This window comes from Phyllostomus hastatus, unplaced genomic scaffold (assembly GCF_019186645.2).
Source record: "Phyllostomus hastatus isolate PE091 unplaced genomic scaffold, TTU_PhHast_1.1 phas_contig_62, whole genome shotgun sequence".
NCBI lineage: Eukaryota > Metazoa > Chordata > Mammalia > Chiroptera > Phyllostomidae > Phyllostomus > Phyllostomus hastatus.
The window spans coordinates 1896623-2878432 of record NW_025333921.1 but is presented as its reverse complement, the minus strand read 5'-3'; the positions used below and the strand labels follow the sequence as shown (position 1 = coordinate 2878432).

Genomic DNA, 981810 nt, shown 5'->3' with positions numbered 1-981810 from the left:
GGGGACAGAGAAGGCGAGTTAATCCACTCCTGCGGGGGAACCTTTGTACCACCAGAACATTTCCATAGCTGCTATTTTGTGTTGTGTGAAGATATTTTTAAAATATTGTTTCTAAAAATATTGTTCCAGAGAACTTAAGGCTGATGATTTGTTTGCCTTCTAAGAAGCTTTTAAATGCAACTTTACACTCCTACAGTTGCTTGAGATCACAAAATCATTAATCTCCTTTGATAGTAGGCTCACTTTCCAGTCCACCTATTTCTTTGTAAGTCTTGTTAGGATTGACATCAACAATAACAACACAGCCCAAGCAGAGGCTGGCCTGCCTGAGCCCTTGTGTATGAACTCCATCCTCACCAGGGCTTGAACTTGGACAGCCTTTACTTTGATCGCCGCACTCCACACTGAGGACAAGATAAAAAGAACCGTGTGAGTCCCTTAATTATCGCGTAATTGCCTCCCCAGATGAGAGAAGGGGTGCCATGTAGCACTTGAGAAAAATCCAGAAATCTCAAATCCCAGCTCTCACTTCAGCTAATGAAAGGAGAAGAAAACTACTGGTCGAGTAATTTTAAAACCTGATTTGGAGGCCGGGGAAGGATATTAAAGTTCCAAAAAGGAAAAAGCTTCCAATTCCAACAGTTATTTATATTTAGATAGCAGGTAAAGAAACGTTGGCAAATTCGAATTCCTCACGTAATACAAGGCATGAGCTTGGGCCTAGGCCTTGCAGCCGGTCGCACGGAATCAGAGTTGTCTTCGGCGCGTTCCCCTGCGCAGCGTCCCCTCCCCTCTCTCTAATGCATTAGCAATATCACGTTTGCCCTCACCCACCAGGCTTAAGGGGGGCCTTAGTTCTCGTCTCCCTCTCTTAACTCTGCAAAAACTTTTCCTGGGTTTGCGGGGACCAGAAGCCTCGGGCTTACGGTCTGAAGCCGTTTGGGGGACCCTCCTGAGAAACTAGAAAGGTGGGTCACGGGGAGCAGGTCTCGCCTCGCGGGCCTCTGCCGCGTTTTTCTGCCAGCTCTGGACAGTAACACACCCCGTGGGCATCTTCCGCGCGCTCAGCCGCCTCTGGGCGCCGGGAGCTGGCCCCGCGCGTTCGCGCTCGGGCGGGTTGGGGGCCGGGCGGTAGGTTGCCGGGGAAGGGGGTGGGGGCAGCGTAGGACCAGGAGCATCTCGAGGTGACAAGTGCAGTTAGTTCTTCACTGTTTGGGCATTTCCCCCTCCTGGAGAATAAATCTGTTCGGCCCAAGACCTAAAAGTCAACAAAGAAGGCCAGGCACCTCGGCACGGCTCCTGCGGCCCCAACGCCCTCGCAGCCGCGGCGGCTCCCGCTGCGTAATCCTTCGCTCGGAAACCCAGACACACAACCGCCGGGACGCCCGGGGCCGGGGCGCCAATCCTGGGGGCCAGAGGGAAACAGCGCAGGTACCGGGGGAGCGCTGGAGCCCTCCCCGGGCGCTCCGCCTTCCCGCGATCCCTCCCCATTTTCTCTCCGCGTGTTTCTAAATGTCTTCACCTCTGAAGCTCCTGCAGCCCAGGACCGGGGTGGGGATGCTGAACGCAGGCTGGGTCCACCCGACTCGCTTTTTTAAGAATTTCGTCCGAAGTGGGGGAGGGGTCTCCGGAGGAGGTGGGAGGGAGAGGAAAGGAAAAACTTGCAACACACCCAAGTGCAGAGCTCACGAGGCCCTCCGATCCTCTGACAACACCACGGAGCAAACACTTTTAGAAAAAAAGGAAAATGTTTGGGGAGTAAGTATAGGGCCGAGGAAGAAACTTCAAATGTTACTTTCACCTTGTTCCAGGCTTGAAATATGTTTTAAATTGATAAAATGAGAAGACACCTAAACATAGATGAGGAAGAAGAAAGGCTCACCAGTTCTACTTAGCAGAAACTACACAACTTAGCAGAGTTCCCCTGTAGAAAGCAGCTCAGTCTGGTTTTTACTTGATGGCTAATACAGTGTTTAAATCAGGGATGAAATTTAATTTACATTGTCTCTTTGTAATCCCCTCATAGAATAAACTGGTGGGAATTATTATGGGAGTAGGGATTAAACAAACAAAATCCTATTAAAGTTCTTCTGTTTTCATTTTCTGCAGGCTAGATAACCAACTGATTTCACTGAAATATAAAAAAAAACATTACTTTTCTTCAGGAGTCTAACAGAAACGAATGAGCTATAGCACAAAAGTATTCCTGGAGTGACAAAAATTTACTTCATTGTTTTGGTACTAAAAAAAATTGATCTCAATTCCACAAAAATACTCATTAAGTTTCTTTACAAAAAAAAAAACTTCTTCGATCAATACAAATGCCTTTTGATGCTGACCAAAGTAGGGAGACCTGTAGCCCAAATTAATTAACCTTTCCTCAAGATCAATTGGTTTTCTGTTGATTTAGAAGTATTATTGTAGAACATTTAGCTATAATGTATTTTAATGTGATATGTCAAGAAGAAAAACTTGTTAAAAGATAAAATTGCTTAAGTTACTACATATTTACTACATCTGTAAAAAATATTTTCAAAATTAACTTTTAATCGTTTATTTGAATTGTAGTAAAATGTTTTGCAACTAAATGGAGTTAAGATAAGGTTTAATTACTTCAAGATAATTATGTGCAAAAGGTGATTATTTGTAGGCTATCAGGTTAAATATGTGATTAAATTATGCTGAAATTTAGAAATAATATTTTCCCCAATAGGAAGACTCATTAGCACCAATAGAAACTCATCAGAGTAAGAATGTAATAAAGTGAAACAACTTATAAGATTCCTACTTAGAATCCATTTGAGGAGATACAAGGTTTTCTTAAAGTAGACATTGATGCAAATTTTATTGTCTACTGATGATCCTATTTGATGTATCCAAATAACATTTAATAATAGATTACCTTAAATATTGTTTTTCCCCCCTTACAGATAGTTAAGTTTGAGGCCATAATGGTTCCACTAGTTTTTCTGTTTTTGGTTCCCAACTGGAGCTTGGTTCATTGAACTTTGGACAGCGCAGACTGCAGCCCTCACCTTTCTTTCTTTCTTTTTTTTTTTTTTCTTTTATCCCTCCAGCTATCATTCTGGCAAGTAATAGGGGGTTGGAAAATACCCAGGCAGTTCAATTTTAACTTGAAAAACATTCATTTTCCTACTACAGAGAGATCTTAAATCTGACAAGGGGGAAATCCTCACTTGCTACCTTATATTTTCTAACTTCCTCATTTCTCCATTTATGTCAGCTGTGACTACACAGTGTAAAAGGAAAGCTCATGGTGAACCTGAGCTCACCTCTGCAGCCCTGGAAAAGCAAGGAGCATCCCTCCTTTGAAATGCCACTTCTTAATATTTGGGGGGTTCTCTATGTTCCAGTCAACTTAAGGTATAAAAGCAGAACATTCTCCCTCAATATCCCGGAAGGAAAGGGCTTAAATAGAATAAGCGCTTGAAGATCTAAGAAACCAGTTGGGATGCTGGTCAAGTCACATCAAGATCAAGTTCAGAACCTGGCCAGTGCCATGGCGGGCCTGACTCAGCTCTCTAAGTGTAAGGTTGCTTTGGGTTGACTTTCTAGTTCTCTCTTCAACTACTCTTCAACAGATTATACAACAGAGGCTTTTTAAAAAAAAAATCCTGAAACAAAGAAAAACAACCTGAAAATACCCCCCAAATCATTGTCTGGAATTAGGAAACAAAGCATTCAACTGCAAACCTTAGTTTTTTCCCCCTCTCCCATGAAATTGTAGTTACTCCTTTACTTGTCTAATCACGTCCCAGGTCATATCTATTTATCTCTCTCCCTCTTATCTGAGTTCTTTTAAAACACAAAGTACTTAATAAGAAGAATGTGAGGGGCTTTGTGGTGCTTTGTTTCGTTTACATATTTACTTTTAAGGACCTATCCATTTTGCACCAGGGAAGAAAGTGGTTCCTGCCGAGTGAAATACTGGAGAACTGATTTTCTTTGCGCGATTCAGGTGACTGGGACTTTTTTGTAATATTCTCCCCGTTCTGGGTCCCACCTGGGAGCCTTGGACTTCACTCCCATAGCCCAGCTACAAACGCTTAGCCCAACAGCTGCTCAGTCCCGAGAGCCAACTCCCTCAGTGCTCTGTGCCGCTTTTTCCGAGGTGGAGGCAGCCTCTCGAGCTCCGACAGCAACGAGCCCTGTTGCAACACAGGGCACGGTCCAGGTTCCCTCGCTTCTCTCACAACGCCTTCTGCTGACACGCTTCCTTTGTGTTATGCCTGGCTAATATATTAATGGGGCGGATAACCTGGATTCTTTGAGGAGGGATGGAGGGGGTTGGAGACAGGGGAGGGTGGGAAGGGAACCCAAGAGCTAGCTCTCTCTAGTCGCCGACCTTTGGGCCAAAAGAGTTCAGAGGGTGGGGGTGGGGAGCGCGGGATGAGAGTGGAGGTGAGGAAAGTTCATGTTGCAGGCCCTGAAAGCAAAGTTAAATGCCTGCAACAAGTTTTTAGAAAATGTGATCTGGTGTTAACATCCGGTCCTGGGTCCAGAACTGCGAGGTCGGCCGCCGCCCATGCTGGAGAAACTGCCCTGCTGGCTCTCTCTCTCCCTGCGGCCCCTGCCCTCGCCCGAGGGCCCAGCTGCACGGCGGTAAGGAGTCACAGGTGTCCCTCTCTGCCGTGCACCTTCTGAGACCCACCAAACTCTAGCTAAGCCAATCACCGTAGGTGCTGGGTCCCAGTGGTTAAAAACGAACTTCCAACCACCCCTACCTGATGTGCTCAACGAGACCCCTGCCTTCTCCACCCTCACATCCAAAGGACAGTCTGGCCACCCAGTCTGGGGCCTTAAACGATTAATCACAGATGCAACCCCTGCGCTACACCACGAAGTGGGCGCCAGGAACCGCGACCCCAGGGTAGAGGACTAGGGTTCCGGGAATGGCGTCTCCAGGTGAGAGCTTTTCTCCCGCCCCGGCCTCCGAGGCCGAGCGGAGGGCCGAGTCCCTCCTGGCCAGGTCCGCGGCCCCGCCCGCCAGAGGGTGCCCCGGAGGCCCGAGACGCATGCTGCCCGCGGGCCGCGCGGCCGGACTCGGCGCTCCTCGCGGAGGCAGTTCTCAGCCCATCAAAAGCCCGGGCTTTCCTCAGCCTTATGGGCCGTGAGGTGAACAACAATGCTCGGGCCCCTTCACTTCAAAAGCGGCGATCAGGGGAAAGGCTCCCCCACAGATTTTTTTTTCCCTCTTCAGCCTTTCATTCCAGTATTTTTTTTTTTTTTTAAGGCATCAGCAACTCAGGACCCGGGCGAGCCTAATGCCCTTTGATGGGGATTGAATTCATTATCTCCAATAACACAATTGTGCTTGGCCAACGAAAAGAGCAAAGCTGGGCTCTCTCCCGCCCGAGGGGCCCGGCCGGGCGGGGCTGGCAGGCGAGCGAGGCGAGCTCCTGGGACCTGCGCGGGGGCGCGGCCTCGGCCCGCCCGCCCGGGCTGGACTTCCCTGGGTCCGGGGGGCGCGGGCCCCGGTGGAGGCTACAGGGCGGGCAACGTCGCCCGCGGACGCAGCGCAGGGAGGGCTGGGCGACTCTGATTTGACTTATTCTTCCCGTCTCGCTTTGCAACCGTTCCCCAAGGACTGCCCCGAGGGCTGGCGTTTACTCTCCCCCGTGCCAGCATCCAGCTGCCGAGCCTTCCCAGGAGCCTGGGGCGCGCGGGCTGCAAAGGCCACCCCGCGCTGCCGGCTGGGCGCGGAGAGCTCTGCGCACGCCGCCGCGCCGCCCCACCCCTGCGCCCGGGGCTCGGAGCCAGCCTCACTCGCAACCCAGCGCTGATCAACGGGGCTTTAAGTCGTCCCTGCCCTGGAGCCCACTCTGCCCACTCTGATCAAGCCATCCCCACTAGCTTTGACGCCACCCATTGACTCTGGTAGCGGAACGGTGCTCCGGGATCCTGGGCCAGGACGGCCGGGGAGCCACGTCCGTCACGCGGACAAGGAATCAACGGTTCCCGCGCCCGCCCGGAGGGTAGGGCGGCCTCCTTCGCTTCCGGCTGGGTGGAGACCGCCGGCACCGCGACCTCCTCGAGAGCGCCTCCTCCGCAGGCCCACTGCCATCCTTGCCCTTTCTGCCACCTCCAGCCCACTGCTTCTCGGCTATCCTGAGTGCACAGAGGCTTCAGCCAGCACTATCACGTGCCTTCATCTTGGTGCGAGCGTGTGTGTGTGTGTGTGTGTGTGTGTGTGTGTGTGTGTGTGTGTGAGAGAGAGAGAGAGAGAGAGAGAGAGAGGGAGAGAGGGAGAGAGGGAGAGAAAGAGAGAGGGAGAGAGAGGGAGAGGAGAGTCTCTAGGAATCATGATCAAAGAACACTTCTCTATAGATAGTTTGGTGTCTAAAATATCGCAGTACAAGTTTGTCATTTTATTACTGGGCATACTTCCCAACCTTCCCTCCTCACCCATTACTGAAAACAGTATGTATTGCAACTTTATTTCAGTCAAATAAAGAAAAGTAATAAACAGAATTTAAAGTACTTTTTTCTTTCTTTTCTTTTTTTCTTTTTCTTTTTCTTTCTTTCTGCAAGAACACTTACAGAATGCTCAATGTTAGTAACCCTGGATTAGGATTTAGTCGTCCCTGCCAATTAATCAGGACTATCCCAACCTTCAAGTGATCTACTACTCTCCAGCTTTCTCTTTAGGGAATTAGAGCGGGCACAAGTACAGGAGAGGGGTGTGCGCGCCTATGCTTAGTCCACAAAAGCAACAAATTACAGGATCTGCTGATTTGGTGTAAACCAAGAAAAGTGTGTCAGACTTAAGACTTTCTGTTAGGCGTTTTCTCATCAGGAGCTATAAGAATTTAGTTATTTAATTCCCTTTAGCATCAGTAGATTTACAAATTAAAAAAAAATGCAAATTCAGCCCATGGAACTCTGACCAATCCCTTCAATTTTGGGGCCTAGGCACTTGGGGAAGGGAGAAGAGAAATGAATTCTGTTGTAAGAGAATTCTAAATAGGTAAGATTAAAGAGAATATTTCAGTTCTTTCTCCTTTCCTTTTGCTCCCCCCCTTTTTTTTAACTTAGACAAAAATAGCATCCTGAATATAACTTACATTAAAACATTATATGTTTACTTTTATGAGATCTTTATGGTTTTCATTTACACCCAAAAAGATGTAAAACCTTTACCTTGCAGATATTCTGACTCTCTAACAGAGAACTCTATAGGTAATGCTATTCTTACATGAGTTCTCAAACTCCAAATATTATATGTTATCAAAGAATAAGTGACTTCTGGACACTTGTACCACTTTTTATTATCTTACTAAAGAATAGGTGTAAATCTTGGTGACCAGTATGTTTACAGTGTGGTGTTACTTTGGTCACCTTTTATAAAATCTCTTGTGTAATATCAAGTGGAGTTTTAGTCTTTGTCCTCAATGTGACACAGTTCTACACCTGGGGGGCTGGGGGGCTGCTGGGCTTTCTTTGCCTTTTTGTTGTCATACATTTAGAAATACTGGGGAGGGAAAGGTGTTTACATGGGGAGAAGATGGCAATGGTTTATATTTTAAAGATTAACAATTTGAAGAGTAATACAACAGGCATGACCATAACTAAGTTCTAGGTAGGTATAGTTACTTGGGAATTAATTTGTATGATTATTGTGAAGACTTTAGAGTAACCACATTCTGGACTCAGTGTAAGAACAATTCCATGAATAACAATATGTTCAAAACAACCAACAAAAGGCTTTAATTCTGACATATAGCCACCAGACCACAGACCCATGGATAGTCCTGTGGTTTATCATACAAACAACTGTCTAGTGCTCGAGCACACACACAGGATTACATGACTTCTGATGAGCAGAACGGATGAGTTACTAAATACACGATACCACAATGTTCATGTAGATGTTTTTGGCCAAGAAACAAAATTTGGAGGGAAGAAAATCGAAAACATTCCAGTAGAAATGAGAATTCAATGTTATTAAAAGTAATACCCCTTAAGCCTTGAGGTTAACTGAATCATGGGACCATACATGCAATATGGTGATGGAAAAGATTTATTATGTTTTCTAGTCCACTCACCTGCAAGATTACTCCCCTTGGAGTTTTCTCAAGCCAGGTCCAGGATACATTTAAATGTCAAGAATTGAAGGACTCCCACTTCTTGAGTTTATCCATATAATGGAGAAGCACTACATTCACAGGACAAAATATTTTGCCAATGGAATATTTTCTCTGATATTTATGTAAAATCCACTTACATTTTAAGTATGCCTCTTTGAGGGTCCATTTTTATTAGGTCTCAACCCTGTTTCATACGTCTGAATGCCTGTCTCTCTATTTATTTAGCCAATCTATACACATTTACTTTCTTTAGTTCCCACATAAGACTGATCCGAATAAAGTGCCCCAGGTGGGAAAACACTTCTATCACTGACAAGCATTTGGCTTTATATATTTAACACTAAGAGGGAAAAATAAAGTTATAACCAACAGTTTCTTTGAATTACAACAACATTATAAATAAGAGGCTTGGTCTATTTGCGAAATGTTATCCAAGTGCCAGGTCAGGCAGCCTCCTCACCTTTTAAACATGACCATGGTAAGAAGTCCAAGAACTGTGGCTTCCTAAAATATGATGTCGTTATTATAAGAATGGAATCTAGAAAGCAACCTGGGGGTTGGTTCATTAAAAAAAAAAAACTGTTCCTCATACAGGAGAGAGTTTAGAGTATTTGGTAACTTGTGGCTCACAGATTTACATGTAGCCTGTCAGAAGTCTGCTATGTTGGAGTTTAATATAGTAAAGAGGCTAAGGAAATTCATCATAAAACTTTTAAAGAAAAGTTAAACTTTTAAATTTCAGTTCCATAGGTGCAGAAGCTGAGGCTCCACACCTGCATTATGATTTGGAGTCTCAGGCTCAAAGCTAGACTCTGGGCTCCTAAGAACTCGCACTTCTCTGTGCAGCAACACCTGGGCCGCACTGCACCAAGGAGCGACACTGCAGACTACACCCATCTCCACTGAGCCAGGCCGTTAGAGGGAATGCTGAACAATCTGACAGATAATTCACTTTGGAAGCACAATCATAGTAGGAGCAGGTTGTGAGTTAAATTGGGAGTACAAATGAGACATCCTCTCCACTGCATTCTACTCACCTATCCCATCCTATCAAACAGAACTGGGGACAGGGAAGAACGAAACTGTAATCAAAATGAAAGGTTGTAAGGCTTCTGGTGACTCAAACAGTAACATTCAGAGGTTGAGTAATAATATTATAATAGTCCATATAAATGCACTGAAAACAAAGTTGCAAAGATGTCAGCTTCTAAGCAGTTGGTGGCTGGGTTCGGAAACAGGCAAGTTCTACCCAATTCTTGTTTCCTATGGCATAGCAAGTGAAAATTCTGGGTTTTATTTAAATCTCTGCATGAGTAGAACTTTTAAAATGTTCAAAGAGTCTTCTTAAATAAACTGAGGTCTGCATTTTATAACATCTTTTAAAGTCTTAATGTTCAGTTACAATTGTTACCAGAAGTTACTGTTAGTGGAATAACCTGAGATTTTAACAAGCATAAATTACCTTTCATAAAGTAAAACATAGCCCTTTTTATTTTAGCCTTATCTTCAGCAACAGAAAGGGTGATGTAGTAGTCAGTGTTTAACCTGAAAAGTAAAAAGTGTATCACAAAAATCATTCTTGATTACACTAAATGCCCCTAAAAATGGATTTATTATGTTATCGTGAGGAGTAACAAATAACAACTATCATGCTGTGACTTTGTGGGTGTGTGTTTTTGACTCAGGGAATAAACGTGTTTTCAAAAGAAACAGCAAACCAGAGATGGGGGAATGCAAGGGATGAAAAGATGGGGGTGGGGAGGTACCATAGCAGAAAAAGCAGAAAGTATTGGGACTTATATAGATGTATGGACCGAGGGATTGAGGGAGTGAGATGGGATGGAGGCAATTACTGGCTCTAGAGAACTAGACAGAGTGTGCTGAGGAAGGGCCAGGCGTGAAAAGATTTGGTGTCGTCATAGCAACGCGCTCAGCCCTGCTCCCCCTGAAGCCCATTCAGCTCTGAGCTGCCAGAACACGTTTTTAATTAAAGCGTATAAAAGTTGTTTTGTAAGGACTTCTCCTCATCCGATAGATTTCAAAATGGTTAATCAGGCTTCATCTCCTTTTGATGCTCACAAGAGCATGGGCTGCTGCGTGCACAGAAGCTGCTGCTGGCCTGTGAGTAAGTTATCTCTCAATCACACCTAATGCCCGAGTGAGGGGCACCTAGTTGTTTAGATACACAGAAACCGGGACTTCACGTGGGAGGGGTAGGGCCATTTTTATGACTGTGAGTGGAAATGTTAATGTTAATTGTCTTTGCTCTAGAAACTACAGAATTCATCCTTCTGATGGCTATTTTCTCTGGTTGATATTCTATTTAGCTTTTAAAAATAGCAAGGTGTTTTCCTTTGGGAGACACAGTCCAAAAACCAAAATAAAAAGTTACAATTTATTTGTATCAAATAATATTTAATCTAGCATGAGTAGTATCCCAAGAAAAGGTTTTGTTTGTATCACTCATATAAAAAAGATGGCAACTCATTCTATATTTTCTGAGAATGAAAGGGTTCTTACTACTAAGTCCTCCTCCACAAATCCATGAAATACAGCAACAGTTGCAGTGTTTTCTTTTATAAAATGGATGACTTAATAGAAAACAGCATCTTTGTTGATTCACTAAACAATTTCTTAGCAAAAGACACACCTTCTCCAAGCTCTTTCATCTCCTTTTCTCCCAAACCTTGGCAGATGATCTTGCTTCTAATATCCCCGAAAAAGAGGGAAAAGAAAAGAGGAGGTTTCACCTGTCATCCATTCCCTCATCCACCCCACATTCCAACTCCACATTTCTCTCGGTGTCAATACCCCCTCTGCTGGGTTCAGGAGAACCACAGCTCCTGCTCCCTCTCCAGGACAAACATACCCACCCACCAAAGTTCTTGGTCCCAGACTTTTTTTTCTGTTTTCACTGCTTTACTAGTGTCTTTACTGTTTCTTATATCCACTGGCTCCTTCTTCTCAGCTTCAAACATATAATGGTAATCTCTATTTTAGGGGAAAACCCCTCCTTAAACGGGTTTCACAAAATCTTCTAGTTAACCTTCCCTTGCTCTCCTTTTCACTGCAAACTTTTCACATGAGCCATCTCCACCCACAGTCTCTACTTCTCCACAGCCTTGCAATCTGACCTGTGGCCCCTTAAACTTCTTTCTGGAAGATTATCAGTGATGCCTTGATTCAATGGTGTTTTTCCTCGGAGTCTCAAACAGTCTTAACATTTCTCAATATTCTTACCAATGTTGAACACTTTCCCACCAGAGACCCCTTGGCACACACCTATCATCATCCTCTACCTCCTCTGGACTATTCTATCTTTATAACTGTCTGCCCTGTCTATTCCAACCCCCACTATAGTTCCCCATGACTAAGTCCATGGCCTGAGAGAGAAAAACCAGTCCCTCGCACTTGGGAACTGGCTCCACACCTCTAGCAAGGCCATAGTGTTTTCAGGAGTTCATCTGGCCCTCATAGTTAGGCCTAGGTGTTCTGTCAAACGTAAACAATTTCACTGAACTCCAACAATAGATAAGGCCATTCCATAACCATAGAGAAATGAGACAAAAAGAAGACCACTTTGCCTAAGCACAAATAAAAACAAAGTCACTGCAAACCACAAAAATAGTAGTTAATCCTATTAGCAAATTAAAGCCGAGCTAATACTTGTAACTGTTGCTTCTTTACAAATTATAGCTTTAGCTGTGTTCTAGTCTTCCCTCCTAGATAAGATTACTTAAAATGCACAATCATAGAATTACCCTCACAGCATCCAGTTCAAAGCCTGACTGTCTTGAGCCCTCCCCCAAACCACTGGACACAGTTATAACACATAGTTATTTCAAGCCTGTGTTAGAGAAATTAGATTATTTATTATGGGAGAATGAGGGCCAGAAGGAAGAAGTTTGAGAGGATTACAGATTATAACACATTATAAAGACATTTGTAGCACAGTGCAGATAGAGTAGGGTACCTCAGGAAATAGTGAGCTTATCAACACTGAACATTCAAGTGTAGACTAGATGACCACTTAGATAAACATTTGTGTCCAGGTCATGCTTTATTTAAATAGTCAATATTCATTTGCCTCATCTTACACATTTACCTGTTTTTGGTGCTCTCATTCTTTCTCACATCACCTTGATTCCATCTGTGTCACTTTCCATTGGCCTAATCAACTCCCTTTAAGATTTCACTTAGTGGAGTTCTTTTTTGGTGATATTCTCTCTCTCTCTGGCATTCAATGTAGGTTCTTAAATTTTTTTACTTTCAGCACTTTAAAAATGCTATTTCATTGTATTCTTTTTTTCTTTGTGTTCTTTTTAAAAAGATTTTATTTATTTATTTTTAGAGAGAGAAGGGAGGGAGAAAGAGAGAGAGAGAAACATCAATGTGCGGTTGCTGGGGGCCATGGCCTGCATCCTAGACTTGTGCCCTGACTGGGAATCAAACCTGCGATGCTTTGGTTCGCAGCCTGCGCTCAATCCACTAAGCTATGGCAGCCAGGGCTTATTTCATTATATTCTGATTTTCTCTTTTTTCTGAGAAGTTTGACAGTATCATTGTCACTTTTGAAATTAATGTCATTTTATTCTTTTTCCTTTTTTTTAAGTCTCTGATAATTCTAATTATCTGATAAATCTAGGTTATCTTGAGGTCTGGTTCTATTGATGATATTAACTTTTCACATGGGTCTTTTTTCTTCCCTTTAAAAACTTAAATGCCAGATATTATGTATAAAAAAAACAGTAGAAACTGAGGTTCAACTCTTAGATTCACTCTCCTATGTATATTTTATGGTTTGGCATATATGTGAGTTCACATGATGATAGCATTTAATTTTCTGTAAATTTTGGTTGACTGGTCAGTAAAGATCACCAGTAAAGTATATGCTATACTTCTAGAAGAGTTGCATACCTTGGTACTATTTAATCTAGTGTGTTTATTTTACCTGAAGGGCAGAAGAACACAGATTAACACCATTATGAAGGGCAAACCTTCAACTCAGAATACGGATCAGTGTACTGGATTCCTACTGAAGTTTACACTGTTTGGGAATATAATCTGAATTTATATATGTTCAAAACTAACTCATGGAGGATGGATTAAAAGAAGGAAGTGACTAGACTTGAGTGACCCCTTTAAGAAGGAAGTTGGAGTATTGTCACCAGCTAAGTGAGGCAGTAATGGAGGTAAAGTAGAAGGATTTGATTAATCCTATAACTTGTGGTTTCTTTCAGTGGAATGGATAGAGTTGAAGACTAAGAGAATAAACAATGAAGCCAAATACCATTTATTTACTTTTAAATGTTATTTTAAGACAGTGAAGCTGAAGAACTGACAAATACTATTCTTGCAAATAATGGTAGGAGAGAAATGTATGGCAGGAAGGAGAAAAGATTTAGGTACTATCTTTGTCTTTTTGAAATTTCACTTGAGATTAATTTATTCATTAATATCATAAATACATTTGTTGAACAATTACTATATGTACACCATTCTTATAGACACTTACACAGCTATATTAGATAATTCTTATCTCAAAGAATGTATAGTCTGAACGGGGTGATGAGACAAAACAGTCATTCAACTGTAAGGGAAAAGGTAGAAAATGGCCATTTTAGTTGCCGGTGCATAGAAGGTGCTCAATAAAGTTTGTTGATGAATTAATAAATAAATGAATGAAGGGCACAGAAAGGCACATATAAATACCAAGAGTTAAGAAAAAAGTTGCATGTTGGAAGATCAGAAAAGGCTTTTATGTCAGAATATGACAACTGAGTAAGACCATAAATGTCAGCTACGTCTAGATACGAGATAGCAGGGCTGGGCAGTCCCAGGGGGAGGTTCCTGTCAGGAACTGGGAGCCGGGAGCTTCAGGGTGCCTGGAGGGAAAGGGAAAGCTGAGGCATGAAGAGGAGGCCTCGGGAAGACAAAGCTGGTAAAGTAGACTGGTGGAAAAACCCGGAGGGCCTTGCATGTTCTACAGAGTTTGGAGGTTATTCACTAGGTCACATTTCGCATTAGAGAGATAAGCTATGGATAAGAAAATATTTGAATCATTTGAGGATATATGGTTAGAGGTATAAAGGGAATTATGAAAAAGATGAAAGAAAGGAAGGAAAGAGAAAGCTTCCTTGGGACATACACTTGGCAACTGAGACTGTGGGGTTCCAGAACAGAAAGGAAAAAACAGAAGAATTCAGGATCAAAGATATTTATAATACAAAGTGTAGTTCTAACCCTCCTTCAAGTGCTAAGGCTCTTGCTGGAAGGAGTCATGTTATTGAACTTGCACAAGTGGAATGCAATTTCTTCACTAACACAGAAAAAAATCCATGGCTATCATTAGACTTAATTATGCTATGAAATGTGATATTCCTTATTAAATTTTTTTCTGAGGCAGCGAGTAAGAAGAGTTAGCAGAAAATTTCCTGGGGAAAGTAGTCTATATTCACTCTCTCCATTTTTCATTCACTTCTTAATTCCCTGCAATCTGGATTTTGTCTCTCATTACAGTAGGAACTACTTTCATTAAAGTCACCATGGACTCCTTAATTGCCGATCCCAATGGCACTTAGCTCAAACACCATCTCCTCTGGGTAGCCTTTCTTAATCTCAAAGAAAGGGCAAGATGCCCTTTCACCTGCTCTGCCAAAGCATTCTGAGCCTATTTCTATTACAGTACCCATCCTACTGTATTAAAATTATTTATGGTTACATTGTTCCCTCTGGACTGTGATTTTCATGAGGTCACTAACTGTATCTTATTCAACTTTGGGTCCTCAGCTCTTGGTATGGTGTTACTTGCATTACTGGCAAATGCAAACCATAAAACCCCCTCTATTATCTCTCTCAATTCTGTCATCTAGATACACTTTTAGAAAAATACTGAAGACTTCCAAATAAATCAGAATAGAAATATTTCCTCTGTTCACCACTTTCACCTTCACTTGCACTATAAATACTGTAAGTCATTTAATGATGAACATATTAATAAAGTTTAGATGTTTTACAACTGATTCTCTTGTCCTCTAACCCTCACACATGGCCACAGTCTGTTAGGCATACTTCTTGTGACTTTGTGGTATTGTGATTTCATTGGGCAAGGACTGTTTTGATTTAGCAACAATTTTTTTAAACATTGTGTTATTTTTAAATTTTTATTTTTTTTAGACTTTATTTATTTATTTTTAGAGAGGGAAGGGAAGGAAAAAGAGAGAGAGAGAGAAACATCAATGTGCAGTTGCTGGGGGCCATGGCCTGCAACCCAGGCATGTGCCCTGACTAGGAATTGAACCTGCGACACCTTGGTTTGCAGCTCAATCCACTGAGCTATGCCAGCCAAGGCAGCAACAAATTTTTAAGTGTCTCTTATGTTCATACGTTCTAGTTAGTGCTGGAGATTCAAAGATAAATGAGAATAAATATAAATATATACTTTACATGGAATTTACACTATAATTAATTTTAAACATTTTATATAACAGTTTGTCTAGTAATATTAGCTCAATAAAGATGCTCAGTAATAATCGTCAATAAAGATGCTTAGTATTTTATTACCCTGGTTGTTTTGCCACATCCTTACATCTTTAAAATTTAATATGTGAAGACCACTATTGTTTCCATTTTTATGCACACACCTACTCTCTTTTATCCAATTTTGCAAATGCTTTGGGAATTACCAGACTTCATATACGTGATAGTTTGGAATTACCTTTGATTCTTTCTCTCCCTTTTACTCCTTTATTTCAATTTTTGCCAAATTGTTTCTTTCCATCATCTACAAAGTTCACACTTTTCATTCTTCTCTTGGACAAGTGTTAAAACTTTGAAGACTTCCACATGGAGACTGGTTAGGGTGGGTGGGGCTGAGGAGGAGAACAGTGATACCCTGATTTGATGTTACTTGTGAAAAATGTCCTAAATGTATTGTTTATACATTTCATATTTCTAAAAATCACATTTATCAAACTAATTTCAATTTTATAGCTTAAATGAAATATGCTGTATGACAATGAAATATGTGACCAAAGGAATCTGTAAATGTTTTGCTCTATTTTTTTTTTGCTAGGAATTTTTCAAGTTAATAATGCTGAAGATAGTTATTTTGAATGTATTTTAAAATCATATTTACACATACTTTTTAGAGTAAATGAGTATCAAAGCTTATATTAAAATTTAGTTTGTGACTTTTCTTAATATAATCAACAAATGTAAAGTCAATAAAGAAAGCTCAATTGGAGAATTACAAACTTGTTAGTAGATGTTACAATATTAAAGAATATTTAGCATTCATATAAGCAGTATTTTTTAAAATGTCAACTTAAAAGTTGTTTTTGGAAATAGTTTTCTTGGTCCTTATAAACAACTGGTCTGTTATGATGAGGGTAGCAGCAATAGAAGTTTTGGTTTTGTTTTAAAAAAAATGTTGGGGCATCTATAGATTTAGATACATTCAAAACATTATAAGACTGCAACAGACTGAAGGAAAACAGGTTGAACACTGGTCTTTCAAACATACCTCATCATTGTTTCTAATGTAAACTCTTCTTCTAATTATTCTTCTAATAAAGTGTAAACTATGCATACATGACAATGTTTACTAGTAAGTGAATCTTAGAAAAGATTTTCAGGAAATACAATTTTTAGGAAATTAAATATTCTTTACAATGTACCATTTGTTAAAACAACAAAATGAGCACTAAGATTTATGAGCATAAATTGGCTCTACATTTACTTACTTTTAAAGGTATCAGAGTTAATATATTACACAAAACCACTTACCCTTAAAAGCAAAGCGTAATTGTTTGCCACAATTACTTTAATGCACTTCTCTTCTAAGATAAATTTTTAACTCAGGAAAGCAGGGTTTGGAATGGGAAGAGTTAAAAACCACGCAGCAACAGTAACCTCATTTAGATAAGGGGATGATGGGTGGAGCAAGGGAACAATACACCAAAGTGCTTTTCTTTCACAGATCTTGGTTCAAATTAAGGTTAAATTCCACAGGAGGATGTGTTTTCCCCATATGGAGTCTTAAAGGACATGCCTTTGTTTCCAGCTTCCCAGAGAAGATATATGTTAACACAAACAAAACATTTCATAATAAATTTAACTTTTATAGAGTGACTAATGCCCCGTGGAGATAAGGTAGACTTCCAGTCACCTGTGTTTAATCCAGGCTGAAGAAATTATGCCAAGGGCACACTGAGGAAACTTTATTCCTTTGGAGAGGATGGCAGTAACTTGGTAGGGACAAGAAAGGGTCCTGGTTTTAAAAGTCTCATTGGAAATGACTCTCCCTTCCTCACTGTGAACACAGTTTAGCGTTTATGTACTTTGGAAGGACAAAGAGGTGAGGTAAGCCTGCCAAAATTTGAACCTGTGTTTCTGGGAACCTGTTAGTAGGTCAACTGTTGCAAATGTATGAGAAACTGCTAAGGAGCGTGGGTACTAGAAATTTGGGAGTTGGACGACAATTAGCTTTATTACAGCCTGCATACTGTTTCTTCTTCTAGATCTTCAGTGAGGTAACATGATGTTTAAAATGCCACAGAGGATCACTATTATTCAATCAGATCTGGCTTTGGGGGAGGGGAGGGGTGGGAGAGGAAGAGCATTGAAAGAGACATATTTTCCACTAGAAATATTTACAAACTACAGACAGAAAAGGGATCTTTAACATTTTACCTGGAGTCTTGTTAACAATAATTTATTAATCTGCCTATTCCTTCTGAGAAAGAAAAATTATTTAAATAAATAGTGTTCCCCTCGCCTATTTCTTTCTTTTATCTTTATCAACTAGAGGCCTAATTCTTAATTCCTTATTCTTGCAAAATGTCCCTGAATTGGTGGCTGGGTAGCTCACCCACTGAACACACTCATCCATTTTCCATGTGCAAACTTGACTGACTTGAACTGAAGATGTAAATTTGGTTCTGTGGCATGTGAAGGAGTCCCTTTTTTATTTTTTTTTTATTTTTAAGTGTATTTTATTGATTATGCCATTACAGTTGTCCCATTTTTTCCTCCTTTGCTCCCCTCCACCCAGTACCCCCTCTCCCTCCAGCAATCTCCCCACTTAGTTCATGTCCATGGGTCATACATACATATAAGTTCTTTGGCTTCTTCATTTCCTATACTATTCTTTACCTCCCCCCGTCTATTTTGTACGTACCAATTATGCTTCTTATTCCCTGTAACTTTTCTTCCCATTCCCCTGCCCCCTCTCCCAGCTGGGAGTTCCTTTTTAAAGAGAGGGTGAAACAGAAACCTGTTTCTATCAATCATGTCAAACATATCTGACTATACAGAATATAAAGTTTAATTATTTATATTTATGAATTCATTCTGATGAAAGGAAGAAAATGGAAAATCTATTTACAATTTAAATAAAATAGAATAGTATTCATCCCTCCTCTTCCACTCACTAAAAAAGGAGACACTGATGTAGAAGAACTTGATTTTAAGTTTATGAGAGTTTCTGAAACATCTCTTTAGTTTATCAATCTGCAAGTCACTAATATTGATTCTAGACAAAACATCATGTATTCCAAGATACCCATTTCTTATGGTCTCAATTTCCTTATTGTGCTCTGAATTAAAAAAAAAAAACAAGAAAACTCTTTCCATCTTTTTATGTTAGTCAGTGACAAACAGAAGAAACTTTTCTGACCTTATACTGTTAGACAAGAGTAACGAGATTTCCCTTCTCAGGCTATGTGATACCAAATCCAAAATTCAGAAATCAATGAACTATTCTGAGAGGAACACCACAAGGGGGCAGGTGAATCCAGACCAGGCCCTAGGTGAGAGGGTCTCTGCACTGGGAATGCTGGCACAAGGAGGGGAAAGGGAAAACAAAAATAAGAAACAACTCTGAAGATAATATTTGTTCATGAACATAAGCATTAGATCTGGATAATCCAAGTGAAACTTTATTTAGAATATAATTAAAGACATTAATTACAATACACCAAGAAAGTAAATGAAAGAAATCAAACTAATGTAGTCACACATTGGAAGTGCTTACGATACGGCATCTACAAGGGTCAGCAGTATGGTTTTGAAAAGAAGGGAAAGACTTGCTGAGAAGAAATAAAAAACTAGAGAAACTAGAAACTAAAAACTAAAAACAGAGAAACTAGAATATGCTTTGAAAATAAATTATAAGTATTAAATAATTAAAAAGATATAGGAGAACATATTTTTGCCCTAAAGTGATCTTAATAACCAACAATTTCACAACAGGAGTATAAACTCTGAATAATAGAACTACAGCAACTTTTTTCCCCATACAAAAATTGAGACATTAACTTTAGGCCCTTCAGGAAAGATAAAAGCTACTGCTTAAAAAGGTTATTTAAAGGGTCTGCTCTGATTTTCATGAGAAATTAAACCTAACCTACCAATAGGAGGCAAAAATTGATATTAAAAACTACTTCTCCTAAACAAATATTTTACTACTGATATCAGACATCTCCTGTGAGATTACCAATGACAGTATCTTCAGTGACCAACATAGACCTACTTTTTGTGCAAAGGAGCCAGGATTCCTTCTATTTGGTAAAGCTGGAAATTAGCCCAGCAGCTCTTTTATGCCTCACTAAGGAAACACAGTTAATTATTTGATGTGGTAGATAGTATATTATTTTCTGTTTTACAGATTAATGAAATACTTAGACTATTATAGCACAATATATAGTATAATATAGTGTAGTATTATGTATGGTATAAAATATTGCAGTGTAATAAAATAGTATTACATAATATAGTATAATTAAGTATACAAGTTTTGTTTCTTACTGGTAGTTTTCATTTAGTTTCTAATAACAATTATGAACCTTGAACTTTTAAGTCTGCTCTCTTATTTATGATAAAATTAGCTTCTTATTTAGGGTCGTACAACAAGTTTCTACAGTAATGATGTAGAAGTCACTTCTGTTATAAATCTATTGCTTGATGAGGTCACCTCCTAATGCACTTTAGAACAAGGTAGTTTTTAGAACTTGAGGTGCCAAGTTGAGTGATCTTTCTGTTATGCCATGATATATTTTGGTTTCATAGTGCCACAGGCTGGGCACTAGCCGAACTATTAAGCCCTTTTTAAAGCAAATCTCTGGTCTCAAAGGTAAATGCCCATTCTTATGTCACCTTAACAGTCCATTTTTTCTCAGATTCACTCATTCTTCTTTTTGTATGTATATGTGTACATAAGTATATGCATACATCCATACTGTACACTCACACACAGGCACACACACAAATACATACTTGATGCAATCCCTCGATGGTGGTATCTTAGGTTATTCTTTCTCCTCTTTTTGGTCTGGGAATTTGCTTTCTCTTCCTTGTATTTTTTTACCCCAAGTAGTTTCATGGTCCTCATAGACTTTCTCACCAAAAGGACATGGAGGCAGCTTCTGCAATGTTTGAAATGATAATGCTTTGATTTTTCAATGTGAAAAGTAGGATGGCTTTTAAAAGTTGATCAGTCCAGGGTTATTTGCACATAGTAGACACTCAATAAATATTTGTTGATTTGATTTATTCTAGAATAAAGAACTGGTTAACAACTCTTTTTTTCTTCACTGATGTGCTATGGTTGAGCCTGTGTACAAATGCATTTATGGGTAAATATTAATGGTCATGGTCATTGAAAATGTTTTAGAGAAAAAAATCTAGATCTGTAGGCTATTAGGAATAGCAATGATTGGGAGTATGTTTAATAAAATACTCTAAGTAGCTATAAAACAGTAGATGACAGACACCATAAAATAGGGTCTAACTGAGGAACATGCTGATAAACTATTTGGAAACGAAGTGGTTACCCCCTAGATTTTGAATCAATCACAGGTTAAGGGCTTAAAATTTCTACTCCATATACTAAGGGAAAGGGCCTTCTCATTAAATAAATAAGGACAATACTTTGGTTATAAAATTTAGTGGAACATAGTTAAGCTACATAACATTCCTTTGGTATTTTCTCCCTTGTAATGGTCACAAGCGTGTTCCCATGCATGTTACTGACAATCAAGAGGCCTTAAACACACAGAATGAGAATTTCTTCCAAATTTCAAGTAACGTGTAACTTTTAAAGAGTTAAACTCTGTACTCCTATCATTCAAAACAGCATAATCGATTTATTTCCTTTTCTGGTCACTAACAGTAAAAACTGTTTCTGAGCTTGCAACATGTTAAATTTTGGCTCAAGGCAAATTTACAACAGCAAGGTCTATGATAAAATCTGTCAAAACATTAACCATGATGGCACAAATTTCAGCTCTTAAAAGAAATGAGGCAGCAGGAGCTTAGTAGATACACATTTGTACTTCTGGCTCTGAAATGCTTGCTTATGTCACATTATGAAAGTCATTTAATTCCTTTTTTCTCATTTTACCCAAATGTGAAAGTTCCATAAGGTGACTATGTGTTTTAATTAACTGGTTTCAAAAGGGTGAAAGATCCAGGATTGAAGATCTAAGTTAAAAATTACTAGCTAAGAGAACTTCAGTTGTTCAAGACAAAAGCTAAGCCTCTATAACATTTTCATTTCTTGTCTGATAAATTTCAAGAAAATTAAGTCATAACATAGGTAGTGCCTTAACCTTTTTGCTGCTTGAGGACAAAGGTGATTCATTTGGCCTGTACTAGTATTTGAGCACTATTCATTAAGATGATCTGAATTTCAACAGTTTTGGTAGTTTTGGTCTATTGTTGTTTGATGAGTAAAGAAACTATATTTCCTAGAAAACGACAAATACCATTATTGAAAGTGAATCACTCAGCTTTGGTTATAAAATTTGGCGCTTAATTGTAACCAAGCTAGTAAAGAGGTATATGCTAGAAACAATTTCAGAAAAGACATACTATCTTGAAAAACATAATTTGATTAGATACAGCCAGGACAGATTAATGAGAAGAAACTCTTCTTTAAGGAATTCAAAGGATGTGTGCATATGTTGATGTCATGGTCGTACAAGTAAAATGCAGTGAAATTCTATGCTTAAGTGTTTGAAAAAGCTTTCGGTATAACTAACATATTTATTGCAGAATAGTATGCATTTTTTTAAGCTTTAGGACTTTCATTCAACAAATAACATGATGAAAATTGTTGGAGACTAAAGTACAGATGAGATAAAATTAGTAACTAAATATTAATTTTGTGGCTTGGTGGGTAATGTTCACGGACAAATTATTTTTGCTCTCAAAGATCTTAAAATATTGTTCAGGTATTGAAAAATAACATGTCACCAGAAAGTAAAACCTAAACAAAGTTTATTATAGTAACTGGAATTCAGGAAACTTTAGCTAATTTTAGGAAATGAGGAATCACTAAATTATGATTTAAAGTGGATTGAAGCAATATTGGAGGGCATGCAGACATGCCCCCTTGGTTTACACATTGCTCACCTGATCCCTCTCTTTGCCTGAATTCTGACACACTTAGTTCCAGAAAGTCATTTGCTTATTACCATTGTTCAGTAAAGATTTACCTGGCCGATTTCGTGGTCTGGAGATTTTGTATAAACTTTCCAAGACAATGAAACCATGTCTTCACTTTTCATACAGTGAGATTTCAAACTTTGGACTGTATGGGACCAAAATTTAACAGTTACACAAGAAATTCTGATGAAAAACGCCAGACCTAGCCAAATCAAAACAAACACACAAACAAAAAAAACAACCCCAAACCCTCAAACATTTTACTTTAAATTGATTATGATTAAAAGTGAAAGTCTTCAGGGGAGTACAATGTTTTACCTGATAATGTGTTAGGTACTAGATGACATAATTGTGTATTTTGATACCACTGTTTTAGGAAAGGATACCCAACTCTTAATGTTTTAATATAGTACATATTTCTAGAAAGACAGATCACACAAATGTTTATAAAACAAAAATGTATTTAGAAAATTTAGTTTCCATTTTCAACGAGAATGGGTATTCGTCAAGTATGTATCAGTGAGAAGAAATATGAGCAGGCCTGACTCTCTGACCTCCAGAGGCTGCATTCTAGTGGGAGATGCGCGAATACTGAGAGGAGGAAACTGAACCACTGCTCGGACAGAGATACAGGGCGGAGAGGCGCGGAGAAGACAGATTAACTGTGCTTGGTGATGGGGTGGGGGTGGGGAATTAGGGAAAGCTTCATGCAGGGTGGGGCATATAAGTATTCTTGAAGAATGAATTGGATTTAAACCCGTGAAGGTGGATTTGACAGAGTAGAGGATTACATGTAGCAGATGAATTAAATAAAGAAAGTCCAGGGCAGGAACTGAAACGGAGGGTATATGCTTGGAGCATAGAGGGTCTAAGGCATTAGTAAGAGTGAAAGTCATTTGTATTAATATTCTTGCCATCCATCCGAAAACAAAATAATGTGTCAGAACTTCAATGCATGATTTGGGCAATTGGTTCTTCAAAAATAAAAGTCCAATATGGGCCCAGAAAATCATCCTGAAAGTCTAAAAAATAAAAGTGCACATACTTCATGCTTTGATTCCAGAGCTGATAAAGCCACTGTTTGTCTTACTGCAACTTAAAGACAATATCTGCAATATCTAAACTTTTAGTCCACAATATAGCTATATTTCTTGAAAAAGTTGTTGCAATTTTTATAAAAGCAGAAATAATATGATTATTTTGGTGAGTGAAGACTTAAAAGGAAACTTCTGATTTTAAAGCTTTTTCCTCACTTATATTTGACAAACAAAATTACATAGCCACATTCCTCGGTGTCACCTAAATAATAGTATACAACTACTCTTTACAATATCGCCACAGTTCTAGAAAATAAGTTGCAAAAAGCAAATCTAGTTTTGCAAAGTGATAAGACTATGATATAAGACATTGGTGATTGGTTTACACATTAAGTAAAGAGTAATTCTTCAAAGCAATAACCACTGAGACATTTTATGTCAAATTAGTATATCATTGTTAAAACCATATTTGAATTTTCTCCTCCAGAATTTTCTTCAGAACTGGTTTACAACTTGGAGAAGAAATTCATGCTCCTCTCTTTTAGTCACCTGGTTTTTGTTGCAAAACAATGTTTAGAAGCAAAATGAAGCTTAGGGACTTAAAGTTGAAACTTGCCTTTAGCAAGCCAATGTGCATAGTCCATATGGGTCTGAGAAATGTTCTTTGTGACAGTAGTTGGAGGCTCTCCCTGAGCAACCGAAGCTGTTGGCTTGGAAGGAAAGGGCCACATGACACAAAGTACACTTTTATGGGTGCATTTGGCAGCTCTCACCTTTTCAAAGATTATGCAATTCAGTTCCTCTATTTTAGGCAAAGTTCCTAGGTCTTAAGGCAAGCATGCATTCTGAAGTTTCTGTTACAATAGGTACAATGCATTTTCAGAGTCACTTCTTCATTTGAGCTTTCTTAGGTGCACTTTGATTTATTCCTTTTTCTTTGCACACAGTGTGAAGCCTACTTTTGGGGGAGCAGCTGGACTAGACAGGCAAGAGCATCTTACTTGCCTGAAGACATACAAAACATACGCTTTTAGCTATAAAACCAGAAATGCTGATTGCTGCCATTTTCTATGTCTTGCCTTACATGGAGCCAGTGTTAAAAGTTCGTTAGCTAGAGCTTAGCAAACACAATGGCTGAAGGAATGGAGTTACCACACAAGTGTTTAAATTCCACGACGGATCCCTAGCTACAACAGAGAAGAAAGCTCAAACAACAAAAACAGAGTTGCGAGGTCTGAACTTGTGTGTCACGGAAACCTCTTACTCATCACCAGGCAGCGCTGATGCAGGGCAACCAGGCCCTCCCCAGCAACATGGTGAATTGAGTAAGGATCCTGAACGTTTTGGCTGCAGATAAACCAAAGTGCCACATGGCTCATAACTCAAACATTTCATTTTGGGCAGCTGTTCGTCTTCTTGCCCAGGCTAATTTGGATTATTCAATCATAATTTTTTTCTCTAATGAAAAACTGCTCATAGTTACTAGTGGGGACAAAAAGCTGCAATTATGGATTTTGGAAGGCAAATTTATTATCTACTCATTTTCATCAGGTATATAAGAGATACTAAATTTGGAATTGAATTCAGAATGTTTTATTAGCAGTACAATTATATATCTGAGTGTATGAATTTAATAACTGTCAGCCCGGACTGCTGTTTCCTGCTGTGATGAACATGGAACTGGTCTCGGTAAGCACTAAAACTGCTGGGTAGAAAACGACAGACGTTTCAAATGCACCAGTATGTTGGCAAGTTGGCATCAAGAGGCCAAAAGCTAAGTAACACTGGGAGCCCTCTATGGTAAGTGAAGCACAGCAGGCAGCTTTTACCTTGAGAGCTTTTGCCTTTTGATAGGGGTGAGGATGAGCTTTGATATTCATAAACTTCTAGTTCCGCAGTGGGTAGGGATAGAGTCCAGGTCCGCCCAAGGAGAGAAATCTTGAACCTCAGGCTATAAACGAAAGATTATAAAAGTTCTCCTATGATTTTTTTAAGATTCCACATATGAGATCATACAGTATTTGTCTTTGTCTTATTTCAACTCAACTCAGCATAATGCCCTCAAGGTCCATCCATATTGTTGCAAGTGGCAGGATTTCCTTATTATTTTTTTTGTGGCTGAATTATATTAATCACAACTTCTTTATGCATTCTTCTGATGATGGACACTCAGGTTGTTTCCATGCCTTGGCTATCGTAACTAAGGCTGCACGAGTACGGGGGTACAGACTGTTTTTGTTTCATTTGGATATACACCCAGAAGTGACTTACTGGGTAATAAGTCAGTTCTATTTTGAATTTATTGAGAATCCTCTATACTGTTTTCAATAGTAACTGTAGCAGCTTACAATCCCACGAACAGTGCACAAGTATTTCCTTTTCTCCACATCCTCGCAGGCGTTTGTTTTCTCTCTTGTCTTTTTGATGATGTCCATCTTAGCAGGTGTGAGGTGATATCACATTGTGTTTTTTATTTGCATTTTCCTAATGACCAGTGAGGTTGAGGGTCTTTTCATGTGCTTGTTGCTCTTTCATATCTCTTCTTTGGAAAGAAAATCTATTCAAGTATTTTGCCTATTTTAAAATTAGAGTGTTATTTTTGCCATGGAATTTTATGAGTTCTTTATGTATTTTGGATATTAACCCCTTATCAGATATATATGGTTTGTAAATAGTTTGTTCCATTCTGTAGGTTGTCTCTGGCTGTACCGTTTTGATGTTGCCCACTTGTTTGTTTTTGATTTTGTTGCTTGTTCTTTTGCTGACGTGTAAACTGTCAGTGCCAACACTCATGCCAAGGAACTCTTTCCTTATGTTTACTTCTAGGAGTTTCATAATTTCATGTTTTATGTTTTAGTTTTTAATCTATTTTTGAGTTTATTTTTTTGAGTGATGTAAAATGGGGTCTAGTTTCATTTTTTTTACATTAATATCTAATTTTCCCAACCCCATATATTAAAGAGACTGCCTTTTCTCCATTGAGTATTCTTGTCAAATATTAGTTGACTATATATGATTAGGTTTATTTCTGATTTTTTTATTCTATTGTATTGATCTGTGTGTCTGTTTTCACATCAGTGCTATACTGCTTTTGTTATTAAGATTTATGGAATGGTTTAAAATCAGGCAGTGTGATGCCTCCAGCTTTGTTCTTTTCTAAGATTGTTTTGGCTATTTGAGGGTCTGTCATGGTGGTTCCACATAAATGGTAGCATTGCATTTCTCTGCTTCTGTAAAAAAAAATTACCATTGTAATCTTGATAGGGATTGCATCAAATCTGTAGGTGGTGTTTTGTAGTATAGACATTTTAACAATATTAATTTTTTTCCTTCCATGAACATGGATTCACTATGAATTTTATAAACATAAGCTAGCTTTCATGTGGGGTTTCAACCTGTTATCATTATTTAAGTGGCTCAATGGAATTCACAATAAGATTTTAAAGCCCTCCACAGTCTGTGTGTGTGCCCAGGTGACTAGCAGAAGCAAATGCAAAGTCTCTGTGGAGGAACCTACTTTATACCCAGGCCTGGAAAAGTCCCACTATGGATAATTCTAAGAAATATAAGCTCACACTCATGAATCACCAAACATCCATGGAAATCAAGCAACATATTTGTAGCTAGCAGAAATAATAGATAGCATAATTGGAGCAGTAAATACTTGAGAGATTAAAACAATCAGAAATGAAGTATAGAATAAGCATGTTTAGAAGGTATAAAAAATTTAAAAAGCAATTAAAAATGAGATGGGAACAAGAAACCATAAAAATTATCAAATAGATTTGGGAATGAACAGAATACAACCTCCAGAAATGAAAAGTGTAACAGAAATGTAAAACTCACTGGCATTCCGTTTCCAGACACAACAGAGTAGTTTGTGGCAGACCAATGCTCCTGCCAAGAACAACTAGCAAATCTGGACAAAATACAAAATGTATTTGTTTAAAAGTATTATAGAGGGGCTGAAACAAAGGCAACTGGAGGGACGGAGACTCCAGAGAACAGAGAGGTAAATTGATGATATGCAGCTGCTCGTCCCTGGAGGCATCTGCTGGTTCTGGGTGGAGGTGACAGAAGGATAATCTGGGCTCTGTCCTGGCAGAAGACTGTTGCTAGAAACAGAGAAACGAGCAGCGTTTTGGCAATCTTGCAGGGCTGAAGTGACAGACCTAGGGAACCAAAGGGTCTGAAACACATGTCTAGTTTCCCTTTCAAAACACTTGTCAAATTCTGTCTGTGGGAGGTTAAAAAAGCTGAGATGAGACTATCTAAAAGGGCCCCAGTGAAGATATCATTTTCACCTTTGAAAGCCCCATCGAGCTATGCAATGGGAAGACGGGTCAACCAGAGAAAACTGAGCCTTATTCAAAACGCAAGCCAGCATCAACTCAGCACAATAACTGACTGGATTAAGATGATTTGCTTCCACTCGATCTTCCCAACAGAGGAAAGGCTAAGCACTCTCTGGAGGAAGACAAAATCATCTGAAGGCTCAGGATGTGTTACATTCAATCAATGAATAAGAAGCATGCCAAGAGATAGGTCCATGCATCTAGAAATCAAGAAACAAAACAGACAGTAGAGAAGGACCCACAGGTGATTGTGATATTGGAGTTAGTAGACATAAGCTTTTAAATAACCAGTATGTTCAAGAAAACAGAGGCAAAGGGGGAGACAATATATTTAGAAAGATGAGAAATTCACCACAGAATTGGAATGTACCAAAAATATCAAGAGGAACTGTAGAATTTAAAAATATCAAATCTGAGCCCTCACTGGGGTGGCTTAGTTGGTTGAGCATTGCCCCATGAAGCAAAACCTCACTGGTTCTATTTCCATTCAAAACACATGCCTGGGTTGTGGGTCGGTCCCTGGTCAGGGAGCATACAAGAGGCAACCAACCGATGTTTCTCCCTCACATCAATGTTTCTCTCCCTCTTTTTCTCCCTCCCTTCTCCACTCTCTAAAATAAATAAAATCTTTAAAAATACCAAATCTGAAATTAAAAATTGAATAGATGGCTTTAACAGCAGAAGACAGAACTGGTGAAATGAAAGGCAGGTTACTTTGAAAATTCAAGACTAATGTACATAGAGTAAAAAAAGGACAACACAGAAGAAAGTGGAAAAGATATATAGGAGCAGGGTGAACAAATATACATAATTGGAGTCTCAAAAGGAGGGGAAAAGGACACTGATCAAGGATTTCCTAAAGCTGACAAAGGATATCAAGTCAGAGATATAACAAGGCCATAGGCCTTGAGTTCATAGAACTCAAGTGAGAAATAGGTAAAGAAGACCACATCTGTGCACATGACAGTACCAAACCCCACAGAAACAAAAAAAAAATCTAAAAAACAATCAGAGAAAACAGACTTGACTTCAGGAGAATATTAAGATTGAAGAGCTAGATGTCAAGAGGATGACATTTTAAAAGTTATAGGACAAATGGAAAAATCTTTAAAGCAGCCAGCGGCCTTATTCTATACAGAGAACAAAAGTAAGAATGACAGCAGAAATAAAGCAAGCCAGAAACAATCATGCAACATCTTGAAAATACTAGGGAAAAAAGTCAACCTAAATTTCTATATCCTGCAAAAAAATGTTTTTCACAAAATAAAGGGAGAGAGAGAATTTTCAGACATACAAAAGATAAAAGAATTCATCACCTAGCTCTGTATTAGTATAAATGATAAACACTTGAGGAATAAGCTAAATGATAACAGGTGGAAATTTGGATCTACAAAAAGAAGTGCACTGGAAATGGTAAATACGCAATAAATATAAAATAATGTGCTTATTTTTAAGTCTTAAAAATAATTGACTAAAGCAAAAACCTCATAACAATGTTATTATTGTGCACATATGTAGAAGTAAAATGTATGACAATAAGGTCACAAAGGCCATACATGGTGAAACCATTTTTATACAGTAATGACAATTACTGTATATTAACAGTATTTATTTAGATATTAACAGTTTACAGAACCTTTGCCCCAAAGACTGCCACTGCTGACCCCCACCCTGATCCTCTTTTAGCCATGTACCCTAGGCTTTAAATTCTAAGTTTACTGCAGGTGACATAGAGTGTTACATAGTCTATTTATCTTATCGTGATCAAATAATCAAACACAACAGAAGCAGTATTTTTATTTTATTAAGAAATTTTTTAAATCCTCACCTGAGGATATGTTTCATTGATTTTAGAGAGCAAGGAAGAGAGAGGAACGTTGATGAGAGAAACATTAATCATTGCGTCCCTTGTTTCTCTACTGGGGACTGAAGCCAAAACCTACGTATGTGCCCTGTCCAGGGATTGAACCCATGATTTTGGATGTATGGGATGACTCTGCAACCAACTGAGCCAGCTGGCCAGTGCCAGAAGCAGCGTTACTAGATTTCAGCTGTTGGTTCCACTTACACATTCTACAGTTACTAGAGGTGCTTTGTGGGAGACTTAAAATCAGTCTATTATTTTTAAATTAGAATTTGATCTCCCGTATTAGGTTTTTTTCTAACCATATTTACTAAAAACAATGTTTCTTTTTTATGGTATTTTTTTTCCATTAGCATTTATCCCCCTTATACTCCATCCTCCCAAGAATCACCACACTGTTGTCCTTGTCCATGAGTCTTTTCCTTTTTCCTCCATCCTTCCACTCCAACCCAGCCCACCCATAGCTGTCATCCTGTTCTCTATGAGTCTCTATTTTGCTTGTTAGTTCATCAGAGTCCACATTTGAGTGAAATCTTTTGTTATTTGTCTTTCTCTTACTGGCTTATTTCACTTAGCATAATGTTCTCTAGGTCCACCCATACTGTCACAAAGGGTAATTTTTTTCTTTTTTGTGGCTGAGTAGTATTCCGCTGTGTAAATGTCCCATAGTAGTTTTATCCACGCATCTCCTGATGGATGCTTGGGTTGCTTCCACATCTTGGCAATTGTAAGTAATGCTGCAATGAACACAGGGGTACTTATGTTCTTTAGAATTAGTGTTTTGGGTGTCTTTGGATATATTCCCAGAATGGGATCACTGGGTCAAAAGGCAGATTCATTTTTAATTTTTTGAGGTATCTCTCCACACTGTTTTCCACCATGGTTGTATCAGTCTGCATTCCCAACACAGTGCAAATGGGTTTCCCTTCACATCCTCACTAGCACTTGTTGCTGGTTGACTTATTGATGATAGCCATTCTGACAGATGTGAGATGATATCTCATTGTGGTTTTAATTTGCATTTCTGATGATTAGTGATGCTGAACATCATTTCATATGTCTATTGGCCATCAGTGTGTCCTCTTTGGAGAAATGTCTATTCAGGTCCTTTGCCCATGTTTTAACTGAATTGGTTTTTTGGTGTTGAGTTTTGTAAGTTCTTTATAAATTTTGGATATTAACCCTTTGCCAGATATATCAATGAATATGTTCTCCCATTCCATAGGTTGTCTTGTTTTGTTAATGGTTTTCATTGTTGTGCAAAAACTTATTAGTTTGATGTACTTCCAATTGTTTATTTTTTCTTTGGTTTCTCTTGCTTGAGGAGATATATCTGATAAAATATTGCTAAAAGCAATGTATGAGATTGTATTGCCTATGTTTTCTTTTAGAATTTTTATGGTTTGGGGTACAATGTTTAAGTCTTTGATCATGTTGAGTTTATTCTTTTGATGTGGTGTAAAAACAGGTGGTTTAGTTTCATTTTTCTGCATGTATCTGTCAAATTTTCCCAACATCATCTTTTAAGTAATCTTTAGCTCATTATATCTGCTTGCTTCCTCTGTCAGACAGTAATTGACTATAAAGGTGTTGATTTATTTCTGGGCTGTCTATTCTGTTCCATTAATCTTTGTGTGTTTTTATGCCAATACCATGCTGTTTTGATTACTATGGCCTTATAGTATAGTTTGATATTAGGTAGCATACTTCTTCCAACATTGTTCTTCTTTCTAAGGGATGCTATTGCTATGCAGGGCCATTTGTGGTTCCACATAAATTTTTGAAATATTTGTTCTAGTTCTGTGAAGTATATCATTGGAATCTTGATAGGAATTGCATTGAATCTATAGGTTGCTTTCAGTATCATAGACATTTTAATGATGTTAATTCTTCCTATCCATGAACACAGTATGTGCTTCCATTTATTTGTATCTTCTATTTCTTTATTCAGTGTCTTATAATTTTCTGAGTACAGGTCTTTTACATCCTTGGTTAGATTTTTCCTAGGTACTTTATCTTTCTTGAAGCAATCTTGAATGGGGTTGCTTTCTTAATTTCCCTTTCTGATAGTTCATATTTGGCATATAAAAATGCAACTCATTTCTGGATATTAATTTTGTATCGTGCCACTTTGCTGGATTCATTGATCAGTTCTAGTATTTTCTTGGTGGCATCTTTGAGATTCTATATGTACAGTATCATGTTATCTGCAAATAAAGACAGTTTTACATCTTCCTTTCCAATATGGATGCCTTTTATTTCTTCTTCTTGTCTGATTGCTGTGGCTAGGGCTTCCACTACTATGTTGAATAAGAGAGGAGAAAGTGGACATCCTTGTCTTTTTCCTGATCTTTTATTTTTTGAACAATGTTTCTCTTTAATTTTTTCTTGGTATTTATTTTATATCTACTTTAGAAAGGTTCCCAAGGTACCTAAAAATTTGTTCATATGACTTTTATTTTTATTAAACTCGTTAAGGAAGTCAGACACAGTTTCATAGTCAACTTAATCTGTTTCCTTGTTGTGCTATACTTTATAGTGCATATCCAGTACAGTGTCTCTAGGATTGTGCACTTACAAATTTGAATTAAGATCAATGTATAAGAATTGCACTGAAAAACATAGAATTTGCAATAGGGGTTTTATCTGAATAAAAAGTAAATATATATTTTAGATATTTGAGTTTGTGCACAAAATGCACTTTTGCTAATAATTACCTAGTCTGAGGCTGGTGGTTTCCAAAGTACTAGCATACTCTAAAACTATACTTAGAAAACAACACAAAAATACATATATTAGATTTCTGTAAATAAATATCAATAGTATACAATATTTTACTAATTCTCAAAAACACTGATCATTTTCAAATTCTACCTTGGAGTTCTACATTAAAAACTGTAACTTTAGCCCTGGCTGGCATAGCTCAGTGGATTGAGTGCGGGCTGCGAACCAAAGTGTTGCAGGTTTGATTCCCAGTCAGGGTACATACCTGGGTTGCAGGCCATGAACCCCAGCAACTGCACATTGATGTTTCTCTCTCTCTCTCTCTATCTCCCTCCCTTCCCTCTCTAAAAATAAATAAGTAAAATTTAAAAAAAAGTAAAAAACTATAACTTCAACCTTTATAAATTTAACTTAAGTACATAATACAAAAGAAAACCTTTCAGAAGGTTATTCTAGTAAAAGGATTACAAGTTTGGTAACTTGAGATGCTTTCTGGAATGTATGCTACCAGTTCAAATGTGCAAGCTCCAACTTCACAAATGTTTAAAATATGTTGAGTTTTTTAGACAGTGCCAAAATAAACCACATCTTTTCTAGAGATGACATATTTAGCTAAGCACAAGCAATATACATCTTTCATCCATTCCATATATTTGTTTAAAAACCTCAGAAACCACGTGTATTTCTAATAAAACATGACCAAAATACTAAAGTCACTGAAGCCTAACAGTTGACTTATAAATCAATTTTTAAAAAGGAAAATGTATTTTTCTGTGTGTGAGTGTATATACCTGTGTATAGATACATGCGTATGGACTATATCTATGTATATTGGTATATATTATACATGTATATAGATATGAAGATAGATTAATTGTAAATAATCAACACAATCCTGTCTTGTGAAAAATTTGGGTTCCACACAAACTCCATGTAAGAAGACAAAATGTGTATGCCATGGTTGTGTTTATCATTATGATGTGATTCATTAATCATGAGCATTTGAAAATAGAAACTTTATAATTATCTTTAAAAATACTACACAGAAAAATGCTTTTCTATTCAACTATATCCAATATACAAAAACTTAAAAAAAATTAATATTCTAACCTTTTTTGTGAAAAAAGAAACCAACCAAAATCTGTCACTATATGATCTATCTAATGATAAGATTCTTCAGATTATATGAATAAGGAAATATAGAAAGGATCTAGTTCCTCACTGCAAAAGGGAAAATATTTTACTAGGTCAAGTATTTTAAATAATTTTAACATGTGGCTCATTTATAGAAGCAGAATTAATTTTTCTCATGTGAAAATAATCGGCTATTGACTTCACTATAACTGCTTATATTTTGCTTATAATCAATATCCTTGCTTATAACTTGCCTATGACTGGATTTATCTCTAACATTTATTCTGGGAGGTAGAGTAACCCTTGAGGTTTAGATTTCCACTTGATAAAGCCACATTTTTAGGTTTTAGCATATGACCAAATTAAAATAGTGAAAAGCATCTCTAAGTTATTTTTTTATTAATGAGTTGTCACAATATTCCTAATGAGTGCACATTAAAAGAAAGCATGCTGCTTCTAGAACCTTGTAGAGAGGTAGCAATATAATGTGATGCTATTTATGTATACATGCATCTACATTATTGTATCTCATTGAAAGAAATGCATACAATCTTGATTTTTAGAGAACAATGTACACAAAAGAAATGGTGCAATAACAAAAGAAATGATAAGATTTAAAATCTTTATTAATTTATTTTTTCTTTTTAGGCTCTGGCCAAGTAGCTGAGTTGGTTAGAATATCCTCCCAGTACACCAAGGTTGCAGCTTTGATCTCCAGTCTGGGCACATAACAGTACCAATGAGGGCACAATTAAGTGGGACAACAAATCAATGTTTCTCTTTATCTTTGCCCCTTCCTCTTTCCTTCTAAATTCAGTAAATTAAAAAAAAGAAAAATATTTTGTAATACAAGTGTTTGAAGACCTATGGTTTGCATGGTGGTTTTGTCATAAGATCTCAATTGTAAGTCCTAGGCAGTCTTTGGCTAATTCCCAGCCTCTCTGGGTCTCTTTCCTCATCTGTAAAATGTATGTAATACTACTACTACTAAAATCATCATCATTATCATTATGTGGTTGATACATACAATTTATTACTATTATTATTATTACATGGTTGTTGATTGAATAAAAATTAGATTTGAAAAAACTTTGCAAATCAAGTGCTACACGTTTGTATTATCTTTTCTGCCTTTCTCCTGAACTACGTATTTTTACAAGAAATGAATTCTCATGTTACTGGAAGAATTAGACTTGATGTTTACAGCAAACTCAAAGAAACATCTCTGGGCATCTTCAAATCCTTCTGAAGTTGCTTTATTATTGAGTATGCAGAGAACTGATCCTCAGTGAACAAGGTTACTCCTTCATACAAAAAAAAGACAATCTGAAATGTTGGTTGACATTTTTTAAGTGTAAGAAATCAATTAATGATAACATTGGCTATAAAACTCAGCATTTGTAATTTTGTAGACAATTCATTTTCAAGTGCATGTGTGATATTTTGGGGTGATTATCTACACTGACAATAGTAGATATTAGAATTGTTTTGTAAATTTATAGTATCAAATTCTAGGAAAGTTCTGATATTGATTATAGCAATTGGTTGCTCTCATCTGATCATTTATAGAACAAAATGTTTGGAAATTGTAAAATATCTTTATGTTACAGTTTGTGCTTTATATACCCCCAAGCAAAATAACTCAAGAAAGATGTGTCTATTCTTCAGGACTAAACTGAAAATTCAAATTTTCTTGGGATTGATTTGAAGAAGACTCAGGAATGGACAATTTTGCAACAACTGTTTCTCTTTACTTACCTTTGCGATGTGAAAGGTGCTGTTCCTTCACATGTGGAACTGTTACATGTTTCACTTAGGGCCCAAGACAACTCCATGTACGAGCAAATTATTTAACATTTCTCTATTCATATAGTCACTGGCCTATGAGAAGCTGTAATTCTCTTTAGGACTGTAGAGTATATCCAGGTATCTTATTTTAACCCCGTTGTTCTTTATTTTCTAAGTCTCGTAGTTTAAAAATAATTAGAAGCAGGCAACGTGAGTAAATTCTAAGTTTAAATTCAATGGGATTACTCTAACTCTCAGTTAATTTAATGGATTTAAATAAGGGAGAAATTGATATTAGCATTATGGTTCTTTTGTCACTCTGTGATAAAGCACCTTACATTCTCCCACAGAGTAAAAAAAAATGAAATGGATAATCTCCAATGGTGTATGAAGGAATGGTGCATCTTGAAAATAGGCAATGCAAGATAATTTAATTCAATCTTAAAGATGAATTAAAGAATTGTATGGACTTAGGAGACTTCTGGCCAAGATGGAGGCATAGATAGATACACTGTGCGTCCTCGCACAACCAAAATAAGGACAACAACAATTTAGAAACAAAAAAAAACCCAGTACTGACAGAAAATTGAACTATATGGAAGTCCGACAACCAAGGAGTTAAAGTAGACACATTCATCCAGACTGGTAGGAGGGGCGGAGTTGGGGAGCCAGGATGGAAGGGCTCATGGCAGGGTGGCTGGAGGAGCCAGGCACACAAAGCAGCAGCTGGCGGACCCACTGAGGCAGCAGATTGTGGAACTGGGTGCAGCACACAAGGCAGCTGGTGGCCAGGCGGTCCCACATGCACGTGCAGATAAACCAGGTGAAACTGGGGAGCGAGACAGACCATGCAACCCAGGGTCCCAGCTCGGGGAAATAAAGCCTCAAACCACTGATTGAAAACACCTTCGGGGGTTGAGGTGCCGGGAGAAACTCTCAGCCTCACAAGAGAGTTCCTTGAAGAGACCAACAGGGTCCCAGGACATACGCAAACCCACCCACCCGGGAATCAGCACCAGAAGGGCCCAATTTGCTTGTGGGAAGTGGAGGAAGTGACTGAAATCCGGCAGAGAGCAGAGCAAGTGCCATTGTTCCCTCTCAGACCCCTGCCCCACATACAGAGTCACAACCCAGAGATGTGGGTTGACCCACCCTGGTGAACACCTAAGGCTCCGTTCTACCCCTCACTGTGCAACAGGGGCGTCAAGACAAAAAAAATTGCCCAAATGAAAGAACGGATCAAAGCTCAAAAAAACTACAACTAAGTGATGAAGAGATAGCCAGCCTATCAGACACACAGTTCAAAACACTGGTGACCAGGATGCTCACAGAATTGGTTGAATTTGGTCACAAATTAGATGAAAAAGTGAAGGCAATGCTAAGGGAAATAAAGGAAAAGGTACAGAGAACCAACAGTGATGGAAAGGAAACTGGGACTCAAATCAATGGAATGGACCAGAAGGAAGAAAGAAATATCCAACCAGAACAGAATGAAGAAATAAGAATTCAAACAAATGAGGATAGGCTTAGGAACCTCCAGGACATCTTTAAACATTCCAACATCCAAATTTATAGGGGTACCAGAAGGAGAAGAGGAAGAACAACAAGTGGAAAAGTTTCTTGAAAAAATAATAAAGGAGAACTTCCCCATTCTGGCAAAGGAAATAGACTTTCAGGAAGTCCAGGAAGCTCAGAGAGTCCCAGAGAAGTTAGACCCAAGGAGGAACACACCAAGGCATATCATAATTGCATTACCCAAGATTAAAATGAAGGAGAGAATCCTAGAAGCTGCAAGAGATAAGGAGGCAGTTACCTACAAATGAGTGCCCATAAGACTGTCAGCTGATTTCTCAAAAGAGACCTTACAGGCAAGAATGGGCTGGAAAGAAGTATTCCAAGTCATGAAAGGCAAGGACCTACATCCCAGATTGCTCTATCCAGAAAAGTTTTCATTTAGAATGGAAGGGCAGATAAAGTGCTTCCCAGATAAGGTCAAGTTAAAGGAGTTCATCATCACCAAGCCCTTATTTTATGAAATGTTAAAAGTACTTATCTAAGAAAAAGAAGATACAAAACATGTACAGTAAATGACAACAAACTCACAATTACCAACCACACCTAAAACAAAAACAAAAACAAACTAAACAAACAACTAGAACAGGAACAGAACCACAGAAATGGAGATCACATGGAGGGTTATGAACAGGGGAGTGGGAGGGGAAGAGAGGGGGAAAAGGTACAGAGAATAAGTAGCATAGATGGTAGGTAGAAAATAGACAGGGAGAGAGTAAGAATAGTATGGGAAAAGTAGAAGCCAAGAACTTACAAGTATGACACATGGACATTAAAAGAGAGGACTGTGGGTGGGAGGGGGTCTGCAGGGTAGAGAGGAGTGAAAGGGGGAAAATGGGACAACTATAATAGCATAATCAATAAAATACATTAAAAAATAAATAAAATTACTCATAATTTAAAAAAAAAAGAATTGTATGGACTTAGAACAATTTCCACTTGCTTATAAACTTTTTATGAATTCAATCTCTACTTGCGTTTTTCATTCAGTTCTAGACATACTGATTTTCTGTTGGCCTTTCATCTCTTCAATCTAAAAGAAAGAAGATACTTTTTCCTACAGCCATATAAACCTTAGTTTTATTAATAATTTCATATGGTCATAAGTGACTGCTTTGTTGTAACTATTTTAAGTTATCTCAAGTAAAAAAAGTAGGTAACCTGAACCAAGTTGTAGGTTTGCTTTTTTCCAAGACCACATGTTTTTACATTATAATTTCATTGTATATTACATATTGGATTCTCCTTCTCCACAACAAAAATTCAAATGGTAATCTAAATGAAAATAATAAACAAGAATACTTAACATGTTTGATGGCCTTTTGCATGCTGGCACAGACAGATTTTTAAGCCAAAAATGTCCCAGTCTATTAGACAGACTTGGCAACTTCTACAGCTTAAAGTTCAGTTAGTTACTCAGACCAAACATTAAAAAATGCTGACATGAATTTATAAGCACACATTAACAATATCTTTTTATTGAAAACAATCAGCAATATTTTTATTGAAAAGAAATCATGCCTTGGTTAATTTTAATGTACCAAACTCTAATCAAAAGAAATTACACATTTAATTCTTAGTATCTATATTTAATATTCTTTAATACTAACAAAGATTACATGCATGCATTGAAGGAAGACTATATATTCTTACGTCTCAGCTTCTCTCATTAGGTAAGAAATAAACTCTGTATTGAAAAAGTACCTGCTTTTGAAGTTTTGACCTAACACAGTGGATTAAGGTTTAGACAATATTTACTTTGCTGCATTTTGATTCAGAAAGGACCATATGTGAAGATACTATCCTGACCAACTTCATAAAGTTTCTGTAATAGTCTCTCAGTAAAAAGAGTTGTATTACATATAGGGAGATAGAAAATAATTACAAAATAAACTACAACTTTATAGCTACCCTTTGGTAAAAGTCTGTAGTTAATACATTTGGATAAATAACTCAAGTCAGCAACAAAGTGGTTAAACATTTGTGATTTGATTTTATCTCAGCTTGGAATGTGGTTGGAGTGTCCCACTTCTAACAACTGTTTGCTAAGTTAAGGCTTTAGTGTTTACACAGTGTTGAATGAAGCAGCCTGGTCACCAGATGTGATTGCTTCCCAGACTGTCGTTTTTTCAGTCAGATCACTGTCCTCACAGTCCCTGTTCCAACCTTTTTCCTCAGGACGTCCACCAGCCTTTCCAACCTAAGTTAGGGGCAGGGGGTGGGGAGGGTGGAAAGAGAAAAAATGAATATAGAAAGTGCACTTATTGTCAGGAATGTTTTGGCTGAAAAAGGACAGTACTTGCCTGTGACCAAGTAGTCCTGGTAGTCATGTTGAGAAACAAAGCATCGATGTAAGCACGACACTGGTGCAGGCTGCCAAATATTTGAGGTTAAAAAACAGCAACAACACAAACTTTAGCCCAGACTTTCAGATTATGTCAGCATTAGATGCTACATGCAAAATACTCATACTCATTTCAATACATTTACCAACGTGCATCACGGCTGTGAATCTGCCATTTCCTATGCACTGACAGGATGGCACGCTGGACGCAGAACAGCTTCAAACTGATTTTTGCCTAAGAGGCGCTCACTTCAGTACAGAAGTACTAGCAATCTTACGCCTGTTACTTAGCTAAAATAGTGACATGTGGCTATACTGCACAATTCTTATGCATTATATTTCTTTTTCATACAGTCACCTGATGAAAATAAAGCCAGGAATTAGGTGGCTGGGTGGGAAAAACTTCATTCCTCAGTGGCATGAAAATAATTTAAATATATGCAAATGATTTGACAGTAATAAAGCCAGACTTTCTGAAGCACATTTAAAAACTTTGTATTCCAGAGTAGTGTAAATAGGCTTTTTTAGTCAAAGATAAGTGATGTTTAGTTCATTAAAAGCTTACCAGTTATACTGAAAATAGAGTGAAAAGTTCCGAAGTCTATTCTGAAGTTTTTAGGCTACTTCATGGGAGGGAGATAACATTCATGTGGACCAATGAGAGTTCTGCTTGACAAAAGATGATGGAATCAGACCATTCATTTTTTTCTTTTACTTTCTTTACTGAAAGTATAAAACGTTAACTGAAAGTGTGCTTGGTGTTATGCACAGAGAAATCTTTATTGTAAGTGGAAAGCATGCCCAGCAGTTCGCATATACACAAGCTTCCGTCCTCAGAGACTGCTGAGAGACACCGTCTAGTCTGCCCCAGCCTGCCTCGTTTATATGGATCCATGCATGAGAGTCCTTTGCAAATAAACTTAGGACAGAGCTAGACACTAAAGGAATGAGGGCATTCTTAGTGTCATACACAGATTCAGATGACTCATCAGCTGCATCCGACACTGAAAACTCACGCCAGATTATTGGATGATTCTGCATATACAGAGTCCCGTTAGAAAACAGAAATATGAAGTGAAAGAATTTGGTACATTGAAAACCTTTGCTTTGAGAAATGTAGTAATGAGTGAAAAGCCACATCTATCCTATGTTACTACAAATTTCTCGAACGATGGCTATACATAAGCATTAGACATTCACCAAAGGACCTTTGGCCTAGTGGTGCAAATACTTGAACTAGAAGATTCATTGGACAATTCACTCTCTTCAGACAGCAGTTTGTGTAAGTTGGACTAGTGATAAAACTAGTGCTATCTTACACACTCTGAATATTATGATTCCTAGGATTACAGAATTCCTTTGATGTAGACAAAGTTTCACTACCTGGGATTGTGGATGGGGGAGGAAAAAGTCAGTATAAAATTTTTAAATGTATTGTTAAAAGATAATAAACTTGAATTAACAGTTGACAAATAGCTGCCTGCAGAAATCTGGAGAAGACATTAAGAGCATTTCTCTGCATGTATAATAAAAAGTCAGGAAATAATTTCTTTCAAGTTGGTTAAATATAAGCCTCCTCCACAAAATCATCTGCCCCATTAAAAATCCTCCTGATAATGTGTTATGAAAGTGAGCTCTATTCTGCATAACTGTTACTATCACTACAAATTCTGAGTCAATGGAATCCGACATTACTGAGATAAATCCGTGTGCTTCTTTTGGCTTCTCCTTTACAGGTAGGCTCTTCTTACTTTTGTTTCCTTTTTATACATTAGGACTTTTTTCCCATTTAGAACTAGTACATCTTGCTAAGGGAAGAGGTTAAGAGGAAATACTTAAATATCATGTTTTGCAATGTCTTTACTGTATTTCAACAATTACTAGATCAACCACATTCTCAGTTTATCCAGGTTGAATGATTTATGAAAATTTGATCTCAGAAATGAGAAAAATGTCAATTACTTAGTTTTGTAAAAGCTCACTGACTTCTGAAACACAATGAAGCACCTATTCCTTCCTGTAAGGAATGAAATACACCTGCCAAACGCCGACTGTGCCAACAGGAAGGTAGGTGTGTGTCTGTTGAAACACCTTGCAGGATTTGCCTGTAGGCTACTCTTTACTGTCCAAATCGATAATATTCTTTACAAAATTATGTCGCTTACTGAAATAGGCCCCAACAACTCTACATTTTACTCAACAATAGCTTCCCAAGGGCTTCATGACATAGAAAAAAGGTTAGAGCTAGGATTAGAATTTCTCCATCTTAAATATGAGGAAACTGAATTGTAGATAAGTAAACCCAATTACAAGGTTCTGTGGTAAAAGTGTCAAATCTGGGCCTGGCTTCCTTGTTCTTAGTTCAGAGCTACTTCCACTAGAGTCTGGGTTAATGGAGAACTAAATATTTCAGATTATGGGTTAATGGATTATTTGTCTGAATAGCTTCATTAAAATTTTCCTCAAGTTGTTACTTAAGTCAAATTGGGAGCATATTTGTTGGTGTATTTCTTCTGCTGTTTTAGTAACATATAGAAGAGTGAGTTGGTGACACTGCACATAATTAAGAATTAGTAGTTTCTATATAGTTTTGCTATAATTTCTATATAAACTTGAAAAACATAGTTACAGTTATGTTTTAGATCAAAATCCTATTTTTTGATTGACATTATTTTTGTATTTTCTATGTATCTATATAATAGGTATGTAGTACAATGAAATACACACAAGGTCTGCCCAGAAAGTATCCAGCCATGTTATATGAAAAATACAGACATTTGTTGAAGAAGATACAAGATACACAGGACAATGATGCCTCAGTCCCCTTCAAAGCATGCACCTTGAGACCTCACACAGTTCTCCCAGAGTCCTTCCCACTGTTCAAAACACTCCACCAAATCCTTTGTTGGAATTGCCAACAGGTCCCACATCATATTTTCCTGAATCTCATCCATGGTCTGTAATCCCTTCCCTTTCTTTTTTTTTAAGATTTTATTTTATTTTTAAACAGAGGGAAAGGGAGGTGGAAAGAGAAGGAGAGAAACATCAATGTGTGGTTGCCTCTTCCAGGCTCCCCACTGGGGATCTGGCCCACAACCCAGGCATGTGCCCTGACTGGGAATCCCACCAGTGACCCTTTGGTTTGCAGGGCAGTGCTCAATCCACTGAACCACACCAACCAGGGCTGTAATCTCTTCCCTTTCAAAGGTGACTTTAGTTTTGGGAAAAGCCAAAAGTCACAGGACGCCAAATCTGGGCTGCAGAGGGGTTGAGTCATCTGGGTGATTTGATGTTTCACCAAAAAATTCTGCATGAGAAGTGACACATGAGTGGGCTTGTTAGGGTGATGAAGCTGCCGATCACCAGTTGCCCATAGCTGTGGCCTTCTGAATCATCTGAATAGGTTCCATGGAGGAATGTCAAGCTTAAAGTAAAATCTGATGCAGATTGGTTGCTCTACTTACTCAGCCCTTTTGAATGCGGTGGCCACACAGTACACATGCTCACTCAGAGGTGTCTAACACCCCCACTGACTAGAGAGGGAAGTTGTCGCTGTTCACACATGTGCATTCCAGTGTACTCTCCTTGGCTGCCAGGTTACATCGATGTTGCTCAAACCATTCTTGTTATATTAATAATGGCTGGACTTATCTGGACAGACCTTACAGTTTTATTTTTTATTGTAATTATTTATTGAATTTATTAGGGTGACAATAGTTTACCAAACCATACAGTTTTAAGGGTACAAATCCGTAAAACACCATCTGCACGCTGCATCGTGTGCCCATCACCCAAAGGCAAATCTCTTTCCGTCCCTATTTATTTATCCTTTGCCCACCTCCACCCACCTCACCCCCTTTCCCTCTGGCTATCACCACACTGTTGTCTGTGTCTATAGAAATACATATTTTTTCATCAAGTAGATAAACCATAAGTTATTTACAATTTTCTTAATTGGTTTACTTTTTAATTTTCACTCTTAAAAATATTGTGATATACTTTAAAAGGCAGGAAAACTCAATGGATACATACTATGTGCCAGGAACTATGAGAAGTGACATATGCACATATGTAATTTTCATTACAACCCCATGACAAAACCAAAAGTAATTTGATCAGAGCTACACTGCTAGTGAGTTTCGATGCGATACTAGGTAGCTACAACAGCCTTCTCCACTGTGCTATACCATTTCCAAAAGTACTGAGACTTTTAAGCCTTAGTTTTACATTTTTGTGGGCTTGAATTACTCTTATTGACTTGATAATTTTGTTGCAAAGTGGCAGAAAGGAGTAAAAACAGAAGAAATTCCTCTTCATCAACTGGACTGTACTGAAGTAAAAATTCCATTTTTGAGAGTAAGTTTTGTACTTGTCAATGTGAAAGTAGCATTCTTCTTGGCCAAATTTCTCCAGAAATACCATTCCTATTATTTAGGCAATGAGGCTGCCCCATCAAATAGAGTTGGCTATAAATTTTTTTTTTTCATGGAGAAACAACCAGGGATATTCAAGAGAGATGGATAACAATCATCCTTAGCAGAAGAGACAGAAAAACCGTGACAAGTGCTACCTGTATAGTCTGCCATTAGTGTCAAAGACCTGCCCTCTTTCAACCATGGCAGCACCACGAGAAACCTTTAAATGTATTTCTTCTTGCACTATTATGGCTGTTCTTTCTCTGCTAATCTTTCTAATGTCAATTTACTTTATCAACTTTTCTTTACACTTTTCATGATTTCCTCAAGACATGTTATTCGCTCCCTTGATTCCACTTAAATGCTGATGACTTTCAGCCCTGGCTGGTGTGCTCAGTGGATTGAGTGCCAGCCTGTGAGCCAAAGGGTTGGTGGTTTGATTCCCAGTCAGGGCACATGCCTGAGTTGTGGGCCAGGTCCCCAGTAGAGGACATGTGAAAGGCAACCACACATTGATTTTCTCTCTCTCTCTTCCCATCTCTCAATAAATAAATAAATATAATCTTTAAAAAAATGCCAACGATTTGCAAATACAGATCTCCATCTCCAAACTCTCTCCTGAATCTGACTCATATATCCAACTGCCTTCAAGACATCTCCTCTTGCTTCTTCCAAAGGCATATGATTCTCAGCATATCTAAAACAAAACTTACCTTATCTCCTTCGAATGTTTCAGTATTTCTTACCAGGATTAATGTTGCCATTCATTAATTCACTCCACCATTAGGTTCAAAAAATTTAGAAAAACTAGATACATTTTTTTTCTCACTTAAGCTTGGACCTGTGAAAACTGTGATGAAACCACTAATGTAGACAGTGGGAAGCAAACAAAGGTTTTAACCTACCTAGTACCATTATTTTCATTTTAGAAAGACCATACTGGCAAGAATATAGGAATGGGATGAAGGCTGGTTAGCCTATAGGTGGGAAGTCCAGATAGTTTCTTATTAAAATAATCCTATTAAGCACAACAATGTGAATGTACTTAAAGCCACAAAACTGTACACTTAACATAGTTAAATGGTAAATTTTACATTTTGAATATAAACCACAATAAAAAAGTAATCCTAGTGAGACTTGAATCAGAGCTGCAGCAGTGCAGACAGAAAGGAGGAGATGAATTTGAAAGCTATCTAGAACAAGGAATCAAAAGGACTTAGACTTTTGAGGGTAGGCAGGAGTGAGATGGCATGGTCAAAAAAAGTGACTCCCAGGTGTCTGGTTTTGTTGACTAGACAGACACTGATATACAAGACAGTGGAGAGGAAAAGCAGCAGATTTTTGTTGGGGAGTATATGTGTGTGCAGGATGAACTCAGTTTGGTACACATAAATTTGAGATGTTGGTAGGATAGTAAGTGGGGATGTTAAGTAGACACTATATATAAGGGTACGTGCCAAAGAAAGAATTCTAGGTTTATGACACATGGAGTAGGAGGCGGAGAGCAGCAGGAATGAGGCTGGTGGGCCATGACCAACTAGGTCTCGTTCTAGGTTGCAACTGAAGCCATGGAAGTGGATGGAAATGTTTAGAGAGAGAAACATAAAAGGAGAAGTGAGGTGGAAAGACAACAGAACCAAAATGAATACAAATATTTAAAGGAAAGAGGTTGACAAAAGAATTTGAGAAAACAAGGAAATGAAAAATGGATGGAGAGTGGGTGCTGTAACAGAATCCAGAGAAGGGAATTTCAAGAAGGGATTGACTGACAGGGTCAAATACTTAAACCTGATCAAAGTGAAAAGTGCTCATTTGATTAAGAAATGACAACCCTTTTAGTGCAGTTTTAATGGCATGATGGAAGTAGAAGGAAGCCTGAATGGAATGTGAAAAAGTGGTGACCGACTATAGGCTGTTTTGTAATAGCTTGGTTAGAAAGTAAAGAGGGCTGCAGTTAGAGGGGGATGTTAGGCTGTAGGTGTTTTTAAAGAAACAGACAGCCAAGGAATATGTTTATGAACTATGGAAGGGAAAACTAGAGGAAGACACTACAGAATAAGAAATGAAGATGACACCGTTTGCAAGAGGGTCTCAGAGGATGGGGTTATAAGCATGCCTAGCAGAATAATCATTCGAAATCAGACTGGACAACTTTCCCTTGGAGACTACAGGGAAAGGAAGTGGAAAAAATATAACTGTAGATAATTTTGTGGGTGTAAAGGAAGTTAATTGACTGAGCTTATGCTTGTTAGATGCAGTTTGCTGCATGGATTTCTGCTGAAAGCAGAGGGTGGGAAAAAAAGGCTGGCAGAGAATGGTGACAATTTAATGGGACAAACAAGGGAGGTCACCTTGGGCATGTGAAAGGAAAGTTAGGTGGTAGTGATGACCCAGATGCAGCTCGAGACTACCAAATTTGTAGGAGACATTGACCATCATAGTAGTATGACTTTTTTCTTCCTTAGCTCTGTACTTTGGAGGTATATATGGTGAGAGCAAATTACAGAAAAAGAGGTTACATATAAGTATGACTTACTGAGCATGTGAGTCAAGAAAGACAAGGGTGTAAGAAGACTGTCTTGGGGAGAAGGAGATTAAATTTAGAATCCAGATTAGGTGGAGAAGAAGGCGAGTCTGCAAGGGGCTGTTAGTGCAGGAAAAAATGGAGGGAGCAAGAGACTAGATACAGTCTTATTTGTGCTGAAGCTGAGCAGCAAGAGAAGTTGGAAGGAGGCTGTGGTTATTGTCAAAGAAGCAACTTTGATCTTAGGATTTCAGATGTAGAAAAGTTCTGAGTGATGACAACAGCCACTGTAGCTGAAGTGGAGAAGAGGAAAAAATCATTAACCATAGGAGGCAAAAGAATAGGACAGATGATTGGCATTGATACTGGTATTCCTCAGCATGAATGCAGAAGTCAGGGAAGGGAGGGAGAGACAAGGGATCGGGTGCCTGAAACTCACAATAAAGGAATGGCACTGATCAGTAGAGAGCACTGAAGTGGAGAGACAGAGAGTGGTGAAGCTGCATGTTGTAATCTGATCATCAGTGGCACGGAAACAAGGCTTTCTGGACTGGGATGATACCTGGACAATATGGTGTGTTTGCAGAGCATTGCTTGCTGAAGTCGACGTCATACCTATCATGGTTCACTGCCCACAGCATTTACTCTCTTTTTAAATTAAAACTTAATGACTGTTTTATGTTTCAACAGTCAAGATATATTCACTAAAAAGTTTATGAGTTACTCTTTATCAAAACTAAATGATATATTAGAAAATAATACCAACCTAACAATACTATGATGGTATTGTGCATTTTGCCTTACCCCCCAAAATTTTTTTAAAAATTGAACAGGTTCACTATTAAATAAATAAGGATTAAAAATAGATCTCATTTAAACAATAGATCTCATTTTTGTAAAACTTTAAGCCTAAAACATTTTTTTGGTATTATTGTCAGCAAGTCAGTGTTAATAATAAATTGTGGTGGATTTGGACATGGGCACAATTTATCTATCTAGAATTGAACAGTATAATAATGATAGTTAAAATAAGATTTCAACTGTAATTATACTAGAGAAAATGAGGAAAACATTGATAATATCAGAGATGTTGGAAGCCAAAGTAATTATCACAAGATCAATTTACTGAAGGAAAAAGAGGATAAAGGACAATTATTTATTATATAAATTCATATGAAATATTTTGAAAAGGATGCCACAGAAATTTCATTATAAGTACATAATAAATAGGGATTGTAGATGAATACTTTTAAGATTTTTATTATAAAACAGATTATCAATGCAAATAGCTAGTGAAATTATTATTTACTTTTATTATTTATTTATATTTTGGGGAGTTTTTTTTAATTCCCACCCAAGGATGTATTTATTGAGTTTTTAGAAAGGAAGGGGTGAGGAAAGGGGGGTGGGAGAGGGCTGGAGAGAAAGAGAGAGAGAGAGAGAGAGAGAGAAGAGAGACAGAGAGCTCCCAAGAAACATCAATGTGAGAGAGAAACATTGATCAGTTGCCTCTAACACATGCTGACTGGGGAGCGAACCCACAACCTTTTGGTGTACGTATGATGCTCCAACCAACTGATCCACTTGGCCAGGGCATTGGGCATTATCTTAATAATAGATTTTTTAAGCCCTGACTGGTATGGCTCAGTGGATTGATTGCCGGCCTATGAACTGAATGCCGGTTTGATTCCTAGTCAGGGCATATGCCTGGGTTGTGGACCAGGTCCCCAGCAGGGGGTGCAACCAATCTATGTATCTCTCTCACACTGATGTTTCTCTCCCTCTTGGTCTCTCCCTTCCCCTCTCTTCAAAAATAAATAAAGTCTTTTTAAAAATAATAGATTTTTAAAATTGAATTTATTTGGATTATGTTAATAAAATTATGTTTCAAGTGTACAATTCTATAACATATCATGTGCATATTGTATTGTGTGTTCATCATCCGAAGTCTAGTGTCCTTCTGTCACCAAGTTTACCTGCCCCCATCTCCCTTTCTCTCTGGTAATCACTCTACTGTTATCTGTGTCTGTGAGTTTTTGTTGTTGTTGTTGTTTTTGCTTAATCCCTTCACCTATTTCACCCAGCCTTCTTCCCCTCTGACATCTGTCAGTCTGTTCTCTGTAGGACAATGTCTTTTTCAACAAAAGATTGAGTTAAAAATCTCAGCTTAGTTAAAATGTCACTGGTAAGATTTACATGGATATGCTCTAACAATCTGAATCAAGCATTCATCTCCCCGTTAATCCTCGTATCAAAATCTTTGAGATTAAAGACACTAAAGATTGTATGTATTATAAAAAGGCTCTTTAATTCTCTTTTAAAAATTCTTTTATTGATTTTAAAAAGAGAGAGGAAGGGGGGAGAGAGAGAGAAACATCAATTTGTTGTTCCACTAATTTATGCATTCATTGGTTGATTTTTGTATGTGTCCTGACCAGGGATCAAACTGACAACCTTGGTGTATTCGGATGATGCTCTAACCAACTGAGCTACCTGGCCAGGGTCTTTTATTATTTGTTTGATCCACTGCATTCAGGTCTCTCCAATATTTTAGAGACAGCCGTCATGAGATCTGAGAATTGCCGTCAGTACTGAAATATTGGTAAAGTTATAAACTATATAAGCTGAAGCAGAGTATATGCTTAGGTATAACTTTCAAATCAATACTGTGAATTAAGTTTACATAGTTTCCACAGCCTCTACCATTCCAAACACAAGATGATAGTCAGGCAGTGAAGCTTACAAAATCATTATAGTTCTTGAAGTGAATGTGGGCCACGTCTTTCCTACACTTCACGTGGAATGGTTTCCACAATGTTTGTTTTGTTTGGGCCTGTTACATGGCAGAACTGTGAAAGGAGAAAAGTTAGTCTTTATTTCTCATAAAACTATGCCTAAAATAACTTGTAATGATAATTATTAAAATGAAACCCCAAAAGCAATAAAGAACTCTAGAGGGAGAGAGAGAAACAAAAGCAAAAATCAAAAAAACAAAACCAATGCCAAGCAGAAATGTATCCAGTGGCACATCTCTGACTTCCCATCAAGAATCTCACCCCTTCACCTTCTCCTCCCATTGAACCTAAATACTATTCTTTAAAAACATGTTTCTTAAAAATAATTATGTGATTGAAAAAAGGCTACCAATTATATCTGTGTTTTATTATTACATAATGCTTTAACCCAAATTTATGAATCTCATGGAGGAATTTCAGGGATCAATTGGTAGGTATCAAAATAGATGTATTATGAGAATCACATTAGCTCTTAAGTGATACCATCTTTGGGTGTGACTACCATCTTTGTCCTACGTTCAAAATTGCTCCCATTTGTTGTCAACTGGGTGTACATTTATTTAAAAAAGAAGAAGAAAGAAAAACAAATGGGTACATGCAGGCCATGACATTTAATTTCAAACCAACATTACTAACCATTTACTACTTTAGTTTGTTGATTTCTACCATAACTTTCACATTAATAAAGCTAATTGAATCGTTTCCCTCAAATTATTTTGCTGTATAAAAAAGATATTTTCAGTCATTAGAATAAATGATGCAAAGAAATAATATAGATAGATTAATTTAGCTCCTCAGATATGCCATTATATCAAGGATTATCATTCATTCATTCAGAAATATTTTTGAGTGCTTATTCCACAAATGCCACATTCTGAACAGTTGTATTCTACAAAAGGTTAGGTGTGCCTACTGTAGATATGTCATATGAAGTCTTTTTACAAATACAAAATCTTCTGTAAAGATGAATGTATAAAAAATTCTCAGTTGTAGCAAGTTATAATATAGTAAACTCTAGGTTATACCTTTTGAAAATAGCTCTTAGGTTTTAAATATTGTGTACAAGAGGGTGTGTTACACAGGAAGATAATGAGAAAGTGAGAGTATGCTGTATTCAGACATCACCATGCCTGGGTCCTTTAATTTACCATGCTTGGTAACACCAAGAAACTGCTTGAAATTAAGCAAAAACCTGGGGTTTACTTCCCAGACTAAATAGAACATAGAAAAAGTTAATAGCTGTATATTCAACCATGCTTAGGTTAGAAATCTGACATTCCTAAGAGAGAAGATGTGACTATAGAAGCAGAGTCAGAGGGAGAGATTGGAAGAATGCCATTCTCTGGCTCTGAAGACAGAGAAAGGACCACAAGCCAAGGATGCAGGTGGTCTCCAGAAAGAGATTCTCCTGGACCTTCCAGAATGGATGCGGCCTGCCCATTCCTTGATGTGAGTTAGCCCAGTGAAAATGATTTTGGACCTCTGACCTCCAGAATTGTTGAGATAATACATTTATGTTGTTTTAAACCCCACTAAAAGAAATGTGATATTCCTTATTCAATGTCACTAATATCTAAGTTAGACAAGGTACTGAAAAGTTACCTATATTTTAAACAGGCTAACATTGCTCCCTTGTAGGTAACCTTGAAAAATTAGGCTCACCAATCAATCATGATTTCAGTTATTATCAATTTATATGATCAATAAAAATAAGAGGTAGACATGGAACAATCAAAATATGTAAAGTTTGGCATTTTTTACTTTTGTTTCACTCCATTTCAAACTTAGAATAAGGAGAAGGATTAAAACTATATTTCCTTCTTTATATATGTCCAAGTTTTAGAATTTTAAATTACTTTTGTATAATTTATCCAATTTATCCAAAGGGCTTAACTAAGACTTTGTTAGTTAATCAGGTGTCTAGACAGTGTGCTGGATCCCAGTCGGTCTATGGCAGCACCAGTGCAGTGGACCACGCCATCAGGAAAGTGCTGCAGGAGATAATGGAGGTACTTTGCGCATGCCCCTAACTCAGTATCGGAAAGTGGTTGAGATAGAAGGGTGAATTAAAATTGCGTCAATGTATCGGCCTCTTTCACTTTGTCTGTCAGAGGATATTTAATCCATGTAATAGTCCTAAGAAAACTCAACACCAGTAACAAGCCCCAAGGCTCTAGGAGGCCAGGGATAATGTGCATTTTGTTCATCATGTATTCTTGGTTACTAGCAGAACGGTCTCTACGAAATCAATGGGAAATTGTTTATTTATGAATAAATATCACACACATATATACTGAGAATTAGGACTAATTTCATTTATAGTTTCAATTCTAAAGTAATGCAATAAAATTTTGATGATGAATCCTAAAAGTAGGTTTCAAGAATAAAGAAAGAAAATTATTTCATGTAAAGATTTGAAGTAAATATTTCATTTGGTCAAGGGCCTTTGCAGTTCATTAAATGATGAAGAATTACTTGAAAAAAAGGGATTCCTTCCACTTCAAATGGAGGGAGTTTAGGGGCTTGTTGGAAAAGATGTTTAGTGCAATTTCACCCCAAGTGAGATCTAAATTAAGGTTACCCTTTTTGTATCAAGAGGAATTTAGTTAATGTGATAATAAATTACTAATTCTTAAAATCAGCATCTTTACCTCTTCTTCTAGATTTCCTAACTTACGAGGAAGAAAAATGAAGCATACAGAGGAATGAAATTGCCATAGATATGACTTACTTATGCATGTTCTATGGGAAAAGCATCAAAGTCAAAACCAAGTAGCCATAGGATAGAATATAGGAACAAATCTGATAACAAGGACAAGCAATTTAACTATTCCGTTCAAAACTCTTCTGATTTCTAAGAGCTGAAACAGGGTCTGCTAGTGGCATTTTGAAAAAGAATGTGGATCAGTGGGGTGGTTCCTCTTTTTATTTTTTTAATTATGGTTTTTGTGTTTTGCCTTGTCCCGCAGGTTAAAGGACGGTCCATATGAATCTCTGCATAAGTTACACCTGAAGCCACATAGAGGACCTTTATTTCTTTTAGCCTGAAATGGATTTTTATTTTGGTTATATCATTGTCCTATTTAAAATGTCATTTTCACCATTGTTAGAATCTTTTCTTAAAAATTAAGAGTGATGTAATTTCCTCCTTTTTATTGAATTTAATTGGGGTAACATTGGTTAATAAACTTAGATAGGTTTCAGGTATATGATTCTCTATATAATACATCATCTGTACACTGTACTGTGTGTTCCACAACCCAAGTCAAGTCTCCTCCCATCACCATTCATCCCCCTGTGTCCCTTCCTGCCCCACACCCTCCTTTTCGTCTGGTAATCACCTTCCTCTTGGCTGTGTCTATGAGGTTTTTTTTTCTTTGCTTAATCCCTTCTTAAATATTGTTTTGAAAACTACTGGATTATGTTGTTCTAAAAGTTTTTTTCCTTTGGGGAATTGATCTTTGTTTTCGAGATAAGGATATAGTAAACAGAAGTCTGGAGTTTAATCTCATTCATGGTGTTTTTAGACTGCTCTGCAGTCACTGCTTCTTTCTGGCAGTTTAAAATGAAATGTTATCAGACTTAAATGTTTTACATAAAGTCCTAAACTTTTTAATATGAATAAAAGAAGTGAATCATCCTAAAACATTAAAATTTAGCTAAGTAATATAATCATACTAGTCATAGAGAACATACATTATTCAATTAGAATTGCCATCATAACAACCTATAAAAGGTAAAGTGTTATAAAGGTCTATGTAAAAGAATGAAACATTTATATTTCATACATTTAAAAAATAGTATATATTCCAAGCATATACATGTTTTGTACTTTATAGATAAGGAATTCTGGATGCATAGAAAGACAAGTATTTCTGACTGAGTTTCATTTCTTTCTGATTTCTGATTTTTACTGCCACCTGTAAATGCAATTTCCATTCTTTAACATATATTCACTTCACAATTAATACTTTTCAAGCACCACAGAAAACTTGAAAATAAATCACATGCATCTTTCTTTTATGTGTTAAAGGGTTAGTATTAAGGATTAACAGGCTTTATTCTCAGCATCCAGATTCACTGGTATTAAGTTAGTGACATAAGAATATATTAACTCTTTGGAGCTGAAAGGACACTAGTAAATTGCCTTAGTGGAATGAATTACAGTGATCTTAAATGTGAATTATAGTTATCTTCAAATTTATTTACAGTGAGTAGTTTATTCACTGAGATGGATTTTTCATATGATTTCCTTTAGACTTACAGTGTTTGCACTGTTAACAATGTATATAGATTTTTATATTCTAGAACCTACCTCAAATTTGACAATAAAGATAATAAATAAGGCCATACATGCTTATAATGATTATGGTTTACAGAGTAATAGATAACATTTTGTAAGGGCCAATAAAAACTATTCCTTTATCTTAACTGGTAGAGCATTTTCACCTGGGTATGAAGAACAGTGCCTCAATCCTGCCTCCGGATAAAACAGATACAATTCTAAAGGTTTTTCAAATATTCTATAAAGCATGATACATGAGTGTTATAATTTATTGTTATTTTTCTTTAGATCAATTTAGGTTTGGGCAATGTAGTAGTGTTTACATCTTCTGGTATATGTTTTGTTATCAAAATTTTATAGAAATATGCACTTCATGTAGATAACCTAGATGATATTAATGAATAATTGCTGAAAATCTTTGCTGGTAGCCCATCCTCAACACGTGCCTTTTTAAACAAAATAATTATAAGAATTCTTTTTCTATGCTTTCACCTACAGATATCTGGACTTTCAGATTTCCACCTTCACAACTCCTCCCAATGATACCAACTCAGGCGCTGACCTGCTGTCTGCCCGGTAGAAGAGATAGACACTGTCCTTTGAAGAATGACACTTCAAACCACAGTCTTTGAATGGCTTGAGATACAGTTCCGAAGAATAATCTTTATCATTCAGAATAACTTTGGACATTCTGACTTTCAGCACTAAACTCTACAGAATGAATTTAACTATGTGGGAAACAGGATTATATAATCTAAATTGCTGTTGTTCCAAAGACACTCTCGTGGGTTTTCCTATTATTCCCAAAGAAGAAGCCTTAGAAGCCCATCCTTTTTTTTGCTCTTCAGTTTCTGGAAGCCAATTTTGATGAGTTTTATATCTACCATCACACAGTACTGTTCTCAAACTCAATATTTTTCTCATAAGTTTATAAGTTAGGGTTACACAAAAAGGAAATGAAATTCCTTCTTAGCACTGAACTAAAGACATTCTATTAATGGCACTGTTTTTCCTATCTCTTAGGCAGAAAAATCTGAAAACACTGAAGACTTCTTTACTCCTCACATCTCTCTAGCCACCAGATCATACTGTTTTCCTCTGCAGTGTTTCTGATCCGAATCCCTTCCTTCCCTCCTCATCGCTACCAGCTTACAGCAGCACAACAGTTGTCTATGCTGCTATACTATATTACTATGATGGTTTCTTAGCTATTACTCTATCCTCTAACACAAAACTGCTTCAAATAAGCCAAAATGCTAAGTGAGACTGGTTCCTAAAATGCTGTTTCCATCAAGTAACCTTTGCTGCTAACAAAGCTCTATAAAGGCTTCTTAGTCCCTGTCACATGAAATCTAAATGCCTCTGCATACTGTTGCATGCATTCAGTAATTAAGCCTAGCTTAGACCATCTGATGTCATCACAGGAAGCTGGGTTCTAGCCAGGCTTGACCTTTGTACTGTCTCCTCTCAGTACCTCTGCTTCCAACAAGCTGCTCTTTCCTTTTTACCCTCTCTTCTTTCCTCTTTGCTTATTTGTTTCCCACTCATTGTGCAGGGCCAAATTCAATTTCCCTGAGGCTTCCTTTTCTCTTGTGTTACCTGCACTGCACAATTAATAGATTATTCAGTACCATTCTGTTCTAGAAAATAATAATAAGGCAAAATCTATTCATATATTGCTAAGATTATACCAGCAGGATGTCAAATACTCTTTAACTCAATGATTCCACTTTCAGGAATTTCTGCCTTCCTAAATACTTAGCTACAGCTATGTACAAGGAAGTAGTATTTGGAAATAACTAAATACCAATGCTGTGGTGGGCAAGAGCCACACAGCACACCTTTTATTGATTCCACCAAATTTAACAAAGAGCTAAGCATATAACATTTTGTGTGAGTTGTCTTTATATCTTGTAATAACAGTAACAGAGACAAAAAACATAGTCCTAATTGGTTGCTTTCTTTCTCCCTGCACTGGTCCGTATTTCTCACGAAAAGTCCCTATCTTTCCAATTTTTAATTCTATATATTATGTAGTCAGGCTAACAAGAAACTTTTTGTTTGAGTGCTTACAATGAAATAGCTAGAAGAGAAGGTACTGCAAGCTGTAATGGAACAAGTTAAAAGCGTTCACTTATTCATATTGTTACCTTCTTGTAAAAAAAGTTTCCATAGGCAGTGTGCTTCTGATGCTCTGTACACACACCCACAGACAGAAGTCATTCATATTAATCTGTCAGAAGTGCTGGTCCACTATTTTGACATGCTTGTGAGAACAGAGGATGACTTATCCTCAAAGCAAGCTATTAACTCCTGTCTAAACTTTCTCTCTTACTCTGAACTATTATTACAGGGCAACTTTTTGATGGGGAGCACATTCTGCCTTCTCCAGCTTTACATCATTCTGCTCTATTATGTGACAGTGTCTTTGAAGGATATAAAAAAGCCATATTAAAAAGTATAGAAATTTTGAATAAAAATTCAGTCTGTATACCTTAAGAAGCACATCTAAATTAAATTCTAGCTATTGCTATATATGTCCTTATATATTCATTCAGCTTTTATAATTCAGGTAATTCTTACCATAGAAAGTATTTATGATAATGTGTTTTATAATTAGAGGGCAAGATAATATTACTATATATACTATAAAGAACCCAGCACCATATTTCCCTTTTTTCCATATACCTAATGAGATTTAATATCTGTAGTTTTTTCAATTGCGTCTCTATAAAGAGCCTAATTGTTTTTCTAATTAATAGGAACCTTTCGTAACTATGATAAATAATTTTTTAACTTAACAATTCCACTTCCAGGAATTTGTGTTCCCTGAAATAATTGCAGGTTTAGGCATATAGCTACCTGTAATTATGTTCCTTGCAGTTTTATTTTAAAACAAGTAACCAGTAACAATAATGAATTAAATAAATAACAGTACACCACACAATAGGTTTAAGTTCATTAAAATTATTTGGTAAGATATAATGTTTAATGACATGGAAAGTAATTCCCAATATCAAGTGAATCAGCTTATATTGTATGTACTATATAAAAATATTTTGTAAAAATACCAACTTAGCAATACTAAAATTTTTTTTAATTTTATTTATTTTATCTTTAGAGAGGGAGAGGGAGGGAGATGGAGAGGGAGAGAAACATCAATGTGTGGTTGCCTCTCACAACCCCCCTACTGGAGCTGGCCTGCAACCCAGGCATGTACCCGAGTGGGAATGGAACCAGCGACCCTTTGGTTCGCAAGCTGGTGGCTCTATCCACTGAGCCACACCAGCCAAGACTAAAAATTTTTTTAAAATTCATGCATATTGCTTTAGTAATTATATATATATATATATAGTATATATATATAACCTCCCACTGTGTTTTGATCCTGTTTGTTCTATCCTTACAGGATATTTGCAAGGATACACGCTGAAGAGTATTTTTAAAATATTTGGACTATCTAAAATATTATTTAATATTTACCTAAGTAAAGATGAGCAATGTACTTAACCACTAAAGTGAATAGTGACATTTGGAAGAAAAAATGCAACCTATCTATTCCCATTTTCACTTACTTTTTTGTTGAATTTTCCACAGGTGTGGGGACTCTAAAAGGCTCACAGAAAGCATGTGGCTTAAAAATTACATGTAGCTATAAAGTTTTTATATTTGGTACATGCCTTACACAGGCTTTACAATTTTATTTACTACCTAGAATTTTCCTAGAAAAATAAGTTAAGGGGACATATGGTACATGAGGATGAAAGAACTATTTCAGTGGTTTTTAACACCATGAATCAAGGCTGTACAATTTTGCTAATTAAGTATTTACAAATAAAAAAATTATTTGAACTGAAAGAGACATTTCCTTATATAGTCAAAGCTATCTCAGGTACTTTCCTTTAATCTCCCACACCCAGATGAGGCCAATCTGGCATAGGAGAGTTCAAACCTCTCACTGTGTTTTGATCCTGTTTGTTCTATCCTTGCAGGATATTTGCTTTGGAAGAGGAGATTTATGGCTGAAGAACTATGACTAAATTGCTTATTTGCTAAGATAAATCACCCTGAATTAGTATTAAGGTATAAAAACTATTATCCACTGAACTACTAATTAATAAAAACAACCTTTTGTTAAAAGAAAAAAGCACACAAAGACCAAGTTTATAAATAGTTCCCATACTTTTTCTAGGCACTTAATTATAAATAAAAACCTCTAGTAGGTAACTCAAGAGAAGTCAAACTGCTTTAGTTATATCACAGAGTACTCCAATTTAACAAATAAACCTGCCAAAGTAAAAGAAAAAACATTCTGTTAAAAAAAATAACATAAGCAAAGCTTTAAATAGGGAAAAATGTTCATAGTCCATATAATAAATAACTATTTTATTTACTACCCAGGGTTTATATTGATTAATCAACAAAATTAATAGTCTAGTACAAAAATGGGAAAAGGTCATGAATAGGCAGTTTACTGCAGATAAAAATACAAAAAAATTGCTTAACTTCATTCATAACTTAAGTTAAATAAGCATATTAAAATGAGATCATTTTTCATCTTTCAAATTGCAAGGTTAAAAATTTTAATAACCCTAAATAGTGGTGAAGTTGAGGGAAATCAGCATTCTCACAGATTATCACTTGTTCATTTAGCTTTTTTAAAAGAACAATTTGTCAATACTTGGAATTAAAAAGACACAAATGTTTTGAACTTTAAATTTTTCATTTCTAGGAATTTGTCCTACAGCTCCACTGAAAGAACTATACAGAAATATGTTTTAAAAAGGCTGTTCACTTGTACAATAGCAATGTTTGCAATAGCAAATTAAAAAAAAAAAACAAGTAAAGCAAACCAAATTCTTTTCTCACAGAATTTACATGCCAGTCTATAAAACATATAGATATAAGGTAATTTTTTAAGATTGATATTAAAATTTTACAATGTTTTGTACTGGCTGGAAATTAACAATTAATGCTTATATTTTTAAAAATCTGTAAGGAAATTCATAATATTTTAGAGATTGAAATTTCAGTGTTAATTTTTTTAGCACTATTAAGATACACATATTCACTGTTACCTTTCTTGGGCACATCAGTATAAATTTTTATTCATAAGAAAGCAAAATGTTTTGCTTAAAACAGATCAAATTCACAGAATTTTGAGGAAAGGTTTTAAGGAGAAAGTCAAAACAGCTCGCATTTGGTCTATAATGAGAACTTGATGCTATAAAATCATTTGTTTCTATAGCTTGTCCTCTCCTTTTGTGGGCCATCCCTCAAAAGATATCTGAAGGCTGTAATAAAAGGATACCTTTTCCAGAGAAAATCACAAATTCCTCTTTCTTTTTTTGAAAAAGATTTTATTTATTTATTGTTAGAGAGAGAGGAAGGGAAGGAGAAAGAGAGGGAGAGAAATATCAGTGTATGGTTGCTTCTCACATGCCCCACAGTGGGGACCTGGCCCAAAACCCAGGCATGTGCCCTGACTGGGAATCAAACTGGTAACCCTTTGGTTTGCAGGCTGGCACTCAATCCACTGAGCAACCTCAGCCATAGCACAAACTCCTTTTTCAAAAAACATCCTTTATGTAAGTGTGGCATTTGACTTTTTCTTTCCACTTAACCCATCTAGTAGGTGATTAAGCACCTCAGTAAACATAAAACTCATCTAACTTGAGATTATAGAAAAAAATCTTTAACAACAAAGGAATAAAGTTTTGGGAAATGTTGAAATACAAAAAGCTCCCAATGTGACAAAATGCTCATAATAAATTCAGCCCAGTCCACTAAGTTACATGATCTGCTAGTATAAAGCAGCATATATCATATATCCAACAGAGGCTTGACATAAATATTAGTTTGAAGAGACAACTATTCAAAAAAGTTACTAAAAATCCTACCTAAAATATTTATCACTTTTATGAAATTTCTGTTTCTAAAACTTAAATGTTTGATAATGCCAAAATCTCTTAGAAATACTATGGTAAAAACATCATTAGGAATATTCTCCTTTTTCCCATTGGTCCTCCCCACCACTGAAGAGTAGTTAGTATACCATCACAGAGGAATGAGACAAATCTTTCCCCTACAATTCAACGACTGATACTGTAGGCACAAAAATGATGTAGTCTTTATTGGGTACCCATTTGTTAATTTATCAGGTCCAAGTACCTTTTTTATGGGAAAAAAGGCCATCTCAAGAATCCTTTAATGTACAATTTCAAAATTCTGAGAGTTCTGAAAAATCAGAAATACTTTTACAAGTTTGCTACAAAGTCATGTAGCAGCAAAAATCTGATCTAGGATGACAATTCATATATTTCACTATAGATATATTCATGTGTTTGTTGTAAGGTGCTTTTCTATAACAACTGAAGGTAAAAATAAAGAGAATGTAAATCATAGCACCTTTATAAAATTTTTAAAATTTCTAAATTCGGAAACACGTATAGCTCCAAGGGCTTTAAATAAAGAGTGTGGAGTGCCCTCCGGGGTCCTGGTATCCGTTTCCTGCTTCAGCAGGGTTTGGACGGAACAGACTTAGGGATGTCCCTTACTTCCAACTACCCTCCATCCTCTTTTCTAGTCACTATCTTCGAAACCACCTCAGCCTCTGAGACCAGCTGGCATCTTTTTTCGACCTTAATTCTTCATTGCTGAACAACCATGAGCTCCCAAATTCGCTAGAATTATTCCACTGACGTGGAGGCTGCGGTCAACCACCTGGCCAACCTGCATCTGCGGGCCTCCTGCACCGACCACTCTCTGGGCTTCTCTTTCCACCAGACGATGTGGCTCTGCAGGGCATGGGCCACTTCTTCAGAGAGTTGGCCAAGGAGAAGTGTGAGGGCTCTGAGTGCCTCTTAAAGCTGCAAAACTAGCGTGGTGGCCGCATTCTCCTCCAGGATAGGGCAAAGCCTTCTCAAGATGAGTGGAATAAAACTCAGGATGCCATGGAAGCAGCCTTGGCTTTGGAGAAGACCCTGAACCAGGCCCTTTTGGATCTGCATGCCTTGGGTTCTACCTGCACAGACCCTCATCTCTGTGACTTCCTGGAGAACTATTTCCTGGATGAGGAGGTGAGGCTCCTAAAGAAGATGAGTGACCACCTGACTAACAACCACAGGCTGGGTGGCCCCCAGTCTGGGATGGGTGAGTATCTCTTTGAAAGGCTCACCCTCAAGCATGACTAGAAAGCCTCTGGAACCCAGAGGCCTTTGAGAACCCCCTCTGCATTTCCCTGGTGTCTGGCTTTTGCCTGAGCCTCACCCTGGAACCTTCTCCCATGCATTGGACCAAATGGAAACAAAGCTTTTTGCAGGAAAAAAAAAGTGAGAGAAAAAGAAAAGAGTATGTACTTGATTAGGTTCTGTTATTTCCTTAGTATTTGAATGTTGTTTATATGCTGTAGCATTTTGAACATTTTAAAATCATATTTTGGGGTGACCCTGAGTCTTTTATTTGTTTATATATTTTTATTGAATTTATTGAAGTTACACTGGTGAGTTAAATAGGTTTCAAGTGTACGGTTATGTAACACATCATCTGTATATTGTATTGTGTAGTCACCACCCATAGTCTAGTCTCCTTCCATCATCATTTATCCTCCCTTTCCTCTCTTCTACCTGTCCTCACTCCCTTCCCTCTGGTAATCACCATACTGATGTCTGCATCTGTGAGTTTTTCCCCCTCAATCCCTTCACCTATTTCACCCAGACCCCACCTCTAACAGCTGTCAGTCTGTTCTCTGTATCCATGCATCTGTTTCTATTATGTCTGTTAGTTTATTTTGTATATTAGATTCCACATATAAGTGAAATCATTTAGTATTTGTCTTTCTCTGTCTGGCTTATTTCATAATACCTTCCAGGTCCATCTATGCTGTTGCCAAAGTAAGATTTCCTTTTTTTTTACAACCATCTATTATTGAATTGTGTAAATATACTACAGCTTATTTTATCAAGATATTTTTTTATTTATTATTTTTAGACAGATGGGAAAGGAGGTAGAAACATCAGTTGCTTCCCTCACAGCCCCAACTGGGGACCTGGCCCGTAACCCAGGCATGTGCCCTGACTGGGAATCAAACCAGTGACCTTTTGATTTGCAGGCTGGCACTCAATCCACTCAGCCACAACAGCCAGGGTAGTACAGCTTTTTAATCCACTCATCTACTAATGGGCCCTTGGACAACTTCCAAATACTGGCTACTGTAAATAGCACTGCAATGAACACAGAGGTGCATATATTCTTTTGAAAAAGTGTTTGGGTTTCTTTGGATATATTCCCAGAAAAGGAATTGGTGGGTCATAAATCAGCTCCATTTTTAATTTTTTGAGGAAACTCCATACTGCTTTCCACAGTGGCTGCATCAATCTGCATTTTGCAAACAGTACACATGGGCTCCCTTTTCTCCACATTCTCACCAACACTTGATATTTGCTGATTTATTTATTTTTTATAAAGATTTTCATTTAATTATTTATTTTCAGAGAGGGGGGAAGAAGAAACACTGATGTGAGACAGAAACTTCAATTGGTTGCCTTTTGCAAGTGCCCTGACCCAGGACCTCACCTACAACCCAGGCATGTTCCCTGACCAGGAATTGGACTGGCAATCTTTTGCTTTGCTGGTTGACGCCCAACCAACTAAGCCACACTGTTCAAGGCTCTTTGCTGATTTATTGGTGATGGCCATTCTGATAGGTGTGAGGTGGTCTCTTATTGTGGTTTTAATTTGCATCTCTCAGATGATTAGTGATGTTGAGTATCTTTTCCTATGTTTATTGGTCACCTGTATGTTCTCTTTGGAGAAGTGTCTATTCTGGTCCCTTTCTAATTTTTTTATTTGGACTGTTTTTTTTTTTTTTTGATGTTGAGTTGTTTGAGTTCTTTATAAATTTTGGATATTAACCCCTTATTGGATGTATCATTGGTGAATATGTCCTTCCATTCAGTGGCTTCCCTTTTCATTTTGTTGATGGTTTCCTTTGCTGTGCAAAAGCTTTTTAGTCTGATGTACTTCCAATTATTTATTTGTTTCCCTTGCCTGAGATATCTATGAAAAAATACTGCTATGATAAATATCTGAAATTTTTATGATTTTAAGTCTTACATTTAAGTCTTTACCACATTTTCAGTTTACTCTTGTGTGTGGTGTAAGGAGATGGTCTAGTTTCATACATTTGCATATATCTTTCTAATTTTTGCAACACCATTTATTGAATAGACTTTAAAAAAAACATTAAGTATATTTTACTATGCTCTTACAGTTGTCCCATTTTTCCCCCTCTGCTTCCCCCATCTGGTAACTCCATTCCCTCCAGCAATCGTCTCCTTTAGCTCATGTCCATGGTTTGTACCTAAGTTTTTTGGCTTCTCCATTTCCTATACCATTTCCTTAACGCTCCCTGTCTATTATGTACCTACCATTTATGCTTCTTATTCCCTGTACCTTTTCCCCCATTCTCCCCTTTCCCTTCCCCACTGATAACCCTCCATGTGATCTCCATTTCTATGATTCTGTTCCTGTTCTAGTTGTTTGCGTAGTTTGTTTTTGTTTTGTTTTGTTTTAAGGTTCAGTTGTTGATAGCTGTGAGTTTATCATTTTACTGTTCATAGTTTTGATCTTCTTTTTCATAGATGAATCGTTTAACATCTCATATAATAAAGGCTTAGTGATGATGAACTCTTTTAATTTGACCTTATCTGGGAAGCACTTTATCTGTCCTCCCATTCTAAATGATAGCTTTGCTGGATAGAGTAATCTTGGTTGTAGGTCCTTGCTTTTCATCACTTTGAATACTTCTTGCCAGTCCTTTCTGGCCTGCAAGATTTCTTTTGAGAAATCAGCTGACAGTCTTATGGGAACTCCTTTGTAGGTAACTCTCTTCTGTTCTCTTGCTGCTTTTAAGATTTTCTCTTTATCTTTAACCTTTGGCATTTTAATTATGATGTGCTTTGGTGTGTGCTTTCTTGGGTCCAACATGTTTGGGACTCTTTGAGCTTTCTGGACTTGTATGTCTATTTCCTTTGCCAAACTGGGGAAGTTTTCTTTCATTATTTTTTCAAATAAATTTTCAATTTCTTGTTCTTCTTCTCCTTCTGGCACTCTTATGGTTTGGATGTTGGAACATTTAAAGTTGTCCCAATGGTTCTTAAGCCTCTCATTTTTTTAAAAAAAAATTCTTGTTTCTTCTTTCTGTTCCAGTTGAATGTTTATTTCTTCCTTTTGTTTCAAATCATTGATTTGAATCACAGCTTCCTCTCCTTCACTTTGTATAGGCTTCACTTCTTCCTTTATTTTGCAGCTGTAGTCAGCCATTTCTCTGAGCATCCTGATCACTAGTGTTTTGAATTCTGCATCTCATGGGTTGGCTATCTTTGTGTTATTTAGTTCTTTTTCTAGAGTTTTGACCTGTTCTTTCTTTTGGGCCATATTTCTTTGTCTCCTCTAATTGGTAGCCTCTTTGTTTCTGGGTATTAGGTAGAGCTGCTTTGACTCCCCATGCTGGTGCACCTGTTATGTTGTGAGTAGCAGAGACTTAGGTATTTGCCAGGGCGGGGCAACCCACTTTGCTGTGTTATAGCACTGTATGTGTGGGAGGGGTCAGAGAGGGAACAACACCGCTTGCTTGGATCTTGTCCCATTTTCAGTCACTTCCCCTAATTCTTGTAAGCATCTGGCACCCTTCTAGCTGCTGCTGTGAGGCTGATTCCCTGAGTGGGTGTGTTTGTATATGTTCTAGGGTCCTGAGTGCCCTTTAAATGGACTCTCCCAAGAGACCAGCAGTTTCTTCCACCTCTGCAACACTCACTGGTTTTTACAGCCAGAGGTTATAAGCCTTTATACTTGGTGCTGGAACCCTGGACTGCACTGTCTGGCTTGGGGCTGGGATTGCTCACGCCCCAGTTGTTCCTCCCCCCACCCTGGTTTTTATCCACCACACATGAATGTATGACCGCCCATTTCACCAGCTGTCACTGCCACTGCTACCTTGCTGCACATCCTCTCTGCCACAGCCACCGGTCCCGGCCCCTCCTACCCATCTGAATGAATGTTTCTTCTTTAACTCTTTGGTTGTTGGACTTCCATACTGTTCAATTTTCTGGCAGTTCTGGTTATTTTTTGTTTTTATATTGGTTGTTATCCTTCTTATTGTTGTGTGAGGAGGTGAAGTATGTGCTCCTATGGCCGGAAGTCTTGAATAGACTGTATTTTTTGGGAGGGGGGATAAAACCATTTTATTAACTGACCAATGCACTTTATTTTGTTTTCTGATTTAAGGTAAAACCATTAAACATGGTTCACAAGAAAATACAAGGAAAATACTACTTAAATACAATTACAAGTTTGAAACCTCACTAGTTGTTCACACAACAGTTACAAATTCATACAACTGTACAGTCTACTTAAGCAAAGTTTATTGTTAATAAGACCAATATCAAAGACCTAGACACTTGACTATTGTTCTTGTAGTGGCTCTAGTTTTGCAACAACATAAGAGTTAACTATTACCTTATGAATACACTTTATTTCAAAAACCACTTGTCTAGTAATGTGTATTGTTTCCTCATTATTCAGGAGTGGGTGCAGGCTCTTTGGGGAGCAAACACCTGTTCTATATGCCCCTCATGTCAAATCACATAAAATAACCATTGCCCCACCATGAACATGGATATTGGGAAGATAGTCCTATGATCTTCATGTATTTGGGTTTTTAGGCAGGCTGGCTGATTTTCCCCAAAGCTTCTTTGAATGTTCAAATTGTGTTCTAATCCTCACTTTAGAGAACTGTTAGTGAGGGTGTCCAAGTTCTGAAGGAGAACAAAAATGCCATCTAGAAACAACTAAGCCCAGCTTTGAGCTTTCCTTTTCTTCCTGGACAGCTCTCTTTAATGAACATTAAAGCCTCTGGGACATTGCAGATCTGCTTTAATTCAATTGAGAATAACCATGACTAAAAGTTGATCCTTTGTTCTTGGTGCTTGAAGGACTTTGCAAATTTTACATTTCTACCTATTTGGGAGAAGTACCCAAGTCTTAACCTGTCTTTCAGGAAAAACAAATTTAAATTCAGCCTGTAACCACAGATAGAAGGATAACAGTACTCACATTTGTATTACAGCACTGTAGCTCACTTTCTGGATTTACGACACACAATCATCATGCAGTCTAAATTAATTTTATCAGTATCACTAGTGATGTTAATTAAAAGAAATTTACAGCAAGTTCAAAACTTTTCTAAATATTGAAATCACATTTTACGACAGACGAATGTTACAAATGATTCTGCAGAATACAAAAATAGGTATGCTTCCACTGAATGCTTTAATCGTTTTTCCAAATATTCTCATCTTTTGGTTCTTTGTCATTGGAGTACACAGTAGGCTCCTCCCCTTCCTTTAGCAGTTTGCCCACATGATGATACTTGAAAGAGAACTGAGAGTCCCAGTCATTCAGGGTCTCCTGCTGGGCAGGAGTGAGGTCAGAAAGGTCATCATACTCGTCCTTCAGAGCTTCCTTATCCAGCCAAAATGTGGCGAGGCCCCTGGATGCATCTCTTCTGGCAAAGACCCTATACGGCCCCTCAGCCCATAGAACATGCCGCCTTTGGTCACGTCAAACACCTTGCGGTTGAAGGCCATGAGTATGTGCGGGTCCTGGATACCCTCGAAAGGTGGCAGCTCAGCAAGGTAAAGTTGGGCCACTTAAGGTGGGGCAGCAGGGGTGGCTTGTCATCCTCGCTGTAGCTGCTGGCTGCCAGCTAATCCCCTCGCACAATCTTGTAGATCAGGAAGATGCAAAGGCGGAGCAGCAGCAGGTTGAGCAACGACATGAAAATCTCATTCAGCAGCCTGCCCTCCAACTCACTTGGGTCTGCGCCCATCGCCACCACATCTCAGCTGCCAGGATCACTGAAGCAAAGATTGGGCTAGATTTGGGAAGGTTCTGGAACTTGCTGCTTTCTCCTCCCTTTCTGTGGGAGCTAGTCTAGACTGTCTTTACCTCACTGTATATTCTTGCCTCCTTTGTCAAATACCAATTGACTATGAAGGTGTGGGTTTATTTCTGAGCTATTTGTTCCATTGATCTATGTGACTGTTTATATGCTGGTACCATGCTGTATTAATTACTACACATTGTAGTATAGTTTGATATCAGGTAATATGATACCTCCAACTTTGTTCTTCTTTCTCAAGATTGCTAAAGCTATCTGGGGTCTTCTGTGGTTCCATATAAATTTTTGGATTATTTGTGCTAGGTCTGTGAAATACACCATTTGTATTTTGATAGGAATTGAATTGAATCCATAGACCTTCTTAGCAATACAGGGTTACCTCAAGAAGCAAGAAAAATCTCAATCTAATCTTACACCTAAAAGAACTAGGAAAAGAGCAACAAACAAATCCCAAAGTAAGTAAAAGGAAGGCAATAATAAGGATTAGAGTGGAAATATATGACAGACACTAAAAAACAAAACAAAGGAAAAAACAGTATATAAAAGATCAATGAAACCAAAAGCTGGTTCTTTGAAAACATAAACAATATTGGCAAACATATAACCAGACTTATGAAGAAAAAAAGAGGGAGGACCTGAATTATTAATTTTAGACCATTTTTTATGCCATTCTCTAACAGGCAGTCAAGATGTTTAGGAACACAACCTTCAAAAATTAACAGAACATACATGCTGTTCACAACTATGAAACTTCCCCTGACAGGCGAAAGTCTGAAATAGTTATCCTTCCTAAGTGCTGCCATGGTACCAAACACTTCCCCTGTATTAGCTGTCAATATTCCTTGCTGGAGTGTAATCTCAGTGATGGCAGGTGCTGCTTCTTTAGTTTTATTTACCAGAGTCTAACTCAATAACTGGTAATAGTCCATACTTGATTAAAATACTAATTCAATTGGAGAGACAGAGATAAGAATTTCAAAAAATTTCCTAATTACTTTTAAGTAATGTAAAGTATTTAGAAAAGGTCAGGCACTACTGTCATTCAACTTCCATCTTTTCACTATTTAAAGCTCTTTTTAGTTTTATTTTACCAGACTATTTTGACAGCTAACCATCCACTGACATTTCTACTGTGGTAATAATCATGTTTGTTATTATTTTAGCTTACTTTTGGTAACCTTTCTGGTTAATGATTACAATTATTTGTCCTTTTAAAACAACCTTCAGTGTTTAAATATTTATATTTGATAACATAATTTATTTGTTGAATTTCCATTGCTACTCAATTAAAAAAACACTATGCTCATTATTAATAGCATGAATTTCAGCAAAAGAGGACTTGATGTACCAATAAAATTGCTACACTTCAGAATATATTCAGATAATATTGATTGACTTTCCACATTCACCTTAAGTGAGCACTGCCTCTACTTCCCATCTCTCATTATCTTACTTTTGTCATTTTTACTGGTAGGACAAGTTTAAGTCTTGACTTAGATTCTCTGAATTCATCTTGATTCAAACGTGGTAAAAATGCAATTCCTCCTTCCTTGTTTTTTATACTAGCTAGAGGCACTTGGAATTTTACAATTCAAATTTCTAAGTAGAAAGCTGGCCAGAACTGAGAGCAACACAGACAGATCCTGCTAACTGCCCTGTTCATGATCATTGGTTTCTGAATATGCATGATTCTTGGTACTTAATTTTGGCTCAGGCTTTGGCTTCCTTAGAAGTTCTGACCTGCCACGACCTTTGGTTTCTTTAGACAGGATCTTGTAGATTTTCAGAGGATTGTGATGGTATCCTAAGGTCAGATTGTGGTTGTCCATTTTCCCACAATTGTCACTGCTCATGAAGCAATATAATTAACTGAAGGTCTTACAGACAACCAATTTTTAGCTTTCTAAGGCCTAATAAAAATAACAACTTTATAAAAACTTTGTGGGAGGCAGCTTCTAATTCTAACATGGCTCTCAATGATCTGTGCCTCCTGGTGTTCACACCATTGTGTAATCCCCTCCCTATTAGTGTGGGCTGGACCCAGTGACTTGCTTCTAATAAATAGAACATGGCAAAAGTGATAGGATATCACTTTTATGATTAGGTAACAGAAGGTTGTGATTCCCATTTGGCTAGCTTCCCCCCTCATCCCCTCTTGCTTATTATTTCCAGAAACCACACAGAAACAAAACCACAGGCGTTGATGCCTTGCATTTGAGAGGAACTGAGGGTTTAGTCTACTGGCCTGTAAGAACTGAATTCTGGCAACAACTTTGAGAGTTATCGAGAAAGTAGACCTCCCCATTCAGGCCTTGGAGATGACTGCATCCTTATGAGAGACCCAGAGCGAGAGGACCCAGCTAAGTTGCACTGAGTTTCCAGACCCACAGAAACTGTGAAATAATAATAGCTGTTTTAAACTGCTATTAATTATACATCAATTGATAACTAAGCCAATATAAACCTCAAAAACAAAACTTTTTTGTCCTAAAACAAAATATAACATAAAATTATGGTTTCAAATTATAAACTTGTCTGGTTAATATGAGTCCATTAGATCTTTGGATATGATAGGAGTTCATTATTAGCAGGGAATATATAGAGCAAAGAAGAGTCCTGGCATAAAACATTGACCCATATGTGTGAATTACAGATTTTAAAACAGAAACTGATTCTTGGCAAGATGGTTCAATGAAAACTTTAAGGTGAAAATTATCTATTCTATTGGAAGGAAAAATATAGCAGTTAAATAGTGTTATGTTATGCCTGGTATTTCAGATATCAAACATATTATGGAATGTTATCTGGCCTCTTCATATAGCCTAATGGTAAGGATATCATGTGGGGGAACTGCAGGTAATTCTCTTTCATTAGAATTTTTTATAATAAATATAAGATATAAATCCCAAATGTTTTCTTAAATGGACTTATAGACAATTCTGAAGAATTACTTCTTATAAGTAATATCTGAAATCTTCCCTCAGTTTCTCCAACGTGCCATGTTCTTTGCTTTGGCTTCCACATGCAAGGTTTCCCCCTGCTAACTCCTGTTTATGCTTCTTGTCCCAGCTTAGAAGAAAACGCCTTCCCCTAACACAAATCTAAATTAGATCTCCCTGTTTATTCCCTTTCAGCTCATAGGAATTTTTCCTTATTGAATTAAATGCAATTTGTAGTTAGTTACATACTTATTTGTATGAATATTTAATACTTGTCTCTCCAGAAAGTTTTGCTTCATGAAGTCAAGGAACAGTCTGATTTTGTTCATCAGTGCCTGACGTAGTGACTGCCTAACACGCAGTACATATTTTAAAAATATTTATTGAATAAAGACACAAATAAAATTGTTTAAGATCCTGCTTACTGCAATCATAATTGAAAAAACAGTGAAATCATGGCCTTTCATCTACTAGAAATTTTCTCTCATTTTTTAAATTTAAAATGAAAATCATTTCTTTTTGACATGGTTATCTGACATGGTTATTATAACTCATTTACTTCCTCAATCAATTCAACTGTAATTATTTGTACTTAGTTTTCACTTTATAATAACTATTATCACATCTACATCAATCCATTATAAATAGAAACAACTGCTTTCCAGAAGTCAAAAGGGCTATTTTTGAAAGTGATAAAATCTATCAGGAAAACAGTATTAAAGCTATGTCATCTCAAAAGAGTAGAGTCTAATTAAAGAATCAGACAGACAGAGGAGTTAGCTATTTAAGACTTGGGCAAATTTTGAGGGAGGAGAGTAGTAAAGGGTAAGGAGGGTCAAACATAATGGTGATGAATGAAGATCTGGCTTTGGGTGGTGGGCACACAATGCAATATACAGACAATATATTACAGGATTGTATACTTGAAACCTACATAATCTTATTAACCAATATCACCCTAATAAATTTAGTAAAAAGAAAATGATATGAACAATATGCCTGTGCAAAAAATTTAAAAAATAAGATTTGGTCAAATTCTATTAGTAATTAATATTACATTAGGCAGGAATTATTTTAAAATGAGCAGGAAGGCATGACTGCTAAGTAAATTCTTTGATGTATTAATTTTATTCACTTCTAAATACATTTATTTAATCAATGTAGAGTTTATTGTGTTTAAATTGTTGCTTAAATGCTACTTAAAAATTTTAGTGTATTTTTTGCTATCCATCATGATATGATACAGAAAAACATATGAAACCAATATAAAATTAAATTACTAAGAATACAAATTTTATTAACAGGTTCCAGCTTCACTCCCTAAACACGAAATATGATTATTACTCATATGTACTAATTTATTCAAAGATGCCACTAACATGGAGTCTGTGGCATGATTACTTAAATTGTGTTCCTAGGATATAAACATTTTTATTGTTCTATTATTCACTGGGTTTATTATTCACAATTTATGAGCAATACTACAATCAATTTATACAATACAGTAAATGATGCATTCTATGAAAATCAAATGTTTTCAGAGTCAGTATAATCACAACATATCTTTTTTGGACTTGTGTTCACATATAGTTTCCTAATAATCACTTCAGTTATTAGATATTTGTATATTAGAAAAGGTTTTATTAATTTATTAGTTATAGAACATACTAAGCATACTCAGTAAACAGGAAAAGCTAGCTCTGGAGCTGGTATATGATAGCAAGTTGTGGAATATTTCAGAGAAAAATTGGAGTGTTGGCACAGGAAAGATAAATGGAATGAACTGGACTAGCACAGACTTGATATGAAAAAATATGTACTTAGTATTTTAAAGGATACAGTCAATTGTTTTATAATACACTTAAATTTTTGTTCTGAAAAATATTCTGTTTTCTGAAGATACAAAAAGAAACCATTTATTCAATATGCTATAACATACATTTTCTAGCAAATGATTTATAATCCTAGCCGTGGAATTCCTGGGTCAAAAGGCAGATCCATTTTTAGTTTTCTGGGAAAATTCCATACTGTTTTCCATAGTGGTTGCACCAGTCTGCAATCCCACCAGCAGTGCACTAGGGTCCCCTTTTCTCCACAACCTCTCCAACACTTGTTGTTTGTTGCTTTGCTTATGATGGCCATTCTGCCCAGTGTGAAGTGGTATCTCATTGTGGTTTTAATTTGCATCTCTCTGATGGCTAGTAATGCGGAGCATCCTTTCATTTGTCTCTGAGCCATCTGTATGTCCTTCCTCGAAGAGGTGTCTGTTCAAATTCTTTGCCCATTTAAAAAATATATCTTAGAGGAAATGTTTTTTTAAACACTGTATGTGTTAAAATCTATAAAGCATCATTTTTTCATGTGTAATTTAAAAATTCACAGGAGATCATGTAGCCCACGCTGGTAGTATCTGTTCTGACTTCTATTTTTGAAGCCAGAGCATAAAATTAGTATTCATATTTTTTCCTTTATTTTACTTTAGTTTCTTTCTTTTTTTGAAAATATATTTTATTTTAAAAAGAAGAAAATTAACAGTGAGGGATTGAAATTTGTTTTTTTGTTTTTACTTGATGAAATCATTGGCCTTAAAGAAGACACTATATATTACTCATGGCAGATAATATACACATAGACAAATCAGGTTTTTATTTAAAGTTCTGGGTTCTAAATATGGTCTGGCTACTAACAGAAATGAAGATGGTTCAAAGAACTAAAATGGTCAGGAAAAGGTTAAAGGAAAAGGTTAAAGACTGAAGAAAAGGAGAGCTCTTTATTTGAAAATAGGGGGAAAAAGATAATAGGTAGAGATTAACTGAGAGGAATATTTCTTTTTTTTAAATTGTTGTTCATTTACAGTTGTCCCCATTTCCCCCCAGTAATGTCTCCTGCTCTACCTACCCCACCTCCCACATTCAATACCCCCTTGGTGCCTTCCCCCACTACTGTCTTTGTCCAGGGGTCCTTTATACATGTTCCTTGATGACCCTTCCCCTCCCCCCGCACCATTAGCTTTGGTTACTGTCAGTTTGTTCTTTATTTCCATGTCTTTAGCTCTATTGTGCTTGCTTGTTTGTTTTGTTGATTAGGTTCCACTTATAGGAGAGATCACACAGTATTTGTCTTTCACTGCCTGGCTTATTTCACTTAGCATAATGCTCTCCAGTTCCATCCATGCTGTCACAAAGGGTAGGAGCTCCTTCTATCTTTCTGCTGCATAGTACTGCACTGTGTAAATGTACCACAGTTTTTGATCTACTCATTTACTTTATTTCTTTATAAAGACTTTTAAAATGCACAAGTTTAAAGACTTCTAAGTGCATATGAATGAGCAAAGTGGAGGTTAAGTGAAGTTCAGTATGTTCATGATGTTATCTCTAAGTTGATTTATCATTCAGCTGAACATTGATGGTCAACATGTTGTTTTTAAACATAATTTTTTTTCTTTCTCAGTTGTAAGCTGTTTAATTTCCACCCTTATTGGACCACTGAATACTTAGAGGAAGTAGTAAGTATACTGATGTTGAAATACAAATTAATGAGGGGCATAAAAACATATCTATAAATTGACCTCAAGAATCTCTTCACCAGATCTCTAAATTGCATTCATTTGATCAAACTACTCAGATCACCAATTTAGTAGCTGTTACAAAAACAAACAAACAAAAACAAAACAAAGCAAAAACAAAGTTACTCTGCTCAGTATGGCTCAGTTGCTTGGGTGTTGTACCAGAAACTGAAGGGTTGAGGGTTGATTCCTTGTCAGGGGACAAGACTGGGTTGTGGGCTCTGTCCTCGGTAGGGCATGTGTGAAAGGCAACTGATCAATGTTTCTCTCCCTCTCTTTCTCCTTTCCTTATCTTCTCTCTAAATCCTCTTACCTTTTTCTCTAAAAGCAGTGAAAAAAAATGTCCTCGGGTGAGGATAAAAAAAAAAGTTAAATAGGGAAAACACTGGAATAGTAATAGTATGTGTGTGTTAAATTTAGTTTTACATATATTGAAGTAAAAACCAAAACACCCATAATATGCTATTTGTGGAAATATTCTACTAAATGGAGACTGAAAAACCACTATTATTTTATTTTAAAAGATGTTAAGAATTTCAAATATCATTTCACAAGCAGTTATTTAATGTCATAACAGGTTGTTAACTTTAATCTACTTTCTTATGTGTATTTAGTCCCTAAACCACACTTAATACATTGTAAAATTTAATAAATTATACTTTTTCTTTTTTTAAGATTTTATTTAATTATTTTTAGAGAGAGGGAAAGGAAGGAGAGAGGGAAAGAAACATGGATATTCAAGTGGAGCACCAATCAGTTCCCTCATGCATGCCCCCAAATGGGGACTGGGCCCACAAGCCAGGCTTGTGCCCTGGCCGGGAATTGAATGAGTGACCTTTCAGTTCACAGGACAGTGCTCAATCCACTGAGCCACACCAGCCAGGGCAAATTATGCTTTTTCTTACTACAACTGAAGGATAATACCATGTGATGTTACACATTATACATATTAACGATTGTATTTAAATAAAATTTATAAAACAATCGGCGCAAATTAACCACTTTATCTTATACCAATTTTAAAAATGCTTAAAATTCTATCTAGAGGAAGTGTCTTACAACTAGAGATTCAAGAGTCAAGAAAAGTTGGGAAATGTTGCTGTAACACTGCTGAGGTTCTTGATCATTTTAAACCCAGAAAAATTTCAATTAAGGATAAAGAAAGTGAGTCACTGATTTTTATGCTGCTGAGTGAAATGCAGCAAGCTGGAATAGCTGGTTAGTTTTATTAAGGTATCTTATTAAGATGGCTTACTAAGCTACTCACTGTTGTTTTCACAGGGCTTTAGGCTGATACTAAACTTTAAAATGTAGGATTCTTTCCTTCCTAACTTTCATAAAAGTTATATATAATTAGCACTGAATGAAATTTTCTAATGTCAACATTTCAAATTTTGATTAACAGGGAATACAAATCAACCTTATTCAAGATTAATTCAAATGACAGGCAACATCCTCTGGGAGACTAGCAGAGATAATATATCAATGCACCTTCAAACTTCAGACTAAGCCAGGGGCCTACAAAGTACAATAAAAGTAATATTCAACTTATTAAGCTAGCATTGTCACAGCAATTTTCTCTATCTGATTTATCTTTGATTCATAAAAACCATGTATTCTCAAATTCAAATCAACATTTAGGGTCTAGAATACAATTACAACCCCACTGTTGATAGATATGAGGACTGATCTATGCAGATGATGGAAATAAAGACAAGCAACAGTTGACAAAAGTGTAGGTAATGACCATGACATAAGAAACAGAAATTCGAGCAGTAGTAGGCTTTCTGGACAGTATGTAAGTAAAAACCTGGCCCAATGCTACAGGATGGAAAGAAACACATTTGTTCAAGTCCATAACATCACTATCATCTCCGAACATGAAACACCCCTCACTAGAAATCATACAAATGGGGTTACTTTTCATTGTTATTACTTTTTGAATAAGAGTAAACTAGGAGTGTTTTTTTCCCTCCATTAGTATATTTTAAATTTTTTACAGAGCATTAAGGGTTAGAACTACAGTGAGATGAATGAGGCACTAAATTTAGATGAAACATTTAAGGAGGTATTAAAAAACCCTCATTAATCAAGACAAATAATATTATAAGAAACAAAGTTAACACAAGAACTCTATGATAAACAAAATATTAAAATTTAAATAAAGGGTCAGTACCTAGTCTAATATTGATAAAGTCAGGCAAAAATTCTTTATATTGTAGTGAGGGGTTTTTCTTGCATTTTTAAATTTTATTTAATCTTTATTATATTTTTTCCATTACCATTTAGTCTCCTTACACCCTCCTTCCCATAGCATAGTGAGTTTCTGTAAAAGATGACTTTTGATAAAAGGCTGAATGGTTTAGGTCTATCTGCTATCATTTACATAAGTGCATATATTTGAGTAAGAAAAATTCCTAAAGTAAATTTAATAATAAATCCCTAAATATTGTTCAAAGGCACTTGACATCCTAAATCCCCATGTCTAAGCCCTCACTGATTTTTAAGCTTTAAATTTATTGGTATATGCTAAGTAAGTTTTCCCAAACTAGACTGACTGATTCTAGTGCCAAAGTAGCTTTTTTTAACTCATTATATGGCTGATGGATGGTAACTGTTTGAATTAGCTACATGATTACAAGGTGATTTTCTAATTCTATTATTCTAGCATCCATCTATCTATCTGTATTAACTGTCATTTTTCTGTACAAAAGGGATTCTTCCTTTCCATCCTCCATTTCTATTTATTTTAAAAGATTTTATTTACTTATTTTTAGAGAAAGTGGAAGGGAAGGAGAAAGAGAAGGAGAGAAATATCAATGTGTGGTTGCCCCTAGTGCACTCCCCACTGGGGACCTGGCCCACAATCCAGGCATGTCCCCTGACTGGGAATCAAACCAGCGACCCATTGGTTCACAGGCTGGCACGCAATCCACTGAACTACACGAGCCAGGGCTCTTTTTAGTATCCTTATAGAATCCAAGATATAACAATTAAATAGTCTATAATCAAATAATTTTTGATGCATAAATTGTCCCAAATTTGGTCAATGGAAACGTTTTTTTTTTAAAAATTAATATTGTTTATGCAGTTACAATTGTCCCAATTTTCCCCCCTTTGTCCCGCTCTGCTCAGCCCATCCCCCACTTCCATAGTCAATCCCCACACTGTTGCCCATGGATCCTTCTTAGATGTTCTTTGACTAATCTCTTCACTTTCTTTCAATCAGTCCCCACTTGGTCTTCCCCTCTTACTGCTGTCAGTCTGTTCCATCATTCTATGCCTCTAGTTCTATTTTGCTCATTAGTCTAATGTACAAAATAAACTAGTGAGCAATGGAACCCTTTAAAGCTGGTTCCCAATTCCTTTTGACATATCCCTATCAGTTCTTTGAGTACTTTCTTGCTTTCTGGCACAAAAAGATATTCTAGACTCTGCACTTTCTTTGCTACATGCCTGGAAGCTCTGGTACCCATTAATGGGCAGTGTATTTAAAAATGAAAATCTGGGTGTTAGGTGTGTCCATTTCTAAGGTCTTTTCAATGGATAGAGCTAAGAAAAAGTATATAGTTTTAAAATGATGAGTTCATATGGATAATTTCAATGCAAATTTAATGTTACAATTTCTTTTTCCTAATGCCATTTATTTTACAGTGAAAATCTTGTCTCCTAATATTATTTCTCTACTAAATTGCTTAGTCTAACAATGTACATAAAATAGTTTTGAAATCTTAATCACCAATAGTACAACTCAGCAAGATTTAAGATTTCTTTGCATTTTTTTCCTTAGAATATATGCCACTCAGGATATATAGTCAAAGTCTGCTGATCAAAAGATACTCGAATTATTTTCTCTTTATAAGTATCTTATCAATTTGATACACAGTTAAGTACATTAACTTTTATTTATATTCACTATCAGGGTTTATTTTTAATATTTTATTTAACTTTAATTTCTGAATATTTAAAACATGTACATGGTTCAAAAGTCAAAACTATACAAAACATTATAATCCGAAAAGTCGCACTGCTATCTTAAGCCTGCATCTGTTTCTCATCTACTTCCAAAGGTAACCATTTTTTATTTCTTTCTGGTTTATCCCTCCTGATCCTTTTAATTTTTGTTTCTCACATAAAAAGTAGCACATTATAACTACTAGATAGTTTCCAGTTAGCATAATATCCTAAAGATCATTTAATATCTGTTTACAGACATCTTTTTTTCTTTATATTTAAATTTACTGGGGTGACATTAGTTAAAATTATACGGGCTCCAAGAGGACGATTCTATGATACACTGCGTCATGTGCCCACCACCCAAAGTTGGATCTTCCGTCACCACGCATTTGACCACACTGACCCCTTCCTACTTTCCACCCCCTTCCCTCTGGTCACCACCGTACTGTTGCATGTTTGTGTGGACGACTGCTTCAGTCCCTTTTTTAATGGTTGTATTCCAGTATGTGAATGTGCCATGGTTATTCAACTACTCTCCTATTTATTTGGGTTGTGTCTATTTGCTATTATGTCTCTGAGACTAAAATATCATTTTTCTCATTTATTATTTCTGGTTCCAGTGAGGTAATAATAATTTTTTATTTAAATGTGGAACTAGAAAATACTCTTCAGCCAATGGCCTGCATTTATAGACCACATTACACTTTGCAGAGTACTTTCATGCATATGCATTCTATTTGATCCTCACAATCAGGTTTTGCAGTAGATAGGGCAAGAATATCAGCTCTACTTTCCAGATGAGGAAACTGAGAAGAAACACAGTTTAATGATGTGTACATACCCAGTGTATGACAGTCAAGAGTCCTGTTAGTTTACTGATATTTCTACTAGATACTAAGTTGCCTTTCTTTTAACCTTCAGTTCTAGCCTTTTAATTTATTATATATTAGTGTCACCAGATAAAAGCATTTGGAATACAGACTTACTCATTATGTTTGCTTCAAAAATAATAGAAATATAGTATTAATAAGTTATTTAAGTTTATATATTAAACTTATTTTGTATAATTAAGCTTAATTTTGGGGGGTTTAGCTCAAGAATTTTACAAACTAACCAAGTGCCAACCAAGTCTAATGATAAAATTTATTCTGGAAAAATACACCATATTTAAGTAAAGATTCAGTTATGTAAACATAACTAACAAGCTGAATACAGTGAAATACCTTTTAATGTGTAAACAATTATAATAAATTTCTAAAATCTTCGCAAATCAAATGTAAAGTAACAGCAATGTAATTTCAAGACTGCATTAAAGTTCAAAGACTTCCCTTGAAGTAACTGACATTCCTTTGCATTCTCTGGAGACATAGGGAAAAAGTTCTATTTCAAGTATTAACTATTTTGGCCTAAATTTTTAACTAGATTGATTCATCCTTGAGAATGGAAATAGTTATTTATCCTATCCAGTGAGTTTCAAGAAAATATTAAAGGATAACAACAAACACTATATATTGAAAGTACTTTTAAACCCTAATTCTGGTCTCTTTTTTTCACAATGTAAATTGTTTTTCCATGAAACACAATTTGTACCTTTGTTATTTATTTTTGAAGATAAATGTCATTTACTTTTTAAGTTGAAAAACAACAAAAAGGCTTTAGACCCACATGTTAAAAAGTACTCTTTTTTATCCTTTTCTCAGACATTGACCTGTATACTCATTTAAAAGTGAACACCACATCTTTACGTTATTAAATCTTTGTTTTGATCTATTAGTATTCACCAAAGTACCATTTTATAAAACCTCACAATGAATAGACAAGGCTGGAGGTGACCATCTGCAGCTTTAGAGTCTGCGTTTGAATTGATGAAAAGAGCTTTGTGTTTTCATTGCCAAGTTTGATTCTTCCAGTCATTAGGCATTCCCCTCAGATCCCATCAATGAAGCTGTACTCTCTTACACCCATGTGTTACATTCTCTTCTCCTCATGGTTTCCTTTGCCAGCTCTACTCAAGAATGACTATTGGGTCTTAGCCACATTCTTCTCACAGCTGTGTTAAAAAAGAGCATCAGAAAGTCTTCCTAAAACCCATATGTGTATCTGGTCAATTCTCTGTCTTAGGGTCACTCACATTGTGGTGTGATTATACAGAGATTCATTCTTGTTCTTGAACTGTGCTACCCCTATCATTCTGGGAAAGATTAGGCTCTCCAGTCAGTAGTAAAGAACTTCTTGGAAGACTAATGGGAAATACACATTGCTCAAAAGGCATACCAGTTTAATTCAAGGAAGATGTTTCAAAAATTTAAATATGTTTGTTATTTTTACCATTATGTAGCTTGTCAAATGGCATATGTTAACATAAAAACAACATATGCTTTCATATGCTTTGAGATACTGTTAAATGTGGCATAGGAAAAAGTCAAATAATGATAATGTTCCAAGAACTACCAGTTTGAATGGTATAGATGCTAAAGTAATAAAAAATTAAAATTAGTAAGTTTAGTAAGTTCTGAAATGTTGTTTACTATGTAATATTTGGAGTCTTATTTTTCACTTTTAGTATGCCTTTCTTCAGAAACACCTAAAGAATAATTTACAGAAGTGTAACTATTTTTTAAATTTACACTTACGTTAAGGACCAAAGGAAACAATTTTTTCTCTTGAGTTGTTCAAGAGTACAGGTGTAGGCAACAATAGATTTACAGTTGTAATACAATATAAATAAATAATATGATAATTAACAGTACAAGAAACTCTGTGCTCTGCATACTCACAACTGTAAATTGACTTTTACCCACTCCAGTATATAACAATAAAGGAAGAAAGAAAATGTATACACTACGTTGTTATAGAATGATTTTTCACTCTTAATGTAAATGATCAAGAATAAAAAAGAATAAAGTTTATGTATGGACTGGTTTTACTGTCAAAGTTATACTGAAATAAGCAAAAGATTCTTTTAGTCTGTATTTATCAAGGGCCAAATGTACACATGGGCAAATCCCTGACCAAGTGGAGAGAAATGAAGGTGGAATCTTAGAATCTAAGGGAAATTTGTATTTCTGTGGTACAATTTGCTCTGTGGTACAATTTAGCTTTTTTTACAATTATATTTTGAAAAAATAACAAAAACCTGTAACTACTAAGAAAGTGTCCACCAGATTTCAGATAAGTATACCAAGGACTTTAATATAAAAATATAGACACTTTCTACATTAACACACAGGGACATCATATATAATCTTCTGTGTTTAAGAATAGAGAAAGCAAAGCAGGAAGTTCTGAGTTCTCAGATATAATGAGGTTGAAAAACATCCAAGAAAAATGATGAAAACTTCTAAAGTTTCTCCAGTAGCTTCCTTTTCCCCTCTTACTACAACAGAAGTATCTTGCAGTACACTAGTGGTTAGTGCTATTGTTATCTGTCCTAGAAAGTTCAAATCATTTATATTTTATTTTTATCAATTTTACAACTATTTTCAGGTAAGATGGATGAGTTCTCTTATATTCACAGAAGTGTCCAGGAGTTATGTAGCCTGTCAAGGGTTAAACAGTAAGAAGGCTTTTAAGTGGAGCTAAGAACAGAATCAAGGAAAAGGATACTTTGTCAGATCCCATGGGCACTCTAAGAAAGGGACAAGTCATATATATGTGTGAAAATCACATCTCCATGGTATAAGAACTCCTATTGTACTTTTTCAGCCCACCAAGTTGCAGTTAAACATGTATATCATCACTAGATGGATCCTATAATTTCCCTAAAATAACAGAAACTCCATATCTGACTTTTAATTACTGGAACACTGGAGTTAATGAAAAACAATAACAATTCCTGTATTTTATTTAGTTTTAAACCTAAAATATGATTTCTCTACTATTTTAATTTTTTGCTCTGTTTCCCTTCTCTCCATAGTGCTCATTTGAAACACGTTTCATCTACACTTGAAGGCAGACATGGACACTAGCCCAAGTCCACGTCATCCATTCAGAATTCCCGACAAAGGAGATCAACTGTGAGACATGGTGTGGTAACTGAAATTTTAGCCCCCACTTTTATGCTGTTTATGATTGATTCCGTACAGTTAACTACAAAGGGGGACTTATAGGGAAAATGTTAATTCTTAGGTTTAGAGAATCCCTTTTTTTCTTCAGTTTGGACCCTTCACTTGCCACTGCAGTGGAATTTCTCAAATTCTGGTTTAGGCTCCAATTTTAATAATCCTACATTAATCCTTCCTTGGTGGAAAAGAATGAGCTAGATAATTAAAACTATGTTTCTTTTTCATGTCAAAGTTAGACATTTCCTGAAGCAGTATGTAAGCCAAAATTCTTTAGTTTTTATAAAGAAATAAATATAATCATATATTTATTTGATATAAATATAATCAAATAAATATAATCATATGCCCTGAAAGTACCCAGCCATGTATTATGAAAAGTAGAGACATTTACTGAAGATACAAGGTACAAGAAACATTGTATATAGGACAATGACACCTCAGTCCCCTTCAAAGTAAGCTCCTTGGGACCTCACCAATCACCATCAACTGCCCCATTATATTTTCCTGGATCTTATCCACGGCCTGAAATCGCTTCCCTTTCACAGGTGATTTTAGTTTTGGGAAAAGCCAGAAGTCACAGTGCCAAATCTGGGCTGTAGAAGGGTTGAGTCATCTGGGTGATTTGACATTTTGCCAAAAAACTCTGCATAAGATGTGATGCATGAGCAGGTGCATGTCATGATGAAGCTGCCAATCACCAGATGCCCATAGCTGTGGCCTTCTGAATCATCCGAATAGTTTCCGAGGAGGAATGTTCAAGCTTAACGCAAAATCTGATGCAGATTCGTTGCTCTACATGCTCGGTCATTTTGAATGTGAAGGCCACACAATACACACACTCACTCACTGGCATCTACTGCCCTCACTGACTAGCACAGTGAAATCATCACTGCTCACACATGATGTTCACACATCCAGCCCACTCTCCGTGGCTGCCAGGTTACATTGATGTTACACAAACTGTTCTTGTTATTTTAACAATGGCTGGACTTTTTCTGGACAGACCTTGTATATATACGAAACATGGTAGGTATCTCTATATAATAAAAGTAGTTCTACAGAAGCCTACTTTATATACTCAATGGATAAGAAAGGCGATCCACTACATAAATATGTAATGGAATTAAATTTTTAATAAAATACGTACTTATTTGGTGAAATACAAGACATATTTTCTCAAATATGTATTTAAAGACATGTATGATTTATAAATCTAGAATACTATATTCTTAAAAAGATATCATTGTTCAAGAATAAAAGTTAAATATGTTAGATGTACATCTTACAATGATTGTTTAGGAGTCATCTAAGTCTATCTTCCATACATAAATGACAATAAAGCTATGTTTAATTAGAGCTAGATTTAAAATGTCTCCTAAAGCTGATTGGGATGTTCAATTGTACATAAGTTACAAATCAATGAACTATTTGGCTTATTATTTGCTGAAGTATGTTTTATAAACATACAGAGCTTTTAAACTGCAAACACAATAATTTTTTTGAAGAGCAATTTAAGAAGAATTTTGAAATGGCCCATTTATTAGTAATACTAAAAACTCAAAGTCAACTTTCAACATTATAGTAAATATTGATTTAAACCTTGTGCTGATTTGAGAATTTATGAAACTTACTCTTTGATTCAATCAACAAGTATTTCCAAAATGTTCAGACATGTCTAATATTACTTTGCAACTTACAGTCCAACTAAGAATTTATAGGAAAAATATTACAGGTAAAGTTGGCAAGAACCAAGAGTAATTTTAATGAAAAGACAATGCAGTTATAAAAAAATTAACCGATAGCTTTCATATTAAACTATGTAAGAATATTTTAGCACACTTATTTTTCATTGTGGTTAAAATCACATTCTGAAACCAGCAACAAAATAAAAAAGTTTGGTGAAGGCTTTTGATGAAAATCATAGGCTTAAAAAATAGCCGGATTTTTTTTCTTTTTTTAAATCAAGAAACAGTGGAAATGCTCTGTTTCCCTTCCCTGCACCCAGAGCCATCTACCCTGTTTTATAATTCAACCTGCAAACAGATTAAGCAGCTGAGTTTGTGGAAAGTATGTTTGCTCTACGCTAGAAACCCTTGTGTGACACTATGGCAACTCCCCAGATACCTTGAAGAGAACTACAGACAGGTCTTACTCATCAGCAGGGACACCAGGCTGAACATTCACAATTTCTTTGTAACTTCAACTTCTACAGAGAAATCAGTATTTGGCCAAAGGAAGGAAAGACATATTGTCAGTTTTACAGGTTCTTCCTTTTGTTTTTTTTTTCTTTCATAACACTAAAAAAAATGCATATTTAAAATAAAATATTTTACATTAATCTTAGATATTTTAATTAAGCAATGAAAAATTACCAGAACACATACAAATTTTAAGTAATTAATTTTTAAAGGAAAATATTAAAAAAAAGAAAATTTAAAGAGTGAATACATTTTTTCTTGAAAATTTGTTCAAAAGTTTACAATTTTTTCCCACATATTTTTGTCTTATATATTCATTGTATAGTTATAATATATGAGGGAATTTGAATTGTATCAGCATAAATCTGGCCCACAATAAAGACGATATGTGATAAAAGATATTTTATTGTAAAACCCAGAGCTTTGACAGATATTTTGACCTTGTAAGCCTGACTGTAAATACTTTTAAGTAACTATGTGTCACTTAGGCATGTTAAGTATAGCAATACATATTTTAAAAATCCTTTGGAAAACTTTTGTTCTAGGTCGTAAGAAACCTATCTATAAATGGAAGGACTGATAGAAAATAAAGACAGTATAAAGAACCATAGAGCTTCAAATCTCCTGTGATAACAAGAACATCAATGAATGAATTGGTGTGTCAGTGTTCTCTTTAGTAAATGAGGATCACGAATGGTCCTTAGAAAAAGTACTAAGAGTTTTTCTTACAAAATTCCTGTGTTCTTAACCTGCTCTTTAGTTCATCTACCTTGACATAATTCTCCCAAACCGAGGGCATCCAGGGTCAGCAAAAGAGCAATCTAAAAGCTAAACCACAATGTGCTCTTCTTCTGTAAGCATACACATTTTTAAAGAGATGTACATAAGGAGAAAACCCCAAGGGGATGGATTTTTGCTGGTTTAACTATAGGCTTTATAACACCTGGGCTTTGTAACACCTGGCCCAAGAAGTTATTTTTGAATAATGAGATCTGGCATTCATTATATTTTACTCTGTAAGTGACTATCTGCCTATAAACATTGGTTGACTTATGGATGGTAATTGTGTGCAACTTTCCTTTCCAGAAATCTATAGGTTAAAAAATTTAAGAAATTGTTAACTCTGAATTAAAACAGAACATAATTTATTTTATCCTTACCCAAGGACATTTTTTCATTGCTTCTAGAGATAGAGGAAGGGGGAGAGAGACAGAGCGAAACATCAATGTAACAGAGAAACACTGATCAGTTGCCCCTCATAGGCTCCCCAACCAGGGATCGAGCCTGCAACCTTTTGGTGTATGGGACGATGCTCTGGCCAACTGAGCTACACTGGCCAGGGCTAAAGTAAAATAGAAATTTAAAATTCTACTATTATTAGAAATAGTACAAGGTCTCTCTCTCCACTGTTCACTAAAGACTTCAGGCCTTTTCAATGTAATTAAACTTGATGGAAGTTGGTGGTCAGAACATGAGTTAAAAGCTGATCACTAGGAGGTAAGATGTCCCAACTGTGAAGAGACTATAAAGAGAGGAGGTGCCAGTGAGAGGAGGTAGACCGCAGAGCCTGTCTCTATCCTCTACACTGCACTGAATCTCATAGGATGAACATGTTTCTCATGGTGGGGGAAAGGGCAAAAGGCTCCATCCAGACAGACCAACATGCATAAAGGCATTCCGTCTTGAAAAGGCAGAACCCTTCTGAAGCAGGAGAGAGTGCATTGTGGAGTAAAATGATGAGAAGGGACTATGTCACATGCATGGTTCTAAAAGCATTACAGGTGTTATCTCATCTAATTCACATAACATTATGAGGTAGGAATATTATTACCCAAATCAGAACAGTGTTTTGAAACAAAATGTCAAAATTCACATACCTATGCATTCTGAATCTGGAAGATGAGCTTTTAGACCACTATGTTATACTGCTGAAGATATGACCACCTTTATTTATTTTTTACTGTGATCATGTATTAATTTTATATTAAAAATATAAGTAGAAATGGGCCATTAAATTTGACAGTTAGGAAACTACTGGTGAACTTAAGAACAATTGTAGTACAGGAACTAGCCATAGTGTACTGAATAGTAGAGGAGTAAATGGGAACTAAAAAATTCAAGATAATGAATATAAATCAGTTATTCAAGAAATTTGGTTGTGACAGAAGGGAAATGTGGACTTTTAAAGTGTAAATTGTAATTATTACCTGGAATACTGGGATATTTACAAAGGAGCTTGAAAAATAATTGCTAATAACAGAAACTTAAGATTGGCTAGGGAATACTAATAACCTCTAACAAAGTCATATAAATTGGTTTCGTGGAAGGCTATCCTCTTAAATTCAATAAAATAGGCTGATGTTCACATGAACTGCAATGAAGATATACTGCCCAATTGAGGGTAATTAAAAATGAAACACAGTGGATTGAATGTGAAAATGGAAGCCTGATAATATTTCATCCAGGTTTATTGCTAGAAGTCGAAATAAAAGATTAAACATTTAAATTAAAATTTAACATTTAACTCTTGTAAATGACATAATTGTAAAACTCTGTCCCTGAATTGATACCATTCCATTAAAAAGTTTTGATCTGTGTGGTAAAATGTGCAGAATAAGGGCGTTCTACTGTGTTTTTCAAAAGGTTAAACTTATTCAATTTTAAGCATTATCTGAGATGATGTTATATCTACTTTTTGGAGTAAAAAAATTATTTCTTTTATAAAATGATAATGATAGTTGATAAGATCTAAAAATAAAAGGATTGTATGCTAATGTTTCCAAATATTTTTTTAGAAATCTAATTGCTCTCTAGGAAACATTTGTAAGCAATTTTAGCTATGTAGAGAAATTTTAAAATTATATATAAAGAATTAAATAAAATGTAAAAATAATTACACTTGAAATTTGTAATTATTTACAGACTTTAAGCAAACAGAGCTATATCAGATTCTGTGAAAAGTTATTGATGTATATTTTATAAGAAAACAAGATCTACCTATATACCTCGGAATTCTTAGAATATTAATGTACATTGTGAGTAACTGTTACAGTTTCTGATTGCATATAAACCTAATCTTTAAATCTGCAAAAAAGATAACACCATAAATCACAAGTTTCAAGGCACACTGATAGTACAGATTAATAAGCATAAATCCTAATCTGTCTTAAAATGCTCTAGACTACAGAGTTACCTGACCTGGGGCTATTATACAAAATATAATTTCAGGGATGTTGAGAAATAGATATAACTTATTTTCAAATAAAAAGTAATGAGAAATACGAAACTTTGAAGTCAGCACTACTTCTTCATACTGTGAAACTAAAAAAAAATTGTTTAGGAAACATGTATGTCTTAGAAACTGAAGGCGATTAGGTGTGTGAATGATGTAATGCTATACACAATACATTAAGAAGGGCTCAATTTCAATGACAAGTTCTATTACAAGCTGCCTTAGAAAATTCTGCTACAATGTTCAAGTCCCATAGATTAACAAGTGAATTCTTTGTCTGATAAATTACTTGTTAACATTTCGCTGGCTATCATAAGGACTGACTTATTATACAGCTTTATTTAAATTTTAATAAAAATGCAAATATCATTGAAAATAAACAAATAAAATTATGCACTGTGAAAAGCTGTATTGAATACTTCAGAACAATACATGACAATTACACTGTGCCACATTCTGTGTGCCTAGAGGTCTCAGATTACAAAACTACAGATGATCTGAATTCAAGCAGGATTATTGTGAAGCTAAAGAGTCAAGTTGGTAACTTCACTGCCTCTTCCCCTCACTAATAACTTTATTACCTATGAAATGATTTTAATAGTATGGCTTCCATGAACTAAGATCAGATATCAAATAAAAATGGTTTGCCTTGCACAGTAACCGTGATTCCAAAGTTAAATGGTTTTTGATCCCAAATACGGATATGACAGGCAGTCTAAACAAGTCCATTTGGCTCAATGAATTTTTATCTTAAACTATTAGTAGCAGGAGTAATAAATAACATATTATAGTTGCTAAAAGAAAGTGTTTTTGCTTTGTTTTATACTCTTGAAATAGTGCAAGATCATTTCACTCACTTCTGCACTCTGTCATTGGCCGCCTGGGAGGCCTCCACTGCGCGCCGGAGCTCTAATTCCATGTTTGCTCGATCTGCCAGAGCCTGCTGCAGTTGGGTAGCCAGTTCCTCGTTTTGTTGCTGAGTGATGGAAACAATGTTCTCTCTATTCTTTAAAGCTTCTTCATAGGTACTAAGGGTATGGTTAAACTGATCTTTCAGGTTTTCTTCTTGGGATAATGACTTGTGTAAACTGAGAAAATATAAGAATAAACAATTTAAACATAAATATGCAGGCTGAATGATCAATAAGCTGTTTAACAAAAATCTCCAGTTAGAAATATACATTTCTAAAAAATCAATAAAGATATACTTAGATGAATAAATGAAAATAATTTTTACATTGCAATATTATACATAATAATTATTCTACTTCTCTGCTTCTAGGCTGAAAGCTACCCAAATGATTATTTATGCTACCACGGCATACAAAAAGATACTGTAAGATGTTAATTGAATCATATCAGTGTAAATATTACATTCAATTTTCTTAAAAAAAGAAATGGCAGAATACTGGGAAAAAAGTATCTCTAGGTAAATAAAAATATAATAAGCTGACTGCAAAGAAAAGAGAGGTAAGAGAATTGGCATCATCAATTTAGGAGATCCAGGCTCTATTCACTTAGTGAGCATGAATGAGGTTTGTACAAATACCAATCAGCTGAATACAAAGCATTTTCTACTTGTCATAGTTGAGATATAAATGAAGTTAAAATCACTAGTCAGACTGCATAGAAATAATGTGTATTCAGGTATATTTTCTTTTGTTAATGAATCTTATGCCAAATACATCCATTCATTAAGTTATACAGAGAAATAGCATATAAATTAAGACTGAATGCAGAGGAAAATGCAGACAAATAGAATCCTAAAAAGCTAAAGGTCAAATCTTTGATATGTCATTACACCTACCACCTGAGATTATTTTGAAATGGCACCAAGCACCTCACACAATTAAATAAAGACATTTTGAAAATATAAATATTTAATAAGGGAAATTTAAAATCCACACAGGCGATGTTCTTTCTTATTAAATAAAATCATTTCAGTATATGCATACAAAAGAAATGTCAATGGGAGACAAAGTAAAACAACCTAACTATATAATGCAGATTGATAATGTGAAAGAAAGTAATATAATTCTTGAATCTGCAAAGAGGTAGTGAGGGACTTCAGCACTGGCCAAATAGTGAGTTTGATACTTTACTGAAAACTGTTCAAACTAAAGTGAGGATAAATTTCTTCACTTTGTTTAAGTAACCTATGGACCTCTGCAGTGTGCTCATTTGGAGAAGGCACCACACAGAGGTCAGAAGGGCTGTCAGAAGGAAATAGGCACAACAGTTAGCATTCCACAAGACATTTCAGGATTCGAATTAGTTCTTAAGAAGAGAGACTGCTGCCAAACTGTGGTCAATTGTCAGGAATTCTAAACAAATATCTGACAAGCTACAAACTGTGAAAAGTATTCACAAACTACATTATCTGTTTACTACATATAAATTAAAAATGATGTGCAATGTCACATTTGTAGAGCGTAAAAAACTATCTTTATAGTTTTCACTTACTTATCTCATTTCATTTCTTTTCAGTTCTTTCTATCAAACCATGAGTTCTGAAGACACCTGCCTCCTGTCCATTTTCCTATTCTATGTCCTTTCGAACTTTCTGCATCCTTCCTACTCCAACTTCAATTTCCTTCAGCCCACTCTCTTTGTCTATTTGAAAGACCCAAGAAAGAAAGAAGCTAAAAACAAACAAAACAAAAAACCTCTAGAAAGACAAGTCTGTTTATGATTTTTACCTTTAAAACATTATAACTCATCTTTAGTTGTTAATATTTTAAATTACAAAAAGTGTACAAATTTGAAGTATTCAGCTTGATAAAATGTAAAGAACAAAACACAGAATGGATCCACAAGAAGCCTCCCGGTGCTTCCCCTCCCCCAATGTAATCACCAGTCCATCCTTTATGAAGATCAGTATTGCCTGTTTCTGAACTTTTTGTCTGGCTTTTTTCTTAGTATAAGATTTATGAGATTCATCCTTTTGTTGCAGGTAGTTATTTTTAATCACAATGAAGTATTCTGTTATATAAATGTCACACAACTTATTTAACCATTTCACTATTGTTGCTATTAATATTCTTGTCCGTGTTTTCATGGACCTAAGTACTCATTTCCCCCCTGCTTTACTGAGATATAATTGATATTAAATGCTCATTTCTGGAAAAGAATTTATGTATAGAATGTATGTACATTTAGATTTAGTAGATGCTGCATACAGTTTCCCAAAGTGGTCATACCAATTCACACTCCTCTCAGCAACCTAGGGAGTGGTAGTTGCTCAGACACGTTCCCTCAGAGTGGGCATACCAGTCCTTTTAACTTCAGCCCCTGCATAGGAGTGTAGTGATACTTCATTCTCTTAAGGCTGTCTTTCAGTGAATTTAAGTTCTTATTTTTAATGAAGTCCCATTCATCATTGTTTCTTTAATGGCAGTACTTTTTGTGTCCTATTTTAAAAATCTTAGCCTACCTATTCCTTTATATTTTAATCTTCCATGCATGATCTCACTTTAAAAATATTCTTAATATGTTATTAATATTCTTAATAAGACTTTAAACATATTCTTAATTACAACTTTCATATGATCTCACTTAAAACTCACAGTGGGCTTAATTTGGGAATTCTGCATTTGTCTATGATATCTAAAATACTATTCAGTATATGCCAACCAATTAAATATTAAAAATCAATAATTAGGTTTTTAAAATCTCATCATTAAGATCATGCTATCCTTCCTGACTTAATTCCCTAATTGTTCATCATGTCCTAGTTTTCTATCATTTAATCTTATTTTGGGGGTAAATTTATACCTAATTTTGATTTTTCTCTCATATGAACCTGTGACTTTAATGCTCAAAAAGCTAATCCTTCAAAATGCCTTGGAAATCTTTGTTGTTTTTTTTTGAATCCTCACCTAAGAATATTTTTTACTGATTTTTAGAGAGAGAGGATGGGGGTGGGGGGAGAGAGAGAGAGAAACATCAATCAGTTGCCTCCTGCATGCACCTGACCGGGGATTGAACTCACAACACAGGCATGTGCCCTGACCACAGACGGAACCTGCAAACCTTTGGTGTAGGGGATGATGCTCCAACTAAGTTAGTCACTCAGCCAGGGTTGCCTTGGAAATCTTTAAATTTCCATCGAGACTTTCACAAATAGAAGCAGTAGCTGGAGTAATCTTTTAAAAGATAAATTAAATAATGCCACCTAAAATCTTGTAATAGCATGTTAATCAAGATTTGGGATAAATCTCTAAAAATCATATAACAAATTACATACTTTAAACTCACTAAACCTCACCAACCTGTGAGAAGTCTTGTCAATATTACTTTGTTTTTTTTTTTAACTGATGCAGAAATTGAAACATAGAGAGGTAAGTAATTTAATTAACCTCACATACCTAGCAGAGCCAGCACCTGAACCCACAGTCTTTCTCATTGGGAGGGAACCCTTGTCTCTTCTTAACGTGAGCTATAAAGCCCTATGTCATCTGTACCTCCTCACCTTTTAGCCAGACATTAAGTTTCTCAAGTGCATCAAGCTTTTTCCTGTTTGAGGTACTGGTTTGGAATGTCTTTCCCTCCTCTACCTGACAAACGAGGTCTCAGCACAAATACTGCTTTCTCAGATAAACCTTTTATGACTCTTCAATCTAAATTTGGATGTTCCGTCTTTGTAACTCTGTCCCATTAACCCTAACCTTCTCTCTCTTAGAACTTATAATAATTTGCCCTGGCTAGTGTGGCTCAGTTGGTCAGAGCGTCATCCTATACACAGGGGTGTCAAACTCATTTTCACTGGGGCAACAGCAACCTGTACACCAAAAGGTTGAGGGTTCAATCTCTAGTCAGAGCACATACCTCCCTCTCTTTCCTTCTTCCTCTTTCTAAAATCAATAAACATGATTTTTAAAAAAGAACTTATAATAATTTGTAGTTTTTTCAGTTTCAGCTTTTGATTTACTTCTCAATTCTAACATATTAATACTCATTTACATAGGGCAATTTTATTTTATGGAAATCACTTGTTCCTTAAGAACTTCAATAAATCAAAATGATTATAATTCTAAAGAAACTTTCTTACAGGAATAGGGTGAAGTACAGGACATACATTCCCAGAATACATAAATCTGTAATCACTGAAGCATATTTTTGTTTTAGTGTTGTTTTTGCTGCTCGGAGTTCCCTTCCCGAAATTGACAGCAGGGCCACATTGTTTAGCTTCTTTTCACAGAGTCATTTCACATTTAACTTCTTTTCAAAGTTCTTGATTTCAGGTACATTTTCAGCATGATAGCAGCATTCCAATTACTGGCACTAAAATGATGTTTGTATGGGGAAACATTTTAAGTTATAGTAAGAATCATGATAAAATAAAAACAGAAGAGCCATTAAACTACTCTCAAAATTTCCGAAGTGCCTAAAGAACCAATGGTGTGGCTCATAAATACTGATAGGATGGCAACAACCTGATTGTAATGAAGTTCATGAGGTAATATCATAAGTTTCAATTCACCCTTCTAGTTTTAAAATTATGTAATTCTTAATAAATATAAATTTTCTACTTTAGTATAGAAAGTAAGACTTTAAAAATATTCTTACTCAGGACTTTCACATTACCACAGTTCCGAGCCACATCAAACAAGCCCGCACATCCTCTCCTGTGCCGCTCCCCACACTGAGCCTAACAGCAGGCGAAGGGAGGAAGCACTCTTCAATGGGCATCGCATGAACAAGTGGCATGTGACAGAGTTCCTTTCCCAAGTGGACTCTGTCTATTCCCTCATGTCTGTGGTCCTGTTTCCCTGGTCCCTGGCTCTCTACACGGCCTCAGCTTAAAATACCTTGCAATTTTCAGGTTTATGACCCACTTTCAAGTTTTGCTTGCAGACATTTATTTATGTTCTCCTCAGCCTGTCTGCTAACCAGCTTGTTAAAATCTCTTAATTGTAATGTCACACATGAATTCAGCTTATTCTTACAACTAGTACTTGCCCATTTACACCAACTTTCTATGCTACTTTCCTGGCTTCCACTCTTGTCTCCATGATCAGGTATTACTTAAGTCCTTGTATGCAATCACCTTACTCACCATCCCGCAATAGCTACTTACTCTTCTGCTTTGGCTTCATTTATTTACAGTAATTGTTCAATCAAGAATGTGTCCATATACACTCTTTTTAAAAATTGAATATTTTCGGATAAAAAATGTAGTGGTAAAAAATGAGTGGTAAATGTAGTGGCACCACAGTACAGACCAGTGATTTTCAACCTGTTTCATCTCATGGCACACATAAACTTATTACTAAAATTCTGTGACACACCAAAAAATATTTTATATTTTTTGCTGATTTGACAAAAATGTATAATTTTAATTCTTTTACACTGAATGGCTACTGTTATGTTGGCTGTTGTCATTTTTTTTACTTGACAATGTGAGGAAAAAGAGGTCGGTGTCCCTGACTAATTAGTCAGGTATTACATGTTTTAAAAATTCTTGGGGCACACCAGTTGAACATCGCTGGTACAGATGAACAGTTCTACATTTGCAACATCTGGGGACATTTTTCAGTGTTACAAATGGAGGCAGGGATGCTGCTAGCATTCACTAGGTAGAGGCCAGAGATGTTTATAGACATCCAGCAATGCATAGGACAGACCCCCTCAACAAAGAATCCTCCAGTCTAATATGTCGAAAGTGCCAAGCCTGGTACAGATGAAATGATGTTGGGTTTGGACTTTGAAGAAGTAGATTTAAATTTCAGGTTTGTCATTCACTCTGTATGACCTCAAAAAAATACCCATTTGCCTATTAATTTTCTCAACTCTAAAACAGAAAAATCCCATGGAGTTAATATGAGAACACAATTAGCTAACCTATGTGAAATTAACTAGCATAATACCTGACAAAGAACAGGCATTTATACAGGCATGTATAATTTTTAAAAGAAATAACTGACTTTGTATAAACTCTTATACAATACTAGACATTTTATAAATACTTTTATAAAAAACAATTGCCTGTTTCTACAGGCTTTTTATGAATTGGGAGAGGTAAACTAGTTTTCCTAACCTTTATCACTTAACTGATAACATTCTTAAACCATTCAGGGGGGAAAACAGAGGCAGGTTGGGCTTGTTTTTACTGAATTAAAATAAATAAAGACAAAGCAAGTATGAAAGGCAGAAGTATGTGCTACCTTGCCCTAAGTACACATTTCCTGAGAGGACAGTGTCTTTTTTTATTTCCTGGTTTACTGTATCAATTAGTTTGATCTAACTTTCTGATGTATGTGATCTGCCTTCTCTTTGAAGAACTTCTTTTAACATATCTTGCGAGGCAGGTATACTGATGTCAAATTCCTTCAGTGTTTGCTAGAGAGAGTCTTTTTTTTTTAATTTTATTTTAATCATTGTTTAAATACAGTTTTCTCCTTTTTACTCCCAGTCCAGCCCCCCTCCCACCCCTCCCCACTTCCTTCCCATTACCACCCTCCTCCTAGTTTTTGACCATGTGTCCTTTAAGTTTGTTCCTGTGAACCCTTCCCAATGTCCCCTGAAATTCCCTCTACTCTCCTCTGTGGTCACTGTCAGCCTGTACTCTATTTCAATGTCTTTGGTTATATTTTGCTTGCTTCTTTGTTTTGTTGTTTAGGTTCCTGTTAAAGGTGAGATCATATGGTCTTTGTCTTTCACTGCCTGCCTTGTTTCGCTTAGCATAATGTTTTCCAGCTCCATCCATGCTGTTGCACAGGGTAGGAGCTCCTTCTTTCTTTCTGCTGCATTCCATTGGAATAGAATTCCATTGTGTAAATGTACCATAGTTTTTTGATCCATTCATTTACTGATGGGCATCTTGGTTGCTTCCAGCATCTAGCTATTGTAAATTGTGCTGCTATGAACATTGGGATGCACAGGTTCTTTTGGATTGGTGTTTCAGGGTGCTTAGGATATAGTCCCAGCAGTGGAATTGCAGGGTCAAAAGGCAGATCCATTTTTAGTTTTCTGAGGAAGTTCCATACTGTTTTCCATAGTGGTTGTACCAGTCTGCAGTCCCACCAACAGTGCATTAGGGACCCCTTTTCTCCACAACCTCTCCAACACTTGTTGTTTGTTGCTTTGTTTATGATAGCCATTCTGACTGGTGTGAAGTGGTATCTCACTGTGGTTTTCATTTGCATCTCTCTGATAGCTAGCAATATTGAACATCGTTTCATGTGTCTTTGGATTTTCTATATGTCCTCCTTGGAGAAGTGTCTGTTCAAGTCCTTTGCTCACTTTTTAATTGGATTGCTTGTCTTCTTCGAGTGCAGTCGTGTAAGTTCTTTATGTATTTTGGAGATTAAACCCTTGTCTGAGGTATCATTGGCAAATATGTTTTCCCATACAGTTGGTTCTCTTTTAATTTTGATACTGTTTTCTTTAGCTGTGCAGAAGCTTTTAATTTTGATGAGGTCCCATTTGTTTATTCTTTCCTTTATGTCCCTTGCTCTAGGGGACAAGTCAGTAAAAAGTTTCTTCGTGAAATATCTGAGATTTTCCTACCTATGTTCTCCTCTAGGACTTTAATGGTGTCACCTTTTATATTTAAGTCTTTTATCCACCTTGAATTTATTTTTGTATATGGTGTAAGTTGGTGTTCAAGTTTCATTTTTTTTGCATGTGGCTGTCCAGTTCTCCCAACACCATTTGTTGAAGAGGCTATTTTTACTCCATTTTATGTTGCTTCCTCCTTTGTCAAATATTAATTGACCATAGAGACTTGGGTTTATTTCTGGGCTCTCTGTTCTGTTCCATTGGTCTATGTGCCTGTTTTTATGCCAGTACCAGCCTGTTTTGATTACAGTGGCCTTGTAGTATAGTTTAGTGTCAGGTATTGTGATCCCTCCCACTTTACTCTTCTTTCTCAAAATTGCAGCAGCTATTTGGGGTCGTTTATAATTCCATATAAATTTTTGAAGTGTTTGTTCTATGTCTGTGAAATATGCCATTGGTACTTTAATAGGAATTGCATTGAATGTGTAAATTGCTTTGGGTAGTATGGACATTTTGATGATATTAATTCTTCCAACCCATGAACATGGTATATGTTTCCATTTGTTTGTGTCTTCCTTGATTTCTTTCTTCAGTGTTATGTAGTTTTCTGAATACAGGTCTTTTACCTCTTTGGTTAGGTTTATTCCTAGATATTTTATTTTTCTTTTTGCTATTTCAAATGGGATTTTTTCCTTGATCTCTGCTTCTGCTGTTCCATTGTCAGTGTACAGAAATGCCTTTGATTTCTGGATATTGACTTTGTATCCTGCTGTTTTGCCGAATTCATTTATTAGGTCAAGCAGTTTTTTGGTAGAGTCTATAGGATTTTCTATGTATACTATCATGTCATCTGCAAACAGTGACAGTTTTGTTTCCTCCTTTCTGATTTGGATGCCTTTTATTTCTTTTTCTTGTCTGATCGCTGTGGCTAAAACTTCCAGTACTATACGGAATAGAAGTGGGGAAAGTGGACAGCCTTGCCTTGTTCCTGATCTTAGTGGAGAAGATTTTAATTTTTGTCCATTGAGAATGATGTTGGCTGTAGGTCTCTCATATATGGCCTTTATTATGTTGAGGAATGCTCTCTCTATTCCCACTTTGCTGAGTGTTTTTATCATGAATGGGTGCTGTACCTTATCAAATGCTTTTTCTGCATCAATTGATATGATTATGTGGTTTTTGTCTTTGCTTTTGTTTATGTGATGTAGTACATTTACTGATTTGTGAATATTGAACCATCCTTGCATCCCTGGAATGAATCCCACTTGGTCATGGTGTATGATCTTTTTAATGTATTGTGGGATGTGGTTTGCCAGTATTTTGTTGAGGATTTTAGTGTCAATGTTCATCAGTGATATTGGCCTGAAGTTTTCTTTCTTTGTTGTGTCTTTATCTGGTTTTGGAATTAGGATGATGTTGGCCTCATAAAAAGAGTTTGGGAGACTCCCATCTTTTTGGTTTTTTTGGGAATAGTCTGTGAAGGATAGGGGTTAGCTCTTCCTTAAATGCTTTGTAGAATTCTCCTGTGAAACCATCTGGTCCAGGGCTTTTGTGTGTTGGGAGGTGTTTGATTACTGCTTCAATTTCTTTTTGTTGTTATTGGTCTGTTCAGGCTTTCTGCTTCTTTTTCATTGAGTTTTGGAAGATTATATTTTTCTAGAAAGTTGTCCACTTCACCTCGGTTTTCAAATTTCTTGGCATACAGTTCTTTGTAGTAATTTCTTACAATCCTTTGTATTTCTGTGGTATCTGTTGTAATCTCTCCTCTTTCATTTCTGATTGTGTTTATTTGGGTCTTCTCTCTTTTTTTCTTGATGAGTCTGCTTAAAGGCTTGTCGATTTTGTTTGTCTTTTCAAAGAACCAGCTCTTGGATTCACTGATCCTTAGAATTGTGCTTTTAGTCTCTATGTCATTTAATTCTGCTCTGATCTTGGGTATTTCCTTCCTTCTGCTTGCTCTGGGTTGTCTTTGTTGTTGTTCCTCGAGTTCTTGTAGACGTAGAGTTAGGTTGTTTGTTTGGAATGTTTCTAACTTTTTTAGGTGGGCCTGTCTCGCTATGAACTTCTGCTAGAGAGAGTCTTTACTTCTCCTTCACTTCTGAAGGATAAATTCATTGAATACAGAATTCTGGCTTGATGTCCCAAGTGTCAGCCTGACATGCAAAGTGCTCCAAAATTCTGTCTCCTTTTCTCTTCAGACTTCTTCCTACCTACTGTATGAAAACATTTTATTTTGGCCAAATGGAAATAAAAACTATTTGAAGATTCCCTCACACTTTTCCGTTTGGACTGTTGCTCACTGCTGTGTCCAAATGAGTGCTCTTCCCCACCCCTCCACATGTCACCACACAAGGCACAGTGAACTGCCACAGCCACCACGAAGTCACACTCTATGCCCTGACCAAAGAGACACCCCTACCTCTATGCTCCCATTCCCTTTCCTTATCCCTTAAAAATATATTAATCACTTATGCCATCTTTTATAGCTGTTGTATACGTGTCTAATCTTCCCTACTATAGTCTAATGCTGTTGAAGGAAGGGACCATGCTTTACTCTTCTTTGTTTCCTTCCAGGGCCTGACACAATGGTTTCTCTATAGGAGACTTATAAAAAGTATTTATTGATCTAGTTGAGCAAGTGGACTCTAGTATTCTAAAAGAATCACATCAATTTTATCTTTTCCATTTTTCCTTATCTTAATGTGCAGACCCATATGCCCCACTACTTTCCCTTACCCACCTTCCATTTCATTACACTTTGAAGAATATTTTTAAAATACACTTTTTGTACTCTCATTTGTTTATTTTCTTTTGTTTCCCTTGTCCGAGGAGATATATCAGAAAAAATATTGCAGAATACAGGTGGACCTCTGGTCAAGATGACGGCATAGGTAAACATGGCTCACCTCCTTGCACAGCCACATCAAAATCACAACTTAAATACAGAACAACCATCACTCAGAACCTTCAGAAATAAAATTGCATGGAAGTCTGACAACTATGCAATTGAAGAAACTACATCCATCCAGAATGGTAAGGCAGGGGGGACATGGAAAGAGCTGGTCCCACCTCCACATTTAGTGGATAAAAATTTGGGAGGGATATCTCAGGAGTGAGGAGTCCCAGCTCCACACCAGGCCTCCTAGCCCAGGGTTCCACTACTAGGAAGATAAGCCCCAATAATTTCTGGCTGTAAAAACCAGTGGGGATTGAGTCAGTGGAAGAAACTTCTGGACTCCCAAGCAGTTCCTGTTAAAGAACGCACACATGGACTTACTCAGACTTACTCCTTCTGAGCTACAGCACCAGGGTTGCAGCTTGAGAGGCATCAGCAGCATATGGGGAAGAACGGAAATGTCTGGTATCAAGGCGGGAGCTGGGGAAAAGCTTTCTTCCAGACAGAAATGCAGACAGAGGCCACTGTCCCTTTTCTGACCCATCGCCCCACAGAGCCACAGAGCTGGCAGGCAAGTGTCATATCTGAGACTCCATCAATTTGGCTCACACTATTTGCCTTGTAGTGGAGATCCCCTGAGACTCCCTCCCACCCAACTTAAGGGTCTACCCAAGGTATTACCTTCATATGGAAGGTATTTTCCATATGAATGGCTGATCCTGGCTTATGCTCTACAACTTCCTAAACCTGATCAAATAAGCAACAACAGGCCTTAGTAAGCCCTCAGCCCCTGTACCTCATGCTAAGTGACCCCAAGCCTGTCACTAGCAGGAACCAACCTAGATTCACAGCTTGGCATTGCCTGGAAATCTCCAAGTTCAGCACAAGTAGCAGCCATCTCAGATTGCTTTATAGCTCATGCATAGTGGCCCTGGACAAAACACAAGTGGAGGCCCACACCACTCAGGAAGCCCCAGAGCTGTGGATCAAGTGGACAGCTATAGACAACATCAGAACACCACCACCCTGCCCCTGCATAGTGATCCTACATGGAGGGCAGAGGTTGGTGGTCAGTGGTCACTGCCAGCCCTTGCTGCTGACTGACCTGGGTAAATCCCTCCCATTGACCTGCCAATAGCAATCAAGGCTCAACTACAAGAGGAAGGTATCCTCAGCTCACACAAAGAGCATACCTTAAGTACCCAGTTTGGGTGGTAGGGAAGGTTGTGCCACTGGAACCTACAGCATACCTACAACATTAGGCTACACTACCAAGACAGAGAGTCATAGCAGCAGCTCTACCTAATATAAACAAACACAGGGAGGCTGGCAAAGTGAGCAGATAAACAAACATGGCTGAAGCAAAAGGACAGATTAAAACTCCAAAAAATGGACTAAACGAAATGGCAATAAGTAATCTATTAGATGTAGGATTCAAAACACTGGTTATAAGGATGCTCAAGGAACTTAGTGAGGACCACAGCAGCATAAAAAAGATCCAGTCAGAAATGAAAGATACATGAATTGAAATAAAGAACAATTTACAGGGAGACAACAGTAAAGTGGATGAAGCGGATAATTGAATCAATGACTTGGAACACAAGGAAGCAAAAAACAACTATTCAGAATAACAAGAAGGAAAATGAATCCAAAAAAAGGTGAGAATGTGGGGAAAAGGGAACTTTCTTTCTTTCTTTTTTTTTTAAAGATTTTATTTATTTATTTTAAGAGAGGGAAGGGAGGGAGAAAGAGAGAGAGAGAGAAACATCAATGACCAGTTGCTGGGGGCCGTGGCCTGCAACCCAGGCATGTGCCCTGACTGGGAATCACGCCTGCGACACTTTGGTTCGCAGCCCGTGCTCCATCCACTGAGCTACTCCAGCCAGGGTGGGAAAAGGGAACTTTCCATGCACTGTTGATGGGAATGCAGATTGGTACAACCACTGTGGAAAACAGTATGGACTTTCCTCAAAAATTAAAAATGGAACTGTCTTATGACCCAGTGATTCCACTTCTGGGAATATATCCAAAGAAACCTGAAACACCAGCTTGAAAGATTATAAGCACCCCTATGTTCACTGCAGCACTATTTACAATAGCTAAGATCTGGAAGCAGTACAAGCACTCATCAGTAGATGAGTGAATAAGGTGTGGTACATCTACACAATGGAATACTACTCAGCCACAAAAAAGAATGAACATTTGCAACAGCATGGATGGCCCTAGAAGGTATTATGCCAAGTGAAATAAACCAGTAAGAGAAAGACAAATACTATATGATCACATGTATATGGAGTCTAACAAACAAAATAAACAAACATAATAGAAACAGACTCATAGAACAAGAGAACAGACAAAGGGGTGGGGATGCTGGGGGCTGGGTGAAATAGGTTGAGGGCATTAAGCAAAAACAAAACAAACAAACAAACAAACAAACAAACAAAAAACCCTCAGAGACACAGACCACAGTATGGTGCTTACCAGAGGGAAAGAGGGTGGAGGGCAAGAAGAAGAGGGTAAAGAGGATACAGAGTGATGGAAGGAGACGACGTTGGAATGTGAACACGAAATACAACATACAGATCATGTATTATAGAATTGCACACTTGAAACCTATATATAATTGTATTACCAATGTAACACCAATAAATTTAATAAAAATTGAAAATAAAATAAGCTTTTGTAATCCTTGTAGATCCTTGTAGACTCATATGAAGTTGCAAGAAATAATACAGAAAAGTCACTGGTGCCCTTTACCCATTTTCCTCCAATGCTTTTTCTAAAATTATAGTATAATAGCACCACCAAGATATGGACATTGATACAGTCAAGATATGAAAGTTCATCAGTGTTAAGATTCTGCATGTTTTCTGACTTCCCTACCATCCCTTCCCCTTGTTAAACCCTAACAACTACTAAAATGTTCCCCATTTTAAGAGTATTATAGAAATGAAAAGAATATTTTGGGGATACTCTTTTTTTACTCAGCATTATTTTCTGGGGATTCATCTTGGTTGTTACATGTATCAATTGCCCATGTTTTTTGAGAAAATGGCCCATTATTATTAAATCACCAGTTCTATGTGTGTAGGGTTGTTCATAGTAACCCCTTATTGTTTTTATGTCTGCGAAGTCTATAGTGATAGCCTCTTTTTCACCCTAATGTGGGTAATGTGTGTTTTCTTTGCTGTTATGTGCATTTTCTGCTATTATTTTCTTCCTTCTGCTTGCTTTGCATTTATTTTTCTGTTTTCTTTTTAGATACTTGATGTAGGACTTTAGATTGCTGATTTGACATATTTCTAATTTTCCTAATGTATGCATTTAGTGCTATCAACTTCCCTTTCATCATTGCCTTAGCTGTGCCCTGTGCATTTTGTCATATTGTATTCCTATTTTCATTCACTTCCATGTATTTTTTAAAAAATACCCTTGAGAATTCTTCTTTGACTAATGGATGATTTAGAAATGTGTTATTTAGTTTCCAAGTGTTTGGAGATTTACCTGTTATCTTTCTTTTCCTGGATTCTGTTCAGATTCTATTGTAGGCAGGATGATTTCAGTCCTTTTAAATTAATTGAGGTTTTGTACGACTCAGAAAATGATCTACCTTGGTATATGTTCTGTGGGCATTTAAAAAGAGTAAGTATTCTTCCTTAGCCTGTGACTATGCCACTCTAATCTCTTCACATAGCTTTCTCCTCTGTGCCTGTCTCTCGAAACTCCCTCTGCCTCTTTTTTATAAGCAGACATGTGACTGCATTTAGAACCTACCTTGAAAATCCAGAATAAGCTCCTGGTGTTAGACAGAATACGAGGTCTGCCTGGACACAGTCCAGCCATCATCAATATAACAAGAACAGTTTGCATGACATCAATGTAACCTAGCAGCCAAGGAGAGTGGACTGGAATGTGCGTGCATAGACAATGATGACTTCACTGTGCTAGTCAGTGGGGGTGGTAGATGCCATTGAGCATGTGTAGTCTGTGGCTGTAGTGTTCAAAATGGCTGAGCAAGTAGAGCAATGAATCTGCATCAAATTTTGTGTTAAGCTTGAACATTCACCTGCAGAAACTACTCTGATGATTCAGAAGGCTGCAGCTATGGGCAACTGGTGATTGGAGGCTTTAGCACAACAATGCACCATCACATCTCATGCAGAGTTTTTTTTGTGTGAAATGTCAAATCACCCAGGTGAATCAGCCCCCCTAGAGCCCAGATTTGGCATCCTATGACTTCTTGCTTTTCCCAAAACTAAAATCGCCTTGGAGAGGAAAGACATTTCAGCCCGTCGATGAGACCCAGGAAAATATGATGGGGCAGCTGATGGTGATCCCAACAAAGGACTTTGCAGAGTGGTTTGAACAGTGGAAGCAATGCTGGGAGAACTGTGTGAGGACCCAAGGTGTCTACTTTGAAGGGGACTGAGGTGTCATTGTCCTATGTACAATGTTTCTTGTATCTTCAATAAATGACTCTGTTTCATGTTACATGGCTGGATACCTTCTGGAGAGACCTTGTAGATAGCAAATCAAGGCAGATTGAGAAGGGAGACATGTCTCACCCATTAATTCAGCAGTCCTGAGCCCAGTTAAATAAGATTGCTAGGTGTTCCAGAAATCATAAGAAAAACCATGATAGCATAGCAGGAGGGGAGACTTTGAAATTCTGTGTGCATCATTTCCACTATCTGGGAAAGAAAGCCTTTGAAATTGTATCCTAATCTCAACGTCTGGAGAAGGGAGGAGGAAGGGGGATCTAGAGGCTGGCTACAAGCATAAAACCCCTAAAATCCAACAGCTGGGGGTACCTGGACTAGTGTGGTACCTGCTTGCAGCTTGGTGCCCAAGTGTACTTCATAAATAAACTTGCTATCTCATTTCTACTCTATGTTTTCTCTCATACCTGAACTCATCTCTCGTGAGTGAGACAACAACCGAGGAGGGGGAGCCCCCTAACTTGGGTCTCCCTGGTAACATTCCTCTCAAGTTCTTTAATCACATCCTTTGCCAAGTAAGGCAACACTCTAAGGTTCCAGTGATTTAATGTGGATATATGTAGGGGACCATTTATGGTCTACCATGATCTATAAAATTGATAAGCCTCTACCCAGGATAACAAAAAAAAAAAAAAAAAAGAGAGAGAGAGAGAGAGAGAGAGAGAGAGAAGACATAAATGACTAATATCTGAAATGAGAGGTCATCACTATGGATGCCAGGGACATTAAAAGGATAATAAAAGAATGTTATGAACAACTCTATGTCCACAAATTTAACCACTTAGATGAAATGGTCCAAATTCCTTGCAAGATATATAAACTATCAACACTTACACAAGGAAAAATAAATGATCAGAATAAGCTTTATCTATTAAAGAAATTGAATCAATAATATTCCAAAAAAAGTACAGGTCCAGATGGATTCATCAAACATTTAAGAAAGAAATGACACCAGTTCTCTACAAGCTCTTCCAGAAAGTAGAAGCAGAGACAACAGTTCCTAACTCAATCTATGAGGTAAGCACTACCCTAACACCAAAACCAGATGAAGACATTACAAGAAAGGAAAACTTATAGACAATATCTCTTGTGAATATAGATGTAAAAACCTCAACAAAATATTAGCTAATCAGGCCCAATTAACACAGATAACAGAATTATACACTATGACCAAGTGGGATTTATTCCAGGTATGCAAGGCTGGTACAAAATTTAAAATAAATTAATGTAATTAATAAAAAAAACAGCCTAATGGGGGAAAAATATTTGATTATATCAATAAGTATAGGAGAAGCACTTGACAAAATTCAACACCCATTCATGATTTTAAAAAAACAAACTCTCAGCAAACTAGAAATAAAGACAAAATTCCTCAGCTAGAATATTTACAAAAGACCTGAAGCTAATATCATACCTAATGGTGAGAACATAAATACTTTTCCCCAAAGATCAGGAAGTCTCCTCCCACAACCCTGACTCAACACCATACTATAACTCCAAGCTAATGCAATAAGACTAGAAAAGGAAATAAAAGGTATAAACTTAGGAAGGAAGAAATAAAACTTTCTTTGTTCACAGATGACATGATCATCTATGTAGATAATCTCAAAGACTCAAAAGAAACAAAACAACAATTCCTAAGACTAATAAGCGATGGTAGCAAGGTTGCAGAATACCAAGTTAATATAAAGTCTACTGCTTTTCCATGTAACAGCAGTGAACAATTGTAATTTAAAACTAAAACACAATACTACTTATGATCACCCCCAAAATGAAATATTTAGCTATAAATCTAACAAAAAATGTACAGAATCTGTATGAGGAAAACTGAGGAAAGAAATCAAAGACGACCTAAGTAAATGGAGAGATACTCCATGTGCATGGATATTGTTAAGATGTCAATTCTTCCCAACTTAATCAATGGAGTCAATGGAATTCCAATAAAAACCCCAGCAAATTATTTTTAGATATTGACAAACTGATTCTAAAGTTTATATCGAGAGGCAAAAGGTGCAGAACAGCCAGCTCAATAGAAGGAGAACAGTCAGAGGACTGACACCACCCAACTTTGAGACTTATTGTAAAGCTATAGAACTCAATGGGGAAAGAACAGACAAACAGATCAGCAGAAGAGAACAAAGAGCCCTGAAACAGATCCACACAACTATGGTCAGCTGACCTCTAACAAAGGAGCAAAGGCAATTCAATAAACAAGGGATAGCCTTTTTTTTCAACAAATGGTGCTGGAACAATTGGATATCCATAGGAGAAAAAAATAAATCTAGACAGAGAACTTACATCTTTAATAAGAAGTAACTAAAACAGGATTATAGGTTTAAAGAGTAAAATGCAACCGTATATAACTTTTAGAAGATAACATAGGAGAAAATTGAGGAGACCTTGTGTTTGTTAATGAGTTTTAAATGCAACACCCTACGCATGATCTATTAAACGTAATAAAATTTAAAAAAATTTATTTTCTGTTGTAAGACATACTGTTAAGAAAATGAAAATACAATTCACAGACTGAGAAAATCTTTTCAAAACACATACCTGATAAATGACAAGTATGCAAAAGATATAAAGAGCTTAAACTCAACAATAAGAAAACAAACCACTCAAAAAATGAACTAAAGATCTGAACAGACACCTCACCAAAGAAGAAATACAGATGGCAAATAAACATATCAGAAGATGCTCAACATCATATATCATCAAGAAACTGCAAATTAAAACAATGAGATATCACTATACAGCTATTAGAATGGCTAAATCTTCCAAAATTCTGGTCAAGATACAGAGCAACAGAAACTTTCATTTATTGGTGGTGGGAATGCAAAAGGGCACAATTTGAAAGACATTTTGGCAATTTCTTACAAAGCTAAAAATAATCTTGCAATATGTGCTCCTGAGTATTTACCCAATAGTGATGAAAACTTATGCACACACAAAACCCTGCGCATCAATATTTATAGCAGCTTTATTCATAATTTGCCCAAACTGGAAGCAACCAAGATGTCTTTAATAGGTAAATGTATGAATAAACTGGTACACCCATATATGGGAATATTATTTAGTGATAAAGAGTTATCAAGCCATGAAAATACATGGGGGGAACTTAAACCTGTATTACTTAGTGAAAGGCGCTAGTCTGGAAGGCTACATACCGTCTGGTTCCAAGTACAGGACATTGTGGAGAAGGCAAAGAGCTGCCAAGCATTCAGGGGAAGGGGGAGAAGGATAAAAAAGCAAAACACATACATTTTTTTAACTGATGTGAAACTATGTAATGGTGGATACATGATCTTTTGCACTTATTGTACAACAGAGTAAGTGAACCATAATGTAACCTATGGATTTCAGGTAATAATAATGTATCAATATGGTTTTATTATTTGTAACAATGTGCCATACCAATAAAATATTTTAATAATAGGGAAAATTGTGTGTAAGGGAGGAGGAAGTATATGAAAACTCTGTACTATCTTCTGAATTTCCCTATAAATCTAAACTGTTTTAATAAATAAAGCCTATTAATTATCTGCCCCCAACACACACACAGAGCAGGAGTGAAGATTACCTAACTGTAGGTTCAGCAGGAATGAAAGGTGACATGAGACACACGGCAATGAGGGCAAGCACGGCACTGTACCCGCAACGGTACAGTGTCAAATCAGGGCCAATCACACCTGAATTCATTATGTCTGTTATAATTTATCAGTGAAAAATTAAAGTACCTCTACAGGAGAGCTTATCTGGTGGGGTAAGCTGAATCTGTGATCAGGTATCACTATATTTATGTAGCCAGTAGACAACCTGTTAGAAACAGTGTAGAAGAAACCCAACCACAATATTGAAAGTTGGGTTCAATCACCTCTAGTGTAAGTGATATCCCCAAGCCGAGGCCTGGCTAAAGGCCAAATATCATAATTTGTCACCCTAATTCTGATACGATAGGGTACCCCATCTAAGAAGAGTCACAAAAGAAGAGTTTTGTCTGCATAAGGGTCAGTTCTAGACAAAAGGAATTTTGAGAAGCTCAGTACACACTTACAGTAGCTACAGTTTGCTCATCTACTAAACATTATGTCCTATACCATATACATACATAAAATGGTTACACTAAAAATAAACAAAGTGCAAATAACCAACTGTTCTTACATAGTGCAAACATTTTGAGTGAATGATCATAATGAACTTCCTTAAGAAGAATAAATCAAATTATATTAAATATATAGTTTTATTTCACATTATGTACAGTTTAGAATAAACACTGATAACTGATCTCAGATGTGAGATCTAACTAAATTCATTTTATGAGACCATTGTAAGTTCAGACTGTGTGATACATAGCTGTGCTGAAGAGCTAGTTGGTTATCTGAAGTACTGAATACAGGGGTCAGTCAGTACATGCACACTAGAAGCATGTGCTTTGTTTTACTTGGAACTGGATGGCTGTACTGTGATAAACTAAAGACCTGCTTTCCTTCCTCACATAAATGAAGGACTACGTACAACAGGCACTCTGCTGGAGCTAGAAATACAGTGGTGACTACATACACATTTCAAATTATTATAACTGCTATAAAGGAAGGGATGTGATATTTGAGTTAGATTTAAAGGTAAGGGTAGGTATAATTAGAAGAAGGGTAGAGAAAGAATTGAAGACATATGGAAGACATGTGCAAAGGCCTTATAATAAGAGAAAGGATAGCCAAGGAGGTAAATGAAGCCTAGTTATGCCAGCGGTGGTGTTCTGAGACCAGCCAAAGAGTGGTCGGGCTTAGATCCCAGAGGGACTTCTTGGAACCTAAGAAATGTTTTGGTGTTTGTCCTAAGGCAAATGAGAAGCTACTAAAGAATTTTAAAGAGAGGGTAACAAAACTTATCTTTTATTTTAGATTTTTTAAATACTTACTTGAGGATATGCTTATTGACTTTAGAGAGAAGGGACAGGAAGGGGGTGGGGGAGAGAAAGAAACATTGACTGGTTGCCTCTTATAAACATCCTGACCAGGGACTGAACCCACAACCTAGGCATGTGCCCTGACTAGGAATCAAACCTACATCCTTTCTGTTTTTTACAGAATGACGCTGTAACCAACTGAAACACACTGGCCAGAGCAAGATTTATCTTTTAAAAAACTGCTCTTGCTAGGGGGTGTTCTGTGTCTCTCTATCACTTGACAGGACAAACACCCTTCAACTAATAAAACTTACCTTGTTTCTTTTCTGGGTGTGATAGCTCCGCAGTTTCAAGAAAACATGAAAGTATACTGAGGTTCAAATCTAGGAAATAAAATAAAGTTCTAGAACTCACCTTTTAGTTACTTGTGCCATATATACTACTTATAAAGTTGTTTTTTGTTTGTTTTCTACCAGAGATTCTCATTCACTAAGTTTTAAAGATATTCCACTATGGTCTTAAAGAAGGGATTTCTGTTGGATTTAGTTGGAGTGTCCTCCTTTCTAATCAAATTGTGCTTGCCATCTTCACCTTTGTAATTTCTATTCAGGGCTCTCAAATTTGTTCTGTCGACAATCGCTCCAATGACTTGGCTGCCAAATATAAAAGACATTTTAATCTTTATCCTATTTGACCTATCTGAAGCCAGTTCTTCCTGGAAATGCTTTCTTTTTGTGCTTTCCATGAAAACACACTTTGGGCTTTCTGTTTTGTCAAAAGCATTCCTTTTTAAAAATATTTATTTATTTTTATTTTTAGAGAGAAGGGAAGGGAGGGAGAAAGAGAAGGAAAGAAACATTGGTGTGAGAGAAAAACATTGACTGGTTGCCTCTTGTACCTATGTCAACTGGGGACTGAACCTGCATCCAAGGCATGTGCCCTGAGTGGGATTCAAACCAGCGACCTTTTGCTTTGTGGAACGATGCCCAACTGAGCCACCCCATTCAAGGGTGAGAGTATTTCTTAATGCTTCTCAATTTTCTTTTGGGGCTTGTTTTCTTCTATTCCACCTTTAATTACTGGTGTATTTTCCTCTCTACCCACTCTCACTTGATTTCAAACCATTATCATGACTTCATTTAATCATGTATACAGCTAATGACTCCTAACTCTGAGGGATTTCTCTTCAGCTCAGTTTTCTATCATGAGCACCAGATATACATAACCATCTAGTAGACATCTCCACTTGACCATTCTGCCAGTATCTACAACTCAGTATGTCTAAAATTGAATTCACGGTCTTATTGTATTCTCCTCTCCAAATGAGCCCATTACTCTTCCTCCCTCTCACTGGGCACCACTATGTGTTCAAGCCCCAAACCTTTGCATCATCCTTGACATCTATTTCTCACCACACAACTGAATGAATCCTTTTGATTGAAACTTAAATCTCCCTTGTATCTTTTGTTTCTTTCCAGCCCCATTACCATTACATTAATTTAGAGTGCCTGCTACTATTTTCTTAAGTGGATTAAAGCAACAGTCTTTCCCTTGTTCTTTGTCTTTAGTGAATTTTCTACAGCACAAATAGTAATGCATCACTACCTGGAATAAAACTCTTCAATGACTGCTCACTGTTCCTTGGATAAAGTCCAAATTCCTTAGATGTCGTCTGCAGTGCTCTTCATGCTTCTCTTTCCAGCTCATTTCTCATTATTCACCTATTTACCTCTACACTTCAGCCAAGACGAACCACCAGGATGAACAACCCTAGAACACTGACCCTATCCACTTTTACTTAACTGGTTCCTACTCATCCTTCAGACCTCAGTGTGGATTTGAGTTTCTCTAGGAAATCTGACCTGCTGTCTGGATTAGGTGGTCCTCTCATGTGTTCCTAAACGATTCTAACCTTTTAGCTGGATAGATGCCAAACAACAGCTCTCCCCACTCCCCGCCAACCATTTGATACCTAGTGCTTAGAAAAGTATTTACTAAATATTTGTGGAATTGATTAATTCCTGGTTCCTTAGGCCTGCTTCATGTGGTTCTTAATTTTTTTATGTCTTAATGGCTATCTTTGTGACTGGTGTGAGCCTTACAGACAATATAAGCTATGGATGTCTAGTGCTGGTCTGTAGTTAAAATAAGGCTTACAGGTTAATTGCTTTGTAAACACTAAGAGTAATGAAAAGTCTAAGATTTCAAAAGGAAATAAAAGAAACAAAAGTAAGCATAAATAACTTCCATTAGTTACACTATTTTGGGGGGGGGGGGCGTTAAATCAATTCTCATTACCACAGCATCATTGTGCATTTCCGTCGTTTTTCTGGAATACTACAAACAAGTGCTACTGGAGGCCCCCTGGTGGCTGAGTGAACATCTGCTGGTAGTGACCCTTGAAATAATCTTTGAAAAGGGTCATTCATTCAATAAATATTTATGGAGCAACTATATATTTAAATGTATATATCTATATCTATATATCTATATCTATTTACCTACCCACCTACCTACCTACCTATATCTATATATATATATAGCTAAGTACATAGTAAGTGTGTGGGGATACAACAGTAACAAATGCAGATAAAAATGTCTGACCTTATAGGTTTTGCTCATTATTTTATCACAAGTGCTTGAAGGAATTCTTTACTAAATACTTATGAATTAGTCAATGTGTCTTAAGGCAGCTTCTAATAGGAATCATTCTGCACTTCCTTCTATCTTGATGGCCTTTCGTTCTAGATGTGGCACCACATGGCAAGTCCACAGAGAAGGGAGGAGGGCTGCGACAGGACTCTCCTTGAAGTAACCTCCACATCTCTCCTATTTTCCATATTTCTCTGATCTTAAAATCATTTTTAAACTATAATTTAGTATAATCATAGTAAACATTAGCTTGTAAAGTTTAAAGCAGGTCCCTTTCTAGTGAACAGTGTTGTAAGAAATTATCTTTCATCATTACTTGTTGATGATCCTAGCTATGGTAATTATACAGAAATGTTATCCACACATTCTAGGATAATCCCTTAATTTTAGCAAATTTCACACATGCTCTATACACCTTATTTAAGAAGAAATCAATTTGTTATATATATGTGTGTATTATATATATACACACACACACTTATTTTTAGCAGTTTCTCTGTACCATTTGTAAAAAATGAAGACTTGAATAAAATCAGCCTGAGCTCCTCTCAGACTGCTTTATCTACATGCTTTAGGGATTATAAAGATAAAAGTAAGGTTATTGTTTCTTTGAGAGCTAACTACTCAGTAAAGCATTCATTCAGGTTTCTTCAAAAGGCACTACTTGGTTTATCAGCAGTCTGATAACACTAAAACATGCCTTACATAACATTTATAGACATCAGAATTCTTTCAAAATATGTAGCTAATAATCAGGATGAATGTCATTTACTTTTGTTTTGGTCTCCAGGGAATGTTGTTTACTTTGCTTTAAAATTTATGTGAGTCATTTTGATTATATGCCTTTTTTAATTAGCTTGAAGGAAGCAATCACTGGGGAGAAAGCGGAAATCAATTCTGATCCGATATTGATAGCTACTGTGCTGTAAATTGTATGTCCTTTCTAATTAAATGTAAACATGTTCAGTTCTAAAGTCCAGCAGCAATGACAACAGTCGCTAGGAAAGATTGCTCAAGTACTGCTCAACTGATCTGCCTGGCCTTTATTTTTTTTCACAGTTGTGCCTGTGTAATCATTGCTGGGGTGTAACTGGCTTTTTCTAGGTCATCTTCAGAGAAAAGATTTGACAAGAATGTAGAGCTCTCTGTAATACCTCAAGTTACTTATTAACTATGTCCTTCTGATAGCTAATCAATGGCATTGCACAGAGTCAAATTTGTTGCACTAAACGGCCCCCCTGTCCGAAGCCAAGTCTTGGTAAATATTTAATGGCAGTAAAGGTGTTTTGCTAGTTATCAAACTGATATATAAAGGACTCTTAAAAGCGACTTTATCTTGCCTTTCCCTTCCATAAATATTCTGCTCAGCGATATTGTTTATAGGTATAAAGGTGTTTGGATTTCATTTTGTTGAGTATATTGCTCAGAAAAAGACTTAAAAAGAATAAATGTTTTTAAAATGCTCATTTTAATCAGTACTATGTCACTTAAAAATAAGAAAAACAAACCACCCCCAAACTTCTCTCTTTGGTGAAATGCCAACTCAAAGCATAAAACAGCCCAGGCCCTTTCTCCCTACTAAAGCCTGCACCAGACTTGTTTAGAACCCGCTGTGCAGCTGCTCTCATAAGGAAATGCTGCAACGTTTCTGTTGCCATATGGCTGCCACGTGCTCTGTAAAAATCAGAGACATTTGGATTTTTGTTCTTTATTCAACACAGTAAAGGTTGGGTTTTACATCTTTACTTTTTAAATTATCTGTTGAGTTTTAGGCTTCCTTGTTTACTTAATCTAACTCCTAACTAGGTGAAAAAAAAATGACAGCTTCATTTTTTAAATAAGAAATGGTTTCAGACTTAAGTTTTATGAGAATACTTGATAATTGCTTAGGATCTTTCTAAAAAGAAGGCTGATTTTTTTACATTTATACTTATTTCATGCTTTCAGATTTTAAAGAAAGTTAACACATTTTAAAAAATTCTGGCACATACCTTTGTCTAAAAATGTAATACTAAATTTAATAGTAAAAACTGACCTATGAAGAATGAATTTTAATAGACTAACTGTAGAAAGCCATAAATTATTTCCTAAGTATCAAATAAGAGCTGGTGACTCAAAGCATTCTGCTGTATTAATGATTCTTCAGGGTTCACCCGCCATCCAAAGGGTTACAATTTTAAAAAAGTATGAGAGTAAAAAGGTTAACGTTGTTTTCGGATGGGAAAATATTACAAATGTTCCCAATCTGAGGTGAAAACACTGGGTTTTGCAATGTTGGGATGATCTCTTTATTTTACTTTGTGGTGATCTGAAAGGAATGTTTAGGGTTTTATTTTTGTTTTGTTTTGTTTTGTTTTGTTTGCCTGACATGGCTGGTATATGGAAGAGAAAGAGTCTCCTGCTATCAATGGCATATGAACCTAATATTTAAGATATTACTGCTGATAGTCCAATTGCTCTGAAGGCAAGGTTTCCGAATTTTTCCTATATTCCTAATAATTAATAATATGATGTTGTATACTTGGAGAGAGCAAGGTACCACAATCTACTTTTAAAGGGAGTTTCACTTTATATATTGCTGACCTCAGTACGTCAAAGATTAGAAAGGTGGCATAGAATATGTTTTTAAATTAGTATTTCTGGTTTCATCTCTTAAAGACAAGTCTACATTAGTTTTGATCTCTGAAGTGTTATGTGATATGATGATATTTCACTACTCGAATTTTGGCCAGGAACCCAGGTCAGATCAGGACTAGGGTCAGGCCAACAGGTACGTGTCCGGGACCTCAATTTAAATGGTTACAAAACCCTCACTGGAATAAATTAAAATATGGTGCTAGTTAACTCATGTTGAACAGGTAACTGATTACTCATGTAAATAGAAAAAAAAATGAACATTGGATGTACTGCTGCTGAAATAGGTGAGTACCTAAATTGGAAAATGAAAATAATGTTTTCTGGTTCTGATACACAACCGCACATTATAATGTTTAATGACAAATCACATCCCCTACACTTCACCAGTCAGCTAATTTCTGGGACAAAATAATATATGGTGTGATACTATGGGTGATTTAGTTCTAAACCATTTACCACATTTCTTCAGAAACTGTCTGGTTTGGAAAATTTCCAAAGACAAGCAGAAGCTATGGGAATACACAATAGGGGACCATGAGGGAAGGTGTTCTTGAAACACATGATGTGTAAGCTGAGTCTTGAAAAACAAGTAGGAGTTGCTCAATCAAACAAGGATATGTAAAGGGTATTCCAGCTAACGAAGGTTATGTGTATCAGCATGATGGTATGAGAAAAAATTTGCAGAAAATATATAACTCATTATGCACTTACAAATATGCCTAGTCCCAACAGAAACCTTCATATCCGTGTAAACTGGGAGAGGGAGAAATTGTCTTAAGGGATAAGAGTAGTCTGCTACTTTCCACTACTTTCCAGTAATTTCTGAAACCAAGAATGAGAATGACTGGAGCTCTGATTGCTAGGAGGCCAATGTGTGGAAACTCTTGGGTCTCGTTGAGGACTTGCTCATTTTCACCAATATCATTCATTCATTCAACAAATATTTACCGAACACCTACTGTGTACTAGGCACTAGGGATAGAGCAATAAACAAAACAGACCATGATTTCCACTTTTCTGGAATTCTGAGAAGGAAGTGTATCCAGCTTTAGCAAAGACCCACCTGGCAAGTAAGGTCCTTTCTGGAGACCTCACCTACAGCCCTAGTCCAAGAGGCTCTAACCTCATACCTACTTCCCACTCTGCCTTCTACATCAAGACTCCCAGATACCAATTGGTTGGTTTTTATAACTTATGCTTTATTTCAAATTTTACATTTTTATGATAAGCCCTCTTTTTATATTTATATCTGTGAAATAAATTTATTGTGAACAAAGTACATATTGCTATAATGTTCCTTTTAATAATAAAGACCTATCAGAATATTGTGCAAATACCAAAAATAATATTAGTTACAATTTTTGAGAACTATTCAATTGTAAAAGCCATTCCTTGAAGGTAGCCTCTAAAGGGAATTTTCATACATCTATACTTATTTTCCAAAAGATGTGCTACTATTATGAAAAAAAATTAGGGTGAACTGAAATATTTTGATACTACAAAAAGTTCTGAAATCATAAATACTAGATTTTGTAATACTTCAATATCTCTATATTCTGCTAATCTCTGACTACAGGAGGTTTACTTTTGGGAGTGACAAATGCAACTACTAGATCTTTCTGAAGCAAGTAAATTATCAGTACAAACCAACCAATTGACAGCTAACAAACTAACAGCTAAATGATATAGCAAGGAAGTTTTCTATTTTTTTTTTGTCCTTAAAGGTGAGTATTTCCGTAGTTTGGGATTGGAATAGCAGATTTGGGTGAGATAACACTGCTCCTGAGCTTTCTGTAACAAAGAATATTAGGCTCCTTCCAATAAACAAGACTGTATTACCTTTAGCTGAAAAATTCACAGCTACAACATACATGTTTTTTTATTTAGTTAAGTTCCTACTATAGGTATGTATTGAAGTTATCCATAATACAAGTATAAATATGTTCTCAACTATACTTTGTTCTTTACTTGGAGAATATACAAATATCACTTAGCTATATTTATTTGGGTTGGGGAATATGCATCTGATTTTGCTCACTACTTAAGAAAATATCTGCTAATTCAAAGACAGATTCAACTAGGAAAAAATATAGAAGAACACTGATTTAGATGAGGAAAGAATTGAAAGCTGGTCTTCAGTTTATTTTATTCTGTTTATTCCTGCTATGGGTATGAATTCACAAATAAAAAGCTGCCAATATTAATATAATGTAGATTAAACCTATATTTTCATCTATATGACATTAATGAGACAGGGCTTCTGCAATGACATTGTCAGCATATACTATTTTTTTGTAATTTATTGAAGCACATTGCAAAACAGAATACAATGGCAAATGACTATTTATTTTAATGACAAAATGACATATGAATGAAATAAATCCAGTTTAGTAAACATTAATATTACAAATTTAAGCTATACGGAAATCATTGATATCACAATAAAGTAAATTTTAAAAATTAAAAACATTGTCATCATGAATAAGACAATTTCTAAAAGTACATGCATTTCAAAAATATCTGAGTGTCTATAATGTAGCAAACACACTACTAGCCCTAGTGTTATAAAATGAGTAAGAGCAGCCCTGCCCTTAAGAAATTCATAATGCAGTTGAGAACACTTATATGTAACATAGACAGGGAAAGGGTACATCTATATGTAACATAGACAGGGAAAGGGTACATCTAATTTGGCTGGTGAATGGGAAATGAGGGAAGCAGTAAGTTATTTAGAAGAGAACAATTCCTGAAAAAACCATGGGGCAGCATAAATAAAAGTATGGTGGCAAGAACAAGAATAGCAATGGTCAACTGTAAGCAGTCCAGTGTGGATGGAGCCTCAAGTAACTGGCAGGGAAAAGGCAAAAGATAAAGCTGAAGAGGCAGTCGTGGGGTAGATCATTAAAGAGTCTTAAAAACTAGGACATTATGTAGTGGAAATGGAGGACTATTACCAAAGGGCTTTGAGAAGGGAAATGGCAGTCAGGAGTGGGGAATGGATCTGAAGAGAACAAAGCTGTAGAGAAATTACTCGGGGGCTATTTTAGTAGTTCAAGTGAGATGTAACGAGGATCTGAATAGGGTATGAGTAGTCAGTATAGAAATGTGAACGCAGATTCAAGAAATATTTAAGAAATGAAGTAGATGGACTTTGTTGACTCAGGCATTCAGAAGGAAGAGACGCTTTTTAAATGAAGTTTGCTGCATTGGGTTTTAGATATTATTGGGGTACCCAAGAAATATCTGAAAATGTCCTGAAGATAATTTTCTTATAAAAACTGAAACTAAAGAGGAAGGTCTGGGCGATAGTTATAATAGAATCATAGTAATATGTTTTTCCCCTAGAAGAGAAATTGCCTTTTTTTCTGATATTCTAAATGAAATAAACATATTTATCATCTACCTCCCATATGCTCAGTATTGAGAAATGTAAGCATTACTTCCTAGTCAACACTTTGGCAATACTTTATTTCTCACATGGATATATCCATATAGCTGATTTTTCTACATAGCTCTCACCTCAAAACACAGAACTTTAATTATATATTTTCAAAAAAAATCTTAGGACACTATGTTTTATTACTTATCAGCAACAGGATCATGAGCAGTGATTAAGAGGTGAAAAAAACATGGGGTTTGTGGTCAAGGGACCTGGGCTCATCCATTTACTACCTGACTTTGGACAAATGACTTAACTGAATTTTAGATCCTGTAATTACAAGACAGATAATACTGCTTAGTTCACACAACTGTTAGAAGATCAACTTAGATTATGATTATGAAAGAACTCTGCCAAAAGTAAAGCTCTGTGTAAGTATTAGCTAACACCATCACTACACCTTCTGTGGGGGACTACCTGGACAGCATGGGAAGTGAGTGTTGGAAGATCCATATGAAAGCTGGCAAAAAACTAGTCTGAAAGAAGGCTGAACATGGGTAGAACTGGAAGCCTGCAATCCAGTAAAAGTAAGGGATCTGGAGTTAGGAGCATGTTCAGGTCAGAGAGCATGCAGAGTCATGAACAGACCAAGTAGGCAGAACACAAGGTTCCATGGATAGGCAGGTATTTTATACTGGGGCAACTGTATGACCTAGTATGGGAATGTCATAGCTAAACTGACCCAATGTGCAGATTCTGATAAATGGATATTAAAATTTTTTTTCTTTTTTCTGTATTTCTTTTTTTATTGTTGTTCAAGCACAGTTGTCTCCATTTTTCCCCTCATCACTGCTCCCTTCCCCAGTCATCCCCACCTCCCACCCTCGATCCTAACCCTCTTTGGTTTTGTCCATGTGTCCTTTATACAGTTACTGTCAGTTTGTTATTTATTTCAATGTCTCTGGTTATATTTTGCTTGCTTGTTTGCTTTGTTGATTAGGTTACACTTAAAGGTGAGATCATATGGTATTTGTCTTTCACTGCCTGCCTTATTTTACTTAGCATAATGCTTTCTAGTTCTATCCATGCTGTTACAAAGGGTAGGAATTCCTTCTTTCTCTCTGCTGCATAGAATTCCATTGTGTAAATGTACCATAGTTTTTTGATCCACTCAGTTACTGAGCACTCAGGTTGCTTCCAACACTTGGCTATTGTAAATTGTGCTGCTATGAACACTGGGGTGCATAGGTTCTTTTGAATTGGTGTTTCAGGATTCTTAGGGTATAACCCAGCAGTGGAATTGCCAGGTTAAAAGGCAGTTCGACTTTTAGTTTTCTAAGGAAATTCCATACTCTTTTCCACAGTGGCTGCACCAGTCTGCATTCCCACCAACAGTGCACTAGGGTTCCCTTTTCTCTACAACCTCACAGAATCTGTTTGTTGATTTGGTTATAATGGCCCTTCTGATCAGTGTATGAAAAAACCTCTCTTGATTATAACAGTTAAATACTATCTCTTAAAAAAGAACAGGATCCTTTAAATCACACATCATAAAAAAAGGGTATCCTAGCCTAAATGACAGACATTCAAATCTTAAATTTTGGGGACAGATAAAGAAAATAATATTAAGTACTGTGAGTTTTCACCAATAAATAATTCTGACCCAATAGCCTAGACAATTTCAGCAATTAAGAGATAACACTGCATGTACAAAGAACAATGAATTTGGTTCAGACACTTTGGTTCTAATTCTATCCTTGCCACTAATAAGCCATAGTACCTTGACTAATCCTGTTGAACTTCTCTAGGTCATATTTTAAGTCTGCAGATAATAATAAAAATGATACCTATGGTTTTATTGAGTGCTTTGGATGTTTCATGTACTCATTTAGGCACTGTATATGCATTATACACATTATGTAAATAACCCTGAAAGGCAGTTATCATTTCCATATTAAATGAGAAAATGGAGAATAAAGAGACTAGGTAATTTACCCAAGCAAGCAAATGGGAGAGCCAAGGGTTCCAATCATGATGCGCCTTCTTCCAAAGTTATGTTATGCTTGTTTACTGAACAAAATTAGCCTTAAGATTTCACAAGTTCAGTGTTTAATCAAATATAATGAGCACATGTTCTAAATTCTATTATGTAGCTATTGGAGCCTAAGAAAATCACTAATCCTTTCCCTGTTTCACTTTTTAAATAATTTTTACAAAGATAATAACCTATCCTATTAATAACCTCATAAGAGGTGGGAAATAAAAAGTGCTTACGAACTTGATATGGAAAACACAAAGATTGGGAATGATAACTGCCTATCACATGTCTAAGAAAGCTTTTGAAATTTCTTAAAATTAAGAAAAAATTCTCTTCCATAGGTAAATAAAATACACATGTTAACATAATTCATTTTTCAATCTGTTACTGCTGTTTCTTAATACCACTGCCTAGTTTCTAAAAGGCAACTCCTTAGAAGGCCATTTAACCAAAAATACCTAAGGAATAAAGCTTAAGGAAGAAAGAATGAACATCCTGCTACTTGACATTAATCACCTTAACTCAGAGTACCTAACAGACAGCTATGGCATTACTCCTAACTGGAAGACACTGAAATTAACACACACGGCTTTAAAGTTAATGGGAGTTGCACAACCAAAACAATGTATGTAATATGCCCTCAAGTTATTATTCATGGACATGCCATTCCTCTGTTTAATCAAGAGTTAAAGCATGTGCAGTAATTCCCTATTTTTACAATATTATTTCTGACAATAAAGATAACAACTACGAGAACAGTTTTTAGCTGGCTAAACCTGATGTACTGGTTTTGTTAATAAAAAATTCACGACAATTAATGAAATGGATCTATTAAGACAGTCCCCCAAAGTAGTACAACTGCCCCACCTATAAATGAACTTCTCATGACCTGTACTATCCAGAAAGAACTGTAGTAACTTGCTCTAAAAATTGTTACATACAAAAGCTTCGAACCAAATCAAAGCATTACTCAGAAGTGGGCAAGATACTTCAAGTGAGGAATGCTTGATATGGCCAGCTTTAATCAAGTTTTCATTTGCTGTTCATATTCATAAGACTATTTCTGAAATTCATGCTCTTCTCCCATATTAAATTTTAATAAATGCAAATCTACATTAAAATCATTTTAAGATATTAATAACTAACACTTGGCTGTGTTCCAGATTTCATACTTTGTTATTCCAACTGCACTGAAGAGAGAGACTGTTGAGTAGCCATATCTCTTTCTTTTCATCTCAAGTCCTCTGTGGTCAAGTGCTAGGCAAAGAGAATTCACAAAAGAGCTTCAAGGTTCATAATGATTCATTTGATATCCTTTGACAAATACAACTAAGCAGAACATTTATACATTTGGCCCCTTAAAAGTAGTCTTTTGCTTTAAGTGATTTTTAAAATTAGTAAAGTGTCAATTCTTTTTCTACTATATACATCTACCTCCTCCCTCTTTAAACAATCCTATCCACAACAATGTGAATGTAATTAATACCATTGAACTGCACACTTAAAAATGGTTAAAATGGTAAGTTTTGTTATATACATTTTACCACAATTTAAATAAACAAATGTGTGAACTTTTATGCAACTTGCCAATGAGAAAATATTTCCCAGAAAAGCTTCTCTTAGCCAATAGCTGTGGTAGAAATTTTGTATCTACAGACAAATTATTTTTATTCTTGGAAATGCAAAGTACTTAAAAGCAACAATGAGGAAGGATACTGCCTTTTAATATTTATATAAATATGTGTTTCAAGTCTACTGACCAACACAACCCCAAGACTTCAAAGTTGAAGAGATCTCTAAAATCATGCACCAGAAAGTTAAAGATTTAGAAAATATTAAAAAACTATGAAAGAATCAGCCCAAGAGGTACAACATCTGGCAATTAGGAAACCAGAGAGAGACATCAGAAAGAAAGACAACAGGAAGGGAATGAACTATCAAATAATCCTAAGGAGCATTTCTCAGAGATGAAAGACAAGAATCGTCAAATTGAAAGCACCTATAAGTACAGAACACAGTAAATGAAAGAAGACCCACTCTCTGACATCTCCTTATTAGATTTAAGAACACCAAGCTGAAAAATAACTTAGTATCTTCTAAGAGAAAAATCTACAAAGAAAGACTGATTTGAATCATTCTGGAATCAGTTAATAGAAGCAAAAAAAGAAAAGAGCAATAAAAAAACCCCTAAAAAATTTCATCACCACCAAACCAGTATTATATGAAATGTTAAAGGGCCTTCTTTAAGAAGAAGATCAAAACTACGAACAATAAATGGCTATAATTACATATCTGTCAATAATTGACTCTAAAAAAAATAGAATAAACAAGTAGAACAGAAATCATAGATAGAGAATTTTCTGATGGGAGGGGGGTCAGGGTGGTAGGGATAAAAGGTGAGGGGATTAAGAAGTACAAATAGGTAGTTACAGAATAGTCATGGGGATGTAAAGTACAGCAAATGGGATATAGTAGCCAAAGAACATACTGCATGACCCATGGACATGGACAACAGTGTGGGGATTGCCTGAGGGAGTGGGGGGCAAAGGGGAAAAATTGGGACAACTGTAATAGCATAATCAACAAAATGTAGTTTTAGAAAGTTTTGAAGAAATGTCATTTTTAAATTGGAATTCTATATCTAGAAAACTCTGCCATTTACCCTTTCTGAGGGAAGCAACTTGAACAGGAAAAACATCGTAGAAACAGTGACGCCAGCCCAGTGGAGCAGTAAAGAGAAATCCTGAGTGGCAGCCTAGACAGTGGCGACAGGTCTGGGTTACCGCAGGGAAATAGAGGCTCTGGTGAAAAAGGGAACTGCGTGAAGCAGGAAATAAGAGTGACAAGATAAAAAAGCTGAAATAATAAAGCACAAGATCCAAGAAAAAGAAAGGTAATTAGAAATTTCAGACAGGATAAAATAACTGTACAAAAAAAGTCATGGCTCAAATAAGAAACAAAATATGGCATTTGATGGAGAAAAAAAATCCTTTTGTCTCAATCCAAAGATCATTCTCTTTTGGCACAAGGGCTCACAAATTCAATCCAAAAGAAAGGAACTATAGGCCCTGGCTAGCGCAGCTCAGTGGATTGAGTGCGAGCTGCAACACAGGCATCACAGGCTCGATTCCCAGTCAGGGCACATGCCTAGGTTGCAGGCCACGGCCCCAGCAACTGCACATTGATGTCTCTCTCTCTCTGTCTCTGTCTCTCTGTCTCTGTCTCTCTCTCTCTCCTTCCCTTCCCTCTCTAAAAATAAATAAAATCTTAAAAAAAAGAAAGGAACTATAATTCCTGAATACTACATGGTCATCATGGTCAATGCTGTTGCTTTCTATTTTTCAAATAGAAAACTTTTAAATCTTAACAAAACTTGTACATAAAGTGGGAGAATTCATTACTAATTCCACTGAAGGGCAGGTAGAAAAAGTGAGAGAAAATAAAATTCAAATTTTCCACCATCATTCAACCTGTTGAATAGTTTTTTACAACAATAAGAGTTCTTTAAATGCCCATGTGTTTGCCATTTCAATACTTTCCAGAAGTCTACACTTTTTGATGTTTATATGATATACCTAATTATTTAAAATATATCTAAGTGTATATATGCCTTATCTGAGTAGTATGGTATGTCTTTGTACATTATCTTTGCCAAAGATATTTTTTCCAGTTTAAAAATTGATAATACCAATTGCAGAGTCCATTAACAAGGAGATTAAAAGAAAATGAAATAGAACTATAGATTCTTAGAAAATGACTTTGACATGGCAAAAATTTCAGCAACCTGTCTGATCAAGTACTCATGTGTGGAATGTGAAAAATACTCCTCAGGTGACAGAAGAAAGAATGTGATCTTGTTGTGATTCCCTTCTTTGTTGGCATAAGCCAACAGAAATTATTTTAAGGTGGTCTTTGAGAATGTCATATATGAGTTAGAAAATTTTGAAGAGTCGCATAAAAATAAATAACTAAAGAACTTAAACTTGAAGACATAAAGGAACATGTCCGTCATAGAACGTGAACACAGTATATATTCATTAATGAATATTGATTAATGCAAAAACTGACTGATCTTCATACACATGAAAGAGTAATGATTTTGAAATCTGAGTTCCTGTTGTTCTTCTAGTATAATACATAGTGTACAGGAAGATTTTTAGTTCTCTAAGATCCCTTTAGGAAGTTTTGTCCCCTTGCTTAACCCTACCCTACTGATTTTAAAAGGCAACAGCACAGTAAACAGTATTAACTTCCTTGTAAAGATTTTAAGACTACTGAATATGTAAGGAATAAAGTAAAATTACTGAAATTTTGAATACTGCTAATGAGTTTGCTAGTTGTTATTAACATACATTTATTTGCAAATCAAATAGTCATTTAAGAAAAAAATCAACAAATAAGAACTTTCCTATATATTAGAACTTATTTATAATAACATTAATCAAAACAAACAATTTTCTGCCAATGATTCAGCAGGCACTTTACAAATAAACTACTGCAATACAGAACTTAGACAAGTTTCAAATTCAGCAGCATATACATGGCACCCTGATTCACATTTTTGACTCAGAATGTGTTGCCTCCTGCAATATATCTCCAGTCCTGCATTAGCCCACACTGGTTATTGCTGCTATCACTATGGCAGAAATTGTCCTCCTTCAAAGCAAGCTGAGCAAGTATTTAAGAGCTAGAAAGACTACTGGAGGACTTCCAGCTAAGATGGAGGTATAGGAAAATATACTGTGCCTCCTTGCACAACCAAAAGGACAACAACTTTAACAAAAAACAACCAGAACTGCCAGAAAATCAAACTCTATGGAAGTCTGACAACCAAGGAGTTAAAGAAACATTCATCCAGACTGGTAGGAGGGGCAGAGATAGGCAGCCAGGGTGGAGAGGGTGAGAGGCAACGTGGCAGCTGGAGGACTGGGCAAAGTGGCAGCTGGCAGAGTGGGCAGCCCCACAACTGCATGCAGATAAACCTGGAGGAACAACTGGAGAGTGAGCAAACTGCCCAACCCAGAGGTTCAGCATTGGAAAATAAAGCCTCAAAACTTCACACTGAAAAACCCTGTGGGGGTTGAGGCAGAAGGAGAAACTTCCAGCCTCACAGGAGAGTTTGTTGGACAGACCCACAGAGTCCTAGAATGTACACAAGCCCACCCACCAAGGAATCAGTTCCAGAAGGGCCCAATTTGCTTGTGGGTAGTAGAGGAAGTGACTGAAAGCCACCCCCCTCCATCATAAGAGCTGGGCAAGGGGCACTGTTCCCTTTTGCACCCCTCCCCCACATATAGCACCACAGGGTAGCAACTGGGTTGCCCCACCCTGGTGAATATCTATGGCTCTGTCCCTTACTACATAACAAGTGCACCAAGATAAAAAAAAAAAAAAAGGCCCAAATGAAAGAACAGATCAAAGCCCCAGAAAACAACACAACCAAGTGACAAAGACATAGCCAACCTATCAGATGCATAGTTCAAAACAACGGTAATCAGGATGCTCACAGAAATTGTTGAGTATGGTCACAAAATAAAGGAAAAAGTGAAGGCTATCAAAAATGAAATAAAGGAAAATGTATAGGGAACCAACAGTGAAGGAAAAGAAACCAGGATTCAAATCAATGGTTTGGACCAGAAGGAAGAAATAATAATTCGACCAGAAGAGAATGAAGAAACAAGAACTCAAAAAAATGAGGAGAGGCTTAGGCACCTCTGGGACAATTTTAAACATTCCAATATCTGAATCATAGGGGTGCCAGAAGGAGAAAAGGAAGATCAAGAAATTGAAAACTTATTTGAAAAAATAAGGAAGGGGAATTTCCCTAATCTGGCAAAGGAAATAGACTTCCTGGAAGTCCAGGAAGCTCAGAGAGTCCCAAAGAAGTTGGACCCAAGGAAGCACAAACCAAGGCACATCATAATTAAATTACCCAAGATGAAAGATAAAGAGAGAATCTTAAAAGCAGCAAGAGAAAAGGAGACAGTTACCTACAAAGGAGTGCCCATAAGGCTATCAGCTGATTTCTCAAAAGAAATCTAACAGGCAAGAAGGGGCTGGAAAGAAGTATTCCAAGTCATGAAAGGCAAGGACCTATACCCAAGATTACTCTATCCAGCAAAGCGATCATATAGAATTCAAAGGCAGATAAAGTGCTTCCCAGATAAGGTCAAGTTAAAAGAGTTCATCATCACCAAGCCCTTCTTATATGAAATATTAAAGGGACTTATGTAAGAAAAAGATGATCAAACATATGAACAATAAAATGACAACAAATTCACAACTATCAACAACCAAACCTAAACAAACAAACAAAAGAACAAAAACAAACTAAGCAAACAACTAGAACAGGCACAGTATTACAGAAATGGAGATCACATAGAGCACAGGGGGCAAACACAAGGCCCATGGGCTGAATCTGGCCCTCTAACTTGTTTTATCTGGCCCAGTACCTTGTTTCTACCCAGCGACAGTGCTGAGCTCCTTGCCCCTAGTTAAGGAGTAGTTACATTTATATAGTCCTAAAATTACCTTCAGCCCTTTGAAGGCAACCATGACGCTGATGTGGCCCCCCAGTGAAAATGAGTCTGACACTCCCGACATTAGAGGGTTATCAGTGGGGAAGGAGAGAAATGGATGGGGGGAAAAGTACAGGGAATAAGTAACATATATGGTAGGTAGAAAATAGACAGGGGGAGGTTAAGAGTAGTATAAGAAATGGAGAAGCCAAAGAACTGATATGTATGACCCATGGACATGAACTAAGGGGGGCCGGAGAAATGTGGGTGGGATGGGGTGTGCAGGGTGAAGGGGAAGAAAGGGGGAAATGGGACAATGGTAATAGCTTAATCAATAAAATATATTAAAAAATAGAGACTATTGGATTTAATTCCTTCAACTGTTTCTTTTATAATTGGGATTTTCTTTCTGTTGCAGCAATTAAAGTAATAACATGAAACAGCTTTAAAGAGAAGCACTTTGTTTTCTGATAGTAAGGGTTTTTTGTTTTTAATTTAAGAGCATATCCAGTTTGCAGCCATGTGATGAAGGAAGTATTATATGATATAGCCTATTTCTTTAAGAATTGTTTTATAAAATCAACCAACAGGAGTCCTGAACTCTGCCCCCAATCTTGCTCTTCTGTGTCAGTGGTCAAGTCACCTTTCCTTTTTAGTTCATCTACCAACATTAATCACTGTCTACCCATGTACTGAAAACATAGGTACCAATATCCTTTCACTTCTTTGAGCAAAATAGTTGCATTATGTTTACATTATTAAAAAGGAGAACTTCCTAGAATTAAACATTCAGATAAATAAATATGTCCTGCTGACGCTAGCTGCCAGTGGGACTAGAATGCCAACAGCGCTGAATTAACCACAGGCACTGTGTATCACTGTTGTGCTTCTTGTTACTCAACATGTTCTTATTCTTGCCACTTCTAATACACGCAAATAGAACAACAAAAAAATTTGTAAAACTATTAAGTATTTCCGTGCTATGTGAGTGTATCTGGAAGCTATGACTGGAAGGCTACCCAGACTGACATAGTGAAATGAGGAAACTAGAATCTGTCTAATTAGGTCTATCTTATTGAAGCTAAAACATAAAGTTTGTATAGACTTCTAAAGGTGTGATAAGCATCTCTCACTGAGGTTAGAGACAGAAATCAGGAGAACTGCAGTCTAATCACATATTCATCATACAAATAATTATTTAGCATCTCCTATTATCTGGACAGTAAATTAGATACTAGAATAAAAATTCAAATAGGACAGAGTCTCCATTAAGGTAATTTTTGTGAATAATGTGAGATTAGGGTTAATGTTAATTTTAAAGATTTTAGTAATTTTTAGAGAGAGGGAAAGGGAGGAAGCAACATTGATGTGAGAGAGAAACATTGATTGGTTGCCTCTTGTACATGCACCGACCTGGGACTGAACCCAAAACCCAGGCTTCTGTGCTGACTAGGAATTGAACGAGAGACATTTTGGTTTGTGGCATGATGTCCATACAAGTGAACCACACCAATCAGGGCAATGTTAATTTTTTATATATAATTATCCATGTGTTCTATCACTATTTGTTGAATAGACTCCCCCCCACCGCTATGAACTGACCTTGTCTTCATTGTTCTAAATAAACAGACCATCCATCCAGTCTGGGACTCTATTTTATTGCAATGATCAATGTGGTCTTGTATCGTTTCACCATTATCAGCTCCTTGTTATCTGGAACTTTATAAAATATATTTTAAAATCAGCATAATTCCTTCAACTGTTTCTTTTACAAAATTCCTTTGGTGATTCTAAATCATTTGCATTTCCATATAAATTTTAGAATTAGCTTGCTAGTACCTATAATAAAGGGTGATATAATTTTTATTAGGCTAGTGTTAAATACACAGATCAATTTGGAGAGAATGAGTATCTTAGCAGTATTTAAGACTTAGAAAAGTCTTAACCATTTACGAACAACTGTGTTTTTCTATTTTCTTAGAGCTTCCATAATTACTGTTAATAACCTTTTGTAGTTTTCAGTGTAGTGTTAAATTCATCCTTAAATTTTTCATAACTTTGAATGTGACCGTAAAAGAAACTAAATTTTGAAATTTCATTTCCCAATTGTCCATTGCTCATAAATCAAAATGCAATTGATTTTTGTATGCTGACCTGAATTCACTTATTCTAGTATTTTTGGGGGACACATTTGAATGTATACAGTCATACTCTCTGTGAATAATGGCACCTTTATTCCTTTTCAACTTTTAATGATTACTTCCTACAGGAAGCCGAATTGAAGTGGTCAGTGGACATCCTGTTCTTGTCTTACATAGAAAGCACTGGTTCTTTATCATTAAATATGATAACTCTTAAATTTTCCCCTAGATGTTCTTTGTCACACAGATTGAGCAACTGAACTGAATTTTATCATGTTTTTTTTCTGTATCCACTGAGATAATCTTTTTCCTTTACATTGCTAAGATGAATCACATTGATTTTTAAATGTTAAACCAAAGCTGCATTGGCATAATGCACTATACCTTTTTATATGTTGTTGGATTTGATTTCCCAGTTTTTGTTGAGGATTTTTGAGTCTACGTTCATGAGAAACACTGACCTGTAGTTTTACGTCTTCACCTGGTTTATTTATTTATTCCTCACCCAAGGACATTTTTTCAGGAAGGGACAGAGAAAAACATTGCTGTGAAAGAGCAGCATTGGCTGGTTGCCTCCCGGACATGCCCAGATTGGGGGATCGTATATGTCAGCACTGGGATCCAGCATGCAACCAAGGTACATGCACTGATCAGGAATAGAACCCACAGACCTTCGGTTATGGGACAATGCTCCAACCAAACGAGCCACACCAGCCACGGTCTGCTTTTTATACTAGTATAATATTCATATCATCAACTGAATTGGGAAGTATTCCTATCGCCTTTAGTTTTTGAAAGAGTTAGTAGTAGGATTGTTATTATCTTTCTTAAATGGTTGACAAAATCCACCAGGAAGACACCTGGGCCTCAAGTTTTATTGTAGAATGTTTTCAATTACGAATCCCATCTCTTCAATAGGCACTGGGCTGTTCACAATTTCCATTTTTCCTTATGTTATTTATGAGTTTATTTTTAGACTCTCAATTTCATTTCATTTTTCTAGAGGTCTGTCCTTAGGCTAGTATCATACTCTTTTGATTAATGTAGCTTTGTAGTATTTTTAATTGAATTTATTGAGATGACATTGGTTAATAAAATTATATAGGCTTCAGTTTTACATTCCATAATACATATATTGCATTATGTGTTCATCACTTCAAGTTAAGTCTCCTTTCATCACCATTTATCTTTTTTTCACCCTCTTCTGCCTCTCCCCACACTCCTTTCTCTTTGGTAATCACCATAATATTGCCTCTGTCTATTAAGTTTTGAGATTAGGAATTGTCAGTGTACTTTGTTTTTTTTTTCAAGGTTATTTTTGCTGTGCAGGGTCCCCTGCCATTCCATACACAATTTCTACAAAGACATGAACTATGTTAAACTTAAAAATCAATTTGAAGAGTATTGCCATCTTAACAATGTAGTATTCTGACCCATGAATATGGGATGTTTTTCCATTTAAATCTTTAATTTTTAAAAGAATGTTTTATAGTTTTCAAAGGTAAATTTTTCACTTATTTAAAAATTTATTCCTAAGATTTTACTCTTTCTGATGCTATTGTAAATGTTGTTTACTTGAAATTATTTTTGGATTGCTCATTGCAAATGTATAAAAATACAATTGATTTTTGCATACTGATCTTTTATTCTGCAACCTTACCAAACTTACTAGTTCTAACAGGGTTTTAGTGGACTTGGGGGATTTCCTTTATAAATGATGATGTCATCTGTTACAGTTTTACTTCTTCTTTTCCAATATGGAAGCCTTTTACTTCATGTTCATGCCCAATTGCCCCTGCAATAACTCTAGTACAACGTTAAACAGAAATGGTGAAAGTGGACTCCTTGTCTTGTTTGTGATTGAAGGAATAAAACAACTGGCATTTTATTGTTAAATATTATGTTACTTATGGGTTTTCATAAATGCCCTTTCCCAGATTAAGAATATTCCCTCCTATTCCTAGTTAGTTGAGGTTTTATTTCTTCAAATCATGAAAGGTTGTTGGATATTGTCAAATGCTTTTCTGTATCTATTGAGATGATTATATGGGTTTTGATTTTTATTTATTTTACTTATGCATCATTTTGTTTAGTTTTATATTAATGTGTATGTGATATGCACATAAATATGACTGTTAATTTTATATGTCAACCTGGTTGGGCCACTGTGACCAGATATTTGGTCAAACATTATTTTAGATGTTTCTGTGAAGGTAGTTTCTGGATGAGATTAACATTTTTTTTTTGAGGCATAGGAATTGTTAACCAAAAAACATGGCATCTATGACAACATGTAAAGAAGGATGAGATGGTGAAGGTGGAAGTGGAAATCATTTTGTCAGTTCCTTTGTTGAGCTTCACATTCTGTAACCCAGATGACACCTTTAGGGAATTTTTTGGTAAAGGAGACCCATTTACATTTGATTACTACAAAGACCCATTTAAGGGCTTTTTGGGGAATCAGAAAGGCTCCCATGGAAGCAGGAGCCAGGACAGAGGGTCATTTTTCTCCACCTTTGGTGGATTTCTGTCATCTGGAGGCAAACTTTCTTCTTTTGACACAGGATTTACTTCCTTTGGTTCACTAGATCATGGTAGCCTCACTTCATTTTCTTCTAAGTCATTTGGTGGAAGTGGGATGGACAAATTCAAATCTACATTGACTTGTAAATCAGTTAATGGCAGAAAAATCAGTACAAGGAGATTGCAGTATGTCACAGAGTAGAAGTTGAAGATGTCCAAAATTCTTTATTAAAAAATAATTTCTCTATTGTATTTTTTATTACCATTTAGTGCTCTTATACTCTCCTCCCTCTCCACCACAATCACCACACTTGTCTGGGCCCATAAGTCCTTTTTACTCAATCTCTCTACCATCTACACTCCTCTGCCATCATCCTGCAGATGTCATCCTTCTATCAATGAATATGTCTTTCTTTTGCCTGTTTAGTCTGTTCATTAGATTCCACATATGAGTGAAATCATATTGTATTTGTCCTTTCCTGCCTGGTTTATTTCACTTAGCATAATGCTCTCCAGGTCCATCCATACTATTGCAAAGGATAAAACTTTCTTCTTTTTTATGGCCAGTATTATTCCATTGTGTGAATGTCTCATAATTGTTTTATCCACTCATCTACTGATGGATGGACACTTGAGCTACTTCCATATCTTGGTGATTGTAAATAATGCTGCAATGAACATAGGGGTTCTTACTTTCTTTTGAATTAGTGTTTTGGGTTCCTTCGGATATATTGCCAAAAGTGGGATTGCTGGGTCAAAAGGCAGATTCATTTTTAATTTTTTGAGGTACCTCCATACTGCTTTCCACAGTGGTTGCACCAATCTGCATTCCCACCAACAGTGCAAAAGGGTTCCACATCTCACCACCACTTGTTTGTTGACTTACTGATAACAGCCATTCTGATAAGTTGGAGATGGTATCTCATTGTGATTTTTATTTGCATTTCTCTGATGATTAGTGATATTGAGTATCTTTTCATATGTCTACTGGCCATCTGTATGGGAGAAATATCTATTCAGGTCCTTTGTCCATATTTTAATTGGATGGCTTTTTTTTTTGGTATTGAGTTTTGTAAGTTCCTTATAAAATTTGGATATTAACCCTTTATCAGATGTATCAGCAAATGTGTTCTCCCATTCTGTGGATTGTTTTTATTTTGTTGATGGTTTCCTTTGCTGTGAAAATACTTTTTAGTTTGATGTAGTCCCACTGGTTATTTTTTCTTTTGTTTCCCTTGCCTGGAAAGATATATCTGATAAAATATAGTGACAAGCTATGTCCGAGATATTGCTGCCTATGTTTCCTTCTACAATTTTTTTTATGGTTTTGGGTCTGACATGTAAGTCTTTAATCCATTTTGAACTTATTCTTTTGTGTGGTGTAAGGTGGTCTGTTTTTATTTTCCCAACACCATTTCTTGAATAAACTATCTTAAACACATTGTATGTGCTTGCTTCTTCTGTCCAATATTAATTGACTATAATGGTGTGGGTTTATTTCTGGTCTCTCTTTTCTGATCTATTGATCTATGTGTCTGTTTTTATGCCAGTACCAGGCTGTTTTGACTACTATTGCCTTATATATAGTTTGATATTAGGTAGCATATTTCCTCCAATTTATTCTTCTCAGGATCACTGTTGCTATGTGGGGTCTTTTGTGGCTCCATATACATTTTTGAAATATTTGTTCTAGTTCTGTGAAATGTCACTGGAATCTTGATAAGAATTGCATCGAATCTATAGATTGCTTTGGGTAGCATGGGCATTTTAATAATGTTACTTCTTCCTATCCATGAATATGGTATATGCTTCCACTTATTTCAATGTCTTATATTCCAATTACAGGTCTTTTACATCCTTGGTTAGATTTTTTGCAGGTGTTTTGTTCTGTTTGAAGCAACTGCAAATGGGACTTTTAAAAATTTCTCTTTCTGTCAGTTTGTTATTGGCATATACAAATACAACTGATTTCTGGGTATTAATTTTGTATCCCGCTGCTTTCTTGAGTTCATTTCTCAGTCCTAGTAGTTTCTTGATGAAATCTTTGGGATTCTGCATGTACCATATCATGTTGTCTAAATAAAGTTTTACTTCTTCCTTTCCAATTTGGATGCCTTGTACTTCTTCTTCTCTGAGTGCTGTGGCTAGAACTTCCAATAATATTTTGAATAAGAGAGGTAAAAGTGGACATCCTTTGTTGTCCTCCATCTGAAGGGGAATGCTTGTAGTTCTTGCCAATTGAGTGTGGTGCTGGCAGTGGGTTTGTCATAAATGACCTTTATTATGTTTCAGTATGTTCCCTCTATTCCCACTTTGCTGAGAGTTTTTATCATAAATCTATGCTGGATTTTGTCAAGTGGTTTTTTTTTTTTTTGCATCTATTGATATGATGATTGTGTGTATTTTAGTCTTCATTTTGTTTATGTGGTGAATCACATTTATTGACTTGTGAATGTTGTACCATCTTTGCATTACAGGAATACACCTCACTTGATCATGGTGTATGATCTTTTTGATACATTGCTGTATTCTGTTTGCTAATATTTTGATGACAACTTTAGCATCTATGTTCATCAGGGATATTGGCCTATAATTTTCATTTTTTTGTATTGTCTTCATCAGGATTTGGAATTAGGATATTACTGGCCTTGTAAAATGAGCTTGGGAGCTTTCCTTTCTCTTGACTTACTTTGAAATAGTTTGAGAAGGAGACATGTTCTTGTTATGTTTAGTAAAATTTGCCTGTGAAGCCATCTGGTCCAGGGCTTTGATTTGTTGACATTTTTTTTTTAATTACTGCTTCAGTTTCACTGGGTGGAATCTGTCTATTCAGATACTGTGATTTCTCGTTATTTAGTTTTGGAAGATTGTACATTTCTAGGAATTTATCCTTTTCATCCAGATTGTCCAATTTGTTAACATATGGTTGCTCATAATATCTTCTTAAAATCCTTTGTATTTCTTTGTTGTTGATTATCATTTGTCTGCTTTCACTTTTTATTCCATTTACTTGGTCCTCTCTTGTTTTTCTTGGTAAGTCTTGTTTATCTTTTGAAAGAACCAGCTCTTGGATTCATTGATATTTTGTACCATTTTTTTAAAGACTCATTTATTTCTGCTCTGATCTTATTTTTTCCTTCCTTCTTCTCAGTTTGAGCTTTGTTTGTTGTTCTTTTTCAAGTTCCTTTAAATGTTAAGCTAGATTGTTTATTTGAGCTTTTTCTTTCTTTCTTTTTTTTTTGAGATAGGCCTCAAATGCTAGGAATTTCCCTCTTAAGATTGCTTTTCGTGTGTCCCATGGATTTTGGATTGTTGTGCTCTCATTTTCATTTGTTTCACTGTATTTTTTTATTTCTTCCTTGACGTCATTGCTGACTCATTCATTGTTTAATAACATGTTATTTAACTTCCATATCTGTGTGTGTTTTTTAGTGTTCTTCTTGTGATTGATTTCTTGTTTCATCACTTTGTGGTCAGAGAAGATGCATGATATGATTTCAATCTTCTTAAATTTATTGAGACTTGTTTTGTGTCCCAACAGGTGGTCTATACTAGAAGACGTTCCACGTGCACTTGAAAAGTATGTATATTCTGCTGCATTGGGGTGAAATGCTCTGAAGATATCAACTAAACCCACTTGATCTAGTGTGTTTAAGGCTGCTGTCTCCTTGTTGATGTTCTGTCTGAAAGATCTATCCATTGAAGTCAATGGGGTGTTAAAATCTCTGACTATGACTGTATTTCTGTCGATCTCTCCCTTTATGTCCATCAAGATTTGCTTTATGTATTAGGTGCTCCTATGTTAGGTGTATAAACATTTGCTAGGATTATATCCTCTTGCTGGATTGTTCCCTTTATCATTATGTAGTGTCCTTCTTTGTCTCTTAGCCTTGGTTTTAAAGTCTATTTTGTCACATACAAGTATTGCTACCCCATCTTTTTTTACCATTTGCATGAAATTTCCATTCCTTGTTTTTCCATCCCTTGTTTTTAAGTCTGTGTGTATCTTTCAATCTGAGGCAGGTCTCTTGGAGGCAGCATATATATGGGTTTGTTTTCTTATCCATTCAGCTACTATCTGTCTTTTGGTTGGAGCATTTCAGCCATTTACATTTAAGGTGATTATTGATAACAAGCCCATTAACATTTGCTGCAGTACTGGTTTGGTGTTAACAAATTCCTTTAGCTTTTACTTGTCTGAAAAGCTCCTTACTTCTCCTTTCATTTTAAGTGGTAGCTTTGCTGGGTAAAGTAGCCTTGGTTGCAGGTCCTTGTTTTTTTATCACCTTGAATATTCACACCACTCCCTTCTGGCCTCAAATGTTCCTGTTGAAAAATCAGGTGACATTCTAATTGGTGCTCCCTAGTATGTAACTACCTGCCTTTCTCTTGGCAACTGTTAGGATTCTCTTAGTTTAAGTCTTATCATTTTAATTATGATGTGCCTCAGTGTAGGCCTCTTTGTACCCATCTTGTTTGGGATTCTCTGAGCTTCCTAGACTTGTGTCTTTTTTCTCCACCAGATTAGGGAAATTTTCAGTCAAATTTCTTTTTAGAGTTCTTATTTTCTCTGTATCTCATAGATACACACTGGAGTATTTATAGATGAAATAGTATGACATATGGATTTACTTAAAATACCAGAGCATGTACATATGTGCATGAGGGTGTGGACAGAACAAGACTGACCAGGAGTTAATGTTTTCAGGAGCAAGTGATAGGGACATGAGGAGTTCATTCTGTCTGCTTTTGTATACGCTCAAAATTTAAAAATTCATTTAAGCTTTTAAAATGCTTTAAGTTTTATATAAATTACAAAGTATATTTTTTAGTATATTGTTTTTAATGTTTTAAAGAAAAATTTCCAGATTCCCAAGGCTGTATGTCTCCAGGAAACACAGACTTAAAATTAAACACATGTCACCATTCAAATTCTTGCAACTTTCTTTCATCCCTATAATGTAACATGATATGCTCATTACAACTTCTTCATTTTTACTTACTTATACTGATCTTCTAGACTGGAATGCTCTTCTTTTGCCTCCTCTCTCTCTATCAGAATCCTATTTGTTCATATCTCAATTCCCAAGCATTTCATGCAACTCTGTCTATTTCAGTCTACAGCAATTTCTCCCTTTTGTGACTTTCCAATGTAATACCAAATTATTTTATTTAACAGCATATAATCTTAGTTTGCTCATGTTGAGTATATTTTTCTTTTTACTTAATTATAACTTATTTAAGTGTAGCAATTGCATCTTATTTTTTGTTACTCTGTTTTCCACAGGAGACTGCACAGTCTATAGTAAAAAGTATGCTCTTATTAAACTCGTATAGGACTGAAAATGGTTATTTGGTTAATGATTACTTGTAAGTATGGTTAATGTTACAGTAGTGATTGTGCTAGAGCACTGCTAAAACAACGATATCAATACTACAACACACAAGTAAAAATAATGAATGTGTGGATAAAATTACTTTCAGGCATAGTATTTACCTTTTGTAGTCTGATATATGATCTAATGCTGAAGCTTAAAGGTTTTAAAAGAAATTCAGAAGTAGTCTATTTATAAATCTAGACATTGACTGTGGTTGTAATCTGGATAGTTTGGCTGAACACAGACAAAGACTGTTGAACTCCGAAGCAGGTCAGATCCTATTATCTTTTTCACATGTGTTTCACCTGGTCTCTGAGGTGTGTTTTATGTGATAAACATATCAAGCATATCCAAATCAGGAAATAATGCTGAAGTACCAGTTTTGCCTCAGCAGTAATTCTGAGACAGGCAGGGCTTGGGGGAAGCTGTTTAGTAGATGGAGTAAAAGGTCCAAGTAGCAAATAGCTTAGGTAATATTTGTACTTCTACAACTGGCCCTGATGTGACCTAGGGCAAGTTAGTTCAAAGCTGTGTTTCAGTTTCCTCATCTGTAAAAAGGGATAATACCTTTCAAAGATGTTGAAGGGATTAAAGAAGGTTAAGGTATGTAGGGAAATCCACGATGCAAGATAGAAAAAATCAGAAACATTGTTTTAAATTTACATCCTTATTATTTTCCCTGGTAGATAGATTTTATACAAGAAAGCAGGAGAAATGGTGTATTTTGAATTTACACTCTATGTTTTTAAAAGGATATAAGAAAAGTAAAAATATTAATTTTCTAATTCTAAGGTCTCTGAACGTTAAAATGTTCCCATGTGACTAAACAACTCCGGAAAATAACTGGTTATACAAAAAGGGCCAACTGTAAGTTCAAGCACATCATTTTGACTAAATATTTTTCCAAGTAATGTAAAACAACAAAAAGATAAGCCCTCTAATTAGAGTGAAAATTTTTACTAATAAAAAATCAAATAATTCCATACTGCAATTACAATATTGTATTTTGAGCCAAAATGCTAAAAAATATTGGAATGTATTAATAGAATCTCAAAGAAAAGTGAATGACAACTCAGTATAAACTCTGCATAGCAATTATAATAACAAAACTTGACATTTATTAAATATCTAAGTCTGGATTTGTTTTTGACATGCATTATTTCATTTTTTTCTCAAAAAATAGTATGAGGCAGATATTACTACAGTTCTAATTTTACAGGTCAGGAAATTGAGGTTTAGAGAGGTGAATTACCAGAATCTTCACCATCTGTCTTTCCTGCAGTGTTAGTTCTGTATTAAAACACTATACTGTACCAAAAGAATGAATGCAACATAAAAATTTTACAACTAAAAATATAAATAAAGGCCTTATTAAATGACATTGAGAAATAAAGCTTTCTTTATGCAAATTATAATTTAAGTCTATTTTTGTCACCTGTTAATCATGTTACTGATTATAAACCAAAAAGAAATACCTATTAAAAATCAAATCAGGACACAAAAAACTACCTGACTTTTTGGTTCCATCTTAGTTTTCAGGTAAGAGTAGAATAAGTAGGTAAGTGGTTATTTCAATTCTGAATTATATGCAGCAAAACAAATATACAAAAAAACAAGTGAAAGCAAACCAAACAGAATCAGAAAATGTATACAGCTTAATTATGAGTCAACATTGTGTTTGACTTCTTAGAACTTCTTTTCTAAATTGATGTTTTAGAAAATTTTTTTTACAGTTCAAAACAGCAAACTGAGCTTGATAGATCAACTAAACTTTTCATGGATTAAAGTGAATTAAAATAGTTATCAGATCAATAACGTTTAATAAAACTAAGCTAACAAAAATCCCCAGGCTTTTAAATTTATTGATTGTTTTGTATAGAAACTGACTGTTTCTGATCTGATCAGAACTAATCATAAAGCCCTTATAAGCCCAAAGGGAACAAGACACACTGAACAACAACAGTTGAAACTTAACAGCTAAACAAAATAGTAAATTAAACCCTAATAAACTCAGAAGTTTCATAAGTATCTTGAAATAGTAAGAGGAACAAAATATTTTTATACTGACCTGAGCTCATAAAACACATTTTTGTTTGGAATTATGGGGAAACTTTTAATTAAACCTATTTTTGCCTTTGCAAACTTTTGGAACATCAATTTAAACTTCGGAGAATAACTACTTCATGATTTAGAGAGTGCAAACTCTAGCTATTTCACATATAACTGAGACTGAAATATTTACACTTTTAAATGTCTAACTGCAGGTAAACATTTATCCTTTTGGGAGAGGCCCAGGTGGAAGGGCCCCATGGCAAAATGACAATGTTAAGTCCGGGATATCTGACTGTACTGCCTGTGCTACCAAGTCTTAAAAATATTGCTGGATCATCATTGTGCTCAGTCAATATTTGCTAAGCTCTTTATGACAACAGTGGCATTAGAAAGTTTATAGAAATCAAGAGTAGCTGAAAGACCTCTGTTTACTATATCTTTTCTGTATTCTGTATATTAACATTGTTATGTATTGTTTTTACAATTAATCAAAACAAAGGTCTTCAATTATTAGCTATTATTTCCACTTGTCAAATATTTTATAGTTTAGATTCAATAAAATTTTAATGACTGTAATAACACATATATGTCTGGTATAGAAAGCAAAGAGAAAGATTTATAATTCAAATATGCTGAATAAATCTAGTTTACTGAGTGAAGTCTCTTGAAATATAAAGGAATTCTCTCCTTCTATCATCATTTCTGATAATAATGTTCACAGGATTAAAGTTTTTTTTTTTAAGATTTTATTTATTTATTTTTAGGGAGGGAAGGGAGGGAGAAAGAGAGAGAGAGAGAGAAACATCAATGTGTGGCTGCTGGGGGTCATGGCCTGCAACACAGGCATGTGCCCTGGCTGGGAATCGAACCTACGACACTGGATTAAAGTTCTTTAAAAGCCACTCTTTTCCTCCATAACCTATTTTGGGCCCCTGCTTCTACCAAGTACTAGAAGAATGTTAATGTTATAATACTTCTTTTAAAGTTGGAAGCATTTTTCTTAACAATTTATTTTTAAAAGTATTTGAATTTATAAAATGTAAAGTACTTTAAATATAGTGTAAAATATTTGGTAAACTTAAACATGTGGTTATCATTTATAGGTATTTAGCTCATAATGTAGGTGAATCTGCTTTGGATTGTTATTCCCTTATATATTTCGTCATTTTTGTAAATCACAACACTAATCTATTAGTGAAAATAATTTTGCTGTCATACATGCATACACACATATCTATTTTTCAGAGATGGTTATTTGTTTCTAGGCACAAAATTTAAGTTGTGAAGATTATTATGAATAAAGGCATTTTTAAAAATTATAAACTCATTTTTATATAAAAGTAACACATAAGATGTGCAAACTTTATTAGGGTATAAAGTGCAAGTTAAAATTTCCTCACCTCTCACTTACAACATATATAATAAATCTAACTGCTAGAGTCAGTCCCACTTCCCAGAAAACCTGCTGTTAAACTTCTGATGCATCACAATACTTAAGCATATATTAATTCAGAGAAATTCTATTGACCATTAAAGATGTGCCAAGCACCGATTCAGGTGTCAGATACAGTGGTAAAGAAGCAAAATCTGTGTCCTTCCAAGATTCAATTTCTAGAGGACAATCCACAAATATAGTACTGTGCTATATGGGTGTGTCTACTATGAAGAAAAATAAAGGAGGGCAACAAGTAGAGGGATGGAATGAATGGGTAGGCCGGTCAGGGACATTTAAGCAGAAGTTTGAACAAAGTGAAGGAGCAGACTTGTGCCCTCTGTGGGCACAGATCAAGTCTAGGCAGAGAAAAAAGAAGTCAAGTCCCTGAGATGAGAGCGCTCTTAGAATGTTTGAGATAATAACGGAGCTAATGAGGCTGGAGTGAAAGAATAGAGAAATGACATTAGAGAGGTATCCATCCAGGTGCCAAGGTGTATGCCAATTTTTACAAATACTTCCTTTACAAAGAAATAAGACCACAGCATACACCTGGGGTCCAAATTTATATGCCTATATGACAAAAGCACATGATTAAAATGCATGAGGTAGGCAGGATGGGAAATGTGGTGACAAGGAGAGAGGCATGCCCATTTTACACAAAGTAGCCTCTAATTATCCCTATTTTTTTAGCTTCAAAAATTGTTGAAATGCACAGATGTGATGGTTAACTTTATGTCTCAACTCATCTAGGCTGGGTACAAATATCTAGTACCCAGATATTTGTTCCAACAGCAGTCTAGGTGATGCTGTAAAGGTATTCTGCAGATATGGTTAAAGCAGAATACCTTTATGGAAAGCAGATTGTTCTCCACAATATGGGTGGGCTTCAGCCAATCTGCTGAAGGCTTTAACAGAGAGACTGAGATTCCCCAGAGACAGAAGGGATGCTGCATCTTGGGACTCTTGACTGCAATATCAACTCTTCCCTGGGTCTCCAGCCAGCTGGCTTGCCCTGCACATTTTGAACTTGCCAGCCTCCACAACTGCATGATAAATCCCCTCCCTGGATATACACAGCCTATTGTTTCTGTTTCTCTGAACCTTGACAAATGCATGTGCCATGCTATAATCCTAGGGGACCCATGTTGGCAGATATTCCAGTTTTTATTTTGATAATTAACAATATAGAAGATATAAAATATTCCAGTAGAAATAACCTTTGTACTAATTTAATTGTTGTCTTATATCTCAATAAATTAAAACTTTTAAAGTAATTTTATAAAAATACTATTAGTACTATACTTCTTTTTTTAGTGCTTTACAGTTTTCAAAAGCATATAGCCCTGGCTGGCGTAGCTCAGTGAATTGAGTGCGGGCTGGGAACCAAAGTGTCCCAGGTTCGATTCCCAGCCAGGGTACATGCCTGGGTTGCAGGCCATAACCCCCAGCAACTGCACATTGACGTTTCTCTCTCTCTCTCTCTCTCTATCTCCCTCCCTTCCCTCTCTAAAAAATAAATAAAATATTTAAAAAACAAAAGCATATAATTATATCATCTCGTTGATTTTCATAATATGCACGTCAGATATTATCTCCTTTAGAGGCAGAGAAACTGACATTTGGAAGTTAAGTAACTTATTAAATATCACATTCTATAAAGTCAAGAGGAGAAAGGAAAGAATCTCTAATAATTACATTTCAAACCAGTGGACTGATAAAAATAACTTGTGTTTTGTGTTTCAAACTTCATTTTAATTTTCTTTTTGTTTTGCATTTCAGAGCCACCAATCAATACATATGGTGACTTGAACAATGAAAGTGAAGCAAGCTATACATTAAAAAGGCCTGGGAAATAGAGACCTCTAAATGGTACAAGAAGACCATTCTTGATTCTAAACACACTAACCAAATTTAGTCTACCTCATATGAAAGTGTGACAAAATTTCACAAAAGATTAGAATTAGTAAAAGCCCCACATATCAAAGTTAAATAAAGTGAAACTTAGAAAGTTTGGAGCTTGCCTACATTTTTTATTTTTATTTTTAACACTGGTTTAGCAGTATGGAACCAGAATACAGCAACATGTGACATAATGTTTATGTCACAGGGTAGCTCGATTAGCACACATGATTAGAACATAGTATTAATGAGGTCAGGAGCCAGTGTTCAACTGCTCTTGATGAGGGATTTGCATTGAGAAAAACATTCTTCCAAGACTGGAGTTTGCGTGCTATCTTATCAGTGTGTAGTTCTGATTGAGAGAATTTATGGTTCAATGAGAAACTATTACTGCCATAAAAAACCCCAAGCAGATCCTAGTGACAGTAATATTTCTGATTGCTAAGAATTGTGTACTTCCAGGCAAAGAGTATATATAAAATGTCAAAAACTCACACTAAAGTTGTAAGAGAAGAATATAGAGAAGAATTAAGAATTTTGCTCTTTTTGAGTATATTTTACATGGCCTCTATCTTTATGACTTCTATGACTTTGAAATTTATATTATGAACCCACTAAGTAGGGTTCATGTTTAGTCTAGTTTTCACTATGTCAAACAAGTAAGTATTCTATTTACTTATTTAAAAAATACTAGTACATTCATAGACACTTCCTATCTTAAAATCTTGAGCATTCTATTCAATAATTTTGGTCAAAAATGAAATTTACCATGTTCTGAAAGGTATTATAACTTCCCATAGGCAATAACACGTAATAAAAATTTAAAACATAAACTGCTGTTATTAGAAGTATATTAAACCCTCATCTATTGGCAAACAACAGGATCTAATTCTTATATACACATTTGAATTTACACTCTTTAAGCAAAAAAAAAAAATATATAAGGAAGCTCTATTAAGTCAACCAACGTTGAAACTTAGGCACTCTCTGGATTGGAAATGAGTTTGTTATTATTATGCCTCCTGAACTTAGGAATGCAGCACTACAGGTTTACAACAACAGGAAAAAGTTATTACCAAATACAGATCTAACCCTTACCAGTTTAAGACTCTTCCCGGTTAAAACTGTTTAGATTTAGAGTAACAAAGCTGCTGCGAATGAATTCAGCATTCAGCACAGTAACAAGAAAGTACGAGTATTTTATTAGCACTTTTGTAATAAATTCATTTGTTTATTTTAAAAAGATTTTATTGATTTATTTTTAGAAAGAGGGGAGAGAGAGAGAAACATCAATATGTGGCTGCCTCTCGTGTGCCCCGGACTGGGAACCCGGCCCCCAACCCAGGCATGTGCCCCTACTGGGAACTGAAACAGCAACCCTTTGGTTTGCAGGCTGGCATTCAATCCACTGAGCCACACCAGCCGGGGCTAAATGAAATTTACTTTAAATTTTATATTGTCCTCTCCCACTACCCCTCTGTTTTATGTGAAAGAGCTGTCAGTTATCATGGTAAGTTTAGTATCTCTACCCATACACCTCACTTGCCCTGTCCCTAACTCCACCAAAGGAAACGAAGGCCAACATTTCCTTTTCTTAGTACCCAAAGTCTTCTACAACTCAAACTAACAGAAAAGAGAAACTCAGAAAAGTGTATTTCCATATTCCTTATTTCCATAAAGGGAAATGCAATGCTTAAGTAATAGTAGCTCTTAGTACAACCCAGCAAAAGAAAATAATTTTTGAAAAAATACATTTCAATATCACCAATTGGCATATTTTAATCTGCCCTTAAACTGTCTTCTGCTTTGGCTGTTGCAAAGTTGAGAGCCAGACTTATTCTTGAGGTTTATTCCTTTACTGTTTCATGATATACATGCCAGCTACATACTGACTTGCTCCAGGTCACTGGTGCCATCTATCTATAGGTAGGTAGGTAGGTCGGTAGTCATTGCTCAGATTGAGTGCTTCACCTCTTAAATAGCAATGTTCCACTTTTAGACTTTAACTTCCAATCCTTTCAGCTCTTAAATTTTCTTATTCCCCCTACATTTATTCTATAATCTCAAGATTTATGATTTCTTGATTCCTCCTTTTGCTCTCAGTATACATGTCTCTTCAATTTTATTTCCTGCCCTATTTAGCTTAAGACTATCATTCATCATTTCAACAACTTTCCTGCTAGTGTGCCCTCAGTGACTCTCTTCTCTATAGTATTTATCTTGCAAATTCATAATCCCGAAACATTTCCACCCTTTGCCCTCTGTGCTGCTATACAAGTTCAGTTGTATATGTTAACTTATACAACTGTACAAACTAGAACTCTTACAAATTTATGGCATCCACTTCCACCATCAGTCTTTGAGATTGCCTGACTTTGTTCTCCTTGTCTTTATTCAGTTCTTTCTTCCTATTACCTTTGGTAGCTAATCTTAGTTTTTCTTTTCAAAGCTTCCTGCCTCCTTACTTCAGAAGCCCACACTGACCCTTACTTCACTGAAAAAAAGAGAAACTATTAATTGTGAACTAAAATTTATTTACATTCACAACTATTCTCATCTCCTTCACTCCTGAGCACAAGGTGATCATCTTCCTGTTCAAGGCAAAGTGTTTTGTAGATTCTAAATTCTATCTCATCCTACTTCTTTAGAAACCTTGTTTCATAAAAACTCTATTGACTCCTTTCAATTAGTTATAAATGTGCTTGAGTACCTGATATTTTTCAAAAACAAATGACCAAAAATCCTTAACCTACCTTCCTTTCATCTCATTGTTCTTACTCATGTTTCTTCAAAAACCACTCAATGTCCAAAGTGTTATGCTTCTTTACCTCAAATCACCCTTCAATTCACAGAAAGGTGGCTTCTACATCTAATACTTCATTAAAACTACTGTTGTGGTGGTCATTAACTAGTTTCAAACAAAAAGAATACTTTTTTGTTATCTTACTTCACTGTTTAGCAATGTTTCTCTCTGTTTTGAAATCTCCTTCCTTGACTTCAGTGACATCGTTTTTGACTCTACTCCTACCTCACTTTGTTGTAAAAATAAATTTATCTTAACATTGGTTGAACACTAACAAGAAGACAAATATGGCTAAGATCTGTACTTAAACCAATTCTACTAGGTAGTACTATAATTCTCACTTTACAAAAAGGAGATGGTCTTAGGTCTGTTTATGCAAGGTCACAGAAGGCAGGGATGTCTGACAGCAAATCACAGTGGACTTACTACACTACCAGCAATTTTTTTAAATTCCTTTATTGTTGTTCAATTACAATTGTCTGCATTCTCTCCCCACCACTCCAACCGACCCCATCCAAACCCACCTTCCTCCCCTTGCTTCCACCCTTCCCCTTGGTTTTATCCATGTGTCTCTTATAGTAGCTTCTGAAAACCCCTGTCCCCACTGTCCTCCCTCCCACCCCGGCTATTGTTAGATTGTTCTTAATTTCAATGTCTCTGGTTGTATTTTGTTTGCTTTTTCTTTTGTTAATTATGTTCCAGTTAAAGGTGAGATCATATGGTATTTGTCCTTCATGGCCTGCCTTATTTCACTTAGCATAATGCTCTCCAGTACCATTCATGTTGTCCCAAAGGGTAGGAGCTCCTTCTTTCTCTCTGCTGCATAGAATTCCATTGTGTAAATGTACCATAGTTTTTGGATCACCCATTTACTGATGGGCACTTAGGTTGCTTCTAGCACTTGGCTATTGTAAATTGTGCTGCTATGAACATTGGGGTGCATAGGTTCTTTTGGATTGATGTTTCAGGGCTTTTAGGGTATAATCTCAGCAGTGGAATTACTGGGTCCAAAAGCAGTTCCATTTTCAGTTTTCAGAGGAAATTGCGTTTTCTATAGTGGCTGCACCAGTTTACATTCCCACCAACAGTGCCTAGGGTTCCCTTTACTCTGCATCCTCTCCAACATTTGTTTGTTGATTTGGTTATGATGGCCATTCTGACCAGCGTGAGGTGGTATCTCATTGTGGTTTTAATTTGCATCTCTCTGATGGCTAGTGATACTGAGCATCTTTTCATAATTCTCTGGGCCCTCACTAACAGCAACTTTTTAGAAAGCAACAGTGATAGGGGTACTTGCAAAGTATATTTTTGAGTCAGTGATTGTTAACTCTTTATTTAGAAGAGGTCATTTAACTCGATTAAATACACGTAGGTTAAAAGTCTTTGAAAACAACTATTAAAGTTTTATAATTTTCAAAATATTTCCATAATCTTTTGCAATTTATCAAATAGAAGGAGTGACAAGATTTGGCAACAAAGTTTCATTTTTTAAAAAAGTTCATGCAACCTGGCTGGCGTAGCTCAGTGGATTGAGCACGGGCTGCGAACCAAAGTGTCTCAGGTTCGATTCCCAGTCAGGGCACATGACTGGGTTGCAGGCCACGGCCCCCAGCAACCGCACATTGATGTTTCTCTCTCACTCTTTTTCTCCCTCCCTCCCTTCTCTCTCTAAAAATAAAAATAAAATCTTTAAAAAAAAGGTTCACGCAAGACTATCATATGCCTCTTGGAACCCTTGGACACGGTACCTTCATCAGCATGATACTCACCCGCTGTCCTATTTCACAAGGATGGCAGAAGAAGGTTCTGTAACCATTCTCCTTTTTACTAGGTGAAGCTACTATGTACCACACTGCAATATCTAAGGTATGCTCACAAATCACACAGTACTCACATATTTTTTTTAAATTAAGAAATTTAAAAAAAAAGAAATATAAGTTTTTTAAGAAATATAACTTTTATTTTCCACGTATTCCCCCAGGGACATATTACTTGTTTTATTTACACTTACATGATACTATGTTTTAGGCACTATTCAAAGCACTTAACAAATATAAAACCCTATTATAATAAAGGGTTTAATATATGCTTCTGTTCTACCAAAAGGATATCCTAATTTAATGAAGCTATCTGAAATGTGTATGTAAAGCAGTGGCCCTCATACTTGGGCCCACGTGGGAGTTTTAAAACACACTGGTAGCCAAATCCTATCTCAAGAGAGCTGCTCTAATAAGTTTGAGATGCGATAGGGATCAGGATTTTTAGAAGGTCCTCAGGTGATTCTAATGCCCAGGTACAGTTAAGAACTCACTGGTATAAAATATAGAAAACTATCATATTCACTCTACAGTTTTTAAAAAGGGTGAGTGGGTGGGATGTCTTCATCCACTATCAGGGTTCTGCTTACTTACTTGGCCACACGTAGACACTTACTCCAACTGCAAGCAATCAATTCCCCACCTACAGTCATCAACCAAGCATACTTGGTATCTGATAACTGTATTGGGTTCCTAAGGTTGCTGTAACGCAGTCCCACAACCTGGGGGGCTTAGAACTGAAATGTATTGCCTCATGGTTCTGGAAGCTAAAAATCCAGATGTCTGCTGGGCTATTTGGGAGAATCCTCCCACACCTCTTCTAGCTTTTGGTGTTTTCTGCCAATAATTCATGCTCCTTGGCCTGTAGCTGCAACACTCCAGGGACAAGGTTATTGTCTCCCTGTGTCTTCATCATTGTCTTCCCTCTATGCATGTGCCTCCGTGTCCAAATTTCCACTTTCATAATGGGTTGGAGCCCATGCTAATGACTTCATTTGATCACCCCTGTAAAGACCCTATTTACAGAAAAGGTCAAATTCGTAGGTACTAGAGGTTAGGACTTCCAACATGGCTTCTTTGAGGGCCACATTTCAATTCAAAACAGAAACTAATTACTGTCTAGGTCAATAACGCTGCTCTAAAGCGGGGGTTCTTAATTTGGACATGGGAAAAAACTTCATCTCCGTTTTTCATTAACTCCCATGTAAATACAGCATTTCCTACAGGTAAGAACATAGGCAACAAATTATGACAGTGATATTGGTGGTTGTGACGAGTTTGTACCCATAGGAGCTACTGGTATTTTCATGTCACATTTCAGTGTTGGAAGTTACCCCCCAAGTCCACTTACAGTCATCGCTGCTTTGAAATCACAGTTGTCCACAGACCTGCTTATTAGATCTGATTATTTAATGTATCAGTGATGCATATATATACTAATACACCATAAGGTAATTCTTTCAGAACTGTATTTCAGTAAAACTAATTTTGATTTATTCCATTTATGCACTTAACATTCGGAAAAGAAGGCCAAATTTCAAAAAAATATTTCAACAACTTAATATCCCCTGTTAGTGAATTCTTATATATCAGACTTTAAGGGTTTTATTGTTCTTATTGTTTTAAAATCTCAGTATCAAAGAATATACAGGTCTTTGTACATCATTTTGCAAATCTTTTCTTTAAAACTTTGATCTGCTGTGCAGATATATATTGTACACATAGCCCAATGCACAACCTTAGCTCTCTCTCTCATGCAACTCAAAACTGAAACAAAAGCATCACAAAACAGTATTGACCCTTACTACAGGAGACACAATCTTCCATTTTCAATTTTATTTCTTTCCATTAAAAACTGCCAGTGTGACCTACTGAATTAATTTCACAACTACTCTTTATTTAAATAAATCTTAAAAATCCTTTAGAAAGTTCTCATATTATATCATAATAGGTGAAAGGCTGTTATTACTGATATTCATGTACTATTTTGAAAATATGTCATCATTTTAGAGGTGGCATTTAAATGAGTCAATCATTCAACTGCTGACCAGGCTGCATTTGTATGTTTTATAAAGCTGATGGGAATCTAAACTCAAAACTTACCAAATGTAGGCAGGAAAAGAGGTAAAATAATAAACATTTTATGTCTGAATCATTTTAAAATTTCAAAAAGGTCTTAAGTGTGTGATGTTTAATTTCACTGAGGCATTTCCTCACTAACCACTGTAAAATTAGGCACAAGCATTTTTCAAACCAACATTTATTCATGCCCCAGCTAAAAAGAGTTTTTTACCTGTAGTAAACTCGAAGTGTCTGGATTTCTTCTTCTAGTTTTTTGTACTGCTGCACTGCAGTTTCTCTGGCTTCTTGCATGGCTAACAACCTTGCCTGCAAGCAATAAGAGTTTTAAGAAATTTAGTTATTAATTTGATATGTTAAAGTACAGTACTATTATATGAATAAGAGTCTTAAATTTCTGGTACTTTTAAGCCTTATCAGTATTTTTAGGAGTGTTTCATAATTTCCCACAAAATAATCCAATTATATCAATAACAGATATACTGGAGACTCGAACATATTTAATTTACCAACTTTGCTCATTACAAAACTTCAGCCTTATTCATCTCTATCATCAGATATATGCCCTCTGCAATGTTTAACTTTACACACAGAATTCAGAATGTGGAACAAAGGTTCAGAGCAATATCTCGAGTACAGATAAGCACACTGGGTGTTTCAGACACAAATTTAATGTGGCTCCACTGCTTGATCACACTAGATTTTCTTTTAACTTTATTAATAGTAAAACTCAGAAAATTCTAAATATGTTGTTAAGCCATCTTTGATATTTAACATGAAAAAAATACACAAGGGTGATTCTTACAGATATGATTTAACCTTTTCAGTTCCTTTTCTGCAGGAAAAAAATCTGTAAACAGAGAATGGGAGCAAGCTTGAATGTTAAAGATATTTTACTCAAGAAATACTATTGTTTTTCTCTGCCTATAACAGTCAAATTCTAAAGGCTCTGCAATCAGTTTTTCAATAGGGTTCAAACTAATAATTTTAAAAGAACTGCCACCTTCTAACCATTGTTCCCACTGGATTTCAGGTATGGCGGAAATGTTTTCAATGTACCTTTCAAAATATGGCACTGGACTCATGGACATGGACAACAGAGTGGTGGTGATTGCTTGTGGGGGGTAGTAAGTGGACTAAGTGGTAATGGAAAAACGTTAATAAAGATTCAATTAAAAAAAACAAATTATGGTACTGGTAAATTCAGGTTTCAGTTTTGTTTATTGAGAGTTTAATTTGCATGAAAATGTTATCTTTCATTTCAAATGGTATTTGATAACACAGAGCAAACTGTGATCATACACCTCACAAACTATGCTAATGTCAACAGAGGCAACAATTCACTAATTTTGCTAAACTCATGATTTCACTGGAATTATTTTCACGTGTAAGGATGAAATCATAAATTGTGAAATCCTGATCATAGTGTTGTAATACAAGAGAACAGTAGACAATGCTGCTTTTCCATTTTGATAATGGAGAATTATAAAAACATGCAGAAGTTTGGGTCTTTGTGTATAAATTTAGGCACTAAATTATTTGTTCTCTACCTGGGCTAGCAAATTCTAACAAAGAGATACCTTTAAATTACATTTAAGATGTTTCCATGCTTGCTTTAACATGCCACATTCTAGAATCAGAGATGAAACATTCTCGTGAATTAAAATAAAAATAAAAATAGGTGGCTGGTTCTTGATGCCAATAATTAACAACTTTGCCAGTTTTCAGTATACTACAAAATGTGATTGAAATAGTAACTTGGAAGACAGAGATACCCACTGTAACAGTGGCAAGTAAAAAAAGAATCGTACAAAAAAGGACAGATCACATTCATCTCACAAAATGTCAGATATCCTGTTGGATGTATGTATCAAATATTAGGTAACAGAGAATTTGGTAAATGTTACCTTAATTGATTATTCTGATTTTTTTTTAACCTGCTACTTCTAGGGAAAAAGAAAACAAAAATATAAACCCAGCAATGTTCTAGCAGGAAAATGCTATAATGAAGATTCTGCTTAAGAAATTTCTGCAGTAAAAAAGGGATCATGCAAACTTTATTTAAATTCTTGAGTTTTGGGTAATATTGAATAATTCACTTCCCACATTTAGTTGGTTAAGAAGATTTAGTGTTGCTTCACAGCATTCAACTTACTTTATCAATTCCAAACATCTAATCTGTGTAGGCTCTGGAGACTACTTTCAAAGCTATGATAAACTCTGACTTTATAACCTCCTTCCTCTATGAGGTATGTTCTTATCTGGCTAGCACATCTACATATTGTTTGGGAAACATCCTTACCTTATGCTACAGTGATCCTGTTCAGTCCTAGGGCTAGCACGACCTCAGGCAGATATGATCCAGATTGTTCTATACCACTAACCCCAAGAAGAAAACAATTCTGATGACATAATTTGTACACCTATGTCCCCAAATGCCAGACAAATCCAGATCCATTTTTGGACTTCCTGGGTATAGTAATTTTTTTTTTGGATTATGCCAGTTTGAGTTGGATTTATGTTATGTGTAATGTAGGAAACCATAATTATAAAAATCCCATAACTAATTTAAATATGCTGTTGCTACTGCATCTCCTAGTCTCATTATTAATAACATATAATTCCAACACATTACAAGTAAAAAATAAATTTTATGTCACAATCATTAAGAAATTAACAAACATTATTCCTGTTTTTCTGCCATATTTCCAATATTTTGGCAATTATTTTTATAAAAACTGCATGCATTCATTTGTTTATACTAACATAAAAATATAAAAGCATTTATTTTTTCTAAACCATGTGAAAATAAATGCAACAAAGGTAATATATTCTAGCTGGTTTTCTCACTTTATTTTTTATTGTTGACACTGTTGCAGGTGTTCCCATTCCCCCCACATTTGCTCATTCCCCAACTCACTCTTGCCCCACCCCTTCCCTCTGGCCATCATCCCATCATTGTCTGTGTCTAGGAGTCAAGCATCCACGTTCTTTGGCTAATCCCTTCACCTTCTTCCATCTAGTCTCTCCTCACTCCCCTCTGACAGCTGTCAGTCTGTTCCATATATTCAATGTCTCTGTTTCTATTTTGTTCATCAGTTTATTTTGTCCACTAGATTCCACCTATAAATGAAATTATATGGCATTTGTCTTTCTCTAACTGGCTTATTTCACTTAGCATAACAGGCTCCAGGTGCATCCATATTGTTGCAAAAGGTTAGATTTTCTTTTTTACAACTCCATAATATTCCATTGTGTAAATACAAAATAACAAAATTCTAAAATAATAAAAAATACAATGTAAATATTTCTACCTCCAACCCACAACGCTGCCAATCCTCTCCTGATACTACCAGTTACCTGTTTGTTGTATATCCTTCCAGAGACAGTGTGCACATATATGCATATTTGCAACTAAATATACAATATCTTTACAATATTGATGGGATTCTTTGCAGTTATACACCTTATTTTAAATTGAAAACATCCTCCACCTCAACCCACATATCACACTGAAACCACATTCCCTCCCTCCCCTCCCACTCCCTAAGTGAAAGACATGCATGAATTTAGGTTCAGCACTTTCACTACCTAGTTATATACTTATAGATAACATTTCTTATTGTTTACAAGTGTTTAAACGTATAAAAGATACTCTACATATTTCATAGACAACTGTTTTGGTATTATACTTCTATTATTCTTACTGACAAAATTACCCATTCTGATAATATTTACCTTTACACAAAATCTTTCCTTGTGCTCCACCACTACAGCCAATGCTCTCACGTGATATCCACCCCATTGACCACTTATATGATTTTTGTCCCTAAGTTTGCCTTTTCTATGATGTCATAAAATGGATTCATATAGTAGGTAGTCTTTTGAATTTGAGTTCTTTCACTTAGTTCAGTGCTTTTGAGATTCATTCACATTATCGCATGTATCAATCCATTCCTTTATATCACTGAATAGTGTTCCATTGTATGGATATACCATAACTGTATATCCATTCATTAGTTGATGGACATTTGGGTTGTTTCCAGTTTTGGGTAATTATTTAAAAAGCTCCTATAAACAATTGCATACAGGTAATTTTGTGGAAATATACCTTCATTTCTCTGAAATAAATGCCATTTATTTCAGGGGTCTAGTTACCATTTGTCACACCAAGGAGTGGAATTTCTTCAAGGAGCTGACCCTTATGATATGTTTTTATACACTGTATGTAAATATATATTTTTATAGTTATATACATTATTAAAAAGCTGACAAACTTGTCTTAACTTATGTAACCTTAAAGCATCTGTGTAAAATATTGTTGGTAAGTAACTGGTAAAATACTATTATCTGTATTCCCTTATATTACATTCCATGACCTATTTATCTTATAACTGGAAGTTTGGACCTTGTAATCCCCTTTACCCAGTCTGCCTACCTCTGAATCTCCTGACAACCATCTGTTCTCTGTATCTACAAGACTGGTTTCTTTTTTTTTTTTTCTTGTAGATTCCACACATAAGTGAAATCATATGGTATTTGTTAAGACTTGTTTTGTTTGTTCTTTATTTGTTCTGGCAGATTCCACATGTAAGTGAAATCATATGGTATTCTTCTTTCTCTTTCTTATTTCACTTAGCGTAATACTCTTAAGGTGCACCCATTTTGTTGTAAATGGCAAGACTTCATTAGTTTTTCATGGCTGAGTTAATACCTCACTGTTCATATATACCACATCTTTTTTCCCATTCATCTATCGATGCATACTTATGTTGCTTCTGTATCTTGGCTATTGTAAGTAATGCTGCAATGAACATAATAGTGCATATATATTTTTTAAATTAGTGTTTTCATTTTCTTTGGATATATATGTAGAGGTGGATCATATGGTAGTTGTTGTTTGCATATCTATTATCAACACTACATTTTTACTCCCTTCCACATTTTAGATGTCAAATTTTACATCTTCCTATCTTGTATATCCCTTAATTAATTATTGTAGCTATGGTTCATTTTACTATTTTTGTCTTTTGACCTTCATACTAGATTTATATGTGGTCGATCGACTACCTTTTCTATATACTTTCTTTTACATGGGAGAATTTCCTTTATATATTTCTAGTTATGACATTTAAAAAAAATCTCAATAAAGTCCATTTAACATTTCTTGTAAGGCCGGTTTAGGGGTGATGAACTCCTTTAGCTTTTGCTTGTCCAGGAAACTTCCTTATTCAATTCTGAATGATAACCTTGCCAGGTAGAATATTCTTAGTTAGAGGCTTATTTCCCTTCAGCATTCTGAATATATCATGCCAATCCCTTCTGGCTTGCATAATTTCTACTGAAAAAAAAAATGGTGGCAGTCTTTTGATGTTTCCCTTATATGTAACTATTTTCTTGGTGCTTTTAAGATTCTCTCTTTATAAAATTTCACTGTGACTTTAAATTATGTGTCGTGGTGTGGATCTCTTTGAGCTCATCTTGTTTGGGACTCTGTGCTCCCTCGACAAGGATATGTGTTTCCTTTCCCGGGATAAGTAAGTCTTTAGCCATTATTCTTCAAATAAGTTTTCTGCCCTTTTCTCTTTTTCTTCTCCTTCTGGGATTCCTATAATATGAATGTGTATAAGCTTCACGTCATCCCAGAGGCCCCTTAAAAAAACCCTCATCTTAAAATTTTTTTTTTCTTTTTGTTCTTTTGTTTGGGTAATTGCCACAACCATGTGATTCAGGTCACTGATTCAGTCTTCTGTATCCTCCAGTGTGCTGCTGATTCCCTCTTGTGTACTTTTCTATTCAGTTTATTTTTTATCTCTGCAAGTACTATTTGGTATTTTTATATTTTCTATTTCTTTAACGAAGTTCTCAATGTGTTCATCCATTCTTCCTCCTAGTTCAGTGAGTACATTTATGACCATTACTTTGAACTCTTTATCAGGTAAAATACCTCTGTTTCATTTTCATTGAGGTTTCTTTCTAGGATTTTACATTGTTCCTTCATTTGGAACATCTTTTCCTTTGTTTCCTAATTTTGTGTGGCTTTCTGTGTTTGTTTCTGTGCATTATGCTAAACAGCAATCTCTCATGTCTTGAAGAAATGGCTGTATGTACAAAAGATGAATGTTACCATTTAACCTTGCCCTAGATCTTGGCTGTCTCTCAAGCTCTTTCTCTGATTATTTCAGACCTGTTATGTCCAGAAATGCAGCCTCCCATGGCAGCCTGACCCCAGTACTCAGTGGGCATCCCATGTCCTCTTTGTGTGCCACTGGCTCTGGCAGGGTCCAGTGAGCTGTGCTGAAGGCCAGAGCTGCTTGCCAACCAAGTCTGTCAGGTTGTATGAATAATATGAGGTGTGGGTAGTGATGTTTGCCTGCCTCTGTTAGCAAGTTAAAATGGGGGTGTAAAGTTGTACCCATGTAAACAAGGTAAAGGGAGCTGGTAAAAATGGTGGCTGCTAGTGTACCATTCCTGGAGAGAACCCGAACAGATTTCTGCCTCCTGGCAGATGCTTCAAGCCTAACACAGGTGAATTCTTTCGCCTACAGTCCAGGCTCCCCTCAAACTGTGGCTTTCTGTGCTGTGTCCTAGAGCAAGTGGGTCTGTGCATGAGCCCTTTAAGAGTAGAATCTTTGTTCCCTACAGTCCTGTGTTTGTCCTGAGTGTGAGCGTGTTTTTCGAAACACCAAGTATCTTGGGGACTCATCTCTCCAGTGCAGGAGCTGAGGGTTAGTATACCTATGTGGGGTACAGAACCTCTGCTCCTTAAGAAGAAAATTTATTTATGTATATGTTTTTTTCTTTATGTTCTGAGGTCCCTGATGGTGGGCCACTCACTGTACCAGGGGAGGGGTTTTTGGCAAGAGTGTGTCTCTGCTAGTTCTCAAGTTCTTTTCACAGGAAATTCTTCTATATATAGTTGTGCATTGTTGTGCCTGTGGAAGGAAGTGATTTCAGGGTCTTTATAGGCAAATTTTGGTGGAGTAAGGCCCAGAGTATTTATGTTCTCACTGGTATTAAGGAGAGGTCCATAAGCAACACAGGTCAAACCTGACTCGGAGAAGCAGAATGGCTTCCCCATGATACCTTTTTACCTATCACTCAAGACTTCCCACATATAATTGCATTTTTTGTTCTTTATTCTAACTCTTCAGTCATGCTCAACTCCTGCCCAAGGTAAACATGCAAGAAACTTGTTGCTGTACTTCTGATAATTATGCACATCATTTATATTCAGTTTTGTTCCATATAATGTTATTGGCACGGCAGAGTCTTGTAACAGGGAGTCATGTGTGTATTTTGTCCTAGGAAGGAGGATGGCTGGGAGTCATGACTGCATTTAGTCTTACTTGGGTCTTTTGCTTCTCCAGGTCATGTTGAAACTGTGTTACTGGTGCACCTCTCCCTAACAGCAGTGAGAATATAAATATTCTGCTGCTTATTCCACCAAAAGTTGCCTATAAAAAATTTGTCTTAACTAAGATGTCCTTCTAAATTCAATAATTTTACTATTGTCACAAAAAATATTCCTAAACATATATAATTGTAATTATATGTTTAACACTCTCTAAAAAAACTTTATAAACTTATCAATAAATTTTACTGAATCTAAGATATTATAGATTTTCAAACACACTGTAATTTAATGCAGAAAAATTGAGCCAATTTTACTTCTAAGATATCATCCATTGTAACAAGCATATAGTAATGTTACAATGTGAAATATTATCCCAATATAGTTCCCTCCCCCAAAACAATAAAATTCTCTTGTGAGCAATACCAAAATATTTTCCCTCCAGTTAGTATGTGTTTAAAAATTTTCTCATCTCCTTACCCCACTCACATAAAATCCCCACCTTGCCTGACATTCCTAATCCTCTCTTTTGTTTTTTATATAAGGAAGATGCTGAAGTTTTGATTGCTGTCTCTAGTGGTGTACTCTACAACTTTATGTGTCTTCCAACTATCCTTCACAGTTGCTTCCTAACATGTAAGAGGTATTGGTTAATTATGCTTAGTGAAATAAGCCAGTCAGAGAAGAACAAGAACCATGATTTCAATCCTACATGGAATAAAATGAACAAACTGAACTCACAAGCAAAACAGAAACAGTCTCATGGAAAGCAGGCTGACAGCTTTGGGGGTGGGGGCTTGAGAGGTGGAGGGATTGAGAAAAAAGGAAAAGAACTCATGGACACAGACACAGTGTGGTGACTATAGGGAGAGGGAGGTGAGTGTAGGTGGAAGAGGGTATAGGGGGTTAAATAGTAATGGAATATTACAATAAAAATGAACTATTAAAAAATGAAAGGTATTGTTTAAAATGCCTGGAACAACTGAGCTAATTGCAGGTGAAATAATGAAATCAAATAATCATTTGATAAGTTATTGATAATAATAGAAGCTTACCGTATAATTGGTATATGTTTTATATCTTCAGTATCTCTCAGTATACCTTAAAATTTTTTTGGTAACATCTTTTTTCTTTCTGTTTCCATTGAGATATAATCAACATATAACACTCTATTAATTGAAAAGTATAGTGATTTAATTAATGTAAATATTGCAAAACAAGTACCACAATAAGTTTAGTTAATACTCATTGTTACGTAGTTAGAATTTTCTTCTTGTGATGTTAAGATTTACTCTCTTGGCAACTTTCAAATACATGATACTGTACTGTTCACTTCAGTTACCATGCTCTACATCACATTCCCAGAACTACTGAAGTTAAGTGACTGAAAAAAACGTTGGTTAACTGTGTTAGGTTAGTCATATAATTAAATGTTTGATTATTTCTAAATGATATATCTTAAACAATGCCATCTAAATAGGACAACCGTATACATTGCCACTGCATTAGAAATGAACTGTGGTGTTTCTTTAGAGTTTTTCCTAGTCATTTACCATGACAGGCAAAGAAAAGACTGCAGTATTCGTAACACTGACCACTATTTTGGATTTTGTGGAGAAACCACTTTTATCTTACTTTAAAATCTCGTTATGTTTGTCTTGAATGTGTTTTTAATGGTAATAGTTTTATATAGTTAAGCCTTCTTTGGTAACTTCAAGACCATTAATGGAACTCTGTTTTTATCAGAGAACAGAAGCATTTGATCTTATGTGTGATATCTGCTAAATAAAGAAACATACAGTACAAATTAAATCACAGAACCAAGTAATTTTAGACCTGAATAGGATCTTAGAGGTAATACAGTCCCCTACTTTAATAGATGAGAAAATTGTTGCTAATACAACATGTTTAGGGAAATATTTGGAAATCCCCCAAGGTTTCTCGGCTGGTTAAAATGGAAAGTAGGAACTAGAATACATGTATCCAAAAAACATTAATTATTCTACTATATGAGACTGCATTTCATATAGTATTATTTAATATGTATGTTAGTTCTTTTAACATAATTGTTTTACAGAGTAACTATATAGACTATATTATTAAACATGTCTATAACTTATCTAATTAGATATTTTCAAACAGTAGGACTAATTAGACAATTGTTCAAACAATATAACTCTTGCCTTCCTAGGATTTGTCTTTTTAGCTTCAGAAGCAGGTTAAGAACCTGGGAGAGAAACATAACTAAGTATCTTATGAAAGGCTATCTAAAAGTATTAAAAGCTAGTATCGGAGGAATAAAAATAACCACATTTCAATTACACCTCCCCTTCACAGAAAGACCTGGATTGCTTACCACAGTATATTACTAAAGTATATTATATTGGTCTTTAAAACTGACCCCTTAAGGGGTTGTTTTTTTTTTGTCCTCATCCCATGCCTCCCAGACAGAGATAATCACATTCCTGACTCAAAAGCAGTCATAGATGCACTGTCTAGTGATTTAATGACATGAGAAAGGAAACAGTTCAGAACAGAAGGAGAAATAAAATATTCATAGTGAGGTAAGAAAAGTAAGAAAACATTCTTACTGCTCATGATCCATGGGCAGTAAGCAGAATCTATGAAACAGAGCAAGGGAGAGGCGAGACAAGTATGGCAGAAAGAGTATAGTGCAATGATTAAAAGCAAACTTTGGTTTGACTACTAGAAAACTGAGGTTTGGGCTTCTAAAACTCAATTTTCTCATTTGTAATATAGAGATGATAATACCTATCTCACAAGATTATGAAGCAAAGATAAAATGAGATAATTTATAGGCACATCAAAGTGAACAAATACGTAAACTGTATAATAGACACAATTGAACCTTTCATGTTAAGTCATTGTGAAAACTGATGTCAGTAAGGAGTAATATTATACCAAGTAACACACGAGTAGGGCAGAAGGGATTAGGCTTAAAGTGCAAGCTAAAGCCACGTGGCAGTCTAGAGCAGGGTCATTAAGGGCCAGATAGTAAATAGTTTAGACTTGTGAACTACAGTCTCTGTTGCAACTATCAACTGTTGTAGATGAAGGCAACCATAGGAAACATGTAAATGAACAGGTATAGCTGTGTGCTAATAAAACATTATTTACAAAAACAGGCCGCTGGCCCAGAGGCCATAGTTTGCAGGATATGGATCTAGATTATCATAAACTACAGGTATGTATAAAGCCCAGAATATCTCTGTTGTCTTCACATGTTTTGATTAAGTTATCAGGTATCTAAAAAAGTAAAAAATGGAAATGCTGACTACATTTTCAATATACACATTCTGTCTAAAATTAACATGTTCTAATATGTTTTTTGTTTTTAACAAAACAAAATACCTGAAATTCACACTGTTCTAGAACAGTTTCTTCAGGACATTTAATCACTGAAAGGAAAAAGTTCATTGTGGTGGTGTGTGACCACATGCTGGCCTGGTAGCACTGCACTGTGACAGTAAATCATCTTGTCAGGGAGGCATGATTTCACCTATTATATACAAAGCAAAAAAAAATTTAAAACCTGTAGCTTTAAATTATTAATTTAGTTTTAGTTAATCTGATGTTAACGTTCTTTTTATTAGTATTTGTATGACATTTCTTCTATATATCCTTTTGATTTCAATCTTTTTATGCCTAAGTTTAGATATGATGATTAAAACTAGCCTATTGTATTTTTTTCCAGTCTAACACTTTTATAAAAAATTGAATCAATTGAGGTGATATCAGTTAATAAAACCATACAGGTTTCAAGTGTACAACTTAATAAAATATGATCTGCACTGTATCATGTGCTCACCACCCAAAGTCAAGTTTCCATCTAACACCTTTTATCCCCCATTGTCCATCTTCCACCTCCCCCCACCCTCCTTTCCCTCTGGCAACTACCTTACTGTTGTCTGTCTGGTTTATTTTGGCCTAATTCCTTAACCTTTTCCACCCAGTCCCCCAAACCTCTTCTGACAGCTGTCAGTCTGTTCTCTGTATCTATAAGTCTATTTTGTTAGTTTATTTTGTTCATTAGTTTCCGCATATAAGTGAAATCATACGGCATTTTGTCTTTTTCTGACTCCATTCTAACACTTTTTCTTTTAACTGGAGCTTTTGATACTTTCTCATTTAATGTAGTCACCAATAAATCTGGGATTATATATCTAATCTTATATGTTTTCTATTTATCCCACTAGTTACATTACTTTTGTCTTTTTAAATAACGTTTTATTGCTATCTTTTGGGTTATTTTATAGTCACCCCATTTCCCACTCTTCAATTGTTAATGTTAAACATTATATTCTTTTAGTGGTCATCTCAGAAATTATAACACATAAGACTAACATAAAAATCTAATATTAATACCTCTGGAAAATGAAGGGACCTTAAAAGCCTCTAATTATATTTACATCTTCCCTTACTTATTTGGTACTTTAAAACACGCAGTATTATTCACTTCATTGAGGTTTAAACTTCAAAGAAAATTATTAATATTATTTTGTTAAGATAATGTGCACAGAAGGACTTCCAGTCAAGATGAGGTACAAATAAACATGACTTGCCTCCTCACACAGCCATAGCAAAAATTACAATTAAATTACAAAACAACTATCACTCAGAATCATCAGCAAATTGAGCTGTATGGAACTCTAACAAGCAAGGATTTAAAGAAGTCTCATTCATCCAGATGGGAAGAAGGGGCAGAGATGCAGAGAGTGAGAACAGGTGGAACCACAGCCATGTCTAGTGGATAAAAGTTGGGAGGGATACCTCAGGAGTGAGAGAGCACAACCCCACACCAGACCACCCAGCCCAGAGTTCCAGCACCAGGAAGAAAAGTCCCCATATCTTCTGGCTGTAAAAACCAACAGGAGTTGGGGTGGCAGGATTCCCAGGCTTCTCCTCTTAAAAGGCTGAAATGGACTTAGGACTTATGCAGACTCACTCCCTCTAGGCTCCAGCACCCAGGCAGCAGCTGAAAAGGCACCAGTGGCATATAGGGAGAAATTTAAGTGTCTGGAATCAGGGCAGTACCAGGGGACAGCTTCCTTCTGGCCAAAACCCCAGAGATCCACGTGTCCAGAGCTCTCCAATACACAGAACGACAGAATGGAGACACCATATCTGAGATTCCATTAACCTGGTTTACACGGTTGCCTTGCCCTAGTGATTACTTAAAGCTCCAACCCATCCAATTTACGGATGCGCTTTTCTACAATAGGCCATGCTACTAAGACAGGGAATCAAACCAGCTCTACCTAATACATAGAAACAAACAGAGAGGCTGCCAAAATGGGGAGACAAAGAAATATGGCCCAAATGAAAGAACAGAACAAAACTCCAGAAAAACAAAACAAAATGGAGATAAGCAATCTACCAAATGCCAAGTTCAAAATACTGGTTATCAGGTTGTTCAAGGAACTCATTGGGAGACTTCTGGCCAAGATGGAGGCATAGTAAATACACTTTGCCTACTGGTACAACCAAAAGAACAACAAATTTAAAAACAAAAAATTACCAGAACTGCCAGAAAATCAAACTGTAGGGAAGCCCAACAACCAAGGAGTTAAAGAAGAAATATTACAGACTAGCAGGAGAGGTGGAGATGGGCAGCTGAGGTGGAGAGGACTCCCAGCAAGGTAGAGGGGGAAGGACCTGGGCAGGAGAGGATGCTGCTGGCAGGGCGGGCGATCCCATGTTTGTGTGTAGATGGACTGGAAGGAACAACTGGGGAGTGAGACAGACCACACAACTGAGAGTTCCAGTGCAGGGAAATAAAGCCTCAAAACCTCACACTGAAAAACCCTGTGGCAGTGGGAGAAACTCTTAGTTTCACAGGAGAGTTTGTTGGAGAGATCTGCGGGATCCTGGAATGTACACAAAACCACCCACCCGGGAATCAGCACAGGCAGAGCCCAATTTGCTTGTGGGTAGCAGAGGACATGACTGAAAGCCTGCAGAGAGCTGAGCAAGCGGCATTGTTCCCTCTCAGACCCCTACCCCATATACAACACCACAATGTAGTGACGTGGGTTGCCCTACCGTGGTGAATACATAAGGCTCCACCCCTTACTATGTAACAGCTGGGCCAAGACAAAAAAATATGTCCCAAATGAAAGAATAGATCAAAGCTCCAGAATAAATATGACTTAAGCGACCAAGAGATAGCCAACCTATCAGATGCACAGTTCAAAACACTGGTAATCAGAATGATCACAGAAATGTCTGAGTATGATTGCAAAATAGAGGAAAAAGTGAAGGCTATGAAAAGTGAAATAAAGGAAAATGTACAGAGGACCAACAGTGATGGGAAGGAAACCAGAACTCAGATTAATGGTGTGGACCAGAAGGAAGAAAGAAACATTCAACCAGAACAGAATGAAGAAACAAGAATTCAAAAACATGAGGAGAGGCTTAGGAACTTTCAGGACATCTCTAAACATTCCAACATCTGAATCATAGGGGTGCCAGAAGAAGAGGAAGAGCAATGGATTGAAAACTTATTTGAAAAAATAAAGAAGGAGGACTTCCCCTATCTGGCAAAGGAAATAAACTTCCAGGAAATCCAGGAAGCTCAGAGTCCCAAAGAAGTTGGACCCAAGGAGGAACACACCAACACACATCAAAATTATATTAGCCAAGATTAAAGAGAAGGAGAGAATCTTAAAAGCAGCAAGAGACATGGAGACAGTTGCCTACAAAGGAGTGCCCATAAGACTGTCACCTGATTTATTAAAAGAAACTATACAGGCAAAAAGGGGCTCGCAAGAAGTATTCAAAATGATGAAAAGCAAGGACCTACAACCCAGATTGCTCTATCCAGCAAAGCTATCATTTAGAACGGAAGGGCAGATAAACAGCTTCCCAGATAAAGTAAAGCTAAAAGAGTTCATCATACCAAGCCATATGATTTGAAATGTTAAAGAGACTTAAGAAAAAGATCAAAACTATGGACATTAAAATGGTAATAAATTCACAACTATCAACAATTCAATCTAAAAAGCAAACTAGGGAAACAAGCAGAACAGGAACATAATCTTAGATATGGAGATGATTTGGGGGGTTACCAGCTGGGAGAGGGAAGGGTGAGAATGGGGGAAAGATATCATGATTAAGAAGTACAAATAGGTAGGTACAGAATAAATGGAGATGTAAAGTATGGTACAGGAAATGGAGTAGCCAAATAATTTGTATGCATGACCCATGGACAGGAACAAAGTGTGGGAGGATTGCTGGAGGGAATAGGGTTACCACTTGGAAGGGAACAAAGGGAAAAAAATTGGGACAATGGTACTAGCATAATCAATAAAAATATTAAAAAAGACAATGTGCATGTATTATTTGTCACTTTAATGCTTCATTACTTCCACTTGGGAGCTTCCTGACAAAGTCATGTTTCTAATTTTATTATTTTATTTTTATTACTGATTTTTAGAGAACAGGGGAAGAGAGAGAAATGGTGATGTCAGAGAGAAGCATCTATCAGCTGCCTTCTGTACACACCTCAACCAAGAATTAAATCTGTAACCTAGGTATGTGTCCTGACCAGGAACTCAACCTAAAATCTTTCAGTGTACAGGATTTTGGTTCCAACCAACAGAGCCACCTGGCCAGGGCCATGTTCCTAATTTAAAAGTTTCTTTAATACAAACCTAAAGATGACTAATTCAATTTTTAGTTGTCTGAAAATGTGTTTATTTCACATTAATTCTTGGAGGTCCATACTGGGTATTTAATTCTAAATTGCCTGTTATTTCCTTTCAGCAAATTGAAAGTATTATTACAATGTGTTCTGATTTCCACTGCCTAAATGAATCCAAGCCTAATATTGCTCATTCAAAAGTAGTGTCTTTTTCTTTTAGCTTGCTACTTATTGATTTTCTCTTTGATATAGAATTTTTCTATTTCATCATGATGTGATTAGGTATGCATCTCTTTTTTATCCTGTGGATGAATATATTTAATCAGTTTCAAAAAATTGTCATTTTCTGTTCTAATAATGCTCTTTCCTTGGTTGTCTATATTCTCTCATTTTGGGTGTCCAGTTAAATGTTTGGGGTATCTTACTATCTTACTCTGAGTTTCTAACTTTGTTTCATCTGTTGGTGTACATTATGGGTAATTTTTCAGGTATATTCTGATACATGTCTTCCAGTTCACTAATTCTTTCTTCAGTTGTGTGTAATCTGATGTTTGACTTCTTCTAGAGAGTTTTACCTCAAAAAAGTTCTTTCACAAACTTGATGTGATTTTTTTTTAGATTTGTCTCCTGGAGTTTCCTAGAAAACACTATTGTTTACTCATGGTTGTAATTCATACTTTATTTATTCAAATATTTTTGAAGCATTTGATAATATCTGTTCTACATTCTTTAGAAAACTGTTGTTTGGTGTGTGCAGTCACATGTGCATGTGTGTCCCCCACTGGATTTGTTGTGTCTGTTGACTTTCACTCATGATGGGTTTCTTCCCTATGTACTTGATTGATCTTTGGTTTTGAATTCCTATTTTCCTGATTATCATCTGTGGGAATCCTGTTAGACTAAACTGAGGAAGACTTTTACTAAGAATGGTTTTTGTCTGTTTCCTCAGGGAACCAGGGGAGATGATTCCTAAATAAATTTCAAGAAGCCTGGACTAATGCTGATATTTCTGGCTGAGCTTCCTATCCTTGCTGGTAGTCCAAGGCTTAGGGTCCTAACTGAAGATCCAAGTACTTCTACAGATGCCTTTCCTTGGGGCAGCTACGGACCATCTGTCTGCTTACTATTGGAGAGGAGGTACCACTACCACTAATGGGAGGTTCAACTACCATTTTTTGAAGTAAAATCTTTGGAAGATTTCCTCTATTTTATTCTGAATCGAGTGATGCAAGAAATTTACACTTTGTACAGGACCTGGAAGATTATCAGTAGAAAAGTCCTTTCTCATCACACTGTGGGAAGGAGATGTCTATACTGAAATTTAACACATATTACCCCATGAAAAATAGACCAAACTGTCATTATAATTTAATATTTAGAATATTTACATTTGGTACATTAGTTGGGCTTATTTATTTTAATAATTTTCCTGAAGTTTTTTAAATAGATATAAGAAAAGTTTCAGATTGCCATTTGAAAGCCCTTCTCTGAAACAACCCACTATAGGGCTATCTGATCTAAAATCTAAATATATGAAAACCAAGTAAAAATTTGGTATTTATCACCCCAACAATATTTTTCTCTTTTAAAATTGTTTTATGGAAGCACTGAGATATAAAGATTGGCTACATAATAATTTTGATCAGATGGTTAAGAGCATCATGAGATAAACTTCCTTATTTCATCGCTTTTAAGGTCTGCATTCACTTGTGTGACATTAGCATTTCTTTTGCTTCGTGTCTTTAAACATCAGTCTCTCTTGTTCTCCACTAAACACTATCTAAATTAGGAATTAAAACTACTTTAAACAGTTTAATGGTCTTAATCACTACAACAGCGAGCACAATTGAGTGATAAACTGTGACATAAACTTGTTGTGTGTCTGATTTCCAATAACTGTCACATATTCTAATTTAACACAGAGGTTTTCATACAATCGTTTTTTTAAAAAGGGAAATTAATATAATATATATACCATAGGTTACTTGATAAATGCTGAAAAGTGGAACTTAAAACATTTCCCACAACTGCCTTTAACAGTGTGAAGTCATCAGGGGGGGAAAATGCACAGGGTGGAGGAACCATGTGTTAGGAATGATTTACTTAAATCTTCTCAGTTTTTCAGGTTATAAGTAAAAGTGTCAGGGCCAGAGTATGAACTCAGAACCCTTGACTACCAGTTCAGTAAATAATCTTGAATCTGCATTTACTGCTCTGCCAACTGCTTCTCCAAATTTAAATGTACCATTACATCCTAATGTTATGACTCCGGGAGTGATATCTACTTCACTCCAATTTCTAGCTCTTTTTCCATTCAGTGCCATTTACTTTCAAATCTTCTCTTTGTATTTTTAATTTTTATTATGTCATAAAATATTTGTATATTATTTAAATTTTAAGTCATATGTAATTTAACATATTTGTTTTGAATCATTGCTTGTGTATTAATTCAGACTTTGGAATCTTTATGTTTTATTGAATGAACCCTATTCTCAGGAAATACTACCATGACCTTAAGTCTGTTCCTAGTTGGATCCAATTAGATGTTTGCTTTCTGAGACTTCTTGACTTTATGCCTGAAATTGTTTCATACTGATATGTACAAAATCACTGATCACCTTACTGGTTTCACTAGTAACTTATCCATCATTTAATGGTATTTGCCTCTTTTAATATCTAGAAAACAAGTTGATCAAGTAGTATATATAGTCCCCAGAAAACACCTATGAAATGGTTGAGATTCTCTCTACCACGTCACTTTGTTCATAAGGTTATTTCCTAAGGAAAAAAATATATGCAAGAAAACAGTTAAAGCATCAGCTGGAAAGTAAGTTCCCCCAAAAGTCCATTCTCAAGGCACAATACATTCCTTCCCCTAAGCTTGCTTTCTTTGGTGCTACCTAAGAACATGAGCACACAGAGAAAATTAAATTCTTATTTAAACTCAAGAAGCAAACATTTCCCAAATTGACAATATTCCCCTCCTTTACACTCAAGTTGTAAACATTTCTCTACATGCCAGTGCCCTTCTATTTAGTTAGAATTTCAGTCAGCAGTATTTTGTTTATTTGTTCAGGATCATGTATGTTTTTTCACTACAGCTATAATACACTTCATCACCTGAACACCTGCTGAACAAAACTTGTCTTGCCAGCAAAAATTTAAAATTATGCAATCGACAATTCAGTCCATGGCAAGCACTTGGGTAGAATTTCTTCTATACCTTTCAACATACCTAACAACAATTAAAGAACTGCCTGCATAGACATACTGCCAACTGAAAAGTTAGTGAAGCGAATTTAATCAGGTAAACTTGACTAACAGTGTAGCTGAGGACTTTTTAGATACCCATGTTAAAATAAGGACAACAATGGTTTTGTATCCAATTAACCTTAACATTAATGTAAAATTTTAAAATTTTATGAATGTATTATTAACAAATGAAAAGAAAGCTTTCATTCATTATGAAGGTTTTATACATACATGCTATGAAGACAATGTAAAAGACTATGAAAAAGGCTATTGAAAAATTGGCCACGATAACTAGAAAACTGTATTCGTAAAGAAAGAAAACTTCTTAATAAGTTATATTTTACATGCATATTTTAAAGTAGGAGACAAGCAGAAATTTAAATACATAAAAATTAATATATAACTAGCAAACATTTATAATTATAAAGACATAAATATAAAGCTTTACAAGTAAGGCTATACAAAAGATATTTTAGTAAAATTGGCCATAATTAAATATGGTGCTGAAAGAATAAAAGAAATGTTAATTTACAAGTCTCTCATTTGTGAAACTGTGTTACTCAGGTTTCTAAGACTAAGCCAGTAAATTTCCTATTCACTTATTACAAAAATCAACAAGAAATAATTGAAGTTATTTGGATTAAAGGCAATTTTTTAATAAGAAAAAACACATTTTAAAGAAAAGCAGGCCAAGCAAAATTGAATAAATAAGCTCAAAATTTAAGTTGACATATTGGCATTAAAAAAAAAAACAAAGTTTTAAGAGGACAGTTTAGTTTTCAACCAAAGGAAGAGAAATTTTCTAAACCTGACTTCATTTCTGTTAACCAACATATATGTAGTAACTTAAACAGAAATACTGTATATGACTATGGAAATTACTTGAGAGTTGTGTCTAAGCATGTGAAAAGCATAAGAAAAGAGATTTCCCATTTCCTTTTGGATGCTGCAGACAACAGCAACCCAGCCTAGGGCACACTGCTGCGGATTTTAACTGTTGTATGGAACTACTCAAAATGCTTTTGATCCATTTTATCTTGCAAGTTAGCAAAGAAATGTTGCAATAAGAAGCACCAACAAAGATCTGAAACAGTTAAGCTCTGGATTACCATATTGTGTTCTCCTGCCATTCAATGCTCCATACAAAGGCAGTGGTGTTCAAAGTAAGGGAAAAAAAGTGGAGGGAGAAAGAAAAAAGAGAAACTGGTCTCAGAAAGCGCAAAGCACAAAGTAAATAATATTCTTCTACATCCCTTCTTTTTCACAGATTGGATGTTAAAAGAGTTGCAGCAATTAGGCTTTTGTTAATTACCAGCTGTTGAAACAGATGTGTTGACTATCCTTATTAGTCAACAGCTGGGTGAGAAGAACAATTGATGCTCCCTAAAACCAACAGCCAGCTGCTCTGCAGTAATTATCTCCAATTAATAATACAGGTGATAAAGGCAAAAGCTCCTATCCCTCTGTTTCAATAACTTTGGCAGTTTCAATAACTATGGCTTTATCATTACGCAGTAATGGAGAATACATTTATTACAACAAGGAAGGCTGTATATTAGAGTCGCATTAACTCTATGGTAGTTTCCATTATGCAATTTCTGGAGAAGGAATCAGACAAGTGCTAAAAGTAGAGGCAGACATTCTGTAGGCTTTTATTTATCATATTTCAAATATCACTGCCAACTTACTTCTCTAGTACTAACAATAATAGCTAAGCACTTAAGTTCTTTGAAAAAGAGAAGCATAACTAAACTCTGTTCTTTTTGATTTCCAGGTGTTTTCACTGATCATGTTTTATATTCAGTTCACTGAAGCAGTATATTTCCTCTTGGTATGCCTAAATATAAGTGTCTTGTTCCCTAGCTTACATTTCCTAGGTGAATGTACAAGCAATTTTACCAAGCCCAAAAAGAATTTATTTTATAGCAGTAAATATTACTTTATGTATACAAAGAGATCAGCAGAAAAAAAACAAACAAGCAAGAACAAAAACATATTTTATTTTGTAGGCACCATCATATATATAATATTCAAGTTCCTAAATATGATGATGCTAAACAAGAAATACAACAATAAAGCATACTGATTAAATACCATTCATTACATATTTAAAAGTCACTTTTCCTAAAACAGGGACATCTGTAATAACGTCAACAATAAAAATTTTTCAAAATCACTTTTCCTCTTTTCTATTGTCAAATGTTCATATTAAATTTCACTTAAGGAAATGTAAAACAAAGATTTAAACAAGCCAGGCATCTATCTATGTCTTACAAAAGAGGTGTCTATAAGAATTTACAACCATATCTCTTTACTAATTAGAGAACACTTAAAGACACTGCCTCGCTGAAAACAAGGATTAGAGCTGGATGAATACACGCTTTTCACAAACCTTCCTCATGTCTCTGTTGGGTCATCATGAGCAGCTTGTTCTTCTAGCATTAAAGAGAAAAAGCCTACCAATTACCAGTCCTGATGCCTCAGTTAAGCATGAAGACAATTAACGGGGACAGAAACTTCAAATAACAGGTAAATAAGTTGTTTCACCAAAAAAGTTTGCAATAAAAAAATAATGAACAAAGACTTTCTAAAGCAATATTATTTAGGTGGCCTTTTGGGCCCTATGGCTTTCCAAAAGGAAAACTCTTTGCCAGAAAACTGTCTTACCACATTCCATGTAATTATGGATCATAAAATAGGAATTTCAGCATTTCTATAATTACAAACAAGGGATAAGCACATAAATACAAAAGATTCTCCTTCTCAATAAAATCAACTTCCCATGAAAATTTGTAATATTTAAAATTCTATAATTTACAGGAAATCTCCTGAGATACAGATGCTAGCAAAATGAGTAAGTAGAATAACAAACTGTTCTTCATTAGGCCTCAGAATTTACTCTGTGATTTCTCAGTTCTAAGGAAAGACCAAATTTCTCAGCACAGTAGCAGTAAGAGCAAATACCTTCTACCCTGACCCTGGAGCAGCGCTCCATTCCTCTGCACTATGTAAGAGTATCAGAAAAGTACAACGAGACATAGTGGCTGATCCTCCTCCTCTCTTCTATGTGGAAATGAACAGGCTGTGCCTACCATCTTAAGAAGCCCACCAGATTTTACTAACCACGTGGGACAGCCATGGCTCCTCCTGCAGCCAGAATGCTGCCCTCTTATTACAGCCTAGGTGACCCAGAAAGAGGTGAAACCCATTTTGAGGCTGTAATTCCTAAGCTCATTGCTGCTTAAAAATAAGCCAAGAAATTTATATCCTCTCTCCTCCGCAAAAAAAAAAAAAAAAAAGAATGGCAATTTGTAGTTAACATTTGATTGCTGTATATAATTCCTCTGAATTCTGATATTTTTGAAATTTAAAAATACCCAGGCTTAACCCAGAATAATACTGAAGTATTCAGGATTGCTTTAACGGGGGATACTTGAGATATCTAATTTTCACACCGATTTCAATTTCAGAAATTTATTATATGATTAAATTACCTGGGACAAACACCTACAGTGTCTCATCTCTAACATATGTTCTCACTGGTCAGCATGCCTTTCCCACCTTGCTCACTGCTGACTTGTAAATTTCCTCCCCATTAAGATTACTCTTTTTTTTTTATGTTTCACCTTGCTTTGTGTAATATGTCTGTGTAGTATAGCATTAATCTAATTATAACCTGCATTTTTTGGTTCATTTACCTCTCCAATAGAGGGCAAATTTATTTTGCTTTCCATATTCCCAGAATATAGCATATATATGAGGGGGGACAAAAGAAGGCCAGAATTGTGTTCGGGAGGGCAGGCCCCTTGCAGTACAGGCTTCTCCTACTAGGTATGTCCTAGAAAACCATCTGTATCAGTGTACCAGCTGGTGTTATTGTGAGAAGCTGTGTTTGGCTTCAGCAGAATTTTTCTGAAGACTTTTTCAATGCATTTGCCCTGTTTATGATGAGTGATTTAAGAGCACACCTTCCTACACTGCTCTGAGTGTTTAGCACTTTTTGACCAAAAACGGTATGACCCCCAAGACCAAAACTCCCTATTTACCTATCTTGCCCAGAACAACTATTTCTTTGTTTTCGTAGATGAAAAAGTCCTCAAAGGGGAATGTATTGCTGATGTGGAAGAGGTGGAACAAAAAAAGGACAGAAGCACTAAAAGGCATCAAAATCAATAAGTTCAGAAACTGTTTTGAGGGCTTCCAGTCAAGATGGAGGTGAGGTAAACACAGCTCATCTCCTCGCACAACCACATCAAAGTTACAACTAAACTATGAAACCACTATCACTCAGAACTGTCAGAAATCAAGTTGAAAGGAACTCTAACAACTATAGAATTAAAGAAATCATATCCATCCAGAGTGGTAGGAGGGGTGGAGAAGCAGAGACATGGAATGGGCTAGTCCCACACCCATATGCCATAGATAAAAATTCAGGAGCAATACCATGGGAGCGAGGAGTCCCAGCCTCACACCAGGTCCACCAGCCCAGGGTTCCAGTGCCAGGAAGATAAGTCACCATAACTTCTGGCTGTAAAAACCAGCTGGGATTGAGTTTGTGGAAGAAACTTCTGGATTCTCAAGCAGTGCCTCTTAAAGGACCCATACACAGACTGACTCAGACTTAGTACCTCTGAGCTCCAGCTCCAGGACAGCAGCTGAAAAGACACTAGTGGCATACAGGAGGGAACTGAAGTGTCTGGCATCAAGGCAAGAGCTGTAGGACAACTTCCTGCCTGACAGAACAGTGGGCATAAAGCATTGTTCCTTTTCTGAACCTTTCCCCAATAAGCCACAGAGCCAGCAGAGAGGTTCCATACTGAAACTCCATCAACCTAGCTCATGCAAATTGCAGAGCACTGGGCACTCCTTGAGGCTTCACCTCACCGAAATCACTGGCCCACCCAAGCTGTTAACAGTGGCTTTTCTACATGAATGGCTTGTCTGGGCTCCTGCTTCACATATTCCTAAATCCTTTCCAATAAGGAAAACCGGCCTCAGTGAGCCCCTAGGCCCTGTACCTCTTGCTAGTGGCCCTAGGGCTGGCACTAGCAGCAGCCAGCCTAGGTTCATACCTTGGCTTAACCTGAGAACCTCCAGGCCCAGCAAGTAGCAGCCATCTTCAGACTGATTTGTACCTCAACCTGGGTGGACCGAGGCAAAATACAGGTGGGAGCTGACTTTACCCTGCAATACCTGGGAACCCCAGAGCCTGTGTACCCAGTGGACAGCTACAGACCATGTCAGAGGCACTATTACCCTGCCCCTGCACAACTGATCCTCCATGGAACATGGGGGTTTGTGGTCAGTGGTCAGAGCCAATCCTTGGAGCTGGCTGGTATGGGTAAGTCCCTCCCATTAACTTACAATCAAGGCCAGACTATAAGAGGTGGGTGTACTCAGTCCACATGGAGGGCACACCACCAGTAACCAGCTGGGGTGATATGGGAGGCTGTGACACTGGGCCCTACAGGACACCTACCACATTAGGCCACACTACCAAGACAGTTTCATAATAGCTCTACCTCATACATAGAAACAAACACTAGGAGGCTGCCAAAACAAGGAAACAAAGAAACATGGCCCAAAGGAAAGAACAGATTGGAACTCCAGAAAAAGAGCTAAATGTAATGGAGACATAAAGCAATTTATAAGATGCATAGTTCAAAACTCTGGTTATAAGGATGTCCAAGGAACTTAGTAAGCATAAAAAAGATTCAGTAAGAAATTAAGGACAGAATAAAAATGGAGTAAGACGGACTTCCGGCAAGATGGAGGCATAGGTGGACGCCTCGTACCTCCACACACAACCAAGATTAGAAAAACAACAATTTAGAGGAAGAATAACACCCAGAACGGACAGAGTTTATCTGAATGGAAGTTGGACAGCCAAGAAGTTGAAGTAGACCTGTTCATCCAGACCGGTAGGAGGGGCGGAGAGGAGGAGCGGGTGCGGGTCGCAGCGCGCAGAGATTGGGGAGAACGGGGTACATAAGGCAACCAAGCGCGCAAGGCATCTGGGGTGCACAAGATCGAAGCGGGTGGACCCTGAGTATGTGAGCAGCAGCTGGCAGACCCAGTGAGGCGGCAATTGTGGACCAGGGCAGAGCGCGCAACCCAGGATCCCAGAGAAAGGACTGAGGTCCCAGGAGAATGGAGCTACCGCCATTGTTCGCCCCCGCCCCCACAAACAACATCACAATCTAGCGACTGAGGTGCCCAGCCCTGGTGATCACCTAAGGCTCCACCCCTCACCGTAACAGGAGCGACCAGACCAAAAATAAATAAATAAATAAAAAGAGAGAGAGACATGTCTCAAACAGAAGAACAGATCAATGCCCCAGGACTCATCCTTGAGAGTGACCAAGAGATAGCTAATCTATCAGATGCACAGTTCAAAGCACTGGTGATCAGGAAGCTCACAGAATTGGATGATTCTGGGTGCAAATTAGATGAAAAATGCAGGTTACCATAAAAGAGATGAAGGAAGATGCTCGGAGAACTAATAGTGATGGGAAGGAAACTGGGACTCAAAACAAGAGTGGACCAGAAGGAAGAAAAAAACAACCAAACAGGAAAGAACGGAAAAATAAAAATTCAAAACAACGAGGAGAAGCTTAGGAACCTCCAGGGCATCTTTAAATGTTCCAACATCCGAATTATAGGGGTACCAGAAGGGGAAGAGGAAAAGCAACAGATAGAACACGATGAACAGATGAACAAATAATAAAGGAGAACTTCCCCATTCTGGCAAAGGAAATAGACTTCCAGGAAATCCAGGAAGCTCAGAGTGTCCCAAAGAAGGTGGACCCAAGAAGAAACACACCAAGGCACATCATAATTACATTAGCCAAGGTAAAAATGAAGGAGAGAATCCTAGAAGCAGCAAGAGATAAGGAGACAGTCACCTACCAAGGAGTTCCCATCAGACTGTCAGCTGATTTTTCAAAAGAGACCTTACAAGCAAGAAGGGGCTGGAAAGAAGTATTCCAAGTCATGAAAGACAAGGACCTATATCCCAGATTACTCTATCCAGCAAAGCTTTCATTTAGAATGGATGGGCAGATAAAGTGCTTCTCAGATAAGGTCAAGTTAAAGGAGTTCATCTTCACCAAGCCCTTAGTTTATGAAATGTTAAAGGGACTTATCTAAGAAAAGAAGATAAAAAAAAACATGTATAGTAAAAGGACAGCAAACTCACAATTATCAACAAACACAGCTAAGGAAAAATGAAAAGAAACTAAGCAAACAACTAGAACAGGAACAGATCCACAGAAATGGAGATCACATGGAGGGTTAGCAACAGGGGAGTGGGAGGAGGAGAGAGGGGGAAAAGGTACAGAGAATAAGTAGCATAGATTTTAGGTTGAAAATAGATAAGGGGAGGATAAGAATAGAATGGAAATGTAGAAGCTAAAGAACTTATAAGTATGACATATGGACATGACTAAAGGGGGGATATGGGTGGGAGAGGGTGTACAGGGTGTAGGGGAGTGAAGGGGGGAAATGGGACAACTGTAATAGCATAATCAATAAAGTATATTTAAAAAGAAATTAAGGATACACTAATTGAAATAAAACAGTTTACAGGGAATTAAGAGTAGAGTGGGTGAAGCTGAGAATCAAAACAATAATTCGGAACATAAGGAAGAAAAAATCAACCAATCTGAACAACAACAACAACAAAAAAATCCAAAACAATAAGGATAGTGTAAGGAGCCTCTGGGATAATATTTAAGTGTTCCAATATTGACATTCTATTGTTGCCAGAGGAGAAGAGAAAACACAAAAAAATGGGAAATCTATTTGAAAAAACAATGACACAAACTTCCCTAACTTGGTGAAGGAAATAGACACGTACGTCCAGGAAGCACAAAGAGAGTCCAAAAACATGGACGCAAAGAGGCCTACACCAAGACACATCATAATTAAAATGCCAAAGTTTAAAGATAAAGAGAGAATTTTAAAAGCAGCAAGAGAAGAGCAGTTAGTTACCTACGGGGAAGTTCACATAAGACTGTCAACTGATTTCTTTGAAGAAACTTTTCAGGCTAGGAGCGATTAGAGAGAAATAGTCAAAGTCATGAAAAGCAGACACAGGCAAGATTGTTCCACCCAGAAAAGCTATCATTTAGAATAGAAGGGCAGATAAAGAGGTTCCCAGTCAAAAAAAAAAAAAAGTAAAGGAGTTCATCATCACCAAACCATTATTATATAAAATGTTAAAAGGACTTATTTAAGGACAAGAAGATCACAACTATGAACAAAATGGCAAAAATGCATATCTATCAAGAATTGAAGATAAACAAAATTGACAAGGCTTTAACCAGATGCATCAAGAAAAAAAGAGAGATGACACAAATAAATAAAATCAGAAATGAAAAAGGCGAAATTACAACCAATTCCACATGAATAAAAGAATAAGAAATTACTACAAACAACTATATGCCAAAAAATTTGGAAACCTGGGTGAAATGGACAAATTACTAGAAACATATAATCCTCTAAAACTGAGTTGAGAAGAACCAGAAAGCATGAATAGACCAGTATCAGCTAGTGAAACTGAAGCAATAATCAAACAAGCTCCCAGCACACAAGACCTGGACTGGACAGTTTCAAAGGAGAATTTTACAAAATATCTAAGGAAGAGCTAACTTCTATCCTTCTCAAACTATTCCAAAAAATCCAAGAAGAGGGAAGACTCCCAAACTCTACTTATGAGGCTAGTATCATCTTAATTTCAACACCAGATAAAGATACAAGAAAGAAAGAAACCTACAGGCCAATCAATACCACTGATGAACATAGATGCTAAAATCCTCAAAAATATATTGGCAAATTGGATCCAGCAATACATTGAAAGATCATAAACCATGATCATCCAAGGGATGCAAGGATGGTACAATACATGCAAATCAATAAATGCAATATACCACATAAACAATGTGAAAGACAAAACCCACATGATAACATCAATAGATGCTGAAAAAGCATTTGATAAAGTACAGCACCCATTTATGATAAAAACACTCAGCAAAGGGGAAATAGAGGGATTACCTCAACATAATAAAGGCTATATGCGAGAAACAGCCAATATCATACTCACTAGGCAAAAACTAAAAACTTTCCCCCTAAGATCAGGAACAAGGCAAGGGTGTCCACTTTCACCACTCCTATTCAACATAGTCTAGGAAGTTCTAGCCACAGTGATCAGACAAGAAAACGAAATACAAGGCATCCAAATTGGCAATGAGGAAGTAAAGCTCTCAGTGTTTGCAGATGACATCATAGTGTACATAGAAAACCTACTGATTCCACCAGAAAACTACTGGACCTAATAAGTGAATTTGACAAAACAGCAGGATACAAAAACAACATTCAGAAATTAAAGGCATTTTGGCACACCAACAATGAAATATCAGAAACAAAAATTAAGGAAAAAAATCCCACTTGCTACACCAACAAGAAAAATAAAATACTGAGGAATAAACTTCACCAAGGAAGTAAAAGACCTGTTTTCAAAAAACTAAACTACACTGAAGAAAGAAATTGAGGAAAACAAAAAGAAATGGAAGCATACACAATGTTCATGGATTGGAAGAATTAACATCATTAAAATATCCACAGTACCCATACCCAAACCAATCTACAGATTCAATGCAGTCCCTATCAAAATACCCATGATGTTATTACACAGATATAGAACAAATATTTCAAAAATTCATATGGAACCATAAATGACCCCGAATAGCCTCAGCAATTTTGAGAGAGGAGAACAAAGTAGGAGGTATCACTATACCTGACATCAAACTATATTACAAATCCACTGTAATCAAAACAGTCTGGTATTGGCAATAGAACAGACATACAGACCAATTCAATGGAATAGAGAGCCCACAAATAAACCTATGTCAATATGATCAGTTAATATTTGACAAAGGGGGCAGGAACATAAAATGGAGCAAAAATAGCCTCTTCAATAAATGGTGTTGGAAGATCTGGGTAAGTACATGCAAAAAAAATGAAACTAGACCACCAACTTACACCATACACCAAAATAAACTCAAGATGGATAAAAGACTTAAATATAAGTTGTGATGACATAAAAGTCCTAGAGGAAAACATAGGGAAAAGTGGGAATAGAGGGAGCATTCCTCAACATAATAAAGGCCATATATGAGAGACCTACAGCCAACATCATACTCAATGGGCAAAAACTAAAATCTTTTCCACTAAGATCAGGAACAAGGCAAGGCTGTCCACTTTCACCACTTCTATTCAATATAGTACTGGAAGTTTTAGCCACAGCAATCAGACAAGAAAAAGAAATAACAGGCATCCAAATCAGAAAGGAGGAAACAAAACTGTCACTGTTTGCAGATGACATGATAGTTTACATAGAAAATCCTATAGATTCCACCAAAAAACTGCTTGACCTAATAAATGAATTTGGCAAAACAGCGGGATACAAAATCAATATCCGGAAATAAAGGCATTTCTGTACACCAACAATGAAACAGCAAAAGCAGAAATCAAGGAAAAAATCCCATTTGATATAGTAACAAGAAAAATAAAATACCTAAAAATAAACCTAACCAAAGAGGTAAAAGACCTGTATTCAGAAAACTACATAACACTAAGGAAAGAAATCAAGGAAGACACAAACAAATGGAAACATATACTGTGTTCATGGATTGGAAGAATATCATCAAAATGTCCATACTACCCAAAGCAGTTTACACATTCAATGCAATACCCATTAAAATACCAATGGCATATTTCACAGACATAGAACAAACACTTCAAAAATTTATATGGAACCATAAACAACCCCAAATAGCTGCTGCAATTCTGAGAAAGAAGAATAAAGTAGGAGGGATCAAAATACCTGACACTAAACTATACTACAAGGCCACTGTAATCAAAAAAGGCTGGTACTGGCATAAAAACAGGCACATGGACTAATGGAACAGAACAGAGAGCCCAGAAATAAACCCAAGTCTCTATGGTCAATTAATATTCGACAAAGGGGGCAGCAACATAAAATGGAGTAAAAATAGCCTCTTCAACAAATGGTGTTGGGAGAACTGGACAGCTATGTGCAGAAAAATGAAATTAGAGCACCAACTTATACCTTACACAAAAATAAATTCAAGGTGGATAAAGGACTTAAATATAAAACATGACACCATTAAAGTCCTAGAGGAGAATGTAGGTAGGAAAATCTCAGATATTTCATGCAGAAACTTTTTCCTGACTTGTCGCCTAGAGCAAGGGACATAAAGGAAAGGATAAACAAATGGAACCTCATCAAAATAAAAAGCTTGTGCACAGCTAAGAAAACAGTATCAAAATAAAAAGAGAATCAACTGTATGGGAAAACATATTTGCCAATGATAACTCAGACAAGGGTTTAATCTCCAAAATACATAAAGAACTTACACGACTGCACTCGAAGAAGACAAGCAATCCAATTAAAAAATGGGCAAAGGACTTGAACAGACACTTCTCCAAGGAGGACATACAGAAGATCCAAAGACACATGAAACTATGTTCAATATCGCTAGCTATCAGAGAGATGCAAATGAAAACCACAATGAGATACCACTTCACACCGGTCAGAATGGCCATCATAAACAAAGCAACAAACAACAAGTGTTGGAGAGGTTGTGGAGAAAAGGAGACCCTAGTGCACTGTTGGTGGGATTGCAGACTGGTACAACCACTATGGAAAGCAGTATGGAACTTCCTCAGAAAACTAAAAATGGATCTGCCTTTTGACCCAGCAATTCCACTGCTGGGACTCTATCCTAAGAATACTAAAACACCAATCCAAAAGAACCTTTGCACCCCGATGTTCATAGCAGCACAATTTACAATAGCTAGGTACTGGAAGCAACCTAGATGCCCATCAGTAAATGAATGGATCAAAAAACTATGGTACATTTACACAGTGGAATTCTATGCAGCAGAAAGAAAGAAGGAGTTCCTGCCCTTTGCAACAGCTTGGATGGAGCTGGAGAGCATTATGCTAAGCGAAATAAGCCAGGCAGTGAAAGACAAAGACCATATGATCTCACCTTTAACAGGAACCTAAACAATAAAACAAAGAAACAAGCAAAACATAACCAAAGACAATTAAATAGAGGACAGGCTGACAGTGAACAGAGGGGAGAGAAGAGAGAATTTCAGGGGAAAATGGGAAGGGTTTACAGGAACAAATTTAAAGGACACAGGGACAAAAACTAGGGGGGGGGGGTGGTAATGGCAGGGAAGTGGGGAGGGTTGGGCGGGTGGGCTGGATTGGGAGTAAAAGGGAGACAACTGTACCTGAACAATGAATTAAAAAAAAAAATCAGCTGAACTGAAGAGCATAAAAAAATTTTAAAAATGATTTAATGTAAAATGCAAACTAAGAAAATAAGAACAAACCCAGAATCATGGATCAGAGAGTATTTTGATAGTTGCCAGATGGAAGTTGGGTGTGGGGGAATGGGTGAAAAGGTGAGGGGGTTGAGAAGTACAAATTGGTAGTTACAGAATAGCCATGGGGTTGTTTAAAGTACAGTATAAGACATTGAGTAACCAAAGAACTTATACACATGACTCGTGACATGGACTAAGTACGGTATGGGGATTGCCTGAGGGAATGAGGGATGCGGGGTGAAGGGGAATAAAGAGGGAAAAATTGGGACAACTGTAATAGCATAATAAATAAAATATAATAGAAAACTGTTCTGAGCAGAAAAAACGTTTTGATAGCTTTACTACATAAAATTGAGAATACTTTGAAGGTGACACAAGTTTAAATATGTAAGAATACATCATTTTTTCTGAATATATTTTGGTTTCTTTGGGTCCCCCTCAAAAGTGCTCATGAAACATTTTCAATGAATAAATATAAATATTAAAAAATAACAAAGTATCGCCCTGGCTGGCGTAGCTCAGTGGATTGAGCGCGGGCTGGGAACCAAAGTGTCCTAGGTTCGATTCCCAGCCAGGGTACATTGCTGGGTTGCAGGCCATAACCCCCAGCAACCTTACATTGATCTCTCTCTCTCTCTCTCTTTCTCTCTCCCACTCCCTCCTTTCCCTCCCTAAAAATAAATAAATAAAAAAAAATATTTAAAAAAAAATAACAAAGTATCTTTGCCTAGTGATTGTTCAAAAGTAAACTTATAAAGATATATTTAGTCTAGGTTCACTTACCATGCATATCCTCATGAATAGGAAAATCTGTTGTCTTACCGAAAAAATCAATTTGTCTTTACTGAATCTCATATTGAAGATGCTAATTCCGTTTTACATCCCCCCCCCATAATTGATGTACATAATAAAGGAAAAACTTGACCAGCAAAAATAAGATGTTTTAAAAACCTCCTTATCCTCACCTACCACTTTTACAGCTTACTTGAAATAGTTACCCATGCCATATTTGGGATTATTCTTGTTCCAAGTAACACAGTTAAAGAATCCTTATCAATTTACCACAATTTAAAATTGTCACTGCTCTAAGACATACTGGCTTTCGCTAATTATTATACTGTATGTTGTCCTCCCTTTTGAGGCTTGTCATACTTTTCTTTTGGCTATCGTACTTTAAGTTATTCCCCAGAAATAATAAATAGGTACTTTCTTACTTTGCCGTACCTATTTTTTAAAAAAAATCTTTATTAAGTCCTCTTGTATAAGTGATATTTTGGCTAGTTATAGGATCCTTAAATCCTATAACTGCAAGTGAGAAATTTAATGGCAGTATGATGCTCTTTTCTTCATAATTTTATACTAGAAAGGTGTAACCTTTCTCTTCAGTATTAAAGTACAGGTTTTCCCAGATATGTCTATACATTTAACATGTGTATATAAACTGACATAAGTAAGTATGTGATTTAAAATTTTATTCTAGCCCTGGTCGGTGTGGCTCAGTTTGTTGGAGTGTTCGTCCTATAGACCAAAAAGGTTTGGTTTACTTACCTAGGTTTTAGGTTCAGTCTCTGGTCAGGGCACATGAGGGAGGCAACTCTTTGATGTTTCTCTCTCACATCATTGTTTATCTCCCTCCCTTCCCTTCTCCCAAAAATTAGTAAGTATGCATTTGGTGGAGATAAAAAAAATTATTCTACTCAGTTCTTCATATACTTTCAATTTGATACTGAGTTTTTCTTTACTTTGAGTGAGTATTCTATTATTTCTTTGAATATAGTCCCTCTTAATTTATTCTTTTCAGTTCTATGGTTACTTCTGTTTTTCAAATACTAGGTTTTCTTCATCTATTATTTCATCTAACCCATGTTTTTTTATGTTTCTTTTTCTGTCCTTTATTATCTTCTCTTGGATTATTCAAGTATCTTTTATTATACTAGCAACCATCTCTATTGTTTCCTAAATATACATTGTTTAGCATACTTATCTTAGAAGTTCTACCTTGTTTTCCTGATTTATAAATAACATATAAACTTCAGAAGGTGTTGTTAATTGTTATGAATAGGTTACATTAAGTTACTATGTTAATATTTGCCAATACATTTATGCATTCTGGTAGCTCTTCATTCCTTCCCACATTTCTGTTTTTTATCTTGTATTACTTTCTATCTGCCTGAAGAACTCTGTTTACTGTTTCTTCCAATGCACATGAGCAACTTCTTTCAGGTTTTGTTTGTCTGAAATATACTTATATTTCATTTTATACTTTGAAGTGTAGTAATCTGGATATGGAATTCTACATTGGCAATTTTTTCCAAAGCTTTAATGATGTCATTCTACTCTACTCTGGCTTCCTTTATATACATTGAGAAAGCACAGTCAAATCTTACTGTTGTTCTTTGACAACCTTTTTCCTTTGCTTGCTTTTAAGATTTTTCTCCTTATCTCTAAAGTTTACCACTTTACTATATTGTGAGTATGAGTGGTTTTCATTAATTTTCTTTATTGGAGTTCTTAGAACTTCATGAATTTGTGATTTAAAAGACTTCCATCAGTTTGGGAAGAATCTTGGCTTATTTTCTCTTCAACTTTTGCTTCTTTCCCATTGAATTCACTTCCTTCAGGGATTCTAACTACACGTACACTGGGCTGTTTAAGTCCTACCTGTCTCTTCAGCTATGTTTTATTCCCCCTAAATTCCTTTTTATGTTTTTGATTCAATTTTAAAATTTACTCTCAACCTGTTATCTTAGTTTACTAATCCTCTCTTTAATTATTTAACCCATGTAATAAGTTTGTAATTTCAGATATCTTGTTCTTTGGTTCCAGAACTTCTATTTGATTCTTTTATAGAGATTTCAATTTTCTGGTGAAATGCTTAATTTGATGATCCATTTTCTCCTTATTTTATTTTGAATATTTTAATCATAGCTATTACAAAGGCCTTGTCTATATAACTCCAACATTTGGATCAACTTGGAGTTTGTCTATATAATATGCATTTCTCTTAGTTTTGGTCATATGGTCTTAAATTTTTGTGTGTCTTGTAATTTTCAACTGTAAGTCAGCTATTGTGTGTAAAATAATGATAAAGATTCAAGGTATTATTTATTCTAAAGAGTGCAGCCCTATCTATACCTGGCAGATGGAAAAGGGAGCTGACCATTTAAACAAGAAATGTGCAGTGTAGATGCCAGTTTGTAGCCACTGTTCCATATAAAAGACTATAAAGTCTATCCTGCTTTTCAGAGACTTTGTTTGATTTTAATGTCCTGAAGGTATTAGTGCATGTATATTTGATGCCTTCTTCCCTCGACATCACCATCCAAAAGCAGCTATTTTTTATGTATCCAAACAGTGACCTTATATGAGTATAAAGCTGGAATTTTCAGATTTCTGCCTACAGATAATTATTAACAAATGCCTGCAGGTAAAAGTGGCTGCAGAAATCAGCTCTTCTTTTAGGTTTCTTGCTTTGACTATCTTGGCCACTCTAGTCTCATTTCTCCATAGGCCTCTGATGTTGTCAAACACATGATTTTTCTTTTGTTGTTATCAAGAGTACTGCTGGAGTATTGCAAACAACTGTTTCCCACTTAGAACCAGGAGCTACAGCCTTTGAGTTTTAAAAATGACATTTTTGTGTAAATAAAGAATTATTAAGAATAAAAAAACATCAGAAAATAGGACGTAGAATATATACCATAAAATCAGTGGGAAAAAAGAATAAAGAAAGACCTATATTATGAAAGTCAAGGAATACAATTCAAAACCACAGATACTATCTGTGCAGAACATGTGATTTAGAGACTATATATTTATCTACAAAAATATATCAATGTATGCACAAAAAACACATACCTGTTAAACTTGTGATTATCTTTGAGTTGAAAGTGGAATCTAAACTCAGTTTTACTATATGTCAGCACAAATATTTTTAGTCATGTATTATTACAATGGAAATAAGTTTTTGGTTTGTTTTACCAGCCTTCATTCTTTTACAGTTCTTCTGGTAAAATAATATTTCAAATTTCTCTTGGAAAATTATTTGCATTACTCAGTTATCCAGAGAAACACAACCAACAGGGTTCTGACTCCTAAATCCTATGATCTGCCATCTGCAAGTTGGACACCCAGGAAAGCTGAATGTGTGGTTCAGTCTGAGTCTGAAGACATGAGAACCAGGGAGTCAGTGTTATCCCCAGCCTGAGTCTGAAGGTCTAAAAAGTAAGGGAGCTGATAGTGTAAATCCCAGTCTAAGTGCAGGAGAAGACCAACATTCTAGCTCAAACAGTCAAATAGTGAAGGAAAAACTTCTTCCTCTGCCTTTTGTTCTCTTCAGGCCTTCAATGGATTGGATGATGCTCACCCACTATTGGGAGGCCAATCTGCTTTACTGAGTTCACTGGCTTATATATGTTAATCTCATTTGGAAACATTCTCACAGACACATCCAGAAATAACATTTAGCTAGCTATCTGGGTGCCTTGTTACTTAGCCAAATTGACACATAAAATTTAACCATAACACCATGCCACCCTGCTAACTCTAAGTCTGTCTAACTTTATGGACAGACCTAGACTGTCTCAAGGCAGTCACTGTATTTCTTTTTATTTAATTTTTATTGAGTTTATTGGAGTGACATTGGTTAATAAAATTATATAGGCTTCAAGTGTACTATTCTATAATATGTCATCTGTATGTTGTATTATTTGTTCAACACCCCAAGTCAAGTCTTTTTCCATCATCATTTATCCCTGATTTGCCCTCTTCTAACTGCCCTGACTTCCCTTTTCCTCTGGTAATCAGCATATTGTTGCCTGTGTCTCCGAGTTTTCCTTTTTTGCTTAGTCTCCTCACCTTTTGTACCTAGCCCTCTATCCCCTCCTGACAGCTGTCAGACTGTTCTCTATATTTACGAGTTTGTTTCTATTTTGTTTGTAGTTTATTTTGTTCACTGGAGTGAGTGAAAACACATGGTATTTTCTTTTTTCTGACTGGCTTGTTTCATTTAGCATAATACTCTCCAGGTCCTATGCTGTTACCAAAGGTAATTTCCTTCTTTTTTATGGTTGAGTAGTATTCCAGTGTGTAAAATGTACCACTGCTTTTTCATTTATGCATCTGCTGATGGACACTTGGGCTGCTTCCAAACCTTGGCTATTATAAATGCTGCTGCAATAAACATAGGGTGCATAATTCTTTCCAATTAGTTTTTCAGGTCTCTTCAGATATGTTCCCAGAGGTGGAAATGCTGGATGATAAGGCAGCTTTTAATTTTTAAAGGAACCTCTATATTGTTTTCTACAGTGGCTACACCAGTCTACATTTCCACCAAGGTTCATGAGGGTGCCCTTTTTTCCACATCCTCTCCAACACTTGTTATTTGTTGATTTATTGATGATAGCCATTCTGACAGGTATGAAGTAAAACCTCATGGTGGTTTTAATCTGCATTTCTATGATGATTAGTACATTGAGCATCTTTTTATATGTCTATTGGTCATCTGTATGTCCTCCTTGGAGAATGTTTATTCAAGTCCTTTACCCATTTTTAAACTGAATTGCTTGTTTTTTCAGTGTTGACTTGTGTAAGTTCTTTATAAATTTTGGTTATTAACCCTTATTAGATGTATCATTGGCAAACATGTTCTCCCGTTCAGTGGTTATCTCTTCATTTTGTTGATGGTTCCTTTGCTGTGCAGAAACTTTTTAGGATGGTGTAGTCCCATTGTTTATTTTTTCTTTTGTTTCCCTTGCCCAAGGAGATATATCAGAAAAAATACTGCTATGAGAAACACCCGAGATTTTACTGCCCATGTTTTCTTCTAGGATTTTCATAGTTTTGAGTCACATTTCAGTACTTAATCCATTTTGAGTCACTATATTGCATTCCCTTGGCCAAAGCAATTATTTCAGAGATAAGTGAATGAGCACATAACCTCAAAGAGTTTAATCCAATTTATCAAGACTCAACAACAGTATTTCAATTTTAGATAATTTGTTTTTTTTCTTCCAGACTTCAACTGGGAAACATGTAGGCTACTTCTACCTCCATATATCCTAAAAATTAAGCCAATACATAGAGGAAAACAAACAAAATCTAAAGAAAGAACAAACCTTTTTACGTCCTAAGCAAGGCCTTTTTAAAGTTAAAAAGAAATGAACTAGCACTACACACAACATGGATAAATCTCAAAATCATCATGCTGAAAAAAAGCCAGACACAAAAGAATATGTGTTATATGACTCCACTAATACAACATTTCACTATGTATTTATAGTGACAAAAAGCAGATCAGACCTTACCTGGTAGAGGGAAGAATAGTTGGAAAGCAGGACAAACAAACTTGTTGGGGTGGTTGAAATGCTCTACATCATTGTTATGGTGGACACATATCTGTCAAAATGAATTAAACTGTACACCTGCAATGAGTACAATGTATTGTATCTAAATTATACTGCAGTGAAGTTAACCGAAATGAAAGGTAACAAATGAACAAAAGTACTCTCGGGAAGTTATCCCTGTCCTTGACCTTTTAGTTACGTGAGTAATTTTCTTTTTTCTTTGGCAATTTTGGGTGTGGTTTTCTGATGCTTGAAACAAGCAAACCCTACATGACACAATTACATCAAGTTCACAGAACTTACTATGGTAATTAAATGCATTAATACTATTTTGAAAGACAGTCACAATAATGGTTGAATAAAAAGGCTTACAGATACTTAATGACTCAGCTTACTTTTAAACTAAATATGTGATTCTCCAATACTGCTCATTAATTCAAGTTTTATTTTTAATCTTTTCTAAGACAGTTAGACAGTGTTTCTTAAGCTATTACATTTTTTAGGAATTGTTACTTAATGATTTCCCTGGTCATTCACTTAGTCTTTTTTCTGTTCATGTTTACTTCTAATTGGACATGGAATAATATACAGGTGAGGCAAAATTAGGTTTACAGTTGTTTGTATGGAAAGTAATACAATAATTAATAAGTAATAATACAAGAATAAACTGTGTTTCATGTGCTCACAACTGTTTGCCTACTTTTGCCCACCCTGTATAGTTTTTTAAATAACATTATCATACATTTGCACAGTTATACGCCACATCTTTTACTTTCTCTCTTTTTGGTTCAATGTCTTAACTTCAATCTTAAGGCTTACCTAATTTTTAGAACACTTTTTGGATCTTAAAGTTTTACCATTTCCCTTTTGTAATTATATGGGAAAATATTAGTTTTAGAGAAATATGAATTTTAAATACCTAATAGTTCAAGATCCATAAAATCTTCCATATACGTATAGAGAACTATGGTCTTATAACTAGGGAAGTTGAAAGTGTGCTTGAGACACATACATAAACTTTTCATTACGGAATTGTGAGTCTTACATAACACAATAAAGTGACTACACATGAATTATGCTGAAACTCAGGTCATAGGTACAGACTACTCTCTAATCAAAATTGCCACCAGGACAAAACTGACACACCCAATAGAAATCCTGTATCGTATTTCATGATTTAAGTTAAGCAATTTGAGTTTCTGGAAACAAATATGCTAACAGAACTAAGAGAACATTTTCTCCTTTTTACTTCCTCATTTGTAGTCACAGAAAAGAATGAAAATGAGAGACTGTAAATAAAATTATTCTTTCTCTTAGTGGTTTCATCTGATCAAAATAATTCTTCTGATATATGTTAAACACAATATAATAATATTATAAATCACTGTTAAACCATTTAATTATTTGTCATATGACTTATGCCACTTAAAATCATTCTACTAATTTTCCTATGTTGAAAACACTTTTTTAATGCTTTCATATTCTAAAGACTCAATTATTAGTTATTTTTCTCAGGTTTTCATTATCTTTAAGGTGATACACATATATATATATTATCATATATAATTCCTGCAGGGTACTATACTGCTAAGTGTTAGCCACCCTGATGGATGCCAACAGCTTTTACATAATATTAGTCAAATTAATTTAAAATATAATATAGTAGGTATATTATAAATTGCTTCTGCCTAGAAAAATGAGATAATTATAGCTTGTATTTCAAATCTATTGAAGTGCTGGGTTTAAGACAGTGATGTCTGTGTAGCCATTACAGAATAAGAAGTACCATATACTACTAAAATAGTATTTATAATTTAACATGGGTAAAATCAATTATTGCTTTTTGTTCAGTACCTAATGCGGTAATTTGTACTAAGCAAGCACTTAATTATTTATTTGAATCAGTAGTTCTGTGATATACTGGAATAACTGACTGAAGAACTATCTAGAATTAACTAACTAGAATTAACATCTAAAGAAAGCAAGTCCTAGAACAGGAATTCTTAATCTGGGACACATGGATGGGCTTGGGGAGGCGGGAATAAACTCCTTGTAACTATATGTGAATTTCTGTGTATGTGTGTTGTGCAGGGAAGGAATTTCAAAATCTGTACTGGTTTCTCAAAAGGGTTTCAAAACAAAATGTTAAAAAGCAGTTACATGGAGAAAAAAAGAACTCCAATCTCTCATCAAAGGACAGAATTTCTCCTTTTATACATCAACTAGGCTTGAAATTAACTGTAATCTCATGGAAATGACCTGCTACTATAATCAAGAATTTGAATGTAAAAGAAACACATTACAGAACATAAGATATCTGCCTTCTTTCTCTATAATAAAGAATTAATAGGTCTGAAAACAAAAGTAAAATCAAAACAAATTTACAACCCACTAAATTTTATTAACCTAAAGCACCAAAGCTAGGAATATCTCAACTTTAAAAGTAATATGGTTTAATTAATATGTAGGTTTCATTTGACTATTATAAAATAAAAAGAAATGTAGAAAATAATCTTTAAAAAGCACATGTCTACAAATTGGAAACAATGACCACTAAGCAAACATACATAAAGAAGACATAAATTAGCCTAAAGGGAAAATTACATTTGTAGATTTATTAAAATGCTTTAAAAATCCCAATAGAGCAAAAAATATAAATATCAAAAGGATTGAGAAATTCTTATTATAGGATAACAAATTGACAAAATAATATAATAAATGTCAGGCCTGGTTCACTTCTCTCCAAAGAAGGCATTTAAATTTTCCCTTTCATTTTTTCCATCAATTCTTTAAATTATGAATGAAAATACATTTGTACAATAACATTTTCACCAGTTTTTTCTAGTTAGTGAACTAAAAGCAAAGCATATATATATGTATGTGTGTATGTATATATATATGGCTTTGTTATAATCCACAGATTACAAAAGTCGTGCATAACCTTATGTACACACGTAAGTCTATGAGGAGATAAAAGCTATAATACATGAGAAGTAAGTGCTTGCAACAGAAAACTGAAGTATAAAGTTTAGTTCTTTTTCTGTACTATAAAAAACCCAGCCATCATAAAAGCTTGTGCCATTCTTAGGCCACTTTCAGGCACAGTCTGAAAAGCTGGAAAGTAAACACAGGTGTTTTAAAACTGGAACTGCTGTCACGGACAACCACAAACACCCTTAACTCCGAGTGGCAACGCCTCTTTCCTGCCCTCTGTTTTTTAAAGCAATGCCCAAAAAGAAAATGTCAAATGTTTCACCTTTCAACACCTCAAAATAAGTAAGAGCTTAAAGTATTGTTTCGCTAATCTCTAGCAAATAGATAATTTTTTCACTACTTTTAAACGAGGCCAATTAAATATTAATTGCATAAAATAAAAAGTAGAATTTCTGAAAGGATTACCAATAGCCCCAAGCTTTCATCCCCATTCCACCATATGTTTAGGATTTTCTTTAATTTTTAAGAGCAAAATCTTTTGTTTAAATACATTTAGATGGTTTATTCTGTCATGGAACTTTTACAGAAAGTATCTGATCTGTTCCTGTATGTTTTAACACACAAACCAGAAATAAACAAGAATTTTAAAAAAGTAGTCAAGCACCTTTGGTTACCATACAAGGAAAGATTTAAAATTAGAAAAATTCAAAACTTGAAAATATGTAATTCTCTTTTAGAATACTGTGTCCTAATGGATACTTACATAGGTGTAGAAATTGTTTACAGATTTAAAAAAAGCAAAATAATTTCCAAACTGGTTTAGACATGGAACTCATATTCATAAATGTGAGATGAATTTTCTAATACTGAAATACCACTTAGTTTCTATTGTATATATTAGCCCCCCTCCAAGGATAACATTCATTAACAATTGATGAGCTACTACCTAACTAGTGAATATAAAAATGAAATGGAATGAATGGTTTATACTTTACCATAGTCATCAAGAAACAGGTGCTGTTCAGAGAACGGCCAAGTATCTCTCAGTTCCCAAATTAATTTTGGAGGTTGTTTTGATAGGTTTAGTCCTACCCTCAGAATTCCACATGCAATTCCTTTGTGCAGTTCACGTAAGAACTGCTCTATGAAATCGTATATGTGTATTTGATTATTTATAATAAAAAAGTTTCTCACTGTGTCAATTTTTTAATAAAATGATATTTGCCTTTCAAAATAAGAAAATAAAACAAGAATTAATCATCATAAATTAAAATTAAGAGTGAATTAACAATTCTATATTAATATCTACATTTTTTCAACATTTTCTCATATATTTTGTAACTCTCAAAACGTAAAGAACTAATATCAAAGCTATATGCTATTTGGCTAATCAGAGGCAATCAACTGTAAATGAGAGAAAAACAAATACATTTTCCCATCTTGTTCAGATCCACCCACGTATTGCTTCACCTCACATGTGAAGGACATCATACAGCGTTAAGAGACAAAATAATGTTAAGTTTTGACATAAACCAACAAAGTAAAGAAATTTAGAATTAAGTTTGACAGTTCTTTGCTGAGTCCCCTGTACTTTGGTATCACAACACACACAGTACCTACAGCCACAAAGGAGCAAGGAAAGGGCAGTGTGTCAGCCTTAGAAGTTCATTTCCTGGCTTTTGTTGGTTTATATTACAATCTAATATTACATAAACAATCCGTTTCTAGGCAATTCATTTTTTCCTCTAACATGATGAGCTGAGTTCATTTGGACGCTAAATATCTTTCAGCATATAACAATCCAGCTTAACAGCCACAGCAACAAAAGCCCATTAAAGGAATGTCATTTAAAAATTAAATTTACAAAAAATATAAGATTATACAACATTTGCTTAAATGGAAAGAACACTATTACATATATTTTACAACCTCTCAAAAAGTGAAGCTAATTAACATAACAGAATTTATTAAAAAATAAATGGTTTACCTTAGAATTTTTAGGTCTTATTAGTAATTCTTTCTTGGTCTAAAAGTAATGTGATTACCTGAAAACTTATGGATCTAGATAAAAATCAATATAAGTAACTATCAAAAGTTTGACTGAAAAAAGCTATTGAGGATATTAATAAATATTCTAAATTTTTGAAGGGGCAACCTACAGTTAAAAGCTGATGATGATATAATGCAGCAAAAATAGTGGACCAATGTATGTTCTGATCACTGCGATCATGACTTAATTTCACTATCTTTTATTCTAGTAAAAACAGTCATTCTAGTATTTAGAAGAATAATTTAGGTAATAATCTTCAATTTTAAAATTTGGCACTTTTAGAAAGATGGACAGAAATGCTCATATATTTTCAAAATAAAATGTACAAAAATGATTCTGGACTTAAAATAGCAAGTATCAAAAGGATGTAATGATTTAACTAAATGGTCCTAAACTAGAAATAATACTGGAAATGAGATACTGAATTACACTGGAAATGTTTTCATGGAATATATAAAACTATACAATATGATTTAGTGAAATTAAGTAGAAATACAAGATACATAAATATCATCCAGATACAATTATGGTTGTGCAAGATTCTAAGTTAATATTTTCTAAAGAAAGGGTTACAAGTTATTAAAACTCCTGAGGTAACTCTGAAAATGCTCAAAGTTTTTTCAAGACTTTGAAATATATTGTAAAATACATATATATAAATATATGAGAATAAAAAATCGGTGATATGCTTTATATATTGAACTTCAAATATTAAGCAATAAACTATAGAACGTTTTAAAATGTGTCTTTGAGTCACTAAGCAAGAGTGACTTTTCAAGATGCCTATTTTTGTTTCAGTTAAAATTAAAATCCATGCTGTCTAATCCTTGGAGTCAATTTGTAATTAAGGGGATTTGATGAGAGACCAGGCACTGAATTAATGATAAAATTTAATATCTGTTTTAATGCATCAACATAACAGAAAAACTAACCAACACTGAACAACACAATAAAGTCATTTTGGTGTAGAGGGCATAACATAGTTGTATTAATTTGTGAAAGTTTTTGTTTTAATAATAAATGTACATGCTAAAGTTCTGTAGATGCATTACTAAAAACGGTGTGTCCAAAAACATACTCATGTCAAAAATGTTAATAGAATATTCTTGGCACAGAAAACCATGTTGTTAAACGCAGTGACTTTTACTGAGAATGTTATGCAATCTCTAATGAAGGGCTTAACTGGTTTCCATGATCATGTCTCTACTCAGGAACATTTTTACTTAGTAGCCAAAGTAAATTAATTGAATTTAATAATCTAAAGTTCGATGTAAAAAATATATACATATTTTAGTTTAGAAATAACATATAAAATTTAAAAACCCATCAAATTAAATTTCATAGTAGTTTAAATAATGATCTGGATTTTGCACTATACTTTTCACAGTACAGTAATATTGTGAAATTCAGAAAAGAATTTAATATGTCACTCCAAATCACTATAACCTTGTATAAAATTTGGTTACTGTAAACACCAAAAATGAAAGAGAAAAATTTTATTTGGCCAGCATTCTCTCTGGCCTCATCCAGCTTACCCCCAAAATACCAAGAAATCAGTTTAAAAAGACATAAAACTGATAAATGACCAAAATACTGACGTCAACCCAACACAGAAATCAGTAGAAAATTTGCTAGAACTAAAGTTAAAAAGCACAATTGGTAAAATTATTTTCAGAACCAAAAAATCAATAAGCATAAAAGGTTAGGGAATTATTTTGTTCCCATTTTACTTCCGAACAACAAGTCTATGTCAGCAAGTTTTTGAATTTAGTGTAAGATACTCCAAAAAAGTTGGCTTTGGGTCAGGCTCAGATTTACTATTTTGAAAACATCTTTTGATGATTCCAATACATGCCTTTGTGAAGAACCAATAACCTATGCTCACTACCTAACAATCAAGAGGGACTTCATTCCTTTTAAAGGTATCAAGGGAATTATTTGCAATGATGTACCATGAATATCTGCTCTTTTATACCTTCTTGGTCACTATAATAATAAAAATGAACAGACCTGGAAATGAACAAATCAGGAAAAAAATGGGAAGAGACACTGAGGTGAGAACTGAAGGCAAGGGGAAAAGTGCTGCTGTTGATGTGAGCAGAAAAATGAAAGACCTGGAAGTCCTGGGAGCACTGAGGGTTTCTCAAATATTCCATTTCTTTTCATATCAGTGCTACTTTTGTTATTACAACAATTTCATTCTTCCCCCCAAATCCCTTTCCTGTCTGGCCACAGACAAGATGACTGAGGCCAAACTAAAGACAGGATGAGGAGGTCTTACACAGGGGTGGGCAAAAGTAAGTTTACCGTTGTTTGTATGGAAGACTATATAATACAAGAATAGATAATAATATAAGAATAACTCTGTGTTTTGTGTGCTCACAACTGTATACCTACTTTTGCCCATTCCTGTATGGGCAAAGGAAATAGGGCAAAAGGCATCTTAGTCAGAGATACCAGGTCCAAAGAGAAGGTGATACAAAGACTAGAAAAGGTTCCAGGATGTATCTAAAACCAGCTCACATAAAAATAAATCTGTCTGGTATGCTTAAAAGTCTGTCTTATACTGAAAATTTATGCCTTTACTCAAGTAATCATTTTGATTAATTGTTTGGCATATTACAAAATGTATGAGGCAGTAGGAAAGAAATGAAATGTGACTATATTTTTATTATTATATATCAAACTACTAATATCAAATTCCTAAAATAATGGTATGAAACTAAAAATTAGAAAAATATTAATAGCTAGTGTTAAGAGAAATTAAATGTAAGTATTTAGAAGCATTACATTGTGGTTTGCAATTGATAATCTCCACAAAAGTTTCCCACAGTAATTCAGTATTCCTTCCATTTAAGAAGTTATAGTTCAGTTGCTTCATTTGAATCTCATCAGTTTTTATTGCATCTTGATGGACTTGAACTTATACAAGCTCTGATGATTTGGTGCTTAATCTACAGAGCCACCCTTCAAAGTCATTGTTCATTTCAGCAAGCCTATAATAAATGCTGTCATAGCAATTCCGCACTTGGTATACAAAACTGTAAACCTTGTCTAGCTGAGAGTCTTGCTTATACAGAAAGACTCCCTCAAGAAGAAACTTACAGTACAGAAGACGAAATATGGCATGGTAACAGACTGCTGCTAGGAACCAGGGCAGAATCTCCATGTCCCACGCTCAGAATTTTGTGTTTTTTAAAACATCGGCCCCAACTTTTGCAAATGGCTCCTTCAATATTTCAGGTTGCACATGGCCTACAACAGCAGACTACCTGGCCCTGAGCCTAATGAGGATAGTTTTGCTCAGCATTCAAAGCTTACTAGCCCATAGCTTTTTCATTTCCCAATTCCAAATTATTAAACTTTTATCTGACTTACCAATCTCTTTGAACCAGGACAGAGAGGTTGTCACTATTAGCTTTGTGTTAGACAGGCATATATCAGCTTCTTTATAAAAAAAGAATGGTTGACTGAGGAAGATTTGACTTTTAGTAGTGGGCTCACAATGCAATATACAGATGATGTATCACAGAATTGTATACTTGAAACCTATATAATTTTATTAACCAATGTCCCCCCAATAAACAGTAAGAAAATTACCTATAATTCTATGATACCAAATCTGGAATCATAGGAAATCTGGTATGTGAGGGAATAGGGTACTTTCCTAACAAAATATATAGACCACCAAAATTAACTTAAGAAATAGAAAAACTAGATACACATATTGAAACAATTAAAAGGTACTTAAAACTTATATTACAAAAGAGGCACCAAGAATATATGATTTTAAAACTCGATTCTATTTAAAACTTAAAGTAAGATCATTCCAATTCAAACTCTTTAAGACCACAGTTAAAAGTAGAAATTTATGTCATTCATTAAGCTAGTAAGTAACATTAGCATCAAAACTGATAGTCAAAACAATCTTAAAAAAAAAGACTTCAAAGGTATTGATGTCACACTATTATAATGCTACAGTAATCAACAAAGTGTGGTACTGGCTTAAGGATATACATACTAGATCAATGGAATAGAACTGAGAGTCCAGAACTAAACTCTCATATTTATAGTCAGTTGGGCTTTTGAGAAGGGTATCAAGACAATTCAATGTGGAAAGAATAATCTTTTCAACAAATGATGCAGAGACAACTGTATTTAGCTATCTAAATGTAAAAGAAAGGTTTATCTGCCTTATATAATATCCCCAAATTAATGCAAAATTGGTCACCGATATAAATGTTAGAGCTAAAACTATAAAACTTCTAGAAGAAAACATTTATGTAAATCTTCCTAACTCTGAGTTAGGCAAAGCCTTCTTAGGTGAGAATCAAAAGCATATCATTAAAAGAACACCATTAAAAAAGTGAAGACAATCCACAGAATGGAAACATTATTTGCTAATCTTATACCTAAAAGGGACTTGTATCCAGAATACATAAAGTAATTTTCTAAGTCAACAATGAAAAGACAAATAACCCAATTGTTAAGTGGGCAAAAGATCCGAATAAACATTTCTCCAAAGAAATGTACAAATGGCCAATAAATGCATGAAAAGATGGTCAAGATTAGTTGTTAAGGCCCTAGCTGGTGCGGCTCAGTGGTTGAATGCCAGCTTGGGAACCAAAGGGTCCCCAGTTTGATTCCCAGTCAGGGCACATGCCTGGGTTGGGGGCCAGGTCCCAAGTAGGGGGCACATGAGAGGCAATCACACATTGATCTTGCTCTCCCACTCTTTCGCTCTCTCTCTTCCCCTCTCTCTAAAAGCAATAAATAAAATCTTAAAAAAAAAAAGATTAGTCACTAAGGAAATGCAAATCAAAACCTTAGTAAGACATCACCTCACACCCACTAGGATGGCTATATTAAAGACAACAGACAATATTGGTAAAAATGTCTAAAATTTTGACCTTTGCACATGGATGATGGGAATGTAAAATGGTGTAACTATTTTGAAAAACAGTATGGTAATTCCTTAAAATGTTAAACATAGAGTTACATTATGACCCAGCAATTCTATTCTTAGGTATATAAAACTAAGAGAAATGAAACCATATGTTCAGACAAAAAAATGGTACTTAAATATCCATAGCATTTTTCATAATAGCCAAAAAGTGGAAACAACCTAAATGTTCATCAGCAAATGAAATGATAAACAGAACACATGATATATATACACTGTATAGTATGCATCAAAAAAAGAATTAAGTACTGATACATGCTATAACATGAATGAACCTTGAAAATATTATACAGGGTCCAGCACGAATAATGTCCTTTTTTATTACAAAATCTTTTATTGCAAAATCATAAGCATGTAATTCTGTAACAAAACAATATCACACTCAAGCACACCATATGACATTTTAGGTGATGTGTTCAAATTAAAACTATAAATTACTACACCCATATTATACCCTATCAACCACACTGAAGCAGGTGTTACTTCTGGTGGACCCTGTATGCTAAGTGAAAGGAGCTAGTCATGAAGGACCATATGTTGTATGATTTCACTTATATGAATTATCCAGAAAAGGATAAGTAGATGAGTGGTTGAGATGAACAGAAGATATTTGGGGAAATGGCAGGTAATGTGTGTATTTCAGGTGAGTGTTAAAAATGTTCTAAAATTAGATTGTGGTGATGGTTGAAAACACTGTAAATATACTAAAATGGCACACTAAATAAGTCGATAATTATGGTATATAAAATATATATTAATAAAGCTGTAAAATACAAAAATTACTGAGGGGCAAAGGACCAAAAAAGTAAATAAAATAAAAAAATAGCAAACAAATAGCAAAATGAGGGAAAACATGAACAAATACTGTGAATATAAATAAATGTATTCACACTGTGAATATAAATAAATATATACCCTGGACAAATGAAAAACATTCAAACATGCTTAATTAAAGAAGTACAAAAAACAGACAAAAAGTCCTGATACAGTACAAAAAAACCTTCTAGGTCAATTTCACTTATATTGAAGAATGTGAATTTGGAGACAGACTGCCTCGGTTCAGATCTAAGATCCACCAGCCGCATCTGTCCATGCCATCAGTTACATTAGTTAACCCATGCTCCTCAGTTTCTCCACCAGCACAATTAGAAATAGTTGTACCTGGCTGGTACGGCCCAGTGGACTGAACACTGGCCTGAGAACGAAAGGAAGAGTTGTGCCACCTACCACATAAGGTCACTCTGAAATTTAAACACTTTAACATATGTAAAGCATCAGAACAGCACCTGGTACTCAGTGTTATCTGAAGGTAGACCATTATAAATTAATTAAAAAATTCAATGAAAGGAAAACAGTGACAAATCAAATCCAACCGTTTATTGAAGGAATTATTCAACATCGGAAACTCAATAAAATGTGTTACATCCATTAATAAACATTTAAAATAATTTCAGAAAGAACTACTTCCGAAATATGACAAAATATATATCACAGTCCAACAGCAGATATAATGCCCATGCCTAGGATGCAAACAGTTGGAACTCCTGTCACTGTATGTTACCAATAAGAAAAGCTGAATAAAGCACAAAGTTGTAACTTTCTCAAGCTCATTAGAGAGCAAAGCTTACAGGAAAACAAGTCAACATTTCAAGGATGGACAAGGCTCCAAGGAGAAATGGAGATTTGCATTTACTGGTAGGCTCTTTCCCACACAGCTCTACTAGGTGCTCATGGAAAATATCAAGGGCAGAGTAGGTGACTAGATAGCTTCCCTTGGTGATGTTCGCATGCAGGGTGTATGGGGGAGGGGACTGGCTGCTTCTAAGAAAGGAGCAAAATCCTCTGTCCTCCCCCAAACAGACCCTTCTGTCAATACAGCAAAATCCATGCATAACTGAAAAAAGGTCACCAAAACTGTCAGGGCACTGGGAAACCACACTGTTTTGGAACTGCAGAATAAAGAACAACCTCCATTCTGAGGTGAGAGGCAGACACAGACCTCAGTCCCTGATCCTGTGCCAATACTATTAGATAGCTTCTGTCACTGGGAAAGGGGCAAGGAACAAGTCCCATAGAACACCTACCACAGATACAAGTGAGAGTTTGGCTGTTACAGAACTCTGAGAAGACCCACCCCTGAAGGCCAAGCACGAAGAGACTGTCCTAAAATTAAAGCAGAGAACTCTTAGTCCTGCAACACCATACCACAACAAAACTCTCCTGCTGGAAAAAGGAAAAGAGTGTAGAATGAGCATCCTCTGAAGTTCAATCACACAGTCAAATGAAAATCAAGGGTAAAGCATGAACACTGAAAAAAACCCTTCAGCACCCAGGCTTCCATCCTGAACATAAGGTAACAGCAACTTATTATTAGAACAATTTGAGACCTATGATGCAGAGGCAATAACCAGAGCAACAACAAAACCCTTGGAACAACTCAATGCTTAAACAACTAGCCTAAAAGGAAAGCCATTGTTTTATTCACAATGTCCACCATTCAATAAAAAATTATGAGACACATGAAAAGCAAAAGCAAAACAAAACTGTCAAATGACAAAGCAATCACAAAATGAGATACAGAGATGATCCATATATTGGAACTATCAAACTCTTTAAATTATCAAGAAAAATATAATAGAAAGTCTCATGGTAAATGTCAAACTAATTGGTGCAATATAGAATCCCTTCCCACTAAAATTATGTAAAAGATAAGGATATTCACTATTACAATTCCTAGTCAAGGTTAATTAGGCAGGTGTAGGAACTGTGGGAGGAGAAAGGGGGATATTATTAGTTTTCTTTACATATCTTCACACTATTTTCACTGGCTAGGGTGGACATGTATAATTTTTTAATTAATAACTGCTTATTTTGAAATGATTCAAGGCCCACAAGAACTTGCAATAAGTATTCCTGTATGGCCTTCACTTAGCTTCTCCCAGTGATGACATCATATATGTGCCATACCATACTGTCAAAATCAGGAAACTGACATTGGTGTAATGTCAGATGTAGATCTTATTTTAATTCCATCTGTTTTAATATGCTCCATCCCTCCCACCCTCCCTTACTGGTATATAATTCTATGACATTTTAAAATTACAAAATCAGAATACAGAAGGGTTACTAAACTACAAAGAAACCTGCTACCTTTAATAGTCATACACTGTTCCTCACCCTAACTGCAAAAAAAAAACAAAACAATGATCTTCTCTCCATCCTAATAATTTTGCTACTTCGGTACTTCCATAAATTGAATCACATAGATAAAACCCTTTCAAATTGGCTTTTCTCATCCAGCATGGCGCCCTGGGGAAGCAAGCATCCAGGTTGTTGCATGTACCAATCAACTGTTCCTTTTTATTGTTAAGTAATAATTGTTGATTGTGTGGATGTTGATCCATCAACCCGCTGAATGATATCTGGCTTATTTCTAGTTGGGGCTATACAAATAAAAGCTCTTATGAATATTTCTGTATATTATTTTTATAGATATTTTCATTTTTTCAGGATAAGGCCCAGGAATGCAGTAGCTGGGTTGTATGGTAATTAATATATGTGTATAAAAAACTGGCAAACTGTTTTTGCACCAATTTCCACCAGCAGTGTATGAGAGACTCAGTTTCTCTACATCCCATCAACATTTGGTATTAAGAGTATTTTTTATTTAGCCATTCCAATAGTGTGATGTGGTAGCTCACTGTTGTTTTAATGAACATGTAAATTTTAGAAGAGAAATTTAATTTTAAAATGTTTTAAAAATAAGAAAATTAGAATGTAAGATTTCTGGGTCCTTTTGTTAAATATTCTGCTTTACTAATCTTGAAATTGAGTCTGAACTTACATTTTCATGGTGTTCATTCAAATACTCTGTTTCTGGAAATCTATCTGGAAAAAATAACATACAGTCTTTAAAAATTCAACTCATAAGTGTCCTTTCTCTGGAAACTATTAGAGAATATACTCTATCAAAATGAAAGAGCACATCAAGTAGAAGAAAAATAGGATCCAGGAAACAGGTGACTCAACGCAGGGAACTAAAAGAATGTACCAAATAACACTGAAGGCAGGTTCCAGGACTGGTATTGTCCTACAGAGTAATCTGTTCAGATGCTCAGAGAGAAAAAAGGGGGTAGTGTTTTTAGATCCCCTGGTATAACTGAATGTATTAACAAGAGATCTATATATCTAGTGGAAAGAATACAGATATACTAGTGATAGACACACAGTATACAAACTAAAAATCCAGACTGTAATTCTAAGGAAGACAAAGTACTGAAAAAAACTTTGTTTTTTTTAAGAACTGTAACAAGTCTGAGATTTATATCCTAACTGCAGGCTAACTTTGCCTGCCAGTTTTATGCACTTCGGCAGGAGATGCAAGAATTCTGGGTCACAGAGAACTTTTATTTATTCAGGCCCAGCACAGACAGCATAGGATTCATGTCTGTATAGGTTGTCTTCCTGCCCCAACTCCCATGGGGGCAGCAAGGAGGGACCCAGTGGACAATGCACACATGAAGAACAAACACCAAGCTTAGGAAGTCCAAGCTGTTATAACATGCTATAAGCAAACCTCCTGACTTCTGCTTCAGAGGGAGATAGTGTTTTTATTACACTGGATAATAAATGATACTCTTATCACTGGGGAGATATTGTTTTTTATTATACTGGACAGTAAATAATACTGTGCTTTAGAGAAAGACACTATCTGTATCTTCTCCTAAGCTGTCTGTTAAACAAATATCCCTTACAACATAGTTCAGAACAAAGAACATTAGAAATGCTAAATACACAGGGTGGGGCAAAAGTAGGTTTACAGTTATGAGTTCACAAAACACAGAGTTTACTCTTGTATTATTAATTATTGTACATATGAACAACTATAAACCTACCTTTGCCCCACTCCATATAGTATACGCAATATAGAAATACTAACAACCCATGGGAGAGCTGTCACCCAACATGGTTAATTTAGAGTCAAAATCATCATTAGGTTTTTTTAAATTAAAAAGAATACAACTTAAAATGCCTGAATACAAGCATGTCATTAGAGTATGTATATCCTTACATTTGCTTCAGTTTCAGCCTTCTCATTTTGAAGACATAAGATAATTTGACAAAGATGATGTAGTTTGTTAAAGGTACAGCAAGGACAAGAAAACCAGGGTCTGACACTTAAACCAATATTCCTTCTGCCACCACACCCAACAGAATGCAGGCATAATGTGTCATACTTTGTGAATAGTTTGTTCATACATTTTACCGACTGTAACAGTATCTCTGCTCTCATCTCATAAATGTGGGAACCAATACTCAGGGAAGTTAACTGACTTACCCAATACTCTACAACAGTAAGTGGTACATTCAAAATCCATTACTAGAGTTATCTACCAGAAAATCATCCAAAACTACACCTCACAGACAGAAGGGTGGCTTCCTCTGGGCCTATCAAAGGCAGTCCATTAACAGCTAACAAGGGAAAATGACTAACAACTAACCCAATATATTAGCTCATCATAAGAAATTATATTATTATTAACTATCAAGTACAAAGAGTGCTTGCTATTTACTCAGTCTCCTAAAAGTTTATCTTGCAGTGACCTCTAAACAGCAAAGAACAAAATAACAAATAAACATCTATTTTATTAATATTTTTAAGCTAACAGTAAAAAACTAAAATTCCTGATACTGTTCAATTCATGAGCAAAGAAAATTTAACAAAAAATAAAAATCTTTTCAGAGAGTTTTAGTTGGGCAATTAGTGACTATGAAGATGATATTATACCAGAATAATTCCATTACCTCCATGTCTTGAACTTAGTAGATATTCAATAAATATGTTGACTTCAGCTATGATAGCTAAAATTTATTTTTGATTTAAAAAACTTACTGATCATTTAATATCAGTTAAATAGTGGTCTAAACTGCAAGAGGATAGCAACATGAAAAGGTATTGATCCATTAAGCCCAATTTTTTGATTTAGGGAAGATGACATGTAAATTATCCATTAATATTACAGAAAAAATTAAATAAAAGCTGTAACAGAAGACTAGAAAAAAATTAAAGAACATGACACATTTAGTAAACTCTAAGTAGCGGGGGATGGTTGGGGTTTATCAACACTAAAGAGAGAGAAATGGTTCCAAAAAAAAAACAAAAGAAAGAAAGAAAAGAAAAATCAGGCTAAAACTAGCATAAAGTCCTAAATTTCATCCTTGGGAGGTTTAGATTACATTTCCTAGACAATAGAAAGCAACTGAAAAGTTTTATCTAACTTTACACAATATTTCACTCTTGCTCCTGACAGTTAATTCTTTTGTATGTCTAAAAAATTATTCCCCTTGTCAATTTCAGGGTACTTAAAATATTATTTCCTAAATTACTGTTGAGAAAGCAGTAATTTTAACTGCCATTCCTTCACAAATATATCTTTTCTAATCATTAAGAGTTTTTAAGAGTTTGCCTTTAAATCCAATGTTCTGCAATTTCTTTTAGGTTTGTCATACTTAGAATTCATTTCATATTCCTAGATCTGAGGTTTGTGTCATTTGAAAATTCTGGAAATATCTCAGTCCTTATTTCTTTGTATTGTGTCTTTTCACTGCTCCTTATATTAACTGCTCTAGAACTCTGAAAATATTTATTTTAGCTCTTTTCTCTCTACCTTTTGTGTCTTTTATAATCTCGTATTTTTTACTTCTTTGTCTCTCTGGCTTCCATTTTCATACTTCTTCAACTCTATCTTCCAGTTCACTAATAGTTTCTTAAACTGTCAAATCTGCTGTTCAACCTATTTGCTGTTTAATTTTAATTATTTTACTTTCATTTCCTATAAGTTTAACCTAGGGTTTTTTTCAAATTTACTTGATTGATTTTAGTCATTTTCCTTGCTTGCTTAAACACTTACGCTATATTCTGTGACTGATAAATAAAATATTGGAATTATTTGTTGAAGTATAGGATTCTGCTGCCTTATGTGTTTACTGACATTCATTAGAAGTGTCTTTTTCTCCTTCATGTTTTTTTTTTGATAGTTCAGGGTCTTTGAAACTTTATAAGAAATATTAAAGGCCTAACATAAAGGTAATTTCACTTGGTCTGTTGTCTATGGGATCCTCTGGAGTAAGACTACTTCAAATTAAATCCTCAGCTTTTAGATGACAAGACAACAAGAATTCAGGCAACCTGTGTAGTTCTAAGGCAGCCGTGGATGGTAAATTCTCAGTGCTACTCTTCTCCGGCTCTACAGTCAAGAAAGTCAAGTTACCTCACTGTCTTATTTTGTATCAAGGGCTTGACTCTTGTTCACCTGAACACTAACACTGTGAGCAGCTTCAGGAGAGCACACATCACTGCACTCTCCAGCTTACATAGGTTCCGGGGTCTAGTCCTTCTCTGTCTTCCCCTTGAAACCATTAAAATGGAAGCTCAGATTTACCCAGGTTTGACAAGAATGCACTCAAGGTAAAAGACTGCTTCAGGATATTGCTTATTTTCCATGTTTTTCCCCTCATTTCCATTTTGTTTTGGGCCTTTTCAAATTCCTTATTTTCCCACCTTCTCAGTAATGTTGTTTTAAAATGTTCTTAAAATATAGACTTTCCCGGTCAAGTGGAGGCACAGATAGATACATTTCGCCTCACTGCACAATCATCAGAAAGAACACAAGTAACTTAAAAATGAAAAATACTGAGGACTGCCAGAAAATCACCCAGAAAAATACCCAGAAATGTACAGAAGTCCAACCACCAAAAATTTCAAGAAGCTATATTCATCCAGATGGGTAGGAAGGGTGAAGACAGGGAATTGGGGCTGAGAGGACACAGTGTGGGGGAAGTGAGCCAGGATTGGTGAGGCTGTGGTGGCCTACAGAAGAGGCGGTCCCACATTTGTGTGTGGTGGATAGAAATCAGAGGGACACCTTGTGGGCAAGCAATCCCAGCCTCAGGCCAGACTGCACAGTCCACAGTTCCAGCACTGGGTAAAATAATGACTCGTAACTTCTCACTGTAAACCCAGGGTAGGTTGGGGTGGTAGAAGAAACTGCCAGTTTCTTAGGAGAGTCTAGAACTTAAGCAAACCCATCCATTCTGGGAACCACACAACCAGGGCAGTAGCTGGAAGGGCACCAGTTATATAAGGAAAGTAGGTGAAGTGACTGGAAAAGGGGTGAATGCAAGGTAAGCCCCCCAAAGTCAGTCAGCAGTAATACTGTCCCCTCTTTGACCTCTCCCCTACATATGGAGCCATGAAGTGTGAAGCAGATTGCATTGACCTGGCAAGGACCCAAGGCTTTGCACTATACAACTTAACAGGTACGCTAAGACAGGAAATCAGCAACTCTACCTAGTATACAGACACAGGGAAGCAGCCAAAATGTGGAGACAGACAAATATGGCTCAAATGAAGGAAAAGAACAGAACCAAAGAAAAAGTACTAAATGAATGGAGATAGCCAAACTATCAGATGCAGAGGTCAAAACACTGGTGATAGGATGCTCAGAGAACTCACTGAGTACAGCAAAGAATAAGGGAAGAAATGAAGGCTACACTAAGTAAAATAAAGAAACAACCACAGGGAACCAACAGCAATGGGAAAGAAACCAGGGTTCAAATCAACAATTTGAAACATAAGGAAATAATAAACAGTCAACGAGAACAGAAGAAAGGAACAAGACTTCAAAAAAAATAAGGAGATTAAGAAGACTCTGGGACATGTCCAAACATTCCAAAATCTGAAATCATAGGCCAGAAGGTAAAGAGAAAGAGCAAGAAACTGAAAATCAATTTGAAACAATAGTGAAAGAAAACTTAGCTAATTTGGTGAAAGAAATAGACACACAAGTCCAAGAAGCACAGAGTGTCCCAAACAAGGTGTACCCAAAGAGGACCACACCAAGACACAGTTAAAATGTCAAAGGTTAGGGACTTCCAGCCAAGATGGAGGCATAGGTAGACACACTGTGCCTTCTCGCACAACCAAGATAGAGACAACAACAATTTAAAAACAGAATAACAACCAAAACTGACAGAAAATTGATCTGAATGGAAGTCGGACAACCAAGAAAATAGACGTGTTCATCCAGACTGGTAGGAGGGGTGGAGTCGGGCAGCCAGGCACAGGTCGAGGCAGAGCAGACAGCAGAGAGCTTGGGACTGGGTGCATGAGGCATCCAGGGTGCATGAGATAGCACTGGGTGGACCCTGAGCACGCAGGCGGCAGCTGGCAGACCTTGGCCAAGGGGTGGCAACTGGCAGACTCAGCGAGGCAACGATTGTGAAGCAAGGCACTGAGAGCAATCCAGGATCACAATGCTGGGAAATAGAGCCTTGGGGCACTAATTGAGGACACCTGTGGGGTTTGAGGAGCAGGGAGGAACTCCCAGCCTCTCAGGAGAGGTCCTTGGAGGGTCCCACAGCATGCACAAGCCCACCCACACAGGAATTGGTACCAGAGGGGTCTATTTTGCTCTGAGGAAGCAGCAGAAGGGACTGAGGTCCCATGGAGAGTGGAGCAAGAGCCACTGGTCCCTCTCAGACCCTGACCCCACATACAACGTCACAACCCAGTGACTGGGGTGCCCTGCCCTGCTGAAGAGCTAGGGCTCTGCCCCTCATATGTAACAGACGCAACCAGACCAAAGTGCGGGGGAGAAGATTGCTCAAACAGAATTGAAAGCCCCAGAGCCAGTTTTTTTAAGTGACCGAGAGATAGCCAACCTATCAGATGCACAGTTCAAAGCACTGGTGATTAGGATGCTCACAGAATTGGTTGATTTTGGTCGCAAATTAGATGAAAAAATGAAGGCTACAATAAGTGAAATGAAGGAAAATGCACAGGAAACCAACAGTCATGGAATAAAAGCTGAGTCTCACATCAATGGAGTGGACCAGAAGGAAGAAAAAGACATACAACCAGGAAAGAATGAAAAAATAAGAATTCAAAAAAATGAGGAGAGCCTTAAGAACCTCCAGGACATCTTTAATCGATCCAACATCCAAATTATAGGGGTACTAGAAGGAGAAGAGGAAGAGCAACAGATTGAAAACTTATTTGAAAAAATAATAAAGGAGAACTTCCCCATTCTGGCAAAGGAAATAGACTTCTAGGAAGTCCAGGAAGCTCAGAGAGTCCCAAAGAAGTTGGACCCAAGAAAGAACACACCAAGGCACATCTTAATTACACTACCCAAGATTAAAATTAAGAAGAGAATCCTAGAAGCAGCAGAGAAAAGGAGACAGTAACCTACAAAGGAGTTCCCATCAGACTGTCAGCTGATTTCTCAAAAGAGACCTTACAGGCAAGAATGGGCTGGAAAGAAGTATTCCAAGTCATGAAAGCCAAGGACCTACATCCAAGATTGCTCTATCCAGCAAAGCTTTCATTTAGCATGGAAGGGCAGATAAAGTGCTTCTCAGATAAGGTCAAGTTAAAGGAGTTCATCATCACCAAGCCCTTATTTTATGAAATGTTAAAGGGACTTATCTAAGAAAAAGAAGATAAAAAAAAACATGTATAGTAAAAGGACAGCAAACTCACAATTATTAACAACCACACCTAAAACAAAAACAAAAAGAAACTTAGCAAACAACTAGAACAGGAACAGAACCACAGAAATGGAGATCGCATGGAGGGTTAGCAAAAGGGGAATGGGAGGAGGAAGGAGGGGGAAAAGGTATGGAGAATAAGTGGCATAGATGGTAGGTAGGAAATAGACAGGGAGGGAAAGAATAGTATGGAAATGTAGAAGCTAAAGAACTTATGACACATGGACATGAACTAAAGGGGGGGAATGTGAGTGGGAGAGGGTGTTCAGGGTGGAGGGGAATGAAGGGAGGAAATAGGACAACTATAATAGCATAATCAATAAAATATATTTTTAAAAACGCCAAAGGTTAAAGATAAAGAGAGAATCTTAAAAGCAGGAAAAGAAAAGGAGACAGTTACCTACAAAGGAGTTCCCATAAGACTATCACCTGATTTCTCAAAAGAAACTTTGCAGGCAAGAAGGAACTGGCAAGAAGTATTCAAAGTAATGAAAAGCAAGGACCTACAACTAAGACTACTCTATCCAGTGATGCTATCATTTAGAATTGAAGTGCAGATAAGATAAATTACTTCCCAGACAAGGTAAATCTAAAGGAGTTTATCATCACCAAGCCCTTATTATATGAAATGTTAAAGGAACTTATTTTAAAAAAGATAAAAATTATGAACATTAAAATGACAACAAACTCACAACGATCAAAAAATGAATCTGAAAAAACAAAAACAGAAACAAACTAAGCAAACAACAGGAACTGAATCATAGATATGGCGATCATTGGGAGGGTTATCAGCAGGGAAGGGGAAAAGGTACAAGGATTAAGAAGCGTAATTGGTAGGTACATAATAGACAGGGGGAGGTTAAGAACAGTATAGGAAATGGAGAAGCCAAAGAACTTATATGTATGACCCATGGACATAAACTAAGTTGGCGGAGTGCTAGAGCGAAGTGGGTACCTGACAGATATGGCAAAGGAAGAAAAACAGGGACAACTGTAATAGTATAATCAATACAATATACTTTAACAAATAAAATAAAATGTTCTTAAAATACAAATTTTTAACCATCCTTTTTCATTGTTTTTATCAGGAGAGTCATTCAGAATATCTCTATTTTCTTATGCTGTGGAAAATACAAGACTTACTAAAGGTTTTTCAGTAGAAAAGTGTTACCTGTGTTCTATGATGTTAGTTAATGGAAGTGTGATAACTGATTAAAAAGGTGAGAAACTGGGGACAAAGAAGTTAAGTTAAGAGGGCACCATTATTACATAGATAATGAACTTGATATAGGGTAGAGGTAGAATAATTAAGAGAAAAAGCAGGAAAGAAATTACTGTTGACAAAATTGGATGTAAAGTTACTTTGTGATGGGTGAGACCTTGAAAGGATATGAAGATTCTGTTAAATGTATTAGGTTCTGTCTAGAAGTATGGTAGTATCATTAATTAATAGATGTTAATTGATCAATTTAGAAGTATAGAAATAGAAAACTATTAAAAGTGATTTAAAATATAGGGCACTATTTCTGGAATACTATGCAGGAGAAAGAAACAAAGGAGCTCCCACCTTTTGCAACAGCATGGATGGAACTGGAGAGCATTATGCTAAGTGAAATAAGTCAGGCAGTGAAAGACAAATACCATATGATCTCACCTATAAGTGGAACCTAATCAAGAAAACAAACAAGCAAGCAAAATACAACCAGAGACACTGAAATAAAGAACAAACTGTCAGTAACCAGAGAAGAGGGGACAGAGAAACAACAGGGGAAGGGCCATCAAGGAACGTGTACACGGGACACATGGTCAAAGCCAAAGGGGGTAGGTATGAGGATCAGAGGTGGGGATGAGTGAGGCAGGGGGGTGTGGTGAGGTGAAAATGGAGACAACTGTACTTGAACAATAAAAATAAAATATAGGGTGCTATTTCTGTTACCAGGAAAAGAAATCAGGGTATAGGTGCTTTATGCTCTCAAAGTGATTCACTGGCTAAGGGGCTCAATGATGTTAAAGGCCAACTTCTCTTCATGGCTATAAACCAGCTCCTGCAGTTCCAGGCAATGAACTTATTGTTCCAGGTAAAAGGAAGAGAAGAATGGTGTCTGATGCATCTGTCAGGAAGACAAAAACTTTTTCAGCGACTCCAACTTCTCTTACCCCTACTGTAGAATTTCTCTTATGCCTCACTGGCAAAAAGAAAGACTGAGAAATTGTTTCACTTCAACAGTTTCTATAGTAAAGGCAAAGAAAAACATAATTGGGAATAAATTTTACAATATATAGTCAGTAGTGTTTGACTCAGGTCCCATCTCCTTTCTAAGAAGAGAATGCTTAGGGTCTCAAATCAGAAATTTGGTTTCAAACTTAAAGTTAAGGAGACATTGAGATATCCAAGTGGAAGGCATAAAGGCAGTCATTAGGACATATATGATAGGTGATATAGGAATGGATGAAATTAGAAGAGACAAGCCTACAACAACAATAACAACAAAACAAATACTGGCAAGAAAGGAGAACAAGAGAAACTCTTTCATTACTGATTGGAGTAAAAAAATGTTACAGGCACTTCGGAACACAGTTTGGCAATTTCTTACAAAAGTAAACATATTACATACAACCCAGAAATTGCAGTCCTTGGTATTTACCCAAATGAATTGAAAAACTTAAATCCACACAAAAACCTGCATGTGGACATTTATAGCAGCTTTATGAATAATTGTCAACATCTGGAAACAACCAAGATTTCCTTTAGTAGGTAAGTGGGTAAATAAACTGTGGTATATCCTGAAAATGGAATATTAAACACTAAAAGGAAATGACCTATGAAGCCATCAAACCCATGCATATGTCTAAGTGAAAGAAGCCAATCTGGAAAGGCTACACACTGGAAAGGCTGTATTAATTCCAACTCCATAATATTCTGCAAAAGGAAAACTATGGAGATGATCAAAAGATTAATGGTTGGCAGGTCTTGGGGATGGGAGGAATAAATAGGTAAAACAAAGAGTATTTTTGAAGCGACTCTTCTATATGATATTATAATGGTATACACATGTCATTTACATTTGTCAAAACCCACAGAATATATAACACCAAGAGTGAACCCTAATGTAAACTATGGATTTTGGATTACACTGATGTAGGTTCATGCATGGCAACCAATGTACCACTTTCTTGCTAGATGCTGGGGGCATGTGCAAGCAGGGGACAAAAGAATATGTCAGAACTCTGAACTTTGTGCTCAAGTTTGCTGTGAACCTGAAACTCCTCTAAATTATACAGATTTTTTTAAAAGACGGAAAAATAAGGAACTAATCACATAACCCAGGGGATCATTTCTTATACACAGAAGAAGAAACAGCTAAAGAATAGTGATCAAAGAAAAAATAATGAAGATATAGCAAGAGAGAACTATGGAGATGTATTTCAGAGGGTGAAGCCAAAAAGACTGAAATGTGTTCTAGTTAAATTGACTGGGATATTGAGTGGGACAAGGAATGATAACTTTCACAAGGTTAACAAACTCCATATGATAACTTTCATAATCACCTTATGAAAGGTGATTATGAAAGGTGATTATGAAATCACCTCATCATTACCTTTTATCATAAGGTAATGATAACTTTCACAATCATCAGAGGTCAGAAAGAATGGGTTCTAATGGAATTACAGTGGAGAAGTCCAAATGTAGGGAGTTTAAGAAAGATATGTGGTAACACAGGTAAATAAATAAAATAGTAAAGGAGGAAAGAAAGGCATTTATATAAAATTTTTTAAGTCTGATATCTGCATACTTATATCTACTCTAAATTTACTTTAAAATCAATAAATGTCCAATACTGTGTTGTTTGAGAAACCAATTTCTTAATTGGATAAATTTCATTTTAAACAAATAAATAAGCTGTTTTTTTCCTCACATAACTCTTCAACCTCTTATCCTGTGTGTACCACCAATTTTACTTGTTATTTGGTAAATAGTGTCCTGCTAGCAATATAGCTAGTATAAATTATTCCACCCTACTTCAAAAATAATGTATAAATGATCAACAAAAATCCAATTTCATGCTGTACCACAAAAAATTTAGAATGAAATCCTGGTTATTAGAATAAACATATTGTTATTCAAATAGCATAAGATTATTAAAAAGTATCTCCTATGACAATTGTGTAATTGCCATAATTATAAATTGGAAAGTTCTATGCAATATATGACCATTAACTTAGACATATCTCTAGAATTGTTTCCTTTAGGAATTTCAGTATAATAAAATGAAGTAAAATATGAATTTTTAGCTCTCACTCTATTAAAGTTTACCTTTATTAGTACAATTAATAATAATATAATTTATGATAAAATACTAGAAATATATTTGGCAGACTGAAAGCTCCTAGAGAAAGTGACTCTTCTTAAAAATTCTTCCTAAAGTTCATTTACTAAATATTACTAAATACTAACTAAATAAATACTACTGAAACATTAAACCAGGTAGCAAACAAAAGAAATGATACTTGTAAGTAGATTGTATAAGACAAGTATTACTGCTCAGAAAAGAGATGAACAATTAAATTAATCAAATAGGGTGGTAATAAACTTATTATTCTTAACTTATATGGAGACTTGAAGATACAAAATGCAATAATAAAGCTAATAAAGCATTAAGGAACAAAATATGAAAGAAATCTTTTAAATGACTTAGGATACAGTTGGTATGTTGTAAATGACCCAATTTTCATAATAAATTTAAGGTTTCACATGAGGAAATACAGCCTAAAATAAACTAAAAAATGTGTTAATACAAAAAAGACAATTTTAAAGGAGTTAAAATGAGTACGGGGCTTTAAAAATATTAAATTGATGCATTTTAAAAATTAATTCTTCCTCCCATCTGTATTTTACAAAAAAAAATGTAAGTTGGCAAACTAAACTTTTCATTTTAGGGTCTGTTTTAAATGGAAATAGCTATATCACATGGAACTAGAAGTCTGTCCTCTAAAGCTGACAATAGTTAACATACAACAGACATTGCCTTAAAGCAATGTCACTGTCAAGTATACGTTTAAAATTAGTATACTGAATTGTACTCATACAAGAATAAATTACTTGGGGTAATTAATTTAACAGTCACAGCAATCTACAAGTCCTTTCTTTCCCATTTATAGTTCTGGTCTATATAAATTTGAGAGAAAGTACATTAAACAATTACAGCAAAGCCCATCACTAACTGAAGCTAAATATATTTCATTTAAAAAATCTGATTTCATCCAAATCTCATACTTTTTGGACAGATTAAAAAAAAATTTTTCATATCAGAATGCCTACGTTTTCTCAATTTTGGTAGATGATACAAGCTTAGTGAATTACACTGCTAATGCCATAATATTCTGTAACCTGAAGCAAAATGTGAACTCAAGACAAAAAAGCACTATACAATCCTCCAGACAGCATATCATTTTTCTAACTGCACAATATCAAAAATGATGGATTTTTTTCTGTTTCTCATGAGCATGTTTTTGTTTTTATTTTTAACCCATTCATGAGAATGTCAGCACCTTGAGGGCAGGGACACCACTATGTCACAGGCACTTTGCTAGGATCTAGAGCAAAGACACAAGAGGAGAGTAGAAAGTCATAAGAATCTTGAGGAAAAAAATGTATAATAGAATCAAAATAATGTCCTTTTTCATGATTATTAAATCTATATTATAGTGAAATAGAATTTCTTGTCATGAAATGTATACTTCACTTGTTTCAAATTCTAGTAGAATATATTTTCTTTCCTTTTTTTTTCCTTTTGGTAATAATATCTTTAAGTACTATTTCAATTCCCAAATATATTCACATACCCTTCAAGGAGTGTCAGTTCTGTGGGTTTCTAATATTAAAAATCATTTAAAAAATAGAGTAGTAAGTATTGATGGAAAGAAAAGACTCATGATTTAATTTTTCTTTTAGTGTGGTCACTTTTTATTAAATACAGGAAGTAACAATATATTATGAAAATCAGAATAAACATGTACCAAAAGTTATTAATAGACCACCACTCAAATTTCAGGAAATTTGTTGTATTTCATGTACACATACACGAGATAAAATAATACCATAGCAGAAGGGTGCTGTATCTGTGTTTAAAGAAGGGGTTGTTGGCAAACACCACAGCTCACTTCTGCTGAAATGTACACAACTGATATATGCAGCACAGAAAGCTGGCACCAAGGGCTTACAACCTTAATTTGCCTGCAAGAAGGAACAGAGATTTACCTTCAGAGCACGTTCTTGATTGTTTTCAGCAGTCAGATGTCTCATGTTGTTTGCTGAAGTCTGGTTCTGCTCTTTCAAATGATGAAGCTCCTGCTCCAGCCGTTTGCACTGCCACAGGGGAAGAATCCCATTAAGTAAAGGAGTTGTAGCATTTTTTTCACCAAGCCACATGAATTAATGTAAATAATACCATTGTATTCTCTAAAAGACAAGGTATCTTTTTCAGCAAGAATAGTTAAGTTAAAAATAATGTTGGATATGAATAAAATTCATGTTTATAGTGCTCTGGTTATTCAACTGTAATTATTTGGTTTGTAAATATACATTAGAAAATAATGATCATTTTCATAAAATTAAGATCAAATCACATTTAATTTTTTTCACTGAACCAATGGTTGTCATTGTGCATCTACTGGCTGAATATAAGAATACTTGTAAAATCATATTGGATTCTAAATAAACCATAATATGACATTTGTTTTGAATTTTCATTAACTTCTAAAGATTAAAAGTATCATAAAATATTTATTAAGGGATTTTGTAGAAATATCTAAAGAAACAATTGTGCAGGGAAAAAAGGGACAGCCACAGTATGCTTTAAGACTTGGAAATAACTAAGAAAACAAGTGTTTTAAATTTCTATTTAGCTACATCTTATTTTGAAATAAATCAAGTGATAACAAATGTGAAATGACATTCTGACACACTGCGAATAAATAAGAATATAAGTGATGACATTATAAATAAAAGTATAAATGGGCTAATAGAAGTGCCTATGTTCAAAACAACATTGAAATATCATGCCATTTGTATATAAGATCTTAATATGATCATATCAAAGATTTTACACAAAATTGTACAGGATATAAGCTGTTATGCTGGAAATCAGGCCCACATGAACACAATAAAGAAATTGGCTAAAGAAACAAGTGCTAAATTCCATCTTTCAGGAAAAAGTTAAAGATCACTCTATATCTCTTTTTAAATTAGGATACTTAATTAACAACCAGTAAGTAACTATACATATTGCTTCAAGGTCTAAGCAGAACTACTTCTCAATTATTTTGGCTAGTTGCCATAATGAACTAAAAATCATTATTATGCTATAATCAAGATGCTGTCATAATCCAAACTGGCATTTCTTACTACTCTAACATTGACTCCTTCTGCCTCTAATCTCTGTAATATCCTGCAGTCTGTATCATCATTTCCTAACTTTGAGTAACATACAAATCCATTTCATAAAAAGGATATCAGGCTCTTGATAGTGACTTAATTATATGATGATGTTTATGTACAAATACAATGGGGTATATATACATGCCTCAGCATGTTAATACAATTATGAAACCAAAACACATTTACAAAAAAGTAAAATACTAATCACAAAATCAAAACTGTTAAAATTAGTATTAACTAACCGGACAGTTTTTGCTGAAACTGAGTTCTGCAAATATAATCTAAAGTGGCAGGTCCCTTCTATGGCCATGTCTATTCTACCTGTGTTGTGAGACACCTTAATTCACAGGTCATATTTTTAAAAATTACATGAGTGAAATCTTTGTGAATTGACATCATTTGGTTTTTATATGGAGGGGACACATGATTTACAAATTAAACTGTCCTTTTTTAGCTTTTAACAAAACATTTCATTGAAATGCAAAGAACAAGTGAGTTTAGCGAAGACACATCATGAGGCATGAAAACGAGTAAGACCCAGAAGTAAGTACCACAATCTAACAGAAATGTTCTCTACTAAAATTATCCTGTACATTTTCAATTTTAGTACAAAATAATTATGCACTAAGTATTAAAATGAAATGACTACATATAAACTATGAAGTTACAAAGGTGAGGTAGATAATGTTGGCTATGGGGGTAAAAGAATGTTTAATGGACCAGATTACATCCGAATTGGGCTTGTCTGAGAACATGATTTTAAAAGCTGAAAGAGAAAGGATACAGGAGAAAAGGAATGGAGGTGGAAATATCTGGGGAAAGTGAGAGAGCATCGTCACAAGTTGTCTGACCATCTAATTTTGTATTCCTAAGTAAATTAGAAATGACCCAGGAATAGAGACTTCTTTCCTATCTACAAGATATAAAAAAAGAATTCACTTGCTTGATCTTCAGAAATGTTTATTTTAATTTCTTCATGAGATTTAAATTTAACATTGACCTAGAAATCAAATTGTGGTGAGCCAACAATAACTCTGAACTGAATAAAAACATACATAATGCTCTTGTCAAATATACTTTTGGATTTAACTATATTTAAGATTTCTTTAGATTTATTTAAACCTATATTATTTCTTCATTTCATGTTCTTTCATTCCTTCTGAACAAATGGGTGGAGAGTGCTCCCAGGACAATTTTTAAAAATACTGCAAAAAAGAAGTAAGTACAGCTTAAGAGCAATAAAACTATTTTTGCACTGAGGGCATTTATTTCCCTGGTCATGCAGTGTAAGGGGGAAAGAAGACAAGGTCCAGGGACCAAAGTGGCAAGTGTTCCAAAAGGCTACACTTTCAGGTGTTTAACGATCACTCCTACCTTAATGAAGGAAAACACCAAGAAAGATATTAGATAAGATGTATGTCCCTAAATAAAGTAACATATAATGGTTTCAGATAATTCTCTTTTCAACTGACACATTAAAATAACATCATCATCATCCCTGTTCATATACTGCAAAATATTAAAGTTCTTAAGAGTTGCAATGAGTGAATTTGACCTAAGAGTTTTCTTATATATTTTATACTTAAAAAATTGTATTACTCAAATCGAACTTAAGTAAATGCTACCTGTATATTATTATAGTGTCCTTGAGAACTAGGATTCTCAACACAAGATACAAAAGACACAGATGAAAGATTAAAAGCTTAAGTGAAATTCTTTTAATTTAGAGTTTGAATTGGAAGTATCAGGATGAAGATACAAAGAGTTTTATCTTCTAGAAATGTGTGTGTGGTGTGTGTATGTATTTCCTAGTTTTGCCCATTGAAAAAGGTTAAAAACAATAGTAAAGCAATGGCAATGAACATCCCTAGTACCTATTGCTGGTTGCAAGTACTATTTCTGACTGCAAATAAAGGACTCCATGGATATGTGGCCTACTCCAGGTCTGGGACAAGAATTGCACAATATGATTCAGGAACATCAGAAAGGACTCAGGAGCCAACTTGAAAAGCTCCCCACTAGCTAATGATAAGACAATTTGAGCATCAATAAATACAGTAGTAACTACAATATATATGTATTGACACATACAATACAATGTGTTTAAATTACTGAATTTATAATGATAAAAACTTAAAAAATAGTTGTGATTATTGGGGGAATTGTCAATGTGAGTGAACTAAACATAGTAGGCCAAGAATTCATCTACTTTTTCTTATATAAACTTCACTACTATGTAATCAAACCATAGATAAGATGATGACTATAAAAATATTCAAGGTAATAAAGAAAGGGAGTGTTAGAATATCACAATTTTGAAATCAATATACTAACAGATCTAGACACTGAGACCTGCTAATAACATAGCTCTTTAACAACTTAACATGCGTTTCCAGATGAAACAACACAAAATTACTTATAATGTAGTCTTGCTAATAAAACTAAATCTGATCAAGCTTCTAGATTAAACTGTCATACTTGCAGGAGAAGAGAGAAATCAGGAACATATTTAATGACACTACAGAGATGCAACAAACTGGGAAACTCTGTAAGAAAACTGACTCATGGACCACAGTGTGGTGATCACTGGGGGAAGGGTGGGATGTAAGGGGCCTAAATGGCAATGGAAATAAACACAGTAAAGATTAAGTAAAAAAAAATTTTTTTAAGATTTTATTTATTTATTTTTAGAGAGGGAAGGGAGGGAGAAAGAGAGAGAGAGAGAGAGAAACATCAATGTGTGGCTGCTGGGGGTCATGGCCTTCCACCCAGGCATATGCCCTAACTGGGAATCGAACCTGCCATGCTTTGGTTTGCAGCCCGAGCTCAATCCACTGGGCTATAAAAAAATTTTTTTATTAAAAAAAGGAAATTAACTCATTTTGTTTAAAAAATACTTAGAAAAGAGATTGAAGGGGAGTCTATAAAGTGTTAATAGTTCAATTGTTTACGATGTATGATTCTTACTTAGATACTGATGTAAAACAAAGATGGAAAAGTTGCGACAGTTAAGAAATTGTTTGAACTTGAAAACCAATTAAATGTTTCACAATATTAAAAAGTTCTTGTTTATATTTTGGGGGATATAATGGGATTGTGGTTATATTTTAAACAATAGTTCCTACCTCTTAAAAATACACAATAAAAACTGGATATAAAAAGGATATTTTGTCTGGAATTTCCCACAAAATAATAGGAGTAAGTGAGTGGGGCAATATGGATTTTAAAAAGTTGGAAAGTTGCTGCAGGGTAAAAATATCATGGGTTTATGACTCTATGCTCTTTAAGGTCATAAAGAAAAGAAATATATTTGCCTCTGTAAACAAACAAAACTGATTCTACAATATGACTAACCTAGACATATAAAACACAAAAATCAATGGCAACTTTTATAAAATAAATTTGGCCCATAATTACTACAAAATCTGTTCTCACCAGTGATCTCCTTTTACTAGTCAATTTGCAAGAATTATATCAAGCAGGCAATACATTGTGATTGTTTTACTTCATATTGACTTTCTGAAAGATAACATGCTTTAAGTTTTCAATAAAAAGTTCTCTACTATTAAGACAATAGTTTTTAACAGCTGCTGTTTCTCCTCCTCTACAATCTGCTCTCTGTCACAAATCATTTTGACTATTACAATCAAACATCTTTTTTTTAAAACTATTACCTAATTTTTAAAAAGATTTTATTTATTTACTTTTAGAGAGAGAAGGGAGGGAGAAAGAGAGAGTGAGAGAAACATCAATGACCAGTTGCTGGGGGCCATGGCCTGCAATCCAGGCATGTACCCTGACTGGGAATCAAACCTGCGACACTTTGGTTCGCACCCCGCGCTACGCCAGCCAGGGGGACAATCAAACATCTTCCCACTTGGATGTCATAGAGCTCTTTCCTTTGCACACAAAAAATAATACCAGACTCTTCCAGTCAAAACAGAAATAAACTTTGGTGTTAATGTGAATTATGCACTTTGAACTACAGATGTTTGGAAGTACTTAAGATTATATAAGTAAGTTTTCATTTCACTTAGAAAAAGTTTTAAAAATTGCTTCATTTTAGATTTAAAAATAATAACTAGAGTACTCTTTTCACATTACAATAACTTAGAATAAAGGGTTTTCAAGTTCAAAAAGGTAACTTGTTTTTTCAAAGCCCTGGCAAAATATGAACAACTTGCTTTAAGTGAGTATTTATATTATACTCAAAGGCTTAAAAATACTGAAGGTTAAAAAAGAAAAACAGTAATTATGTGAATGAGTCTCTGAAACCACATAGGATGTCTGTGTGTATGAAACACAAATTATTCAGTAAACAGTCACTGAGCATCCATCCACCAGGCCATACACCAGCACCCACCAGGCAACATGCCAGGCAATAACATGTTTCTACATACTTATACATACATCTCTTAATTATATAAAACTTTCAAAAACACCACATAAGAGTAAATAACTAGGGATTTAATAACAAATGCAGTATTTTATCATCTTATTCAAAAAGATTAATGTAAAGAACCATTTTAAACCACAAAGCAAAAGGATGAGTAAACATGACAATTATTTAAAAAGGTATCAACATGTATATAGGTATTTATTTAGTATATTATGCTATTAAAGTGGCATTTTTATAATGCTGTTTAAAGTTATTATGTTAGCTGTATTCAAAAAAGCTATTCATTTGAAAAACTGTGATTTGAGTCTCTATTTCATAAAGGTTAACACACATATCATTAATGACAGTCAATCAACTCTTAATTAGTATGTGCCAGGCCTTGCTCTAAGCACTTTACATGCATTAAGTCAGCCAATCTTCATGTGGGTCCTATGAGTTAGAAATTATCCCATTTTACAGAAGGAAGCAGATGCACTGAGTATGACTCCTTCAAGTCATGCAACTAATAAGAAATAGGATTCAAATTCAGGCAGTATAATTTAGTTTATCAACAAAATATATAGTATACACACGTATGTATAATAGCAAAAGGAACAGAAACAGAACTACAGAGAAAGCTAATAATAAGGAACTTTAAAAAATCTGAACTTTGAGCAATTAGACATTCAAAGAATTTGTAAACAGTACATTAACCTGATATTAGGAAATAGTCAATACAGATCAAAATGAAATACTGACTAGCTAGTATATAGATTTATTACCTTTTACCTCAGTTCATTTATACCCAACAGAGTCTATGCTAAATTAATGAAAAACACATAGACAATTATTTCTTTCCTTTTAATTGCACATTCTAAGGCTCACGTAGTATTTAAAATCATAATGCTCTTGCCCTGGCTTGTGTGTATCAGTTGGTTGGAGTGTCATACCATGAACCAAGAGGTCACGGTTAGATTCCCAGTCAAGCACAAGCCTAGGCTGCGGGTTTGGTTCTCAGTCAGGGTGCATGCTAGAGGCAAACGATCCATGTTTCTCTCTCAAATCAATAAGTATGTCCTCAGGTGAGGATAAATTTTTTTTTAAATAAAATCATAATGCTCTTTTTAGGAATATAAAAGAAAAAGTAGCTATTCTTTTATCACACTGGAAATGCTTTCTTTTAAATGAAGGACTTACAAAAGCTACATGTATATGTATACATATATACATGTATATACTCAGAATAGTATATTAATATAAATCACATACAAAAAGACACTGTTTGTATAAAATTGAAATCATCAGGTCTTCACATGAAAATGCCAAAACCCAATTACTTCTCCTTTGTACAAACTGCAAACTCGAAGAAGATAGAGCCAAGTGTGTTTGTTCACTGCTAAATAGTGAACAAGGTACCTAAAATGTAAGTGATATTAAATATATATTTCTTTACTGTATTCTCTGCTTATAATGGCATTAAATCATCCTAAGCTCCCTCTTATCTTTATCCTGAAATCAAACCTAGTCCTATTCCTTCAAGGCACTTTATTCTTTATCTCCACTGTCGTATTTTTCATTTGGCCTCTAAGTTTCTCATTAACTGGGAAGTGTCATGCCCCCAGTCTCCAAACTATTCTCTATGGCAGTAGTCTCCAAAGCTGGCTGCAAATCAAAATTACCAGAGTAGTTAAAAAAAGAATCAAACTAAACTGTTATACACAAAATTTAACTCCAAATGGATCAAAGACCTAAATTTAAGGCCTGAAACAAAATATATAGGAAAAAACATTGATACTAAACTTGTGGACCTTCAGCTTTGATAGGATTTTATGAATTAGACCTCAAAGGCAAGGGAAGTAAAAGTAAAATTAAACGAATGGGACTAAATCAAACTAAAAAGCTTCTGCACAGCCAAAGAAACCATCAAAAATCAAAAAGGCAGCCAGTATGATTCCCAGTCAGGGCACATGCTTGGGTTGTGACAGAAACACTTAGAGAGGCAACTGATTGTGTTTCACATCGATGTTTCTCTCCCTCTTTTTGGCTCTCTTCCCACATCTCTAAAAATAAATAAATGAAATCTTAAAAAAAAAGGCAACCATCCGAATGGGAGAAGATATTTGCAAACAACATCTCTGTTAAGATGTTAATATCTAAAAGATATACGAAGAATTCATACAAATCAACAAAAAACAAACAAACCAATTTAAAAAATGGCCAGAGGACCTGAATATTTTTCCAAGAACACATACAAATGGCCAACAATGTATGAAAAAAAGCTCAACTTCACTAGCTATTAGAGAAATGTAAATCAAAGCTACAATGAGATACCTCCTCACACTTGTTAGAATGGCTAATAATCAACAAGTAATAACAAGTGTTGTAGAGGCCGTGGAGGAAAAAAAAACCCTTGCACACCACACTGGTGGGAAAGAAAATTGGTAAAACGACTATGGAAAACAGTATGGAGGTTTTTCATAAAATTAAGAATAGAGTCACCATGTGACCCAGCAGCTCCTCTTCTGGGTATCTACCCCAAAACCTGAAAACAACTTTTCAGAGAGATATATGCACACTATGTTCATTGCAGCATTAGCCTCCATGGCCAAGACACAGAAACCATTGAAATATCCATTGCCAAATGACTGGATAAAAACGATGTAGTACATATATACACAATGAATTACTACTCAGCCATAAGAAAAGGTGAATACTGCCATTTACTATAACATGACTGAATCTCGAGAATATGATGCTAAGCAAAATGAGTCAGAAAATGTCAAGAACCATATGATTTCACTCATATGTGGAATATAAAATTGAAGGAAACAGAGGAACAACAAATAAAAATTCAGAGACACAGACAAGAGTTATGGTGGTGGCCAGAGGGAAAGGAGAATGGGGGATGGGGAGTAAAGGGTAAAAGATTCAGATATATGGTGACAGAAGACCTGACTTTGGGTAGTGAACACACTATGCAATATATAGCTGATGTATCACAGAATTGTACACATGAAACCAATGCCACCACAATAAATTTAATAAAATTTTAAAAATTTACAATGTAATATACTAAATCCATTAGTTAAAAAAAAAAGAATCTGTGTGAGTGTGCATGCACATGGTTTGGGGTTGCATCTCAGAGCTAATTAATATTCCAAAGAGCACTGTCTAAAATACAACACTGATTGATTACACTAACTCCTACCTATCCTATCTTGATTTCCTTTATTGGCTTACACTGCTTGCAGAATTAAAAGCAAGTTTTGGAGAATAACAGTGACATTTCATAAACCGGTCAGACTTATTAAATATTTTCTCATTCCTCCCCAATTCCATGCACACATTGCTGTACTTCAGACATGCTAAATTATCCACAGTTACCAAATATGGATATTTCTTACAACCTTTTTTGTCTTTGTGCAAGTTTTTACACATATCTGATTTATCTACACAGCATCAGACCCTTTCTCACCGGAAGCCCTTCACAGAAATACCATGCCTTCCTTGCTTCTATGGGTGCACTGTCCTTCCTCCTACATATTCTCATGGAAATCGTTTGCCTGGCATTCTCCCTCACATCCACTTCTGATTCCAGTGCCAAATGAACTGGTTCTTCAAAATTATCTAATGCTGTTTATTAAAGAAATGATCTGAATTTGGTTTACAGAAATCTTGTTTTTTCCATATTCATTTCCTTCTAAAATTAAAAGCATATGCCATAAACAATATTTAGGCAATTATTAACTTATAAACATATGAGTATAAAACCGGGCAAAATTATATGAAAATAAAGAATTTCTAAAGTATAGAAATATGGAAAGTGAGTGTCATGTTTCCTAAGATAAAAAAATGTAAACAATTGCTATTTCATGATATGTCCTTTAACTGACTCCCAAATAAGAAGCGTAAGTCTAAACATCTAAAGCTTGGGATACAGCTGCAATGTACTAATACAGGTAGGGCCATAAGGAGGAAAGCAGTAAAACATCAAGATTCCACAGAGGGAATATAGGGCCTAAACCAGAAGACAGACTTGGAAGTAGAGAAAAAAAATTATCATGATAAATGATAAAAATTATCATGATAAGTTCGCCCATAAGGGGAACTTATTTACAAAACATACCTCATAGGTCAAACCATTGTTTTGTAGGGGTTTTATTTTACACAAAATTTATATAGAGTAGAATGCAGATTCTGGTTGTATAACTGATGGATTTCTGAAAACTTTACATATTTATGTGATCACCCTGTTCATGATATAGAATATTTCTGTCACACCAAAAGGTCTTGGGGCTCCCTCTTCTAGCGAATCTATACCCATATCCATCGGCTACCATTGTTCCACTTTGTAATATCATGGATAATTTCGCCTGCTCCTTAACTTTATAAAAACAAAGCCTTTAACTCTAATCTTTTGTGTGACTTCTTTCAATCAACATATATATTAAAGATTCATCAATGCTTCTGTGTGCATGAGGAATTCATTCTTTTCATGAAAAATATTACATTGTAGGAATGTAACATAATTTATTTGTTTTCCAGTTAATGAAGTGACATTTGAGTTGTTTTCAATACTTAGATATTATAATAACCTCCCATGGACATTCCTCTAAAAGTCTTACAGCATATATGTTTTGGTTTTCCTTGGATAAATACCTAGACATGGAGTTGCTAGGTCAGGGTAGATATTCTTCCACTGCATAACAAACTGCCGAACAGTTTTCAAAACTGGTTGTATGGCTACTGAAAAAACAAAAAAACACCCAACTGTATGGCTACTAAACTGAACACTGCTGAAAACATTTCCATTATTGTAGAATGTTCTATCAAACAGCACTGCATATGGGCCTTGTTCTGGGAGTAGGATGAAGGGTAGGATGATAAATCCAATGAATTAATTTAAATAGATTGTCAAGAAAATGGAGAGCCAAAAATAAAGGCTATGCAATCCCTTGATTTCAGTAGTATTTGCTGTCCTGAGAAGAGGCACACCTTCTACCACACCCACAGTTTTTCAGGATCTCAATCTGCTGGGGCAGCCTTCAGGTTTAATAAGAGAAACATGGCTATCTAAACACAAGGCTTTACATATCTAATGTATGACTTGTTAGTTATATTAATAATTATTAACTGTATGGATTCAAAATCATACTTAATACATTATAGCTAAATTAGAAATATGTTTGTATAGAATTCAATAATAGTTGGTTGGTAGTTTCCAGATGTTTAAGATGGTCATCTAAAATGTTAAATAGACTTGAGATAACAAATTCCAGTAGATTACAATTAAAAGTTCTAATTTGTTAATCACACTTCCTCTTCAATTTCAATAAAAGTTCCAGAATTGTTTTGAATTTTTTATATGAATTATATCAGAAAAGTATTGTATCTCTGCTATTTAATATGACCAAAAAGTAATTAAGATATATAAACATATATATATATTTTAAGATTTTATTTATTTTTAGAGAGGGAAGGGAGGGAGATAGAGAGAGAGAGAAACATCAATGTGCGGTTGCTGGGGGTCATGGCCTGCAACCCAGGCATGTACCCTGACTGGGAATTGAACCTGCGACACTTTGGTTTGCAGCCCGCACTCAATCCACTGAGCTACACCAGCCAGGGCTTGAACCTGTATTTTTAATTGAAGTAATGAAAGATAATTATAAAATTATCACATGAAAGAAATCTGATACAAGTTATTTTGTATAATCTCTTCACTGCTGCAAGGCATTTACTTCTAAGATGATGAACTTACTTCTCTGGCTAATGCCACTCCTAGGATGTGGTATTTTGATCCTTTCTGTACAGTTATAAACTTGTAATGGTGAACGCTGTAGTTAGCTGGTGGTCAGCAAAACAAAATTCAGTAAATAATACCATTGTAATGAGTTGGTTCTTAAGTAAACTTCAATAGATTTTCTCAAAATCCATAAACAAACAATGGTATAACCTAGATGTTAAGTTGGCAGTTATTGCACAAAAGGATAGAGATGCTTCTTGTATTATTGTAAAAAAACACAAAGCAGAGTTCAGGAAATGCTATTAGTACTCACTGGATGCTAGCCACAGTTTAATAGTTTATTAAGCTGTATTCCTGGAATCAAAGATGCCTCCCCTCTTGGTTTGCAAACTTTGTTTGCTATTATAAATGTTGTAATCTCAATAGAGCTGTCAATTACTTAAGTGCTCATTCTTAATTTTCTTGTTGTATAATAAGTATAGCCCAGACAATGTTAAATCCTAAAATAAGCCACTCCAATTTCTAAGATTACAACAGGGGAAAAACTAAAAAATTTTATGACAAATCAAAGTATCAACAAGTTAAATATTATATACAAGGCATCTTCTTTTGGAGATAAGACTCTAATTATCGTTGACTGTTATAAATATAACTAATGTTCCTCATCAAAAACAAGTAAATACTTGTGGACTGATTTGTTGACTATAGCACCAAAAGTTTTGGAAACTTTGATACAGTTCTCAGGACACTTCCTACCTAGTTTTTCAACAGGACAATCAATTATACTTTTTACATTTTTTATAAAAATGTCCCTGAAATTCTTTTATTGATGTTTATATGCAGGACCAGAAACACCATCCAAATCACTTAGAAGCAATTCATTGAAGAGCAATCTCAATGAAAAACAGTTTACATTATATTCAATTCCCCTAAAGTCAACTAAAACTCCAATTTTCTTTTGACTTAGCTGCTTCTCTCACCTACCTTCCTTGCACTTTTGTCACCTGTAGTCTTTGGAAGAACCTTTTCATTGCTAAGATACTTTCATATATTCTTAAGTGTAATACCCTTTATATATCAGCTTAATAAAAAAAAAAACTCATCTCACTTTCAGTGACACTTATCTCTGAAGAGGGTTATATATGAACCCTCTCAAGTAGTTCATATGTAACTCCTTCTTCACATGACGTTTCTTCAGAGGTAGGAATAAGGACTTCTGTTTTCCTGCTTCCCAGCTGTCATCTTCAGCCCACTAGTCCTTCATTAAACAACCCTTTCACTTTTAACTTTCTGTTACGCATTTAGAGTGTATGGTCCAGAGGCTACTACAGGTCTGAAAGTGATACCACAACGAAGCCGGTACTAAAATGAAGACGAGGCAATGAAACATTTAGAAGAATGTCACAGAGCAATTTTATGGCTGTTGAACCCAATAAAAACAACAACAAAAATGTATGCTTGAATATTGCATGTTTATATATATTTCCATTTCACTTTTTGGTAATTATTTTTGTATGTTATAAAAGCTGTGGTTCATAACACCCTGGAAAATATTTTGAAAGAACTGGTCTTTCATCTAGAGAGTCTGAGAAACACTGATTTGGATGAAATGCTACTTATCTGTGCCACTGTGATCTAACAACCAAGGTTCCTTTCCTACATTTTAAAAGAAAGTTTCTACCCTGGCTGGTGTGGCTCAGTGGATTGAGTGACATCTGTGAACCAAAGAATCACTAGTTGATTCCCAGTCAGGGCACATGCCTCGGTTGAGGGCCAGGTCCCCAGTAGGGGGCACATGAGAAGCAACCACACATTGGCGTTGCTCTCCCTCTCTTTCTCCTTCCCTTCCCCTCTCTCTAAAAATAAATTAAAATCTTAAAAAAAAAATAAAGTTTCTTGCCAACATTCCAGACAAAAAGCAAGACTTTTCCACAACTTCTTGAATCATTTATTCTAATAAAATCTACTGGCATCTTGTTCTTAGTTCTCTTTAATCCCTAATCCCTGAAGCCCTATTCTTGGATCACAACATTCTATTCTTCTACCATCTTACTGAATCTACTCTTTACTGTTCTTACTGAAATAAACACTTCCTCTTGATATGGATTTGCCTTCCCTGAATGCAATGCTTATGCAAAAACAACCATTCACAGACTTTATAGAACACCTGTACTATCATGAGATTCCACATAGCATTGCTTCATCAAGGAACTTACTTCATAGAAAACCAAGTGTGACAATGGGCCCATGCTCATGGAATTCAGTGATCTTTATCATGTTCCCCATTATCTTGATGTAGCTGGCTTGATAAGACATTGGAATGGATTTCTCAAGACTTGGTTATGGTACCAGTTAGGTGCCAATACCGTGCGAGGCTAGGTTAAGGTTCCACATGACAATGTATATGCTCTAAATCAGAGTATAATATGTGGTACTTTTTATGCACATAGAATTCACAGGTCCAGGAATCAAGGGATAGAAACATGATGGCTTCATTCACTATTACCCATAGTTATCCACTAAGAAAACTTTTGCTTTTCATTTCTACAAACAGGTCCTGCTGATCCAGTGATCCCAGTTCCAAAGAGAGAAAAACTTCCACCTGAGACATAAAAATTCTATTGAACTGGAAACTGAAACTGTCACCTGGCTGCTTAAGGCTCCTCATGCCTCTGAATCAATATGTAAGAAAGGTGGTTACTGAACTGGCTGAGGCAGCTGATGCTGACTACCAAGGAAATTAGGTTGCTACCATATAATGGGGTAAGAAGAAAATATATCTGGAATACCACAGATACATGAGATCTGAACTTGACAACAGCAGATGTGTAATAGAAAACAGAAAAAGAAAAGGAGTGATAAAAAGAGAGAAGCAAGAAGAAAAGAAAGGAAGAAAATACTCAAAGATGTTATTCAAGTTAAGCAAAGTAACACAAAATGAAAATTCATTCCAACATGAAGAAATAAAAAGCACCTAAAATGATACATGTATAGACAAACATATGAGTACATCTTACAATTTCTTTGAAAGACAATTTATTGTTTGAATAAAAATAAATATTAAAATACATATCAATATAGCTAAAGAATGAAGGAAAATGAAATTTGACTATTTTAACATTCTTACAATTTAAATCATATGGTATACTTCTTAATATTAAGAAGATTGTGAGAAATACCATTAACAGAAAAAATAAAATTGGGAGTTCTGACCAAGATGAAGACATAGGTGGAAACGCTTTGCTTCCTCAAACAACCAAAAGAAGGATAATGACCAATTTAAAAACAATGAACCACCAGAACTGCCAGAAAAGCAAATTGCATGGAACTCCAAAAGCCAAGGGGTTGAAGAAATATTCATCCAGACTGACAGGAGGGGTGGAGACATGCAGCTGGTTGATGCAGACATCAGCCCATAGTGTCTGTGTCATTATGGATGAAATGAGACATTCACACAGACTACCGAGTCCGGTGGAGAAAAGGGACAGAATGGCTTTTCTCTCGAGAGGAGCAAAAGCCATGGCCTCTGCCATGACAGGCTTTTATTGGGTTTCTCCACCCAATACATAATAGTCCTCATTTCAGGGTGGGAGTTTTAGTAAAAAAAGCAAGACTTATAGTGGCCTAGGTACACTGCAGGCCTGATTCCCCACAGGAGAACCATGGGCATGGGTCCTGTGCATCTCCGAGTGGGAGCTGGGCCCACACCACGCAGAACGGGCTCCTACAGCCGGTGGCAAGGTGGCGGACCACATTGGCAAGGCAGGGGCTGGTTGACTGGGAAACTGAAGACTCAAAACCTCTGACAATAAAATCCTGTGGGAGTTGCGAAAGCGGGAGGTACTCCCAGTCTCACAGGTGAGTCTGTTGGAGAGGTCCATGGGATCCTAGAATGTACAAACACCCACCCACCTGGGAATCAGCACCTGAAAGGGCACAATCCACTTGTGGGAAGTGAGGAAAGTGACAGAAATTGAGGCAAAAGCTGGGCAAGTGGAATTGTTCCCTCTCTGACCACTCCCCCACAGACAGCACCATAACGCAATAAAGAGGGTTACCGTGCCCTGGCAACTACCTAAAGTTCCACCCCCCCTACAACATAACAGGTGCATCGAGACAAAGAAATATGGCCCAAATGAAAGAACAGATCAAAGTTCCAGGAAAAGAGCTAAGCAATGAGCAGACTGACAACCTGTCTGATACAGAGTTCAAAATACTGGTAATTAGGATGCTCACAGTTTGACTGAGCTTGGTCACAAAATGAAGGAAGAAATGAAGGCTATACAAAGTAAAATAAAGGAAAATACACAGGGAACCAAAAGTGAAGGGAAGGAACCCGAGACTCAAATCAACAATGTGGAACAAGAGGAAAAAGTAAACATCCAACTGGAACAGAATGAAGAAACAAGAATTCAAAAAAATGAGGAGAGGCTTAGGAACCTCTGAGACAACTTTAAGCGTTCCAACATCCAAATCATAGGGGTGCCAGAAGGAGAAGAGGAAGAGCAAGAAATTGAAAACTTATTTGAAAACACAATGAAGGAGAACTTCCCCAATCTGGCAAAGGAAATAGACTTCCAGGAAGTCCAGGAAGCTCAGAGAGTCCAAAAGAAGTTGGACCCAAGGAAGCACACACCAAGGCACATCATAATCACATTACCCAAGATTAAAGATGAGGAGAGAATCTTAAAAGCATAAAGAGAAAAGGAGACAGTTGCCTACAAAGGAGTTCCCATAAAACTATCAGCTTTATTTCTCAAGAGAAACCTTGTAGGCAAGAAGGGGCTGGAAAGAAGTATTCCAAGTCATGAAAGGCAAGAACCAACATCCAAGACTACTCTATCCAGCAAGCTATCATTTAGAATAAAAGGGCAGATAAAGTGCTTCCCAGATAAATTTAGAGGAACTTGTATAAGAAATAGAAGATCAAAAACTATGAATAGTAAAATGACAACAAACTAATAATTATCAACAACTACACTTAAAAAAAACAGAAACAATAACTAAGAAAACAACTAGAACAGGAAGAAAATCAAAGAAATAGAGATCACATAGAGGGTTATCAGTGAGGAGAGGGCGGAGAAGGGGAGAATGGGGTAAAAGGTACAGGGAATAAGAAACATAATTGGTAGGCATAAAATAGACAGTGGGGAGGTTAAGAATAGAATAGGAAATAGAGAAGTCTAAAAACTTAAATGTACAACCCATGGACATGAACTAAGGTGGGGGAATACTGGAGGGTAGGGAGGACATGCTGGAGGAGGGGAAGAGGAGAAAAAATTGGGACAACTATTAATAGCATAGTCAATAAAATATACTTAAAAAACAGAATTGCTAAGAAATCGATTTCCCTTCACTTGAATGATCTAGAGATTCAATCATACCCCCACAGGCTTTTTAAGGAAATAAAAAATCTGATTTTAATATTCATAGGAAAATAAAAAGATCCTATAATAACTAAAACCTTAATAAAAAACAAGGTTGGATGACTGTCAATGCCTGACATCAAAATTCACAGCGATCAATGAAGTATAGCATTTGCATATGGATAAAGATTGCCACAATAAAATAGCATGTGTATAAATAGACACATACTTATATGGTGTAAAATAATGGCACCAAAGCCATTCAAAGGGGGAAAAAACACATTTTCAACAAATAGTGCTGGAACTGAATATTAACCCTGTTAAGAAAATGAACACCAATCTAGATCTTACCCCATATACAATAGTTAACACAAAGTAAATCACAGATTAAAAGTAAAATTAAAACAATAAAACTTGTAGAAAAATATAGGATAGTATTTCTGTGATGTTGGGGTGAGGAAAGATTTTTTTAGACAAAATACATTAAAAACTGATTTACTGGACTTCATCAAAATTGAAAACTTTTGTACATCAACATATAGAATTAAGAAAATAAATAAGAAAATGAGGAGAAAGTATTCTTAAATACATATACCCGACAAAAGACTTTAGAAGAGATCTCTTAAAAATCAGTAATAAGAGGTTAAATTACCCAATCAAAAGATAGGTAAAGTACCTGAACAGATGTTCAAAAAAGAAAATATATGAATGGCTAAGTACATAAAAATTCATTCAACATCTTTAGTCACTGAGAAATGCAAATTAAAACCACAGTAAGATACCACTACACACCTACTAAAATTGCTACAATTAAAAATACTAATGCCACCAATTATTGGTCAGTCTATGAAGCAATCAGAACTACCATAAATTTCTGATGAGAATGTAAAATGATACAGCAAATTCCAACAATTTGCTAATTTCTTTTAAAAATAAATACTTACCAACCTATGACCCAGCAATTCCACTCTTAGGTATTTAACCAAGAGAATGAAAATGCATTTCAACAAAAAGACAGAATTCTTATAGTAGTCTTAATCATAATAGACAAAAACTGGACAGCTCCAAATATCCATCATCAAGAAAAAAAATAATATTATACAATGAAATATGATTTAACAAAAAGAATAAACTGCTTATATAAAAACAATATGGATGAATATTAAAAATATTTTGCTGTCACAGTATGACTCCACTTCTATGAAGTTCTAGAATAAACAGAATAAATTTGTGAGTAAAAACATCAGAAAAGTTTTTTTGGTGTGACCAGGATAATTGGCATGGAAGGGAAACAAATGAGGAGCTTTCTGGGTTATGAAAGTGTTCTGTAACTTTATCAAGATGTGGTCACATGGGTACAGGTATTTGTCAAAACTCATCAAATTACTGATTTAATTTTTATGTATTTAATTTCTCTGTGTAAATGTTATCTGAGCCCTGGCTGGTATGGTTCAGTTGGTTGGAGCATCATCCCATAAACCAAAAGGTCGGAGGTTCAATTCCCAGCCAGAGCACAAGCCTGGGTTGCAGGTTTCGATCCCAGTCAGGGCACGTAAGAGAGGCAACAAATTGGATTGATGTTTTCTTCCCATATCAATGTTTCTTCACTCTCCCCCTCCCTTCCCCCTCTCAAAAAAAAAATTAATAAGCATGTTCTCGGGTGAGGATTAAAAAAATTATCTGAAATAAAAAATGTGAACAGATAAAAGGTAAACATATTAACAGTGAAAAACTCAATGTGTCATAATTATCACTAAACCAAAAACATACTCATGAAAATGTATAATACACCTATGATTTATAATTATATTTCTAGAAGATGTTTCCCCCAAAAATTACACTTTAAATATATAAAAAGACAACATTAATGATGAGTTAATACATAATTTTAGAATTTTTTCAAGGGATTATAATACTGAAACAGGCTACTAGTAACAATAAAACCCACCTTCCCCTGAATCTTTTCAAGGTATCAACATTAATATTTAAATTAATTCTAGGAAGCAGTTTGGGAATCTGATCTTTTGTGATCCCAGAGCTTAGTATTATGACAGATGAGTCAAGTAGCAATTAATCAAACAAACCTGCATGCAAATGTACAAGCATAGTCAGAGTCATTTTCAAAAGAGTAAAGGCCTTGGTATACTACTATGTGGAGAGTGTAAGTTTTATTTTAATGGTCCTGACACTTTGGACTAAAGATGAGTAATTTGCTGTGAATGATATAGCCATATCTTTACATTCCTCCTGCAATACTTGTGTAAACATGGCATATAATTTTATTAGCTACTTGGTTGCATATACTTGTATTTTTTAAAATAAAATTTAGCATAAATATAATCCAATACAATCTTAACTGGATAATTTCCTTATTAAATCAGAGAGGTACTAAAAAAAACCAACCCAGAGTAATTTGAATTTTTGTGCCCAAATAACAGTTTATACAATCAATTATCAAGTATTTTTCTAAGAATGCTACTATAAAATTTCAGCTCCCTATAAAAAGTCATATATGTAAAATAAAGATGCTTTCACAGTACAATTTTTCTAATTAGGTAATTTTAAAATATTTACTTATTCTAAAATGTTTATATTGTTTGATCCAGTTTTTCTGCTCTAGGACTTTTTCCTAAGGAGATAAACATGGATGTACATAAAAATTTAGCTATAAAATATTCACACTATCAAAAAAAAAGAAACAAAAATAAACATCCTCTCAAATGACATTTGAGCTCAACAAATCTTAATATATGCACAATATAAAATTATAAGAATATCTGACAAAATGGAAAATCAAAGTGAAAAATCAAGTTACCAAGTAGTAGATGTATATAATATACATTGAAAAAAAGACAATCTTTATACTAAGGAAATGAGTTTATGAGAAAAATTTCCCTTTTTCTTGTTTATCTGTACTTTCCAAAGTTATTTATAGTTTTACAAAGTTGTAAAAATTTTAATAAGAAAGTGAAAAGTTATTAGAATAGATCAATATCAACAATATATTTTAGCAAGATGGACTGGTTAAAAAAGAGGCATGCAGAGGCAAATAATTGCATGAAAGGAAAGCAAATTAACAAATTGACAAGGGAAAAATATTAATAAAAATTTTACAGTCACTATAATAAAGAATGTTAAACATGCTTCCTACTTTTCTTGAAAAATGAAACTCTAAATGTTATGATTTATTTTCTTTTCAGGTATAAGCTTTCTGTCAAACTTCTAATATGTGGTAGGCAATATGCAAATTATAAGGGATACAAAATGAAGGCCATATTAACAACAGAAAAGTTAAGAAACTAGGTTTTCTTCTCCTCTGCTAATATGGAAGTTTAATTTGGATGGTTACATCACTGGCCAAGATTTTGGGTTTGTTCCTCCAGTGGATTACACTCCCTAATCTCAATCTGCTTTTCCATAGTGACGTTTGGTCATACAGAATATCAAGTGAGAAATTCATAACCAGGTCAGAAATGTTCTAAAACAGACTTCTAGATCTCAAAATATGTCATTATATTTATCTTCCGAGACCTTAATTTCTATGCTTGGTACAATAAAGAAAAAAACATTTTCTAATCTCTAAATCAGTTATACCTTCTCTTCAGATGTGTTCTCTCTTAATACTTCTTGATCTCTCCTGCTGATATGTGATAAAATTTCTACCATTTTTTCCCTCCCATAAACCCAGATAAAAATTATACCAGAAAATCTGGAATATATTAATCCTATTAATTGTAATACCTTCAAAATTTTTCTTTCAAGTGTCTGTTTCTTTTGACTACAACTCAAAGCAGCACAATAAGACAAAGAATGCTAAAACATGAACTTACTAGCGTTTTATTGTCCTGGGTACTGCCTTCTGTTACACTACACTCTCCTCAGATCCTTCTGCATCACTCATGACTCCTCTTCCTCTTTACGCAAGAGAAAGTCCATTGCTCATCACTGTAATGACTCCCTAGCACTTCACCCACTAAAATGCCAACTCCAGTTAAAATTAAGTATATATGACTCCACACTATACTCCAGATCTGGATGTTGCTAGAAGAAATCATGCAACTTTCCTGACAGGTTTTACTCTAAATTCATTACCCTTATTCTCAAATAGGCATTCTGCTCTTCCTGAAATCCTATGTTTCTCCAGTTACATTCATTTATACATAATCGAAGATAATAATTTGAAATTATCTCCTTTTATATAAACCTTCACAACCATTCACTGACCCATCACACTGAGAATCTACATTAACCTAGCATTTTCATTGAGAGAAAAAGGACACCCTACCCCTTATATTTATCAGTTTGCCAGCATGCATCCATCCAAGTTCTCTGTATTTTTGTTGCAATGAAAGTAGTTTCCCTGATCTTGGCAAAAGACAACTCTTGCACTTATGTTCCAGATCCTACCCACTTTCAAACTCCTCTACACCAGAATTTTCCTACTGTATTTATCCTTTTTCTCCCTTAAAATTACCTTTTCTTCTATCTTGGTTCATTGTCTTCAATGTACCAAATACATGTTCTAGAATCTCCCATTAAAAAAAAAAAGAAAACTTCTATGATACCAAAGCCCCCTCTACATCTAATACCAAGAGCTCTATCTCCATTACAGGGAAACAAAGCTGAATACATGCATTGTCTTGTCTTTTTCACTTTTCGTTCTCTCTTCCAACTGCTCCCACGTGGCCTCTGTTCTGGACAAAACTCTTGTTAAGGCCCTCAACATCTTCCATTGATCAAATTAAAAATAACTACAGTCTTCCCTCAGTATCTGTAAGAGATTGTATCCCCATGGTACCGAAATCCTCAGATACTCAAGTTTCATATAAAATGGTGCAGTATTTGCATTAAATCTACACACCACCCTCCTGTATATTTTAAATGATCTCTAAATTACTGTACGATCTAATACAAGGTAAATGCTATGTAAATGTTATACTATATGCTATATGGTATAACAAAATAGTTGTTATACTATATTGTTTAGAGAATTTTTTAAGATTTTATTTATTTATGTTTAGAGAGGGAAGGGAGGGAGAAAGAGAGAGATACATCAATGTGCAGTTGCTGGGGGTCATGGCCTGAAACCCAGGCATGTACCCTGACTGGAAATCGAACCTGTGACACTTTGGTTCACAGCCCGCGCTCAATCCACTGAGCTACACCAGCCAGGGCTTGTTTAGAGAATTTAAAAAGTCTACCTCTTCAGTACAGACACACATGTCATAAGCCTAACTCCATAATATACACCAGCAACAATGTAACTTTTTTCAACTATTTTTCAATCTGCAGTTGGTTCAATCCACTGGTGAGGAACCATCAGATACAGATAGCTGACCGTGTTCCATCCTCATCTGGCTTGACCTCTTAACACCATTCAAGGAAAAGAATCATCTTCATCTCTTGCAAACACCTTCTTCTCTTGCCTTCAACCACACTGTCTTCAGTTTCCTTCTACCTCATTTGCCATCATTTCCAGTCTGCTAGGTGGGCCCAACTGCTAAATGTTGGCACATCACAGAACTTGGTCCTAGGCTCTTTTTTTTTCTCAATGATATTTCCTTATTTCATCTAATCCCAGAGCTTTAATTATTTATATGCTGATTAGCTGCAATAACCAAGTTCCTGCTCAATATTTCCATTTTAAATCTTAAGAATCATCTCAAATACACCACATCCAAGAGAGAACATAATTTCCCTCCCCAAATACGTTGATCTCCCCCCGAAAACTCGTCCATCACAATAAATGGAGCAAATATCTACATGGTGTTCAATCCCAAAATATAGGAGCCAGACTAAATTCTTCCCATTCCTTTATGCCCAAATCCAATCTGTCTTCATGACCTGTTCACTGTACTATTTAAATATTTCCCAAATCTGTCTACTTTTCTAAATCTCTGCTTGCTCCTCTGAGCCACTATGAGTTTTGTATTTCACTTGGACAATTGCAATAGCCTTTCTCCCTTAATACCTTCTGAATTAAGTTATAATTTGTACACCACTTCCTACCATGTCCTGTAAGAGACCTCACAGATTTGTCTGCTGCTTGTATCTTCTCCTTCATCACTTGCTATTATCTTTCTTGCTCACTACACTGCAATTACATATAAGCCTGGTACATTTATATCATTGCCTTAAACACAAGAAGCGTGTTTCCTCTCTCAGGGCACTGTTGATCTTTTCTACAGTTCTCTGTGTGGCTGGATTCTCCACTTTCAAGTCCAATTCAATCATCCACGTTGACAAAGAGGTCTGCCTTGATCACACTATTTAAAGTGACAACCCCATTATCGATTACAGTTACTCTCCTTTGTCTTTTAATTTTCATATCATTATCTTTATTCATTTGTTCACTATACAGTCATACCTCAGCACTCACAGGCTTCCAAATTTGTCAATCCCTGTACTCATACCATTTTGATGAGCAAAAAATGTTGCAGCACTTGGCACTTGCTTAGGACTTGGTGCATCTGCTAGAACTGGTATAAGTTATGACACTGCCCCACAAGAGAAAATGTTTCATCATTTGATACTCGTCAGATTCAGCACTCGTCAGGAGTCTGAGAATGAATTGACAACGAGTACCAAGGCATCACTGTATTTCCATATTAAAATGTAAGTTCCATAAGAGTAAGAACCTTCTATATTTGGATCATTGCCAAATTCCCAATGCAAGGCACATAACAGGTATCACATGAATGAATATTTCACTAACTTTAGTTCAGTGTATCTTAAAATAAGTCTAACATAGCTAAGCTCATCAGTTCATTAATTCAACAACAATACATTAAGTGCCTACACTGTCCTTAGCATTATCATAGACACAGGTAACAAAAAACAGTCCCTATCTTCATGCTGGTAGGGAAGGCAGGCATAAAATCAATTAGCATTAATGCAATGTGACAAGTACTGTAACAGGATACAACGTAAAATGTGAGTACCAAGAAGATATTTATTGGTATTGTTTCATGTGAGAGAACTTTATGCAACAGATGAGACTTGAAATAGTAGACAGACATATGAGCAACAAGTAAGGGAGGAAAACATCCTTGAAGGTAGAAAGAGTCAAAAAGCAACAGATCAATTGTACTTTCTGTGCATTGCTTGGCTATCTTCCTAGAATTTTCTTTGTTATATTACTACATTGCAGTCTTATTTTCCTCTTTTTGGTTTATTTTTCATATTTTTGGAGCTGGAGCTTAATGTTGGTATTGCTTGTAGGTTACAGAGAAGTAACATAGTGAAATATTTAGATGAATTTCTTTAATTTCCCTGATGATCACCCACTGGTCCTTCTATGTTTTTTGAATATGTCAACACTAGACCTGAATGATCTCAGGATGAGTTTTCATTATAGCATTTGACAAAAAAAAAAAATGATCAAAAAAGCTGTGCTAATTATATTTTGTTTAAAGAAGGCACTTAAATAATGTAGTAAAATTTCAGCAACAAAAAATAAATAAAAGTACAAGTTGATATAAAGTTTTGGTATTTGGAATGACTCACTTGCAAATATAGAAGTGAGTGAAGATTCTCTGCATGGTGTTCTGATAATAGAAATTTACAATCACTAATTCAGCTCTGATAGACCAATGAATGGAAACGAGCATGTAGAAGATAACAAACTAAAAGGAAACCCAGGACAAGGTTGAAGGATGCTGAGATGTTTAACCTGGGAAAGAGAAGCTAGTGCTAGTTTCTGCTCTTGCCTGCTTGTGCTCTGATCCTAAAAGTTGTTTTTTTTTTTTATCTTGTAAGCTCCTTTTCATGTAATTCTAGAATTAATCATGATCGAGCCTGGCAATACAGAGTCCCATCCTTATCAGTTAGTGGGGATGAAATTGGTTCAAGAGCCACAGACATATCACCCATTACACCTGGAGAAGATTCCAAACACCCATGTTCACATAGAATTTACCACTTTCTTCCTTCATTCCTGCTGTATTGCACGTCTTGCTTTAGTATTTCAAAAATAATTTACTAATCCCTTTGGCCCATTTGGCTAAAGTCCACATCCCAACCTGATTCTGTGCCTAATTTATTCAACTCTCAAAGGCTTGGCCCCTCACCTATGCACCAGATACCAGCTGGGGTCTAATTAATGAAAATTGCTCCAATATTATCCTATCAACTACAAAAATCAATAAAGTCAAAAGCTTTCTACTGTTAGGCCTTGCCTATCTACGCATACCCTTGCCAATCAAAAGTAACCTAATTTAGCCAGAACTCTTTAGGAATGGTGTGAGGGTTAATTTTATGCGAAAACTTGACTGGGCCACAGGATGCCCAGAGAGCTGACTAAACATTATTTCTGGATGTGTCTGTAATGTTGTTTCTGGATGATATTAACATTTGTAATAGTAGACTGAGTAAAATAGATTTCCCTCCCCAATGTGGGTGAGTCTCATGCAATCCACTAGAGGCCTGAATAAATGAAAGACTGAATAAGAAAGACTTTTTTCTCTCTGTGTGTTTAAACTGAAATGATGGATCTTCTCTTGCCTTCAGACTAAAACTAGAACTTACATCATCAGCTCTCCTGGTTCCCAGGCCTTCAGGCTCAGAATGGAAATACAGTATTGATCTTCCTGGGTATCCAGCTTGACCAACTGCAGTTTTGGATTTCTCAGTCTCCACAACCGCATGAACCAATTCCTTACAGAAAATCTCTATCTCCCATTGGTTCTGTTTTTCTGGATAACCCAGACTCATACAAATGGTTATCTGCATTACTGTAGCTCACAATAAGGTCAGCCCTAAAAGCTAATAAATTGTCAGTCCTGGTTAGTTCTATGCTTCTTCTATTGCATACTGATATCTGACCTGGATCCAACTGTGTCTCTAGAACTAGCCTCTAAGACTTAGAATATTATTAGTCACATAGATGCTTGAATATATTTGAATATAATTTAACAGTCAAATGCTGAGGCCAATAACAGTAACAATGGCTAGACATTAAGAAAAAATGAGTATTTGGCCAAACTGAAAAGTAATCATAGATAAAATTCCTCAACTTAGTGGTCAGCTTAACTAGAGAGCTTCTAGAGACCTATAAAACTTAACATCCAGAAAAATTAGTTTAAAAAAGGAAGTTTCTAAAATAGCTTAAAAAATAGTTTTTAAATTAGTTAAAAATAGGTATTTCTAAAATTTTAATAAAATATGCAAGCACTAATGGGCAAAAAAATGACAAAAAAGAACAAATATGAGATGTTAAAACAATTCCTTATCAAACAAATGCTAACTATAAAAATTTTAATTCACCTATGAAAAATTTTAAAACTTTAAATTCTGTTTGAAACAAAAAAGATACTGAAGAATATGAATAAATAAGAGCATAAGCATTCATCTGAAAAAGATAAGATTTTGACAGGGACAGATCAAGTAAATAAATGATTTTAACTTAATTTATAGAATAAAGTTAATAAATGTATCAAAATCAAGAAATAATCACAAAATTTGAAAACTTCCAATGATACATAGAAGAAAGAGACTAATAAATTTATCCTGGTACTACAAAGAAGACATAGTACAATTAGAAAACATCTGGCCCTGGCCAGGTGGCTCAGTTGGTTGGAGCAGCATCCCATACACCAGGTCAGGGAACCTGTTCAAGTCCAGGCCAGGGAACATATTTACGTTGCAGGTTAGATCACTGGTCAGGCACGTAAAGGAGGCAACCAATTGATGTTTCTCTCTCACATCTATGTGTCTTTCTCTCACTCTCTGTCAAATCAATAAATATCCTCAGTGGGGATTAAGACATAAATAAAAATATCTGATGCTTAATAATACTTTTAAAGTTAAAGTGAAAATTCTGATGACATTCTTTTCAAAAGCTCAAAATTTCAGTCTAATCATAAGGAAAACATCAGAGACAATCCACAAAATATTTGATAAGTATCTTTAAACTGCCAAAGTCATAGAAAAGAACTAGATGAGACTGGGGAGACATGACAACTAAACTCAATGTAGCTTCCTAAAGTGAATCTTGGAACAGAAGGACTTTAATGGAAAAGTGGTGAAAGCTGAATAATGTCTGGAATAAATAGTAATGTACTAATGGAGGTTTCTTAATGCTGACGAATGTCGCACACTGATGTGAAATGGCACAATCAGGGGATACTAAATCTGGGTGAAAGGTATACAGACACTGTGTATTCTGCTATCCTTGAAACATTTCTGCAACTCGAAAACTATCCAAAACAAAACATTTAAAAAATGTATGTAGGGCCAAGATGGAGGCATAGGTAGATACACTGTGCCTCCTTGCACAACCAAAATAAGAACAACAAAAATTTAGAAACCAAAAAAACCCCAGTACTGACAGAAAATTGAACCGTATGGAAGTCAGATAACTAAGGAGTTAAAAGTAGACATATTCATCCAGACCAGTAGGAGGGGTGGAGTGGTAGAGGCAAAAAAAAGCAAAAAGTGGTGGCTGGCGGACACCAAGCATGCAAGGCAGCAGCTGGCAACCTGGGCATGCAGGTGGCAGCTGGAGGACCCAGTGAGGTGGCAGATTGTGGAAGGGCAGACCAGGCAGTCCCACATTCACTTGAAGATAAAGCAGGCAAAACTGGGAAGCAAGACAGACCACGCAATCCAGGGTCCCAGCGCCAGGAAATAGAGCCCCAAAACACCGACTGAAAACACCTGTAGGGGATGAGGCACAGGGAGAGACTTCCAGCCTCACAAGAGAGTTCGCTGGAGAGACCCACAGGGTCCCAGGACATACACAAACCCACCCACATGGGAATCAGCACCAGAAAGGCCCAGTTTGCTTGACAGAATCGGGGGAAGGGACTGACATCCGGCAGAGAACTCAGCAAGCACCATTGTTCCCTCTCGACCCCTCCATCACATACAGCATCACAATCCAGCAGCTGGATTGCCCCGCCCTGGTGAACACCTAAGGCTCCACCCCTCACTATGTTAACAGGTGCGCCAAGACAAAAAAAATTGGCCCGAATGAATGAACAGATCAAAGCTCTAGAAAAAAATATAACTAAGCAATGAAGAGATAGGCAACCTATCAGATGCACAGTTCGACACATTGGTGATCAGGATGCTGACAGAATTGGTTGAATTTGGTCACAAATTAGATGAAAAAATGAAGGCTACACTAAGTGTAATGAAGGAAAATGCATAGAGAACCAACAGTGATGGGAAGGAAACTGGGACTCAAATCAATGGAGTGGACCAGAAAGAAGAAAGAAACATCCAATCAGAAAAGAATGAAGAAACAAGAATTCAAAGAAGTGAGGAGAGGCTTAGGAACCTCCAGGACATCTTTAAACATTCCAACATCTGAATTATAGGGGTACCAGAAGCAGAAGAGGAAGAGCAATAAGTGGAAAATTTATTTGAACAAATAGTAAAGGAGAACTTCCCCAATCTGCCAAAGGAAATAGACTTCCAGGAAGTCCAGGAAGCTCAGAGAGTCCCAAAAAAGTTGGACCCAAGGAGGAACACACCAAGGCACATCATAATTGCATTAGCCAAGATTAAAATGAAGGAGAGAATCCTAGAAGCAGCAAGAGATAAGGAGACAGTTACCTACAAAGGAGTGCCCATCAGACTGTCAGCTGATTTCTCAAAAGAGACCTTATAGGCAAGAAGGGGCTGGAAAGAAGTATTCTAAGTCATGAAAGGCAAGGACCTACATCCAAGGTTGCTCTATCCAGCAAAGCTTTCATTTAGAATGGAAGGGCAGATAAAGTGCTTCTCAGATAAGGTCAAGTTAATGGAGTTCATCATCACCAAGCCCTTGTTATATGAAATGTTAAAGGGACTTATCTAAGAAAAAGAAGATCAAAAATATGTACAGTAAAAGGACAGCAGGCTCACAACTATTACCAACCACACCTAAAACAAAAACAAACTAAGCAAACAACTAGAATAGGCACAGAATCACAGAAATGGAGATCACATGGAGGGTTATCAATAGGGGAGTGGGAGGGTGAGGGGGGGAAAAGGCACAGCAAATAAGAAGCATAGATGGTAGGTAGGAAATAGACAGGGGGAGGGTAGGAACAGTATGAGAAATGTAGAAGCTGAAGAACTTATAAGTATGACACATGGACATGAACTAAAGGGGGGGAATGTGGGTGAGAGAAGGTGTGCAGGGTGGAGGGGAGTGAAGGGGGGAAATGGGATAGCATAATTATAAAAATATATTAAAAAAATAAAAAATTTGTGTAAAAATTAGTTTCCATTAAGAACTATAAGACAATAATTAAAAAGTTTACAATGATTGTGACAAAAATTATAATGAATACTACTTGGGCCAGAGAGCTTGACAAATATATAAATTAAAATAACTAAAATAAATAAGAATTGCCTCTCCAATGAACATAATAAATATATATCCAGTGATAAATAATAACTTTATAAATAGGGACATGATGGTAAAATAACCAAGTATCAATTTCTTTATATTTTATACTATGAAAGGCAGTACACAAATAAAAGAGGAAGTAGAAATGAATAGCAAGCAATATTTAATTAGGTTCTATGTGTTTATTTTTAGTTAACTTAAAAAATAAATGATAGAAAATCAAATGTTTGACTTTATACTATAATTACTTCCAAGTACATAAAAATAGGTTTGGCTATCTCTTCAACAGCATATTGAATGACCCGATTAAATACACTTGGTAGAAAAACACAATGGTAAAAACAGTTGCCTGTCTTAAAAGTTTAAGGACTGTTTCCAATTCTAATCTGAAGATAAATGTCAGATCTTCACATCTAGATGGGATGAAATCATTTGTGGCAGAAGAATGCTCTAGCCAAGAACAAGAGAAGCCAGATGAATTAAACCATAATCTGAAGGCTGCTGCTGAGTGACTAATCTGTGGAGAGAGGCAATGTGAAGATCTGCAGTCACTCCCCAACCCCCAAGTTTTAAAAACTGAAGGCATGGGCAAGGACAGAGAAAGCAGGCTTTGACCACAGGGATGGCTATTGTTGGAGGATAGAGAAATTACCTGTTTTTGGCAGTTATACTGAAGTGAGAAAACTGGAGATTGGAGAACTGTTTCTGCCTTAAATCATTTGCTAAATCCCAAACCTGCATGGGGATTGAAGTTAAAAAAACGAACTCCTAAAACCTCTGAGAAGAATGATAGAGTCTTCCACAAATTTTCAATGCTGAGGAGACAAACAGTGAAATACAGGATCTGTCAGGAGTAGTGACTATGCAGCTCTCAGTTTGGGAAGGAAAAAGTGCTGGGTGAATCTCAAGAAGACCAAGACTTACTAAAACACCATGCTATTATCTGTGAAAGATATTAAAGAATTTTAGACTATGACAGAAATAAGCTAATAGGAAACATTTTATGAACCAGGAGAGAAAGGGTTAGCTGGTTAAGTGATAACCTTAAGCAGACAAGAACAGATGTGAACTAGTGTAGAAATAGAGGTTGTCTTAAACAGATGCACGCAGTAAAAAGAAAAAAAGAAACTAGAAAAGTCAAAGAGAACATATGAGTGCAAATGCAGGTAGGCTGGTGGGTGAAATGGTAGTGACATGCAGCTCTTTTCATTTGGAAGGAGATCGTAGATATCTGAAAAGAAAGGAAAAGAAATAAAATAGTCCTCTAGAGGGAAGAGTAAATGGACTAATGAAAAGCAAGAAGACTGTCAAATAACACCAAGGGTCTACTTGAAGACAGTGGTCATAAATGTAAGGTAAGTTCAGCTGGCAGACTTATGTAATATTGTCCTGCCATATAAATCTGTGAAGGTATAGAATAGGCAGAAAGTTACATTTATAAGGCTTAGATTTTGCTGGGTGAGTAAGACAAAGAAAGAGAGGGCCAAGAGGACTAAGGTCATTATACTCAAGTTGCTGATAATTATAGTGAGCCATAGCATTTGAGCTAGATGGTGAGGGTAGTGAGGACATAAGAGGTCTGAGGGATAGGAATAGGTGGGGTAAGAGCAATAGAAGTAGGTGCCAGTAAAGTTGAAAACTTGCTAGAGTCAGAGTTCTAGAGTAAGTGAGCTCAAAAAAATATTAAGTGGTGGTCAGAAAGTGGGATGCTTGAAACTGAGACTGGATATGGAAAAAACCATCTACACAGATATTTAAATCAGCAAGAATTATGACAGGAGTAGGGTGAAGAAAGAGACAGTGAAAGAGATCCTGAAATCTTTAAGAAATGAGGGAAGGGACATAGGAGTGTGTACGTGACTGCAATAGGAGTGTGCCTGGGTGGTACAGTCTGACGTCTGAGCTTCAAAGCTGGAGGTGGTTACAGAGGAAAATGAAACAATGACCTAAAAGCACTAATGAGGAACAAGCCTCTGCGTCCACTGGTGTAACTGCCATGTGTGGGAATACGATCACCACTGGGGATACGATCAGGACTGCCGTGGATGCCATATCCTCAGGGAGGTAGCCAGGTTTCAGTCAGAGCAGGAAGGTGTACTCAATGTTCAGGAAAGAATACACTAGTAATTTGATTCATTTATCAATATTTACTAAAAGGCACTGAATTAGTAATTGGGAATAAAAGAGTAATAAAGATATAATCTCAGCCTTCACAAAGCTGTAACTCGAGTAAGAAGTCTCATATATGAGTGATTACATTAAAGAATTATATTTTTATAACAAGCTGGCAGTTTATTAAGAAATGAGGATACATGTATTTTAAGAATGATATAACAAAATATGTGATTATTTTAATATATCATTGTGATATTAATTATATGGTAATAACTGATTTGAACTAAGCATACAATAGGAGAAAGTCATTTTTTAACGGTAAAGAAGGGGGAAACGGTTAAGTATATGCTTTTACAGATACATGCAGTTACCTGAGACAAAGCAGCATCCCGTTCTTCTATCACTGCATTCATTTCTTCTGCAGTTATTCTCTTTTTACATGCCTTGGTCTTGTAGATTCTATCCACAATTATAGCTCCATTCTTCTCAATAGCTATCCCTGTGTCTGCATTGTTTATTCTGTTCAGTAATTCCTGTAATGTCTACCAACACCATTATATGTTAGTCAGACATGAAGTTTTAATATATTTTATTTAATATAGGGTTTTAATTAATAGACACATGTGAATTGTAAATTGACTGAGTGAAGTTATTGAATTTTCATATTGCAGCAAAGATGTACATTATTAGTGTGTCAATTCTTCTTTTTCCCACATCTTAGTTCTTGAAACCCACTCAATTGAACTTAAGCCTCTAAGATATAAGACTGACATCAAGAAATCTCCTCAGAGAATGGCTTACCATGTCATTTTCTTCAAGGTTAATATTTTCTAGCCTAGAAAAAAGGGACACAGAAAGCCTGATCAGTAGCATTTCCTTAGTGCAGCAAAATGAGTTCGCTTTTTAAATCTTTAGAACCTCTAGTAATTTCATTCGACTAGTCTTTAGAGTCAACCATGACACTGAACATATTAAAGTGCCACCTGCTCGACTCCATCTTTCAATAATGCTCCGTATCTTCTGCACTGACTTCAGACTGTTAAGTTATTAATGTTTACTGCTATATATGACTACAAGGATCAATTGTTCATATGTGCTTAGATGAAGAAAGTTCCCCAGTGATGGAAGCACTCATTCTCATCATTATATTTATTCCTGGACTTTCCATTCTCACCAGAAACTGTATTCTCTCTGTTTTTCGGACATCATCACAAATAAAACAAGTCAAGTATTTTTATTACAAGTTTTAACTATGTTACCTCAAAAGCAATGACAAATAATTACTACTAAATTTGACCTGAAAATCTCCTGCGGCTACCTACTTAAAATAAATATACTATATAGAAAGACTGACCAAAACTGAACCACATTTTTAGAAGACTACTATTAGTTTCTCTTTTTAATTACATATATAGAATTATTCAATCAGGGATAAAAAAAGCAAATTAGACCCCCTCATAAAATTCACTTTGTTTTGTGAGTCACAGTGCTTATAGAAATGATTGTTCATGTTGGTAAATTGAAAAAATATAGTAAAAAGAAAAAAGAGTTTAAACAACATATCTTAGAAAATGTCTATAATATAATTTAGGCAACCATTAAATTAAATGGATAAATTAAATGAAAATCTGTAATGGGTATTAGTAAAATGCTGTAGATTTTAGAAAAATTCAGATACCCAAGTTCCTGCCTGTGCAAGACCCTGCCCACAACTTCTATGCTTCTATGATTTAACATTTACCACCAAAATATGGACACTAGGAAGAGATAATAGAAGACACTTAAAAATTTTGCTACAAAATTTTTCCAAACCCTACAGTTCAATAAAATAGCTACATTTATGGAAAGTATAAATTTTTGAACACTATAACTTAACAGAAAAGAAACATCAAAAAACTATTTCTATACATACTTAAGCTGTATAGGTTAACAGGAAGGTACAGTAATTTTAAATTTTATAAATTTATTCTGTCTCAAACTACTAGTGTCTGCTTGGATTCACATTTCAACAACGGCAAACAGTCTCATCTTTTCTCTTTTTTCTCTCAAAATAAATCAACAGTCTCCAAATACCCTGCTTCATAAAACCTGGTTCTGCAAGAACTGTGAAGATAATCACTTGTTTTTTACTCAATTAAAAAATGTAGTGGAAAAGTATAAGATAACAGAATTCTTACAGTTATGTATGATCATGTAAAAGTATTTGAAGAACAACAGTGGCATTTAACTATTAGTTACTGGTTGGCTAAATATGATTTTAAAGGGAACCATATGTGGTGAAGAATATGTACATTAATTTTTTTTTGAAATTAGACTAAGTATGGCAATTGCTACAGAAGACTCAAGTACTCAAACTTCACAATTAAATTATTAAACTTGATGATTTAAAATGTAAAAAGATACATTAAAATTGAACATTTAGATTGGTAGATTACTGGCAACTTTTGCCAAAAAATTTAGTTCTTGAGGTTTTAAATTTCCCTTTTCTGTTTTCAAAGCATTACATATGATCTGAAAGAAAAATAACAGTATAGGTAGGTTACCTAATATGTATATTCCAAATATCAACACAACAAAAAGTTTATGGAATTCCTATGTAATACTTATAAGTCTTTTTTTCAGGCACTACAATGTAAGAAATTACTTTACTAGAGGTGTTTTAATGTTTTAAATTAGCATCTTTCAACAGAATATGGTTAAGATAATTATATGTGGTATAATATCAAAATTACCTACTAACTAAAATTTTTAAAAATTAAAATGTTCTTATCAAAAGTTATAATAAATTCTTGGCACATGAATTTAGCATTCAGACTATAAATAATCTATGTGATTGCCCTTAAAAGTACATAATACATAGTGATTTATCATTTGCTGATGAATGAATTTGAATGTTTGGTAAGTATGCTAGGTCCAACATGCAGGGCATGAGTGACCTAAGTCAACCACTTAGCATTTGGATCTCAATTTTGCTTTACTCAATTATATTTTAAAATTGAAGTCAGTAGTAAATGATCATTTGGAGAAAAACAAAACTTTAGTAACAGTGAGAAAATGTTTAATTTGGGATTTAAAATTTACATAGGAGCAAAGTAACTTTCAATACCAACATAAATTTCGAAAGAGAAAAAGCCAACACTTGCATTTCTCCCTCTATATTCATTTAAAAGTCTCAGAAAATACATGCCACAGATATCAAGGATCAACTACATCATAATTTAGCTTTAACTAGGTTATACCAAGCAAGAATCAGCAAACTTTTTCTGTAAAGGGTCAGATAGCATTTTAGGCTTTGCCATATGTTCTCTGTCACAGCTACTAAGCTTTGCCTTTATAGCACAAAAACATCCATATGTAGTATGTACATGAATAGATGTGGTTGTTTTTCAATAAAACTTTATTTACAAAAACAGTGATAAGGCTGAATTTGCACCACAGGTCCTTACTTTGCTGATCCCCGATACATAGTATTGAAAAATGAGACCAGATTTTTGATGCAAATATACTGTAAATGCCAACTTAGCATATTTGACATATTTTTCTGAGCTGAACCATTCAATTCCTACTTAAAGATTAATCATCAAAAACAGTGGTTTTCAGAAAGTTAAATTCAGTCCTACAGTAAGTACATTACTTACTTTATCAATTAAAAGAAACACAAAAATTACATGAAAAATAGACCTTTACAAAAAAGACAATATAAAACATCAATACAAGGCATTCAATTTTCTATGTAAACTGATTTTTTTGGTTTAACATTTACTAGCAGCATGCACAACATATAAAGCTTTACTGGCTTAATAAAGACAAAATAATAGTGTTATAGGAAACATATCTCAGAAACTATAAATTATACATAATTAACATGAGGTTTACAATTATACACAAGAATCTCAACCTTTTGTAAACTCTCAATTATGCCTACAACAGTCTAACTAGACATAGTCATGATAATTAGTAAGAATTTTGCTGAGGTAAATATCCATGGGCTCAAGTTTCAATTGATTTCCTATACCATGCAAATTCTGACTGACATCCTTGCACTCTAAGTGAAAAGACCCATGCATGAAATGTCACATTTCTTGATTTATCCCTAAATCACTCAATATCATGTCTTTTATGTCTTTGCTTTCTGAACCTATAATCATTCACCTTGTTCAATGGTAAAAAGCTAAACTCTGACCTCACATGATAAAAAGAACTAGCGATCAGCTAATCAGAAAATTCTGAATTGCTTGTTTTCATTGTCTCAGTTGCATTTTTAAATGCTACTATCCTCAATAATATGTTAAAGAATATACCACCAACAATGAAGTGACTGAAAAAAAATACCATGATCTCAAAGTTGGAATATACATATGCAAACATGTATGTATTACTAGGTATATGTAAGTCATTTTAACTTCAATCCTTTTGGCTTTTTTCCCTGTTTTTAGATAAAAGTAAAAAAGAAAAAAGCACTGATGATTCAAGGGATAAGGGAAACAGAGAAGTGGCAGAGTAACAAAACAGACATTAAGTATAAAGATGCAAAGTTTATCAAAAACGGTGAAGAGAAAAAAGACAAGGAATCTGAAGACTGTAGGAAGCATAAACAGTGCATTAAAACAAAAAGAGATGTGAAATAATTTATATATAACTTCAACCTACACTCAATGCCTCCAAATGTGATTTCTGTCGGCAAAGCTCAGTTACAAATTGGTTCTGTATTAATAAGGATTTAGTTTAAATGAACTATGGAACGTTCAGAACCTAGAGACTTCATCTAAGTAGAAAGAAACCTCTACAGTGCCATTTAAAACTATGCTGGCATTAGTCTTTGTTGTTGCTTTTCTTCTTATTTACAGTTTTTCCTGACCCCACCACATGTGCCCCTAGGTTAGAATTCATTAAGAAATGACTATAAGCTGTTCCTAAGAACCAATGATGTTTCATATTAGTTAATGTAAGTATTTATGTAATTTTTTACTTCATGTCTACTTTCTCCCTAAACTGGGACTGTAACCCTGTGCTTTGAGCAGGTAGAACTGAACCTGACACACAGTATACACAGGGGTGGGCAAGTAGGTGCGCAGCTGTGAGTACAGGAAACACGGAGTTTCTTCTTGTATTATTATTTATAATTATTGTCATTACTTTCCTTATGAACAACTGAGGACTACTTTTGCCCCACCCTGTATTCTACATGTAAGTCCTTTATTAGATATGACAAATATTTTCTTACAATGTTTTTTTTTACTCTTTTAACAGTGTGTTTACTAGGACATATGTTTTACATTTTGACAAAAAAATTTTTTAAATAATGGATTGTACTTTTGGTATTGAATTTAAAATTCATCGCCATATGTAAGGTCACACAGATTTTTCCTACAGTGTTTTCTTCTAGAAGTTATAAATGTTATGTTTTACATTGAGGTCTGTGATTTATTTTGAGTTAATTTTTGGGTAAGATATATGGTATTTGCAGAGGATTTTTGCTTTTGTTTTTGTTTTTTACATATTCATTTATTTCAGCACCTTGTTGAAAAGGCTATCATTTCTTCATTAAACTTCCTTTGCGCCTTTGTTAAAAATCAGCTGACTGTATTTGTATGAGTTAATTTCTGGACTTTCTAGTCTGTTCCATACATCTGTATGTCTATCCCTTTGTGAATAGCACAGTCTTTTTTTTAATTTTTTTAATATATTTTATTGATTACGCTATTACAGTTGTCCCATTTCCCTCTTCACTCCCCTCCACCCTGCACACCCTCTATGACCCACATCCCCCCCTTTAGTCATGTCCATGTGTCATAAGTTTTTTACCTCCTACATTTCCCATACTATTCTTACCCTCCCCCTATCTATTTTCAAACTACAATCTATGCTACTTATTCTCTGTACCTTTTCCCCCCCTCTCCTCCTCCCACTCCCCTGTTGTTAAGCCTCCATGTCATCTCCATTTCTGTGGATCTATTCCTGTTCTAGTTGTTTGCTTAGTTTCTTTTGGTTTTGTTTTAGGTGTAGTTGTTAATAATTGTGAGTTTGCTGTCCTTTTACTATACATGTTTTTTTTATCTTCTTTTCTTAGATAAGTCCCTTTAACATTTCATAAAATAAGGGCTTGGTGATGATGAACTCCATTAACTTGACCTTATCTGAGAAGCACTTTATCTGTCCTTCCATTCTAAATGAAAGCTTTGCTGGATAGAGCAATCTTGGATGTAGGTCCTTGTCTTTCATGACTTGGAATATTTCTTTCCAGCCCCTTCTTGCCTGCAAGGTCTCTTTTGAGAAATCAGCTGACAGTCTGATGGGCACTCCTTTGTGGGTGACTGTCCCCTTATCTCTTGCTGCTTCTAGGATTCTCTCCTTCATTTTTACCTTGGCTAATGCAATTATGATGTGCCTAGGTATGTTTCTTCTTGGGTCCAACTTCTTTGGGACTCTCTGAGCTTCCTGGATTTCCTGGAAGTCTATTTCCTTTACCAGATTGGGGAAGTTCTCCTTTATTATTTATTCAAATATGTGTTCAATCTTTTGCTTTTCCTCTTCCCCTTCTGGTACCCTATAATTCGGATGTTGGAACGTTTAAAGATGTTCTGGAGGTTCCTACGTTTCTCCTCATTTTTTTGAATTCTTATTTCTCCATTCTTTCCTGTTTGGTTGTTTTTTTCTTCCTTCTGGTCCACTCTATTGTTTTGAGTCCCAGTTTCCTTCCCATCACTATTGGTTCTCCATGCATTTTCCTTAATCTCTTTTATGGTAACCTGCATTTTTTCATCTAATCTGCGCCCAAAATCAACCAATTCTGTGAGCTTCCTCATCACCAGTGTTTTGAACTGTGCATCTGATAGACTGGCTATCTCTTGGTCGCTTAAAATGATGAGTCCTGGGGCACTGATCTGTTCTTCTGTTTGAGACATATCTTTTTTCTTCTTTTTTTTTTGGTCTGGTCGCTCCTGTTACAGTGAGGGGTGGAGCCTTAGGTATTCACCAGGGCGGGGCACCCCAGTGGCTAGATTGTGACGTTGTATGTGGGGGCGGGGGCAAACAATGGCAGTGATTCCATTGTCCGTGGGACCTCAGTCCCTTCTCTGGGATCCTGGGTTGTGCACTCTGCCCCACTCCACAATCTCCGCCTCACTGAGTCTGCCAGCTGCCGCTTGCATACTCAGGGTCCACCCACTGTGATCTCGCACACCCCAGATGCCCTATGCCTCCCAGTTGCCTTATGTGCCCAACTCTCTCTGCTCTCCTCGCCCCGACTCATGCTGGCTGCTCCTCTCTGCCCCTCCTACTGGTCTGGATGAACGGGTCTACTTCAACTTCTTGGCTGTCCGACTTCCATTCAGATAAATTCTGTTAGTTCTGGGTGTTATTCTGCCTCTAAATTGTTGTTCTAATCTTGGTTGTGCATGGAGATACAGTGCATCCACCTATGCCTCCATCTTCGCTGGAAGTCCAAAGCCTGCCTGTTAAAAGAAGGCCTGGGCTAACTCTGATCTCTGAAACATGTTTCAAGTGCCTGTCTTGAAAGTCAAGCTGAACAATGTCTTCTTTGTCCTAGACTACAGTCTGTCCTCCCCTTGAAGTAATGGCATCCTTAGTTCAATGAGGGAGACTCCTGTGCAGTGCTCAGGCTCCGGAACCCATTCACATGGTCTTCTCTCACCCACCTCCAGCGCGGCCCAGGCAGTTCAGGGGGCTCCGGCGGGCTCGGTAGCAGGTGGGCCCTCTGAGAGCACTAAGCGGGTGGCGCCCGGTATCCCCGGCCCAGCCGGATGGTTTTCTGGCACAGGCGGCGGCCGCAGGGCGGTAATGTGCAGGCAGCGGGTTTGTGTGCGCTGGAGAGCCCTCGGTGCATGGGGTGAAGCGCTGCGAGCCCGGACAGCGGAGGATGCGTGGCTGCTAGGGCAGCCTCGCCTCTCTTCCCACGGTCGGCGGGTGCACGGGCGGGTCTCCGTGGCCTCCGGCTTCAGGACGACCTCTCCTCCTTTCCCCCAGCAGCCCCCTCCCCTCCCGCTCTGCTCCTGACAGGTGGCACAATCTGCCACCGCCGCGGCTGCTCGCAGCTCTTTGAATAGCACAGTCTTGACTACTGAATCTCTGAGTAAGTCTTTAAATTGAATAATGTCACTCCTCTAATTTTGCTCTTATTATAGAATTTTTTGGCTATTCTAGTACCTGCGCCTTTCCATACACCTTTTAGAATTTGTTTATATCTACAAAAATACCTGCTGCGGCCATGTGTTTTCAACATACTTTTCAAAGTAGATAGCTTTTTTCGTGTTTCAGTAACACTTCCATTATAACTTAGAACCCCTCTTTGGGGATTGTAAGTACTGTTCCCACTCAAGTTATCGATGGTCACACAGTACCATATTTTACATGTAATTTAAGACTATAAATCATGTCACCTAGATTAAGTGCCAATTTTATTCATGAAATTTGCTTCTCAATAGATTGTATTGCTTTTCAAAAATCAAATTCATCCAAAAAAAGATAACAAATCAATTTTTATGCACTATCACAACTCCTTGAGTTGCAGGTAACACTCACGATTTATACTTAAAAAAATCTCCAACTGGTTAACTACTTGTACAAAGAGCCAGATAATCAATTACACATAATGGGACTTGTCTATTTCAGATCTACACAGGCAACTCTAAGCATATCCAAAATGAAATTTATTAATTCATTCTTAAAACTCCTTAACCTCCTATCCTGACTGTGGCACATCCATCTGTATACATATTCAATACTTCTATCTCAGAACCCCGGTTAAAATGGTATCTTAGTTTTGTTCATTCTCTCTTTAATTGATATATATAAATTGAGCCTATCCATCTACTATAATATTTTTACCCTCTTGGTCAATCTACTTTAATTTGTACATATGTAAGTAAGTGGATGGTGCGGGGTGGGAGTCAGGTTTCTTACTGTTGAAAAGGAAAATTACGCATCAGAAAAAGGGGAAAGCTACAATGAACTATATTAGAATCAGAGACGTTAGTGTAAATTCAGGTTTAGATTAATAAAGATACAGATGGAGAGACACAAAATTACAGTTATATGTGTATACACCAGTTAGTATACATACATATATTTCCTAGCTCTTTCTTCTTATTGGATTTACAAGTAATCGCATCCAGCAACAATGAGCACACCTGGCATCCAGATCTTGGTTTCTAATACCATTTTCCAATAAAATGAATCAGTGCTCCTTAGAGCAATGGCTGACTCCAGGGATGGGGGTGGGGAGAAGCACATCTCTATAAATCCTTATAAAACATGAATCTGGAGCACCCTAAAGTGACAGTAAGAAAATGCTCAAAAATCAAAAGGATGTACCAATATAAGAATAATTAGATTCTCTAAAATAGAAAACCTAAATAAACAGAACAGAAAAATCCACAAATCTAAAATTCCCATGAAATAAATAAAAAATCAAATAGTTCTCAAAGAGGTATGTTGTGGCTCCAAAAATAATAATATAGAATAACACAAAAAAGATAACAAATCAATTTTTTAGGTACTATCACAACTCCTTGAGGTGCAGGTAATGCTCATGCTTAATCATCCTGATTAAGTTATTCTCTACTTCAAGAATAAAGACAGAAATACTCAGGTAGGTATCCAGGCAGAAAAAAACAAACCACCCTTGAGTAGAGAAAAAGAAATCTGACTGGCCACAGACTTATTTTCAGCCATTCTCAATGTAAGTAAGATTTTTACAATGCCTCCTTGCACAATCAAAAGAAGGACAACAACAGATTTAAAAACAAAGAACCAGAACTGATGGAAAGGTGAACTATATGGAAGTCCAACAACCAAGGAGTTAAAGAAGAAACAGTCACCCAGACTGATAGGAGGGGAGGAGACTGGCAGGCAGGCAGACAGTGGACTGGGTGATCCCACATTCGCATGCAGATAAACTGGGAGGAAAAACTGTGGAGCTAGACAGACCATATAACCCAGGGTTCCAACATGGGGAAATAAAGCCTCAAACCTCTGATTGAAAACTCCTGTGGCGGTTGAGGCAGCAGAGGGAGAAACTCCCAGCCTCTCAGGAGAGTTCATTGGAAAGACCAACAGAGTCCTAGAACATACAATTTCCTAGCTACCTAGGAATCAGCACCAGAAGGGCCCAATTTGCTTGTGGGAAGTGAGGGAAGTGACTGAAAACCGACAGAGAACTGAGAAAGTGCCATTGTTCCCTCTCTGACCCCTCCCCCACATACTGTGTCACAACCCAGCAACTGGGTTGCCCCACCCTGGTGAACACCTAAGGCTCTGTCCCTTGCTATGTAACAACTGGGCCAAGAAAAAAGAATGGCCCAAATGAAAGGACACAACAAAGGTCCAGAACAAATACAACTAAGCGAAGAAGAGATAGCCAACCAATCAGGTGCACAGTTCAAAATAATGGTAATCAGGATGCTCACAGAAATGGTTGAATATGGTTGCAAATTAGATGAAAAACTGAAGGCTATGCTAACTACCATAACGGAAAATGTACAGGAAACCAATAGTGATGGAAAGGAAGCCAGGACTCAAATCAATGGTGTGGACCAGAAGGAAGAAAGAAACACTCAACCAGAACAGAATGAAGAAACAAGAATTCAAAAAAATGAGGAGAGGCTTAGGAACCTCCAGGACATCTTTAAACATTCCAACATCTGAATTATAGGGGCTCCAGAAGGAGAAGAGGAAGAGCAACAAATTGAAAACTTATTTAAACAAATAATAAAGGAGACCTTCCCCATTCTGACAAAGGAAATAGACTTCCAGGAAGTTCAGTAAGCTCAGAAAGCCCCAAAGAAGTTGGACCCAAGGAGGAACACACCAAGGCACATCATAACTACATTAGCCAAGATTAAACATAGGAGAGAATCTTAAAAGCAGCAAGAGATAAGGAGACAGTTACCTATAAAGAAATTCCCATCAAACTGTCGGCTGATTTCTCAAGAGACCTTGTAGGCAAGAAGAGGCTAGAAAGAAGTATTCCAAGTTATGAAAAGCAAGGACCTACATCCAAGATTACTCTATTCAGCAAAGCTTTCATTTAGAATGGAAGGGCAGATAAAGTGCTTCTCAGATAAGGTCAAGTTAAAGGAGTTCATCATCACCCAGCCTTTATTATATGAATTTAAAGGGACTTATCTAAGAAAAAGAAGATAAAAAATATGAACAGTAAAGTGACAGCAAACTCACAATTATAAACAACCACACCTGAAACAAAAACAAAAACAAACTAAGCAAACAACTAGAACAGGCACAGAATCACAGAAATGGAGATCACTTGGAAGGTTATCAGCAGGTGAGGATAGAGGGGGAAAAGGTACAGAGAATAAGTAGCACAGATGGTAGGTAGACGATAGACAGAGGGAGGTTAAGAAAAGTACAGGAAATGTAAAAGCCAAAGAACTTATATGTATGACCCATGGACATGAACTAAAGGGGGGGAATGTGGGTGGGAGGGGGTGTGCAGGGTGGAAGGGAATAAAGGGGGGGAATGTGACAACTGTAATAGCATAATCAATAAAATATATTAAATAAAAAAAGAGTAAGATTTTTACGATGTTTAAATGAAAAATACTTAATCCAAGAATTTTATTTAAAACAAATTAGAACATAAAAATAACACACAGCCAGTCTGGAGCATGTTAAATCAGAGAATGTGAGCCTTGCTCAAAAAGCTGTCTGAAAATGAAATTCTGTTACCCAGGAATTCCTCACAATAAAAAACTCAAGCATAAAAATGCCATTTATGATATAAGTGCCTGTGTTGATTATTCGATCCTTTTAAAGATTACAATTAAAAAACAAGGGGGCACATTAGCTATAAAATCTAACACAACTTTTACAAATATTTTAGAAGTAGAATTTATAAAAAAAGAAAACAAGTTTAAAATTGCTTATTTATTTCATAACTGAGTCAAGTACTATTTAATTGAAATACTGCATGTTTCCAAAAATTAAAGAAAGTTGACAATTTCAACACCTTAATGTTTTTCATTATCTTTTCTTAAATGTAGATGGCTCTTTAGGGAATGAATATATTTTATTGAAAGAAAATATTGCATGAAGTTCAAAAATTTCTTCAGTTTCACTTCAATTAATTACTACTCCTGAATTCTTATATATTGATAGCACTTGCTACAAGCCAGGTACTTTTCAGTATTTAATCATTTAGTCCTCGTAACAACCACTATAAAACAGGCTCTATTTATCCATTCTGTAGACCAAAAAACTGAGTCCTAGAGACTGAGTAATTTGTCCATGGCTGTACAGCTAGGAAACAACAGAGCCAAGATTCAAAGACAGGTATCTAGATTTGGAAACTGTGCTCTTAACCTCTACACTATAATGTCTCTCAAATAAAACATGTAGAGAATGATTTGATTTTTACCAAATTACACATCCTTTCTATCATCAACTATCCATCCTTCCAAATAATAGTGTTTAAGTATACAAACAAAGAGAAATGTTTGGAACATTTCCCTATTAAGATAGTTATTTGGGAGACAGTAATGTAGATTTAGGTAGAATGTTTTGTTCCTTTATTTGTATCTTTTAATGGGTTTAATGCTTTTATCATAAGTCTGCATCAGTCTTCTGAAAAACTGTCATTCATCTAAGCAAAAAACAAATCACATTACCTAATCACAACTTGAATACTGTCGTGCTATTTAATAACTTGTTGTCTCCCTAAGAAGCCGTGTTTTAATTAGGACTTTACTTGATCCCTCAGCACAATGTTGAGAGAAAACACACCAAAGTACATTGATGGATCATAAAATACTGTATTGCTACATGTTATTTATCTTACAAGTAACATATTTCTAGATGCTGTTGGGCCTCTTTACCCAAAGTGGACCATTTAGAATAGCATCATTTCCATTATCTGGGAGCTTGAAAAGCAGAATATCAGGCTCCACTCCAGACCTATTGAATAAGAATCTGAATTTTAACAAGATTCCCCAAGTGAATGGAATGAACATTAAAAATGGTGACACACTTATTTTCAGGGTATCATTTCTCTAATTGTGATCTATTATTTACCTATATTAGAATCATTTGTGTTGCTTGTTAAACATGTAGATTCCCAGGCTCCATTCCATTTCAGTTGTCACTAAAATGTAAGAACCACAGCTAAAGAAGTAAAATGTAGTGAAGAATAGGAATGAACAGATTAAGCTGAGAGCAGTGAAAGAACCCAGATAGCTGAAATAAATCAAGAAAGTGATAATAACAAAGAGGGAAGAAAAGAGAAATTATGAAGGACAGTAGAGTGGGGACGCTGACAACAGCACTGTGAGGAAAAAAATAAGTTTCTTTTTCTATTTTTTGGCAAGGCTGGGTGTTGGGGTTGGGGGAAAGTGGTATCTGTTATTTCTGACATGCAAACTAGTATAGCATGCCAAAAGTTTTAGAAAGACTGTGGGAATATGGAATGTACCACTACAACATACAAGAAATAAGTAACATTTCTGAATATGTAACCACCATATAATGCATGCATTTTATAAATGCTTCTAATCTCATATATAGTTTTAAATGTGTACATACACTTTTAGAGACTCTTCCATATGCTTGGCTCGTGCAACTGCTTCATCTCTCTCTTCATTGGCTAATTGCAGTCGAGACATAATAGCTTCTTCACGTTCCCTTTGTGCAAAATACACCTCTTCAACCAGAGCTACCAAAATACATAATCCATAATTAATTAAATAAAGGAGAAATGCATACTTCTAGCAAAAATAAAAAGCAAAAATATTTTATTTTATTCATCTAAATTTCTATCAATTAACCACTTGAGAAAACATTATTTTAAATGCTACTGTAAAATTGAGATACCATTTAACACCCATACAATGAAAATTAAAAGGCCAAATAAATATTGTAAGGCTGTGAAATAAAGGATGCTCTCACATATACTACAGATAGGTGTATATACTTCTGCAACTATCAAGAAGAATTTGACAATGTTTATTACAATTGAAGATGTGCATAGCCTATACCTGGCAAATCTGCTCTTTGGTATGTAGCCTACAGAAATTCTTGCATACATGCACAATAAAACACATATACAAATGCTTATTGAAGTATTACATATAGCAAAAACTTAGAAATGACCCAAATATACCATAACTGGAAGAGTAAATAAATACCTTTATATTCAAAATGGGATGCTGTCCAGCATTTAACATTAATTAACTCTGGTCAAACCTCAAAAATGAAATTTTGGCAAAAATAGAAAGTTGCAAAGTAAGACAACTCTATGTATTATTTATAGATAGACACAATTAGCAAAAAAAAAATTTTAAAGCATGGAAATGATAAACACCCAAGTTAGGATGTCAGTTACCTCAGAAGGATGGTGGAAGGAGAAGAAGGGAAGAGGGGTCAGGGAAGAGGAAGCAGGGGAAGAGCTATTCTGCTTTTAACCCTGCTCATCGCCAGAGGCAACATTTATATGGATGCTCATACAAATGGCATCATCTAATTTGTGCAGTGCTATAGAAGATCTTTGATGTTATCTGAAATTATCATTTCTCAAGCATGATTTCTTACATAAATTATTTTCTCAAGCATGATTTCTTACATAAATTTCCTACCTGAAATCTTACATAATTTTTAAAATATCACTGCAAATACCTGGATTACTTGAACCAAGTTTTATTTATTCTGTCAAACCACAAAATAAACTTAGAAAAGATGTTTAAATGATCTTTGAGTCCATAAAATCTTCGGTCTACTAGGACCTGTTATAAATTAATACACAGTTGATCAAAACATTTATTTTGTATTAAATCATACACAGTAGAAAAAAAACAAACACTGAGAATAAGTCAATTATGGTCATGTCTCAGTATCCAATGGGGACAGGTACCAGGACTCCTATGGATACCAAAATCCTCAGATGCTCAATCCCTTATACAAAATGGCATAGTGTTTACATATAACCTATATCTGCATATAGCCCCCAGTACGGTATGCCTACACATTACTTCCTTTGCATGGATTTGGCATAGTGCATGGATTCAGCATAGTGCTCAATGTATGGCCAATTCAAGTTCTGCTTTTTGGAAATTTCTAGGGATTTACTTTATTTGAATATTTTTGATCTGTGGTCAGTAGAATGCAAATGCAAAACCTGTGGATACAGAGGGCCAACTGTATTGTCTTTTGCATAATAGAGTACAAAATGGAACATCAAGAAAAGCAAAAGCCAAAACCACTTCCAACACGCAGAGCCTAGGGGAAGAGAAATATTCTTTCATCCATTTATCCATCCATCAAATATTTATTAAAGTCCTGTGGCAATCATCCATTGAGTTGCAAGTAATATGAATACCTATTCATGGTCTAAACATCCCTCTCATCCTGGAGAGAACTATTACAGAGAGAGACAAGAGAAAGATGAGAAGAGACAAGAAGAGACGAGACGAGAAGAGAAAAACAGGCCAAAAATTAAGCAGGCACATACACAGGTAGATAGGTAGGTAGCTAGACAGACAGAAAGATATAAATAACAGATAGTAGTAAAGGCTTTGAAGGAAAGTAAGGATGTGTGAGAGAGTCTTTGCACCAATGGCGAACAGACTAAGTAGTTTGTTGGTTTTTTCAAAAAATTAAACATACACCTATGACCATTAGATTCAGCTATTTCATTCATAGGTATTTATCCAAGAGAAATTAAAGCATGTGTCCATACAAAGACTTAAACCCAAATATTCAAAACATTGTTATAATAGCCAATAACTAGAATAACTCAAATTTCTATCAACGGATGAATGCATAAACAAACTACATGACAAATTATGTTGAAACAACTGGATATCTACTTGCATAAAATCAAATGACTTTAACTGACAATCTGGAGAAGGTTAAGAGATTGTCATTATGAACCCAGCTTTTGGAAGAACCAGTACTTTTCAGCACAATTTTCATAGTTTTTTTTTTAAGGTAATATCATTTACTGCTCTGTGGTTTTCTGTGGCTATACTATTCTGTTACCACATATGAATTCATTACACTATTTTCAAGGAAACTTCTGCCCATAATGTAGTACACAATAACGAGCCTTATTTTCCCCTTCTAATTGTATACAATCTCCTTCCAGGTAGGATACTCATAAAAGCTTAGAAAAAATAACATGGTGTATTAAGAAAAATACAGACTTTGATTCAGATCTGATGTTTATCATATTAAACTTAGGCAGCTAGTTTTTCAATACAATGTATTTATTACATTATTTTAGTTGCAATTCAGGTGCAGAAAATACAGAATACCACCATTCATGGTTGTGAAGAAAAAGTTAAATGAGAAAATAAAGAAAGCTCTTGGCCAAATAAAATGAATCCTTAACAAACATCAGTTCCATACCATCACTACTGTCACCACTCTCAATCCACAGACTCACAGTGTGGCTTCCCTTCTAGACTTATGAAAAATGTGTTTTTGATTAATTTGGACCATTTATGTATGTAAAAATACCATTCAAAATTCCTCACTTTTTAGTCTTTTCCCCTAGCATGCAAAAAATTGTAAACAGCAATTCAAAGAAAAATCACTCAGAACCTATTCTACACTGCATACTGTATGTTATAATAGTTTATAAATAATACCATGATATGCTAAGACATTTTTAAATTTTTACATTTAAAACACTTCTAATTTGTAAATCAGATAGGATAGACAAAAGGATGCTAAATAGTGATCAAAGTACAGATTAACATGTACAGGGTCTGTCTAGAAAGTATCTAGCTGGGTGATATGAAAAATAGAGACATTTATGGAAGAATATACAAGATACAAGAAACACTGTACATAGGACAGTGATGCCTCAGTCTCCTTCAAAGTAGGCACCATGGGACCTCACACAGTTCTCCCATTTGCCTTCAGCTGCCCCATTGTATTTTCCTGAATTTCACCAACTGTCTGAAATCTCTTCTCTTTCAAAGGTGATTTTGGTTTTGAAAACAGTTGCAGGGCACCAAACCAGGCCACAGGGGGATTGAATCACCTGGGTGATTTGATGTTTGACCAAAAAAACTCTGCATGAGATGTGATGCATGAGTGGGCATATTGTGATGAAGCTACCAATCACCAGTTGCCCATAGCTGTGGCCTTCTGAAAACTCCGTGGAGGAATGTTCAAGCTTAACTCAAAATTTGATGCAGATTCATTGTTCTACTCATTCAGTCATTTTGAATGCAAGAGCCACACAGTACACAAGCTCACTCAATGGAGTCTACTGCCCCCACTGACTCATAGAATGAAGTTGTCATTGTTCACCCATGTGCATTCCAGTCCACTCTCCTGGGCTGCCAGGTTACGTCATCATGCAAACCATTCTCATTATATTAACAATATGGTTGGACTTTTTTCCAGACAGACCTTATATATGACATCATGCTGAAATATTCTGGCACATGGAAATCTTAAAATACTAATTGCTAAATCTCAAATGCTGATAGGCTTCCTATAACTTTTATAGAGTTTGATGAGATCTTTATGTGACATTTAATGCAAACTATGCTCCACTGTATATACAATAACATTTGATGGAAGCGGTAAGGCTAGCCGTATTAGTTATCTCTATGCTTATAGGTAAATGTTTTGCACCAAGGGCTTATTCCTGTATAATAAAAAAAAAATTATTTTTTCCTCTCTAATCTGTATCAACTCTAAAGATGTAAATAATGTATGTATTTAATAAAGAAGATAATCCTCTGAGTATTCTAAGGTTAAATTTTAAAATGCCATAAGACACATACATAAAATCAGATTAGACATTTCATAAATGCTAAATTTTTCCAAAATTAAGGTATTATTGAATGATAATTTTAACTCTTATTAGATTTTGTGTAATATTTGATCATGAAAGACATGATTCTTTCTAGAATTCAGTACTTTTAAAGGATCAATATGCAACTCTCAAACATTTTTAGTAAAGAAAACTTAATTGTAAACACTGAGCTTTTCCAAGGTGGATGACTATTACAAAGTTCACTAGAAAATCAATATAGCATTTTAGTTGGAATTTGCTCATTAAACACCCACAGCTCTACTGCAAATTATGATGGAATGAATAAAGCAAATACGCATGCTTCTTTCTTTTTATTAAATGTAAAATCTACTGTTAATTGCATCTCGTATGTCATACAAACTTTTGTCCTTAACTATTAAATAGAAGCTTTAACAAAAGTCATTAGAGATTCTCTTTCTTTGACTTGAATAAATTTCAATATTTGTTCAGTAAAGGTTCACAGCAGTTAAATTACATTAACAAATATTATTAGCTACTATGTAAGCCAACCAAGTAAAATACTTATATTGTAGGTAAAACAAATCATTGGGTGTTTACAATAATATTTGGATATCTCCATTTTTAAACATGGTTATCAAATACCCTATAATACTTAGTCAAATTCAAAAATGATTCAGAGAGGATCACCCCCTACCACCATCACCAAATACTCCAATTTGTTTAGTAAGCTAATTGTTTTCTAATATGGGCAAGAGTAAATATGAAGAAGCTGAACCATACTAAGTATGAGTTTATTGAGTCAAGACAGAGTACATATTTTCTTAGTAGAACCCAAGTCTATTGACAAACCCATATTGTACACTTCTCAAACTACTTTTAAAATACAGTAGAAGAGACTATATTGTACAACACTCTAGTTTAAACATTGGATCATGATTCTCTAAATAACATAATTTGGAGAATAGACATTTCCTGGGAAAAAGAATCTGTTAACATCCTCAAGATAGCTATGTAAATAGTAAAGGCTGAACATAAAGAAGGAAAGAAGAAATCATTAGGATTTGAATTTGAAACACATAAAATAATCACTGATTATAATTCATGTTCAAAAATTCTAAGAACAAATATAACATAGATAAGAGCTTTAAAAGACAGGTCTTTACTGTATGTAAAAGAATTTCACATTGTGGGGACTTCTGGCAAGATGGAGGCATAGGTGGACGTACTGTACCTCCACACACAACCAAGATTAGAACAACAACAATTTAGAGGCAGAATAACACCCAGACTGACAGAGAATTTATCTGAATGGAAGTCGGAAAGCCAAGAAGTTGAAGTAGACCCTTCATCCAGACCAGTAGGCAGGGCGGAGCCAGGCGGGCGCCGGTCGGCAGCAGCATGCGGGGAGAACTCGGGGCAAACTGGGTGTGAACTGTGTGTAGGCCATCCAGGGAACGCAAGATCACACTGGTGTGAGTGCACAAGCAGCGGCTGCCAGACCCAGTGAAGCAGCAATTGTGGACCAAGGCAGAGCGCGCAACCCAGGATCCCAGAGAAGGGACTGTGTTCCCAGGAGAATGGAACTACCGCCATTGTTCCCTCCCGCCCCCACACCGGTCTCCACATTCAATGTCACAATCTAGCGACTGGGGTACCCAGCCCAGGTAAACACCTAAGGCTCTGCCCTTCACCATAACAAGAGCGACCAGACCGGAAAAAAAAGAGAAAAAAAGGAGAGACAGGGAAAGACATGTTTCCAACAGAAGAACAGATCAGTCCCCCAGGACTCACCCTTTTGAGCGACCAAGAAATAGCCAATCTATCAGAGGCACAGTTCAAAACACTGGTGATCAGAAAGCTCACGGAATTGGTTGATTTTGGGTGCAAATTAGATGAAAAGATGCAGGTTACCATAAAAGAGATGAAGGAAGATATACGGAGGAGAGCCAATAGTGAAGGGAAGGAAACTGGGTCTCAAAACAATACAGTGAACCAGAAGGAAGCAAGAAACAACCAAGCAGAAAAGCATGAAGAAATAAGAATTCAAAAAAAATGAGAAGCCTAGGAACCTCAAGGACATCTTTTTTATTTTCTTTTAAAATTTTTTTTTATTTTAATCATTGTTCAAATACAGTTTTCTCCTTTTTACTCCCAATCCAGTCCCCCCTCCCAGCCCTCCCCACTTCCCTCCCATTACCACCCTCCCCTTAGTTTATGACCATGTGTCCTTTAAGTTTGTTCCTGTGAACCCTTCCCACTGTCCCCCTTAAATTCCCTCTACTCTCTTCTGTGGGCACTGTCAGCCTGGCCTCTATTTCAGTGTCTTTGGTTATATTTTGCTTGTTTCTTTGTTTTGTTATTTAGATTCCTGTTAAAGGTGAGATCATATGGTATTTGTCTTTCACTGCCTGGCTTGTTTCACTTAGCATAATGTTTTCCAGCAAGGACATCTTTAAATGTTCCAACATCCGAATTATAGGGGTACCAAAAGGAGAAGGGGAAAAGCAACAGATTGAGCACATATTTGAATAAATAATAAAGGATAACTTCCCCAATCTGGCAAAGGAAATAGTCTTCCAAGAAATCCAGGAAGCTCAGAGAGCCCCAAAGAAGCTGGATCCAAGAAGATACACACCAAGGCACATCATAATTACATTAGCCAAGGTAAAAATGAAGGAGAGAATCTTAGAAGCAGCAAGAGATAAGGGGACAGTTACCTACAAAGGAGTTCCCATCAGACGGTCAGCTGATTTCTCAAAAGAGACCTTGCAGGCAAGAAGGGGCTGGAAAGAAATATTCCAAGTCATGAAAGGCAAGGACCTACACCCCAGATTGCTCTATCCAGCAGAGCTCTCATTTAGAATGGAAGGGAAGATAAAGTGCTTCTCAGATAAGGTCAAGTTAATGGAGTTCATCACCACTAAGCCCTTATTTTATGAAATGTTAAAGGGACTTATCTAAGAAAAGAAGATAAAGAAAAAACATGTATAGTAAAAGGACAGCCAACTCACAATTATTAACAACCACACCTAAAACAAAACCAAAAGAAACTAAGCAAACAACTAGAACAGGAACAGAACCACAGAAGTGGAGGGCACATGGAGGGTTACCAACAGGGGAGTGGGAGGAGGAGAGAGGGGGAAAAGGTACAGAGAATAAGTAGCATAGAATGTAGACTGAAAATAGATAGAAGGAGGGTAAGAATAGTATGGGAAATGTAGAAGCTAAAGAACTTATAAGTATGACACATGGACATGAACTAAAGGAGGGGATATGGGTGGGAGAGGGTGTGCAGGATGGAGGGGAGTGAAGGGGGGAAAATGGGACAACTGTAATAGCATAATCAATAAAATATATTTAAAAAAAGAAAAAAAAAGAATTTCACATGGTCTGATTAGCTACTACTGCTACTTTAAATGATGTTAAATGCATTCCTTGAAAATATGATAGTGTTTTATGAAACCACCAAATATATATTCCAGAACCACAAACATTACCTGAGGTCTCTTAATTTACTTAAAAATTGTAACTTCTCTCTCTTTGTATAAGTTGATTAATGGAAATTTAAACACACATAGTAAATGTACCACACCAGTAGCAAATTAACCAACGTATTTCACATAGTTGATATTCCCATTTTTTTGTATTAAAATCCCAGGTTCATATTTTTACTTCAGAATTTCTTTTAAAAAAGAAATGATTATAATTTTCTAAAATTGGGTTTGAATGTTCAATATTTTATATGATTATTTGGTAAATAACCTTTTCTGATTAAAAAATAATTAGGTTCATTATAATACAAATACAGAGACAAAAATATTTTATATCTTTTCTAACATTCTGCATATATTTAAAATAGAAAGAACATGGTCCTATATTCTTCAAAAATATAAAAAATTTTATATTTTACATGGATTTTTATTATTTGGGCATATCATATTTGATTGAACTAAGATGCTTCTAATATAAGATCTTACACTGTTCCAAGTTATCCACTATGTAAACAACACTGTAATGAACATCTTGGTACACAAATCTTTATGCATGTACTTAGCTAATTACTTAGGAAAATTCCTAGAAGTACGACTACTACATTAAAAGTTGGCGTTTTAGCTCCTAGTATATGCTTTAAAATTTTCTTTGGTAAAGTTGCTATATATTTATAAGTCCTTACTTAATGTATTTGATAGATTCTGTGGCTTTAAGCAAGATGATGATTAAGGACACCAATTTTACCATAGGCTAACTGATATAAACAAGAGTTAAGTTCCTATGGCAGCTCATCAATGTTATACAAAATGTTATCGAGGACCTACTGTACTTACCAATGGTACAGGAACTGCTAAAGATTAATAAGAAAATTATACAAAATGTTTAAATAGAAAAGCTGTAAAACAGGAACTTTTTTGCAAAATCCCCAATTACTACACATGAGTATTTAGTACATATAACTCCAAGACTATATAAAAACACTTTCTAAAAATGTTATTTACATTCAAACATATATCTCATATGAGAACTACAATTTTTAGTGTGAAATAAGCTCTTCCCTAAAGTATTATAATTACTATCAATTATTTTATGCACTTTTGAAATACAATTTTAAGAAATATTTAAAATATTTTCTGCTCAGAGTATTTACTATAAATTTTAATAGATGCCAGTATGAAAATTCTGTGAAATATAACTGCTACCTAAACTTTTTAGAATTAATTACACATGTGGGAAAAGACTTAAGAGTCATTTTCTGAAAAGTTTTCTGTTATTTTTGTTTTAAATTTCTTAATTATTTTTGATACGTTCTAAAATGCTTAACATGCTAAATTTCATAGTATGCTATATATAACAAAATATTGCCAATTGGTAGATATTGTTATACATACTAGTTTCTCTGTTTCCTCAATGCTTCTTTTGTTTTCTCCAGAAAAAAAACATACTTTTCTAGGGAGGGAGGTTATAACATTTGCCATAATCTACCCTCAAGTATTATTTGACCTGGCACTCACTGTAATTAATCCTGATTCATGTCCTGGGATTCTGCAGCCAAAGATAGTAACATAATCAACCTCTACCTATAAATATTTCTAGCTACTGTATTTCTCAGAGATGGGCCCTTTTGTTTTTATCTGAAATGACTGGTCATATTCTTGAAATCCTTTTTCCTTCCAAAATAAAATGTGTAGCTATAGATATATATTTGATGCTCCATTATAACTTAATACTGTTAAGGCATTTAAGTATAAGATTAAAGGTTATCACCTTTTATTTATGCCTATCATATACACCGAAAAATGAAACTCCAATACGTGTTATTTCTTAGGAGCACATATTATGTTATTTTCTATTCTCCTGATATATACAACTAATTTGTTCTGTTCTTGATCATTAGGCCATCAACATCATCTGAGACATGGTATAGGTAACGAGTAATTTTTTTAGAAGAGAACAATGTAAACATTTTCTATTACATAACAATTTTTATTATTTCCATGTTAATTAGGGTGTCTTAATGTATTTGATATAATGGTCAGTTACATGTCTATACTTTTAACATTTACATGCTAGCCTGAAAAGAAAAAGTTAAGCCCTGTGTTTCAGGAATTCTATGTTCTCATGCCTTGGGCAACAGAATATAAACAAATTAACATTCTCTGTAATAAAAAGGGCTTGACAATGTTTTTTTATTTATAAAATACCACTCTAAATTTAAACATAAAGAAAAGATTTTATGTTTAAAAGAGAAAAACAGATTAAATGTTTGCAGAAACAATACAGTAAGCTAAGCAAATTATGTACCCACTGAATTATATGTAAAATGTAACTAAGATAGATAGATGGATAGATAGATTTATAAACATAAGACTTAGGAACTAAGGAGTTCTTTTGGCTAAAACCCAATATTGGCCTTATTTCAGTTTAATTGGAAGAGGATCTCAAATTCATCTTCTTCATGAGATATCAGGAACCTGGATTTATCTTTGTACCAAAGGTTAATAAGAAATGTGTCTGCAAAAGTCAAACAGCATTAAATACTAAAAACTGATTATTATTCTACAGGAGTTGTTCTGTCATTCATAATCTCTCCATGCTCCAACCTTCCACAGCTAATCTTTAATGGATGACATGCAAGAAAGAAAAATAACGTATAAAGCAGAGATTGTAATATGAGAAAAAAAAGAAAAAACACTTTCAAAGAAACATAAATGCTTTAAATATCACACACAAAAAATTATAAAAACTATTTAAGTACTTTTCTGTATAAAATTAAACATTATCTGTATATTGTCAATATAACAGAGGAATAAGAATTAAGCAATTTTTAAAAGTTATAACCACACTGCTGACCTAAGAGTAAATTAATGAGTGCAAATCAGGCCACACAATACTGTCTCACTATCAAACTCAACTTAGGTAAAACAAATTTTGAAGTGTTTGTGGTTTAATCATTTTATTCAGATAAGAAGAGATGCTTAAGACAAAGAGTCAATGTTTCTGATATGCTTGTCCAAAACATCCTCTAGTATTTGAAGGCCATATATGCTAAAACTTTTAAAATAATATTATTCAGATATAATGAGTCAAAACACAGTAAAAATGTAAACAGCTATTATGAGGTACATTTTTTCCAATGCTAACAAATAGGGAGTAAACTGTTCATTTTAGCTTTGTTAAGTAAAGATGACCTACTTTTTTTGTAGACATTGAAAACAATGTTCATATTTTCAAACTTTCTAAAAAAATTAAATATGAAAATTATAGAAAACTAAAAACTATAGAGAATAAAATAAAAAATACTTTAAAACTATTTTTAAACAGAAATGAATTCACTCTGAACAAGGAACATGTATAGAGGACACATGGACAAAGCCAAAGAGGGGTAGGACCAAGGGTGGGAGGTAGGGACAGCTGGGGAGTGAGTGATGGGGGGAAAATGGCAGCAACTGTACCTGAACAACAATAAAAAAAGAAAAAGAAATAAATTTTTAAAATAAAATAAAAAAATTTAAAAATAGCTTTGGGAAGTTATTTATATTGGGTTCACGTGCCCCTCTTAGATCAAGAAGTCTGGAAAAATAAGAAGATGACATCCTCATCTTATCATCATAATTACCACTCACCAAGTGCTTCAATGAGTGAAACACTTCATAAACATTACCTCACTTAAACATCACAGCAACCTATAAAGTAGGGCTTAGCAAAAGTTTAGTGAGGCTGCCACTTATACAAGAAACATGATAAAAATAACAGAACAAAGGTCTGAATTAGAAGTGTGAGCAGTTCATCACCACCATCTACTGCAATGGTATGTAAGTAAGAAGTGATTGCTCACAAAAAGAAATGTTTGAAATTACAAGTCTGTCCATCTGCTGATGTACTGTTAGTGCCTAACACAGCCCTTGTACATAATGGCCCATCAGTATTTCTAGTTTGAATTTTTAAAAAGTTAGCACAGTTCCTATACTTGCCTAAAAAAACAGTAACAATGATAGTGATGTCAATAGAAGAGGGGAAGGTAAAAAGGTCAAACATTTGAGATTTCAACATGATAAAGGATACAACTCAGTTTCAAACTCTCATGACATCACAGTAGAATGATAGAATTCACATCATGTAAAACCATCAGGGAAGCAAAGGAAATAGGACTCATGCTATTAAAAGAGTCTATGTAAAGTTTTATTGTAGGTATACCTAGATTAAAGCCCAAATTCCAGGTATCCCATTTCTTTTATGTCAGATTCACATGTAAGTAAAATGCCTTAGTGCTAATAAATACACACACACACACACACATACATATATATATCCACACACACATATATATATCAACAGTAATTTCCTCATCATCTAATCCTTTGTTTCTCATTTTTTCTATTTTTTAATAAACAGTGAACTGTGAATTTTAATTAAAAGCTAAACAAAACAAAAATCTTTTCAAGATTTCTGACATTATCAAAGGTTTAAGAATTTCATATAGAAAGAATAATCTAATATTAATGTTAGCTACAACTTACTGAGTACCATACCAGTTATATATTGGGAACTTAATATATTTTCTCTAGCCCTTAAAATAATCTGGTAAATTAGTTAATATTCACATTTTACATGAGAGAAAGTAAATCTGGAGAGGCTACTAAGTAACTCGCCCAAAATCAATCCCTAATAAGTAAAAGCTGAGATTTGAACTTGGGTCAATGTGATTCCAAGGCTTTTCATCTTTCCACTACTTCATTCTGTGTCACAAAGAACTGAGCACTTTTTGTTTTATGTGGTTTTGAAGACTCTCACACCAGATTCTTATTCTTATAAAATCAGCTGAGAACACAAGGTGGTTAACACATACATAAGATACATAATACAGACAAAGACACAAAACAAATAAGGGGCAAATCTGAAACACTAAAAAAATGGCACAGGTAAAATGATAAGATTTGATCACAACCATATAAATTTCATAAAATTTAACTTTATTTGGTTTTTCATATGTCAAATTTATCACAGGAATTATTTTAAGATTAGAAAGCAAGTATCTTTCTTTTAAAAAATCACATCTTTTAAAAGTAACATTTACTTTTTCTAAAATAAAATCTAACCCATGCTTACTGAAGAAAACCTGAAAAGGCAGAAAATTGTTAGTCGAAATATTAATACATCCATTAATACTACCAAAATTTGCCTCTTGGATTATAAAATATACATATATATGTTTATATATACTTTAAAAATTATATCATATGGCTGTGACCAGTATGGCTCAGTTGGCTGAATGTCAACCAGCAAAGTGAAAGGTCACCATTTCATTTCCGGTCAGGGCACATGCCTAGATTGCAGGGGTTTGAACCCCCATCAGGGCAGCTGACTGATGTTTCTCTCACATCAATGTTTCTCTTTCTGTTTTTCTCCCTCCCTTCCCCTGTCTCTACAGTAAATATATAAAACCTTTTTTAAAATCATAAGCACAGTTTTCCCTACTTCCTTCCCTTAACACTTTCATAAAGATTTTCTCATATCATCAAAAATTCTACAGAAATTATTTTATTGATTATGTTATTACAGTTGTCCCATTACCCCCCTTATTCCCCTCCACCATGCACTCTCCCTCCCACCCACATTCTCCAATTTAGTTCATGTACATAAGACATACTTATAAGTTCTTTGGCTTCTACATTTCCCATATTATTCATACCCTCCCCCTGTCTATTTTCTACCTACCATCTATGCTACTTATTCTCTGTACCTTTTCCCTCTCTCTCCTCCTCCCATTCCCGTGTTGCTAACCCTCCATGTAATCTCCATTTCTGTGGTCCTGTGCCTGTTCTAGTTGTTTGCATAGTTTGTTTTTGTTTCAGGTGTGGTTGTTAATAGTTGTGTCTGCTGTCCTTTTACTGTACATGTTTTTGATCTTCTTTTTCTTAAATAAGTCCCTTTAACATTTCATATAATAAGGGCTTGATGATGAACTCCTTTAACTTGACCTTATCTGAGAAGCACTTTATCTGCCCTTCCATTCTAAATGAAAGCTTTGCTGGATACAGTAATCTGGGATGTAAGTCCTTGCCTTTCATGACCTACATCCCAGATTACTTTCCAGCCCCTTCTTGCCTGCAAGGTCTCTTTTGAGAAATCAGCTGACAGTCTGATGGGAACTCCTTTGTAGGTAACTCTCTCCTTATCTCTTGCTGCTTCTAGGATTCTCTCCTTCATTTTAATCTTGGCTAATGCAATTATGATGTCCCTTAGTGTGTTCTTCCTTGGGTCCAACTTTTTTGGGACTCTCTCAGCTTCCTGGACTTCCTAGAAGTCTATTTCCTCTGCCAGATTGGGGAAGTTATCCTTTATTATCTGTTCAAAGAACTTTTCCACTTGTTGCTCTTCCTCTTCTCCTTCTGGTATTGTGACAGGACATAGCTGAGCAGTAGCTATTCTTAGGTAGGAACTGACCAGCAGTCGTTCCCAGGCAACAGCCATTTCCCAGATAAGCAGTTATCTCAAGCAGCTGCATTCCTTCCCCTCCTCCTTCTGCCTGTGTAACAAGCATATAAGGGAAACTCCAGCTTGAGCTCATTGCTCAGGATTTGGGATTTTTACCCCTCTGAGCCCGCTCACGTAATTAAGGATCATGCTCCGCCATCTCCCTCGCGTGTGAGTTATTTTCCGCAACAGTATCACTATTAATTCAGACGTTGGAATGTTTAAAGATGTCCTGGAGGTTCCTAAGCCTCTCCTCATTTTTTCGAATTCTTGTTTCTTCATTCTTTTCTTATTGGATGTTTCTTTCTTCCTTCTGGTCCACTCCATTGATTTGAGTCCCAGTTTCCTTCCCATCACTATTGGTTCCCTATACATTTTCCTTCATTTCACTTAGTGTAGCCTTCATTTTTTCATCTAATTTGCAACCAAAATCAACAAATTCTGTCAGCATCCTGATCACCAGTGCTTTGAACTGTGCATCTGATAGGTTGGCTATTGCCATTTTGTTTAGTTCCTTTTCTGGAATTTTGTTTATTCTTTCATTTGGGCCATATTTCTTTTTCTCATTTTAGCAGCCTTCCTGTGTTTGTTTTTGTGAATTAGGTAGAGTTGCTTTGACTGACTGTCTTAGGGGTGTGACCTATTGTAGAAAAGCATACCTGTCAGTTGTGTGGGGTGGAGCCTTAAGTGATTGCCAGGCCAGGGCCACCTGTATCACTGCTCCATGGCTTTGTGTTGAGGAAGGCTTGAGAGGGAACAACGATGCTGCTGGTCTCTTGAGTTTTGCCCAGGAGGAAGCTGTCTCCTGGCACTCGACCTAGTGCCAGTCACCTCAACTTCTCCTCATATGCCACTGTGCCCTTCCTGTTGTTGTACTGGTGCTGAATACCAGAGAGATTGAGTCTATTTAAGTTCTAAGTATGTTGTGGGCCCTTTGAGAGGAGTCTCTTAAGAATCCCACAGTTTCTTCTGCCACCCCAACCCCCAGTGATTTTTATAGCCAGAAATTTTGGGGACTTATCTTCTTGGAGATGGAACCCTGGGCTGAGTGATGTGGTCTGGGGCTGAGATCCCTTGCCCCTGAATTTTATCCACTGCATGTGGATGAGGCACTGTCTGTTCTGTGTCTCCATGCCACTCCACCTTCTGTGCCTCCCCTCATCTCCATACCTACTACACGTCTGGATGAATGTGGCTTCTTTAAATTCTTGATTGTTGGACTTCCATTTAGCTCAATTTTACAATGGTTCTGGATGATATCTGTAATCTAGTTGTAATTTTTACTTTAGTTGTGCAAGGAGGCAAGGTGTGTTTACCTACGCCTTCACTTGACCAGAAGTCCTCTATTTGCAATTTACAATGTGTAGTTCAGGATGTTTTTGCATGTATTTTTGTAAATGAAATATCTTAACTAGATATTTATATTCTGATTAAGTATAATACTTAAATATGTGTGCTTATTTTTAATATACTTTATCAAATACACCTTTTATTTCAAATATAAAAATGAGCAGTGATAGAAACAAACATCTATGCTTATGTGGATTATTGTTCTTTCACATGCCATTAAGTAAAACATATAATCACAGTCTTATAGTGTTTCTCTTTCTATTTAGAAACACATAGTTGTGTTCTAAATAGTTGTTCTAAGTGCTCACATAGTTGTTTTTGTTATGGTGTTTTGTTTTTTGACCTCAAAAACAAATCAGATAGTTTTGTTTTTAGTTGTTAGTTACCAGGTAGAAGATAAGCTATTTAAAACTGTATGTGTAATGAAAAAATATGAAAAAGTTCATGAATCTACCAAGGGTCAGTTAATAAATTTCTTGTAGTTTCAAACTACTGAATTTCTTAAGCAATTCAGATATCCTATTTTCACATATGACAATAATTCTCTCTAAACTCATAGTAAATATTTTACATTTTTTCAATTAAATAGAATTGAAATTTTAAGAAGGATACATTCTGAAAATTTATACTTCAAAAACTACGTGGTTGGCCATTTATTTTAACTAGGCTGCTTTATTCAAAAAACTACATAATACTTATTTTCATCAATTTAGGAGGCTATGAAAACTTACTAAATGTGGTTCTAACATTAACATGTACTAAAAAAAAATCCTTAATGATACATGTTTGAATAATAAGAATTATAAGGCAATCAAATTCTTTCCATTTTATGCATACATGATTCATATTTACTCAAAAGAAACCCTTAAATATATACCAATATATAAATATCTGAAGTATATGATTAGCTATGTTATACAAAAGTTTAAATAATAAGTAATATTTTTTAATGAGTTTTCCCCTCCAAGAGATAAATGAGCCATGCAGATATATTAATTCACGATTTTCAGTAAGTCGCAATCGCCTAAATCTTAGTAAATTACTTCTGCAACAAATATGCAAAGTTAAATTATGATGCAAACACCTTAAAACAAATGTACTTACAATAGAAAGAGTATATATATTTGATTATAAGAAGCCAGGAAACTTTTAAATTGTTCTAAATTTGTATGTGAATTATTCATTTTTATTATACTGTTAACTTTCCTTAAAATATATTACACTCATATTTCCCCACTTAAAAAGTCATGGCAGTTTAACATTAACAGAAAAGCAACCATCTGGTATTTAACTGGAATATTTATTTATGCTCATTTTGGCTATATTTTCACAGACATGTTAGTCCTGCTTTGTACAGCAATATTTTGATGACAGGCTTTATCTGCTAGTGTCTCTGACCTGAAATAACAATTCTTTCATATATGAAACAAAAGTTAAGTGGCTCACAGGGTATGAGTATAACTTCAAACCAATCACAAAATATAATTATTCCTTAAAATCATTGTAGTTGATAAAAAATGTTAAAATAAGTAATTTCTAAATACCTCTGGATGTTAATTGCTGCTATTCTATAAAACTTATTTTTCCTTGACACACTAGAAAAGTGTAAGGAAGAGAGTCACAGTAACATATATGTGTGTATATACGTGAGATCATAACTATTGAGAATTGTGTGATATCTGTAATATATCATACTAGAAGTGTTCTTCTTGCAAAGATCTGTAAGATAGACTCCAAAATGTATTTAAGGCAGTCATTTATAACATTAAACTTTGACAATCTTTCACTTTAATCTTCTTAGAGAAAACATTATCTCTATCATCATCCATATTGTCAGATAAAAATTCATTAATTTCACAAAACAGGTTTTAAATCAAATGTAGGTTTCCACTGGCAATGAATGTATGACTATCATCATACAAAGGAGAAGTATTTCCTCTCCACATGCTAAAACAGTAAGTGGTATTTGAACTGCTGGTTGAAAGGTAGAGGCACACTGGTAATCATTATTTTCCCTTGTTTGTTCAGGCCCTTCCAACAAAACAAACAACCTTTTTGTGATTGGATTGACATGGTGTTAACAATGCATTTAATGCCCAAATCAGTATGAATACAGGTAAAGCTCTCACTAATACCAGAGCCAGGATGTTAAAGCCACCTATTTTCTAAGCAGCCAAAAAAAAAAAAAAAAGACAGAGCTTCTCCTCCTTTGGCAAATAGCTAGTATGCTAAATATTTATCAAGCCACATAATATAATAACCTTGTGCACATTTCTTAAGGCCATATGTTAAAACTCATCTACCATACCAGCTGTCTTTTCAGCAATTTGAGCTTCTGTTGCTTTCTCTTGGAGTTCCACTTTAAGCTTTAGTCTTCTATGTTCTTTATCTTCTTTAGACAGTTTTTCTTGAAGCTTAAACACATTAAAAAAAAAAAACAGATTCTATCTCACAAATTTCTTGCACAAATACATAATTTCAGGAATTAAAAAAACCCACAATATGTAAAGTTTTAAGACATTTTAAAAAGTAATAATTACTTGTAAGGACATAGAAATTATAAAAACATTTTGATATACACTTTATGTGTGTGTGTAGACAAAATTTAAAGAGGGAACAACATAATGATTCAAAATAACTATGGCAAAAAGCTATCTGTCCGTTCCATTGTCTTAAAGCCAATGACTTGGGAGGGACCATTCTAACAAAATAATGGGCAGTACAGCTTTACAGCTTCTCTTAGTATTTCTAATATTTTGAAACAAAATTAATTAAGATAATAATCTCAGTATCTGAAACAAATCACCCTTTGAGAATACTATCCCATCATATTTCATTTAAATTGGCACTGGCACCTGACTCATAACTGGCACATAATAAATAACTGTTAAATGAAAGCACAGGAAATATCTCCAGTTCTCATACAGAATCCCTCCAAATGTTTTTTGTTTTTTTCTTTAATTCCTCCCTCAGTTTTTGTCATTTGTGTTGTTTTCTATCACATATGAGCAACATTTCCTAATATCATGCTTCAATTTGATTAGGTCAACAACTAGAGTATTAAAATCAGACTAGTATATAGAGGTTTAAAAGAGGAAGGCATACAAAACTGAGTATTATTTAATAACATTATATAATGCTCAAAGTAATGTAACTAGAAATAGTCAGAAAAGCTAAAATATGACAAAATGCAGCAGTATAAGGTAAATGAAAATATTGCCAAGCCTTGATACTTTAAAGTTTAATTACATAGATTATTCAGGCAAAATATAGTGCAAAAATATGAATGAAAAAAGGTAAGTGGTTAAGAAAGTAATATGAAACCAGTACATTAAATTTCTCTTTCTCCAAAATATTGAAATATAGTTTTACCACAGTAAAACCTGAACAAATCTTTTTTTTAATGCACCTACTTGAGGTACCATAGATTTAGAAAAAAGGAGGTGGCATCACAGGCCAGCAGAGGCAGGTAATCAAAGAAACTGCTTTTTATAGCCAATCTCTCAACTCACTCAGACCCCGATGGCATGATATGGCAACAATACAGACCTACTGTTAAAGGGTTAAAGTACACAAAACTGAATTGCAATGCCCAACACAGCAAATTTAGAAAGTCAACAGCTAAAACACACTGTACAATTATCAGATTTTCTAAACGATACCTTTTTATTGCTTGCTCTGAGAATGTCCAACTCTGTTTGAAGAAATGCTATAGACTTCTCTTTATTTAAGTCTGAAGTAACTTGATAAGGAATCATACGCTCATAATGCAAATCATTATTTGTACGTTCCATAATGCTGTAATAAAGAAAACAATTAAGCAAGATGAATATTATTTCTACTATACAGGATCCATACATTTTACCCTTCAAATGGGGGGAGACAAATTTAATTTTAACAATAAATATATAAAGTTACTTACTTTTAAATTTCTCTTGTGCAATAAGAAAATCTTACAGATAAAAAGAGTAAATGTATCAGTTTCATGGAGGTGCTACTTTATCAACTGAGAAAGGTAAATCTGTGGAGAACATTTAGTAACATCTGTAGAGACTCATGGTTCAGTTACTTGAAGAATTTAGGTATTAGGGTGTTGAATATTAATTCAATTTGTACTTTTAGTCAGGACTAGATACATTTCTCACTTCTCTGAAAGTGAGAACAGTTTCAATTTGCTTGACAGTATATTTTCATTATTAAATTTAAAACATTAAAAATAGAAACCTTTTCCTGTAACATTTAAGGGTAGGCCAAAAAATTTTTTTTTACATTTTGCATGCTATTTGAGAAGAGTATCAATTTATTAATAAGTAGTATAAGGCAAGAGAAGGGAGAAAACATGGGCTATTTTTGAAGGCATTATATTATATTATTAAGCATAGATACATCTTAGAGTCTCTAAGAAGAAATTAAGCAGTGACACCTGGGACAGTTGGCACAGCTCTACTCACCATGTGCACCTTCTCTTGCACTTGTATTAGACAGCTCATACTCTGGCTTCAGCCCAGTCTCAACTATTTTTCCTATGTGGTTATAAAATGTTTATCACCTTTTCATTCATCCCTACCCCTACTTTCCAAAAGTGTATTCTAATCTACACATCAGTAAGAATATAACTCACAGCTAAGCAGTAGGAACATATTAATATACCATATTTTAGGACTATAAGATGCACCGGACCATAACACACACCTAGGTTTTAGAGTAAGAAGATAGGAAAAAATTTTGAAGTAAAAAATGTAGTAAAATATTTAGGACTTCCAGCAAGATGGAGGCATAGGCGGATGTACCGTACCTCCACGCACAACCAAAATTAGAACAACAACTTAGAGGCAGAATAACACCCAGAACTGACAGAGAATTTATCTGAATGGAAGTTGGACAGCCAAGAAGTTGAAGTAGACCCGTTCATCCAGACCGGTAGGAGGGGCTGAGAGGAGGAGCCCGCGTGGGTCGAGGTGTGCAGAGATCGGGGAGAACTGGGTGCATAAGGCAACCAGGAGCATGTAAGCCTTCCGGGACGCAGTGGTGGACCCTAAGTACGCAAGCAGCGGCTGGCAGACCCAGTGAGGTGGCATTGTGGACCAGGGCAGAGCGCGCAACCCAGGATCCCAGAGAAGGGACTGAGATCGCAGGAGAACAGAACTGCCACCATTGTTCCCCCCTGCCCCTGCCCCCACATACAATGTCACAATGTAGCAACTGGGGTGCCCAGCCCAGGTGAACACCTAAGGCTCCGCCCCTCACCATAACAAGAGCGACCAGACCAAAAAAAAAAAGGGAGAGAGAGAGAGAGAGACATGTTTCCAACGGAAGAACAGATCAGTCCCCCAGGACTCATCCTTTTGAGCGATCAAGAAATAGCCAATCTATAAGATGCACAGTTCAAAACACTGGTGATCAGGAAGCTCAAGGAATTGGTTGATTCTGGTTGCAAAATACATGAAAAAATGCAGGTTACAATAAAAGAGATGAAGGAAGATGCTCAGAGAACCAATAGTGAAGGGAAGGAAACTGGGACTCAAAACAATAGAGTGGACCAGAAGGAAGCAAGAAACAACCAAGCAGGAAAGCATGAAGAAATAAGAATTCAAAAATAACGAGGAGAAGCTTAGGAACCTCCAGGACATCTTTAAACGTTCCAACATCCGAATTATAGGGGTTCCAGAAGGGGAAGGGGAAAAGCAACAGATTGAGCAGGTATTTGAACAAATAATAAAGGAGAACTTCCCCATTCTGGCAAAGGAAATAGTCTTCCAAGAAATCCAGAAAGCTCAGAGAGCCCCAGAGAAGTTGGACCCAAGAAGAAACACACCAAGGCACATTATAATTACATTAGCCAAGGTAAAAATGAAGGAGAGAATCCTAGAAGCAGCAAGAGATAAGGGGACAGTCACCTACAAAGGAGTTCCCATCAGACGGTCAGCTGATTTCTCAAAAGAGACCTTGCAGGCAAGAAGGGGCTGGAAAGAAATATTCCAAGTCATGAAAGGCAAGGACCTACATCCTAGATTGCTCTATCCAGCAGAGCTCTCATTTAGAATGGAAGGGCAGATAAAGTGCTTCTCAGATAAGGTCAAGTTAAAGGAGTTCATCATCACCAAGCCCTTATTTTATGAAATGTTAAAGGGACTTATCTAAGAAGATAAAAAAAAACATGTATAGTAAAAGGACAGCAAACTCACAATTATTAACAACCACACCTAAAGCAAAAGCAAAAGAAACTAAGCAAACAACTAGAACAGGAAAAGAACCACAGAAATGGAGATCACATGGAGGGTTAACAACAGGGGAGTGGGAGGAGGAGAGAGGGGGAAAAGGTACAGAGAATAAGTAGCATAGAATGTAGGTTGAAAATAGATAGGGGGAGGGTAAGAATAGTAAGGAAATGTATAAGCTAAAGAACTTATAAGTATGACACATGGACATGACTAAAGGGGGGGATATGGGTGGGAGAGGGTGTACAGGGTAGAGGGGCGTGAAGAAGGGGGAAAATGGGACAACTGTAATAGCATAATCAATAAAATACATTTTAAAAAATGTAATAAAATATTTAATAACCTGTGACCCGGCTCCACAGTGAGCCAGGTAAGCTACATTAGGACTATAAGATGCACCCCCCTTTTCCTCCCAAATTTGAGGGGAGGGGAGAGTGTGTCTTATAGTCTGAAAAATATGGTACCTACTGAATAATTTTTAAGTAATTAGAAATAGCTGTTCCTATGTAAAATTGTTAAAATATATTCTATACAATAAAATTTTGTCTGGACTGAAACTATAATTATATTAGTCACTAAAATTTTTCTAATTTAGTAGTATTTTCATAATACATGACTAAGGATCAAAGTACTTCAATGCCACAGGTAAAAGTCACAGATGTCACAAATATAAAATAATAAAGAAGGCAAATGGAAGTGTGCAAGGCCCTTCTAAAACTATTGAAATTCACTTAAATGAATTTCATCTGCTAAGCAAAACCACACCTTTGGGTTAATTTTGTTCTGGACCTACCAGGTTTGGGCTCTGATAAAAAAAAATCCCATTAATATAAATCCAACAGTTATTTCTAGACCCATAATGAAAGGTCACAGAAAATAATACTTAACTACAAAGAATAAAACCTCATGGCCTTTATTCAAATGCTCTTTCACTTAGCAATCTAGACCAGCGATTTTCAGCTGTTGTGCTACAAGAAGTTTTAAAATATGCAATACCTGATTACTTAGTCAGGGGCACTGGCATCTTTTCTCTTAGTTTGTCAAATAAATAATGATAAACAGCCAATATAACAATAGCTGTCTGGTGTGAATGAATAAAAATTATACCTATTTTTTGGGTCAGATTGGCAAAAAATATATATTTTTTCATGTGTCACAGAATTTTAATTAGTTTGTGTTCCACGAGATGAAAAAATTGAAAACTGCTGATCTAGACACATCATATTGATGGAATGGAAAACAGGAAAAACCTCTGGTAGATTCCCCCAATTCTAATATGTTAATGATGTGTCAAACTTAGCTCACACCAAAAACAAGGAAAGGAGAAGGAAAAGGAGGAAGGCAAAGGAGCCCTCCCAGTTCTTACACTCTAAATCTAAGGCCACTGGCACTCACTTGGATTTTTCAGTAGTGCAGGAAGATGTCTCATCACCTGGATTAGGAAAATTCCTTGATTTCTGCTCTGGCAGTTCTGTGTCCTCATATGCGGCTTCATTAACTAATTCATTGGATTTCTGATGCATGCTGCCCTTAGGACTCTCAGTCAGTTGCTCAGCTGGCTGTGTACTTTTATTTCTCCCTGCAGTCTCTTGTTCAATATAATTATGAGCTATTTAAAACAAAACAAAAAAAAACACATGATAAATAAAACACCAGAGCTACATATTGAATCATTCAAATGAATAATTTTTATGGAAATAAGTACTCACATAGCTTTAAACATGTACTTATTCGTTTTACTCCTACTGTAATTATGTAAGAATGTACAGTGAGGTTCTGCCATTAATTATTTCCATTCCCACAGTGAGTGAGCATTTAGGACTGTGGTGTAAACCTTGGCAGTAGGATGTAATAATTTGAGGAGTTTCTAGACACCCTACAGCCCAGTTCACACCTTATATTAATGAAAGTAAAATCTCTGGGAGTGGTCAGATGACTCCAGCATTCAATCAAACTTAAATAAACAACAACACTGATTTAGAGGTTTTATTTTCAGATTACTCTTTCCCCTAAATTTTGAAAACTAGGTTGCAATAAGTTAATGATTACAGTAAAGTGATGTTGTGCATGAAACTCTGATACCAGACTGCCTGGATCAGAATTCCAGCTTTGCCAAGTGCATAACTTTGGGCAACTAACTTAACCCATATAACACCTCAGGTCTTGTTTTTAAACGGGAATGTAACAACACTTCCCTCACTTACCTGTGAAGATTAACTGAGTTAATACATGCAAAATACTGATACTTGGCCTCATGTCTGGCACATTGACAGACAATACATGTTACCTATTATTTTTGTAATCATCATCATCATATTATAAAATGAATGTAAGAATTATTTTTTATTCCCATTTTACCAGATGTGTATTATACATTAGCAAATCTGTGTTTGCAATGTCTGGCTATCTCATAAAAGATATTTTAAGCTATAACTAGTAGATAATAGCTATTTCAAAAGAATACTGTATATCTGATTTTTTGGAAGAAAATGACACACGCACAGGTACACAAAACAAACTTTTCCCTGGTAAATGAGGTCAACAGGCACACATCCCCACTGTAACTATTTCCAGCAGAAACTTCAAAAAGTAAAACTGTAAAAAGCAGGTAATTCTCATCTGTTTATTGATGATGCCGTCTTTGACCTGCCAAACTTAAAATCCTCTTGAGGCAGAGAGAGTACTTTTCAAAATAAAAACAAAATGGGGAACTTGTAAATAAGGTAGCTCTCACAAAGTATTCTTTCTCTAAGAAGACATTTTTTTCTTGTACATATGCTGAAATTAGGTATAGCCAGTTAAAACTTCAAGTCCTGGATCTTACTGGTGGCTAAATCTAGATCAGAAACCATTTTTAGTAAATTACTCTTGATTTCACTTTATTTGAGGGAACAGACTGGAAGAATGTGCTATCATAATTATATAATTGTAAGATATCTATAAAATTTCAATATATTATATTATGATTTTTACGTTTCTGGATATTATATGCTGCTTCTTGACATTTCAAAATGCTTGCTTGGTTGCCTTTAGATGGTCATCATGCTACATTTCTGGAATACACTGGTATTGGTCGCATTCAACCCTCCAAATCTGAATGAGAGGATGTTACAAATGGATGCTAAAGAACACCACGATATCATGAACAAACCATGCTTTCCAACACTCACATAGAATTTATAAGTAACTCAAGTGAAATTATAACTAATTACTGAAAGCAATTATCAGATAACAAAAATTGTCTCCAGGGACATATCAAAAAGTAACTACTAGAACCTATACCATTCTCCAGTTTATGAGGTACAAACTCACGAAAAAGTAAAAGGATGGGCCAAATATAAATAACTCCCAGTTGCTTAGGCCAACACTAGACCAACTGCTTCAGAATCTTAAGGCATGACTCTTTGGCCTGTTTTTGAGACCAAAATTATCATTATCTACAAATTGTCCCATGTTTTTACTATATTTCTGGGTCTAGTTTAGCATCTTTCTCCTTTCAGTTTTTTATTCTTAATCTTCCAGTGTTTAGGTTACCCAATTGCTGATATCTATACTTGCCATTTGATGACTACACTTACGACTTTCTCTAACTTCAGCTTACCTAATGTCAAATTTTGTGATTTGTTGAGTTCTTGGTAAATCACTGCCTTTTCACCTCCAAACTCAGAGTAGAGGTGGGAGCTCCCCAGTAAGAGGACTCCTTGCTGACCCCTCCTGCACTATAGCAATTATAACCCTAATGACTTCAACAAGTCCTAACACACTTCTGGATTCCAGTAGTAAGGGTTTAATATTGTTACGAACACTGTACTGTGTGATTTGGCTCTAAAAATCTGAATGTTTCAACTCTTACTTTGTTTTTAGATTCCTAAATATAACTGTTCACCAGACATTTGGAACCTGCTCTGCCAATCAGACTGCCCATACTCTTCTACCAAGACCTTAATTATACTTTAGAGTAAAAAAGGCTGATTTATAAAATTTTCCTTTCTGTGTGCCTTTTTAAAAATTCTTTTCTTAAATATTTTATTTATTTATTTCTAGAGAGAGGGGGAGGGAGGGAGAAAGAGAAAGAAAGAGAGGGAGGGAGGGAAACATTAATGTGTGGTTGCCTCTCACCCCCCCGCCCCCAACTGGGAACCTGGCCTGTAAACCAGGCATGAGCCCTGACTGGGAATCAAACTGGCCACCTTTTGATTCACAGGCCGGTGCTCAATCCACTGAGCCACACCACTGGTGTAGCTGCCTGATTTTTGACCAACTGTTTAACAAACATATTGCTTAAATTCTCTGAATGCTCTCAATACTCTTCTACTATGCCATACTGCTTTATCCTACATCAGAATTCAACCATTTGTATAGAAAATTTCACCCCTCTACTTAGTTTATTCATTAATTTAGTAATTCATGGAAAATCTACAGTGTGATATGTGCTGTGATAAGAACTAGACAGACAAAGACAAGTAGGAACCAGACCCTCCCCATGAGGACTCTGTAGCCATTGAAGAAGGTAAACTAATCTAATGATTTCAAAAGAAGGTGATAAAGAAGGATTCTGCTAGGGCTATAGAGACAAAATACAAAATAAGCCACATATACTGATGCTCATCTGTAAACTCTGGGAAGATTTCACAAAGACATTGCTACAAAAAAAATGACAAGTTGGAAAAGTAGGAATATGCAAAGTTATGAACTGCCAAAGGATTTGAGTTAGGAGAAGTAAAGCAAAAGTTGACAGACTGTAAGCATAAGAAAAGAACAGGAAGAATAGGCACAGAGAAAAAAGAGTATCTTTATGAAAAACATTTTGTGTTAAAATGATAAGATGTTATAGTCAGGAAGTGAAAATTGCCAAAATGAGCTAAAATGAGCAACATGTAAAAACAAAGTCCAAGATGTAGTTCATCTGGGGATGAACTAATAAAATAGACTGATGGTGAAGATATGTGCAGAGAAGGAAATCAAGGATTCAAGATAATTAAAGCGTAAACTTTGAAGACACTAAAGTCATCAGAAAAATGGTAAGAACAGAGGAGAAATGAGAGCCAAATGCAAAAGGCTCCATGGACTGCATAAACATGCTAACAACCAGAGACAAGAAAGGTGACAAGAAATAATTGCAGATAATAGTAATTTCTTTTTTCCTTATTTTGAAATGATTTCAGCCTTACGCAAAGTTGTAAAAATAGTACAAAGAATCCCTATATACCCTTCACCCAGATTGTCCAAATGTTAACACTTTACTATATTTGCTTCATTACTCCTTCTCTCAGTACCTACCTAGTTATTTACATACCTACACATACACAGTTCTTCTAAAACATTTGAAAGTAAGTTGCAAGCATGATGCACTCTGACTTCTCAAATCACATTTGAAGATACTACTCTGTTCTATTGCATCTTGACAAATTGTCTTTACCTATTCCAAGCCCAACTTAAATTCAATTTCTGAGTTAGTACCTACTCCAACCAAGAGAAGAAAACAGCACTTTGTGACTCTAATTCAGTCTGCAATTATTTTTCCTGAACTTTCCAACCTAGGAGAAAGGTATTTATGAAGTTATATTGGGATGAAGCTATTAAAAACTAGTACTTGGACAACAATTTAAAAAATGTGAAAAAAAAAGAAGTAGAAAAAAGTTAATTGAAATTATTTTTAAAAACCTAGTTGAGCTGTTTGTTCGTCCATCATTTAAAAAAGAATTACATAATGACATATAAACATATAAGTAAAAAGATGCAACAAAAAGTGAAGTTATGAGTCTGTTTTACACATTAGTCAATTAGACAAATGTTTAAAAGAACACATTCACTTTTGATTAAAACTCTCATCAGTAGGCAGATGAAAGCTTAAAACTAAAACTATTCTATTGATTTCTCTCTTGTAAGTTTTAAAATGGAAACTCTATCACTTTCTTTAGTAATTTGCTTCTAATCAATGTCACTGTTAATTGTTTCATCATTAAGATTATTACTACTTAATTTCATTTCTCCATTTATTTAGAGAATAAATTAGCAATCTCTTCATAATTCATAAGTGTATGAGGTTTTTCTTTCCTAGAGTTAACAGTAAAATTTTTTATGACGACTACCAGTCCCTTTATTTATCTGCTTTTCTACAGGCACACTGTATTATTTGGACATAAGAATTTGACCACTTCAAACCAAATATATTCCCCAATTTTTGCTATTACTATGCTACCACTGCCATGTAAACTTATCCTGTGGCCATCTGAAAATGATGTTATAGAGAATACTGCTAGGTATTCCTCAATGGCACCTACAGCTACTGCTAGAGACAGTTTATTCATTTAGACAAAATGGGTGGATTTAGTGAAGATATTTTTTGGAATCGATACTTAACACATGTGCCTAGGTAGGCCACAACATATGCTTTGAAAACTGCGTATCTCTCTAGTGTCCTCCAAGCTGTTTCTAATGGGCCATTTTCATGATCTAACAAACTCTCTCTTTACTTCTGGAGGTATCAGTATTGCCAACTACCTTACAGCCTTGTTATTCAATTCTCAATTTCTTGGTCTAGAAAATTAGCAGTATTATACCTTTCCATATTTTAGGAACAAAAGCTTTAGGATCCCTTTTGAGTTCAATTCTCCAGACAATTATACATTAGTCAATGTATAATATACTCAGTTGAATTGACTGCTACCCAAGAAATCATGACTTGTGACCAAAAGTAACTGTTATTTCACAACTACTATACAGAAGTGAGGAGGTGGCTAGAATCAAATAGGGATTCTTAGAGGCTGGGAAATTCTATTCTGTCTGGCTTTGTAAATAGTTTGTGACAACTGGTATCTGTGTAAACGGATTTGATGGTCCCCTGACGGGGGGGTCAATGCTGTTTACAGAGCTGTTTCTTCAGAGTGGTTGAGCTAGAATTGTCTCTAGGGATCTTCTAGGGTTACTCAGAATAGCAAAGTCCCAGCTACCTGAGAGCTCACTTGTAAAAAGAGAAAGAGGAACAGAAGTACTATAGGCAAGGACATTTAAATAACTAGTCAAGTGCATTTAAATGAATAGATCTCTTGCTCCTTCAGATGCAGGTGCTATTCAGAGAAATTTGTATCTAAAATGAACCATAAAGGAGGCAATTTGTTAATGTGCTTTCTGACATTTGCTAACACAATTGATTAACACTTCCTTAAACTTTTTTTTGAAAGATTACAAATATAAAAAGAACGAAAACCCTGTTTATTGCTTCTTTCTTTTGTATATTGTCCATCACCAAATTATGTAAGAACATCAAAATTATATAAAATATTTTTACTAGTAAGTAGGTATAAATGTGATGCAATAGTGGGATTACTATAACAAATCCATATTTAAATAAAAGATGTCTTTTCCTCAATGGTTAAGATTTTTCTAAATGAATATTAGTTTCAACATAATCAGAGCAACAGTATCAGTTAGTGGCTCCTAATAACTTCTACCAATTCCTTAAATAAATGTAGGTTATCTATCAATATGTATGTGTGTACAGATACTGCTTATTTCTTCTACTAAATATCTAACTATTTGTTTCTTTTTTGTGGGAGGGAGGTTTTGCTTTACATATAGGCATATATGAGTTTTTTCCCCCAAAATATAAAAAAGACATCAGAAACTTCTGCCACATCACAGTGATCCTACCTAATATAGTGTGTACAAGAGAAAAGTTGAGAACTTCCAACTAGAACACTGGTGTATTTAGATCTTCCAAGCAGAACCACAGTGCATAGGCTCTGAAGATGGACTTCAGGGTTTTATTTGTTTGTTTGTTTGTTGGGGGGGGTATTTTTTATTCTTTATTTTAATTGTTGTTCAAGTACAGTTTTCTGCCCTTTATTCTGGCTCTACCACGTAGCTGTATGACTTTTAGAAAATTATTTAACCTCTCATCAACTTCCCCATCAATAAAAAGTATATAATATAGCAACCACTTCAAAAGGTTATGAGGATTATTTAAATCACATAATCTTAGAAAAGTGTCAGAACAGAATTCACACTCAATAAATGTTATTATTATCTGTGAAAATCTGTTTTGCTAAGAGGAAAATACTTATTAAAATATAGTAAGAGTATGTAATAAGATATAATAAGAAAAATTTCTTATTAAAACATCAGAAGACATGGACATGGAAAATGCTACCTCATTCAATGAGAGAAACATAATAAATAGAAACACTTAATAAGGTTAAAACCTGTAATTAATAAACAGTGGTTTAATAAAGTTTATATCTGATTATAAAACAAATAAATTACAGAAATAATAGGACTTCAAAACTTTAAAATCCTGAGATTACCAGAAGATCCTGAAAAAATATACAATCCCACTGATACAAAATTAATAGTATAATTCTGTAAATTCAGTCCCAAATCAGGCAAATACGAAATGCAAATAGCATGTTTCTGAGACACAATTTGAGCACTCACTCTACTGGCACATGATATTAGATATAATAAGAATCACAGCTAGTAGATCACAGTTGCTTACTATTCACAAATTTTAATTTAGGAATCATAGGAAATTAGGTAACTTTTGGATTCTTGACTTAAAAAATGCAAACTTATTATCTAGAAACTGTATACTCTGCATATTCTCTCAGGGGTTTAAAAAATATTTTTTTTGTTTTGAACAGCCATAAGAAAAAAAAGTTCATTTTCATTGGTGTACATACTCATTTCCAACATTTCAAGTGCTCAAAACTACATGGAGCCATTGGCTGCCATGCTGGAAAGCACAGCTGGATGTGGCTGTAAGATATTGAAATAAGGTTTTATAAAAGGTGTATAAAGCTGGAATACCATGAAACCTGTCAGTATCACAAAATCACTTGGACATGAGGGCAAGATATTTAAAATGAACTACATCTTTTACATTCTTATGCATGGTTGTATATCTAGATAAACATGTCAAAATGAGTGGTAATGAAGTCATTTAATCCTTTATTAAGATAATTCAATGACTCAGAATATCATGTTAAAAAATTCTCTACTGGTTAGTCATGGAAATTACTGAAATTTGGTTACTTGTTTCATTATAACAAGGCTACTTGAAGTGGTGTCATTGCACCAAATTTTTTAAAGTTTTTGTTTCAATGAATCTCAAATAGTTATGAACACATCAATATTCATTCATTTTATAGCAAAAAAGGTCAGATTTCTGTGTAAAAACTAAGTGCACTGTAATGTTTCAGCTTTTAAATTTTAACATCTTTCCTTCTAGGCCATGAACACAGTATAATAATGTAATCTCCTAAAGCTTAGGCTACCTAATTAACTTATTAACATATCACATAAAATAAAGCTTTGTAAAACTTTCATCACCCTATTCAAAATATAACAAATATTATTTAGGCTAAAATGATTGTGACAACTATCCTAAAACCTGAATACCTAACACAGTAATCTTTATTCTTGTTGTCCTCTAGTGATCTTAACTATTTGGCTACTTACTATATATTCCTAACCTTTTCAGCCTTTCTCAATTTTTCTTACTATAAGAATAATTTGTATAAAGCCATTAAAAATATAAATGAACTAGGTAAATCTTAAATTTCTACAACTTCAAGTAAAATAGGATTCATAATTATATAAGTTTTAAGTATGAACACATACCAACTGCTCATGTATTCAACAATTTCATAAATCATTTACAGAAGGCAATCTTTCCAGTAACAAGTAAAAAGAGAAAAAAACAGATTTTCTTTATATCTGCCTTTCATTTCTCTACAAGCACTTTTAGATTTGTAAAACAAAATAGAAGAATCACCAGGCAGACACTAAGGGGAAATCACTGAAACACAGTTAGTTCTAATGGATGAATGATTGTGTTTGGTCTTTTGAAACTTTGAAGTATAGGTAAGTCTTGATCACACAAATTAATAAATCCTAAAGCTGGAGTTAACAATAACCATTACACCCAAATTCTGCAGCTTAGCCCAGCCAATTTTTCAAAAGGTCAGGTTGTGAACTGGAGAAGATCAGGGAGGTCCACCGCATAGCTTTGTTGCCAGGCATCTCTCGTCTGGATTGTTGCAGGCATTTATTAGTATTCGTCAGCAGACTCAACAGAGCAAACAAGAAATTCAAGCACGAATAATAAAATGAAATGCTGCTATATAACCCTTTGTCATTCAGCAAATATGGGACTTTTTAGCTACATTGTTCCTAAACCTGGGTTACTACTTTAATTTTTCTCCACAGTGCTGCCTGAATGAGTATGCATGTGTGTTAAATGCAGAGCTCCCCTAACAACTGCAGGACTGCCATTTAATCTGTTGGTAGATGGACCATTTCCTGTGGGAACCCTAGCTATGATTTCCAGATCCACCAAATAAATCTCAGATTAAGATTCCAAATGAAACCTGCCTTTGGCAGATAAAAAAATGTCAAGATGGATATAAACAGTAAAATTATAAATTATCTAGGTGTTGCATGACAAACCAATGTTCAATTTTTTTTGTTGACATGCACCCAGATATCAAAACTATATGAGACATTCATCAAATGTCACACTTTTACAATATTGGAGGCATCATTAAAACTGTTTGACTAAGGACCTCAAAGTGTTTAAGCAGTAGCTCGAAAGTATATTTGTGCAAAGTAGAAGAATAAATTTACATATCAGCAGCAGCTCATAAGGGATGGGTAAATATTCTGTTTATCTCTCATTGTAATTCAGGTTACTTTAAATACAAGGTTTTAGGAAATCATTATACTTTATATGGCATCATTACATAACTTTCTATGCAAATGATGTGTGCTTTATTTGAATTCACTTCTTTTTCTGGAAAGAAAAAGCATAAAAGGTAAAATTCACATTTCATTAATCAACTCTGCCTACTCTAACAATGTTGTATTAGTCAATTACAATATAGCATCATTAGCTCCTTGTTAGTATTTTTAACTTTTTAAAAAAGCATTAAATTCCTGGGACAGAAAAACAGTTTGAGAAAAATGTCTATTTGTTTTCTTTAAAATAATGTGTTTATTTCAAATGACTCAGGAGAGGGGCAGAGACTTTAAAAAAAGAAAGGTAATAAAGGACCAATACAGAGCATCTCAGAGAGCAAATGGCCTATTAAAAATGCAGAGGAAGTCTCTGATTCTAGACTCTACTGCATTCTCAGGAGATCGAGGACTGCATTTTTTAATGAAAATTTTTGTTTTGTCTTTGCTCTTCTTACCTGGACTAATGCAGTCTTGTCCCCGCTTAAACTCTATACTAGTTGCTTATAAATACAGGCAATGAAGGTTTCTGAAAGGAAACAATTAGATTTGCTGAGCTGAAATCATTCGTTTTCTAACTTTCAACTCTTAAAAGCAATTGGGGAAACGACTTCACTGACTCCAAATTTTGCAACATATTTAAAATAAAAATACATTCGAATTGCAAATTCTTTACATTAATCTACAGAAAGAATACAGATATTTTACATTCCATACTCAAAAGTTAGAAGTTATACAAAAGCCTGAATCCATAAGGACTACATATTTGTTCTGTCTTTCCTATCACATTTCCCCCAATACCTGTGTTGTTCAAGCAAACTAATGCTGAATAAACCCTACCTATCCCAATTTGTAAGGAATCAACATTAACCTGAAAATCTTGAACACTGAGGGGAGGGGCATAAAAGATAGGATACTAATGAAGTAAATAAGGATATCTCATGCTTGACTTTGATTATATTTCTATACTAAAAATGTATAAAATTAACAAATATTACTATACCTTAGAGTATATCAATTACCACAGGTATAGCCAATGAAACTATTAAGAAGGAGAATTTTTAATTAAAAATATTAAATTTGCAAAAACTAACACTATTTCTACAAGTATAATTTTATCAATATCAACTGGTTATTTTGAACTTTTTACCCGCTAGCATCCTGAATTTAAAGTATCAAAAAGTTTCAATGTGTAAAGGCTAGAATCACTCAAAAAATAAAAATGAAAGTCAAAATAAAATTTCTAAAATGATTACTTTTTGCCATACATTGTCAGCACAGTTTTACCATTTGCTGAAAGATTATCACTTTTACCCAAAAGCTACAGATAAGAATATTTTTAATTCAATCATTTAGAATACAAAAGTCTATGAAACCAACTTCAAAATTTTGTAGTCTGAATTATTCCATTTCCTTTTCTATAAAACCCAAGAAAAAAATCAAAACACAAGACAAAGAAAAACTATCTAAAACTTTTCCCCAAAAGATGAAAATATTGTCCTACATGGTAAGTTTTTATTAACACACACACACACACACCCACATACATACTGGGAATATCTGGTAACTCCCCCTAAGTACTTTATTCAACTATTAAATTTATTTAAAAACTAAAGTAGTGAATAAATGCAGTAAATACAGTCACATCAGTCCTACCTACTCTACAGCTAGTCAACATGGACCATCTGTGTAAATGGCCATAAATTCGGTCTACATGTGTGTATCAATTCAGATCTGCAAATCAAGAAAATGCCGATGTACACTCAGGACTTTATAGTAACATAGTAACCATACTAAAATTGACATATATAGTCACTATGGAGAGCACAACACTCACCTCAAATAAACTGAAATTCTAATTTCTAGAAAACTGAAGATCCAATGTTATATCAACATTTGTATTGTAAACACATGTTCCATGAAGTTCTCTGGCACAAAGTTCTCAATCAGAAGGGAATGACGACTTTTATCAAAGAGCTCAGAAAGGATAAAGAATTTAAAACACAGCAAAAACTTTTGAGAAATCCATGTAGTATTTTTTCTATTTCAAAAAAATTCGTATTTTTGTGGCCACAAAAAAATTTGAAAGAGTTTGCATACTGAAAGTAAAGTTGGATTTCCATAAATCAAAGAAAAAGTCACAGGTTGTACAAGGAGAAGCTCATATCGATAGTATAGAAATAGGGGAGAAGTGGTTCTATTAAAAATGAGTTTGCCATTTTTCATTTTTCTTGTTCTCCTTAGCAATGATTATTTTTACAAAATAATAAAGCAAGAAAGGTAGAGTAAGAATTCTACATGAATATAGACTGACTTCATTTAAAACACTCTAAATTTAATGAAAAGAAATAAGGATTCCTATCATCTCACAAACATTTCCCCTACTAAGGATTTATGGGCAGGTTCGTCAAGTGCAGCGACGGCCCCACGGCAGTGGGGATGTGGAGTGGGGAGGCTGCATGTGAAGTTAAGGAGTTGGGTGTGTGACAGGTGGGAACTCTGTACTCTTCACTTAATTTTGCTGTGAACTTAAAACTGCTCTATAAATAAAGTCTATTTTAAAAACTGCCAAACATATAATTTTGGCATATATTTACAAATGTGATTTGTGTAAGAAATGACAAATCTCAAAATACAGTTCATAACAAACCTTACAGCCAGTTAGAAAACTAAGTTGCCCTTGCAAACATTTGTTTTTTCATTCCCCTTTCCTACTGAGGCCAAGAGTAGTATCAGAATCACTCATATCAAACTTAAAAATAAAGACACTTAGAATTCCATTTACTTTAATAAATTTATTTAAAGTAAGAGAATTTTTATAAATAAAACAATATAACCTAAAACATTCTTTTAAAAGTTGCCTTGGCCTTTCCTCTCGAAATGCATTGATCCTTGCTGGCCACCTGCTAGTAGTCCTAAAACCACTCTCTCAAATATTCCACATGAAATATTCAGTCATATATAAGAAGCTCCCAAGTACTTTATTAAGTTAGACACTATGGAGATGAATGGTAAATTTAATGAGACCCCTGAAAAGTTATTTTTTAACTCCTCTATGGCATATGGAAAATTTTTAAAATGCATCCTTAAATTCACTTGCCCAAAGGAAAAGGTCTGAAGATTTTTATTGCAGTTGGGATTTCAATACAAGTAAAATTAGATTTTGCCCTAAATAAATATTATTGATTTTATAGCCTATTGTATTAAATATAAATACACTATATATGAGCTATCCTACTTTGAAAAAAATCAAGTTTCTGATAATGGTCTGTGAGCATTATATTTGAAGAGAACAGACTTCTTACAAAACTAATAATAACTATTTCAAATACTGTTATTTATGTTTCCTAATACTTTTAAAACTTTTTTTATATACCTACTTTCACAATGGGATGAAATAACAATGACAAAACCCCCACCATTTATTTAGGCCCTGTAAAAAATGCCAACAATCTTTTCTTTTTCATCTGTAAAAACCATTATCAGTCCTGGCCGACATTTAAAAGCATGCTAGATGCTTTCCTACAGATGTCTTCTTTTATAAAATGCTTGCAAATCATGAAATAGTTTTAGATATAATTCAATTACAGAGCAACAGCTGGAGAGAAGGTAAAAAGAACACAGACTTTGAGAAGACAGAAAGATAAATGAAGCAGTGACAGGAGAGACTGACAGTGGCACACAAGTTGCAAATGCCAAGCAGAAACACACAGTATTCTGACTCAATGAGAAACTGATAAGGCACTTACCAAGTTACCTTTTGCTGCATTTTGGTTTTAGTTATTTATTCTGTATGGCAGAAAAACCATAAGAATTATGACTATAAAAGGTAATTCCTTTTATAACTAAAAGAACTAGCAATTCTAAAATAAAGAAGACATTTGCTTTTTACCTAAATTGAGCAAGGTAAGATTTTTTTGATATTTGCTAGCCTCCAATAAAACACATGTAAAGACTCAATGAATATAAGCAGTTCTAGAGGTAGTTTTTCATCTCAAATTACAAATGAGTATGATTTAGAATCATGCTTACTTTTTAAACTTAACAGAAAATAGTATTAAAATTATTATATTTAAATTGAGATAATACTTAAGTGAAAATAACTACTCTGTAACATAAAATACATATTAAATGTAAGTTACTAAAATAAAAAACCTAAAAATAACTTTGAAGAAATCATAATATTGAAAGGTTTTTGTCTAAAAACCTTTGTTCAAGCTGTACAATTCTTACCTTCAATTGGCAAGAAATATTTAAAGTAGAGCAGACAATTATTTAATTTGGGTAGGCATAGTAACCTTTTTTAACCTTTCTTAGGGAACACTGACCCCTAAAGGTTCTAAACTTAAATATGTTTTATAATATTCTATATTTAACTAGCACCCAGACCTCATATTTACCTATATTACTGTAGGTATGTATACTTATGGCATACACATTTCTTCATAAGTAATATGCAAGCTATCTGCAATGGATTGTTGTGTACTATAGAACACTCAACTATGTTTCTACTAATTTAAGAAAACACCCCCAGATTTAATATCAAAAACATGTACAAAGTTTTTATACTATTTTAATTAATTACTCATAAAAAATTTTTGACTTCCACACCTTTTTCTTATACAGTTAAATAAATAAGTAAAAGCTAAATAGGGCTAAACAACCAACCACATAACAAATCATTCTTTCTAAAGGCTGACTTTACATATATACTTTATGACCTCCCACTTTTTTTCTTAAAAAGCAGGAAAAAATAATCCTGAAAGAAAAAATTTTCACAAAAAGACAAAACAGCATTTACTTCTTAAGAAGCAGGAAGATGTTACTAATGCTCACTTGGCAACACACATTTATTCATTCACTCACATGCTGCTTCCATCAGCTGAAAATTTCCATCATTCAGGTTTGTTTGTTTAACCACTTAAAGAAACCTGCACGTGTTTTGTAGATGTCTTCACCCATCCAACCTACCCAGCTCATCTTTGCATTTTCCAAACTATCTTTAATGACAAAACCAAAGAAAAACATAAATCATCCTATCTGTTACCATTATATACCTCATCAATTCTTTGGTTTCCAATATTTCAGCAATGTTTTTACAGCAAAGCTAGGAAAAGAATAACCACTTTAGCACTTCTTATAATGAAATTTGTAAGATGGCACAAAAGCATATTCATGTAATATAAGTTTTTAATTTAGCTCAATTTTACAAAAATAAAATAACATTAAATGAAATAACAATGAGAGCAGACTTGAACATTTTGCATAAGAGCATCTTGAAGCAGTTGTGTTTTACGATAAACCCCATGACCCCTGACCTCAAGGAAATGACCATGTTAAACTTCACTAGTTTGAACACACGAGTTACCACTATACTCAAAAGATATTACATTTACCTGTTTAATTTTATTTCTTAATACTGTTTCATTACAGGCCCTTTGTAAAATATGTAATTGTCTTATTCCTATCTCAAATGTCAAAAATGCCTACAAAAATGAAAATTTTCCTAATGATGTTTTAGTCACATCTGCTGTGGACTGTTTGGTGCAAACTATGCAGCCATGTCTTTAGCCCTAAAACCATCCTTTTCCTAAGGGTCCTAGGGCTTCAGCACCTCCCTTCCTTTGCATCTTTCTGGCTTATTCTACATTTATGAGAAGAATTTCCTCCATAGCCTCTCTCCCCCTAGATATATTAAAAATAATTCCTTTGGCTTAAAGGTCTATTTGTCTATAATTTGCACAACATGACTTTTCACAGCAACATGACCTCCGAATAGGGAATGTAAGTAACAGGGACATCATTATTTACTTCCTCTTTTCTTATTTTGTACATAAATTGAGTAAAGTGCTTTGAGCTCTTCAAAAGAAGGCTGTTTGCTTGTTTACTTGCATGAATGAATAAAAAGAGCTATAACAAATTAGTTCCCAGCTTCACACCTTTGTACCCTTATCACAAACTTGAATATAAAGACAGTAGACCAAAATTAAGTGTCACGAAGTCCATTTACTAAGATTTAATTTTATATTAAAAACTTTTAACTACCTAACTTGATATTACCTTATACACAATTCAGTTATTGGGATTCTAATCTCCTAACAAGTAGCCTAAAATCACAAGAAAAGTTGCTAATGGTAGATATAAACTACAAGAAAATTTGTAACAGTATATAAATCAAAAACAAATGTAGAAATCAGAAAAAGGGATATTCAAATCCCCTAGAATGGCCTTTAACTTTCTGAAAAAGAACTGAAAATCAACTGTTACATTGATATGTGAAAAGAATCCCCGTTAGGAAAGGGGAGTCAAAACTGAGAGAGAGAGAGGTATGTGTAATGTGTTGGTAATAATCTTATTTTTTAAAATTCAAATAAGAGGAAATAAAAACAATGTACATAAGGTTTAAGCTTTGGAGTACATGTAACACTATATTCAGCATCCATTTTGCAAGGATTCCAGATTTGCAGCATTTTACTGTGAGAGACCTCAATTAAAAACCTAATATTTAAAAAACCTCTCTCAATGGCTCTATTTTGCTCTACAGACAGACAGAGGTGCCCTTTTTACCTCTTCTTCTCTCCCTCTCTTTTTCAGGCCATCTCCAGTCTGTCTTTCAGAATGAGTTTCTGTGCCTGACTGTTCCCTCCCTCTGCGCATACATGTGTGCATCTTTTTCTCTCTGTCTCGCCCCTTGTCTCTGTCTCTGTCTTGGAGTATCTTTCTCTTTCTTTGCCTGCACACCTCTGCCTGTCTCTGCTGCTCCCATTCTCTCTGGCCCCTCTGACTCCATCCTTCTGTGGCTGTTTCTTTCTGGGTGTGCACATGTCTCTACATGGGTCTATGCATCTGTATGTGTCTTGGTCTGTTTCTCTGTTTGTATGTGTATACGTTGGCCTCTCTCTGTGTAAATGTGTCTATCTTCTGTGTCTCTTGCCTCTGTGGATGTCTTTTCCTGAGTGCGTCTTTGTGTATACAGATGCCTCTCTCTCTCCTTCTTTCTCTCATTGTATGTCTCTGTCTCTATTGCCTCTTACTTTGGTTTCTCTGAGTCTGAATGTGTGTGTTTTTGTGAGTATATCCATACACACGTCTTTCTGTCTTCCTACTTGAGTGTAGTGTCTCCCTTGCAGTGTCTGCATCTCTGTGTAGTTCTCTGAGTGCACCTTACTTTACACATCTCTCCCCCAGTCAGTCTCAATCTCTACTACTGTGTGTGTCTGTATGTTTCTTTCTCTTTCCTTGTGTGTCTGTCTCCCTCTTTTTCTCTCAATATCTCTTCCTCTGTGTGTATCTCTTTGTGTCTCTTTTGCAGTATGTGGGTCTCTTCGTGTGTGCCTCTGTCTTTGTGTGGGTGCGTATGTGTTTGTCTGCCCCTGTCTAATATATTGGTTAGAACAAACATACTTCATTCAGTGCCTTGAACTAGCACAACACCTGGGGTTTGGTATTAATACCTTAAAAGTCCTTACCTTTTGACCAGTCCTCCATTTGTACTTCTGTTCTTGTTTGCTCTGGCAATGTCTCTGGGTTTTGCTCCAAGATTTGAAGCTAAAATAAAGCCAAGTCTAGATAAATAAACTTAAAACAATATATCAGAACACACCTAAGCCTTACCTTTATTTAACAGAGAATTTACAGGATAAATGGTTTTCTAAAACATTTAAAATGGGACAATTAACTGAGCATTTCAACAGGTAAAATTAAATCTTTTTTCTCAGAAAAGTTCTTTCCTTCACATTTATAGTGTAGTAGATGCAGTTCAGGTCAAGCTTCTACACATGTTTGCTCATTTGATTAGAGAACCATTTAATTTATTTAACTTAAGTCTTCTTCAATTATAACTTCAATAATATAACAAAAATAAAATTTCTAGTCTATTTGTCACACACTTCATACCAAAAATATCAAATTTATTTATTTAAATTTACAATGTACATTTTCATATAACATATGTTATACTCGTAAAAGTATAATGAAAGTATAATTGATACTGCTTTTCAATTTTTAAAAAAAAACATAAAGAGTATCATTAACTTCTGGAATTGTGAGCATTTCTCTCTTGCATTTGATTTCAAGATAAACATGACAAAAGCTATGCAAGTATTTTTTGTGCATGCTTTTAGGCAGAACGAAATTAGATTTACCTCACAGCTAGAACTCTGCATTCTTTAAAAAGTCCTCAAATAAAGCTGTAGTAAGCTTCTCCTTTTCCAATTTTCTCTAAATATGTTGATCTGGAGTTGGCAATCGTTTCTAAGTTCCTCATTTACTTTTGGATTAGCTGAAAATATAGGAAGTTATTAATATCAAAGAAATATGTTCGAGTCAATGAAGCCATTTCCCTACATATTGCCCAAAAAGGTTAATAATAATTGCAGTCTTTTAATAAGAGATTCATATAGCAAGACATGTAGAAAATACAGTCTTTAATAACCTCTGGAGTATTTTAAAACATGTCTTACAGGCCTTAATGTACTTAGTAATATACTATTTAAAACCATAATTTTATCCCTCTGTAATATACAGTCACTCTTCCTCATCATTTACCCAGCTAATGAATGCCAGCAATTAGTAAAATGTAATCCCATTGCACAATCATTTTAATGCTTTTAGCACTCAGAAAAGTAAACACCAAATTAATACTGCTCAAGCCATATCAGATCCTAGTTGGAAGCAAGCAATTATAGTTCAGCTCCTCAGGTGTAATTAAATGATTGGAATGATTTAGTTCCATAAATGCAAGTTAATTCATAAGCAAGCAACAAATATACTGGGAGTAATTACAAGAAACATTGACAGTCTAAGCAGGGCTAATTCTTTTCATGAAGCTGACATAGAAAAATGCTGCCCTCTGCTGGCCATATGAGTGAATATCTCAGAGCGGAAAACAAAATCATCCCCTTGCCCAAAACCTAATTTTTAAAAAGCCACTAGGAGAAATAATAATGGCCAATGTATCATTTTGATTTAACTCCTTATACAAAAAATTAATGTATCTATTATACTGTGATAATTTCTACACATCCTTATAATTAAAACTTTTTCCAATCAAACTCTAAATACGAACTGTAAAACATACCAGGGTATTCCTGTATAACTAATGAACCTAATCATTCATATGTAACATGACAGATTGCCAATGAAACTTCTAGTACCCATCTGGACTGCCAGGCCAATGCCTATATTTTCTTACTGGTGAACCCTAAGGGCACTGCTACAGAGAATAACCAAACTATGCTTTTATAAGTACTAAAATTCTCAAGAAAAATAATCTCTGAAAAGTATAAAACAAAATGTTCCTTATTGTGACTGTACATAATGATCTAAAATTATTTTTAATGAACTTCAGTAATAAAAAACTGTAACACTAGTATGATGTCATTATAAGCATATTTCAAACCATAAGGAAAAGCCATCCCCAACATTTTACTTTATTAGGCTAAAATAGAGAACAAATTCACTAGTATACTACTGAGATGGTTCTTAACTAAACTTACTAAACTTTAAGAAGCTCACTTATGATACGTTTAAGTTATGCTGTAACCAGTAAGTCTGAGTTAGTATTTGTAGTACTAACAACCAGAATCACCCCTTGACTTTCTGCAAAATTGAACATATTCTCAAATATTACTAATAACACAACAAATGCTTAATTCTCCAATTAATGCAAATAGTACTTGCAGAAGACAATGTTTCATATTACTAATATTTGGGGGGAGGGAGGGAACATTACTGCCCTTCTGATATGCTTTCTACTGCACTAAAATAACCATATTCTAAGTCACATCCTATGTAAATTATACAAATAAATCAAAATATTAAAAAATCCTCCCACTAAGTTTAAAATGTACAGCACACTTGCTTTGCCCTTGATGTCACAGTCTTATTTTTCAATTCATATCTTGTACACTGTAAGTTAATTGCTTTTGGAATGTACTTATTATTCATGTAAAAATTAATGTGCCAATGTGTTTAAATCCTATTAAATGACCATTCGTGCATCTTTCTTCTTTAAGTACCAATGAAATCTGTCAAAAGACATCAATGCAAAATGATCTTAAAGAAAGTTCTAATAGAGATTTTTTTGTGCTAACACAAGATTTTCATATTCACTAACTTAAATTCCATTAATTTTTTAAGCTACTTTTAATAAATTCACCCAGAAAAATTTTTAGGCTCTGTAGTCTGTCATTTGTGTTCCAGCTGACATTATGAATATTAATAACAGTGTTATCCTGATTAAATAGGCTTCATATGAAATCCCCGTGAATCCTATAGCTCAGACATCTCATTTTTCCAACTCTTTATGAATTTGGATTCTAACATTAAACTGGAAAAATCTTAAAAAACAGACTTAATGGCACATTTGCATATTGTCAAGCAAAAACTAGATGTTCTAATGAATCAAGTAATTACAACTTATGTATCTACATACTGTAAAAGGAATAGAAGATTTCTGTAAACATGCAACATATTTTACACTTCTATTCATTTTAGAACAAAGGATTGAGGCTAATAAAATACTTATTCATTTTGTTACACTCAAAGGTTTGATATCAATAACTTGTTTTAATAAAAAATTACATATCTGCATTTAAACTAGTGGGATGATTTGATAGTAAACATCGAATAAATTAAGCTTTCTTAATTAAAATGCTAACTTACTACAGCACAGACAAAATAAAAGTTAATTGCTTTACCATGATTAATGTACCAGGTTCAAGTAACAAAGTAAAATTGATTTGCAAGTAAAGTTTGTTTATAAGCTGTTGCAGAAAAAAAATTATCCATGTTAAAAAAGGAAAGAATATCTTTAACATAATAGACATATCATATTAGCATCTATTAAATTAAAATCTTCTCCATCACAGATTCCTGACCTCAACCCAAATCGTTTTTAATTCTCTAAGGAAGTGAGTCTTGTACGTAGGAAAAAAAGAAAAAATAATTATTAAGGAAACCGCATACTCCCTTCTCTGTGTAAGTACATGAGAATATGAATATATCTACCAAAATTTGGTCACTTCATCTTGTCAAAAAAATGTAGATTGACAAATTTTAAACAAAACTCTCTATACTCTCAACGTGACTTGACTCTCCCAGTTAACTTAGCAGTAAAACACGACATGAAACAAAATTTGTTCTTAGACCAAGTCTAAAATTTCAAATTTCCCTAAAAATGTATATGTGATTCCCGCCATTTAGCATTCAAAATAAAATGCCTTTTTGATAAGAGGCATTCAAAAATGGGATTTCATTCCCCAATGTAACAACATTCAGGATCTTTTAAAATTTATTTTAAGTATGAGATGCCATTCCTACCTCCTTCCACAAAGCCACATTATGGTGGCAAAGGTTTTTGGCTGACTCTGATTCACGGCATTTTCTTTTCCTAATGCCTCCTTAATTTAATCACACATTTGTGCAAATTGAATCCAATAGTGTCAAACTAAAAATCATTTATAATACTGCCTCATATCCAACCATAACTCTTAAAACTTCCAAATTTCTTATTTCCTAGATTGGGAAATGTTGATAATTTCTGCATGAATAATTTCTTTAATGAAATTATTTCATTAAAAGGCCAAAGGGGAGGCAAATATTTTATCACACAACATAAACCAATCTATAGATATGTTCTACTAATGGATTTTCATCTTAATAGACAAAAGTCTCTGAAACATTCACAATCCTTGGCACATTCTCTCCCCCAAAGAATCCTACTCACTGTGCCCCCATATCACAGCCCAAACTCCAGACAATCCCAGCTCCTTGGAGCCAGGGAAAGCAAGAAGAGGTGTAGAGAGAGAGGATAAGGGATAAGAGTGGCCCCACACCTCAACTCTCAATTTTAACTACATATACTATTTGATCCCTCAGTCCCACTATTAAAAATATTTAGAAAAGTATGCACAACATATTTAACACACAAAGATACGCATTAAAGCAGTATTTACCCTGCTCTAGTAATACTGAACATTTTTCTGTTCACTGAACTCACTAAGCATTTTTCTTGCCTTAGAACTTTTATACTTACTATTCCTTCTGCCCAAAATCATCTTTTCTAGATGTGTAAACTATTTTTCTCGTTTTAGGTCTTGCTCAAAAATGATCTCTTCAAAAATGTTTTGCCTGGCCATCCCATTAAAGTAGAAATTCCTTTCTCATCACATTATCTATGCTACTGCCTTCAGGAAACTAATTTTTTCCAAGTTTATTTCATTGTTTTTGATATATCTCAGCCAACCATGCACAAGCAATGTTACACGAAAGCAGGACCCTTGATCTTCTTCATCTGCATCCTTAGCAGAGTGTTTGGCCTACAACAAGTACTTAGTACGTATGTGCTGGACAGACAGTTACATGGACAGACAGATGACTAGGAACAAAAAACAGGCCTAACATAAATGTTCATCAATAGAAAACCAGTCAAATAAAATGTAAGAAATGCAAGAAATATACACTATGTGTGGAAGATTCTTTCAATAAGCATTTGTTAAGCACCAATATATTACTTGTCAGACACTATTATAGGAGCCTGAGAGAAAATGGTGAATAAGACAAATGAATTTCTTACCCAAAATACGTCTTTCAGCAAAACAATATAGGCAAATAATATGGATAAATTGGAAATGGAAAAAAGTAAAATTATACTTACATGTGCATACATGATTGAACAGTATTTTTACTGAGAACAATACTTTGGAAACTATTACCAGTGGTTACTATGAAGAAACAGCCTAAAACATGAGGTGGAGTGACAGAATGTGGAAACGAAACATCTCTATTTCAGCTTATATATATCATCATAATTTGACTTTTTTAAACCATGTATTGTTTTTAACTTAATAATTAAGTATTTATTAATAACTTTGGAATTGAGCAGGAAGCCAATTACATCTGAGAGATCCAAAATGAACAAAAGGAAGTAATCTATGACTCTCCTGAAACCCTGAAAAATTATTATTGTCTAACCTTTCATATTTATACTTTGTATGGCTGTTTCCTTGCTTACTTGCTTTAAGTACAGGGAAAAGTTCAAATTAAACTAATATATGGCAGGAATTTTTTGAAATAGAAGTTAAAAATGACTGAATTTCCTGAGAGCTAAGGAAATAGTTCTTAAAGAAATCACTTTTTTTGTTGTTCAATTGGGGATTATTTATAACAGTCTTAGTGTTCAGGATTCCAATGTTTAAAAGCTTCTAACATAGTAAGTTTTTCTGTGTTATGACACTAGTGCATGTTTGTCACAGAGAGTTCCCCTATGCTTTAGTAATCAAAAAATTACTATCAAAAAACGTTTTCCTTCCCCATCACTGAAGTTCAGAGGGACATCAAATTAAGAGGAAACAGTATTTAGTGTTTAAAATGCATGGCTTTTACAAAACAATATGCAATATACCCCTTGGAATACTGCAACAATTTTCAGTGCCAGTTACAAATGACACTTTGAGGATGAATATGGCATTGCACAGTCTACTGAGATATTTTTTTAAAGTAACACTTTAAAACTAGTATTATTTTCAAAGAGTTATTAGATACATGAGTTTCTAAAATGTCTTTAAATATTTTGCCCTAGGCCAAGCTAAACTAAATCACTTAATCTAGCACAGAACAAAATATAAAAACAAAGTCAGTTTATAGAATAGTTTCTCTAGGGAACAAACAGCCTGTTTTCTTAAGAGTCATGTGGGCGCCAAGTTCTGAAGCAACGACATACACTCCTTCCCCACAAAGGCTCGCATTGAAGTTCTCGGTAAATAAAAATAAAAAAGTATTAGAGAAAGCTAAGTGGGTATGTAATGACAACCTGTATGAGTGATAGTTTAAAATAAAATCAGACAACAGCAATCAGAAAATGTCAATCTCAAATAAGGTAAAAATCATATATGGTCTTAATACATCATACATCATATTGAACACTATCAGATTTTATCAACAAGCATATATCTGAACATTAATATATTCTAATAAAAAGTTATACTTTTCATTTTGAACATCTGATAGCAACTCACACATTACATAATTAATACAATATGTATACAATCTGCTAAGATTAAAGTATCTAACCTTTCCTGTGCATTTTACTTTTACATGTAATGATAAAACAACTTCTTGGTTGCAAAACATAATTACTAGAAACAAAATCTTTAAAGCAAGTAAAATAAATGTTAGGCTTACAGCTCTAATTTCTTACTCAACACAAAGAAAAGTCAGAGTCATCAGCCTCAGTTATCTGAGGAACTACAAAAGCTTGTAATTTCTTTCTTATTGAAAATTATTTATTTACTTATTTATTTTAGAGAAAGAGTAAGGGAGGGAGAGAAATATCCATCAGTTGCTTCTCACATGCACCTGACAAGGACTAAACCCACCACCCAAGCTTATGCCCTGACCGGGAATTGAACCAATGAGCCTCAGCTTGGTAGGACAATGCCCAACCAACTGAGTCACATGATGAGGGCAAAAGCTTCATGAATGTTTTCTATTTGAAAACAAGCTAAATGAAAACTATTTAATACTATGTTCCTAAAACACATATTCTTTAATTAAGGTAGAAAGGTACAGTATGAAAAGGAAAAATATTTGAAGCCAAAATATATAGAGAAATTTCCTTCAATAAACACTTTTATTCTTCTTGTATTTAAAATTATAATTTCAGAGCTTCTGGCCAAGATGGAGGTGTAGGTAGATACACTTTGCCTCTTCACACAACCAAAAGAAGGATAACAACCAACTTAAAAACAAAAAAACAACCAAAACTGCCAGATAATCTAACTGTATGTAAGCCTGACAAGCAAGGAATTAAAGAAACATTCATCCAGATTGGTGGGAGGAGCTGAGGGGCAGAGACGTGAAGCTGGAGGGCAAGGACACGTGACAAGGCCCCGGCTGGTAGACTGGGGCAGGTGAGGCGGTGGCTGGTAAACATGGGCGGTCCCACATTTATATGCGATAAGCTGGGAGGAATAGATGGGGAGTGAGAGAGACCCCAAAATCCAGAGTTCCAGCATGGAAAACCAAAGCTGCAAAATCTCTGGCTATAAAAATCTGTGGGGGTTTTGGTGGCAGGAGAAGCTCCCAGTCTCATGGGAGAGTCCGTTTCAGAGACCCACAAGATCCTAGAACATACACAACATGCCCACCTGGGAATCAGCACCTGAAAGGACACAATCTACTTGTGGGAAGCAGGGAAGCGACTGAGTGCTGAGCAAGAGCCAAAGAAGTCATATTGTTCCAGCTCTGACCCCTCCCCCGCACACAGCACCACAATGCAGCCACATGGGTTGCGCTGCCCTAGTGAATACCTAAGCCTCAGCCCCTTACAATGTACCAGGTGTGCTGGGACAAAGAAATGTGGTGCAAATGAAAGAACAGATCAAAACTCCAGAAAAAGAACTAAGCAACGAAGGGATAGCCAACCTATGAAATGCACAGTTCAAAACAGTGGCAATCAAGATGCTCACAGAAATGACTGAGTATGTTTGTAAAATAAAGGAAGAAGTGAAAGCTAGCAAAGTGAAATAAAGAAAAATATACAGGGAACCAACAAGGAAGGGAAGGAAACCGTATTCAAATCAACAATTTGGAACAGAAGGAATAGATAAACATTTCAACTGGAATACAATGAAGAAAAAAAATTCAAAAAAATGAATAGAGGCTTAGAAACCTCTGGGACAACTTTAAACATTCCAACATGTGAACCATAGAAGTGTCAGGAGAAGAGCAAGATCAAGAAATTGAAAACTTATTGAAAAAAATAATGAAGGAGAACTTCCCCAATCTGGCAAAGGAAATAGAAATCCAAGTGCAGGAAGCTCAGAGAGTCCCAAAGAAGTGGGACCCAACGAAGCACACACCAAGGCACATCATAATTACATCACCCAAGATTAAAGATAAGAGAATCTTAAAAGCATCAAGAGAAGAGAGTTGCCTGCAAAGGAGTTCCCATAAGACTATCAGCTGATTTCTCAAAAGAAACCTTACAGGCAACAAGGGCCTAGAAAGAAGTATTCAAAATCATGTCAGGCAAGGACTTAGATCCAAGATCACTCTATCCAGCAAAGCTTTCATTTAGAATGAAAAGGCAGATACAGTGCTTCCCAGATAAGGTCAAGTTAAAGGAGTTGATCATCACTAAGCTCTTATTATGTGAAATGTTAAAGGGACTTATCTAAGCAAAATGAGATTAAAACTATTAAGGGTAAAATGACAATAAACTCACATCTATCAACAACTATACCTAAAAAAATAACAGAGACAAAAACAAACACCTAGAACAAGAACAGAATCACAGAAATGTAGATCACATGGAGGGCTATGAGCGGGGAGGGTGAGGGGAAAGAATGAGGGGGAAAAAGGTACAAAGAATAAGAAGCATAATTAGTAGACATAAAATAGGGGGAAGTTAAGAATAGTATAGGAAACAGAGAACCCAAAGAACTTATATGTACGACTCATGGACATGAACTAAGGGGTAGGGGGAATGTTGGAGAGAGGGGTTGTGCAGGGTAAAAGGGAAGAAAGGGTAGAAAAAAATGAGACAACTGTAATAGTATAATCAATGAAATATACTTAAAAATAAATAAATAAAATTATAATTTCAACTATAAATTATATGTTAAGTACTGTATACTCCTTCTATTCATCACACTCTAGAGTTTCTCAGGACTTAGAAGTGTATAATCACTAAAAACCTATTTTATAAAACACATTTAAAAAATACCAAATGGTAAATCAACTGAATTAAAATATTACTTATAAGAGTAATATAATTGTGCAGTGTTCCAAAATATTAAGTAAATTAAGCAATGTGTGATGTTAATTTTTAAGACATATTTCAAAAAAATACTGATCTTTTATTTTAAAAGGTTAAAATTTTACTTCTTTCAGCACATCTCTAGGACATGATATATATAAAATAATTACAATTACTAGGAAATGGCTGTATGAATAAGTTGACATTTTACAATACTAATTATGTAAGAAAACCTTTTTTAAATTATAAAAAATGAAGAGAAACAAAAACAAAAAAATAAAGAGAAAGGGTCTTCATGAGCTTTATCCTGTCATAGATATTAAAAATATTACAAAGCAGCAATCAAACACAACAAACCTCCCAACAGAAGTGTTCGTAGCACTAACTACTAAACATTGTTCTGGGATGGGAGTGTGAGATGGAGAGCTGGGGGCGGGAGGAGAGCAGGATTCCCAGGGCAGGCAGAATATGAGGGTGTACATGAAATAAGATGAACTAACATGAACCCTGAAGGGTAATTGCTGAAGCTGGGTAATGAGTATACAGTGGCTTCTCTACTCTTCAATATTTGCAATTTTCCATAATAAGTAGTTTAAAAACATACTGTTAAAAAGGAGAATACACAGCATTATTTACCTTCTAGCAAAAGTCATCAAATAATCTTTTACAGAGCCAGCAACAAGACTTTCATTTTATATTAGAGTGTTATGAAAACATTATCAACCTCATGCATATATATAGACATACAGAATATATCATGCAACAAATATTGCATAACATCTTTCACAGAAATATATATAATACTCCTCATATAGATTCTATACTGCATGTCATCTAGAAAAAAGCCTATATATTTCATCTTAGCATGTAGGAACTGAAAAGAAAATATTATCAGCAAAGGGATATGTACTTTATTTATTAAAATGCTTTGGAATTATTCCCTGACCTTAAATTTAGCAACTTCCTGAAGCTAAGACCTTATGTTACCAATAACCTAGTGCATATGGCAAATAGGTTAGGTACACGTTGTCGCCTTTAGCAAACACTTTCCTCATCAAGCAACTTAGCACCATCTGCTACACCCTAAAATGACATCCTAGTTAGTTAATCCTACTGACTTGCAATATAAGTAATCATGTTTATCCTTTTTGGAGTCATAAATATATGAACCATTCTGTACGCTAAAAAATAAACACTGGTGAAAGCGATCAAGATCTAAATAAATGGAGAGGCATACCATGTTCATGAAGGAAGATTCAACATAGAAAAGATGTCCTAGTAATCAATATATTTAATGCAACACCAATTAAAACCACAATAGGATATTTTATAGATATAGACACAGAGTGATTCTAAAAATTAAATGAAAACTCAAAGGAACAAAAATTGCTAAGGCAATCTCTAAATGAAAGAACAAAACTGGGAAGAGCACACTAACCAACTTTAATATTTACTGTAAAGCAGCAATAATCACAACAGCATGGTAATGGCAAAAGATAAGACACCTAGGGCAAAGACACAAATGAGGGAGTCCAGAAATATACCGAAATAAATCTGGCCATTTGAACTCTACCAAAGGTGCAAAAATAATTCAGTGAAGACTATTGTTCCAACAAATAACTGTTGAAACATCTACATGTATAAAAAAAAATTAACCATGGACTAAACTTTACACTATAGGTAGGAGTAATAAAATGGGTCATAGATCTAAATGAAAGAAGAAAGTCTATAAAATTTTTAGAAGAAACAGATAAAATACTTTCTTCTATACCAGCAATGTTCAATTGGTACTTGAAATGAGATATAAATCTAACAAAATATGGACAAGATCTATATGAGGAAAACTATAAAACTCTGATAAAAATAAATCAAAGAGCTAAATAAATAGAAAGATACTACATATACATGTAAAGGAGGGGTGTCCAACCTTTTCGCATCTCTCTGCCATTCTAGAAGAAGAGTTGTCTTGGGCCACACATTAAATACATTGTGACACATAATCCCAAAAAATTTCATAATGTTTTAACAAAATTTATAGTTTTGTGTTGGGCTGCATTCACAGCCATATTGGACTACATGCGGCCCATAACACACCTTTAAAGGAAGATTCAATATTGCTAAGATATCAGTTCTTTTTCCAGTCAAGATGGAGGTATAGATACACACACTTCACCTCCTCATACAACCAGAGAAAGAATTACAACCACACCTCAAAAACAAATAACACCCAGAAACATCAGAAAATCAAGCTGTATGGAAGTCTGACATCCAAGAATTTAAAGAAGCCACCTTCATCCAGACAGGTAGGAGGGGTGGAGTTGCAGAAATGGGGCCGAGGTGGTATGGTGTGGAGAAGCAGCGGTGGCGGTGAAATGGATGGTCCCACATTCACATGTGGTGGATAAAAATCAGGAGAAATACTGTGACAGGACATAGCTGAACAGCAGCCATTCTCAGACAGCAGCCACTCCCAGATAAGCAGTTATCTCAAGGTCATACGCTAACCCCAGCTTTCTGCTTCTGTATGCCTGCTTTCAGCAGCTGCACTCCTTCCCCCTCCTCCTTCTGCCTTTGTAACAAGAATATAAGCAAACCCCAGCCTAAGCTTGGGGACCAGAATTTGAAGACAATCTCCTCTGGGTCTGCATGCATAAATAAAACTCCACTTCACAAACTCGACGCTGAGTCGCTTTTCTGTAACAATACCATGGGAGAGAGGAATACTATGGGAGCAAGCAATCCCAGCCTCAGGCCAAGCTGCACAGCCCAGGGTTCCAGCACCAGAAAGATAAATCCTCATTACCTCTGGCTGGAGAAATCACTGGGAGTAGGGATGGCAGAAGAAACTGCTGGATTTTCACCACTTAAAAGGCCCCCATGGACTTAAAACCTATGCAAACCTCAGGGTAGTAGCTGGAAGGGTGCCAATTGCATACAGGAAGAGGGTGAAATGACTGAAAATGAAGTGTCAGGTAAGCCTCCAGAAGCCAGGCAGCAGCACTGGCTCCTCTCAGAGACCCCCACATACACAACCACAAAGTGGTGAAGTGAGTTTCCCTGCCCTGGCAATTGCAAAGGCTCTGCCCCACACAATTTACAGGTGCCCTTGCTACACAGGCCATGATACTAAGACAGGGAGTAAAGTAGCCCTACCTAATACATAGAAACAAACACAGGGAGGCTGCTAAATTGAAATGGATGGTCCCACATTCACATGTGGTGGATAAAAATCAGGAGAAATACTGTGACAGGACATAGCTGAACAGCAGCCATTCTCAGACAGCAGCCACTCTCAGATAAGCAGTTATCTCAAGGTCATACGCTAACCCCCGCTTTCTGGGGCAAACGAATATGGCCCAAATGAAAGAACAGAACAAAACCCCAGAAAAAGAACTAAACAAAACAGAGATAGTCAACCTATCACATGCAAAGTTCAAAACACTGGTGATCAGGATGCTCAGAGAACTCACTGAGTATGGCAGAAAAATAAAGGAAGAAATGAAGGTTATACAAATTGAAGTAAAGAAAAATATACAGAGAATGAACAGTGAAGGGAAGGAAGACAGGATACAAATCAATGATTTGAAACAAAAGGAAGAAATAAACACTTGACCAGAAAAAAAGAAGAAACAAGAATTTTTTAAATTGAGGAAAGGCTTAATAACCTCTGGGACAACTTTAAACCTACCAATACCTGAATCATAGGGGTGCCAGAAGGAGAAGAGAAAGAGCAAGAAATTGAAAACTGATTTGAAAAATACTGAAAGAAAACTTCCCTAATTTGGTGAGTGAAATAGACATACAAGTACCTGAAGCACAGAGAGTTCCAAACAAGTTGGAGCCAAAGAAGACCACACCAAGACATATAATTAAAATGCCAGAGGTCAAAGATAAAGAGAGAATCTTAAAAGCAGTGAGAGAAGAGAGTTGCCTGCAAAGGAGTTCCCATGAGACTATCAGCTGATTTCTCAAAACAAACCTTACAGGCAAGAAGGGGCTGGAAAGAATTATTCTAAAGGATGAAAAGCAAGGACCTGCAACCTAGATTACTCCATCTAGCAAAGCAATCATTTAGAATGGAAGGGCAGATAAAGTGCTTCTTAGACAAGGTAAAGCTAAAAGGGTTCATCGTTACCAAACCATTATTACATGAAATGTTAAAGGGACTTACTTAAGAAAGAGAAGATCAAAACTATCAACACTAAAATGACAACAAACTCACAACTATCAACAACTGAATCCAAAAAACAAAAACAAACTAAACAAACAATCAGAGCAGGAACAGAATTATAGGTATGGATATCATTTAGGGGTTATCAGCTGGAAGGGGAAGAAGGAGCATGGGGGAAATGGTTCAGGGATTAAGAAGCATAGCTGGCAGGAATAAATTAGACAGGAAGGATATTAAGAATAGCATAGAAAAGGGAGAAGCCAAAGAACTTACACACAGGACCCATAGACACAAACTAAGGGCAGGGATTGCTGGAGGGAAGGAGGGTACCAGGTGGAGGGGTGCAAAGGGGGAAAATTGGGACAAGCATAATGAAGAAAATATAATTTAAGAAAAGATATCAATTCTTTCCAACTTGATCTACAGATTCAGTGCAATCCCAATCAAAATCCAAACAAGTTTTTTTTGTGTGACTACTGATAAACTCCTTTTAAGGTTAATATAGAAAGACAAAAGACCCAAAATAGACAACACAATGCTGAAAAACACAGTCACAGGGTTGACACTACCCAACTTCAAGACTTAGTATAAAGCCATTATAATCAAGACAATGTGGTACTAGCAAATGAACAAATAGGTCAAAGGAAGAGAGAGTCCACAAATAGACCCACACAGAGGCAAGTAATCTTTGACAGAGGAGCAAAGGCAATTCAATAGAAAAAGGATGATTTTTCAACACAGTGCTGGGACAACAGGGCCTCCACATGCTAAATAAATAAATAAATAAATCTAGGCAGAGGCTGCACACCTTTTACAAAAATTATGTCAAGATGGATCACAGACCTAAATGTAAAATACAAAGTGATAAAACCCCTAGAATATTTCACACACATGAAAATCTAACTAATCTTGGGTTTGTCATGACTTTTTAGATACATCAAAAGTACAACCCATGAAAAACAAATTGATAAAATTGACTTCATTTAATTTAAATCTTCTGCTCTGTGAAGGACACTGTTAAGAGAATGAAATAAGCCACAGACTGGGACAAATATTTGCAAAACACACCTCTGACACAGGACCGATACCCAAATTATACAGAGAACTCTTAAATCTCAACAACAAAAAAAGCAAATGACCCAATCTGAAGTGGGCAAGAGGTGTGACCATACACCTCACCAAGAAGATATAGAGAAGACAAGTATATAAAAAGGATGAACATTGTATGCCATTAGGTGACTGCAAATTAAAATAATAAGATATCACTACACACAATCAGAATGGCTAAAATCCAAAATACTAACAATACCAAATGCTAACAATGATATACAACAAGTACTCTTATTCACACTCTGGCTGGTATAGCTCAGTGGACTAAGAGCTGGCCTGAGAACCAAAAGGTTGACAGTTCAATTCCCAGTCAGGGCACGTGCCTAGGTTGCAGGCCAGGTCCCTGGTGGGGGGCATACGAGAGGCAACCACACACTGATGTTTCTCTCCCTTTCTCCCTCCCTTCTTCTCTCTCTAAAAATAAATAAAAATCTTAAAAAAAAACAACAACAAACCTCTTATTCACTACTGTTGCAAACGTAAATGGTATAGCCACTCTGAGAAACAGTTTGGAAGTTTCTTACAAAACTAAACTTACTTTTACCATACTATCCAGCACCATACTATCCAGCAACTGGACTCCTTGATATCCATCATACTCCTTGATATTTACCCAAATGAGTTGAAAACATATATCCACACAAACATGTATACACAACTATTAATAGTAGCTTTATGCATAATTATGGAAACTTCAAAACAACCAAGATGTCCTCCAATGGGTAAATGGATAACTAATTTGTGGTACATCCATACAATGGAATGTTACTTAGCAATAAAAAGAAATGCTGTATCTAGCTATGAAAGCTCATGGAAGGACCTTAAGTACATATTTCTAAGTGAAAGAAGACAATCTGAAAAAAGTACATACTGTAGAATTACAAACATATCATGTTTTGGAAAAGGCAGAACTATGGCAACAGTAAATAATCAGTGGTTGTCAGAGGTTGGGGGACGGAGTGGGAGGGTAGAGTGAAGGGATGAATACTGAGTACAGGGTCTTTTAAAGCTGTGAACCTATTCTGCACGATGCCATAATGGTGGATATACACCATTGCACATTTTCTAAAACCCACAGAATGCACAACACAGCGAGTGAACCCTAATGTAAAAATGGACTTTAGTTAATAATTTTGTATCAATATTGGCTCACCAACTGTAACAAGTATAAGACACACTAATGCAAGATGTTAGTAACAGGGGAAATTGAGGGTGGGAGGGTAAGAAGTTATATGAGAACTCTCTGTAACTTCCCATCAACTTTACTATAAACCTAAAACTTCTCAAAACCTTTAAAACATGGGTCAGATATCTAAATGAAAGCAACAAATCTACAATTTTTAAAGAAGAAAACATAAGAAAATCTTCATTAGGTAGAATTCTTAGGAATGACACCAAAAGAACCATCCATGAAGGAAAGAAATGATAAATTTCACTTTATCAAAACATAAAATTTCTGATCTGCCAAAGAGCTGCCAAGATTATTAAAAGACAAATTACAGGCTGAAAAAAATATGTACAAATTATGTTCTGACAAAGGACTTATATCCAGAATATATAAAGAACTATCAAAACTCTACAATAAAAAATATAATCAAAGGACTTGAAAAAACACTTGGCAAAGAGGTTTTAAAGATGGCACATGCAAGTATATTACACTCAACATAATCAGTTTAGAGAAATACTAATTAAAACTATGATGAAAGACTGAAGTAAAAAATACTGACAATATCTAGCGTGGATGAAGAACCACCACTGGTGCAAATGCAAAATAGTACAGACGATGTGGGAAATGATTTGGTAATTTTTTTACAAAGTTAAACATATACTTAGCATCTGATCTAGCAAGTACACTACTAGGTATTTACCCTAAAAATAACAACTCATGTCCTTACAAAAAAAAATCTGTAGTAAAAAACTCAAAACAACTCTTGTCCTTCAACATGTGAATGGATAAACAAACTATTGTCCATACATATAATGAATGACATACTGCACAGCAATAAAAGAACAAACTTGACCCATGCAACAACTTGGGTAAATGTCAAAGATGTTAAGCTGAATAAAAGAAGCTAGTTTCAAAAAGCTGTACACTTATTCCATTTATATAACCTCTTGGATTTACGCAACTATAGTCATGTACAACAAAGAGATTAGTCGCTTGTCAAGGACAGTGGGTGAAGGGATGTTGTGGCTCTAAAGGATAGCACCAGGGTATTTTCTGAGGTGATAAAATTGCTCTGTATTCTGACTGTCGTGATAGCTACATGACTCATTACAAGTGTTACAATTCATACGACTGTACACTGAAGTTCATAGCGGTATTATTCATAATAGGTAAAAGATGGAGACAATCCTATTGTCCATCAAGAGATGAATGGAAAAAGAAAATGTGGTGTGTCAAAGCAAGGGAATATTACTGAGTATTAAAAAGGAACAAACTTCTGATACACAGTACACAGAGAAGAACCTTGAAATTTTCAGGCCAAGTGAAACAAGCCAGACCAAAAAAAAAAAAAAAAAACACCCAAAACAAAAAACACAAATATTGTATGATTCCACTTTTATGAGATACCTAGAATAGTCAAATTCATAAAGAAGGTTAAACACTGTTACCAGCGACTGTGGAAGGAAGAAAAAGGACTTATTGTTTAATTGGTACAAAGTTTGTTTGACATGATGGAAGCATTAAAGAGATGGATAGTAGTAATTTAAGAGGATGCAGCTAGGGGGCCCCCAAAAGAAGGATTACTAATGGGGGGTCCAGAACTCAGGGTGTCCCGGAAATATTAAAAATATGGGATGTCCCCACCCCCACAAGTCTGAGCTGGAGGATGGGACTCATGGAGCAGGGCCATTGAGTTGTTTTGCATAGCAACAGTTTTGCAGATGACCTCTAGAACAGTCATTTAACACATCTGTAACCTTTAACTGGTTGCATAGATATGTTAAATAGCTGTGGCCATGCTTTGAGCCAGGGAGAAGGGAGTGTCTTCCACCCAAGATATAACTGCGTGGTTCCCCCTGGTTACAGAGTCTGCGCGAGAGCTTGGAGATGATTGGCTCCATGCCACTGGGCCACACCTGACCAGACTTACCATGGCAGCCCAGAAAAGCTGGAAAATACGGGAATGCTGGCAAGTGTAGCCGATTATGCGAGGAGTCGGAAATGGGACTGCAGAGGAAGATTAGCACTGGGATTTAAACCCATATGCGGCAGCCATTGAGGGGAGAACCACGAGCTTTTGACAGAGTGGGGACCCCCACAGCCTTGATGAAGGAGACCCCCACAGCTTTGGCAAAAGTGAGGACCCCATGGCTTTGGGGTGCTCCCTTTGACCACGAGGCTTAGGAAGAAGGAGAGGCTTTGCCTGGAATAAAAAGGAGAAAAGACTTTAACCAATGGGCCATGAGAAGGTGCCCACAACTTTGGATTAATTGGAGATCCTGAGAGCGACACAGCTGATGGTGCTGGGAACCAAGAGAGGCCTACCAGCTGAGTGTGGATTACTGGGAAGAACCAGGGGCTGCCTGAGCCATGGACTTCTATTTCTTTTCCTGAGATACGATACCCCAAACTGGGCAAAGGGGGGAAGGAAGGACTGTGTGTGTTTGTGGGTGTTTTAAGGGACTTTGGGATTTTGATGAAGACATTAAGTCATTACTCTTAAGTCTGTAAAACTTGAATAAATAATTCCTTTCCTTTTCACTAATCTCTAACGTGGAGAGCTATAATTCTTTGGTGAAGGGAAAGGTGAACCTAGTACAGGAGAATACCAGGAGGAGGGGTCAATTCGCTAACATTGTGGGACCCCCCCTGGCAGCCAATCAGGGGAAAGCCTGCCAAAACTAGCCAGCAAGGATCCACCCTATAAGAATAGAGTCCCTCCAGCCCATGAGGTCAATCTCTGCTTGGAGTTGGCCTGCTCCCATGTTCTCTGCTATAAGCCCTGGGTGTTTGGTTCAATTCTTTGTCTCGATCACCAAGAACCTGGTTACCTGTACCACCTGTGACAGTAATGATGCCGAACAACACGAATAGTTAATGCCATAAAATTGTATGCTTAAAATGGTAAAATTTTATGTTATATACACTTTACCACAAGAAAAAATTCATAGGAATATACAACAAATGAAAAAGAAGTCAATCTACATGACAGATAATTAAAATGTAATATTAAAAGTAAAAGCCTCCATAATGTAAAGCAGAAACTCATAACACTGAGAGGTGAAAATACATAAATCCACAATATGGAACAAGACAGAAAACTGAGAATATAAAAAATTTATACAATATCATTAACAAATTTGACCTAACAAATCTGAACATAAATTAATGCTCTACCCAACATCCAGAATACACATTCTTGTAAGTAAATGAATTATTATTAATACAACACTGGCTGTATTCTAGGACACAAATCAAATAAAATCAAATTCCTAATTGAAATTAGATAGGTCAAGATGGTGGCATAGGTAAATGTGGTACTTGCCTCCTCCCATAACCACATCAAAATTACAACTAAAATTTAGGACAACCATCACTTGGACATCATAAATCAAGCTGAATGGAAGCCTGACAACTATGAAATTGAGTTGAATGGGGGTCTGGCAACTAGGGAATTAAAGAAACCATATCTGTCCAGATGAGTAGGAGGGGTGTAGATGCAGAACACGCTGATCCCACACCCACATGAATAAAAATTTGGGAGGGACAGCTTGAGAGCAAGAGTCCCAGGCCCACACCAGGTTCCCCAGCCCAGGATTCCAGTGCCAGCAAGATAAGCCCCCACAAGTTCTAGCTGCAAAAACCAGTGGGGATTGAGTCAGAGGAAAACACTTCTGGAGTCCCAAGCAGTTCCTCTTAAAGAGCTGACACACAGACTCACTTACTCACACTCGCTGTCTCTGAGCTCTAGCACCAGGGAAGCAGCTTGAAAGGCACATGTGGTATACAGGGAGAAAATGAACTGCCTGGCATCAAATTGAGGAGAGGCCACTGTCCCTTTGCTAAACCCTTCCCCCACAGAGCCACTAAGCTGGTGTCATATCTGAGACTCCAATAATCGGGCTAACTCTGTTTGACTGTCTTGGTCCCAAGAGGCTCTGCCCCACCAACTTACAGGCCCACCTAAGCAGCTTTTCCATAAGCATGGCTGGTCTAGGCTCCTAAATCCTATCAAACAAGCAATAGCTGGCTTTGGTAAGCCCTAGCAACAGTCAGATTACATTTACAACTTGGCTTTGCCTCTGAATCTCCAACCCCCTCACCAGTAGCATACATCTCAGATTGCTTTACAGCTCAGGCCAGGTGGCCCCAGGCAAAACACAGGTGGGGGTTACTTGGCCTGCACCATCCGGGAAATCCCAGGGCCAGCACAACCACATCAAGCACCACCACTCTGCCCCTGTACAGCTAGCTGGTCCTCCATGGACAATGGAGGTTGGTGGTCAATGGTCACAGCCAATCCTTACAGCTGACTGGCCTTGGTAAATCCCCCCCATTGATCTGCCAACAGCAACCAAAACTTAACTACATAAGGAGGGTGTACTCATCCCACACAAAGGGTGCACCTTGAGTACCCAGCTTGAGTGACAGAGGAGACTGTGCCACTGGACCCTACAGGACACCTACTACATTAGGCCATACTACCAAGACATGGAACCAAAACAGCTCTACCTAATAAATAGAAACAAACACAGGGAGACTGCCAAAACAAGGAGACAAGGAAACACGGCTCAGATGAAAAAACAGATCAACACTCCAGAGAATGGCTAAACAAAATGGAGATAAGCAATCTATCAGATGCAGAGTTCAAAACCTTGGTTATGAGGATGCTCAAGGAACTTAGTGAGCACCTCAGCAGCATAAAAAAAAAAGACCCAAGGATACATTAATTGAAATAAAGAACAATTTACAGGGAAACAACAGTAGAGTAGGTGAAGCTAAGAATCAAATCAATGGTTTGGAACATAAGGAAGCAAAAAACAACCATGAAGAACAAAAAGAATAAAGAATCTACAAAAATGAGGACAGTGTTAGCAGCCTCTGGGACAACTTCAAGAGGTCTGACATTTGCATCTTACAGATGCCAGGAAGAGAAGAGAAAGAGCAAGAAACTGGAAAGCTATCTGAAAAAAACAGTGAAAGAAAACGTTCCTAATTTGGTGAAGGAAATAGAAGTGCAAGTCCAGGAAGCACAGAGAGTCCCAATTATGATGGATACAAAGAGGTCCACTCCAAGACACATCATAATTAAAAGGCCAAAAGTTAGAGAGTTTTAAAAGCTGCAAGAGAAAAGTAGTTAGTTAGCAGATGGTTGTCAGATGGGAGGGGAGAGGGTAAGAATGGGTGAAGAGTTTAGGGGATTATGTACAAATAGGTAGTTACAGAATAGCCATTCGGATGTAAAGTACAGTATAGGAAATGGAAAAGCCAAAGAACTTATACGCATGACCTATGGGCATGAACAATGGTGGGAGGGACTGCCTGAGGGAGTAGGGGGTACTGGGTGAAGTGGGACAAAGGAGGAAAATTCAGGACAACTCTAACAGCATAATCAGTAAAATATAATTTTTTAAAAATTACAACAAAACTGCAGAACAACCATCATTCAGGGTGCCTGAATTCTGGCAGAACGGGAGTCCTACACTTAGGAAATTGGAGAAGAAGGCACAGGGAGACTTGCAGGAGTGGAGATGCAGAATGGGCTGGTCCCATACCTGCATTTGGTCAGTAAAAGTTGGGAAGGATATTTTGGCTACAGAAATCCCTCCTGAGAAATAAGGGGTTCCAGCCTTATACCAGGCCCCCCAGCCCAGGGTTTCAGTGCCAAGGAGAGAAGTCTCCATTACTTCTGGGTGTAAAACCAACAGAGACTGAGGCTGAGCAAGACAGATGGCTTCTGGAGTCTCAGAGAGTTCCCCTTAAAGGACCTGGACACAGACTTAGTCGGACTCATGCCCTCTGAACTCTAGTACTTTCAGGAGCAGCTTTAAAGGCACCAGAGGCATATGGAGAGGATCCAAATGGTCGAGAATTAGGGCAAGAGATGGGTGGGGCACCTTTCTTCCAGACAGAAGTGCTGGCAGAGGCCACTCTTCTTTTCTTGAGCCCTCACCCCAACAGAGCCAGCAGGCAGGTGCCATAACTGAGACTCCATCAACCTGGTTCATATCATTTGCCTGCCCAGGTAATTCCCTGAGGCCCTGCCCCACCCAAATTTCCAGCCTACTCAAGTTGTTTTCAGTGGTTCTTCCATGTTTTTGGCCTGTCTTGGTTCATGCTTTAGATTTTCCTAAAATCTCTCAAACAATCAGCATCTGCCTCAGCAAGCCCCATACTTTTCTCACTAAGTGGCCCCAGTCCCAGCACTAGCAGCAGCAGGTCTTGGTTCACAGTTTGGACTCTCCGGGGCACTTCCAAGCCCAGTGCAAGTAGCAGCCATCTGCAGTTTGATTTGTAACTCATGCCTGGTGGCCTCAGACAGAACACAAGCAGCAGTGGCAGACCTTGGCCTGCACCTGATAGGAGGACCCAGAGCCAGTGCACTAAGTGGACAGCTTCAGACCATGTCAAAGCAAAATACTTAACCACCTCCACAGGAGACATACTCAAGGGATGACTCAGTGGACACCAGGGCCCAGCTGAAGTAAGTCCTGCTCTGTGAGGTGGGTCCCTGTATAGCTGATCCTCCATGGTAGCTGGGGGTCACAGCCAGTCCTTGGAAATGATCAGCCTGGGGTAAATCTCACCCACTGATGTGCCAATAGCAATCAAGGCTCGATTACAACAGGAGGGTGTACAGAGCCCAGTCGAGGGATGCATGTGGAGTACCCAGATTAGGTGATCAGGGAGGTTGGGTCATGAGACCCTACAGAACACCTACCGCATAATGCCACTCCAACATGCCTGTGAGACATACCAGCTCTACCAAATACATAGAAACAGACACAGAGAGGCAACCAAAATGAGGAGACAAAGAAACATATCCCAAATGAAAAAAACAAAACAAAACTCCAGAAAAGAACCACACAAAATGGAGATATGCAATCTACTAGATGCAGAATTCAAAACACCGGTAATAAGAATTCTCAATGAACTTAGGAGAGTAGATGAACTTAGTGAGAACTTCAACAAAGAGTTAGAAAACAAAGATAGAAATATAAAAACATAAAAAAGAAACAAATGACTACGCTAAATAAAATGAAGAGTATATTACAGGGAATCAACAGTAGAATGGATAAAGCCAAAAATCAAATCAGCAATTTGGAATACATGAAATGAAAAAACAAAAACAAATAAAAACACCCAATCAGAACAGCTAAAAAAAAATCTTAAAAAATGAGGATAGATTAAAGAGCCTCTGAGACAACTCCAAGCATACCAACATTCCATCATTGGGGAGCCAGAAGAAGAGGAAAAGCAACAAACTGAAAACCTACTTGAAAAAATAATAAAAGAAAACTTCCCTAATTTGGTGAAGAAAATAGGTAAGTCCAGAAAGAGAGTCCCAAACAAGATGAACCCAAATGAACCACACCAAGACACATTGTAATTAAAATGCAACAAGTTAAAGACATAGAGAGAATTTTAAAAGCAGAAAGAGAAAAGCAATTGCTCACCTACAAGGGAGCCTGCATAAAACTGTCAGCTGATTTCTCAACAGAAATTTTGCAGACTAGAAGTAACTGACATGAAATATTCAAAGTGATGAAAAGCAAGGACTTGAAAACAAGATTACTCTACCCAGCAAAGCTATCAATTAGAATCAGAGGACAGATAAAAAGCTTTTCAAGTAAGAAAAAGCAAAAGTAGTTCATCACCACCAAACCAGTATTATATGAAAGGTTAAAGGGTCTTTTTAAGAAAGAATAAAAAGGAAAAAAAGAACTAAAAATAGGAACAATAAAATGGCAAAAATATATATCCATCAATAATTGCATGTAAAAAGTGAAACAAACACATAAGCAGAAAAGAAAAGATTCATAGATACAGAGAACATTGTGATGGTTGCCGGGTAGGAGGGGGGTTAGGAGGATGGGTGAAAAATGTGAAGGGATTAAGAAGTACAAATTGGCTGTTACAGAACAGTCATGGAGATGTAAAGTACAGCATAGGAAATATAGTTCAAAAATATTCTAATAACTATGTATGGTGCCTTATGGGCATGAGATTTATTGGGATGATCACTTAATAAGTTATTTAATGTCTAATTACTGGGCTTTACACCTGAAACTAATATAACAATGCATGTCAACTGTAATTGAAAAATTAAAAGTGATTTAAAATTTAAAAATATTTAAAACTTGACAGAGCACCTTCTCTAACTACATTACATTCTAACTACATGTTAGAAATCAGTAACAAAAAGGAAACCCTCACATGTTCAGAAATTAAAATTCCCACATATTTAGAAATTAACAAAGCTACCATATGCTTAGAAATTAAGAAATAATCAATGAAAAAGCCATGACATTTGGACAATATTTTCAATTCTACAATAATAAATTCCACAAAGCAAAACCTGTAAGATGTAGCTGAAGTACTACTTGGGGGCAAATTCATTTCCTTAAGTACATTTAAACTCAAACTTTGGTTCTCAAAAGTCTCCCATCTTGAACAACTTAGTTCTTGACCAAACTGTTCATGGAAAAAAATGTGTCGGTTGTTGAACAAAACTTCAGTTCTTCATCTGACAACCCCTACATGCTGATACCTGTATAATTTGGTTTTCGAACAAATTACTTCTCATACAGCCTTCTGGAGTCAGAAGGCTGTTACAAAAGCAATTTGTTTGAAAACTGAATATCCTTTGTTTGTCACCTGAGGGACATGTGGCTCATCATACAGGTATCAGCATAAAAGGGTTGTCAGGTTGAGAATTGAAAACCAAAGTTTTGTTGAACAACCAAGACATTTTTTCTATGAACAACGTGGTCAGGAACCGAACTGTCTGAGAACCAAGATGTTTAAGTACTGAGATTTGACTGTATTATGAAAGGAGACTGAAAATTGATGAGCTAAGCATCCGACATAATAAACTGGAACTAAAGTAAGATAAATCCAAAGAAATTAGAGGGGGGGAAATTAAGAGCAAAAATCAATTAAATAGAAAATAAACATAGCATTGAGAGTATCAACAAAATCTAAAGTTGGTTCTCCAAAGAAATGGATAAACTGAAAACTGAAAAAACTGATTATGAAGAAAAGAGAGAGCAAAGAAACAATATCACAAACAATAATGAGAATATTATTAACCTCTCTGTAGCAACACATTTGAAAATTTAGATGTGATAGACAAATTCCTGGGGGAAAAAAACCACCAAAATTGACTTAGTAACTATAAAAAACTTGAATGATCCGACTTCTGACCAAGATGGAGGCATAGGTGGACGCCCCCGTACCTCCACGCACAACCAAGATTGGAAGAACAACAATTTAGAGGCAGAATAACACCCAGAACTGACAGAGAATTTATCTGAATGGAAGTCGTACAGCCAAGAAGTTGAAGTAGACCTGTTCATCCAGACCAGTAGGAGGGGCAGAGACAAGCAGCTGGGCATGGGTCCCAGCAAGGAGAGCAGAGAGAGTTGGGCGCATAAGGCAACGAGGGGGCGCGTAAGGCATCTGGGGCACGCAAGATCGCAGCAGGTGGACCCTGAGTACCCAAGTGGCAGCTGGCAGACCCAGTGAGGCAGCAATTGTGGAGCAGGGCACAGTGCGCAACCCAGGATCTCAGAGAAGGGACTGAGGTCCCACGGACAACAGAGCTACCGCCATTGTTCCCTCCCGACCCCACCTCCGCCCCACCCCCACATACAACGTCACAATCTAGCCACTGGGGTGTCCAGCCCTGATGAACACCTAAGGCTCCGCCCCTCACCAGAACAGGAGCGACCAGACCAAAAAAAAAAAAAAAGAGAGAGAGAGAGACATGTCTCAAACAAAAGAACAGATCAATGCCCCAGGACTCAATCATTTTAAGCAACCGAGAGATAGCCAATCTATCAGATGTACAGTTCAAAACATTGGTGATCAGGAACCTCACAGAATTGGTTGATTTGGGGCACAAATTAGATGAAAAAATGCAGGTTACCATAAAAGAAATGAAGGAAAATAAACAGAAAACCAATAGTGATGGGAAGGAAACTGGGACTCAAAACAATAGAGTGGACCAGAAGGAAGAAAAAAAACAACCAAACAGGAAAGAATGGAGAAATAAGAATTCAAAAAAACAAGGAGAAGCTTAAGAACCTCCAGGTCATCTTTAAACATTCCAACATCAGAATTATACAAGTACCAGAAGGGGAAGAGGAAAAGCAACAGATTGAACACGTATTTGAACAAATAATAAAGGAGAACTTCCCCATTCTGGCAAAGGAAATAGACTTCCAGGAAATCTAGGAAGCTCAGAGAGTCCCAAAGAAGTTGGACCCAAGAAGAAACACACCAAGGCACATCATAATTACATTAGCTAAGGTAAAAATGAAGGAGAGAATCCTAGAAGCAGCAAGAGATAAGGGGACAGTCACCTACCAAGGAGTTCCCATCAGACTGTCAGCTGATTTCTCAAAAGAGACCTTGCAGGCAAGAAGGGGCTGGAAAGAAGTATTCCAAGTCATGAAAGACAAAGACCTATATCCCAGATTACTCTATCCAGCAAAGCTTTCATTTAGAATGGAAGGGCAGATAAAGTGCTTCTCAGATAAGGTCAAGTTAAAGGAGTTCATCATCACCAAGCCCTTATTTTATGAAATGTTAAAGGGACTTATCTAAGAAAAGAAGATAAAAAAAAACATGTATAGTAAAAGGACAGCCAACTCACAATTATTAACAACCACACCTAAAGCAAAACCAAAAAAAAACTAAGCAAACAACTAGAATAGGAACAGATCCACAGAAATGGAGATCACATGGAGGGTTAACAACAGGGGAGTGGGAGGAGGAGAGACGGGGAAAAGGTATAGAGAATAAGTAGCATAGATTGTAGGTTGAAAATAGACGGGGGGGGTAAGAATAGCATGGGAAATGTAGAAGCTAAAGAACTTATAAATATGACACATGGACATGAACTAAAGGGGGGGGATGTGGGTGGGAGAGGGTATACAGGGTGGAGGGGAGTGAAGGGGGAAAATGGGACAACTGTAATAGCATAATCAATAAAATAAATTAAAAAAACTTGAATAATCCTAGAATTTTTAAAACAATCAGAAGAGATAAATATTCCTGGAAAGTAGCATATTCTAAAATTATTATTATTCTAATCTTATTTGGAATTACTTCAATCTTACTTAAAAATTTCTTTCAGAGAGTTGAAAATAATAGCAAAATCTGTATGAGAATAGCAAGAATACAAAACCCATATAAGAATACTTTAAGAAATAGGGGGGTTCCAGCCAAGATGGAGGTGTAGGTACAAACCCTTCACTTCCTGGCAGAACCAAAAGGAGAACAACCAATCTAAAATCAATAAACAACCAAAAGCACCAGAAAATCAAACTGCATGGAACTCTGACAACCAAGGAATTAAAGAACAAAATCAACCAGAACAACCAGACGGGTAACACAGTGGACCTTGCAGGCCGACTCAGAAAAACTCAGTGACCTGGCAGATGGTAAGGGTGGGGCTGGCTGCCGAGCTTCACAGGAGGTCTGACTTAAGGGAAAACTGAGGCTCAGAGCTGACTGTGAGCTACAGCTGGGGTTGCCCGGGTGGGAAATACTCCCAGTTTCACAAGAGAGTTCCTTGAAAAGTGCTCCAGAGAGGAAGCAGGCGAGCCACACAGTTCCCTCTCTGGCCCCTCCCCCACAGGCAGCACAGGAGAGTGTTGCCCTGCCCTGGTGAATACCTAGGGCTCCGCCCCCTCACACCTTATCAGGTGCGCCAAGACAAAGAAATATGGCCCAAATGAAAGAACGGAGCAAAGCCTCAAAAAGAGAACTAAGAGAGGAGGAGATCGCCAACCTACGTGATGGAGAATTTAAGGTCCTGGTAATCAAAATACTCACAGATCTGATTGAGCCTGGTCAAAAAATGAAAAAACAAATGAAGGATACCCAAAGTGAAATAAAGCAAAATATTCAGGGAACCAAAAGTGATAGGAAGGAAACCAGGACTCAAAGCAATGATTTGGAACAAAAGAAACAAACAAACATCCACACAGAAGAAAAGGAAGAAACAAGAATTCAAAAAAATGAAGAGAGACTTAGGAACCCCTGGGACAACTCGAAAAGTTCCAATATCCGATTTATAGGGGTGCCAGAAGGAGAAGAACAAGATCAAGAAGTTGAAAACTTATTTGACAAAATAATGAAGGAAACTTCCCCAATCTGGCAAAGGAAATAGACTTCCAGGAAGTACAGGAAGCTCAGAGAGTCCCAAAGAAGTTGAACCCAAAGAGGAGCACACCAAGGCACATCATCATTAAATTACCCAAAATTAAAGATAAAGAGAAAATCCTAAAAGAAGCAAGGGGAAAGGAGAGGGTTACCTACAAAACAGTGCCCATTAGACTATCAGCTGATTTCTCAAAAGAAACCTTGCAAGCAAGAAAGGGCTGGAAAGAAGTATTTCAAGTCATGAAAGGCGAGGACCTACATCCAAGATTACTCTATCAAGCAAAGCTTTCATTTAAAATAGAAGGGCAGATAAAGTGCTTCTCAGACCAAGCCATTATTATATGAAATGTTAAAGGGGCTTATCTAAGAAAAAGAAGATAAAAAGTATGAACAATAAAATAGCAACTCACAACTATCAACAAATAAACCTAAAAGAAAAGAAAAACAATGAAAACAAAAACTAAGCAAACAACCAGAACAGGAACAGAGTCAGAGAAATGGACATCACATGGAGGGATTTCAGTGGGGAGGTGGAAGGGAGGAATGGGGAGGGGGAAGTACAGGGAAGAAGTATAATTAGTAGGCATAAAATAGATGGGGAGAGATAAAAAACAGTATAGGAAACAGAGGACTCAAAGAACTTATATGTACAACTGGTGGATATGAACTAAGGGGGTGGAATGCTGGAGGGTTGGGGAGCAGGGTGGAGAGGGGAATTGAGAAAACTGTAATAGCATAATCAATAAAAAGGCTTTAAAATAATAGTACAAGAAATAAAAAGCAAATTTTATTAATAAACACATGTAAAATGCACTAAAAATATTAACAAACAGAAACCAGAAATAGAGGAAAAGCAATAACGTATTGTGACTAGGCTATGTTTATACCATTGCAGATTTATCCAGTATTTGAAAAGAAATTAATGCACTCATTACACTAACAATTCAGAAGAACATCAACAGACAGGCAAAAATCTATAGACAGGTCAAGCATCTGATAAAATTCCACATTTCTTAAAAAAACTACTTGTATTATTTAAAAATGCAGTAATTCCATAGTAGGTATCTTAAAACAAACCACCACCAAGAAAACTGCTCTAAAAATAGTAAAACATTAAAAACCATTCCCTTGATACAGGAACACATCAAGAATCTTGGCTGTTGACACTTCTTTCAACATTTATATTTAAGTCCTTGCCATTACAACAAAGAAAAATCCCTAGGGAAAAATACAACTTAATTAAGAGATAAGAAAGAAAACCTAAGTATATGGAGATATTTACCAGGATTATGGACTAGAAAACTCAAAATTACAAAGTGTCAGTCATATTCAAATTAAGTGCAGCCAAGCCAGTTAGGATTCAGGGGCAGAGTGGGTGGGTAAAGGAATCTATGAGGACCATGAAACATTACTGGAATAGATTAGAAGTATGATGCCAGTAAACTACAGTTTCTGTTACAGAACAAACAAGGGGGGACCTGGGACGATAAACTATTACTGAAAGAAGCCCCCGGGTCCATTATGTCCGCTGCCAGAGGAAAGACGTCTCTCAATGCCAGAGATTTGTGAAAAGGAAAGGAAATGTTTATTTAATGCTAAATGCTATACAAACTTAAAGTAGTGACCTAACGTCTTTACCAAAATCCCAAAGTCCCTTAAAACCCCACAAACAGACACAGTCCTTCCTTCCTTCCTTCCCCCTTTGCCCAGTCCAGAGTACTGTATCTCCTAAAGCTGCAGGGGTCCCCACTCTGGCAAAGGCACATGGTCCTCTCTCCCTGGGCCACGGGAGTCCCCACTCTGCCAAAGCCGCGTGGTTCTCCCTCTCAGGGCTGCGAGAGTCTCCACTCTGTCAAGGCTGTGTGGTTCTCTCCCTCAGGGCCGCGGGAGTCTTCACTCTGCTAAAGCTGTGTGGTTCTCTCCCTAATGGCTGCAGGAGTCTCCACTCTGGCAAAGGCACATGGTCCTCTCTGCACTTCCACAGCTGCATGGTTCTCCCTCTCAGGGCTGCACGTGGTTCTCCCTCTCTGGGCTGAGGGGAGAACCCCCACTCTGTCCAGGCCGCGTGGTTCTCTCCCTCAGGGCCATGGGAGTCTTCACTCTGCTAAAGCTGTGTGGTTCTCTCTCTCAAGGCTATGGGAGTCTCCACTCTGCCAGAGCTGTGTGGTTCTATCCACAACGGCTGCTGCATCTGAGTTTAAATCCCCGCGCCCATCTTCCTCTGCAGCCCCATTTCCGACTCCTCCCACACTCGGCTTCACATGCCAGAACTCATACTCTTCCAGCTTTACTGGGCTGCCATCATGAGTCTGGGCAGGTGTGGCCCCATGTCCTGGAGCCAATCTTCTCCAAGCTCCCACGCAGGCGCTGTAACTTGGGGGACCTGCCCCCAGTCACATCTTGGTGGGGAAGTTACTTCCATTCCCCTGGCTCAGAGCATGGCCACAGCTATTTAACATATCTAAGCAACCAGCCAAAGGCTATAGATATGTTAAATGATCACACCAGAGGTTAGCTGCAAGGCTGTTGCTATTCAAAACAACTCTCAATGGCCTTGCTCCATTTGTCCCTTCCCCCAACCCACACCTGGGGAATGGGTGTGAGGACATCCTAAAATCTTCTGGACACCTTAAGTTCTGGACCCCATTTCAAATGCCTATTTGGGGTCCCCCCTCTTGGCTGCACCCTGTAACATTTCCATATGTTACTTTACATACCTGAAAATTTAAAAACATTCCTCAGTAACATCTATGATACATGTAGTTAGTTGCACTTAATTAAAATTAAGAAAATAATACCTGGCACCTTCTGGGGACTTATCACCTAATTTTGAAACTCATAAACATGCTTACCAAGAAAATGTTGGTTCAGAAGTGAAAACAAGAGCTACAGAAAACTGAAAAAGGTTTTACAAACTTTTTCAGATATGTTTCCTTCAACTAGTGAAAGAAAATTAGTATTTTAATCTGTTTCTGTATAATACTTTTAAGATCATAAAATCTATTTCTTGCTACCCTCATTAAATAAATGTTTGACCAATATTTACAGGTTGAAAAGGCTACTCACTTATGCTATCTACACATACCTTCATGAGAGCACTTGTCACAGGGTATATAAATTATTTACTTTCCTGTCCCTCTCAATTAAGCAATCTGAATTGAAGAAGGCTTGTATTTCTCATTGTTTGACTCATAACACTTAAGAAATGTATTCTATATTAATAAAATCTCAGTTTAGTGATAAGGCTCTAAGAAATGTTAATTGACCAGGTGATAATTTGACAACTAAGAAGCAAAACTACTCAATTTATTTATTCAGCAAATATTTATTGTTCTAGGTCCTAAAGAACTAAATTAGATTCTAGAACTAAAACCTAGATCTTCTGATTCCTATGGCAGAGTTCTTTTCATAAGCATAGAAAAAAAACTTCCTTTTTTGAGAATGAAATCACTTCCATATGATTATAGCAGGGAAGGAGAAGCTCTTACTAAAGAACTGACTACTGAACCAAAAAAGACAATCCCTTACTAGTTTAAACTTTTTATTTAGATGTCCTCTAAATAATAATCAGTTAAAACAAGCATATAAAGCTATAGCAACATAGCAATATTGGGAGAAACAAATTTTAAAGTTACTAAGCACTTAAGTAAATTCTTTAACTTAAAAATAACTTTAATTCAGGACAGTTGGCATTTTCAAGTAATAATTTCCTAGACCATTTTTCTCAATTATAAACATCAAAACGTAAAACCTGTGCATCTGTAATCACACTGTTAAATAAAAGCACCTTTTATACAGAACTTACACAATTCCAAGCATTTTATGCCCCATCAACAAGTTTGAAATCTAGTTTATCTTTCTACAGCTTTCTCACACACACCTAATGTGTGAGAGTAATTTTTTTTAAGATTTTATTTATTTTTTAGAGAGGGAAGGGAGAGAGAGAGAGAGAGAGAGAGAGAGAGAGAGAGAGAGAGAGAGAGAGAGAGAAACATCAATGTGTGGTTGCTGGGGGTTATGGCCTGCAACCCAGGAATGTACCCTGGCTGGGAATTGAACCTGGGGACAGTAATTTTTTTTTAGCAATTCACCTTTTATTGAGTGTTGCAAAATATTCACCTAAGTTTTCATAGGGAGAATACTTTTTATATTTCCATTCGCTTATTAATATTTAATTAAATATTTGATTATCACAGATATAATTGATATAAACAACTTTTGGGACAAACACAAGTAACTATTGATAAGTACATAAATAAACTGAATCAGTAGGGGCAGAAGTATCTACCAGATAAATGCACTAATCTGAGTACTAAGCATACCATAGACATCCATCAGTATGTTTATACAAAGGGAATGAAGAACTCAAGTTATTCAAGTAAATCATTAAGTAGAAGATATTTAAGGTAATTAAAACTGTAGAGGGACTACTTAAAAATGTTTTTGGCCATTAGGGTACTGACAAAGTATAAGCATAGACCAAGAGAAACTTACCAACTCTATCAAGAAAAGAAACCACTGTATATATTCCCTACAGATGACTAGTAAACAACATAAGGGATAAAATTCTATTTTACTTAAAGTTATATAACAAATACACAAATCATTTAGTTGTATTAATATATGGGTTCCTTAAGTTTAATCTAATACACACATACCTTGGATATATATATATATATAGCAGGTTTGGTTCTAGACTACTGCAAAAAGGTAAGTCACATGAAGCTTTTGATTTCCCAGTGCATAAAAAAGTTATGTTTATACTATACTGTAGTCTATTAAGTATGCAATAACATTATATCTAAAAAAATGTATATACCTTAACTAAAAAATATTGTTGCTAAAAATGCTAACCATCATCTAAGTCTTGGCAAGTCATAATCTTTTTGATGGTGGAGGGTCTTATCTTCAATTTGTTAAAAAACAAAATATCTGCGAAGTAGAATAAGGAGAAGAGCAATAAAGGGAAAGTCACATGAAGTCACATGTTTTTGGCCATTGGGGTACTGACAAAGCATAAGGAGAGACCAAGAGAAATGCCTGTATCTCATCAGATAACTGTGCTGACCTTGTTTCCTATTAGAGCAATAACATTAGTAAATGCATAGCTCCATCTAGTGGGAAAATATACAAACCTGTCCAGAGCTTATGTTTCAGTCTTTGACTAATTTCACAGCAAACTAAACAAAACTGACTTTTAACAAGGCCAGCTTTTCACACCAAACAGGTAATTACAACATTTTTCCTAATCAACTTGCTAACAAACACTGTCCATTTGATTGGTGATATTTTTAAATGAGGATGTCTTCAACATCTTCTAACAAAATTTTTCATAGGAAAAAGAATGGTGGCTCTTTATTCTGCAAAGGAAACAGTATTCATGTTGTTCCTTTAAAGAGAATAATATACACAAAACTCACTCCACAGGGATACAAGTATGAAACAACAACCAACAAGCAAATGCTAATGTAAAACTGTCTTCAAAGTCCCTATGGTCATAATAAAAAACAGTTAGGGAGATACAGACAAAAACATAAGCAGAGTTTCTAAACATTTTGTTGACCTTTTCCCAATAATACAAAAAATAATGAAAAATTTTTTGTATTTCAAAAGTTTTTTGAAAAATATTAATGGTGTGAAAACTCAAAGAATATTAAAAGTTCCCTCTTCAATAAGTATTTTTAAATACCTAACTCTTAAAAAATGTAAAAACATTTTAATCACTGATATAACTAAACTTCAAATCAAAATATATTTTTGGATACAAAAGTATATAAATTTAACTTAATAAAAGCCCACTAAAATAAGGCACCAGAATGAAGAGTAACAATCAATGATAACATACAGATTTTTCCCTTTAATATTTTTATTTCCATATCTCTACATAAATTCAATATATAACGTAAGCATATTTCTCTTTATGTTAATTTAATTAAAATCAATGTTAATTTGTTCACTATTCTGCAACATCAATTCACATGAATAAGGCTATCATACATTAATATTTTAATAATATCTAAGGATTTAATACAGCTCTAATTCATATCTCTAGTGCCTGCTGAGCACAGTACTTAGTAAAAAAGTATATTTTTAAGTGAACACTTTCAACTTTCCTTTGGGGTGCTTATTTTATTAAATCAAATTGCCTTTCATTTTTCTTCCTTTTGGATGCCATGAGAAGCTAAAAATTTGAAACAATGTATTTGCTTTAATAAAGCAGTTTTTAAAAATTATTGCAGACTTTTTCCTGACCTGAGTGGGTAACAACAGTATCAATTATTGGAAGAAGGGGAATAAGCTTGTTAAAGTAAGAATAATATTCCACCAATTACCCAATAAAAGTCTTCTGCTATCCTTGGTAATTGTCAGATACTCAACGTTCCTGGTTTATCAAAATTACCATCTTATCTAGACCCTAGTAATTAATTGTTTATTCTGTTTATAGGAATAAGAAATAAAACTCTTTCCTTTTCAGATAAGACAAGGTTGTAATTTTTTCCTAAAGGAGTTTTGTTCAAAAATTAGGAAGTCCTCCAATTATTCAGAAATTAGGAAGCCTTAAGACAGTGAGTGAACTCAAAGATTGCTGGCCCTCTCCCCAAAAAAACAACTAGAAAAAAGAGAGGGCATCACAGACCCAAGGAACCAACCAAAAACCAAGAAATTCATGTAAGTGTTAGCTGTCTTGAAGGAAGCTTGTGGGAAAGGAGGACTACAACCTTGACTGAAGAGAAAACACTGGTGATGCTGTGAGATTAAGTTAGAGAAAAATTTGTGTAGCTCACATCTGCCATGTTGCCTTAGAACAATTTGTGTCTGTCCCACCAATATAACCCAATAACCCAAGCTGCAAGTGCAATGGGGTAATATTAAGGGAGAGCAAAAATCTTACTGGGGTAATGAAAACAGATGGGATCTGTCTTAGAATGTTTGGCTTCTATAACAAAAATACCATAGAGTGGGTGACTTATAAACAACAGATATTTCTTTATTAAAGATTGTATTTATTTTATTTTTAGACAGAGGGGAAGGGAAGGAGAGAGAGAAACATCAATGTGTGGTTCCCACTCATGCTCCCCCTACTGAGGACCTGGCCCACAACCCAGGCATGTGTCCTGACTGGGAATCAAACAGGTCACCCTGTGGTTCACAGGCCTGCATTCAATCCACTGAGACACATCAACCAGGGCAGACATTTTTTTTTTAAAGATTTTATTTATTTATTTTTAGAGAGGGAAGGAAGGGAGAAAGAGAGAGAGATAGAGAAACATCAATGTGCGGTTGCTGGGGGCCATGGCCTGCAACCCAGGCATGTGCCCCGACTGGGAATCGAACCTGAGACACTTTGGTTCGCAGCCCACGCTCAGTCCACTGAGCTACGCCAGCCAGGGCTCAGGGAAGACATTTACTTCTCATACTTCTGGAACCTGAAGTCTGAGGTCAGCACTGGCACAGTTTAGTTCTGGTAAGAGTCCCCTTCTGGGCTGCAGACGGCTCACTTCTCACATTATTCTCACATGGTAGAGAGTGGAGAAGGGAAGCACGCTCTCTTATGACTCTTAAAAGAGCACTAATTTAATTTCTAAGGGCTGTGCCCTCATGACCTTATGGAATTCTAGTTATCTCCCAAAGGTTCCACATCCTAATAGGGAGTTAGGTTTCAATGTATGAATGGTGAGGGGCAGAGCACAAACATTTAATTCCTTACAAGATCTAACCATCATTTATTTATTCTACCTTTACCCCTTCCAAACACCAGACTGACTGACCTATAACCATAGCAGTTAATGTTCCTGAATATACAAGAAAACTGCATTTCCTAGCTGTCTTTACATTTGGGTCATGTGACTGAGTTGTATTCAATAGCAAAAGTAGTGTGGGCGGAAGTGATACAAGTCCATTTCAAGATGCGCCTGCAGGGCATTCTATGATATCCTTTAACCTTTAGTCCTTTTCCCCTCCTGCAACAACCTTAAAAATCATACTTGAATTAGTGACCTCATAAGGTAGAAGGAGCTCTGATCTCTAAGCCAAATTCTGTATGGGTGAGAAATAAACCTGTGTGTTTTAAGTCACAACTTGGGGGTTATTGTTGCAATAATAACAGCCTTTCTGATCCTAGTACACAACTCAGAGGCTGCCGTCTTCCCTGTCCAATTCTAACCATAGGAGAGCATTGGTACAGTAACAACAAATGTGCAACAGTGATCTGGTGGTGCTTGAAATTCTCTAACTCCAAGCTCATCCCACCCTCCCATTTCCCTCTTCTAAAAATACACATCTATTCTCTCTCATTTTTCTCCTCTCCTCCTCTCTCTTTCCCACTCCCTCACTCACACTTCATTGCCAGATCTTAGAACTAGCTATTTCTCAAAAGTAACAGGAAACATTTTTCTATATAATTACTTTTCAATCTTTTGACAATTCATTTGGAAGATTTCAAAGGGCTTAAAATCATTACTTCCTTTAAAACAAATATGCTGGTTATACTCTAACTATAATCACTAGAAGTCAGAGCTGATCCAATGTTAAAGTCAAATGATACTTGAATTCTTGATTTTGCAGAGACTGCTAATGATAAAAAAAAATGGAGCTATAAATTCTAGACACTGCCCAAATGACCATATCCTATAAAAAATAGTCCAGCAAAAGTAGAAAGAAAGAAAAAAGCAAAAGTAGAAAGAAAGAAAAAAAGATCACCCCTTACACTCACTACCAAAACATAAACTATTCTTAAAGTCTTAGTATGGTGACTTGGTCATTTTTGTTTTACATATTTACATATGTGTACTCAATATCTACAAGTATGTGATTTTTGTCTGCAATATTATATCATAAATGTTTTTTTTCAAATCATTTTAATGGCTGTTCAGTATTTGATTGATGGCAATATCATAATATTCTGTTACCAACAGCACTAAAAGGAACACCTTTATGGCCATTTTTAAAAATACCATTAACATTTAATGTGGGAATGTTAAAAAGTAGTCTAAATATTTATCCACTAATAGGCAAATAATATGGTCCTTTGTTTTTCATAAAATACTTAAGAACATATTTTAGAAGACAATGATTTCAAAAAATCCTTTAGTGAAGAAAATAATTTCTGTAATATCTAAGATATATTTACATGTAGATCAAATATGAACTTTCAGGCCAAACAGTTAGTAATCATGTGACAAAGTATTTAAATGAAATTTTAAATCTAAGATGATTAACAACCAAAAACATAGGCATTTAAAGATGTAAACTTTGATTTTAATTTAAATGGAAATAAAATCAATCACCTGCATGAAATAAAGACAATAGAAATTAAGCCACTGAAATCTGAAGTTGCATTTCTTACCAATGAAGAATGATAAAGAAACTCAGTGAGTTTCTGTATAAGAACTGCCTAAGCTATAATTCACTTACCCAAATGAATTAGAATAATCTTGCCCACTGTGCCAGCTCATGCCACTGAATAAAATGTTCTACTTTGAGATATCATAAGCTCTATCACACAATACCTGCAGCTCCCAATCTGGTAATAAGTTATTTGACATAAATTAAGGAAATAGCTCAATTTACATTAAATTTAAAAGATAATAAAGGTATTAAAGTACTAATTAGCTTCAAGACATGCTGCTTTAAAAGTCTGTCATACTTCAGAAAGTATTTCACAAAAAGGAATTTAAACATTTAAAAAATGTTTAGGTTACATGTATATGGTTGAGACTTAATGCAAAACAGCATTTCAACACTCAAATACAAATAGTATCTATTAGAAATTACCATTAAAATTCCAACTGAGTAATAATGCAAAAAGTTTTCTCATTATGTGATGCACACTTTTATCATTGTATCCTAACATAAATTTACATGATCTTAGGAATAAGACATACTTCTTAAGATCAAAACATTATTTAAAATAAATAAATACACAAATAACAAAATACACACCATAGTTGAGGAAAAACTTTTTCTCAATCCTCTTAAAATCCCTGGCTGGAACTGAATATTAAACTAACAACACAGATTAACAGGACAAATGCATATAAATTTATTTAATTTAAGTTTTACATGACAAAAGAGCCTTCACAAGCAAATAACAACCCCAGAAATAGTTAAGCCTAAACCCTCTTATACTAGGTCTGATGAAAACTAGAAAACATGGTAGGACAAAGAGTATAGGTGCCAAGAGTAGTAAACTGGGGGAAACACAGCAAGGCCTGTCCCTTTGGATTCCTCCGAGTATCCTAATCCTTCTATCTTTGGAGATAAGGATGCTCCTTCCTTTTGGGTATATGGAGGACACCTCTCACAACAGGGTCATATGTGACCTTCTTCAGGGGAGAAGAGGGAGGTCAGAGAGTCCTTCTTGAATCTGCCATTTGCCAAATTTTTTCAGCTTAAAATGTTTACATATATATATTTTTTGAATTTCTATAAGCTTATTTCTCAATTATATTTTATTGACCATGCTATTACAGTTTCCCGATTCTTCCTCCTCTGCCCCCCTCCACCAAGCACCAGCTCCCTTGGGCACACCCACACCTTTGTTCATGTCCACGGGTCATGTATGTAAGTTCTCTGGCTACTCCACTTCCTATACCGTAACTTACATCCCCACAGCTATTCAGCAAACTACCAATTTGTATTTTTTAACTCCCTCACCTCTTCACTCATTCCCCACAACTCCATCTGGCGACCATCAAAACATTTTCTGTATCAATAATTCTGTCTCCATTCTTGTTTGCTTCCTTTGTTCTCCAGCTTCAATTGCTGATAGATATGTATTTATTGCCATTTTATTGTTAATAGTCTTGATGCTCCTCATTTTTCCCTTAAGTAAGTCCCCTTAACATTTTATATAATAATAGTTTGGTGATGATAAACTCACTTAGTCTTTTTCTTGTCTGGGAAGTTCTCCATCTGCCCTTCTATTCTAAATGGTATCTGCAATGGGCAGAGCAATCTTGGTTGTAGGTTCCTGCTCTTCATGACCTTGAATATTTCTTACCAATCCCTTCTAGCCTGAAAAGTTTCTTTTGAGGAATCAGCTAACAGTCTCATGGGAACTCTCCTATAGGTAATCAACTGCCTTTCTCTTGCTGCTTTTAAGATTCTTTCTTTATCTTTAACCTTTGGCATTTTCATTATGATGTGCCTTGGAATGGGCCTCTTTGCATCCACCCTGTCTGGGACTCTCTGTGATTCCTGGAATTACATGTCTATTTTATTCACCAAATTAAGGGAGTCCTCCTTCATTTTTTTTTAAATAGATTTCCAACTTCTTTTTCCCTCTCCTCTCCTTCTGGCACCCCCATGATGAGAATGTTGGAATGCCTGAAGTTGTCCCAGAGAACGATTACACTGTCTGCATTCTCCTGGATTCTTTTTCCTTCTTGTTGTTCTGATTGGTTGTCTTTTGCTTCCTTATGTTCCAAACCATTGGTTTGATTCTTGGCTTCATCCACTCTACTGTTGTATCCATATAAATTGTTCCTTATTCCAATCAATGTATCCTTCATTTGTGACAGGATGTTTTATGCTGTTGAGATCCTCACAAAGTTCCTTCAGCATCCTTATAAACAATGTTTTTAACTCTGTATCTGACAGATTGCTTATCTCAATTTTATTTAGTTCTTTCTCTGGAGTTTTGATCTGTTCCTTCATTTGGGCCACATTCCTTTGCCTCCTTGTTTTGACAGCAGCCTCTTTTGTTTATTTCTAAGTATCCGATAGAGGTGCTATGACTCCCTATCTTGGTAGCGTGGCCTAATATAGGTGTCGTGTAGGGTCCAGTGGCACAGCCTCCCCTATCACCTAAGCTGTACACTCAAGGTGTAACAGGGTGCAGCCAAGAGGGGGGCCCCAAATAAGGATTTGGAATGGGGTCCAGAACTCAAGGAGTCCAGGAAATATTAGAAAGATATAAAGGATGTCCTCGGCCCCCCTCCCCGCACACAAGTGTGAGTTGAGGGAAGGGACACATGAATCGGGGCCATTGAGAGCTGTTTTGTACACCAACAGCTTTGTAGCTAACCTCTGGTGTGGTCATTTAACATATTTATAACCTTTAACTGGTTGCATAGATATGTTAAATAGCTTTGGCCATGCTCTGAGCTAGGGGGATGGAAGGGACTTCCACCCAAGATGTAACTGGGGGGCAGGTCCCCCTGGTTACAGTGCCTGCATGACAGCTTGGAGATGACTGGCTCCACACCATGGGGCCACGCCTGCCCAGACTCACTATGGCAGCCCAGTAAAGCTGGAAGGATATGGGAGTGCTGGCAAGTGTAGCCAATGGTGGGAGGAGTCAGAAATGGGGCTGCAGAGGAAGATTGGTGCGGGGATTTAAACCCAGACATAGCAGCCATTAAGGGGAGAACCACACAGTCTTGGCAGAGTGAAGACCCCCTCACAGCTTTGCCAGGAAGAACCACATGGCTTGATCCTGGACAGTGACACAGCTGATGGTGCTGGGAGCCTGAATCTACTTCTTTTCCTGAGATATGATACCCCAAATTAGGGCAGAGGGAGAAGGAAGCACTGTGTGTGTCTGTGGGTATCCTAAAGGACTTTGATATTTTAATGAAAACATTAGGTCATACTTTAAGTCTATACAGCTTTAAATGAACATTTCCTTTCCTTTTCACAAATCTCTGGCATTGAAAGACATCTTTCCTATGGTAGTGGATAAGCAAACCTAGTGGGGGACCCTTTTGGTAATAGTTTGTTGTACCCCACTTGGCCCGTGTTCTGTAACAAAGGTATACCCTCCATGTAAACTAAGTACATCCTCCTCCTGTAGCAGAGCCTTGATTGCTGTTGGCAGGTCAATGGAAAGGATTTACCCAGGCCAGTCACCTGCTAGGACTGGCTGTGACCACTGACCACCAACCTCTGCCCTCTGTGGAGGATCAGCTATTTAGGGGCAGTGTGGTGGTGCTTCATTGCGGTCTGCAGCTGTCTACTAGGTGTGCAGGCCCTGGATTTCCTGGGTTGTGCAGGCCAAGATCATCCCTCACCTGTGTTCTGCCAGGGCCACACTGCACCAGCTATAAACCAATCAGGGATGGCTGCTACTTGCGCTGGGCTTACAGAACCCCAGGCGAAGTCAAGCTGTAAATCTAGGTTGGCTGCTGCCAGTGCCAGGCCTGTGGCCACTTAATAAGAACTGTGAAAGTGGCCTGGCTGGTGTGGCTCAGTGGACTTAGTGCTGTCCTGCAAGTCAAAGGGTCGCTGGTTTGACTCCTGGTCAGGGCACATGCCTAGGTTGTGGCCACATCCCTGGCTGGGGCATGAGAGAGACAACCAATTGATGTATTTCTCTCATTGCTATTTCTCACATTGCTATTCCCCTCCCTTTCCCTCTCTCTAAAAGCAAATAAATAAAACTTTATATTTAAAAAAAAGAGGTATAGAGGTTAAGGGCTTCTATACCTTGGCTGTTGCTTGTTTGATAGGATTTAGGAAGTTGTGAAGCATAAGCCAAGACTAGACATTAATGTGGAAAGGCCACTGTTAACAGCTTGGGTGGGCTGGTTAGTTGGGTGAAACAGAGACTCAGGGGATCTCCAGGGCAGGGCAAACAGTGTTAGCCAGGTCTAACAAATAGTGTTAGTTATAGTCTCAGATATGGCTCCTGCCCACTAGCTCTGTAGGGGGAGGGTTTAGAAAAGGAACAATGGCCTCTGCCCACTGGGAGACAGCGGTCACCCAGCTCCTGCCCTGATGCCAGATACTGCAGTCCTTCCCTGTATGTCACTGGTGCCTTTCAAGCTACTATCCTAGCACAGGAGCTCAGAGGAAGTGAATCTGAGTAAGTCTGTGTGTGGGTTCTTTAAGGGGAACTGCCTGGGACTCCAGAAGTTTCTTCCACTGACTCAATCCCTGCTGGGTTTTGCAGCCAGAAGTTATGGAGACTTATCCTCCTAGTACTGTAATCCTGGGATGGAGGGGCCTGGTGTGGGGCTGGGGCTCCTGGCTGCCGAAATATCCCTCCCAAATTTTTATCCACCACATGTGGATGTGGGACCAGCCCATTCCACATCCCTGCCCCTCCTACCAATCTGGATGGATGCGGTTTCTTTAATTCCATAGTTCTTGGACTTCCATTCAACTCAATTTCTGACTGTTCTACATGATGGTTGTTCTATATTTTACTTGCAATTTTGATGTGGTTGTGTGAGGAGGCAAGCCATGTTTACCTATGCCGCCATATTGACCGAAAGTCTCAGAAGTCTTTTTGTTAATATATGTTTTAATCTTCACCAGAGGATATTTTTTCATTTATTTTATGGAGAGGATGAGAAGGAAGGAGAGAAACAATAGGTTGCCTCCCATTTGTGCCCTGACCAGGGATCAAACTTACAATCTAGTTATGCACCCTGACCAGGGATCAGTCCCATAACCTTTCGGTGCACAGGACAACTCTCCAACAAACTAAGCCACCCAGCCAGGGTGTTCAGCTTAAAATATTAAGTATGCCAGTGCCATATTCAGTCCCTTTGTGTACATGTCTTAGAACATGTACACCTCTCCACACATAATGAAAATATCATACATATTACCCTCCCGAATTATATTTTATTTAGGATAATGGAGCACAGTAGGAAAAGAAAAGCATGCAAGTACTAATCAAAAGAAATGAGTGGCCATATTAATATTAAACAAAATAAAGCAAGAAATATTGCCAAGATTAAAGAAGTACATTAAGCAGTTTAATTCACTAACAAAACAAACAATCCTAAATACGTAAGTATTTACTAAGGGTGTCAAAATACGTAAGTTATAATGAAAAATCATCAGACAAATCCCTAATTATAGTTAGAAACTTCACCACACCTCTCTCAGCAATCAGGAGAATAAGTGTTCAGAAAATCAGTAAGGATATAGAAGACTCAGAATATCAATCAACTTGACCTAACTGACATTTATAGGAAACTCAATCCAACATGGCTGAATACAGAATCTTTTCAAGTGCACACGGCACATTTACCAGAAAAGAACCCATTCTAGTCTATAGAACAAACCTCAACACATTTACAAAAACTGCAATTTTACAAATTATGTTATCTTACTAGAAGAAAAATAAACTAGAAATCAATAAAAGTATCTAGAAAATCCTCAAACACTTCTAAATAACCCATGATTCAAAAAGAAAGAAGAAAGGGAAATTATAAGTATTTTAAATGATATAAAAATGGAAATAGATTACCAAAATGTATGGTATGTAGCCTGGGCAGTGCTTGGAGGGAAATTTATGGCACTAACACATATATGTAAAAAGGAGGAAGGCCTCTCAATATTTAAGCTTCCACTTTTTAAAAACTACATAATTAAGAGAAAATTAAACCCAAATCAGACAGAAGAAAGGAAATTAAAAGAAAGCAAAAATCCATGAAATTGAAAATATAAAATCAACATAGAAAAGATCAATGAAACCAAAAGCTGATTCTTTAAAATGAAATTGGTAAACCTCTTTCCAGATTGATCAAAATAGAGACATACAATGCAAATTATCAGGAAGAAGACAAGGACATTAAAATGATCCCACAGGTATTAAAAAGATAAAGAGGGAATATCACAAACAGCTTTACACCCATAAATTTTAAAAATTCCTTAGAAAACACAATCTACCAAAGCAAACTCAATTAAGAAGAGGTAACCAGAATAGTCCTGTATCTATTAAAGGAATTGAATTCACAGTTTCAAGAAAACTTCCAACAAAGAAAACTCCAGATCCAGATATTATAGTAATAAGATCTCTTAAATTGCTGTTATTTCCTGGAAACCTCCTTCCTTAAGAGGCTTCTCCGGAATCTGGACCATCTGTACTCTAGGCCTGGGACATCATTTCACTGTTCTCCTGGGTTGGATTTACTGTTTCCTATATTCCATATCTTCTCTTAATCTTTCTTTTGCTAGAGCATAACTTCTGAGGATCTCCTTGTATGGTAGTCTTTTTTCTACTCTCATACTTCAAAGGTTGTTGACTAGCCAAGAATTGGGGGGGTTGAAACTATTATCCTTCAAAACTTTGAAATCACTGCAACACTATGTTCTAGCAAATGATAATGCTGGTCAAGAAGACTAATGCTGGTACGTTCACTCAATTCTTTTTTCTTTTTAGGGAGCCCATTTTTGTTTTCTTTCTAAACCTTCAGTATTTTTTTTAATTCTTGGTGTTGTGAAGTTTTACAAACATGTGTCTATGGGTACTTTTAAAAAAAGTATTGAATACTGCAAGGACAGAAACATGAAATGTCATGCATCTGGTATTAAATGACGGTTGTTTTGATTGGGGTTATAGAATTTGGAGTAATGTTTTGCTGTCATCTCTTTATTTATGTCACATGAAAGAGTTTATAAAGAGCATATACTGTTTTTATAAAAAACTATGCCATTAAAAAATAAAAACAATGCCTACAATGTTTATTAAAGCTTTAAACATGCAAACTTTGATTCTATAATTCTATTAGAAATCTGCATTCTAGCAAGGGTGCAAACATAGACATACAAGAACATAAACTGCAGTGCTGTTCATAGTTTAAAAAATTAGAAATAGCATGAATAGCTACATATTAAGGTCTAGTTAAACAAATTATGCTATATAAACACTATAAACACTATGCATACATAAATTAACATAGAAATATGTATAAAATATTATAAAATGAAAAGGGGAAGTTATAAAATAATAAAACATAACTATCATTATACTAAGAAAGTAAAAAAGCAAAAAACTCCCAAAACTATGTATTTAGATACATATACACATGTAAGGAAATGTATAAAGAAAGGTCCGTAAAGATACATTTCAGGATGCAATAGTCTCTACAATAACCACTAAAAGAATGGTAAAGCATGCATAATTTCCAAAGTAACAAAGGATAAAAATAGAATAATACCAAATATGAAAGGATAAAGTGATCCAAATACTATATGCTCCAATTGTAAAACAAAGATGTCCCACTGGATTTTTAAAAATCCAATTCTATGTACACATTAACCAAAAGAAGGCTGACATAGCTGTATCAAAGTCAAAGAGAGGTCAGAGCTTAGAGAAGACTCAGGAAATCTGACAGGTAAATACAACATGGGATCCAGATTGGGTCCTAGAACAGAAAAAAGAACACTGACGAAAAAACCATTGATACCTGGATAAAGTGTATAATTTAGTGAATACTTATATCAATATTCATTTCTTGGTTTTGATCATTGTACTATGATTATATATTGCATTAACATTAGAAGTAGGGTGAAGGGTTTACAAAAACTTTCTGTACTATTTCTGCAACTTTTTGGTAAGTCTAAAATTATTTCGAAATAAAAAGTTTATTAAAAATTCATATTAAACTATAAAACAAAAAGCATTACCACAGGTAAAAATGGATACTTATTAATGGAAAAAAGGTTCAATTCATAGGGCAAAAAAACAATTATAAAATTGTATGCTTCTAATAACATGACTTCATAATAAATAAATAAAAAACAGAACTACAAGAAAGAACAAAATCCATAATTATACAGGGAGATTTAACACTCAGTAACTGTCAATCAGTTATACACATATAAATCCATAAGGAAGAGATTGTCACAAAGGCCCCCATTAAGCCTTTGACAGGCAGGTCTCTAAACAGGTCAGCTCATAACATGGTAGCTGGCTTCATCAAAGTGAGCAAGAAAATGCCAGCAAAAAGGAAGTTACAGACTTTTGTAACTTAATCTCAGTGACATTTACCATTTTTGCCATATTCTTTTTTCAACTTAATCTTTATTGTATTTTTTCCATTATACCCCTTAATACCACCCTCCCCCAGCAAACACCACACTGTTGTCCATGTCCATTTCCTTTTTGCTTAATCTCTCTACCCCTTAACTTCCCTCGCACCCCCATCATACAATTGTTTAGAAGTGAGTCTCTAGATTCAGTCTACCCTTAGGAAAAAGGATTATACAGGTGTCTGAATACCAGGGTTATTTTAGAAGGCAGCCTATCACAAGTAACATAATGGAAAAGGCAACTGGAATACAAGTTAGGCGAACTGGATTTTAGTAAATACAATCTCTCAAGGCTTCACTGTTTTCGCTAAAAAAAAAACAAAAAAACAAAAAAACAAAAAAAAAAACCTCAGGGTAGCCGAAATTACACCCACAGTCATTTAAATTCTACATTCTAAATTCTGTATCTTTAGGAAAGGATCACTATCAGATCCTTGGTCAAAATGTCTCATTTTACAAAAGAGAGCCAAGTTCCAGGAGAGGTTAACACAGACAGGTAATAAGCCATGCTTATTCTACTCTTTTGCCCAGTGCTCTTTCACTGTAGTATACACCTTTTCAATTAATGCCCTAAAAAAATCCTATCCTCTATTTAAGTTTCAAAATCCACTCAATTCAATTACTCTCAGGTAAATTACTCAATTACTCTCAGGTAAAGAGAGTAATACTGTACTAACAAGAGCAGCAGCAACAATTGACTAATACTGTGCGTTACTTCTTTTTCTCCCAGCAGCCCTAAAGCTATCTCTGTAGGTGGCATGTGAGATGAAAGTCAGCTGTCCTCTGCCCATCCCAGTCCCAGGTATCTGGACATTGCAGTATTAACATTCTTTGCTAAAAGTCAAGTATAAAAATCAACAGATAATAGAGCATAGCAGAGTCACCTTAAACAAAGTAAACCTAAATGTAATATCTAAAAATAGAAACTACAACCAGAAAACGCAAGTTTTGTCCCCACTTGAAACCTGAAAAATGGTGTCCAAGAGGCCAACAATGGCAATGCGATGCAGGCTATGTCCAGGGAGTAGGTACTCTAGGAAGCTAACAATAACAACTGCACTGCCAGATATATTCTTATTCATACAGAAGATATATTCTTAGTCATACAATCAGTGTACTACCATTAAACATTTGTACTACATAAATACCCTATTTGCTCCCATATGAGGTCAAAAGCCAAGGGGGGTGGGGGGAGAAAGGACTCACTTGTTAGAAAACTGCCTCCACAGCACATACCCTTTACAAGCCATAATAATTTGTAGTAACTCCAGCTCTGGCTCAAGAAGTGCAGTGAAAACATTGCATATAAGTACAATTGCTATATGTGGCATTATAAAGCAGAAAGGTATCTATACTAGTCAAATTGTGTGTGTGTGTGTGTGTGTGTATACACGTATATAAATGCCTATGCTCAGAATTTCTACTTAAGAACGGCTCAAGGATAGCAGTGGGTTGTTGGTGGTAGAAGCTGAGGCCTAATGGTTTATCCTAAATTTGTGTTTGCATAACAATCAAGATTGGAAAAATATTAATTATCTATATCAAAGAAAAATCACATTGATGGAGACTACCTGAAAACTTCTCATTACTTTAGCATATAAACATCTAAATACAAACCTAAATTCATTTCTATAAACCACCTAAAGTGTTACCTTAAAATGTTAACATAGGCTGAAATAGTATTAAAAGAAAGTTTTTGATACTTTCAAAAGACTTTTGATACTTTTGGTACTGAGTGAAAGGCATGGAGCCCAAAGCAAGAGAAGATGACCTGGACAGCCCAATGGGACACTTAAGGAAGAAGAAACCTCCATCCTGGGCAGGAATACCACAATTGAGTGTCATAGCCCAAGCCATTGGCTATTACTTCCCATATTATGAATATACACAATCAGAAGATATAAATTTCAATCAAGCCATACCAAGATAAAACAGTTCAAAAGACAACACCCACCTCAAAGTAGTGAAAAAAGTATTTTATGATTTTTTTATGCTTTATATTTTTGTGCAGGAATATCTGGACATTCACCCTTTCCCTAGGGTTTTATGCAATATCAAAGATGTTCATCTCCTTTCTTTTCCCTCTTCTTACCTCTCTTTTGAACAGTTAAGAGAAATCTCAAACAGGTCTCTAATTAGTCTTGAGGTAAAAGTGGTAAAAAGCAAAGAAGAGAAGTTTAAGGATTTAAAACGTAACTTCAAAATATTGCAGCACGCATTACTTAATACTATTATGTATTTATGCTTTTCCAATATAGCCCACCTCAGTTAATGATTTTACTACCAACAAAAAGATTAAAGGGTTATTTCTGAACTGTCATTTTTCCACATAGCAGGGGTTAGAAAGCTATGAAACAAGAAAGAAAGGAGGGAGGGAGGCAAGCAGACAAGCAAAAAAGAAAGGAAAGAAGGAAAGTAGGCCAAAAAGAAGGAAAGCAGGAAGAGAGGGAGGGAGCAAGGGAGAGGGAAGGGAAAAAGGAAGAAAGGGAGGGAGTGGAAAGAAAAGAAAGAGAAAAGAAAAGGAAGGAAAGGAGGGAGGGAGAGAAAGAGACAGAGAGAAAGAAAAGGAGGGAAGGAAGGAAAAAAATAGAGACTATATATGGTCTCCCAACCTAAAATACAGGCAGCCCTAACTTCACACAGTACTGCTTTAACAGAACCTCTGCACAGCAAGAACTGCCTCTATTACATAAAATTTGATGACCACTGCAATTACGGATATCCAAATGGCCAATAAACATGTAAAAAGGTGTTTAATATTATTAGTCATTAAGGAAATCAGGGAAAACCCACAATGTGATATCACTATATTACCCCCAAAATGGCTAAAATAAGTAAGATAATACTAAGTGCTGTAAGCATTTGGCTTTGGAAGCATTAAGGAAACCAGAATTCTCAAACTCTGCTGAAAGGAGTGCTAATTGACAACTAATTTGAAAAACTTTTTGGTAGTTATACCAGAAATACATACTGCATATTCTACAATGTAGCCATTTAACTAGTAGGTATATGGCCGACAGAAATGTATACATATGTTCACTAAAATACTTATAAAAATGTGCAAAGAAGCCCTATTGGTAACAGCTAAAAACTGGATGAAAGATCATACAGAATAAGAACAAACTACTGCTACATAACTTGTATAAATCTCACAAATACAATATGGGCAAAAGTGAAACATAAAAGTCTGATGATTACGTTTTTGTAAAGGTAATAAGATAAATTCATAGATGACATTAAAAATCAAGATAACGGTTATCTTTGGGAAAGGGGCACAAAGTCGGACGTCTAAGAGTCAAGTAATGCTCTTTCTTGATCTAGGTGCTGTATATCCGTTGTGAAAATTCAGTGAGTTGTACACTTATGATTCACGAATTTTTCTGCAGATCTGTTACCCTTCAAAAATGAACACATTAAAAGAATTCTATAAACTCTGCCTTTGAAGGTAAATTGTGTACATCTCCCATCCATTTTTCTGATTTGCCATCATAATCTCTCACCAATAAGATACCTTTAATTCCTGTTACCTAATACAGAAAGTCAGCTTTGTTTTAATTAACTGTCTTGGTATACTACTGCATAGGATACTCAAAAGAATATGTAGCTAGTTCCACATTAGTTCCCAAGGAGGAACTTTGAAAAACACAACACTGTGCGATGGTATGTTAAAATTATCTGGGGAAGAAAAGAAAACCTCCCTTGGTTTTGGGTTACCTTTGTCTACTAGTAATACAGTGATTTAATCTGCATAAAATGTTCAAAGGAACTTTTCAAAGAGCCTGTTCTTGTGGAAAGTTTTTCTTTCTACCATCCTAATGATGTTGTTATCTTATGTTTATCCAGTTCTTTCCATCCATGGAGCTTTAAGTACTTCACAAATACTGTTGGGTGGTGTCGCCTTCCAGTTAGAGAATTTGGGCCAACAGACATTGTAAACCTAAAGTGTTCAAACAATATCTTTCTGCAGCATGGCTCCACGTACCTTAAAGAAGCACTGCGTTCTTTGTCGAAAGTTACAAGTGTGAGAACTGAAGTACAAAACGATTTAATAACTCTCAAGGGCACAGAGTCAATCCTGGGTTGAACCAGAACATACGCTCCAACTCACCGCCGCTTAAGGGGAAAACAAACAAAAACCTACACCCTCGAATAAAATGCTCAGCTGCTCAACTCATAATGAGAAACTGGTAAAGATGCCGAAATCATACCCAGAAAAAGAACCTGTGTACTCTGACCTTCCAGAGAACCCCATCACTACCGGCCGTACCGGGCCAACTTTCACCTGTGCAGATTCCGCTCTGCGCCGTCACCTAGTCCAAGGAGGCTGCAGGCGGAGTTTCCAGGGCTATTCTCAGCCCACCTTTCCTCTCCGGTTCCCCAACACTCCCCAGCAAACCCGTTTACCTGAGATGCGCCCAGCACCGCCCCGGAGCTGACTCCGATCTAGCCTAGAGTTTCACCCGGCCGACACAAGCCCCCGCGTCAGCCAATCACCGCTCGCTGGGATCCTCCCGGCCCGGAGCTCACTCGCGCGAGGCGGTGCGCGCCCAAAAAACGACCGGGCGGGGCACGGAGGCCGAGGGAGCCGGCCGCACGCTGCGCGCGAGGGCCCACGGGGAATGGAGCCGGAACGAACGCGTTCCAAGCTGGGGGGCCGGCGGTGCGCACCGAGCATGCGCATGCCGCCCCCTTGGGGCCGCGAGGCGGGGTCTCTGGGCGAGGGAGCTAGCTTGGAGTCTTCAGGATTTGACAGAAGAAAGAAAGCGGTGTTAAGAGCCTTTTGCAGCTTCTCTAGCCGAATCCTACGCTTGTGGGGACCGAGACAACTGACGCAACCTGAGAGAGCAAAATATTATCTAGACAAAACCCCATCTGGTTAAAGGAGGAAAATTGAGTGGTTATAAAACGCGTCTGGTAGTTTAATCTTTAGTGTTGCCTAATCTCCACGGGAGCTGGCGGAACTGTGGTTTCCTGTTTTATTTGTGTGAAGTTTGAGGTGAGAAAGAGAGGAAGGGACGCCAGGGACGGGAGAGAGGGGCGTGTTGGGAATTGATGGTTGAATGAAAAGGGCAAAAGTTGGACTCCAGTTCGGTCAGCACAAGTGGTACCTAACTCCTGACCAAGGGAAGTTTCAACCAAAAGTTGGAAGTATAATCTTTTTGAGTTAAGTACTAGAAAGAGACCTGGTTGTTTGTTTTCAATATGTGCGTTCTTTAAGACAAAATGTTGAACCTTCCAGAATTAAACAAACAAAAAGTTTAATTTGTGTGCTTCTATGTTGAAACAAGGTATGACTGGCATAATTAATTAGCTATTGGTATGTAATTCAAGTGTGGTTCTTTCCCACAGACTAGTATTATTTTTATAAATGTCACGTTCATTCCTTCAGACACCAAATATTTATTGAGCACATACGATGTGCCGGGTTCTTTTCTGGGTGTTGGATAATAAGCAATATTAGCTTTTACAGTTTTTTTTTCATATTACAATAGGGGTAATATGAAGTGTTGGCAGTTTCCCAAGTTAGTAAAAGTTAATGAAAGGAACTTACACTTTAGTAAGTGTAAAAAAGGGAGTGAATAAATAAGACATGAAAAAATGGAGGTAAATTAGTTGGAACCAAATAGGATATAAAATTCAAAAACTCTTGTTAATGGAAATTGTTCTGAAGAGGTTTATTACATACTAAGCTTTGAAATGCATGTTTTTCTTTGATTCAGCCAAGGTTTGAAAAAGATATTTACAGACACAAGGTACCATAAAAATATATGTAACAAACAGAGGAGTGGTGTAGTTTGTGAGAGTAGGTGGGAAAAGCACTCCAGTCAGGAACAATGACTTATTGAAAAGGTTTAGGACCAACTAAAATTATGTGCAAAAGAAAGAGGGAAAGTTGCTTTTTCTAGCTAAGGAGTAACAAGAAATAAGATGGGAAGAGTGACCACAACATTAAGAAAATTCAAATAATGAATTAATAGGTTAAACTTAGAGAAAGTGGTTATACTATTTTTCTTTGGATAAATGTACATTATTAACCCTAGTTTTTAAAACTCATTATCTGTGTGCTGAAAGTCTTCAGGGTAAAGAGAAAATCCAAGTTTTCTTTTCTTCTGGTGATCTGTTTTTTCCTTCTTCCTCTTTTATTCAATGAATTCAGACATTCAGCCTTTTCTCTCTAGTGCTACCTCCAACTGAGATAACTTTTAATGCTGTTTTCCTGAACTTTTCAGATGACAATGGCTAATTTCTTCCCACCCCCCTTTCACTACCACCTTCACTCACATACTCATTTCTTATTTTCCATCCTGCTAACAGTTGCCAGTCTACAAGAAGTGAAAGAGACCAATTAACAGCTCTCTTTCCTCTTCTCAAGCTAATTACCAAAGATGTCTGTACTCTCAATCCTCCTACAAGTAGTCCTTTTGCAGAAATATGGATGAGGATGAGAAGGAAAAGAAAGTGAACCTGTCTTTCATTACAGGAATGAAAAGAAGGTCAGATGATGAATACTCAAAAGTTCATAAATATCATTAGCCTCTGAAAATGTGCCAAACACATCAGTCAATTCTAGAAATGAAGTAATGAATAAAAATGCACAGAAGTAGCTGAGTTTGTTGTATAGTAGTCAAGAGTTCTCTAGAGAAATGGAAACAACACTTAACACAAATACATACACATACACAAATACACAGAAATTTTTATGTAAGGGATGTCATTTTAATTTGCAGTTCCCTGATGACATGATGTTGAACATTTTTCTTACTTATTTAACATCTGTGTATCTTCATTGATGAGGTGTATGTTCAGATCTTTTGCCCATTTTTTATTGCTTGGCCCATAATTGCTTGTGTTCTTTCCAAGTTTTAAGATTTCTTTGCATACTTGGATTCATATCCTTTATTGGATATGAGTTTTGAAAACATTGTCTCCCAGTCTGTAGGTAGTCTTCTCACTTTCTTAATCATATTTAACAGAGCAGACAATTTTAATTTTAATGAAGTCTAACTTCCTAATTTATTCTTTCATGGATTGTACTTTTGATGTATTTAAAAAGAGATCACCAAACTCAGGATCACCTAGACTTTCCCCTTGTTATATTTTAGGAGATTAATCATAATCACTTTGGATTTCATATTTAGATCTATGATCCATTTTGAGTTAATATTTATGAAACATGTATAATACATTCTGTATCTAGATTTATTTTTTGCCTGTGGATATCCAGTTGTTCTAGCACCCTTCCATGAAAAGACTATCCTTTCTCCACTGAATTACTTTTGCTCCTTTGTTCAAGATCAAAGAGAGTCAAGACAAATAGAGTCAAGATCACTTGACTCTATTTGTGTGGGTCTATTTCTGGGTTCCTGTTCTGTTTAGTTGACCTGTTTATCTGTTGTTTTTTTTTCCACCAATACCACACTGTCATTATTATAGCTTTATAGTATTCTTAAAGCTGGGTGATCTTCTGACTTTGACACTTAAAGTGTCAATCTTCTGACTTTGTTTTTCTCCTTCAACATTGTGTTGGCTATTGCCTCTCCATATAAGCTTTAGGATCGGTTTATCACTAGCCACAGAAAAACTTGCTTGGGTTTTGATTGGGATTGCATTGAATCTACAGATAAAGTTTGAAAGAACTGATATCTTGGATACCATTTAGCTTTCTTTTACATTTGTTTGATCTTTGAACAACATGGGTTTAAACAGCATGGATATACTTACATGCAGATTTTTAAAATAAATATACAGTGGCCCTCTGTATTCTCAAGTTTTGTATCTATGGGTTCAACCAACTGCATATGCAGAGAGCCACCTTAAGTTATAGGCAGATTTTTGACTGTCAGTGGTTGGTGCCCCAACCTTCATGTTGTTCAAGGGTCTACTCTTCGTGTAATGCCTCTGTTTATTTACATCATCTTTGATAGTTTGCATCATAGTCTTGTAGTTGTCCACATATAGATCTTCATATTTAGTTAAGGTTTATACCTAAGTTTGGTTTTTAGTCTGATGTTAATGGTATTATGCTATTAATTTCAGATTCCAATTGTTCTTTGCTGGTAGTAGGAAAACAGTTAACTTTTGTATATTAACCTTGTCTCCTACAACTTTTATATAATGACTTATTAGTCCAATAAAGTTTTCTTTGTTGATGTTTTAAAAATAATTTTATGTAGACAATCATGTCTTCTGTGAACAAAGACAGTTTTATTTCTTCTCAATCTATATATGTTCATGATTCACTTTTGGTTGTCACATATGTAATTTTTTAGAAACAGAACTTAATTCTCTCCTGATCTCAACATGTATCTCTCTATCCTCCACCATTCCACTTCTGATGCACCTAATAACAGAGCTTCAAAACATACAAAGCGAAATGTGTTAGAACTGCAAAGAGAAATCCACAATATAAAATTATAGTCAGATTTCAAACTCATCTCTCAACAATTGAAGAAAAAGCAGACAGATATAAACAGTAAGGAGATAAAAGGTTTGAACAACTTTAATAACCTATTTACCTAATTGACATTTATAGAACATCACCTATCAACAGCAGAATACACATACATTTAGGTCTGCATGGAATATTTACCAGGACAGACCATAAAACAAATACAAATTCACTTAAAAGGATTCAAATCAGGCCCTGGCTGGCGTAGCTCAGTGGACTGAGCATGGGCTGTGAACCAAAGTGTCGCAGGTTCAATTCCTAGTCAGGGTACATACCTGGGTTGCAGGCCATGACCCCCAGCAACCTCACATTGATGTTTCTCTCTCTCTCTTTCTCCCTCCTTTCCCTCTCTAAAACTAAATAAATAAAATCTTAAAATAAAAAAGGATTCAAATCAGGAGTGACATCAGCAAGATGGTGGAATAGGAAGTTACAGACCCGCTTGCTCCCATAAAGACACAAATTTAAAAATACATGGACCATTTACATTTGTGTTTCTGCACTGAAGACAAGTGTGAAACCAACTGCATCAAAGCCCTGTAAGAAAATTCATAGCACTCACTTGCAAGTGGCTTGCCCCACAGCATGACATGTTGTGGGAAGAATCTTTCAACTCCCAACTTCTCCCTGGGGAGAGAAAGGAGTAGAATGTATGTCCCATGTTCTGATTTTTTAGGGCATTGCCTGAGGGAATGGTTTCTATTTTACCTGAATCTAAGCTCTGACAGGAAAGAGTGCTTAGTTTGGAAGTTGCTGAGAACAAAGGCAATCAATGTGCATCTGAGTCCACAGTACCACAGACTGGAGCTAGGTGCAAGTCAATTATCACAGTTTACTGCAGTGTCACAGAGGCCTACTTTTGCTCACCCCTGTATTAGAGATTACTGATGTAGGTGCGTGTGTATTTATAATTTTTTATATATTACTGGTGAATTGATCCTTTTATCATTATGTAATGCCCTTCTTTATCGTCACAGAGGCTGCAGTACAGCAGACAGATGCCAAGGGGAGACCCTAAGTACAAACTATGAAACCTGTTCAATTATTAGATTAAATGCACAAGCCCAAAGAGGTCATATCCCCAAATAAGGTTTAAAAGGCTTCCAGAACCTCTAGCCAGAATGGTTGGAGAAAGTCCTCTTTGTACAAAACCTGGGAGAGGTGGCCGATTTTTCAAATGCTGGAGTCCTAGCAAAAGACATTCAAAGAAACAAGGAAAATGGCCAATTGAAAAGAACAAATTAAGTTTCTTGCTACCTACCCAAAGAAACAGATATATAGATTATCAAAGAATTCAAAATAACCATAATATAGATTCTCAATGAATTAAAAAACAGCACCATTGACAATGAGCAAAAATGAATGATAACAGTGACAGAGAGAGAAACTACAAAGACCCACATAGGAATTCTGAAACTAAAGAATACAATAACTAAAAAAATTCACTAAAGGAATTCAGTATCAGACTTGACCAGCCAGAAGAAAGAATCAGCAAACTGCAAAATGGGACTGTCAAAATTTCCAAGGCAGAGGAACAAAAGGAAAAAGAATGGAGAAAAATTAAGAGAAACTAGAAGACTTATAAGACACCTCTTGTAGAACAACATATACATTTTGGGAATCCCAGAAGAGGAAGAAATAAAGAGGGACAGAGAATTTATTTGAAGAAAGAATGACCTCAAAGTCAAAACATTTCAGGAGAGAAATGGACAGATAAATTGAGGAGACTCAAATACTCCACCTAGAATAAATGTTGAGACCTATGCTGAGACACATAATACCAAACTACCAAAAACAAAGAAGAGAACCTTGAAAGCAGTAGGAAAAAGGCAAACTTGTCATGTACAAAGGAGCTTCTATGAGGTAATCAGGAGAGTTCTCAGTGAAACCTTGCTGGCTACAAGGGAGTGGAATAATGTATTCAAAATGCTAACGGAAAAGAAACTTAATACAAAATATTATATGCTGCAAAACTATCCTTCAATCATGGAGAAGAAATTGAGATGTTCCCAGAGGAAAGAAGTTGAAGTAGTACAGCACCACTATAAGAAATGCTGGTATTTCAGCCCTTCAAGTTGATGCAAGAGGATGTAAACAGCACCACAAAACCATGTGAAAATATGCACCTCCCTGGTAAAAGGAAAAGTTATAGACATACATAGAATCCTTAGTGTAGATATATAAATCACTTTTACATGTGGTATGAATTAAAAATAAAATGTAATTACAAATCTATGTTAATTAATATGCAACATAAAAATAAGCGATTTCTGTCATCAATAACATAAATGATGGGTCAGATATGTAATGGAGTAGAGTTTTTATATGTGATTGAATTAATGTTATCAGATTAAAATAGCTCATTATAATTCTAAGTTGGTGTATGTAATTGTAATGGTAACCACAAGGAAAACAACATAGAATATACACAATGGGAAATGAAAAAGGAATCAAAACCTATCACTACAAAAAATAAAATACAAAAAATTGTGATAATAAGGTAAAAGTGGGGAAAAATGCTAAAAGACATATAGAAAAGACTTAACAAAATTGCAATAGTAAGTCCTTTCCTGTCAGTGATTACTTTAAATGTAAATATTAAATGCTCCATTTAAAATACATTAATTGGCTGAATGGATGAGAAAACAAGATGCAACTATATGCTGCCTACAAGACACTTTAGATCTAAGGAAACACCTGATCTAAGTAAAAGGATGGGAAAAGATACTGCATGCAAACAAGAACCTAAAGAGATCAGAGTGGTCATACTATGTCAGAAACTGTCTCAGGGGATAAAGAAGGGCATTATATAATGATAAAAGGATCAATTCACCAGTAATATATAAAAAATTATAAATATACATTCACCTACATCAGTATTCTCTAATACAGGGGTGAACAAAAGTAGGTTTACAGTTGTGAGTATGAGAGGATGAATTGTAATAATCATAACCTACATGTCCTTTTTCACATGAACAACTGTAAATCTAATTTTGCCCACCCCTGTCTATGAAGTGAATATTGACATAACTAAAGGGAGAAATAAGCTGCAATACAATAAAAGCAGATTTCAACATTTAAGTTTCAATTGTGCCTATAAGAAGACAGGATCAGTAAAGAAACAGAAGATGTAACACTATAGATCACTTAGACCTAACAGACATAAATCCCATTTTACCTAACAGTAGCAGAATACATATTCTCAAGCACACATGGAATATGCTCTGAACATGTTAGGCCACAAAACTAGTATTAAAAATTTTAAGAAGATTGAATAATTCAAAGTATCTTCTCTGATCACAATTAAATAATGCTAGAAATAAATAGCAGAAGGAAACCAGAAAAATTCACAAATATATGGACATTAAACAATTTACTCTTAAACAATCAGTAGGTCAAAGAAGAAATCACAAAAGAATTTAGAAAATATCTGGAGACAAATGAAAATAAAAACACAACATATTAAAACTATGGGATGCATGAAGCAAAAGGAGTACCAAGAGGAAAGTTTATAGTGGTAAATTCATATATTAAAGATAAGGATCTCTAGTCAACAACCTAACTGTGCATCTCAAGGAACTAGGAAAAGTAATCCAAAGTTATAGGAAGAGAGTAAATAATAAAGATTAGAGCAGAGATAAATGAAATAGAGAATTGAAAAATCAATGAAACCAAAAGTTGATTTTTAACAAGATCAAAAAAGTTGATACACTTAGCTAGATTAAGAAGAGGGATGATTCTAATAGCTCAAATTAGAAATGAAAAAGTAGACATTGCCACTGACATCACAAATTAAAGAGGATCATAAGAGTCTACTGGGAACAGTTATACAAATTGAATAAACTAGAAGAAATTGGTGAATTCCTAGGAACATATAATCTACTAAGACTGAACCTGCTGAGAAGGTTCAATCCCTACTGAAGACTGAATCTACTAAGAAGAAATATTTTTAAAAATCTGAACAGACCTATAACTAGTAAGGAGATTGCTGCAGTAATCAGAAACCTAACAAAGAAATGTCTAGGACCAGATGGCTTCTCTTCATAATTCTACTAAACATTTAAAGAAGAGGAATTAACATTCATTTTTCTAAAACTCTATCAGAGAATTGAAGAATACTTCAAAACTCATTTGATAAAGCCAGCATACTCTGATACCAAAATCAGTCAAAGACACAGACAACTGCAGACTAATATCTCTGATGAATATTGATGAAAAATCCTGAACAAAATATTTGCAAGTTGAATTCAACAGCACATTAAAAGGATTTACTATGACCAAGTGGTATTTTTACTTGGAATGCAAGCATTGATATATAAAAATCATTCAATGTAACACACCACAATAACAAAATTAAGAACAAAAACCACATGACTATCCCAATTCATACAGAGAAAGCATTTGACAAAAGTTAATATTCTTTCATGATAAAAAAAGCAGACAACTAAGAAAAAAAAACTATCTTAACATCATAAAAAACATATGTGAAAAGGCCACAGCAAACATCATACTCTATAATGAAAGACTTAAAGCGTTTCTAAGATCAGAAAAAAGGCAAGGATGCCAATTTTTGCCATTATTATTCAACATTGTACTGAAAATTCTAGCCAGACCAATCAGACAAGAAAAACTAATAAAAGGCATAAGTTGGAAACAATCAAAATTATCCCTCTTTTCAGATGCATTATCTTATATGCATAAAATTTTAAAGATTCCCCAATAAAACTCTTACAACTTATAAACAATTTCAGCAAAGTTGAAGGATACAAACTCAACACACACAAATCAATTATGTTTCAATACACTAGTAATGACCAATCTGAAGAGAAAATTAAGAAAACAATCTCATTTACTATAGCATCAAAAAGAATAAAATACTTAGAAATAGACAACTGAGGAGGTAAAATACTTGTATGTTGAAAACTATAAAGCATTGCGCCCTGGCTGGCATAGCTCAGTGGATTGAGCGTGGGCTGCGAACCAAAGTGTCACAGGTTTGATTCCCAGTCAGGGTACATGCCTAGGTTGCAGGCCATGACCCCCAGCAACCACACATTGATGTTTCTCTCTCTCTCCCTCTCTCTCTCTCTCTCTCTCTCTCTCTCTCTCCCTCCCTTCCCTCTCTAAAAAATAAATAAATAAAATCTTTAAAAAAAACTATAAAGCATTGCGAAAATAAATAAAAAAGATACAAATAAATGGAAAGATATCTGTGCTTGTTAATCGGAAGACAATATTGTTAAAATGGTCCTACTACCCAATGCAACCTATAGATTCAATGCAATCCTTATTGAAATCCCAATCGCATTTTTTCGCAGATTAGAAAAACAAAATCCTAAAATGCTCATGGAAATACAAAAAAACCCAAAGAGCCAAAGCAGTCTTGAGAAATAAGAACAAAAAAGTCTCACACTTCCTGATTTCAAAACATGCTATAGAAACATGAATCAAGTAGTATTTTGCATGTCTCTTCAAATAGTCTTCCTTCTGTGAATGTCTGCATCTGTGTCCAGATTTCCCTCTTTTATAAGGATATATTCATATTGGATTAAGGTCACCCTAATGACCTCATTTTAGTTTGATTACTTGGTAAAGACCCTATTTCCAAATATGGGTATACTCTGAGGTTCTGGGGATTAGGATTTTGACACATCTTTTGGGGGAAACACAGTTCAACCCATAACAATACCTTGAGAAACATGAAAATAAAAAATACAACATTGATGCAGACCTTGGCTCCTGGGGTCTGAGGTGTTATGGATGAGACATAACGAATTCACATGGACAAATTCACTGAGTCTTGTGGAGGAAAAGGTATGGCACGGCTTCTCTCTCAGGAGGAGGAAAAAACCTCGATCCTTGCCTCGACAAGCTTTTATTGCTTTTCTGGGCACATTACATGATGGTCCTCATTTACTATGCACAGATTCCCTTTTTACAGAAAACAAAGGAGAGGATGCCACTAATCACATCACAGAAGAAGGATATTTGCAAATGCAAAGGGAAAAGTGGTTGAACTGGTTACACTTGTCCTTGGGAGGTTTAGCATGGATTTTAGGAAGTTACTTTAAAGATATGCAGTAAATGTTTGCTGCCTCAATTTAGGGTGAGGGAGTTTTAGCAAAAGCAAGTCTCATAGCAGTCTAGGTACAATACAAGTCTGATTCCGCATGGGAGAACCTATCCATGGACGTGGGTCCTGTGCATCTCTGAGTGGGAGCTGGGCCCACGCCATGCAGAATGGTCTCCTATATTTCCCCCCTTGTTTTTAGTTAGAATCACTATAGATCCCACAATGCTTGCTGCTTGCTGGACTCTCACACAACCCTGGGAAAATAATTTGCAAATGCATGAAAGTACACAGAGCATTATTATAATCAGTAAGCAACCAGGAGTTCTGAAGGCCCATGTTCTCAGATTAAGCCCATCAATCATTACTAGGCAGTAATGATCAAATAGATAACATTCAAAGAACTCTGAGGGCCTATTTTGAGTCAGGGTCAAATAGCTAAAGGGCCACAAAACTTTGGGGAAACAAACCCATTTCAGGCTTGGACCCTTATCATTGAAATTGAGGATATTAGTAAAGCAGGTTTCACAGGATTTTATGCATTCTTTCTCAGGCCTGATTGCCCTGGGGAAACTGCCTTTCCAGCACAGGGCTGCACCCACCTCCAGCATTGTTTCACGCTTAGGTGGAGCAAGGGAGTAAGGCAGCCAAGAGATTAGGAGACTTCTTGCAAACAGAAAGAGGACTCAGGCTATGTCAAAGCTGAGGGGCGAGCATCCATCACCCCCTTTTTCTGTAGCCCCCCAAGTCCTTCCCTGAGGCCCTCCTTATGATTGTGTCTGTCTTAAGTCATCCCTCCCTTGAGGAACCTTACCTGTCATTGGCTAACTGGTCATGCACTGGGGGCCAGGCAGGGTGAAGTAAAGTGGGCAGAGGCAGTGCTCCCACCAGGGAGATAAGCTTCGTCTCCTCAGTGACTTAGGGTCCCAAGTCTTTCACTCAGCCTTAGCCATGGGGAGGTTACAGTTTCTGAAACCAGGCAGGGCAGTTCCCAACATCTAATCTCCCCCTTTTTTTGTTTGTGAATGCAATTGTAGCTGTTAAGCCTGTGAAACCTACTATTTGCTTTTCCCAAATGCAATCTTAAGAAAACAACCTCCATATATATCATAAAGCACAAATAAGGATTAAGACAAGGAGGCATCCAAGGGCTGCCATGACCCAAACTCGTAAATTTAGTCCATTGAACCAGTTTTTAGGGTTTAGCCATTGTAGATTATTGTGGAGGGTCTGGAACATTTTTTGTTCAATGAGGCCTTTGCTTGAGCATTAAGAGCCTTGATGTTCCCCCATGTGGTGGGGACATACCTAAAGGGAACATTATGGGGCACTGGAACATTGTTGCCCTCTGCAGGAGGCACTTGAGCCTCAGCCCCTGTCATTGGGGCAGGCCCTATCCTCCTCTGTTGGCGGACCCAGGCCTGTGAGTGATGGACAGTGTGGGTGTCCACTTTCCTTCTGGTTGTTCAGGGTCTGCTGGGCCATCTGGCCTGCTAGGGCCCTACCAAGGGCCATCTCTCAGTGGATCTCTATATAAAACCTGAGGATAAGATGACTTTGGCTCTTTCTTCTGAAAATGTTTCTCAATTGGAGTACAAAGTAATTCACCACAAAAGTATGATGAGCCTGTTCTATAATTGCCTGACCGGTTGGATTGTAAGGTATTCCTGTTTTATGTTGGATATTCCAATGCTGAAGAAAAGCCTGAGTAGAATAGGCAAGGTATCCAATGCCATTATCAGTTTTTATTTGCTGAGGACATCCTAAATGACGAAAGGCCTCAAGCCAATGGGCTTGTATAGTTTTAGCAGATTCCCCTGTCAAGGCAGGTACATGTAGGGCACCAGAGTATATATCAATAGAAATATGAACATATTTGAATTTTCCAAAGGGAGCCTAATGAGTGACATCTGTTTCCCAAATTATTTGAGAACTTAATCCTCGAGGATTAACTCCTGTGGATGGGGGTGCCTTGCCAAAGGCTTGGCAATCAGGACATTCTTTAATAATTTGCTTAGCTTGGGAGCGAGGAACATTAAGTTGTTTTCAGAGTGCCTGGCTATTTTGATGAAAAAACTGATGAGAAGCTGCTGCTTCCTGGAATACAGTAAGGACACTGACTAAGGCATCTGCCTTATTGTTACCATCCACCAAAGGGCCAGCCTGAATGGGATTGAATACGAGTAATGAAGAGGGGGTGTTCTCGCTTGTCAAGGAGGGAGTGTAGGGTCAAAAATAGGTTAAGTAGATTGGGATCAATAGAAGTCTTAATTAATGCCTAATCTAGATACAGAATAGTATAAATAGTATATCCTGAGTCACAGACTATATTCAGAGGTTCTTGGGGCCATTGCCACAGGGTCATGATTGCAGCAAAAAGCTCAGCCCTTTGAGTAGAGAAATGTCCTGAAGATACAAAACTTCTGCATTTTTTGCCCCCTTGCCAGGCAATAGCAGCTTGTCTGGTTTTTCTGGACCCATCAAGAAACACAATTCTCGCCCCAGTTATTGGCATTGGGCTGGCTTTTTCTGCTAGCCTTATTTGAAGGAGTGGAATGTTTTGAAGCAATTTATCTGAGGGCAGGTTAATTTCTAGTCCTCCTACAAAGCTATGGCACATTGAAATTCTAAAGATTGAGCTGCCAATTGTTGTAAATAGACTTTAAGGGGACATGAATGAAGGCAGGATCATATCCAAATAACTGCTGTGCTCGCTCATGTCCTTTTATAATAAGATGGCACAACGCACTTATATAGGTTATAATAGTGCGTTGTGGTTGATGAGACAGAAAAAGCCACTCTATCATAGCTAAGTGAGGAGACAACTGTCCTGTAAGACCTGTTAGAGTGCCTAAGTTTGGGAAACAGAAAAGCCAGACAGGAAACTAAATTAATTCTAGTTAGTTGTTGCTGCTGAATATGTCGATTTATTATAGTTAATTCTTGTAGGTCCTCGGAGGACAGTTTTCTGGGGGAATTAAGATCCGGGTCCCCTTTAAGGGCATTAAATAAATCAGTTAATTGTTGGGTAGGTATTCCAAGGCTGGGTAGCAAGCAGTTGATTGCTTCCAGAAGTTGTTGGAGGTGATTAAGAGTTAAATCCTTGGGGGGATTAATTTGAAGGACTTGAGGCCGAATTGTCCTACTTAAAAAGAATATAGCCTAAATATTTCCAAGGTTCTGAATGCTGGATTTTTTCTGGAGCAATTACTAGCCCAGCAGAGGCTACAGAATTTTTAAGAAAGGAAACAGTTTTTGCTAAAGTATCTTGTAAAGGAGCTGTGATGAGGATGTCATCCATATAATGATAGATAATTGAATCAGGAAACTGATCTCTTACTGGCTGAATAGCTGTGTGAACAAAATGCTGGCAGATAACTGGGCTGTTAAGCATTCCCTGAGGCAAAATTCTCCATTGAAACCTCTGTAAAGGCTGAGAATTGTTGATGACTAGGAGGGAAAATGCAAAAAGCTCCAGATCCTTTTCTGCTAAAGGGATTGTAAAGAAATAATCCTTTAGGTCAATAACTAAAAGTAGTCAATCCGTTGGAATGCAAGCTGGATTGGGGACTCCCAGCTGCAGGGGGTCCATAGGTTGGAGGGATTCATTGATTTTTCTTAGATCATGAATAAGCCTCCTTTTGCCGGATTTCTTTGGTACAACAAAAATAGGCATATTCCAAGGGCTGTTAGAGGATTCAATACGGCCTTCTTCTAATTGTTGCTTAACTAAAAGGCAGGTCTGTTCAAGTCGCTCTGCCTGAAGTGGCCACTGATCAACCCATACTGGTGTATTGGAGAGCCAGGTAAGCAGTAGCAGAGTTGTAAGAGCAGTGGCCACTAGGGAAAATGCAGCAGAGAGATTTGCATCCCCCAATGACTGAGGAAATCATGGAGGGGCATAGGCAGGATATATGGCTGAATTCTCCCTACCTGTCCTTCTGGTCCATAATGTTTAAGAGACCATATACTGACTTGTGGTTGAGAAACTCCTCCAACACCTGTTACAGGCATTCTGCTGTCTGTTAGAGGCCATTCCCGAAGCCAAAATTGATTTGAGATAACAGAGAGGTCAGCTCCCTTATCTATGAGGCTGTGAAAGGTCTTATTCTTTATCTTTATTTGTAAGATTGGTTTATTTAATTTAATTGATTCTGTCTAAAAAACTGATTGATTGTCTGTACTACCAAAGACTCCCTTTTCCCTCACTGTATTCTGAGTCTTTGAGATTATGTAGGGGAGTAGGAGCAGCTGGGCAGTACGCATTTGGGCAGGAATAATATGATAACCAGAAGCTTTAAGCATGATTTTAATTTCCCCTTGATAGTCTGAGTCAATGACCCCTGGCTGAACAAAAATGCCTTTGGTAGTAATACCAGATATCCCTAAGATTAAGCCAACTGTTTCTGTGGGTAAATGTCCCCAGACACCAGTGGGAGCTATGGTTACTTGATCCTGTTCTTTTAAGATGATCTCGTTGGTGGTGACTAAGTCCAGCCCTGTGCTTCCATGGGCGGCTGCACGAAGGTCAGAAACTGTGCATTTCTCTGCATTCCCTGATATTGATTGTGATTCTGAAAGCTCCAATTGAGGTTGGGGGCACTGGAGCGGGCTCCCCCTAGAAGTTTCCCTGAATACGTTAGCCATTTTTGTCAAATTTAGAGTGGCATTCCTTTGCCCAATGTCTGCCCTTGCCACAGTGTGGACAATAGCACAGACAGTCCTTTAGGGGAAGTTTGTAATTACCCTTTCCTCTTTCCGTTGTGGACAAACAGTCCCTGCGTGGGTGACCAGGCTTTCCACAGTTGTAACATCTGGGATCTCCCTTAATTGCAGCAGCTAAGAGAGAAGCCTTATACTACTCTGTGCCAACATCTTGCCAAGCCTTGATAAACTCACTGATGTCTTTGGTGGTAGGTCGCAGGGGTCCTATGATGGTCCTGCAGTCTTTGTTAGCATTTTCATAAGCTAGCTGCCACAAAAGAGATTTGGCTGCTCTGTCATTATCTATTTGCCTTTCAATATGTTCTTGGAGGCGATCAATAAAGTCAATATATGCCTCTGAAGCACCCTGATGGTTATTGGTAAAGGAAGAAATTTCCCTGGCCTGAGAATCAGGCACAGCCTCCATGGCTCTGAGAGCAATTTGAGCACTTTGACTAAAACCATGAGGATCAAGCCTGGCTTGAGCTGTAGCGGTGGCAAAATCACCAGGCCCTAGCAGCATAGGGAAGGTGACACGATTATTCATTTATGCATTCTCGGCCACTTGGCGGCCACCTCACTGAGAGTACTCCAAATGCCAGACTGTAAACTGAGCTGGGGTTAAGACTGTCCTGGCTAGAGCAATCCAGTCACAAGGGGCCATTCTATAGCTGTCAGTAATGGCTTGAAATATCCCATTAGTATAAGGAGTCTGAAGCCCATTTTCTCTAATGCTGTTTTTTTAGATCCTTGTAAAGGGAAAAAGGAAGGGGCTCATGGACATTTATTTGACCCCTGACTATAATGGGGAAGGAAGGCTGAAAGGGCATCTAAATCTCCAGCCTCTGCCGCCTGCTGAAGGCACCGTCTTATGGCCCTCACAGGATAACTGTGTAAATTTTCTGGCTCTCTTGGTGGTGAGTCATCCTGCAAGGAGGAACTCTCCCAGGGTTGGAGTAAGGAGCAAAGGCTATGAAGTAGGTCCTCCAGTGGTGCTGTAGGCAGAAGCCTCATAGCTGGTTCTTCCACTACATCACATTCGACTTTCTCCTCTGAACTAGACTCTTTATCCTCTGTTTTGACTAATTCTGGTCTCCTAGCCCATATGGGCAGGAAAGCAGTCCTGACTAGCCTCCAGATTACTAAGTTTTCAGTTCCGATAGAAGCACCAACATCCTGTCAAGTTCTTAATCTATCACCTGCATCTTCCCAAATCTTTATATCTAAGGTTTCCTTGTCAGGAAAAGCAGGGTAGTATTCCTTTATAGTTTGTAAAAGCTGAATGAGATGCTGTTCCTTCACCTTGCAATCCACTCCCCTGAGGAGCTGCTATAACATCTGTGGATAAACTTTCTGCTCTTTAGATGAACCAGAGCCCATTTTTGCTATTAAAAGGCTCATTTTTACTTTCAATTGTTGTATTTTCAGATTCTGCCACCTGTCCTGAACCCTAACTAGTTAGCTATTGAGGGATATAATGTGCTGTTGGTGAAAGACAGTCAGGGAGAGGGCTACTGGACTTTCCAAGTACCCTCACACTGCTTATGGGTTTCGGGTTCTCCCCCAGTGTTTAGGACTGTGAGAGGGGCTCATAGCGCTAGGTGTCCAAACTTTATATGGTGCTTCCCAGATGAGCCAGAAGTTAGATTAAGCAGTGTTGGAGGTCCCTATTAAGGCCCCTGCATGTCTCGGGAATTGATCCCGGACACCCTTGCAAGGTTCCGACTCATATGGGAATACCTGATTTCTCGGGCCGAGGGCAAGAAGTGCCTTTTGTCTTCAGAACTTGGCAAATGTCAAAAGCTCTCACACAAAACCTGTGACTAACACTAAATTCTCCTGGAAAGCAATCTTTGGGGTTCCGCTCAAAATGGAAACACTCACTCACTATCTGCTTTTTCCTTATGCAGGTGGACAGAAGGAAAGGGCAAAATTGAAAGGACTATAAGAAGCAGCTTAAAAGAAAAAATTTGCTGAGATGCTTGTAAATTGTCCTGTAACTAGTTGATGTTTTTAAAGCCCATTAAAGGGAAAATCTTTGCTCTTTCTCCCAAGCTTAGACCTAGTTGGGGGTTGTGCCTCGGGGATGGGCTTGTAAGTGTTTTTACAGTGTGCCTCTCATTGTGTGGACTTTTGCTTGCTGCTCGCAGGAAACGTAGTGTTGTAACCCGGTCCACATCCCAGCTAATCCTGTCATGGGTGACTTCTAGGAGTGAGTGCCCTTGTGGCTTTTAACTGCTTGACCTGGACCCTCCAGATTGCAGCGAATACTTGGTAGAGAGAGCAAGGCTCCTAACTTACTAGAGAAGGTATAGTTGTAAAGTGGTCGCAAGAGAGGGTGACCTAAGAAGAAAACCCTTTTCCTCTGAAATCCAACACACCCTATGACCTAACAGAAAAGGACTCGATGTTGTCAGCCCTTACCTGGGCTGATGCATGTACTCCAACCAAGTTTTTGTGTTGTCCAACAATGGCTCATAGCTCTGGGTCCCTGTTCCTGGGTGCCAGCTGATGCAGACCCTGGCTCATGGGGTCCAAGGTGTTATGGATGAGACATAACAAATTCACATGGACAAATTCACTGAGTCTTGTGGAGGAAAAGGTATGGCACGGCTTCTCTCTCAGGAGGAGGAAAAAGCCTCGATCCTTGCCTCGACAAGCTTTTATTGCTTTTCTGGGCACATTACATGATGGTCCTCATTTACTATGCACAGATTCCCTTTTTACAGAAAACAAAGGAGAGGATGCCACTAATCACACCACAGAAGAAGGATATTTGCAAATGCAAAAGGAAAAGTGGTTGAACTGGTTACACTTGTCCTTGGGAGGTTTAGCATGGATTTTAGGAAGTTACTTTAAAGATATGCAGTAAATGTTTGCTGCCTCAATTTAGGGTGAGGGAGTTTTAGCAAAAGCAAGTCTCATAGCAGTCTAGGTACAATACAAGTCTGATTCCGCATGGGAGAACCTATCCATGGACGTGGGTCCTGTGCATCTCTGAGTGGGAGCTGGGCCCACACCATGCAGAACGGTCTCCAATACAACATACCAAAAGTTATATGCTGCAGCAACAGCAGTGCTAAATTGAAAATTTATAGCTGTAGGGGAACATATGAAATATTCAGAATAAGCAAATCAAATCAAATCATATTGCTAGAGGTTGGAAGAAAGGTAAATAAAGAGTGATTACTAAAAGGGTATGAACTGTTTTTCTGAGGTGACTGTGATCCAGTCATTGAATTAATGTTTATTATGTGCCTACTATGTTCAGGTAGTATTTCACTCAGTTCTGTGTGGATTTTGCATTCAAAAGGAGGAAAAGACTAAGAATAAACAATATGGACTATATCTAAGTGTTGAAAATTGTAATAAAGAGAAATCAAGCTACATAAAGAGTGAAGAGTTTGAGAAGTGCAATTTTAGACAGGTGGAACCTGCCTGTTAGAGTAATACGTGTTCAGATAGATGTCTGAAGGAAGTGAAGAAACAAGTCATGGAAATGTCTAGGAAAAGAACATTCCTGGAATGCAAAGATGGGAGTATGCTTGAGAGTGTTCAAAGGAAAGCCAAGAAAACTGGTGTAACAAGAGCAGGATGAAAGGAGTGTTAGAAAATAAGTGTGGGAGGTGGCCAGAAGCCAAATTCTGTAAGATCCTTTGGGCTATGGCTAGGACTTTGGATATCATTCTAAGAATGACAGGAAGCCACTAGATGTCTTAGCTCAGGTGAGAAATATCTGAAATATGCTTTAAAAGAATGAATCTGGGTGCTGTAACCACAATATTCCGTTCAATTTACAGAAAATGTCTCATACATCAATGTCTAGATTATGTTTCTTTTCTTGTGATTAGAACTTTTTCCTTTGTTTTTAGTGCTGACACTGTTACAGATGTCCCCATTTCCCCACCCACCTTTGCCCACCTCCACCCAGCCCCATCCCCTCTTTTCTCTGGCCATCACCACACTATAGTCTGTATCTATGCGTTTTGCATATATTTTCTAAGATCAGGAAATGTCTGGCTTTCCCACCCAACTCTTCTCCTAAGTAGCTTGGTAATTTAGGTAAGGGTCCCAATCTCATCTTATCTCAGTCTCCTCACCTGTCATATAAGGAACTGATTAAAGTCTCTTCCATGTCTGTCATTCTATGATTCTAGAAAGTTAAAATAGTCTTTTACTTAATCAAGGATTCTTAACTAAGGGCAATTTTTCCCCATAGGGGACATTTGGCAGTATCCAGAGAATTTTTTGTTTGTTACTGCTGGCAGCTAGTGGGTAGAGGCTATGGATGCTGCTAAATATCCTGCATTACAAAGGACAGTCTCTCACAACAAATTATCTGTCCCAAAATACCAATGTTGCTGTTGAGAAACTCTGAATTAATAAACAGAAAATTCACACCATTTATACTTATATAACTTATGACAGTGAAGTTAGTACTTTTCTAACTTCAGATATATGTATCTTGATCCTGATTGTCAATTAATTCATTGTTTATCAAAGTCAAGAATGCCACAAGCTTTTTACTCTGAATAATTTTACATCTTGTTTCTTTGCTCTATGGGTAAAAAAGACCACAATAACAACAGTTAGTGACTCAGAAGAAGGCCTCTTAAATAACACATACTTAGGTTCAAATAATACTTCAGTCAAATACTCAATGTGACTTCAGGTAAGTTACTTAACCTGTGTCAGAGTGTGTTCCTTTGTAAGATGAAGATAAGAATACCTATGTGACAGGGAATTTGTGAAATAGTTACAAAATGCTTAGCTAGTGTGTGCTATAAGGTAAGCATTCTATAACTATTATAATTATTACATTTGGCTATGTAGGCTGAATGTGTCCTGGAGGTTGAAGGTTGCTTTTTACTTTTCTAGAATTTTTTTTTTAGTTTCACTCCTCTATTACCTTTTTTATTTTTATTGGATTTATTGGGGTAACACTGGGTAACAAAATTATACAGGTTTCAAGTGTACAATTCTACGACATGTGACCTGTACACTGTATTGTGTATTCACCACCCCAAGACAAGTTTCCATCCCCTATTCTATCCTTTTTCTAAATCCTCACCTGAGGACATGTTCACTAATCTCAGAGAGAGAAGGGGAGAGAAATATGGATGACAGAGAGAAATATCAATTAGTTACTCCTCAGATGCATCCCAACCAAGGATCTGCAACCTAAGTATGTTCCCTAACTGGGAATCAAACCCACAACCTTTCAGTGCATGGGATGACACTCCAACAAACTGAGCCACCTGGCCAGGGCTCCTATTCTCTTTTAATTTGTTCTTTCTAATCTGCTGTGGACTAATGATGCAGACTTCATCCAGCGGGGTCTGTATGTTGTGGATGCAACAAACAAATTCACATGGACTACAGAAATTCTGTGGAGAAAAAGGGACAGCATGACCACTTTCTGAGTGAGAGAGCACCCGACCCTTGTCTGGACAGGCTTTTATTGCTTTCTAATAGCATACGTCAAAGAAGGTTCTCATTCATTATGCTCAAGCTTGCTTTAGGTGATTACCTTTTATAGATAACAAAGGAAAGGATGTTGCTGATTACTTCTTACAAATTAACAAAGAAAAAATGTTGCAAATGTAAGTGAACAATAAGAGTGATTGGTCTGGTTACACTCCGTCCTTAGGAGAATTAGCACAGACTTTAGGAAGTTACTTTAAAGATATGCAGTGGACATTTGCTGCTTCAATTCAGGGTGAGGAAGTTTTAGCAAAAGCAAGCCTCAAAGCAGCCTAGGTACAATGCAGACCTGGTTTCCAATGGGAAAGCCGACCTGTGGGCCTGGCTCCTGTGTGCTGTCTCAAGTCTGCTGGTTTTCTGCAGGGCTGGGCTATATTTGCCATTGCCAAGTGGATTGGTTCCCTATAGACCAATATATTAGATATCCACCCTACCAACCTTTTAAGAATTGTGTATAAAATTAGTTCTAAGCAAAGGCCTAGGAAGCTCCTAGGAGGAAACTGCATGGATTTATGCATGTTGATTACTCAGAGGCCATAACTCCTAGGTTCCCAGCTTATACCAAATAATAGAACTCTGTCATACAGGGGTGGGAAAAGGTAAGTTTACAGTTGTGAGTAGCAAAAACACAGTTTACTTTTGTATTATTATTAATTGTTGTATTATTTTCTATATGAACAACTGTAAACCTACTTTTGCCCACCCCTGCATAAATGACCTGTGTGTTTTTCCTAGCCTATCACAGTAAAACATTTTTAAAAGTTTTCCAAGTAATTATTTTGTTCACATGCCCAGTAAAGGCCCTTGGAATATAGAAATGTTCTGTTAAGTGATGGGATAATTGAATGAACCAGAAACTAATATCTGTTCTAAATAATAACATGATGCCTTGGTATTTGAAAGTTATAATCCACTGAGACCTTACAGCAGTGATGCTCAGAGCCACAGACTTTAAAATGCTTAAGAGTCTTTCACTTGCAAACAGGATTGTAAAAAATACTTCTAATGCCTTTACCTAAGAATAATATACACTGATAGATTTTTTGAAGGGTGCAAGAGTTATCATCTCTTCTACAGGATGGGCCAAAAGTAGACTTACAGTTGTAAACCTATTCCATGGATGGCCTCCAAGTATGCTGAATTCTGCATTTGTGTGCCTATATGTGTGCAGACAGTATGATTAGACACATAAAGAAAATCTCTTGGCCCACAACAGCTATGTATCTTTCAGTGAATGGTATTTCCAAAATGTGTTTCCATTCATAGTACATTGAGTACCATGGGATTATATTGCATTTTCTAGTTAGACACTGTGAAGGCAAACTTTAGACTTGAGAACAAAATCTTTCAACATGATTAGATATGGTAATTTTAAAATATTCCTAAATATATGTAGGAATATTTTAAAAGTTCATTCCTAAATATTTCCCCAACTGTGGCAGGCACTGCTGGTTATTTCTCAGTATATTTTCCCCTTCTTCCATAATTTTTTAAAACATATATTGCCACCTAGCAAAATACTACTTACCCCAACCTAGGTATAGCCCTCATGGCTAAGTTCTGACCAATGAGATTTGTGTAATTTTCAGGGTTTTCTTTATCATTCTTACCTTTCTTCCACTCTGCCGGATGGAGCCTTATTTCTGGCTTATAGGTGGGTTGTGTGAGGGGGAAATAAATGTCTATCTTGTGTAAGATATTATTATTTTGGTCTTGAACAACAGCTGATACAATGGCCCAACACAAAAACCTTATTCCAAAGAGACATTGAAGAAATTATCAGATATTTAAGTTCTGATGCGTGGGTCCCCGGCCAGCAGTGACCACGGAACGCTGCGGATGGCTCGCTGAAAAACACGCGAGAAAAAACATGCACAGAGACAGACTAGTTTCTGTGGGGAAGTAGGGACGAAATGGTCACCCCCCCTGGTGGGGAGCGCACCGATTTACCATCCATACCTGCTTTTATTGGGCTCATTTTGCATAATAATTCAGGTAAAGTACAGTACTCATTAAGCTGTAAGACTTTGAGGAACAAACTAACTTCCTCCTTGGACCCCTCTCATTCAACTGAGAACATTCTAAACAAAGAAGGTTTCACAGTAATTTACATTTTCTTTCTTAGGCCTGATCACCCAAGGAATCTGCCCTTTTCAGCACAGAGCTGCACCACCCTGTCATTGTTTCAGGCTTAGGTGGAGCAAGGGAACTAAGGCAACCAAGAGATAAGGAGATTTTTCTCCCAGACATGAGAACTCAGGCTATGTCAAAGCCGAGGAGTGAGGGTCCATCATCCCCTTTTGCTGCAGCCCCCCAAGTCCTTCTTTTGGGGGGCCTCCCAAAGTGATCGTGCCTGTCTTAGGTCGTTCCCCCCTTGGGGAATCTTACCCGTCTTTGGCTAACCGACCAAGCTTTTTGGGGTTCAGTTATGAATAAAGCAGCAGAAGCAGCATTCCTGCCAGGGAGATAAGCTTTTGTCTCCTTGCTGGCTTATGGTTCCAAGGGCGTTCCCTTAGCCTTAGCCTTAGCCTAGGCGGGGGTTTCAGCTTCTGATACCAGTCAGGGCGGTTCCCAACAAGTTCAGTAAATATTTTGAGGTTTCTGAAGGTTTAGTTTCCAGCCACTCTGTAAACTGATAAATCAATAATTTAACTATGTAGTTGTCAACCAAGATCAGGTAAATAAATCAATAATTTAAAAATACAAGCTTGATACTTCAACATTTTTTCTAATATCAGGATATTACATATTATATAAAATAATGAGTAATGTGATAGATTGAGTCTAGGGAAACTGAATTAGTAGGTGAAATTTTGTCACTTTCCCCCCAGTGCTAAACCTCCCAGCATTACAATATTGGCCATGGTCAAATTTGGTTACAAATGAGATATATCCCATAATCAGAGTTCCTAGCACATTGGGTATTTGTTGCCTCTGGATGGACACGGGCTGATTCTCAAGCTCCAGATGTTCTTATACTTAGGCTCTATCTCCTCAACTATTCTAGAGATGTAGGACTAGATGACTTGTGATATCAGGCCTTGCTTTTTTATGCAAATATATATATATCTGTTCTAGTCCAGAGATGTTAAAAAAGAGGTAGCAATTTTCTAACAGGGTATTTGGAAGGATGTCTGGGAGGCTTCTGAATGAATCCATAGAGGTCATGAGAGATTGAGGGTTTAGTGAGATCACAAACATGCATCCACCTCCTCAGGATAAGATTCAGAGATTAAGGTACATAATGTCAAAAGGCTGACTTTAAATCTTGACCTGGGAGTATTATTGTACTTCCTGAAATAACTTAGGGAAGGAAAAATTTTACTTACATGGCAAGATAGTGGGATCTTCTTCATTAGATTATATACTCCAAGAGGGATTTTAACTATCACATTGCCAGCACGTAGGAAAGTGCTGAAACTTAGTAAGCTCTCAATGAATGTACATAGATGTGGTTCAGAGTGTGTCTTGGGGTTTAACAGCTTGGATAATTTTTTTACCTTAAAAATTTCCTACTTATATATGAATAAAGTTAATTTGAAGAGGCACTTATTTTAGGTTTCTATGTAACAGAATGTATTTTGGCCTGTGGTTGATATTTAAATATACAATCCCATTGCTATTGGAAGAGAGAATTCTGGAATTGAATTCCAGCTATACTCTTAATTCATTGTGTGATCTTGGAAAACTCAGTTTCTTCATTGGAAAATGAGGGAAATGTTTTCTTTGAGTTCTGAGATTTTGATTTTAGTGCTTATATATAATAAGTTCTCAATATTTGTTGAGTGATGCTATATTGCACTCAAGACATATTTAATTAGTAAAAGATAGACATGTTGCTCAAAATCTTTCTGAAAATTATTTCTTGGTAAACATTTAATAAAAATGTAATCAAATATGAGAAACTACTTTTGCATATGTAATCACATAAGCAGCAAGTCTCCCCAATTTATCACTTTAAATCTGCCAGTTAGATATCATGATTAACAGCTTTTAATAGTTCAGCCTAAGAAGTAAAAACAATGTATGGATCAGTTTTTGTATTTTGTGTATTTAATTGAAAATAATATAAATTGAACCATATTATATTGCTGATATTCAATGATTTTGGTCTTTAGAAATGGCCATTTTAAGTTATTTTGAGGAAAAGCTGGCGGCAAATCAGCTGGGAGCTGAGCCCACTTACTTGTGTACCCAACTGGGAGACTTAGCTGGTCTTCTGAAAAACAAAGTGAACAGTTGACAGAATCTTAGCTAATATGAAGTATGAAAACCAAAGTGTGCAAATGATGCTTCGAAATGGGCAGTAAGGTTTTAAAGGCAGATGGGAAAGTCCCCAGGAATGGCAACACAGCTGCCATGGGGACATTACGGGGGAGCCGGGTTGCTGATAGGGCAGGGAAATGGCAGACCTGCTGCAGGTGAGACTTGAATGCATAAGGTTGTGGGGAGGTGGAGGGTGGGAGAAGAGGCAGCACACCCGTACATGGCAGGCCAAGCACCTAAGCTAGGGTGCCAGTTGCTGGCCAGAACAGTGCCAGAGAGTGGGAGGGATCCTGGCAGCACCTGGCACTGGGAGAAGAGGTGGGCCACGACTGGCCATGACTGAGATAGAGTCTTCACTTGGCAGAGTTGGAGTGTGTGGAAAGCCAGGCAGTGGCTCTGAGCAACAATGGTGCCCACAGAGACTTTTTTTCAAAAGTGGAACTAAGGCGCTGGGCAGGGAACTTGCACACACAGCTGCTCTGCCAACAAGGAGGGAGAATTGTGGGTGTGATTTGCCCCCACTCAGTGCACCTTGCAGATTGATCAGAAGGGTGCAAAGCAAGGTGGTATGTTGATGCCAGCCTGGTGCAACTGTGTAGAGTGGAGAGTGTGGGCCACAGGGTGCTGGGAGAACTGCTGGAAACTGAGCACCTGTGATTACTGTAGCTCAGACTGAGCCCCCTTCCTTGGGGGAACCACCAGAAAGGGAACTGAGCACAACCCACTACACTTACAGGAGCTGGGAAGATTTGCCAAACTGGCCACGCAGGCTTAACAATCTATATGGGGCCCTCCCCCACCTCCCCCCCCCCCCCCCAACCAGCCAAGAGTAAGACAGTAAGACCTGGAGCTGAGAAAACCAGACAGATCCAAGAAACAAGTCAGAAGGTAAACACCAACATCTGAGACAAATTTCACCTTGCTCTTCATCAGAGCTTGTGTATTTTTTATTTTTCTTTTTTTCATTTTTAGTTTGCCTTTTCTTGTTTCTCCCTTTCATATTGCATTTTAATTTTTCTTCTCTCACTTCACTCATATTCCAAGTAACTCATTACTCTAGGTCTTTTATTTTTCATTCTTTTTATTCAGACTATATATTTTTTTTATCATATTATTGTTATTCCAAATCCCACACAGCACCCTTCCCTGATCTTATTTCATTTCACCATCTTCCTGATCTTTATTACCAATGTTGTAAACTTTTATTTTCCCTCACACTATGCCACGTTCCTATCCCTTACTCTCACTATTTCTCTTCCAATAGTGCTTGTATAAGCACTATTTTCTTAAGTCAGCTCACATTCTTTTTCCCCTTACAAGAGTCTTATTTCCTTTCCACCTTTTATCAACAGTGGCTAGTTGGGCAAAATACCACAGTAATTGCTGTACTTCTCCAATGTAACTCCTATTTGTTCACTATTTGTTTGTATTTTAAATCTCAGAGAATCCTCTCCCCATCTTACTCCATTTTGCCTTCTCCCTGCCCCTGATCAGTTGAGTGAGGAATTTATTTCATTTTTCCCCCTTCTCTCAACCTGGGCTTAATTCCTTACTCTTATTAGTTTGCTTCCCTCATCCTCTCAAAATCCTTTTATGCTATAGACATCTCATATTCACTTTTTGATTTTATACAATATTCTTCCCATTCCACCTTTATTCAGCTGTCATTGCTATTGACCCTGCTGTGGTTTTTCTGCAACTGTGCTCCTGTTGGTCAAATACCTTGTCAGTTTTACCTCAAACCCCACAGTATACTCTTCTCTTTTCTTACCTCATTGTTCCCATCACCTTTTCATGTTTTACTTGTTTTAAATCTTGTTCTCTCCCTTTCTTTGCCTCAGCTCTATCCCTACTCTTAACAATTCTCCTACCTATTCCCCCTCAATAACATTTACCCATTTTTTAGTCATTTCATATTCCTTTTGTCATATCTTATAATATTTGTAATCTCTCTTCACCTTTAATTTTTTCTCAGTTGCAGGTGAGATTGCTTATGTGGCAAGGGGATCCTTTTTTTTTAAAGATTATATTTATTTATTTTTAGAGAGGGAAGGGAGGGAGATAGAGAGAGAGAGAGAAACATCAATGTGCGGTTGCTGGGGGTTATGGCCTGCAACCCAGGCATGTACCCTGGCTGGGAATCGAACCTGCAACACTTTGGTTCGCAGCCCACGCTCAATCCACTGAGCTATGCCAGCCAGGGCACAAGGGGATTCTTTTTGCTGGTATAGGTTTGGTTGCCTGGTAATACTGCTTTGTTAACCAACACCTGTACAACAGCATACAAGTCAAGGCAGGAGTTGTGACTACTAGTAAGCCTGCTAGAGAGGAGAACCAACCAACAAAGAAGCCACCAACAAGTAAAGCCCAAGTACAACAAAAGAACCCACACAAATGGAAGAAAGGGCAACCCAAAAGAACCCAGATGAGATCAGAGAGATCACACTGCTGAGTCCCACAGAACTCCTACCACAGAAGTCCACCCCATGAAGACAACTGGCAAAGCAGAGCATCATTCTAAGATGCAGAAACAAAAAAAAGTCACCTAAAATGGGGAGACAAAGAAAAAACCAGCAATCGAGAGGAATGGAAGAGTCCCCAATAAAAGAGGTAAATGAAATTGAGGCAAGCAATCCATCAGACACAGAATTCTAAGAAATGATTATAAGGATGCTCAAGGATCTCAGTGGCAACTATAAGAAACTGTATGAAAAAGGAAACAGAAGCTGTAAACAAGAACTAGGAAGAAATGAAGAATACAATATGTGGAATAAAAATTACACCAGAAGGAATTACAATCAGGCTGGATGAAGCAGAGGACCAAATCTGTGAGCCTGAAGACAAGGTAGAAAGAAATACCCATGTAGAGCAACAACATGAAAAGAGATCCAAAATGTGTGAGGATAGCTTAAGGGAACTTGAGGACAATATGAAATGTAACAACATTCAAATCATAGGAATACCACAAGGACAAGAAAAAGAGCAACAGATAAAAAACCTGTTTGGAAAAAATAATGTCAGAAAACTTTCCTAACTTGGAGAGGGGAAAAGCCATGCACGTTCAGGAAGCACAGACGGTCCCAATCAAGATGAACCCAAAGAGGTCCACTCCAAGACACACCATAATTAAAATGTCAAACTTTAAAGACAAAGAGAGAATCTTAAAAGCAGCAAGGGAGAAACAGACAGTAACAAACAAGGGAGCCCCAATACGGCTAGCAGCTGGTTTCTCAACAGAAACACTATAAGCCAGAAGGGAATGGCAAGAAATAGTAATGAGAAGTAACCAAGACTACTCTATTCAGCAAGGCTGTCATTTAACATGGAAGGTGTAATACAGAGTTTCCCAGACAAAAAGAAAGTTAAAAGAACACATCTCCACCAAACCAGCACTACAAGACATGCTAAGGGGACTGCTTTAAGAAGATGAAGGCATTCAGTGAGAGAGAGAGAGGACACAGGTACAACAGGAAAAAATGGCAATGGATAGTAGTAACCTATCCATTAGGTTGATAGAAGTAACCTATCAGTAGTAACCTTAAAGATAAATGGATTAAATGCTCCAATCAAAAGACATAGGGTAGGTGAAGGAATAAGGAAAGATGATCCGCATATATGCTGTTTACAAGAGATCCACCTCAGAATAAAAGACCTATACACACTTAAAGTGAAGGGTTGGAAAAAAATATTCCAAGCAAATGGACAGGGAAAAAAACCAGGGTAGCAATACTTACATCAGACAAAAGAGATTTCAAAACAAAGGCCATAAATGGAGACAAAGAAGGTCATTTCACAATTCCAAAGGGAAGAATTTATCAGGAAGCTATAAACATTGTAAACGTACATGTACCCAACACAGGAGCACCCAAATATATAAGGAAAATCTTGGAGGACTTCAAGAAAGATATAGAAAGCAACACAATTATAGTAGGGAATTTTAACACCCCATTGTCAACAATGGTCAGATCTTCCGAACAAAGAATCAACAAGGACATTGTGGCACTGAGCAACATGCTAGATCAAATGGGCTTAATTGATATATACAGAAGCTTTCACCCCAAAGAAGCAAAATATACATTCTTTTCAAAGGCACATGAAACACTTTCCAAGAGAGGCAACATGATAGGACATAAAACAAGTCTCAACAAATTCAAGAAAACTGAAATTATATCAAGCATTTTCTCAGATCACAACAGCTTGAAACTAGGAACGAACCTCAAGGAAAATACTCAAAAACAGTCAAATACATGGAGACTGAATAACATGTTATTAAACAATGAATGGGTAAACAGGAAGATCAAGCAAGAAATCAAAAAGTTTCTGTAAATAAATGAAAATGAACACACAACAATCCAAAACCTATGTGACACAGCAAAGGGAGTCCTGAGAGGGAAGTTCAGAGCAATATAGGCCTACCTGAAAAATACAGAAAAATTTCAAATAAACAATCTAACCCTACATCTCAAAAATTGGAGGAACAATAACAAACAAAACCCAGAGTAGAAGGAAGGAAATAATCAAGATCAGAGCAGAAATAAATGGCATGGAGACTAAAAGAACAATCCAAAGGATCAATGACTCCAGGAGCTGGTTCTTTGGAAGATAAACAAAATTGTCAAGCCTTTATCCAGACTCACCAAGAAAAAAAAAAAGAGATGATCCAAATAAATAAAATCAAACATGAAAGAGGCAAAGTTATAACCGATACCACAGAGATACAAAGGATCATAAGAAATTACTACAAACAACTATACGCTAAGAAATTTGAAAACCTGGGTGAAATGGACAAACTTCTGCAAACATATAATCTCTAAAACTGAGTCAAAAAGAAGCAGAACGCTTGAATAGACCAATATCAGCTAGTGACATTGAAGCAGTAATAATAATAAAAAAAAAACAAACCCCACAAAAACCCAAAACAACTCCTGGCACACAAAAGCCCTGGATTGGGCAGCTTCACAAGTGAATTTTATCAAACATTTAAGGAAGAACTAACTCCTATCCTTCTCAAACTACTCCAAAAATTTCAAGAAGAGGGAAGACTCCCAAACTCTTTTTACAAGGCCAGTAGCATCCTATTCCAAAACCAGGTAAAGACAAAATAAAGAAAGAAAACTACTGGACAATATTGCTGAGGAACATAGATGCTGAAATCCTCAACAAAATATTGGCAAATCGGATCCAGCAATACATTAAAAAGATTATACATCATGATCAAGTGGGACTCATGCCAGGGATGCAAGGATGGTACAATATTCACAAATCAATAATATCCCACATAAACAATATGAAAGACAAAAACTACATGATCATATCAGTAGACGCTGAAAAGGCATTTGATAAAGTATAGCACCCATTTATGATAAAAACACTCAGTAAAGTTAGAATAGAGGGAGTATACCTCAACATAATAAAGGCCATATATGAGAGACCTACAGCCAACATCATACTCAAAGGGCAAAAACTAAAAGCTTTCCCCGTAAGAACAGGCATAGGACAAGGGTTTCTACTTTCACCACTTCTATTAAACATAGTCTTGGAAGTTCTAGCCACAGTGATCAGACAAGAAAAAGAAATAAAGGCATCCAAATAGGAAAGGAGGAAGTAAAGCTGTCACTATTTGCAGATGACACAATAGTGTATATAGAAAACCCTATAGTCTCCACCAAAAAACTACTTGACCTACTAAGTGAATTTGGCAAAGCAGCAGGATACAAAGTCAACATTCAGAAATAGAAGGCATTTTTGTACACCAACAATGAAATATCAGAAACAGAAATTAGGAAAAAATTCCCATTTACTATAGCAACAAGAAAAATAAAATACTTAGGAATAAACTTAAGCATGTAGGTAAAAGACCTGTACTCAGATAACTATACAACACTGAAGAAAGAAACTGAGGAAGACACAAATAAATGGAAGCACGTAACATGTTCATGGATTAGAAGAATTAACATCATCAAAATGTCCATACTACCCAAAGCAATCTATAGAGTCAATGTAATCCCTATCAAAATACCAATGACATATTTCACAGATATAGAACAAACATTTCAAAAATTTATATAGAACCATAAATGACCCCAAATAGCCTCAGCAATTTTGAGAAAGAAGAACAAAGTAGGATGGATCACAATACTTGACATCAAACTATATGACAAGGCCACTGTAATCAATACAGCCTGGTACTGGCATAAGAACAGACACATACCTGACAGAACAAAATAGAGATCCCAGAAATAAACCCATGTCAATATGGTCAGTTAGTATTTGACAAGGGGGGCAGGAACATAAAATGAAGCAAAAAATATCCTCTTCAATAAATGGTATTGGGAGATCTGGAAAAGTACATGCAAAAAAAAAAAAAAACTAGATCACCAACTTACACCATACACCAAAATAAACTCAAGGTGGATAAAAGACTTAAATATAAGTTGTGATGCCATAAAAGTCCTAGAGGAAAACATAGGCAGGAAAATTTCAGATATCCCATGCAGCAATATTTTCACCGATACAATCCCTAGGGCAAGGGAAATAAATGAAAGAATAAACAAATGGGACTATATCAAATTAAAAAGCTTCTGCACAGCTAAAGAAAATATCAACAAAATGTGAAGGGAATCAATAGTGTGGGGAAACACATTTCCCAATGATACCTCAGACATGTGTTTGATCTCCAAAATATATAAAGAACTCACATGGCTCCACACCAGGTAGACAAACAATGCAATTAAAAAATGGGCAATGGACCTAAACAGACACTTCTCCATGGAGGACATACAGAGAGGGCTCATAGACACATGAAAAAAATGCTCAACATCACTAGCCATTAGAGAGATGCAAATTAAAACCACAATGAGATGCCACTTCTCAGAAGTCAGAATGGCCATCATTAATAAATCAATAAACAATAAGTGCTGGAGAGGTTGTAGAGAAAAAGGAAACCTAGTACACTGTTGGTGGGAATGCAGAATGGTGTAGCCACTGTGGAAAACAGCATGGAATTTCCTCAAAAACTAAAGATGGAACTGCCTTTCAATCCAGTGATCCCACTGCTGGGACTATAATCTAAGAATCCCGAAACACCAATTCAAAAGGATCTATGCACCCCAGTGTTCACAGTAGCATTATTTAAAACAGCCAAGTGCTGGAAACAGCCTAAGTGCCCATCAGTAAATGAGTGGATCAAAAAACTGGCACATTTACACAATGGAATATTATGTAGTAGAAAGAAGGCACTCTTACCTTTGGGACAGCATGGATGGAACTGGAGAGCCTTATACTAAGTGAAATAAGCCAAGATACTATATGGTGAAAGACAAATACCATATGATCTCACCTATAAGTAGAACCTAATCAACAGAACAAACAACTTAGCAAAATAGAACCAGAGACTTGGAGATTAAGAACAAACTGACAGTGACCAGAGGTGGAGGGAGGAAAAGGCAGGAAAGAAGGGGAGGGGCAATCAAAGGAACAGGAATAGAGGACTCACAGGCATGGAAAATGGCAGGGGGATTGACTATGGGAGTGGGGTTGGATAGGAGTAGGGGTGAGCAATAGGGAGAAAGGCAGGACAACTGTAACTGAACAACAATATTTAAAAAATTTCAATTTTATATGGTTCAAAACTAAATATATTTAGTACTATATTCCATGTTTAAAAAGTAATATAACAATAGGGGCACCAAAGTTTCTCATTTTCTCTTTCTTATATCATCTCCTGTTTGTTACAGGTATGGTATGTTTCTGAAATTTTATTTTTTTTTTCAATTTTATTTTCTACTATTTCAGTTGTACAGCTAAGTGGCTAGATAATCATATACTTGACATAGTATTCCATTTCATAGTTCTAGAACCCCAACTGGTACCATACAGTTATCACAATATTATTCACTATGTTTCCTGTAGTTTACTTATTTCCCCATAACTATTTTGTAATTACCAGCTTGTGCTTGTCCATCCCTTCACCTCTTTCGTCCAGTTTCCCAAACTTCTTCCCCTCTTGCGACCACCAGTTCTTTCTTTGTATGTGAGTCTGTTTCAATTTTGTTTATTTTGTTCTTTAGATTCCACTTATAAGTGAAATTATATGGTATTTGTCTTCTTCTGTCTTTTTTAACTGAGCATAATACCCTCTAGGTCCATTAAAATTTGAGACTGTTTTTCTCCTGCATAGCATTTGCAAGCTGTGGTTTAGATAGTATAAATTAGTTATTTTTCTTTTTTTCAACTATCCTAAAAGAACAGTATAAATAATTAAGCTTTTTATACAGAGAATACACTGGTAGTTCCTTACTGTTCCTTGATTATTTAGGTCAGTGGTTCATCAACAGTCACTGGAGAACTTCTTAAGATGCAGGTTTCTGAACCCTATATCCAGAGATTCTGGTTCAGTAACTCTGAGTGGGGTCATGAATTTGCATTTCTTACAAACTCCCATATCACTCTGATGCTGCTGGGTCCTAAGATCATACTTGGAGAACCACTAACCTCTGTGGTACAGAAGAGACCTACTTGTAATAAGGCCTCTTAAAAAAATTCAGTAAAATAAAACTCAAGTTGATGAGGTATTAGATAAATACCTCAGCCAAAACTATTTTTCCCTTAAGCCAAAACTATTTTTTATTATAGTACTACATTAGTTCTATTTTATGATAATTGTAAATTGGATTTGCTTTGAGTTAGTTTCTGCAGCCCACAACTTCAGTTGCAAGTAACTAAGGAATTTGTCCACCTGTCTCATCTTTAGAACTGCGCTGTGCTCTGGCTTGCCAGGAGGAGCAAGGGTCACCCCAGCTCTGCGGCTGGGACTCCAGGCCAGGGTCACTTCTTTACTTGCACTATCAGAGGCAGCACGTCCAGCTTGACAAACTCCAGGAGGCTCCTGATAGGGGAGCCTGTGGGCGCCAATCTAGGAGACCAAACCCCACCTGCTGCAATCCGCCAACCCAACCCCGTCCGCGAGTCTTTTCTCCTCCTGGGTACCCTCGTGGAGCCGCGGTAGCCACGCGGGCACCAGAAAGAGTCCCTGGACTAACTAGGCGAGCAAGTTTGGACTCGCGGGAGATCCCGCAGAAGTCTGCGCCCGGAACCGCCGCCTAGGAGCAGTCCCGGGATCACCGCCTCACAGAGAGCCACTCGGCCTAAGGACCAACCCAGCCGGGCTCTCCGGATCAGGAGAAGCTCCGCAGGCCCGCGAGCCCGTCCACTCAACTCGGCCCGGCCCGCTGTCGCCCTCGGGCTTTGCGAAGATGACGCCCAAGGCCGATGTCGGCTTCGTGAAGGAGGCTTCTCAGCAGATCGTAGCTGGTGGTTCCGCCGGTAAGTCTGCTCCGTTGGGGGCAGATGCTTTTCATCTTTGCTTGCAAACGTTTCTCAGGCAAGTTTCCCAACCGAAGTTTTGCCATCTTCCTCTAAATTCCGCGCCGCGAGAGCAGGACCTGAGCCAGCTGAACCGGAGCAAAGGAGGGCGGGAGCGGGCGGCGGGTGTCCTGCGGTCAAGGTGCCGAGGCGCTCCCGTCGGCCGCTCTCGGGTTCCCCTTCTCCTTGGTTCCTAGCCTGCGAAGCAAGGTAGGCAGCCCCAAGGCCTGCGACTTTGAGGAGGCCTTTTTGCCTGCTGGCTATTTTACTTGAAACCATCCAGCTTCTGCCAGACTTAGCTTTGCTCTCTGTTGTAGCCTCTTTCTTCTGAGTTAATTCAGATCTTGCATAACTCCTAACTCCCTCATTAAAATGTGTACCTCAGGACTCTACGGGTCTTCTTATTGCATACTGTGCTTGCTTGGGGCTATTTGTGCCCTAAATAGACATATAAAATTAAATGCTTCTGTTAACACATACAAACACCTTTGATAAAACGGGCTCACATTAATTTAGGGAGAGTTATAGTGTGGGGAAAAACATTAGAGAAAATCTGTGCTACTAATAATGGAAATAATTACTAAGTGTGGCTAGAGAAAGTTATTCGTGCGATTATGTTATGTGAACATACTTTAAAATATGTTATGAGATGACTGAAAAATTAATCTTACATACTGTGATGCATTCTTATTATAAACATAAATTATTATATAATTCACTTGTTACCATATAACATTTATATAAATGTAGATAGTCTCTTAATGAATTATATTATGGTAACTGTGATAAATTATATTAAGACACTGACTAGATATCTAGTGTTTAACTTCCACTAGTAAAATTTACTTTATTTTCAAACAAATTTGAACTTTTTATAAAAGGGACTACTACAAATTATGACCAGTTTTCATCATGTCATGAACTACTTACATCTCAGGGGTATAGCAAGCAGCCAGATGTATCACTTACAGTCTGTATACTTTCCCAAAGATGATATTTTATTAATATGGAAATCAAGGCATGAATTTATTATATGTAATTATGCTATGTCTGTCCATTGTTAAGATGTCAGTGGCTCCACTGTCTACTTTTCCATTTGTTTTCCTGTAGTGATGATGAATCTGCATCAATTTATTCACCATTTTGGTCAGATTCCACAATGGGGCACTGAGGGGAACTCAGGAAGTGAACTCTTGCCATGTCTTTCTTTTTCTCTTTGTCAAATGGTTAAGCATTCCCAAAGCAGCAAGGTGGTGGCTAAAAATGGGGCCACAAGTAATATTACTACAGGTGTTAGTATCGCTTTCATAAATTTGCCTGGTAAGGAATAAATATGCCCAAATGGATTCAGACAGTTAATTACTTACCCAGAAAACAAAAGCAAGTAATTATGGTGTCAGTTCCCTGTGTTCCTTGTTCTATAGGTAACACCAAACTGAGCAGACCAGATGGTAAGTGGTATGAGCAGTAGGTCCCTCTGCTATTGGTCTCTCAGAACCACAGCCAAGCAGTTTTACAGACTTCACTGAAGTCTGCAGCTTAACCCTAAGTAGGAGTGAGGTGGAAAATCTTGTGCTCAAGTGAAACTAGGCAGATTGATGAGAAATGGCCTTGTGGAAGCCTTCCACAAGATAATGGGAGAAACAGCCTCTCAGAAGCTCTTCAGCAGGCTGCTAATCTTCCCTTAGGCTAGAAGAAATCACAGGACATCTGCCAAGACTCAGGTCAGATTGTGGGTAAGCCTTGCCCAGGTGGTCTATGTGGAAATGTGCAAGGTCGTCAGGTGCCACACTGTGGATGGAGCTATTTCCTTATGTTCTTCTGGTGACTCCATCAGTCTTCCTTCTGCTGTTGTCTGCTCTGGAGTCCACATGGCAGGTGTTCCCCAATAGCTCCTGCACTTACATGCTTCTTGATTTCTGTTCTGTAGAGAGAGCAAGAGGAGACTGACATGCAATTTTTGGTTCTAGTGTAAAATCTGAAGAAAGACCCAAAATAACCCAGTACTGGTCAGGGACCCACCTCTTTACCAATTATAGCCAATGCCCATGTGGATGTTGGGGCAGGGGTGGGATGGAAACTCATGGGAGATTTTCCCCAGAGGAGCTACACACATCATGAGATGGGCAATAGGTGTCTCTTATAATTACATAAACCTATCTTTTATTGAAAGATGGTTTGTAATATTTATATTTAAAAAATCAAAGAGATTAATGCACTGACAGTTGCTTGGACAATATACATGTAAAGACCAACTTTGAGTTTATAGCTAACTATTATATTTAGATATTATAACCAATGGCAACTTTGTGTTGTATGATGAAAGCTGCACTCAAGACAAGTCAGTATGTACTGAAGTTTTACAGGCTTCTAGTCTGCATTTTCAGCTTCAAGTAGTAGCCATAAGATTCAGGTGAGAGAATAGAATCCAATGATGAGGGCTTCAGGAAGATCACTGAGGTCTAGCACTGTAGAGGGATTAAGGATGAAAGTGAGAAGAGGCCACTGGATTAGACCCTTGGTATCAGTGTGGTCCAGGGGTAAGCAGCAGGGGCATGGCAGCACCTGGAAGCTTGTTAAAAATGTAGGTCCTCAGGCCACATTCCAGACATACTGTATCAGAATCTGCATTTTAGGGAGGTCCCCAAGTCATTGGTTTGTACTTACAAGTTTTAGAGGTATTGCACTTGACCTCTGAGAAAAGAGAGCCCATAGAGTGGGAGCCCAATCAGAGGGTTGCAAGTTAAATTTCTTGGTTTTTATTGCTGACCATAGAGAGAATGAATTTTGTATGCTGTGTCATGTACCCTCAATTTAGCTTTCATATTTATTTTCTATCCCTTTCCTACACATTCCATTTGGTTTCTGCTAAATAAATCTGCTAACCATAGTTGAATGTTGCCTGTACCTTTCCACCTTTATTCCCAACACCTTTATCCCCAACAAGGGGATATCTTCCCCTTGTTTTTTCTACCTATTATAATCCTATCAATTTTCCAAGGCTTAGCTTGAAAACTATCTTCTCCATAAATGTTTCCCAGATGGTCTCTACAGCCCCATCCAGCTTTAGCATTCTCATTAACATGTGACTGGTACAAATAGTGAAAATGGCTAGCATTTATTGAGTCAACACTTAATGCCAGACCCAGTTCTAAGGTTTATGTGTATTAACATTTTCAATCCTTACCACAACTCCAGGATAAAGAAACTGGTGTACAGAGGGTCTAATTAACTTGCTTATGGTTGCACAAGCATGTAACCATTTCCACAAAAAATCAGGATAGGGAAGGGACTAGAAAAATATTATTCCTATTGACAGATATTTATTGGAGAGATCAAGTCAAGTATGCTATCCCTTATCATCTATGTCTTATTATTTTACATCCCTTAGGAGAACTTTTTATCTATAAATACAATCCTTATAGTGTTTCTGCTATAGTATCTTGCTCTTTTCAAATAGTTCTTTGTGTGTGGGCACCAATTAGCTTTTAGCCAAAAGAAAACCCTCAATCCACCCAGGGCCTCTATGTGCAGTTGGGCAGATAGTTGTCTGCAAAAGGACTCTGGTCACTGGAGCCATTGGGGACTGAAATCTAGCCCGTGCTCTGATCCATCATCTGTGTACTCCAGAGCTGAGATGCCTCCACCCAGGGGAGAATGGACACCTTTTTCTATTTCTCACAGAAGCACCAAATCGATTGGCAGCCAACCTGACAGCAACACTGACTGAGTTTCCCTAAACTTGCTAGTGCTCCTAAGGTCCCTGGGCTTCAACATCCCTAGATGCCACATCATTACACTGCACATTAGCAGAGCTCTAGAAGGTTTCTCTTTTATGCATATCTCTTCCTTGGAGCCAGGAGAATGGCTCCACCTGAGACCTGGTCATGCTCGCTAAAGACTAGTTTGGGCTTTTCATGTGTTTCCAAAGTTCATGGAATTCTTATCTAATGTCATGCAGGAACTTTTTAGGCCCACTCAGATGGTTTTCTCCTTCAGGTTCTCATAGGGCTTTGCACCCCAACTTCAGAATCTTCCAGGGTCTCTGATGAAGTCCTCTTGGACTCCTGAGAGACCCTGTTCTTACCAGGGGTTGTCAGGCTCCTTCCTGAAGGCATGCTTTGGCCCTGTTCACACTGAATCCCTTCCACAGTGGCATTTCTAGGATCCTTCTACTCTTGCCTCTCAGAATCTTATACTCATATTCCTCGAAGACTGTAAGTTCCACTCAATGTTTCCTAGAACTTTCCTCCTTCATTTATTGCTTATATGATCACCAGGCTGGCAGGATGCTGACTTACTTCTCCAGCTCTACACTAGTCCCTTTATCCTGTGGGCATACCTCCCGGGCATCTTCAGTCACTGCACAGAGAAGTTTTAGTCAAATTGTTCAAAGTATTATGGAAACAAGTTTCCCACTTTTGCATTAGACACAGTTTCAAGTCTTTGTATCTCATTAGTCACTTTCAAGGGGCCAAATGAGAAAGTGAAAGGAAAGACCTTTTAGGGGGAAGGGAAACCTGTATTCATGGACAGGCTCTGGGGAGATGAACTATTGAGAGTACAAGTGAAATGTCCGTTGCATTGTTGGGAGAGCGTTCCAGGCTTTTGATGTAAAAAGGTTACTAAAAAGATATGGGATAATTTTAAATCTCATGTTTTAAACCCCTGATCTTACAGATCTTCTTTTTCACAAGATTTATACCTATTATTGCCCTAGTTAAAATGCAGTTAAAAGAAATGCCTTAACAGGCAGTATGGTACTAGTAGTTCTCTGGATTTTAATTTGGACTAGGTAATAAAAGAGGTGATGCACCAGGGGGTAATCAAGGTTAAAATTTTGTTCAAGGAGAATTCTTTTTCAGAATGGGTGCCAAGGGGACACACATGTGATTTGGATAAATGGCACCTTTGGAAATTCAGGATTTGGGAAACTGCAATTGTTTGATAATAAATAGCAGGTTGGAGAAACAGGTGAGCCTTTATGACACATCAAAGGGAGGCTGGAACCCATTATCTGGGTAATTAGGGAGGAAAAATTCCCCTTATTTCTACCATATAGGAGGAAGCAACTCTACTAGTCAAATTAATTATAAAATACCTTTAAGGGATGTGTTTTAATTAAAATGTAGTCTTGTATCTCTGAGGGGAAAACCTAGATCTCAAAAACATGAATTTAAGAACAGTTAAAATACAAATTTCATAACCATATTTTAAAGAATTTCTCATTTTACTATCCTTAACTGAAAGACATTTAAAAAGTATAAGTATAGTATATGCATACATGATTCAGTTGACATAAAACAACTTCTACACAGCATTTGAGGAACACCTCATTAAAGCAGCCCTTTCTTACTTTCCACCCCCTGTAAACCCCTCCCCATTCTTCACTTTGACATCTCGGAGCAATAAGAACCTGGTGTTTTAGGTATACCACAGTAGGTGCTCAGGAAGGTTTCTTGACTATATTAATGAATAAATATCAGAAGCACAAGTCACAGAATATTATTCTTGGGGTTCTCATCATCAGACAACTGATACTTGAAATAATATGATATTTTCTTTCATTGTAATCTAAGTGAAAAAAATTACCTTCAGGTCTAAAATCTCTTCCATTTTCTGAAAGAGGCCCATGATAATTTTTAAAAATTTATGTATCATTTTTCATTCTAGGACCCCAAACTTAAAAGAGATGAACAAATCATTTCATCATTCTGATTAAAGTACTTGGTATCTTAAAATGGCAATAGTTGAAACCACATTAAGGGTCTTCTGCAAGATTATTTTTATATAGTTTATTGATTATGCTGTTACAGTTGTCCCATTTCCCCCCTTCACTCCCCTCCACCCTGTACACCCTCTCCCACCTACATTCCCCCCCTTTAGTTCATGTCCATGTGTCATATTTATAAGTTCTTTAGCTTCTACATTTCCCATGCTATTCTTACCTTCCCCTGTCTATTTTCTAGCTACCATCTATGCTACTTATTCTATGTATCTTTTCCCCCTCTCTCCTCCTCCCACTCCCCTGTTGCTAACCCTCCATGTAATCTCCATTTCTGTGGTTCTGTTCCTGTTCTAGTTGTTTGCTTAGTTTGTTTTTGTTTTCATTTTAGGTGTGGTTGTTAATAATTGTGAGTGTGCTGTCATTTTACTGTACATATTTTTTATCTTCTTTTTCTTAGGTAAGTCCCTTTAACATTTCATATAATAATGGCTTGGTGATGATGAACTCCTTTAACTTGACCTTATCTGAGAAGCACTTTCTCTGCCCTTCCATTCTTAATGAAAACTTTGTGGGATAGAACAACCTTGGATGTAGGTCCTTGCCTTTCATGACTTGGAATACTTCTTTCCAGCCCCTTCTTGCCTGTAAAGTCCCTTTTGAGAAATCAGCTGATAGTCTTACGGGAATGAAGGTAACTGTCTTATCTCTTGCTGCTTCCAGGATTTTAATCTTGGGTAATGTAATTATGGTATGCCTTGGTATGTTCCTCCTTGGGTCCAGCTTCTTTGGGACTCTGAGCTTCCTGGACTTCCTGGAAGTCTATTTCCTTTGCCAGATTGTGCAAGTTCTCCTTTATTATTTGTTCAAATATGTGTTCGATCTGTTGCTCTTCCTCTTCCCCTTCTGGTACCCCTATAATTCAGATGTTGAAATGTTTCAAGATGTTCTGGAGGTTTCTAAGCCTCTCCTCATTTTTTTGAATTCTTGTTCCTTCATTCTTTTCTGTTTGGTTGTTTCTTTCTTCCTTCAGGTCCACTCCATTGATTTGAGTCCCAGTTTCCTTCCCATCACTATTGGTTGGTTCCCTGTACATTTTCCTTTATTCCACTTAGCATAGCCTTCATTTGTTCATCTAATTTGCAACCAAATTCAACCAATTCTGTGAGCATCCTGATCATCAGTGCTTTAAACTGTGCATCTGATAGGTTGGCTATCTCTTCATCGCTTAGTTGTATTTTTTTTTCTGGAGCTTTGATTTGTTCTTTCCTTTGGGTAATTTTTTTTTTAATGTATTGAAAGCACCTGTTACATATGAGGAGCCGAGCCTTAGGTGTTAACCAGGGTGGGGCAACCCAGTTGCTGGATTGTGACACTGTATGTGGGGGAGGGGTCCAAGAGGGAACAATGGCGCTTGCTCTGCTCTCTGCTGGGTTTGCAAGCAAACTGGGCTCTTCTGGTGCCGATTTCTGGGTGGGTGGGTTTGTGTAGGTTCTAAGACCCTGTGGGTCTCTCCAGTGAACTCTCCTGTGAGGCTGGGAATCCCTCCTGACACCTCAACTCCCACAGGTGTTTTCAATTGGTGTTTTGAGGCTTTATTTCCCCAAGCTGGGACCCTGGGTTGCGAGGTCTGCCTTGCTCCTGTTTTGCCTGGTTTGTCTGCGTGTGAATGTGGGACCGCCAGGTCCACCAGCCGCCTTGTGGGCTGCAACCCGCTCCACAATCTGCAGCCTCGCTGGGTCTGCCAGCCACTGCTTTGCTATGAGTCCTCTCCTTCCGGCCACCCGACTCCAGTCCTCCTACTGGTCTGGATGAATATTTCTTCTTTAAGTCCTTGGTTGTTGGACTTCTATATAGTTCAATTTTCTGTCTGTTCTGGTTGTTTTTTTGTTTATAAATTTTTGTTGTCCTTATTTTGGTTGTGTGAGGAGGCACAGTGTGTCTACCTACACATCCATCTGAGCCAGAAGTCTGCAAGATTCTTAATTATTCTAGATTTTAACTGATTTTTCTTACCTATTGTCTTTTCCTTTTGCTTTAAATTATGTTTATGTAAATTATTTCCATACTTTGATGTGATCATGGTTTATGCTCATTGTGAATATTATGTTAAGTCTGTATCATTTATTCATTCATCTGTTCCTCATCTGAGGATATGTGTATAGATTTGAAAGAGAGAGAAAGGGAGGGAGGAAGAAGGAGGGGAGGGAGAGAATGAAAAAGAGAGAAATATTGATGTGAGAGAGAGACATTGATTGGTTGCCTCCTGTAGGCACCCTGACTGGATATTGAACCCATGACATTTTGGTGTACAGGACGATGCTCCAACCAACTGAGCCACTTGGCCAGGGCAGCTCTGTAGCATTTGACTGTCATTCATAGTCCTTGTATTAGTTTCCAAGGGCTGTTTGTTCCACAAACTGGGCAGCTTATAATGATAGAACTTGACTGTGTCAGAGTTCTGGAGATCACAAGTCTGAAATCAAGGTGTGGGCAGGGCTGGTTCCTTCTGGAGGCCCTGAGGGAGAATCTGTTCCAGCCTCTCTCCTTGCTTCTGGCAGTTGTCAACAATATTTGTTGATGTGTGCTCACTGTTGGGAACAAGGAAATTAAGAACTAAATTTAACCTTAATAGACAAGAACCACATTGTAGCTAAAAAGAAATGATAAAAGAGACAAAGTACAGTTAAAGCAAACATCCTGTGTCTAGCAGACGCTCTCCCCTGGGTAGGCTAGATAAGCAGTGCTTTGTAGTTTTTAATGAGAAAATAGAAAACTAGCTAGCTAGAGCCAGGAGATTACTAGGTCAATGAACAAACATCCTGCCTTCCCGCCTTATGAAAGAATGCTTGGTTTGAAATTCCCGCTGCAGTCTTTGTAAGCGAATTACTAACTGCCACGTCTGCTTCTGTATAACGCTTGCTTGCCCACCCATATATAAGAACGTAGTTGTAAGCGCTTGGCGCGGCTCTCATTTGTAGCTCCTTGTGGGCACTGTGTTGCTGGACACTTTAAGAGTTCGCCCCTGTGCAGGTTAAACTTGGCCAATAAAGTAACATCTTTGATACCCTGAAAGTCTCCGATATTTGTTCTCGAGTTTGCTGGATGCTACACTCACCAGCTGGCAGTGAACCAGGAACACTGTGGATGGCTCGTCGAAACACGAGAAAGACATACACAGAGACAAGCAGTTTCTGTGGGGAAGTAAAAACGGAATGGCCACTCTCTCTGGTGGGGAGAGCGCCATGGTCACTCTCTCTAGTGGAGAGCGTGCCGTATTCATTCCTAAGCAGATTTTTATTGAGAATACAGACTTAGTTTGTGGATTCACATTCTGGTGGAAAAGATCAAAAGAAGTAGGTGACTTACAAAGGTTCAGACAGAACCCCTGCTATGATTCTGGGCAGAGATTGGGGTTTTATCTAACAGGGCTCAAAGGGCAGTTTTGGTTTCCTGTCTGTGCCTTCAAATTCTAATCTAATAACGTCCTCCAGCAAACAGATCTCACAGTATCTTACATATTGTATGTCCCAGGCCTGATTGCCCCGGGGGTCTGCTGTTTCTGGTCTGGGCTGCACTGCCCCTGCTATTTCCTGCAGGCCTGAGTTAACAGAGAAGACAAAAGCAGCCAGGAGACTTGGATTTCTCACAAGGACTCAGGCTTTGACAAAGCCGAAGGGGCAGGGGATGATGCCATCACCTCTTCTTATCCACAGCCCCGACTGTCTTCCCTTAGGGCATTCCCACATGATCGCATCTGTCTTAGGTTCATTCTCTTTCCTAGAGAATTGTTACCCATCATTGACTGACGATCATGCAAAAGGGAAGACAGGCATTAGAATAGGCAGCGTTCATGCCAGAGAAATAAGTTTTGTCTCAGTGGCTCCTGGTCTGGAGGTCTTTCACTCAGCCTAAGTCACGGGGGGTTACAGCTTCCAGAGACCAGGCAGGGAAGTCCCCAACAACTTGTGTTCTTTGGCTGTTGTTACATGGCTTTCTCTCCCTATTTGTGTCTGTCTCTGTGCCCAAACTTTCCTCTTCTTAGGAGGATACTACTCATTGGATTAGAGCCCACTCTAATCCAGTATCACCTCATCTTAACCTGATTGCTTCTGTAAAGACACTATTTCCACATAAGGCCCCATTCTCAGATCCCAGAGGTTAGGACTTGAACATATATTTTGGGGGGACACAATTCAACCCACAACAGGCATTCAGTTGTATTTTTCTCTTCATATTGTATTTCTCAAATTCACGTCACATATCTCTAGATATGGCTTTGTATTTGTTTTCATTTCAATGTAAAACTTTTTTTTTAATATTTTATTTTTTATTTATTTATTTTTTAGAGAGGGAAGGGGGAGAGAGAGAGAGAGAAACATCAATGTGCGGTTGCTGGGGGCCGTGGCCTGCAACCCAGGAATGTACCCTGGCTGGGAATCGAACCTGGGACACTTTGGTTCCCAGCCCACGCTCAATCCACTGAGCTACGCCAGCCAGGTCAATGTAAAACTTTGTGAAAAGTTTCTCACTCAGTTTTCAACCTGCTATAATTGGCATATCTGATTTTACCTTTCTGCTGAAACTATTAACTACTGATTCTCATTCCTAATTTTACCAAATATTTCTTGAATTTTGCATCTCTGACCAATTTTTCTCTTTAAAGTTGTCTATGCTATTGATTTTTACACCTTTCTTCATATCTCATCACTTTAAAAAAATCTTCACTGAGGGTAGGCTTATTGTTTTAGAGAGAGACAGAGAGAGAAAAACATCAACTGGCTACCTCCCTTAGCCCCTTAACCAGGGATCAAATCCACAACCTAGCTATGTGCATACACTGGGAACAGAACCCTTAACCTTTTGGTGTATAGGATGGTGCTCCAACCAACTGAGGCCTCCAGCCAGGAGTCTCATCACTTTTTTATTATTCCTCTTTTTCCCTTTCCTTAAAAATTGACGTTCTGCTTCTGGTCAAGACGTCAGTATAGGTAAATGTAGTATTCAGAAACACAGCCACATCTAAATTACAACTAAGCCACAGAATAGCCATTCAGAAGTGCCTGAATTCTGGAGGAATGGAAGTCCTTTAACTAGAGAATTAAAGAACAAGCCACATCCAGAGTGGTAGGAGAGGTGAAGACCAGGGTCTGGCTGATCCCACATGTGCATGTGGTAGTTAAAAGTTGGGAGGGATATCTTGGCTGCAGAGGTTGCCTCTGAAGAGCAAGGGCCCCAGCCTCATCAGTACCTCCCCCTGCCCCAACCAGGATTCCAGTGTTGGGAAAAGAAGGCCCCATAACTTCTGGCTGTGAAAACCAGCCAGATTGTGGCTGAGACAGAGGGCTTCTGGAGTCCCAGGTGTTCCTTTTAAAGGGCCCACACATGGACTTACTTGGACTCACTCCCTTTGAGCTGCAGCACTGGAGCAGCATCTTGAAAGGAACCAGATATGTTTGGGTAGGAACTGAATTGTCTGGCTTTATGGTGAGGGCTAGAGGGGCAGCTTTCTCCCAGACAAGTGTGGACAGAGGCCATTGTTCCTTTTCTGAATTGTCCCTCTGCAGGTGCAGGCCAGGCCATATCTGAGTCTCCATCAACTTAATACTGTTAGCTCCCCTAGTGATTCTCTGAGACACAGTCCCACCTACCTTGCTGTCTACAAGAGACTCACTTCAGGTCAAAAACATACACAGACTAAAAATGAAAAGATAGAAAAAGATATTTCATGAAAATGGAAACAAACAGACAAAAATGCTGGGTAGAAATACTTTTATCAGACAAAGGCTATAACAATAAGCAAAGAAGGACCCAGAAATTCCACTTCTTGGTATTTATTTGAAGAAACCCAAAATACTAAATTGAAAAGACATACACATCCATATGTTCATTGCAGCATTATTTACAATAGCTAAGACATGGGAGCAACTTAATTGTCCATAAACAGATGAATGAATAAAGAAAAAGTGGGGCACATATACAGTGGAACATGATTCAGCCATTGAAAGAAGGAAATCTTGCCATCTAGAACAACATGGATTGTGCAGAGTAAACTAAGTCAGACAGAGAATGACAGATGCCATAAGATTTCACTTTAATGTGGAATCTAAAAACAAATGAACAAACAAAATAGAAACAGACTCATATACAGAGACCATTTTGATGGTTGCCACATAGGAGAGGGATGGGAGGATGGGTGGAAAAGGTAATGAAGTACAAATTGGCAGTTACAGAACAGTCACAGGGATGTGAAGTGCAGCATAGGGAATATAGTGTAACATTGTAATAACTATGTATGGTGTCAGATGGGTATTAGTTTTATTGAAGTGTAGACTTCTTAAGTTGTATAAGTGTCTAATCAGTGGCCTGTACACCTGAAGCTAACATAATACTGTACATAAACTGTAACTGAAAAATAAATTAAAAAAAATTACGTTCTGTGGGGTTCCAAAGCGTTCTGCCCCACACCCTGTTATCTCCCTGAACAAGCCCATCTGCTCTCTGGCTTCAGCATTATCCATTTGCAGATAACCCTCTGTGCCCTGCAGACAAGTTTCTAACTCACACAGTAATGTAATATGCAATCAAGAGTCACATGGACTCTAATAATTTTCAAAAATATTTCAGAGGTAAATTTTGAAACTGATATTAGACCCTCAAATACCATTTTGTCTTTTTATATAGTTGTACTCATCCTTATTTTGAGCTCAGCCTTTTTTATGCATTCTTTTTGTTATCTTAAGAAGTTACACATGAATTTCTTGGGGTGTTTTTTTGGGTTAGGTGGACCCTACATAATTATCTAGTCATTAATTTTTCTAAGACAAATGAGCAACTGTAAGATAAGTCTTAAGTACTGACATTTATTGAGTAATTACTATGGTCAGAGCACCTTACTTTGCTTAAATCATTGATATTAATGTGTAATTTCTTGAAGATGAGGAAACTGAAGCTCAGAAAAATTAAATAACTTGCTCAAGGCCAGTGACAGACCAGGGGCTCAAAACCTTTTCTTTGTTTTCAAAGCTTGTACTCCTATGCACTACCCTGTCCTGCCTCATAGTGTGCAGAAAGGGAAGTCAGGTTGGCAGCTACATACATATTATCACCTTCAGAAGGCCTCTTGTCTTTCTGGTTGGGTTAAGTATTGCAGGTACTCTGGAACTCGAGTATTAATGAAAAAATTGGGTCTGCCCTTAATGAAACAGGACCTTTCTTGTTTTAGCCAGAACTTTAAATGTCAGACATAGCACATGCATGAAATTCTCCACGTTACCCAGCAGGTGGTCTGTCAACATCGATGCAGTCCCCCTTTTCTGCCAGCTCCTACAGGCAATTGATTAGGAATGAACTGAGTCTCAGTCCTCAGGCAATTGGTAATTAAATCCTTATGTAACTAGGCAAGCCGTCAGAATGACTAACTGGAGTGAGAACAACTCCAAATCAGAGTGGACAAACCTGTCTGTGAAAAACAAGGGAATTTAACTGGCATAAAATAGGTGTCTTGAGCTTTTTTGTTTATATGAATCTTGTAGCTTTAGCTTAGATGCAAGGGTGAGCTTAATTGAATGTCTATGAAAGCTAGACTGGACTTTTGTGGGAGGGAGATATAACTTTGGAGAAAGAATAATAAAATATATATTTCAATAGAATTGAATGATACCTAAAATAGAATTGTGGCCAAAAGTTTTACAGAGAGAGATTGAGAGAGAGAAGAGTCATGTTATTACGCTAAATTTTTGAAAAGTTATCAATATTTGTAGGTCATCAAGTATACGAAAATCAGAGAAATATAATTATGGGAAACATTAGTTTTTATTATTGTTGCTGTGGCTGTTGTTATTATTGTCATTATTATTCTGGTGAATAATTATAAAGATAGATTAGAACACTTTGGTTTTTAAAAAAACTTATTTATTGATTTTTGGAGTGTGAAAGGTTGGGGGGGGAGCAAGGAAGGGAGGGACAGGGGAGAGAGAGAGAGAGAGAAATGAGAGGGGGGAGGAAACATTGATTTGTTGTTCAACTTACTTATGTATTCATTTGTTGATTCTTTTATGTGCCCTGACCAGGGATTGAACCTGCAACCCTGGAGAATTGGGATGGTGTTCTAACCAACTGAGTTACTTGGCCAGGGCCTAAATACATTTTGAAATAAATTACAGACACTTCTCCAGAGATTCAAGAATGAGCAGTGTTATTTTGTAGTTTTTTCCTAGGGCAGTACATTTGCTTGGCTAGTGTAAAAACTGAGTGATCACATCCAAATATAAGAACACCATTCAGTACTTGTGCATATCTATAGATGGCGCTGTCTTCCTATAATTTTGGTGATTTGCTAAAAAGCGAGAGAAAAGAAAAAGGCTTACTGTAGACGTAAGTACAAGTGTGTTAACCTTTAAATAGATTCCATCATTGTAAAACATTTGGAACAGGTGCCTTGCAAAATATAGAGGACTGTACTTTTGCAACTGACTTTTTTCATAATCATGATTCTTATTTATATATGGAAAATAGGTTTATGTATCTAAGTAAGAAAAATGGAAGAAACCATGTTGCTATAAAATTTATTTTCTTTGTGGTGGTCTTGTTTTTGTAATTAGAGCCCTGCATCAAACAAAAAATTTTGATAAGCTTAGCATAAGTGTCATATTAATTACTTGTAGGTCTTGGAGATCACCTTGTGAGATGAAACTCCTAGATAACATAATTTTGTCTCCATAAATTTTCAGTGTTGGAGTGTATGTTGCACTGATAGTAAATTATAAGCTTCTGTGAGAAGGATCTAGAGTGCCAAATGTATAGTTCTTTTTATATTTGTCTGAGGCAGCCACTCATAATGCTACTTCTCATATTAATCTAGTGGGCTTTAACATAAGAGTGAGTGAGATGTAAAGAATATATTTTTATTAAACAAAAGTTGCAAACAGTATTTATTAAAAAAGATTAATATAATACACACTGTATTTTGGAGTTAGTGGGAAATACCAGGTCTTTGCTCCCGTCAATGAACTTTTAACCACAAGATGGCAGTATAACTTTCCCATTTCTTAAAACAAAAAAACAGGTTATTAAAACAAATTACTTCTTTCTCTCTTAATGAGAAACCTCATTACAGCTATGAAATTTTAGGAAATTCATAAAGAAGATGAATGAAAGTATTTGACATAATAAATACTAAGACTTTTTAGAGAATTTGTTTCATTGAATAATTTTAGTTGCACTAAGAAAGCATTTATTTTGAAAGTAGGAATGTGATGATATCACAATTGAGAGACATATCAGCATCTTTTACAGAGGAATGTAGCCTCATGGTTTGCTGATTGAGCATCAAGAAATAAGACTTTTTAAGAACTGTTTCCTTCATGTTTACATGGCAATCTGCATTGGCTTATGACTTCTGTTCTTTGCAGCAGGAATATGCTGGAGATTGGGAGGTCAACAGGGAAGCAAAGAGGGGAAATAAAAGAAAGAAAAGTAGAGACCCTAGCACCTATGTTTTCTTCTTAAAGCAGTGGTAATAATGTCTGTGCTATCCTTGCTGGATTTATATATTCCATAGTTTAAAAATGTATTATTTGTTCATTCAATGGTGGATATTTAAATAGCCATTATTATGTATATTTATAATACTTTCATTGGTATGCTTACATACTAGGTGGTATTATGTTTCACTCTACCTGGATGCTTTTCACAATTTAAAAATTTGTTGTGATTGATTTAAAAGATTACACTGGATTTATTTCTTGTTTTTTAAATCTCGTGACATGAGTCCCTTTCAGTTGAAGACTAAGTCTTATTTATTTTTTACCTCCAGGCCTAGCACACAGTTTAGATTAAGTAGCCACTCACTAAATCTGTTTTTATTCAAATTGCATTTACCACAAAACAGTCCAATTCTATTGAGACCTATTTTGCTTATGTGCCATAAATGTGGAGGAGGTTGAGCATCTTATTTTGCTGATTGTGAAGGGAATGTTTCTTGTAGGAGTGATAATTCCAGAGTATCAGTGAAAATAAAACTATTATTTTTTGTTCTAAGGTGCATCTCAATGCAAATAGTACTGTACTGAACAAATGATTGGCTTTGTAGAATGGAATATAAGCATATAATCAATATGAGATGTACAGTTGCTGCTTGTGTACAGCCCTACACAGAAATATTTTACATTATAAACTCAAAAAGGAAGTCTATTACTTTCCATGATTTATGAAGTTAGAAATGGATGACAAGTGTTTTTGCGGGCAAGTTAAATTTTTTAAAAAAGATTCTTACCTTGTATAGAAAAAAACATATAAGACAAATATATAAGAAAAAAAAAAGAAATGCGGTTACCATGGGTATGGAGAAAGAGTATGGTTTCATGTAATGCTGTAAGTGTGTAAGTCATGTTCCAGAAATCTGTAGTTTTAGGTTAGTGATTTGCAATCAGGGTGCATTTCCCCCTAGGACAATGTTATGTAATTTGTGGGTGAGCCACAAAAATCTTATTTTTTAAACTTGTACTAAGTGTGAAATACCACTAATAGGAGCTCTGAAGCCCAGGGCATTTAAGACCCTTAAGCCCAGCTCTAGGGTACTGTGCCCTTCTGAGGTTTGCTTTCCTGGAGACGCCCAGGGCTGTAAGCAATAGGGAATTAGATGGAGCTGCTCATATAGGCAGATAGCCTGGTGTCTTTTCTTTGGCAATGAAATAGGAATGTGCCAGAAGCCAAGGGGAAAAGGGTGTAAGCAGGACCAGGAGGACCATTTGAATGGGGCCTCACATTCACAGAGGACATCATAAATTTTGACATTTCTTTCAAATAAAGCTAGACATAAACTCATTGCCTTTGTCATTGCAATTGTGTGTTAAAGGCATTAATGTGTAAAATGTAGCTATCAAAAATGAAGTACATTTTAATAAGTCTGTTAGTTCACATTTCTTTTTTGCATACTGAGAGTCTTAGTAAATAGAAGCATCTTAGGTCTCTTTCAGCCTCTGAGAGACTCTGGTCCTAAGGGACAAGGGTAAATGGATTCCAGAGGTTCTCACTCCATTTGTTCCTGGCACATACTTGTGCAATAAATAAATGGGTGGGTGGATGTGTGGGTGTACATATGTATGTTGAATAGTCAGACAGCAGAGGAGAAACAAAGGGGAAGTTCAACCCAAGAAAGTGTCATAAAGGAGGCTTCAAGGTTGGAGAAAATGGGTGTTGCAGTGGTCATTAGTATGTATAGGTTGTCATTGGAAAATGTCTGCTTCTTGGTTATGATTTGTGCAGTTTATATGAATTTAGGTATTCTTGCATTTGAATAAACATGAGGGAAGTCACACTTTTAATACATATATTTTATTAGCATTGTTTTTATATTGTATTAAGCTGTAACACTGATCTGTTTTTTAAATTTAAGAAAACATAATATTAATTATTAAATAAACTTGATATAGAATAGTGATAGATACTAAAACATGCTCTTCTTATTTCTACTGACAAACAATAAGTTCCCTGAGGTTACAAATCATGGTCTGTTTGATGCCCTTCTATATCCCTAGTGCCCAACACAATGCCTGGCACAGGGTAGGTACTCCAGAAACATTTATTGAATGAACAGATAGATGACTGAATGGATGTGCATTTTATTTTTGTTCTCAGTTTCAAATGCTAATTTTAAAAACTTTAAACATTCCATTAAGGTACTAGAGCACGTAGTGTGTCATAAGTGATCTGAAGGATTTGGTGCAGTTCCCCCCGCCCTCGTGCCTAATGCATGTCATCGCTGGTGAGGGGAATCATTGCTGCTCACCCGCCACCAAATTTGGACATTGGCCCAGAAACCACACACTGTCTCAGATGTGCTATTCCTTTTATTCCTGACAGCTGCACAGGGAAAGAAAGGAAGTCCAAAGGGTCTTAGTGTTCATGCTGTGATTGCTCTAAATAGGAGTCAATCTTGGAGGACTTTAATCCTCTGTACTTAAATTCCCATTGATTCTGCAAGCTTGCATAGTACATGTCTTCCTGGACCTTGACAATGCATGGATGTCGCCCTGTTTCTTCCCATACCTGGTTTCCTAGGAATGATAATAAGATGCATAGACTATCTGATTGTTAAGTTGCTTATTGTTTGGAGGTAGGTTTATTTTCTCAAGTTCAGAGGTCACTGTGTTAGTTGTATTTATTTAAGTCAATCTTTCTACTTGCCCCATACTCCCTCAGGAATAGTTGAGTCACTTCCACATGTGTTGCAGACACAGAGAGAAGCATGTAGTCACATGATGGTGTACTTCTTCAGTGGGGTCACAGCAACATAATCTTAATTTTCTCTTCTGGTTTATGAAATTCCTACTCTGGTGTCCCAAGGAGTTATTTAATTCATTCATGTGTGTGTGTATAGAAAAAAAACTATATGTGTGTATACATACAGGGTGGGCAAAAGTAAGTTTACTGATGGGAAAAAAGAACTCTGTGCCAAAGTGTGCTTGACTATAGCAAGTAGATGACAAGAATGTGTAGGTAATGAGGGCCAGCAATTTGAGCACTTACATGAATGGACCTAAGTGCACTGGGCTGTTGTGATGTTCTTTTAAGTTAATAAATCTATTGTAATAATCACAACCTGCATGTCTTTTTCCAACTGTAAACCTACTTTTGCCCACCCCTGCATATGTGGAAACATTGACCTTCCTCATTTTTGTTTTCAGATCTTTGTTTTGGAATTATATAGCTTTCCAAAAATAGTTGCCTAGGTGGCAAACTTTTGAGTACATTTATGGGAGCTAAGCTGTGAAATAGGTACAATGAGATCAACAAAAAAGAAAATAAGACACCCTATCAAGAGGCATCCATGCTTTAATAGTGTTACCTTGCAAAGGGAGTAGAGGTAATACAGGGAGAGGGTGTCCTGAGGGGATTCTGACGCTTTACCTGGCATAACATTCTGACTCTGACACCCACTAGGTGTATTACCTTGGGCAGGCAGTTTAACATTTCTGTGCCTCAGCCGTAAACTAGAGATACATTGCAATCTACTTGATAGGGTTGTTGGAAGGATCAGTTGGGTCGATAGACATAAAGTGTTTATAATTGTGCCCAGCACTCAGTAAGTGTTAGTTATTATGAACAGAGAGGGATAATATAGAAGTATTTAGGCATATTCCAAACATTTAAAAATATCTTCATAGATGAGTGATACATTATATGAACATATGCTAACTATAATTCTGTTCTACAATTTATAATATAAACTGTATATTTTGGTTGCCTTCTAGAAACCTAATCTTATTTTTGCTTAATTCTAATTTGGGGTGGTAGAGTTTTGTTTTGTTCTTAAACCTGGATATCATTAATATAATAGTTTTCACCAGATGTAGTGGTCTTTCCATTTCCAAAACAGAGTTATTAGGCTGCTTCTGGAAATTTCCTTTTCAGTATTCTGTAGAGGGTCTATAAGAGTGATTCTCAATTCACATGCCATGGGTCACCCTATCAAAATAACTTGGATCACTACCTTTACCCAAGACCTACTTTGTTTAAAAGAGAAAGACATTTATATTTTTGTAGGTATTTGATTATATTTGTCATTCATAGTAACTTTTGGGATCTTAAAATTGTGAAGTATTATTTGGAGCAGATTTTATCAAGTATTATTAACCAAGACATAATAAAGATCTTGTCCTTAATTTAGTTATTTCTGAATCCCACCCCAGCTATAAAGAGACCACCTAATTGACAACTGCTGATTTATAGTTTAACTAGGGTCTGTCAGCCATTTTCCCAGGATTTGAAGGCAAAATCATTACCCAAGTCTGTAATTAACTGTCTCTCCTTTCTCATTAGTTTCTGTATTTTTTTCTAACCCCTCAACCCCATGGTTCAGTGTTCTCACTCAGGGACTGCCCAGGGCTGTCCATTATGGTGTCCCATACTTTTCTGACTTGTCAATAGCTGCTTAATCAGGTTTTTTAAAACCCTGACTTTATTCTAGGAAAATGTTATTGTACTAGTAGCTAAATCAATAAATTTAACTAATTGTCCTTTATTCTGTGGGGTAGCCTCCTTTGGAGTGCCTTTTCCTACAAAAAGTTTAAGTTCTGATGAGCCAATCTGGAAACGGTTTTGAGACACCTACAAACTAAACTGGTCCTGTCTGCCTCATTGCCCCAGATGCCGGGGAAAGTGCAACAAGTGTCCTTGATGGAACCCGGAGCATCTGACCCTTGCTGCTAGTGCTTATAGAATTATCAGTCACATGCCTTCATGTCTTTTCATTCTGGTTTCTCCCAAACAAACAACACACACACACACACACACACACACACACACACACACACACAATCGCATGCACAAGCAAACAAACATGCACATCAAAATACTTCTAGCTGCACTTTAAGCTGCTGACCTATTATTTACATGCTGACATTATTATTATGTTATGGTGTATACAATTTGATTCTCAGAAATATTTTTTGAATTAGTTCTCCCCAATGTCCATGAATTCATTCAGAAAACATTTCTTAAGTGTCTTGTGATAACACATACATGTGGCTGGTCTGATTTTAACCATGAGGAATGTGTAGCATAGAAAGGGTGGTAACAGTTAACTGAGTCCATTTGCCAGGAGGCTGGTGCTCAATTCGCCAAGCTTCACTAAAATGTGATATTTTGCTTTTGTAAGCTGGTTAGAAACTTTGCATTAAAATACTGCCAAATTTTGTCCCTTTTTACCCAAACTTTTTTTTTAACTTGAAAAAGGAATTTCAGTGTGTAAAACTTTACATTATAAGGCCACCTGTAAACTTAAAACAGTCAAACTGTTTTTTCAGCTGCTGCATCTCTGTTTCTCAAGTGACTAATATTGACAGATAAAGATGGCTTTCCCCTGAGAAAGACTGTTTTGTTTGTGGTTATTCTGTCACTACCAGGAGGGACAGCTCCCCTGATCCAAAGGGAGTGCAGAGATGCAGTTTACAGGCAGAATCATAGGCTGACTAGCAACTAAGAAATAATAGTCAAATAATGATTTCATTGTTCTTTCCTGTGTCCATGACAACTGAGATGTATGCAGCTAGACCAGAACACTGCCTGAAAGTGTTCTTTACCTCAAATACTACTATTTTGAGAAAGTTTTCAATGAATTCTGACAATCAGGATAAGGAGAAAAATGGGCATTTCTAATATCTCATTAATTTTCATGTTTTTGTATCCCTGAAGGTAATTCTTCTGTCACTTGTATTCACTAGCACTCTGACTTGCCCTTAAACAAGAAGCTGGTTCATGGCAGAGCTCCCACTGTGATGCAGTCGGTGATGAAGAGTTCCCCCTGGGAGTGGGGGACAGAAATGCCCTTGAGTTGTCTCTCAGCCCCTGAATGGAGGTAGCGTCTTGGGAGAGTTCTTAATCTTTCTCATTGTCATGTGCTTATTCATAAAGCAGGAATTAGTATCAATCTTTCCCAGTAAGGTTGTTGTGAGTTAAATGACATATGGTACATAAAGGGCTTAGCCTGCTGCTGGGCACAAGTATGTACCCCATAAATGGGTGGTTTGTTGCTGTTCTTAGTAATCTTCCCTCCAAGACTGTCTACTTCCAAAGCAGTGGTTCTCAGCCATGACAGCACCTTAAAATGATCTGGGTAACTTTAAAAGATTCTGGTGTCAGGGCTACACCCCAGATCAATGAAATCAGCACCTTTGGGGAGGGGCCAGGACTTAGGATTTTAAAAATTGCTCCTGCTGATTCCAGTGTGCAGCCCAGTGGAATCAGGTTGAGAAACACTGTCCCTGAAGGTGGGGTGTGTATTATATGAAAGCACTCCAATGAAAATGTGCAAAAAACTTGCTGAAGTGGATAATTTGAGAAATAAAAGTCAGTATGATCTAGAAAAAAAGGAACAGTGACACTTACTACCTTGCATATATATCTTGTTATAGGTATTTTGAATAACTGGATAGGGGAAAGCTAAATTAGGTGATTTTTCAAGGGCCCACTTTTTATCAACATCATGTAGATTAGAGCAAATCCCCTAAGAAAGAAATGGAAAATTATTAAAAAATGTGGGAACCCAAATTTTGAATGTGAGAGTTATGCAAATGGAAACTATACTAAAGCCAAATTATTTTTATATTTTAGTTTGTTTTTTAAAAAATTGAATTAATTGACAGAATTAATAATAAAGATAAATCTGTTCTATTTAAACACAAAGATCATATAACTTCACACTTAGTAAATATCTGTGCTTATTTAAATTTTGGGGAAAATCACTGGCAACACAAGAATACATGCTTTTTATATTGCTTATGCTGAGTAGGTGTCTTTAGCCATTTAATATAGTACTAAGCTTTTTGGAATGGGAAGGCTAAGATCTGGGATAAACTCAGTTGTATTAATTATATAAAAACAATTAAATTTCTTTTTGGTAATCCAAAAAACATTAATTATTAAAATTTCTAGCTCTTATAAAGTTTAAAACAATGATGTCACAAGACTTAACATTTCCTAAGGGATATCTTAGCCCTCGTTTCTTTATTTTCCAAGTGGATTTATCTGTATTTCAACCTATCACATTATTCTGGTAAACAAGTTAATTCAATTTTAAGCTTCTTCAAAAGAATTTTAAAATAATTTCTTCAGCTCACATTTAGTGTCTGTTTCTCTGCATATACAATTTTAACCTAGATATACAAAGTGGGGCAAAAGTAGGTTTACAGTTGTTTGTATGGGAAATTATACAATAATTATTAACTAATACAATGATAAACTCTGTTTTGCGTACTTACAACTATAAGCCTACTTTTGCCCCACCCTGAATTGCTGCTAGTTACCATAATAATTACAATTGTTTACTACTATGAGTTTTCCAGATACTTTTGAATGTATATTGCTGTTTATTTCTCACAAAACCTCAGTAAGGGTAGATATCAAAAATTGTCCTCATTTTATAAGTGGGAAAACCAAGGTAGTTTATTAGTAGGCAGTTTCAACTGAACTAGGGCAAAAATTTTTGGTTGTTAGTCAGATGTTCCTTTCATTATCTCATTTATGCATTTACCGAGCATTACCAAGCTGCAGCTATGTGCCAGATGCAGTTCTAGGCAATGGTGATCCAAGATGAGTAAGACACACTTCTTGCCTTTAAGTAGTTCCATACACACGGCAGGGAAGTTTTTAGCCTGAATCTATTACCAAGGCAGAAAACACGACCCGAGATTGCCATGGCTCATGCTATCAACTCTTCCAAAACACAAGCAGGAAGAAGAAAAGAATTGAGGTAGTTCTGAAACCCATAACTACCACCTTCTGCAGTTATATTTTGTGACAACCTACTAGACTCAAGATCAGTCTAGACACTAATATCCTTTTCAGTTGGATTTTTTGGTGATTTCTGTCACATTAAGGAAAGCTATGCTTTTTTTAGGCTGTGTTATTCAGTGATGTTTTAATTGTTTTTCTCCAGCTTTTCAACTGCTAATGTTTGTTTACTTTTGGAAACTCATTTGAAGATTAAGCATTTAGTTTATTTTCAATGCTAATTTATCTCATATTAGCTATTTTTTTAAAAAGTAATTCTGTTGCTGAATTAAAATACTCTCACTAGACAAATGAAATTCTACAGTAAGTTGTAGAGTTTAAGTTTATCTTCAAAATACATTATTTTTTTTCTGATTGTACAGTCTAGGAGTGAAGTTATTGCCTTAACTATCTTTTGTAATTAGCCATACTTATTTTTTTTAAAGCTTGAAGCGGGAGTCAATTAAATGTATAGAACTATTTTAGTTCTTGTTGAGGATTCATATCTGCCCTAAAGGAAGGGAAGTTCAGAAGGATTATTATTAGTTTTTCAGTTACTGAGTAGAAACATTTCATGTCTTCAAAAATTTTCTTAAATATTTTGCAATTAAAAATATATTAAGAGATAAAGGAATAGGGTATAATGTTGAAAAGTTAAAATATAAGTATTGTAAGCAGCAAATAAATAAAATATCTTATTCTTATATGAAACTATTTTAACTTAATGTCAATAAAGTTTAAATTACTTCAGACTTTTCTTATTAGAATAAATGTTTCCTTTTAAAATGCATGATAATCATAATCAAGACAAAATTTGTCCTGTTATTTATTTTCAAAATGATTGTACATGTTTAGCAGACTTTTGATTTAAATCCCTAGTGATATATTGGAGACAGATGTTTAGATGACCTCATGTTTAAAGTAATGTTATATTTGGACACAAGATTAAATTTTCCTTAAAATCTTTCCTTATAAGTTAAACTGTGTAGTGGTATACAAAAACTAATCAATGATTTGCAGTGGATTAATGCAATTCCTGTATTTTAAAGAAAATTTTTCTATCTTTTATGGAATTCCACATAGTACAAAAGAGCTGATTATGAAACAGCTGTTTACAAATGAAAATATTGTTTTTGGCTGGCCAGCTAAATGAGAAACAGATTTGAAAAGTTCCATGAATTTGAATGCAAATGTACCATATCATTTATACCAAACCAGAGAACATTGGTAAAAGACTGCAACATGGTTTACCAAAAAAGTTCAGTTCAAGACTTTTCATAGGATATAATATAAATATTTAAAGTATTTTTTCAAAAACTAATTTTTCCTTATGAAAATCAATATAACTATAATATGCAGTTAGTATATAGGGAAGGCTTTTAAGAAGCTCATAAACAATATGTAACATTTCAATGAAGAGAAATTAGCAGCTAGAGCTATCAGAAATGTATAGGCAATTGAGTAGAGTGCAACAGATAAAAGATGAGAGATGTTGTTAAAAGAAAATAAATTAATATATGTGACAAATGTGTTTAAGGCAGAACTATGTAGTTATTAGCATATTGTCATTTTCAGCAGCAACTAGAATGTTATACTGAAAATCACATTGCTGTGGAAATTATAATTTTTAAAAACCTGGTACAATGAAAACCTTAACATTTTCTCTGAACTTTTAAAGTTACAAAGAATTATTTATTTTGAAAATTAATGTATGTAAAAATAGATAAGACTTAAAGTCCTTATAAATTTTGAATGCGACTTTATTGAATGCCAAAGTACATAATCTGATTGAGGTAGTTCATGACTTAAAACTTCTAGAACTATTGTTTGTTTCTTTTGTTTTTCTTTATTTCTTCTGTCTTTCTGCTTGTCTCAGTTTTCTGAAAGTGTGATTATGTTTCTATAGTAGCTTTTAAAAAATCACCTGGGGCCCTGGTTATTGTGGCTCAGAGGATTGAGTGTGGCCTGTAAAGTGTCGCCAGTTCTATTCCCAGTCAGGGCACAAGCCTAGGTTGCAGACCAGATCCCTAGTAGTGGGTGTTCAAGAGGCAATCACACATTGATGTTTCTCTCCCTCTCTTTCTCCCTACCTTCATCTGTCTAAAATAATAAATAAAATCTTTAAAAAAATCACCTGGGGAATAAATGCCTTTTGGGAGGTGGGATATTGTATTTGGTTCTGTTGTCATTATAACAAAATGACTGTTAACTCCCTAAGTGGTTGATAATCACTTAGGAGAAAAGCAAATAGAATATGTGCAAATATTTTAAGAAACAAATTTTAGGGTAAACTGAAGGCAAAAACAATCTAGGAATGCAAGCAACATAAGTAAAAACACTTAAAACTAGAATTCTATTTTTTTTATATTGGTGAATGTGTCCTTAATGGATGATACACTGTCAGCATACTTGAATTGTTTTCTACATAGTCTATTGAATGTCAGTAGTTAATGAATGTATATAAAATTAATTCACTGACAGACATGCCAAATGATAGCGGACTATACATTTTAAAGTGGTTGATGCCTTAAATAATGTATTTATGTTTTCTTAAGCATAAGAAAGCATTACAGTGGAATACTTTCCACTGTATGTTTATTTTTTTAACATAATATTTCAAGGTAAGATAAACTCAAAATTTGATAAGATGATTACAATTAATAGTTGAGGATGGGTCATCTTAAAGATAGTGACAAACAAAGCACATAATAAAATTACTACTAGAGCATAGTCAGGAGATTGGGAGATTGGAGTGTTTCCCTAGGTTATCGGAGATCTGTTTGTAAATTAGTTATAATAGAATTCAGTAACGGAGTTCTGTGCTAAGTATCATTCAAAGCCTTTGATTACATGTACCTCTTTCTACCTTCCATCCTGGACAACCAAGGAACTTTTAAGCTAAGGCAGATACTATTAATATAGGTATTCAAGATGGACTTAGTGCTGAACTATCACAACTATATAAATGATAGTAATTTTTATTATGCTTTACATTTATTAAGCACTTACTATGTGCCAGGCACTGTGATAAAGATGACAGCAGAACCAGGTTTTGTGGGGCCTGCCAAAAACTTCATTTCACAAATAAGGGAACAGGAAGAGTGGAGGGAAGTAGCTCTTGCTCATGTTGTACATGGCAGCACTGGAATCGACTCTCAGATAGTTTGGCTGCAGAGGCCTCCCTCGAAATCACAAAATTCTACAACTTTTCCAATTAAACTAACTTACTAAATTATGTGCAGAAAGTGTTAAATATACTGTTTGGGTCAGTGAAGAGGGTGCCATAGGATTCAAATTTAGAGAAGACTGGCAAGTGGGGTGGAAGAGATCCAACAAAAATGATGTTGAGCAAATTTGCTGTGACTTGTGGGAGACACATAGAATGTTAAACCTGATTCGTGTGAACTGTATTGTTTTACACTTGCTGATATATTCCTTATGGGAAAAAGACATAAGTCATTTTTTTTTCATCGTGGGCAGTGATGGAATCAACTATACTCACCAGTGCTATGATCAGTGTCCAGATCTATGTGTCTCTGACTGAGAACTGTGTTGCTTAGTGCCAAACAAGCTGTTGAACATGAAGCATCTTGTTTAGTATGCAGCAATGGGCTTGGTCTAACAGCACCGAAGGGACTTCATAGGAAGAAATGTCACCATAACAACATGTCTGACTCAATGACATGGCCTAGTGTTGCACTAAATAAATTCCCTTTTGTTGCTTCCTTCATAGTAACCCACCAAGATTCTGAGGTTAGTCTGTGTGACTCTGTTGAGGAGAGGGATGTTTAACTTCTTTACATTAAAAAAATTAAGTATGACATATATACATAAAAATACACAAATTTTAAGCAAAGAGCTTGATGAATTGTTTCAAGTTTATAAATTTGTGTAGCCATTGCTCCAGTCCAGAAGCAGAATATGACCAGCAATCCAAGAGCCCCGCCTTGCACCTCCCTCCTATCTCTCCCCCAACAGTTGGGCATTTACTTTGACTCTCTTTTTAGTGACTAGATCTCAAACTTCTTTTTTGAAGGGGTATATTTGCTTGCCCATTAGGGGAACACTTTTACAATCTGGCCAAAGCCAGCAGCTCCTTTTCTATGGTTATTTTCCCCATCTGTTTAGAATTCACATCCACATTGTATTCTTGCCTCATCTAATCAAGCAAGGGAATGTCTCAAGAGCATGTGCTCCATAAACTTCTTAATTTTCTGAAATAGTCACTGCCAGGGCCTTAGTGAGAAACCATCAAATCTTCTTTGGCTGTAAGTGTCTCTTGGGCCTCTGTTTCTCAAAAGAGCCATGCCATATGCACAGGCTTCTGTAAATTTTAATAAATGACTTCCTTTAATGTTTGCTAGGTCAGAGTTTCTACATATTTGTAGTTGTAGTAATATACTTTATTATTTTTTCTTAGATTTATGCTTTAAGCATCATAACATGTTGCATAAGCTCATAATAAATAGAAAAGTTAACAATTATCAAAGGATAGCCCCAGTTCTCGTGTTAATGCAGAGCAAGTATGTCTGGCTGCCATCTCAGGACCCATGTCATGACAGCTCTGGACTCACACAGGCCATTGCCTTCTTTTAGTGGGGACGGTCTGTTACAAAATGGGTCTGGAATGAATATTTGACAGAGGAAACAAGCACATACACGGGCTAAAGATAGTTTATTCAGCAAATGGTGTTGGGAAAATTAGACAGATATGTGCAGAAAAATGAAAGTAGACCACCTTATGCCACACACAAGAAAAAATTCAAAATGGGTTAAAGACTTAAATGTTAGATGTGGAACTATAAAAACCCTAAAAGAAAACATCAACAGTAAATTCTTGGATATTGCTCATAGAAATATTTTTTCTGATATATCTCCTCAGGCAAGGGAAACAAAAATATAAACAAATGGGATTACATCAAACTAAAAAGTTTTGCACAGCAAAGGAAACCATCAACAAAATAAAAAGAAAACTCACAGAATAGGAGAACATGTTTGCCAGTGATACATATGACAAAGGGTTAATATCTAAAACTTATAAAGAACTTATAAAACTCAACACCAAAAAAAAAAAAACAAACCCAAACAATCTAATTAAGAAATGGGCAAAGGACTTGAATAGAGGTCCTGAATAGTTCTTCATAGAGGACATACAGATGGCCAATAGACATATGAAAAGATGCTCAATGTCACTAATCATCAAAGAAATGCAAATTAAAATCACAACGAGGTCTCACCTCACACCTGTCAGAATGGCTATCATCAATAAATCAATAAACAGCAAGTGCTGGCGAGAATGTTTAGAAAGGGGAACCCTTTTACACTTTGTGGGAATGCAGATTGGTGCAGCCATTATGGAAACCAGTGTGGAGATACTTCAGAAAATTAAAAATGGAACTGTCTTATGACTTAGCGATCCCACTTCTGGGAATTTATTTGAAGAAAACCAAAACACTAATTCAAAAGAATATAAACACCCCTATGTTCATTGCAGCAATATTTACAATCTCCAAGATGTGGAAGCAGCCCATGTGTCCATTGGTAGGTGAGCAGATAAAACAACTGTGGGACATTTATACAATGGAATACTACTGGGTTATAAAAAGAAGAAAATTTTACCCTTTGTGACAGCATGGATGGACCTGGAGAACATTAAGCTAAGTGAAATAAGCCAGTCAGAGAAAGACAAATACATGTGCTTTCACTCAGGTAGAATCTAATGAACAAACTGAACTAAGAAGCAAAATAGAGACAGACTCATAGATAGAGAGTGGACTGACAGTTCAATGTGGGGAGTGTTGGGGAGTAGAGAGATGGAGAAAAAAAGAAAAGGGACTCATGGACATGGACAATAGTGTGGTGATTGTGGGGTTGGGGGTAGAGGTGGAAGAGGGTGAAAGGAGGGTAAAGCATAATGGAAAAAATACAATTAAAAATAAAAATTTTTGATAAATGCCAAAAATATTGGTCTTGAGAAACATTATTAAAATAATTTTCAAATCTGTTTTGAGACTCTAATTCAGTGAGAAATAAATATACATTACTTAACTATATTTATGAGAACTTTGAAACCCTATGATATAATTAGAAAGACTGAAAACCTATTTTGAGAGCTATAGGCACCCTAAGGAATATTGATTGTCTAGGTGAAATGTTTTGAACACTCACTCATTTAAAATATATTTAATACACTGTTTCTATCTCAATGACAGAATATGGGAATTGGGGAAATGCATAGCTTTCCTCTATTCAGGTCAATCCTTTTATGATCTTCAGGCCTTATTATGGTTTTTGAAAAGTTCAGGGTTGTTGCTGGTGTAAAATGTGCTTCTTAGTCACTTAGGAACAATCCTGACAGGAACACTGGGCAAGTCTGGGTCATTGCTGAGCGGGGAGCATCATGTTTTCCATTTTCTCACCCCGACTGGGTTCTAATCCAGACAAATGGAACTGCATAAGATAACCCTTGCCAACAAAAAGGTCAGGACAATGGCATTTCCAAACGAGATGCTGACCTGACGCTGTGCGTAATAAAGCACCAGTTGTTAGGTTTCTCTAGGTTGTCAATCCAAGAAAGTGAAATTTATGGGACTGTGGAGTATAGCTGTCATTATGTGAGTGTTATGAAGTCAGTGTTGGAAGAGAAGCCGGGAATTTCTTTAAACAGAAGCCGTGGTTGTAGTAGCGGTTCTCTACTCTCTGTCTCATCCTTCTAGACTGGCACTTTCCAGACCTCTCTGCAGTGATGGAAACGCTCTATATCTGTGTGTCTGCTATAGTAGTTATTAGCCACATGTGGTTACTGAACATTTAAAATGTAGTCATTAAGATTGAAGAAATTAATTTTTAATTTTATTTCATTATAATTAATTTAAATAGTGATATGTGGCTGCTAGCTACTGTATTAGACAGCACCATTTAGATTATGCATTTGTGAAAAGCAAGAAATAATGTTTAACATGTAGAATAATGGACTCCATTGGCTTGTAGGCTTACTTTGGACTGGGGAATATTTTTGTATTAATACATCAAAATAATATAATTTAATCTAATTCATGCTTCACTATAAGAGATTAAATTCTTGCTAAACAACATAAGTTTGGAGGACTTAAAACAACAGATGTTTATTGTTTCACTTCTGGAGGGCTGGAAGTCTAAAACCAATGTGTCAACGGGGCCGTCTGCTTCTGGATGCACTGAGGGAGAATCTGTTCCATGTTTCTCCTAGCTTCTTGTGGTTGCTGGTGATGCTAGGCACTTTTTGGCTTAAACAATATATTTTTAAACCATTGTAGTGTGGATATTTCTTAAAGAGGAATGCCTATTGACTTGAAAGTAAGGAGACATGGAACAGGCATTTCTGTTTTTATAGCAATGGTTGTATTTAGCACACACCAGACAAGAAAATCATCCTCCAACTATTAAATATAGATTGTAACATAACTTTTCTCTTGGTAAGCTTACTTGTTGAAGTCTTAGGTCTCTTATCTTAAAATTGCATTCTCATTGCTTTTTGGCTAATAGCAAAATATTTGTTTTTTCCTAGTCCTTAAAAAAATGATAACCTTTTTTCCTTACGACAACTTCATATGGCCCTTACTGAGTACCAGTCTAGCACTCCTTTACCAAAATAATTCCACAACTATTCAAAATTGGAATAAGAGATTGTGTTGGTTTTAGTGTACTTCAGGCTTCCTGACCATATTTTTAATTTTGAGTTTTCCATGTGCCAGTGTGTATTACTTCATATGAGACAACTGAATATAGCAGTCAGCTAGCAGGAGTCCCCAGTCCCTGGGCATGGATGGGTACCGATCCCTGGCCTGTTAGGAACCCACTGCACAGTAGGAGTGGGGAGCAGGGTTGGCAAGCGAAGCTTCCATTGCATTACCGCTGTGCTCCTCCTCCTGTCTCCCTCTCCCTGACCTATCTCCCCCGCCCCTGTCCTGGCTGTGGAAAAATTGTCTTCCATGAAACCAGTCCTTGGTGCAAAAAGGTGGGGGACAGCTGAGCTAGAGAACTTGTCTTTGTGCTCTTAAAACTTTACTTTGCCTTTGATTGAGGAAAATACTGGATTTTAGTTTTATACAAGTAAAATAAAACAATTTGAATCCCATTCTGACTCTGTGCCAACTATCAGTAATTGCCACATACTCTTTCAAGCCTTTGGAGGGGGGAGGGAAGGCAAGAAAATCACTGGAAGTCAAAGACAAGCATTCAGTTACAGAGGAGTAAGACTGAGAGGGTGCCAAAATGCTTTATGCAGCATTAAATTAAAGTTCAAGTCAAAGAAATTTGTTTTGGCTAAATGGCAGGTATCCATTGAGGTATGTCTCTGGAGCAGAAATTAATTGTGTTTGGAATGAGAGAGACATTCCCAGTTAGAATCCTAGTTCTGCCACTCATAGCTGTGTGTCCTCAGGCAAAATTTTTAAGCTCTTTGAGCCTCAGTTTCTTCATTTAGAAATGAGGGTAAAAATGCCCACTTTTGAGGGCGACTAGGATAATATTTGCAATGTGCTTTGGACTTGTTGGTATTCAGAAAAGAGTAGTTATATTTATTAGTCCTGCCTAACCTAAGGCTGTATGATTATAACAAGTGCTACTTCTATCACTGTCTTGCTTGTCTTTTTGTTTTACATTAGAACTCAGTGTTCGCAGAACCAAGCTGGGCAAGCAGTATCCCTTTAATATGAATGTCGTAGAGACATGTGTTTTAGTTGTTTCCACTAGACCCTGGCTACTTTCTTTCAAACCAGATCCAGTTCCATGGTCCTCTTCCCAAGCACAGGCCTGTAGCAGAAATGTAATTTATTAACTTCTAGCAGAACCTCTTTCTGGGAACTCCATTAAAGAAAAAAATAAAAGAACCATTGATTTTTAGGATTTTTTTTTAAATAAGGGAAACTAAAATGTCCTTGTAAGCTCCTTGAGGGCAGGGAGGTGATTAACACGTTCTGAATGTCCCTTTGTGCCCTGTATTTAGCAGCCACTTTGTATCTTGTTGAATTGCATCAGACTGACATGTTCCTGTGAGCTCTTTGCTGTAGTTGAACTGTACATGGAAATCAATGTGGTAACAAATAGCGTCTTATCTTTACATTGCATCATATTATTGTATAATTTTGCCAAAAGTATAAAATTATATACATGGACATTCTTCCTTGCTACAAATTCTTTTCAATGTCTCAGTAGCTTGTAATGTGAAATGTAGTTATAATGGTAATGTGGCATCACAAAGAGAGAATGAAGTATAAACACTGTATGTATAATTAAATTCTACATATGAGTTCCCTCCCTTAATTTCAGTATGTAATGACAAGAGCACTGATATCTGTCATTTTCCATTTCAGTGGCTTTGGTAAAGCACGGTGCTATCAAGCCTTGATGGGAAGTTTTACAATGATGTTCAGTCAATCCACTGTTAGCAAACTGCCACTTCTGTCACAGTCACTACAACTAATAACTCATTCTAGCTTTTATCGATGACAAAGCTATTGAACCCCTGATCATAGCATATACATAGCAGGGAAGAAAGCCATCAGCCAGGCCACAGTGGGGAATGCCCTGACTTGTGAGTAAAAAAAAAATATAGATAGTATATTTAACCTAAGTTGTGTATAGGATAAAAAGAGATGTGATGAAAGACCTTGGGACCATTTCTTTATATATTACCTATATTTTTGAAAATGATGTTATCATCTGTGAGACTACAGGTTGAGAAACATAATTGCTCCTAAAACATAGGACAAAGAGTATTTCTTTTAAATTGTTAGGTTCCTTGAGTTCATTTTGACACTTACTCAATACAGTGAGATCTTGCCGCAGATTTGGACACCCATTAAAGTAACTGACATACTGTGTATACTTGTGGGCTCCTTGCTGTGCTAGACCATAAAAACACAATGGGTAGTTAATGCACTCATAGAGTTGGAACCTTCTGAAGCACCAAAAGAAAGGGATTTATATATTTTTTTTAAGGATTAAAATTATTTTTATTTATTTATTTATTTTATTTTATTTTATTTTTTAATCTATTTTATTGATTATGCTATCACAGTTGTCCCATTTCCCCCCCTTCACTCCCCTCCACCCTATATACCTTCTCCCACCCATATCCCCCCTTTAGTCATGTCCACGTGACATACTTATAAGTTCTTTAGCTTCTACATTTCCCATACTTTCTTACCCTCCCCCTATCTATTTTCAAACTACAATCTATGCTACTTATTCTCTGTACCTTTTCCCCCTCTCTCCTCCTCCCACTCCTCTGTTGCTAACCCTCTATGTCATCTCCATTTCTGTGGTTCTGTTCCTGTTCTAGTTGTTTGCTTAGTTTCTTTTGGTTTTGCTTTAGGTGTGGTTGTTAATAATTGTGAGTTGGCTGTCCTTTTACTATACATGTTTTTTCTTTATCTTCTTTTCTTAGATAAGTCCCTTTAACATTTCATAAAATAAGGGCTTGGTGATGATGAACTCCTTTAACTTGACCTTATCTGAGAAGCACTTTATCTGTCCTTCCATTGTAAATGAAAGCTTTGCTGGATAGAGTAATCTGGGATATAGGTCTTTGTCTTTCATGACTTGGAATACTTCTTTCCAGCCCCTTCTTGCCTGTAAGGTCTCTTTTGAGAAATCAGCTGACAGTGTGATGGGAACTCCTTTGTAGGTTACTGTCCCCTCATCTCTTGCTGCTTCTATGATTCTCTCCTTCATTTTTACCTTAGCTAATGTAATTATGATGTGCCTTGGTGTGTTTCTTCTTGGGTCCAACTTCTTTGGGACTCTCTGAGCTTCCTGGATTTCCTGGACATCTATTTCCTTTGCCAGATTGGGGAAGTTCTCCTTTATTATTTGTTCAAATACATGTTCAATCTGTTGCTTTTCCTCTTCCCCTTCTGGTACCCCTATAATTCAGATGTTGGAATGTTTAAAGATGTTCTGGAGGTTCCTAAGCTTCTCCTCATTTTTTTGAATTCTTATTTCTCCATTCTTTCATGTTTGGTTGTTTTTTTCTTCCTTCTGATCCACTCTATTGTTTTGAGTCCCAGTTTCCTTCCCATCACTATTGGTTCTTCGTGCATCTTCCTTCATCTCTTTTATGGTAACCTGCATTTTTTCATCTAATCTGTGCCCAAAATCAACCAATTCTGTGAGCTTCCTGATCACCAGTGTTTTGAACTGTGCACCTGATGGATTGCCTATCTCTTGGTCGCTCAAAAGGATGAGTCCTGGGGCATTGATCTGTTCTTCTGTTTGAGACATGTCTCTCTCTCTTTCTCTCTTTTTTTTTTTTGGTCTGGTCACTCCTGTTACGGTGAGGGGTAGAGCCTTAGGTGTTCACCAGGGCTGGGCACCCCAGTGACTAGATTGTGACATTGTATGTGGGGGCGGGAGGGAACAATGGCAGCAGCTCCGTTCCCCTGGGACCTCAGTCCCCTCTCTGGGATCCTGGGCTGCGCTCCCTGCCCTGGTCCACAATCACCGCCTCACTGGGTCTGCCAGCTGCTGCCTGCGTACTCAGGGTCCACCCGTTGCGATCCTGTGCACCCCAGATGCCTTATTCACTCCTGGCTGCCCAGTACTCCCTGTTCTCCTCGTGCCACGCCCCGTGCCCACTCCTCCTCTCTGCCCCTCTTACCGGTCTGTATGAATGGGTCTACTTCAACTTCTTGGCTATCTGACTTCCATTCAGATAAATTCTCTGTTAGTTCTGGGTGTTATTCTGCTTCTAAATTGTTGTTGTTCCAATCTTGGTTGTGCGTGGAGGTACGGGGCGTCAACCTATGCCTCCATCTTGCCGGAAGTCCAGAAAGGGATTTCCAAACACTAGAATCCTCTACCAAAGACTGTCTACTGCTAATCATCCTTGTTCAAATAGAACAACAGTAATCATAACTCATAATGTAAATACAGGGTCTAGCAGAAGTAATGCCTACTTGAGTGTGGTGGGTAGAGTAATAATATAGGTGTAATAATTTATCATTTTAATTTGAACATTTCACCTAAAATGTCAGATGGTGTGCTTGAGTGTGATATTGTTATATTACAGAATTACATGCTTATGATTTTGTAATAAAACAGGGGCATTATTTGTGCCAGACAGTGTATGTATTAAGTGCTTGCCAAAAAGTGCTAGGTGTATAGATCTTCTGGAGCTAATTATTATATGTAAAGTCACAGTTAGCATTTGGATAAATGATTTTCTTCCTTTTAACCTAATTATAATTGTTCTTTTAAAAAAATTGCTATCCTACCATCAACTGGAATTCAGGAGTTACCCTCACTTATCCCTCCACCAAATAACACAATTAAAGAAAATCTAACCCAGTGTAAAAACAAAGAAGCTAGAGAATTACATGTTTAAATCCTTTTAATCTTGTTTCCTTTTGTCTTCTCTAGATTCATATTGAATTCCAAATCATAGAAGTTAGAGGTAGTATAGAACTTAGAAATCATCTAGTCTACCCACCTGGTTTTACAGTGGCCTAAGGAAATCAAATGATTTTCAGAAGGTCATACAGCTAGCTAGTAGCAGACCAGGGACTTTTAGATTATAGATTCTGGACCCTTGGAGAATCTTTCAATAATCGTTCACATTGACCTATCACCCCATTCTGTATGTAACTCTCCAACATTTATGCACTCACAACACTCTTATAAGTAGAGTCCCTCCATAGACAAATAAACTGTCTAATTCCCTAATTTTACAGGTGTGGAAATTGACACTCTAAGAAGTTGTTACTTGTCCAAGGTCACACAGCTTTTTAGTAGTATAACCAGGGCTGGAGCCTTGGAGACCTGACTATAGAGCTCTTTCTGTGGATGGTCATGTATCAAGATCCCATTCACAGTTTACCCTGTATTTGCATAATAGTAATATCTGTGTATAAAAAGACTCCAAAAGTGGTCTTATTAATATTTTCAATGCTGGAAATAAAGTTCTCCAGCTTAAGGAAGAAATCATTATAGCATAGCCATATACTCTGAAATAGATTATTAAAAAATATTTTATCTATTATTTATTTTTAGAGAAAGGGGAAAGGGGAGAAAGAGGGATACAAATATCAATTGATTGCCTCTTGCACGCCCCCAACCAGGGATCTGGCCCTCAACCCAGGCAAGTGCCCAAATTGGGAATCCAAATGGCAACCTTGGGTTGTGGGATGATACCTGACCCACTGAGCCACACCAGTCAGGGCAGGAATAGATTTTTATCTTTGCTACAGGTAATGATAATGCACTGGGAAAGCCTGCCTGGTGTTTATACTCTGTGGTATTAATCTCAGGTCTGTAGTCTTTACATTGACTCCTCTGGCCCTGGCCTGGTGACCCAGATAGTTGGAGCATCACCCCATATGCCAAAAGGTTGAGGGTTTGATCCCTGGTTGGGGCGCATATGGGAAGCAACCTACTGATGTTTCTCTCTCACATTGATGTTTCTCTCTCTCTCCCCCTTCCTCTCTCTTTAAAAAAATTAGTAAAAACATATCCTCAGGTGAGGATTAAAACAGAACTGAATCCTCTGTTTACAGAAATATTGATGTAAGTCCTTGGACAAAGATTATATGAAATGGAAAATTCTGTTACTATTCAAGGTCTTAAACCAGGGCCTCATGATGAAAAAATAAAATAAAAAGGAAGTACCTTAAAGAGAGTATTATTTTTCTTTATTTTAAAACCAATACAACTTAATTTGGGGAATTTGTTACAGGTAAAAAAGCATAATGAGGAAAATTGAAATCACTAAATAACTCTACCACCAGTGATAATCATATTTACTTTGATATACATTTTTCTAGTCTTTAGTTTGTATGTTTATAACTATATTTACAGGATTCTCATAATACAGTCTATAAAATTTCATGTTTTTAAGTAAGGGTATTTCTATCACTTCATGTTACAAGCCTGGATACTACTTTTTGATGAAGGTATTCCACGCTGTTTTTAATCAACCTCCTGTGTTGGATGTGTTGTTCTTTCCAGTTTTCACCACCTGCAACAACACATCATCACATCAAATGAGACCTGTTGTGAGTCTAGTAAGAGGGCGTGTCTAGTGGGATGGAGAACATTAGGTGGCGTGTTGTTTTGCAGCATTTTGGGGGGTTCTTTTAGTTTGAAAAATTACTCCATAATAAGGAAAATTGCATTGTTTACTTTATGTAAACCTAAACCTTTTTATCTCGTTGGTTATACATGCTTGTTTTTGTTTAGTTGTTGATGACTGAAGCTGAGGAATTGGAAGAACAGTTCGTCTAAAGCAGGCTCACCAAGCCTGGCTCTGTTTCAGCCTGACCTCTTATCCCCTCCTTCTCCTGTGACCCCCAGGTTAAATTAGTCCAAGGTGTCACTTAGGGCATTTTGCAGTAATTTTTGAAGTCTTTTCTTTTTCCAAATGCTGACATTTTAGATATTAAAATGTTTTAGAAAAGAACTGATTTCTATTTTTTACCATGATATTGAGTAAAGATCATGATACCATGATCTTCTCACTCATGATATTATATAAGTAATTTCCCATTATCTGTGAATATAGGCCCTAACTGTGTATAGGGCACATGATTCACTCCAATATTATTCTCTCAAGAAACAAGTGTCTATTCAATATTTGATTTTAAATACTGAAGATATAATAACATTGTTATCAGGTATGTGGACCTATATGCATAAGTATTCAAATTGATTTATAAAAAGTAATTTTTGAGCAATTTTGAGGTTAGTGATACTTTCACTTACATTATTTTGGGAAATAGGTTCTTGGTCATTGGGGGACAAGAAAGTCAGTCAAACACTCGGACCCCTGTTAGCAATCAGGTCAAGAAGGAGAGTGCAGCCCATTTTTGCTGAAGTTTTCCCTGAGAGACTCAAATAGAATTACATTTTCTTTTGTGTGGAATCTAAACTTTGTTTAGTATTCAGATGTTGTACTCGTTATTCTATATCATATTATTTCTTTACATGTCTCCATTCAAAACTTCTACATGAGCTACTCTGTGTATACAATGTGCAAGCGAGTCCCACCTGTGCAGATGTGCACCGTGTGTCTCCACATCCCCCAGAAAACAGTTAGTACCTCGACAGAGGCAACTGGTGTCTGGACATTTTTGTATGTCTTGCACTTAGCACAGAGCCTGGCTTGTGGTAGCTGTTCATTATGTACTAGCTTTTGAATAAAGAAAAAAAATGGGCTGCTGTCAAGTCACACTACTTTATGCTCCACAGACTATATTTTGGTAGTTGGTTTCTCCAACTTAAGAATTTAGTTACAAAAATTTACTTGCACAGTCACCATTAGATAGAGTCAGAACTAATTAAACAAGGTAAATCAGTTACCTTATTTAAAAAACAAGGTTTTTTAAATTAACAAGGTAATTAAAAAAACGAGTTGTTTTGGGGGATGGAAGGATCGGACAAAATAGAAAAAATTCATGGACATGGAAAACAGGGTGGTGATTGTTGGGGCAGGGGGTGGGTGCAGGTGGGAGAGGTATAATGGGAATAAATGGTAATGGAAAAATACAATAAAAAATAAACTGTTAAAATATTAAAAAAAATGAGTTGTTTTTGAAAAATAAAAACAGTTGTTTTTAACTGAATGCAGCCATTTTCCAAAATGTGTTCTTTGGAACGCTAGTCCTGCAAGATAACTCTTAGATAAAAAATGTTTCTGGTTAAATAAGTTTGGGAAACATGACAAGCTACACCCTCCTGTTGGAGATTAGCAATGTAAATTAGCATTTCTAACAAGTCTGAGAAATTGAGCAGTTACATGTTTTTTTTATTAACTTAAGAGTTTTCCAAATTTATATGACCACATCTACTTTTTAATTTTATATCAGTATGTCTGTCTGTCCTTCTATCTACCTGCTTATTTTTAAGAATAAGCAATATATTGTGAGAGTTAAAAGCTTGGGCTTTGGAACCCAGACATATCTGGGTGGAGTTCCAGCTCTGCCATTTACTTGTTGTATAACTTTTAACAAATAATTTCTTTAAGTTTTCATTTCCTCACCTATGAATTGATGTGATGATAATATCTACCTTAAATAATTATTGTGAGAATTAAATGACAATACATGAAAAGTGCATGCGTAATGCCTGGTACATGCTTCATGCTCAATTCAAGTTGGCTGTTATAAGTTTTGTTTGCTGTTTGCTATTTTCTAGGCCTTGGAAAACAGTGACTCACAGGAAGGTGTCTGAGGGGGTGCTGTGATGTTGGTTCAGTCTTATTCAGTTATTTCACTGATCATTAATGAATGACTTCTCAAGTCAGATGAGATTTCCTTCTGCTGTGCTTCTCTAGTGCTTTGTTATTTCATGTATTTGCTACTGTCCTCATATTGATTCTATCTGATAAATCTTTCTTTCCCACTTCTCATGGGAAGATTTTAAGGATATCGTTGAAATGAAAGATACATTTAAATGGATGACAAAGATGATAAAGGATCTTAGAAGCCATTTCTTATGGGGGGAAGTTTAGTCTGGAAAATAAAACATAATGAAGGATTATACCGTGAAAGTTAGATTAGACTTCTGCATAACTCTATAGTGCATAAATTGGATCTATGGGTTAAGAGTTACAAAGTGGTTTAACATAAGAAAGGGCTTATAAACAATAATAGAATCAACAAGGAAAAAAAGATTTATTCCTTATCAAAAGACATTCTCAGAAATGTCAGAAGGAGTTTGAAGACATAAGGTCAAGGCATCATCCTAGCTGTTCTAGAGATAATCAAAATGGTTAAGTCTCTTAAGAAAGAAAAAAATGTCCTCATAATAAGGAAACAAAAGTTCTCTTCAAAAGAGAAGAAATAGTGACTATGTGGGGTGATGGATGTTAACTAACTGCGGTCATCATTTCACGATATATATGCAGATACCAAATCAGTATGTTGTACCCCATAAGCAATACAAGGTTGCATGTGAACTATATCTCAATAAAACTAGGGGATGAAAAGAAATAAAAATGTAAGATGAAATGATGGGGGGGATAGAAAGAGAAAAATTGTCAGCAGAAATCTGAAGAGTTGAGTCCTGTGTCTGGGCATTAGGGGATACTCAATGAAGAACATGACTTCTGAGCTGGTTCTTAAAAGAGAGAAAGATTGGAGCATGAGATGAGATGGGGTTCGAGAAAGGGAGTTAGTTTCTGTAACATGAATTCCCCACTCCTGGTATGTAATGAAGTCAGCCCATTTTAATTTAAAATGGATTACATGTTGGTATCCATATTTATAAATTATGTGCCTTTCTTGCTCTGTTTATTTCTCCCTCTACTTGTTTGCATTTACAGGCAATTTTAATCCCACCCAATAGGTCAGCAAGATTAGGAACTTTAAATTAATTGAACTCATGTACATATACTTACCATGGGGTGAAAATCATGCCTCATCATATAATTAGCCAAAAGAAAGGAGCGAATAACCAAAGATATGATCACTCCAATAGGGTATCATGAAAACCAGGGCTACTCTTTTCAATAATTTTCATGAGCTGTATCTAGGAGCAAGTGTGGTCATTCAACTCTTTGCCCAGCGCAAGTGGTCTGGAGTTCTGAAAAAGTCTGAAAGTCATTGTGAAGGGTGCAGAGTCACCCTCAGTATGCCCTTTGGGCATTTCCTGAAGTTGCTGAAAGATTAAAAGACCTTGCCCATACTGCATTTTGCGAAGAAATGTTTATTTGGCCCTTTTATTAGTTTCAGACTGTCCTGTCCTCATTTAGCAAGTGACCTCAGATCTCTAACACCCACACAGCTCTTTCAATTTTCCCTTATAAGAGGAAATAATAGAAGGACGAGGCTGGCAGTGCTTAACCAGTTAGAACATTTTCACTTTTCAAGGTGCAGCATATTTTTTTCTACTGATTTATATATGGAGAAACTTCTGTATTGTGTTCTCTTATTACCGCTGGGCCTGCCAATGGGAATGCTGCCACTTTCCAGCACCAAGAACAGGGCACTAGATAAAAGTTCTAAATATTTTCCCTTGACTATTTTTTCCCTGCAATTGAGCCAACATGCATGGGAATGAAACTCGAGGAATGGTAGACACGGTAGTCTGCAGCATCTTTCTGTTTGAGGGACAACAAGGTGAGGTCCTCAGACCTGGTGCTCCTCGTGCTGCATCAGTAGCCTCACCTGTGTCCTCTGCATTGTGGAGTGTGGCCTCTGTGCTTGGTGTTCTTTGTTTTTACCTCTGAATAAAATCTGAGAGGACTTAAGATAGTCATTGCTTTCTCAGAGAACTAAAGGCTGGATTGATAAATATTAAGTCAGTCCCCTTTGGTCATTTAAAAACATGTCATTTTTACTTTTTGTAATACATTTTATAAGTTTCCAAGAGAAATTTGTTCAAATGACATTAAATGCATATAAAATATATGCTTCCCATTAAAACATCTAAAGCCCAAATGTTTAAAAAACACAGATTAAACTTGGAAGTGGTAGGTGAAGAGATAATTTGCTCCAGCAACTTTTACATAAAAATTCCTAGTTATTAAAGGAAGGGGAAACTTCTCTTAACTCTGATTTATTTCATGGTCAGTTTACTTAAAGAAAAACTTTCCAATGTTTTAAATTACTGAATTCAGAAGGTATAAAACATTATCACATTATTATCATTTGGGGTTCAAGTTTAATTTGGACATAATTTTGTCATTAAATTCTAATATAATTATTGTGGCTTATCATTTGATAAATTCACAGAAATATTCTATCTTGTTTTCTATTTCTGAAGTCTGAGCACTGCATGCATCTTCCATTGTTGCAGCACTGGTCCTTTATGACTACGTTGTAAGAGCGAGTACATTCTCTTTGTCCCCCTTGGGTCAGTGACCCTTCTTGAGTTTGAACCCCACCTTTAACAATGTGTATTGGTCAGGTCAACAGAGCTGCTCTGTCAATGAGTAACCCATCCAACACCTAACAAGAAGGTAATTTTCCTCATTCCTTCAAGGCTTCTCTCATAGGTCTCAATATACCAGAGGGAGAAAAGGTGTTTTGCTAATCAGGGTGAGATTGCAAATGGTGGAAGCGTGCCTCCCCCAGCCTCTGATTCCCTCAGGCTGATCAGAGTGTATTCTTTCCTCTTTGCTTTGGATATGAGAAATGGCTAGAGTAATAATCTATTCCAATTGGGGAAGGGGGATTCCAAGTTAGCATTTTTGGTTTTTTTTGAAAAATTTTTGTTTTTTGGAAAAAGATAAATTGCTCAGAAAGTTGGAGCTTTAACAAATCCAGTGCCTTAACATTTATTTCAGCTAAATATATTTTTAATATAGTCAATTGAGATTGTGTTTGCATTTCATACTGCAAAGGTTTTGCCCCTTAAGTCCTACTAATGGAATACCGAAATAATTCCCTGAGAAGCACTCTTCCTCTTAACATTCCCATGCTACTTCTCTCTACTTTCGCAGTTTGGTAGTGGCCCTTGTCTGCTACAGTGGTTTCCTCTTCTGCCAAATCGTAGCCTTAAGGAGAACCTAACACTAGGATAACCATGTAATTTGTCAAGATTGATAAAGTGAAATTTTTAATAATTATTCTGGGAGAATAGGCATCGGTGGCTGGCATGTCCAGGAATTTACTGTCACCCTAAAGCAGAACAATGCTCAGTGAGATCTACCAGGTCTGTCCAGAAGATATCTAGCCATGTAACATGAAAAATAGAGACATTTACTGAAGAGGATACAAGATACAAAAAACTACATAGGACAATGATGCCTCAGTCCCCTTTAAAGTAAGCACCTTGGAACCTCATACAGTTCTCTCAACTGCCATCAGCTGCCCCATCGTATTTTCCTGGATAGCATCAACTGCCTGAAATCTCTTCCCTTTCAAAGGTGATTTTAGTTTTGGGAAAAGCCAGAAGTCGCAGGGTGCCAAATCTGGACTATAGGGGCCTGAGTTACCTGGGTGATTTAATGTTTTGCCAAAAAAGTCTGCAGGAGACCTGATGCATAAACAGGCATGTTGTCATGATGACGCTGCCTATCACCATTACCCATAGCTGCAGCCTTCTGAATCATCTGAATAGTTTCCATGAAGGAATGTTCAAGCTTAATGCAAAATTTGATGCAGATTTGTTGCTCTACTCACTCAGTCATTTTGTATGTGATGGCCACACAATATACATGCTCACTTGATGGTGTCTACTGCCCCCACCGACAAGTACAGTGAAGTGGTCATTGTTCACACATGTACATTCCAGTCCACCCTCTTTGGTTGCCAGGTTACATTGATGTTGCACAAACCATTCTTGTTATATTAACAATGGTTGGACTTTTTCAGGCAGACCTCATATGTAGTTGATAATACATTAAAAATTCTCTTCTATTTGCATTTTAATAGAACTCAAAGCTTTAAGTTTTTAAAAAAGCATTACAATGTTGGATCATTGGGTATCAAATACTACATAAGGAAACCATCAGAGTCAGGGAATGAAGAGCTTTAACATACAGTTCAGTGAAGTACTCTGCCTAAATTTAAGGCTGACTTTTTTGACTACCTTAGTAGTTGTCTCAACTCTTAAATATCTTCAAAATGAGAAAAATAAATTGGACTGTTACCAATAATAAAATTGATAAGTTAGCTGTATGTATATTTTGCCTTTTTTTAGGAGGGGAATCCACAAAAAATTAGGCATTTTGTAGTTAAAATATTTGTTAATTTTATAGAGCATATATACTATCTTAGATTGGAACTTCCTTCCAAATGGACAAATATAAAAATTATGTGAATTGTATGTGTCCAGTAGCAACTTCTCTTTTGCTTTGTTATTCTATACTTTTATCCTGAGATTTTTTTTCTTTGTATTGCAGCATTTAAGAAGGAGATGGCAGTATTGAGCCTTGGCTCTGACTTGACACTTTGAAGGAGCTTAAAATTCTTCATAAAGAAGTATCACTTTATCTAAATTCAATTTCATCCCTTGGGATTTCACCATCATTCCCCTTTGTAATTTCATGTGGAGAATGAAAGAGTGCTCTAATATATGTTATATTAGATCTGTCATACAAAGATACTATTAAATTACTTATTCTCATTTCTGCACATCTAAGAAGCCGATTTACAGGACACATAGAAACAACCTCCTTCTAGAATAAAATGAGGCCCAACTCTAAAATGCAAAAGTATGTTTACAATGTGCCTGTTTTCCTAAGGCTTTGACAGGAAGAATTAACTTTACATTTCCAAAACGCAGAACACTTAACTGAGCTGCATCTTATGGTAAATAAACTGCTCTCTGGGAATAAATTTTTCACCATTTCTTTTTTTAGGGCAATAGGCTACTGCTAAGAGAATGACTTTTTCCAGGGCTGATACCCTGAAAAAAAGTTTAGATGATGAGAGGAATTATTTACTTAGTCTCCATTCACATCCACTGTTTTGCCTGCATTCCAAGTTTCAAAAGGGTGATTCATGAACCTTTTAGCTCCATGTTGAAAAATAAAATAAGTAACAGTGCCCTTTGTCAATATCAAAAGCAATTTAACAGTGCATTTTTTAAGGTTACAAACTATGAGAAAGATAGAATGCCATCACGTACAGCTGTAGTAAGTTGTTTTTAAAAGTATAAGCCAAGATTAGCAAACTAAGCTGCTCTGTCAAAAGATCTGAAGCGGCAGTGGGAATGGCACCCAATGCTATGAGTGATGTTTTGAAACAGTGTCCTTGCTTAAAATATGTAAAAGAAATATGTGTGATTATGTGGTTTTCTTTGAAATCTGGGCATTAAATCACATGCAAAAGATGTGTAATTGTTTAGCTTGATTATCATTGAGCGTGAGATTTTCTTTTGTACCTTAATTTTTATGTTTAAAATTGTTGAAATGTTATGTGACAAATAATTTATGGATTTAACTAAGCCAGCACGCCTATTTGGTTTCCATTATAAGTGAAGGACCCAACAACAACATCTTCATTTCATATTGTTCCGATAAATTTAATGACATTATTTCTTTTTTGAACCAAAAGGAAATTTCTTCTCAGCTGGATTCTTTCACTGTAGGTTTTAATCGCAAACTTTGAAAATGAGAACATAGCTATTATTTTTTATTAAAAGGATATGTTCTGGTTAGTTTGGAAAGGTCTGTCTAGTAAGGGCTTCCAACAGTGTGTCTAAGGACCTAAAAAATGTAATACTGAAGTTGGAGAATGTAACATAGGCCTTTAGTACCAGTGTGTCTTGTGTGTTATAAGATGAGCACAAAATAAACCTATAGTCATGGTAAGGCAGTTCCTACTACTCTTAAAGCTCTAATTAAGAATAGTCTACTTAGCCTTGGCTGGTGTGGTCAGTGGATTGAGCACCGGCTTGTGAACCAAAGAGTCACCGGTTTGATTCCCAATCAAAGCACATGCCTGGGTTGCAGGCCAGCTCTCCAGTAGGGGGCATGTGAGATACAACCACACATTGATATTTCTCTCCCTCTCTCCTTCCCTTCTCCTCTCTAAGAAATAAAAATCTTAAAAAGCATCACACTACTTAAAGATTAGCTATTCTGGCTACCACACCGATCTATATATTTAGTGCCAAGCTCATTCTGTGAGGTGAGTAGAAGAGGTTACATGCTGTCTGCTGTGACACTTGAAACAAGTGTCTTACATAAACATATGCTTACCTAATATTTGCTGGATGACGTAAGTTTTAAGACTATCCTTGCTCAATAATTTCAACTTGTTTTTAAAGAGCTTATCTTTTAAAAATCTTTTTCAACTTTCTTATCCTTTATGATGTAGAATTGTTCTTCTGGACAAGTTCTATTTTATATAAATAATCGAAATATGTTTTTATTACATGTATTTTTATATTTTAATTCTTTTAAAAAATACTCATCTGAGCATATGTGTATGATTTTAGAGAGTGAGAAAGGGAGAGAGAGCGAGAGAGAAACATTGATGTAAGAGAAATACTGATAGGTTGCCTCCCAAACACATCCCAAACCACCCTATCCGGGGCTTGAACTGCAGCCTAAGTGTGTGCCCTGACCAGGAATCGAACCTGCAACCATTTGGTGTAGGGGATGATACTCTAACCAACTGAGCCACCTGCTCAGGGTGCTTTATATATTTTAATTCTGAATGTACTTTTTAAGTAGAGGAAACATTTGAAATCTTTAAATATTTTAGTTGAAATGCTGAATAATTACAATGATAGTATCTGAAACACTCATTGGTTTTTAGCCTAATTAGAATGTGCTTTAGACTTGCTAGATATGAAATCTTATACTAGTATACAATGAAGCACTTTATTAGACTTGATGTTTTAGTCATGTTTTAGTTGTCTTACCAATATTTTAACCTCTTAAATATCTTGAGGCTGAATATAGTTACCAGAATTTCCTTAACTCTTTTGTCAGCAGCTTGAATAGGCACAATATTATAGTCAAATATAGTCTCCTAACCCTAAGTGGATTTCTAGGAGGAACAACTAATGTTAGGAAAATGATGTACACTTGAATTGTTAGTGTTTCTAAATGAAATAAATAAGCGCTGAGAAGAGCCTTTGAGTACTTTGGAATTATGCAATTGTGAATTAAAGAAATCAGTGAATTTTCTCCCTTTCCTACCAGTCCTTGCTGCGTCTTCCATGTAAGGGAAGGCCTTAGACACTCTTGCTAGTGATGTGTGATCCTTATGGAAAAACATTCCTCTTGATGTTTATTCATTCATTTGTTCATCAGACTCTTCTACAAACTAGTGATGCAGAGGAGAACTGAGAAGGGCCCTGTCCTGTTTTCAATACTTTGTAGCATCCATTCTTGGCCAGCTTCACTGGGGCCTTGGCAGTGCGGCCCCCCAGACCTGTACTTCATTATGGTGTGTAAAGAGCCACCTCTCTTAGCCAGGCCTGTCAGAATATGGCCCTAGGGAGAAGACGCCAAAGAGTCTAGGGCATTTAGTCTTAAAGAAACTCCCCTTGATTGAGTGGTCAGGGCGTACACATTAGCCAAAGACTTGATAATATACTGGTATCTGGCCATCCCACATTTGGGGCAGGATATTATTCTGGATAAGACAGCATTATTTTAATCTTTTTAGAGCCAGAACAATTGTTTTCTTTAGCTGAAGTGCCTATGGTATCTTGATATGTACCCAAAAGCACTCACATAATTTTACAAGAATACCATAGAAACTTGATTTCAATACAAAGGAGAAAGCATCAAAATTTACCTTTTCTGAAAAACAAAAATGAAAACAAACAACAACCCCTCCAATAAAATGACATTCTGTTTGTTAATCCCACACTTTCTCACAGCTCTTTCCTTCCATATGCTAATTAGAATGAAACTCTACGATATATTGATAATGTGAAATTAAACAGATTGTTTACTCACTCTTAAACATAGCATGTTTTATTAGAACAACCTCAGAGAACCATTAGAAAAATAATTTCAGTATTGCACAGCAACAAATAATAGTGTCTAGTAAAATTGGATTTTTTTTACCTTCAAAGTTTTTAATATACTTGGTCTATTTAGAAAACAAATGCAGTTAATTGTTTCCATCTCTTAAATATGTCTAGCAAGTTCAGTTTTTAGTTGCTGTACAAATAAATTGGCCCTAGTTGCGTTGCTTTCTTTCAAACATCATTTCAAATTAGGGCTTAATGTGGTTTGAACATTTTGCCAGAGTAGTCGTCCTACTTTTGTCTGAGGGTGGTTGATTACATCTATCTTTTCCAGCTTACAAATGCCAATATATTTAGAAGAATGCAAACCCAACCCTGAGACCATTTGTCATCACACGTTGATTGTAACTTTATGCTTTACTATGGTACATAGGAGGAAAAGCAAACAATTAAAAGTCTGAAGAAAAATGGAATGTCGAGACATGCTAAACATTTTTATTACATCACCATGTTTAACCTTTCTTTTCTCTACCACTTTTGATGCTTAATTACCTGGATTATTAAAATATATATAAATCTTTTTCATGTTGGACACATAAAATAGCTTTTAATATCTTGGCAGCAAATATACAAACCTGTACAAAATATAATGAATGTAAGAGAAAAGTTTAGTATTATTGGTTCAAAGCGTATGATTTAATAATTATATATGATATTCTCCAAATAACTAAAGAAAAGACTCTAAGAAAAGAGGCAATCTCGGTGGTAAAATATACTTGGTTTGTGCTGTATATATGAGTATACTGTATTCTGTGTGTGTATTTGCCCAGTTTGTATACACAATCTGTGTAATCTATTCCATTACTATTTTATTGTCATGAGGAATGGAATTAAAGAGTAAAGAGACCAGAAATAGTTAATTCTATACCAAATCTATCCCTCTAAACAAAATGGCAAGGTAGAGATGTTTGTGTGGAAGGAAAAGTAGGTGTATTTTTAAGCTCCATGTAACAGGAACTAGTAGATAGCCATAGCTAACATATGAGTACTGTGAATGATTTCAGCCTCCTGTTGAAATTTCTTTTGGCCTGTTGAAATCTGACCTATCTGAACTGCATGTGGGAGCCCTCAAAATCACCTTATGAAACTTTCCTAGTGTGACTTGACTCTCTGAGAACTGAGCTAGAGTAAGGCTCCCAGGGGACTTTAGCCCTTATAGCATCGAGGCAGAGGCACTTACTGGACGCTATCTCTTTTTATCTGTCCCTATATTTTTGTTTTCATTTTTAAATCATTAATAAGGTAGGAGGAACTTGAATTAGTTAGAGTATAATCTAAGCTGCAATAACAAAGAGACTCTAAAATATAGTGACTCAAACAAGAAAAAAGGTATATAGGAGTTTTTGTTCCATAAGGTCAAGGAATATAGGTTATTTTAATTTTTCCTGATTTTCCTAGAATATGATCCCCATATACATAGTAAAATTGGATCACCACCACTATGTCCTTGTCCCAGCCTGAAATGGTAGTGGGAGAGTCCTAGGGAGGGAGGAAAGGAATTTCCTTAATAAAGATGTGACCTGAAATTGCTTACATAATTTCCTGTCACATCCCACTGGCTGGAACTTGGTCATATGGCCATGACTAGCTGCAAAGGACTCTGGGGTGTATAGTAGGAGATGCATTTATGTGTCCAGCTAAAAGTTAGAGATGACAGTGGGTTTGTTCTATTAGCAAAAGGAAGGAAGAGGAGAATGAATATTGGAGGGCTATTACTGGTCTCTGCCAAAGCTGTTTCTGACAGTTGGGATCTTCTCTAATTCAGTGTTCTGATTTGCTTTATTTCCTCGCCCCTTTTCTTTTCCCCTGTCATTCTTACTCTTCTTGTTTATTTCTTTCACTCCCTCCCTTATTTCCTAGTATAGTAATGACAATGCTAATATTTAACCTAAATAGCTAGTGTTTACCAGTGCCCTGTTCCCTATGAAGGAGCCTGTATTATTTCTGTAGGCCTGAAAACTTTAGGCTAACTTTTTTATTTCATAGAATATATTACCCTTATCACCTTCAATTCTTTGTGGAAAAAGTGAAGTATAGGAAATGGAGGGGGCAGGGAGAGAGAGAGGGAAGAAAAAGGAGATAGATAAAAGGAAGAAAGAAGAGGAAGAGAAAGAGAAGAGGAAGAAAGAAAAAGAAAAAGAAAGAAAAGAAAGGAAATATAATGAGAATACCTGAGCTTTGTGAAGGCAGGGGTTTTTATCTGTTTTGTTTATGGATATATTTCCAACATATAGAATATTGCCCAGCTCATTTGTTGGTACTCAAATTATATTTGTTAAATAAATCAATAAACCAATTATTTTTAATCTCACTCTTTGTCCCCAAGTTTGTTTTAAACTTTCAGTTCATCAAACACGCCAGTTTTCCATTAGAAAAAACTTTATTGAATGATAAATAGTAGGAATTTGCTTTTTGCAAATTCAGCTTAGTATTGTCTCAAACTGCCTCTTAATAACAGACTTAATTTGTTTTAATTTGGGTTTCAGCTTTAAATAAAATTATAATTACTTGTTTCTCTAAGAAGTGTTGGAAATAGATTTATTACATACAAAAGTAAATGTATAGGAGGCAACCTATACTGTAAACATAATTTTTTTTCTGAGGAAAATGAATTGGTACAGCTAAGAATATGACATGCATTACAATAAAGGTATTCTTTTTTAATTGATCTATTATTTGACCACTTTGGCTCTTTAGTGTAGAAGTGAGTGACAGCATATGAAAAGGAGTTCTCTAACTCCTACTCCCAGTTGTGAGACTCTAGAACCCCTAAGAGATGTCCATCAATTCCTTTCCTTTCTATCTTAAGCTCTTTTCCAGAACCTCAGACAGCTCACTATCAGCCTTTAAAAACTAACAGCTGCTTTATTTATTTTCTTTCCCATCCACATGGAGTCACAGGAGGAACCTTAGAGATTCTGAAGCTTAGTGGTTTGCAGACTGAATGGGAGTGGTGGGTACACGTGAAGGTGATTGGTGAAGCTCAGGTTTCCTGTGCTCTTTTCAACCGGTGCAGGTTCACTCATCATTTTAACAGGTTGAGTTCACTAGTAAATTTGTTGGGAAAAAAAAGGTTCTTATTTTAACAAAAGTTAAGAAACCTCCCATTGAGCTCAACTTCCTTACTTTATAGATTAAAACACTGAGGAGTAATTTTTTCAAAGATTCCAAAGGCAGAGCCAGGTCCAGAATTTGTATCTCCTTACTTCTGGGCTGGATATCTTTCTGCAACGCTGTGCATGTACTGGCTCCAAAGCATCCTTGTATCAGTGACTTGCTGCTGTTCAAAAAATGAGCAGTTTTCTCTTTTGGAATTATATAGTGAGGCTTGGCATAAAATAGGAAACCAAGTTCTTCCAATAATCTCTTGAAAGCCAAGTAACATGTTGATAAGTGTTGGCTCAAACAAGCTATTTCTCCATTGTGCATGTTGTCAATTACCAATAACTAGTTTTTTGGGAATGAAATATTTTTATTGCCATGGATTTAACGGACACTGAATGAGCGCAATATGTTGGGGTCCATTATGCAAATGAATTATGGTGCTGGGGAGGTTGTGTGGGTGGAGCTGACCCTGGTTAAGTGCAGCAGTGGGCCTGGAGAGAGAGAAATGGGTTAGGAGTGACCCCATCACCCTCTCTTTTGCGCTTTTCAACCCAAGCAGGCCACGTCTTCCTTGTATCTGTATCATAACTTATGTCTGTACATGTTTTGGGTTTTGAGAAATAAAATATAAAGATTCCTTCATGCTTAGAAGAGCCTATATATGCCCTATTTCAAGAGGATGTGTTTAATACTCTAGAATCTGATGATAATCACCTGTTCTCTGTGAGGCTGTTAGGTAATTTGGTAAATGTGAAAGTTGCCTCCATGTTGCTATTTAGTATCTGATTTTGCACTTAATAATAAGCAAGTTCTCTAGGGACTAATTTTCTGGCTAACTAATGTCTTTGCAAACCAATGTAACCTCTTACCATAAAACATAGGTAATAGAAATTCATAGGAAATGAGCTTTTGGAGTCCCTAGAGTGTGGTTAGAAAGTCTGAAGTAGTGTTCACAAACTGTTGTTTTACATCAATTACACCATTTTTTCACAAGTATTGAAATGTTCTACATGTTACTTGGAAAGCACAGGTCAACCTAAAGTTAGAAGTTTTGGTTCTAGGAATACTATGAAGTTGTAAAAAATATTCCTAGAGTATTTTTAATATTATTGTAATCATTTACTTTCATGATATGAATTTAAGCCATTTTGGCTTTAGACATGCAATATTTTCACATTTCTGTGAGAAATCTAACTGGCAAGATATTATACATTAAATTTGCTTTTATTTTTTATAAAGACCCCAGATTATCAATAAAAAAGGACACATGGGCAAAGCCAAAGAGAGTGGGTTCAAGGGTGGGAGGTGGGAATGGGTGGGGCGGGGGGGCCGAGGCTAGGTGAAAATGGAGACAACTGTACTTGAACGACAATGAAAAAAATAATAAAAAGAGTCAACCATATGATAGTTTTGCAATGTGAGAAGTTGTGAAGGAATGAAGATAGAATCCCTACCATTATTTCCCTTTTTGAGAGATGCCTCAGGAACTATGACAAAACCCAGGTCTACAAAGACCAAATGGCTTGTTTGCTCTTGGGCAGGAAATTAGAAGTAGAGTGAAGGCTAGCATGTGGGTCTCCTGGCTGTAAGACATCATTTACTTTCATAACCACTCTTTATGATAGATAAAGATAAAAAGATTTTTCAAAAAGCCAAAATTGCCTTCATATATCTTGGCTTTCTATTTCACATTCTAATAACTAACAGATCAAATTTCACTGGAGCAAGAAATTAGGGAATGTCCCAAATCTGACATATATTTTTAGATACTAAATGGTTTCTCCTCTCTTCCCTCCTCCTCTCTCTCTCTCTCTTTCTCTTCCTCCCTCCCTCCTACTTCCCTCCCTCCCTCTTTCCCTTCCTCTATTTCTCCTCTTGTCCCTCCTTTTCTTTTTTCTTCCTTTGTTTCTTTCTATATATTTTTGATCAGAGATTTATTGCTAAACCAAAGCAGAGTTAGTTGTTAAGGTATTCACCCCCATCCAAAACAAGATAGAATAATCCACACCATCATATCTTTATCCTTATCCCAGTCTAAAGCATTTATTAAAGTCCTTTGTTCACATGATAGATTGTGATCTACAAAGCTGTGAACTTCATGGGGATTAGCTGATTGAAAGTCCTAAATTTATAGGTGAGGAAACTTTGACCCAAACTCTGCTTTGGTGAAGTAGGGCTAATGTAAGAAAATAATAAATGCAATGAATATATTTTGATTTCTTCTCTTATTTTTAATCAAGCAGTACATTTAGTGAGATGATAAATTAAAAAGGAGTAAATTAATTGATAGACTATGATCAAATGGTCAATATGTCAGAAATTAGGGTGTGAGGAGTGAATGGATGGAGATAGGGAACAAAAAGTTGAACACTGAGATTATAACACCTTTATTTTAGATATTCCGCCTTCTATTATTGTGAATTTGCAGATCAGAAAGTGAGAACACAAAGAGATTCACACAAACACACCCCCCCATGATGATAGAGCCTATACCTTTTAATCCCCTATATGAAGGTGATTTTCTAAATTTTGACTCATTGCTATAGCCAACAAGGTCTCAATACCCTTTTTTTTTGGTAAAATGAATATGTAACTTTTCTTTCTGATGCATTATGTAGCAGTACTAACTTTTCAAATTGTATTTTAAATAACAAAACAGTTTATTTTTTAATTCTGGTAATTTTTCTTGCTTATGTGAAAATAATGAGTCAACTGTAAAGTGGGTGTTATATAATAAAATTAGCAAAGCTTCCTTTTCAAGTTTCTTGATGTAGTTTTTGGTTTAGTAATAATGGGTAAGAGTGACTTAATAATTTGTTTGTTTGTACTCTATCCTGACACCAAGATTTCTATCACAAATGTTCATTTTGTAAGAATAAAAAAAAAGCATTATGTACTCATGGGCAATGAGTCTATTAACAGTTTTAAAGCATCTACCTTTGTACAGTGCACATGATAGGAACTCAGCAGTTATGGAAGTTCCTATACAGCAATCTGACATTCATAACACTTCAAAGTATCTTACCTTTATATTCTTCTCAATAATACTACAATAATATGATCTTGGGAAGCAGCAAGAGAACAAACATTAGCATTCCCAGTTTGCATTCAGAGAATTATGGATAACAAAGGATAAGTGGCTCTCCTATGATAGTGCAACAGAGCCTTTCTAATATGTCGACTTTGTAATTTACTGCCTGAACTTGGACACTACTGAGAATGACAAGAGCTACTATCAGTAATTATATTGGGACACTAGGGATGAAGTTGGACTGTCCCAGGGAAACTGAGACCCATTGTCACTTTACTAGGCTCCACAACTGATTCTCACATATTTTCATTTTTCTGTGGTTCTCAGACTTCACCTGTGCTGTATGCACAAGTATATGCAAATACATATAATTGTTATAGGAGATGGAATAGCTAGGTTTAAATTCTGGGGATGCCACATTAGCTGTGAGTTCTTGGGCACATCTCAAGCATCTTAACATCTTCCTGCTTCAATTTCTTTCTCACTGAAATGGGGATGATAATAGTATTACTTATAGGGAAGTTATAAGAATTGAATGAGTAAAATTCTTGAAAGAGTAGTGTCTACCACTTAGTAGGCACTATATGTGTTTGATAAATAAAAACATGAATATTGACCTTGGTAACTATTTTTTTTAATAAGAAAACTTAGGAGCTATTTAGCTAAGAACATTCATTTTATTTCCGGAGCATATTTCTGAATCAATTTTTGGAATATAGCCTACTTTGCAATTTGAATATCCCTACCTAAAATTACTCATGTCTGTGCTGATGCTGTTGGGTGACACTATCTGAATTAAAAAATGACTTAAAAATAAAAAAAAGAATTAATTTTTTTTGCCTGTAAAAAAATAAATACAAGTAAAGTAGAAAGGTACAATCTAAGATGGGGAACACAAAGAAAGGTATTTGTCCTTCGGTTTGCATCATGGTGATTCTGCCCTGAGAAAAATGACCCACACCTCCGGTCCCACTGGGACACCTATTGCTTGTTCTGTGTTTCAGATCAGTCACCTTGTTCCCTTTTAGCTCGTTTGGTTTGCACCTTTTCAGTCAGGCTACCTCTGCCTAAAGTCATGGGTGATTTGATGTCCAATACACTGAGATATTCATTATCTATTTTGTTTGGCACACAAATGAACCTAAATCTAACATTTTCCTTTATTTCAGAATTTGGCTTTACTCCCCATTATGTGGCTAAAATGGCACCCAGTTCTGAATTTTTAATTTGACTTCTTTTCTGTCCCCTGTCGTACAATACCAACCCTTCTCCATATTTCCCCAGCCTTCCTGGTGATAACAATGCCACATCTAGGGGAGGGAAAAGGGCAGGAAATCCTAGGGAACTTAGCAAAGTCCCAGAAGAAAGAACCACATGTGTAATGCATTTTCTTTAACACTTTTTAAACAAAGTAAATTTTCCAGTCTTAATGGCTGTAACTGATACATATAATAGTTATATTGTTTTCTAATAATTTAATAGTTAAACATTACTTTAAAAATGTGTCAATTATTTTTATGTCTGTTATTTCATTTTATACATTATAATACTGTGAAAGAGATATTCTCATTGTCCTCATTTTACAGATGAAGAAAAAATGAGAGAATCCACATGTCATTTAACACAGTCAATAAAATTAAAAACTGGTATTATTAATAATAAAGAAGAAACTAAAAATTAGCCATAATTTACTTTATTGCCCAAATATTACCACTATTAACATTTTAGTGCATTTTTAAATTTTGCTTTCTTTATACATATATGGGTGTTTATATAAACATATTTAAATGTATGACTTAACAAAACAATTTCTGTATTTTGCTTTTAAAAATTATCATTTTATTTTAATATCACTTAAAAATCTTTGCAAGTCATTTAAATTCCATTGCACAACTATAAAGTTTATTAAACCATTCTCCTATTATTGAACATTTACTTTAACAATTTTAATAATTAAAAATAACATTGTGATGAATGGCTTTGCATGTGAATAGTTTCCATTTACCTAGTTATTTCATTTTATTAGATATTGAAAGTTTTTAAGGAATAGTGTGATATCCTCACCCACTGGCATCTCCTGTGATAGATGACCTTCACTCGTAGCAGTGGCCAAGCTTTGGAGTATATTTTGCAGCCATCAGACAATTAATAATCTACTTGCAAAGGGAGTGAGTTTATGGCTTTGGCCTCATCAACATTTGTGTGTTCACACAGGGTCAGACAAGTAGATTTAGAAGAAACAAGAAAGGGAACATAAAAATTAAAATGTGGAGTTTAAGTAGTAGAAATTTTAGAGGTGGAAAAGAAGAGATATATCTGTGTAGGGAAAAAGTGAGAGAGTGTCTGGTCAATTAATAATTGTGCGTTGTATAAAATTTCTTGACATCCTAGACCTGTTTGTTCTGGGCATTTTAGATAGCATTAATTCATTACTTCACAATACACGATAATGACCTTTCATAGTATGTGAAACATACTAATCACACCAGATCATTTCACTAACTTTCTTGGTTTGTAATGGCTAGCTAATTGGTTAGCAGTAAAAGAGGAGCGAATGGGATGGGTGAGACAAGGAATGATAGTCTTAGCTATTGTTTATTGAACTCTGTGGTCCAGGCACTATTCTAATTCCACATGTAATGCTACAATATAAATTGTGTTCTGCAGCCACCGAATCATGTAGGTATTTTCCTCATTTGATTCAAGTGGAAACTGAGGTTAAGTAAATTTTCCAAATCAGGTGAGCTGACTCCATCATCCAGTCACTTGACTACTGTTTTACACTGTCCTGATGTACAGCTATGCTCTACTGATCTGTGCTAAAAAAGGGATATACAGAGAGTGGAGTGGACTGTCAACAGAGAGTGGAGAATTAGGTTCCAAACCTGAGTGGTGTGGAGTGGAGGAGGTGATCTATTGTTTTAAGTTGCCATATCTCCAACACCTAGAATGGATAATCAGTCTTAATTAGGAGATAGCCAATCTGACAGACATCTAGTAAATGTCTACTCTGGGTTGGGCTCTGGGAAGACAAAGATGAGCAAGCCATAATCCTGAACTCACATAGCTTGTAGTCTAAAATGAAAATGGAGATGGAAACTGTGATTATATTACATTATGCTATGACAAAGAAGGGAAAGAAGGGTATATAAGACAGAAAAGAAAAAGGAACCTTCAGAGAGGATGTGATATTTGAGCTGGGATGCGTAAAGTTTGCCAGGGAAACAAGGGTGAGAGGGTCTGCTAACAATGCTTCTAGCTAGGGATGTTGAAGCATCACCTGTTTTGTTTAAAAATTTAATTTAATTTAGGAAGAGTCCAGTGCTGTATTTGGTTAGTTTCACTTCAGTTCTTATCCAGTAGGCAGAGGGGTGTTTAATCCATGACCTGTGGGCCGCGTGCAGCCCAGGATGGCTATGAATGCAGCCCAACACAAAATTATAAATTTATGTAAAACCTTTTATTTGCTCATCAGATTTTGTTAGTGTTTGTGTATTTAATGTGTGGCCCAAGACCACTCTTTTTCTTCTGGTGTGGCCCAGACACTCTAAACAGTTGGATACCCCTGCGGGATTTTAGACAAATTACTTAATCTCTCAGAATTTTGGGTTCTGAATCTGGGAAAGTAAGGGGAAAATTATGTCTCCATTGAAGATTAAAGAAGTTAGTTACAAGTTCTTAGTAAAGAGCCTGCCATTGTTGATGCCCAGCAAATAGTAATTATTAACACCCCATTTGTATGACAAAAAGAACACATAAGGTGTCTTAGAACAAAGACTTTCTTACCTGGGGTGGAAAAAGCTGGGCAAGGTCTACCAACTAAGTGAGGAATAATAAAGAACTATCCTTCTGGAGTTCAAATTCCATGTATGACTGCTAAACTGAGAGCACTAAGAGTAAAAGGGCTTAAAAAGTCTCAGGAGGATTCTTGTGACAAAACATGACTGTTACAACAGAATATTTTGATGTGTTAAGTGTAAATTACTCAGAAGCATATGGATTAAATTTCCTTTCAGCAATGTCCAGGCTTAAATGTTAAGGGGAAAGAGACATGAGAACAGGGCCCTCCTGGGTTAGGAACTCTCTGATGTTCTCCCCAGGAGGCTTTTAGGCAGACTCACAGAGAAACGCCTGAGAGATGCTCCCTGGGGAAGGTAGGCAGGAGAAGGAGCAGGGGAAGAATGTCATACCCTTAGTCCTACCTTGGGGATGTCTAAATTATTACAATTCAATATGGGCTCAGCTCCAAAAGTTTAAGAAACATTTAATTAAAAAACATATAAGTTCTTTTCTTCCCCCAGTCATATTGAGAAATAATTGATACATGTCACTATAAGTTTACACACAGTCACACGCAGCATGATGGTTTGATTTACATATATTGTGAAATGATTACTATAATAGGTTTGGATAATATCCATCTTCTAATATAGATACAGTAAAAAGAAAAGAAATAAAAACCAGTTAAAGTTATGTTAGGAGGTTAGGTAATAGCCATTGACCCAGAAAATGGTAGATTATCTTTTCTTCATGTGAATGATAAAATTCAAAAGAACTCTTTCTTGTAAAAGAGATAATAGACTGAAAAACCAAACTTGTTTTGCAGCAAAAATAGACTTGAAAAGAAATCATGGTTGCAGCCTCTCATTTTATAGACAAGAGACTTGAGGCTCAGGGAGGTGAAATGACCTACCTAACGTTCCCCATGGAGTTTGTGACAGAGATGGGAATAGAAACTTAGGTCATCTAAGGAATTTCACACTCAAGGAAATTACTTGTCTTGGTCAAGGCCTTACCCTGAGCAAAGTGGGTACTCACAGGGTTTCTGTCAATGTCTTTCTGACTACAAAGGCCGAATACTTTCTATGACTCTACACTGGTGCTTTTCAATTAATTAAGCATTATCTTATTATAAAGATAGTTCATGTGAAATTATGACAGTATAAAAGGATATTAAATGAAAGCTAAGCGTCCCCCTTCCTTTCAACAATCCTATATCCCACCCCTACCCCCAAAAGCTCTATATTCCCATTCCCTGGAGGTAAATATTGTGAACATTTTTTTTTGGTATTTACTTTCAGAAATTGTGGGTTTATGTATATATTTTAAAAAGTTTATTTGTACTATTATGCCTCTCCCCCACCTCTCTGGTTACTGTCAGTTCTTTATTTCCATTTCTCTAGTTCTATTTTGCTCACTTGTTTGTTTTGTTGATTAGGTTCCACTTATAGTTAAGATCATATGGTGCAAAGAAAGGGTAGGGTCATCAAGGAACTTGTACAAAAGACACGTGGACAAAGACAGTGGTGGGGGGAGGATTGAATGTGAGAGGTGGGGGTGGATAGGGCAGGGGAAAGTAATGAGAGGAAAATGGGGACAACTGTAATTGAACAACAAAAAAATTAAAAGTTTTTATTTGGAAGAAAAGCTCAAATTTACAAAAAAGTTGCAAGAATTACAGAAAAAGCCTTTTACCCAGATTCATTGCTGTTGACATTTTGCCCTATTTGCTTTATCATTTGTTTTCTACGTCCATCCATCCTTCCATCCATCCATTGATATTGTTTTTTTTCCTGAACTGATTGGAAGTAAACTGCAAACAATGTGGCCTTTTATTTCTGTCTTATACTCTCTGGGCTGCTATAGCAAAATACCATAGATTGGGTGGCTTATAAACAACAGAAATTGATTTCATACAGTTCTGGAGGCTGGGAAATCCAAGGTCAAAGTACACACAGATCCAGTGTCTGGTGAGGATCTGCTTCCTGGTCCATAAATGGTCCTATTCCTTCTGACTGTGTCTTTAAGTGGTGGAAGGGGGAGGATGCTCTCTGGGATCTTTTCATGTAATGCCATTGATGAGAACTCCACATTGATAACCTAATCATCTCCCACAGGCAAACACCTTCAAACACCTTTATGTTGGGCATTATGATTTAACATATGATTTTGGTAGAGACATAATCATTTATTTATTTCCCTAAATATTTCATTTAATCTATAGTAATCCCTAAATATTTCCGTTGTTCTTATGAATAAGGATATTCATAAGCACCATACAATTATCAACTTCAATATAACTTCAATAACTTTGCAATTGATACAAAACTTTTATAAGGTTCGTCCGACAATGTACTTTTTGGTATTTTTTCCCCTTCGGTACCAGGTCTAGTATATGATCACATTTTGCACTTAGTTGTTATATCTCATTAGCCCCTGTTAATATGGAACAGTTTTTAAGCAGTGCTTTATTATTTATAACATTGGTGTTTTTGAAGAATTTAACTGACTTTCTTGTTTTGGGTTTATCTGATGTGTCTTTATGTATTCCTGGGTGGAATACTACATAAGTGACGTGTTCTTCCAGGAAATCACACCCAGAGGCACACATGTTCATATGTGCCTCATTTGTGATGCCAATTTTGAACACCGAGTCAAGGTGTTATTCATTGCTACCTTTTTTTTTTGTTATCCATTAACTATTTATTTTTTTCTTTATTATTATTATTATTATTATTATTATTATTATTATTAAATCATGGTTCAAATACAGTTTTCTCCTTTTTACTCCCAATCCCGTCCCCCCTCCCACCCTCCCCACTTCCCTCCCATTACCACCCTCCCCTTAGTCTATGACCATGTGTCCTTTAAGTTTGTTCCTGTGAACCCTTCCCACTGTCCCCTTAAATTCCCTCTTCTCTCCCCTCCGGTCACCATCAGCCTGTCCTCTATTTCAGTGTCTTTGGTTATATTTTGCTTGTTTCTTTGTTTTGTTATTTAGGTTCCTGTTAAAGGTGAGATCATATGGTATTTGTCTTTCCCTGACTGGCTTGTTTCACTTAGCATAATGTTTTCCAGCTCCATCCACGCTGTTGCAAAGGGTAGGAGCTCCTTCTTTTTGTTGCATAGAATTCCATTGTGTAAATGTACCATAGTTTTTTGATCCATTCATTTACTGATGGGCATCTTGGTTGCTTCCAGCATGTAGCTATTGTAAATTGTGCTGCTATGAACATTGGGATGCACAGGTTCTTTTGAATTGGTGTTTTAGTATTCTTAGGATAGAGTCCCAGCAGTGGAATTGCAGGGTCAAAAGGCAGATCCATTTTTAGTTTTCTGAGGAAGTTCCATACTGCTTTCCATAGTGGTTGTACCAGTCTGCAGTCCCACCAGCAGTGCACTAGGGTCCCCTTTTCTCCACAACCTCTCCAACACTTGTTGTTTGTTGCCTTGTTTATGATGGCCATTCTGTCTGGTGTGAAGTGGTATCTCATTGTGGTTTTAATTTGCATTTCTCTGATAGCTAGCGATATTGAACATCGTTTCATGTGTCTTTGGATTTTCTGTATATCCTCCTTGGAGAAGTGTCTGTTCAAGTCCTTTGCCCACTTTTTAATTGGATTCCTTGTCTTCTTAGAGTGCAGTCGTGTAAGTTCTCTATATATTTTGGAGATTAAACCCTTGTCTGAGGTGTCATTGGCAAATACGTTTTCCCATACAGTTAGTTCTCTTTTAATTTTGATACTGTTTTCTTTAGCTATGCAGAAGCTTTTAATTTTGATGAGGTCCCATTTGTTTATTCTTTCCTTTATGTCCTTTGCTCTAGAGGACACGTCAGTAAAAAAGTTTCTTCGTGAAATATGAGAGATTTTCCTACCTACGTTCTCCTCTAGGACTTTAATGCTGTCATGTTTTATATTTAAGTCTTTTATCCACCTTGAATTTATTTTTGTATGTGGTGTAAGTTGGTGCTCAAGTTTCATTTTTTTTGCACGTGGCTGTCCAGTTCTCCCAACACCATTTGTTGAAGAGGCAATTTTTACTCCATTTTATGTTGCTGCCTCCTTTGTCAAATATTAATTGACCATAGAGACTTGGGCTTATTTCTGGGCTCTCTGTTCTGTTCCATTGGTCTATGTGCCTGTTTTTATGCCAGTACCAGGCTGTTTTGATTACAGTAGCCTTGTAATATAGTTTAGTGTCAGGTATTATGATCCCTCCTACTTTACTCTTCCTTCTCAAAATTGCAGCAGCTATTCGGGGTCGTTTATAATTCCATATAAATTTTTTGAAGTGTTTGTTCTATGTCTGTGAAATATGCCATTGGTACTTTAATAGGAATTGCATTGAATGTGTAAATTGCTTTGGGTAGTATGGACATTTTGATGATACTAATTCTTCCAATCCATGAACATGGTATATGTTTCCATTTGTTTGTGTCTTCCTTGATTTCTTTCTTCAGTGTTGTGTAGTTTTCTGAATACAGGTCTTTTACCTCTTTGGTTAGGTTTATTCCTAGATATTTTATTTTTTCTTTTTTGCTATTTCAAATGGGATTTTTTTCCTTGATCTCTGCTTCTGCTGTTTCATTGTTGGTGTATAGAAATGCCTTTAATTTCTGGATATTGACTTTGTATCCCGCTGTTTTGCCAAATTCATTTATTAGGTCAAGCAGTTTTTTGGTAGAGTCTATAGGATTTTCTATGTATACTATCATGTCATCTGCAAACAGTGACAGTTTTGTTTCCTCCTTTCCGATTTGAATGCCTTTTATTTCTTTTTCTTGTCTGATTGCTGTGGCTAAAACTTCCAGTACTATATTGAATAGAAGTGGTGAAAGTGGACAGCCTTGTGTTGTTCCTGATCTTAATGGAAAAGATTTTAATTTTTGCCCATTGAGTATAATGTTGGCTGTAGGTTTCTCATATATGGCTTTTATTATGTTGAGGAATGCTCCCTCTATTCCCACTTTGCCGAGTGTTTTTATCATGAATGGGTGCTGTACCTTATCAAATGCTTTTTCTGCATCAATTGATATGATCATGTGGTTTTTGTCTTTGCTTTTGTTTATGTGATGTATTACATTTACTGACTTGCGAATATTGAACCATCCTTGCATCCCTGGAATGAATCCCACTTGGTCATGGTGTGTAATCTTTTTAATGTATTGTTGGATGCGGTTTGCCAGTATTTTGTTGCGGATTTTAGCGTCCATGTTCATCAGTGATATTGGCCTGAAGTTTTCTTTCTTTGTTGTGTCTTTATTTGGTTTTGGAATTAGGATGATGTTGGCCTCATAAAAAGAGTTTGGGAGACTCCCATCTTTTTGGATTTTTTGGAATAGTCTGTGAAGGATAGGGGTTAGCTCTTCCTTAAATGCTTTGTAGAATTCTCCTGTGAAACCATCTGGTCCCGGGCTTTTGTGTGTTGGGAGTTTTTTGATTACTGCTTCAATTTCTTTTGTTGTTATTGGTCTGTTCAGGCTTTCTGCTTCTTTTTCATTGAGTTTTGGAAGGTTGTATTTTTCTAGAAAGTTGTCCATTTCATCTAGGTTTTCAAATTTCTTGGCATACAGCTCTTTGTAGTAATTTCTTACAATCCTTTGTATTTCTGTGGTATCTGTTGTAATCTCTCCTCTTTCATTTCTGATTGTGTTTATTTGGGTCTTCTCTTTTTTCTTGATGAGTCTGCTTAAAGGCTTGTCGATTTTGTTTATCTTTTCAAAGAACCAGCTCTTGGATTCATTGATCCTTAGAATTGTGCTTTTAGTCTCTATGTCATTTAATTCTGCTCTGATCTTGGTTATTTCCTTCCTTCTGCTTGCTCTGGGCTGCATTTGTTGTTGTTCCTCAAGTTCTTGTAGACATAGGGTTAGGTTGTTTGTTTGGAATGTTTCTAACCTTTTTAGGTGGGCCTGTATCACTATGAACTTCCCTCTCAGGACTGCCTTGGCTGTGTCCCATAAGTTTTGGGTTGTTGTGAGTTCATTTTCATTTGTTTCCAGAAACCTTTTGATTTCTTCCCTAATATCATTCTTGACCCATTCATTGTTTAATAGCATGCTATTTAATCTCCATGATTTTGAGTGTTTTTAGTTTTTTTCCCTTCGGGTTGGTTTCTAGCTTCAGTCCCTTGTGGTCTGAGAAAATGCTTAGTATGATTTCAATTTTCTTGAAATTGTTGAGGCTTGTTTTGTGTCCTATCATGTGGTCTATCTTTGAGAATGTTCCGTGTACATTTGAAAAGAATGTATATTTAGCTTCTTTTGGATGGAGGGCTATGTATATATCAGTAAAGTCCATTTCATCAAGGGTATTGTTCAATACCACAATATCTTTGTTGATATTTTGTTTAGAAGATCTGTCCATTTTTGATAGTGGGGTGTTAAAATCTCCCACTATAATTGTGTTGCTGTCCATATCTTTCTTGAAGTCCTCTAAGATTTTCTTTATGTATTTGGGTGCTCCTATGTTGGGTGCATATATATTTACAATATTTATGTCTTCTTGGTGGATTCTTCCCTTGAGTATTATGAAGTGACCTTCTGGGTCTCTCTTTATGGACCTTTTTTGGAAGTCTATTTTGTCTGATATGAGTATTGCTACCCCAGCTTTTTTTTCCTGTCCATTTCCTTGGAAGATTTGTTTCCAGCCTTCACTTTCAGCCTGTGTAGGTCTTTTATCCTGAGGTGGGTCTCTTGTAGACAGCAGATATGTGGGTCATTTTTTCTTATCCAATCAGCTATTCTATGTCTTTTGATTGGAGCATTTAATCCATTTATGTTTAAGGTTATTATTGATAGGTACTTATTCATTGTCTTTTATGTACGTGTGTTCCTCTCTCTGTCTCTCTCTCTCTCTCTTTCTTCTCTCCTCCTTAAAGCAGTCCTTTTAGAATCTCTTGCAGAGTTGGTTTTGTCGAGGTGTATTCTTTTAGACTTCTTTTGTCTGGGAAGCTTCTTATTTGGCCTTCTATCTTGATCGAGAGCCTTGCTGGATATAGTAGCCTTGGTTGCAGACCTCTGGTTCTCATTACCTGGAGTATTTCTTGCCATTCTCTTCTGGCTTGAAGTGTTTCCATTGAGAAGTCAGCTGTTAGCCTTATTGGGGCTCCCTAGTATGTTACTTCCTTCTTCTCCCTTGCTGCCTTTAAGATTCTCTCTTTTTCTTGAAATTTTGTCATTTTAATTATGATGTGCCTTGGGGTGGGTCTCTTTGGGTTCCTCTTGATTGGGACTTTCTGTGTTTCCTGGATTTGTGTGACTTTTTCTCTCGTCAAATTAGGGAAGCTCTCCTTCATTACTTGTTCAACTAGGTTTTTGATCCCTTGCTCTTCTTCTTCTCCTTCTGGTATCCCTATTATACAGATATTATTATGTTTCATATTGTCTTGCATTTCTCTTAATCCCTCCTCATTCTTTCTGAGCCTCTTTTCCTTTTCTTGCTCTTTCTGGATGCTGTTTTCTACTTTGTCCTCCAGCTCACTAATCCGATCTTCTGCTTCATCAATCCTGCTTTTCATTCCTTCTACTGTGTTCTTCAGTTCAGAAATTGTATTCTTCATTTCCTCTTGACCTTTGTTGAGAGTTTCTATTTCCTTTTTCATGTTTATATAGTTTGCAGTGAGATTGATGTAGTTTCCCTCTAATTTCTGAAAGCTCATTGTGAGTTCATTGAACTTCCTGGTAATCATTGTTTTGAACTCACTATCTGATAGTTGAGTTACCTCTATTTCATTTAGCATTTTTCCTGCGGCTTCCTCATTTCCCTTCAGTTGGGGGTTGTTTCTTTGTTTTCTCATTGTTCGTGGGTTTCTTCTTTTTTCTTCTTGTTTGTTAATTTGATCTGTTCTAATTCCCTGTAATTATGGTGTGAACTTCTGTGGTAGAATATTTGTGTGTTTCAGTGGTACAATCTCCTTCGTGTATCCTGGTGTTCACAGCTTCCCCCTACTCTTTTTTGGGATCAGTTGGAGGAGTAAGGCAAAATGGTTTAAAACAGCAAGACAGTATACTATGATATTTACTTTAGCAGCCAGTAGAGAAGAGATGGGTTATCCTTTGGCTCCTTATAGTGTTAACCGTGATCCTCCACCCCACTATCCACGTTTTAGAAAGGATGGAAAGACTCTTATTGGGGCCGAGAGGATTGTTAGTTGGATCTAGAAAGCTGTGAGGCTGTGGGAGGTCAGCTTCTAAGGTAGGGTTGGACTAAAGATTAGTATATAGGAGTAGTGAGTACAAGAATAGAGACAACCCCCCACAATAGTATAGTTCAGAAAATTGCAAAGTGGGCTGAGATCAGGTAGGGGGCATTGAGAAGCATTTACAATTGTATAGACTAGGTCTTACTAGCAGTAATAGTAAAGTGACAGTCTTGTGGCAGAATCAATGAGGTCTAGATAACAAGAATAAAGAGTATAGAACCTTGAGAGGTGTATTAATGGAACACAGATGAAGGATAGTAACTTATCAACACCTTGTGACTGAGATACCAGGGGGAACCTATCAAATGACAGTATAACCATCCAAGCAAAGAAGATTATACAGAAAGAAAAAGAATACCAAAATATTATTAAAATAAAAAATGTCGGAAAAGTGAGAAAAAGATAATACAAATTTACAGTAACTTGCAAGATTAAAAAAAAAAGGAAAGAAAAGCAGAAGATGTGGTGCAGGAGAGATAAATTTGGAGTGGAAAGAATAATATTACGTTGAAAGGAAGAGAAACATAAGGGATTGCGAGATAAAAATAATAAGAATTGAAAAAAAAGTCACATAAAACACAAGGTAAAATCAATCAACCAACAACAGCCAGAGAAACCAAACAAAACAAAACAAAACAAAAAAGAACCAACCAAACAAACAAACAAAAACTTCTTGTTGGTTTCTAACTGGCCAGACCAGTTTTTCTGATCTTGCTAGCTTCAGCTGGCTGAGGGGCCTTTGAAATGCTTCTCTCTCACACAACCAGATCTCAGCAAGTCTGTCAGGTACCCTGGGCGCCCCCGCACACACTGGCAAGGGAGAGTCAGTCTTCCCAACGACGGTGCATGAGCCCAGCCGTTTCCAGCTCCATGTTCCTGCCGTACCACACTCCGACTGGATGTTGGCGCCTTTCCCGGCTCCCTCGCTCGGGCTGGCTGGAAATCTCTGAGCCACCACTGGAGTTACACACCCAGCACCACGTCCCTCCTGGGATCGCAGCGCGTGATTCTGGCCTCCCTATGGGGCGCGAGCCTAGCGCAGCCGGCTCATGCTCTCCACCGATCTTCACTTCCGCCGGGCTAGAGATGCCCCTGGTCCTGTCGGCTAGAGGCTCTCACTTCTCCTCGGTCTCTGGGCTGCTGTTCATATTCCCTGGGCGATTTTTTCTCAGTCCAACTGGCCAATCTGTTCCTTCTAGCAACCCATTCTCCCCTGGAGTTTCTCACCCCCGTATTTGGGGGAGGGAGGGAGCAGCGGCTTCCCTCTCCGGGGAGCCCTGGGGCAGAGCCCGGAGCACTGGCGGGCCTGGGGTCTGCACACCCCCAGACCCCGTGCTGATCCCTAGGCCCCTTTTGTCCTGTATCAGACTGCTTACCGTCTGGTTTTCCAGTGAGTGCAATAATTTCTGATGTCCTGCTTTCAAAAGTGATTCGGCAATCCAGCCCACTTGCTCTGTCTCTCCACCAATCCGTGAGTTTCCCCCTCTTCACAGAAGCCGAGAAAAACGCTGCCTAGAGTAAAGCCGCCATCTTCCCTCTCCTCATTGCTACCTTTTTAATTCATGTCCTTTCTGCAACGTTTTTAGTGAATATGATAGTTATTTCAATTCAACAATATCTTTGAAGACCTACATGCCATACACTATTGTGGACCCAGATATAGCAGTGATCAAAATGGGCAAAATGTATTTCAGTATGTAAAGCTATTTTTTTTTTTAAAAAAACTGGATACTAGTATTTTACTTTGTTGCATTTATATACCACTGATCCACTGATGACATTTAGCTTTTTTTTTTTCTTTTGCTATTACTCACCATGTTTGGATAAGCACCCTGCAATGTGAATGTGGTATATTCTTCTAGTTGCATGTGTGTATATCTATATATGTGTGGATGTTTGCATGTGATTGTATGAATATGTATGGATGTTTGTAAATGTGTGTGTACATTTATCTGTAGCATAATTCCTTAGGAGATAAATTATGGTTCAAAGAAATTTGTTTTTTACATTTTCATAGATGCTACCATTTTTTTCTAATTTTTGTTTTCAGTAAAGTGTATTTTGTTTTTAGTACAGTACTTACATAACCCCATTCTCACCAAACTGGACACCAGCAAGTGTTTTCAACTTTTCTCTACTAATAGGTACCATCTTAGCTGCATGGTAATAAAGAGTCCAACTTTTCCTAATCTGGTATGTAAAGAGCCTGTTTTGTTGTGATGCTATGAGTCTTATCTTCCAAAGTACCTGCCTCCGGTGAACAGAGACTGATCACAGGGTGGCTACTTCAGAAAAATTGCATAATTCTTTTTTCTTCTAGCCTTAATGAGATATAATTGACAAATAAAAATTTTATGTGTTTAAGATGTATAATGTAGTGTTTTGATATATGTATACATTGTGAAGTGGTTAACATAGTAACCTAATTAACATCTCTGCCACCTCACATGGTTACCATTTTTGTGTATGTAAGGATAATTAAGATCTACTCTCCTAGCAAATTTCAAGTGTACAGTACAATATTGTGGACTATAGGTACCACATTAGGTTTCCTGATCTTGTTCATCTTACATGTCTGAAGCCTTGCAGCCTTTGACCAACAGTGCCTCATTTACCCCACTCTGCTGCCTCTGGTAATCGCCATTCTAATTCTCTGTTTCTAAGAGTTCAACTTTTTTTAGATTCCACACATGGATGAGAACATGCAGTGTTTGTCTTTTTATATTTGGTTTCATTTCATTTAGCATAGTGTTCTTCAGGTTCATCTGTGTTGTTGAAAATGACAAGATTTCATTTTTCAAGGCTGAATAATATTGCATCACATTTATATGTACACCACATTTTCTTTATCCATGTAGCTGTTGATGAACACTTAAGTGGTTTCACATAAGGTATGGAGTGATATTTCATTGTGTTTTGATTTGCATTTCCCTGATGACTAGTGACGTTGAGCACCTTTTCATATACTAGTAATCTTCTTTTGAGAAATGTGTATCCGGGTCCTTTACCTGTTTTTACTTTATTTTATCTTACTTATTTTTTTATTTTTATTTTTATTTTTATTTTTTTACTTCCCATTGCCACCCGATCTCACCACCATTGCTGCTGATGCCGGGCTGCATGACAGCCATGTTTGGTGGCACTGGAGCAACCACCTCCTTTGCTTTTGTTGCTTGTGCTTTGGGGTTTATATACAAAAAATTATTGCCCAGATCAAGGCCATGAAGCTTTTTTCCTGTTTTCTTTTAGTAGGTTTAGTTTCAGGTTTTATGTTTAAGTCTCTAATTCATTTCAAATTGATTTTCGTATATGGTGTGAGATAATAGTCCAAGTTTATTTTTCTGCCCATGGTGATCCAGTTGTCCCAGCACCACTTATTGAGAAGACTATCTTATCCCTTTTGAGAATTCTTTGCACCTATGTCAAATATCAAATGAATATAAATGTGTGAATTTATTTCTAAGCTCTTCACTCTGTTCTGTTGCTGTTATATATTTGTTTTTATGCCAGTGCCATACTGTTATGATTAATATAGCTTTGTGGTATAGTTTGAAATCAGGCAGTGTGATGCCTCCAGCTTTGTTCTTCTTGCTCAAGGTTGCTTTGGATACTGAGGGTCTTTTGTGGTCCCATATGAATTTTAGGACTGATTTTTCTAAACTTAAAAAAAAAGTCCACTGGAATTTCGATAGAAATTGCATTGAATCTATAGATCACTTTGGGTAGTATAGACATTTTGACACCTGGTTTGAACCCTGTTATGAAAAGAAATCTTTAAAATTTAAATTCTACACTTGACCACATTGCTATGATATAGGGAATGTTATTTAGAGCTTAGAGACATTTTAGTAAGAAGCTAGTGAAATAGTATAATTATACATAAATGACTAAAAAAACAAACAAAAAAGTACATTTAGACAGAACTCTTTTTATGCTATTTTCTATAAGATATGAAGAATGTGTTAAAATAGTCTCCAAAATTGGTACAGTATCACTCAAATATTTCTGAAACATATATAAAACTAAAAAATTTATTTATTGCAGGTGACCTTAGAATTATTTAAACTATTTAGCTAGATGGCCTGATTTTGCTTTGAGGTATTACTGACATTTATTTGGTGGAGGGTGGTTGTGTGGAATTCTGCCACCTTGGGAGAAAACAAACAATCAGATTTAAATAGTTTGTTGAAGAAACCATTACTTTTTCCATTTACCCCATTTCCCTTCATCCCCTTCCTCTTTTTTCCTAGAAATCTCTCCCCTCCATTTATCCTCTAAAAAGGAGGTATGGATATTTTGAAAAGGAAACCTTTTCTTATACACTATGAATTTTGCCTACAGTGGGCTAATTGCCAAAGCAGTTGGCCACCTTTGGGAATAATTAGTTACTTGTCAGTCCTTCTGGGGTTAGTCAGTTGCAGTTGCAATTTATTATACACACAGTTTTGCATCCACACATAACTATGGCAGTTGAAACCACCCATAGAAAAAGAAAAGGCTGGGCAGAAATTTTTAGAAGTTGGGATATTGCTATACATTTATAAATGACGCTTGGGTAACAGTCAGCCCTATTCATTTTATCCCAATCCAAAGAAACTGGAGTTAAGAATACTGAAGTACAAGTATTTTCAAGTTATCTTACTTCAAGGGGTGAGCAGGAGACACGTTACCTGTGTCACTTTACTTGATAAACTAAAAATGAATGTTAAGATTTTACTTTTCTGTAGTATAGTTGTGTATAATATAAAATGAGCCACTTTGTATTTGAGGTAATTGTATTGAGAACGTTGTTCTCGAGGGAGCAGCGATGTGGACAGCAACCATCTTGGTCAACCATTCTACGGGTAATGCTGTGTACGATGACATCCACGGACAGTATCCTCTGTTCTACTAGTTAAATTAAATATATTTATCAATGTCTGATGTTATCAATCATGATTCCAGGAAATAAAGAGTATATAAAAAGACGAGCAAAAGATAATCCAGGTAATTAATGTTTCTGTGTGTGTACATGTGTGTGTTTTTAAGACAGGCAGATAAAAACTAGTATATAAATGTATCAAAATTGTCGAGTACAAGAAAAGCAGAACCTCACCAAAGTTGCCTTAAACAGTGAAGGGTATTTATTAGTTATTGAACTGAATAATTTAAAAATAGGGTGTGATAAATGTGAGACATTTTCCAGTGGCTTAATATTAGCACCAAGGACCCAGTTTCTTTACATTTCTTGGTTCTGCTCTTTGTAGTGCCCGCTTCCTCCCGAGGCTGGTTCACACCATGACTCATAGAGAAGAAAGAACCATTTTTCCAAGAAGTACTCAGAGAAAAACCTCTTTTTGTGTCATTAGCTCAGATTGAGTCATGTGCTCATCCCTAAACAAATCACGGTAGCTAAGGAGATGGCATGCACTAATTGGCTTAAAGGCCAACAACCCACTTCTGGAGACAATCCTGCTTAAACAGTGTGGATGGGAACTCTGAGACCTGGGTATTTAGGTGGAAGGGGAGATGGAGGCTAGTAACAGCAACTACCCACTGTAACAAATACTAGTATTACTAGTATTATTAGTACTACTAGTAGTACTAGTAATACTAGTGCTGCAGTAAGACAGAGACACAGTCCTGTGTATGGTGGGTTGTGTATGGATTAACCCTGTTACTGTAGTAGTTATAGGTGCCATCAATGTTCATATTCCTAGGATGCTAAAATAGGAACATATTAGCAGGGTTTTGTGGCTTACCATGTTACTAGAAAGTCCATGCGCAACTACTTAGCAGTTAGCTTACAAAGGCTTTGCTTGATTTTCAGACTATGACTCTAGCTGACTTAGAGAAATAACTCAAAGGGAAATCCTGAGGGGAATATATTTGTTTGCACATATATGCAGTTGATTCTCATTATTTGAAGATACAGTATTTGTGAATTTGCCTACTTTCCAAAATGTATTTGTAACATCAAAATCAATACTCACGGTGCTTTCATGGTCATTCACAGACATGTGCAGAATGGTGAAAAATTTCAGTCATCTGAGGTGCATGTTTCCAGCTGAAGTTGAATAAGATGATGCTCTGCCTTCCTGTTTAGCTCTCATACTGTAAATAAGTGTCCCTTTCATGGTCTATTTAGTGCCATGTTTTCCACATTTTTGTGCTTTTTTTGGGTCGGTGATTTCATTGTTTCACATGGTCACCAGGCACGTGCTGAAGTGCTGTCTAGTGTTCCTAAACACAAGGAGGCTGATATGTGTCATGAGAAAATTCATGTGTATGATAAGCTTTATTCAGGCATGAGTTGTAGTGCCGTCGGTTGTGAGGTCAGTGTTAATAAGTCAACCATATATATCAAATAAGGTGTCTTTAAACAGAAACACACATAAAATAAGATTGTATACTGATCAGTTGATGAAAAGGTTGTGACCAGAGGTTGGCGGGAACTTAACCTTGCATTTCCCCTAGGAGCCATGGATCCAGAACTTACTAGTGCAGTGCTCATGGTGACTTTATAGAGCATAACTCAGGCAAATAATGAGAATCGGTGCCTATGTGGCTGCACTTAAACAAATGAAGAAATATAATGTGGGTCCAATATCCATGAAGGAATTTGACTACAGAGTTCTGGTATGTAAAGGTATAACAATCCGTTTTTGTTTGTGTTAGTTCAAAGGAAGGAGTTCAGAATTTCTACCTAGTCCATTTGAGGGTCATACCCAGTCTATCCACAAGCTACCTTTCGTATCCTTCTGGACCCTTCCAACTATATCCTCTCTAGCCTCTCTGAAATTATAGACTGGGACATAGAGGCTTTAACTGAATATTGAGAGCTAAGTAGCATCGGCCTCATAAGACGTGATTAAAAATAACACATGGTGAAATTCACCGTCTTGTCACAGACCACATTTGATACCTTCCTTTCTCTAATACCCTAAACGAAACAATAAAACTTCGAGCTGCAGCAGGAGCGAGCAGGAGGTCGTAAGAGCGAGCCCCGCTAACCAAATCAGGATGGGCAGTGTGAGGAGGTGTCTGTGTATCTGGGGCTCTGCTTGCATCATTCCATTTGACTTTTGTTTCGCTCAGGGTTGGGACTGTGTTGCCAGCAGCAAGTATGCTGACTGAAAACTGTCACAACAGCGATCATTACAATCCGGGAGTTGAGTTTGACTGGAACATATGTCTTCAATTTTAATAGCTCAGCTTCCCAGATGCCCTAAAGGAGAATATTGCCTGAGAAGGAGCTTTTCATGTAAGAATAATTTGTGTTAAGTAGCTCAGTGATCTGTTTGTTAGGTTAGAGCTGACAGTTTGTTTATATTTCTAAAGGGGTATGATGAATGGGGGAGAAGTTGATGCTAATTAGCCTAAATTGTTCCTAAGAATGTAGAGGGCTGTGCCAGTTTCATTGTTTCTGTTTCTTTGCACATTTTAAATAATTGAATGGAGCTCAGACCATTCATCATAATATCAGGCAAGATGGAAATAAATGAATTTAGCACGGGTCCACATGTGTGATGGAAGATGTCACTTTATAGGGCAATTAGATAAGACATCAACTTGGGACTAAAGCAGACTATTCTAACCATTTGCATAAAAAATATCAAACATGAATGTTTTCATTTATTCTATTAATTATCTCTGTCGGTGTAAGAGAATATCTTTCTCTTAGAGAATTAAGAGCCCTTCTTTCTGAAAATCTATCTATCTACATTAAGAACTAATGCTGTGTTATAAAATTTCGGCCCTTGGCTTCTGGACAAGATCTGTGGCATGTTTTCTAAGAAAGTTTCCTCCCCTCCCCTGATGTCGTCAGGTACCACTGGGAAGCCTGTTGGAGGGTGGGCTTAGCACCTGGCCAGATACATAATAAAAATGGTGGCAGAGAAACATTTTCGAAAGTTGGGAATCATCAAATGGTGTGTGTTCTTATTGAACTCCATGATAACAGCTAACATGTTGGTAGGGCATATTTTAGTTATTTCTCCAGAGTTGTCATATGTTTATTTCTCATATATGCTGGATTACATAGTGATATGATGAGAAACCTAGATGTAACTTCCTGAGTTGAGCCAGCATTTCCTCTAGGTAATAAGGTTAACATGAATGGATTATTTTATAAGAGCGATGGAAAATATATATGTTATATATGTTTTGCTAACACATATTTTGAGAATTAAAATAAAAAAGTGAAACTAAATTTAGAAAGTCTATGATATTTTTCAACCTTTTAATCCTCATTGGAGGCCATTCTTTTTTAATTTATGCACATAAAATACCACAGGAAGAGATGGTATAAATTTGTGGACTGTGGAGAATGAGTGAACATTTTTGAATCAGGATCTTTAAAAGGGGTGAAATTTGAGTATGATTAAGTTAGGAAAAAGCCTCGCTTACGGCGGAAGTCAGAGACTCTGTATACATTATGGGCATGTCATGGCTTTTAAAAAGTTATGTTAGACTTCTATACAAATTTTGAAGGAATTTGTATAACCCCAAACAAAATTCTGTGTGGTTCTGAACTTTTCCTAAGTTGAAAAAAGAGGGGGAGAAATAATAATGGTTAGTATTCCTATCAGAAGCAAGCCTTACTGTCGGGTGGGCTGGTGGCTTACACTGCCTGCGTGTTTACTTGGTCACTAGTTTTCTCAGAAGGAAATGATCCTGTGGCTTATGCTAGCCACGTTTGTGCATATATGCCCTGTAATTGGCATTTATTAAGGAGACCTTCAGTTTGATGGATGACTGTCAGAGCCCAGCCTGCTGGCTTTGAAGAGAGTTGACTTTGCTTGAGTTTTGTTGTATTAACTCATTAGAACTCTGCACTACTTCAACCCGCTCTTTGTTTACTTTTTTATAATTACGATTTTTGAACAATCGATTTTCAGAGACTTGGCAGGAGCCCATTCTCAACTCAAAGACTTTGCCTGACAGAAAAGTATGCAATAGAATGTATGTTCACAATAAGAACCCATGAGTATTAAAAGTAAGATTTTTGTATTTTCCTTAGTTAGCTGCCTAGTTAGTTAATTCATTTTAAACATAAAATGATTTATTAATTATCTTTATATTAGCTGCATGACTCCACAAATTTTTCTGCAAAACAACAGCTGCAGAAATATTTTTATATTAGAGGATGAAGGTGTTATGATATTTTAGCAACAATGTAAGCAAAGAATTAGAGCTATGAAAGGCCATCTGAATCTAAAGATATTTTCAAGAGAAAAAACGCTTACATATACTCATGCACTCAATTGTGAGTTATCAGTGAGTCCCAACTGTGTTTTTAATTTTATAATATGAAAATTCCCAAATCTGTGGTGACACATTTAATGTTAAAACTGATGTTTCACTTTCTGTTTTGCAACACCAAAGAAAGTGAACCTGAAAATGAGGATCTTTCCCAAAATGTGTTGGTGAGACAAAATGTACTTCCAGCTGGGCTTGTGTAACTCTCACAGACTAGTTGGAGAGGCATAAGATGGTGATGTTGTGTTTGATGTGTGTGATTTTTAAAAATATTTTTAGCTGCTATGTACAAAAACTAAGGGCTTGGGGAGAAAGGAAGTGCTTTCACAAAAAGCCAACATGGCTGGTGAGTGTTTGCACTGAGATTACAGACTCACTCATGGTTGTCTCATTTCTGACTTGTTGTAACTAGCTGATGACTTGATTATCTGTGAGGTCTGTTTAATAAAGATGGTAGCTTGATGAGTATATGTATTCATTATGTCATCCTAATATCTAGGTGAGTAAGACAGGCAAAGAAAGAATGAATGAGGAAAGAAAAATAGATAGCTTCTATTTGTGAAAGTGAATACTGTGCTGGGTCATAACTGATAGGTAGTGTTTTGAGTAACGAGTTCTTAATTTTATGGGGAGTGCCTCTGAGAATAGTATTAAGTCACTTGACTAGCCTTCACAGAGGGAAAGGGAAAATGAAACTTAGTTGTTTTCAGGTCACAGATAATTCAACTTTTCTTATTTTCTAAAAGGAACTTGAATTAGCAGAACAATATTTAGACTGCTTTGCCAATGAAGACAAACTTTTAAGTTTAGTGATGAAGTTGATTCATTTTTATTTCATTCAGATGATGGAAAACATAACTAATTGGCTCCTTATTTGGTCCACGATGCTCAGTTAATGTATTCAAAGTTATTACTAGATTAAAAAAATGAATTCACAGGTCAAAACTTCTTTTATTGTGGAGGAAACTGGCAGTCATCAAAAGGGCCATTAAAAAACAGTTTAATGAAGAAATATGTGACTGTTTAAGAAAGCGTCTAGTCTAAACTTAGCAGGAGGGCCATGGATCCTTTTTTTTTCTACTAGGCTGCAACAGTATAAGAAAATAATCTTGCATCTTTTAGGTTACTGCATAAATTTTCATTTCAGAAAGTCTTTACTTTAGCTACACAAATAAAATATAATTATACATGGATAGCCTGAAGCTAAAATCAAGTCTTCCTACTAATTTTATATTAAAATGTATGAAATTGTATCTTTTTATTTTTAATTGATATATTAGTGGTAACTAAGACTTTAATTTTAAATGTCGTTTTCCTTTTAACCTAAAAACAATGTGTAGCCCTTATTGATAGTGCCCTATATAACGAGCAGTGTCTTAAATACCCACATGAATTAATTTATTTAATCATCACAACCCTTTAAGATGGGTACTATTATTAACTTCACCTCAAGATCATAAAAGTAAGGAATAGAAAGGATAAGTAAGTTGGCCAACATGACACAGTTAGTTTGGGGATTTGCACATAGGCATTCTGACTTTAGACCCATTCTGTAATGCAGCCGTTAGTTTGGTTAAGTAGCTGAGGTTCTCTACATAAATGTCTAAGTCCACCAAATTTATTATTCAAAAGACATTTTGGAGCAGGATTCCAAAGAACAAGAGAAATATTTCTTTTCTGGAAGGAATATTATATTAATATAACTATACACATAGTAATACCCTTTTTTCTTAACTTTCATATCCCAGATCATCACTAACTAAAGGGTTGTAGGCTAACAGTGTGATCAGGTTTGTATGATAAGTGGTTGTCACATTTTAGGAGGGACAGGATTTGACCTATGGCCTAACTAAACAGTTATAATATAGAACCATATTATAACCAAGTTCTGCTTTGTTTTAAAAAATACAACTATTATTTTGAAAAGGAGATAAGCAACAACAGTAAAAAGAAAATCTAGACTCTAAGAGGTAGTTTCTATAAAAATTTGTCAAGTTTTCAAAAGTAAGTGTTTTGAAGCCTGTTTAACAAAGTCCAGAAATTTAGGTTCAATAGAGGAGGCTGGTTTTTATCACTAGACTGGAGTAATGAATTCTGGGATAATCTAAGCTGATTAACCTTTAAAAATTATGTTTTATTTTTGTAACTTTAAGAAAGAGACATTGCAGAGTTGAGTGGATTATAGCTCATAAACCTCATTCAAGATAATGAATGTGTAGTTATAAAATTCCATACATACTTTTTATTTTTAACTGCTGGACAAAGGAATTTTGATTATCCAGGTGTCTTTGAAGTATCTAGCAGAATGTGATGTCCACACACCCTACTGAGAAGGGTGAGAGTCAATGTTTTCATCTCAATGTAAAAAAAGAAAAGGAAAGAAATTGTGCACAAAGATAAAACTTTGTAAATATTTCCTGTGAAGAAATGTAAGCAGTAGATATAACTTTTAGTATTTACTTATTTACCAACAGTTGATTGAATGTATACTATGCATTGAAGATACCAGGGTGAGCAAGGCAGATAGCCCTTTAATGAACTAACATTCTAGTGAAGGAGACAAGAATAAACAAATAAATAATATAATATTATAGAATCATAAAAGTTATGAAGAAAATTAAGCCCTGGCTGGCATAGCTCAGTGGATTGAGCGCAGGCTGTGAACCAAAATATCGCAGGTTTGATTCCCAGCCAGGGCACATGCCTGGGTTGCAGGCCATGGCCCCCAGCAACCGCACATTGATGTTTCTCTCTCTCTCTCTCTCTTTCTCCCTCCCCTCCCTCTCTAAAAATAAATAAATAAATAAAATCTTAAAAAAAAAAGTTATGAAGAAAATTAATCAAGTAAGAGGATAGAAAGTGGTGTCATTTGGGGACATGGAGTGGTATCTATTCTAAATGGAGTGGTTGGGGAATGCTTCTCTGAGATTCTGATATTTGAGCAAACTCTAAATAACAATACAAAACAACAGTGGCATTTCTAGCATATTTATTACCTAGGATAAATAATTTTTAATACTCCTCTCTTTAGCCAAAATTATTTTTAGTAATAATTATACAATGAAAAGAATGATAATAATGACTAGAACAAAACACAGCCAAAGAAAAACAGTATTGAACTTCATATATTATCATACCAGTAACAAAATTAATTTAAATAAAATACACATTACAAAAGGGTAATGGATTACTACTTTTTAATTACATCTTTGTATTTTTTTATAAAAAAGGGAAAAATACCATACCTCATCTCTGTCTTTTGGAACAGGTTTGTTGAAATACACATACTATATAATTCACTTATTTACGTTATATAATGCAGTGGTTTTTAGTGTACACATAGAGTTATGCAATTATTATCATGATACTAGAACACTGTTACCACCCAAAAGGGAAACCCCATACTCTTTTGATCACCCCTCATTTGCCCATGCCACCACTTCTTCCCCCAGCCCTACAAAACCACTTCCTAGGTCTATAGGTTTGCTTCTTTTTTGTATTTCATATAAATGTCATAAATTTGCTCTCATTTGTGACCAGCATCTTTTACTTAGCATCACATTTCTAATGTTTGTGTATATTGTAGTGTGTGTCAGCATCTCATTCCTTTTATTGCTGGATAATATTCTATTGTATGGATATACCATATTTTATTTACACATTCATCAGTTGGTGGACATTTGGGTTGTTTCCACAGTTTTAATATTAAGAATACTTAATGCTATTGTGAACATTAATGTATACGTTTTTGTGTGAACATATCTTTGTTTTGGGGGGGGCGGGTATATACCTAGAGTGGAATGGCCAGGTCACATGGCAATTCTATGTTAAAGCTTTTGAAGAACTGCTAGAATGTTTTCTAAAGTGGGTGCTACATCATTTTACATTCCCATCAGCAATGTATGAGGGTTCTAACTTTTTCGTATCCTTTTCAAAACTTGTAATTATTTGACATTTTGATTCTTTCCATCCTAGTGGATGCAAAGTGGTAGTTTTTTATGATTTCGATTTGCATTTCACTGATGGCTAATGATGTTGAGCATCTTTTCATTTTTTTATTGGCCATTTGTACATCTTCTTTGCCTATTTTTAATTGCATTATTTGTCTTTTTATTATTGAGTTGTAAGGATTCTTTATGTATTTTAGATATAAGTTCCTTATTAGATATATGATTCACAAATATTTGTAACATTCTATTAGTTGTCTTTTCTTTTTTTTGATGTCCTTTCAAGGCAAAAGTTTTTAATTTTGATGACATCCATCTTTTAATTTTCATTTATTTCTTGTGCTGTTGGTGTCATATCTAAGAGACTATGGTATAACCCAAGATTGTAGGGACTTATACCTATGTCCTTTTATTATTTACTTATACTTAACATTTTTTCAATTTTCATTTTTATATTTTTCAATTACACAGTAATTTGAAAAGATATATGCCTCCCTATGTTTACTGCAGCATTATTTACAATGGCCAAGATATGGAAGTAACCTAAATGTGCACCTATGTTCTTTTACAAAAGTTTTATAGTTTTAGCTCTTGTATTTAGGTTTTTGGTCCATTTTGAGTTGATTTGAGATGAGGGTACCACTTACTCTTTAGTGTATGGATATCCAGTTGTTCTAGCACAATGTGTTGAAAAGACTGTTTCCCCCATTGAATTGTTTTGGCACTTTTATCAAAAATTAATTGAGTGTAAATATAAGCATTTATTTCTAGACTCTCAACTCTATTTCAATGACATATGTGACAATTCTATGCCAGTGCCATTGTCTTGATTACTGTAGCTTTGCAGTAATTTTTGAAATTGAGAAGTGTGAATTTTCCAACTTGGTTCTTCTTTCTGAAGACTATTTTGGCTGTTCTGTCTACCATGGATTTCCCTATGTTTTAAATCTTGAACACAAATAAAAATCTCAAGAAGTTAAATAACATGACAGAACTGAAGTAACTCAAGTTCTGTTTCATCATGTATTTCAATCACTGTGCTACCACAATTTATTCCAAATCTATTGTTTAAACTGTGGATTGTGGTAACCAGGGGGTTTCAGACACAAACCACCCCAAAAAGCCATAATTATTTTAAGTCTATTAGTAATTTACTTTTGAGATGAATGCAAGTATCAATGTCTGTGTTTGCTGAGGCCCACCTGTATACCTGGAAGTTCTCCAAGTCAATTTCCATGTAAAATACAATGTTTATTAAAGGACAAGTGACAACATTTTTTTGGACGGGAGCAGTATTTTTTCACTAATGATAAAGTTGCTGATGTCTGTGTGTTGGTTTTACTGTTGTTATACAGTTCTCTAAATTGCCTGTGCACAAGGAGGACTGCTTCTTTCATCCCACCCTTGGGATGCCACTGAGGAAGAGCAAAGCATTCAGAGATCTGGAGGAGGAGCCTCCCAGGAAGTGGGAACAGAAATGTTAATCCCTCTCATTACTAATGATTTTGGAAATTTAAGGAACTGGAAAAACTGTTATTTAGCTAGTGCATAGAAGTGATAGGTGAATGGGAGGACATGAAGTTGGAGACAGTGGCAGCCAGGGCAAGTAATGGCTTATAGGTAGGGTCACCATATGATTTATAGTCCAAACTATGGCACTTCTGAGAGAGAAAGGTTACTGTTAATTATATCAAGACAATAGGTTTAATGGGCCTGTCCCCAGAGAATAAGGACGGATGGTTACCCTGCCTAAAGGTTATGGCACAAAGTTGTACTCTCACTACCTTTAGAATCCAACCCTAAAGGACAACTGTGATGGGAGCTAAAACTCTTAAATGCAGGTGAGCAATAATCTAACCCAACGCCATTAGTAATTTGTGAATTAAGGAAGCTGAACAGTATGTACAGTGTGGTGGTTTAGAATTGTGCTTATCAAATTTGAACAGGCAGAAGATCACATGGAGGTCTTTGTCCAAACACATGGCTGGGCTACACTCCCTGAAATTATAAGTCAGTAGGTTCTGTATTTCTAACAAGCTCCCAGGTGCTGCTGATACTGCCAACCCATGGGGAACCAGACCTACACTTAGGTATTGAAGAAATTCTGATGTGGTAAGTTGAATATGATTTTTTCTTGTTGCGCCTTTATACTTATCCAGGGATGATCCAATTCATCCCATGATTTTCAATTTTATGCATCACCTTACTTGATAATTTTTGGTGCTGGAAATTGAAGCATTAGTAATTGAAGTGCATAATCAAAGAGAACACTGAATATATTTTAATTCCTAATTGTTACCATATTTTATCTCCCTAAGCAATAAAGAGTAACAAAACTGTTAAACCAATAATTATTTTGGCTTAATAATGTAACCCTATATTAGTAGGCCATATGCATAAATAAGCAATGAGAAATTCCTGTTTGATGTAATACTTTTGGGGGACAGTGACTATTTGGAGATGGTCCTATTATGATGAATAGCAGCAGGAACAGAATGTTTTAAGTGGACTGACTGCTGGTCATGAGGTGAGACCATTGCAGATGGTGTGCCTTTTGTTTAAATAGTATCTTGTGACCCAACTTTGATGCATTGAACCATTTTTCCACGATTTTGATGATAAGTCACTAACATTGCATCTTCTGTCAGTTACAATGGTCTTAAGAGGTTACATCTAACATCAGGAGGAAACATACCCAAGGGTTAAAGAGAGTTAAAATATGCCTTTAAAAAAACCCAAAAATCTTCTAACGTGGATGTCATTGTAATGCATGTATAACCCCATGATTTTTCTTAAGTTCTCAAATAAATTTGAGAAAATTCACAAAGGCATGTTACTGGTAACGTGGTCAGAGTCTAAGAATATCATTGGTAGTAACTACCCTTAGAATTAGATTCAAGGGATGGGTAAAATATTCCTCCAGCTTAATAGCATCTTGAGTAACCTCCAACTTTTCTCCAAACTAGGTGACAAGATCAAGGAGAATAGATAAAGGTAGTAAATAACCATGAAACAACTTCAGTTATTTTATCCATGACTTTTGGATTAGTGGAAGGCAAGTATTCTCTGGACCTTGCCAAACTTAGTTGACTGTGTTACTATCCTATTAACTAGGCACAATTTAGAGCAAAGGATGCCTATAATTTCTGTGAGATGTCTTGATCATGGACTATCTCGAATCTTAATTTCCATCTGAGATGTCTCACACTTCCTCTCTGGTGAATGAGCCAGTCAATAATAAGTATACAGCAGATCATATGGCCTATTGTACTGGTGTGGGGGGGGGGGAACAGTATTTATTAAATATCTACCAAGTACCAGGTACTTAGTAGTAGTTAATATGACAGATGTGGTCCCTGCTCTCATGGAGCTTAAAATAAAGTGAGGAAGCCACTGCACACAATTACAGGATCTCACAGGTATGTGATGAATGAGATAATAGAAGTTAGGGTGATTTATAAGCATAGCTGGGCCCTTGAGTCTAGTTTAGGGGAAAGACAGATATCCCTTAAAAAGTAACATTTGAAATGGGGATTGGCAGTGAGAACAGAATGTTTTAGCTGAAAGTATGGCACATTCTAGGGACTAAAAGAAGCTCAGTGTGATTGGAAGGGCAACTAAAACTTAGCAGTTGGGAAGTAGGCACAGGCTAGATAGTAAATCTTTAAGTTAATGTATTTAGAATTGACTATAGGACAATGAGAAATTACTGATGGATTTTAATGGAGTGTCATGATCAGATTTTTGTTTTATGAGGATGCCTTCATGAAGGATTACTCCAAGGGCTAAGCCAAGTGTAAATGGATTGGGTAGGATTAAGATTTGTGGCAAGGAGGCTGACTAGGATGCTGTTTCAGCAATATCTGTCATAGATAACAGCGACTTAGGGTGACCATGGAGATGGAGGTAAATGGATATCAAAGTGGTATTTGAGAAGGCAGGACTTGGTCATTAATTGGATGAGATGGAAGAGTCAAAGAGCTCTTTGGATTAATGATTTGGGCTACATTAGTAGACACTGAAGGCAAGAAGCTTAGGGGGAAAGCTGGGATAGGCAGAGAGATAGGGCAGAAGGACATAAGTTCACTTCTTTTTTAGAAATATATATTTTATTGACCACGCTATTCCAGTTGTCCCATTACTCTCCCTTCATTCCTCTCCACACTGCACACCCTCTCCCACCCACATTCCTCCCTTTTAGTTCATGTACATGTGTCTTAAGTTCTTTAGCTTCTACATTTCCCATACTATTCTTGCCCTCCCCCTGTCTATTTTCTACCTACCATTTATGCTACTTATTCTCTGTACCTTTTCCCCCTTTCTCCTCCTCCCACTCTCCTATTGCCAACCCTCCATGTAATCTCCATTTCTGTGGTTCTGTTTCTGCTCTGGTTGTTTGCTTAGTTTGTTTTTGTTTTTGTTCTAGGTGTGATTGTTAATAATTGTGAGTTTGCTGTCATTTTACTATACATGTGTTTTATTTACTTTTTCTTAGATAAATCCCTTTAACGTTTCATAAAATAAGGGCTTGGTGATGATGAACTCCTTTAACTTGACCTTATCTGAGAAGCACTTTCTCTGCCCTTCCATTCTAAAGGAAAGTTTTGCTGGGTAGAGAAATCTCAGATGTAGGTCCTTGCCTTTTATGACTTGGAATACTTCTTTCCAGCCCCTTCTTTCCTGTAAGGTCTCTTTTGAAAAATCAGCTGACAGTCTGATGGGAACTCCTTTGTAGGTTACTGTCTCCTTATATCTTGCTGCTTCTAGGATTCTCTCCTCATTTTTGTCTTGGCTAATGTAATTATGATGTGTCTTGGCGTGTTCTTCCTTGGGTCCAACTTCTTTGGGACTCTCTGAGCTCCCTGGACTTCCTGGAAGTCTATTTCCTTTGCCAGATTGGGGAAGTTCTCCTTGATTATTTGTTCAAATGAATTTTCCACTTGTTGCTCTTCCTCTTCCCCTTCTGGTACCCCTATAATTCAGATGTTGGAATGTTTAAAGATGTCTTTGAGGTTCCTAAGCCTCTCCTATTTTTTTTGAATTTTTGTTCCTTCATTCTTTTCTGTTTGGTTGTTTCTTTCTTCCTTCTGGTCCATTCCATTGATTTGAGTCCCAGTTTCCTTCCTATCACTATTGGTTCCCTGTACATTTTCCTTTATTTCACTTAGCATAGCCTTCATTTGTTCATCTAATTTGCAACCAAATTCAACCAATTCTGTGAACATCCTGATCACCAGTGCTTTGAACTGTGCATCTGATAGGTTGGCGATCTCTTGGTTGCTTAGTTGTATTTGCTGTAGAGCTTTGTTCTTCCATTTGGGTCTTTTTTTTTGTTGTTGTTGTCTTGTTGCACATGTTTCATATGAAGGGCGGAGCCTTAGGTGTTAACCAGGCCACAACAACCCAGTCACTGGGTTGTGACGCTGTATTTGGGGGCGGGGTCTGAGAGGAAACAATGGTGCTTGCTCCACTCTTCGTGGGCTTTCAGTTCCTTCTGCCACTTTCCCCAAGCAAACTGGGCCCCTCTGGTGCTGATTCCCCTGTTGGTGGGTTTGTGTAGGTTCTAGGTCCCTGTTGGTCTCTCCAACGACCTCTCCTGTGAGGCTGGGAGTCTCTCCCGGCACGTCAACCCCCACAGGTGTTTTCAATCAGTGCCCTGAGGCTGTATTTCCTGGCACTGGGACCTGGTGCAGTGCCTCGCTTCACAATCTCCACCTTCCTGGGTTTGCCGGTTGCCACCCCATGCTCAGGGACTGCCAGCCTCTGCCTGTGCACCCAGGGTCCACCCAATGCAGTCTTGGGTGCCCGGGATGCCTCAGGTACCTGGTCCCACCACTCCTTGTGCCATGACCCCTCCCCACCCAGCTGCCCAACTCTGCCCCTCCTTCTTGTCTGGGTGAATGTGTCTATTTTAACTCCTTGGTTGTTTGACCCCCATACAGTTCAATTTCTGTCAGTTCTGGTTATTCTGTTTCTAAATTGTTGTTGTCCCTATCTTGGTTGTGTGAAGAGGCCCAGTGTGTCTACCTACATCTCCATCTTGGCCCATGAGTTCACTTCTGAACATGATGCATTGGAGGGCTAATGAGATACCAGATAAGCTGTTGTTTATTAGGAAGTTAGGTGAGTGGGTTCAAAGATAAAAATGTGAGTGTGACCAGTACATGGATGCTAAATGAAGCTCTGCAAGTCAATGCAGTTACCGAAAGAGCACAGAATGAGAAAAACAGAAAGCCTGTGACTAAGCCCCCAGAGAAGCATTGACGTTTATAGGATCTTTTTCAAAGTGGTGATTTAAAGATAATATTAGGGGAAAACATTTAAAAAATAATTTTAAGAAAAGGAAGAAGTCTTGTGAGTCTGAGAGTTTCCTTTCTTTTTCAGAATTTATTTGCTTTTTTTCTACTCAAGTGAAGTCATACAGATTCTAAGTCAGAGTTTCTTCTGTTGTGGTTTAAATTGATTTTTGAAAAAAAGGAAAACCAAAGCATCAAATTATCCATGCCTAAAACTTTTTGAATTCAGTGCATAATCAAAGCAATTATAAAAGGCAATGCTGCCAACATTCAGTGATGGCCAAGGAAGGACCTTGCTTCCTTTACCTCTTTTTACTCCTGATTTCCAATATCTTTTCAATGTAAAAGTTTTTTGGAGATATTCTGTCTCCTGTCATGATCTTACAGGTGTGTGGCAGAAACCAAGAATAATGGCTCCCCACTTGCTCTTTAAGTCTTGCAAGGGACCTGGATAAATAGCAAAACCACTCTTCTTATTTATGTGAACCAACTCATGTCCACAAAACTTGATCTTTGGTGTGATTACAGTGGAGCTCTTCCTCCTTCTTAAACACACAGTGGACCCATTCCTTATCCTGACATATCATCCAACTTTGTTTCTGTTTTCCCCTCTGGGGAAGATAATGTGGTTTACATTCTTTTAGAAGTCTTGGACACCAAGAATGTTGAGGTCAGCCCAACCAGGGAAGTGAAGGAAAGAATGTCAGCTAACCCAGTGGTGAAACCTTGGGAGTATGCTCCACAAAGGGCATTTTCTCCCTGTTTTTCTTTTTTCCTTTTGTGTATTAACCACAAATAACCCACAGCCGTTAAATAAGCTTCATAAGAAGCCACCAACAAATGTTTAAAGCATTTCAACAGGGCTTCCAAGAATGTCCTGAATAAAATTGTTTTTGTATCATGACCAATATATCAGCTTTCATTTTTTACCCACTGTCTCTTGTTGATGCAAAATTTATTGAAATTTCAAATCAAGAAATGTAGTAGAAGAAATGGTTGCACTTCTCTAAGGTAGCTTATTTTAAGTGAAATGAATGAATACATAGTCAGATAGAGAAAGATCAAGGAATAAGAGATTTGTATGCCCTCCAAAGTAGTTGGATATTTGTGTGTTTTATGGACAACTCTCACTGAATGTAAATAAATATATTTATTTTAAAAATTTAGAAAACATTTCCAAAATGTTTTTGGATTTAAATCCTTTGAATTACCAAGAAGGAAAGCAAAAGCCCAATGGAGTAGATTAACATTGAGGATGAAATTCCCAGCAGATTTCAGTGCCTTTTTTTCTTTGTTTTGGTCAAAACCTAGGGATTTATTAAACATTATATTAACACTATTATATTTGGGAAGAATACATAAACATACTTACATATACACACATAGATAAGAGTAGAAGTTCTTTCATTTCCTTTAGGAAATATTTTTTATACGGTCTGGAAAAGATTGTGAATGACATGTAAACAGCCTGTTTTGGATGGTATGAGAAAAAACAATACATGCATTTGAGTATTTTTATGGAGGGGTCTGTTCTTATACACCTGGCCTTTTTTGAGGCATATTTACATATACTGTGTCTCATGTTCTAAAATTCCTTTGTTATTCATGCCACAGAGGTTTTCATGGGTTCATAGACTGTGCTTCGGAGTATAACTTAGTGTGAAGATAGTTGAGTAAAGGAATAGACAAAGGCAAAACAAAGCAATTCAGTTGAAATCCAGAGACCTTTCCATTGCCGAAAAGTAAGTAAAAGCAGATGTTGTAAAGTTTAGAAAATCAAGACATTATTTTCCTGTTTCCATTGAATTTTTTCTAAACATATTATAAATAAGCTTTGAAGTAATACAAAGTTTTCTGTTTGTTTTGTTGATAGCATCTTTTGTAAAAAACTTTATCAGTGCTGCTCAAGTTATAGAATAAATGATATCTCAGTTGGTAAAAGAACTGACTATATCTGCTGGCAAATATAATGCTGCAATATTGAAATTACTTACAATGTTGGAGTCACTTAGGTATTATTTCATTAGGTCTCTGGGGTTTAATGTTACCTTAAATATTTTGTGCTATAAGAATACAAATGTGGAAACTCAATCTCTTATTGTGTCACACTTTATTTTTAATTTTATATTTATGGATACTTTGTTTTACTCTGTATAGAGAAAAACTGCTTTATTAATTTTTACAATTTCTTTGAGAAAAGTGGCCTAGGAATTTGAAGATAAGGCTGTCTATGCATACTCATGCCTTCCCCTGTTCTCTAAAGCAGACTCATATTAAACTTTTAAAATGTTTAAAATGTGGTCTATACATGTGAAGGCTATTTCAAATGAACTGTTATTTTTTATATTTGCATCTGAAACGTAATACCTAAAAGAACCCATGGGAGAGTTCATTGGCAGAGCAAGGTGTTTGCTAGCTCAGGGAAGCTCCAAAACAGGTGCCCATCCTCACAGGCTCCCACTGGCCCTCCTCATTTGGAGTCCCTGAATGCCTTCCAGCTGTTAGAGAATGTCCCAAGCTCAGAACGGCATCCCTGCTGAGGACATTTTTAGGGTCTAAGCCAATTCTGGAAATGACTGGCTGCTAAAATATGAAACGAGGGAAATTATTTCATATCATTGACATGAGCCATTTCTGTCTGTTATTACCTTCATTCAGCTGGGTCACACATGATCCAATAATCAAATCACCACCCTGTATGTCTTAAACCTGCATGTTCATTTGACTACTATGTGAATGTGGGGAAACAAAGATAATCTAAGCTGTCTTTACTTTGTTCCCTTCTAAATATATATTTTTTTGCATAAATAAGTAAAATCCTTGAAAATTTTTGAAAATGATATAATATAGAAAACTGAAGTCACCAGTGGTGGCCTTTTTAATTCCTATCACTTGACATACATATTGATATATTGTTAACAGTTTGGTATGTATCAATTCCTTCTTAATGATTAGTGGAATTTTCAATTTTAATACTGTAGTAATACAACAAGGGCCTTGTAAAATTAATTTAAATGAAAAATTAGCTGGATCTATCAACAATTTGAAAGGTATATACAATTTAAGTGGGAAAAATAAAGCAATCTGATTTTTTTGTTATTCTTCAAATTCTTTCAAGTGGCATTTGAAGGAGCTTACAGTAAAAATCAGAGCAAAGGGAAACATGGCTGAGAAGCATTCACAAAGTGTGAAGGAAAGAATGGGGAAATTATTCAGAGAAGGGAAATGTGAAGTCAAGAAGTGCCAGTGTTGGAAAGCAATACCCTTTGATATAAAACGTTGCATAAAGTTTCAATGTGGTCTTTGCCCTTCCTTCTTACTGGGATGCAAAAGGATACCAGTTCCTTTGAGACGAATTTGCATAGAAAACCTTTGTCTGCAGTCAAAATACAACCTTCACATAATTAACAATGCTGCTTTCCGGCAGGGACAGTGCCTCATACAACTTTGTGTTTCCAGGACCTGGCTGTCCAATAGCCCTAAGCACATTTGATAGAACAATAAATGAATGAAGTAGTGAATGAAGCAATGAGATCAATGAATCGATGAATGAATCAATGTACAGGTGTTCTATGATTATTTCTTATTGTCTTATTGCCCACTAAATCAAGAGCATGATGTTTAGTTTATTAATATTTTTAAACAAATGTAGTGGCACAGTTTTAGGTGGTATAAATGCTAATATGTATAAGACAGTTTGTGCCTTGATAGAGTTTATAATCTTATGTGACAAAGAAGTAAATAAAGAAAACCCAGCTACACTGTAGAGAGATAATAGACGAGTTCAAAGTGCTGTGAGAACCCACTGGAAGAGTAGCTAATGCAGACCAGGGAAATGGGAGACTCATGGTCCTGCAGGAAAGCAGCTCTGCGGAGTGTGCAGAGTTAGAGGTATGTAGCTTTTTTGTGTTCTGGCCAAAGCAGGGATAACAACACTTGGATTCTTGAAGAGAGAGTGGACCTCGATTGTCAGGTAGTTTAGGCAGGATTTGACAGTTGCAGGATGGTTGAAGTCCTTTTAATTATTGAAAATTGTGGTTACTGGCAAGGATCTGCAGAAGAGGTATCCTTAGCTTTAGACTGAAGAAAAGATCCACTGTAAGCATCAGATGATAGGTATTATTGTAAAATCTAATGTACCAGTCAAGTCCCAGCAGGAAATGTCACACTGAAAAGGCATAACTGAAGAGAGATTAATGGAAGAACTACTGACAAAGTTGGGCAGATTTAAGGAACCAACAAAGGACGGTGCAGCACTAAGGACTGGCAACAATGGGAAACTGTTATCACCCCGGCAATGGCTAAAGCAGGAGGAGAAGGCTGCTTTATAGGAGGTGAACCTTAACCAGAGGGGAACAATTTGAAGCCAGGCCTGGGCAGGATGAACCTGGGAAAATACTCAACCTTCCTCCTCCTCCTGACTTTGAATGCTCACAGGTACCTCAGATTGCTCTACCTAACTGGAAATCAGAAAACAAAAGGGAATGCAGTTGACAGAGTCCTTGAAATTAGCTTCCAGGAAAGAAAGCCAGATTGAAAGATTCAGAATAGTAGATCATGAGGGGCGAAAGAAGACTATCTAGCACAACTGAGGATCCTGGTTTCTAATTCCATCAGTGGAGAGCTGTCCCATTTTCATTCAATAATAGATATGAGTTGTATGTTATTGAATATAGAAAGCATCATTTTTGACCCTAGAAAAGAGTAGCAAGTCATTAGACACAATCTTCTTTGTTGTAGGAAAACAGTTTTTCTTGTTACTATTTCTGAGGGGTTTTATTGTTAGGAATGCTGCAGAAAGGTTTAATGACTTATCGATTTGTATGGAGTAATAGTTATTTCTTCTTTTCTTTTTTTCCAAAGTAAGATGCTACCTAACAGATTTGGACAGAGATGAACATCATTTGAGAGATAAGAAGATTGATTCTAGAGAGATTAAAGAACTGGATTTCTGGGCCTCTTTCCAGAGCTTTCCAGGGATTTTTTTGTATCTCAGATATACAAAGACTTTGCTTTATTTTGTTAATGTGCAAGAAAGGCAGGAGGATATTTGGACAACATAGACTTATTCGAAGAGTATAGAAGTCTGAAAAAATTATTAATTTCCATGGTCAACCAGGAAGCAGTGGGATCATAGGAGGCTACCCTGGGTTATGCCCAAATAGGATAGGTCAGCATTTTTCCTTGAACTGATGCCAGAGTGCAGGGAGGCAGAGCATTTAACTAGAGCACTGTTTCCAGAGCCCAGAAGAGCTTTTTGGCTTCAGAAATGATGCTAGGAGATAGCCTAGGCAGCAGGGGCAGGCTGGACAGGATGAATCTGGGAACCATGCTCAAGAGTGACACCTTTTCCCAGAACTAATATGTCACATACATGTGTATGCTTTTTATTATTGTTATTATTATTTTTGTTACTTAACAATATATCTAATGGTGACTGTGTTATTTACACATGTATGCATGGTTGAAGGGGCTACTTTTAAAAAAGATTTTATTTATTCTTAGAGAGAGGGAATGGCAGGGAGAAAGAGAGGGAGAGAAAGATTGGTGGGTGAGAGAAACATGAGCCCCAACCTGGGGCCGAGGATGGGGCCCACATCCTAGACATGTGCCTTGATGGGGAAGTGCACCAGCAACCTTTTGCTTTGGGGGATGACGCCCAACCAACTGTGTTACACCAGTCAAGGAAAAACAGCTACTTTTTAAGCAGTGGTTCTTATAAACCTGCTAGACAGTTCTGATTTTTTGTTTTATGTAATATTTCTAGAAACTTCTTATAATTCTTCCTCTTTTGTGTGTGTGTGTGTGTGTGTGTGTGTGTGTGTGTGTAGTTTTTAGCCTCACCTGAGGGTATGGTTATTGGTTTTAGAGAGAGAGGAAGGGGGAAAGAAAGAAATTGAAAGAGAGAGAGACACACACACATACAGACAGACAGGCAGACAGACAGACATAAATATGAGAGAGAACATAGATCTATTGCCTCCCATAGGTTCCCAGACCTGGGATTGAACCTGCAACTTATGTATGTATATGCCCATAACCCATTGGTGTATGGGATGATACTTCAACCAACTGAGCCACGTGACCGGGGCACTACTCTTTCTCTTTTGTAGTCAACCAGAAGCCTTACCTCAATTAAATCCATGCTTGTCACTTACTTCTGACTGAGTGTGGGAGGCTTCTGACAGTGATACTCTTTCCCCAAATTCACTAATTCGAAGATGCCTGTAGGAATCCTGAGAACATTTGGAAGTCAGACAATGGGTGCCTGGGTGAGGAGTGCTGTCAAAGTTTGAGGTTGATCTGGGAAAAATATAATGAGAATGAAAACACTGTACAGATTTCACAGATTTCAAGATACAGTTCCTTGAGATCAGGGTGCATTTTATAATTGTTGTAGCCTTACAACAGGATTAGCAGCATTTTCTCCCTTCGTGGCCATGCAAACAATGATGCATGTGATGACTGATGGCATCTTTGAGCATTAAAAACTGAGCCTTGAAAGGACATTTGTATTGGCACAAGAACAGGCATATAGATCAATGGAATAGAATACAGAGCACAGAAATAAACCCACAGCTTCATGGTCAATTAATATTTGACAAAAGAAACAAGAATATACAATAAGGTAAAGACAGTTTCTTCAGTAAATGGTATTGGGAAAATTGGACAGATATATGTAAAAAATTATAGACTACCAACTTACACCATACACAAGAATAAACTCAAAATTCATTAAAGACTTAAATCACAAAACCATAAAATTCCTAGAAGAAAACATAGGCAGTAAAATTTTAGACATTTCTTGTAGCAATGTTTCTGCCAATATATCTCCCCAGGCCAGGGAACAAAGGAAAAATAAACATATGGGATTACATCAAATTAAAAAGCTTTTGTACAGCAAAATAAACCACCAACAATGATACATGTGATAAGGGGTTAATTTCCAAAATATATAAGGAACTTATACTACTCAACACCAAGAAGATAAACAACCTAATCAAAAAATGGGCAAAGGACCTGAATTTGACACTTCTTCAAAGAGGACATACAAATGGCCAATAGAGATATTAAAAAAAATGCTCAATGCGACTAATCATCACAGAGTTGCGAATTAAAACCACAATGAAATATCACCTCATTCCTTTCAGAATGACCGTCATCAATAAATCAACAAACAACAAGTGCTGGTGAGGATATAGAGAAAAGGGAATCCTTTCGCACTGTTGGTGGGAATGCAGATTGGAGCAACCACTGTGGAAAACAGTACAGAATTACCTTAAAACATTAAAAATGAAAATGCCTTTTGACCCAGCGATCCCACTTCTAGGAGTATATCCAAAGAAACCTGAAACACAAATCAAAAGAATACATATATGCACCCCTATGTTCATTGCAGCATTATTTACAGTAGCCAAGATCTGGAAACAGCCCAAGTGCCCATCACTAGATGAGTGGTTAACAAAGCAGTGGTAGGTTTGCACAATGGAGAACTATGAGACTGTAAAAAAGAAGGAAATCCTACCTTTTGAGGCAGCATTGATAGACCTGGAGATTCTTATGCTAAGTGAAATAAGGCATTCAGAGAAAAAGAAATACAACATGACTTCATTTACATGTGGAATCTAATGAACAAAATAGAAACAGAAGCATGGATACATGCAACAGACTGACAGCTGTCGGAGTGGAAGGGAGCTGAGGGACTGGGTGAAAAAAGTTGAAGGGATTAAGTAAAACACACACACACACACGTACACACAAAACAATAACAACACATAGACACAAACAACAGTGTGTTGATGACCAGAGGGAAATGGTTAAGGCGCAGGTGGAATTGGGCAAAGGAAGAGAAAGTGGGGATGGAAAGAGACTGCTTTGGGGCAGTGGGCACATGGAGCAGTGTGCAGATGGTGTTTTGCTGGGTTGTACACTTGAAACCTGTATGGTTTTGTTAGCCAATGTCACCGCAATAAATTCAGTAAAAATAAATTAAAATAAAAAATGAGATTTTTAAAAAGAATTTAATGTTTGTAAATATAATTTGAGTATGTCTCCATTTAGAGTGATCAGAATATATCTTTAGAACTAGACTATATCTTTAGAATGAGAATATAAGGCAAGAAAGCTGAAACTTAGTTAATTACTAGTTAACCTGGTAATAATTTTGTCATGATTACCAAAAATATTGTATGTATTAAGAGGCATGCTGAAGCTGCATTCTGGCTCGGGGCTTGCTTCATTTCTAAGACAGGTCTTTAATGGGTGGGAAATAGAAAAGTGCCTGTGACACAGGCATTTATATTCTTTCTTATAAAGTAATTGAAAAGGAATTGTCTACATGGAGTTTATATAGAAAAGGGAATCAGAAAGTGATAATTTATAACTGCTGAGCATTGCCCAGGTCTCTGAGAAAGTGTCTGATGGACCTGAGTTATCTAGTAATGACATTGATGTGTTATTGTATTCTGAGCTAGGGTTAATTTAGCATGTTTTTCATTTTCATCAATACCACATAAGCGTCTTTGCTTTGTTTCTGTACTTGCCAAGAAACCTAAATTAGCTTGCCAGGGGGTTTATGCCCTTGAACTTCTATTGGATGTTTTATACATGGGTAATCACTTTGGAATGTGGCTTCATATGATCATAAATGGACAAATATCCTAATATCTTTCTCCTTTTCCTTTTGTATGGTCACTGTATTTTAGCTTGTCTTACAAAATTATTAGAAAATTCTGCTTTCAAGAAAGACTCTTGATAGTTCAAACTCTCGCGTGGAGAGGCCTTACCCTGGAAAAACTGATGTGACAGCCCAGCCAATGAGGAAGGCAGCCCAGGATTCAGAGGGGGTGAACCTGACAAGGGCAACTTGCTTCTCACCTCTACACCCTGTCTTTACTGACAAGCACCATTTCACCCAGAGTCCTTCTTCATTCCGGTGTATGTGGTGATTCTACAAGTATCTTAATCATTTCCAGGCTTGCTTATAAATTGTTTTAGAATAAACAATCTCTCTTTGTACCTCACTATGTATGAGGAACATGGTGTGCAGTTCTGGTCAGCAGCCCTCAATGAAGACATGATTAAAGTGAAAGGGCTGGGATGCGAGTAAAAGACAGAAAACTGTACTTGAACAACAATTAAAATAAAAAAAACAATAAAGTGAAAGGGTCCAGAGAAAGTTCACTAAACATGGGCAAAAAAAGAGGCTTCTATATTGATTAATTAGCTTAAATTGGTGGATTCATTCATTACATTTGTTCTGATTATGGCATAAAAAGAGGACTCTTCCTTACAAAGGAAGAAGGCTAGGAAAGGAAATATGATTAAAATTTATAAAAATATGCTTTCTTATTTATTGAATCTTGGCATACTAGAACTCAGGGTACTCTCAGAAGCTTAAAAGAGATTTAAGATGAGTAGAAATATGTGGAATGCATTATTGTAGGATGCAGTGCAGATTGAAAATATACATAGATTTATTAAAAGTTTAGACAAGCTCATGAATAGCAGATTGGGGAAACAATGACACTTAGGGGTATGTCTACAACTCTTGAAAGAGATCAGACATACTCTTTCACCACATGCCCCTTGGTGTACCCTTCAAAGAAGGAATATTATGGTGAATGAGCCATTGGTAGGATATATATTAGAGGCTAATTAAGCAAGTAAGACAAATGCCAAAATGCGGGGCATCGGTGCGGGGGGGTGGGGGGGGCGGGGTGCTGAGGAACTGGACTCATTGAATTAACCAGGTTCCAAAGACATGTAAATAAGACAACCGGGCGAACTCCAGGGCAGTGGTGGTGGAAAGCTGTGAAAGCATGTGCCCTTCACCCCAGGAGCAGTGATCTTCGTTATCAGAGGATCAGACAGTAACGCTCAGTGTTGGGCGCAGCCAGAGTTAGGGCTCACGCAACTGTTGCGTGGACCACCATGTTGATTGTGTCGAGCCTTTTTTGTGCAGAGAATCAAGGTTTTGTCTGCAATTAATGCATAATAAACTAGACCCAGTCATATACTATATAAAAAAAGAAATAAAAGTTTCCTTTAAGCTATATCCTTTTAAAATGTTCCTGGAAAAGGGCCTCTATTCTTTTATTTAAAACAACCCTGGAAATGTGGGTAGAAATATTTTTGTAGCAATTTTTTTTACAAATAAATTTTATTGGCATTCTTTGTTGTCTCTCCCAGTATGAATTAGTTCCTTACATGATTTACTTCTGTTTTCAACGAAGAAGGCTGAAACGAATTTAAATTAAAACAGCCTGCCTTTCTATTAGAATACATGTGGTACTGTTTCTCACCTTCTATCTTCACTGATGATAATGTATTTTTTTCTTTTACCAATTTGCTAGCATGTTTTAAAAGACATCTCCACATGTGTTTCTAAGCATATATGTACACACACATAAGGGACAGAGACAAGTAAAAATTATTAGGGCATAATCTGTTATTGCAACAGATATTCTATGATGTGTCACAACCAGCACTTCATCTTATGAGACGGTGCGTGCAGATGGGTGCTTTTGAAAACCATATCCCTAAATCTTTAAAAGGATCATCTTTCATACACATATACTTACGGTGCTGTGAAGTATCATAAATAGTAGTTAGAGAAGTAACAAGATATTTTTAAAGAAGACTTGAATTTCTTTTTTTTAAAGATTTTATTTATTTATTTTTAGAGAGAGGAAGAGAGGGAAGAAGAAGGACAGAAACATCCGTGTGTGAGAGATACATTGATAGGTTGTCCCTCACATGCCCCCAACTGGGGACCTGGCCTGCAACCCAGGCATATGCACTGACTGGGGATCGAACTGGTGACCCTTTGGTTCTCAAGCTCATGCTCAATCCACTGAGCCACACCAGCCAGAGCTAGAAGACTTGAATTTCTTTATTTTGCTCCTAATGTTTTGGGAGTCTCAAGAATTAGTAGAAAATGTAAAATTGTGGTTAGAAATCTTTCTATCATATTATTTCTTTATGGTCTTATGTCTTTCACATGAGATATACATATTAGGTGTTAATAAGGAGTGAAGGCCTGTACAATATATTCTTCAACTGAACAGAAATAAATTAGATGGAATATGAGCATCTAGAAATATTTTTTCAGGCAAGTGACTAAAATGGGTTTAAATCAATTAGTACAAATCACATCTAAGATTTGATACTAAGTGATTTCTCTTTATGTGATACAGTTACACATGATGTATTAATATCAAAGAATGCAATGAAAACAGAGATGGCAAAATATATATAACTCTTTTAAAACATCATTTAATGAAAATCTACTGCAAGGAAAATCATGATACCTTAATTTGTCATAGTGCTTTAACAATTTAAGAAGCATTTCATTACATATTATTTTATTTGACTCACCAGAAACTGTGTGTGAATTAACATCCCCACTTTATAGACAATGAAATTGGTCTCAGAGAAAGCACTTTAATCAACATCACAAAAATCTTCTAATTGGCCTCCTTTTCTTCAGGCTTCTCCTCTTTTTTCCATTTACCACATGGCTGCCAGGGTGACATTTCTTCTGCTTAAAATCCTTTGAAGACTCCCCATTGCCTATATATTCATGCACACAAAGTGGTGTCTTAGGAGCCCTTTACTCACCTGAACCTACCTATTCCAGGTTCAAACCCAGGGTTTGAAAATTTTTTTCTATAAGGCACCAGAGAGCAAATATTTTAGACTTCGGGGTATATATATCTTCCAGATCTATGCAATTGTTGTTGTAGCATGAAAGCAGTCATAGATGATATGCAAACAAATGAATATCGCTGTGTTCCAATAAGACTTTATTTACAAAAATGGTAGTAGGCCAGATTTGGCCTGCAGGCCAATTTGCTAACCTTGATTGTGTACAAGTCAATCCCTTAACATATGGGAAGAAAACATCCTCTCAAATTTTAACTTTTTGTATGTTTTTATAATATACCTAATATATTCATTTAAAAAATCTTCATATTCAGAGCACATGCTTAATTTTATTTTTTACTGCTAGAATTTGTGTTCAGTATGGTTGAGAAACTAACCTCCTGCTCAGTCTATTCACACCCAAGCTCGTGGTAGTTCTTGGGACACAAAAGACTGATTTCTACCTCTATGTCTTTATTCACACTGTCTTATATATTTAGCATGTCTTTTGCTGTTACTTCTTCTTGCATCTTAGACTTTCTATCTGGAATCCTTTACCTTCTTCTTGAAGTATAAATTTTTGAGATTTCTTTAGTTAGGGTCTTCTATAGGAAAAATCCCTTTATTTGCCTGATACATCTTTATAATAAAGATATCTTTGCTGGGTATAGAATTGTAGGTTGGTATTTTTTTCCTCAGCACATTGAAGATATAATTTCACTGTCTTTTGGCTTTCACTATTTTTATATAGTCAGCTGTCAAACTACTGTTTTGGCATAATTTAGTTTTACTATAATGCTTCTTCAGGTGCATTTCACTTTATCTGTCTGCTCTAGATTAATTCATTAATGAATTTGGATTGGTGTCTTTCCAAATTGTCAGAACTGATAAAATTTTACTTCTTCAAATTTTGTCCTTGCTCGTGCCTTGTTATTTTTTTCTCCTTTCCTTCCAGAATTCCAGTTACACATATGCTAAACCTCACTCCTTATCTCATGTGTAGTAACCTCTCTTTCAATATTTCCACCTTTTTCCTCTGTGCCACATTCTGAATAATTTCTTCTGCCCTATTTTCTAGTGTGCTAGTTTCTCTCTCATGTATGCCTAGACTGTTGTTGAATTCATTTATTGAGGTTCCCTTTTAACCTTTTTATTTGGAAATAACTTTAAAGATTTAAAATATAAAATAGGTCACAAAAATAATGATAGTACAAAGAACAACTGTAAACCCTTTGCCCAGATATACCTATTAACAAGATTGTGCTCTACTTGCTTTATCATTTGTGCTCTGTTTCTCTGACTCTGTCTTTTCTCTCTATATATAATTATTACATATAATTTATACATAGATATTAAATACACAGATATATATGTATATATGTAAATAATTTTTTCTGAAGTTTTTGTGGTAAATTACATATATCATGGCTCTTTATACCTGAGTACTTCAGTTTATTTCTGAAGAATAAAGATATTTTCATGTAACCATAGTAAAGTTATGATTTTCATTAACTTTTTAAATGGTAAATTTAAATTTAACAATTAGAAAGTATTGGTAGAATGCTTTTTATCTCACCTACTGCTGTATTTCATTTTTTTCAGTTGATTTAATAATGAACATTTTAGCATTTTTGTCTTCCCACTACAGTGTCCAGTCTAGAGTCAGATATTGCATTCAGTTGTCACTTCTTTTAAGCTTCTTTTAATTTGGAACATTTATTTAGCCTTCCTTTTTCTTTTATGACGTTTACATTTTGGGAGACCATAGCCATGATGCTTAACTTTTAAAATTAGAATATTTCTAATTTGAGGTGTTTCTGATATTTCCCTGTGATTAGATTCAGATTATTCATTTTTGCCAAAAGTACTGCATCAGTGAGTGATACTGTCTTTCTCAGGGTATCATATCTGGAGGTGGTGATATTAATTTTGATCAGTCAATTTATCCAATTTCCCCACACTTTAATTACTGCCCCCTTGCAATAATAAGCAGTTTGAGTTATAGTATTTTAAAATCATACAAATAACCTGCTCCTGGGAGGGGGAAGTGGGCATTTTGTGTTTAATGGGTATAACATTTCAGTTATGCAAGAAGAATAAACTCTAGAAATCTGCTGTATAACATTGTGTCTATAATTAACAATGCTGTATTGTTAACAAACAAACTTAACAAACTTAAAAATTTGTTAAGAGGGTAGATATCATGCATAGATCATTTAGAATTCAAAAATAAAATTAATTTAAAATGGCTAGTTTTTGCAACAATTGTAGTAAGGATTACATCAAGTAAGTCATCAGTGAATGCTATATTTAGGGTGAAATTTTTATAAGGCGAAGGATATTGGGGTTTGTCATTTTTGTTTGATTTTGCATGCACAGCTTAATTATTTACTTGATTTTAGTGTGCTCTACTTGACATAGGCTTTCTTTTGTTTTTATTTTTGAATTCTAAGTGATCTATTTAATTCTTTTGGAATTTGCTATGGTACATTTTGATCGGTTCCTTTCAGATTTTATCCTACTTTTTCTTTACTTCTTCAAATATAGTAAGAATATTTCTTTTATAATTTATGCCCAACGATTCAATACCTGAAGTCTTTGAAGATTTGTTTTTGCATTTTACTGAGTTGGCCGGTTCCTGCTAAGGTATCTTTTTATTTTTAAGTGATGTGTGTTTGGTCTTCAGATTTACTCAAAGGACATTTCATGGTCACTACCCAAGAATGTTCTCCCCTAAGCTGCTCAGGAAAAACCAAAACTATATTCAGTCCCCTGAGGTATCAGGTGAATTTATTTCTAGATCACCCTTTCTCTGAGGGTGTAGCCCTTTGGGAAAAGATTTTAATGTATAAATATCTTTGATTGGTCTCCTTACCTTGCAGGACCTTAGCTTTGATTTTTATTTTCTCTCACCCAAGAGGTCTGTAAATGAACACTTAGTTACCTAATTGACAAAGGTCCTAGAGCAATATTGTTCTATCCAATATTGTTGTTTTCAGTGGGAAGACTGGTCTGAATAACAGAGGCTGCCATATTCCCACATGCTATCATCTCTACATTGAGTGTTTTTCTCCACCTGCTCTGTCTCCCAAACACCTCCTTAGGTTTCAAATCTCAGTTCCTGTGTCACCTCTTCCATAAATACTTTCCTGTACAAATGTGTCCCCTAAGGAACAATAAATTATTTTCTTACTCCAGTTTGCTTTAGCATATATGTTGCTTTATTATGAGGTTTGTTTTGCCTTCCTCCCTCTCTCTTCCAAATAGACCATAAGTTCTTTGAGAGCAGGTACCATATTTATACATTTTTATATCCCCAAGGCCTAGTATTGTGGCTGTCATACCAAAGGCCCTTGATAGATATCAAATGAATGAATGAAGGCAGATCCAACTTCCCAAAGGACTGCACTCTTTGAGAACTGGTGTCTTTTTTGTCTTTGTGACCTCAGTGTTTAATGCTGTGTCTGTCCCATAGTAAGTGTCTAATAACTATTTGTTGACGGAACTTTTTTTCAACCTGGAAATGAAATAGGGTAAGGGACAGAATGACTAGTGCAGTATGCAGGCCAGGAGACATGAGGAGGTTAATTCATAGAATGGGGTTTTGGTGATGGTGGTAGCAATAGTGGTAGAAATACTGTGAGTCTTGAAGTGATACAATCTGGTTTGTCTAGAGAAAGAGAAGCAAGTATATAACGTTTTGGCATTTATAATTCATAGTTGTTCAGAGATTCGGACCAGGAAGGATGATCCAGATAGAAGGCAGAGTTGAACCAACTCCAGAACTAGGAAAGTTAGGTGGTAACATTCAATGGCACAATGGAGGTAGTTGCAGAAAGTATCTTCTTTGGCTTGCTTGCATCTGGTCTTAGCATTTGTTTGTTATGTGGACTGTTGTGTGTTTTGAGCAATACATGGGCTGCTTCTTAGGGCATGGCAAACTTCTTTTGGATTAGCCATGGCATAGAGGGTGATTTTACTTATACCAGGCCTGCTTTTAAGGCTTTATAGTTCAACTACTTCTAGCCTGGTTCACCTGCCTGCCCCTTTTCCATAAATGCCAGTCAAGCTGAAGTGTCCACGAATCCACAGCAATGCTGCTCTTGGCCCTCCCTATGCAATGTGGTCCCCAGTTTGTGCGATTTCTGTCACGTTTCTCCATTCTAGTAATCCTTTCTCTGTGTCCACTCAGGGTTTAAGGCCCAATTGAAATTTCACCTTTCTTAAGATACACTGTCTGTTACTCCATCCCACTGACCAAACTCCTATAACTTATATACATTTGATTATATTCAGCATTCTACATTTAGTTATATTCAGTTTTGCCCTCCTTCTTCACTATCTCCCAATCTTAAATTTACTCCTCTTTCCCAATCTTGATTGTTGGGCCCTTAAAGAGTGTCATATTTAGCCTGGAGGGCCACTGGGCAAATTGTGGTAGCTGTTGTGCACCCAGGAAATGCTTGTTGAACTGTTGGGTACAGATAGAGAACAATCCTCTCACCTCTCCAATCATCCTGTCCCATGTATGCTCAAACCACAGAGAATTCAGGGAGACAAACTGAATAGAGGATTCCCTTTGTTTTATTTTATAATCTTTATTTTACAAATGTATGATAGGAAATCATGTGGTTTTCCCAGCTTCAGGCATTCACAGACTTAAGTCTCTGAAAGTGGCACAGCCAGAATTACAATCTAAGGATAATGGCTGCAATTTAGGACTTACTCTTTTCATGACTCTTCTGTGAGAACACAGGCACAGCATCATTACCCTGTAAGAGGTAACATACCATGGGGATGTGGCATTGCTTTCCTTTCCCAACTTCCAATGCCTATAGAATTTGGTTAAAATCAACACATTGGTGAAAGTTATACCAATTGAATTTGTTTAATCCATATGTAGTTAAAATTAAAGAATTACCAAAACAAAGTATTTCATTACTTCTCTTCTGTTTACAGGTTCTTTTCAGTGTTTTATTTAGACTGTCACAGCTACTCTGTATATAGCAAAACCTATCAGTGGATTATTGCACATGGGGTTTCTACAGGGGGGCCATGCTCTTCTGACCATTTTCCCATGGAAAGCTCTGCCAGCCCCTACAGTGCCCTGGTGCTTTAAGTCTACTTTTGGAGGTGGCCTCCCCTTAGGCGGTCATTCTGAAGAGCCTTTCAAGAACCTGAAATGTTGCCATTGGAGCGTTTCCCAGAAGGAAATTGAACCACAATTTTTTGAAGTGCAGGGAACACTCTACCAGGAGTATGTCATGTGTCTAGACATATTCTGATGTGTTTTTCATTACAATAATGCAATAACATGGGCTGCCCTAAATGATAGAGTAAATTCATTAAGACTGTGTTCGTGTCCATTTCTTTTGCAGCACTCAGTGAGAAGGACACTCCAAGCTGGGAACTACCTCTGTGTAGTGCGTCTGCCCTTCTGTTCCCTTTCTCTTCTGATCTCTTTGTACTTAATTTTTTTCTCTCCCTATTTTTGTTCCTCACTTTTCTCTGAGTGGAATAGAAAAGTAAGAATTTATCAATTTTACTGTATTTTTCAGCTGATGAGAGAGAAAAAACAATAATTCTGAGATGACTAATAAAGAGCCAGGGAATTACCAATAAATCAGCAGTTGCATAAGGGAGGGAATGAAATTCAGCTAAGGAAATTGGGATCTCTGCTGCCATGAAGAAAATAAATGAGACAGTGTAGAATCATTATAAAAAGGCTGGGTGGTCTACAAGAAAGAGGGCAGATTGTGCAAAGTGACATTTGAGGAATCAGCCTGAATGTTGTTGCTTGGGACCAGTGCTGTATGTTGGTGTCATAGAAGAATGTCTTCTATTTGTAGAGCATTCAAGGAGCCCTGGCAGATGAGGGAAGCTCTGAAATATAGGAGGGCTTAACCTCTTTGTCTCTGAGGTGTGCAGCCTATCTAGAACGGAAGGTTCAGAGATCCTTACCATAAGAACCTCCCTGGAACCCCAGCTGGACTGTGCCTGCACTAGCAGGGATCACAGCACACCTGCAGGGAGAGGGCTGTCTCTTCCAACCACCTGTGTTCACTTCCTGGTGCATACTTTGGCTCCAGGAGTGGCTACCACCCACTGCCAGCTTTGGTTGACAGCTACAAAAAATGGCTCTCCTGGGCAAAACATCCCCTGGCTTAGGTTGCTGTCTCTGTGGTTTGGATTTCTGCTACCACTGTCTTTACCCACTGAACTTCCTGGCTTCTGGGTTCTCGCTTCTTTTACCTCCAGGATTCCTGTGCTTCTCACCTTATTTAACTTGCTGAATTCTACTCTGTGTTTATATTTCTGACCACAAGTAACCCTGATTGCCCATGTAGTTGTTTCCTGTTTTCTCAATTTTGGGGAACTTGGAGACTCTATTCCAAGGTTGCAAACTTGATGGGCTGTGGACCGAATCTGACCTTCATTTACGCTTTGGTTGACACACATAGGGTTTATTTGCATGGTGTGTGTGTGTGTGTTTTACTGGAATCAGTTGCTAATATTTTAACAATGAGAAAATTTCACATTGAAATCTGGATTTTATTGTCCCATGAAAAATTGAAAGGTTTGGCAGGCAGGGACTGGATTAGCATGTCAGTGTCTTCCTTTTGTTCTTTATACTTCCCACCATGCCCTGTTTCTGTCATTATATTTTAGTATAATAGAGTTAAGAGAGAGATGAGATATTTATTTTATTCCACTCTTTGTAAATGTTTTCCTCAGAAGATATCCATCAGTCTTGTTAGATGCCTGATCCTTTTTTTTAAAAGATTTTATTTATTTATTTTTAGAGAGGGAAGGGAAGGAGGGAAGGGGAGAGAGAGAGAGAGAGAGAGAGAGAGAGAGAGAGAGAGAGAGAGAGAGAGAGAGAGAGAGAGAGAGAAACATCAATGTGCGGTTGCTGGGGGCCATGGCCTGCAACCTAGGCATGTGCCCTGACTGGGAATTGAACCTGTGATGCCTGTTTCGCAGCCTGCACCCAGTCCACTGAGCTATGCCAGCCAGGGCACCTGATCCCTTTTAAAGCATGTGAATTTGTGACTGCTACTTGCTAGGTCTTAGCTTGAGGTTTGGTTCCAGAACTGCCGCATGGTTCTCCTCTAGCTTTGACTGTACGCACTCTGCCGGTGCTGTCACATGGCTGTCCCAGACTAGCTAATGGCCTTCCCTCTGGGTGGCAGTAGCACAGGATGGCCTTTCAGATGCCAGATTCCATCCACACGGGACCCTGTTGATACCTGTCAACTCTATGAAGACTTTCGTTATAGAAGGTGATGATTATAGGTGTGCTTTTGTGGTCATTTTCTCCCAGTGGTAAACACCCCCCTGCCCAAATCTATTTCTTGTGGTTTTTTAATTATTTGCTTGTTTGTTTCAGTTAACCTCTCCCAAATGGAATTATAGCTCTTTTTAAAAGCACAGTTCTAACTCATATGCCTCCATACATCATCGAGAAGCCCAACCTAGGAACAATATGCCTTGTCTCAGAGAAGGGGAAGAATAATTCAAGTGATACTATATCACGGTAACATATTGGAAGGTGCTATCACATAATAATTGATCACTCCGTAATGTTAAATAGTGCAGACTCTGGAGCCAGACTCTCTGGATTCATATTCTTACTCTGCCACTGTCCAGCTGAGCATAACTGGGACCAGTGACTTCACTTAACCTTTTGACTCAGTTTCTTCATCTGTAAAATGATGAAAGTAATAACAGTATATACTTCATAGGGATGGTGCAAAGGTTAAAAGCTACTTATAAAGTCCCTTCCACTTAGTAAAAATACTATAAATGTAAGTTATGACTGCTGTTTGAATGTCTCCTATATTATAGGATGTTGTGTTAGATACAAAGATAAATAAGACACACTCTTCACCCTGGAGGAGCACATGCTTTAATATATCAGAAGACAATTAAATGACAGTAAAGTATGAGCATGACCACAATGCATTTGAGTTCTAATAGTGACCAGGGAGAAAGTGACCCAAGTCCAGAGAGCTTATAGAAGGCTTTAAGGAGATGCTTAAATGTCCTCCAGGGGAAAATTCTTTAGAAAAAAATTTGAGGGAGAGAAAGGGGTTGCCACCAGTTTGGATACCATTCACGTTCATCTGATCTAGGAGTGCAAGGTGAAGCAAGGCTCTCAGGACAGACGGACATGTGGTGGTACCTTTTCCACTCAGAGGAATGTACAGATGGTACATTCCTCTGAGTGGAAAAGGGCAGGTCCCTCAGACCAACAGCTGGCTTCTGCAAAACTTGACTGCATGCGATAGGGCCTCAGAAGATCTTACTATGGCCTTCAAACCCAAATGTCCCCAAATCCAACCTGTATTCAGTATATTCTTATGGTACATATCAGAGCTACATCTGTATAGACCAGATAATGCTCCTTCTTACCTGTGACAGAACAGAATCATGTACCCTAGAACTGGAAAAGACCTTAGTTATTGCCTGGTCCCATCCCTTCATCTTGTATCTGAGAACATAAAAAGCATGGAGGAAAAGTAACTTTTATAAAATGATTGATTACCATATCTTATATGTCTGAACCCAAAATAAGTGTTATTTCACGGAAATAATATAAAACAAAGATAGCCATTGAGAGTCTTTTTTAACACTTTTGAACACAGGTTGGTCAAATGAGTTGTACTGGTACCAAATTTAAGTTTTCCAAAAAAGTGAGGGTTACCCAATGGTAGCAGATATAAGGGCTTTGTTAGGTAGTATGGACTGTGTTTTTCATTAATAAATTTCTGGCATTTAATAAATATTTGCTGACTTGATTTCAATAGATTTGACTGAACTGTATAAATGTTTTAGTAAATGTGGATACTAATTTGCCATTGCTATGCTTCATTCATTTATTTCCAATTATTTAATAAAATTTTGCAAGTTTTGGATGACTTGAGTCTGGGAAAGTCTGGCTCTAGGATCTCATGAACACATTCCAAGTTCAAAATTACACGCATATGATCATTGCTGTATGGGTAGGAAGCTGTTCATATGCCAAATGTAAAAATGCAAACCATTCCAAACCCTATGAGGTTTGGGCTGAAGGTTCATCTTTGCAATCTGTGGGCATCTGGATTCTTGACATTAAATTGTTAAGATATTATTGGTGTCTAGATCTTAATATGCATAAGTTGTTAAAATGGAAAATGCACTCAAAACACTGAAGGAAACATCCACTGATGAGATAGAGCTAAAAATCCAGGAATAAAATATTTTACCAAAGAGAAGCTTTTACTGGTATGAAAACTCAAATCAATACAACAAAATCAAAAAAGAAATGGCAACAATATAATTCAACAGTAGAGAGAAAAAAGAATAAAGTTGGGTTTACTTCCAGTTGTACGTAAATATTCATTAGAAGCAGTCGATGCTGTAAGCCTTTTATGTTCAAAGGACTGTTAAATTTTATCTTATAGTTGCTAAATGTCTGTTGATTTAGCTGGGAGAATTTCACAAGATTTTCAGATCCAGTAACTTTTTGGCTGAGAATATGAAAAGGGAGCTAAAAAAATCAAAGGAAATTGCATAGTTCACTATGAAAGTTCTCCATTTATAACAATTTGTCCTTTTTGTAGCTGAACTTGCTAAAATTTTCCCAACTTAAATTTATCATAAAATTGATTGGTCAGAGAAAAAAATACTATATAAAGGACAAGGAACTCAGGATCCACCTGGAATATTGCTTTAGTTTCCAGCTGTCATATTGTATCACAGATGAAAACAAAACAAAATTGTTTCAGAAAAAGAGCGAGGGTGAGGAATGCGGAGACTGCAAAAGCTAAAAATAGTTAGAGAGCCCATGACTAAAGAAAGGTTATTGTGGCCATGTACACATATTGGAAAGCTCTAAGTCTGACAAGAAGAAAATGGTACTGCATTGCTTTAGATACGATGGTAAAAATTCAGAAAAGGATTTACCTTAAATCTGAAATAAAAATGTGTGAAATCTATCTAAAATGGTCTTTGACCTTCTTTTGAGATGGGGTTGAGCAAAAATCCAACTCTTAGTGTATAGAAATTTATTTAAATGCTTCCAGAGAGGGAAATGAGAAAATTTTGAAGTGTCTGTAGTCCCTTTGGATCCAGCGTTACAATCTATACCATGGCTAGATAAAGAGTTTTGAAAGTTTGTGTGGTAGAAAAAAGCCTGATGGTTTGGGAAGGTGTGATGGGTGTGGATGAATGCTTGACCCTTGTGTGTAAAAATAAAGGATCTTTCAGTGTTGACTTGGCTACAGACTTCAAGTCTGCAGTTGGAGGTCAGTGCACAGTTGGGCGGCAGCCAGAATGTGTGGCAGGCCCATTGGGCGTGGGCCTGGTGGGAAAGGGTGTGGGCCATTACTGGAAGAACATGTAAATTATGGAGATGTGTGTGTGTGTGTCATTTTATGTGTACCGTTTGCATGTGCTCTTTTATAGAATTTACAATACTTGTGAGGTCTCATGGCGTCTTTACTTAGGCCTTTACTAATCTTTAAAAAACCAGACAATGAGATAGGAATCTTTGTCTCCAGTGTGTAGCCCTGGGTGGTTGTTTAGGTCCAGGTCCTTAATGGGGATGGTTGAAGAAATCTAGGACACTCATCTAGGACTGTCACCTGGAGAGCCTACCTTCTGCCTCTCCAGCAGAGAGGCCTCAGAGTAGTTGGATTTCTGTGTATGGCAGGTCAGGTCTATCAGAAAGAATGTTTCCAAAGGGTTAGGAGCAAGTTTCTAGGCTTTTAAATCATAGGAAATCCTAAGATGTTGCTTCTGCTGCATTCTCTGGCCAAAGAAACCACTAAAGTCAGCTCAGATTCAAGAAGGAAATGAGATTCCACCTTCTAATGGGAGAAGTGGTGAGAATTTGTGGCTATAGATGATCTACTTCAGACGGCCCTCTGTGGCAGAGTATTTATATGCCTACCTTCCTACCGTGTGCAGGATGTAGCCAGTTATCATCGTCCCAATTTCCTCCAAACTCTGATCTTATTGTGACATCTTTCTGAAGTCTAATACTCACTATCTATTATGGACTGAATGTTTGTGACCCCTAAAATTATATGTTGAAATCCTAACCTCCAATGTGACGGTATTAGGAACTAGGACCTTTGGGAGGTAGTTAGGACAGGAGGGTGGAATTCTCATGAATGGCATTAGGGCCCTTATAAGAAGAGACAATAGACAGCTTGCTTCTTCTCTCTCTGCTCCCTGCCACATGATGACACAGCTAGAACACAGCCATCTGCAAACAAGAGAGTGGGTTCTCATGGGAACCAAGTCTGCTAGCATCTCAATGTTGGACTTCTTAACCTCCAGAACTGTGAGAAATACAGGGTGGGGCCAAAGCAGGTTTACAGCTGTTCATATGGGAAATAATATAATGATATATAATAATATAAAACTAATAAACTCTGTTTTGTGTTACTCATAACTGTAAATCTACTTTTGCCTTACTCTGTGTGTTTGTTATTTAAGTCATCCAGTCTCTGGTAATTTGTTGTAACAGCCCAAACAAAGACATTACCTAAATCAGGTACAGATGCTAATGAAGTTCCTTGGCTGTGATTTCTCAGGTGTAGCATTCTTTGGCACAGTTCCTTTTGGTCTAAAAGTCTGTGAATTAGACACAAGTTTATCTGTTTCCTTTACTCCCACCCAATACATCTAACATATCATGGTGACAAAGGTGTAAGATGTCTCAACACACATTTTCTTTCACAAAGAGGTAAGACAGGAGGCATGTAACCATGGAGTGTCCACAGGTGGCCCAGGTTGGCTATGAATGGGGCCCAACACAAAATCATAAATGTACATAAAAACTTTTTTTTGCTCATCAGTTTTTATTAGTATTTGTGTATTTAACGTGTGGCCTAACACAACTCTTTCTCTTCCAGTGTGGCCCAGAGATGCTAAAATGTTGAACACCGCTGGATAGCAATTTTGCATTCCACCTGGGTGGATGTTACCCGTTTCTTGATTAGGGCCTGATGTAGATCCTGGCCTGCAGGATCCATGTGTTGTGGTTGTGAGACAGATACACACGGACTACAGAAGTCCTGTGGACAAAAAACGATGGCATGGCCACTCTCTGAGAGAGAGAGGGGGCGAGAGGGCCAGAGGCCCCTGCCTGGACAGGCTTTTATTGTTTTTCTGGGTACATTACATGGAGGGTGGTCCTCATTTACTATGCACAGGTTCACTGCAGGGGACTGCCTTTTACAGATAACAAAGGAAAGAATGCTGCTAATTACTTCAAAAAGAAGGATGTTGCAGATCAAGGGAAAAAGTGGTTGAACCAGTTACACTCCATACTTGGGAGGTTTAGCTCAGATTTTAGGAAGTTGCAGTAAACCCTTGCTGCCTCAATTCAGGGAGAGGGAGTTTTAGCAAAAGCAAGTCTCATAGCAGTCTGGGCACAATGCAGGCCTGATTCCCTATGGGAAAACCTCTTTGTGGGCATGGTCCTGCATGCCACTCACTTACCACTGGTTTTCCACGTGGAGGCTGAGCTGCATTTCCATGCCACTCAAAACGGTTCCCTACAAGGGCCCAGTTCTTCTTCCTGGAAATGATTCTCTGTGGCTCTTGACATTGTTCTCTGGGCTTTTGTTTTCACACCCTTGAGTTATTCTCCCTTTTTCTTTCTACATTTGCAAAGGAATAATCTTGCCAGTTTCATTCCTGTCAGTAGAAATTTAGGGGTCCAATTCTTTTCTTTTTGGATTGTCTTTGTGCCTGTTAGTCAAAGCTGATACAACTTCTTTAAAAATAGTTTCCTGTGTATCAGATTATAATCCACTTAATTCGACAAAAGCCACATCTGAATTTTACTCTAAAATCTTTCCATTCTCACTCAACCTTAAGCTGAATGTCTGAGGACTTTGGGACAATGACTTTAAAATTCTTAGAAGCCTATTTAGTTGAAAAGGTCTGGCAGGCAGGACTTGAAGACTCTGGATACTTGATTCTGTGGCAGAGGGGGTCTAAGAGGTACAACTGAATGACACTTTGAGACTCTACTATGTGTACACTTAAGTGTTTTGTCGGTCTCACCAAAGGGTATTAGAGTCACACTCAACATCTTTGTTCTGACGTCATGCATTAAATGTAGAGCTCTAGATTTGATCTTTGCCTTGAAGCATTTTTAACTTGAGAATATGTTGCTGGGAGACATTAGAAGTGAGCACAGTTTTATTTAAAAATAGAAAGTTCTGGATCTTTTTCCCCTTCTAAATTCTGCTAAAAAACATGAAACAATTCTTCTTCTTTTTTCTTTTTTTTTAGTTGATTTCTCTTCTATTTTCTGAATTATTGAAGGGCACTTGTCAAGCTGTTGACCGTATATAATGGTCTCCCTTTTCCCAAACTCTGCTAGTTTTTTCCTTACTATTTTTCAAATCCTGACCAACACTCTCCCCAGACCTTTGGCTGTCTTGGAGCTCTTCCAGCTTCTACCTACCGCCTAGTCCCAAAACCAATGTCACATAACTTAGGTTTTTGTTACTGCAAACTCTACTTTTAGGTATAAAAATATGTTTTAGTTATCTATTGATGCATAATGAGCTATTCAAAACTTAGTGGCTGGCTTAAAACAAAATCATTTTATTATATCATGTGATTTTATAGGTCAGGAATTTGGCAGGGCTCATCTCATTTTGCTCCATGTGGCATCAGCTGAAGTCCTTGGTGGTATTTGGATGTAGATGAGCTGGTCTAAGAGATCCGAGATGTTGTTACATGTTTGATGGCTTGGTAAGGATGGCTGGAAGGTTAGGCTCAGCTGGGACTGTCTTATAATCACAGTTCAGGTCTTCCAGGGAGATTGTTCTAAGAGAGCCAGAAGGAGGTTGCGGAGCTCATTATAGCTTAGGCATTTAAGTGCCAGAATATTACTTCCATTGCATTATATTGCTCAGGCAAGTCCCTAAAGCCAGCCCATATTAAGGGAAGGGAATTAGATTTCATGTCTCAATGGGAAGAATAACAAAGAATTTGTGTTCGTCTTTAATCTTCCACATTTATTATTCTAAGGTGACCTTTTAAAAAAAGGGATCATTACCAATTCATGGATTTAAATATATTTGATGTGCTTTAAGCATTGCGGCTATTTTTTTTTAATTTATGCTCAAATTATCTTATTTTTGGTTAACACGAGCCTCCCAGACTTGACATCTGAATGCCTTTGACCTGACCCTAATAGCATTTGATAGCTTTTTTGTTATTTGGTATGGCAAAATGTTTCAGGCTTTATCTTGTAAATTTCTTTCCTAGACCTAGAGTCAGCCATTTATTTAAGAAGTCTAGGTATCTTTTAGTGGAAAATAGTATTTTACTACTACAAATTGAATGCTTCTAGCAAAAGGATGGTGAAAACAGCAAAGAAAGTTGTTTTTGTACCTGCTTTCTCCATTTCCTTCATTAAAGAAGTAGTTGTATCTACATTCTCAGAGTATATGGTCCTTACATATATTTAACCCTTTCTTTTAATCCTTATTTGGTCATATTTCTAAAAATAAGTTAATATTTCATGTCATGAGAGGAGATGAGTGGGACCTCCAGAAGCCTTTTATGAAATGTTTATGTTCATTAATGATTTTACTGATTGGTTTTAGAAAGTTGAATAACAAATTGTCTCTGATGAATACTGAATTTAAAACAGCACACAAACAAGCATGGAAAAGTAAAAACATTTTTTAAACAACCAGGATATTTATAAGGGAAATTCTAAAATATTAGTTCCAGAATCTGAGTGCAATAACCCCTGTGCCCTTCCCCTGAGGAGTCAGTCAGGGGTGGGATGTGTGGGTCCTAGAATTGCTGGTTTTAAAATTGATCACCTGTGCTACTGGCCTAGACATTAGCTAGAAATATCCCCCTATAGTGGCTAGTAAAATCTAATTTAAAGAAAATAAAATGAATTCCATATTTATAAAATAAATAAATAAAATGAATTCTGTATTTTAAAAGATAAATAAATGAAATGCTCTCCAGGTGATTTTGAGGCATTGCCATGTTTGGAGCCACTGGCCTGAAGTTCAGTGTCCTCAGCTCTTCAGTGTTCTGAAACTTCATCATTGTATTGAGTTATATGATGAAAAACACTTTTCTGTAGTCCTTCATTGAAATGCTTTAATGCAACTATAATGCTTTGAATTCAGCTTTCATCATGGTAAGGGAAATTTATTAAGTATATAACTTGCCTTTTTGGATTTAGTGGCAACAATTCTATGTGTAAGTAATGCAAAGAATAGTTTTAACCTGAGAGTGAAAAATGAGACCAAGTAAAACCTCCTTTCATGTTGCACTTCACAGGGTGTGCTGGATCCCCTCTCATTCACTCTTCACTCTTTTCCTGCTGTTCTGTAACTTGGGTTTGCTGCTGAAAGCTCAGGGGGCTTCCTTGTCCTCTGACTTCCAGTTGAGTTAAGCCAATGGGAAGCCCTGTGGGAGAGCAGGCAGGTGGATACAGAGCAAGGTCAAAGTATTTACCCACTGTCTCCCTCCCTACCTGGTCACAGTGGTTGGGCTTTGGATAAGGACCATAGGCCTTCCCATGCAGGTGTCCTCTCAGGGCCTGGCCTCCCTTGACCTTTTAGGTTCAGTAGTGGGAATGGCTTCACTTATCCCAGGGTACTGCAGTATCCATTGTTCATTTCCTTAAACTCTGCCTACATATTTGTGAATACATGGCCACTTTCTTAAACTCTTCTCAAATTACCCTATTTTTACTTGCCATCTTTTTCTTACCTGTCCTGACTGAGTGGCTTTGGCTTGGAAGGTATGGAGGATGGGCTAGATTTGTCATCTACTTCTCTTTAAGTGAATGAATTCTATTAAAACTGCTTGTGCTTCCAAGACTTAGGACAACCATAAGAATATATGGTCCTGTTTTGCTATGTTAGAGAAGAGGTGGTCCTCTAGGCTGATGAGTTAGGAGAAGAATCCAAGGCACCTCCCCAACTGATAAACAGAAGGAGAGCTGGCTTGCAGCTCCTCCTTGCCCTCTCTTTTGTGAATCTATGTTCAGTGCAAAAACTGGTCAGCAACTCCCCAGGTAGTTACATGGAGTTATGTGAATATGCATGAAAGATGCACGATTCCCCAGATATTAGCTCCCTTGGTTCTTCTCAAGAACTCTGAGGCAGACTTGCCTGCCTGTGTTTCACAGATGAGAAAGCTGAGACTAAGAGAGTTTAGGTAAGTACTTTCGCATTCAACTCATACCAGAGTGAGATTTTAGACCTTTCTGTGGAGATTTCAGCTGTTAAATATCATAGGCAAGTAGCTAGTGACCTATCTATGGTTACAGACACGCTATGCATTTTGAAGTCTGTGGAGTAATGTAGATCTTTTTAGGTGGTGCCACTTTCCCATTGGAGTTCAGAGCTGCACTTTTTATTGAAAACCAGGAAGATGTGGCAAGTTTGTACTGCCTCTTCATCTCCCCCAACCCCCTAGCATTCCTTGGGTAGTAGTTGATTGAGACATGTGACCAACTTTCCGATGACAGTAATTTCCCACCTATGGTATTATTATGAAGTGGTGGTTAGCATATGAAAAATGACACAGCCACTGGGAGAAATATGTATGGTCTACCTTAATCTTGCAAAATCTAAATATGTTACTATTCTCATAAGTTCTCAGGAGATAGCATTTTTCCTGAAGGTTTTCCTTGGCTTCCTTTCAGACATGCTGAGGGAAGGATAGAAATAGTGGTCATTTTTTTAAAAAGAGCCTGAATAGATACACAAACATCATAAACAATGGAAGAACTTTATGAAGGGTCCTAGAAAGATGTTTTTGTGAATAAGTTTCTGTCTAAAACATGAAGAGTCTTCATTCTTTGGATAATTATGGTGAGTTCCACATTAATTAAAAATTTTGCTTTTGTTTCCTTAAAAATATAGACAAACCATAATATATATTCTTTTTAGGGATGGTATGAAACTTAACACCTACAATTTTGTGCTCTTAATATATTCATCTTGTTTTTCTTGATAAGCCTGATAAAGATAATTCGAAGCCTGAAAGAGAATGGGCAATATGTTGAAAACTGCATCTACTTTGCATGAAATTTGGGAAAGGTTTTGCTTTCTGTCACATGTGGATATTGAGAAAACACTTTTGTTATCTAAGAGCAAAGCAAGTCAAAAGCACTAGATTGCATTTTGTTTTTTAATCAATTTGAACTTCTCTACTGCCCCATTTCAAAACTCTGCTGGGACTGATTTAATAGTTCTTGTTATGTTACATATTTTCTGTGTTTCTGGAATGATTGTGCTGTTTGATAGTAATTACTCGGCATTTGTTCATTTATTTTTGCACCACCATCTGGGTTTGGTGAGATCCAGAGCCTCCTGCTTTTGCTTCTGAGCAAAGTTCTACCATGGTCCATGGCCTGCTCTTTGCTGCATTGCCACTTTAGGTCATGATTTTCTTATTGCTTCCATACTTCTGACTTTATTCTGGTTTCACAGCAGTTGACTGATATAATTTATCATGTGTTTCTGCACAAAATGTACACTCCAAAACATATCTCAGTTGCCTGGATGAAGAGCCTTATTTGCATGTTCCAAGGATCAGGACTTGACACTCAGGGTTTATTTCCTCCAGCCTTGGAGTGTGCTCTTCCCAAACTGATGTGAGTTGATTTCCAGATTGGTTTGGGGTTAATACAACTCCTGTAGGGTGTGTTTCTTTAGCCTCAATGCCTTTCCAAATTCTTTGACTCACTGTGACTTTTAGGAGTTATTGAACTCTTGGAAGGAAGACTCTAGTTAAATTTTGTCATAGTTCTTGTATGAGAGATTTCTTTGTGATTAGTGCAACTCAGTAGTTGCTTAGAGGCTTTTGAACTGCAGTGTCTTAAAACAAACAACAATGGGACCAAATGTTTCAGATACCATTGTCCTGTTAAAGACAGACCCAGGGAACCATTGGGGAGTAGGACCAGAGGCCTAGCATGGGGCAGAAATACAAGAGTTCAGTTGTAAGAAATACAATCATTTCAGTTGCCTTTAACAGCATGATATACTTTCAATGGTTTTCTTATTTCTGCTGGGACTTAAGAATCCCCTATAATGTACAATCTGATGATAGAACTTTTACTTGGTGGGGGAGGGGAAACAGTAAAGGCAGAGCACAATCACAAAGGTATACATATTTTAAGAAATCAGTCCAATATTTCCTTCATGGAAACCGTATCAGAGAATGCTCTGCAGCAGGTTTCACTTTACAAGCTGTTGTTATCTTGTTGGCACTTTGATATTAATTGCAAAGTATCTATAACCAAAACTTCAGGATTTACCATTGTTATTAAAATTACTGTAGGAAGTAATATTTAACAACATATTCAAATCCTTTCTATCCTAAAAACATGTACATTGAGACAGTTCAGCTTAGTTAAAAAGGCCATTTTGAAGCTATTTAACACCCGTGTCCCAACCATCTGCATGGTGCAAAGCACTGACATCCTTCCTTAGGGGAAGAAAAGAGTGTAAGGCCAGTACACGCCGTAGTCTCTAACAGTGTGAGAGCAAACCAGTTAATCTGATTACACCAGCAATTTTCAACTCTATTTTTTTAATCTTATGACACACATAAACTAATTATTAAAATTCTGCAGCACACCAAAAAGTATAGCATATTTTTTGCCAATTTGGCAACGCCCCCCAAAACTAGGTGTAATTTTCATTCATTTGCATCAGACATCTATTGTTGTGTTGGCTGTTGTCATTTTTTTATTTAACAATTTAAGGGAAAAGAGGTTAGTGCCCTGACTAAACAGTGAGACATTGCATGTTTTAAAAATTCTTGTGGTGCACCAGTTGAAAATCACTGGATTAGACAGGCAATTAAGACATTATACATGCTCAGGCCTTCCCAGTCACAGCGATAGGTCTGGGAAGACTTGACAACTTCTATGGCTCTGCCACTGACTAGCTGTGTGATTTTAGTCAAGTTACTGAACTTTGTAATTTTGCTGCCTCATTTGCAAAATGAGGATTATAATATACCTAACTAATGGGGTTGTTGTGAAGATTAAGCAAATTAATTTATGTAAAGCAGTTAAAACAGGTTCTGGAACAGAATAGTCATTCAGTAAAGTGATGACTGTTGTTATTTTTAGATGTTGAAATGAAAACATTGGTAATAAAGTATCAGCATAACCATCTTTAGTGTATTTTCAAGTACTAGAACACAACATAATCCCTGTAATTCCTCCAGCATCCAGAGGGGAAAGGCCATTTCACAGATACTCTAGATGGGAGTAAGTGGGAGTCTTCAAAAGCCCCAGAGTGAATCAATCACAGAATCAGATAGAGAACCCAGGCTTCCTAATTCCTCATCAGGTGCTGCACCGTGATCAGTGTGAATGACGTTGAACAATGGCTTTGCTGTTCAGAGCCTGACCTTCCAGGTCCAAATGGAGATTCCAAAACAAACAAACATGAGTTCTTGTTTTTGTTGCCCTGGGGTGGAAACTGCTTGAGACTTTGGGGAATTAAACTCATTACTTTGAGTCTGAATGCCTTGGGGTTTCTTCAAACTCAGTTCCTGTCATTATTTTGTGGTTCTCAATGAAATGCTCTCTTTCCACTTTCCAATTTTGAAATATTAATGAAGTTTTTTTTCCAGGAGTTGGTCTTTTCTTTCAACTATACATACTCTCACAGACTCCCTGAAATGATGGAAAGTAATAAATTAAAACATAATTATGAAAAAATTATAGAATCCATTAATTCTATGATAATGACTCCCAGAGATCTCTCCTTCATAACTAGTAATTTAAAACACACCTGTATTACATGACACACTTTCATATTCCCTCAAAACTCCTAGTGTAGAAATTTAATTATTTAGCCTCTCTTCTGTAGCGAACTGTAGAGATGTTTGTAAATTTTAGAGTCATGTAACTTCAGATTGGAAAGGGGTCTTTGGAGCTTGCACAAACAAGTGGTTTTAAAGCCATGTACCATAGAGTTCCTGATGCTTCAGAACAGCATGCTGTGGTACAGGCGGTAGAGAACAAGCGTCTTTCTTTTTTATTTCTTATATATAGATATATACATAGATAAAGATATATATTTAATGTTTCATATCTTGGTCATCTCATAATATTTATTTTTAAAAAAGAAAATGCTTTTCTGTTGGAAAAATGGTTGGGAAACATTGATCCAGACCAATTTTCTCATTTTCCCCAGGAGTAAACAAATGGGAAATAAATATCTTATTCTTCAGGCTTTGGGATTTTGCCACAAATTTAAAAACCAAAAAATCTGGAGATTACTACTTAAGCTAAGACAGGATTGGTAATGTCGATTTCAAAATATACTTTTCTTCTTCACAAACTTGAAATGTTTCTTGTATTTTAGTACTTCATGACTGTACCTTATCTGAAGAAAGCCCAATACCGTACATAAAAATTCAAGATACTAAAACTAAAAAGAACTACATTTTATATAAAGCCAGTGTTCCTGTAAATACTGAGGCAAAGATTACAATGGTACATTGAAAATTGATAGTATTCCTAAAATCTACTTACCTGTACTCTTTCAGGATCACCTTATGTTGTGTATCAAAATACCTGCATTGAAATTTCTATGAATATATATAAGTATTCCTGTCGTTTAAAGTTATAGTCTACTATTAGTTTTTAGGAGAAGAAACATGCTTAAGTTTGTATTTAAATAAATAAGACAAAGTAAACATTTTGTATTTTTGTTTTAAATTTTTTTATATATTGGGAAGCTAAGGTCATGATGTTATACAAAAAAAGTTAAATACATTGAGTTAAAAATATCATTAATAACAAAATGGGAAAAATTACCTTTAATGTTTGGCTTATGTTTTCTTTCATATACTTTTATTTATTTTTCTAACTGCTGAGTGTCCACTGTATGCTAGACTTTGATTCTGGCACTGGGGATGTAATGGAAAGAAAGGGGTAGAGAAGCACAGTGCCTGTCCCTAAGAAGCTTGTAGTTGAAAAGAGGAGATACAGGCAAGTGAAGAAGAAATTACAATAAAGGGTGATAAGTGCTGTAGTCTGAGTAAATACAAGGAACTTCAAGGAATGAAGGACATTCCTTCATTCAGAACATATAGGACAGGAACTGTCTTCTATGTGTAAGGGGTGGAGACTAGTCCGGGAAAGTTTCCTGGAAAGGTAACATCCTGAAGTGAGACATCAAGGGCAGCAAGCAGAAGCAATTGGGAAAGAGTTTAGGAGAGCTACAAATTCAGCTAAGGCAGAACAAGTGAAATGACAGTGAGGGGGCACACAGGGGGCTGCAGGAAGCTGTGTGTGGTTGAAGCTCAGATGGGAATGTGGAGAAGAGTAGACAGAGGCTATTGTAAATAATGCTGCAGTGAACATAGGGATGCATATATATTTTCAAGTTACAGTTTAAAATTTTTTTTGGCTAACTACCCAGAAGTGGAGTTACTTGGTCATATGGTTCTATTTTTAATTTTTTGAGGGACTGCCATGCAATTTTCCACAGTGGCTGCACCAGTCTGCATTCCTACCAACAGTGCACGAGGGTTCCCTTTTCTCCACATCCTTGCCAATAGCCAAGATATAGAAGCAACCTAAGTGTCCATGAATAGATGAATGGATAATGAAGATGTCGTACATATATATAATGGAATATTACTTAGCCATATAAAAGAATGAAATCTTACCATTTGTGACAACATGGATGGACCTAGAGAGTATTATGCTAAGTGAAATAAGTCATAGAAAAAGAGAAACCATATGATTTCACATACATATATATATATATATGTTATATATATATATGTTATATATGTTATATATATATATATATATACATATAATCTGAAAAACAAAATAAACAAAACAGAAGCAAACTCATAGATACAGAGAACAAATCGGTGGTCATCAGATGGAAAGGGTGTTAAGGGGATGAATGAAAAAAGTCAAAGATTAAGAAGTACAAATTTCCATTTATAAAAACACTCACAGGGATGTACAGTACAACATAGGGAATATAGCCAATAACATTGTAATGACTGTGTGTGGTGGCCGATGGGCACTAGGCTTATTCAGGGTGATCACTTCACAAGGTATATAAATGTCTAACCACTATGCTGTACACCTGAAACTAATATAACATTTATGTGAATATTGTATTATACTTAATATAGTATTTAATTGAAAAACAAAGAAAATAAATGAAAAATAAAATTAAAATAAAGAAAAGAATTGAAACAGGAGTGATTTACTTTAAAAGATCACTGGTTGTGATATGGGAAGTAGATTTAAAAAGGTTGCAACTGGGTCATTGACTATGCATTTGTATAAGGAGAGTGGAGTAGGTCTGAACTAAGATAAAAAGTGGAGAGGGGGAGAAGTAGATGCATTTTGCTAATATTAAGGAGGTGGGAAATAACAAGACTTGTAGTGTATCTGTGGTTAAAAGTGGAATGGATTTGAAGATGACCTCAGGTTCCTGACTTAGACTATTGGTGGCTGGTTGAGGAGCACTTTAAAGGGGAGCAGGAACTGGAAAATGGAATGATGCTATCAGTTCTGAATGCATCAAATTTAGATTTCCAAGTGTTAAAAAGTAGCAATGTGTCCTAGGGAGTAAAATGCACAGGTTTGTTAAAAAGTGGCAATGTATCATAAGGAGTAAAATACACAGGTTTGGAGAACAGGAAAAATTATCTCACCGGGTGCTACAGAGTTGGTAGACTGTGGCATGTTAGGTGAAAACCAATGTGTAAAGGGAAACAGAATAGAACAATAGTTTGAGTATCATGGACTCATTGTTATAAAAAATATTCACACATGCCTTGGATTATGCAATAAATGTGTTTCCCCAAAAGGGAACACCTTATTTTTATTTATAAAACAAAAGTTTTAATTTATAAAGCAAAAGTTTTATAAATTAAATTTTAAAAAGTTCACTGAAAAGATTAGTATATTAAAGAATCTGGTAATGTGAAGAATGCTTTTTAAATACAATTAATATTCTCCTAATTTATCTTCAGAAAGATTTTGCATATTAACTTTTTAAAATCAAGTTATATCTGAATGATGTTTCTGTAAAGAGTTTGGAAGTGTACTTGGAACTCAAACTACACTGTTGTTTTCTATTAAAAAAAAAACCCTAAAAAAATAGGAGTATCTAAGAAAGTCCTTTGAAAATTGTTAGTCATCTTTTAAAGGTGGTAAAATTAAATTTGTTTTTGTTTCACTTGTAAAGTTTTTCACCTAAAAGAAATTGGAGGGCATTTTGGAAACAACAGTTTGATGACATCAAGAAGAACTTTTCTCCCTCAACATAAGTTAATATTTTTGCTGTTCTTGGAAATCAGAATAGACAGTTTGCTATGTCCTGAATTCAGCTTCCAGCTCACCATGTGGCAGTCGAAGCAAAAATATTCTGCACTCCATTTGCTCGCCAGCTTTAAAAACATATCAACAAACTGAGAGTATTGAATTCACATGTCTGTTTTTCTATGGCATGTAAAGGTTACCCCTTAATGTATTGTGAGGGAGAGACCATGGAGGAAGAATGGTACATGGAAAGCACTTTCCCTAGTAGAAATTGCTTCAGTCCCAGCTTCCCTACTTGGTGTGATAAGAGAAATGAGGATTGAGTCACTGAAGTTTTCCCGATCTTCTTACAATCTTTTACCTCAAGTTAGTCTAGTTTAAAGATAGAATATTTACAATCTTTAGATTTAACTTGGATTAGAAGGCTTTCCTAGCTTTGGTGGTGGTGCTGTGGAGGAAACTGAGATGTCAATCATTTAAGCAAAAATATATCTAAATTGTCACCTGCTAAATTCTGTGTGATGTGAAAAAATGTCAAAATTGGTGTTTAACCTGCTCTCTGAATTTTTACTTAGCTATATACAGGGTCCTGCAGAAGTAAGGCCTACTTGAGTATGGTTGGTAGGGTAATAATATGGATGTATGAATTTTAGTTTTAGTTTGAACATTTTACCTAATATGTCATATGATGTGTTTGAGTGTGCTGTTGTTATGTTACAGAATCACATGCTTATGATTTTGTAATAAAAAGGGGGCATTATTTGTGCCAGACCTGTATGTAAGCCCACTGCTGTGCTTGACTGTCATGGATTCTGCTAAAGTCATCTTAGTGGATTTGAAACTGGAAACATGTTTCTCTTTCACATATTTAGTTAAATATCAGAAAATTCTATTACTAGACATGTTGCTCCTTCTACTCAACAGAAATTGATTACATCTATGTGGTACTGAAAACTCATGCCCCAGCCCTCACAAACCAATTGCTTCAGCATTTTAGTATACCCTGTGGATTAATCCCTCAGAGACAACTAGTTATAGACCCAGACTGACCATATTCCTCATTTTCAAATAATGAATTATTTTTGAACCCTTCTTTGTCAGAGGCACTGAGTTATTGAAAAGTTTAAGGCAAAGCCTCTTCCTTCTGGAACTTTCAAACTAGTTAAGTAGCACAAATAAATACATAAGACACATGAGCTTATTTTTCCTCACAGAGGCAGTATTTCCAAGAGCTGCATTTTATGTCCTTTGCTCTTTTCCACTGTCTGTCTTCTTTCTCCTCCAAGCCTGCAAATATGAGGAAATGAAGATCTCCATCTCCAAACTTCTGCAGAGTCTAAACCCATATCTATATCCATCTAAATTCTGAACTTCACCCTTTGAATGTCCCACACAACCTTGAACTCAAAATATGAGAATGAATTTGCCAACTTCCCCAACCCTACTGTCACTTTTTAATTCATTGTCTATTTACCTAGTTGCTCAAGCTTAACTATGGGAATCTACTGGACTCTTCCCCACACACCTACTCAGTCAAGGAGTACTTAGAACTCTTTCCTTTATCACTTCTTCTTTCTGGACTGCTTGCCCCGTCTCTACATCCACCATCTGAACCTAAGCCTTTATTCCCTCTCATGTAGTCTACTTTGATAGCCCCTTGGTTGGTCTTCCCATATCTGGCCTTGTCTTCTTCCACAGTAAAAAGTAAATTTAATGATGCCCTTCAATTGCCAATTAAATGCCTTTAATATATTTCAACACACAATCAATTTCTTACCCAACATAAAAGATCTTTCTCACTTGCTTCATTTATTCCCATCATGTCAGGCATATAGAATTATTTGGAGCTCTTTGACCTCACCCTGAAACAAATTTCTGCCTATCCATCAAAGCCCACCTCCAGCACTAGTTCCTCCAGAAGGCTTGGCTGAGCCTCCCCCGATGTCTGATTTACATGGTCTTTGCTGAGGCTCCAAAAGCCCTGTGTTTACCTCCCTTACAGCACAGATAAAACTTTGCTATAATCATCCAATTATTTTCCTGTCTCTAAATTAGACACCAAATACATCCCTGAGGGCTAGAACCTAGCCTTTAGTGATGATATATTCCAGCATCTGGCACAGCACCTGCCACATACAAGAGGCTCAATAAATGCCTCTCAGATGGGTACATCCATACAAGGGAAGACTACTTAGCAACAAAAGTAAATATACTGGTGATACATAAAACAACACCGGTGACTCTCTGAATAATTGTGCTGAGTGAAAGCAGTCAGACAAAAAAGAGTGCATACAAAAAGATTCCATTTATGTAAAATTCTAGAAAATACAAATGAATATGTAGAGACAGAAAACAAATCAGTGGTTGCCTGGGGAGAGGCAGGAATGGGAGGGCGAGACAACAAGGGGGATGTGGACACTTTGTGGGGTGATGAATAGGTTCATTAGTGTGTTGAATTGTAACGGTTTCATAGATGTATGCAAATGTCAAAATTATCAAGTTGTACATTTTAAATACAGGGGAGGGCAAAAGTAGGTTTATAGTTGTGAGGATGTAAAACACAGAGTTTATTCTTGTATTATTATTTATTACTATATTATTTATTTGTATTACAACTATAAGCCCACTTTTGCCCACCCCTGTATATGCTGTTTATTGCATGTTAATTATACCTCAGTTAAAAGTAATGCCAATAAGACAGAGGAATGAGTGTTTCAATGAATGCCTTTAAACTTTATTGGGTAACACTAGCAGGGACTTGGGCAAAAAGGCAGGATCGTGTCTGCTAATTACCGTGATGCATCGACAGTGGAACCATGTGTGTACTTGGGCCGATGGTCCCCACCCCACCTTACTATCACTGTGCCTCCCCTGATTACTAGTTAGCAGCTGTTCCCTGCTTCCCTGGTGTCAGATTCAGTTGTTTGGCGTATTGGAAATAACTTAAACTTTGAATCATGGGATTATGGATTATTTTTTAGAAGAAGCAAAGAGCAGCCTTGTCCATATGCTTGTGGTAGGGGCAATGGGGTGTCTGAATGGCATTGGTACTAGGAGGCCCAGGCTAGGTTGGGGTACAGGACCTCTGGTATCTGTGACTCGTAGGGCACAACAATCTCTGTATTAAGGAAAATGGAAAGTCACATGCTCTCCTAGTCCCTTATAGAGAAAAGTGCCCCCTCCAAACTAAAGCAAGTTTACTCTATAGTCCGTAAGACCCAAAATACCCCTCTTACTCCAATATTTTTCTCATTTTCTGAATCTTCTCTAAACTACTCTCTCTGGAGATACTTTATTCCATAACAAGAAATGAGGTTTAAAATGGAAAACTCTAAAGAGTGACTACTTTTTGTGATAATTAATTTTAGTTAAATTTTAAATAATGTAACATCTTGCTGTTTTTATTGGAGAAGTTATTAATTAAGGAGGCATACAATATCTGTTAGAGACAACAATTGTTCAGATATTATAAATTTTTCAGCTCTCTTATTCTTCACTTTATACTGACACATGGAAGGTGGGTGTACCCTATATCACCTCAGAAATCTTGAGTCCAGTGAACATGACTAATATGCCTAGGTCATAACAAAGGTCAGTGAGTGATCATTGAAGATATACTTGGCTATACCAGATCAAAGAGCATAACAGCCAGGAAAGCAATTTCAGACTTCGGTTCAGTCAGGTAGCCATATTTCTTGATTTTTCTTCCTATAATATAGTGAACAGAGAATTCTAAAAACACAAAAAGTATTATACCATCTTTCCATAAGATTATGGAAAGATTATACCATCTTTCCATATCCATAAGAAATTTTAACTTTAAATTAAGACAAGAAGATCTATGCAAATTGAAAAAAAAGAACAGGAGTAGAAGAATCATAAAAAACATCTGCATGCTGTAGAAACATCTTCCTACATGATTTTTCCTGTCAGTGTGCGAACAGGATTGTTGAAGCGATTCAGCTGAGCTGAGCCATATGGGGTTAGTTTGGGAGATGATTTCTGGCAGCATCCTGAAGGAGGAAGGACCATGAGTTGGTACAGATGATCTGTGAAGATTTCTGGACTGGGTGAACATAGAGATAGGAGCAAGTGACTCTGACATTCTCTGGAAAGATGAAGTATGGTGAGAATCAGATACTGCTGAAATGTAAGCTAGAAATGTGTCAGGAGGACAGGGTCAGAACATAATCAAGAAATAGGGGGATAAATCACCATTGACATTTTTGTAAAAAAAGGTTAATAGGACAAAAGTAAAAGATAAATATAGTTAGCATGAAAAGGGGAGGAGAAAAAGAGATGGAACACTAGCCTTAGTTGATAAATTATCAAGTAATGGCTTCTTGACATGGAAGCAATGCTGGTGATTTTAGGCTTTGCTCATGTACAGGATTTGGGTGAAACTCAGAATCAAGTTAGCTGCTTCTTTAAAAAGACTGATTGATCATTAGTAGTGAAAAGTTATGGTCATGCTTCTAGGGAACTCAGTACCATATACTAAAGTGGACCTGTTGAACAGTTAAAGTCTGTTACGTTGCAAGAATAACCAGGACTTAGAAATTACTAAGAAGGGGGTTAGGATGGATGTGTGTGCCAGACTAAAGAGTAAAATGACTTATATCTTAGTAAACATTTGAAAAATTTAAAACAATTTTGTTGCCCTGGCAGGTATGTCATTTAGTTAGAGCATTGTCCCAATATGCCAAGGGTGCAGGTTTGATCCGGGTCAGGGCACAGACGAGAGTCAACCAATAAATGTATACATAAGTGGAGCAACAAATTGGTGTTTTTCTGTCTCTTCCCTTTCTCTCTCTCTCTCTAAAATCAGTAATAAAAAGAGAACATTTTTGTTTCATCAAGGACTCTAAAGCAAAGTTCCTCACAACTTGCCTCAACACTCAGTTAAATCCCGTGTATTTCCCCACCCCCACTGCCCTCATCTCTGCTTTGAGATTGTCTTTAGCTTCCAACCTGTCATGATGTATGTACCAGGGCACATTGTAAAATAATTTGATGTTCATTTATGGAGAGAGAAAACATTTCCTAAATCTCCTTTCCAGGCCACCTGTAAACCAGTGACAGGCTAGCTAAGTAAACAGGAAAGCCAGCATCCTCTGCGTCAGAAACCAAACACTCACACAAGAACCAATTCTCTGGGTAGGTGGGTCATGTCTGAACATCTGCTTTTCTTGGCCTTTCCTCTCCTTTTCCCTCCCTTGATGTATAAAGTCCTTAACTTTATTCATGTGAAGAATTTTTTTTCTTTTATTAATAAGGAAATGGAAGGAGAACTGAAAGACTTGAACTTTAAAATTTTGGAAAGGATAGAAAAAGAAACTAACCAAGTCATTGATTGAAGAGCCTGCAGAAGAGTAAGTTATAAAGAGATAGGCATTATGGAATTTTTATAAAATAAGGAAATAGTTTATCTTGTTGGTAAATGTTGGGTATGGATGATAAAGGAATTAACAGAGCAGGTGTATTTTGAAACTGCCTGCAGTAACCAGAAGGGAAGGAAGAAATCCACATATCATTGCATGGGAAGAGTCAGCTTGAACCTCTGGATTTCACTCCATATTTCTGATGGGTAGTTAACTTTTTGATTATAGCACAGCCTTGGCAGAAGAATCCAATTTGCTAAAAGTGTTAAAAAAAAGTCTCTGGCATTTCCTGTTGGTTGGAAGCTGTTTGGCTTTCTGCATTACTATTTTGTGTTATCATTGGCTAAGCACCTTTGTTGGGTAGAAAAATACTGGTGCAAATTTTACTGGTGAGGTGGGAGTAGAAGCCATAAAAATTCTCAATTTCCCTTTTAAAAACTTAACTCATTTATCCAAGAGGAATGAATACAGGACAAGAGATTTTAAACTCCCCGTCCATCTGGGTACAGCAGTGTATTTTGACTCCAAGCACAATAAAACAACCTTACTTGCTGGTGGCATATGACATAATGACCCAAATATGTTTTTAAAAAATCATTTATTGCTGTACATAAACAGCAAAGTTAGCGCAAGGGATGATAAAATAACACGGGTAATTCTTCCTTTAGCTGGGAACCATTGGCGGCCCATTAGGATTCCAGATGTAGCTGTGTGTGCTTTTCCATTTGTTTTCCAATGTCTAGGACTTATGCCCTTGGTACCTTGACGGTGCTTGTCAGGCATGTTGGCTTTTCAGCTTGAGGTCTTCCTTGGAGAAACACACTGATCAGGCTCTGGGCTATAAAGCATGCTATTGTCTTGGGTCCAGTTTGTTGAGAATATAAGACCCAGGGCAGCCTCCTGCCAAAGGTCAAATACCAGCTTGACCAAAGTTCCTCAAGTCAACACTGGACCTCCCCAGACAAGAGATACTTCAAGTCTTCCTGAAGAAAAAGTGTTTCTATATTTTTATCACTCTGTAATAACAGAGATTGCTGAAGTGCAAATAAGCTGAAATGCATTTTGATCAATCATTTATTATAGTTTCTTTCAGGAAAAACAGCTCACAGGGTCAGAAGCTTATAAACAAAATAAAAAATAAAATTTATTCTGATGTTTTGGGCATTTAAAAAAAAAGTAATCTCACAGCCCAAGAGTTTGTCTAATAAGCAATAGTAGAGGGTATAGTTGTAAAACTGTTCAGATGGAATCATTGTATTTTAGGCAGAGAAAGAAAGCAGTTAAAAATAGAACCATAGCTAATTTAGCCAGTGCCCTGACTGCCAAAAATGCATGTCTGAAATCAGGTGGGTGTTTCTTTATGAGTCACTTAGCCAAATGTAAAATTTATAGCCCAGTCTTATACAGACTCTAGCAAAGATTCAGAGCATCAGTTTATTACAGGGCTACTATTAAGGATGCTTAAAATTCCCCAGCTTTACACTGCTCACCCCAGGGGTCTAGCCTTAGCTAGTTATGATTGGGTCTGGCCCAAATGCTCCTATTAGACAGGGATTTGAGTATTCAACAATCAGTTAGCTCCTTTTTGTGGAGCTGAATGCTCTTCCTCCTGGGGTGCTCAACTCACCCCTCCTGCGTCCAACAACAGCAACTTCCCTTGGCTTCTTACCACTTTTCACCTGTGCCCTTGCTTAGCCAATAGGAGGAAATAATGCTTAAAGAAAACAAAATAACTAGCAGATGGTTGAGTGTACTTTGGGATGAATAAATTACAGTCGCGAAGGGGAAAAGTGAGTTGGTGGATGTACACTGCTGTATTTGTTGCTGACATACAGGATGCTCAGCACGATGACCTCAACATGTACCAGGTTCACCACCATTAATCACTCCACATAATTCAAGCAAGAAATTTAATGAGCCCAAGGGATCAGCGACCCCTTGGAGTGAGAGCTGAGAAAGAGAACTAGAGGCAAAATACAAAATACAAAAGTGGCTCCAGATAAGATGGCAGTGGCTTCTCAGTTCCCAAGAAACTCAAGTGATTTTAGACGGACTTTATCCCAGACGGAATCAGATGGAGTCCAATCATGTAAAGAGTTACATCCTCTGTGGTAGGTTCATTGTCTCTACTAACAATAAAATAATTATCCCTCCATGGTATCATTTAGGAAACTCTTTTAGGTTGCTAAATGGAATACAGTGCTCAGCCTTTTAGAAAGCAAATGGTTTATTAAACTCATCATCAGAATAAACCATGGAATATCCATAACACTGGGGTGTTTTTTGACAAATTTGGGATTTAAATGTAATTTTTGTTATTCAACATTTTTTTAGTCTGAAGAATTTGACACTCTCCCAATCCTTATCCATTTATGCATCCATGTTACCTTCTCAGTCAAGCCACACAGCTTATAGCTATATTCCTAGACTAAGGGAATAAAAGTATATTTATATCTATCAATATCCTCTGATAGTTCCATCAACAAAGGATATCAAAATAAGAGGGGACTAGAAAACAAAAGTAGATAAAAATAAATTTAGTTTTTGTAGATCCACTGACTAATATCTGTTAGGTATGCCCAACTTCTTGTAGAGTCTGGAGTGATGAATATCAAGTTGATAGACTTTGTTCCAATTATTGTGCATCCACTTTTTTCCCTTGTTGCTTAGTTGAATTTTTCTCACAGTGTCTTTTCAGTTTCCTCAGAAAATATATTAAGATATTTTTGAGGTGGAAATAACCCCAATGTCCATTGGTAGATAAATAGACAAAGAAAAAAATATAGTATGTATATACAATGGAATGTCCTTCAGACTTAAAAAAGAAGAAAATCTCATCACATCTACAACATGGATGAAACCTAAGGATATTATGCTAAGTGAAATAAACCAGTCACAAAAAGACAAATGACGTAGGGTGCTACCTACATGAGATAAAGTAGTCCAATTCTTAGAAATGGAAGTAATGGTTGCCAGGGGCTGAGGAAAAGGGAAATGGGATTTGTTATTTAATGTGGTCTTCTAGCATTATTTAATGAGTTGTTATTTAATGTGGAATTATAGTTTTGCAAGATGAAACAGTTCCATTGCACAATGATGTGATTATTTTTACCACTATTGAACTTGTTACTTAAAAAAAAATGGTTGAGATGGCTAAGGTCATGTTATGTTTTTTTTTACACAATTAAAAGAAAAGATGAAGACACTGAATTTATTTCCTCTATCTCTTCACTATTGATTGGAACAGCCTGAGATGGTATACCCCGAGACTTAGTAACTTGAAGTTTTCCCCAAAGGCAGTAAGTATATGGATTGATTTTTAAAATAAACATTTTATTATGAAAAATTTCAAATACTTACTGAATAAAATAGTATAATAAACCCCATATATCCATTACCAACTGTAATTTTATAACAATTATAATTAAATTTTAATTTTGCTAATCTTGTTTCCTATATTTCTCTATCTTTTTTCCTGGAGAATTTAAAAGCCATAAATGAATTAGGTTTTAATTGTAGACTGGGAACTTATTTAAGAAACTCAATGTGTTGTTTAAAAATCTTGTCACATAAAAGCAGTATTCGTAATTTATATGTAATGTTTTTTCTAAGACCTTAATTTCTCTAAATACAAAAATTCAGATAGCTCTACCAGAAAAACTGGGGGAAATTCTGGGTCAAATTCAAGGAATAGGATGTTGAATAGGAGTGATCAAACCTTTCTGACTGAATTTGTTACTGCTTAGGAAGTGCTAAAGAGTACAGGACTAAAATGTTTAATTTTAGGAATTGGGAGTTCTATAAAGAGACCATATTTGTTTCTTCTGGACACAATAGTAAAATCTCTTTTAAAATGTGATTCTTTTTAACACTACTGCTTGGGGGAAAAGAAGGAGCTAGTCTGGGCTCACCTACTGACCAGCCAGGTGACCTTGGATGAGTCACTTCATCTTCCAGGGCCTTAATTCCCTCAGTTATAAAGTGACAGCTTTAGAAAGGATAGCTGCTAAGGGCCTTTCAATTAGAGAATTCTGTGGTTTGAGAGTAGGAGTAAATATTTTACTACAAAAGGTTTTAAGTGGCTAAATTCATGGCTAAATTTTCTGTATTGTAAAGGCCCTAGTATTTGACATGGTTGCCACTATTCACAGGTTATAAAAGTTGAGGCATCATCTTGAATTTCAGCCACCATCAAGTGAAGAAGTATCTAGGATGCAAAGTAGCTTGTACATTAATGGAGAATAGTTGCCAAAACATCTTTGTAAGTTTTTTTAACATTTATTTTTATTTTTTATTTTTAAATATATTTTATTGATTATACTATTACAGTTGTCCCATTACCCCCCTTCATTCCCCTCCACCCTGCACACCTTCTCCCACCCACATTCCCCCGCTTTAGTTCATGTCCTTGTGTCATAAGTTCTTTAGCTTCTACATTTCGCATACTATTCTTGCCCTCCCCCTGTCTATTTTCTATCTACCATCCATGCTACTTATTCTCTGTACCTTTTACCCCTCTCTCCTCCTCCCACTCCCCTGTTGCTTATCCTCCATGTGATCTCCATTTCTGTGGTTCTGTTCCTGTTCTAGTTGTTTGCTTAGTTTGTTTTTGTTTTTGTTTTAGGTGTGGTTGTTAATAATTGTGAGTTTGCTGTTGTTTTTTACACATGTTTTTTATCTTCTTTTTCTTAGATAAGTCCCTTTAACATTTCATAAAATAAGGGCTTGGTGATGATGAACTCCTTTAACTTGACCTTATCTGAGAAGCACTTTCTCTGCCCTTCCATTCTAAAGGAAAGTTTTGCTGGGTAGAGAAATCTCAGATGTAGGTCCTTGCCTTTCATGACTTGGAATACTTCTTTCTAGTCCCTTCTTTCCTGCAAGGTCTCTTTTGAGAAATCAGCTGACAGTTTGATGGGAACTCCTTTGTAGGTAACTGTCTCCTTATCTCTTGCTGCTTCTAGGATTCTCTCCTCATTTTTGTCTTGGCTAATGTAATTATGATGTGCCTTGGTGTGTTCCTCCTTGGGTCCAACTTCATTGGGACTCCCTGAGCTCCCTGGACTTCCTGGAAATCTATTTCCTTTCCCAGACTGGGGAAGTTCTCCTTTATTATTTGTTCAGATAACTTTTCCACTTGTTGCTCTTCCTCTTCCCCTTCTGGTACCCCTATAATTTAGATGTTGGAATGTTTCAAGATATCCTGGAGGTTCCTAAGCCTCTCCTCATTTTTTTGAATTCTTGTTTCTTCATCCTTTTCTGTTTGGTTGTTTCTTTCTTCCTTATGGTCCATTCCATTGATTTGAGTCCCAGTTTCCTTCCCTGTACTATTCACTTCCCTTCACTATTGGTTCCCTGTACATTTTCCTTCATTTCACTTAGTGTAGCCTTCATTTTTTCATTTAATTTGTGATCAAATCCAACCAATTCTATGAGCATCCTGATCACCAGTGCTTTTAACTGTGCATCTGATAGGCTGGCAATCTCTTGGTTGCTTAGTTGTATTTGCTGTGAGGCTTTGACCTGTTCTTCTGTTTGGGCCATTTTTTTGGTCTTGTTGTGCCTGTTAAATATGAGGGGCAGAACCTTAGGTGTTCACCAGGGCATGGCAACTCAGTCACTGGGTTATGACACTGTATGTGGGGGCGGGTCTGAGAGGGAATAATGGCGCTTTCTCTGCTCTCCATGGGCCTTCAGTCCCTTCTGCCACTTCCCCTATGCAAACTGGGCCTTTCTGGTGCTAATTCCCATGAGAGTGGGCTTGTGCACGTTCTAGGACCTCGTGGGTCTGTCAAATGAACTCTCCTGTGAGGCTGGGAGTCTCTCCCTGCACCTCAACCCCCACAGGTGTTTTCAATCAGTGCCCAAGGCTTTATTTCCTGGCACTGGGACCCTGGGTTGCATGTAGTGCCTTGCTTCACAATCACTACCTTGCTGGGTCTGCTGGTTGCCACCTCACACCCAGGTCTGCCAGCCACCGCCTGCATGCCCATGGTCCACCCGCTGAGGTCTTTTGTGCCTGGGATGCCTTAGGTGCCCTGTCCCACTACTCTTTGTGCTGCGACCCCTCTCTGCCTGGCTGCCTAACTCTGCCCCTCCTACTGGTCTGGATGAATGTGTTTATTTTAAGTCCTTGGTTGTTTGACTTCCATACAGTTCAATTTTCTGTCAGTTCTGGTTGTTATTCTGTTTCTAAATTGTTGTCCCGATTTTGGTTGTGGGAGGAGGCACAGTGTGTTTACCTGTGCCTCTGTCTTAGCTGGAAGTCCTCCTTTGTAAGTCTTTTTAAAGTTTTATAGAAGTTGATATGATAAAATGGCATTTTATATTCTATGTCCATTTTATTTTTTAAATGTTTTTAAACTTAAAGTGAAAAATTATATATAATGAAATATTATGAACTAATGAGTTACTCAGTTACTTTGAATCAAGGACATTTTTTAGAACAGGACTTTCTTCATTAGATTATTTAAGAGGACAAGGAAAATGTGTGAGAAATGGGCTTTGAAATGGTTGGCTGCAAGGGTGTAAACTGTGTGATTGTAAGAAACACTGTTCACACCTTTCAAGAGCAAATGTTCTTCAGAGTAGCCTGTGTACTCCACTTATCTGATCTCATTTTCATACAAGTGTCATTCTTTCTTTAATAAGCATGTACACAAAGCCTTGCTGCTTGGAAGGCTCTGGGCAGATGGAAAGTGGCTCTGTAGGGGAAGAAGGTGGAGGAAGAGCCTAAAGAATGCCAGCCTTTGGAAACTCCACTTTCCTTTTCCCTGCTCACCCTCAGGGTAAACATACATGATCAAGGACACAAAGGAAGTAGAAAAGTACCATTTGGCATGGATTTTGCTTCCTAACAGAGGACTCCCTTATTGAATAAATTCTTCAAAACAAAGTTGGATCAGATTCCCAATCTCTAGGTACCCATGCTGAAATTTTGGATGGTTGATTTCAACTACCTTGAGCCACCTGGTGCCAATTTAACCACTGGGATTTAGAGACCTTTGACCAAACCCAGAAAATCCTACACCCTTGCCTATAAACAACTTGACCAACCAAGTATTGTAGGAACACTTATCAATAAATATATATGAAAGATATGAAGCCCTCAATCTATCTATCACATTGGTCACTATGGGTGTCCATTTTCTCCCCTCCTGCTATGTGTCCTCTCTGGAGCTGAGCACTAGGTCAGAAACAATGTTCTAAATGAGCAAAATCATAATTTCTTAGTTTCTACTAGATTTATCCTTGGAAGTCTTTCAAGATTGGAAATGAAATAGTCATATTTTAGGAGACTAATCCAGAAAAAATTAGGAAAAAGTATAAATATGGGGCAAGCTTTTTTTTTAGTGTAGATCCAGAAAACATTTGTTCCCAAGATAGAACTCATGAAAATGTGGCAACTAAAGGATTATTCAAAGGTGGAGAAATATCAGGAGTAACAGAGAGCTGGAGAGATATCAGGGCCTCACAAGAAGTATTTGAAAGAATGCGAGTGATTTTCAGGGAGAGAGATTCTTCTTTCAACATAGGGATTCTATCTGAAAGTATTGCTTTAACACCACTTATGAAAATGTCTACAGAGAACTGAATTGAATTTGACCTTATACTTGGACTCAGTAATTAAAGATGTACTGTTTAAGTGGCTCCAACTATGCTGGTTTTCTTGATAAAATACGAGTTAATGACACTTGTCTATTCACCAAGATTTATTATGCAGTAACAACCACAGGCTTTGTGCTTCTTGAAAGGAAAACACTGACTATGCCAAGTGGTGGGACCATTCCTCTGTTGTACCCTCCTCAGACTGTGGACAGCTAAGAATGTAGACTTGTTTCTTGGGCCCTATCATCTTGGAAGATCTCAGTTAATATAATTTACATTAACTGTCTAAAGGGGAAAATTTTAACCTTTTTTAAAAAATATTTCTTTTCCCCGAGTTCCTCTCTAATCCTTAGGTTAATCATACACTGTTGATCTAGTTACACAACACAATTTCTGAATTGAAACCCCAAACATGATATATGGCAAGGGTGAGCAAGCCATATGCTCCATTTAAGGAATATTGATTCCCCAAAAAGAGTCATAATAGGAAAACATTTTGGAGAAATAAGAAATGTGTAAGTGCTCTTGTTATTCTCTCTTGTTATATGTTGGAAAACACTAGTTAGGTTAATTAGCAAGGGTGAGCAAGAAATACTATTTAGTCTTGGTAAAGCTACAAAACTATCCCAGTGGAAAGGTAAATATTTCATGTTTTGGCTCCAACAATAACAATTATAACAAGAACATCTGATGCTTTCCCCTGGGCTTTACACCACCTAAGTAATTTTCTTTAAAGTATTAACTTTCTGATGCAGTCTTCTCTCTCTTCTTCTTTTTTGTTGGGAACTAAGTTGAATGTACCTTAGTGAACCAAAATGCTCAAAAGATGTCACTTTATTGAAGCAATGTTTTTCTATAATAGTTGTTAGTGTTAGAAAATGTTTTACTGCTATTGTTCAAACGTTTAAGCATTTGATCCAGTGATGTAATGGAGGTTGATTTAAAAATTCGCAGTAGCCAAGACTTTCAGTCATTGTTTTCTTCAAGTACATAACATCTTATATCAGATAGTTTTTTTTTTAAATTTAGCCATTTAAAAGTACATATTTTTGGAGCCTCATTTTTAAAAAACACCAAAAACCTGTAATAATTTGTACTTTGTTATCATAAGTAAGCATGAACAGAAATAGAGTTTAAATAAGGGAGGAATGATGCTAATGATAGAAAAATCAAAAGCAAAAGTCCACAAATAAGAAATGTCACCTCAGGTTTGAGGTGACTTGAGTAATCTATCTTACTCTGAAAGTGTTAGACACAGAAACTTCTTCCTCAAGAATATTCCTTTGCTCTGATTCTTCATTATAATTTTTTCTCGATCACTATGGTATGCCAAGGTTGAATTACAAAAATAAAAACATTTACATTATTAAATAGACTTGTTTGGAGGCTCAAGACATAGTTATTCACTGGTTACTCTTCAAAGGAAAACCTCTGTACAGAAAATGATTTTTATAGATATTTGATAATCGAGATATATCACTTTGGGAAAACTTGAAAAACAGCATTTTAAAGTTTAAATATTAAAATATTTTCTCAGCATAGACACTAAAGTTATTCTGTAATGTAATCATGTATTGAATAATTATGTCTTGAAAGATTTAATCAATTGGTATTTGAAAAGGTTTATAGGTAAAGTTTTTAGAAGATTACATTTCTGGAATTTTTTATACAGTGGAATTTCTGATGCTACAGTAAATTAAAAAGTTGGATGATTTTCATGTGATATCCTATTTCACTAATACAGAACAACCTTGAACCATAGTAGAGCAATAATTACTTAACCTAAATCAGAGACCAAGCCAGGCCAAACAGCTGTTTTCATTTTGTTAGGAGATCCATTTGATTTACTCTTTTAGTCAGCTTTCATTACTGTAGAAGACAAAACTTCACTTGAGTTTTTAACCCTGAATTCTCTGCCTTGTTTGCTGCCTGCTGTAAAATTGCATGGTTGAGCTGCCACAGCCGCTGAACACGCTCCGGAGCTACTGTAGTACTGTGGGAGGCTCCACTCCAGCTCAGGAAAAGGAGCTTCATGAGATCAGATAAAATCTAGGTCCTTCCCACCACCCTTAGGAAAAAAAAAAAGAACAAAAATGGTCATCATTATTCTGATAATAGAAACATCTTCTGGGATGAATAGCTGGTTTGAATTTGCATAGTAGCATAAACAGTCATCTGACAGTTGTCACCAACTGTGTCCTAGCTGGACTGTCTTGGAAACTAGGGAAAGGAATGTCAGAGATGTGGAGATAGGAAGTTTGAATTCAAATATGCATTCCTGGAAGCTAGATACAGATGTATTAGGTATTAAGTCATTACCCCTAAAGTTTATCTCTTATATGCTATAGTATGTCCTCTTTTAAATTGTGAAACCAGTTTTCCTAGAATTTCTAGAAATGAAGATGCACAAGAATTTTGTGGCTTGTGTCATGACTTTCGTAGTGTCACAGATGTGGAGTGCCCACCCTGTCCAGAGAAATGAAGGTGAAACAATGTCAGCACTGTGTGACTTGATGGAAAAGGTAGCTTAAACCATATAAGATTGCTGTCACTTGAGGGGAAAAAAATCCTTGGAATTGTTGGTGCTGATTAAATCTGGCTTTCTCTTCCCTCAAAGCAAGCTGTATCACTCCTTAAATAAACAGAACCTGGCAAGACAATAGGTTCTCTGTGGCTACATGGATTGGCTTAAGCAGAATTAACCACACAAAGACTAAATGGTCATGATGAACTCTTTGACATATTTCTGCCATGCTACAGACCTGAATTTCTTAACCACATTCTTCCAGAAAAAGAATTTCATGGTTAAATAAATTTTGTAAACACCTTTTCAGAATAATCACAGTTCATGATAGCGTATTACAGCTCTGAGAAATCCACCAGAAAAAAAAATCTTTTAAACCTAGTTTAACTTGGTGTTTCTCAAACTTATTTGAGTAGGAAACACTTCTTTTCCTCCACATGACACTTATAATGCCCCCCAAAAGAGTTTTGGACATTAATTTAGGTTGGGGCACATGTTATATTGATATTATCTAATTTAATTATTTCTTCATGTGCAAAAATATGTGGGATTTACAATTCATGGGGGAAAGGAGCACTTTTTGGTTCCTATTTTTTACTTCAGAGATGTTTGCTGCTGCTGCTAAGAAAGCCAATAGGAGATTACCAAGAATCTTAATAATATCTTTATTAAAGGGTAATCATTTTGACAAAACCCAGAGAACTACAGTGATGCCTCCACCTTTTTCTAAACTCATAGCAGTTAGTGTTGGGGAAGAGTCTTACTGAAAATAATTGAGATGTACATAACTAATGATATGTACAAAACAAAGATTATTTCCTGTGGTGCAACAAATCTTTACCAAGAGTCATGGGTTACATTTTGGAGGTTAGCAATCCACAAAGAGAGAAAACTAGTTGAAGATTGCTTCTTTATTTAGGAATTCTAGTCTTTAGGAAGATGTCTGCTGTCCTCTGGGTACTTTTCTGTTATAGTTAATTATGTCTAGGTTAGCTCCTGACCCCCGTAGTGAGTGTGAATGATTGTACACCTGGACTAAGGGTTCTTTCTTTTGTTGCAGGTTCTAGTATTGACCACCTCATTTTTTCCCACACCAATTTAAATGTATCACTAATCTTTTCTATATCACTTCTTTTTTCTTTCTTTCTCCTTTTTTTCTCTCTTCTCTCTTCCCCTCCCACCCTCCCTCCCTCTTTTCTTTCTTTCCTTCTCTTTTCCTCTCCTTTCTTTTCTTCTCTCTCTTTCCCACCCTCCCTCCCTCCCTTTCTTCCTTCCTTCCTTCCTTCCTTCCTTCCTTCCTTCCTTCCTTCCATCCATCCATCCTTCCTTCTCTCTCTCTTCTCTATTAGAAAGCTTGAACAGGAGTTGCTAAAATTGCATCTACAACAAGCAAATCAAGGGAGCCTAAGCCCGAGTTTGAAGTTTACCTTTTTATACTCAATTTAATAAAATGTGATTGACATTTGCTAATAAGTTTCTCCTATAACAGTGAGGAGGGAGCCCAATGAGAAGAGCACACTTTAATTTGAAGAAATATATCTTTTAGTCTTTTTCAGGCATAGCTGTATTGTACATGTGTTTGTTTGGCATTCTCTGTTGAAACTAATATAAGTTCTTTTTCAGTTGATGTTGAAACAAATATTTCAGCCTTTCAGACAGCTGAATCTGAAGGAAAATTAATTTGCTGTTATGATAATTGCATTAACTAACAGCAGAACATTAGTGATCTATCTGACGCCCAGTATCAGGTCTTACAGCCATCATCACCATAAATAGTCACAAACCAAAACAATAATAACCATGTCTTTATATTGTATTTCTTTCCATTGTTTCCAAATTATTTTCACTTATGTTATTTCATGTTCTTCTTAAAACAACCTCAAGAATTAGATAAGGTTGAAACTATCATTTCTACGTGAGGTGTAAGCTAAGTGAGATTCAGAAAGTTTCAGTGACTTGCCCACTGTCACCAAAGTTTGTGACTGTTGAAGGTGACTCCAACTAGGATTTTCTGACATCCAGGTTCTCTCTACTGCTCTATACTGTCTAAAGTAGTGTAGTCCTATCTTGCAGTTCTCATTAAATATTTTTTCTCTGCCACTGATTTAAAAAATTACTCATCCTGCACTTAAAAGCCTTTAGGGTGTTTAAAAAGTCCTTTAAGTATGACACTATTGATTTTGCATACAGTTATATATTCAGTGTAGTTTTCTCAATTATTTGCAAACTAAATAGCTTGTAAATTGAAAGATTAAAATTTACAAATGTAAAGAGTTTTCTGAAATTTATTCTCATGAAACACAATAAAAATTTTTCTCTCCGGTTCTGAAGCTAGACACATGAGTGCTGGCCTGTGAACCAAAGGCTCGCCAGTTCTATTCCCAGTCAGGGCACATACCTAGGTTTCAGGCCAGGTCCCCAGTAGGAGGTGGGTGAGAGGCAACCATGCCTTGGTGTTTCTCTCCCTCTCTTTCTCCCTCCCTTCCCTTCTCTAAATAAATAAACAAATAACTAAATAAAATAAAAAAAGAATGACAAAAGATTAGAAGTCAAGTATCTACATTTCTAATCTATTGCTTAGTTGTGTAACTTTGTTTTTCCTTCTTAGATAAAGTACAAATGAACCAGAAAAGAAAAGATGCCAACAAATATATATCTGTATTATTAATAACAAAGGTACCAGCTTATGTAAAAAGCAACATTATTTTCTTCTTCTAATAATTCTTAAAATTCAGTAGAAGTTTCTCTTCATCCCAAAAGGTAAATGTATTGAGAGACCCCTCTGGGTTTTTTGTCTGGAGGATTATGCAGACTTCATTCAGAGAAACCATGTGCTAAAAGTTGAATTATGCAACTTTCCGACTTTGGTGTATAGAGAAGATACCAGTGACTCATTATGTTAGTGGGGCGGGACATTTAAAATGTGGTTCCATTCATGAGTTCTGCAGAACCATCTACACACTGCCTTCAAATGACCCTGCTTGGAACCACTGGCACTCCCATGAGACAGTTGACAGGGATTAGGAGGTGATTTTTTGTTCTGTGCACAAGAGGTGTAGGGTATGTTCATCATCAATATAAAACAGATGACTCAGTTACAACACAAAGCACAGGGGAGAATAGGACTGCCTCACACAGGTCAGATTTCCATTAGTAAAGCCAAGCATTGAAATGAAATGATGGATTAGTTCAGTTAGGCAAAATCCTGCTTACTCACTTTGCCCAAATTAGCACATTTTTTTCCTCAGTGATCTGGATAATTACTTCATTTTGCTGCTGTCTTCTGTTTGAAGAGGCCTGGCCATAGCCAGTAATTAGCATAGCAATTTGTCAGTCCAATTCAATTCAGCAAATAAATTTATGGAGCACCTAGTACATGTTAATTACTATACTGTGTTTTGAATAAAACATAGTCCCTGTCTCTCAGGAGCTCACAGACCATGCCAGCAGGGAGGAAGCAAACTCATAGCACCAGTGTAAGACAATGTGGTAAGTGCTATATTAGTGATGGGGGGAGACAGTGTTTGGTGAGGGCACACACAGGAAAACTGTTAATCAGAAGTCAAAGAAGTACTATTTCAAGTAAATGGAAGCAAGAGTAAAGGGTATTTGGAAGGGTGTTCTGAAATTCAGCATTCATTATTTACTTTTGTGATTGTAAATGTCAAATAGTAGATAATTAAAGCTCTTGCATATAAGGCAAAGATCATTTTAGAAAATAAGATACTGATGAATCAATGATAGAGGAAAGAGAATATATTGTTTTTAATTTCTTTACTATTGTGAAGATAAGTTAGTGCTCCTTCTAACAGAGGCAGTAACTATGAACTCTTGACCAAAGGTGCAAAGAAATTGGATCTTTACAAACACTGATTTTTTTAAAAGGTTCCTCTTGAACTTTAGAGATGGAGCACCAATTTAAAACAGACATTCCTAAAGCAGCAAAAGGGTGCCCAGTTGTGCCCTAAGGCCTTTTCTTCCATTTAAAAATTCAGTCTGAAGTTTTCTGGCAGCACAGAAAAGGCCCTACATAATAATACATGCTAAGGAAAAGATTGACTTTTGGAATAAAGATTGACAGTGAGATCCCCTCCAGAAAACCAACTGCAGCAAAGATTGTTATAGAATGTCACTCAGATTTTCACCAGAGAAGTGTCTCCCTCCTTGAGGTGTAGTCAGCCTGTTGGTAATCCCAGTCATCAGAGGCAAAGTTTGAGAGTTGGGCTGGTACCCTGGAGAGGTGATACTGGAAATTCATACTCATGCCTGCATCAGGGGTTCCATTAGGTTATCTTCTAGAACCTCTTCCAGTTTAATAATGTTGGCTAATAAAAGTGTTTGCTTGGAATAGTTTGTCTGGAAGAAGTGATTTGTCCCAGTCCATTCATTTTCTCATTCCTTTACAGATTATATTAGTTTTCAGAATATTTGGACAATGTCAAAGGTTGTTCTCTAAGACCACAAAACTGAGTAAAGGCAATCATCTCAGATTCCAGGTCCCATGAGTAGCCTAATGTTTTAGGAGGATTAATGGGAAATGTGTGCATAATGTAAATTTTTTTCATAAGGAACATTTAAAATCACATCATGTTAACTTTTTAATAATGGAAATACACAACAGTCTATTACTGAATTTGTTCAGTGTTGGTATAACATATGTAAAATATTCTTTTTACTAAATAAGTTTTTATATAATTATCTATGTTTTACATATTAGTTCTTATTATTAATAACCATTATTTTAGTGAGATTGGTACTATACAAAAAAGAATAATAGAAATATCCTAAATTTCTTCTATCTCATCAATGGATTTCCAGAGGATTTTTCATTTTTTGAGTAATAAAGGCACACAGGCAAATGAATTTCCTATGACCTGTCTCATTCTCAGAGGTGTGTTTTGGAACAATCCCTCCATCTTTGTTATCCATCACTCTATTTTTTTTAAGATTCTGTATTTCACTTAGAAATTTTATCTCCAAAGAGATTTACTTTATGCTTCTGATACACTCCACCACTGTACTGGATTTGTTAGAATCTCTTGGTAATGTTCTTCTGGGAAGAGAATCTCTTTTGGATATACGTTTTCAATCTCTGTTATTTCTGGACCTCCCTTGTTCTATATCAAAGCACAATAGTTACTGGATAAAGTTAAGAAAAGCATAGATTGTGTTATAAGCTCTTTTCCTGGAACTTACTCTGGTACCAAACTCTCCTTCCTCTTCCCACTCACAGCCTCACCAGTTTGCAAGTTGTCCCTGCTCACCTTAAGCAGGGATTTAAAATCTGTTAGAAAGCTCAGCCTGTTGATTTGCAGAGCTGAAGTCTGCACAGAGGAATCATCTGTAATGGGATTCTTTGCTCCCTGGAGAGATATTATCTAGTGGAGCTGTAAATTACTGAAGAAATAGAGGAGGAGGAAGAGGAGGGAGGGGGAGTATGCTCAGTAAAAATATACTATTGATCAAAGCAATTGTTGTTTAACTTTTTATTTTTTACCATAAAAGTAAGTGGTTGTCCTGAGGAAAGAAGAGTGGATATATAAGAAATTGAGTGTGCTGTATTTTTTGTCCATTTACTTAGTATACAATGTTTGATTTGTTTGGTTTACCAGTTGTTTTTTAGTAAATTCTCCCTCCCCCTCCCCCACCCTCCATCCCCTACCCTGCCTGGATCTATTGTTTAGGCATTAGTTTTCTGTAAGTCTGTGTGGCAGTGTATTTGGATCTGATCTGCAGCCAGGAGTTATCACAATCTGCCTTTTGCTCTCGCTGCATTACCCCTGAATCAAACTACAATATTGGCTTGATCAGGTAATGTACAAGGTGTAGTTATATGAACTTCTAAGTCAAAATGTCCTACATACATTGCCAGTGCAATGAAACTAGCCAACAGAGAAATAGATGACCTCAGGAAATGTCTGGCTTAACAAATGTATATCTTTAAATTGGAAATCTAATTATTTGCCTTAGATTTGCACTGCTGGGAACCTAATGCAAGACCATGTTAAATAAACTTATTATTTCCGTTTTTCATTTAACCTGTGGGTTGTAGTATGACCAATCTGTTTTATATCCTCAATCAACAGATGATTGTATTTGGTAATAATTTATCAAGAATAAAAATCTGTTTTTGAAACTAATCACCTCATGTTAGGTCTGCCCTTTTTCAAAACCACCATCTGATATTCATTTTGTCTGCAAGACAAACATACTGATGAAAATGCATATACCACAGGATACAGCCAGAGGAATGAAGCATTTCCACTCTTTGTATATATTTAGAACATTTTCTGTTTTCCCAACAGATGGACCAAATTTTAGTATTAAAGAAAAAAATCAATTTTACATAGTACAAACAAATTGAACAAGTATATTGTGTATTTCTAATTACTTTGTAACAGAATGTCCAGTGGAATTTGGGGTCAAATCAGGTCATATCCAAACTCTGTGATTTGAAAAAATGTGACTTTCTTCATATTGACTAGGTTTTTTTCCCCAGATTACTAGATTAATCTCTAAATTGGAAATACTAAGTTTCATGTATTTTCCAAATCTTTTAAATTGTTTTCAATTTATAGATTTTGTTTATGTACAAGTATCTTGAGATGTTTTCATTTTTCTTTAAGTCCAGCAGTCTTACTAAATAGTTTACCAAAGTGATATATGGATTATACTCCTCAAAAAAAATTTAAATTATTTAGAGCAAATAATTCTACCCTTGTTCTTATATACTGGCTACATTGACTGACTTTTATCTAGCACAGTTTTGGCATTGGTTCCTTTGGAAAATTAGCCAACATTCTCAAAACTCCATTTTTTAAAAATAAGTTAACTTCTCAAAATATATTTGAATTTATACTAAATATTTACATGTGTTTTTTGTATATATTTAACTTTAATTAAAACTATACTTATTTCATCTCATGTTTTAGACTGTTATTCCATATTTTTATTATTAATAAGGAGAGTTGGGACTACAAATCTGATTTTTAGAAGGTAAGCTCTAGTCTTTTCCCCTCTTAGTCCATCTAAATCATACATCTAGTATTTCACTCTCCTTCTCTTACACTTTCTGTGGCTCCCAGTGTTTATTGGATAAGAAGAGTCTCTTTAGTCCTTCATCACCTGGTTGCACCTATCTTTCCAGCTTCAGTGCTCCCCTCCTGTCTTCCTCACTTCCCTATATAGGCCCCAAATATACAGTCTTCTGGAATTTGATATCCTCTTACATGCTTTTCTTCAGCTTCACCAATTGTCCCCTTGATATTCCTGATTTCCTTTCCTAGCATATTCCCTTAAATTCAGGACTGAAGGTTATATTCCACAAGGTCTTCTTGACTCTGCAGGTATGGCTCACAGCTCCCACTACAATGCCTTTATTATGGTTGTGTTGCATAAAATTTCCAGAGTATTAGGAAGATAGATAACAAACAAGTAAACAAACAATATCAATTTATGTCAAGTGATATAAATGGAATGAGTATGTGCAATGAGAAAGAAAAGTAGAGGCAAGCTACTTACTGGTCAAGGAAGGACTATCTGAAAAAATTATATTTAAGCTGAGACCAAAAATATAAGAAGAAGCCAGCCATATAAAGTGTGGAAGGAAAATGTTTCAGACAGAAAAGCACATACAAACCTCTAAGATGAAGAAGAGATTGTATATTTGAGCAACTGAGAAAAGCCCACTTGACTCAAGTATATTAGTCAAGGGGACAAAAGCATAAGATTGGAAAGCTGGATGGGGGCCAGACAAGTCAGTCTACACCATTCAAAGCCCTGCCCTGCCCTGCCCTGCCCTACCCTGCCCTGCCCTGCCCTGCCCTCCCCTCCCCTCCCCTCCCCTCCCCTCCCCTCCCTCCCTCCCTTCCTTCCTTCCTTCCTTCCTTCCTTCCTTCCTTCCTTCCTTTTCTTTCTTTCCTTTCTTTCTTTCTTTCTTTCTTTCTTTCTTTCTTTCTTTCTTTCTTTCTTTCTTTCTTTCTTTCTTTCTTTCTTTCTATTGTTGTTCAATACAGTTGTCTCCACTTTCCCTCCACCACTTTCCCCCTGCCCCAGCCACCCCCACCTCCAACTCTCAATCTTACCCCTCTTTGACTTAAAGGAATGTGGTGAATTTAATACATCTGTCAATGCTCTGTAGAGAATATATTGGAGGGGAGCAAGAATCTCAGGGGAGCCAGTAAGGAGGCTATTATGAAGGTCTGGGCAAGAGATAACTTTGATACAGTTTGTTCCTGGGATAAACCCACTGCTATCTTCAGAGTATTTACTAATAGTTGTTTCTCCATTTCAAAATCTAGATAAGGAAATATTTGACAATATAATTATTGCTGTTAGAAGAATAGTCCCCTTGGCTGAAGAAGTAGTCAATATTGAGATAATGTACATGGTATAGCCTAAGAAAGGGAGAGTAGATTTTTTTTGTATATGCGAAGTGATGCCATGGAGGGTTTTAGACATGGAGGGACATGATTCAAATTGTTTTTAAAAGAGGGTATAAAAGTGGATTAGAAAATTGTGATAGTAGAAGAAAACAAGATGGGAGGCAATTGCAAAAATGAGGTGGAACATAATGGGGACTTAAACAGGGTAATGGCAATGGAGATAGAGAGGAGAAGACAGATTTGAAACATGTTTAAGATTGGATTTGAGATGTGAAATATGAAACAGGAAGATATCCCTGTTTTTTTTGAGTTAACAAGTGAGTGGATAGAGGTTTCCTTTAGTAAGATAGGGAACAGTGTTGAAGGAAAGATCAATAGTTCAATTTGGGAGAAATTAAATTTGAGACATCCATACCTAAATAGAGAATTTTTTAAGTAGACAACTAAATATATGAATATTCATCTGAAAACACACATGCTTATTCATATTTGTAAATTAGGGGAAGATTATACTATGAATATTATTTTGCTGTATGATCTTTTTTGTTAAAACAAATCATGGGCTCTCTGACAGACTTCCAGCCAAGATGGAAGTGTAGGTAGAAATGCTTTGCTTCCTCATACAGCTAAAAGAAGGATAACAACTGATTTAAAAACAATAAACAACCAGAACTGCTAGAAAATCAAACTGCATGAAACTCTGACAAACAAGAAGTTAAAGAAACATTCATCCAGACTGGTAGGAGGGGTGAAGATAGGCAGCTGGAGGAGAGGATATGCAGCAAGGTGGCAGCCAGAGGACTCTGCCAGCAAGGCGGGGGCTGGGTGACTGGGAAATGAAAGACTCAAAACCTCTACCAGTAAAATTATGTGGGGGTTTCAAAGGTGGGAGAAACTCTGAGTCTCACAGGAGAGTTCATTGGAGAGGCCCACAGGATCCTAGAATGTACACAATCTCACCCACCTGTGAATCAGCACCTGAAAGGGCACAATCCCCTTGTGGGAAATGAAGGAAATGATGGAAACTGGGGCTAGAGTGGAGCAAGCGAGCAGCAGTATTTCCTCTCTGACCCCTCCCCCACAGACAGCGCCACAGTGCAACAAATAGGATTGCTGCACCCTAGAGAATAACTAAGACTCCACTTCTTACCACATAACAGGTGCACTGAGATGAAGAAATATGGTCCAAGTGAAAGAATAGATCAAAACTCCAGAAAAAGAACTAAACAATGAGGAGATAGACAACCTGTTAGATGCAGGGTTCAAAACACTGGTAATGAGGATGGTCACAGAAATGATTGAGGATGGTCACAGAAATGATTGAGTTTGGTCACAAAATGAAGGGAGAAATGAAGGCTATGAAAAGTGAAATAAAGGAAAATATACAGGGAACCAAAAGTGAAGGGAAGGAAAACTGGGACTCAAATAAAACATTTGGAACAAAAGGAAGTATTAAACATCCAATCAGAAAAGAATGAAGAAACAAGAATTCAAAAAAATGAGGAGAGGCTTAGGAACCTTTGGGACAACTTTAAACGCTCCAATATCCAAATCATAGGGGTGCCAGAAGGAGATGAGGAAGAGCAAGAAATTGAAAACTTATTTGAACAATTAACAAAGGAAAACTTACCCAATCTGGTGAAGGAAATAGACTTCCAGGAAGTGAAGGAGGCCCAGAGAGTCTCAAAGAAATTGGACTCAAGGAGGAACACAACAAGGCATGTTATAATTACATTACCCAAGATTAAAGAGAAGGAGAGAATCTTAAAAGCAGCAAAAGGGAAGGAGACAGTTACCTACAAAGGAGTGCCCATTAGACTATCAGCTGATTTCTCAAAAGAGACCTTACAGGCAAGAAGGGGCTGGGAAGATATATTTGAAGTCATGGAAGGCAAGGACCTACATCCAAGATTACTTTATCCAGCAAAACTATCATTTAGAATGGAAAGACAGACAAAGTGCTTCCCAGATAAGGTAAGGTTAAAGGAGTTCATCATCACCAAACCCTTATTATATGAAAGTTAAAGGGATTTACCTAAGAAAGAGAAGATTAAAAACTATGAGCAGTAAAATAACAAATTCATAATTATTAACAACTGAACCTAAAAAAACAAAAAGTAAGCAAACAACAAGAACAGGAACAGAATCACAGAAATGGAGATGACATGGAGGGTTATCACTGAAGAGGGGAAGGGGAGAATGGGGGGAAAAGAACAGGGAATGAGAAGCATAATTGGTAGGTATAAAATAGACAAGGGAGGTTAAGAATAGTATAGGAAATATAGAAGCCAAAGAACTTATATGTACAATCCATGGAGACAAACTAAGGGGGTAGAGAATGTTGGAGGAGAGAAGGTGCAGGGCACAGGAGGAATAAAGAGGAGAAAAAAATTGGGATAACCATAATAGCATAATCAATAAAATATGCTTAAAATACAAATTATGGGAATTTTTATATCTGCAGTATAGATTTACTTCATTATTTTTAAAGTTGCACATTAGTTTATTATAGCATAATTTAATCAACAATTTCCATGCATGCTCATTATAATGGACAGTATTACATAGTTTTACAAGTATTTCTGTAGAATAGATTTTGAAAAGAGGAGTTGCCGGGTCAAAATGTATGCACATTTTGAATCCAGATAAAAATTGCCACCCTTGAAAGAAACTTAACCATTATCCATGTGTTATAATGTCAATTTCCCTAAGATTGGCTTTTATCAATTTATATTTTGTTTTATAGTCTGAAAGGAGAAAATATTATCTCAGTGTCATTTTACCTCACCATTTCCTGACCCATGAAGTTGACTATGTTTTCATATGTTTATTAGCCATTCCATTTCTTTTGGTTCTTTGTGAAAAATATATCAAATGGTTCCAGAAATAAAAAAAAAAACACAAAATAATATTCAGATATTTAAGAGAACAAAAATGAGAAATTTAAAAGTAAAGGAAGAAAAGGTGAAAAGAAGGTAGGTAATAGGAGAGAATAAAGGAAAGAAATGGAGGCCTAATTAGTATTTGTTTGTTTGTTTGTTATTGGATGACATGAGAATTTTGGAGAGTGGTTGGTAGGGGGGAGGTTATTTTACAAAAATTATCACATGCTTATGCTTGTAAAAGTTGTACTTTAACAAAATATGAGAGATTGTTTTTAAAATGCAGTTTAGAACTCAACATTTAATGTCTCCTCTTTTTTTTTTTTTGCCCATATCTTAAGAGACATTTAAAAACAAATCTGTAAATGCTCAAGAAACTTTGATGGTTAAAGAGAACATTAACAAGGAACCTAAAGAAATGTTTTTTTTCCCTGGGAGCAGCCCTGTGTACTTCATAGAGTAGCTCCACTTTGCAGGCTGCTACGACGGTTATAGAAAACACAGTAAGAGGTCTCCCACAGCCATGTGTATCCTGTTCTATTAATAAAGGAAATGTCGACTAGGACACTGGGGATTAGACACAACTAATTTTCTAAAATGCCATTGAGCTGATCTTTATCTGTAAAGCCAACACAGACATACGCATGGCTAAAATGAACTCCCTGCCTCTCAGTTTTCATTGGGATAAAGTCTGGTGTTTTATTTCACACTCATAGAACAGCAGGTCTGAATGGTAAGAAGTCTTATTTGTTGAAGCTATTATTTTCAAATACTACTCCAATTATTAGGATTCTTGAAATATATATTTTTAATTAAAAAAGCAATTTAACTTTTGTTTAGACTCTGAGCTCCACATTCCCTCCAACAATTCTGATACTATGCTCTCAGTGTTACAAGTTCATGGTGATTGGACCAAGTTGGCATGTCCCCAAAGCACACTGGCCTTCTTTTGAGACTATTTTTGATCAAATACATTTTGTCATTCTAATACTACAAATGACAAGTTAAACATAGCCCAACACTGTGGATTCTTTGTGGTGAACCTTGCCTTCTTACTTGAAGAGCAGTTGTTTTACACTGAATATCCTAAGTGGTAGGTCTATTATGAAAACCGAGTCCATTAAGCCAAATAACTATTACTAAATCTGGGAAGTTAGGCTACCACACACATGCAGACACAGTTCTAAAAATGTGATGTGGAGAAGAAAGCTAAGATGGTGGCTGAGGTAAACATGGCTCATCTCCTCACACCACATCATCAAAATTACAACTAAACTACAGAACAACCATTATTCAGAACTGCCAAAAATCAAGCTGAATGGAAGTCCTACAACTATGGAGTTAAAGAAGAAACCACAAAGAGACTGGTAGGAGGGGTGGAAACATGTAACAGGCTGATCCTACACCCACATGTGGTGGATAAAAATTGGGAGGACTATCTCAGAAGCAAGGGGTCCAAGTACCACACCAGGACCCCCAGTCCAGGGTTCCAGTGTCAGGAAGATAAATCCCCATAACTTCTGGCTATAGAAACTACATAGAGTAGGAATGGAGGCTGTGGAAGACAAACTACTGGATTCCCAGGCAGCCCCTTTTAAAGGGACCACACACGATCTTCCTCACACTCACTCCCTCTGAGCTCTAGTGCCAGGACAGCAGTTTGCAAAGCACCAGAGTCATATAGGTATGAACTGAAGTGTTTGGTATCAGGGCAAGAGCTGGAGAACAGCTGCCTCCCAGACAGAAGCACTGATGGAGGATGTTGTTCCTTTTCTGAGCCCTACCCCCACAGAGCTGGCAGGTGGGTGCCACACCTGAGACTCCATCAATTTGGCTCACACTATTTGCCTCACCCTGGTGATTCCCTCAGGTTCCATCCCACCCAGCTTTCAGGCCCACCCAAAATGTTTCCAGTGCCTTTTCCATATCAGTGGCTTGTCTTGGCTCCTGCTTCAAATTTTTTAAAATTCTCTCAAACAAGTATATCTGGCCCCAGAGAGGCCTGTACTTCTTGCTAAGTGGCCTCAGGCCTGGCACTAGGAGCAGCTGGCCTTGGTTCACAGCTTGGCCTCACTTGGGCTCCCCTAGCACCAGAACAAGTAGAAGCCATCTGCATATTAATTGGTAGCTTATGCTGGGGGGCCCTGGACAGAATACCAGTGGTGGCTGACCTTGGTTTGCAGCTCAGAAGAAGCCCCAGAGCCTGTGTACACAGTGGACAGCTACAGAGCATGTCAGAGCACCAAAACCCAACCACCTCTGTAAGTGACACACTTAGGGGTGAATTCAGTGGACACCAGAGCCCTGCTGAAGTAAGTCCTGCTGTGTGCAGTGGGCCCCTGCACAGCTGATCCTCCATGGTGGTTGGAGGTTGAAGATAAGTAGTCACAGCTAGTCCTTGCAGCTGATTGCCCTGGACAAATTCCTCCCATTGATCTGCCAACAGCAATCAAGTCTCAACTATAACAGGAGGCTGTACAGAGCCCACACAGTGGGTACACCTTGAGTACTCAGCTTAGGTGGTAGGGGACGTCCTGAAGGTCATGTACTTCATTAGGCCACTCTATTAAGCTAGGGAATTGTAGCAGCTCTACCTAATACATGGAAACAACAACAACAACAACAACAATAACAACTCAGGGAGGCTGCCAAAATGAGGAAACAAAGAAACATGACCCAAGTGAAGAAACAGAACAAAACTCCAGAAAAAGAACTAAACAAAATGGAGACAAGCAATCTACTAGATGCAGAGTTCAAAACACTGGTTATAAGGATGCTCAAGAAATTAGGGGAAGATAAGATAAACTCAGAGAGAACTTCAACAGTGTAAAAAAGGACACAGCAACCATAAAATAAAACAGTCAGAAATAGAGTATACACTAACTGAAATGAAGAGCAATTTACAGGAAATCAATAGTAGAGTGGATAAAGTGAAGAATCAAATCAGTGATTTGGAATATAAGGAAGCAAAAAACATCTAATCAGAATAGTAAGAAGAAAAAAGAATTGAAAAAGTGAGGGTAGTGTAAGGAGTCTGTGGGACAACTTCAAGTGTACTAACATTTGCATTGTGGGGTTGCCAGAGGAGAAGAGAGACAGCAAGAAATTAAGAATCTATTTGAAAAAATAATGACATAAAACTTGCTTACTTGTGGAAGGAAATAGATGTACAAGTCCAGGAAGCACTGAGAGTCCTAAACAAGATAAACCTAAAGAGGCCCACACCAAGACACATCATAATAAAAATGCCAAATGTTAAATACAAAAAGAGAATCTTAAAAGCATCAAGAGAAAAGCAATTAGTTACCTACAAAGGAGCTCCCATAAGACTGTCAGTTGATTTCTCAAAAGAAATTTTGCAGGCCAGATGGAAATGAAAAGAACTATTCAAAGTGTTGAAAAACAAAGACTTAACAACCAAGATTACTCTACCCAGCAAAGCTATAAAGAGCTTGTCAGACAAGAAAAGCTAAAGGATTTCATCATCACCAAACCAGTATTATATGAAATGTTAAAGGGTCTTCTAGAAGGAGGAGAAGGAAGAGGAGGAGAGGGAGGAGGAGGAGGAGGAAGGAGAAGGAGAAGGAGAAGGAGAAGGAGAAGGAGAAAAGAAAAAGAAGAAAAGAAAAATATGAACAATAAGCCCTGGCTGGTGTGGTTCAGTGGACTGAGTACCAGCCTGTGAACCAAAGAGTCACTGGTTCGATTTCCAGTCAGGGCACATGCCTGGGCTGCAGGCCAGGTCCCCTGTAGGGGGCCCACAGGAGGCAACCACACACTGATGTTTCTCTCTCTCTTTTTCTCCCTCCCTTCCCCTCTCTCTAAAAATCAATAAATGAAATCTTAAAAAATATGAACAATAAAATGGCAATAAATACTTATATATTAATAATTGAATCTTAAAACAAGATAAATGAACAAGAGAACAGAAACAGAATTATAGATACAGAGAATGTTTTGATGGTTGCCAGATGGGTGATTGGCCAGGGGGATGGGTGAAGGGATGAAGAAGTACAAATTGGTTGTTTCAGAATAGTCATGGAGATGTACATTACAACATAGAGAATGGAGCAGCCAAAGGTCATATATGCAAGACCCATGAACATGGACAATGGTGTGAGGATTGTCTGAGGGAGCAGGGGTGCTGAGTGGAGGAGGGCAAAGGGAGGAAAATAGGTCAACTATAATCACATAAGCAATGAAATATAATTTAAATTAAAAAATAAAATATTGTATGTATTAAGTGATGGTATCATGAAATAATGAGTCAAGATTTGACTAAAATTTATCAAAACTCCGTAAGTATTAAACTTTCTGTTGATGCCTTGAAATTGAGATTAACATCTATGATCATTGTTATTTACTACTTTCTGCATATTTAGTTTATACTATTTGTGAGCACATCATTATTCAGACATAAAATTTAACTTCTAATTCCCTAATCATCTAATTTTAAGAGTGGCAAGGCAGAAGTTACAGTGATAAATTTTTCATAAAGCAGGTTAATTTCAGGTGTGATAAAATATGTGAATTACATATACAAAATACACATTCGATGCATCAAGGTAACATAAAACTGAAATTTGATAGCAGTGGCTTTTAAACTTTCTTCTTAAATATTACAGCTATGTTTTCATTATATAGACAATATATCATGCTGTCTTCCAACACCAGTGATTGTATATAATAATAGACCTTTGGATTTAATATATTTGATTTCACTCTTCATGCATGGCCCCAAGTCCTGACAGGTACTAATTTGTCATTTTTCTGGAAATGGATGGGAATTGCTTGTCCTGGGTAGATGCAAATCACTTTAGTCAGAGAATGAGCCCAGCTGTCTACTCTACAAGAACTTACCAGTGCAACTTGGTTGTTTCATTCTGGTGGTCACTATATTGTAACTTCTGTGAAGAGTAAAAATTTAGTTTATTTGTGAAAAGTTGTCCAAAGAAAAAAGCTGAGAGCTAGGTGGTATGATAGGAAATGAGAGTGCAAAAGCCAATGAAAAGTGAGTTATGTGCAGTGACCCTATTATATGCTCTACGAAGAAATAAGAAGTGGTTTGTAAGTCCATGCTGGTAATGCTCTAGCCAAAGTAAAGGTGTCTCGTTAAGTAAGATATCTTCAGCAAAATTGAAAAGGCCATTGACTTTGGTATGAGAAAATGTTCACCATTTGGGAGAATGAATGGGTTCTTATCTATTAAGTACTTACAACAGTTTTTAGTACATAAATACTACATAAGTATTAGCTCTGATGATGATGATGATGTGATTCTGGATGGAGCTGTGATTTCAGAGAAAACTGACTTCTACTGGCATTTCCACACACCAGGTGTTGAGGGTTTGCTATATTGTCCCCAGTCAATTACAAGTATATAAAAGTAAAATATTTGATGTGGTTTAATCAATGTATTCCCATCACTGCTTATTCCTATAGAGGGTCTCATGAATTTCAAAAGACAAATATCGCTATTACTTTTTAAAGTATCAATTAGAGTCACTGGAGAAAAATGTATATAATGATGAATGTTTTAACACATATCCCTATGAATATAGAATTTAGGCACATTCAAAAATATCATTTTCAACATTTAAAAATATTTTAGAGTTTGGATATCCTTCTTTACGTTCCATCTAGAACACCTCTCCTCTTTCACTCATGCCTTGCAGATGCCTTCTCTGATCCCCAAGCCCGAGTGTAGGTCCTGCTTCTGGCTTCAGCCTCCATGCTCCCTGGGGCTCATGTATCCCCCACTACCACCCCTGCACCATGCCCCTCCTCCATCATTGCACCAGCAGCCTGCCTTGTGTGGCTGTGACATCCTGGATTGTAATAATTTGCATTTCTCTTAGCTAGACTGCAAGCCTGTTGAGGAAGAAAGCAGGTCCACACTAAATATGTGAATTAACCTCAAATTACTTCACATATAACAATAGGTGATTAAGACAGACCTAATATTTCAAGCAATGCATGTGTCAGGAAATGGACATATCAAAAGAATGTAAGTTTCCTCCCAAAAGTCCCCCCCAGAGGATTTTTTATTAGTTGATAGTGAATAGCTGCAGTGGAGGAGAGTTGGTTTTGTAAAATATTTATTGAGTATCTATCTACTGCACTTCAGTTACTATGCCATCACATTTCACATGTTTCATCTTACTGAATCCTCTCGACAATCCTATCATGTATGTACTTGTATTTTCCTAATTTTCAGATAAAGAAATTAAGGCAAAGGGAGGCAGTATGTCCAAAGTCACAGGCAATAAGTGGCAGGGTAAGATTTGAACCAGATGTTCTGACTCTGAGTTTTCTCCCCACCGTTCTATTCAAACCAAGTTTTTAATTCTTATTCCACCTTGACTAGGCACTTATTTGAGCTCTAGAGATACTTCTCACACTATGTCAATTTTTTAAGTTGTTAAAGCCTACAAAGCTATGATATATTTCCTGAACCCTGTCTCTCCCCACTATCTATAATGTTGATTTATAGTTGATTTTGTCTGTCCTATCCTGTCTTGTAAACATTAATGCCTGAACTAGTTGGACTACTGAACAGATAATGTCAAGACATCAATCTCTCTGTAGTGTTCATTGAGCATTCCATGATGAGGCTGTTGCTTTTACTGAGGGGAGAAAGTTGTTTAGAGGTCAACAGGTGAGTCAGAAGATTTTAATCACATTTAAGACACCACACTAATTCGTAGATGTCACCAATGATGGTAAGTTAACATCTAGGAACAAATGGAAGCTTCCTTCTTTTCATCAGATCTTTCTAAATTAAGATTTTCCTTATAATCCTGGCTGGTGTGTCTCAGAGGATTGAATGCTGGCCTGTGAACCAGAGGGTCACTGGTTGGATTTCTAGTCAGGGCAGATGTCTGGATTACAGGCTGGGTCCCTAGTGGGGGGCACTCGAGAGACAACCACACATTGATGTTTCTCTCCCTCTCTTTCTCCCTGCCTCCCCCTCTCTCTAAAAATAAATCAATAAAATCTTTAAAAAAGATTTTCCATACAAGACCAAGTTAATCTCTAATCTTTAATCTTTAGTATCCCTTATTTCCAAAAAAAAGCATTAAGCCTGTCATTGAGGCAAATGAATATAATGGCTCTGAGCAGCTGATGGAGTGAGATTAAGAAAGAGAAAAGGGAGAAACAAGAGCAGGTGTGGGAGAGGAGGAAAGGACTTAGGAGAAGGCTTATGTCCGCCCTGCTGTGCTCCTGCCTTCACTGGGGCCTCGATTCCTCCTGTATGGTTTTTCTCCATGCACTTCTTTCTATAAACAGTTACTCTTTTAGACTCAGTTTACCTTCCATTTAATTTGTTCTTTGCTGGATTTCTTTGGTCACACAAGAATAGATGTATCAGAAGCAATAAAATATATTTGCAGCTTTTTACATAGAATTATTTTATGTTGTAAACAATCCTTTATCTAACTTCACCACAAAATAAATCAGACATAAAATGAGGGAAGAACTTCAAAGAAGGAAGAAAAAACATTAGCATTTAATCAAAGTATCTCTTTTTTCTTCTTCAGCATCATTTATTAATTGACGATGAGCTGAACTGTATCTCTTTGTAAGGCCCTTGCTGCATTATACCAGGTGTTTAAAATTGTGGGGTGCCACTCTAGCAGGTGGGTTGGGTGGTTTTGGTGAATCCATATAAGATGTAGTTTAAACATCAATAGGTAGAGGAGGTACCTTTATACTGATGTGGATCCAGTTGCCTGCAGGAGACTATGTGAGGCTTTGGGGCTTCAGGTCCTCCACTGCAGTGGCTGGACCCCCCCCCCCACAACATACATATACATACCTTTGTCAGGTGCTGTAGGGTCAGAGCAGCATCAAGATTATATATCTAACCTGTACATATTTCACACAAATCTGGATAAAGATAGCTGAGGCAAATAATCTAGAATTCTGTTCAGTAATTTAGCAGAATAAACTCTTGTTCTGGAGAAAAGAATACATGCAGTGATATTTGGACCAATAAAAAGACTATCAGATTAGTTTGATAGTCTTTTCCAATAGCCAGATTTAAGCAGTCTGAAAATCTGTACAATCCTTTTAGCTTGATGGTTTACTTGATGGTGATCCCTGAGAAATGATATTGGGAGATTGCATAGCAATCACACAGACAAGTTCTTCAAAATTATCAGAAGTAAATGCAAAATCCTTAAGATGGTAGAGAGTTTAAATGGAATTTGGTATACTTTTAAGTGTATCTATCCTGCTTTTGTTGAAAAGATGAATAAATATATAAATGAATTAACTATTGATAATTTCTTCCCTTAAAGTGTGCTGGTAAAATCAAGATAAATGAACAACCCTTTTTTTCTTACTAAGAAAAATAAATTTCCTGGACAAGTTATACTGAGTGGTCTGGAATAAGTTCCAGGTCATCAGAGATCACATTAGCCAAGGCTTTTGCATGGATAGTTGCAGAAAGTAGCTGCATGTAATCATATGGCCAGTTCTTGGAATAACAGTGTGGCATCTTATAAGATTCCTGTGCAACAGATATAACTCATACTGACTTCTTTATTTTTCAGCAAGTTTTTCTTTGTCTCTATTATCTATTTTTTAAAAAAATTTATTTTAATTGTCGTTCAAATACAGTTTTCTGTCTTTTACTCCCATCCCAGCCCAGCCCCCTCCAGCCCTCCCCTCCTCCCTCCCATTTCCACTTCCCCTAGGTTTTGTCCATGTGTCCTTTATACTTGTTCCTGTAAACCCTTCCCCTTTTCCCCTGAAATTCCCTCCCCTCTCCCCTCTGGGCACTGTCAGCTTGTTCTCTATTTCAGTGTCTTTGGTTATATTTTGCTTGTTTGTTTTCTTGTTTAGGCTCCTGTTAGAGGTGAGATCCTATGGTATTTGTCTTTCATGTCCTGGCTTATTTCGCTTAGCATAATGCTTTCCAGTTCCATCCACGCTATTGCAAAGAGTAGGAGCTCCTTCTTTCTTTCTGCTGCATAGAATTCCATTGTGTAAATGTACCATAGTTTTTTGATCCATTCATTTACTGATGGGCACCTAGATTGCTTCCAACTTGGCTATTGTAAATTGTGCTGCTATGAACATTGGGGTGCATAGGTTCTTTTGGACTGGTGTTTCAGGGTTCTTAGGAAATAATCCTAGCAGTGGAATTGCTGGGTCAAAAGGCAGATCCATTTTTAGTTTTCTTAGAAAATTCCATACTGTTTTCCATAGTGGTTGTACCAGCCTGCAGTCCCACCAACAGTGCACTAGGGTCCTCTATTCTTCACAACCTCTCCAACACTTGTTCTTTGTTGCTTTGTTTATGATGGCCATTCTGACTGATGTGAAGTGGTATCTCATTGTGGTTTTAATTTGTATCTCTTTGATAGCTAGTGATACTGAGCATCTTTTCATGTGTCTCTGGATCCTCTATATATCTTTCTTGGAGAAGTGTCTGTTTAAGTCCTTTGCCCATTTTTTAATTGGGTTGCTTGTCTTAGAGTGGAGTCATGTAAGTTCTTTATATATTTTGGAGATTAAACCCTTGTCTGAGGTATCATTGGCAAATATGTTTTCTCATGCAGTTGGTTCTCTTTTTATTTTAATGCAGTTTTCTTTAGCCATGCAGAAGCTTTTTATTTTGATGAGATCCCATTTCTTTATTCTTTCCTTTATGTCCCTTGCTCTAGGGGACATGTCAGTAAAAATTTTGCTACATGAAATATCTGAGATTTTCCCACCTATGTTCTCCTCTAGGACTTTAATTGTGTCTCGGCTTATATTTAAATCTTTTGTTCACCTTGAATTTATTTTTGAGTATGGTGTAAGTTGGTGCTTGAGTTTCATTTTTTTGCACATAGCTGTCCAGTTCTCCCAACACCATTTGTTGAAGAGGCTATTGTTACTCCATTCTTTTCCAATGCACGTGGAACATTTTCAAAGATAGACCACTTGACAGGACACAAAACAAGCCTCAACAAATTCAAGAAAATTGAAATCATACCAAGCATTTTCTCCAACCACAAGGGACTGAAACTAGAAACCAACCCCAAGGGAAAAAACCCAAAACACTCAAAATCATGGAGATTGAATAGCATGCTATTAAACAATGAATGGGTCAAGAATGAAACTAGGGAAGAAATCAAAAAGTTTCTGGAAACAAACAAAAATGAACTCACAACAACCAAAAACCTATGGGACGCAGCAAAGGCGGTCCTGAGAGGGAAGTTCATAGTGATACAGGCCTACTTAAAAAAGATAGAAACGTTTCAAACAAACAACCTATTATCTATCTTTCTACTCTCTAAATTGCTCCCTGGTTTCTTCACATTGGTAAGTGATAAAATGACTTGATGTTAGTTACCTTTGCATAAAAAAGTATGTTAAAAATTTATTGGTTCCAGTGTTATGCCATTTCTTTATTTTAGGAGATTGTGAGTAGGGTGAATAGTAGTAACCTTGATAAGTATTATGGGAATAATGGCATATTAGAAAGTATTTAAATTAAAGTTTCCCTTGATGAATAATATTATGTTAACTATATTTCTGTGATTCTGAATTTCTATCTCTTGTTAGATCTGACATCCATTTAATATAGCTCTTTTTTTTAAAGGGGACTACCATAAAACATATATATTCTTTATAAAATAATTCCAATTTTGGAAATATTAAAGTGTGGGAGGAAATGGGTATTAAGGAAATAATTTTGTCTGAGGTTTGTCTGAGATTCTGGAGCAGTATCTTAGGAAATTAAATATTGATCAACTTGGACAATATGGAATTTTGTACACTTTCATTTTTTCCTCAGCCTGTATAATAAATTGTTGAATGGCTGTGCTAGAGGTTTTCTCATTATCAATCTTGGTTTTGCAAAATTTGGGGAAATCTTTTGACAAGAACCTTATTTAGCAAGTTGTTTAATAAGTACATAAATATGTATGCTGTTACACACATATTTTAAGATTGGAGTAATTTAAAGTGTAGAGAGAAATGTAGGGCTATTATCCTTCAAAATAAAATTCTGAAACTAATACATGAAATTTTTATTCAACATTTGAAAATATTCTAAAAAGTTTAGAAAAGGAGGCCAATGACTGCACTTTATCATTAATGAGACAACAATGGAAAAATACCATACTTCTCAAATATGGAACTATGTTTATTATTCAGATATTTATTTTTTAAAGATAATTTTTTAAAGAATTTATTCATTTTTATTTCTAGAGAGAGGGGAAGGGAGGGGGAAAGAAAGGGAGAGAAATGTCAATGTGTGGTTGCCTTTCTCACTCCCGCTACTGGGGACCTGGCCCACAACCCAGGCATGTGCCCTGACTGGAAATATAGCCCCATGACCCTTTGGTTTGCAGGCCAGTGCTCAATCCATTGAGCCACACCAGTCAGGGCTATTATTCAGATATTTAAATATATATATATATATTTAAATAATCTACATTGTATTTCATATAATTTAAAAAAAATCTCTTTGTAATAGCTGGTTGGTTGAAGACAGCACAACAAATTTATAATTACTTAGGAAATTATTTTTTAGAAAACATTGTTATTTACTCAACCAGTAGATAATGGGTTTTAGTTCTTTTTTTAAAAAAGGAAAAAATATTCTACAGAGACAATGGGCATATATTTTGTTTTATTTAGGCAAGGTGCATGCCATCTATATTTTATGCTATAGTTTTTCATTTTGTGTATAATATGCTTTAATTCCACATGCACTGATTTTGTATGTATATCCTTGAAAAATGTTAACTTTGAATCGCATCTATATGTATATCATATATGTATATATGTGTGAAAAGTATACAATATATTTATTCATAAGGGAACATAAATTGCAAAACATATATAAAATGAATCTAATCCATACGTGCTGTATTTGAAAACAAAATGTATGATAACTAAGTAAGTGAGCTCAATTCTTAACAGATGCTGTATTATTGTTTCATAGTATGTAACAAAGCTTTCCCTTTAACTTTTGGTTATCATTATACTATCCAATCCTGGCTACTTAATAAAGTATAATGGATGAATATTGACATAGTTCTTGAAGGATAAATAGAGAAACCAAACAAAATACCACACTGGCTACAGATGGGAGCTAAGAACCAAAACCAAGAGCTTAATTTTGAACTGCTGCCTAAGCTTCCTGTGGAAGTCAGTCAAAATGAGATTGAACCAGAAGACTTGGATCTCTGGCCTTCGCCGCCTGCAGAATTCTTTTCATTGTGTGTGTGTGTGTCTGCACAAAGGTGTGAAGGACAGCTACTTAGATGAAATAGTTGGAAAGTAACATGGAGAGCAGTATGCTAAGAGGATTTGGTGATTCCACATAAGTCTGTGTCACCTGGCCCCCTTCTTCCCATTAAATGGCGGGTTGAGACCCAGAGTGGGGATTTAAAGGGTTGGGTATGGATCATTATGAATTTCTTGGCCTTGCCCCATTCTTATTCCTCTCTCTAGAAGGGGGCAAAAAAGGTATTTTAGATTAGAGAGCAGTAATGTGTAATAGTTATGTTAGGCCTTGGAATCAGCAAACTTGCTTTGAGTCCTGGCTGTGCCCCCTACTACTTTCCCTGCATCAGGTGCCTCTGACTAACAAGTTAGTCACTAGCCTCTGAAGGGTAAGGGGGAAGATGTGGCCTCCCAGGGGCTCTGCACCTGGTCCCTCTTCTGGAGAAGCCCGCAGCAGGCTAATGGCTACTCATGCCACAGGCAGGAGGTGGGTAGTGCATGGCTGGAACAATTCTGGATTTTGTTTTCTTCACAGGTGTTTACCTGATCATTAGCACAGAAATGGTGGCACAGAAAATGTTCAATCTATCCATCTTTCTGCCTAGTGGCTTTTTCAGTTACCTCATGAATTACACATTTTCACTGACTTAACACATAACCTTGGCCCAGGTGCCCTCAAATGCAGCACTAACATGAAATCCATGTGTTGACTCTGCAGCCGTTTTTATTTCTGTCTGGGACAGGTTTCAGGGTAGTAGATAAAACACTCTTGACATCTTTAATACCTTTTACAGGGTCTTTTATAAATAATAGTTGTCAGTGGATAGTTTTTTTTTCCCCAAGCATTGATTACATTTCAAAATAGAATTTGGTGGATGGCTGCAGGTTGTTTTTGGAAAATAGAGACAAGCTATTTATTTGCTTTACCACCAAGTGCCTTTCATTATTTTGCCATTTAAAAATGTTGTCTTAATGCCTCATAGAACATGTGGCACCAATGAGCTAATCACAATCAAAGAAAACATTGATTCTAAGAGTGGCTTGCAGCAATACTTTCTACTGGCATTATGCTTACAGAAGGAAAGGTTATTAACACTTAAACTGGGTGGATTCTCAGAGTGCTTGCTTGGTTTTGGGTGGAGTGTCACACAAAGGGAAAAAACATGTGGCATGGGTGTTGGGACAGTGAAGAGGGCTGTAACGTTTTGCGGGTAGTGTTTTATTGAAAAATAACATACATTTAAAAAGTATATATGTTAAGTGCATGGCTTGGCCAATTTTTACCATCTGCACATATCTATGTGACTAGTCCTCAGAGCAAGAAACAGACATCACCAAAACCCCAGCAGTCCCTCTTGAAACTCCCTCTAATTACTATACCCTCTAAGAAACCACTAACCTAACTTCCAACACCACAGATTACTTTGGCTGTTTTGAATTTTATTGAGATGCCTTCACAGAATATGTACATTTTGTTCCTGGCCTCTTTGCTCAGCATAGTGTCTGCAAATTCATCCATGTTGTTGCATACAGTTGTGATTTGTCCATTATAAAGCTGTCTAGTGTTGAGTGACTATATTGCAGTTTATGTTGATGAGTATTTGGATAGTTGCCAGTTTTTACCAATCATGAATACTGCCATTAGGAATACTCTTATAAATGTCTTTTGGTGAACATATGAACATTTCTGTTGGGTATACAATGATGAGGGAAAAATTACTAAGAACTGAAGTGCTTAGCTTCAGCAGATCCAATTTTTTTATCATATCTATTACATTTTAAAATGCAAATAATTGTTGAAGCTCTGTTGCTGCACCATGGTTTCTGAACCACAGACGTAATGGAAAGACTGCACCAGAATATCATGGACTAGCCTTTATCTCTAATAAGGACAATGTATTTATATAACTATGTTCACTAGACTGTTATGTACAGTTTGTAATAGTGTTACCCGAATGTTACTGTATTTTGTCTAATTAACTGCTGTTGGTTTTCTTCTTGCTTTTTAATCATCTTTCTACCCTCAGCACCTATCACTATGCTGTGGATACCCTTACTAACTCTGTTTTACAGGCAAGGTACAGAGAAGTTAAGTAACTTAATCAAGTTGCATATGTAGGAAGTAGGGGAGAGCGTGTGTTCCTTTTTCACGTGTGAGTTGTATTAGATCTTTAAAAGCCTGACCAGGGTATAATCCTAAAGACCAGACCTGTATGCAGAGAAAGCCTAAAGGGCTGGTAGAGCCCTTAATTGCACAGAAGACAAAACACTTGGACAGTTTACATGAAAATATCTGAGATGAAAACTTTCTGCCTTATAATATTTACCAATGCTAAACTCACAGCAACCTTGATGAGAAGAGCAGAAAGACATGGTTAAGAATAAGGGCCCTGGACCTGGGTTTAAATCCCATCACTCCACCCAAAAAAATCTGGTCCTCTGTGGAAAAGGCGTCAGACCTATACTTCCCTCAGGGTGGTTTTTGCTGGGGTCTTGGACTGCAGCTCCTTCCTCTGTGTTTCTCTGCCTGACTGTGAACTCGCTGAGGAGCAGGTGTCGTGTCACAGTCATTTTTATTTCCTCATTGTGCCTGGTGCTATGCTTTGATGATAAATATCAATAAGTATTTATGTGAGGAACAATGAAATACTTAATATTTTATGTTATTTGCTATCTGTACCTCATCTACTTTCCAAAGAACCAGAAACCAACTTGCAAGGAAAAATGAAAAAAAATATGCTATTTATATGTTTTAGGGCAATTGAGATAAGCATATTTTGACATTTAGGAAATGACTTTGACTAAAAAACTGTTGTAGTTTAGTGCAAAGTAAAATGACTCCTGAGAGAAAATAAATACATGTCTTGGAAATATTTGTTTATACGTCTGCCTTCCCCCTCCAAACAAGGCAGCTTTTTGTGAGTGGGGCATGTGTCTTGAAATAACATGCCCCACTATCCCTAGAGCCAATCACAGTGCTTAACATGTGGGTGCATGAATGAATGAATGTACGAAAAAAAGGAAGAAAGAAAGAAAGAAAAAAAGAAAGAGAAAAAGAAAAGGAAAGGCAGAGAGATAATACCTGTCTGGAAATTATCATTAAAGCAAGAACATTAGAATGACTGATACATGTCAGTTAAATTGTGACTCCTTTACTTGCTAGCTGTGGCCCCTTGAGGAAGTTACTTAACTTCTCTGAGCATCAATCTTTATCTATGATTTTGTTCAATAATACCAACTACCTCTTAAGGATCATATGAAATAATGCATTTAAAGATCCTGGCATATAACAATTACTTGACAAACAGTGATTCATTCATTTAGCATATCTTACCAGGGGCTACAACATGTCAGGCACTATTCTTTGTGCTGAAGCAACTGAATTTAGCAAAATAATGTCCCTAGTTATATAGAACTTACGTTCTAGTGGGGTATGGAGGCAGAAAACAAATAGGCATGTAAAATCAGAGAGCATCAAGTGCTGTCAGAAAAGCTAAAGATGAAAGGATGGAAGGCATCGGTGGTGGTGAGGCTGCTATTTTACATAGTGGTGGATGGAAAGGTCTTGCAGTGCAGGAGGTTGCTGGATGTAACTCCAGGCAGCCAGGCATCCATTGAGCCTGGAACATGATGAGTATGAAGGAGTGAGGGGAGCTGAGGCTGGACGAGAGCAGAATCTAGATCATGGCCTTGGAAGGACTTTGACTGGAGTCCACTAAAAGGTTTTACGAACAGGAATAATGGAGCCTGCTTTGTGGCCGTAAAGGAGAATTCTGGCTGCTATGTGGAGAAGAGATTGTAGCAGGGTGTGAGAGGAAACAGAAAACAATTAGTAGGCAACTGAATTAGGACAGGCAAGAATTGATGGTGGCTCAGACTAGGATAGTAGCAGTGGGGATGGGAAGAAGGGATCAGAATTGGAATACATATACACGTAGACTTCTTTTGGTTTGCCATTTGAATGGATAGGATGAGAGAGAAAAAGGAGTGAAGGTTACCTCCAAGATTTTGGGCCCAAGGAACTAGGTAAACTGGAGTTATCATTAACTAAGATGGAAAAGATGGGGAAGGTTTTCTTCTGGGTGATAGAGGATGGTGGAGAAGAGATCAAAGATTCTTATTTGAGTATTCTTTTATTTAATTATTCATTCAGTGTTCATTGATCTACTGCTATATGATAGGTACTGTTCTAGACTCTTGGTGTGGATCAGTGAGGGAAAAAAAATAAAGAAATCTCTTCCCTTCTGGAGTTTTCATTCAAATGGGGAAAAATGATAAATAATAAATACTATGTGAGTGAATTTGCTGTCACTGCTTCAATTCCCTTGTGAGTTCTCAAACAATTTGCGTCTGGAGCCCTTGGGCCACAATATCTTCTGTTGTCTCTGATGATTCTTTCCTATTTGCATCTGTTTTTTTCTCAGTCCTCTTCAGATGCAATAAATAGGTTCTTCTTTGGCATCACAGCTGACATCAAATGCAATCACTAGATATTATTTGTATCTGAATTCTCTAATGAAATATACATGTGCATACTTATGCAGACTCAGTGTTGCCTAGATATTTATGGAGGTGTGGTGGTCTAGCTTAGGGGTACTAGCTCCTTCCTGTTTAATGGTAAATTGTTCCGAGTGGGTAATTTATTCCAGAATCATCTTGTGGATTTTTCTACCTCAAATTTGTATTTCTCTGACCATGCTCCAAACCTGTATAGCTTCTTGCTCACCTCAGTACTCATTGGTACAGCATTTTCCTATGTGTTGCCTATCACTCTAAGAGACAGACCATGAAAAAAGTGCTCAGTGATCAAATAAGTTTAAGAAAGCCACATTCTATATACCTCACTTGGAAATTCACATTGTACATGATCATTTTTTTAAGGCTCTGAGTATTCTCACAATGAGAAACTCTGTTTGCTCAGCCCGCCTAAGGCTTACTTTATCATAAAATAGAAACTTGCTAACATTCTGCAGAACTAATGTTCCAGAGTTCACACTTGGGGAAAATGCTGAGTGGGCTGACAACATTGTAGGCAAGAAATCCAGAGAAATGGGTTCCAGTATTGAAGCTGGCTTTGTTTATGTAACCTTAAGCAAGGCAGTTAACCTTTCTGTTCCCTAGATTTCTCATTTGTAAAATAGTGGTAATAGCAGGTTGCTTTAGGTTTCCCCTAGTATCACATTTAAGTTATATGGTTTAAATCTTACTTTTTGTGTCTCTTCAGTCAAGCATTTAATTTCCATCTCATGCATATTCTGAAGTAATAATTATTTTTAGCTTACATAGTAATTTTATTGCCAAGTTTCTCTCACCAGCAATCTAATTTGTACTTGTTATCCATAGCTAAGTGTAAACTATCTACTCCTACAGGAAGTCATCCTCAATTTGGCCTCCTCCCCTCTCTCCCTTCTTTATTCTTTTGGTCAGTCATTGAGAAAATCTGTCTCTCCTCTGGTATGTGGTTCTGCAAGGGCTCAATTAATACTGCACCAAATCCTAAATTGCTCCATTTCTAAGAATTACATCACTCTGTTTTCAATTTTGGTATCCACAAAATTGGGGGAGGGGAGCTGTGTCTCCTTCATCTTGAGTGTGTTTATCATCAGGGTTCCCACAACATAATCCTTGACTGACTTTGCTTTGGTTCTAGTTCTGAGAACAAATTGTCCTGTGGTTCAGGGCACCGCCTGCTTTCCTACTGAGATTTGGGCTGTCTCTTCCCTCTCATTCCTTCTTTTTCCCTCAGTGAAGGCAAACACTAATCAGTAGAAGTAAGAACAACTCCAAAGCTTCCTTCTTCCTCCCTTCTTTTGAAATAATTGCTCCTCATTTGAACCCCATTACTATTTTTTTAAATTTCATACACTTTCTGTGTACTTGTCACCACTTTCCTGTGTAAAGACACCTGTAGGAGACAGAGCCCATGGCCCTGTTGCTTCATCTCGAGTCTTAAGAAAATGCTGACAGCCTAGTTGACTAATTTCTGAAGCCATTCTCCCTTTTTCTCCCTCTGTTTTCTCCTTTATTTCTTCACCTAACTGTTTTGGTTTCTTTGCTTATAAGTTCTCTATAAGGCCATTTCCTCACACAGGCAATAACCTAAGGAGACTTAAGGAGAGGAGAGTAGCACTTGAACAGACAAAAGGAGAACAAAAAGGATCTCTCATAGCTGCTGTGATTAATTAACAACTTATATTTGCTACTCACAACAATATATTACTATCCCTATTTTGCACATGAGGAAATAAGAGTCACAAAAAGGTTGAGTAACTTCCCAAGGTAGAAAGTAGAGGACCCAGGCTTTGAAACCTGGGCATCTGGCTCCAGAGGCCTTTCTTTTACCTATGGTGTTGTACTGTCAGCATATGTAGTAGGAAGTTATTAATGTCTGATGCTGAGCATCTGGGAGGACCTGATGAAAGCCAGCTAGCATGACTTTGATCTGATCAAATGAAGCACAGAAAACTAAGATGAATATTTGGTGGGCCAAGAGAAGTTAGCTGAACACAATGCTAGATATTAATGAAGACATTAACCAGGAGAAGACACAAGGGGTATGATAGACTGTGAGGGTAGGAGGAGTGGAAGCCAGCTATGGTAAGACAGAAACAAAGAGTAGTTGGATAGTTGGTATGTAGTTGGTCAAAAACTTTGGGGACATGGGTTGGAAACCAGGCTCTACCCACTTTAGCTGACTTGCAGGTGACTTATCTGCAATGCTGCTCAAAATGTAATAGTTGACTGTTCCAAGATCTGAATGGTGTGTTGGCTCTGTCTCATATACTGCTTTTGTAAAGTTTTTTTCCAAGTATTTAGAGTCCCTATACTATTTTCCGATAAAGTTGTCATGTTTGGGGCAGGATGATGAGCTAATAAAGCGTCTTAGTCCCGATGAGGAGAAAAGATGTTTTGTACAATTTGTAGTGGCTGGCATAGACCCTACACGAAATTAAATGTCCTATGTCCCTATTCGCATTCCTGGTTCAGGCAATGCCAAATAGTCTCAAAATATGATATTAAATAAGTCTTTTTATAAAACAACATTTTCTGTGTACTTCAACTCAATAAATATAGCCTTTTATTAACACTGTATATATAGATCTAGTTTGCTTTTGGTCTGGGAGGTAATTTTTTACTCAAAGAGATGTTGGAACTCTTTCTATATCTAGAACTCTGTGATTTTTAAAGAAATTACCTGGATACAGAGAAAAACCTGAAACAGAGGTTTTCAAAATTTGTATTGGGAATGTAGGAGCCATCATTTCATCCCTACTTTCCCCCTCAAATTGCAGTATAAAAAGGAAATGGACTTAAAGGAAAACTTGTGTAATGTCAAAGCTGGATAAAGAGGAGGAACAGTTAGATTGTTACCCTGGGCACCAACACATCACATGGAAGGTCACCTCTGTGAATGAGCTGCTTGGGGCGGGCCCATGAAGAATACGCCAAAGTAACGACAGATGACTGCTGCGGGCCTGACTTCCAAGGACAGTGGGTCCTGTTACCTGCAGGCCTTTTGGTGCACAAATGGAGACCTGGTGGTCCTCCAATCCCCAGTGCTTGCTTCTTGCTAACTACTTGGTTCACATCAGTGTTAGGTAAATATTTAAATAAAATCAGTTTGAAAGGCCTAATTAGTAGTCTACTTCGGTCCCTGGGGAATCCAATGTTTTGCTCAAAGCTGTGAACTACCTAAGGGAATATATTGAACCAACAAATGTGACTCTATTAACTTGATACTGCAAAAATGCTAAATCTAACAACTTGGATCTTCATGCTGACAAAATATAGAGGCAATATTGAACGGATGAGAGAGTGTATGACCAGTCAAGTGTTCTGACACAGAACCTATCTCTAATCAACACTGGTGATTTGGGCTAATCATTTGCACCTTGTATCAGCTGCATTTTTCATTTAAGTTTCTGTGTCTCATTTATACCTCAATAGATCCTGATGATAAGAGTACTAAGCAAAAAAAGTTTCTTTGGAAAACTCTGAAAAGATATACACTTCCAGGTAGAATATAGACCAATGAAGAATATGTAATAATGTTACAAAATCTCACAGACTTGAGCCCTGGATGGTGTGGCTCAGTCACGGGTTCAATTCCCAGTCATGGCACATGCCTGGGTTGCAGGGCAGGTCCCCAGTAGGAAGTGTGTGATAGGCAACCATACATTGAAGTTTTTCTCTCCCTCTCTTTCTCCTTCCCTTCCCCTCTGTCTAAGAATAAATAAGTAAAGTCTTAAGAAAAAAAGTCTCACAGACTTGACCAAAGCTGATTGTTTTTTATGATTTCAAGGCATTTTATTGCTGGAAGAGATCTCAGAGACTAGGTACGGTCTAATTGCTTTGCCCATTGAAGCCTAGAGAGGTTGCTAAAGGCCACAGAAATTTGCTCTGATGTTTAAAATTGTCAAATGTTTAGAAAACACCTTCTCAGAACAATAGTTGCACCTGGAATTGCAAATGGAGCAGGAGGAGGGAATTTAGTTTTTTCCCCTAAGCAGGGCTTTAGTTGTTTCCAGCTTCTTTCCTTTTAAACATGAAGTGAAAGAATGTGTTTATGAGTTTTGCTGCCTGAATTTTGCCTTGGTGTTTATTTCAAGTGAAATGTTGCAATCACAGCTATACTTCTCACTACATATCTTTTTCCAATTAGTTTGGCTCAAAAACCCACACTGCTTCTTAAACATTATATACTATTTATTGTAGAAAAGGGAAGCCTCAAAACTGAACAGAAAACTACTTTGAATCAATACAATTACGTCTGAAACCATATTGAAGCCTTATAGAATGGCAGGACAAAACTCAGCGTTGACTTTCCCTCACTTGATCACAGCCAGGCTTAATGCCCAAAGCAGCCAACTTTATGGCAAGAGACCTACAATATCCTCTTAGTCAGGGTCCTCCAAGCAGACACCAAAGGAAATGAGATGTGCAAGAATTTTACTAGAATATACCTGGGCCAGCCTCATGAGTGAGCTACTCATGCACTGCATTTAAAATATGTGCTTTACTGCTCTGCTGTTCTTCTCTTGAAATCCTTTTCTTCCCCACACCGAAATGGATTTATTCAGAAAAAAGAAAAGGTTACAATCCAATGCACGAAGATGTGGCAAACCACATGCACACACTGTTGGAATTCGTGATAATATTTGAACAAAGTATCCCACATTTTTATTTCATCCTCAAATTATAAAATTGGTCCTGGAGGAAACGCCTGTGAAAGAAAATGAATGGGGAGAGAGCCAGGGTGGGTAGAGTAGCTTTGGCGGACCTTTGTACAAATCTGACCTCGAGTGAAGATGAGAGGAGTGGAACAGAGACAGGGTGGAAGCTCCTAGACTGCAGTGCAAGCTGATGAATGTTCCACAAGCCCATCTTAGGGTGGGACTCTTCAAGCCAAGTTGGCAGTCAGAGGAACTTGGAACTCAGTGTCGCCAGAAATCTTCCTGCCTCTACACTGCCACTGGCTTAGTCATTGTCTGGGAGCAGCTGTGGGAGATGTGGTTTCTGCACAGACACCAAGATGGAGTTCAGGGCAGCAGCAGGGACCCTAGGTCACTTACGCTCCCTGTTGGAGGTCTGTGAGACACAACGTCAGGACTCAACATAACATTCTCTTAGGTCTGCCTGATGACTCTGGAGATTCCACATTAACATGAGTATCCACATGAATTTCCTCTTGCTGCTGTAACATACTGCCACAAACTGGGTGGTTTAAAACAACACAAAATTTAAAAACATAAAAAAATATTGTTCCATTACCATTTAGTCCCATTATTCACCCCTCTCCCCCGTAATCAACACATGGTGTCCATGTCCATGAGTCCTTTTTACCTTTGACTCAATCTCTCCACCCCCTACCCTCCCCCACTCTAGTTCTCATCCTGCTCTCGATGAGTCTGTCTCTATTTTGCTTGTTACTTCAGTTTGTTCATTAGATTCCACACATGTGTGAGATCATATGGTATTTGTCTTTCTCTGACTGGCTTATTTCACTTAGCATAATGTTATCCAGGTCCATCCATGCTGTCCCAAAAGGTAAACTTTTATTCTTTTTTATCATTGAGTGGTATTCCATTGTGTAAGTGTCCAATAGTTGTTTTAGCCACTCATCAACTGATGGTCATTTGGGCTGATTCTGTATCTCAGCAATTGTAAATAATGCTGCAATGAACATAGGGGTGCTTATGTTCTTTCAAATTACTGTTTTGGATTCCTTTATACATATTCCCAGAAGTGGGAACTCTGGGTCAAAAGGCAGATCCATTTTGAATTTTTCGAAGTATGTCCATACTGCTTTCCACAGTGGCTGCACCAATCTGCATTCATACCAATAGTGCAAAACGGTTCCCCTCTCTCCATGTCATTGCCAGCACTTGTTTGTTGAATTATTGATGATAACCATTCTGACAGATGTGAGATATCTCATTGTAGTTTTAATTTGCATTTCTCTGATGATTAGTGACACTGAGAATCTTTTCATAAGTCTATTGGCCATTTATTTGTCCTTTTTGGAGAACCATCTATTCAAGTCCTTTGCCCATTTTTTTAACTGGGTTGTTTGTTTTTTTGGTGTTCAGTTTTATAAGTTTTTAAATAAATTTTAGATATTAACCCCTTATCAGATGTATCAGCGAATATGTTCTCCCATTCCGTGGGTTTTTTTTTTTATTTTGTTGCTGTTTTCCTTTGCTGTGCAAAAGCATTTTAGTTTGATGTAGTCCCATTTGTTTTTGTTATTGTTGTTTTTGTTATTTGTTTCTTTGTTTCCCTTGCCTGGGAGATATAGCTGACAAAATTGATACAAGCAATGTCCAAGATTTTGCTGTCTATTTTCTTCTATGATTTTTTATGGTTTCAATCTAACATTTAAGTCTTTGATTCATTTTAAATTTATTCTTTTGTGTGGTGTAAGAAAGTGATCTTGTTTCATTTTTGTGCACATATCTTTCCAATTTTCCCAATACCATTTATTGAATAAACTATCTTTAGCTCATTGTATGTGCTTGCTTCCTCTGTCAAATATTAATTAACTATAAAGATGTGGGTTTACTTCTGGGTCCTCTGTTCCATTGATCTATGTGTCTGTTTTTTATGCCAGTACCATGCTGTTTTTATTACTATGGCCTTATAGTATAGTTGGATATTAGGGAGCATGATTCCCTCCAACTTTGTTTTTCTTTCGTAGGATTGCTGTTGCTGTGTAGGGCCTTTTGTGGCTCCATATAAATTTTTGAAATATTTGTTCTAGTTCTGTGAAATATGTCATTGGAATCTTGACAGTAATTGCATTGAGTCTATAGATTGCTTTGGGTAGTATGGACATTTTAATGATATTAATTCTTCCTATCCATAAACATGGTATGTACTTCCACTTATTTGTATCTTCCTCAATTTTTTTTTTTGGTGTCTTATAATTTTCCAAGAACTGGTCTTTTACATTCTGGATAATTCCTAGACATTTATTCTATTTGAAGCAATTGTGAATGGAATTGTTTTCCTAATTTCCCCTTCTGTTAGTTTGTTATTGTCATCTAAAAATGCAACTGAAATCTGGATATTACTTTGAATCCTGATACTTTGCTGAATTCATTTATCTGTTCTACCAGTGTTTTTCTTTTTTTGGTGGCATCTTTGAGGTTCTCTATATGTAGTATCATGCCACCTACAAATAAAGACAGTCTTATTACTTCTTGTTTTCTAATTTGGATTCCTTTTATTTCTTCTCCTTGTCTGATTGCTGTGGCTAGGACATCTAGTACTATGTTGATTGAGAGAGTTGAAAGCAGACATCTCTGCCATGCTCTCAATCATAAGGAGAACACTTGTAGTTTTTGCCCATGGAGTATGATGCTGGCAGTGGGTTTGTCATATATTGCCTTTATTGTGTTCAGCTATGTTCCCTCTATTTCCACTTTGCTGAGAGTTTTTACCATAAATGGGTGATGGATTTTATCAAATGCTTTTTCTGCATCTATTGATGTGATCACATGGTTTTTATTTTTCATTTTGTGTATGTGGTGAATCACATTTGTTGATTTGCAAATGTACCAACCTTGCATTCCAAGAATAAATCCCACTTGATCATGGTGTATGATCTTTTTGATGCAATGCTCTATTCAGATTGCCAATATTTTGTTGAAGATTTTAACATCTATGTTAAGCAGGGATATTGGCCTATAATTTCCTTGTTTTTATGGTGTCTTTATCTGGTTTTGGAATTAGAATAATGCTGGCCTCATAAAATGAGCTTGGGAACCTTCCTTCCTCTTGAATTTTTTTAAATAGTTTGAGAAGGGGAGGTATTAGTTTTTCCTGAAATATTTGGTAAAATTCACTTGTGAAGCCATCCAGTCCAGGGTTTTGGTTTGTTGGGTGTTTTTTGATTACTGCTTCAATTTCACTAGGTGTAATCTGTCTATTCAGATTCTCTGATTCTTCCTGATTTATTTTTGGAACACTGTATGTTTCTAAAAATTTATCCATTTGTCCAAGTTGTCCAGTTTTTGGGATCTTATTGTTCATAATATTTTATTGCAATCCTTTGTATTCCTTTGGTGTCAATTGTTATTTCTCCTCTTTAATTTCTGATTTTATTTATTTGGGTCTTCTCTCTTTTTTTTTTGATGAATTTGGTTAAAGGTTTGTCAATCTTGCTTGTCTTTTCAAAGAACCAGCTCTTAGAATCATTTATCTTTTGTATCATTTTTTTACTCTATTTTGTTTAATTCTCTGATCTTTATTATTTCCTTCCTTCTATTCACATTGAGCTTTGTTGTTCTTTTTCAAGTTCCTTTGTGTGTAAAGTTAGGTTGTTTATTTGAGCTTTTTCTTGTTCTTTGAGATAGGCCTGTAGTGCTATGAATTTCCCTTTTAGGATTGCTTTCCATGTGTCCCACAGATTTTGAATTGTTGTGTTTTCATTTTCATTTGTTCTAAGGTATCTTTTGGCTTCTTCCTTGATCTCATTGTTGACCCATTCATTACTTAATAAAATGTTATTTAGCTTCCATGTCTTTGTGTGGTTTTGAGTACTCTTCTTGTCATTGATTTCTAGGTTATTAGTACTGTGGTCAGAGAAGATGCTTGATGTGATTTCAATCTTAAATTTATTGTGACTTGCTTTGTGTCCTAACACGTGGTCTATCCTAGAAAATGTTCCCTGTGCTCTTGATCTTGTGAGTCATTTCAGGCCACCGTCTCCTTGTTGATTTTCTGCCTGGAAGATCTGTCCATTCACGTCAATGGGGTGTTAAAATCCCCAGCTATGACTGTGTTTCTGTCTATCTTTCCCTTTATGTCTATTGAGATTTGTTCACATATTTAAGTGCTCCTTTTTTGGGTGTATAAATGTTTGCTATGGTTATATCCTCTTGCTGGATTGTTCCCTTTATCATTACATAGTGTCTTTCTTTGTCTCTTACTATAGCTTTGGTTTAAAGTCTGTTTTGTAGGATATAAGTACTGCTACCCCAGCATTTTTTTTTTCATTTGCCTGAAATTTATTTTCCATCCCTTTACTTTTAGTTGTTATGTATCTTTTTATCTGAGTTGTGTCTCTTGGAGGCAGCATATATTTGGGTCTTGTTTTCTTATTCATTCAGCTACCCTATGTCTTTTTGTTGGAACATTTAAGCCATTTACATTTAAGGTGATTTTTTTAAAGATTTTATTTATTTATTTTTAGAGAGGGAAGGGAGGGAGATAGACAGAGAGAGAGAGAAACATCAATGTGCGGTTGCTGGGAGTTATGGCCTGCAACCCAGGCATGCACCCTGGCTGGGAATCGAACCTGGGACACTTTGGTTCCCAGCCCTCGCTCAATCCACTGAGCTATGCCAGCCAGGGCTAAGGTGATTTTTGATAGATATGTATGTAGTGCCATTTTACTGTTAGACTGTTTTCCTTTTTTTTTCTTTCTCTTTTTATTTTTTTTCTTCTTATTCTTGAAGCAAGCCCTTTAACATTTGTTGCAGTACTGGTTTGGTTTTAAAAAACGTGCTTAGCTCTTTATTGTCTGGGAAGCTTCTTATTTTCCCTTTGATTTTAAATGATAATAGCCTTGGTTTTAGATCCTTGCTTTTCATCACCTTGAGTATTTCACGGCACTCCCTTCTGGCCTGAAATGTTTCTGTTGAGAAATCAGATGCCAGTCTAACTGGTGCTCCCTTGTAGGTTACTACCTGCTTTTCTCTTGAAACTTTTAAGATTCTTTCCTTGTCTTTAAGCCTTGTCATTTTAATCATGATGTGCCTTGGTATAGGCCTCTTTGGGTCCAACTAGTTTGGGACACTCTCAGCTTCCTGGACTTGTGTGGCTTTTTCCTTCACCAGATTAGGGAAGTTTTTAGTCTTTATTTATTTAAATAAGTTCTTTCATTTGAGGCCTATTTCTTGTATTCCTACTTTGGCTGCCTCATTATGTTTATTTCTATGTGTTAGGTAGATCTGCAAATACTCTGGTACAGGCCTATGTCAAACCCTGCCTGTGACTGGCCCTGGGCAACCTTTTGGAGCTATCAGTGATATACAGCATGTGGTTCCTTCTGTTGGATGTGATTCTGTGCAGAAAGAACCAGGCCCCACGCCAGGGCCTGCTTTACCAGTACCAGGCCTGGGGGAGGTTCAGCTAAAATCTTCATTTTCCCCCAAATTCATCTCTGTCTGTAGGCTTTCTGTTAGGCTTAAAGAGTGAAAGTCTTCCAGCTGTACTCAGCTGCAGGGCTTAAGCACCACAGGGTGGGGAATAATTCCTGTGACAGGACTATTGCTTCTCCTCAGGCTGTTGCCACTTGGAGGGGAGTGCTCTGCCTGAGAAAGATGGCTCCTGCAGTACTGGGGATGACTCAGCACAGGGATCCCGGCAGCTGTTCCTTCAGTTCTATCCCCAGATCTGCCAGACTCAGACTCTCCTCATGCACCTGTAGTCCACTCTGCCCTCCCTCTGTCTGCGCCCAGGGTAAGTAACTGCAAAAAAAATTTTGTGTGTTGACCCTTTAAGAGGGTCTCTGTATCTCCACCACTGTCTCCCTGGTGGATAGAAACCCCACTGCTTTTTCACAGCTAGATGTTATTTTGGTTCCTTTCCCTGTTCTGGTGATGTAGGCTGGGGAGCCCAGCTTGGGGTTTAGACCCCACATTTCTCAGGGGAAACCCCCAGCTGCTGAAATATCCCTCCAGAACTTCAGCTGCTGCCTGTGGAAGCCCAGCCAGCCCTCTTGCACTTCCTCTGCACTCCCTACCAGTCATGTTGTGATATGTGGCTTCTTCCATCTATCCATGGTTATAAGGCTTCTCTTCAGCTAGTGTTCAGTTTGTTATTCAGGATGATTTTTTTTCCTATAATTTAGTTGTATTTCATGTTTGGTCCTGGGAGGAGGTTAGTGTACCTTCCACTTACTCCTCTGTCATCTTGGGTCTCAAAACAACATCCTTTTTTATCTTATAGTTCTGTAGGCCAGAAGTCTAACATGGGCCTCATTTGTCCAAATCAAAATATCATCAGGGCTCTGGTCTTTTCAGGTAGCTCTAAGGAAGAATGTATCTTTTTTCAGCTCCTGGAGGCTTGTATTCCTTGGCTCATGGTCTTGTTTCTCCACCTTCAAGGCAGTACTGTTGCATCTCTGTGTGTCTTTATTCCGTAATCAGGACCTCCTCTGAGCTCAGCAAGGAAAAGTTCTCTTGTTTTAAGAATCCATGCAATTAGAAGGGCCCACCTGGATAATTCAGGATGCTCTCTCCATATCAAGGTCCTTAATTTATTCACATCTGCAAAATTTCTTTTGCCATGTCATGAGATGTATTCACAAGCTCCAGGGGTTAAGATGGGACACTTTTAACCTGCCACACTATTTTTCCCTTCAAATTAGCTTCCTTCCCAAATTTCTCCCTCATTTTTTTCTTTTATTGTAAGAGGGTGTTTTTTTTGTTTTGTTTTTGTGACCAGTTAGGCAATAAAAGAGGTGGCAGTTTGTAACCTGTACTGTGAACATAAATGATGTCAAATGGATTAATGCATGCATGCATGCATGAATGAATGAATGCATAGAGTGCTTGAGTGAGCACTCTATGTCACCTCAAGCTAATGGTAGGACACATGGGAAAATTACAAATCCATTCATTGTGTACCTGTGTGTTGTATAACTTCATTTTAAATATACTTTCATTCTCAGCCTTACACTTACATAACCTTAAGAGTGTTTTAAAGTCCTGATACACAGGCACACAAAGTATCAATTAAATCAGAATCTCTGGGACTGAAACTCATCCATGGTTTAAAACACTTTTGGGTGATTCCCACATGTAGCCAGGGTTAAATGTTTTATGTGTTTTAAACAATGTGACATATATTTTAACTTGGACAATGACAAGTGCTAAGCTTTTAACATTAAACTTTTCCATAGTAGGTGCTCTTTGTATCGATTAACTTGATTTGTAAGATCTTAATAGGCTGATGGATAGTCAATAGTTTCATTTATCAAAGGCAACCCGTGACTTATAGTCAAAGACTTAAAGACACCAATCGTTTATTTGCATTTTTAGAATAATAGAGGGCAAGTTTCGATTTTGTTCACATTCTCTCTGTCAAAGTCTTTACTATTTTTAAAACCTGAAATGTATTAACATTATTGGGTGTAGAAGCAAAATAAGTAACAGACCAAGTAGATATTAAAATTGCAGAAAACAGAAAAATAATTCACAAGTGGAAAATCCAGAATATACATAACATATATGTATAGTTCACAATTGAAATTAAGAAACTGTGGGACATTTACTTTTTCTGGTGTTAAATTTCTATGATCTTAAGATTTGTTGCCAGTGGGTATTACTTTAAATTGGATAAAACAACACCACTTCAACACACTTTGGGAAGTATTTGGGGATGTCATAAAAATAATCCCAAAAGAAGACTCCGGCCAGACATGCAAGGGTATCGCTTCAGACAAACTCGAGGAGCCATTTGACCCAGCATCAGGGAGAACGGAAAGAGAATTTCAGTCATTTGCTTACTTAACTATTTTTTAAAGACATAATTAGTTCTATTGAATTATTGCAGTGGAGGAAAGAGAAATATGAGAACTAGTGCAAAGTAAGAGGGAAAATAAAGGCAGTAGTAACTCAACTTGAAAATTTCAAGGGTTTGTAACCCTGGCCTGCTGGCTCAGTTGGTTGCTTTGCTCTGTTCCTGGTGCTGCTCAGGGTCAGCTGAGGCCAGATCCAGACAGAAGAGTGATACTGCTGGTCTCTGTGTTTGTTCTTCCCTGATGATAGCTTCACCTACTACCCCAGGCTCCCACTCAGCTATGGTAAAATGGATTTAGTCCCCACCCCCCAGAGCATGTAAAGCTGATTAGCAGAAAACAATGAGGATGTGAGGATGCATCACACTGCAGACAGAATGTTGAGACTCACATGTCCTCTTCAGTGAATGGTCACATGCATAAATAACTTTTATTTTCCAGCCATTTTGTTGAATACACTTCACAACTTCTAAGTTCTTATGTAAGGACCAGTGAAAGGGAAATGTCTGATTACTTTATTTTCCCCATTGTCACCAAGAATTTGATTCATATCCTTTACTCTCTACCTTTTGTTCTTGACTTCCTCTCCCAAAGGGACTACACAAACATAGTAGAATGCAGAATCTTTGGGAATCTTTAGCATATAATGCATTTCTTTCTAGACATTTTCTCAAACTGTGAAGCAGATAATATAGCATGGCTTCGGGTATGACATCTCTCCAACTCCCTGTCTGGTCACTCAGGGTATACCTGAGGTGAATTAGTTATTAGAAAGTGAAGTATCTTCTTGGCAGAAAACTTTTATCTCTGAGGTTACTAATACTGTTTGTGGCTGATGCATCATTATGAGTAAGTAGAAGAAAGCTCTTCTCCTAACCAGTGCAATGCAAAACTCATCTCCTTCCAGTAAACAGAATGTTTTCCTCATACACTTGTTGCAGTTCTCACTGAGGGTAGTCGTTTTCTGGGTTCATGGTAAATTTAGTTGAAAGATTGTGAAGTGGCCACATTTGGGAGATTGATGAAGTGGTCCATTCTCTCCTTATAAATTCACCCTGAAGTACACAAATTTTCTGGGAAACTTTTTTCATGAAGAGAGCTGTATTAGTCTACTATTAGTTAACATTTATGATGAAAACAACAATAAAATTTGTCTGGAAGTGAAAATATCAATCCCTCATATCCAGTTTGTCTGCTGTGCTTGGTACAACCTCAATCAAAATTGAGTCAATCAGGGATGACCTCATAGGGTCACTAACTGCAAAATTAATTCTGGTTTTAATGATATATGTCTCTAATTTATACCCAAAAAGTGTGGACCACCTGTGTTGTTGACTGGTTGTGATCATCTTGAGACCTGAGGGATTTGTATCAAGAGAAAATCCAGAAATGCAGGATACATGTTTCTTTAAAGAAATCCTATAAAAATTATTTTCTCAATTGAATCTAAGTTACTGACTTTTTATTTTGTAAAACCATAAAACTTGTGGCTCTGAAATGATTGAATATATGTTTGTGATTTCTTTTCACTAGCCTCTTTCCTCATTACCCTTCTCCGATGACACCATTCCTGCAGCGCAACCACAAGCCTTTTAAAGCACATGTCGTTGGCAGGGCTGTGTTTGGCACTGGGCTGTAGCTCACAGTGATACAATTTTATAGAAAATAGCAGAATTAATCAGATATATTCTGGTGAGCTCAAAGTGAATGTTTATGATTATTGTCTAAAGCCAAACAGGAAAATGTTAAAGCAATAATAAATATGTGTTCTCTCATTCCAATATACCAGCTTAGGCAAATTTTTGGCTGGAAAAGCATAAGTGAGTAATTAGATAATTGCTGCCTTGATTGAGCTTAATAGGAAACATTTCAATTAGGCTAAAACTACACAGAAAGGAAGTGGGTTTTTTACAAAGGGAAACATTCCTTGTCATGCAACTGTCAGCTTGTGCCCACACTAAGAGATGGGATTAAGTGGATCTCTGCAAAGGAAACAAAAAAGAAATGATTGCAGTAATTAGACCTATACTTAAACATTGTGTCTTCTGATAGAATTTCTTGATGATTCTAGCTTCGATAACGCAGCCCCTATAAATGTCTTGCCTGTAACAAATTACTGCTTTAAATCTGTGGCAAAACAAGTTCCTGGAAAAAAAAAGTTATGATTTTCTCATACTACAAAAACTAACATTCTAGAATTGCAGTCCTCTTCGCCAAGCCACCTGCATGCTAGCAAATAATCAGAAAAGCCATTTGGGGCTTGTTTGCATGGTTAATAATTTCTCCTCAGTATACCTTGAGTATATGTATCCAGTTGCTGACTCAGGGCTTGAGCCAGATGTAAAAAGCCTCCTTTCTCAGAACAAGTGTCCAAGGTAGAGTGCTATTCTCAATATCCTGGGGGTTCAGGTGGTATGACCTCTCTGCATGTCAACACAGGGGTTTTATCCATTGGAAGGGCACATGGGTCCACCCATATGTGGTTAAATTCTTGCAGATGATTTAGTTACTGATGCTGCATTGCAGCCTCTAGCAAGTTGCAAAGTGCCCAGCCCAAGGCCTCATACGTATAGACATTTAGTAAGTCATTAATATTATTTTGCTATTGCTTTATATGAAAAAGGAAATAGCTTGGGCTCCTGCTAAATGAGAAAAAGAGAAGCTACTGATAGAACATCAAACTATTGTATCACTTCCATAGAAATGTGATATGTCCCCCAAATCTCATCGGGATCTTGTCAGGACAAACATAGGTCTCATTAAAGGTGTATGGAGTCCAAGGCACTGATGGTACTGACATAGCCCCAAAGCAGTTCATTGCTCTGTCTCTCTGGGGGTTGCCCACTTCTCTGTCTGTGTACCTGCTGTTACAGTGGAAGCAGCGTGAACAGTCCAGGTTGGGAGATGGCAGCATTGAAGAGACCATTAACTTTGTACTATGTAGTGGTTAAAGGCATGGATTTGGGAATCAGGTAGGCCTGGTTTTTAATTTGGCCTCTGCTACTAGCTGTGTGATCTCTGGCACATTACTTAACTTTTTCAAACCTCATTTTCTTTGTGTATAAAATCAGAGTAATGGTATTACCTCCCTCTGAGTTGTGAGGAATTAGTGACATAGTGCTGGTAAGACCTTAGCACAGTGAAGCACTAAAAAATTCTCAGCTCCTATTATCACCAGAGAGCAGGGGTTCTCATAACAGAGCACAGTACTTAAGAAATGCTTTTTGAAGTCACTGGTGCCCAGGGTCTGCTGCTACAGGCCCTTCTCTACCCAGTAGCCAAGTTTATAAGTATTGAATGTCGCGGGCCAGGGCCACCTCTCATCTGCTTCAGTCTGGCAGAATGTAAGGCTGGTATGAAGCTCAAGGAGCCAAAACTGAGATGAACTGCAGCCCTGCATCAGGTAGCCACTGTTACCAGCCTGTCAGCATTATTCAGCAATCAGACGGATGGGCCATCTCCCATTTTGGTGAACCGCTTTGTAGGGAAAGCAGTGCTCCTTGCTCGTCCCCAGCTGAAGCAGTCGAGTATGTGATATTCTTTCATTGCTAGACACTAAAAATGCTCCACTGAACTATTTACACTATTAGGACTTTAACATAAAACAGGCTTCAATTGTAGTTAACTTCTTAGCATTCATTTCAAGGGAAAACTGGAAGCTGTTGAACAGAATGGTTTGCATTACATTTCCTAGCACATAATGGATAGGAACTCAAAGCCCATGACTATAGGTTAAAGAGCTAGGAACATGTCTGATTTTAGATTCTTAAAATAAGATTCTTACAAATCAATACTTTGTAATTTATATAATAGGCAAGGTAGTGTAAGTTTCTTTGGGGTATAAATTTAGAAGCATTTCATGCACCCCATACAGAATTATTTCTATTTCTTTTTTTCCTTTCCTCAAAACCAACCATGGTAGATTAAATTAAAAGGAATTTCAGATTTTCATTTAGTAGGTGAAACTTTAGGTTTTCCTTCTTTAGGCTTGTGGCTGACAAAATGAAGAAGTCAGGGAGGACCCACAGATGGGTTCCACAAAGAGAGCGGGGACCGGTTCCCTGGGGAGAGGTGGGGACAGTGATGTCAGGGGCCGGGGGCGGTGGTTGTGTATATTGATAGGCCCTTGCTTGTCTTGAAGAGCCGAAAGAGATTTGTCCCCCTGTCCCCATTTGTCCTTAGACTCTTTATGACTAATTCCCCTATGTGGAAATAACAGCCTGAATCTCAAGTGGAACACCCTACTTTTGTGGCAAGGCTCAGATGCTGTGTGGGAAAGGTCGGTCAGGTGCTGTGTGCGCCCTAAAGGACATCAAATGTTTGTCTTTTCTGTTGTGCTCTCTCATGTGTGGGTCTGCATTCAGTAGTGCCTGCTCTTGCTAGGAACTTTTTACTGAGAGTTTGACTTTATGACAGCAGCTTGACTTGCTGCCAGAGACGCTGGAAATGAAGGAAGTTTAAGATAAATATCAATGGTGATTTTTTTTCTTGGTCACTCTCTCCTGCTTTCTCTCTCTTTTTTTTTTAAAAGGAAAATCATACGTTCATATCCTAACTTGTCCCTATAGAGGGTCAATTACAACCAGTTGGCTGTAAATCCAATCCAAGAAAAACACTGAGAGAAGGAACTGTAGCACTAGATGCTGAGGGTCTCTAGGATCACTATAAATGTTAAGAACGTGTCAGCTGTGAATCAGAGCCTTTAAGCAATATTTTAAGACCCGGCACTTCTCAGCATGGCCCCAAGTGAATAAAAATTAGCCAAGCATTTTTGTATGGTTAGGTATTTTTTTTCTGGAAACTTTAAAAAAGTTAAAATAAAGTCTCAATTAAGAATTCATAAATAATGTGATTAAAAGTTATTAGCAGGACATCCATAGTCAAAATTAAACTGTAAAAAATTGGCTGGGTTAAGTCCTTTTCCTACCTGAGGTCTTGACATCATTGTACCTCCACTATCGTGTACCTAAGCAACTGCCACCGTTCACTGCTCCTGCCCTTAATATCTAGAGGAGAAACAGTATATGTTAAAAAAGGGGTCTTTATAAAGTTCTTGGTAATAATAATAATAATAATAATAATTACATTTTACAAATTAAAAAGTGTTTTGGAAGTGGCAGCCTATGGAGAACCTTTTTGACAACATCTAAACCCTGATTCCCGCACATGCAGACAGTTTGGAAAACTGAAAATGTTAAGAGGACTTATCGTACTGAGGACAACAAAGACTCTGCATTGCAGCAGCAGTTGCTCACTTCCTGGGGAGAGCAAATGGTAAAGCGAACATTTTTTGGCCCTTCATCCAGGTGAAAACAGAGATCTAATTTCTTCGTCCTGCATATACATACAATATGAAATATGATCATTTGAAAATGAGAGCAGTAAAGACCCTGTGCCAAATGGCAGTAATTGCTTTAAAAAAACTGATTTTTACATTCTTTGAGACATTTGTCTTCTATCTCACATGCTTCTTGAAGACATTCTGGCGATGTGCTAGAATTCTAAGGTTTTATCCTATTTTTGCCAAACTGTGTGGTGGTTAGTGAGTAATTGAACCTCAGTAGGCCTTAGTTCCTAATCTATAAATCAAGGGTGTTTAATTAAAGGTTTAGATGACCATTTCCAGCTTTTGCATTCCAGAATCTGTGAATCATGTTATCCATTAAATCTCAACCTTGGCAGTGAATCAGAATCAACTAGGGAGCTTTAAAAATTACAGATACCTGGGCCCCATCCCACTGAGGTTCCAATTCAGTAGGTCTGGGTGAAGCTTTTAAAAGCTTTTAAACAGTAGATGTACAACCAGGGGTGAGATTACAATACACAGTTAATCACTGTCAAGCCCTTCTGTGTTCCTAGATTAAACAATCTGATCTAACTAATTGGCATGTGATGAAATAGCTTATGAAAACTTCCCATTTTGCTTTTGTGTCCTGGATGCCCACTTCCCTAGGACAGTCCTTTGAAAGCCTCATACTTTTATATACTGCAAACACACAAGTATCCAATATGTCAACTCACCAGTCAGATAAATGGTAGGAGGGTATGTATACTAACTATGACCTGTAGAAAAAGCATACCCTGTTTCATCTAGGTCATCAAATTGTCTTAAGGGTAGATATTCAGGCATGATAGGAAGGACTGATTAGGGAATAAAAAAAATCAGTCAATTTTATATTTAATCAGATAGGCATCAAAATTCTATGTTATAGATAAGGAAAAGAAGTCTCAGTGAGGCTTACCTCTCTTACACAGATTACACAGATAACAGGAATGGAACATTACTGTTCTGTCTAACTCATGAGCCTCTGACCTTCCCCACAGCTTATGCTGCCTCAGGGAGGGATAGAAGGGTTGTTCTGCATGAACTGGGCTTTTCAAGTGCTCCTGTGGTCATTCTTACACAGACACCTCTAGTTGGAGGGTTGTCCACAGTGTCCCCAGTCTTCATTTCATAATTCAAGAGACCTCTAGGTTGCAACTTTAGGAAAATAATGAAAGAGAATACTTGCGAATGGTCAAACCCGAGTGGAAGAACCATGGTAAGGACATGATAAGACCAGCTCTCTTATCCCAGCTGGAAGTAGTATAAATTATTACTGTCTCTCTGGAAAGTCATTTGGCAGTATATATCAGGAATCTTAATTACATTCACATTTTTTGACATAGTACTTCTATTTCTACTTCTAAGAATCTGTTTTTAGAGAATAATCATTAGTGTAGACTAGCATTAAATAAAAAATAATATTCTTTGGAACATTATGAATAGTTGGAAAAAAAGGAACAATCTAAATATTTAGTGAAGGTGAATAGTTCACTATACTTAAGTACATCCATATGATGAAATATTATGTAGCATCAAAAATAATGCTTATGAAGAGATTTTAATGAAGTGAGGAAATATTAATGATATTATGTGAAAAAAAGACAACAAAATATATGGTATGATCTCAGCTATGAAAATAAAGGATGTAAGCATTAAAAATTCCAAAATGTTAACAGTAGTATCTCCAGGTATTAGGATTATAAATATAGTTTCTTTATACTTTTTATGCATTTAATTTTTTTTCTAAAATGATAGTGTATTATTTTAAACATTAAAACATGCTCAGAAATAAAGAATCATAGAGTTTGGTTTGAAAAAGAAGACTGAACAAAACTATATTAGGGTTAGTAGACTACAGACCTGAGTTCTAAATGAATCTGAGCAAGGCCCCCAAAATGCCATAGGCTTGATAGAAATCCTTTCTTTCTGGGCTACATTTTCCCCGTGTTTACATTAGGAAAGTGAATCAGAGGAATGTTAAAGACCTTTTTATCTTTAAGATTTTTAAAAAGACTTATTCTTATCACAACCTTGTTATAGAGTTCCTATTTTCTGATAGGAACAAAATAGAAGTGTTGCCCAATAATTTCTCTAGCCTGACATTTTTTCTGTCTTGAAACAGAAACCAGGCTATCACAGAGATTCCCACGGTGTTTCAAGGGCATTAATAGTTTTGTGACATAGGGAAACATCAATTCAATAAGCATATGGACACATAAAGGCAAGGTATGGCTGATTAGATACTCTGAAAATATCCACTATTTAGTACAACTATTTCTTGATAAATTAGAAGTCAGTGAAAGTCTTCAGTGTTAAAAACCAAAGGAATAAAACACAAAGAACAGCCAAAACAAAATAAACAAACAAACAAAAATCAAATAACACAAAAACAAAATAAAACAAAAAAAATAACAAAAACAAAGAAACCAAACACCCACTCCCCAAAGAAACCAAATTCCTCCCTTAATCACCAGAGAACTGAAATCAGAAAGGGTAGCAGTAAATGATGGGATCAGGAGACAGAGATGGAAACTTGCTGTAATATGAGATTGCTAACCTGAAATTTCTGAATGAACCAGGATGCTCTGTTGGGGAGTTTACATTATCTCATACTAGTTATGAGGCTCCTGGTAGAAGGAAACCCAAATCCCTTATAGGAAAGTGACCTCACTGTGGACCTTCAGGATTCTCACAGATTGAGTCCAATTAAATATGAGTTCATTAGGATCTGCCAAGTAGGGTGGAGGCCCAGCAGGGTCAGGACATTGGTTACAGACAGGTGGGTTGAGAAAATAAGTGAATGGATTAAGGATAATGGGAATAATAGTTCCCATTTTTGGAGATGGATGTTCCTAATATGAAAAGAGAAAAATGTAGAATGTACTTTGTGGCACTGGATTAAACTGCAGACACTGGGTGAATGTATGGCTTTCAATATACATAGATAGATATAGAAATCAATACAAATGTAAAATTGTGTGTCTATAGATATGCGTGTATGCATCTGCATACTTATATTTTGTTGTTCTGTCCACTGGAGAGTTCCTGAGAGATCTCAGTAGCAAAGAGCATACCTAATACCTAGATCTTTATTTTTTTTTCTAGATCTTTATTTTTAATGACTGTTCTTCACTAAGAAATACTTACAGTTCTTTGGAGAAATGGCTTGATTTCAAGGGTTGAGGCAGGGATGGTACAAGATAAGCTTGGAGTATCTTATACCAGAAAGTAAGGATATCCTCAATGAATGATGGGGATATGGGAACAGGATATATAAAATAGTTTGAAAGGGCTCTAATTGGCCAAATCTGGGACAATCTGAACATTAAGATAAAAGTACTAATGGACTCTATCGCATTGAATAAAATAAGAATCTATGAATTCTCACTGGTAAATAAATAAGAACATGGAGATAAGAGAAAGCTCTATAGCAGAATGATTACCACTAAATGTATAAGGGGTAATATATTTAGAAAATTATAACAACCATTATATTAATAATTCAGTCAAGAAATAGTAATATGGCCCTGGCCAAGTAGCTCACTTGGTTGGAGCGTTATCCTGATAACACTAAGGTTGTGGGTTTGAGCTTCGGTCAGCCACATACAAGAATCAACCAATGAGTGTATATGTAAGTGGAACAAAAATTGAATGCCCCCCCCACTCTCTCTCTTTCTCAAATCAATCTGTAAAAAAATGAAATAGCAATATATGCTAAAATTTGATAGCATTTGCCTCCCGTGTTTCCCTGAAGTAACACCTTCATAGTTTTAGAATTTGAATATTAACATGAAAAAGCATCATAAAACCCAAATTGAGAAGCATTCTACAAAAATCACTGACCTGTAATCTTAAAAATCATAACATCATGAAGATTAAGGAAGGATTAAAGAACTATTTGAGACCAGAGAGACATAAGAACTAAGTGTGTTGTGTGATTTTGGTTGTATTCTTGCTATAGAGTACATAATTGGGACATTTGGAGAAAATTTTGGGATCTCTGGGTAAGGGGTATAGGAAAATTCTAATTCTTGTTGTTCTTCTCAGTGTGAATTTATTTCAAAATAAAACATTTTTTAAAAATCATTAAATTTAAAATTTCAAATAAGGAACGAGAACCATTAGAAACAAAAAACAAGAGACTTAAACTTATGAAGGTTTATATATTTGAATTATAAGGTAAAATTTTTAACCACTGTTATAAAATATTTAAATAAAAGTTGAAAAATAAAATGTGCACAGAAATTGGGAGACTTTTTAAAAAGTACTATTCAGATTAGAAAAAGAATTACATTTGTAAAAGTGAAAATTAAAATGTTGATGTTAAAAAGTAAATGTACAAGCCAGACAGAAGGTCAAAGAGTTGGAGATAATATTAGTGAATGGGAAGGAGCTGAAGAAATTATCAAAGTGTGGCTCAGGGGGATAAAAAAAGATTAAAAATAGAATTGAAAATTAAGAGGCATGGAGAATGCAATGTAAAGGTCCACTATATGTCCATTAGCATGTCCAGATTATATAATAGGGAAGCAGCAGTATTAAAGAAAAGTAGCTGATGTTTAAAACAGATGAAAAATATAACTCCACAAATAAAGGTAGTGCCACCATACACCAAGCAGAAATTTTTTAAAGTCTATATATAGCTATATCATAATAAAACTGCAGAACACCAAAGACAAAGAGAAGAAATAGCCAGAGAAGAGACAAATTGTCTGAAAGGGAATGGAAGTTGGAAATGAGCATACTTTTAAACAGCAACAGGGAAAGCCAGGAAACCATGCAAAAACATTTATACTATGCAGTCAACGTAGAATTTTGTAACCAGCAAAACTTTATTTTAATAATGAGAGTGAAGTAAAGATACAGTCACATGAAAACAGAGTTTATCTGTATTAGTATTATGGACTGACTTATTTACTCCGAAAATTCATCTGTTAAAGCCCTAACCCCAGTACCTCAGTATGTGAATGTATTTGGAAATAGGACTTTTAAGAAGTAATTAAGTTAAAATGAGACCATTTGGGTGGACCCTAATCCAGACTGTCTGATGTTCTTATAAAAATAAGAGATTAAGAACCAGGGGTCTCTCTGTGCACGGTGGGACCGCCGTGTGAGCACAGAGCAGCTAGAATATGGCTGTGTGCAAACCAAATGGAAGGCTTCAGAAGAAATCAGCCCTGTCAGTACCTTGGTCTTGGACTTTTAACCTTCAGAGCTGTGAAAAAATACATTTCTGGCGCTCAAACCACCCAGTCTTGAGCCTTTTAGCAACTGTAGCAAATTAAAACAAGTACATCTCTCCATTTACCAAAGGAACTTGAAGGACACATTTTGTACTTCAAGAAGGAAAAATTATCAAGATGTTTGAGAAGAATTTTGTTCTTTGTTTCCTGTTTGCAAGCTCAACGGGATAAAAATCAAGTCACTGTGTTATATAATTTTTTACTAATATTTTGCTATTTTTATACACTGAGAGTTTGCTCATTAAGGAGTGTTCACTCTAAGAATGATACTATGAATAATGCACAATGAATAGTTTTAATTCTTAAATGAGTCACATTCTCTGTGATGGTATATTCTTATAACAATTTCTTCATAGCATGCATTCTTTACAAATGAGTTTAAAGCATTCTAAAATTAGTTCTAAAGTTCAGTTTGGTGCTGAACTTTTACTGTTGCTTATAAGTAGTAAGGCTACATCATGTTGACAATAACAGACATTTATCCATATTTTGTAAACAGTATACAGAATATGTGACTATATAGGATCACTACAGTCACACTCTAGAAGGCACAGAATGGTAGGGATGACCAGTAGAAAGCCTGCTGTTGTCTGCACAGCACCAAAACAATCATTCAGTTCAGTAAACTAACAAAGAATAAATTAATAAATCAGCCTGTTGGGTATCATATAGAGCAAATGCTCAGTTCAGTATTTTTCTAATAGTTGTTTGGCATTGTATATACCCAGCCTATGCTTTATTACATAAACACAATGTAAAGAACAACCTTTTCTTCTGTGATGGTCTCATCCTGCAAGCCAGAAAAGAAAACATCAGTGAGTGCCCTTAGGACCGCCCTACAGAGAACTAATATTAAGTTAAAGCACTGGACTCAGAAGATACACTGTCCCTGCCCTCCAGGGTTTTATAGGGGCTAATTATTTTTAAGGAAATGTCATTGTTTAATTGCAAAAGGATTAGCTTCCAGGCAGCAGGTTAGGAATTTATGTTTCCCTCTAATGAGTCTTTGTGGCCTAGGAGCTTGTTGGCTATATGTCCCCAGATCTTTACTCTGCACAGAATTCTTCTCTCCTGGTACAAGTTAAAAATAGAGATGATAGCGCTATATTTAATTTACACACTAACATTTTATAGTCAGGTTTTGAGAGCCTGGGTTTTTCTCCATGTTTGATTATTCACTTAATCAATTAGAAGATTATCTTTAAACAGTGTTACCAAATTTTTAAAAGTACTACCTTAGCTGGTTGTTTAGATTACTTCCCAGTCTTCTATAATAGTTTTTACCGAAAATGTTGGTTGGCTATTATGTGCTCTGAGAGAAAAGACCTCACATTCTAGTTTGTTTGAGTACCTTAAAGAACCAGGTATTTGGCAAATACTTGGGTTTGTCAAGTACCAGCATCATGATGCCTAACCTGTTACAGCATATTGTTGTCTTATGGTAAACTGTCCTTGCAAGATGGAATAGCTCCTTGATAGCAGTGATCAAAGTTAGCTAACCATGCAATGATCCTAGCAATGGGCCTGATTACTGGGCAGTGAATGGCTTAAACACTGATATCATCTCTTTGGGGAAGAGGACATTAATTTTCTACCTAGTTGAGAATAACCAAGTCTGACTAGGAATTAATGTACAATATGCAAAACTCAATCTTCCAAATCAAGTAGTTTTAATATTCTAGCGCATACTAAAAGTCTGTGGATATTATATTTTATAACTGTATATTAGATTTGATTTTACATTCTACATTGAGGCATGAGTATCATCGTGAAATGGACTTTATGTGTACAGATAAATATTATCCATTAAAATCACCATTTTGAAGTATTGCAGTGGTTCTGTCATTGCTCAAAACATTTTTGTTATACCCTTAGATCTGGTTCGAGTCACAGAGGCAAACAACTAATTGCTCATATAAATGAGGTACTTGATAACCACACCCTGACTTTAACCAAATGATATTCAGCTTGATCATGTTACTTCCCATGGTTGCCTCCAAGTGAAATTTGGGTTTTTTTTTTTACAAAATTTAAATAAATTCTCCAAAAAGCTCTGTGACCAGTAAAGGGAAGGAAGGAAGGAAGGAAGGAAGGAAGGAAGGAAGGAAGGAAGGAAGGAAAGGAAGGAAGGAAGGAAGGAAGGAAGGAAGGAAGGAAGGAAGGAAGGAAAGAAAGAAAGAAAGAAAGAAAGAAAGAAAGAAAGAAAGAAAGAAAGAAAGAAAGAAAGAAAGAAAGAAAGAAAAAGAAAAGACAGAGGAAAGGAAATCTGTGAGGACATATTCAAAAGAATTCCTTAATACGCCATGTGAAAAGAGAACACTAATGTTTCATACTTGTCTCAACAAGACCACAACTTTGAAGGAGACAAAGTGTATGAGTTTTGAAAATTAAATAATATCTTTATCTTTTAAGTAGTATCTTCTGTCTCTCTTTGAGAATGACGTATGATGTAAATAATAGTGCCATACACTGTGCTATATCATGAGATCTAAGAAAACAAACTTTAGCCCTGGCTGGTGTGGCTTAGTGGATTGATTGGAGGCCTGTGAACCAAAGGGTAGTCGATTCGATTCCCAGGCAGGGCACATGCCTGAATTGCAGGCCAGGTACCCACCCAGTAAGGGGCTCAAGAGGCAACTACACATTGATGTTTCTCTTCTTCTCTTTCTCCCTCCCTTCCCCTCTGTCTAAAAATAAATAAATAAAGTCTTTTTAAAAAAGGAAACAAAATTTATTAAAAGACTCCACTTACATTAAAACATACAGAAATTTATTGTGTCGTAACATCTCCCTGCAAAGGTATCTTGCTATGAGATACCAACAACCATTCTGTTTCATCAAGAGCTTGGGATGAGCCAGTGGCAGTTAGTCCAGAGCTCAAGACAAGATCCCCACCAGTGCTTGTGTTTTATTTTTTAGAAAAAATCTATATTATTTCTGGTGGTTTTATGGTATAGAAGACATTTTCAGTAAGAACTCTCCTGAAAATCTTTTTAAAATTACTTATTTAAAACACTTGAGCATTTACTATGTGGCAGTGGGTCTACAAAGCAAAGAAAGTAAAACTGAGTCTTTCCTCCCTGATTAGTAAAAAAAAAAAAGCCTCATTTTTATCAGGTAAAGAAAGGAAGTGTTTGTTTAAAAGTGAGTCAACCCTACCACCACACCACACTTTGCCACCAAATTTCAAAATCAGGGCCAAACTGTTGAGGGTAGATCAGATAGTGGATCGCTAGATCAGAAAATAAATGAACGGAGCATGGAACAGGCAATTAAATCAAGTTAGAAAAAAATTAGTGCCTTGAAAGCAAACTCAAATATGAAAGTGTAACAGGTTTAAGAGGAAATAGAGGCCATGTAAACATTTTGTCCTCCATGTGCACAAGGGAAAACTAATGATTTTGAAAAATTCTGAGTAACATTTAGTTAGTACATGTGTTCTGGCTGAGAAATTACTTGAGAGGCTGCAGTGATGATTAGCTGGTGGGAAATGGGGCCCAAGGAGTTGCGTTCAGCAGGGAGGCAGGAAGTACTTTTCGTACAAGGCTCTCAAGGCAAGAGGACAAACTTGCACAGAGTGGCAGGTGTGGCAGCAAAGCAAGAGGAGCACGCCTGAGGTGCGAATCCTAAATGAAACTTGGTTCCTTCTGAGACTGAGCCTCTGCTGTCCCACTGGTGCCTGGTGAGTGACTCAGCAATTTCTAAGAGCCCTAGTTTGAAATGGCCTCACCCTAGGGGTGAGGTCCTCCTGAAGCTTGGGGTAGCAGGAGAGGTGAGATACAAATCCTCTTGCCATATCCTGACCCTACATTGCACAGGCACTTTGCACTTGAGTTTTTTTATCTACAAGCCATGGCTTGTGCTTCAGGTACCACTAATAGCTAATCATTTAATTTCAGTGATGCCTAAAGTATGGGTTAAACAAAGCCAAATAATATTATAGGCAACAACAGAGAAAAGTCTGAGAAGCGAGTTTGAAGATATTTGAAATAGGTTAGGGTTTGCCCACTGAAATTACTCAGGTCCACAGGGGATATTCTGGCCATCCCATGCCCAGTGCTAGTCTCACCCTTATATGTTCTCATATGACATGTCCAGGACGGGTCCCCCACCCCTTGCTGGGGACCTGCCTACAGTTATTTAGTGGTCTCATTGCATGTTCCTTCTCTCCTGTGCCGCACGATTGGTGGTCTGCTGTATACTGTGCAGATGTTCTCCTGTGCTATTTCATGATTGTTTTTCAAGTGGCCTCTTAGTCAAGGGATGGCAGGTCAGCACATGGAAACATCTGCTCTTACCATTTTTCTAAGCAAACAGCAGATGGCATTGCTGCTGTCCTTTTGATCTGGAGCAGAGACTCCCATGGCTGAGGTGTTGGTTTACAGCAAGGACGCTGCCTGGCAAGGGGCTGCCTGAGGGGCTGCCTCCCCCAACAGTAGCACTGCCTACAGATGTTTTCTCTGCAACTCTTGTTTCAGTTTGTTTCTTCCCATGACTCTACTTCTGCAGGGTGTCTTGAACTTTGATTCTTCCTCCTGTGACTGTTACTTGATCGCCCCACTGATATTGACCATGGTCCCCAGGTTTCCTCCCATTTGTCACCTGTTGGGTTCTACTAGTGTTGCCAAAGAGGAGACAGTAGTACTGTCTGTCTGGGTATCTCAGGATTTGGACACTGGATACGTACGTGCTGTGGACTAAATAAGATTATTTGGAAAATAGCTGAACTATGAAGCGTTTTCTAGGTGCTTCGTCAGCCAAAGAAGACCATCTTAAAAGTATATTTTTAACAGTTGGGTTTGTAAAACTTTAATGTATGTGTTCTTTTAAATTTATACCCATTGAACCACTGTTATCTTTTTAAACAGCACAATATGCAAAAAAAATTCTTTTTCAACTTTATTTTCTAGATGGAGTGTTATGTGTATTGGAAGAAAAAATATCTTCCTTACATTTTTCTTGTTTATATTAGATTTTCAATGTATATGTTTCATTGTAATATAGTATTTAGTCATCTGTTGTACTTCCTCATTCTCTAGCATCTTTCTTTGGTAGGTGTTTCTTCTTTGTTGTCATCAGTCAAGTTCTTCATGTATGTCTTTATTTCTTCTGTCTGGTCTTGTGTGTCCTGTTGAGTTCTGGGAAGCTTCAATTTCCTCATCTGCAAAATGGGGATAATTAAAATATTTTCCTTTTAGGATTGTTGTGAGGATTAAATGAGATAATATATGCCTAGAAAGTGCCTTTAAAATAGCAATCATCATCATCATTATTGCATCATTAGTAGGTCAAGAAGTCAGAAGACCCAGCTTGATTATTCCCTTGCTGAAATTTTTGGCACTGTTATTATTTCTTTTTCATCACAGGTCCAAGTTTGATTTCCTTTTATTATCTACTTGGTTTCCTGTTTTATGTATTCAACTTTACATTAATTTTATAATATCTCTAGAAAACATTACTCAGATATAGTTATTAGGATTTTTAAAAATTTCATTGATATAAATATTATAGCTTTAGGCTAAAGAACCACCAGGTTCATACCTGTAACTTAAACATGGTGTAATAATTATCACATTTAAAGTTTTATTCTCATCTTTGCCATTGGTTGTTGGCAAAAGAAAAAAATAGTCATGTTATTAAACTGTCACCAAAATAGTCATGTTATTGAACTGTTGCCTGGAGACTGGGACACACTGAAGTGCAATGCACAGAACCCAGTGCCTTTCCCTGTAGTCCCCATGGCTCATGTCCTCACCCGAGTTCCACCTCTGACCTGCACAGACTGTGATGATGCAAAATTGCCGGCATGCATGCATGCTGGGTTGCTTCTGTGTGTCAGATGGCCAAACTACGCCAGGGCCATTCAATTTAAGCTTTATGCAGCTATGTCCATTCATATTCTTGCAAAATCAGACGTCAAAATGGCCCAATTTTGTAGGGCATGTAATTTTTCATAGCAAAGTATTTGGATGCTCAGGAAATATAAGCTTTCAGAATATTCAGTAGCCTCCTGAAGTTTAGAAAAAAGAATAATACATGTGCCTACAGCTTTTAAAGACAAGTTCTCAAGTACAGAAGAGTTGTCAAAATGAAGGTCTGTACACGCCACTCTTTCAGAATTATATTAGCAAATAAAAAGGGAGGAGTAGAGGGGATATTTAAGAGAAAGAGTGACTCATGTTTCTAACAAGAAAAGGCAGTCGCTGACTTTGTGTGGAAACAATGCAGGAGCACGTCTGTTAACGTCTAAGTCATTCTAGAAGTTGGGATTACTGAGAGTCAGTAAAGTTTAAATACTGGTGATTAGTTTATGTAACACTGGAAAAACAAATCTCCTTCTATCTTTCAAACAAATATTTCTGGTGAGCCCATCCCAAGTGTCCTTTTATTTCACTTCCACTCAACTCTTTTGGAGTTTGTCAAATCCTGTTATTAATATGTTGCTCTTTTTCTCCCTCATACGCAGCCATAGACGCTAATGTGGATAGGGCTGTCCCAGAGGCTTACCTGTTCGTAGCTAACTTGAGCACCACATTTGACTTCGTCCTCGCAAGTTTTGACCTCAAAATTTGGTTTGCTGAACTTCCTTCTCCTTCTGCCCCAGTCAGACTCCCAACTTTCATCCTTTAAATAAATTTCTTGTGCTATTTCCTTTCCTCTTTCTCCTATGAGTTTTCAGTTCATTTCTACATTTACTTTGTTTCCTTTGATCTTTAAAACTTATTTTATGAACCAATTGGATTTATTTAACCACATGTTATAATTTGTTGTACTTCAAGTTTAATTCTTCTGGGGAAAACCTTTTCCTTTATTAGTTATGTAATATTTTTGAATCAGTAAATTAGTCAGTTTTCAACTCTAAGAGATCAACTCCAAAATTGATCTTGACCTCTGCCCTGAACCCAAATCTGTCTTGCTCATTCCCTGCTGAGCATCCGTACTTTGGTGTCCCTCCAACACTGTAAGTTTGTCACGTCACTATGTTTGGTAATGAAACCACTCAGTCATCCTAGCCAGCAAACTTGGCATTTTCTTTACCTTATGCCTCCTCCTCTGTTCCACATTCAACTGGTCACCACATCCTATTAAATCAGCTTCCTGTTTCTTACACTGATTTGCTCAGTTCCTTTCTTGTGGCACTGAACTCGTTCAGCCCCTTACCCGTTTTCCCCTCCTCCATTGTTCCTGACTTGTAACTCTTCTTCCTGCCATTACCACCATCCCCACCATACGTACCACCCTCAGCTCCCCTGCCTGCTTCCACTTCCAATCCAGCTGCTAGGTTTTTCTTCCTAAACTGTGGCTCTAATAGCTGTTTATTTCTGCCCCAAATCTTTCAGTGCTTCTCTATTGCTTACTGCCTCCCTCCTCAATCGTCAGCTGCCACGATACTGGTCATTTCATTCTTCACGGCCTGCTTAAATACTACTCAATAAAGCCACTCTTGATTCTGCTATGTTGTCTCCAGGCCTATTTCTCAGTCTTCACTTTACATGTGCCTTTTCCTACTCTGTCAATCGATACCTGCCCTTATAGCTAATTATGTTTATTTCTTTCCTTTTGGCTAGAATTTAAGACCTATGGTGGTAGTGACTATTGCCTTAATTATTCTTGTATTCTCCATGGTGCCCAGAAAACACCTTATATGTGCTTGGTACTTGATAAATATGTATATTTTAATATACAATATCTCCAATACCTCCTCTTATTTATTTTCTTTTTAACACAGTGCATACAGCCAGTGTTTCATACTTTTGTAATATTCCAAGATTCAGGGCCTTCCTTTCCCAACCAGGATTTGTACTTTGAGGAAGAAAGTGGGAACGAATCCCTGGAAAGCCTGTTGTTATCGCTTCTAGATTAATGGGGAAATGCTGGAGGAACCTGGAAAATTCATTTTAGTTTGCCTTGCTGAGCAAGCTTATATATTTGTCAGAACTTTAAAAATCTTGAAGAGCTTTATTTGTTTATACATTTGTCTTCTCTGCTAAAATATCTGAGTCCCTATGGGCAGAGATAGGTTGAATATATTAAATGTGTAAATGTTGAGTGTATAAGTGAATAAATAAATATAGTTTGTATAAATGTAAAAAGCTGGAACTTTTAACATAATTTCTTTTAAGATCTCTTCAAAGAGCAAAAGATTAGTAATAGAACTAACCTGTGATAATTTGTTTCCTTTATTGTTAGTTCAGTACAAAGATACATGCATGAAAATATTAGGTTGAACTATATGAACTGCTGATGTTTGAGTATTTTAACAAAAATAGTAACTTCACATGGTCAACCAACTCAGGCATGGAGGGGGTCAGTCTTGAATCTCTAGAACTTAATGTTAATGCTGAGGATCTATGTGGAGCTGGTTTTTTTCTTCACTCTAAACTGGTTTGCTATTTTACTTTTGACTCAGCATTTGGAGATAGAGTGTTAATTAGTACTGCTATTCATTTGTCATTACTGGTAATTATTCTCTGCTAGTTATTGGTTCATATTAGTTCATAATTACTTGGGTTTATTATACTAGTAATTAAAATGTAAAATTAATTGAGTATTTCCTTTACTTTGAAGTTGAACTAAAGGTGTACACATGCCATGTCATGACCCTGACTCAGTAACTTTCATGCCTGTTGGTGAACTCTGCTCTTTGGCTCATCCACTCATTTATGATTTCATCAGCAAATGTCTCTTGAGTACCTGAGACATGCCATCTCAAGCAACATACGATTCTTGACCTCAAGGGGACAAGGTATACAACGTGCCTGGCCTATGATCTTTGCTCAACTGTCAGCTACCATGATAATCATTATTATAATGATGGTCACAGTCCTGATTGAAAGTTAGCTATAGTTTAAAAATTTACTGAACTAACAAGCAGAATAGAGTCTGACTCATAGATAGACAGCAGGCTGACAGCTCAGGGTAGGGGTGCTGGGGGTTGGGGAGGTCTTAGCAAAAAAAAAAAAAAGAAGAGAACCCACAAACACAGACAACAGCGTGGTGACTGTTGGAGGGAGGGGGAGGGGAGGTGAAAGAATCTGGGGGTAAGTGGTGATGGAAAAAAATTAAAAAATTAAATAAAATAAATTTCTCTTTAAAATTAAAATATTCACTGATATATCAATTTTTTTCTTCTGACATTTCCATGACTAAGGAGAGGGAGAAGAATCCAAAGGACATGGCTTCATTAAGTAAATGCTCAGTTGTATCAGCTTCATAGGAACATATTTAGACCTTTGTTCACTGTCATCAGAAACAATGGAATTCAGCACCCCGCCTCCTCTTCTGCTCTGTCCTAAGGCTCTAAACATCTAAGAAACACTTCACCTGTGAGAGCATGGTTCAAAACCTGTAGCACCCAAACCCTCCTGTTTGTATTTGCCTCTGTCACCTGATTGGGATGGAAGAATTGAAGTATAAGAGTAAGTGTCTAGGGCATTTTGAAGACCCTAATACTGAGCTCAGAAGGCAATAATGAAAAACCACAGTGTGATTTCAGGCCCCTAAGTGTCAAGTAGATTCCCTGTGGTCCAGAACCTCATTTCATAAAAGTCTTCCCATAGTCCATGGGGGAACCAGACTGTAAGACAGGATAACAATAGCTAAATGAACTTATTCCCACAGTGGGAAAAGCAGCTCAGCCCATAAGCTCTAGGGCAGGAACCTGGAACACCAACCTTGGTTCCTTATTTATTTACTTACTTATTTAATTAATTTATGTCTGCTCTGTACATAAGAATCATATTTTTAAAAATATTTTATTTATTTTTAGACAGAGGGGAAGGGAGAGAGAAAGAGAGGGAGAGAAACATCAATGTGTGATTACTTCTTGTGCATCCCTTGCCAAGGATCCAGCCGGCAACCCAGGTAGGTGCCCTGACTGGGAATTGAACCGGTGACCCTTTGGTTCACAGGCCGGTGCTCACTGAGCCATGCCAGCCAAGGCAAGAATCATATTTAATTGGAATTGTTATAAAAATTGTTCAGAAGAGGAAAAACCTAAATTCCTTAATTTCCACACTACTGTTTTTTTGGCACCATCCTTTGATTTTTTTGTCTCTGCAACTTCATAATTTAGAAGAAAGCAAGCCTGAATGAACTCTAAAGACCTTTGGTCAAATTAGACTTATTAATTCTACTTTGTTGAGAAGACTTGACCTGCTTGGCTGCACTATCTTGGGAGTGGCCTATATTTCACTGTATTTTCTATGATATATGTTCAGGAAAATCCAGACCCTAAAATAAAATCCCTTGTTGAGCTTCTTCTCCCTGGGAAAGAATACACTTTATGGCCAGATGGAATGGCATCATGTCTCACTGTTGGGGTAGCACAGAAAAGACAACATCACTGAACACTTTCCATTCTCATTCGGTGGAGGCTCCTTAGTTTTGTCAGGTGCTGCAACTTGGACCCAACACCGAGCTGCAGCTCAGGAGACAAAACAGTTGGAAAACTTGGGGAAAGGCTCTAAGGGTCAGTGAAATTTACTGTGGGCAGCTGCTGCTTCAAAGCCACTCTCTGTGCAGAAGCCTATTAAGAAGTAGTAGGTTACGTTCCTGCCGTTTCCCCCAGCATGATGGATGATGCTCTGAAAAGAGAAAAGACTTCCTGTTCCATGGCAGTGGCTTTCCTCTAAGCTGACTCGCCGAGTTTCTCAGGCTTTCTCTGTTCCGTTTCTAACCATTGAATTCACTGCTCCACTACATTTAATAATAACCTGGGTTTGTGAGGAATGACTGACTGTTGCTCACCAGTGACTGCTTGTCAATCAGCAGGACCTCCCACTCTCAGACGAGGGGCTGAGCTGAGCAGGGGAGAAGGGCAGTGAGGGAAAAGAATCAGGTTGCATAAAGATGAATAACAGAAGAAGTTGCTTTGGAATTTGCTTGACCTTTTTTGCCTTCAGAAACATTTTCACTTTACCTCAAGTTAGGAAATGATTTCTCCCTGGCCTTCTCTCAGGCCCTGGTACTTGCCAAGCTAGCTTCTACTACAGAGTTTTTTGGGTGTGTTGTTCCCTTGATAGTGTATGCTTCTCCCTCCTTGATTTGCCTTCTTTACTGCTACTCATCTTTCCACTCTCAGCTGATGAAGAAGCCCCCCAGCCTTCTTGCTCACGTTGGAGCTCCCAGCTCTAGTTGCTCATAAGACAATGTCCCTCCCTTGACAGCAATGACTATCCCCCCTGCTCCAACTACAAGTTTCTCAAGGACAGGGACAATGGTTGTTAGTCTTCATCATACAAGACGTCATTGTACCTTCAATGCCCTCTGTTCAATGAACATTTGTTGCTGCTGGATACAGTTGACATTTAATCTCTATATCATTAAGAAAGCAGAGCCCTGGCTGGGTGGCTCTATTGGTTGGAGCATTGTCCTGTACATCAAAAGGCTATGGGTTTGATTCCTGGTCAGGGCACATACCTTGGTTGAGGGTTCCATCCTGGTCAGGGCACAAATGGGAGGCAAGCTATTGAAATTTCTCTCTCACATCAATGTCTCCCTCTCTCTCTCTCATTGATAAACATATGCTCAGTTGAGGATTTTTTATAAAGGAAGCATAAATTTGTTATTGTATTCTTTACAAAGACATAAATAGATATACAACATTCATGGTATGAGGTACATTTTAAGAGCAAGGCCAAAGCTACTTCCTTAGTAACAAGTATAGAGTCCCTTCCTTTTGTGTGTGAGGAAAGGTTGCTCATAATTAATGAACCAAAATATCTCAGTGTTTGCATGTCAAATAAATATCTGTATTTCAAATAAAGTTCTCTCTTATTGACCCTATCAAAAATGGCTCCCAGGTGTTGGTGTGTGTTTAGGATAGATAGTCCTTTGCTTCTGTGCAGAGAGACTAACAGAGACAAGACCCCGCCCTCCTGAGGCTTAGCATCTAAATAGCAAATGTCAGATAAAGACCAGAGAAGACAGTGTTCACTTGTGAGAATGTGGGGGAATCAGAACATGAAGGAGAGGAAGGTCTAATTCTCTCCCCTTCTAGAGGGTCCCTGTGGAAGCATGAAGATAAAAATGTCACTGACCATCAGTTAGTGGTGACTTATATCGATCCACAACCCATAAATCTTGTGATTTCATTCTAAAATTAACCCAGTATTCAAAGGAGGATAGATATATTGGGATGGCAGCAAGAGCGTTTTTTGTTTGTTTGTTTGTTTTTGTTTGTTTGTTTTTTTGGCTGTTGTTTAGACGGAGCTAAGGAGTTAAGTATTCAGGGAAGTAAAAAATTTACATGGAGGTTTCCCTTTTCTATCTAATTTAGAGGTTTTTCATTCCCTGTGAAATCCCTGCAAGGGCTTCTGAAGGCGATATCTGGAAAGGAGAAACTCAGGGGACAAAGGTCTGGTCCCTCCCAGTCCTCCAACAAGAATGGCTCCGTGTTGTTTTAGAATTTTAGAATCTCATTTAGAATCTCATTAGAAGAAAGAGTTCTGCTGCTGTGATTTCCTAACTTTTACTTAAACTGCAGAGTCCAAGAATTCTTGGGCACGACAGATGACAGTAGTCAGTCAATTTGAATGTCAAAAGAGCAGAACGTTAATAAGCTGGGAGGTGTGAGTATAGTGTGTAGATAAAGAGAGAAGCAGTAACATTTCCTGTAAGAAAAGCAAAGAATTGATAAGATTTTGACACTGATTCACTGATCAGTTGGGATATTAGGACAGACTGTGCTGAATCTACTTCAGAACACACAGGGTTGTTTCTGAGATGAACAGAAAAAAAAAGATTCAAACAATTCCTTTGATTAACTCAGAAATTTCCTCACATTTGCTTTTATGTTGGTTGGAGGTCCATTCTACAATAGCGGGGAGGGCTGGAATATCTGTGAAGTTACAGAACAGTGTGTTCATGGGCAACTCCCCCCACTGTTTTGGACACTTCCTCGAAATGTTTCTCTGGGATAGTAGATGGGGCAGAAAGAGCAGAGGAGAGAAATCACCTTGAAAATGGAGATTCAGCTGTTCCTCAGACCTGAGACACCACCAAGCTATTCACTTTCTTACATTCATTGTAGTTCTCATCCCAAATCAAAGGTGTATTTACATATTGTTGTCAGATGGTTAGGGCTCTCTTGTAGGCTGTGCTTTATTTTTATTTTTGAGTATTACATTAAATGGAAAATTATGCTTTTATCAGAATATGAAAATTATTTGTCATAATTTAACAGAAACTTATCAGAGTGAGAACAGACAATAAACCCAGAAGGAAACTATTTCTGATTTAATGTACTTTGAGAAATATTAGACTCGCTCCAGGATATTCTACTTTTATTTCTGATAGAATAAATAGGAATGCTACAGTTTTTATGTGGAAAGTATTTCTATATGTAATTTGTGTGCATCTATATATCAAAACCAAAATGAAATTATTCAAACTTTGGAATGTTAGAGATTATGAAATTCTCTGTAAGTATCATTATCTCATGGGAACTTTGTTCTTTATTAAAAAATAAGAAATTTGAATGTCTATTAAACTATTCTTAAAAATAATAAAAGTATACATCTTAAACTATCAATGATTATAATCAAGATTCACTGATCTTGTTGAGAAGAGAATTATTTTAAAAATAAGCTAGCCTAAGATTATAAACTTAGTGTAGTGAAAGAGATGGACAGTAACTGTGACTTTGTGTTTACGTGGAAAGTCAGAGTATTTGTGATATGAAATATGATGTCCTCTGATTAAGCCTAACTCTATCCCATAGGCCAGGGCCAAAAGGAACCATTTGCAGTTTACCTTCAGTTTAATAAATTCCAAGGATTCCAGAAGGGAAACAAAGCTAACAAATATGTGCAAAAAGAATCAAATTCCCATATCTGATAGCTAATTGGTCCATATCTTTTGAAAGTAACTACAAACATTTAAAACTGAATATGGAGTAGATAATTGGAAGACAAAGTCAAAGCCCAACTACAGCCATTTTTTAAGTAACTTAGAAAAGCCTTTTTTCAATTTATAGGAACATCCACATGGATAGAAAAAGGACCAAACTAAACTAGTAAAACAAATCAGAACTAAATTGATGGAACAGATACGAGAAAATCATTACCTTCCCCTTCACAAGCAAGGTTGTAGTTCTGGTAAAGTGAAGCTGAATAGATTATATCGATATTAAATAGTTTATCTCCTCGACATGTGTAACTAAATTATAGTTCTGGGTGAGCACACTGAGTAGGGTTATGTGATTATACTGTAGGCACCAATTCTACTTATATTTATATTCTCTAATGCTTAATACCTAAGTGTATTGTTGAGTGTTGACAAGGTACCAACAATATTACTTAGTCCTTTTACTGCACCTCTCATGAGAAGATCTTTAAGAGCTTTACTCACATTAGTGTGTTATTCCCAGGATTATTCTTCCTGTTTTATAACTGAGAAAACTGCTTCCCATGGATATAAGTAACTTGTTCAAAGGCTCAGACCAAGTCTCTAATGTAGCTACAAAGCGGCTTCTGATTTTAGGGCTTGACTGCTCCACCCTTGAGATTAACACTTGAAGGAGGTATTCTGTGATGGCTGGCACCCAGAGAGAATGATCATGTGGACCCCATTAAATTAAGAATTTGTGAACATACATGAGAGATCCATTTTGCATAAATGGTGTGCTGAGCGAATGAATACACACACACACACACACACACACACACACATAAATATAAATGGTTAACTTGCTGCATAGGAAGGTTGCCAAGTATTTCATGTGCATTGGCATATACTCAATATGCTGATTATAAACAAGTTATTGATTCACAAATTAGGGTGCATATAATTAGAAACATTTTATTGATATTTGGTTTGAGTCCATGATAATTGACATTTATGAGAAAGTAATAAAACTGTATCCATTAAAAATATATTTACTCATTTTAGCTTTTCATGGTTTAGACTCGGAAATTGGATATGTGCATAGGCAGTCTTAGAAACTAAAAGCACTAAATATTCTTTGTATATGTAGTAAAAGTGCAATTTCAAAAAGGATTTTCAAGGGAAAGATGGAGAAGAGTCCTGTAGAATTGTGAATGCAGGAAACCTAGTAGACAAGAAAAGCTATTCTTCACCAAGTATTTTGAGTGCATCTCTACTTCAGTTAGCAACTTTCTTCACAAACAAAAAGCAGTGATGTTCTATCTGGGATCCCTTGGGGTTGTGCCAGGTACTAAGGGGCAGCTGGGTGCTCCTGGCACTGAGCAGGACTGTGAAGTCAAGTGAGCCTGGCCTGGTTCAGAATGAGGGTGGATGCACATCTCCGCATGAACCTTTGGAAGCTCATTTTGCAGGAAAGCTTAAAGGTTGTAGTGACCCCATTTCACATGAATAAAGAGTCAAAACATGCCTTCTTCCAAGAGGGTACAGAATACCAGGTGCACTAGTCCGCATGGCCAAGCATGTTGATTGAAATACTTTCATCACAACCCCATGCGTGATTTTGTACCTCTTTGTGTTGAAGGCAGGTAGAGCTATTTTGGTCCCTGCATGCATAAAGTATTATTTTAAAATGTAAATTTTCCCATTACTCTGCCAGCCATAAATAGCTTCTTTGCTAACATGCCGTTGTTCAGAATCACCATAATCTGAGGAGGGCCAAATTATATCCTCTGTTCACATGATCTAAGCAGCATTTCTGTGTGACTGTGGGGAATAAAACAGGAAACAGGGGAAATATTTAAAATAGAATGAGCTTAATGGCTTTTTCACTTATCGTTTCTTTAACCACTTTAATATACTATGAGGGGATATGTACTAGCCTTTGGTGGAAAGGGAGGCCTATTTGTAACTATAAGAAACTGGAAAATATTTCTGGAGCATTTCGACTTTCTTTCAACCTCTTGAAAGACTAAAAAAATATGGAATAATAAAATAAAAACTCAAAGGCTGCCAACTCAGGTGTCACAATAATTTTTGTGCCAAAAACTAAAATTACTGCTATTTATATTAATAGTTCTACTGCACTACCAAAAAAGAAAAGTCTGGCTCAATCAAAACAACATATCTACTACCTCCACTCAAGTTCTAGAACTAAGGAAACCAGTAAAATATAAATTATTAAAAGTGAATTTCGCTGGCGTACCTCAGTGGATCGAGCGCGGGCTGGGAACCAAAGAGTCCCAGGTTCGATTCCCAGCCAGGGTACATGCCTGGGTTGCAGGCCATAACCCCCAGCAACCACACATTGATGTTTCTCTCTCTCTCTCTCTATCTCCCTCCCTTCCCTCTCTAAAAATAAATAAATAAAATCTTTTTAAAAAAGTGAATTTCAGTGTATTTGGTTTGTCTAACCCTTAAAGGAGACTTAATCTTTAGAGACAAGGAAGGCTGTATGGTTACATGGCATTCTGTTGTCATTAATAAAACTGGGGAATAGTTTCTAATTCCTGTCTGATGAAACACACACTATTACTATCTTTTTCAGTTATTTTCCAGATATTTCAGCTACTGATTTATATTTAATGCCACTTGATTATGTTGTAAAAACATGGCACTAAGAAATAGCATGGAGCCTAGTTGACAGAAACAAGGATATTAACACCAATAAAAAAATTATATGTAAGAAAAATAACTTTGGTAGCAGGCTGGAGAAAGGATGAGTGATAGGAGAGAACAGAGGCAGCAAGCTACTTTGAAAGCCATCGCACTTGTCCAAATGATGAAGAGCTCTCAAACCAAGGCTGTGGAGGTGGATTAAATACTTCTAAGAGTTGGCCTTGTTCATAGGCTGGCCTGGGGATCTAATCCCCCTTCTGTCATTTGTAGGGGGAATGTTGTTTCTATGTGAAATAATGTTTTAAGACATAGAGGAAGGAGGGAATGTGTTTGTCCCAGAGATAGTCCTCACAACTGCCTCAGCATCTGGTGGATTCAAGGAGTTTTGAGTAGAGAGTTAGGGAACACTTCTTATCTCCCCAACTTTAGGAGAGTACCTGCCTCTCCACTTCTAGCATAATATGTGTAAAGAGCATTTTTGAGATGCTCTTTCATCACTCTGGAAGGGCCTACATTTCCCTTGCTCTTGTCCAACATAGACAATAGCTTTGAGTGTCAACTAGAGAGCCCAGATGCCATCTACTCCTCACCAGCAATGGAGCACGGAGGCCAGGAAGGGGAATCAGCTCAGAGCTCGTGGCACAAGAGTGAGGCTAAGGTAAGTAAGGGGGTCAGCACCATGCCTGGAGCCAAAGTGACCCTCTTGGGACCATGCCTTCTTACAAGATCTTGCCAGCCTGTCTAGCAGTGGTTACATGCTCAGCAAAGCTTTACAGCAGTGTTTTTCAAAGTGTGGCCTTCAGGTGTCTTTTATCTGAAACACCTAGGGAAGGCTTGCTAAATTATCAGTTCCCAGGTCTTACCCCAGACCTTTAGAATCAGACTCCATGAGGTGGGTTTTTCATGCTCTCTTGGATAATTCTGCACATGACAGTTGGAGAATCATTGTCTTAAATCTCCTCACCTTCACAGATTTTTAAAAAATTAGTTTTAAAATTGATACAGAGATGACAGCATTATTGCTATCAGAAATCCATGTGCACAATTAGGCTCCTGTGTGAACCTCCCTTGTTCTGATTATTGGCACAAAGCAAGAGTTAAACATCGTGAGTGTGGCTGCGTGCTCAGGGTGCTTGGAGAGTGGGATCAACCAGCACTGTTTACATAGGTGTTCCCATGGACTTTCTTGCTTATTTTGGCTGTAACTGTGTTTGATGCTGCTGAGCAAGACTGTGCATATAACTACCCTACAGCTTTACATTTCTTGCTCTAGAGGGATTTGCTGTAAAGGTACTGGCCAGAAAAGAAACGAGAGAATAATGAGGAGGCCATCTTCAGGGAGAGTGGCTCAGAGAAGGCAGGGAAGGAAAGGACTGAGGGAGCAGGCTGGGGCAAGGAGGATACAATACAACACAAAAGAGAGAGCAAAGGCATGACATCAGCACAGAGGTCACATTATAACATCAGGAAGTTATATGAAAAAGGTACTCTTAAGAAATAGAAATAATTATTATATCATTATGATTTGAAAAAACATAGGCATTTATCTGGTATTACCTCTACCTATTTTCATCTTCTCTCTATACTTCTCATCACTAGCCCCAAACAGTGAGATCCAGTTCTGTTTTATGAAAGCAATTTTTTAATTCTGACTTTTTCTTCATTGTTATCCTAGAAATTCCAGCTCACTTCCTCAGTCGCAAACACATGTCTATGTGTGGTTAAGGGGTCAAACTACGGAAATGACAAAAGTATAATTAGATAGAAATAGGATTCACAAGACTAAAAACAGGGATGACAGATTGGCCAGTAAAAATGGATTGTGGTTATGTAAACACCTGACTATATTTTAGATTAAATATTTAGATTTCCATTTTCTCTTCTAAATTAAAAAAAAGACAAAAATGACAAAGGCACAGCCATGCACCTCTCTATCTTAGGCATTCACACCTACAGAGAAGCAGGGAGTGAGTCCTTGTCCTAATTAGACAGATGGGGAACCTGAAAGCAGGAAAGCCAAAGTGACCCGCTGGACGTTTTATGATAAGCAAGTGGCAGGAGGTGAATCCTAACCCATTTCTTCTGGCTCTGAGTTCAGTGACCAACAGATCATCACTCCAGTGTGCTGTCTTTTCTCTTGGATTACTATTCAGGAGAAGGTAGACATTCAAACTACTTTCTAGTCACTGATTATATTATTACTAAATATTTACTTGAACATCCATTATATATGTGTTGGTCTGTTTATTTGGGACCAAATGGAGGAATTGTGGTTTAATTTGTGAATTAAAAGTAATTTCCAGATGCAGGAAATTAAAAGATGTAAAGGTGAAAATGAGCAAAAAATTGGGTTGTCCTTCCTCCTTTCATTTATTCTGCAGGTGTCTCAGGCCAGTTGGTGGCATGTGTCCTTTCTTCACCATCTCTTTAGCTTTGTGGAGAGCCTATCCTTTCTATGGGTCCACAGGCCCTGGGAAACATGGGCAAAGATGGGGCATGCTCAGGCTCAGAGACCTTATTTCCCCTTATTCCCAAAGTTATAAAAGCAGGTGCAGTATCACCTCCTCTGCCTGCAGTCAGTGTGGGATTATAGAAAATAAGAATATTTAGAGACATTTCTTAGGGTTTTAGAAAAAGGGGAGAGGAGACTGTCCTGATATAAATGAGTAGAATCAGATACAAAGGGCTTGGGATCTAGCAGTCCAGCCATTCAACTCCATGTGTCTTCACCCTATCATAGGATTCCTAGTGGAGGGGAGGAAGTGAGGAGAGCGAGGGGTGTTTGGTGGGGGAAGCAGTAAGATGGCTGCCTTCTCATTCAGTGTGTCATAGAGGAGTTGGGCACAGCAACACCCACTGGAAGCAAAACTAAGTCTTGAATTCATGCCACACATGCTGGACTGCCTCAAAACACATTTTCAGCTGATAAAGCAATCACAAGAAGTACACAACAGTGATTTTCTTACTCCATGTTTTGAATGATAGAATCACTTACTTACTAAGCAACTGAAGGGCTGAAAGTTTGTGGAGTCAATATGCAAATCTAGCAAGACAGTTTGAAAAATAGTCCTGAAGAAGTATGTTAATCTACCATGAGGCTGATTGCAGAAGGCAGTTCTGGAGTGTGGTCTTGTTTCTGGAGGCTTCCTGTAGGTGGTTTGGCTCTTTCTACTATGTTCAAATTTATCTGTATGGCGGCCTGTGTAAACTCTTAAAAACCAAGTGGCTGCATTCAGTATCCTCCTAACTCTGGCTTCTTTGCAGGGGTGTGCGCGCGTGTGTGTGTGTGTGTGTGTGTGTGTGTGTGTGTGTGCATGTCTGTCTACACACATGCATGTATGAGCCTGACAATATTATGTGGGAGGAGATTGTCAGTCTCCCATATCTGGGTAAGGCCTCAACACCTGGTGACAAGACTAGTTTCCACAAGGCATAGTTAATAACTCTTAATATCTCCAATGTCAGGAAGCTTGCCTCTGAACTAGTGCTTGGCATTATTCATTGCGTAAAGGACCATAATGAAACACATACCTGCAGGAGGACTTCAAAGGAGTTTAATCTTTGAGATTCCTAAAGAGACAATCTCTTAAATAGTTTCTTAATTATGAAACTTTTTTTAGACTCACTTTACTCTTCAGTATGTGAAATAAGTGTGTGTACCAATTACATAAGGCAAAATGGAAAGTTGAATGTTGCTAGAGCTGCATTGTCTGTGTTTCTGAGCGAGAGTTTTCTGCCTTAGACAGGAGGCCCAGGGAGCTGGGCCTGATTACCTGCTTGTGCTCTGTGCACACAGGCAGTTAGGCATCATAGGACGATGGAGGCGGTTGTAGGTGTTTTGGCAGCTTGGCTCTCTGGGAAACATACCTAGAAATGGCCTCATTGAATTATCCTCAGTAACTGTTTATGTGTATTTAAAGGCCTACTGGCTAAGGAAAAACAAGACTTAAACAATAATTTTTGAAGACCTTCTTTCTTTTTTCTCTGGTTACATGTAACCCAATCATGTCCTATGTTATATGTGTTCAAAGTAATCAACACAGTATTTTACCACTTCCAATGGAAATGTTAGACTTTTGCCTAGAGTTATTAAGGAGAGAAGGATAGATAGATAGATAGATAGATAGATTTGAACATAAGCAAAATTCTATATAAATGAATATCATATAAGAACAAGGTCTATACAATACAGTAATCCTTATAACATGGCCAGAAGCCTATCCTAATGCTAATTGTTAAGGGGGACATAATGAATTACATTGAAAAGATCAATTAGTAGGCACATTTTTTCTCATAAGAAATATTACTGTTTCTATGTGATACTTACATAGCAGCTGCATTTGAATCCTAATCAAACTTAAATTTTGTTCAGGAAATGTGATTGATTTCTCAAATTCAGGGGTTTTATGTCACTCTAGATGTGGCTGAGGCAAGATGGTTTCTGCCCATTGGTGCTTATCTGGAGAGGGGCTGTTATGTCACAGAAGTCACTGTGGAAGAGGATCTGTGGATCCTCACCCCCAAAGAGCTTATATTATAGAAGAAATAAAAAATCTGAAAAGGTGGATTCCCTTATTCAGGCTCACACAGCACGTTAGTGAGTAGACTGGGATTGGGAACTCAGGGTTCCATCCTCAGCCATCCTAGTTCACCCCGGCATCAGCTGGGAACACTTCCCACTGGCATCTTGGTGACACTGATGAAGGCACCTCTTCATTCCTAAGGCCTCCACAGGTTGTGGTTCCCCTTCTTTAAGTGGATCTTTGTGAGTAGCAGCACGTGGCCCAGGAATGAGGGGGAGGCAGGAAATAAGAGGAGAAAGAGGAGTGGGGGGGATGACCATGGAAGAGTGTCCTGTATCTCTAAAATGAGATGGACTTTCTTTTGTGACCTGGGAAGGCTCTCTGATGGCCAAAATGCTCCAAGCAGCTGGCAGCATCCTTCGAATGTGCGCTCAGCTTTTCAGGGTAGTGCCTTTCAAAATTAATACAAATTTGGAAAACTCTGATTTCATTTCTGTTTGTATGCATGCAGAGACATGAATTTGGGGGTGCCTAAGAATTGTGGCCTTTTATTTGTACAAGCTGCTTATGTCACTATGCACAAGCCATATGCCATCATATGTAATTGAAGGTACCTGTTTTCATCATTCTGAAAAATAATTGTTAGATGATAAGTCATTTGGCATAAAAATTCCATAAAACCAAATTACAGGGTTTTTTTTTCTTTCTGCTTCATGGATATTTCTGTGATTAGTGAGTTACTTCTGCTGAGACCCTTAGGGAACTCATAAATATTGATAAAAATGGTTTGAGATTCCATATATCTAAAAACTAACATAATTCCTCTTCAGCTACATAAAATAGGTATATGATAAATATTCTGTTTGTTGAAAAAATGAATGAATAAATGAACGAGGGAGTGCTAGGGAGCCAAAAGGGGCTGACTACATTAACAGGGATTGAGCTACTTAAAAAAAAAATTAGCAACGATAGCTGGATGTTGTATGATAGGCACAATAAGGTACAGTATGCATTGCTAACCTCATTATGTTCCAAATAAAACTCTACACCATTTCTGCAAGAGGTTTTATTAGATTTCCTTAACTGCTGTCATATTTTTTGGCCAGAGCATTTTTAACCAGCTTCACATAAATAAAGTTCTATTTTGTCACCATGTCATAGTAAAATAAACTGCTTGTACTCTGCATCCCTGCCAAAGCCAGAGCAGACGGGGAAAGGATATAAATGTGTCAGTATTCGGGGAGAGAAAACACATAAATGCACATGGTGACTCTCTTAACTCCGAGGCTCAGCATGATACTAATTCATTTGGGTGACATTTAGAAAGCTACTCCCAACATAAATAATATGAATATGGTGGGGGGTATCTCTGACAGACACAAAGTTGAAAAAAATGGCCTGAAAGAATGCACGTCAGATTTTACAGGTGCTCGGAACCTCCGTGTACAGTGATGGATGATGACCTTTTTGCTGAAGGTTGACATAATGTTGAATGGAATGTTTTGTTTATATCTGGTACCGAGTTTATTGACCAGCACCAAAGGGTAGGACCAAGCTGTGATTTGAACAGTCTCCACTTTTTTCTTTCTGTGGAAACTGTTTTCTATGTCCCACTCCCTTACAGGCAACAGTTCTTAAGTTGTTTCACAGATATCATTCCACACGATGGATTGCTCTCTTAAAAAAAATCTTCAGCCTAAGTATTCATTACCAGAGGTGCAATTGTTGATGGGTAAATATGAAAAACTCAGCAGAGAAGGTTTTTACCACATTTATCATAGATTTTTAATCTTGATTTGTCATCTCTAATGTGTCTACAGTTAAAATTCCTATGATTAATGGTGAGTTGCTACTGAGAGTACCTATAGATAAAATCACAAAACCCAGAAATACAAGAGACCCACAAGTCAACCAGGCCATCTGAATGACAGCATAGACTTGCCCCCCCGGTGCCCTTTCCCATGTGGATGGAAATAGTTATCATGAAAACTGGAAAAACTTTTAGTATCAGCCCAAGTGATAATTTTCTTTCATCACTTAGTAGGAAATTATCACTATACAAAACTAACCCCTTTGGGAAAATTTTCTAAGTACTTAGCATAAATTATTTCTTTAAACTGTCAGCCATTATACCAGGTTATTATAACCTCTTGAACGATGCTGAACATTCTTCTTTATTCATGGTCATACCTTTCCATTTAATTTTATTGTTCCCATCTTCAGCCACTTTTAGTTTGTTTGCTCAGTTGTTCCTTCATTCATTTATTCATGAAATAAGTATTTTTGAATGCCTACACTGTGCCAAGTTTTGGGGAAGATACAAAGATGCATCAGGCAAGGAACATTCAAATGACTTAAAAACTAGCAGGGTAGATGAAATAGGTGCAAATATAAGGTAGCATGCAATCCATCTCTTTAGAAGGTTACAGATAGAGTTGGAGGTAAAGATGCAGAAATGATCATTAGCTCTTACTGGAGGGCCCTGGAAAGACTTTGTAGAAGTGGCACTATTTGAGGCAGGCCTTAAAGGATGCCTGAAGTTTGCACTTCTGGAGAACAGGATAAAGTAGAGAAAGGTGATCAGGAACAAGGAAAATGAAGAAAACCACAGAGGAAGGAAAGGAAGGGAGAAATGAAGGAATCAGAAAATAATGGAAACATAAGTTAGGACCAGTTCAGTAAGGACTCTGAGAACCCAAGCCAAAGATTTCAGGTCTTCTTCCATAGTAAGTAGGGAAGAATTTAAAATCTTTAGCAGAAACCAACTTTATCAGAACTGTGCTAAAGAAGAGCTCCCTAGGATGGGGTAAAGAGACCAAAGTTGGGGAGGTTGGCTGGGAAGCCTTGAGGAGAGGGAGAGAATTCATGTAAAAGAACATGGAGAAAAGGAAGGTCAGTGGAGTAGAAACATAAGGCCATTGCCACAAGAGAGGGTCAGAGGCATTTTTTACCCGGGGGATGCATCAAGATGGACTTTTAAGGTTTCAGCTGAGTCACTGGGAGAGTCAGTAAAAATGTGAGCAGGTTCAGAAAAGAGGGAATGATAAACTCAATTTTGGATACCAGTGTAGTCTGGTTCTACCGAATCATGCTATAAACTTTTAAATTAATTATTAATTATATTGTTGTTCAACTACAGTTGCCTCCATTTTCCCCATTTTTGAGTCTTCAATTTCAAGCAAAGTGTGGGCAAAGAATGTTATTTAACAAACAAATTGCCCCATGTGAAGATGTCCAGTAGGCAGTTGGAAAAGCAAATGATTCATAATGTATTTTCTCTATTCACATAATGTACACTTAAGCATGTATTAAATATCTAATAAGTTTTATTTTTTAACCATAAGAGTGGTTAAAATGCATAAATGGTAAATAAATTTCTCTGTTATTGTTATAATTCCCAGACTGATAGATTTATACCCTCTCTTTCTGGTTAATACTGAACACAATATTTGAAATCTATGGTCTTATGCTGAAAAACTACCAAAATTAGTTTCTGCCAGTAAAGAACATTAACTTTCAGCCATTTATTTACAATATGAAATAAAGAAAATCATCTAAAAGTTTTTACTCCTGTTAGTTTTGCTATCTAATGAATATTCATTTGAGTAGACACATAGTCACATTTTTCAATTTGAAGCTAGCAAGTTATGATTTTTTTAGATGCTGTTTTGTTCTGTTTTGACTTTTCCTTGGTATTCCATATTCCTAACTTTATGTATGCTTTAGGATGTTTGACTTGATTTTATCAGTTGTTTATGCCACATTCGTGTTTATGTCATATTGATATTCAATGTGAATCTTATGGGTTACAAAACAGAAATATTAATACAATCTTTGTTATTTAACCCAGCCTGCCATTTACATGAAGTAGCACAGAAGTATTCTGCTGTATTTATATGAAATTCAAAAGTTGATGATTAAGGAACATCTTAAAGTTCAGGCACATTGCTGATTAGTAATAGCTTATAGTATGTCTTATTATCGTTAACCAAATATTTTCTGACATTCAACCCCTGATAAACAAAAGCTGTATTTAGACATGGACCATATGCAGGCAATTGATACTTCAAAACTAAATAGGTAGAGGTAGAGATAGAACAGCAAAATGATAAAAATCAAATTCCATAACACCACTGAAGGATCCAGAGAACACTGGGTAGCCACAGCTTGATGATAGATGAGTAACCAGATCTAAATGTTCTGTAAATACCCAGTCATTTAAGCAAATTCTTCTTGAATATCCTGTTCTTCATACCTGAAACATGACTACTTGGAGACTGAGCCCAAACTATAGAAGGTGTAGTCTTTGCCCAAGAGACATGTAAATATACGAATCTTTAAGAACATCAAATAATAGATAACCCTGCTTTCCCCCCAAAATAGATGTTCTATTTCCTGTTTCAATATCTATAGTGCCAAGAACTTGAAAGAATGAAGACAATCTTTCATTCCACTGTGATCCTTTATTTTTTGGTTCATGTTTACCCTGCATTCATTCTGCCTGAAGCAAGACTACCTAAAGCACAGGCACAAATGAAGCCATTTCAAGTGCCCCTGCCTAAGCTGCCTGTAACCAGTAAATCATCATTCTCTGGGGGTTCCAGAATGCAGAGTGGTTGCTGATGAAATCTCTGGGTACCCCAAACGCCTATAATCTGAAGCTCTGAACTGATTCTGTGTTTGTGTATACAACTGTGCCCTATACCACAATACACTCGACCTCTCAGTTACACACTTTTTTTGGAGCAGATATCAGGCTCTCACAGCTATCTGTTTCCACAGCAGGGAAAAAGAGGCTGATGCATAGACTTGAGTAAGTGTGTTTGGTGTGCCTGGGTTTCATTCATTCATTCATTTACTCCTCCACTGATTTAGCCTCTCATTCACTTACTCACTCATTCATTTATTTATCAAAAATTTACAGAATTTATTATCTTAGGCACTGAAGTCAGAAGATGAAAAAATAACTCTTATCCTTGTCTAGTAGGACACATGTAAGTAAAATAGAACTAATATGAGCAAAATGTTAAGGGAAGTGGAGAAAGAAAGTACACTGATGGGGCAGGATTAAGGAAAGGCTATCTATCCAGTTAGTGTCAGTTAGTGACTCCCAAATGTTATTTCTTCCTAAACCATGCCTATTCATAATTAAGTCTTTACTAGGTGGTGTGAAGTAAGAAAAGTAAAGAATACATCTTCATAAAATTAATTTTAAGTCAAAGGATTGCCATTTTAAAGATTGTGTCCTTTCTAATTCTGTACTATTAAAATTTTTCTTCCATGAAATAATGGTGAGAGTAGATAAGGGTAATCTAAAATCTTTTATTGCTGGTCAGAATAAAAAGTTGGTAACTCTTTGTTATTTCCCAAGATTGAAAATAAATATATTGGTATATAAAATGTCATAGTTTGGGGACCCCCAATATTTGAGGTGGCTTTTGCTTAGGTTTCCCTATTTCCCAAGTTCTGATGATAGTCAGAAGCTAGTAAATCCAGACTGTTTATTTTTTTCAAAAGGTAAAACTGTGTGAAAATATAATTAGCTTTAAAGAGGATAAAGTGTCTTCACAGACAGTTCTTAAGAGGCAAAGTCATCATCGAATAAGCTTTTGGCCAACACTCCTTTTCTCGTCCTCCTTTTGAACTCATGGTGGTCAACCATGCTTTACCACAAAATTGACCCTAGTTCAACATTGGAGACAGAAAAATTTGTAGCATGGACTAATGTCTACTTCAGTGAGATATATTTCTGCATAAGCAGATTTGTTTGTGCTTTCACTATAATCATAAAAAATCCAAATTCACCTGCCTTATTGATAAAGAATCATCGAAGTTGATAAGGTTTACTAACATCTGTCACTTATGTGAAAAGCCAGGTTTTCCTCACTGTGATCCATAGTCATGGCATAACTCTGGAGATGTAACTAACATGGTTACAAGTCTCATGCTCAGGGCCCTCATGTATGCAGGTAGTGAATGCCAGACAAAAGGCCGGTGCCACAGCCCCACGTCCTCTGGGTCCTGGGCACGTCCAGTACACAACAGGGATTAAGAACAATAAATATGTCCTGAAAGGGATAATGCCAATTCTTACCCAACCACAAGGCAGAGTATTTGAAAACAATGTGAGCGTGCACAGTGATATTTAACTATTAAAATAAAATATTTAACTGTTCTTATATAAGCACACACATAGTTAGTTTATTTGTACAAATCTCAGACTCATTTCTTCCAAGAGACTGACCTTGTCTCTATTTCTACAAAGAAAATAGTAGCAAGGAGTTGGCATCATTTTGCTTTTTCTTGCTACTCAAATAAAAACCACAGCTCAACCGAACAATTTTGCAATGGCTAAAATTTAGGTAGAACTAGCTATTTTTTCAGTGTATCATGGTGTGCCTAAACTTTAGAACTGCTAAGTGCAAGAGAGAATGGAGTTTTAAAGGTAGTTTTACAGTTAATTAAGTTTCAAGAAAAAAATGTTTATTCAATCACAGCACTTTGGGATATTTTAGAGATTAAATGAACTTTTCCTTTCATTTTGAGTTTGAGGAAACTGAGACTCAGAGAAGGTAAATAAGCTTTTCAAGAAGGCATAACTAGATCTAGACTCTATCATCTCAACAGCAATTGGTTTGATTTTTTAAAAAAATTTTTATCCTCACCCAAGGACATTTTTTTATTGCTTTTAGAGAGAGGGGAAGGGAGAGATAGAGAAACACTGATGTGAGAGAGAAGCATTGATTTGTTCTCTTCCATTCCCTGACCAAGGATCAGATGCACCCGGACCAGGGATCAAATCTGCAACCTAGGTATGTGCCCTGACCAGGGAATTGAACCCACAACCTTTCAGTTTCAGGACCATGCTCCAACCAACTGAACCAGAGAAGCAATTGAATTGCTTTAATATTGTTACATTTTAATTGTTTTGGATGCTTTTGTAAAATAATTCTTTGCAAAAAAAATCTGTCTCTTTCACAAATATTTAGACAAAATAAATAACTCTGTTTAATGAACACATCTTTGGATAAGGAAAGCCCTATTTCTTTTATTTGCTCTGGTGACGTGGACAGAGCCATTGACAGAGCCTAGCAGGGAGTTCGAAATTTTGAGGTGTAGAATGTTGCAACAATTCAGAGACAGTGCTGTGGAAAAAGTAGTAGAAATAATATAACTAACTAATAGACCCCAAATTCCCTGTTATATTATTTTTTAATGTTCCCACTCTGTTTTATTTTATTGCTTAAAAATAGGCTATGCATGTTAGTAATAATTTGCTATTCTCCTTTTTTTGTAATGGCAAAAGTAAAATTATCACTCTTTTTGTATAATTTTAAAGGAAGGAAGAATAGTTCACAGTGTGTGGCTTAGTCACCAGAACATTGTTTCTGAGACAGATAGAGAGGTCCGTCTCTGTAGGGTGTGGTAGATGGGCTTGACTTCAGATTGCTTCCTTTTTGCTTCTAGTGGTTCAAGGGCAGAGAGTGCTCACGGTGTGGTTTTAGCAACCATAGCTGAGGAAATCTGGCTGTTAGGATATAGAGCTTTGCATCTGAACTCCTGGAAAGCTGTTGTGGGGGAGCAAGAAATGTATATTCCTCACTGTCTGGTTGGAATATCCTCCCACACTCTATGACAAGACTCTATAATCAACTCAGTCATTGATTCCAGGGTTTTCTAGAAAATGAGAGAGAGTTAAGATGTGTGTGCAACTGGTCCCTTTCTCTAAGTAAGAAATTATGAAACAGATAATTTGATTATTCCCTGAAATGAAAATGTAAGTTGGAGATTAAACTGTGGGGCAAGTTGTTGCTGACCCTAGAGCAAGTAATTGATTAGTGTAACACTAGAAAGTTACTCAATCTTTCCCATACTGCCCTTGAACTAGAATGAATACTCCTAGTGACCAGGGACTGTGTTTGTCTGTTCACCATTTGTATCCCCTAAAACATGATAGGAGCCTTGTATTAGTCTCCTAGGTTAGCAGTAACAAAGTACCACAGAGTCGGTGGCTTAAACAAGAAATTTATTTTCTGCAGTTCTAGAGGCCAGAAGGTCAAGATCGAGGTGCCAGCAGAGTTGGTTTCTGGTGGGATCTCTCTTCCTGGGTTGTAGACTGCTGCCTTCTTGCTGTGTCCTCACATGGCCTTTGGAAAAAGAGAGATCACTGGTGTCTCTTCTTCTTATAAGGACATCAGTTCTATCAGATTAGGGGCTCACCCTATGACCTCATTTAAGCTTAACTACCTCCTTAAAGGATCTATCTCCAAAATACAGCCATACCGGGGGGTTTAGGGCTTCAATATATGAGTTTGAGAAGGGGACACAATACAATTTATAACGAGCTAATACAAGTTAAATTACTGGATAAAACAAATGGTGTTATTCTGCAACCATACATGATACATGATTTCTGTAAAGGTATGTTGCAGCAAATTCCATGACCCAGGGTTTCTCCAAATGTGCTCCTCTGGGGTACTCTTGAGATGCTTTGTGAGAACAAGATTTACATAGTTTAAATAGGCTGGGGAACTCTGCATACTACATCCCTCTCTTGGAGAGTTATATTATACATCAACATATTAAAGTTTCTGAGATGTACTTCAGAAAAGAAAGCTGTTTTACGGTATTTAACCTGGGGTCCCATAAGTTGTACCCACATATTGGATACAGAGTACCAATATGTGTACCAATACAGAGTACCCCCCCTCTATTCATACATGTATGTAATCAGTAGATGTTCTTCAAGAAACCCATTGCTGCTTCTGTCTTAAAGAAGCCCATTGCTGTCTATTTGCCCACTTTGGGAAGTGCTTCAACCCATGCTGAGGGGCAATATTCTCAGGGCTAGGGGGAGTTTCTAGTTTATCCTGTTTTTCATTTGCATGCCAACTTTAGACTCTCAGACAATGAATGAGAATCTGGAAATGGACATTACTATATAAACTTAAAATTGATATCATGGCAACAGTGATAAAAATGAAAGTTGCTTAACTAAGGTAAAAATTTATCCCATAAATGTGCAATTGACTGTAGAAAGGAGAGACCCTCTTTTTGGGGTCGAGGGGTGGTGGAGGGGGATGGGGAGAGGGTTGTGAACTCCTGAGGAAGAAAGGGAGCTCATTCAAAAGATGATTTAACCTTTACTGTGCTTCAAAGACAAGTTGAAAGCTAATCTTAAATTTGTTTGATTTACAAACTTCTTCACTTTTTAATTAACTTATTTTAGTGTATGACATGAATTTAAAATCTTCATTGAAATACATACAAATATTGGTAACAGTACATAAAAGACATGACTCATGGTCAGTGTCCACCACCAGAAGCAAGAGGAGAATGAAGACAATTGGACAAGTGACTGTAAGTCGAGATGAGAGGTTCTTACATGGCATCTCAAAAGATGAGACAAGGTTTTTGAAACCACCTGAAAATAGGATGCTTTTGATTGTGCTGGCTGAGACAAATCATCGTTTTTCCTCCGTGATACTCTCAGGGGAAGAGAGATGGTTTGGTAGGCCCTGGCCTTTTAAAGAGTCTACAGCTCAGTCTTGGCTTAATCAGGACCCATTACTTTATTTATCTAAGCCTCAGTTTTCTTGTTTGTGAAATATGGAGTTTGGCCAAGGTGATTTCTAAGTTCTCAACCAGTTTTCACATTCTGTGGCTTTTATCCATTAGGTCAATTGCTGTAAAACAGATACATAATGCAAACCACATATGTAAATTCAAATTTTTGAGTAGTCACATTAAAAAAAAATCACACTAGCCATATTTCAAGTGCCCACTCAGCACTGATGGCTGGTAGCTGTCATATTTGGCTGGACAGGCTCAGACGTGGAGCATGAGAAAGCCAAACTTTTCATCATGATTTGATACCCTGGAGTAACTCTGCTTTTCAATGTTGGTTATTTTATTATATTCTACTAGGTGTCTAGTTACTTCCATTATTTTCAGGTAGATTTTCATTTAATGGTTTCTTATGTTTTTCCTACCTCTTTTCTACTTAGCACTACAGAACAGTTTTCTCTGAGTACAAATTTGTCAGTTATGTCAGTTATGTCAACTGTCTGTGATGGATTTGTAACTTATCCCCTTGCTGAGAATGGCAAGCTTAACAAAATCCACTCATATTCTAATTTAGCATCAAAACTCATTCTACCATGTTTATCTCAGGAAAGTATATAAATCTACACACCAGCTAACTCTAAAAATCTATTGTTTTCTGAATTGCATTATCCCAGCTAACTAGGGCAACAAACTTTAAAAAGCTGGAAACTTTGATTTTATGTACATATTCTGAGCACTTATATCACACATAAGGCAGTGCCTATATTGAACAGTCGTGTCTGTTGTTGAATGTATGCATGATATAGATTTGAAGGCATATTTGCACACTTAGGAACTGGAATTTCTAAACTGATGTGTCCAAATTTCTTTCAGAGCTAAAGCTCTCTCTTATTAATACTATATTTTTCTATGCTCTTACAAAATATTCATACTTTGGAGTAATGATGGTTTCTTCTTAGAGGAAAAATAAGTATCTAGTTACTAATCCAACATTCCCTCAGAAGCTCTCACTATTTCCACATGCATATCATTTAAAATAGAGTAATGCCTAAACTGTGTTTTGGGTGCAATACTTCTAAGTCTTAAAAACAGTCCCTTCTAAGAAGAAAAATGAGTATCAGGTTACTAACCCAATAAAACTTGAGATGCTTTTGCTATATATGTTCAGATATATATGGTTTAAAATGAAGTACTCCCTAAAATGTGTTTTGCGTATCACATTTGAGAGGGAAAATGTGTGCAGGTGACCAAAACTCTCTGGTTTTAGTGGCTCAAAAGTAAAACAGACCTAAAACACCCTCAGCTGTGGGTGTTTGTATGTGAGAGAGGCCGTGTTGGAACAGTCTGTGTCATGCATTTCAGAGCAGACATGATAAATCATCATAAGCTGAGGACCACCACTGTGTTTGTGGAGCAAAATCCCAGCCTTTCTTTGCTGGATAATAAATGATCGCAGGGCTGGAAAGGAGTCATATGTTTCAGACTGGCCGAAGACAAACTATCTTTGAATCCAGTCTTCTTAATTCACCTGCATACATCCCACATTATTACTCAGGTGCGAAGCAGAAGTGCTTTTTGTCTTCAAGGCTGAAAGACTCTTTAGTTTAAATTATGAACCTTCTCTGGTTTTCTTTGAGAAAGTAAAATAAATGCTGTAGTGGTTACTAGTTGTAAAAAGTTGTTAAAATACACAGGTTCTGCCCCATTTCCAGTGAAATGCTGTGATTTAAGAATGCCTGTTTATTGTTACTTGGTGTGCAGCTGAGCTATGCAGGTAGATGTAATTGGATTCTCTTTCTCATTCCTTTAGGCATTTCATTATCACTTATGGGCTGTTTCAAAGGGCGAGAGTTGGAACAGCCTAAGAGCAAAGTACTAAATAACTTTTAGAATCTTTTGCTGAGCATGTGGGGTGAGGTAGAGAGGACTGGAGGATATGGAATTAAGTTCCCAGCATTGAAAAAAAAACATATTATAGAAGAGAAATAGTTTCCAGAATGGAGTTGCTACATGACAGACTGAAAAAAGTTGTAATATTATGCCAAATAAACACGTAAAATATTAAAACATGGTCTGAGCACAGGTTGGTTTGTGTTAATAGCTCATTTCCATTATCTGTCAAGTTCGATTTCATGCTCAGGCCATGACACGCTGACAGCCTAGAGGTATTATTAAGATTACAGGGGTGGCCATCTTTCATTGGCCTGCTAGGCTGGACAGTTGTTGAGTAAAACCAACTGTTACTTGGATTTTAATTAATTGGACATTTGAGAATTGTGACAACACATTTGAAGTAATGATTTATGGAAGAAAAATTTTACCTACTCAATATTTAGCAGATCTTTTTCTTAATGTTGATTATATTAGGCAGGCAGATGCATATATAAAATAGAAGTTTAAGGGAACACATGTGAATGTCACTGGAAGATTTAAAAATGCACATGCTAAGCTTTTGTTGGAATTACTATTGCTGTTATTTACTATGGGATTATATATTTATTAGCATTAATAACTGATAAAATGAGTTTATTTTTGGTACACTTAATTAAACTTAATGAATTACATTTAAAATAACCACGTGCACATTCTTCATCCTATGCTAATAACTGCTAGTGGCTAGTAAATACAAAAATTATTTTGAAGCAAGAGGAATTAGTCCTTGAATGAGCCTACAGTGTGTAGGATTTCAGACATTGTTTCAAGATTTTAACATCCTATTTTAATAAACTCTTTACCATATTAGTACAGTGTTAAAACAAAGAAGTAAATTTGCATTTGTAAACTTGTTTTATATATTATTCATGATTGCTAACGTCATTCTGCTTGGGTTTTGTTCTCAATCTAATATTTTTATATTCACCACATCTTTGAGGTAGATATCCACTAGTTTACCTGATGCTTTTATCTTGTGCTGTCAGAAGCATGAGCATCATCCACTTCATACCTACATTATAGGACTAGAAAGCATGTCACTAGCTTGCTTATATTCACATACTCAAACTCCTAGATTTTGAGTGGTGAAATTTATTTTTCAACTTTCTTCTTTATTGAATAATAAAGAAACATGTTTCTTTGTATGTAAATAAAAGTATGTTTTCATTGAGATAAATACACATAACATAAAGTTTACCATCTTAATCATGTTTTTAAGTGTACAGTTCAATGGCATTAAATATATTCACATTGGTTTTTGTAATCATTAACTCTCTTTCATATTGCAGAACTGAAACTCTGCCCTCATTCTACAAGGACTCTCCAGATTTCCCATCCTCCCAGCCCCTGGCCAGCACCCTTCTTCTTTCCATCTCTATGAATTTGCCTCCCTTTGGTACCTCACATAAGTGGAATCACACTGTATTTGTCTTTTGGGACTGGCTTGTTTCATTTAGCACAATGTTTTCAGGGTTCATCTGTGTTGAAGCATGTGTCAGAATTTCCCTTCTTTTTAAGGCTGAATAATATTCCATTGCATATTTATACCACATTTTGATTATCGATTCATCTGTCAAACACTTGGGTTGCTTCTGCCTTTTGGCTATTGTAAATAGTGCTGCTATGAAGATATGTGAATAAATATGTCTTCTAGCCCCTGCTTTCAGTTACTTGGGTATATGACCAGAAGTGCACTTGCTTGATCATGTGGTTGAAATTTGTTCAAATAGGCTAAAAATGAGATATATTACTTGGATACAGGGTATCAATTAACATTTCTACCTCTTTTTAGAGCAATATTCTTAACTTTACTTTCTTTATTAAAATTCTCACTTTCTTCATTAAATGAAGATAATTTTCCTCACTATCTAGTAGTTTTGAAACAAGTACAGAGGCATTCTAGAATGAATGATGACTTCTGCTTTCACAGTCACAGGTAGTCCTGAAGAACTAGAAAACTAATCTTGGTCAGAGGAAAGAAGATTTTTGTGGACCTAATTTTAGCACACTCCAGCTTAGTTCTCTGTCTTGTTGGTTTGGTTTCTGAAGTTAATGCTCATTGTATTTTTAAAAAATGACAAAGGAGGAAATGGATTGGAAGAAAGAAAGGAACATAAAATTTATCTTTGCTAATGAGGCCACAGGTAAATTTTGTGGGCTTAGAATTGTTTACAAATGTGCAATGGTTTTTACTTGTAGTCACATGTCCATGCTGTGCCCAACTGGCCACTTGGAGCCCCACCCTTCTGGTGCTGGAGCAGAGATGTCTTTCTTCTCCAACTATGGCCCAGAGGGAAAAATATACTGTCACCATCTGCAAGTTTTTCTCTTATGCCGTTTGTTCTTCTCCCATCACAATTTCCCAAGTCCTAACTGTCTCTACCTCCTTCAGGAAGTCTTCTTTGACACCATTTTCCCCAAAGTCCCACCCCGAGCTGAAGGCAGTTCCCTTGCCCTGGATTTTCATAGCAGTTGATCTGAGCCCACTATGGCTATCACTTTTTTTCTGCTACTTGTCACATGTCTTTTCCCTCCCACTAATGGCAGCCTCTGGCTCTGGTCGATGCTGCTCTTGTCCCATAGCACGCTGCACCAGGGTCCCACATGAGGACAGGCTTCAGGACCTGATCCTGACAACTGGCCTGTGGAGACAGAATCCTTTACCTCTTCATCAAGGTCACCTGGAAAAGTACAGAGGCAGACACAAGATTGTGGCTCTGTGATGTAATCAGAGTGAGAGCAGGACACAGGTTGTATTTACGTGAATTTGGGATTTCAGAGGGCATTAGGATATCCTTTGAAGGAATCCTATCATACCAGTGAACTAGGACCTATCAGTTCATTTTTTTCTCCTTTTATTCCCTCTCTTATAAATTTACTACTAATAATTTCAAGCAATATAGAAAGTCTATTACTATCTATTTTCTCAGTGAAGTTATCAAACTCCTTACTAGGACCTTCCCTAGCCAGCCAAAGGGTACTTGCTAACTGGCAGGTACAATCAGGTGGTCTAGGACATGAGTCCTGTTCTACCTGTAAGTTTTGTGGAGCCAAAGGGGTTATGCTGGTATGAACATGGGCGATATGGCAGTTCCTGCCGTCTCCTGTGAGCCAAAGCCACCAGGGGCAGTTGATCTTGTTCTCTCATACTGCAGCAGAGCTGGGACCTCGAGGGGCAGAGACAGCCTTCCGCTAGCATGATGCTGAGAATAGTTCATTCACGTGCTCTGAAATAAAGTTCCAGATGCCTAAAATATGATATGAAATAAACCCAATTAAATGAGCTAAAATACTAGTTTTTAAAGTTGAGCATCAGTGTAGTACATAGGATAAGCCCTAGGTACGTGATCAGGTGTGAGATACCAGGTTAATACATAGATGAAAACAGGTTGTGCTCCATGATTAAAGATGAGGAAAATGTTATTAATAGGGAAGAATGTGTGTGCGAACCTTTCTCACCATGTGTTAGCTAAAAACTAGACCAGATCTCTAAAACGATGTAGCTGCTTGATAACGCCAAGCAGATCTAGAGTTAACAGTGGGGTACTTCCACTTCAGCAACCTGAGTCAGTATGCAGTCAGGGAAAATGTGGCACCCAACTCACCACAAGATAAGTCTTGTTATAAACTTAGAAGGATTATGATGAGGATCCTCCTGTGTCCTCATCATAAAATAACTACTGACTGTCCCGTGAATAACAAGAAATTAGGGGATAGATGTAGTCCTTGAAACGTTTATAGGGAGAGTTAACTAAAATCCACTTCCTAATGTAGAAGAATATAATAAAACCTTTTCTTTAGGAAATCACACTATCTCACAATTGGAAGAAACCAAAAAGTCATTTGGGAAACTTAACTGGTGGATGACTCCCCTCGAGAGTAACAGTAATTCTGCCTTTGCTTGCTCACATCGAAGTGGGGACTAATTGCCTTCAGAGGCAGAAGCTCTCTGCTGGAACCACACACCTTTGGGGAGGCAAGGCTCACATTTAAATTTGCCCTTTTATGAAAAAGGCTGTAAAAGAAAAATAACTTACTTCTGCACATAATATTGACATTTGAAAATTCCAAATTTACTGTTAAAAGATGGGTATAAGTAGTGTTTGCTGACTTATGTCTCAAATACAGACAGAACTTTACAAACAGGGTGTCACTTGATTTCATAAAAATTGTTTGCCCAACAGAGGTTTGTGACTAGGTTTGGCAGAACATATCTAGGGAAAAGAAAATCACACAATCCATGTTTTTACTATGTAATACTTTTCACCACTGCTAGTCTTGTTACTCCTCATTACCCCCATCCCTCCAAATTTTCCTTTTGTCTTTGCAGAAAATTAAAATCATAAAATGTGGTTGCATACTTAGGATGAATCATCCCAGGTACTTTTCATGTATCTTTTTTCAGTTGTGTGTGACACAAAGCGGAGACTGAAATAACGTGTTCTCTCCCCAGCGTGCCTCTGAGACCCCAGAGTACAGGACTCTTGTCCGCCTTCTCCACTAGATGCCAGCACCACTCTGCTCCCGGCTTTTGTTCTTTTCTGCAGCCAGCGTTTCAGCTAATCCACCGTCCTCTGTGATAACATGGACTTTGAGTTTATGGCTTATTTATTTTGTTTGTTAGTTTTTACTAAATTTGACCAAAAAGATTCTCATTAGGCTGACTTTCTAATCGCTAAAAATTGCAGTTTCAAACACTGTTCAAGGTATGATGAATTTAACTCATTATAAGTAGCAAGATCTTTTATTTTTAGTCTGAAGTCAGTATTAATTGTGAAAGAATGAATAATAGTCAAATCATTGAAAATTAAACAACTGTGTAATAAAAATAAATTTAAAGAGGCATGGCATATCTCTAAATAAGAACAAAATTGTAGATGCTTACCAGTTTGTTATTCAGGAATTAGTTTTTCAACTTGAAAACAGTTATCTCTCCTTTAGAGTCATATATGTAATCTGATGTATCATTTGTTTTGCTTTATCTAACTACATGTTCACATTTACTTGACAAAATTCTTATATATTTCAAAATGAATATACTATTACTATATTTACATTCAGTCATACCATATTCTATGTATGTAACAACCTCTAAAATTAGGTATTTATTGTTGACCTACTCTCAAAGATTTCATTATTTTAAAATTAATTTTTTCAAATTTTCTATGTTTTTCTTTTCTTTTTCTCATTTTTTCATTTTTACTGTATTTTTACCCATTACCATTTACCCCATACCCTCTTCTATCTTTACCCATCTCCCAAATAAAGACTTGAACTTTTTAATAATTAGCAGTTAATATTTTGACTACTTATACAAAACAGCATGTAAAATTATTCTGTGAGCAACAGGATAGCTTTACTTAATTTTGTATATCCTAAACTGTATATAAGAAAATCCAATAAAAATATTGCATGTCAGGACTAAATATATACCATAGATCATCTACCTAAAAAGTGTTATCATAATGCAAATTAATGTGGTAAGTGTGTTCATTTAAATGGTAAAATATAATTCAAGATTTATGTCAAAATTCTATAAATTTCATTTTTTGATATTCTCTTGATAATGTAAATTAAAGCTATAACCAGTATCTCTGTTGTTGTCATTCCTATTTTTCAAATGGCAACTATATAGTGAAAACATTTTCTGTACAATTGTGTGCAGGATAGTTTTTGAAAATGATGAGAACCACAAAATGTTGACTGCCTAAGCTGTATATTTAGGCTAATGGAATGGCTTGATTTCTATAAGTGTGAGGTAATTTCTTTCCTGTCTTTTATGGTATATTCTGGGATAAGATCACTGATGTTACCAATCGGACACATTGGAGAAAGGTCCACTGTGTACTCTGAGAGTTTGGTTTGATACTACTTAGTTTCATTATTTTGAGTAAACCTTGGATTATTCAAATTTCAGGAACCTTCTGGACCTATGTAGATTTAATACTGCATAATTCTATTACTTCCATTCTGATTGTTCCTTTTAATCTGTAGAAGTATTTCGTGTTCAGAAAAAAAGAAAACGGAAAGCAACGAAATACTGTTTAATCTGAAACAGAGGTTTTTTAAGTTCAGTCTCAGAAGCAAGATCAAATGATCTATCCAGTCATTCTATATCTGTAATTCCTTCCCACTGCTTTTCTCGAGTTTCTCAGATTGGCCCGAATCCTGGTTGGAACACTGTATTCTGTACTTTGTCCGTTTCCAGTATCAGGCAATCATAGTATGGTCAGGGTCCTATCTAACTTCAAAGATGGTCATCTGTAAGTTTGAAATTCTTTGTTGCTGTGAAGTTCAATAAAAAGATTTTAGTGTTGAATTCAACCCAGACCACAGAATAATTAAATTCATTGTTTTTGATATGTTGCATGGGAAGATATTATGTAATTGAGTTGCTTGCATCTTTGCAATTTATTTTCTAAAAAAATATGTCAGGCTATTAACTATATATGGCAATTAAAGAAAAGTGCACTGAATGTCCTGGCAATACATCACTTTTTTCTGTGTTTGATTTAGGCATCTGTAAAAGGACACCACTCATGCTTTTATAGTTAAAATGCTGTCATTTCCACCATAGACTCCTATTTTTAGGAGTTTCAGTTTATAGCTCAACCATCTAAAAAAATCCTAACCTACACTCAGATTAGTAATTTTTTTAATCTGACATAAAACTTTACTAAAATCTTGAAATGAACATAGTTTTATTCCTTTAAATTTGAAAGGAACAAAATGAAAAAAATATCAGTGGTTTTTAATGCATTTTTGTTCTTTTTCAACTCCAAACTAGCTTAGCTAGTTGTGTGGTAAGACAATGTTACAATGTATTAATTCAAAGAGACTACTGCTAGTTTTTAAAGTTGACTGAAATGAAGTATAATTATGAAACTTTTGCAATAAGTATTTTAGAGTCTACATTTTAAAATTACTTGTTAGATTTCCTTTCTATAAAACTGTGTGGGGAAGGAGGTGTGTCCACAGCTGCGGTAATTTTTAGAGTCTCCTTCAGTACATCAGGGAGAGCTAATGTGATGCAGATCTCTAAGGAAATCTGAAGTGAAAAAGGACCCTGAGTGTAAAAAAGAAATGAAAAATAGTTAAAAACTAGATTTCCTTATTTCTTGGAGTTCATATTCTTGATGAATTTTATATCCATATAAAATTGTCCATGTTTTCTATTATTCATTTAAAATGTTCGGTCTTTAAGTGTTGCTGATTTAAGTCCCCTGTGTCTTCTGAATCCATTTTGTTCCCTTTGGTGAGTAAAATATAAGTAGGACTATACATGTACAACTTATTTACATATGTGGATAAGTATTGCATACTTTCCCCTCAAAGAACCCATTGATCTATTTGATATAAAACACATTTTTTTAAAAAAAGGCTTCTTCACGTGAGACAACAGGAGGCAGATGGTTGTGGAAGTGTGAGAAAGGAGAGGCACTAGATGATGTGCGATCCGAGACAGCTCCAGGTAGCCGGGTGCTGGTTCGGCAGAAAGATTTAGGAGGACCACAAAAGATTATGGGGATGAGAATGAGGGACAGTCATGTTTACCTGACAGAGCCCTTTAACAAAAATGCTGTCTTAACAAGCAATGCACATGAATATAGTCTTTTTAATCATATTGAGTCAAAACCCTCACAAAATGAAATATGCATGATAGAGGACTCATATTTACATTCTCCCCTCTGGTTCCAGGTTATTGGATTAAGAAAAAAACAAGCTGTCCCTATTCACTTCTTCGCTTCTTTTATATAGAGAAACATGTCTTTCTCTCTCTCTCTTTTTCTTTCTCTTTCTTTCTTTCTTTTTTTCTTTCTTTCTTTCTTTCTTTCTTTCTTTCTTTCTTTCTTTCTTCTTTCTTTCTTTCTATAAATGTCTGACCACAAATTTAAGTTTACTAAAAATTGTTACAAATTATATAGGAAACAGAATTTTGCAACAAAACCTCACTACTAAGCAAAATCTGTTACATGAAATTAATATATATACCAGACACATATTTGAGCGGACTTCATTGATTATAAACAGATTCATAGTTTAAGTCATAAATTCTGTTAATGCATTTAAATAGTATTACATTCACAAAAATTTGGTTTAAACAAAACTTTCCAGAAACACAAGCTGAAAGTTGTGAACAACTACTATTTAAGCACGAGAGAGTTAAATCTGAATGTATTACAGGTTGATATATTTAAATGATGCAATGAGGAAAAAAAAGTTTCTGGTGTGTTTTTTATGAATTTGTGTTTTACTCATCACATAAGCCATACCTGTATATACAATCCTAAGTTAGACTGTTTTTCATCAGGTTCTTGTTTAGAAGTTTATGAGATTTACTGATTGCTGAAGAGCCCACATTTTTTCATGGTTAATTCTGTTTGGTCATTAAAATGAGTAAAATAACCAGATGTGATTTTGGTGATCAAATTGGATTGACTGTTCAGTGATCCAATTGATTGTTTGGCAATTGTTTGTTATTATGTATTAAAAAATCAAAATCAATCAAGCAGAAAAAAGTCTAAATAGACCCACACAGAGACAGGAGCTCCGTGGGGTGCAGACTCGGGAGGGGGTGACACAGGATGTCAAGGGCCCTGCCTCGCTGCTCCACTAACGCTGCCCAGGACTTGCTGGTCTCCACCGGTACCTCACCCAGTCACGCCAGCAAAGGGGTCTTTCCTTTGTGAAGAGCTATGTCACGGGCATGAAGTAAACCTGCTTAGAGTCTAGTTAGAGTCTAGATCAGTAGGCCCCGGCGGAGTCCAGGTCGAAGCCCTGGGCGCAATCCACCCTGTGTCATGGGCACTTGGTTTGTTGCCATCCATGGGTTGGTTCAAATCAAAGTCTAGGTGTTGCCAGAAGAAGGCTTCTCTAAGAAAATTAATGTAAGAAGAGGTTCAATGGTAGGACCGGTATAAAGCTTAACAACGTGCTTCTAGAGGCTATGTTTCAGAAATTAATCAGTGGTGAAAATATATACCTCTCAGGCCTTGTCACAGCCTTTCCTGAGCACTCAAAGTGGGGGAAAAACCCAAATATTATATTTAGTTCTTAAAAAAATTTCTCTCCAGGAAATATCTGACAGGTTGATTTAAAAATAAATATATTTAGTTAACCTATACTTGTTTATTAGATGCCTTTGTTTCTTCATTTCTTAGCAATCTATTAGAAACTCAGCCCTCAAAACAACAACAAATATCCTTTTCCTCTGTGTCATGAATCTCTGAGCATTTTCCTTATTTTCTTACCTCATGGCCTTGGCGTTGGCTGTGTGCTGCCTGGATTGCTCTTGGGCCTCTGCATTGCTAGTTCTTTTTCTGTTGGATAGACCTTCTGATCTGGATTAGCCTCTCTCTACCCTGTAACCCATCCTATTATTTTGTTTGTTTCCTTTATGATTCTTGATATGGTTTCCCTTCTTGTTTCTCACTCTCTACCACTATATTTCCTTCGTCTCGAACAGTGCAGGCACAGAGCAGGTGTTGAAAGAGAGTCAGAGGAATGAGTGCTGCCCTTTTACATTCACACATCACATCCATGTCACCAGTAGGCAGCCTGTGTCCAGAGGAGACCAATGTTACCCTCTATTCTGCTGCCCCAGTCATTGGTTTTGAATATGGTAAAGCAAAAGCATCTTTGTTTTTCCTTGGCATTATCTGTGCAGGAATTCTTAACTTAGTTTGGTGCCCTTTGGAAGGAAAAGGTTGGGCAGGGAACACCTGTCCACTCCAAATTAACCCCAGTGAGAACCCTCCTGAGAGCTCTTCACTGGCAGCATTCTTTCTAGGTGCGCGAGACAATGTGGGACAGTGCGGGACAGGGTACCGTCAGCGTCACGTCAGTTTAGTTAGACACAGCAGTTTCTACAATGCGACTACAGGGTTTTGTCCAATAACAGGCATTCAATCAACCAGCAAAAGAAAACTTAGCAGTGCTCTGAAAGGGAGCAAATATTTAGAAAACTCTCTTGCTTTATCTCTCCAGCTGAAACATAATATCTATCTGCCTAGGTTGAAAGAATTCTGGCTGCAACCTTGCACCTCCACTCACACTGTTACCAATGAACTTCAAGGAGCATGAGTATAGATGCAAAGGGTGAAGGGAAAGCTGATCTCCTCCTGTGTAAGCATTTATTATTTATCTAAATGAAAATCAAAGTTAGTAATTCTTCTAGAATATCACATCGAGAAATTTTATTATTTTCTTCTGAATAATCTGAAAGAATAAAGTGGAAAAATAAAATACATTTTAAAAGTATCATATTGAACCTCCTGCCCCCACCCCCACCAAGAAAACCCCAGCATGTGTACTGATGTTACTGTTCTTGGTCTTTCTGCTGGTTAAAGAACAATGGAAATAGATCTTGCCTTACAACTCACACAGGCTTTGAACAGATCTGTGGGTGAAATCCTTAGGACAAGGTTCCCAGAGAGCCTTTGGGTGATTTTCCGTTTATTCTGGGAAGTTCTGGTCTGTGATGTAGTTATCACTTTACATTGTCAACACTTCTATCACAGATCAGTTACCAAATGTGGAAAAATTGTCAGTGGCTTTGAAAGCTAATGCAGAGTGGTAGTAATCATTTAAAGGGCTTATCTATCTGCCTTGAGCAACGCAGAAACTGAGAAAAGGCAAACAGTACGAACAGTGGCCAGGGTACGGGAAATGGGGAGGGGAGGTGGGGGAGGGGCCATGAAAAACATTCCAGACTGTTTGGGCCCTTCACAAATCCGAAGGAGATAATAGCTCATCCAGTCAAGCCCATTCCTTACTTTCAGGAAGTGCCACACACAGGTAAATGAAGAAATTATTTGAAGAGGGATCATGATGGGTGTGGACTGTTTGTGATTCAGCTTGGAAGAAATGCAGATGCAAGTTTCTTTAGCCTGAGTAGGATTGATTTCCTCTGATGGGGCTCTCTCAGCCTCTGTGATTGTTAGCCTGAGGTTTGCAAAACTGATGGTACAGGTAGATAAAAGCACAGTACCAGTAGCTGAAGGAAATGTGAAATAATTTACCTTGGAGAAACTATTCATCCCATCATTTAGAAGCAAATTGTGTCTTCCTTGACATCCAAACCACAAAGACAGTAGTCTTTAAACTTTTAGGATTCTGTAACATGCTCCCCACCCCTTCTTTTTTGTCTCTAGAGGATCCAAATATATTTGTGTTTTTTTAAGCCTAAAATATGTTATTTTAAAGAGACTCTGAAATTTAAAATGGAGAAGGTGAAAGCTCTGCGACTGTACATAACTTTTTCTTTTCAGAGTTAGATATAAACATTTACCACAATAAAACTTCAAGAGTACTCTCTCACTTGCAGGTTTCTTTGCTAGATTTGCAAACTGTGTTTTGTTCTGTTTAAAATATGTTATATTCAAAGAGATGGCAGTGAGGAAAATCAGATGTTAAACAGTGACAATAATGAAATAATGTGGCTCTATTTCACTAAAACTTCATGATGAATATAGATATATTATGTGGCTCCCATATGAATCTGTTTGCTCCTAAAAATAATTTAGTTAGCAGGGCTGACCTGGAAGAGAATCATAGCGTGCATGGTGACACCATCGTCACATAGGGCGAGAATCCTTTAAAAGAGTTACCATGTTGGAGTTGGTGCCAGCAAACGTGGGGCCTCTCAAGCTAAGCTCCGGGTCATCCCTGGCCTGGGCAGCTTACTCTGTGTTAGGGTAAACTGAAATGGAAAGGTGTGAGGAATGGAGAAATTTAATTGTGATTCGGGACCATTATGCTAGGAGATTCTGGTAGAAGATGAAGGGGCTTAGCCAGAACAGCATTCCAGGTATTGTGTGGACAGTTAGAAAATCTAGACCAGCTCGAAGCTTTAGGATTCTGAACAGATGTTTGGAGGTGGCAGTGGCAAAGTATGGAATTCAGACTGGATTGAAAGCCATCTGGGATTGCTTGAATTAATCATCCCCATTTAAAATATGCTGATAGGTTTACTGAGAGTCTTGGTGACAGGCCTCAGGAGAAAAATGAGGAACCAGGAGGTTTTACCTACTGGATATGTATGTGTGTGTGTCTATATCTGTCTGTCTGTCTATATGTATGTATGCATTTGACAGGGGCATTGTGGCTAGGTCGTTTGAAGTATCTTATGAAATGAAACCCCAAAAGTGAAAAACCAAGACTACTAACATGGAAATAGTGCCTAGAAAACATAGTAGATGCTTAATAAATGTATCTTGAAAAAAGTTTTAGGAGTAAAAGACATTAAGCATATAAAAGTTTCAAAATCTCAGCTCTTCAACTGAGTGTGTAAAACCTAGTTAGAGAGCAAGAGTAAGAACTTTAATAACTACATTTTATAAACTAAAAGCAGAGTTCTACCACCCTCTTTTTACCCCATAAGTCCTAGAGAATTGGAAGTTAAAAGGAAATGGCATAGGAACTAGGATCATTAATTTTAGTCAGTGGTTGGTGGCTGATGATTTATAGCTTTAATATAAATGAAGAGTTAATTCTCAAGAGATGACATTCTTTTAATTTTTTTATCTCCCAAGATAAAAGAGATACAGATTTGGTATAAAAAAGAATTTGAGTCCATGAATTTTATAACCCTGAAATGTGAAACTTAGAAAACCGTGTAAATGACTAGAATTTGTGGGCTTGCTCTTGCTTACTTTAATATAGAGATTCCCCTTTCTAAAGAGATCTATTCACATTTCCAAAAAGTGTGTGAGATCCCCTGGATTCAAATCAGCAGTAAAAAGGCACGTGCTTTGCCTGAGATTCAAACAGCCCTTCTCTACTCAAGTCCTGAAAGATTAGTAATAATGTAATTTACACTTGTTATCCAAATAAGGCTCTTTTTAAAACAATTTGGGTCTGTCCAAATACAGATTTTAAAAACTATTTTTGAACTTAAAAAATCTAGTTAAAGTTTGACATTTTTCTAGCTAATCCTTTTTCCTTTATCTACCCTCCCTGAGTGCTAGTTTGAAGTTGAAAGCTGTTCCTAAGATTTGCATTCAACTTTTAGGCATGCTTAGCACCAGAGAATCTTATGGTCCTAAATTGTTGGAATTCAAAAATCTTCTTACCCATCTCTATTACTGATTTCCTTTTTTCAGTAACTAAAAGAATTGCTGTGAGTGAGGTGAAAAGAAAAGGGAAACCTTGCTCTGCTCCTTTTACCCCTGTAACTGCAGCACAGAAGCAGAAAGAGAATGAAATACCTCTATATTGCTGAGTCTGTTATTTCCCTAGTCCGGAATGCTTTCCATCCTGGAACTCAAGGAGGGAGCTGAAGAGTTAGTTTCTTGATTCCTCTTGCTGAGCTCAGACACAGTTCTAATCTGGAGGTTTAATTAAGTTTAGCTTCTCTATTTGGTGTTAGTGTCTGCTTTAGCTTTGAGTATCTTAGCAAAAAAAAATTGTGAGAAATTATCTTCTTCAAGGGCCTGAATATTTGATAATGAGATGTTTGAACAAAACCTAAGTAAAGTAGTTGAGCAGAGACAAGTGACCTTTATTACAGTTGACCTCTCAAGAGTAACAAATGGCTGTGCTGCTGACGCACCAAATCCAAATGCCCTAGTGTGGAATTGGCCTTGTTTGGCACTCGAGACCTTCAGTGATCTCCACCAGCTAGGGCTTTCTCTCTGAAAGCTGCAACCACATGAATATTTGTTTTAAAAATCCAAGAGTCATCAACGCAACTGGAGCTCAAGCTCACCTTCCCAACTTTATAGACGCAAACTAGGTATCTAGTAAGTTCTGTCCTGTTTGAGGAGCCATCTTTCAGTCATGCAGCTAATTTCAGTTTTAATTTCGGTGTCTAACTAGATCTGATTAGGGGTGTGTCCTGATTTTAGTTATTCAGCTCACCCTGCTTTCATCTTGGGATTTAAACTTCCATTAGAACAACTACGGTAGGCTTTTGACTTTAATGGGATTTTATGTAATGCTACCAAACAACAATACCTAATATTTACTTAGTGCTCAAAGTATTTAATGTGTTTTTACTTATTTAATCCTTATAATATCTTGTTAGGAATATTAGAAGTGGGCCTTATTATCTTCATTACGTAGATAAAGAAATGGCGTCACAAAGTAGTTGGGGAGTTTGAGAATGTTCTGAGTTCCAAGTGCACTCGTGATGATTTTTCAGTCTCCCTGCCTTCCCTTCCCAGAGGCCCTTGTTGCCTTGCTATATACTGCAGATATGTTACACAGTGTATAGTTTTACTGTTCTCAGGCCCATCAAGTTTAATGGGGTAGCCTGGCATGGTTCCTAGAGCAGGATCATGTACATGATAAATATTACTTTGTAAGGGATGTATTTTGGCTTGAATATGGTTTATAATTTTTAAAATGCAACAAAAGTGTGCACGTCTTATTTATTTTTGTTTCTCTAGCACCCAGTGTGGTACCTGGCACATAGTAGGCACTCAGTAAATGTTGATTAAACAAATGAAAACATCTTATTAAAAAGTAGCATGATAAAGAACAGAAGATTATTAAGACAACAAATAAAAGGAAGTACTAGTTCACTCAGCAGGAAGTGCTTAAATAGGACACCTACCTCCAAATAAATCCCTTGGTTCTTGTTGAGGATCAACCACTGATCTGGGTGGAATGTAGCTCCAACCGAGTGTTCTGACTTGTGGAGTTATTGATCTTTAAAGCTGAAAGGGCCATTTGAAATCATGTAAGCCTCCTCTTAAAAAAAATTTTTTTTTATTAGAGCTAGAAATTGAGATTGTGTTTCATTTTGCCTTCAGGAAACAGAAATTACCACACTGATAAATTTACTTTTGAATTGCTTCATTGAGTTATCTGGGAGGCATATATATATTTGTACGGAAGAATTTTCAAGACTGAGGTACATGCAGAAAGTTTAAGTGACTCCTTGGCATCACACAGAGAATCCATAACAATCCAAAAGAATCATATTCCGTGGCTATTTCATAGCAAATGGACCCCAGGGTCAGAATCACCTCTTTCAAAACACCATGGCTTTTATATTACAGAACATCTCCAATTAGCTCAGAATACATGTTTAAATTCTCAAAAGCCCGTGATAATTAATTTAATGATATAATTTTAATTTTTAAAAAATTAATTTAATTTTTAATTACAAATGTTATGCAATATTATATTAGTTCCAGGTGTATATTGATTTTACATTTATATATGTATGAAGTGGTCATGCCAATGAGGCTGGTACCCCTCTGACACCATCTATAGTTGTTACAGTGTTATTGACTATATTCTGTCTGCTGTACTTTACATCACTGTGACTGTTTTTATAACTGGCATACTTTAAATTTATTTATTCCTTTAATGATATACATAAGAATTTTTACCAAATTTTCAGGATTACAGAAGCTACAGTGAACATTTTTGAACCATATATGTTTGTACACAGTTGTTATCATTTCTATAGAAAAGACTTTTAAAAATGTAATATACATTTTAAAGTTTGATAGAAATTGCCAAAATATCCCACAAAGTAGTTGTACTTTGTACACTCCTAACCAACAGTGTAGCAGCATTTCCAAATTCCACTCCATTTTTAATTGAACTGTATTTTAATCTGGCACCACCACCCACAAAATGATGCGAAGCAAAAATTCCGAGAGGCACTCTAGTTGCTGCTCCTTCATATCCAGTCACTAATAAATTCTCTCAATTCTAATTCCATGCCTTCTGAATTTACCTGAATTGTTGGCTTACACTCCTAACTGTTCCTCCCTGCTTTTCTTCCCTTAATAAATTTTCCACTCTCAAACTTTCTAACATGTAACCTCAATGTTTCTCTTCTTCTTAGCACCTTTTAATGGCTCCCCATCACCTCCATAACAAAGCACAATGTCCTTCTCAGAACCTTCCATCTTCTGGCCTCTGCCCATCATGCCAGCCTCACATTCCTGGGACATGCCTGTGCTCCACTCTGTCTGGCAAGCTAGCCTCATCATGGCTCAGGTGACCTCCTCTGAGAAGCTTTTAATGTGCCTATAATTTTTTCCTTTTCATTGAATTTATTGGGGTGACACTGGTTAACAAAATTATACAGGTTTCCAATGCATAATTCTACAACTTATCATCTGTGCACTGTATTGTGTGTTTACCACCCCAAGTTAAGTCTCCTTCCATCACCATTTATCCCCCTGTACGCTCCTCTACCTCCCCCTCCTTTCCTCCCCACAGCAGTCACCACACTGTTGTCTGTGTCCATGAGGTTGCTTTCTTTTATTTTCCTTTTTGCTCAATCCCTCCACCCAGCCTCCAACCTCTCCCAACAACTGTCAGCCTGCTCTCTGTCTATGGGTTTGCCTCTAATTTGCCTGTTCATTTTGTTCATTAGATTCCACATATAATTTAAATTGCATGCTCTTCCTCAGAGAAACAATTTCCTACTCGCAGTGGAAAGTGATATTTGTGATTTTTCACTTCATAAATGAAAATAACATGGCTTTCAATAATCTGTTTATTCCTTCAAGGAATATTTATTAAGGCCCTAATGTGTGTCAAGCATAACTAACTCAAGGTGCACTGAATGCACAAGTGGAAAAGCGAACTAATTCATGGGAGTCCAGAGGAGAGGTGTCAAAATTAGATAGACCAGTTCAGGGAAGCCTTCCTGGAAGAGGTCATCTTTGAGCTGAATCTTGAAGAACAAATAGGAATTAAATTTGAAAAAAGGCAAAGGGATGGGTGATGTAAGCAGAATACAGAGCATTTGGTAAAGTCAATACTTGTGTACCTAACTGCCTCCCATAACTACAAGGACTCTGATGAGGCTAGACAGACAGATGGGGAAGAGAGGGTGGGGGTGACACCTGAGAGGCAGGAGGATGTCAGATCACCAAGGCCCTCGTGTTCCATTGAGTAGCTGAAACTTCATTGGAACACTGCTTGAGAGCCATGGAAGGATTTTAAGTAGAAAGATAAGAGGCTTGAATTTTCCGTAAAAAGTCTTAGAGTAGTGGTATAGAGAATGTACAAAGCTAGGTTATAGATGATAGGGCAAGGGTTTGATGGGGATTTAGATGGTCTGAAGGAAGGAATACTAGTTGCATAATTAAACAGGAAGTTCAAATTTTATAGAAGGCAGTGGCAATGTGAGTGAGGAGGAGAAGATAGAATCAAATGATAGCAAGAAGGTAAACTGGAGATTTTGGTAACTGATTTAGATGAGGGGTCTGAACAAAAGCAGAGACTTAATAGGACTCCCAGTGTTCTGATTTTAGAAACTTGTGGCATAGTGAATGTTAGGTTTCTACCGTATATTATTCTAATATCTCGCCTTTTTTCTTTTAAACATTCAGCAGTAGAATACTGTTCATTGTTATCCTGAGAACCTGACTAATATTGAATTTTGTGGTGTTTTTCAACTTGCCAAACCTTGGTGGTTTAACACAACAACTTATTAATATGTCTCCTGTTTCTCAGAATTGGAAGGCTCAGCAAGGCAGGTCTCATGTGGGGTTCAGGGAGATGCATTTGAGGCTAGAACCATCTGAAGGCTTCTTAACGCACATGTCTGGTGCCAGGCTACAATGGCATGCTGGACACTTCTCTCTCAAGGGTCCACTCATGTGACTGCCTTGGGTTTCCTTGCAGTGTGGCTTCTCTGAGTAGTTGGACCTCTTACATGGCGGTCAGCTTCCCCCGGAAGTGAGTGTTCCAAGGGATCCGGTGAAAGCTGTAAGTCATCTTATAAGTGAATCTTGGAACTCATCTGGTGTCATATTCTGTTGATCAAAGTAGTTTTAGACCAGCCCAGATTCAAGAGCACAAAAGAATAGTCTCCAGTTCATAAAGGAGGGATGGTTGCACATACATGGAAGGGAAGAATTGATGGCAGCTTCTTGGAGAAAAGATATATTACAACCTCATGTCACAGTTCTTTTCTTAAGTGAATCAAGGTGACTCACCTTTCTCCCTTAAATATTTTTTTCTGTATCCTAAAGGTAAAAGACTTAGAGAACCACCTTTCACTTAAAAACAAAGGATGTTTTCCAACATTCAATATTTACATAATGTTTATTCTACTTAACATTATAGCCAAGCCTGCTATTTCTAACCCATAGAATTTCTATCACTTTTACATTATCACACATAAAAAACCACTTCTTTTGTTTAACATTGTCTAATTGGAAACAGTCTTACCTTTTAAGAAGAAAACAAATAATTACAGTGTTTACTTTTTCCATTCTTCTCCAAGTCAGGGACGGCCAATGAGCTAAAGCAATGAAAAACACATTGAAACATTATTAATCTAAATAGAGCATCTCTATAAAAGGCCCTGTTAAAAACTACTTAAGGTGGGAGTCTAATTCTCTACCTTTCTATTAGGAACAAAAATCCCACGAACTGTGAGTGGGGTATTCCAGTATTCATTTGACAAATATTTACTACAGACCATTATATCTCAGGCATCCTGCTAGGTAGAGAGTAGTTCATTCTTTTCCAGGAACCTCAGAATATGCTTACTTGTTTAGAACAGATTTTTTTTTCAATTTATTTTTTATGGAGGCCTAACATGGTGTTAGGTACTAAATTACCATTATTTGGACCTTCTATAAACATGATGATGTTAATGTAGCTGTTCCTTATATGCCAGTAGCGTCATATGAGATTGTTTTATGATGATTTGAAGTTTTCAAAAATGCTTCAAAATAATAAATGTAACATTTCCATTTTCTATGTGTAGTTATTTCTAACAAGCCTACCATTATGCAGAATGAGGGAATTCTTTCTTTACTTCCCTCTAAGTGCTGTTGATATTTATAGTGTTAGTTTTTCCTGCAAATAAACTCCTTGAACAACTAGGCAAACTGTTCACATTTCTCCAGAATGATTCGTAGCCAGGAAAATGGGGTACATTTTAGGAAGAGGATTTTCTTTGCAGGGATTTTGTTCTGATTGAATAACCAGATGGAGAGTCACGGATTTGAAAATGTTTAGCTGAGCAGTTCAGCATTCTCTACTGGGTTCCACAGTAGGATGCCAAATAAAAATCACAATTTAAGCTGTTATGAATTAATGAGAGTCTGCAATACACATACCTACTCATTCTAACCCAGACCTGAATGTGCATGCATTGTGGACAAATACGTCTGAGGATAAACACAGATCCATAGTGTACAGCATTTAACCTCCCATTAGTTAACCATGGTAAAGTTTGGAAAAGTGCTTTCATTATTTAAAAAAAAAGCACTCTACTTAGAAGCTTAATCCTCTCATAAAAATTGATTGAAATCTGGCAAAAAATAAAATAAGTAGTAATCAAATTAACCACATTTTATTTAAAGGCAAAACTATCACATTTAATGTTTCTGGCATTATTCCTTAAGTGAATTAGTCCTCTTTAGAGTACCTGTTTATTTTTCACATGTGACTATTATAATTTCTTATACTGTGAATATTGCTGGGATTTATGAATTATTCTGAGTTGGTTTAGAGGTGAGGGTTTTCACTTGATGTTGTCATAATGAGCCAGACTATATACCAGGAGAGAGAACCTACCTCTCCCTGGGAAAGATTATATGCTTTAGGAAGTCAGCATTTATGCTCACAGCCTCTGGGATGTCATTAAGAAGTCACTGTTTTAGAGCCCTGCCTTCCATTGCCTAAAGTTGTATGCCAGGTACCAAAAATTCCTAATGAAGGCTGGTTTCTACAATGTTTCTACAATTCTCTATAAGGAGAATGGGAGGGTTTTTTTTTTTTTTTTCAAGTGGTTGCTTATTCTCTAGTGCTGAGGATTTAGCTGTCCTATCTGTGATCTCAGATACCACAGAGTGGGTATTTCATTATTTGTATTTTCATCATTTATCTGAGGACAAATATGACACTGGATTCAAGTCACTTTTGGTTGCCTTTTCCATACTTGGATTAAGCAAGAACATTGTGGTTACAATGGGTTTGCTTTAAGAGAAAGTTTTCCCCACACAAAATAGATGCTAGACTCCATATTAGTAGAGTTGCCTATTTCCTGATCATCTAAACAGAGATAGTGTCAGAATCTATATTGAGTAAAATAGGGACACAGTAAAATTTTCAAATGCATGCTGTTACTACAGATGGCCTAAGCAACTGGCTGGCCCTGCCGCAGAGCTATCTGTATCCTCCATGTGTTCCAGGAAAACAAAACAGGAGAGAAGCCATGTGTCCCTTTGCCTTTTAGTCTTTAGAGCTCCAAACATAGAGGTGGCCCTTGGAAGGGAGAACAAGTGATAGAAGGCCCAGGCTATCTATGGGTTGAAATACCTATATATGTATTGAAAATGTTCAGATTATTTTATTTTAAGCATATTTTATTGATTATGTTATTATAATTGCCCTAATTTTTCTCCCTTTGTCCCCCTCACTGGGTACCCCCCTTCCCTCCAGCAATCCCTCCCCTTAGTTCATGGTCCGTGGGTCCTGCATGTAAGTTCCTTGGCTTCTTCATTTCCTATACTCTTCTTAACATCCTTTGGTCTATTTTGTGCCTGCCAATTTTGTTTTTTAATCCCTGCAACTTTACCCCCATTTTCCCCTTTCCCCTCTCAGCTGGTAACCCTTCCAATAATCTCCATATATATGATTCTGTTCTTGTTCTGGCGGTTTGGTTAGTTACATTGTTTGTTTTTTAAACATACAGTTGCTGATTGTTGTGAATTTGTTGCCTTTTTAATGTTCATAGTTTTGATCATCTTCTTTTTCTTAAATAAGTCTCTTTAACATTTCCTAGAGTAATAGTCTGGTGATGACGACTCTATTAGCTTTACCTTGTCTGCAAAGCACTTTATCTGTCCTTCCATTCTAAATGGTAGCTTTGCTGGATAGAGTAATCTTGGATGTAGGTCCTTGCATTTCATCACTTTGAATACTTCTTGACAGTCCCTTCTTGCCTGCAAAATTTCTTTTGAGAAATCAGCTGATACTCTTACGGGTACTCCTTTATATGTAACTCTGCTTTTCTCTTGCTGCTTTTAAGATTTTCTCTTTATCTTTAACCTTTGGAATTTTAATTTTGTTGTGTCTTGGTTTGGGCCTCTTTGGGTCCAACTTGTTTGGGATTCTCTTTGCTTCCTGGACTTGTCTATTTCCTTCACCAAATTAGGGAAGTTTTCTTTCATTATTTTTTCAAATAAGTTTTCAATTTGTTCTTCCTCTTCTCCTTCTGGCATCCCTGTGAGGCAGATGTTGGCATGTTTGGAGGTGCCCCAGAATCTTCTTACACCATCCTTACTTTTTTTAATTCTTATTTCTTCTTTCTGTTTTGGCTGAAGGTTTATTTCTTCCTTATGTTCCAGATCATTGATTGGAATCCCAGCTTCCTTCCTTTCACTGTTGGTTCCCTGTGGATTTTTCTTTATTTCACTTAGTGTAACCTGCATTTCTTCCTTTGTTGTTGCCATATTCAATGAGTTCTTTGAGCATCCTGATCACCAATGTTTTCAACTCTGCACCTGATAAGTTGGCTATCTCTATTTTGCTTAGTTCTTTTTCTGGAGTTTTGTTCTCTTCTTTTATTTGAGCCATATTTCTTTGTCTCTTCAATTTGGCAGCCTCCCTGTGTTTGTTTCTATGTATTAGGTAGACCTCTTTGACCCCCCTATGAAAGGCACCTATACAGTGTATGGGGCAGAGCCTTAGGTAATCACCAGTGTGGGGCAATCTGCTTCACTACTTTGTGGCTCTGTGTCAGGGGAGGGGTTGGAGAGGGGACTGTGCCACTGACTGGCTTCTGGGAGTTTCCCCGGCACTTGAGTTATTTCTAGTCACTTCACCCACTCCCTGTATGCAACTGGCTGCCTTCCAGCTGTTGCTGTGGTATTGAATCCCAGAGTGAGTGGGTTTCATGTGCTTTAAAACCTTGTGGGCCCTTTAAGTGGAGTTGCCTGAAAATCCAACAGTTCTTCTGCCACCCCCTCCCACACAGATTTTTACAGCCAGAAGTTGTGGGGATTTATCTTCCTGGTGCTGGAACCCTGGGCTGTGCAGTCTGACCTGGGGCTGGGATTGCTCACTCCCAAGGTATCACTTCCATTTTTTACCCACCACAGGTGAATGTGGGAGCACTCACGCCCATTCCACCACCACCTCTCTGCACCAAATCACACCTCCTCACCTTTCTACCCTATCTGCATGTTTCCACCCCTCCTACCCATCTGGATGAATGTGGCTTGTTTAAGTCCTTGGTTGTTGGACTTCCATATAGTTCAATTTTCTGACAGTTCTGGATGTTATTTGTTTTGAGATTTAGTTGTAATTCTTTTTATAGTTGCGTAAGGAGGTGAAGCATGTCTATCTATGCCTCCATCTTGACTGAAAGTAAAAAAATGTTCAGATATTTTAAATGTCCAAAATACCATCTTATATAATCAGTAATTTAACTTGGTTTTTGTCCATCAGTGGCCCCAGTATAACCTAGGAAATAGTTGTATCTGCCAAAATGAAGAAATGAGGCATATTTTACAAGGGCTTAATTGTTATATTATTTAGTAATAGAAAATTACTAAATTAATGCTCTTTTTAGATATAGTTGGAAACAAAAAAGATAGTTTTTACAATTCATTCTTTTGGAGGGGTGGTGGCATAAAAAGATTAAGGATGTATTCTAAAATATTTAATCTACAAGTGCTGAGATAGTTAAATACCCCAACTATGTTGGAGCCAGTATTCTAATTACTGATCTCTTCCAAATCCATTGAATTGGTTCTCACCCGGGTGTTCTTTCACACATTAATCTTCCTGGGTTTCATCATCTATGTTGTCTGCCCTCTCTGCTGTGTCTTTTACTGGACCCCTTGGTTATTTTATTTGACATCTTAAGATAAATGTAACTCCACCTGTATCCTTAGATAGTTCTGACAAATTCCCTGATAGTATCACACCTACCTCTACTGACTTATTTTTCTTCTTCCACCTCCAAGGGTCTTCATCCTCTGTTCTCCCTCAAATGTCTTTGTTTTTTAAAAAAAAACACTTTTTTTTAAACAGTTAATGCTTTTTGTATCCTAAGAAATTTTTGCCTACCCCAAGGTCAAGTTGTGATATGTTGTGTTTTCATTATCATTCAGTTAAAAATATTTAGTAATGTGTGTTATGATTTCTTTTTGTGACCTGAATTATTTTAAATTTCATTCTTTAATTTCTTGTGTATACTGATATTTTTAAATTTCATTATGATCAGAGAACATACCCCTGATTTCAGGTTCATCAAATTTATTAAACTAGCTCAGCATACTGTCTATGTGGTAAATGTTTCATATATACTCTAAAGAATATGTATTATGCATAACACTAAGTGGAGAGTTGTAGAAATACTATATACTTAACTGATTTTCTGTCTTTAACTAATAACTATATTTGTGAATTTGTCTATTTCTGTTTTCAGTTTTGTTTGTTATTGTTTCATGTATTTTGAAGTTCTGTTATTAGGTGACTGCACCTTTATGATTATTGTGGGTTTTTTTTGATGAACTGACCCTTTTATCATTATAAAATGTCTATATTTCTGATAGTATTCTTTATTCTGAAGTCTACCTTGTCTAATATTAACATAGCCATATCAGTTTTTTTAAGTGGTGTTTGCATAATATATCTTTCTCGTACTTTTAGTCTATCAGTAGTTTTATATTTAAATAAATATTCTATTAGACAGAATATAATTGGGGCTTACATTTTTATTAGCTAATTGGACAATCCCTGTCATATACTGGTTTAAACCTTTTACAATTAATGTAATTTCTGACATAGTAGGATTGAAGATTACGTTCTGCTGATTGTTTTCTTTTACTCTTATTTGTTCCTTCACCTCTCTATTCTTGCATTTTGATTTTAGATTGAGTATATTTTACTATTGAATTTTATTATCTTTATCACCTCATTAGCTATACACTTTTGGTGTATTTTTATAACTTTATTCAGTTTTAATTGATACACAAATGCTGCACATATTTAACATGTACAGTTTTATGAGTTTGTACATATGCATACACCCATAATTCCATCCCTAAAGTCAAAGTAATAAATATATCCATTGCCTCCAAAAGTTTCCTGGTCTCCCTTTGCCCTGTGTGTGTGTGTGTGTGTGTGTGTGTGTGTGTGTGTGTATGTTAAGAATACTTAACATGAGCTCTACACTCTTAACAAATTTCTAAGTGCACAATACCACATTATTAACTATAAGCACTATATTGTATAGAAGATCTCTAGTACTTTCATAGATGGAACTCTGCACCAGTTGAACAACAGCTCCCCATTTCTCAGTCCCCCCAAGTCCCTGGCAAACATTAATCTAACTCTGCTTTCCTAAGTTTGACTATTTTAGATACTTCTTATGAGTGGATTATGTACTATTTGTCATTCTGTGACTGACTTATTTCAGCATTATGCACTATTTTAGCATTATGTCTTTCAGGTCCATAAGTGCTCTCACAAATGGTAGGATTTTCTTCTTTTTAGAAAATGTGCCTGTTAAGGCTGAAATATATTCCACTGTATGTACATACTGCATTTTCTTTATTCATCTTTCTGTTGATGGACATTTGGGTTTTTCCATATTTTCACTATTGTAAATAATGATGCAATGAATGTGGAAGTGCAGATATCTCTTTAAGTTCCTGATTTTAATTCTCTTGGATGTATACTCAGAAATAGGATTTCTGGATCATACGGCAGTTTTATTTATAATTTTTTGAGGAACCTCCACATGGCTTTGCATAGATGCTGTACCATTTTACATTCCCACTAACACTGTACAAGGGATCCAAGTTTTCCTGTACAAACTTGGTATGGGGGACTACTCCCCAATGGGACAAAACTCCTATATTACAAGGCCACAGCTAACATCATGCTCAATGGTGAAAAACTGAAAACATTTCCTCTAAATCAGTAACAAGATGAGGATGCCCACTATTCCACATGGTACCAGAAATCTAGCCAGAGCAGTTAGGCAAGAAAAAGAAATAACAGGAATCTAAATCTGAAAGGTAGAAGTAATATGATCTCTGTTTGCAGTTGACATGATCTTGTACATAGCAAACCCTAAAGACTCCACCAAAAATCTAATAAACAGATTCAGTAAAGTTGTAAGATACAGAATTAACATTCAAAATATGTTGTATTTCTATACATTAACAATGAATGATCTGAAAAGAAAATTAAGAACACAGTCTCATTTACAACAGCAGCAAAAAGAATAAAATGCTTGGGAATAAACCATGGTGATCAAGGACTTGCACACTGAAAACTGTAATACATTGATGAAAGACACTAAAAATAAACAAATGGAAATGCATCCTGTGTTCATGAATTTGCTTTATTTTTTAAATGCTTGCTTAAGGGTTTACAAAATGTCAATATGCATTTTAACCTTAATGTAGTCTACCTGCAACTAGTATTGTTCCACATTCCGTATTCTGTAAGAGCCTCACACAGAAAGTTCCATTTTTCACATTATAGTCCTTTGTGCTATAGCTGTCATGCACAGTACTCGATGGTATAAACCCTGCAATGCATTGTTACAATTTTTTTGCTTTAAACGGTCTATTGTTGTTTACATAAATTTAAAAATAACAAATCTTTCTTCTTTATTTTTTTTTGTTGACACTATTACAGATTTTCCTACCCCCCTTCCCTGTTACCCACTTTCACCCAGCCCCCAGTTCCCCTTCCCTCTGGCCATCACCACACTGTTGTCTGTGTCTATGAGTTCCATTTACTCACACATTTATCATTTCTGACATTCTTCACTTCCTTGTGTAGGTCCAGATTTCCATCTGTTATCATTTTTCTTTTGCCTATAGGAGTTCCTCTAATATTTTTCATAGTACAGGGTGGCGCTGGGAAAATTTTAATGCTCTCAAATTTTATGTGGAAAAAAATCTTTATTTTACTTTTGTTTTCTAAGGTTATTTTCCCCTGGAGATAGAAGTCTAGGTTGTCTTGGGGTTTTTTTTTTTAATACTACTTTAAAGATGTTTGGTTTTTGCTTTTGGTTTATAAATTTCTGATAAAAATTCTATTGTCATTTTTATCTTTGTTCTTCTGTACATAATGTCTCTTTGGTGGCTGTACTTAAGATTTTCTCTTTATCATTGTCTTATATTAATTTGAATATAATTTCTTTTGGAATGGTTTTCCTTCTATTTATTCTAGTTGGTATTTTTGTGTGTGTGTGCTTCTAAATACATGGCTTACAGCCGTCCTTTAAAATTTGATATTTACCAAAATTGCTCTGAGGTTCTTAGCTGCTAATTTCATTATCTCTTATTTCTGGTGTGTTTCTGTGGAGTGACTTTTCTCCTGGGTATGAGCCTTGTTTTCGAGCATCTTTATTTTTGAATGGATGCTGGACATGGTAAATGTTGCATTGTTGAGTGTCTGGATTTCTCTGTTCTTTTAAAAAGTGATTTTTAGTTTGTTTTTCAGGCAATTAAGTTATTTGTGGGTCATCTTGGTTCTTTCAAAGCTTGTTTTCATGTTTTAAAGGATGGTTTAGTTTATCTCTTATTCTAGAGCTAGTTTAGCCCTGCTAAAGGTGTGACCCTTTTGGAGTCTCTACTGAGTGCTCCATCTTTTCAATAGCATCTCTACTCTGGCTATGTAAATTATATGAACATATCCCAGCCCCAGAGAGCTCTATGAAAATTATAGCTCCAGTTTCCTCATAGTTCTTTGCCTGGTCTTGTAGAATTTTACTATATATGAGGTCTGTCCAGAAGGTATCCAGCCATGTAATATGAAAAATAGAGACATTTACTGAAGAAAATACAAGATACAAGAAACATTGTACATAGGACAGTGGCATCCTGGTACCCTTCAAAATAGGCACCTTGGGACCTCACATAGGTCCAATTGCCATCAGCTGCCTCATCATATTTTCCTGAATCTCATTAACCATCTGAAATCTCTTTCCTTTCAAAGGTAATTTTAGTTTTGGGAAAAGCCAGAAGTTGCGGGGTGCCAAATCTGGTCTGTAGAGGGGCTGAGTCACCTGGGTGATTTGATATTTGCCAAAAACTCTCCACAAGATGTGAGGCAGAAGTGGGCATGCTGTTGTGATGAAGCTGCCAATCACCAGGTGCCCATAGCTGTGGCCTTCTGACTCATCCTTCTGAATCATCAAAATAGTTTCCATGGAGGAATGTTAAAGCTTCCCGGAAAATTTGATGCAGATTTGTTGCTCTCCTTGCTCAGTCATTTTGAATGCATAGTACACATGCTCACTCAGTGGCATCCATCTACCATCCCCAGTGACTAGTACAGTGAAGTTGTCGTTGTTTACACATGCACATTCCAGTCCCCTCTCCTTGGCTGTTAGGTTACATCGATGTTGCACAAATCGTTCTTATATTAACAATGGCTGGACTTTTTCTGGACAGGCTATGTATGCACCTTACAGGATATATATATATATATTTCCTATAAATATATATTTGTATATATAAATATGTACATTTGTATACATGAAAATATACTTCCTATGATTTAGGAAAAAACCAAGAAGATGCCCGTGAAGATGTCTGGAGCTCCTTCTCTGCATAGATGATTTCTATTTGGTATTCTGTCTTCCAAATTAGAGATGTCTTGGCCTTCCTGAGTTCTAATCTCTGTCTCCTCAATTCAACAAGACCACAGTGCTTTGGTGGGGTTGCCCCTTTTTGCACTGCAGTTTATATATAGTTTCTGGGAGGAATGCAGGGGTGACCACAGACAACTTTACTTGTTTCCCTTGTTTTAGGGAAAAGAGCCCTGCACAGCTGGTTATCAATTGTCTGGAAACAGCTGCTTCTTATTTTTCCTGGTTTTCTAGTTGTTTTTGATGGGAGGGAAAATTCAGTTGTGAGACCAAATCATGGGCAGAATTAGAAATTTCCATAGTGTAATTTTAAAAGTGACACTTAACTCAAAGTATAGCATACATACAGAAAAGTGTACACATCCTAAATGTTCAGCCTAATATAATTTTTACAAAGTGAACACATCTACCTAAACCTACATCCCAGAACATGATCAGCACCCCAGAAGTCCTCTTTTGTCCCCTTCAACTCGTTATGTCCTCCCCAGGGAGTTTAACCACTATTCTACTGTCTACTACCTTCCCTAAGTTTGGCATCTTTTGTACTTTATAGAAATGGAGTCATACAGCATGTGCTTTTAGAAGTCTATTGTCTTTAATTCAATATTATATACTTTAAGATTCACTCATTTTATTTTACATAGCTCTCTTGTTTAGCCACTTCATCCTTTTTCATCTCATGGAACACATAAAGTAATTACTAAAATTCTATGGCACACCAAAAAATGTATTTTTTGCCAATCTGACAAAAAATATGTATAATTTTGATTCATTCACACTGGATGGCTACTATTGTGTTGGCTGTTGTCATTTTTTCATTTGACAGTCTAAGGGAAAAGAGGTCAGTACCCCTGACTAAATAGTCAGTTATTGCATGTTTTAAAATTTTTTATGGCATACCAGTTGAAAAATCGCTGTTCTACTTCATTCATTTTTTATTATAATAGAATATTATAATGTAAGTTAATTCATGCATTCTACTTCTCGTGGTCTAGTTTGAGGAAATTACATTTATTACACTCTTGCTTATGCATATCTTTTGCAGAATATATATATTCATTTTTTTCTTTTGGGTATATTCCTAGAATGGAACAGTTGTGTCATAAAGTATGTGTGTGTTCAGCTATAGCAGATCCTGCCAAACAGTTCTCCAAAGTAGTTTTACCAATTTATAGTTAAGCAATATATGAGAGTTTCAGTTCCTCATCCTCAATAACATTTGATAATGTGTATATGTTTAGCCATTTTAGCCATTCTGATGGATGTTTTATGGCATTGCATTGTGGATTTAGTTTTCATTTTCATGATGGTTAATGAATTGGAGAACTTTTTCTTAAGCTCTATTTTTCATAAGAACTGTTTGCTTCTATGAGAAGACTTAAATGTTCTGCTCCCCTTTCTCAGAGTGATTGCTATTGATTTGTAAGAATCATTTACATGTTCAAGATGGGAGTCATTTGTTGGTATACATATTACAAATACTTCTCCCACACAATGGCTCTTTTCGCTCTGTTAATTTTTCCTTTGGTGAACTTTCAAAATTTTAATATAACTGAATTTATCATTTTTTATGTAGCTCTTTCTGTGACCTGCTTAATAAATCTTTGTCTACCTCCAGTTTCTGAAGATTGTCTTCTATGGCTTTTCTTTAAAGTTTTATTGTTTTACTTTTGATGTTTAGATGGCAATCCATCTGGACTTGATTTCTATAGATAGTGTGGTATAATATTCAAGACTGATTTTTCTTCTCTGTGGATATTCAATTGCCCCAGTGCCATTTATTGAAAAGACCTTCCTTTCCTTACGATTCTTCAGTGGCACATTAGTTATAAATCATGTGACCCTACATGCACAGATTTATTTGTAGATTTTAAAATTCTATTTCATTGGTCTATTTGTTTATCCTCATGCCAATATGACATTGTCTTAATTACCATAGCTTTATCACACATCTTCTGTGTAGCAGTATAAGTCCTCTGACTTTGTTCCTTATCATGGTCACCTTGGTCTTCCTGGCTTTTTCATCTCCATGTATATTTTGCATTTCCATGACAAGAATTAACTTGTCAAATTTTCATAAACATATTGTAATTTTCTATTATGTTGTAATTTCATTTTAGAATCTCTAAGACCTAGTATGTGCCTTATATGTAGAAGGTGCTCAATATATGTTCTGTGAATAAACAAATGAAATCATATTCTCTTTAATGGAGAAATAATTACTACTATTTTCTCACTTGAGGGCAAAGTTTATTGGATCATAATTTCTAGCTTGTATGTTTTAAAAAACATTAAAGAAGGACTCAATGTTTTTAGTAGCACTCAATTTTTAAGGCTGTATTAGACTTAAAATCCTTAAATTATTTTATGGAACAGTTAAAGGCAAGCAGATTCACTTTCCCATATATGATTGATTGTAGATCATGAATCACTATTAACAATGTAATTTGTTTTCCTAGTACATAAGTCATATGTGAACAATTTTTATTGAACAGAAAAATGAGGAGTGAGTTAACTTTAGTTAATTTTAGAATTTCTTTTGGAGTAAGGGTCATAACATTTCCCCTAATAGTGGAATTACTGTTGCTCCTCCTCTTCTATTTCTGTAGCTTTTATCTACTGCAATTATCTGTAAAACCAAAACTGCAAGAACAGAGGTAAAAATAGTTAAAAATTTTTTTCAGTGCAGCATCACTGTATAAAACACATTTGTCTTCCCTATCTCATGGCGCTTCTTCCAGAGACATTGAAGAAGCTGTGATGGAAAGTCTTTGCTTGGGAATGGCCCAGTGTTTTTGAAGACACATAGTACCTTCTCGACATGTGGAATCTCTCAAATAATATTTACATGAGATTGTTTAGAGAGTCTGTTAGAGTAGCTGTCCTGATTATAAAGAATATTTAACTTGCCATGATTTTTAAATGATGTAAATATAAACATAGTTAAAATGACTTGAATCCATAATTTTAAAAAATTATATCACATTCCTGCCACCTGTGTATAACAAAATTTTAAAGGAAGCCTGTTTTATAATTCTAAATTTTCGATGGAAATAGGAGTGTATTTTATACCAAGAGTTATTTTACATGAATCAATAGTTTTTTCATGCATATGTCTCTATAATAGGAGAATATATATATATATAGTCCTGCCATAAATGTAACTAGAAAGAAAAGTTTATAAAATTAACACAATATCTGGAAGAAATGTTTACTTCCCCAGTACAGCAGAACTTCAAAACTTGCTTCTTCAGATACATTCTGAGTGTTTGTGTTTGTTTGACTGATTTCCAGAGTTGAAATGAGCAATCAGAAAAGAAAACTCTGGAGACCTGACAAGACAAAATATCTTCAGGACATCTCTACAGAACGAGAGCTTTTGTGGTAGTAGAATTTCACTTACAGAGAATAAAGTTCATTGGCAAGATCTTTACTTTCATTCATCACGATTATTTGTCTTTTTGTCTTTAAGTATGTGATACAATAATATGGTCTGTGATCTTTAGTAAGGAAACATTTTGATTGCAAATCAAGTGAGGGTATATCTCAGATTCAAACAAAATTCCTACTATTTGTATTTGGCATCCTGAATCATTACCAAAAATTTGACATTTGAATATTTCAACTATTACACACACACAAACACACACACACACACATGCACACAGTTCTGCCATTCAGTGGAAAATATAGTAAGGAGGAATTTCAAAATTTCAGGAAGCAGAGGAACTTATGTCTAGGCTTTGGACGTAGGAAGTACTGTTATGATATTCTGGCTCTGGAGTAACATATTATTTCATTATTAGTTTGTTATAACTCTTAGCAGGAATACATCAAAGGTTAAAATACACTTAGAATTGATTCAGTGCTTCTGAAGGTGGATTAAGAGTTTTTACCCCTCAAAAAAATGACTCTATAAACAAATCATGTTCAAACATGTATGAAAGAAACTTAATGAAGGTATAACCTAATAAGCAATTCCCTAACTTCTAACATGGAAATACCTATTTAAATAGTACTGTGAAGCAGTTTAAATTAAAGTATAATGTCTAATTCCAAAGGGGATTTGGTAAAGAATATTGGTTTAAAGGAAGTTAGAGAGGACTTTAGCATCTGACCTTATAAGAATGATAGATTTATCTTATGTAGCTTTTTGAGATCAATATTTCTAAGGAATAGAAATGGGAGCAATGGGAAGAACATGAACTTTGCACTGAACTCTTCCTCTTTTTACTGTTTCCCCGTTTTAGTTACTATCTAGAAGTTCTGACTGATCACATAAAATCTTTTTTCACAGAGGAGGGTTGTTAAAAAGAGAGAGGGAGAAAGAAAAATTTATGTGTCTTACACTTAAAAGGATCTTTTGGGCTTTTCCTTTTACAGCTTTTCTCTCCATGCCCCCTCCTTTGGGTTTGGTGTTTGTGTGTGTGTGTGTGAATGTTTTTCATTAGTTATTTTTAAAGGTAATAAACATGTGTGACGAAGTTATAGCTTCTCCATTTTTTTCTGTTTTTATAGTTGTATTGGTTTCTGATCATTTACAGTGAGAAAATATGACATTTATTTATGTTAAATCGAAGGTGATTTCTAAAAATGACTCTGGACTTACACAATTATTGTGGACAGTATTCCCCTGCCCTTGGAGAAATCCCTTTAAAGCCTTGTGTTGGGCTTTCTCATCCTGCAGTTCTGAAAACAATTCTGATTCAAGTCCAGCCAATTCCCTAGGTCCAGATCGGGAGTCTGTAATAAATTTTGTTTTTCAGGAAGAATTTAAATCAACTTGAGGATGATAGCTTTTCAATAAGTTATTTAGGAAACTGGGAATGTTTGAGAAGTACTTGCTTAGCATGTTGAGTTTTGGCATTTTGGAGGAAAACCATGGCATCCCACAACCGTCCCTTGATCTCTGTTAAGACATGTGATTTTGGGTGGGTGACCCATGGGTCTGACTCAGTGTAGTCAGGCTGTTTTGGACATCTGGAGCTCAAAGGATGTCTAACATCTGCTATACTGATGTTAAGATTTTTTGCAACTTTTTCAGCTCAATCTTTATGGTTAATCTTATGCAATAAGAAGGCTGGCCTGAGCTAAGAAACTTATGGGCTTTCTGTGTTACATTCCCTTGTAGAGAGTGCATTTCTGCATCACCGTCACGTAAGAAGTCTTTGTCTCTTCCTCAAGGTCTATTGCCTTGAACACTAGATTTTTACACAGAAAAAGCAATGCTAAGCAACACACCTCAGACCCTGAAAACACTTATAATCAAGAATGATAGGGTTATGATGCCAGTTTCCATTTTCTACATGAGAATATTTAATTTGCCCTTAGGTTGTAACTGAGTGAAAATAAAATCTGCATTTTCTGAGTCTTCAACTTTACCTGGGAATATTTTTCATCTTTTCTATTAATGGTACAATACAAATGTGAGATACTGCTGGCTTTTTCATATAAATACCATTCTGTATCTGAGATACTTAATTTCTTCTTTGTAAATAATATTTCTCTGTTTTATTAGGAACTATTCAAAGCATAGATACCATCAGTTTGCCTCTATATTTCCTGTCTTATTTACATAGCTTCAACTCCGATAATTGAAGCATCTTTCAGTGTTTTATTGATTTATTTGTTTATTTACCCTTTCAACAGTTGCCTCATATGCACCATGTGTTGTGATTGATGCTGAACATCTATCACAGTACATGGAGTCTGACTTTTTTGGAGTTCACAGTTTGGTGGGTAAGTGGATAGATATGCGCAAGATTATTATGCAAAACAAGGTATAAACAAGGAACTTTGGAAAGAGGGTTTCATATTGTTTGGAGGTTCCCAGGTGGCATTCCTCAGAGAGACAAAGCACACAGGGCTTTCCCACCCCCGGTGTCTAGAGGGCCAGCGTAAAACAAACCTGCAGTTACTTTTGCAGGGCCAGAAAGCAGGAGGCCCACAGCAGAGGGAGTTGAAGATTGGAGTCCTAGACAAAGAGATGGGGTTTGGAAGAGTAATTCTCCTATGGGCAGGGGCCACCTCTGTGGTAATGGAACAGCAACAATGGAGCTACATAAATAGCGAAGAGAAATGTAAAGCAGAAGGAGCCATAGTAGAGACTATTGTAAAATTCGGTCAAGAAATAATGAAGGAAGTAGAAATGGAGAGAAGGGAAGGGATTTGAGAGAAATCAGAGTTAGAAATCCCAGGATATAGAGATAAGCTTGGACACGAGGGCATCTAGGATGAAATCCTGGTTTCTGACTTGAATGCATGGGGAGAGCCAAAGGAGGAGCAGACTGATGGTGAGCATGGAGGGCTCTGGGAAGAGAAATAGAGATTCTTCTGGTTTGGTCAGATCAAGGTTGAGGTGCCTGAGGGACATCCATGTGGAGCTGTCCAGGAGGCAATTTAAAAGCTGGGCCTGGACTTCAGAGAAATCAAATCTAGACATACAGATCTGGAAGTCAACAATTCAAAGGAAGTAGTTATACTCTAATTACCTTAATGGTTGCTATAGCTCTGTCAGGATCTGTACCCATTCTTTCAAAATTAATTGAAATTCTAATTTATGCTATTTAAACAAAATCAACAATTTAGGCCATTATGGCATACAATTAGATAGCATCTTTTTATGGGTTCCCATAGACCCCACCAGTGTCTTCACATTATCCGCAGTTGTGAAATAGTGGATTTAAATGAAGCCTCAATCAAAATTACATTGGGAAAATCATAGCATTTTGTTTGTTTTATACTAGAACAGTATGAGTAGCTTTGAACTATAAATGCACAAGAAAGAATAAGGAATACATATATTATATATATATTCTCCCTGACAGTGGAGTATAAAATAAGTTGATATAAAATAATATTATAGCTTATATAAGTTTTGAGAGGACAAAGAAAAATAGGCCAAATAAGGAGTGATCTCTTCAAAAGACAACATGTGAGCTCTTTCTCATGCCATTCTATGGTCCCAAGGATGCTACCAGCATCCTTAGAAGCCATTTGTACTGACAACAGTCCAGACCTTTAGACCTCTGTTCTTTTCTTGGTGGAATTTTCTCATGTTACTGAGAATCCAGGAAGTGCTTTAATCAATTGTTATTTTTTTAAATCTGAAAACCACCTTTTATTTCTTTGTTTTCTCAAATCTTACCAAAAGTTTTAGACATGTTTTTTTTATTTCCATAGCCTTTCCACAGAAACCCTTGAATCCATTTCTTATCTAAGACAAGATTTAGGTATGCAGGCAGCAATGTCCCTCCAGTGGATGACTCTCAACTTCACTCTGACAAATTAAAGATGCTGATTAAGTTCCATGGAGGCCATGACCTTCAGGGACATTGATGATTTGTCCTGTGGCTACCGGTCATTTCAAAAGGTCACCAGGCTTATGGAGTAGTGCTAAGAGAAGCTATCGTATAGTGTATAACTTGGCTCTACATAGAATGTTGACCTCTTGTCATTAGAGGGGACATGAGGCAGATTACACAGCCAAAGCCAATGCCTGAAAGTGTAATGATACCTCTAGGATGTCACAGCGGGAACCCCAATAACTATTCAATTAAAGGCAGATGTTCTGCAGAGGAAGGGACATGGCATGCGTCACAGTAAGCTGGCCGGCATGATCCTTTCACTTTACGGGGACAGAGTCTCACTCAGATGGCCATGTGGTTCTTAATTAGAAGAGTTTGTTCTCTTACAAGATGGGCAGTATTATTTTCTAGTATCACAGTAAAATATTGATGGTGGATTTTGTGTGATTATCTTGTCTTTTGGTCATAGAATTGTCTCTAGCATCATCTCATCCACCCCTCTTCACCCCTTTTTGCTGTACTTCTGGTGTAATTAAGTTTTGGGAGAGAAGAAAGAGTGTGGGAGTTTGCCCTTGTTAAAGACAGGTTAATTCTAGACATGGCTTTACATGTTGACATTTCCCAGTTAGCTCACAGCTCATAGTAGAATTCTGTTGAAACTGTGCCATGATATACTGCCAGCAAGTGGGAGTGGTGAAAAATGCTAGGAAGGCTAGTGACGGCTAAAATAACACAAAATAGTACTGCTGTCATCACCTGTTTCGAAAACACAGACCTTACCAAAAGTGCAACAAGAAGACCCCTATATATTTGATAGTATTTTAAGGAGAAGAGTTAGCTTGCATCATTATGATCCTGTTTAGGATGAAAAATAGTAACTTTTTTAAAAAAGGAAACTAAATCTTCTTGTATTAAACAAGCCCGCCACCGGATGGTTTACCTACCCCCTTTATTTATTTTTATTTAAAGTACTTTGTCTCTATTCTTCCTTGCAGTTTGAAATCAACTTTCAGTTTCTTTCCTTGGGGGAAAAGACAATCATTTAGTCTTTTAAAGTACTTGCTTTGTGTAATAGCCAAATTTCAGGAAAATATAAATTAAAACCACTTGCTGTGATTAAATCTGAAACTAACAAATACTTGCATGCATGCAACGTAACCACTCTTTTTACTGACATGATTATTTGGTGCAAGATAGCCTATTTGTAAAATGTTTGCATTTGGCTCATCATAAAAGGTGTTTTCTTTTTTTTTTCCTCTGAAAAAATACCAATTAGCCCTGATTATGTGTTGTCACTCACTTTATGTTCTTTTTCCAATGCAAAGAAAAAATAAACAAAACACAGAAGTTGCTCTTAAATATCAAAGATCAAACAAGATGAAGGAACAAATCCATTACCCTATGGACTCTTGGAAATGAAAATATAAAAGTCTCTTGGAATAGCGCTGCTTTATGTAATGTTGCCGTGAAGCCCAGGCAAAAGCCTGTTTATATTAATCATCCTTTCCTGTAGCTTCCACTGGCAATCAAGGGCTGCGTTTCAGCTGTAAGAGCTTACCTGGCCAACGGTTTCTGTCACTGGTAGTACTGGAAAATGTTTTCATGAGCCTCGAATATACCAGATGGAGACTATGTTGTCTCCTAAAGCACTGGCAAATCATTTATTAATTTTCATGATGGTGATTAAAGCCAGTCAGGTATAAGGGAAGCTGGAAGCAAATTAAACATGTATTTATTCTAAGCTGGAAGGTTTCCTTAAAGTCATTTTAATCTTTAGAAAGTTTATGTTCATTTGTTCTTATTCACCTTCTGCCAATGTCAATATATTTAGCATTTAGCTTTTAGGTAAAATATCTGCCTTGGAAAAGTTACTTGTTAAGGGAAATCCTTATATAATTGCAATTGTACCGTATTATTATGACTTCTCATTACATGACTTAGCAATATTCTGTCTAATCACGTGTTGTAAATGCCTAATATTTCTCAGCATCCTTTGATTTTTATTAGACTATTCCTCAAACCTTACTTTATTACAATAATGTAAAATATTCTGACTCCTCTAATTCTGAATTTCCATGTCTATCAAAGTTGTACCCATGTGGTGCTTTCCATTCATGTTCAAATATTTAATTTGATATTTAAGGTAATCAATACTTAATACTTGCAGTGATTACTCTTGTGAGAATTTAATGATCCATTAAGTGTTCTTTTGACAACATATGATTTACCGTAGACTGAGAAATCTCTTCACTCAGTCTTCTTAACCCTTGGTTTTCTACCATTAATGGTGGAAGGGACTGCAAACATCTACTCAGACAACTCATTCTTATCCTTCAAAAGTCAGCTCAGACATCAGGCTACTTCTACCTCTACTGCAAGGTATTTTCTCTTCCTAAGATAAATTTTGGATGTTAGCTATCTAAATAATGTAGAGGCTTATACAGTAACCTTTGTGTCAAGAATTTCCCTTTTTATAAAATATCATTTTCTGATCCTTAAACCCATACTGTATAAGTAAAAGTTCTTTTGAAATGAAAAAGATAGTGACCTTAATAATGAAAACTTTAAGTTTCATTATTACTTGAAGTTATGTTATTACTGTTATCTCTTAACAGAACACATTATCTCAGCTGGTGGCAGGTGGAAGGGCAACCCCAGTGGGTGGCTGATGGGGAGAAGAGGGAGAAATGTTGGAGGAAGCTGCCTTCTATCCAGGGATTTATTCTTTCACCAAAGATGCTATGACAACATAGATTTTTTTTATAAGTGTATTTCTTGTTCTTGAAGTCCTCACAGTCCAGTGTGGGTGGAGAGAATTTCAAAGTAGATCAGTGAAAAGAACACTAGAATTTACTGTGGTACATTATATGAGAGATAAGGTGTGCAACCAACCTCCCTGGGATATTCCAGGTTGGCCACTTGTCTGAGGAAATGATCAAGCTAGTAATTTAAGCATAGACTTTTACCAGGCAGAGGCTTAAAATTCCTGCAAACTCACATGTGGGTAAGCTTTAATGCAAAAAAAAGATTTTATGCATTAAACATTAATCTGCATTTGTATGTACATTAGTTTAAAGATAATCTATAGATTTATCTTAAAATGCAGACTGTATCAATTCAAATTGAAACTAGGAATAGGCACTTTTGAATGCTTTTTTTAATGAGACTAGCTATTCAATAATGCTTTCAGTCATAATCCAGTAGAATTTGATTAGTGCCTGATGTTCCTATGGCAGCACCCAGTGCAGCAGAGTGTTGGGGAGGAGCTTGGGCTCTAAAGTTAGATGAACTTGAGGCTGGACAAGGCTCTGCCACTCACCAGCTGGAACTTTAGGCACAGATCCTGGTATACCTCCATTGTGAGGAGTAAACGTATATAGATGTCTCAGCATGCTCACCCACACACAGTACTTGTGCAGTAAATGTTAACTATTTGTTGAGTGCTAGAATTAGTAACTGAACATTGTTATAAATTCTTAAGAGTTAGTGAGATACAACTAACCCTTTCTACAATTTAGTTCTTGTGGTAAAACTGAACTTTCTTGGCCACGGATAGGTCATTTGTTAGTTTTTAATTCCTAGGATATATTTTGTATTTAAATTAAAAATAATAACAGAAGACAAATTTTATAAATATATAGATTTAAAATAACAAGTAATTATAATAAGTACACAATAAATAGATACTCATAATTATATATATGTCTGCACATACATATATATACACAGGGTGGGGCAAAAGTAGGTTTATAGTTGTTTTTGTATAGAAAATAACACAATAATTAATAAATGTTAATATAAGAACAAACTGTGCTTCATGTCTTGACAACTGTAAACCGATGTTGCCCCGCCCTGTGTATGTATATACATAATGATTATTTAGAAGGTAACTTCAGTTCAGGGTAGCAAAGTGGTTAAGAGCATAGACTTTGGAGCAAACAATTTTTTAAAAACAAATTACTCAAAGCCCTGGCTGGCATAGCTCAGTGGATTGAGCTCAGGCTGTGAACCAAAGTGTCACAGGTTCGATTCCCAGTCAGGGTACATGCCTGGGTTGCAGGCCATGACCCCCAGCAACCACACATTGATGTTTCTCTCTCTCTCTCCCTCCATTCCCTCTCTAAAAATAAATAAATAAAATCTTAAAACCAAAAAACCCCACAAATTACCCAAAAGTTTAGTTGCTTAAAACAGCAACCATTTTTAATCATTTCTCACAATTCTGTGGGCTGGTGGAACTCACGTGGGCAGTTCTGCTGGCTCCATTTGGAGTCTTTCATGCAGTTAGGCACAGTGAGGTGGTGGCTGGGGCTGCAGTGACTGAGGGGACTCCCTCACATGGCCGGAAGTTGGTGCAGGCTGTTGGCTGGGTCTGGAGGGTTTCTGGTCCCTTTAGAGTGGCCTCCCCATGGGGCTTCGGCTTTTCAGCATCTAGCAGCTGGGTCCCAAAATGAAATGTACCAGCCTATGAGCAAACACCAGTAAGTGGTTTATCAAGCCTTTCCTTGCATAACAGGTACTTAATATCTTACTGTTCAAAGCAAGTCACCTGGAGAGGACATTCTCCCAGGGCAGGAATACTGAGAAGTTTGGTTCATTGGTGACCACTAAGGTAACAGTCTCTACTAAAGGATTGGATCCCAACTTTGCCCTTTAATAGCTGTGTGATCTTGGGCAAATTATTTCTCCTTCCTGTTAGCCAGTAGTAGTGGTGGCAATGATAGTAGTAGTTATACTACTAAGAGTAATTATAGAGTTACTATTAGTGGTAACAGTATAGTAGTAGCACCCTTATCTATAGTTTCACTTTCCACAGTCTCACTTACAGTCAATCATGGTCTGAAAATATAAACTAGAAAATTCCAGAAATAAACAATTCATACATTTTCAATTGCAGGCCTATTTGTGTAGCATAAATGGGATCTTGTGATGTCCTTCCTGGGACATGAATCATCCCTTTGTCCAGTGTATCTGCACTGTGTAAGCTCCCAGCCCATTAGTCACTTAGTAGCCCTTTCATTATTAGATCAATTGATGCAGTATCTCAGGGCTTATGTTCAAATAGCCCTAATTTTTCCTAGTAACAGCCCCAAAGCACTAGAGTAGTGATGCTGGCAATTCAGATGTGTCAAAGAGAAGCTCTAAAGTGCTTCCTTTCAGTGAAAATGTGTGTGCAATAAGATATTTTTTTTTAAGATTTTATTTTATTTTTAGAGAGGGAAGGGGGGGGAGAGAGAGAGAGAGAGAGAGAGATCAATGTGCGGTTGCTGGGGGTTATGGCCTGCAACCCAGGAATGTACCCTGGCTGGGAATCGAACCTGGGACACTTTAGTTCCCAGCCCGCGCTCAATCCACTGAGCTACACCAGCCAGGGCGCAATAAGATATTTTGAGAGAGACCACATTCACATGACTTTTATTACAGTATGTTGTTATAATTGTTCTGTTATTTGTTATTGTTAATTTCTTACTGTGCATGATGTATTGGTTACACTTTATCATAGACATGTATGTATAGGGAAAAGCATAGTGTCTATAAAGGGTTCAGTGCTATTTGTGGTTTCAAGCATCCACTGGGGGTCTTGGGTGTATCTCCCGTGGATAAGGGGGGGCTGCCGTCATAGCAGTAATAAAAGTACCATCTTTGAAATAGAACAGAGCTGCATGACGACCACTGATTTAGTTTCACTAGGGCTTTTAAAATCTGTGGTATTTTGATTCATAGAACGCTAACAGATCAAGCTACTTTCCTTTTATCACATTAAAAACTACTAAAATATTCTTCACAGTTCAGGAAATAGAGAACACTCATTGATAGGCCCAATTCATTTAGAGAAACAAATAAGAATTTACAAAATATGATAAATGGAGCCTTGATTTACAGACTTAATTTAAGGAGCTCTTCCTGGCTCAGGTGAGAGTTTTGCAGATCACCGACTATGTGACAGTGCTGTTCAGTGAAGAAATCGCTGTCATTCCAAAACAAGCTACTAACAAGGGCTTAGCACTCCCATGATGCTTCTAGGGCAGCACCACAAATAAAGGCTAAGAAATAATTGTAATATCTTTAGATATTAGTGGGATCAAAAACATCTACTCAATCCCCTCAGGTAATACCCTCAGGATTATTTCTCAGTTCCCATTTCAACTTCTAAATATCTTCTTGATTAATCCTTTTTTCTCTCTCTCTCCACCAGCACTTCCCAATTTCAGGCACTAATCTTTTCTCTTCCAAGTTAATATAAAAGCCTCTTGTCTGAGCTCACAAATCAGTCTTTCTGCACTATAATTCTGCTGCTGCTGTTCTCTCTCTGAAAACATAGATGAGACCCTGTTACTACCATACCATAACTCATCTCCTAACACTTTGATACCTTCCTTTTTCACACCTGTAAAATCCAAACTGCTCCATATGATGTTCAAAACTCTATACTTTGATACTTACTAAATGCTTCAAAACAGTCTTAGGTAAAAGGACGACCCAACATCAGACCTATCATAATCTATTTATGAAGAAGTGTCTCTGGGTTCTTCAAAATCAGAATGGTCTATAGTGGTCCCTAGACTTATACTTGCATTGTCTGCTAGGTTTTTAAAAAACATTTAAGATGCAGTAAGTAATATCTCAGCTCATTTATTAGCTATGCTTTCCCCAAATAAGAGCATTTGACAGTTTGATATGAACTAAATAACTGAGAGTAGCACTTACACACCTTTACTATGTATGATGACAAACTTTATGTAGGAACAATGGCACCCTCTCTGAAGTCTCTGGTTTGCATAGTAAAAACTATTGATAAAGGAAAGTAAACTACAGTCCTGGAGTGATATCATCAATGTTTGTACTTATGAGAATTTGTATTATGCTTCCAATTTTAAAAATCAGTGTATTCCCTTCTTTCATGAGGTAATTAGTTGTTGGTAGTTTATTTGGTAGTTTGCCAGATGGATGAAGAGTACTATACATCTGATAATAAATTTACAGGAGAGGGAAACATGTGGATTCTTTTGATGACTATATTTTGATTAACTTCTTTTAGAAATGCTTAACTAATGCAGTTTCTATCACCACTACTTTTTTGCATTAGAGTTCACTCTGTTTTATATGAAATTGTGTCCTGAATTTTTAAAAAACCGAATTTAGAATAATACTTTTCATACATCATTGTGTCCTCAAAATGGGTGTGGGTGGGAAGAGAATCCCAAACACTTGCCTGCTGAGAGAGAGCTGCGGGGTACCAAGACTGTGAGCTTGGGGTTTTTACTTAAAAGGAGCACAAGTGCAGATTAATATGGCTTGCCACAATATGCAGGAATGAATATGAAACTGATTAAAACATCATGTCAGGGTATCGGTGATTTTTAGAGTTGTGTTGTGCCCCCGCTTCTCCCTTGCAGATCCAATGGTTTCATCCCCTCCTGTGGTGACAGGGGCCACCCCCGTGTGCACAGCTCCTAAAGGCATATCATCCAATTCGGATGCCACCAGGCCCTTCACATTCAGTGTGTTCATGAGACTCATCGTCGCCTCTGTTTGGTTCTTCAGTGCATGGCACTGCCATCTACCACTCTCAAGCCTCATGTATCCATCCCTCCACCTCCCTTGTACCTAATATCCAATCCATCCTTTCCTCCCCATCCCAAATGCCCCTCAAGTCTTTCCTTTTCTACCCTTTCAGGTCATGACATGGCCTACCTGAATTATCCAGTAGTCTTTTCCCGGCCTCCTGTGCCTCTAGGTAAATCATTATCCCAAATCCAAAATAACCCCTTCACTGAAGCCTACAGCCAAAAACCAGAGATACTGATCATGTTAGTTACTCCTCCTCTTAGTCTTTTCACTGGCTTTTTATGTTCCTTGGGATACATTTAATGGCCCTCAATATGGCAGGAAGATTCTCTAGTACCTAGGTACAAGGGAACTCTCCGTTCCTAATCACAGGACCCCCACCCCCTCCATGCTCTACCATGCCCCATCCAGTATGGTATCTTCTACCCACATATGGCTATTTAGACTTAAATTAAAGTGAAAACAAAAAATTATTTGTTCATTCATCCTAGCCACATTTCATGCTCTCAGTAGCCACAAGAAGCTAGCGGCTACCATGTTTGACAGCACGGATTATAAAATATTTCCACTGCTGCAGAAAGTTCTGTTGGACAGCACATTGCACACTGCAACCCTTGCATTTCCTGGAATTTTGTCTTCTCTCATTTGTGGTCTTTAATCCTTTGCCTGCATGCTCTTGAATTCTTTTTTCCTCCCATCCCCCCTCAAGGCCTTGTGTTTTTCCACCATCTTTTTTTAAAAATAAGCTATATTTTAGATTATAAATGGGAAAGTAAGAGGGTTCCCATACACTTTCCATCTCCACACATACAGACCACACCTCCCACTTTCAACATCCCCACCAGAATGGTACGTTTTTTGCAGTTGAAGAGTCAACACTGACCCAATGATCACCCTCACAGTTTGTGTTAGGGTTCACTCTCATTGGTGTTCCTACTACAGCTTTTTACAAATGTATAATGACATGTGTCTATCATTATTATAGTATCATAAGGATAGTGTCACTGCCCTAAAAATCCTCTGTTACCATCATTTCTACACATGATTCCATCTCCCTGAAATCCATTCCGTCTGCTCTCCCAACCACATCTTTTCTACCTTCAACAGCACATCAAGTCCAAATTCGACTAAGAAGCTTTCCCATATCTCCCCCTCTGGAGTTCTGTGCAATTACAGAGTGTGAACACAAAGCAGCCAGTACTACTTTAAATGAAGAAGAAATAAGAATTTATTCACTCAATTGAATATTGCTTTTTTAACTACTAGCTTCTTTCAAGGCACTGCCTTAAAATATTTTTTGGACACTCACTCTTGGAACACTCTGTGGAAATGAGTAGTCTCTACAATGATCAGCACATTATTCTGTGGCCACATTTCTTTTGATATCTAAGGTGGTATGATCCAGCCTGACCAGCATCTGTATTCACCACTCTTGGTTTCATCTGTTACTTTATTCTTTCTAGAAACTGAATCTAACTCCCAAGTTACTACTTTACATTTTTGAAAATTATATATCCCAGGCTCAAAGGAACCCAAGAATGTCCACAATGTTTTAAACAGTGAAAATACCTTTTTAATGTGTTTGTAGATGGTGAAGGTGACAACTTAGAAAAGAATAACTCTCACTTGTGTTGTTAGCTCTGCTAATAGTTAATAATTAATACTTTGTGATTTCCAGAGCATTCCTAGAGATACGATCTCAGGTTTTCTGTAAAGTAGGGATTTTTCCCAATTGTCCCCCATCTCCAGTGAAGAGAAAATGGAAGCTGGGGCATGCAGTGCACCACTCTGGGTCTATAAGAAGTAAGTTTGTTATAGATTAGAGAGGATTCAGTGGCTTTTCTTTTATCCATGCTGGACAGGCATTTTTAAAGGGCCAATGCAGACCCTAATAACCATGTTCCAGGTATTGAAAGAGGTCGTTGACTTATTAGAACCCAGACCTTTCACTTCACCACACATGCTTTGTGGCTACTCTTTGTTTTTTTGGTAGTGTGTACCCAAATTTTTTTCTTGATTTAAATATAAATTATAACAGGACTCTCTCAGAGTCTGGGTTTGGGGGGAATTTTATTTTCTTCCTTATATGTCTCTGATATTTTTCAAGTATTTAGAGTGAACATATATTGCTTTTAAAATTAGGAAAAAAATTAATTGTTTCACTTGAATGATTTAGATATTAGAACACTTTTGAAATAGGACCACTTGTAATTTTTTTAAAAAATTAAATACTAGATACAGTTAAGAGTATTGTTAGTTCATTTTCTTTTAAATCAGAGCAGGATAAGTATTACATTTCACCTCTAAAGTGTTGCCTTTTATAATCTGATTACCTACCTCTACCTCTCTATTAACAAACCACTTTGTTTTCACTGTGAGAAAAGACTCACACTTCACAATAGAAACCCCAGGTGACTTCCCATTATCCCAGGTAACTCCACTTTCACTGTGTTCTTCTGCCACGTCACTTCCTCTTTCTTCAGTGACACCCTGAACATTCCTCCCTTTTTACTATTAGTATATAAATTTGAGATGTATCCATTTCTCAGGTCTGGCGACAGTTCAGGACCAAGGGACAAGGTCACAGAGATTATAGACTGTTGAATGTGTGACAAGGCGGCTCATAAAGAATCTAGTCAGATGTCCTTCATTTGCCTTTAATTAACTACAGCTGCTTTTTATGTGTGGTGCTGATCTTTGATCTGCTTTCCCCTTCAGACCTCTGTGCACAAGGTAGTTAAAAACAAACTAGGAGGCCAATCTTAAAGACAAAAAAGAAAAAGAAAAGAAAATCCCTCTGGGGTAATCAAGTGACAGTCCAAGCAGCCATGCGCTGTTAGCTTTATTCATTAGAGGACTCCAACATGTCCAGAAATAGAATAGCGTCCCTGCCGCTAGATCGGCCTCAACAATGAAGATTACAGCAGCTTTGGGACACGTGAGTGGGCAAACTTCTTGTGAAAACAAGTTTATTGAAGAGCATTTTACTACATTGGCACACAATCTAGCTTACACAGTTTCATAGCAGTAATATTGGTTCAGTATGCACTGAGAAATCTGGCCCTCTAAGAATGGCAGATTTATAGTGCAACCTTGCACTAACCCAAGTGGCCCCTGCAATTAGGTTTAGAAAAACTTCCTACAGGGTGTACTGCTTGAATGGATGGCCTCTGCCATACCACATCCCTTCTGCAGAAGTCTTTACTATTGTACATGATCCAGCATAAATTTTAGTTTGGTAATGACTTTATAAACCTTGGAATCTTTCAGAGGTCTAGGTAATTGGTATTGTCTTCTTTTGAATCAAAATTCCAATGCTGACATCATCAATTAAAAAAAATTGAGTGTTCCTTAGAGCAAATAATCTAGTATTAGAGTCTAAGAAGTGTTGTGGAAGAAAGCCCATTCTAATCATGTAAATGGGTTTCCCTCTGTCATTGTTTCTTCTGTGTTAAATAATCCCATGCATTATTTAGGGACCCTTAATAATGTGAGAAAACATTGATTAGAAAAGACCAAGGAGTTCCCAACTCCTAATTTTTCACCATGCATTTTCAATTCTCATAGTGACTCTTCCTCCTTGTAAGTTTCAGGAAATACCAACCTTGTGAAATCTCTTGTAACCTATGAAATTTAAGGAAAACAGATACCATCCTGTATTTCACAATTTTTTCTATCCTTAAAAGTGACATTTTTATTTAGGACGCAAGTAGGAATTTCTCTGAGTTGCTGATTCATTTCAAGTTTTCCCAAATGATATGTTATAAGTCCATTTATTTCTCCATACCGACTGAAGTGTGCATGGTCAAATTAGGAGTTGGGCCAGGACTTCCCTTTGGCAACACCTGTGACTTTTTCGCAGTCTCATCACTTGCCTCTTTCTTGGATCTTATAATCATCTTGTGGGTCTTGCCATTCAATATTCCTGTTAGAAGATATTCTTTCAAAGGACAAGAATTCACTGCAGGAAAAGCAGTGTATGTGGAAAATACAGACACTTTGTCCTTGGTTACCTGAATGTTTATTCTAACTCTCCTATATTTGAAGTTTGAAAGAACTTTCTAAGAACAAAAAGAGGGCAAGGTGATACTTTATATCTTTTCAAAGCACAACAATTACACTCAGTTGAAATTTAGAATGAACATCTATAGGCCAGTGGCACTCATGTGGCCAGACCTGGGAGGGGAACGAGAGAGCAAGATTCTCCTGAAGAGGGAGGAGGGGAATCTGTCCCTACTCTGTTCAGCCAGTTGTTGCCTTGCAGGCAGGTGGCTCGGGGTGCCAAATATTTCAGTTTTTCAACTCACCTGGAAATCTGATCTTTTTTAATGTGAAAACTCCTGATTTCTAAAAGTTAGCGACAATTCATTTTTAAAAGAACACTATGTGAATGGAAAAAACTCTGTAGACTATTTTCTGAAGGTAGTACTTCAATCTTCTTTTCAATGTTTATTGCTGGGGCTGGGGGTGAGGGGGTTGGGTAGCCAACCTTTCGGCGTCTCTGGGCCACGCTGGAAGAAGAGTTGTCTTGGGTCAAACATTAAATATGCAAACACTAATGAAAACTGATGAGCAAAGAAAGGTTTTAAGTAAATTTACAATTTTGTGTTGGGCTGCATTCATAGCCATCCTGCAGGCCGTGGGTTGGACGCCCCTGACAACTGCTTGGGCAAGCCATGATATGGCTTTCAAAACGTAGATAGAAGATTTTGAGTTCCTTGTAGATGACACTGTGTAATCAGAAAAAAAAATGGTAGCAAGGTTAGTGATAGCAAATGCTTGCATAGGAATGACTTACAGAGTGCTTTCATGCTCCTTAGATGGGTCCTCAGAACAACCCCGTATGCCAACAGGACTATTTTTTTTTTAAATTCTCATTTTACAGAGGAGAACATTCAAGCTCAAAGAGTGGTTCTTGATCATTTTTAAGACACAGAATCTTTAGAGAAATTGTTGAAAGTTATGGACTTCTCTTGCATAAAAATGAACACTAAAGAATATTTAGCATATAATGCTAGGAGTTCATGGACATTTTCCTCTTTCTAAAGTCCAACCACAAGAACCCCTGGAAGCTTGATACAGAACTTCAGCTGAGGTTTTCAGAGCTCTGTATGTACATGTGTGTGTCTTTTTCTACTACATAATACTTCCCTCTGTAGAGAAGAGCACAGTCAGCAGCCACCAGAAGAGCCTGCCCAGGCTGAAGAGTAACCTGCAGTCCACCCGTGCAACCACAGCTGGACGGCGGGACTCTGAGACAAGGCTGGGTCTGAGGGGCATGACCTGGGCAGTGCAGCTGGAACCCTCATCACCATAGTGTTGAGAAATCTCAGGGTTGTCTCAGAGGTCTCAGAGTTACAAATAGTAACAGCGACTATAAGAGTAGCCACTGTTGACCTCAGGCTTATATGCCAGGCACTGTGCTGAGCTCCGAAGTCAATACAGTGTTTACCTCCTTCACACAGATAAGGAAACAGCTAAACCAAGATGGTCATCCTGACTCTGGATCTGACACCACTAACCACTCGTGATTCTGTTTTTATTTTAGAGTGAACACATGGGAGAGGAGCAGATGCAGGGCCGCATCCTTTGTTCTACTGCCATTCTTAAAATGCATAATAGTATAAAATTCCTGAGAAGTCCATTGTTTTTTCTTCTAAGACACAATGATTTTTTTTTCAAATACTGTACATTCAAGAAGGTAAAGAAAAAAAACTTAATTGTGCCCAGTCTAGGGGGAATTTTCTTATATACAAAATCAGTCATTACTAAACTTTGTTAAGCTGCCAATATCAGTGATATCTGTGTAATTTTCAATATTCTTCAAAGGCCAGTCATAACAAATTCATCTGCAACCCAGTGAGTATCCAGTACTTCCAAAAGTTGGGGGAAATAATACATCATGCAGTTAATTTCTTTACTTTCCAGGTATATTGCAGTGGCATGGAAAATGAGATACCTGCCAAGTTAAAATGAGCAGATGCTAAAAACAAAAGTTACACAAGATACAGATTTAATCTTTTTATTTATTTAAAGGTTATTTATTTATTTTTGAGAGAGGAGAAGAGAGGGAGAAATAGAAGGAGAAAAACATCAATGGGTGGTTGCTTTTCACTGGGGACCTGGCCCGCAACTCAGGCATGTGCCCTGACTGGGAATTGAACCAGCAACCCTTTGGTTTGCAGACCATCACTCAATCCACTAAGTTACACCAGCCGGGAGATTTAATCATATTTTTATGTGGAAAACTTCAGGACTCAAGAATATACCACCTTAAAAGCAGTACATAACTTTTTTCCATTGTATTTTTCAATTACAGTTTACATTCAATATTATTTTGTATTAGTTTCAGGTGTTCAATATAGTGGTTGATAATCATACACTTGACAAAGTTTTCCCCCCAACATTTCCAGTACCCACTCTGCCCCATGCATAGCTATTACAATATTATTAACTGATTCCTTATGCTGCACTTTACATCCCCATGACTGTTTTGTAACTACCAATTAAGAAGTTCATAACTCTCAATGAGTTATGTAAACCCCTGGTTAAATGAATAATCTTGGAGCTCATGGAACATGAATAATGTTTCTTATACAAACTGCATAGAAGATTAATTTGCTATGTGGATGATCCTTGAAATAGAAACTTAAGTTTCAAGTAAAGATCCAAAATGGAGAATTTGAATTTGTAAAAATATTTTACTATTGCCCTGATCAAGTAGCTCAGTTGGCTAGAGCATCCTCCCAATACAACAAGGTTGAGGGTTCGATTGCTGATTGGGGCACATATGGGAGTCAATCAGTGAGTGCGTGGATGAGCAGGACAGCAAATTGATGTCTCTCTCTCTCTCCCTGCCCCCACCTCTCTCCTTCACTCTCTAAAATAAAGTTAAAATTTTTACTGTTATTTAAATGATATGAAATCTAAATAAAGAGTCAAATATTCCTTCTCTATATTCTTGGGAGTAATTTTTACTTAAAATTTTATTTAAGTTTAAAAGCAGGATTTTATATTATGAATCCAGTTTAAGTACAACAAACTCTTGTCATTTGTTAAATATACTTCCCCATTAATTGGTACTTCCAGGACTCAAAAATAAAATAAAATTGATATTTTGTGTTTTTTTTAAACAGGCAAGATTCTAAAAGTATGTGGTCTAATTGGTTTTCTTAGTACTAAATATATTTTATAAAATTGCATTCATTTTTAAATGCACAATTTGTGTATAGTATTTATTCTTATGAAGTTAGCTTTCACCCTAGGGTACATCTTTTACCCTAACTTTTTAGATAGTAGTTCACCACAGTTCAAGTTAACTCAAAATACATCATTTTACTGCTTTTACCCCATATTAGTTGAGATTATTAATACTACCACTTTGAAAGTTTATTAGCTTCTATTTCATACTTTTTCTGTTTATTTAACTTCTGCTACTGCTTCTTTGACTCTCATAAAAGACTGTCTCATTCTCAACTTTCTTTCAGTGAAAAAGTGTGTGATATGTCTTTAAATTATCACAGATCTATTTTTAAATCTTGCAAATTAACGTGTGTCCTTCCTCATAAGTCTTTCTTCTTCTCCCTCCTTCCCACTCTAGTGGTCCATGCCTCCTAAGTTCTCCTTTGGATTCCCATCTCATGACCTAATGCCTCAGGTTTTCCCTTTTCCTTTTTCTTTTTTTTTTCCATGAGGCAATGTTTGCACACAGCTGTTCTGTAATGTATAGCATATATTGGCTTGAGAATGGAAATTTAACTTCTGTAAAGTGGTTTGGGATACACTTTTGTGCAAGATGCTATGCCAAACTGAATTGTGGATTGTAACATGCAGCCAAAGGTGCCTCTGTTTGCCACTCCAGGAAGCAGTTTACAGTTTTGGTAATTATGATGCCCAATTGCAGTGGTTTCCAGAGTTATTATGTAAACCTTTCAAGCAGGGATTATGTCTTCTCTATTCTGCACACCTTTCCTGATACAGTAAATACTTTATAAATGACAAGTTTAGGTGAGAAGAGGCCTTATCCACAAGTTGACATAACATCTTATGCTGTATATTCATATTTAAAACTTGAGCCCTTTCATTTCCTTTCCAGGTTTGCTAATCTCACAGGAATATAGAATAACCAAACTATAAACTAGAGCTCCTTATAGGAAAGTTTTTCTGCGATGAAGTGCAATTCATTAGTCCCAGTATTGTTGTCATTAAATGGTTAGCAATGTGGGAAAGCAGTCAGTTAATTAAGATGAAAGCAGCAATAGTATTATTCAAATATTCTAACCCAGGCTTGTTTTCCAAATTACGAAGAAAAAGATATTACAAAGAGATTTAACAGTCTGAAATTCTCTTTTCTGTAGCCTTCCATCTAGGGGTACACTGATGACCAGAGCACCACCCCTCAGGTGTCCACAAACTCCTCCCATAGTGACTGGCCCAGGGTTCACATGTGGTTAAAGTGAAGCCAGTCAAAGCCCTTCCAGCAATTTTTCTGGTGTGCCCGCAGAGAAGAGTCCTACTTACCTCTTGCATCTTAAAATGACAGGGTGGGAACTGGGGGCTCTCTGAGGCAGTGTACCTCTCTGTGCTAGCAAAGCTCTATAGTGGGAGTGAATGAAGACAAGCAGAGACAAGCAGATGAGTGAAGGGGAGACAAAGTCTTGGAGCCGAGCATCCCTGCCATTTCTGTCATTTCAAATATGAGCCAACAAATTCCCCTTTTGTGTTCAAACTGATGTGTGTTGAATTTTGTCTCAAAAAACCAAAAGAGACCTGACAAATTATTTTCATTGGAATTGACTACCCACATGAATAAAAAGCATTGTTTATCTCACACAAATTTCTCCAGCTGTTCACTGGTAAAGCAAAACAGAAAACATGGAACACGTATTCACCCTGGAAAATGCCACTGCAAAACTCTGCCGTGGAAGAAACAGTACTGATTCCCTTTTTTAGACAATGGCATTTTAGACTTTTTGCCCATTTTAATAATTGTACTGTGGTTCAACTTGAGTCATATCATTCACGTCAACTTTAAATCTCTTGTTTTTAAATTCAGTCCTCAATTACTAGTGCTCCAAAACTCAAAACTAGTGCTCCAAGGCAACAGAAGCCTTGGGTGCAGCTTATGTAAACCCAGTGTAACCTCACAATCTTTGTCTTCATATACTTCATAATGTCACCCTTCTTTTTGGAAGAGAGGGGAATCCTCTTTCCTTCTTGGTGGTAAGTCGAATTTAGTTCAGAAAAGTTGCCATTGTGAATTCATAGTATGGTTAGCAGCTGTGTGATGGTGCTATTTGACTTGGTATTTGTATGTCAGGTTAAAGCTTAACTGCTTCAAAGAGATTCAACATACAATTGCTTAAAAATACAAAGTTTATTTCTCTTTTGTGTAACAAGCTTACTATTAACAGTTCAGGTCAGCACAGAATCTCTGCTTCTCAGTCACTGTCCCTCCCAGTGGTTGTTTCTTCATCCCCTAGGGCACTGTCTTGTCATCTGTGAGATGTAACTTGAGTCATGACCACACTGAAGTTCCAGTTAGCAAAAAGAGAAAATTAGGTATGAAAGAGCCATACCCCTAGTCTTAGGGTCTCTGCCTCTCACATTCCAAGGGTGAGAACTTAGTCACATGGCCACACAAAAAACATGTTGGGAAAAGCCCTCTTTCAGATACATCATGGACCATGGAAGAAAGGGAAAATGGAATTTGGTGGAGCACCAGTATTGTTCTCGGGACTGTAGGTACTGTTCTTGTTGCTGCCATTGTTTCACGTCTCCTCTTTTACTTTAGTGTGTAAGAGAAAAATGAATACATTGATCCTCTAGCATCAAAGTAAAACATGAAGAAACTGGAGTTATAACAGAAATATTGCTCTTCACTTTTTACTTATTCAAAAGTTATTTGGTAGCCAAATTTAGCCCTTCAGTGGATATAGAAGTCATTCCTCTCCAAAGAAGTCATCAACATTTTTGATTAAAGTCTGGAAAACAGATTAATACTAATTTACCTTTTTCCAGATTGACAATACCCTCATAACATTTTGTTCATTTGTCTGTGTTTTAGACTTTGTAGGCACCCTGTAGGATTCCAGGGAACATTGTCATAGTTTTAGTCATCAACCATGAAGAGATTCTTCTAGTGAGGGTATATTTTAAGTTGTTTGACATAACGTTAGCTCTACCTTCCCTAGAAAGGATGATTAAGTGTTTTAAAATACGTATTTCCTCAGTTACTCTTTAACCTTGCCTGAAAATGTGAACATGAATATTTTCATTTATTTCTGAGTACTTAGTACTGTAGTTTCAAAATCTTTCAAAATAGTTTTCTTTGGGGTCTTAAATAACCCATTTTTGGAGGCTTGTATTTGTTTGTATAATTACATTTTTTAAAAAAGAACAATAAAGCCCAAAGTGAGAATAAAGGAAATAGTAAAGATAAGAGCAGAAACAAATGAGATTGAGTATAAAAAAATGATACAAAAGATCAATGAATCCAAGAGCTGGTTCTTTGAAAAGATAAACATGTTTGTATAATTGTTTTATTAAGTGTTTCACACTTTCAACATTTCTATATGATGTGCCATATTTTGCCATGTGTAATGTGTACTTTTTTGCCCAAGTTTTTGAGGGAAAAATAAGGATGCACATTATACATGGATATAATGATTACATACCATGGGTATCATAATGGGTATAATAATCTCATGTGTAAGGTGCCCCAAAACATGGATGCACATTATAAATGGCAAAATATGGTATATTGGTGATTAAATATATTAACTTCTTAGGGTGTGCCCATTCTGGTCATTATCAAATCTTAGTTAAATATTTGGGAAACCATAAACTCAAAGGAACCATGAAGATCAAATCAAAGCAAAGATACTAGAGATACAGAGAAAAAATTCAAACTTTGGGTATAATTTACTAATAAAAATGGGACTTAATGGTTATATCAATGTCAAGTCCATCCTTTATCTTTCCAGATCTCCCCTCTAGTATCCTGACTCAAACAGAGCCAACAATATCCTTACCACCATATCCTCATCCCCTCATATTCTCACTGCCCTCCTTCCTGGCTCCAGTCGCACATTCAACCATTATTTTGGCACACGGTCTTTCCTTTGCCACCTCTCACGTTCTCATGTGCATTTGGCAAATGCTTCATTCTGGTTTCATCTTAATTATGCCTGCACCCAAACAGCCGAATGTGGCTAAAGAAAATGACATTTTTAATTTCACTACTGTTAACCTCAAGTGGACCCTTAATGGTACCCAGTAACCATACTACGTTTCCATGGTCACCCCTTCCCTCACGTCCACAAATGACTATTCCACACCTTCTCTTTGGTTTTTAGAGACTTCTCTTCCCTCAGTCTGACTCAGTTGATGACCCTGCTTCCTATTCTGAGAAAATGGAAGCAAGCAAAAGAGAACCAGAATCTAGAACTATCCTGGCAAAACTATGCACAGAGTAGGCACTCAAAAGAATTTTTGGTGAATGAGAACCTCTTGGATGTGTACCTGAGGTGAAGCACACTTAATGTGGTACAGTAGCAAGAAACACCCATGGTGTTTGTTGGGAGGGAAGCCTCGGAGGCAAATATTATTTCTCATGAGTTAGTAATTTAAGAATAATAACTGAACTCAAACATTGATTATTTGGGTAGTGTTTTATATGTAGTAATATATGCAATGCTATTACAACTAAGTATTCATGTTATGAAATTCATCTGCCTTTGCATTTATATAATGTCCAAATATTATATTTTAGCCTCTTTAGTATCTGAATATTGTTTTTAGCCAACACTTATTTTACATGAAGTGCAATCTGCTTCATTTTTGCAAGTTTTTCACGTGGAAATAAAGATTAGCGTAATGTATTCTTAGTAGAAATCCTGTGTGATTAAACTTTGTGGATGCCTTCGTAACTGAAAGAGGAGTCCTTGAAACTGAGTCAACTTTCTTTTCCCCCTTAGCCAGACCTGGATAAAGAGTGTGGTATGTGGAACTCACCCGGGGCCTTGGTCTGAGTGAGCTGGAGTTCCTGGGAGCGTGGCACAGAGGCTGGTGTGAATGAACAGTTCAAAAATAAGATTTTGTATAGTAATAGTTCTAGGTTATTCAGCAAATAAGAAATTAACAGCTCATACTTAAAGGCAATTATTAAAGCAGTGTCATTAAACACAGGAAACTTGCTATATATTAATTAAGGCAATGGTGGCAAATATTTCAAAAGCTGTAAATCTTTTACTTTATCAAGATGAATATCATTGCAAGAAATAATATAATTGGAAAAGGGAAAACCACATAATAATTTTATCCTGGTTTTTCTTTAATGGCAATTGCTGTTAGTGACTTATAGAAAAGAAAGAACTAGGTACTTATAACCTAAAAATCTGAATTCCTCCCCTTGCAAGATGCTATGTATTTGCCTAAGGCCTTCTTCCTGTCTCTGAACTTCTGCACAGTGACTGAGGGTGAAACTGGCTTTGTAGCCACATTTCATCTCCTCTCTTAAAGGGCTCATAACCTTGAAAGAGGGCAGGGAAAGAAGCTGGAAATTAAAAACTCTCCTTTGACTATTATACTTTTAAAACCATTTGAACCTAATAGGCTAGGCAATAGACTTTGTACTTAGACTTGGGCAGTGCTGTGCTAGAAAATGTTTTTAACAAGTGGCTCTCTGGAAAACAAACAAACAAAAACTCTGATATACAGCCTCTGCCATTTTCCTTAGTGTGAATACTCCCACCATGGTTAGTTTCAAGCTGTTCACCTGATGCCACAAATGAAAAGTTGTGAAGAGAGGTGGACCATCCAGCCTGTAAGAGGCAGCTTCCGTACATAATTGGAGGGGTGACTGGGAGGGACCAAGTTCTGTCCTGACTCTTATGACAAATAGAGGGCTCCTTCTTCCTAAGCAATTCAATAAAAAAAGAAAGGAAGGTCAATGTTCTACAAGTTATTGGACTTTCGAAGAGACTAGAACTTAACTACTTCAACCACGTAAAAGAAAGGATTCTTTTGGGATATGGGATATGATGGAGGTGCTAATTATTATTAAAATTGCAGCTACAGGATGGGGCAAAAGTAGGTTTACTGTTCTTCATAGGGAAAATAATACACTAATTAATAAATAACAATCTGAGGGTAAACTCTATTTCATGTACTCACAACTGTAAACCTATTTTTGCCCCACCCTAGATATTACAATACATAAATCTATCAGAATAACATGTTTTACTCCTTAAATTTACACAATGTTATATGTCAAAACAGTATGGAGTTTCCTTAAAAATTTAAAAATGCAACTACCTTTTGCCCATTGATCCCACTTCAGGGAATTTATCCAAAGTAACCCAAAACACTAATCAGAAAGAATATATGGACCCCTCTGTTCATTGCTGTGTTCCTTACAATTGCCAAGGTCTGGGAGCAGCCCGAGCATCCATCAGTAGATGAGTGAGCAAAAAACCATGGTCATTTACATGTTGGAATACTGCGTGTCCATAAAATGAAGGAACTTTTACCTTTTGCAACAGTATGGATGGACCTGGAGACTATTATGCTAAGTGAAGTAAGCCACTCAGAGAAAAACAAACATCATGTTAAATCACTTACATGTAGAATCTAATTAACAAAACAAACTGATGAACAAAATAGAAACAGAGGCACGGACATAGGGAACAGACTGACAGCTGTCGGGGGAAGAGAGGGAGGTGGGGACTTAATGAAAGAAGGGGAAGGGATAAGTCAAAGAACATAGGTGCATGACCCACAGACACAACAACAGTGTGCTGGTGGCCAGAGGGAATGAGGGCAGGGGCTGCTTGGAGGAGGGCAAAAGGTGGGGGAATGAGGGCATCTGTAATAGTGTCAATAATAAAAATAAAGAAAATTTAAAACATTTTGGGATAAAGCAAAATGTTTTTTTTTTTCTTTCTGGTTTATAGCAAAGCAGAAAGAAAACAGAGTGCCGGAACCAGGCAAGTCTTCTATGGAGTAGAAAGAGAGGTCCCGGCAGGCTTCCCCACCTCAGGCCGTGGAGTCCTGATGCCTCTTTCAACTGCCCTTCGGCACTTGCATAAACTTCCAATTTGAAATTCTGGTCAGCTCAAACATTATTTTTTTACTTTACATAAACAAAATACAGCACAACCTTTTCCTGTTTTCATATTTATTATATATAGATATAATCTGTAACTCAAGTGATACCTATTTCTCCTTTTTATTTTTATTTCCTTTCCTTTAAAGACATTTTATACACTTCTAAAGGTATTTTACCATTTACCATCCTAATCCACAACTTATTTTTCCCCTGATGTTTCTCTTTGCATCACTGACTGTGTTCAGGCCCATATATAGCAGTTAACTTCCCATGAAAGGTCAACACATCCCAAAATTGGTCCATTTACTGAAGTAACACTTGGCACTTGCTTAGGGTCTAATATAGAGTTTAATAAAAAGTAGAAATGAAAGAATAATTTCCACTGAATTAAAATACCAAACAATAATTTTTAAAGGTATTCTACTGAGCTGAAATTGAGTAAAAAAATTAATACGAAAACTTTATATTACAAGTGAGATTTTTATTAGTTTAACAATTTTCAACCTTTCTGTCTTTGTGTTCAGAGTTTTAATATTTTAGAAACTTACTTATTTTTGAACTCTGCCTCAACTTTTCTCCCTCACATGTACCTGTTCTATAGAGGAGAGTGAAACTCATTTTCACCTGGGGCCACATCAGCTGCACAGTTGCCTTCAAAGGGCCCAATGTAATTTCAACTCCTTAACAGTTAAGGAGCAGTTACATTTATACAGTCCTAAAATTATTTTGGCCCTTTGAAGGCAACCACGAGGCTGATGTGGCCCCTGGTGAAAATGAGTTTGACACCCCTGAATAATTTCTAGACCATGATGTATGCATATGTTTATGCGTCTGAAATATATTTTCTGAAATTCCAAGTCAATTAGATAATAAACTGTATGAGAGGAAGGACACACTGAGGAGATCACTGCACTACCTTCAGGTATGTGCTAACAGCTCTTGCTTAGTGATAGTTCTGTTAGAAAAATACATACTAATAGTATGGTTAATAGTAAACGGCTATGAAAATATTTGCTTCAAATTTTTCAGGGAAGGCTGTGGCTTGCCCAAAAGCATAACTTTTAACAACATCTTTCAAACCTGCCAAATCACATTGCCTATTTAGCCAATTCCGTGTGCATAATATTAATTTACTGTGCCACAAGCTAGTGTGCCTTAACTGTTATTGGGGGAAGCATAATATATTTGATTTCCTTTTATGAGTCTCACATTGCTTATAATTCAATAGGGCTACCACATTTTCTGGGCAGGCTATCAAATAGGATGTTGTAATGATTTGCTTGACTAGCAGAGTAGATGAAAAAATATCAGTTCTGTCTGAAGCTGTTCTATTTTTGAATTTCAAATTTGCAGAGTTTGAAACCATTTATTCCTCTGTGGTTCTCTTTTAAACAATAAAAAGATTCTTTTATATTTTAAAGAGTTAAACATGTCTGACAAAATCGGTTAAGGTAATGGCTAGAACAGCATGAATTTCAAAGAACAATAGAGGAGTTGTAGATTAAGTTTGAAAATGCCCAGGAAGGGGCTGTAGTACAATGCAGAGATTTTTTGGCTTGATGAAAGGGTGGCATAGGTTTTATCTGTAACTGACATCTTAGGGATGCTTGAATGCTTCAGTTCTCCACCTGCACTATATCCATTTGCAGCTCCCAGAGATATTAAGATGTCTTCTGCTTTATAAAATGTTACCAAGGCCCTGGCTGGGTACCTCTAAATTATCTTGGGAATATATCTGTCCTACTTGGAGGGTAGGGATGGACTGAGAACCTCTCAGTAGACTTACTTCCTATTTAAACACTATCATGGATTCCTTGAGTGACTGAGTTCCCCTTCTATAAACTAAATTCATTAAGCTTCTATAAACCACTGAAAAGGAATCTCATCATTGTCATAGGTTTATTCTTTTATATAATTGTTTCTTTTTCCAACAAATTTATTGAGCAAATGCTATGTATATCAGTCATGTTCTGAGTACATGGTGCACATTGGAGGGGAGTACAAAGATCTCTGCCCTGGTGAAGGTTATATGCTACCTGGAGAGATAGGAAACAATAAACATAATAAGTAAATAATGGAATGTGTTAGAAGTTTATAAATGCTGTGAAAAAAAGGAAGTAACAGAGCAGCATGAAGGGTTTTACCAGTGCTGGGCTAAGGAGGGACAGGCTTCTGCATCGGCACGGTCAGGGTTACTCACCAACTATGGGAAAGAAGTTGGTCAAGCAGGATCTAGGGGAAGAGCATTCCAGGCAGAGGAAACGGCTAGTGAAAAGGCTGAAAGCTGGAGCAGTCCTGGCAAGTTTGGGAAGCAGTGAAGAGGCCCATTTGGCCAGAACAGAATAAGTGAGTGGGAGAGTAGTAAGAGTTGGTGAGAGAAAGAATACAGTATGTCTTTTCTCTGAGTGAAATGGGGAGCCATTGCTGACCAGAAGAATGACATGAAGTGACTTACACTTTTAAAGAATCACCCTGGCTACAGGGTGAGAACAGATGGAAGGGGTCAAAGGTGGAAGGAGGGAGACCTGTTAATGAGGTGCTGCACTTAATCAGCTGAGAAATGATGTTGGATGGAGGGGGACAGGCAGCAGTGTAGCAAGTGAGAAATGGGAGAAGTCTGGACAAATTTTAAAGTAGATCCAATGGGATTTTCAAATAAATTGGAGGGTTTTGAAAGAAAGAAGAGTCCACAATGATTATAAGGTTGAAGAGGTAGGTTTTTGTTTTTATTTATTTATTTATTTTTGCTCTGGAGTGGAGGGAGGAGGGTCAGGCTCCAGCTTTGGACATGTGTATTTTGAGATGGATATTAAATATCCAAGCAGAGATGTCAAATAGGCAATAGGTTGTTTAAGTTTAGACTTTGAAAGAAAAGTCTGGACTGTAAATGTAAATTGGTGTGTTGTTAGCATATAGGTGGTAATTAAAACCATGGATTGGGATCACCAAAAAAGTGAGTGTGGATAGAAAACTTCTTGATTACATTTCATGTACTTGACATTATTTACTCAGTGACCCTATAAAGTTAAATACTCCATTTTCCTAAAGAGCTAGTGGTTGGTATTTGACCACATATTTTCACAAATCTAGAAGATGTCATTCACATAGGCTACAATGTCTGGTTATATATTTCTATATATTACTAGCCACAGCATGGTATGATAAATGCTATTATTGATATTCATAATGCAATATAATGTGATATAATTAGTAATATAAAATGTAATATAGTAATTGTTACATAATGAAATTATAGAGAAAGGAACAGTAAATTGATGTAGTAATAAGAGGGCAGAGTAAATTTAGAATACTGTTCTCAAATAATATATCTCAGAACAGATTAATGTATAATAACATTATGAATAGTTAAAATTAAGGTTAAGACTTCAAGTGAGGATCACTTGACATTATTCTTTAATAATCTATATTCAGGTCAACTTTCAGATACCCAGTTTGTCTTCCACATTCTCCCATCCTATGGCTAAAAAGGCTCCTGAAGCCCATTGCAACCCTGCCTGGGTAAGGGGCAGGGTGGAGCAGAAAGGGAGGCACAGCAACGAACTTCATTCCCAGTCTCTGTACTTTAGGGTTCCATCGGGGGAGCAGGGGCGGGGCACGTCGCATAGTCAGTCAGTCCACCAATGTGGCCGTGTGCCCTCCACTGTATCTTTTCTTTCTGTGGCCCAGGTTGTAAAGGGGTGGACAAATTAATGGATTGTCTGCTTTATGTTGTAAGCATTTTGACTCTCCAGAATAAGAGCAATCCTATCTTTTCTGGCAAGGGATACCTTTAATGTGGTTTTCAACTCCCAGCTCTAAAGAAAAAGGATATTATTGAGTTAGGAGATATGTGCCAGTGGTTATTGACAAAGTAGGTAAAAACTCTAGGAACTGCTTCCTGGTGAGATTTATATTCATATTTACATGTGACATATATTTTTCAAATGGTCTTTACCTCATATAAATCAACATTATGACTTAGGACAAGTAATCTCAATTATAAGGAAACCCAGGCAACAGATGAATTAAAATATTATTTAAACATTTAAAAATACATGTCCATATGTTCTGTTACTAGTTACACAGTTCCTTGAAGAGAGTTGGCAATTTGGTATAAAAGTCAACAGTAATGCAAGACTAGAATAATGCAGAACGTAAATAGCAACATTTCATACTGTAAATAGCAGCACTGAATCAGTGGGCCTGAAACATATGCAGTTTTATTCTATTTTTCTATTTATGCATTTTTCTGTTCTGAGCTCAACATCTTACCTTTACATAAAAGGCCATTCTCAGTGGGCCACATCTGTGCCCATGTTTGGAGTCATTCAGCCTTGCAGGCACTCTTCATACTGCATCGGGGTATGTCCTCAGCGCCTAGCATGGTACCCTTGCACACACAAGACTCTCAGAATCATTTGGCAATCCATTAGGTGATGATTGATTAGTTGCTTTCTCACATATTAATAATATTTCAATTCTGTAGTTTCAGTTCAAGCATTTTCTGTGCTGTACTTCATAAAATTTTACCAATTTTCTTCTGTACTTAGTCGCTTCTTTGTATGATGTTCAAACTAATGAAGTAAGTGCAGAATAAATCGCTGCCAGTTCAGTTTATCTTGAGAATCAGCTGGCATAATGGTATGTACAGTAACCCAAATCAACATTAATTTATATATTCAACAAATTTTTATCAAGCTCACTGAGTGCCAGCCACTGTGTAAAGTGATGGGAATGCAAAGGGGACTGAGGCAGGTGGAGTCTCTGTCCTCATGGAGCTTTCCTGTAAGAAAACAGTTGCAGTGACATGTAATAACCCAAGTTCACAGTACTGTAGGAGCACATCACAAGGCTCCTATTAACAATTAGAATTAAGTTCAGGGACACATGGCAGAAACTCAAATAACAGTAGCTTCAAGGAAATAGACATTTTTCTCCAACATGACCATCTGGGGGTAGACAGACCAGAATACCACTAAGTCAGGGACTACTTCTACCTTGTTGCTGTGCTGTATGTGGCCTCAGTGCTCAAAGTCACCTCATTGTCTAGGATGCTACTCTAACCCTAGGTCCACATTCTACCAGCAGGAAGGAGGAAAAGGGAGGGGAACCAGGTTCCCTACCTTCCCAAGACTTCCCAGAAGTTGCTTAAACCACTTTCATTGACATTTCATTGACCAGACTTGGTCACAGGGTAATGCCTAGCAACAAGGGAGGCTAGAAAATGAAATATTTATTCTGTGCAGACAGAAAGAAATGGGGGTGAGTACAGGGGGCAACTAACAGTCTCTTCCCCATTTATTTCTTGGAAAATGGTTGCCAAAATTGAGAACTCAAGGAAAGTTAGATTCTCAGAAGTGTATGTGTGTGTGTGCTCTCATAGAAGGACAATATTCTAGAGAAAAGGAAAAGCACAGGGAACTGAACACTGAGAAGAAACTGTTCTTTCACCAATTATGGCTGGTCATTGCATGATCGTGTTGGTACTTTTCTTCAGAAAAGAGGTGTGGTTCAGGTTATAATAGAGGAAGGGGATGGAATTGATGTTTAGTGCATATTTGTGCTTAAACAGGCCAGGAGACCACCTCAGAAGGGTTAGAGGCTGGAGGGAAAGTTTGTGACAGAGAGGTGTTAATCCTTCCCTGAAACATTTGCTCAGGTGAAGGCATGTACTTGAGCCAATTCAAAGAGATGAGAATTCAGGGATTATCCCAAGGTTTAGGTGAACAGGCTAGCCCATGCTTTTCTGTGCCCATGATACAGTAGCATTACCAGTTTCATCTGAATCTTACTGAAGTGGTATGAATTTGTAAGACTAAAAATATGTATGATATGATTAATTCACAATAGCAACCTGCTTTGGGCTTTCTTAATTTGTATAAGCCTTATAAAATTATTCTTTGTCTAATTAAAAAAAATTTAATAGCAATTCTTGCTTGGTTGTTATTGTGATAAATAAGCAATTGCCTCAAATGAAAATAACTATTCTCTGGGAAAAGAGAAATTATTAACACCTTACTACCGGAAATGCACATTAACACAAAGGAAACAAGAACAACTTTGCGAATAAACAAATTGGTACATATAAATGTGAACAGATTCTCCAAGTTCTGCTGTTGGTTTGTGTGTGTATGTGTGTGTGTGTGTGTGTGTGTATGTGTGTGTGTGTTTATAGGTAGTTTATTTTTCAAAGTAGCATTGATTCATTCTACAAATATTTCGGTTAAAAATAAAACATAAAATGCACTCAGCATATGAAATATTATTCATTTGACATACTTTCATTGTGCCCACATTGTTCTAAAGTAATGCTCTATATTGAATATTCATCAATTTTAATAAAAATGAAAGTTAATATGTCCATAAAATTATAATCATATATAACATGTACCATTTATTCTAGTGTTTTATTTCTATCACTTTTAAATTGCTACTTTATAACTTTTTTTTGGATCTTCTCTCCATCTGCTCTTTGCCTTTTTTTAAAAGATGTTATTTATTTATTTCTAGAGAGGGAATGGAGGGAGAAAGAGAGAGGGAGAGAAACATCAATGTGCAGTTGCTGGGGGTCATGGCCTGCAAACCAGGCATGTACCCTGACTGGGAATCGAACCTGTGACACTTTGGTTCGCAGCCCGTGCTCAATCCACTGAGCTACACCAGCCAGAGTGCTTTTTTTTTTTTGAAGTTGGATTATTGGTTCTTTTGGTGAGCTTTTTAAGAGATATACCAACTAGTGCTGTTCAGTGTTGATTGTTTTTGCTTTCTTTTCTATTGCCAAGTCAATGGGAGAAGCTGTGTGCACTTTCTTTGATAAACTGATTGTCAGTGTCTTATTCCTTTATGCTCCTGAGATGCAAGGAAGTGCCCTTAGTAGACCTCTACTTGCTGCAGTGCTTGGTAGGAATGTTATTCTGTAAGTCTGAGTTTCCAGGGCAAATCTTTATTTATGGGATTAGAGCTTTATTCTTTTTTAGCTAATGTAACAAAACACAAATTAGAATTATAAGATTCAAGAATGAAGACACAAACATAGAATACTATTGTAGAGTTCCAAGGTATTCAAGACCATTTAACCTTTCCCTTTACAGAAAAGGAACTGATGCCTCCAGGGGTAAATTACCATTTCCTGAAGGCACCAGGACAACAACTCTGGTCACCTGATTCTTACTTCCAGGTGCAAGGTGAATGTGAAATTTCAAGCAAAAGGTAGTGTTTTGAGACCTTACTGTTTGCAGTCTTGAATAACAGGGCCTCTTCATTACTCTAAAACAGTGGCTCAAAGGCTTGCTATTGTGCCCCATAATTCTGTTGCCCCTTATCTCTGCTCCTTTCTCCTGGCTCCAGGCCATGACTCTGATTGGGTCAGTGACCTAGTTACAAATGACTAAGGAGCACTCCTGCTGGAATGAAATCGATTGATATTGAGTTCTTGTAGTTTTAACCAAAATAAGGCAGTCATTTTTGGTCAATATATATGACTTTGTAAACTACAGCAGGCTTACTCAGGAAGAACCTCTTAAGCTTCTTTAGAAGCAAAGCCAGCCTTCAGAAGGTACAAGCCCTCTGAGCTTCCTGGACCTGAGTAGCAGAGGAATAAAAGACATTTGTGCCTATAAATACGGTGAGGAAGAAGAACTAAATTACAGAGAAGCTCAAATTGAATTAGTTTACAAATGAAGAGAGGTAGATGGCCAGTCCCTAAGAAATTACCCACAGACTTCCAGCCAAAATCGAGGTGTAGGTAAACACAGCTCACCTCCTGTACAATCACATCAAAATCACAACTGAACTATAGAACAACCATCATTCAGAACCATCAGAAATCGAATTGAATGAAAGTCTGACAACTACAGAATTAAAGACACCACATCCATCCAGACTGGTAGGAGGGGTGCAGACATGGAGACACAGAAACATGGAATGGGCTACCCCACATCCACATGTGGTGGCTAATAATTCAGGAGGGGTATCTCAGGAGTGAGGAGTCCCCTGGTGTGGGCACCAGGTCCTCCCAACCCAGGGTTCCAGTGCCAGGAATATAAGTCCCCATAATTTCTGGCTGCAAAAATCAGTGGGGATTGAGTTGCTGGAAGAAACTTCCAGAGTCCCAAGTAGTTCCTCTTAAAGAGCCCTCACACAAACTTACTCAGACTCACTCCCTCTGAGCTCCAGTACTAGGGTAGCAGCTTGAAAGTCACCAGTGGCATATGGGGAAGAGCTGAAGTGTCTGGCATCAAGGTGAGAGCTGGGGGGCAGCTTTCTCCAAGACAGAAAGTTGGGGAGAGGCCATTGCTACTTTTCTGAGCTCTTCCCCCACAGAGCCACAGAGTCAGCAGGTGGGTGCCATATCTGAGACTCCATCGACAAGGCTAACACCATTTGCCCTTGCCTGGAGATCCCCTGAGCCTCCATCCCACCCAACTTATGGGCCCACTCAAGCTGTTAAGAGTGGCTTTTCCATATGGATGACTGGTCTTGGCTCATGCTTCACAACTTCCTAAATCATCTCAAACAAGCAACAGCTGGCTTTAGTGAGCCCTCAGCCCACATACATCCTGCTAAGTGGCTCCAGGTCAGGCACTAGCAGCAGCCAGCCTACATAAACAGCTTAGCTTTCCCTGGGAACCTCCAATCACAGCACAAGTAGCGGCATCTTAGATTGCTTTATAGTTCAAGCTGGATGGCCCTGGGCAGAACACAGGTGGGAGCTGACCTTGGCCTGCACCAATGGGGAAACCCCAGAGCTTGCTCACCCATGGATAGCTATAGGCCATGTCAAAGTACCACCACCATGCCCCTGAACAGCTGGTTCTCCACAGAGGGCAGAGGCTGATGGTCAGTAGTCACAGCCAGTCCTTGCAGCAAACTGGCCTAGATATATCTCTTCTATTGACCTGCCAACAGCAATCAATGCTCAACTACAAGAAAAGGGTATACTCAGCCCACACAAAAGGCACACCTGAAGTACTCAGCTTGGGTGATAGGGGAGGCTGTGCCACTGTACCCTACAGGACACCTACTACATTAGATCATGCTACCAAGGCAAGGAGTCATACCAGCTTTACCTACTACATAGAAACAAACACAGGGAGGCTGCCAAAATGAGGAGACAAAGAAACATGGCCCAAATGTAGAAGAGATAAAAACTCCAGAAAAAGACCTAATCAAAAGGGAAATAAGCAAACTATCAGATGCAAAGTTCAAACACTGGTTATAAGGATGCTCAAGGAACCTAGTGAGTACATTAACAGCATAAAAAAGATCCAGTCAGAAGCAAAATATTCCAAATTGAAATAAAGAAAAAATTAGAGGGAAACAACAGTAGAGTTGATGAAGCATAGAATCAAATCAATGATTTGGAACATAAGGAAGCAAAAAACAAACAATCAGAACAACAAGAAGGAAAAAGAATCTAAAAAATCAAGGATAGTGTAAGGAGCCTCTGGAACAATTCAAGCACTCCAACATTCACATCATAGGGGTGTGAGAAAGAGAAGAGAAAGAGCAAGAAATTGAAAATCTATTTGAAAAAATAATGAAACGAAACTTCACTAATTTGGTAAAGGAAATAGACATGCAAGCCCAGGAAGTACAGAGTCCCAAACAAAATGGATGCAAAGAGGCCCACTTCAAGACACATCATAATTAAAATGCCAAAGGTTAAAAACAAGAAGAGAATCTTAAAAGCACCAAGAGAAAAAGAGTTAGTTACCATCAGAAGAGTTCCTATAAGACTGTCAGCTGATTTCTCAAAAGAAACTCTGCAAACTATAAGGAATGGCAAAAAATATTCAAAGTCAAAAAAGCAGGGACCTACAGCAAGGTTGCTCTACCCAGAACACTAACATTTAGAATGAAGGGCAGATAAAGAGCTTCCAAGACAAGAAAAACTAAAGGAGCTTATCATCAACAAAACATTATTATATGAAATGTTAAAGGGAAATATTTAAGAAAAAGAAGATCAAAGCTGTGAACAATAAAATGGCAAAAAATACTTATCTATCAACAACTGAATCTAAAAAGCAAACTAAGCAAATAGAAGGACTGGGAAAGAATCATGCAGAGCAGTTGATACTTGCCAGATGGGAAGGTATGGGGGGGAATGGGTGAAGAAGTGAGGGGATTAACAAGTACAAATTGGAGACCTCCAGTCAAGATGTAGGCATAGGTAAACATGCCTTGCCTCCATGCACAAATATAGCAAAAAACACAGCTATACTACAAAACAAGTATCACACAGAATTGTCAGAAAATTGAGTTCTGTGGAAGTCTGAAAACCAAGGATTTAAAGAAGCCACATTCATCCATACAAGTAGAAAGAGTGGCAATGCAGAGAGTCATGGAGAGATATGGAGATGTGGAGTGGTGCAGAAGGGCACAGAGGTGGAAATGGGAAGTCTCACATCCATGTGTGGTAGATAAAAAATGGGAGGGTTACCTCAGGAATGAGGGATCCCAGCCCCAGGCCAAATCACCCAGCCCAGGGTCCCAGTGCCAGGAAGATAAGTCCCCATAACTTCTGGCTGTAAAATCCGGTAGACTTTGGGGCAGTGGAAGAAACTGCACTCTCTTAAAGGGTCTGCAGCATACTTAGGAATTATGCAGAGCCACACTCTCTGGGATTCAGTACCAGGGCAACAGCTGGAAGGGCACTGGTGGCATATGGGGAGAAAGTGAAGTGCAACTGGGGAGACAGCTTCCTCCTGGGTAAAACTCCAGAGGCCAGGAAGCAGCAATGTCCCCTCTGCTAGTCTTCCCCCACACAGAGCAGCAGAGTAGTGACATGGGTTGTCCTGCCTTGTCGATTACCTAAGGCTCCATTCCATACAACTTAACAGGTGCACCAAGACAGAGAGTCAAAGCAGCTCTATCTAATACACAGAAACAAAAATAGGGAGGCTGCCAAAATGAGGAGACAAAGAAATATGGCCCAAGTGAAAAAAGAGAACAAAACTCCAGAAAAAGAACTAAATAAAATGGAGATAAGCAACCTATGGGATGCACAGTTCAAAATTCTGGTTATCAGGATGTTCCAGGAACTCATTGGGTACTTCAATGCTGTAATAAAGACCCAAGCAGAAATGAAGGTTACATTAAGTGAAATAAGTAAAAATCCACATGGAACCAAGAGTGGAGAGGAGGAAGTTGAGGATCAAATCAACGATTTGTAACACAAGGAAGGAAAAAGCATTCAATCAGAACAGCAGGAAGAAAAAAAGAATAAAAATTAAAAAACAAGGATAGGCTTAGGACCCTCTGGGACATCTTTAAACATACCCATATCTGAATAAGAGGGGTGCCACAAGTAGAAAAGAAAGAGCATAAAATTGAAAATTTGTTTGAAAAAATAATGAAAGAAAACTTCCCTAATTTGGTGAAGGAAGTAGATATACAAGTCCAGAAAGCACAGGGAGTCCTAAACAAGATGGACCCAAAGAGGACCACACCAGGACACATCATAATTAAAATGCCAAAGGCTACGATAAAGATAGCCTCATAAAAGCAGCAAGAGAAAAGCAAAGTTGCCTATTCTTAAAAGAAACTCTGCACACTAGAGGGACTGGCAAGGAGTATTCAAAGTGATGAAAAGCAAGGACCTACAGCCTAGATTACTCCATCCAGCCAAGCTATTTAGAATTGAAGGGCAGATAAAGTGCTTCTCAGACAGGGTAAAACTGAAGGAGTTCATCATCACCAAGCCATTATTATATGAAATGCTAAAGGGAATTATATAAGCAAAAGAAGAAGACCAAAGTGATGAACATTAAAATTGCAATAGATTCACAACTATCAATAATTGAATCCAAATAACAAACTAAGCAAACAAGCAGAACAGGAACAGAATCATAGATATGGAGATCATTTGGAGGGTTATCAGTTAGGAAAGGGGGAAAATGGGGGGAAAGGTGCAGAGATTAAGAATCACCAATTAGTAGGTACAAAATAGACAGGGGGATGTTAAGAACAGTATAGGTAATGGAAAAGCCCAAGAACTTATATGCATGACCTGTGGACATGAACTAAAGGGGGGATTGCTGGAGGGAATGGGGGTATTGGGTGGAGGTGGGCTAAGGGGAAATATTGGAACAAATGTAATAGCATAATCAATAAAATACCTGTATGTTAAAAAATAGATAAAATTTACAAAAAGAAGTACAAACTGGTAGTTACAGAATAGCCATGGGGATGTAAAATACAGTATAGGAGGTGGAGTGTCCATGTAGAACTTACATGCATGACCCATGGATATGAACAATGGTGCGGGGATTTCCTGAGGAAGTGGGGTGTGCTGAGTGGAGAGAGGCAAAGGGGGTAAGATTGGGACAACTGTAATAGCATAATCAATAAAATATAATTTAAAAGGGGAAAAAAGAGAAACTACCCACAAATGTTCTTAGATGCCTTTAGGACGAATCAGTTAACATTATCAACTTTAGTTTGCTTGTCTTCAAGTGGGTAATGATAATAATACTGACCTTGGCCAGTAGTTGTGCAGATTGGGGGTAATATGGTAAATGACCACCACTGTGTCGGGACTGCAGGTAAGGTAACTGTTATGATTATTACTTTTCTTCTTATCTACTCAGACGATAGGAAGGGACTTTCCAATGAATTTGCAAAAGCCATATAAATCCTTCCTCACTGTACAATGGTTTAGATTATGGGCTATATGAGATTAAGATTACTTCCTAGCTATGAGATTTTAGAAAAATATATTTGACTTTGTGTGCCTCAGTTATTTCAGCTGTAAAATGTGGATAATATTACCTTTTATCACTAAGAGCTATAGTGAGGGTTAAATGAGATAAACTAAGGACTACTTAGACAATGTCTAGCATATAGTAAACACTTACTATGTGTTCTCCGTTATCAAGTGTTATCTTTATTTTGTGAATACTGAAGCTGAGGTTCTTGATTTGCCATGTTAGTAGGTACCATAGGGGATGCTGAAAGATCTTCTCTCCCTTCTTTTCTCCCTTGTTGTCTTTAATCTCTTTCTCCCTCATATATCTACTTATTGGACTGGATTAATATACAACAATTCCTGCCTAGTTGATTGGAATTTAGGACATCTAATTCCTTTTCACTTTCTTTTCCCTGCAGCACTACCTTCCTGCTTCTACCAGGACACCAATAAGTACTCACTCACATACCTTGCTTCCACTGCAATGAAATCATATTATACCTTTGTCTTTTGCCACTAGCCTACAACTATTAGCTTTCATGTCCAAAGTTCCAAGTTTTTTATTTGAATTTTTATACTTGAGAAATCAATAGGGTTAAGGAAATAAGAACCAGTGCTTACATAAGTGTTTATTAGACTTTTCTTTATCATCTTTCAGGTCTTGTAGAAATTTGCCTGATGCACCCCCTCGATGTGGTGAAAACCAGGTAAGGTTCTGCATGAACAAGTTTTATTGACTTTGGCTGATATCCAAATTAAGGTCTGCCAGAACACTAAATGCTAGAACTTGTCCCAAACCGGTAGCTTCTCCCAATAATGGCATTTATATTTACTTCTTAAAGAAAATACTATTTGACAGATAAAATGTGAACAGTGAAAAGCATTTCTGGATTGAGGTCATCTCAAAGTATATATTTTACCGCCTTCACATGTAACCATGAGGTATGACTTGTGGCTAAACTGGTTAAGTGAGGTAAATTTATCAAAATGATGTAAAAACTAAACTTTGCCCAGTGAATTATTACAGCAGACTTTCATTTGGCATTGCACATAACAGATTGCTATTTAATAGTCAGCATTTTGGTGTGAGACTCCAAAATTTCAAGTAAACTTCTTAAATGGTGCTTAACAAATTTATTCCTATAACTGTTTGCCAATGCAAAATGCCATATTTCCAGGAAAAATGCATTTGCTATTCAAGGCAGATACAAATAAGGGTACCATATTAAATCTATTTATCAAGAGAAAAAATCTTATGAGTTTTAATATGATCTGGAACATTTTAAAAAATTAAACATGTAGCTGAATTGTGGGACTCTTTTATTCAAATTAGAAGCTCTGAGAATGTAGTGCAAGTTTCCATTTGTATTGTGCAAAACCCAAGCACACTACACCTAGACTGTAGTGTAATGGCAAAAAGTGCCGTGCAATGAGAGGGCGGAACAACCCTTACTGCCACAGTTAGGAAATACAGTCGTCCCCCCTTAGCCACGGTTTCTCTGAGGTTTCAGTTACTGATAGTCAGCTGCAGTCTGAAAATATTAAATAGAAAATTCCATAAATAAACAATTTACAAACTTTAAATTGTGCACCTTTCTGAGTAATATGATGAAATCTCACACTGTCCCACTTTGTTTTGCCCAGGACATGAATTACTTCTTTGTCTAACATATCCACATTGCATGTGTAGTATAATAAGGTATTTTGAGAGAGAAACCAATTTCACATAACTTTTATTATAGTATTTTCATATAATCATTCTATTTTATTATTAGCTATTGTTGTTAATCTCTTACTATGCCTAATTTATAAATTAAACTTTATGATAGGTATGTATGGATAGAAATAAGCAGAGTATCTATAGTGATTGGTACTATCCACGGTTCAGGCCTTCACTGAAGGTCTTAGAATGGATTCCCCACAAATAAGGGGGACTGCTGTACTTAATGAGCTAGGCTGGTCAGTGAATGGACACATTGCTAATTTACCTAAAGAGGCCACAGAATCTTAGGCTGGCTGCTGAAAGCAAGGAAGGTGACTATGGTGTGCATATCATATTACATTTGTTTTCTTTTTTTACTTTTAATTTTTTATTGTATTTTTCCATTACCATTTAGTTCCCTTATACCTCCCTCCACTCCCCACAATCACCACATTGTTATTTATATCCATGAGTCCTTCTTCTTTTTTGTTCAATCCTTCCACCCCTTTACCTCCACCATCCCTCACCCAGCTGTCATCCTGCTCTCTATGAGCCTGTCTCTATTTTGCCTATTAGTTCAGTTCATTCATTAGAATCCACATATGAGTGAAATGATATTGTATTTGTCTTTCTCGGACTGGCTTATTTTCCTTAACATGATATTCTCCAGATCTATCCATACTGTAGAAGTGTAAAAATTTCTTCTCTTTTACAGCCAAGTAGTATTCCATGGTGTAAATGCCCCGTAGTTGTTTTATCCACTCATCTGCTGATGGACACCTGGGCTGCTTCCACATCTTGGTGATTATAAATAACACTGCAATGAACATAGGGGTGCTTACGTTCTTTCAGATTAGTGTTTTGGGTTCCTTTGTATATAGTCTCAGAAGTGGGATCACTGGGTCAAAAGGCAGACCCATTTTTAATTTTTTGAGGTATCTCCATACTGCTTTCCACAGTAGCTGCACCAATCTACATTCCTACCAACAGTGCATGAGGGTTCCTCTTTCTCCACACCCTTGCCAGCACTTGGTATTTGTTGATTTATTGATAATAGCCACTCTGACAGATGTGAGATATCTCATTGTGGTTTTAATTTTCATTTCTCTGATGACTAAGTGATGTTGAGCATCTTTTCATATGTCTATTGGCCACCTGTATGTCCTCTTTGGAGAAGACTCCATTCAAGTCCTTTGTCCACTTTTTAAACTGGGTTGTTTGTTTTTTTGGTGTTGAGTTTTGTAAATTCTTTATAAATTTTGTATATTAACCCCTTATCAGATAAAACAGCAAATATGTTCTCTCATTCTGTAGGTTGCCTTTTTGTTTTGTTGATGATTTCCTTTGCTGTGCAAAAACTTTTTAGTTTGATGTAGTCCCATTTATTTAATTTTTTGTTTCCCTTGCTTGGGAGATATACCTGATAAAATATTGCCATGAGCTCTGTCTGAGATTTTGCTACCTGTGTTTTCTTTTAGAATTTTTATGGTTTCAGAACTAACATTTGAGTCTGTGATCTATTAGAATTTTTTCTTGTGTGTTGTATAAGAAGGTGATCTAGTTTCATTTTTCTTCATGTATCTGGCCAGTTTTCCCAACATCATTTATTGAATAAACTATCTTTAGCCCGTTGTATATGATTGCTTCCTCTGTCAATTATTAATTGACTATAAAAGTGTGGGTTTATCTCTGAGCTCTCTGATTCTGTTCCAATGATCTAGTGTCTGTTTCTATGCCAGTACCATGTATTTTGATTACTATGGCCTTATAGTGTAGTGTGATATTAGGTAACATTATTCCTCCAACTTTCTTCTTCCTTCTCAGGATCACTGTTGCTATGTGGGGCCTTTTGTGGTTCCATATAAATTTTTGAAATATTTGCTCTAGTTCTGTGAAATATGTCATTGGAGTCCTGATAGGAATTTCATTGAATCTATAGATTGCTTTGGATACTGTGGACATTTTAATGATGTTAATTCTTCCTATCCATGAACATGGTATATGCTTCCATTTATTTGTATCTTCTTCAATTCCTTTCTTTGGTGTCTTATAATTTTCCATTTACAGGTCTTTTATATCCTTGGTTAGGTCTATTCCTAGGTATTTTATTCTTTTTGAAGCAATTGTAAATGGGATTATTTTCCTAATTTCCTTTTCTGTTTGTTCATTATTGGCATAGAAAAGTGCATCTAATTTCTATGTTAATTTTGTATCCTGCTACTTTGCTGAATTCATTCATATTATGTTTCTAATAGAGGTAGCGAGGATGAGACTATGACCTCATTCTTAGCTCAGGCTCTATGACAAATACTATAGACTGGGCGGCTTAATCGACAGGCATTTGTTTCTCATAGTTCTGGAGGCTGGAAAATTCAAGATCAAGGTGCCAATCATTGTGATTCTTGGTTTGGGCTGTCTTCCTGACTTGTAGACAGTCACCTTGCCTTAGCCTCATGCGGCAGAGAAAGGGGCTCTGATGTCTCTTCTTTTTCTTTTAAGGGCACTAATCCCTTCATGGAGGCTCCATCCTCATGACCTCATCTAAGCCTACTGACAACCTCAAAGTCCCACCTTTAAATACCATCACATTGGGGGTTAAGGCTTCAAAATATGAATTTGGGAGTTTGCACACATTCAACCCAAGCAGCCTCAAGTCACCAAACTGAAACAGAGAAAGAACAAAACCACAAGTTATATTTAAATATAAGATGTGTACACTCCCTGGACTATCTTTTTATAGGGTTCATAAACAAAAAGCAAAATTCACTGGCATTTCCTTCTTAGACTTCATATTAACCTTCTTTGAAAAGCCATGATGTTTTTGCTAGTCTCACTGAGGAATAAAAGTGTAACTTAAAGGCAATTGCCTAAATTTGTGAAGTGTTAGATTGAGCATGGAAGAGAAACAAGAATGATTTAAACAAAACTTCGTATTGAAATTATGATTATTCAGTCACTCAATCCTTCATTCACAGATTCAACAAAAATGTACTGACTATCTAGTATATGTGGTTTCCAGACTAGCTTTGCCCTCAAAGAACTCACAATCTGATGAGCTAATAAGAATCTCATCACAATGAATTTGAAAAACTATTGTTCAGTTGATCCTTGAACAAAGTGGGGTAATGAACAGCAACCTCTCCCACAGTCAAAAATCTGCATATGAGTACTATATCATTTCCTTGTACTGGAGATGAGTAGAATAACTTTTTAAATGGATGTACAAAGCTACTGGTGCTTTATATCTCCCTTTTTATGTAGATGTTTTCATGAAAATGGCATTCATTTATTAGAACTAGTCACAAGCCCTTGCCTGGCTTCCAGGAGGATGGAAAATATAATCCTTCCAATTGCTCTAAAGGAGAAGGGAACTAGACACTGGCTGGTATTTGACCTGCATAATAATATAGAGCATATTGAATAAAACCCCACAACCATAGAGTAAACTGAAAGTCCAATATATGTGTAACTAACTTTGCAACAGAAGTAGAATATGTAAGATTGGTAGGACTTATCACTGGACAGTAACACACGGGTAATAGGAGTAGACAGAGCAGACTAAATAATGCTAAACTCTTTTTCATTCTTATGTGGTTTAGGACACAACTATAATTCTAAATAAAATAAACTGTACACTGTCAAAGATAGTGGATGAAATGATGTAGCACTAGTTATTTAAGCAGGTCACTTTTCTAAATGACTTCCAAGGGCACTGGGGTCTAAATCATTGTAGACATTGTCCAAGTGGGGCATGGTGTACATCAGGCCCAACCTCACTTGCTTTACAAGTTTCTTTGTGGATTGTTTTTGCCATCCTTAGATATTATTACTTGAAGGGTGATTCATTGAATTAACCTGAGTATAGAAATGGCTTGTTTTTTACAATATCTCATGTGCTGGAGTATGGCAAAGTAAATGTGTTTATTTCTTAAAATCTAGTCTTTGGGGAATATATCTGTGCATAATCCTTTTCATTGTTGAATGAAAGACAACAGATTCTAAATATGTATTTCCAAATTTTTCTTTCACAGGGTTTATTTTTCATTATTTATGTCACTCTGTAAATGATTGCTTCTGTTACCCCAGGCTGGACTGATCAAGGGGAGTGGTGGTGTTACCTGAGGCCAGGGGCCAGGGTTTCCTGGTAGGAGCTACAGCTGTAGCAAATCTGTCTAGTAAAAGCTGGAGGCACAGAGAAGCACCAGCCACTGCCTGAAATTCACTGCCTGAGGCAGACAAGGAGGAAGTGAAATACTCTGGGTCTCTTCTTTTCCACACTCTTCAGTCTCCCGTCAGTGCTTCCATATCTGAATGCATGGAAGCCCAGCCTAGCAGAGGGCAGAACTCCTGCATAACAGTGCAGAGCGAAACAAGGGAGGAGTGAGAAATGGGTCTGAAGACAGACACAACTAGGACTGACATACTGCGATTTTAGTGGGATTTGGAGAAAAAGCTGACATAAGCATGCATATTTTTATTGAGATATAATTGACATGTAATGTTATGTTAGTTTCAGGTATACAACATAATGATTCCATATATGCACACACTGCAAAATGATACCACAGTACGTCTAGTTAACATCCATCACCACACATAATTAAAACTTTTTTCTTATAATGAGAAATTTTAAGATCTAGTCTCTTAGCATCTTTTAAATATACAATACAGTATTATTAACTATAGTTACCATGCTGTATATTACATTCCCAGGACTTATTTATTTTATAAATGAAAGTTTTTTCCTTTCAACCACCTTCATCTATGTGCCCATCCTCCACCCACAGGCCCTGGTAAGCACCAGTCTCCTCTCTGTATCTATAAGCTTGGGGTTTTTTTTCTTTTTCTCTTTTTCTTTTATGTAGTCCACTCATAAGTGAGATCACATGGTATTTCTCTTTGTCTGACTTATTTCCCTTAGCATAATGCCCTCAAGGTCCATTCATTATCCATGTTGTCACAAATGGCAAGATTTCCATCTTTTTTTTTTTATGGCTGAATGATATTCCATTATACATTCTCATATATATACATATCACATTTTCTTCTTCATTCATCAGTGCACATTTAGCTTGTAAGCGTGCATTTTCAATGCATCATGCCTAACAGGAACACACTCTGCATTTTAAAAGATGATTAGAAGTTATAATCAATAAATCTTTTATGGAGAGATTTTGGGCACTGTGGCACTTGGCTTTATATAGGAAATACTTTATTCTGCTCCATGTAAGTATAAGTCCAGGAGTAGACCTAATGCAAGCATAGGCTAGCCACATGAAAGTTGCTTTGTTCTCACCAGATTTTAGCAGAGGGGGTTTGGCTGCAATGCTGTACACATGGCAGTTAGGTAGAATCATAGTCTCCCTTGAGAGTCTCCCCTGAGGTGTGTATATACTGTTTTATAGTTCTGTTCATATATAGAGAACTTTGTGTACAATTGTGGGTGGACCTTGTCAACTCATGGTCATTGGCACCCATTCAGTGCCAACAGGAATCTCCAGTTTGAGATGCAGTGAAGAAAGAAACTTTATTCAGTGCAAAACAGCACAGTCAGTGATACAGCACTGCTGTGAAAACAACATGGCTATGAGGTGGCCCTGGGGCCAGGCCCCCCTCTGGCTAACCTGCTCTGTACCTCTCTGGTCTGCTCTGCTCTGTGTTGGTCTGCTCTGTACCTCTCTGGTCTGCTCCTTTCTGTGTCAGTTCACTCTGCTCTGGTAGACATCTTTAGTGCTTTAACTCAACCAAGGAAACTCAGTTGTTGGCGGAAAAGAAAAGCATGCTTTCAGAGACAGAGGGGAGCTTACTTATATTGAGAGAAGTCCCCATGCCTGGTCCCTGATGGTCTGTTCTCATGCAAATGAGGACTCCAAATACTCACAGTTTGATTGGTCTAAAAGACATTGTCCTGATTGGTCAGATTGGAGCTGCTCTGATTGGTCACTGAAGATGTTGATGGGGATATAGCTGCACAGCTCCAAATGGATGGGGAAAGCCTGAGTCCTATTGGTTGAAATAGGAGTCTAGGAGCTCCTCTATAAGAGCTGGCTCAGATGGCAGAAACTCAGTATAGGCAGGCAGTTCAGTGCAGGGGCAGATTGTTCAGTGCAGGCTTCTCCCTGAAGTGTAATTTGTATGAGAGGCCCCTGTGTAGAAATGGCTGCTAGGATCTTTCTAATTTGAGCTCAGTTAGCCACCAGGAGCTCTTTTTAGTAGGTATCTTCTTTCTCAGGGTCTACAACCATCTGGTTAAGAACCTATAGCTACAAATGACAAAAGACCCTCTTTACTTGTATAGCTAGGAAGACCAAAGGTAGTTTCTGGCTTTGTATTCTCCAGGAATTTAAATAAAAGAGTCAGTGATATCTCATGTGTCTCATATGATCTCTCATTCCCTCAGTCGCTATCACTCTCATGCTCTTCCTTTCTCTCCCTCTCCTTTTAGCTTCCCTTTTTGTCTATAGGGTTCATTTTAGGATGGCTTCTCTCACTTGGCACCCAGTGGCCCCAACAGCTTCAAGCTTACATGGTCCTTGGCATTTCTTTGTACTCTCTCTAAGGATAATCTAACAGTTAAGAAGTCTAGAAAGAATCCACCCAACCAGAAAACTCTAAAGTTAGGCTACCTGGGTTAAGATCTTGCTTCTTTATCAATTACCTGTATAACCTCTAGTAAGTTACTTCTCTGTGCCTTAGTTTCCTCATCTTTAAATGAGAACAATAATGGTATCTGCATTATTGTGAGAACTAAATATATCATGTTTAATACAGTTTCAGCAAAGGAAAAGAAAGGGGGACTACAAAGACAAATGGAGGGAAACACGAGGGAGAATACCAAGTGTGGGAGAGGGGAAATGCTTACTATGGAGTCAGGTGGTTTCAAGTTTCTGAGCCGGAAGATTTGTGTTATGTGAGCACAGCATTTAAATCCTTCCTGAGAGGGGTGTTTGCAAGTAGAGCGTCCTCTGGGTCTGAGGGCCGGAGAGCATTGGTTTAGTCTATGTTCCTGTTGGCATCTTTCCACGCTTCATTTCAGGGCTGTGTGCTGACATTATTAGTTAACCCCCATGACTAGCACAGTGCCTGGCCTCCTGGAGGTGCCCAATGAATGCTGTTGAATAAATGAGTATTTGGTAACAATCAGAAATAATAGCCCTATGAATTCTGTGGCCAAACTAGAATGTCTAGAAAGTGAGCAATATGCACCTCTGTTGTCTTCATTTTTAAAAATGTAAGATTTCATGAAAAATGTGAGAAGTAAGAATCTATTGAAATAGAAAAGGAGAAATTAATTGATGGGATGGTGGGCACAAGCATCCGAAACTGTGGTAGAGTTTCAGTGACTGATCTGGGAAAGAGTGAGGTGGGAGGTTTCCACTGTGCCAGATGAGAAGTAGGTGCACTGATCCGGCAGGAGGGATTGAAGGTGCTGAGGGAGCTGTGACAAGCTTTAAGATGGACTTCATCTAGGACCACACTGGCTAATGGAAATAAAATGCATGACATATGTCATTTTAATTTTCTAAGGGCCACATTTTTAAAAGTAGGAAGAAACAGGTAAAATTAATTTTAACTTAACTTCATATACCCAAAACATTGTCATAGCAACATGTTAACCAATATAAAAATTGTTAATGAGACATTTTCTTTCCTTTTTTATACCAATCCTTCAAATCTGGTGCATATTTTACACCCAAAGCACATCTCAGTACTGACTGGTCAGTCACATTTCAAATTCAATGGCCACATGCCTGGAGCGCAATGGGAAAGGAATTCTTTAGAGGAAGGAGAAGTGGTCCAGAGGTTTCCTTATAAGAAGAATACTCTTGGAATGGGGTTGACAATTGTAAATAAGCAGGGGCTGAGGTGAGACGGAATTTTACTGCATATGCATTTGAAGGGTTGTACCTGCGTGTGGAGAGTGGCATTCAAAACCTCAAAGATTTATTGAAGTCACAGTGCAAGGGGTTTTAGCTTACATCCTTTTCACACTTTTGTTTCCAGGAAGGGAAATGGTTCATTGTGCTTCAGGAAGAGAGAATTACTGAGGTATTCATTCTGTTTCACCCCTGCCTGCTCATTTTCATCATTTTGGTTTATTTCATTTTTGAAAGGGGCATAAATCAGGTGCAAACTGAATTAATTACTGATCCTGTAAGGACTGATCCTTTAAAAGCATGTGCTGTTAAAGAGCTGCAAGGCATGTGTTCTTGTGGGTGTTGGAGAAGGTGAGAAAGGGGGAGGCATTTCGCATCTTCTCACAGACACATAGGCATCGGCTGTTGGTGAGTGGATAGGCCAACACATACCTTGGCTTTCATCCTTCCTCCCATCAAGACCTAACTTGTGCTGAGAAGTCTTATCATACATCTCTCAAAACATATTAATCACTGTGTGAATTCTGGAGGCTCACATGGGTTAAAAACTTGGCATCCATGTGTTGTTATATATGTGCTTGTGGGGCTTTTACTCAAGCAGTTGAGACTGATTTACACTCTCTATCTGCAGCCCCCAAGCCCTGCCGAATCTGAAACTCTAAGGGTGGGGCCTACCAATGTTTATGTTCCACGTCCTCCTGGGTGAAGCTTAAGCAGTGAGCTCAGACTGGTCACTGGGTCAGCCTTTGGAAATCAGTGCTAAATACCCTATAGACAGTTCAGTAAAAACTCTTGATAAAAAGAATCTGTGTGTGTGTGTTGAACATCTCATTAACCTGTGGTTCTCATTGGTTTCATTTATGTAAACTACTTTGTTAGCAGTGAATGGAGGTAGAAGAACGGAAGTTTCCTTGCAGAGTTCGTTCTGTGGTTTGTGAGAATGATATGGGAATATATTACTTACAGCCAGAAAAAACACATTTTGTCCTACTGAGCAGAGTTACAGGGGCAAAAATCAGTGCCAGAAGATTGGAGAAGAGTTAGTATTAGTTGCTATGGAGAGAAGGTAAATGGCTCTGATGGGTAAAAATGATTTAGAGGCATAAGCCCACCACAAACTTTAATAAAAAGAGAAATCTGAGGATGGGCTATGGTGAAAGGCTGCTTTGTGGGCAGCTCAGCAGAGAGTGAAGAGCCAAGGACTTGGGAACATCTACAACTTCCCTTCACCGCGGGGGCGGGGGGGTGGGGGTGGGGAGGAGGAAAGCCGTGAACTTGAAAATGAACACTTAATTTAGAGGTTGGACAGGGGCGTTGAACAACCATTGGGGCCAACAGAACAGCAGGATGAAAACAAAGGAATGAAGAATGCTTTTCCTCCAAACAACCTCTTTTTAAAAAGGAAAGGAATCTTTTAAAATGGGGAGAAAGTGGTGGGAAAAAGTTAGAATGGAGTTTAGAGCAAAGGCAGTAGAGTCTATAAGATTAAAAAAATATTTAATGGGCCAGCTGAGAGGGTTATTTCTGTATGTTCATGATTTGTCCATGTTATAGAACACTGAGATCACATTCAGGGTTAGACCATGGTTACGCCTGATTTCGCACTGTGCATAGAAATTCAGGGCTCAACCACTGTCGTGGCTTGTTTCTAATCATGCAGAGAATGTGTCTGAAGTAAAATAAGCAAGGAGTAGAACCACAGTCCTATAAACCATATCTTCATTGGGACTCTGTCATGTAGCTAATTCAATCAATGGCCACATATAATGGTATGAAATGGTTACAGGATCCCCAAATACGTGTGAGTGTAAGTTCAATTTCGCTTTTGAAGTTATATGACTCTTTTAGGGTTTCTTTGGGATTTATTTCATAATTGAAATGTCTTTTTTCAGTTACTGAGTCAAAGCAAGGAGCACGGGGTGGGGGGCACACTGCAACTCTGCATTGATTATGTCATTCTTTTCCATGCAGTCATCAGTAAGGATTTTATTTATGAACGTGATCAAATAAAAGTGGGGCACAAAATGGATAAGAAATTTGGAAGAGATCGAGGTGACAACTACATTCTGGTTGGCACATTGTAGGGCTGCACTGAATATGTGTTAAGTGAATAAATATGTGCTTTAAAATGACATTTGCTACCACCTAAGTGCCTTACTACAAATTAAATTCATTATGGCTAATGAGTTCATGGCAAACTTTAAAAGGTCCCACATTTGTATAGTGATTTCATTCAAAAGACTAATATAACCTCAGCATGACCCTAAAACCAGAGAAAATGATCCTTTTTGTGCACCGTTCAGAATGCTGCACGTCTGCATTCTGGGTAGGTGTCACTTTCTGGAGCAAGGCAGAGGGTTTGGGTGTAATGGCCATGACCCATGAAAATATTTCATTAATATTTCTTCTGGGATCTGTATTTGGACAGTGCTCTGCCTCTCTTTGGGATTGCAAGGGTTGTATCAGAACTGTGGAAAACTCAGAAGGACCCACGCTTGAAAGTCTTGTTGCTCTCTCGTAATTGGTCGTCCTTCCCACTCAACACAGGGCCAGGTTGCAATTGTTTCCTTATTCATAGTGAGTGCTCCACACGTGTTGGCCTTTGCTGCTACTGAACAGTTTGAATCATTTTTCTGGTGGCCTAGTAATAATGAGGAGGGGACAGACTGAAATAAGGACCTGTTGCTCTGAGGTGGTGGGGGATGACTGGTCCCAAAGATCTTAGGCAGAATAATCTTGCCGCCATAGGTGAAAATTATTTTTCAGATTTATGAATAAGGAGATAATCCTTTCTTTAAAAAACTCCAGTCAGTTCCTCCCACATAAAATAACAAAGTTCTATTATGTTAAATCAACTGTAACTCACTTTACAAGCTTGAACTATTGTTTCTAGTTTTTCTTTCTTTCTCTCTTTCTTCCTTCCTTCCTTCCTTCCTCTCTTTTTTTGTATATGGAATTCTTTTAGAAATCTCTCCCTAGAGGAGCATGCTCTTTTTATGACTCACATAGTGGAACCTTTGTAAAGTGTTTAATCTTTCCTTAAATTGTATTTCTGTCTAAATTTTCTAAGTAAAGATTCAGTATTTGTTTAAAGGACAGTAGCTATTATTCCTTAATTAATTAAATAATCTGAGAAGATTCCCCCTTAGCTAATAGCGTACGGTGTGTTCTGTTTGGATACTTCTGTCTTCCTTCTGCTTCACTGCACTGGCAGTCATAGCCCAAGAGCACGAGAAGGAAAAGTGCCTATGTGTTCTTTTTATTTTTTAATATAGTTGAAATACAGCATTACCTTAACCTATGCATTCTTCATGCCTGTCAATGGCCTTCTCCAAATATCTTTTCTTTTTTTAAGTTGAGAGGTAAATAATTCTTAAATATATTTCTCACCTTTGTCAAGGGAAAGTAAGTTCTAAAGTGAACAGCAGTATGAGGACTGATTATCTCCTGTTCTTCCCCTGCACCCACCCCCACCCCCAGGGCCATTTGGGGGTTTATCCCAAGTGCTTTTAAGTTTTCAGCAGCTTCATTCATCTACTTATTGAGCCAGTGCTCATCACAGGTTCCCCTACAGTGAGATATTTTTTGCCTTAGCTATGGCTTAGATTCCAATTTTGGGTTATTAGAACTTAATATGACTATAAAATAAAGTAATAAAATTAACCGATTTGGGATCATTTGGGTTAAAAACAAATGGGTTACTTTTCTCAATGTGTTTTATGCAATCATGAACTTCTCTCACATAACCTATTTTAAAGTACAGCTTTGGGGGTGGATTTGGAACTAATACCTGTCTATTTTCCATGGCTATTCAAAGGCTGAGATAAACTCTAGCTCTAAATTCAAGAGGCAAAATGAAATGTAAAATGTTTGCTTTTTGCGGAGCTATAGTACTTATTTTATTATAAATGATTTCTAGTTAAGCTCTAAGCATTCTGCTACCAGTGAAAATAAAATAGTCTTATCCAGGGTGTTTTCTCCTCAGCCATGTCTATTTAAAAACAAAAACAAAAAACAGGTGTTTGTTTTAAAAGGACTGGAATATGCCTTTAAAACGTCATGTATTGTGGAGGAAACACTTTAGGATACTTACTTAGCTGGACTCTAAACGTGAGAAAACTTGTAAGTGCTGAGAAAGAAGCTGTTTGAGAAGAAAAAGCTCTGACTGTGAGCTGAACCTAGAAGCTCAGATGGTGCCCACGGGAAAGCTGCCTCTGAGCTGAGCTGGAGTGGGAATCAAGCCTAATGAAATCTAAATTGTTGGGGCCGTAGCACAGCTTAAACTTTGGTTATCACAGATAGTCTACATGATTGTTTTTCCTCTTTGTGAAGCAAAAATAAGAATCATAAATTTCTTTAGACAAACAAATTTAAGGCTGATAATGTAATGTCATTAACTGTGAACCTTGACCAAAAATTGATAAAACTGTTTAACATTCCTGGAAAATCGATTAATTCTCAAAATATTCTTGTTGAAATGGCTAAAATAGCCTTATTGTTTTTGCTTTGCAGTCAGGGCGCAGCTGAGATTTAGTTTTGACATAATGAAGAAGTTTGCAAGATGATAAATAGAGCTGTATATTCTCTAGATGCAATTCCACATACTCTGGGCCAAGTTCCTACAGAAGAAAATTTTCCCATTTGGGGGTTATTGAATAATATTTTCTCCAGTGAAACTTTTCTGAGTACCTAATAGGTTACATACTTTCCTTTTATAGCAAAAACAATCCAAAATCGAACTGAATATCCTCAGTTTTTGGTAATGAAAATTTATCTAAGATATGCATTTCTCTTTTAGTAAAAAAGCAACATATCATGGTAGATGTCTCATTATCAGATGTAATTCAGTGCTGCTAAATACTCAAGGCTTTAGAATTTATCTCTGTATTTGTGTCCTTTTAAATTCTTAAACATAGCAAGTACACACAAGGAAAAACTGTTGAGTTTTTTTTTTTTAGATGTTTTAAAGTGGGAGCTGGCTAGAATGCTGACCGTTTTCACTTCCGTGGGACAGGTTAGCAGACATGATCCCTTTGTGCCCAGGCTTTCTTTTCAGTGTCTGAGGAGAATGTGATTAACATGCATCAGCACAGGGAGGCAATGGGTCTTGCAGAAAGATGATGAGTGGAGACCAGAGTTCCGTTTAACACTGCTGGCCCCAGCTGTGTGAGTCAACAGAACTGCTCTGGGACTTGACTTCTCTCCTGGAAATTCAGGGTATACCTCCACATGATCTCAGCAGCAGCTTCCAGTTTGATATTCTATGTTTCTAAAGCCATGTTTTCATTGCTTAAAAATAATGTGGTCTTCATACATATCTAGCAGTGGGATTTCTCTATTCCTTGAGCATGCCAAGCTCTCCCCTGTGCTTGGTATCCCTTTTTCCTGGAACAACTGGCTCCTTCTCAGCCTTCATACCTCTGCTCAGTTGTCATGTCCTGTGAGAGGCTCCCCTGGCCGTCTCACCTAAAGTGGCCTTCTGTGTTCCTCTTTCTCTTTACCCTATTTATCTTTGCTCTAGTCTTCTGATCTTGTCAAGTTGATTTGTATGTGTGCTCATTAACCACCCACCTCCACTTCTTTCTTTTTATTTATGCTGTATGTATACAGTGTCTAGAAGAGTGTTGGCACATGGAGAAATTATCATCTGGACCTCGGATGATTGAGTCTCTCTCAGTTCTGTCTGTTCTCCTCTGCCAAGGTTCAGTCCTCTTTCTTCGGTCTAATACATGGATGACCACCCCACCCACTAGACTAGGAAGGGGACCACTCTTTCTCTGGGTGATATGAGGCTGGGTAGGCAAGACGGTAGTGACAGATGGGCCTCATGAGGCCATCCTGGATGCTCCTTAGGGAAGTGTTTTTAGTGTACACAGTACATTATTTTTACCAACACAGTGCGTGAGCCTTGTTGTTTTGTTTTGATTTTTTTAATGAATAATGACAGTTGCAGTAGGCAGAGTCTATTGCATTCCTCAAGATTGTTCTTTTTCCTAGTTTAGTAATTGGCCTAACTCATTGAATTAAAAGGTGTAGAAAGATCTTTTTTTTAAAATCAGTATTTGTTAGGTATCTTAAACTTTTTCTCTTTCAGAGACAACTAAAATTTGTAGTGTCATGCAGGGCTCCAGCTTTATTTCAAAACAAAAAAAAATGCATAACTTCCAAAAGTAATATTTTTGAGACTCTTCCCCTAGAACCTGAGGGGGAGGGAAGGGAGCAGGAAAGATATATTAAGAAAATGTGGACTTCCGGCAAGATGGGGGCATAGATGGACACACCGTACCTCCACGCACAACCAAGATTGGAACAACAACAATTTAGAGGCAAAATAATGCCCATAACTGACAGAAAATTTATCTAAATGGAAGTTGGACAGCCAAGAAGTTGAAATACACTCACTTATCCAGACTGGTAGGAGGGGCGGAGACAAGCAACTGGGTGCGGGTTGCAGCAAGGAGAATGGAGAATTGGGTGCATAAGGCATCTGGGGGCACGTAGGGCATCTGGGGCGCATGAGATCACAGCAGGTGGACCCTGAGTACGCAAGCAGTAGCTGGCAGACCCAGTGAGGTGGCGATTGTGTAGCAGGGCAGAGCGCGCAACCAAGGATCCCAGGGAAGGGACTGAGGTCCCACGGAGAACGGAGCTACTACCATTGTTCCCTCTCGACCCCGCCCTCACATACAATGTCACAATCTAGCGACTAGAGTGCTCAGCCCTGGTAAACACCTAAGGCTCCTCCCCCCACTGTAACAGGAGCGACCAGACCAAAAAAAAAAAAAAGAGAGAGAGAGAGAGAGGGAGATGACTCAAACAGAAAAACAAATCAGTGCCCCCAAACTCATCCTTTTGAGTGACCAAGAGATAGCTAACCTATCATATGCACAGTCCAAAACACTGGTGATCAGGAAGCTCACAGAATTGTGAGCTTCACAACTGTGAGCTCACAAAATCAACACAGGTTGATTTTGATCACAAATTAGATGAACAAATGCAGGTTACCATAAAAGAAATGAAGGAAAATGCACAGGAACCAATAGTGATGAGAAGGAAACTGGGACCCAAAATAGTAGGGGGGACCAGAAGGAAGAATAAACAACCAAACAGGAAAGAATGGAGAAATAAGAATTCAAAAAAAAAATGAGGAGAAGCTTAGGAACCTCCAGGACATCTTTAAACATTCCAACATCTGAATTATAGGGGTACCAGAAGGGGAAGAGGTAGAGCAACAGATTGAACACATATTTGAACAAATAATAAAGGAGAACTTCCCCATTCTGGCAAAGGAAATAGACTTCCAGGAAATCCAGGAAGCTCAGAGAGTCCCAAAGAAGTTGGACCCAAGAAGAAACACACCAAGGCACATCATAATTACATTAGCCAAGGTAAAAATGAAGGAGAGAATTCTAGAAGCAGCAAGAGATAAGGGGACAGTCACCTACAAAGGAGTTCCCATCATCAGACTGTCAGCTAATTTCTCAAAAGAGACCTTTCTGGCAAGAAGGGCCTGGAAAGAAGTATTCCAAGTCATGAAAGACAAGGACCTATATCCCAGACTACTCTATCCAGCAAAGCTTTCATTTAGAATGGAAAGGCAGATAAAGTGCTTCTCAGATAAGGTCAAGTGAAAGGAGTTTATCGTCACCAAGCCCTTATTATAGGGAATGTTAAAGGGACTTACCTAAGAAAAGAAGATTAAAAAAAAAAACATGTATAGTAAAAAGACAGCAAACTCACAATTATTAACAACCACACCTAAAGCAAAACCAAAAGAAACTAAGCAAACAACTAGAACAGGAACAGAACCACAGAAATGGAGATCACATGGAGGGTTAGCAACAGGGGAGTGGGAGAAGGAGAGAGGGGGAAAAGGTACAGAGAATAAGTAGCATACATTGTAGGTAGGAAATAGACAGGGGGAGGGTAGGGACAGCATGAGAAATGTAGAAGCTGAAGAACTTATAAGTATGACACATGGACATGAACTAAAGGGGGGTTAGTGAGTGGGAGAGGGTGTGCAGGGTGGAGGGGAGTGAAGGGGGGAAATGGGGCAACTGTAATAGCATAATCAATAAAATATATTTAAAAAAAGAAAGTGTTAATTGCTGCTTCTGAACCAACAATCTTGGAATAATTTTTATCTTATGCTGATGCTTGGTCCTAAAGAATTTCAAATTAGCATCTCTATTTCCTTGTTACATACTGAAAACTTACGTAAATTATTTATTTGATTCTTTTAGTACTAAAATGGGGAAAGTGTGAGGCTTAAAAGGAAAAAAGAAATGACCCTAAAATTTATCCTCCGGTTGAAGAATTGGAAAAGAACTATTGTTTTACATGTTGATTTCCCAGAGTGTGAGAAGACTGTCCCTGCCCAGATGCTCGCCAAGTTCAGAGAGAACATTTCAGAGTGTTTCTGGGCAGCAGAGGGCGGGTCTAGCACAGCCAGGGCCTTGAACGCGGGTGTTCCAGGTTTCCAACTGTAATGAGGGGATGGGAGAAAAGAGAGAAGCATTCCCAAATCAAACATAACTCTCAGGAAATGAGCCAGAACACCTGTGAGAGGTCAGGGGTCAGAAAATACAAACTGAGGGTTCAATATTTTGATCACATTACACAAAAGAACATGGTCATGGACAGTATGGAGAGGTTGGGAACTAAGAATTCTGTCATTCTGAAATATTTTTCTCCCATGACTCTATGATGTTTCAGAAAACATTTCCAGAATTGACGCTGAAACTTTCTGGTGGCCTCTTGTTACTTAAACATCAGGTTGAGAAGTTATTTATCTCTTTCTCTTAACTCCCAGAGGTTCACTTCTGGGAACCTTCTGAGCCGATTCTTTGGCCAGTGCTTTCGAGGCTCCGGGAGGGGGCGGGAGGAGGTCCGGCAGTCAGAGATGGAGAGACATCAGAGCCCTGGATCACAGGCAGTTGACTTCTATGGAGAGAGAAGTGGTTTGCAAACATTACTTCATGGGACCTCCTAGTGGAAAAGAGGGTGTTTTTTCCATCTCATTTCCCAACTCTCAATTCTCTGAAATCTGCCTGATTTTTGCCAGGTGTCAAATTATAACCTTCCTTGTCAACCACGAATGACTAACGATTAATCTAATGACTATGCAAAGTTTGAAATTCACATTTTAACGTACTGGCTACATGGTGTTTTCATAAACTGTGAAAAAAAATGTTTCCCTGTAAAGGCCAATAAAAACAAAGTTTTCATCTTGATTGCAACGTTCACTTGCAATCGTTAACCTGTAGGAGCTGGAGAGAAACAAAATGGGAGCTGCAACCGAGCCATTCCGAGGCCTGTGGCCTCCACCCAGCAAGTGACGCCAGTGCCCCTCTCCTGGGGGGAGTTAAGTGATGTCAGCGCCGCTGGGCAGAGCAATATTTGACCCTTAAACTGCTTCATATACAAGCAGCTGTTTTCCTCTTCCTGCCATTCCCTGAAGGAAGCAGGAGGGCTGAAATATCTGACCCTCCTTTCGAGTCCCCCTAGATCATTTAAAACTTTAAATGAATGAAGACCGCTTTGGTCACTGGCCATTTACTGATAGATAGTCATTCTCAAAAAGCCTCAGCAAAATTTTCTTTTCCTTATACTACGTGCAAAAGGAGCGACGTCTCTGCATGTTTTCTCTGTATTTGCGCCTGGCCCCAGTGTGTGCCTTGAGAGCTCGTAAAAACAAATCTGCCCCTAGCTGGGCAGTCGGTAATGGGATCTGGAGCCTCTTTCCGCAAGGTCACCTGTTTAAATAGAGACTCCCGCGGAGCTGCCTGAAAGGTGTTTCCACTGGAGGGCCTCTCACTCACTTGCTCTCTGTGTCTGTTAGGAAGCAAGCTTCCCGTGCTGGCCCTGTCCTCCAGAGCACCCTTCGATTGCCCACCTCCCTGGCAGTTGATGATGAGAAATCTGGAATCCAGGTTCCAAAGCAGAAGATAAAGCACACTTTAGACTTTAAATACAAAGAATTTCCTTTAAAACTAAAATAGAACCGTATTTCAGTTGGCTACTGGAGTGCATTATAGAGTCATCAAACAGTGGTAAATGTGAGGCCTGTAAAAATCATTGTGAAAAGGAAAAAAAAAAAACACACCAAAAGTTGTTCCCAGGAACGAAATGGCTTTTGTACCAGCAGCAAGCTTCCTTGGACGGCACAGCAGACAAGCCTCTCCCAAATTGCATACAAAGAACACAAGCCAAATAGTTGTGCCTCTCACTTGTTCTTTACATCTGACTCCACATTTTCTGTTTGGGACATGTTTCCAGCACCCAGTTTCCAGTCTCCGTAAATCTGCCTCCTTCCTGTCCCCACAACTGAGCGCAGTTCCTGCCTCAGTCAGATTCCAGCTGAATTCACTCAGTACATGCCCTATCGCCCGCTGCTGCTGTACCAGCGATGTGCCAGGGTGTGGGTATCTCAGGGCTTCTGCATACTGGGTACTCCCCACCTCGTGTCTGGCACAGCCCTAATTAGCTGCAGACTTCTGCAAACTGGTGCCAGTGGCACCCTTTCCACAGGCTTCTCCAAATTAAGGAGGGAGGGTATCTTGGCTTCAGCATCTCAGTGAGGTTGTCCCCCCCAGTGCCCACCACTAGAACTAGTAGACTCCAAAATCCCCCCTTCTTACAAGCCATGTGTGAGCAGCCAGGACTGAAGACTTAGCTGAGATCAGATCATGACCAGCCTGACTGCTTTGGAATCAAAGAATGAAGTCAGGGTAGAAACAATATACAGAAGGACAAGCTCAAGAGAAAGAGAGCAAACAAAGCCAGCAGTTCCAGGTTAGGGTCATAAAGCTCCTACTTCCTTTACGGACCAACAATAAACAGTCAGTCAAATCAGTAAACATTCCTCCCCACACAAGTGCAGATTTGTGTTTAAAGACATCAGATTGGATGTCTCCTTCCCCACCTTGCTTTTTCCTTCCCCCAACATTAAGTTTAATAGGGATCCTAAAGAAGCCTCTTTCTTTGTCAGGTTAACCACGGTTTCTCAGCCTCGGCTCTGTTGACACTTCAGGCTGGTTAATTCTTTGTCGTGGTCTGTCCTGGGCTTTGCAGAATGTTTTAGCAGCACCCATGGTCTACTCACTAGATGCCGGCAGTACCTTCCTCCCAGTGGGACAACCAAATGTCTCCAGACATTGCCAAATAGCCCCTGGGGACAAAGTTGCCCTCCATATGCCCCCTCCTCTCCCATTAAGAACCACTGGGTTAAACAAAGAACTGACAGTGACCAGAGAGGATGGAGGAGAGGGATAAAAGGGAAAGAAGGGCAAGGGGCTAGCCAAGGCACATGTATAGAGGATCCATGGTAATGGACAACAGGGTGGGGACTGACTGAGGGGGTCAGGGATGCATGTGTGGGGCAGGGGAGAGCAACAGGGGGAAAACTGGGACAACTATAATTGAGCAACAATATAATAGGCTTAAATACTGATATGTAACTAATGTCACAAATACCAGTTAGGCATCAGAATGTGATATTATGACCTGGGAGACATGGAATTGTCCTTAGGAAGCTGCTCTGCAGATGGGGAGAGCCCTGATTCTCAGACTTCAGTGTGTGTCCCAGTCCCCTAGAGGGCTGGTTAAAGCAGGGGGTTGGGCCTCACCCCAGGATCACTGGTTCAGCCATTCTGGGTGGGGCCGATGATTTGCATTTCTCACAAGGTGATGTTGATGCTGGTGTTCCAGAAAGGACTGGGCTGTCCCTTTCTAGATTGACTAGTGGTGAGGAGGAAGCTGCTTTATTTGAAGTTTCCATATGTCTGTATCTTCCTCTTCACTGCCCATCATCCAGTGTCATTGAGCCTCTTTTTCCCAAGTTTCTCTTGATGGTGTCTCCTCCTTTGACCTGTCCCTAACTTTTCCCAAATACTTGGCTCCACTGAAACTTTCTATTTGGGTGCTTGACCCTTAGGTCCATTTCCTGCCCCTGAATTAACCCATGCCCCAGCATCAGAAATTACTCATGGGTACCGGGCTTCTGGGTGCTCGTTAAGCCTCCTTGATTTCACAGAACACACTCCCCAGCCATGGAATCCTGAAGGGGTGCCTGGCTCAGCAGAGAAGAACATTTTACCACTGACGTTTTTTTACAATTGCCAGGAAATGGTGATAACATTAAAAAGCAAGCTGTAGTTTATTATTTTTAAAAAATTCTATACAGACAACATAGCCCCTTATTGCCTGCACATCAGGCAAACTGCTGTCACCACTCTCCCTCGGCGGTTTCCAAGGGGGGCCGAATGCCTCCCATGCCTCACACCCATAAAATTATAAAAAACAGAATCTCTCCCCTGTACTGCAGGTTTCTGTACACGGTAGGTTTCTTAACAGGTGCTTCGCTGAAGTAGTGTTGATCCTCCAGGGTCCTCCTTTGTTGATGAGATCAAGCCCAGACTCCTTGTTGTGACATGAGGCCTTTTGAGGAGGACCCAAACCTAGGTTTTTCAGAACCGACTGTGGTGCATATATATTGTATCTGCATTAGATTGTCATTTGTTGTTTTCCAAACCCAACCTGTAACTACACATAATGATGAAAATAGTAATAAAACCCATTAGCAATGACCTCATTGAGCATTTGCTATGTGCTATGTATAGTTATTTACTAAGTTGCCTCTTTTAATCCTTCCAACAAGCGCATGGAGGAAGCACTATTATTATCCGCACTTTACAGGTGAGAAACCTGGAACTTAAGAGTCAAGAAATAAAGTAAAGAAGACAGCCAGAATGCAAACCTAGGCAATCTGACTCTACACATTAGGGCTTTCTGGGCTGCTACTTAATCTACCATGTTGAAGTAGGTACAGATGAGGCAGCTATATTGTTTTAAGCCTTCTTCCTTCCATCTTTAAGTTTCTTTCTTCCTCCCTTCCTCCCTCCCTCCCTCTCTCTCTTTCTCTTTCTTTCTTTCTTTCTCTCTTTCTCTTTCTTTCTTTTTTCTTTCTTTCTTTCTTTTTTTCTTTCCTCTCTCTCTCTCTTCTTTCCTTCCCTCCCTCCCTCCCCCACTCGCTTGCTTCCTTCCTTCCTTCCTTGCAATAAAGACCTTTTTTAAAAGTTCACAGTTATTATTTCGTATTATCTCTTCTCCCCAGAGCTCCTGGCTGGGTTTGGTCCCAGAGAGGGCCTCCTGGTGGTAGTCCCTGCATAGTACTTCATGGGGAAGAAGGGACTAGTATGGAAAGGGGAGTGGGAGGTGGTTAGCTTTGCCTCAACCATTTAGAACTCCACTGTTCTGTCTGTGCCTCGGTTTGCTCACTGGGCCCCTGAGAGGGTCCTGGGGAAATCCAGTCCCTCATGATACCTAAAATATCTGGGGGCTGTGGCCTGGCTCTCTCCCAGGGGACTTCCTTCTCAGCACTCCTACCCTCCACCATCCCCATCCCATCCCCCCCACAAAACATGACTTTTGTTAAAAGTGCCTGAAACTTTTGTGGGCCAGAAACCACAAACTGATCAGCAGAGAAAAGGGAAGAGGGGCAGAAGCAACCAGAAGCCATTGGGGCCAGTTTCCCTCCCTGTACAGGCTTCTTCTTCACCCACAGCTTGGCCCAAAGCCTGCTGGGAAATTTGCTACCTGGATGTGCTCTGGCAGGGACCCCCTGACCCCATAAGCAGCTGGATCTGGCCTCAGCTGGAAGCACTTGAACACATAGAAAAACAAGGTGAAGACACAGAAAAACCTGAAATCCCAGATGGGGTAATGATATAGGGAGATATCTCACAAAGGGGGACTCAGTAGCCTGTCTCCTCTTGGTAGTAGTGGGAAGATACTCCAGGGCTTTCCCTGGGCTTGGGTAGTCGCCTGCTGACTCCAGAGCCCCCTTGGTCACTGGGCCTGGTGGGCAGTACTTGGGGCCATATATCTGCCGGCTCAAGCAAAAAACCTGGCCACTCTGGTTGGTGCCCTGCGTGTAGCCCATCTGCAGAGACATGGAGGAGTTGTCATACTTGTCAGTCCCCAACTTGGTGTCATAGATGTGCCACTAGATCCCGGGAGCTGCGATGCCCACCTGGCTGGCAAACTTGTTGGTGCCCATTTGGAGGCTGATGGTTGTTGAGTGGTCCATGGGTGGCAGGATGTGGTTCTTGGGGTGGTACAGATGTCTTCTCATGCCATATGCTGTCATGCCTGATTGGCTGGCACACTTGTTGGTGCAGATCTGGAGCCCAGTGATGCACCCGCCCACTTTCATGGTAGCGTCATCAAAGTTCCTCTCCTGCTTTCCCGAGTACCTGAGGCCGACGTCCACACCACTCAGCAGCCTCTTTGTTTCGGCCTTTCCTGCCAGAGCCAGAAGGAACAGCTGTACCTGTGTCATGTTTCCACTGTCAAACTGGTCACTGGCCTCAAACAGGTCTGTGGAGTTCATGCTGCAGCTGACCGTGGACTTGGTGAAGTTGGGAAGTTTTTCTAGCTGGTGCTAGTTTTGCACGGAGCAGTTCATCCTAGGGACCCAGCGGAGCTGCAGCTTATTCATGAATGTGCACAGGATAATGCCGTCCTTCAGACCTTTCTGGAAGTCAGAACCAATAGACGGGCCTGTGAGTCCCTCAGTCCAGCTACAGAGTTCCACCCCTTCTGGGGGTCATATTTGGATAGGAGCCAGTTCTTGCCCTCGGCCGAAAGCCCATACGAGGGCCCCTTGTTGAACTGCGTGGAGCTCATTCAGCGGTGGTGACGGTGGGCCCATCTTTAATTTTCTGTGTAAAGCATTATATATACTATTTGACTTGCAATGATTACTGTTCTGCAGCTTCTCCTGGGGGAAATTCTGTCATTGTTCAAGACACAGCTCAAATATGACTACTTCCATGAATCCTTTTCTACATCTCCAGGTTGAATTAATCATTCTTTCCTCTGGCACTGAATAAACTGTGTGTATGTGTATCTGTAATATATATAACATGTATGTTTCCACCATAATGTTATTGGATTTTTGTAGTCCCCTCTGTGAAAATATGAGGTCCCATCACATTTATATGTTCCGGTACCAAATGGACATTATATAAGTGCTAACTGAAGGAGTGGGTAAATTAAAGGAATGATCACTTTAACTTTAAATATTGCCTTCAATGAACAAAAGTCACATCAAACTACCAATTATCAAACCTGAGTTGAAATGAACACTTACACTTCTGGTTTCTAGAATTTAAAAGATTTCCACTCTACCTACTTTAGTACAAAAGTGGGAAAAATAGACAATATATGGACTGTGTTCTCTAATCCAAGTGGAACAAAAGCATGAGATGTATAATGCAGCACTGTTTGTTGGAGGGTCTCAGAGGACACCTAAGACCTCTGAAAAATAGGGTGTTGGCTGATAAAGTCCCAGGGATCAGACCATTAAAAAGCTGTGGCATTTGTCACTGGTCCAGCAGAACCAGGAGTAGCCAAGCTGAAACTGCAGCCGTCAAAACACGTTTCCCTGTATGACCAATTATTTAGTCGAGTAAGCATGCATTTGCATGTCCAAGTGGGCGGAGCAGGGGCTTCTCAGGAGTGAGACAGCAGCCAGGCCCCGCACAGGAACTGGGGGTGATGACCTGGGCTGGGGGTAGGGGGCAGGGAGTTAAGGGAGTCAGGCCAGTCTTGGTGCTGCTTAGCAAGTTAGGAAATGATTTCTAGAAGTTAGAAATGAATGCTCATATATAAAAATCCAAACAGTGTGTTCTATCCACACTGTACTTTGGAGAGGGTTAAGTGGTGGTGTATAAGACACTGGTAAATTAAAATGGAGTAGTGTCCTGTTGAGAAGCGCTGTCTGTTGTGAAATGCCATACTTGAATACAACATTCACTAGACAGCTTCTCAGGTTTTGCAGTCTTAGGATTGTCCTTGGGAGATTTTAATGGAAACAGAGTGCTGACAAAACATTTATCTGGAATATGCGATTCATATCTTAGCATTACCATTTTTAAATGAATGGTTTAATCATACTGTTTCCTCTTGAACCATTATCTCGGTTTTAGTGCCAAAGTTCTTTGTAATATTCTGTTTTATTTTGGCTACTGAGACAGCCTTCTGGTATAAGTACTTTGCAGCACTCCCGATTTTCACAATAAGAATGTCGCACTTTATTAGCAGGGATATACGTTGTAACAGATTTACAGTTTTCTTTTTTCGGTGCATGGAAGCAATTTGATCCTGTTTCATGTTTATGATATTCATTATATTTAAATTCAGTATATTTGGTTTCCATGTAAAATTTTAGGAGCGTTTCCTGTATGGTTTTTAAATATATATATTTAATACTGAGTATGGTTAGCTGTGTGTTTGTCTTGGAAATATCAGAGTGGCAGTTTTCTCTATCGAAAGTTTTATGTATTATGCCTAACTCATGATGGTAGACTCCCAAAGAATATTATGACTGTGTTTTTAACACACAAATGAAAGAGCCAATAAGAATTTAGAAGTTTATGAGAAAGTACACTTCCATCTTTCTGGTTTTATATCTTGTGAAAATTACACATTTCATGTAATATATGATTTTTGGGCACTCTAAATGAGCCAAATTCAGTTACATAATGCTAGGAACTCTAATTGTACTTTTCAGCCATTATAGCCACATAACGCACAGGAATTGCATTGACGTTTTAATATGCTGTCACTTTAAGATACACCATGAAGTGTGAACAGAGCACAGGGCACTTTAAGCAGGTGTGTCTAATTGTTAGTTTTGTTTTTCCCCCCCTAAATAGCAATGGTATAGTTAAGAAAAGATGTAGAATTGAGGACAAGTGTTTCCATGCTAAAGCTAACTAACCAGGGTCACTTTAGCTGACGGGTGGAAACAGATTTGGCCTTATCTTCATTTTTGTTGTTTTTCTCTGTGTAGGTGGTTTTGCTTGGTAGGTCTTTCCTGCTCCATGCAATAGATGAACAGCTACATAGCATGCTCCTGTGGATAGCATTGAGTGCATTTCCAGTTCTTTTTGGCTTTAAGTTAAAGTCTGCAACTGCAAAAATAATCCTAAATTTGGGGGGAGGTAGATCTATTTTATCACTAAAAAATATGTAACAGTGTTTTCACTAACTCCTCCAAATGTTTAATGTGTTTGGTATCCTTCCAGAGTACCGTGTTCATTATTTAGGACGTAGAGAAACCTCCTTAAAGTAGCTGGTCTGCCCCAGGAAAAGACTTTGTTTTTTGGATTTGGTCATGATGTTGGCAAGCAAGCGAGCAAGCAAACATCAGTGTATATAAAGCAACCCTTCATAGGGTCCTGGGGATTAGCAGCTCATATGAGACTCTTGGCTGCTCATTTGGAGGACACACATGAAAATGTAAGTCTCTGTTTTTTCAATAGGAGACACAACATTTTGAATACCCAAATATTATGCCATTAAGAGTAATAATTTTCATACTGTTTCTAGTCCCCATTTCTTGTCTAGTTTATCAGTTTATTTTTATAATCAGCTACATTCAACTGATTAATTCTCCTGACACTGGATTTTGTTACCAAGAAAATTATATTATTCATAAAAAAATAGTCTGCCTTAGCCCTTACTAACAGGTGTCCCTGTTTCTTAATATGACACGGTTTAGAGCTATGGAATAGTCCAAGGTGACTTGCCTTTCTGGGTTCTTAAATTCTTGCTGCTTGATTATAGGAACTCATGGGTATCAACTTGTTAGCTAGGCTCTGCTTAGGTAAAGGAATTCTGATCAATTTGCTCAGAATTGTCTCCAGCTGTGCAGGTTTCCGTCCTTGGTTGAACAGAAGCTGACCAAACTCTGCCTTAATTGCTTGCCTCTCTTTCTTCAGCCACTGAAATTAGGTGTGATTGGGCCCTAACACACCATGTGACACATATGGCTCCCAGGTTATCTCACATGCTTTATTTTGTGCATAATAAAGAGTAAATTTAATAAATGATTAATGAGTCTGGCATCTGTTAGCTTGTTCATAAGTAGAATATCTTCCTTTAAATAAAGATACCAAGCAATTTTCAACACTGTATTTTTAAATTGTATCTTAAATTGTATCTCTTGTTTAAAGAGGATGGTAGAATGTCACAACCTTCACCATTTCCACTGGGAAAGAATCAGTGGAGAAAACAAGATTCTCTGTCACCTGCCTTGGGCCCTCTGTGTAACCCCTGTGTTATGCATTAAGTCTGCATTTCTAGTCATGAATGCAAAAGTCCCATGGAGCATAATCAAGACCAAAATATTGCTTCCTAAATAGATGCTGAACCCTGCTCTCCTTTTTGGCAGAATGGCACTGAAATCTGTTCAGAGGTTTTAGGAGGCTTTTGTGCCCTGTGCTATGGCTCTATTAGATGCCTGGGGAGTACAGGTAATATGAAGATAGTCCTATGTTATAACAAAGCAATAAACTCTCACTTCATTTTCCAGTGTGGTTACAAGGTACTCTGGTGAACATTATTTTTGAGAGATTGAAAGAAAATATAGACAAATCTGAGTTCTGTGTAAGTAGCTTTCTGTGATCACAAGCCTTCTTAGGAGAAACTGTCAGCGAAAACTTTCTTTCATCTTCTGCTTTGTGTAGCTGGTAAGCTACAGTATGGAAAGAATTTTAGTTTTAGAGGCAGACAGGCCTGGGTTTGAGTCCTAACTCTATGATTTACAAACAGCGTGAATTAACCAATTACTTAACTGATGCCAGATTTTCTAATCTGTGCAATAAAGGTTGTGATATCCACCTAATGCAATAGTTGTAGTAGATGCTATGATGTATGTAAAATTCCATGCAATTTCTGGCAAATTTCTGGCAATGACTGGCAAAGAGTCGGTCATTGCTAGCAATCATTACTTCTCTGAAAATATGGATTGTGTGATAGGGAGCATACATAAATATCTTGTCTGCTTTCTGAGCCAGGGAGTCAGGATGCCATCTGTTTAGGTGAAGTATACAGGCTCCTCTCTGCTTTTGGGGACTCAGATCCCCTTTACCCTCACGATAAAATCCACGCTCTTCAGCCCTGCTTCTAGGGCAGTCACCGCTGGCCTTTGCGTGCTCTTTCCTCCGCCTCTTCTGCCACCTCCCCTTCCTGCACTCTGTGCCCCAAACACCACTTTCTGGTTTTGCTCGGCGTTCCTTTGCCCATACTGTGTGGAACAGTATTCTCCCTCCACCTCATTCCTTCCCCCATTTCCCTGGCTAATTCCGCATCCTTTAGCTATTTGCTTATACATCACTTCTCTGGAAGGCCATCTTGCCCCCATGTTAGGGTCATATATCCACCTGCAACAGTGTGCTCCCTGACTTTGCCTTATCACCGCACTTCATGTATAAAGTGTTGGCAGTTATGTGTTCATTTACCTATATCCACATGAGATTAAATGTTCTGTGGCTACAGGAGACATATGTCATTCACTTGATCCAGAGACTGGCACATAGCTGGAGAATAGTAAAGATATGAACTAATGGATAAATTAACTAATTAATTAAGCAGTAAATTAACAAGCAATTGAAAGTAAGTAAAATTAAGTGTAACTTTTTATAAGTCCTTGATTCTGGGAAATTAACTCAGCAAGATAACAGAGCCTAATGAGTCCATTATAGCTCTGCCATAAGTTTTAACAGGAAATAAGCTCTGGATAACTGATTTCTAAGATTCACCAGAGATACAGATAGACTGTCCCCAGTATTAGTGTAGCCCAAAGCTTTGGAGATGTTATTTCTTTCTTATTTTAGTCTGTGTCTCTTAGAGTTGTTAGCTGAGTGCTTTGTATGTAATAGGCAATCCAGAAACTTTCATTTTATTAAATCGATATCAAACAATCAAGTTCTTACTTCTCCCTTTAGAACAGCATCAATAAAATAATTTACTTCAATTGGATTGAAGTAAATTTACTTCAGTTAGATTATTTTGACTTATGCTCAGACTAGCAGTGGTATAAGCACCTTTCATCACTGTTATTTCCTTAACATCAGATTTGTCATTTTAAAAATGTGTAATTCATCCCCCTGCTATCCAAGACAGCCATGCTTCAAAAGTAAAAGCACTCATTGTGGCAGTGTCTCATGGAGATATTCCCTAAAGTCCTCTTTGTATCAAGTGAAAGGGGTACAAATGCAGAAGGGCAAATGGGGACAGGGACGAGTAAGAGGAGAACTACCTAGGGATGTACCTGAGTAGTCCGCACAAACCCAAATTCCCATATTTTATCTTTAAGATTTTATTTTGTTACATTATACTTCATAATATATCAGCTTTTGTATTTATCCCAAATATCACAATATATTAGGAGCTCCAAGAATATTTACAATATCAATTTTACAACTTTGCCAATCCCCTGCTTTTCTTAGTTGGAAAACCATAGAATTAAGAGAATTATTTCAGGATATTTAGTGTGATTAGCTGAGCCCCAACTAACAGGTAGAGAAATGAAAAGTTAAAATTTGCCCTGGCTGGTGTGGCTCAGTGGGTTGAGTGCCAGCCTGAGAACCAAAGTGTCGCCGCTTCGATTCCCAGTCAGAGCACATGCCTATGTTGCCAGCCAGGTCCCCGGTAGGGAGTATGAGAGAGGCAACCACACACTGATGTTTCTCTCCCACTCTTTCTCCCTCCCTCCCTCTCTGTCTAAAAATAAAATAAATAAAATCTTTTAAAAAAGAAAACAAAAGTTGGAATTTGATCAGGTTACAAAAATAGCCCTTCAAAATTCCAAACTTAGACAAAAACAAAACACACACACACACACACACACACACACACACACACACGAGTGGTGTGGATTTGAGCACATGGGATTCCAAACATCCTGATTGAATTCAACTTCACAATTATTTAGTGATCTCTTAATATGTGAAAAAGAAATGAGGTTCCACTTAACCCCACCATGCCCTGATCAACGATTAAGGAAGCCATTACAAAAATATGAAATGTAATTTGAAATAAATGTATAACTGATTTTCTTAGGCCAAGGACTGGCATTGATTCCATTCACAGGAATCTTTTGTAAGCAAGGGAAATCTGTTGACCATTTGAGGATAAGAATGACTTTACTGCATTTCTACCAAGAGTAGACGAGACTCTACTCTGGGCCAAGTTCGGTTTTGGGGAATTGCATTCCACAGACCTAAGTGCTGCAAGGAGCTCCGTGGAGATTCTGCATCCTCCCTCATGCTCTGTCCCTGTGGCAGAATGCTGCTGACAGCTGTTGGACAGCTGAGGCAGTTCACCTCCAGAGTTGCATAATTTGGAAAGTGCTTTGGGATCCTTTCGGCTGAAAGGTTGTTAATTATGATGATTTATTGACACTGGAAACGAAGCTGGGCCTTGACAGTATGGAGAATATACTTAGTGTCTGATTCTTTTGCTTGTCCCACTGGAAAGTCCCTAAGTACAAGAAAAAAAAAATCTAATCTTTTTGTGCCTCATGAATAGGTCTACAGTTGTGTAAAAACAGTATATTATTGACCTTTGAGGTGGGGGATACCTTAAAAAGGAGAATATCTGGGGGTTGATAAATCATACTTAGCAATACCTTAAGATTATCTCAGTTTATAGTGTTTTTTTCTAGCTGGTTTTTTCCACCTAGTCTTCCAACCTAGACACCCTATTCTTCTCTCCCCGTCATCATGCACATCCACTGTGAATGTCTCCTGAGTCCACACTCCTGCTTGCACTGCCCTTTCCCCAGGTTAGCCTTTATCACCTCTTCCCTGAGGCCTGCCTTGCACTCTTGTTCCCTATTCAAACATAACTTTGTACTGCTTCCAGAATTATCTTCCCAAAGCAAAAAATAAATAAATAAAATAAAGCAAAAAAGCTGAGTATTTCACTCATCCTCATGCCTAAAAACATCCTATAAACACATCAAAGCCACAGAAAGAGCTTCTCACGGTTTGTCTTTTCCACCTCTTAGCTATCTTCCCCATGCACACTCTGCTACCGTCATAGTGACCTTCTCACCTTTCCCTCAAACAAGCCATGCACTTCTCACATTCTGTGAGCCTCTACACATAATCCACCTCCCAGAGGGTCCTCACTTACCTTTTCTGTCCGGAAAACACCTACTCATCTTTCAACATGTCTCAAGTGTCACCTCCTCTGTCCACTTCTCCCAAGTAGAATAGGGTAATTGTGGCATTTATCACATCTGTGTGACATTCTTCTGTTCCCATATCTATTTCCCATACTATATTGTATGTTTACAAAAATGGAGACTATGCTGTACTCACTTTAGTCTCCTCAGTAGACAAAGTAAGTACTAATCAATGAACTAATGAATGTTAGGGTCAGTTACTACTGAATAACCTGGCATTAGATTCCAGACATTACAAAATGTATAAATCTATTGATGACTGTGTATTTTAATGAAATTATCAGGTTTACCTGAAAACATATTTCTAAACATCTATTTATCAATTCATTCATCCATGTGTCTATTCATTCATTTCCCAGGCATTATAGTATACAGATCTAAATTCCTTAACCAGCCCTGGCTGGGGGGTTCAGTGGATTGAGCAATGGCCTGTGAACTAAAGGGTCACTGGTTCAATTCCCAGTCAGGATACATCCTTGGGTTGCCCTCCAGGTCCCCAGTAGGGGGCATGTGAGAGGCAACCACACATTGATGTTTCTCTTCTTCTATTTCTCCTTCTCTCCCCCTCTGTCTAAAAATAAATAAATGAAATCTTTAAAAATAAAAATAAAAATAAGTTCCTTAACCAAAACTCTTGCACACTGTTGGTGGGAATGTAAAATAGTGCAGCTGCTATGAAAAACAGTATGGAAGCCACTGAAACATTTAAAAATAGAACTACCATATGACCCAGCAACCCCATTTCCGGTTATTCACCCAAAAGACATGAAATCAAGATCTCTAGAAGATATCAGCACTCTCATTTTCATTGTATATTTTTATTTTCATTGTATATCATTGTTCACAACAGCCAAGATATGGGAACAACTGAGGTGTCTGCCAACAGATACACAGATAAAGAGAATGAGGTGTACAATGGAGTCTCATTCAGCATTATAAAAGAAGGAAACCCTGCCTTTTGCAACAACATAGATGAACCTTAAGGATACTATGCTAAGTGAAATAAGCCAGCTACAGAAGGACAAATACTGTATGATTCCACCCAAGTGAGGTTTCTAAAACAGTCAAACTCATAGAAGCAGAAAGTGGTCTGGTGGTTGCTAGGGGCTGGGAACAGGGAAACGGGAGGTTGTTGTTCAATGGGTTTAAGATTGTGTAGCTGTATGAGTAAGACCTGGAGACCTGCTGTGCAACATGGAGCTTATAGTTAACAACACAGTGTTGTGCATTTCAGAATCTGTCAAGGGGGCAGATGTTAAGTTTGCTTATCACAAAAAGTAAAAACAAAGGTACACACGGAAACTCCAGCAGGTATTGGAGTTGAATATGTCTGTTAACTTGCTTGTGTTGATAGCATCGTGGATGTTTATGTCCAAACTCATCAAACTATATACATTAAATATGTGCAGTTGTTTGTATATCAATTAAACCTCAATGAAACTGTTTTTAAAAACTCTTGGGGACAGATAATGTTTCAGAATTCAGAAATTTTCTGTTTTGTAAAAGTGCCATAGTGTACTTACTTACCGTGTACACTGCAAACACAAGTAGAGTCTGGGGCACCATTCCATAATCCAACACAGTAATTCTGACCCTAAACATAGCCACATTCACATGGAGTGGAATACAAAATATGGACAGCTGCACTTCCTTTTCAGGTGAGGTTTGTCAGCAAATGAGCTGGCCACAGACTTAGGGGGAAATCATGGTTTTTGGATGTCTTGAGAGTTTGGATTGGGAGCTGTGGAAAAGGGTTGGGACCCACACATGTACTTGCCCGTTACTGTTTGTGTCCCTCCTTAAGGTGTAAACTCATTGGGACCATGGACCTTGTCTTGTTCACTCCTGTGTCACTAGTACTGGAAACTGTGTGGCACTTAGTATGTGCTCAGTAAAATTCTGTCAAATACGTGGATGAGAGAGGGATACATGAATTAAACAAAAGTCTGTCTCATTGTAGAGATGATTCAAATAACGGAAACCACTAGACTACTATGTGTTTCTAAGCATTATTTTTTTTCCTGGACTGTAAGTTCTTATGAGTCTGGGGTACTTTGTTTTGATCACATCTTCCTCTCTTTTTATGCTTTGTGTAGTTTAGTGAGTGTTATCTTTACATAAGGAACTACAAATTCTTTTTACAACTAGAAATAGTAGTTGAAATTTTTTGAGAAAATTGAAATCCTTTCTAGAAGGTTCACTAAGTTGCAAAGCAGAGTAATGTGGTTTGAGGTTTGAAAGTAAACACTATCAGTCACTCTTCACTGGAGTCCTGGGTATAAAGGAGCAAATAAATATCCTAATCACCATGTTTTAGAAATATATTGCCTTACACTCCAGTTTACTATCCATGTCCAGTGCTGAACTATAAACTTTTATTTCCCTCAAACAAACCCCCAAACATTTATCACATTAAAAATGAATCATCTGTTATGCTCCAACCATAAACTGAATAATAAACAGAGGCAGGAATTATGATCTCTGGAAAACTGGAGAAGCGCCGGTGTGCGATCACAATATTTCACCCCATAAATCTTCAAATCCACATTTACATTGAATTCCCAGACTTGCCTGTCAAGAGAATGTCTAAAATCCTAGCTAATTGCTTTACAAGAATAGGTGGAAGCCAATAGCAAGTCCTATTTGTTGAGTGAGGAGTTTGAGGCAAATCTGATAATTTGGCCATCAATTGGGTCATATTCTTCTATAGAAGTTTTGTTTGAAATAGTTCATTTGAGGCGCTTTTAAATGTGGAAAAGTTCTCTGCATTCCTGAAAATCCCAGTGCCTCAGCATGGCTTGGCGCATTTTAGATTTCTCCTGTGTGTAAGCAAGAACATTTTTAGATCATGGTTTGACTGATGGCACATCTAAGTTTATGTTTTAGTTAACTGGAGTATAATTTCTACTACATTTTAAAATGAATCTCAAGGATGTAAGGTTTGCATCCATCCATGTGAAAGTTGTATTTGATCTCCATATTTTTCTATATGGTTTTTTCATGTACTCTGAAAATGATGCCTACTTTTTTCAGAAATCCACCCCATTCTGGGTTGCTCTTCTAGGCCACTAGGATAGTCAGATTTTAAAATTAATATAAAACAAATTCATGCTTGATTCTCTGGGAGAAGTGACTTTTTCCAGTGTCAGTTTTAGTTAAATCGTTAGCTTGCCTTGTATGCATGTGCTTCTAGAGAGACGGAGAAGCTACTCTGCAGCCTGGCTTTGTACTGTGTTTACATGATTACAATAGGTCAAATCTGACATGGTGTTGAAAGAAGGTTCCTTTTGCAGCTAATTAATGAAATGCCGCACAAAGCATGCCACCACCTAATAAAAACATCAGCTTGTGAGAAATGTTTACTGCCCTTTTCAAGAACTTCCCCTTGGATTTGGGCATATGGAATATTACATTTCATGTACGACTCTGGCTTCCCGTGCAGCTTTCGAATACTTGCTGTGTCCCCGCCAGAGGAGAGGTTCTGTAAGGAAACTATTAGCCCTTGGCTAGGCTCTCAGCCCCATGATTCAAAATGACCAGCATTCATTAAACTTTATTACTGAGCTGCATGAAGTTTCTCTGGATTAGGAGACGGCATGACCCTCTGTCCAGATTTTTGAATGGTGCTGAAGCTTTTCATTAACCTGGAAGCCTTCTATTTACATGGTTCACAGCCTGGTCTCAGCTCACTTGGAGGTAACAAAGGGTGTCGGGACAGGAGGGCAGTGGGGGTCTCGCTTCTCTTAGGCTTCCATCTGACTCTGATCAGGTCAGCATTCTAACTCCTGCCTCATTAGGTAAAATGAAATGGAAATGATTGAGTCCTCAGGGGTCATATTTCAGATTTGGCTTCATCTCTTCCTGCCTCCTTTTCTGGGCAGCACAGTGCTGTGTGATCTGGTTTGCTGGGTCCTCCCCATGCGCGTGGCTGGCAGTGCTGGTGCCACCTGCATCCAGCTGCTAGGCCGGGCACCGGGGAAGCCGTGACTGATGCTGGGCCCGCATGTTATCTGGAGCAGCAGCAATTCTCCTCAGCATAAAACTTGTTATAAATAAGAAAACACTATTTCTGTAACTGAAGGGGAGTTGTAATTAAGGAGGACATGGTCTTAAAGTGGATAAGAAAATGAATGCTGAGTAAATTGAAACTAACCTGATTAGTTCTTGATTCACATGTTAGTAAGGGAGCTGCTTTTGAAATAGCTGACTTCTTTAGTACTGTGGAGCATTGCCATATGCAGCTCTGCCCACCTCTAGGGGGACAGAGTGCCTCCTCATGTGCCTCCTCATGTGATACATGGAAAGGACACACTGCCTATGCAGCATTGTTATAAAAAATATTTATGTTTAACCTGAAAAATTGTAAAGAACCAATCAGTGAAATTCAAATTGTGGGACATTCTGCAAACAACTTGTCTGTATTCTTCAAAAAGGTCGATGTCTTGAAAGACCAAGTAAAAGGTCAGGAAGCGATCTCACACTGAGGGATAGGAAAGATGCATGACAATTAAATGTGATCTATGGTACTGGGTACAGTAAACAAATAAATAACAAAGGATGTCATTGGGACAACTGAGGCAGTTTGAATGTGGATTGAATATTAGATAACATTATTGTACTGGTGCTGAATTGCTGATTTCGTGAATAAAATGATGGCGTTTGGTTTTATTGGAGAATGTCCTCACTCTCAGGATATTAATCTGAAGTATTTAGGAGTGAAGTGTCATGATGTTTTCAATGTAATATCAAGTGACTCAGCAAAACATTCACGTTTTACATATACACACATATATGCAGTGAAAGAGGGAAAAATGTGTGGCAAAATATTAAAAACCGATGACTCTAGATGACTTTTACCAATGAGGTTTATAATATTTACCTCATGAAACTGTTTTTTATATTCTATTTTTAAAATATTTTTATTGTTCTTCAAGTACAGTTGTCTCCATCTTCCCCCCACCACTGTCCCCACCCCAACCATCCCCACCTCCCCCCCCGGATCCTACCCCCCTTTGGCTTTGTCCACGTGTCCTTAATACACATCCCTTGACAAGCCTTCTCCCTTTCCCCCCATTAGCCCCTCCCACCTCCCCTCTGGTTACTGTTTTAATAATTAAATTAAAATTACAGAGGCAAAGTAAATAGAGGCTTTGCCTTTCTTAGGTCACCGTGGAGTTTTGATCATGTAACATCCTACCTGAGTAGTATCCTCAGATTGAATTGACAGCCATTGTGAATATTCTTACTTGGCATATGCATTTTTTAAACCAAGAATATCTGTATAGCATTGGCCAGGCTCCAGTCTGTATGGTGTCAAGCATGTCCCCTAGCAATTTCTTACCTTTTCATATTCAGGGTAGTCCCCTGAGAATAATAGATCGAGGCACACCTGTCCGCTAGCTCCACATCTGCCTGCCTCCCCCTGCTCAGGTTTCTGCTTCTGCAGCCATGTGCTGGGAGTGCCGTATCGGTGCAGCCCCTGATGCTCCATGTTTTTAATCTTTCCCACTTTATTCTTTTTCTGCTCATACAAAAGATTGTGATCACCTCACTTTATATCACCTTACACCCAAGCCTCTTTTTCCTTCATTGGCACCAGTGTCATTCAGGTATTGTGTTTAGCTGTAAATAATAGGGAGTCCTCCTTTCCAAATGAAGCAGGAGTGTAATCCTACAATTTCAGGACCCAAGGTCCTTCTGTCTTATGATTTCTCCATTCTTTGTTGTGGCTTCTACCCTTTTGCAAAGTCACTTCATAGAGCAAAATGGCTGCCAGAGCTCCACCTGAAGGTCCAGCTTCAAGGCAAAAAGCATATGCTTCATATGCTTTTTCATACCTTCATACCAGTCATATGACTTCAGCTGAGTCATACCTTCAAAGTGATCTCCTGGGAGCCTCACCTAATAATTTCTGCCAGCACCTCACCAATTTGCATGTAAGGTTGAGAACTGTAGTCTTTCCCTTGGGCATATTATTGCCCCAAATAAAATCAGGGAATTTATTAGGAGGAAAAGGAGAAAGAGAACTGACTGGCTAGACAACCAGCCACCTGGTGCTCCAGCATCTGTTAGTATATCACTGAGTCAGCTACCTGAGTATAGACTGTAGGCTGGTGGGCAGGGGGTGGGTGATGCATAAAAAAATAGGACACATCTCCCCTAGCAACTTACAATTTATTTAAGGAGGCAAAATATGTGGGAAAATTAGAAGAAAATTTGGTGCTGATTTAAATGAAACTTGCAGAAGAGAGAGAGAACCAAAGTTTTCAGACAGGGTTTCTGACTGTGCATAAGATTTAGGTAATAGATATGGTAGGAGAATCATCCAAGGGGAAAAACAGCACAAGTAAAACACAGAGGAAATGAGTAGTCTGTGTCAGTGCCTTGGCCTCACTTACCTGGACAGAAGGGATGGTTGGAAGAAGAGCAGAAACTACAATGAAAGTGGAATGGGGGTGGATTACAGAGGATATGGATCCCAAGACGCAGTATTTGATCCTGATGAAACAGGCAGCAGGGAGCCATTGTAAGTTCGTGCATGGGGTATCAGTTAGGTAAAAATGGTATTATAGGAAGACATTCAGTCACAAATAGGAGTAAGTAAAGAGGCTGGGATTAATAAATGGGCATAGGTGTGAATGAGTGTAAACCCTGTATTAAGAAATCAGTGGGAAAGGAGAGGAAAGGACACATTTGAAAGCTGTTTGAAATAACATTTGACGATTAGAGAATGCAAGGAAAGAAAAAAAATACAGGATGATTTTGAGGTTTCTATTCTGGGAGAATAGTAGAGCTTTTGGGCAAAGTGGATAGTTATAAATTCTGGAGAACTTTGTATATTTGAGGAAGAACTGTGAAGAATGGGTAGAAGAGATGTAACTCAAGTCATTAATAATGGTCATAGAAGTGAAAGCCCCAAGTTTTTACTACTCAATTCACTGAGACCTGAGTGATGCTTTTGTGTTTAGCTACATATATTTTTCAGTGAGAAGGTACCCACTATTCTTTTTAAGGATAATGTCTTCATGAGAGAGACAAGTCATATTTTTGAAATCATCATGTACTACAGATAACGGACAAACTAAGGACATGTTGATACTTTAGACTTCAAGAAACTCAAGGCTTACTGTGTTAATTCTTCGTAAGAAGGGAAAAGAGAGTTTCATTTACTCAAAGTTCCTCAACAGAGAATTAGCATTTATTTGGTGTTTGCTTTCTGTCAAATATATTGCCAGGCAGGATTTCGTTTCATCCTCCAATAATCTTAATTTTAGAATCAGAGCAAGTAACACAGCTATGTGGTGGAACTGGCATTCCATCCCAAAACACTAATGTCAAAGCTGCTGCTGTTTTATTCCGCTCGTCTTCTTGGTTCTTTCTCCCTTCTTTCTGGCACATCAGATGTCAGATCTAATGAAAAATTATTCATCTGCAGTTTTTGGAATTGACAGCTTATTGAGATTTAGAAAGACTTTAAAAACTTTGTGTGTTATGTGATTCTATTTTACAATATTAAGTGAGGAAACTTTTAGGTAGATTTTTGGTTTTTCAAAGCCTAATCTAAGGAACTCGATGTTATCAAACTATTTGAAGGACGATGCATTTCCAGAAATGTTATGTGAGTAAAGGCTGTCCAAAACAAACTGATTTGTCTGTTCTCACTAATGTGGCTAGTAAGGAATTTTCTCAGGTTACCCATTTGGAGGACTTTTAAAAAAATAATGTTGAAAACACTGAAATATTTGGTAGATAAAAGATCATTGCAAATAGGGCTAACAAAACAGTTATTTTGCATTGGAATTTCCAAAGATAAAGACAAACAAATATATTTGTAGTTGAAATAAACTTCCTTTTGTTCCTTCCTTCCATTATAGAAGTTTCTTGTCTCTAATTACAGAGGGATTGACTCCCAAGGGCTTTTCCCAGTGACTTCTTGAATAATAATTTTTCTTTTAAAATGCTTGTTTTTATTCTTGACCATGACTTCAGTCCCACTCTGACTTGTGACAATGAAACTGGTCAAAGAATGTTCCCTTGGAGTCAGCTCTGTGAGCCCGTTCCCTCCGGGAGCTCGCCTCTGTGGTACAGTTGCAGGACAGCTAGGGCTCAAGTCACAGCTTCTCTGCAAGCCACAGTTCATTTCTCACCAACTTTTGACCATCTCCCAGCAGTGAACTGGACCCTCTGAGTCTCAGAGGACATTTCTTTTGCATCAGTGTTTCATCCCTGTTGTATCTGTCATTGTTTGGCTTGACTCAAGGGCAGATAGGGGAATTAGATCCTGATAGGTCAAATGAACTCCTCAGAGTCAAAGGGTGTCATCTAATGTTATGTACAGTGTGGCCTTCTTCTAGACTGAGCTATAGGGAAGTTAATTTAGTTTCCTTGGCCAGTGCCATTTAAGCTATGGACATGATCTATCAGCCAAAAAACAGTTGTCATTTAAACAAATTAGTTCTTTGTGTTTTCAGTTATATGTTCTCTGGGGAAAATACCCACCTCATAGAAGATACTCAATTGAATGTTTATTTTGCATACAAATGCAAGTGCTCTCTCTTCCAAAATGTGGTTTGAGAGATGAGTTAATGTGTTAAGACAGTGGGGATTTATAATATAATTTGTCAGTGTAATTTAAATGAGAGCCTCTCACAGTTGACTGTAAATGCACTTTAATTAAGGTTTAATAACCTTCATATGAAAATGGAGAATTACTGTAAGTGATCTTGGATAAACTTCAGTGACTCCTTTAAAGAAAACATCAAATAAAAAATATTGTAAATATATTTTATATAGTAATTATGTGGATTAAAGAACTTCATTCAGCTGAGTGGTTTTGGCAGATTATAGAGTGCACACTCCACAGCAAGTGAGATATTAAAAAAAGCACTAACCTTGTAGCAACTTGAAATTTCCATTTAGAGACTAGTAGATGTACGGATATAATGTACATAACCAACTGAAATGCTTCATAAAAGGGAAAGGTGTGTTTCTTCTGGCAGCTAGTGATCACTAACAAATGAATAAGACTCTCTCACTGGACCCAGAGATAAGCATCAACGTCTCATGCTACTATGAGCAGGAATGCTGACTGACGTACACATAAAAACCTCCCTGATACTGTCACCCAGAGTATCAGTCTGGTAACACAGTCTAAGTAATACAAATTACTTCTACCAATGATCTTCCGGCCTCCCAGAAATTTACTCCGCCTGTCTCTAAAGTTGATTTTCTCCAAACCAGGCCATCTTCCTAGGGTGTCAGGCTTATGGTATTGCACCCTGTCCTTTACACCTCAGCCACGTCACCTAAAGTAGCTACAGCCTGGGTGGGAGAGAGCATGCAGTCATGCTCTGAAAAGTCTATATTACAGCCCCTGATCCATTTAGCAAAAGCTACACAATCTTAGTAGATGCCCTGTGACCACTCAGAGGTGGTGTGGGTGCTGTGTCCCAGTACAGCTTCCCAAAGACCCCGACAGGGCTCTGCAGCACCCAGTACCCGTGTTTGAGAAGATACTGTTGCACTTCAGTTTCTTTAAAATTTGCACTTATTTCGCTCTTCAGTAAAAAGGCAGGGAATCTTTACAGATATCTGGGACCTGTTTTCCAGTTGAACTCCCCATCAACAAACCCACATTCTCACCCTGAGGAGAAAGCAGGGTGAGGGCACTGGCAGCTCCTAGCACTTTGCCCACCACTGGCCATCTCTGTTTCCTCCTAGAACACTTGACCCTGACTTAATTCCCTCTTAGTGTTTGTCATTCTAGTTGGTTTGGGACCTTCCATGAGGAAAGCTGTGACACACCTGTAGCTGTAATCTCTTCTGTTGACTCTGCAGTGATGACTTTGTTCCCAGAGTTCCTCGCTAATATCCTCGTAGACTGGAGGCCACCCGCAGGCCCCGCTGCTGTGGGAGTGAGCGGTGGAGATGGCCCAGGAAGTGGGAGAACAGGATAGCAGCAAGTCAAAGTTTGAGATCATGGTCTTAGAAAGTTTTCCTATACAATATTACATTAGTGTGACACAACCAGGCTTTAGCCACGTGGGTGAATCGTGGAAGCATAGTGTACAGACAGGTCACAGGAGCTGAAGACACCAAGGAACTGCAAAGCCACGGTGTCCACTGCCGCCTCCTGCTCTCTGACCCAGGCTCCATCAGCCCTAGGTCTCCCTAAATTTGCTCCACCTGTAGCTACTGCTCACTAGCCCATCCACCTTCTCCTAAGACATCTCCTCACCCCCTTCTTCTCCCCCTTTGTCTGATGCTCTCTGAAATGCCTCACAACCCTCCAGAAGAGTCTGCTGCTTCTCCTCTTCTCTATGCGTGTTACAGAACTGATGGGGGGCACTGAACAATATAAAAGACCCCCCTTTTTCTCTGGGGGTTCCTCCACACCTACTGAGTTCATTTTGCCTGCCGCCTGAGGACAGATGTCTCTTAATACCAGAGATCAGTGAAAGGGAAAGGAATTTATTATTTATTTAGTTTGTATTTGAAATAATACAAACTAAAGTTCTCCACAAATGCACAGTCTTCCTGGCACCCTCCACGTGGCAAAAGGGAGCACTTCCAAAGCCTTGTAGTCCTGACTCTCACCCAAGCCACATGGTCCCAACCAAGACACCAAAGCCACACGATCCTAAACAGATGCATGGTCCCAAAAAGAGAGATGCCAAATGGCTGCTGCACCCATTTAAATCCCAGCACCAATCTTCTGCAGCCTCATTTCCGGCTCCTCCCACAATTGGCCACATCTGCCAGCATTCTGGGCAGGTGTGGTCCTGTGGTGTGGAGCCAATTATCTCCAGGCTCTTCTGGACCCTGTTACAAATCCCTATTTGGGGCGCCCTCTTGGCTGCATGCTGTTACATACACACAAGGGCAAGTGCTTTCCTCATTTGCCTTTGCCATTGTTCTTGACCCTCACTCAACATCTTTCTCTTTTACGCCTTGGTCATTCACCAAGTGCCTGCACATGGCTGCACAACTCTCCAGCATGCCAGAGCCCGTTCCCCAATGACATCATCAGCCTTCCAACCAAGCGTTTAACCTCTTGTCCTCACAGTCCCTGCACTAGCCTTGACTTTCTTCTGCATGACTGGAAAACTTACCTACCTAATGTCAAATCCGAAATGCCCCCTCTTCTTGCTCTTCCTCTGTTCCTCTCCCTTGTGTGGGCTGCACTCCATTCAGGACCACTACCCCTCCGCTCCTTCTCCTTGTCCTCCACTCCCTCTGACTTCACTTGCCTCTCAGTCTGGATGCCCACAGCCAGCCATTTCAGTCACATATAACCCCAGCTCCACATTCCCTGGTCCCACAGCAACTTCACAATACTTCTAATTAATTTCTTTTCTGACTGCCCATGTCCCTCCGCACAGCAGCCTGTCTAGGCTCTCTCCTACTCCACAAGCCACCAATCAGTGGAACACTGTCCCATTACTCTTTGCAGATGAACTTGCCTTCCTTTCTACTGAAGAAATTTGGGACATATGATAGGATTTCCTTCAAAAATCCTCTACTTTGACTTAAACCTGTGTCACTTATCTTATCTTTCTCTTTTTCTTTTTTAAATTTTTAAATTACAGTTGATATACAATATTATATTAGTTTCAAGTGTACAACACAGTCCTTATTTTTGTTCTTAAGAGGAAGTATCTGGTCTCTTTTCTAAGGTCAGTTTCTCCTGCTTCTATATCTCTAGGATTTACTCTATCCCTTCTTTCTTTTGCGTCTTTGGTTTTTCCCTCTAATCTGATTTTCCTAACTACAAATATGCTCGTCTGCCCCATACTTTAAAAATACTTTTTATTAATTCCTCTTTTAACTCTCCTCTCTCCCCTTTTCTTAACTACCAAACTTTTGGATGAAGAGTACTTACCATCAACATCCATTTTCTCTGCCACCTGCTCATTTCCAGACCCAGGGACTCTGAGGCCCACCTCCCCCATTCTGGGGGAGCCCAGATGTGGGCTCATGTAGTGCTTCACTCTGGCAGGGCTCAGAAGTCAAAGCTTAGAGCCCTCCATCTTCATTATACAATGCCCCCATGTTACCATCCTACACCTCTGTGTTTAAGAGCTACGTATTCTATTAGTCCAAGAATACACAGGAAATGCAAAAAGATTGTAACTGTCCTAGTTGTAAAGACTTCACACTGGCAAATGAGAATGTGAATTCATAGAAACATTTTCTGCTGTTCACAAGACAATATTTTGAACAGGGTTGCACTAATATATCACAAGAAAACTGTACTGTGCTTTCCCATGAGATTCGTGGTTTGAGCCAAGCTGGGTGGTAGCAATACCAGTGGATATCCTAAGCATTTCACATTTTCTCTTCTTGCTGCTTATTATTAGCATGTTCCAGAAGCAGAAGGTCTCACTTTGGCCGCAGTTGGTCCATTCAATGACAGAAGTGCTCCGTAACAAAAGCACTCTTAACTTATACTAAACTCTCCTAAATCGTAACTTCACAGAGAACAGATTCTGCATGTCCATTAGATGTTCTTTGCTCCACATATTGTGCAATGTAATCAGGATGTGTTCGAATGCAGAGGCTGATTTGGTTCGTTTGGCCAATGGTAGCAGAGCGTTCACTCTGTGAAGATATTTGGTGGGACTCTAGAGGGGAAGCAAAGGTAAACTGAGGTTAACTCCCTGCCCTCAGGGATTGTACAGTCAAGTAGTAAAAACCAGACCTGGGGACCACAGTTGACAGAGACAGTGGTGAGTGCCATTCTGAGCAGGGAGGAACCACAACATTTGAGGGGACTCCACTCCAACCCCCAGCAGCAGATGCTACTCTGAGAATGAAGACTGAGAAAAAGCAAACAGATTTGACCTCTATGAACATATCTATTGTCTAAGAAAGGGTTTGAGAAAAGATACCTTTATCTAAAAAACAGAAATATCTCTGAATACATATTGTAACAAATGCTAAGCCATTAAATTCTTATTTAGAAAATATTAGGTCTTTGTAAGTTTGTCAAAAATGAATTGTGTCATCCGTATTTTCTGGAAAGTGCCTTTTTGTGGGCTAAATGTTTGTATTGAGACATTTCCACCTCTTGGCATCAGGTCCATTTAGAGGTTTTATGACCAAAGAAAGGTCGCAGCAATGAAGGCAGGGGCCTCACCCTCTGGAGATAAAATGCCTTGTGTTTCCCTACAGGAGGTCTAGCTCTCTCAGCTGAGTTTAATAGCCATTCAGGCACTGAGAAGATCTTATCTCATGTCCCTATTGGTTCAGGGTCACTTGCTGGCTCACATTATATTGAAATGTGGGCAGAAAGAGGGAGTAATTTGTTAATGTCATGTAGGATGAACTTGGTTAGAAAGGGAAGTGTACCCGCTTTATAATAACACAAGTGTTTCCTTGCTAATCCCTTGGCAGGTTCATTATCTGTGCAGCCCCGGGCAATGGTTAGCCTATCGTGAAAGTGAAATTTAACCCTCAGCATGAAATTAATCCTCAAAGACTTATGTCTGCTCTGTCTAGAAATAATATATTTTAAGTGATTTTGTAATCTCCAACTCTTTTTGCATAGGTGCTAAATGGTTATCAAGATGTTATAGAGCATGCTAGGAAATGGATTTTTGTTTACGTGAGAAAACTGGACAAATCTATAAAAACAAAGAGACCGATTTCTTATTTCAAGTTTGCAGCTGAAAACCCGACATGGTGGGATAGCTGTTTTTTAAGCACTAATAGTGTAACCATTTGTTGGTGATCATATTCATGCTTGCATTGCATTTTACCTAATAGATTAGATAATGAAGAATTTTTATAAAAAATATTACTGGACAAGGAGCCTCTTTTGCTCAGCTTATTGGACATTTGACACAGAGAAGCTGGGACACACCTTGAGAATGCCAAATGAGTGTGAATGGTTCCTTGTAGAGTCAGGAAACCTTTAACAAGGGTTTAAAAGTAAAAGGAAGTGAGGCTGTGTCCCTTTTCCTGTTTCACAAGACAGGGCTTTATTCTTAGCCTTTTTATTTCTCCTTCTTTCCAAGGTGCCTGGGCAGTAAGCGAGAGAGAAGGGAAGACAGTTTAGGATTGAGAAGCTGTGGAAGAGAGCCAATATTTACCAAGAAATATGCATACCAATCATTTTATACAAATTGTCTTATTTAATCCTCACTGCAAATAGCAAAGTAGATATCACTTTTTCAGATAAAGAAACAAAAAGATTTAAGTTTCTTGTATGAGTTTGTGTATTGGGTAAGTAGCATATTCAGGATTTGAACCCAGGTCTGTCTAACTCCAGAGCCTTTTCTATTTCCATTGTATCACAGAACCTGATCCTAAGAAAAGTTAAAAGATTTGAAAATCAGTGAGGTCTTGCCTTATTGAAATTCACTTATTTTCCCCCAAATGCAAGAGATCCTTGCAGTTTACCTAAATGCAGTTTAGAATATTAGTGTTTCTTTGTGCTAATTTGTATTTTCTTTTTATGCAACATGATGACTATTTTTACCATATTCTTAGGTTACTTGTTGTTCTATATACTGCATTATTACAAAAGGAACCCATTCCTACACTCACAGCACTTTAAAAGATGGTTGGGAGATAAATGCATGAAAGTCCCAAGGGTTGGGGATAAGTTTACCCCAGAATTTAGACTATTCTTTACACCTAGATTTTTTTAAAATTTGAAGATCTTCTGAGTTTAGAAAAGATATCTGATTTGCTAATTTAATTTAGCAAATGCACACTTATTAAAAGTCTGCTGCAGCTTGGTCTGCCTTACACAATTTTAAATGATGTTTGCATTGAGAAGGCCAACTTTGAAAAGAATTACAACTGAACCTGAGTGTATCCTTACTTTGCCAACCCCTTATTAAATTTGTGTTACAGATTTTGGTTCTCTTGTGCTGGACTCTTTTAACATCCTTATGTACTTATTGCTTCCTGTTGGTTGGGATGGCCTGTCACTCTTCTATGGGAGGAAATTACATTGGTCTGGCACAGTTTCCCTTCGCAGAGCCAAGTTCGGTGGCAGCTGATGAATGCCCTTTCCCAAGTAGATACAAATCAGCTATTTGATCATTTACTCTCCTTTCTGCCTGTTGTTTAGGTACCTACTTCTTTTTCACTCTACATGTACCTTTTCTTCTAAACTTCTAGAACATTCCTCCCGAACTCTCAAAAATCATACGTTTAGTTCTTAGGAAAAGGTTATTAGCCCTTACTGATGTTACACATAACTTCCTTTACAACTCTAACAGGGTCTTTTCTGTGCCGGTTTAACATCCCATGCACCCACGAAAGCATTCTGCTCACTGCCCCAGAACCCTCCTCCTTGGCATCGCAAGTTAACTGCTTCAAATGAGTTTTCTCTATTTCACCCCATCTGTTCTCCAATCCATCAAACTGATTTGTATATCCTATCTCCTTTAAGCATTTATTTATTTTTTGTGTGTGTATATAAAATTTATTTTAATAGTACTCTGTATTTACTTTGAATTCCCTTCTCATTGACTGTGATTTTTAAACTGCCTTGTATCTCGTCTTTTTTAGGATCCTTATAGTTTACTATGTACTTTATAGAGGGATTGAAAAATTATCTTTGGTAGACATATGGAAGTTTTTTCAGGGAAATTACTATTTCTTTTAATTTTAAGCAAAGTAAATTATTCAAACTAGTAAACATGAGCATTTATTTTAGTAGAGTAAAAATAGATTCTGAGAAAATGTTATTTGTTGTTTAATCACACGAGGAAGGATGGCATCCACTTTGTCCACTGATACTTGTTTGATCAATACGGAGCGCCACGGAATGCTCCTTTGAAGTGACAGTTTTCATGAGGGTAGAAACAGTCATTTATAGTGTTTAAAAAATAATCTTAAAAAGGCATAAAGCTGCAAACAGGCAGTAAAAATTTGTTACGAAGTAAATTCTTTTGAGCACCCAAGAATGCCTTCCTGTTGGCATTTGTTTATAATTTTGTTTGTTTTTCTAAAATTACTTCCAAATTGTCAGGTTGCAGAAAAGCATGAAAAGGTGTAATAATCACACTTTAGATCCATTAAGTTAATACAGAATATTATGGAAAATTGTTTTAATTCTTGAAAATCCCTCTACAACTATAAAAGTGCAAATGAGATTGTCCCTGCTGTTCCAGCCAGCCTGTGAGCCTCAAAGCAATAGGATATTTATAAGAAAATTCCAGACATAGCAGTGCTGCCATGATCCATATGACCCAAACTTTCCAGTTTCTGTCTCTCATCCTGTCTAAGGAAGGAACCACAAAGAGGCGCACACAGTTAAACGGAAAGATCTCACATCAGTGTTATGACTTATTATAATGAAGATAAGCAAGTTATTTTGTGAAAGTTCCATTAGGCTGATTTGGAAGAAAAAGTACTTTTTCATTTTCATCACACTCTGGTGATTTTCAAGTGACTATCTCTACATCAACAGCTCCAAATTCTCTTCAGTCCTGTCCTGAGAAACTGGCTATTTCTGTTTTCTAGTGAGGGATTTGGTTTTCTTAAGACTATACTGAAAATCCCTTATGTGTGGAAGATTTTATTTAATTCTTATCAAACTAGCAAAGACACAGGTTTGGTAATGCCTTGACCATATCTATGTATTGATCTTTCTCAGATTTTATACTTGGAAAGACTACACTGGTCTCTTCAGCTGCGACTCAAACAGCTAAAAGGAAAAGAACATTGTGTATTTTAAGTATCTTTTCAATGTTCCTAAATTTGGTTTGGAATTTGATTTGGTGGACTCCATTACAATTTCTCAGAAAACATTTTGCCAGCCCTGCAGGCACCATAGCTTCATTCTAAGGGTAGATACATCTCATAAAATAATATTCAAGAGATACCAAGGATGCATTTTATCTTTAATCCGTTGAAAACTGGCATAATAAAATTACCTGGTGGCAGGAACTTTTTTTAAACATATTAAAGTCAAGTCATGAGAACTACATAAAAAGTAAAACTACACTTATAAGAGGAGAACTGAATTTGAAATTCAGAATGTTTTCCTAACTCTCGTCCCTGCTCCGTACGAGAGATGTTTCCCCATGAGTTCTGGTAATGCCACATACATCAAGGTGCAGCTGTGTGCAAAATCAAGCAAACAGGAAACATAGCCTGTTAGCCTTAAGTCAGCTTTTTGAGCCAGAGCTTCCAACAGAAATATAAAGTGAGCTATACATATAATTTTAAATATGATATTAGCCACATTGTAAAAAGTAAGTCCATGCTTACTATAATACTTCTTATGGAAAGCAATGGTTAGAGTGAATTTAGTTCTAGCAAAATGACGAAGTTAGGTTTAATGCAAACGGTTTTACACTTCTTTAGCTTTTAAATTAAATCTAAATTGATTTAGATAAATTAATTTCCTCAGTTGCTCTAGCCACATTTCTATTGCTCAGTGACCACCTGTGACTGGTGACTACCATGTTGGACCCTGCAGTGTTAAACCTTTGTGGATTTATACAAAGCTCTAGTGCTTTTTAATGGTCTTTTTGTATGTAGTTATTATTTAGAAGAAATATGATCAACTAAAGATAAATCACTCTCTACAGATCCTCTAGAAATCAGTGTAAATAAATTGCTTTTGCGCTGGACTGACTTCTAAGTGCACTTACTCCCCTGGCTTTGGCTGCACATGGGTGTGTGCTGGGAGGCCTGGCAGAGGCGGTGTGGCCGGGGGACAGGGACGGGCTATTTGATGGAGCTTTCGCATGGGCTCCAACTCAGGAAATTGGCGATGAGGGATATTGAGGAGGGGTCGGCATGGGTTTCCTATGTTTGGTGAAGGGCAATGGTGATATTCCTTCATAATATGTTAATTTATATGTTGCATTGTGTGTAAAATACAGATCATATATCATTGAAATGTACACTTGAAATCTATATGATCCCATATAGATTAAACAATATCACCCCAATAAATTTAATAAAAAATAAAGTGATATTTTAATATTAAAGTTAAAAAAGAGTATGTTGATTTGGAAAAATAACCCTTTCAATCTTAAGCTCATTACAACTTATATAAAACATGAAACTTTAAAACTAAGTAGAGTGAAAATATATTTTTTTCTCTTCTCCTAGCAGAAGAATGTGAGTGTTTTCTAGTTCCCTTCTTTCTGAAATAAGAAAAAAGAATCAACTGTTATCACCAAAGACTTACTACTGTACCAGGCTAAACCATTTAGAGAAAACAGTACACTTAAAAACAAAATATTGGAATCCTGTACTGGGGTGTTCACACAGACCATCTTACAATGTCTCAGGGCAGGCACTTGACCAAAACTCCCTGGCCTTCCAGGTATGGGACACTTTTCACTCCCTCTGTGTGGAAGTGGTGAGATGTTTGGTATAGTAATCATTTTTTATTCATTTGGATGCTTATATAGCATCTGCTTGTTGGGAACTAATGGCAGTAGAAAGAATAATACCAAATAAATGTGAAAGAGAAAATTGTGATTAGCCTTTTGAATACAAATGCTGTATGACATAACCTTGGCATATCTAGGTTGGCACAAAGGTGTTTTCCCCCGAAGAAATAACATTGCAAAAATATGATTCTGTGTTTATTTATACTTTTTCTCTCTTTTGTTTTTACAAACATTTCTGTTTCTAAATGTAAAGACTTGGGTTCTAAATGGTGTACTAGAATTATGCACTGGGTACAAGGCACAATCCTGTAAAAAGCAATAACATTCTCTCTCAGCGGTGAAGCAAACCACCAAGGGTAAAAACATGAGAGCAGATGGTGGCAACCACATAGATGAGGAGGAATGAAAAGAAGGGAAACTTTTTCAGAAGAAATGAGGGGTACGTTTTGGTAGACCTGGTTTGAGGTGGCTGCAAGCTTCCTCCTTCTGTGTCAGTTGCCGTCACTCACAGCCTGGGCCGAAGCAAAGAGCGTGACAGCCACACTGTGTGGGAACACCAGCCCCTGCATGTAGCCAAGCAAGCCAGTGGGAGACAGCTGCCTCCCTGGAGAGTTTGAACTGTGATACGGTTTTGTAGTGAGAAAATCTACAGAAAACAGGTGACCTCTCAAATTAGGATAATTTGAAGAGGGTATATATATAAGTGGCTAATTTATTACAAATGTAGGTATGGGCACGGTATAAGGAAGTCAGAAGGAAGAACTCAGGATCCCGGACTACCAAGCAGGAGATGAAGCTGTCACTACCTCTAAGCTCAATGCACGTGTGATGGGAAAGGTTACCAAAACTTGAGAGTTGAAAGTCATGAAGACAGGGCTCCTTAAGAGGAGCGGTGAACGTCTGTTGACAGAAACAAGCCCGAGGAAGCCTCACAGGAAGGAACCAGACAAATAAATACCACGAACTCATTTTCCTCCCTTCCTCCTGTCACCTGCCAGGGATTTTTCGTGACCAAATCTAATTGGAAGACAGAGAGCATAGGAGCCTCCTGGAGTATTCCATGCAGATCACTTCCCAGGGCAGTGAACAGAGTAGAAAAGGGTAGAAAGTGAATCTGGGAGAGCAAGTGAAAGATATTTGGCACTTGTGGCGGCAGAAAGGAGTAAATGGTGGATACTAGGTTTGTGTCATATTACACCAAGGCTGGGTTGCTCTATCAAAGTCAGTGCTGTAGGGGAGCAGGAGGAACCAGAAGGAGTTGGTCTCACGAGAGAATGCAGAGAGAGATGGAGATTGTTCATTCTTGGATCAGTTAAGGCAAATCTAGCTGCAGTAACAAATAAACCCCTAAATTTCAGTGGTTTACCCCAATAAAATATACTTATGTAATAGTCCAATGTGAGTATTACCAGGTTGTAGAAAGTTTTCATCAGTGTAGCTCCTTTTATCTTGTGGCTCTGTACCCACTAAAGCTTCCTTCTTGTAGGTGATACAGACTTGATGTAAGCTGTAGCTAGTTGTGATATAAAATGCACCTTGCAAATTATATCTTGCATGTGGAACAGGAGAGAGAATGAAGAATCCTCACTCACTTCTTAAAAGTCTCAGTCTAGAAGTGACATATATCACTTTACTTAGATTCCACTGGAAAGAGCTAATTTTATCTACACCTGTATGTACAGGGGGCTGGAGATCTACTCACTACCTGGCTGTGTAGGTACCTCTCCCAGCATCAGGTTCACACAATGGAAAAGGAAACTTTAGATGGACAGCTTATAGCTTCTACCACAGTCCCTGATGGGTTTCTCCTGTCCCAGTTCCAGGCCCCAGGAGACCTCATTATACTTCCTGGTCACACATGGTCTCTCTGATAGCCCCATTCCTCCCTCCAATGTATGTTACCTTGAGCCATATCAATTCTAGCAACCAAAGCCCTTGGTGAAGCCATGCTCCTTTAGGGTAGGTATTGCAATGTTGCAAAATGAAACATATTTCTAGAATATGCATACATGGGATTTTAAAGAAAATTTTCTTTATCTCATTTTATCTGAAAGTCTGGTACCATTAATTGTATACTTGTTTACCTATGGTAAATTGTTTTTCTTAAGTCATAAAATATTTCAGAAATTGTATAGCTTTTTAATTATCTTGATAGTTGAAATTCAATCTGATAGAAGTTAATATTATTTTTAAAATGTCTATTTGAACCAACCTTAATTGCAAAAAGTTCTCTTGTATATTTAAAGTCATGAATATAATGGCTAAACCATTGAAATACTCATTTCTCCCAATCCTTTTTTTTTCCAAGTTGTCTACATTCAAGTGAATCAAATATTTAGGAAATACATGCCAACAATTCTATTAATTTTATGAAGATTTCTTAAAGAGACAATTGAAAATATGGAATTGCAGCTGTTCCTCGATTTCTGCCAAAATTTGACCTAACACACATGAGTAGGAGTGGGCTAGGCAGTTCCAAAAGTATTTTTACTGGAAAGTAGGATCCTTTGCAATGCTGTTGCTCTCTCTTTCCTCCTCTCCCCAAAAGGGATAGTGCGATCCTACCAGAAACAACAAAAAAACCACAGTGATTTAGTCAGAATTCTGAAAATATGTAGGTTTCTCAAAAGTCATTTTCATATTTTTCTCAAATTTTCAAACTAAACATGCATCTATGAGGATCTAAATAACAGTCACCACACAGTCCAAAGGGAAGAAGTAGAAAACAAACACAAAAAACACAGGAACCAAACAGAAATGGAATGCACAAAACAAATGGGACAAAATGAGGAAGGGGGGAGTCCACTGTGCTTCGTGTCATCACCCTCACTCTCAAGTTATAAATTTGTTGTAGTGGGGCTCCAGGAGCAGCGGGACTCTTCGTGAAGCCCTTGAAGTGAGACCAGGAAGGGAAGCCGCCCGCCCATACCTGGGGAGCTCCACCTGAGCCTGACCACAGAGCCTGGGGCCTGAGCAAAATGGAGGCTGTTTCCCTCTTCCCTTCCGTCAGAACAGCTCTTTCTCAGGGAGAATTCAAACTCGCCAGAGGCTGCCTGTGTCAGAACCTCAACTCTCTGGTCCAAACACACACACACACACACACACACACACACACACAAATGGTCTCTGAACAGCCAGAATAAATCTTGCAAAAGCCAGGAACTGATGTTCACGACTCATAGTATGGGCCCCGAGGCCCTCACTAAGAGCCTTGATCAAGCTGGGTTGTCTGGTCCTTAGTTCACTGCTGGTTTTAAGAAACAAATTACAAGTCATAGGAGGAATAGGAGGAAGAGTGGGAGGGAGTGAGGGGAGCAGAGAGAATGGCTTAGGGACATGTAGGACAAAATCCTACAGAGAAAGCAAAACACCAGCAAAGCACGGTGAGGCCGTTAAAGTATGGATTGGCCTGCCCAAGCCTTGTGAGGCCTGAGGAGATCCCTATGCAACACTACATACAGTAGGGTAACTCCCTTTCTGAAGGTCCCCACCAGCCCTGGACACTACAAAGATGTTATGCTGGGTTCCCTGTGTGCTGTTTAAGGAGGCAAGCAAGAATATGACAAATCTGGGAAGACTTGCCTGTTAATAATGCTTTGATGCTACCTGTTTTGACCCCTGTTAGAACACAAAGTTGAATAAGACGGTTGATGTCTTAGAGAAGCAGAGTGTAAAGTCTAAGGGCCCCATACAGAGTAGGCACTCAACAAATGTTTGCTGGCTGGAATTCTCTGTAAATTTCACTGTTTCAGAACACTTTTTTGCTCTTTTGTACTCAATGATAAGGTTTTACTTGTGAAGGGAGGGGCTACATCTCCAAATGTTGAAATTTAACCTCCATACTTACTTGATGATTAATTGAATGAGAGTGCGCAGAGTTTCATAGACACCACCAGGTTCGCCCTAGCAGAAGTTTGAAGGGAGAGGTTTAAATCTCATGTATGCACTATCAGTTACTTACCTGGGTCTCATTTCAAATGAATGCTTTATTTTTTAGTGTTTAAGATTTTAGGGAACCTAGATTAACCAAAACATCCAAATATCTACATCTTAATTTGTAGAACAGAGTTCATTTTAAGCTAATTATTTTTTAAGGTTTAAAAATGCAAAGTTACATTTATGTAAAAGCTGCTAGTTGGAATAAGGTCAGCATTTTATAAAATTAAATGACTTGAACTGTCTTGTAGTTGCTTTGCTGTCTGCCAAAATACCCATCTGTGATTCTGCCAAAAATATTTGTTATTTTTAATTGAACATTTGGTTAATTGGTGAAGCATAGTTTTCTGTACAAGTTCTGTAGACAAGTTAAGCCTGCTCCTGGGTGGGAATATTCACGCATCTCTTTGGTCACCTGTGTTCTAAGTGATTTTTAATTATTTTTAGCATGTTATTTGATGATAATAAGGAAAACACACCCTTCCACTGGGGCTCTTGTGGGTTCATGATATAATGGAACATTCATTATCAAAACATTTAGTTGAGGGGAAAAAAGGAGGGAGGGTGGAGAAGAGAGGGGGAGAAGGGGAAAGTTCTGAAGCTCATTAGTTGATATTGGCTTTGAGGATGTTTCCCAGTCACACAGTAGGTACTTAACCATTTGGAAATAAATAAACCTCATAGAATAGAAGCTAGATAAATATCGAAAGATATTTTGGAGGTCCAGGGTATGTCAAACCAGTTGTCCACAATGAGAGAGCTGAAAGGGATCACATGATGTCTTTTGCTCTTCAAATAAGATGTCACTGAAATTCTTCTATGAAGCTGTCCCTCCTACCTCCCGATGAAGCGATCTCTCTCCTTCCACAGTTTATACCCCTGACAGTGAAGAATCAAATTAAATGTACATGACTAGTGCATTTCTGAAACCTGGCACTCCCCAGAATAGTTAATTCAGGGCTCATTTCTTTAGAGTTCTAGAGATAAACCTCAAAGGTACATGGCAGATGTGCAAGTAACAGTATTCCCTTTTTGACAAGTGAAAAAGCTTGGGTACATTGAACTAATTTTATCGGCCATTCACTGAACTAGAAAGACAAATTTATAGTACAACTGGGAGACTTCCGTAAACCTATTATTCCTTCTAATCTGATGCCCCTCTAGCTCCAATTTGATACTTTGTTTTTCTTTTTCCAGTGATTTTAACCACACAAATATAAGGAACTCTGAAACTAAGGGGTAGGCAGGAATGAGATCATATGTGTAAAAGTGCTCTCGGAGTTAAAGATGATGTACAGCTAAGCAGGACCATTACTATTCCTTTGTCATTCTGGGGTTCTGCCCATCTATGAAAAGCTTTTGAAAACTATGCCCACATTTGAAACTGATAACAGTTCATCCAAATCTTGATAACATATGAGGTCAATCTTGGAATAAAGAAAAAAACATTCCTTGAAATTTTCTTCCATTGTGATAAACAGCATGTTTTCTTCCTTACCAGCCAAGTTTATTTATCTCCATTCCCCCAATTTCTTTCTAGCATGAGCATTTATGCTTACAAATGCAAAGAAACAACTCATTCTTTTAATCTTTCTCTCTTTGACATTATTGAAGAGTATCCTTCCTTATCAGTGCTAAATAAGCCATAATATAGGCACATTGGATTAATTAAAATAAGGGGGACTTGTACTTTAGGTCTCCAGAGACTCTATATTCTTCAACATCTCCCTCACTGGGACCCTGGATTATGGTCTCTAGTGCGTAATTACTTTCTATGAAGTGGCTCAGCTCCCAGGGCCAGTGAGAGGGTTCTGCTAGATTTGACTGCTTTCTAATTCCCTGTTCTGAAAATCTTTTATGGGGGCGAGAAACCGAGAACTGCAGTCTCCTCCTGAGCAATGAGCTGATGTGGAACAGCTAAGAGTGGCGTCATGTTCTCTGCTGCTGGATGGCAGGTGCTGCCGGTGAGTGCTGGCAGCCAAGGACCTAGGTGGGGAGGATTAGAGAGGGGAAGGATAGTGCTAACTCTTCCCTTTCTTTTCTAGAGTCGTTTTTTAAAACTATACTTATTTGGGGAATGTGGAAAAATTTTGACACTGGTCATGACGAAGTTGATGTGGTTTTCTCCGTCCTCACTGTCTAGAATGATGATGGGTGTTATTTCTAGCCTATGAGCCACCTTTCCCTCATTCCCACATATGAGTTGGTTTCATGCTAACTAACCATGTAACGGCCAGTTTATTTCTCGGTGCACTTGGGAAAATGTAGATGGGTACACCTGGGTGTGAGGTCATTTGTTGACATTAAATATAAACTTAAATATATATGTAATTCGTACATGTATATTCAAGGAGCAGCAGCACTATCACCCAAACTAAGCATAGTTTTATAATGTGACATGAATTTTACAAAGGAAAATGTCTGAAAGTCACGCTGGTGAAGCTTTTGTTTAATTGAGACTAGTTTATGCTCAGAATGTATTAATTATACAGCTATGTCAATTAGCCTATGTTATTACTTGTGGATTATCATTATTAGATTTAGGTTGTAATCTCTGATGATCATTTGCCTCTGACTTCTTAACTAGCATATTGTCATTAAAATAAATTTTAGAATTATATTGTCAGTACACTTAATTATTATCCCATAGGAATATATACAACTAGATGGTAGAATAAACTCTCTTATCATGACTCTTTTTACGTCATGCACATTCTAAATACTAAAAATACCATATGTCTTATAATTGTATAAAATGCACAAAACTAGCTGTATTCCATCACAATAATCAGGGACACATAGGTAATTATTCATTGTAACAAAATCTATGGTTGGCAAAATGATGAACCATTTATGGGATATTTAAGTGTACTGTTAAAGTATAAATTGTAAACTGTACAGTCACAGAATATCAGACTTTAAATCTCCTTGGCTTGTGAAATGAGACTGTAATTAGATGTGTCTAGGATCACAGGAAATTACTTACATTATAATCAGACTATCCGAGTTGATCTGATATTTCAGAGAGATAATATTTTTGATGCTGTGTTAAAAAACGTGTTCAAAATTACACAGCACGGATTTTCCTTGTTTTTGTGCCCTTGCCAAGATGTTGTTGCTTTATCTGAAGTAATTATCTAGGCTGACTGAGCACTCCAGGTTACACATTTCTTCAAATTATAAAGTGTTTTATAATTACATAGAGCAATTTATTGGTCTTATTTATAGTATCATAAACCCTAAGCCAAAGCATGCCCAGCCCACCTAGCCCTACCTTCCCCTAGTGAAGACATTCACACTTTAAACAGGCAGAGGACATCTCTCTCTCTCTCTTTTTTTTTTTTAACCAGGTACAGGTTTCTACTTCTTTTATAAAGAGACTCTCATAGTAGATGACTAAGCAACAATCAGGGAAAGTATCTTTCTTTTCCCTGAATTTTTAGAATAATTCGATAAACAGACAAATATGTATGAGTACAGCTTTTGAACTTCAGTCGATGATCGCTGCTGGGGCAGAGCCAAACCTGAGACATTGTGGGTCTGTTAGCATTATTTTACGGTGTTAACTGATGCCAGGCCCAGGCTGTGAACCCAGCTGGCAAAAGCAATGCTTAAAACGCAGGTGAACCAAGTCCTAGAATCTCTATTTAATATTTGTGTTCTGCCGTAGTTTATAATTATTTACAAACACGTCCCCACCGCCCACCTGTTTGTTCCCTTCTACAGGGTAAGGTCTGTGGCTTATTCACATTTGGGTTCCCCAAACTCTTCGCCTTGCCCCTTCTGCAGATGGGGACCTCGGGGCGTGTAGGGACAGACCTCTGTGTCTGGACCTGCGGACTGCGCCCTCCCTGCGTGTCGGGGCTCTCGTTCTCCCTGCGCCAAGGCAGTGTTCAGTGGATTAGCATTATAATCAGAAGTAAAACAAAAACCCATAGCTAACTTTTTTCTAACTACCATTCACATTCACCAGGCACTTAAAATTGGAATAATAAAACTACAGACATAGAGAAATGTTAAAAGGAAATCTTTCCTTCCAGCACTTGCTTTAAAAAAAAAATCTGTCAGAATCCTCTCCGAAGCCAGCGGCCTGTTCTCCGCACCATCCGACTGGGCCGTCAGTCTGCAGGGACGCAGGGGCCGTGGCCCTGCTCTCTTCAGTCCGCGGTCAGCCTTTCGTGGGAACAGGGGCTGCTTCTTTTGGGGAAGCCTCCCCGGTGACTTTTCAGGGTTCAGAAAACAAATCTCGTGGTGGGAATTTTTCTAAAGATGAGCTTTCTGAAGTCTTTTCCCAATGTGTGTAAGGTAGGTGTGTACACCTAAATTTCAAACCCTTAGACGTGTCTTTGCATGTTCAGTCTGACTTTGGCCATGCTCAATCAACCAGTAAGAAAACAAACATATTTCTTAGGAGTAGCGTCTTATTTGGCAAGATAGACTAATTACAGTGAATTAAAATCTTTATTTAATCTTGCTACAGTTATACTTTTAATGGGTTCTGTAATTGCAAACCTTTAGTCTGCTAATCTCTGATTCATTAGTGGGTTTCTTAAGTGTTTGTTAAGGAGCACATGTAACATTCTGGTAATTACTAATAATCTTTGTTCATATCACATTTACAAAGATCTCTGCAGGGAGTTTCATTAGGCTCATCGCCTCTTATTATCAGTGTACGATTTTTATTAGCAGTCTCCACCCCCATAAAATGTGGAATTTGGGGCTTTACAAAACAAAAATGAAAACCTTTCTCTCTTTTGGCTAACAAACTCAAATATTAAGTCTTTGTGTCACTGTCCTTTCAAAATCACAGTGTCCTCTAATGTCTGCTGTCCTTTTTCACAGCCAGAAGAAAGGCAAGGGGAGATTACATGACAAATCTCACCAGTGTTTACTGTTTATTGGTGGCCACGTTGGAGTTAGAGCTGGTGGCTCCTAGTCAGTGTTGCCCTTCCCCACAGTGCCTCCTCACCTCCATTGACACAAAGGTGTTATTTTTATGAAGCCCAGTGCATTATGGTAACATAAAATTCCACTCAGAAAAAAACAGTGCCATTTAGGACTGTCTTGGTAGTAAGGTCCCCTGCATCCCCACCCTAAACAAAACCAAATCTGCCTACCTCATCTTTGATCACCGAAATCCCTTTAACAGGGACAGGTCCTGAGAAACAGTATGTCAAATTAAAAACCACAAGGAGGATAAACGATTGATGTGACTGCTTTTCTGAGTGCAAGGTTGAATAGAGGAAGGTAGGACAGAATACAAAAATACTTTTGAACTGAAAAATGATCCATAAACGATGCTAGAAATAAACTTCACCTATCTTACTGCTTTGCTTGAGATTAGTGACAGTGTCAAAAGGATGGCATGGGCTCGCTTTTGCCCCTTGTCCCCACCCCCCAAATAGCCATCAGTTCCCTACAGTAAAGCAGCACAAAAAAAGTCGTATGATCTAAGGAAAAAGTAGAGTGCACACTATGCAAATATAGTTTCAGGACAAATCTCATCACCTACCCTAATCTGATTTTTGCAACTCAATTGCTACCCTTCATACAAATATATAAATTTCGTGTGTGTGTGTGTGTGTGTGTGTGTGTGTGTGTGTGTGTAGGTTCTAAAGCCTTTCCTCCCAAAAAACAGACTCCATTAGACATAAATACTTTTAAAGAAGATGATAGATTACAAAATTACTTTATAATTTTGGAATTTTCAAGCAACCTCATCCTACGGCTTTGAAGGCAGCAATGCTATCTTATTTCTTACAGACATGTCTTTCTTGTGGCCGTATCTTAAGAAGTGCTCTGGTGAGCTGAACACTTAAAGTGGCATTTCTGATTGTGCCGAGAGTCAGCAGCAGACTAGTTTAAAATTGGGCATCACTGACCAAGTGAGGTCAGTGGGAAATGCTGCAGTCATGGTTCTTGACCAGTGTAGAGAAAGCTATTTTAGTGAGTGAGATCATTCTTTGGCTTTTAAAAATACACTTTTGTGAATGTTAAGCAGTCCTTCCTTGCCCCAGAAGGGCAGTCCCTTCCATCTGGAAGGTGTGCAGTGCTCTGGCCCCTGGCGTCTCGGCTGACGGGATGCCTGGCTCCTGGGCAATGGGGTGGAGGGTTTGAGCCGCACTCCTTTCCCCTGTGTTTTGTTTTGACCGGATGTTAGGCGCTGAATATTTCTCAAGTGTTATATTTCATTGTCCAATTTTCCAGTTTGGCAGGAAATTTTCCTTCTAATAAAAGAAGTTTCTCAGACGGAGATTCCAGATATGTCTAAGCTGCTTTTATTGGGACAATGGAAAGATCCAACCTTTTCTTCTAAGTACAATCAAGAGTCGTACGGCTTTGCGTTTGTATTTCCATAATTTTACAAAGAGTTGAATTACGTAAGTGGAAAATTGTCTCCTCAAGCATAGAGAGAATTTGTTAACACAGAATGTAGCTTGGAAAATGCTGATGTAAAACTTCAATCCAAGAGAGAAACCTTTTAAGTTGCTGAAATGTAGTGGAGAGGAAGAAGGAAATTGCTGTTTTACATGATTGACCAAAATGCACTGTAATTATATCAACTTAAAACAGATCCCTTAGAAGAACTGATAACTCTGTGATCAGAATAAGTCACGTGAACTGGAACGAAATGCCGCATGTACCCTCTCTGCAAAGTGTAGACACGCAGTATGTGTGATGTGCAATAGAAGAGACAGCTGTTCCTGCCTTAGCCTGTTTAATGGGACCTCCAGCTGCTTTAGCAGTAAAGAATGGTGGGGAGGCCTTACTGAGGAATTAGCATTTACCATGCTGGCTCATCTCCTTGCATTGCTCAACAAGGCAGTTTCGGACTCTCCTCATGTAATGCTATTTTGATGTTGCCACTCCTGTTTGTAATTAACATAGCATCACTCATCAGGCAGTCAGCTTCTGAATGGGATGCTCCTCAAGGATTCCACCGCTGTCTTTGTTGCCTGTTCTAACATGGGTGGGTAACGTAACTGAGCCACGTAACTGAGAGAAGGCCATGCAGAATTAGCTGAAGTACTCCGCTGAGGAACAGGAAAAAGTCAAATGACCTATGTCGGGCTTTGACTTTTATCTCACAAATACCCTCCTCTGAACCTCTCAGGTCTGCACTCACCCTAAGCAACTGGATGGCACCAGTGGAGGGCTGTATCATCTGTTCTGAAGGGGGCTCAGGAGGCTGCTCTGGTGGGGATTTTTCTGTTCACTTCTCCTGAAAGCACATTTTCCTCACTGAACTTTGTTTCTCTCATTTCCCCACTGCAGTGCCTCCTCCGGGCTTACCCTTTTGTGTCTCTGAACCCTACAGGGCCAGCTCAAATCCCTTCTTCCTGAAACCCTGCCCAGTCCTCTGCAGAAAGCAGTAATTGCTTCCTCTGGTGAACACCTGGGTGATGTGTTGCTGATGCCCCGTAACATCTCTCACTATTTTCCCTTATATTGTTATTACCTTTTATCATTTATTTATTTATTAAGTTTCTTGAGAAACAATGTCCTAGGTTTTTGTAAAACCTGTGACATCTTATTTCACATGGCAAATGTTTTTTAAATACATGGTAATTCAGATGAAAAGCATCTAGAAAGGAATTTAATAGAGGTAAATGAACTTAATAAAAATTACTGTAGCTATTATGAGAAAGATCTATAAGCATATAATGCTTTTATAATATGTAAAACTATTTTAAGTTATTTTCTTGAAAGAATAGTTAGAGAAGAATCTTGGGCTTCCCAACTAGACATAAGAAAATGTTTCAAACTCAGCAATGACTATAGATTACAGATATGCAAATGCAGAAATGAAGATTGTGTTATTTCAACTACATGCCATAATCCAGAAATATGAAACATGGTCCATCTACCTGACCAGCAAATCACATTCTGGATTCTAGACAGGACTGCTTATTGCGTCTTCTGGGCCAGTGATGATACACACACCAAATGCAACTCTGAATCGAGACTAGTTTAAATGAGTTAGCTGATCTGGTCCAGTATCTACTGATAAGCTCCATGAAATTTAAATTTTAGAGGTGTAGTTCTTGCCTGGAAACGAACCTTCCAAAACTGACCATGCTGATAGAGCTACAAGTCTGATAAACAAAACCATTGTGAGGATGAGTGCCTAGGACATTTTAGGTGTTGACAACAGTAGCCCGTGTCGGGCTGTGGAATATTACTTGCTGGGTTGAAGAGGATCAAGAGCGGCTCACACTGAATGTATCAGTTTTTAAAAACCTATCTATTAAAAAAAAAAGGGATTACCAAACAAATACATCCCTCTCATTACATTTTTGTTGCCACCATTCATAGTCTGACATCATTATCTTCACCTAGACTGTTGGATTGCTTTCACATTCTGCCCTCTATACTCTCATTCTAATCCACCCAATCAGCAGTAAATAGTTTAGGGGATTCCTATGTGCTGAGTACTCTGCTGGAAGACTTACCTCCCTCATTTCAGAATGGCTAGTCTCCTAAACAATCACATTCAACAACTCTCCACTTCACAAAATCAAATCTAAGTCAGTCCCCCTTTCCAATCTTATTTTGTACTTGTTTCATTTGTATGCCCAACTGCTTCAATCAGAGTAAATCATTCACTCTTTTCTGTGATATATGTGTCAGTTCTCAGCATAATTCCCCGGGGTCTAGAACTACAAAATAAATCACTCTTAGAGGCTGTGTTCCTATCATAAATCCAACAGTCTGAGAAAAACATCTCAAAGTAGACAATATTAGAGATGCTTTTGGAAATTCTTTTTAAAAATGCTTGGTAAAATTGTGGAGGAAAGTACAGAAGGGGTACAGGCCTTAATTCAGAATTGGAACGAGGAAGTTAAGCACAAGGAGTAGGCAGACTACAGAAACCCCAAAACAGAGGACAGCTGGGGTGGCAGGAAATGAAAACACCTGTCATAAATCTCTTTAGAAACAAACCCCAGGGTAGAATGCAAAATGAAGTTAGGACCCTCATACTGAAAACTTCCATATTTTGAAGTTTAGAGTTCTGAGATCCATGACCATGCACAAAAAGAATTGAAAAGAACTTAGCATTCTAGAATGGGACATACTTGCTTTGGGCACCAACTGTCTGTAGAGCATTGTACTTCTGTAAAGACCCCAGTAGCCTGAACTACCCACAATGGCCAGTTCCACGTCATGAAATGGTGAGAGTGAGATATATCACAGCACAGCGCCAACTCCTGCCCTCAGCACAGGCTCCTGTCTGCCAGAAAGACGCCAAATTCACAGTCAGGATCGAAGTGGCCATATCAGCTGCTCTGTATTTTTAACTTTTGTATTAAATTGCCATCAAGGAGCACTAATTAAGATAAAAAATAGAGCTTTGTTTCATGTGCATCTTCAGATTTCTGAACTATACATTAACACAATCTATGACATCTGTGTATGCTTTTTACAAAAGCAAAAAAGCATAAATGCCTCTGGGTGCATCTGTCTGGCTGAGAAACAGATGGGAAAAAAACTCTTTCTACAGTTTCTATTAAAGTTCAGAGAAATATAATTTTATAGGTTACAAAAATAAGGTAAAGGCTATATAAAAATAAATCAACAAAATCTATAGCAAAAAAGAATATTTTGGATTAATCTATAAAAGCTGAGTTTCCTCAGACTTTGAAAAATGAGAAAACCATTTGACAAAGTCCTTAACTTGGATTCTTTTTTTGTTTGATTTTGTTTTTAGGTTCCAAATCCAGAGATGTTCAACTGATCCAAACAGTTATAAAAGCTTAGGAGACAGCTTTCTAACAATTTTCCGAAGTGAAGGGTATGTATGGTTTTTCATATATAGATTCTATGTTGATATAGGCATTTAAATATATTATTACATGACACATTTTCTCATTTTGAATGGGATATTTTCCTAGTCTTATTAGAGAAAAACAAGGGGTGCCTTCCTACTTTTTTGTGTTGTTCTTGACAATATAATCAAAAATTAGTATGTATACAATAGAAAATACGATAAAAATATATTAATGATCAGTTTGATGACTAGAGAGGACAATTTCTAATTTGTTCCATGAAGACTTTTTAGAGTGCTCAATACCTAGGACTATGTATGTGTGACAGTTCTTCACTTTTATTCTTAATGCTGTTGCCCAAATGTGTTCCCTGTTTGCATTGTGGTTTATGAACTGATCTATGTGAGAAATTGATGTGCCAAATTCCTCATCCTAGTTGACAAAAAAATAAGTAGAATATTTTGATTTTATAAGCTAAAATTATCTCTGATGTATAGATTCAGTTGAAGACTTCATCCAGCATAATCTTCCAATGGATGTTAGATTTACCTTTTGGTTGAAGTTGTTTTCATAAGAGAATTGGTTGAAATAATTATACAAAAATGATAACAGTGATAATAACTAGCAAGTATATTTAGCTTCACTATGTACTAGGAATTCTCCTTATTACTCTATGGGGTAAGTTCTGTTAGGATCCATTCCAGGTGGACAGGTGAAGAAACCAAGGCTCAGAGAAGTTGGTAACTTTCACACATCCAGTGTGGGTTGTGGAGCTGGCACGCGAATCTTGGTCTGCCTGACCCCGGAGCCCACGCTCCTGCCTGTGGTGGTTCACCACGTCTCTTGGCAGATTGGGCTGTGGATATTGTTCTGAGAAAGTGTTTATTTTAGTTAAATATATATTGTGGACATCTTTACATTACAACAGCATGGTAATTTATTTATCTACCTGCTGTAATGTATTAAATTAATCCTTTTCGCGGACCATTAGATTGTTTTCAGATTTTCACTATTATAAAGAGCAGTGCAATGAGCATTCTTACACTAGTTTTGCATGTTTGTGTACATATGTATATATTTATATAAAATGAAGTTATGGGTTTATAGGATTTGATGTTACCAAATTATCTTCCAAAAAGTACATAATGATTTTATACCCTTAGTATTTGAGAGTTCTCATTTTTCACAGCCTCCCAAACACTGGACATTACCAACCATTATTTGGTATATGTCACTCACTTGCATCTCTTGTTTATAGTCTAATAAGTAAAAAATGAAACTATCTTAATATTATTCCTGTGACCAAACGCAGGTTCTGCTGCCCACCGCTACCCAAGCCAATGCTTGAGAGGCAGGTGCTGATGTAAAGGAAAGTGGTTTATTCAGGTGCCAATACCTGGAAGGTGGGGGACTCGTGCCTCAAAGCCCATCTTCCTGGGGAGATAGAAGACTCATGTCTCAAAGCCCAACATCTCCCCATCTCAGTGGAGGCTGAGGTTTTTATGAGGAGGGAGAGGGGAACAGAACAAAGAGTCAGGGCAGGAGGTTACCAAGTGCAGACCAACACTGTCCATTCCTGTAAGTCAAGTGATGGCACGATGTGCACCATCTTGGTTTAATCATCCTGACTTTACATCATCTGGGCTCCACAGTGGCAGGCCACAAATCTCCTGGAGCTGGGATGCCTGGAGGTCAGAGTTTGTACCTTTTGAAGGTAGTTCCTAGGATTCTTATACAAACATGCTATTTATCTACAAGCTACTAGTCAGAGTCAGCACATACAGAAACAATGTCAAAAGCATGGTGTAGTGGGTTACAATGTCCCACTGTTACATTCCTTCGATGTAATTGGAATTGAGCATACTTTTATATCATAAAGTATCATTTCTTTTATGAATTGCTTATATGTGTCCTTTGTCTACTTTTTCATAGGTTAATTTTTTAATTGATTTGTAGGAGTTTAGTACCATATATTGTTGTAGGTGCTAATCTTTTGATTCTTATATAGAATTCAAATATTTTCCTAGCTCGTCATTTGTCTTATAACTACAGTGTCTTGCACCTTTCAGAAGTTTGTATTTTTTGAAGATTGTGATTTTGTGATTATATGTCTGTTTTCCTTTGTACTGTCTGATCTTGATGTCACATTTAAAAAGATTATACACATTTTCTTCTGGTACTTTTTACATTTAAATCTTTAATTCATAGAAGAATTTTTCCATGTGCAGTATGATAGATAGGAATTTAGTTTTATTTTCACTGGTTAGTCAATTGCCCAAATTCCACTTGTTGAAAATTCTTCCTTTACACACTAAATGGAAATGCTAGCTTTTTCACATATTAAACTTTCATGTACGTCATCTAATTTTTCTATTTTTTTCTCCATTTCCTGTTCTGTCTCATTAATTATCTATTTCTAAGCCAGTATCATGCTGTGTTTATTATTTTACCTTTAGAGTATTTTGAGAAACATCATGGTGTGCAGAGCCCTTCTAATACGGCCGTCCCTCTTCTCCGGCTCATCTCTGACACACAGCCCTGCTTTGGGAATGGCAGACATCTCGGCCCCTGGGCTCTCACACCCTTGTGGCTGTGTGTGCTGTTCCCTGTCCCTGGAGGACCAACCTCCTAATCCACACAGGAAACGACTGCTGTTCACTCCAGGGTGCCTTCACATTTCACCCTGTCTGACCATCTGCCACATGCTTTCTATATGAGTCTTTCTTTCTATATATGCATATGCTATATAAAATATAGTATGCATCGCCCTGATTTATTGTGCTCATTTTGTCTCCCCTCCCACACCCCAAGTACGTATTTCCCTAAGGGCCGTGTCTCATTTAGCTTTGTACTCCTGAGGCCTGTATTTGGCACTGACTAGAGATACTCAGTAAGTGTGTGCTGACCAAATGAATGAATGTCATCACAACAACATCAGAATGATGCAAAATGAAATGGAGATGATAGTTCTTGCCGAAGTTATGATAATGATCTGGATGCCTGATTAAAGATTTTAAGCTCACCTAGTGACATAGGATTAGCAAGTTCTTGCCATTACACGGGCAACGTGACACCTCAGTGCCATACATTGGTAGTGTACCTGTTTTATAACAATTAGGATCAAAGCATGTTCATTTTACCCAAAATGTACATGAAGAAGTCATAGCGTGTTATGTAATCTGTAAACGCGTCCCTTTGCATTAAAACAGTAGTGTCAGCAAAGCCAAGTCCTGTAAGCTGTAACAGATCTCTGAGTTGGATGTGGGAGTTCCTTAGCCAGGCTCTTCATTTCATGTGTTTTAGGAGGAATTTGATGTTTCTGCTTTGATATCAAGTAATGTAACAAACATACACTATGTGTGGTCCTTGCATAGTAAAATTGGCCTTTTCCTAGACTGGACGTGTAATTGCTTCTATAGCAAATTGACATTCTTTCTATACTGCCTTTAGATCTGGGCATGCTGTTAGTCAAAAGCCAGAATGCTCTACTCTTAGAGATGGTAATATTTGGAAAAGAAAAAAAGCTGCCTGTTATTTTTGACATAGAGTAAGAGCATTTCATTGCCTTGGGTTAAAAAAGAAAAGGAAAACTTTTAACACATACCGTGTTGAATTTCTTTCCTAGTAAAAGTGGTTACTTTTTTTTTTCTTATTTAGCTTTTAGACTAAGTACACTCTGCTTTCAAAGATGTTCACAGAGGCCAGGTTGGTCTGCAGTCTGCAAGGAGGACAGCACCAGTCAACTTGACTATTAGCATATTTAGAATACATACCTCCTGGTTTTTCCTACCTCCCTCAAGTTAAAGGTTTTGAAAGCTAGTCCTTTTCTTTTGTTTGAAAACATTTAACTCTGGTAAGCCACAAAATTTCCACAGATATCCTGTTTTCCCTCTGTAAGAACGTGAAGTGGTAGTTCTTGGAGATGCAATTCCTCACCTCTCTGTGAAGAGTTCACATTTCCAAAAGACAATAGCTAAACCACCTGGGTCCAAAATCTTTTACTGGTTCTAAAATTCTTTTTCGTTCTTTCATTAAAGACATAGTTTGTAAACCCAGCTTTAACAAAGCTGAAATTAATTTAAGTCAAAAATATATACCTTCCAAATTCTGAGTAAGCATTTCTATAGTATGAAATCATCACATTTAGTTACCTTTTATCAAAGAGGCCATCACTGTTTTTTCTAAAAAAGAAGAGAGAACTCAAAGGAAAGGAATTTGTCACTGTTGAGAGCACCTCATTGTCACCATGATCCTTTTTTTTTAAAAGTTTGTTGATTTGAGAGGGAGAGAAACATCTTCGTGGGAGAGAAACGCTGATTGGTTGCCTGCCGTACACGCCCCAACCAGGGATCAAACCTGCAACCTAGGTGTGTGCCCAGCCTGGAAATCAAACGCCAACCTTTTGGCTTATAGGACGATGTTCCAACCAACTGAGCCACACAGGCCAGGGCAACACCAGGATTCTTCATCTTTCTCTGGTTTGACAAAAATAAACTAACAGGTCTATCTACTATAATTGTGAGCCCAGAAAGACACTGAGATTTAGCTTAGTTGATTAACTGCCTTTAAAACCGATAAAGTTAATTTTGTACTCTCCTAATGAAAAGCAGCTGGTAACTCTGTTTGCCATGTGTTCACGCATCATGCCTCACTCCGTTTGTGCAGAGTACCTCGTGGGCCTTTTTATAGTCTCTTTTTTACTCGTCCTCCCTTTAAAGGGAGTGATTGAGATGTTTGTCGATGGGTGAGGGGATTGTAAATATGCTAGGAAAAACTGGGACTGCCCACCCCTTTCTCTTCCTCCCCTAAAAGTGCCTAGAAAAAAGGCATTAAAAATAATTTAAGATATTTTGGTGCATAAGTAAAGAGGAAAAACTAATATTTATTTTTTCAGTGCACAGGCACTATTCTAGGGACTTTCTCATTCATTATTCTCAACATCACACTGTTTTCAACACAACACAGCATCATTCTGTCTGTCTTCTGTATGAGGTAACGGCAGGTTTGAAAAATCAAATAACTTGCTCAAAGTCACCCAGGTGTTTGTGGCGTACCACACTCTTTCCATTATACTATACTACCTTTCACTGAACACCAAATTTTGTTGTTATTTGTTGAATGTAAAGAACACAGTGTGGAAGTAGTGGTTGGAAACCTCTAATTTTTAAATATGTTTGCTATATACCTTCCCTCAAATCCCGTAGCAATTTATAGTAGCTTTATGTCCTCCTTCAAGTGAAGCCTAAAAACTCTAAGAGACCAGTATACAAGGTCTGTCCAGAAGGTATCCAGCCATGTACTATAAAAAAAATAGAGACATTTATTGAAGAAGATACAAGCTATAAGAAACATTGTTCATAGGACAGTGATGCCTCAGTCCCCTTCAAAGTAGGCACTTTAGGACCTCATACAGTTCTTTCAATTGCCATCAGCTGCCCTGTTGTATTTTCCTGAATATCACCGATGGTCTTAAATCTCTTCCTTTTCAAAGGTGAGTTTAGTTTTGGGAAAAGCCAGAAGTCACAGGGTGCCAAATCTGGAATGTAGGGGCCTGAGTCACCTGGGTGATTTGATGTTTTGCCAAAAAAAACTCTGCACAAGACATGATGCATGAGCAGGTGTGTTGTGATGAAACTGCCAATCTGAATCATCCTTCTGAATCATCGGAATAGTTTCCTCAGAGAAATGTTCAAGCTTAAAGCAAAATTTGATGCAGATTCATTGCTGTATTTGCTCAGTCATTTTGGATAAGATGGCCACACAGTACACATGCTCACTCAATGGCATCTACCGCCCCCACTGACTAGTACAGTTAAGTTATCATTGTTCACACATGCACATTCCAGTCCACTCTCCTTGGCTGACAGGTTACATCACTGTTGCGAAAACCATCCTCGTTATATTAACAATGGCAGGACTTTTTCCGGCCACTGTTAATATGTTCAGTCAACCAAATCTTGTTGATTCTGAGGCAGTACCACAAACCTCTAACAAATGAAGTCAATCCAGTTGTTGCCCTATCCCTTGCAGACAGCTCCATGTCTCGGAAAAGTGTATGGTTTTCCATCAGTCTGCTCTCATCCTGCATGCTCCTTGGTTTTCTTATGAGAAAAATTCTTGGGCATTGCTTTGCCCAGGGCAAATAACTAGGAAACGACTAGGTCAGATTAAACTTAGTTTCAAATGAGAAACATGTTGATTGCTGGTGCCTTCAGAAATACAGTCTTCTTCGGAAAGTAGAAACTATGTGGTTGCATTTGGGGCGCATTTGAACTGTGCTCTGTTTCACGATTTGTTTTCTGTAACCACTGATGCTGCCCCAAGTATCATCTTACAATCAGACCACTTGGTGATTATAATATTTTCTAGTTAAATGACATTTAAGGCCTTGTTTTATGAGCTCCAGCATAATTGGCTAATTTGGTAAACTCCAGATGTGTGAGATAATGTGCCACTCGTTTAAGTGCCTTTCAGACGGCATGAATGGCACAGCCCCAGGAGGTATAATCACTCCCTCTTGTTTTCATTAAGAACGGCAATGAGTGGCTTTTGACACAGACAAAGGAAGTGGGGCGTCTACAGCTCAAAATCAACAACAACCTGGTAAGATTTGGACATTTTCTTTTTACAGGTGAACTCATTCCAAGATCTTTGGCTTAATTTGGTCTTAGTGGGTCTACTTTTTAAAAAGTGGCTTATGCCATCTAACATGGCCGGGTGATTTTGAAAACCACCCTGAGAATAGAAAAGACTTCTGAAAATAGAAAGACCTGTCCCTGTAGAAACTCCCCTGAGGAAAGCAGTCTCTGGAAACTGTACCTCACTCTCACCTGGACGTGGGGACAAGCATGGGTTTGAAGAGACAGTGGAGGAGCATGGATTGGGTCTTCGAGCAATCAGCGGCTTTACCACCTAAACCAAGTTCCAACTTCACAGGGCTCCATAGTTGCTGCTGCTTTTTTCTTCTTCTTTGTACCCTCTTCATCATCCAACAGAAACCAGCTCATCTACCCAGCATTGCCAAACTGGAGTGGGCCTTGGTTCTCAGCATCACTGTTCTCTGGATCCTGGGGCCGGTCCCTCTGATCCGCCTGCAGACCCAGTGGAGTTCACACACAGCCGAGGCACTGGTCGCTGTGGGTTCACTGCGCCTTAACCAATGCAGTTTTCACGCAGATGAATGACTGCAGAATGTACCCCAGACCTGAAACAGATCATCTGTGGTGCAGATCGAGTGTGTGTAGATCACCCTGTGCTGACTGGGTTTGCCCAAGTGAATTCATTCCCTGCTGGGGGCCAGGTGTGCACTGCGTCTGTCGTGAGTTTCCTGGTGCCCTGAGCGCCTTATCTCCCTTTTGTTTTACCAAAGAGGCCCTTCCTGGAACCCACTGGACTTCCCTTGAGTGCTCCCTTGTTTTGCTTTGTTCCCAGCTGTATTGCGATCTAATCGACATGTAATACTGTATAACTTTAAGGTGTGCAGTGTGATTGATGATTTGATACAAATGTATTTTGAGATATGATTACCACCACAGTGTTAGTTAACACCTCCATCATCTCACATAATTACCGTGTGTGTATGTGTGTGTGGTGAGGATTTTTAGGAACGACTCTCCTAGCAACTTTCATGTATACAATAAAGTATTGGTAACTGTAGATCCCTGCTCCTTTGTCTTGGGGGTGGAGAAGGAGGAAAGCAGAAAGTCCCAGCTGCTCCTGCTCTTATACTACAGAGTTCAGCCCTGGCCTGCCTGAGCTTTGGATAATGGCAAAGTGTCCTCTTTAGGGATAGAAGAAAGGAAACCAGGATAAAAACAACACGGCATGTGAGAGTTTGCAGAATTACTGTAGCAAATCTGTCTGGCAGGTCTTATAAGTACACTGAAGCCATTTCCTCTTCCCAGCCTTCCCCTGTTTTGGAAAGAGAAAATAGGTGATCTCAATTCAGTCATGGGCCTACTATTACTTTTCTTAAATAATTGTGATCCTTTTAAAAATGGCTTATCAATGCTTTAGTATAAGGAGGAACCAAAAAATGGAATTTATTTATAAAAAATTGTGTATTTAGCCCTGGCTGGTGTAGCTCAATGGATTGAGTGCAGGCCTGTGAACCAAAGGGTTGCAGTTCAATTCCCAGTCAGAGCACATGCCTGGGGTGCAGGCCAGATCCCCAGTAGGGGGTGTGTGAGAGGCAACCACACATTGAAGTTTCTCTCCCTCTCTTTCTCCCTCCCTTCCCCTCTTTCTAAAAATAAATAAATAAAATCTTTTAAAAATTGTGTATTCTTACACGTTTAAATTTTAGTCACCTTCAAAGTACTCTCCATTTGATGCAATATACCTATTAAGACATTTTTTTCCACTGCTCAAAACCGGTTTTGAACTCATCAATTTTTATGTGTTTTAGTGTTTCTGCCATTTTTTGTTTCACCTCTTCCACATCAGCAAACCATTTCCCTCTGAGAACTTTTTTCATCTGAAGAGACAAAAAAACGTTGCTCAGAGCAAGAGCAGGTAAATAGGGAGGGTAGGGCATGGGGGTCATGCCAATTTTGGTCAGAAACTGCCGAACACTCAGTGCAGTTTGAGCAGGTGCACTGGTAACTCACCCATCATGAAATGGGCAAACATTTTGAAAGAATCTTCAAAAAAAGTTCACTGAAACCAAACGTACCCTCTCACAACAACACCATCTGGTACACTGATACAGATGGATTCCTAGAACACTCACTCAGTAGGGGAAGCCTGTATGTACTACAAAGGCCCGCCCTCCAGAAGATAATTCTGTTTTTTTCTGTGGGGGGTTCTCCCCCATATATTATCCTCATAAATTTTAGTCATAAAATATATATAATTGCCTTCCACAGAAAGCTTATGTGATATTGCTAAGAACTTTAAACTCTGATTATTTAGCAATCCAAGGTTGAAAATGAAAGGATGAAGGGTAAGGAGGAAGAATACTGAAGAAGCATATTGAGTGGCTTATTTCAATATTTTTTTAAAAGCCAGGCGGTTGAACTATTGCTACATTATTTGACATTTCTATCTTTCCAGACTGTTTTACATCACTACGAGGACGAACAGTTGTGGACTTCAGGTGTATTGGGTTGTAAAGTGGTTTTCACAGTCAGGGAGTGCGCAGTGAATGCTCAGGTGCCCAGAAAGCAGCATCCCCTTCAATGTCCCAGACTTTTGTTTCCTTTCTGAAATCAGAGGGCTTTTGTTCTGCCCACAGAGCGACCTTTAAAATGGTTTCAGCTCCTAGATTCCCCTCCTGTCATCACCACGGATTGCTAGCTGACAGTCACACACCGACTCCCCCAGCCTCTCACTGACAGTGCTTTCTGAATTACTGACTGGCCTTTGGCAAGGATTTAACTGTTGCCAAAGAGTAAGTGAAAACGTTTGCAGTGATGTCAGCCCGTCAGCAAGGCCTGATTAAGAGACCAAACACAGCCTCTCTCAGCTTTCAGTGCTGACAAGAGGGGAAGGAGGGCCAGTTGTTTGGGTGGAAGGAGTTGTCTTTCTGGAAGGTTTGTGTCTCAATTCGGAGCCTGAGCAGATATTCCCTGTGTTTTATAGGGTGTTAATGGGAGGTGAGGAGATTCCACAGTCAATGGGAGATATCCCACTGGAAATATTTTTAGGCATTTATTTTGAACTTTCTGGATTTCTGATGGGCTAGAATCATAGTCACCTTGGGAAAAATAATACATCTTTACCAAAAACAAAATCCTTTTTCTAGTGGTGGTTAAACTGAATGTTTTCAGATGAGAATGAGAAAGAAAATCTTTTACAAACTCTTCTAACATTTTTTAAGTCTCTTATTGTACAAAGTAATTTAGGAGTGCTTTGAAACAGATAAGGTTAACGAAGTTAATGCTTTACCTTCATCACTGATTTCATCTAATGTCTCTGATTTTGTAGACTCACTTCCTTTAACACACTATCTTTTTAGTAGGATCTTCTGTTCCCACTCATATGCAAATGTAATCTCATCTTACTTTCCTCAGAAATAGTCACATAAAAAGTTATGTGCACACATATATGTGTTTAAATTCTAATTGAATTGCTTATAGATTGTTACATTTTCTCTGCAAAACCCATGAGTCAGATGCCATTGGAGAACTTATGAGTGTTAATTATGATGAGCTTTTATTCAGTTCCTGCTTAGGAATCTGTGTAATGACCCAGCTACACTGCTTTCATCCCTGGTCCATGAGTTTTTTGTCTGGTCTCATGACTTTGGCTTTGCCTTTCCTCCAGGTCTTTCAGGTGTTTTGAAACTGCAGGAAAGGAAAAAATTCAGACACTATGGTTGTAATGGCAATTGTATTCAGAACCATCGTCACCGTTTATGGAATGTGTTACCTCACTTGATACTTAACAAGAGTGCTGGCAGGTAGCAAGGTGAGGAGTATGAACTCTAGCTTTTTAGTTAAGAAATTGATAAAATGTTAAGGGACTTTCCCAGAGGGTATTCATCTGAGCCCTTCCACATCCTGTATCATGCTCCCTACTCTACCAATAACTCAATAGAGACATTAGTAATGATAGAAGCAGCACCCAAGACTTACACTGTTCCAACTGTTATAGATTCAGGGCATTGTCACGGATCTCTCTCTGCTGAGTAGCACGTGGGGGAGGCACAGTTGGTTACCTTCTGCAAACTGGGTAACTTCAGCAGAAAGGATTTAGTGAGATTCCCAGAATAATAAATGAGATCCTAAGATTAGTACTCACCGAATACAAAATATAATTTTTAATGGTATCTTGGGCAAATGAATTTGGACTACAATGTATTTTGAAGTGTGGCACCATCACCTGATGAGACCAAGATAGAGTGGTCCATGATCATCAGGACAGAGTTGACTCCAAAGGAAGTCACAGAACTCAGTTTATGGTTATGGTTCAGTGCATGAACTTCAACTCGGTTATTTGACCTGTCGGTGTCAGTGCCTAACTCACCTGGATATTGGGTAATAACCAGGAAAATCTCACGAAGCACAAGATAAGGCATTTAACCAAAATTCCTTGGATGCATTACCAGAAGAGGTGAAAATTATCTTTTAATTGCAATATATGTTGAAATATGTGGTCACTAAACCCTAGGGCAGATGCCTGCCACATGCGGTGGCCTTGTTCTCCTGCTGATGAAACACCGTGTTTGTAGTCATCCTGTCTGGCCACAGAGAACTTACAGGAAAACAAAGCCCCAACATAAGAATTCTAACATGGACATAGTCTCACTGGTAACAAAAAATGAGGTAAAATGTGAGATGAGTTTTGGAAATTCTTAAGAGACTTTGTAAGTTTGTGTTAGATGAATGAGTTGATTTCTTTGTATAAAGCCTTTCTTAAATTAGAAAAGTCAAGAACCAAAATGAAAGAAAAGAATGTGTTCTTGTGTCATTATCTTTCTGTGTCCCTTACATTTTCAGTGAACATCTCAGTGTGCATTTGATAATCCAAATAACAAAATTCCGAGAAGTTGGCACTATTTATAAAGGAGCCAAATTAAAAGAACATGGCAATGCGATCCAGTCAGAGAGAGGATGCTCTGTGACTGTGTGCCGGGAAGCACACACAGCACCAAGCCCTGTCTGTGCGGTTTCTCCTACCCACAGAACTGTGATAAAGTTCCATCAATAAACTAGCAACTTCACAGATGAAAAATTTGTTCTTATCATAGATCTTAGCAACCTCAACATAAGATTTTTTTTCTTATTCAAAGACTTTCACCTTTTCACTTGAAGCACCTTGTGACTTCTCGTTGGCACATCCGAGTTGCCAGCGTCACGGCTCTTGCAGTTTGGAGCCATTACTAAGTAGAACGAGGGCTGTCCGAGCACAGGCACTGCCGCACTGTGAGTCAGTCTGATGACCGGGAGGGCTCCTCGGTGACCAATGGGCACATAGAGTATGCAGGGAGAAGGGGCGATTCATGTTCCAGGTAGGATCGAGTGAGGTGTTGTGTGATTTCGTCACAGTACTTGGAATGGTGCAAAAATTAAAAGTTATGAATTTTCATATCTGTAATTTTCCATTTACTATTTCAGACCACAATTGACCATGGGTAACTGGAAACATGGAAAGCTCTACTGTATCAATAACTAGAGATCTGGCTTCATGAATAAAATAAAATATGTTAGATTATGAAAATATTTCTTAACCACTTGGTCACTCAGTAATCCCCATGATCTGACTTTTGTCTATGCCTACATTTGCAAACCACTCTCTTAGAAGCCACCACGGGCCTCCTATCCTTCCGCATAGAATATGAGACACTGATGATTGTAAGATGTGCTATTATTTTTTGTACCATTAGAAAAAGATGATGACAATTAAACTCCTTGGAATGATTTAACAATGGATATGGGTTTGAGTGAAAGAAATTTCAAATGACTTTCTAGCTTTCGGCCTGCATGTCTGGTGATGGACAAACTATGCCACTTGCACATTCAGAGATCTTTGATGATTTCCCACTGATCCCTATGCTAGGCTGCCACAATAATCACCCCAGCGATCCCCACTTCCTTGTGTTTATGTTGTTGTATCGTCCCTAACTTTGAGCATGGACTAGGTTTATAGACTTTCTTCCAATGTAAAGAATATGACAGAAGTGATGATATACCACTTTCAAGATAACTATCTCAGAGACTGGCTTTCATCTTGGTGGCCCTGCCTTAATCTGCTTGGTCTTTTGATGTCTGGCTTTTCCATTTCTTTGAGGAAGGTCCCCCATGGAGAAGCCAATGTGACAAGGAGTTGATGGTAGATCTGACCAGTCTCCAATAAGGACTGAGGCCCTCAGTCCAACAACAACTTGGAAGGAACTTAATTCTGTCAACAGCTGCATGAGTGAGCTTGAAAGTGAATCTTCTACCAGTCAAGCCTTCAGATAAGACCTCAGGTTCAGCTTACAGTTGATTGCAGTGTCAAGGGACCTTGAGTCAGGGGCCCATGCTAAACCACACCTAGTTTCCCACCCCACATAAATTGTGTGGTAATAGAATTTTGCCACTAGGTGTTAAAGAAATTTACTTACACAGTAATTAGGTACTACAAGAGCAAAATATGTCTATGAAACCTTAGACATGTTTATTTGGGGCCCACAATATCTGATTCTAATCTTTCAAGCTTTATCTTAACTAGAGTCATTTCATGCATTTTATTTTCAAGCACTTCTAGACCAATTATAATTCCTTAAACAATTTTTCTGTGCACATTCATCAGCCAAGAATGGTATTTCCCCTTTTGTTCAGCTAAGAAAATTCTGGTCATTCTTAAATGCCCAATTTCTATGCTATCTGCTCATTGATGCCTTCTCTCATCATCCAAAGTGGAAATGATTTTCTCCATCTGTCTCTTAAGGTACTTTGATCCTCTGTGCCAATATTTCTTCTTGCAGCCAGGAATACATGGATTAGGATCCCACATAAAAGTTTTGGAACCTTAGGCAAATGATTCAATCTCATTATATTTCAATTTCTTCAATTGTAATATAGAGATAGTGATACCTATTTGACTGTGTTGCTAGCATTCTGCATAATAGATGGTATGTAAATTAGTAAATAAATATTATAGTTAATTATTTGTAACTACAAGTGGAACTCTGACAAAATCATCTTTGGGGCTCCTAAAGTATATCACACAGTTCTTTGCATATATTCATCATCTGATTTAGGTTTTCTGAATTTAATTGAATGATTGGTGGTTTCATACCAGGTCTGTCCAGAAGGTATCCAGCCATGTACTATAAAAAATAGATACATTTATTGAAGAAGATACAAGCTATAAGAAACATTGTACATAGGTTAATGATGCCTCAGACCCCTTTATTGTAGGCACTTTAGGACCTCACACATTACCAGTCACCATCAGCTGCCCCATTGTATTTTCCTGAATCTCATGGATGCTCTGAAATCTCATCCCTTTCAAAAGTAATTTTAGTTTTGGGAAAAGCCAGAAGTTACAGGATACCAAATCTGGACTGCAGAGGGGCTGAGTCACCTGGGCGATTTGATGTTTTGCCAAAAAACTCTGCACGAGACATGATGCATGAGCAGGTGTCTTGTGATGAATCTACCAATCACCAGTTGTCCATAGCTGAAACTTTCTGAATCATCTGAATAGTTTCCATGAAGAAATGTTCATTCTTCAAGTAATATTTGATGCAGATTCGTTGGTCTACTTGCTTAGTCATTGTCAATGTGATGGCCACACAGTACACACGCTCACTCAATGGCATGCACCATCCCAATGACTAGTACAGTGAAGTCGTAATTGTTCATGCATGTGCATTCCAATACACTATCCTTGGCTGTCAGCTTACACTGATGTCACTCAAACTGTTCTTGTTATATTAACAATGGCTGGACTTTGTCCATATAGACCTCATGTACTCAGCTATTCTAGCCACATTAATAGAGAAAATAAATATTGCCAAGTCAAAACTAATATGAAGAAAACTTTACCCCCATGGTATCATTAAGACCAAGATTCTAAAGACAATAATTTATCTCTGTCTCCAAAATATAGCATTATTGTAATAGCTTCAGGAAGATAGTAGAATATTGTTAATGGCTGTGCAGTGATCTAAAAGTAGGGGGTTGGATTTTGCAAATAGGTTTTAGATTGAGGGGATCCACCATTGACAGGTATGCTGGGTGGTTTGTAGGGCTTTAAATGGGGAAACTGGAAGGGACATGGAGACCCAAGTGAAGGGCAATGTAGCCCCATTGCTTAGAATGTGTTCTGTCTTCACTGCTATACTTAGACGCTGCCTGCCTAGAGTTTCATAAGTGCAGGGGCCCAAAATAGTATAAATAGCAACCAATGTTCTGGTCAATAAAAAATGTAATAGAGTAAAAGCAAAAGAATCTTTCAAACAGAATCAGAGACAAATCAAGAGTTATAATTTAAAAAGCCATTATTAACACACCGCAGAATAGCTTATATTACAACTCTCCTGCTGAAAACCACTATAAATATTGTACAAACTACACAAAAGTACTGTTTGAAGACATTAGAGAACCAGCAAAGCAGACGGAACTCATGAGGGCTACAACAGCAAAAGGCAGGAAGCCCACCTCAGTGAGCTCTACATTTACCCAGGCTTTTTCCCTAAAGGCCCTGGTAAGTCTTGGGAGAAAGGCTGGGAAGGAGATTGAGACCAAGCCTTGGTTGAGAAGAGTTAGAGTTGGCCCTCAAGCTGCCACATGGCTGGGACCTGAGGATCACAAATCCCAGAGAAAGGCAACTGCAGAGAAGGGAACCCAAAGATGTATATGTAATTTCCCCTTGAGGCGCCTGCCCACTCCTAAGCTGCATGTCAGCAGAGGATAAAAAAAACACAAAGAACAGAAGTTGGGGAGCTATAGAGATAAGCAGAAATTTCATCAGCCCCATGATGCTGGGAGACAAAGTTTTGTTGCAGTTCAAGCCCCGCCAGACAGAAGAATTCTAGTAAACACTCCAGGTTTTCAGTTGAGATCCTGAACGTTCACTCCCAAATAAGGGCTCTGCCCTAGAAATCTGGGAAAAATATAACACATTGTTTAGGTCTAACAAAGCCTAAATGCAAGCCTCAGCAAGATGAAGGTGACCTGCTCACTCCATCTGGCTAGGAGAAAGTTTATTCCTCTTTGGAAAAATATACCATCATCCAAAGGCTCTTCGATTTGTTCTTTATGTACAATGTCCTCTTTCAATTAAAAAAATAAAAATTATAGGACTTTAGGAGGGGAAAGACCAAATAACTAAATATCAAGAGAAATAGAAACAATAAGTGATTAAGAATTTTGAATTATCAGACTGGGGCTTTAATTTCCATCGAGGTAAAATAAACTCTACATAACATAAAATTTACCATTTTAGCCATGTTTAAGTGCATGAGTCAGTGGCATTAAGTACCTTCACCTTTTTGTGAAATCATCACCACCTTCCATCCCCAGAATTTTTTCATTTTCCCAATTGAACTCTGTATCCATTAAACAATTACTCCTCCTCTCTCCCTCCCCCTGGCCCCTGGCAACCACCATTCTACTTTCTGTCTCTATGCATGTCACTATTCTAGGTACTTCATATAAGGAGAATCATACATATTATATCTTTGTATGTGACCGCTTATTTCACTTAGTATGGTTTCTTTAAGATTCATTCATGTTGTAGCATGTGTTAGAATTTCCTTCCTTTTTAAGACTAATACCCCGTTTATGTATAAACCACATTTTGTGTATCCATCCCTTTACATGTCAATGGTCATTTAGGTGGTTTTCACTTTTTGGCTATTGTGAACAGTGCTGCTATGAACATATGCATACAAATATTTCTTTGAATCCCTCCTTTCATTTATTTTGGGTATACATGCAGAAGTGAAATTGCTGGATCATATGATAATGGTATATATAACTGACCAGGAATTCTTTTAAAAGATATAACAAATATGTTTAAGAAAGTAAAATAAAAAATAGGGAATTTCACCAGATATATGCAATCTGTTTTTAAAAATACTCAAATGTGAATTTTGAAAAATAATACAACAGAAAATAAAAATTCAATAGGTGGGTTTTCAACCCATACATTTTATTGTCAGCATATAAAGTATTAATCATTTTGTAAGTTCTTAAATATTAGGGACCATAGTGCAATAGTAGCTACTCAATATTGTAATTGTTTGATATCGTAAGGACAGGAATGATAACAATACATAGATTCCTGATGAGAGAAGTCATAAAATTTTTAAAATCTCACTTTAAACAACTAAAATTATTTACCAGGTGCCTGGCACTTTGCTAAGTGCTTTACATACATTAACTCAGTTTTCACAACAACCCATTGGGGAGAAACCATCATTCTTGTTTTATAAATAAATCAACCAAGGCCCAAAAGTTTATGCCACTGTCTAATGTTCCATAGATTGGAGGCATTTGTACCCAGGTAATCTGGCTTAAGATTTTTACCTCTACATTATTTTTAAAGATATTAAAGAAACAGAATTGTTCTGCTTTGGCTGACTGGCTAGTTGCAAATTTTAGAATGTAAATGGAAAATGAATAAACCAAATTGCTTGGTCACATCTGCTAGGGCACTAAACTCTTCTTACAGTGTGACCTTTACATTTTTTCAGATGTTCCTTGTGGACAGTGAGGCACCACTTGATATATTTTGGCATGGGCTCTCTTCTGCGTGTTTGGTGCATAAGCAGCACCACCACAATGAACAGAATGTCCCGTCTTTCTCCTTAAACTCCAAATTGCTCAGGGCCACAAAATATAAACCAGGGGTTTAAAGCTGACACTTTCAATTTCCTCCTTTCATGTTTGTGGATCTCATTTTCAGGATGCTGACATTTTACCTTTTCTACATCCCTGTCTTCACTTCTTCCTCTACCCCATCACCTGTCTTACATGTTTAATCTCTTTTGCTACACCTCCTCAGAGCATGATGGCTTTTGATGGCCAATTTCTTCTGCAGTGATGGGACATTCCTTGGGGAAATCCATTTCTTTCAGTTTTGGCAAAGAACATCGTACATTTGCTACATAGAACAAAGACAGTATTCATCAGGACTTTAAGATTCCCAGTATACTTGTGTTCAACTCTCTCTCTCCCTCAAAGTCTTTCTTCACCTAGGTTACATTTCTAAGTGTCCCACATCCTATTTTATTCTCTTATTTTGGACCCTCCAATATAAAATACTTTTTCTTTCTTCCTCTTTCCCTTCCTTCCATCTCTCCTTCTCTCCTTCCTTCCTGTCTGCCTGCCTGCCTGCCTGCCTTTCTTTCTCTGTCTCTCTCTCAGAAAAAGATCTATTAATTCTAAACAGGATTAAAACAAACAAAACTTAAAAATATCTCCTTTTGTGATATTGGGCAGTCATATCATTAAGTATTTATTAGTTTATCTCTGGTGTGAGACCCAGTTCCCTAAAGATCACGAAAGTTTTCAATACAGGAGGTGAAGGGCAAACAACAGCACTGTTTCAGCCAAGAACAGGTACCTACATCTTTTCTGTGTTTATGCTGCTTTCTATCAGTTTGAGAAGAATGCATAACTCAGCAGACAGATAGTACTTAGTGGCTATTTATGTGTACACAGTCCCCTGTCAGGCAGCACACAGAATATGTAAAAACAACAACAAAAAAACACACACAGCTTTGACCTTCTAAAAGCTTAATTCTGCAATGAAAGAAAGGACTGAATAAGCAAAAATTATTGTTTCAGTCACATGATTCTATTAGCCTTTGTGGAAAAATCCTCCTGAAAGCAATTGCAAAAATGGTAGAGATCCGACCGATTGGAAAATAGATTTGCATTTTCAAAACCTCCATCTCTCTTCATATCTCTTCTATGGCCTTTCTCGGTCACAGGAGAAAGACCAACAAAAACTATGAAGGGACTTTCCAGACAGAAGTAAACTGTCCCCATAGGAAATAAAAATCTTCAAAGTGTCCCTTTCACTGAAATTGCTTCTTTTCCTTCGACAAATGGACACATCAGGCATAAAATTTAATTGAGAGACACTTAAGTAGGGGTCTGGCGTACCTGAATAGGAGGGGTTACAGCATTCCATTAAAGAGAGAGCAAGGTGCTAACAATGCACTGACTACTTTATATTGCAGTATAGTGAACTTCTAATCACCATCCACTGCTTGGACCATCATTTATTCAGGATTTCAACAGCCTCCTGCTAAACTCTGCTGCGTGATTCTATTTTACATTTCTTTTCCTGTGTGTTTGTTTTAATTTAAGAGCCAGTGTGCATATTGACAATTCTTTGACAGCAAGGGTAAAGCCACCAGGAGTGTATCTGTTTATTGAGGACTGACAGCTTTATAGCTAACATAAAAATAATCTAATGTTTATTGGGGCAAATGTTTGGACTGAGGATTTAGTGAAACTACTGAATAGAGAAAACCTTTTCATCCTATTCAGACTTCTCAAATAAGGTTTGGGATCAACTACATTAAAACTTTCTGTGTTGGTTTCTTTCACGCTCCTCCCTTCATTCGTCCCCCCATCCACTCCCCTCCACTTCACTCCCCTAAATTGTGTTTTACAACAGGAGTTTTGAAGGAAGTAAAATGTTGAAAAGGAAGATGCTACTGTGCAGAGATTCATTCTGTGCAGAATCTACATGGACCATGCAAACTTTCTAGATAACAGTAAAACAAAAGCCAAACCACATTGCTTGTAATATAAACTGCTCTTTCTATTGTTTCCTATAACTTACATATAATGAGAGCTCTTAAAATTTTTGTTTTTGTTTTTTGTTTCTGTTATTTTTCATTATTGTTGATGGGAAAGAGGATCAGAATTTACTTTAAATTGTCTTAAAACTGGTTTTAAACTGTTAAGGAGTTGTGTGTTTTCAGTTTCGCCTTTGTCTGAGCATCAATAGCATTAGGCCATTGTCTTTATTGTAAACTGACATTTGAAAGGTTTAAAAATAAACTATTCTCTCTCTAAGTGGAAATGTTACCCATTTGGAAATAATCTGTTAAAGTAGTTCATTAAACTATTGTCAGATTAACAATGCCTAACTTTTTTTTAACTTGATAGTAATTAAAATGACCACTAATACTCTTTTCCTAACATCTTTCCTCCAAAGAATAAGCAAGAATTCTGTACTCATCTAACTCATCCTAGGAAGCTTCAGGCCAGCTATTACGATTCCTCTCTCTATCACCACCACCACAACACACACACACATACCCACACCTGATCTTACTTTACATAGAGCAAAATAAATGGGAGAAAAAAAATTAAGCAGCTTGTTAAAGGTCGCTGAGCAGTGGCTACAGAGCTAGCAATGGAAACCAGGTTTACTAGCTAAGTCCAGTGCCCCGAGGCAGTTAAGTAAAGTTCATTGGCTCTTTCCCTTGAAAAAGCTGTGTATATGCTAACAAAGCTGATATGTGAACATACAAGTAGCTCAGTTTTCAAGTTCATCACTGCAACTAGATGACCCCCTGGACTTGGGGAGGTTTTTGTGTGAGTGTGCTGTGTGTCATGCACACAATGTGAACAGACCAGAGAGTTTCTGGGAATTTCAAACTTGTGACAGCTGAAAGGTAGCCTTTTCAAGGAATCATACACCAAGAATGCACCTAAAACTGATTAACATGTCACCAGCAGGCAGTAGTGAGCTACTCAAGGGTCAGGATCCTATTGGACCCATCTTGGTGTCCCTGGGACCTGATGTGATGCCTGAGTCATAGATAGAATTCAATAAATATTTGTTGAACTCAACTAAACTATATTGAAAAATTTAATTCTATTTAAATAGATTTTGTCTTTTTTTGAAAAAGAAAAATAGTATTTTTTGTTTACTAAGTAGAAATTTTTATTCACTAAGTAGAACACATAATTCATTTGTCAGTTTCATTTATTTCATTTATTCTTAATTCCTTTCTGTATCATGTACATGGTGGCAATGATTTCCTACATTTTAAAGTGTTATAATGTTTTGTCATGCACACATTGCTAGTAAAGTGGTAGTTGCGGTGTTCACAGAATTTTTATGCTGTTCCTAGAGCATCAGCTTGTTAGCTTTCCTGAGAGTTAACTGACTTCAGGGCTTGTGGGCCCTTCTGATTTATGTAGTGCAACACTTTGCTTTCTTAATAAATGAGGAAAGCCATCTCTTCCCCTGACCCGCACCACAGTTGTCCTGTATCGTGTTTCCCACGCACTGGAACGACTCCTTGGCACTAGGTTGTTCTTGCTCTGAGGGGCCCGTGTCCATGCTGTGCTGCAAATACTGAGTTCTGCTCCTTTTCCCCACACCCTCCAAGCCAGTCTGCATGAACTGCCTATTCGTTTTCAGGCACCACTCTTGTTCCTGCATGGTTCTCTCATTCATTCTGAGACTTGGGTTCCTGGTTTCTTCTCTGGGTTGGCGACAGGAATCTCTGCACGGCAAACAGTCGGCGACTGCCTGTTGTCCCAAGAAGTATTGATGGGTTTAATTAGGGAAACCGAGTCACGCTATACAAACGATTCACAGATCCACACTGTCAGTCTCAGATTCACATTGGCCTCAGCTTCAGAAATAAATGCTTCTTCTGTCTTCTGGACTTCTGTGATTGGAAATCTAGAGGTTGCAAGTAACCTTATATAAATCCATCCATTTGGTTTCTTTAAAACCAAACCAAAAACCTCTAGTGACTCACTAAGTCTAAGTGATTCACATTTTATTTTATACTTTCTGTCAGATGTCTGGACCTTAGATAGACTCTGTTAGGCAAACAGATTTGTGGTGTCAGTCTCTCCTCGAGAGGCTGGACTTCCGAAATGGACCTAGGTAATCAAACTGCCCCAAGCAAAATTGTTATCACAGTGGATTGGTTTGCTTGTAACTTAAATTGACCAAACTGACTGCTTTATTTATGATCCTTATGACTTAATAACAAAGTAAATCATTTTCTCAGCTGTATACCACTCAATGGCATTTAAAAATTATGTTCTAATTTTTTAAAGCAGTTTCCCCCAAAATCTCCATAACAAAAAGAGCAACTGAAATAGATGAATTTTTATTGTATCTTATTAAAGTTATTATAATAAGCTATAATCAGATAGGTGGCTGAGAATTCCCTCATTTCCCCTTGGCTCACAAAGTCATAATAAATAAAGCTTTCACCAGAACAGTCTAGTCGCGTCCAATAATATAAGCATGATGTATGGTAAAAACAAAGGCAGCAAATGCATAAACTTATGCTGCAAGCAAAAGTTGGGTTTATTAAAATTTATGATATTTTCATGTTGTTGATTTTTCAGTCAGTTTTATGCATGAGCCATTGACATAAACAAACCTTTACTTTTTATTACTTGGACAAGAGTCTTATTTTACTAGGATATTTAAACACATCATTGATAAACAGCTATACAATTAAGTTTTTGATTTATTACATAATCATATTTTTTAATGCTGTTTCAGTTTGAAACAAGAAGATTACATATTGGTGTTGTATGTCTGTTAGAATACTCACTGCAGCTCATTTGATTAAAACTTCATTGAAAATGAGGGTTTTTTAAAAAATGTTTTATCTCCTTTCATTTTTTGAAGAAATGAAAACACTTTTAGATCGAAATGAAAGAGTGAACATCACTAGCTAGGAAACAGCTTCTTGCTCCCCTGTTAACACCCCATGCGCCGGCCCTGCCTCTGTGTGTTCATTGCCTGTGAAGTATTTTATCTGCACCAGCCTCGGCCACAGACCTTTTTTTATGTGTTTGCCTTGATTCTTGCTGATTGACGCCTTCATCTCTATTAACTATTTATTTTCCTTTGAGGTAACATCATGTTCACTTTCCGAGTCTGTATTTTTTTTCATAGCCCAATAAAATAAATGTGTTTCATGAACTTCTTTGATTTGTTTCTTCTTGCCAAGTTTTTTCTACTTCTTTACTGAGCCCCACAATGAGTATTTTACTCTGGGTCTCTGGAAGGTGTGTGTGAGCTGATGAAGTTCCAGTGTATAAATAAAACCAAGCCAAAACTTGCCATTCAAAAGATAAAGCCAGGAGGGAATAAAGGCCATATGTCAATACAGAGAAAAGACTGACTGCAGCTATTTTTCCCTCCTTGGTGTTTATAGTTATTTCTATGGAGACTGCACGTGGATTTCTAAGGATTGAATTTGACCCTGGGGATGTACACAAGTAACTCAGAAAACAGTTGGTCCATTAACTTTGGGTTCATCACATACTTATGCTTGTCCTTCTGCTTAACTCCTAACTGCAGATCACATGACATGTGTGAGACCATGATGACACTCACGCTGGGGGATTTCTTGTGTGTCTGTTGGGGCAGCAGTGGGGCCAGAGGGTAAAGAGGTGTGGGAAGAGGCTTCTGCTTCAGGATGACTGTGAGATGCAGAATAACATGTCAGCTTCCTCGCCGCTTGGAGGTTCTTCCACTTAGACTATTTATTCAGATTTTTCTATTACTGACCTCGCTTGGACCAAAAGCAATTTGCCTATATGTCTCTTCTATCCCCGTTTTCCCCATACCCTACCTCTATTTTCTCTCAACACATAGCTGATTAAGTGATTTCAAATTAGGAGAAAATTCCCCTTTTGCCTTCCCTACACCATGTGGGGAGGAGATTGGATTACAGGATCTTTGCCTGCATGTTGCCTGTTTACCTCCTGATCTGTTAGTTTTATTTGAGCTAAACATGTGTACATATGTGTATGCTTAAAGGCAATATTTTTATTTTACTCAGATTTGGACAAAGCAGAAAAATAAAGCCAGTATAAGGCCCCATTTCAGGGGGTAAGGGCACTACAGGAAGACAGGGTTTAACAAATAACATGAAGGAGAAGTTTCATGAAAAGAGAAGTGGAGAGAATGGCCTTTGAGATGTGGGGTATAAGATACTGTGGGACCTGTGATGCTGGTGAATATTGTCCTCCATGGGAATCCTGGTGGTGCTGGGCAGCTGATTACTATCTCAGAAAGCATGAGACCAAAAATTAATCCTCTACATTATTTTTATTTTTTAATGAGAGAAGAAATATTATAGGGTGGGGCAAAAGTAGATTTACAGTTGCTGTATGGAAAACAATACAATACTTAATAAGTAATGATACAAGAATAAACTATATGTTTCGTGTACTCACAACTGTAAACCTACTTTTGCCTACCCTGTGTATTGGGGAAATGGAAGTGGTCATTGTATTTGTGCTGGTGGATTAAACTTTAGACTTTGAAACTCTGAAATTAGTAGCAAAAGTGTACAAATTAAGCTTTTGATACACAAAGGTATCCACTTAATGTGTCCTATTCCAGATTTTTCAGAGGATCATTAGCTGAATAGCATTCTTGGCTTGCCCTGCAGTTGCCTACACTTTGGACATTTCACAGTTTATTAGCAACTAAAACACAGACCAATTTTTCTATTTATTTAATATTTGGGCCCCCATTTTGATGGGGGAGGGGTGTGTTCCAGCTTGTGACTGTGGGGTTTCAATTACCCATGTGGTCTGCCTCCCATTAACAGGGCTAATTGGGAACTGGATGTACAGAAAACAGATTCACGGCCATCAGAAATTCTGCTACAAATATGAATTTTAAAGACTTCTTTTAAAGTTTCTTCAAAAAGATTGGGTTTGTGTGAAGATTTCAGATATGAGACTACAGAAACACACTCTCACACACACACACTGTTCTCCCTTCTAAAGTGTGAGAGCTCTGCTTCCTTAGGATTGGCACGGGACTCCTCACAAAAGCTACAGGCACAGTTTCAGTTCTCTAGCAATCTGGTTCTGTGGGGGAATAGTGGTGGTCCAGCTATACCTCAGAGTATTTATGAAAAAGAGAGTACTTACCTAGTTACACTCAAATTTTTTCCCATGCTGTCATAAAAAAGAAAGCATATAATCTCTTTTTTCACAAAAATATTTTTCATTGAAGTATAATGCAGAAAGTACACATAAATGTACAATTTCAGTGAATTTTCATAAGCTAGACACCACTGTACACAGCACTCCAGTCAAAAAAACAGCGTATTCCCCGCTCCCAGAAGCCTCCCTGTGCCTCCCAGCGTTCACCGTGGCACCCCGCCCCCACTGAAGGTAAGGGCCATCCCAGTGTGGACTCTTTTTAATTTTCAAATATCACATCGTTTTCTCACCAGGTTTATTGGCTGATTTTTGTGGGAGAGCAAAGGGGGGTGCTTAATCCCCTATGGCTGACTTCTTTGCATTGTGGGATTTTTCTAGCTGTTAATTATTAACTTTTCCTTAAAATAAAACTTCCATTGTGTAAGGAGAAAAACTCCATGAGCACAGTACATGTGATATAAATCACTTTTATGTCTGTGAAACAGCTGAGTTTACATTTTTATTACATTGTTTGAAAAAGTATCTTTTCATCTGGAAAGAATCAGTTTAAAATGTGATTGTCAACACAACTGAACCAGTTTTCTGTTTAAAGTGGCTGCTGGTAGAGCTGAGAGCTGTGATGAAGCCAGGTTTTCCTCCATAGACATTAGATGCTAAAACCTGGAGGCTTTCTATGATTTGTAAAATCAATTGCTAGACTTTAAAAGGCAGGTAACATGTTTTTATTTAGATGGTGGAAGTAAATAAGTAATGAACAAGCATATTATTGTAAAGGGCAAATGTTTCCCTGTGAAAGGTGATTTGATGGAGTAGTTTTAAGTTAAACTCAAAGTAATACATGCATTTGTAAAGTGTTGCCTAATAAGACTAATTTAGTTTGAAAAGATACTTATTAATTAGCAACACAACATATCTTTGATCTAAAAAATTTTAGATTTAAATAATTCTGGGAAGATCCTTTTAGAAATATACAGCAGAACAATTAGATTAACCATTCTAATATAAGTATAGAAAGTGATTTAAAAGCCTGTAGCCATTCGATTATGTTCACTATTTCTTGTTATTTATTTTGAAATTTTTTAAAAAAGGAAAGGCTGGTCATTTGATGGTATATCTTGCTGCATTTAATTTTAAACTCTATTACTAAATGAAAATTGATATATAACATGTTCCTTTTGTTACTGAAATACTATCTTTGGAAGGTGTAATATAGATTTTGGCCATACACAACCCCTTGCTTCCAGTGCCATGATGCTATGATATATGTAGTATTATAATAGTCCAACCTTCCAAAATTCCTGCTTTGAAAAGTTTATTTTTCAAAATGTGGGGCAATCATCACCATGCAATTGTGTGTGCTAGCTAACCTTTCATCTTAAAACGGATTTCCCAAATCCCATTATTTTGTGGTTTTTCTAACAGAGGACTTATTTTTCCACCTTCAAAAGTGTTACAGGCTTTTTGGAGAACAAAAATTCCCAACAATTCATAATTGACTGGACTGTCAGTTTAAATGTGAGCACAACAGCATCCATTTTGAATAGCCAGGAAAGGTTCATGTGCAAAAGAATTTTGTGAATTAAGAATACTTACTCCATAGTTGTTGTTTTTTTATGAGCTAAAGCAGAATAAATTCAGCATTTACCTGGCAAGAGCAGATGTGGCAGAACTTCAAAGGCAGAAGGAACAATATAGACGATTTACAGATTTACATGGAATAATGTACCAAACCTCAAGAATTAGGTTTGGAAAGAATTGAATTTTTTGCATAGATCTGAAATCTTCAATGATGATGATTTATTTTGGTTTGGACATTTCCTTTGAGCAGGTTAATAATTATTATTCTGCTTATTGCTTTTGAATTATTACTATAAATATACTTACATCCTGAGATGCCACCATACTTCAGAAAGAAAATTTAACCTTAACAAAAACACTTCTATATTCAGGGGCCAATGGATGATAAATGCCTCGCCATGAAGCTACAGATCTTATCTTGAAAGTTCTAAACAGTGCTTTATACCAATCTTTCTCTTTTTATCAACTATTGATTTGGCTGGAAGTATTCTTCTCCACTAGGAAAAACATGAAATCTAACTATAGCAAGAAGATGAATTTTTATATCAGCAAGATGAACATTTTTTCAAGTTTGTGTTTTAGTTTTTTGTATATTTTCTTAAACGTTTTCTATTTATCTGACCTTCCCTGCAAATGAGTATATGCCTAATGACAGGCGTGGGGTACTGTGAGCATTGCCTGGTTTCTCGGGTGGGGATTGATAGAATTGAATTTTACAGGAGGGAACAGTGCTGGCAAAATGAAAGCACAGTGACTTTAAATACATGTGTATATCAAACTCCTCATAGCTTTTTTAAAAAATAAGTTGCATGTTCTTCCCTCTGTCCAATCCTTGTCCTTTCTTCCTTGAAGATACTCACTTCTCCCACTTCCAACCTGCCCCCCTCAAGTAAAAACTTTGAAGTACTTTAAGGAAAACAGATTATCAGGAGCAGTACTTCATATATCAAATGACTTCCACTATTCATTTCACTGAATTTAACTATTTATGAAAGATTATAGTAGCGAAATGTCAATATTAACTCCAAATAATGAAACTTCCTGTAAAGTCTTTTTTATTTCTGTCATAGAGTTAATAGTTGTATGTATTATACTTATCAGACTATAAATGAAATTAAGTGGTTATTAGGAAATAAGTCAAATGTTAATACATAATTAAAATAAAATACATGTACAAAAACAACAAGGAAACATTAGGTAAATATCTTTTTTCTAGGAAATCTGTAGATATTTTATTTCATTGCAGACACGGTAAAATGAGTAAGACCAAATCTACAAAAATCTTGTCTTTACATGGAATTTATAAAGTTGACAAGTCCATTAAGCCATAACCTGTTATGGTTGGAAAACTGATCTTTTCTAAGTAAAATAACTACAGAGAGAAAGCGGTGACTTACTTTTCATGAGGGCCAAACCAGTAAGACAAGTTTAGCTTCTTAGGAATATGAGGTCTTCTTAGGAAAGGAGAAGAAAGACAGATGACAGCAAAGCACATATTTTCAATATTGGTAGACTCCCAAGGTTTCCATCACAATGTTAAACATACGCACAGACACATTCCTTAGTTGGTTGTGAAATTAAAAATGCAATTTAAATGCTAAATATTTTACAGTGTTACGAGAGAATATTTGGAGCCTTTCTGCTTTTCAACACATACAGACACAGGATGGCCGTCCTCAGTGCTGTGGTCATCCGCGATTGAAGGGTGGTGCGGTGCTTGGGCCCCGGTGATCCGTGAAGGGGTGGGCCACGGGGAGGCAGCGTCGCGGCGCCGGCCTCGGTGGCTCATCCTTCCATGACCGCTGCTCTTTGTTGAGAATTTTTGGCAGTGGCAGCAGTTTGCAGCTTCAGATAAGAGCCGCTGTTCTCAGGTAATGCCCTCGATCAGAGCCCCGATGACAGACTGTGGAGTGCAAGTTTTTTCAGGTGCTCTGTTTGCTCAGTAATCCTTCAGTGCCAATCTCCTCCAAAGAGCGAGCGGGACCCATCGGTAATGGACATCAGCCATTAAGCTCATAGTATTTGTCATATATCAGGTTTCTGCTTTGTGACTCTCAAGTGATGAATGGATGCCGTTATGCTCTAAGAAAAGAAAGCAATGCTGTAAATATGTCTAAACTTATAAAAGTGGTCGCTTTATTTCTTCCATTTCTTGAGAAATAAACGCAGAGTTCCCCATAAATGCTAGTCTTTTTCTCTCAAAGTATGGAGAGCAACGTGCTTAATGTTAGTGTTTGTAGTTGCATAGGGTCCACATCAAACAAATAAGAGTGTCTACACCATGCTTTGCCTTCGTTTGATACAGCTAAGTTTACACGCTATACAACTTTCTGATTAAAACAGGTAAGCTTGCAAAGAACTATTCAAAGAAACCATTTATTCCTACATGGAAAAAAAAAACCCCCAAACATGGAGTGTAGGTGTTAAAAATAGCATGGGGCCAAAGCAGTTCTCCATCTTAGTTACTCCTGCAGTAATAAGACATGTTTCTGCATCACAGGATGAAGTAATCATTTTAGAGACTTCTTAATATATTTTAGTATGAGATAGTTTCTAGAAAATTATATTCTACTAGATATGATTGTGTGCAGAACATTTGCATCTATTTTGTTAACATACTTATAATTATTTAGAATAATAATTCCATTTAGTATAAAATGAGCTATTTATTCGTTTCATCTTTTCTACATTAATATCAATTCCAGCATTAATTTTTGAATTCTTCAACAAGTTTGCCTTTTTTGAAAATATCCAGAAATTAAATTCTAGAACTGGCAGTCTAAGTATATTTTAAAACCATTTGAATTTCATCTATTGTTTTTTTGTCATTAAAAAGTAGTTTCATTTGGCACCTTTGTTTAAAAAAAAAAAGAAAATCAGTAGTGATAGTCCTGAGGTATATAATAAAAGGGGACCCCACCCAGGATTAGACTAAATGGCTGCTTCCTATTCCACCCCACCATCGCCTTCACGGCTTCTCAGGACCTTCTGAGTAGAATGTATTTGAAGAGGCACTTCATTGGCTCTGTCTTGTTTGCCTCTCTCTTTTCCTCTTCTCCTCTGCTCTCGCTAAATAATGCAGAACTCCTTCCAGTCACGAGCCTTCCAGGCAGGTGCCTGAGCATTACGCATGAATCCAGCTCTTTCAGGGCCCCTGAGGAAATGTCACAGAATGAGGTCCTGCCCGGACACTCTAGCTTCCTTTATCCAGGCTCTCAGTGTAAATTCTGCAACCCTCAAGCAAGAAAACTTGTGGAGGACAGTGGCTGTGTGTGTTTATTTTATTACCACAGGCTCATAATTGCCAGAGAGGTGAGGGGCCTCACCTCCATCAGTTCTAATTGCTGTGAAAGCCTGTGGGCCTCCACTGAGGCCGGAGCATGGCTCAAAACATTTCCTGTGCAGAGGCTGGGGCCTGGGGTGCAGGGCGATATGCCAAACTCTTTCAAAGTTTCCCCACCTCACCCCACCCCCATTTTATGCCATTTCTTTCTCCTTTTTCATATGGCCCTTAAAAGGGATTTTAAAGTGCAAGGACATCCAGGAGGATGAAGGGAGCAGTAAATTGTACAAAACCTCTGTGTTCTAAAAGAAGAGAATTAGCATGACCTCAGGACCCTGAGGAGGAACTTTGTGGAGACTTTGGAGAGGTGAAGCTGTCTAAGAACTTCTGCTCTGCCCATGAAATGATGTTCCTGAGAATTTAGACAGAAATTAAGAAAATTCTGGAATTCATTTAGTAGTTATTCTCATGATTAGTTTTCCAATAGAGCTGTTTTAATCAGCTTGCTCTGAATGGGCCAGTCCTAATTGGAGAAATATTGCAGAATATCTTTTTTACTGAGTTATTTACAGAAAAGAAAATCGCCCCTGGGTTGTCCTGCATTTACATTCAACTACTCAAAAATCGGTGTGTTTTTTTTTTAAGGCCAGCATAGGATTGCATTTGAAGAACAATATAGATGCTTGAAACGTGCCAAACAGCAGGGAACCAGAATAATCTTTAACGAGTGCCTACTCTGGTGCTGGGTTCTTTATACACATTACATTATGTGATCTTCACAACAACCTTTGAGGTAGATTTTATTGTCCCCATTTTATAGGTGGAAACCGAGGTGCCCGAGGTCCCACAGCTAATAAATAAATCCAGGCGTGTCTGACTCCAGAGCCCGAGCCCTTGCCTGTGCACCAGGGTGCCTCCTGAGGATCCAACTTACAGGCAGAGTCTTAAATAAGTAGAAATATCCCACTCGTCCCCAAGAATGGTCAATGATACCACATTTTTAATTTCTATAAAAAGGCTTCCCTTATTAAAGCAAAATTTCAGTGTCTATCTCTAGCTGATCTCAGGTGACATGATCTGTACGTTAAGCACTTAATAAAGACGTGTAAGTGTTCCCCCACTTCACCGCGGTGGGACTTTGTAATATAAACATGCATTACAGAAATGAAAGCTCAAACATCCATTTCCACAGGTGTTACCTGTGCATGTCTGTTCTTGCACCTTCATTATTCTTCTTGCAGGGTGACTACATCTGGCCCCTTGTATGTGCTTTCATCAAAAGAATGCTTTAATATAGGACCTGAGCGTGCGAAAACAACCAACTTCAAATTGAACTTAAGTTATGTAGGATGCTGACACACTGATCTATATACCCTGCTCTTCATATTTTACTTTTAAACACATAACAATGGAATGGCTAATCACAATTTGTATTCCAGTAGCACCTTTTGGTAAGAAGCTCAAATAGTTTTATGGCAATTGTCTCAGTAATCCTCTCACCATCCCTCTGTGGCAGATGAGGGAAAAAAGTATACCTCTCCACTCTTCACATTCAGGTCAGGCACCACAAAGTTCCTTTTCAGGTGACTGGCAGAGGGATGTGTCAGAATACTAAATATAGGTTGATGAATCCAACAAACATATTTTTGTTTGCTAGTTGGTTTGGTCAATTGAGTTCTGTTGTCAAACCCAAGGCTCAAACAGAATTAGAACTCCTTGGGAAAGAACGAAGTGGCTGGGAAGCATTTGACTCACTCTTTGCCTTTCAGGAGCACCCCGCCCTCATGCCAGAGAGGAATGGCTAGCTCTTAAATGGATTTCCCTGGTACATTGCTATAGAAGGACTGACCACATGTTCTTGGGCCTATTTTGTACTCCCTGAGGGTACAGAACTCATTGAGACACTGTGTTGGACCATCTTTCCCTAGCTCCTCAGCCCAGGGAATAGTAGGGATAGGTGACATTTACAGAGCATCCAAATAATTCATTTTAGCTATCGGTTCCAATGTTGCAGCTCTTTGCTTCCTACACAAAACATTTTGAGAAAGCAAACTGCCAAAAGCAGATATAGTACAGTCATCTTACAGAGCCCTAAGACTTTGTCTCCATATCTTTAAAGTGGGACTCAGGATAGCCGACTCGTGCTGTCGGACAGCAAGTAGCACGTGGTAGGTGCTCAATAGGTGTTTCTGTTCCCATATCTCCCCTACGTTTGTGGTGGGAGAAGAGAGACAACAGTGAACCTATCCGATTTGGCCCCTTCTGTAACTACCACTTTTATGTCTTGAAGTTGTCTGGTTAGCCTTAGCCTTCCAGTCTGTTCCTAAAAGGAAGGGATAGGTGCTCCCATCTGGAGACACTTGAGGTTATGACCCCCAATCCAGCCTAGCCCCCTCAAACCCTGAAAGGGATTAAGGTTGGCCTCAGAGCTAAAGCTGGGGAAGTGAGCGTAGTTCTAGGTGCGTGTCATGGTCCCAGACTGTTCTCACATAGGCCCATTACAGTCAGGGAACTAACTCCCCAGCCGGGAGAGGAGGAGCAGCCAGGCCCTTCTGGCAGCACGTGGGTCATCCAGTCAGCTCGAATATGGGAGTTTCTATTGGGAACTATTGAACTCTGAGCATAACAAGCCTGATTTAAAACACTAACTCTTGTGCTAATAGTCAAGCTGATCAAAGGTGTCTACTGAATTCTGAGCTGGAAAATGCCTGAAACCACAGCTTGATTTAAACATTCCCCAAATCTGTCATTAAGAGCTCACCTATGGTGCCTGGGCTTCTCTGCTAAAAACTAATAACTTTCAGCAGCAAAGTATCTGACAACCTGAGAAATCATTTTTGGTGGTGTAGGAAGAATTTTAACAAAAAAGGTGAAAAGAATGTCCAAGTCCTTAAATTTTCTTTCACTTTTTTTTTACTTTTAAAACATTTTCCCATCCCAGACACACGATATAATTTGGGGCGATGTGCCTCACCGACTGCTGAAGGCTCTGGGGGAGAAAGGGAGGAACAGAACCTGGGATGCAGTTTCTGATTTGCATTAATTCACACTGACTCCTTTTCTAGCCTGGGGCCAGACAGGCACCCCTGGGCCTGCATTCTAGGAGTAACACTGCACCCCGTCCAGTGGTGGTTTGAATGTCTTTATCGAGTCTAGCCTTCCTCTGAACAATTAGAACTCGTTACTTTAAGCAACAAAGGGAGGCTGAGTTGACCTTACCACTTACCACTGCCCCAAATTTAAATTCAGGCCTATTTTAACGTAAAATATTGGGCACAATGGAGAATGTTTTAGACACTTTTCATAGCTTGCACCATCCCAGAGTTAGCAAAGTTACCCACTCACTGAGTTTCTACCTGCAGCTGTTACCAAGCACACAGATACACAGCTTGGCCCTGGAGGGCAATTTTGATGCATATGGGGAACCTGGGGACCAGTGATGCTACTCCTGCTGCCATTTAAACACATTTCTGTGCCTATGGCTTAAGACAAGTGACAGTCACCTGTCAGAGTATCCTTAGGTGCAAACTGTGCACATTTAGATGATGCCAATAACGAAAACCCTAGGCATGCCTTCTTTAGAAAGTAAGTGAACCTATGTAAGGCCAATAGAAATGCTGGTGGGCATTGTTAATGCCACAATTGTTGTGAATGCTTTAGGCAGCACAATGCAAACATGGCTAATGATTTGATGCTGTCACACTAAAAGCAGGCTCTGTGCAGGGCACTGTTCTTTGAGATGTTTTCCATGTGGGCATTTTGATGGACATCCTGAAAATGTTACTCATGTATTTAATTCACTTAACAGAATTTGTTAGACCTGACTGCACCTTTTCTGAGAAGTATGTTGGATGCCCACATTGGTGTCTGGGTTAGACTGTAAGCTGGTAAAGAGACCCGTTGTGCTGGTTTTAGTGAGGAGCACGGCACACCAGCCTATGAGGAGGTCCCACCGATGCGTTTGCCTCTGCTCCATTGGTCCTGTCATCTCCCAGACACCTTCCAATTCTAGATCCCTTTCTCCATCCTGTGGCAATTCCTGGTTCTTCTGGAACATTTCTTCAGTTCTGTTCTTTCTCCTTTCCCACTGCAACCACTGTAGCTGCTTTAACCAGCCTTTCTCTCTTTTCCTCCTCTCTTTGTGTCCACTAGTCTCAACAGCACCATCCATCATGTCTTTTCCCTGCTCAGAAATTTATATAGGCTCCTCACTGCCCTCTGTGCCAAGTCAGATCAGATTTTACTTTACACTCCTATATATTTTTCACTAGCTCAAGCAGCCTATTCCATCTCTTCAAGAGGGTCACCTTGATGTCCTTCACATGATACCTTTACTCATACTTTTCCTCCTTCCTTAGATACCCTTTAACCTCCCATACTGATTCAATGCTAGCCATACCTAAAAATCTAGATTGAGCCCCACCTTAATTGAGCCTTGTCAGATGACTTCTGCCCTCCATAACCTTCATACACAAAGTAGATTTTCAGTTAAATTCACAAGATTGAGGGCAGGAATCAGGGTCAGCCGACATACTGACCTTCCAGTCTGGTCATCGATGTTCAGCGATAAGGATCTTAATCTGGGATTCACAGACTTCTGGAGGTATGACATCATCAACCAGTTTTTGTGTGTACATGTGTTTTCTGGGGAGAATCCATTCTTTTGAGAATCTTTCTTCACTGCTTCTCAAAAGAGCCCTTGACAAGTGGGGGAAAATAAGGTTAGAACCACAATTGCCATTAGGAGGGATAAAGGAAATGTTATGGGCTGTGGCTGCCCTCGGTGTTATTAGGGTCATATTTATTTTTAGAGAGAGGGGAAAGAGGGAGAAAGACAGGGAGAGAAACATCAATGTGTGGTTGCCTCTCAAGCACCCAGCTACTGAGGACCTGGCCCACAACCTAGGCATGTGCCCTGACTGGTGGGAATTGAACTGGTGACACTTTGGTTCACAGGCTGGCCCGCGATCCACTGAGCCACACCAGCTGGGGCATATTGGGGCCTTAGTGAGAACTAAACCTAGCTGCACATGGAGCAACTAGATAGAATTTTAGTCAAGAGCTTGATTGGTTGGAGCTACAAGTTGGAAGGCTTTTGCAGTAACCTAAGAAAGAGATCATGTGGGCTGTGGTGGATGCAGGTGCTGGGGGAATGGAGAGAAGGGGCCTGATGAGAAGGAAGAAATGATTGGACTTTGGCTGGGTTAGGGGTATAACAGTCATGAAGTGATAGAAGACAGAAACAAATCAGCTGTGTGATCCCAAGGGTTCCTAATGGGGTGATGAAGTGAGCTATGTTGGCATCCAAGACCAAAGAAAGCTTTTGGAAGAGAGGGGGTGTTGGACTGAATTGGAGGGGGAAAGGAGACATCAAAATGGACATGTCCCCTGAGTCATCGACACAGAACAAGAAATTAAAAGAGAGATTTGGGCATTGCCCACTCAGTCTTGTTCAGGTGTTTTAGTCATGCCCCTAAAGCTAATTTTTAAGGTCTTGGAGGACAGACACTTCTATCTTTCTTGTTCTTAAGCATTGGGTTCAAGAAATGCAGGTTTAAAACCTGGCTGTACCACCTTGTGAAACCCAATGCATACATTCTCTCCATTACTCTCTCCGGAAATAGAAGGTACCTGTCTTAACAGGTGACAGTGAACATAAAATTGAAAAGTATTTGTATTTATATGCTTGAGCTGCCATAACAAATTGGAGGGCTTAAACAAGAGAAATTTATTTTCTCACAGTCTGGAGGTTGGAAAGATCAAGGTGTCAGCAGGGCAAGTTTCTGGTGAAAGCTCCCTTCCAGGACTGTGGATGGCCACTTTCTCAGGGTGTCCTCACAGGGCCTTTTCTCTGTGCACACACAGAGACTGAGCTCCCTGGAGTCTCCTTCTTTTATAAGAACATCACCCTCTTCGGGCAGGGTCCCACCCTTACCATCTCATTTAACTTTACCTCTCTAAAGGCCTATCTCTCAATATCATTACATTGAGGGATAGGGCACTAACATATGAATTTGTGGGGAACACAAACATTCAGTTCATAATAGTATGTAAAAAGTTTAGCCCAGTTTCTGGCATGAAGAATTCAAAATATGGCAGGTCCCTCAATGCCCCCCATTCATTCATTCAACAGTATTTTTTTAATTTTTCAATTGTAATTGATATACAATATTGTATTAGTTTCAGATGTACAACATAGTGATTAGACATTTATATAATTTACAGAGTGATAAGGGTATAATTTACCCTGATAAGTTTAGTACCCATCTGACACCATACATAGTTTTACAATATTATTGACTATATTCTCTGTGCTATACTTTACATTCCTGTGACTGTTTTCATTAACTGACAATTTGCACTTCTTAATCCCTTCACCTTTTCTACCCATTTCCCCAACCCCCTTTCATCTGGCAACAATCAATTTGTTCCCTATATTTATGAGTTTGTTTTCATTGTGTTTATTTTGATTTTTGGATTCCACATATAAGTTAAATCATAGGGTATAAGCTTTGTTTGACTTTTTCCACTTAGCATAATACCCTCTAGGTCTATCCATGTTGTCACAAATAACAAGATTACATTTTTTTATGGCTGAGTTAACAGTCCATTGTATATATGTACCACATCTTTTTTGAAAAATATATCAATATATTTTATAAATATATTTTGATAATATATTTATTGATATATTTGATATATCAATGTATACTAATGATATATATTAATAATAGTTGATATATTTGACAAATCAATATATTTTATTGATTATGCTATTACAGTTGTCCCACTTTTTTCTCCCCTTTAATCCTCTCTACCCTTTACCCTCCTCCCACCATCATTCCCCCACCTTAGTTCATGTCCATGGGTCATACATATAAGTTCTTTGGCCTCTCCATTATCCATTAAATGAGAATCTACTATGTGGTTGGTACTATTGGGTTGGCCAAAAAGTCCATTACTTTTTTTTTAAGTATGATGATTCTAGTAGTGCTTAATTTTCTTTAACTTCATTTGAAACAATTTTGTTAAATTGATTTGTGACAGCTATCATATCAGTGCATTTTAAAAAACATACAAAAATTGGTTAATTGGTTAACCAATTGGTTAATTTTTGTGCAGCCATTTTAATATTGAAAATGGGAGAAAATAGTCAACATTTTTGATGTACTATGCTTTATTATTTCAAGAAGGGTAAAAATGCAACTGAAATGCAAAAAAGAAAATTTGTGCAGTGTATGGACAAGGTGCTGTGCCTTATCGAACATGTCAAAAGTGGTTTGCAAAATTTCTTGGTATTACTGACATTTTGGCCAAATAACTCTTTGCTGTGGGCTGTCTTATGCATTGGAAGATGTTCAGCAGCACCCCTGGCCTCTACTCACTAGAAGCCAATAGCAGGAGATAACCAACATACTTAAAATATCCAAACCAATAAAGTTATTGTTGAAAATGAAAAATGTGTCTTTTATTCTTACAGGAAAAAAATGGACTTTTTGGCCAACCCAATATATTAAGTGCTGAGATACATGTGAATCTGACAGTGTTCACCTTGAAGCCATAAGCAGCCTTGTCAGGGGGAAATGCATTAACTGATGGTGACTATAGTGGTAGGCGTGCCTACAGGTGGAAAGGTGAGCATGGTGTTCAAGAGCAAATGACACCTGCTTCAAACTGCCCCTGTTGTCTAAGGACCAAACAGCCTACATGGCCTTCTTTGTCAGCATGGGAATGACACTGAAGCAGACAAGACTTAGGATATTTTGTAAAGTGAGGAAAGCAACAAGACTTAGGATATTTTGTATAGTGAGGAAAGCAGGTGGCAATATCTACTCACTGTCTGCCTCAGTGTAACACCCCCATGCCTACATGAGAAAGCAAGAAAGTGCAGCCAGGTGCATGGCAAGGACTCCATCCACACTGGTGTTGGCCAGAGATCTTGACACATTGACCCCTCCATGGCCTGCTTCAGTGGCTTCATTTCCTGGCATCTGGCTTCCACAGAAGAAGTGATTCAAGAGGGAAAGAAATGTGAGCAGATGCCACTGAGGCTCTGAGATGCTGGAACGTGGCTTAGTGGCAACATTGGGAATCAGGACACTTACTGAATAACATGGAGGAAAGCCCCGCAGACTCCAAGGAGTCTACACTAACAGGAGGTGACTCTTCAGGGACCATGGCAATGAAGAAGAGTTGGTGCAAGGCCTGGAAAAATTGCCCTTCACTCCAAATCATTAACTCCCTTTACCAGACTTCAGAATCATTTTGTTCCTCTCCCTTTGCATGCTCCCTTTCAAACTTTTTAGAAGACATCATTTTTTCCACCTCAGGAGGCAGGTTTGGGTTTTCTCCCTGTTTCCTCATTTGGCTGCCTCTTGAAATAACCTCTTTCCTTGTTGCATTAAAAACAAAAGTAAATGACACCTAAGCTGAATCTTGACCAAATGGTAGAAACAGCCAGGTGAGAAAGGAGAAAGAGTGTTCTAGGCCGAGGAAAAACCATATCGCGTGTCCCAGGACAATAAGTGATCTGGTGTGTGCAGAAGATAGGGAGTGGAGGGGGTGGAGTCACAGCTGGGAAGGGAGACAGAAGCAGATGATGAAATAGCTCACACTCCAATCCTGAAAGTCCAGGGGACCTACTGAGGAAGTTAAGACAGGAGAGTGACACATCCAGATTTATGTTCAAGTCCCACGTTGGGGCTTCAGATTACAGCTGCATCACATACCGTCTTTGTGACTCATGTAAGTTGATCTCTCGGTGTCTTGTTTTCCCATCTCTTAAGTGGAGATAACAGATAATACCTGCTTCAGAGGAATGTTGTGATGTGATTAAATTGCTCAACAAGTGTAAAGCTCTCAGTATCTGATATGTGTAGCGTGCTCCATAAATGTTGTCTATGATTATTATTTTTTTTTAAAGATTTTTTATTTATTTATTTTTAGAGATGGAAGGGAGGGAGAAAGAGAGAGAGAGAGAGAAACATCAATGTGCAGTTGCTAGGGGCCATGGTCTGCAACCCAGCCATGTGCCCTGACTGGGAATCGAACCAGTGACACTTTGGTTCACAGCCCGCGCTCAATCCACTGAACTATGTCCGCCAGGGTCTTGATTATTATTATTTTAATAAAATCACTCTGACAACAATAGGAAGGTTTCAAAGTATAAGGAGACCTGCGAGGACAGCTTCTTCAGAAAGCAGTAATAGTCATCCTGGCTCGGGGTGATGAAGGACTGTGGCCCTTCCCTGCTCACTGTGCCCCAGGTGCAGGGGCCTCTTTTTTCTTCTCAGCCTCACCAAGCTCACCCCTCATTTATTCCTCTGCACTTGTAACTTCCTCTGCCCAGAATGATCTTTCTCCAGGCTCCTTGCAGGAGGATTGGCTTCTTACCATTTGGTATTCAGTTAGCAAGTAGCTTTTTCAAAGAGATATTCCCTGGCCATTCTAGTTAACTAAACCCTCTTTGTGATGACCCTTTGTGACATCAGTCTATTAGCTTTTCCTTTATAGATGTCATCGCAGTCCAAAATGCCCTTTTGATTTGTGTGTTTGTTTTCTTTTTCTTTTACTAGGATGTAAGCTACCTCATCCATGTGGTGTTCTTAGAATGGGCCTGTCATGGTAGTGGTCAATAAATATTTCTGGAGTGAATGAATGAATGAATATGTGAACTAAGGAGATGGGACAGAGGAAGGAACTAGTGTGTGTTGAGTAGTCTTTACATGTTTTTCATGACTTCTCTGCAAACCTGTAAGTTGATGGCTTCACTATAATACTGAGGAGGAAACTGAAGCTTAGAGAGATTTGTAAGTATTCCATTCATCTTTCTACACACCATCCTCTTCTGTGATACTTATTATAGGAGTGGGGAGGAAAGAAGTAGATGTGAGATACGTGTGGGAGAAGGGGTCAGAATGCCTTAGAGAATGAGAAGTGGGCCAAGGAATAAGTGTGCTGAAATTTAAGGCAAAAATAGAAGTGAGGCCACTGAAGGGACCTTAAGGGAGCAATCAGGGATGTGGGAAGTACCCCAGGGAAGGAGCTATCATGGAAGCCAAGGGAGAAGAGAGTTGTAAAGCACAGGAGGCGTCCTTGCTGTGAATACAGCAGAGTGCTCACTGGAGGAATGGGGGTTCCCATTCCATGTGCTTGTTGGAAGATAATGACATTGGGCACAGTTTCAGCATCACAGGACAAGAGATAGGAGTACAGAGTCTCTTAAAAAGGAATAAAAAAGATGAAATCATTGATAAGTAGAGAGACTTGTGGAGAGTGTGTTAGTTTCCTAGGGCTGCTGTCACAAATTAGCACAAGCCCTATGACTTAAAACAACAGAAATTTAATCTCTCACAGTCTGAAAGCCAGAAGTCTAGAATCAAGCTGTTCCAGACAGCTTGTGCATTCTGGATGCAGACAGATGTTCCAGACAGAGTTGTGCATTGTGGATGCTCTGAAGGAGGGAGAATCCAGTCCAGGTCTCTCTCCTGCCTCCTGGATTGCTGCTGGCACTCCTTGGTGTTCCTGAGCTGTGGCAGCAGAGCTCCGGCCTCTGCCTCCATCCTCACACGGCCTTCCCTGTGTGTCTTCTCCTTTTCTGTCTTATATAAGAACACCCGTCATTGGGTTTAGGGCCCACTCTAATGCAGGATGATCCCATCTCAAGGTCCTTTAATTATATCCACAAAGACCATATTTTCATGTGAGGGCACACTGACAGGAACAGGATTTGGACATCTCTCTTTGAGACCACTATGCAACCCACTACAGAGGCCAAGTTTTGTTGTGGTTACTGTTTTGTTTTAAGATGAGAGGAACTTAAGCTAGGTTTTATGCAAGAAAGGGAATAATGGACAGATCAAACCTCTGAGGAGGCATGAGCTGCTGATGTCGCTGGAGAAATGCACTCCAGCAGGAGGAGGCATCTCCCATCCTCTGAGACAGGATGTGTGAAGGTAAACAGATCTGAAGGTGGGGAGCTAGCTGTTGACAGATAGTCTCCCTGATAACCACTATTTACTCTGTGAAATAGAAGGCAAGATTATCTGCTGAGAAGGAGAGGGAACTTGAGAAAAGTGGTGTGAAGGTTAGAAATAGCACCTGTGAGGATAGAAAAAAGACCAGGAACTCCTAGCAGGATTGTTGGGATTCATTCTGAGCTCCCAGTAGACCCTAGACACCATACCTTTGGGGTGGCGTGAAATTTTAGGTCATGTGATATTCCCCAGTGATGCTAGAACCTGAGGATAAAAGCAAAAAAAAAAGCAGTTGATGAAAATTTGTAAGAATTGGTGGGTTGAGAGTGATAGCAAAAAACAAACAAACAAACAAACAAAACAAGAATGAGGGAAGATGGTAATCCATGGGAAATTCTAATAAATGGAGGTGAATAGGAAAAATGAAAAGAGCAGGTCCAGGTGAGGTTAAAAGGCAGATATTTTTGAACCACAGCAGTGAGAGTGGCAGGGCAAGGACAGAAAAAATGCTGGATTGCTGGTGGTGCTTGATATCTTAAAGTGTCTCAATTTCAGGTGATGCAATGTGCAGGCCTTGGGAATAAGTTGCTAAATTGAGGTGGTGGGCAAGATTTTGAAATTTAGAAGTCAAGGAAATATTGATCTAGGGGGTTTGGGTGGGATCTGGGGGGCCTCTTAAATATAGTGGCTAGCATTGGTGAGTACCAAGTGAAAGAATTTCAATCCTCACCGAATGTGGACAACTGGCACAAAAGTCGCTCACTGGCCTGGGCAATGGGAGAAAGCAGAATGAGTACCCTCTTCTGGGAGATAGTCAAGAAGTATCCAATCAAATGGCTGCTTGGTTATGGAACATAAGAGATTCTTTCTCTTTGGATGGGTTTCACACACACACACAGTCTTCCAAACCCTCTTTTCAATGTCTATGCCAATGACTTCCGCAATGGAGAACCCCATGCAGCCCAATGCTGAAACCAGTGTCTCTTTTTCCACAACTAGGGTTGACTGTTTTTGACTTGCAAAGTCTTTAAGTATTTGTCAATTTGAAAAATTTTATAAATAAATGAGAAAAATCTTTTGTAGAGGGCTCTTCAGATTTCACATCCTTGGTTACTTTAAATAGTTCTCATGTGTGGCTCCTAAGGATAAATCCGAGTATCCTGGGAACCAAGCTTAAACATAGGATGGAGTTTCTACTCTTCCCATTTTCCACTGGTGATTTCCTGAGTGGCAATCATTTACTTTTCACTAAGTATTCACTAAATACTTCTTTTTACAAGTCCTATGGGATTTAATTTCTGCTCAAATGGTTCTTTGGAAATGAGCAATTACAAAATGCCTCATTTGCAATTCCAGAGTGAAGGGAGTAAAATCTCATGGATGGTAAGAATGAAGTATATGATTGCTATTGTTATATTTATTAATATTGTTATACTACACAAATGATTAAAATAAGATTGTGCATAAACACCAGTGGGATCAATTTCAAATTGTTTTAAATGTTCACTAAAACATTTTAAATACAGATTATTTCTAAAATAGGAACACCAGCATTTTCCTTTGATTTGCAACAATTTGTTTAAATAAAATAACAGTACAGTTGACACAACTTACATAACTAAAGAAAGACAGGTTTCTAGAATTAGTCAATGACTTCAAAAGCCAACAGATAATCTGAGTTCTTATTGTACCTTTTTGTTTGTGATTTAAAACTAGTCACTAAAATAACTCAACTTGTGTTGGGAAGATGGATAGAGAAACTTTTGTTTATTTTAGAATTTGAAGTCCAGAGTGTGTTATCAAAATCTATCCAGCAAACTATATCAATTCTTTTCCTTTTTCTGACCTTCCCTGAAATAAGCTCAGGAAAAATACTGAAAAAAAGACATTCTATTTTTGTTTGCTTTTAAATATTTTCTCCAGTGTAACAAGAAGTAATGCCTGCTAACATGTAAGCTAAAGCAATTTGTAGAAACTAACAAGATAATCAAAGAAATCAAAAGCATACATAGAGTGACTACTCTCTACACCTGCTGAGTAATTGGTCAGACTGTTAGAATTTACAAATGTTAAGTTCCTATTATATACAAAACACTTACTGAGTATTAAGAAAGTAACAAAATTCTTTTAGTTCAAGAGTTTACAGTTTAGTAGGTAATTATAATACCTACATAAATTACTACAATAAATAGCAAATGGTGACAGGTACTGTTATAAGAATACAAAGAAAGCACTCCTAGAAGTTCCTTCCACACAGGAAAGAAGGAATTTGAGCTGGTATCTATTCCCCTCACTTATTCAGTTGATGTAGACATATTTAATCCAAGATATCTACAAATGTCTGTCAAATAGCCATTTAATATAACTCATGTTCATTCATTACATAGAACATCAATGAATACCATTGAACCTTTACCTTGTTACAGTTCTGTTTTTTCCCACTGTCATGTATGTGTGCATATGCATATGTATTTGTGTATGCATGTATGATGTAATGTTTAAAAGCATGTTCTTTAAAGTCAGAAATACCAGGTGGCAGGTTATTTAACTTCACTAAACCTCAGTGTTCTCATCTACATCCTGTTGACAACCTTAGGACTTTCCACAGAGGATTATCATGAGTATTAAATGAAACTACACAGCAGTGGACATTCAATAAATGTTACTTATTGTATTTGCTATTAGTGTGCTGTTTCTTATTAATTCAGTGAGATTTTGGGCTCCTTCAGTATAGGGACCATTCATTTCTTTTAAAAAACATCTAAAACATAGTTCTAGATTTCAAATATGTAATAGATGTATGTTGCTTTGACTTTTAGACTTTTAGCCCTGGCTAGTGTGGCTCAGTGGATTGAGCACCGGCCTGAGAACCAAAGAGACGCTGGTTTGATTCCCAATCAGGGCACAGGCCTGGGCTTCTGGCCAGGTCCCCAGTAGGGGGTGCGTGAGAGCAACCACACATTAATGTTTCCCTCTCTTCCTCCCCCCACCCTCTAAAAATAAATAAATAAACAAGCTTTCTAACATATTCTCTCTGCAACTGGTGAAATCTGAGGGTGAGCCAGGCACCAAGGCTTTCTCTGTCATATACTCTATTTCAGACTCACCACTTTTATGTCCATTAGGGGTCTTTCCAAATGAATGTTAATTTAGCAACATGGGCACCCTAGATGGCGAGCCTAGAGTCACAGCAGTGTCTGGGGGCACTAACTCATCACCCACAGCTGAGGAGACACAAACATTCCATGTTGTTGTTTAGCCACCCAGAGATTTTTTTTCTTCTCCAAGTCTGTCATCATGCATGCAACCAGGCAAGGTATTTTAAGTTTATTTTGAAAGAACATGAAATCCTCAAGAATGTTGGTAAATGTGAGATATTTTTTCTTTAGCATAGTACTTAAACAATAGAGAGACCTTCAACCAGCTTTTTCTTCTGAACAATGTTCCGTGATCTCCCAATTTCTTAATTCATAACATGCATTCACTGCCACACTAGTGTGTAGTGAAAACAAGAGATATTCATATACACAACTGCTATGTTTGTTTTTAAAAATATTTTTCACTTTTATTTTATTATGCTTTGACTTGCAGCAGACGAAGATGTAGTTAGTGATTGTTACCATTCCCAACAGCAGTGTGGGTTTCTCACCCTAAATTATGTAACACTGAACTGCCAGAGAACTATGCAGGAGACCCTTGGTATTCACAGATTTAACACTCTAGGTTTTGAATATTTGCAATCGACCATGAAGGTTTGTGATGTGTTAATTGGCAGTTTTGCTGAGGTTCAAATTCGAATCACATGTACTTTGAAGCCAGTGTTAGGGAATGATTGAGGAGCTAGTGAGTTAGCCTCGGCAGCCACTCAGCGTCCCTCTCCAATCCGATTGTTTTGTTCTCTGCTCCTGACGTAGGCAATAATTCGGTGATTAAAAACTTGGTTTCTATGAAAAGAAAGAGTCATCATGTGAAAGAGAAAAATAAATAAATCTTCCAGAAATATTTGCTTGGTTAGGAAAGGTGATATGTTTTGGAAATACATATGTCTCAAAAACAACAACAAACAAAAAAGTGAGGAGCCAGTGCAAATATCTCCTTATTCATAGATTTGGAGATCTTTTTTATGTCTCAGGCTTTATCCATTGCAAATAACAAGGATTTCCAAACATGTAGTTTGGAGGGTCTGGATGAGAATTTCCTTGCTTTGATTCCGATACATTGAAATATGCCTGCTGAGTGCCAGCCTACCAGAGTTCTCTCTCACCTCCCATGAGGCTTTCGGTGATGTGGCTTTTGCTCCTGAAGGAGCCCACGCAGCCTGTGAGCAATGCTCTGTGGCCTTGAAGAGGTACAGTTTGGGAATGTGGAATCTTGGGTATGGGAAGCTCTCCCATCATTTGGCCTGAGGAGAATGGAGTCCCGCCTGACACTGCCTCTGAGCCTAGACTTCTGTGCATCAGCACTTACCAGACAGGGATGAGGTCAGAGGGCCCAAACAGCACTCTGCGTGTGACAAGTGTTCTCTGACACAGTGCAAAATAAGAAGAGAGTTTTGTGTAGTTTAAATGCATTTCATTTAAAGGGATATATGGCCCTGGCTGGCGTAGCTCAGTGGATTGAGCTCAGGCTGCGAACCAAAGTGTTGCCGGTTCAATTCCCAGCCAGGGTACATGCCTGGGTTGCAGACCATAACCCCCAGCAACCACACATTGATATTTCTCTCTCTCTCTCTATCTCCCTCCCTTCCCTCTCTAAAAATAAATAAATAAAATCTTAAAAAAATAAAACAAAATAAAGGAATATATGTGTAATTTATTAATATTTTTATATTAAAATACACTTAAATAAAATGATGGAGATTGTAGCTGGTAGGGTGTTTTTTTTTAATGTTTCTTACTTGACAAGATTAAAATTTAGGAACTTTATGACTTTTTTGTAAGACCTATCAAAAAATATTTTTTAAACTTTGCTTATCTAGGAACTCTCTTTGTAGTTCTAAGGTTCGGCTAGGGGGAAACTTCTCTAGAGAGCACACACTTTTGCTTCAGTTAGGAACAGACACAGTACGGCCTCTGGGCTTTTTGCACAAGAGCGTCAGAGTCCTCAGGTCACACCTGAACCCAGCTCTTCCGTGGCAGTGTGTTTCATTGCCGCTCGAGCTATCCAACCAGCTGTGTTTACATATCTTGAGCCATTCGAAGTAAGTGATCTTTGTTCTGATAACAATGGAGGGAGTTGTACTTCAGTTCATAAGCCACATCAGAAAAAAATTCATTCTTGGCCTCCATCCAAAAATGACAATTACAAAACTAAGATTAAATTGGTGATTTATTTTGTATCTTTTCCTTTTTTTAGTTGTAGTATTTCTGTTTTTGTAGGACACATACAGTACTTAAGGAATGCTGAGATTTACAAATTAAGGGAACTATTAGGCAATCACTTTTAAAAGCATATTAAAGATTTAAATATAGCAGTCAGGTTGAAGAGCAGATGGGCTGTCAGATAACAAAACTTGAGCTAACAAGATACTATTCTTGAAAACCTACATCTTTACCTGCTGTTTATTGCAGTGGAATGTCAACCTATCAGTTACTGCACTGTGGATCAGAAGGCAGCACTGTAGACGTGATCCCCAGGGAAGGCCTTTAAAGTTAGACTGACTTGATAAGGAGGAGAAGTGGATTTATATTACAAGAGAGTGTACGGTGGACATCAGAGTGTAAGCTCAACATCTAAATAAAACAGGTATGCCGAAAATCAAGAGGGTTACAAGAGTAATAGACTAGAGCCAACAAAATTTTGAGACTGGTTATACATATAACATAATTACATATGGCAAAATGAAGTACAGGCAGCCTCTGAATCTACCTATGTCCCATTAAGGGAATGTAAGTAAGAAAGACGTAAGTCAAATCTGATTTCCTCTTAGTAACAGCTATAATAGGGGATTATATGCCTCACCAAGAGGTATGCTGCCTAATGTTTTCTAGAGATCGTAAATAATCAACAACAAATGCTGTGTATACACAGTGTAATGCTTTCTGAAACAGATATAAACCAAAGTGGGGCGATCTTTCTGGTCCCAGTCTTAGAGACGAGCTCTGTCTAGACCGCAGTGCCTTGACTTGGATGGGGATGGGTGCTAGACACCTCTCCGAAGACGTGGCTGCTGTGTGCCAATGCCAAAGTCTCTGACCTGACAGGAAATAGAGGTTGTCCACTCTTCAGACAAGGCCCTGTGCCAGGCCCTGTGAGGATGCAACACTACATAGGGTAGAAAACATGTTCACCCTAGAAGAGTAAGAGTAAGAAGTCTTAATTAAAGAAATGTAAAAATAGGTATGACACAACAGTTTAAGTATTGTGTTGCCCCTTGAGGTTTCATATTCTGAGAGATTTCTTCAGTTTCCTTGTCATGAATTCTATTTTTGTAGGAAAAACATGGGTCTACATATTTCAAAAGAGAACTTTAAACAACTAAGGAAAGTTTAAAAATCCTGATACACCCTTGGGAGAAGAAATTTGCAAATATGGGCCCTCCAAAGAGAAACTGCCATCCTTGTTAGGCATTTGGATAATATGGAAGTAATGTGATCAGAGCAGATTCTCCTTGGAATTTTTAGAAATTTAGCTCTGTTTTGTAATCACTAGTATTTTATTTTAAAATCCTTTTTCAGTGTTGATAGATAAAAAATTTCTAAATTGTGAACGACCTTCAAAACATATACAGTTTTAAAAGCAGTCATACCTGAAGGGCTATTGAAACCTCTTTTTAAAAATAAAAAAAATGAAGAGGGCACGAAGAAGCTTTTGGAGGTGAGTGGTACGTATGTGGCATAGATCATGGTCATGGTTTCACAAGTGTTTGCACCTCCCCAAACTTACCGAGTTGTATGCGCCAAATTATGTACCACTTTCTGATTGTCAATCATACTGCAATGAAGTGCTTAAAAAAAAAGAAAAGAAAACTTCAAAAACAAGCTCTTCCATTCATGGGAATATTGAAGGGAGAAGGTGAATTATGTATGCCTGCCCTGAGAATTCTCAGAGGAAGAAAAAACATGTCATTTTTAGAAACATAATAGAAATGTTAACAAGAACCAAACTAGAAAACAAAGAAACTTAAATTGCATGATGGAGAGAAGAGTCCCACTATTACACTTCCAAATAAATCTGTGTTATCCACAGGCTTTTTGGTAACGAACACCTTCTCATAATTGTTTCCCTTGTCTTCAGTTGTAACAATACCAGGTGACACAAGTGACACTATATTGCTTTGTGAAGGCAGTGTAGAATAAAGACGATGTAGCACATGACTTTTTACAACCTCAAGTCCTTACAATAGTAGCTATCAGTTGTGAGGTACTTAGCCAGGCATTGTGTTAGCCTTGTGCCTGCTTTACTCATTTTATCTTCTAAACAACCCTGAAGTATGGCTTCTGTTACTGTCTCTTTTATAGACATGGAAGCTAAGATTTAGAGCACTTAAGTAACCATTGTCGTAGAATCTGGAGAGATTTGCACTCAGGTCTGTCTGAAAGCAGCTTTTGGTCAGCTGAACGCAATCTGTGTCTTGTTGCCCCTGCCAGAGGGATTCCAGATGTGGTAGGGACACCGCAGCCACAATTAGAGAGCCAAGGTAAGTCAGAAGGGGTGATGCTAGAATCAGAATGAGACTTACCCTGCTACCATTTTTTAAAGTGGGCCATTAAAATAATTAAAAGTAAATTAATAGGTAGTTAAGCCCTTATCATCATCAGTTGACTGATTTGGTTTTCTCTCTGTGTTCCAAGGCTGTCAGCACTCACGGGGAGTGACACAGTTGCTTCTCTCCTTGTTCACTCTGATGCTGACTCTGACATTAAGTGCGTCTCTCTTGCTTGCTTGTTCTCAAACTGCAGCTGGCTTTTTTCCACTACCTTCCCTAGGTGAGCAAGTTACTGGGCCCCTCCGGCTCCAATGCTTCAAATACAAAGCCCATCCCAAATGCAGCACAGCCCTTAAACAAAGGCTATTGTCAGTGGGTGATTTCAGGGCCACAGGTATGTGAAGAACCAATTGAAATCCCCTAGATTCTTAGAGTGGATCTTTGCAGGCAGCTACACGTTTTCCACACTGAAAGACTCACTGAAACAGCACCACAGGAGTGAGCCCACATGTGTGTTGGACTCACCACAGCCCATCACAGCATTGTCTGCAGTACCAGATGTCCAGTAAAAAGGGGTTAAAGCTTCAGATCACCTCAAAGCCTGTTTTGCCACCTCCTTGCAAAATGCCCTGGTGAGACAGTCCTTTGTGATTACCTCATTATTCATCACCTCCCAGCAGATACCAACGGGCTTGATTTGCTGGGCTAGAAATCCTTTTGGGTGTCATGTGTCAGCTAAACAGGCTTAGTTACAATAGAGCCTGATTAGTTTTCACCTTGGCCTCATAAAATGTGGCATATGTATTAGCATAATGGATTAGGAGGAAAAGAGCATTCACTATGAGAAGTGAGTAAGTGCAGTCCAGGGATTTGCACATTTGATCCTTGGATATTTGACTCACTCCAACTTTTCAAGATTTGATGGTTCCTTTTTTCCCCTAAAATAACTAGTTTCAGATTCTCGCTTTTTACTTTTATGCTCACATTCCCAAAGTACCACACAGAATTTATGATCTTCATTGCCTCACTCCAAGGCAAATTGTAACACCACAATCTGCTTTCCACTCTTAGGAAAAGGTCCTCAGTAGTTATATATGCACATGCCACCATCCTGAGAGTCCAGAGCACAATCAGAGGAGTCAGGATTCATTCTCAGTTGACTGACGCAGGATTTGCCCACAGCTGTAGAACTTTTCTCTGGCTAGAATACAGGATGGACACACTTCTGCTTCCAGTTCCATTCTGTTTTGTTAGCACTTCCTACATAAAAGCCACTTTATGAAGCACTATGAGAGGTACCAGATAGAGTTTTAATTCCTAATCTAGGAGTGTGAAGTCCACTAAATGATTAACAAGCACAAGAATCACTGACTATGAAATAGAGTAAAATTAGAATAAATGCTTGGAGTAAGACAAAAGAAAGAACTAATATTTGAGTGTTTCCAACATGCCCAAAACTGTGTCCTTATTGTCCATACTCACAGCTGCGTGAGTGATGGCTGTGCCACGGGGCATGTGATTGTCATCGAGCAGTGCTGGCACGTTGCAGACACAGGCTGAGGTCCCTACACACCTCCCAGGTTCTTCACAGCATGCTGGGTGCAGTATGTGTGTTTTCTCGTGTAATCCTCGTGCCAACCCAACAAGGTCCCCTTGTAGAGATAAGGAAATTTTGTCCAACTTAGTGTGGGAAGAGAGTTTAATTTGCGACATGCTGAGTCTCTGGTCCCAAGAAGACAGTTTCAGGTTCTAAGAGGCATCTGGTCGGCAGTCAAGAGCAAGAACCTGTGGACCAGGGTAGACTCTGGAGCTGAGTATCGTTTGCTGAGCAGCGTGCATTGCCATCTGTATGGAGGAGTAGTTGAAGTTGAAGACAGTCAATAATGTCCAAGTGAGAGAAGGAACAAGTCCAGGGACAGCTCCTTTTGAACACAGATGTTGGCGGGGATGGGTGGTACCAGAGGAAAAGGATGCACAGGAGGAGCCAGAAAAATAACAGCACAGGATGAAAAGTCAAACAGTGTAGTATGTAACTCCTTCCTTTTGTAATTTTCATCTTTTCTAGTATACTCTGAGCTTTCCAGGCTACAGCAGACTGGAAGCAAACCAGCAAACAGTGATAAACAATGTTGGCATCTGCTCTCTCACATCCATTGGCTAAATCATTGGTGTTTGTACTTTTCCTTCAGACTTCCAGGGTCAGTCATTTTCTTCTATTGGAAAAAATGATCCCAAAACACTGGGGCTTGAAATGATCACATTATTTGGTTGACTGATTTGCAGGTCAGGAGTCTGGGAAGGACTGCAGGGTGCTTCCCCTCTGGTCCATGCGGTCAGCTGGGGCAGCTGGAGCTAGATGATCCTTTCCAAGGTGTTTTGTTCACCCACATGGCGGGGGCGTCAGGGCTCCTTGGCATTTAATTCTCTCCATACAGAGCCTCATCCTCCAGGACCTGGGCTTTTCAGAGCTTGATGACTTCAAGGTAGTCACACTGCTTACTTGGCAGTCACACCATCAAGAGCAAGCATTTCAAAATAGAGGAAGTGGACGTTCTACTTGCATAAGCCCTGGGCCCCAAAACTGGCCCAGCATCACTTCTGCCATATTCTATGAGTCAAAATAGTCACAGAGCCTTGGCTCGTGTGGCTCAGGTGGGCGTCATCCTGGAAATTGAAAGGTCGCAGGTTCGATTGCCAGTCAGGAGGGCGCATGCCTAGGTTACAGGTTCGGTCCCTACATCGGGGCACAGACAAGAGGCAACCCGTCGAGGCTTCTCTCTCACATCTATGTTTCTCACCCTCTTTTTCTCCCTCCCTTCCCCTCTCTCTAAAATCAGTAAAAATGCTCTCAAGTGAGGATAAAAAAAATAGTCACAGAGCCCACACAGAGTTAAAGAGAAGGGACAAACGCCCTCCTACTCACATAGTTCCAGAAGTCTGCACAGAGGGTCACAATGTGCCCAAGCAAGACAGTCAGTTACCTTGTGGTCCCAGGTTCCTCCTCCAGGTTCAGATCCCCTGGGCAGGAGGGCTTGTCCAACCATGGAAGCCGTAGGGTTGCCTTGTCACAGACCCTGCTAGGGGTCCTGCCATACAAGCAACACTTTAGGAGCATTCTCCCCTCCTTACTGTAAACTCCATGGTCACTGTTGGAGCTCTAAACACAAGTCATGCTGGGTTCTGTATGTGTGTGTGTGTGTGGAGTGTGAGTCTGGAGTCCCTTTTGTTACTATTACCTTGGTCTCCAAGCAATGCACCTTATGCTTTGGTGTGTCATAAAGACTGCATGTGAAAACCACACTTCCTGGACTCACATTTATTCTCCATTGTTACTGTTTTAATAGGAGGCTCTAGCACCCAAACCCAGTTGCTACTGGGGGCTGGGCCACAGAGGCAATCTCAGTGACCCAGGGCTGGGACATTGTTATCAGACCAAGGGAATGTCCCCAGAAGGCTCTGCCTCTGGGATGCATTTCGTCCTGGGTGGATACACGGTGTCTATGGTAATGGACTTGATGGGGCTGCTTCTTCTGGTCTACTCAGTATGCCCCACTGTGTCTAGCTCCTATGTGAGCACCATGTTGAAACAAGCAGAGACCCCACTGCAACAGTGAACATCTGTTTCAAGCTTACCACCCCCACTCAAACACCCGAGACTGGCCAGCGAGCATTTCTCCCCCAGCACAAGCAGCTCAAGGTTCTTCCTGGTGTCACCTCCAGTGGCAGAGTGACTAAGTGACACATAGTTCTCATTGAAAGCACTCTTCACCTCAGTAATTAATCAGCTATTTGTTAATAGTGTAATATCCTCTTCCTCCCCAATGGATGGTAAACTCCACAGGGATGGGGAAAAAGTCCTGTGATTCACCCCAGTGTTTCTAGCACCACCCAGCACAGCTTAGCAACACTCGAAGTATTTGTTACATGAACAAAAGAGAGGATGGATGACAAACAAACGAATGTGCTCTCTAAATCCTCCCAGAGAAACATCCAGGTCTGGGCCTCAATGGCACTCATTCAAATCCCACACCAGAATCAGCATGTCTATTTTTTTACTTGATATTCAGAAGTCTATATTGAATATAATGTAATTAGCATGTTGCACTAGTTTTATAAAATTGCAATGCTAATTTTTTTTTAATTCCAAGACCTAGTTTCTTTGCTTTCCATGGTTTAACAGACTTTTCTGAAGCTTGAGGAAGATAATTACGACACGATGTTCACCTTCTTACGGTGGCTGCAGGCTGGTGCATCCACATAACTACCAGCATTTATGTAATTTAGGTAATGGGTTTGTTTTTGCTAATCATCTGAATAACTCTATTGGATTAATTCAATGGCATGTTCTTAAACTCTACTTTATGCTACAGAGATATATAATAATGCTAACATTTATTGAGGGCGTCCTAGGCACCAAGCACAGGTGTAAGCTCTTTACAAACATTATCTCGACCCAAAGAGACTGGCATAGTGCCCCATTTTACAGATGAAGAAACTAAAACTCAGAGGGATCCATGTCTAAGGTTACAAAACAACTAAGTAGTCAGGCTAGTACTTAAATTAAGATTTAATTCCAAATTTAAATGCTTGATGGCCTCTTTATACTGGAATTGAATACAAGTTATAATTTCAAGCTCAGGTAAATTTCCAATATTCAGGCAAGTCTGAGTGTCGAAATACCCATGATTCTTCTGTTACACACTGGTTTCACATTCTTTCTGTCTATATGCCTTTGGACAAGTCTCCTCACTGCCTCTCCCAGGAGGAAACACAGTTTCCACCGAGGCGGGGCCCGGAGAGCAGATCTCAATGAAAGACAGACAGCGCTCGAACATAGGGCTGCCTCTCCCCTCTTGATGCCACTGTTACTGAGCTCAGTTTTCTCATATGGAAAAAATAAAATTAAGAAAATCTATTTCAGCCCTGGCTGGTGCGGCTTAGTGGATTGAGTGCAGGCCTGTGAACCAAAGAGATGCTAGTTCAATTCCCAGTCAGGGCACATGCCTGGGTTGTGGGCCAGGTCCCCAGCAGGGGGCACACAACAGGCAACTATACACTGATGTTCCTCTTCCTCTCTTTCTCCTTTCCCCTCTGGCTAAAAATAAATAAATTAAGACACAAGAAAATCTATTTCAGGGTTATCATAGTGCATATCATAATGTGACATAATGTATATAAAATAACTAACTCAGTACCTAAGATGTCATAAGCATCCCAATATGAATTGGCACTGATAGGATTATTGTTACTGCTGACGTTTTTGAATACATGACAGGTGCATTCCGCATGGTCGCTGGAGGGAAGAGCAGCTCCGTTCTACAAGAGCACTTCCTAGCTTAGGTGGTGTTGCCTTAACTAAGTTTATCACTACATGATACCTTTTTACATGTGCAAATACAGCTCATATTATTGAAAGCTACATAGAATTTCTCATGGCTTCCCATATTTTGAAAGATTTTGACACTATAAAAGGGAGAAGATTTGAGCTATACATTTCCTCCTCTCTTGTCTATAGCCCACTTTTAAGCAATAATATAAACAGACCCCTGGAAGGAAGAAGGAAAAAAGAACAAAAACTAAAATTGATCGCAGTTATTATTATACATGATGAATAATATTATACATGATGGCACCTAATTCCAAGAGTTCACTATGTCCTTGAAGTCACCCAGTCTGTTATGCATTGATTTGCTTATCTTTATAGTTGTTTGATAGTTTGATCAGAGTTTACTAAACACTGTAATAGTTCTCATTTTTATGTATTATCTTTTATTCTCCCAGACTGATCCCATATTAATTCTTAAAACGTCTCTCAGCAAATATAATGTCGAGGGACCAGAATAGTGATTCACAAACTGAGCTCTCAAGCTGGCTCTTTCCCAGCTTGCTGTGTGGCCTATGAAAAGTCAGTTACAATGATTGGTTTACTTATGTGCAGAATGCATCTTATGCTCCTTCATGAAAACTTGTGTCAATTAACTTATTTTCAGTAACTGTTGCAAATTATTTTAAAATGCTCATCAATAAGCTCTGCATCTTGATTAGGTCAGCTTTAAAATGAGCCAACTCTATAGAGAGAGGTCCATATTTTCCTGGTTTGCATCTTTTGAGCGAGAGGAGCATAGTTGCTGTTCCTTCCAGGAAGCTGTCTGAAGTGAGTGCTATCGCAAAGACATGTCTGGCAACGAGCAGGACACTAATGTGATGAGTGCTCAAGGGGAGAAAAGGAAAGGACAAGGGAGAGCAGTGAAATCACACCCCATGGGCTGGCTGTGCCAACCTAAGCAAGAGAAAAATGCTTCAAGGTTTCTGTTTGGATGCACAAATTGAATGGCGATGTGGCACGCATAACTTTTCAGAAGATGATGGCGAGGGCCTGAGCTGAGCCCCACAAAGGCTCAAGATGAAAGGGAAGAGGAGCATCTCTGTGGCTATAATTAGAGAGATGCCTCTATGCCTGGTCTAGACATCCACTTGGTTTTCGAGGAACAGGCTCTGCAGTCTCTAAGAATCTGCCAAGTATCTTGGGCAAGAATGAAAAATAACAGTGAGGCAGAAACCATTTGATACCCTTTTCTTTGCATTTTCCTTTCTTTCTCCTCTTTCCCTCTTGTTCTTTCTTTTTTCCTCCCTTTCTCTTCTCCTGTGATCATCTTTCCTCCTTTCCTCTTGCCCTCTCCCTTTCGGATGGAGCCAGGCAGTCTTCTGAAGAGGATTCTAGACACACACTGTAGCGTTCCCTGTCTACTGTTGGCTATGGACATGAGTGTGGGAGCTAGATGGGAGGTGAAAACATCTTTTATAACTATGTGTGAGGCAGCTCTTTGCTCTTGGACCTTTCTGACTAAGACATTCCCTTTAGCACAGAAAAATCTCCAGTATTTACAATCTGGATGTGCTAGTGTGGAGCTGGTGGTTTCTTCCCTGTGACAGACCGGGAATGGTTCTTAGTTTTGTGTTTAATTTTAAATTTTCATTCCTACTACATTTTAAAGGCCTTGGTTCATAGGGACCAAGCTTCTCCTTGCCTCTATAAGACATGCAATGAAAAAAAATTGTCACATCTCTTCTCCAGATGTTATCATCTACCAGGGCTTCATAAATCAACATGGTAATAATGTCAAGTAATTATTTAGTCATGACTGGTAAAATGTGACCTGGGTTGGCTTTTCCATGGCCTGTGACACTGTAGAACACGGTAGTGCAGAGGCTCCGTCACAGGGGAGGCAGCCCTTCTACCCCTGGAACTAGAGTGTCCGTGTCTCTCAGACACAAGTCCTCGGTGAGCTGCCAGCAGCCCAGGTTCCCTCCTCACTTCCCCAAAGAGAAAGCATGCATGGGAAGGTGTATGCTGAATCATTGAATGGATGACATAAGGAAAAAATTGCCCAGGGACTTAATATTTTACTTTTGTAATTGCTTTTGTCATTATCATCTGGAGATGAGAGCTCTGTGCTGTGAGGGGGAAGTGGGTGGTCTCTTTCTGCCCCCATGAACTGAGTTATTCCGAGGCCCTGCCCTTTCTCTGCCAGACACAAATGAGGTCATCTTAGGCCAAACAGCAATGAAAGAATGCGGGCTCTGAGGGCTCACTCATCACCAAGGGATTGTGTCAGCCACACAACAGGTTTACAGCCTGTCTGTGGAGATTTTGTCAAATCAAGGAGTTCAAAGATGAGAATAAGCATTTCCATGTCAGCACAATAATCTGTCCATCTAAGAACTTTGAAAGGGAGATGGTGTTTACAGGGAGAGGAACTCCTAGGTTTCCGAGAAGGAACTAGGTATGCATTTAAAATTGTTCCCTAGATTCAGATGGCAACTTCACTTTCACACAACATAGGTTCAATGTAGGAAGGGTGCCCACTCAAAAGAGCATTCTCAGAATAAAAGAAAACATTTCTGAAGGGCTATGTAAGGTAGGCCTGCTGGGGCAGGTTTCCACTCAAAGTGCTCTTTGCAGGGTTAAAAAAAAAAAAAAAACACCTTTCAGGAGCTGCTCACCAGGGGCAGAAGGTCACTGATGAAATGCTGCACCCTGAGTCCTCTCTGGGTACAGGCAATGTTGGTGCTCAGGTGCCATCTCGGAGCCAAGACTGAGCACAAGATGATAATGAAAATGTCTACACAGAGCTGCATGATTTGCCCAAACTTCTCCTGAGCCTCCTATGATGTGAACAGTGCATGCTCCAGAAGCCGAGCTAAATCAGCCCTTAATGAAGTTCATTTGTCCTCCATGTAACTCGGTCTTGGTTGTTAGCTTAGATGCTTCTACTCACGGCTGTTGTCTTCGGGACCATTTCAACTTTTAGCAAGATCAGAGAATTAGGTTCCCACACTGCCTCTCAATATGTATGTAGTTCTCATGCCAGAAGAGAATTTCAGGCCCTCGTGAGCCTTGGAAAAACTGAGATTATTTCTCTTCTCCACTGAAAGTGCAGATGGGAGTTTCTGCTGGTTTTCCCCCATCTGAGCTAACCAAACCCAGGTTGATGAACTTCATGGGAGAAACCTAGAACCTCCTTTGCCTTTTGACCTGGCTAACCCAGGAGAAAGGAAAACTCATCTTTCTGCTTGAGCAGTTTTGCCTTCAACACAAAGCCTTTCCAGAATTTCCAGACATGCCCAGAGACCTGACATAATTGGCTGCATTGGAGACATCTAAAGTACAAACATCAGGAACACTACACCCATCTCCTAGGCTGTGCCCTGTGCTGGGGCCAAGTGTTCAGATTCATCTTGACTAGACCTGCCTGCCCTGGAGTGAGGTTTATACACACAGCTAACTAACTGCTCCCTCAATGGGCCACTTAAAGCCCTAGCAGTAATGTTAAAAGCCACACAAGTAATCACAGAGGCCACAAATTCACTTCTCCAGCAAAAAAAATACTGCAAGAGAGGAATTGGGCATTAAGCTGAAGTTAGTCACCAGTGTAACCTCCCCTTCATGCAGGCTTTCTGGTCTGAGCCACCAAGACCTCGCTGTTCTCTGAGTGGCAGTGGTGTGTGGGACTCCAAGCATGTGCACTTTTCTGCTACTTACTGGAAGAGGCAAAGCCTGTTCATTCAAGTATCTGTCCCTACCACTTTGCGGTGAGGACCTAGCCCTCTCCTCGGGAGGAGGGTGTGCCTCATGCTGTGCATGGTGACAAATGCTTATTCCAATCATGTCACCACCATTATGACACTCAGAGAGGTTAACAAGTTGGTTTGAAGGCAAAGAACCTTTGGACTGCAGAATATTTTGCTTTTGTTCACAAAGCAGAAATTGTAACAAATGCTAGTGGTGACTTCGGCATCAAAAGGTATATAGAATTAATACCAGCCCATTTCTGGAGGTCATGCCATCAAATTTTGACTGTAAGCAAAATCAAAAAACCATGTGCATTCTCACAGATGTTGAGATCAGCTTTAAAACATGTAGTGCATACACAAAAGAATGAAGTAGATCTTTAGTGGGCTAATATGAAAGATGCCAAAATATATTAGGTACAAAGGCAAGTTATAGACCAATATGTATAGTATGATTCCTGTTATGTTTCAAAATTTTATCTGTATGTTCATATGTTTTATATATATGTGTGTGTGTGTGTGTGTGTGTGTGTGTGTGTGTATAAATTTTTTAAAATCTCCAGAAGAAAATGAATGGTCAAAGTGTGGTCCACCATAAGTATAGAAATTGAGACTGTTAAAAGTGTTATGGCACTTCAATATTGCCACTACATCCACGTGTGTGCTGTGTTGAACTTGAAATACTTTTAATGAGTTAGTATTTTGTATGCCTTTGTTGGGAACCGCCCTGACTGGTATCAGAAGCTGAAACCCCCGCCTAGCTAAGGCTAAGGGAACGCCCTTGGAACCGTAAGCCGGCAAGGAGACAAAAGCTTATCTCCCTGGCAGGAATGCTGCTTCTGCTGCTGAACCCCAAAAAGCTTGGTCGGTTAGCCAAAGACGGGTAAGATTCCCCACAGGGGGGAACAACCCAAGCCAGGCACGATCACTTTTGGGAGGCCCCCCAAAAGAAGGACTTGGGGGGCTGCAGCAAAAGGGGGTGATGAACCCCCTCACTCCTTGGCTTTGACAAAGTCTGAGTTCTCAGCGTCCGGAAGAAAATCTCCTTATCTCTCGGTGGCCTTAGTTCCCGTGCTCCACCTAAGCCTGAAACAATGACAGGGTAGTACAGCTCCGTACTGGGAAGTGCGGATTTCCCCAGGGTGATCAGGCCTAAGAAAGAACATGTAAATTACTGTGAAACCTTCTTTGTTTGGAATGCTCTCAGTTGAATGAGAAGGGTCTTAGGAGGAAGCTAGTTTGTTCCTCAGCCTTACAGCTCTTTGACCCCCCAACTCAATAGACGGGCAGAGTTCTTTGTTTTCTATAGTTCCTTACTTCCCCTGGTGAGTGCTGTACTTTACCTGAATTATTATGCAGGATGAGCCTAATAAAAGCAGGTATGGACGGTAAATCAGGGCGCTCCTCACTAGAAGGGGTGGCCATTTCGTCCCTACTTCTCCACAGAAACTAGTTTGTCTCTGTGCATGTTTTTTCTCGCGTGTTTATCGTCAAGCCATCCACAGCGTTCCGTGGTCACTGCTGGCCAGTGACCCACGCGCAACATGCCTTTGTGTGCTTTTTGCAATTGTGCTAGAATTCATTTTTATAGTATTTTACAAAAGTATTGGTCCATGAAAATTGGAAATAAAAAATTATTCTTTTACCACAGAACATTTGAGAAGCACTGTTCTAGGAACATGAGCAAATGATTCTATTTATACTTTTAGTTCATCCTTTTCATCCTTATATATTGTTGGAATTTTACCTTGAATATGTATGACTTTTATGATTAAACATTTGGAAGTGTTTAAATTTGGCTCTAAGAAATCATACCAGGTTAATGGTTTTATCTAGACAGCCTTCCTTGACACACTGTCCTAAAGCCCAATCACAGCATCTCTTGAGCCTTCCTCATGCTCAGAAATTGCCCAAGCTTCAAAAAGAAACACTTCTTTGGGAAGAAGGCCAAAGGGTTCCTAGAGAAATGGGAAGGCAGTGACCAATCCAGAAAGACTGCCCATTTTGCAAAAGAAGTTTTCCACATCCTTAAACACAGCTGGGGTGAGATCTTCTCTCACAGATGAGAGCACTAGGCTCAGCTCTCATTAAAATCTCCTCACTGGATTACAGATCCAGAAACCCTCAGGGAGCCTTGTGAACCACGTAAGTTTCTCGCTTTGCATCTTCAGTTATATGTCTTTGATTCAGCTGACAGATATGAAGCCTCGTGCATAGCCAGGCAATCCCCTGGTGTGCGAGGCAGGCGGCAGAGCACCTCTTCCAGCCCATCTGGCAACAGCTTCCAATCACTCAGAACCTTTCTTCTCTGTCCACCTTCCCTCAGCCCCCACCCCTCCATTCCTCCCCCAGGCTCTGGCATGGATTGGATGGACACACCCACTTTCTCTCAAGCCCCTGTTCCCTTTGGAGGGACTCCCAATGCAAATGGGAAAGGTGTACCAATGTGAAGGGCCACCTCTTTTATTACGGGATGGCACAACCCCAGCATTCCATCAAGCTTTTCAGTATAGAAATCAGGCCAAATTCTGGCTCGTTCTCAAGCCATGGCTGCCAGGACCATATAGAGAAACATCTGGCTGGATAGTTGGAAGCGCTTGGCTCAGCCGTGCAGGAAATCCACTTTCAGCCCTGAATCCCAGGCTCTCATTTGTCACTGTGGTAGGGATGCCAGGCCCTTACACATAATTCATCTGGTCTCCAGGGGAAGAGCCTCTGAGGCCGTCACCAGGAATGTCAGCTGGTGGCGCCATAGGATGTTTCCAAGCCCCATGGGAGTGTGGGTCCCAAGGGATCAGTTACTGTCACCACAGGACACTGACAGAGATGGAGGGGAAAACCACCATGTTTGTGAGCATGTCTGTACATGTGCGTGTATGTGGTTCATGGGTTGTTCTACATGCAGAATGCCCACTTTCTGAATGCAGTGTTAGTTTTTCAGGGCGGGTGGTAATGGAATTCTTCTCAGGTAGCACACTATTGCTTTCTTTGGTGAATAAGAAACCTCCATGCCTATGGCTGGATGAAAACCCTTCCATGTAAGATTTTCTAAAACATAGTCAGATGGCAGATTTGTCTCCATTCATTATCATTTCATACAAATGGGGGTACTGTGTGGGTCACAGTTTTTCAAAGGTCAAGACTAAATGGAATTCTCTTTTTTAATTTCCTTTTTTCTCTTTAGTTTAGAATTGTAGACAGCAATTTATATCAATTAAAATTTTTTTATTTTTCTACACTATTTCCCCAACCCTTACAGTTTTCATCTTAAATACCAATTTTAAAGTTATGATTATTGAGTATGCATGGGTCTTTTGTTTGTTTGTTTCCTCACCCCCAAGTTCACCTGAAAAATTATTCCTGCTTTTCCACACATTCTGCTATGGGTAGTAAGAATTTTTCTCTGAAAATTCTTGAGTTCTGTAGGAAGGCATACAAAAAAATTAGAGTTTATAATACCTTTGCTATTAAATTTAATTTTTCCTCATATTATAATTTCTCCCCTTTTCCCTTTTTTGTGCACTCTCTCTCCTATTTTATGCCATCCATGAAAATATTCTATGGTGTGGGGCCCTGGACAGACCGTGGTTTCAGATCAGAGAGGCCTGGGCTTCAGCCCCATCTCCAGTACTTCTATGTCAGTGTGCAGAAGTTACTTGGTTTCTGCATCTTGGTTTCTGTAAATAAAGATGACATAGGTTATGTATATTAAACAACCTTCCTTAAACCTTATCTCTTTCCCTTTTAATGTACTTGGGGCATATTTATTCTTACCCATCTCTCTTTCCTTCTATTATGGCTTTAAGGAGATAGAAGAGTGGTAGGTTTACAACAATGGGCACATGGGTGAAACAAAGCTAAATTTGTCTTTGGCCACACAGATAGAAATTTAACATTTAGAACAAGTAGGTAATAGTTTTGCTCAACCACGCCTCTGTCAGCCCACACTAAATGCGGATTTTTGTCCAGGGACTCCAAGGTAGATTAATGAGGGGTCTGGGATTCTGTTATAAGAAAAGAAGCATCATAGTGCCCAATAATCATCTTCAAATGTTTTGTAGTTTCTTAAGAGGGATGGAATTATACTTTTTTATATGGCCTGATATATTAGTCAAAGTTCTCCAGAGAAACGGAACCAATAAGATGTATGGATGGATGTATGGATGGATGGACAGGCAGATGGACAGATGGATGAATAGATAGATAAGGTATTAGCTCATGAGATTATGGAGGCTGGCAAATTCAAACTTTGCAGAGGTGATGTTCCACTCCAAGTCCAAAGACTGGAACCAACAAGAGCTGATATCTCAGTCTGAAGGCCATCAAGTAGAATTCTCTCTTATATGGGAGCAGATCACCTTTTGTTCTATTCAGGCCTTCAGGTACTTGGATGATGCCCTCCCATGTCATGGAGGACAATCAGCTTTACTCAGTCTACTGATATAAATGTTAATCTTATCCAGAAAACACCCTCAGAGAAACACCAGGCTAATGTTTGACCAAATTGGTGGCTCAGTCAGATTGACACATAAAATTAACCATCACACCTAATGATTAGGTTCAGATGAAAGACACCTGAAAATGGAACTGAGCTCAAGACAAGAGGGTCTGTCTCTCTCTCCAATGGCAAAGTCACCTGGATCGGAAGAACACTCTTGACAGGATGTCAGATCTCAGCATGCGCTGATCAGATGTGGGGTTTCTTGACAGGGACATTGTAGAGAATATCTAGCTTCAGAAGTGAGCATTAAGGACTCTGAAGGGCAATTCCATGGTTCTAGAATTCTATATTTAATACTGCCTTTGCTTCTGGTGGGTCTTACCAAATGATTTTGTTTTAACTTTTGGAATCATCACAGTGTGCCACTACTGTACATGAAGTTCCCTATAGGGAGAAGAATAAATCTGAAGAGCATGAACTATGTTTAAAACTAATTTTTAGGACATCCCAAGAGCCTGCCTTGGAAATCATGGTTTGTCCATTCTCCTTACTTGAAAAACAAAGTAAAAGCTTACCAACTGCTGCCTTTGATTCTCCTAAAATATAGTGATTTTTCCTTAAGTGCTCCATTTCTATACTTTCTCTCATTTTCTAATAGACTATAGCTCTTGTAAATACAAGTCCTCTGGACTCAGCAAGTATCTTCTCACTGAGGCCTTCCCTGGAGACCCAGTCAGAATTAATTGCCTCCTTCCTTCTCGCATAGCAAATGATTACCCTCCTTTTTTTGCCTTTTAACTTTTCACTCTCTGGCACCATTTTTTATTGAGGTAAAATATCCATAATATTAAATTTTACCATTTTAACCATGTTTTAGGTGTACACTTCAGTGGTATTAAGTGCATTCACATTGTTGTACAGCCATTACCACCATCCATCCCCAGAATTCTTTTCATCTTGCAAAACTGAAACTATCCAAGTTAAATACTAACATTTCCTCTCCCCTCAGCCCCTGCAACTACCCTTCCACTTTCTGTTTTTATGAATTTGACTACTCTAGGTACTCCGTATAAATGAAATCATAACATTTGTCCTTTTTCATGTGACTTCACTTAGCATAACAATATCTTCAAGATTTGTCCATGTTGCCACATGTATCAGAGTTTCCTTTTTTTAAGGTTGAATAATATTCTGTTGTATGCATATACTACATCACATTTGTCCATTTGTCCATTTGTCCATGGGCTGTTGATTAGTGCTTGTACTGTTGTCTCCTTTGGGCCATTATGAATACTGCTGCTATGATCATTGGTGTACAAATATCTGTGTGAGTCTCTGCCTTCAATTACTTTGAAGCATATATCCAGAAGTAGAATTGTGGATCATATGGCAAATCTATGTTTAGTTTTTTGAAGAACCACCACAGTGTTTCCACAGTAACTGTACCACTTTACATTCCCACCAGCAGTGCACAAGGATTGCCATCACTCCACATCCTCCCTATCACTTATTATTTTCAAAGAGTTGTTTTCTTTTTTTAGTAATGGCCATGCTAATGGATGTGAAGTAATATCTCATTAATTTCTCTAATAATTAATGTTGTTGATCTGGCATCATTTTATCCATTTGTTTGTTGCCTGTTCATCGTCAGGCTCCCCCATCAGGACCTAGGCTCTGTGTGTATGGGAAATGAGTCAGACCTGCTCACTGCTTTATCTCTAACCCAGGGAGCCATGACTAGAACACAGCAGACACTCAGGATTCAGTGAATGAATAGATGGATTTACTGGAAAAAATTCAAACTCCAAATACAGAATTCAAATTAATCCCTAGGCGTCCAATTACTTGCCTGAGATAATAAGTAAATGTAACCTTTCCATTGTTCAGTATTCCTTGAAAAATGGAAGAAAAATATCCTTGTGCTTTTCCTGCCTCATGGACAAATTACACAGATGAATGAAATACTGTGGCTGGATCTCTCCAGATTATGAACATGATAATTGACAGAATTATGGCATGTTGCTATTTCAATGACCAAATTAGGTGTACTGTTGGTAATTAACACTAGGTATATATTAGCTCAAGAAATACTTGCTCATCAATAAGTGAATGGTCCCCAAAATGGTAACTAAAAATACAGGCTGCAGGTGAGGGGCATGGAACTCCTTGGGACAGTTAATGGCTTTGGTGGAAAATGTAAACACCAAGATTAGTCGGTAATTCACAGGTCTCTTTCTTCACATAAGTAGTCAATTTAGAAGCTAAATCTATACGCACATTCCCCATGCAGTGTTCCTTCTCTAAAAATCAATCACCTGCAGAACCCCAGAGAAACCTGACCTCTTTGTTGGTTCATTCTATAAAGCATAAGGAAGGTATTTTCCTACATTCTTCAACTCCAACAGCCGCAGGTGTGGTCCTGCTTGTTTTACAGTGGAGGCTACTTCCTGTCATACCTGTTCTGAGAAAAGTACCCTCATTTAAATTTTGTTCTTGTGTTTAAACAGTCAAAACATGATTTATGCCAACCAAGATTTCTGCTACTCTTGATAGACAGAAGTGGAATGAAATATTAATCTCCTTTAAAAAGATGTGGGCAAGATAATAATCTGTTTCTGGCATGTCTCAGTGCTGTTCCTAAATAAACCAAAGAAAAAACAAAGAAGTAGGAACAAAGTCCCTCTAATGGGGACTGGGAGGATGCTACCTGGTACCCCATTCAGCAGTGACTGATCCTAAGAATATCTGTAGCTTCCTGGTTTTCAAGCCCCGAGCCGGCTGTTTCAGAGACATGGAGGACACCTGTAATTAGCAGCGTTCACTCTAGGCTGGAAAGTAGAGGAAAGTGAGGGTAACTTCATGAAGTTCCTAGGGAAATTGCCTGATAATGGCACTGAGTACTCTAGCCTGCTTCCTAACAGACACACATCTGGGTAAGAGCAGCTCCAGGTCATTAACCCAATAGGCAAGTATGTTTTTCTATTTTTCAATGTGTTGTTCCTGGTCCTTCTGCATCAGAATTAGGGTGCTGTTAAAATGCAAATTCCTGAGCCTCTACTCAGACCTACAAAATTCACATCTCAGGAGATAAAACACAAAAACCCTATTTTTTTTAGAGAGGAAAAAACCTCTCTCAAAAGCCCCCTCAAGTTTCATTGGCTAACATTAAGTCTTGTGCTAATGTCTCATACAATTAGAGCCGGGAGAATAAGAGCAGGTGATTAAGTCAATTATGCCAGGAAGGGTTCCTCTTCCCTGGGTACATGGCCTCCAAGGTGTGAGCACTAGGGTTAGGTTCTGCCACCAGAGAGAAGAGACAAGGCTGACTGGGTGGGTGAAAGTGCCATTTGTTACCACAGGTAGGGAGCTGATGCGGGATAATAACTCACATGAAATCTAGACTTCCTCAGTTGTCATTTCCTGAAGTCTACTCACGTTCACTAGATCAAATGCCCAACATTGTCCTTGCTCATAGCCATTTTGGTGAAGTGGAGGTGATTCCAAAGAAAACAGGAAGAATTGACATTTAGTGGGAAAATAAAAGAGATTGATCTAGCATTAGTTCAAAATGCCAGATACAATTTTCTTTTCACAGCACTGTCAGACTGGGTCAGTCGTAATATAATGCATTTACTCTTTTATTCAACAAATATTTACCAAGAACCAATATGTCAGGTCCTGTATTCAGCCCCTAGAAACACCAGTAAATAAAATAGGCAAAAAACCCTGTCCTCTCCTCATGAAGCTGATATCATAGTGGGAGCAACTGAGAATAAATAAAACAAGTAAATATACGTTCTATAAAGAAAAAAATAATGCAGGCAGAAATGATAGGTAGTACTAAGATGAGAGTTTCGCAATTTTATTTTTTTAAAAGATTTTATTTATTTACTTTTAGAGAGAGGGATAGGGAGGGAGAAAAAGAGGAGAGAAACATCAATGTGTGGTTGCCACTCATGCGCCCCCTACTGGGGACCCAGCCTACAACCCAGGCCATATGCCTGATTGGGAACCAGCAACTCTTTGGTTCGCAGGCTTGTGCGCAATCCACTGAGCCACACCAGCCCGAGCAAGAGTGTTCCAATTTTCAATAAAAGAGAGGTGAGATCAAGCTTACTGAGAAGGTAACATTGGTACAGAGTTTAAAGAGGTAAGTAGTGATCCACAGGGGTGTGTGGAGGCAAGAATCCCAGACAAGACACAGCAAGTGCAAAGGCTCTGAGGTGGAAGTGTGCCTGGTCCAAGAAACCAGAAAATCAGTGGGGTAGGAGGAAAGTAAATCAAGGACAGGCTAGGAGGAGATAAGGTGGAAGGCATAGTGCAGCGAGGTGGAAGCATATTGCCTGGAACCTTTGAAGGGACTTTGGTTTTTGCTCTGAGGGAAATAGGACAATATTGGAAGGTTGGGGAAAAGGAGTCACATGACCTACCTTTTATCTCAATAGGAGTAGTTTGTCTCTTCATTGAGAATAGAATGGAGGGAAACTAGTTAGGAGGCTGTCACAATGGCCGGAGTGAGGTGTGATCAAGGCTTGGACCAGGGTAACAGAGATGAATAAGAGTGAGAACTCAAGCACATGCTTTCAAAATTGCTGGTCTGAGTGACTGGAAAGATGGAGCTGCTATTAACTGGTCTGAAGAATATTGTGGGTGGGGCAAGTTTGTGGAGGGAGAATCAGGAGTTTATCTTGAACACGCTAATTATGACACTCAGCTGGAGATGTTGAGGAGACAAGTGGATGAACTGCAGACATATGACAGTTGTCAGCATGTGGATGTAATTAAAGTAACAGGACTGGGTGAAATCGCCAGGAAGAGGCAGCCGCAGTCCAGGATCTAAGTGCTAGGGTTGTCTTCTGCGTTGTTTTTTCCCGAACAACTTGAATTCTACACAAATTAACCAGCTTGTGGTTTTCTAGGACATTGATTGTAAGAGTCAGGTAGAAAAATAGGCCTTAAGCATTCATTGGTAATGATGTGTTACGAAGGAAAATTTTTTCAAAGTGATCTGGAAAATTGTGCATATCCTGAAGTCGATAAACTACCTATAAGACTATTTTTTTTATTTTAATCATTGTTCAAGTACAGTTTTCTCCCTTTTACTCCCAATCCAGTAGACTAACTTTTTAATCCAACCCTGAAAATGCTTGGTGGCTACATTTAACTTGTGTTTCAATCAGTTCCATAAGAAGCAGGCTCAAAAAACTCTGGTTCAGGAGGCTGTAGATGACCAAGGAGACTACAAACAACCCCGGTTTAGCTGGCTGTTTCTCCATTCAAAAACCAGCATTTGAGTCCCTCCCAGAAACCGAGCAGAGCCTGGGGCCTCAGCACTAGAGACACAGTCACGGAAGGAGCACTAGAGCTAGGAGGTCAAACAATGTTACACAGTGGACTTCTCTCTCTCTCTCCCTCTCTCCCTCTCTCCCTCTCTCCCTCTCTCCCTCTCTCTCTCTCTCTCTCTCTCTCTCTCTCTCTCTCTCTCTCTCTCTCTCTCTCTCTTTCTCAGAGCACAGACGTCAAGCATAGCATCAAGGGTGGAGACTCTGGAGTCAAGTAGACCTTGGTTCTTATCCCAACTCCACTGCTTACCAGTTGTCTGACTAGTAGGAAGGTTGGTTGGTCCTCTGGGTCTTCGAGTGCATGTCTATAAAATGAAAAGAGTACAATGAGATTATAATTGTAAAGCATTTAGCACAATGATTACTATTTTCATTTCTCAGTTTTGTTAGAGGTCCACCAGGGGGCACCTCAAGAAATTAATTTGGAGCCTACTATAGTAACTGGGGCAGTAAAAAGAGTTAACGTGTTTCCAAATGTGACTTACACTTTGGGAGTAGTTGGCTCAGTGCACTTAGTGAACAACATCTTTGACCTCATGCATGTTCGAATTGGTTGCAGCAGAATTCCACAGCAGGGTGTGAATTCCTGATGCACTGGGTCACACACTTAGGTAAGGTTCCATTTGTGAAGGACATATCTTAATTCTGAGGCCTTTGGTCCCAACTGGGGTCATATATAGCTCTACAGCTAGGTCAAGCTATTAAATCATGTTACTTACAACAATGTACTAACTCGTTTCCATAAGCACTCGTAAGAGATCTGCATAAAAAAAATCTCTATTCTGGCAGGAATGCTTTAGAATTACTTTGCTCACCTTTTTTGCCCACACCACAGCTTTTCATGGTGAATAAACAGCTAACACATGGTTAAGCCAGAACTCAAACCCAAGAGTCTGGCTCCAGAGCCCACACTCCTGCCCACTACATGACACGGCCTTTCCTTACAGGTAGCATTAAACTTGTGCTGATAAAGAACAGGAGTGTCCATTGTCAAGCAATTTATATCCTGGATTAAATATGATAATCATGTGAATAATAGGTACTCTATTTGATTAAAAATATACAAGTCATTCACTCTTAACATGGATACTGAGTCATGTCTGTGTTTGGATGGACCTATATAGATGTATGTATGTATATGTACAGACATGGGTGGACAAAAGTAGATTTATACTCGCAAGTGACATTCCTTTGAGTTAATAAAGCAATTGTGACAATGGTAGCCTGCATGTCTTTTTTTTATACAAGCAACTGTAAACCTACTTTTGCTCATCCCTGTGTGTATATGCATAAGTATATACATTTCTAATTTGAATATAAGTATATTCAATATAATGTTAACTGAGTGTTACTATGTGCTAAATACATAATGAAATATGAAAGGCAACATCTTTAAAATATTGCAGGCAGGTGCAATATCAACATTTTGTCTGCCACCTCAGAGAGGAATTCTTGGAAAAAATTGTCTCAGTTGATTTGGGAATAATGAAACTCCTGAATCAATGTTTGACCCTAGAAAAATGTGTTTAGCTTAGTGCTTGAAACAAAACATATTGAATGAGTGAGTGAGTGAGTGAATAGATAGATGATAATTACTTCATGAGTGGGAAAAACAAATTAAAAATGGAGGTAAAGCCCTGGCTGGGTAGCTCAGGTGGTTAGAGCATTATCTCTATAGACCAAGGTTGTGTGTTCAATTCCCAGTCAGGGCACATACAAGAATCAACCAATGAATGCATCAACAAGTGGAACAACAAATCAGTGTTTCTCTCTCTCTCTCCCTCTTTCTTTCTTTCTCTTTCTAAAATTAATAAATAAAAAATTTTAATGGAAATAAGAAAAGGGGGATTAGTAAGAGGACTTGAATGGAGAAAAGACTTTCTTTGGTGGGACTTATTTATCAGAGATGGACTTTTTTGACTCCACGATCAGGTCTTTCCTCTTTCCTGGCTTTCATTCAGTCCCAGTCTTTTTTTTTCCTCCCTCAAGTCCTATTTCTCGTAGTTGCCATCCACATGAGTGAATGACTGCTCTTATGATTCTTATTTCCTAGTGGAAATGAGTTCATCTTTACAAGGCAATCTGCTGTCTCTGAAAATTAATACAGTTTTTGCATAGTTAGTTCTAAGTAAGTCTTTTCATTTATAGATTAATGGAGCAATTAACACCACATTTTACCCATATTATGTACTACTTTTGTTGTGTCTCAAATATCTTTTTTGCTCTTTCTTTCCTTAGCATTTTCCATCAGGGTTCTGGATCTTATATCACCCTAATGCTTTCCTGGGCTGAGCTGTGCAACATGTTCAGTGCAGCGAGTGCCCCGCCAACTTTTCAGGGCGTGGGGCCAGGGGCCTACCTCCTAAGTGGTACTGACAGCTAAACTAATTTTTCGTGTCTTAGAAAATCAAAGTTGTAGTTTATTTTAGACACATCAACAGAGTTTAATTGTCATGGCAAAATCATGCTGAAAGTTCAGTTAAAAACGTGTGTTCAGGGAAACTTTAAAGAATTCCTTCATACAGCATATAATGAAAGTAGTATGGTTTGGGGTAACAAATACATTCAAGGACCATATGCACAAACTTAATTCAATTAATTCTCTATAACAAAAAATAATAACTCTGAAGACCTGATGTGAGTTGAAGCAGGGGAGACTTTTGATATTTTATGTAAGGAGGTTAGCTAAAACTTTAATTATGTTACACTTCCTTGAAGTTCAGTTGATTCTTTTAAAAGAAGAATCTGTCACTTTTTAAGCTGTTTTTTTCTCTTCTTTGAAGAATACAAAGTTTTCTCTCTCTTCTTTGCCTAAATGAAAAGGGCACCAAGATGCATGTAATTTTGAGAGCTTCAGATTGAAGATTCTACATAATTCAAATGACAGAGCCATGAAAACTCACCCTTTCATTTGGATTTTGTGAATCAGTGTAAGTGATGTCAGGATAATGCCCTAAAGGTGCAGTGTCAGGGCCAGAATTCTGCCCCAGGATTCTGCTCCCATTCAGCAGTGGGAGCCGAGCACTCATAACACTGCTGCCCTTACGGTTCTGATTACAGAGCTACAGCATGGGGGGAAGAAACTTGGATTTGACAACAGCAAAAGAAAGAGGATATTGTATGCCTTCAATCAGCTTTGTATTAGGAGATCCTTAAAGGCAAAATTATGTGAAAGAAAGAAGTAGGAAGAAAACAAACTAGCAAGATCCCTATTTCAATATAATTTGGAGAAAATGACTGATTTGGGTTGGTCATGTTGCCAGAACAGATGACTCAAGGCTTCCAAACAAGAAATGGAAATCAGGAGGATGCCTGAAGCCTGAAAGAAGAACAAATTGTGAAGATATGATTGACTGTGAGGCTTCAAAATCAACTGTACCAAGATGAGCTTGGATCATTGCCCAGAACAAAACTGAATGGTGATGTTCATTTAGGTCCTGACTGTTGAAACAAAATAAAATGTAGTAATTGTGCTCTGTTAGGTACACAGATGTGTTAATGCTTTCCAATTTCCCCAACTGGAGATCTGGTGTCACTTTCCCTGTCGTTCCTATTTCATGCTTCACCGGTGAGCATTATTGCTGCCCTGGACGCTTGCTGAATGCCAGGTTTTTGGCAAAGAAGTGGGGAACCAGGTGAAGGCATCCTTCTCATGCTGCATGTGAGTATGCTACAGGTGCTTGGAAATGGCTTTGCAACTTGGAAATCATTTCTCTGACTGGCCTTTCCAGGCTCGGGTGATGAGCACCTTGATTCTGGCATTCAGTGTGATGGTAGCTGGACCCAGATCAGGAACCTCAGCAGTCGGGGCCCCAAAGCCCTCCATCTCCAACAACCAGGGAAAGCCTCGGTTTCTACACGCAGAAGATTTGTACATTGATCTCTTCCTGTCTTCAATGGGAAGATAATTTATTCATGGGTTCCTTATACTCATTTCTCAGTAATCTATCAGGTGAGCTTTATAGCCTTTCTGATGGACAGCAGGGCAGGACCCCCTCTAAAGGTCAGTTGTGAAGCAGCTGCAGTTTCCCTTCCGCCTTGAGGCTGCAATGGAGAAAAGGGGCTGTTATGTTTGCTCCTCACACCCAAAGCCTGCTTACCAGCCTAGCGACTTCGGAAACTTCCCAGCCTGCCTGGGGAAACAGTCCAACTCTGCAGTACAAATGACTTCCAAACAAACTTTTTCTACATACTAAAGTAGGAAAATAACAGCAAAACCAACTCAGAGGGGAAAAAGGAAACACAGACAGAACATGTGATTTTTCCACTCCATTTTGGTTTCTTTACCTGAGTCAAATTTTGACTCTTCTGTCTATTCACTATGTACCATAAAGTCTTCATATTTCAGTAGCTGACTTAAAGCAAGTAACTTTTTTTCAACCATCCAAATGGAGTAAATATGTTGTCAGGTATAAGATGTTTAATTAAGGATCTGTCTGGTCTCTTTGGGTGCCTAAAGTTTGGACCTTAAGCCTAAAATTGGAGCCTACTAATGAGAGACAGCAGGAAGGCTTCTTCGGGGTGTTGACTGGCTGTAAATGAGCCACCAAGATGGGACGAAAACTTGAACTCAGAGGAAATTCCACATGTCCTTGCTTCATACAATCAACATCTTTTCATTGGTTGGTGTATGTATGATCTTGGAGCCACCCAATATGTTAAATAGCTTCACACTGTGAAATGGGAATGGGGGAAATGAGGGGTAAAATTATTTTGTGGGGTTTGGCACAAATCTGTACTTCAAATAAGCTGTGTGTGAGCTGCATCTTTGAGAACACATGCAGTGCAGTTTTGATCTTCATTTTATAGATGTGCATAAGTAATACAAGGTCTGTTTTGATTATACAATTAAAAACAAATGTGATCCAATATTGCAGTACTCTGTGTCTACTTATGTTTCTACCAACAACTCTCATTAGTATATGAACCATCATGATCTGAATGCTTTAGAGACCTGAAACCCCATCCTTGTATTTGCCTATGAGCTTCTCCACGTCCCATCTGCGATATGGGGTTCTCTCACAGGTAATCATCCTGATAGGATACAGTTTTATTTTAGTGTGTGATGGGCTCCTCAAAGCAATCACCTAAAATGGTTCTTACAGCCTCCATCTAAAAGCTCTCCTTAACATTTAACAACCATCTTTGCTGTGATTTAAGAATTACCACTTAAAACTTTTTCAGAAATGGGGGTGTTAAAGGCTATGTATGTCAGAATATTTTTAGTGGTAGGTTAATAGGAGAAGAAGTTGAAAGACCACATAGTAAAGATTTACTTTTAATTTCACATAATCATAAATTTACAGGTAGGGTGCCAGGATTGGTTAATTCATTCAATGAGCTCCAGGCCTTTCCATATTTCCACCGGCCATCTTCAGCTTGTGGGTGATGATATCTCACTTGACTTCATGCAGCTAGGGCAACATCTAGCAAAGAAGAGGGGCTTTTCTTCCTACATGCCTCTTTGTCTTAGGTTGGAAATCCATGACTTGCCACATACGTTCCTCCCCCTTGTTGGTGTCATGGACTAGGGTTGGGCCATATGTCCATGCAAGTGACAGGATTTCACTAGCAAGGAAATGGGACCACCATGACTGGCTTGAAGAATTCTGCTTCATCCCCTGGACTGCAGAAGGGCTTTTTCCCTGAACAGAGGGGATGGTGAATATCTGCACCTCAAGGAACAAGGAGGAATTTGAGGGATATCTGTCAGGTGAGCAACCAACAGTGCTCCCCACTGACTTTTTGTATGAGTTTTTATTTTAATACAGTATTAGTATTTCTGCATTTTATTATACTACTGAAGCAAGTATTGTCTTTCTCCCACACTGACAGAATTATCCTGGTGAGCCTCTTGAGGGCAAAAGTTATCCTAGGAGGGAAGAACATTTATCCTAGGGCCTAATTTTTTTTGCACTTTGATCCAACTAGAAACTATTTAATCAGCAACCCAAAGGCTTTCACACACACATAAAGATCTTGTTCATCTCAGCCCAATCTGCCAGTCATGCAGGTAGTGTTTCATGTGACTTTAGAACAGAATGGACACAGAATACAAACCTGATTTTTAAGTGCCATTTCTGCTTCTTCCTAAAATATGAAATGATGAGATATTTTTGCTACAGGAATAACTTTCAAAAAGTGTTTAGAGGAATAGTTTTATTTCAAGGAAAACTGCAATGCAGCCCAGGCCCGTGGTCAAGGACTAGGACTGTGAGGACAGTGGAACTTGATTTGAGTCACTGTGTCCCTCTTGGTGGTGATGATATGGGAGGCCTCACCCACAAAATGAAGAACAAAAGCATACCTACTTCAAAGACGTTTTTGTGGCAGTTGAATGAGACTAAAATATATCCATATGCCATCATATATTTATTCTTACTAGTACAGAGTAAGCAGTCAACAAATTTTGACTATTTTTTCCTGATAACAATACCAACAAAAGTTTATAAACATCCAAGTTAACATTTTCCTATACATGATAGTTAAAATCAAACTCACAATTTTCAGAAGTAACAACTTTGAGAAACAATACGAGGGCTGCCATACAGTTTATGCTACAATGCTATGGGAGGCCTGGCATTGGTTCTTGTGCCTCTTCCGAAAGGTTCTCCAATTGACTGGATGTGGTCAAAACTTAAAACCAGAGTGGTGGCTTTACTGTTCTTTCAGGGAAAAGAACTGCCCTTGATGCTACACAAATATTAGAATCCCCCTTTCCATTGATCCAAGGAGTGTCACTCTGCTTCTTGAGAAGAAAGCAGTATGAACATGTTGATATGGTGTCACAAATCTCTCAGATTCCCTAGTTATTGTCCGGGTAAGCTACATGTTCTATATTTCAAGCCAAAACTACATGAAGGCAGAAAAATTTGGCAGAATGAACAGTGCATGTGGATATAAACATCAGTTCCTTAGCAGAAAAAAGAAATGTATATCCTTTATAAAACACTGCAATTCCATTTACTTCAATCTGTATACCATACTTTACATTAGGAAAACTTCAGTAATTTTCTAATCAAGTCAGAAAAATAGCTCACCAGCCTGAGCTTTTGCCTGTATTCTCTTGCTCAAATATTGGATGTGTCTCTTCTGATTGGCCCAAGGGCCCATGGTAACGGACAAAGTCTCTTTATGTGAGAGGGCATGGAATTGAGGTGCTGCAGCAGCCACTTTGGCAGGAGGGGCTTACTTCCAACTTTGGGTTGTAAGTAATAAACCCATCTCAGACTCATTTAAGTAAAAAATCAAATGTATTATCAATGCAACTGGGTATCCCAGTGAACCAAAAACAAAGGAAAATGCTAATATTCAAGAAGGGTTGAGATGTAACTAGGCTTAAAGAAATCCTGGCAGCGGAGTCCCTCTCACAGCACCGGTGTTTCTCTTCGCTATCTTGCTTCTGTGTTTTCCTAAAGGGTAGCTCCCTTCTTTCTCATCAGTGCACATTGACTTCCTCCAAATGACAGAAGACTGCCATTGATTTTCTAGCTTTATATGTAAGAGCTTCACCCACACAGATCGAGACTGACATTTTCAGTTCTAATTCCAAATCCTAGGGGTAAAAAAAAACTCACCTAGGTCCAGCTTGGATCAGATTAACTGGAGCAAAGAGACAGAATACCATTTAGATCCATTTGATGGGCTGCCAATCAATCATTGCCTACAAGCAATATCATTGTACTAATACATCAGTTCCAGTGGTTAAAAAAAAATGGGTAGAGCAGTTCTCACCAGAAAAGGTTTGGCCTAACTATTCCAGAGCTGTCCACTGTTACATGGACATCTGAGAATACATTGCAAGGAAGTAGATAGCTCTAGCTTCCCATTTGCCAGCAAAGACTGCCTATAGTCCTTGAGAGTTTTCTGTTAGTACTATCAATTCACTGTTAGAAATTTCAGGATGGTGGGATGGCAGGAGATGAGGGGGGAATGGTGGCACATGAAAGGGAAGGAGGGTGCATCAAGGAAGAATTGCCAACATGAAGATCTGGAACTTCCAGATCTTTTCATATGAAATCTTTTTGGTTCCCCCAGCTGCCTCTCTTCTCTCTTGCCTTACACCTCTTTCTAACATTTTCTCCCATCAGTTTTAAAATGAGGACTTTCTGTGTCAGGCATAAGACTTCTGTCCTCCATAGAAGCAGTGCTCTACTTTAAGCAAAAGTTTGAAGCAAGGCAAAGTTTCTCTCTTTCAGAAAAGTACTTTCCCATATCCTCCTGTTCTTTTTCTTAGAATATCAAAATCTGAGGGTTGGAGGAGACCAACTTGGAGTGCCAGCAAGTCCATCTGTTACTATGTATAGCCCAGGGCTGGCACCCATGCCCAGGGGCCATCCAGACTGCTTGACCACATACCACAAAGGGGCACTCACCACTCTTCAGGAAAGCCCAGACTACCTGCAGATAATTCTGTCTGTTAGGAGAGTACTTCCTCATAGTAAGCTCCTCTTAGGACAAAAATGTGTCTTTCCTTGTTGTTTGCACCTGTTGGTCCAAGTCCCACCACCTGGAAACAAACAAACAAGTCTAATCTCTTTCTGACGTGCTCACTTGCCAAGAGATCCATCACATTATGTTTTTCCCTCTGATCTTTCTTCTTCAGGCTGAGCAACTATTCTCCCTCTAACGGTTCTCTGTCATATGGGATTTCAAGTACCTTTATTAACTAGGAAATTCTGATCTAGAAGCTTTAATTACTTAAATGTTTTTAATGTCACCCCCTCCATTAACCAGGCATAATATTCCAGATGTGGAAAAATCAGCACAGAAAGAACTAATAATGTCTTTCAATATCAATGTAGAACTTCATGAAAATCACATTTATCTTTTAAGAAGATTAAACCTGTGCTCAGTCACTCTCATGCTAAAAGTTATATAATAATTAATTTATAATGAAATTTAAATGTTGATGAATAGCAAATGGCATTTAAATTTTACAAGTGAATTTGAGGGATCAGTAGTTGAAATTAGCATGAAAGCAGGTAGGGGGAATTTGTGAGCTCCTGTAGTTCTTCAAATCACATGTTTGCTTTACTTCTTATTCATAATGCTAGTACTATCCATTAAGTGAAAAATAGTAGTCAGAGTAAACCCATATCAGGGGATCATTTGATTCCTTTCTTCCTCTTCATGAAATTCACATACTTAACAAACATTTATGTTCTGCTTATACACACATAGACAGCCTGGGGTAAGCACTCTGATGCACACTCAGCCCTCAAAAAGCTAAGTTTAAAAGCTGGAGGACAAGTCTTTGCTCCCCTCACTGAAGAGGATTGAGTTAATTAAGGAAGAACTTGGTCACCATGTTGGACTGGGTGGCACAGTGAGTTAGTCTGAATAAACTCTTAACTTTCTTGCCCCAGAAGCACAGCTAGAAGCAGAACCTAACTTGAAGAAATAGGAGTGAAGCTTGAAGGGTCAGTCAAAGAATCTCCAGCCCCATGTAAAATGGACATCCTACCATTGGGACACACTGAGTCCTGCCTTTATCTGTAGTCATGCATGGGTTCATCAGGGAAATGGATTATCTCAGAAAATAATGCAGAATAGTCTTTTCTATTTATGTATTTCCAGGTTTCAAATGAGGGTGTGATATATCTACATCTATATTTATATCTATATCTATACCTATATCTATATCATCTATATATATATCTATACACACATACACAGAAAGCCCAGTCTACCTACAGATAATTCTATATAAAGATAATATATATTACAGATAATATATATAGAGATTCTAGATCAGACAAATTTAAAACTTTGAATTATAAAATCTAATATGAAATAAGTGATGATGTATTATAATCTCGTCATAAACATATCTACTAATGTTTTTTTCTAAAAACATCAGAATATGTGACAAGTTTATCAACTATGGCAACAATAGCTGTCCCAGGCCCTGTGAAACTGCATATCAGCAAGGGAGTTTGGCATTTCTTCTGTCAGCATTGTATGTCCCTGACCTACTTCTTTCTCCATGAAGGAAGTTAAAAAAATATGACAAATCAGAACATACCCAGGAACCCAGGTTCCATAGCCATACATCTTGTTAGTTCCCTCGTGTTAGTAAAGCTAAAATTGAGATTTCATCAACTTGCTAGCCTCAGAAAGTTTCAGTCTAGTGGGCTTAGGTGTTACCCTAACCTCATTTGGTTACCATAAGGGAGGAAATGCAAGACTGTAGACAGCTTGAAGCTACCTACCACACAACTGAGAAAATAAATTCAAGATCCTTAAATTGAAGATTGTCAACTTTAAGGCACAACTCATGGTTGTATTTAGCAACTTAAACTAAGGGATTCCAGTCTCAGTATTATTTATTCTTCTTCTGAATAATGCTAATAAGCATAGTATTCATAATCTCTCTATTTTAAAAATATATTTTATCAATTATGCTATTACAGCTGTCCCATGTGCCCTCTTTGTTCTCCTCTACCTCGTACCCCCTCCCACTTGCATTCAACCCGCCCTTAGTTAATGTCTGTGGGTCACACATATAAGTTCTTTGGCTTCTAGATTTCCAATACTATTCTTAACTTCCCTCTGCATATTTTGTACCTACCAATTATACTTCTTATTCCCTGTACCTTATCCCCTCATTCTCCCCCTGCCAATAACCCTCCACGTGATCTCCATTTCTGTGGTTCTGTTCCTGTTCTAGTTGTTTGCTTGGTTTGTTTTTGTTTTTGTTTCAGGTGTAGTTGTTAATAATTGTGAGTTTGCTGTCATTTTACTTTACATGTTTTTTATCTTCTTTTTCTTAGATAAGTCCCTTTAACATTTCATAAAATAAAGGCTTGGTGATGATGAACTCCTTTAACTTGACCTTATCTGAGAAGCACTTTATCTGCCCTTCCACTCTAAATGAAAGCTTTGCTGGGTAGCGGAATCTTGGATGTAGGTCCTTGCCTTTCATGACTTGGAATACTTCTTTCCAGCCCCTTCTTGCCTGTAAGGTCTCTTTTGAGAAATCAGCTGACAGTCTGATGGGAAATCCTTTGTAGGTAACTGTCTCCTTTTCTCTTTCTGCTTCTAGGATTCTCTCCTTCATTTTAATCTTAGGTAATGTAATTATGATGTGTCTAGGTGTGTTCCTCCTTGGGTCCAACTTCTTTGGGACTCTCTGAGCTTCCTGGACTTCCTGGAAGTCTATTTCCTTTGCAAAATTGGGGAAGTTCTCCTTCATTACAATTTCAAATAAGTTTTCAATTTCTTGGTCTCCCTCTTCTCCTTCTGGCACCCCTATGATTCAGATGTTGGGATTTTTAAAGTTGTCCCATAGGTTCCTAAGCCTTTCCTCATATTTTTGAATTCTTTCTTTTCTGGTTGAATGTTTACTTCTTCCTTCTGGTCCAAACTATTGATCTGAGTTCTGGTTTCCTTTCTGTCACTGTTGGTTCCTTGTGCATTTTCCTTTAATTCACTTTGCATAGCCTTCACTTTTTCCTCTCTTTTGTGACTGTACTTAACCAGTGCTGTGAGCATCCTGATTACCAGTGTTTTGAACTGTGCATCCGATGGGTTGGCTATCTCTTTGTTGCTTAGTTGTATTTTTTTCTGGAACTTTGATCTGTTCTTTCATTTGGGCTAATTTTTTTTTGGTCTCCACATGCCTGTTACACAGTAAGGGGTGGAGCCTTAGGTATTCATCAGGGTGGGGCAACCCACAGTGCTGCATTGTGATGCTGTACATTGGGGAGGAGCCCAAAAGGAAACAATGACACTTGCTGGGCTCTTGGCAGCCTTCAGTCACTTTCTCTGTTACCCACAAGCAAATTGGGCTCTTCTGGTGCTGATTCTTGGGTGGGTGGTTTTGTGTATGTTCTAGGACCCTGTGAATCTCTCCACTGAACTCTCCTGTGAGACTGGGAGTTTCTCTTGCCACCACAACCCCAACAGGTTTTTTTAGTCAGATGTTTTGAGGCTTTATTTCCTAGTGCTGGAACCCTGGGTTGTGCATTCTGTCTCACTCCCAAGTTGTTCCTCCTGGTTTATCCACATGCAATGTGGGACCACCTGCTCCATCAGTCACCACCTCACCTGGTCCTCCAGCCACCACCTTACCTCTGGCCCTCTCCACCTTGGCTGCCCATCTCTGCCCCTCCAACCTATCTGGATGAATCTTTCATCTTTAAGTCCTTGGTTGTTAGACTTCTGTACAATTAGATTTTCTGACAGTTCTGGTTGTTTTTTGTTTTTAAACTTATTGTTGTCCTTCTTTTGGTTGTGGGAGGAGATACAGTGTACCTCGCTATGCCTCCATCTTCCATAATCACTCTACTTTAGAATTAAAACAAAGAACTTCAAAATTGGTGTGCTACATTGAATAATTGGGAGTACTTTAAGATTAGTTGCTTTTTCTATAAACAAAAGCAGAATTACCCATTTTTTTACTTCCCTTTCTTAAATAAAAGATTTTATTTCTCCAACAGGCTGTTTGGTTTTTACAAGGGAATTCTACCACCCATATTGGCTGAAACACCAAAAAGAGCAGTGAAGGTAAGCAATGTATGAGATCTGTCTGGAAGGTATACAGCCATGTAATATAAAAAATAGAGACATTTATTAAAGAAGATACAAGACACATTGTACATAGAACAATGACGTCTGAGTTCCCTTCAAAGTAGGCACCTTGGTACCCCACCCAGTTCTCCCAGTTGCCATCAGCTACCCCATCATATTTTCCTGAATCTTATTGACAGTCTGAATCATCCCTTGCAAAGGAGACTTTAGTTTTGGGAAAAGCCAAAAGTCACAGCTAAATCCAGGCTGTAGGGGAACTGAATCACCTGGGTGATTTGATGTTTCACCAAAATGCTTTGCATGAGATGTGATGCATGAGCAGGCATGCTGTCATGATAAAGCTGCCAATCACCACTTGCCCATAGCTGCAGCTTTCTGAAGCATCCAAATAGTTTCTGCAGAGGAATGTACAAGCTTAACACAAAATTTGATGCAGATCATTTTTCTACTCTCACAGTCATTTTGAATGTGAAGGTCACACAGTACATATGCTCACTAAACAGCATCTACCACCTCCACTGAGTAGTATAGTGAAGTCACCATTGTTCACGCATGCGCATTCCAGTCCACTCTCCTTGGCTGCCAGGTTACATTGATGTTGTGGAAAGTGTTCTCTTTATATTAACAATGGCTGGACTTTTTCTGGACAGACCTCATATGCTTTCCAACCAGGTGAAAATACACTACAGAGACAACTGCGGCATTAGGACATCCAACACTAATCTATAGGACATGAATGTGAATTAAACATAAGATTTTTATTGCAGAAATTATAGCATAACTTTTATTCTAATTACATTTGATCAATCTCTCCAATATTGGTTTGTAGATTACTTTTTCAGGTGAAGGCACTCCCTTCTAATGGGGAAATTAAATAAAGAGTACAATGGTGAATGAAATTCACTAGTCGGAACATAGTAGCCACAAAATAGCTTGGACTTTTTCTCAAAGCTATTCATAAATTTTCCTTTAGAGCAATAATTACTAAAGAAAGAGAGAAGGAAAAGCGAGGAGAGGAGACAGGTGGGAAAACCTTTCTCTCTAAATCATTCCTATTTTATGAACAGAGCAGACTAATACACTATATTTCTTTGACATGATTCTCATATAACTTATTATTTGGCATGTTTACTTCATTCCCCCTACCTCCTTATCTCCTCTGTTAAATTTTTTTATTCTGGTTTTTACAAAATTATTACTTCCATTATCCTGATTTCCATCTCCTTAACTGCATAGCTATGGAGTTCATGTACCACTTACTGGCTCAGTATCTGGCCAGGAACACAAGGATCTAGCAGGACTTCCATGAAAGAAAGAACTAAATCTCATCACTTTTTTATGTGTTTTCTCAGACAAGAGTCCTGATCACAGTGACTCTAGCTGGCACTGACCCCCACACCCACACCACTGACAGCAGTAAATATGGCTTTGTCTTTCCATGTTAAAGATTACATAAACTTAGACTGAAAGACTTCCTTTCCAATTAATGGCAAAGCTTTTTTTCACATACATTGCTTACTTCATATTCCTGATATTCCTGAAAGGTAAGAAGGATACTTTTGCTCAGCAAGTTAAGAGGGTGGCTGGGTTAAAATTTATGATAAAATAACCACTTATAAACACAAACATGAAACTTTTACATTATGTTAAAGTAGTAATATTTTTACAATGGTAATTTAACAGAACTTAATTCAGGTCTCGATTCAGAAAGCAAAGCTTTAAAACACACTTTTATTAATTCATTCTCTTTTTTGCCATAGTTTTGGTGATTATGCATTATTACTTCAATACAAATTTCATTATAAGGATCTGAATCTCAGTAGAGAATCTGGAAAAAGTTCACCAAAGTACACACGAGGGCTGAATTGAATTATGACATGGCTTCACTTGATAAAAGATTGCCCAAGTAAACAAACAGAGCAGAGTTCCTGTTCAAACAGAAAGTCATTTTGTCTCCGTAGAATAATATATTCATTTGTTCAGTGTTTTACGTGTATAAATAAAGTAAATTGTAATTAAAGTTTCTCCTGGAATATTTTTCCTTAATACTATACATTGGAGACAATTTAAACTTTAGGAGGATTAAGGTTTATCAATGTTGAACAGTCTTTTACTGAAGAAAAAAAAGAAATGTTGGGGTTTGCAAAGCTGAGTTAGTCTCTAGTTAAAAAAAAAAAAAAAAGCAACTCTCCCTGTCAGTACAATGGTTAACAGATGAACTTTTGGGCAACTGGATATGGTATATGTGTCCCAGACATCTTGTTTCAAGTAGTTTTTACCTTAAAATTATTGAGCCATATGGTAAGTACGTTGGCTTTTTAAGTATAACTTGGAGTTAAAAGTGTATCTTTGCCAGATGGATAGCACTACTTTTTCAACACAATGTATGAAAATATTCATTTTATAGATATTTATCTTAGGATTTGTGAGGAAAGTGATCATCTGATAGTAACAATTTCATACATCATAAACTGCTTCATTGTATGTCATCAAAGTTTACTTCAGAAAAAATATTCAGAAACTATATATGTGTGTGCATATGCACGCATACACATTTACAGATATATATGCTCTATGAATTCTTTACACATACACAGATATAGATCGTCCTTAGAACTGACACTTCAGTTATGAACACTACTATAATCAGAAACAGATAATGTCAAGGTTTTCCTGTTCTTGATTTTTTGAAATAAGATTCATCATGAAAATAATAAGAATCATTGATGCTGAATAAATGAAACTTCCTCTTTTACAAATCAAGACAGTTAGTACTGCAGTTAGCAAAAGGAAATGAAGACCTCAGAAAGAGACTGACTGGTTCCTCGGAAATGGTTCCAGGGCCCAGAGTCCAACCTTGAGCGCCACAGTTCCAGAAACACCATTTTTCCATGATCAGACTCTCAAGGACTGCCTATTGCTAAGCAAACTGGTGAGATTATAAATAGTGAAGGCTATTTGTTCACCACTATCACTATGCCTGTCATAGTGTCTACATATAGTAGATGTTCAGCTGATATTACTGGAGTAAATGGAATATATCTAGAGAGAGAAACAGAAAGAAAATTTATTGGTTCCTAACAAGAGACATTCCTATCCTGTTCTCAGAAATTCCCACATCTACTATTCAGAATTTCTGGAAGGCCCAGACTTCCATTTCCAGCCAAAATGGAGTAACAGGGACCAGATTTACTCTCTTGCCTGAAACAGCAACAATAAAAAATGAACAAAATATGAAACCACAATTTTCAAGACACAGGACATCAGACAAGAAAGGATAGATAGACGAGAAACAAAGGAGATGACCTGTATGGACTGCCCCACCTTACTGCCTTGAAAGGGTTGCCAGGCCCAGGGGCAGGCAAGGGAAATACAGGCAGAGTCCCATGGATTCCCTGGATTGAGAATGAGCTGGAGGGCAAGGCAGCTTGAGTTCAGTGGACAAAGTGCCAGAGAAGAGAGAGCTGCACAGAGCAAGAACTCCTAAGATCTGCAGAGAGACCCCTTAAGTATTCAGCAGAGAACTGACCAGTGCATACATGTAAGGAAACTAGCAGGACCTGAGAAAGAGCCATCCAAGGAATTAGAGGGAACAGTGCTCTACACGAGGTTGAGAATAGAAGTCTTCCCATAAGACTATCAGTTGATTTATCAAAAGAAATCTTGCAGGTAAGAAGGGCCTGGAAAGAAATATTTGAAGACATGAAAAGGACCTACATCCAAGATTGCTCTATCCACCAAAGTTTTCATTTAGAATGGAAGGGCAGGTAAAAAAAATGCTTCTCAGATAAGGTCAAGTTAAAGGAGTTCATCATGACCAAGCTCTTATTATATGAAATGTTAAAGGGACTTATCTAAGAAAAAGAAAAAGATTAAAAATATGAACAGTAAAATCATCAGTAAAATATGAACCTAAAAAAAAAATTGCCCTGGCTGGTGTGGCTGAGTGGTTGAGTGCCGGCCTATGAATCAAAGGGTCACAGGTTTGATTCCTAGTCTGGGACACATGCCTGGGTTGCAGGTCAGGTCCCCAGCGGGGGTCATGTGAGAGGCAACCACACATTGATGTTTCTCTCCTTCCCTTCCCCTCTTTAAAAAGTAAATAAATAAAATCTTTAAAAAACAAACAAACCACCCCTCCCCCCCCCAAAAAAAAGAAACAAAGCAAACAACTAGAACAGGAACAGAACCACAGAAATGGAGGGTATCAGCAGGGAGAGGGAAGGGGGAGAATGGGGAAAAAGGTTCAAGGAATAAGAATCATAAATGGTAAGAATAGTATAGGAAATGGAGAAGCCAAAGAACTTACATATGTGACCCATGGACATGAACTAAGGGGATGTTGGTGGGAGGGGTTGCAGGGTGGAGGGGAATAAAGGGGAGAAAAAAATGGGACTGCTATAATAGCATAATCAATAAAATAGACTTCAGAAGAAGGGAGAGAGGAAGGAAGGGAGGGAGGGAAGGAGGAAGGAAGGAAGGAAGGAAGGAAGGAAGGAAGGAAGGAAGGAAGGAAGGAAGGAAGGAAGGAAGGAAGGAAGGACCTGTTCCAACCAACCAAACCAGAAGGCTTCAGAATGCAAAGGGCACTGTGAGGAGGACTCAGAAACATTTGCCTCCATAGTAATGCAATGACAGAAAGTCAGAAAAGAAAAAAAAAAAAACCACATCTTCCCACCGGAAGGGAACAAGGCAGGGAGGCTTTTGTAAAGTCTACCATCTCCCAGAACTTCCCTTAACTCAGTGAGGACCACATAGAGCAGTGTTTCTAAAATGTGTGTCATGAAATCAGTTTAGTGAGTCACTAGATGTAGTGGGTCATGACAAGAAATGTTTTTAATAAAGTAGGATAGGATCAGAATTACACACAGTAAAGGGTACATATTGTTTTATAGCCATGTTTTGTTTCAGTTGTAAATGCACACTGTGTGCATTTATGTGCATACATGCGCCTGTATTGGTCAAGTATTTTTTATGTAGATTGTGGTTGAAAAGGTTTGAAATCTGCCTTGAGGGACACTGGGCTTCCAGGGTCAGGGAAGGCAAGAAGACCTCAGCAGCAAGAGAACTCCAAGGCAGAGAATGTCTACCCAAACCACTAACAGTCATGGCTTAGCTGTGGTTAAGCGTAGTAAGTACCATGGTAAAGTGCATGCACAGGCCTTGGTGTTAGACTTTGGGGGGAATCTGAACCCTTCAATTCACTAGCTACAGGACATATACCTATAAAATGGGAATCACGGCTGTGTTGTAACTGTGACCTGATGATGTTTTATGAATTAAATGCAGGAGAAAACGCTAAGGTCTTAGCAGGTTTCTTGGACGATAGCAAGCTCTCCTGAGTGATACAAATAACTAAGGCATTTATGGTTCCTTTAGTAGCCAAAGTGAAGTCAGGGAATGGAAACTAAAATATTCTGAAAGTCTCCTATGTGCCAAACATGTCAGGAAATCTTACTCGAATGCTCTTATTTAAGGAATTCGCTAAAACTTAAGTTTTGTGTTCTGGAGGATTAGAAAGGCCAGGCAACTCACCCATGCTTTCACAGCTAAGTAGTATAGCCAGGAGTCAGACCCACAACTGCCCCTGTCAAAATACCAGCAAGGTCATTGTCAAAAACAGTGATGACGATGAGCTTAAAAAGGAAGAAAAGATAAATTATCTTTAAAGCTTAAAACTACAATGCATTTCCATCCACAGTTAATGGTTTCTAGTGCATCTCTCCTCAAAACAGTGGTGGCCCCTGGTGGTTCTGTTGTAACCCCAGGATACAGTCTGAGGGTCATCACCACCCTCTGGAATGTTGCATCAAGAAGGCAGGGGTTCTCTTTGTTTACTGCTGCGTCCCCCGTGCCTCTCAGAGCACAGGGGGCATCCAATAAAATATTTGTTGAATGAGTAAATGAATGAATCTCATTTCTAGAAAAGTCTACAACTATAGTTAAGCTAAAGAAGCATGGCACAAAGTAGTTCATGGGTCTTTAGAAGAACAAAAGTCTATCTGGTGATGTAATGACTCTTGGGATGCCCAAAGACTCATTCAAGGTGTGTCTACACCACAGAACTACCTTTTTCTAACAGCAGAGTATTAATTGGCCCCCAAATGTACATTTTTTTTCTTGCTATATTTTACTGGATTAAAAAGTAATAGAGTAGAAGACGTGTGTGATCACAAAATACCAGGGCCATTTCTCTGGTCTTGAGAAACAGGTTAGCAGAACCTAAGAGAATGTCTCATCAGAGCTGCTTGTGGCTTCCTAACAGAGTACCCAGGAGCAAAACATCATGTTCAAGCAACATTGTTGCCCAAAGTGTTGGAGAAAAAATGCTTTTGGGGTATGTTATACAAAGTGATTGATTAGATTTACCTTCCTAGAAACTCATTTTCAGGAAAATTATATTAAACATCATCTACTGAAGCCCGACAAAATCTTCATTATCACCGTATTTTAAAGGAAGGACTAAGCAGCTCTCCTCTGCTCAGGTGGGGGACAGTGTGCCTTTAAGCAGGGATGGACCAGATGACCTCATTGTGTCCTTTCCTCGTTTATGATGACATCTTCATTGTTGCTGAGTGTTTGGATATTTCATGGAACAGTAGAGACACGGTGATAAAAATGAAAGTTAAAGCTGAGAAACGGATGTCTTTTACAAGTCAGTTAGATAATTGAGCATTCACTGGGAAAGCAATTCATAGACAAAACAGAGGAGACCAAAGATTTCAGGTCTCTGTGCCTATAATGTTGAATCACTGCCATAAAAAAAGAAGTCTATTGATGTCTGGGGAAACTGGAAATGGTCATGGTAAATGGAAGCTGTATGGTTCATTTACTGCTATAAAGGATTCCATCAGCTCTTCTGTAGGTCATTATAGCTGCATTTGAAAATGTGAATGTTAAAGTAAGAACCAATAGCAACTACCCGAGACAAGATTAAGAACTGTGTTCAATGGTTTATCATTTTTTAAATGCTGATTAGTATAATGATTTACTAAAGAAATTTGAGTCAATTAAAGGGTTTGTTGCAGGAAATTGTTATAACTCTCTGGGTTTGGTTTTGTTTCACAGTTTTTCACCTTTGAGCAGTATAAGAAATTGCTAGGATCTGTGTCACTGTCACCAGCATTGGTAAGTGAGAATATTTATTATACTTAAGTGAGTGTGTTATTTCATAAAGCAAAATCTGGAGACAAAAAGCCTTTTGATTCCCCAAGCCCAACTACTGAAATATGAATTCAAGCTATTCAATGTTCAGCTACTTGTTGAAAGCCATCTTCCTAATAACTCACAATCTGGCTATTTTATAGCAGCCAGTGATGAATTTATGATAATAATGATATGTGTAGAAAGGCTCAGATGAGATATGGTCAAGAATGTAAAATAAAGAATATATTTGTCACAGACTTTTTAAAAGCGAAAACATGCATGTTTACATGCTGCACCTATCTGTGTGAAAGTCAGCATGCCTAAAATTATTTCCTAGCAGGTCACTTTTCCAGCTCTTACTTAAGCTGTAGTAAATAATAAATAATAGGACTGCAGGGTGTTCTGTGGTCAGAGATGGACTGAAGAACGATCCTTTTATAGTCAGGGAGAATAATGATCATACAATGACACAGATCAACTATTACATGAAAATCACTTGCTGATTTGAATATTTTCCAATGCCACTTCTTTCCTTCTGAGTGACTTTGCCGCTTTTCACAAAATGACTTAAATTATATTGACCAATTGGGTTCTACAAATATGTGCTTACAATGGGAGCTCCAGGGAGAGCAAATGCACTGATTTCTCCCTTCAAATCTTTAAAACAAAACAAAATAAAATCTCACTGGCTTTCCTATTGAAAATTGCCCCTGTTTTCCTGGTGAAGTGTACCTCAAAACTTAACCAAAAAGGTAGTGTTCTGAGCTTCAATTCTTTAATTACTTTACTTGTAAAGGTTCATTTCAGAACATTTACTCTGCCAAGAAGACTGTCCAAGAAATATCTGTTATTTAAAAAGTCATGCATGTCCCTTTTATAGGAAGGATTCTATTAAGAAAACTAATAGTCCGGCTTAATTTTATGACAAAGAAACCTCTTGTCCAGCCTCCTACCTAAAAAGGTGGATCCAAGGTGTGGCCTCACATAAAAGAAGTGGCAGCATGAGCCCTGAGTTATTTTTTAATTCCTCGGTATCTCCCTGTTATGTCATTCTTAACTTTGAAAATATCTTGTTAAAAAGAGAATTAAAAACCTTTCTAGCAAAAGACAATAAAATACAGCCTCCAGAGGGCCAGCTGGCTGTTCCTGTGCAAAGCATTGGTGCCACGTGAGAAATGCAGTTCTTTTGGCTCTCTTGGGATTTGAAACAAAAAAGCATTTGGCCACTCCAGCCACCATAACTGAATGCATGCAAACTGTATACAGTTTTCCCCTTCTCTTGAACTCATTTATTCCAGGTTTTTTTGTGTTCTTTTTTTGGTACAGCTAGACACTTAAACAGCCATTAAATGTCCCCTGGTGCTCTCACATGAAAAGCCTAGGAGGCTGGGAACCCGACAGTTACTGCTGGTCTCTGGAACAGTCTAAGTAATATGATCTGCTGATAGCTGATCAATTCTTTTGACAAGGGACTGCTGAACGCTATTTCTGACAGCAAATGTAGCTGAGTTTATAGAACAGAAAAGTGAATTACTTGGAAGATTGTATGTAGTAATAAAAACCTGAACATCTGGATTTTAGCTTTTTCAGTCAGAAAAGTTGGGGACTAGTATTTTTTTTCCTACTTTTGGCTTCCATGATGGAAGTCTGAGATACATGAATAAAATATTTGGTCCGTTACCCTATACAAAGATGTTTAAAATTGTAATGAAGGGGCATGAAAGGAAAACATCATTAGTCACTCTCTCTCTCCTGGAATCTCTGTCCAAAGCCATTCTTCCTGTCCATCTGTATGTGCAATAGTAAGAATGGTTTCTGTGTAGCACTTTTCAAAGGGCTTTCACACCTGATTTTGACCCTCAGATAACCTTATGAGGTAGGGATGTTAGATATTGTTTCCATTTTACAGATGAGAAAACTGTGGCTTATAAAAGATTCAGTGACTTAAGACACAGAGCTGCAGCTAGTACATGTGGTGTCTTTATGTGAAGTGTGAAAAGGCACCCCTTTCTTCTGACTGATGCCTCTCCAGGGCTCCAGCTCAGCAAGAGGGGTGCAGGCTGGACTTCAGGCTCCACACACACCATTGTGCACAAACTAATGTACATGCCAGCTCTGGTGTATATCAGCCAGTACGTGGCAGAACTGAGACTTAAACCCAGACCTCCTGGCTCTGGACTTTCCTCTGCTGCTAAGGCCGTGGAACATCCTTTTTCCCTTTCTCTTTTAGTTTCCTACTTTGAAGAAATTAAAGACTCCTAATAAGAGTTATCTGTGCTTTTTCTCCTCTTAGTTGTACATAGTACTACCTCTTCTTCTAGAATTAAAGCTTCAGCATTAAAGAATGATTTTTTTCACATCTGTTTTGCAGGTTTAAGGCTTTGTTTAATTTTATTTTCATTCTCTGTCTCTCTTTGTCTCTGTCTCTGTCAGTCTCTGTCTCTTGTCTCTCTCTCTCTCTAGTGTGTTTTATCATTGTGGTTATTTTGATAAGGATTTTCTGAAAAAAACTTTAAGTGTTCTACTTAGGGAAAAATTCTAGAAAGTTGTTCTTTCCTACTGCAGAAATTCTTAAAGGAGAGCAAATAATATTCTTGATTTTAGCTGAGGCCTTCAGAACAATCTAGTCATTTCTTCTCATTCCTTGGCTTCTAGGTCCAGAAGAATAGGACAATTATCAGTTTTTTAAAAATATTCAGAAAGACTGAATAAAAATATTATTTTTTTGTTTGATAATAGTCTAAAATAGTGAATCTAAGAATACAGCTATAAGTTTAAATGTGTTCAGCTATACTGTTTGGGTACCTGAAATTTTGCTGTTTATGAACACTATTTGTGGTTCTGTTCCTTGAATTCTTTAATCTGCTCAATAAATGTATTTAAGTAGATGTTTTAAAATGAAGCTCTCCGTTTACAGGTTAAACTCTCTTTTAATTGTTACATGTGCAGATGTTTTAGTATTCACCTTAAATCAGTAAAACAACTTTTCTTTTTATGAGTGGAAAAAGTCATTGTTGATGGGGCTTTGACATTTTATTTTGAATTGTTAGGTTGTGGTTTGCGGCTTCTGTAATTTCTTCTTCATGAATTGTCAGCATCTAATCAAGAACTAAGACTGTTTAGTAATGGTATATGGTGCATTTACATAAGTTTCTCCATTCTCATCATAACATTCAGCTACATAGTGTTATGAGTAAGATGCTTTACCCAGTGCACATGATAATTTGCTTTAAAGTATTGATTGATTTAATTTTTCTAGACATTTGCCATTGCTGGACTGGGATCTGGACTAACAGAAGCCATCGTGGTTAACCCTTTTGAGGTAGTAAAAGTTGGCTTGCAAGCCAATCGGAACAAATTGGCAGAGGTAATGATTTAAGGTTTTCCTATTGTTCAGAGACTGTAAAAACAAACATTTTAAGTGTGTATAAAAAAGTTTGAACCCAGCTCATATTCACTTGCTAAAGTCATAGAAAATTATTGGTAGAGAAGTAGCATAGGAAAAGTCAAATTTCTCCCACAAGGAAAATACTAACAAAAACGCATTCAAGTCTGAGGGACAAACACGTTTACACACTTTTATTTTAGAGTTCTAATGTAATCTATAATGACCTATTTGGAAATGTTTTCCTTACATTTGGCAACACTTCTATTTTACATGATGCTAGAATAGACTACAGCAAAAACCACTGAGGTTAGAATATTATTGTGTTTCTTAAAAAATTATGATGGAATACTACACAGCAGAAAGAAAGAAGGAGCTCCTACCCTTTGCGAGAACATGGATGGGTCTGGAGAGCATTATGCTCAGTGAAATAAGCCAAGCAGTGAAAGACAAATACCATATGATCTCACCTATAAGTAAGACCTAATCAACAAAACAAACAAGCAAGCAAAATATAACCAGAAACAGTGAATTAAAGAACACACTGACAGTAGCCAGAGGGAAGGTGGGAGGGGATAATAGGGGAAAAAGGGGAAGGGTCATCAAGAAACATCTATGAGGGACACATGGACAAAGCCAAAGGAGGGTAGGATCGAGGGTGGGAGAGGGGGATGGCTGGAGTAGGGGGGAGTGGTGGAGGAGGGAAATAAAGATAACTGTACTTCAACAACAATGGAAAAAAGAACAAAATTATGAAATCATTAAAAAAATTACCTCAACCCTTTTCCTACTCCACCCATGGCCCTCCCCCAGAGATTCTGATAATCTGTCAAGCTTGTCTTTGGGTTAAATCTGAATGAGCATGTTACTAAACCTGTAGAGATATCACCACTTGGAAAATGATGGGTCTTGGCATTTAATCACTGGTACATGATATTTTGTGAAGACAGCTTCCCTTGGTGTGTGCTGACTTCGCTTCCTTCCAGTTGCCTAATAATTCCTGTTAAACCACCAAGTCCAACTGTTCTTGCTTTATTCTTTTGGGAGCCAAGCATAAGGTAGAGAAAAAATAAGGGGAAAAAATTGTATTCCAGGTCCTTTCTTAGCATTTTAATTTAATTCCACAACTGAGTAGCATGTGGTATAAATTGGAGTATCTGTTGACCTGAATTTCTCTGTGGAGAAGTTCCCCTGCCTACTACTTAAGCAGCTGCTAGTGGGTGGAGAGCCCCCTCACTCCCACCCCACTTCCTGCCTGAGAGTTCCCTGGCAGCTTCTTGAGCAGAGGTGTGGGAAAGGAGAGGAGGGGGCCTACTCACCTGTAGCAGCCCAGGCCCGAGGCAGACAGGGTTAGTCCACTACAGCAGATGGTATCTACTCAGTTGAAGTCAATCCTAATTAAAGGAGATTTTTTTTTCCTTTTAAGTTTCAAACAATTGTCTTAATTGCAGTGATATATAGCATTTCAGAAAAGACTGAAAATCTTTGTATTACCCTAGTCTTTGTTTCTGTGTGCTTTCTTTCTATTCTTCCTTGACTGATGGAAGAAAAAAAAAACGATGAGGAATAGGAAGAAATGAAAGAAACACCTTTCAAATGCCCTATCATTATGGAGTATTTAAAACAGCACCCATGGAATCTGCTCACGGAAAATTTGACTTGTTGGACAGGGAGAATTACGAGCTAGAAGAAAATTTTGGAGCTCCTCATCCAATTCCTCCTCATTCCTGTTCATTCCTTCCTCATTTTACCTGTTGGGAAGCTTGTCTTAGAGAAACAATGAGTAAGCAAAGGAATGAACAGGCCTTCAGCTGCATCCTTTATCAAGGCAACCTGTAACCAGAGGGACCCAATGGGACAACCACCAAGGAGCACTCTCAGGAATGAAAATAAGGAGTTATCATAGCACTTCTGCTCATGCCTACTGTTCTTTTCTTTCTCCTCTGCCCTCAACAAGGTTCTACACTGAGGCCAAGTAAGAGCTGTGAATGTTTTGCATGTGTTAAGGCCTTGCTAGAACATGGAAAACACCCTCCTGGCCCAACACGAGAATGCTGCATGTGCATGTGTTCCCAGCTCATTTGCACGTGTGCAGTCTGCGTAAACTGTTTGTGTATGTACTGCCATTTTTTAAGTGGAGAAGAAAGGGGCATTTGTTTGGGATCATTTCTTTTGCATAATCCACTGAACTGAATTCATTGTCAGATATTTACTTAAACAAAGTAAAATCTATGAGGTACATTATAAAATATTTGCAGTATTACTTCATCTTAGCAAAGCAGGAATCATGCTGGTCACGCGTGTCAGCAACTATCAGGATTCAGTAGCTGACCTGAGGTGCTACCTTACAGGCAACACTGATCAAAGCGAAAGTAGTTGCTAATACATAGTTACCCAAGATAAAGGAATGGGACTGTACCTATTGCAAAAAATGATATGAAAGAGATGATGGCATAAGAATAGCAAATTTGGATCTAGTCACTTAAAAATAACTACCCACCACTTTTGGCAATAAACTATTTCTCATGTCTTTTGTCTAGGACCCATTAACTCCAGAGCCTTTCTCCAATGAATAGCGCTTTCTTTTATCCACCAAGGGGATACCCTTTTGTTCATCTGAACCTGGATTGAATTCATCCAAATATTAGGTGTGCTCACTTCAGCATTTGTATGGACAGGAATAATTATTGCTTTCTTCACTCTGGGGCTTTGTAGGTTGTCAAGAAGTGTTGGGGGGTGGGGGTGGAGAAGGGGAAGAGGAGAGGAAAAGGAAGTGAAAAAGAAAGAGGGGAAGAAATTAATTTAATGTCCAATGTATTTTAAAAGCATACTTTTTTAAGAAAAAAGGTTTAATCTAAGTATAAAGGGAATGCATATTTATGTTAGAAAACACCAAAATAACTATGCATTTCTGTGTTACATATAAGCGTATAAATATACTAAAATTATCTAGAGCAACACTGCCCAATAGAAATGCAGCATTAGCCATATTTTGTAGTAGCTATATTAAAATAGGTAAAAATAAACAGATGAAATTAATTTAGTACTATATTTTATTTAACCCAATATACACAAAATATTATCATTTCAACATGCGAGCACTGTAAAAATTATATGAGATAATTTACACTCTATTTGCATACTTAGTCTTTAAATCTCATGTGTATGTTATGCTTACAAGCACACTTGAATTTGTACTAGGACATTTCAAGTTCTGAATAGCTACATGAGGGTAGTGCCATCCTTATAAGAAAATGCAGGTCTAGAGGAATTCATACAAACTTCTCACTGGGTACCTCTGAAAAGGAGATTAAAGTGGGAGAGAGAAAAGCAAGAATTTAAGGGAATATCTTTATATAGTTGAATGTTTAAGATGAGAATGGATTCAGTGTTTTGTGAACTTTTACTCTAAAAAATAACAGTTGCTCATCCTAGAAGATTTCAAAAACAGACCAGTGTAAAGAAAAGTGAGTGACCCAAAAGAAATGTCCCAACAGCTCCACCGTGATCAAGCCTGCCTTCGAGGGGAAGCTTCCCAGCTGGTCTGGGTGGGAATGACTTGCTGGCCTAGCTTGGGATTCACCAAGTTCCTCTTTTGTTGGGGAAGAATAATAGTAGTGGCCATATCAAATGCTGTCATGAGGGTTAGAAGAGGCATGTATGTAAAGCTGTTGATACAGCCCGGTGTATAGTAAGGGTTTAATAAATGTTAGTGGTTATTATTACAACATGCTTTTTATGTGAATTTAAATGTGATGCGATATGCAACGATCTTAACACAGCGCCTGGTACATGGTAGACACCTCACCAAAGACACCTCATCTGTTTCTAAATGCAAGTTGATCTTATAAATCCTTAAGTTTAAGCAGAAAGAAATTTATCCTGAGGTACTGTCCTGATTAACAGTGAGCAGCCCCAGCTGACTCCAATGGAGGCATGAAAACAGCTTACTGAGCAATGGTCAGTCTGTTCTTTAGGTCATTCTCAGCTGCCAGCATGATCCATGGAGCCTGAATTCCTTGTCAAGGCCTAAGGGCTGGCAGCCTAGTTACAGTGCCTATTGACAAGGTCTTTAAACTCAGGTGCAGGTCTGCCAGCATATACAGCAGCAGAAGTGGGAGATGAAACTAAATGTGTCTGAAGTCGCTTTGGAATGAATTCTACCGCAATGAAGATATTCTCCCTCTGGAATAGTTGTATGAGACCAGCGTGGGTTCTTGATCAAGCCTTCATAGTCACTTCACATGGAGGTGTGAACTAAGGTCACTCTCAGCCTTTTCAGTCAATTGCAGCTACCAGCTGTGGTGGAACACTAAATGGATGGGCGGATGAAGGACGATGGCTTGACAACACCTTTAAGAAAGCAAAGCAGTTTACCCAGAGGTTTATTTTACAAGTAGATAACTCCTGTTCTGCCAATACCATGAGTGTTTTAGGTAGCATGTACCCCCTCCTAGATATGAACATCCTGGATGCTACACAGTAATTGTGGATTTTCCTATTTTTGTCAACACGAGGATGTGAGTCATGAATTGGTCCTCTGAACATGAAATTTCCTAAGAAGTTGCTACAGTTGAGAAGGACTCTTCAGTGGAAGACAGGCTAACTCAAGAGTTGTCAGTGTTACACTTACGTCTTAGAGGCGATGGCAGAATGGTGAAATAGGAGCAAAAGGAGTGCCAGACCCAGCATGCCTAGAAGGAAGTTGTGGGATGTAGGCAGATGGCCCTTTAGCCCCATGGGGAGAGTATGGCTGGCAGAGAGCCAGAATGGGGCCCTGTGAAGCATGAGATCCAGGACTGGCCCCTTCTAGCTGGGGTTCAAGGGCATTACTGGCCAAGAACAGAGGCTGCATCTCTTAGGTTCTTGGAGCCCCAAGTGCAGTTCCCATCAGGATTTCCTGGGAATGGCAGGCGCTCTGTACTCTCCAACCTCTGGCTTCTCCCCTCTGTGGTCTAGAACCGATTCTCTAGCCAGTCAAAAGTATGTTGTCCATGAAATATGTCTCCCCCCGCCAGGTTAGTCATAAACTATTCTAGCAATTTAAAGAAAATTGTGGTTAATTCATTTTCTGATACTTCTCTCATATTCTTCTGGCTTCTGTATAAAGTATCTCAACCAGTGTGCTTGTCTCTTCTCCACTTTTAAAATTGCCACCATATCAGCCAAAAACTGTAAGCCCTGCCACACTTCCTCCAATTCCAACACCAGAATCTTGGCCAGCATTTTAAAAATCACAGTGAATACCAAAATCTATCTCAAAAGAAAAAGAAAAAAGAGAAGAAAACTTGTCTCTAATTTAAATATGCTTGACCTTCTGTGGGTAAAAGAGTAATCATAGCTTTGTCATGCTCTGGCTTGCTTCAGTGGGTGTAAAAACATGTTCAGATGAAACCCGGATAGACCCAAGTTTCTCCCTGTCCTCAAACTCGATCCAAGCCAAGTGTCATTCTGGTTTGTAGTCTTTTTGGTTTAGGACTAGGCTTGCCCAGGGATTTCTCCATTGGGGGTGGTTTGCACATCCAGTCTTGCCAAAAGTGTGACTTTGTAGCTCATTGTCCTTATAGGAACTTTCTCCCCCTCTTCAGTGGATGCATGATTTTTTATCTGTATATTTATAAGAACTGCAAGTCTCGAATCAGTTGTGTAAAGCCAAGTGGTATTTAGCTGGCACGCTCTCTGCTAGCCTGGAAAATGTGAATTTTTCCCCAGGAGCAAAATCTTGTATGAATTGTTTCCCAGTTTTTCTCTCTACTTTGAAATCTACTTCAAAGTTATTATTTGGCTAGCAGGTTTCGTTTTCCTTCCCTTGAGGTCTATAGGATTGGCCTCCAATGTGTGGATGGGGCACAGGTTTTCCTCCTAGAGTCTGTCATTTTTATCTGCTTTACACATGAACATAATCATTCTCACCCCCAAACATAAAACTAGACCTTTAGGGAATTGCAAAAGCCACTTCCACCACTCTTTAGTTTTTATAGATGTTCATCCCAAGAAAGGAATAATTAGTCTTCTACATATGCTCTATGACTTTAATTTTAAGGATCAATGAATAGATAGCAAATACATCATTAATTGGATGTTTAAAGCTAGGGATTTTTTAAAATCTGGCTTTAGATATTACCACTAAGTATAGTTCTAAACACTTTATCCTGGGAGCTTAATAATCTAATAGAAACCAATTAGATTTTATATGATATTACAAAGCTTAGTGATTATATTCTCCATAGGCAATTAACAAATGCTTAAACTTAGATATATTATGGAGTCAACATAAAGCGAATAAAAGGATTGCATTTTGTGATCACCTATTTCAAGAAGATGAAGTTGAGTTATACAGAGAGTGAGTGTGTGGCTCTGTTTACAGACGGTGTGAGAAGCCAGCTTCAAGGGCATGTCCACATTCATGAATGATGTATTGAGCTAAGTTCAAGTTTTTCCTGCATTACTATGTGAAACACTGCCTGGAAACTGTTCAGTACATAAATTATTTCTTTCCAGCTATGATTCTTGAGGGCAGAAAAGTGAATTATGTGTACAAATCCATTCCTATAGTTATCTTTTAACAATAGCTAAAGCAGCAGCCAAGTTGCCTCTCTATTATCATTTACAGAAAATAGACTTCAGTCTTCCATTCAGCTCTGCCAGGAACCTTAGATTTTTGCTTTCAGAATTGAGACTTTGAAGTAATGATAATCGCTACCATTTACAGAACATCTACTGCATGCCAGATACTGTGCAGCATGCCTTACATGATTTTACCTTTATTTGATTAAAAAAAAATCATGTCATTCTGTATTACAAAAGTAATACATGTTTTTTTTTCACAAGCAATACAAAGCTATCTAATGACAAAATAACTGATGATTTCTGCCAACGCCTCCCTCTAATCCCATTGCTGTGGTAACTGCTCACACACACTTGATATTTCAAACCCTCCCATTGTCCCCACAAGATGGCTTTATGTCTATTTTACAGATTAGAAAAATAAAATTCAGTGAAGTTAATGACTCTAAGAAATAGCATTAACATAGAGGTCTCTTTCTGATCAGACACACTGCTTTCATTGGGATAAAGAAATGTGGTTAATTAAGAAGCTTAAAAGAAAATCAAAAGTGTTTCTGGACCCATGAGAAAGCAACCATGTTGCTGGTTTCCTCTTAGCAGTTTCTCCTGTGCTGTGGCCACCTCCTCCCTACTCTTGAGATAGTGCAGGGGCAGGGAACTGCCTGCATCTGGTGGCCCAGAGGCCCCCTGCTCCTCCGGGATGGCTATTTGGCATCAGCCTGGTGTTAATGGAGTTTTGTGGCTCAGCATGTGGGAGAGTTTGTTTATAGCAAATCATTTTGCACTCACAGATTGTTTTAAAAGTAGACCTGTTTATCAAATGTAAAACTCTAGATACAATATAATTATATTTTGGGTGTCTTTTTGTCCATAATCAAGCCCTATTCAAATAAACGGGAATGATGAATTAGTGATGTATCTAAGCTAAAAGAAATCGCAAATGTGAGATTTTTTAGCCAGATTCCTCTCCTTTTACTTACATTCTGTTCTCAAATAAATGGGAGGTTTTCCCTTTTTTTCCCAAATTTATGAAAATGCTTCAAGACTTAATTTGGGTAATGAAAAACATAAGTGATCATCTATCTCCTGAAGAGCAAGGGTATTTTCCTACTTTAGCGTAGCAATTGGGTCTTCTCTTTTTTTAACAAAGCAGTGTTTTTCCGAGGGCCTGAGTTTGGACACTTGTTCCATTGTATGAAGGTCTCATCCAGTTTGCTTTTCAGCTGCTTGATGAAATCCAGCACAACAGCCTTATTCAATTGACTCTAAAATGCAACAAAATTCGCCTTGCCATAGAAAGCAAGTAAAAGAACAAATGTGGAGCGTGCTGTGTTTTGACATGGTGCTCTAAGGGCTCTCCCCTGGCTCTAGGGACTGAGAAATCCACTGACACAAACCCCTCACCTGTACCTACTGGCCATTCTCTGATAGTTGTTTACTCAGGAAAGAGTGTGTGCCACCTAAAACCTCTGCCTATGATCTCACAAGTTAATCGGAGCCAGCTATGGTCAGTCATCGGATGGAAGAACTCCAGAAAAAATAGTTCAGGCTGCCATAAGTCATCTCAGTGATTTGTTGGTAATACTGGGCTCTTGGAGAGTAAGGAATCGGTGCCCCAGAGTGGTGCCTGGGAGCATTGTATAGGCAAAGGATCCTCTCTTTTCATTAAGCTGCTTAAGGATTTTTAAAACAGAAATTTGGTTCCATGTTTCATAATTATGGAAGTTTTCATGGGTAGATATAAAATTTATCAGCATATCTCTCCAAATAAAAGTCAAAGAAAAAACATTTAAGTTTCCAGAATATAAGCAAAGTACTGTACTAGACACTTTAGCACAGTGCATGACACCTAGGAGGCATTCCATAAATATTGTTGAATAAATAATGTGTGAAAGAACAGGGAATTCCAAGAATTAGCAGTTGGCAATAGCAGAAATCAACATTTAGAAGACTCCGAGTTCCTTCTGGACCAGTGAACTATGATTTCTATAAACCAATATGGAAAGCAATGTGGTATCACAATATTAGGTGCATCCTGATCCATTACTCTTCCACTCTTGCAACTCTGATACAGTCAATAAAAGGTACATCTAGGAAAGTTAGAATGCCATTTGGCCCACAACTGGTAACCAAATGTGAAAATTGGAGTGAATCTAAAGATTGAAAGGAAACCGAATCGTGGGTGACCTGCTGGGTTGGATAGTATTGGAATCATTTGGCTGATGATGCTAATCAGTCTCTATTTGGTTTTGAAATGGAAGCCCAGTAATCAAATAAGTTTAGTAAAATTCCTTGTGTTTACAGAGATCTAGTCAAAATGATTCTTTATTTTCCTATCTAAGCATCCTAGTGGAAGTCATGTTTTGCCTTTCTAATTACATATTTGCTTACATGTGTATGACACAATATCGCTGAATGAAGTGAGAAACCCAGTTCTAATTCGTATGGGAGTTAGAGTTCAGTTTTTCATTAATCTCAAGGCCCCAAATTGCCAGAAAAAATATATATATATTTGTGTCATTATGTATCTATTACCTATATAAGTTGGATTATCAAACTCTGAAAATCTTACTGTATAACAAGAATGAGCCCACAGAATGTGAACAGCACCGGATTACAAGGAGAATTTTGGTTAAGCCATTTACCAGCGTTTTCACTGTAGGGATATCACGGTACTTAACAATCCATGGTTTCCTCACCTGCAAAATGAGGAGAATATACCTGCTGCCCACCTTACAGGATTTTTGACAGAAGCAATCATATATGCTAGGATGGCAGAACCATGCATTGTATAAAAGTATGAACCTGGAGTTGTGGGGAGGTGAGGGGGAGCTCAGCTTGCACTTGACACTACTCTGTCATCTTTGACACTCACTCTGTCATCTTTGCCCAGTTACTGAACCTTAGTTTCCTCTTCTGTCATATGGGGATAATGATAATACCTAGCTCACACACTCTTTGAGAGGATTAAATAAGATGATATATATAAAGTAGTAAGAGTCTATGATAATGAATAATACTGATGATCACTAACTGTGTTCCAGGTACCTGGTAACATACATGAATACGCTTTCTAAGTTGTAAACCATGTGAGGTGGGGGCTAATTAGAATTTTTCCCATTCCCAACTTTTGCTCCTGGGTGGCCTTGCTTCTACAGTCTATAAACTTATCAAGCAAGAATTCTTACCTATGATTCTTACTGAGGGACAGGAAAGAGGCCAATTTACAGGATCTACTGCTCCAAAGAGGCAAGCCTCTGGGGTAAGGAGCTAACCTTGGAAGGAGATCTCTAGCCCAGGGGTTGAAGTTGGTTGAGCCTCAGAAGAAGCAGACCTATGATCTGCATTCTAGGTGCATTTCTTTTGGACTTTGTCACCAGCACACAGGCCTCTGGGGTAGGGAAAGGATAGTCAGAAGGAATGTGAAGGAAGAGGCTGGTTATTCATGTCCTTCCTCTACTTCGAAACAGCCTCCACCTTTTGAATTGTCATTGTCTTCAACTAAAAAAATAATTACCTCTTATTTTATTATTATAACTACTCTTTATCAACATAATTGCTCTTGTTATTAACAGCTAGCACACAATGAATTCTTACATAGGACAAAGTTCATGGACTTACTTATCACAACAATCCTAGGAAGAGGATTGTATTATTATCCTTATTTCACAGATGAGTAAAGTGAGGATAAATCAAAGAGTAAAATAATTGCCCAGGCTAGCAAGTGGTATTGCTAAGACCCAGACCTGGGGCTGTCTAGCTCTACCCCACTATTTCTAGCTACTATACCACCCTTTGATTTATTTAATGATTCGTAACTAGAGTTCAAACTCAGCAAGGCACTTTAATTCAAAATCCATGTACTATGCTTCTTTGTAACCACCTAACACGGAAGCAGTGAAAATCAGACAGTCGACCATCCATAAATGTCATTTGAATATTTATTCATCTTCAGCAAGATCTAGTAGAAGTCTTCTCTTTTAATACCGATAATTTAGCATTCTAGGATTTTTAAACAACAGAAACAACTTTAGATCTGTTTTATTTAAAGAAAACCATGTTAATCTGCACTTTCATTCAAAGCTGTCGGTTCCTTTGTTGCTCTAGAATCTAGGTGGCCTGTGAGTTCTCATCTTCCTGGAACTTGAGGCCTCAGACTGGGTGAAGATGGAGAGGAAGCTTGGGCTAGACGCAGGGAGCACCGCTGTCTATCAGTCTAGACCCAGGCAGCCTCCTCCTGCCCAGTACCCTCCACACCCAGGGGAGCCTCCCCATCTCCTTTCTTCTGCCCTCTAGGCTGCCTTCCTCGGATCAAGAGAGCATGCCTAGCAGTTTGCTCAGCACTTCCGGAGTCCCTCCAGCAGAAATGAACTCCTGTTCAACTTGTCCTCGCATCTATTTTGAAAACGAAAACAAACAATTTGGGTTGATATTCAATTTGCCAGAACACAAACAAAAAAGTTCCATTTTGTAAGGCAGAGTGAACTGTAACCTGAGAATTTTTGGTTTTCCTATATGAAATGTCTTTTATTGTTTTAAGACATGTTCTCATGTGAGTTTTTTCATGTGACATAAAAGAGTTTCCTTAAGCTTAATATAATTTATTTTAATTAATCCTCTGAAATGAAAAGATGAAGTTGAGTGTAGGCTTGTAGCTACACTCAACTTTTAAAAAAACATTTATGAGCAAAAACTACAGAACTTACTATATAAACAAGCTCATTTAATGTATCGTGTTAATGACATAGCTATAAATATAAATTAGATGAAAAGTCTTGATTGGATTTGGTCTGTTCTGTTCTGCTGATGAAGCTTTAATTGCATGTGATAAGAAAATACATGCTCTCTGTGGTCAGAAAGCACATCAGACCGCCACAACCGCTCCAGGATCCTGCCCCCGTGAAATAACAAATGAATGTCATGCCAGCCGCTTGCCTTATGGGCAAAATAAATAAATAAATACTGAATATTTCTCTCTCTTTACTATTGAAAAGTTAACAAGAAGAGATATCCTTTGTACTGTACCTTCAAAGAAGGAAACAACCTTTTCTAAAATCCCACATAAGATGTTGTAATAAACTAGGAACCTCAGGGAAAACTACAGCAAGCTCTTTAGCATGTTCTAGAAGCAGCAATAGACTGGATCCAGCAGTCAAGGTATTTCAGCCTTAGGTAACCAATCAGAGGATTGGAAAAGAGTGAAGTAAAGGTACCTCAGTACTCCCAACACTATCAATTTATCATTTATCATAGCGAGTACATACAGATTGCCCACCCTTTTGAGGAAGTCTACAGTCAACTGCTATTTATCCATGCCTGATTTCTTTTTATTAAAGATATTATTTATTTATTTTTAGAGAGAGGGAAAGGGAGGGAGAAAGAGAGGGAAAGAGACATCATTCAGTTGCCTCTGTTATGCCCCCAACCCAGGACCTGGCCCACAACCAAGCCATGGGCCCTGAGCAGGAATCGAACTGGCGACCCTTCAGTTTGCAGACTGGTACTCAGTCCACTGAACCAAACCAGACAGGGCTTGCTTTTTTTTTTCTAAGATTTTATTTATTTATTTTTAGAGAAACGTGCCCAATTTCTAACCTAGCATCAGTTTAAACTATTGAGACAACGCAACATTTGCTTTAGAAAACATAACTAGAAAGGTAGACACGCTGAATTCAGGAACCAGATATAAATTCCTTTTGGATTATACACAGTTATGGATTACTAGCGTATCCATATGGCTAATCCCCTCCATTTGTGTGGATAATCCAGAACTGGATAGAACTATTAACATGTTGAAAGTGGTGATAGTTATTACATGACATTAGTTTCACTAATTCCACCAAAGATGGTTTTCTTTGCCAACAATCTTCCCTTTAAGGCTGTTGTTATACATGCAATTTTGTTTACTTTTTGGGTTTCCTAGTTTTAAAAGCACGGATTTAGGCCTGATTGTTCATGTTTGTAAAAAACAATCCCTAGTAATTCTGGCTTGAAGGGTAGCTCAATAGTAATTTACTCTGTTTCACATTCCCAAAGATGATCTTTCTGGCTGTGTCCCTCTCTCTCTGCAGCAACCATCCACTATGAGTTATGCAAGACACATCATTAAGAAGGAAGGCTTGGGCCTCCAGGGCCTCAACAAGGGATTTACAGCAACTTTGGGACGTCATGGAGTTTTCAACATGGTTTATTTTGGCTTCTACTACAATGTCAAAAACATTATCCCTATCAATAAGGTAACTATTTCATAGATTAAAATCCTAGAAGAATCCTGTCAATGATGACAGCTGCGTCTATGGAGTGTTTATCATCTACTGGTCACTGGGCTGAACTCTTGTATCAGTGCTACAATTTCGATGCTCACATCCACCTCATTTATTCAGTGCTGTTATCCCTGTTTTGAATTTGGAAAGTGAGGCTTAGAAAGGTCAAGTAGTCTTCCCAGGGTCACACAGTAAGTAGCAAAGCAGAGACTTGAACCCAAGTCTGATACCAATTACATTATACTGGAATGTACCATCCTAGCTGAGTGCTTCCCATTTATCCCTAATGGGAATTTCTAGAAACTATGTTACTACTTAATTTCTATCTGAAAAGCATAACTTTCTCAGAAAATTTAAATTTTCATATCCTAAATAAATTCTGAGTTCATGGGGAAAATGGTCAGCCTAAAATTTAAATCTTATCTAGGTATTAATTTTTAAATTGGCCTAAATTAATGAGGGCAAGTAGTAAACAAGTTCTCCTAGGATTCTTTGTTTTTGAAGCAAAATACTAATAATTATTGTTTTTTAAATGGTAACATGCAGATGCCAACAGCCTTTCAACTTCAAGAAGATAAAAGTAGCACGGGATGTGCTTTACAATGAGCATCTGTGAGCTTTTGCACTGAGTCTTCCACACCATCATTTGCTTGCTTGTGATGAAAATTGCAATCCTGGAAGCAGCAGTTAGGGAAACATTTTTCACATGCAGGCAGTTTCCCGCAGGGGTTCAGGTCTTCATTTTGCTTAATACAAAAGTTTTGAAGGACTTTTTATGTCATAAAATTATTTCTAATGTGGCTGTCACCAGACTCTTCAGTAAAGTTATTTCTACCTCTCTTTGCCCAGCTATTCCCCCATATTCTAGGCGAGGATTTATCTCAAGAATGAGAACAGCTGAATCCAAGGCATGTTCTGCGTTAACCATCTGTTGGCATTACCTCACTCACCAGCCCAAGTTGTTAAGCAGGTTTCACTGTACTTGGAAATCTCATTTATTGAGTAGAAGCTTATGTTTCGTTGGTCCGAAATCTCTATGATAGACCACAATATATATAGATCTTCCCACTGACTGGTAATTCTGACTCTGGTGGTCCTCAGAGCTCTTTTCCTGTCGAGTTCGTGAAATACAGAAATAAAGTGCAGTAAACACGCGGGCCCTGGATGACTTGAGAGACTTCAACTTTAACACATGAAGATCCCTTCTAGCTGGAATTGGTTAAACAATTCGAGGCCCTGGGCAAAACAAAAATGTGAGGCCTTCTTTTCAAAACTTAAGAATTTCAAGACAGCAAGGGCAGAGCAACAAACCAAGCACTGGGCCCTTCCAAGTGCAGACCCTGGTGACGGCGCAGGTCACATGCCCGTGAAGCTGACCCTGTTTTTCAGAGCCTTAGAGGAGTAATCCATACAACACAGGGGAAGTGTCTGGGCCCCGCTTTCTCCAGTTATCCAAAGGTTTGATACACACAATGAAATAAATTATATAATTATTTGCATATATTATATCAGTACTATACAGGGTAGGGCAAAAGTAGGTTTACAGTTTGTGTGGAAAATAATACAATAATTAACAAATAATCATACGAGAATAAACTATTTCGTATACTCACAACTTTAAGCCCACCTTTGCCCCATTCCGTATATTTCATTATATATACAGGATCTGGCACAAATAATGCCCCCTTTTTATTATAAAATGTTTTATTACAAAATCATAAGCATGTAATTCTGTAACATAACAATATCACACTCAAGCACATTGTATGACATTCTAGGTTAAATGTTCAAATTAAAACTATAAATTATTACACCTGTATTATTACCCTACCAACCACACTCAAGGAGGCATTACTTCTGCTGGACCCTGTATTTGTGCATGTATATTAATGCATATGTTATACTATAATGAATTTGGTTATATTTGAGAAAGAAATTCAGAAAGATCAATAAGATTTATATATGGTCATATGTTACTCAAAATAGCCACAAGTGCAAATGTCATTCAACAATTAATCTATGAACTTATTAAATGTTATGCATTATTTTTTTTTTAAAAGCAGAAACTTAAATATTCATTTTTTAAATGACATCATGGTATTCTGAAACTCTGGAAAGGGCTCGTTCACCTTGTCAGTTCACAAGGAAGAGACCCTACTGGCCTGTATAGGCCCCACTGAGGAGTCTTATCTTTATCTGAAGAGCACTGGGAAGCCAACAAAAGAATTTAAGCAGAGGAAATTACCCGACTACTCTCACTGCTGCAGCTTGGAAAATGGGTGGAGTCATGGGGGTGAGGGAAAGGCAGGGTGTAACATGGAAATGTCTTCAATGTGAGATGCCGGGGTATTGGACCACTGTGTTCATGATGGAGACAATAAGTAACAGACAGATCTGAGAAATCTTCAGAAGGTGAAATCTATAGGACATGGCGATGAGATCAATATGTATATTGAGAACGGGGTGGTGGTTAAAGAGGATGCTTAAGTTTTTGGCTTGAACAACTGAAAGGATAGTGGTGTCAGTCACTGAGAAAGAAAACTTTTGAATGAGAAAAAAGTTTATGAGAGAATATTATGAGCTTAGCCTGGAAACTGAGTTTAACCACATTTGGAACAAACTCCAAAGTGCAGATGTTGTATATGTGATGGATCCTGGAGCTTGAGAGGAGGGTTCTGAGTCAGAAGTGTAGTTGGTCACTCAGGAGTCATCAGTGTACCTGGGTGAGCATACCTATACAGAATGAATGGTCTTGGGCCAATCACTTCCCTGCTCTGAGCTTCAAGGTTGTTTGTTTTTGTTCTTGTTTTTTATCTGCAAATTAAGGAGGTACTATTGTTCTTTCTACCTGACAAAATTTTTTGAGGATTAAAATAAATAGTATGTAAAGTTGTTTGTGAATTTTAAGGTGCCATAGAAGTGTTCATTGTGGCGGTGCTGATGACAGGGGTGAAGAAGGAGTAGAGGGTGCAAACTAGTGGTGGGAATAGTTAGTGTGGAAAACTGCACGAAGAATTTTTCCCCAGGACTGTTTCTTTTGCACTTAAACGAACACTGTTTTTTCTTGACTAGAACAAAGTCATTGATTTTATGTGTTCTGTAATCTAAGCCTGATTCAAAACTGGGAAACCAGTATTCTTTAAATTTAAACCATAATAAATCAATCCTTTGTGAAGAGGAAGGTATGATAATCATTAAAACATGTTGAAGAACGTCATCAAGTTGTTAACCATGAGGAGGAGGTGGTGTTCCTTGAAGTCTGTGTTCCGTCTTTGCTGCGGGTCGGCTCTAGCCCTGTGTTCACAGGGCTATTGTTTCAGCGCCCTCACCCAGCCGTCGGCCATTTAACTGTTCCAAGGGGGTTGGAGATTTCACCAACCCTGAATAGCACGGGATAATTCTAGATTTTTCTTTAATTTAACATATTTTTTAAATCTATAAATTGTCTTGCAGTGTGTTCATTTTTGAAGTATTTTATTTTATAAGGAACTGTCTATAAAGATTGCCTCTGGGGAGTGGAAATTGGGAGCCATTTGTGCATGTGTGCCTGCGTGTGTGTGTGGGGCAGAGGCAGGAGAAAGCAAGCAGCAGTAGAGGGAAAGCAATTTTTCTTTATACCATTCTGAGCTATTGGAAGCGTCTGTAATAAGCATGTAATAAATCAGTGAAAAATTTAATAGAATCTCATAAAATAGAGTACCTACTTAGCTTTTTCACATTTCACTGAACTCTAGGGCTATGTCTACAGAGATAAAATAAGAGCTTAAAACAGTAAGCCCAGATAATTCAGCTCAGATATCCATCCCTGAAATTTTTTAAGTATATTTTATTGCTCATGTTATTACAGTTATCCCAATTTTCCCCCTTTGCCCCATTCTACCTAATACCCCCATTCCCTCCAGCAATCTCCCCCTTAGTTCATGCCCATGGCTCTTGTGTATAAGCTCTTAGGCTTTTCAATTTCCTATACTATTCTTAACATGCCCCTGTGTATTTTGCACCTATCAATTATGCTTTTTAATCCCTGTACGTTTTTCCCCATGCTCCTCCTTCCCCCTACTGGCTGATAACCCTCCAAATGATCTCCATACTTAAGATTCTCTCCCTGTTTTTGGTTGTTTGCATAGTTTGTTTGTTGTTTGTTTATTTTTTGTTTGTTTTAGATTCAGTTGTTGATAGTTGTGAATTTGTTGACTTTTTAAAAATTTATTTTTAGACAGAGGGGAAGGAAGGGAGAAAGAGAGGAAGAGAAACATCTTGTGTGCCCCCCACCAGGGACCTAGCCTACCACCCAGGCATGTGGCCTGACTTGGAATTGAACCAGTGACCCTTTGGTCCTCAAGTCAGCACTCAATCCACTGAGCCGCACAAGTCAGGGCTGTTGACTTTTTAATGTTCATAGTTTTGATCTTCTTTTTCTTAAATAAGTCCCTTTAATCTTTCATATAATAATGGTTTCATGGTGATGAACTTCTTTAGCTTTACCTTCCCTGGGAAGCACTTTATCTGTCCTCCCATTCTAAAAAATAGCTTTGCTGGATGGAGTAATCTTGGATGTAGGTCCTTGCTTTTCAGCACTTTGAATACATCTTGCCTGCAAAGTTTCTTCTGAGAAATCAGCTGATAGTCTTATAGGCACTCCTTTGTAAGTAACTCTCTGCTTTTCTCTTGCTGCTTTTAAGATTCTCTCTTTATCTTCTACCTTTGGCTTTTTTGTTTTTTTGACACTGGCTGCTCATTGTTTATTTCCCACTTGGTGCAAGGCACACAGTTATGGGGTGTCAGGAAAGCTTAGGTGTGGCTTGAGTGATAAAGAGCAGGGTTCTTTCAACTTCCTTTCTGGTGTTTTGCTGCTTTGATCTGAAAGAGCCCAGCTGGGGCTGCTTCTGCCTGCCTGGTGTCCAGGGTGGGGTGAGGAGGGGGAGGGGCATGATAGGAGGGAAGGGGGAGGGGCTCAAAAGAGCCTAGCATTTCTGGAAGTCTAGTGGCTCTTGGTGGCCACTCAGGATGGAGGCCTAATGTTGACTTTACTGGGCTGGCTGCCAGATAGCTTCTTTGTTGCTTCCTGAGCCAGGTCACAGGTGATCACTCTGCTGGAGGCCTGGGAAGATATCGAGTACTCTGGGGATTCCAACACGGTGGGCACTAATGGGAGGGTGGACTTCCTGAAAAAGAGGCTCGCCCACCAATGACCTGGGTCAGCTGGGGAGACCAGGGTTGTGGGGGATGGCTTCTGCAGGACACTTGGTTCTTCTGCAGGAGCTGTTACAGGAAGTGGAGGCCAGGCGGTGCTGGCAGTAGTCACGGGTAGCCATGAGCAAGCCACTGGAGAGGATGGCTGCCATGCTTTTACTTGTGGACTGGGGGAAGCCTCGCGCGCAATCACAGGTGGCAGGAAGGGGGACGCCGGGCCACGGAGCCCATTTGCAAAGGAAAGCACAGGAGGCTGACCTATGAGTGAGCTGGACCGGACCTTTGGCATTTTAATTATGATGTATCTTGGTGTGGTCCTATTTGGGTCCAACTTGTTTGGGACTCTGTGCTTTCTGGACTTACATGTACATTTCCTTCACCAAACTAGGGAAGTTTTCTTTCATTATTTTTTAAATAAGTTTTCAATTTCTAGTTCTAACTCTTTTCATTCTGGGATCCCGGTGATTTGGATGTTGGCACATTTGAAGATGTCTCAGAGGCTCCTTAGACAAACTTCATATATTTAAATTCTTGTTTCTTCTTTCTGTTCTGGTTGAAAGTTTATTTCTTCCTTATGTTCCAAGTCATTGATTTGAATCTTGGCTTCTTTCCCTTCACTGTTGGTTCCCTATAGATTTTTCTTTATTTTACTAAGTGTAATCTTCATTTCTTCATGTTGTTGCCATACTCAAGGAATTCTTTGAGTGTCCTGATTACCAGTGTTTTGAACTCTGCATCTGATAGGTTGGCTATCTCCATTTTGTTTAGTTCTTTTTCTGGTATTTTGTTCTATTCTCTCATTTGAGCCGTATTTCTTTGTCTCCTCAATTTTGACAGCCTCCCTGTGTTTGTTTCTGTGTATTAGGTACAGCTGCTTTGACTCCCTGTCTTAGTAGCATGGCCTGTTGTCCAAAAGGCACCTGTAAATTGTGTGGGGTGGAGCCTTAGGTGATTGCCAGTAAGGGGCAATGTACTTCACAGCCTCGTGGCTCTGTGTTGGGGGAGGGCTCTGGGAGAGAACTGTGCTGCTTGCCTGGCCTCTGGAGGTTTGCCTGGCACTCATCCCATTTCCAGTCACTTTACTCACTCCCCATATGTGGACTGAAGCCCTTTTAGCTGTTGCCCTGGTGTTGAATCCCAGAGTGGGTGGGTTTGCATACAGCTTAAGATTGAGCGGGCCTGTTAAGCGGAGTTTCCTGAAAATCCAGCAGTTTCTTTTGCCACCCCAACACCCACTGGTTTTTACAGCCAGAAATTGTGGGGATTTATCTTCCCTTCACTGGAACCCTGGGCTGTGCATTCTGGCCTGGGGCTGTTATCACTCCCTCCCAAGGTATCACTCCCAATTTTTATCAACCACACATGAATTAGGGATTGCCTCTGCCTGTTCCACCACCGCCGTGGCCTCTCCATGCCATACCATGCCTCTTCACCAGTCTCTGCCTTTCCACCCCTCCTACCCATCTGGATGAATGTGGCTTCTTTAAATCTTTGGTTGTTGGATTCCACACAGTTCAATTTTTTGACACTTCTGGGCATTGTTTGTCTTGAAATTTAGTTGTAATTCTTTTTGTGGTTGAGAGAGGAGACGAAGTGCGTCTATGGCTTCATTTGGACCAGAAGTCCCCAGCCCTAAAGTTTTTAACTTTAACTCTTCTGATGGGTGATCTCTCATAGATATATTTTTCAAGTTATCACAGAAATATCTTGACCTTCTGTGCCACTTCATACTGTTAAAACCATCTTTATAGACTCCCTGATTTTGCCTGACTCTCATTATAGTAACTGTCATTTTCAGATAAGGAAACCAAATGGCTAGTTAAAGCCCAGAGCTGAAATTGACTGAAGTAATTTATCTGAGGTCATATAACCGAAGGAGGGAAAGAAATGGAGGCCAGAACTCTTCCCACTGAACCATGTAATGCTTTAACTCTACATTTTACCTGGTGTTTCGTCACACATAGTTATCACTTAAAGTGGTTATTCAAGTTTAAATAAGTGAAATAATTAGAATATTCAGATAATATAACCAAATTTCACTTGTGCCTCATTCAGTCCTTAGTCTATAATCCATAAGAACACAGAATTGTAAGACACAGTCCTGGAAAATCTAGAAATTAAGAGCTTGAAATTGTGACCTGTGTTATATTCTCTCAGATTTATTTTTGGGATCTAGCTGTTCCTACTAAATGGACAGTAACCGGCTACAACAGAGAAAGACTGCTATGGGTATTAACTGGCTGTGGAATTCATTTAATGGAGGTGTCATTTATATCTTGCAATAAATGGAATGGAACGTCAGAATAAAGAATTGATCCCTTTTTCCCAGAAAGAGGCCATCACTTCCCAAAGTAAAGCCTACTAGAAACAGATATCAAGTGACTTAAATGTTGACATCTTTTTCAAATATCCATGAGAGTAAGGTTTCACCCCAAAAAACAATTTCTTTCATTCCCCTTCCAAGTTGGAGATATTTGGAGCATAATATTTGTGACATTGACACACAAATGAGAATCGTGAGATTAAAATGTTGCATGTCTTTAATAACTTTGTCCTCTAGTTCTGCATTTATTGGTTTTCACATTTCCATAAGTAAAATAGTAGAAGTGGCGGTGGTTGTGGTCGGAATCACTCTCTACAGCTCATGACTGTCAACAATATAAACTGTGCTGTTAGTGTGCATCCTAATTAAGCATGTTTGTAGGTTATTTTGCCAAAACTATAGACCTTTTTGTGTTGCATTTCTCCATGAGAGAAATTTCATGTGTGGGTTAGAAATACTCTAATAGAGAACAATTTTTCACATGTTCAATCTTTCTTACTTAATAAAGCATTTAGACCTGTCCCTGTGGTCATTTTACTACAGACAGCATTAAGTCAAACATATTTTATTTTCTCCTGAGGTAATATTTATATAAGATTGCCTTTTAGAAATGCAAATGTTTTTCTTTTTCTTTTGATTTTTAAAATATTTTCTTTGTTCTGTAAATTCTGTAGAAAGCCTGAGGGTGGTGCTGACCCACTTCAGTTTATAAGAAATGTGGAAATGTGTTTGTTTTATAATTTAGAGTTATATCCTTCCCTAAGATGTGCACTAAGCTGAATGAAAAATACCCATTTGGGTTCAGGCTGAGACTGTAGACAGAGCTGCTTGTATTTTGAAAAGAAGAATCTCAGTAGAATTAGGTTATAGTAGGTTTTAATTTAAGACCATTTATTTTTCTGATCTTCTCTTACTCAATCATTGGTCTTACCAATCATCTGGTAATGGGAAGGGCAAAAGCATTACAGTTTCATTACAGTTAAGAACAGCTCTCCTTTCTGGTGACCAGTGGGCTAAAACTACAAGTATATATTATCTGTAAAATTTCAGGATATGTGACAAGACCCTGCAGTGAAAAGCAGTGTCCTTCATCAGCAGTTTTCACAGACACCCTGGGGCACGTGTGTTGTGAAGGAAGGACATGGGGAGGGCAGAGAAGAGAAGTGCTGGGGTTCAGACACTTTCTTAAATAAACTTCAGGCCAAAATTTTCCAAGTGGATGGAAATGAGGTGCAAGTACCTTTACATTCTCAGTGGGTTCTGTCTATTCTTTCATTCCAAAAGTATTTGTGGCACATCTACCATGTGCCAAGCACCAACTGGCTAAGTGTCAGGACTGCTTCTGACTTAATGGGATTTACATTCTAGTAGAGGAGGCAATAATAAACAAGTCATTACACAGGAAACTCTCATGGCAATCATGCCAAGTGCCATGAAAGACAGTGATCAAGCTGTAGGAATTTCTAACCAAGGACCCTAATCTAGACCTATGGAGGGTTAGGGCAATGTTCAGCCTGGGGCTCAAGGATGAGGATTAACCAGACCAAGATGAAGAAGATGAATGGATAAGTGACACCCCTGAAGCAGAAAGAGGCATGGGGAAGCTGGGAGAAGATAAGGATGTGGGTGAATAGTGGGGAAAATGAGGCAGTGGAGGCTGCAGAAGGTAACCGCACCAGAATGTTTTAGGCAAGCACTAGTAAGGCAGTTCACTCCCCTTTAATAGATTTAATTGAAGGGTCATGTTGAACAAACATATTACATAAGTGGAACTAAGTGGGCATGGGAAAGTTTCATTTATAAAAGTCTAGAAGTAGAATCTCATGAAATAACTTAGTTCAAAGACTTTTTGACCATCTGCCTACCTCCATATCAAAGCGTCTCAGTGTGTCTTTGCCCTGACTTCTTAACCGTTAGGATTTTGTTTTGGGAACCTGGTTTGTTAGTTTTCCTTGAGGTCAGTGACTTTACTGAGGCAAGGAATAGGTAAAACACACCAAAACAGAAAAATCCTACAGGATTCCCAAGGAAATATACTAATACTTTCCTGCATTTTGTATGACAGTACTCAGTGATATAGTTGACCTGCAGAAGGTATTATCTACCCATGTAAATAAAATATATATACACATATATAACATTGATAAGAGAGACAGAGTTGTGTGTATATATATGTATATACATATATACATAATATATGTGAAATAATCACGTGAGAAATGTTATGCTTAAATCCAACCCATTTTGACATTGTATGTATTTTGTAATTTGAGCTAAGTGGGTAAGGCCCTTAAAATTATTTTATATTTCCCAACACTTTAAAGAACAGATAGCTGGAGGGGGAAGGAATTTTCATGGCTATTTTCTGAGTGGCTACATTTAGATGCTGAGCTTTTAACAACACTTTGATTTCATTCCAAAGCCCAGAGCCCTGCAAGGATAGCATCTTGGGAATACTCCACATTCCTTAAAAAAAATGGTTATCAATTAAACCATCTCATTTTAGTTGGTGACCTTCTGTGGAGTGAGGAGCTAGCATTTCCCCAGATTATCTCACATGAAGAAAAAACAAACACTATAATAGATTCTTCTGATAGCTGTGAAGTGGAAACAAATGTATTTTTTCCTCAAGCTTCGAAAATAAGTATTTTCATTGGGAGACAAATGATATGACATTAGGGAGAAAATGCTTTTCTCAAAGTTTATGAGCAAAAACCAAAAGAGAACCAAGATTAGAGAAAATGAAAGGTATATACTGATAGCTGACTCTACTCCTAGTTGACTTGGACCCACTAAAACTCATATCTAAAATGCAAAAATGTTTTTTTAAATGAAGGCACTTCACTTTCACTCAAACTACCTCCTTGTTCAGTTACCAGGGGACAGCTATGCTTTCAACACTCCACATCATTTTCATGATGGCTGGGGGGCAGACAGTGACGAGTGGGTATTATTTGCCTTGTGGTTGTTACCAGGTGCTTAACCAGTGCATGTTTTTACCTCCTTTGTAATTGCTTCTGAGACCTTGATTCTTTGTGTAGTACGTGTTTATAAGGGAGAGATAAAGGATTCGTTAAACACCTGTGATGTGTCAGGCTCAGTATACATACAAATATGAATGTGTCATGGCCCAGCACTTTAAGTGGCTTTGAAGGAGTCTTCACAAAGAGCGTCAAGAGTTTGGTGCCCCCTCCAAAAGATCCTGTCAGTGTTTGAACCCAGGCAGTCTGATGCCAGAGCCATGCTCTTAATCTTTGTACTATAGTTCTTTAACTGTATAGGTGTGTGAGCCTTTGAGTCCTTCCTTCTTCAGAATATATTCACAGTTGCTCAACCCCTTTTCAAAAATGATGTTGTTTCTGGTTCTCTGTATGCTCTGCCTCTCCAACTATACATGCACCAGATTTGTCAATGTCAGTGTTAGAACTAAACACAGTGCTATGTTGTAAGTTGATCAATTCAGAGTACACTAGGATCAACCCTTCCTGTGATCTGAACACACCCTTTTCTTAATGCAGCCAAAGATTGGACAGAGGTGAATTCTTGGAGGATTTGTCAGGGTCTTGGACAGGGATAGAATGGGTGTTGCTTTTACATGAAGCTGTTGGCATGTATGAATCTTTATGGTCAATTAAAACCCCAGATTATGTGCACAGCAGTCAAGATTCTCTCATCTTGAAATTAAATTTAATCCTGTGGCACCAGTCCAGTGCCGGATCCTGTGATGATAACTTTTAGTTGATTTTAAGTTGCTCATCTATCATTCCAGCTTCCCCTCCTGGCTTTTGTCATCAGCAGAGCCAATAAGCAGGCCTTCCACATCTTCACCCAGTTGCCATGTGGACGCATCTGTCACAGAACCATTTTGTTTCGCCAGATGAGGGTTCTCCAGCTATACTCCCCTCCATCTTCCATTCAGTGCTTCATTAATTTGATGTCTTATTAATCAGGATAATATGGGGGAATTTTTCAAGTGATTTTCTGAAATCAAGGGTGATTCAAAAAGGAAATGAGACTTTCAAAAGTGTATTACCAGAATGGGTTTTCTGCAGTTTCTTTGTATATCACAAACTTCGTGTTTATGGCATTTCTTGCTTACAGTCTTGAGGAAATGAAGAACTGCATCACAACCACCCCTACCTGTTGATTGTGATGTACTATAAAGGGGGTGGAGTGAATTTAAGTATAGAATGAATGTGTTCCATTAGAACAAACTGACCATTTTTAATATTGTGGAAATAACTGTGATAAAGCCTGTTAAGATGGATTTTGATCACATGTTTATATATAATCTAATTAATGAGTAGCAGATTTATTAAAATGTTCAATTCTTTTTGAACCATCCTGTTATGGTCATGCCAATATCATCATCAAACAATTTACTCACCCACTCAGGGAAGAGGGAGAAGAATGAAAGAGTTCTGCAAAGAAATGTTTTGTGATATCCTGAAAATCATGTGACTCCTTGAAAGACAAACATATTGTCTTTAATTTGCTTATCCAAAGCATTTTATGCAATGCCTCTCAGTCACTTATAAACAATAATTTTAGTTCTTCAAATGGCAAATCTATTTTAGCAATTTTTTATGAGCAACATTACATCCTCTCTGGGATCATCCAAGGCTGATCCTGAACAGAGAACATTTCTCTACATGTGCTCATTTTAAGGTTGTCTGTGTTACCAGGGTTTAATGACTTGGTTCAGGCTTTGGGAACTCTGTAAAAATGGCTTAAAGCTAACATAGAGAGGATCTCAGGTTTGGTGTGGTACCAGAAAAATTTAAAGGGTTAATGAATTGCAGAGAGCAGAGGAAATGTGATTTGGGCTGACACGAGGCAGGAAGATTTGAAGACTTCACATTAATGTGTATGTTCATGCTGATCTCCTTTAAGTGAACTCTGCTCAATCTTGCCTTGCGGGGAACATCAGGCTTCCTGGCCCATCTCCCTCACACCCCTGGTCCTCACTAGCTAATAATTCCTACTTCCCCCATCTTCCTAACCCCCTCCTTCTGGCATTTCTCTGTGAGGAATGTCTTCTTAAAGATGCCAGACCCTAATCACAAAAGCCTGTAAGATGGGCAAATGTTCTCTGTTTATCTAGCTAGCAGCCAGCTGGCCCATCACTAAGCAAGGCATCAAAGCCCATGCCAGGGAAGGTAAAAAGGGAGGCATATGCTTTTTTGGATGAAGACATGTTACCCCTCTGCATATTAACTCCTTAAGTGCCACTGCCTTAAATTACTGTTGCTGCTTTTAGCTATTTAGATATATAGTTGGATTAGATGGTTAAATTAGTTACAAATATGTACTGTGTTGATTGTTAATTATTTGAGTCATATGATCTCATTTCTGATGACTTGGTGCCTTGTGTTGAATTTTTAGAACTTGTGGAACATCATGGCTGCCAATGTTTTAGGATCACTTACTAATCTCTTGTTAAGCTTTGGGGAGTCTCTAAATAATATGTCCTGTCAGGGAAATTCATCAATCATCCTGAAGAGAGGCTGGTAAATACATCTTTTCAGGTCCACATTCATGAAAAGATCACAATATGGGAAACAGCCAGAGAATTCTATTAATTCCCAATTCTGATATTTATCAGTTAGCCATTGTTTTTGGCAAGTTATGCCTTCTCTCTGTCTCAGTTTTCTCATTTGTAAAGTGAAACAGTAACCTCAACCTTAAAGTGTTTGCAGGAGAATTATCAATTTTCTTTAACTATGAGTATTGGATTTTGTATTGCTATCAATGCATGTAATATTCGTTAACATTTCAGGCTACTCAGATCTAGTTTAGTTATATTTTATGAGAAAAACTGGAAATTATTTAGAAGAAAATAACAACCCTGGTTGGTGTGGATTAGTGGGCTGAGCACCAGCCTGCAAACTGAAAGATCACTATTTGATTCCTGGTAAGGACACATGCCTGGATGCAGGCTAGATCCCCAGTTGGGGGCATGCAAGAGGCAACCAGTCCATGCTTCTCTTGCATATCAATGTTTCTCTCCCACTTTTTCTCCTCACCTTCCTCTCTCTCTAAAAAATAAATAAAATCTTTAAAAAGGAAAGAAAGAAAATAACAAAATTCATCTGTAGATGAGGAAATAACACATACATAAATATTTGAAAGGAGCTGTGTTTTTTAAGCATGAGGAAGAAAAAGTTATTTTAATAATGGTTTTTAAAATATGATAGATTACATCAAGAATGGTGACAGTTGATTGCCCTTGCAATTGAGCAAAAAAATGACAGTAAAATAGTTTATGCTTATGCATGCGGAATGTGGGTTAGGAACAAAGAAAGTTTTTTTATTGATAGCAGTTGGAGTAAATTATGGTAATAAGTTGGAAATTTTTAATAAATATAGTTTTTCATCAACATTAATATCTATGTACATAATTAAGATATGATACCTCTTAAATATTTTACTTGGGGTAGATGACATTCTTTTTCCATCAATGTTTTAAATTATTTTATTTTATTATAGTAAAAACACTTAACATGAGATTCCTCTCAACAAATTCTTTCCTTTAAATGCGCATGCTTTTCTCCTCTTAATTTTTTAAAAGACTTTATTTATTTATTTTTTTAGAGAGGGGAAGGGAGGGACAAAGAGAGGGAGAGAAACATCAGTGTGTGGTTGCTTCTCGCACACCCCACTACTGGGGACCTGGCCTGCCACCCAGGCATATGCCCTGACTGGGAATCAAACCGGTGACACTTTGGTTCGCAGGCCGGCACTCAATCTAGTGAACCACACTAGCCAGGGCTCAACAAATTCTTAAGTGTACTTTATTGTTGACTATTGGTACAATCACTAGAGCTTACTCATCTTGCTGAGATGAATCTTCATGCCAACTGATTAGTAACTAACTCCCATTTCCCCCTCTTCAACCCCTGGCAGCCCATTCCACGCTTTGACTCCATGAATTTTACTACTGTAGGTATCTCATATAAGTGGAATTATGCAGGATTTGTCTCTCTTACTTGTTTATTTCACTCAATATAGTGTCCTCAAGGTTCATCCATATTGTCCCATATTGCAGAATTTTCTTCTTTTTAAAGGTGAATAGTATTCTATTGTGTGTACATACCACATTTTCTTGATCATTTAGGTTGTTTCCACATCTTGGTTATTGTGAATAGTGCTGCAATGAACATAGGAGTTGCTAATATCTTTTTGAGATCCTGATTTCAATTCTTTTGGATAAATACCCAAAAGTAGGATTGCTAGATCACATAATAGTTCTGTTTTTAATTTTTGAGAAACTTCATACTGTTTTTCATAGAGGCTACATCATTTTCCATTCCAACTAATGGTATACGGGGTTCCAATTTCTCCATACCCTTGCCAACACTTGTTGTCCTTTGTTTTTTAATAATAGCCATTCTGAGAGAGATGAAGTGATATCTCATTGTGGTTTGACTTACATTTCCCACATGATTAGTAGCGAGCATTTTTTCAAATACATGTTGGCCATTTGTATGTCTTCTTGGGAGAAATATCTATCCAAGACATTTGCCCATTTTTAAATCATGTTATTTGTTTTCTTGGTATTGAGTTATTGGAGTTCCTTATATATTTTACATATTAATGCCTTATCAGATATATGGCATGCAAATATTTTTCCCATTCCACAGGTTGCCTTTTTACTCTTTTGCTATTCAGAAGCTTGTCTACTTATGCTTTTGTTGCCTATGCTTTTGCTATCATATTCATGAAGTCATTGCCAAGACCAATGTCATGAAGCTTTTCCCATACATTTTCTTCTGAGACTTTTATAGTTCCAGGTCTTATATTTAAGTACTTGGATCATTTGTAATTGATTTTTGTGTATGATCTAAGATGAAGGTTTAATTTTATTCCTTTGCATGTGGATATTCAGTTTTTCCAGCTCCATTTGTTGAAGACTCTCCTTTGCCCATTTTGTATTCTTGGTACCTTTGTTGAAGATTGGTTGACCATATGTGCTTGGATTTGTTTCTGGTCTTTCTATTCAGTTACATTGGTCTATATATCTGTCTTTGTGCCATTATTTACTATTTTGATAACTGTAGCTTTGTAAGATATTTTAAAATCAGGAAGTGTGATACCTCCAGCTTTATTCTTTTGTCTCAGGATTGATTTGGCTATTCTTGGTCTTATCTAACTTTCTGTCTTATTATATGTGCATTACAAAAGGCAGGCACCTTTCTCTGTCTTCATGGACAGACCTCATATAAGGGAAGACTGCTACAGTTCAGTCAGACTAAAGGATTCTGGAGTCCTGAACCAAGTCTTTTCATCCCCAGAGAGAAACAGGAAGCTATTGTTTTTGTCTGCTCACTCTGTGCTGAGCAAGTAGAGAGCTACGGTATCTACCAGTCCAAACCTCCATCTTAGTTCTCCCCCAGGGGGCTAGACTGCAGGGACTCATCAGGACTCCAAAAATGGAAAGAAAAATTACAGTGTTTTGGGAAACCCCAGAGGGGTTGGAGTGTTGAGTGCAAAGATCAACTCTTTGACTCCCAAAGGGGAAGCTGAGAGCTGGGATTTTTTATCCACTTACTCTGTGTTGAGAAGTGAGAAGGATCTATAGCATCTACCAGCCCGTGTTGTCATCTCTATTCTACGTCAGGTGACTAGACTGTGCTGAACCCATCAGAGCTCCAAGCCTGGCAATACAGAAGCCAGTCCTCTGGGGGATCTCCTTAGAAAAGTTGGGGTGCTGGGCATGCAAACGAATTCTTCCCTCCCCTGGGAGAAGCTGAGAGCTGGGAAGTCCTCCTGATTGTATGGCACTACACTAGGGGTAGAAACTCTGGAATATCCCTACTGGCTTCTATGAGGCTAGTTTTGTGTTCACCCAGGGTGCAGGAAACTTTCAAATAATTTTTTGATGTCTCACACAGAAAATTTGTTCACAAATTGTTATTGAATCAGTGTATTTGTGGGAGGAAAGAGGATTCAAGGCTTCTTACTGATGTCACTCTTTAGATTAGTTGACATTCTGAGTTCACTTCCAATATTATGATTCTAGGATTTTATTTTCTACCACTTGGACTGAGAGGTGATCTCCTTGGATGCTGAATTAGACCGAAGTCCTGAGAGGCCTTCTGTTGGTTCTATTTATTTTGCTATTTTTTTTTGTTATTTGTTTCTGTGGTTATTGATAGTAATGCTGGAGTGATTTACTGGTAGCCAGTACAGAATGACCCATTAGGACTATGTGATAAGTATCCCTGAGACCCAACAACCTCACAGATGTGCATTCTTGCACTGGACTGAGCTGGGAGTAGAAGAGGTCAAACAGTTTAACACCATTGCCTTTAGTTCTGCAGCCTTAAGGAAACAAAGTTCTACTTCCACCAAAGAAATCTTTAAAATGTTTCCCAGCGCATCTAGAGCCACTTAAAGCATCACTTGTTGAGCCCAAGGATCCAAAGAGATGGACCATAATTTCAGTTCAGCAGTGGTTCTCAGACTTTAGGACCCATCAGAATAATTTGGAGGACTGTTTACACAGTCTGCTGGGCTTTACTCCCCAAGTTTTGGATTCAGTAGGCCTGGGGTAGAACCCCAATTTTCATTTTTAATGAGTTCCCACATGATACTGATGGTGGCATTTTGAGGACCACACCATGAGAACCATTGACATCACAGATAGAGTTGAAGTATGAGTAACCTGATTCCAGAGCAGAACATGTGCAGAAATCTTTCCACTAAGTGAATTGTCAGATAACCCCTGTAAAAATGAGGCCTTCCTACTTTTAGTCCCCATATTTTCAACCCTGAACTGCTCTTACCTTACTTTTTAAATTTATTGGAAGGGGAGTGGTTTCACGAAATTGTTTTTTAATTTTATGAGCCTGATAAAATCTATAGACACACTCTCCAGAAAAGCCCACATATGCATTGCTTATAATTTCAGGAGTTTCTTGGACACCTTCTCCACTGGCCCACCCCCCAAACCCTAGAAGTATCAGTAGAAAAACTATGCCCTAAGGCAGAACTTGGGTTCGCCTGAATGCAACAAAAATTCCCCCCTTATACTTAACCCTTAGGTTAAGTACAATCATCTGTAAAATAAGAATAATAGTAATAGTTCTTACCTCAAAGATTATAAAAATTAACTGATGTAATAAATGGAAGAATCTAATTCAAAAAACCAGAAACACTAAATATTATCTTTTTCTCTCTCTTTGTAGTTCTGTTACAAAAATCCTCATTCTTGTAAATATTTTTATGTAATTGCTTTTTTAATATATTTTATTAATTATGTTATTACAGCTGTCCCATTCCCTTCCATTCTGCACACCCCACCCCACCCCACCCACATTCCCCCTACCTTAGTTCATGTCCATGGATTGTACATATAAGTTCTTTGGCTTCTTTATTTCCTATACTATTCTTAACCTCCCCCTGTCTATTTTATATCTACCATTTATGCTACTTATTCCTTGTATTTTCCTTGTATATTCCTTTTTCCCCATTCCTTGTTCCACCTCCCTGCTGATAACCCTCCAGGTTATCTCCATTTCTGTGACTCTGTTTCTGTTCTAGTTGTTTGCTTAGTTCATTTTTGTTTTTGTTTAAGTTCAGTTGTTGATAGTTGTGTTTGTTGTCATTTTACTGTTCATATTTTTATCTTCTTTTCCTTTTGTAAGTCCCTTTACCATTTCATATAATAAGGGTTTGGTGATGATGAACTCCTTCAACTTGACCTTATCTGAGAAGCACCTTATCTGCCCTTCCATTCTAAATGAAAGCTTTGCTAGATAGAGTAATCTTGGATGTAGGTGTTTGCCTTTCATAACTTCAAATACTCCTTTCTAGCCCCTTCTTGCCTGTAAGGTTTGTTTTGAGAAATCAGCTGATAATCTAATGGGAACTCCTTTGTAGGTAACTGTCTCCTTCTCTCTTTCTGCTTTTAAGATTCTCTCCTTATCTTTAATCTTGGCTAATGTAATTATGATGTGCCTTCGTGTGTGCTTCCTTGAGTCCAACTTCTTTAGGACTCTCTGAGCTTCCTGGACTTCCGGGAAGTCTATTTCCTTTGCCAGATTAGAGAAGTTTTCCTTCATTATGATTTCACATAAGTTTTCAGTTTCTTGCTCTTCCTCTTCTCCTTCTGGTACCCCTATGATTCAGATGTTGGAACATTTAAAGTTGTCCTGGAAGTTCCTAAGCCTCTCCTCATTTTTTTTGAATTCTTGTTTCTTCATTCTGTTCTGGTCGAATGTTTCTTTCTTCCTTCTGTTCCAAATCCTTGATTTGAGTCCCATTTCCTTCCCTTCCCTGTTGATTCCTTCTATATTTTCCTTTATTTCACTTTTCATAGGCTTCACTTTTTCCTCTATTTTGCAACCATACTCAATTCTATGAGCATCCTAATTACCAGTGTTTTGAACTGTGCCTCTGATAGGTTGGCTATCTCTTCATTACTTAGTTGTATTTTTTCTGGAGCTTTGATCTGTTCTTTCATTTGGGCTAATTTTTTTTTTTTTTTTTTTTTTGTCTCAGCATGCCTGTTATGTAGTAAGGGGCAGAGCCTAAGCTGTTCGCCAGGGTGGGGCAACCCACAGCACTGCATTGTAGGGGGAGGGGTCTGAGAGGGAACAATGCCTCTTGATCAGCTCTCTCCTGGCTTTCAGTCACTTCCACTGCTACCCACAAGCAAATTGGGCCCTTCTGGTGCTGATTCCTGGGTGGGTGGTTTTGTGTATGTTCTAGGATCCCGCAGATCTCTCCAACAAACTCTCCTGTGAGACTGGGAGTTTCTCCTGACACCTCAACCCCCACAGATGTTTTCAGTCAGAGGTTTGAGGCTTTATTTCCACACACTGGAAGCCTGGGTTGTAAGGTCTGTCTTGATCCCCAGTTGTTCCTCCCAGTTTATAAGCATGCAAATGTGAGACCACCCACTCCTCCAGCCACTGCCTTGCCGCAAGTCCTCTCCACCCTGGCTGCCCATCTCCACCCCTCCTACCAGTCTAGATGAATGTTTCTTCTTTAATGCTTTAGTTGTCAGACTTCCATAGAGTTCGATTTGCTGGTAGTTCTGGTTGTTTTGTTTTTAAATTTGTTGTTGTCCTTCTTTTGGTTATGTGAGAAGGCATAGTGTATCTACCTATGCCTCCATCTTGGCCATAAGTCCAACAATCCTCATTCTTGAGGCAAGTGGATGCCTCTCCCTGCTAGGGGAAAGATCAGGAAGTATAAAAAAAGAAGAGCCCATTCCTTGCTGGATGGCTCAGTTGGTTGGAGTATCATCCTATACACCAGAGCGTTGAAGGTTTAATCCCTGGTCAGGGCACATAGCTAGCTTGCAGGTTCAACCCCTGTTTGGGGCACACAGGAGGCAACTGTTCAATGTTTCTCTTTCACATCAATGTTTCTCTCTCTCTCCCCCCACCTCCCCGCTTCATCTCTAAAATCAATAAACATGTCCTTGGGTGAGAATTTTTTAAAAGAAGCCCAAAGAATAATATTTCAAGAGCTTCTCTGTGCCCATTTCTTTATTTTGCTAAAATCTGGTCAGTCTGCTATATTATGGTTTTTTCTCTGAGTCACTGAACAATAAAGTCAAGCAAGCTCTAGACCTGGTTCTGTGACCTGAGAATATCAATTCATTTGTCCTAAAACAGTCTGCTTTGCAAATGTCCAGTGCCTTCTCATGTCCCCATGTTAATGACTCCTGACTGAAAGACAGAAATATAAAATTCTAATAGGAGCTCACGTCCAGGCTAGAAGACACTGATTCTTGAGAAATAGTGATTAAAGGTTAAGCTTGATCCTCATAGTGTCTATAAAAATAAATGTTTTCCCTCTCACATCAATGTTTCCCTTTCTCTCTCTCTTTCTCTAAAATCAATAAGCATGTTCTCTAAAAATGAAAAGAGTAAATAAGTACATTGATAGGCCAATCAGCATTTATTTAGCACCTACTCTGTACACTGTGCAAGAGATGACACAGAGGCTTCTATGCTGTGCTGACTCACAATCCAACAGGCAAGATAGATAGAGCAAAAATAAAACAAGCACAAAGTGAGCCATAGCAAGAACAGTGGTTGTTCAGACAGTGTTTCAGGCATACAGGAAAGGGAGAAATTAATTTTGACCAGGATCCATAAGTCTCTTGGAGAACATGATATTTCAGCTGGACCCTGCTGTAGGTAAAAATGATAAAGAAGGGCATTCTGGGCTATAGGGATCATTTGAGGAAGAGCATGGAGTTAGAAAAAAGCTTAGTATAAATTTGTGGTATTATGATCTAACCAGTGTAACTGTGGTATGGGTTTGGGGGTAAAAGTATAGAACTTGCTAGAGAGATAAGTTGGAAGCATGTTGTAGAAAAGAAACCAAAGGAGCTTTGCCTTTCATCTCCATGAAGTAGAGAAAGACTGAAGGTCTTTGAGTAGAGAGATACCCAAAGCAGATCTGTTTTTATGAAAAGAGAATCTTGGTGAGGAATAGATAGTAAAAGGCAAGAACAAAGCAAGACCTGGAGAAGGTGCTGGGAATCTGAACTAAAGCCAGAGGAGTGGGAGTAGCATGGAGGGGATGAGGACAAGGGGCATTTGAGGGGCTGCATTCGTTTGAGAATGGCTGACAAAAAGTAGCAAAGAAAGCTGAGGTGAGCTGAGAGGTCTCACCCAGGCCAGGTTGCTACCTGAGGCAGACCGTGGTCTCAGAGGAAGAGACTGGCTAGAGGCCCTAAGACCAGGTGGTGAGGGACACCTCTCAACCATCCCAAGAAGACTTTTCTCCTTCCTAGAATGTCCAGAGCGGGAGCAGCTGACCATCTGCTTTGCCTGTGAAATATCACAGCCACTGAATCCAGACATGGGTCTCAGCCCAGCAACTTCAGAAATACTGAAGGTCTTTTAAAACAGTTTTCAGGCACTTTGCCAGGTGAATCTGATCTGGGAACCCAACATGTATCTGAGGTGGGGCCCAGGCATCCATGTTTTATAAAGCTCCCACGTGATTCTGATGCACAGCTGGATTTGGGAACTACTGTGGGACCTTACTATTGTGCTGGGAAATGTACAGAAAACACCGAGTCAACACACAGAGCCAGTGAACACTACGATGGCTCAAAGACCTTAGGTTTTGGTCTACAACAGTGTCTCAAGCACCATGACCTTGACTGGGTGTCTTAGCTTACCCTTCATCTTCAATTCTAATCCTCAGCAAATACATCAGGAGATAGAAGAGGCTGCATGCTTGACAAGTTCCCCTGAACTTTTCAGAAGGACATTGTGCATATAAGCCATTCCTTTTGCTCTTGTCCTCAGTTGAAATGGGAAGAGAGCTTGGCTGCATCACAGAGACATCATGAGAGAGTCTTATTATAGGGTGCTTTCAGTCTTTAGAAAACAGGCTTCATAAAAATACTACCCATTTTCTGCCAGGCCTGTACAACACCTATAGAAATATCATTGCTATTATTGTTTTTATTTCTCAGAAAAATCATATAGTTCAAAGTTAAGGCAGATGTTAAAAACATCCCTTTTACACACTGTGATTTGGTGACTTGTGCAAGGTCAGACAACCAGAGCAGGTCCTGAGTCCGCCATTCTCCAGAGTGCCAGCCCTGCTCTGTGCCATAATGGAGAAGGCCAACATAGGGGCATTTTCCTCTCCTTGTAAAAGAGAAAAAAACAGAGTGTGGGGATTATTTAAGCACACCTCACTCACACTGCAATCACTGCATTGTTTTTCCCGTTGAAACACCCTGTTGGTTTTTAAATCCCTTTAAACCTACCCAGCACCTGTATGGCCTGGATCCAAGAATTATTACCGATCCTCTTGCTTTTTTATATCTAGCCACACAGGAGTTTCTGTGATGGTATCTGGCTCTTGGTTCAGCTGAAAATTTCAAAACTTACAGAGGTTTTCTTCTCCTGTAGACCTGGAAGCATGCAATGCTCAGACCTGAATTTTTTTTTAATTAGGCTGAGATGTTTCCCCCGTTTAGTTCCCCTGCTACATAAAATAGTAGTGTGGCATAACCTAGATTGTTTCTCTGTAAAGATACTTCTGAAATATTGACCAGAAGAGAGGGCAGGGGACAGATGTGGAAGTGGGGTTCTCTTCTGGCAGCTTATGGTATGTGAGATGACCTGTCTCTGGGGCAAGACTGAGGCTGAAAACATAATGAGAACTTCCCAGCAAATTCATTATAACGAAACATAATGTGAGCTCACTGGGCACAAAAACAGACCGAAGGAAAGTGACTCCTACATAAGACCTAATTAAATACTTTGATGTTGGAAAGCAGAGCAGGGAGGGGTGGAAAATCAAATCAGACCAAAGTAAAGGACCTAAATTTAAATGGAAAGAAGTGTCTCTCTCTCTTTTAACCTTTCTCTCTCTTTCTTTCTTCCCCTGGCCCTCCCACTTTCCCTTTCTCTCCCCCCGCCCCACCCCGTCCCTGTCTCTCTCTCTCTCTGGCTCTCCTTTTCTTCCTTTGCCATGAAGGAAGAATAAGATTCAGGAACAATGGGCTGTAAATTCTTCAGCCAATTAGTCCAGTGACTTACTACTGTTTATAACGCACAGAATGTCACAGGCTGTTTTGCGGCCTCCCCAAGTTGGTTTGTTAATAACAGGAAGCTAGCACTTCTCAGTACAGTGGATCAGCTACACGTGAAAATAAATGCAAAAAACCTGGAGAGGAATAGAAGCAGACCGAGAGTAGCCTTGATTTAATTTAACGTTTGGGGGTCCACACACAAATGAGCATTTTAGTAGGCTTCATGGTGGAAGTTGCTGTCATTTGTAAAATATTCTGGCCAATTAGCTAATAGTGTGCTTGGATTTCTCCTGTTTTGATACAGTAATACTAAGTACATTGTGAAGCCCAATTATACAAATCATCCCCATATGCCATACCAGTCTTTCTTTATGAACTGTGTTTATAAATCCTGTGTGAGGAAATGTGTACTTCAGCAATTTAGACCATGTGTAAAAACATAGCCAATGGGATTGTCAAGAAAACAAGTTCCAGCCTAGGAAGTCCTAATGTGTTCCGCTGGAATAACAGGAGGGTGCCGGGAGTGCGGTGCTCTGCTTATGTGCATATCACTTTGTAGTGTTTAACCGGTTTAGGGGCTTCCACTTCCCTTTCTGTTATTTTATTCTTCTTTTCTTTTAGGATCCAACCTTGGAGTTTTTGAGAAAATTTGGGATTGGTCTTCTCTCAGGCACAATAGCCTCAGTCATTAACATCCCTTTTGATGTTGCCAAAAGTAGGATTCAAGGGCCTCAGCCAGTTCCTGGAGAGATCAAGTACAGAACCTGTTTTAAAACGATGGCAACAGTCTATCAGGAAGAAGGGTAACACATTCTTATTTTAATAAATGAGCAAAACTTCAAGGATTGTTCACATCTTACTGTACTTCCGTTTTGATGACAGCCATTAAGACCTCTTAAATTGGGTGTGTGTCTGAGAAGCTCTTGGGAATAGGTGACAAACTTCGAGAGACAATGTAATAATGACCTGTTGACAAGACGTTCTTGCACCATCAAGAACCACGAACTACCACCACACAATATGCTGCATGTCTGTCTTAAAATGCTGAGGTGCACTTTTGACTTGCTAGCTTGCACAATATGCTGTTGCACATCATATGTCCTGTTAAGACACACGGGAAGGAGAATCATTGCCTTCTGAGTGTGAATGTACTTAAAATGTCACTTAATTATCCTAACTATATTCTCTTGGGAGAATTAAACATGAAAATTCTATGAAGGTAGTTTTCTTTTAAAAATTTAAGGTATGTATAAATATTATTTACATTAAAAAATACCAAAAAAAATTAAAGTATGTGCCTTTTTCTGCTGGTCTTTTTTTAAGTATTAACTTTTGTCTCTTCATCCCTCCTCACCTAAGTCTTATTCTCAAGTAAACAAGTAGTGTTTTATTATTTTGATCTAAACTGAATCATACTTCCTTATGTGAAGACTCAGTTGGTGGCCTTTTAAATTCAATGACAAAAATCACTATGTGCCTATACATAGCTGTCTCGAAAGTAAGACGTGTCTTGAAAGCAAAAGCCATCATGCTGATGGAAATCACACTTCTGATTGGACAAGACCAGCATAGCTTGGGTCATGAAGAATTAATGAGGTCTTTCCCCTTGTCCAATTTGTTGCAGAGACTGTTTACCCAGATACTGTCTGGTTTAGAATGTGTATAACCTCAAACAATTTTTTTAAATGCTGGGTCAGCACCTCAGTAAAGCTGAGGTACAACTCCATTTTGACTTCAGAATAAGAATGTTGCTCTTTTCCTTTCACTTACAGGATTCTAGCTTTGTACAAAGGCCTGCTTCCCAAGATTATGAGGCTTGGACCAGGTAATGGTGTTTTTATTACTTAGACCCTTCCTTCTTTATTGTTCTAGTGTCTCTTTTTTCCTTATGGATGTCTATCAGCAACACAATAAAAGTTTCTCCCGCTGTGAAAGACAGAAACATTGAGGATATAAAGTTGCCTGTGAGTATTCAAGCTACTGAAGTCGTATCCATTAGAAATGTTCTACCTATATTTATAAGGTACTATTTGTGATCTTGCTGGAGGCTGATAGAAGCCAAAGGCCAGCTTGAGTCAATAGGAAAGGATCCACAGCCAGTTGGAGTTGGAGTGAGCACTCAGGTATATACATGGTGGCATCTGGCTGGATGGGAGGATTTCCAGTGTGTCAGGGACCAGCCCAATAAAACTTTTCTTGGTGCTTCTAGTTTATTCTTACTCCTGCCTCAACTCCATTTCAGAAAGAGAAAAGGAGGGCAACTTTGCCTCCAGGAACAGCAAGAGCCACTTGTCTGCACAGTCACCTCCAGGGAATGGTGGAGCTTGGCGCTCATTTTCTCAGCCTCTGTCAGCATGCTGGTGGAGGCTCCTGGCTCAGGGCCTTACCTCAGGACGCCAGCCCACAAAAAAAAACGGCTGCCATTCCCTGAGGGAGAGTCAGCTGCCTCAATGTAAATAGATAAGAAAATAGCTGCTACAGACTCAACCGCCTGGGCAAATAGTCTTGGATTATAAACAATGCTGTGAATAAGTACGGAAGTATACACTAGACCACACATTTTTTTAGCAGGCCACACTCACCTACTTAGACATCCTGGTAATCTTCCCTAGGATCTTCCCCTACTCCTCTCTCTCCCTTTCCCATTCTTAGGTAACACTCATATCCTCCTCCCCTACCACCCTCCTGTGCATGCACACTTACCCTTAGATCTCAAACCAGTGAACCAGCATTTCTACCAACCTGAGATATAGAATAGTCTGTATGTTGAAGCTGGTAAACAGTTCATGCTTTCTTTTATTTAGAAAACACTTGCTCAATTCCCAAACCATCTGTCCCAACTTTTCTAGGCATTTGAGCATAGATTTTGCTTCACATTTGAGATTCAGACATGCCTCTGTTAGTCACTGGCCCATGTGTATAAAAGAGTACAATAATGAGAATATTGGTGATTTTTTGCAACTGTCTCTGGAAGTATGTGGTGTTTTTCCTTCACCACACAATAAAAACCTGCTAGTTGACCTAGCATTAGGGAAAATCAGAGGACTGGCTCTAACCCATCTTTCTCAGGAGGTGATGAGTCTGAAAAGGGTGAAGACCCTGGAGAGTTTAACTACAGTGGTCATTGACTAGAAACTTAATCCAAAACTCTTTAAATGATCTGACCCCAAGTTTTGTTAGAGGCTTGCAAATGTTTGGTTGGCTCTTTAAAATGTTTTTGCATGAGGTGTCCTGAGTTGCTGTGGTGTTATATCCAATACAAAGGGCTGTTGTGAATGTACTGTCCAAAATAAACAACACTGAATAACTGGGAATCTCATTCAAAGACCTGGCCTCCACTCTCAATCCAAACATCCAAGTCTGACCCAAAGGAAAGAAAGGTAGATAGAAAGGTAAGACTTTTGAGTTAAGGATAAGATTTAAAAGAGAGAGAGAAAGTGAAAAAAAAAAAGAAAGAAAAATGAACTTGTCCTTTCCATCCTTCACTCTGGAGAAGCATCTCATCTTGCTTTTGTAACAGCCTTAGTAGCTCTGTGAAGTTACTGATAGGTACCTCCTGTGAAAGGAGAATCTCAAAGTCTGTGGTTCAGAGTTTCAATATCAGTAGGCTGAAAACTATCCCAATTCTGTGTGTTCTTGTCTTATGGAGTGAATAGTTACTGAGAGCAACCACAGCAGTTACATACATCTTAACAATCCTCTGCCGTGTGTCCCTCCTGGCTTGCCACCATGCCAAGGGGGCTATGGCAGTGAGACGGATGTAATAGAGCATCTTCTTGGGTTAAAAATGAAAATTACGGGCAGATCATTATCTTCGGTATATGGTTACACAAACATGTGCAGCCTGTATATTTTTTTAAAGCATATGTCAGTGTGTACAAAATAACTAAAACCAAGATCAACTTCTATTTCTTTCCATCAGAAGTCAGTCCTCTGTTCATGCAGCCAAGTCTTCTCTATTGTGCTGAGGATATTTATCCACATTTTGACTCTGTAATATTTTTCAAACAGACAAGGATAGAGATTGTCTTAAAGGACACAGAAAACATGTGCAATTTACTGCATCAGATAGAACACAAAATCACCCACATACAAATGCTCCCCTGGTGGCTAGGTATTCAGAAGGCTTGATTCCTATAATCACATATAGGAGTATGATTCCTATATCACATTCCTCTTGACATATTACATAGTAAGTCTCTTTTCAGCCAGCTATATAACTTTTCTTTATCAAGACGAATGGTGATCTTATGACACCCAACCCCTACTACCAAATCTTCAAGTGATACATATGTCCTAGGCAGATAAAAGGAATGAAAACAAAAGGAGGTTGAAAGCTAGCTTAGTTTTGCAATTCATATTTTTTTAATATTCAGAAGCTATTTTTCACATTGCAATCCAATTTGAAAGCTGTAAGAGAAAACCAGATTCATTTGTCAAGCACCATCTTAGAGATTTTCTTCTTGCATGCAATTACAACAATGTTAATTATGGACTGAAAAAGATAAATCCTTTGCCTACATATGAAGAATCTGAAGGCTTCTGTTCGCAAGAAAGCCACATGCCCTTACATGACTAAATGTCTATATTTATTTACTTTTAAAAATTAAAAGTGCCTGAAAAAGAATCTGGTGAGAAATGATGAAAGTTACAGAAACTCATGGGGAAAAAATGTATTTGGAGACTCAAGATGGTCTCGATTTTGCTCTGAGAATTTTCCACAGAGTTTTATGTGTATGTATTAGAGCTCAAGAACGGAAGACTCTGAACAGCCCTGGCCCAATAGGCTGCATGGGACTTCATGGATTTGGAAACTCTATGAGAAAGACAACACTGTTTTACAGGATTTGTGATAAAAGCCAGCTCTTTTCTTTTCTAGGTGGTGCAGTGATGCTGCTGGTTTATGAATACACCTATTCATGGCTTCAGGAGAACTGGTGATTGCCTATGAAGTGTTTTTACCCCTTGAGATAATTCATATTTGCTATATAGCACTTTGAGACTGTCAATCAGCTAAGCTGACACAATTACAAATTATAATTATGCAACAATTATATACAATTATAAAGGGGAAAACAATTTAAGAACAAAACCTATTTTGATACTTCAAAAGTTATTTCTACATAATTTGAGACTGTAGTTCTGGCTATATCCATAAAATTGTAAGAAGAAAAATAATATAAAACCATAAGGTATGGAGACTGAATATAGAAAAATAGCATAGAAAAACAATATAAATTTTGTGACTTATGCTTAACCTACATCATTACACAATGAAAATCCATTGTTTGATTGTTTTTCCCAAGAGGCCAAGAAATGCTTAAAGTTAAAAAAAAAGCCAAAATTAAAATATTTCTGATAAGAATTAAAGTCTTCCATATATAATATTTAAAAGTCACAATGAAAATATTTTTGAAGTGCACTAAAGTGGTCTTTTAAAAATATTGACTTTTATGTTAAAATGTATATCTTTTTTTAGTAATAATACACATCTCAGCTCTACTTTTAAAAATCTATTTTATATTTTGCAATGTTGTTTAAAGCAGGTCATACTTTAAAATCTAGATATTTGTGGTCTCTCATGACAAATAGAAAACACGAAGTGATATTAAACTGCTTTCCTTCACATTGTTCCGTTTGAAAACCAGTTTCACCATTGAAATGCGCTCATGTTGAGTCACGCGTGGGAACCACTCTTTGGGCCCATTTGTGCTGTCTGCCTTTGCATCCAAATACCTCTGTTAACTACTCTTACTATGCCACTCTTAAAAAGGATGTTTCAAATAAAAGAACATTTCCAGGTTACTAGTTATAAGTACCAGCTTCAGGCTGTGAAGTCTATTTGCAATGTTAAGATATGTATTATTTGGGAAAAATAACGTTTCAAAATAGAAGTACATTCTTAGCATTTCCAAAGATTCCTGCTCTAACACACACTTCAAAAAATATCTTCTTGGCCTTGATATAAGCACAGAATTTTATATCCGCATCCTTAAATGATGCTACTTCAGTAGCTAAAAATCACCCAAAATATCTGCATGTTCTAGGTGACACCTGTTATTAACTATGACTGTGGGGTATTTCTACCATGAAGCTATGTCACTAAGGCATTTTGAAAATAAAAAAATAAAAGATAACGTGGTAATTATTACTTTTTATTAACTTAGAGAATTTGAAGTATAAAAATAAAGGCTTTTGACATACTGTATATACATACGCAGCCTTCGGTTGTACATCCTTTCCAGCGTGTTTTTCTTTAATTTATAGTTCAGCCCAATGTTCAAAAGAGTGTCATCGAAAGTAGGAGAAAAACAAGAGATATAAGAATGTGTCTATTGTACAACTGCATCCTGTCCTTGCAGGTAATTCTCCTCCACTGGGAGAGAGCCCATGGAATTGACTCTTCCACCTCTCCGTGTGGAAGAGAATCTCTGAAGAATGCACTTGCCAGTTAAAAAAACACTTTCACCCCCTAAGAAACAGAGGAAATATGTCAACATTACTCAATAGTAATAATGTTTAAAAGTCCAACCATCTCAACCTCATATCCCATCCCATTTTCCTTCTCTTATTTTTAAAAGTAGCTTTAAACCATAATTGCTCCGTATAGCAAATTGTATTTGGGGTTCTGTTGTTTTTTTAAATTTATTTCATGTGAATTCGCTGTTACTAAGAAAAGACCTAGAGGGGGGAAAAGAAAAGAAAACAAGAAGACTTTGATATCATTAATATTAGATTTTTAAAACACACAGAACCAGAAAAAATTATAAATAGCATAACAAGAGATTTCTTAATTTAGATAAAGAAAATAACATTTAGTTATGTTTCCATACAAACAATTGATAGTTTTTTAAAGACTACAAATAGCCACCTAAAAACATCTGATAAGGAATAATCCTGTACCTTATGTCATTTTTTCTGGGCAGCAGGAGAGTCCCTGTATGGTATGGTTTTAAAGTCTCCACCAAGATACTGGATTGGTATTTTTGTTTCACTAGGTTTATAGTCTATTTTCTCACCAGACTAGGAACTCCAGATGTCAACAGGAGTTTTGCAAGATCAAAGGAAGACTATGGCCCTGAGAGTTCATCTGCTCCTTCTGCTTATTCTTCTCCTGAAGTTATAATCCTCTGTTTGTAGCACTGAATTTCGGTTGCTTTAGAAATGAATGCAGTTCAAAGCTCTCTATATGATATCTGCTGCTTGAAGAAAGCAGCTCCTTGGACATAACTCGTAGGTCAGCAATCTGCTTACTGTTTACATCCTAGTGACTTGAAAACCTAGCTAATCTAGCCATCTGAGTTTTAAATGAAGCCACGAAACCAATGTGAGGGAGCTGGATTGCCACGTGGGCTGTGCACAGCACAGACAGGAAGACGTCGAAATCGCCTAACGAACACATCTATCACACCCACGTCCAGTGATGTGCCCTTGTCGTTATTGCACAGAATACCAAAAACTTGCAATATATTAATTTTCCAATAGATGGATTGTACCAATGTTTTAAAAATGTATTTTAAAGCCTATATTGCCAAACAGGACGAACGTTCTCAACAGAAGAGATAAAAACTGTAGAATTTTGCCCAGGAAAATCAGTTGTTTTAAAATACAACACGTAATCACACGCTCACACACACATATACCCCACAGCTCTATTATTAACATTAAAATTGGTCTAGAAAGACTTATCAGTTAAACTGTGTCCTGTAACTCCAGAAATGAATAAAGGGAAATTTAAAAATTAAATAGGATTTGTATTTCTAATACCACCACCAGTTTACCTACATGTGAAACATGCTTCTGTACAACAATGTAAACTTCACAGCAAGCCATTTGTACATTCATTAGAGCAGAATTTTCCATTTTCTTTAAATTACAACATAATTTTGGGCTGAGATTGCTGAACACACAGGTAAGCCAACAATAACAGTACAATTTAGTTTCACAGTGGTTTTCTTAACATAAAGTTCATTTTAAGTGTCTTTGCAAAGTGTTTCACATTAAACGTAAGTTTCTAAGTGACTTCCCTTAGAGCCTTCTTGTTCAGATATTTTCCACCCTCTCTTGTCTTTGCATGTTTGGCGTGTGTGTTGTTGGATTAGGTAGGATACAGAATGGGAGACTGGCTTGTTGAGGCTGTTTTTTGAATCCTCTGCTGTAGAAAGAAAACGTCCTTCATGACATGTGGAAGCCTTCACTGCACACACAGAATTTATGGCAAGTCCAGGTCCAGGAGCCTGAGCAGCCCACCACCAAACAGAGACAAAGACATTGCCAGAAAGTCACCTTTGTGAAAAGAAAGAAAAAATAGAGAGGGTTGGGGGAGGGGGGTATCCCACGGAATGAAAACACAAATGCACCATCCAGAGTCCATATTTACAAACTAATAGGAAATATAAACATTGTCATATTTGGAACCAAGTCAGAACACCGGGAGAAGCTAAATTCAGATATTGCTTGTCTTATACATATATTCTCCAACAAAATAGGTCACCTCTTAAAAATAAACAAAGGATCACTCAAACAAATCAATTATTGATTGGTTTCCTAATGATGAATTAAGACTTATTTGGTCACCTTATTTGATTAGAGGGTGTAGCATAACTTTTTTCTATATGTATTTTCCTTTATTGATTTTGCAAAATCTCAACAATTGCACATTTCAAAAGTTTAGGTCGATTTAGAATAAATATACACATGTGGTTTTACCAAAGACTAGTTTAAAAAGTTCCTTAAGCCCTTTGAGGGGTGCAGGTTTCTTCACTACATTAGAACAGTGTGTGGGCAGCACAAATGTCTCATTCAGTCCTTAATATTGCTTTTGTTTTTAAATTCTAACGTCCTGTCAGGTTTTCTGTGAGAGAGAAGTTATGGCAAGAAATAATTGTCATCAGCACAAAGGATGTGAGTCCATACAGCCAGCTCTCCAGGCAAAAGGGTTGGAGGGCAGGAGGGGGAGGGTGGGCGGAGGGGGGTGGCTGGGTGAGGCTGTTGCAGACGGAATTTCCCATCAGAGTGCGGAAGCGGTGACAGAGTGACTACCTTCTCTGGCTGCCTGCATTCCCTTGAACGCCAGCGATGCAGGAATGTCACAGTTGTGGGGGGAAAGTGGGGTGCCACTGGCATGTTGCCATCCGTGTCCTGCAACATAACCAGAAGGAGCAGCGCTGTAGGTCATGTAAGGTGACACTTGGGCCGGGGTCGGGTAAGGAGCCATGGTGGATGCTGACACGAAACTGCTCACAGCCGGGAGGCCATTTGGTGCCTAAGAGGAGCAGGAAAAGAGAGGAGGTGAAAATAAGCACCTTACAGCAGTTGGCATTTTACAGGTTCCTAGAAGCAGACCGTGAGTTTTGAGTAGTAACAACTAACAATATTCTGACTCTACTTTCTGATTTTTTTTTCAGATTTGAACTTAAGTTGTTCTAAATTCACAGTCTTGCTACTTAAACAAACACAATGCCAAAAGACAAGATATCATTCTTTCCACAATGGTTTTGAGGAGGCTATGGCCAGAAAATTCACAGTATTTGCTTTGCTATTCAGAACTATAGGAAGGCTATGCAGGGTGAGGAAAGAATTAGCAGTGATTAAATAGTGTTGGAATCTGTTCTTTGATCCATATGCCTTTGTCAGCCTTCCCCATACCTTGGTTTTGTTCGGCTTTTTTGTTGAGACATTTGTGTAGGGCCTGGTTGGTGCAGCTTTCATTTCCAGTAAAAATGGGCACAGAGCGTGGGCTGGCAGTTTAGAAACTCAAAATGAGCACAACCTTTGTTAAATAAAACATGGTCAGTATTTTAAATTGTCATGTTGTAAATACTTATTGGACAAAGGACATGCAAAATCAGTCTGTTTGTCTTTTTAGGGTTTTTAAATGAACATTGGGGGTATTTTTTTCCAGAGCTATTCTATCAAAAAAGAAACCGGAGATTCAACTATAAAAAAATCTGCATATGTGTGGTTTTGAATTTGGAAAATTGGCTTGCAAAGTTTTGGGGCCCTGTGATGTGAATTTTTAAAAGCCACATGGACAAATCTCTTGAAATGAATTTAAATATAAAATCTCAGTTTGCAAACAAAATGCAGCAGCTCTCACAGGCATGTGTGCCTAGAAACAGCACCCTTCTTGGCATCTGATTATTGTTGGTATTGCTACTATTAACAACACTAAAACACCCTCATCTCTAATCCAATTCTGGCATGAACACTCAGCATCCTTCTTCAAGTAACTTAAAATTTTTCCCTCAATTTCTACATTATTTAAAAATAAAGAGTACATCCATTTTCCTGGTAGTGATGTGAGTGAATTAACATAGCAACATATTTCCTAGTGAAAGTAAAAATGCAAATAATAGATTTATTATTAGTAAAACTGATTTCATCCTTAGAGGTAAGTAAAACAGGCATATGTTAATTAGATGCTTTTTCCAATTCAATTGCAACATAGAAATTATTTTCTAATTTAATTCATGTGGTTATTATTCTCACTTCCACATCTCTGAGAATGCAGTGATGGGGTCTCAAAATGATTTTCTCAATTTAGGGTTAATGCTTAGAGTAGGATATACACATGGCTATGATTTAACACTGCTCATGAACTGCTGACAAGATAAGAATAAAAGTAGAGGGGTTAAACGTTGTGCCCTTGATCTGTAAGGGCACGTTCCTCCCGTTCCGTTGGCCAGAGTGCCTGTTCTTGGAAAAATGGGGAAGGGGAGCATGTGTCCTGGCATGGAGAAATATTCATCATATTTCGTCAAATAATGAGGACTGTGTTGTACTATTGAGTTTACACTAATTATAAGATAATATATAAGGAGCACAACACAACGTTGAATTAAAATTAAAATGTATTACAAGGGTCCCAAAGCATGATACTATATTTTAAAAGAAACAAACCATTGTGCATCATTATCTAACATAAATGAAATCTTATTCTCTTTTGGTACACAATAATGTGGATTGAGGAATTCAGTCTTTTACCCTAGTGCAATTGGCCAGTCCGTGGCCATGTGTTAAAAGAAGTTATCACCCTTGTCTGATGCAGAATCTTCTGTAGTAAATATTTTTCTGCTTTTGTTGGACAGTTAAAAGGCAGGCACAATTTAATCTGAAACTGGAGCTCCTTTTGAGATAACAAAAAAGATTCTTTCTTCTAAATTCCTATTGCTATAGCCCCATTTTATTTCTTAAGTTTTAAAAAAAAATCTTTTTTCCTTCTTTCTGAGAATGGCTCAAAGGAGGCACTGTAAGGCTCTCAGCAGATGAGTATGAAGATAGTGAGCTATCAAATTGCAGAAGAAATCTAGCATTGCATCAAGATTATAGTTCTGATCACGTTTATTTAGGATTTTGCCAATAACCTATGAGGAATTAGCTTGGAAAGGAATCATGCCAGTTCAGTGGCAGGATGATGTTTGCATCCACACTCAGCCTCTTCAATTCCACCATGAATTAATATTTTGTACTATTGAGGTTAATGTGCATGAAAAGTCGTAAAATAGGAAAGTTCAGATTAAAATGTTAAGGTAATAATGATTACTTTTAAAATAAGGAAAACCTTTGCTCAGCATTTTATAAATACATAAGGTTAGACTATTTAATATTATACATGATGGAAACAACATTCTAGTTAGCAGGGAAAAAAATCTGTTGATGAGATCTCTTTGTCATCATAGCTAACTTTTTTCTATGTCTTCATTTAATCTTTGTATTTTTCTATTATCCAAATGACAGTTCTCTCTGAAATGCTTGCTTTGTTATCTTCCCTTTCTTCCTCTTACACCCTTCTTTTGGAACAATTGCTCCTGGATATGCCCCCTTTTATTTGGGGCTCCTCAACTATTTTGTTGCTATGTCTACAGTCCCCTTACACTCTTTTTGCCCAGAATCTTTCCCCCTGAGAAACCAGGCTGGATGACGGTCTCATCACCTTAGACAGCATTCCCGGGACTGAGAGGGAGGCACACCGTTGGATTTAGGCCTGAGTTACCTCCAGGTGCCCTACTGATTCTATGACTACATGTGTTTTTGAAGTGTGAAAACTTTACTAATTTTTCCATGTTTGTCCAATTTCTCACACTGAAGGCACCAAACTTGCTTTTATATTATTATTCTTATTAATATAAATATCTCAAAGTTTTATAAAATCTGCAACATAAAGTAATTTCAGAGATGTGGCATCCTCTGTGTTGCAGAAATGAAGGGTAGGAAGGGAAGCTGAGAGAAGTTTGATGTCCACAAAAAGGCAAGGGGAGGCTAAAATGTTTGCTAAAAAAATCTTTAAACAGTATAAAAATAGCTCTAAACTTTCCCTCAGGTTAAATTATGACCCAGATTTGGAATGAAAAGTTTTTATCATCTTTTTTCTTTTTCTTTTTAAAGTACAGATTTAGAAATTTAGGGGGGAAATGGCATTAAGCAAATGAGAGAATAAACATGCTTTAATAGGTAACTGCCACTTTCACTATTCATTCTAGTGACTCAATAAACACATCAACTTCCTCACTATTAATTTTGAAATATGACATTAGTAAGTGATATAAATCTCTCCTGGATAAAGTAATTGTTATTTATGAAGCAATCACTGAAAGAGTAAAATGTTCCACCACAAAGGAAAGCAACACAGGTAGCATTGATGTTTGTTTATTCTTTCAAGTGAAAGAGTACATGACTTTAACTCCCCAAAACTGTTTAATGTTTTCAGTGAAGGGCATGTAATTAATCTGAAAAGCTAGTTAGGCTGAGTAGAGACTACCAAATGTACACCATAAATATAGAGGGAGCAAACATGCTAAATTACTCTATTTAATTGGATTGTAAATATGATTTATAAATCAACCAACATATGGAATCCCTGGGGAAGAGTAAACAAATTTTCCAAATGAAACCCCAGCAATGGGCATGTAATGGAAATCTCATATTTGAAAATGACTTTACCTAAAGATTCCATAAATAAGACCTCAATCCATCCACCCCTTTTTGCATGGATATCTTCCTTGAAAGCAATGAGAAAATCCTTTCCTCCAAAGAATTGTACAAGGGTCCTCCCTGAATGAGGGACTAATTTTGAGAATGAGATTTACTAATACAAAGTGAAACAGACCAAAGTACATATCCTAGAAAAAGTAAGTCACTTACTTTGTTGAATATTTTTAGGAAAAGACAGATTTTATCCCACTGACATTAAAGGAAATTGTCCAGAAAAAAAAAAATGTAAGCTGCAATGTAGTTTAGTTTAAGGTTGTCACAAGAATGAATGAAAAGTATGAGTTTTCATTTTATTTGTTCTAAAAGGTTAGAAATACAGATTTGCCAGGTCTTGAGAATATGTTTTTAAATGAATATGTTGAGAAGCTGTATTGGCAGAGAGCTAGATTATAAACAGTTTGAGGATAGGGACTTGCCTCAATCATCTCATGTCCTCACAAAACAGGACACATTATAGGTATTTCAAAATCATTTGTGTACTTCAGTTAGGGCACCCTTTTGAAAGCAAAACACATGATACTCTTGCTTTAAAAAAAAGTAGGCATCCTTTATCACAGAACAAGTATTACACTTTACATAAGCAAAATGAATAAAGCTGTTGAAAAAAGTAAATAAAACTTCTAACCTAGCCATTTCATTATTTGTTTGATGGTTGGTCCATTTATCCCACCTCTGAGAAAATGGAAATGCATTAGCACCCTAACACTAATGGCCACCAAAACAAAACAAAGCAAACAAATAAAAAAAAACCCTTGTATGACAACTGTCTGGCAATTAGAGATTATAAACTATTATTCTTCAAATTCTGGGAATTGTCTACTCAACATTTTCACTTTTGAAGAAAATACAAATAGTAGTGCCAAATTCTCTACCCAGAATCTTTCATCCACTCATCAGTTCCACCTGGTCCTCCTCTTACACTAAAATGAGTTTACCTTGGCTTTATAATGAAGTAGATGTAGCCACAAACAGAGATGTGCTTCACCTAGAATTTCAACCTCAATATATATCATAAACAAGAAAGTAGTTCAAATCTGAACATAAACAAGATTTTCTCTCATTTTATGGTGAAATCATATTTCTGGCTGTCATTCTAAACTTAGTTAATTATGCAATGACTTAGGAAAACAAATCTGATAAAATGAAATGACAGTTATAAATATGGTATCAACATTCATTCAAAAGGATCTTAATTATGCTTAGTTATCCCAAGGCATATCTAAATGTCTCCAGGTAATGCAAAGCTACTATTTAAGGTTTTTTCCTAAGTTTTATGTTTCCAAATGTTACTAAAATAGATGTAGTCTTAAATTTTAAAAATTATTTTTTGCAGTTTTTATGACACATTTTACTGATACATAATCATTAATTTTGTTTTAGAACACTAATAGTTAAAAGCTAAGCAGGTCAAGCAATGTTTTATGTAATGGGTAACATTATGAATTTCAAAGACTATTGGCATTTGCTTAAACTGCAGTCTCTCTACAAAATAATAAATTATTTAACACAAAATTAACTTTATTTGATATTAAGAAAAACCCAGTGCAAATTAACTTATTTTTCATAAGAATACTATGTCTACAAGGACCACCAGTTTTTAAAATAATATACTAATAAATATATTCAATATTCTGAATTACTATCATTATTTCAGATTAATTTATGTCTCTGAATTCAAATACTTTCATACCTCTGAATGTTTCCTTAAGTTCAAGTATTTATAGACTCTTCTTCATTTCTTACATCTCAATTTGTAACTAATATTATACTGAACTTGCTGTCTGAGTTAAGTATATGCTACCCCAAAATGAAGATACTCAAAGCTTATAAATCTACCATTCAGATACTTTAAATAAAGCACCAGACATGCAATATATTTTTCTGAGAAAGTATGCCCAATTATAGAATATTTTTCAAATGCTATACAATTATTTATAAACTGTTTAAATAAAATGAGTCAATGATTCACTATCATGTAAAAATTTGAATAGCTATTTCCAGCCCATTATTCTTTATATATTTTTGCCAGTCAATTGCACTCAATAGAGGTTTTATGATTTCAGCAGAAGAAAACCAGCAATTAAGAACCAGAGAACATTGTTACCATTCAGAATAACATGAGATTAAAGAGTTCTAACCTAATAGATAATGTAGTTGGAAAAAAAAACAAAAGTAGATAAATACTATTTTTCTCCTGTCCACAGAGGTAGACAATATAAATTGCAGTGTAATATTAATGTGTAAGACAAGTTTGAATATTCTAAACTAATAATGGGCTAACTTTGAAAACAAAAGGTAGGGGTGTGTGTGTAACAAATGTGCATAAGGTTCTAATTATTAGCAATCGGGCATCTTTCTTTGCAGTTTAAACTGAACATGGAAACTGGATTACCTACAATCAGTTGTCAATTCAGTCTCTTAGGTAATTTTACAGGTGTCTTCTGGGAATAGATTATGTTTTAAATCCTATAATTCTGAATTCTCAATTTCCTCCTTTATATACTAAAATAAATTTGGAATCATATAATATTACACTATTTAATAACAACCATAAAGGCCCTTAAAGTATTATGGCAATTTTTTAAAGAATATTTTTCACCAAAGACTTTCAAATTTTGTTCAAATACAAAAATTATATATACATATATAACAAATATGTATATAAAACACCCCTTGCCTCTTTGCATGTTTACAAGCAAATATTAATGTATAATTTTACCCTCAAGGAAATGAATGTCTAAATTCCAAAATTGCTAGGTATGCCTCTATTGAGGATATTTGAATTCTAGTGAATTACTTAATTGGAGCTAGGTGTACTTCTTTAACTTTGCTTTAAACCATGTTATTTTTCAAAATGTATAATAAATTCATATTAAAATAATAAATTCCATAATTGCTCATAAAATGACAGTCTAAATTTATGTGCCTGCTTAGCACATCTTCAGCAATAGGCACTATTTTGATAATTATAATAAAGTAACTGCTGATTTAATTGTCCATTGCAACTTTTCAGGTTTTGAAATTTTACATCATTTGAATTATCTTACTATATGCCAATGCAGAAGATTAGTATATTTCAATTAAGAACTTTTCAAATATAAGTTTGATATAAATATTTTTTCTGGAAAAAAATTTGACTTGTTCTCTTGGAACAATATTTATTTGGCCACTTATTTCTTTCAGTTACTTGCTTTTATAAATCTAATAATTTAGTGATTTAATATTTATTGTATTAAATGTAATCGCTTTTCAATGTTCGGAATTACAAAGCAGTTAATTTGAAAGTGTTCTATTTTTCTTTATTAAAGGTATGTGTATGTATAAATTAACCATTTCTAAACAAGTTTAAATACTAGCTCTGTAATTCAAAACAGTAGAAGTAATCATAAGGATTTTTGGATTATGGAAATAACCATAAAGGTTTTTGGATTATCAAATATATATGGAAATTAGAGACTACTTTTTAAACTATTCTTTACAATGTTATTCTAAGAAATGATGACCTAATAAAAATTACTGAGCACCTGTTAAATGCTATCTACTATGCTAGGTACTTTATATGCACTGCTATTATTTGTAACAAAATACCTTGTCACTTTTTAACTATGAGTCCCCTGAACAAAGTATATTTTGACTTTTTTAATTGCTTGTTTTCAAGGGTCAATCTCTAACCACTGCTTGTAGCCACAGGTAATATTTAATGAATGCTTTCTATGCCATATGTTTGCATTATCTCACTGAATCTTCACAACATCTCTTAAGGTTGTATTATTTTCCCACTTCAATGATGAAGAAATGAAGGCTCTAAAAGGTTAAGTGACTTGCATAAGTGGCAGTGGTACCAGAAGATCAGAGTTCCTAACCATTATACATACTGCCTCTTCTTTACAAAGGACCGGCCCTTTTGTAAAAGAAAATGACAAACTCTCTTAGAATTGTTCACTGGCATTCTTTACAGTAGGAATAGACTCAGGAATAGGACTCTCCTTCCTTGCTGTTACTTTCTGTGATATTTATCATGGGAGAGCTATTAATATGTATCTGACTCCACTTTAACAAAATAAGGGAGAGAAGAGGAAGTGAAAATGGGTTTGTTAGAGAAAATAACAACTAAGTTTTTCTCTGCAGCAAATAAAAGTGACAAGTTCCATTCTACCCAAAAAGTTGGATTTTACAGATAAGAAAACATGGAAAGTGTTAAGACTTCAAAAGAATGAAGTGAAAACTGGATATTTTGAGGCTTTGGAATTGGAGTTTGATATTAAGAAACTGCATACCCGCCCAGCTCTGCTCATCTGCTGAAAAAATCTTACGTTGCTTTAAATTTTTGTTTGGTGGGTTTTTGTTGTTGTTGTTGTTGTTGTCTTTTGTTTTGTTTTGTTTTGTTGGGTTTTGTTTGGAGAGAGAGAGTTTGGGCTTTGAATTCCTGATTTTAGCATGGTGATGAATTTAGACTCCAAACTCTGGGGCTTTTATTGTTGTGGCTGCTTGATCTTTCTCAGAAAAAAAAATAGAAAACAAGAAACACGGGTGGCTTAATTTTTCTTTAGTAGTGTCGGGGGAGGGACAGAGGGAAAAAAAATTAAACGGTCCACAGCCAGTCCGTATAATTTGAGGTTTTCTCACTAAGCTCCCTTGGGAGATTCCGACGTGACCTTTAATCGGGAAATGGTAACTTTATTAAGATTATCTGGTTGCCCCCTTCCCGCTACCACAGGACAAGCCACGCTGCTTAGTCCTCCGGGAGCCGCGGTGTGCGCGCGCCGGAGCGCGAGGCCCCCGCAGTTGCGGAGCCGAGACCTCCCACGTGCGCTCCACGGGCGGGCGGGCGGGCGGGCGTGGGGGACACTCGCCGCGTAGCCTCTCGGAAGCGCCCCCTGGCCCTCTTCGGGCAACCCTGGCCCCCAGACGAGCGGCGGAAAGGGCTCCGAACAGGCGCGGAGGCGCTTCCAGGCCCTCCGCGACCCCGGCGGGGGTCGACGCCTCGACTGCGCCCAGGGAGGAAGGGGGAGTCTTTCCCGCCGCCCCCCGCAGTCTGGCACCGCCCGGCTCGCGCGGCGGCCCGCGGGCGGCCCGGGCTTCCCCTCCCTCCGCCGAGGTCAGGAAGGGATCGCGCTGGTCCACCGCCCGAACGCAGCCGCCCCTCGCACCTCACCTGACCGTACTTGGCTTCCTGCTCCAGGGCTCCCTTCTCCAGCCCGTTTACCGCGTGCGGGGCGGCGGCGGGGAAGCTGTTCCGTCCCAGACTGCTCCACTCCTCCACCTTGGGGCTGTGGTAGGGGGAGCTGTCGCTCACTCCTGGGGAGGAGAAGACCTCAGGCTGGTGGCCCCAAGCACGTGCCCCCTCCTGACACGCGACCCGAACCCGCGACCCGCGACCAGCGGGCACTAGGGCTCCGACCTCCTTCCGCCCCGGGGCCTCGGCCTCCCACGGGCGCCGGGCCTCGGCGCGGCCTCTGCGGCTTGCAGCCCAGGGCCCGGCCAAGTGGACTGCCTCAGAGTAGGCCTCTCCCAGCTCTCTCACCCGCGCCTTCGGAAAGATTTTTGTTTTTCTTTTCAACCGGTCTTTGATTTTCCCTGGCTCCCCCAGAGAAACCAGTGGAAGGAACCTGACAGTTTTGCGAAAATGTTTCCAAATCGGGGTAAGCCCCCGTGAAGCTGGTTGTACCGTTCTCCCCAGTCCTAACCCAGCGTGGACTGGGGGTTGACAATCTGGGAATGGAAGGGACTGACAAGGGAGAGAGGAGCATCCTGGCCGAACTATCTCCGTGCTGGGCGTAGACACATCCAGGTAATGCTCTCTATAGTAGGGGCCTGGTAGTTCTGTCAATAAATGGAACAAAAGGCCTGCAGAGTTCTTTGCAAACACAACGAAATGCTGCCTGCAATACACATGCAAAATATATGTGCGTAGATTTTCCCCTGTGTGTGACCAGCCTCGATACCCTTTCTCTATATATGGAATACGAGGGTATGTGCACATGACTCAAAAAAAAATAAGCATTGCAATTACCATTGTAAATGCCATGCGCATCATTTTCGTGGTGATTTTTATGATATAAAAGGTCAAGAAAATGAAAGTAGAATTAAATGTTTGTTAAAGGAATAAAGGCACCAGTTATCCTTTATGTTCTTAATAGAGATGCAAAGTAAGTTATGTGGTGTAAACTGATTACCACAATACCTAAGGGACTGCATATTGAATCATTGGCATCTTTAAGTGACCAAGTGCAATTTTAAACAGAAGATGTTTGAAGACTGTGAACAGTGTGTTCTGTCTTTGGGACCTATGGGTGGAGGACCAAAGTTTGACAAAGCCACTACAACTTGATTTTAAATACTTCCATCTGACACAGTGCTTGGAAGTTTTGTAGAAATGGTCCATTTTAGAAACAATCTTTTTATATTCACAGATTTGTCAGAAAACAGGTTATTTATAGCTAGCATCCAGAATCAACAACATCTAGAATGAAGAGTTACTACTCTCAACAATACAATACTTTTCTAACTGACATTTGGTCTGATTGGAGGATCCCCAGAGAAGAAAAGTTTTCTTTTCGACTCTGTCGGTCTCCTTTCACTGTCCCTCCCCCTCTCCAAAGAATTAGATTGTGTTCCAATTTTCACCAGGAAACTCTATTTTGGCTCAGGACTGCCAGTCTGTCTTTGCCTTCCCAGACAAAAGGCAATCGGTGGGCACAAGCCTCAAGTTATCTTAAGAAATTGAGATCCCCCGGTGAGCCCCCAATTCTGCTGATCTCACACTTTCCCATGAACAGGGGCTTCCTTTAAATGTCAGTGAGGTCAGTTTATCCTATAAATCAAGGGCAAACTCTCCAACTAAAGCTCCAGACCAGCTCTGAACTCCTAGAAGGGTCTTGTAAATTCACAGGGAACAAGAAGATGAGAAATTGGGGCTCTGATTTAATTATTTAAAAGATAATTGTGCCAATGTGGTGGTAAATAAGAAAGGCAGGAACTAATTAAAGGAACTACTTCCTCCACCACCCCTTCCTATTTAATTTTTCCTCCACACATTTTAAATTTTGGCTGAGAAATTAAGAATGTAGGCTGTTTGTCTCCGCAATATTTAAATTCTGAGTCTGGGATATTCTGACTTTCTTTTCGCCCTACCGAGAAAGAAATTTATGCCATTAGTTTTGTTTTGCTTTATTTTAACAACGCAGTAAAAGAAAACAAACCCGGGGCTCTTGAGGAAGCCCGAGGGAACAGAAGGGCTCCGGGAATCGTTCTTATCAAGCAGAAAAGACACTGAGAGCACCGCAAGGTCAAGGGTGAGAAAGGAAAGGAACTGTGGGGTGGCACCGTTGAAAACGTGCAGGGGCTAGATGCCCACTTGCAGTTCCGGGGGCCTCAGAAGCCTAGAAGGAAGCAGCAGGAGCGGAGAAACAGAAAAGAACAGAAGAGAGGACAGCAGGGAATCGCCGAGCATTTTGTCTCCACCGCGGCGGTGGTTGGTGGCACTTTCTAAGATATGTATATAGTGACGTCTGTTCAGCTAAGAGACAGAGAAGGAGAGAAAGAAACATAGCAGAAAATTGTCCCAGAATGGGCAATGCAGTAACATGCAAGTTGCTAGTAGTAACTTTCGGACCTCCGTTTCCGAGGAAAATGAAGTGAAGCATAAGAATGAAACCAATTAGCTGACATTTGAACTTCCTGCCTGAGCAAATTTGGCCTGATTGCTAGAATCCTCAAGAAGAATACTGCATTTTCCACAGGGTGCTCCACTCCTCGCGGCCGCATCTGATCCCCACACAGGCTGCCTGCAGCCAGCAGCCCAACGCCGGCTGTGATCTCTCGGACTGCGCCCCCAAGTCCGGCCCCGGCCGTGCTCCCCAAGTGAGCGAGCAGGTCTGAGGCTGCAGTGGCGGGGGAGGCGGGGGAGGGTGGAAAATGCGAACCATGTGTTGGGGATGGGGGGAAGTTATGGGTCTGGTAGTTTGAGATGAGGCAGGAGACTGTGTGTGTGGCAAGGAAACCGAGGGCATGAATTTCAAGTTAATGAGATCAGGACACCCCCTGGGAAGACTCCTTACATTTCCAAAGGAAAAAGCCCCAGGTGGTGGGATAGACACTGGCCGAGGCCCCAAATACTGAGACCCCAGCGAGGGTGCGGAGAAAGGCTCTGCACATCCTCACAGCGGCCCTTGAGCCCTCCTTACCTTGGTCGGTGATGGAGCGAATGCCCAGGATGTCGGTGACGGAGTGCGAGGACGGCCAGGTGCGCGGCATGGCCACCGAGCCGGGGATGGCGGGCACCCCAGGTGGCGTGGGCACCTTAGCGGCGGCCGCCGTGATGGGGCTGGGGTAGGAGTAGATGTGGTTATAGGGCAGCGCCGGCTGCGGTGCAGGCTGGTGCTGTTTGTATGAGTCGTAATGGCCCTGTTGGGCCAAGTTGCCGATCTTGTTACGCAGGATGCGGCTGATGGAGCTCACAGAGGGCACGTTGTACTTGTCACACACGCCGTCGGCCAGTAGGCGGTCCCGGATCTCCCAGGCGAAGATGCCGGGGTCCCTCTGCTTGTAGGTCCGGATGTGCTTCACCACAGTGGGGGTAGTGACCCGAGGCTTGCTGCCCCCGATGGCTCCAGGCAAGATCGAGCCTGTCTCGTTGTAGCGCGCCAGGATCTTGCTGACGCAGCCATGAGAGACCCGTAGCTGGCGACTGATGTCACACGGTCTGATGCCCAGTTGGGCCAGTTCCACGATGCGAAGCCGGATGGCATTGGGCAGCGGCCTCCCGTTCACGAATACTCCTCCCAGCTGGTTCACCTCCCCAAAGGCTGGCTCTGCAAAACAAACACAGGGCGCGCAGGGACGCGCACCCGCAGTTTGGGACAGTCGCCTGCCACTCGGCCTCCGGCCTCCGTGCGCGGCGGGGGGCAAGGTGGCTGCATCCGCCCAGGGCTGACGACCCAGGCTTTCCTCACATCCTACGGCCCCTGAGATTTGAGGGACGGCCCCAAACCACCGCGGTCGAATCAGACCCCCTCCCAAATTCCGGTGGTGCTTGCGGCCGCTAGAAACAAATAAAGTGGTGAGACGCGGGGCCGCTCCGAGTGTTCAAAAGTCTCGGAATCAGTCGGGGAAACCGGTCTTGACGCCTGCAACTGGCTCCTACTCGGCTGGCTACCGGGCGCTTAAGTCCTTGGGCTGCTCCCCCTTGATCCTCAGCGCCCCGCCTTGGGGACCTGCGCAATTAGACAAGCTCTAGGGGAAGCTCTTTTTTTGTTTGTTTTTGTTTTTTCTGTTTTGTTTGCCAGTGTGAGTGTATGTGAAACAAAACTTGGTCTGCCACTGGGGCTGCGGCGCTTGCTGATGCCACCGCTCCTTTCTCTTAAAATCAGAAAATGGCATCAACAGCAACCCAGTAGCCAGAGTTTAGACTGAACTGCTGTGCGCCTCTGACCCTTAGCGTGTTCCTACAAGTTGTAGAGCAAAGTCAATAAGGAGAGTGTGAGCGCTCAGAGGTGCGCGCCCTCGCATTCTCTCTCCCTCCCTCTCTTGCTTACTCCCTCCCTCTCCGGCTCTGACAGCGTCCCCCGCAGCCACTCACCCATTGCTCCGAGCAGCACACCAAGCGGGCCCCAGTTCCGAGCTCCCAGAAAGAAACTTTTTGCACGGCCTCAGTGGCCCAGCCCGTCGCTGCCCCAGACCGTGGGTGCCTCCGCTTCTTCCCCGGAGGAGTCGGTGAGAGTGCAAAAGGAAGGAGTAAAAGGAAGTCTGTGCCCCGTAGAAAGTGGCTTGAGTTCTGCATTTCAATCTAAGCAGCAACGTGGGCTGGGCTGAGCGGGGCGGGCGGCTCTGTCTATCACTCACTGTGGACACGCCCCTCACAGAGGAGGGCCCGAGGGCAAGCTGCGTGGTGATTGGTGCGGGCCGGTGAGCGACAGCACGGTCCGGGAAAGTCCTTCCGCTGTCTCTTCATGCTTGCTCCGCACCTGGGTGACTCAATAAAATGGAAATTGGTGTTTGACACCTTCTGAGGAGTAACGCAAGTAGACAGCAAAATCATGCTGATGAAAATGCTGAATAAGCAAATTAAAGCTTTTGGTCCCCATATGACAGACTCGAAGAGAGAAGGAGCTGAGGAGACTTGGGGGGGGGGGGGGGCCGAGCGCCTACGAAGTTCTTAGAATTGTTACGTGTGGACACTACCTCACCCCGGGAGATGAAAGCAAAGGTGAGGGAAGGTGGGCCCATCGGAGAGACTGGGAGGTTTAGGGGAGACAAAGTCAGAGGAGGAGGCCACGCTTACCACCAGAGGGAAACCTCTCCTTGCCCCCCTCCACGGGACTAGTCTCGAGGGGAGTGTTCGTCCAGGAGCTCGGGGCACACTGCAGCCACGCAGGCTGCAGACAGAGGCCACGCGGGTCTCAGAGAATATAACCACGCGCGGCCGAAGCGAGCGCACAGCCACCTTGGACTGATGCCTTCGCGTGGGGTGCGCTCAGGGGAGGCCCGAGCGCCCCTGCGCTCCGCCGAGGTGCCGGCCCACTGGCGCCCGGTGCAAACATCTGCCGGTTTCCCCACCACCACAAAACCACTGCAAAGGGGTTTTGTTTAAATATAAAAAAATACTTTATCCCGGGAAGATGAACACCTGGTCTGCATGTGCATGCAATGCCGGCATCTTCGGTTTACCTACCAGAGGCCCCGGGGTTCAGCCTTCCTCTGAGTTTCCACTTCGTTCACCCTAAATCTACTCTAAAGTGTACAGTTCTCTCTTGGGTGGCCAAATTATTCTCCTTTTGAGTGTGAGTTATAGAGAATGCTAATCAACATTTTACAATACGGGGAACATTGTTTTAAAATAAACTTTGCAGTTGCCCTGGTTCGGGTCTATGATACGCATACTGTTTATTAACTGACTGCTCCTTCCAGGACTTGGGCTGATCCTCTCACAGTCTCAAGGGATGTGTGTTGCTCTGGTCTACGGAGAAGCTGACTGGGCCAAGATCCCGGGGAAGTAAGTGGAAAGAACCCAGTAGAAACTAACGATCCGCTGTGCTTTTTGGAATGAATAGCAATCTCCAGATTCTTATTCTTCTATGGCAGGCATTCCATGTTCAAATTTCCAGGTACAAAGGATTTAAAAGATAAAGGAAAGATGAATTTGATTACACTTCATTCTTTACAATTGGTTTCCCATAACTAGGAATACAGTACTTGAACTTATCTACCTGCCCTCTCCCCAACTGTTTAAAATCTCAAAGTTTGACTTGATAGGGATTTCACTGGTCCTGACCCCCAATACCTGTTGAGTCACACCGACAGGCACTTTACAACGCAAAGGTCTTTTGGAATCCAAGCTTTTAAAAGCAGCAGCAGCAGCAGTTCCTTCTTGGGGCTGGGGTACAAATTAATTGAGACTGAAATGTCTGAGGAGAGCTTATGATTCTGCCTTAGGCTTTTTGGTAGGAATAAACATGGTGGGCATCTTGATCAGGAATCCCTCTGGCCCCTTCCCCCTCAGAAACACACAGTGAGTAGCAACCTACTGTGGGCGGACTCTGCTCAGCCCCAGCGCACCCAGTGAACGTTTGGGTGTCTGAGGGACTGTAGTGTCAGTAAAAAGCTGTTCTGCCTTGGGGCTGGCAAGACCCAGTGCCTCATGTAAACTATGAGCTCTCTTTGAGGGCTATAGCTGGATCTACAGCACCAGCATAGAAAGGCCTAGAGACTCTTATTCAGAGTTCTGACTAGGTGGACCTAACACACTCCCATTCCCTCATCTCCTGCAGCTGCCTCATCTCTGGGAGTTCCTGAATGGACGGGTCTGCGGCTATCTGTCCGTTTCCACCTGCTGGACTTGGCTTTGGTCTGGCACGGGGTCATAGCTGCGGGGACTCTCTGCTCTGTGGTAGCCCGACAAGGCCTCATCACACCTCCAGTAGGTGGGTTGGGGGACAAAGAGGAGGTACAGCGCGCTCAGCTCCCCGCATTCCCGACAGTACAAGTAGAATCTTTGGTGTTTTGGAACACTCAAGTACCCAGGAAGCCCAGAATGGGGCTCCTGGGGCAAGAGAAATGGAAGCTTCAGGGAATCCTAGAGGAAGGGGTTGATTCTGAACCCTCCACGGGAGGCATGAGTGCTGTGGCCAGGTATTAGGCCATCAGATGAACACAGACAAATGACCTGAAAGAGGGACAGAGACAGAAGAAGAGAGGGAGGGAGGAGGGGAAGACAGGAGGGAAGAAAGGAGGAAAGGAGAGTCTGAGGAGCAGCAACCCTAGGCGGTGGGCATAGGGATGCAGGACTTCGAAAAAGAGCAAGGGGTCAGCTAGGGTCAGCGTCCCCCTGGTTACTGCCCTCTCTGGACCCGGGAGATCACACAGAGATCGGAAGAATTTCGACTAAAAGAAATTTAAGACCAAAACCAAAACACAACCAGTACGGCCTGCAGCTAATACAGGCTGGGGAGAAGCCAAAAGCCCTTTCCAGGGCGCTGTCGAGGCCTCCTTTGAGAAGAGACCCACTCTCTGGGTAAATATTTACTCAGTGGGAGACTAGAAACTGGCCGGGCGGGAGAGTGTGAAGCAAGGGGTTTACGGGGTTTGGAGAGAATCCCTATGCTCAGCACTGAAGGGAACAAGCATGTACTTCCGCCCGAGGGGAGCCGGGGCCCAAGACTCCAGAGGCAGTCCCGCCTGGGCTTGCGGCTTGGAGAACTTTACTCCGCAGCCCGCCTTTTGGGGTGGACTGTCGCCCTGCACCTGCGGGCGGAGGCCAGGTGCTTTAAAGTCTTCATAAATCTGTCAGCAGGCCCAGTGCCGCGGGCGGTCACCTGCGGCGACCCCCTCCTGGCCCTAGTGCTGTCTGAGGAGGTATTTGGACCGTGGACTAGAATCCAGCTCCTTCCGCCCTAGCGCGGCCTGGCCAGAGTCGCCTAGGGGATGCCGAGGTCCGACCAGGGTGCAACATGCTTTGCTGGGAGCAGGGAGCCCTCCCTTGCGTCTCCAACCTCAACGGATGCTCTGGGCTGTTCTGCCAGGTGCCTGCATACCCAGGTCTACGAGTCAGAGACAACCGCTGCGGATAGGGGTGCGGGTATAGCTAGAGAACGGCCTGTGTTTGCGCTGGAGAGGGGTCTGCTGTTCCCGGTCGCACTTAACGAAGAGCGGAGTTGGCACAGGCGAGCATTAGGCATCAGGCTCCTCCAACTAGCCCCCTGCCAGAACAAATAGGACTTCAAGTAAGGCCGGAGTGGCGGTGCCCGTCGCTTGCCCTGCGGGGAAGTTTCGGGGATTTGTAACAGTCAGAATATGAGCTCCTGGGTGGGTTTTTGAAACACGGAGCAAAACACTGTTCTTTCATCCGTCTGAGGGAGGAACGCGGTAGAGGCGAGATCCCGCATCCGGTTCCCGCACCCCGAGCGGCTCTCGTAGGGTAAGTAAAGGACAGCGCGCGGTGTAGCGAGAAAAAAATTGGATTTCTCGGATCCTCACGGAGCTGTGCTGCCAACACCGGCCGTGGGTTTCAACACCGATAGGCCCACGGCCAGGTCCTGGCCTCGCAGGGTCAGCGGCCTCTCCTCAGCCCTTTCCACCTCCCAGCCACCGTTGCCGAGTGGCAGCGAGCACCGCACTTAGTGCCTGAGGCGAGGGAGGGAGGGTCCACTCCGGGCTGAAGCCGAAGGATCAGCGCCTGGAAGGCGGGTGGGGGGCGGCAGGGGCCTCAGCTGGAGGAACAGGCCGAGCAGCGAGGGAGAGATGGCCCTGTGTGGCCCTCAGTCCCGGCCAAGCCGGGGCGGGGTGGGGGCTGGAGGAGTGGGGCTCAGGCACACTGACCTGCCAGCTTGGCTTCCCGGGCTGCTGACGCGACTGGACGCAGCAGCCCAAGAAGAGGCCGCAGGGGCCCCCCCGGAGAGGCCCGGGGGATTCTCCCAGAGCTGCCAAGGCCTCCCCGCGGCCTCTCCGCCTTCCTGCTGACGATGCTCCGAAACAAGACCCTTTCCCCAAAAGACAGTAGCCCACCAAGGCGATCCAGAGCGCGGCTATCCGGCTGCCCGCCTGGGGTCGGCCCCAGGGCTGCCAGCGCTCCTCGCCCGCGGTCTCCTGCCGTGGGCAGGGGAGGGGCCTGCTGCCGCCTGGAACCCGCTTTTAATTCTCCGCCTGCCTGTTTCCGATCACTCGGGGTTGGTTTTTCTGTTTGCTCACTCCTTCTGTTACAATAAAAACAATCGACATTTCTTTTCAGTTTCCCCATATTAGCGTCACTCAGTAATTGTTCTCCACCCCCCCCCCCCCCAAGTCGAAGGCGAGCGGGATTGCTCGCACTGGAAGGTTTCTGAGTATATAAGCAAATCTTCCCTAAAGACTTTAAGTAAAAATAAATAACGGCCCGGGAAATTGCCGTGACCCCAGCATCACTTTCTGAACGCAAATTACACCCATTTTTCAGTTTTCAACAGCGGAATTACTTTCAGAAGGGCGGCGCGGGGCCCCTTGTGATATGGTTACATGTGTTTATTAAGTCCGCGAATGAAAGAGAACACATTTCTGCGCACCGGGCGAACCTCGCGGCTGCGGGCCGGTCGGTGTCGTCTAGAACCGGGTCCTGGCCAGGGCCCTCTGCGAGAAGGGTCCCTGCGGGGGGCGGGGGGGGTGCGGGGGTGGCTAGGCCCAGCCTCTCGCAGGGGGAGTGCACTCCGCTCAGCCGGGGCGCAGCAGCGCCTGCAGCCTCCAGCTGCCCCGCGACCCGGGAGGACGCCGTCTGCGGTCCTTGTGCAGCCCCGAGCTGAGGCGGCCCGAGAGGCTTGCAGCTGCGAGTGGGAAAAGCAGAGCTTCGGGGTTTTTAAAGACCCGGCCCACAGGGTCCCTGAGAGAGCAGGGCCGCTGCCTCCTCTCGAAGACCCGATTGGCCTAAAGGCTGTCTGGGAAAGATAAACGCGAACCAGGCCGCGCCTCTGCGCCTGGCGGTCGGCTCCCCAGCCACTGCCCAGCCCGCGGGCAGCCCCCGCGCCCCGCCCCGCCCCGCGGCGGCTCCGGGGCTGCAGCTTTCCCGCGAGGTCCTCGTTGCCCGCGGGCTCCTAGCGCGGGAACCAACCTGCGGGCCGGCCGCAGTCCCGGTGCCAAGCGCGGCGGGCAGGCCTCCTATCTTCAGTGATGCAGGGAGCCGCGTCCCGCTCACTTCGGAGTCTCCTCGGATTGCGGGGCGGGGGTGGGGGGCGGTGTGACCGAGAGTCGCGTGGCGTCCCGCGACGCCTGGCGGGCCCTGCAGCCCCGGCCACCGGCGGGACGGCGGGACCGCCCCACGCCGCGCGCGGCTCTCGAGGCACAGGATTTGCAGCGAGCCACCTTCTCCGAGCTAATTCCACCACCAGCCGCGCTGACTCCGAGAGCGGGGACTCCTGCTGCACTGTCCTCGCTTGCCCCCCAGAAACAGTGAGCGGTGGCCGGGAACAGAGAGGCAGGGTCCGAGGCCTGGAAAATTTCCCGCGGTCTTCGAGGCCCCGTCGGCCTCTCCCGGAGTTACCTCGTCACGGCGCCATCTACAGGTGGCAGATGGGATCGTGCTCCCTAAATGATTTTTGCCAGCGTTGGGAAAGGCCTTTGAACGTCCACAGAACTTTGATAGCCCGAAACATTCAGTTCCCCATTCCAATTCCTCCTCCACCCTCGACTCCACTAGGCTCCAAATCTCGGTACCTCTCTCTACCATGTTTCGAGGCAAACCCCAGTATCAGTCTTTTCATGATTCACCAAAAGCCCATCTCCCGCCGGATCCCAGGCTGGATCTTCTCGCGGTCTCCAGAGGCTCCTAAGGACCATGGTCTGTGAGCTCTTTCTGGGCTGCGAGCTGTTCCTGTGCTGCGGCTGGAAAGCCGGAAACTGCGGAGGCTCCGCGCGGGGAAAGGGAGCAATGGGCCCACCCTTCTCCAACTCATCCTTCCATTTGCTGAGGGCTCGCAATAATCTTACAAAGCAAGTATTATTATCTTTTCCGTTTCACAACAGATAAAACGGACTTAGATGAAATAAGAACACACAAGACACTAGGATTAAATGAGTTCACCTGGTTAAGTAGATGGGGCTGTGAACCCCACCATGACCCGAGTGTCCTTGCTTTCCCCATTTCTCTGTTCCGCAGGAACAGCTCACGCTGAAGCCCCAGGAGGAGCCTCCTTACCCCAGGTGTCTGCACGGAAAGTGGACTTTCCCACTCCCTACTAACAGTTAGAGAAACCTGCCTAAGGCAGTACTGAGAGCCTGCGGCAAAGGCACAGTGGGACTGCACCCTACCCTCCTCTCCTGGGCACAGACTCCAGACAACCTAGCGCGTCGGACTGAAGGGGTGAGCGAGGGAGACTGGGATAGGGATCCAGTTGCGGTTACTGTCCCCTACTGGTCTGGGCTAACCGGAGCATGAAGGCGCGGAGTTCGGAGACTGTGGGGACCCAAAGAGTCCCCTCCCCACTGGAGTACCGCAGCTGAAAGGCTTCGAGAGAAGCTAGACGAAGACCGTGGAGAACTGGGCATGAACTGTGCTTCACTGACTTGTTCCCCGACTGACTGGACCTGCCCACCTGGTGCGCTCTCCTATCAACCAGCAGGCAGAGAAATCCACGTTTGTCTTTCTTGGGAATTCATTCTGGTTTGTACCTGTAGGCGTTTCTTTTTAAGACCACTGGAGTGGCGACAAAACAGAAGAAGCCGAGGAGCAATAAAATTAGAACCCTTAATTAACACAGCTAGCTAGACCTAAGGGGTTCTAAAGTACACGTGGTAACTAGCCACACACCCTCCCGGGCTTTCCCTTGCTCTGGGGTGCATTTTGGAGTCAGCTCGACTCTTTTCTCATTACCCTAGATACAGCAGAGAAACAAATATTTCCTTTAAAACACCGTAATAATAAAAAGATTTCAGCACACCCTGACAGAGGTGGTAACCAGGAAAAGAGAAAACCACCAGGTTTTTAGGGCTAAGGTTTTACTGGCCTGAGGAAATCTTCTCTAGCTGTGGCTTGGGCGGAATTCGCTCCATTGTTGAATGGGGGCTAGAGGTGAGGGGCTTCTTCCAGCTTGGACACCAGGAGCTGGGCTGCGAAATCCTAAGCTGGTGTTTTCAGGTTTAGGACAGAATCTGTGCTCCACACCAGGATCTGGCCACCCACATCTTGATTGGAATCACCAGCGCTTTGCAGGTTAGGAGGAAACGGACTATTCTTGCAGCAAGGGTCCTTATTCCAGCAATCTTCTGCTGGTGCGCAGGGGTCCTACAAGTCGTCGTCCTGTCAGGGCTTGGTTCTCCCGAGAATGGATAAGTTCGGGTAGGCCCTCTGCTTCAGGACCCCAAGAGACCCACTGGAAGCATCCAGAGCTCACTTTCTCTGCCTCCCTCTGCCAGTCGAGCATCCTGTCAGTCTAAAAACTCTGAAAATCTGCTCACTACTAGAGGGAAAACTTGGCCTCCCGTCTCCTCCTCACTGTCGGTGGCATTTGAGACAAGCTGTATGTAAGAGTCAGTGGGAACGCAAAGTGTAACCACCTTTCCCCTGACACAACTGGAGGATAGCTCTGGAGAAATTGCTGAGGGACCCAACAATGCGGTTTTCAGTGACTACATGGTGGCTAACGGAGAGACATGTAATGGAAGAACTAAATAAATATATAAACAAAGCCTCTTCAAAGTGTTTCTTTTCTGAGACAAGAGAAATAAAGCATGGTACATTTTTGCAGGTAAACTAATTTCAATCCCCACCACCTCCGTGGAGAGAGGGGGGAAAAATTACTGCCTTTATGATTCACTGTCTTTTTCATCCAAATGAAACATTTTAAAATTGATGCGAATGAGTCCAAATTACTTTTCAGGAAAACTTGAGTAAATATTATTGGTTTTGTTTGGGACATGTATGTCATTTGTGCAGGTGTGGGGAAAATGTTTTAAGGCTTGTTTAAGCTGTAAAGAAATTTTCACATCTAAAAACTACTCACATATTAAAAATGTGTACATAGATGTTTAAGGGTATATCTTAGTTATGCAGATGTACTTTGATAGTGAACTTAATGAAATCATTTTTAGTTGAGCATCAAGAATAAAAACATAAGTAATAATGAGGAGCATAGTAAAAACAAAGAAAAAAACTTCTTGAGGGAAGAATTAATAAGACAAAGAAGGGTTTTTTAGACAATACCAACATTTTGCATTTGATCCTAATTCCTACAGTTCTATGTTATTTCAGCTTTTACATATTAAGATGGTACAATTTTGATTCAGTTGTTGAATTATATCCAGCCTTTAGGTTTAATGGCTGCAGGGGGGAGAGACAGGATTGCAACAACCTGAGATTAGCACCAGAAATGCCAGGCCAAGTTCTTATGTATGGTGTGGAGGCCGCAACAGTGTGGCTGTCATTCTTATATTCCCTGGGAACAGAGGATTGGGAGAACAGGCTGGTTCCATTTCCTGCAGGATCAAAACGCTAACCCGTGACAGTGGCTGGCCTGGGAGCCGCTTCTTAGAAGGACAGAAAGCCAATGTCATGACCACAGGGGACCTTTTAAAACCCCCTAGCACCTTCTTGCAGAACCAGAGGTGTGAATCTGATGTACTGGCGAGCTGACAACACAAATTCCCAAAGCAGTTTTTATTGCCTAAGCGATTCATATACTATTCCCTTTGGGATTGCATTCTGCCTAGCCACATGGTTCTGTTCTTGAGACACCCCTTTCAGTGGGGGAAGAAATAATGATCCCATTACTCAATGTAAAGAACTTTCCATAATGCCAGTTTAGGTTAAAATTTTTAACCCCTGAAAGTCAGGAAATAGAAAAATCAAAACTCTTTTACTTGGGTTAAATCACCCTCACTGCTCAGGCTATATAATACGTTGTGTATTTACAAGCCTCCCCAGAAAGCCCATTCCAGCCACCAGGCACTGCTGCTGCTATGTTTAAAGTTGGGAGGGGGGTATTGTAGTGCCACTTGACTGGGTACATTTTCCATTTGTAGACTGAGCATTTCATGCCAATAGATTTCTATGGTTACTTGCTAGGTAAAAGCACTGCACTACAGGTATTGATACATGGGCTTAAATATTTAAGAAAGAAAATTAACTTGTAGGCAACAAGCAGTCAACTCAAAACAAGACAGAGGTATGATGTAAATGTTTACATACCTCCCAGATCTTTCGGACACTAAACCCAGAAAGTTTTATCATTCATTTCAGCTCCATTTCTTCAACTCTGACATAAAATAGCAATTGGCATAAGTAGCAAGTAAGGTGTATTTTACTTAATTTTAATTTTAGAACTTAATGTGTGTATCCATCCATAGTTTTCCCAAGAGGAGAATATATAATAGAAAGATGTGTTAAGTTCCATGCTTGGAATTTCAGACATTGCTAAGTTACATATAAATTATGACTTCCAGAGTCTCCTCCAAATCCTTTTTCAGTGTAAGGGTAGTCAAAAAAGTGTGCATAAGTTTTCCTTTGGAATCAGATTTTTTTTTCTATGTTTTAGCTGTGAAACAAACTCACCTTAAGACTTTCTGTTTCTCAAGAACTCCCTGTCCTGTGACAAAAAAAAAAAAAAAAAAAAGAAAAAGAAAAAGAAAAAAATGAAAAGAAAGAAAGACAGACAGAGAACCTAGAGGGTTAACCTTGTAGAGTTGTGTGTAAGATGAACCACAGCTTCTGGCCACACATGCACATGATCTGCGTGTTTCATCATCGAGCTGCTAAGTCACATGAGGGTTTGGGGGATAAAGGTATTAGTGCAGTGGAGGCATTATTATTCCTATCAGAGCAAATTAGTCTCATTGGGGGAAATATGCCTTTGGGTAAAAAATATATTGAGTTATATAGAAGGAATGAATTACATACACTCAGATGATACTACATAAAAGCCACATTTTTTCCTCATAAGGGAAAGTTTCTTGTGTCAATAGAAATAGTGAGGGCAAAGCTATGCAGTCTGTACATGTCATCTGTACAAAACTCAAGGCATAATTTGGTATTTCACAATTCTATCAGCCAACTGTCCAAAAAACTTCAAACAAATATAGTTGTAAGTACACCCAAGGACATAATTCTCATCATATGGTTAAGTCTTAATGAACCAGATCACCCAGGAAAGCAAGTGTGGCAGAGATGTGAAGGAGCACATAGTGCATTGGGCACATTTTCTAATGACTTCATATCTCTAAACAGAAGAGACTGTAAGAAGAAACTGTGTATAGGATGTGCTGTCCTTTTATAATTTTTTGACATTGAAAGCATTTTTAAAATTCACTTAGGTAATTTCCATGCCTTTCCCAGAATGTTGTTGTAAGGGAGAGCTCAAAAAGATGAATCCAAATGAATGCCTCTTTAATAATCAAGCCTTCTTGGTAAGTATGCATAAATACAGCCAAATGTGAATGTGAAGATAGTGTGCATCAGGATAAAGTCTAAATGACCTTATTTGGGGGGGGGGGGAGTGTGAAGAATAGTTATTTCAAGCAGGACGATAGAAGAAGAGTGAAATATTTTTGTCACTAATTAAAATGGAGACACTTTTCTCCTTTATATCATCCGCTTAAAGCACCTAGGAAAAGCAAACTGATGGGATTAAGAGCAGAGGGATACAAACATTGCAAATTAAATTCATTGCTGTTGTTGCCACGACACATATTTCCAGTGCATTTATGTATGTATGTCCATGTATCTCAATAAATAAACCTAATGAACTCAGCTATAAGAACAACTTGCCAACTTATCTCTGAATAACTTATCTCTTACAACTTTGCTAGGTTTTCAGAAATGTCCTAAACTCAAAGGGCTGAATTTAGATCCAGTATGTGCTTCTAAATCTGATTAAAAAAATACTGAGTCTAGCCTAAGGGCTGCTCTGTAGGTCCACAAACCATGTTCCCACTACCCTTCCTAGAAGTCAGTGCTAAATTGAGGAAACAGAACCTTTCTTTGATGCATGACCTCACTATCCCCATGAACATGGGGGTATGAAGTGATAAATAAAATTACTGCAACTTGTACCCACTAACTAGAGGAAGCTGTGAACACCAGGAGAGGTTGCCCTTTCATTAGTACTGTATCTTACACTTGTCTCTTCCTTTAGTTCTATCTGTACCCCTTTCTCTGATACACTAATTTCTCTCTCTTTGTCAAACACACACACACACACACACACAACCCTATCTTATACAGTCCCTAGAAGAAAGCAGTGTTTTATATAAGATTTTGATTTTTAAAATGTTCTTTTCTAGTTAAAATTCCATGAAATCCCTGAAATATCTTAAAGCACACCAGGAAACTAAGCATAACATTACTAAGATGAGTTCCAGTGAGGTCATAAAGCAGTTAGCATTCTTCACATTAGATGCTTAAACCACCATAAATGCATATATGCCTGGATCTATCTTGAAGCTTATATTTTAAACAAGCCGTGAAAAGTATATCCAGACCTTTACAAGTTTAGGAGAAATTAGAATGAAGCTAACACAAGGTCAACCTTTGCCCTCTGTACTTGCTCACAAGTGCCTTTGTCCTAAAATCAGATAGAATGACCTTAGTTATATAGCATTAGGGGAATATGACCTTTTGTAATCCAAAGTAGAGTTTGGGGAGATGAGAAGCTAATCAAAATTATCAGTGTTTTGTGGCTGGTGATCAGTGGTTTAAGTCCACATTTACAGTTGTGCCAGAAACAATGATTTCGACACAGCTCCAGCCAGTTATCTCCTGGAGCTTTCTTGGAACATCAGTTTGGGTTTTTTTCTGCATTACAATTTTAAGTGCTGATCTCATTTTGGGCTGCTGTGTTCCTTTGAGGTCATTTTTGGAAGTAGAGAGGGGATGGTTATTCATCTGACCTCTCATAGATTTGAATACCAACTGAATATTTTATACAGCTTACTCCTCAGGTCAGTTGCCAAATAAAGCTTGGCTATTTGCTTCTTAGACTTCTTATGCACAGCTTAGGGAACAAGTACTCTTTAACAACTGTTAAAGGTACTTCACAAGACCTTCCAAAAGGGAACAAGTCTCCATCCAAATCTGAACCCAGGATATGTATGTGCTAAAAATGTATGGTTGGATCAAATGTATGGTTGGACTGTTATTATGAACTCTTCCATAATAATATTTCCAGCAAAGAACAATGTGAATTTCACTGCTTTATTTGCAGGGATGAAGGTCAGATTGTCAAATTGCAGATCTTGGGTCTTCAATAATGGGCCACTGTGTCTAACCTCCATTTCTTTTCCCCACTTATAGGAAGGAACAAAATAAAATGTTTTGTGGAAGTTTATATTGAAATGAGGTCAGGTAAACTAATGACTGCTTGGTATTTTATGACAAGTTTTATAACCTTGGAGTTGCCATAACTTTCAAACGATCATCAATAAAGTTTTATTGCGAAAGGGTCGCCATGTGTCTGAATGCTTTTGCACGTAGTAAAGGCCTGCTGCCCATTGGCTCAGCTCCCCAGCCCCTTTTCACCCCTGTCATGAAATCTTCCTCTTCTTATTAAAGGTTGGAAAGGCCTCAAGTCTGCTCTCCTTCATCAGATCGGCAATTTGGAGACTTCGTGAAAATTATTTATTCACAATGAAATGACACATATGACAAAATGCAAGAATATGTATTAAGACTCTAAAATTAGATTTTAAATGGACTCAAGTAAACTAAATGACAGTCTTTGGTGGGAGTGGGGGTCTGAGGAGAGTTTATTTCAGAAGCAGTGAATGCTAGGCTATGTATGTCTGTATAGCCCAGAGGGTGGTCATTAAATGATTAAGCGCTAAGGGGTGGATAATAGTCTTCTCAAAGACAAAACAAGTTTCTCAAGACTTTTCTAACGGATGAGAGAATCTTAACGATTTAGGAGACCCAGCATTTCGTCCTACCCCAAACTGTCCCAAAGAAGGGAAGGAGGAGTGGGCCAGAGCTCTTGTTTGTCCGACTGTCCCCAAACACATTCTCAGAAACGCTCCCCAGGGCCAAACCAAGAACTCCAGGTGTCTATTTCACAGCGTCAGCTCTCATGTTCAGATTGAAGTCCGCGTACACCACCAGCCCTACCTTGTCTGCTGTCAAACATGGTGTGGAAATGAAGCCGAGAATAGTGTCCTGCGATTTGGATGAAGAGAGCTATAACGAAAACTGATACAAAAAACGAAGCCTCTGTTCTATGCATTCTTCAGACAGCTACTCCCCTTCAGGCAAGGGTTGTGACGGAGAAAGTGGCAGGAGTTCTGGAAGAGCGACTGGAGGAGAGGCGAGAGAAAACCTGGGAAATCGGCCGCAGGCACTTGACCCATATCCGGACTTGAGTTCCATAACTTGCTTGGGCAGCCCAGGGGGTAGGGTAGTTCAGTTGGTTAGAGCATCGTCCCTATACTCCAAGTCTGGGGGTTGATCCCTGGTCAGGGCACATACAAGAATAAACCAATGAATGTTTAATAAGTGTAAAAACAAATAAATCTCCCCCTCCCCCAGAGGGAAGACCATCGGCCCCTTACTTTTTCGTTCGGACCTGTGCAGATCTCCATTCCTAGCAATTCCCAATGTACGCTGTTGCTCTGGGGAAAGTTATCGGTGGGTATTGCCCTCCCAGGTTCTCCCACCACTTCCCAGGCTCGGTGTCCCGCACTTGGCGGAAAGGGACCTCCAGCTCAATGAAATTGTGCCCGCTGCACTTCATTTTCCCCTGGGCCTAAGCCCCCGGAGCCGCGCGTCGGGGATTCGGACACTGAGCCATGTCTGCTGAGAGCAAAGGGCCGGAGCCCTTTACTGCCCCGACGCTTGGGGGCAGGAGAGAGCAGCCCCACCGGTCGGGCCGGCCTCCCAGGGCAGCGTGCTCTGGACCCTGCGCCGCGGTGCCAGCGGGGCTGTGGCGTCCGCCGCCGGCCGGAGACCAAGCAGCCCTTCATAGGACTTGAGAACTGCCTGCTCAGAGTCCCTGAAGAGCTCGGAGCTCAAGGTCTCTTTATGACGTTTCCTGGCCCCTTGAGTGGGCTTGGGATCTCCAGGGCGAAGGGGGTGTTGTGGGGAAAAAGGCTCCCAATCGTCCCTCATCTCCTATCCAGGCCCTGTCCTGGCCGCTCCCACTGAGGCGCCCGGAGCAGGCACGGCCCAACAAAAGGCGCCTAGGGCATCGCCGCGGGAGCGGACTCATAAGGGCTTCCGCGGCCCTCGCCACACACTCAGGTCGCCGCGCTCCTCGTCAGAGCTTCCTGGAAGCACTGCCGCGGGTGTCCCGGCGGCGGCTCGGGCGGGGGACTGCGACTCACTCCACCTGGCGTTCGCACTGCGGGAGTTCCGCGGGGAAAAGGCGAGGCGGGAAGCCGCGGCGCACGCACGGGCTGTGGCGCCACCTCCCGAGGAAACCGCGCAGGAAGTGTGGCTCCCGGGTGGCCTGCGGCCTTGGCTACTTCGGCGTCTCGCTAGTGCCCCAGCCCGCGCTATTTCCCCAAGTGACAACGCGAAATACGTGTGGCAACAGCTACGACGCCCCGTTGGTGGGTGTCCTCACCAAGTGATGAAAGGAAGGTCCTCGCTCCCGGAGGATTTACGAGCAAGCACACATCCGAGTTCTTGTGCGCCCAGCCTGAGGAAGGCTCAGAAGGATGAGATGGCCTTGACCAGCTACCAAGGCATCTCGGGACCCCAGGCTCCAGCAAGAAGAAGTAGGAGGAGGTGACCTGAGCTGAGGGGTGTTTGTGTCCCCCAAGGCAGGCTTCAGGTTGCAGTGGAGTCAAGCCTTTTAGAAGGGATCCAGCTCCGCTCACTGGACTTGAGCAGAGCCAGCCTCCCCCGGGAGGCACCAGGCCGCTATCTGCACCCCCACGGAAAAGAAGGCTTTTCCTCTCTGTTTGTACCAAGAAGCTTAGAAATTTTTGAAAGTAACGTTTTAAAAAAGAAATTACGTGAAAGTGGGAACAACACATTCAGAAATACAGAAAGAACCGTTTTCAGATTTAGGGTTCTGAAGTTAATTACACTCGAACACCAACCCCCCCCCCTCCCGTCCCCCCTCCCACTTTCAGGGACACACCATTCCTGAGTTCCTTTCTCTGACTTTATTCTTGCCTTGTTTTGAAAACTTGGGCTTTTCTGTTAGTGAACACTGTTCACTTGAGTGGAACAGTAGCGGATTAGTAGGTCATTTCTCTTCACACATTAATAGCAACTTTAAGCATATCTTATGAAAATCAGCCCAGGATGGCTGTGAAGGGATTCAGAATCTCAAGGTGGAATCCTCCTGTCTGTGTTATCTCTGGTGAATTGCTCTGGGTTATGCTCTTGTTGTAATTATCTGGCTCTCTGAACAGTCCTAGAGAGGAGTTGCTGTGCTTTTAAAGCTCTGACCAAAGGGCTATAAGTAGCTATCCTCATTAGTCTGGAATGGCACACTCATATATTCATATTTATTGAGTACTGGCTATGTGTTAATCACTGGTGTGGGGATACAAGGTCAGAGAATAAAGATATGGCCTAACTGGACCATTTGGATGATAAAATGCTGCTCTTAGCTTGGGATTCTCTATAGGGCCAACTATTTCCCCCTGGCAAAAGCAAATTTTTGTTTCCATCCTCAGGCGCCCTCCAATTCTCTTTGTAAGACAAGGAGAGGGAGGCCACAAGACAAATAGATTCTACAGCCAAGCTGAACCTAGCTTCCAAATAGCAGAATCCAGGTGTCTGAGGCTCTACCTCTGGTTTTGGATGATTCATCCAAAATGTGTGGTCTTTCTTTATAGCTTCAATAAGACAATAATATCAAAGGCAGTAAGATGCTCGGACTGAAGAAGAGAATCTCATAAACAGTGGCAGACAACTGGCTCCTCTCAAGGATATCCTGTTGTAACAGAGCAAACGTTGCACACACTGGCACCCACTTGGCAGGGCACGGGCACCTCCCTGCTTATCTCCCAGCTTTTCTTCCTTTCTTCTTTCCTAGGGCAAAGTACAATTCCCCCATTCACACAGTGTGAATTTTGATAGCTTACTGGAGCTCTCCCACAGGCCCACCCAAACAAAGATCTGCAGGAACCCTATCTGGACCCTTCAACATGGACATTGGGAAGCCCCCAAAGATCAGGCAAGAGGGAAAGCTCTGGATGGAAGGCATCAGCCCTCTCTCAAAGCCAGGCTCCACAGGAAGTCAGAAGGGTTGTGGTGGATTTGGTTCCAGGGTTCACCCTTGAACCTTTCCTTGCCACTTTTTTCAGAGGCTTAACTTCCTGCCCCTAATTGGAAGCCACAAACCACAAGCTCTTGCAAGGTCAATAAACATAATTTCCTCTTTTGATAAGGCTTCTAGAATGAGGGAATGCTTACTTCTTACATTTGCTCATTTTGTAAAGTGCTTTTAGATATACTATTTCACTTATCAATCTTGAAAAGCTTTGACAGTCTATATATGGGATCTCAGGCATAAAGAAATAAAGTGACTTTTATTCAAAATGGAGGGAAAATGGAAAGTAGCAAAGCTAGTACAGCTGTAGATTTGTACTTCAATAAGGCATTTGAAATAGTTCCTTATGTCAGTCTTGGAGCTAAGATTAATAAATGTGGCCTGAGTGATATAATTGGTTGAATAGCTTATTTACTCATTACATTCTTCAAAAAAACACTTTTAAGCATTTGCTGTGTGTCAGAAACTGGGCTCATTACTGGAGAAACAAAGATAAATAAGCCATAGTCCTCAGTGAGACATGTACATGTATATCTCATAGTCACAAAATGCTATGGGAATGCAAGAGGGACCCAAGGGATGGTTTTCAGGCTGATAAGAAGCTACTGGCATGCCCTCGTAGTTGTGAAAAACAGGACAGGAAAGACAAGAAATATGGAAGAGGACACCATCAGTGTATAAAAATACCTTAAGTAGATAAGATAATTAGTCATAAGTAACACTAATCAATATATGGTAAGTATAAAATTCTACCTTCAGATACAGAATAATTGCACAGATATATGGACTGTCAAAGATAGCAGCATAGGTGACGTTGAGGCCTCCAGTTGACTGCAAGCTCAACATAAGCCTAGTATATTAATGTTCTTAGCTCGTGCTCAAGTAGCATATCCACCGTAAGGCTGATTATTCTGCTTCACTGGAATCAGAACATGTCTCACACATTCTGGTCTTTACATATCTAAGAGAGAGGTTGGCAATGGAAGTGTGTGTGCAAAGTGATGCCATCAGAATGGTGAAAAACCTTAAACTAAGTCTAGTAATGGCTGGTGAAACTGAGATTGTCAATAGAAACCAGAAGACTTGGGAAGGATGGCATAGCTGTCCTCAAATACTTAAAAGACATAGAAAACATGTAGAGCTTATTCTGTCAAAAGAATACAGTTAAGGTTTTCTCAGTTTGTAATTCAGAGACTGATGGAGTAAGCCATCCTCCACAAACTTGACTGTCCTTTCCTTATAGATGCTCTATGAATGTAGAGCCACATCCATCTTGTTTGCTCAGTAACCCAATGCCTTGCTCACAGAAGGCAGTCAAGGAAATTCTGTTGCAGGAGCAACTAAATGAATTATTCCATGTGGCTCCAAAGGACAGAACTGAGACACAAGGGCAAAAGTGTAAAGCTGGATGATAAATGAAGTCAATTAATTTGGCTATTAATTAGGATCATTGATGTAAGTAAAGATGTATAATTCTGATTTTTTATTTCAATAATCACTCACCTGTTTGGAAAAGTACTTTTCTATCCGTAATTTTTATTTCTCCCTAAGAAATATTATGTAGAGGAGGAAGATCCTCTTTACGGGTCTTACGTAAGAAGATCCTTACGTAAATATTATGTAAGACCCATTTTACATAAAAATGGGTCTTACTGGACCTTGGTTGGCCTTTAAGCTCCTTAATATACTGACTGCTGACCAATACATAGGTTCTCCTTGGGAATGGGAGGAACATAGGGAAAGAGGGAGGGCCTAAATAAGATCTTGTTTGATCTTAGATGCACTTTACACCTGTAAGAGGTGGTCCCAAGAGTATCTAAGTCATTTAGGGGAAAGGCTATTCAGGTTTGGCTGTGTTCTTTGTTAGCTCAGTGGGTTTCAAAATTTTTCAAAGGGATGACTTGCATGTTGTGTGAAAACTGATAGAGATATTTTAATTATGTTGATTCTTCCAATGCATGAACATGGAATATCTTTGCATTTCTTCGTGTCTTTTTCAATCTTTTTTTTAGTAATACTTTGTAGTTTACTGTATATAGATCCTTCACATCCTTTGTTAAGTTTATTCTCAGGTATTTTTTGTTGTTGTTGTAATTGCAAAAGTAATTGTTTTTTCATTTCTTTCTCTGAAATATTATTGTTAGTATATAGAAACACAATGGATTTTTGTACATTGATTATTTAACTTGCAACTTTACTATATTTGCTTATTGTTTCTAATAGTTTTTGGTGGAGTCTTCTATTTTATTTTTTATTTTTAAAAAGATTTCACTTATTTATTTTTAGAGAGAGAGGAAGGGAGAGAGAAAGAGAGGAAGAGAAACATTAATGTGTGGTTGCTTCTCGAGTGACCCCTACTGAGGACCCGGCCCTCAACCCAGGCATGTGCCCTGACTGGGAATCAAACCAGTGATCCTTTGGTTTGGAGGCTGGCACTCAATCCACTGAGCCACACCAGCCAGTGCTGGTGGAGTCTTTATAAAGACTCCATATAATGATTCTACATAAAAAGTAATTTCCTCTACAAAAAGTGACACTTTTACTTCTTCTTTCTCGATTTGGATGCCTTTTACTTCTTTCTCTCTCTTGTTTTTTAAAGATTTTATTTATTTTTAGAAAGAGGGGAAGGGAGGGAGATGGACGGAGTCAGAGGGAGAGAAACATTGATCAGCTGCCACTTGCAGGTATGCCCCCAACCAGGGACCTGGCCCACAACAGAGGCATGTGCTCTCACTTGGCATCAAACCCACGAACCTTCAGTTTACATGCCAGCACTCAATCCACTGAGCCACACCAACCAGGGCTTTACTTCTTTCTCTTTCTGACCTGTGGCTAGGACTTCCAGTACTATGTTGAATAGAGTGGTAAGAGTGGACATCCTTGTCTTGTTCCTCATCTTAGAGGAAAACCTTTCACTTTTTCACCATTGAGTAAGATGTTAACTGAGGCTTTGCCATAAATGCCTTCATTATGTTGAGGTGCTTTCCTTCTATACTCATTTATTAATCTTTCCTGTAGTTTTTCCATTATCATTTAGTTGCCTAATACCCTCCTCCCCCCAGCAATGACCACACTTGTCCATGTCTATGAGTCCTTTTTCCTTTTTGCTCAATCCCTCCATGCCCTCACCTCCCCCTCTTTCAGCTGTCACTCTGCTTCCATCTATGAGTCTTACCCCATTTCTTTGTTAGTTCAGTTTGTTCATTAGATTCCACATATGAGTGAAATCATATGGTATTTGTTTTTCTCTGACTGGCTTATTTCACTTAGCATAATGTTCTCCAGGTCCATCCATGCTGTCACAAAATATAAAATTTTGTTCTTTTTTATTGCCCAGTAGTATTCCATTGTGTAAACATCCCATGGTTGTTTTATTCATTCATCTACTAATGGACACTTAGGCTGATTCCATGTGTTGTTGGTTGTAAATAACACTGCAATAAACATAAGGGTACTTATGTTCTTTCCAATTAATGTTTTGGGTTCCTTCAGATATATTTCCAGAAGTGGGATCTCTGGGTTGAAAGGCAGATTGATTTTTACTTTTTTGAGATATCTCCATACTCTTTCTTTCCACAGTGACTGCACCAGTCCCCACATCCTCTCCAGCACTTGTTTGTCAATTTATTGGTGATAGCCATTCTGACAGGTGTGAAATGACATCTCATTGTGGTTTTAATTTGCATTTCTTTGATGATTAGTGATGTTGAGCATCTTTTCATATGTCTATTGGCCATCTGTCTGTCCTCTTTGTATAAGTGTCCATTCAGGTCCTTTGCCCATCCTTTAATTGGGTGGGGTTTTTTTGTTTTGAGTTTTGAAAGTTCTTTATAAATTTTGGATATTAATCCCTTATCAGATGTATTGGCAAATATGTTCTCCCATTCTGTGAGTTGTCTTTTTATTTTGTTGATGATTCCCTTTGCTGTGCAAAAACTTTTTAGTTTGATGTAGACCCACTTATTTTTTTTTCTTTTGTTTCCCTTGCCTGGGGAGACATATCTGACAAAATTACTACAGGCTATGTTTGAGATTTTGCTGCCTACATTTTCTTCTAGTATTTTTATGGTTTCAGGTCTAAATTTAAGTCTTTGATCCATTTTGAATTTATTCTTTTGATGTGGTATAAGAAGGTGGTCTAGTGGCATTTTTCTGCTTGTATGTGTCCAATTTTCCCAGCACCATTTATTGGATAAGCTATCTTTAGCTCATTGTATGCTCTTGCTTCCTCTGTTGAACATTAATTGACAACAAAGGTTTGAGTTTATTTCTGGGCTCTCTATTCTGTTCCATTGATCTATGTGTCTGTTTTTATGCCAGTACATTGCTGTTTTTACTACTATGACCTTATAGTAGTGTGATATTAGGCAGCATGATTCCTCCAACTTTGTTCTTCTTTCTCAGAATTGTTGTTGCTATGAGGGAACTTTTGTGGCTCCATATATATTTTTGAAATATTTATTCTAGTTCTGTGAAATACATCATTGGAATCTTGATAGGAATTTTGTTGAATCTATAGATTGCTTTGGGTAGCATGGACATTTTAATTATGTTAATTCTTACTATCCATAAACACAGTGTGTGCTTCCACTTATTTGTATCTTCTTCTATTTCTTTCTTCAATGTCTTATAATTTTCTGAGTACAGATCTTTTACATCCTTGGTTATGTTTATTCATAGGTAATTACTCTTTTGTAACAATTGTGAGTGGGATTATTTTCTTAATTTTACTTAATTATTGGCATAGAAAACTCCATCTGATTTCTGGATATTAAGTTTGTGTCTTGCTACTTTGCTGAATTCATTTATCAGTTCTAGTAGTTTCTTGGTGGAATATTTGGGGTTCTCTGTGTACAGAATCATGTCATCTGCAAATAATAGCAGTTTTACTTCTTCTTTTCTAATTTGGATGCCTTTTATTTCCTCTTGCTGTCTGATTGCTGTGGCTAGAACTTCCAGTACATGGTGAATAAGAGAGGCGAAACTGGACATTCCTGTCTTGTTTCTGGTCTTAAGGAGAATGCTTATAGTTTTTGCCTGTTGAGTATGATGCTGGCAGTGAGTTTGTCATATATGGCCTTTATCATGTTTAAGTATATTCCCTCTATTCCCACTTTGCCGAGAGTTTTTACCATAAATGAGTGCTGGATTTTATAAAATGCTTTTTTTAGATCTATTGATATGATGATTTTTTTATCCTTCATTTTATTTATGTGGTGAATCACATTTATTGATTTGTGCCAACCTTGAAATCCCAGAACAAATCCCACTTGATCACATCGTATAGTCTTTTTGATGCATTTCTGTATTTGGTGTGCTAATATTTTGTTGAAGATTTTGGTGTCTGTGTTCATCACAGATATTGGCCTACAATTTTCTTTGTTTGTTGTGTCTTTATACGGCTTGAGAATAAGGATAATTTTGGTCTCATAAAATGAGTTTGGGAGCCTTCCTTCCTCTTGAATTTTATGAAATAGTTTGAGAAGGAGAGGTGTTAGTTTTTGTCAGAATGTTTGATAAAATTCACCTGTGAAGCCATTTGGCCCATGGCCTTTGTTTGTTGGGAGTTTTTAGATTACTGTTTCAATTTCACTAGGTGTAATCTGTCTATTAAGATTTTCTGATTCTTCTTGATTTAGTTTTGGAAGGTTATATCTTTCTAGGAAAATATCCATTTTGTTCAGGTTGTCCAGTTTGTTGGCATGTAGTTATTCATAATATTTTCTTACAATCCTTTGTATTTCTTTGGTGCCAGTTGTCATTTCCCCTGCTTCATTTTTGATTTTACTCATTTGCATTCTTTCTTTTTTTTTCTTGATGAGTCTGGTTAAAGGTTTGCCAATCTTGTTTATCTTTTCAAAGAACCAGCTCTTAGATTCATAGATCTTTCTTTTGTAGCAACTTTTAGACTCTATTTTGTTTATTTCTGCTCTAATCTTTATTATTTCCTTCCTTATACTCACTTTGGGCTTTGTTTGTTTTTCTTTTTCAAGTTCCTTTAAGTGTGAAGTTAGATTGTTTATTTGAGCTTTTTTGTGGGGTTTTTTGTTTTTTTTTTTTGAGATAGGCCTGTAATGCTATGGATTTCCCTCTCAGGAATGCTTTCCCAGTGTCCCATAGGTTTTGGATTGTTGTGCCCTCATTTTCGTATGTTTCAAGGTATCTTTTGATTTTTTCCATGATCTAGTTGTTGATCCATTCATTGTTTAATAACATGCTGTTTAGCTTCCATGTCTTTGTGTGTTTTTTAGTGTTCTTGTGATTGATTTGTAGTTTCATAGCATTTGGTCAGAGAAGATGCTTGATATGATTTCAATCTTCTTAAATTTGTTGAGACTTGTTTTGTGTCCTAACATGTGGTCTATCCTAGAAAATGTTCCATGTGCACTTGAAAAGTATGTATATTCTGCTGCATTGGGATGAAATGCTCTGAAGATATCAATTAACTCCATTCGATCTAGTGTGTCACTTAAGGCCACTGTCCCCTTGTTGATTTTCTACCTGGAAGATCTATCCATTGAAGCCAATGGAGTGTTAAAATCCCTGACTATCACTGTATTTCTGTTAATCTCTCCTTTATGTCCATCAAGATTTGCTTCACATATTTAGGTGCTCCTATGTTGGGTGTTTAAATGTTTATTAGAGTTATAGCCTCTTGTGGGATCATTCACTTTATCATTATGTAGTGTCCTTCTCTGTCTCTTACTATAGCCTTGGTTTTAAAGTCTATTTTGTCAGATATAAGTACTGCTACCCCAGCTCTTTTGTCCTTTGTATTTGCATGAAATATCTTCTTCCATCCTTTTAGTTTTAATCCGTGTGTATCTTTCGATACCCTATGTCTCTTGCTTGGAGCACTGAAGCCATTTACATTGAAGGTGATTATTGATAATATGTATTTACTACCCTTTTATTCTTAGACTATTTTCCTCTGTTTTCTTTCTCCTCTTTTCTTCTTCTTCTTCTCCTTCTTTGTCGTTGTCTTCTTCTTCTTTTCTTCTTCTCCTTCTTCTTCTCTTTAACAATTGTTGCAGTACTAATTTGTTGTTAACAAACTTTTTTAGCTTTTTCTCATCTGGGAAGCTCCTTATTTTTCCTTTGATTTTAAATGATAGCCTTGTTGGGTAAAGCAGCATTGGTTGTAGGTCCTTGCTTTACATCACCTTGAGTATTTCACGCCACTCCTTTTGGCCTGAAATATTTCTTTTGAGTAATCAGATGACAGTCTAAGTGGTGCTCCCATGTATATAACTACCTGCTTTTCTCTTGTGGCTTTTAGGATTCTCTCTTTGTCTTTAAGCTTTGCTATTTTTCATTTATGATGTTTCCCAATCTTTGAGTCCAACTTGTTTGAAACTCTCTGAGCTTCCTGGTTTGTGTCTTTTTCCTTCACCAGATTAGGGAAGTTTTTGGTCTTTATTTTTTCAAATGGGTTCTTGATCCCTTGCTCACTTTCTTCTCCTTCTGGTAATCCCATTTGTTATACTTCATGTTGTCCACATGTATTTCTTAAGCTCTCCTCATTTTTTTAAATTCTTGTTGCTTTTTGTTTCTCTGCCTGAGTGTCCAAATTACTTATTCAATCTTCTGCTTCATCTAACCTACTGTTTATTCCTTCCAATGTATCATTTATTTCAGATATTGCATTCTTTATTTCTGACTGGTCCTTTTTTGTGGTTTCTATGTCTTTTTTCATGCTGTTGAATATTCTTATAACCATTCCTCTAACTCTCTAATAAATTGCTTGCCTCCATTTCATCTAGTCCTTATTCTGGAGAACTCTCATGTTCTTTCACTGGGGTCTCTTTCTTTGTCTATCCACTTTGGCTGCTTCTTTGTATTTTCCACCCTATTTGTTAAACTAATCAATGATAATAGCCTCAAGCTGTAATCAACAGACTGGCTTAAGCACCACAGGGTAAGGCAGAGTAACTCCTGTGGGTGGAGTTATTTCTTCCCCATCAAGCTGATGCCACTTGGTGGGGAGTGCTCTGCCTGAGAGAGATGGCTTCTGCAGTATGGGGAATGAATTAGTACAGGGACCTTGGTGGCTGTTCTGAATGTTGATTTTTAAACTCAACAAAAAACTTTACTGATTTCTCTTTGCTAGTCTTTTTTAAAAATTATGTGTTGGTGTTGGGTGTACAGCTTAGTGGTTAGACAGTCATATACTTTACATAGTATATGTAAAGTATATTTCCAGTACCTATATTTTTTACTATATTTTCTATGCTTTACCTAATTCTTTGTAAGTATGTTGTAACTACCAATTTGTGCTTCTTAGTCCCTTCGTCACTTTTACCTAGTGCCTCAAGCTCCTTTCCCCTCTGGCAATCACCAGTTTGTTTATTTTGTTCTTTAGTTTGCATACATAAGTGAAATCATATGGTCTCTATCTTTCTCTGACTGATTCACTTCACTGATTCACTGCAGCTAGAGAGTCCAGCACTGATGGACTCTCTAGGTCCATCCATGCTGTTGCAAATAGTAAGATTTCATTCTTTTTTATGGCTGAGTAATAATCTATTGTTCATGACTCCCCAACCCCCTGGGCCTTCACCACATTGTTGTCTGTGTCCATGGGCTATGCATATATGCATACAAGTTCTTTGGTTAATCTTTTCCAGTCCCCTCCAACCCTCTTCCTTCTGAGATCTGTCAGTCTGTTCCATGTATCCATGCCTCTGATTTTGTTCATCAGTTTATTTAGGTCATTAGATTACACTTGTACTTGAGATCATATGGTGTTTGTTCATCTTTCACTGACTGGTTTATTTCACTTAGCATAATATTCTCCAGGTCCATCCCTGCTGTCACAAAGGGTAATAGTTACTTCTTTTTTTATAGCTGCATAGAATTCCATTGTGTAAATGTACCACATCTTTTTTTCCCACTCATCTACTGATGGGTACTTGGGTTGCTTCCATAGCTTGGTTACTGTAAATAACACTGCCATGAACAGAGGAATCTGCATTCCCACCAGCAGTGCACAAAGGCTCTCTTTTCTCCACATCCTCACCAACACTTGTATTTGTGGATTTATTGATTATTCTCTCTACTGGTAGTTATTCAGAACTTTAGCAAGTAACATCTCCTTCAAGTCAGACATGTTGCAGTAGATCAGCAGATCTTGGAGGCTCATGAGTTCTTACAGCTCATGAAGATAGAGGAGAAGTGAATGATGCAAGTGATGATAAACCCTGGCCTTCAAGATGCTCACTTCATTTCTCCATCATATCAAGTTCAAGAAAGGTGTGAGACATAAGTTCCTTCAGTATCTGTGCCTAAAACAGTAAAATTTTCTTTCTATGGAGTATCTCAAAATATTTGTGGATTAACATTAGAATAGGAGAAGAGAAACAAAAATGTCATTGGCCCAACTTTGCTAAGAAGGAAATTCATTGTAGTCTCCCTTCCATCCCCCCTCATAACAGAATTAGTTATCAGAACTCTCCCTTAAATGCTGCATGTAACTATCTCAATAAGAAAGTATACAGGCAGTAATAATAATAAAAGCTAATATTTATTAGTGTGTCCTCTTTTCCAGGCATTGTGTAAATCATGTAACAGCTCTTACCTAATCCTCACAACAATGCTGTAAGGGAGGGCCTGTTATAATCTTCATTCCATAGATGAGGAAACCCGGATGCAGGAAAATTAAGTAACTTGCTTGAGGTCACATAGGTGTTACTGGTGGACTAATAATTCAGAGAGTTTTCATTGCCAGGTGAAGATTTTCTTACTCTTCTCTGATGCTAGCTATTATAAAGATGAGATAGAAACTAAAAGAATGCAACTTGGTTTTTACTTTATCTTTTATTATTATTCTATTAAAACTGTTTCAATTTTCCCCCCTTTGCCCTCCTCTGCCCAGCCCAACACTATTCCCACAGTCAATCCCCACTCTGTTGTCCACATCTGTGGCTCATTCATACATGTTCTATGTCTAGCCCCTTCCCCTTTTTCCACCATTATCATCCTCCTTCCCCCACCCTGGCAGCTGATAGTCTTTTCCATGTTTCCATGTCTCTGGTTCTATTTTGCTCATTAGTTTATTTTGTTCATTAGATTCCTATCATAAGAGAATAAATATGGTATTTGTCATTCACCAACTGGCTTATTTCACTTAGCTTAATATTTGCTAGTTCCATCCATGTTGTCATAAAAGGTAGGATACCTTCTTTTTGCTGCTTAGTATCCCATTGTGTCATACAACTTGGTTTTTAGCTATTATGTCATTTATTTTTTAAAAATTTTGCTATTTTTAGAGAAAGGGGAAGGGAGGGAGAAAGAGAGGGAAAGAAACATTGATTGGTTGCTTCCTATACACCCTCAACTGGGAACTTGGTCTACAACCCAGGCATGTGCCCCAAGCTGGAATCAAACTAGTGACCTTTCAGTTTGTGGGATGATGCCCAAAACACTGAGCCACACCAGCGAGGGCCATCATTTTATTTTTATTTTAAAATTTATTATTGTTAAAAGATACATTTGCATAATAGAGTTCATATTTTATTTCAGTTTGTTTCAATTATACAGATTCCTTGGCTATCCAACTGCCTTGAGAAGCTGCATTTTGTAATATATAATTCTTCCTGGAAAGTGTTGGATTTGATCAAGTTATATTCAGTTTAATCACATTCTGTATCTGCTTCCTTTGATGCTGCTTTTGTCTGAGCCATGGTTATAGTCTGAAAGTTCTTCCAATAGCCAAACTGCCTTTTGTCTTCTGAATCCTAGAAACAACCCTTTAGGCTTCTTAAAAAGAAAAATAATAGCAACAATAGATATCACTTATGCAGTGCTTACCTATGCCAGCCCCAGTTCTAAGCACTCACAAAGCCCCTGTGAAGCAGGTATTATTATTAGTCCCATTTTTCATGTTAGGGAACAGAGGCAGGAAAGATCAAATAGCGAGTCCGCATTCGCATGAGAGACACATGGCACTTTGGGGTAGACCCAGTCGTGTGCTGTAGGCTCAGGCAGTTGGTTATTAAGATTTTAGGAAGTTAGTGAGCCAGTTGTGAAACTAGACCATTATTAACAACTATATTACATACATTTACAATTAGTTTTTTAAACAAGGTAATAAATATTTAGAACTTCTTACTTCCTAATTATATTGCCACATGTGCCTATTATCTGTGTTCTTGAGGTTGTTTGTGTCTCCTATGTGCATTTGGTGGAAAATCACATGATAACTTATTTAATACAATTGTGTGCTACTATGCATCCCTTTCCAATTCCATGCTTGGTGACATCACATTGGAAGCTTTAAATTTGCTGTGGGGGAGCAGTGACACCACAGAAATCAGAAGTTGCTCCCAACAAGGCTTTTTTGTTCCTCCCAGAGAGCCAGCTGTTAAACAGCACAGCACTGCACAGACCTCTAGGCCCAGCACGGGCAGCATGGGACCTGAAGAGCCGAAGGACAGATGGGTTGAAAACATATTTTTAAAGTGTGGTTAAGCAGTGTGGTTCCCAGGGACAAACTGCTATGCAAAAGTGAATGCATTGCCTCAGCATTCTGAGCTTTTACTCTTTCCTAGATGCCAGGCAGAGTGAAAGTCAAATTCAGGTAGTTTTAAAAACATTGTACAATCCACAGGGTAGAAAAGACTCTCAGATGAAGAGTAATTACATCACAGATATATATTTTAATGCCAGTAGTTTCAAATCCTTACTAAAGTTTAGTTTCTAAGCTTACTAAGTCTTAGTTGTTTTAGGAATATTTAGTGGCAAAACCTTAAGGATCTAAACTGGAGTTCTGTATAATATAGTTCCCTGATGACTATAATAAATTATCTTCTAGAAAGGGAAGAAAGAGACATGCAGAAGATGTGACTGTCCGTTTGCTTGTTGATCTGATTTGTTCCTTCTTTCTCCTACACGGTTAGCCCAGAGAGACAAATTCGGCAGCTGCCTGCTGTCCAAGGTCTCACAACTCTCAGGAAGAAACATCCATGCGAACAACTAATTATAAATTATACAATGAGGACCAACATTTCACTCCTTATTTTGAAATATGCTCTTTAGGATAATGAGAATATGATGATCATTTTGAAGAGTTAAACAATAGACTAAGCGTTTATGTGAGAGGGGCTAGGAAGACACAATTAATTCTGGCAGGCCGAAATAAAGGTCTGTATACATTAATCTATGGACACCACTGTGGTCATGCTGTGCGTGCTCTTAAGAGAAGGATGTATTTGTCTGTGGAGGTGGGGGCTGGTTCTTAGACCTTCTGTTCATTTTCTTTTTGTTTTGCATTGCTTTACTCAGAAGAGGACTAAATTAAGCACAGTGTAAAGTATCCTATCTGCAAGTGATCCTGAAGTTGGGGGGTTCATTGTAAGCACCTCTGGACTTGGGATTTAGAAGAGCTGGATTCAGGTCTGGTTTTTTACTTTGGGAAGCCATTTCCCCTCTCTGCATCAATTGTAAAATTTGAGGCTTAAATAAATGATCCATAAAGACCATTTGAACTCTAATACCCTTAGTTTACCTTAGGTTAAAGATAAGGAAAGAAATCACAGTGATTTGCATTGAGAAACAATTTTATCTTACAAGGTCCCTAGACTTGACTACTCACGGTAAGAATGGAGGAGAAGATGGAGATGTTGGAGATCAGGATTACTATCTCTGCTGTTGATGAAATTGTGCTATCAAAATCTTTCCGGGAGCTAATTGCAGCAGCCTGTCCCAGAATGTACCTAAGTTATGGTAGGACAAATGAAGCTATAAAACAATTCTAAGGTTAACTTTATTTTAACAAGGTCTTAATTCTTTGGGACTGTATATTACATTTGCTGAAGAGGGCTATGGTGTAGGATTTCTGTACATGTGAGGATTTGGAAAACCTGTCTATTAAGTGCTTTTTTCTATCACTCTTTTCCATATGAAATGCCTATTTTACTTAGATTTGAACTTGCTTAAAATTCTTTATTCATTATTACCTTCTGCATCCCTTCCAGCCTTGTCCCCTCTTCCCCCATCCAGCATATAAATCTCCCAGCAGTTGTTATGTGTTGCTGCTTCCAGCCATGTGACTTTACACAAATTCTCAGAAGACCGGACATTTGTATGGATAACATGAAAAGTTACTGTTTAATTTTGTGATTTTTTTTCCTGGTCTTTTTCTGCTTGTGTGGAACTCGCATTGGTTTCAAAGAGTTATAAATACACCTCCATTCTATGTGTCTTTTGTGAATACCTGGGAAAGAGCTGTTTCAAGAAAGCATACTTTTAACATCCCTAGTGTTGGAAATGCTTAGGGGTCAGAGTCAAGTGTGGGTGCACATGTGCAGCTCACATTGTGAGGCAAGAGGGGCCTCTTGCTGAAGTCTCACATGCCATTCATAACTAGTGTATGTTTTTCCGACAGAGGAAACCTTAAGGTTTCAATCAGCTATTTGTCAGCAAATAGCATAAGAGATGTTAAAGTCCATCTTAACTTGGGTGCGTTGTTATGATTTGAGGAATGAATGTGCTATGTCTTGACCCTCAGGTACTCATGCGTCTCCCATGGTGAGGCTAAGAAATTAGAAACACAAGATATGCCCATGAAGTCTGCATCTGTGCAGACCAGGGTGTGAATTCCAGAATACTTCCACTTGTATGACTCACCAGCCTTACTTACCCAGGTCACTTATCTATAGAGCCCCCATATTTCCAAGAGTAAAATATTGATTAAGAGGGAAAATACTTTTGGAGAGGAGGACCTGTTCTCTTGTTCATGAGTTAGATATTGATAGAGGAGGAACGGATCCAAGATCCAGGAAAAGGAAACAGAGATTAGACTTCATTAAAAAAAAAGTCTCAGAGGGAATTTTATAACCTTTTATTATTAGAAAAGGAGTATATGGGTAACAAAGTAGAAAATAAAAACAAATGTGAATTTAAAAAATATTCCTACTAACAACAGACAACCACTATCCATCTTTTTTTTTCACTATCCATCTTTAGTGTATTTTTTTATATCTTTTTCTATGTACACTTGCTAAATGAGATCACACTTGCTTTTTTACTCTTTCCATGTTAGGATGTATTCAGTTTTCATTCCATGAAATAACTAGATGCACTTCAAATTTCTCAGTGACCCCAAAATGCCATATACAGGATCGAACCTAGGTCCCTCTGGCATCTGCTCTTGTCCCCGAAGTCTCCATTTGAATGCAACGCCACTACCGTACAGACATTCGAGAGGCTAAGCCAGGTGCCCCACAGGCTGGCACCCTTTCTGGTTGTGTTAGGCCGGTTTCCTCCTGATGCTGTTTAAACTGTCCCTCTACCTCTCCTGTCTCCTCTAAATTAGAAGTTTTACTTTTGAGTTGAAGGTTTGGAGTAGGAGACAATAAGTACCTGAAGATTTTGTGAAGATCAAGAAATAATAATGATGTGCAAAAAAATAGATCAAATGCCAAGAAACAGGGGAGAGAGCAGTAAAAAGATCATGGTGGCTGGAGCTGGGGGAGTTTACTGTGGCCATGCGAGAGGGGTCCTCTTGGGAGTCCCCAGAAATAACGGGGAGATACTAAGTGGAGCTAAGTTCCCAAACAGGTAAATGAAGACTCTAGACCATCACAATTTGGGTATAAATATAAATGTGATCTCAATTATATCCACAGGCTGGTAACATTTGAGCTACACCTGGAAAGGTGTTCAAGACGTATAAGTATAAAGGTAAAGCATGCACTTTGTTAAGTAAAATAAATACTAAATTCTCCCTTTCCATGATCCTCACTGTCTCCGTGACCCTGCTAATAGTTTCCGGTTCCGCTTTTGCTGTAGCAGTTATCATTGTAATTTAGAAAAACATAAGTATCCTTTTATTTCTTATATTTACCGAAGTCAGGCCTCATACATTGGCCTCTAGGTACAAAATGTAAGGACTTTGGAACTTGAATGGCTTTCATCTCTCCCTCAGCTTTTAATTCGTCTTTTCTAAATTGCATTAATCTAAGCCCTGGCCAGGTACCTCAGTTGGTTAGAGTCATCCCACTATGCCAAGATTGCAGGTTTGACCCCTGGTCATGGCACATACAAGAAACAACCAATGAATACATAAATAAGTGGAACAACAAATCAATATCTTCCTCTAAAAATCAATAAATAATAAAATACAATACAATATTGCTGCATTCATATTTATGCTGATTACAATCTTCTTTTTTAACACATTTTATTGATTATGCTATTACAGTTGTTCCATTATCCTGCCCTTTATTCTGCTCTGCCCTGTACTCCCCCTTCCACCATCATTCCCCCACCTTAATTCATGTCCATGGGTCATGCATGTAAGTTCTTTGGCTTCTCCATTTCCTATATTATTCTTAACTACCTACCTACTATTCTTAACTACCTGTCTATTTTGTGCCTATCATTTATCCTTCTTATTCCCTGTATCTTTTCCCCCATCATCCTCTCTCCCTTTCCCTGCTGATAACTTTCCATGCGATCTCCATTTCTGTGAATATGTACCTGTTCTAGTTGTTTACTAATTTCATTTTTGTTTTGTTTTTGTGTTCTTAGGTTCAGTTGTTGATAGTTGTGAGTTTATTGTCATTTTACTGTTCATATTTTTTATCTTTTTCTTTTTCTTAGATAAGTCCATTTAACATTTCATATACAGTAAGGGCATGGTGATGATGAGCTCCTTTAACTTGACCTTATCTGAGAAGCACTTTATCTGCCCTTCCATTCTAAATGATAGCTCTGCTAGATAGAGTAATATTGGATGTAGGTCCTTGCCTTTCATACTGTCAAATACTTCTTTCCAGCCCCTCTTGCCTATAAGGTTTCTTTTGAGAAATCAGCTGATAGTCTTATGGGAACGCCTTTGTAGCTAACTCTCTCCTTTTCTCTTGCTGCTTTTAAGATTCTCTCTTTATCTTTAATTTTGGGTAATGTAATTCTGATGTGCCTTGGTGTGTTCCTCCTTGGGTCCTACTTCTTTGGGGCTCTCTGAGCTTCCTGGACTTCCTGGAAGTCTATTTCCTTTGCCAGATTGGGGGAGATTTCCTTCATTATGTTTTCAAATAAGTTTTCAATTTCTTGCTCTTCCTCTTCTCTTTCTGACTCCCCTGTGATTCAGATGTTGGAACATTTAAAGTTGTCCTAGAGGTTCCTCAGCTTCTCCTCATTTTTTTGAATTCTTTCTTCATTCTGTTCCAGTTGAATGTTTATTTCTTCCTTCTGCTGCAAACTGTTGATTTGCATCCTGGTTTCCTTCCCTTCACTGTTGATTCTCTCTACATTTTCTTTTATTTCACTTTTTATAGCCTTCACTTTTTCCTCTAATTTGCAACCATACTCAACCAATTCTGTGAGCATCTTGATTACCAGTGTTTTGAACTCTGCATCTGATAGGTTGGATATCTCTTTATCACTTAGTTGTATTTTTTCTGGAACTTTGATCTATTCTTTCATTTGGCCATATATTTTTTATCTTGGCATACCCATTATGTAGTAAGGGATGAGCCTTAGGTATTTGCCAGGGCAAGGCAACCTACCTTGCTTCATTGTGGTGCTGTATCTTGGGGAGGGATCCCAGAGGGAACAGTGCTACTTGCTCAGCTCACTGGCTTTCAGTCACTTCCCCCACTACCCACAAGCAAATTGGGCCCTCCTGGTGCTGATTCCCAGGTGGGTGGGTTTGTGTATGTTCTAGGAACCTCTGGGTCTCTCCAACAAACACTTCTGTGAGGCTGAGAGTTTCTCCTGCCACCTCACCCCTCACAGGTTTTTTTCAGTCAGGTTTTTGAGCTTTTATTTCCCCGCACTTGAATACTGGGTTGTACATTCTATCTCGCTCCTCAGTTGTTCCTCCCAGTTTATTCACACGCAAATGTGGGACTGCCAGGTCTGCTAGCCACCGCATTGCTGCAAGTCCTCTCCACACCAGCTGCCCATCTCCACCCCTCCTACTTGTCTGGATGAATGCTTCTTCTTTAACTCTTTGTCCGACTTTCATACAGTTCAATTTTCTGGCAGTTCTGGTTATTTTCATCTTTAAATTTGTTTTTGTCCTTCTTTTGGTTGTGTGTGGAGGCAAGATGATGCCTCCATCTTGGCCAAAATATAATTGCATTCGTATTTATAGTGATTACAATCTTCTTAAACCATAGCTTAGTCTTATATCTTTTATCAATAAGTCGACTATAATAACTACAAAACTATGTGGAACATTCAGAAAATTATTACTGCATGAATATAAATCTCCCTAGAGAAGAAAATATAATGCTCAGTCTTGAACATTTCGTCACTCAAACAAGAATCTTCACACAACTCTGTGTAAGGGATTGGCTTTAATTATCCTTTTCATTTCTAAATCTTTCTAGGTCATATCCAATGGCTGCAGCTTCTTATATCTCATGTTTTCTTCTTTCTTGATTTATTTTGAGATTTCACTGGATTATTTCAGAAGTAATTTTTTCTTATTGGGTGTGTGGTTTGCTAAACTTAGTGAATTCATATGTGTCTGCAAGGGCCTTTCTTTAGCCCTCACATTTGAAATTTGACTGGGTTCAGAGTAGTTTCCCTTCAGAACTTTGGGGCCAGGGCTCCACTGCTGTCTGGTCTGGGGCTCCATGTTCTCAATGTGAGACAGTGGTTGAGCTGGGGCTTCTTGAAATTGGTCAAAGGCAGGAGGGCATTTCTCTGGGGTAGCCCTTCAGAGTTAACTGTCCTGGTGGCCCTGCCTGTTTTCCTGAGCTCTGTGGGAGTCCAGATTTATCTCAAGCTTGGTGTTGCTTTCCTTAGCCCCCAACTCAGTCACTAGTGGACCTTCCAGATATATTTCCTAGTCCTCTGGAAGACAAAAGATGCCTCACTGCTCATTCTACTTAGGAAGAAAGAGCAAGCCCTGCTTACCCCAGGTGTGCCAAAGGCAATTCTTTAACATCCCAGACTGATTAGTAAATTCGAAGCGAGCATCACCTGAGTGACTCTCCCGCAAATATCACCTGATGAAGGCCTTTATCTCTGAAGTTTGGGCTTCTGTTGCCTCTACTGTAACTCCTTTACTTACCAAATGGTTTTTTTTTCTATTGGTCAAAATTCTCCCAATATGAGGGGGGACCCAAAAATGCAATTTATTCATAAAAACTTGTATATTTATTCTCACATGTTTAAACATCAGTTACCTTCAAGGTACTCTCCATTTGATGCAATACACCTATTGAGACTTCCACTGCTCAAAACAATTTTTGAACTTGTCAATTTTTATGCCTTTTAGTGCTTCTGCCATTTTTTGATTCACCTCTTCCACGTTGGCAAAATGTTTCCCTTTGAGGACTTCTTCCATCTGGGGAAACAAAACAAAGTTAGTCACAGAAAGATCAGGTGACTAAGGGAGGCTGGGGCAGGAGGGTCAGGCCATTTTTGGTCAAAAACTGCTGAACACTCAGCGTGTGTGGGCAGGTGGGCTCATAAATCACATATCATGAAATGGGCAAACACATCGAAAGAGTCTTCAAAAAAAATCACTGAAGCTGAATGCAGCCTCTCACAACAACAGCAGCTGGCACACTGATACACATGGGTTTCTAGAACACTCACCTACAAGGGGAAGCCTGTACTACAAGGGGCCTGGCCTCCAGAAGGTAATTCTGGTTTGGGGGGGGGGGCATCCCTACTCATATTCTGACTAATTAAAGACCTTAGTCTTGTTTTGCACTGCTCTAACAGTTTGAATTTAAAAACTAACCTTTTCTTAATCATCTCAATGGGACCTTGGGCACAGTGTGGCAGGGCAGAAGGGCAAGGCACACTGTTTACTGAAAAGTCCAAAAGAGTGTATTCATAGATATTCATACAGAGAAATATTTGAACTATAGTGTAGCAAAAACTCTACGCAGGTTATCCTGGGTAGTAGAATGCTTATTTACAGTTACTAATTTTTTTCATGGCTTAGTTTTGTAATGATAATTTAAAAAGAGTGTGTGTGTGGGGCGGGGGGGGGGGAATGATGGCTTTGTCAAGAGCAGAGAGAGCTAGAGCATAAACTTACCCAGCAACAGAGGTTTTCAGTTGGTCTGTAACTGTCTTCCTCCCCTACAATGAAACTCAATGCAAACCACTTACACGCACACTAACTTTGCATGAGCATTTCAGTAAAATCAAATCAAGATGAAATATTTACTGAGCAATTCCTGTGGACAGTCCTAGGCACTGCCACCGAATGGTGCTGCTCCAGGTGAGGCTTGACCTGAGGAGGGGACAGTGGCAAAAGGCTGACTCTGAGTTACATCCATCCAACAACATCCAGTCTGCTTTGTACTAGGAGGTCCCCCAAGAGACTAAGTTCTGGGCCTCTTTCCAGGTGTTCTAATCTCTAAGACTATAAATGTCATGTTACCCATTTAATCTGATTCCAAAGGGCTTCTTGGCAGAAAAATATGGGAACTACTGTGGCAGATCAACTACAAAGACAAACCAGTTTATTGGTTCAGGCTTCAGAAGAAACACTAGATGAAACTAAAATTTGCTGTTAAGAAAAATATGGTAAATCTAGTATTACTTAAAAGCTTCTAAAGCAATGGTGGATAACGATAAGTTGCATACCTCTTCCATGGGCACAGCCTCTGCCCTATGACTTCAAAGAAAGCTCTTCAAGTCCAGGGGGAGATGCACAGCTCTGCTGAGGAGATATTTATGGGGCTGTTATGGCACCTAGGATGTTCCTATTATGCTCACCATTCGAACCTCCAGGTTTCCAGGACTACAGAAAACAAAAGACTCGAAGCATTTTTAAAGGGGAGTGTGCTTTTGCTTGTAACACAAATCATCAGCTTTGCACTACTATCATTCAGTCTTGAACTCTTGGCATTAATTCCACTTGACAACATTTTATTGCAGAGAAACAGAGCTGGAAAAGTCCTTCAAGCAGCCATAAATGGAGTAGACTGCTGGTGGCAATATTTAATAAATGTCATCAAAGAATAACATGCCAAGCTTGCACAATGGATCTCAGCAGAATAAGTGAATCTGATAACGTGCTTTGGCGAAGAAAAGGCCATCCCTTTTGCAGGTGAAGAGTAAGAAATTACAACAGCCACAGTTGCTGGCTAAAGGTAAGGGAAGGGCTGTATTGCTGAGGGGAAATCCCCAGAGGTGGTGGGGAAGGAGAAAGTGGTAATGGTAGCAGAGCCGGTCGGAGGGATCATTGCTGCAGCCCTTTCTCCTCCTTTGCAGGCTCTTAGGCTGTGATGATACAGAAAAGAATTCATAAGAAACACAATATTGACCACTGGGGGTATGAGTCGTTAGAAAAGTTTGAGTAAGTCAAGGTCAGAATATTTTAAGAACACTTCTGGGGAAATTCCAAATTTCAAAGAGACAAAGCATTGCGAGGCTACTGGTGTTGCTATTTTGTACTTTCAGACTCTCAGGGGAGTCAGTGGTTTCCAACATTCAGAGCAAGAAAGACACCTGGGGAGAAGCAGCAAACGCCCAGGTGGTTATACAGTCATCACGCTGGTCTATCATAAACGGCAGCTGGTGGAGGATGATTTGGGGAAATTATATGTGTAAGGTAAACTCTTTCACTATGTGACTATCTCAAGACCAAGTGGTGTTTTGAAATTTTCCTGGTGCAAGTTGCTTTGTTTCTCCTGACACTCACACAAATGATAATGTTGTGGTTCCTTGTAGTACTTCTTTTTGATGATTATCTAAGCCTTAGAACCTTGGATTTTAATGACCAGATAATGATTGCAAATCAGGTTAAAATGTAGATTCTGATTCAGTAATTCTGGGGTGAGATCTGACCTACTGCATCTTGAGCGAGCTCCCAGGAGATGCCAGTTTTGTTGGTCTGAGGACTACACTTCGGATAGTGAAGGAGATAAGACGCTGCAAACTGCTCGGTACTCTGTTTCAGCAGCCAGTCTGCTCTAGCTAAGCAGAGACTTGTGCCTGGCTTAAAGGTAAACTCAAAAGAATGCCTTGCTTTTTTAGATTTATTGAGTCTGAAGAAATCAAATCATTTATGGAAAGATTTGATTACCTCTACCCTGCTTTACCCATTTAGCCTCCCTCTTTGCAACCACACAAAGGTCAGACACGGTGCCATGCATGCCCAAATTTTCTCAATCATTTAGTTTGAGTCTAGAATCCATACATTTAATGGCAGCTTATCATAGAGAAATAAGTTTGGAAACTTCTTTTCCTATCTTTTTTCCCACCCCAAAATGAGCTCAAGTAATAAGGTAAAATTTTTCCACATTAAAGAGTTTTGTAACTTATTTTGTGTATCAGAGGAGTGAGAAAAATGGGTGAGTGATGCTGGCTTTAAGATATGACTGTAAAGTGTGTCTGTATATGCACATGGCTGATGAAAACTTCTATTTCTTTTCTTTTGTTCTATATGCATCTTTTTAAAACTGTATTTATTTATTTATTTATTTATTTTTAGAGAAAGGGAGGGAGAAAGAGAGGGAGAGAAACGTCAATGTGTGGTTGCCTCTCATGTGTCCCCTACTGGGGATCTGGCCCCCAACCCAGGCATGGGCCCTGATTGGGAATCAAACCTGTGACCTTTGGTTTGCAGGCCGACACTCAGTCCTCCTAGTTGCACCAGCCAGGGCTATACTCATCTTTTTGTTTATTCAGTATTTTACTTCATAACAGTCTAGATGTTAAGTCATTTCACTATTATATATGCTAAATATTATGGGACATTTCTTATAAACTCATATTGCTATTATCATACCTGGCAAAAATTGTCAGTATTTCCTTGGTATCATCTAAAACTCAGGTAACATTCACATTTGCATGATTTTCTAAAAAATGTCTGTTACAGATGGTTGTTTAATCCAAAGTCAACATATTATTTGGTTGTTATATCTCTCAAGCATCTTTTAGTACACTCTCTTTTTTTTTTTCTTCTTCATGCCATCGGCTGCTGAAGAAATCAGGTCAATTGTCCAGTAGTCTATTTTGTAGTTGTTTTAAAATCTATCAGTTTACAATAAGGGTACCTACCTACTCTCTTAAGAGAAATCCTTTGAAGTACACAGAACCTGTACTAGCCCAGTCTTAAGATGGAAAAACAAGGCCACAAAGGTTTTGAGTGATATACCCAAGAAGATCTGAAACTGAACCTTTATTTTCTAATTTCTTATTGTGTTATGTTTCCACTAAACTTAGTTGACTCTGTGGTTTTGGTAAGTGTAGTCAAATATAGTGAAATATGTAGTTCAAAAAAGTAGGCTTACCTATTTCACTTTCCAGGCTAGGTCATGTTTAATAAACATGACTAAGTTCCTTGAGGACAAGGTCAGGTCTGTCTTGTATACCATAGAATTCCTAGGGTGTGACAGAGCCTGGCGTAGCTGAACGCCCAAAGAATGCTTGTTGAACAAGTGAACGAACCAATGAGCATATGTTGTGTTTCCCCTGAGTGGGACAGTGCCTTAAGTTTGTATCGTTCCTCACCCTTCACACATCTCATGTGCATAGTCTCTCATTTGATCATGCAACAACCATGTGAGACAACTATTTCAATCCTCATTTAACAGATAAAGAAATGAGATGGAAAACATTACTTAAGCATGTGTTGGGGATCAATGAAAGTGAGGCTAGATTCTAAGATGTTTTCATTTCATCAGCTGTCTAACTCTTTATATAATTTTATCCACTCTGATAAGGCAGATGTTCATGATACTTCACAACTTGCAAGCCTCTTAGCTCCTTTGGTCTCTTCAGCAACCATCCAAAGTAGGAGTGATTATCTTAACTTTATGGATGAGGAAACTATGCCCAAGTCACATTACTAAGAGGAAAAGCCTAACTTGACCTCAGATTTTTACTTCAAATACAGTTTGTTTTCTACTATAAAACTGGTTACATCCCCTCTCCTCTCTGTCCCCTGCCTTATTCCACTGTCAGACTCAAGTCCCTCACCTTTCTCACCTCCCTGAGTACACTACTATTCATACCACCCTGGGTAGCTATGGCATGTAATGGACATCCTCATATTTTAGATCTTCCTTCCATTTGCATGATGCCAACCAGTTTCTTATCATTGCCTTACTACCTCCCTTGAAGCAGAAGCAAAGTTTTCTTCATATAGTTAAGTCTGTCCTCGGAAGCAGACGAGGCCCAAGAGATAACATGACTGATGGGGCACCTAATCTGTCAGTATTTTGGATCTCTCTTATTTCTAACAGGAATCCAGAAATGAATGGATTTTGCTATTTGGCATAAATTATTGTGCATCTAAGGAGAGTAGCTATTTAAGAAGCTGATATAAAATGATTTGTATTTCCAAAACCAAATAAGGAAATAAAAACAGTATTAACAAATGGATGGAGAAGCAACAGGGGCTTACATGTTAACAACATGATGAAAATCTTGCCATTTGGAAAATATATTAATTATTTTGGGCGCAAATATTCACACCCATACACACCCCTTTTATTTTTTTTATAATAAAGCTAACTGCTCACCAGCCATTTAAAATTCTTTTCTAGGTTTTTTTTTAAAAGAGATTCTTTTTAAAGGGTTTGGATACTTCTATTTCTTCAATTTGATCTTGAACTCTGGTCTCAGTAATGTGAGGATATAGAATTTTAGGTATCCACCCCCACTACACCTTTGGAAAATTACTTTGAAACATTTGGAAGGTTTGCATTGGGGGGAGGGTTGGAGGGTAGAAGCAGTTTTATTATGCACGTTCTTTTATGGGTTGTGGCCAGATATTTTCAATGTGCTATTATCCTAGTTTTATGGAGTTCTTGGACCCTGTGGATATAAACATCTGGGAATGAATGGTTGACTGCTAGCTACATGCTATTCTGCCTGGGAAGAAATACATTTGTGTTGCATTTAAAATTTAATGAATTATTCACAAGGGAAGTAATAACTTAATAAGTATACTAACTACATATAAGCAAAATAAGAGGTTTTTTTAAAAAGCCCTTCTACTGGCTATATAGAAGTGCTTCATTCGTGTTCTATCCACATCTGTATGATCAAATCCTACAGATTCCTGTCTTCACAAACTGCCACGCCTTCCACTGGAGTATGGGGGAAAGGCATTAAAAAGCAAATGAAGGAAAGATTCTGCCACTTTAAGTTCTTTCAGGGATTGAGCTGAGATGGTACATAAAATTGGATTTCATGGTACTCACTTTTTGAGGAGACAAATTGATATGTCTATGAAGAATTCATCTTTTGAAAGCCTTTTGGATTCTATAATTTCTCAGACTTTAGCACTATAATAAAATAACTCTAAAAATGATCTTGTAGTGCTCAGTCCTTTTCTTCCTTTGGTCTCACCCTCTCTTTCTCTCCTCCTCAGCATGTAGGGGCCCGAAACCCAGTCTCCCATGTCTCTGCTGACCCCCAAGTGTTTGACCAGTGTGAGTTCTGGCCCTGACGGTCTCATTTGTGCCAGTTCTGGGCTGCACATGGGTGGTGACCTCTTTTCTGCAGGCAGGATGATCCTTCTGGTCACGACTTTACCAACCGCTGGAGAACAGTCTTTGCATTTGCACTTTGCCTGGAACAGGCTGGGAGGATGGAGCTGGAAGAGAGAGCTACTCCTCTGTCTCTGGCGGCTGCTGCTCTGACAGGGAGCTATCATCATCTAACAGATCCCAGGATAACAGCAGCTTGGGTGCTTACAGCAGAATTGAGCCTGGGTTATAGCCAGCTTTGATTTTGCTCTTCAGATTAAAATTGACCCGGGTTGCAGAAAGCAAGGAATGAGAGAGAAGGAAATAAGAGGGAGAGAGGGGAGAGGAAGAAAGGAGGACGAGAACACATGTGCGTGTTCAGAACCCTAATGGGATTGGGTGAGAGCCATTGAATACCTGGTCCACTGCAATTGTAAAGTCTGCTTTCACCATCAGGAGTGGGGCTTGGCATCTGGAAGTGATTTCACTGTGTGATTACCTTTGGACTGCAGTGCTTGTTGGTTCTTTACTAACAAGCAAGCACAGACCCAGAGCAAGCCTTTCATGCTAACAAGCAAACAAGCCATCAGGCTGCAGATTTCAAAACCAGAGGCTGGAGGCGGATGTGAAGTGGGTCAAAATTCTGCAGCTTCTCAGGGGGGAAAAAAAAGGTTGAGAGAGAAAGGAAAAAAATGTGCCTTTGTCTTCCTTAGTCCTTTTCAAAGCACATGGAAAAGTCAACAATTATTTCATCACTGTATGTCCTCCCATGTATTTCTAAACTTTTGGAATGCAACTAACATAGCCTCAGGCAAGCAGTGAAAGACACTCTACTCTGCTGAGCTCCAGAGTGTAACTTTGGTGAGCAAATGTCTGTGGGCCATCTTTCTCAAACACTTGGGGCCTCATATCTTCAAGTGAGAAGATCTGAGAGCATATTCCCTTTCTCTGTCTGGATTCCCCAAGAAACCACCCATTCAAACATGGACAAAAATTAAAGAGGTAGAGTGTGAAAGATCAACTTTGCTTCTTCCAAAGAATGACATCTTGTTCTCTGTACACTTATGTGATAGTCTGTTCTATCTCTGAGATGCTTCATTCTGATGGAAGCCAAACAAACACCAGCATCAGAACTCCAAAAGCTATGATTATAATTTAGACACATTGGTGCCAGAAAGAACTGTCCTTGAGGTTTTAGCACTGACCAGTTTTTATTCATCAGAAGGGGAGGCACACCAGGCTTTAAGAGCAGACAGTTTGAAAGAAGAACATTAGATTGAAAACTAGAGATGGAATAATAATGACAATGATAGATGCCAAAATTTCTTTAATGCCTATAATGTTCCAGGCACCATCTTCATATTTGTAATTATTTTTATTTAGTCCCACCCAAAACTCAGTGACATGAATGGTATTATTAACCCCAGTTCATGGATGAGGAAATGGTGCTTTAGAGAAGTTTCTTGCCGAGAGTCACAAAGCTAGTAAAAGGCAGAACAGAACTTGAACCCAGGGGTCACAGGAGAATGTGGAGAAAATTCACTGGGTTCATGTTTTAGGCTCACTCTCCTCAACAAATTGTGATATAACTCAACTTTCCCCAAGATATGTCCACGGTGCATGTCCATGGTGCATGTGTGTAACACATCAGTGCTTGGCTTTTAGGAAGATAGTTGATATGGATAATTATGTGTATTCTCTCGATTATTTTAAGGGATGAGCCAATGTTATGTCCACAGGTGTAGGGTCATCACATCACTACTCATGCTCTTTGTCGACCCTGAAAAACAAGGCTAGATTAAAACTTTCAAGGATCCTTACCTTGTGGCATTCTAGCCCTGTGGTTCCCTTCCTCTTCATTGTGTGATGAGCCTAGTGACTTGCTTCTAATAAATAAAATAGAGCAAACTTCATGGGATGTCAGTATTGACAATAGATTACAGAAAAACTCACTCTCTTAATGGTTCCCTCTGAAGGAAGCCTGATGCCATGCTGCTGTGAGCTGCCTTATGGAGAGGTCCACCTGACCTTCCAGCCAACAGCCAGCGAGGACCTGAGGTCTGCCAGCAGCCAGGAAGGTCAGCTTGGAAGTGGCTCCTCCCCCAGCTCAGCACTGAGGTGACTGCAGCCCTTGCCAACAGGTGGACTGCAGCCTTGTGAAAGACCTAAAGTCCGGGGCACCCAGCTGAGGTGCTCCTGGATTCCTAACAATCAGAAAGCAAGATAGTAACTCTTGTTTTGGATCACTAAGTTTTGGAGTACAGTGGTCCTTCCTTGTCCACAGCTTCACTTTCCACAGTTTCAATTACCCACAGGCAACCATGGTTGGAAAGTATCAAATGGAAAAATTCCAAAAATAAACAATTCATGAGTTTTATGTGGCATGTTGTTCTGAGTATCATAATGCAATCTCGGACCACCTTGCTCTGTCCTGCCCTCGACATGAATCATCCCTTTGTTCGGTGTATCCTCATTGGATATGCTCCCCACCTTGTGGTCACTTAGTAGCAGCCATCTGGGTTATTAGATCCACTGTCACGGTGTGGCAGTTCTTGTAACCCTTAGTTTACTTAATAGTGACCCCAAAGTCCAAGAGTAGTGATACTGGCAATTTGGATATACCAAAGGGAAGCTGTTAAGTGCTTCCTTTAAGTGAAAAGGTAAATTCAGTACAGTAAAATATTTTGAAAGAGACTACATTCACATAATTTTTATCACAGCATATTGTTGTAATTATTCTATTTTGTTATTAGGTTTTGTTCTATTCTCTTATTGTGTCTAATTTATGAATTAAACTTTATTGCAGGTGTTATGCACAGGATAACACAGTATATAAGGAGCTTGGCACTATCTTTGGCCTCAGACAGCCACTGGAGGCCCTGCAGCTAATGGGGACCGCTGTAGTTTTTCGCACAGCACAGACAGCTAGTACCTAAGGCTGAAGGAAGAAGAGTAAAGCCTCCCATCTGTGAATACTGCTGGTTCAAGCAGTGGTGGCAAGTGTGTTTTCTTCAGGCTATTTTCTGTCCCTGGAACACCAGCCTAGCTGGCGTCAGCCTTAGGAGCAGTCCACTCTATCTTCGTTAATCTGTGGGTTTTTCAGCTTTCTCCCACTTTATTTATTTTACCACATTTGGTTATGTTGATTGACTGGGAAAATGAAGGAGAATTTAAACTAAATTTTTATGGCTCACAAGGAAGCAGCACTAAGGCAGAAGCGATCGTGCAATGAACAATGGGAAGCAAAACAGCCCTCCTCCTGCCTGCAGGTGGCTCATAGTGCAATGGGCACAGCCCATAATACTGGAATGGGAGTCATCTTTAGTGATGGCTAGCAGCCTCACAGCTCTGCATGACAGTGAGTCAACTCAGAACCACATAGTCTGCCAATCAAAGAATGATGGAAAGAATTAAAATCTTTATTTAATCTCTTGAGGTAACATCCAAGTGCAGAGTCTATTCTCTCTCTTTTTTTAAATAATTATTTTAGTGTTGTTCAATTAGAGTTGTCTGCATTTTTCCCCAGCCACTCCCCCCAAACCCAGCCAAACCAGCCTCCCTCCCTTGCTTCCATCCTTCCCCTTGCCGGTTTTGTCCATGGATCCTTTATAGTAGTTCCTGAAAACCCTTCCCCTCATTATCCCCTCCCACCTCCCCTCTAGTTACTGTCAAATTGTCCTTAATTTCTATGTCTCTGGTTATATTTTGCTTCCTTTTTTCTTTTGTTGATTATGTTCCAGGTGAAGGTGAGATCATATGGTATTTTTCCCTCACCGCCTGGCTTATTTCACTTAGCATAATGCTCTCCAGTTCCATCCATGCTGTCCCAAAGGGTAGGAGTGCCTTCTTCCTCTCTGCTGCATAGAATTTCATTGTGTAAATGTACCATAGTTTTTTGATCCACTCATTTACTGATGGGCACTTAGGTGCTTCCAATACTTGGCTATTGTAAATTGTGCTGCTATGAACATTGGGGTGCATAGATTCTTTTGGATTGGTATTTCAGGGTTCTTAGGATATAATCCTAGCAGTGGAATTGACAGGTGAAAAGGCAGTTCCACTTTTTGTTTTCTGAGGAAATTCCATACTGTTTTCCACAGTGGCTGCACCAGTCTGCATTCCCACCAACAGTGCACTAGGGTTCCCTTTATTCCACATCCTCTCCAATATTTGTTGGTTGATTTGTTTATGATAGTCATTCTGACTGGTGTGAAGTGGTATCTCATTGTGGTCTTAATTTGCATCTCTCTGATGGCTAGTGATACTGAGCATCCTTTCATATGTCTCTGTTCCCTCTGTATGTCCTCCTTGGAGAAGTGTCTGTTCAAGTCTTTTGCCCATTTTTTAATTGGGTTTTTTGTCTTCCTTGAGTGGAGTCATGTGAGTTCTTCATATATTTTGTAGATCAAACCCTTGTCCGAGGTATTGGCAAATATGTTTTTCCATATAGTCAGTTCTCTTTTCATTTTAATGCTGTTTTCTTTAGCTGTGCAGAAGCTTTTTAATTTGATGAGGTCCCATTTGTTTATTCTTTCCTTTATGTCCCTTGCTTTAGGGGATGTCAGAGTCCATTCTTAATGAATAGCAAAACATCTTTAAAATCCCGTCTCTCCATTTCAGCCACTCTCAAAATCCTCCTCACCATTGGCAGCTGCTCCTCCTAATTCCCTCTCAACTCCCCACCTAGGACTCTTTTAACCCTAACTTGTCACCCTGCTGTCCCCCCACCTTGTTGCTGTCTCTTTCTGATGGGCGTCATCATGCCCAGGAGTCACATACTGGCCAGCAAAGACCACGTGGGCTTGCAGGTTGTTTTGTCTGGCTTCTGTAACAATCAAGAAATTTTGTACAGAAATCCAAACTTTGGACTTGACTTGAAACATGATTAGATCTGGCTCCATGGGGGCTGCATTCTGGCCTAGCAATGGGTGGCTGAGCTGACTTCAGAGATTCACTGCCTTTTGCTTCTCACGTCCCCTCTCAGCAGTTTCTGCACTGCTCCTGTTACCCATGGCGTCTCTGCCTTGTCCCTGCAAACATTTCACTTTGTGGCTCCTGTTCCAGCTTCACACCACCTCCCAATGCTGATCCCAAGATGGAAGAAACCAGAGGGCGGTGAGTGGGCAGTGCCAGGATTTTCTTTAGGGGGCAGAGTGGAGGGAGGGAGAGAGGCAGTGAATACACACACGATAAAAATATTTGTCAATATTACATGTAAAATTGCAAATTTTGATAAATGCTGTGAAGAAAAAGTATGGATTTTTGCTCTGTTCCTGCACACACCATGACTAGGGTTATAAAGCCTGCATCCTTCCCCGCCAGGCTGCACGGCCTTAGTGTAAGGTCTCCCGGAAGCCTGGGCAAGGCCAGAAGGTGATGGAGGCTTGGGGTCTGTCAGTCCATGTCAGCACTGTGAAGGGACTCTGAGAGCTGCTCCGGTGACACAGGGAGCCTGGAAAGAGCAATCTGGGAGCATTTGTTCTGTGGAGTGAAATGGCTCTGCTCTGTTTTAAGAAGGAAACCAGGAACGAGCTGACAGGTTTGCTCTGGCAGCGAGATGTGGAGCTTGCTCAGGAAAGGAAGACCAAGGTTTATTATGATTGAGTAAAGCCCTTAATTGCCACTTTGGATGGAGCTTAGTTTTTAAATTCATATTCTTTAGCCAAAGGGCCTCTCCTCAGACAGAAGTACTGCAGCCAAATTAGTGGCTGGTCATCTTGTAAGAAAAGGCTATTTATTTTTAGTGAAAGCTTCTTGGAATTTTCCTGACTCCTGCTTGCTTTCAGTGGCCCTGGCTGCCAGAGGATATTAACAGGAATGAGCAGGGGTTGAACTTTGCTCACAGTCATTTAGCTTTTTCCAGGGGTCTGTTTAGGTTTTTTTTTTTTTCTTTTGGGGGAAAGAGTGTAGCTTCTGGCTCCTTCCAATCTGCCTTACCTGGTGGCCCAGCTGCTGTGGCAAGAGCCAGATCCTAGTGATGGGCCCTTTGGTTCCACTCCAGAGATGGTGACCCTCAGAGGTTTTCCTCCTCAGAGCAGATGCCAAGAAGGGCATGGAGAAGCACATGTACCCAGTGATGAGGGGCTGGGAGTGTGGGAAAGACTCTGGTCCACAGCTACCCACCAAGTGTCTTCCCTTTGTCCCTCCAGATCCACTCCCTTCCTTCTTCCACCCTCTGGGCCCCAGGAGGCTCACCTGTGTGGACCACATCAACTGGATCCCTGGATTCTGGTTGCCCTTTTGGTTTGGCCAGTGTAGAACACTGATAGGGGTATCATTTCTTCACCCTTGTCCCATGGGGTTGCAGCTCTTACCAGGAGACCCTCTTCATACAGTTTGCTTCATTCAGATTCTAGAACCCATGTCCTCCCCTGTTCTTTTCAGACTTGGGGCAGTAATGGAACCGCACTATTACTAGTCATGGAGTGGTATTCATCTGTCTTGTCCACCCTTTTGCAAATGCTTTGCTTATCGATATCTCAAGTTATCATAATTTAAGATATTGTACTATCTGTTCCCTGGAAGCTACAGTTATCCTTTGCTAAGCAAATCTTCCAGAACAAACTGTCTTTCCTTGGGAGCAGGGAGGGAACCAGCCAGGGTCAGAGCCTAGACTGCCGTGTGCACGGGAGAGCGATACCCTCACCCCTATGTCAGAGGGTAGGGATGCAGCCCACAGTTTACCGGTAAAGTTGAATGGATCCAGATCCCCTTGCTCTGGCAAGACTCTTTCTTACACTCAGATGACAGCGACTCAGGGACTGGACACCAAATCTTCTGATTTGCTAGCAAATTTCCCTCCATGGCCTGAACAACCCCAAAGCTGTGCTGGTCGGCGCTAAAGATGATGTAGACGTACACCAGTAAAGAGCCTTGAAGGTGTATGTTCTTACTGACTCTCATCATTGCTCTCCATCTTCATTAAGCAAGGATGAAAATAGCTTTGTGTTGTTCATTTTCCTCCTATAGCTCGGCTCCCACGTAATATGCTCCCCAGTAAATCTCCAAAGAAAATGTCATGTGCATATATGGCCTTTCTCCCTGAGTTCCTCTTCCACTATGAAAAGAAAGGCTGAATGATGAAAGAGGGTCTCTCATGTCATACAATAATTCTTGGAAAGAAGCACATGAACACAGACACACAGAGACACACATGTGTCCTTTTCAGGGCATTGGAACCTCTTCTATGTGTAGAAAACCCTTGTCTTTTTAGTTCAATGAAGATAATTTTAAAATACTTCTAAGAATAATGTACAAAGGACCTGAGATGAGGATGGCAGGTCAGGGGCAAAATGAATAGGAATAGATGAGTTTAAAAATGCAAGTTTCACAAAGTCTTCCAGAAAATAAAAGAGGAAAAAACACTCTACAACTAATTATATGAGACAAATATTATTCTGCTACCTAAATCAGACATTACAAGAAAAATAAGAAACAATAATCCTCATTATCATATATGTAAAATCCTCCACAGAATATTAGTAAATAGAATCCAGTAATATATACAAATGATAATACATCAACACTGTAAATAAAGTGAAATTTATCATGCAAATATAAGATTGGTTCCACATTTGAGAATCAATTAATGTAATTCAGTATTATCAACAAACTTAAAAAGAAAAATTATATTATCATCTAAAAAGATGCAGGGAAAAAAACATTTTACAAAGTCCTTTCATGATTAAACTTTAAATAATTCTGCAATAGAAGGAAATGTCCAACCTGAAAAAAGGCATCAGTAAGAGCCTACAGTTAACATCATGCTTAATGGTGGGAGACTGAATGCTTTACCCCCAAAGCTTGGAAGAGAGCAGGGATGTCTCCTCTCACTGCTTCTAGTCAAGGTTATACCAGCAGCCCTAGTCAACGCAATAAGGCAAGAAAAGTAAATGAGTCATATATTTTAGAAAGAAACAAGCAAAACTATATTCATAGAGGATGTAATCATCTACATAGAAAATGCCAAAAGAATTATAACAATTACTGAACCTCTATGTGAGTTTAGCAAGTAAAGGGATAGAAAGTCATTATAAATATGAATTGTATTTCTGTGTACTATCAATTAACAATTGGAAATTGAACTACAAGTATAATTTATGATAACATCAAAATGAAATACTGAGAGATAAATTTAACAAACTATTTATAAGACTTTTATGCTAAGAAACACAGAGAAGATCTAAATAAATAGTGTTATACATTGAGTTTACGGATTTGAATTCTCAATATTTTTAAGGTATCAATTCTTCCCCAGATTGATCAATAGAGTCAAAAAATACTAAAAAAAAAAAATCAAGAGGTTGGGTTTTTTTAGAAATTAAAAAACAGATTCTAAAATTCATCTGGGAATACAAAGAATCTACAACCTCCAAAACAGTTTTGAAAATGAGAGACAAAGTTGTGGGATCCATAATTCCTGATTTTGAGACTTACTATAATGTTACAGATATCCTGATATTGATGTCTAATACAAATAAAGATAATATGGTATTGATGTAAGAAGATGACAGATAGATAGGTAGATGATAAATTGATAAATAGATAGATAGATAGATAGATCCATGCACATATGGTCAACTGACTTTTGACAAAGGTGCCAAAGTCATTGAATTAGAAAAAGGGCAGATGTTTAATAAATTGTACTGAACAACTGAAATAATTAAATGTCTGCATGTAAAAAAAATGAATTTTTACCTTTACCTATCACCAGATACAAAATTATCTTGAAATGGATCATAACTCTATACGTAAGAGCAAAAACTATAAAGGATTTAATCAAAATTTAAAACTCCCATTTAAAAGATAATATTAAGAAAAAGAAAAAGACAACCACAAATTAGGAGAAAATATGTTCAAAACACAAATCTGATAAAGGACTTGTATCCCAAATATAGAGAGTACTTACAAGTCAATAATGAAAAGACAAATAATCTGATAAAAATGCAAAAAGATTTTAACACATACTTCGCCAAAAGAAGAGCTAAAAATTGTACTTAATATAATTTTTGTTTAGGGAAATACAAATTAAAATCACAGTAAGACAGTTTTACAGATCCACTAGAATGGTTAAGATTTTTAAGATTGAAAATAGCAAGTACAGACAAAAACAGGGTGCAACTAGAAATCTTATTGATTGCTGGTGTGCATATAAAATGGTATAACTGTTACAGGGTGCAGCCAAGAGGGGGGGACCCCAAATGGACATTTGAAATGGGGTCCAGAACTTAAGGTGTCCAGGAGATTTTAAGATGTCTCCATCCCCCCACCCAGGGTGTGGGTTGGGGGAAGGGACAAATGGAGCAAGGCCATTGAGATCTGTTTTGCATAGCAACAGCCTTGCAGCTACCCTCTGGCGTGGTCATTTAACATATCTATAGCCTTTGGCTGGTCGCTTAGATATGTTAAATAGCTGTGATCATCTCTGAGCCAGGGGAATGGAAGTAACTTCCCCCACCAACACGTGACTGGGGGCAGATCCCCCAAGCTACAGCGCCTGCGTGGGAGCTCGGAGAAGATTGGCTCCAGGACATGGGGCCACACCTGCCCAGACTCAAGATGGCAGCCCAGTAAAGCTGGAAGAATACGAGTTCCGGCATGTGAAGCCGAGTGTGGGAGGAGTTGGAAATGAGGCTGCAGAGGAAGATTAGCCGCGGGGATTTAAAACCCAGACTTGGCGGCCATTAGGAAAGAGAACCACGTGGCTTTGAAGGAGTGGAGACTCCTGCATCCCAGAGAGAACCGTGCTGCTTTAGGAGAGAGAACCACGCGGCCTGGACAGAGTGGGGACTCTCCCCTTCCCGCAGCCCTGAGAGGGAGAACCACGAGGCCTGGACAGAGTGGGGACCCCCACAGCTTTAGAAGGGGAACCACCACCTGGTTTTAGCAGACATCCCGGCGACTCAGCCGAGGGTGCCGGGAACCCAGGGAGGTCTCCCAGTCGAGATGGAGGACTAACTGGGAAGAACCAGAGGACTGCCTGAGCCATGGACTTCTATTTCCTTTCCTGAGATACGGTACTCTGGACTGGGCAAAGGGGGAAGGAAGGACTGTGACTGTGTTTGTGAGTGTTTTTAGGGACTTTAGGATTTTTGATAAAGACATTAGGTCACTACTTTAAGTTAGTATAGCATTAAATAAACATTTCCTTTCCTTTTCACGAATCTCTGGCATTGAGAGATGTCTTTCCTCTGGCGGCGGACATAACGGACCTGGGGCCTTCTTTCAATAATAGTATATTGTCTCAGGCCCCCCCTCCTTGTTCTGTTCTGTAACATAACCACTTCAAAGAACAGTTTTGTGCTCTGGCTGGTGTGGCTCAGTGGACTGGGCATGCACCTGCAACCTGGGGCGTCTCCAGTTTGATTCCCAGTCAGTGCATGTACATTGGTTCTAGGCCACGTAAGGGACATGTGAGAGGCAACCACACATTGGTGTTTTTCTCCCTCTCTTTCTCCTTCCCTTCCCCTCTGTCTACAAATAAATAAATGAAATCTTTTTAAAAAAAGAAGAAAGAAAATTAGTTTGGTAGTTTCTTACAGTTAAATATCCACTTATGCAATCCAACAATCCTGTTCCTGGATATTTTCCCACAAGCACCTGCAGGCATATATTCATAACAACTTTATTCATAAAAGCCACAAACCAAATGTTCATCAAGTAGTGAGGGGTAAAAGAGTTTTGGTACTTCCATGTATGTGAATTCTATCCACAATAGAATTCTACTCAGAAGTAAAAAGGAATGGACTATTGACACATGCAATAACATACATGAATTCCAAAAGCATTTTGCTAAGTAAAAGAAGATGGACATGAAAGACTACACACTGTACAATTCCATTTATATGATATTCTAGAACAGGCAACACTGTGTAGTTGCCAAGGATGAGGAGTCAGGAGGAAGAGATTGACTGCAAAGGAGCAGAAGGAAAATTTTGTGAAATGATGGAAATATTCTGCATCTGGATCATGATGGTGGCTATATGACTGAACACATTTATCAAAACTCATCCAATGCTACATTCAAAAGGTAAATTTTATTGTATATAAATTATTCCTCAATAAACCTAACTTTAAAACATACTAAAATACAGCTTTCGGTTTGTTACTCCACCAAAGTTTAACCAAATTAGCTAACCCTACAAGCTAATGAAGACACAACCACCAGTTCCTTTCTCATTCTTTAGCCCTGCGTTGGGAATCTAGTACAATATCCTTATATATATATATATATATATATATGTATATATATCTGCTTCCTTCTTTTACCTCCATCCCCACCTGTGGTCTAAGCTCTAACTTCCGTTCTATAAAGGAGAAAGAGAATGATGGTGGAGCTCTGCTCAATCACTTAGGACAATAACCTATTAAATGACTAAGAGATCCCACCCCATGTTCCCATCACTAATGAAGAAATAAACCATTGGGTTTTTATTGGTACATGTCATTGTATCAGCTCAAACCCATGGAATGATGATTCTTTTTATTTTATTTTATTTATTTTATTTTTACAGAGGGGAAAGGAAGGAGAAAAAGGGAGAGAAACATCAATGTGTGGTTGTCTCTTAAGTGCCCCCTACCGGGGACCTGGCCTGCAACACAGGCATGTGCCCTGACTGGGAATCGAACTGGAGACCCCCCGGGTAACAGGCTGGTGCCCAGTCCACTGAGCCACACCAGCCAGAGCAGAATGATGATTCTTATAAAAAAGTAAAAGAGCATCATCCCACAGAGTGGGTGGACTGGAACGGAGAAAAGAATGGGGGCTTTGGAGTACTTGATCCTCAGTTTGTCATTTGCTAATGTTACCTTTGGTCAAATACTTTAAATCTCCAGTGTCTTAGTTTCCTTTTTGTAAAATAGGGAAATAGTACCTCCTTTGAGAGGTGGTCATAAAAATTAAATGAGACATGTATTATGTCAAGAGTCTTGTGCATAGAATCTCCCAACCAATAATTGTTGTCGTCATCATTATCATTATTGTTAAGTCTTTAATTAGGCTCAATAAAAAATGCTCTAAAAAGTCAAATGAAATATGTGGTTAGGCAAAGAAGAGATGGAACTGGAGTTAAGATGGTTATTTTATTTTATTTATAACTAATGTTCTACGAACGATTTAATATAGGCACAAATAAAATAAAATGATAAAAATAAATAATGAAAGGTGCATATGGCAAATAAATGGTAAGAAAAATCATAATATTAATAACAGGAAATGTATATCCAAAGATATTGATAGTTGCTGTGAATTAATCACAAATTTAACTTTGACATTTTTTTTGATAATTCAGTGAAAAGAGCCTCAAGATTAATACTTTTCAGTAGGTACAAACAAGTGAGGCCAAGAGGAAAATGCATATCCTAAGGTCTTGGCAGTTGCTGGAGCGAGTCACACATTTTTGAAATTTTTACCTTTGAAATTTTTGATAATTTCAAAGAGGAAGAAATGCTGAGATTTGAGATTCATACTTTCCACTAGTTACCAACAAGCTAGGTCATGAGTGGAAGTACATAATTTCCTTATAACTGGAAGACCTTTACAGAGGGAACTCAGTCATGACAGGATGGTTTCCCAACCACAGCCCCACTAAATTCTAAAGTGAGTCTCTCATAAAACCCTTCAGAGTAGGCCAAAGCACAGATCCACACATCTACAAAAAGCATGAGACTCACATGGTCTGGGAGAATCCTACGGTAAAATTTAAAAATATCTAGAGAAACATCTGCCTGTGTTTTCAAGCCAGCTCCTATAACTGCTTCCTGAAACTTTGGATAAGTGTTGGAGAGCAGAGAGTTCAAAATTGTAATTTCTGGCAATAACCTGAAGGGCAAATGTTTTAAATGGTTAATTAAAGAAAAGGCAGTCACTAGCTAAGAGTAGAGTTAAGATCCTTTGAAAATGAAGGGGTCCAACCAAAACCCACCTCTACTTGGCAGTGGGATAAGATACAGACTATGGGCAGGGTCAGAAATAGTCCTAAGAAGCAGATCTGGAACCTGCTCTGAGGAACAGGAGTGACTGAGGTCCAAAGTTCTAAGCTATTGCCTAAGGCCATAATGATTTTAGCCTGCAAATTTTCAAAGCAGATGTTAGCAACCACCCGCCATGGGCACTGAAAAAAAAAAACTCAATAAAATACACATAGAATTTCTAGTTTTAAGCAGTGTAGTTTCCAGTTAAATATTTCAGGATGATGAATCAGTGGAATTCACAGGCAACGAAATGACTGGACCACTGGTAGGGAATGGTTGGCAATAAGCCACATGATAATATAACACATCTGCTAAGGAGATAATTGATTTGGTCTTAGAGACATTGGTCTTTATTTCTGGTAACATTTAGATAGCAGAGTCAAAGTATATACATATGTAATTGAGACAAAATTCACATAACATAAAATGAACCGTAAGCCATTTAGAGTATATAATACAGTAAGAATTTAGTTCACTCATGATATTGTGCAACTATCACCTCAGTCTAGTTACAAGAAATTTTTAATACTCCCAAATAAACCCTGTATCCATTAAGCAGTCACTCCCTATTCTTTCTTTTTCAGCCCCTGGCAACCACTAGTCTGCTTTCTATTCTTGTAGATATACCTATTCTGGATATTTCCTATAAATGGAAGCATACAATATGTGGCCTTTTACATCTGGTTTATTTCACACAGCATGAACTTTTCAAGATTCATCTACATCTATTCATGTATAAGTACTTACTCCCTTTTGTATCTGAATAATATTCCATTGCATGGATATACCACATTTGTTTATCCTGTCATCAGCAATGGACTTTTGGGTTGCTTCTACCTTTTGACTATTGTGAATAGTGCTGCTATAAATGTTTGTGTACTAGTATTTGTTTTAATACCTGTTTTATCTTCTTCTGGGTATATATCAAGGAGTGGAATTGCTCTGTTGTGGGGAACCATTTCGCACAGTGTGGAAATGTAGCTCAGCCCCACATGGAAAACCAGTGGGAAGCAAGTCAGCACACAGGACCATGCCCACAGATAGGTTTTCCCATGGGGAATCAGGCCTGCATTGTACCTAGGTCACTATGAGACTTGCTTTTGCTAAAACTCCCTCACCTTGAATTGAGGCAGCAAGGGCTTACTGCAACTTCCTAAAGTCTGAGCTAAACCTCCCAAGTATGTAGTGTGACCAGTTCAACCACTTTTCCCCTTGGTCTGCAACATCCTTCTCTTTGAAGTAATTAGCAACATTCTTTCCTTTGTTATCTGTAAAAGGTAATCACCCGCAGCGAACCTGTATAGAGTAAATGAGGACCATCCTGATGTAATGTACCCAGAAAAGCAATAAAAGCTTGTCCAGGCAGTGGCTGGGGGCCTCTGGGCTTCTGGCCCTCTGGCCCTCTCTCTCAGAGAGTGGCAATGCCATCCCTTTTTCTCTACAGAACTTCTGTTGTCCCTGTGTATTTGTTCACGAGCAACCACAACATACACAAATCATGCAGGCCAGGATCTGCATCGCTTTATGACTCAGTAATTCTACATTTCATTTGTTGAGTAACTGCTAAACTATTTTCCACAGTGGCTACACCACTTTACATTTTTTCCCTATCAGCAATGAAAAAGTGTTCCAATTCTTCTGTATCTTTTCCAACACTTGTTATTTTCTATTTTTTATTACGGCCAACCTGTGGTTGGGAAATGGTATTTCATTTGGTTTTGACATGAATTTTCCTAACGACTAATAACATAAGTCTCTTTTCATTGCTTGTTACCTGGCTATGTATATATTTTGGGAGAAATCTCCATTCAAATCCTCCCCCCCATTTTAAAATTAGGTTGTCTTTTTGTTCTTGAGTTATAGGAATTCTTTCTATATTTTTGATACTAGACCCTTATCAGAGATGTGTTTGCAACTGTTTTCTCTCATTCTGTGGGCTGTCTTTTCACTCTCTTGATAAATGCACAAAATTTTGACAAAGTTCAATGCATCTATTACTTACTATTTTTCTGCTCATGCTATAGCTAACAAACCATTGTTAAATCCAAGGTCATGAAGATTTACACTTACATTTTCTTCTAAAAGTTTTACAGTTTTAGGTCATATACTTATATCTTTGACCCACTTTGAGTTAAGTTTTCTATATGGTGTGAGGTAAGAGTTGAACATAACTCTGTATCATGTGGGTATCCAGTTTTCCCAGCACCATTTGTTGAAGAGAGAACCATGTCTTTTTGAGGATGTACTAGGACAAGATTTTGAGTATGGTTGGACAGTTCCTAGACCAGAAGTTCTCACATTTTCTCAGTTCATGATGATCTCAATGTCTCAGGGATACCTAACAATTTCATGTCTTATAAATAGTTAGGGCCAAACAACTTAAGGAAGTATTTATGCTCTAACAACTTATAGCTGTTTTTAAAATATTAATTGAAATATTGATGTCAAGAGAAGATGATATTTTTATTTTATTAAGTAACTGACAGTTATTAAATGGGTGTACCTGCTTGCCACTGCATAACTTTCCAAACTTTGGATTTGGATATGGCACTACCACCCTCATTTTCTGCTCTGTACTGATTTTCATATGTTACTTACTTTTTATGACAGTAATCACTTGAAATCCAACTTTGCAAAGACATGATACCTGCAAAATGTAAAGCAATCTTCGGCTAGTAGTTCATACAATGTCTGATGCATATTGGGTATCCTTGCGTTTTCCTCGCAGTTTAAAATATTGTGCAGTGAGCCTGTGAGTTTGTAGGAGTGTCCAGTGTACCCCAGCACACAGCTGGGAAACCGTTGCCCTGGACTTGTGGGAAACAGGTTTTAAAGAAAAAGGCAAAAGAAACATAGTTCCATCACAGGAAGCTTGAGAAGGGAAGGCCATTTAAGAATGTTGAGAATGTTCAAAAATGCACTTTTACATGATTCTGGTTTGAAAGAATAAAAGGAAGTTCACAAAGAAACCCTAACGAGTCCAGACTTAACGGACAACAGGTACCATTGATGGACAGTGTGCATGTGTGGGAAGGAGACATAATATCAGGTGCAAACCTAAGACGGTGGCCCAGATACGTAATGGCCAGGCTAGAAACATTAATGTCCCAAGTGAAGTGAGTCTGACAAAAAGTATGCAAGACAGCTAAAAGGGAAATTAATTTTCAGAGTAAGGAAAATATTTTTAGAGCAAGAAAGATCAAAGTAGGGTAGGCCAATGTTGGGAACTGCCCTGCCTGGTATCAGAAGCTATAACCCCCACCTAGGCTAAGGCTGAGGGAATGACCTTGGACCATAAGCCACTAAGGAGACAAAAGCTTATCTCCCTGGTAGGAGCACCACTTCTGCTTCTTTTACTTCACCCAGCCTGGCCCCCAATGCTTGGTGAATGTTAGCCAGTTAGTGAATGATGGGTAAGATTCCCCAAGGGGGGAATGACGTAAGACAGGCATGATCATGTGGGAGGCCCCCACGGAAGGATTTTGGGGGCTACAGCAAAAGGGGGTGATGGACTCTGGCCCCTCGGCTTTGACAAAGCCTGAGTCCTCATTGTCTGTGAGAAAATCTCTTTATCTCTTGGTTGCCTTAGTTCCCTTGCTCCACCTAAGCCTGAAACAATGACAGGGTGGTGTCGCCCTGTGCTGGAAAGGGCGGGTTCCCCAGGTGATCAGGCCTAAGAAAGAATACGTAAAATCCTGTAAAGGCTGCTTTGTTTAGAATGCTCGCAATTAACTGATAAGGGTTCAAGGAAGAAGTGAGTTTATTCCTCAAAGTTTTACAGCTCTTTAGCTATCTGACCCTGACTCAAAGTAGGCCCTCAGAGTTGCTTGTTATTTGATCCTTACTTCCCAGCAATGAGTAATGAGCTTTACCTGAATTCCTGTGTAAATGAACCCAATAAAAGCCATTGAGGAAAAGGCTCTTGGCCCTTCTCCTTTGAGAGATCGGCCACATTCCCTCCCCAAGCAGATCATGTCTTGGTAGACTTATTCTCATCCGTGGTGGACGGGGGTGGGGGCGGGGGGAACTCTGCAGGTGGAGCTCCCCCACAGGCCAAATGTTTAGGTTGTTGTGATGTTTATGGAGATCAGAGAGAAATAGGAATCTGTCTCCCTCATTGGGGAGAATGGTGTTCAGATGAAAAAGACTGCATTTACAGTGGCATGAAGACATGTACTGGGCAGGAGAGCCTGGATATGCTGTAGTAATACACAACTGCAAGAAAATCAGTGGCTTAAACCACAAAGGCCTACTTCTCACACAAAGTTCTTTGCAGACCCATTGGCTCTCTAGGTGACTGTCCTGTGTAGGGGGGAGGGGAGGCATGCTCAACATTCCTGCTTACTTTGGTCTTGTAGCCTGTGACATTAATATGTGCTTCCATACAGGGGATGACAGGCATGGAGAATCTCACACAACTCTAAATTTTTCCGCACAGAAGTGATATGGAAAAATTCACCTTCACCTTCACTCATATTTCACTTGCCAAAACAAGCCACAGAGTCACTTGCTTTGAGGGAGTGGGAAGGAACAGCCCTCTAGAGCACATGGAAGAAGAGGGGCTTGGAAATATCAGCAAGCAGCAGTAATGCCCACCATAAAGTACCTCTACCTTCTTCCTCAGTTCTGCCACTAGCCTGTATTTCCTGACATTTGGAACAAGTTTTTAGGCCATGTACAATGACGATAAACCATAAAAAGGGGGGTTTTATCTGACCTTTCACTTCTAAGTGGAACCTATTCTGGAGCATTTGATTACTCCTCCACTCAGTTCTCAACAGTCATCGTGGTCTAGATGGGTGGGACGAAGGATGCCCTCTGGACCATGCCAAAGCAAAGGGGGCAGGGCTCTGGGATGGGTGGGGAAGAGGGGTTCTGAGAGCCTAAAAGTGGAACACATGGCCAGCAACAGCATAGATTATTTACTATTCTGTTCCCTGGGGATTTAAGGGTGCTGAACCTTAACTAAACAATGGAAACAGCTGTTGCTAGGTTGTCCCAATAGCTGCTTTACAGGTAAGTTGGAAAGCCAAATTTATGGGCAGTCCTTTTAGAGCTATAGTAAACACTAATAATCCCTTAAGATTAACTACAGGAAGATCCTTTTATGACTATGAACAGTGAGGAACATTTGCAGCTCTGCAAATCTCTCTCCAAAGCCTCATCCACTTCCTGATATACAAATGCCTAAGAAGCTTTGCAGTCCCCTCTGTGCATGAGTTCATACCCTGCAGGGGCCTGGCCCCTAGAGTTAATTAGACTTTGAAGAGGCCATAGATCAAGAAATGAGGGGTGTTGGGTCTCCTCTTCATCAGTAAGCCTGAAAGGGCCATTGTATAACCTCTAGGTAGCCTAGAACTGGCCTTACGGAGTGTTTGTGCTTATGATAGGTCACTATCAACACTTCAACTTCAGGCGTACCATAAATTTTGAAACGTGTCAGTGCTGTTTTATCAACAGCAGGAGTCTCTGCTGTTTACAGTTGGTAAAAATCTCAACTGAATTGGAACGCTCTTGCCTTAAATGGAGGCTTTGTCAATGTTAAGAAGATGCAACTAGCAATAGGCATTGTTTCCACTTTTCTCTAAGCTGTCCCTTATGTACAGCCCATGAACTAGCAGATCAAATGAATCAAAGATTGGCTATATTTCTGAGAATATTTAGAAGTGCATGATAGTTCCAGGAAAAGACAAAATGGGGCTCCTCTGTGACTCAGCTGGTGACCTTGAACTCAGTGGCCCCATGTTTCTTTGGCAGTTTTGCAGCAGAGGTCTTGTGCTTTCAGAGCAGTGGAGGTTCGGTGCTCATGTTTCTTGGAAGTGATACAAGAAAGAGCCTGGCATTAGTTTTTATAAGCATTGGCTCCAGAAATCAGAACAGGTAATCCTCCCTGGTGATGCTGTACATCTTACCCAGAGGAGACACATTTATGGAGCGGAGAATCCTTTAGAAAAATTGGCCCTTTTCTCCAAATAAATGGTGTGTGCTTAACTTCTAATAGCCAGAAGCCATAAACGGGAAGAATTTGGAGAGAACTCTGAAATAAATGGTTGAATTGGACTGAATTGTACCAGAAGATGTAAATGAAACAAGAATGGAAAAAAATGAATAATATGTTGTAGAAAAAAACTGTGCCTGGGATTTTGCTCAGCTGCACTGAAGTTGTGTGACCAGTCTGTTCTGCCCAAAGGCAGAGATGGATTCCTGGGGAAGGTCCCGGGCTTGCCCTTGTCTTGTTCCTCGGACAGTGCAGCACTTTTGTTTGTTTGTTCCTGACTGTGAGATTCAGAATGAGGGTCAAGGTGTTCGTTTCATCTACGGTAGAGAAGGCAGACTGAGTGGCAAGGCTTTTGTTGCACTCGAATCAAAAGATGAAGTCAGATTGGCCCTGAAAAAAAAGAGAGAAACTATGGGACACACATTTTTAAGTATTCCAGAGAAGCAATGTTGAAATGGACTGCGTGTTGAAGCACACTGGTGCGAACAGCCCTGACATAGCCAATGATGGCTTTGTACGGCTTAGAGGACTCTGCTCTGGATGCTGCAAGGAAGAAGTGGTTCAATTCTTCTTCGGGCTGGAAATTGTGCCAAATGGGATAACATTACCAGTGGATTCCCAGAGGAGGCATAGGGGAAGACCCTTGTGCTGTTTTTTTCACAGGAAATAGCTGAAAAGGCCCTAAAGAAACACAAGGAAATAATCGGGCACAGGTATATCAAAACTTTTTAGAGCAGTAGAGATGAAGTTAGAACTCACTACAATCCATCCCAAAAGCAATCAGCCATGCTGGGGCCAGGTCCCTAGGACAGACAGACCTGAAGCTGGTGGACAGTAGGACAGCACTGGTGGGGGCTAGCTTTGAAAGGATGAGGCATGGTGCTTATGGAGGAGGTTAGGGAAGCTGTGATGATCACAATGGCTGTAAAGACAGCTATGGTTTTGGGTCAGATAGATTTGGAAGAGGCTTCAATTATTGATTTTCAGGAATGTCTGACCACAGACTTGGGGATGGTGGCGTACAATGGGGACACTGTGCACATGCGGGGATGACCTTAAAGAGCTAGCGAGAGCAACATGTAAACGTCACTGCTTAACCCTGTGAGAGCACGTATTGAAACTGTCCCTGATGACAGAGTAGCTGGAGAGCAGATGCCTAGTTTGCAACTCATAAAGATGCTGTGGCAGATGTGTCAAAAGACAAAGCAAATACGAAAAACATACATGTAGAACTCTTCTCGAACTCTACAGTGAGGGTAAGTGGTGGTGCTCATCATGGTAGTCAAATGACGGGAGGCATGGGCTGGTCAAACCCATCCGTTAGGGTGGCCCAGACAGTCAGCAGCTGAGTGGTGGTGATGGAGGCGGCTATGGTGGCCAGAGCAGATGTGACCAAGCTTCACAGGAAACCTCCAGTAGTTTTTCAATCGGAGGTTGCATGGGAATCCAAGGAACAGTGCATAGTGGCTACTGCAGCAGTGGAAGCCATGTGTCCATGGGAGTGAACAGAATGGGAGGGATTTCCAGCACGTCCAGTATGAGTGGTGGATGGGGAGTGTAATTGATCCTTATCACAGACTCTTGGTCAACATTATTTTAAAGAAAAAAAAAACTAAACTAAAGTTTAACAGTTTGGCAACACCATCTTGTGATTTATGTTTACTCTAAGTGGAAATCAGGATGGTTTTAAAGACTTAAATTTCAGTATTTTTGAACATGGATATTCATCTAGGATGTAACGACTAAAGTTGAGTAAACTATAACTGTTTAACAATTTTTGGCTTTTCTCAAGTTAGCTCTATTGTAAGATGTACTTAAGCAGTAAGTATATTTAGGTTAAAGTAGTTGAATTATGTTACATGTTGCTCTTACACCACATTACATGGATCACTGGATGCATGTTGAAAGACATGCTTTTTTTGTAAAATTCAACATAGGAGCTGTGTCTACAATTAAATGTGAAACATTTGGCATGTTTGTTAATTCTGGTTTCATTTAATAACTTCTAAGGCACATAAGTTTAAGGGTTTTTTTAAGTTTATGAGGAAAATTTGAGGCTCAATACCAATACTTCAGGATTTTGGTCTTGGTATTTACACAAAATTCCAAGGCCTTGATTTGAATATTTCATTATGTCATGACTTCCTTTTAGGTGTGTTGCACTAAATGAAACTTGTCAAATAAATCTTCCTTTTAAAAGCAAACAAACAAATGGGCCTGGGACTGCTGGGATTTGCCAGGCTCTAAATCTCAAGCTAGCCAGTCCCTCATTTGGGGATTTTTGTATTATATTCATGCAAATTTCAGGGAGAGCTCCAGAGGGCAGCAAAGACATGCATGGTTCCTTGATGCAGAAGGTCACATTCAAAATAGTGCAGTCTACCAACATTTTCTGCACACGATGCCAATTTTTTTTAAACCAGTGTCCGGGTTACCAATAGATTCCAGATTGTTAGAAACAGAATTTTAGGGCTTAGAAGGCTTGTAGTGTTCTCAAATTAGTTCAACCCTCTTATTTTATGTATGAGGAACTGGACCTGAAAGGTTAAGTGATTTTGCTAAAGTCATCTAGTTAGATAGTGGTAGTTAAGACTGGCCCCCAACCCCTCAGTCACACACATACACAGACATGCTCAATTTCATATTTAATCACGGTTCTAGAAATATTTTTTCCATCCTGAAATGATTTGGTCATCATGGAGGCTTGCATTCAAACACATATTTATGTCTTATTAAAAAAAAGGACTGGTTAATATTTTTACATTTGAAGCTGGTGGTTTTTAAGTGCTGTTATTAAACTTGAACAGAGAGATTGGCTCTCTAAAGAGCCAGCCAGATCTAAATTTCCACAGGCAATACTTCTGGGCTTTGGACTCTAGGTGGCGACGCAGGACCTTTGTTTTGCTTTCCAGGGCAACCACAATCTGGACGTTCTCGGGAGGAAACCAGATTATTTCGGTTCTTCTTCATCCTAGTGAACTAATAGCATTTTCTCGAGCTAAGTTAATGATGAGGGCTTAAATGCTAACTATTTTCTCTACAATCCTCTGACAATGACTTATGTAACAGGTCATACCTCCGTTTTGTCATGTATTTGTCAGTGTCATTATCTAGACAGAATATTTTTATTTATTTTTAATCCCCACTGAGCTCATGTGGCTGCTGCCTCGCCTGTTCCCTGAGCCATCGCTGCTTCTACACACTCTCCCCACTCAGTCACACTGCATCGTTCCACCTACCCCCTCCTGTCACCCCCGTGCTCCCACCAAACATTTTAATTCCGTGGAATCAGCTTTTTATGGGCATAAAGACCATTCCGAAAGAAAAAAGAACTCAGAAGGTAGTATTCTTGTAAATCCGGAAGGGAGAGAGTGGCACTTCCCGCATTTGTTTTCTGGATTCATAAGAACTCTAGAACAGGGTTTCTCATGAAATGTTCTGAGAACCACGTGGAACGCTTGTGCAAATGCAGAGTTTCTGGGTCACACTCGGACCTGCTGGGTAACAGTCTCTGGGGGCGAGTCCTGGAATTTGTGCTGGGACCAAAGCGGCAAAGAAGCTGCAGATTTTTTTTTTTTTGATCAGCTGGTGGCGCTATTTCCATCTCCCCCCCTTTTGTCTGGTTTACTAGCCTGGTGTCCAATTCCCACGGCTGAACTTGGAGGCTTAAAGTACATGAATAAAGACAGCCACCCACCTCCCAGAGTTGTTCTTCCCCCCTTTCCCCCTAGCAGTAACCTGACCACAGAACACCTAAGGACACATAACTAGAAAGATCATATAGAGCGGAAAGAACACAGAGAACCAGGGTTAAATCTTGAATCCACTGTCAAGGGATTTACCCTGCAAGGTCTTCAGTTTCATCAATTCACCACAATCACACCAGTCAGGGATTTAACATTTGGGAAGTACTTTCTTATTAACATTTAGGAAATATTTTCTGGTATCCCCCCCACTTCATTTTTTATTTTTATTTTTCAATTAGATTACAATCAATATTATTCTGTATTAGTTTCAGATGTACTGCATAGTGGTTAGAAAATCATATACTTTACAAAGTTTTACCAATATTTCAAGTGCCCACCCATCCCCATCCATGGTGGTTATGCTATTATTGACTATATTCCCTATGCTGTACTTTACATCCTCTGCTTTAAATTTTAAAAATATGATTTTAAAATTCACAATATACAAATATACTCTTTTTTATTCTTGTTCAAGTACAAGTTGTCATGTCAGAAATTCAAAGGATGTAGATGGAAGTCCCCTTTAACCTTCCCAGTCTGAAGTCCATATCAAGAGGGAAGGTGCTTCACGTTGCTTTGAAACAGGCTTCCATGGCGTGCCGTCAGGTTTTAGGAATCATTCCTAAATGTTACTACATTTATACCCATTTCACTTTTTTTTGAACTTCTGCAGAGCACAATCTTTTCCCTAGGACTGAAGAGTCTTACAAATTGTACATTTGTAAGTATTTTGTACACTTCTCTTTTCATTTTACATATGTGGTGAATATTTTCTCATCTCATTACATATTCTTCAGGAAACATGATTTTCATAATTTGACAGTATTCCATCATATAAATATACTAAAATCAACTTATTTATTTTTTAATTGTATTTTTCCATTACCATTTATCCCTTTTTATCCCTCTTCCATCTCCACCCAACAAACCTGTCCCCCGCAGTCACCACACTGTTGTCTTTGTTCCTGAGTCCTTTGGCTTTTGCTTGGTCCCTCATTTCCTCACCACCACCCTCCCCCCCACCCAGAGCTGTCAGCCTGCTCTCTACCCATGAGTCTGTCTCTCTTTTGCTTGTTAGTTCAGTTTGTTCATTAGATTCCACATATGATTGAAATCACATGGTATTTGTCTTTGTCTGACTGGCTTGTTTCCCATAACATAATGTTCTCCAGGTCCACCCATACTGTAGCAAATGGGTAAAAGTTTCTTCTTTTTATGGCCAAGTAGTATTCCACTGTGGAACTGTGCCCTAGTTGTTTTATCCACTCATTTACTGATGGGCACTTGGGCTGCTTGCATATCTTGGTGATTATAAATAATGCTGCAACGAACATGGGGGTGCTTATGTTCTTTTGAATGAGTGTTTTGGGTTTCTTCAGATATATTCCCAAAAGTGGGATCACTAGGTCGAAAGGCAGTTCCATTTTTTTTGAGGTATCTCCACACTACTTTCCACAGTGGCTGCATCAGTCTGCATTCCCACCAACAGTGCAGAAGGATTCCCCTTTCTCCACATCCTCACCAGCACTTGTTCTGTGTTGATTTATTGATGATAGTCACTTTGACAGGTGTGAGATGGTATCTCATTGTCATTTTCATCATTTCATATGTCTATTGGCCACCTGTTTGTCCTCTGTGAAGAAGTGTCTATTCAGGTCTTTTGCCCATTTCAAATTAAATTAGGGTTTTTTTTGGGGGGGGGGGGTTGGTGTTGAGTTTTGTAAGTTCTTTATAAATTTTGGATGTTAACACCTTATTAAATATATTGGTTAATATGTTCTCCCATTCAGTGGGTTTTCTTTTTATTTGTTGCCATTTTCCTTGGCTATGCAAAAGCTTTTTAGTTCAATGTGGTCCCATTTGTTCTTTTTATTTTATTTTTTTGTTTTCCTTGCCTGAGGAGATATATCAGAAAAAATATTGCTACAAGCAATGTTTGAGATTTTACTGCTAGGATTTTTACAGCTTCAAGTCTAGCATTTAAGTCTTTAATCCATTTTAATTTATTCTTATGTGTGGCATAAGTATGTAATCTAGTTTCATTTTTCTGTATGTAGCTGTCCGATTTTCCCAACACCATTTATTGAATAAACTATCTTTAGCCCATTGTATGTGATTGCTTCTTCTGTTGAATATTAATTGACAATAAAGGTGTGGGTTTATTTCTGGGCTCCCTACTCTGTTCTGCTGATCTGTGTGTCTGTGTTTTTATGCCAGTACCAGGCTTTTTTGATTACTATGGCCTTATAATATAGTTTGATATTAGCTAGCCTGATTCCTTCAACTTTGTTCTTTCTCAGGATCACTGTTGCTATGCAGGGCCTATCGTGGTTCCATATAAATTTTTGAAATATTTATTCTACTTCTTTAAAATACATCATTGGAATTGATAGGAATTGTGTCAAAACTGTAGATTGTTTTGAGTAGTATGGACATTTTAATTATGTTAATTCTTCTTATCCATGAACATAGTATGTGCTTCCACTTATTTGTATCTTCTATTTCTTTCTTCAGTGTCATAATTTTCTGAGTACAGGAGCTGATTTCTGGATACTAATTTTCTATCCTGTTACTTTGATGAATTTATTTATCAGTTCTAGTAGTTTCTTGGTGGAATCTTTGGGGTTCTGTATGTACAGTATCATGTCATCTGCAAATAATGACAGTTTTACTTCTTCTTTCCCAATTTGGAAGCCTTTTATTTCTTCTTCTTGCCTGACTGCTGTGGCTGGAACTCTCAGACTATGCTGAATAAGAGAGATGAAAGCAGACATCCCTGTCTTGTTCCCGATCTTAAGGGGAAAGCTTGTAGTTTTTGCACATTGAGTATGATGCTGGCAGTGGGTTTATCATATATGACCTTTATTATGTTTAGGTATGCTCCCACTATTTCCATGTTGCTGAAAGTTTTTATCATAAATGTGCTGGATTTTATCAAAGCTTTTTTTCTGCATCTATTGATATGATGATGTGGTTTCTGTACTTCATTTTATGTGGTGTATCACATTAATTGATTTGCAAATGTACCAGCCTTGCATCCTCAAAATCAATTCCACTTGATCATGGTGTATGATCTTTCTGATGCATTGCTGTATTCGGTTTGCTAGTATTTTGTTAAGGATTTTAGCATCTATGTTCATCAGGGAAATTGGTCTACAATTTTATTTTTTTCTAGTGTATTTACTTGTTTTTTTTTAAGTGTATGTTTATTTTATAATTTTTTAAAGATTAATATTTATTTATTTTTAGAGAGGGAAGGGAGGGAGAAAGAGAGAGAGAGAGAAACATCAATGTGTGGTTGCTGGGGGTCATGGCCTGCAACCCAGGAATGTGCCCTGACTGGGAATCAAACCTGCGACACTTTGGTTCGCAGCCCACACTCAATCCACTGAGCTACACCAGCCAGGGCTTCCTGGTTTTGAATTAGAATAATGTTGGCCTAATAAAATGAGTTTGGGAGCCTCCCCTCCTCTTGAATTTTTTTGAACAGTTTGAGAAGGAGAAGTGTAGTTCTTGTTGGAACATTTGGTAAAATTCACCTGTGAAGCCATCTGGTCCAGGGCTTTTGTTTGTTGGGAATTTTTTAATTACTGCTTTAATTTCACTAGGTGTAATCTGTCTATTCAAATCTCTATTTCTTCCTGATTTAGTTTTGGAAGACTGTATGTTTCTAGGAATTGACTCATTTTGTCCAGGTTGTCCAATTTGTTGGCATAGAGTTGTTTGTAATATTTTCTTATAGTCCTTTGTATTTCTTTGGTGTCAGTGGTTCTAAAACAATTTAATAACTCATTTACTGATTCTCCAGATTTTGGATATTTAGGTCATTCTCCATTTTGGATAATTGTTCCTTTTAAAAAATCAACTCAATGCCTTCTTACACTCACCATCCCCATGGCTCCCTTGCTAGGGAATATTTATATATATTCATAACTCAATATATAATATATGTTATCATAACCAAATAATTAAGATGCATGAAAAGTGGCTGATGAGGTCAAGATCATTTTATAGTTTCTGCCATGACCTGAGGCACAAATTGCTCTGTGAATGGAGATGAATATTGAATTTTAACTTCTTACACTTCTGTTGAAGCTCCACTCTCCTTAGCCAAGTAGCTGAAGCAAAATGAAGGTATATTTCCAGAACCATTTGCTTTAAGCAGGTGAGCATTTTCAAAATTAGAAGGGAAGTTTGCAATCAGTTTCTTTAATGGAAAACATGCTCTTATAGAATTAATCCATCTGGCTCAGAGGAAGAAAGTAAGAGTCTCTGAAATTGATTGGATTAAAGGGGCTCCTTAAAATCAGAAATACTTGGGCACTCATCTCCTCTGCTGGGTGATTGACAGAGGCCTTCAAACCATCCTCCTTCATGGGAGGTACTTGGCACAGATTTGTTGTGATTTCAGAGATTTCTGGATTAGGATCAATTAAATCCGTAAATAAAAATGTGCTGAACAGCTTCACCTGACCGACCCTTGCATCATGCAGGAGTTACAAACAGGCTCACTGCGCTCACTAGGGCACAGCCACATGCAAATGCTGGGAGTCACAGCCCTGGAAGGAATGTGCTAGGTTTGAACTGAGACATGAACTTAAGTATCTACATTGTCCCTCTAAAAATACAAGGGGAGCAAAAATCATTGCCTCTACCCTTGAGGACATGTTAATCAAATATTACTAGAACAACAGATAAAGCAGGAAGCTAGAAGACTTCATGGGCAAGACAAAGGGCAACAGTGACTGAGCCAGCAGCAGATTAAAATAATGTCGAGAAGGAAATGAACAGCTACTGTTTGCCACACGTAATAGTAATGTGGGTGTTCCGAGTATTCAGTGTTTCTCACAGAATTTAAATGTTCTTTGACTCAGAAGAATGTATATAATCTGGGGTTGAATTTTGGTTGTAGGATTTTTTGTTTTTTAACATCTGCTATTTTGGGAAGTATGATTAGAAGAGGGTTGGCCCCTTAGCTCAAAGGAAACTGATCTCACTGTCTCTCTGTCTCTGTCTCTGTTTGTCTCTCCCTCCCCTTCTTTCTTCTCTTCCCTTCACCCATTGCCAGATTCACTTGATCCAAGGAGAAAGAAAAATAGAACTTGGGACACTCTGGATTTATACAGTACCGTTACTCATGGCACCTGTGACTCCCCTAACACCTTCCATGGTGTTGGGAACATGGGATGCTGTCTCCATTTTACTGAGACAGAGCAAGTGCACTTGCCAGAGCAAGTGCGGCAGAAAAGGCTGAATGGTCTGCTGGCCACCCAGTGAGACTGAAGCAAAGTCAGGGTTAGGACACAGGTTTTTTTGAATTGCACAGTGCTCCTCCTTTCTCTTTACCCCTCTTTTACATTTTGGGCCAAATGCTTTCTTTCTTTCTGGTGAAAAGCATTTCTTTCACTAGTCTTCAACCACAGGTCAAAAACCTACCCTTTGGCCATGTCCTGGGTGGAACTCTGTTTTCAGACACTCACTCCTAACTCCACAGGGTGATAAGACCCTGGGTTTTCAGGGAATTGGGTCTGGGAACCTGAGGGTGAAAGGTCACCCCCTTCTCCAGCCTCTGTCCTTCCTTTGGTGAGTTGTCAGGCAGCCTCTCAACCATTGATCAATCAAGCCCAACCACAGCCTGCCTACCACGCAGCCCTTGCTGATTGTATCGGAACAGGAATCTTCCTCCTCAGCCCATCTGGCCTCTCCCATCACTTCCACGCCTACCCCACCATCCCTCCTCCGCCGTGTTTTCTGCTCCGGCCCTCACAGCCTCACTGCCTCTCATCTAAGGAATTAGACACCGACCTTCGGCTGCTTAGGAAGGTTTTCGTGCATTCACACTCAGCACCTCATCTAGTGTGGTTAAATCAGCCCATGGATTTTCTTGTGCTCACATGAGATAAATGGTGGACGAATCAATAGATAATGGCCATAGACTTTTTAGGACCAACAGGAAACTAGGAAACTTGACATCATCAGACCAACCAGTTCATTTTTACAAATGAAGAAACTTAAAAAGAGGTTAAATAAGTCTTCTAAGTTGTACAATTATTGACACAAATACTATAACTAGATTATCTGATATCCAAAGTGCTTTTATCCCTCCATGAAACCATCTAGATTCTTACTATAACTCTTTTTAAATATTTGTCTGATTTCATTCATTTTTAGTTTTAGAGAGAATGACATATTTTTTATTGAATTATAAAATGACATATTATCTCTCAACTTTATTCATTTGTAATAACATTATATGTTTTATACAGTGTTTTAGAAACCTAATTTTTTAAAATGTTAAAGTAATACATGTCCAATGTATAAAACTTAGGAAGTAAAAGAATCTATAAAAATAATAATTACTCAATTCCACCAATCAGAGATAATCATTCTTAATGTTTTAGTGTATTTCCTTCTAGTGTTCACACACTTCTTACATTGTTGAAATCATGTTGTTTATGGAGTTTTATATTCTAGGATTTTTTGTTTATTTGTTTAATATGCTACTGTAAACCTGTACTGTATCATCATAGATTCTATGGACACATGACTTATGATGGTAACACAGTGACCTTAACCATGCCCTTGACCCTGGGCATCAAACTCTTCATTTTTTAAGGCAGTCCTGCAATAATAGCTATGCAGACATATTTGTATATTCCTAATGTTACCTTGGAAAAATTCCTAAAAAGTGAATGTGTCAAAAGCTATTTACATTTTTAAAGGTCTTGATACTGAAACTGAATGCATGTCCCATTGCCTGCTGCTGCGAAAACCAATAATCAAGAAGCAGGTGCTGATGTAAATGAAAGTGGTTTATTCACATGCAGGGTGTCTGGAAGATGGAGGACTCACATCTCAAAGCCCATCTCCAACTCTCAGTGGAGGCATGGGGTTTTATAAGGAGAGGAAAAGGAAAAGAACAAAGAGATCAAGAAAGTAGGTTGAAAAGTTCTCTACATGCTGGCGAACACTGTCCGTTCCAATAAGGCAGGCGATGGTAGGGCAGGCATCACCCTGGCTTAGTCACCCTGGATTCATGACGTTCTGAGTTCATGCCATCCTGGCCCCACGGCTGCAGGTCAGCAAATCTCTTGGAGCTTGGATGCCTGGAGCTCAGAGTCTATACCTTTTGAGCAATAGCTCCTAGAAATCTTACACAAGCATGCTTTGTTTTTTATAAGGTACATGTTAGTCAGGGTCAGCACTCACAGAAACAATGTCAACAGACTGGTGGGATGAGTTACAGTTTCCCACAGTTACAATACATTTTACCCAGTTGCTCTCCAGCTAGGTGATGCCACCTGTCACGTCTAGCAACAGGCTTCAGAGTACTTTTTAGAGTATTTTTCTAAAAATAGTATCTCATTTTTATTATTAATTCAGTCTTAACTGGCCCATGGTCAAAAATAGTTGCTGCCAAACACCATTTCTAAATTAAAGTCGCAAACAGGACTCACAGCCCCGCCTCCTGCAGCTGTGTTTTTTCCCATCACTGTGCTCTGTGTGTGTCAGCCGTGTCCCCGCTTGGGCACTGCAAAGGCAAGTCAGCACATACTAAAATTTGCTGTCTGACTATGTACATCTTACTCTATTAAATGTATCTGAAAGCCTCCTAAGTTGCGGACAATGGGCCATGTGCTAGAAACCAAAGGTAAAAGAGTTTTTCTCAGTGTAGACGGGGAGATAGTCATGGAAACCAGCGGGGAGGACAGAGTGGCTGAAGCCGCCAGGACGGGTGCCTACAGGGGATGCGGGCACCCCCCAGACCAGGACATGGAACCAGCTTCAGGAGGCACAGCCCTTAGGTGAAGGGTGTGTCAGACAGAGACCTGAACCCAGTAGAGGTCAGCCTTGGGCTCTGACATAAGTCTCCACTTGTGGCCTTGGGACAACTACTTAACTTCCCTGTATCTCAGATTCCTCATCTATAAAAAAAATACCACAGTATAAACTCCTTCACAGGGCTGGAAGAATAACTGAGATAACATGGGTAAAGTGCTCAGAAAACTGCCCGGGGCATCTAAGAGCTCCAAAGGTGTCAGGCAGCATTGCCAGCACAGCTGGAGCCCTGAGTACAGGCAAGGAAGTGGTGGGAGCTGTGGGTTCAGCAGGAAAAGGTCAAGGAGGGCCCTTGGGGACAGTCTGAGAAGGGTGTACTTCACCCTGACACCCACAGTTCTCTTCCCAGTGTGTGGTCACTGTCTGGAGGCAGAAGGCTGAACCAATAATCTCCTCAAATTCTTTCCAGCTCGGAGACTCAATTGCCACCAGACCACAGACACTCAGTCTCAGTCTTGGGCACACTCTGCTCCTTCCATTTATTAGCATCCGGTCAGTGACCAAAGGAAGGTAGCTTCCCTGCCCTCTGCAATTTTTCATAGTTAGCACCCACTCAATGGGAATAATTATTTTAATAATATCAAACTGCATAGTTAGAGAATAAATTCCTGAGTTGGAGGCATATATGAAAAGACTCCCAGCCAAAAGAAGGAGATCTTGGGGATTTTCACCCATTACGGAGCTTGGCTTTACTGAGAGGGAATGGAAAACAAGATGGATTGATTTTGTCTGGAGGATATAGTCTCTGCTCACGTTCCCTCTTCTCTGTTGCAGCTTAAAATAAAGCCTCTGCCCACCCCAATCGCAGCACCAGCCTCCCCCGGTGGCCTCATCTCTGACTATGGGGTTGGTGCATGCATTCAACCCAGCTACTGCTTCCCGCTCCCCTCAGTCCTCTCTGTCTCTGTCTTTCTGCCCCCACTCTGGCCCCCTTCACACTCCTTGGCCATGCTTAGCTTCTGTGAGTGCAAATGTTTCTCCTTGGACAGACAGCAGACAGACAGTCTGGGAGGAAGGAAAATCATCCCACCCAGTTTGCACCAGTTTCCTGGCATAATTATTGTAGTGCCCATTTGCCCTCTCGAAGTGTCTGTTTGGATCATAAATTTCATGCAAATTCTGTGGTAGCATATTTGAGTATTTTAAACATTCAACCCCTCAAAGCCAGGGGCTGGATTCATTTTTTTTACTATTAGATTTCCAGCACAGTCTCACAAAAAGGCATCTGCTCCTTGTACTCACCACAGTCTAACCTTGGATGACAGTCCTGTCCCCATTAAGGCTCTGGGGTCTGAACCTCAGGTTTTTTTCATCTAAATTATTCAAGTTATTAGAGAAAAATTATTTATGATAAAAACTTATTAACGTGTTCTCTCTTTTTATTGTTGTTCAAGTACAGTTGTCTCCATTTTCACTCTAACACTTCCCCCTACCCCAGCCATCCCCACCTCCCACCCCGGAACCTACCCCTCTATGGCTTTGTCCATGTGTCTTTATACGTGTTTGTTGACAACCCTTCTCCCTTTCCCCCACTATCCCCTTCCACCTCCCCTCTGGTTACTGTCAGTTTTTATATCTGTAAAGTAGAGATAATAAAATGTACCTTCTAGAACTGCAAACAAAGCAAAGTGTTCTGGGAATTGTAGAATACTATGTAACTGTAATTTTCCAGAACTTACTGCAGTTGTCACATGGTAGATAGGCATTTCAAACATGCTTGTGACTGAATGAATAGATGAATAAACTAGCAATAATAAATTAACAGCCCTTGGTGGGGAAATGATTGATTCTCAAAAATTCAAATGTCATACTTAGTGTCCAAAACTGACTTACAATCCTACCCTGAAGCTAATCTATAGATGAGCTAGAAAAACGAACCTCTTCCACAGGCTTGCTATGAAGACCGGTAAGGAAATAAATTAAAAAATGTTAGGACTTATGGTAAATGAGGCATGGCTGGAGGTGGCACAAGGAGTTCAGACTGACATGTGGCAAGGGAGGGACAGGACCTGCCCTACCTGGTTTTCTGGTAAAGGTCCTAATCTTTGGAGAGTACTGAGACAGAGTGGTGATTCCAACTGGGTTTCTTGACTTTTGTTGTAACTCAGAAGCCATGTAGGACCCAGGGGACCTTCGTCTTTATGCCCATGTGGAAGTTTCTCTGCCTGGTGCACTTTATGACCCGACTGGTCCGTCACTAACAGGCACCATGAAATGCTAATGGACCTTTGTTTGTGATTTGAACAGGGAAGCACAATTAGAAAAGAAAGCACTGAAGTCCATTTTTCTCAGTGTGGGTTTTAGAATGTATGATTTTGGAGTCACAGAAATCTGACTCCTTAGATTTAATTTTCACTAGCTAGAACAAAAAGAAAAAGATCCTGACCAAAAAAAAAAAAAGAGGAATCTCGACCAAAAAGCGCTAAATACTGATTCTGCATATTTCTGCGAATACTAGAATTGACTCTGAACCAATTGGTCCTTTGGCATTCTGAGGCACGAAAGCCCCACACAGATTATGTAAGCCATGGGATCTTTCACTGAGTGAAACTGGGTATGAGCAAAACATGCCTTTTCTTCTAAAAGTAAAAATTGTAACTTAGAAAAACTAAAACCCAGCTGGTCAATGACTGACTTTCCTTATTTATGCTTCTGAGATATGGTTCTCTCTGAACGTCCAGGGCTGAGACGGGATGTGGTCTTGCGGCCCTGTGGGAACTGCGGGTGACGCGGGGATGGCAGGAGAGGAAGACCCCGCCTTCAGTCGGCCTGCCGTCGCATTGGGCTGACAGGACACACACAGAAGACAGGTGGTGACAACAATCCCCTGCTCTGGGAAACTTTCGAGAAGTGGAGACATGATAAAGGCAGAGAAGCCCTGGCCGGGTGGCTCACTCGGTTGGAGCATCTTCCTGTACACCAGAAGTTTTCCGTTTCGATTCCCAGTCAGGGCACATACCTAGGTTGTGGGTGCTGTCCCTGGTTGGGGCATACGCAGCAGGCAACTGATCGATGTTCTCTCTTTCTCTCCCAACCCCTCTCCCTAAAATCAATAAAACATATCCTAGGGTGAGAATTAAAAAAATAAAATTTTAAAAAGGCAGAGAAGCAAAACTTCACACAAGCTGAGGGAAGATGCAATACTTTGGGGCTGTGATAGTTCAAACGTGGGCATGAGATTTCAGTAGTTCTCTCCTGCTTGCTCAGCACGGTTGGACACCCCGGTGTGGGATAGGCTCTCAACCTGCCACGTCATCTCAGTTCTGATGAGCTCAAATTTAGGGTCTTGCTCATGGAAGTGGGCAACTCGAGTGCCTGTCCTCAGACTCCCCCGCTTGTTTTCTCACCCCTTCATCACTGCGGTGTCCTGATTTCTCCTGCTTTGATTTTCTCAGGGGGCCCATGGAGATGTGTTATGCTTCCCCCTCCTGGTCAATGAAGGTTTTCAAGCTCCCAGTTGGCCAGTGTATCCTCCCAGGAACCAGAAGTCACTTAGTGGAGATGTAGCAACATGTTGCTGAAATGGACAGGAAGCTTTCCTGAGCACTTTTGGGAGAGCAGGACAGCCAAGGAAGTGACAGCAGGCAGCCAGGTACACTGTGATAGCCTTCAAGATATGTGACAAAGCCACAAGCTTTGGAAACAGAAGCATTCAAATTTCTACACTGGTTCTGTCACTTACTGGCTATTTGATTTTGGACCCCACCAGAATATCAGTATTTACATCTCTAAAATGAGGATATCATAAAACATAACTCCCAGGTTATGAGATCTGAATGAGCTACCTTTCATGAAATGGTTAGCACTGTGCTTGGCATACTTTAGCTTCCTCTTTAAAGTGGAAGTCAAAGTGGATCTTTGGCTTCTCTATTTCCTGTACTATTCTTAACATCCCCCTGTCTATTTTATGCCTACCAATTATGCTTCTTGCTCCCTGTACCTTTTCCCCCACTCTCCCCTCTACCCCTCCCCACCAATAACCCCTCCATGCGATCTCAGTTTCTGTGATTCTGTTCTTGTTCTAGTTGTTTGCTTAATTTGTCTCATTTCTGGTTTTTTAGGTTCAGTTACTGATAGTTGTGAGTTTTTTATCACTTTACTATTCATAGTTTTTTATCTTCTTCTATTTCTTAGATAAACTCCTTTAACATTTCATATAATAAGGGCTTGGTGATGATGAACTCCTTTAACTTGACCTGGTCTGAGAAATACTTTATCTGCCCTTCCATTCTAAATGAGAGCTTTGCTGGATAGAGTAATCTTGGATGTAGGTCCTTGCCCTTCATGACTTGGAATACTTCTTTCCAGCCCCTTCTTGCCCGTAAGGTTTCTTTTGTGAAATCACCTGATAGTCTTACAGGAACTCCTTTGTAGCTAACTTTCTTCTTTTCTCTTGCTGCTTCTAGGATTTTCTCCTTATTTTTAATCTTGGGTAATGTAATTATGATGTGCCTTGGTGTTGCTTCCTTGGGTCCAACTTCCTTGGGACTCTCTGAGCTTCCTGGACTTCATGAATGTCTATTTCCCTTGCCAGACTGGGGAAGTTTTCCTTCATTATTTGTTCAAATAAGTTTTCAATTTCTTGCTCTTCCTCTTCTCCTCCTAGAAGTCCTATGATTCAGATGTTGGAATGTTTAAAGTTGTCCCAGAGGTTTCTAAGCCTCTCCTCACTTTTTTTGAATTCTTGTTTCTTCATTCTGTTCTGGTTGGATGCTTATTTTTTCCTTTTGTTCCAAACTATTGCTTTGAGTCCTGGTTTCCTCCCTTCACTGTTGATTCCCTGTATATTTTGCTTGTTTTTCACTTTGTGTAGCCTTCATTTCTTCCTTCATTTTGTGATCAAGCTCAATCAATTCTGTGAGTATCCTAGTTACCAGTGTTTTGAACTCTGCATCACATAGGTTGACTATCTCCTCATCACTTAGCTCTTTTTCTGGAGTTTTGATCTATTCTTTCATTTAGGCCATATTTTTTTGTCTCTGTGCACCTGTTATGTTGTAAGGGGAGGAGCCTTAGGTATTCAGCAAGGTGGGGCAACCCTCTTTGCTGCGTTGTGGTGCTGTCTATGGGGGAGGGGTCAGAGAGGAAACAGTGCCGCTGACTAGTTTCGCTCTAGCCCCACTTTCCAACCAACTCTCCTGTGAGACTGGGAGTTTCTCCAGCTTTCACAAACCCACCGGATTCTATATCTAGAGGTTTTGAGACTTTAGTTTCCCAGTGAGGCAGGGCTGCCTCGCCTGTGGGGGCCATTGTCTTGCCACAGGTCTTCTCCCTCCCCTCTCCTCCATTTGCCCCCCCATCTGCCCATCTCCGCCCCTCCTCCTGTTCTAGATGAATGTTTCTCTAACTCCTTGGTTGTCAGAGTTCCATGCAGTTTGCTGTTCTGGCAGTTCTGGTTGTTTACTGTTTTTAAATTGGTTGTTATTCTTCTTTTGGTTGTGTGAGGAAGTGAAACATTTCTACCTCCACCTCCACTTGGCCAGAATTCACTTGAAAACTGAATATTTGCTGAATATACTATATAATTATTATAGAATATACTATGTAACATATATCACATATGAATTCTTAGTTTTTCAAATACTATAATTGTCTGTTTTTAATGTCAAAATCACGTAAAATACAAATTACTTTTGGGGAAGGGCAGTTTGGATAATATCTCAGGCTCCTTCAGTGCTCAGAGACATTACTTTGCATATTAGTGCTCTTTGAGTATGGTGAGTTGACTCATATCCTCCCCAAACACATGTTCTAACCGTAGGTCTGTGTGAATGTGACCTTATTCAGAAAGAGTAAAACTTGCAGATGTACTTAGTTAAGATGAGGTCGCACTGGAGTAGGACGGGCCCTACATTTAATAACTAGTGTCCTTCTAATAAAAAGAGAGACAGAAATACAGACGCACAGGGAGGAAGTGCATGTGACAACAGAAGCAGAGACTGGAATGCTGTGGCTGCAAGCCAAGGGACTCAAGGATGGCTGGCGAGCACCAAAAGCCGGGAGGAGATGAGGCGGGATTCTTCCCTGGAGCCCTCAGGCAGAGCATGGCTCTGCGGACCTGCAGCCTCTAGCTGTCAGAAAGAACATGTTTCAGATACTTTCATCCACCACACTTGTGGTAATTGGTTATGGCAACCCTAAAAAACAAATACATCAGGTAATTCCTGACTGAAAAATTTGATGTCCCCATTTTATTACATCTTCTCATAAAAGTTGAAATTACATTTTAAGGAGAAATGGTCCTCAGTACAATTGGAAGCATACTTATTTTTAAAAATAAGGCTATATTATTTCAAAGTTATGTGTATGTCAAATAGTAGTACATGGAATAATATGCTAAACACCCTGAAAGAAGTTGCCGTAAGACACACGTGTTCAGTAAGAGCTGTCGTAAGGCAATCTGCTGCCCCCACACGGGAAGCTGTCAGGAGTGAATGTAGCTGAGGACTGCAACACTTGTCATTGCTTCTCAGCCAGCCACCTTTACTTTAAAACTTTCGCCCTTTTCTTACTAAATTGGTTATTATCTGGACCTGCTAGAATTAACAAAATGAAGTCCCATTTTGAACAAATTTTTTTCCTAGTGAGGTAAAAACTTAGCATGAAACTCCAAGTAAGAGAAAGTTGAAGTTGCCTTTTATTTACAGTCTTTATCAAGCAAATAATATTCATATTTCAAATTATGCAAATAAGCATTTACATGATAAATTGTAATTGCTCTCAGACAGCTGTTTATAATTGGGTAAATGAGACACACTTTTAAATTGTCTAAATAGATACTTACCCATGTTTACATATTTATACACTAGACTGTAACTATTCTGAATCAGCTGTTACCATCTATTGTGTCTAATAACAGACCAAAGGAAGAGAACTTTTTGTACAAACAACAGAATCCCTTTAACATGCTCTGGGATTGGAAGGGTTGCCAGTTCTCTCAAACTGGGGGTCACATCTCTCAACATACTTCTTGCCCACGGCATTTCACAATACCTCCAGTAGGAAATGATTTTGTATTGAGTAGGAAATTAATTCTGACTCATATTCTTACCTGACTAAATATACCTGTGGCAAAGAAGAAACTTGTTCCTTCTAATGGAGTGTTTTCATACCTAAAATGTACAATAGTCTTATATTAACAATACAGTCTTACGCCAGTCAAATACATGGACAGGTATTATTTTCGAGAGTACAGAAGAGACGTAGAGCACAGTGCCTGTCTTTGAGGGGCTTGTAATTGAATTAGGAAGATGGAATTAACACATTTGAAATGCTCTGAGAGCAATTAAAAGGAAAAGCAGACAGTGTTGAGCTAAGGATGCTTAGAAAACCACAGAATGTAGGAGCATGTGTGGCCTTGGGCAGGGGTGCCCAGGTGTTGAGGACTCTGGGAGCTGGCTCACTTCTTCCTGTAGAGTGAGGGCTGTCTGGATGCTGTGAGGCAGCCAGAGATGAGGAGCACAAGACCTGCAGAATCAAATGAACATCCTTCTTCCCACCACTTTCACACACAGATGCCCAGGGAGATCCCAGGACCCAACATGAGTGACAGACAGCCTTGCCGTGAAGCACCATTCTCTCCATTTTTTGCAGAAGGCAAAGAATTCTACCCTTTAAAAAAAGTGTTATTGCATTTCCCTTTGCTTTCTTAAAGTAGTCAACATTTGCCTTGATTCTGGTCCTCTTCAAGCTAATGCTTTTGTTTCCAATTCATCTGATTCTGTACTTACGTGGTGTTTCATATGTGCTAAAGAAAGAACTTTACTAGGAGATGCTCTGGATGAGTTGAGAGGACTCAGATGCTACTTCAGGGACTCATGCTCTGAGAAGGATGAAGCGTAGGGACTGGGGAAAAACACCTGAAGCAGCTACAGCAGCACCCAGAAATGAAAACATGAGGGCTTGGGAGGAGGAGCCTCTAACTTTCCATTAAATGTAATGAAAATCTTCGCAAGGCGAACAGAAATTTGAGAGCCACAAGCAGCAAATAGCCTGAGGTTAAAGTTTTGAAACTAGAGGGTCTGGATAATGACAATGAATTTAAGGAAATTTCTTGTAAGCAGCTTTTTCCTCACTCTATTGGGAGAAGTTACTTCAGGGACTTGTAACATGGGGTGTGCTAGAGAAGAGAGAACCATTAGGAAAATATGGAATCCAAGTCAGACTCTGTGAGGTGCTGGGCAAGTCACTCAACCTTTCTCTGTGCCTCATCTTCTTTTTCTGTGAGCTAGATAAAGGTTGCTTCAGTTCTGTGACTGACGATTCTAAACTCCGAGAGGCTGTGTGAGTGCCACACCCACCCTCTCCGCATACCTCCAGCCCCTGAGGTATGGCTAGAGCCACAGCTGCCACAATTGGCCGGGAGCCTGCCAACTGTGGGCAAGCACCCTGACAGGCACCCCCTTGCATCAAATATCTTTTTAATCCTCACAACACCTATATCAATTATTATTTTCACTTTATAGATGAGGGACTGTGGCTCCAAGAAATTATAAATGTTGGCCCGGATCACTCAGATTTTATTGCATAAGCCAGACTTCAAATCCAGGTCTGGTTCTTTCTGTCTGATCCCCAAATCTTGCACATGTTGGAAAGAAAAATCAGATTGCTTTTCCTGGACTGGGCCTTGCATTTCCCTAGATCAGCCTCAGTACTAGCTCAGTGCCTGGTATTCATTAGTTACTCATGTATTTGTGGATTACAATTTTCTTAAAAATTCTGCTTCTTGAGGGATTTGTATGTTACTGATAATAGGGCTGGGTGGGTGAGCAGCCTTGTGGTGGAGAGTGGAAGGGGGTTATATATTTGAGTAATTCAGTTGACTCTCATTAGTGCTTAGTCCCTCTCATGAAAGCCTTCTGGATCTGCTAGGAGTGACTGATGGCCACAGCAGCCAGAGCAGCCTCCTGCCATTGGGGTTATATTTGGATGAAGGAAATTGGCTGTAGTTAGAAGCATGGCAGTGGACAGAAATAAGAAAGTCCCCACCACCTAGGCTCCCTCCTGAGCAGGACTCTGGGTAGCTGGTCTGCCAACACCCCTCCCCCCACGTTCACCCCAGCTCCAGGTCTCTGTCCCCAGAATTGACTGGGACCACCTTGGGTGGTCGCTCTCCTGGCCATTATGCGCGTGCAGCTTTCTGCCTATTGACATTAGGGGATGTGCCCCCACCTTCCCTTTGTTTCATCCTCCATTTAAGACACATTTGTTCTCACTGGCTTTTAACTGGTTTTCAATCTATGTTCATTGCTGGGGTGAGTAATCTTTTTTAAAAAATGCAACTTACAAAGGGTTTCTGTGCCGCCCAATTAGCATTGTTAAGCTGTTTGGAAACAAATACAACTTAGACCAGATGAAATCACACTGTGCTAGTCACTGAGATGTTGCTAAAAAGCAAATCACAACAGGATTCCTAGAAATTGGCCTCTGGTTCCCTACAAGGACTTTTAAAATTTCACAGGCTTTCAAGTTCCTTCATTGTTATCTGAACAAAACCACTCTACCTTCTCTACCCTTCCTGGTGCTGCACCTCCAGAGAGGACGGTCACAGCTCCCTGCCAAGGGCCCCCTTTCACCAACCTCCATCCAGCTGGTCAAAACCGTGGTGGCATGGACATGGGTGCCACCAAGCTGACCAGGCATCCACTCTCTCATTTTTTCCTCCCTTCTTCCCTCCCTTCACCCAGTCACCTCTACACCTGGTCTATGCAAACACCTCCGTGCATCAGGGACACTAGCAGTTTCCCCATCCAGGCTGCCTGCCCCTCCAGGATGCCGTTTGTGACAATCAGCTGCTGTGAGCATCAGGGCCTTACTAGGATTCAAATAATAGGAAAATCTCAATAACAGGAAAAAACACAAGTGTGCATCGTGAAAAGAGATAGTCAGGTACTTTTCCTAGTGTTTCTATGAAAGAAATGATTAAGATGATAATTCATGAAACCTGGGTGGTTTTTATTTTTATTTTATTTTAGAAGAAATCAGAACTAAATTCACCACAGATGACTTACTACTTATATTGTATAACCCCCTGCCTTTGCTATCTTAGCTTTCCACAGAGTTTGTCTTTTTTAGTAATCATTTTAACATGTAAGAAATACGTCTAACTTTAGGTACATATATTACTTCTTTGATTCCCACCCCCCTACATTTGTTTTATAGCCCAATCCTTTTGCTTAAGAAAAAAAGATTTTCTTTTTTTTTAAGTAGCCAAAGAAGCAACTAAAATGCGATGTGTGACCACCCATTTCTTTCTCACACCACAACCAAGAAAAGTACTGAGTTTCAAATATGCATCCAGAATATGTGCATGCCTGACACCACAGCCATCCAAAAACATACCAACCTAGCTTTTACAGCTTCATTTGTTTGAGGAGCTGGCGATGAAGATGAGCGATGGACGTACGCAGTCCGTGTCGGGCTTGTGCGGGCCGTGGACAGAGAGCACAGCTGGAGACAGACTTCGGGGACGTGGTAGGAGAGTGACCTGGAACTGATTACAAATTTACAAATTAAATAAAAATTGACAAACAAGTGGAATAAAAATATATGATTCTTGTGTATAATTTTTCAATATTAGTTTTCAATATAAGTGAAGCACTCTGTATTAAATTTCCTCAGGTTCATGTTACAAAGCAAAGTGTTATTTTAAGGATAAGCCTACAACAGTTTAAGATAGATCTTGTTAAACATAAGAAACTTGTTCAGTAGCAGAATTTTCTTTTTTTCACTTAATTAAAGGTCATGACCAATTAAAAAATACAAACATATATTAAAGATGACTTTATTATCATGGGGATACTCAAGCTATCATTTAAAACATCATCTAAAAAAGTACAGCTTTATTATATATATGTACATATATACATATATATATTTGTGTTAAATACCTAACAATACCTAACATACATATTTCAGTATCAGAATTTCCTTAAAGTCATTACTTAGTTGTTTCCTAACTTGAATAAGCCCAATTTATGGGTTTTAAGGCTCAGAGCAAGACAAATAGAACAATAAATTTCTCAAGAAATTCTAAACAATGTTCTTCATACACTGCTGCTGAGATAAAGCTAGACCTAAAATGCTCGGTGGTGAGCTTTGTCATCTGTACATCTGCCCCGTGTCTGCAGGGGTAGTTTCCATGGCAAGCTCCCTGTGTGCGGGAAGCAGGGCGAGTGGAATGTCTCTTGCAATGAAGAACTTTTCAGTGACAGTGATAAAGGCCAAGAACCTCCTTCTCACAAATGATTGAAAAACAGAACACGGAGGACATTTTTATTTTGTTTTGTTTCCTTTGTGTGGTATGTGACTTCAGTGCAAATACCCTTTTAATCAAGAATACAAAGACAGCCACCTTTGCTGGCTAAGGGGTTTCCAGAGACGGCAGTAAACATATACAACTCTCTTTTACCATTTTTTTTGTGGGAAAATTCCTGCAGGTTGTTATTTCATGCTCCTGTTGTGCACTTTTGCCTCCTCTTGGAAGAGGGAAAAAAAATTTCAAAGGGTTATTTAAGTGTAAACTAAATAAAAATCTAGAAAAACTTGAAGTGCTTTAAAAGCTGAAATTTATCTATTGTCATTTATATTTTAAAACTTTGAGATATAATTGACATATAATATTATATTAGTTTTAGGTATACATCATAATGATTTGATATATGTGTCAATTGCAAAATGATTACCAGAATTAGTTTAGTTAACAGTCTCCACCTCACAGTTACAAGTATTTTGTGTGTGTGATGGGAACATTTAAGATCTACTCTCTTAGCAACTTTCACATATAAAATACTGTCACCCACAGTCACCAGGCTGTACAGTCCATCCCCAGGGCTTACTCTTCTTACAACTGGAAGCTATTCTCATTAGTTTTTAGAAATATAAAAGCTTTGGGAAAGAATACAGAAGCCGCTATGGACTGGAGCCTTCCTGTTCATGCATTTTTTTTTTTCTTTTTGAGTTGAGATGAATTGAACCTGTAGCTCTAAAGAAGCAGGCTCTGTTTCCCTTTCACCTTTTAATCATTCTTTTCTCCCACCTTGTATGGCAATAGGCTCTCTTACTCCTCCTTAGGTCCTCTTCACTCTTTTTCCTAATTTCAATTCTAGGGCAACCATAGCCCATCTGCTTCCAAGTCTCTCCTTAAGCTTTGCTTCTTCTAGGTAATCTCTCCTGACTCAGGATGTGCTAACAGGTATGAGGGCACAATGCAAACCTTCTCAAATGCACAAAACATAAAGTGATATTTCATTACTACTGCTGTCATCATCACTAATAAGAAAATGGAATATTTGATTCTTTAGCCTTCTGAGATACTGTGGTCCTTGTCTTCACCAAATATGAACAAATACTTCTCCAGAATAATCATTGGCTTGGTGTTTAAACTGCTGTCAAACAGGACACATATAGTATCTCATTTTAATAATGCAACCCTTTTAAAATCACAAAGTTAATGTCAAACAAAGTAAAGGTATAAAAAAGGTGCCTCATTTGGGGCAACTAAAATAAAATAATTGGCTTGTGTCGAAGTGATGCTCAGTATGCGTATGTACTGTTGGCACACTTGTGTGAGGTCTTGGGCAGATATCACCAAACAGGTCCCTGGGGCCAGTCTCCTCTGCTAGTGTCTGTACATGGCAGTGAGTGTGACTTGGGGCCTGAACCTGTGCCGTGAAACATCAGTAAGGACCCTGTGTTATACAAACTATATTTGTATCAGTTAAAGGAATATAAATTGGTACCTTACAATAAAAGATTAGACAAAAATGAGAAGTTCAGCTCTGGACAAATAAGATCTGGCACCCTCCCCAAATGGGCTGTTATGTTCATTCTGACAACTTACATCCCGTGCTATCACAGCTACCTTATTATACTGTTCTAAAGGACGGGAGAGATGATAAACATTTAAATAAACTAATGAACTAATTTAGAAATTAAAAAGTTATCTGTTGGTTCTTTAGGACATGGAAACTACAGACATTTAATTAAATAATTTACTTTTTAATTCACTGAACCATCTTACCCCCTATTTTTTCACGTATACACCTAAACAATCAGATAAACATATTAAGAGAGAAAAACTTTTCTCCTAGAGATGAAGAATAACCACCAAAAGTTCATGTAAAGTCAATATTTTAAGGAACTTAAGGTGGGATCTTTCAAATCTTGTCATCTGACACCAAATAATACAATTTAAAGGCCATTTTAGCTCTTCTGGGAACGGTGTCATTAGGTATTCACAATGGTCCAGCATTTGACATACTGTCAGAGGCTGTCCTGCAATACAGCCTCTAACAAAACTAGACTGTCCTGAACCCCTGGCAATAGAATGGTTTACCTCCATACCAAAAAGGTTGGGAAAGCACCAAAATCTGCATGTGGTGTGTACACAGGCCGACTTCGTGGAGTTCGTGCTGTGAGATCTAAAGTTCTAATGAAGTTGTCTAAAACGAAAAAACCTGTCAGTAGGGCCTATGGTGGATCCATGGGTGCTAAATGTGTCTGGGACAGGATCAAGCGTGCTTTCCTAACTGAGGAGCAGAAAATTGTTGTAAAAGTATTGAAGGCACAAGCACAGGGTCAGAAAGCTAAATTAAAAAAAAAAGAAGCTTTTTTGAGTAATAAAAATAATTAAAAGGCAAAAAAAAAAGAGGCCATTTTGAAGATGCGCTAAAGTCCCAGGCCAAACAGCGATGCTGCCTGCCCCTTGTCCTGTGTGCTGTGGACATCATCAGCACAGCTAAAGAAGATCGCAGCCAGGCCTGGACTACGACACCATGCAACTGGTTATTAGCCATTAAAAGAGAAATGTTTACTTATTCATGGCCACTAGTTTTCAGAAGGAAAGGCAAAGAGGTCTGATTTTAAATGCTGCCTTTTCTTTCCATCCTAAAGCTCATCAAGATCATTCACTTTTTCTTGGAAGTGTCAAAAGCCCATTTCTGTTTTCCTTTTGCCATTTTAACCAGAATACTGATAAAAAGGGAAGGGCAGTTGCTATGAGGCAGAGAAAAATGTCCTGGCAGTTGAGAGCCCTCCATCTATCAAGGGGAATTTGCAAAGTTGCCTCTCTTCAGTCCTGTACAGATTTGCAGGATTTTGTGAGACACTTAACCAAAATGGAAGGATTTAAAAACAGAATGCGAGACATAGATGCAGTCATTAAAAAAAAAAACAGATACTCGAGTTTTGCTTCAGAAATTTCTAGTCTTAAACTCTTAAGCACACAGCAGTGATGACCATCTGAGACAATACTTGTGAAAGGATGATCAGTGCAGATGGCTTAAATGCCTTCACTGTGGCACAGGCACCTAAAGATTAAAAACCTTGACTGGGATTATGAGGAACTGCCTCCAACTACAGGGAAGTAGCTCCTTATCTAATTACATAATAATACTCACAAGTTATACTGAATTGCAAAATAAGTGTCCAGAACATGAAACAATATTTTAATATCTGGAAAGACTATTTGGTTAGATATTTACTTATGACTTGGAGGCAATTCATATAGATTATATCCAATATGTATAAGACTTAATAACTTGACTACTTTTTTCTATTGGCCCAATGTCAAAATAATTTTCTCCTTCCATGTCTTTTAGTTCATCTGATGTGAGGAGGCCATAAAGAAACCTTTCTCGAGCAATTCTAGCTCTCCATCCCCTTTCCTCCACGCCTTCCTTCGGAAGGAACAGTTTAAATGAAGCAACCTCCTGGAGCTCCCAGGTCCTGACTGTTCTGACTGCTGGAGATAATTTAGAGAAAGCCCCAAAGCAGAGTTGAGAGGAAGACTGAACCAGCACAAAGGCACCCACCAAAGAGGGGAGAATCCCAGAAGAAGCCAGGAAGGTACAGTGCTTTCTGGAAGGAGGAGTTACAGAGTTTCCCTGGGATACTCAAAACACATGCTGGGGCCTGGGAGCGCTGTTCCCAGGGCAGGGTGGTGAGGCCAGAAAGAATATTTGGAGCTAATCTCAGACTAGGCCCTCCCCACAGCACAACTGCTGGATGAGGGATGCATCTCCTCTTTGGGAGCCTAATACTAAGAGTAAAAACAAATATTTGGTGCTAAAGAGCTCTTAAGAACTGAAGAGTGACATTTACTTATTTCTACACGTCAGTGTGGGCTTAGGATGTTAAATAGATTAAAAGGCTAAGAGAGGTCAGTCAGTCCAGGAAAGATTCCTCTTTCCCTTCTACTGACTTAGTTCTCTTTACAAAATTGTTATCTACCCATGCCACTCTTGTGGAAGGTCTTTTGGAAACGCAAATGATGGCACACCAGGTCCTAGGACATTCTGGAGAGTGTGGAGTCAGTGTCCTGGGGGTGAGAATTCCGGCATATGGGGGTAATGCAATGATGATTTTAGGAAAAATTGAGAGACATGGAATCATAAAACTGGTAAAGTTCTTCGAAGTTACCAAATTTGTTCTCTACTTCTGATGAGAAAAACAAGAGGCTCCGATTGAGGAGCTGATTAGAGTTAGTTGGGGACAGAGCTGGGATGACAAACCATTCCCAAACCAGAACAGCTTCTGCTCAACAACCCCTGGAAGTTCAGACCCTAATTTGGGGTCTGTCTTACTGCTTCCCTAGGACAGCCTTTGCCACTGCCCTTCTTCCACCTCTCTCAGAGGTGGGCTGGAGAGGCTGCCAGGCCTGGAGCTCTAGCCAAAAAGCATTCCACAGGCTCTAGGCAGGTCTGTGACCTGACCAACCTCTAGGATGCTGGAGCTTAGGTGCTGGGGCTGGGGCGCGGTGGGAGCCTCGTTTCCAGCTTCTGCCTTTGCCCTCCCCGCTCTGCCCTGCCCTGGCCTACCCACTGTTCCTTTCTCCTCCCCATCTCAGAGAGGACAACCAAGTCATTTCAATTTAATCTTATTTAAAAAGACATAACTAATAAATCTATTGCCGAGGCCGCGGAGAGACAGCCAGCAGAGTAGATCTTGCTCCCAATCCCATTGAACCCCATTGAAAACCATGACAACACGGACAAGCTCTGATTTATCCCGGCGCGCTAAAGTGCATTGTGAGCAGGCGTCAATCACGCATTATTTCGGACTGAACAAATGCAAAATCTTGACTGGAACAAATGCTTCCAACAGGTCCGGGGCGTCGAGCTCCATTTCCCCTTTGTCCAGGGCCTAGCAGTTGGCCTGTATTGGGGTTGCCTCCCTGCGACCACCCAGCGCGCTGCACAGCCCCAGGCGCTTTGGGCACGCTTGACAGGGAGGCCGAGGCCGCTTGGGAGGGTGCGCTAGGCCCAGCGGCGCCGCGGCAACTGCACAGGAGCCAGGTCCGACTTCAGCTCAGGTGGACCGGGCCACCCAAGCACCGCGCCCCTCACTAAATTTAACAAACAGAAACCCAAACCAGTGGCGTGCCGAAGGAGAGACCTGTGAAAATGCACCCGCTGAGCCATACACTGAAACGCGGCCCTGACGAAACGACGGGCCACAAAATGCATGCAATTCCCGTGGCTCCCTGAGCCTTCTACATGGATCATTTGCTTGGATTGGTCTGTGAGGAGTAGAAGATCTCGGGGAACCCTGGGCAGGCCGTCTTTGCTGCACGTCTAATTATCCGGATCGGCCCATTACCTGAGTAGGCCAGCAGCAGCGACCGAGTGAGGAACCCTGGCTGGTGGCCTGCTCTTGGGCAGAGGCCGCATTCCTGGCACTGGGTCTGATGTTGAGGCCAAGGAGCTAGGGCTTACAAGTGGCGCCAGAGGGTCTAGCGACGCCAAAGAGGCTGCAAAGCCCTCGCAGGCCGCCCTGCGAAACGGCGCGGCCCGTGAACTCTAAGTAGGGTCTGGGCTCAGCTCTGAGGAGGGCGCGACGGGCAGCCAACGAGTTTGCCACTTTGTAATAAATTGTTTGGCTGGTATGGGGAAACGCGCGCCGAGCCAGGGCTCCCCAGATGCTGCCAGCCCTTCCCCAGCACCCCTGAAGTTGCAGGGGTCATTTGGGGTGTGGGGAGTCTCCAAGCAGCTTTCAACACTTTTGGCCCGGATGCCGGTGGGGCCAGGCGACTCCTCTGTGCCCACAGGAATTCTCGCCTCAGTCCTTAGAGGCGCCCAACCAAAAAGAGAACGAGAGCCCGCCAGTTTAACGCCGCCTTGTAAATCACTTTCTAGATAATTGCGGGAAACAAACACTCTAGCAAACAAGCTCGAGGAATCAGCAGACAGGGAATAAATTCCTGGGTGCTCATAAAACTACCCATGCCGCTCCTACCCATCCCGGCGCTCCTGCGGGGCCAGGCCCTATGTCAGCCAGGAGAAGGAGGAAGCTGGGGATGGGCAGGCGGGTGTTGGCCACCGCTCGCCACCCAAGCTGTTATTCATCGGGAACAATCCCCATTATCTGTCCACACTTTGCGCTAATCAGACAGAATTGCTAATGCCGAGGGTTGCTTCCTGCTGCCTCTGGGAGGTAACGGGGAGCCGAGGGGCGGAGGACGGGGCGGGGCAGGGGGCGGAGGTGGCACCTTCCGGGCTTGCGGGGGCTTTGGTCCAGCACTCATTCAGGTACTTAACACGCTGGAGACCAGGACCTCGCCTTTCAAAGCGTCCTGGGTGGGAAGAACTGTTTATATAGAAAGGGATTCCGCTGTAAACGCGCTAATATCTCGGCAGCCAGCGCATGGCGTGCGCCCCTCACGCCCACCAGTAGGAGCGGCCGGCGCTCGGTTCACAGCCTGACCTGCCCCTCGCCTCCTTCCCCTCCTCTGCCATGACCACCTCTGGACGCCTCAGCTTCACCGTACGCAGCCTCCTGGATTTACCCGAGCAGGACTCCCATCACCTGCGGAGGCGAGAGCCCGAGCTACGTGCCCCCTGTCCCAGATCCTGTGCCACCTGGCTGGGATCCGAGCGCGGCAGCTACGCGTGTGAGTAAGCGGAGGACGGCGTCGGGAGTGGAGGGGGCGAATAGAATTCCGCGCCCGGCCCCTGCGGGGGTGGATTACCCCAGGGTTGAAACCGTGGGCTCTGTCCTCAGACCCTTACGCCTTGCATCCCCCAGTAGGCATATCCTGAGAACAGATCCCTGCGCCTGGAATTGACGCCAGGTACTTGGGCTTCTGTTTCCAGGGGCAGGAATGTTAAAATATTTAGGGCCGGGCCCTGAAATGCTGAAAACACGGTCATGTTCTCCAGTCCTCAGTGTGGGATGGTAGCATTGGCGAACTTAGCTCTCCTGGATTCAGGGCTTTGCAAACCTTTGCAAACTGTAGTGCACTGGATCCTGAGGTGGCCAGTGTTGGTGAGCCAGCTTGAGGTAAATTCATCACCACAAGACCAGTGTGGACTTGTTTCAAGAGGGCCCTGAATGGGTTTCTTTGGGGGGCGCGGTCTCAAGTTGTAGTATAGGAAGATCACTTAATTCGGAGAGGTGGTTGCCCAGGTGTGGGACCAGGGAAGGAAATGGCCTCATCTCAAAAGCTTCGGGAGAGTGGTGCTGCCTTCGGCAGGTGGCTGGGCTTCCGCGCGCACTGGAGAAGCAGCGGGCGCCCAGAGCGGCCAGCGCCTCACCAGGCCCTGTCTCCTTTGCCGTCCTTAGCCTCTGACGAGAGCAGCCCAGAGACCAGCCCGCCGGACTCCACGCAGCGGCCGCCGGCTCAGCCTGCATCTCCGAGCTCGGACGCGGAGAAGAGGAAGAAGCGGCGGGTGCTGTTCTCCAAAGCTCAGACGCTGGAGTTGGAGCGGCGCTTCAGGCAGCAGCGATACTTGTCCGCGCCCGAGCGCGAGCAGCTGGCGCGTCTGCTGCGCCTCACTCCCACGCAGGTCAAAATCTGGTTCCAGAACCACCGCTACAAGCTGAAGCGCACGCGTGCGCCGGGGGCTGCGGAGTCGCCCGACTTGGCAGCTTCTGCAGAGCTGCGCAGCGCGCCGGGCTTGCTGCGCCGTGTGGTGGTACCCGTGCTGGTGCGCGATGGGCAGCCGTGCAGGGGCAGCAGCGAAGTGGGCACAGCCGCTGCCCAGGACAAAAACGGCGCGCTCCCAGCTGCCTCCTGCACTCTGCCCGGCTACACCGCTTTCGGGCCGAGCTCGGCTCTCGGCCTCTTCCCCGCCTACCAGCACTTAGCGACCCCCTCTCTGGTCTCTTGGAACTGGTGAGGCAGCTGCGGGGCGAGGGCACTGGGCCTACCCCAGACTTTGTAGTACGCACGAAGGCAGGTGCAGGGGTGGGGCCCATGACCAGGAGCGCTCCCCGGGCTTCACCACCCAGCAAGCTCAACGTCTTTTGGCACCAAGGTCCCCTGCCCAGGTCTCACGAGCCAGCGCACAGGGAACTTCCGTCATATTCCCCCCGCCCCATCTCCTCATCTCCTGGACGGCCAGCCCCAAAGTTAGATTTTATTGCTTGAACCTTCGTTGTATATTTTTAAAATAGCTATTTGTATGGGAAACAACTTATTTTAAAAGAAATAGAATATTTTTCCTCTACGTGGTGCTAAAATAAAATGTGTAGGGTTGGGTCCTCGTGCGCTCTTGCAGGAATGTAGATGGGAGCTGTGTTTTTCTATGACCAGGTGAATTAAGCCCCACCCTGAGCTGGGTTGGAGTCCTTACATGGCTTTAGGAATATAAAGGGGGAGGGAGAGCGAGGAAGCAGAGCAACTCTGGGGTCCCTGTTAGTTTTTGGTGGTTCTGGCCCGAAGGAATGCGGAGGCCCCTCTGGGTTCCCCAAGCTGCTGGAGGTTCAAACACCATAAGTCAATCCAGTCGGCCAAGACCAAGACAGGACGTATGCTTCTCCGTGTGGATTCTCTGGAGACGTGCGATCGCTCCGGGCAGCCGGGGGCGGGAGTGGGGGTGGGGGGGGGCGGCTTTCTGCGCGGGAGCAGGAGCTGCCGAGGCTTGGCTGCAAGCCGTCATCGGTTTCCGGAGTGCAGCGGCCAGTGCTCAGGGCCTCGGAGAGCAGACCTTTTAACCCCCCAGTTAAGCCTTTCAGTGCCTATCATGGTAGCTGTGATTTCCTGCCTGTTCTTGGCGCTTACACCTGGCAGGCGAAGTGGTGAAGAAACCAAAGAGTGGTGGAGAATGACCCACCTTAGGGCTGCCAGTTGAAGGAGGACCAGTTTGGAGAGCCTGATGGCATGACATCAACATAGGACATGCTGGGACTCATTTCATCAGCTGTCCCATAGCACACTAGGCTGGGGGAGCGAGCGTTTCACCCCTCACTAACTGCGCTTTGCCGTGGTAAATAGAACTGCAGACCCTCCTGTGCATCGGTCACTCTTTAGAGAGGAAGTGAGGACCTCTCCGCCTGGCACCCACTGCAGGGCACTGAGCAAGGCGCGCAGTTCTGGCATCAGATCCAAAGAAGGGAGCAAAGGTTCAGTGAGGAGTAGCCATTGGGCCTGTTTAGGTCCCCTTTCTTGTTCCAGGAGGAGGAGGAAGGGTGGCTTAGATGGTGCTATCACCTGGGGTTTGGGGGGGATGGGGAGGGAAAGGAGGACAGAGGGGGAAGGGAGTGGGTGTTTGGGTCTCAGCTGCTGGCCACCTTGCCTTCCATATGGATGTGGTTATCTTGGAAGAATCTCAATCCTTAAACCTCCTTTTGTCTTGGGAACTGAAAAGGGCATTGTCAGGCCTGAAAAGGACCTAGACAAAATCTGCACTGTTTCGATTCAGGACTCTGTTTAATCAGTCCCTGGTGACAATGTAGTGGGTGTTAGGAAGTACAATAGTATCTTTTTAAACCTTGTGGCCTTCAGAAAGACAAAGGCCTCAAAATTTATGGGCTTACAACTTCAATTAGAACGGTGCCAGTGTGCATGGGAGATTATCAAATTTGTATCATAAAACATCTTTCCGATAAATGATTACTGTGGAGAGATCATGGACATTGTAAGACATATATTGGAAATTGCCCTGGGACTTCCTAGTTAAACCCAGCAGAGGAGATGGGAAACAAAAGGAGGGAAGAATTTCCGAAGAAGGCCTGAGTTGGGACTTGTCCCTGTGGTCTGCTGGCTGGTTGCTGGATTCCTCCTGCAGGGGTGTTTACTTCAAGAATGGAGGTACAGTAGGTTGTTTTCTGCTATTGGTGACAGAATTGTAAATGTCTTGGGAAGAACGTGCAAAATCACTACCTGTTCAGTTTCTTGCATTTTCTTTTCCTGGAGCTCCAGAGAAAGTAACTCTTACTAAGTAGGGTGTGCAAAGCAGAGAGACCCTATTAAATAATGAGGCCCATAAGACGATGGAGAGAAGCTCTTCCCAGGAGGCTGTTTGGGAAAGTATGTCCTCAACCAAATTCATCCAAAGGTCTAACCAATAACAAACCATTTATCTGCTTCCCAGCAAGGTGCTCAGAGCACAGCAGAATGCCCAGAGCAAGCCTGTCTGTGTTCTGGGCAGGAGGAGGGCAGTGATTTCCTGTAACATTAGTATCAGGAGCCATAAAATGTAATGTTACCTGATTTCTTTTTCTCTCTCTATTTTTTAGACCATTTCTTTTAGAGAGAGAGGAAAAAAAGCCATAAATGGGAGTTAAAATGGGACTTTAAAATGCACTCCCAGCCCTGGCCGGCATGGCTCAGTGGATTGAGCACCAGCCTGTGCTCTGGAGAATGCTGGTTGATTCCCCAGTCAGGATACGTGCCTGGGTTGCAGGCCAGGCCTCCAGTTGGGGGTGTGAGAGAGGCAGCCCAACAGATTGATCAGATGTATCTCTCGCACATGCACATGTAGATCTTTCTCTTCCTCCCTCTCTCTCTAAAGGTAAATAAATAAAAACTTAAAAAAATATATACTCCCATCATTACTGACCCATTTTAGAGACTCAGGCTGTCATTTTCTTCTGTTTGCACCTGTGATGAGCAGAAAAGATAACTCAGTTTCCTTGCTGACCTAACAGATCAGTTTTCCAGGCTCTGACAGGGGAAGCTAAAACCAAGGCTTCTCTACCAGCAGCTATAAAGATAGGGTTTCCCTCCCTATATGAGAGCATTTCAGACCTGTCACCCATCACCAACGTCACAAGGCAGATTCACACTCAGCAAATTTATACAGTGGAATCTTGGTTCTCAAACTTAATTTGTTCCCAAAGACTGTTCTAGAAGTGATTTGTTTGAAAACTAAATCTTTGTTGCTTGAGAGATGTGTGGCTGATTATATAGGTATTAGCATGAAAGCATTGTGAGGTCAAGAACCGAAGTTTCGTTCAACAGCCAAGACATTTTTTCTGTGAATGACTTGGGTAGAGAACTGAAGTTTTCGAGATGGGGGTGTTCGAGAATGGAGGTTTGGCTGTATTGAAACTTGCATGCTCCAGGCATTGTTCTAGGCACTTTTACAGTAATACCTCCATTTTAAGGTAAAACAAAAACTGAGGCTCAATGTGAGAGTGACTTGTCCAAAGCAGTTGTAAACCTCACAGAGTGTCACCATTGTCCTTGGCTTAAGCCCCGTTTAAGCCACCCTGCAAACTGCTCTGCAGGAGAACAATCCCAGTCTTGATGTGGCTGTATGCACTACCTGACCATCATAAGCATGTCTAATGGATGGTCTGGAGGGATCAGAGGACATGCCAAAAGCATGCCACACAGCTCAGGGCCGCTCACAGAAGCTGATCACATGATAGCACCATAGTTGCTAACATTTCAATGTATCCTGTAGACCAGGCAATATTCTAAGTTCCTTTACTCATATTAAGTAAGTCAAGCTTCACAACAACCCCATGGGATGGTACTACAGTTCCTACTTTACAGGTGAAGACATTGAAGGCCAAAGAGGTTATGAGTAACTTGTCCATGGTCGCACAGCTAGAAAGTGACGAAGAGTATCTGAACCCAGCAGCTAGCTCCAGATCTCATGCCTTGAACCGTGTGATGGGAATTATTTCCCATTCTTTGTTTACATTTGATTTCCCCAGTTCACAGACCTGGTTACCTTATAGACGCTTCTCTAAAAGACATGTTTTTTGTGCCCTTTTGTCTCTTTCCCTCCCTCTCTTCCTCTACCCTCCTCCCTCCCTCCCCATCTCCCAAATCTCAGCTTTTGGACAGAGCCATTGTCTTCCCCTGCGTCTGCTTGTGTGCATTCTCATCCAGCTGTCAATGAAGCCCAGCTCTTGTCAGCAAGTCACAGTATTTTCCTGTGACTATCACTCCACCATTCTTCCAGGAAAACATCTGCTGCTCCTGTCTTGACACCAATTGTCTACTCAGGGTTTGGTTTGCTACTGACTCTGATAAGCTCCTCTAAGCTTTCTCTCTCCCCAGGCCCAGATCCCTGGGGAGCCTTCCCCAGCCCTTTCCCCAGTCATCTCTTCCTTCCTAAGTCTCCAGTGTTATCTTTATTATTAAATATCATCCTCTTTCACGTGTCCTCTCTCCTTCCATGGCAAACATTTTTACTTCATCTCACTTAAGTCTCTTGTGGGTGGAGATGGCAATTTTCACTTCAATTTTCTTTTCTCATTGTTCAGAGGATCTTACATCTTAGTGCATCTCTTATCTGACCGATTTAGCTCTCTAGAATCTTAGAAAATGTGCTCCTGATGGATTAGAAGGAAGTTATCTGAGCCCAGGTTAACCTATACCTTTCCTTCTAACAGTGGTGTTTAGATGTTAATTGTTCTCTTTGCCTTGTTTACACAATTAATTTGCCTCTTCAACACGCATGCGTGTGCACAGATACACTTCACTACCTTTAAAACATTTTTCCCCTTTAAAACATTTTAGACTTAGAAATAAAATGCCCAGGCAGGATAATTGTGGGCCTAGCATGGCTAAATTTTTTACCATGTTTATCCTTTCTGGGTGTTTCAGTTAACCAGCCCAGGCAGGATATCTGTAAACATGAATACTAGACAGTTAAAGGAGCTTTTGTGATGTTGAGAAAGTACTGTACTTATGTCAAGGCATGATCATTTCCATGCATATGATTGCATCACTTAGTATTCAAAAATCTGCAGTAAGAAAGTGTATCCCTCCAGGTCACTCATCTTTTTCCAGGCCATGAAGTAGGAGAGCATTTACTACATGGTACCTGAATTGTTTTCACAATTCTAGTTCTGCACCTGTTAACTGCCCTCTAATCCCGAGCCCAAGCTAACAACTAAAGGTATGTGACCTATCCCTCCTGTGTACCCACCATTCAGGTCCCTTAGTCTATAAACCCATCAAAGAAGCGAACAGTGTTCCCTCCAGTGTTGGTCCATAGATTGGTGGTGTGACCAGGGAAAATCGATTAGGCTATTGAACAGTCACACATCTACCCCAAATTTCCAAGCACAGGGTTTCTCATGTTTTTCTAAACACATCCAGTGGAGGGGTTTTATCATTTATGCAGAAAAGTAACATCCCATTTTAGAGGTCGAAGATCAATTCATCTTCAATATCTTGCTTTGTGGACCAGTAAAAGTCTCCAGGTCATTACTGAGGTTATGTAATTTCCAAAGCAGTTGCAGTTTCACTGTAGCTTCTGCAAGTAGGGTGTTATGGAAAGAACATCGAGGGGACCTTGGTCATGCTTAATTTCCTCCTGCATTTTCACCTGGTGGTCCTTTATAAGCCAACAGCTTTTTAAATGCATTTCCCCAGCTAAAAGCTCTGAAGGACTGTCTGAAGGCTTTTCTCTCCTAATACCAACTGCCCCCCCTCCCCTCCCCTTTCCCTAGAGACTGGATAGGATACTTGGCAGAATTCAATGGCACAGCGAGTGGAGGCTGCTTGCAAATTAAACGAGATGAGAGTGCCAAACATCCATTAAAAGGACCTGAGTTGTCTGTTCCTCCACCAGCTTTGCTAAAGAATAGTGCTTTAAACAACTCTTCTTCCTAAAGAAGTTATCGGTTTAGGTTTTAATTACTTCTTGGAAGGTAAATTCTCAACCAGAAACAACCTCAAACAAGAATCATCGTAACAGGTCAGGGTCCGACAGTTAGATAAGTATCAGTGAAATGACAAGAAAGCTTTTTTAGCAACAAAATTGAAATTCAGAGCAAGGGACACAAAGCACCAGGAAAAGACACCTAGGATGGTGAGCAAATAAGTAACCACTTTTCTGGGAAAATTTTTACTATCTAATCACAATGATGAATTCCGTCATCTGTCGGACCAAGTGTTTAATGGTGCTCCTAATTCAGTGGGGCAAACATTTAATATTTAACTCAAGTCAAATGTAGAGATAGAGTGAAACTTTATGATTTCCCAGATTTGTGGATAAAACATTGCCTTAAATAAAGCTAATGACTCTATCAGTTTGGGGGTGTGGAGGAACAGAAGGGACTAACTTAATAATAAAACAGAGCTCCCAGAATTTTGTTGTCCAGGAAATGCTGCAGGAACATTCTCTGTTTTTCACCTGACTTGTCACTGATTGAGAGGAAAGTGAACATGTGCTCACATACTTCACATATGCCTAATAGCTCAACAACCTAATTCCACAACTGTCTTTAGTGTGTAAATATTCTATGTATGCATGTAAAATACATACAAGAGTGTATATAGCAGATTTTGAAAATGTTTAGTTCTTTTTCTTAGTGAAGAGGAAAAACTCTAATTTATAATCTCACTTGTGAGACCAGGTAGGGTGGATTTTTTTATTCTAAAAATAACATTTTCTTTGTACGATAGTATGGAAAATACAGAAATGTATAAATAAGGCATGCTCATAAATATAGTTATTTTCATACATTTGGTTCCTCATTAATCAAATAACGTTATAATGAATGAGAGACTCAGGTAAACTATTAAAAGTGCAGGGTAAATATTTCATTTGTATGATTATGAGTTATAACTACAAAGAGAAATGACTGCGATCATATTGGTTTGGAAAAGACAGTTCTCTATCCTTTGGTTTCCTCTTCTCTGCAGCCTCAGATTGTTCCCTCTGCCAACAGTCATGGACTGGGAACCACATCTGTTTCTGCCTTTAACAAGAAAAAAAAACAAACTATGAAGCAGGACAAAAAGACATAGAGGAACTGGTTATTAGTTGGTTGTATTACCCAAAGCCCATGTCTGTGAAGCCTTGGAAAGTAGGGCAATGATTAATTCTAAATTGATTTTAGGATGTCTAGTTGCATTCAATCTCTCTGAAGAGGCACCTTTGCAATGTGTTTCACATTGACATTCTCCTGTCATTGTCACTACGTGATCCTCAGTCAGTTAATTTGCAGACAACACAGGGAGCCTGAGAAGCTTATCTAAACTTAGGTATCTCTTACTAACGATGAGTGTAGTGGGTCCACAGGGGTCCACTTCTGCACAGACATAATATCGAATCTAATATATTTGTATTCTTCTTAACTGTCTAATTTATGACCAAATATACATGCTTACAATGTTAATTATGCCTTTTAACTTCCAGAAGAAAATATGCAATGTGATATTTCATACTATAAAGTACATACTGCATATATTATATATATTATACTATAGTCTCCAGAAGAGTAGGAAATATGTCCATTCCCATGATGTTGAACAATGTTTATGCCACAGGCTTTTGGTGACATTTAGAAGAGCGGTCAACACCCAACTTTACAAGCAGGTAGGAGGGCATCGGAAACACCACGAGCACTGATCCTCAGTTAGGCTACTGTGTTTAGCTGCCTAATGTGAGGGCTATTCCTGTGGAGATTCTTCTGCTGTGATTCCTCTGTAGGTGATTTAAAAAATCACTGCAAGAACTAATTGCATTCTTGTTTACTTTATTATTATTCTAGGAAGTCCACTTATATCCTAATACGGTATCAGAAAAATGGAAGGACAAACAACATTAACTTGAAATGCCAGAAGCCAAGTTCCAGTCCAGCTTCTATATAAATCCACAGCATAGCCTCGTATATTACCTGATAGAAAAACACACAACACCACAAAACCTGTTTTTAACTTACAACTATAATTTATTTAACCACTTCTCATTGATATTTATATAATTGTATTACATGTGATTTTACTGTTATATAAAATACTGAAATGAACATTTTTTATAGGTGTTGTATATGCAACAATACCTCTCAAGGACGAATTCCTAAATGCAGATTGTTGACTGAAGCAGAGTGTACATCTTTCAGGTTTTTTATTTCAATCCATTGGTCCTCTGACCCTTCGTTATTCCCCAATCCCTTGATGCCCTCACTTCCTTCCTTACCCAACTTTAATTCCATGGCCAGTCATCATAATCATCTCCCTGAGCCCCTTTTCAATACCCTGGACCTCTCATTTCATTGTACACAAGCAAAACTATAGTTCTTGCCAAATCCAACTCTCTGTCTATTCTGCAAACCCAGGCAGCATCATATGGCTGGAGAAAAACACACAACCACACCAATTGGACTTACTTTAAATTTATAACTACTGATGTCAAATGAATCCTTAATGTTGCCAGGCCATCATGCTAGGTGTCTCTAGATCATTCGTTCCCCCATTATCCTCCTTGACTGTTTCATACCATTTTGTTTTTCCTCAACTTCCCACCTCCTCCCCAGGCCTCATCAGGTTCCAACTGCACTGTGAAAACTGAAATAACCAGAAGAGACATCACCCACAGGCCTGTGCCACCACATCATTACCTTAATAGTCAGTGCTTCCTCATACTCTGTCTTCCCAGCTGTTATCACAGATGCGTGGTCCCTGCTCCTATTTCCTCCAAGGATCTCACTCTCCTAATGTTTATTTCTTGTGTATACATGATCATTTCCCCTCTCTATTGCATCATTCCCATCAGCATACAAACATGCTGCTAGATCATCTTTAAACAAGTACTTTCTCTTGACCCTACTTCCTTTGCCAACTCTCACCTCCTTTCAGCAAAACTCTTCAAATGCTTGTCTATATTCACAGCCTTCCATTTCTCTTCTGCTCTCTCTGGTTTTAAACTTTTTTGAGGTATAATTTGCATACAGTAGCATTTACCAATTTGATGAGTTTTGACAAGTATAAACTGTCATGTAAAACCACAGAATTAAGATATAAAACATTTCCATCACCTTAAAAATGCTCCCACATGCCTCTTTGTAGTCACTTCCTTCTCCTCACCTGCCAGCTTCTGGGAAACAGTAACCCAACTTCTATAACTATAGTTTTGCCTCCTGTATAATTTTATATAAGTGGAATCATAAAGTGTGAGGCCTTTTGTAAGACTTCTTTCATGCAGCATGATAATTTGTGATGCATTTATGTCATTGTTTGGTTTCTTTTAGTTGTTTTCATTTCTTTAAATTATCAATTTTTGGTCATAACAAAACTGCTATGAACATTCATGAACAAGTCTGTATGTATACAAATGGCTTCATTTCCCTTGGGTAAATACTTAACAAAAGCAACTATTTGGTCATATAAAAGTATTCTTTTAATTGTGAAGGAAACTGCCAAACTGTTTTCCAAATTGGCCTCAGCAACGTGCATTCTCAGTGACAATTAGAATGAGAGTTCAAGTTGCTCCACATCTTCAGCGTGCACTGGGCTTGTCAGTCTTTTTACATTTCATCCATTCTAGTGAGTTGCAGACATATTTCATACTTTTAATTTGCATTCACTTAATGAGTCATGATTTTGAGTATCTTTTGATGTGTTTATTTGCTAACAAATATCTTCTTTGGTGAAGTGCCTCTTCAAATCCTTTGCCCATTTAAAAAATAAATGGGATTTTTTTTTGTCTTCTTGTTACTACGTTATTATGAGTTCTTTATGTATTATGGACAAAAGTATCTATTCTATCAGATGTGAGTTTTGAAAATATTTTCTCTGTCAGTGGCTTACACTTTTATTTTTTAAGGTTGTTTTTCAAAAACCAAAAGTTTTAAATTCTGATGAACCCCAATTTATTGATTTTTTTAAATATATGTTTTATTGATATGCTATTACAGTTGTCCCATTTTCCCCCCTTTATTCCCCTCCACCCTGCACACCCCCTCCTGCTGCATTCCCCTGCTTTAGTTCATGTTTATGGGTCATACATATAAGTTATTTGGCTTCTCTATTTCCTATACTATTCTAATCCCCCCCCATCTATTTTCTACCTACCATTTATGCTACTTATTCTCTGTACATTTTCCCCCTCTCTCCCCCTCCCACTCCTCCACTAATAACCCTCCATGTGTTCTCCACTTCTGTAATTCTGTTCCTGTTCTAGTTGTTTGCTTAGTTTGTTTTTGTTTTTGTTTTAGGTGTGGTTGTTAATAGCTGTGAGTTTGTTGTCATTTTACTGTTCATAGTTTTGATCTTCTTTTTCTTAAATAAGTCCCTTTAACCTTTCATATAATAAGAGCTTGGTGATGATGAACTCCTTTAACTTGACCTTATTTGGGATAGCTCTGCTAGATGGAGTAATCTTGGATGTAGGTCCTTGCCTTTCATGACTTTGAATACCTCTTTCCAGCCCCTTCTTGCCTGTAAGGTTTGTTTTGAGAAGTCAGCTGATAGCCTTATGGGAACTCCTTTGTAGGTAACTCTTCTCTTTCCTCTTGCTGCTTTGAAGATTCTCTCGTTCTCTTTAATCTTGGCTAATGTAATTCTGATATGCCTTGGTGTGTTCCTCCTTCGGCTCAAATTCTTTGGGACTCTCTGAGCTTCCTGGACATCCTGAAAGTCTATTTCCTTTGCCAGACTGGGGAAGTTTTCCTTCATTATTTGTTCAAATAAGTTTTCAATTTCTTGCTGTTGTTCTTCTCCTTCTGGCACCCCTATGATTTGGATATTGGAACATTTCAGGTTGTCCCAGAAGTTTGTAAGTCTCTCTTCATTTTTTTAAATTCTCATTTCTTCATTCTGTTCTAGTTGGATGTTTATTTTTTTCCTTATGTTCTAAATCATTGCTTTGAGTCCTGGTTTTTTTCCTGTCACTGTTTGTTCCCTGAATATTTTGCTTTATTTCACGTTGGGTATCTTTCACTTGCTTTTTCATTTTTCAACCAAGCTCAATCAGATCTGTGAGCATTTTGATTACCAGGGCTTTAAATTCTCCATCAGATAGGTTGGCTATCTCTTCATCACTTAGTTCTCTTTCTGAAGTTTTGCTCTGTTCTTTCACTGGGGCCCTATTTCTTTATCTTGGCACACCTAGTAAGTTGTAAGGGGGCGGGGCCTTAGGTATTCACCAGGGCTAAGCACTCCTTCCTGTGCTGTGGGGAGGGGCCAGAGAGGGAACAATGCAGCTCGCCTTCTTGTCTCAAGCCACTTTCTGAGGAACTCCCGTGTGAGATTGGAAGTTTCTCCTACCATGGCAACTACCACCATAATTCGCAGTCAACTCTGAGGCTCAGTTTTACCCTCAGCCAGCCCTGCCCACCTGGTTCACTACCTCACTTTGGTTTTTCTGGGGCAGCCTGGTCCCGTTGTTCTGGTTGATTTTTTCTTTAATTCCTTGGTTGTCAGAGTTCCATGCAGTCTGATTTTCTGGCGCTTCTGGTCATTTATTGATTTTAGATTGGTTATTATCCTCCTTTTGGCTGTGTGAGGAAGCGAAGGGTTTCTACCTACACCTCCATCTTGGCAGGAACTCTCCACTATTACACTTTTTTGATAACCCAGCTTTATAGTAAATCTTGAAGTCAGGTATTGTGAATTCTAAAACTTTTGTGTTTTTTCCCAAAATCGGCTTGGATATTCTAGGTAATTTACATTTTCAAATAAAATTTAGAATGAGCTTGTCAATTTGTATTTTTTAAAGTCTGCTAGGATTTTGATTGGGATTACTTTGAATTTATTGATCATGTTTCTGTATGAAATATTTTTTACTGGGTATAGGATTCCAGGTTAATTTTTTTTTTCCTTTCAGCACTTTAAAGATGTTGTTCTGTCATCTTCTGGCCTGTGCAACATCTGATAATAGGTCTGCTGCCTTTATTTCTCCTTACCTTTATTTCTCTTTAGATAATGTATCTTTCCCCCTAGATGCTTTAACAATTTTTTTATTACCACTGCATTTTTATAATTTGATTATGATGTGCCTTGAAATGGCTTAACTTATTCTGCTTGGGGTTTTTTGATCTTTTGGATTTATGAGCCTATAATTTTCAACAAATCTGCATTGTTTTGTTCTTATTTCTTCAGTTATATTTTATGTCCCTTTATCTTCCCCAAGTCTCCTTTCGTCTGGGGCTCCAGTTACAGGTGTATTAGACAGTAATTAGTGGTGTGGATTTTTGT

The 981810-nt window shown here is 38.0% G+C and overlaps 4 protein-coding genes and 5 pseudogenes across 11 annotated transcripts; 4 read left to right on the top strand and 5 right to left on the bottom strand.

Annotated features, from left to right (window-relative positions):
* Positions 1–38526: 38526 nt before the first annotated feature.
* Positions 38527–345170, bottom strand: MIPOL1 (mirror-image polydactyly 1). 4 transcript variants are annotated; one of them, XM_045848602.1, is made up of 13 exons: positions 344974–345170; positions 295557–295693; positions 294882–294960; positions 278074–278287; positions 274123–274258; positions 272769–272874; positions 254935–255064; positions 242182–242215; positions 241752–241922; positions 210257–210364; positions 146678–146772; positions 87167–87397; positions 38527–39230 (listed from the first exon to the last, which is right to left on the bottom strand). In XM_045848602.1, exons 2-13 carry the CDS (start codon positions 295575–295577, stop codon positions 39164–39166), a joined length of 1392 nt encoding a protein of 463 aa, XP_045704558.1. In that variant the 5' UTR covers positions 295578–295693; positions 344974–345170; the 3' UTR covers positions 38527–39163. The 4 variants fall into 4 exon arrangements, with proteins under 4 accessions (XP_045704558.1, XP_045704560.1, XP_045704559.1 ...); XM_045848604.1 differs by lacking the exon at positions 344974–345170 and adding an exon at positions 344852–344948; XM_045848603.1 differs by lacking the exon at positions 344974–345170 and adding an exon at positions 344837–344946.
* LOC123825241 lies at positions 60060–60586 on the top strand (annotated as a pseudogene).
* LOC123825108 lies at positions 65724–68207 on the bottom strand (annotated as a pseudogene).
* Positions 345171–377713: 32543 nt separating the features above from the next.
* SLC25A21 (solute carrier family 25 member 21) lies at positions 377714–862719 on the top strand. The gene is made up of 10 exons (XM_045848589.1): positions 377714–378866; positions 667919–667967; positions 730898–730981; positions 810092–810158; positions 817251–817310; positions 820588–820695; positions 833352–833516; positions 857204–857385; positions 858355–858407; positions 861462–862719. The coding sequence occupies exons 1-10, from the start codon at positions 378797–378799 to the stop codon at positions 861521–861523; spliced, it is 900 nt and encodes a 299-aa protein (XP_045704545.1). The 5' UTR covers positions 377714–378796; the 3' UTR covers positions 861524–862719.
* Positions 690594–691527, bottom strand: LOC123825231 (annotated as a pseudogene).
* LOC123825105 lies at positions 838629–838888 on the bottom strand (annotated as a pseudogene).
* On the bottom strand, positions 862717–884780 carry PAX9 (paired box 9). 5 transcript variants are annotated; one of them, XM_045848585.1, is made up of 5 exons: positions 884649–884780; positions 879156–879540; positions 877762–878388; positions 874731–874873; positions 862717–865723 (listed from the first exon to the last, which is right to left on the bottom strand). In XM_045848585.1, the coding sequence occupies exons 2-5, from the start codon at positions 879157–879159 to the stop codon at positions 865451–865453; spliced, it is 1047 nt and encodes a 348-aa protein (XP_045704541.1). In that variant the 5' UTR covers positions 879160–879540; positions 884649–884780; the 3' UTR covers positions 862717–865450. The 5 variants fall into 5 exon arrangements, with proteins under 5 accessions (XP_045704541.1, XP_045704540.1, XP_045704542.1 ...); XM_045848584.1 differs by lacking the exon at positions 884649–884780 and adding an exon at positions 883391–883720; XM_045848586.1 differs by lacking the exon at positions 884649–884780 and adding an exon at positions 883391–883710 and having other exon boundaries at positions 865505–865847.
* Positions 884781–963939: 79159 nt separating this feature from the next.
* Positions 963940–964332, top strand: LOC123825264 (annotated as a pseudogene).
* Positions 964333–968432: 4100 nt separating this feature from the next.
* Positions 968433–969915, top strand: NKX2-8 (NK2 homeobox 8). The gene is made up of 2 exons (XM_045848725.1): positions 968433–968589; positions 969261–969915. Exons 1-2 carry the CDS (start codon positions 968433–968435, stop codon positions 969815–969817), a joined length of 714 nt encoding a protein of 237 aa, XP_045704681.1. The 3' UTR covers positions 969818–969915.
* The last annotated feature ends 11895 nt before the right edge of the window (positions 969916–981810 follow it).

Bases quoted from the DNA above. Each gene is read 5' to 3' on its own strand.
- MIPOL1 (XM_045848602.1), bottom strand. From the start codon at position 295,577: ATGCAGAGTTCTAGCTGTGAG. The intron at 272,875-274,122 runs GTATCGTTTAGA...AATGTGTTTAAG, and splicing joins TCAGAGCAAGCAATAAAAAG to CTTCAAGAAAAACTGTCTAA. The intron at 241,923-242,181 runs GTAAGCCATTCT...TGGTGTTGGTAG, and splicing joins ACCTTGAAGAAAATGACATG to ACATTACAGGAATTACTGAA.
- PAX9 (XM_045848585.1), bottom strand. The intron at 874,874-877,761 runs GTAAGGAGGGCT...TCTCCTCCCCAG, and splicing joins TCGCTCCATCACCGACCAAG to GAGTGAGCGACAGCTCCCCC. The intron at 865,724-874,730 runs GTGAGGTGCGAG...GTTATGTTGCAG, and splicing joins AGGAAGCCAAGTACGGTCAG to GACACGGATGGCAACATGCC.
- SLC25A21 (XM_045848589.1), top strand. From the start codon at position 378,797: ATGACGCCCAAGGCCGATGTCGGCTTCGTGAAGGAGGCTTCTCAGCAG. The intron at 730,982-810,091 runs GTATGTATGGTT...TTTCTCCAACAG, and splicing joins ACAATTTTCCGAAGTGAAGG to GCTGTTTGGTTTTTACAAGG. The intron at 820,696-833,351 runs GTAATGATTTAA...CTCTCTCTGCAG, and splicing joins ATCGGAACAAATTGGCAGAG to CAACCATCCACTATGAGTTA.
- NKX2-8 (XM_045848725.1), top strand. From the start codon at position 968,433: ATGACCACCTCTGGACGCCTCAGCTTCACCGTACGCAGCCTCCTGGAT. The intron at 968,590-969,260 runs GTGAGTAAGCGG...TGCCGTCCTTAG, and splicing joins CGAGCGCGGCAGCTACGCGT to CCTCTGACGAGAGCAGCCCA.